Source organism: Homo sapiens, chromosome 1, assembly GCF_000001405.40.
Source record: "Homo sapiens chromosome 1, GRCh38.p14 Primary Assembly".
NCBI classification, from domain to species: domain Eukaryota; kingdom Metazoa; phylum Chordata; class Mammalia; order Primates; family Hominidae; genus Homo; species Homo sapiens.
The window spans coordinates 171,678,493-172,806,876 of NC_000001.11; the positions used below are offsets into that span (position 1 = coordinate 171,678,493).

Genomic DNA, 1,128,384 nt, shown 5'->3' on the forward strand with positions numbered 1-1,128,384 from the left:
TTTGTTTGTTTGTTTGTTTGTTTTTGAGACAGAGTTTTGCTCTTGTCACCCAGGCTGGAGTGCAATGGCACAATCTCGGCTTACTGCCACCTCCGCCTCCTGGGTTCAAGTGATTCTCCTGCCTCAGCCTCCTGAATAACTGGGAATACAGGCACCCACAACCACACCTGGCTAAATTTTGTATTTTTAAAGTAGAGACAGGGTTTCACCATGTTGGTCAGGCTGGTCTCGAATTCCTGACCTCTGGTGATCCACCCGCCTCGGGCTCCCAAAGTGCTGAGATTACAGGTGTGAGCCATCATGCCCAGCCAAATAGTTCTAATAGAGATTTCTTATTGGTTTTGTACCATTGCAGAGAGCAAGAAGAACCCTCAGGGGTGTCAATAGAAGCCTACTGTAGTGCCCGCCTGATATCAGCCAGTGGGTATATGTGAGTACAGCTATACTAGTTTTGTTTGTTTGTTTGTTTAGATGGAGGTCTCACTCTGTTGCCCAAGCTAGAGTGCAGTGGTGTGATCATGACTCACTGCAGCCTTGACCTCCTGTGCTCAAGTGATCCTCCTGCCTCAGCCTCCTAAGTAGCTGGGACTACAGGCAGGCTTTAGTGTCTGGCTAGTTATTTTTTGTACAGACAGGTGTCACTAAGTTACCCAGGCTAGTCTTGAACTCCTGACTTCAAGTGATCCTCCTGCCTCAGCTTCTCAGAATTCTGGGATTATAGGAGTGAGCCACCATGCCTGGTCAGCTATACTAGTTTTAAATTATTGAACTACTTCTTTCTCTTTGGTAGACAGTTGCTTTCCTGAGCCCCTGAGTGCTCCTACCCTGAGCCCTGGGCCCAGTCCTCCCAACTCCTTGTCGTACAGTACCAATTAAAAAATATTTTGAGTATCACCCTGCTTTGGGCTAGTGCTTTTAATGCTTTTAGCTAATAACTAAGTTCTATAAAAAACATATTTCATTGAGCTTGCAGGTCACACTAAGGAGGGTAGAATATTAAGAGGACAAATTTGACAATCATAAGGAGTATATGGTTAGTAAAAATGGGAAGAAATTTTAGAGAAGTGGGATGAAAATATAGCAGCAATCTCTCTGCACCTTGACGTTGATGATAATCATCAATATTCCTCATCTTTGTTCTAACTAGAAAGGTGAGAGAAATGAGAAAGAGGCCTGAAAGGGAAGGAGAGAGGGCCTGGCATGGTATAGATGTACCAGAAATATTTGTAACTGAATAAATAGTTGAATACATGACTGGATGACAGTAGAAGTGCCACCACAGAATATTTGTTTCTGAGCACTGAATAAGATAGTCAGTCAATGCAACAAGTGTAAAGCACCTGCTCTGTGTTAGGTTTGGGCTAGGATACAAAGTGGAATCAAACATGGTCTTACCAAAGACTATTAATTAATTTAGAAGAAAAATATAAGGTTGAGAAATGAGAAATGTATGCAGCAAGGAATTGATGGGCCAGAGGAAGTTCTGGTATTAAAAAGAAAAAGAAGTTAACATGATACTGGTATTAGTAGAAGTAAAACCACCAAGCTTTATGAGATCCTTCTCCCACTCTACCCAGCCTTACTAAACTGACACTCAGTATGGGCCCCACCTTTTAAGACAATGTTGAGAATGCGTAAATGCTCCAAGAGAGTAGCCATAAGCAGGGCTGACTTCATGGGCATACAACAAGCGCAGTCCCAGCAGGCCACTCTCAGAAGGGCACTGCACTTGGTGGTTAAAAGCTGTGTCATCTTGAAATTCTTAATATTTTATCTTTGAATTTGTGTTCTGTGAGTGAAGTCCAATGGGACAGTGGAGCATGCGCGTAAGCAGAGGAGATACATGCGTGCTGGTTTCCCTCATGCCTGCAGATCCATTTGCAAAACATTCAGGATTGCTACCCTGCTTCCATGACACACAAGAAGTGTGTCTACTTGCTTGTACTTGCTTTGAGTCTTGCCCACCTCCTATGTATGTGGGTCCACCAGAATTCTGTGCTCATGTCTCACACCTCATATCAGCAGATGCTCATACTGTCATGTGCTCCACATGTATCAACATGTGCCCAGACCAACACGTCTACAATAGCAGAGGTGCTGATAGCCCCAAGAAGCCATCCTTTCCATTAGAACTGGAACTTGTTTCCAATGCAGAAAGAAGGTAATGGTATTCAGAGAAATAAGAATGACCTAGGAACCCTATCATATACAGTTTTTTTTTTTTTTTTGAGACAGAGCGTTGCTCTGTTACCCAGGCTTGAGTGCAGTGGCGTGATCTCGGATCACTGCAACCTCTGCCTTTCAGGTTTAAGGGATTCTCTTGCCTCAGCCTCCTGAGTAGCTAAGATTACAGGCATGTGCCACCATATTCAGCTAATTTTTGTATTTTTTAGTAGAGACGGGGTTTAGCCATGTTGGCCAGGCTGGTCTCAAACTCCTGGCCTCAGGTGATCCACCCACCTCGCCCTCCCAAAGTGCTGGGGTTACAGGCATGAGCCACTAAGCCCGGCCTCTATCATATACATTTTTACTTGCATTATTTCCTGTATGACCCAATCACTTATGTTAAAAATGTTGACATAGAAGGAAAGGGGAAATAGGTCCATCCATAGTTGCCATATTATAAGGAATAAGTTCTTTCCTTCTTTCTTCCTTCCTTCCTTCCTTCCTTCCTTCCTTCCTTCCTTCCTTCCTTCCTTTCTTTCTTTAAGACACAGTCTCTCTCTGTTGACCAGGCTGGAGTACAGTGGTATGATCTTGGCTCGCTGCAACCTCTGCCTCCCAGGTTCAAGCAATTCTCCTGCCTCAGCCTGACAAGTAGCTGGGACTACAGGCATGTGCCACCAGGCCCAGCTAATTTTTGTATTTTTGGTAGAGACAGGGTTTTGCCATGTTGGCCAGGCTGGTCTCAAGTTCCTGACCTCAGGTGATCTGCCTGCCTTGACCTTTCAAAGTGCTGGGATTACAGGTGGGAGACACTGCACCCAGCCAGGAATAAGTTCTTTCTTATTCATCAGTGATCCAAAGGTAGAGTGTTGGTAGAATGTGAACATATCAAGAAATAAAATAAAAAGTTTTATGCAGTATTATCATTGTTCTGATAAGAATGAAACAATTTATATTTATGAGCTCTAAAATGCAAATTGTGAAATTTTAGTGATTCCACATATAAGATAAAAGCTCTCGTAATTTCTATTTAAAACTGGCATTGCATAAAATAAGATGAATGGTAAAATTCATTCTAATAATTAAATTTAAACTTTAAAATTTAGAATACTTCTATTACACTTAAAAAACATTATTTTTAAATGTGGTAAAATACATATAACATAAAATTTACTATCTTAACCATTTTTAAGTGTACAGTTTGGTGACATTAAGTACATTCACATTGTTGTGCAATGATCACCACCATCTAACTCCAGAATTTTTTTATCTTGCAAAACTGAAATTCTGTACCTATTAAATATTAACTCCTCATTCTCCCCTCTCTCCAGCCCCTGCCAACCACCATTCTATTTTGACTACTGAATTTGACTACTCTAGATACCTCATAGAAGTGGAATCGTAAAATATTTGTCCTTTTGTGACTGGCGTATTCTACTTTATATAATATCCTCAAAATTCATCCATCTTTTAGAATTGTCAGAATTCCCTTCCTTTTTAAAGCTGCGTAATATTCCATTGTATGTACATTCCACATTTTGCTATCCATTCATCTGTCAGTGGACACTGGGTTGCTTCTACTCCTTGGTTATTGTGAATGGTGCTGCTATGAACATGAGTATAGAAGTATCTGTTCGAGCCTCTGCTTTCAATTATTTTGGGTATATACCCAGAGTGGAATTGCAGGATCATATGGTACTTCTATTTTTAGTTTTTTGAGCAACTGTCACACTGTTTTCTCTAAAGTCTATACCAATTTACATTCCCAACAACAGTGCACAAGGGTTCCAATTTTCCCACATCCTCGCCAACACTTATGTTCTGTTTTTTTTTTATAGTATCCATTCTAATAAGTGTGAGGTGGTTCCCTTCCCTTCCCCTCCCCCTCCACCTTCCCTCCCCCTCCCCTCCCCCTCCCCTCCCTTTCCTTTCTTTTCCTTTCCTTTCCTTTCCTTTCCTTTCCTTTCTTTTTGACAGTCTTACTCTGTTGCCCAGGCTGGCGTGATCTCGGCTCACTGCAAACTCCACTTCCTGGGTTCAAGCCTCAGCCTCATGAGTAGCCGATTCTCCTGCCTTGGCCTCATGAGTAGCTGGGACTACAGGGGCGTACCCCTACACCTGGCTAATTTTTGTATTTTTAGTAGAGATGGGTTTTCACCATGTTGGCAAGGCTGGTCTCCATCTCCTGACCTCAAGTGATCAGCCTGCCTCAGCCTCTCAAAGTGCTGGGATTACAGGCATGAGTCACCATGCCCGGCATGAGGTAGTATTTCATTGTGATTTTGATTTTGATTTCCCTAATAATTATTGATGTTGACCCTATTATGCTTTGTAATTAATAAAAACATTTTTAAAGGAAAATGTCTTATATGTTGGTACTTTAACATCATTTTTTCCATGCTCTTTTTTTCTCACTGCCTCTTTGATCAGGTCTTTATTCAAAAGAAGCTGTCCAAAATGATTTGACCTTTATGGAATAATCAAATTTAAGAGTTTATGCAGCAGGCTTCTTTCCTCTGTAGTAGGTTTCTTTTCTGCTGGCTTCTTTTCAGGGACTGGTTTCTTGGTAGCTGCTGCCTTTTTTCCCACCAGAGGTTTCTTCTGCTTCTTAACACCAACAGCAATCTTCTTTCCTTTCTTACCTACCACAGGCTTCTTGCCTGCAACCCCCTTCTCATCCGATTTGGCTTCTAGTGCTTCAGCTGCTGCTGCTGCCTTATCCACCCAGAGCTTGTGATTCCTGGCCTGGCGAAGAATGGTGTTCTGACACATGCATGGTCTTTGCATGTAGGTTTAGCTTCAACATGATTCTCAGGTTTTTCAGTGGGTTCTTCTTTAGGACTCTGCGATGAATCTTGTTGCGTGGTGCTCAAAGGGCTCTTTGGATTTCTGGGCTTTTCAAGATTCTGCTAAGATCTGTATTGATCATCTTATGGATGGGAAGATTGTAGTTACTCTTGAGAGAAGAAGCTTTACGCCAAGTGCCATTAAATTCATCTAACTTCTGGAAAGCACTTTTGGTCCAAATGCAGAAAAGTCCCACATGCCCACCAGGAGCAAGCTTCAAAATGTTCAGTTTGCTTACATTAAGCAGAGTAATTCCAGGGATGTTTCTGAAGGCCTTGATGATACCATTATCCTCATTATAGATGATGTAGGGGCCTGTGCACTGGATACAATGACGGTTTCTCATTTTGCCCTTGCCAGCTCTCATTCGCTGAGAGGCATAGTCCTTTTTGATATCATTCCAGGCTTTAAATTTCTTAAGAAGCGAAACAGCCTCCTTGGTCTTCTTGTACCCTTCAACTTTATCTTCGACTACCAAAGGAAGTTCAGGAACTTCCTCAATACTATGACCTTTAGACATGACCAGTGCTGATAAGGCTGAGGCAGCCAGGGCAGAACAGACGGCATATCATTTTTGGGTTGTGTTCACTCTATGATCCTAACGGCATCAGGTTTTGGTTGGTGCCAACATTCGGCCTCCACAACACATGTTTCCAGAAGCACCCTGGCCAGAATGGTGAGTCCCATAACACCTTGAACTCTGGGAATTTGAGCCACAGCTCTGCCGGTACCCCAAGATTCAGCACTGGTCTGACGACCTGCTAATTCACTGACAGCATAGGGCTGTCTGTTGTTTTTGTGCAAGTTGGTGTGAACAAAGTTCACAATATCTGGTCGAATAGGAGCCTTGAATACAGCAGGCAAAGTGACATTTTTGCCAGATGACTCCCCACTTTCAGAGTACACCGATATTAGTAGGCGAGCACATGCCATGGTGGAGAGGAGAGAGCCACGCTCCTCTCACCATGGCTGTTGCCACAGGCAAAGTTCTCTGTGCTTTTAAAAATGTGCCCCACATTTTAATTTTGCGTTGGGTCCTGGAAATTATGTAGCCAGCCTTACATATGGGAAAGAAGGTTAATGAAAAAAATGGACTGGGTAGTAACTTAATAATCTGAGTGTATGATACTTGTTTATCACCTGTTTCCCATCTCTATTGACTCAGTGAAAGTCTGAGAGATTTATTTAGAAAGGAAAACTGCCTTAGTGTCTGCAGCTTCCCGTAAAGAATCTGATCACTTGTTCCACTTTGGATTACAGCCTCGCCTCTGTCACACATCACCTGTGTAAGTGCCGGGCAAATCATTAAACTTCTCTCTTGAGCCTTGATTCCAGAGGGGTTATGGGTCTGGTGGCCAGGTAGGTAGTAGAGGGCAGATCCTGAGATGGGCCAGCATCCTCCTGGAAGTTACTTGCCTTGTTTTGAGGCTACTGAATAGCTTTCAAGCAAGCAAGAGTGAAGGGGGAAATGGGGTTTTATGTTTCAACAAGGGGGACTGGGCCACTTCTGCAGGTCCAGGGAGTTCTGGGGAATCTGAGCATTCAAGATCCTCAAGTAGGCTGAGTGCAGTGACTCATGTCTGTAATCTCAGCACTTTGGGAAGCTGAGGCAGAAGGATTGTTTGAGCCCAGGAGTTTGAGATCAGCCTAAGTAACATAGCAAGACCTCATCTCAATAAAAAACAAAACAATTAGCTGGGCATGGTGGCATGTGCCTGTAGACCTGACTACTCAGGAGGCTGAGGCAGGAGGATTGCTTGAACACAGGATGTTGAGGCTGCAGTGAGCTGTGATGGTGCCACTGCATTCCGGCCTAGGCAACAGAGTGAAATCCTGTCTCAAAAAAAAAAAAAAAAAAAAGGAAAAGAAAGACCCTTAGGGGCGACTACCCAGATATCCCATCCCAAGTCTCTAGGCCCTGTTCTTTCCCTAACAAGATCCTGACTTTGGCATAGGAAACTTGCTGAGGCCGAAAATTCATCCTTCTTTGAAATTCTGCCACCTTAAAACTAATTCTGGGCCTGGTCTTCAACTCTCTCTGCTCTTCAGCTTCAGGAAATAAAGGTCTCTTTAACTACTCTCCATTAGAGAATTAGAGATCTCTGATTCTCATATCTTGCTTTAAATTCACAATTGATTGCCCTGCATCTGTCACATCTGTCGTTTTCTTTTTTTCCAAGCTAAGAATGGAGTTTAGCAGCAGCCGCTCCATGTCAAAATCCTTAAAATGACCGTATCTCCTGTTCCTCTCAAATGCCAGAGATGGCATGACTTTCACATTCCCCTCTACTTGTATCCCTCTCACTTCACCAGAGGTGAACACTTTAGCAATGAATGGCACTGCTACTGCATGTCAGAGACTACTGATATCAGTACTTACCCCACCTACCACCAGTGATGTGATCCTTATTGCTCTCTCTTCAGTGGGTGATCTAATTCCAGAATCCCATCCTTAGAACCTGTTTTCTGGGACCAATACTGGTACTAACCCTCTTCAGTTGGGCTCTTTAGAAACAGTTGGCTACAGGGATTCAGGTACATGTGATTTATTGAAGGAGTGTTCAACTATCTAAGAGACTAAGAGATGCAAGACAATGAAGGGAAAGGGCCAAGCAAAAATGGTCTCAGGTAAAGTCTAGCCTTGGCCAGATTCAAGGGTGTGTGTGGCATCTGAAGCATATATCACAACATGGAGTTGTCCCACCTTCAGATAAGGGGTTCAGCCTTTTTGACCCCAATATCAGTCTACCATTGGCTCCAAGGTACCTCCAGGAATGGGACATAATTCAGAGGTGAGGTGGCTCCCATTGGCTGACAGCAGTTCTCCAGAGAAGGGGGCAAATGTGAGCCATTGGCAGCCAACGTTAACAACATCCACAATAATAGCTGGGGAATGGAATCTGGGCATCAGATGCACTTTCTACCCTCCTTTCAGGATGGTGACCGGTGTGGCTTACACCGCTAGGATTCCTTGCCCTTTGTTTTTCAATGGGGTTCAAAAATAGGGGAGTCTGGCTGGGTGTGGTGGCTCATGCCTGTTATCCCAGCACTTTGGGAGGGCGAGGTGGGATCACTTGAGGTCAAGAGTTTGAGACTGGGCTGGCCAGCCAATATGTTGAAACTCCATCTCTACTAAAAATACAAAAATTAGCCTGGTGTGGTGGCACGTGCCTGTAATTCCAGCTACTCAGGAGGCTGAAGTGGGAGAATCGCTTGAACCTGGGAGGCGGAGTTTGCAGTGAGCCAAGATTGCACCACTGCACTCCAGCCTGAGCGACAGAGTGAGACTTTGTCTCAAAAAAAAAAAAAAAAAAAAAAAAGCGGAGTCCTAGCATCAGGTCACAGGGAATAAAACAACAACTAGGCCAGGGTATTTATTCCCCTGGCATCCTCCCTGTAAGATCACCTTAGGCTGGCTGCATCCCCTGGCCAAAAGTCAAGGTAGCCCTCTGCATGTGACTTTGTCCTTCCAGGTTTTAGTAACCTCTGCCTTCCCTCAACCCTTCAAGGTGTACTATCCTTTGTAGTTTCTTTAAGCCCTACTACCTTTATAAATTTACCTTTATTAAATTCTCCTTGAATTATTTTGAGTGTGCTGTGATGTAAAACAGAATGCTACCCTGGCAGCAACTGATGAGATCAAGGAAGGTAAGCAGTTCAGTTTTCACTGTAAGTGCAATGAGACTTCATCAAAGGGTTTCAAGTAGAAGAATTATCTGTTTTTGAACTCTCAATTTTGATTTCTCCCTTAGCTGCCAGTATAATGTAAATTTTCCAGTAATTTTTATCAAGAAAAGAGACAAGGACGTTATGTTTTCTGAACTCTCATATTTTTAAGAATATTGTGTTTGTGGTTTTCATTTTTTTTCTTTTTAAAGACAGGGTCTTGCTCTGTCACCCAGGCTGGAATGCAGTGGTGCCATCATGGCTTACTGCAACCTTGACCTCCAGAGCTCAAATGATTCTCCCACCTCAGCCTCCTGAGTAGCTGGGACTCCAGGCATGCGCCACCATGCTTGGCTACTTTTTTTAGTTTTTGTAGAGACAGGTTCTCACTGTGTTGCCCAGGCTGGTCTCAAACTCCTGGGCTCAAGTGATCCTCCTGCTTCAGCCTCCTAAAGTATTGGAATTACGGGTGAGAGCCACTGAGCCCAGCCTGGTTTGCATTCTTTTTAAAAAATTTTCCAATGGTCCATAGAATCCTCAATGGTTTTCATTCTTCTTTTTTTTTTTTTTTTTTTTTGAGATGGAGTCTGGCTCTGTCGCCCAGGCTGGAGTGCAGTGGCACGATATCGGCTCACTGCAAGCTCCACCTCCCGGGTTCACGCCATTCTCCTTCCTCAGCCTCCTGAGTAGCTGGGACTACAGGTGCCCTCCACCACACCTGGCTAATTTTTTTTTTTTTTTGTATTTTTAGTAGAGATGGGGTTTCACCGTGTTAGCCAGGATGGTCTCGATCTCCTGACCTCGTGATCCGTCTGCTTTGGCCTCCCAAAGTGCTGGGATTACAGGCTTGAGTCACCGTGCCTGGCCTGGTTTTCATTCTTAAGTGACAACTGGTTTGGTATAAAAATTCTTGAGTCACAGCTGTATCCTCTCAAAAATCTACAGATGCTGTTTTAGTATTCTATAATTCAGTGGCAGAAAAGATGGAGGCAAGCTTAATTTTTGCTTCCTTGTAGGTAACACATTTTTCAGGTCTCAATGCTTATAGAATTTACCCCTTTAATCTTACTATTCATATACTCTACTACAAGGTAACTTAATGTGTCTTTTGATAATTTTTTTTTCTCCTGAAGGACTTTATTAAAACTTAAGTTTTCATTAAAGAATACATCAAAGAATAATGTTTCTGATGATTGCTCTGTTTCACTCTTTTTGGATTTCTTCCACAGGAACACTATGTAATTCTTAGTAGGCCTTTTTTTTTGGTCTCCTAGATCTAACATCACACTGTCCATTTACAGTTTTGATGTTTTTCCTCTGTGTTCAGTGGCAGCTTCTTGAACCTCTCTTCTGCATCACTGATTTTCTTCAATCAATTCTACTCCTCACTGCTTCAGTGAAGGGCTTAATGTTTGTGTTGCAATTTGTTTCCTGGCAAATTATTTTAACTTGCTCCCCTTTTGGCTGACCTAACTGTATACATAACACATTTAATTGTACTTCTTTTCTTGCCTTTTCTCTCTTTATGACTTTCTGAATTCCAAAAGCATCGGTTTCATCCTGTTGCAGATGCTGAGGTGCTCAAAATCAATTTAGTTCTTGTGGTACATCATTTTTTTTTTTTGTACACACGCATCTCTTTCTTTTTTTTTTTTCCTTTTTTTTCTTTATTATTATTACACTTTAAGTTTTAGGGTACATGTGCACAATGTGCAGGTTAGCTACATATGTATACATGTGCCATGCTGGTGCGCTGCACCCACTAACTCGTCATCTAGCATTAGATATATCTCCCAATGCTATCCCTCCCCTCTCCCCCAACCCCACAACAGTCCCTTGAGTGTGATGTTCCCTTTCCTGTGTCCATGTGTTCTCACTGTTCAATTCCCACCTATGAGTGAGAATATGCGGTGTTTGGTTTTTTGTTCTTGCGATAGTTTACTGAGAATGATGATTTCCAATTTCATCCATGTCCCTACAAAGGACATGAACTCATCATTTTTTATGGCTGCATAGTATTCCATGGTGTATATGTGCCACATTTTCTTAATCCAATCTATCATTGTTGGACATTTGGGTTGGTTCCAAGTCTTTGCTATTGTGAATAATGCTGCAATAAACATACATGTCCATGTGTCTTTATAGCAGCATGATTTATAGTCCTTTGGGTATATACCCAGTAATGGGATGGCTGGGTCAAATAGTATTTCTAGTTCTAGATCCCTGAGGAATTGCCACACTGACTTCCACAATGGTTGAACTAGTTTACAGTCCCACCAACAGTGTAAAAGTGTTCCAATTTCTCCACATCCTCTCCAGCACCTGTTGTTTCCTGACTTTTTAATGATTGCCATTCTAAATGGTGTGAGATGGTATCTCATTGTGGTTTTGATTTGCATTTCTCTGATGGCCAGTGATGGTGAGGATTTTTTCATGTGTTTTTTGGCTGCATAAATGTCTTCTTTTGAGAAGTGTCTGTTCATGTCCTTTGCCCACTTTTTGATGGGGTTGTTTGTTTTTTTCTTGTAAATTTGTTTGAGTTCATTGTAGATTCTGGATATTAGCCCTTTGTCAGATGAGTAGGTTGCGAAAATTTTCTCCCATTTTGTAGGTTGCCTGTTCACTCTGATGGTAGTTTCTTTTGCTGTGCAGAAGCTCTTTAGTTTAATTAGGTCCCATCTGTCAGTTTTGGCTTTAGTTGTCATTGCTTTTGGTGTTTTAGACATGAAGTCCTTGTCCATGCCTATGTCCTGAATGGTAATGCCTAGGTTTTCTTCTAGGGTTTTTATGGTTTTAGGTCTAACATTTAAGTCTTTAATCCATCTTAAATTGATTTTTGTATAAGGTGTAAGGAAGGGATCATTTCAGCTTTCTACATATGGCTAGCCAGTTTTCCCAGCACCATTTATTAAATAGGGAATCCTTTCCCCATTGCTTGTTTTTGTCAGGTTTGTCAAAGATCAGATAGTTGTAGATATGCGGCGTTATTTCTGAGGGCTCTGTTCTGTTCCATTGATCTATATGTCTGTTTTGGTACCAGTACCATGCTGTTTTGGTTACTGTAGCCTTGTAGTATAGTTTGAAGTCAGGTAGTGTGATGCCTCCAGCTTTGTTCTTTTGGCTTAGGATTGACTTGGCGATGCGGGCTCTTTTTTGGTTCCATATGAACTTTAAAGTAGTTTTTTCCAATTCTGTGAAGAAAGTCTTTGGTAGCTTGATGGGGATGGCATTAAATCTGTAAATTACCTTGGGCAGTATGGCCATTTTCACGATATTGATTCTTCCTACCCATGAGCATGGAATGTTCTTCCATTTGTTTGTATCCTCTTTTATTTCCTTGAGCAGTGGTTTGTAGTTCTCCTTGAAGAGGTCCTTCACATCCCTTGTAAGTTGGATTCCTAGGTATTTTATTCTCTTTGAAGCAATTGTGAATGGGAGTTCACTCATGATTTGGCTCTCTGTTTGTCTGTTGTTGGTGTATAGGAATGCTTGTGATTTTTGTACATTGATTTTGTATCCTGAGACTTTGCTGAAGTTGCTTATCAGCTTAAGGAGATTTTGGGCTGAGACAATGGGGTTTTCTAGATATACAATCATGTCATCTGCAAACAGGGACAATTTGACTTCCTCTTTTCCTAATTGAATACCCTTTATTTCCTTCTCCTGCCTAATTGCCCTGGCCAGAACTTCCAACACTATGTTGAATAGGAGTGGTGAGAGAGGGCATCCCTGTCTTGTGCCAGTTTTCAAAGGGAATGCTTCCAGTTTTTGCCCATTCAGTATGATATTGGCTGTGGGTTTGCCATAGATAGCTCTTATTATTTTGAGATACGTCCCGTCAATACCTAATTTATTGAGAGTTTTTAGCTTGCAGGGTTGTTGAATTTTGTCAAAGGCCTTTTCTGCATCTCTTGAGATAATCATGTGGTTTTTGTCTTTGGTTCTGTTTATATGCTGGATTATATTTATTGATTTGCATATATTGAACCAGCCTTGCATCCCAGGGATGAAGCCCACTTGATCATGGTGGATAAGCTTTTTGATGTGCTGCTGGATTCAGTTTGCCAGTATTTTATTGAGGATTTTTGCATCAATGTTCATCAAGGATATTGGTCTAAAGTTCTCTTTTTTGGTTGTGTCTTTGCCCGGCTTTGGTATCAGGATGATGCTAGCCTCATAAAATGAGTTAGGGAGGATTCCCTGTTTTTCTATTGATTGGAATAGTTTCAGAAGGAATGGTACCAGTTCCTCCTTGTACCTCTGGTAGAATTCGGCTGTGAATCCATCTGGTCCTGGACTCTTTTTGGTTGGTAAGCTATTGATTATTGCCACAATTTCAGATCCTGTTATTGGTCTATTCAGAGATTCAACTTCTTCCTGGTTTAGTCTTGGGAGAGTGTATGTGTCGAGGAATTTATCCATTTCTTCTAGATTTTCTAGTTTATTTGCGTAGAGGTGTTTGTAGTATTCTGTGATGGTAGTTTGTATTTCTGTGGGATCGGTGGTGATATCCCCTTTATCATTTTTTATTGCATCTATTTCATTCTTCTGTCTTTTTTTCTTTGTTAGTCTTGCTAGCGGTCTATCAATTTTGTTGATCCTTTCAAAAAACCAGCTCCTGGATTCATTAATTTTTTGAAGGGTTTTTTGTGTCTCTATTTCCTTCAGTTCTACTCTGATTTTAGTTATTTCTTGCCTTCTGCTAGCTTTTGAATGTGTTTGCTCTTGCTTTTCTAGTTCTTTTAATTGTGATGTTAGGGTGTCAATTTTGGATCTTTCCTGCTTTCTCTTGTGGGCATTTAGCGCTATAAATTTCCCTCTACACACTGCTTTGAATGAGTCCCAGAGATTCTGGTATGTTGTGTTTTTGTCCTCATTGGTTTCAAAGAACATCTTTATTTCTGCCTTCATTTCGTTATGTACCCAGTAGTCATTCAGGAGCAGATTGTTCAGTTTCCATGTAGTTGAGTGGTTCTGAGTGAGATTCTTAATCCTGAGTTCTAGTTTGATTGCACTGTGGTCTGAGACATAGTTTGTTATAATTTCTGTTCTTTTACATTTGCTGAGGAGAGCTTTACTTCCAAGTATGTGGTCAATTTTGGAATAGGTGTGGTGTGGTGCTGAAAAAAATGTATATTCTGTTGATTTGGGGTGGACAGTTCTGTAGATGTCTATTAGGTCTGCTTGGTGCGGAGCAGAGTTCAATTCCTGGGTATCCTTGTTGACTTTCTGTCTTGTTGATATGTCTAATGTTGACAGTGGGGTGTTAAAGTCTCCTATTATTAATGTGTGGGAGTCTAAGTCTCTTTGTAGGTCACTCAGGACTTGCTTTATGAAACTGGGTGCTCCTGTATTGGGTGCATATATATTTAGGATAGTTAGCTCTTCCTGTTGAATTGATCCCTTTACCATTATGTAATGGCCTTCTTTGTCTCTTTTGATCTTTGTTGGTTTAAAGTCTGTTTTATCAGAGACTAGGATTGCAACCCCTGCCGTTTTTTGTTTTCCATTTGCTTGGTAGATCTTCCTCCATCCGTTTATTTTAAGCCTATGTGTGTCTCTGCATGTGAGATGGGTTTCCCGAATACAGCACACTGATGGGTCTTGACTCTTCATCCAATTTGCCAGTCTGTGTCTTTTAATTGGAGCATTTAGTCCATTTACATTTAAAGTTAATATTGTTATGTGTGAATTTGATCCTGTCATTATGATGTTAGCTGGTTATTTTGCTTGTTAGTTGATGCAGTTTCTTCCTAGTCTTGATGGTCTTTACATTTTGGCATGATTTTGCAGTGGCTGGTACCGGTTGTTCCTTTCCATGTTTAGCGCTTCCTTCAGGAGCTCTTTTAGGGCAGGCCTGGTTGTGACAAAATCTCTCAGCATTTGCTTGTCTGTAAAGTATTTTATTTCTCCTTCACTTATGAAGCTTAGTTTGGCTGGATATGAAATTCTGGGTTGAAAATTCTTTTCTTTCTTTTTTTTTTTTAATTGATCATTCTTGGGTGTTTCTCGCAGAGGGGGATTTGGCAGGGTCATAGGACAATAGTGGAAGGAAGGTCAGCAGATAAACAAGTGAACAAAGGTCTCTGGTTTTCCTAGGCAGAGGACCCTGGGGCCTTCCGCAGTGTTTGTGTCCCTGGGTACTTGAGATTAGGGAGTGGTGATGACTCTTAACGAGCATGCTGCCTTCAAGCATCTGTTTAACAAAGCACATCTTGCACTGCCCTTAATCCATTTAACCCTGAGTGGACACAGCACATGTTTCAGAGAGCACCGGGTTGGGGGTAAGGTCATAGATCAACAGCATCCCAAGGCAGAAGAATTTTTCTTAGTACAGAACAAAATGGAGTCTCCTATGTCTACTTCTTTCTACACAGACACAGCAACAATCTGATTTCTCTATCTTTTCCCCCCATTTCCCCCTTTTCTATTCAACAAAACCGCCATCGTCATCATGGCCCATTCTCAATGAGCTGTTGGGTACACCTCCCAGATGGGGTGGTGGCCGGGCAGAGGGGCTCCTCACTTCCCAGAAGGGGCGGCCGGGCAGAGGCACCCCCCACCTCCCGGACAGGGCGGCGGCAGGGCAGAGGCTGGCCCCCACCTCCCTCCCGGACTGGGCGGCTGGCCAGGCGGGGGCTGACCCCCCACCTCCCTCCCGGATGGGGCGGCTGGCCGGGCGGGGGCTGACCCCCCACCTCCCTCCCGGACGGGGCGGCTGGCCGGGCGGGGGCTGACCCCCCACCTCCCTCCCGGACGGGGCGGCTGCCAAGCAGAAACCCTCCCCCCTTCTCAGACGGGGCAGCTGCCAAGCGGAGGGGCTCCTCCCTTCTCAGACGGGGCGGCCGGGCAAAAACCCTCCTCCCCTCCCAGACGGGGTCGCGGCCGGGCAGAGGTGCTCCTCACATCCCAGACGGGGCAGCAGGGCAGAGGCGCTCCCCACATCTCAGACGATGGGCGGCCGGACAGAGATGCTCCTCACTTCCTAGACGGGATGGCGGCCGGGAAGAGGCGCTCCTCACTTCCCAGACTGGGCAGCCGGGCAGAGGGGCTCCTCACATCCCAGACGATGGGTGGCCAGGCAGAGACGCTCCTCACTTCCCAGACGGGGTGGCGGCCGGGCAGAGGCTGCAATCTCGGCACTTTGGGAGGCCAAGGCAGGTGGCTGGGAGGCGGAGGTTGCAGCGAGCTGAGATCATGCCACTGCACTCCAGCCTGGGCACCATTGAGCACTGAGTGAACGAGACTCCATCTGCAATCCCGGCACCTCGGGAGGCCGAGGCTGGCAGATCACTCCTGGTTAGGAGCTGGAGACCAGCCCGGCCAACACAGCGAAACCCCGTCTCCACCAAAAAAATATGAAAACCAGTCAGGCATTGAGGCAGGAGAATCAGGCAGGGAGGTTGCAGTGAGCAGAGATGGCGGCAGTACAGTCCAGCTTCGGCTCGGCATCAGAGGGAGACCGTGGAAAGAGAGGGAGAGGGAGACCGTGGGGAGAGGGAGAGGGAGAGGGAGAGCGAAAATTCCTTTCTTTAAGAATGTTGAATATTGGCCCCCACTCTCTTCTGGCTTGTAGAGTTTCTGCCGAGAGATCCGCCGTTAGTCTGATGGGCTTCCCTTTGTGGGTAACCCGACCTTTCTCTCTGGCTGCCCTTAACATTTTTTCCTTCATTTCAACTTTGGTGAATCTGACAATTATGTGTCTTGGAGTTGCTCCTCTCGAGGAGTATCTTTGTGGCATTCTCTGTATTTCCTGAATCTGAATGTTGGCCTGCCTTGCTAGATTGGGGAAGTTCTCCTGGATAATATCTTGCAGAGTGTTTTCCAACTTGGTTCCATTCTCCCCGTCACTTTCAGGTACACCAGTCAGATGTAGATTTGGTCTTTTCACATAGTCCCATATTTCTTGGAGGCTTTGCTCGTTTCTTTTTATTCTTTTTTCTCTAAACTTCCCTTCTCGCTTCATTTCATTCACTTCATCTTCCATCGCTGATACCCTTTCTTCCAGTTGACCGCATAGGCTCCTGAGGCTTCCGCATTCTTCACGTAGTTCTTGAGCCTTGGTTTTCAGCTCCATCAGCTCCTTTAAGCACTTCTCTGTATTGGTTATTCTAGTTATACATTCTTCTAAATTTTTTTCAAAGTTTTCAACTTATTTGCCTTTGGTTTGAATTTCCTCCCGTAGCTCAGAGTAATTTGATCGTCTGAAGCCTTCTTCTCTCAGCTCGTCAAAGTCATTCTCCATCCAGCTTTGTTCCTTTGCTGGTGAGGAACTGCATTCCTTTGGAGGAGGAGAGGCGCTCTGCTTTTTAAGAGTTTCCAGTTTTTCTGCTCTGTTTTTTCCCCATCTTTGTGGTTTTATCTACTTTTGGTCTTTGATGATGGTGATGTACAGTTGGGTTTTTGGTGTGGATGTCCTTTCTGTTTATTAGTTTTCCTTCTAACAGACAGGACCCTCAGCTGCAGGTCTGTTGGAGTACCCGGCCGTGTGAGGTGTCAGTCTGCCCCTGCTGGGGGGTGCCTCCCAGTTAGGCTGCTCGGGGGTCAGGGGTCAGGGACCCACTTGAGGAGGCAGTCTGCCCTTTCTCAGATCTCCAGCTGCGTACCGGGAGAACCACTGCTCTCTTCAAAGCTGTCAGACAGGGACATTTAAGTCTGCAGAGGTTACTGCTTTTTGTTTGTCTGTGCCCTGCCCCCAGAGGTGGAGCCTACAGAGGCAGGCAGGCCTCCTTGAGCTGTGGTGGGCTCCACCCAGTTCGAGCTTCCCGGCTGCTTTGTTTACCTAAGCCAGCCTGGGCAATGGCAGGCGCCCCTCCCCCAGCCTCGCTGCCGCCTTGCAGTTTGATCTCAGACTGCTGTGCTAGCAATCAGTGAGACTCCGTGGGCATAGGACCCTCCGAGCCATGTGCGGGATATAATCTCCTGGTGCCCCATTTTTTAAGCCCGTCGGAAAAGCACAGTATTCGGGTGGGATGACCCGATTTTCCAGGTGCCATCTGTCACCCGTTTCTTTGACTAGGAAAGGGAACTCCCTGACCCCTTGCGCTTCCCAAGTGAGGCAATGCCTCGCCCTGCTTCGGCTCGTGCACGGTGCGCGCACCCACTGACCTGCACCCATTGTCTGGCACTCCCTAGTGAGATGAACCCGGTACCTCAGATGGAAATGCAGAAATCACCCGTCTTCTGCGTCGCTCACACTGGGAGCTATAGACTGGAGCTGTTCCTATTCGGCCATCTTGGCTCCTCCCTCCTGGTACATCATTTTCAAAACTACCATCTTCCTTCACATCTTCAACATAATTAATACATTCAGTAATTATGTGAGCACTCACTGTGACAATTGCTGTTGTAGTGAGTGGTTTGGGATATATCAGAGAAAATTCTGGAATGTTAGAATGCTCTGGAAAAACAGAGGGTAAAGGGATTGGATGGTGTACTCGGGGAGATTTTGAGAAAGTCATTCAAGAGAATGACTTTCATACAGTGGTTGAGGAGGAGGAAGGGCTTTTCTGGCAGGAGAAACAGCAAGTCCAAGGCCTATGGCAGGAGCACACCTGGTGTGTCTGAGGAACAGCAAAGAGGCTGGTGTGGCTGCAGCACAGCAAGGAAGGCAAAGACAAGGGCAGAGGTCAGCAAGGTGACTTGGGGATGCATCACGAGACCCTGTAGGCCACGGAAAGAATTTTGGCTTTCACTCCAAGGAAGATGGGAAGCCACTGAAGAGTTTTCAGCAAAGCAATGGCATGATCTGATTACATTTTGAAAGAATTTTTCACTATTCTGTTGAGAACAGACTCTGGGAAGAGGGGGAATGGTAGAAGCCTGAGACCAGTTAGAAAGCTACTGCAGTATTCCAGGTAAGAGATGATGGTAGGAGAGGACCAGGTGGTCACGATGGAGGCAGTGTGAACTGGTCAGATTCTAAAGATATCTTAAAGGTAGCACCAGAGTATTTCCTGATGAATTAGAGGTGAGTTGAGAGAGAAGTTATGGAGTCAGTATGACTCTACAGTTTTTGGCCTAATTGGAAGGATTCAGTTGCCATCAACTGAGATGGGACAGAATGCATGTGGAGGAGGTCTGTGAAAGCAGACTGGAATGCGTTTGGGACATGCTCAACTTGAAATAATGAAGACGTCAAAAAGAGTACCAGATGACTCCAAATTCAAGGGAAGTCAAGTGGGAGACAACAACTTGAGATTTGTCAGCACAAAGATGTGATTTCAAATGACAAGATTAGGTAAGATTTCTAAGAGAATGTGTGTAAACACTGGACCAAGAGCTGAATCCTGGATACTCCAATATTAAGAGTTGAGGAGAACAGGAGGAACAACCATAAGGGTAAGAAGAAACAAAGCCCTGGAAGCATGTATGAAGGAGAAGAGAGTAATCAACTGCATCAAATGCTGCTGTTGCACAGAGATCAGGACTGACAATGGACCACTGGATTTAGCAATACATAGGTCACTGGGCACCTCCCAAGAGTAAGGCTGGTGGAGTATGGAGGCAAAATCTTGACTAAAGTGTTGAGGAGAATAAAAAAAAAAAATGGAAATAGCAAGTATAGTGAAATCTGTCAAGGACTATTACTATAAAGAGGAGTAAAGATACGGAGTGGAGCCAGGCGTGGTGGCATGCACTTGTAATCCTAGCTACAAGTGAGACTGAGACAGGAGACAGGAGGATTGCTTGAGCCCAGGAGTTCAAGGCTGCAGTGAGCTATGATTGTGCCACTGTACTCCAGCTTGGGTGACAGAGTGAGACCCTGTCTCAAAAACAAAACAAAAAATCCTCTGCAGCCAGGCATGGTAGTTTACTCCTGTAATCCCAGCACTTTGGGAGGCCAAGGTGGGAGGACCACTTGAGCCCAGGAGTTCAAGACCAGCCTGGGCAACATAGTGAGAACCCGTCTCTAAAAACAAACAAAAACCCAGAGCCCATGATTTCAGCACCCATGTTCTTTTTTTTTTTTTTTTTTTTTTTTTTTTTGAGGCGAAGTCTTGCTGTCACCCATGCTGGAGTGCAGTGGCGCAATCTCAGCTCACTGCAAGCTCCACCTCCCGGGTTACACCATTCTCCTGCCTCAGCCTCCAGAGTAGCTGGGACTACAGGCGCCTGCCACCACGCCCGGCTAATTTTTTGTATTTTTAGTAGAGATGGGGTTTCACTGCGTTAGCCAGGATGGTCTCAATCTCCTGACCTTGTGATCCGCCCACCTTGGCCTCCCAAAGTGCTGGGATTACAGACGTGAGCCACCGTGCCCGGCACATCCATGTTATTTCTACTATACAACTCATATACTATTCTGCCTCTCTAAATTCTGCCACAGGAAAGTATATGTCAGGAAGAGGACAATTATCAAAAATGTATAGCAATGAGGGCTGGTCATGTTGGCTCATGCCTGTAATCCCATCTACTCGGGAGGCTGAGGCAGGAGGATGGCTTGGGAGTTCAAGGCTTCAGTGGGCTATGATTGTGCCACTGCACTCCAGCTTACATGACGGAGCAAGACCTTGCCTCTAAAAAAAAAAAAAAAAAAAGATGGATGTGTAGATGTGTGTGTATATAGATATACGCATATATATACATATATTTTATATACACATATACATATATTTTATATATATACATATTTACATATATTTTATATATATACATATTTACATATATTTTATATATATACACACATATATACATATATTTTATATATATATATACACATACACATGTATATAGTGGAATTTGGCGGGGGGGAGTGGAGAAATGACATGGAGTTTTTTTAAGGAAGACAGAGTTAGTATGTTGCTGGGAATGATCAGGAGGATGTTCTCTTTTCTGTGTTTTTACAATGTTACTCATAGGTCCATGTGCATCTTTTTAGACATCCTCAGATGAGATCTGGCCCAATTACTCAATAAATAGGGTAAGTGCACTATCACTGACTGCTCAGCTGTAACTTTGCTTACTAGTCAGAATCCCTTCTTACACTGACAGCTGAAAAGCAGGCTGATAGTCACTGCTCCACAGCAGTTTTTAGTGTTCGATGGGCACACACTAAGTATGACTCTGTTGGATTTAGGTAGTATCTGATCTTCCTGCCCGGTTCTCTCATCTGTTGAATGGTGGATTGTATTAAACACCATCATTCTCAGAGTGCCCTTACCAGGTTGCTTCCTGTCTCCATTTCTAACAACAGCACTTTATTTGTGAAGACTATCTCAGGGTACAACGTGCCTCCAATGTCATCTCCCCTCCCATGGCTTTTTGTAGTATTAAGACAATAAAGGCCTGGTATGGTGGTTCACACCTGTAATCGTAGCACTTTGGGACGCTGAGGCAGGATAGCATGAGTCTAGGAATTTGAGACCAGTCTGGGTAACACAGTAAGACCCCGTCTATAAAAAAAATTTAAAAATTAGCTGGGCATGGTGGTACATGCCTGTAGTCCCAGCCACTTGGGAGAACTGAGGTGGAAGGATTGCTTGAGCCCAGCAGTCTGAGACTGCAGTGAGTTGTGATCGCACCACTGCACTTCAGCCTGGGAGACAGAACAAGATCCTGTCTCAGAAACAAAAACAAAAAGACACAGTTTAGTGTGTGGGTGGAGGGAGGCTAGAGAGAATGAACATTACTCTGGTTGCCTAAAGCACCAGGCAGCTGAGGGACAGGATCAGGTTTTCTGATTGGGACATGTAAGTTTAAGAGAAAACTGCCTGCCTTCCTCTCCTACAGACACTGTGGACTGAGGTAAAGACATTGCTTTACTGAGTTAAAAATCACTAAGAAATTCTTCTTAGATTTTGTCAGTATCAGGCATAATTTTTGGTGAAAGAATGCCTTTTCTTTTTCTTATTTTTCCTCCATGCACTTTATTGGGAAAATAGGATAGATTAAATCAGGGGTGATTATCCAGATGTTATTGTTAAATAAGCTATGCTTTGAAGTTAAGGCAACAGGTAACACATATTGAATAAGCCAAAGTGCTTAATTTTTGTTTTCTATGAAATAGTTTATTTCATTGTTCACTATGGAGGGGCTACAAATACACTTCTGATATTAACACAAAGGTCTAAACTTTGCAACACTGGTAAAAATGGTTATGAGGAATTGAGAAGCTAGGGAACAGGGCACATGACATTTACATTTGCTCATCTCCCACTATACATTTCAAAACATCAAAGGCACTTACCAAAGTGATTAAATAAGGGAGTGTGGAATTTAAAATAATGACATATACCCAAGACACAAAATAAAGGACTTGAATTTTCTTATAGTTTGATTTCTAACATTTTACTGACTAAAATCTCTGCTAATTATGTAATCTACTTTGTGGCTTTAAAATATTGGATACTTTGATTTTAAGACTACTTTAAATGAAAAGAACCTAATGGAATACCATAAAGCCAGAGTTTTTCCACACCCAATTACAGTAGAAGAGCACCCCTATATCCAGGCAAAAGCAAAAGGCCCCACTCTTCAGTCACTCATATTGCTTCTCCAGAGAGCACTGTGGAGTCACCTCTCACTGATATACTAACATGTGGCATCTTTGTGGCTTCATAGGCACATTCATTCAACACACATTTATCTAGCATCTGCCAAGGTTCACAGCACTGTGCTGGGTGCTGGGGAGACAGAAACATGGTGTGGTGCTTACTTTAACAAGCTTACATTTATCCCCTGTAATTGGGTTGGTCATGCTTTCTTTTCAATTCCTACTGATTTGTTCCAAGAAGCTTCTTGGAATAAAACAGAAGCCAGAATAAATGCATTTGTATTCCCATCCCTAATTCTACTTGGTTTCCAGAAGAAAAAAAAAATCAGAATAAGACTATCTCAAAGTATTAAAGAGGATCTAAACCCTACATCAATCTAAAGCATTTAGACAAATGCATTTTTAGACAAAAGCATTTAGACAAATTTCATTTGTCTACAACATGGAAAAAACAAGTTAAGAAGTAGAGCACCTTTCAGCCCTTACTACATTCTAAAACAAACTTGTAAATGCTTTCAAACTGACTTATGCTCTTACTCTCAACTCACAGAAAAATGGAGTCCAATCACATTTCCATGTGAAAACACAAAATTAGGTTAACAGAACAGTCATCCTTGACATAGTAATACTCTGACAATACAATTAAGGGGACATCTTCTAATGGCATTTGTTCTTAACATGGAAAAACAATTTCTTGCATATTTTCTAATCATAGTGTATATACAGATGTAAATACAGAGTCAATGTGTGCAATGATGCTGACAAGGCATCAAGCATGTTTTAGAGTATACCGGCAATGAGAGATTTCAATTACTTTATATTCCTGCCTTCTCAGTCTGTACACATATTATCATTTACAGGATAGTCACATACTATACAGAATTGAAAGATGCCAATTTTTGCTATCAAAAGTGCTGAAGTTATAATTTCCTAATACAGACTATTGAAATGCACAGAAAGACTACAATAGGCAATCTATAGCAGGGCTAACAAAGTATTTCTATATCTCATGTCTATTAATTACCCTTCCTCCATCTTATATAATATTCCATCTTCAGTAATGAACTTTTATCTAATTAAGAAATCCCCCAGTTTATAAAATCTGAGGGCAATTTCCAGTGAACTTTGTCAGGATAGAGGAACCAAATGACCACAGGTATTACTGAGTTATAATAAGAAGGAGTAACCAATTAATCAGTATTATAACAACAAAATTGCTGCAAGGCAATAGGCTTCTGTAATTAAACATAAATCACAAAGGTATGGATTCAGGCATCAAAATAGTGACGTGATTTCACTGAGTATCAACTAGTATTTGCAAAGCTACTTGAATTTTTCTGTTGATCTTCACTTGTTGTTAAATAATGATAGTTTTGATGGTGGTAAAACTTCATTTTTCAAGTGCAGGATGATCTGAGCTGAATGAGAAAAAAAGTAATTAAGGGAGGGAATAAAGGTAGGCCTGGCATCAGTTTGAACAATATATTTTTTTCTTCTGTTTTTGATCGTAAGAGGGCTTATATCTCCAAGGTTACCACAATAAAGTCATAACCATGCCAGCCATTTTAAGGATTTCAGGATTAATCAAGACCAAGAAAGATGAAATGATGAATTACAAACCAAGCCATCACTACTACAAAGTTCCATGAGTGATAATTCTGTTACCCATATCCCAGGCAGCAATATGTTTAAATTACAAAGACAGTGACATATATATTGTCAAAAAATTTTACTGTTACTTATTATTTAAATTTAAAAATTTTATAATTTTACATTTTGTAATTATTTATTTAAAAGTGGCATATTTTATTAAAAGGAACACTGGAAATATGGATACTTTTTGAGAAGTAATCTTCATCTTCACTTGTAGATATTATGGAGAAACCAGATTTCTACATCAACTAATGGAAAATTAACCACTTATGAGCCTAGTTCCAATTCAAATAAAGGACATACATACAAATGTTAGGACTGATTCTGTCCATTCAGTTAAAATATTTCCATTCCTGAATTATTAGCTACTGAAATTCTAAAAATGCTCATTTTTCTGGGTATCTTAACTTAAAAGATTTATTAGCTGTTCAGATGCTGTTTATATTAATTGACATTTACAAAGAGCATAGAGACCAAAGACAATATACACTATAGTATGTAAGACCTTTATCTCCTTCTAAATGCTCTAAGCAAACTATAAAATTTAGTAATTCTATTTAGATCTTCTTAGATAACTTGCAGGTGTCTTGAGTGTCTCAGTCTGCTTTCTCTCTTCAAATTTTTTCCATTCTAAACAGCATTTTTTGCCTCCTAGTAATAATCCTGTAGAATTTTAAAAACAGACAAAAAAACACCAAACCCAGATTCTATGCTTTATTCATTTTGCATTAAGATGACCAAAGAAATAAAACCTAAATAAAATAAACATAAAATCATTTTTCCCTATTTAAATACTGATAATTTCTATTAACCCTATTTTTAATTTAGGGAGTTTTATATTCATATTGTCAAGATATCCAGTGCACAAGTTTCTGCAGAATCACTAATTTTATTATAAAGCTTCCTCTCCCCACACCTTAGGGGACAATGTATTTTCACTCTGACTTGTTTAAAAGACACAAGGAGGTTGGCATATTTTAAAGTTAACACATTTTTTCATTATAAAAACAGGCTTAGGTTAATGGTCACTCTCTAGCATTTGGTTACCGACTGACTGATTATCATATGTGTGCGTGTGTGTGTGTGTGTGTGTGTGTGTTTGTGTGTATATATATATATATATATATATATATATATATATATATATATACACATAGGTTCCTGACTTTCTACTACTCATTACTGTTGGCTGATGCAAAATTTGATTGTGCAACATACATCTCCTCAAGGATGAACAGGAAATGCAAAGATATAAAATTCAAAGTATTAATAGATGGTTTTGCTACTTTTTGTACTTTTGGTAAATGAGATAGTTGGAAGTTAGAGGCTATTAACTAAAATAAAATTAAGGAGTAAGTAAGTTACCTGTAAATTTCATTTACTCACATTAGGACTGACTGGTCTCTCTTTATTGGAGTTTAACAGAAAACAGACTGGACCATGACTGGCAGCTATATATTGGTCATTTTCAAATACTCCAATGACACTCTTCAATAACTTTATTATCTCCAGTTTTATGATGCCATACCATGTTTTTTCACACTGTTTAAAAATTTCCATTTCCATAATCCAATGCCAAAAAAATTACTACACATTCTCTTACACAGTCAAAAATATATTTACTGGAATGTTTTTAGTTATACCTGAGGGCAACAACATTTACAACATTTAGCTTTTGTTACACCTATAAATGTGGAAATTGCTTGCAAAACAACTGTAATATGAAAGGAACTATATTTCTGCAAATATTGACAGAATGGTTATGCATCTCTTTCAGCATATAATTTGGTACTCTACACAGGCTTCCTGACCCCCAGCATGACCCGCTCCCTAATGCAATAATGCAAGTCCTTATGCCATTAAAATATTAATATGAAATATTATAATCAGTGTTTATATACACAAATAATGAACTGGCAAGTATCTAGTTTCAAATTAGATCCTTGAAATATGGAAAAATAGAGGCTAGTTCTCTTTGCCTTAAACATAATTATTAAAAGAACATTTTGTTAGAAAGGGAGAAGATAATTGGACATTCTCAACGTTCCAATTTGAAGTGATACTTGCCTCTTAGTTTCTTGAAAAAGAAGTTTTGAAAGTTATATACACATAGGTTTCATTTAAATTATGCAGCAATCTTTTATTACTGTCCCAGATCTTGTTTAATGAAGATCTCTGTCATCAAATCAAGTACGGTATTTCATGACTATAAGAACTGTAAGAGAAAACATGAAAAAAGCAATATATCAACATCAGATATATATGCTATGTTTGAAGCAATATTCCTAAATGTAGTTGTGTCTACTTTTAGAAATGGGTAATGAGGATTGACTGAACTTTTATCTGAGGTAATAAATAATCAATGGGAAAGGAGAAGCAAAAAATATCATAAAACAACCTAAATGTCTAACATTGGCATCTTAAATAAATAATGGCATAGCCATAGCTTGTATCTGCTGTTAAAATATTACTAAAAATTTTGATAACCTGGGATAATAGTCACAATATATTTATTAGAAAGTACATATAATATAGTCTTAGTTTTTTAAAAAACATGCTTGTATATTAATAGGAAAAGAGAAGTATATATAATAGTTATATTAGTAGCTATCTCTACTAATTGTAAGATTATAGTTGAATTTTTCTTCTTTTTGTTATTAATATTTCACATTTTCCAATTGCTCACTATATATACATGATTGATTCTTGGTTTCTGAGGTAATTATTTTCTATAAGGTCACTACAAACACTAAATTAGTGAATATGGAACCACTGCTTCTAGGGAAAATATAGGGTTAAGTTCCTGTGAGTCTCTGGCTACTACATTTTTGTCAATCAATGCATAACCTTGGTTTATATGTGTTTCTGTTTAAAGACACTTTATTTAATATGTATTATTGATTCAGTAACACTGTGCTCAAGGCCAACAGCACTATAATTCATGCCTGAACAAAAGTTTGCCTAATGTGTATTTTTTCCATGAAGACACATCACAGCTCTCTTGTACTGAGCAACACTAGACAGCACTTCAGCACCACGTGTGGGGACCATTTTAAACAGTGAAATCACCAACAAAAAGCACAACAATGCAGAAAATGTGGTACTAAATAGACTACAAAAAGAATGTTTATGTTATGAGTGCTGAAATAAAAAGGCAGAAATGGCTTTGTTTAACCTCAGCTAGGGATGTGTGGGTTGGGGGACTTACAATTTTTTGTTACTCTGAAAATGTCTGTAAATGACTGTGAAAGCACCATGAGTACTGATTTTGGGGTTACAAATAAATTTTACCTGGTAACTGGATTTGCAAACACGGAATCTATGAATAATGAGGACTGACTGTATTTCTTTGTAACAAAACATTTTTTTCTGTTTAAAAATATAACAGCATAATATAATTTTTCAAATGATTATTTTTAGATACTTTCCAAAGCGTCATAAAACCTCTCTGTAAACATAGGCAGAGGCCTTGAAGAAAAAGAGATATTTAAAATGATCTGATTTTTAAAAGAACATTAAGGGAAAAAGGACGGGAAGGAGTCATGCTTTAATGATGGAAATTATGCTCAACTACAGAACAAAACAAAAACCAAACAAAAAAAAATCATCTGGAGAACGTATTTGGATTTATACTTCCAAAACAATATTACAAAATGCAAACTGCCATTCCTGAGAGTTAATAATAAATAGAAAATGAGTATTTTAGACCTTAGTGTAATAGGAACCAGATTTGGCCTTGAACAAATCACTTAGCCCTGGATTTGGGGGTGAGGGTTGGGGGCAGAACAGGAGTTCCCTTTGAGAATCTGACAAAAGATATAGACCCTCTCTCCATAAAAATGTACATATACATATTCACATAAAATTTTACATATTACTTAAGAGCATTTTCAGAGATCAATAGATTCTAAGAGCTCCTGAGACAGGTCAGAAGTCATTATTCAATCCTGACTTCAGACATACTAGGTCAACTGAAAATAAAAGGGAATTAAAATGAACTCCAAAATAAATGATACCCTAGGAAGTAATAATCCAATAAATACTTACTGATAATCACTAGCAAAAGGATAGCAGCAACCAAAGCCATGATGGCTTTTATCTACAACACACAAAAGGGCATATATATTAATATTTGACTTGTTAATAAAGTCAAGACTATTTGTTGTTCTATTTACTGCATCATACTAAATCATCTCATCACCTTAAGGTTTCTTAACTACAAAACTGACACAGAATGCTCTTAGGCAAAGTTGCTTATTACATGAGGCTATTCATAAAGAATCTAAAATATATTCCTCAAAATGGAGATAAAAATGCAAAGAAGAAAGTAAGGGGAGAAAAAACTAACAGAATTCTCATATACTTTGAAAAAAAGTGCTATAAACTGCTACCTTCGATGTATTGAACCATTTGAATTGCATGGCCTATGTTATTCATCATATCTTGACACTTGAACAGAGTTGCTAAAATACTGTACATTTTCTCTGGTCTCACATTAGTAATAAGCCCATCAAATCATAGAGGTTCAGTTTATATGATAAAGTACTTTAAGCCTTTTTTATTAATCTGAAGCATTTCTAAAACAATTTGGAATTTCTACGGTAGTTTTTCAACTTTACCTGAAATGTACATTAATTTGCCCTGTTAAACGTGTGTTTGGCTTTACTTAAGAAGATTTGAATGAAAACATCAATATCAATTTTAAAACACCTCAATGAATAGAGTTTTCTTCCTTGGGTTTCTAACACTGGGCAGAAAATGTTTACAGCTCCAAATGGCAGTATTGTATTCATGCAAGTCCAAAGCTCTCTTATTCCAAATAACATGAACAAAAATCTGTTTGTCATTAAACATATAAGAGTTTCACAGCCCCCAGATATATTAAGAGAGGTGTTAGCGATTCTCTTTCCCCACCTATGGATAATTTTATTAACTCATTTATTTTTAAAGCCAGGTATATTGAGATACACTTTACAAAGAATAAAACTTATCCTCTTAAAATACTTTTGATAGGTTTTGACAAATATATCCAGCTGTTAATAAACATGACCACAATCAAATATAGGACATTTCCACCAACACCCTTAACAAGTTTCCTCATGACCTGTTGTGAGTCTCCAACTGCACGACATCCCCCTTAGCCACTGGCAACTCCTGATCTGCGTTCTGCCCTTATATCCTTTTTCTTAAAACCCTTCTGAAATTACCATTATGGAAGTCAATCTAGAAAATGGCAGGCACAGGGAGGCTGCCCCAGATGAACAGTAGCACAATGAAGTATTAATGGGGCACAGTAAAACTGAAGGAAGCTAAGCATTAGAAAATAATAAATGAAGAATACTCGCTACTGTAAATGGTGTTTGTTACATTATGGAACAATGATTTTCATTACATGGTCGATGCTATTCATGGTCCCCAGAGGTTCTCAAGGTGATGACTATTTAAAAATATGACTCAATGTTTTTCCTCCTTAAAAGCACGCTATTCCTCTGACCCAAACCCCATAAAGTACAAAGCAAACATTTTTAGCAATGGTTAAAAAAAAAGCTAGGCAAAATGTACATTATGACCATCTTTTTGTGGATACATGAATAGGGTACATGAGTTTGGGAGAGAGAAGGGGTGAGTGGCTCATGGACTTTTTGTTTTTCTAAATTAGCCCACAGAATAGAAAATTTCTATAGATATAGAAGCTTTAGGCAAAGTGTGGTGGCTCATGCCTGTAATCCAGCACTTTGGGAGGCTGAGGTGGGCAGATTGCTCGAGGCCAGAAGTTCAAGACCAGCCTGGCCAACATAGTGAAACCCCGTCTCTACTAAAAATACAAAAATTAGCCAGGTGTGGTGGTGCATGCCTGTAATTCCAGCTACTCGGGAGACTAAGGCAGGAGAATCGCTTGAACCTGGGCTACTTAGGAGGCTGAGGCATGAGAATCACTTGAACCTAGGAGGCAGAGGTTGCAGTGAGCCAAGATTGTGCCACTGCACTCCAGCCTCAGAGACACAGCAAGAGTGCCACAAAAAAAAAAAAAAAAAGACTTTAAAGAAAATAAATTTATTCTTTAAAGAATAAATAACTTAAAATAGAATAGAAAATTTAAATTCTGAACAAGGGGAGAAATGAAACATATTTCTTCCCTCAGTTCCACTTCTGAAAGTAGGACGATTCAATAGGTAGACAAATAAAAATAAATAAATCCAAGGTAACTCTTGGAAAAAATCCTCAGCATATGGCTAAGTCAGGTTTAGAAAGTTATTGCTGGCTGGTGCAGTGGCTCATGCCTGTAATCCCAGCACTTTGGGAGGCCAAGGCAGGTGGATCACCTGAGGTCAGGAGTTCAAGACCAGCCTGACCAACATGGAGAAACCCCGTCTCTACTAAAAAAAAAAAAAACAAAAAAAACAAAATTAGCTGGGCATGGTGGCACATGTCTGTAATTCCAGCTACTCAGGAGGCTGAGGCAGAAGAATCGCTTGAACCCTGGAGGCAGAGGTTGCGGTGATATTGTGGTGAGCCGAGATCAGCCTGGACAACAAGAGCAAAACTCTATCTCAAAGAAAAAAAAAAAAAAAAAAAGGAGAGTTATTGCTAAACTTGAAATTGAAAATGAGAGACTAAAAACAGTGAGTTCATGTCTAAATTTTAAACAAAGCCAAAAATTATAACTAGAATCAGGAGAAAAAAAAAAAAGATTTGCTCATATAACGTGAAAAACATTTTCTGTTAATGATTAGTAGCCACAGTGGATTTAAGAAGTAAATGTATTTCTATACAATGTTTTGCAGGAGTATATATTAGTATGTAGTGATTCCAATGTTTACCTTGTTAAAAATGGTAAAAATTTCTTTTACTTTTTATTTTTCTGGAATAATGAGGGAAGTGGAGTTTTTTCTTAACTCCATTTGTCTTAACAGATTCGGATATGTAAGCTTTTATTTTTTACCCTTTCAACCGAAAGTCATATTTTTCTCTAGCTCCTACTTTTGATATCTCTACATAATGCTATAGAGGTTGCTCCAAAAAAGTATTAATAGTAAATTTCAAGAAAAAATGTATATTTGTTTTAAGTTAATAAGTTTAGAGGTAGTCAAATATTAATAAAATGTGGATTACTTTCATTAAAAAAATCTATGAAAACATCCTTTTAGGCATACTGATTTATTTAGTTATCCCTATCCCAAAAGCAATTAAGTTAACAAGTATTTACTGAATTTCTACCATGTCTCAGGACAGTTATAGGCCCTGTTCTCACAGAGGTTATGCTCTAGAGGCCCTTTTTTCTTCATGTGTTTGAATACCACTTCAGATGCTGACCAGTCTATCCAGTAGCTTCTGATTTACTTACTTTGCATCCACGCCACCACATTTGCCTTCGAAGTTGTTTGGATCTGTTGCTAAAAGCTGTTGCATTATCCGATAAGCTTTCTATATCACATAGAGGATGGAGAGAAGGATTAAACGACATAACAGGATTCTTTTATCTAGTCACACAAAGATAAGAAAATATTAATTTCTACTTCTGCAAATTTATTCCCTTTTAAGCATGAAAACAGCATTCTCCCTTTTTTCCACCCACAAACTCTGGCATTCTACATTATTAAAAAAATGAAAACAAAAAGCAAAAAACAGCTTGCAGATCAGTTTGCTCACTTCTTTTTTATTATAAAATTAAGAAAAGTCTTTTTAGGGCCTTAATGCTTATAAATAAACTTAGGAAATCTAGTAAGAAAAATACTCTTTAAAAATTCAAATACTTGGCACACCTCTAGAAAAAAAATTACATGTTGAGAAGTTAGCTTCTTAGAAGATATCAAAAGTGACTGATTTTAAAGGAAAACAATATACATTTTAAATGTGACTAAGCGAGGTGTTTTTTTTTTTTCTAAAGTCTGTCAAAGATTAATCAGGTATTCAGCCATTCACCAAACAATATTTGAGTGGCAAGTACGTGCCAGGTATAGGTATAGGTATAGGTATAGGTTATAGGTGTAATGACTGAAAGTAAAGAAAGGTGACTAAGTTACCAAATAAAACATAAAATAAAAATAGCAGATAAGTTTGAAACAAGTGTTGAAAAGTGAGTAGGTCTTTAGGCCCTGAGATCATGAGAAACACAAAGTTCATCAATATCACAGGGCAAAAGAAAAAACAGCTCTACTCTTCACTCTTCAACAATGAAATTTTAAATTCTTCATTCTCCACTGAACAATTAAAAAATAATGAAACAATAAGATGACTCAAAGTAAAGGAGTTAAAATTAAACCATTAAAATCATATACTTAAGAACCAAATGCCAATTTCCTAAGCCAAGATTTGTAAACGTTGGCTAGACAAGTAGAAGACAAAAACTAGCAAACAGATTAGTAATATCAAGAAATACATGAAGATCTGTACCTGATTTGTCCTGTAGTTCATCTAGTCTCTCCCCTCTCTCAATTACCTTTGTAATATTTTCTTGCATGACATCAATAACTTCATCCACTTGATTCTGAACACTAGTTTAAAAAAGATACACAATTATTTATCCTTCTTTTGAGAATGCTTACAATTTTTAAAACTTTCATTAGACATAATAAAGAATAGCAAATTCTCAGAGAATTATTCAACTATAAAATTTAAATTTAAGACTTTGTAGCAATGTTCTTCCATTTGTGGGCTTCAGTACTCAGATAATGAAAGACAATATGATATAAATTAAAGTAATATTTAAAGATAGCTTACTTTTAGCCCTGCTTCTGACTTGTAACTCATAAGCAAGTTAAATGTACTGTCAGCATGCCCGTTAAGTACAGAATTTAGTTAAACAGCTTCACTAAAAATAATCAGTTTTTCTTTTCAACAGGCTATTGAGGCAGCACATAGACACCGCTGTAGCCTACTTTTGCCATATATTTCATACATGAAGGCTAACAAAGGAGGTACCTTAACATACTTTTTAACATACCTTTTGCTCAGGTAAGGTAAAGGCTTATGAAACATACCTAGTTTCCAAAATGGAAATGTAGGGCATATTCTAAGAGATACTGATGCTCAATGGGTAGAATTCTTCACTGCTCATCAGATTTTTCTTAAACAGGATATAAGACAACTGGGGACACCTGGGAATATTTTGAAGTACCCACCAGGAAGCAAAAAGGAAAAAATTGTTTTCTGTTTTTCGATTGTTTGTTCATCCTTTATATTAGATGATGGGGGCCTGTTTTAACCAAATTTCAGGCTGTTCAATAAAGACTTAACCTAAACTTAAAATTGTAATAACTGTCCTCAGCTATCTACTCTCATTCAGGAGTTACCTCCAGAGTATACAAACATGGACATGTTTAATTATTTTAAGTGTCTTATTCTCCTCTGTTGCTCTAACCACAAAAATTATTTTAAATTACTTTACGAAATAAGTCACAACAATGAAATATTTAAAAGGAGAAATAAAGCAAATCCATGGTCCTCATACTAAACACTGTTTAAAGTGCATTGGATTACTAGCGACTACAGACATGTACTGCATAACATTTTGGTTAATGACAAAGCACTTTTACAACACTGGTCCCATAAGTTATAATACCATATTTTTACTGCATGTTTTCTACGTTTAGATATGTTTAGACATACAGATATTTACCATTGTGTTATAATTACCTACAGTATTCAGTGCAGTCACATGCTGTACGGGTTTGTAGCTTAGGAGCTATAAGCCATACCATATAGCCTAGGTGTGTAGCAGACTACACCATGTAGGTTTGTGTAAGTATACTACTCTATGATGTTCACACAATGAAACTGCTTAATGATGCATTTCTCCAAACATAGCCTGTCATTAAGGGTCCATGATGGTTATAAACATTAAATGTATATATATTTAAATAGATGTAGATATGCAATTGTGTTTCTACTTGGAAAAGGAAGAAGTGTGTAGGGGGCTTTAAAAATTTTTTACAATACACAAATATGGTCTCCGCCCTCTACCCCACACAACTCCCCAAACTAATGTAGTAAGTGAGGGGTGAGGCACAGTCATGTTTAATTTTGAAAGAGTTCTATCCTTTCCGATCACTGAGCTAGTTCTTCAAAAAGTTTGCTATAAAAACAAAATGAAGGCCCACTTAGACATAGGTGGATTCAGAAGTACTCTCAGATTCAAGTAGCAATTACTAAGCTTGATGACAGTCACTTCCCTCCCATGTTAAAAGCATTATGTACACCCACTGATTACCCACACATAAACTTCAAGATTTTTCACAGCATCCCAGAGTTCTGTGCTTCCCACACATTATTCCACTGGAGGATATAAGACTGAAGCTCAACAAAGTTGGGCATGCAGAATTCTCTTCTGCCCAAACAAATCTGAAAGAACCCCTAAATCTCTAAGACATCTTGTTGCAACTCCTAATCCCCTAAGTAGAGAGTTAAAGGTGTTCATCCTATTTAAGAACAATGGCACAAATACACAACTAATCAATTTATTCAGCAAATAATGAGAACCTACTATGTACTGTTTTAGGTACTGAGGAAATAACATTGAACAAAACAGATGATAATCCCAGCCCTTATGGAACATATTATGTTGAATGCACTGTATTAACCTTATAGCTGTGAAACAGCATGCTTTACCCCATTACTCTATTTTATTTATAGCATGTAAGCAAATATAAAGTAATAGTAATTGTACCTATTTACTTATTTACATGCTTATTTTCTGCCTCTCCCCACTAGAAGGTAAGCTCAATGAATGCAGTGACCTTGCCTATTTTGTTCACTTTTGTAAGTCCAGTACCTATAGTGGTGCATGGGGCAGAGTGGCCATTCAATAAATATTTGCTAAATAAATGAACAGTTTGAGTATAAATCCTATAAAGCATATCCAGCTACTTGAGGAGGAGATATAAAGCAGTGACTGTAGAGCCCTCCATTTAACTACAAACAAAAGCAAAGCTACTGTTCATCAAGGATCAATTTTGAAATTCCCAGCCAGCTTTTTTTTTTTGTCATATGCAAGTGACGATAATTAATGGCTTAAAGTAGGGTGCTATAGCAGGAAGGGAATGAATAAAATGTACTAAGGCTCCTATACACGATCAGATTATAGCTATTATGGATATTAATATATGTATACTATACGTACTCTTAGACGAGATCGGGCGCATTCAGGGTGGTATGGCCGTAGACATTATATATACTTTTAAAATGAAAACAAAAAGCTAATAAAATAATTATGGTCCCAGAATCTCTTTAAAGGCCAGGCCTGGTGGTTCATGCCTGTAATCTCAACACTTTGGGAGGCCAAGGTGGAAGGATCCCCTGAGCCTGGGAGTTTGAGACCAGGCTAGGCAACAGAGTGAGCCCTTGTCTTTACAAAAAAATTTAAAAATAAGCTGGTTATGGTGGCATGTGCCTGTGGTCCTAGCCACTTGGGAGGCTGCGGTGGGAGATTTCCTTGAGCCCAGGAGGTTAAGGTGCAGTGAACTGTGATTGCACCACTGCACTTCAGCCTTAGCAATAGAGATCTGTCTCAAAGGAAAAAAAACATAACCCTTTAAGGATAAGATTCCATGGATATAGGCAGATTAATTGGGACAGAACCAATAAAATTCTAGATTCTTACTAGAGTATCATAAACCTACAAGTATTCCCTCAACAACATGGCACACATGTAATAAATCACTATTGATAATGGAAACCGCAAATATTTTAATTTTTCTGCTACACTATTAGTGAGTTATTGCTGCTTTGTCCTTCACACATTAATTATCTGCTGGTGTAACACTCTGAATCCAGCTACTATGTAACCTTCACTCAATGATGTAAAATCTCATGATTGTTTTTGTGTTTCAGGATGTTTCCCTACCCAGAACACAATTTTTGTAGAAGAAAGAAAATGATCTGCTTATTTACTTTAATATGGAGATAGTTTGGTTTACAAAGCAAGTGATAACATACTTCCCCATGATCTTTTACATTTTCACAATAGTTATAGTCCTTTGATTTCTATTTGTATTTCACATTGGTCTTGTCCCCATTGTTATACTATAAATGCCTTAAAAACAGAGACTAACCCACTTATTCTTTAATTTCCCAGGTCAAGTGAAATGTGGCTGGTACAAAGTAAGCATTTAACAAATATTTTCAAATCTGAATTAAATATATCATTCATTCAAAAAACATTAAAAAGTTATGGCTAGGTGTGGTGGCTCAGGGCTGTAATCCCAGCACTTTGGGAGGCTGAGGCAGGAGGATCGCTTGAGCCCAGGAGTTTGAGACCAGACTCGCCAACATGGCAAAACCCTGTCTCTACAAAAAATACAAAAATTAGCCGAGCATGGTGGTGTGCACCTGTAGTCTCAGCTGCTCAGGAAGCTGAGGTGGGAGGATCCTCCTCCGGGAGGTGGAGGCTACAGTGAGCCAAGACTATACCACTGCACTCCAGCCTGGGTGACAAGAGTGAGAACCTGTGTCTAAGAAAAAAAAAGTTATTATTATGCTATTCATCAAGGTTATCATCATGAAGGTTATGAGCCTGGTATTTAGAAAGATTATACTCCAGTAGGGAAAACTGATATCCATATACTACCATGTGTTAAGGGATATAATAGAAGGAAGCCCATAGTATCAGTCATGTAGCCTTGATGAATTCAGCCTGGACCAGAGATGACATCAAGACCCCTGTGCTGAGTTTTGAGGAGTCAAGAGTTAATCAGGCAGAGTAAAAGAGGCAGTGGATGGTGAGAAAGTTCTAGGATAAGGAAATATATGTCAGAGGAGGTAATATTTTAAGAACTAGGAGATTAACTGGATGTGGGTGAAGGAATTGGGAAAAGAGTAGACAACTCCTAGATTTATAATTTGAGCAATTAACTGGTAGTAGACGATGGCTATTAACTAAAATAAAAAATTAAGAACGCAAAGGAAAAGCTAGTTTCTGAAGGAAGGGTGGAGATTTTTATATCATGGCCAGTTAAAGGCTATTCATATAAGATAATAAAAGACATGAGAGAGAACACAATGAGGAAAAGACATTTCCAATACTGTTTTAAATCCTCTTAGAGTCTGACGGCACCTGTATTTCTGAAATGGCTCTATTCTAATTACCAACAGAGAAGCTGTATGGTATAATGTAGAGCCCCTGGGTTCTGTATTCAGACAAACCTGGGTTTGCAATACAACTTTATCCCTTACTACGTATGTGACTTTGGAATTCACCTTGGAAGCCTGTTTTAGCCTAACATTTTCTCACCTTTAAAATGCAGCTGATAATCTCTACTTTACTTGTGAGAATTAAATGAGATAGTGTTATTCAAACACTTAGCATAGTGCCCAACACATAGCACATACTTGATAAATGTCAGTGCCCTTCGATTAAGAAACAAATTCATGCTCTGCAATACGCACCCCTTATTTTATAAAGAAAACACTGGCCAGGTGCAGTGGCTCACACCTGCAATCCTAGCATTCTGGGAGACTGAAGTGGGAGGATCCCTTGAGTCCAGGAGTTTGAGACCAGTCTGGGCAACATAGGGAAACCCCGTCTCTATAAGAAATTAGCCAAGCATGGTGGCACGTGCCTGAAGTTTCCAGTTACTCAGGAGCTGAGGTGGAAGGATCAATTGAGCCCAGGATTTTGAGGCTGCAGTGAGCTGTGACTGTGCCACTGCACTCTAGCCTGGGTGATGGAGCAAAACCCTGTTTCAAAAAACAAACAAAGCAAAAATCCCTGAAAGAAAATATTTATTTTCATAGTTAATATCCCCATCTTCTGGTCTTTTAAGGTACTGCTGACAAAAGAAGTTTTAAAGTTAAGCTGTATTTTTGCAACTACATATATATTGCTGTTACACCATGGAACATTCCCTGGGGTGTCGGGGAGGGAATCTCATAAAAGTTAAGCTGGTCTGACCAAGACTATAATTGGGAGATTCCCTACTCCTAACACAGAATGTCTACAATTCACTACAGTGGCATTTATAATGCTATTGTTTAATTTAAAGGCAAAGGAAATGTAATCCTGCTAAAAGTTCCTGTCTGCTTATATAAATGAAACCTTAACTTCTCTACTCTGGAATGCTGACTCCATTCCTTTGGAGCTGGTATTTCCAGGTGGTCCATCCTCATAATTTATGTTTGAACAAACTCTCTTTAAAAACAAAACAAAATTTAAAAAGCAAAGGAAACATTCCAAAGAGAAGCATAAATTTTATGTAGACATATGAATATTTAAAAATTGTCCTCAAAAAGAGTCTTTCCTAAGAAGTGATGTCAAGTATTTTTTGTAGGATTAATCTGTTATCAACACTAATAAATGTGGCTAATGAAGTTCAAAGAAAGCAATGATGTTGCTAATCTATGCAGTAGGAAACACTCTGTATTGAAATGTTATAAATTAAGTGGTGATAACAGCTTAAGTAAAGAAACTGACCAGTGCTAGCAATTTTGGGTACTAAAATAACGCCAGGGATTTGTCATTGGGTAAGTTGTGTGGCAAGTTGTGCTCCTCCATCTTGGGCACACTGGTGAGTCATGCCCTGCTTAGATAAGCATTAATCAAGGTTTAATGCATGCTTGATGAACGACCTTATTCTAACTAAATCCAGCAAGCTTTCAGCTCTAGAGTAAAAAACGCTATACTTAACAATCCCTTACTATTCTAAAATTCTGTGATCACCAAAGTTATTGTGATATTAATAGTGTAATACATAAATATACAAATTCATGTGTGTATGTTTGGCATTCATTAACATAGACATATATTCTTTAATGCCTACTCTGTACAACTGGTGGTGGTTTGGGGATTCAGCTGGAAAATCATACTCAAAAGACCCCAATCGGCAACATCCCTTACTAGGTTCACTCTTCAGAAGGATATCAGACAGGAAACAGAGCATACTGGCAGGACAAAAAATAGGTGTGTCATCAGTGGAGGCCTCTTCTCCAGTGGCAGCTTAGGCAAAAGAGAACATGTGAGTGGATAAAGAAGTCATTCTGGCTCAGTGCAGGAGAATGGTTCAGACATTACACATTGGCATCCACATATGCCACACAGGCTTGAACTACAGCTAATTTGAGTCCTGGTAGAATGCTTGTGATCTCCCTGGAACATGAGAGAATGAGTGGCTCATGAGGTCTTCTTCCATCCACCTCCCTGTTTCCCTTATGAGACTATCATAAGGCAGTTTCTTATCACCTCCCAGGTTCTGATGCGGTATAAACTTTCTGCAGGCTCTATGTGCAGACTATAAAAACCACAGCCTAGAAATAGCTCCTTTGCAATAGAGTATCCCACAATTTGTACTGCAGCCATTGACCTCCCCTTTTTTTTTTAAGAGAAGGGGGTTTCACTTTGTTGCTCAGGCTGGTCTCAAAACTTTTGGCTTCAAACAATCCTCCTTTGAAGGAGAATCCCAAAGTGCTGGGATTACAGGCGTGAAACACTGCACCCAGCTGTATCATTATTTTTGGTGTGCAGGACAATGACCCTGAGAGCTACTAACTTTGGCTACTCTTCCTTTTACTATATAAGTAATAAATTGCATCTAAAAGTGGCTTGTTGTATCTTTAGTCAAATAAGAGACTTGAAACAGTACAGATTCTCTCTTCTACTGGCCTCAAAGAAGCACCATGACATCTATAGCTGCAGGAAATAAATTCTGATAACTTCCTGAGTTGGTCATACCTGGTGATACCCTGATTGCCATCTTGTTAAACCTGAGCAAAAGGCTCACCTAAGAAGTGCCTGAACTCCTGACCCAAGGAAACTGTGAGATGATAAATGTGTGTTGTTTTAAGCTGCTAAGTTTATGGTAATTTGTTACATGGCAATAGAAAACTAATACACCCAGTCTAGTACCTGTAATCATTTATTGGTTCTTTGGTTCCATATCTCAAAATCCATTAGTTAGAATTAGGCTAAGTATGGAAATATTTCTTCACACCAACAGCTACCTGAGTAAAGCCCAAGTATCTCACCAATAACTAGATACTTCATTATAGAACCCTTCCCACAATGTGCCATCTATACCCAGGCTTAGGGTAGTGACTATTATCCCTCCTTAGGTCTTGAACCTGGGCCATGCAGTTCACATTCCACAGTTAGTCTTTACAGCTTGGTCAGTTTCCAGAGCCTTCCCTCAAGTGACTCACTGCTCTGTCTATTCCTTCTCCCCTCCAGTCAGGACTCATATCTTTCCGATATCAGACACATTGATTACAGCATATTATACTCATCTATCACCAAATAATATATACCTCAAAGGTTTTAAACCACAAATTAGCCATAAAACTTAGTTCAATATATGGGTTATGATAAATAAGAGATATGAAAAAATTCTGGAAGTAGATAAAAACATGCAGTACATCAACAAATTAAAGCTATTATATTACCTTTGTTATCATTCTGAAAATAGGAATCAAGCTACAGATTTAAAACCAAAATAGACCTTCAGACTATGCTAAATAAATGGATTTGACATAAGGTAATCAAGTCATAAAAAAACCAACAATCCTGCATTTCCTTAGCTATAATTCTGAGAAAATAAAATGAATTAGGTTTTTATAACCCAGCAGTTATATTTAGTCTTCATCAGGGGTCAACAACTTTTTCTGTAAAGGACCAGACACTCAGCAGATATTTTAGATTTTGTGGGCCATAAAATGTGACACAGCTTTGTCACAACTACTCAACTTTGCCATTGTAGCTTGAAAGTACCTATCGATAATATGAAAACAAATGGGCATGGCTATGTTCCAATAAAACTTTATTTACAAAAACAGGCTGCAGCCAGATTTGGCTCACAGGCTGCAGTTTGCCAATCTCTAGTCTACACAGAAATATGATTATCATTTAAACAAATGAACAAAACTTACTGCTTAATTTTATCATTTCTAGGTCCAAATCTTGGTCCAGATGGTCCCCTTCTGAAAACAAGTACATACCAAGTACATATTAGTAGTGACAGGATTAAAACAAAACAAAAAAAAGATAGAAAGTATACACAAATACAAACAATCAAGCTGAACTCTAAACATGGATCAGTTATTTATCATAAGGGACCACATTTTACTGATACTGGTGAAACTGAATAATAGGTAATCATGTCTTTACTTCATTGGCACTTATTACTAGCCACAATTAAGCTAATTCTTCTGCATGTTAAAACTTTCAGAGAAATTAGGGTTTATATTATCTTATATAACAAACTTACACAGAATTTGTTCTGATCATTAAACTCTGAAATATCCTAACTACTTAACTGCTAGTGAATATTAATATCTTTATGGTCAACTGTAGAACTAAAAGCGCAATTCATCTTGAATTTAGACTATAATGAAATGAGGAAACTACAAAGTGAACTGCCGATTGACAAAGATGGATATAGAGAAAAATTCATTGAAGACACTAACAATTTTAAGTATGTTTTTGATTATTCATCTTAAACTTATCAACATAGCAAAAGGGAAATGCAAGATATTAAGAAAATTTTAACATTACTCAGATTATTATCTCCTTATTGTAGTTGAGTGTATATCACACCTTAACCAATCCATTTTAATATTCTTGAAATGAAAACATTTGGTTATTTAAAGTAATCATGATTCTTCCGGAGATACAGAATAAATAAGACATAAACTACAAAACTCAAAAGAAACCAGGTTCTTAGATTTCTAGACATGGCAATTTCTAAAGGAGGTGAAAAAATACAGCAATTGATAAAAAAATTTTGGAAAAAAAAACTGTTTACTGAAACTTATTTAACATAATGTATAAGTGTGAATATATCATCTTGCCTTAGTTCCTCTAAGCTTTTTCCTTAAAGTCTTTTAAGCTCCAACTAAGCCTCAGAATACTGGAACAGTATTCCATTCCAAAGTGATGTTAAACATTGAATTTCATAGAGAAAACTAATATTCTGAACCAGAGGCCATTCCTAAAAACTAGGCAAGAACTTACAAGAGCTGGTCAACCGAAAAACAAAGAAAAGCAGTCATTAAATGAGGAAACTATAAAGTGAAATAGAATCTGAAAAGTACTGAATTAAAATGATCCCCACTACAGGTTAAAAAAAAAGCAGGAGCTATGTCTGTTTCATCTATCAAGTAACATGAGACTTCAAAATACTTATAGAAAAACACAAAATGAAAAGCTGGTTCTTTGAAAATTAAAACTTGATAAACTTCTAGCCAGACTGATTAGGAAAAAAAGAAAGAAGGCATAAATTAGTAACAGGAATGGAAGAGTGAACATCACTACAGACAAATGTACCATGGTTATATAAGATTTATTAACAGAAGCTAAGTGAAGCGTAGATAGGAACTCTCTATACTATCTATGCAACCCTTCTGTGGGTCTAAAATTATTTTTAAAAAATCCCCCAAAGAAAATTCCAGGACTAGATTTGTTCAGTTGTCAATTCTACCAAACATTTAATGAAGAAAAAATAAGAATTCTATGCAAACTATTCTGGAAAACTAAAAAAGACAGAACTTTCCCAACTCATTATCCAGGGCCAGTATGAACCTACCACGAAAACCAGATAAAGACACAACAAGAAAAAGACATAACTATCAACCAACCAATACCTCTAATGAACATAGATGCAAAAATTCTTAACAAACTCTTAACAAATTGATTCTAACAATGTTTTAAAAGAATAATACATGATGACCAAGTAGGGTTCATATCACAAATGCAACGACGGTTTAAAATTTCAAAATCAACATAATTCAACACATTCACAGACCAAAAAAAATGATCATCTCAATAGATACAAAATAAATGCTTGACAAAATCCAACGTCAGCTAATGATAAAAACTCTTCACAAACTAGGAATAGGAGGAAACTTCTTCAACCTGATAAATCTACACACAACAACAGTAACAACATGCAATGAAAATGAAACATAATATGAAAGATGAATGCTTCCCCTAAAGGAGATCAGGAACAAAGCAAGGATATTCCCTCTCACCACCTCTACTCAATATTGTGCTGGATGTTCTAATCAGAGCAATAAGCTAATAAAAAATAAAAGGCAAACATAGACGAGGAGGAAATAAAACTGTCTTTATTTGCAGAAAGCATAATTGTTCTATGTTGAAAATCCAGTAGGATATATAAAAACACTACTAAAACTAAGTGGGTTTGGCAAGATTGTAGAATACAAGGTTAATTTACAAAATGATATTTATACTAGCAATAAGTATGACATTTTAAAATTTTGAAACACCATCTGAAATGTCATTTTTAGTAGCATCAGAAATTATGAAAATCAATGTGCAAAAATCACAAGCATTCCTATACACCAATAACAGACAAACAGAAAGCCAAATCATGAGTGAACTCCCATTCACAATTGCTTCAAAGAGAATAAAATACCTAGGCATCCAACTTACAATGGATGTGAAGGACCTCTTCAAGGAGAACTACAAACCACTGCTCAACGAAATAAAAGAGGACACAAACAAATGGAAGAACATTCCATGCTCATGGATAGGAAGAATCAATATTGTGAAAATGGCCATACTGCCCAAGGTAATTTATAGATTCAGTGCCATCCCCATCAAGCTACCAATGACTTTCTTCACAGAATTGGAAAAAACTACTTTAAAGTTCATATGGAACCAAAAAAGAGCCCACATTGCCAAGACAATCCTAAGCCAAAAGAACAAAGTTGGAGGCGTCACGCTACCTGACTTCAAACTATACTACAAGGCTACAGTAACCAAAACAGCATGGTACTGGTACCAAAACAGAGATATAGACCAATGGAACAGAATAGTGCCCTCAGAAATAATACCAGACATCTACAACCATCTGATCTTTGACAAACCTGACAAAAACAAGAAATAGGGAAAGGAATCCCTATTTAATAAATGGTGCTGGGAAAACTGGCTAGCCATATGTAGAAAGCTGAAACTGGATCCCTTCCTTACACCTTATACAAAAATTAATTCAAGATGGATTAAAGACTTAAATGTTAAACCTAAAACCATAAAAACCCTAGAAGAAAACCTAGGCAATATCATTCAGGACATAGGCATGGGCAAGGATTTCATGAATAAAACACCAAAAGCAATGTCAACAAAAGCCAAAATTGACAAATGGGATCTCATTAAACTAAAGAGCTTCTGCACAGCAAAAGAAACTACCATCAGAGTGAACAGGCAACCTACAGAATGGGAGAAAATTTTTACAATCTACCCATCTGACAAAGGGCTAGTATCCAGAATCTACAAAGAACGTAAAGAAATTTACAAGAAAAAATCAAACAACCCCATCAAAAAGTGGGCGAAGGATATGAACAGACACTTCTCAAAAGAAGACATTTATGCAGCCAACAGACACATGAAAAAATGCTCATCATCACTGACCATCAGAGAAATGCAAATCAAAACCACAATAAGATACCATCTCACACCAGTTAGAATGGCGATCATTAAAAAGTCAGGAAACAACAGGTGCTGGAGAGGATGTGGAGAAACAGGAACGCTTTTACACTGTTGATGGGAGTGTAAACTAGTTCAACCATTGTGGAAGTCAGTGTGCGATTCCTCAGGGATCTAGAACTAGAAATACCATTTGACCCAGCCATCCCATTACTGGGCATATACCCAAAGGATTATATCAAGGGAACCACCCCCGATAATTCAACATAGGACCTTTTCTATTTTCCCTAAGTGTCGGCTGGTCTGAGTAATAAAGGGAAAGACTACAAAAGAGAGAAATTTTAAAACTGTGTGTCTGGGGGAGACATCACGTGTCGGCAGGTTCTGTGATGCCCCCCTACGCCGCAAAACCAGCAAGATTTTGTTGTGATTTTCAAAGGGGAGGGAGTGTACTAATAGGGTGTGGATTATAGAGATCACATGCTTCACAAGGCAATAAAATATCACAAGGCAAATGGGGGCAGAGCAAGATCACACGACTGGGGCAAAATTAAAATTGCTAATGAAGTTTCGGGCACGCACTGTCATTGATAACATCTTATCAGGAGACAGGGTTTGAGAGCAGACAACTGGTCTGACTAAAATTTACTGGGCAGGAATTTCCTCGTTCTAATAGGCCTGGGAGACCAGGGCTTATTTCATCCCTTATCTGCAACATATAAGACACACATTCCCAGAGCAGCCATTTTAGAAACCTCCCCTAGGAATGCATTCTCTTTCTCAGGACTGTTCCTTGCTGAGAAAAAGAATTCAGTGATATTTCTCCTATTTGCTTTTGTAAGAAGAGAAATATGGCTCTGTTCTGCCCAGCTTTCAGGCAGTCAGACCTAATGGTTATCTCCCTTGTTCCCTGAACATCGCTGTTATCCTGTTCTTTTTTCAAGGTGACCAGATTTCATATTGTTTAAACACACATGCTTTACAAACAATTTGTGCAGTTAATGCAATCATCACAGGGTCCTGAGGCGACATACATCCTCAGCTTACGAAGATGACGGGATTAAGAGATTAAAGTAAAGACAGGCACAGGAAATCACAAGAGTATTGACTGGGGAAGTGATAAATGTCCATGAAATCTTCACAATTTATGTTCAGAGATTGCAATAAAGACAGGTGTAAGAAATTATAAAAGTATTAAATTGGGGAACCAATAAATGTCCATGAAATCTTCACAATTTATGCTCTTCTGCCATGGCTTCAGCCAGTCCCTCCATTCGGGGTCGCTGACTTCCCACAACGGATTATAAATCATGCTGCTATAAAGACACATGCACACATATGTTTATTGTGGCACTATTCACAATAGCAAAGACTTGGAACCAACCCAAATGTCCATCAGTGACAGACTGGATTAAGAAAATGTGGCACATATACACCATGGAATACTACGCAGCCATAAAAAAGGATGAGTTCATGTCCTTTGTAGGGACATGGATGAAGCTGGAAACCATCATTCTGAGCAAACTATCGCAAAGACAGACAACCAAACACCGCATGTTCTCACTCATAGGTGGGAACTGAACAATGAGAACACTTGGACACAGGGTGGGGAACATCACACACCGGGTCCTGTCATGGGGTGGGGGGAGGGAGGAGGGATAGCATTAGGAGATATATCTAATGTAAATGATGAGTTAACTGGTGCAGCACACCAACATGGCACATGCATACATATGTAACAAACCTGCACACTGTGCACATGTACCCTAGAACTTAAAGTATAATAATAAAAAATAAAAGAAAATACTTAAGGATCAATTTGACAAAGAAAAAAATACAACATCTGGACACTGAAAACTACAAAACACTGCTGAGAGAAATTAAGTACCCAAATAAATAAAAAGATATACTATGCTCATGGGTCAGAAAACCAAATATTGTTAAGATGTTAATTATCCCCAAATTCATCTATAGGTTCAATATAATCTCAACCAAAATTCTAGCAGGCTTGCTGGAAACTGACAAGATGATTCTAAAATTTATATGAAAATGCTTAGAGCCTCCAATAGCCAAAAGAACTTTCAAAAGGCAGTGCAAAGTTGAAGGATATACACTACACTACCTCACAACTTACTATAAAGTCGTAGTACTCAGGATAGTGATTACTATGGTATTGATGTAAGAAAGACACATAGAGTCCAGAAATAGAGCCACACATATATAGTCAATAAATTTTTATTGTGGTAAATATATATAACATATATTTACTATTTTAACCGTTTTTAAGCATACAGTTCTGTGGCATTAAGTAATTCACTTAATGAACTGTCATCACCATTCATCTCTAGAACTTTTTCATCTTTCAAAACTGAAACTCTGTCCCCTAACTTGTCATTCCCTTTTCCTCAAAAGCCCTGGCAAACACCATTCTATTTTGTGTTTCTATGAAATTGACTACTCTAGGTACCTCATATAAGTGGAATCATGCAATATTTTTCCTTTTATGACTGGCTTCTTTTACTTATCATAAAGTCTTCAAGGTTCATCCATGTTTTAGCATATGTCAGAATTTCCTTCCAAACTTTTTAAGGCTGAATAAATTCCATTTATGTATTCAATAGTGAGTTCCTGGGTGTAGAGGCTTGTGCTATTAATTCTAGCTACTCTGGTAGGGGACCTGAGGCAGGAGAATCACTTGAGGTCAGGAGTTCAAGACCAGCCTGGCCAACATAATGAGACCCTGTCTCAGTCAATCAATCAATCAGCAAACAATTAAAAAAAATGAGTTCCTTTTTGAGGGGTAGCTATTGCTCTAGTCTAAGGCTTTTCACCACAAGTAGCATTGTAGGCAATTCACTTTGTGACTCTATAGCAATCTTGTCACCCATAGAAAATTATCTCCCCACATTATCTGACATTCTGCCAAAAATGATACTATTTTCTGTTACTGGATTTGCTGCTATCTATCCTGTAAGCTCTTTCTTCACTGCTTCTCGGGTTTCCATTAATTTTTTTTTTTTTTAGATGGAGTCTTTCTCTGTCGCCCAGGCTAGAATGCAGTGGCGTGATCTTGGCTCACTGCAACCTCCGCCTCCCAGGTTCAAGTGTTTCTCCTGCCTTAACCCCCTGAGTTGCTGGGATTACAGGTGCACACCACCAGGACTGGCTAATTTTTGTATTTTCAGCAGAGACGTTTCACTGTGTTGGCCAGGCTGGTCTCGAACTCCTGACCTCAGGTGATCCACCTGCCTCGGTCTCCCAAAGTGCTGGGATTACAGGCGTGAGCCACTGTGCCTGGCCAGGTTTCCGTTAATTTTTATAAAATGTTTTCACTTGGAAAAAAACCCAGCCTCAACAAAAAAAGTCACATTTTTTTTTGGGGGGGGCGAAGTATCACTCTGTTGCCCAAGCTGGAGTGCAGTGGTGCAATCTTGGCTCACTGCAACCTCCAACTCCTGGGTTCAAGCGATTCTCCTGCCTCAGTCTCCCAAGTAGCTGGGTCTATAGGCATGTGCCACCATGCCTGGCTAATTTTTGTATTTTTAGTGGAGACGGGGTTTCACTATGTTGGCCAGGCTGGTCTTGAACTCCTGACCTTGTGATCCGCCCGCCTCGGCCTCCCAAAGAGGTGGGATTACAGGCGTGAGCCACTGCACCCAGCCAAGTCACAGTATTTTAACAAGGTAAGAGGTAAATGTTTCCTCTCAGGCATATAACCTTCTACATCAATCCCCAGAGAAAACTCCCACAACAATGTTGTCCTTCCTGACTTGCCAAATATAAACCTAGACCTGTCTGAGAGCTCTTTCTAATCATAACTACAAAGGATTGATCAGGTCAACTAATTTTTTATGAGATACCAAGGTAATTCAGTGGGGAAAGGATGATCTTTTTATCAAATTACAATGAAACAGTTGGATGGCCATATTCCCCCAGTTTCATCCTTACCTCAAATATATACAAAAATTAACTTAAAAAGGGATTGTAGGCCTAAATATAAAAGTCAAAACTATAAAACTCCTAGAAGAAAGTACAGGTAAAAATCTTAGTGACCTTGAGTTTGGGAAAGATTTCTTATATATGAAAAAAATAGCAAAAACAATAGGAAAAAAAATTCAATAAACTGATGCCATCAAAATCAAAATTTTAATCTTCAAAAGATATTATTACAAAATGAAAGGGTTAAGTTATAGATTTGTAGTAAATATTTTCAGAACACATATCTGACAGAAAACTTGTATCTTGAATATATAAAAACTCTTGGCCAGGCACAGTGGCTCATCCTTGTAATCCCAGCACTTTGGAAGGCTGAGGTGGGAGGATCAGTTGAGGCCAGGAGTTTGAGACCAGCCTGGGAAACAAAGTGAGACCTCATCTCTGCAAAATATAAATAAATATAATAATTAGTTGGGTGTGATGGCACACACCCGTAGTCCCAGCTACTTGGGAGGCTGAGGCGAGAAGATCATTTGAGCCCAGTAGTTTGAAGCTGTGGTGAGCCAAGACTGCGCCAGGACACTCTACCAACCTGGGCAAAAGTAATACCTTGTCTCAAAAAAAAAAAAAAAAAAAGCCAAAAAAACACAACTCAATGAGAAAAATTTTAAAATGGGCAAGATTTGAACACATACTTCACCAAAGAAGGTAAGAGGACGAAAAATAAGCACACTACTAGATGTTCAACATCATATGTCATTAAGGAAATGCAAATTAAAACCACAACAAGATACCACTACACATCCACTAGAATGGCTAGAATGAAAGAGGCTGAAAAAGACTGACCATATGTAATGACGAGGATATGGAGCAACTGGAATTCTCATACAATGCTGGTGACAATATAAAATGGTGCAACCACTTTGGAAAACAATTGTAAACTTACACCAACCATTCTACTCCTAGGTATTTTTATTTCCAAGAGAAATAATAGCATATATCCACACAAAAACCTGCACACAAATGTTTATAACAGCTTTATATGTAAAAGCCAAAAAGTAGAAACAACCCAAAAATCCACACATAAGTGAATGCATAAACGAACTGCAGCATCATACAATGGAATACTACTCAGAAAATTAAAAAACCCAACTATTAACACATGGATGAATCTCAAAAACCATGCTGAATAAAGCCAGGTTTTAAAAAGGGGGCATACTGCATGATTTCATTTATAAAAAATTTTAGAAATACAAACTACAGTGACAGAAAGCAGAGCACTGGTTGCCTAGGGACTGGGAGAGCAATGGATTATCAAGGGTTATGAGGAAACTTGCAGGGCGACAGATGGTTCATTATTTGATTTTGGTGATGATGTCACAGGTACACGGTACAGTAAGCTCTCTCTCACCCATGGTTTTGCTTTCCACAGTTTCAGTTACCCATGGTCAACTGCGGTCTGAAAATATTAAATGGAAAATTCCAGAAATAAACAATTCATAAGTTTTAAATTGTGCACCATTCTGAGTAGCATGATGAAACCTCACATTGCCCCGCTTTGTCCCACCTGAAATGTGAATCACCCCTTTGTCCTGCATATCCACATTGTATATACTACCCAGCCCTTTAGTTATCAACATCTTCTTGGCTTCATGATCCAAGGTCACCTGAAATAGATGATTCTCCTTCTGACATATCATCAGAGGTCAATAGTACCTAACGTTATGTCACAACGTGCTACTCTCTGTGTTTTCACATATCCACTGGGGGATCTTGGAAGGCATCTCTCACGTATAAGGGAGACTACTGCATATCTGTCAAAATGTATACAGTATATTTTAGATATATGCATGTATTGTATGTCAATTACACCCTAATAAAGCTGTAAAAAAAAACTTACAGAAAAAAGTCCTCTTCTTCATCTGAATCATCTTCCAAAAGATTTCTCTGTCAAAAAAAGAAAAAGACTTGAGTTTTCAGATTCAGAGGGCTTATAAAATGTCACAGAGGAGTAATGAAATAAGTCCTATACTAGTGAAATTTCTTAACTCCAGGTGTCCATAAAGAGGGAAAAGTAATTACATATCCTTCACTGGAAGCTAAAAGATGTGGGACAACATTTATAGACTTTGCAAAGAAAATGCTCATAATTATAGAATCCTATAACTGACTAAAAAAGGTAGAAAGGTCACTGAAGCTGGTATGGGAGTGAGGAACTGCAGGTAGTCAGGAGGGAGCAAGTCCCCTCTCCTTCCTTCTGACTGCCAGTGTCTGTCTACTGGCAGAACTTAGGGAACCAGGTGGAAAGAAGAAATACAGTTTGTGGATTCCAACTGCAGCATCAGAGAAGAGTATAGAGGGAGTTTGGAGCTGAGGACAAGGGCTTAAAAATGGGCATGTTCTACTTTTTAGCTACTCTACCCACAAACAGCCCCCTAAACAAATTTGAACTTCCAAACAAAAGCAACTTTAGACTTTTATAACATACAACAATTTTCCTTAAAATGAGGACAGTCTCACCTTCTCCCCAAAAGGGGTGGGTATAAAGTCCAAAAGGTGACTAAAGAAGAGCAAAACCCAGACCTTTTCAGACACACAAGAACTCAAACAGTATACAAGTTAAGAATCCCTTATCCTAAATGCTTGGGACCAGAAGTATTTCAAATTTTGGATTTTAGAATATTTGCATATATATAAGGAAACATCTTGGGGATGGGACCGAAGTCTCAACACAAAATTCATTATGCTTCATAAAGACCTTGAGTTTCAAATATAGCTTATATACATAGCCTAAGGGTAATTTCACACAATATTTTTTAATACCTTTGTGCATGAAACAAAGTTTTGACTGCGTTTTGACTGCAACATGAGGTCAGGTGTGGAATTTTCCATTGTGGCATCATGCTGGTACTTAAAAAAGTTTCAGATTTGGGAGCATTTTGGATTTTCAGATTAGGGATGCTCAAACTGTACCACTTGCTATAGGCAGAATAATAGCTCCCCAAAGATGTTCATTTCCTAATCACAAAAACCTGTTTTTTGTTTGTTTGGTTTGAGATGGAGTCTTGCTCTGCTGCACAGGCTGGAGTGCAGTGGTGCAATCTCGGCTCACTGCAACCTCCACCTCCCGGGTTCAAGTGATTCTCCCGCCTTAGCCTCCTAAGTAGCTGGGACTACAGGCGCATGCCACCACACCTGGCTAATACAGTCACCAAAACCTGTGAATGTGTTACCTTGCATGGTAAAAGGGACTTTGCAGATGTGATCACGGATCTTGAGAAGAAAAGATCATTATGAATTATTCATATGGGCCCCATGCAGAGTGAGGGAGAGAGAGAGAGACAGACAGACAGAGACAGACAGACATTACACTAATGGTTTTGAAGACACAGGAAGGGGTATGAGCCTAAAAAGGTAAACAGCCTCTAGGAGCTAGGAAAAGCAAGAAAACAGTTTCTTCCCTAAAGCCTCCAGAAAGAACATAGCCCTACTGGCACCTTGATTTTAGCCCTATAAGCTCATTTTAGACTTCTGGTCACCAGAACCATAAGACAATAAATTTGTGTTGTTTTAAGTGTGTGGTAATTTGTAGCAGTAGCAATGGGAAACTAATACACTACCCATGTACTTTTCCTGAGGAAATTCCTCAAGGAATTACACCAGCCAAAAAGAAAATGAAATCAAAACAAAGACCTTAAGACTGAGATGGATGATACAATCAATGAATCTAATACAATGTGTGGTCAAATCTAAATAGTTGATGATAATGTGACTGTAAACAATAAGTTAAAGCTTTTGAAAAAAATACATATTATATAGAAAAGCTTAAAAAGAATCTAAAACTTTTCCAACAAAGCCCAGAAGCTGGGAGTGGGAGAGTGAAGTGAAGAAGTGAAAGCATTGCCAATATGCTCATCTTGATGAGGAGTGGAATGGAGGAAGGGGGAACAGGACTAGAATTAAAAAGTAAAACAATGGAAGGGCCTTAGTTTTTGGTATGTTGACAGAGAACACAGATTAACACTACCATTAAAATATAAAGTTAGTAACAAAAGAGAGAGGGAAGGAGGGGGAAGGGAGTAAAGTATCTAAACTGTGGTTTAGATATGGTGGTTCTGGGGGCAAGGAGGGAGATGAGTAAAAATAATCAATCTAGCATAAGGGAAGGCATAAGGGAATCTACCATAAGAAAAGGCATAAGGGAAAAGGAAAATATAAGAAATACAATGAATATCACTATATCTATGTATAATATATGACATATACTAAAGAGTAAAAAAATGAAAGAAGGATGTATTCGGCTGGGCGCAGTGGCTCACGCCTGTAATCCCAGCACTTTGGGAGGCCCAGGCGGGTGGATCACGAGGTTAGGAGATCGAGACCATCCTGGCTAACATGGTGAAACTCTGTCTCTACTAAAAATACAAAAAAACAAAAAAAGAAGAAGAAGAAGGATGTATTCAATATTCATTTAACAAGTATTTTTGTGTATCTTTTACGTGCTTCTATGTGCACTGTTCTAAGTACTAAGCAGCGGTTTTGAACAAAACAAATCTGAGCTCTCACAGAAAAACAGGATTGCAATTGAACAATGAGAACACATGGACACAGGAAGGGGAACATCACACACCGGGGCCTGTTGTGGGGTGGGGAGAAGGGGGAGTGATAGCATTAGGAGATATACCTAATGTTAAATGACAAGTTAATGGGTGCAGCACACCAACATGGCACATGTATACATATGTAACTAACCTGCACGTTGTGCACACGTACCCTAAAACTTAAAGTATAATAATAATAATAAAAAAAACAGGATTGCAACAAATGCTATGCAGAGAATTAAAACAGTGATGGGACAGAAAGTGATGGGGTGACTACATGAGATTAGGCTGTCATAAAAAATCACTCTGAAGAGGTGAAATTTAAGCTGAGATCCAAATAACAAAGAGCCAGCCAAAGATCAGGGTGAAGAGCATTCATTGCTGCAGGACTAGATGGCTGGCACAGAAAAAGTCCAAGTGTATTAGTTATTCACAATAAATGTGACTGGTTTGAATGTCCCTATTTAATAACAAAAACTATATGTGATTAGGGTTCAAAAAAATTCTAGCCAATATCTGTTTGCAAGAAATTCACCTAAAACAAATACCAAATAAAGGATGGGGAAAAGCAGGGGTAGAAAAGAAACATCAGCAAATTCTAACAAAAAGAATGTTACAGTTAGCAATATAAAGAGGAATTTTAGGACAAAGTATTAAACAATCAAATAAGATGATTTTACAATAATAAAATATACAATCCATCAAGAAGATTTAATAGCAACGAATGTTTAAATACCTAATAATATAGCTTAAAGTATCTTACAGAAGCTGCGCAAATTATGAGAAACAGTTACATCAAAATCATAGGGAGGATTTAACATACCCTTCAGAGATGGAGAAGCCAAACACACAAAAAAATCTAGAACTTTGAAACTAGACAGCAAATTTTATTTTATTTTCCTTTATGGGTAAGCCACAAAGGACATTTAATAAATTCCAAAAAATAGAAATTACACAAGTCATATTCTCTGACCATAATGCGATGGAAAAAGGAAGTTTTAAAATACTCTTCTCAGCTGGGTGCAGTGGCTCACACCTGTAATCCCAGCACTTTGGGAGGCCAAAGTGGGGGGATCACTTGAGCCCAGGAGTTCAAGACCAGCACTGGCAACATAGCAAGACCGTGTCTCTATGGGAAAAAAAAAAAAAAAAAAAAAATTTAATTAGCCAGGCATGGTGGCTCATGCCTGTAGTCCTAGCTATTCAGCAGGCTGATATGGGAGGATCTTTTAAGCCCAGGAATTTGAGGTTAGAGTGAGCTATGATCATGCCACTGCACTCCAACCTGGGTGACAAAAGGAGACCCTGTAGCAAAAAACCTCACAAAAAACAAAAAACATCCTTCTCATTAACTTTTATGTTAAATGTAAATAAAGGTGATTAGACTATTTTGAAATGAAAGACACTGGGAAGATCACAGGTCAAAATCTGAAGAGTATGGCCACAGCAGTACTTAAAGGAAAATGGGACCTTAGACATATTTTGTTATGAAATCACAAAGATTGAAAATATATAAATAGTTAACTCTTAAGATGGGTAAGTTATTCCTAAACAACACACAACTCCAGAAGTCTGAAAGAAAAAGATTAACATATTTGATTATATAAAAATTTAAAACTTGAACATAAGACATCAAAAACAAGGTTAAAAAACAAGCAACAGACTGGGAAAAAACATCTGCAGTATCCTTTAAGACAAAAGACCTGATGTCTGTATTATATAAAAAGCTTTGACAAACTAGTAAGAAAAAGAGACATTATAGAAAAACAAAGAATAGAAATAGATAATTCCCAATAGAAGAAATGGCCAATGACCACATGAAATGTTCAAAACCAATTAATATTCAAGGAAATGCATTAGGTCATTTTTTAAATAAATATTTCTTGAGTAATATTCTAGCTAACAAGTAACAGACAAGCATTACATTTATAATATAATGTATTTGGTTTATGGCCGGGCATGGTGGCTCACGCCTGTAACCCTGGCACTTTGGGAAGATGAGGAGGGAGGATCACTTGAGCCCCGGAGTTCGAAACCAGCCTGGGCAATACGGTGAAACCCCATCTCTACAAAAAAAAAAAAAAAAAAAAAAAAAATTAGGCGTGGTGGTGTATGCCTGTAATACCAGCTACTCTGAAGGCTACTTGGGGGGATTGCTTGAGCCCAGGAGGAGGCTGCAGAACCCTGATCGTGCCACTGCATTCCAGCCTGGGTGACAAAGCCAGACCCTGTCTCAAAATAATAATGATAATAGTAATAGTAATAATTTATTTGGTTTAGAGGATAATGATACTAAAGATATGTTTACTATAATTGTACACTGAGAAACACACATGAAAACCAATGCTTTTTCATATATTAATTGAATAAACACAAGTGCTAGGGATACAGTGTCAAAAAAGAATAATAGGACACAATGAGATAATATTTCATACCCACTAGGCAGATAATATTAAGTGTTGGTGAGGATGTGGAGAAATTAGAATCATCATACATTGCCGGTGAGAATGTAAAAATTGTACAACCACTTTGGAAAACAGCTGGGCAGTTCTTCAGAAGGCTGAACAGAGAGTTACTACAATACTCAGCAATTCTACCTTTAGGTATACACCAAAGAGAAATAAAAACATGCTCAAACAAAAACTGGTATGCTAATGCTCATAGCAGTAGTATTTAAAATAGCCAAAAGTAGAAAAAAACCCAAACATCTATGAACTGATAAATGGGCAAACCAAATGTGTTATATCAATATAAGGGAATATTATTAGCAATAAAAAGGAATGAAGATCTCCCAGCACTTTGGGAGGCCGAGGTGGGTGAATCACCTGAGGTCAGGAGTTCGAGACTAGCCTGGCCAACATGGTGGAACCCCATCTCTACTAAAAATACAAAAATTAGCTGGGCGTGGTGGTGTACGCCTGTAATCCCAGCTACTTGGGAGGCTGAGGCACGAAAATCACTTGAACCCAGGAGGTGGAGGTTGCAGTGAGCCGAGATCGCACCATTGGACTCCAGCCTGGGCAACAGAGGGAGACTCCGTCTCAAAAAAAAAAAAAAAAAAAAATGAAGCACTGATATGCACTATAACGTTGAGGAATCTTAAAAACATTATGCTAAGTCAAAGAAGCCAGTCACAAAAGGCTATATGTTATATGATTCCATTTACAGAAAACGTCCAGAATAGACAAATCTATAGGAGTGCAGTTGCTTAGAGGCTGAGGGGATAAAGAAAATGGGAGATGACTGCAAAAGGGCACAGCATTTCTTTTTGGGCTAATGAAAATATCCTAAAATTGATTGTGGTGATTGTTGCACAACTCTGTGAATATAATAAAACTCACTGAATTGTACACTTTAAGTGGGTGAATTGTATGGTACGTGACTTTTATCTCAATAAAGCTATTACCAAAAAAGTATAATAGGAAAGAGGAACAAAACTTTTAAAAGATTTTAAAAGTAATTTATATATTATTCTAACCAATCAGTTATCAAACTTCATAATATAATAAACATCAAAAAGGAGTTCTCTTGAAACAGTCAATTTTATTCAGTTCTGGTGTCTAATATACTAATAATCAATGAAGAATATAAGGAGAAAGTGATACAATTACAGTCTCAGCAGTGGAATTTATTGAGACAATACATTTTAAATTTAAAAATGTATTCATAAAGCTTATTTATTTGTATTATTTTTAATTTAAGGTTTACTATTGTTTTTCTTGAAGTAATTTTTCCTGCCCTTGTTATTAGGGTGGGCTTTATGTACTATTTAATCTGATTTCCACACATATTATTAAACTGGTATTTAATATCTACAAATAATAATTTTGTCACTATTTTCTCAGGATTATGACCAACATGCCATGAAACTGTGATCCTAGTATATCACGCCTGGACTTGATTTTTAAAAAGCAATCATATTCAAGTGACTGTGTCCTTAACAGTGATTCCATTAAGTGAACAACAAATTTACGTTCAGCAGTGATTGTGAGAAAGAAACACAGGGGAACTTAGGAAATATAAATAGTTTCAGTTTAAAATCATGTAAAAATAAAACTATAAAATTAATGGGATTTGCATCAATTAAAAATTATTAAATAATATACTCTTGCATACTATACATTGAATTTGGCTACAACCTTCTCTGCTTTACATACATTTTTCAAAATTGACATAGATTGTATGAATTACAAACAAGTTCCGAGAGGTGATTTTACTACATACATTTCCATACTTCAGTCTTCATCTTACACAAAGGCAGATGTGACTTAGGGGCTCTCTGTCCAGGACTGAGGTATTTACCTGACATATCTCAGATATCAGTCAATCAACTGTCAGCATTTATTGATCATCTTCCAGGATATTAATGCTTTGCAAGCATCTCTGGGTAAGTGACTAAAGATTTCCTTGGGGCAATAGGAAAGAGGCTCAGATTCTTCTAACCGATGATTTAAAAAATATTTCAGCATGCTTTGTGCACGCTGATCACTGAATATTCATCAGGAGCTTTCAGTCAGCTTTTACTGGATGCATATCAAGTCTGTGTTGTTTTACACTGGGTTCCTTTATAGGTTCACAATTGGTATCATTTACTTTAACAAATTGACATTTATTCTCTGAATGGGTTTAGTATTTCGCCAAACCTTCTGCTTTGTAAAGACATGCTTTTTTTTTCTTTCTGAGATGGAATTTCACTCTGTCACCCAAGCTGGAGTGCAATGGCACAATCTCGGCTCACTGCAACCTCTGCCTCCCAGATTCAAGCAATTCTCCTGCCTCAGCCTCCCAGGTAGCTGGGATTACAGGTGTGCACCACCGCACCTGGCTAATTTTTGTACTTCTGCTAGAGATGGGGTTTCACTATGTTGGCCAGACTGGTCTTGAATTCCTGACCTCAAGTGATCTGCCCGCCTCGGCCTCCCAAAGTGCTGGGATTACAGGCGCGAGCCACCACGCCTGGCCAAGACATGCTTTTGATAGTAAATCTTCAGTGTATGGAATTCCAGCACAGGTATATCAAATTTTCTGAATCACTTTTTCTTGGAGGTTTATCTTGAAAGATATTACATTAAAGAAAGAGACCCTGGATTATCCCTGAGTGATTTCTCAATCCCTGATCATCCTCTGCCTTCTCTCGGCCAGAGCCTTCCGGGTTCACCCAGACTTGGTATATTTCAAGGCATTTCTCAATTCCTTGCATGGGGAACTAGCTCAAGCAGACACTAAGAGTTTCACCATGGCATGGAGGAAAAGATAGGTGACCAAAATGGTTGAAACTGCACCAAATGCTAGTAAGCAGTTGAAATTATGGCAAAGAAGGAGTAACTGGATTTGGCAACATGGAAATCATTGGTGACTCCTTAAAGTTTATTAGTAAAAGCTTGCTAGCAATTAATCTATTGGTGGATTCTATTTCCCCATTAAAAAACAAAACAAAACAAAACAAAACAAAACAAAACAAAACAAAACAGGCCGAGTGCAGTGTCAAATGTCTGTAATCCCAGCACTTTGGGAGGCCAAGGCAGGTGGATTACTTGAGCTCAGGAATTTGAGACCAGCCTGGGCAACACGGCAAAACCCCATCTTTACGAGAAAAACAAAAACTAGCTGGGCATGATATCATGCACCTGTAGTCTTTGCTACTCAGGAGGCTGGGGTGGGAGGATAGCTTGGGCCCAAAAGGTGGAGGCTGCAGTGAGCTGTGATTGCACCACTGCACTTCAGCCTCAATGACAGAGCGAGACCCTGGTCTCAAAAAATAAAAACAAACCATCAGAAACACACAAAACCGCAAAAGCTGTACAAAGGGTTAGAATAAGGGGAAGAAAATGTTTCCTGTGTTGTACTAAAAGAAACTTATGACTAAAAGTCATAAGATGGTGGACAGAGTGGATAATATGAAGTTCTGAGGTTGTCCAAAAAGAGCATGTAAAACAAAGCAGACTAAAAGCTTTGCAAGGGCACAGACTATGTCTTCCAATTTTTAGCCCAGTGCCTAGCACATAGGAGGTGGTCAATACATATTTGTTGAATGAATCAAGACAAGAAGGAAAGGAAGGAGGGCTTCAGAATGGTGCATTAAAAAAATAAGAACGTGAATTATTTCCCCCAATAAATATGTATTGAGTACTTATTCTAAAAGTAATCTGCCTACAACATTCATATAAAATGTTGTCTTTTAAATGCGGCATAATTTCTAGATTTATATATATTTGCATAGAATGTTCTGGAATAAACTAGAAATTGAAGCATTATATAAAAGATACTCTGGAACATAAGATAATTACAGGTCTGGGGACCTTTATTTGCAATTCCAAAATCTAAAAGCTTCTGAAAATCAAAAAGTTTTGGAGGAAAATTTGACCTGAACTGATGTTAGCTAGTTTATTTACACACTTTATTTACATAGTTAGTTAGATATAACTAAATATAGACTTCACTGAGAAATATTAATATTTTTGGAGGCACTGGTCCAGGCCCCAAAAATGCTGTTACATAATATGTTCTTAACTTTCTAAAATCTGAAAAATTCCAAATACATTCAAAGTTCTGAATAAGATATTGTGTATTTGTATAAAACTCCCTTTCAAAAACTAGAAAGAAGCTATGAGAATAATGATTTGATCAATAATGGAAGTAGAATTCAGTTGTCACCAATCTAAGTAACATGTTTTTAAATACATTTGCTATGAAGAAAACAATTAGGATTAGAATATAGTCATAAGCTTTTGATTTTTCTGTTGTTATTATTATTAGTTAATTAATTTTTGAGACAGGGTCTTGCTCTGTTGCTCAGGCTGGAGTGCAGATCACAGTTCACCACAGCCTTCATCTCCCAGGCTCAGGTGATCCTCCTGCCTTAGCCTCTTGAATAGCTGGAACCATAGGCATGTGCTACCATGCCCCATTAATTTTTTAAAAATTATTTATAGAGACAGGGTCTCCCTGGGTTGTCCAAGACAGTCTTGAACTTCTGGGCTCAAGCTATTCTGCTTCAGCGTCCCAAGTGCGGCGATTGCAGGCATGAGCAACCACGCCCGGATGGTTTTTCTTCTATTATTCACAAAGGGAATGAAAACATATTTTGAATCTTTTGTTTTTAAAGCTTAAGATTCCGAACTTACCCTTTCACTTTTCACAGAACCTGTGACATCATCATCATTGAGGTGGCGCTTAAACTTGGGAGGCATATTTTTTACTTGCAAAGTATCTTTTGCTTCTCAACAGGATAGTCACCACCTTAAAGAGAAAATAAATTTCATCAGATTTGAGACTTTGGGGCATAAGCTAATGTACTTAAAACAGTGTACATGAAACCCTGTATGACAGGGACTCCCTCATTTTTCTGACTTCAATTCCTGCCCTCTCACTTGTTCCACTCCAGTGACTGGGGCCTCCATGCTAGACCTCAACACCTAAGAAATAGTTAAAATTATGAGAAAATGGATGTAATTGCCCTAAGAGAACATGTGTAGGATATGAGTGATTTAAGATTTTTATAAAATGAAAGAGCAGAGAGTAGAGGGAGGACGTCTCACTGAGACATTAAATGCTTTACAATTTAAAGTTGGAGTCAGAAGACAGGAGAACATGCCTATTTCTCTCACTTTTAGTTGGTTGCTTAAGCAATGATTCAGTTTCCTCAGGTGTAAAATACTGATTTTCAGGCTTCTGCAGAGTTGGGACGGTCAAATTGGATAATACATGCAAAAATATTCTGCAAACTATAATGTCCCATTGGTACTCCATGAAAAGGGGTAAGTTTGGTAAGTACTGGTGTGATATCGTGATTTACAAAATATACTCATTTGGTCTTAATCCCCATTTCCTGACATATCCTTGGAATCGCTGCAGTGATGTGTCTTGTGTATGCTAATAAGATGACTGGTAGCTTAGCCCCCAGATAGATTCCAGATGGAGGCTGGTCACAGAAAAACCTAGGCATGATTAGAAGACTGGGACTTTACAGCCCCACCCCCTAGCTTCCTGGAAGGGGAGGAGGGCTCAAGGTTGAACTGATTTCTAATAGCCAATGATGTAATCAATCATGCCTACTAAGGAAGACTCCATAAAACCCAAAAAGGACAGGGTTCAGAGAGCTTCCCAAAAGCTGAACAAGTAGAGAGTTCCTGGACGGTGGCACACCTGGAGAGGGCACAGAAGCTCTGTACCCCTTGCCCTATGCACCTCTTCCATCTGGCTGTTGATCTCTATCCTTTATAATAAACCAGTAAACAAAGTGTTTCTCTTAATTCTGTAAGCCACTCTAGCAAATAAACTGAACACAAGGAAGGGATTGTGGGAACTCTGATTTATAGCCAGTCAGTTGGAAACACAGGTAAAACAACCTGGAACTTGTGATTGGCACCTGAAGTGGGGGGAATCTTGTAGGATTAAGCCCTCAACCTGCAGGATCTGATGCTATCTCTAGGTATACAGTATCAGAATTGAATTAGAGGACACCCAGCTGGAGAATCTGCTGCAGAATTTCCTCCTTGCTTGTGAGGAGAAATCTTTTGGGGGTCTGTGTTGAGAGAGAATAGGAGAAACTCAATTTTTTTCTATCAAAACAACTGGATTAAACAAAGCTAGTTTTCTTTGCTACAGAATGACTCACATCCTGTTATATGCTAATATGCATTGTGACTTTCCAGGAAAATGCTTGTGTATGCAACATACTAAAATTTTTTTTTGCGAAAAAGTTCTTCTATGCAAATAATGAATTTTCAGTATTTTTGACTAGATGGTAGATGAATACCCATCAATTCAGGATAGCTCAGAAATACTGAATGTTTTACTATGTGCTAGGCACGGTGCTCAGTGATACACATGCATTTTCTTTTACTCTTTATGATGCTTCTTTAAAGTAGGCACCAAGAAACTAGGAGAAAACTAAAGTTTAGTAACGATAACGTTAGTCACTACATTCATTGAAACAGCAGAGATACAGGCCTAAATTAATCAATGGCTGTGCATTATCAGTTTTAATCATTTGTTCAATTAGTTGCCCATCAGGTTTACAGAATTCTGTTCTAGAAAGACTCACTTCCTGCTAACAACCCAATAGTCCTGCTTCCTTTTCCATAAGAAGAAACACTTAGACCTTTAAATTAGGTATAGTTAGACATCAGTTTGTTTGTTAATGATATACACTTAAAAAAGAATAATCCCAGGATCTGGCTTCACGAACCAAATAAAAGTAATGTTTTAAGTCAGCTGCTTGTCAAAACCAAAGGACACACTTTTCTTTGATAAGAAATGCTTCCAAATCAGAAATTATTCACTTGTAACAAAAACCAAATTCTTGCTGCCTGAGTAACAGCTCTTGAGTTCTTGGTTCCACAATATTTCTGTCACATACATCTGGCCCTTTTATTCCTCATACTTTGATGTCAGAATACTTCATTCATGCAGAAATGTAACAGAATGCATGGAAAAACAGATGACAAGGCAAATTACTGAAGAACTTGTGCTTTTAACTATTATCTGTATTTAGATTTTAACCCCTGCAATGAGGCTGCCTCAACATCCCAAAGCAAACAACGGGCAGACTTATATAATGCCTTTATAAGACATACAGTAAAACTACAATCTTAAGGATGAGCAAACACCATATTCAGGTCTCTTAATCCCAAGAAACCATGTGCAACAAATAGCCCATCAGCAAAGCAGTAGGCAGATTAATTAGCTACCTTGATGAACTTTGATGTTATTTGCAACTGATTATTAGTAACTGATATGTGTATCAAACAACTAGTAGAAATAAATCATGCTCAGAAAGTAGACTAGGATATAGTCTGCCTAAGATTTCTCCTACAAAAAAAGACATGTGAATTCAGCTGTTTGTGACTAGGTATACATGTAAATAAGAGAGCCATCATGTACTTCCACATTGAGGATAGACCACCACTATACAATTCACTCAAATGAGTCACATCACCGTATGCTTCTTATACATCAGCATATACTTAAATGTCTATGTGTGCGTTTTTGTAAGTAGTACGTTATCTAGTCAATAGCTTTGAATCTGGGCAAAGGCTCTCCTTTTCCCAGCCTCCATTCTCTTTCTGATTCGTCTTCCTTGTCTGTCATCAGCCTTCTTGCTTGATGCAGTTTCACAGAAATAAAGTGACTTGGATGGACACAGACCGGAGATATTATTTGCAAAACCTGTCAAGTGTAACGATTCACCCCCACCTTCCGGTCATTATAAACACAGCAGGGTTGGCGCTCTTTCCCCCGGGCCCTTTAAATACACAATTTCAGGCAGCTCCGTTCACCCCCCACACCCAATCTGTCACACCAGGCCACGTCCCACGATATATCTGCTCCTAACGCTGGCCCTTCCTGCCCCATTGTACCCCCTGGAATTCCTCACTACATCCCACTCTTAACAAACCTTCCCCATCCATGGTACTGTTCTCTTCCCATCACCCCAGAGTACCCCTCAATTCCAATTCTTCTCTCCCTCAACTGCTCCTCGTCCGCATACCCCTGTCCTCGTCTTCCTTCCTCACGGCACCCCCGGCCCCAACCTTTTCCCACTCCGGGGTCCCTTCCTAGATCCCCGAGGCCCGCCGACCAGCCCGACTAGGACGTCGGGGGGCGGCAAGGCAGGGGCGTCTTCTTCGTTTCCTTCCTCCTCACACCAGCCCCTCCCGCTGCGAACAGGCCAGCGCCAGTACCTGAGGCTCCCGGGGAACTCCCGGCAGCTCTCCCGGGCTGGCGGTGCTGGGCGGGCGGGGGAAGGAGTAGGAAGCCGAGGTAAGAAGCTGGGAGGGGGAGACAGTTGGTGCGGACCCGGCGTCGGCCGCAGCGCCGCAGCAGCGCCTCCGCTCATCGAGCCGATCGGCGCTCGGCGGCCTGGCGCCAGGCGGAGGGGGCGGGTCCAGGGCACGGAGATAATCGAGGAAGTCGATCCGCCGAGCCCTATTCACCTAAAAGAGCCCGAACCCACACGCAGTTTAGATGCATCTCTCCAAATTTATGCTGTGCTTTAGGGGAGGAACAACCACTGGTTGTCCACGTTCCGGTCGTGATCCGGCGTGCGTGGAGGGCGATTAGGGGAGGAGTGGGAAACTTCCGAGAACCGCTCGGGACTGGGCGCCGCGCCGGAGTGCGTGGCTGGGGTGATGAGGCGTTAGAAAGAAGGTGGTGCTTGGTGGCACATCCGTCCCTCTGGCTGACTACGTTGAGTGGCAAGTGGAGAGTGGCTCGCAGCTCGAGGACCTGCTTCGGGTTCGTCTGGGGCCTTTTCTGAAGAAAGGAGATCTGTTTGATCCCCTGTTTACAGAATTAGAGCTAGACTTGGAAAGAGATGTTAAGGCCAGGCTCCTCCCTTTAGATAGGAGGAATATCTGGTTCAGAGAGGAGATTGACTTAAAGTTAACACGGCTAGTTTAGATAGATACGGGACGAGGGCTCGGTGTTCTTTTCCCGGTATCCCTTAGTTGTAACCTGAAAGCCTTCAGGAAATCGCCCTCGCCAGGCCATTCCGCCACTCTGCCCATTCCTTCCTCACTCCCTCCCCCTCCGCCCAATTTGGTATCATGTTTAGATCTCCACGCCCGCAGTAGCTGTCTACCAGAAACAATTCCTAATTTTGTTTTTCCGTTCTCTTATTTGTTTTATTATCCGTTCCTCCCACGCCCCAGCTGGATTATTTTACTCATTGAATCATATTCACTACACATCTTTTAAAATTAATACAGTATCTATGGGTCCTTTGTTGATACAGTATTTTAACTGTCTGAAATACTGTGCCAGGCACTTTCTAAAGACATAAAAATAAGAGGGGGTGTTCAAGAACAAGAGTAGACAAGAAAACAGCAGGAGGAAAGATCTGCGGACACTAAAGGAAAGGAAAGAATAGACACCCTCTTACCAAAAAGTTGTTCTTCTTTTGTTTGATGTTTATTTTTATGTAAAAATGTACTAACGAATTTGAAAGATGCCATGACTAAGGCAACGATGCTCCACTCTGATTCACTTGGAGTTGAATCACTTGGAAAGCTTTTAAAACTACGTAGGTGCCCACGTGCTACCTAGATTCTGATTTAAATGTTCTGAGATTTAGAAACAGCCGTTGAGTTGTCAGTTGAAGGTTCTGAAAGCTTAATGCTAAACTCAGTTGCCTGTGTTTATTCAGTCCAAGTTGCTGTCCAAGTCAGCAACTTGGACTGAAACGGCCCACTTAGAAGAGAAGCCTCTCATGGTTTGTATCCCTGTCTAGGTGTGATAGTGGGTCTACCCCCAGACTCCACAGGTAACCCTGACATTATTTTTTCTTCTACAGCTGATCTTTTTTTTTTTTTTGAGATGAAGTCTCACTTCTTCCCCCAGGCTGGAGTGCAGTGACACAATCATAGCGCACAGCAGCTCTGAACTCCTGAGCTAAAGTGATCTTCCTGCCTCTGCCTCCCAAGTAGCTGGGATTACAGGCATGAGCAGCTGTGCCCAGCACTTACAGTTGATTTTATGTCTGTATATTTGCATGTTATGGGCTATTTTCTGGCTTTGGTGCCTTAGCCAATTAGAGTTTAGCTAGTTATAGCCTCATCTCTTAGACAACTTAAGGTGTGGTCAGTGAGCTCTAACAGGCACGTCATTGCATAGCTTTTACAGATAATCCATTCTTTGGGTTTTTTTGTTTTTTAAACATAATTCTTTAGTCCTGCCAGTCATTTTGGAATGATCGCTTAGGAGAGGGGTAATGCAAGCCCCACCCTTAATCACCTGAACAAAGTCCCTTTGACTAACCCCAATATTTGTGAAACTTAGAAAATGTCATTTTACAGTTAACATGAATCAAATATACCAGTAAGCCTAAAAGATTATAATAGCACTGAGCTTAGAGTCAGAACTCCAAGCAACTTGAGTTACTTATTTCCTCCATTTTCTTTTTAGTGAGCTTCAGTTATTCAGATGTTAGTCCTCTAATTTTCTTTTCCCCTTTTTCAACATGACACCTTCATCCTTAAGAGGGCCTGCTGTCCTCCTAGCTAGAGAATCAGCGTTTTGCTGTCTTTCAGGACTAAATCTCTGGGTTTTTGATGGGATAGCAAAGGGAATCTCAGCATCTGATTCATTCTTAAACAGACTTTATACCATTCCGCCTGTATTTATAGCTCACATCATGCTCTCTTCAGCTTTACGTGGTGTTTCCAATTCCTGAGCCTTATACAGGGTTTCACTGTGTGTATCAGGTTGCTTCATGGCCTGCTTGGGATTCCTACTTTTCAAGTCTGCTAAGGCAATTGCATCTTGATTCATCTCCCTTCTAGCTTTCAATATTTTGTTGCTAAATGTTCAACATTACTTAAAATGTAAAAGTGAACAAGGAAATACCATTTTTCATCTATCAGTGACTGAGAAAGAAGGAGTTGAGCAGAAGATCTGCAATCCAGTCTCTCCCTTCGTAGGGAAATACTCTCAGGAAAGCAAGGTTAAAGCAAGCAAAAAAGCATGTGATTTTTATAAAATATAAAGTATATACTAATTACAGACCTCCTGGCAAACAAACTAATGGCATTTGCTAGCAAGAGAGTCCATATTTACGGAATTCCTCTAACAGGATGTCCCAGGGCTGGGATTGTTTATGGTAAACACATTAAGAATCGATGTGGTAATTCCAGCACTTTGGGAGGCTGAGGCAGGTGGATCACTTGAGGTCAGGAGTTACCAGCCTGGCCAACATGGCAAAACCCCGTCTCTACCAAAACTACAAAAATTAGCTGAGTGTGGTGGTGTACACTTGTAACACCAGCTACTCAGGAGGCTGAGGCAGAAGAATAGCTTGCACTGGAGATGCGGAGGTTGCAGTGAGCAGAGATCGCGCCACCGCCCTCCATCCTGGTCAACAGAATGAGACTCCCTCTCACAAAACAAAAAAGAATCAATGCGGATTTCAGGGGTATGATTAACTGGAAAATACCGCGGAAGTTATGTAACGTAGCATAAAATGGAAGTGTTTTGTAACTGATTTGGCTCCTTCTGTGTAAGTGGGGTGACTGTACACTTGATTTAGAAACCACATCTACTGTCCTGGGCCAGGATGCATCCAAAGCAAGAAGAAAGGACCTGGGGATTACTGGTATCCTTGAAACTATTAGTAAAGCTTGATACTGAGTAAAATCTCTGATTTGAGCCTGATTTGACAGTTTGATCTTTTGTGTTAGCTCAATAGCAAAAATAAAAAAAATTTGATACTACAATATTGGGTGTGTGTATGTGTGGTATGGGAGCAGCGTGGGAGGAACAAGCATTCTTAAACAGTAAGAGTATAAAAATTGGTGCATTTTTAAAAATTTCATGGTAATTATATGTATCAAAATTTTATATGAAGTTCTTTTTGATCTAATAATTTTACTTCTAAAATTTATCCCATGGGTATACAGGTTGTATATAAAAGTATTCTATAAAAATATCTGTTACAGGATTTTTGTAACAGAGTGAAAAAAAAAACTCTAAATGTTCAGCAATAGGAAATTGCTGAAATGAGTCATAGTCTAGCCATTCAATAGAATAGTATGCAGCCATTAAAATGAACTAGATAGATCTATATGTGCTGACATGGAATACCTCTATGATGCTATAAGGTGAGAAAAGTAAGGTGCAAAATAGTGTGTAGACTCTACTTCCATTTGAGCATCACACACACACACACACACACACACACACACACACCAGGAGGACTGTGAATCTGGCATGGAAAGTGTTATGGACTGAATTATGTCCCCTCAAAATTCATATGTTGAAGTCTTAACTTCCAGTGTGACTAGATTTGGAGATAGGGCCTTTAGGACAATAATTAAGGTTAAATGAAATCAAAAAGGCAAAACCCTAATCCTGTAGGGCTAGTGTCTGAGTGCATGGGCACAGAGAAGAGGCCATATGAGAACACAGAAGATGGCCATTTGCAGTCCAGAAAGAGAGGCCACACCATAAGCCAACCCTGATGACTCCTTGATCCTGGACTTTTAGCCTCTAGGACTGTGAGAAAATAAATTTCTGTAGTTAAGCCACCTAGTCCATGGTATTTCATTATAGCAGCCCTAGAAGACTAATACAGAAGGGAAACTTTCTTGATGTGTAGTGTTTTGTACTATTGGAATATCTTTACCATGTATATCAGTTTTTCAATTAAAACAATGGTAGAGGCACTCTCTTCCCCTAAAATTGGGACCACTGGACCAGTTAATTTAAAAAGTCAGTTACAGTGGTACATATTTAAAAATGGCAAATATATACTTTAGTCATTTTATTTTGACTCAAATGTATATGTTCACTCACCAGTCTTGGTAGTAGGCCCAAGACCTTTTATCTGAGCATGAATTTGCTGGTTGGAACACCTGCTTTGTCTTTGTTACAAGTTGCATTGTTTACAGTTTACAGTTTCATTTTCTTCAAAGTGGAATAAGAAGTTAAAGACACCTTTCAAGCAATTTGAATGCCCAGTCAGTCTAGATTTTTGTACAATTTTTTCTCCAAAGTTTTACAGGTTTGTCTTACCTGTGCCTAGTTCTATAGTAATTTTTGTTTGTTGTTCATGTTTATCAATTTAGTTTTTATAGAAAATAACTTTCTATTTGTATTTCATTAGTTTACATATTTAAATATATTCTATAAGTATAATAGGCATAAATACTTTGGAGTACAAATGCAAATTGACTCTTGTAAGCATGTAACTCAATTAGTTTGGAGAAGAAGTATACAGATATCATGTAGTTAACCATAAGCTTTTCATGCTTAGAGTGCCTTGGTGTTATATAAATATGATATTAGTTTATTTTAGTTTTGATTTTGAATGCTTTTAAATCCTCTATCCAGATTCATTAATAACGCTTTTCTAATGCTGACCTCAACTCCTAAATGGATTTCATGACAGTGTGAATAAAAACAAAATAGTTCAGCCCTCTTTTTGTCTCCAGGTAGATGAAGAAACAGAGTGCCAGAGAGTTTACGTGGTTTGTTAACATTTCACTAAGTTTGCTTTATTACTTCTCTTTAAATTTATATCTCCCCTCGGCATGCATTATTTGAAAATTAGTTATAGCTATCATGCCTCTTTACCCCTAAATACTTCATTAGATATCTCCTAAGAACAAGAACATTGTCTTCATAACTGTAATTCAGTTGTCAAATTCAGAAAATTTAACATTGATACAATATTATTTTCTATCAAAGCATCCATATCAAAGTTTGCCAGCCGTCTCAGTTATGTCCTTTGCAATGTGAGTATAGTCTACAGAGAAAATAGTAATGAGTAACAAAGCAAGAGGAATTTAGTTTTTAAAGATAAGTTCAACTATAGTTTAATTATTTTTAATATATATAATAATATGGGAAATGCCCTGATGCCTTCCTCATGAAACTTTAGATGTGACATTATAAGATGGTCTCAGGGAGGTGCTTTGTTTCTCTTCTAACTGTTCTTGTTTATTGAGGTAGTGACATGTTGCAAGAATTTTATCTTGGAGAAATTACCTCCCACAAAGATGGCAACATTAGAAGAACCTGCATAATAATATGCTCTAATTGTGTTACAAATTTATTTTACTACTCTGAAAGTTAAAAATGGTTACCATTTATTTTCTTGGTTTCATGCCTGTTTTCTTAAGAACTATGCTTAATGATTAGCATATGTTTCTGCACAAATCCTCTCTGATATCAAGTGTCATTTTCCTCATTTTATCATTTAGACCTCAAGGTTCTGAGATGACGTGTGATTTGTCCAAGGTTAGAGAATGGTACAACTGAGAACACTAGAAAATATCGCAGAGCAATAAGCTTAAATTGAGATAAATATTTTCTCTAAATGAATCACATGCTTTTCCCTTATAATAGAGATTAGGCGGCTGGGCGCGGTGGCTCGTGCCTGTAATCCCAGCACTTTGGGAGGCCGAGGCGGGCGGATTGCCTGAGGTCAGGAGTTTGAGACCAGCCTGGCTAACACAGTGAAACTCCATCTCTACTAAAAATATGAAAAAATTAGCCCGGCGTGGTGGCACACACCTGTAGTCCCAGCTACTCGGGAGGCTGAGGCAGGAGAATCGCTTCAACCTGAGAGGTAGAGGTTGCAGTAAGCCAAAATCGTGACACTGCACCTGGGCGACAGAGGGAGACTCCATCTTTAGACGGAGAATCCATCAAGCATAATGTCTTGTTATGATCGCACTTGATTCAAGAGGCTTTAGTCTGCTTAAGGTAAAATACAACTGTAATTTCTTGCTGAAGATGGTAATATTTATCTTGAGTGAAGACTGTACTTTCAGGGTACAACAAACTATAACATAGAACTGTGTTATAGTTCTATAACAAACTATAGAAATGATCTATAGTTTGTTAATCTTGGGTGCTATATCAAAGTGAATCAATTTGTCCATCAGATATGTGTGACAGGTATTCTGTTAAAGTCTGGGGATACAAAAATGGCAAACAGTGTTACTGTCCTCTTAAAAACTTACAATCTTGCACAGAAAAACAAGACTAGGCAACTACAGCCATGTGCCACAGAAGGACGTTTCAGTCAACGAAGGACTGCATATATATAACATTATAATTGATCTGAAAAATTCCACCTAACGATGTTGTTGCTGTTGTGCAATGGATTACTCATGAGTTTGTGGTGATGTTGGTGTGAACAAACCTGCACTGCCAATCTTACAGAAGTGTAGCATATACAATTATGTACAGTCTGTGATACTTGATCATAAATGACTCTTACCAGTTTATTTATTATACTATATATCATTATTTTAGAGTATATTCCTTCTACTTATACAAAAAGTTTACTGTCAAACAGCCTCAGGCAGGTCCTTTGGGAAGTATTCCAGAAGAAAACGTTGTTAAATTAGTGTGTGTTAAAATAGTGTGTGTTATTGTTCCTGAAGACCTTCCAGTGGGACAAGATGTGGAGGAAAACAGCAATATTGGTGATCCTGACCCTGTGTAGACCTAGACTAATGGGTGTGACTGTGCATTAGTTTTTAACAAAAAAGTTTAGAAAGTAAAAATATATACAATAAAAAATTTTTAAAATAGTAAAAAATGGTCCAGGTGTGGTGGCTCATGCCTGTAATCACAGCACTTTGGGAGGCCGAGGCAGGTGGATTGCTTGAGCCCAGGAGTTTGAGACTAGCCTGGGGAACACAGTGAGACCCCATCTCTGCAAAAAATTTAAAAAGTAGCCAGGCATGGTGGCACACACCTGTAGTTCCAGCTACTCAGGAGGCTGAGGTAGGAGGATTGCTTGATCCTGGGAGGTCGAGTCTGCAGTGGGCCCTGATTGTGCTGCTGCCCTCTAGCCTGGTGGCAGAGCAAGACTCTGCCTCAAAAAAAAAAAAAAAAAAAAAAAAAAGTAAAAGCTTATAGAGTGAAAATAGAAAATATTTTTGTACAGCTATACAATGTATTTGTGTTTTAAGCTAAGTGTTATTATGAGTCAAAAAGTTTAAAAGTTTATAGAGTGAAAAATTATAGTAAGCTAAGGTTAATTTATTGGAGAAAAAGTTTTAAAAAATATATTTAGTGTAGCCTAAGTATACAGTGTTTATCAAGTATACAGTGGTGTACAGTAATGTCCTAGGTCTTCAGGTTCACTCACCACTCACTCACTGACTTGCCAGAGCAACTTCCAGTCCTGCAAACTTCATTCATGAAGTGCCATATACAAGTGTATCATCTTTAAACCTTTTATACCATATTTTTATTGTGCCTTTTCTATGTGTATCTAAACAAATACTTGTTATTTACAATTGCCTACAGTATTCAATACAGTAACATGCTAGACAGGCTTGTAGCCTAGGAGCAATAGGCTATACCATATAGCCTAGATGTGTAGTAGGCTATACCATCTAGGCTTGCGTGCGTACACTCTGATGTTTACATGAGGACTAAATCGCCTAACAATCCATTTCACAAGACATATGCCTGTTGTCAAGTGACACATGACTGTATTGAAAACTGAAGTAAATTACAGAGTCAAATGAACAATGGAGTATATATATAATTTATACATATACACAGGTACATGAATACCTTAGCAAATAAAATTGTCTAAGGTGATCTGTAATATTAAATTGTTGTTTAACAATAAATTAAGATCACAAATGGAAACAAATAGGGATGCTGCTATACCTCAGGAATAGCAATAGGAGGAAGCCACGACTATTCATAGGCATAAACAGTCACAAGAAGGGTCAATAGAAAAAGGCAAGAACCATAGTTGTAGGAGATGGGCTGTCCAATAGAGGAATGCAGACATTGCTAACCCAGCCCTGACCTATTTCTCTTCCCAGAAACCTGACCTCCGGGTTTATCCATGTTGTTACAAATGGCAAATGACAGGATTCCATCCTTTTTTTTTTTTTTTTTTTTTTTTGAGACAGAGTTTCAGTCTGTTGCCCAGGCTAGAGTGCCATGGTGTGATCTCGGCTCACTGCATCCTCCCCCAACTGGCCCCACCCCCTGATTTCAAGCAATTCTTCTGCCTCAACCTCCCAAGTAGCTGGGGCTACAGGCACCAATCACCACACCTGACTAACTTTGTATTTCAAAATTTTGTATTTCATCATGTTGGACAGGCTGGTCTCAAACTCCTGACCTCAGATGGTCTGCCTGCCTCTGCCTCCCAAAGTGCTGGGACTACAGACACCTGCCACCACAACCGGCTAATTTTGTGTATTTAGTAGAGATGGGGTTTTACCATGTTGGACGGGCTGGTCTCAAACTCCTGACCTCATGTGATCCGCCCACCTTGGCCTCCCAAAGTGCTGGGATTACAGGCATGAGCCACCACACCCAGTCGATTTCATAATTTTTAATGGCTGAATAGTATTTCCTTTTTTTTTTTTTTTTTTTTTTTGAGACCGAGTCTCACCCTGTCACCAGGCTGGAGTGCAGTGGTGCAATCTTGGCTCACTGCAACCTCTGCCTCCCAGGTTCAAGTGATTCTCCTGCCTCAGCCTCCCGAGTAGCTGGGACTACAGGTGCGTGCCACCATGTCCAGCTAATTTTTTGTATTTTTAGTAGAGATGGGGTTTCACCATGTTAGCTAGGATGGTCTCGATCTCTTGACCTTGTGATCCACCCGCCTCGGCCTCCCAAAGTAGTGGCATTACAGACGTGAGCCACCGCACGCAGCCTTCTTTCCTTTTCTCTTAGAAATGAACATGCTTTAACATTTACTTATGAGTCATGGCTCACATGTATAGCAAGAAAGGGTTTGGTGAACAGGGAAATTCTCAGAATAGGATGAACACAAAAAGGACCATAATGATGAAGTACAGGCAGCACACTCCATCTCAGAACAGTCACCAGCCACCAAGGAATTCCCTGATCATCTGAATGGGACTGAAAACAATCCAGTGATTCCCCAGAGGCTCCTGCTCATTGACTCTTTTCCAGTAGATGACACGCAGAAAAATAGCTAAAAATGGAGGCCCAAAGTAACTAGCCATTGACTCTGCGTAATGGAAGAGTGACCCATTTGGAGATATCTGTACCAATGAAACCCAAACAATGTGGTTCAGAGTTATGAGGATGGTAACCTTTAGGCCTAGGTGCCCAGTCTATCCCACTCAATGTAGGAACTGTGAAGCAGAGGGGATTCCATGTGAAGGGGAGAATAGCAGTTTCTCTCTTGGCCAATTGGGAAGGCTGTACAAATCAGGGCTGATCATCCCTGGCCTCCCCCTGAGAAACATGGGCAGCAGCTTCAGGTGGCCACAGAGAATGCAGGCAGCCTTCTTAAAATACTTCTCCATGCTTGATAGGAAGTGCCGGGCAATAACACAGTACCAAAATTACTTCATCCTGTCTTTTCTGCATGTAAATTGATTTGTTCCCCTGTACTGTTCTAAGGAGCCCAGCACAGGCAATACAGCACACCTACTCAGCTACAGATTTCCAGTTTTTGTTTCTGCTTATAATAGTTTTGGTATTTTCCTGCAAAGTTCTAAAAATACACTTAAAACTTTTCCTTTGGGACTCGCAATTTCAAAAAAATAAAATTTTTGGTTCATTACAAAATCATTTTACTTGCCTGTGCTACCCAACTCTTATTTCTCATTATTATTTTCCTTTTGTCTAGTGGTTACGTTTGTAACTTTTAAAGTGCTTTCTCAAGCTCTATTTCTGGGTCTATCATGTTTATGTATCTATGTACTTAATATTCACAAGGTCCCATAACAATTGGAATCCTTACGTGTTTTTTACACAACCCACTCCCAAATTCTGTCAACTGTAACTTTTTTTTTCTTTTTTTTTTTGAGATGGAGTCTTGCTCTCTCATCCAGGCTGGAGTGCAGTGGCGTGATCTTGGCTCACTGCAACCTTTGCCTCCCGGGTTCAAGTGATTCTCCTGCCTCAGCCTCCCAAGTAGCTGGGACTACAGGTGCATGCCACCACTCCCGGCTAATTTTTGTACTTTTTAATAGAGATGAGGTTTTGCCACGCTGGTCAGGCTGGTCTCAAACTCTTCACCTCAGGTGATCCACCTGCCTTGGGCTCCCAAAGTGCTGGGATTACAGGCATGAGCCATCACACCTAGCCAACTCTAACATTGTTTTTAAATGGCTAATTTTCATAGAGTTTAAATGGTTCTCTGTAATTGTAATTAAGTTGTCCATACTTTGTTTCTATATTGATTTAATAGAATTTTTGCTATTAAGATTGTGTAAATTTCTTTCTCCATAGATCCAAGACATACATGTGAGTGACCACAGTGAATAAAAATCACATCTGGGAAGTTCCAAGGTAATATTTTTGGGTATCATTTTTTAAAATAAATACTATTTTTTTTTTTTTTTTGAGACAGGGTTTCTTTCTGTTGCCCAGGTTAAGTGCAGTGGTGCAATCATGACTCACTGCAGCCTCAACCTCCTGCACTCAAGTGATCCTGCCACCTTGGCCTCCCAAAGTGCTGGGATTACAGGTGTGAGCCACCATGCCTGGCCAAGTATCATTTTTTAATGTTTATAATCTCTTATATTCTCAAAGTAATGTTCATCGTAATTAACTTTATACTTAGCCCTTGTTTTATTGCACAGATTTATTTTTTTTTAGAATTTGTAATTGCCTTTTAAAATTTGTTGTTGATATAACTAACATACAATTTCTTTTTGAAATTTTTAAAACTTTTTTCTCTTAAAAAATTTTTTTTGTATTTTCTTTTATTTTTTTCTTTTTCTTCAGGGTAACAGTTATTAATAACATACAATTTCACCTTCTCACTAACATTGCTAATAATAGGTTCTAAAGTTTCTTAATCATCGCATTTCTTCTACTAAATCCACTTTTATTTTTTAAAAAGGGAAAGCACTCTTTCAGGGCTTCTTGAAATTCTTTTGTAACTTGAATCAGGTACTATTTATTTCTGCTAAAAATCTGTCATGATATTTCTCTTTACTGGACCGCTGGACTAGGTCCATAATGGTATTCATGACCTTCTCTAAAATAACTACTGCTACTTTAAGTCAGTTTCTAAAGTTCACAGATCATAGTGTATTTTTTTAAGATCATTGGGAATTATTTATTTCCAGAATTCATGATTGCAGACATTGTGTGGTCAGCAAATGGTCACAAAGGAAGTACACTGTATATATTCGACCTGGAAGGAAAAACACCGATAAGACAGTGAATTCTTTGGCTTCCTCATCCAGGCCATGCATGTCAGTGCTTCTGTCCCCTTGTTGGTCAGTAGCTCAGTGTCTAGGCAGATGAAGTTCTTAGAAGGGTGCTGGTCAGCCAGAGATCACAGATATGCAAAAGTTGGCTTTAAAAAAAATTCAGTGTCCCATAATTGGATTCTCCACTGCTGCAAACTGTGTGCCACTATGCTATTTGCCTATGCCTGTCCTAGGCTGCTCTTCTAAATTTCCTTTGTCAGTGGCTCTAAGTCTCTGTCCCACCAACACGGGGCTTCCTTGATTTGTGAGTGGAATTTGCAAGTGTAAATGTGTCCTGTACTGTTTGTTCCTGAGGCATGGTTTCAAGTAAAATGGCATTTTACAGCCTGCATTAATGGGAAATTACTTTCTATTAGAATTCTGAATAATGTGCACATAATGTTTATAAAGTGAAGGAAAGATGTCAAGCATTTCATTAACAAATGAAAGCAAAGCTCACGAGACTCTGCCAGAAGTGAATTCCAAGAATACTTTCTTCATCATTTCTCCTTTCAGCTCACAAATCTGTAGGTTGGTGATTCAGCCTGGGCAGCTCTTCAGGTCTCAGCTAGGCTCACTCACGGGACTGGGGAACAGCTGGCTATCAGCTGGTGCCTCCTAGGTCTGGAGGTTGGCTGGGGTGACTTAGTTCTGCTCCAAATGTCTCCCTCCAGCAGGCTAGCCCTGGCATGTTCTCACAGTGAAGGCAGAGCTTCCACTGGAGTACGTGTCTCCGGGTACTCTTTTTCCCCAAGCTCCCAACATAGGCTTCTTTAGCGTGTTCCCAAGTCCACTTCACAATTTCTCCACAAGATTCCAGTCATTTTACATGAAGTAGAGAGACAGTCTTGCAGACCCTCTTCTTGGCCATAGGCAGTCACCAGAGTAAGGAAGGGAAGAGGCGAGGAAGGCAACAGGGCCAACTCCTCTTGGTAAAGCACAAACAGTAACTGGAAAGTACCAACCACAGAGAAGGCAGGAGAGCAACTTCAGGGTGAACATCCCAGGCTCTAGAGAAAAGCAGATGCTGATTCCAGTCCTAGCTTCTCCACTCACCATGGGCGTTATTTATTCCGCAGCCTCAGATTCCTTGGCGGTGAAATGGGATAATGCTACTAACTACTGCCTTAAGGCAGTAGTAGTTTGTGAAGATCAAATACAAACATGGTGCTTGGCACAGCAGCTGTTGCAAGTGAACTCAAGGAAATGATGGTTATACTAGGACTTAGGTGGGGGAATACTATGGGCTTTAAAAGGAATCCCTAGCCTGTGGCTTACACTGCTGGCATTAGGCCAAGGACAGAGATAAACATTTCCCCTGACTTCTTTTCACTTTCAGAAGTCCACAGGCAACTTGCCCCAGTCTCCTGTCCCCAACACCACTACCCCACCTCAAATCCTGGACCTGGGCACTATATTATACCCACAGCTGTGGAGCTCTTAGTTCCCCAGGCTGGTTCATACAAGGGGGAACCAGGGACTCGGCCAAGAGGTACCCCTGCTAGGTCAAACGTCTGTGGCCCCTGGGCAGTGAGTGCTCTGGAGTCCACTGGTCCCTGCCTGGGGCTTGTGCTGGGAGGCAGAGGTGTCAATGATCCCAGCTATTGGCCTGGCGGCCAGCCTGGGGCAAGGAGCGTTCCAGCCAAGTGTCACCATCACCATTGTTCTGAGAGGCCTGGGCCGGCCCCACAGATGGCCTCTTAGCTCCTCTCCTGGTGCCCTGGGCTCAGGCAGAGAGCATGGTGCCCAAGCACATAGCCTCATAGTGAATTAATGAAACAGCAACAAAGCAGATAAATTGTCCCACTGGTCCTTTACATAGGTTCTTTCCAACAGCTTTGGAGAGTGACGGTGTCTCCTCATCTTCATCAGCACAAGATGTCATTCACATTGAACAGTTTTGACAGTAGGTACAACAGGAATGGGTTTAGTGAACAGAGGGATTCCCAGGCTAGCCAGGATGGATAAAAGAATGAAAGAGACAAAAATGGTAAAGCTCAGATAGTGCACTCCACTTATTTATTTAGGACAGTCACCAAACATCAAGCAGTTCTCTGTTCTATAGGTAAACTCTGTGATCCTATGAATAAGGCTGACCACAAGTTCAGTGAGACCCTGGAGCCCACTGTTGATTGACTCTTTTACAGTAGATGGCAAGGAGGACTGTAATCTATAATTAGAGTCTCAAGGTAATGAACAATTTATTCTATGTAACAGAAGAGTGGCCCATTTGGAGATATCTGTACTAATGGGACCCATATGATGCAATGAGAGTTATCAGGATGAGAAATAACTTTCTAGCTGTAAGGAGCTCCATCTCTCTTTCTCTCATTCTGATGTCTGCTCAGGGACCTTGGTGTAGAGGTTCACACTGAAGAGAGTGCTGGTGATGTGAAGGTGGTCAGGGAGCAGGAGAGTCCTCCTTATCACTTATCCTCTTCAGAATCCACTTACTTTCCCCTGAAGTTGATGATATATTGCCAGCATCTTCTTTTCAGATCTGTAGAATGTGCAGAATGAGGTCACTGTGCACATGGTCCTTAGGGGAAGCTGAAGCATCATCCTCATCACTGCTGAGATTCTCCAGAAACCACTCAAGATTACATGAAGTTGACGTATGGGAACCATCTTCTTCCTTATCCATTGATTTGCCAGATGTTATGCTGAGATCTTTCAGGAGCAGCTGAAGAGTCTTCATCCTTATAGCTACCTTCATAAATGATGTCCAGAGGAGAATTGTATTCCATGTTCTTGAGGCTGTCTTGGTCTTCCATGGAACCCTCTCCAATGCCCTGTAATAAGGAAGCTGCTTCAGAATGTCCTCAACAGAAAGATTTTCATTTGCTTTTCAGTCCACGCTGACCACAGATGAGGCCTCCTTCTCTGACCTGTCACTTGGAAAATCCCCTACCAGGTCTTCAGCAGAAGCTTCAATGAATTGCTCCCCAGTGTGTACTCTGTTATGTGGCCAGATTGTTTTGACCCGCTGCTTGGGGCAGGCAGCATATCTTCTGGACCACTGAAGATATGTTTCTCCCAGATGCGACTATCTGTGGCTAGTGTCACAGGGAGTAGAGGAATTTACCAAGACAGTTGTAGGTAAAGAAAGGCAGGTTTGTTAAAGAAAGTATGAAAATGTGTTGCAAGATTGCAATGGGCAGCACAGCAGAGAAGGGGCTGTCTGCAAAGAGGCAGAGGTGGAAGGGAAGTTTTATAGGGTCGTACTGGATGGGGTTATGTGCAGAACGAGGTCATTGTGTGGAATGAGGTCATCTCTCAGAACAATTATTTATTATTCTTCCCCACCTGGAGCCCTTCCCCACCTGAGGCCCCTTCCTCATTTTTGCTTACTTATCAGGAATCCACATTCCCCCATGACAGAATAGCAATGACAAATCTTTGGCATTAGGGTAGAGGTCTCATCTCCAACTGCTTCCTGCTGACCAGGGGCATAGAGTTGACCCAACCTATGGTTTTGGTCTGTCAGGAGACCCTGTGAGCCATTGTCCTGGGCTGTAGGACCTAGGATATTGGATCATGCTGAAGGAAAGCATTCATCGGAGAAGGGGAGCATGTCTAGGCAAAACTGGCCTCCAGCTGAGTGGGAGACTCCTAAAGGTAGCAGGTATCATTGAGGAGATACCAATATCCTGTTCATAGCACCATTTGAAGGTGAAACTACTGAATTCTAGAAGATAAAATTTTGTTTCTTGAGCCAGTTACCAAAAAGGCAAAGAAAACCCTTCTGTAGTATGACTGTTTTTCCTTATTGGAAGCCCATTTAGATAACTTGGAAGTTGCACTTGATGAAAAAGTGTTTGAATTTAATTTGACACAGCATAGGGAGCCAATTTTAGAAAGACTATTATATCTTAATTACATATAGTGTTCCTTTTATGAATTTCACAAATTTTCTCATGATTTACACAGACCATCTATGATGTGCCCAGACTTTCTGACTTGTCCTAAACATCCCTCATTCTTAAACAAGCAGTCATTTTACTTTAGGACAAGAATTTATGGTACAAAATCCTTTCTCGTGCAAAATCTTCATAACCTTCATTACCAAAAATACCTCTTTACCTTTATAACTTTCTTTATGTTTCTCTTATTTCCTGGTTCCTTTTATCTTGTTTTATATATAACCATTATCCTTTGAATTAGACAAAAGTCATTTTCCTTTTTTTAGGAGTTTATGGTTTATACTATGTGTTGCTGTGTGAGTTCTGTGGAAGGGAAGCAAATGAGGAGGTTATTTATATATTGTAGAAGTTGTTCCATCAAGAGATTACTCAGTTAGCTTTCTTGCTAGGGCATGTCTGAATAAGTATGGGCTATTTTAAACCCCTGAGATAAGACTATCTAGGTTGAAGTTATTTGTTAAAGATTTAGGTAGCTTTCCCAGGAGAAATGGGGCTACTAGAAGGAAAGGTGAATTCAGAGGCTGGGCAAATATTAAGCAGGCACACATCTTGGAAAGTATGTTTTTGCCCCAAAGGAGTGTGGGGTATTTAGATATTACCAGGGCATGGAGGGAAAATGGTAACTGATCCCTTACATAGTATAAAGGGGTGTGACTTTTTCTTTTGGAGGGAGAGGGTGCCGCTTGTTCCCATTACCCAACAGGATTTGGAGGAGAGTTGTTTAGAGAAGGAGATTAGTACAGAGTCACTATAAGTCATTTAGCCAAAATGATAAGTCCAAAATTTTTAAAAGGCAAAAATCTTTACTCGCTGATAGAGGGGAGACTTAGCTTTCAAAACAGGCTGCAATAAAGACAGCATGAGGACAACTGAATCTGTCTCCTTTTTCTTCCCTCCTTTTTCTGTCATTCATTTAAAAGGAAAACAAAATTCTTTCATTTTTGTTTATATTACATGAAAATCTTGTCTAAAAGAGAAAGCCAAATTGCATCTTTGTACTAGTTTTCTATTAATGTTAAATCCAATTCTTAGCAAAACCTTATAAACAAATCTGTCCAATCTTTATTAGCTTGACCATAGGGTAAGATTTCCATAAACCTCTTATAACCCTTTATCGTTTTCTGTTAAACAGCAGATTAATTATCTAAGAAAACTATTATCTGGACACACGGGCCCAGATTCTGGACCTGCATTAGTGTGCTTTTATTTCAATTTTCAACCTATGGGAAAACTGAATAATTCCCTTCAAATCTTAGCCAGCTTTTTTATACCCACAGACCTTTTTACAAGATCAGCCCTCCACAACTTACTATCTAACTTGCTTAAACCTTCAGTTTTATTCCATTACTCCTGTAGGTTAGGCCAATCCTTAAAACCTCTGAGCAAGACAAAATTACATTCCCTTTAACAAAAGCCATATTTCCATGCCTTCTTTTTTTTTTTTTTTTTTTTTGATGGAGTCGCTCTCTGTCGCCCAGGCTGGAATGCAGCGGCGCAATCTCGGCTCACTGCAAGCTCTGCCTTCAGGCTTCACGCCATTCTCCTGCCTCAGCCTCCCAAGTAGCTGGGACTACAGGCGCCTGCCACCACGCCTGGCTAATTTTTTGTATTTTTAGTAGAGACGGGGTTTCGCCATGTTAACCAGAATGGTCTAGATCTCCTGACCTCGTGATCCACCCACCTCGGCATCCCAAAGTGCTGGGATTACAGGTGTGAGCCACCATGCCCGGCCTATTTCCATGCCTCCTTATAACCTCCCACCAAAAACATATTCTACTTTCCTTCTATACTTTTCATGTAAACTGTTTCTCCAGCAGTCTCAAGTACATGTTACAATGTTAACTCTCAGCAACTTTTATTTTTGGTGAAAAACCTGATGAGTAATTTTTTTTTTTTTTTTTTTGAGACGGAGTCTAGCTCTGTCATCCAGGCTGGAGTGCGATGGCACAATCTCGGCTCACTGCAACCTCCACCTCCTTGGTCCAAGCAATTCTCCTGCCTAGGCCCCCAAAGTAGCTGGGATTACAGGTGCCCGCCACCACGCCCAGTTAATTTTTGTATTTTTAGTAGAGACAGGGTTTCACTGTGTTAACCAGGCTGGTCTCAAACTCCTAACCTCGTGATCCCCCTACCTCAGCCTCCCAAAGTGCTGGGATTACAAGCATGAGCCACGGTGCCTGGCCCTCATGAGTAATTTTAACCATGTATAAGATTGCAGAACTCAGGACAAGCTGCAGATAATGTCTGACTCTTTCCAGACTAGCCAGGGGACCAGGCTAACACCATATGTCCCCAGGCCTTACCTAGAATCTAATGGCTATAAAACAAACAAGTCAATTATTAAAAGTCATAGAAGCAGTTTATGGCCTTAAAGCATCTGACAAACAGTATCTGACTGCCTAATTTAGTTTAAGTGTGTGAACTTTGAAGACATCTTTTATTTACCTTACCAATAATCTTTAAACTGGCTTTTTAAAAGAGTCGTATTAGAGTCACGTGACCTAAAAGGCATTAAATTTTTATTTTTCTGACAATATGTTTAAGTGCTTATTTTTCTTTAAGCCAATTAGAATTCTTTTATATAAACACATAAAAATACACAGACAGAAATGGAGAATTAAGACAAAATTCTATCAACTGAGAAGTTTTTAGAGCAAAAGCAGGGGCTTTAAAAACCAATATCTGTACACATGCAGACCAAATATAAGCTTTAAGTTGATTTCTAACTATTACCAGATTTCAGTCAGGACAAATGGCTAGTATTTCTGGCTTTTGAATCTTTTACTAAAGGTAATTTATAACATGATATTAGTAAGCCTTAACTAAGAAGAAGCCTTTTTTTTTTTTTTTTTTGAGACGGAGTGTCGCTCTGTCGCCCAGGCTGGAGTGCAGTGGCGCTATCTGGGCTCACTGCAACCTCCGCCTCCCAGGTTCACGCCATTCTCCTGCCTTAGCCTCCCCAGCAGCTGGGACTACAGGCGCCCGCCACCGCGCCCGGCTAAATTTTTTTGTATTTTTAGTAGAGACGGGGTTTCATCGTGGTCTCGATCTCCTGACCTCTTGATCCGCCCGCCTCGGCCTCCCAAAGTGCTGGGATTACAGGCGTGAGCCACCGCGCCCGGCGCAGAAGAAGACTTAAACACAGACACATGAGCTGTCTCCAAAGAGACGGTCAGTGATTTACAAGATCTAGAATTGCCCCAAAGGTAATTCAGAGAAAAGAAAATTTCAAGACAGGAAATCAGAAGCTGTTCATGGAGGGGAAAAGAATCAATAAAGGGCAAAAATACCACAAGTATTAAACCACAAAGGACTCACATTGAAAGACAAGAATTGAACGCATTGTGAGAGGGCAAAGCCTTAGCCACTTATCTACAGCACAAGGTGACTGCTGTTTTTTCCAGAAGGAGTTTAAAGCATTTTCAAGCTTGCAAAGGATTTTAACTGCTCAAGATAACTTTCTGAGACTAGCCATGTTGTTGTTATGCATCCTTCTTTTAATTTAACCTTTTTCTTTTATTGGTCTACCCAGTTCCAATAGTGACCCAATCTAAAAGGCTGTTAACATCCAGATAGTAATTTTCCAGGTTTTTACCATATAAGCAAAAGGTTATTTCCAGAAAGGGGTAGAGGAGGTGTCTCCATGACAGACAGCTTTTGAACTCAAAAGGGAAATTTATAATTTTACTTGCTGCCTCCAGAGTTGCCCTTGGCTTTGTTTTATTGATAATGATGTTTGATTTGGAAGCCAGCTGGAGCAGAGACCCCTACCCCAGCAGAAGGCCATCAGGGGTGTCTGATGGGATTCTGTCCTGGGGGCCCTTCAGCCCTTAGGGCAGTCCCATTTCCAGTGGCCAAGCTTGTGGCCGAGGGGGCAAACTGTGTAAGGCTTTTCCCCATTTGTCCCATTGGGACAGTTTGCCTTTCAGTGGCCTGGCCTTCTGCACTGATGGCAGTTACCTGGAGGATATTCTGAGGGCAACCCAGACTGGGCTGGGGGCTCATAAAGCAGCCAGCAGTTGAGCCTGCCTTTTCTCCTTGTGTTTTCTGTGTTTTTCTTTCCCGTTAGCCCTGTCCTTTTTATTCTGCTCTCAGTTATAAAAGACTGAGGAGGCTAATTTGAGAATTTCCTGCAAAGGGGCCATGCTGTTAATATATGACACAAGAAAATTAGATGTGCCCTATTTTTTCTGCACCTCTGAGCTTACTGTCTGTCTGGCTTTTTTAAGTTTTAATTTCCAGGACTTGAACTCGCTGCCATGTCCACTAAAGAAGGAAAGATCTTCGTGGGAGGGCTCAACATTAACACCGACGAGCAGGTGCTGGAAGACGACTTCAGCAGCTTCGGGCCTGTCTCTGAGGTGGTCATTGTCAAGGAGACTCAGTGGTCCAGGGGTTTTGGTTTCATCACCATCACCAACCCAGACGCCATGAGAGCCATGAACAGAGAGTCCCTGGATGGTCACCAGATCCGCGTGGATCATGCAGGCAAGTCTGCTGGGGAACCAGAGGAGGTGACTTTGGGGCCCATGGGCGTGGTCACAGCTACTCTAGAGGTGGTGGGAACCAGGACTATGGGAGTGGCAGGTATGACAGTTGACCTGGAGGGTATAGATATGGATATGGACAGTCCAGAGACTATAATGTCAGAAGCCAGGGTAGTTATGACTGCTACTCAGAAGGAAATTACAGAAGCAATTATGACAACTGAAATGTGACATGTGCACATAATATACACAAGGAATAGCTCTTCTGATCCAGGATTGTCCTTCCAAATGGCTGTATTTATAAAGGTTTTTGGAGCTGTACTGAAACATCTTATTTTATAGTATATCAACCTCTTGTTTTTAAATTGAGCTCCCAAGGTAGCTAGTTAAAGATCTTTTAGACAGCTCCATCTTTGTTTAAAATTTTTTCTCCTATTTAAAGACAAATTATGGAACATTTGTAGGGTCGGAGTATTTTTCTTTTTGCCAGTTTTTTAGTTTGAGCTGTCAGGATTATTGGATCTAGCAATAATTGGTTCTGACATTTGACCAGACTGGTTTTTGAAAATTAGTGTGTATCCAGGGACATTTAAAAAACCTGTACACAGTGTTTATTGTGGTTAGGAAGCAATTTCCAAATATACCTAGAAGAAATCTGCATCAAGAACATGATTATCTAGGGGTTTTCTCTAATTCAGATAACCAAACTGATTATATAGAAGAGCCGCTTTAAAATGTTTGCAAATGTCTTTTTGTAATACTGGAAGAAAAAATATTGTTTTGTCTCATATAGTGCTTAGGATGTCCTTCACAGAGCTTATTAAAAAGTTGAAACCAGAAAAAAAAATTAGGTGTTTCTTTTTGAGAGTCTGAGAGTTAAATTTGTCTTAATGTTTTAGGATGTAGCCCAGAGGTGAGTCTGAATAAATAGATGGGGTTTGTCCATGTTGGAACTGGAAAACAATGAGCCACTGGAGGGTAATGTCTGCTGGGGACACGAACCACACTTTCTTTAGGGGCATCCTGCTGAGGAAAAGGGTTCCACTTACATTGCAGAGGGATACAAGTACACTTTCTAAAGGGGCATCCCACCCCCATTAGAAAGGACCTTTCAGCGCTGGCACCTTATGCTGGGTGATCAGCCCAGGCATGAGGAAAAAGGGTAAAGAGAGAAAGACAGCCTGCTGCCAGCCCTGGAGAAGGAACAGGAATGGGGACACTCACTGCTCTGAGGCCACTTGAGATCACCTGATTTGGGAACATCCAGAGCAGGATGTCTGGCTGTCTTCATGGGAGAATTTAGAATTTAGAGTGAGAAAGAGGGAGTCTGAGTTCCCCAAAACATGTGTGCCAATTGTGCCACACAAAGGGATTGGGGACTTTTAACCAGAAAGGATAGGAGAGGGTCTTCCTCCCTTCTGGGTAAGGCAGCCAAAGTCTTTCACCCTCTGGCCTTCAGGCTACACCAAGGTGTGGGCCTGGCCAGTTGTGATCAATTGCCAGAGGGATGCTAGAGTTTGTCTGCTGGAAGGCAGGAAAGGAAAGCAAACTCTGAACTCTTACCTGATCAGGCAGTGGTGGTCAGACATCTTTTCACAGGGACTTTCTGGTCTGCCGAGGAGTGGCCCCGGCTGGGGACCTTCAGCTGTCTCGGTGCTTGGATGCTGTCACCAAGAGGTCAGAGTTGGAGGACAGGAAAGGGAGTGAGTAGGGGAAGAGGTCCCCGAACAGTCCCTGTACGGGCCACCAAAACATCACAGGTGTGACTATCTGGGGCTGGGCTGGTGTCGCAGGTGGTAAAGGAATTTACCAAGATAGTTGTAGGTAAAGAAAGGCAGATTTATTAGAGAAAATATGAAAATACATTGCAAGATTGCAACAGGTAGCACAGCAGAGAAGGGCTGTCTGCAAAAAGGCAGGGGCTGGAGGGAAGTTTTATAGGGTTGTGCTAGAGGGGGCTGCACATAGAGGTCATCTCTCAGAACAGTTGTTCATTGTTCTTCCCCACCTGGGGCCCTTCCCCACCCGAGGCCCCTTCCTCATTGTTGCTTACTTATCAGGACTCCACAACATTTTCATATTCTTGAGGCAAGATTCTGTCCATGAAGAGAGGAAAGGATAAAGAAAATGCAGTATATATACATAATGGAATGCTCTTCAGCCTTAAAAATTCATGAAATCATGTCATTACAGCAACATGTATGGACGAGGTAGGAAAAATGCCCCAGAGAATCCACACCAAAGTTTCCTCCTCAGCATCTGCGCCCACAGACAGGAGCTGTTTCTTCCCCGGGATGTTGCCCCAGGTCCTCCTGAAGCTGCCATGGTGCTCCCTCAGGAGGGTCCTGAAGGAACTGGAGCTCTTCTCCTCCTCACAGGCTGAATAGTATTTCTTTGTGTATAAGTACTACATTTTCTTTATCCATTCATCTGTTGATGGACACTTAGGTTGCTTCTATACGCTGTTGTGAATAATGCTGCTTGTGAATAATGCTGCAATAAACATGGGAGCACAGATGTCTCTTGCACATACTGATTTCATTTCATTTGGATATATACCCAGTAGTGGATTTGTGGCAACATGGATGAACCTGGAGGACACTATGCTAAGTGGAATAAGCCAGATACAGAAAGACAAACATGATTTCAATCATGTATGGAATCTAAAAAAGTTTATCTCACAGAAGTAGAGAATAGAATAGTGGTTACCAGAGGCTGAGGAGGGGAAAGGGAATGGGGGCATAGGAAGCAATTAGTCAAAAAGTACAAAGTGACAGTTAGAAGGAGTAAGTTCTGGTGTTCTAGTCACAGTAGGGTGACCATGGTTAACAATATTGTATATTTCAAAAAAGCTAGAAGAGAGAATTTTGAATGTTCTCACCACAAAGAAATGATAAATGTGGCCGGGCGCGGCGGCTCACGGCTGTAATCCCAGCCCTTTGGGAGGCTAAAGTGGGCAGATCACTTGAGGTCAGGAGTTCAAGACCAGCCTGGCCAACATGGTGAAACCCCATCTCTACTAAAAATACAAAAATTAGTAGTGGTGGTGGGCACCTGTAATCCCAGCTACTTGGGAGGCTGAGGCATGATCATCACATGAACCTGGAGGCAGCAGTTGCAGTGAGCTGAGATGGGGCCACTGCACTCCAGCATGGGCAACAGAGTGACACTCCATCTCAAAAAAAAAGAAAAAGAGAAAAGAAAGAAAGAAATGATAAATGAGGTGATGGGTATGCTAATATCCTGATTTGATTTGTTGATTTTTACACAACGTATACATTTATCGAAACATCACACTGTGCCCCATAAATATGTAAAATTATTATGTGTCAATTAAAAACATTTTAAAATGTCTGCCCTTTATTTTTTAAATTATATATAATACATATATATATAAAGCTATAACATATATATATTTCAACACCTTTTGGGATACAAGTGGTTTTCTGTTATATGGATGAATTATATAGTGGTGAAATCTGAGGTTTTAGTGCACCTGTCACCAGAGTAGTATACATTGTACTCAATACGTAGTTTTTTTATTCCTCACTCCCCTTCCACTTTCCCTGCTTTTGAGTCTCCGATGTCCATTATACCACTCTGTAGGCCTTTGCGTACCCATAGCTTAGTTCCCACTTATAAGTGAGAATATACTGCCCTTTTCTTTACATGTACTTTCTTTGGAGAGATTGTTGGAATTCTCAGAGCAAGAGAATCCTCAGCTTCAGTTATCATCTCTATGAAGAGGAATCTAAGAAAGAGTGTATGTAAGGAAAAAGGCAAAAGCTAGAGGAATGTCTGTATTTAGCAGTGGGAAGATGAAGAGCAGTCAATGGGAAATGGTCAGAGTGGTAGAGAGAAAAACAATGAAGATAAGGCAGTATAAAAGAAGATGAAGAAAGAGTAGTCATTGCATCAAAAACTTCAGAGAAACCGGGAAGGGTGAGAACAAAGACTAGAAAAAGCTATTAGATTTGTTGACTCACATGCTTTTATTTTTCTTCACGAAGTATTTCAGTAACATTATGGAAGCAAAAGCCATATTATAAAAGTTTATTTGTTAGTGAAATTACAGATTACAGATTCCTTTTCCAAGAAATTTAATTGTAAGGGAAAAGACACAGTACATTGCAGCTTGAAGTGGTACTGGGGGCAGGTACCATCAGAAATACATCAGAAATAACCAACTTATATTTACTAATGGAGAAGAAGAGGCCACTGGGAGAGTAGGATTGAAAATGCAAATTGAGGAAGAAATAATGGTGGGGTGATACCCTGCAAATGTGGGACAATCAGTGTTTGAGACTATAGGAGATGAGTTCTAGCAAGATGATTAGAGGATCCTTTCTTGGGGAAAAGAGGGAAGGAAGTAAAAGAGATTTTGAAAATAGAGAAGTTAAGAAAACTCCTAAGGTAGCTTCAAAATATTCAGTAAAAAAGGCAAGCAAGGCCGGGCATGGTGGCTCACGCCTGTAATCCCAGCACTTTGGGAGGCTAAGGAGGGTGGGTCACCTGAGTTCAAGAGTTCCAGGCCAGCCTGGCCAACATGGCAAAACCCCGTCTCTACTAAAAATATAAAATTAGCTGGGTGTGGTGGCAGGCGCCTGTAATCCCAGCTACTCAGGAGGCTGAGGCAGGAGAATTGCTTGAACCAGGGAGGCAGAGATTGCAGTGAGCCAAGATTGCACCATTGCACTCCAGCCTGGGAGACAGAGCAAGACTCCATCTGAAAAAAAAAAAAAAAAAAAAAAAAAAGGCAAGCAAGGTCAAGAGTCAAAGGAGCAGTGTTGAAGTTGGGAGCTTTAAGAAAAAGGAGTTTTGAAACAGTTATCTTAGCAGATAAATATGCATGGTAAATGGTAAACAAGCGGCTGAGCAGCTATGAAGATCCAGGCTAGAACAGTGATTTTTAACTACTCCTTTAAATCAAGGACTGTCTTAGACCGTTTTTTGTCCTGTATGATACTTTGTATCGAACAAGCACACACTAAATATTGTTGAATTGATGCTAATTTTTTAAAGTTTGCTTTTGAATGAGAGGAAAAGACAAGAGAAAAAAAGAAAACAAGGAAAGTGAAAGCAGGAGAGTGTTTCAGCTTTCCCAGGGCATGGGAATCTCAGAAGCACTTTGCTTGTTTAATGACCTTTACCAAGTCACCTTTTCAATACTGGCTTCATTTCCCAGGCAAAACAGGGGAAATAATCTCTGCCTCCTTATTGTCTTCCAAGAATATCATAAGCTCTTAGTAAAATAATATTTGCATACTCTTGGTTGCCTTATAGACAAGAAAATATTTAGTTTCCTCATTTTTATAGATTTGCTTCTCTTCTCTAGGCTGTTTATTATTATAGATTGGTTAGCAAAAGTTTGGCCTGTTGACATTGATTTCTAGACAATAGAAGGGGAAATAAGAATATGAGCAATGAAAATTTGTGACAAAAATAAAACAGAAAAATGAAAGGAGAGGATGTTTGTTACTTTCAACCTACCAGTCAATATCATTGTCTTTAAATATCTCTTGGAATTTCATGCAATTATTCTACCTCATCAGTACACTTGAAGTTGCATTTTAATTTCATGATCAATTTCCAGGAGACAGTTTCTCTTTGTATTTTACTCATAAAGTATAAATAAGCAAAATGATTCTTTTTAAAAGTTAACCAAACAATAGCTTTCTAAATATCATCCATGGCTTGCCAAGTCACCTGTCCAAGTTTCCCTATGCTGAGGTAGATCACATGTGTATTTTTGATCATTAATAAGAAGCCACCCCTTTTCTCCTCAGCCAAGGCTAGAGGCCAAGATCAGCCCTCAGGGATCATCATCAGGACTGCCATGAGCTGAGCTGCCTTGTTTTCCTGCCGCAAACATGTGAAAAGAAAGAAAAAAGAAATAATAATAATAATAATAATAATAATAACAATAATAAGGCAGTTTTCCTTCTGGCTCTGGGTTTGTTGTTATTTTGTGTAAGACCAATCCCTCCCCACTTTTAAAGGGAATTATTTAACCAAAAAACTCCCTAGCATCTTTTCTGTGACTCTGAATTCATAATATTGGTTATAATGTATGCTTTAATGTTAGGCAGGTCCAAGTCTGAAGTATCGATTATAAAATTAACTGTAGGAAATCTGGCCGCAGCCCCAGTGATAGTCACTGTATTAGTTTGTTCTCACATTGCTATGAGGAACTACCTGAGACTGGGTAATTTATAAATAAAAGAAGTTTAATTGACTCATGGTTCCACAGGCTGTACAGAAAGCATGGCCGGGAGGCCTCAGGAAACTTACAATAATGGCACAAGGGCAAAGGGGAAGCAAACATGTCTTCAGGAGGAAAAGAGTGAAGCAGGGAGTGCCACACACTTTTAAACCATCGGATCTTGTGAGAACTCACTGCCATGAGAATAGCAAGAGGAAAATCTGCTCTCAAGATCCAGTCACCTCCCACCAGGTCCCTCCCCCAACACTGGGAATTACAGTTCAACATGGGATTTGGAAGGGACACAGAGCCAAACGGTATCAGCCACCCTTATGCAATAATTTTAAAGGAAGCTTTTTGGCAATTGCTGTGCCATCATTTTTTCCCTAATCCTTTATAAATAGAGCAATAGCTAATTGTCCAACTATTTTTTAAAATGTCATGATAGAAAATTTTAAAATGTACTTGGGTTTAGAATCATTTTGACATTTTTTCTGTGGGGGGCGGGGAGACTGGATCTTACTCCATACCCAGGTTGGAGTACAGTGGCGTGATCATGGCTCACTGCAGCCTTGGACCCCTGGGCTCAAGGCATCCTCTCATCTCAGCCTCCTGAGCAGCTGGGACCACAGGCATGTGCTTCTTGAAGAATTGCTCTTGACAAAGAACTTTGTTTTGGTACCTACTAACTGCAATGTAGTACTAGGAGGATACTCTTGAATATACATGTCAGAGTTTACATTTTTAAAGTTTTCTTTTTTAAAATGGGTGCACAAGTTTTTTGAGTCTGCATTAGATTTCAGGGTTCCGGCCTGACACAGGGTTCCAGAGATGCAGCTGAAACATGTGCTGAGTCAGCGTCAGCATCCATGTGCATAACGACATTTCCCCATCTGCTCTGTGGTTGCTGTTGCCATATGCCCTTGATTTTCCTGGCTCCTCTTAATTTCAGTTATTGTAAATTTTTTTGGTTCCATAACTTATGTTAAAAATAGATTCTAATTCTCTGGTGAATTTCTATATCTTTTTGTCTATTTTCTTGAACATTTTAGTCAGTCCTTGTTTGCTAATCTAATACACTGATTACCTGTGGGTTACTTTCTATTGTCTATTTTTTCTCGGCTTTTGATCATATGACTCTGTCTTTTAGCATAATAAGTTTGGATATTTCTTCAGTATTAAATACTGAGTATAAAATATTGAGTATAAAATAATTCAGCATTAGTTTGAGTATTCAGCATTGCAGTTTCCCTTTATTAGAGTTGAGAATGTTTTTATGTTCTCAATTTTTACTCTTTTATAAGCAGAGGAGATTCTACATCCTCTGCTGACATTCATTTGAAGCATTAAAACAAAATCCATGAAAAGTTGGTCTCAGTCATAGTTATGCTTCACTGAGTTAAAACGACATCACAAATCACAGAGGCTCCATTATATTTCCTTGCCTTAGGTGCTATAGTCACAAGTGGTATATGAGTAGTTATTTAGAAGGAATGGAATGATGTCAGCAAAATACCTTAAACAGATACATTTCAGACTTTCTTCACATGGTGAAAAATTGAAGAGAAACAACAAGTCTTTTGCTCACAAGATTTTTAAAAAAACATAGTTTCCCTAAGAACCAAACTGGCCTTTCTAATTTATTCTTTACATGATTACAGAGTCAAGGTAGAACACAAAGTATGAGAATATAAATTCTTATGATCATGAGGAATCATTCATGGATCTTCTATTGTGTGAGAGGAATTGTGTAATGTGATGGGTCCTCAGATATCTTGTTGTTTTTTTTGTTGTTTTGAAATGGAGTCTTGTTCTGTCGCCCAGGCTGGAGTGCAGTGGCGTGATCTTGACTCACTGCAATCTCTGCCTCCCAGGTTCAAGCGATTCTATTGCCTCAGTCTCTCAAGTACCTGGGACTACAGGCATGAACCATCATACTTGGCTAATTTTTATATTTTGAGTAGAGATGGGGTTTCACTATGTTGGCCTGGCTGGTCTCAAACTCCTGATCTCAAGTGATCTGCCTGCCTCAGCCTCCCAAAGTGTTGGAATTACAGGCGTGAGCCACCATGCCCAGCCAGGTCATCAGGTTATTTAAGGGTATATGTCTACTGTCTGAACCCTGAAGCCTGGGTGGTGAGCCACGGCTATGGTGCCCAGCCAAGAAGCAGGTATCCCTGAGAACCTACCAAGAAAAAGTCTCATTGCTCAAATGCAGGAGGCAAAGAGCCAGAAAATTAGCTTAGAAGGAGCTTAAAGACAGGTGGTAGTTGTGAATCTCTAGAGCTCTCCTGCAGCCATTCAGGAGTGCCCTGCATGTAAGTCCTAATAAACTCATCTACTTGTCGAGTTGGACGTCCGAGTCATTCTTTGTTCTCTCGGCACCTTCCTAATTTGAATGGGGAGCAGGGTGGCAGGGCTTATAGTCCCAAGTTTTTCTCATAACAGGCTCTGTGCATAATTAACATATAAATGTACCAAGAACCCTTTTGGCAATCTGGTGAAATTAATGGACCACTTAGAATGTTTCCAGATATATCAAAATAAAATACACAGAATTACAGAGTAATCCCATGATATTGAAATAATGTTATCACATATTTTAAAGGTAAAATTTGTGAAATATTAATATCTATGCTTTTTAACTTATTAAATAACAAAATCTAATGGCAGGCCTAATGTTTGTCATAATTTTGAATTAGTAATGAGCATAAACTATTTCAAGACAGTTATGTTTGTAAGGTAGGACAATCTTAGTGATTTGTATTGGTAACAAAATCGCAGGTACAGCTAGTACTACTGAGGATTTCGATTTTTTGAGGAGGGCAACATTTATAATAAAAGAAATACTGACTTTCTGTTAGAAGTGAATGGAAATAAAGATGTCATTTGTTCCCCATCCAAGTTCACAGACCTTCTGAATTCTCTCCATGATTCCTCAAGGCTCCCTAGGTTTGGAACTCCTACTTTAAGTATTTCATCCTTTTCCACAAGGTGTGGACAACTTTGAGAATACTGGGAAGTTCTCAGCAAAGAACAATGACTTCTGCACCTGTAGGGCCCAGGCATGAAAGATCTTACTTGCTGGCAGGGTTGCACTTCCTGACTAGAATGCAGGTGTTCTGCTTGCTAGTCTGCATATAGCCCTGCTTGCCCAGTACCCTTGCACCATTCCTGAGAACCTTGGGGTTGGATTGACATTTAAAAATCATCTGGTACAATCAACATATCCTTCCCCGAAAAAAATGGTTGAGTTTTTGCCATGAGGCAGGCCCTGAGCTATACATGTTACCGCACCTGACTGTCACAGCAACTCCATGAGGTAGATGTTATTCTTCCCAGTTTACATAGACTCATTTGTTCATTCAGAAAGAAAAATATGTTTTATCTATTGTGTATCCATTACTAAGGTAGGTGTGTGGTTTAAAATTCAGACATAGGCCAGTCACGATGGCTGACGCCTGTAATCTTAGCACTTTGAGAGTCTGATTTGGGCAGATCGCTTGAGCCCAAGAGTTTGAGACCAGTGTGGGCAACATGGTGAAACTCCATCTTTCCAAAACAAACAAACAAAAAAAAACCCTAAAGACACAAAAATTAGCCAGGCATGGTGGCATGCGTCTGTAGTCCTGGCTACTCAGGAGGCTGCAGCAGAAGGATCACTGGAGCCTGGGAGGTCAAGGCTACAAGAAAGGTGAGACCACGCCACTGCACTCCAGCCTCGCTGATAGAGTGAGAGCCTATTTCAATAATAATAATAATAATAATAATAATAATAATAATAATAATGATAAAGAATAAAATATAGACATAGCTGCTGTCCTAATAGACTTCATATTCTAGTAGGACAGACAAAAATATATAAATTATATAATTACAAATTGTGATAAGTCTTTTAAAAAGAACAAACAAGCTGTTGAGACTGAGATTCATGGGGGACCTATTTAAAAGAATAGGATTGTCAAGGGAGATATCTCTGAGGAAGTAACATTTACGCTGAAACTAGAAGTATGAAAAGAAACCAATCATGCAAAAAGCAAGAGTGTCCCAGGCAGAAAGGACAGCAAGAGCAAAGCCTGTTAGGCAGGAAAGAGTTTGGTATTTTAAAAAAATGTATTATTTTAAAAAGTGTGGTAAAAAACATCACAAACAATTTACCATCTTAAGCCGGGCTCAGTGGTACACACCTGTAATCCCAGCACTTTGGGAGGCAGAGGAGAGATGATCGCTTGAGGCCAGGAGTTGAAGACTAGCCTGGCCAACATGGTGAAACCCAGTCTCTACCAAAACAATACAAAAAATTAGCTGGGCGTGGTGGCACACCCCTGTAGTCCCAGCTACTTGGGAGGCCGAAGCATAAGAATTACTTCAACCCAGGAGGTGAAGGTTTCAGTGAGCCAAGATTGCACCACTGCACTCCAGCCTGGGCGACAGAGTGAGACTCCATCTCAAACAAAACAAAACAAAAAAAACAATTTACCATCTTAACCATTTCTAAGTGTACAGTTCAGTGGTGTTAACTACATTCACATTGTTGTGCAATAGATGTCTAGAACTTCCTTGTCTTACAATTCTGAAATCTATACCTATTGAAAAACAACTCCTCATTCCTGGCCCCCAAGCCCTTGGCAACTACAATTCTACTTTCTGCTTCTATCATTTGACTACTTTAGATACCTCATGTAAGTGGAATCTTTCAGTATTTATCTTTTCTGTGACTGGTTTATGTCACTTAGCATAATGTCCTCAAGGTTTATCCATATTGTATCATGTGACTGGATTTCTCTCTTTTTTAAGCAGAATAATATTCCACTGCACGTATATACCACATTGTTTATCCATTCATCTGTCAATGGACATTTGGGTTGCTTCTAGCTCTTGGCTATTGTGAATAATGCTGCAATGAACATGGGTATGTGAATATCTTTTCAAGAGTCTGCTTTAAATTATTTTGAATATATACCCAGTGGTGGGTTTGCCAGATCATGTGGTAATTCTCTTTTTAAATTTTGAGGAACTTCCATACTGTTTTCCACAGTAACTGCATTATTTTATATTCCTACCAATAGTTCACAGGGTTCCAGTTTCTCCACATCCTCAATACTTGTTTTCTGTTTTTTTTTTTTTGATGGCCATTCTAATGGGTGTGAGATGCTATCTCATTTTTTTTAATTTGCATTTCTTTAATGATTAGTGATGTTGAACACCTTTTCATATGCTGTTGGCTATTTGTATATCTTCTTTGGAGAAATGTCAAGTCCTTTGCCCTTTATAAAAATTTGCTGTTGTTGTTGTTGTTGCTTGTGTTTGTGTATTCTAGATATTAACAACTTATCAGATATATGATTTGTAAGTATTTTCTTCCATCCCATAGGTTGCCTTTTCACTCTGCTGATTGTTTCCTTTGATGCACAGGAGATTTTAAGTTTAATGTAGTCCCATTTGTCTATTTTTGCTTTTGTTACCTATACTTTTGGTGTCGTAGCCAAAAAGTCATTACCAAATCTAATGTTTTGAAGCTTTCCCCCTAAGTTTTCCTCTAGAAGCTTCACAGTGTTATCGTTTTTAGTTAGTTTTTGTATATGGTGTAGGGTAAGGGTCCAACTTCATTCTTTTGCATGCAGATATCCAGTTTTCCCAACACCAAGGGAATTGGCATTTTTGAGAAGGAAGGGGCAGGTTAGTGTGTCTGGAGCTTGGTGAACAAGGAGAATGATAGAAGATAAAGTTGGATCATGAAAGGGTATGCTAAGATTCTAGATTTCTTTCTCAATGCATTGGGAAGCTACCGGAGAGTGACATGGACAGATTTATACTTTTAAATGATCATTGTGTTCCTCAAAAAGTTAAACATAGAATTACCATGTGATCCAGCAGTTCTACTCCTATATATTCTAAATAACTAAAAACACACTTTTCACACAAATTCTTGTACATTAATGTTCATAGCAAGACTACTCATAATAGCCAAATAGTGGAAACAACCCAAACTCCCTCTATGGATAAATAGATATACCACATTTATCTACACAATGGAATATTATCAGTCATAAAATGGAATATATATATACTGTTGTATGCTATGACAAAGATGAACCTTGAAAACATTATACTAAGTAGAAGAAGTCAGACACAAAAGACCACATAATATATAATTCTGTTCATGCGAAACATCCAGAATAGGCACATCTATTAAAGACAGAAAATAGGTAAGCAGTTTCAACAGGAAGGAGGGGAAAATAGGACTAATTGCTAAGAGGTAGGGATGATGGAAATGTTCTGGAATTAGACAGTGGTAATGATTGCACAGCATTGTGAATGTACTAGAAAACACAAAAGTGCATACTTTTTTATTTTTTATGTTTTGAGACAGGGTCTCACTCTGTCACCCAGGCTGGAGTGTAGCGGTACAATCACAGCTCACTGCAGTTTTGAGCCACTCCCACCCCCAACCCTGCCAGCCCCAGGCTCTGGTGATTCTCCCACCTCAACTTCCCAAGTAGCTGGGATCATATGCATACACCATCATGCCCTGCTAATTTTTAAATTGTTTTGTAGAGACAGGGTCTCCCTATGTTACCCAGGCTGGTTTTGAACTCCTGGCTTCAAGTAATCCTCCTGCTTCAGCCTCCCAAAGATCTGGGATTACAGGTGTGAGCCACCATGCCTGCCCAGTGTACACTTTTAGATGGTGAATTTTATGTGAAGCATATCTCAGTTCAAAAAATCTTATTAAAAAAAAATCAGCCCAGCATGGTAGCTCATGTCTAGATCATTCTGATTCCAAATCCCAACCTTAACTTCTGTGCTATATAGTTTCTAGCTAAGGGTTCCCTCTTCTGTCAGCTGTCTTCAGAAATATACCATATTCTCTGAGGACATTTCTCTTTTGAGTCTTCAAACACCAGAGCTTACATGATGAACTGTTTAAAATTTTTTAAAAATTAAAAAAATGAAAAACATCAGAGCTGCTGCTTGGATGAAATTTTGACACGTGGAAATTTTTTTTCTACTGTATGTCAGCAGTGAGGATGAAGATATACTATTCAAAGATGAGATGAATTAAGAACAGTAAAATGTTTTGGCACCATAATTTGTGATTCTTCTTAGGAAAAGGTCATTCGTGCAGCCCCATGGCAAGAAAACAGTTTTAGTTTTAGAGAAGTATTACATACTATAACTTTTTTGTTGGACTAAAGGGAGTTTTGTTTTTCTGGTTTCTTTGAGGACTCTGGATCTGAACGTTAAAAAATCCTCTGGGTGGAGTACTCAAGTGAATTTTATTTATTAAATGCTGTTTTAAAATCCATTCCCTTAGTGGTAGAAAAATATTGTTATGGGCTGAGGACAGAGAGCATCTATAAAAATGGGATACATGAGATGGTCATGGGTTAGAGTGCTAGAGTGTAGGAGAAAAACAAAATGTTTTTCAAGTTTTTCTTTTCCTGCAAAGAAACTGAAGTTTGGAATAAAATTATGAAGAAAACAGTCTAATAGCTTACCCTTGTGGTTTTTCCCAGTATCCAGGCTGTAGAAAACAAAGACAGTCAAAAGGAGGCTTTGTGAGCCCCCTCATATAGGGGTCAAATGTATTCATGCACAGCCTGTTAACCTTGGCATCATTCCTTCATCTCCCCAGTCTTGCAGCTTTCAAAATGTTATTGCCTACTGGCCCCAAAGGCAAACAACTTGCAATGTATAATATGCCCTATATTAATGCCTTGCAGTCCATGCATATGAGGAAACCAATCCATCAACAGACGCCCTTAGTGACAGAGTAGGAAACTACTGCACAAAGAAAATCCTGGGAATCAAATACAATACCAGAGGCAGTCACGGCTCAATTCGCTCAGTCATATATAACTTTTTTTTTTCACTTACTTGTAATCAATTGGAATTTTGCCTTAATTATATATGTATAGGTATATATATTTAAGAAAGCAGTGTGTAATCATCTATGTTGAAACGAATTTGTTAATCTTGTACAAGGCTGGCACATTCACCCAAAGGGATTCTCTGCCAATGTGAAAATTAACTCTGTAGCTCTGAGCCTCTCCTTCCCATGGATTCAGTGTATGAGAAAAATTCTTGGCCAATCACAAGTGCTATACAAACTAAAAAATACTATGATGCACTGGGCATGGTGGCTTACACCTGTAATCCTACCGCTTTGAGAGACTGAGGTGGGAGGATCCCTTGAAGTCAGCAGTTTGAGACCAGCCTGGGCAACATAGGGAGAGCCTGTCTCTACAAAAATATATATTTTTTTAAATTAGCCAGGCATGGAGGCTCGTACCTGTAGTCCCAGCTACTTGGGAGACTGAGGTGGAAGGATCACTTGAGCCCATGAAGTCGAGGCTGCAGTAAGCTGTGACTGCACCACTGCACTCCAGCCTGGGTGACACAGTGAGACCCTGTCTTATATAAACAAACAAACAAACAAATAAATAAATAAATAAGTAGCTATTATCATCATCCCAATCTTAGGAATCCAATATCAGCTTGATAGTCACTTTTCAGGTCAACAATATCGTCAAGAAAAGTGTTGACACTCAGCTAATAAAATGGCAGAATGTTACCCTAGGATGTTATTGTGTCTGCCTTCTATTATCCCAAGATACAGGAGAACATTCATTTTTAAACTTCTCAAATGTGGAAAACAAACCCATTTGCTAAGATGATTTCCAATTTGAAATAGTTTCCAGCATTATATGAGCCACTCCCTGTACACCAAAGAGACATTCCCTTTACTTAATTTTATATCCCACTCGTGAAACATTTTCATGTGTTGGACCTACCAACTCCAACTGGATACCACTGACAGGAAGTGAGAAGGGTATGAGCCCTGGGGTAGGCATGCAGGGTGGGGAGACTGGCTTTTAGCTCTGGCTCTGGTTTTTACTGGAGTGATAACCTCTAAATTCTTTTCTAGCAACAGTTCTACAAATAATACCCCTTTCTCCTTCCCCGTTTCTTTCTACAGACTATTTCTTCAGTCATCCAGAGGCCGATGTAGGAGTCATTTATGAGTCCCTCAGTCTTTTATTCCCCCTATTCAATCAGTCATCAAGTGCCTCAGTCTTTCCTGAGAACATCTCTCAGATCAGGTCTTTCTGTCATGACTCTGCTTCTCTGTTGACTTCCTGTGGCCTGACAGGCTGAAGCTAAATATGTGGAATAGAAGACTCCTCAAAACCTGCCCTTTACCTCAGCCTCTAGTTGTATCTTCTGCTGCTTTCTCCCCACTGTGACCTTCTGCCCCAACCACACATACTCTCTCTCTCTCTTTCTCTCTTCTGTTTATGTTCCGTATTAGTTTCCTATCACTACTGTAACAAATTACCAAAAACTAGTACTATATGCAATACAAATTTATTATCTTACAGTTGGATCAGTCAGAAGTCTGACAAGTCTCAATAAATTAAAATCAAGGTGTCAATAGGGCCGTATTTCTTCTGGAGGCTCTACAGGAGAATTCATTTCTTTTCCTTTTCCAGGTTCTAGAGGTCACCGCCTTTCCTTGGTTCATGGCTGCTTTCCTTCATCTTCAAAGCCAGAAACATTGGGCCAAGCCCTTCTGTCTCTCCCTCTTCTACTTTAAAAGACCCTTGTGGCCCAGCCTGGCCAACATGGTGAGACTACTAAAAATACAAAAATCAGCTGGGTGTGTGCACGCCTGTAATCCGTAGCTACTCAAGAGGCTGAGGCAGGAGAATTGCTTGAACCTGGGAGGCGGAGGTTGCAGTGAGCCAAGATCGTGCCACTGCACTCCAGACTGGGCAACAGAGTAAGACTCCGTCTCAAAAAAAAAAAAAAAAAAAAAGAAAGAAAATGAAAAAGGACCCTGTGATTACATTGAGCTCAGTTAGATAATCTTGCTATGTCAGCTGATTAGCATCCTTAATTGCATCTACAACCTTAATTCTTCTTTGCCTTGTAACCTGTTACCTTCACAGTTTCGGTTCAGGGGATTAGGAGGTAGACATCTTTAGGGGAGCATTATTTTGCCTCTCTCATCCTCTGCCTCCCAAATTGTCAGAGATGCTTTTTATTCCCTCTTTATTATTTTACAATTAATCGTAGTAACAATCAATTGAATATTACCACAATTATGAGAATGTTTCAATTAAGTAAGTTTGACTGTAAATTATATATCCAGAGGTCTGGATTTATATTTTTAGGAAAAAACTCCACAATACTGAATGGCTTTATCTAAATTTAGCTTGCATTTTAAATCATATTTTTAACCACTCTGGGGATCCTAATAAAACACAAAGCATTTTAACATCTTATTGGTTTAAATTAACTAAGTATACTAATGATAACACATACCTATCAATTATATTTCATAGTTAAATCTTGAGAGAAATAAGCTTCAAATAAGTATTTTGAAAGGTTAATGCTAGGGTCTAATGTTACAATATATCTAAAATATTTCTGTGTTAATCTTACAATTTTAGAAAATCTCTAGTATGTTTAAGCTTAAAATGTTCTGGTTGTTATCACTTTTTTAGGCTCACAGAAGGGAGGCAGGCACAGATGGAAAAACGTAAGTTACTTACCCTTTTGGTCTGAAAAACACTGCAAACAGTAATCATACTTTTAGAGCATCAAATACGGGGCTGGAGCCTGGGCTGTGATAGAAATAACTTCGTCTTTTCTAATAACATGACCTTAACAGAACAGACAATGGAGACAGAGGGAAAAGCAGCAGCCAGAAATTCTTGTAAAGGTTCCAGAAGGTGAACCATGCTTTTTGGTTTTTCACCTATGTCATGCTGATATTAAGCAGTCAGATTATATAGTATTTTTGTCCCTTCCTCAGGGAAGCCTTCTCTGGTTACCCCTTAGATCAGTAGAGGTCACAAAGATATACTATCATGGAATGGTATGGTTCTCCTTCACAGCACTTATAACTCCCATTACAGACTATTTTTGTAATTGTTTAATGTGCCCTCCACGTGATTACCATGCTTACCACTGCATCCTTAGCTTCTACCACAGTGATTGGCCCCTATTAGACAATTAAAATATTTGTTGAACTGAATTGAATAAAGCTTTGGGGGGCACAGAGCAGCTGCTATGGTTTTTGTTTGTTTTTGTTGTTGTCGTTTTTGAGAGGGAGTCTCCTTCTGTTGGCCAGGATGGAGTGCGGTGGCGCAATCTCTTGGCTCACTGCAACCTCCGCCTCCCGGGTTCAAGCGATTCTCCTGCCTCAGCCTCCTGAGTAGCTGGGACCACAGGCACACACAACCACGCTCGGCTAATTTTTGTATTTTTATTAGAGACATGGTTTCACCATGTTGGCCAGGCTGATCTCAAACTCCTGATCTCAAGTGATCCGCCCGCCTCGGCCTACCAAAGTGGTAGGATTACAGGCGTGAGCCACCGCGCCTGGCTGCTATGCTGTTTTGCTTCTTTGGTATCGTGTAGCACATTCAGTACAAGTGATGTCCTCCGCTCTCAATAAGTGCTTCCTAAAGAACTCACATTTCACCCATTCAGAACCTTGCATGGTGTAGTAGCTGAAGTTACTACTTCAAGGACTCCTTCTCTTTATCTTGGGTAGAGAGGAACAATGTGAACTCAGCAAAGGGATCATGAAAACAGATTTTCTCTTATGTTACTTGTAGAAAGCTTTTAGATTTATCATTGAAAATTGCGAATTTTGAACCATATCCATTTTGACTTAATTGTATTTTAAAACAGTGGTTCTCAAAAAAGTGTGGTTCCGGGACCAACATCATCAGCATCGTGGGAACTTGTTAGAAACACAAATCCTTGGGCCTCACCACTGAACTAATGACTTAGAACAGGGGTTGGACTGGGGAATTCTGTGTTTTAACAAGTCCTCCAGGTGATTCTGACGCATGCCAGTTTGAGAATCACTTTTTTAAACCAATGTTTAAGTCCAATCTAACCTACTTAACTATTAACAGTCTACCTGGCTATCTACCTGTGGTAGTGTAGTATGTAACAGCCCACAGCACACATGCTCAATTCCAAGCCTATCTGCTCTCCGCAATCAGTATATTCCTCCTGCAATTTATCATGGTATGAAAGGCCCAGTGATACACATATTTGGTCATTTTCAAATAGTGCCTGCCAGCATAGTGGCTCACACCAGTCATCCCAGCACTTTGGTAGGGTGAGGCGAGATGATCATTTGAGCTCAGGAGTTTGAGAACAGCCCGGACAACATGGCGAAACCCCATTTCTACAAAAAAAAAAAAAAAATTAGCCAGCGGTAGTGGCGTGCTACTTGGGAGGCTGAGGTGGGAGGATCCCCTGACCCCTGGAAAGTGGAGACTGCAGTGAGCCATGACTGCACCACTGCACTCCAGTCTGGGCGACAGAGACAGACCCTGTCTGAAAAAAAAGTGCCCTTCACAGAAGCTTCCTCAGGGTATTAGCATGAGCATGTGAAAGTACAGTATGTTTATCAAACACATAAAATAAGCAGTTATAAATAACGTCAGAATAACACAAGGAGGCCAATTATCAAAATGAAAGGCTAGTTTTGCATGCTGTGCTTTGCGGAGAGAAGGAAGAGGGAGTTTTCATGTTATTACACTTTTGATAGCAGAATCCTATATTTTGGTGCAGAGGTGGCAAAATAAGGCGGGGGGTGCTGGTGCGCAGAAGCTGACAAGGTTAGAATGTGCAGCGTTTTTACGACGGACTGGCTTTACTCATTTCCTGCCTCACTTCTCTCCTATCTGTATAGGTTTTTCTTTTCGTCCTCCTCTACCAGTACGCTCCCGCCTGCCGCGCTCCGCCCTTGTGCGGCGCACGATCGGAGTCAGTGATTAAGCCGGCTCCAAGACAAAGCGGAGGCCGAGCCCAGGAAGCAAGCGCGCTCTCCGCCCCGCCTGGAGGGAGGGCCCAACCACAGCACAGCCGCGCTCACTCCTCACCCGGACGTGACCTAGTTCTCACAGAGGCCCGGCCTCTTCCGCCACAACTCCGGCCCGCGGTCCCGCCCCGTTCCGTGAATGGTCGGCCGGCCTCAGGTCAAAAAAGCGTTTAGGTGTCTGCGACGGAGCCTCCGGAGAAAGGCAAGCACGTCGCAGCCAATGAGGTGATAGAAACGCAAAGCAGCGACCAATGACTAGCTGAGTTGGGCTGGGCCGGCCGACGAATCACGAGGCTTCGCACCCGGATATGGTTATGGGCTCGGAAATCTAGTTCGGGAAAAGTGTGAGGGGCTCTTCACGTGGGGAAGGAACAGCAGGCGCGGAGGAGGGGGCAAGCGTGTGTGAGATTCAGTGGTCCATGCGTGCGTTTGTCGTGTAAGGGTCATTCCTGGGGTTTGGAGTGGGGGAACAAATCAATGTGGCTGTTTTTCCGTGGAAAGAATTCCCACTGCAGTGTCCCGGAGCCTGCGTGTGGTGGGCAAGCTCCTCAAATGGTATCTCACAGGGAATAGGGGAGTCTTGAAAACGCAGCTTCGGCAGTAGGAACATGAACCTCTTACCTAAAAGTTCCAGGGAGTTTGGCTCCGTTGACTATTGGGAGAAGTTCTTCCAGCAGCGAGGAAAGAAAGCTTTCGAGTGGTATGGAACCTACCTGGAACTGTGCGGGGTGCTACATAAATATATCAAGCCCAGGGAAAAGGTGAGGAGCGCGGGTTGGTAGCCCTTCGTACGTGCTCCGGAAGGTGGGAACTGGTAACAGGAATCTTGCACTTGGTGGACAGTGACAGGCGGGAGGACCCTAGTTGGACGCATATTTCAGCATTTCCTGCATTGTTCCTGCTAAAAGACAAACTAGAATATTCTTTCAGGCCGGGCGCAGTGGCTCACACCTGTAATCCGAACACTTTGGGAGACCGAGGTGGGAGGATCGCTTGAGCCCTGGAGTTAAAGACCAGCCTGGGGAACATGAGACCTCGTCTCTACAAAAAATGAAAAAATTAGCCGGGCGTGGTGGCGCGCATCTGTATTTCCAGCTACTCGGGAGGCTTAGGCGGGAGGATCGCTTGAGCCCAGGAGGTCGAGGCTGCAGTGAGCCATGATCACGCCACTGCACTCCAGCCTGGGTGACAGAGTGAGACCCTGTCTAAAAAAAAAAACATTTCTTTAAAGGTTTTCAGATAATAGACCTCCCACCCCAGCTCATTCTTGGATTAATAACCCTACTTGAAGAGTGACTTCCCATCTTGAAAGTATGTTCTTCTGTCACTGTGCATTCCTGTGCAACCTGCAGCAGGTGTGACTTTGTGTATGAATTTGTTTTTCAAATAGTCGTTGAGTGCGCCCCAAGTTTCAGGCACTGCTCAGTCCTTAAACTATAAGAGCATTAAGACGTAAACCCTGCACATGTTCCAGAAGTGAAACGTGATAAGTACAACAATGGGTTTGGTATAGGTGAGATTGTACTGGAGGTAGGGAAGGAGGAAGGTAGAAAACTTAACATTTGTGGGGAAGCTTTATGTGCCAAGCCTTATGTTGGGTGCTGTGTATGTGCATGTGCAATCTTTGAATTCTCATCATAAATTCAGGTGAGTGGCCATGCATACATTTTACAGATGAGGAAACTGAGGCCCCGAGAGCCACTTTTTTTTTTTTTTTTGCCCAAGATCATGTCCAGGTGGTCATGTGGGGATTTAAACTCAGGCCTGTCTGGCTCCAGAGCATATGCACATCTCTTTGTACCATGCTTTTCCAAAGATGGCAATATCAGAATTTCTAAGTTTGAATGGGAGATTGCTCCCTGGAGAGGGAGACAACAATCTGAATTTTAAGTTCGGCTTCAGAAGATAGCCAAATATCATGAGATGGAATCCGTGATGGAAGTAAGATTTGAATCCTCACAAAGTGTACTTTATTGTCTAAAGGAGCCAAAGGCATGAGTAGAGTGAGGAAATAGGGTTATTCCTGGCCTAGGATTTCAACTGTAACTCTATATTTGGATTCTCTGACTTCCTATTAATTCCTGAGTAATAAGTGCATGATTTAGAGAAAAGAACAGTTATGATTAATTTGTTTCTGCAACACAAAGCCCATTCTCATATAACCTGTATTGTAGCTGAATGTGGTTTTCACTAGCAAGTATATGTGGTGTTTCAAGATAGAGTCTAGCATCAACTCTACAATGTCGCTCTTTCTCTGGCAGTAGCGTCTCCACCTTCTGAAAATGTGACTCAGCCAAGGTGAGACTTGATTCCTTGAAGTACCTGAAGTACAGTCCTTTGCTTTGATTACCTCCCTCTTGTCTGTGAATTTTTTCTCCAGGTGCTGGTGATTGGGTGTGGCAACTCAGAACTGAGTGAGCAACTGTATGATGTGGGCTATCGGGATATAGTGAACATCGACATCAGTGAGGTTGTCATCAAGCAAATGAAGGAATGTAATGCCACCCGACGGCCCCAGATGAGCTTCTTGAAGATGGACATGACGCAGATGGAGTTTCCTGATGCCTCGTTCCAGGTGGTGTTGGACAAGGGCACCCTGGATGCTGTCCTGACAGATGAGGAAGAGAAGACCTTACAACAGGTGGACAGGATGCTGGCTGAGGTTGGCCGTGTCCTGCAGGTGGGCGGTCGCTATCTCTGCATCTCCCTGGCTCAGGCTCACATCCTGAAGAAAGCAGTGGGCCACTTCTCCCGGGAGGGGTGGATGGTGAGGGTGCACCAAGTGGCCAACAGCCAGGACCAGGTGTTGGAAGCAGAGCCTCAGTTCTCCTTGCCTGTCTTTGCCTTCATCATGACCAAGTTCAGGCCAGTCCCTGGCTCTGCCCTTCAGATCTTTGAGCTGTGTGCTCAGGAGCAGCGCAAGCCTGTGCGGCTGGAGAGTGCCGAGCGGCTGGCCGAGGCGGTGCAGGAGCGACAGCAGTATGCCTGGCTGTGCAGCCAGCTGCGCCGCAAGGCCAGGCTGGGGAGTGTGTCTCTGGACTTGTGCGATGGGGACACGGGGGAGCCACGCTACACCCTCCACGTGGTGGACAGCCCCACTGTGAAACCATCGCGGGACAATCATTTTGCGATTTTCATCAGTGAGTTGGGATTGCTCCCTCTCTTCCCTGGAGGGGCTGGCTTACAGGGGCTGGGGCTTGGGCTGGGGCTGGGGCTGAGGCTGGGCTGGGGCTTTGGTGGGATTCTGGACTGTTTTTTGTCTTGCAGGGGTTTGTACTTCCAGAGGATTAGACTACCCAAGGCATGATGAAAGGAGAGTAATAGCTCTCTAGCAACCTACTTGGAGTTGAGACCTATTCCTTTTCATCTGCCATTGCAAAGGCTTGATGAAGTGTGAGAATGGGGTTGGTAGGGAAGAGAGAGAATAGAGATAAATTTAGGAGGTCACATATGATATAGAGATGCTAGTTACTTTGTAGCATGGAGTAATGGAAGTAATGCTGGACTAGCAAGTCTAAGACATAGGTTCTAGTCCCAGCTGTAGCCTGTGAGCTGCAGGACCTGGGGAAGTTGCTGTGCTTCTCTGCAAAATTTGGAGAGGCAGCATAGGGTAGCAGCTAAAAAAGTGAGCTCTGGAACCAGACTGTTTGGGTTTCAGTTTTGGCTCAGTCATTTCCTGATGGTGTGACATTAGACAGGTTACTTTTCTTTCTCTGCCTTGATGGGATTGTAACTCTGGTGTAGTTGTGAGAAGTATAAAAGCTCTTAGAAATGGTACCTGGCCTTGGAAGTGCTGTGTAAATGTTAGCCATTATTACTGAAAGCAGTAAGTTATATCAGATTTATCTTAATAAGGATAAAAAAGATAGTAGGAGGAAGTGCTTTCAAAAGTGGAACATTGTAGACAAATGCAAAGTGTTTATGGTCTTGGTGTTACGGTAATTTGTTTCCTGGTGACTGAGCTAGTTTTTCAAGTATTCTATAATTCTGTCTGTCCATGTGTGGAAATAAATAGTGCAGTGAATACAAGCGTGGGTAGAGTCTGGGGCTAGACTGCCTGGGTTTGAGTCCCAGCTTCACCATTTACTTATTGTGCGAAGTTGGGCAAATAGTGTAACTTCTGTTTCTCAGTTTCCTCATATGTAAAAATGGGAATAATACTACTACCTGCATCTTGGACTGTTGGAGGATTCCATTAATATATATTTGTCAACAGCTTGGAGTCATGCCTGGCATGGCTTATTTGTGTTGGCATTACTGCTGTTTTTCTTGTGGTAGGTGTCTGCCTCCTTCCCCTACGGACATGCCCACACTTCTTCTCCACCCTTGGTCCTGCCTTATGTCTGATGGGCTGCTTTGCCCTAGATGTTGTGAACTAGAGAATTGTTAGCTCCTCAGTGGGTCACAGTTGGGGAAGATGCTGGTCTTGGACAGGGACTGGCTCCCTGCCGTTTGGGCCATATTGGTTGTGGGCTTGATCACTTTCCAGGACTCCCTGTAACCAAGTTCTTTTTTCTAGTCCCTCAGGGCCGGGAGACCGAGTGGCTCTTTGGCATGGATGAGGGCCGGAAACAGCTGGCGGCCAGTGCTGGCTTCAGGAGGTTGATTACAGTGGCCCTTCACCGAGGTCAGCAGTATGAAAGCATGGACCACATCCAAGCTGAGCTGTCGGCTAGAGTCATGGAGCTGGCCCCAGCTGGGATGCCCACCCAGCAGCAGGTAACAAAGCTTTCGTACGGCTTTCATGGGTCTCTGAAGTCATGTTAGCAGCCAGGGAGGCAGAGGGAGCCTTGGCAGGAGCTAGGACTAGAGTCTGTGACTCTTCATCTAATCCTGGAGGGGTATCAGCAGCTAAGGGTTAAATGGCAGGGAAACTGTCCTTTGCCCCAGGCAATGAGAGGAAAGTGAGCACAGTAGCGTCTGTGTCTGGGGGAGCCTCTCAGAGTCCATAGACATGGCAGGATGGAAATGCTCTACTCATTGCGGGCTTCAGTTCTTCCTAATTTGAGTTGCTCTGACTGTGGATTTCTCCTTCCACACTGGACTTTCTTGGTCATTTTGCTTCTTAGAACTATCATTATCTGAGGGTATAAATGGAAGAGGGCCAAAACAGCTCAGCACAGTTATCCAGGTATTCACATTGCTGGTCAGGTGTTTTACTGGGAAGGAAACCGAAGGTTTTTGCCTAAGTGGTGATATGGTATTATCAGTTAACACCAACTGTCTTGTGCTATCCTGGTCACCATGGGTAACGAACAAGTGATTTTACTAAAAGAACTTCATGATGAGGAGTTGATCCTTTTTTTTCTTTTTTGAGATAGGGTCTTGCTCTGTTGCCCAGGCTGGACTGGAGTTCAGTGGTGTGATCACGGCTCACTGCAGCCTCAGCCTCAACCTCCTGGGTTCAAACCATCCTCCCACCTCAGCCTTTGGTAGTAGCTGGGACTATAGGTGCAAGCCACCATACCTGGCTAGTTTTTTTTTTACATTTTTTGTAGAGACAGGGTCTCCCTATGTTGCCCAAGCTTTGATCCTTCTTGATAGGTGGGAAAGCAAAGGTATCTAGAGGCTTGGTGCAAATAGTAACAGATCTGAAAAAAAAGAACCCAGGCTCCTGGGTTCCTGGCCTGTGGTTTTGCCCACTAGGCTGACTCGTGTTTACAGATGAATGTAAGTTTGATTCTTCCTGGCCAACTTTGGGGTTGATGACCCCTATTTCAAGGAAGCCCAGATCCTCTGAGGAGCTTCATTTGTGGCCTCTCACCAGTGCCTGAGTCTGCAGGGTCAGGAGATATTGGTGATTATTAACTAGTCTTATAGGTCTTTAAAAAAAGAAATAAAGATAGGGGGAAGGAGTGGGAAAGTTTAGGGGGAAAGTATATTTTTCTCCTAAGGTTCAGAAAAGTGGGGGAAAAATAGATGAGAATAATCAGGGGAAAGGAATATCTCTCTAGATTTGGAGTGGTTGTTTCTCCCATGGATTTTGTTATCTTTATTCTTGTGTAGATTCCTTCTCATAATCACAGCCCCTTCCTGAGGGTTCCCTCTAGCTTTTGTTATCCTGGACTATTGAGAGTTCTTTTAGGGGTTACTGATGAGAAAAACCCCTAAAAGAACTTGGGGAGAATCAGCTGCATCTCACTAGTTGTTTGGGAGATCTTTATGTGTCCAGTTGATTTTCAAAAGATGAATTAAACCTTTGAGATCAGTTCAAAGGCTCCAGAAAAGTACTTTAATAGAATGGCAAATCTGTGGAGTAGTTGTTGTCTAGAACCGTGGTATGGGGATATATACACACAAAAGGGAAGGGGTTATAATTTCTCTTATTTCTTAAATGAGCTGCTGTTTTGACCACATCTCTGGTTGTACCTTCAGGTCCCCTTTCTGTCTGTGGGTGGGGACATTGGGGTCCGGACCGTTCAGCACCAAGACTGCAGCCCCTTGAGCGGTGACTATGTCATTGAGGATGTGCAAGGGGATGACAAGCGATACTTCCGTCGACTGATCTTCCTCAGCAACAGGAATGTGGTGCAGTCCGAAGCCAGGTTGCTGAAGGATGTGTCTCACAAAGGTGAGGTGTCATAGGCACAGTGGTGGGACCCAAGTGGCCGTGGCATGGACTAGATTTCTTGGGAGCTTGGCCGAGATGTAGGATGGACCTGGGTGTCTGTAGGTTCTTAACCATCTGGACTCTTAGGGTGTGAATAGCTATAAGCAGAGTACATTCTGTTCTTGAGCAGAGCCTGGCTCTGAAGTGATAGGGGACGTGAGTAGTGAAACCAAATACAGTGATAATCACATTAATGTCTTCGGTTTAAAGGCATCTGTTTTGCAGGTGCTCCATATACATCTGTGTATTGTTTCAATAGGCCTCTGTGAGGTGAGCCAGAACTATGGAAGTTGCAGGTGAGCCCTGCCCTCCATAGTGTGACTCACCTGTTTCAGAGGGTTTTGGATTGGCGGGTGACTTAGAGGCCTTCTAGTATACCACTGTTCAGTAAAACTGCCTGTGATGAAGGAGATGTTTAGTTCCTGAGTTTCTAATGTGGTCGCGACTAGCCATATGTAGTGCTGAGCGTTTGGAATGTGGCTAGTGTAACTGAGGAACTGAATTTTAATTTTCTTTAATTCTAATTAATTTACATTTATATTTCAACAGCCATAGGGGGCTAGTGGCTAGTATTGGACAGTGTAGATCTAAACCATCTCTTCTAGGATCCCTTTAAGTGGTCTCCCAGCTGTCACTCAGAAACTCCCCCGATGGGGAATCAATAGTTTGTTTTACCTGTGTTAGTTTGTATTTTAAAAGTGATACTTGTTCATTGAAATCACTTCAAAAGTCAAATATAGACCGCGAAAAGTGAATGCCCCTCACCTCTCCGTCTCCAGTGCATCTTCCCTGTCTGAGGCGCAGAGATTCAAGGATGGAAGCTGAAATGGCTCTCCTGATTCCCAGTTGTTCCCTTTGCCTGACTGGCCTGCCCTCATAGCAAGGCCATCTGGGAGGAGGGTGGAGACAGAGAATTCAGATGCTTGAGGTCATAGACTGGCTCTGAGCCTAGAATCAAGTTACCCAGCGAAATGGTATTTTTCTTTAGGGGTTTTCCCTGGCCAAGAGCACCCAAGATTGTTGGGTTTCTGCCCTATTGTTTGGTCACTGTGGCTGCAGGTTGGTCCAGTTTCATCTCACTAAAATCTCAGTAAAATTGCTTAAAAGAACATTTTGCCCCTTTCAGTTTGGGTTTCAGGTTTTTTCACCATTGTCATGTTCCTTGATTTCTTGGTAGCACTTTGTTCTCATGGAAAGAACGTTCTCCCTCATGGGAGTATTGGTGAGCAAGAAGGAGAGCATATTAAAAAGTGATTTAATATATCTGAAAAGCACCCCGACTCCACTCATCAGCACTTTTTACTGCTGGGGAATGCAGCTGATCCCTATGAAGACACAGCCATCCGTTTAGTATGATACCCTGGAGCAGGGAAGGGAGTGGTGAGAGGGAAAGTGGAGTGGCTTTTTAGGATTTATTTCCTTTTTTGAATACTTGTGATTTCCTTCTTCAGCAAAGGTTGGTAGTGCTACCTGTGTGGCATAGCAGAAAGATGATAGGTGATGGAGACAGGCAGTCCGAGGATCAACTCCTATCTCTACCATCTGCTGATTCCCTATTTACTTAACACTTCAGTGGCTTAGTGTGTTCATGTGCCAAGAATTGGAATGATAAGGTTGTTAGAAGAGCTAAAAAAATAAAAGTTACGGTATAGTAATTGGCACATAGCAGGTGATTAGTAACTTTACCTTTCTTTAAAAGACTTTATGAGTAATCTTTTCTCCTGTTAGTGGCCTTACATTTCTTAGACGGGAGGTACCAGGGCTCCTCAGTTGAGTTTTCCCAGGTTTTTGAGTGTGCATTTGCCATTTCCTTTTCCAGCTTCCTTGTATCCATTGTATATGTTAAATGTTTAATGACTATGTCTTTGTGGGGCGGGGTAGGGGGGGCACATCCTAATTTATAGTGTTTATCAGTTCTCTAGTATAAATACCACCACTGTATTTGTTTGTTTTACGTTGCTTATAAAGGAATACCTGAGACTGGATAATTTGTAAAGAAAAGACTTTTATTTTGGCTTATGGTTCTGCAGACTGTACAAGAAGCATGGTACCAACTTCTGCATTTGGTGAGGCTTCAGGAAGCTTACAATTATCACAGAAGGTGAAGGGAGACCAGGTACATCACATAGCAAGAGAGGGAGCAAAAGAGATGCCAGGCTTTTTTCAACAACAGCTCTAGAGTGAGAACTCACTCAATACCATGGGGAAGGCACCCAGCCATTCATGAGGGATCTGCCCCCGTGACCAGCATGGTGGCTCCGACATTGGGGATCACATTTCAACGTGAGATTTGTAGGGGACAAACATCCAGATGATTTCACTACGGCCAGTTTCAAGCTATCAACATGATGTCAACCAGTTTGCAAAATTTTAACGATTGGGTCTTTTGAGTGTTCAAGCCATCTGGAGCACACTGCTGCCAGTAACCCTTGCTTCCTGAGGACTAGTGTACTAAGCATAGGGCTTCATATCTCTTGTTTAGCCCAGAAGAAGCGGAAAAAGGACAGGAAGAAGCAGCGGCCTGCTGATGCGGAGGACCTCCCTGCAGCCCCGGGGCAGTCCATTGATAAGAGTTACCTGTGTTGTGAACACCACAAAGCCATGATCGCTGGCCTTGCCCTGCTGAGAAACCCAGAGCTACTCCTAGGTGAGAGAGATGCCACTGCCTTCCACAGAAGGGAGCATAAAGATTACAGACCTAAACAATTGGTGTCACTTGCATTGTAGTTGAAGAACAGCAATTACAAGCTGACAATGTATCTTTCTTCATCTCAACCATGTTATAAGTTAATGAGCATTCTAATTAACTGTTGCCTCAAACTCAACCTGTTATATTGAAATTGTATTGAAATATGTTAGAGTCTAAGTGGTATTTTTTCTGTTCATTTCTTTTTAAAATTAAGGTATATCATGTATTCAATGAGATATGTAAAAATACACAGATTTTAATTGTTCAGCTTTTCTGTAATGCATTATTTGAACAAAAGATGCAATTCTATCTTGAATTTCTACTTTCTGAAAAGATTCATATTATAGTTAATGCAGTCATAGCCTTATCGCTAATAGCAGGTTTGGATCTGACTGCATTAGTGAAATTGTTCATGTTTTGTCTGTGATTGTAACCGTTTTCACCTGAAGTCCCTGAATGTGCCTTCTTGGAATACCCTATACTTTTGTCCTATCTTAGTGTTGATGTATGTCACTAGAATCTCAGTTCTTAGATTTAATTCTCAGGGTCTGTCTCCTTCGGGTGACTTTTGTTGTCTTCCTTTGATCCCCCTGTGGTGGCTGTGCTCTGTGCTTAGGAGTAGGAGTTGGGCCTTTGTTTTCCTGTGATTTGTGGAACTTGAATGGCTTACCCTTACTTGGTGAGGGTGTCTGAGAAGACGGTGTGGCCTTTTGAGTCAAGGGCAAGGGACATTGCACCTCTGCTGCCTTGTAATCATGAGCAAGATTGTTTGGCCACTCTTCTTCCCTTTCCTAGAGAGGGTCTAATAATTCTTATAGTGAAGAAGTCTTTTTTTTTGAGACAGGGATTTACTCTTGCCCAGGCTGGAGTGCAGTGGTATGATCGCAGCTTACTGCAGCCTTGACCTCCTTAGGCTCCCACGTCAGCTTACCGTGTAGCTGGTACCACAGGTGTGTGTCACCATGCCCAGTTAATTTTTCTACTTTCTATAGACAGGATTTTGCCATGTTGCCCAGGCTGGTCTCGAACTCCTGAGCTCAAGTAATCTGCCCACCTCGGCCTCCCAAAGTGCTGGGATTACAGGTGTGAGCCACTGCCCCTGGCCACTTTGAGATCTTTAAGAGACAATAATAATAACACACTAGTTCATCTTCTGGATCTAGTCATCATGAATCCAGGATTCAGTTATCAGATGTCAAATTCACTCCTAGATTTCTGAAATGAGACAGGGAGACCTCTAAATCTTGTATCCCCTGAATGGAGACAGTGAGCTGACTTTCCCTTTTGCCTTCCCTGAGGCTGGTACAGAATTTTCCAGTGAACAGGTGGCAATGTGATGCTCTATTCTTTTCTTACAGAGATCCCACTGGCATTGTTGGTGGTAGGCCTGGGCGGGGGCAGCCTCCCCCTCTTTGTCCACGATCATTTTCCAAAGTCCTGCATTGATGCTGTGGAGATCGATCCCTCCATGTTGGAAGTGGCCACCCAGTGGTTTGGCTTCTCCCAGAGTGACCGAATGAAGGTCCACATTGCAGATGGCCTGGACTATATCGCCAGCTTGGCAGGAGGAGGAGAAGGTACTGCTCTTGGAGCATTTGAAGGGGTGTTGAGGGATGATTGATGCGACATTGTCAGGCCCGCAAGGGCCTCTACAGTTTATCTCTAAGAGAGTGGCATGAGTATCGTTCCAGTCTTCAGCCTGTTCATTTGTTGATATACTTATTCACTAGAGTACCAGCTATATGCTTAGCACTGTGTTAGGTGTGAATGTAAAGCAATAAGTAAAACAGGCCATTCCTGCCCTTATGGTGCTAACAGACCAGTGGGCTTTTTTCTGACCTGTAACCTTGTCATTTCCTCACCATCTTAAGAAACCTGAAGTCTAACTGGGCAAAGAAACAGAGAAGAAAAGGTGGAATGTGTGTTGGGAGGTATTTTTGTAAATATTTCAACTGGAGGTAAAGCCAGAAATAGAGCAAAACAGTATTCATGTAAGATCAGTGGTATACAACCTCAGGGTCTGACATTTGGTAATGTATGGAGACAATTTTTCATTGTCACAAATCGGGGTGGGGGATGTTGCTACTGACATCTAAACGGTAGAGGTCTAGGATGCTAGTAAACATCTTACAATGTTCAGGACGGGCACTGATGACAGAATTATCTGGCCCAGAATTTCCACAGTGCTCAGGTGGAGAAACCTTGATGCAGATGGTACTCTGTGGGAATTTTGATAGGCCTTCTGCAACTAGAATTAAGGTTCCATTTGCTCTAGTAATTTGCATCCCAGATTTAGGACAAAAACCATAAGCATAATAATTTTCTGTAAAATACTAGGGACAGTAACTCTGCTATTATACAGATAGGCTGCTGGTGAGTTTAGTACTTTCTGGAGCTCGAGTCCTTCGGGGAGAAGGCAGTTAGGTTGGTTCAGTTCTGTTCAGGACTGCTGGTCTGCTCATTCCATAACAGATACTCTGGTCTCACTAGATTAGAATATTTTCCAGTAAGGGTGTGGCAAACTAGGAGGCCTGGGACAAGTATTGAACAGATGCTATCTTAATTTTAATTGCAAACTGAATTGAATTGTAACAGTTTCGTAGGTTCCCTCTCTGAGGCTAGGGTTAGTTTAGGTGCCCAAGCCCAGATAGCTAATACGGTGAAGTATTTACAACAGTGCCATGCACATGGTAAGTACTTAATCCATGATGTTACTGCTGTTGTTATCTATAGATCAGTTTTCAATGGCTCTGCCCATCTTCTGTAACACCAAAATGTTTCAGATTACTGGAGGGCTCAAGGCTGCAAATGCAGGCTATTGTTTTCCTTGGACTTTGATGAGCCAACATGTTCTCTTTGTAAGAAACCAAAATCAGATCTGTGCTATGAACAATGATAAGCATGCAGCAGTCCTAATTAAATACTTATTAATTATTGAATAATTATGACCACAGTCTCAAAATTTTCTAAAAACCTGTCAGTGGCATTGCAGACCTACCCCTTATAAAAACAATTTAACATTATAGTAAGGAGCAGATCCATTTCTTCATCAGTTCTTTCTCACCCATTTAGCAAAATCATTTCTTTCTTGAGTCAGCTCTTGTTCATGGAACTGCAAAGATAACACTAACTGAAATTTCAGAACATTTTCTCCTATGAGGCAAAATGTGCTGTTTTCAGAGTTAAAAGTTACCATTTGCTGGGTCAGCCCTTAAAGGCTTAGTCAGCTGCTTTGTCTAGATCAGTGGTTCTCAACTCTGACTGTATTTAGAATTACCTGGAAAGCTCAAGAAAAATACCAGAGGCTTCCCATCTCTCCTCCCATCTGCCCCCTACTACCCCAGGATATTTTATTCTGTTGGTTGGCGTGTAGTACACATTAGAAGCTTCCCAAGGTGATTGTAATGTTCTGCCACAGTCAAAAGCCACTGGTGTTGATAGACTCTTAACCGAGAAATATTCATGCAAAGGGGACCCCAGTAATGTTTTTGCCTTTGGAAGGTGCTTTTAAATGTGGAAGAAGGTTCCATCTTTACTATGGGACACTCTGAACCCTGATGACAAAGACTCCCCTGGGCCATGACATCAGTGCCCTTACAGGCAAACCACATCCTCTGTGTCATCCTTCTAACTTAGTCACCATGCCCACCACTGGTAAAGAGGAGGTATAGTGTTGGAATGTAAATGGTATTATTTTATCCAGCAAAGACAAGGACTTGTTTCCTTCTTTTTCCCAGCACGGCCTTGCTACGATGTCATAATGTTTGATGTTGACAGTAAGGACCCAACACTGGGAATGAGTTGTCCGCCCCCAGCATTTGTGGAGCAATCTTTTCTACAGAAGGTTAAAAGCATCTTGACTCCTGAAGGTATGGAGAACAAAAGGTGGGAGAGGGAGGAGAGAAGGGACCATTAACAAAAATTATCTTTTTAATGAAAAATGCACAGAAGTGCGAGCTCGATCAATTTTTCCAAATTTAATACACCCATTTACTAGCACTAGACACAGAAAATTTCCAGCTTGCCAGAAAGTCGTATCTCTTATCCCCTTTCAGTAACTTGTCCTCGCAAGAGTAATCACTGTCTTAACATTTGTCCACCCAGCTTAATTTTGCCTGTTCTTGTTCTTTATATAAATGGAATCATATGGAATGTTGGAATGTTCCCTTTTTTTTTTTTGAGACAGGGTTTTGCTTTGTTTCCCAGGCTGGAGTGCAGTGGCCTGATCATGGCTCACTGTAGCCTCAAACTCCTGGTCTCAAGGAATCCTCCCACCTCAGTCACCTGAGTAGCTGGGACTACAGGTGGATGCCACCATGCCTGGCTAATTTTTTTATTTTTATTTTTTGTAGAGATAGGATCTCAACATGTTGCCCAGGCTGGTCTCAAACTCCTAGCCTCAAGCGATCCTCCTACCTTGGCCTCCCAAAGTGCTGGGATTACAGGCATGAGCCACTGAACTTGGCTGAATGTACTCTTTAAGTGTCCATTTTCTTTCACTCAACATGATGTTTGTGAGACTCATTCACAGTGTTGTGTTTACATGGCTTATTTTTATTGCTGTGTTATATCATGTAACTTAACACAATTCGCTTATCCATTCTACTGTTCGTATTTGGTTTGTTTCCTGTGTGGGTCTATTATAAGTGGTGCTGCCATTAACATTCTAGTATATGCCTTTTGATGAATTATGTTTTCAGATCTCTTGGGTATATACACAGGGTTGTAATTGCTGGATCATAGGTTATGGGTATGTTTTTGGCTTTTGTAGATGCTACCACACAGTTTTACAAAGTGGTTGTAGCAGTTCACACTCCCACCAGCATGGTGATGCTAGCTACTACATGATGCTTCCTACACGTGCTCTACTAGGCAGTGTGTTATTTAATCTTCATAGCAGTCCACTTTTTGGATGAGGAAACTGAGGTTGAAGATTTGCCAAGGTGACGCAAGGTAACAGTTGGGGCTCAAAGTCAGTGCCTTGTCACCTCAAAACTGGAGCCTTTAATCCCTATGTTAACAACCCTCTAGGTATTTTTGATTTGGTGTAAGGCACTGTGGTAACTGGCTTGATTTGGAATCTTAATTGTCAGAAGTCAAGATAACCTCGGCCCTGTCACTGGTTAATACTCTATGGTGTGTATGCCAAGAATGTAATATCCCTGTGGAGTTGGTAAATTTTACTTTCGTAGGGAATCACTTTCTATTGATTGATTGAGACAAAGTCTCATTCCGTCACCCAGGCTGGATTTTGGCTCACTGCAACCTCTGCCTCCTGGGTTCAAGAGATTCTCCTGCCTCAGCCCCACTAGCAGCTCCTGCCTCAGCCTCCCTAGCAGCTGGGATTACAGGCGTCCACCACCATGCCCAGCTAATTTTTATATTTTTAGTAGAGCCGGGGTTTCACCATTTTGGCCAGGCTGGTCTCAAACTCCTGACTTCGAGTGATCCGCCTGCCTCAGCCTCCCAAAGTGATGGGATCATAGACATGAGCCACCGTGCCCAGCTGGGAATCACTTCTTTCTCAAAGCTATTCTTTGAGAAGCTATTTGGGAAACTGAGGCTTGGAGAATGGTAAAATAACATGTGAGCAGCACAGAAGAGCAAGAAATAAGGCTGGAGTTTGTTTATGGCTCACATGCTCCCCATGCTTTTCTCCATCTGCCTTTCTATGCTGTGTATTCTCTGCAAACTCATCACCACCGTGTGTTTTAGTCCACCAGTCTCCCTGGGACAGGAATTGGTATTTTCCTCAAAGCCGATCCTTGTCTTTCATATGTCTCCTGATGTGAGGTCATTCTGACTTTTCTTCCTACCCTATAGGTGTTTTTATTCTCAACCTTGTGTGCCGAGACTTGGGGCTAAAAGACTCAGTGCTGGCTGGGCTCAAGGCAGTGTTCCCCCTCCTATATGTCCGGCGAATTGAGGGTGAAGTGAATGAGATCCTGTTCTGTCAGCTGCACCCTGAGCAAAAACTTGCCACACCAGAGCTCCTAGAAACAGCCCAGGCTTTGGAGCGGACCCTGAGGAAGCCTGGGAGGGGTTGGGATGACACGTATGTCTTGTCAGATATGCTCAAGACGGTGAAAATTGTGTGACTGCTTAGGCCAAGCAGCCCTCCTGCCTAGACTGACCTTGGACTCCCAGCCTGCCAGAGAATGAAGAAATACAACGCACAGTACTTTTGAAGCTTCGTATTTTTCTTGGTTTCACACTCAGCTACATGTGACCTCCAGCTTGGTGAGGTTGCCTGAAGATTAGGGAAAATAAAAATGTCCTTCCCATCTTGTCCTCTTCAGTACCACTTGGGTTGGTTTGTCTTTGCTTCCTACACCACGTCCTTGAGTGGAGTTCCCTGCTGAAGCCCCTAGCACACACTGCATGCCTTAACAAGTGTGTGCAAGCCCCTCAGAACTCAAGACATCCAAATTTTATTGCGTCTCTACTTATACTGGTTTGCTTTTGATTTATTCCTCTATTAGTTCTATAGGAGTGATCTCAAGTGAGATAGCAGAGCAAGATGCCAAAAGACCATAAATAGAGTAAGGTTTCTATAGATGTGAGACAGATTTGAGAGAGCATTTACTCTGTCTCCCTGTGGATGAAACTGCTGCTGAAATGGTTCCAATTTTTAGGAATCTGCTTACCCACTTCATTATTTGACAGCTTTCCTTGGTGACCCAAACCTTGTAGCCTAAGCCATTTGTCTTTTTCTCAGTGGAGGGAGTGTATGGACCTGGCCCCATGGCTTTGCATGTTAGAGACCTGGCAGACTAAAGTCTCTAGTGTTTGTTTGCTCACATTTGCTGAGTGACAGCTATGTGCCAGACTGCATAAAGGGTGGTGGCAGAAGTGAAAATGTTTAAGAATGACCAAAAACATTAGTAATGAAAGTTAATGTGTTCCAGGCATTCTTCTAAGTGGTTTACATGCACTGTCTCATTTAATCTGAGATAAAGGATACTTAAGCCCAAACTATATCTAAACCCAAATCTCACTTGGCTGGAAACATCAATCTTAACCATTTATTCAGAACCATTAAACCAATGATTCCAAGACTGGCTTGAATTTTGTCTTTCCTAATTATACCGAGGTTGACTTAATGAGCAGTGCCATGGAAAATAGGCATTGTCACCATTCACCACCTGGCTCTTCTTTCCACAGGCCCTTTAAAAATGGACCCTGACCTTTCAGTTGAAGCATACAGATGCTCTTCAGCCTACGATGGGGTTATATCCTGATAAATCCATCATAAGTAGAAAATGCATTTAATACCCTGATAACCCATTGTAAACTTGAAAAATTGTAAGTCAGAGACTGTCTGTATTTCAGTTAGGTTGTCATCCTTAGAAAGTAGTGTCAGTCTGTTAAGGAGAGGAGGGAGTGCAGAGAAGTGTTTTTAGATCTTACCCATTAGAAATACTTGGTTCTCTTTCTTTAGGAGGGGATCTTCCCCTGGAACCCCGTAACGGGAAGATTATCCCTCATGTCAGGTCTGTGTACCCCAGAGGACCTTACTTGGCAAGTCCTTTCTTTTTTCTTCCTTGTTTTTGAGACAAGGTCTCTGTCACCCAGGCTGGAGTGCATTGGCACCATCACGGCTCACCGCAGCCTTGACCTTTTGGGCTCAGATGATCCTCCCAACTCTCAGCCTTCCAGGTAGCTGGGACTACAGCATGTACCACCATACCTGGCTCATTTTTTGTAGAGACATCCACCTGCCTTGGCCTCCCAAAGTGTTGAGATTACAGGCATGAGCCACTGTGCCTGGCCACTCTATTTTTTTTTTTTCTCTTGAGCTTGTGCAGTGTCAGGATGGGTTATGGAGGCCCAGGGTCTGAGTCAGAGGAGCTCATCTGCCTGTCCTTGGTCAGATCACCCTCATGCTGTGCAGAGTTTGGAGCAGCACATTTGGGTGGCATGGCCAAGCTCTAGGCGTTATCAGAATAAGGTCTCAGTTAAATCTTAGGGGCAATGGTCTACAGAGGCACGAATTTACATGTCGCTTCCCACATTTGGAGGTGGGAAGAGACACTCATGGGTGATGATTATCAAGACTTAAGTATAAAAGAAGAAGGAAATTGGTTATGTGCTGAAGGCTGGAGAAAGACCAAGGGACAGAAGTGAGGCAGTTTTCGGCTTAATTTCCTACAAATGAAATTTGTACCAACGAAGACCAGTGTGTTCACCAGAACACTTGGTGGCTGCAGCCTGCTTACTCAAACCCTAGTCTGACTCCCCTCTGGAGCTTGCTGGATTGTGAGGAAAGTGGTGTGTGTACAGACAGCCATTGGCCTGAATCCCATCTTTTCCACTGGAGAGCTTTTCACTTTTGCCTTAATGACAAGCAAATGGTTCCTTATGGGAATTTTGCCTAACTTTAGGGGTGAGCGCTCTAGAGGAGGGGGGAGGGTTAGAAGCTTCAATGCCTACCAGACCAAGCAAGTAACAAATATGTGGAGTGAGTGAGCCAGGTATAAAACAAAAAGGCTAGGATGAGACCTGTGGCAAACCAGAGAATAAATATCCCCTCTAAAGGCAGCGGCTGTCCCAGCTGAGCTGTCTTGCAGGAGCACTGTCTTAGCATAGCTAGGTCTTTAAGAGAAGCCAGAAATCTCGTGCGTGTGTGCGTGTGTGTGTGTGTGTGTGTGTGTGTGTGTTGACATTAAAATGTTGGCCAATCAGTATACATTTTCAAGTTATAATCTATTTTGCATAGAGAGATTATAGGGGAGATAGCCTATGGAATTCCTGAGAATCTGGCATGCACCCAGCTTCTGAGTACAAAACAAGGAGCAAGCTGATAGCAATGAGTTACAAAAGTCTGGAAAAGTCTTATCTATGACCTCAATTTTCTTTAATGGCTACAGCTGAGTGGGGATGGTCCCATCATCCTTGGGAGAGTGTACAATTTAGCTTCCCAGGACTATCAGAGAACTGAATGAGAATAAATCACATGACAGTTTGTGCCCTCGCCCCTCCCCCCATCCTAAAAAAGTTCTGTGACAATGTAAAATTGGTAAGCCTGCCTATTGCCCTTCTCTGCCTTTTTGCCCTTGTCCCTCACCAATTTTTCAGTGTGTGCCTCCAGTCTTCTGTCATGGCTGCCTGCTAACTGGGCCTCTTCTCTAAGTCTGTCTTCTTATGGATTGGGTAGACCAGTAGTTATTTTTTTTTTTTTTTTGAGACAGGGTCTCACTCTGTTGTCCAGACTGGAGTGAAGTGGTATGATTTTGGCTCACTGCCACCTCTGCCTCCCAGGCTCAAGCAGTCCTCTTGCCTCAGCCTCCTGAGTAGCTGGGACTATAGGCGCACACCACCATGCCCAGCTCATTTTTGTGTTATTGGTAGTGACAGGGTTTCACCATGTTGTCCAGGCTGGTCTCGAACTGCTGGGCTCAAGCAATCTGCCTGCCTTGGCCTCCCAAAGTGCTAGGATTACAGATATGAGCCACAGTGCCTGGCAGAACCAGCAGTTATTCTCAGCTGCACATTGGAGTCATTGGATATGGTAAGCAGAATAATGTTCTCCCAAAGATGTCCATGTCCTAATCCTTGCAACCTATGAATGTTATGTTACACTACACAACAAAGGGAAATTAATGTAGCAGATGGATTTGATGTTGCTAATGAGCTGTCTTTAAAATAGGGAGATTATTCTGAGTAATCAGATACAGACACTGGGTGGACTCCACGTAATCTCAAGGGTCTTAAAATGTGGAAGAGGCAGGCAGAAGACTCAGTGTCAAGAGTGAAGCAATGTGAGGAAGACTCACCAGTCATTGCTGGCTTTGAAGACCATAGGCCACTAGCTAAGGAACATGGGCAGCCTCTAGAAGCTGGAGAAGGTAAGAAAACTAGAGCTTCCCTAGAGCTTCCAGCAGGGAGTGCAACTCTACCAATACCTTCAATGTAGCTCAGTGAGACCCATTTTGGACTCCTGATACGGAACTATAAGATAAGAATTTGTGTTGTTTTAAGCCGCTAAATTTGTAGTAACTTTACAGCAGCCATAGAAATTGAATATATCTGGGAAGCTTTAAAAAAATGCCTAGGCCTGGCCCCACCCCCACAGACTCTGATTTAATTGGTCTGGGGTGCAGCCTGTGCATAAGAATTTTAAAAAAGCTTTCCAGGTGATGGATGCTGTTTTGCAGCCAAAATTGAGGACCCCTGGAGAAGAGGTTCTGTGGATGGATATGTCACAAGGTAAGGAGGAAGGAATTGCCAGCTAGTCTCATTAATGACTGCTGGCTTAGCTCTGAAATGCAAACATCAGCAGTCACTTGGTAATTGGAACATACTCCCCTCCGACCTTCACATTAGCCCACACCTTAGCTCTTTGCCCTTTGAGTGATGGCAGTAGTGTGAGGAGTCAGCTTGTTGCATTGGACGATTTCCTCCATGGGGCACAGCAGCCTCACTCCCTGCTATAATTGGGCCCTGAGTGTACCTCCTAAGGACTGCTTAATAAAGCTCAAAGTCTAGTAAACCATAAGTCATACAGTTTCCCTCTTGTGGCTTGTCTTGCCATTTGATTCCTGCAGATTTGTTAACAGCTAAATGGTCGATAATAAAAACCATTAAGTTGGATTTTTCTTTTTTATATACCCAACTGGCATTTTTTTGGAGAGGTTGTTCTGTGCCAGACACTGTGCTTGTGTTGATAAAAAGAGGAAAGATAGCTTCTGCTCACCAACTAGCTGGGGAGAACAAATTACACAGCACGTGGATGACTTCAGCAACCACCTGTGCATAAAGTGTAAGGGCAGCATACAAGATGGTCAGATGTTTGCTTAGAGTCTTCTTAGATCCTCTTGCTAGGCAGACAAAAAAATCCAGCCTCAATAAAAACTGCCCCCTTAAAGTGACTGAAGGCTGGACTCATGGTTTTGTTTTTCTAGCCCACGTCTCACTTGGTTCCTGTGCTTCCCACTAGATGGCACTAGAAATCACATTTAAGTGCTTGGGTGGCTGTAAAAAATTCTTGGGAACCTGGCACTTCCAGGGGCTCTTTCACCTGAGCCGTATTTCCTGTGTCTTTCTCTGGTCAATGAAGACAGACTTCTACTTTACTTGTTGTTCTCTTGCTTCACCTAGTACCCTATGCCCTCTGCTCTTCCACCATCACCTGTTTCCTGTCCATGCACATGGAGACAGCACCATTTTCTCCAGTGGTGGAAGCCTGTATAAGGCAGAGATCCTTTTACCCCTACATCCCTGATTTTAGAAGTAATGGCAGGAAATACAGCAATGGAATAATGCTAGTAAGACATGAAGCTCGTGGCACATAAGAAGAAAAAAATGTAACAACATGCATCTGGGCCTGAGCTGGTATGTCTTCAAGTTTTCTGCCAAGATGTAAGTCATTTTTATCATAGTAGTAAATTGGTAGATAAATGTTGGTAGAAGTAAAATTTGATTGAAATAATGGATTTTTTAATGCAAACCTGTCTGTAGTGGGTTGAATAGTGGCTCTAAAAAGAAATATCTAAGTCTTAAACTCCAGAACCTATGAATGTGAGCTTATTTGGAAAAAGGGCCTTTGCAGATGTAATTAAGAATCTCAAGCTGAGATTATATTGGATTGGAGTGGACCTTAAATCCAATGATAAGGACTTAGAATGGAAGGGGAAATGAGACAAGGGAGATGGGAGAAGGACATATGAAGACAGAGGCAGATTGGCGAGACATCCCCGCAAGCCAAAGAACAGCAAGGATTGCTAGCAGCTACCAGAAGCTAGGAAAGAGGCAAGGAATGATTCTCCCTCAGAGCCTCCAGAGGGACCCACCTCCTGACACTTTGCAGACTTCTGGCCTTTACAGTTGTGAGAGAATAAATGTCAGTTGTCTTAAGCCATCAAGTTTGTGGTAATTTGTTTCAGCAGCCTTGGGGAATGAATATATAGCCGAAAAGGGCTTTGTTTGTGCCACCCCACAGAACCAGAGAACCATTAATGCTAGTCTCATTAATGACTGCTGGCTTAGCTCTGAAATGCAAACATCAGCAGTCACTTGGTAATTGGAGTATATTCCCCTCCCACCTTCACACTAGCCCACACCTTAGCTCCTTGCCCTTTGAGTGGATGGCAGTAGTGTGAGGAGTTTGGCCTCCCAAAGTGCATGGGCTCTGGGCCACATGCTACCCCAGATGTGTTTAACCTTCACCAGACATTTTAAATAAAATCTATCGATTAGAAAATCGTTTTATACAAAATCTATAAAATTTCTGGATTCTTTTGAGAATTTAGAAGCTCCTGTGATGACAGGCCCATGTTCATACTTGGCTGGAACTGGCAAGCATCTTTGCCTTGTGGATGGGTGGTGTTTGCCACAGTCCCCACTGCTCTCATCTGTGTGTTTCCTGCATTTATGTTACATGCCTGGTCCTGCAGGCATTTGAGCTTGTAGCTCCTACATATTTAGCAGGACAGGTAGGCTGGGAGACACAGTCCCTTCTTTAGAACAAGGGGAAAGGAGTCCCTGGTTTTGTAGTCAGTAGTTCTGGGCGTTTTTTGTTATATAGCAGCACAGCTTAGAAGGTGGTTTCAAAATCCGGTTGCACAACAAAACCATCTGGGGTCCATTTCCTATATACTGATTCTGGACCATATCCCAGACCTACTATGTCAGAATCTTGGGTGTGTGTGTGTGTGGGGTGGGGTGGGGGAGTGATGGAGTAGGACAGAGGTAGAGCCAAGGAATCTGCATTTTTAAAACTCTCAAGCAATTCTGATAATAAACAGGCCTAGAAATAGCTGCCATAGGATATTATCTTTTAGCACTGAAAAGGGAGGCAGTTTGGGTTTTTCTTTCACTGGAGATCTTTGAGGCATGTTGTTTTAAAAAAAAGTCAAGATGGCAGAAGTGGAGCAGAAAAAGCAGCAAAGCAGAAGAAGCAGACCTTCTGCAAGTTCACCTCCTGTGGCGTGCACCCCGACCCACTGCTGGACTTGTCATGCGAGCAGCGAATGAAGCTGCACCGTGGCCTGTGGCAGAAGCAGCACTCGCTGCTGAAGCGCCTGCGCAAGGGCAAGAAGTGGGCACTGCCTATGCAGAAGCTGGAGGTGGTGAACGCGCACCTGCAGGATATGATCATCCTGCCCGAGATGGGAGACAAGACGGTGGGTAGCATGGTGGGCGTCTACAATGGCAAGGCCTTCAACCAAGTGGAGGGCAAGCCCGAGAGGATTGGCCATTACCTCGATCACCTACAAGCTCGTGAAGCACTGCCCGGCCAGGCATCAGAGCCACCCACTCTTCCTGCTTCACCACCCTCAAGGATTCTGCTCAGCCAGTAAAGGCACACACACTTCTTAAATAAATAAATAAATAACAAAATGTCTTTTCTCATGGAAATGTGAATGATTGCAATATTTTGTGGAGCTAAGGGTTTTAATTAGTCAGATTCGTTCTATTTATGAAACCAAGAAACTTGGTTTCTATCTACAAACCAAGAGTGGCAAACCAAGATTGGTTCTTTAATGAAGGCATAAAACAAACACCTAATCAATATAGTGATATCTTTTATTTATCTAGGCAAGATGGTACAATACTCTGCAGGGCCCCTTCAGCACATAAACAAGTCCTATAGCCCATCTTCTCTGTTTATTCTCATAAAAGCTGGAAATAGTTATTTCAGAGTTGTAGATTAAATCTCAGCTGAACCAGTACTATGCCTACAACATGGTACAGCACTCTGCAGGGCCCCTTTAGCATGTCAACAAATCCTATAGCCCACCTGGGTTCTGTTGAGATTTAATCTATAACTCTGAAAAAAGCTGGAAATAATGATTTCCAGCTTTTATTCTCAAAAATAAAGCTTGGATCTCTACCAGTCTTCTGAGGATGCTAATAGACTACCCAGGAAGGAAGAAGGAAATTGTGAGGGTATTTAAAGAAAGTTGTTAGGGGAAATGAAGTTGCTGTTATTTTGGTTAAGGAAGGTTACAATACATTTAATACTACAAAGCATTGCATACAGATTCAACTCATAAGGACTTTATTAAATGATTCTTTTATTCAATAAACATTTGTTGGAGTGCCTACTATGTATCAGGCACCTTTCTATCGCACTAGGAGTACTGTAATGAATAAAGTAATAAATGTCCTTGTTCATAAGCCTTATACTTAATGAAGAAAAATGAAAGGACAGCTTCATTAATGTGTGGCAGGTGCTTTTCGTACGAAGTATGACTGTTATGTAGACTATATTTATTAATTTTTAAGGCTCCTATATTAGCATGTCCTGCAGAGAAAGAAGGCTGAGCCCCCATTGAATGCTATTAATTTGCAGAAGCCTTTAGGTGCAATTTTCAAGTTAAATTTCAGGGGTACCGCTGACTGAATGTTTGCATACCTAGCGCTCTCCTTACCAGAAGAGCTATTTTCTCATGGCTACCACAGCATCTACTTCCCTATAGGAGAATAAATAAGCCCCAGGCCATTTGAAAAATGGACCACAGAAAAATTTCCTACAAAGGGCCCTCTGGATGGGCTAGGCCACTCAACCCATTTTCTAGTTATCACGTGGCAGATCTAGGACTTACCCCAACCCAAGGCTGGTGATGTGACTCTTAAACATTTTGCCTCTCCTGGAATAGCACAGTTATGGTAAGGAAGGCTGGCCAATGAGTTACAAGTATAGACTGGGTTGATTCCAGGTCATTCATTGATGAGAGGGCAGAGCCAGGACTAGCTACATGTCTCTAGGTTTCCAGTTCAGTGCTTGCCACTATGATAACCATCTTGTCTCTTTGAACGCAAAAGTTGAGAACCCTAGCAACATGAAGATGTTAAAATGTAATCTGTTTTGCTATCCAATCAAGATCGATGGACCGAGAATGGTTGTGATGTCCTAGCAGAGTGCTCAGTAGACCCAATAAGTGAAGTAGTTGTGGAAAGGCATTGGTGTGAAAGCTGTGGGTGTTATCAAGACCCAGAGCTGCAGTGGTCTAGCGCCTCAGCCAGAGCAGAGAATTTCCTTTATTGAGACTTAGCTGAGACCTGCACTACACGAAGACCTGGAGGTCACCATGCAGGCACACAGGCACAGGGATGGAAGCTTTCCTCTTTTCCTTCACTCGTTCTCCCTGATCCTTTGTTAAGCTCTAGCCACACACCAAACACTATGCTGGGGCAATGGGGGTACAAACATCAAGAATCTTGTGTTTTGATAAGCCATCAAATTGGATTATGTTGCCAAGGTGATGGCTCTGAGGAGTGAAGGTGGAGAGAAGCAAAGCTAGGCTGACCTCACTCACTTTGCCTGGCTCTTTGGGGGCGTTGCTGGTACAGAGAGCTGCCAGCCTTAGTAAAACCGAAAGCAAAGATGACCAAGCCGTTCAGCCTTTCAAAAATAGTTCCTACACTTTTCTGGTGAGAAAAAGAGTTCCTTAGTCAGGAATTATGATCCTATTAGTTCCTAGTTGTAAAGCATAGTTGTTAAAAGAAAGAGAACTAACATTTACTAAGGACTTACTATGTTAGAGGTACCATAGAAATATCAGGAAATTTTAAAAGCAGCTTTATTGAGGTGTGACTGACATATAACAAACTGCACATGTTTAAATCATACCACTTAATAAGTTTTCATATTTGTATATGCCCATGAAACCATCACCAGAATCCTGATAATGATTAGCCAGGTATGGTGGCACATACCTGTAGTCCCAGCTGCTTGGGAAGCTGAGGTGGGAGGATTGTTTGAGCCACTGGAGTTTAGGCTGCAGTGACCCAAGATGGTGCCACTGCACTCCAGCCTGGGTGACAGAGAGACTCTGCCTCTAAAATATATATATATATGATGAATATATATATGATATGTATATACATGCCCATCACTCCACAAAGTTACCTTATGCTCCTTGTAATTCCTTCATCCCACTTTTCCCACCCCAAGTCTTGTCCTTAGACAACCAGTGGTCGGCTTCCTGTCACTACAAATTTGTTTACATTTTCCAGAATTTTACATTAATGAAATCATATAGTATATACTCTTTTTTGCTTGACTACTTTCCCTCCCTCCCTCCCTTCCTTCCTTTCTTCCTTCCTTCCTCTTTCTCTTTTTCTTTCTTTCCTTTCTCCCCTTCCCTTCCCTTCCTTTCTTTCTCTTTCTTTCTCTCTCTCTTTCTTTCTTTCTTTATTTCTTTCTTTCTTTCAGGCAGAGATTGGTAGGTCTCTCTGGACTTTCAGCTGTGTCTTTACAACTCATGGAGTCTTCTAAGGCTGTATGTCAGTTTTCACTCTTTGGGCCATGACCTGGGAACTCTCTCAAGGCAGGAACTTGTCTCAATCATAGGGCTCATCTCACTTGTTTCCCTTCTCTCAGGGATTATTGTTTTTTATTGCCTGATGTCCAATGTCTTGAAAACCATTGTTTCAGGCTGGACGTGGTGGCTCACGCCTGTGATCCCAGCAATTTGGGAGGCTGAGGCAGGCAGATCACTTGAGATCAGGAGTTCGAGACCAGCCTGGCCAACATGGTGAAACACTGTCTCTACTAAAAATACAAAAATTAGCCAGATGTGGTGGCACTTGTCTGTAATCCCAGCTACTTGGGAGGCTGAGACAGAGAATCACTTGAACCTGGGAGGCAGAGGTTGCAGTGAGCAGTGATGGCACCACTGCACTCCAGCCTGGGCTACAGAATGAGACTCTGTCTCAGGAAAAAAAAAAAAAAAAAAAAAAAGAAACCATTGTTTCATGTATTTTGTCTTGTATCAACTGGGAAAGAAAATGTGGACTCTACTACTCCATCTTTCTTGTAGCAGAAATCACAGCATGTATTTTAATCCTATAGTAACCTCATTTTACAATAAGTATTTTTTATCACTATTTTTTACATGAGATACTATAGCTCAGACAGGTTTAGTTCTAAAGTAACTGAAGGTAAAAGCAGAGTTTAAATCAAGGCGTTTTTCTTTCTGAGGTCTGAGTTCTTTTCACTGTACTAGGTTCATGGGGTCATCTGAAAGGCACTCAGGCTGGGTTTTAGGCCAGTCTCTGACTTCAAAGATCTGTATGATCTTAGTTAAGTCATGTAAATTTTCTATGCCACAGAACCCAAGAGAACTTTGAGTTGCTCTGCCCCAGGGCTACTCTTTAGGCCATGGCTGTCTTTTCTTCCTCTTTTTACAGGCCCCATAATTTCAGCCTGGTTTCCCGTTCTCTTTCAGAAGATAACCCTATTCTATAAAGTTGTTCTCCTTTAAAACTTCTTTTTCCCCCAAGTGCTTAGTGCAGTGCCGGGCATGCAAAAAGGTTCTCAATAAGTGACAGGTGAACGAATAAATAAATGAGTGCATACATAATTGGCTATAGAGTAAGTCAGGTGCAGTCTCCTTCCTTGCCTTCTCCCAACGACCACAGAAGGAGTTCTCAGGCCTCTGCAATCCCTGCATGCCAGTGAAATCCCATTAGCATCAGTGGTCCGTTGTCTGGCCCCACTAGCTCAACCAGGATCTCTAGCTTTGTTGAGACTCCCTCCCCTATGCCCTAACAGTATTTCTGAGTTTATAAGAATTCACAAAGGAAGAACTACCAAGTACATTGAACTGTTGGGGGGAACAAGGCACTAATTATAGCTATGTGAATTGAAGGCAGTACTTTCTTTGTTCTTTTCCTCAAGTCAGAAACCTAAGTCTGAAATTCAGATTGTACTTGTTTTGGACTGTAAATGTTAGCAAGAAAGCCATGAAATTAATAAAAGGACACTTTTCTTTCTAAGACATTTCTGGCATAAATAGCTCCTGCTGACCAGGTGATGAGATGATTCAAAGCCTCTGTTTCTGGCATGCCCAGTCATTGCAAAGAAAGCTGAGCACATTCTTCCTAGGAGGTCCTTTGTAGCCCAGTGGGCTATGGAACAAAGGGGAGGGACCAGATTGAAAAGTTCTGTCCCAATCCCACACACGTGTCTGTATCTTACAAGCATGGTTGCATCTCCATCCGTTGCTTGATTCCACAAAATGGTAAGTCTTAGAGGCTGCCCTTTAGGAAATCCAGGACCCTTCGGAATTCAGTTCAGTTTACCCCCTATTTATGAAGCATTTGCCATGCACTCAGCTTGGTGCTCTTATAGAAGTGGTCTTTGGCTTCCTGTTGGGTGGAGGTCCCACTCCTTAACTCCTCAGTCTGAGGCCAGAACACTCAGAGCTAATACATGGGGGCCTAGAAGGGTCAGCTTTGGAGGGAGATTGATAACCCTGATAGCTTAAGAGCCCCTGTTAGTTTTAGAAGTGCCAAAAAGGTTATCTAGCCTGTCCAACTAACACCTACCTAGGTCTTGAAGATGCTATGGTGGTTATTTAATAGAATGTGATTAGGTAAATCCAGTGAAATGTATAAGTACTTTAATTTGTATTTTTATTTTATTAAAATTCACATGTAAAAGTGGGTGTTTAATGTTTTAGTTATATCTGTATGTTTATCATTTAATCGTTATTATAGTTATTTGAAAGAGATGCTAGCATTTTCTCCATTTACCTCAGATAAGGCAAGGGAAAGTCAAGGGAGGACTTACCAAATACACTAGAAATGAAAACTTAATTACAAATTTGGCCTGCTGATTCTAGTTCCAGTGCTCTTCTCACTATACCCCTTTCTCTCAATAGGCTCTTTATGGACCAATAACATTTGTTTTAGCTCTTGGATTTACCTGTCAGTAGTAAGCAACAAGGTAGCAGAAAAAGCACCAACTTTAGCATCAGATAAAGCTTACTTTGAATTCTGGATTTATCACTTAAAAGACTTGTGACTTTGGGCAAACTACTTAACCTCTCTGACCTTCAATTTCTTTACCTATTAAGTGAGGACTCCTGGGTTGTTGCTTTGGGGATTCTGAGTGATTATGAGTAAATGTGCCTGGTACACTAAATACACTGGGGGATCTATGAGTAGCCATAAGGTCCTCATTTCTTTCATGATGCATCCTCTCATTTTAGCTGAAGCTTTTCCTTCATAAAATCTCTTTATTATTTCAGACCTCATGAATCTACCTTTTCTCTGAACTACTTCAGCATCTATGGTCTCTTCTGTCCAATTTAAAGTTAATTATGTATTATTTTATATTCTTAGTCTCAGTCCCTGACTAGATTGGAAGCTTTTGGGGGGCCATTAGACAAGGTCTTAGATCACAATATATTCTATGGTGTTGAATACATTCTAGGTATACAATAAATATTTGATGGAGTGAGATGGCTTAGATTCTTTTGGAGGTAATTCTAGTGGTCATGGACATAGACAGCAGAAGCCAGGTTATTCCAGTGCCATTGGCTTGTACCAGCATGTCTAGCTCCTATCACAGAGAGAGTGAGAGGATGGAAGGCAGCCTTCCCTATGTCCCAGCACACCTGTATCTAGAATGACAGGAAATGTTGGTAATGTATCTCTTCCCCAGTTGCTCAACATATAGTGACTCATGTGCTAAGTCAAGGTGGCAGAGACCAAATCACGAATTTCAGAGCATCAGAAATGGAGTCTCAGATTCATTCTAACTCCCTTTGGGTCCTTGGGCGGGTGTTGTCAGCTCTCTGAATCTGTTTTCTCATCTTCAAAATGGGAATAATATTCCTTCACAATGCTATTGTAAAGTTAAAATGAGATGTATTAAGTGGGAGTGTTTAATAAATGATCGTGTATTGTAAAATGTTTTCAAAAATTATTTTTATTAAGAAAGATTTGGGGAGCCAGGAGTGGTGGTGCATGCCTATAGTCCCAGCTGTTTGAGCGGCTGAGGTGAGATGATCTCTTGAGCCCCGGAATATGAGGCTGTAGTGTGTGCCATGATCATGTCTGTGAATAGTTACTACCCTCCAGTCTGGGCAACAAAATGAGACCCCGTCTCTTAAAAAAAATAAGAAGAAGGATTGAAGGATTTAGGATTTATGTGCTTGTTACTACTATTTGAAAAAGGCAAAGAGTAAAGGGAAGGAAATGAAAAGAGAGCTAACTTGGGGGCATCCAAATTGTGCTGGTTTGTCATCAAGAAAGGTGGATGAGACTATTTCTGGGAAGGAAACCTGGGAATTACTAGCAAGTCTATGAGCCAGGTGCAAAGAAGGAGCCCAGTTAGAAAAAGGGTTTCCTTTTCCATAGGCCTATAGTACTGAGGGAGCTACATATGGCTTGGGCATGTGGGGTGAATTTTTTTTTTTTTTTGAGACAGGGTATTACTCTGTTATTCAGGCTGGAGTGCAGAGGTGTAATCACAGCTCAATGCAGGCTCAACCTTCTGGGCTAAAGGGATTCTCCCTCCTCAGCCTGCTGGATAGCTGGGACTACAGGCAGGCACCACCACGCCCAGCTAATTAAAGATTTTTTTGTTTGTTTTTTGTAAAGACAGGGTCTTGCTATGTTACTCAGGCTGGTCTCAAACTCCTGGCCTCAAGCGATTCTCCAGCCTTGTCTTCTCAAAGTGCTGGGATTACAGGCATGAGCCACTGCACCTGGCCTAGGAATTATCTTGAAGGTCAGGGCTAGGGAAAGAGCCTGCAAAAGGAGAAGAACCTGTGCCAAACTCATGGGCTAAGTAGAATGATGTTGACAATGATAGGCTGATACTTACCAAGCACTATATGTACCAGACATTGTGGTAAGTGTTTTACAGGCTGTATCTCATTTAATCTGCACAACAACATTTGAGGTGGTGATATTGCTATTCCTGCTTCACTGATGAGGAAACAGGAGCTTAGAGAAGTTAAGTCATCATAAGATCAGATCTTGTCCTGCCTAGCTGGAGATCTTAGCTTTCAATCACTTGAACCTTGTGAACTTACATCTCCACTTAGTTTGTCTCCTCCATTTACTTTGGAGTAAAAACTACTTATGCATATGAGCACACCAGAGGATGCAGTGATTGTGCTCTTGGAAGAGAAAGAGTGGGAAGGGCCGTAATCCCAGAGAGAAACTTGTTTGAAAACACACACACACACACACACACACACACACGTGCACATGCATGTGCATCATTTTCCTTGATTCCCTGTGTTGTAGTGGAAAATTTACCAAGCAGTGATGGAAACTCAGATTGGCAGAGACCAGGAAAAGAGTGGTGAATTTTGGTTTGGGGTCTTCCCTCCAGGAACCCCATTTCTTCTCAGTGGTGTGTGGGTCCAGATCACAAGCTGTTCTCTAAAGCACATTCACTTCTTCCTGATCAGAGCTTATTTCCAGAGCTCTGCAGGGCCTCTTATACATCCTGACCAGCTCCTGGGATGTGACCCTAATATATCACTCTTCATATTGCTTATTAACTGAACATGACAGTGCAGTTGAATGGAATGGGCCTGGGAGAAAAAAAAGAGGTGTTTTTTTTTTTTTAAGTGGTTAGAAGAATCATTTAATCTCAGTATAAAAAAAAGATTTCTCCATTTATTCCTTGAATCTTTTCTTGAGTCACCTCTTTATGACAACTGTACCGGGTACAGAGATGAATAAATAACAGCCCCCGGTCCTAAGACGCCAGTGTAAAAATGTAAATATGATACATTGTGATTTTTACTAGAATAGAAATTCCAACAATTAAAGCCTCTCACAAGTAGAAGAGATTTCAGAGTAAAGTTGTAAGCTTTCCCATCCTAGGAGTTTCGAGCAGATGCTGGATGATCTCTTGGTCATGATAGAGTATACTGGATCCTAGCATTAGATGGGGATATGGACTACATGACTTGAAAAGATTCTCTTCCTGGGATGCTTAGACTGTATTAGTTTCTGTAGTAGCTACAATGCAGTGGTAGTTTTGGGGTTAAGACAGAAGTAATGTGGCAGATATTCCTGGTTGCATCCACTAAATTCAATCTCTGCTTCTTAATTAGGAGAAATCCAATTTTGTCCCAACTATGCCCAGCTTAAAGTACACAGCTTGTACACAGCTTGTACACAGCTTGCGGCTATAGGTGGGTTTGTGGCACAATTCTGGCCAATGAGATTCAAGATCGAGTTACCAGGTGGGGCTCCTGGGAAAGCTTATTAAATGGGGCTGAGTAAGGGCCTTTTTAGCTTTTATCTTTTGTCTTTTGTCCTTTCTCCCATTTTTATTTTCTTGTAGGAATAGAGCTGTGATGCCTGGAGGTAGAAATATCTATTTTGTGATAAAAACTACTTACTAAAGATGGCAGGACAGAAAGAGAGAAAAAACCTGTGTACCTGGTGTCATTATAGAACCTCTTTACCAGCCTGGATTCCATACACGGGGACTTTTTGTTACAGAAAAAATAAACCACTATCTAGTTAAATCATTGTAACTGAATTTCTGTTCCCTTGCAGCTAAATACACTCTTAACTGACATATATACATAATATAGTGGAAAACATTAGAAACCTGGATTCAAATTCCTTTTTCATTATTTGTTATCTATGAGACATTAGGCAACCTACATGGATCTCACTGAATTTCAGTCTCCAAATATGTAATTGTTATTAATAATACCTATCTTGCAGGGTTACTAGGTGGATTACATGAGATAATCTGGAGTGAAATGGTCTAGCACAGTCCCTGGTACACAGAAGAACCTCAACAGATTAAAAAAACTGTGTAGTTGGACATGTCCCTAAATGAGGCCCTTGAGACCATTAAAATAGATGCTGATTTTATTGAGGGGCAGCCTTGCTCTTGGGATGCACATTGATACATACTTGGGATGATCTGTTGTTGGGTGGAAAGATAATATTAAAAATTCTATTTAGATTTATCTTCATTTTATCTTTTAAATATTTTAATTCTGAGGATGTTCTATGTATAGGTACAGAAACAGAGTATAATTTATGAATAAAAAATTAAATATATGGGATGTATAATAAAAAAAAGCTTTGGAGACCACTTTAAGCATTGTTTACATTATTATCACTTGGGTTGCTTGTTGGAAAAAAAAAACTTCCAGGCCCCCCTGAATCAGTGGCTCTATGATGGGACCTTGAAAACTTAAAAACCTGCTGAGATGATTCTTACGTTAACCCAAGTTTTAGAATCAATTATTAGAGGAATTTCTTTTTCTATTCCTAAGAGTCATGGTGCTAATTTTTATAGAATTATGAGCCCTTAATATTTAGATTCTTTCCTAGCTGCATGTAGTAGCATAACACTGATAAACTCATGATTAGTATTCAAGGTTATTAAGCCTGAACCTCAAATACATCTGATTGACTCTAGACCTGCCAAAAGTAAAATTAGAAAGTAGGTAAGATTTATCTTTTTGATCTTTGTTTCCTTGTTTCAGGGTCACCAGATCCTCCTCCTCCTGCAGGCTCACCATGGCTTCAAAAGAATTCAGTGTTCTGCAAGACTCTTCAGTCCTACTACTGCTCTCTATTGAGATTGGATCATGTGCCCATAATCCAAGAGATTTCCTTCAAATCTGTGTACCAGGTAAAACCACCCCTGTGGTAATAATGAACTACTGAGGGAGACAGTCTGGGTAATGAATGAAAAGAGCCTGGTTTGGGAATTATTCATATAACAAACACCTAAAAATACATACGGAAGCCTTTTTATGTGACAGGCACCATCTTAGGCACTGTGAATCTAAAATTAGAAGTGGCTGGTGCAGGCCAGGTGTGGCGGCTCACGCCTGTAATTCCAACATTTTGGGAGGCTGAGGTAGGAGGATTCCTTGAGGTCAGGAGTTTGAGACCTGCCTGGCCAACATGGTGAAACCCCATCTCTACTAAAAATACAAAAATTAGTAGTGGTGGTGTGCACCTGTAATCCTGGCTACTTGGGAGGCTGAGGCAGGAGAATCACTTGAACCTGAAAGGTGGAGGTTGCAGTGAGCTGAGATTGCGCCACTGCACTCCAGCCTGGGCGACAGAGTGGGACTCCATCTAAAAAAAAAAAAAAAAAAAGGGGCTGATGTAGTGGTGCAATGCAGTGATGCGGTGGTGTTTACAACCAATCGATCACAACCAGTAACAGATTTCTTTGTTCCTTTGTTCCTGCTCTGTTCCCACTGCTTCATTTGACTACACTAAAAATAAAATAAAATAAAATTAGAAGTAAATTACTGTTGTTCTTAGTTTGAAAGAATGTGAAGATTAATGTGGAGAAACACACAAAAACCATTCATGACCACAAAGTGACTGCTTTCATATCGGTATGAACAAAAACACAGGCAAAGACTGTGCCACTCTGCTTAGGGGAGACGTGGGTGGCTTCCAGAAAATATACTGCATGAGCTGAAGGATGGGGAGTTTGCCAAGGGTGAGAAGAGTGGTTTAGGCAGAGGACTTGGCTGGGCAAAGACCCAAAACAGAAGACATCTGGAGGATTCTAGAAACTTGAAGTGGTTTGGTTTTTCTGAAGCATTAGGTTTGTGGTGGGAATGTCAGGAAATGTGAGTAGGGCTCAACTATGCCATGCAAAGGAGTTAGGTTTCATACTCTTAGCAACTGGGAGCCTTGGAAGGATTTTGAGGCAGAGAGATACCATCAGATTTATGTGTTATAAAGATCACTCCAGCAGCAGAATGGAGGCTACATTGGAGGCAACATCAGTCTAGAGGAGAAAGACCAGTCAGAAATCTAGGTCTTGACCAGGTGAGAGACAATGATGGGGTGGAGAGGAGGGAATGGATTTGAAAGATAATAACAGGCTCAGATCAATAGGACTTGGTGATTGACCTCATGTGAGCTGAGAAGGACTCAGGTTTCTGGCTCTAGTGATTAGGTGAATGGTAGGGCCATTTCTCTGAAATAGGATTCTGGAGGAGGGGGCACCACCTCCCTCTGCTGACCCCAGTTCTGCCACTCACTAGCTGTCTGCACCTGACACGTTACTTGACGTTTCTAAGTCTCATTTCTCTTCATCTATAAAATGAAGTTGTGACCTTAGCTGTAATGGTATGTAGGGGGCACTCCATCCATGAAGACTACCAACAATAACAATCCAAGAAAATCATTATTTTGAACGTTAAAATATGTATTTTACTTTCTCCAAGTAATACAATGCTTTAGCGTAGTAAAAAACGCATATGCCTTCAGAAAGTCTTGAATTATGTACATATATATAGTCGTATTGACTTGTATTTGCATAAAGAAGCAGTGGAAAGACATACAAAGGACTATTTCATAATAGTTACTTAAGGGATGGGGACAGGTGCATGGGCTGGGGAGGATGGGGAGGACGAAGACAGGCACAGTAACAAGGTTTTTCAGTAGGTTCTCTTTCACATTGTTTTAATTTTTGAGCCATGGTTGTATCACCTATTTAAAAATATGAAAATAAGGTTGATGGGTGCAGCAAACCACCATGGCACATGTATACCTACTTATCAAACCTGCACGTTCAGCACAAGTATCCCAGAACTTAAAGTAAAATTATTAAATAAATAAAATAAAACATATAAAAATTAAAACATAAAATTTGGGGTGACTTTAATGGTGTGAATTTCAGGCAAGTGTTCAATGGTTCTCACCAAAAGGCCTGGGGTTCTTTTACCCCCATTGTTTTTTGCTTAACCCGTGTACTTTCCGGAGTTTTCTTCCCAACTTTTTCTCTTGGCTAACTCCCACTTCACCTCAGGTCTTGGCTCAAATATCACTTTCTTCCCGTATCCTCACTTTCTCTGCTATCCTGTGTGCTTTAGATTCTCCTCTCCTGTTTTCTCACGGGGTGTTATGAGAACTGCTGCTGTGATTTTTCTCACATTGGGCTGTAATTATTGATTAACTTGTCCTTCTACCCATTTGACTATGAACGCTTTGCCTCTATTCATAGCTTATAATAAATGTTCAAGAAATTTTTATTGAATGAATCCTGCCATGTAGGTGTAGGGACCTTATACCATGGAATTCTGGAGACAGCTTCGATTTCAAGCATTTGTTCCTTTGTTTCCTTAAGCACTAATCAGGCCAATGTACTGATTCTTCCTTTTCTCCCTACTCCCTTCCCTTCCCCTCCCCTCCTCCCTCCCTCCTTCCCTCCTTCCCTTCTTTTTTTTCTTTCTTTTTCCTTTCTTCCTTTTTCTAAAATACACATAAATGTGCTCATCTATTCTGGTCTTAATTGTAGTTGCTGAGTAAGAAGTAGAAATCTTTCAGCTCTGATGTTGACACAAACAAAGGCAAAAAATTATTTTTATATAATCCCAGGGCTGAAGGGAAACCAGGGGACTTAAAAGAAATTTAGAAGCTGTGTCTCTTCTATACGTAGACTGTGAGCTCTTTCAAAGCAGAGATGGCATCTTTTCCACCTTTGTGCCTCTGGTATATTGCACATGGCCTGTTACCTAGTATGTGCTCAATAAATGAGTGCTAAACTTAATTACAAAAATTAACATGGCATATTTTGCCTTCTCTTGAGAATTTTTGTCTGAAGTTGAAGAACTCTGTATTTTGAAAATTAAATCTATACAGAAGTAGGAAAATGGTAAAAATTATGGAATCGAGGGATAGATAGACCTGGATTCAAATTCATATTCTTTTTTCATCATTAACTGTAACTGCATGGCCATAGCTAAACCACTTAACTCATCTGAGCCTGTCCTCATTTGTAAAACACACACACACACACACACACACACACACACAGTCTCCCATGGTTATTAAAATAATTAAATGGGATAACCTAAGTAAAGGCCTTAGTACATGCTGAACACTTGGTACTTGCTTATTGTTATTTCATTGAACATGTTATGCTCAACAAGTTATCTAGCTAATATATGCAAAGTTTTGCAAGGCCAGGCCAAAGGCACAGGTCTTAAAATTATAAAAGCTGAAGGAGTTGCAACCAAGAAAGGAAATAATTAGGGAAGAGAGACTGGATCAGAAGCCAGGCAGCTAAGGGTACTGGCTTTTCAAATTGTGTTCTTTTGTTAAGACTAAAATTGGAAGACAGGAGAAGCAGGGCTTTTGGAATTGTGGATACCAAGCACCACTAAATGATTAAAGCAAAGTGCAGTGCTGGCTGGTGGCCGTGTGCTTGTTATCTTGGAAGTGCAACCCTTGTGTCCTGTATCTGATTCATTTTCAACAATTTTTTTTTTTTTTTTGTGGGTGGGGAAGAAAGAGGAGGGATGACAGAGAAAGGTTGGAAGATACACAGGAGAGATATTTGAGGGGAGGAGCAAATAGACTAATATTCTCAGTGCTTTTTAACTCATTGATTGCCAGGAGCCTGGGTGAGGCAAAGCATTGGTTTATTCAGCTTTTATTCAGCTCAGTGCCCTGTTGACAACACAATGTGTCTGAGTCACAGGGGGTCAAGTGACTGTAGCTTCTCTGATGAGTCACTGTCTTGTTTCCACTAATGTCTCCGTGGCTGGGGCCAATTTGTTTACTGAGAGAAAGCTACAGCTGTCTGCAGGTACAGACATTTGTACTCCAGAACTTACCAGCAGAGCCAAGCAGTGTGGATGTGAGGAGCTTTTGCACTCCTGGAAGGTCCTCACGGGTAACAGGCAGTGGGAGCTGCTTGATGTGATATGATGATGCTCTTTCCTTTGATTTGGTATCAAGAGAAGCAACTGTTTAGAATTAGAGCTCAGAGGATTGAGCAAGAGTTAGAAGGTGGGAACAGGACTAACATATATCACCCAGGAACCCAGTAAGACATATGGCATATTCACAGTAGGCAATTGAAGGGTGCTGGGTAGAGAGACTATTCACAAGGGTGTGAGCAGGGTTCAGGGAAACCAGCAAGGGATGGTGCAGGGTCTCAGAGAAAGCAAGTGTGGGGAGCCATTACTTGGCTGAAGAAGCATGAGTGGGGAGAGTGGCTATTGGAGCACGGGGGAGTAGAAGTTGGAGAAAGTCACCTGAGAGGAGCAGTGGCCATCATCTTAAGGCCACAGTCAACTTACAGTGAACCAACAGGGATGGAGTCAGGGTTATACATACCCACTTCACTCTCCTCCCACTCTCCCATTGGAGACCCTTATATTGGCCACATCTTACTGAAAGCCAGAGAGAAGGGAGTTGTTGACGTTGGCCACGCAGGCCAGCTCCTGAGGAAGAGAGCAGGGTGGAGAAGCTGGAGAGTGGCTCTGGGGGGATGCAGAAAATATCTAGCACAAGTCACTAGCTAGACAAGCCAGTTACCTCATGTGGGTCTCAGTTTTAATCATCGGTGAAATGGGAAAATCACTCTACCTTTTTGGCAGTGTTGTGAGAGTGGAGTTAGATAAAAGGATTTGAAAGGCCCTGAAGCGCTCTGCAAATGTTGAGTAAGAAGTTGCTCTATAGCTGCTACTTTTCACAGAGAAGGGAAATACTATGTTACTCAAGTAAATTCCTTCCCTCCTGGTTAGTTCACCACCCCTTCTTGAGATCTTACTTTCATGTAGCGCATACTGGATGCCAGGAGTGAGCATGGGGAACAAAGATGGGTGGGCTATAAAAAAATGTGATGACAGTTATAAGACATAGCCAATGCTCCGTCAATAGCCTATAATATAGTTACAAAGAAAGATATAAATAGGTGTGTAGTGTGTGTGTGTGTGTGTGTGTGTGTGTATGTGTGTATGTATTCCTATATCAATGTATGAAATGCATGGAAAGATATGAAGGTAATTATCTATCTGTGTAATCATCCATTCATCCATCCATCCATCTACACAAAGTAATGCAACCACATATGCAAAATGGAACAATACATATATAAATAATTAGAACTGGATAGGAACAATAAAAAAAGGGTGTTCAGAAGAATAGAGTTTTGCATTGGAAATTAGGTCTTGAAGTGCCAACCTACTGACCTGTTGGGGATGTTATTGTCCATCCAGGTTTAGAAGTAGACTTTTAAAGAAAGAGAGTAAAGTATTTAAATTTTTTGAGTTTATGTATTTGTTTATTATTCTTTTTATCTCCAATGCTTGGCACAGTATTCTAAAGGCCCTCAAGAAGTGTTTATTAAATGAATCAGTTAACAAAAAAGGTATTTATGCTACTTTATTAAATGAGAGAAGAAAATACATATAATAACAACGCCTGCCTATAGCGTGGTCTCTATGAGAATTCTTCCAGTGCTGTTTGAAATACTGTACCACTGAGGCCAAAGAGGACACAGTGACTGAGCTTAGCATATGCTTTAGGTAAGTGATTTGTGTAAGATTAATGTGTGCATAGATGCAATCTCAAAATTTCAAGACAGAAAATGACTGCTTTTTGGAAGATGTTTATTAAGAGCCTATGGCATGCCAGACATGCATGTCCTACCCATGCTTCTGGAGCTCAGTAGAAAGAGAAGTTGAGTGAGGGTGGTGATAGTTTCCTCATATGGTTGTCAGGTTATTGTAAAGCTTAAAAATAGTGTTCCTTTTCTGCCATGGGCTTGAAAACAAACAAACAAACAAAAACAAAACAAAACAAAAATAGTGTTTAGCACTCAAATACCTTTGCATAAGTATTAATAGTCTAGGATTCAGGGTGTGGTAATGAAAGGGAAAGTTAAAGTAACACCATCTAAACGTTTCTAGGCAAATGTAAGTGGAAATGATACTGGTGTGGGACTATTCAGAATCACTGCTGTGGATGCAGAAAGCACTGGCTCTGAGCCCATGGGGCACAGCCCAGAGAACAGAGCTCTGCAGCGAGGCCAATGCTTCTTGGTCTTTGGATAAGTTGATAACTCTTAGGAGCTCTTGGGATTGTCTGAAGGCTGTGGGGGGAAAAGCACAGCCTGCACCTACTATTAGCTCCCTGCAGAAGAAAGAAGAGAACATGGCCCATTCAAAGTCATGTTTTTTTCCAGCTCTGCTCTCTTCCCTAGTCTCCAGGCTGCAGGCATGCAAGGCTGAAATCAGGCTTCCAATGACCAAAGAAAAACTGTGCCACATCCCAACCTTAAAACAAGGCTGTCAAGCCCTGATCAAGGGCTGTGGATGATACAGGGTTTATATGTATAGATGGGCCCTCTCTGTTGATTGTTTAAATTCAGGTAACATTCACATAACACAGAATCATTTAAAAGTATACAATTCGGTGGCATTTAGTAAATTCACTGAGTTGTGCAACCATCATCACTATCTAGCTCCAAGACATATTATTTTCGTCACCCCAAAAGGAAATGCAATATACATTAAGTAGTTGCTTCCCATTCTCCTCCCAATCCAATTTCTGGTAACCACCAATCTGATTTGTCTCTAGGGATTTATCTATTCTGGATGTTTCATATAAATTGAATAATACAAAATATGATCTTTTGTGTCTGTCTTTTTTCACCTAGCATAATGTTTCCAAGGTTCATCCATGTTGTAACATGTTGGTGCTTCATCCGACACATTTTTTGGCTGAATAATATTCCACTGTGTGGATGTACCACATTTTGTTTATCTTTTATCAGTTGATGGAAATTTGGGTTATTTCTACCTTATGGCTATTGTGAATAGTGCTGCTACAAATATTTGTGTACAAGATTTTTTTAAATACCTGTTTTCAATTACTTTGGGTATATACCTACAAGTGGAATTGCTAGGTCACATAATAATTCTAGTTTAACTTATTGAGGAGCCACCAACTGTTTTCCACAGTAACAGCACCATTTTACATTCCCACTAGCAATGTGTGATGGTCCTAATTTCTCCACATCTTTGCCAACATTTATTTCCCATTTAAAAAATTTTAGTTATCCTAGTGCATATGAAGTAGTTTCTCATTGTGATTTTGACTTGCTTTTCCTGGTGACTAATGATGTTGAACATCTTTTCATTCCCTGTTGCATTTTAACTCAACCAAACTATTTTAAATATGTATCTTTTTTTCTCTTGAGTAGATCTGTAGCAGGATTTAGATGGCATATTCTCACATGTATATTTTATTCAGCTCTCTTTGAGTCACATGGAGCAGGCTACCATTTGCAAATAGAGCCTAACAAACATTCCTAGGTGATGGTGTGGATATGGAAACAGATGAAGGACTTTCTCAGAGGCAATATTTATTAAAACTGTGCTATTAATGGAACATTTTTTTTTGCATTGAAGTTTTATTTTAAAATATGCCCTAGAAAGACAAATGGATCAAATAGCAAACCCTCACTTGGTGGGCTTGAGCATTTCTTAAAGTGGAGCAACCAAAACCCATGGAAACTCTGAGTAATCTCTGATTTTTGGCAAGACTTCCAACTTGTATTTAATGTTAAGATATCCCTCTATGCTTCACTTTTCATCAGTTCACATGTAGAGGATGATGAGCTCTTGCAAAGTCTTGTGGGAGACCCACAGATAAACTTAATTATAGTGAGGTGTTGAGGATCTTTTCATGTGAGCCATCGATTTCAACATCTCTGGCTTGGACTGGATTTCTCCTTCACTTGGCCATCATCTCTTTCTGATGCACATTTCTTGAGGCAAATGGACAAGGTAATGTGTGTCCCATGTGAGCAGGAGAAAATTGAACATCCCAAGAATAGTCTCACATCACAGTTAGGTTTTTTATCTGCAAAAATAGATTTATACTAAAACAGAGAAACGTGGAAAATGATATGAAAATAGAAACCATACTGTGTGCTACCTTTCTTAATAAGTAGGCTAACTCTCTAGAATTGTTAAGTTTAGATGAGTTCAGAAACTATATAATTTAGCACCCATCTTCTCAACTGACCTGGCATTGGCCCAGGTATTGGAGTGATGTCTGCAATCAGGCTCTTCTTGGTAGTAATTTATTTTTCCTACTACTAGTAGTCAACCTCCCTTCCCTAATACTTAAAATTTCTTCTAATAATTAAAAACATTCTAAGATGTTTTAAATTGAGAGCTGAGACTAAATCTTTAGGAAATTAAAAAATTTCAGTGTCACTCTGAAGAATAATACTTCTCTCACCCTGCCAATCATACTCAGCTTTTCCTGAGCTGATCACCTAGTTAGTAGGGTCCTACCTGGGGTCCGTTTGTAGGCTTGGTGGCACATACCTGAATAAAAATTGTCAGAGTAACTGTTTTTCCTGGAGGTAAACTTATGTTAAAATGACTACTTGGTAGTGGGAGAAAACAGCTAAGAAGGGTTGATGATCTCCAGACGGAAGGTCATGAGAAGGTTCCTAAAATATGTTGTCTCCTTTCCACCATCTCCTGTTAGCAACATATAAGGTCAAACATTTTTTGCCACAGAAATAAATGAGGCCAATAGATAGTCATTGGATAAATCTACTTTAGAAGTTTTAGATTTTTTTTTTTTACAGATGAGTTATAAGGTCTTTCCAAATGTGGCCATTATCTTTAGCAGTACTAGAGATGTCTTTATTTCCTTTTCTTTGTAGTTTCTTACCTCTGTGTTTTCGTAAGTGAAAACTTCTGTGAGTTCGTAAGTGCCATCTGTAATCACACTGATTTTGAGTTGTTAGAAACTGGTCTTGTGCATTCTGAGATAGATGCCATCAAAGGGCCAGGAAATATTAAGAATATATAGTGGGATCTCATTACTACATTCTTATTTGGATATTATCTGTTTGACCGAAATGTTCTTTTTTTTTTTCCTTGTAGAATAGCCAGATAAATACAAGGTATTTTGTTTTATTTTGTATATTCCCTAAATCTGGCAACACTACCTCCTGAGCACTTAGCTAAACTATACTTCCCAGTGGATGTGGCCATGTGACTGAGTTCTACCAGTGAAATTTTTGTAGATGTGATGGGCCACTTCTAAGACTGGCCCACAAAAACCTCCCATGTGTGCTCCTGCATGTTCTTTCCAATTGTGTTTGGTTAGGATGGAGAAAACTTCTAGGGTGACTTTGGAAGCTACATGTTGAAGAAAACAGAGGTTCTATTAGACTTGACTGCATGGAGGTAGACCTCCTCACCCTGTCCACGTTGCCTGTACTGTTACGCGAGCAAAAGATAATTTTTTTATTGTTGTTGGGCTCTTGTACATTTTGGGATCTATTACACTTGTTGCATAAATGGCCTACTTAACCAATAAAGATATGCAGTTGGTTAAGCCATTTTGTTGGTAAGTAAATTACTAGATTAGGAGAAAACTTAACATGGAACAGCTAACTTGATAATATGGGAATTATCCATAATTTCCAAAAGCAATGCTACAAAATTGTCTCACTAGGCTTCTATTGTGTAATAGATGACTCTGAAACTTATTGTTTTCTGAGGATTCCAAAAGGAGAGAGGTAGGGAGGGGAGAAAGGGTTGAAAATCTACTTATTGGGCACTATGTCAGCTACTTGGGCTATGGGATCATTAGAAGACCAAACCACAGCGTCATGCAATATACCCAAATAACAAACTTGCACATGTACCCCCCCATTCCCCGAAACTAAAAGCTTTAAAACCTTTAAAAAAGTGTTTTAAAACAACAACCATTTTATTATCTGTCTTAGGAATTTGGGAAGGACTCAGCTGAATGCTGATCAAGATATTTATTGTGCAGTTCAATTCAACAGGCGTTTAATGTGGAAGCCAATCTTTATAATATGTGCCGTGGAGGGAAGCCGCAAAGTAAGTGGCATAATTCTGGCCATCAAGAGGCTTACAATACTGCTAGACTTGCACACTTGAATAGGTACAAAATAATACAGAACACATAGTTAAGATGTTAAAATCATTCCTTTAGCAAATATGTAAGCATCTACAATGTGGCAGGCATTCTACTAGGTGCTGGGTGTATAGCTGTGAACCAACCAAACAAACCAACAAGAAGTCTTACTTCGTGGAGCTTACTTTCAGGAGTCTGTGTGTCAAACAGGAAAAATACAACAACAACCAATAAAACAGTTAATTATATGGGATATTAGAAGATGATAAGTGCCATGAAGACAAGCAAAACAGGGAGAATAGAAAGTGTGTCCGACAGAGTGTAATTAAAACTATTTTTCTGAGTTTAGTTGTTTTTTTGTATTTTTGTTTTGTTTTGTTTTTTAGAGACTTGCTCTGTCACTCAGGCTGGAGTGCAGTTGCACAGTCTTTGTTCACTGCAGCCTCAAACTCCTGGGCTCAAGGGATCGTCCTGCCCAAGCCTCCAGAGTAGCTAGGACTACAGGCTTGAGCCACTGTAGCCAACGGAATTCAGCTTTTTATTGAACATGTCGTAAAAGACCAAAGCTCTTGTCCTCAACATACTCCTCAGATTCTTTATTTGCTTCTGCTTTATTCTCCTTCGTTGAGGCAGTGGTGGTGGAGGGGGCAGGACCTCCTGCTGGTGCAGCACCAGCTGCTGGAGCAGGTCCACTGGCCCCTTCAGTGCAGATGAGGCTCCTGATGCAGACATTGACCAGGGCCTTTGCAAACAAGCCAGGCCAAAAAAATTTAACATTTACACCAGCTGCTTTAATGAGGTCATTGATCTTATCCTCCCTGACAGTCACTTCATCCTCATACAGAATGAAGACCAAATAGATGCAGGCAAGCTGGGAGATTGAGGCCATGGTGTGGGCGAGCCCCTCACCCCCATGTGGACTTAGCTTCCTGGGAAGGGTGCAGAACCTTGGCGGCAGCAGAGGAGAGGACAATTTCAAGAACAGTGGTCAAATAAAATGTTCCTGAGAAAGTAACATTTGAGAAAAGACTTTAAAAGGAGGGGAGAGGATGAGCTTCATGACCATTGGAAAAAGAGCGTTTCAAGCAGAGGAAAGAACATGTGAGAAAACCCTCATGAAGAGATGTATTGGGTATTTTCAAGAAACAAGAAAGTCAGTATGGCTATAGCAAAGTGAGTGAAGGGCAGAATTCGAGGCAAAGTCAAAGTGGGAACAGGAGAGTGGGGAACAAATAGCAAAGGCTCTTTAGGTCTTTGTAAGGACTTACTCAGGCTTTTGGTCTGAGTCAGATGGGAAGTCATTGGAGAGCTTTGCGTAGAGGGGTTACAGGACAAGGATTACTTTGGCTGTTGCACTGGGAATAGTAGGAGGGTAAGGATAAAATTAGGGAGGCCAGCTAGGAAGCCATGGTAATAATCTAGACAGTAAATGCTTGCTTAGACCAGGGCATAATAGAAGAAATGCTGAGAAGTAACCAGTTTTTGAAGGTAGAGTCAGTGGGATTTCTTGATGGACTGGATATACGGTGTGAGAAAAAGAGAAGTCAAGAATGACCATGCTTTTTGCTGGAGCAACTCAAAAGGTAGAGTTTTCATTAATTGGGATAGGTCAGAGAAATGACAGATCAAATGCTGACTAGAAAAATAGCATGTTTGAATGCTGTTGGAATGATCCAACAGAGAGGAAAAAATTAACGATGCAGTAAAGAAGAGAGAATATCTGTAATCAAATAATGAAAGTAGAATCTAGTGCATATATGGAGATAGTCATAGGCAGAGATTTGGATGGTCCATCTACAGAAGCACTAGGGAAGGAAGAGTATATGGTACATAAGCTGGTGAGTTTGCATTGAGATAATGGGAACTGGCAGAATTTCTCTTTTGATTGTTTCTATTTTCTCAGTGAAATATGATACAATTTGTCATTTGAGAATAAGGATGTGGGAAGAAGCATGGGAGGTCTCAGGAGAGAGGAGAGAAGTATGAAATTGTCATCTAGAAGGGTAAGAAAGTGAATGAACCATGGAAAGGCAGTAGTATTACTGGGTTCATTTGAGATTCAAAGTCATTAATGAAAAATGATTCCTGTCAGCATGCATATTAGTCCATTCTCACACTGCTATGAAGAAATACCCAAGACTGGGTAATTTATAAAGAAAAGAGGTTTAATTGACTTACAGTTCCACATGGCTGGGGAGGCCTCAGGAAACTTACAATATGGTGGAAGGCACCTCTTCACAGGATGGCACAAGAGAGAATGAGTGCAAGCAGGGGAAATTCCAGATGCTTATAAAACCATCAGATCTCATGACACTTACTCACTATCATGAGAACAGCATGGGGGAAACTGCCCCATGATCCAATTACCTCCACCTGGTCCCACCCTTGACACATGGGGATTATAATGCAAGGTGAGATTTGGGTGGGGAACAGAGCCAAATCATATTATTCTGCCCCTGGCCTCTCCCAAATCTCATGTTCTCACATTTCAAAACACAATCATGCCCTTCCAACAGTCCCCCAAAGTCTTAACTCATTACAGCATTAACCCAAAAGTCCAAGTCCAAAGTCTCCTCTGAGTCAAGGCAAGTCCCTTTCATCTATGAGCCCATAAAATCAAAAGCAAGTTAGTTACTTCCTAGGTACAATGAGGGTACCAGCATTGGGTAAATACACCCATTCCAAACGGGATAAATTGGCCAAAACAAAGGGTCTATAGGCCCCATGCATTTCCAAAATCCAATAGGGCAGTCATTAAACCTTAAAGTTCCAAAATGATCTCCTTTGACTCCATGTCTCACATCCAGGATGCAAGAGGTAGGCTCTGATGGCCTTGGGCAGCTCTGCCTCTGTGGCTTTGCAGGGTACAGCCTCCCTCCAGGTTGCTTTCAAGGTCTGGTGTTGAGTGTCTGCAGCTTTTCCAGGCCCACAGTGCAAGATGTTGGTGGATCTACCGTTCTGGTGTCTGGAGGATGGTGACCCTCTTCTCACAGCTTCACTAGGTAGTGCCCCAGTGGGGACTCTGTGTGGGGGTTCCCACCCCTCATTTCCCTTCTGCACTGCCTTAGCAGAGGTTCTCCATGAGGGCTACACCCCTGCAGCAAACTTCTGCCTGGACATCCAGGCATTTCCATGTATCCTCTGAAATCTAGGTGGAGGTTCTTAAACCTCAATTCTTGACTTCTCTGCATCCACAGGCTCAACACCACATAGAAGCCACCAAGTCTTGGGGTTTGCATCCTTTGAGGCAATGGCCTGAGCTGTACCTTGGCCTGTCTTAGCCATGGCTGGAGCTGAAGCAGTTGGGACACTGGGCACCATGTCCTGAGGCTGCACAGAGCAGGGAGCCCTGGGGGTGGCCCACAAAACCATTTTTCCTTCCTAGGCCTCCTAGTCTGTGATGGGAGGGGCTGCCACAAAGGTCTCTGACACGTCCTGAAGACATTTTCCCCATTGTCTTGGTGATTAACATTTTGGCTCCTCTTTACTTATGTAAATTTCTGTAGTGGACTTGAATTTCTCCCCCAGAAAATGGATTTCTCTTTTCTAGCCCATCATCAGGCTGCAAATTTTTCAAACTTTTATGTTTTGCTCCCTCTTGAATGCTTTGTCACCTAGAAATGTCTTCTGTCAGATACCTTAAATCATCTCTCTCAAGTTCAAAGTTCCACAGATCTCTAGGGGGCCACCAGTCTCTTTGCTAAAGCATAGCAAGAGTCACCTTTACTCCAGTTCCCCAAAAGTTCCTCATCTCCATCTAAGACCTCCTCAGCCTGGACTGCATTGTCCATATCACTATCAGCATTTTGGTCAAAACCATTCCACGAGTCTCTAGGAAGTTCCAAACTTTCCTGTATCTTCCTGTCTTCTAAGCCCTCCATACTCTTTGAACCTCTGCCTGTTACCCAGTTCCAAAGTCATTTTAATATTTTTGGGTATCTTTACAGCAGCACCCCACTACTCCTGGTACCAATTTACTATATTAGTCTGTTCTCATGCTGCTATGAAGAAATACTGGAGACTGGGTAATTTATAAAGAAAAGAGGTTTAATTAACTCATAGTTCCACATTGCTAAGGAGGCCTCTGGAAACTTACAATCATGGCAGAAGGCACCTCTTCATGGGGCAGCAGGCGAGATAATGAGTGCAAGCAGGGGAAATACCAGGCACTTATAAAACCATCAGATCTTGTGAGACTCACTATCATGAGAACAGCATGGGGGAAACAACTCCCGTGATACAATTACTTCCACCTGGTCCCACTCTCAACACCTGGGGATTATGGGGATTACAATTTGAGGTGAGATTTGGGTGGCGACACAGAGCCAAATCATATTAGCATGGTAGTGCATTTTTCTATAGCCTTGTTCAGCTACATGGGTGCAGGCACACAGTGGGAGAAGAGTTGTATTTTCCCAGACCTAAAGTTTTCTAAGCAAGTATAATAAGAGAGAGAAGCAAGAGGGTGGAGGGTGTACGCAAGAGAGTTTTCGTAATGATAGAGTATGGCATTTAAACGGAATCAAGGAAGTGAGGACATGAAGTGGGGAGGGACAGTGAACAGATGGTACAATTAATGGATTATATTCCATAGAGGAGCTGAAGGATTGTTGTAGATGGGCACAATAGGGAGTGGATTGAAAAGAGAGTGGATGGAGGTCTGAGTAGAGGGTTCAAATTTGCTATGATGGGTGGTTGTAGATTTTGGTAATAATAAGGACTAGGGATTGACCCTTGGAAGACAGCTAGAGGTAAAGAATAAAATCACTGGAGAAGATCAAAGAGCAATGAGGGCAGTGTTGAAAGTAACATCAATATGGAATTGAAATTACCGAGAATGAAAACAAGCGTATTGTTAGAAAGTGGCAGTGAGTCATGAGCTAAAATCTTTGACACATGAGGACGAATGACCAAGAAGTTGATAGATGTCTACAGAAAAAAAAGAGGAAGTGATGATGATAGACTGGTTATATAGATTCAAAGCTGGAAAACTTTAGAGAAAGGGAGAGAGAATGGTATAAAAGCAGCAACGTGGGGCCGGATGCGGTGGCTCACGCCTGTAATCTCAGCACTTTGGGAGGCCGAGGCGGGCGGATCACAAGGTCAGCAGATCGAGACCATCCTGGCTAACACAGTGAAACCCCGTCTCTACTAAAAAAATACAAAGAAAAAAAATTAGCCGGGCAAGCTGGGGGGCGCCTGTAGTCCCAGCTACTCGGGAGGCTGAGGCAGGAGAATGGCGTGAACCCGGGAGGCGGAGCTTGCAGTGGGCCGAGATCGTGCCACTACACTCCAGCCTGGGAGACAGAGCGGGACTCCGTCTCAAAACAAAACAAAAAAACAAACAAACAAACAAACAAAAAGCAGCAATGTGGAACATGAAGTATTCCTTCCCTGTGTTTAAGCCTAGGAGTTTAGGAGGCATGAGAGAGATGGAAGTGACCACTTGAGACTACTCCAGTAGAAACGGAATTCTCAGGGGAGAACCAGGTTTCTGTTACTGAGTTTGCAGAAAAGTTGAGAATATAGAGGTTTTACTGCTAATGGACTGTAGGGTGCAGAGTGCACAATGGAAGGGTTTCAAGAGTTGGGGACTGGAGAAAGAAGAGACATACCTTTATGACAGACCCTCGGTGGAGCCTGATGAAAATAATGGCATTTTCGTATGTAAGATACTGATTATTAATGATGGTGTGAGAAAATTCTTTCCCTCACTTTCTTCTAACTATTACTGTTTTCCACAAACCAGGTCTCTGCCTGCGGCAAGTAGTGTGTACCAGTTCTTTGCTCTGTAAAATGGAGCCAGCTCCTGGAACAGAAAGGGAAAGCAGATAATAAAGGGGCCCTCAGTCAACGAATACTGCAGAATTAGACATAGCCCTTAGCCTACTCTCTAGCCAACTGCCCTGAAGGGGGACTCTGATTTTCTCCCTCTGTTTGGGTGGAGGTACTGGGGTACTTTTGGAGTAGGAAAGAAAAATCTTTGACAGGCCCATTTTAACTGCAGGAGACTTGGCGCTGGAAAACTGTCCCATCTCACTGCAGTGTTAGCCCCTTTGGATTGTGAGAGAAATTGTGTCAGTGGATGGAGGATCATCACCAACACTCCACCAGCCAGACTCTTCTCTAACCAGCTATCAATGAAGATTGGTTTTAAAAAGTAAAAAAGAAAGAAAGAAAATGAATTTCTACTAGGAGCGATGATAAATGGCTCTTCTGAAACTTGTGCGTACTCACAGGAAACAGAATTGTTTTCTGGCTCCTGTCATGGCCTCCTTGGTGGAGATGTCATTTTGCCGATGTCAATGGCTTACAGGGGACTCTCAGTGCTCGTGTGTGTGTCGGAAATTCTCATTCTGTAGCAGGGAATAAGTAGCGCATGTCTTAATGGAATCAGAGACATCATATCCACTAGAATTAGAGCTCAGTCTTCTCAGTTCAATTTTTGTTTTTCAGAACATATTTCTTCAGCAATAACCTGTTTTCTGGCAACTTTCACCAATTTTAAAAAATAAAATTGTGTAAGAGGAAGATGGCTTCAAGCCTGCCTATTACTATTTGAATTTTCTCTTTCTATTTTCTCAGCATGTATCTGCCAACATTTACACTCCTAAAGTCAAATTATGTTGTGACAGAAGAAAAAGAGAAAAGAAAATTTCCTCATGTTACTTGAGAATGAGGAGATTTCGAGGGTCATCAAGGGAAGCATGGAGACTTTTATCAGAGTGACTAGTGCATGACTAGTGTAGTGGTAACATCTAGGGTCTGTAGTTTGACGTTTTTTCCAGGTTCAGCTATGGGGCTTTGGGATATTGACTTTTCACAAAGAGTTGGTCTTTGACAGATTTGATGAAGAACTAGTTTTCAGATCTGCAAATACTTTTCAAAGTCAAATGAGAAAGATAGCCAGGAGGAAGGTCAGCAGGCTGAAGACACAGGATAGGAACTCTGCTGAGACAGATACTAAGGAAAGTCTAAACAAGAGGCCTCTACAGGAAGGGGGCATTTTGGGGAATCCTTGGCTGCAGAAATATTGGATTCCTTTGCATAGTTTTGCTTGAGAATCTGGAAATTAGACTTGTCCCTGGCTACTGTGATCTATTTTAAGCCCTTTTCAGCAGTATAAGAAGAACAACAAAAGTTATAAAGGAATTAAGCTTAATTGTATTTTCTCCATCAAAGCCAATCTTAGCCCGTTTTTGCCTCTTTGTAGCTTACTGCTTCCTGGATGTCATCACATATTTGTGAAAACTTATCTTGCTTTCCATTACAGTATCATGTTTGATTTCTGCTGAATTGTTACTTTCAATGGCACACTCTGGTTATTTCTGGGCTCTTCCTGAGAGCAAAATATTCCACAATCCTAATTTATCAGATGAAAGGAATCCTAAAATTGATGATATACATGAGTAGTAAGTTATCTGAAAATATTTTTATTACCTAGATCTTTATCACATAATTCATTTTAAAATTACAGTTAATCTAGAAAACACCCTTTGGTAATTAACAAAATGTATTTACAATCTCTATTTAGGTTTGAATAGTTATAAGTAAAACATCTAATAGTCATTCAGTGCCATGCATGCAGTTCACAGAATATTTTAGTGTTCATTATTTATTTGATTTCACAAAAGTTCTATGAATAAGAACAGACATTAATATGCTCATTTTACTGATGAAATTAAGGCCTAGGATGGTGAATCTTACAGCCAGTAGGAATTTGAATCCCAGTCTGCTGAGTCTAAGCCATGGAAATTGAAATAATTTATGTAAAGATAAAACCTGCTTTTGTTCATAAGCATGTTCAGGGCAATCATTTACCATGCATTTTCCAATCTCCATATTAGGTTGGCAAAGGTTGATAGTATATGTTACCGGGTTGAAGGTTTTGTGAGGACGATCCAAGTATGGCCTATTGGAGCACATTAGGGAGCAGTTCTGGTAGCTCTTACCTGTAGGGCATTGGTTAAGTCCATGAATAGCTCTGATTTGTCTCAGTTTTCTTAAGTGTAGAATAGGAATGCTACTGCTACCTACCTGTTAGTCATTACTTCAAAGGAAGTTGAGTTGATCTAATGAAATAACTGATGTGAAAATAGTTTGTGGATGGAAGGAAGTATTCAGGAGCTGGGGATGTTGCTCATCACAACCATCTTGGACAAAAGGTCTAGGAGGGAGGAAAGTGGGATTCAACTGGGCTTCATGTGCATACTTAGGGGATGAGTTTTTCTAAGGTTTATATTTCTCCTGTAAAAATGAAAGAGAGGAGACTATGTGAAATAGGCAAAATTTGTCTTAGAACACTCTCTGGGGTGTCTCTCAGACCCTCTCCACTCTTGTCTCTCTCTGCCCCACTCCTAGAACTTCCTTCCATAGCTGATACTGCTGGATAGTTCTTTTCTTTCTTTTTCTTTCTTTCTTTCTTTCTTTCTTTCTTTCTTTCTTTCTTTCTTTCCTTTCTTTCTTTCTGTCTTTTTTTTTTTTTTTTTTTTTTTGATGGAGTCTCACTCTGTTGCCTGGCTGGAGTGCAGTGACATGATCTTGGTTCACTGCAACCTCTGCCTTTCGGGTTCAAGTGATTCTCATGCCTCAGCCTCCCAAGTAGCTGGGATTAAAATTAGCCGGGTGCCCGCTACCATGTTCAGCTAATTTTTGTATTTTTAGTAGAGGTGGGGTTTCACCATGTTGGCCAGGCTGGTCTCAAACTCCTGGCCTCAAGTGATCCGCCCGCCTCGGCCTCCCAAAGTGCTGGGATTAAAGGCGTGAACCACCGTGGTCAGCCTGGAAAGTAACTTTTTCTAAGAGATAGTTGATAGTGATTTGAGGTTTTTTTTTTTTTTTTTTACAAGGCAGACTCTCGCTCTGTCTTCCAAACTGGAGTGCAGTGGCGTGATCAGCTCACTACAGCCTTGACTTCCTGGCCTCAAGAGAACCTCCAGCCTCAGCCCCTCAAGATAACTGGAACTACAGGCATGTACCACCACACCTGGTTAATTTTTGTATTTTTTTGTAGAGGGAGATTTTGCCATGTTGCCTAGGGTGGCCTTGAACTCCTGGACTCAAGCGATCCACCCACCTTGGCCTCCCAAGGTGCTGGGATTACAAGTGTTAGCTGCTATGCCTGGCTAGGCTTGAAGTCTTACTCTCCTCTTCTTCAAGTGATGTTTTCCCATCAACATAATACTCAGAGATTCCATAAAAATGACTCTACATTAGTAGAATTGTGGAGTCATTGGAAGCTTCTTGGAGTGGGTGGGAATATTTTTGTTTTGAACTCTCAAAACGTAGCCTGATTATGGCTGCCTATTACCAAGATTCTCCCCAGATTGAGACTGTCATACTCTGTATTATCATTACATGCCATATGAGAGTGTATCATAAATCCCAAAGGTTATTTTTATTAAAGTGTAATATACATAATATAAAATGCACCATTTAAAACAATGTACAGTTTGATGAGTTTGGACAAACATACCCAACCATATAACCAGTACCACAGACAAGATAAGAGTTTCCACATGCCTCCTTACAATCAATCCTCTGTCCCCACCCTTGGCCCAGCTGCTTTCTGTCATTATAGATTAGTTCTGCTTTCTCTGGAATGTCGTATAGATGGATTCATACAATTTGTAATATTTTGTGTCTTGCTTATTGTGCCATAGATTATGACATAGGCTTTAAGCAAACAAAATTCATCTCGTGTACCTACTCCCTGTATGAACTATACATTTACAGAGAATCTGCAGTTTAGTATACTGAATGCATACTTGGCTAACAATAGTCCATGTGACCATGGTAGCCTGGGTGTGTGGCATTCTGCTGTTCAAGTCAGAAAGAAATGTTTCCAATTAAAAAATCTTGGATGTCTTTTTTTTTTCTTTTTTTTTGAGATGACGTCTGGTCTGTCACCTAGGCTGGAGTGCAGTGGTATGATCTTGGCTGGCTGCAGCCTCCAGCTCCTGGGTTCAAGCGATTCTTGTGCCTCAGCCTCCTGAGTAGCTGGGACTACAGTCACGTGTCACCAGGCCTGGCTAATTTTTGTGTTTTTAGTAAAGGTGGGGTTTCACCATGTTGGTCAGGCTGGTCTTGAACTCCTAATGTCAAGTGATCCGCCCACCTTGGCCTCCCAAAGTGCTGGGATTATAGGCCTGAGCCACTGCCCGGCCAAATCTTGGTTATCTTTAGACAGTTATCAGCTACCAGTTAGTGGCAAAGGTTTAGGGATATGGGAGTTTGTGGACTCCTCTGTTTCTATTTGCAAAATTATTTTAACCTTATACTACATAACATTTTTGTTGCTGATAAGCTGGCATGTATATGAACCAATTTGATTCAATCAAATGGCATTTATTTTATTTTTTAAATTATAGAAATAATACATACTTATTGTAGAAAGTTGGGAAATAAAAGGAAAAGCACAATAAATCTTTTTCCATATTATCTCATAGAGAATAACATTTAATTTCTTGGTACATTTATTTCTAGGTTTTTTTTTTCTAGACAGTTTTTTATATAGCTATGATAATACTATGTATACAATTTTGTACTCTTTTCTCATTTACTATTTTACTTACTTCAGTTCCATGTCATTGAAAACTTCATGAACATAATTTTAAATGGGCATTTATAGTTTGCCTAATATATAGATATAGAGATAGAGATATAGATTGATATAGAAAGAGGGTTTCATTGTTCAAAAAAATGAGATTTATAAAGCACTAGAGATGTTCCCTTTAAAGGGACCCTGTATGGGTCTTGTTTTCCATCAGTATGTATGGATTATGCTTACAACAGAACACAGCTATACCTACTTGATAGAAAAAATGCACAAACTGGCTGCTAAGAGGGTTCTTCCTAACCCTTTTTTCTTAACACCTTAAGTTGCCTACTGGAATTTTCTACCCTGCATGTGTGCTGATTTATTCATACTTCAGTGAGACTACTGCTGAGTTTCCATCTGTCGAATGTCAAATGGACAGAAGTGATTGGGATAGGAGACCAGAGTTATGTTACTTCCTGATGGTAGCTGATGAAGAATATGGGCAATAAAGTTCGGAGTCTTTGCCTTCTGAAGGAGAGTAGCCTTGAAAGACATAAGTGTCAACCATAATGGCTACAGTATTGAAAGTCTGTGTGTCTGCATTGGATGTTCACTGAGCTTAATGGAACTCAAAAGACACCTGCAGATAGGCTGATTTGCAGTAAGATCTCAAATACATCCAAGAGAAAACCTTTGGAGAAAGAACTGAAGGACCTGAATAGGTCCTAAATTGTATATGGAGTAACAATGTTACTTTCCCAGTGATACAATGGACATGAAAAATGCTTAAAAATTCGGTTCGGTTCTGCTTCATAAATATTTATTGAGCTGGCCACTGTGTGAAATACATGAGATGTGACTCTGCAGTAATGGGACTGATTTTTTAAAAACACGGATTCCTAAATTCACATATTTGATTATGGGCTCTTCTTAGAGATTTTAAATATTTTTCCAGAGGTATTTTTACTACTCAAAAACTTTCTAAGGCTGGGTGTGGTGGCTCACACCTGTAATTCCAGCACTTTGGGAGGCTGAGGCAGGCAGATCAGGAGTTAGAGGCCAGGAGTTAGAGATCAGCCTGGCCAACACGGTGAAACACCATCTCTATTAAAAATACAAAAATTAGCCGGGTGTGGTGGTGCGCACCTATAATCTCAGCTACTTGGGAGACTGAGACATGAGAATTGCTTGAACCCAGCAGGCAGAGGCTGCAGTGAGCTAAGATCATGCCACTGCACTCCAGCCTGGGCGAAAGAGTGAGACTCTGTCACAAAAAAAAAAAAAAAAAAAAAAAAAAAAATTCTAACTCCTCTCTTAGAGCTTGCCTTCAACCTGCAGTGTATTTAAAAATTTATGTATATAATATGTATCTATGTGTGTGTGTGTATATATATATGTAATATAGATTTAAGTTTTGTAACTAGTAGGTGTTATTTAGTGTTAGTCTTATGAATGAGGTGGGAAATCAAGATGAGTAATACTCTATCTAAAATGAAGTATGACTGTAGATTACTGAGTCTGATTTTTTTCAGACTTGGTAAGGCTTTTCACTTTCAAAGGAGGAATTCCACTTGTATTGTGTGAAAAAGCAGCATTATTACAATAAGTTTGTTGCTTTTCAAATGAACATGAAGGAAAATACTCATTTAGATATGTGTTCTGATGTGTTTATTAAAAGTTCTAACTCTGTGTATAGAGCCACACCTAGAAAAGGCTATGAACTTTTTGCTTGCTAGGAAAGTGGTGTGGAAACAAACATGAGAGCCTGAGAGCAGGAGCTGGCATCGATTACATGGTGCCGAAATAGGGCTGTGGTGATTGTGTGGTAGGTTAGGAAGCCAGGTGGCTGACTGGGCTCCCCTCTTCGATTTCACACATACCCTCTGTATTAGTCCATTTTCATACTGCTGATAGGGACATACCAGAGACTGGGTAATTTATAAAGAAAAAGAGGTTTAATGAACTCACAGTTCCACGTGGGTAAGGAGGCCTCACAATCATGGCAGAAGGCAAAAGCCATGTCTTACATGGCAGCCAACAAGAGAGAAATGAGAACCAAATGAAAGAGGTTTCCCCTTATAAAACCATCATATCTTGTGAGTCTTATTCACTACCACGAGAGCAGTATGGGGGAAACCATCCCCATGATTCAATTATCTCCCACTGTGTCTCTCCCACAACATACGGGAATTATGGGAGCTACAATTCAAGATTAGATTTGGGTGGGAACACAGCCATACCATATCACCCTTAAAGGTGAAAGTTTGTTTTTGTCAAAATTTTCCCTCTGCTTTTTCCCTTTAGGTTTTCTTTTGCTATTTCTTTTATCCATATTAGCTTATAAGAAAAGGTCTACATCACTGAAAGACCTTGAGTTGAGTGTTTTTGTGTGTGTTAGATTTCTCTTAATTCCGTGTCATCACAGTATTGATTCTAGAAATGGAAAGTAAAGAAGGAAAGCAATTGGCAAGAGTGTTTAGGATGGTTTCTTAAAGTAGGTGGGTGAAACTAATTTGAACTAAATTCTGGAGCATAGAGATGACAGGCATTGCTTCAGTGCACGTGAACTTTACATTTGTATAATGGCTATACATTTTTTGTCTAATGCATGGTAGCATTGTCTTCTACATTAGAATGCAAAATACTTAGGGCAAGGGCTAGTTCTCCTGATCCTTTGTACCTTACAGCATGTAGCAGAGTGCAGGATGTACTTATCAAGGCCCAGCTAAGCTTTCCATGACTCTCTCCTGACAGAGTTGTTACTCCTCGGGTTTCATCACGTTTCTTTAAGCAAACTCTATGTCTTGGTCAGCATGGGCTGCTGTAACAAAATACCAAGGACTGGGTAGCTTAAACAACAGATATTTATTTCTCATAGTTCTGGAAGCTGAGATGTTTAAGATCAAGGTACTCATTGATTCTGTTCCTGATGAGGACTCTCCTGCCTTGTAGATGGCCACCTTCCTGCTGTGTCCTCACATGATGAGGAGGGCAGTGGAGGGGGAAGAGAGAGACAGAGAGATGGGAGGGGTGGGGGGAGCCAGCCAGCATGAGAGCTCTCTGATGTCTCCTCTTACAAGGCCACTAATCCTATTGAATCAGGGTTTCCTCCTTATGACTTCATTTAACCTTAATTGCTAATATAGTTTGGCTGTGTCCTCACTCAAAATCTCATCTTGAATTGTAATCCCCATAATCCCCATGTGTCAAGGGTGGGACCAGGTGGAGGTGATTCAATCATGGAGGTGGTTTACTGCATGCTGTTCTCGTGATAGTGAGTGAGTTCTCATGAGATCTGATGGTTTTATAAGTGTCTGGCATTTCCCCTGCTTCCACTCACTCAGTCCTGCCACCCCATGAAAAGGTACCTTTCACCATGATTGTAAGCTTCCTGAGGAATGTGGAACTGTGAGTCTATTAAACTTCTTTCCTTTATAAATTACGCGGTCTCAGGTATTTCTTCATAGCGTTGTGAGAACGGACTAATACAATTACTTTCTCCAAATATAGCCACACTGGGGTTCAGGGTATCAACATATGAATTTGGGGGAGGCACAGTTCAGCCTATTGTACCCTGGAACATATTATGTGTGTTGTAACAATTTGTTTATGTCTGCTGCCAGTGGACTGTGGTCTTCTCACGTGCTATGCACTGTGCCGGACATTGAGAATCACAAAGATGGATCCTGCCCTCAAGGAGTTGTATTAATTTTCTATTGCTACTGTAACAAGTTACCACATACTTAGTGTTTTCAAACAACACAGATTTATTATCTTACAGTGCCGTGCATTAGAAGTCTGATGCAGGGTTGGTCATGGTGGCTCAAGCCTGTAATTCCAGCACTTTGGGAGGCCGAGGCAGATGGATCACTTGAGGTCAGGAGTTTGAGATCAGCCTGGCCAACATGGTGAAACCCCGTTTCTACTAAAAATACGAAACAAAAAAAAAATAGCTAGATGTGGTGGTGCACGCCTGTAGTCCCAGCTACTTGGGAGTCGGAGGTGAGAGAATTGCTTGAACCCAGGAGGCGGAGGTTGCAGTGAGCTGAGATTGTGCCATTGCACTCCAGCCTGGACGACAAAGCGAGACTGCATCTCAAAAAAAAAAAAAAAATTTTTTTTGGAGGCTCTGAGGGAGAATGTGTTTCCTGCCTTTTCCACTTTCTAGAGGCTGCCTGCATTTCTTGGCTCATGGTCCCCTTTCTCCATGCATCTCGGGGACCCTTCCCCAGTTATATCTCCCTCTGATGCAGATTGGAAATGTTCTCTGCTCTTAAGAATTCATGTGAGTAGAGTGCATCCACTTAGATAATCTAGAATAATCTTCCCATCCCAAGGTCCTTAATTATATCTACAAAGGCCCATTTGCCACTTCAGGAAACATTCACAGGTTCCAGGGATTAAAATGTGGACATCTTTGGGAAGGGCATTATAGTGAAAGAGAGGGACATGTAAATTAGTGACTTAATGCAATATGCCAAGGGCAAGAATGAAAATCTATTCAGGGTACATATATATATGTATATATGTGTATATATGAAAAGCATAGAGGAAAACGGTTGTTTGAGAAATGATGGTTGTAACTGAGGCACTGGCAGCAAGGATGGACAGAAAATGGCTTCTAGGAAGGTAGAATGGGTATTATTTGGGTACCAATTTGGTGTAGGGGATGAAGGAGAGAGAGGGAAAAATGAAGTGAGAATGACTTCCAGATTCTGGATTGGGATTGGGCAGGCTTGTCCCTGAGATAGGGAGCACACTATCTCTAGTGTGAGAATGTATTTATAGGATTCTTTGACTGCAAGTAAAAGAAATATGAGTTGAATTAGGTTAGGCAAAGAGGAGAATTTATTATAAGTTTATTGGCGGGGAGGTTGTACAAGGAACTGAGGACAGGATTACAGTTGGACATCAGACATGAACAAGATTGAGGATACAGGTACTATCCGGATCTTCCCTCTTCTTTCCCTGTGCTCCTCTCCTTGTGTCTTTTCACTTTTCTCTTTCTCTGAAGATGAGCACTTCCCTTCTACTGGTGAAATCTTACTAACCATAGTTGCCAATGTTATTCCTCACTTATAGTTCAGTCACTCAGACAAAGGCCAATCTCTCTCTCAATTGCATACTCCTGGGAAAAGGCTTTGATTGGTAAAGCTCAAGTCAGGTGCCCAATCTGGTGCACACAGCTATGGCCAGGGCTCAGTTTTTCTTCATGCCTTTCTATCTTCATGACTGCTCTGGCTACAACCATGCATTGGATGGAGTGTTTCTTAGAAAAGGTTTCCTGGGCAGACATTCTAATAGAGATCCACTTCAGTGGAGATGCATTCAGTTTTATTTGTCTTTTTCTGCTGCTTTAAAAAAAAGTTGAGATGTAATGTACAGTAAAATGCACATCACTTAAAAGTTTAGTTTGAGGAGTTTTGACAAATGTATGCCCACATCCCAGTCAAGACATGGGACATTTCCATCACTCCAGAAAGTTTCCTCATGCCTCCTACAGTCAATCTCCACTCCTCAAAGACAACCACAGTTCCGATTTCTATTACCATAGAATAGCTTTGCTGGTTGTAGAACTTCACATACATGAAATCAAACCAATATGGTCTTTGGCCTTTTTCATTCTACATAATGTATCTGAGATTGTTGCTATATCAAAAGTCTTTTTTGTGGCAGAGATTATTTCACTATATATATATACCACGTTTGTTTATTCATTCACCTGTTGATAGACATTTGGGTTGTTTTCAGGTTTTTTGACATTATGAACATTTTAATATGTCTTTTTAGAGTTAGAAGGAACTGTACATTAAATGCTGAGATTACAAAAGATGACTTCAGTTTTGAATAAATTGAGTCTGTAGTACTTGTAGGACACTCAGGTAGTATTCTGGGCTCCTCTTGGAGTACAGTCTAAGTTGCAGAAGAGAGACAGGGTCTAGCAATGTAAATTTCTGTAGTCGCCAGCCTTGATTCAGAGTTAAAGCTATGGGAAAGTCCTCAGGCAGAGGACAAACATTAGACAAGAAAATGCCCATATATGAAACCCTGCGAAGCATCAGTATTTGAGGAGCAGACTAAAAAGGAACCGTCTGTGGAGGCTAAGAGAAGCATGGCCATTTATCTTTGTGTCCCGATCATCAGGCACAGGACCCCACACACAGTCACTTCTCAATGTGCTAAATTTCACAGAATGCGTCCAGGGTACCTGGTTCTGGATAGATCCGGTAGAAGGAGATAGACCGGGAGGGCAAATGGCATGAGGAGTCTCACAGGCCAGAGTGATTAAAGGGGTGTATCGGGGCGGTAAACCCTACAGACTCTACCTGTGCTTATGCGGGGCTGGGGAGGACGAGTCATTACAGATGAAGAATTAAGTAAGGTCAGACCACTCAGGGCCTTAGATGGATGTCACATTGAAGAATTTAGACTCCAACAGGCCTGCCACCCTGGGAGGAGTCATCGCGGATTCTGGAGAAGGGCGTGACAGAGGAGATTTCCTTTCGGGAAGTGTAGTCTGGCAGCGGTGCCCCGGTGGTGGCGGCGGCGGTGCTGCTGTTGCTGGTGATCGTGTGGTGGTGTTAGCGGCGATAGTGCTTTCCACTGGGCTTTGGCTTGGTAGCCGCTGAAAGAGAACAACGCTGCCGCTGCTGCTGATTTCATGCCATTTCCTGACCCGGCGCTGTAACTTGGCCTCTGAGCCTTGGCCACAGAACGCAGAGGCCGTGGCATCTGGCCGCAGCTGGGCTGCAGTGCGTGCGCGCCTGGCCTGGTGGTCCGATGGGAAGCCCGGGGCGGGGCAGCCGCGGGGCGGGGGCGGGGCGTCGCGGAGATAGGCCACGCCCCTGCCCGCCCGCGCAGGCGCGCTGCGGGTCGTTAGCTGTCAGAGCCAAGCGGCGGGCTGGCGGCGGGCTCCGACGTCTGCGCCAGGACCTGGCTGGCTGAGCCCGGCGCAGCAGCAGCAGCCAGGGCAGCGCGGCCCCTACTCCCTGTCAGGTCGTAGAGGCGAGCAGGGACCAGCTGGTCGCCGGCCCCTCGGGCAAGATGGGGAACCGGGAGATGGAGGAGCTGATCCCGCTGGTGAACCGTCTGCAGGACGCGTTTTCGGCGCTGGGACAGAGCTGCCTGCTGGAGCTGCCGCAGATCGCCGTGGTGGGCGGCCAGAGCGCCGGCAAGAGCTCGGTGCTCGAGAACTTCGTGGGCAGGTAAGCGCGCAGGGCGCGGAGTAAGGATGCGGCAGTGGGGCGACCCCGCTGCGGGCCGTTGGAACGTGGACGGGCAGCGGGAGCCAGAGGGTGGATGGACCAGGCGCTGCGGTGGAATGGGGGGCAGAGTGGAATGGGGGGCAGAGTGGCGGTGTCCGTGGGGCGGGCGGGGTCCTCCAGCTCTGGGCATCCTCCGTCCCCTGCCACCCCCCGCCTGGTGGCCCTCCTGCCTGCCTTTCATCGTGCGATACAAAGCCATTTCCTCCCTGTCCTCCAGTCGGGGAGTCGGGGGAGGGGTCCGCCCCGGGCTCGACCCCCACCCCCTCGGTGCGCGCCAGCCCCGGGCAGCCTCCCTGCGTAGCGCGCCGAAAGCTTCCCAGTGCCCCTCTCCTGTTTTCCCAGCTCAACACCCCCCTCCTTTTCCTGTCGCCCTCCGTGAGGCTCCCTGTGAGGCTGTGGGGCTTTATCCCCCGAGCCCCCTCCCTTAGGTGGAGATGCTTTCCTTCTCGCCAGGGTTCTCGTTCCTCTCAGCTGTCTACTGTTGCCTGCCTCTAGCTGGGGAGGCGGGGTGCGAGGAGAAAGACGTCGTTTGTTGTGGTGAAGCTTTATCCAGAGACGCTTCCCCACCATTCTCCTCCCGGAGAGTCGAAGAATAAAAGGTGGTGTGTTTGCGTGTGCACCTATTCACAGCTTCAGGCAATTGTGAGAGAGCCCGAGGCACAGACTTGGCAGGGGGTGGACGTGGACTTATGTTGTCCAGGTGCCATGTCATTCCTGCATCATCTCGGAACTGACCAGCATCTTTCTCGCACTCTCTCTGCGCCCCCTCCCCCAGCATCATCTTCCGTTCTCTAAGCTCCTATTTGTCTTGCTAGCCTTCAAGACAACATTCTGAATCTAAATTGTAGCTGTGGTTTTCCTCATGACTCTTAATACAGAAACAGCTAAGGAATTAATTTTCGAATTAGGAATCAGCATTTCTTCCACTGAGCAATTCATGAGGGATTAAGTTACCTTAATGGCCTTGCCTGAAGAGTGCAGACATTTGCTAAGAAAAGCCCATTTAAAAGCATTATGAAAACTGAAATCTGTTTCCTAGTAATAGAAAACCAGGTAGAAATGTACAGTATCCAAGAAAAAATGCTGGCGAGATTGTACTTTATTCTTTTTATTTGGCTCATTCGTGACTTGGGATGCAGAAGGTTCCTGTTTCTGTTCCTTTTTTCTTTTTTTGTTAGTGCTTGGTGATGTGTAGAATTTAGAGCTGAATATTCCCACATTTCCTTTGGAAATGTTAGTGTTCATAAAGTACATATTCCTTTCTCTCAAATGATATTCCATCTCTCAGATGATATTTTTTTTCCTGTATGAACTAGAAAGATAAGAAGCCTAACAAAGTAAAATTGCTGACAATTGGCTTGTATCCTTGAGTAATTCACTTAATCACTACACCTCATTTTTATATTTTTTTTGATTAATGAACAAAGTGAAGGTAAAGCATTTTGCCTACGTCATCTTAGACTTTTGGTGAAGTGATGGATTTCAAACATATAACAGTTACTTTCTTTGATTTGTTGCCAATGAAATTTACGAGATATAAAGTGGCATCCAAAGAGTGAGTTTTGGTAACATATTTTTGGCTTTCCAAAGCCAGGGCATTTTTGTCATGACACCTTAAGAGTTATTTAACTATTTTTGTTTTTTAAACAAATACTTAAAGATTAAAACTGTAAGTATTTCAAATGAAATTACCATATTTTTATGCATCTCCCATATATTTACTTGGATGAGCCTATATTGTATGCAAGTGCATTGTTTGTGGTCAGAGCTTTTGAACTTAATGTCAGTTGTATGCACATACCACAATTCTACATTCTAGGTTTTGAAATTCTAACATTCTTCCTAATGTTATAATAAAATTGTACACATCTCCCCACACTAGCTATGTTCTTTTGGAATAATTTGAAAAAAGAAATGTAGAAGAGTAAAATATTTAAGTTTGAATATTTTTCAAGATGGAATAAAAAATAGGGACAAGTATAAAAATCAGAGCACGTACCAGAATGCATTAGTAATTTGTTGTACTTTAAAAAGTTTTACCACTAATTGACTGTTAGAACGCCAAATCAAAGAAAAGGATGACCATAGAGGAAAAAGGTCATTTAATTCATATGTAAAGTCTTAATTATATGTAGAGATAACACCTGCCTAGCAGAGCTTACATATTAAGGAGAAAATTTAATTAGGAAGGTCATTTGACTTTAATAAAGATTTCGGTCATTGAATTATTGAGGAATCTAATTTCTAATTATAAACCAACCTTAGGGAAAATGGAGTTTTCTATTTTGATAAGTTATTCAGCCTAGGTGGAAAAAATTGTATCCATTTTCTACTGTAACATCTTAGCATTTTCTTGTCATTATCCAGGAATTTTGCAATAAAAACAGTTTCTTTCCTAAGGATGCAACTTTCCTCTTTTACACGAAACAGTTTTCATTTTAAGACTCGATCTAATGTGCAGTTATTGAATGCAGCCATAAAAACCAAGGGTCATCACTTGTGTAAATTCATTGTGTTTGCTCTTGACTCAAGCTTCTTCTCTACAAAATAATGATGCATTTTCTCAACAATCCTCATTTAGTGGACTAACTGTATCTTCTCTCAGTTTGTTTATATTGAGTTTTTTTGGACACCAATGAATGAATTCGGATGTGAATATGTTTACTTCATTTAGCGGTTGCTGTAAAAGCTGATTTTTGGGTGACAGGTTTGAGATTGTTATGAATAAAATGAGTCATGAATGAACCACTTGTTTGTGATTTTCTTGCTGAAGTGATGAACTTGCATATTAATGTGATATAGCATGAGTAACCAGATTGTTCTTTTGGTGGTGCAGGATGAGATATATGCTGGCAATGAGAGGCAGCTTAAGATCTAATGAATAGAATTTGAGACCTATAATCTGAACATAGGGGTTTACTAGCTGGCTTGGGTCTGCCTACTGGTCTGATTTGTATACAGAAGAATTGAATTTATTCAACTATTTTCATTATACGTATACATATATTTATAGTGCAGTGGTGATGATAATAATGGTTAACATTTATAGAGTGCCTGTTATGTGTAGGTACTATTCTGGGTGCTTTTATATGAATAATCTCATTTAGTCCTCATACAACCCCAAAGAGGTAGGTACTCTTATGATTTCCATTTTACAGAAGAGGAAATCAAGATTTAGAGAGTTTGAGTAACTCACTCAAGGATAATTTAATTTAATATAAAAACAGTGGAGCTAAGATTCAACTAGAGGTGTTGATGACCATAACCCATGCTCTAGAACCTCTGTGCCATATTGCATCCTCCATGTTGAGGTTTACCATTTCCTCTGATAAATACTTTTAACTTCTGTCTTGCTCCCTATATAAATGTTACCTATATTAATAAGAAGCTGGCCAGGCACAGTACTCATGCTTATAACCCCAGTATTTGGGGAGGCCAAGGCGGGAGGATTGCTTGAGCCCAGGAGTTTGAGACCAGTCTGGGCAACGTAGTGAGATCTTGTCTCTACAGAAAAACCAAAAAATAATTAGCCAGGTATGGTGGAGCATGCCTGTAGTGCCAACTACTTGGGAGGCTGAGGTAGGAGGATCACTTGAGTCCAGGAGGTCAAAGCTGTAAGTGAGCCATGATTGTGCCACTGCACTCCGGCATGGCTGATAGAGCAAGACTCTGTCTCAAATAATAATAATAAACAAGAAGCTACTATGTTAATGATTTTATTAATATTTATTTACATATGTTTACCTTGCCTCATTTCACAGAAGATTTGAGGTGACCCCTTAGGCAGAAGCAACATTTATTAAAAGATAAGTATTTTTCTTTGCTATATTAGACATTCTTGAAGAGAGTTTTAAAATGTAATTGGATTGTTTATTTAAGTATGTTTTTAGAGTGCATATAACTCATTTATAGAGGTGTTAAGTGAAAACTGTACTAGTTGCTAATACGCAGATGTTTTAAAATGACACGCTTGTTAGAAATATTAGTTTTTCAATGCTAATTATATAGGCAGAAGAGTCCACATTATTTTATTCTAGTCTGAGTGGTAAATAGACTCTCAATTCTGCACAAATAGAAAAAGTTTTTTGATTAATGGGGACGAAATAAAATATTTTTAAAAAGTGATTATGCTGATATTTTTCAAGAAATTGCTTCTAAGTATTATAGTTATTAGATAAATGGTGCTTACAATTAAAATGTCATAATTATTGAGAACCATACTTCATAGTTCCCAAGGTCTATAAATAAAGTGTCAAAACATGAACTTTTCTTCATGCAACAATGAATTGGTAGAACTTGAAATCACAAAAATATTTTTGCTGAATTAACATTATATAATATACTTTTAGGTTATCACAAATTCACAGTTGGTGGTACTTAATTACTACCATCAAATGAATTCCTTTTTTATTAGTAATGTCTGAGAGCAATATAACTAAGATAACTAGACTGGATAGGATATCTCTGTTTTGGAATTTACTTATGATTAACAGTTATCCAAAAATGCACTTGATTTAACTTCTTTAAGAATGAAGTTGGGCAGTCACCCAGAACCTTGGAGGAATGGAAACTTAATGTTTAGCTGGATTAGAGGGTAGGCTATTGGGTTCTCTATCAATGGAGTATACATTTAGAGTGTTAGGTATTCTTCTTAGGTAGTACCTTTTGCTATGGCTAGTAAGTTAAATTATGAAGTTTTATTTATTATTGTCATTTATTTTAGAGGGACTTCAAGTATCTAGAAAGAAATAGATTATTTTTTTCCTCTGCTACCAGAGCCAAGTCAAGAGAGTCCCAAGCTCATATGCTATATAGAATGATCCAATTTAATTTTCTGCATGGCCAAAGTTTTGCAATTTATCCTAGTCCAAGTTTGCATTGCAGTTTCTCACACTCTCTGCATTGATTTAAAAATTCTTATGGATTATGTCATACTAAATACATTTTATAAAGTAGACGGAAAAAAGGGGCCAACATTTGCTTAGCCATTATGGGGTAGCAGACATGGATTCTGCTAGATACTTTTCATACCTTCTATTCCTTACCTGTTTCCATATCCCCATGTCAATAGGGGAGAAAATTCAGGGTTGGAGAGACAAGTCATTCACCCAGGATCGTATAGCTAGCAAGCAGCCAAGCTGGGATTCAGTATGACTCCTCCTGGAACTCTTGAGAAATATGGACACATAAAACCAATGAACATGTATTTATTGAGTTCTAAGTTTACTGGGTAAGAATATACAAGAAAATATGAATACATAGAAGCTTATGTATGTATAAAAAGAGAACTGACAGGATAAAGTATGAGACAACTTTCAAATGCACATGTAAAATGAAGGTAGTCAGATATAATGCAAACTAATCAGGATAAAAAATTATAGTATGTCAATTTATTTTTACAAAAATCCCTGAAAAACTACAGTTCTGAAATTGAACTGAATATAAGTGGAAAGTAGACAATATATGCATTTCCAGTGTCATCTGGCAGCCCATATCATTTTAGCTCAAGCCTGCATGTACTGAAGTATCTATGTCAAAGCAGGAAGGTGGTGATCTGTGTCTCAGTTTCTGAGTTGACAACAAGGCATTGAATTTAGACTGTGACTTTATCACAAAGAGATACTGTATATTGGAGAGGGCCCTAGAGAAGAGCAGCAAGGAAAAAAAAAGAGATTGGAGAGATTAAAAATATAACTGGATGCAGTGAAGGTTAATTGAGAGTGGGATGGATCAGATCAAGTATTTTATAAGGACTTCCAAGGCACTAATACTTAAGGGAGGTGAATTCTATTTTCCTTTTAAAGAATAAGTCATTTAGTTAAAGGAGTAGAATAAGTCAAAGACACAAATGTCAGGGAAAATGTCCTAAAGGCAAACCTGAAAATGGAATGAATTGTTTAGAATGGGAGGAGGGTAAAGGAGTTGACACTAAATGATTTGCATTTCATGAATTAAAAATCATTTCCAACAAATTAGAGGGTTCATTAATACCATATTAATTACTCTCTCTCTCTCTCTCTGTGTGTGTGTGTGTGTGTGTGTGTGTGTGTGTGTGATCATAGGTAGCTTAGCTTTTCTTCCTTTAATAGTAGCAAGACTGGCATTTGATGACATTATTATAAGAAGCTTTTCTCTGGCTTGATTTTCTCTAACTTCCTGGAGCACAGTAGGATACAGAGAAACCAGAGATTTGCCCAAGGTCAGAAGAAATCAGAGCTAGGTTTGGAACTTAATGTTAGGAACTGGGAGGCCTGTGCCAGTTCATCATCTTCTCTTCCTCCTGTTATTGTTTTAGAGCACCTCCCTCCAACCCTCACCCTGCCTCCTCCTTTTCCCATCCCTTTGCATTGGGCCAGCCTTTTTCTCTTCCGTGATACTCTCTTTCATTACTCTTCTTGATAGTTGACCAGCAGTGACATTGCATTTTATTACCTTTTTTTTCCCATACAGAATAGTGGAGACAGGGAGCAGAATTTTTCTCAGACTTAGGCAAGTTAATTTGACTGAAATAGTATACTCGTGAGTAAAGCGTGACTTTTAGGGAACAGATGGGCCCAGGAAAAGACTAAATAAGATATTGGATGTTTTTACACATTATTAATATTTATCCACCAGGTGGGCATTAGCTAGAAAGATATGCCTGAGATGGTCATCAATAGGCCTTGCTTAAACCAACACGAGCTTCTGAAAAGTTGTATGTAAATAAATAATCTAAATGGAAATGTTATTATTTAAACAAGTGGGTGAACTTTTAGGTAAAATAAAGATGTATTTGTGTAGCAAATCTGCATCCTTCAGTTTGCCTGTTTTCTATTCTTTTTGTGTGTGTGTTTGCATTCTTAGAGTGCATTGAGTGACATTGAGGTCCATTAATGTTATAGAGATTATTTTAACAATTTTTCAACAAGCATTAATATTGCATTGTCTTTAGTGTTAATTGATAACAAAAACAGAGCAGTTGTTGAGGAAAATGATGATACATTTAATTCCGGAATTATATGAATGATACAGGATTGCTTTAGATCTTGTTTTTCTCTAATATCCCTGCTGCAAGTCCTCTATTTCCAAGGGTTTAAAATGTACCTCAGTGCTTCTTTGTGACAGTGTGTCATTTTTATTTCCCACTGCTTCAAGGTCATGATATACCCATGAATAGCATATATATACATGATAGCAGTAGCTAGGTATCCTGAAGGACCTCATTGTTTATCCTTCCAGTGGCTTGGAATTGAAAGACTAATCTATTTGATAAGTAATTTGATGGGTGACTAAACTTGTTTATGGTGCTTATTTTTTTAGATTTCTCAAAAGTGAGTATTTGAAGAGGAGTCATCACAGCATGGTGATGGAGTGCAGGCTTTGCTGGCAGCTCTTGAGTCCTGCCTCTGACTCTCACTGGTAGCATGGCTCCTCATTACGGAATCTAGCCTCACTTGGCCTCAGTTCCTTCATCTGCAAAATAGGGATTGCAGACTTCACCTTTTAATCTGTGTGTGAGTTCTGAGTAAGATGGTATCAAGTGCCTGGTCCATAGTATGCATTCAATAACTGATTGCTCTTAATTTAAATCTTTTATTTAGACTGGACATTTTTTGAGTGTTTTAAAAACAAAAGTAAGTTGAGGCAGATGGTAATGCGTATTTGCAAATTCTTTTCGTGAATGTTGGAAAATTACAGTTGCATCAAAATACTTACTTGTAGATAAGGCTAATAGAATATATTTGAGCCTTCTTTAAAGAAAGCATTGCCCACATTCGTTAAATGCATTATCACAATGTGTTCTTTTTTTTTTAAACCAATATATACAAAGTGAACCCAGTTTGTATACTCTTCCCTTCCAAGAGTTCCAAAGCAGTTTTTATCATTTCATTAATCCTTCGAATTTCTGTGAGAAGATAGCAAAAGCATGTTTTGTTTACTTTAATTTAGAAATAAAAAAGATTAAGCTGGAAAAAAGTTGGGTGACATACTGGGGTCACATGGTGAGTACTAGAAATTAATGAACAAAATAGACTTAATAACAGATAATAGAATTAAAATGAATTTTTCTGACATTATTTTTAGTTTTCTCCTAGAGAATATATTTTAAGGAAGATATTTGATGCTGTGATATAAAGTAAACCATTCTTAGCATATTCCTTTTCTTTTGGAAATGTTAGATGAAATTGCAGGCAAAGATGGTGTAGAAGGGGGAAAAACAATTGAGGAAGTCTAGTTGGCGAAGCAGGACTACTTAGCAAGAGTATGGTCTGAGCCCAAGGAAACCATCTACAACCAAGTGTTCAGGAGGTAAGGTGTAATTAGATCTTAAAAGAAGTACCAACATTTTTGTAGTAGATGTTGAAATAATACCAAATCACTCTTTTTTCCAGTGGAAAGATTCATATTCTGATTTGATTGACATTCCCATAACTTGTTAACCATCAGTTTTAGCTCTGAGCTAGTCAGCTGGTTCTGTTTGGAATTACATTATTTTTAAGTTACTAGATATACCTCAGAAGCTTTGAAAAGAATAGCTTTGGGTTTCTTATCTAGTGGAGGTTTAGAACCCTGTATATGTGTGTCTGTTTATGTTTTCTGGTTAATAAAACTAAGACCCATTCTCTTCATATTTTGAAAAGAGGGGCAAAGGCTTGCAATTATTTTTATAGATCCTAGCATTCATGGTTCTGAGTCCTACTACCAGGACAGCAACAATTGTGTGGTGAGATTTCTGCATTCTCATCTAAATACCGATAGAACGACCTGCATACTGAAGTCCTTGTAAATTCAACTTAAGAAACTTTAGCCTGTTTATTTAATCCTAAAAACATATCATGTAAAATGTGTATGTGTGGGTACTTGATTTGAATTATGTACTTTGAAAGTTACATATTCTCTTAGGGCTTTGTTTTTTTTTTTTTTTCCTCAGAGTAAGTTAAGAAGGGAAGTGGCAGAAGGATCATGAGTTCCTTGCTTGCAGAGTAAGTGGGGAGATGAGAAGGAGGAAGCAATGCTTTTGTGAGTGTCCACCAGATTGTAGGGACATACGAAGAGAAAAGACTGGTAAGGTTCAACCACTGTGAGAATTAGGAGTATTTGTGAATGAGTTAGTCTGGGGTGGCTTTGGTTCTCTCCTGCTCCCTGTGGCAGGTGGTCCCTGCATATTTGTTCAAAGTGTGCCACAGGTAAGCAAGGTAGCATGCCAAGAACAGTGAGAGCTGGGTTTAGTCTGGCCTCTGCTGTCATCTGCTGGTCTTCTCAGCTCTATCTGTCTGATTTAGAGGCCCCTCCTTGGTGGCCCTTGTTAATATTTCACTGCACAGGAATCTACCGAACAGTTGGTTGCCTCCTCTGTCTGCTCAACTATTTGCAGCTTCCACGAAGCCAGGAGCTGTGTCTCCTTTATCATTTTCCGTAGTGCAGTGCCGGCATATGGCAGGAGCTAACTGAATGAATCAGCTACTTGACTCTGTACAAGCCATTTATCTAAGCTGAAACATACCTTTGTCATCAATAAATTGGTTGAGAATAGTTGAGTGGGCTTGGATTAGAACGGTTGTTGTTTTTTGAGACAGAGTCTCGCTCTGTCGTCCCGGCTGAAGTGCAGTGAGTGGCATGATCTCAGCTCACTGCAACCTCTGCCTCCCAGGTGCAAGCAATTCTCATGCCTCAGCCACCTGAGTAGCTGGGACTACAGGAGTGCGCCACCACACCTGGCTAATTTTCATATTTTTAGTAGAGACGGGGTTTCGCTATGTTGGCCAGGCTGGCCTTGAACTCCTGACCTCAGGTGATTTGCCCGCCTCTGCCTCCCAAAATGCTGGGATTATAGGCGTGAGCCACTGCACCCGACCTGAACAGTGCTTTTTAAACTGTAGATTGTGACCTAATAGTGGGCCATGATATCAGTTTAGTAGATGGTGTGTGACAGTGTTAAGCGAAGTATCAGACTACATCCAAGGTAGTTATAAGTACCACTTTGTGAAAGTTTTGTATTAGTTGCATATTTGTATATGCATACTAGGCTGCAATGTAAAATGTATTTCTTACTATGGGTTATCCTCAAAATTGTTGAATGCCTCTGATCTAGATTAAATCTAATATTACTTCTAGTCATTTATTTGGTTATTTTCTATTTAAATGGCAGGACATATCTTTTTATTAGAGAAGACACAATTCACACTATACCATTACTATTCCACTAGGATGAATTAAAATGGAAATAACTTTATTAATTTAAAAAAGCTGTCTTTTAATTGAAAAAGTGATATGTACATGTAATACAAATTCAGACATTCCAAAATACATTATATTTATACCACATAAATCCCTTTCCCCTATTGAGGTTTCTTAGTAAGATGTTTCATTTACCTGCCTATCTTCCAGATTACTTCTGAATTTATATTTTCTTTATATGAAATTTATTTGAGTTTTGAGGACAGAGAGAATTTAATAAACTTGTTTGTAAGTAGATGATACAACCAGTTAAGAAAGGACATGTTTGAAAATTCTTTTAGCAGATGGATTTGTCCATTTACTGAGTCATTTACAAAGAATCATATGTTGAGAGTCCACAATATGCCAGGAATTGTGTGAGGCTCTGGTATGCAACAGCTCCTTCAAAGAGCTTGGTGATCCAGTGGGTACAGGATTGCTATGCACTGCACTGTCAGGATACCCAGGCTAACAATTCTTATGAGAGCCATTTGTCAGAGAATAGTTGGTGAGTTCATGATACTGTCTCTAAATATTTGAGGAGCTGTTACTTGGAAAAGGATTAGACTGACTCAGTTATCTCCCCAGAAGACATAATTAGAACAAATGGGTGAATGTTACAGGCAGATAGACTTAAACTTAACGTAGAGGAGACTGTTCAATAGAACACTTTAAAAAATGGAATGGATTGCCTGTGAAACAGTAAGTATTCCATCCCCATAAGTGTAGAGACTGGCGATTGATGACTTGCTGGCTGCTTGGCATGGTGTAGTCAGGAGAGGGGTTGAACAAAAGGACTTTGAAGGTTTTTTGTTTGTTTGTTTGTTTGTTTGTTTTAAACAGTCTACGATTTGGCTTGATGGATGTCAGAGAGAAACCTGGCTTTAAAAAAATGTGTGTTTTCTATAGGTTATCTGTAGGTAGATAAGAAATGACAGACTTATAAAAGAGTTAAGACCTCTCTGGGTCTAGACCTTCAAAAAATCATTATGCCTGTCATTGTATGGATGTAAAGAAGCTGGACTCTCTCCTGGAATGGCTAATTCCATGAAGCAGCTGTGGTTAAGGGTGTTTTAGAGGTAAACTGTATTTATTCTTTTTTTTTTTGAGACAGGCTCTAGCTCTGTCACCCAGGCTGGAGGGCAATGGCATGAAAACTGCTCACTGCAGCCTTGATATCCCTGGCTGATGAGATCCTCCCACCTCAGCCTTCCGAGTAGCTGAGACCACAAGTCCGCACCACCATGCTCAGCTAATTTTTAAATTATTTTTTGTAGACACAGGGTCTCCCTATGTTGTCCAGGCTGGTCTTGAACTCCTGGGCTCAAGTATTTCTCCTGCCTTGGCCTCCCAAAGTGGTGGCATTACAGGCATGAACCACTGTGCCTGGTCTGTATTTATTTATTTTTTAAAAAAGCTTAATTTTAAAATCTGCTTTTCTAATTGACCCAATTTCTTTCAGTGGTATACTAGTCTAGAAACTTAAAAAATAAACATAGTTTAGTTTCCTTTTTTTATTTTTAAAATCTTCCTATATCTAACACATCTTGTAATTTCTTTATTCAAAACATCTTTTTGGTCAGCCTTTTCCTCTTTATTCTCATTCTGACCATCAGAGTCTCAGCTGTCCTCCTTTCGCATGTGGGATAACTCTGACAGCATCCTGCCCTCTCACTCTCTCCATTTCTTATTCATCTATTCCATGTAAATATTGCTGCTCTCAGGTTAATCTTCCAAAACACAAGTTTAATATCTCTGTCCTCAGTAACCTGCAGTCCCCTCCCTCCCCTTTAAAAATCTCTACTTGGTTTTCAAAACTTTCTGACCATTCAGCTTTGTTTTCCACTCCTCCCAGAGGTATTCACCTCATTTTTTTCATCTTTTCTGTGTATGCAATGGCAATTTCTGATGACTTAAGAACATGAATAGCTTGAGTAGAGCATATTTTATGACCAAAATGGGTTCAAACAATCAACCTATACTTGAGTTGCTACTTTGTGAAAGACACTGTTTTGGGATGGAAAAAAAAATATTTGCCCTTAACAGAAACTAGTGTAGACTAGCATAGAGTGTAGTCAGAACTTACAGAGTGTTGAGGTAAAGAACATGTATTCTGTGGAGCCTGACTCCCTGGGTTCACATCGTAGTTCTGCCACTTAATAGTTCTGTGATCGAAGGCAATCACTTAACCTGCCTGTGCCTCAGCTTCCTCATTGGTACAATGGGACAATAGTAGTACCCTCCTCATGTGGTGGTTGTAAAAATTAAATTAATACATGTAAAACACTTAGGAGAGTGTCTGTCACATGGTAACATAGTTACCTGTTTATGATTATTATTACTGGGGATGGAAGTTTAGACAGAATTTGGGTGCCTTTAGAGGTGCAGTGTTCTGGATGATCAAAGGAAAAGAGCAATTTTTCCTTTTTTTCTGAGACAAAGTCTCGCTCTTGTCGCCCAGGCTGGAGTGCAGTGGCGGGATCTCAGCTCAATCTATCAAATTCTTACTATTTAATGCCCATTTAAAATCCTACTGGTTTACATGAAATCTTTCTTGGACTCTCCCAAAGAAAAATTGAAAGACCTCTGCCTCCCAGATTCAAGTGATTCTCCTGCCTCAGCCTCCTGAAGAGCTGGGATTACAGGCCCCCACCAGCATGCCAGGCTAATTTTTTTTTTTTTGTGGAGACGGGGTTTCACCAGGCTGGTCTCAAACTCCTGACCTCAGGTGATTCGCCAGCCTCCACCTCCCAAAGTGCTGGGATTACAGGTGTGAGCCACTGTGCCTGGCCCAATTTTTCCTTTTTTAAAAATTATTATTTTAGGTTCAGGGGCACATGTGCAGGTTTGTTTTATAGGTAAACTTGTGTCATGGGGGCTTGTTGTACAGATTATTTCTTCACCCAGGTACTAAATCGAGTACCTAATAGTTATTTTTTCTGATACTCTCCCTTCTCCCACCCTTCACCCTCAAGGAGGCCCCAGTGTCTATTGTTTCCTTTGTGTTTATGAATTCTCATCATTTAGCTCCCACTAATGAGTGAGAACAGGCAACATTTGGTTGTCTGTTCCTGTGTTAGTTTGCTAAACTTAATGGTCTCCAGCTCCGTCCGTGTTCCTGCAAAGAACATGATCTCATTCCTTCAAGGCTGCATAGTATTCCATGGTATATATGTACCATATTTTCTTTATCCAATCTGTCACTGATGGGCATTTAGGTTGATTCCATGTCCTTGCTATTGTGAATAGTGCTGCAGTGAACATTCACATGCATGTGTCCTTATGGTAGAATGAGTTATGTTTCTCTGGGTATATACCCAGTAATGGGATTGTTGGATTGAATGGTACTTCTGCTTTTAGTTCTTTGAGGAATCACCATACTCCTTTCCGCAATGGTTGAACTAATTTACACTCTCACCAACAGTGTATAAGTGTTACCATTTCTCCATATCTTTGTCAGCATCTGTTGTTTTTTGACTTTTATATAATAGCCATGCTGACTGGTGTGAGATGGTATCTTCATTGTGGTTTTGATTTGCATTTTTCTGATGATCAGTGATGTTGAGCTTTTTTATTTTTTTCTTCTCATATCCCTGTTGGCCATCTGTATGTCTTCTTTTGAAAAATGTCTGTTCATGTCCTTTGCCCACTTTTTTCTTGTAAATTTGTTTAAGTTACTTACAGATGCTGGATATTAGACCTTTGTCAGATGCATAGTTTGCAAAAATTTTCTCCCATTCTGTAGGTGGTCTGTTTACTCTATTGATAGTTTCTTTTGCAGAAGCTCTTAAGTTTAATTAGAATCCCTCTTGTCAATTTTTGCTTTTGTTGTTATTGCTTTTGGTGTCTTTGTTATGAAGTCTGCCCATTCCTACGTCTCAGATGGTATTGCCTAAGTTGTCTTCCAGGGTTTTTATAATTTTGGGTTTTACATTTAAGTCCGTAATCTATCTTGAGTTGATTTTTATATATGGTGTAAGGAAGGGGTCCAGCTTCAATCTTCTGCATATGGCTAGCCAGTTATCCCAGCACTATTTATTGAATAGGTAGTCCTTTCCCCATTGCTTGTTTTTGTCAGCTTTGTTGAAGATCAGATAGTCGTAGGTGTGTGGCCTTATTTCTGGGCTCTCTATTCTGTATTCTGTCCCATCAGTCTATGTGTTTGTTTTTGTACCAGTACCATGCTGTTTGGTTACTGTAGCCCTGTAGTATAGTTTGAAGTCAGGTAGTATAATTAGTTTAGCTGTGTTCTTTTTGCTTAGCATTGCCTTGGCTACTTGGCTGTTTTTTGGTTCCATTTGAATTTTAAAATAGTTTTTTTCTAGGTCTGTGAGGAATGACATTGGTAGTTTGATAGGAATAATATTGAATCTATAAATTGCTTTGGGCAATATGGCCATTTTAATGATATTGATTCTTCCTATCCATAAGCATGGGATGTTTTTCCATTTGTTTGTGTCATCTCTGATTTCTTTGAGCAGTATTTTGTAGTTCTCATTGTAGAGATCTTCCACCTCCCTGGTTAGCTGTGTTCCTAGGTATTTTATTCTTTTTGTGGCAATTGTGAATGAGATTGTGTTCCTGATTTGGCTCTCAGCTTGGGTGTTGTTGGTATATAGAAATGATAGTGATTTTTGTACACGGATTTTTCTATCCTGAAACCTTGATGAAGTTGTTTATCAGCTGGATGACACTATGGGGTTTTCTAGATATCAAATCATGTCATCTCTGCAAACAGGGATAGTTTGACTTCATTTCTTTCTATTTGGATGCCATTTATTTCTTTCTCTTGCCTGAAGAAGCAGTCTTTCAATTTTTCTTTGGAGAGTCCAAGAAAGATTTCATGTAAACTAGTAGAATTTGAAATGGGCATTAAATAGTAAGAATTTGATAGATCGAGATGAAGCCAGACGCACAGAAATAAGGATGTGTTTAGGGAACAGAGAATTTTCTATGTGACCTATGTGTCTAGAAGAGGAGTGGTGGGAGATAGAGCTGGCAGAGTGAATTGGGGCCCTATGGAGGATTGCTAAGATGAGGAATTGGTACTGAATTTAGGAAGCAATGAGGAGCTGTTAATGATTTGTAAGAGACATTGCAGTGTGCCTGGAGTCAGGCTTTAGGAAGATTAAGTTGGCCACATATTAACTGGAGGATACATAGATGGAGGGAGACATCTGAGGTACCAGTGGGGAATTAATGATTGAATGGTAATAGGGCTTGAAAAAGTATGTTTACTGGTGGAAATGGATACAGGTCATTTCAGAGACAGAGGCTGTGATTACAAATGGTGAGTGACAGAAAGGCAGAGAGGGAATAAAAAATAATTTCAAACTTTGAGTAGATCCCTGGAGGAAGGATAGTAAAATTCATAGAAGTAAATAAGTTTAGAGAGGGAAGGAATGCATTCTCTCTCTACTTGCAACTGGTCAGATCTTCCATTCTACCATCAAGCTCAGGGTTATCCATGGAACATCCCGTTTGAACACTCTGTCTATGCTGATTTTGACCTTCTCAGATGTCCTGATGACTTATGGTTCAAAACTGTTTAAAACTTGAATATTTCTGACTGTTTCATTAACATTAGCTTTTGCTTCTGGGACAGACTGCAAACCCTTAATTAGTATTCCCCACAGTATCTTGAATGATAGTGTTTTAGGTACCATTATGGACTGAACGTTTGTATCTCCTCCACAAATTCATGTTGAAGCCCAAACCCCAAATATAACGATATTTGGAGATAGGGCCAATTAGGAGGTAATTAAGATTAAAGAGGTCATAAGGGTGAGGCCCTGATCAAATAGGATTAGTGTCCTTATAAAAAGAGGCACTGGAGAGCTCTCTCTCTCTCTTCCTCTGCACAAAAAGAAGAGGCCATGTGGATACAGAGAGAAGGCAACCATCATCAAGTCAGGAAGACAGCCCACACCAGAACCTGAACCAGCTGAATCTTAATTTTGGGCTTCTAGCTTCCAGAACTTTAATAAATAAATCTCTTTTATTTAAGTGACCCAGCATGTGGTATTTTGTTATGGTAGCCTGAGCAGACTAATAAAAGTACTTAACTTGTATTGAGTTTTTGCTAATTAAATTGTTGATCTGACTTAGATGGGTTGGTACTGAGAGTGAGGATCATGTGTTTAAGTAAGAGATTTATTTTTACATTTATGAGAAAAAATTCACTGATGCACTAATATTCTTAGCTTGATAAGCTAGTGTCCTTAGCCCATGTGCCTCAGTTTTTGAGGTATCCATTCTTTCACCTGTACTTCTCTCTTCATTTTCTTAATGATGTAAACTACTTGTGAGTCTCCCATCTCAACCTTTGCCCTCTTCAGCTGCTGACTTAGCTTTCCTACCCGATAACCATCACACAACTCTCACTGTCTAAATGCAGGAACCAAATGGATTTGAAAAAAAGGATTATGATACTGAAAAGATTGGTCCATCCCAGCATCTCCCAAAGCAAGTATATGGATATCTGTGTAAGATTTACCTGAGGAACTTATGAAATAAAGGTTCCTAAGCTCCACTAATGGAGGCCCACTCAGTGGGTCTGGAGGTAAGCCATGGTAATCGGTATTTTTCAGAAGCTCTCCTCATGCTCCTGATAAGCAGCCAGATATGGGAGCTATTAATCACCACTTCCACAATTCCCATTATTTCTGCAGCTGAGGATAACGAATGCAGTGTGTCTTCCTTCCCCATCAGTACACTGAAACCGCCCTTCCCAAGGTCACCAACGATCTCCAGACAGCTTAATTTACTTTCCAAATATGTCTGAAACTGATCATCTGTGCTTAATTCCTACAACCACTGACTGAGTACAAGTTGTCATCATTCATCTTCTGGACTATAACAATAGACTCATAATACTTTCCCCATTTGTAACCTTCCAATCTGACTTTCACACAGCCATAGCATAATTGATATGGAATTCAAATTAAATCACATCACTGTCATAGTTAAAATTTTTCAGTTCCTAATGCCAACAGCATAAAATCATCAAAGCTTCTTGGGATGTCATACAAGGCCCTGTGTAGCCCAGCTTCTCCAGGTTATGTGTTGTTATTCTTTTACCTGGCTGTGTAGCATACCCCCTAGACACCCACCACGCTGTTTCATTGCCTTTGTTCACGTTGTTATTGTTCTTCACCCCACTATTATTATCTTGAATTTGGGTCTCCTTTCCTCTGGGATACCCCAACTGCCTCCCACTTCCTCATGTCTCCTAGGTTTCTTGTCCCTCTTCTGGGTATACATAATTCTCTGAGCATTTCTCTCATGTTATACTTACCACATTGTGTTAAATTATCTTATTTGCTTCTATCACTAAATTGTGAGCCTCTCGAGGGCAGGGTCTCTTTTATTTGTTTATCTTCACTTCTAGCATATGGTAATTTCTGAATAATTATTCAATGCATTAATCTACAAATATAATGGAGAGCTTTCAGCCTTTTTCATACCTGATTTATCTGCAACATGTGATGCCTTTTATTGAACATCCACTGTGTGCCAGGCACTGTCTTAAGCACCAGAAAGACAGTAATAAGTGAAAAAGCACATTCCTTGTCATTTTGGAGCTTGCAGTCTAATGAAGAGGCATATAATAAACAAATAAAAATGTATAATTATAAATCAGTATGGATGCCATGACAGGAATGATCAGGATAGTGATAGAACATGACAGAGAGTGACATATTTATCAGTTGGTCAGGGAAGCCAGTCTGATCAGATGACATTTCAGCTGAAGGACAAGGAATCAGTCATAAGAAGAGCCAGGAAAAAGCATTCCTTGCAGAAGGAACAGTATGTGCTAAGACTTCGAGGGGTCACAGAAGTCTGTGTGTTGGAGGAACTTAAGGTAAGTCAGTGTCTCCAGAGCTCAGTCGAGAGGGAGAAATATAGCAAGGAAAGATAGCAGAGGGAAGTTCAGGTAGGCTCTGTTGTTGCCAAAAATAGATTTTATCCAGAGTGCTATGGTAAGTGACTGAAGGAAGGATTTTAATCAGGTTAGTTATGTAATCTGATTTACATTAGAGAAAGATTACTCTAGGTCAGTGCTTTTCAAGACAATAGTCACTACCCCATGTAGCTATTATAACTAATGCTACTGAGAAATTGAATTTCCAGTTTAATTTTAGTTACTTTAAATCTACTTTTAAAAATATAACGAATTCAGTTAAGTATGTTTTGGTACATGAAGCTACTTTTTCAACTATAAATTTTGTGAACTTTAAATATAGATCAGGTATTTCTGATAAAAATTTAGCATCCAAGTTGAGATGTGCTCTAAGTGTAAAATACACATGAAATTTCAAAGATTTGCTATGGAAAAGAATACAAACTGCCTTATTAATGATTTTATATTGATTATTAATACATATTGAAAGGATTATAAGTTGGAGAAATTGGGCTAAATAAAATGTATTGTTTAATTTTACTTGCTTCTTTTTACTTTTTGTAATGTGGCTATTAGAACATTTAAAGTTATTTACATGGCTCATATTATATTTCCATTAGACTTGCATTGCACTAGATGCTGTGATGATAATGGATTGGAGGCAGGCAAAGTAGCAGCAGAGAGATGGGTTAGGAATCTTTTGCAGTTGTCTAGGTGGGTGATAATGGTATCTTTGATTAGGGAGTGGCAGTGGAAATGGAAAGAAGTATAAAGAGTCTACAAATATTTTGGAAGTAGAGTCATAATGACTTGCTGATGGACTAGATGGGGAAGGGAAGAATGAAAAAACGACTCTCAAGTTTTTGACTTGTGACTGGATTGCAGTGTTGCCATTTCCTGTAGTGGGAAGACTGAGAAAAAAGTTGGGAGTTGAACATCTAAGGTATGGATTTGGGCATGTTAGAGCCTGTAAGGTATGCAGGTGGTTGGATATAAGAGCCTGGGGCACAGAGGAGAGTTTAACTGAAGATATTAATCAGTACTTGTCAATATATCATTGATATTTAAAACCTTAAGACTGCACACCAAAAACTATACAACATCATTGAAAGAAATTAAAGAAGACCAACTAAAATGGAAAGATATCCTATGTTCATGAACTTGAAGACTTAAGTGTTAAAATGGCAACACACCTCAAATCAATCTGCAGACTTAATGAAATTCCTATCAAAATTCCAGATGCCATTTTTGTGCAGAAATTGACAAACTGATCTTAAAATTTTTATGGAGTTGCATAGGATTCAGAATGGCCAAAACAATGTTGAAAGCAAAACAAAACAAGTTGAAGGACTCACACTTCCCAGTTCTAAAACTTACTACAAATCAGTGTAATACTGGTGTAAATATACACATACTAAATGAATGGAATAGACTTGAGAGTCCAGAAATAAACTGTTACATTCGTGGTCAATTGATTTTTAACAAAAGTACCAAGATAATTCAATGGAGGAAAGAGTAGCCTTTTCAACAAATGGTACTGGGACAGCAGTATATCCATGTGCAAAAGAATACATTGGGGCCCCTACCTCACATCATATATACAGATTAACTCAAAATGGATCAAAGACCTAAATGTAAGAGCTAAAGCTACAAAATTTTTAGAAGAAAACACAAGTATAAATCTTGGTGATTTTAGATTAGACAGTAGTTTCTTAGCTACGATACCCAAAGCATAAGTGACAAAATAAAAAATAGTTAAAGTGAACAACATCAAAATTAAAAACTTTTGTGCTTCAAGGGACACTATTAAGGGTATGAAAAGATAACCCAGAGAATGGGGGGAAATTTTTGCAAATTATATATGTGATAGGGAACTAGCATCCTGAATACAAAAGGAACTCTTATAACACAACAATAAAAAGACAAATAACCCAATTAAAAATTAGGCAGAAGACTTGATTTTCTAAAGAATGTATAAATAGCTAATATGCACATAGAAAGATGCTCAACATCAGTAGTCAGTAGAGAAGCAAATTAAAATACAATGATATGCCACCAGGTATCTCACTAGGACAGCTATGATAAAAAGGAGGGATACTAACAACTGCTGGTGAGGATGTGGAGAAATTGGAACACTCATCCATTACTGGTGGGAGTGTCAGATTGTACAGACACTTTGGAAAACAGTTTGGCAAATTCCTCAAAAGTTAAACATAGTTATCATAATGTTATACGAAACAATTCAACTCCTAGATTCATGCTGAAGACAAATTAAAACACAAATATGTACATGCAAAAACTTGTGCATAAATGTTTATAGTAGCATTGTTCATAATAGCCAAAAGGTGGAAACACCCAAATGCCCACCAATTGATCAATGAATAAACAAAATGTGACATACATTGAATACAATGGAGTATTATTGAGCCATAAAAAGGAATTAAGTACTGATACAGGCATGCTACAACATGGATAAATCTTAAAAACATTACACTAAGTGAAAGAAGTCAACGCAAAAGGCCAATAGTATATGATTCCATTTATATGAAATGTATAGAGTAGAGACAGAAAGCAGATTGGTGTTTGCCAGGGCCTAGGGAGAGGAAGGAATGGAGAATGACTACTAATGGGTATGGAGTTTTTCTTGGGTGATAAAAATATTCTGGAATTAAATAGAGATGGTGTTTTATAATATCATGAATATACTAAAAAATCACCAAATTATACTTCCAAAGGGTGACTTTTATGATCTTTAAATTATATCTCAATTAAAAGAAAACCTTAGGACAGAGATAAATCACTTTGAGGGAGAGTATATGAAAGAAGGAAAAGAGAAGCAGCAACAGAAGGGCCCTGCAAGGAAGCCCAAGAAGGAGAGGCCAAAGAACTAGAAAGAAAATCTAGAGACTCTTTAGAACTGAGAGAAAAGAGTAGTTTTGTTGGAGTGGTAGGAGTTGGGAAGCCTTACTGGAGTGGTTGAGAAAATGAGAGGTGAATAAATGGGGACACAGTGTGTAGATAACTCTTCTGAGAAGTTGGAAGAGAGTCTAGGGCAAAGGAGGGTGTGCTTTTTTTTTTTTTTAAAGACAATACATAACATTCAAAGGGGATGCTTTTTTTGATGGGAGATATTAGAGCATTTTTGTTTGCTAGTAGGAATGACCCAGAAGTAAGATCCAAGAAGTAAGGTAAGACCCAGAAGAAGATATAGATGACAAAGTACAGAAAAGCAGAAGAGAGAGGCAGGACATGCTTGAGAAAGTATGGTGAGATGGGCATCCCACAGAGGAGTAGGGATATCTTATCCACTGTAACTGAAAGGTAAAGAAGCTGGTGCAGACAAGAAGGGTGTATAGATTTGGTGGGGAATGTAGGGAAGCTCCAGTTTAATGAAGTGATAGCATCAGCTGATGGTAGGGTAGGAAGCAGAGGGAGGGGCAGAAAGACAGGAAAAAAGTATACAAAGACTATTTGAGGAAATGGGAATGTGAGCTTAGTAGAGAAATATATTCAAAATATTTATGAAATTTCCCTTTTCATAAGCCAATAACAGTTACATGAATTTTCTAAAATGCATGTTTTATCAAACCACTCTACTGCTAAAATCCCTGTTACCCAGCTTCTAAGCATGCTGTAGAGTTTCCTTCATGGTCTGCCATCTGTCTTTATGTCCGTTCTCTCCTTCTCCTTCTATGCACTGGGGTGTGCAGTCCTGCTGAACGACTAAGGTTCCTAGAATGCAGCAAGCCCTTTCATGTCTCCATAGCGTTACACATGTTCCCCTCTACCTGGAAGGCTCTTCGGTTTCCATATTGCCAGGATAACTCTACTTACAAGAACTAGTTATCACCTCTTCTTGAAAGCCTTCACTAAGCCCACAGGTAGAAGGTATTTACTAAGTGTGTGTTGAAAGACTGGAGATACTTAGTATGAGCCTTATTGAATGAATGAGCTCTTTGAACACAGAAGAATTATCCAGAGTCTGGGCTGTATGTGCAAAACGCCAAGGACTTTAAAACTTATGTGGCTTTCTTGGTTTATTTACTCATCTGCAGAATGGAGATAATAAACATTATCTCAATTCCCTTTGCAGAGTCTAAAAAGTGGGTTTTAAATGTCTAATATACTCGTCAATAAATGATAGTTTAAAAAATAGTACTTAAGCAAAGATTTGCATGTAGCAAAACGTGACTGAGAGATTGCTTTCATTGCAGGGATTGCAAGGACACCTGCTGTATTTAAAATGCTGCATTTTCTTGGCATACCATTTAAGACAAATTACAAAAACCTATAACTGAAGCCTGTTTTTCCAAAAGGTACGTTTCCTGGTTTGGACCTGTGGGTAGTGAGTGGAAGAACACATTTGGTGTAGAAGGAAAATATGTATATATTCTGATCTACCCTGCATATTTTCCATTAAGGTCTCCAGCTGCCTGAACATTAAGGAGCTGTGCCAGTAAGGAGGACAAGACCTGGTAACTGGTTAAAAGAAGCTAACAGAGCTCATGATAAGGCTTGCCAGCCTAGAGGACAAACTGCCAGTTGTCTATAGAACAGACAGGACTTGTGGGAGCATAGTGTGTTAAGTGGAGGCCCCTGAGCTTAGAAAAAGGGGCTTTCCTATTAGGCAGGAACCAAGAGAAGCACAAAGAGATCATAGTTTATAAATATGCAACAGACACCTCTGTTTGGAAGGAGGCACAACACTTATTGTGGGATTGTCATTGTGTGGCTTGCTTTTTTCAATAAATTCCCTCCTTAAAAATTTTTATATAGATTGAATATTTGTAAATAGTGTTTTATTATTGATTTACATTATTATGTTAGTAATGCTTTAATTTTCAGTTTTGCTTGCCAAAAATTTTCTAATTCTTGCTTAAATAAAAAAAAAAACTAATTGTATAGCTTGGAGTTCCAAATTTAGAATGAGAATCTTTTTGTGAGGCTAAATTGTTTTGTAATGAAATTAATCACTCATTAATTTGCCTCTTAAAATACAGACTTATTTAAAATCTAGTGGGTTTTCTTAATTGGACGGAGAGACATTCTTGTAATTCATAAGAAGTTATTTATCTTCTCTCCAAATGAAATTATTTTAAAATTTAAATTTATTTATGTCTTGCTTTTCTGCAAAGGAATTGAGGTGGCTTCCTACAAACTATATTCATTTATTTATTCATTCTTTTCTATAACTATTTATGGAATTATTAGACATTTAAAATAAAACATTAAAGTCAAATAGAAGTGAAGAGGCAGGGCTGGGCGTGGTAGCTTATGCCTGTAACCCCAGCACTCTGGGAGGCTGAGGCAGGCAAATCGCTTGAGCCCGGGAGTTCTAGACAAGCCTGGGCAACGTGGTGAAACCTCATCTCTACAAAAAAATACAAGAATTAGCCAGGTATAGTGGTGCATGCCTGTAGTCCCAGTGCTTGAGAGGCTGAGACTGGAGGATCTCTTGAGACTGGGAGGTCGAGGCTGCGGTGAGCCATGATCCTGCCACTGCACTCCAGCCTGGGTGACAGAGCAAGATCCTGTCTCAAAAAAAAAAAAAAAAAAAAAAAAAGAATGAAAAAAGAACTGAAGAGGCAGGACCAAGGTAAGATAAAACCAAGAAATGGAGAATGAAAAATTCCCAAACCTAAATATTGACCTAATAATGGGATTAAACACATGTAAACACCCCATTAGGGGAAAAAGTGAAATATGATCACTTAGACAGTTTTGTTATCTTCGAGGATTAAGAAACATTTTTATTCATACATATTCCTCTAGAGGTGAGTAAAAAACAATTTCTCATATTTTATAACAGCAAATACAGTAGCTTCCTTTCTCTGTGATCTCACTTCTCATCAGGGTTTAGCTGGGTGGGCAACTTTGGATCTTGAGTCTGTATCCCTTTCCTACATTTTCAGATCCATGTTGAGATTTCAATGTAAATACTCATACTTTTACTAATAGATTCAGCATCTTCCCCAGAGAGGTCATGTCCTCTGTGTATTCTCTTAATCAACAAACCTTGAAGCTTTCATATTGCCTTCATCTTTCCTTTCCCCACATATACTAAATTTTGTACATTCTACTTGAGTAGTGCCTTTGTTCTCGTTGGTGCCCTTTCATTTCTGTTGCTGTTGTCCCAGCTCAGAGCTTACTTTCCTCTTGCCTGATTTATCCTAATAACTTATTTAATAGCATCAGTTCTTCCAGTGTCAACCCCCACCTTAGTCATTCTAAATACTCTTGACAGAATTCTCTTAAAGCACTACTCTAATCGCTCCCTTTCCCTACACAATAGAATCCTAACTTCTTGGCATAACTTTAAAAGCTTTTAATGATCTGGCTACCAACTACTTCCCAGCATAATTTTCCATTTCTTTTGTACATCATAGGTAGCCATTCTCTGAAACCGTCCTTGTACTTTCTCTCCTTTGTGTCATCACTCATACCATTCCCTCCATCTAGAATGCTTTTGCTCCTTCTATTCCTCCCATTTCAGTTGAATCCAGCAAATCTGTACTGAGTGTTTGCTACATGCCTAAGGATTGTACCAACTACTTTGGTTCCAAAGATGAGGATAATTATCCTTTCCCTCAAAGATCTCACAGACTTATGTAGAAGAATTGGTAAATTGAAGTTGACATATTGCTTCCTCTATAAAGCTTTCCTAATTTTCAAGTTTAAATTAATTTTTCTTTTTTTCATATGCTTTTCTTTTTTTTAAATAACACTGACTTGTACTTTTCAAATAGAATGTGTGTATGTTTTAAATATAAATTATTTCATATGCCCCATTTTATTATAAGCTTCTATGGCATCATGTTATCTGGGTCCTTAGGTCTTTAGGCATGCCACATTATAATTCTCACATAGTAGGTGTTCAGTAATTTTTTGCAAGGTTGTGTACCTGGTGAATGTGCTGAGATGACATAGATCATGTAGGTATCACTGTCAAAGCAGTCACACTCAGTTGTACTTTTAGGGTCTTGCTTTAAAAGCTGCTTTTAGGTCGTATTTTAAAAGTTTAGGTGCACCTAAGGTTCCAACAAAGGCTAAATGTTTTTAAACTTTTAAGTGACGTGTGTAACCACACATGGAGTTCAGCCTTTGAAGTCAGCAGGAACTCCACACAGCATGTAGAGAAGATCCTGGAACACTTAGGAAGGGGGTAGGAGTGTGGCCTTTAGGGCAGGGCTCCCTAAAGGATAAAGGAGCTGAAGGTCAGGCTTTGAACTGATTTGAAGAAAACTAGTGTCTATGTTAGAGGTGATTGCTTTTGAAATTTGATATAATTCTGGCTAATCCATTGTGAAAATGGCTACTGGTTAAGTAGTTGAGGAATACTGTGCTTCCTGTGCCTCTGTGATTGCTTTATTTCACTAAAAATTTGTATTTTAATATGGCTGTTCGTGCTTCAAACCTCACATATTTGGAATATGAAGTCACATCTGCGCTAGGCTCCAGTAGGCTGCATCCCTGGTTTATCCAGTCCATGATTCTTCTGCTAATAGCCAAGTGGCATTCCATGGGGAGATGCAGGACACATTGTTTTTCTTTCAGATATTAACTCTATGCTAAGGTTAGAGGCACCCAAACTGGTTTTTGTATATTTATGGTATTGTCACTCATAAATTTTTCCATACTTCCTTTGGATCTACTTTTATTTAAATATCTCTTTGTGGAATAATGTTTTCATCATATTTATTATCCACTTTGGACATTTTTAATGGGTTCCAAACTCACATGACTGAGTGTCAAAGAACATCCCCATCATCCTAGTATTTGGTATTTGTGGGTTTTACTTCAGTGGTACCGTTGGTCATATATCACATATATAGGTTCTGTATTTACCATAACCCACCATATTTTATTCATCAAAGATGTCACACACTTAAGATGTAGCATTATTTTATATACAGCTAAGAAAGAAAAAGAAAATCATTGTTAATTAAACTAAGATACTTTCTTATCACTTAACATTTTTGTTTTATAGTTAATGGAAAATATCTTGGGTTGTAGAAAGATTTTTATCATATGCCACTCTTATAGGTATATAAACTATAAGATATAAATGAAATACATTGGTAAATTACTCTAAAAATTTCTTCACATTGAGTCCAACTCTTTATGGATCTTCCTTCAGCTCAAAATTGTTATCTGTGTTTTTCTACCCAGTGTCATCCCCCATGCTACTAAGAGTATTGGTGGTGAAGCATTTCTTAAAAGGCTGCTTCTTGCTTGAGTGAGTGTTATTTTCTAAGAGACAGGATCTCTTAGGGGTAATCAGTTTGGGAATTCCTTGGTCAAGCCCTGGGTCCTACCCTCCCTGATGAGGGTGACAAGAGGTGTCCTGCACACAGCTCCTGGCATGCCAGGCATTCATCTTCTCTGTGGTCTGCTCAGGCCAAGAGGCAGAAACTGAACTGCCCTCAAATACTTGGTACCCAGCCAAGTGATTTTTCCTGTTTTCAACCTTGACACTGCAATCTGCGCATTGCGTGAATAAGTGGAAATTTTCGAGCAAGAAATAGCTTCATGCCAGTTCTATTTGAAATGTTCAAACCACCTATTTAATGGCATCTTCACAGCCATGCATAATTGAGTTAGAGATGTCACAACTTAGACAATTTTTCAGGCAGGAAGAAAGAATTGGCTCTCTTCTAAGTTAGTACCTTCTGGCAACTCTGGCTTGTTTTATCAAGCAAGGATGAGCCTCTCTCTATTTAAAAACTTAATTTTTGTGTACCCTCTTACATTGATTGAGCAGTTGTGGTGTGAGAAGGAACAAAGATGCTTCTGGTGTCCTTTGTACAATTTCTTTTTTTTTTTTGAGACGGAGTCTCGCTTTGTCACCCAGGCTGGAGTGCAGTGGCGCAATCTTGGCTCACTGCAACATCTGCCTCCCGGGTTCAAGCGATTCTCCTGCCTCAGCCTCCCAAGTAGCTGGGATTACAGGCATGCGCCACCACACCCGGCTAATTTTGTACTTTTAGTAGAGACAGGGTTTCTCCATGTTGGTCAGGCTGGTCTCGACCTCCTGACCTCAGGTGATCCGCCTGCCTCAGCCTCCCAAAGTGCTGGGATTACAGGCGTTAGCCACTGTGCCTGGCTTGTACAATTTCTTAAACTACAATTGCAGAGCTAATTATTCTTGCATGTGCTTTTTTAAGGCTGTGTACCTAAACATCATGTGGTTGGTTTTTTTTTGGAGAAAACCATTTTGTGAATGCTTTTGGATACAAATAATTGCTTTCCACTCTGAATTAAGGTATGTGAAAACACCTGGCACAGAGCCCAGGCACTGTTTCCTTTGCCCTCCCCATCTGGTGCTGCCCTCCCCATGCCTGAGGAGCTGTGGGCTGCTTGCTTACAGCTCAGCCACATAGGATCTTGGAAGAGTTCAAATTTCTCCAAGATCTCCAGTGTGTGATTTTCACTCTTGCTAAGTGTGTCTCTCCAGCAGCATTTCCTCATAAGGAAAGAAGGTAGTTATATCTGTCAGTTACAATTAGCTGTAGAATTGTGCTGTTTTACCCGAGAAATCCTCTTCTCCAGTTATACTAACCAAGTTTTTCCTGTACTAATATCCATATAGAAACTTAAGCTCTTGACCTGAATTTTTCTGGCTGTTCATTTCTCCTTTTTCCACTTACTTAATTACAAATGGATTCGTGTCATGAAGGGTAATCATTAGTTCTCACTGACATATGATGCTGAGTTATTGCTGGTAAAATATTTCACTGCCCTGCCTTATTGTTATTGTTTGAAAATGTAAAGTAATGCTTATAGGCAATCAATATCTCATGCTACCTCAGGACAGAAATTGAATCCTGACCAATGACTTTCAGTTTAATTTAACCTTCATCTAGTTAAAAGTGGAGACTGAAAACTTTTACATGAACTCAAGATAATTTTTAGATTAGGGAAGTTCTGATGATTCCTGTAATTTTAATTACAGTAGCTCATATCTGACCCTCAGTTTTCTTCACTAATCATTTGGGTTGTAAAGCTATAGTTAGGCTCATTAGACAGAGTGCAGAAGTGCAGATATAGTGTCTAGGAAGATATAAATGTCCATTGAAGAACTAGCCATGGAAGAACTATCCTTGCTCAGGGAAGAACTAGCCTTAACTAGGTCTGGTGGCTTGCTTCAGGACCTATTTAAATACTAGCACGTTTGCTATTACATTTTCCATTATTCTGAAAAAATTATTAAATAACAATATCCGTTTGACATGAATTGCCTTTTATATTCCTTACTGATTTAAAGTAAAATTGGGGTAACATATGATTTTTATAGACTCTCACTCTGTTCTCATTAAGAAGGCATTACTGAAGATAAATTTTAGGTGGGACCAATTACAGACTAATGCAGTTATATAGTCATTGTGATCTAGCTGAAGACCAGGAGTCTTTTAATCAGTTAAAAACCTCTGCAGCCTGGGCGACAGAGTAAGACTCCCTCCATCTCAAAAACAAAAAAACAAACAAAACAAAACAAAACAAAAACAAACAAACAAACAAAAAAAAACCCTCTGAAGTCTCTCATGCACTATTCTGTGTTCTGCAAAACGTTGGCCCTAATTCCCTGAAATAAAAAGTGAGGAATTGATCTTCAGTAAGAGTCTTTTGAATGCTTATTATGTGCCTATCACTTTGCAAATTAGATTATGTATCAAAAGGAGGTTTAGAGTAGTTCTTGAGCTCAAAATTATATTCTTCTGAGGAAAGATATGACACAAAACAATAAAAAAACAGCATAAGGCTAGAAAAATAAAATAAAATGCGAAACTGAACACAATCAGGTACCCAAACTGCCTGTATTTGTAATGTGAAGTCCAAAGGGGAATAATCTGTGTTGAAAGGTAGTACCCAGGAAGAGTTTATGAAAGAAGTATCATTTGAGATGGGCCCCAGAGTACGACAGAATTTGAGAAGACAGAGAAAAAGGTGGAAGATGTGTCTGGAGAAAGAATGGCATGAATAAACACTTGAAGACATGAGAGATTCTGAAATTTTCAGGGAATAGCTTGGGCAGAGGGTTGACTAAAGAGGCTAAAGAGGCAAGATGTGCTAAAGAGGCAAGATTCCAAAAGATCTCAAATGGTAAAAATCAAAAGTTTGCAATGGACATCGTCAGAAATATTGGGCTGGAGAGGGAGATCAGGAAGGGATCAGTACATGTTGTCGAGAAATAAGTGACATGATGTGCAATTATGTATGTGCTCACCACTCTATACTCAACGCCCAGAGCCCCAGGATACAGAGGGTGTTATTTTGGCAACTCAAATTGACAGGAAGCATTGCTGTCAGGGACCTGATTTTTCAAAACACTAAACAATTCTTTATAAAGTTCCCAACAAAACAAAGTATAGTCTTCTCTCAATTTACATGATAGTTGCATTTCCGGAAAATTCAATGCATTGCCTAAATCTTTGGTGTTTCTGGATAAAACAGGATTAGGATCCAGCCCAGATAATTTCACCTACCTGAATGTGCAGCAAAAGACTGAAAAATCATGTAGGATGTGGGATCATTGTTCAGTGCATAGGATTCTCGCAAGAACTGTAGGATGTTTAACATTGCTGGTCCTATGAACACCGTGAAACATCCTCACAAATTTTTTAATTGGTCACCTTCCCCCTAGTAACTATTGCTTTATTTCTATATTAGTGACCATATAAGTTACATACCCTAATTTGCCTTTTTTGGTTAAAATTTTAATTGTTGCTTTATTTGTTTTTACTTGCTAAATAGAATATTTAAAATGTATTTTCTCTGGAATGTTAGATTCTGTGGGTTTAAGAGGTAGTAAATTATTTCTTTATTGGTTACTATATAAGTTACATATCCTAATTTCTCTTTTTCTGTTAAAATTTTAGTTGTTGTCTTGTTTTTTTTTTTTTGCTAAATAGAATATTCAAAGTGTATTTTCTCTAGAAAGATAGATTCAGTGGGTTAAGAGGTAGTAATTTTTTTTTTTTTCAATTTAGCCAACAATTGCTAAGCCTCTACCGACTGCCAGCCTCCATGCAGACGAGCTATGGCCATTGAGCTCACAGAGCTAGCTGATAACCCATCAGGAAAGGAATGTGATAAGGTGTGTAGGGAGAATTTGAGAGATGACAAAGCATTGTAGAGGGTTGAGGGAAGATCAGGGAAAATGACAGAGATCATCACATTTGAGTTAGTGCTTAAAGAATAATTTTAACAGGATTTAAGAGTGTACTTCTTTATAACAGAAAGTTGAATTTGAAATGACTCTCAAATCCTATTCATTATATAGGCTTTGCAGTGAATTACCAAATGGTATATTTTGAGATGAAAAAGCTTCTTTGTTATCTCCCACCCCAAAATAGTTTTTCCTTTTTTTTTCCTTTTTGCAGTTCTCCATCATTTGTTTTTTCATATTTAGATCTGGTCTTCCTAAAGAGTTTATGAGGATAGAAACTGTGCCATATACTTTACTGGATCTCCTGTAGTGCTAGGCATATTGGACCTTAGATATTTTCAAAATAATGTACGTAGGAATGAATAAGCTATTCTTAGGCGCAAATTGTTTGTTTATTCTTTTTGTATTAGCATTTCCTAGGAAAGTGAAGTCAGGATGTTAGTAATGAGGACACCAAGAGGATGTCCCCGCTAGTCTCTCGGCATGCTGGCCAGACCCTGGTTGTGCTCTGTCTGAGTCCACAGAATCACATTGCTTTTCTCCTAGTCCCTATCTGTAGGTAAGAGAAAATGTGGAAAGTCGATGTTTGCTCTGGAAGTTATAGAAATTTCCACTCAGAAGGTCCTTCTTTCTGAAGAAATGTTTGTTTTTTTTTAATTCAGGTCCAATTTGGACAAGATACTCTTGCTTTTTCGAGTCAGTTGAAGAGCAAGATAACAGGTGAAAAGTATTTCAAGAGTTTAGATCAAACTTGATAATATTTGTAAAAACATGAACTGTAAAGTATTACAGAAATTGTTATTCTTTTGTTGTTATTAAGATTGAAGGAGGAGCAGAATCATCCCATAATTACTCCTGGGGGTCTGAGTCTTGTGTTTGATTAGCTTTAACTCACATTTTGTTATTGTAGTTATCAGATGGATTTGGATATTTGTAAGATATAAAGGTGTCTATTCTTTAAGAAGTCAAGTTGAATCATATAAGATAAAGAGATCTTGAAGGGAGCTTCACTAGCTGTGAAGTTGTCCAATCTCTATAAGTGACACATTTCTCATCAGAAAAATGATCTGTATTTCCCAGGGTGTTGAAGAGTTCCTTTAGTGGGTTTGAAGGGTACAGCATGGTGCCTGACCTGTAGTAGGTGGTCCATAAATGTTAGCTATAAAATATTACTATTATTTAAAAGGTTATTTAAAACCCTGAATTCAGCAGACATTTATTGAACACCTACTGTGTGTCAGGCACTGTTTTAAGAGCTAGAAAAAAGCCATAAAGCAAACAAAGATTCCTGTGCTTGAGGAACTCAGGTTTTAACTGGGGAGATGGATAAGCAATACCCAAAGTAAATAAGTAAATTATGTGGCAGATTACAAGATTATTAGGGCCATGGACCAAAGGAAAGGCAAAGCAGGGTAAGGGGGATCAGGCATGTCCAAGAAGAAGAGGTGAGATTTAAGCAAGGACTTGAGGGAGGTGACAGCATTAATTGTGTCTCATCTCCTCAGTCAAGAGTTGATGTTTCAAATGGCAAGATAAATGACTGTAAAAATGCCTGATGTTCTTAACTATTAGACTTAAACCATACGAAAAACTGTACGCTTTTTCTTTTCTCGTTCTCCACGAAGTAAGAAAATACTGTCCCTTTCTTTTTCCCCTCAATGACAATAAAATAAGTATCCCTGATGATATTATCAAATCCTTTTTAGAAGCTGTTTCCTTTACTTCCTAATGGATTTAGCTCTAATCCAAACCAGAAGCACATTTTGAGTCTTTTCTGATATGACATTATTACAGTGAGTGGTTTCTATTTTTCTTCTAAGTGTTGCTTGAACACAGGAAAGGAATGTGAGAAGACCTCTTGCCACAGCTGAAGTATATATTAGAGTACATTATTTAGTAAACGGTAGACAGTTCTTTCCTTGAAACTCATTTGAACATTTATTGTAATGTGAACTAAGTTTTTTCAATTCCTAATTAGAGATGGTAGTTTTTCTGTATTTTAAAATTGGATATCACATCCATGTACATATATACAAACACACATAAATTTCTCAGATATTAAAATGGGATGTCACTAATATGCATATATGTATATGCATCTATATATACATATGTGGATATGTGTAGATATACACATATGCATAGTTTAGTTGATTAGGTTAATTATCTCTTAATTAATTTCTTAATTATTTCAAAGAATTGGGGAAACCAGCAGTTTTTATAGTTAAATATTCCTTGAAATGAAATTAATTGTGGCATTGGTACAAGTCAAAATAATTCAGTGTTTTGGTAGTGGTAGTATCTGTGATAGTCTTAGGCTTAGATATTGCAGTGACAAAGTATCCAGTGGTAGAGTTGATGAAATTGTATTTTTATAGACGTATTTGAGGCTATTATGCTTTTATCATCAAAATATAATATTCATATAGTTCATTACATGGCAAATGCACATGTATGATTAGTGAGCCTGGATTAGTAGCCTTGCTACTCTTGTACTTATTCAGCCACCTTAAAACATAATGTCAACTTTTATTTTAGATCAGGGGGCATATATGCACGTTTGTTACATGGGTAGATTGCATGATGCTGAGGTTTGGAGTATGAATTATCCTGTCACCCCGGTAGTGAACATAGTACCCATAGTATCCAGTAGGTAGTTTTTCAGCCCTTCTCCCTTCCTTTACTTCCCCATCTAGTAGCCCCCAGTGGCTATTGTCATCTTTATGTTCATGAGTACCCAATGTTTAGCTCCCACTTATAAGTGGGAACGTGCAGTATTTGGTTTGCTGTTCCTGTGTTAATTCACTTAGGATAATGGCCTCCAGCTCTGTCCATGTTGCTGCAAAGGACACGATTTTGTTCTTTTTATGGCTGCATAGTATTCCATGGTGTGTAGCTATCATGTTTTCTTTATCCAATTTACTGTTGATGGGCACCCAGGTTGATTCCATGTCTTTGTTACTGTGAACAGTGCTGCGATGAACATATGAGTGCATGTGTCTTTTTGGTAGAGCAATTTATTTTCCTTTGGGTATATGCCCAGTAATGGGATTGCTGGGCCGAATGGTAGTTCTGTTTTAAGTTCTTTGAGAAATATCCAAACTGCTTTCCACAGTGGCTGAACTAATTTACATTCCCACCAACAGTGTATAAGCCTTCCCTTTCCTCTGCAGGCTTGCCAGCATCTTATTCAGCCACTTCTAGAGTTCATTATTACTTTGTCTGAATTGTTTGTACCAAAGTTACTTAAAAAGCCAGTATTATTTCATTGAACTCATTGTGCTGTTGTACCTTTTTTTCTTTGTCTTTTTAAGATGAGTTGGAATATAGTATGTAAAAATGACACATAAGTTAGATTTGGCATCTGAAGGAGTAAACCAAATATTTACTGGCAATAGAGTGTGCCATAGCATTTGAGAGCATTGGAATGAGCCTGAATACCTGGGTTCAAATCTCACCTTGCCACTTACTACCTGGACAACCTTGGGGAAGTTAATTAGCCTTCTAGGCTTTACTTTCCTCATCTGCGAAATTATAAAAATAGTAGTACCTACCTTACTGCATTGTTTTAAGAATTAAGTGAGTTGCTATTTGTAAAGCACTTAGTACAGTGTTTATTAAATAGATATAAATAAATACCCCAGCAAGTCTAAAAAAAGAGTTGTCTCTCTTTTTTTTTTTTTTTTGAGATGGAGTATCGTTCTGTCGCCAGGCTGGAGTGCAGTGGTGCGATCTGGGCTCACTGCAGCCTCCGCCTCCTGGGTTCAAGTGATTCTTGTGCCTCAGCCTCCCAAGTAACTGGGACTACAGGCGCGTGCCACCATGCCCAGCTAATTTTTGTATTTTTAGTAGAGACGGAGTTTTACCATGTTGTCCAGGATGGTCTCGATCTCTTGACCTTGTGATCCGCCCCCCTCGGCCTCGCAAAGTCCTGGGATTACAGGCGTGAGCCACTGCGCCTGGCCAAAAAGAGTTATCTTTTAAAGATACGTACTTACATCTTTATTGATGAAATGATGGGATGTCTTAGATTTGTTTGAAAGTAATCTGGTCAGAGAGTGGGACATGAAGTGGTGAGACAGTAGGTGGATCAAGATGGCTCATGGGCTGATAACCATTGAAGTGGAATATAGGATTTATTATACTACTAGGCCTACTTTATGTAAGCTTGAAATTTTCCAAATAAAAAGTCAAAACAAAAAAAGGACAGTTCACTTCTTCCAATGTTCTTTCCTTTTTTTTCTTTTCTTTTTCTCCCCTAAATCTGGCATATCATTCCTGTCTTTTGGGGTATAGTTCAAATGCTACCTGTTGTGAAGCCTCCTTGATAACCCCAGCCACATCTCATCTCTTCTCTTCTGACTCATGCAGCCCCCTGGACTCTTCTTGAGCACCTATACATGTTGTGGCTTTGTATTTATTCCTGAGTGTCTTTTCCTTCTTCCAGGCTAACCTCCAAGTGGATTAGGATCATGTTAGTGACTTCCAGGGCAGATACCTTTCTCACAGTAGGTGCCCATCAAACCTTTGTTGAAAAAATGACATTTATTGACTATAATCTAGAAAGAGCAAAAGCAATTATTTTGTGTGTCACAATTACTACTAAAGTACTGTGTTTGGGGATGAAAGGTTGTTATTCGAATTTTTTAGTGGTAGTTTGAAATAGGAATACCTGTGGCTTTATATTAAAATGTTTTTGCTATTTGGGGGCATTTCTTTTTATTCTTTTCAAAGACTTCATTTAGGAAGTTAATGTTGTTCCAGGCGATTAGCAAAGTTACAAATATGTCCTTCTAATTCTGGCATGTTGAGAATCTGAACATGTGAAATACTTGTGTTCTATTTTATGGTTATGGAAAGTAAGATTTTTTTCATCTGTGGGCCCACATTATTTTTTCTATTTACTGACTTAAATGATGCAGAGAAGAGTCTAGTATGAAACTGGAAAAAGTTAACAATGAAAACCTAAATCACAGAACTTTGTTTTGCTTTAGGATACGTCCTGAAACCATGGGAATAAATTATAATTTTAGCCATCCTCCCCTCCCTCATAACATAGATAAGCTTTTCTTTAGGCATGTTCTTAAAACACCATATGTAAAACACCTGTTGGTAAGTTAAAGAATATTTTAAACCCAAGGATTTTATATCTATTAAACATATTCTTAAATGAAATGATTTTATAAAGCAAAGACTATTTTAGAGCAAAGAATTCTCCTTAACCTCTCATTTAAATGTTTTGCAAGTTTGCTTGTTTATCAGTTGAACTTATCTAAGGTGAATACTTCATTCATTTTAGTCTCTTCTCCACAACAAATCATTTTTGTTGAACTTCGATGGAAGTCAAGTAGTGAAATTGGGCTACCTTGAGTTTCACTTCGGCCTCCTTTCTATTTCCATCCTCAATGGAGGTGCTAATTATAAGTGAAATAGTTTAAAACTGATACTAAGAGCAAAAAGTGCCAAAGAACATAGGTAATCTATAAACTAAATAATCAAATTCAAGAATGGGGTTATATTGCCTGAAGGCATTATTGCCATGACTTTCTCACTTGCAATGGAGAGTTAAAAAAAAACTCTGCTTTTGATTTTTCTCCACTTGCTGCTCTGTTACCACCCCAGTGGCATGTTCTCATTAACCCAATTCCTTGACCTTTGGCTATTACACTGAAGAATTCAAATTCACAAGATGTGAATTGCCTCATTCATATCTACAAGGTTTGAATCGTGGTTAAGACTTAGACCGGGTGTCTGATTATGAACAGGCTGTAAGTGAGAGTGGGTGTTCCTTTGTGAAGATCTGTACTTGCTCAGCTGTATTGCTTCGTTGACTCATTTAGAGTTTCTATAGTACTTAGGACAATGATTCTCAGCACAGTCATTGTGGCCTATCATGCTATCTTTGGCTGACAAAAGTGATTCTGAGATAATTTAAAAGTAAAGTAAAATTTTTATTTAAAAATATAACACATGAAATAATTTAAGAAAAATGAAAGAGTAGGTATTAAAGATAAGACTTCCAACTCCCCAAAAGTAAAATTACTAACAGCTTGCAGAAGCTTTAATGAAATTATTTTTAACACAGATTGAAAAAAACCATGTGAGATCATTTTTCTCTATAGATCATAATTCCTTGGGGATAGGGACCTTGTTTCCTATTCTGTTGTATCTCTCCATGGCAGTTAATAAGGTACTTTGTACAAATTGAAGAGACAGAAAATATTAAAATTCCTTTCTTTTTTTTTTTTTAGAAATTTGGAAAACCTCAAATCTGTTGAGAAATTGGATTTTTGGAAATTTATTCATAAAAAATTATTGTAGCTGAAACTTACCTCTCTCAGATACCAAGCATGTTTCTGTAGAAGGATCTGCTGGACTACCTCTGTTTCCCTCATGAATTGGAGAGATTTGTGTTAAGTGACAGAGAGAAAGCAAGCCCTAATCTATTCCCTTCTTTTTCTGCATGGGCGTGAACTCAGATTGTTTGATTTGCTACCCAGTGGAGAGCCAGGTGGCCATAACTTTATTTTCTTTTATATCATATTTTTATGTGAAAAGACATACCATTAGTACCCTTAAGGAATAATCATATCGTTTTAATCCCTAGTGGTACTTGGGTACTGTTGGGACCTTCATCAAGCAGATTCCAACTACTTCAATGAATGTATTTCTGACTTTTCAGGCTCAAGCTTTCTTTTTTTTTTAATATATGAAACAAAAGTATATGAACAAATGGAAATAACCAGTGGGAATGAATGATCCATCTGATTAGATCCTTTGTCATTGTGGGAAATTATTACATTATTCCAACCTGTAGAAATTTCCTAAAATCCCCACATGGAGTCCCCTATGTTTTCTGTCAGAGTGTATGTAGTTATGCAAGTGCACTTAATTTTATGGAACATCCTCATGATTCAATCTGCTGCTCCCAAATCAAAACTAATATGCTTTTGGCTTATGTACTAGTTTGAATCATTTATATTATTCTGCTCACACTCAGTAAAACTAACATATCTTCAGGGTCTGCCATATGAAAGGTGCTGTTTTAGTTGTTCAAAGAAGCAAGGGCTGGAAGAAGTTAGACTGTTCTTCCTTTGCTATTGCTTTCAAATATCAAATCATCACAAGTTTGAGTGAAAAATAATTTAATGTATTGAGTAGCTATGTTTTAAAAGTCTAGGGTTCTTTTTGTTGTTGCTCAGAGAGAAGAATTAAAGATTATATGATGTACTTTGATTAGTGCTGTCTACTGAAAATCCACACCACTTTACATTATTTTGAATGTTTGAAAGCATGAAAGTGTTCACAGTTGAATGTTTCCAAGTAGTTGTCTTAATATTTTATCACTTAGAAGTCAGTTACAGATAATGGAAATAATTCTAACTATTTAAGAAAAAAATAGAATAATAAAAACAAAAGCATTTACCATAAGGAATTAGGTGCTTACTAATCTAATCATTGGACTCTAGACTGGGCCTCTAAGAATGGCTTCCAGAAAGGCACAGTGGACTGCGTGCCAGGGGCATTGCTTCCATTATTACTCCTAGGAAGCTAGGAACTAAAAAAGCCTGCATGTCAACTGCTGGTTTCAAATCACAGCACCCTAGCCACAACCAGGAGTCACGAAGCAACTGTTGTCTTCTGGGATATTCTACTTTAGCTGTGATTCAGGGATCAGACTGCTACCAGCATTGTTAGCTTCAGAGCTGTCTGCTGCCTGTTAGATTTGCACAAGCAAGACAAAACCTTGGGTGCTTCTTCTCTTCCGCTTAACTCTGAATTCAAGTTTTATGGAAGTGGCGCTCATGGTGAAACCCAAATTGGAATTCAAGTCTTATGGAAGTGCATCTTAATGGTGAAACCTAAATTGTGTTGAGAATGCTAGTTACAAGGGAGTCTGGGAAATGAGGTTTTTAGTTTTCTGGCATCTGCAGTGTAAGAAGGCAAATATGGAGATTGGAACAGAAGTTGAGCTGGCCAATGTGCTGTATCAGCCACAGATGCTTTTGTGTTATTTCCTGTGATGGCTAGAAAACAAACTTAGAATCTGGCTGATTGAGTAAGGAAACAATTTTCAGATGTAAACCTTGTATATTACAGTCTCCAAGTAGATTTTTAAAATATATTTTTTTGTTTGCATTATCTGAGAATCCAGAAGAGCATCCAGTAATCAGTAATTACATAGTCAGATGTGCCAGGTGGAATGATTCAGGTATCTCTATGTATTTGTAGCTTGAATCCTGTATGTCTTCTGTTTAGAACTTAGCCATCTTTTGAAATTAAGCTTTTTTCCACTGGTGATTATGCTAGTGCATTTAATTGGGATTATTTTTTGGCACAGCGATCATTAATTAGAGCAAATGGAGCATAAGCAACGTTAGTTGAATAAATAATGAATTTAAAGAGTCTATGAAGGTTAAATAGCATACTCTGGAATGTTCTATGAAGTAATTTTTCCTTTCCATGCTACATACTGTCAAGATAACTAGTCTAACCCAAGGTTAGATAGAAAACAATATGTAGAGTGTTTCCTGCAATATTTTCATGAAAAATATATGTGTAAAAATGTCTAGGATGGTCTAAGAGAAAATATTTATATTGATTACTGTGAATTAGAATAGATTTTTTGGTTTGTTTATATTAAAAACATTTAATCCCATGAGCACATCATCTTATCAGAAAATGATTCCAAAAAGTTCTTCTGTGAGTTTTATCAACCAGGAGTTCTATTCAAAATACATAGGCAGAATAAATAGTAAAGTAAAAAAAAAACCTATGTGTCTTTTATTTCTCTGCTAACTTTGAATGGGTACATGTGATAGACTTTAATTATTTTGTGGCTAATTTATTGGAAATTGTTTTTTGGTTGGGAATACAATGTCTTTTGTTGATATCTCCCCAAGTCTCAGGTCATAATCATAAATTATTTATTTTATTGAAGGCAGTTATGATACCATCTTGTCACTTTTCCTAATAATTGTATAATAATAAGTTGTATTCACATTATATTGATCTATTTACTTTTTCAGTTAATTCCGTATGAAACATTTGTTTACTAAGATATCAAATCAACCACAAATTACCATTCATAGATAAAATGGAATTAATTCTTAATGATGTGGCCTTTTTAGGACATAGTTAAAATTCTTTAATTTTGTGATTATGTTATTTAGTATACATTAAGTATAATGTAGAATATACTTATGATATTGGCCCTTCTTTCAGGAAATTAAAATTTAAGGAAATGGGCAATGTATGATGCTATTTAATTATGAAAATTCTCCTGTGACGTTTTGTCTTTTCATGTTAGGCCTAAGCAGAGGGCCTAAAGGGTGTGGTTGTCAGTTACACTTGGGAAAATTTATAGGAGTGGGAAATTCTCAAATGAGATCATAGGGGTCTCCAGGCAGAGGGCCAGGCTGAGCCACAAGCAGCTCCATAGAGCCAGGGTCAGGGAGCTGGAGAGTCAGGATGAAGGTCATGGGTAAAATATAATTCTGGGCATTCTGCTGAAATGGCAGACCTCTCGGTACAGTATAGATATGCAAATGCTAACACCCAGAGTGTCTGACTTTGATGTGCTGCCAAGCACCTTTGGCCTCCAGTGGGTGCTGACTGAATTGGAGAGATTCCAGATTCAGCAAAGATGTCTGTTAGCAGAGGAACAGGATTAATGAAGGGATTTGTCCCTCTCTTACCTCAGTTTACTTAAGGAGAGGGTTTTATTAATTGGCGTGAAAACGTTGCATAACATTTTAGGAACTAAATCCTAGAATTTCTTTTAAAATAGTACATTTACAATAATTATCAAAGATTTTTTCTTTAAAATTATTTTTTCAGATCTAGAGTTATTTTAACTTTATTTTGAAATAATTTCAAACTTGTAGAAGAGTTGCAAGAAGAGTATTAAAACCCTCTTGTGGCCGGGCATGGTGGCTCACACCTGTAATCCCAGCACTTTAGGAGGCCGAGGTGGGCGGATCACCTGAGGTCAGGAGTTCGAGACCAGCCTCAACATGGAGAAACCCCATCTCTACTAAAAATACAAAATTAGCTGGGCGTGGTGGTGCATGCCTGTAATCCCAGCTACTCAGGAGGCTGAGGCAGGAGAATTGCTTGAACCTGGGAGGCGGAGGTTGCGGTGAGCCGAGATCGCGCCATTGCACTCCAGTCTGGGCAACAAGAGCGAAACTCCGTCTCAAAAAAAAAAAAAAAGCCCTTTTGCATAACAACTATGAATGCTTTGCCACATTTGCTTTATCTCGTTTTGTCTCTGTCTCTCTCTATACACACACACACACACACACACACACACACACACGCACCATTTAAGAGTTAATGGTCAATATCACACCCCTTTACTCCTAAACATTTCAGCATGTATTTCTTAAGAACAAGGACATTCTCTTATATAACCACATAGATATACAGCCCATATTCAAAATTTGCCTATTATCCCAATAATATTTTTTAGAGCATATTTCCTCTTGGCCAAATAAGTCATGACTACATATTACCTTTAGTTGTCATGTCTTTTAAATTTTTAATCTGGAATAATCTCGTAACTCCATTTTCTTTCATGACATTGATATTTTTGAAGGGTATATGCCACTTGTTTTATAGACCAATCCTTTATTTTGATTTGTCTGATTCAATATTTTTTATCAATGACTTTATACTTTAATTTGAAAAACATGGAAATATATAAGGAAGAAAACATTCACCCTTGATCCTGCTGTCCAAGGATACTTCTGACATTTAGACATACTTCCATTTTTCCTATGACTCATAAAATCAGTTACAAAATTGAACATACAGAATAATCCCATATTTTATACATATTAATACGTATAAAATATGTATAGTGTATACATATTAATATGTATAAAAATATGGGATTATTCTGTATGTTCAATTTTGTATCTGATTTTATGAGTATTTTTCCATCTCATTAAATGCTCTTTGAAAGCATATTTTCCTGGCTCCCTAATGTTCTTTATTACAGTTACACTATCATTTATGTAAATACTCTCTTATCATTGGATATTTAAATTGTTTCTATTTTTCTTATTACAAAAACACTGTGACTGCATGCAGTGGCTCACCTGTATAATCCCTGATAGTCAGGAGGCTGAGGTGGAAGGATCATTTAATGCTAGAGGTTTGAGATTAGCCTGGACAACAGAGTGAGACTCCATCTCTAAAAAAACAAAAAAGGACCACACACACACACACACACACACACACACACACACACACACACACACACACCCTGTCAGAATGAATACCATCAATCTATAAACTGCATTTGATTCCTCTTTTTCTTTTTTCTTTCTTTTTTTTTTTGAGATGGAGTCTCACTCTGTTGCTAAGGCTGGAGTGTAATAGCGCGATCTCGGCTCACTGCAACTTCCGCCTCCCGGGTTCAAGTGATTCTCCTGCCACAGCCTCCTGAGTAGCTGAGATTACAGGCACACACCACCACACCTGGCTAATTTTTGTATTTTTAGTAGAGACAGGGTTTTACCATGTTGGTCAGGCTGGTCTCGAACTCCTCACCTTGTGATCTGCCCTCCTCGGCCTCCCAAAGTGCTGGGATTACAGGCATGAGCCACCGCACCCAGCCCCTGATTCCTCTTTTTCCTAAAATTACTTAAGCACATGTATATTAAACAAATGACTTTTCATAGTGGACTTACTCATAAACCAGTAATTAAAGTCTTGATGTGTGCAGAAATGCAAAACATTTCCCAGTCTGATTTTTGGGGCCTCTCTCTTATAAGGGTTTGCTTTCCCATAATGTATCGTCTGCTCAGTGTGCTTGCCACACTATCTGTGGTGACAATGTATTGTCATTCTCTTGGTCTGACTGCTGGGAGATCACAGGGAGCTGAGTGCCGCTGAGTTAAACAGATGTTCAGCATGGCTGCATCTTCAAAGTTTTGTCTGGTTCCAGCCCTGACGAAACTTCTAGGGCCCTGAGAGAAAGAGAAAGTTTCTAGTTGAAGTAATATCCTATAGTTTGTTAGTGGAAACAGAAGCACGTGGTTTCTGATTTGGTTCTGGTGTTCTCTTTGGAGATTTGTATCAGTGATGAAAAAAAGGAAAGGTTGGTTAAGTCTGTTGCCTCCTGAAGTGGTTCTTTTTATCAGAATAAAGACTAGGCATCATCTCCTCTATGAACTTTTTCCTGACACTCCTGTTCATCTTCCATGCTGGACCCATTAGGATTAATCACCTTCTCCTTTGAGTTACCCATATATGTTATCTTTAGGTCTGCTACAGCCTTCGCACTGTCTTACAACTAATTGTATATAAGTCTAGCTTCCCTATGAGGCACTGGGTTTTATATGCATTAGATCCATTTGCCCTGCAATAAGCCACCCCAAAACTTAGTGGCTTAGAACAATAGCCATTAATTTAGCTCATGATTCTGTGGAATCAGCAGGTTGGTCTGGGCTCAGTAGGGCTCAGCTGCTTTCTGATGGGACTCACTCATATGGTTGGCTGGGGGCTGGCTGATTGATGACTGGGATACCTCACTTATTCTCTTGTGGTTTCCCATCCTTCAACGGGCTAGTTCAGACTTGTTCACATGATGTCAACAGGGTTCCCAAAAGCATCAACAGAGCATATCCTTTAATGTACAAGAACTTTCAAATTTCTGCTTCTGATACATTTGCTTCTGTCCCACTGTCCAGAACAAGTCACATGGCTAAGCCCAGAGTTATTGTGTGAGAGCACTACAAAAGGGTGTGAATACAGGGATGTGTGAGCAAATGGGGCATTACTGCAATCAGTCCACTACATGTTCCTTGATGTCAGGGTTACATCTCAACCATCTTTTCATCTCTAGATCCTATCATGTTGCTTGGCACAAGGTAGTTGCTTGGGGAATGGTGAATTGATCTATACAGTTATCTAGTCCGTTTAGCATCCCCTCAAACTTGGGTAAACTCCAGGGCACAAGGAGGGCATTAGGCAATGTTCTTAGATGCTGAGCTTTAAGGGAGTTTTTGCAGCTGGCTTTTGATGAGGAAAGTCTATGGAGAGAAAATGGGTATGGCACTTGGTAAAAAAAAATCGGGAGATTGTTTTACGGAAAAATAAAATTTCTTACCTCCTAAGCAAAACATCAAAACATCAAAATTTTATTTTTTACGGAAAAGTAAAATTTTTTACCTCCTAAGCAAAACATCAAAACATACATACTTATGTTGTACTTTTATTTTTCTTTCAAAGAATGTTCCTCATGTTAATTTAATCTGGCTTTATTTTGTGAATAACTAGGGAGAGAGTACATAGCCATGTTTGACCTGGGCCCCATATTCTCAGAGTCAAGGCCTCTGAAAAATTTTTTGAAAGTTTGAATAACCAGGAATAGAATCATCCTTAAACCTATGTGATGCGGGCTGCTTTCTTAGGCCTAAAATTTTAGAGGGCCTTGCTGTTTTTTCTGGCGTTGCCTATCCCCATCTTGCTAGTATTGGGGTGTCAAAGATGTGACAGGGGATATGCCCACCTAGAGCTTGAACCCTTCTACCTTCTAACCCATGTAGCAGGAAACTGGGACTCTAAAATTCTCTGCCTAAATGGGCTCAAGCTGCTTTCAGGACCTGTGTGGGCTCCTTTGCTTTTCTCCTAAAGGCAGACTCTACCAGTGTATACCCTTTCTAGGCCCAAGGGGTGGCCAAGGGTAGCTGTTTGCACAGTGAGGGTTAGGGGGTGGATAGATCTTGGACTTTGGTTTGGGGTGCTTATAACCTTGCTTTGGAGACCCCTGAGGGTACAGGATGAAACTGAGAGTAGGATGAGATGTTGACGGGCCTTAGGCTAGGGACCACTTTGACCGGACTGTCAAGATTGGGGGTGGCCTGATTAGGGATCTCATAAGGCTGTTGACAGGAGTGGAATCTTCCATGGGAGCAATAGTCAGATTTGTCTCAACTTAAATTCTGGGAATTTTGCTAAAATAAGAATGGCTTCTGAGATATAATGAGCTAAACCTGAAATGTTGGTTCTTGTAAATACATGGTAAAGGCGTGAGATTAGAATTTCTCTTTTAGGAAACCTGTCAAATTGTTAAGCTCCTTTTCCTCTTTTATTTGTGATCTAAGTGATTTGTCTATACAGCCTCACAGATAGTAGATCCAGTCAGTACCAAGTACATGTGACTTTAGCGTTTGTCTATAAATCAGATGGCCACTTAATGGGTATATAATAGAAGGGATGGTAATAGAGGTTCATACTGAGGCATTTAAAATTGTTTTAAGAAGATTCAGAGAGGGAAAGTTTGAGGCAAAGGGAACACAAAAAACAAGGGGATACTGGTATCACTGTGGCTGGAACAAATTTTAATGATGCTTTTCTGGTTCCCACTTCCCCAACCCATTTTTTTTTTAAAGAATCTATGGCCAATCACTGCTTGCTTGAAAAATTGCCTTTGTTATTTACATTATGCTTTTAGGAATTTTAGAATGATATGAGAGTCTGTAATAGAAGAGTGAGAATCAAAGCTTATTGTTTCCAGGCTATGGCTTGAATTTGAAATAAGAAAGGCAAAAATACAAGTTTTAATCTTTCTAACCTGAAGATTAGGTTAAGAAGTCATTAGTAGTGAACAAGTGTCTAGTAATTTCATTTATAAGGCATTTGATTAATGACTACACTATAAACATTATTTCCAATGCACACAGCTCTCTTAAAGCCAACTTTTTTTTTGTGAGTTGGCACAGATTTGTCATCGTTTCTGGTTTAATGTTTTGAAAGAGTCATTATACAATTCCTTAGAAGAAAGTTATTTCCCTTTGGTTATAGTAAAATTGTATTTTAATGTGATGTGATTTGATAATAACGTAAAATCGTCAAATACAAGGGCAGGAGAAGGTAGATTTATTAGGTAATTGAATTACTAGAGATGCTATTGCTGTGAGAGAAAACTCAATTACCTGTGGGCTGTGGACAAAGAGCTTCCTATTTCCTGATGGGGATCTAAAATTGATTAGCTTCAGGCTTGTAGAAGTCTTCTGCTATTATTAATAGAATCAAGAATTATAGAAATAGAGGAATTTTAGAAATCATCTAATCTACTATCCTCACTTTAAAAGTAAGGATATTGAGGTGAAAGGTCCCATGTCCAAGGCCACACTGCAGTCAGTGACTGGGGCCAGAACCCAAGACTGTTCCCCTGAACTAGGGACTGTTACTTCGAAATACAGACAATATCTGTTCTTGGTCCATAGAGTATATATTTTGAGGGCAGGGTCTTTCTTAAAAAATGTCTTCTGTATACTATTTAAAAGATTTTCCATAGTTTTCATGGATGCATAAACTATAAAGCCAAATTCTTGGCCTGTTTATAAGTTCTTTGGTTTGACTTTGTTATTGCCAGGGTATCTCAGTGTAGCAAAATAACTCCATTCTTTATAGATCTTTTTCTGATGATTTATGGGAAACTTAAGATAAACCTTTAATTAATTTATTTTTTTTTGTTTACTTTGTTGACTGGATAAAATTCTTTCACGTGGTTCAAAAAAATCTCTGCTGTATTTTAACATTTCTTTGATAATCTCTAAACACTTTTGTGTAACTTAAATATGTGTCAATGTATATGCATATCTGTAGATTTGAGAAAATCTGGGGATTTATTTAATTCATTATTAATTTATTGTAATCAAGTTGGTAAATTATTTTAAGGCATCATCTAATATGTTTTTTTTCCACTGTCTTTTTTTTTCTCAATAGGGATGAATGGGACCTTCAGGATGTATGTAAAACAATCCTTATAGGTGAAAATCTAATTGATTTTTGAAAGTCAAAAAGGATTTTGATTCTATTATGTTCTCTGAAACCTGTCTTGTATTTGAATACCCATATGGTCAAACAGTTCTTGGTTATATCCTACTGAAGCTTTCTTCTTTTTTTTTTTTAGTCTTTTTTTTTCTTCTATTCTCTTATAGTTAGAAATCAGCATGTTTTGACAATTATATATTAAGAATCTAGGAGTTAAGTAACAGAAATTTTTCTTTATCATTAGAAAAATCATTTGCTTGTGAAGTGTGAAAAAAGGGTAATGTTATATTTGTAGTAGAGTTTTGAAGCCAGATCTCAAGGCTATACAGTTAAAGGATAGTGGAGCTGGGAATAAAACCAAGGTCAAATGAAATTCATTCTCACTTAGAGTAGGGGGGGAATAATGTCATTTCCCCAGAGAACATACTCTGTAGCTATTAGAAACATTTAAAAGAATTTTTAATATGGATTATAAAACTGGCATAGATTTAAAAATAATAGCATCCTAATGTCAACTGGGAGTGTAATTCTGCAGTATAGAGGAAAGGATGCAGAAATAGGTCTCAATCTCCATTTGCTTGGCCTCCTGACCTCGAGTAAATAATTTAACTGTTTTCAGTCTCGGGATGATAATACCTGTTTTTCTAAACTTCTAAGGTTATTATGAGGGTCAAATATGATAATACAACAGTGCTGTGTGGATGTGTTAGCATGAAGCCAGAGCATCTGATGCATTCTTGTTTTATCTTGCCAGCAGTGGTGTCATCTCTTTGAAGGTGGACAAAGCAGTGGGGAGAATTGCAATTCTATATCTTGAAATAACTAACAAAGATATCTTGGTCATAAGGTCTTAAAGAAATTCTGGGAAAAGGTGACCATATAAGAGTTTATAATATCAAAGCAAGGCAGCATTGGGTATCATTTTTTTAAAAGTAGATTTTAAGAAGCTTAGAAACAAAGTAGATATTTTAGAAGGGATTGTGACTCATGAGGATGGTACGTAAGAAGAAAATGAAATTCTGATTATTTACTTACGAATGATTTTTTGGTTTCTTTTTGAGACAGGGCCTCTCTCTGTCTCTCACTCAGGCTGGATTGCAGTGGTGCAATCACGGCACACTGTAGCCTCAACCTGCCTGGCTCAAGTGATCCTCTCACCTCAGCCTCCTGAGTAGCTGGGGCCACAGGCATGGACCACCATGCCCGGCTAATTTTTTTGTTTTTGTAGAGACAGGGTCTTGCTATGTTGCCTGGGTTGGTCTGCAACTCCTAGGCTCAAGCAATCCTCCCACCATGGCCTCCCAAAGTTCTGAGATTACACGTGTGAGCCACTGTGCTTGGCCGTGAATTTAAATAGGAGAGAGAGGCGTATGGACAAGGTGATTTATTAAAAATAAAACAAAACAAAACGACAACAACAAAAAACCATGGACTATATTTATATATTCTCTAGCCATAAAGTATGTGAATAATATTAAAAAAATCAAGGTAGGGGCATATACGAAGGAAAAATACATAAGTGGCTTTTAATTAAAATGGAGCTGGTGACTTTCCAGTAGTAGAATTGGCTTTAATTAAACTATGCATTTAACAGAACATACTTCAAAGTTAAAAGAATGTCTACTAGCTACTCCCTCACTCTTGACAGAAAGAATTTGCATGAAGGTTTAGGTATGATAGCGTCAGAGAGGCTAAAACTGAGAATTGGCCAAAGTTTTTGAAAAGGTTAAGGCAAAAACAAAAACAAAAATGGGTTAAAGACAGGAGAAAGAATTTTTTTTGTTGTTTATCTAGAAGTCGGAAGAGAGAAAGCCATTGATTAGGGAAGATGGAAAAGGCTCTTTAAAGCTATTCTTTACCGGAAATGTATTAGCAGAGACCGACTGAACAGTCATCTGGGATAATTGCAGAAGGTGAAAGTTGGGCTTTAAGTATCTTTATTTCACCCATTAATATTTAATACATATAGTATAGCTGACATGCTTACATGGACATCTAGGTGTGTTGTAGCTGTCCTGATTTGAGTTTAAGCTTCATTTTGTGTTGCTCTCACCAAGATTTACCAGCCATATTTTACAGATTTGTAGTGATATCAAGTGCTGAGAACTAGGATAAGAGGAAAATTCGAAGAGAAAAACTACAAGTATATCCGCCTTTATTCTCCGAACCATTTCTCATTATTTAGAGTATGATGAATGAATCAAACAATGATCTTGGGTATAGTTCTTCAGATATCTGTTCTCAAACAGTGTGGGATCTACCAATTAGAATGCTAATTGGGAACTAAAAATAATATTCATAGTAAATCTGCTTTCTGGTTTTATTTTAAGACTTGGCTTTTTAAAGTTTTCTCCATCCTTGTTTGGAAGTACTCATTCTGTGAATTTATATAGAAGTAGCATTTCTGGCCAAGCAGAAAAACCAACTAGTTGGTTCATTTTCCTAGAAAACTACCAGATGCCTTCCTAGAGATAAAGCATAACCGAGTTTATTTAAAATTGAGTTGGTGACTTCCTTGTGTAAAACTGACTTTAAAATATGCATTTAACAAACCATATTTCAAAGTTCTAACTAGCTACTTACTCCCTGACTCACTGAATGAAAAAGTATTCATATAAAGTTTTAGGTGTCAGTTGAATTAACTTATAACCAACTTCCACTGGGAAAAGATATCATTAAGTTGTTTTTTTTTGTTGATACTGTTCCTGAAAAATGTATTTGAGAATTATAAAGGTGGCATAGTTTATGTTAGAATACTACTAATAATAACCTTCAATTCTGTGTGTATGGGGCATGGGAAATATGTATACGTCTATTTAGGAGGATTATTTTTGTGATGATTATTAGAGACCAATCACAGCAGCAAAAAACAAAACAAACAAACAAAGAACCAAACAAAAACAGTTATGCATCCTGAATGAAAGGTAAAAATAATACTGGACATGGTTTCTTGAACTCCTGGCCTCAAGTAATCCTCCCACCTTGGCCTCCCAAAGCACTGGGATTACAGATGTGAGCCACTGGCACCCAACTGGGACATAGTTTCTAAAAGTCACTCCACATGGCTATTGAAAAGTCTTGTCTTAAAAATAGTTGGTTTCTGAAAATCTTCTCATATAATTGACTTCATATTGTTTTGCAACTAAATTGTGCTGGAAGGACCCATAGTCTACCTGAGAGAGGAAGAGCATCAAAGTGAAAAGGCTGCAATGACCAATACAGTCTCCTATATAAGGAAGGTGAAGGAGGCAGGTGATGCAAATTACGGCATTAGAGATGGGGCTGCAGGTATAGATTTGGCAGTCGTCCTATACAGTAAACATCACAGCTTTTTCCAAATTATTTTTTTCAAATGAACGTTTTCTTTAAGAAGAGTTTTAGATTAATAGAAAAAATTACATGGGCAAGTGCTAAAAAAAAAAAACAGAAAAATTACAAAGAGTACCCATATATGCCACACTTGTTTTTGCATTTATTAATATCTTACATTAGTATGGTATGTTTGTTGCAATTAATGAACCACTACTTTTACAATATTATTAATTAAAATCCATATTTTATTCAGATTTTTGTTGTTTTTAGCCTGCTTGCCTTTTTCTATCCAGGATCATATCCAGGATACCACATTACATTTCATCATCATGTCTCTAGGCTCTTCTTAGATGTGACAATTTCTCAGACTTTATTTCTTATGACCTTGACAGTTTTGAGGAGTACTCATTAGGTATTTTATAAAATACCTCTTAATTGAGATTTCTCTGATGTTTTTCTCACGGAGTTATGTGTTTTTGGGAGAAAGATCACAGAGGGAAATTACCATCTTATCACATCATATCAAAGGAGCATACTGTTAGTGACTTAGCACTGTTGATGTTGTCCATCATCACCTGGCTCTGGTTATGGTTGTCAGGCTTTCCCTTTCTATCCTGTATTCTTTGTAAGGAAGTCACTGTGCATAACCCACACTTAAGGAGTGGGGAGTTATGCTCCATCTCCAGAGAGTGTATTGTATTATCTACATAAATTATTTGGAACTCATCTGCGTGGGAGTTTTGTCTATTATTCTCCATTTGTTTATTTATTCAATAATTTATATCAGTATGGACTCATGAATAGTTTATACTTTAGGTTATAATCCAATGCTACTTTATTTATTTATTTGCTCAAACTGTTCCCGTGGGAGCTCTTTCAGTTGGTTCTATGTCCGTTTGACATAGTCTCGTAATTGTGTGTGTGTGCGTGTGTGTGTGTCTATGTGTTTTGAATACTTCCTAATTTTCTGTCACTACAAGATGCTCCTGGATCATCATCTATATATCCTCCCCCAGTTCTATAATTGACTATTTTTCCAAGGAGCCCTGGTTCTTTTGTTTGGAAATGGTGTTAGAAACCAAAATCTAGGCACTAGGTGTACTCATTGTTATTGGATTGTAGCTGCTTTTAGGCTCTCTCAGCTGACAGAGCAAGGGAATGTATTTGCATATACCAACCTGTGTATATACACATATCTACAAATATTTCTGTATGTAATCATCTGTATCTATGTTAAGCTAAATATGAGTTTAGACTGATGTCTCCAATTCTAATTCATCACCACATGGATAATTCTAGCCTCCTCCTCTTGCTTACCTATAACTTCCCATTCTAACAGTCAGAAACTTGGTTGCCATCCATCCACTTAATTGTTCATTTATGTATACATGTATAACAGTATCAGAATTAACTGGTATCCCCAGAGGCAAGAACTTTATCAACTACAGCAGCAGTTCCCAGCCTTTTTGGCACCAGGGGCTGGTTTTGTGGAAGACAATTTTTCTATGGCTGGCTCTGGCAGGGAGTGTTTTGGGATGAAACTGCCCATGTGTCACTTAGTTGACCTAAGGCGCATGCAACCTAGATCCCTTGCATAAGCAGTTCATGATAGGGTTTACACTGTTATGAGAATCTATTGCCACCACTGATCAGACAGGAAGCGGAGCTCAGGTGGTAATGCTGTTGCCCACGGGTCACCTCCTGCTGTGCGGCCCAGTTCCTAACAGGCCATGGATAGGTGTTGGTCTGTGGCGCAAGAGTTGGGGACCCCTGAACTAGAGTACAGTGGTTATGTGTGGTTCCTTTTCCCTTTAGTCTTGCAGACTCCACTCATTTCCAAAGTTACTTAGGTCAACTACCCTCTCCCCTTACCCCTTCAGTGAGGTTGTTTCATACATTTGCAATAGAGTTAGACTGTCTGTTTTGTCACATTCTGCATTCTATTCTGGGATCCTTTGATGTCCTTAATTATTTTTGTTTAAATTGCATGGACTAAGGTTTACTTTTTGTGCTGTAAAGTTTCATAGGTTTTGACAATGCCTTGTGCCATGTATTTGCCAATACATACTAAGATAGTTTGAGCTATTTAATTTTATATTATTATATTGTATTATTTTATGTTATTTACTAGTACAATGCATTGTCAAAACCTATAAAGTAAGGTTTTGAAATAGTCCAAACTATTTTCAATTATTTAATATTTGACTTTTTTTTTTTGTCTTTTGAGACAGGGTCTCACTCTTTCACCCAGGCTGGAGTGCAGTGGCTTGATCACAGTTCACTGCAGCCTTGATTTCCTGAGCTCAAGCAATCCTTCCACCTCAGCCTCCCAAATAACTAGGACCACAGATGCACACCAACACACCGAACTAATTAAACAATTTTTTTGTAGAGATGAGGTCTCATTATATCACCCAGGTTGGTCTCAAACTCCTGGGCTCAAGTGATCCTCCTGCCTTGGCTTCCCAAAGTGCTGGGATTACAGGCATGAGCCACTGTGCCCAGCCTTGACCACTTTTTTTGGACCGGCAATTTTGAGTGGTTCAATCCAATATAAGTTGAAATTTAAGCCAATCTATTATTTACATGCAGTTACATGAAATAGCTAAAACTTTTGAGTAAGTATTGTTATCATAAAGATATCTCATAATCTTAACTACATAGTTATATATATATATTTTTTCTCCTGCCTCAGCCTCCTGAGTAGTTGGGATTATAGGCACGCACTGCCACACCAAGCTAATTTTTGTATTTTTAGTAGAGATGGGATTTCACCATGTCGGCCAGGATGGTCTCCATCTCCTGACCTCATGATCTGCCCACCTCGGCCTCCCAAAGTGCTGGGATTACAGGCGTGAGCCACAGCGCCTGGCCCAATTTTTGTATTTTTAATAGAGCCGGGGTTTTACCATGTTGGCCAGGCTGGTCTGGAGCTCCTGATCTCAAGTGACCCGCCCACCTTGGCCTCCCAAAGTGCTGGGATTACAGGCACGAGCCACCACACCTGGCCCCCACCTTTCCTGTCTGTGATTCCTCCCACTGTCCTTGAGCAGGGAAAGTTGTGAAAAGACAGTCAGGATCTTCTTTGCCACTGGAAAACCGGAAAGCTCTGGTCTTTCCTCAAAAGCTATTTGCTTTATTTTTACTTATTTTATTTTATTTTATTTATTTTTTTGATACAGAATCTCTCTGTGTCTCCCAGGCTGGAGTGCAGTGGCATGATCTCGGCTCACTGCAACCTCCACTTCCCAGGTTGATGCAATTCTCCTGCCTCAGCCTCCTGAGTAGCTGGGATTACAGGTGCCCACCACCATGCCTGGCTAATTTGTTTGTATTGATTGATTAATTTTTATTATGCTTAAAGTTCTAGGGTACATGTGCACAATGTGCAGGTTTGTTACATAGGTATGCATGTGCCATGTTGGTTTGTTGCACCCATCAACTCGTCATTTACATTAGGTATTTCTCCTAATGCTATCCCTCTCCCAGCCCCCGACTCCCCCAGCAGGCCCTGGTGTATGATGTTCCCTGCCCTGTGTCCAAGTGTTCTCGTTGTTCAATTTCCCACCTATGAGTGAGAACATGCAGTGTTTGGTTTTCTGTCCTTGTGATAGTTTTCTGAGAATGATGGTTTCCAGCTTCATCCATTCTGCCCTTGTGATAGTTTTCTGAGAATGATGGTTTCCAGCTTTATCTATGTGCCTGCAAAGGACATGAACTCATCGTTTTATATGGCTGCATAGTATTCCATCGTGTATATGTGCCACATTTTCTTAATCCAGTCTATCATTGATGGACATTTGGGTTGGTTCCAAGTCTTTGCTATTGTGAATAGTGCTGCAATAAATATACGTGTGCATGTGTCTTTATAGTAGTATGATTTATAATCCTTTGGGTATATACCCAGTAATGGGATCACTGGGTGAAATGGCATTTCTAGTTCTAGATCCTTGAGGAATTGCCCACTGTCTTCCACAGTGGTTGAACTAATGTACACTCCCACCAACAGTGTAAAAGTGTTCCTCTTTCTCCACATTCTCTCCAGCATCTGTTGTTTCCTGACTTTTTAATGATTGCCATTCTAACTGGTGTGAGATGGTATCTCATTGTGGTTTTGATTTGCATTTCTCTGATGACTAGTGATGATGAGCATTTATTCATGTGTCTGTTGGCTGCATAAATGTCTTCTTTTGAGAAGTGTCTGTTCATATCCTTTGCCCACTTTTTGATGGGATTTTTTGATTTTTTTCTTGTAAATTTGTTTAAGTTCTTTGTAGATTCTGGATATTAGCCCTTTGTCAGATGGGTAGATTGCAAAATTTTTCTCCCATTTTGTAGGTTGCCTGTTCACTCTGATGGTAGTTTCTTTTGCTGTGCAGAAGCTCTTTAGTTTAATTAGATCCCATTTGTCAATTTTGGCTTTTGTTGCCATTGCTTTTGGTGTTTTAGTCATGAAGTCCTTGCCCATGCCTATGTCCTGAATGGTATTGCCTAGGTTTTCTTCTAGGGTTTTTATGGTTTTAGGTCTAACATTTAAGTCTTTAATCCATCTTGAATTAATTTTTGTATAAGATGTAAGGAAGGGATCCAGTTTCAGCTTTCTACATATGGCTAGCCAGTTTTCCCAGCACCATTTATTAAATAGGGAATCCTTTCCCCATTTCTTGTTTTTGTCAGGTTTGTCAAAGATCAGATGGTTGTAGATGGGTGGTGTTATTTCTGAGGCCTCTGTTCTGTTCCATTGATCTATATCTCTGTTTTGGTACCAGTACCATGCTGTTTTGGTTACCGTAGCCTTGTAGTATAGTTTGAAGTCAGGTAGCGTGATGCCTCCAACTTTGTTCTTTTTGCTTAGGATTGTCTTGGCAATGCGGGCTCCTTTTTGGTTCCATATGAACTTTAAAGTAGTTTTTTCCAATTCTGTGAAGGAAGTCATTGGTAGCTTGATGGGGATGGCATTGAATCTATAAATTACCTTGGGCAGTATGGCCATTTTCACAATATTGATTCTTCCTATCCATGAGCATGGAATGTTCTTCCATTTGTTTGTGTCCTCTTTTATTTCATTGAGCAGTGGTTTGTAGTTCTCCTTGAAGAGGTCCTTCACATTCCTTGTAAGTTGGATTCCTGGGTATTTTATTCTCTTTGAAGCAATTGTGAATGGGAGTTCACTCATGATTTGGCTCTCTGTTTGTCTATTATTGGTGTATAGGAATGCTTGTGATTTTTGCACATCGATTTTGTATATTTTGTATCCTGAGACTTTGCTGAAGTTGCTTATCAGCTTAAGGAGATTTTGGGCTGACACGATGGGGTTTTCTAAATATACAATCATGTCATCTGTAAGCAGGGACAATTTGACTTCCTCTTTTCCTAATTGAATACCCTTTATTTCTTTCTCTTGCCTGATAGCCCTGGCCAGAACTTCCAACACTTACATAGTTATATTTTTATTTAGTTAGTAAATAAACTATGACAAAACACTTGCAATTTTTTTCTGATAAAATAGTCATGTTAAATGGTTATATTCCTTCATCCTCTCCAAATATGTACGCTTTCAAAGAAGAGTAGATACTAATTCGAATATATCCTACCCAGTGTGAGGATTTTAGGCAGAGTTAACAATGAATTAAAAACTTTTAGGCAGTGTGGGGAAATTTTGCTTTCTAAAGGGAAAAATTTGCTCCCTTAATTGTTCTTTACATACTACTGCTTCTCTCATTTCATTTTCTGAAAGATTTAAGTCTTTTGGACCATCTTAAAGTGATCCCAAGCCACATCTTCTACATGAAACAGGGTTATATTTCTTCATTCAACACATATATATATATATTTTTTAGCATCTTCTTCATGTGTAACATTGCGTTAGGGGCAGAATTCCAAATTGTAGATCAGCCACCTTCTGGGTAGCTAAAATGCACTTGGAAGCAGTGGCTTCCAGACTGCTGAATTTCACGAATCAGTTTTAAAAAATGGCAATTAGTGTAGAGTTGCCACCTTTTTATTTTTGTCAAATCAGGTCATAGCAAATGAACACCAAACAAAGTTTTCACTAGGTTGGATTTGTTTTGCTCCTTCCAAATGTCTAATTTAAAATTTATACTATGTACTTTTTTCTAATTAGAATATTTTACATATTTTTCCCTATTCCATTTTTATTTGAAGTGGATTATTCTTAAACTCTTCAGCTATTATCCTCTACTCCACAAATGTCAAGGATAGACCTTTAATGAGTAGAACAGATGTCAGGGATTTGACAGTAGTGAATAATCATGTCTATCTCTTGTCAATCTTTTGATTTTAAGTGAGGGAAATGCTGTGGAGAATTGTTTCTTTTGTTGAAAACCTAGATTAGTACATGCTATGCCATAGTGAATGCTTAATGAATACATGCCAAATAAATAAAAAAAAGAATCTTCCCAAATTCTTATTCATTGACATGAAGATATAAAATCTAGCATGTTGATAACATTGAACTTTCTTAAATAATTCTATAACAAATTCTCTTCTTTTTGTATGGATTTTTCATACAATCTGTGTTAACATTTGCTTGTGAAATCAATTAGACCAACTAGAAAAATACAGTTAAATGTTTAAATTACTTTTGATCAAATGGCTTTTGTTTGATAAATGCTATCAAAAAGGACTAATCAAGTTTCTAGGTCTGCGGTTCATTTTTTTTTTTGACTAATACTTGTATTTGTACAGAACCTTTTCTTTGGAGTTTATTACTCTTGTCTATAACATTTTCAGGATTTAATTAGGAGAGGGATTTTCCTATTCAGGATATGTATAGGTCAGATTATGATGCTGTGGCATGTAGACCATACCTTAGAATTGTGTTGTATTTGGCAAGAACTTCATTTACTTTTAACAATCTGGCATTTTCTACATTTTATGGATGGAAATAATAAAAATGGGATCTTTGCCCTAATTGGCCAGTGGTAAAATTTAACCTTGGTTTTCATGGTCTTAGACTTTTTCTTAATAAGAAATTTGTTTAAAATTAGTACATTTCTTATTACCATTTTCATTTTGAACCTAATTTCACAAGTAAGCATTTTTACTGAGCATCCAGTATGTCCCTTTGCTGACCTAGTGATTCTACAAGTCCTATACCATTTGTAAGAATCAACAAGACTGATACAATAAAATTTATTTTAAATCTTCAGGATACAGATACAAGTGATTATATTTATGAAGATTTAGAGATTTATAAAATTTAATCGAGAGATTATTTCATTTTTAAAACCTATTTTTTCTTCTTATTAAAGAAAATACATGTTCATTAAAGGATATTTTAAAAACAGATAAAACTAAAAGAAAATAAAAATCACCTATAATCCAGTTACTTGGAAATTAGCCACTTTTAACATTCGGTACAGATTTATCTTATGCTATATTGTATTATACTGTTATATGATTTAAAAGTGTGTGTGTATATACATATATATATATAGAGAGAGAGAGAGAAATCATATTGTACATTTGGGCTTGTTAGCTTTCTTTTTCACTTAATAGTAGAGAGTGAATTTTTTTTTTCATATTTACTATTCTGTTACCTCATTCTTAATGATTACTTAGTCTACAGTGGGTGATAAATCCTCTCTTTTTGGATGTTTATATTATTTCTGATAACAATTTCATTTTAACTGTTGTTAGTTCTACAGGAGGTTATGCATTTGACTTTTTACAAGAAAGGGGTGATGAGTAGTATTTGAAACTAACGTGAGTTTGTAGGGCCGTAGTGTCCTCCGGATGTTGGGAGCTATTGCTCTGGGGCATTGTTCCTCTTAGCCCCTCCGGACGCTTGCCTAGCTGGGCTGAGGCAGGCTGAGGCCTGTTTGTTGTTAGCCCAGCTGCAAGAGCAGTGGCCTTAGTAACGTCAGCAGGAACAGAGCAGGCTTCATCTCTACCCTTTGTCTGGATTTGGTGCTGGTGTGTTTTCCCCGCTGCTGCCATGTGATGGCTCGTAAGCAGCACTACACACTGGATCTGTAACTCCTTTTGAAAGCTCTATTGTGAGATGCTGCTGCGTTTCAGTGGAGGGGAGATTTTTGCTAGTGTGCCACTTTTGGTTTCTTTCAAATGTGGATGTGCCTTCCTCTAAAGAATCCTAGGTAAGGAAAGCACTAGTTTTGAAGTGACTAAAAATGAATTAAATTATCCTTTCCTCCATGCTTCCTATGGTGGAACGGTAGTAAAATAGGAAAGTAAGTACTCAGATTTCCTTGCCTACTTTGCATTATAGTTAATCACCACGGGAGAGGTGGGAAATGAGAGAGTGAGAGTGGGAATCAGGGAAGATTTCCTAAATGAAATAATATTTGAATGAGGTGATAAAGAATAATAATGGGTGGCAGGAAACACAGAAATGTGGATAATGGTAGTTACTAAGGGTTTGTTTATGTACTCATCCATAAAACATTAGTTGAGGGCCTATGCTATACCAGGAGTTATACTAGACTTTGGATACCCAAGAATTAATTAGACATGGTTCCTGCTTTTTACGGGTTGACAGTCTGGTTGGGAAGATGGAAAATAGACAAAACATATATAGTGGGTTCTATAGTAAAGGTTTCTACAAATAACATGGAAGTATCATAGTCCAGACTAGGCAGGTTAAGAAAAGTCTTTTCCTAGGGGTTGACACCTGAGATGAGACTTGAAGGACAAATGGGCAAGGGAGAAGGTACACCAGATAGAAGAAACTGCATGTGCAAAGGCAAGGATGCAAGAAGGAAGCTGGAATATCCAGGCACTGCAAGGAGTTCAGTGTACAGCAAAAGAGAGACTGCACAGTGGGGGAGGATTGGCAAGAAGTAATTTACGAGGGCTTAAGACAGTAAGGGACGTGGAGAAAATCAAGGACAACCCCCAGATTTTTACTTGGTTGGTAGTGCTATTCGCACTGTATGTTTTCATTGCAGAAAATAAACAAGGAGGGACAGATTCAAAGAGGACAATAGCGTATTCAAATTAGGACACGATGCGTTTGGGGTACTTGTGATATATCGATATAACAAGTAGAAATCTGGGGCTCAGAAGAGAGATTGGGGCTGCAGATTCACGGGTGGTAGCCATTAGCAGGGGGTGGATGAAACCACCGAGGGGGAGAACATGCAGAGTGAAAAGATGGCTGGAAAAAACCCCAAGAAGGAGCGGACAACCAAAGATACTGAGAAGGAGGCAAGGAGTTGGAGGAAAAGCACAGAAGACAGGCGAGGAGACAGAGGTCAGCAGTATCAAGTTTTTCTGAAAGAAGAAATCAGATAAATTTTCACCACTTTTAGGAATGAGGCCATTGGTGATCTTGGTGAGGGCGGCTTCCAGGGTGAAGTAGGAAACTGACCTGAATTTCAGCAGGGCAGCAGTCAGGGTGGCGTGATTTAAGAATTTTCCTTTAAGAAGCTTGTCTGTGGAGGAAGGAGTGAGGAATGATAGCAGATCTAGGACTGTATGAAACAGGATGGAGAGAGATGATGGTTTACTTGTCTTTTTCCCCAAGGTTAAAAAGCTGGAACATTTTTATACTAATGCCGATAAAATATGCATATTATTGATACTTTGAAATGTATGAGGCCGGGCGCGGTGGCTCCGCCTATAATCCTAGCATTTAGGGAGGCCGAGGCGGGCGGATCACGAGGTCAGGAGATCGAGACCATCCTGGCCAACACGGTGAAACCCAGTCTCTACTAAAAAAAAAATAGAAAAAATTAGCCGGGCGTGGTGGCGGGCGCCTGTAGTCCCAGCTGCTCGGGAGGCTGAGGCAGGAGAATGGCGTGAACCCGGGAGGTGGAGCTTGCAGTGAGCCGAGAGCGCGCCACTGCACTCCAGCATGGGCGACAGAGCGAGACTCTGTCTCAAAAAAAAAAAAAAAAAAAGAAAGAAATCTATGAAGTTCAGCACCTAGGAAAGATGACAGTCTTGTAGTCATACCCCACCTGCCGGAATTGAGAAATCCAAAAATTTATTGTTTTGTAATTGTGACAGAAAAAAAAATCATCTATGATGTCTTATACAGCATTTTCGCACTCTTGATTTTTCCATATAATCCCGAAAGAAGACAGCACGGAGAGACAAGAGGTGAATGAAATAGGCCCTGAGCAGCTGAGGTGGTGGAGCAAAGTTCCTCTAGATTACTCACCAGTGAACAATTCAGGCCCTTGCACAGAGCCCACTCAGCTCCACACAACTCTCACCAGTCAGCTTGTCTGACATCTACACCCATTACAGAGGAGGAGCAAGGAGGAGCCGCGTGGGTGAGGGCAGGCACACTGATGCCCGGGAGAAGTGGTAGTCAATATGCTGATAACGAAGGAGGGACAGACATGTCAGAAAATGCCTCCAAAAGGAATAATAATGCCAATAAAAGCTCACAACTTGTGCAGGGTTACCAGACCCCTCTGTAATAGCAACTGAAGGCATCACTATGTTTTAACATAGTAGCAATAATTGGTATTTCAAATGAATGCTCCATCAAGAAATGTTTAAATACTCGGTATACTATGTTTTAAGAACGTGAACAAGAAAATGCCAACTGCATTTTATAGTTTGACATTAAAATAAAATTTTGGCAATTAAAGTGCTAGCTGGGACCTTTCCTAAAGGGTCTCACTCTGTTACTATTTGTAGGGCATCCAAGGCTTAGTGCTTCTTACATAAATTGATGAGAGATAGAGCTGTGATGTGTAGAAGGTACAGAAAACCTGGTTATAGATGAAAAGAATGCCCAGGAAGCTATATTAGTTCAAGTTTACATTTCCATAGCACATTTAAAAAAATAATAATTTTCAATCTGTATTGCCCTGTGAAATCATAAAAAGGTTAATAAATAGAATTTTTCAAGAATTAATAACCCCATTCTATTCTGAAACCTGGAAAACACATTAACTTTATTAGCTTTTAAGTAACAAATATTCCTCTTTTAATTCTAAACTATAGTTTGCCCTTTTAATCCATTTAATTGAAATAGTAACCTATAGTAGAAACTATTAAAAATCAATTATGAAAGGTCCATTAAATTTCTTTAACCAGTTACAAGAAATAAGTATTTTAATTGTTCTTTGAGAACTGCCAATGAACAAAATCAGACTTTTGTAAAATGAAAGTAAAAATGCTCATGATTGAATTGTGGTAGCCCTGTTGATATTCAGGAAGGATAAGCCTTGAAACCTCCTGAGATCCAAAGTTTCTGATGTGAGAAATGTTTTTGTCTTTTATAATCAAGAGTCTGAAATCTAGACAATGGCTTAAAATCAAAGTAGTGACCTGGAATGTTTGTTGTTGACTCTACAGAAATGTGTTGAGGAGTGATAATCTTTGCCAAAAGGAGGGAGTATTTTTTTTAATTGATCAAAGGCTTAAATCTTTTTTTTTTTAAACTAACATTTGGTTCAGTCAGTGTTACCTACCGTCTTTTATGTTGAAATTCAGAAGCAACATACTTTAGTGATTGACTTATCTGTTGGTGATGACATGTTATGACATGTTGTTAGGTGTTTATCAAGGATTGGAAATTCCAATTTGCCACGTAAAAGAATGGTTACTGGTTAAAAACTACTTGTATTCTTCTGTGCTATGAGTGAAAAATTTCTATAGCATCTATGTTAAAAAATGCTTGTTAAAGGGTTGAACTCTCATGTCTGTAATCCCAGCACTTTGGGAGGCTCAGGCGGGAAGATCGCTTTAGTCCATGAGTTCAAGACCAGCCTGGGCAGCATAGTGGGACCTCGTCTCTACAGAAAATAAACAAAGTATCCAGGCATGGTGGTGGACTGCCAAATAGTCCCAGCTATTTGGGAGGATGGGGTGGGAGGATTGCTTGAGCCCAGGAGGTCAACGCTGAGGTAAGCTGAGATCGTGCCACTATACTTAAGCCTGGGTGACAGAGCGAGACCCTGTCTCAAAAAATATATATAAATAAATAAATAAAAATAAAGGGTTTAATTAGGGGTGAAAATGAGGTAGAAGCATAAGGAAAAATTCTAATTGAGAGAAATAAGATAAAAGTGTCATTCTTAAAAAATGTTGTATGTATATAGTTTGCTGTCATAGACTAGACAGTGGCAAATACTGTAACTTTATCATAGATCTTTCCTTTGTACTTGGATACCATTTTGAATTTTATTTTTCTGTATGTATTTTTTTCCATTTAAATTTATGCTCCAAGATGGAAGTTAACAGTAATACCACCTTACTTTCTTTTTCCACGTTACAATTTTTAGAGACATTTCCCAAGGGCTATCTTATTTATTAATATGTGATTCAAGTACACTGGGGAAGGTAAGTATACTATTGTTATTTTACAAAGGAAAGTACAGGTAAAAGAGAGTTCAGTAACTTGTTTAAGGTCCTGTAGCTAGTGTCAAGACTAAACTCTTTCTTACTTGTACTTCATTGTCTTTTAATCATAGCACATTATTAATGTGGAAATTGATAAAGACATTTTTGTTGGAAGTTTAATTGAACTTTGAACTTGAAAATTTAACTTGTAGACATTTTACTCCTGAAAAAGGGGGCTTAAGTAACCTAAACTGGAAAGACATTAAGGGCTGGAAATTTTACATAGACCTTGAACATTTTAAAATTTTGCTTAAAAACTGCTTAAAATGTTCTATTATAGCCAAGATAATCACAGAGCTAGAATTCATTCTCTACTATACATGGGCACTACATTCATTGTAACCAACTAGTGTTCAGTAGAAGTATAATTGGGAAAGAAGGAAGACTTAAGTTACTTATATATGTAACAAGGCAGCTTATTAAGAATTTACTAGGCTGGGCGCAGTGGCTCACAGCTGTAATCTCAGCACTTTGGGAGGCTGTGGTGGGTGGATCTCTTGAGCCCAGGAGTTTAAGACCATCCTGGGCAACATGGTGAAACCCCGTCTCCTCAAAAAATAGAAAAAAAAAAAAAGCCAGCGTGGTGTCACGCACCTGTAGTCCCAGCTACTCGGGAGGCTGAGGTGGATCACCTGAGCCCAGGAGATAGAGGTTGCAGTGAGCTGAGATTGTGCCACTGCATTCCAGCCTGTGCGGCAGAGTAAGACCCTGTCTCAAAAGAAAAAATAAAAATTACCATAACTTGATGGGAAAATGCAACTTTATTGTTTGTTCTACAGCATTAAGAGAAGCATACAATCCATCCTTGGGGATGGGAGACTGTCCACTGCATTCCTAAATAATAAATCCTCCTTATTCCCAAGGAAGGTAAATAGGCTCTTGGATGGTCCTAGAATTCATGGCCCAGGCTTTTAGGATCATCCTGCACCTAAAGCCCTTGGGAGAACAACCAAACCCTAATGCTGTTGAAAGATATTAGGAAAGACATGAGGGTTTTCTTTAGAAGACTGGCCAGTTTCTCTCAGGAAAGAAGGACATTTCCCAGAGACAGGAAGTCAAAGATGGCCTGTTTTTTTTGCGGGTAGTTGAAGCTGGTGCTTTACTGAAGCAGTGTCTTGGAGGTCCTTATGGTAGGTATGGCTATGTGGGTGTTGGGGATGACTGAGCACTGAGACCATGACTTTGATATCCATGGTGAAGGTCCTTATAGATAACTTGGTACGGAGGCTGAGGGAGGGTGGCATGGAGGGTAAGCAGTGAATGCTGCCAGTGGAAAGAAGTTACCTTCAACAGAACCACGGGGTTTAGACAATGAATTTCTCCAGGGGGATTGCGCTGGACAAGTGACTACAGGCCTTGCCTAATTTTCCTTCATTGCATCATCTTTGAGGTCCTTACACCACTCAAGGGGTGAGAGAAGAGCTCTTAGGCATATCTGATATTTAGATTTCTTACTGATGTGGCTGACTCTTAGCTTTGAAGTCTGAACTGATTTGAATTTGAAAAATGAAAAGATGTGACATTTTTTGTTTCTTGAGTCTTGTGGAGCAGTTCATAGCTTTATGTGCGTACATTCATTCATATACACATGCATATGTTACTGTATACTGCATACTTCTCTTTAATACCCCTGTGGTCTTTACATATCCATCCTGAAATGTCGTCATCCTCATCTGACAACCTAGAAAATGCTAACTCATCATTCAAAATTCATGTCAAATATCAGTCTTCCTTTCTGAGTATGCAGGGAGTAAGGAGTCTAAAAATAATTCTTGGCTTCTTAATTTGTGATATAGAGATATTGCCTGCCTTGCTTAAATCACAGCTGGTTATGAGAATTGAATGAAATGACTTACCTTAAAGAGACAGAAAGTAGCTAAGGGTGGGAGAGTCCAAGTAGCAAAAGCATGGTGTGGAGAAATTTGATATGCATGGGGAGAGGGCCTGAGGGAGACCTGTCTCAAGGTAGCTGAGGATTTTTCTTTTTCGGTATATGTGGTGGGGAGGAAAATAGCTAAAAAATATTTACTTCATGTAAGACTAGATTTAGGGGAGAATATTAAAACTCAGGAAGAGGACTTTTAACATAATGAGGTGGTTAAAAGGAGACAACTTCTCAATAGACAAGGGAGGTATTTTGAATAGATTTTTGGAAATGGTACACAAAATTAGTTTTATTGAAGAGTGAAAGAGCTGGACAGATGGGAAAATCATCATGGAGACTAGTAGATTGTGAGGGTGAAAACCATGAGTAGGCTTAAAAGTATTGTCTCAAGACAAAAAAAAAATGGGCTATTTTGGAAGTAAAGAGTTTTTAATTCCAGGAGGTGGCCCTCTACTGATGTAAGCAGACTGTGATTTAGTATGTGAAGGATGGATGTACCAGACTCATTTCCCAGAGGGAAGAGGCAGTTACTAGATTGTTTAGCCTCTTCACATGCTTGTAATATTGTTGCTTTCAAAGGTTTGCTGAAGAAATGAATGAAATGGCTTGTCAAGTATTAGTAAGATATTTCTAGCTGTAGTTCAATTGCATTTTTTTTTTTTTTTTTTGAGATAGGGTCTCCTTCTGTCACCCAGGCTGGAGTGCAGTGGTGTGAACATGGCTCATTGCGGCCTCGACTTCCTGGGCTCAAGCGATTCTCCCATCTCAGCCTCCCGTATAGTTGGGACCAAAGGCACGTGCCACCACACCTGGCTAAGTTTTAAATTTTTTGTATAGATGGAGTCTTACCATCTTTCCCAGGCTAGTCTTGAACTCCTGGACCCAAGGGATCCTCCTGTCTCAGCCTCTCAAACTCCTGAGATTATAGGTGTGAGCCACCACGCCCTACCAACAAAACTTTTTTTTTTTTGCCCGACCCCCAGCAACAAAACTTTTGATTCCTTCCTTATAATAGTTTCTTTTTAAATAACTTGGACAAGAAATGTTTGCACAGAATCTCACTGATAATGTACTTTAACTTGAAGAGTATGAAATAATCTTGAGTCTACTATTTTTGTTTTTTAATGAAAATGCATTAATCATTTACATTTTTTAAGATACCCAATTTATTTTGGAAGCTATATGTTATTTTCATAAAAAATTCTTAACTTACAGAATGTCCACTGCTTAGGATTTCCTGTTTTTTTTGTATTTTAAATATATCTCTAACAAATAATCATCACGAAGGAAAAGAGGTTACATTTATTGCAGTCCTGCTATGTGCTTTATGCATGTTATATAGTCCTTTCAAAAACTTTTCAAGTAAGTGATACTATTTTTATTTTATAGATGTGGATCATGAGATTTAGAGAGACGATGTAAAATATAGCCAAGATAATACAGTCTCAGTCAGAGGTGGAGCTGAGATTTGAACCCAAGTCTTTTTGGAAACAAAATTTGATTCTCACCACATTTCATTCCAGGGAAAAAATAATTCCATCCTGGCTCTGTTTTTATTTATAGCCAGAAATGGACCACCTCTAACTGTCTCCACTGCTGCCATTCTGGTCTAGGCTTCCCTGATGTTTTGCCTCTATTACTGTAACATCTCCTAATTGTTTTCCCTGCTTCTCTCTTTGATCCCCACAGTTGATTTTTAATGGCTAATGCAATCCTTTAAAAACGTAAGTCAGGCCGGGCGCAGTGGCTCATGCTTGTAATCCCAGCACTCTGGGAGGCTGAGGCGGGCAGATCACCTGAGGTTGGGAGTTCAAGATCAGCCTGACCAACATGGAGAAACCCCGTCTCTACTAAAAATACAAAATTAGCCGGGCAAGGTGGTGCATGCCTGTAATCCCAGCTACTGGGGAGGCTGAGGCAGGAGAATCACTTGAACCTGGGAGGCGGAGGTTGCGGTGAGCCAAGATTGCGCCATTGCACCCCAGCCTGGGCAGCAAGAGTGAGACTCCGTCACAGAAAAAAAAAAAAAAGAAGTAAGTCAGGTCATGTTACTCCTCTGCTCAAAATTCTTCCATCACTCCCCATTTCACATGGAGAAAATACAGAGTTCCTACAATGGCTGAGGTGATCTGGCGCCCCTTTCTTTCTCTCTGACCTAATATCTGACTTCTTCCCCTTGCTCATTCCTCTCTAGCATGCCAGGCACATGTCTGCATGGCTAATTCACTTACCCCTTCAAGTCGTTACTAAACTCTCACTTTCACAATGAGGCTTACTTTGATCCACTATTTAAAACTGTAACTCCAGTGGGACTTAAGATGCAAAAATTTGTGATTTTCAGGATTTTGATTATATGCTTTAAATATATAAAATTCTCTGCTATGTTCAATGATAACTACTTTTTCATGTTGACATACAGAATTGGAATATATCTAAAACACCAAAAACATATACTTATAAGTAGAATAGTAAAGATACACATAATGTTTTCTAATCGTTGACTGTATCTCATTGTAAGAAATACATTTTATTGTGACCTCGTGTATCTATATAAAATGGAAATAAAAGTTTTATAAAATACTTAGCATTTCTGTGTGTTACACTCATATAGTTTCTGTTGAATTCCATTCCTTTCTTTTCCATTATGAAAATATGTTGGTCAAGTTCTACAAAATTTATTTCACAACTCATTTATTGGTTACAACCTATAGCTTAAAAATATTGGGCTATTCTTCAAATCCCATTAATGCAGGAGATAAGATATGAATTTTTTGCATTAACTTCTTGAAAACATACACTGCAGAGGGTGATGATTGAAAAGTCACTTATACTTTTGAGTTATTGGCATGTAGCTATTACTGCATTTTGCATATTCATGCTCAGATTAACAAAAGTAATATAGATTAGGTTGCATAAATATGTAATTAAATAATTATAAGTGCTTATATTTTGTCAATATTATTTGCTAATGGTAGAACTCTTATATTAGAAGTGGTTTTTTCCATCCAGTGGATCAGGAGATTTCTATCTTTTTTCCCCCCTAATTTCCAAATTTCAGTATTTTAATTTTTGATGGATTGGTGCTTATTTTCCTATCTTTATTGATATTAGATACTGACAGTGAAGAATAATATTCAATAATAAAAATTTGTGCTTCATTTTAAAGTATTTTAAATGAATAATAATAATAATTAACATATAACCCTACATAGCTTATTGTACATTTGTTTATTAGTATCTTAATTTCTTCGCACTGAAAACATTAACAGATACCTCTATAATATTCTCTAATATGGTGTATTCTCTAAATTTGAAATTTCCTAATGTAATCTTTCTTAAAAGTAGGAGATATATATTCCAAGCTTATCTTTTACCATTGTCCTCTTACATGTAATGCTATAGCCATATTAAATGTGGCCTGTCCCTCCCTCCTTCCCTACTTCCCTTCCTTCCATCTTTCCTTCCTCCTGCCTTTCTGCCTCCTTCCTTTTCTTCCTCCCTCCCTTTTTTCCTTCCTTTTAACTAATATTTTTGAACACCTGCTATGTGCCATGTGTAGTAGTGGGAAGAAAATAAATGACATAGTCTTTGCTGTCTCTGAACTTAAACTGGATACTAACAGTCCCAGTTATGAAAGTGAAAACAGAAAGCTTTAAGATTATTTAGAAAGTCAGAGGTGGTGGCTGGGCATTGTGGCTCACGCCTGTAATGTCAGCACTTTGGGAGGCCGAGCTGGGTGGATCACTTGAGGTCAGGAGTTCAAGGCCAGCCTGGCCAACATAGCGTCTCTACTAAAAATACAAAAATTAGCCAGGTGTGGTGCTGCATGCCTGTAATCCCAGCTACTTGGGAGGCTGAGGTGGGAGAATTGCTTGAGTCTGGGAGGCAGAGGTTTCAGTGAGCCGCGCCGAGATTGTGCCACTGCACTCCAGCCTGGGCAACAGAGTGAGACTCTGTCTTAAAAAAAAAAAAAAAAAAGTCAGAGGTGGAATCAGATTCTGTGAAGAATTAGAAGAGGCATCAGAAGACACTCTTTAGTCTTCGTATTTTAAAGATGTAGAAACTGAGTCTCTTATAGATTAAATGATGTGGTGAGGTTACAGCTGAAACCCAAGCTGGTTTCTTGACTAGTGCTCTTTCCATACCACCTCTTCTCTCTTGACTATCACATTGCCTGCCCAGATCCCATGTTGTCATATATTTTTGTATGTAGTTTGTGCTGTCAAAGACCTCTTTTCAAAATGCACACACTCAACCATAGACTGTTACCGTTATTGGTTTTGTTACTTGAAATTATAATTGGAACAATTAGAGATGCGTCAGTGGAAAGGCAATGAAAGAAGGCCATTAAGTGCTAATAAATGCCTCTCCTCATGGGAACGGAGATCTTTTCTTCTCTATGTATTTGAGCTCTTTTCACTGGTGCTTTTAAGTGGCTAGAAATAACACTTGCCACACGCTTGTGGAATACTCTGGATGCCAGGGGGTTCATTTTATTCTGTATTTGAATTGAGCACACTGCGGTTGGAATGTGTGTTGATTCTTTTGTTGATTTAAGCATTCATTCCATGTTTTGCATTAACCTTTTCTCATGGAAGACAGAATAGTGAGAGCTCTTAGAGAATGAAGTCTTTAGGTAGCTGATGACTTTCCAAGAAACAGATGAAAAGGTTAAAGTTGTAAGTGTTTATGTTGATATATTTTCCTTTTCATAACACCCTAAAATCTAGATACAATAGTCTTCCCTTATCTGAAGTTTTGCACTCTGCTGTTTCAGTTACCCATGGTCAATTGCGGTCTGAAAAGACTCAATGGAAAATTCCAGAAATACACAATTTATGTTTTAAATTGCATGTCATTCTGAGTAGTTAGTTAAATCTCTTACCATTCTGCTTTGTCCCACATGGAATGTAAATTATCTCTTTGTCTAGCATATCCACATGGTATACACTATCTGCCTGTTAGTATTATAGAGTCAGGTACTATCTGTGGTTTCAGGCATCCACTGGGGGTCTTGGGACATATCCCCTGCAGGTAAGGGGGAGCTACTGAACAGTGTGACAAATTGGATGTAGCCCTCCCTAAAGCTACATGCTTACCTGTGGCTAGCAAGAGATAATCACTACTTGTTGATATGGTGATATATTAGCTTCAGAAACGAATTTAGGTAAATAATGAATGAATTCCAGAATAACTTACCAATACTAAAAATGATGACAATGATAGTAATGATGATGATAAGGATAATAGCAGCTAATATATTTGACTACTTACTATGAGCCTGTAAGTCTGTGCCTTATAGAAATGAGCAAGGTTGTCCTGTCCTAAGAGAGGCTACATAGGAGAGGATTTGACTTGGGCTCCTGGTACTTTTGGAAAAAACAGGAGGGGCATCTAAATATGCCGGCATATCAGGAAATGCTTCCCACAGGAGGCTGCATCAACATGTCTTTAAGAGTGAGTTCATTCCTCAATAAAGAAAGAGGCATTAGACAAAGGCTTCTGTGGTTAAGGAGTCAACACTGAAGTGTGAAATTAGTGTAGAATCCCTTGGGAGCCAGCTGTTCTGGGAATAAAAAGTTTGCGTGGGGGAATCATGGATGTGGCTTCTAGAGAGTGAGAGAGAAGCTGGATCCAGGAATCCACTTAAATCCTTCCTGGTTAATTGGAAAATCAGATTCCATTCTTTTTAAATAAACAGGATGTGACCATGGTAGTGCTCCATTCTGTTTTAGTGGAGAAAGCAACCTACACTTTTTTGGCTTCCAATTAAATACCTCACTTTACCCCAACATCTTTTTTTTTTTTTTTTTTTTTTTTGATAAAGAGTTTCACTCTTGTCACCCAGGCTGGAGTGCAGTGGTGCAATCTCGGCTCACTGCAACCTCCACCTCCCGGGTTCAAGTGATTCTCCTGCCTCAGCCTCCTGAATAGCTGGGATATTACAAGTGCGTGACACCACGCCCGGCTAATTTTTGTATTTTTAGTATAGACGGGGTTTCGCCATTTTGGCCAAGCTGGTCTCGAACTCCCAACCTCAGGTGATCCGCCCGCCTCGGCCTCCCGAAGTGCTGGGATTACAGGTGTGAGCCACTGTGCCTGGCCTCTAGCATCTTAAAATAGTGAAAACAAAAGAGTACACTATTGGCTGGAGAAGCTCACTTCTACCCTATCCACGCTCTTCTTTTCCAGCCTCCTGCCAAGGAGCTGGTAATGTATATTCAGGACCAAGGACAGTAATTGGGCCCCATTTCTTCATCTGAAGCCTTAGCAGGGGAGGGGTTGACGTGAGCTGTCTAGACCAGAACTGCCCTGGTCAGCGGGTAAGTGTTCTCTTGCTGTTGCTTCTTCTCACTGGCTGGTTTGTCTTCCACAGGTGGAAGACAAACTTTTCTAGTCACTGTCGTGTCAAAGAAAAGTCTGAGATTCATGTATGGGCTTCGTGGAGAGGGGCAAGGGAGGCCTTTGAGCCTCTTTGGTACCAGGCCTTAGGGCTACCTCTTACCTAGGCCAAATGAGGATTTCATGTGGTCCAGCCCATGTTTCCAGGATTGGAAAGGGAATACATTGAAGTTTGCAGCAAAACCCAGCTCAGTTTGTCCTTTCCACATGCATTTCTTTTAGAAACTCTGCAGGAAGGGGTGGCTAACAGAACTGAATGTTTAGCATCCTGAGTTTTATTTTTTGTTGATGTATAATACATATTCTCAGTTGGGGTGATATTGCCCCCAACAGGGCAAAAACTGGTTCTTGGGGGACAAAAAGAGTCTTACTCTTTTTATGTTTAAAGCGCAGGTGTATGTAGAGCACATATACTGGTATATAGTATATCTATGATATTAAACTTAATAGGGGAACATTTAATGGGGAAAAATATCAAATAAGTTTCATTAGGGGAACCATAATGAAAAGAAGGGTGAGAAACACTGGCTTAAATCATTGTCTGTCTGTCTGTCTCTCTCTTTTTCTTTGTCTCCTTCCTAGGTAGTACAAGGCTGGTTCCAGTGACCTATAATGTCATCACTATCCTACTCTTTGTTCTTTTCTGATCTTCCATCTGCACAATTACCTTGTAGTATTAAGGTGGTTGTTGCAGCTCCACTATCATATATAGCTGACAGGGAGACAAAAGAAGAGGAAGGGTAAAAGTTACACATTAACGAAATCAGAACCTTTTAAAGGAACTCTTCTGATGTCACTCAAAACCTCTAATTACATCTTACTGGGTAGAAGTTAGTCATGTGGACACCCCATTTGCAAGGGAGGCTGGGAAATGCAGATTGATTTGTCTATTAAAGTTGGGCACATTGCCATTCCCAGCAAAATTGGGATTCTGTTAATAAGAAAGGGAAAATAGATATTAGGTAGGCAACCAGTGATCTTTTTACTAGTGCTTTTTGCCATTCGTTTTCCTGGCAGCCAACTTGGGTAAAATATAATCTGTGATTTGGAAAAAGTGAAAGCTAAGTGCCTTTATTTTATGCCAGGACTCATTCATCTGGTGCTTTAAATTCTTGAACAGACTGACTTAGTGCATAAGCAAATAAAATGGATTAAATATTAAGGCATTAAGTTCTTCAGCATGTTTCCTGGTGGGGAGAACACTTAGTATTTGTAAAGTGAGAACTGACTTCTTTGTTCAGTTTATAGATCCCTGACTCAGAAACTTTTGCATTCTAAATGTTTCAGTGGGAACCATTAATTATTGATTATTTAGATTTCATGAAAATATGTTGTTTAGAAATTTTGAATTTTGTGAATAAAAGCAAAATATTGGGATTCTTAAAGATGTCAACAAAAAATAAGTAAAAGCATTGTATTTCCTGCAATTGAATTTGTAGATATGTTTTTCAGATAAAATTATGATGGTATTGAGTACTTCATATTATAGAGTAGCTGACAGCATCAAAATATGATTCTTTGTAAATCTGTAAGTACTAATATTCTTAATATATGCCAATAATTTAGAGAAAAAAAGTAAACTTCAGTAGAAAATTTCCAATTAAATCTGTAGATTTTGGTAAAATTACTTCCTCTAGCGATTAAAATTGCATTGTAATGGTTGGCAAAGTTCCCGGATTTGGGCATGAAAGTACAGAGCTATTTTAATAGCACCATTGTGTTCAGGGTGTGGAACTGGATTCTTGACCTCAGTGCTTCTTGGAGCAGGGGGTGGGCAGTATTTGTGTGATTTGTCTGTCTTTCTCTTCCTATCTCCTTTCTTTTGCCTGTTTCCCTTTCCTTGTTTCTTTTTTTGTTGGATCAGTATATTGAAATATTGTGAGATAGTACTCCTATAGGAATTATTTTGGTGCACAGATTTTTTTTTTAGACAGAGTTTCACTCTGTCACCCAGGCTGAAGTGCAGTGGCATGAACATGGCTCACTGCAGCCTCGACCTCCTGGGTTCAAGCAATCCTCCTGCCTCAGGCTCCCGAGTAGCTGGGACTACAGGCTCAAGCCACCATGCCCAGCTAATTTTTACATTTTTTGTAGAGAAGGGAGTCTTGTCATGTTGCTCAGGCTGGTCTGGAACTCCTAGGCTCAAGTGATCCTCCTGCCTTGGCCTCCCAAAGTATTAAAATTACAGATGTAAGCCACTGTGCATGGCCAGAAAATTGTATTAAATACTTTGAAAATTAAGTTTTAAAAGAGATTTCTCTGTTTTTTGGTTTTTGTTTTTGTTTTGTTTTTTTTGAGATGGAGTTTTGCTCTTGTCGCCCAGGCTGGAGTGCAATGATGCGATCGCGGCTCACCGCAACCTCCGCCTCCTGGGTTCAAGGGATTCTCCTATCTCAGCCTCCCGAGTAGCTGGGATTACAGGCATGCACCACCACGCCTGGCTAATTTTGTATTTTTGGTAGAGATGGGGTTTCTCCATGTTGATCAGGCTTGTCTTGAACTCCCAACCTCAGGTGATCTGCCGGCCTCGGCCTCCCAAAGTGCTGGGATTACAGGCGTGAGCCACCACAGCTGGCTGAGATTTCTCTGTTTTTAAGGAAAAAAATTTTAAAAATATATTGGTTCTGGATTTTTTTTTAAATTTTATTTTCTTCCAATTCTATTCCATGTCATTAGACAGAGTCAATAATATTGGCCCACCTAGTATTCCGTATTTTGTAATTTGGTGAATATATTTGGGTCTTAAATGTTCATAATATCAATTTAAATGACCCCAGCAAATTACTGGTGAGTTGAGAGTCATCTTGCCTATTCTTTTGGTCCATATAATGCCTTGTAGCTGTCTGCCAGTTGTGAATTAGATGTAGGATTGTTTTCTCTCTATGTTATGACTATATGGAACAATGACGAATCTTCTTGAAAGGGTATGTAGAAAGTGTAAAAAATATTTAGTGCCTAGGCACTGAAGGAGGCTCTGAGGGAACACACAAGGGTGAGGGAGCAGACAAGTGTGTGTTGAGAGCTTAGGTAGAGACATGTGGGGGTGGGGGGACCTCGAGAAGACTCCCAGAGAAGATGACATGCAGCTGAGTGTTGAAGATTTAGGGGGATAGGGATGTGCCTAGACACGAAGTCTAAGAGCACAGATGCGCACAGAGACTTACACTAGAGGACAAGGCTTTATTTCTGCTTTGTTTACTGTTATATCTCCAGTGTCTAAGGCTTCATTTAGCTTGTAGTAGACACATAATGCACATTTGTTGAATTAATAGGTTAAATTAATTGTAAGAAGTTCTATGCCTCTGATGTAGGGTTTCACTTGGAGAATGTTCAGAAATAAAATATTTTGTAAGTGATACTAAGATTTGGATTTCATGCTAAAGATCCTGGGGAGTCATTCAGTGATTTAAAGTCTGGTAATGATGTGATAGAACTTACATCACTGTTAAAGTTGGATAGGAGGGTGCTCAAATTAGATGCAGGGAAATTAGTTGTGAGATTAGTGTAGCAGTTTATATGATAGTTGGTGGAAGCTGGAGTGGTGATCCAAATAGACAAGAGAGGGTGAATTTAAGAGATATTAAGATAGAATCAACAGGACATGGTGACCAACTTGGAGCATGAGGATAGAGGTAGAAGGAGGATGGATGATTCCCAGGTGCTAGGCTTGGCGGACATTTATGGATGCTGATGATGTGGATTATGATTGGGAATGAAGGAGGAGAAACATTTGGATAGATTGTAATGAACTGTAGAGATGTTTGGTTCCAGACACCTAGTGGAGATGTTTAAGAGGTTAATATGATTGTAATGAGTTGTAGGGATGTTTAAGAGGTTAATGTGATTGTAATGAGTTGTAGAGATGTTTGGTTCCAGACACCTAGTGGAGATGTTAAGAGTTGTAGAGATGTTTAAGAGGTTAATGTGATTTTGAGTTCTAGTGTTTGGCTACCTCTCTGGTAGCTCGTTTCTATTCTCTCAGTTCCACTTCTTTCAGGTACCCATTAAATGTTGGTATTTCTGAGAGTCCATATTAATCACTTGTTTCCACTCCATTCCTACTCATCTGTTCCTTTGGCTTCAACTTCCTGCTCTGTTGCTCACTGTCAAATTATTGTCTCCAGACAAGACTTTTGTCCTGAGTGCCAACTGTTCAGTCTAACTGCCTACATGTTGTTTCAATCAGATATTCCCCAGGCATGTAAAGATAAATGTGTACAAATAAGGACCACTCATTTTCTTCCCCCATTTCTTTTACAATGTAGAGAAAAATGGTCAAGAGCACAGATGCTAGAGTTAGACTCCCTAGATTTGAGTCCCATATGTCACTTACTAGCTTTGTGACCCTGTGCAAATTATCTGACTTTTTTGTGCCTCTGTTTTCTCATCTGTAAAGTAAGAATAACAATAGTACCTTCCTCATAGGATGTTATGAGATCAAACAAGTTAATGCATATAAAGCAATCAGATTGGTGCTGGCACATGGTAAGCACTATATTAATCAGATCTTCCTTTATTTCCTGTCCTGGTTAGTGATACCATTGTTCAACCAGCTACCCAAACCAGAAATGTGACATTTATCCTAACTCTTCCATATCACTACATCAGAAGGAGATTCATCAGAAGGAGGGGCATCAGAAGGAGATTCCACATCAAAGCAATCATTAAATCCTGCCATTTGTCTTCTTTCCATCTCTACCATTACTGCCTTGGACTTGACATTTATTGTCTTCTTTCTGAATGACATACACCGGCTACTGACTAGTGACTCATCACCCTGTCTTTGATCTTTCTCTTCTTCAACGTTTTCTATATAATCCCCAGTGATTATTCTGAAATGCAAATCTGATCACTTAAAACTCTATAGCGCCTTCCTGTTCCCACAGAAAATAGACAAACACAAACTACCAGTAAAGACCTCTGAGGTCTGTTCTGGCTTCCTTCTGTAGACTCTTCTCTGTCTCATTCTGATCTCTCTTTAATGTTTACAGTTCTGTGATGTTTTGTGCTACTCTGGTCTTCCATGTCTTCGTATATCTGATTTTCTGTGGAATGCCTCCTACCTCATATTTCTTCTCAGATATTGTTTCTGGCAGCTCCTCCAAGCAGGATAGATATTCTTTGCTGTATGTTGATACTCTACCTTGGGTGGAGCTTAAGCATAGTACCTGTTATGCTTATTATAGTTATTTATTTGCATGTTGTCCTCCTCCAAGGCTGAGCTTGTTTATTTTTGAATAAATTGGCTCCATGAATCAACTTCTAGGAAACTATGAGTTATGCCTCCCATCTTCAGTTAAGGGCAGATGTTAAACATTTATTTACTGTACAGATTATCTGGTTAACAATCATTTACATCTATATTGAAGAAACCATCTCTGTAGTTACTTTATTTGCTGCCGGGGGGAATTTTTTTTAGTTTTCTTGATACAGCTAGTGTGTTCTTTTTCAGGCTTCCAAAGATCATTCTTTTCCTAGTGGAGCAATAACTATATTTCCTGGTAACTCAGTTACTGGAAGAGCCAATAAGAAATGTCATCAAGGTGGTTCTTAAACTATAGTGTGGGAATTGTACTCTATTTTTTTGTCTAGGAGTCAGGAAGCCATGAAAGAGCATTAACTTACTGCCTGAAGACCAGCTGTTAACACTGAAGATTAACGCTTTATTGAGATGGGTTGAGAGAGAAGAAAGGCATTTGATTTGTAGCTGTCATGTGGCATCCAGAGGGAAGCACTCTCTCTGACTGAAAATCTGTACAGTTCAACCACAAATAAGGCATTTGGGCAATATAACAGAATCAATTTAATAACACTGAGTCTTCAGGTTACTTTTTGAAGGTACATTTTGCAGGAAAAATGGCATACATATTTTCTTTTTATATAGATATATTAGAAAATAAATTTAAAAATATGTAGTCTAAATCCAAAGTAATGCTAAAGGAATAGTCATTATTTTTCCAGCATTTATTTAAAAAATGTTTTCCCATAAAACATGCTTACAGGTTTTCCCATAAAATATGCTTACGGGAGAAAACCTATTGCACAGAAAATGATACAATTCAATTGGATGGTGGTGCTCAGTGGCTAATGAACTATTCAATATTGTTCGTGTCAGTGCTTTGGCTCCCTGTTGCTGAAGGCAGGCATAAGTGCTTTCCAAACCCTTGCAGGTGATCAACACCAAGAGGATAGTTCAAATGGGGTCTGTGGCTCCTATCTCCAAATTCCATTAGCAAAATGTTAAAATATTGTATGTAGGCACTTAGTTTTTTAAGGTAAGCGAATACTACAATATCAGGGAAAACACACTGTGGCTGTGTTATATCAAAAATAATAGTAACATTTTTCCGTGGTGCTTGGGTTTTAAAACGGTTGGCGTTTGTTGCATTTCTTTTGATCCATACAACTTGGGCCATAGTTAGCATTATCTCAGTTTAGAAGTAAAAGAAATAGGTTCGGAGAGAATTTTGCCCATTCAGTGGTAGAGCTAATATTCAAAGGAAGGTTCTGTGTTTCTCATTCGAGGACTCATCTCCTGAGCTCACACAGCAAGAGTGTGCTGGGCATATGGTTTTCATTTTGCTGGACCATCAGAAGGAGACATATCTTTAGGATGTTCAGATTAGGTGCTCATTCTTCAGAAGAGAGAAACTTTTCTTTAGCACTTTGTTGTACTTCAGAGATGCCTGTGAAACAGGATAGACTTCGAAATAGTAAAATTTGATTATCAAAATTTTTGGCTTTTGGTGAGAATATATCTGTCAGTGGTAGGACTGGTGAGAGCCATGAAGGGAACTAGTAACTGTGAGTTAATAAGAAGGGGGTTGGATACTGGAATCTATTTATTACTCTTAATGCAAAGTTCTGTTTGCTTAATAAAAAAAATGTAGAGAAAAATGTTAGATGTATCTGTGTATTTTTAGTCAACACATAATTATTTGCTATTTATAATGTTTGATACATTCTATTTTGCTTTAACAACATTCACAGGGATTGTTACTAAATCTACATATAAATATATGGTCACAAGCATGAATTGAAACAGGTCTCAGCATGAAGATATAAAGTGACTAAACCTTTTTTTCTTCTTTCTTCTCTCTGTCCTTTCTTCTCTGCCTTTTTTCTTGAAGAAAATATTTTATTGACTTGTTAAATGGCATTATTCAGGCCATTCATCATTTTTCCTTGGCATTTTATACATCCTAAAATTTCACTCATGGTCCTCACGGCTCAAACAGATGCCCTCCAGCTCTTTTTATTTTTATATCCTGACTTAAATTTTTTTTATTATTATACTTTAAAGTTCTGGGATACATATGCAGAACATGCAGGTTTGTTACATAGGTATACACATGCCATGGTGGTTTGCTGCACCCATCAACCCGTCATCTACATTAGGTATTTCTCCTAATGCTGTCCCTCTCCTGGCCCCCCACCCTCTGACAGGCCCTGGTGTGTGATGTTCCCCTCCCTGTGTTCATGTGTTCTCATTGTTCAACTCCCACTTATGAGTGAGAACATGCGGTGTTTGGTTTTCTGTTCTTGTGTTAGTTTCCTGAGAATGATGGTTTCCAGCTTTATCCATGTCCCTGCAAAGGACATAAACTCATCCTTTTTTATGGCTGAACAGTATTCCATGGTGCCCTCCAGCTCTTTACTCTGGAGTTTTGCTTTTTTCCCTCCCTGCATTCATTTTGATTCTCAAATTAACCTGTTCCTTTTTGGTTAAAAATAAAACAAACAAAACAAAGTAGATGCTTTGTTTATTTTGATTAAATTTTAAATGATTGTTGAAGCCATCTAAACTAGCAGTTATTCTAATATAGCGCATGAAGAATATTAAAAGTGTATTTAGTTATATGTATTTAAATATATTCAAAACATCATTATAAAGAGAGTATTGTTCTTTCTCTTTTCTGAACTCCAATGTAGTTTATCTTCCCTTCTTTAATGGTTTTCATGACTATGTTTTGTTCCCATTAGGTTCCGAACTCCTGGTGTCTACCCAGCATGAGTCCATGCCCACAGCATCTCCCTAGCACTTCTTAATTTCTCAGTGAATTTTTTTTGATGAATAAATAATGGTATTTCAGTCGCATTTTCAAAAGCACATACAAATTTGTAATTTCACTATTTTCTATTGTAGTCATATACGTTGACATTCTAAATGAACTTTGGTCCTTGAAGTCAATGAGAAAAGTCATTAACTTAAGGTTGTTCAGTACTATTTCCTCTGTCAGAACACACAGTAGCACTTGCCAAATAAATTAGTTGTAGTAGGAGAAATTTGGCTTGATTTTATCTTTTTGACTCTCCATTCCAAACTATCAGTGCAGCTAAACACTTGGGTTTTGGAGCATTCTCACTGTCCTTTGCCTATTTTATAAGCTGCTGTTCATTGAAATCCCATCTGTGTTGAAGCTCTGTTCTGCCAAATTTCCTACAAAACTCATAGCACGCCACATGCCATTATTGCCCACTGAATTGTTGAGTAACATATCCTGACTTGAGGCCAGTGGTTTTCAAACCTTGGTGAGCATCAGAAACATCTGGGAGCTTGTTAAGAGTACAAATGCTGCATGCCTTCCCCTGAATATGATGAATCTGTAGCTTCAGGATGAGTCCTGGGTGTCTGTGGTTATAATACTTTCTGATGGGCCTGGAACCACATTTTGAGAAAAACTGCCACTGAGTGAAAAGTTTATTTTGAATGGAATTCTGTGATGATTCCTCTAAAAGTTGTGAGACATTCTAAATGTGTTTAAAAACTGTGCTATAGGTATGTTTTTGAATTCTTCGACATTGCAGAATCAGCAATAATTTATGTGGCATTGCAGATGTAATATTATGTAGTACTATCTTTGCTGCAGTTTTATTAGCTTAGTGTTTATTAATATGTCATTTAAAATATGATCTTTATCAAAACGTCCATTTATCAGGAATAAGAACAAATGGAATGAGAACAAACAAAACTCAATTTGCAATGTTTGTTTTCTGCTGTTAATTTCTATAGACAAAATACTTATTTCTACTTGATCCCACATTTTATGTGTCCTTTTTTTTAGACAAGAGTCTCACTCTGTTGCACAGGCTGGAGTGCAGTGGTGCGACATTGGCTCACTGCAACTCTGCCTCCCAGGCTCAAGCGATCCTCCCACCTCAGCCTTCTGGGTAGCTGGGACTAGAGGCCCACGCCACCACGTCTGGCTGGCTAGTTTTTGTAGGGTTTTTTTTTTTCTTTTTTTTTTTGTAGCGCTGGGTTTTTGCTATGTTGTCCAGGCTGGTCTTGAACTCCTGGACTCAAGCAATTCACCAGCCTCAGCCTCCCATAGTGCTGGGATTACAGGTGTGGAACACTGTGCCCGGCCTTGTTTCCTTTTATTGGAGAAAAGTGTCAGTATATTTAGAGGATACAATCTAATGTGCCTTTAGTAGTGGTATATGATGGTGCTAATATTGATCTTGAGGCCAAAGAGCGTACTGGGTTTTTTAATTATCAAAAAGAGTTTAAGAATTAATTTCAGTATCACATATTTTCTTTAATGCTGATTCTCTGAAAATCAAAATTCATTGATAATACACAGAAACTAAGGGCAAACTTTTATCAGTTTCAGCTAGATGAATGAATGACATATTCCAGTGAAGTCATTATGATAATGTACATGGATTTCTGTGCAATATAAGGCCCTCCTCCTCCTTTTTTTTAAATTTGAAAATGCTTCTTTTATTAAGATGGGCCTATCATTGTTTGGATAAGCGATACATTGAAAGGTTGGGAATTAGGAGAATTGCTGTGGAACTTGGTTTATGAATGTACAGGTGATAAGAATTCCTTCATGCCTTAATCTGTATTTCTTACTTTTTTTAGGGACTTTCTCCCTCGAGGGTCGGGCATTGTAACAAGACGACCTCTTGTGCTGCAGCTTGTTACTTCTAAAGCAGGTAATGAATGAAGATGTTTACCGCATGGATGGGCACATCCTGTGGCCCCTTTTGCCTTCATAGGTGTGGGATTGTACAAATAGAAACGTTTTTGTGATCGCCCCACTGTGGGCAGCTGCCCACATTTCTCTCCAGAATGCTGCCTTCTTCATTGCTCTTTTCATTCCTTTGATTACATTAAAGGGGATATTTTCATAGATTTTTTTAAAATACCTACTTAAAAAAATGTTTTATTGCTCATTGTAATCCATCTATATAATTTTACAGTACAGCACAACCACTAATACTCCTTTGGTATGCTTTGTGTGTGTGTGTGTGTGTGTGTGTGTGTGTGCGTATGTGTGCATGCACATGCACTTGGGGATTAACTCATAAAATTCAACAACCATATAATATCTGTATGGATGTGTATGTGCGTATCTATATTTACACTGTGCTATGCTTCCTTCTCTCTCTTACATCATGATAATTTGATAGGTAAATGATGCTTTGTTTTTATTTTCATTTTATTTCAGCAACTGATGATGTTGAATTTTTTTTTCATGTTTATTTGCCATTTGTATTTCTTCTCTCGTGAATTGGCCATTTTTCTTTTTCCCCATTTCTTTTTGGGGATTTTACTAGTTTTCCTATCAATTTCTTTGAATGCTTAAGACTGAAGCACCTCATAAAAATCATCTATCATAAATTGCAAATATTTTTAATAGCTTGTTAAAGATACAGTTTACATACCATACAACTTGACCAATAGAAGTTAACAGTTGAATAGATTTTAGTCTTTTCACAGATATGTGCAACCATCTCCACAATCAGCTTTAGAACTGTTTGATCACTCCCAAAAGAAAGCCTGTATGTTTCTGCTGTCACCTCTTTTCATAACACCTTTCCCCACCACTCCAGCCTAGGCACTACTAACCTATGTTCTGTCTCTATGGATTTCCCTATTCTGGACATGTCATATGAATAGAATCATTTAATATGTGGTCTTTTGTAATAGGCTTTTCTTGCTTGGCATAATCTTTTCAAGGTTCATCCATGTCGTAGCATGTATTAGAACTTCATTTCTTTTTATGGCCTAATAATATTCCATTGTCTGGATAGATCACATTTTGTTTGTCCATTCGTTAACTGAGGAGCATTTGAGTTGTTTCCACCCTTTGGTTATTATGAATGATGTTGCTATAAACATTCATGTACATGTTTCTGTGTGGACATGTGTTTTCATTTCTCTTAGAAATATACCTGAGTATAATTGCTGGGCCATGTAGTAACTCTCTGTTTAATTGTTTAAGGAACTGACAGACTGTTTTCAAAGCAGCTGCCCCATTTTACATTCCTACCGGCAGTGTATGAGGGTTACAGTTTTTCTATATCCTTGCTAACCCTTGTGGGTAAGAAGTGATATCTCACTGTGGTTTTGACTTGCGTTTTCCTAATGACTAAAGATACTGAGCATCTTTTCATGTGCTTAATGATCATTTGTATATATTATTTAGATAAATGTGTATTCATTTCCTTTGCCTAGTTTTAAATTTGGTTATTTGCCTTTGTATTACTGAATTGTAACAGATATATATTAAATACAAGTCCCATATCAGATATTTGATTTGCATTTTTTTTTTCTATTTTATAGGCCCTTTTCATTTTCTTGGCAGTGTCCTTTGAAGCACAAGATTTTTTATTTTGGTGAAGTCCAATTTATCTACTTTTTTCTTTCATTTCTCGTTATTTTTGTATATATCTAAGAATCCTTTGCCAAAACCAAGGTTATAAAACTTTATTCTATGTTTTCTTCTAGGAGATTTATAGCTTTGATCTTCCACTTAGGTCTTTGATCCATTTTTTAAAATTACTAATTTTTAAATTTTAAATTTCATTTTAGATTTGGGGATAGGTACAGGTTTGTTATATTGCATAATGTGTAATGCTGAGGTTTGGGTTTCTAGTGAAACTATCACCCAAATAGTAAACGCAGTCCCCAATAGGTAGAATTTCAACCTTCACCCCTCTTCCACTCTTCCCCCTTTTGGAGTTCTTTGCATCTGTTTTTCCCATCTTTATGTCCATGTTTACCCACTGTTTAGTTCACACTTGTAAGTGTGAATGTGTGGTATTTTATTTCCTATTTCTGTTATTTCTCTTAGAATAATGGCCTCCAGCTCAGTCCATGTTGCTGTGAAGGACATGATTTCATTCTTTTTTATGGCTGCATAGTATTCTATGGTGTATGTGTCCCCTGTTTTCTTTATCCAGTCAACTGTTGGTGGGCTTAGGTTGATTCCATGATTTTGCTGTTGTGAATAGTGCTGCAGTAAACATACAAGTATAGGTATCTTTTTGAAATAATAATTTCTTTTCCTTTGGGTAGCTACCCAGTAGTGGGATTGCTGGGTCAAATGGTAGTTCTATTTTTAGTCCTTTGAGAATTCTCTATACTGTTTTCCATAGGGGTTAAACTAATTTACATTCCCACCAATAGTTTATAAGTGTTCCCTTTTCTCTGCAGCCCTGCCATCATGGGTTATTTTTGACTTTTTAACAATAGCTGTATCAGTCTATTTTCACACTGCTATGAAGAACTGCCCAAGACTGGGTATTTTATAAAAGAAAGAGGTTTCATTGACTCACAGTTCAGCATGGCTGGGGAGGTCTCAGGAAACTTACAATCATGGTGGAAGGCAAAGGGGAAGCAAGGCACCTTCTTCACAAGGTGGCAGGAAGGAGAAGAGCCAAGCAAAGGGGAGGAGCCCCTTAAAACTATCAGATCTCATGAGAACTCACTATCATGAGAACAGCATGGGGGAAACTGCCCCCCATTAATTACCTCCACCTGGTCTCTCCCTTGACATGTGGGGATTGTGAAGATTATGGGGATTACAATTCAAGATGAGATTTGGGTGGGGACACAAAGCCTAAACATATCAATAGCCATTCTGACTGGTATGAGATGATATCTTATTGTAGTTTTGATCCGTATTTCTCTGATGATTAATGATGTTGAGCATTGTTTTCTTATGTTTGTTGGCTGCTTTTATGTATTCTTTTGAGAATTGTCTGTTCCTGTCCTTTGCCCACTTTTTTTTTTCCCCCTTTTTGAGATGGAGTCTCGCTCTTCTTGCCTAGGCTGGAGTGCAGTGGCGGGATCTCGGCTCGCTGCAACCTCTGCCTCCTGGGTTCAAGTGATTCTCTTGCCTCAGCCTCCTGAGTAGCTGGGATTACAGGTGCCCACCACCACGCCCGGCTAATTTTTTGTATTTTTAGTAGAGACGGGGTTTCACCATGTTGGCCAGGCTGGTCTTGAACTCCTGACCTCAGGTGATTCACCCACCTCGGTCTCCCAAAGTGTTGGGATTACAGGCATGAGCCACCATGCCCGGCCCTTTGCCCACTTTTTTTAAATTCTTTTTATTTTATTTTTATTTTTGAGACAGAGTCTTGCTCTGTCACCCAGGCTGGAGTGCAGTGGTGCGATCTCAGCTCACTGCAAGCTCCGCCTCTTGGGTTCATGCCATTCTCCTGCCTCAGCCTCCCGAGTAGCTGGGATTGCAGGTACCCACCACCACACCTGGCTAATTTTTTTTTGTATTTTTAGTAGAGATGGGGTTTCATCATGTTAGCCAGGATGGTCTCAATCTCCTGACCTCGTGATCTGCCTGCCTTGGCCTCCCAAAGTGCTGGGATTACAGGTGTGAGCCACCGTGCCTGGCCTTTGCCCACTTTTTAATGGGGTTATTTGTTTTTTTCTTGTTGATTTGTTTAAAGTTCTTATAGATTCTGGATATTAGTCCTTTATTGGATGCATAGTTTGCAAAAATTTTCTCTCATCCTGTAGATCGTCTGTTTACTCTGTTGGTAGTTTCTTTTGCAGTGCATAATGTCTTTAGTTTAGTTAAGTCCCGTTTGTCTATTTCTGTTTTTGTTGCATTGCTTTTGGGGTCTTAGTGAGAAGTCCTTTTCCTAGGCTGATGTCTGGAGAAGTTTTTCCTAGGTTTTCTTCTAGAATTTTTATAGTTTGAGGACTTACATTTAAGTCTTTAATCCATCATGAGTTAATTTTTGTATATGGTGAGAGATAGGGGTCCAGTTATATTCTTCTGCATATGGTTAGGCAGTTTTCCCAACACCATTTATTGAGTAGGATGTTCTTTCCTCATTGTTTTTGTTGACTTTGTGGAAGACGTGTTGGTTGAAAATATGTGGCTTTACTTCTGAGTTCTCTGTTCTTTTACATTGATCTATGTGTCTATTTTCATACAAGTACCATGCTGTTTTGGTTACTATAGCCTTGTATAGTTTAGTATAGAGTAGTTTGAAGTTGGGTAATGTGATGCCTCTGGCTTTGTTCTTTTTGCTTAGGATTGCTTTGGCTATTTGGGCTCTCTTCTGGTTCCCTATTAATTTTAGTATTGTTTTTTCTAATTCTGTGAAAGATGATGTTGGTAATTTGATAGGAATTGCATAGAATCTGTAGATTGCTTTGGGCAGTATAGTCATTTTAACCATATTGATTCTTCCAATCCATGAGCATGGGATGTTTTTCCATTTGTTTGTGCTTTGATCCATTTTGAGTTAATAATTTTATGCACTAAGTGTCAAACTTTATTTTCTGCATGTGGATATCCACTAGTCCCAGCACAATTTGTTGAAAAGACTATTCTTTCCTCACTGTAGGATCTTGGCCCCTTTGTCAAAAATCTGTTGACCAGAGAAATACAGGTTTATTTTGGGACTCTCAGTTCTTTTCGACTGATATTTATGTCTATCCTTGGGCCAATAGCATACTCTCTTAATTACCCTTGCTTTGTGGTAAGTTTCAAATTGAGAATTGCAAGTCCTTCTACTTTATTTTTTTTCAGGATTGTTTTGGCTATCCTGGGTCTCTTGAAGTTCAATATGAATTTCAGAATGAGCTTGTTTTATCCCGGGAATGTAAGATTGGTTTAACATCTGAAAATCATATCAGTGGAATGAAAAAAAATCACAGAATTACCTCAATAGATTCAGAAAAAGTATTTGACAAAATCTAACATGCATTCATGATAAAACTCTTAGTAAATAAAGGGGAAGGAACTTCCTCAACCTGGTAAAGGGCTTATATGAAAACCACATAGCTACCATCATACTTAATGGTGACAGACTGGATGCTTTCTGTCTAAAATCAGTAATAATACAAGGATGTCTGCTCTTGTCACTCTTATTCAACATTGTACGGTAGGTTCTAACCAGGACAGCTGGGGAAAGAAAGAAATAAAAGGCATCTACCCTGGAAAGGAAGATGTAAAATTATCTCTATTTGAAGATGATGTGATCACATGTATAGAAAAACTTAAAGAGTCCACTAAAAAACTGTTAGAACTACTAAACTATGTTAGCAAGATTTCAGGATACACTATCAATACACAACAATCAGTTGTATTTTTTAAACTTTTATTTTAGGTTTGGGGGTGCATGTGAAGGTTTGTCGCATAAATAAACCCATGTCATGGGGGTTTGTGGTACAGATTATTTCATCATCCAGGTTTTAAGTCCAGTAAGCCCAGTGCTCAAGTTATCTTTTCTGCTCCTCTCCCTCTTCCCACTCTCCACCCTCAAGTAGACCCCAGTGTCTACTTTTTCCTTCTTTGTGTTCAAAAATTATCATCATTTAGCTCCCACTTATAAGTGAGAAAATGCAATATTTGGTTTTCTGTTCCTGCGTTAGTTTGCCAAGGGCAATATAGCCTCCATAAAGACACACATATGTGAATGTTCATTGTAGCACTATTCACAATAGCAGACATGAAATCTACCTAAATGCCCACGAATGACAGATTAGATTTAAAAAAATATAGTACATATACACCATGGAATACTATATGGCCTTAAAAAAGAACAAGATAATGTCTTTTGCAGGAATATGGAGGGAGCTGGCTATATTGTCCGTTATTGTAATTCTTAGTTTCCTTGGATTGGGTTTTGCCATCCTCCTGAATCTCAATGATCTTTGTTTGTGTCCATATTCTGAATTCTATTTCTGTCATTTCAACCAGCCTAGCCTGGTTAAGAACTCATGTTGGAGAACTGGTGTGATTGTTTAGAGGACATATAATACTCTGGCCATTTGAGTTACTGGAGTTCTTGCTTTGGTTCTTTCTCATCTCTGCATGTGGGTGTTCCTTTAACTACAGTGTAGATTGAATACAGTTGATAGACTTCTTTTCTGGATGTTTTCAGCAAGCCAAGGCTTTGTGCAGGGTTGTTCTTTGAAGCTGACTTCTTATCTCTGGCTTCAGGGTGGGGTATGTTAGTGAGGTATTTTTGGTGTTGAAGCTTTGGGGTGTGATCCAGTAGGTGGCACTTAGGCTAATTAATCAATTGGTAGACTTTTCCTCAGTTATGTGGCTCCCCTATTTTTCCTCACAGTTGCAGCTCTGTTCCCTCTCAACACTCTGAAAGGGTGGGTTCTTCTCCCTCTTGAGTGCTGGCTATAGACTGTGGCTTGGCATTCCTGGGCTTCTCACTGCCACTCTGGTGTGATCTCAGTACTTGTGTTCCCTCCTCCACTTGGAGGCAGTGGAGGAAGGGACCTTAGTAGTGATTGTGGCCAAGGGTCTTTTGCTTGGTTCCTGGGGGCTCCACCCCAGAGAGATGCAGGTCAGCAATTGCTTAGTGCAATCAGCCCAGGGTGGAGGGTCTGTGCTATGGGACCAAGCCAGGGGTTCCCTGTCTGGTGATGAGCACTGGAGGGTGTGTGGGACCCATGTGAGACAGTCTGGCCTTCCTCCTTAGGTCAACTGCAGCTTGCTGGAGGTGTGAATAAGGCACTTAGGATCTTTGCTTCTTCATTAGTCTGAGGGTAGCAAGGGTAGTTCCACTGCAGAGGCAGTGGCAGAGAGGCTTTTAGTTGCTCCCGGAGGCTTTGTCCAGGGAATTGCCAAGCTGCTACTGGCTTGATTGCTCTGGCGCAGGGTGGCTGGAGGACCTTCCCGGTGAGGAGATATGGGAATGGGCACCCATCTAACAGTCTGGCTGCTTTTTCATAGAGCTCTTGTGGTATGCTTGGTGCCTGCTCTGGTCCCTAGTCACTTTGAATTTTCTAGTACCTGGAGGTATCACCAGTGAAGGCTGCAAAACAGCCATGATGGCGGCCTGCCCCTCCCTCTGGGAGCTCCGTCCCAGGGAGTTACAGACCTGTTGCCAGCCCAAACACTGTAGGAGGTGGCTGGAGACCCTGGTTGGGACGTCCCTTCCAGGAAGGAAGAATGGGATTGGAGACCTGCTTAGAAAAGCGGTCTGGCTATGTTTTCATAGAGCAGCTGTGCTCTGTTGGGGCATCTGCTTTAGCCCCTGGTTGCCTCAGACACTCCAAAGCCTGAAGGCTAGAATGGTTATGTTGCCCAAACAGCAAAGATGGCAGCCTGACTTTCCCTCTGGGAGCTCTGTCCCAGGGTGGTTTGAAACCTGTGTCAGCCAGAGAACACCAGTGGGGATAGCTAGAGACCCTGGTTAGGAAGTTGCACCTGGTGGTGAGGAACAGGATTGCGGACACATTTTAAAAAGCGGTCTGGCCATGTTTTTGTAGGACAGCTGTGCTGTGCTGGGGGTCCCTTCAGTCCCTGGTTGTCTTGGACTTTCCAAAGTTTGAAGGCTGGAACAGCAAAGTCACCCAAACAGAGCATTGGTGAGGATGGCTGGAGACCCTGGTTGGGAGGTCCTGCCCAGTAAGGAGGAAGGGGACTGGGGACCTGCTTAAAAAAGCAGTCTGGCCACATTTTTGGAGAGTAGCTATGCTGTGCTGGGGGACCGCTTCCACCCCTAGTCAGCTTGGATTCTCCAAAGCCCAAAGGCTGGATGGCTAAGTTGCCCAAACAGCAAAGATGGCAGCCTGGCCCTCCCTCTAGGAGCTCCATCCCAGGGAAGTTTCAAGTCTCTGTTGGCCAGAAAACACCAGCTGAGGTGGCAGAAGACCCCAGTTGGGAGGTCCCGCCTAGTGAGGAGGAGAAACAGCATTGGGGATCCTCTTAAAAGAGTGGTCTGGCCACATTTTCGTAGAGCAGCTGTGATGTGCTGAAGGACGGCTTTTCCCCCCAGTTGGCTTGGACTCTCCAAAGCTGAAGTCTGGAATGGCTAAGTCATCCAAATAGCAAAGATGGTGGCCCACCCCTCCCTCTGGGAGCTCTGTCCCAGTGAGGTTTCAAATCTCTGTGGGCTGGAGAATACAGGTGTGGGTGTCTGCAGGCTCTGGTTGAAAGGTTCCACCTGGTAAATAGGAACAGGATCAGGGACCAGGTTGCTTAGAAAAGCAACCTGGCCACGTTTTTGTAGAATAGCCATGCTGTGCTGGGAGATCCCTTCTGCCCCTGGTCAGTTTGAACTCTCCAAAGTCTGAAGGCTGGAATGGCGAAGTCACCCCAACAGCAAAGATGGTGGCCTGCCCCTCCCCGCAGAGCTCTATCCAGGGAGGTGCAATGCTGCTACCAGTGGCTGGCTGGATTTCCAAGCCAGTGGGTCATATCCTGTGAGGTGCCGTGGAATTGGGGCCTGCAGACAGTCACTTCTCAGCCCCCTGGATTCAGCCTCTTTCCTAGGGTTATGTATGGGGGTCTATCCTCCTGCTTTGCCATAGTTGCAGCTGCTTTTGTTGGAAAGCCTGGGTATCTAAGGCTCCTGGTCTCTGCATGTGCCTGAGTGGCTGCTCTGCTGAGATTCCACAAAGCTCTGTGTGTCAGACTGAATGCCGTGGTGGAGTGGGTTCATGAGGGAATCTCCTGAACTGAGGGTTGCAAAGATCCGTGGGAGAAGCATGGATCCCTGGGGTCCCTCATTTACTCACCGCTTCCCTGGGTGGGGGATGTTCCTCTGGCTCTGTGTTGATCCCAGGTGGGCCATTGTCCTGTCTTAGTTTTCTCCGTTCTCCACGGGTCAAGTTGTTTCCTTGATTAGTCCCAGTGCAAGTACTTGGATGTTTCAGTTGAGCGTGCTGTATTTACTTGCCCCTTCTGTGCCTCTCCATGAGAGCCACACATGCTAGCTGATTCTAGTCGGCCATCTTGGCCACCTCTCATCAATTGTATTTCTATACATTTGTGATGAACAATCCAAAAACGAAGTTAAGAAAATAATTCAGTTTATAATAGCATCAAAAAGAGTATATCGCTTAGGGGGAGGTGTGGTGGCTCACACCTGTTGTCCTGGCGCATAAGAAGGTAAGGCCAGGCATTAGAGACCAGCCTGGGCAACATAGGAAGCCCTCATCTGTATAACAAAAAGAGTATACCACTTAGGAATCAATTTAACAAAAGAAATGAAAAACTTATGCTATGAAAACTATAAATTATTGTTGAAAGAAATTAGAGAAGATCTAAATATTTGGAAAAATATTCCATGCTCAATGACTGGAAGACGTAACAGTGTTAAGATGGCAATGCCTTAAAAACTGATCTACAAATTCAATGCAATCCCTGTCATAATCCCAGCTGATATCTGGAGAAATCATAGATATTTTAACCATTTTTATAATGTTATAAAATCTGTATTAAGTTTGATTCAAAGGACAGGCTCAAGTCCTGTCATTTGAAAAAAGTAAATTATTTGTAACACTGTTTGTGGCCCTGAGGATATAAAAGTGATTAGGACAAAGTTTCTGTACTTCTGGTTATTTATATTCTGGATTTATTATTTTAAATATATAGAAGTTTTACTCTATGGTTATGAAATCTGTACATTTAGATTTTTAAAAAGTAAATATTTAGCACAGTGCTCTTCACTTTCATAGGTAAAAAATTTTAAACATTTCTTTACTTTATCTGAAATTTGTTTTCATGTATGCAGAAACAATTTTTTCCCCAATTCCCTTTATCTTATATTACAGTGTGGTAACTACTACCATCTATTTCTGAATATCTTTCTGTTTTATTGTACCAATTCCACAGTGTTTTACTTTTGTGGGTTTATAATTTGCTTTAAATATCTCACCTGGCAGGGCTGTAGTCCTCTCCCATTACTTTTTTTAAATTTAGGGGTTCTATTATAATTGTGTGGAAAAGTCTAGAAAAATTTTGTAAAGATGAAACTATTGCCACTAGAATTATTTTAAACCAGTAGATTTACTAGGGAATAACTGATACCTTAAAAATATTTATTATTTTTTTAATCCAAGGACCATAATGTATCTTTTCCTTCCCTCCCTCCCTCCCTTCCTTCCTTCCTCCCTCCCTTCCTCCCTCCCTCCCTCTCCCTCTCCCCATCCCCCACCCTCCCTCCATTCCTCCCTCCCTCCCTCCCTCCCTTCCTCCCTTCTTCCCTTCCTCCCTTCCTTCCTCTCTCTTTCTCTCTTTCTTTCCTTCTTTCCTCATTTTTGAGATAGGGTCTCACTCTGTTACCCAGGCTGGAGTGCGGTGGCATGATCATTGCTCAGTGTAACCTCCAACTCCTCAGCTAAAGTGATCCTGCTGCCTCCACCTCCCAAATAGCTAGGACTACGGGCATGCACCACCAGGCAAGGCTAATTTTTAATTTTTTTTTTGTAGAGATGGGGTCTTGCTATGTTGCTCAGGCTGGTCTTGAACTCCTAGGCTCAAGTGATCTTCCGAAAACAATTTACCTGCCTTGGCTTCTCAAAGTGCTGGGATTACAGGCATGAGCCACTGCACTCCCCACCCACCTCCTACCTTTTTCTTTGTATTTCTTAGTAAAAAAATTTTTCCCTTCCCTCACTTCAGGCATCCTATTAAAATTTTTGATGGTTTTATATAGTGTTCATGCTTTTCTAGATAGGGTATTCATCTTTATTTTTTATTGTTCTTTTAGTTTAGGTTATTTTACAGTTATATTTTCAAACTCCTTATTGCTGATCTTAAAAGCCGTTGCATTTTAAACTTTTTAATTAACCATCTTATTCTACATTTGGTAGATTAAAGCATTTTAAATTTATTCTCTTGGGTATTTTAGTTATACAGCCATTTCATTTGCACTTCTTAATTTATTCAGTAAATACTCATCATGCAAATACTGGAATGGCTGAGAAAAGAGACATTGACTAGAATATTAATAAGTTTCTTTGCAGTGGGGACCTTTTGGTGAGTATAGACATGGGAAAATATTCTTACATATTGAGCTCCTTCAAGAAGGCCTAACGTGCTTCTTTCCCATAACTTTTTGCCTCGTGTCTTCTAAGTCCTTGACCATTCCTTCTTTTTTTTTCCTGTTAATCAGTGAGGATCATAGCACACATAGCACCTCACTTTTCAGGCAAAATAGACTAGAAATTGTTTCTTCAGGGAAGACTTTCTGTCTACAGTCTTTCAGGTACCTCAAAATGGGGTTTTTGCATTACAGCACTCCACTCTGGCTGGTGTCAGCTGAAAACTGGGCTAATTTATTTTCATCCTAAGTGAACTTGTTCATAGAGAAATCTCATGTGACCGTAGACTTGGGTTGACGGTGGGCTAATAAAATGGGGGAAAGAAGCGATCTGGGGTGTGTGTTCACTGCTCATGCAGTTTGCTTGTGCCTTCAGATCTTAATTGGGACATAATATAAGTATGACTTCCTTTTGATTCATTCATTTATTCAACAAATATTTATTGAATGATTACTAGGTGCCAGGCAAATATTACTGTCATCATGGGGCTTACATTCTAGGTGGAGAGAAACCAACAATGAACAAAACAAATACACAGAATGTTAGGTGATAAAGAAAGTGAGTGTTCAAGCCACGCTGATATTTATGTAGGCAGAGGTAAGTTAGAAGGTTGTAGATGGGAGCGGCTTATGTGTTTGAAGTTTAGAAAGGAGGCAAGTGGGGCTGGAGGTGGATGAGTGAGACGGGGTGGTAGGAAATGGGGTAAAGAGAGCTACTGTTGCTGCAACAGCAAGAAAGCTGATTGGGGAGGGTCTTGTGAGCCAGGGATGATGAAAGGGAACATGATAGAAGGATTAGCATCTGAAAGTGGGGGCCACTGACTGTAAGTAAAATAAAGGATAGTGTGATTGAGATATTGGAGAGTGAGCTAGGGTAATTCCTTTACACACAAGGAGGATGGGAGGACGCCTCCTCTATTGCAACCAAATGGAAAAAGGAAAATGTGGGCAGCTGTGGTTATGTCTGTACTTTTAGCGGTAGAGAGTTAAGGGATTCTTCATTTACTGACTTTATTCTCTCCAGGAAGTAGAAGATAAAGTATTTGCTGATAGTAATCATTTTCTCTTCTCATTTCCATTAGTTCTGTCTCTCATTCCTCTTCAAAGTTTTATTACTGTTGGCTAGGACTTCAGAACAATGCCTTTCTCCTAGTTGTGATGAAAATGCCTTTTGTGTTATACTATGCATATATTACTTACTGTTCATTTGTCCTGGTGAGGAATTATTTTATTTTAGATTTTAAAAAGATTTTAAAGCATAACAAATAGGTGTGTAATTTTCTTGAGTGCCATTTTGGCATCTATTGAGATGATCACTTAAAAAACTCTTGGACATGTTTACCCTTACATTTATAGATTTCTTATTTAAGCATCCTTGCATTCCTAAGATATACTTGATTATAGCAATTAATACTTTTATTGTACTGTTGAAGTAATTCCACTAATTTATGTTATTTGCATTTCATTGTCTCTGTATACATTTATTATTGTCAAGTTATTGAATCAAAGCTATACTAGTCAGCATAGAATAAGTTAGTAACTCTCCCTCTGCTTCTCTTTTACTTTCTTCTATTAGCTTTTGCAATTCTTAAAAGCCCAGGGATGCATTTTAGTCTCTCTTTCCAATTAAGGAGCGCTACTAGCCTTGTTTTTTACAAAGTGTATGTCTTTGACTCAGGGCTTCAGAACTAGCAGCTGTGGTAAGAGCTTAGGCAAGGTTAGACCTGGGGATGTGGTGGCACCTGGGTCCGGAGGTGTGGGATGTCAGGACACTCAGGGACTATTCAAAACCATGTGGATACTGAGTGTCCAATGCAGTGACTTTGTCATAACCCTAGAAAGTCTTATAAAGAGATTGGCAGGCTCAGGACAGATACTATGTGGGAAACTAAAATGATGAGTAGCTACCATTTTTTGAGCATAATCAGCATTATCAGCACTGCACATTTTGATGCTATTTTCATTTAGTCCTTACAAAATCTTCTGGGATAGATATTATGATTTCCTTTTAGAATAAGAGACCCATTTTAGAAAAAGAGACTTAAGCAATTTATCCAAAGCCGCACTGTTGGTAGGAGTGGGGAATTTTACTCGTATCTGTATGATACTGCTAATATTGCATTTTTAAAAGAGAAAACTCCTACGGCTTGCTTTTATATTTGCAGAATATATTGTATATTTTATAGTATATTTTTAATGTAAAGGAGAATAAATATATAAATATTAAATATTATTTGGTTAATTCAGAATTACTATCTAATTTCCAACACAATGCCTATTTAGTAATATTTAACTGCTTGTCTCCATCTGCTGTTGTATTAGTTGCCAAACCGAGCCAAAAAATTAGAGGCCCTAAGCCTTATTCGGTGTAATTTGTTATAGGACATTTAGTACTTAGTACAGGAAAGCATTCCAGGAAATCACGTAGTATTGTGAGAAAGGTGAGGAAAATCATGGCTTCTTTTTTATTAATAAAGGTAAAAATTTTAAGTGCTAGGTCAAGGTAATTTGGTTTCAGAGAGGGACATTTCTGAAGGTGTGGCTTGGGAGGACAAGAGATGTACAAAACATTGATGAGGTCTTGGGTGATGACTGCAGTGTCATGAGCAAGGGAGCAGGAGAGGGTCTTTGTAAGACAATGGGACAGTTTCAGTGCGTTGTGGCTTCCTCCAGCGCCATGTTGAAACTGGCTTATGCCAGCTCCTAAGATCTGATTGTGTGCCTCTCTTTCCATGTCCATATTCAGTGACATCATGATGGTAGCTAGAAATTAGTCATGGTTGGAGTATTTACACTTCAGAAATTGGCAAATACTACAAATCAAAACTTTTTTTTTTTTTTTTTTTTTTTTTTTGCCTCTAGGGAGCCAGTTGTTAAGCATTTACCAGGACACCACTAATTCCTCCTTTCTCAATACCTGATCTTACTGTTTACTGGTTAAGCCATGTGTCAAACTGAGAAAGCAAATGTGCCTGAGGGTAATTTGATGAACTCCTGAGCACATTTAACGTATTACAGTGTTGCTAATTTAAGAAACAATCCATTTGGAATTTGATATGCCCCCTGAAGAAGGTGTTTTTTTTTTTTAAGACACCAGAATACAAGTCACTCTTTGCATTAAAAGTTACTGTAGGCTGGGAGCGATGGGTCATACCTATAATCCCAGCACTTTGGGAGGCCAAGGTGGGCAAATTACTTGAGGTCAGAAGTTTGAGACCAGCCTGGCCAACATGGTGAAACCCCATCTCCACTAAAAACACGAAACAGCCGGGCATAGTGGCACATACAGCTACTTGGGAGGCTGAGGCAGGAGACTCACTTGAACCCGGGAGGCAGAGGTTGCAGTGAGCCAAGCCCAAGATCACACCACTACACTCCAGCCTAGGTGACAGAGTGAGACTCTGTCTCAAAAAAAGAAAAGAAAGAAAGAAAGTTACTGTTGGCGGGTTATAACAGTAAAGTCTCTGGGTCAAGGTTAAGGACAAATGGTTTTGTCTCCTGGATAATTTTTCTGTTAAAATATCTCTCTAAATGCTACTATATTGTTTACTCTGCTTTATTTCAATGACATTAGTATAAGAAAGGAAGATACTAAAATAAGAAATCACAAAGTAAATAAGTTAAGGGTAACTTTAAATTACCAAAGTATTCTTTCTTTTGTAGAAGGTTTTCTTGCTATTTCTTCCTTTCATGGATGTTAAATGTATTATTCATTTAATTTACCACCTTTATATTGTATCTATTACATAATGTAAAGGGTGTCCATGTTTTAAAATTTTTACATGACTTGGAATTTATTAGATAATTATCAGTATTGAGTATTTGGGATCCTTGGCTGGAATTGCTATAAATAATTATTTTAATAAAGAAAGATACCCAGTAACAGAAATCAGAAAACTTGTTTGGAGGCACCAAGTAAGCAATGATGAATCATCACATTCTGGGAGAGGGGCTCCACAATGGGGGTCATGTTTAGAGCAGCCTTAGAGCACTGTGAGTCTAGGCAGACTGAGCAAAAGGGAAGAGATGGATTCCTACAACAATACTCAGGAGTCACTAATATGAGAACAATGTCAACTTTTCACCGATGAGATATTTTAAGGATGTTTATAGATTAGTTAGACTTTGTCTTGATTTCTGTACAATGTCAAGGACTTGTTCTCTAGTTTCATAAATTAGACTGATACATAGCAAAAACATTCAAATCTTGTTTTGAATAACAACATTGAAAACACTTTAAAACTACATTTCTCGCTTTGTTTTACATTTAAGTGTCTGAATTTAATTAAAATTGATATTTTAGAATAAGATAATCTGCTTTTGCAAAGGATTTATGTTTTTTTTTTTCCATTGTAACAAATTAACCTCATGGTAATAAATGTACTTCTGAAAACATTTCTTCTTAAACTACAGCTTTGACCTTGTTCTGCTTCACTGCTGGTTCCCTATTGCTGCTAAAGTGCAGGTTACAGAATTCATAGTTTAAATCTCTTTAATATTGTTATTCTTAAATTTTAATGTGCACAAGATACACTGGGTGGGCTTCTTATAGATGCAGACTCCTGGACATCACCCCTGGGAGGTTTGATTCATGAAGTCTGAGGTAGGGCCCAGAGACCTGCTTTATTTACTTATTTATTTATTTGAGACACGGTCTCACTCTGTCACTCAGGCTGGAGTGGAGTGGTGCCATCATGGCTCACTGCAACCTTGATCTCCCAGGCTCAACCTATTATCCTACCTCAGACTCCAGAGTAGCTGGGACCACAGGGGTGTGCCACCACATTTAGCTAATTTTTCTATTTTTTGTACAGAGATGGGTTTCAGCATGTTGCCCAGGCTGCTCTCAAACTCCTGGGTTTAAGCAATCCTCCTGCTTCAATCCCAGCAAGCCTCCTAAAGTGCTTTTGGATTACAGGTATGAGCCACAATGCCTGGCCAGATCTGCATTTTCAAGGACTAGTATCAGTTGCTTCTAAAGCTGTTGGTCTTTGAATCACATTTTGAGAAACACTCTCAACAGTTTCATCAAATTCTCTCACTATTGTTTTCTTTCTCTAGACACCTTTCCTTCTTCCTTTTAATAGAGTTTTTTTTTTTTTCTTGAAATGAGCAATCGTTCTTTTTATGATTTTCTAAATGTTCAGTCATGGCATCTGTATAGAAGTCTAAGCACAGTGCTTTGAACATAACCAGGCACTCATTCAATGTTGAACTGTGTTCTCTTGCCACCTGGGCATCTAGCTCAGACACCAGCACCCCTGGCTGTGGTGTTTCAAGACCTTTCACTATCAGAGGTTGAAATTCTAATAGCATCAAGGTTTTTTTTTTGTTTGTTACATAACCAACCCACCTTCCAGGCATAAACAGAGATAAAAACTATCCTACTGAAATCCCTGTACAAACAAGTGGTGCATATACACTTGTCCCTCGGAGCTTGGCATCTCCTCCTTGATTTCTGATAAGCCAAGGAATTTCCATGGTCCCCATGGAGTGTCAGACAGTTCTCAAGCACATAATTTTAAATCTGGAAAATGTAACTATCAAAATAAATTAAAATATATTTTGTGGAGGAGTTGGATAATGAGAATGATGAATTTTCTAAAAAGTTTGAGGATCACTGGAATAGAAGTGTTCAAAGGCATTTACCTTTTGGGCAGATGCTTTGTAATATTTTTCCTTGAATATTGGACACAATGTAATAAATAAATGAATCTCCAAAGTTCCCAGTTGGAAAAACATGCTTATTAGATGGAGAGAGATGCAGATACATCATACATATATTAAGGTCGGACTTGGTCCAAATATTCCCACATTTGTAACCTATTTCATTGAGAGGTCAAAATGGTTCACTTTCTGAAATCTTATAAGCCTTGTTTTTGAGGGGAAAAAAAGGTAGTTGGTGCTATCTGGGACTGTCATTCAGACCTACTTTAAATCTTATTTGATTGTGTTTTTTCAGGTCACTGTTCTTTTAATATTTGCATAGCTTAATAGATTCAACTTACCTTTATTTTATGCCTGGTTATTGGGATACCACTGTGAATTGCTGGTTATGTTAATTTTTTCTTCCTTTTTTTTCCTTACTGACAACACCCCAAAACTTATTTTTAACCCACTTTCTTTTGTTACTTTTTTTCCTTGGCTTAAGCATTGATTACACATTTATTAATAGACAAAATTTCTAGTAGTCAATTATGTACCTTCCAATATTGAGATCAATTTTTGCTCAATTCTCAAAATTTTGAGAAAAGCAACTGATCCAAATTTTATTTCTTCACAGTTAAATCACTGCCTTTTAACACCACATACATTTCCATTTATTAGGGAAATTACTAAATCAAAGGTATTATATTTCTCTTTGAAGTAAATGAAGAAATAATATATTTCAGTAGAATTACCACTCATGATTGTGAGGTTAAAGTGATTTTTGAATTGGTGTTTATTTGTTCTATTTTAGGTTTATTTGTCTCTTGTCTATTTTTGGAGGAGATATGGAGGTTTGTAGCTGCCTTGAGTTTCCAAACCAACGATTATACTTCTCTGAACTTAGTTCCATTTGGTCCATGTAATGTCTACTCCAGAATTAATGTCTGCTAAAAGAGATCGGATGGAAGAAAGACAAGTTCCTTAGTTTTAGGACTTTTCTTTTTTCTATTCCCTTCCTCATTCCCATTTAGAAAAAATAGGTTGTCTTGAAATAGTTGATATTGAAGAGAACTAAAAGACAAACTGTAGAGTTGTTAATATCTGTTTAAATCTGAGAGGAAGAAGTATAATTTTTTTAAAGTAAGAAAATGAATAGACTTGTTTTATATCACGCCTGGGTCTATAGTTGATAATAATTGTTACTTACCTACGCCTTCTTACTCTTATTGCTTCCCCTTGGGCCTCTAACAACAGAAATCATAGATCACAGATGCCCCTGTATTTGCATTTGTTAGATGAGTTGGAGTAGTCTGGAAGGCATTGTCTCTGTCTTCCCTTCCTCAGGGGGCATGCTTTATCCTTCCTGCTGCTACAGCCTGTCTTCCTCCCCATGATACTCTTATTGATCAGTAGTCACTGACCACGCAGAGAAGGACAGGTTATTTCATTTATTGCTGAATGATATGATCAGTGAGTTTAAGAAGTTGGTTGTTAGGGTGTCTGAACAGCTAAGAACAGACGATAATTGGGTTATTCTGCTGATTTATAAGATGGTTTTGTACTCACTCTAGGTGTTTATTTTTCAAAGTGAACTAACTTCTCATTAAGTACTTTTCAAATAATTGTGTTAGTTTAATATTAACAGTCTCCTGCAAGCCTGGTGGAATTTTTTTCTCATTATTTTCCCAAAGTGTATTTGTTTCATAAATTTTTATCTTTAAGTTTTTGCATTCATTTATTCATTCATCTCTTCATTAATGGATTTTGAATGCCTGCAGTGTGCTGCACAACAGAGAGGTTGCCAGTTTGTGTCTTGCAGACCATGTTTCAGTTGTTTTCCTGTTACTCTCATCTTGGCTAATATTTAAAGAGACCTGAGTTTTTCTTTTTAACCTCTGCATAATTAAAACACTGGATGGGATTGTTTCCCTCAGTTAGCTTCAGTTTTTACTGTTACATTACATTGCAATTTGGGGTGATGCAATTCTTTACAAGCACTATAAAAAGTTGGACTTAGAAAGAATGTATCTCTGTAAGGCATGTTGAAAGCAACTTGAGAGTCTGTTCTTGGAAGAGTCTTTAATCTAAGGCATATCAACTACAATTTCCATTTTAAATGTCTATTTGCCCTTGTTTCTCTCATTCCCTATCAAAACCCTTTTTCTTGACATGTATATGATATACCTGACTTTTCATCATTGTACTATTTTAACATTTTTATTTTTCTGTGTACATGTCTACCAATATTTATATTAGATACCATGTAGGCATTTCATTGATCATGTACTAGTGCAGAATTCAGAATAAACATAAATATATTTAAATATGATACTGGCTTATTTTGATTTAGAATGTAGGTGTAATCTTTAAAAATGGTCTCAATTGTTTATTATTGTCTAAATTGTTGTTTGCTTTAAAATAAAATTTTAAATTATTTTGTATCTGTGCTATTGAGATCATTAAACTTGAGTATTCATTAAAAAAACTCATGAAGAACACATACTTAACAAATGTTTATTGATTACCTTTCCTCATGTGAAAGCTGCATTTTTTTAGGTTTCTGAAGGATAAACAAAGCTACACATATGACAAAGTGCTTACACTAAGCGGGTTATACTATAGTGTCCAACAGGTATGGTGAGCATATGTTCAAATTGAGGATGGCTAGGAAAAAAATTTACAAGACAAATACATGGTGGATTTAGCAAAGGTGGCTTGGGTATTTATTCTCACCTGTTGGGCACTACAGTATAACCCTTTTAATGCTTAGCCAAATCCTTAAATACTTCCTGGATACTATAATAGCAGAGTTACCCACAGGAGTGATATGAAGAAATAATATGACTGAGGAAGGTATACATACTGCAACTGTAGAGTGAGGAAGAATAGTGGAGGTGAATGTTTAGAAGTCAGGCCTGGAGAATACTCCCCCTCAGGAAAAGTCAGCCCTCTTCCTCTTTGTGCCGCCCCACTTCTGGACTGAGATGTCTACCATAGAGTCCATCTTGGTGTGCTATTGACTGGTATATTTGTGTTCATCCTAACAGGATGTTTGCTTCTCAAGGGCAGAGACCAGTGTGTAAAGCTTAATATCCTTGTTCATAGTATCCCTACTTTATGGGTTCATTGTTTTCCCCACATATTAATTAGGAAAGAAAGTGAATTTATTGAATGAACCCCTAACCAAACCACACATATTTCCCATTTCTGTGTCAGTGCTATCATTTTCTAATTATGCCCAACAGCAGTAACTTGTAATATGTATATAATAAAACTGAGTTTCTGTGGTTAAAGGAAAACACTCAGATATCAATACATATAAACCCATATGCCTTTTTTGCACAAGGGGGTTTGTGATTAAGGATGACATACTAAGATTTATATTTTGCTATTTTTTATATTGGAGGGTGACTTCTTTGCATTTTCGGTTATAAAAATCTGTTTGTATTTTTTGTTCATATGTTTGAATTGAGGATGGCTAGGTAAATGATTCACAAGACTAGTACAGAGTGGACTTAGCAAAGGTGGCTTGGGTATTTATTGAGCAAGCTGTTGGGGAAAGATATTTGATGTCTTAGATCCAGAATGTTTTTAAATGCTGCTCACTTGATTTTTTTTTTTTTTTTTTTTTTTATGGAATAAGGGATCTGATACTCTTTTTCTGCTTGGAGTCTGGACCTCAGTTACTGCTCTCTGAGATACTGGCACAGAGTTAAGCCTATTCCAAGGAACCATATGTTAAGTCCTAGTTATAAGTTGCTGAAATGAAAGTTGTAGAGATATACAGCAAACTTTTATGTAAGGAAATAAGCATATGCAAAACTAATACATGTATTTAAACTAACACAACCTCAAAGGAATAAAAGAACGTAAGTGGTACACCAGTGCAAAGGGAAATAATAGGTGAATATTAGATGTTAATTGAAAATTTCATTCATTCATTCATTTCACAAATATTTATTGGGAGCTTCTATGTACCAGACACATATTGAACGAAGTGGGCAATTTTGAATTTATGGGGCAAGACACGCAATAAACAAAACTAAGTAAATTATGTAGTATTTTAGATAATGTTAAATGCTATGGAAGGCAAAAAGTTTAGGGTAAGGGAACTGGGAGTACTGGATTGCAGTTTTATGGAGTTTTTGTATGTCACTAAGTCTTCCTGGAGCTGAAAGGGTGATCCAAGTGGCTATCTTGAGGAAGAGTATTCCAGGCAGAAGCAGGAGCCAGTGCAAGGCTGGGTGCAGTGGCTCATGCCTCCAATCCCAGCACTTTGGGAAGCTGAGGCAGGAGGACTGCTTGTGTTCAGGAGGTTTGAGACTAGCCTGGGCAACATAGTAAGACTTCATCTCTACAAACAGTCAAAAATTAGCCAGGTGAGGTGGCATGCATCTGTAGTCCCAGCTGCTCAGGAGGCTGAGGTCAGGGGACCACTTGAGCCTGGGTGGTTGAGGCTGCAGTGAGCTGTGATCCTGCCACTGTACTCAGCCTGAGCAACAGAGTGAAACACTGTCTCAAAAAAAAATAAAAATAAAAAATAAAAAAAGAAAAAGAAAAAGCCTGTGCAAAGCCCTAAGGTGGACACATGCCTGGCTTACTGAGGAAAAGCAGTGAGACTAGTGTGGCCTGTAGCATAGGAAATTCTTGTTTTTGTCAACCAAAAATAAAATTCTAAGCCCACCAACCATTTGAATAGACCCCTCTTCTTGGCCAAGGGCATTCCAAAGTTAACCTGAGAAACTAGTTCAGGACATGATGGGGAGGGGTAGGGTAGTCATGCCTCATTATACCCACCTCCGTTTTGGAATTACCAATAGAACAGACTCTTTAACTCTGATAAGAAATATTTACAATCTATTATCTCTAAAACCTGCTACCTGGAGGCTTCATCTACATGATAAAACCTTGGTCTCCACAACTCTTACCTTAACCCAGACATTCCTTTCTATTAATTCTAAGTTTTTAGACAATAACTTAACTCTTTCAATCAATTGCCAATGGGGAAATCTTTGAATCTACCTATGACCTGGAAGCCCCCTGCTTCCAATTGTCTCATTTTTCTGGACCAAACCAATCTATATCTGATATGTATTAACTGATGTCTTATGTCCTGAAATTGTATAAATCATGTGTAGCCTGACCACCTTGGGCACATGTTTTCAGGATCTCCTGAGGGCTGTGTCATGGCCATTGGTCACTCATATTTAGCTCAGAATAAATATCTTCAAACTTTTTATAGTTTGACTCTTTTTATCAACTTTTTTTATGTAATGGGTGAGGATTAGAATGTCTTGGCTGATTACTAGTCTGGCTAAGAGGGAGTAATCATTTCCCCTATGAATGTATTATTGATTTTTGATAGAATAAATTCAATAAAGTATATTTTAAGAAAAAAAAAGTTGTTTGAAACAGGGGTCAGCAATCTATTTCTGTAAAGGGCCAGATATTTTAGGCTTTGCAGGACATAGTGTCTCTGTTGCAGCTACTCAACTCTGCTGTTGTACTGTGAAAGCAGCCACAGACAATATATAAATGAATGGGTCTGGCTTTGTTCCAATAAACTTAATGGTCTCTGATATTTGAATTTCATACAGTCTTCACATGCCAGGAAACACTATTCTTAAATTTTTTTTCAGCCATTTAAAACAATAAAAACCATTCTTAGTTTAGAGACTGTACAAAAACAGATATCAGATTGGGTTGGATTTAGCTCAGAGGCCATATTTTGCCAACTTTTAAACAATGTATTTATTTATTTATTTATTTATTTATTTATTTATTTATTTATTTGTTTATTTATAGATGGGGTCTCACTCTGTCACCCAGGCTGGAGTATAGTGGCGGGATCTCAGCTCACTGCAACCTCTGCTTCCCAGGCTCAAGCTATCCTCCCACTACCCGCTGCAGTGGCTGGGACCACAAGCGTGTGCCATCATGCCCAGCTAATTTTCTGTATTTTTGGTAGAGACAGAGTTTCACCATGCTGCACAGGCTGGTATCAAACTCCTGAGCTCAGCGATCCACCTGCCTTGGCTTCCCAAAGTGCTGGGATTACAGGTGTGAGCCACCATGCCCAGCCTCAATTCCTTACTTAAAATACAATTAAATTTTTGTTAATTTTCAGATGATATAGTACTCTATAGTGCCTAAGGAATGTTGGTCCAATAATCACTTATTATTGTACAATATTGGAAATAAGTTGTCTTGGTGTGAGTTCATATTAAAGTGTTTTTTTTTGTTTTCTTTTTTTTTGGTGTTTCCTTTTTTTTTTTTTTTTTTTTTTTTTTGAGGCAGGGTCTCACTCTGTCACCCAGGCTAGAATGCAGTGGCAAAATCACGTCTCACTGAAGCCTTGACCTTCTGGGCTCAGGTGATCCTCCTGCTTCAGCCTCCCAAGTAGCTGGAACCATGGGAACACATCACCATGCCTGACTGATTTTTTTTTAAAAATTATTATTTGTGAAGGGACCTCGCTGTGTTGCCCAGGCTGGTCTAGAACTCCTGGGCTCAAGTAATCCTACTGCTTTAGCCTCCCAAAGTTTTGGGATCACAGGTATGAGCTACTGTGCCTGGCCTATATTAACGTTTTAATCCTCTATGAGAGTATCCTACATCATTGCATTTTTTTTTCCAAGAAAAGAATGATGCAAAATTAGAGAAACCAATTATTTGCATTTTTGGTTCACAGGGTTTCATTTAAGAGACTATTGTATAGATAATATATAGCACAGTTATATAAATGCATGGATAGTAAAGAGTTCAGAAACAGAACAGTTAACCATTGGAAAAAGTGTTAAATCCAGTAAGATGACAAATTCAAATGTTTCATAAAGGAGAATTTCAGAAAATGGATTTTTGCAATTCACACTTTGTTATTGAAGTCAACTTCTTAAAAATCTTGTTTAGCAAGTAATTATGAGATGTTATTTCAAAAATTTTAAATCCATTACATATCCTCATTCAACAATGAGGAAATGGGGGAAATGGAGGAAGTTGACCGTAGAAGCAGAGGATGAACAGGTAGAAGTTGAGTTGGTAGTCTAAGAGGTTTTTTCCTTTTTTTTGGTTTGAAAATTACTGAAAAGTGTCTTCCTAAAATGATTTTTATTTTTATCTCACTCGGAAACAAGAGACAAGAGGCTAAGATTGGGAATAATGGGGATTGGCGTGGGATGTTGGATAACCTACTTCATATAGGGTGATCAAAAGGACTTTCTAAGGAGGTGGCATTTCAGGTAAGATTCTAAGGATTAGCAGTGATACATATGGAAAGTGGGAGAGAATGTTCTAAACAGGAGGATTTGGTAAGTGCAGGAATCCCACGGTAAGGCAGTTTAGCATGCTATAGGAAACTAAAGAAGACCGACATGGCTGGATCATAGTGAGAATGTAGGAGTGTGGTGCCTTGCGCAGCTGGAGAGACAGGGAGGGGAAGATCTTGCAAGACCTGCAGTTTTAATTTTATTCTAATTGCAATGGAAGTCTCTCAAGAGTTTTAAGACAAGGACCATCATATTCTGATTTACATTTTAAAATTTCTTTGTGCGTTTCAAAGACCATATTGTTAGGAAGCATTTGTTGGGGAGGCAAAACTTTTTCTCTGCTCTCTTAGTTCAGTTACCTGGGGCCTGCAAATGAAACTGACAAAAGACAGATTAGCAAGAAAAAAGATATTTTTATTCATGTATGTACTAGAGTTCACAGAAAAATGTGACTCAAAGGGGTGGTTAGAATTTGGGACTTACCTACTATCTTAATAGGGAAAGGGGAGGGACAGAAGGGCACTTACTGGAAAGCAGTCAACTTTTTTGGAAGATAGGTGGGCCTTTGGGAGAACATGGGAGATATGATAGCTTTGTGACAATGTCTATTTTGGTGTGGTGTGGTATTTGGGGAGACTGGGGAGTTGTGCTAAGCTAATGCTGATTGACAGGCATTCTTTCTCTGCTTATTTGCTGTTGGCTAGAAGATAAGGTAATTGTGAACTTGTGATAGGCATGTGCTTGAATATTCCTGTCTTAGTCCATTTGTGTTGCTGTAAAGGAATGCTGAGGCTGGATAATATATAAAGGAAAGAGGTTTATTTGGCTCATGGTTCTGAAGGCTGTACAAGAAGCATGGTGTCAGCAACTGCTTCTGATGAGACCCTTAGAAAGCTTCCATTCATGGCAGAAAATGAAGGGGAGCCAGCATGTGCAGAACATATGTCAAGACAGGAGGCAAGAGAGAAAGAGAGAAAGGAAAGAAGGATGAGGCTCTTTTTAACAACCAGCTCTTGGGGGAACTCTCATGGGAACTGATACAGCGAGAACTCACTCATTACTGCCAGGATAGCACCAAGCCATTCAGGAGGTATCTGCTTCATGACCCAAACACCTCCCATTAGGCCCCACCTCCAACACTGGGGATCAGATTTTAACATGAGACTTGGTGGGACCAAACAAACGATATGCAAACCATAGCAATGCCCAATGCTAGGCAGTTTGGTGAACTGTCCGTTACATATTCATTTCAATTGGTGCAGTGGTGGGATTACCTTGCAGTGGGAGCTATCAGAAGTGACACAAGAGGAACAGGGAACAGATAGCTATTCCTTTAATGGCAGCATGGTGGAAGGCAGGTGGAGTTTGTGATTTTTGTGAGTGGGGGTTGGGGGCTGTCTTTGGACTGAGGCTTCATTTTTTCCCTTTATGTCTCTAGCCTTATCACTAGTTTCAAAATGGGTGTAATAGGACTTGTGTTGTCTGCCGTGCTGTTCTTATGTGAATTTCTTACAGCATGTATGTATGTTGGAGAAAAGGATGTGCATTATCCATCAAGGCTTCTAATTTGACTAGGCTTAGATATTTTTTAAAAATGTTACTCATAGTTTAAGTGTTTTAAATTTCATCATAACAGCCTGAAAAAATCAGTATTTCTCAGCAAATACTGGAGCTGTTATATTTGAATTTACTTTTCAAGAGCTTATTAAGAATAATTTCAGGCATATTAATAACAATAACTTCCCTTAATATTTATGTAGAATTTCAGAATTTCTCTAAGTTAAGATAATAAACTAGCTAAACAAAGTAAATTTGTTTGCTTTGGCCCCACCCTGCCATTTCTATATGTTTTTACTCTTTGCGCATCTCCTCTCTCCCAGGCGCCTGGACTTTCATATCTTCCTAGCACCTTGAAAGCCTTTGCAAGAGCATCTGATAAGTTCATTTACACTCAGATACAAGTAACTGATACATTTTAAAGTGTTTAATATCGCAAAGGTCTTTGAATTTTAGCAGAGAAAATGAGAGGCCGTATATGTTACAGAGATCAATCTCTACTAGTGGAGTTTTCTGTTGGGAAAGTGAGGGGGCTTTGCTTTTGCTTTTCTTCTTGTTTGTTTGCTTTTAATCTGTAGGGGCTTTTTCAAGCTCTTAAAATTACACCACCTATGTGGCTACAGCTCTGCTTCTACCCAGGGTTAGCACCTAATGGTAATTCCATCTTCAGTAAGTTCGGAGTGCTTTATAAATTATTTCTGTTCTTTAAAGCACTCTACTTGTAGCAAACAGACAGCAATTACATCTGTTTGACAGCTGATGAAACAAATACAACATTTTAGAGAAGCAAAATAACATTTGAAAGCACCTGGAAAGGTGTTAATGCATTATACAAATAAAAATTTTGATTGGTAAATTGTTTAAGACCTCACAATTTAAGCAGGCTCACTAAATTTTTAATCAAGATACTAATGTATAATGGATAGGGAAAGTAGGAGGAGTTAATACTGAAATGTTTTAAGAATGATCCAGGTTAAGAATTCTATTTATTTGAGTGCCCAAGTTAAACCATCATTTTTATTTTTTAGGTTTTTGGGTGCTTGAGAATGGAAGGGTGATATTGTAAACTGTCAAATGGCCAATGCCAAGGTGAAAATGTCCACATTATATAGATAAGCTTACACCTGAATGAGCTTCTCATTAATGACCACTTTAGAGAGAAAATGGATGGCAGCTCCTCACGAATAACTTGGGTAATTGAAAGAAATGCTGCCAAGGAAAACAACTACTATGTGTTACTGGTTCTACTGGAACCCTGTTAACATACTTCCTCAAACAGTTTCCTGAAAGAGCCAAATTCCTGAATGGTAATCTGACCAAAACACTAAACAACTCCTGTGGTTAAAACAGAATCCACAGGATTCTGTTTTCATTAGAGGAAGTACTAAGGTCAAGATTTGTAAACTACAACTAAATTATGAAAATGATTCTTCTTCCTAGTATTCAGGCACTCAAGAGTTCTGAAAAAATGCAGTGTTATGTGACTTCTTCAATTATGTAATTTGTTTAGATAGATTGTTTAGGAAGTGCCTCATTTTATTTGATTCTCATATGAAAAAGAATATTCTTATCTGTTACAATTTTTTTAAAAGAGAAAAGCATAAAGTTACTAAAAAATAAAATCTTTTCTTATCATACAGAGACCTCAGAAATTTATCATTTTCATGAGATAAATCACTTCCCTATTCATAGACTGTTTTAATATGGGAAATTGTCGATTATATTTTAAATATAAGTAAAATATTACTAATTTTTGTACCATTAACAAAAACATATTACTCCACCAATACCTACTTCTAGTTTAAGCTCAGTATATAAATAGAAATGTTAGGCCTGGGTTCTTCCTTTGAGGACAAGGATCAAGAATCCACCAAGGGTAGGGTGGGGAGTGTGGAATTGCAAGTGCAGGCATAAGAAGGGGTAGCAAATAAACACATGAAAAGATACTCAACATCAGTAGTCTTGAGGGAAATAAAAATTAAAACCATAACCAGGTATTATTTTGTGTTCGTTTGAGACAGGCTCTCCTGCTGTCAGCCAAGCTGGAGTGCAGTAAAATGATCATTGCTTACTGTAGCCTGGACTTCCCAAGCTTGAGCAATCCTCCCACCTCAGCCTCCTGAATATATGGGACCACAGGCACATGCCAGCATGCCTGGCTAATGAAATTTTTTTTTTTTTTTGTAGAGACAAGGTCTTGCCATGTTGCCAGGGTTGGTCTTGAACTCCTGGGCTCAAGCCGTTCTCCTGTCTTGGTTTCCCAAAGTGCTGGGATTACAGGAGTGAACCACTGCACCTGGCCTCACAATGATGTATTATTATACACCTATTAGTATGTCTAAAATTAAAAAGACTGACCATACAAAGTGTTGACTAGGATGCGGAGGAACTGGAACTCTTACACACTGTTGGTGTCAAATGTAAAATGGCACAACCACTTTGGAAAAGAGTTTTGCACTTTCTCAAAAAGTTACACATGTACCATATGACCCAGCCAATCCACTCCAAGGTACAGTATTTACCCAAGAGAAATGGATGCATTTGTCCTCACAACAACTTGAATACAAATAGCCAGAAACTGGAAACAACACAAATGATCATCAACAAGCGAATGGACAAACATATTGTGGAACATTCATGCAATGGAATACAACTTAGCAATAAAAAGGAATTATGTGCTCAATGGCTGGGGGAACATTCATACAATGGAATACAACTTAGCAATAAAAAGGAATTATGTGCTCAGTGGCTGGGGTGAATCTCAAAATAATGATGCAGCGTGAAAGAAGCCAGAAAAAAAAGAGTATATATAGTATGATTCTGCAGATGGTCTCCAACTTACAGGGTTCAGCTTAACAAATTGTTGACTTTATGATGGTGTGAAAGCAATATGCATTCGGTAGAAACTATAATTTAAATTTTTATCTTTTCTGGTCTAGTGATATGTGGTAGGATACTTGGCAGTCAGTCAACCATGAGATCATGAGGTAAACACTGATATTCTTCAGCATACTGTGTTACTAGATGATTTTGCCCAATTGTGCACTAATGAAAGTGTTCTGAGTGCATTTATAGTAGGCTAGGCTTGGTAGGTTCAGCATATTAAACGCACTTTTGACTTAAAATATTTTCAACTTATGATGGATTTATTAGGACATAACTTCATTGTAAGTCAGGGGCATCTGTATTTATATAAAAATATAGAAAATGCAAATTAACCTATAGTGACACAAAGCCCATTAGTGGTTTTTGGTGGAGGATGGGAAATGGTTCTGTGAGGAAGAAGGAATTACCAAGGAGCATGATTAAACTTTTTGGGGTGATGAAAATGTTCTTTAACTTGGTTATAATGATGGTTTCTCAGGGGTACACACGTGTGTACTTACAAATTGTTCACTTTAAATATGTGTACTTTATTGTATATCAATTATACCACAATAAAGCTATGAAAATATGTGTCCATATGCCATATCGCTCTAATTTTGTGGCTTAATCATATGCAAAAACTCCTCATCTTCCTCTTCCTCCTCCTCCTCCTTCTCCTCCTCTTCCTCCTCCATTTTTTGGATGGGGAAAGGAGGGTGTGCTGTGTCGTCTGGTCATGCTTTGATTTCTGTTCTCTGGGTTTCCCAAACACATTAGGTAATAAAGACAACATGACTAATTACATACATTTTTTTAAAGGCTAAATTCTCTTTAAGATATTGTAAACTCTATTTGCCTCATATTTGTTCAGTACTTACTTCAAATAATAAAACCTGGTGGTTGCTTTATCAGTTCTAATGATCCTGGTGACTGACATTCCCTCCTGTTCTTTTACCTAAGACATGATGATTACTTTGATAAAACACACACTTTGATCTCAAGGTAGGGAAGATGCAAATCTCATATTCTGAACTCTCCAAATAAATGTAAGACTTGGTGCCTACTTGGTTATCAAGTGACAAAATTATTGAAATAGGAGCCAAACTTTGAAATATTTTACATGCGGTGTTTTGCATTATGAAAGTTTCGTTTGTCATCTACTTGATTTTCTCTTCTTTAACTGTGCTTATGTTTGGCAAAACCATTCTCATTCTCTAAAGTTTAGGGGTTTATCTAATTGTTTTCTCTAGTGGTCAATGAGCATCTTGAGAGTGAAGACCATGCCTTATTTATGTTGTATTCTAAACACCTCCTTATAGCTCCTGGGAAATTTATAGGCATTTATATAAATGCTCCTTGAATGAATGAATGTGTTCCCCCAACATCCTTACTGAATACTGAATTTGGGATCTTGTGAAATCCTACTCAGTTTAAGCTTTAGTGGAGGTGTTGACAAAAAACTAAGCTCTGTAAAACATTTCAAAAGGTTTATTATGAGCCCATATTAATGACTATAGCGCAGGAAACAGCCTCAAGAAGTCCTGAGAAAGTGAGCTTAAGTGGTTACAGATTGGTTTTATACATTTTAGGGAGATACAAATTGTAGGTAAAATCATAAATCAATACATAGCAGGTGTACATTGGTTCAGCCTAAAAAGGAAGAATATCTTGAAGTGAGAGTTGGGGTGTTACAGGTCATAGGTAGATTCAAAGATTTTGTGATTGGCAATCAGTTGAAAGAGTTAAGCTTTGTCTGAAGACCTCAAGTCAGTGGAAAAATATTCTTGAATTAAGATAAGGGAGGTTGTGGAGACCAAGGTTCTTGTTATGTAGATGAAGCCTCCAGGTAACAGCCTTCAGAGAGAAGAGATGGCAGATGTCTTTTTTGGGGACCTTAAAATGTCACACTTTTAGTTAATCCTTTCTTAAACCTGGGAAAAGCCTGGCTGCATTAATGGAGATTATCTGCAAATGCAAACTTCCTCCATAAAAGATGGCTTTGCAGGACCATGTCAAAATATGTCAAAGAAATATACTTGGAGATAAAACATTTTGATTTTCTTTAGGATCTGCTATCTGTCATGTGATGCTACATGAGTCAGGTTGGAATTTGGTATCTTATTGCCACAAAGAGTTTGTTTTTTCGGTCTTAATGATCTCTGTTTTAATGGTAATGCTGGTCAGTCAGTTGTGTCTAAACTCTAAGAGGGAGGGGGTGTAACAAGACATGTCCAACCTCCCTTTCCATCACGGCTGAGAATTCAAATTTTCAGGTTTCTCTGGGGTTCCCTTGGCCCAGAGGGGATCCATTTCAATCGGTTGGGGAGGCTTAGGATTTTATTTTTGATTTACAGGGGCAAATACAGTAGAAGTTTGTATTCCATGAAAATTTAATAACACAAAATTTAGTACATGGAATTTATTATAAATGGAAAGACTAGTACATTTATTGGCTATTTTGAAGAGAGTTATTTTGCAATATGAATCAATGAATAACTTATATCATTGCTTCTTTGCTTCTATAGAAACCAAATAACTTTCTATGACTGGGACAGGTAGTACCTCTATGTTTAAATAACTATTTTCTCTTAGAGTGTTATAATTTGTATTTCTCATCATTAATAGAACCAGTTTTACTGCCAACATGAATAAAACACTCTCCTTTTTACATTATTTTATTCTCTCAATTCAGAGAGTTAGTTATTATGTCATGGCTTTTGGTAAGAAATGAGTGATAATTCTAGGTATTTCCATGATAGTCCTTTGTTGGAAGGAAGGACTTCAAAACTTTAAAATAATCAAATTTCAACTAAATAAAAATTGCCATATAAGAGATGATCTGCTAAGGTATCTAGAGGACTAACATCTATGCCCTCACACTCATATCTAGTTCTTGCAGATTTATTTCTTTCAAACATCATATGCTAGCTGAATGTGATGCTTGCTATCGCCTACTTATCACAAACTTTGCTGCTATTTTTTTCCTTTGTAATTAAATGCCATATGCACACCTTCAATTAAGATAATTACATTTATGATTTTAGTTTAGTCAAGTCATCTGGCACTTTTCATGATATCAGTTATCTGACCTTTAAATAGATGAGAACTTAGGGAAGCATTTAGCATGCCCCATGCGCAATTCTTTTTTTTTTTTTTTTTTTCCTCCCAAGATAGAATCTTGCTCTGTTGCCCAGGCTGGAGTGCAGTGGCGTGATCTCAGCCCAGTGCAACTTCTGCCTCCCGGGTTCAAGCAATTCTCCTGCCTCAGCCTCCCGAGTAGCTGGGATTACAGGCACATGCCATGATGCTTGGCTAATTTTTTGTATTTTTAGTAGAGATGGGGTTTCACCATATTGGCCAGGCTTGTCTCGAACTTCTGACCTCAGGTGATCTACCCGCCTCAGCCTCCCAAAGTGCTGGGATTACAGGCCACCATGCCTGACCCCAATTCTTTATTTTATTTACAATACATCATTTTCTGACCTCATTTAAAAAATTTTAACTGAAGGATTTCTAGTAGACAGGAAAGTTGCCAAGAAGGTTTAGCTTTAAAAGAAATGCCTTTATAATAAATGGCATAGAATTCCCATTATGCTTTTGTTTTAATTTGTTGTAGGAAAGTATGGGATGTGGGATTTAGTTTCCTCACCGTTGTGGTCATTGTCCTTTTTCATATACTCCAGTTTGTCAGTAAAGCTGTTAAAGCATGACATCCAATACTGCATGCAATCCCTGTGGGCTCAACCTAGCACATAACTCAGAGGGACTACTGCCCCTTCTGTTGTGGACATTAACCTGCAATTAACTCAGTCTTAGATCACATTAATTTTGGGGCCAGGACACTTTATTACTGGTTCATAGTGAACTTGCAGCCCATTGTAACTGCCAAATTTTTTTTCTTTTTTGCACTTTGCCTGGATCCTCTATTAGCATTGATTTAAGAACAGTACTTTGCATGTATTATCATAGTAAATCTCTTTTGCTAAATTTGACTGATGATTCCAGCCTGGTGAGATAATTTTGGGTCCTGATTCTCTTTTCCAATTTGGTTGCAGTTTCTCCTTTGTGGTTATAATAAGCTTACTATCTAACCTCGTCCAAATTCCTGGGGGAAATAATGCTTGTTAGAAGTGGGTCAAGGAGTTTCTGGAATAGCATCTTGTTCTTCCTCACACATTCTTACCCTTCTTTAATTTCTGGATGCAAAGTATATTGTTCCTTGTTGACAAAATGGAAAATGAAATCCTCTTAAGATAGTAAAGTGGCTGTCAACTGTAATGCTCTTAAATCACTTTGCTGCTTAGTGCTCTCACAGCTGATACGCAGTTCCCTCTGTGGGCAGCGGCGTTTTACATCAGATCACCTTCCATTTCAATTTAGCATGCCTGCTCACTCCTGCAAGGGGAGGTTTAGTCCTTGGTAACAAGTCTAGAAAATTCTAAATTACACCAAAGGAAAACACCACCAGGAGATGGAGGATTTTTAATGAAAACATATTTTCACAGTGTGGCATTTCAAGTAGAATAACTAGAATTGTGGAAACTGGGGCAACATTGTGTTATGCAATTTTTCCTGAGAAAGCTAAAAATATGTTTTCAGCAGAGAATTAATGAATTGTAGTGATTTGATGCTAAGCAGTTCTGTTTTAATTAAAATATTTAACTTACTAATAAAATGTCAGCACAATTTGAAGGTAGAGAAGTTCTGTTGGAATTAAATTAATATTCTCCTTTTTAAACACCTGGCTCAGCATGTTAAAATAAAATTTGAAGTACTTCTGTGGGCAGTACTGCTAAGTGATAGCAACCTTCTACCTTGTAGTTCTAGCTAGGTGGGCTCTTGGCTCTTACTCTCTTATGAGTAAGTGAGTTGCTGGATAAGTGTTATCCCTTAGCCATAGAATAGTTGCCATAAGTTTACTGCTTGCATGGCTGCATTGGCTAAATGAACTGCTTAATGGTAGGAAAGCTATGCACCACTGTACTTTAGAAAATTTGATAAATGTGCACTTATAAAAGATAATACATTTCATCATTTCAAAGAGAATATGATTCCCTAAAATATAGTTATTTTAACTTTTATGGTTACACAAAACAATGATAAATCAACTCACTTTTTTCCAATATATTAAGTGCACTGTGTGTTTCCAGCTGTGTGGCAGATATAAGGGCATCAGAGAGGAATATGAGATAGTTTTGGCCCATAGACCAGAAGGGGAGTCAAAGACTTAAATGGTACAATGTGGTCAATAAAATGATAAAGCTATTATCTATATCTTTATACATATCCACACACATGACCATACATATTTCCATTCCCATAACTATAACCATGTCTATTGTGGGAATATGGAGGAGAGATACCTGCCCTAATAGGTGAGAGGCATAGGTAGCATTAAAGGAAAATTTTCTGTTGAAGAGATGCCTAAGTTGAATCTTAATTAGTAGAAGCTAACTGGGCTGTATTAGTCTGTTTTCATGCTGCTGATAAAGACATACCTGAGACTGGGCAATTGACAAAAGATAGAGGTTTAATGGACTCATAGTTCCACATGGCTGGGGAGGCCTGACAATCATGGCAGAAGGTGAAAGTCATGTCTTACGTGGCAGCAGACAAGAGGAGAGAGGTTGTGCAGGGAAACTCCCCTTTATAAAATGATCAATCTCATGAGGCTTCTTCACTATCACGAGAACAGCATGAGAAAGATCCGCCCCCATAATTCAATTATCTCCCACCAGGTCCCTCCCATGACATGTGGGAGTTGTGGGAGCTACAATTCAAGATGAGATTTGGGTGGGGACATAGCCAAACATATCATTCTGCTCCTGGCCCCTCCCAAATCCCATGTCCTCACATTTCAAAACCAATCATGCCTTCCCAACAGTCCCCTAAAGTCTTAACTCATGTCAGCATTAACTCAAAAGTCCACAGTCGAAAGTCTCATCTGAGACAAGGCGAGTCCCTTCTGCCTATGAGCCTGTAAAATCAAAAGTAAGTTAGTTACTTCCTAGATACAATGGGGGTACCCACTGGATAAATACACCCATTCCAAATGGGAGAAATTGACCAAAACAAGGGGATAAAGGCCCCATGCAAGTCTGAAATCCAGTGGGGCAGTCAAATCTTAAAGCTCCAAAATGATCTCCTTTGACTCCATGTCTCACATCCAGGTCACACTGATACAAGTGGGCTCCCATGGCCTTGGGTAGCTCTGCCCCTGTGGCTTTGTAGGGTATAGCCCCCCTCCTGGCTGCTTTCATGGGCTGGCATTGGGTGTCTGTGGCTTTTCCAGGTGCATAGTGCAGGCTGTCGGTGGATCTACCATTCTGGGGTCTGGTGGATGGTGACCCTCTTCTCACAGCTTCACTAGGCAGTGCCCCAGTAAGGGACTCTGTGTGAGGGCTCTGACTCCACATTTCCCTTCCACACTGCCCCAGCAGAGGTTCTCCATGAGGGCCCTGCCCCTGCAGCAAACTTCTGCCTGGGCATCCAGGCATTTCCATACATCCTCTGAAATCTAGACAGAGGTTCCCAAACCTCAATTCTTGACTTCTGTGCCCCCGCAGACTCAATACCACATGGAAGCTACCAGGGCTTGGGACTTGCACCCTCAGAAGCAACAGCCCAAGCCATACCTTGCCCCCTTTTAACCATGACTGGAGTGGCTGGGATATAGGGCACCAAGTCCCTAGGCTGCACAGAGCAGGGGGATCCTGGGCCCACAAAAGCATTTTTTCCTCTTCAGCCTTCACAACTGTGATGGGGGTTGGGGGGCTGCTGTGAAGACCTCTGAAATGCCCTGTAGGCATTTCCCCCACTGGCTTGGCAATTAACATTAGGCTCCTTGTTATTTATGTAAATCTCTACAGCCTGCTTGAATTTCTTCTCAGAAAACGTGTTTTTCTTTTCTTTCTTTCTTTCTTTTTTTTTTTTTTTTGAGACGGAGTCTCGCACTGTCACCCAGGCTGGAGTGCAGTGGTGTGATCTCTGCTCACTGCAAGCTCCACCTCCCAGGTTCACACCATTCTCCTGCTTCAGCCTCCTGAGTAGCTGGGACTACAGGTGCCCGCCACCACACTCGGCTAATTTTTTGTATTTTTCAGTAGAGACGGAGTTTCACCATGTTAGCTAGGATGGACTCGATCTCCTGACCTTGTGATCTGCCTGCCTCAGCCTCCCAAAGTGCTGGGATTACAGGCGTGAGCCACTATGCCCGGCCCAGTGTTTTTCTTTTCTATTGCATCATCAGGCTGCAAATTTTCCAAACTTTTATGCTCTGTTTCCCTTTTAAAACTGAATGCTTTTAATAGCACCCAAGTCATCTCTTGAATGCTTTACTGCTTAGAAATTTCTCCCGCCAGGTACCCTAAATCATCTCTCTCAAGTTCAAAGTTCCACAGATCTGTAGGACAGGGACAAAATGCTGCCAGTCTCTGCTAAAACATAGCAAGAGTCACCTTTACTCCAGTTCCCAACAAGTTCCTCACCTCCATCTGAGACCACCTCAGCCTGGATTTCATTGTCTGCATTTTGGTCAAAGCCATTCAACAAGTCGCTAGGAAGTTCCAAACTTTCCCACATTTTCCTGTCTTCTGAGCCCTCCAAACTGTTCTAACCTCTGCCTGTTACCCAGTTCCAAAGTTGCTCCCACATCTTCAGGTATCTTTATAGCAGTGCCGCAGTCCACCGGTACCAATTTACTGTATTAGTCTGTCTTCATTTTGCTGATAAAGACATACCCAAGGCTGGGTAATTGACAAAAGAAAGAGGTTTAATGGACTCATAGTTCCACGTGGCTGGGGAGGCCTGACAACTGTGGCAGAAGGTGAAAGGCACGTCTCACATGGCAGCAAACAAGAGAAGACAGCATGTTCAGGGAAACTCCCCTTTATAAAACCATCAGATCTCATGAGACTTATTCACTATCACAAGAACAGCATGGGAAAGACCTGTCCTCATGATTCAATGATCTCCCACTGGGTCCCTGCCATGACATGTGGCAATTGTGGGAGTTACAATTCAAGATGAGATTTGGGTGGGGATGCAGCCAAACCATATCACAGGTTATGATGTGTGTGTATGTGTTTGTACTTGTATTTTTATGTGTATGTGTATGTATGTGGAGGCATCTGTGTGTTTGGGAGAACAAGGAAAAGGGCTGTGATGTTCCTGAAAGTGAGTTGGAACAGAAGCTTGGAAGTGAGAAACACTGTGAGGTTGCTGGAGTATATAGTGTGTCTGTGTGAGTTTAGGTTGGAGTGGGATACACAAGGAGCTCGTGGACAAAGGGAATCCATCAAAGGTGTTGGAGCAAGGGGATGGTATAGTCAGCTTTACATGCTGAGTGGATTGCTGTGATTACAATGGGCAGGATAGATGGAACATGGCAAGATTTGGGGTGTGACTGTGGAGTAAGCTGTCCAGATGAGAGGTGATAGAACTACCCTCACTTGGCCTTGGTGATAGTGATTTGGGGAGGGGGAGATCAATAAATTTTTAGAAAGTAATGTCAGATAGATATACCTATCTTATATATCTTTTGTTACATTCGTTTCTAAGTACCACATAGTTTCTGCTAATGTTGCAAATCATATTTCTAAAAAATTATGGTTTTGAATTAATTCTCATGGTTGAATATTATGTAGCAGTAAAACTATTGAACTGCAGCCATGTGCATCAACAGTAATAAGTCTAGGAGCATAATCTTGAGTGAATAAAGCAAGTCCCAAATGAATGACTTCATTTGTATAAAGCTTAAAAACAAAACTGAAAAATGTGTTGGTTAGAGATGCACAGGTATGTAATAAACCAATATGGAAAAGGAGATAATAAAATAAAATTAAAAATCATGGTTAATTCTCATGGAGGAGAAGGTGAGAGAATGAATACAGAAGGGGGAAGTATATGGGTGAATGGAATGGTATTGGACAGTTTTGATTCTTATATTAGTGGTGGGTTCATGGGTGCTGGTTTTATTATTATTTTTCATTATATATATATGTCAAATGTAGTATTTTGTATTATTTGATATATTAAAAAGATAATAAGGGAAAAACAGATACATAAGTAGAAATAAGGGCAAGATATCCTCAGGTTTCTAGCTTGGGTTACGGGATCAGTGATGATATCAAATAAATAGAGACAACTAGAGGTTTATTCAGGAACAATGATGAGCTAAGGTTCTTGAAGCACATCTAAACAGATGGATATGCAAGCCTGCAGCTTGTGGGGGAAAATCTAGGCTACATATGCAGATTTGTAAGTCATAAATATACAGTTGTCTTTCAAACCAAAAAATGGATAAAATTGCCCCGGAAGAATTAAAAACAACAACAACAAAAGTGAAAAGAAAGTAATCCTGGGAAGCACCAGCATTGAAGTGTCAGGAGACAGAGAAGTCCATAAAGAGAAGGAAGGGGTCAAAAGATAGGAGGAAAAGTGAGTGGCATCAGGGAGGAAGCCAAGGAGGTAAAGTGTTATGAAGGGAGGGGTGATTATCAGTGTTAGATACACCAGGCCATTTACTACGGTGAGGTCTGGAGTTAGGAGGTTTGTGCTGACCTTAGCGAACTCTGTTTCAGAGCTGTGGGGACAGAAGCCAACTGAAGTGGGGAGAGGGGTCTGGGGAGCCAGACAGCGGGTACTGTGGAGGGGGTAGAGGAATCTTTGTAGAAATATGAGTGTTCTGGGGTGAATAGTGCCCTCCCAAAATTCAAGTTCTTTCTCCTGGAACCTCAGTATAGGACTCTATTCAAAAATAGGATCTTTGCAAATGTAATTGGGTTAAAATCAGGAATGAAGACTGGATTAGGATGGGTTCAAATCCAATGACTGCTGAACTTATAAAATGAGAAAAATTTGGACACAGACACACTGAGAGAACACAATGTGATAAGAGGCAGAGACTGGAGTAGTGCATCCATAAGCCAAGCCATTGCTGACAACCACCTGAGGCTAAGAATGACATGGAACAGATGCTTCCCTAGAGCCTTTAGATGGCCCTGCCAACACTTCAACTTAGGCTTCTAGGCTATAGGACTGTGAAATAATAAAATTTATGTTGTTTAAAGTTACCCCATTTGGCATACTTTGTTATAGCAGCCCCAGGAAACAAATATAATGAATGATAACTAGTGTGTGATTAGGTAAAGAGAGGGCTCCACTTTTTATAGGATGGATGAGACTTAGTACATTTGCAGAACAAGAGAAAGTGGCAGTGTTGAAAGGTGCGGACTTTAAGAGGTGATTGGATCTTGAAGGCTCTGCCATCATGAATGGATTAATACCTTCGTGGGTTAGTGGATTAATGGGTTAATTAATGGGTTATTATGAGGGTGGAACTGATGATTTCATAAGAAGAGGAAGAGAAACCTGAGCAGATACATTAGGAGAGCAGTAAAGGATAAAGATAAGGGAGAAATAGGGAATGCTTGGTGGAGCACAATCCTGGCAGTCCCAAGAGCCATGAGCTCAGGGGCCCAGGCAGAGTTCATCGGTTTTAAAATGAAAACAGTGTACTCTGTGACTGGAAGAAAAAAAGCAGGATGGGGTGAGGTGGTAGTTAGATTGTAGGTAAGAGAGCAGGAAGTAAGGAAGTGCATCCTTGATGACTTCATTTTTCTTAGAGATAAGTTCTTCTGCTGAGGATGAGGGTAAGGGAGGCAGTTGAGTTGGAAGTAGTAGTGGAAGTTTGGAATAGTTGTTCAAGACCAGAAGGCTGACCAGAGACTACCTATAATTGACAGTTGGCATCCAGGTCTCAGCTGAGTTTGGAAACCATTGATTTGTATTAAAGATGCACTACACTGTTCTGAGATGTTTCCAGACAGCGCTCAGATTCCTGAGGTTTACAGCAGGAAAAGTGGCTCCTAGAGTTGGGATTTTATAAGATGGATGCGATGGAGGGATGTTGGTACAAGGAAGAAGAGAAGAGGATGTTGGTGAGACAATGAGCTCATGACCAGCAGTGCACTCCAGCCTGGGTAGAAAGGAAGAGGTAGAGGGCGGAAGGACATGAAAGACTTTATGGTGACAGTGACAAGAGCAGCCATGAGGTCAGCTAGAAACATACTTTTAATCCATGTGTTTTTGACAAGGTATGGCCATTGTCATCTGTGAACATTTAATATCCCATACTGTACTCAGAACTAAAGTACAATAGAAAATAATAAGTGCTGATGAGGATGTGGAGAAATTGGAACTCTTATGCATTATTGGTAGGAATGGAAATTGGTACAGCCATTGCATGAAACAGTTTGGTGGTATCTCAAAAAGTTAAACATACAATTAACTATAATATAATACAGCAATTCTACTTCTGTGTATATACTCAAAAGATTGGAAAGCGGGGGCCCAAACAGATATGTGCCCACCAATGTTCACAGCAGCATTTTTTACAATAGCTAAACAATTGAAACAAACTGTGTCCATCCACAGATGAATGGATAAACAAGGTATGATACATACATACAATGGAATATTACTCAGCCATAAAAAGGAATGGAATTCTGACATTTGCTGCAACAGGATGAACTTGAAAACATTATGCTAAGTAAAATAAGCCAGCCACAAAAGGACAGTACCTTGGTTCATTATCTGCTGCCTATAATAGAATACCCAAAAATGGATAATTTATAAAGAAAAGGAATTTATTTTTCACAGTTATGGAGGCTGAGAAGTGTAAGATCAAGGGATTGCATCTGGTGAGGACCTTCTTACTGGTGGGGGCTCTCTGCAGAGTCCTGAGGTGGCAGAGGGTATCACATGGTTAGGGGGAAGAGTTTGCTAATGTATTTGCTCAGGTTTCACTTTCTCTTCTTATGAAACCATTAGTTTCATCCTCATGGTAACCCATTAGTTAACCCATGAATCCATTAATCCAAGAATGTAATCATCAATTTATGAAGACAGAGCTTTCAAGATCCAATCAACTCTTAGAGGCTCCTTTCACTGCTACCGCAGTAGGGATTAAGTGTCTAACACATTCAGTTTATAGACACATTCAAACCATATAGACAGATACTATATGATTCCACCTATATGAAATACTGAGAATAGGTAGGTAAATTCCTAGAGACAGAAAATAGAATAGAGGTTACCAGGGGTTGGAGGAAAGGCAGAAGAGAGAATTATTGTTTAGGAGAACAGAGTTTCTGTAAGCAGTGGTAATGGTCACTATCTTAGTCAATTTGGGCTGCTATAACAAAATATCACAGACTGGGTAGCTTAAACAACAGACATTTATTTCTCACGGTTCTGGAGATTAAGATGCTAGCTGATTCGGTTCCTGGTGAGGCCCCTCTTTCTGGCATACAGATAGCCATCTTCATTCCATGACCTCATGTGGTAGAGAGAAAGCAAGAGCTATAAGAAGAGACCACTATAAGAAGATTCATGAGTACTCCCCTCTCCTGATTTCTTCTAAACCTAATTACCTCCCCAAGTCCCCTCCTCCCAATATGATTACATTAAAGGTTAGGGCTTCAACACATGAATTTTGGGGAGACACAAACATTCAGTCTACAACAGTTACATAAAACTGTGAATGTACTTAATGTCACTGATTGAACACCTATCAGAATGGTGAAAACCTAAAAACTAACAGTACTAAATGCTAGCAAGGATGTGGAGCAGCAGGAATTCTCATTTGTTGCTGGTGGGAATGCAAAAACAGTACAGCCACTTTGGAAGACAGTTCAGCGGTTTCTTAGGAAACTAAACATATCCTTAACATATTATCCAGCATCCTTACCTTGCCATTTACTCAAGTGCGATGAAAATTTGTGTCCCTACAGAAACTGGCACATAAAGGTTTATCACAGCTGTATTCATAATTGCCCAAACTTGGAAGCAACCAAGATGTCCTTCAGTATTTACTTTATAGTAAATAAACTATGGTATACCCGGACAATGGAATATTGTTGAGTGCTAAAAAGAAATGAGCCTTGAAGAGACATGGAGAAAACTTAATGCATATTACTAGTGAAAGGTATCAATCTGAAAAAGCTACATATTGTATGATTCCAACTATGTGACATTCCTGAAAAGACAAAACTGGAGAAAGTAAAAAGATCAGTGGTTGCCTGGGGTTAGGGGAGAGGGAGAGATGAATAGGTGGATCTCAGAGGATTTTTAGGGCAATGAAAATACTCTGTATGATACTATATGGTGGATACAACATTTGTCAAAACCCATAGAATATACAACACCAAGAGGGACCCCTACTGTAAACTATGGACTTTGGGTGATAATGATGTATCAATATAAGTTCATCTATTGTAACAAATGTCCCACTCTGGTGATGCATGTTGATATTGGGGTAATGCATATGCAGGGGCAGGAGGTGGGATATATGGGAACTCTGTACTTTCTGGTCAATTTCTCTGTGAACCTAAAGCTGCTCTAAAAATGGTCTTTTTTTTAAAAAGTGGTGAAAATAATTATATTATCTCTATATAGATATTATATATATTATCTCTATATAGATAACGTATATATATATATAAAATCACAGCCAAAAAAAAATCCTAAGAGATTGTTTTCAAAGCTGTTTACCATGTAAACCAAAAATAAAATTCCAAGCCCCCCATCCACCTGAATGGATGACTCTCTTGTCAAAGGCATTCAAAAAACCTGAAATACTAGTTCAGGCCATGATAGGAATGGGTGGTCAGAGGTGTCTCATTATATATTCCTCCCCTTGAAACTCAGGCACAGCTGACCAGCATTAACATTAGAACAGAACCCTTAGGCTGACAAAACAGACCATTTTTGCAATAAGATACCAACATGACAGTTAGCAGGCCCTAAAATAAATCAAAGTATTTTACCCCAAAATATATTTCTTTGACATATTTTGAAATGGCCCTGCAAAGCTGTCTCCTGTGGGGAAAATCTACATTCTGTAAAGAATGCTGTTCCCTTTCCAGGTCTTTTTCCTGATCCAGGAGAGAATTAAGAGTCTGGCACCTTTTTAAGTCTGATAAGAAACATTTACAGTCTATTCTCTCTGAAGCCTGCTACTGGAGGCTTCACCTACATAATAAGAACCTCGGCCTCTACAACCTCTTATCATAACCCAGAAACTCCCTTCTGTTGATTCCTGTGTTTAGATAAACTTTCAACCAATTGCCAGTCAGGAAATCTTTGAATCCACCATATGAGCTGGAAGCCACCCCCTCCACCCCTGCCTTTCCAGACCAAACCAATGTACATCTTACATGTACCGATGGATGTCTTATGACTCCCTAAAATGCATAAAACCAAGCTGCAGCCCAACCACCTTGGGCACATGTTCTCAGGATCTCCTGGGGCTGTGTCATGGGCAATGGTCACCCATATTTGGCTCAGAATAAATCTCTTAAAATATTTTACAGAGTTTGACTCTTTTCACTGGCAACTTTAGTGAGAATACCTTGATTCATGGTATTCTACCAAATAATTAAAAACTATACTTTGTATTTTTGATAGTATTTTAGTTTAAGTATAACCAGAAAGTCGAATAAACAGGACACAAGAGGGGCGAAAAGGCTTTGTCTAGCTTGGTCCCCTCAGTGATTTCTCTTCCCTGGGAACCTCCGTTGTGGCACCTTTTTTTTTTTCTCCCAACTGATGGAAAACTGTGTCTCTGCTTATGACACTTCTAACACTGAATGTGTGGATTTTCTAACCAAGCAGTTTTCTCAATTCTCTGTGGACACCAGCTGGGTGTCCTACAATTTAATTCAATTCTGACACTAACTATTCAGTTAACACAGACTCCACAGGTTGATGTCTCAGTCCCACAAGACTGTCCCGAGTTCAAATGCCAATCTCAAGTAGTGAGTCCCCAGGTAATCCACACTTCTGTGCAATTTGACTAGGGGTTCACATGCAAATTAAGGGTTCACATGACCCCTTCCTCAGATTCAATAATTTGCTATAACAGCTCATGTATTTCAGGGAAACACTTTTGTTTACTGGTTTATTAAAAAGGATATTGTAGGCTGGGCATGGTAGCTCATGTCTGTAATTCCAGCACTTTGGGAGTCTGAGGTGGGTGGATTGCTTGAGGCCAAGAGTTTGAGACCAGCCCATGCAACATGGCAAGACCCTGTGTCTACAAAAAAAAAAAAAATACACAAAAATTAGCTGGGCATGGTGACATGTGTCTGTAGTCCCAGCTACTTGAAAGGCTGAGGTAGGAGGATTACCTGAGCCTGAAGAGGTTGAGGCTATAGTGAGCCATGATTGTTCCACTGTAAAGCCTGGACAACAGAGCTAGACCCTGTCTCAAAAAAAAAAAAAAGGGTTGTTGCGGGGGATGGATATTATAAAGGATACAGATGAATAGCCAGAAGAAGTACATGGGGCGAGGTCCAGAAGGGTCTGAAGCATGAGCGCTTCTGTCCCCATGTAGTTGAGGCGTGTCCCCCTCCCAGCAAGTGGATGCATTTAACAATCTTGAAGCTGTCTGAACCCCTTCAGTGAGAGTTTTTATGGAGGTTCATTATATAGATGTGATTGATTAAATCATTGGCCATTGGTGATCTATATTCAGCTCCTCTCCCCTCCCTGGAGATTAGGGGGTAGGAGTGAGAATTCCAACTTTCTAGTCATGTAGTTGGATTCTCTGGCAACAGGGGTCAATGAAGAATCCCCCCATTAGCGTAAACTTAGGTATGGTTGAAAGGGATTTGTTATGAATAACAAACGATACTTCTGTCATCCCCATGACTCAGGAAATTCCAAGAGCTTTAGAAGCTCTGTGTCAGGAACCATGGGCAGATACCAAATATATATTTCTTCTTATGTTGCATTCACCACTTGGTCCATAGAGATACTCCCTGTTGAAGTCCCCTTGCCCTCCCAGGTGGCCCTCCCAAACAACACTTAAATGTCTTTTGGGCAGCTTCTTTTCCCACGTGGCCCACATCTGTTCTATGGGAATTTTTCACATATTCTATCCTTTGCCCTGATGGTGCCCAGTCTACTCCCACAGGCTTGAGCTTTCTCTGGCCTAAGCCAGGCACAGAAGCTTCCCTCTCCCTCAGCTGCAGGATCTCAAGCTCTCTGAAAGGTCTCTCACTAAGCATGAGGGCAGAAGAAGGCATCTTCCTCACTTGCCCTTCATGGGCAGAGGGTGGGGTTCACAGATCTCCACTTCTCCTGATCCTTGTATTATTATATTCTCAGAAGTGTTAAGGGGGCTTGTCATCCAAAAGACCACCAGGATGGCTAAATAGTAGAAAGAAGAGCTTTATTAGCAATAGCAGTTTGCAAATCAGGAAGAGAGTCTCTGGCATCGACCCAGGGTATTCTCCCTTTGAAGTGGGAAGGTGCAGGTTGGATTTTATGCTCCACAGAGTTGTATTACACAATAGAGTCATACACATTCAGAAGTTTGAGAGAAAAGCTATCCATATTTACAAGAGGAGCCAAGTGCATATGCAGTGGGTACCATGTGTAACATACACACTATGTTCACTTTGGGGTGGAGTTTCAGCATTAAAATGAGGTGGAATTTGGCTCTTTAAATCAAAGGGCAAACTATAGGACACAAAGACAGTTTGTGTGTAACCTCTATAACCTGGCTGAAATTGGCTTAAGGTTTGTAGTTGCTTATCAGAGAAAAATGTTTATAAAGCCAGCCTTCTGTTCAGTCATTGAGTCGTAGTTTTCTGGGTTGTAAATCAGAGTTAAGAGTGGTCGAATAGCTCCTATTGTTATGGAGTGTAGCAAGGGTGTGGTTTTTCTTGTAGCCTTAGGAATTTAGGAAGTTGTCATGCCAGCTGAGCCCTGAACCCTAGACCTGTAGGTAACTTTTGTTTCCTTAACCTTAGGGTTTGTCTTAGTTGACAAAAGGGAATCTATTTTGGTCTCTCAGATCACAGGCCTAAGAGGTAAAAAATCAGTTCTGAGTCATTTTTTATGTCAATTCTACATATGGTGGCAGTCTCATACTTACAGATTTCCACTGGAACTAAAACACTTTTCATGAAGATGTGACTTGGTATGGTGAAGTGAGCTCTGGACCAGTGGTGAAATGACCTGACTTCTTGTATTTCTACCATTTTTTAGTTTGTGACTTTATAAAGAAATTACTTTGTTGGGGTGTAGAAAACAATTCCCCAAAATCTAGCTTGTTGACATGCTGAGTGCTTTGAAAATGAAAAGGCCTTAGAAATAGGCCTCAGAACCAAGGTTCTGACTTTCCTCTGTCTCTCTCATCCTCCTTATTTTCCCAAGAAGAAGAGGGGGAGAGATTCTGTCTGGAATTTCCTTATCTAAGAAAGTGTATTTCACAAAGAAGTGCAGTTGTTTTAAGAGCACGCTCCCTAGAAATCTCATCAAATATCCAGGAAAAATCAACCTTCAGAGAAACAGAAGGGATTGGGAATCGTCACCAAGTCACTATGCCCAGACAGACTTTTCATCTGTTCTTCTGAGTGCAATTCCAAGAAATTAACTGGGGAAATTTATTTGCATAATAAGACAACCTTTGTTCTGTGCAGTTCTGTCCACCCCTTACCTTCCCATAACTTGTTCCATCCAGCTTTCAAAGACAATCATTTACAAAATAATATATACCTTACAGGTCCTTATGTCTCTCCTCTGTGAAGAGAGATTTGAAGCCTCAATCATCTGGACCCTCTTTGAGTCTCATACTTTGTATATTGCTTCTGTGTTTATGCAAATTAAATTTTGTATGCCTTTTTCTCCTACTAAACTGCCTTTTGTCAGCTTATTTTTAGCAAACCTTCAGTGGGCACAGAGGAAGCCTTCCCTCTGCCACTACAACTTAATCTCTTTGATGATCACTTTCCATAAAATGGTTTTGAAGATTGAATGAGATAGAGCAAATGAAGATGCTTTGAATGTATACATGTGCTAAACACACGGAAAATGCTCTGTTGTGAGTTCAAAGTACTTTCTCTGCTATTGAGGCTTCTAATCAGTATGATTCTGTGATGACAGAAACTCAAAAGCTTACCTTTTTTTTTCTTCTGATACTGAAAACTTCCATCTTGTCAAAAGACAAAATTACAACAAATTTAGCTTAAAGATCTTAACTGGCTTTTATTTGTGATTCTAGAATCAGGCAACTCCTCATTTTACAAAATAGAATGAGTGTTCCCAATGAATTGAGCAGAGGTTGGTTTAATAGACAGAAATGGACCAAGAAGGCAGAAACGGAAAACCAAAAAAGGCTGGGTTGTTTCAAGGTTACTTTTCTTGCAAAGGTTAAAGCAGAGGGGACTTCATTATCATGCCAGCTAGCACTGGCTTGTTTGGAAATTTGGCTATTATCTCTCTCCTGATATCATGGAAGGTTAGAGAAATAACTTAGTGTTGGCTTGGTGGTGTGGAACTTCAGCTTGAGTGACCCCATTTTGGCTTGGTATGTGTTGGGCTTAGTGCAGGAGCTCAGTCCAAACCGATGGCCTCCTATAACGGTCTTAAGGAATTATTATAGTTGGAGCGAAAGTCCAGTCTTCTGTCCCATTTGCTTACTAAGCTATACTAAGGGAAAAAAAATGGGACTAAATTTAAATATTGTTTTTAATTTTCTGTTGGAACAAATGAGTGATTGCTATATAAAGGTGCATTTCAAGTACCAAATGCAAAATTATGCTATTGTTGTGTTCTTCAAGTGTGAACTTTAGTGGTTACAGCTGAAACTCGTAGAGATGTCTCAGATTCTGCCTTCAATTGGCTTATTTAGCTTTGATGGAAAAACACTTTATTTCTTAGAAAAGCTATAATAACTGTTATCATTATTTTAATAATGACATTTACACGAGCTTTAGCATGTACATGCTTTCTGGGCACTTGTCTAAGTGTTTTCCAAATGTGGGGAGAGAAAGGAGGTGATCCCTTTGCTCCTCATCATAAAGGTCATGGCTGACACTCCTATAAAAAAATGACAGGTTAACAAGAGAAAAGCATAATGATTTATTAATGTGTATAAGCATGGGAACCATAAAAAATAGGAAAACTCAAAGAAGGGCCACATGGTTGATGCTAAAGTACCCTCTTCACTGGGTTAAGAGAAGTAGAGGTGTAGGAGTAATTGGTTTTTAGGGGGAATGAATGAGCACAAAGAACAATGATAAATCATAGTCAGGATGAAGTTCCTGTGAGCTCTGAGGGAGGCAGTGGGAACACGAGGGGCTGAACTTCACTGTGAACAAAAGTTGTCTTATTATGCAGATAGCATCTCCCAGGTAATCTCTGGAGCTGCCCTAACAATAGATGAGAAGTCTGTCTGGACATGGTGATGACTCCTAGTCTCTTCATTGGGATTCCTAGAAACGGGGGGTCTTAAAATAATTGCATTTCTTTGATAAAGAAGCTTTCTTGGTCATATAAAGGAAATTCTAGAAAGGGTCTCTCCCAATGTGCTTCAGCAAAAAAAGATTAAAGAAACAGATAGGCAAGTGAAGGCCAGAGAGAGACCTTGGGGCTGCTTCTTTAGTTCAGCATGTCAAAACACCGTATTTTGAGGTATTGCTCTCTGGGCCCTAATAAATATATGGTCTTATCTAATCCTCACAACAATCCTAGGAGGTAGGTGACACTATCCCCATTTTACATAGAGGAAACTGAGGCACAGAGAAGTTACAGTTTACCCAGAACAGTCAGGGTTGTTTGGAGTATTAACATGAAATAATGTGTGTGACTAAAAGCTTGGTGTGTAGTACAGCAGATTCTCAGTCATTTTTAATTTACTCTAAGGGTCAAGAGTTAGTAAATATAGAAGTCCATGTGACTTTGGGGCTTTCATTGGGCAAAACCACAAGTTTTGGCGGAAACAGATAAAGATAAGCACTTATTCTTATTTGGCATAGATAGTTCCTTCCTTCTGCATCCTACTGCTATTTTCATTTTATCGATGGAATACTTTGAAGCACGAAAAATCATTATATCTTGAAATAATTTTTAAAATAATCCAATAACAAACTCAGAACTACTGAAGAATAATAAAGGTAAGACAATACATATTAAACATTTTAAGGGTAACATTTTTGGGAAATTGACTTTTTTTAGCTTTATGGAATATTATTATCATTATTATCATGATCATTATTATTTCCATTCTACATAGGAAGAAATTGAAGCACAGAGAAGTTACAGGTTAGCCAGGAGAATACCTATTTTCCAGAACTTTTGTGGGGTATTAACAGTACTTAATATGTGTTAATTTACATACTAACTTAGGTAACAAGCGTGTGTTAAGAATAAGTATATAAAATGTGTTTTTGGATTCAAATTTTATTTTAAATGTGATAGATAGAAATATTTTTGCTAAGATATATAATTATCCTCCAAATTATTTTTAGGATGAGTATGAATTTTCATATGCAATGCAGTTCCATCTTATGTAAGCGCTGTATTCTAAAATTAGCTTTTAAATCAAATATAGGGTATAGTAAGAATCATCATTAGGACCACTGAGCTCAATATTGTATATATGATGTTGTGTATACAACTAACATTCCTTCTAACTTTTTACTGGTCACTGTTTTTCAATGGGTCTCAATTGGATTTTTTTAAAATTTCTTCTTTCAGGATGTTAACAAAGAAGAATCAAGTAGCTATTATCAGAATTCAGTTTTGTTTTCTGTGGAAATCTCTTTCCCTAACAGGTTATAACAATCCAGTGGTGTGCTTGTCAAATTTCAGCATTACCTTTATGTTGAACATTTAAAAAAATAATAACAGTAGCCTACATTTTAAATATACTTAGTATGAAATGGGCATTGTATTAAATTCTTTCTGTGCATTATCTTATTTAACATTTAACCACAAAGAGGAATGCATTCTATCTCTTACACTTCTTCATAAATGCTTTATGCTTTCACTTGTTAATTTCACACATTTTTATTTTTAAAAATTTGGTATGTGTTCTTATTTGCCCAGCCGTATATCTCCTATTTCCTTTTGTTTTTTCTCTTTGGTGCTTTTGTTAATCACTTGTTTATAGTTTTAAATATTCTCTTTTCTCCTCTTGGTTTTTTCCCAATTATATGAAGTCTCCTAAGTCTAATTCAGATTCTACCCTTTCTATAAATCCTTTACAGATCACTCTACCCTAAAAAGACCTCTCCCTTTGTGAAATCTACATAGCATTCATTTGACAATTATTCATTAAGCTGCTTATCTTGAAATTTTATTTAAATCTTTTGCTTAATTTTCACAAGTTTGTCTTCTTTTCCAACTTTGGTAAGTTCTTCAATTATGAAATATAGCTTAACACTTTGTTTCCCTATAGTAGTAGTTCTTTAATTCTTTAATGAGTAGCAGATTTTCATATGGCCAGAAAACGCCACTCCCAATTGAAAGGATATATTACAGAATGGAAAATAATCTGAACTTTGTAACCTAAGAAGCAAAATAGTCTGAATTCTGCAACCTAAGAAGCACAATGTGTAATTGAAGGCTTGCTAAAAAAACAAAAACAAAAACAAAAAACCCAGAAAACCTTATCACAAAAGCCAACACAGGTTTTGGGAAATTGAAAATATAATATTTTCATGGTATTAAGCTTCATACGAAAATGAAGTCCAGACAGCAACAACATACTCTTGAGAGTCTTATCCTGAGTTAGTCTCTATAACTGATTAGACCAGAAGGGGAGGAGATGGCTCATAAAAAGATCTGCTTCTAAAAGGAAAGTCTGAGAGATTTTGCTCTAGAGTGTTGGTTCATACTGAACGAGGAAAAGAACACTGGAAGTTCTAAAATGCTGAAAGAGGTATTCAAGACCTCATAGTCTTTGAAAAACAGCAAATAGTAGTTCAGTTTTGACTTGGAATCATTCATTCATTTATTCTTGTAATCATTTCTGTATCCTTAAGGAATGTTAAATCAAAGATGTAGAAGACATAGTCCTACTCTCTAAGCACTTTCTTTGTAGCACTGGAGATAAAACACAAACAACTAGTTACTACGCTGTGGAAGGCGTAATACATGTTATATGAATATTCTTGAACGTGTTACTTAGCCTTCTGGGATTTAGTTTCTTTATCTGTAAAGAGCAAGCACTGGCTTTGGTAGAAAATCTTTAAGGCTGTTTCTACATGCAAAATCACGTAAGTAGTACATTCACAAGATCTTGAAAAGCTTTAGAGGAGAAACACATTCCTTATAGTGGAGAGATCAAGGGAAGTTTCTTAGTGGAAATGATATTTGAAGAGGGCCTTGTTAGGTTGTTTTGATAGGCATATACTATAATAGTGATAAAACCAGTTATTGAGTGTTTGCTGTGCAGAAGGCAGTATGCGAGGCACTTTAAATACAGATTCCTAGGCTTGGCGCAGTGGCTTATGCCTGTAATCCCAGCACTTTGAGAGGCCGAGGTGGGCGGATCACCTGAGATCGGGAGGTTGAGTCCAGCCTGACCAACATGGAGAAACCCTGTCTCTACTGAAAATACAAAATCAGCCGGGCGTGGTGGCGCATGCCTCTAATTCCAGCTACTTGGGAGGATGAGGCAGGAGAATCGCTTGAACTCGGGAGGTGGAAGTTGCAGTGGGCTGAGATCGCACCATTGCACTCCAGCCTGGGCAACAAGAGCAAAACTCCATCTCAAAAACAAACAAAAAACAAAAACAACAACAACAACAACAACAAAAACCCCAGATTCCTGTGGGGAAGAGGGTGGAGCAGAGTTCTCTCTCAATACCCTGAAGTTATTTGCACAATTCTGTGTATATGTAAGTTAGTACATTTTTATGGGGAAAGTTTCCGTGGCTTTTCTCAGATGCTTAAAGTAGTCATAACCCCAGAAACAAGAACCGCAGTATAAAGAGTAGGAGATATGATTCCTATATTTTGGGAAATGCCCATATGTAGGGGGCGGGGGAGGAGGGATAGTGGTGCTGGTGGAAAGAATGAACAGTTGATAACAAAGAAGATGTTAAAAGCTAAGAATTGGAATCAAAGCCTCTTGGAGGGGAGAGCTTGAAGTAGTGACACACAGTTAATGTGGGGTGGCTAACAGATTGTAACTGGGAGTCAGAATGTCTGGATTTAAATCTTTGACTGGCATCTCCTACCTGTGTAACCTCAGGCAATTTGTTTAACCTCTTTGAGGCTAAGGCTTTTGCTATTTAGATTAATTGTTACATATTTACTCAATTCTTTTTTTTTAATTAAGGGTTTACTATGTGTTAAATGCCTTCATTCATATATTCTTTGATACAGTATGAATTTGTTGAGACCCTATACCTAGTTACTGGGAGAATTTTGGTGAATGAAGCAGAAGAATTCATTCTCTTGCCCTCACTGAAACCTATGAAAGAGACACTATTTTGCAGTGGAGGGAACTGAGGCTTGGGGAAGTTAAGTAATTTCTCAGTCTTGTGATAAAGAAATTGCAGACCCTTCAAACATGGGTCTGACTCCAAAATCTTTTTTTTTTTTTTTTTGATACAAGATCTCCCTCTGTCACCCAGGCTGGGGCATAATCTTGGCTTACTGCAGCCTCAACCTCCAGGGCTCAAGTGATGCTCCCACCTCAGCCTTCCAAATAGTTGGGTCTACAGGCATGTGCCATTATGCCTGGCTAATTTTTTGGATTTTTGGTAGAGACGGGATTTCACCATGTTGCCCAGGCTAGTCTTGAACTCCTGAGCTCACGTGATCCTCCCGCCTTGGCCTCCTAACGTGCTAAGATTATAGGCATGAGCCACCACTCGTCGCCCAAAGTCTTAATCACTAGTGTTTTTGTTTTTTTTTTAATCACTAGTGTTTTTTACTTCAGAATACTGTAGGCATGGCTGACTCTTGTGAGGTTAACAAGAAGAAACTTACTTTATTTCAGGAGTAATTTACATATAAACTCAAAGGTTGAGAGAGGGATGCTGCAGATATTTTGGATAGACTTCTAAATTTATGAAACTACTAAGTATTATTAAATAATGCAGTATTTCAAATCAGTTTTTCATATGATGACACAATCAGATCACTGAGTAGTCACTACACTGTTATTGAAATTGCAGTTTTCATTGTGATCTATATTATTCATATTAAGGACCCTCTAAAATGAGTGCACTTGCTTTTCAAGTAAGATAGTTTTTTTCTCATATATTTTTCATGACTGTCTATTTTTCCACTCCCATAATTTTATCTATTTTGCAAAAGAAATTGATTACTTTTCATATTTAAGTCCCTTTTGAGGGGCTCTCTCTTTTGAGGGTGGTTGTCCTTGTGAGAGAGTTTTCCATTAAGTTCCCATTGAGAAAATTAGTGACTATCATAGCTAAGTATTAATTTACATACAAATTGAGTTAAAGAAAACCATAATACAAAGTTTTGGATCCGAACTTTAGTTTGTTTTCTTTATAGGTGCATTTCTGTTAGCATCATTTAAACTGACTGCATAATGCATTAGGTTTTACTGAGTGCTGGCTATTCTTGTAAGAATCCTCTGGGATTAAAAACAAAAATTATCTAAGGGAAACTTCTAAATATTTTAAGTTTATCCCAATTTAGATAATTTATACACTAGTTGACCTGTTCCATTAATTGAGTTTTCTTCATACTAAGGACAACCTTTGGTTCTTCTTTTTTCTCCTCCTCCTTCTCCCCCTCTTCTTCTTCTACTGTTTTTTTTTTTGAGTTGGGGTCTTGGTCTGTCACCCAGGCTGGAGTTAAAGGCTCACTGCACCCTTGAACTCCTGGACTCAAGCAATCCTCCTGTCTCAGTTTACCGAATAGCTAAAGACTGCACGTGCATGCCACCATGCCTAGCTAATGAAAAAAAGATTTTTTTTTTTTAAGAGGGAGTCTTGCTATATTGCCCATGCTGGTCTTGACCTCCTGGCCTCAAGTGATCCTCATGTCTTGGCCTCCCAAAGCAGTAGGATTATAGGCATGAGCTACTGCACCTGGCCATTGTTTTGCTTTTTAAAAAACTTTCAAGAAATGATTGGGTTGACTCTATTGCCTGAGTCATAGAATTATTTCTACCATTTCTAAGCAAAAGCGTCTTATCAGATGAATTGGCTCGGCATTTTAGTTTTATATAACCAATTGTCATATGTCCAAGAATTTCCATGATATTTACAAGACAAAATCTTTATTTTTATTTGTTTAGACCTTTTAATGTAAGAATATGTACTCTTATTACCAAGTTATACTGTACTGACTAGGTCGATGTTGCTTGGGACATCATTGATAATAAATATTTTTGTAGGACCCCAAACAATACTTAAGTGACTTCTCTATTAGTAAAGCGTTTAGAATAGATATCACTCCAAGTTATAAGAATCTGTGATTTTGTTAAAGTTTAATACGTTTATCAGAGCAAGCATCATGGGAACATACTTGTGCTTTTAGCAAAACATGTTGTGGTTATATATGTGCAAGCTTGAGCCAGAAGAGGAAAATTTTTCTGAATGATGTTACAATGTTGCAGATAAAGATTCAAAAGATAGATTGTTTTGTAGAAACTGACAAGCTGATTCTAAAATTTATATGAAAATAAAAGAACCCAGAATAGCCAAAACAACTTTGAAAAATAACATTGAGGTTGGAGAATTAACATTATCTGATCTCGAGACTTATTATACAGGTTCCACGGTTTGTGCCTGTAATCCTAGCCAGCAGAGAGACTGCTTGAGCCCAGGAGTTCAGGCTGTACAGTGCTATAATTGTGCCTGTGAATAACCATTGCACTTCAGCCTGGGCAACTTAGCAAGACCCTATCTCTTAAAATGAGGGCTTATAAAGTTACAATAATCAATAATATGGCATTGGCATAAAGAGACAAATAGATCAATGGAACAGGATGGATTCAAAAAATGGATCTACACATATGTAGACAATGGATTTTAGACAAAGGTACAAAGGCAATTCAGTGGAGAAATGGTAGTCTTTCCAACAAAGGTTACTGGAAAAAAATAGATATTTACATGCAAAAAATAAACTTTGATTAATACCTTCCACCATACACAAAAATTAAGTTGGCTGTTTCCAGCTGCTAACAACTTTCAGGAATTTGTCATGATGACTGTTCTCATACTGCTAGTAAAGACATACTGGAGATTGGGTAATTTATAAAAGAAAGAGGCTTAACTGACTTACAGTTCCACATGGCTGAAGAGGCCTCACACTCATGGTGGAAGGTGAATGAGGAGAAAAGTCACATCTTATATGGCGGCAGGCAAGAGAACATGTGCAGGGGAACTCCCTTTTATAAAACCATCAGCTCTTGTGAGACTTATTCACTATCATGAGAACAGAATAGGAAAGACCCACCTCCATGATTCAATTACCTCCCACTGGGTCCCTCCCATGACATGTGGGAATTATGGGAGCTACAATTCAAGATGAGATTTGGGTGGGGACACAGCCAAACCATATCATTGACATTTAAGGAGCTTACCAAAAACACACTAAAGATCTCCTTCAAATATTTAGATGAAATAATGTTGGCGGCAACTTGTGTATAAAATTACATACTCATAGAAAAAGTTTTTTGTGGTTTTTTGAGATATTATAATGTATCCAGCAATGCATATTGTAGCTCTGATATTTTCTTTAAAAATTTTTTAGTTACGTATTTATATACTTAGAGTTCTGATACAACTACTACTTAAATCTCATTTATAAATTTTGTTCCTTGTGGCCAAGATTCTGTGGGGAAACAGTATTTTCATTTTGTAAATCTTAGACTTTCTATTGTATTTTTTTGTATTGAAATCTGATTATTTGAATTTTCATGACAAAGTCTCATCATTTTGCTTTTAATTACTCTATAGATTTTTATTTGGCAGATCATCTTATTTTTCATTATTAAAACAAGGACTGACATTTGCTGTCTCAGAATTAGTACATTCAATTATTCTTAAAAAACATTGGAATAACTCCTTATTCAGAAACTCTTTTTGATATTTTCAGTTTCTAAACTTAGCTGATTATCAAGAGGAAGCAAAAAAGAGCCTTGAGTACCCAACTGATATCACAAAGTCTTTGATGTAAATCTCATGCATTACAGGGTCCCAGCCTTATTCTGGCCTTTCCAGCCTTATTTTAAACTCAGACCATGCATACTGGGTTATTGGATTTCTCAGTCTAGAGTAAAATATAAAACCACAAGTGAGAATGGGAATATGGCTTAAAAACAGATGTGTTGCGAACAGCAAGAAGTGACAACTGTAAACTTGATAGCAAGGGAAGAGACACAAGGGGAGAAAAAAAGCATAAAATAGCACATAAAACACTTTTTAAGTAAACAAAGTAATCTATAGCCCCAAATCATTGAAATAATAAAAAGTGTTTAAATTTTCTATCCAATTGGAATTAGATAGAAATTGAGCATCTACTATACGGTTTCCTACATCCTTATAATTAACTTACCTTGCCCTTTCAACAGCTTTTGACATCAATTCTTTCTTGAAATTTACTCTATGTCTTTGGCTTATATGAAAAATATTCCTGGTTTTCCTTCTATCTCTTTGTTTACTCTTTCAGGCTCCCTTGCCAATGCATTATCTTCTATCTGGCCTTTAAGGTTGCATCTGCCCAAGGCTCCTTTTTGGTTGTCATTTCATATTCTTCTTTTGACAATCTCTTCCACACGGTGGCTTCAATTACAACCTGAACATTACAACTCTCACATGTATAGTTCCTGGGCTAAACTCCAGACTCATTTTTAACTGACTGTTTGAAACTCTACTTGGATATTTCAAATGTATTTCAAGCTCAGCATGTCAAAAGCCATATTTATAATCATTTTTTTTCCCTTATCCACAAACCTCAAGCCTCCTCCAAGGTTTATTTGTTGATTCCTTCAGTCATCTACTCATTCATTTATTTATTCATCAATTCTACAAATATGCAACTGGTTTAGTTACTGGAAATACAGCAGGGGTAAGACAGATAATGCTCCTGTTCTCATGGTGCTTATATGCCAGTGGATGAAGACAGACAATAAAAAACAAATACGAAAAACTTCAGACAGTGACCATGTGCACCGAAGAAAAAAACTGGGCAATGTAATAGGATGTGATTAAGAGATGCTACTTACTTTGTCCAGTCAGGGAAACCTCTCTAAAGAGATGATATTTTGGATGAGGAAATGACAGGAAGGAGCCACACATGCAGAGATCAGAGGGACAAACATTCCAGAAGAGGTGCAGCTTATAGAGAGGCCCTGAGGTAGGAAGGGACTTGGTGCTCTTGAGCTGCAGAAGGGAGGCCATTGCAAGCAGAGCGACTGAGTAGGTAGGATGGAGGTAGTGATAGAGATGGCACTGGAGGCAGATGGGTGGCAGACTGTATCGGACTTTGTAGAGTAGGCCAGGGTGAGGAATCTGGATTTTTCTAAATGTACTGGAAAACCAATAAAAGGCTTTAAACAGGGGAGAAGCATGATGTGATGTATGTTTTAAGGAGATCTTTCCAGCTACTGGGTGGAGAATGGATTCAATGGAGCAAGAGTGGAGTCAGAAAGACCAGTTAGGCTACTTTTATGGTAGTACAGGTTAGAGGTGGAGCAGGCTTAGAAGTAGCATGGCCATAGTGGAGGCAGTGAGACGGTGTTTGGAAGAGAGCTGAGGAAAGGAAGCTTTGAACAGGTATATTTTGAGATATCTATTAGACATCTGAGTGGAAATGTCAGTTAAGCATTAGAATTAGATATAGACAAATCTGGAATTCAAGGGAGAGGTGAATGTCTGAGATGTGAATTTAGAGGATATATATATAAAATTTTAAGGCAATGAGATTAGATGAGATCACTTAGAGAGAGAGGATAGAGATGAAAAAGAGGGTAAGAAGGTCTAGAAACAAGTCTGGTGTACTCCAATATTTAGAAGTGTAGAAGAGAAGGGAAGGAACAGTCAGCAAAGAACCATGGAGAAAGAGCAATCAGTGAAGATGGAGAACAATCAGAAGAGTGTTTCAGGGAAGAGGAGGACAATCGTGTCAGATGCTGCCAAGACATAGAATAATTATAATAATTATATAGTTTGCAACTTTTGGCCAAGTGCTCAGAATGCTTCTTTCCTGTTTTCTGTATTTGGAATATAGTTTATCTTTTATAAAAAAATTTTGTGGGTACATAGTAGGTAGATATACCCTAAAGAAAGGAAATGAGTATATTGAAGAGATATCTGCACTGCCATGTTTGTTGTAGCATGGTTCACAATAGCTAAGATTTGGAATATAGTTTATCTCTTGATTGTGTTTTACGTGGAAATAAACTATGAGTATAAAATAGAGTTGATTTTTGTTATACTCTTTGAGCTCCTTTGGAAAAAAATATAGAACTAAGTTGAGCTATGTAGGTATCAACAGCTGCTGGATTCTGATTGTTGTTTTGGATACTTGTGGTAGAATATTCTGTAAAAGTCCCCCATCTCTGGGTATTTCTGTAAGTGCTGGCCTTGGTCTTGTCCACCAGCACTATTCCAGTTACCTGGGGCCCCTTAACCTTCACCTCTTGGCTAAGCCTTATCCAGGCTTTAGAAGCAGAAGAAAACTGTAAAGGCTATTGTTCAGCAGTAAATTTCAAGATGGCATTAATATTAATCTCTCTTGACCCTGAATACTGTTCAACTGGCTTCGGCTTTGTATCTTGACAAAACAGCTCTGCCTTCCATTCCATGACTGAATTTGCATCTTGGTTTTCTGCCTAGTTTGCATTTGGAGTTTTGTTTTAATTTCCTACTTTGCCTTGAGAGTACCAGAGCCCTGATCTTAAACCCTGGTCTCTGTCTCCGGTCTGATACCTGCTTGGCACCAGCTTTTTGTCTTTTATGAAATCTTGGCACCCTCCACTTACTCCCATCTCACCCTATTGTTCTTAACTCTCCTACTGAGACCTCTAACTTTTACCCACTGCAGGACTCCCTGAGGTTAATTGTTTTCTTCTTTAGATTTCCTTTTTTTTTTTTTTGATTGCTAGACTTTCCCTGTTTATTTTAGCAATACAGTTGAGTTCTGTTTTATATCTGGGTCCTATGTAATTAATATATAACTAAACTAAAATTCTAGGATCTTGCCTTCAATTTGGAATGACTTGATGGGAGCATTTAGAAATTACTATTTTTAATTAACACATAATAATTGTACATATTTATGGAGTACAGTATGATATTTCAGTATATATATACCATGTGTAATGATCAAATTAGGGTAGTCAGCATATCCATCACTTCAGACATTTAGCATTTCTTAGTGTTGGGAACATTCAAAATCCTCTCATCTAGCTATTTGAAAATATACAATTTATTATTCTTAACTGTAGTTCCCCTTCAGTGCTACAGAACTCTGGAAGTTACTACTCCTATCTAGCTGTACTTTTGTATCTGCTCCCCAACCTCTCCCTATCTCCTTTGCCTCCCAACACTTCTCAGTCTCTAGTAACCACTATTCTACTCTCTAATTCTATGAGATCAACTTTTTTAGCTTTCATATGTGAGTAAGAACATGGAGTATTTATTGGAAGCATTGTTATATCCAAAGTATTCTGCTTTAAAGAAGAAAGAAATCTACAGATTTTTTTTTTTTTTTTTTTTTGAGACAGAGTCTCACTCTGTCACTCAGGCTGGAGTGCAGTGACATGATCTAGGCTCACTGCAACCTCCACGTCTCAGATTCAGGTGATTCTCCTGCCTCAGCCTCCTGAGTAGCTGGGATAACAGGCACCTGCTATCACACCTGGCTAATTTTTGTATTTTTCATAGAGACAGGGTGTCACCAAGTTGGCCAGTCTGGTCTCGAACTCCTGACCTCAGGTGATCCACCCGCCTCAGCCTCAGTGGTGGGATTATAGGCGTGAGCCACCGTGCCCGGCCTACAGATGTTCTTTACTCTAAATATAATAGGCATTAGGGAAACACAGAAGAGTAAAATGTATCTCTGCCTTTGAGGAAATATGTTTTTAAATATAGTCATACATAGATGCTTTATACAGCCAGTGAATTCAGCTTGTTGCACTGAAGACAGTCCCTTATGTATATGACCCCTGTACTCTGTTTTCACTGGAGCCCTGTGCTCACAAAACATTGCTATTAAAACATTTCAGAAATAAGAAAACTCCAGTTAAAATTTTGAGGAACCTTGATTCTTAGAATAAAGATGGACAAGAGATCATTTTTTCCTAGTGCTCTATAATAATTCCTTTCTACTTAACCTTGATTAATTAAGACATATACATATTTTTACTCATGGAAGGGGCATATTGGAAATATTTAAATTCTTACAGTCATGCTGTGCTTTTCACAGATGATTGGAACATTGCCCAGGCATAAATGCATCTCATCCTTCCCCCAAACAGTTTGTCAGTTGTTTAACCTAGCATAATTTGTTTTTCATGACCAGTAAAAATGACAGTGCTAAAATGTTTTAAAAGGAAATAAAAATAAAATAGAATTATAGCTCTGATTTTTTAAATATTCTCCTTTTTTCCTTCCTAATCATTCTTTGATATAGTAATGTATCTTAACCTTTGCTTCAATTGTAGGCTATTTTTAACATTGTAAAAACAGAAAATAATCAAAACTAGGAGTTTTATTTTGTGAAAATGAAAACAGAGAAATTTTATTTTGTGAAAATGAAATAAATTTCAATAAGACAGGTTATACTGCGACAAAATAAAATTTCACGGATGCGTTATCACGGTTTCAATGCTTATGTACACATAACCTTCATCCTTTGTATGACTTTGTGGCTAGGAGATTTAATGCACTGACTACTCACATTGATGCTGGGCTGAAGCCTCAAGTTGTTTGAGGAAAAGACCATTTCATGTGCCCAACTATGAAGCATTTAGAATGAAAGGAATACTGAGAACATGTCAAGAGAGCTCATGCCACTGGAAATTGTACCTTTCTGTAAGAAAGAATGTATCTCAAAACTATAAGATGAGATTGTGTAACCTTCAGACATGTTAGTTCACCATAGTATAAAACCGTGGTAAACTATGGTATACTATGGTTTACCATAGTATACTATAGTAGAAGACACACATTTAGCAGCTATTAAAAGATCCAGCTATTGATCAGCTAGTACAACTCGTTCTATAGAGTTTGACTTAGATGCTAGAATTTCCTTCATCCCCAAACTACAATTATCATCATAGAGACAAGAGGACACAGATCTATGAGTCTCTGGAGCTAGGTAGAAGACAGATTACAGGTAGCCCTTTCCTGAAAAGCCAGGTCAGCTTGTTTTGCTGAATTTTCCATCCTGTAGGTTGAATTCTTTTCCAGGAGGCTCTTTGGTTTCCGTAGAAAAAAGTACTTTGTGGTTCCTGCCCTATCGGTTTTCCAGATAGGCTGGGCAGGTCTGAACCCCAGTGATGGACATAGATTAGACCCAAATTGTCATCCCTGCTGTGATTACTCTGAGGTCACTCATTTAGGATCACTTTTTGCATGCATGTGTGTGTTTGTGTGTGTGTGTGTGTGTGTATAATGCATTTTGTATTTATACAGTATTATAGTAGTATATAAACTGTATAATAGTACTTATACAGTTTAACCAGTGAGATGGTTAAATGGTTAACAAGTAAACCACATAGTTAACCAGTAAAGATGTAAAATGACTTCAGACAAATATGATCAATCTCTACAGTCCCCTGATGAATTTCACAGGTTCCCACCACCATCAGTTCTACCTATTCATCTCATCCATGCTCATTGTTCTGCCTCTTTCCTGTTCCTATGGATGCCCTGGCATGTTTGTTTCTTTCTTTCTGGCCTCCTATTTCCCTCCCCTCAGACATCACTTCAGCATCTGTGCCTTCTCACTTCCCTTATCCTGGGTGTTACCATTTCAGCCTATGAGCATGCCATTAATTTGCCATCTTTACAAAATTCTCTCTTGACTTCACATCCCTCTGTAGCTGCCCTCTCCCTTCTCTCCTCTTCTTTACAACAAAACTCCTTAAAAGAACTGTTGGCTGGGCACAGTGGTTCACTCCTATAATCCCAGCACTTTCAGAAGCCAAGGTGGGAACATCACTTGAGGCCAAGAGGTCGAGACCAGCCCAGGCAACACAGTGAGACCTCATCACTACAAAAAATAAATAAAAATTAGCCAGATGTGGTGGCACACTGCCTGTAGTCCCAGCTACTCAGGAGGCTAGGGTGGGAGGATCACTTGAGCCCAGGAGGTTGAGGCTGCCTTAAACCTCCTCCTGAAGGATCCTCAAGTTGCCAAATTCTAAGATCCATTCTTAGTCCTCATGTTACTGGACATGTTGGCAGGGTTTGATGGACGTCTCCTCTTTTCTTGGCTTTGTTTTCCCCTTACTGTTTTCTCCTACCTTCTAAGTCTCCATCTCCTGACCTCTAAACTTTGGAAAACCCAGGGCCTGGTACTCTGACCTCTTCCCTGTCTAACTCTTGCTTAGTGATCTCATCACTTACCTGACTTGAATGACTACCAAATATATATCTCTCACTTGGACTTCTCCATGAACAAAAGATGCATATATCTAGCCGTGAAGATATTTTTGTACAAATTAGAAAAAGCTGCCCTTTCCTCAAGCACATGACTGCCATCTTCTGGAAATTTTTCAGAGTAGAGACACCTATCCAAAGACTGAATATGAATGGTGTCTCCTTCAGCTGTGTGGTCCTCAACCTTAGTAGCAGTGCTTTTTCTCAACTTGGATGGGTGTGTCATGGCCATCACAAGCTTAGTAGGTCCCAACCCACATCCCATCCCATCCCATCCCTTCTCATCCTCTTCCCTTCAGTCTTTTTCTATTTCAAACTTTTTCTGGTGGCTTAGGTCAAACCCTTTGAAGTTATCCTTGATGCTTCTCTTTCTCTCATATCGCAGCTTAAATCCATCAGCAAATTCTGTTGCTTTTTCTTTCAAAATACATTAGAATTTAACCACTCATCACCACCCCACTGTTGCCACCCTGGTCTAAGCCTCAGCAGCTCTCCCCGGGATGATTTCAATAGTAAGCTTCCTTTCTTGCTCATCATTGTCTGTCCTCAACACAGCATCCACAGTTGTTTCAAACCTAGGTCACAGCATGTTTCTACTCTACCCCAAATCCTTCAGATGGTCTGCCATCTCACTCAGCGAAAAATCAAAGTCCTTAAAATGGTCCACGGGCCCTCCACATCCAGGCCTGTCCACAGCACTGGCCTTGTTTCCCACCTCCCTCCCCTCCACACCGCCCGGTGCTCCAGCCACGTGGACCTGGCTGTCCCTCAACATGCCGAACACACATCTGCTTTAGGCACTCTGCCCGGATGCCCTTCCATACAGCATGGCCTGCTGCCTTCCTTTCTTGAGTCATTGCTCAAAGGTCACTTTACCCTGTCATGGAAGCCTTCCTTATCTATACCACATAACCAAGCAACCCCTTTCCCAGAGCATTTGCTATCCCCCTGCTATTTTATTTTCTCCATAGCACTTAGCATCACACACACACATATTGTTTACTCTTTTACCTGATTAGAATTTAAGCTTCGTGAGCCTAGAGACTTATTTTCCCCCCTTAATTATATCCCAATTTCTAAAACAGTTCTTGGCAAGTAGAGTGATCTCAATAAATATTAATCAAATAAATAAATGAATACAGGAATCCTTGAATCTGTCTGGGGGACACTATTCTCAACAAGACACTGCAAATTGACCAAGGGGTTGACAAAATAAATAAAAATACACAAAGGTTTGAGATGGTCCTGAACAATTATCATCTCTTGATTCCAAGATAAAAGTATTTTCAAGAGTTTGAGAACTCATTTAAATCTAATTTGAAAATTGCATTGATTTTACACCCTTCCGGAAGGGCATGTTTCCTGCAGAGAAAGCAAGTAGGTGCCATCTAGTGGCAACAAAGGAGATCCACATTTGTGTTAACTGGAATGTATCGATTAGCAGTGATTGAAAATGTAGTTCCTGATCCAGAAGCTTATGAACTCTATGACAGAACAGTTGTGATAGCCATAAGTCTTGAAGGGTGCATTTTCCATGGAATATATGGCATTGAAAAAAACACAGTTCCATTTCTTCTAAATTATTTCTAATTTTTCCTTTTAATTTTTGCTTGTTTTCTGGGATTTGACTTCTTTTGTTCTTTTGTTTTTCGTATTGTTTTGTCCTCTACTTATCTATATACTCTTACATTCACATGGTACTGGCCTAGGCTTTGAATGGGTAATAAAATAAAGGCTCTATCTTCTGGGAATTTATATTCTAATAAAGACAGTGCCTATGAGGGTAAGTATAGAAGAACATGCCTTATCTTGATGAACTGATCTCTTCAGGCCAGATTTCTGCAGCCTGTTGAGGCTTTACTGTTGGATATACTTCCAGCATTAGAGGAATGAGCTTTCGGGAGACTTAGCTTGCTGTTTTTCAGAAAGTGGCACATTATATGGAGAAACTAAGATAGAAAGAGAAATACTCATGTCCATGCATGTTGTCAGGAAAGACAGAAATTAAATCCGTCTCTGATTCTCATTCTAACATCCAAAAAGCTAGGTCATTTCAATTCTTTGGTAAATTAAAGTAGAAACTTTTTGGTCCACTTTGGGAGCTTGTGACCTTTCCAGCCAGAGTGGCTGGGGTTGGTACTGGGAAATCTTTGCCACCAGAGGGCCTGAGTGGTGATGTGACAAAGCAAGATAAGGGTGTGAGGCCCAGGAAGGAGACAAACTTAGGGTGCTGACACTCACATTAATGCACACGGCCTTTTCACAGCTGAGTAGCACCAGAGGACAAAAGTTGGACTAGTGGAATATGACAAGAAAGCAGGTTTCATACCAAACATAAATATTTTCCAATCAGAGCTTTTTCCAATGAGATCAAAGTTTCTGTTACCCAATAGTGGATGGGTCCGAGCAGAGACTGGATGACAACCTGCCAGATTTGTTGAACCTATGAAGGTTCTCTGATTCTCTGGAAGACCTCTTTCTCCCTGCACATGTAAAAATCCTCCCTACTGTTCAGTATTCAGTCCATACCCCACTTCCTTTTTTGGGTACCACAGCTTAAAATCATCTTTTCTATCTCTACCTTTCTTATCATTTTAAGAGCAGGTTAGCATTTACATTATGCTACCTGCATTAATGTTTTTTCTCAGTGGTCTAATCCTTAGCTTTTTGAGTTAATGCTAACCTGCTTGAAGACACGGACCACATCTGAGCTAAGTGACAAATGATTCTGTATTGTTATCTTTTAGCATTGAAGGTGTATGTAAGACTCTTTTATCCTTTCCACACAGTGTTAAATCTAACCCTTGTTGATCTACCTGCAGTAACTAAAGTGCCCGTGGGAGATCAGCCACAATAGCTCTCTTGCTATTGACCTTGCCATTTCATCTTCAAGAGTGAATATTAAATGTTTATGATGGGTAATGGTAGTAAAGCTACCAATAATTGCCACATCTGGCTTTTTTTTTTTTTTTGAGATGGGGTCTCACTTTCTTGCCCAGGCTGGAGTGCAGTGGCATGATCACAGCTCACTGCAGCCTCGACCTCACAGGCTCTTATCTGGCATTTGGGTCCAAGATGCTTAGGCATAGTCTAAGTTTAGTTGTACAATTCTTCATTGAGATATTAGATAAACTAAAATCTTTGTGGAGATTTGTTTCTTTGTTAGATTTATACTCATTTAAAAAATCTAATAGTACTGTACTAGCTTTTCTTTTAAATTGTGGTGTTTTTTACATACCTGATTTCTCTCAAAGTAGGTACAGAAATTGATAATACACCAGCTTGTAGGATGTTACTGAAAATTTAAAAACCCAGTTTTGTTATTTATGTAGTTATTTTAGTGTTTTTCCCTCTGCTGAGGGATTTTTTTAAAATTTTACATTACAGGTAAATATTTGCTTTGATATAATACTCTATAACTTTTTTCCTTGAGAAATTGTCTTTGTATAAGTTGATGTGGTATTTTCAATAGTGTGTTTTTAAGCTAAAGGATTCCATATATTATTTATTTTTAACAAATTAAATGATTTCCCTTAACTTATTTTGCCTTCTGAAGATATATTTATATAACTTGGCATTCCATCCTGATGAAATGGTGATACTGAAGAGGGGAATGCTAACAGAACTCAGAGGTATCCCAGATCTAATGTCTTTAACAATCAGGTGCTGTTGTTTGCTTTATCATTTGGATAGCCAAAATTTTCTTTAAATTATTTAATAGGCTAGATGGTTTAGGGACTGGTTTTAGTATTTAATTGCTTATCTGAAAATTGGCAAATTTAGCATCTATAGCATTTGTACTATGTTTAATATTTCTAAAGTATTAATTGTGATTCTTAGTAACTACTGTGTTCTGTGGGATGTTCATGAAGGAAGAAGAGAGAATATTGGATACTTTGACTTATAATTAAAGAAACTTTTATAATTATGGCAAAAATGCATGAATTTAAGTTGTGTCATTTTGGTTTTATTTTTGTAGAATATGCCGAGTTTCTACATTGCAAAGGAAAGAAATTTACAGATTTTGATGAAGTTCGCCTTGAGATTGAAGCAGAAACAGATCGCGTGACTGGAATGAATAAAGGCATTTCCTCCATACCCATTAATTTACGAGTCTATTCCCCACACGGTAAGTAAAATAATAAAATTCCAAATTCTTCTCCTCAAACATTTATACTACATTAATTAACATACATCATTTGTACAGAAGATACAAATAGTGCTGGGTTTCTAGGGTATCCTTTGGATACTGCCCATTAATGTTATGGTTCAAAGAGCTCTTAAGACATTTAAGGAGAGGCAGTAGGAGATGACTTTAATAAAAACAGAATTGAGTTAGTCATCAAATTTTTTCTTCATTTTTATTATAAGCTTTTAGAATTTGAGAAGGGTATATATGAAAACTTCCATTTTTCAGTCTTTGCTGAAATCTTAGAGGTACATGTTACTATGGTTGCATCTTCCCCTATTGGATGTCTTGCAGCCATATATAGTCCTATTTATTTTCTTCCTGAGAAATCAGCTCTGACTTTTTCCCCCAGACTATCGGTAGAAACTTATAAATTAGATAACCAATCCATAATGTGTGATGGGAAATAACCTGTATGCTGACTAAATTTTTAGTGGGCAAATTTTCATTTCTTATTCCCTACTTAGCTCTATTGCTTTTAAAACAGAATATAAATGACATAAGCTCAATTATGACTTCCCAAGGGTACTTGGTGCCAACATTGTTTATATGGAGAGGTTGGGCTAGAGTCATGTTGTCACTGACTCTGTTTGTACAGCTGATTCAGTAAACCCAGGGCACCACGAATGGCTAACAGCTTTCTACTAGGCTAAGTGGTTAACTTTCTATTAAAAAAAAAAAATGATACTTTTTAAGGAAAGGGCAGTCTTACCCTGTGAGTTTTTATACCACTTGAAGGCAATGTATAAGACTGGCAGATAGCATATGCATTTCTCATTTGGTGTTTTAATTATAACCCCCTAGTTACAGATATGACAGCTTTCTGAGCAAACTGTTAGGCATGCAAATCAGTGCCTTTCAAATTATGTTAAAGTGATCATTTGGCATAGCACAATCATATCATAAAAATAGAGAAAACTAGCAAAACCATTTTTATTTTATGCTCTTTATTCTACACACATGGGTTGGAGTTGTTCAGATACACAAAGTAGAAGGCTGAGCTAAGTGACAAATGATTCTGTATTGTTATCTTTTAGCATTGAAGGTGTATGTAAGACTCCTTTATCCTTTCCACACAGTGTTAAATCTAACCCTTATTGATCTACCTGGAATAACTAAAGTGCCTGTGGGAGATCAGCCACCAGATATCGAGTATCAGATCAGAGAAATGATTATGCAGTTCATCACGAGGGAGAACTGTCTGATTTTAGCTGTTACTCCAGCCAACACTGATCTTGCAAACTCAGATGCGCTGAAGCTAGCTAAAGAAGTTGATCCTCAAGGTGAGTGTGTGACTACTAAGATGAGAAGGAATTAAAGTGTCAGGAGTTTTGGTATCTTTAAAGGTAACATAAATTCTTAAGATTTGGTTTCATTATAAATAAATTAGCCATTATTAATGTTGTTAAACCTTTTGTATTTTAAATAGAAAATTCAGTATTTAATATTAAAAAATAATAAATAATTTTAGTAAAGATTTACTAAAATAATGAAATTTATATAGTCAAAATCTATATAAATCTAAGAATAATGAGATCTAAGAAAACAGGCATTTCTAAGCCTCATGGGCTGCATATTTTAAAAAGTTGGTAAAATAAACTTCTGGTACAGCAGAATTCAGACAATCTACTAATTATTATGAGTTACCTGCATATGCTTCCAGTGAAAAACCTTTGTGTTTTTTACTTTGTCTTGTTTCTTTAAAATAGGAAGCTCTAATGCATGTAAGATATTATTTAGCTTATAATTATTTGAGAAAAAATGTACGTATAAGCAGGGATTTATTTGGTATTGTCATCTCAATATCCAGAAAAGGTCCTTTCTTATGCGTATGTTTAAACTTTTTACTTCTCTAAGTTGAATAACGACAGTTTATCTTCAGAGACCTCAGTGCTGGCCTTGGTGTGTGTCTGTTTAAAGTGATTGTGGAAGGGCATTCAATGATGTGCCCTTTCAATATGGAGATACATGTTCTTCAGTTCTAGGAATTTTTCTTTTTTGATAATTAATTGTCCCAATTTCTTTGTTCTTTTTATCTGTAGTTCTTATTAGCATGTTAGAACTCCTAAATGAATCCTTTATTTCAATCTTTCTCTTCTATAATCATTTCTTTGTCTTTTTGTTCTACTTTCTGCAAGATTTTATCAACTTTATCTTCTGCTCTTCTGATTCATTTTAGAGGTTCCAAAAGCATATTTTTACTTTGTGAATCTTATTTTTATTTTTTAAAATAGCATCATGTTCTTGTTTTCATAAATACAATATCTTCCTCCAAGGACTTTAGTGAGAGCTTTTTGAAGGTTTTCTTTTGTAATCTACATTGTCTGAATCTATTGTTTTCTGATTGTTTGTTTTTGTCTCTGTCTTTGATGTTAGAGACCTTTTTCAAATGTTTGTCGATCTTTTGCCGCTTGTTCGTGCATGAGAGTGGAGCACCAAAAAGCTGATTTATGTACATGACAGGGATTCATTGACCAGTGGGTTTTCCCATGGAGTAACTGTGCTGAGAGTTGACCATTTTGTTAGGAGACTTCCTCAACTGTTAGGTTCTATGAGTATTTTCTCCTGAGCTGGTCTGGTATAAGCCTGATGTCTAGTGTTCTTGGAGCCAAGAATTGGTGGGTCAGGGGATGGAGTGGGAGGAGGATGGTTCTCACTATTCAGTGTGTACACTTTTAATTAATTCCTCTGCTTTCATGATGGCATTCCTGAAATTCTTCTGGAGTCCAGAGTCCCTCTGGTTCAACCTCTTTTGAAGCAAGTCTTCAGTACTCTGCTGAGGTTGAGGAAGGGTAGCTATGTGGGTGTGTCCTCTAGGAGCCTTCAGCCAATTCTTTTATTTTCAGCTCTTCCTATACCCTAGCATTGGTTCTCCAATTCTTAGGCCTTTCCAGAATTCTGCAATGGTAACTGTTTTTTTCTTCTTGGTTTCCTCCACCATCCCTGAAACTGGGGCTTGTAACAAGCAGGTAGAGGCTCCAGATGACAAGTAAGGACCATCACCAGGACTCCCTTTACAGCGTCAGTGGCTTGGAAGAGTCAGATTATAAACTGGGACTGGAATCTAGTTATAAAAATGGTGCTGAACCATTCCTGTCTTACAGCCTTCTTTCCCATAGGAGATTGAGCCATGGTTGTCTGATTGGGACAGAGAGAGTCATACCATCAGTGAATTCTAGTGAGTTCAGCCCAGTCACATTCCTGAGGAGTCCACACGTAGTCCACGTAGAAAAAACAAACTCAGCTTCTCCTACTATATTCTCAAACACGCTTCTGACTCCAGATGTGTGGTGATTTCTCCCTACTGCAAACAAGCAATTAATTCTTTTCTGCAGCAGACATCAGCTAGGTATCCTCTGATTAAATTTTATTCTGATACTATTTACCTGGAAATAGCATCAGATCACACTGATTGAGGGTTCAGTCCCACAAGATGACCCCCACTTCTGATGCCAGTTACAAGATCCAGGTTGTTTACCCTGTGCTCTGACTGACTGGCTATAAATTGGGGTTTCTACAACCTTCTTCTTGTGTTCTATTAATTTGCTAGAGGGGCTCACAAAACTCGGAGAAACAGTTCTTTGTTATAAAGAATATTACAAGGGATACAGATGAAGAGATGCATAGGGCAATGTATGAGAAGCGATGTGGAGCTTCCATGTTCTCTCCGGGCACACCATCCTCTAGAAACCTCTGCATCTCCAGCTATCCAGAAGCTCTCCAAACCCAGCCCATTTTGGATTTTTATGGAAGCTTCATTATGTAGGCATGATTGATTAAATCATTAGCTATTGGTGATCAACTTAAACTTCAGCCCCTCATCCCTCCTAGGAGGTCATATCTGTTCTTTCTAGTGACCAGTCCACTTGCTGAAGCTATCCAGGAGCTGCCAGCCACTTACCAACCCATTAGCCTGCAAAAAGATACTTATCACTTTGAAGATTCCAAGGACTTTAGTAGTTGTGTGCTGGGGAATAGGGAAGAAGACTAAAAATGCGTACCGCAATATGACAATCCAGATGAAGCTTCATGGAGGACTGCAAATGATACCATTCAGTCCCTGATTTCTCTTTCGTCCTACCTTGGTTCAGCCTCTTTGAAATTGTTTCTTTTTTAAGATAAATTCTTTTCAAGGGTGACAAGATGGCTATAGATATCCTGTCTCACATCCTCACAACTTCCAATCTAGTAGAAGAAAAGCCATTGGAGAATATTTTATTTGTGTGTATTATGAATTTTATAATAAATGTAAACTAAAAAAATTGGCCAACTAATAAATCTTGTAAAGTGATTTCTTAAAATTGGTTTAACATATTCATGCTATATTTTACCCCTGTTGTGCACATAGGGAATATTAATGGGCAGTAACTACATCTCATTTCTCAGGCTTTTCAGAAGAAGATTCATTTATGACCTAAAATAAACTCATGTGATCACAGATCATTAGGTGAGAGCAATGAATGTTTGTGGAGGGAGTCATCAGTTTGCCAGAAAGGAATCAATATCCACAAAGTCATTCCCAGTATATTCGATGTGTTGTTATAGCGTAAGGAAAATATAGCATTGACTGTCAGTCAGGAGTATGTCATTTTATGCCACAAATCTACTCCAGAAAGTTAAATGAGATTAAAAAAAAACTATCATAGGCTTGGCTTATTTACAAACTCATTTTTATTAGGTGCCACTTAGAAATTGTCATGTAAATGTTCATGAACTTACCTAAAATAAATCTCCTTTTTTGTGGATCATTAGAACTGCTGCTCCACCATTTACAGACCTACTTGCCCCCAGTTTTTATATCCTATATATGGTGGTCCCAAGAGGAGACTTTTGAAAGTTTTGGTAGGAGTCATTACTGATGAGATAGAATTTATGTGTGCTATTTTGCCATTCTTTTTGTGTATGTCCTATGTCTTTTTGTTTCTCTATTTCTCTGCTACTATCTCCTTTTGTGTTAAATATTTATTTTCTAGTATATAATTTTAATTCCTTGGTCATTTATTTTACTTTTTTGTTATTTTCTTAGTGGTTGCCATAGGATTACAATTAACATCTTAATTTATAGCAATCTAGTTTGGATCAATACCAACTTAATTTCAATAATACACAGCATTTTGCTCCTATATAGCTCCACTCCCTCCCCTTCCTATGTGCTATTATTGTCATACAAATCACAACTTTTACATTACATGCCTATCAACACAGAAATATAATTATAGCTTTATATGATTATCTTTTAAATCAGATATGAGAAAAAAGAGTTACAAACAAAAATACATTTATATTGTCTATTATATTTAACTATGTAGTTAACTTTACTGGTGTTCTTCAGTTTTTCCTGGGTATTTGAGTTACTGTCCAGTGTCCTTTTTTTTCTGCCTGAAAGGCTCTCATTAGTATTTCTTGTAGGCTATGTCTGTCAGTAAGGGATTCTCTTGGTTTTTGTTTATCTTGGAATGTCTTAATTTCTCCTTAAATTTTGAAGGATAATTTTTACTTAAAGTTTTTTTCCTTTCATCAATTTGAGTATGTCATCCCACTACCATCTGACCTCCATGGTCAAAATTCAGCTGTCAATCTCATTGAGGATCCTTTGAACATGATTTTCTTCTCTCCTGCTGCTTTCAAGATTCTTTTTTTTTTTTTTTTGTCTTTTGGCAGTTTGATTATGATATCTGTAGGTACAGATCTTGTTGAGTTTATCCTACTTGGAGTTTGTTGACCTTCTTGGATGTGTAGATTAATGCTTTTTAAGTCAAATTTGATAAATTTTCAGCCATTATTTCTTCAACTATTCTTTCTTCCTCTTTCTCTCCTCTTCTCTTTCTGAGAATCACATTATGTGTATGTTGGTATGTATGTTGGTAAGATGTTTTCACCAATCTCTGAGACTTTGTTCATGTTTCTTCATTCTTTCTTTTGTCTTTCTTTTCCTTAGACTGGGAGGAACAATCTCAATTGATCTGTCTTCAAGTTTGCTGATTCTTTCTGCCTGTTCAGATCTGCTATTAAATCTCTATAGTGAATTTTTTTATTTCAGTTATTTTATCTCCAGATTTTCTATTTGGTTCTTTTAAAAAAAAATTTCTGTCTCCTTACTGATATTCTGTATTTGGTGAAACATTATTCTCATACATTCTTTTTGTTCTTTAGATTATTATTTTTTTTTAGTTTTTAAAACATATTTAAAATAGATGATTTAAAGCCTTTGTCTAGTAATTTCAATTTCTGGGATTGTTCAGGGACAGTTTCTATTGACTGTATATTTTCTTTTGGGTGGGCCATACTTTCTTTGCATATCTTAAAATTTTTTTGTTGAAAATTAGATATTTAAATAATGTGATGTGGCAGCACTAGAAACCAGATTCCTCTCTCCCTTCCAGTTTTTGTTGCTGTTTATTGTTGCTGCAGGTGCTATTTATTTGGTTACTAATTTTCATGAACCAATTCTGCAAGTCTATATTCTTTGTCGTGTGTGGCCACTTAAGTCTTTGCTCAGCATTTTTTTTTAGTGGTCAGGACAGGGATCTTCTTAAATACTAGAGTCAGTAAATCGCTAAACATTTACCAAAGCTCTCAATGTGCATTTTGGGGTATGGCTTCAATGCTCAGGCAGACAGTTTACAACTCTGCCTTAATCCTAACTTCCTGCTTATGCAGAGCTCAAGGTGAGCTAGAGGTGAGAATTTAGGATCTTCTGAGGTCTTTGCTGTGTTTGCACAAAACCCCAAACATGCATGTGGCTTTCTAGATTCTAGGTTGTACATATATACAAAATTTTCAATGGCCTTTGTGGCCATCTCATTCCCAAGTTTTCCTTTTAAGTTTTTTGGTTAGTTTTTTCTTTCTTTCTTTTTTTTTTTGCCCCAATTGTTATTGCTCCCTGAGACCTGTGATGTTGAACAATTGCCACTGATTATTTTTGACAAATTTTTTCTGGGGAAAGAGGCTTTTCACACTGAATAAGCTCTGAGTCAGGTCAAGTAAAGAAAAGCCCTGTGAATGGGGGTTTTTAGGGAACTGCTAGACAGGTTAAATAGTTACAATTGTCTGAAAATTGTATTTTTGATGCTCTCCAACCCCATTCTGTCCCCTCCAGGGGTTTCTAGGGTTCTGATTTTCATCATGACTGTGGTGTTTTTGTTTTCAAGGCTACTGTAGAGATGAGAGGGGGATGGGCATAGGGCAAGTTCAAACACCATACGGCTTGTTGTTCTTACTGAAATCCAGGTTTTTTTTTTTTTTTTTTTTTTTTTGAGATGGAGTTTTTGCTCTTGCTGCCCAGGCTGGAGTGCAATGGCACAGTCTCGGCTCACTGCAACCTCTGCCTCCTGGGTTCAAGTGATTCTCCTGCCTCATCCTCCCAAGTAGCTGGGATTACAGGCATGTGCCACCACATCCAGCTAATTTTTTGCATTTAGTGGAGACAGGGTTTCACCATGTTGCTCAGGCTGGTCTTGTACTCCTGACCTCAAGAGATCCACCCACCTCGACCTCCCAAAGTGTTGGGATTACAGGTGTGAGCCACTGTGCCTAGCTAGAAATCCAGGTGTTTTTTTTTTTGAATATTTACTCCTCAGATTGTTGTAAGCCTTTGGTTAATTTCCAGAGTTCTGAAACAGTTGGCTTTAACAATTTTTGCCAGTGTTCTTTCTTACTGCCTTTATGGAGAAGTGGCCTTTTCAGAGGTCCTTATTCCAGCATTCCCGTTTATATTCCTCATTCTGGTCCTATACAACTGTAATAACAACAAACTTTTCATATAACAGTCATTTGAGTTGGGATGGTGAGGGCAATCTGGTTATGACATCTGTTACCCTGTTGGTCTTCAGGAATGATTTGGTTGACTGTGCAAGTGGCCTGTTCTCACCACTTAATGTACATCTTTCCTGATATTTTGCCCTTGGCTAAGCAGGATGACCTATTTAGATAGTAGAGGACCATTCTTCATTCTTTATTTATCTGAATTAGAATCTTATCCACCAAGGTACATAATTATCGTCTTCTGAGAGGTAGTGTATTTTAGGCAGTAGCTACTTTGTACTAAATTAAATCTTTTTGACAATAGACAGGCAATTTTCACCTAAACGGGATTTGAGTATATTGGAATATATGCTTGGGAAGACAGCTCATCTTGATAAGTTAATTATAAATTATTTGCATAATAATATTCAGATTGAAAACTTCTATAAAATAAGTATTATTAAATGTTGGGATGTATTTACATATATTTTATATTAAGTTTCACATGAAATTATTCTTTCAGTATATGTAGAATGTCACAAATTTGTGGCTAGACAAAGTTCAAGCTCATCTTTTGCATCATTTGTGAAAAATAGTTTTACTGAGTAGAAGAGGGTTTTTAGCATAATTTCAAGGGGAATGGCTATATAATTTGAAATGTCAAACTCCTAGCCATCAGAATTATATGATGTTTTGAATATATTTTTCTCTGTATAGTGGTCTTTACTTTTCAAAGTGCTCTTACTTTTGCTTTAGTTTCACCAGAATACTAGAGGTTGGTATGGGTGAGATCCTATTTTGGGGTAAGGAAGTTTTTCTAGGTAATATATACAGTGGTTGAATAACATACCTGTAAACACACCATGTGCTTATGGTATAGCCCCTCCTCTCCTCCTCCAGTACTTTTTCCACTTCATCAGACCATTCCTCTGCTAGGTGCCTTATTAAATGATGTAGATAAAAATAAACACAGGGCTTGGAAGCAGATCCATCACATCCTGATTGTGTGTCCTTGGGCAAGTTATTTAACTTCTTTGAACCTTATTACTTAATCTCTAAAATGAAATGAAATTATCATAACCCTTACCTCAAAAGTTTGCTATAATAATTAAGATAAATTATTATAAAGATAATAATTGGCTCGGCATGGTGGCTCACACCTATAATTCTAACACTTTGGGAGGCCAAGGTGGGCAGATTGCTTGAGCCCAGGAGTTCAAGACCAGCCTGGGCAACATGGTGAAACCCCGTCTGTTCAAAAAATATAAAAAAAATTAGTGGGATGTGGTGGCGCATGCCTGTAGTCCCACCTACTTGGGAGACTAAAGTGGGAGGATTACCTGAGCCCAGGAGGTTGAGGCTGTGGTGAGCTGTGATCACGCTACTGCACTCCAGCCTAGGTGACAGAGTGAGACCTTGTCTCAAAAAAAAAAAGATAACACTTAGTCGAAATAGCTAACCAAATGCTAGCAGTTATTTTCCTCTTGAAAATAATTAAAGGAAACTTTACCAGGCTTTGTTATTTTATTTGTTGTATAGAACTTATAAATTTAATAAGCTTTTCTTTAAAGCAATCAGTTATATTTCATAATTCAAACTACTGCCCACACCCATATGATTTAATGAGGCTTGATAATACTAAAAAATAGAATTGTAATAGAATTATTTTGAATATTTTAGTAATGTGTTATGCAATAAGCATAATTTCAGATTCATCTGCAAATGGCTAGATTAACTATAGGTGAAAGAAGGTCTTAGGTAGGTTGGGGCTGGGGTGGGATAGAAGGAGGATTATCCTGAGCTTGGCTTGATTTGCTTCAGGACTATGCTAGCTGCTGCTCATGGATTTAGAGTAAAGGAGCAGACTAAGATTCCTAGCACAGTCTCGCCATAGAGAGAGCGTTCAGTGCTTTCTCAAAGGAGCACTTCCTCCAGCTATTTTGTTTATTTATTTATTGGCACCCCAGATGGGACAGGAACCATTCAGCTATTTACAGTCGTGCTCATATACACTAACAATTCAGTCACTCCCTTTGTTAGTTTATTAATTTGTTGCTTAAAAGACATTTATCAGGCATCTGTTGAGCCAGCAAAATGCTCCTGGTCAGTAGTGTAAGTTCAATGTGCTGTATCACCTGGTAGTACACTAGACTAGCAGGTGCTCAGTACGTGTTTCTGATTATCTTCTTGTTTCTCCACCATTCTAAAAAATAGGCTATTGGTTTACATGGCATCTTGTGTGTGAAGAGTCACAGAAGTCCCTGGATGATCAGCTTTATGAAATGAACATTTTCATGTTTTAGGGGATGTGATTTGGCCTGCAGCATATATTAATTCAAGTGAAATGAGTTGTGTAATAACACCATGTGCATATGTTATAATCCAAAGTATGCCAGTCAGGTGGCATCACCCCAGTTTTCTATAGGTGGAATTGAGCTAGAGAGGTCATGGAAGTTGATCACTGTCAAGCAGCTGGTAAGAGGCTGATGCATGATAAAAGTGCCTGTCTCAGATGCCAATAGTGTAATTCTTTCCATTATATCATCTATCTCTGTCTGTTATAAGCACTTTATTCAGCGATAATCATGAACACATGTTAGACTTAAAAAATATAAAGAAGCCAAAATATGAAATTTTACAATACTAAATATGGTGAAACACTGTTAAAGTTACACTGTGGTTTGCTCTAAACTTCTAGATCAAATATTGTGAATGCAGGAAAAACAATTGGTTTAGGAGTTCACACTTATGTTACTAAATGAATGCTTCTTGATTACATCCACAAAGCACTCAGTGAGCATTGTCTTCAATTGGTTTAATGTAATTTTCACTTTTCCATATCAGTTTTTAATGTGGCTACATTGCTTTAATTAATTTTAAAAGATTATTCTAGTTGCTTGTTCATTTATTTAACAAATAATGAATGCTCACTTACTATGTGTCAAGTACCATTCTTATCATCAGGAATACAGTGGTGAAGAAGACAAAATTCTTGGCCTTCTAGAGCTTGTATTCTAATGGGGGAAACAGCCAGATAACAGAAAACCCATTAGTATAATGTCAGGTGTTATGAAGAAAAATAAGTGCTGCAAAGAAAAATGAAACAGAATACGGGAAGAGAGATTGATTGGGAATGCTGTCTTAGACAGACGGCCTAAGGAGGCAGCATTTAAGCAGAGAACTGATGAAGTGAGGGAATAAGCCCTGTGACCATCTGGAAGAAGAGTGTTCCAGGCAAAGGGGACAGTAAGCACAAAGGAATGAGAGTGGAACTGGCTTGACATGTTGAGGAACAGCAAGGAGGATGTTGAGGCTGGAACTCAGCAGAAAAGTGTGGTTGGTTCTGCAATCAGAGAGGTAGGCAGGGCCCAGATCATGTGGGGTTTTGTAGATCACAACAGAGGCTTTGTATTTTTTTCAAAGTGGGCTGAGCAGCCAGTGGAGGGTTTTAAGAGTAGAGAGGCAAGATCTGACTGATGTTTTCATAGTCAGTGTGGCTGCTGTGAGAAGAAAAGACTGAAGACGGGCATGAATGTAAGCAAGGAGACCAGTTAGGTTATTCTATCAGAGAGGTCCAGTAGGGGGTGAGGTGATGTGCTTTGGAATAAGAGAGGAATGGTACTGAGGGAAGAAGTTGTCTGATTCAAGGTACACTGTGAAAGTAGAGCTGATAGACTTTACTAATGGTTTGCTTCATGTGTTTGAAAGAAAGAAGTCAAAGATGACTCCAAGGGTTTTACCCAAAGGAACAGGTTAAGTGGTTGTGTCATTTACTGAGATTAGGAATATTCAGAGAAGAAAATATTGTGGGAGATCAAGAGCTCTATTTTGGATATGTAAAATCTGAGATGCTCATTAAACACCTAAGTGGTGGTATTACATATAAGAGACTGGATCCAGTTCAAGAGCAGAGTTTCAAGCTGGAGTTATGAATCATTGAGTTATCAGTCTATAGTGGTATACAGGTTTAAACTGTGCTCCTCACCCCTCCAAGAAAGATATATGTAAAGCCCAACAGTCTACTCTCCCCCATCCCATACCTGTGAATATTTGGAAATAAGGTCTTTGCAGATGTTTTTAAGTTAAGTATCTTGAGATGAGATAATCCTGGATTTAGGGTAGACCCTAAAATCCAATAACTGATATCTTTATAAGAGAAAAGAGAGAGATTTAAGACAGAGAGAGACAAGATAGAAGGCCATGTGAAGATGGAGGCAGAGATTGGAGTTATGTTGCCACAGCCAAAGAATGCTAGGAGTCACCAGAAGTTGGCAGAGGCAAGGAAGAACCCTCCTGTAGAGGCTTTGGAGGGAGTCAGCATGACACTACCGACAGCTGGATTTTGGATGTCTGGCTTGCAGAACTGTGAGACAACAAATTCCTGTTGTTTTAAGTCACTTGTTTGTGGTAATTTGTTATGACAGCCCTAGGGAATTAATTCAGGTGGTGTCTACAGCTTTGAGACTAGTTGAATTGAGATTACTTAGGAGATGAGTGTAGGTAGAAAAGAGAAGAGGGCCAGAGACAGAGCCCCGGGGCACTCCAGTATTTTAGCAGTGGTGAATAGGAGGGAAAATAGCAGAGGTGATGAAGAAGCGGTAGAGAATCAAGTGACTGTGGCATTCCAGAGGACAAGAGAAAAATGGCTTCAAGAAGGGCAATGTAATTGGCCATGCCAAATGTGGCTGAGAGATAGAGGAGGGTGATGTGGCAGGTCAACCAGGCCTACTGCTTAGGAATGTGAGGAAGCCCAGTAACAGCTAGATTGCTCCCAACCTAAAGACGTCAAAGACAGAGCACCCATATTTCTTTGTCCCTCTGGCTTGTCAGTTTTCCCCAGTTCTCACAGGCTGTATTGGACTTCAAACTTAAAATGCTGCTCTCTGAGGAGCCAGGAAGATGCTGAGAAGCTGCATCCATTCAGTCACTTGTATTCTTAGCTCCTGATTCCTTTCCATCCACTGCTGGAAGATTCAGTAGTAAACAGAAAGAAAACAACCTTGAACTCGGTCCAAATCATCCTCACCTCCAATCTTTGTATCAAAACTAGACTTTTATGTTTCACCCAATGGAGATAAGGGTGGAGAACTGACCATTGGATCTGGCACTTGAAGGTCACTGGTGACCTTGATAAGAAGGGTTTGGTAGGAAAGTCTCCTTAGAGAGGGTTCAAGGAAAACTTGGCTGTGAGGAAGTGAAGACAGGAATTATAGACAGCTCTTCAAGGCCCACTGTAGAGGGAAACAGAAAAATGAAACACTAACAATAGTAGTGTAAGATGAAAAGAATGTTTCTGAAAGATGGGAGATATTATAACTTGTTTGTGTTTTGATGGAAATGATGTAGAAGAGAAATTAAATTGGTGATGGAGGATAGAGATGAGATAAATGCAGGAGAATGGGATAAAGGCAGGAAAAATGAGTGAGAAATGTCCTTGATTTAGGAGAATGAGGATGGGATACAGGGCACCTGTGAGAGTCCTGGCCATAGATTGAAGAGAATTGGATTATTTTTCCATTTTAATCATAGGAAAGGAAGAGGACATGGAGACAGATGAAGTTAGTTGATAAATTGATTAGTGGGGAGATAGCTTTTGATCGTATTGAGTTTATTTATGATGGCTGAATATCTGCCTATCCTGGTAAGTTCTAATGATTGTATAATAAAGACATTATGTTTACACTGCTGCTCAAGGTGCCTAGCAGTGTCACTGACATCTGCTTGTTTTATAGATATTGCTATACCCTGGCTGAACCGTTCACCCTTGAGAGACATTCACATTTCCTGTATGGAAAGCAGAGGAGTTAGTGGTGGTGTTGATTGATTACTTGATCATGAGTTCATTACCCATGAAGACTATAACTGTGCCTTTTATCTTCTGAGCACAGCAGTATTTTAGCATTACCCATCCAGTTTGTCATCTACAATAGAGGGCTGTTCAAAGGCCTCGCTAGGGAGGCAAATGTGTCTGGAAATCCCTTTCACGGTGATTTATTTCACAGCAAATGAATTTCATTTCTAAATCTAGCATGACCAGAGGTCTTCCTAGAGTATAAAACCATCCCAAGAGGAATGTGAGACCTCTGGCTGGGAAAGAGGGCACCATCTTCTCTTGAGATGAAATTCGTGAATTGGGCCAGAATTAACTACTCAGCTGGTGGCAGACTTTTAAATTCATCTTATGGGGGTGTGTCCCTACATACCTCCTTCAGCGTTTGCTTTTTGATATCTCCCTCTTAAATCTGGAAAATGTTAAAAATCCATGGGTGATGTAAACTGATATTCATTGACCTTTGGCAACATTTAGCAGATATCCAATCTGCTGTCTGGTCATAGAGATGGTGGAGGTGCTGCTTAGTTGAGCAGAAGCTTCAAACATCCAGGCATTGTCAACACTCAGAATATAAAGAATATGTTTATAAACTGCAAAAATAAAAACAATTCATGGAGGAAACCTATTTTCCAGGTACTATATCTGTCTCTGCACCTGTTCTTCACCCCAATTAGATTTCCATTTTACCTTAAAATTCTTTGCTTATTTGACCAATTTAACAAATGTAATAGATGCTAATTAATTGCATTGAGCGCCCAAATGCTACTTGATATTTATTGAATCAGTTAATATGTATGAAAAAATCAGATTAAAAAATGACTTCATATGTAGCTTATAGAAGCCATGTTTTGACTTCTTCAGGAATATGTTTTTGAGCTTTTTATAATATGGTTGAGACCCATAAACTCAATTATAAAATAGAAACAAAGACTAAACCTGAAGGGTTTGGAGTCTTTGAAAAATTTGTTTTACAAGTTCTATCCAATTCATTGTTCTTTTAAATTGAGAATTTACTATGCATTGGGCTTGAACAAGACAAACGCTAAGTCATGTTATAATTCAGCTTGTTTGCAAAGAGTAGATCATTTATCTGCATGTTGAGAAATGGGCTTGCCCAAGTATAGAGGAACACTTTCATTTTAAGCTTTAAAAAAGTAAATTGAGTCTTATTTAGATTTGAAAATATGACAACAAACACATTAGCTTTATAGGCTTAAAAAAGCTTTTTATGAAAGTATATATTCTTTGATATGCTGATTTAATTGGGAAAATGATATGATTATAAAATTTACTGTGAAAAAAAGGAAGAATATTTTTAGGACTTGAATGTGAATGTGTGAGTGTAAAATTTGGATTTTTAAAAAGTAAGAACAAAAGAAAAATGTGAAGGCACAATGATAAAGTGAATGTGCTGTTAAAATAGAGCTTGTTATTATCATCAATGTAAAAGGCCTCAACGTGGATTTCTAATGCGTTCATTCCTTTTTTGCCACTGGGGGTCACTGTAAAGACGCTGCTTGAAGAAGTTAAAAATTTCCCTGATGCTCTTTGTGGAGTTTGAATGTAGAAATTTAATGTAGAAAAGAAACACTGTTCATGAAAAAGACTTAAAAAAGTAAGAAGATAATAAATATATTCTCTCTTTTTCTGAATTTAATTGCCAATTAGTAACATGAATCTTCATTTTTTTCAGAAATTCTCTTTATATTAATATATGGATGTTGCATTGCTATTCAAGGTAAAAGTGTTTAATAATGATGACTTTAGTGTTACAGAATAATTGTGCTCTTATGTCTTTCTTATTTCAAAGACATTAAAACACAATTAATAGTTTCCTATGCAATTACATCTTACTCCTGGATTCTGATGTGACCATGAGTTTCTAACATTTCCATTAATGTAATAGCTCTTTTAAAAGTTGTTATAAAAACATATTCTACAAGCCATCCCCAGAATATATAATTAAACTAGATTCATACAGTTATTTTGTTGGCAGTGTAAATAAAATATGACAATGAAAAAAAGCGAAATTCTTCTAAAGTTCTGTAAGAACTCCATTTTTCATTGCTGAGTTTTAGGATCTTCCCCTCCCTCCTCTCCTGCCCCCTCCCCTTCCTCTTTTTCCTCTATTTCTTCCCCCTCCCCTTCTTGCTCTCCAACATTTCTTGAGTGGCTGCCAGGTACCTTGAATACAAGAAAAACTATTTTTTTCCATTGAGATAAGAGTGAAGTAAGGAAGTGTACATGAGGCCTATATGTAGATATCTGGAGAGGTATTTGAATAATTTATTGCCTATTGACATAGATTTTTTCACTGTAAGTGGGGAGCAAGGCTATCAGCTGAGGAAGAACTGGGGTGGGGGTGAGGTAAGGATGATAAGAGAGAAGGGGGTTGTGTAAGACATTTGGGGAGAAATGTATTTTGACCAGCTGCTGTGGAGAAATATGGAAGGAGAAAGTGGGCAGCACTGGGGGACTCTATTGAGGCCATAGTGCATCTGCACCAAGCTTAGTGGTTGTGTAATTCCCAAAACCACTCAGCAGCTGGGAGGTTGAAGAGGCAAATACTTGGGTTGCTTTTAGATCAGGATTTTGCAGGGAGGGTTGAATGGAAGATAAAAGTGGGCAAAAGAGTTGAGGATATTGGCAAAATAATAATTGGAAAGACAGACTGTGAAATACTTGGAAGAAAGTGAAATAAAAAAGAATCTGTATGTTTTGAGGAAGATGAAATGGTTTCAGGGATGGGCTTCTGGACAAGATTGAAGAATAGCAATGTGTTCCTATAAAGAGAAGAAAGAAAAATGGGAGAATAGGAGTTTGTGGTTAAAGAGATGTATATTAGAGTTTATGATTTACAGCTGGAACAAGTCCAGGTTATAAATGTCCAGGATGTGGTCATGGGAGGAAATTGCTAAAATGGCCTGCAGTTGAAAAATTATTGAATAGAAGCAGGCAAGGAACTCAATAGCCAGCGGACTGGATACATCGTCCTCATGCACATTGCTGCTGCTTGGATAATGGCGGAACTAAGGGGAGTGAGGACTAACATGATGATGCTAAAACCTTCAAAAAATGTGTGTGTGTGTTTGTGTTGAAAATGGGTGTTGTAGACATTTGGTAGAAGACAGCAACAAGGGGGAATAGAAGCTGCTTTACCCAGACGATGTCAGGTTCCAAAGCAATGTTTTAATGTGAAGGTGGAAGATTTGGGTTTGGAGAAGCACCAAGGAGTAAGAAAAATTCTTTAATCTCTACTCTTTTCCTCTAACCCTGGGCTCTGTGGAGCATGGGAGAATATACAGTCTCTACCTGAAAGGCATAAAAAAGAGAACTCAGTTTAAATAAAGGCAAGGAAGTGAGAGCTATTGTTTAGACAAGAGTGTGAGTGTGTTGGAGTAATTTGGTGACAATAAAGATGGTTCCAGATGGCACAGTGAAAAGGATTGGCAAATAGGCAGCAAGAGGAGGAAGCAGGCAGCATGTTGGAATGAAAGTACAAGCTGTTCTGCTAAAGTAACAGAGAAACATTCTGAAGAAATTTTGCTTTAATAAGAATTTGCATTAATAAAACCATAAACATATAAAAATTACATTTTAAAACAGTACAGCCCCCAGTGGTTAATAGCACCACTCTGGAGCCAAACTGTCTGATTTGAATCATGGCTCCACCATTTACTAGTTGTGTGACCTTGAACAAATTTCTTAATTTCTCTGTGTCTCAGTTTCCTCCTCTGTAAAATGGAATAATAATAATACCTTCCTTTTAGGACTGTTTTGATATTAAATGAGTTAATGTCTGCAAAGTACTTAGTACAGTGTCTGGCACTTGATAAACTATATAAAAGTGTTACGTAAAAATAATTTGTTAAGTTGGTTAAAAAGCGAGTTTGTGGCTCATGGATTTCAGACTTATAAAATTATTTTTCTATCAGGAATTGTTATAAAGGCTTTAAAAAACCAATAGTTTTAGCAGTTTTAGGAAGCATATAGCTGTTAAACTTAAATCTCACTCAGCAATGTTGACCATTGCATTACACTTCCTTCTTTCCCTTTTCTCCTAGGGCTGCCGACACTATCACTCGTCTAAGGCTCCTTGCACATTGATGGGTTATAAAGGTGATAACCAAGTATGATGCACAAAGCCAGAGCCACCCTTTCAAAAAGCAGCCGTGTTACCTACACAATTGTGTGTGTGTGCGCACTGGTTGTTTTTTAAAAAGCCAATTACAATTACAATTATTAAAAGAAAAACAGAAAATTACAATTTTCAGTAACAGTGCCTGTAGAGGTCTGTATAATGAAAATCACGTTCCTATTTAGTAGGTCCCAACAAAACCAATTGACTTAATGGAAACTTTTGCTGTAGTAGAAATTCCTGATCATGGAGGACAGATGACCAGAGGAGCTTGGATTTGGTTTGTGAGTGAAGGACAAAATTGACTGAGAAAGATCTGATGGTACTAACTGTTTACAAGTTAACCAGCTGGAACCAGTTAAAAGAGTTTCCTCCTGTTGCTGATAAGAATCACTGGATGGTGTTCTGAGCCCAGGACATTTTGTGGTCAATAGTCACTAATATGAGGTATGTGTTCAGGATTCCAAATAGATTGCTGAGGGTTGTGTGTGGAGCTTGATTAGTTATTACCTGAAATGTAAACTCCCATGAGAAAGCAAGACTGGGAAATACCTCACAGTCCCAAGTCCACAGCAGTGGTGGGTGCCTACAGGGCAGGCAATTATGAAGTCTTTCTATGCTGGCAGTGAGGGAGGTTTCTTGATTAAATCCTAATTGTGCTTTCTAGGAGGAACGCTCTTGTCTGTTGTCTATTATTCTTCCTGTGTTCAACTTGTGAAAGTTTCTTCCTTGTCCATTATCTTCTTTGACATATCTGAAGAAGAAATGGGGGATTGTGACCTTCTTGAGAGATTCACAGCTTTCACAGCCTGCCTTCTTCTTGTAAAAACTTGGGGTGATGAAAGTTGTTTTAAGACTCAGAGGCTTTTTCAGGCCAGGCCTTTTGTTTCTTTGTGAATTTAGTTACTTTAAAAACTCAGTAAGCTTCTCTACTATCTGCTTCTTGTTAATTCCATGTACAAATAACTGTACCCAATGATTTTTCCTAGACACAGATCTTAAATCTATTTTATTTATTTATTTTTCATGTGGCCAATACCCTCCACCCCCTTCTTCTGTCTCTTTCAACTTATTGTGGTTACCTTGAGGCTACCTGAGACAGTAGGCTTGGGTGGGGAAGTATGCATTCTAAGTGTAAAGTTTGATGAGCTTTGACAAATGTCAACCCATGTACCAGAACATTTTCATCACCCATAAAATCTCCCTTGTGTCACTTGCCAGTCAGTGTCTATTCTAGTATCCAACTCCTGGCTCCAAGAAACCATTGAACTGTTTTCTGTCACTATAAATTAGATTTGTCTTTTCTAGAGTTTCATGTAAATGGAATCATACACTAAGTACTCTTTGTGCCTGGCTTCTGCTCAGCATAATGTTTTTGAGAATCATTCATGCTGCTGCATGTTTTCAGTAGTTCATTTTTTTAAATAGGTGAATTGTAACTCATTCTGTGAATATACCATATTCTGTCTTCCATTTATCTGTTAGTGGATCTTTAGGTCGTTTCTAGTTTTGGGCTATTGCAAATAAAGCTGCTGTAAATATTAATGCACAAGTTTTCCATGTTCATATGTTTCATTTCACTTAGGAAAATACCTAAGAGAGGAATTGCACATATTAAAAAAATTTTAAAAACTACTAAGCTGTTCTCCAAAATGGTTGTACAATTTTTATTCCCAAGAGCAATATGAGTGTTTAATTGCTCCACATTCTCACCAACACTTGGTGCTTGTTAGTTTTATTTTCATTGTTTTCATTGTTATGTCTGTGAGGCAGCATTGATGTGCATGTCTCTGAGTGTCATCTTAGCGGTGATGCTGAGCATCAGTTCACGTCCTTATAGGCCGTTTGTATATCTGCTTTGTGAAATGTCTGTTCAAATCTTTTGCCTATTTTAAATTGAGTTGTGTTCGTCTTCTTAGGATTAAGTAATGAGTTAAAAATATTTCTGATACAAATCTTTCATTATATATTTCTAATGCTTTCTCATCTATAGTTTATTTTCTCATATTCTTTAACTGTATCTTTTGAAGAGCAAATTTTACTTTTGATTATGCCCAATTTATCAAGTTTTTATATGGCTCTTTTGATTATGCCCATAATCACATTAGACTTTGCCTAACCCAAGTTTGCAGAGATTTTTTCTTTTATGCTTTTATCTAGAAATTTTGTAGTTTTAGGTTTTAAAAAAGTTTAATTTATTTATTTGAGACAGGGTATTGCTCTTTACATATACTGGAGTGCAGTGATGCAATCATGGCTCACTGCAGCCTCAACCTCTTGGGCTCAAGCGGTTCTCCCATCTCAGAGTCCTGAGTAGCTGGCCAGGTGCATGCCAGCTTCAATGTGTTTTTCATTTGCATTTCCCTGATAATTATTGACGTTGAGCATTTTTTTCATATATCAGTTAGCTATTTGTACGTCTTCTTTTGAGAAACATCTATTCGGGTCTTTTGCCCATTTTAAAGTCAGATGGTTTGTTTGTCAGCTATTGAGTTGTTTGAGTTCCTTGTATATTCTGGATATTACCATCTTGTCAGATGCACAGTTTGCAAATTTTTTTTTTCTATTTTGTAGGTTGTCTCTTTCTCTGTTGTTTCCTCCGGTATGCAGAAGTTTTTTAGTGTGATGTAATTTCATTTGTCTGTTTTTGCTTTTGTTGCCTGTACTTTCTTATTCTTATCCAAAAAATCTTTATCTAGATCAATGTCACGAAGAGTTTCTCCTCTGTTTTCTTCGAGTAGTTTTTTATAATTTTGGGTATACATTTAAGTCTTTAATCTATTTGGAATTGATTTTTGCATATGGTGAGAGATCAGAGTCTAATTTCATACTTTTGGATGTGGAAAGCTAGTTTTTTCAGCACCATTTATTGAAGAGACTGTCTCTTCTCCAATGTGTGTTCTTTGTGCCTTCGTCAAAAATCAGTTGGCTGTGCGTGGATTTATTTCTGTGTTCTCTATTTTGTTCCATTGGTCTAGTTTTAGCCTTAAATTTAGGTCTGCAATTTTTTTTTTTTTGTATATGGTGTGAAGTAAGAGTCAAAGTTCATTATTTTTCATATGGATATGTAATTACTCCAGTACCATCATTTAGTTTGAATGGACTGTCCTTTCTCCATGGAATTACATGGGCATCTTTTGTCTGAAACCAATTATGTATGTTTACGTATGTGTATGTTTATGCATATGTTATAGGTTTAATATATATTAATATATATAATATATAATATATAAATATTAATATGTATTATATAATATATATTAATATATTATATTATATTACTATATAAATAATATTAATATATTATATTAAAATATTAATAAATATATCATATTAAATATTATATTAATTAAATATTAATAAATATATTATATTAATATATTTATATATTAAACCTATAACATATGCATATACTTATTTATATATAACATGCATGTACTTATTTATATATACAATATATATTTATATATTATATAATATATTATATGTATTTATATATTATATATCATATATTATATGTATTTATATATTATATATCATATAATATATATATTTATATTATATATATTATATGATATATAATATTATATAATGTATTAATATATATTAAACCTATATTTATAATTCTGGACTCACTATTTTGTTTCATTGGTGTCTGTGTGTATCTAACCCTATGCCAATAATGTACTATCTTAATTACCATAGCTTTATAGTAAGCTTTGAAATCAGATAGTGTATTTTTTATCATTGTTTTTTAAAATAATAGTTTATCTTTTTATTTGAATTTGTAATCAGCTAGTCAGTTTCTGCAAAAAGCTTACTGGGATTTTGCTTGGAATTATGTTACATCTGTAGCATGTACTATCCAATATTCTAGCCTTTATCCACATGTGGCTATTAAGGTTTAAATTAATTAAATTAAAATTTAATTAATTAAAATTAAAACTTAATAATTGGTTCCTCATTCACACTACCATATGTCAAGTGTTCAATAGCCACATATGGTCAATGTCTTGGAAAAGTCAATACAGTACATTTCCATTATTGCAGTAAGTTCTGTCAAACAGCACTATCGTAGACCGATTAGGAGAGAACTGACTTAACAGTATTGGATGCTCCAGTCAATGAACATCTTTTTTTTTTTCATTTATTTCAGTAGTCTCTGCAGTATATTATAGATTTCAGTTTACATATTTTGCATATATTTTATTAAATGTATAACGGTAGAAGTACTATTATTGGATGATGTGTTCTATAGATGTATTTTAGGTCAAGTTTGTTGATAGTGTTGTTTAAATCTCGTATACCTCTTGATTTTTTTATTTACTTGTTCTTTGAATTACTGAGACAGGAATGTTATATCCTTAACTATATTTGTGAATTTATTCACTTCTTCCTTCAGTTCTGTTAACTTTTGCTTAGGTGCTTTTTAAAAATGAAACTTTCAATCTCTGCCTTTTAATTGTAGCATTTAGACCATTTACATTCAATGTAATTATCAATATCAGTTTATTTAAGTCTGAAGTTGTGCAATTTTTCCTCTACCTATATTATAAATCTTTCTATATACAAAACACATGCTATGTTTTCTGCATATGTTTTAAATGACACCCGGAAAGCATTGACACTATTTTTGCTTTAGGTTATCTTTCAAAGATGTTAAAAATGAGAAAGAAATATTCTGCATTTATCCATACACTTATTATTTGCAAAGGTTTTTTTAAATACCTTTGTGTAGATTTCAGTTACCAACTTGTATTTCCTTCAGCTTGAAGAACTTACAATTTCTTGTAGGACAGGTCTCTGACAACAAATTATCTCAGCTTTTCTTTGTCTAAAAAAGTTATTGCCTTTATTTTTAAAATATATTTTCACTGGATATTGAATTTTAGGTGATAATCTTTTTTTTTTTGTTAGCACTTTAAATATGTCTTCTAATGTCCTCTTGCTTTCATAGTTTCTGATGAGAAGTCTACTGTTATTAGTATCTCTTTGTGTGTGTCTCTCTTTTTTCCCTCTCTGCTATTATGGCTATTTTTTTTTTTTTTTTTTTTTTTGGTCACTGGTGTCAGCAATTTAATTATGGTGTGCCTTGGTATGTTTTGTGTGTGTGTGTGTGTGTGTGTGTGTGTGTGTGTGTGTGTAGCTGATGTTCTTTGAGCTTTAGAATCTGTGAGTTTGTAGTTTTCATCAATTATTTTTTCTTTTCATTCCTTTTATTTACTCATGTTCGTGTTTTATTTTATATTTTTAAGAATTTTGTGCGTATTTGTAATAACTGTTTAAATGTCATTTGTGAATTCCATTGCTTCTAGGTAGGATTCTATTGACAGATATTTTTTCCCTGACGAGAGGTCATACTTTCCTTATTCTTCATGTATCTAGTGGTTTTTGGTTGAATACTGGATATTTTGAATTTTATGGGAGTGCTGAATTCTACAATATTCCTTAAAAATGTGTTGGATTTTGTTTTAGCAGATAGCTATCTTACTTGAAGATCAATTTCATATTTTTTGATGTTCATTTTTTCATTTATTAAAGAATAGGTCCATGGTAGAGTTTACTGATATCAACCTTTCTGGTGTCTCTAATAAATGCAACATATTCAATAAGATCTTTCCACTGTAGCTGGTGGGAACTTAAATGATTCCCATCCCTTTGTGAGCTCTGGGAATTATTTGGCTTACAGCTTCCTGAAAGTTCTTTTCTCCCCTGCCATGCATGTAGAATTACTCCTTTTGTAACCTGTATACCATGCATGGATTTAAAAAAGACATAATGGGACCCCTATGAAAATTTCTGGACCTCCTTTTTATCTGGCACACTGTCCTGCAAAGTCTAGTACCTTGGTCTCCATGAACTCCATCGATGTCTCCTCAATTTAGCATGTCCAATGTTTAATTGATGGTTATCTCCTTGGATTTTTCCTCCTTGCCTTGTGGCCCAGAAATTACCTCCAAGCAGAAAGTGAGTAATGTCTGAAAATGACTGTTTTATATATTGTATCCAGTTTTCTAGTAGTTTACAGAAGAAAGATATGCCTGAACTCTGTTATTCTCTTATATTCAGAAACAGAGATTTCCAAACCCTGGGTTTAACTGAAAATTCTTAGTGAACCTTTGTTGCTTAGAGCCTTTTCAGTCTCTTCTTCTATTGTTTGTATCACAAAAACAGGTTAGCTTTTTCAAAACCAATAGATCCAAATTTTTAGATGTTCTCTAATTCCTTTTTATTTCCACTTGCAAAATGATAAATTTCTCATGTGAACTCATATCATTCTTAAATACTCTGCTTTAAGCATCAAGGAACAATCAAGACAAATTGACATTCTGACCCTTTCCAACAGCTTCTCCTTTCAAATCCACCTTAAATGTTATCACATGCAGCAGGTTTACAAAATATGCAACTACTGCATAACATGAATCTTCATCTTTCTAATTTGCAACATTTGTTTCCTTACCATTTAACTTTGGTATGCCAGCTTTTCATTATGTCAGCTCTCTTCTTCACAGTACCATTGTTTCTGCTAATAACACCACAATAAGTAGACTCAAACATGTAATGGTGCAAACAATAGTCCTAGGTGAATGTTCAGGGTGCTGTGGTATTTCTTCTCCATGATGTTTTGCAGAGATCCAGAATCCTTTCATCTTGTCACCCTTAGGGACGTAGGGAGTTATTATAGTTAGATTCAGCAAAGGGAAGGCAAAGCAGCATGCAGGAGCACATGTGGGAAGTTATATGGACCAACTCTAAAAGTGGCACATATCACATCTCACATTCCACTAGCTAGAATTCAATCACAGGTATAACCTAAGGGAGATTGTAATTCAATTGTAAGAAGGATTTGCAAATGTAACTTAGCTGTGTGCCAAAGATAAGAAGAAAATAGATTCAGGTAGACAAAGAGCAGAAAGATTTAAGTGTATGTGGATTCTTTTTTTTGTTGTTTCTTCATGTCTCAGTTTATTTTGGAGTGCAAATTCTCAGAGACCCACTTCACATCTAAATTTCCTTATTTTTGAGGTAATTCTTCTCTTGCCTCTTTCCCTTTTCTTTTTCCCTCTCTTTTTCATGTCTCTTTTTTCTACAAATATTAAATCTTCCAAGTACTTTGCTAGAATCTGGACTATGTTGGTAAGCAAGGTAGAGTCCCTGCCAGCGGAGTGACAGTAATTTTTATGTTTTCTATTATTTACCTAATATTTTACCTAGCATCATATACAGTAATATTACCTGATGATTTTTAAAATAAAAACTGGGTTATTCAGAATTGTTGAAAGTAACAAGAAACTACTACTCAGGGAAAACTTAGAGAAAAAAAGACAAAACTCTTCCTATTCATCACCGTTTGCTTTCAGAATTAAAATATTCCATAATCTTTGCCAGACAGAAAGTAACAACATTGATTTCAAATCACCCTCCCTGACAACTCCCATCAAAACCCAAAACAAAAAAAAATGCATTAACTGGAGGACATCTAATTTCCTAAGTCTGTTTTTAATTTTGCTGTATACATTTTTATATTAACTCTATATTGATTTTTTTCATTGTTGTTGTTCCAGTGTACGCAGTGTTCCAGATTACTTTTCTGGCAACTGCTGATGTGGTTTGTGGCTATGTTTCGTCCCATTTCTTAATTAGATGAAATGACACCCCACTTATAATTTAGTTACATAAAAATGGGAGAAATGTCAGTGTTTTTATAGGAAAATCACCGTGCTGACAACAAATCTAGGTAACATGGTAGAATGGTATCATATATCTTCTCTGGATTTTGTATTTCAATTCTTGGGTGATCCTAAAACAATGAATAAGCTTATTTTAAAATTAATTTATTCACTTAATAAATATTTACTGAGTTCTTATTCTGTGTTTGGCAGCTCTGTGAATAGCTTAGAATATATATGTAGTTCCTGTTTTTGAAGAGACTATGCCCCGGTAGGGAAAATCGAAATATAAGCAGGCTCCTAGTGTTGTATAAGAACTATGATTTCAGTGTACATAGGAAGATTTAAGGGCACAAAGAAAGGGCTCTGAGTTATGCTTGTGGGATCCTGATTGAGGACCCATTAATGAGGTCTGAAAGAAATTTTGAAGGATAGGTAGGAGTTGACCAAAAAAATAAAGAGAAGGGTATTTGGAGCTGATGGGAATGGGATTATAAAGGTGAGGGGGGCATGTGAAGAAGTAAAAGTCATTGGGTTTGACTGAGGCTTAGTATTGGAGTAGGTTGAAGATATTGTTGAGAAATGAAGCTGGTGAGATCACAACTTTTACTTATTGAATGATTTTTATGTACCACATACTTTACAGGTATTATTTAAATTAATACACTTTATTATTTTGAGCAGTTTTAAGTACTCAGCAAAATTAGGCAGCAAGTACAGAGAGTTCCCATATAACCTCATCCCCACCGTGTGCAACCTCCCCTACTATCAGCATTCCACACCAGAGTGGTATATTGTAATCAATTGTCCCACAGACACTTGAACACACATGTTTATAGCAGCACGATTTGCAACGGTGAAAATATGGAACCAGCCTAAATGCCCATCAATCGAGTGGATAAAGAAATTGTGGTATAAATATATATGATGGAATACTGTTCAGCCATTAAAAGGAACAAATTAATGTCATTTGCAGCAACCTGGATGGAACTGGAGACTGTTATTCTAAATGAAGTAACTCAGGAATGTAGACATAAAATTTTAATCTATTTGGGTAAATACAAAGGAGGACAATTACTGAATCATATGGTAATAATATATTTAGTTTTGTTAGAAACTTGCAAACTGTCTTCCAAAGTGGCTATACCATTTTGCATTCCCTCCAGCCATGAATGAGAGTTCCTGTTGCTCCACATCCTCACCAAATTTGGTATTGTCAGTTTTGTGGATCTTAGCCATTCTAATAGGTGTGTAGTGGCATTTCATTGTTGTTTGAAGTTGCAATTTCCTAATGTAATATGATGTTGAACATCTTTTTCATAGGCTTACTTGTCATCTGTTTATCCTCTTTGGTAAGGCTGTTCAGGTATTTTTCTCATTTTTTAATTGAGTTGTTTCTTGTTGAGTTTTAAGAGTATTTTTGTGTATTTTGGATAACAGTTCTTTATAAGATGTGGGGTTTCTTTTGCAATTGTTTTCTTCTAGTCTGTGACTTGTTTTCTCACTTTTTAATTTTTTTTTCTGAGCAGAGCTTTTAAGTTTTAATAAAGTCCCCTTATTGATTATTTCTTTCATGGATCATGTCTTTGGTGTTGTGTCTAGAAAGTTATTGCTGTACCAGGGTGATGTAGGTTTTTATCCTATGTTAACTTTTAGGAGTCTTTTCAGCTTTGTGGGTCTATTACCCACCTTGAGTTAATTTTTATTAGGAGTGTGAGGTTTGTGTCTATATTCATCTTTTAGCATGTAGGTGTCCAGTTTTTTCAGCAAAATTTTTTGAAAAAACTCTTTGCTCCACCATATTGCCTTTGTATCTTTGTCAAGGATCTGTTGACTGTATTTATATGGGTCTGTTTCTGGGCTCTATTTTATTGTTTTACATGTCTATTCTTTCACTAGTACTACACTGTGTTGATTACTGCAGCTTTATTGTAAGTCTTAAAGTCAGAGGTGTCAGTCCTCCAGCTTTGTTCTTCTTTTATATTGTGTTGGCTATCCTGGGCTCTTTGCTTCTCCATACAAAACTTAGAATCAGTTTGTTGATATCCACAAAATAACTGACTGGGATTTTGATTGAGATTTCATTGAATCTATAGATTAAGTTGGGAAGAACTAATATCTTTGCAATATTGAGTCTTTCTACTTGTTAACATGTAAATAGCTCTTCATTTATTTAGTTCTTCTTTAATATCTTTCATCAGAGTTTTGTAGTTTTCCTCATACGGATCTTGCATATATTTTGTTAAATTTATACTTAAATATTTCATTTTGGGGGGTTCTAATGTAAATAGTAATGTACTTTTAATTTCAAATTCTGCTTGTTTATTGCTGGTATATAGGAAAATGATTGACTTTTATATATTAACCTTGTATTCTGTAAACTCTCTATAATTGCTTATTAGTTTCAGGAGTGTTTTTGTCAATACTTTTGGATTTTCTATATACATAATTATGTCATCTGTGAGCAAAGACACTTTTATTTCTTCCTTTACAATCTATAAAGAGTTATTTCATTTTCTTTTCTTATTGCATTAGCTAGGACTTCCAGTATGATGCTGAAAAGCACTGGTGAGAGAGAACATTTTTGCCTTTTTCCTGATGTCAGTGGGAAAGCTTTGAGGTTTTCACCATTAAGAATGATGTTGGATGGGCACAGTGGCTCATGCCTGTAATCCCAGCACTTTGGGAGGCCAAGGTGGGTGGATCACCTGAGGTCAGGAGTTTGAGAGCAGCGTGGCCAACATGGTGAAACCCCATCTCTACTAAAATTACAAAAAAAAAAAAAAAATTAGCCAGGCATGGTGCTGGGTGCCTGTAATCCCAGCTACTTGGGAGGCTGAGGCAGGAGAATCACTTGAACTCAGGATGCAGAGGTTGCAGTGAGCCAAGATTGTGCCACTGCACTCCAGTCTGGGCAAGAGAGTGAGACTCCATCTCAAAAAAAAAAAAAGAAAAAAAAAAGAATGATGTTAACTGTAGGTGTTTTGTAGATGTAGATGTTCTTTATCAAGTTGAGAAAGTTACCCTCTATTTCTAGTTTGCTGAGATTTAAAAAATTATGAATTGGTATTGAATTTTGTCAATTTTTTCTGCATCTTTTTAAGTTTTTCTACATTTATTAATAGGATCATGTGATTTTTTCCCCTGCTTTATCCTATTGATGTGGTGGATTACATTAATTGATTTTCAAATGTTTAACTGGCCCAGTATTTCTATACTTGGGATAAATCCCACTACATTGTTGGACTTGACTTACTAACATTTTGTTGAGGATTGTTGAACCTATATTCATAAGAGATATTGGTCTGTAGTTTTCTTTGAATGTCTTTATATGGTTTTGGTATTAGGGTAATGCTGGTTTTATAGAAAGAGTTAGTATTTCCTCTGATTCTAACTTCTGGGAGAGATTGTGGAAAATTGGTATGATTTCTTTCTTAAATATTTGGTAGAATTCATCAGTGAACCCATCTGGGCCTGGTGCCTTCTTTTTTGGAAGGTTATTATTAATTTAATTTATTTGATGAATATAAGCCTGTTCCAATCACCTATTTCTTCTGGTGTGATTTTGGAAAATTGTGTCTTTCAAGAAATTGGTTCATTTTAAATTTATTTTTAATTAATTATTGAAAAAAAACCATCTTAATCTGTCACCCAGGCTGGAGTGCAGTGTTTCAATCATAGCTCATTGCAGCCTCAAACTCCTGGGCTCAAGCAATCCTCTCACCTCAGCCTCCTGGGAATTGGTCCATTGTATTTAGGTTTTCAAATTTATGGGTATACAGTTGTTCATAATATTCTCTTATTATTCTTTTACCATTCATGAGACCTGTAGTCATGTCCTTTCTTTCATATCTGACATTAGTAATTTGCATGCTCTCTCTTTTTGATTACTTAGTCTGGCTAGAGGCTTATTGATTTTATAAATCTTTTCAAAAAAACAGGATTTAGTTTTATTTTCTGCTCTAGTTCTTATTATTTCTTTCATTTCCTTACTTTGGATTTAATTTGCTCTTCTTTTTCTAGTATTCTAAGGTAGAAGCTTAGATTATTAATTTTAGATGTTTCTTTTTTTCTAATATCTTATTCAATATTATACACTTCCTTCTAAGCAATGCTTTTGTTGCATTCCACAAATTTGGTAAGTTGTATTTTCATTTAGTTCAAACTGTTTTTTAAGTTTCTCATAAGATTTTTTTTACCCATATGTTATTTAGAAGTGTATAGGTTAATCTCCAAACATTTTGAGGTTTTCCAGCTATCTTTCTGTTATTGATTTCTATTTTAATTTCACTGTGATCTGATAACAGACATTGTATGATTTCTGTTCTTTTAAATTTGTTAGGGTGTGTTTGTTAGTGTCTATCTTCGTGAGTGTCCATGAACTTAGTCAAGTTCATGTGAACTAGAGAAAAATGTTTATTCTCCTGTTGGATGTAGTAGCCTATAAATGTCCATTATATCCAGTTGATTATGTTGCTTTTTAGTTCGACTATGTCCTTCCTTACGGATTTTCTGCTTGCTGGATCTATCCATTTCTGATAGAGGAGTGTTAAATTCTGTAACTGTAATAGTGGATCCATCCGTTTCTTTGCAGTTCTTTCTGTTTCTCCTCAGGTATTTTTATGCTCTGCTGTTAGATTCATACATGTTAAGAATTGTTATGCCTTCTTAGAGAAATGACCTTTTTATTATTATATAATGCCCCTCTTTTCTCTTAATAACTTTCCTTGCTATTAAATCTATTCTGTCGGATGTTAATATAGCCAATCCCAGTTTCTTTTGGTTAGTGTTAGCATAGTATATCTTTCCTCATCTATTTACTTTTAATCTGTGTGTTTTTATATTTAAAGTGAATTTTTTGTAGATAATATATAGTTGTATCTTGTTGTTTGATCCACTCTAACAATCTCTGTCTTTTAATTGGTGCATTTAGACCATTGACATTCAAGGTGATTACTGACACAGTTGAATTAATATCTATTATATTTGTTACTACTTCTATTTGTTGCCCTTGTTTTCTTTCCTTGTTTTTGTATCCCACTCTTTTTCTGCCATTTGTGCCTTTAGTTGAGCATTTTATGTGATTCCATTTTATCTTCTTTCTTAGTATATAAGTTGCACTTTTCTAAAACTTCTAAGTGGTTGCTCTAGAATTTGCTATATACATTTACAACAATTCATGTCTACTTTCAAATAACACTATACACTCCCCGACTTATGATTATTTAACTTACAATTTTTTGACTTTATGATGGTGAGAAAGTGATAGAAATTCAGTACACTTCTTGACTTATTATGGTGTGATGTCCCAATTACAACCCCATTGTAAATACAGGAGCATCTGTACCACTTTAAGAGTAGTGCAAGTACCTGATAATAACAAAATAATTTTAATTCTTTCATCCTGTTCCTTGTATTGTTTCTGTCAAATATTTTATTTACATATAAGCATATGAATAGGAATAAAATACATTGTTGCTATTATTTTGAACAAACTGTTATCTGTTAGATCAATTAAGGATTGTTACCTTACTTATTCCTTCTCTGATTCTCTTGCTTTCTTTATGTAGATCTGAGTTTCTGACTTAATATTATTTTCCTTTTCTCTAAAGAATTTCTTTTAATGTTTCCTTGTGAAGTAATTCCACTGGCAACAAACTTCCCCAATTTTTCTTTATTTGAGAAAGTCTATTACTCCTTCACTTTTCCTTCCCCTTCCTTCCCTCCCTCCCTCCTTCCTTCCCTCCCTCCTTCCTTCGCCCCCTCCCTTCCTCCCTCCCTTCCTCCCTCCCTTCCTCCTTTCTTCCCTCCCTTCTTTCCTTTTTTCTTCCTTTCTTCCTTTGTTCCTTCCTTCTTTACTTTCTCTCTCTCCTTCTTCCTCTCTGTCCTCTCTTTTCTTTCTCTCTTTCCTTCTCTCTTTTCTTCTTTATCCTTCCTTCCTTCCTTTTCCTTTCTTTTTTCTTTTCTTTTATTTCATGAGTACTGGTGCACCAGGATCTCCTTCACTTTTGAAAGATAATTTTGCAGGGTACAGAATTCTAAGTTGATATTTTATTTCTCAGCACTTTAAATACTTCCACCTTTTCTTTTGTGCATGGTTTGTGAGGAAAATTCTGACATAATTCTTATATTTGCAATCCTTTACTTCTTTCAAGATTTTTATTTTTGCTTTTTTTTTTTGTATTTTAAATATACTATGCCTAGTTATAGCTTTTGGGGGGCATTTATCCCACTTGCTGTCGGAGCTTCCTGAACCTGTGGTTTGATATCTGATGTTAATTTGGGGGGAATTCTCAGTCATTATTTCTTTAAATATCTGTTCCTTTCTCTCTCTCTTCTTCTGCATATGTTAAACCTTTTGTAGTTGTCTCACCATTCTTGGATATTCTGTTCTGTTTCCCACCCTACCCCCTAGTATTTTTTTTTTCTTTTCGATTTTAGATGTTTCTATTGAAATATGCTCAAGCTTGGTGATTGTTTCCTCAACTTTTTCCAGTCCAGTCAAATGAACCCAATCAAAGGCATTCTTCATTTCTATTAGTCTTTTTGATCTCCAGCATTTCTTTTTATTCTTTCTTAGCATTTCCATATCTCTGCTTATATTGCCCATCTGTTTTTGTAGGCTGTATATCTTATCTACTAGAACTCTTAGGATGTTAATCACAGTTTGTTTTTTTTTTATTCCCAGTCTGATAACTCTAACATTAGAGTTAGAGTTCTGAGTCTGGTTCTGATGCTTGCTCTGTCTCCTCAAACTGTGGGGTTTTTTTCTTCGCCTTTTAATATGCCTTGTAATTTTTTCTTGATAGGCAGACTGGGTGCTATATGATGTACTGGGTACAAGGCATTGTGGTTACTAAGCTATAGTCATGTAGTGGTAAGATGTGGAGCGAGAGGAAGCATGCTGTAGTCCTGTGATTAGATCTCATGTCTTTTAGTGAGCCTGTGCTTCTGGACTCACAAGTCTCACAAGTGCTTCTTAGTTCCTGCCCCACCCCTTTAGGTGGGACCGGATGGCTACAGTGGACTAGAGTTGTGTATTTTTCTTCCCCTATATAGAAGGCTAGAGCAAGCTGGAGTTAGACATGTCCTTTGCCCTAATCTGTTAGGCTCTGGAAAACCCTCAGTAGTATAGGTTCTGGTTAAATGACTTCTCTTAAGGTCAGACCTTGATAAGAAGAACAGAATGGACCCCGCGCGGTGGCTCACGCCTGTAATCCCAGCACTTTGGGAGGCTGAGGCGGGCATATCACTAGGTCAGGAGATGGAGACTATACTGGCTAACATGGTGAAACCCCATCTCTACTAAAAATACAAAAAAAAATTAGCCGGGCATGGTGGCGGGCGCCTGTAGTTCCCAGCTACTCGGGAGGCTGAGGCAGGAGAATGGTGTGAACCCGGGAGGTGGAGCTTGCAGTGGGCCGAGATCACGCCACTGCACTCCAGCCTGGGCGACAGTGTGAGACTCCGTCAAAAAAAAAAAAAAAAAAAAAAAGAACAGAATGTTGTGGGATATTTCCAGTTGATCACTTTCCTCCTTTCCCTACCAGAAGCATAAGGGGATTTTTCTCTTTAATTTACTGCGAGAATTTATTTAATCCTCTGAAGGCAAAACTCAGGTCCCTGAAGCTCATCCACTCTGAGCCTTCAAGCGATTCATGGATTACAGTTTAAGTTTTCCTGCCCCAGCATTGTTTTCCATGGAGGTTTCTGCTCTTGGGTGTCTGCTCTGTTGAGTTGTGATTCTCTATATTCACCTGTCTCTCCAAATTTTGGGAACAGCTAATTGTCTGTGATTTCACTTCACTGACAGATCTAAGAAGGGTTGGTTTTTCAGTTTGTTCAGATTTTTACTTGTTGGGATGGAATGATTTCCAAGCTCCCTACATGCCAGATAGGAGTCCTGCTATTTAATTTTATCTTTCATAAAGGAAGCCTTGGCTGGGCACAGTGGCTCATGCCTGTAATCTCAATACTTTGGGAGGCCAAGGCAGGAGAATTGCTTGAGGCCAGGAGTTCAAGACCAGCCTGGGCAATATAGCAAGGTGCTGTCTCTACAATTTTTTTTTTTTAATTACCCAAGTATGGTGGTGCATGTTTGTACTCCCAGCTCCTCAGGAGGCTGAGGCAGGAGAATCGCTTGAGCCTAGTGAGCTATGACTGAGCCATTACACTCCAGCCTGGCAACAGAGTGAAACTCTGTCTCTAAAAAAACAAAACAAAACCAAAACAACAGCAAAATAAAAAAGGAAGTCTTTTGAGAGTTAAAGGGGGTTATTTTTAATAATTATCCCAGGACAAAAAACATAAACTGTAATGTATGATTACTGTATTGATGCAGTTGCCTACTGATGAGGAAACTAATATTTCAGAGCTAATAAGAGGTATAGGTGGGATTTGAACCCAGGCAGTCTGATCCCTGAGTCAGTGCACTTATCTCTATATTATGTCACACTCACACTTTTGGGGTACCTTGTGTAGCTTTTCAAAGTCTTCACTAGGACCTATCAATACTCATCATTGTGGTTGTTCTTTCCTGAAGAGACACATAATTAAAACACAATGTCACAATGATTTATTAGCTCTTAATTTATTATTTTTAATTTCCTTTTATTAGGAGGGCAAGAACTGTGTTAAATTATTCTTTAGTTATTACTGCATATAACCTCTTCTAAATCTGCAAGTTTTTCTCCTTCCTGGAATTCTGTACTTGCCAGAGACATCTAGTCAAACTTAGTTCTGTAAACAGTCTTAGATGATATAACTTAGTTGGAAATAACATAGCTAATCACTTGTAAATTTTAGCTAAGACTTAGGAGGCAGAAAAATTTAGTGATTAAAAATGGAATTAGGTTGCTGGATTTGAATGCCAGTTTCATGCCACACAGTCTGTGACTCTTAGGTAAGTGTGATTTTCCTCTCCAAGTCTCACTCTCCTCATCTGTATGCTTGAGAAGATAATAGTATCTATCTCTTGGTGGTTGTTTTGAATCCTATATGAGCCTGGCACATAATCAGGGCTCTTTATTTTAGCTGGATCTTTAGGTTTCTAGTGAAATGCTTTCAAAGCATGATGACTTTAAAATCCTTTCTGACAGTGGTTTTTAAGATCTATCAATGTAGGTATTGAGTCTGCCAGCAGGAGTTCATTGATTATTTTAAGCTGCCTATTTGTGTAACTTAATATAGATAAGAAAATGGTCCCCTTTGCCATTTTGGTATATCACTAAGTATAGATCTAGCTTCCTTTTCAGATATAAGGGAGTAGTAAAGAAAATACTTCTATAATCAACTTTTATTTTTATTAGAGCTATAAATATATATAGCTTTCTTAAAAGAAAAAGTCAGTGCAAAAGGCTTTTAATAGAAACAATCAGTCCCTTGCCCACCCCTCCTGACTCTTGATTATTGATTTCCAGAGGCTACCACTTACAATTCTTTTAGCTATTGATTTTGATAGTTACCTCCATATTTCTATGTAATCTGTTTATATTACTATTTTTTATTTTTCTTAGTTTTAGATACTCTCTTTTGACTTCTCACTGTAGAGAAGGAGGATTTAGCTGTCTTATATCCTTCTCCTATACTTATGTATACTCACACACTCACATATGCACTTATCCTCCTACATTCTACTAAAAGAATCATATTTTGCTGAATAAATTTTTATAATCCTGAAAATGTTATTCATAGCTGAGCTATGTGGTAAATTTTGGTTATTCTTTCTTCCATGATATTGTCTTTTTTGAGGTTGATAATTATCTCTGTTTGGTTTGTTTGCATAGTTTTCTGTACATCTATCACTAACGTATTCCCAATCTCCCCTACAGAAGTCTCAATCTCTCAGTACTTTAAAAACATTCTGGATTAGGTAGTTTTATGTTTATTTTCTTGGTAGAGGAAGAAATCTCTTCAGGACTCTCTGTTCTCTCATTCCCATAGATATCAATTGCTCTCTTGGTCTCATACTGGGATCTATACCATCCTGAAAACTTCCTTCTTTTCTTGGTTGTATTCCTGCTTCCTGGATCTCATGTCTTCCTCTTTATTAGTTTGCTCCCTTGTTTTGTAGAACACGTTCTTTAACAGCGTTCTTAAAAAGGTGAAAGGGAGGTAAAATATTTTGAGATTTGCAAGTCTGGAAATATCTTTTCCTACTGTCACGTTTATTGAAAATTTAGAATTCTAGGTTAGAAATGATTTTTCCCTCAGAATTTCAAAAACATTGCTCTATTGTTTTTTAGTTTCCAGTTTGCTGCTAGGAAGACTGATGCTATAGTGATTCCCAATCCTTTCTTTGTGTCTTTTCTTTAACTTCTCTGGAAACTTTTTAGTATCTTTTATCAGTTCCCAGTATTTTGAAATATTTTACTGATATGCCATTTTGTGTGTATGTGCATGTGTGTGTGTGCTCATTTCCTGTTTGGCACTTGTTGAGTTTGTTCAATCCATAAATTCCTATCTTTTACTTATAGGACATTTTCTTGAATAGGATCTCTCCAACCCCAAACTGTTTCTGTTTGATTTTCTCTCTTTGGAATGTCAGTTATTCAAATATCGAATCTTCTGGGCCATTTCTCTAGTTTTAACAATGTGGTTTTTTTTTTTTTCCTTGTTTACTTCTTTTTTTTTTCTTTCATTTTCTGGAACAATTCCTTGAGTTTTTCTTCCAACCATTTTACTAACATTTTAATTTCTGCTCTCCTATTTTCAGTTATTGAGATTTTTTGCCTGGTGTTTCTGTTTATGGCCTTCTAATTTTGTTCCATGAATGCAATAAGTTCTCCTTTCTCTCAGAATATTAGTAAAAATGATCAAGTTGTATTCTGTATTTTACATTATCTTTTTTTCCTTCAGGTTTCATATTACAATGTTTATTTGTTTTGGTCTCTGAGAATCTTTTTGGCTTTTCCTTCTTTCTTTTCTTTTCTTTTTAAATTTTCACAAAAGTTTCTATTGTGACCAACAATAAACATTCAAAAAAGTAATAATATCCATTGATTCAATATCCTTCAGAGAATAGAAACCATGTAAAAAAACTGTTAATTTTATAAGAATAGGTAAATTTTGGTATCCATATCTGACAATGCCATTACAAGAAGGGAAATTTACAGACCGTGATCCTTTTTGAACTAAATTTATATATCCTATTCAAAAATCCAGCTATATTTTATAAGGAGGTTATATAATGACCAAATGTGGTTTATGCAATTAATTCAGTATGTACTAATTCCTGAATAAAGAGTAATAATAGTCTCAGGCTGGCAAGCTGAATAGGAACAGCTCTGGTGTGCAGCTGCCAGTGAGATCAACGCAGAAGGCAGGTGATTTCTGTAATCCAACTGAGGTACCTGGCTCGTCTCACTGGGACTGGTTAGACAGTGGGTGCAGCCCATGGAGGGCAAGCCAAAGCAGGATGGGGTGTTGCCTCACCTGGGAAGCGCATGGGGTTGGGAAACTCCCTGCCCTAGCAAAGAGAAGCTGGGAGGGACTGTGCCTAGAGGAAGGGTGCATTCCAGCTCAGATACTATGCTTTTCCCACGGTCTTCACAACCTACAGGCAAGAGATTCCCTTGGGTGCCTACACCACCAGGGCCTGGGGTTTCAAGCACAAAACTGGGTGGCTGTTTGGGCAGACACCGAGCTAGCTGCAGCAGTTTTTTTTCATACCCCAGTGGCACCTGGGACACCAGCTAGACAGAACAATTCACTCCCCTGGAAAGGGGGCTGAAGCCAGGGAGCCAGGTGGTCTAGCTCAGCGGATCTCACACCCACAGAGCTCAGCAAGCTAAGATCCACTGGCTTGAAATTCTCACTGCCAGCACAGCAGTCTGAAGTTGACCTGGGACGCTTGAGCTTTGTTTGGGGAGGGGCGTCTGCCATTACTGAGGCTGGAGTAGGTGGTTTTCCCCTCACAGTGTAAACAAAGCCACTGGGAAGTTCCAACTGGGTGGAGCCCACTGCAGCTCAGCAAAGCCGCTGTAGCCGGATTGCCTCTTTAGATTCCTCCTCTCTGGGCAGGGCATCTCTGAAAGAAAGGCAGCAGCCCCAGTCAGGGCCTTATAGATAAAACTCCTATCTTCCTAGGACAGACCACCTGGGGGAAGGGGCGGCTGTGGGTGCAGCTTCAGCAGACTTAAATGTTCCTGCCTGCCAGCTCTGAAGAGAGCAGTGGATCTCTTAGCACAGCATTCGAGCTCTGCTAAGGGACAGAATGTCTCCTTAAGTGGGTCCCTGACCACCGTGCCTCCTGACTGGGAGACACCTCCCAGCAGGGGTTGACAGACACCTCATACGGGAGAGCTCCGGCTGGCATCTTGTGGGTGCCCCTCTGGGACGAAACTTCCAGAGGAAGGAACAGACAGCAGTCTTTGCTGTTCTGCAGCCTCCGCTGGTGATACCCAGGCAAACAGGATCTGGAGTGGACCTCCAGCAAACTCCAGCAGACCTGCAGCAGAGGGGCCTGACCGTTAGAAGGAAAACTAACAAATCAGAAAAGAATAGCATCAACGTCAACAAAAAGGACATCCACACAGAAACCCCATCTGAAGATCACCAACCTCAAAGACCAAAGGTAGATAAATCTATGAAGATGAGGAGAAAGCAGTGCAAAAAGGCTGAAAATTCCAAAAACCAGAATGTCTCTTCTCCTCCAAAGGATCACAACTCCTCGTCGGAAAGGGAACAAAACTGGAAGGAGAATGAGTTTGATGAATTGACAGAAATAGGCTTCACAAGGTGGGTAATAACAAACTCCTCTGAGCTAAAGGAGGATGGTTTAACCCAATACAAGGAAGCCAAGAACCTTGAAAAAATTTTAGAGGAATTGCTAACTAGAGAAACCAGTTTAGAGAAGAACATAAATGACCTGATGGAGCTGAAAAACACAGCACGAGAACTTCGTGAAGCATACACAAGTATCAATAGCCAAATCAATCAAGCGGAAGAAAGGATATCAGAGATTGAAGATCATCTTAATGAAATAAAGCATGAAGACAAAATTAGAGAAAAAAGAATGCAAAGGAATGAACAAAGCCTCCAAGAAATATGGGGCTATGTGAAAAGACCAAGCCTGCATGTGATTGTGTACCTGAAAGTGATGGGAAGAATGGAACCAAGTTGGAAAACACTTTTCAGGATATTATCCAGGAGAACTTCCCCAACCTAGCAAGACAGGCCAACAGTCAAATTCAGGAAATATAGAAAACACCAGAAAGATACTCCTTGAGAAGAGCAACCCCAAGACACATAACCGTCAGACTCACCAAAGTTGAAATGAAGGAAAAAATGTTAAGGGTAGCCAGAGAGAAAGATCGGGTTACACAGAAAAGAGGCCCATCAGACTAACAGCAGATCTCTCTACAGAAACCCTACAAGCCAGAAGAGAGTGGGGGCCAATATTCAACATGCTTTTTTTTTTTTTGAGACAGAATCTTGGTTTGTTACCCAGGCTGGAGTGCAGTGGTGCAATGTTGGCTCACTGCAAGCTCCGCCTCCGGGTTCATGCCATTCTCCTGCCTCAGCCTCCCAAGTAGCTGGGACTACAGGCACCTGCTACCACGCCTGGCTAATTTTTTGTATTTTTAGTAGAGACAGGGTTTCACCATGTTAGCCAGGATGGTCTCGATCTCCTGACCTCGTGATCCACCCACCTCAGCCTCCCAAAGTGCTGGGATTACAGGTGTGATCAACATTCTTAAAGAAAAGAATTTTCAACCCAGAAATTCATATCCAGCCAAACTAAGCTTCATAATTGAAGGAGAAATAAAATCCTTTACAGACAAGCAAATGCTGAGAGATTTTGTCATCACCAGGACTGCCTTACTCTTAAGAGCTCCTGAAGGGAGCACTAAATATGGAAAGGAACAACTGATACCAGCCACTGCAAAAACATACCAAATTGTAAAGACTATTGACACTATGAAGAAACTGCATCAAATTACAGGCAAAATAGCCAGCTAGCATCATAATGACAGGATCAAATTCACACATAACAATATTAACCTTAAATGTAATAAAAGGGTTAAATCACCCAATTAAAAAACACAGACTGGGCTGGGCACAGTAGCTCACACCTGTAATCCCAGCACTTTAGGATGCCGAGGTGGGTGGATCACGAGGTCAGGAGTTCGAGACCAGCCTGGCCAAGATGGTGAAACCCTGTTACTAAAAAATACAAAAATTAGCTGGGCGTGGTGGCATGCGCACATAGTCCCAGCTACTCAGGAGGCTCAGGCAGGAGAATCGCTGGAACCCGGGAGGCAGAGGTGGCAGTGAGCTGAGATTGTGCCACTGCACTACAGCCTGGGTGACAGAGCAAGACTCTGTCTCAAGAAACACACACACACACACACACACACACACACACAGAGAGAGAGAAATTGGATACAGAGTCAGGACCCATCCATGTGCTGTATTCAGGAGATCCATCGTATGTGCAAAGACACACATAGACTCAAAATAAAGGGATGGAAGGATATTTACCAAGGAAATGGAAAGCAAAAAAAAGCAGAGATTGCAATCCTAGTCTCTGATAAAACAGACTTTAAGCCAACAAAGATCAAAAAAGACAAAGAAGGGCATTACATAATGGTAAAGGGATCAATGCAACAAGAAGAGCTAACTATCCTAAATATATATGCACCCAATACAGGAGCATCCAGAATTCATAAAGCAAGTTCCTAGAGACCTACAAAGAGACTTGGACTTCCACATAATAATAGTGGGATACTTTAACACCCTACTGCCAATATTAGGTCAACGAGACAGAAAATTAACAAGGATATTCAAGACTTGAATTCAGCTCTGGACCAAGAGGACCTAAGACATCTACAGAACTCTCCACCCCAAATCAACAGAATATACATTTTTCTCAGCACCACATCACACTTACTCCAAAATTGACCACATAATTGGAAGTAAAACACTCCTCAGCAAATGCAAAAGAATGGAAATCGTAACTAACAGTCTCTCTGACCACAGTGCAATCAAATTAGAACTCAGGATTAAGAAACTCACGAAAACCACACAACGTCATGGAAACTGAACAACCTGCTCCTGAATGACTACTGGGTAAATAACAAAATTAAGGCAGAAATAAATAAGTTCTTTGAAACCAATGAGAATAAAGACACAACGTACCAGAATCTCTGGAACACAGCTAAAGCAGTGTTTATAGAGGAAGTTATAGCACTAAATGCCCACAGGAGAAAGCATGAAAGATCTAAAATCGACACCCTAACATCACGATTAAAAGAACTAGAGAAGCAAGAGCAAACAAATTCAAAAACTAGCGGAAGAGAAGAAATAACTAGGATAAGAGCAGAACTGAAGGAGATAGAAACACGAAAACCCCTTCAAAAAATCAATGAATCCAGGAGCTGGTTTTTTGAGATTAACAAAATAGACTGCTAGCCAGATTAATAAAGAAGAAAAGAGAGAAGAATCAAATAGACAATAAAAAATGATAAAGGGGATATCACCACTGATCCCACAGAAATACAAACTACCATCAGAGAATACTATAAACACCTCTATGCAAATAAACTAGGAAATCTACAAGAAATGGAAAAATTATTAGACACATACACCCTCCCAAAACTAAACCAGGAAGAAGTTGAATCCCTGAATAGACCAATAGCAAGTCTGAAATTGAGGCAGTAATTAATAGCCTACCAACCAAAAAAAAGCCCAGGACCAGATAGATTCACAGCCAAATTCTACCAGAGGTACAAAGAGGAGCTGGTAGCATTCCTTCTGAAACTATTCCAATCAATATAAAAAGAGGGACTCCTCCCTAACTCATTTTATGAGGCCAGCATCATCCTGATACCAAAACCTGGTGGAGACACAATAAAAAAAGAAAATTTCAGGCCAATATCCCTGATGAACATTGATGCAAAAATCCTCAATAAAATACTGGCAAATCTAATACAGCAGCACATCAAACAGCTTATCCACCACAATTAAGTTGGCTTCATCCCTGGGATGCAAGGCTGGTTCAACATATGCAAATCAATAAACATAATCCATCACATAAACAGAACCAACGACAAAAACCACATGATTATCCCAATAGATGCAGAAAGGCCTACAAAATTCAACATCCCTTCATGCTAAAAACTCTCAATAAACTAGGTATTGATGGAACGTATCTCAAAATAATAAGAGCTATTTATGACAAACCCACAGCCAATGTCATACTGAATGGGCAAAAGCTGGAAGAATTCCCTTTGAAAACCGGTACAAAACAAGGATGCCTTCTCTCACCACTCCTATTCAACATAGCATTGGAAGTTCTGGCCAGGTCAATCAGGCAAGAGAAAGAAATAAAGCGTATTTAAATAGGAAGAGAGGAAGTGAAATTATCCCTGTTTGCAGATGACATGATTATATATTTAGAAAACCCCATCGTCTCAGCCTGAAATCTCCTTAAGCTGATAAGCAACTTCAGCAAAGTCTCAGGATACAAAATCAATGTGCAAAAATCACAAGCATTCCTATACACCAATAAGAGACAAACAGAGAACCAAATCATGCATGAACTCCCATTCATGATTGCTACAAAGAGAATAAAATACCTAGGAATCCAACTTACAAGGCATGTGAAGGACCTCTTCAAGGAGAACTACAAACTACTGCTCAAGGAAATAAAAGAGGATACAAATAAATGGAAAAACATTCCATGCTCCTGGATAGGAAGAATCAATATCATGAAAATGGCCATAGTGTCCAAAGTAATTTATAGATTCAGTGCTACCTCTATCAAGCTACCACTGACTTTCTTCAAAGAATTAGAAAAAACTACTTTAAATTTCATATGGAAACCAAAAAGAGCCCATGTAGCCAAGACAATCCTAAGCAAAAAGAACAAAGCTGGAGGCCTCATACTACCTGACTTCAAATTATACTACAAGGCTACAGTAACCAAAACAGCATGGTACTGGTACCAAAACAGATATATAGACCAATGAAACAGAACAGAGGCCTCAGAAATAACGCCAGACATCTACAACCATCTGATCTTTGACAAACCTGACAAAAACAAGCAAGGGGGAAAGGATTTCCTATTTAATAAATGGTGTTGGGAAAACTGGCTAGCCATATGCAGAAAACTGAAACTGGACCCCTTCCTTACACCTTATACAAAAATTAACCCAAGATGGATTAAAGACTTAAATGTAAGACCCAAAACCATAAAAACCATAAAAGAAAACCCAGGCAATACCATTCAGGACATGGGCAAAAACTTCATGACTAAAACACCAAAGCAATGGCAATAAAAGCCAAAATTGACAAATGGGATCTAATTAAACTAGAGAGCTTCTTCACAGCAAAAGAAACTATCATCAGAGTGAACAGGCAACCTACAGAATAGGAGAAAATTTTTGCAATCTACCCATCTGACAAAGGGCTAATATCCAGAATCTACAAAGAACATAAACAAATTTACAAGAAAAAAAACAAACAACCCCATCAAAAAGTGGGCAAAGGTTATGAACAGACACTTCTCGAATGAAGACATTTATGTAGCCAACAAACATATGAAAAAAAGCTCATCATCACTGGTCATTAGAGAAATGCAAATCAAAACCACAATGAGATACCATCTCATGCCAGTTAGAATGGCGATCATTAAAGAGTCAAGACACAACAGATGCTGGAGAGGATGTGGAGAAATAGGAATGCTTTGACACTGTTGGTGGGAGTGTAAATTAGTTCAACCATTGCGGAAGACAGTATGGGAATCCCTCAAGGATCTAGAACCAGAAATACCATTTGATCTAGCAATTCCATTACTGGGTATATACCCAAAGAAATATAAATTATTCTACTATAAAGACACATGCATACATATGTTTATTGATGCACTATTTATAGTAGCAAAGAATTGGAACCAACCCAAATGGCCATCAGTGATAGACTGCTAAAGAAAATATGGTACATACACACCATGGAATACTATGTAGCCATAAAAAGGAATGAGTTCGTGTCCTTTGCAGGGACATGAATGAAGCTGGAAGCCATTATTCTCAGCAAACTAATACAGGACAGAAAAGCAAACACCACATGTTCTCACTCATAAGTGGGAGTTGAACAATGAGAACACATGGACACAGGGAGGGGAACAACACACACTGGGGCCAGTCAGGATGTTGGGGATGAGAGGAGGGAGAGCATTAGGACAAATAGCTAATGCATTGGGAGGCTTAAAACCTAGATGATGGGTTGATAGGTGCAGCAAACCACCACGGCACTCGTATACCTATGTAACAGATCTACACATTCTGCACTTGTATCCTGGAACTTAAAGTAAAATAAAACATAAAGCAATATAAATTACTAGGCAAATACTGTCCATTTCATCTAATGAAGAAAACAAATGACAAATATCATGTATATGACGTGCTACACAAAATGTCTAGGTTCTTACATTATTTATTACTGGAAGAAACCTTGGAGATCATGGTTTCTAACTCTTTATTTGACAGATGAGGAAAACTGAGACCTGGGGAGTTTTGGTGACTTGCTTTGAGACTAGAATCCAAGCTTTGTAATTCCTAGTACAGTCTTCTTTCCATTAAATCATATTTCCTTTTCTAAGGAATAGTGAATGCTGTGTGGCTTACAAGTTTATTTTTGGTGATGGCACTTTACCTGCTTTTCTTCTTTTAATTTTTTTGACCTCAGTGACTAGAACTGGATCAATAGTAATCCTTGGTTTATGACGCACTCTCATCATTGGTCCATGCATAACCTATTTATTTGTTTATTTGCTTTTAATAATGTAATACATAAAAATTTCAAATATTCATATTAGGTGGAGAACTTAGGAGCAAAATGAAAATGTATAATTTCCATATATGCGTGGTACAAAAATAAACTCTTATATTTCAAAATTATTTTTGTGCTATAGCTATTTGTTTTTCTCCCTTGGGTTGAAGGTTATCTTCTGGATGGGTGGTTTGGCAACTGTCCTCCTCATCACACTGAAATCACCAAACTCAAGTAGCACTTAGAAAACAAAGTAAGACAGAAGGAAATGGGAAAAGGACCAGGAAAATGTGCTTTACATTTAGCATTGTGACATATATGTCTAAAATTTGTTAGTCTTCTGCAAATTGTGTAATGTTGGGTTTGTTTATGATGCAGGTCTGAGAACCATTGGAGTTATCACCAAACTGGACCTTATGGATGAAGGAACGGATGCCAGGGATGTTCTAGAGAACAAACTGTTGCCTCTTCGCAGGGGTAATGTACTGTGGTCTATACAAGACTTTTTTTTTTTTTTTTTTTTTTTTTTTTTGTTATATGGAAGAGAAATGATTGGGAAGCCACTAGGAGGTTTGGTTTTAATGCCTTCTCAGTTGTAAGGAATGGATTTATTATTAGTTATACTTTTCTGGAATGGCTGTATGTTCCCAAATGATATACTAGAAAATAATCCAAAGGGAGAACTATTCCTTAAAATAACAGGAATAAGAAAACAGGAAAAGGAAGGAGTTTGAAGGGAGGTTATAAATATTCATCATAGGCTACATAAACTTATACTATTGTAAGCCTGGTATTTACTTGCCTGCTATATGACAAAACTGCTAAGATACACACTCTCTTAAAATGTACACAGTTTGAGGGTGAGAGGCATTATTGTACTGATGCTAAAAAATTATCGTGGGCTCAATCAGCAGCCTGTATTCAATACTGATGTTTCCCATTGAGTTTTATAAAGGAACTCAGTCTTCAGGCCTAAAACTAGTTTTGCCTTTCTTACTCTGCCTATGTGAGAGCCTTGAAATCTCCCTAGAATAAGCCACAAAAAGTGTCCCCAACTCCATAGATTTGTGTTTTGTTTCAGGTTACGTGGGGGTGGTAAACAGAAGCCAGAAGGACATAGATGGGAAGAAGGACATAAAGGCAGCCATGCTGGCAGAGAGGAAGTTTTTCCTTTCCCACCCGGCTTACAGACATATCGCTGACCGAATGGGAACCCCACACCTGCAGAAGGTCCTTAATCAGGTAAAAATGTTCTTTCAAGCAACAAGAACAATTATGAAATATGTAAGTAGGTGCTGGAATTCATATTTATTATTTTTAAGTTTATTTTTTTTTCCAAAACAAGACATGCAGCTTCAATGATAGGGATTTTAAAAATGAATATTAGTACCTCAGATTCACACTATTACCGTTCTCAGTGAATAGAACTCACCTTCCTATTATTGCAAGAACAATTATCAAAGCAGAAACACATACCTATTTAGGAACAGTGAACAGGGATATACATTTTAGCATATACTCACTTGTAATATGTAGTTATCTTGAGAAGTTAAATTTTTATAGCTTTGAAAAGTTGATCTCTTGGGATCTGTTTTTGAAGCACCAGTCTGTAATGGCTAGGTTACACTTTCTGTTAAATTATTTTTATGGCTTTGTTTAGAATTGATTTGTTTCTTAATTTAAAATCTTCAGAATCACAAATCCTAATTAAATAATCATTGATTTCCACTCATCTAAGATGCTTTTCTAGATAACCCCTTTTCCCACAATAATTTAGAATTGGGCCTTCTGCCTACCCCGCTCCATGCACTATGCACACACTTCTTCCGTAAATCCTCAATGCTCTTACTTGGTTACAGATATTCCTTCCCCTATTGGAGTTAAGTGTTACGACAAGCATCATTGTCATTGAATGCAGGGCCTCCTCCCTGAGTTTTGATTATATTGACTTAATGTGATCAGCAGCCTTTCTCACAAATATTCTTGTAAGTTATGCTTTAACTGTTACATACAAACTTAATCAGGCAATCAATCAATCAAGTAGATTTCTGATTCTTAGCTCCTGGAAAGTATCAATAGCTGTCACAATATGTGACATTATACCTGAACCATTTAGGCAAAACAACTGAGAAGAAATTTTAGAAAATAAAAAATTATGTTATAATTCCATTTTAAGAGGTACAATACAGACTATTGTAAAGTTTATACTTTTTAATTAAAGATAAACATTTGGACACTAGGAAACATCACTATGATTGTATCATTTAAAAATATGAATATATTTTTGAGAAGGAGCATTGTTATGCAAGAATGCTAACACTCTACCAATATATTTTGCACTGTCAAAACTCTCTTTAGAATACTGCTTTAACAGCTGTATTTGCCTACAAAAAATACAAATAAACTGAAAAAATCTCAGAGGAAACTCACTAATATGATTAGAAAGATAAAGCTGGAAATGAGTTAGGTTTTGAATACTGGAAAAACAAAAGGAGGTGGTTGACTATTAGGTTATTACAGGTGACCCCCAAGTTATGACACAATTGGATTCTCGTTGACTAAAAATTGAATGATTTTTTTTTTAACTGAAGATTTCTCCTTTCCTGGATAATCACTCTCTCTTTATTGCTTCAATAATATTTATACTATGTTTGAAACTAAGATAATTCTATGGCTATGTATGTGTACCAATACTTCTGCTCCTGTGGGATAATTTATATGGAAAATGCTGGAAAATGACATGACGTTTTTGAAAAATTGAATGAAATTTTCACTGTCGGGGGAAGGCAGAGAAAGAGGTAGTGAGTTGTATTAGATGATATTGGAGATGTAGGCAGTGGCTGAATCCTGTAATGTTTCTAGACCAAATTGAGGATTTTGGCTCTTACCTAAGACCAATGAGGAGTCATTTAAAGGTCCTGAGTAGAGGAACAACAAGATCAGATCCGTGAGTGAAAAAAGAATGTGGTATTGACAAGAAGACCAAGAGTAGACCAGTTAGAAGTAAAAATGAGAAATTATGGGAATTTGGTTGTGGTAAGGGCCAGTGGAGAGTAAAAAAAGGGGCGGGTTTGAGAAATGTTCAGGAAAATTGAGGACTAGGTGGTAGATTAGAGCTGTTGGGTAATGGGAGAGGTAGAGTCAAGGTTACGTCTCAGGTTTCCAGATTCTTATGAAGTCACCAAGATGGGGAACCCTGAAGGGAAGATCAAATACTTGATTTTGGACATGTTGAGCTTGAGATATCATTGACACATCCAAGAGGAGAAGTCAATCAACTGGTCAAATATGCATGCCACAGCAAAGATAAATCTTGTTTGGAGACAACATCTTACAGCTATAGGTATTTGGATGTTTATTGAAGCCAGGATGGAATGAGATTCCCTTAAGAGAGAACAGAGAGTAAATAAAAAAGAGGCCTTGGACCCAGATTTGAGGAATTTCAATAATTACTCTTCTGGCAAAGAGGGTGAATTGTCCAAGGAAATAGAGAAGATACATCCAGAATGGATAGCAGAAAAATGAGAGGAGCTGGAATTATGGAAGCCAGGGGAAGAAGTGTTTTAGAAAGCCGCAGTATTGCTTTGCTCTGGAGATGTCTGAGAAGCAAAAGGTGGAAATCAGGTATTTTTATTATTTACCAGTTCACATGGCAATCAGTTGGTTGCTGGTTTCTTGTGGTTGCTGGTTCTGTTAGATTTGGGTCCTTGTCTCTTGTGACGTTGCTGTCGGGAATGCTGTCCTCTCAGCTCTTTTGTTGCCTGCTTCATAGTTAGAACAGCAACGCATGCCAGGGTGCTAACAATAATTTATTACTGCAAGCAAGGGGGTAATACAGTTATAAACTATTGACAAATAACTCTAGATTTATTTAATAAATATATTCAGCTAACCTCAGATAAACATAAAGATGACTTAAAATAGTTTCTTCAGTCAATCTGGATATGTTAATTCTCCTTACTTTTTTTTTCTTTTTTTATTTTATTTTAGTATTATTATACTTTAAGTTTTAGGGTACATGTGCACAATCTGCAGGTTAGTTACATATGTATACATGTGCCATGCTGGTGTGCTGCACCCATTAACTCGTCATTTAGCATTAGGTATATCTCCTAAAGCTATCCCTCCCCCCTCCCCCCACCCCACAACAGTCCCCAGAGTGTGATATTCCAATTCCTGTGTCCATGTGTTCTCATTGTTCAATTCCCACCTATGAGTGAGAACATGCGGTGTTTGGTTTTTTGTTCTTGCGATAGTTTACTGAGAATGATGATTTCCAATTTCATCCATGTCCCTACAAAGGACATGAACTCATCATTTTTTATGGCTGCATAGTATTCCATGGTGTATACGCTACCTGACTTCAAACTATACTACAAGGCTACAGTAACCAAAACAGCATGGTACTGGTACCAAAACAGAGATATAGATCAATGGAACAGAACAGAGCCCTCAGAAATAACGCCGCATATCTACAACTGTCTGATCTTTGACAAACCTGAGAAAAACAAGCAATGGGGAAAGGATTCCCTATTTAATAAATGGTGCTGGGAAAACTGGCTAGCCATAGGTAGAAAGCTGAAACTGGATCCCTTCCTTACACCTTATACAAAAATTAATTCAAGATGGATTAAAGACTTAAACGTTAGACCTAAAACCATAAAAACCCTAGAAGAAAACCTAGACATTACCATTCAGGACATAGGCATGGGCAAGGACTTCATGTCTAAAACACCAAAAGCAATGGCAACAAAAGCCAAAATTGACAAATGGGATCTAATTAAACTAAAGAGCTTCTGCACAGCAAAAGAAACTAGCATCAGAGTGAACAGGCAACCTACAAAATGGGAGAAAATTTTCGCAACCTACTCATCTGACAAAGGGCTAATATCCAGAATCTACAATGAACTCAAACAAATTTACAAGAAAAAAACAACTCCATCAAAAAGTGGGCAAAGGACATGAACAGACACTTCTCAAAAGAAGAGATTTATGCAGCCAAAAAACATGAAAAAATGCTCACCATCACTGGCCATCAGAGAAATGCAAATCAAAACCACAATGAGATACCATCTCACACCAGTTAGAATGGCAATCATTAAAAAGTCAGGAAACAACAGGTGCTGCAGAGGATGTGGAGAAATAGGAACACTTTTACACTGTTGGTGGGACTGTAAACTAGTTCAACCCTTGTGGAAGTCAGTGTCTTGATTCCTCAGGGATCTAGAACTAGAAATACCATTTGACCCAGCCATCCCATTACTGGGTATATACCCAAAGGACTATAAATCATGCTGCTATAAATACATATGCACACGTATGTTTATTGCAGCACTATTCACAATAGCAAAGACTTGGAACCAACCCAAATGTCCAACAATGATAGACTGGATTAACAAATTCTCCTTAATTTTAATATTTTTTCTTTTTTCTGCATTTCTAGGAAGTTTATATTCTTTTCATTGATTTCAAGTTCATCACTTAGGAAGTTCAAGATTATCTGTTTTTTCTTTTAATTCAGACTTTTCTTTAACTGCATTGTAATAGAAAGGCTGTAAGACCTAAACAATCTGGGTTTTTATCTCACCTTTGTTCTTAATTAATCATGCACTCTTAGGTTCTTGGAAAAGTTTTCATTGTACTGAGCTTGAGGTGCCTGCTGATCTCAGTGGAAATGCCAAGTAGATGGTTATGTCAAGCCTTCAATAGCAGAGAGAGCTTTCCCTTACTCAGTCATGGAGTTGCACTGGGATCTAGAGATGGAAGTATGAGTAAGTTTCTGCCTCAGCTGAAGAATGTGGAGAAAATTAACAGCTGACAGGTGCCTCTAGCACCTTGGCTACCTGAGCTTCATCAGTGTGGTAAACCACTTAGTCCTGAGAACACCGGGTAGCAGCTGTGACTCCTAGCTTCCTTCATTTCTATCACATTCTAACTTAAGGTTCCTTTCTACAAGGTAGGAGACCTGGTAAATCAATCCATGCTAAGGTGTTATTGGGCAGCCTCATTAGTAACATTAGCTGCATTTTAACAGGGTCTTCCTGGATTTAAAGAGATAGCTCAAGTGAGTGACTCTAAATGAAGGAATTTTGAGCATCTCTGAAGGGCAGTGGAGGAGGGAGTTGGTGTTCCTTCTCCCTATCTACATAATAGTCAATGTCAAATGCAGACATAATGTTTGAAATTTTGAATTATTAGAAAAACAATGGAGGCGGATCTTTGTCTCATGAGTTAATCTTTAATCTGTGTATATGATTCAATCTTCAATCTGTGTGTATCATTTTGTTTTGTTTAGCAACTTACCAACCACATTCGGGATACCCTACCAAACTTCAGGAACAAACTACAGGGACAGTTGCTCTCCATAGAACATGAAGTAGAAGCCTACAAAAATTTCAAACCAGAAGACCCAACAAGGAAGACCAAAGCATTGCTGCAGTAGGTCACCTTTCCCTTCCTTGGCTCAGCATTTTAATCTAATTTCTTTAGTTTTCTATTGCCTTAGTCTATTTGTCACGTTGCTTCTTAGGTAGCAAGTAAACTATATGAGGCTATCTATATGATACAAGATAACTCTTGAATTTTTATGCTTTGTTGAACAAGAATTATTGGTATTATTCTGTTATTATCAACTTACCAGTTGAGCATCCTCATGCCCATTTAAATTGTGTTTTTAAAACTGGATTAAGTGAGTAAAACCATTAGGGATGACCCAGCAGGAATTTTTGTCCCTTGTCTTAGAAGTGGGTAAATACAGATGCAAATATCATTTGTATTTTTCAGCTGTTTCTATGGATGTCAATTGTACTTATTATCCTTTATTCCAATTATTTCATGTAACTTATTTGTGTGCATTTTTCAGTGGAATGAGAACCAAGGGTTTAATTTAAAAGTTCTAACAATAAGGCTGTAGTTTTTTTTTTTCCTTTTACATAATGATTTTAATGTAGTCCTTTGAAAATGTAAATGTGAAACTGCCAAGCATCTTTTCACCCCTTCATGATCTTCCCATCTTATCTTTGGGTTACTAGAGTTATTCCTGTGGTGTCTTGGGGTAGGATAGCAGAGAATTGTTAGAGAATTCCTAGCTCTTTATATCTTACACTTTCTTCTCTCCTTCAAATCCTTCTGTCTCCATCAGTTCCTTTATCCTGTGCTGCCACTTGTGTCAAGTCCCTCTCAACAGGAAGGCTCCCCTGCCCAGCACACACTGCAGGATACCCAAGGTCTACCTCCGAAGATGATGTTTGGCACCTCTTATGGCGCACTTTTCTCCCCAGCAGCGTGGCAATCAAAGCATCCTTCAATTGGCATTCAAAGTGCACACTATAATTTCTTTCTTTGTGAGGAGATTCCCAAATGCTCAAATATTTAAATATAATATTAATTGCTTCATCCTATATTTCCTCATTAAAAATATTATACAAAGGAAAGAGTTTTTTTTTTTTCAGATATAACTCTTTCCTAATTTATTCTTTCTTTTCGTTCTTGGGTTTTGTTGAGCTCTTGCAAAAACTCTTCAAGTTACAGAGAAAGCTATTTCTGTTTAGGCCCTAGGTCATTATCTTAATATCCAACTAAAACTATTCTGCTTGCAAATACCGGGTCTTGCCTCTGTGACTTTATTGGACTCAGATTACAGAACTTTTCACAGCTAGATTCTTGATTTGCAGAGGGCTGATTCAGCTCCTTCTTTATGGCCCTATTCTTTCTGACCTATTTCTTTTCTCTCTTCTATCCTTCCCTCCTGCCTTCCTTTCTCTGTTCTTCCTCCTTCCTCTAATCTCTTCATGCACTCAGTGTCTGGTTCTGTGAAATGAATGATAATAAGATTCTTGCCCTCAAGAAGTCCCAGTAGAGTAGGGAAAAACAGACATAAAAATTAACACAATTTAACACAATTAATTGTGTTAAAGCTAATAAATGCTATGTTTCTGTAAGTGTAAAATATTAAGGGAGCCCGGATGAGGAAGCAGTTACATGTGAGGAAGGATGTGAATTTGCAGAGAAAACAGAGGGCCTGTGGTAGGAGAGGACCTTGTCATGTGGAAGGAGGAGGGCAAGAGAATCATGAGAACTTTGGTAACATTTGTTCTCGGATTAGTAAATGGGCCAGGTGGCTGAGGTATAGGGTTTAAGGGAAGGAGCAGCTAGAAGTACACTTTCTGAAAAATTTTTCATGTTTCAGTGTGTATGTCATACCTCTCCAGGTGTTTTTAAAAAATAAAATTAGCATATACATGAACATAACTAAATCCAATTACAGTCTAGCTTCTTTGGCCTAAATAATTTGCAGCTACTTTTCATTCATCCATGATTTTGATGGAAGGGAATGAAAAGATACAAGTTTTAGATAGTTTGAATTTTTTCCCTTTTAGATTTTGAATTTGAAAGTAGTTCCAGTATGTTTAAATTGGAGTTTCTAAACCTGGTAATCACAAATGAAAATAGTTGGTTTTTTTTTTTCGTGTTTCTTTCTTTCTTTCTTTCAAGCAGCCAGTGTAAGGTAATTCATTCTTTCCTGGGACAAATATTTATTAAATCTCCCAATTATGTTGAGCAGGGAAAGGTAAAGAAAACACACATTCCTTGCCCTTAGGAGAGTGACTAATAGACATGGCAATGTTAATGTACTGTGCCAAATGCTCTGCAGGAAACACGCTGAAGATGCAGAGGAGGGGCGATGAGGAGTGGTGCCGGATAGAGTCATGGATCATGAAAAGTTTCTGGGAAGAACCAATGCTTGAGCTGAGTCTTAAAGAACACGTAAAAATTAGTCAGGCAAAGCAGCAAGGGACAGAGAGAATGGTGTTCTGAGCAGAAAGAAAAGTGTAAAAGCACAGGGACATGGTGCATTTGGGGAACTGCAATGGCTTCCTTATGGTTGGCTGGAAGGTGAGTTGGATGAGTGGTAAGAGATGGGGCTGAAGAGGCAGCCAAAGCCAGACCATAAAATGCTGGGAGATGGGCTAAAGAGTTTTGATTGTATTATCGAATTGTGGGGATCCATTGAAAAACAAGGCTAGAGCTAGTTTAGAGGGGTCACAAATCTATGTTATTCTGATAGGGTGAGGTCTGACTTTGACAAAGATAAACTCAAAAGCAGGATCATCATCTAGAGGAGCCTTCAGTGATGCTGGGAGGCATTGCTGAGAGCTGAACCAAGGCAGTGTCAGTAGGTGTGAGGAGGAAGAGCTCAACCAGCTGAGCTGTAATGGAGAAGAAATTACCTACAACTGGTGGCTCCCTGCAACTGTTGGGTGAGGGAAAGGGAGGTATGCTGGATGCCCCAGATTCCCTGCCTGGGGTGGGTGGTATCATCCACCATGAGGAGAGACTTGGGAATGCAGGAGGATCAGCAGGTTTGGGAGTGAAAGAAATTGAGAGGTTGTTTTAAGTGTGTTGAGTTCAAGGCAGCTAAGAGGAAATAAACATCCAGTACAGTTGAGCATATGGGCCACTCACTCTTCTGAGAGTTATAGGCTAAAGCGGAAGGTGTGGAGAAACTATTTCTCAATAGCCCTTGAAGCTATGGCAACCTTGAGATCACCTAGGGATGAATGTGAGGAGAGACTGAGGCTGTGACATTGGGGGAGTAATAGAGCTGGAGCATTTGGGACACTAGGTGGTTGTGATGTCATAGGAGTTCAGGTCCATTTGATTATTCTACATAAAGTTTAATTGATTAACTCTCTATTTCAAGTGTTCTTTAAATACCATTTTATGACTGCAATCAAATGAACAGAAGGCATTGAAAGACAACTATATTTAAATATTTATTCTAATTAAATGTCTAAAATCTTAATGATGTGTATTTTGTATAATCACACTGTGAGTACTACATAGAGTGCAATGTTAACTCTGCCAGTAGGTGCCACTAAGAGCACCTGGAAAAGGATTCTAAGGAATAATCATAGGAAAAGAAAATGAAGAGTGCAAAGGCTTGTAACTTTGACTTGAATCTATTTCTCTTTAACAATTACAGGATGGTTCAGCAATTTGCTGTGGACTTTGAGAAGAGAATTGAAGGGTCAGGGGATCAAGTAGATACCCTGGAACTCTCAGGTGGTGCTAAAATCAATCGTATTTTTCATGAACGCTTTCCTTTTGAGATAGTAAAGGTTTGTGTCAAACGTTATTTTTTTCTTAGTTTCACTTCACTTCCATATTCTGTTTTATACAACTTAATACAATATTGTGTGAGTGGTATAGAACTAACATAGTTCTTTGAACAAAACCTCCATATTCAGGTAATGAAATTCAGGAGAGGAATATGTTCTTACTGATGATTCTGATTTTATTTAATGAGATTTAACTACATTTCAAACACAAATACTAATTGAGTTTCCTAGTTTGTTGTCTAATTAATTTAAAAATATTTCTTAAGCATGTACTATGCACCACATTTCTAGGTGCCAGTGATTAAGACAGAGAAGACCCTTGCTTGTCTAGTGGGGAAAGACAGAAAATTAACAAATAGACAAAATACGAAAGTTTCAAATGTTTTTATGTAACATGATATGAGAGAGGGGATGGGTGAGCCACTTTTAATGGAATAATCAGGCAAATTCTGTCTGAGCAGGAGACATTTAAACTGTGCCCAGAATGGCATGAAGAGGTCAACTGGGTAAAGATCTGGGGGAAAGGGGTTGTTCAAGGCAGAAGTAGCAACCTCGGGTAAGGCACTAAAGTATGACAGGTGAAGAACAGATGTGGCTGATGAAGGAGAGGGGCATGAAGTGAATTCAGAGAGGGAGGAAGTGTCCAGTTCACACAAAGCTTTCTAGGTTGAGGTAAAGTCTTTATACTTAACAATGGGAAGTTACAGGAGGGTTTTAAGCAGTAATGTGACTTGATTTGTTGATGATTTTAGAAGAATAGTATGCCTGCTGGATTGTAAAGAGCCAAGAGAGTGAGGAGAACAGTAGGCCAGACCAGGGGTGGATTCATTTTCTGTGGAGTCTGAAGCTTCTACAATTTTACAGGCCCCCTTGAAGAAGAATACAAAATTATAAACACACAGGCCCAGGGTCTTGGAAGAGGCTTGTGCAAGGGGGAAATGCTGAGAATTAAACTTCTTTAGCTTTCCAGTAAAAGTGCCCCAGCAAGAAAGGATAGAGAGATGGGTGGCTTTGGGGTTTTGGAGATAAAGTTGCTAGGGCTTCGATTGAAATGGGGGAATGGAAGAAAGGGAAGTTTTGAGATGACTTCCAAGGTTTTGGCTTTCACAGCTGAGGGAGTGGTAGTGCCCATCAGATGAGGGAAATGGAGGAAAACCTCTGTTTGTATGGAGAAGTGAATTAGGAGTTCTGTTTTGGATGTGCTAAGCGTAAAATGCCCAATAGGCAGTTGAGTAGTTTTAGGGACCATGCTACTTGTCTCAAACAGAGAGGTGAGTGCTTATGTCTTCGTGTGGGAGGCAAATGGGTAAATAGATAATTTCATTAAAAATGTGCTAAGTAAAGTGATAAACTTCAGCAAAGGGTACTATGGAAACACAGCCCACAGACATGAATCCCAGCTCAAGTGTGTAAGGGAGCCAGGCTTCTGAGCTGAGTTTGGAAGGATGAGCAGCTAGTTAAGCAGGAAGAGGTAGGCTACAGGAGGGGGTGATCCAGACAGGAGAGGAATGAGCTATGAAGCCATCAGTTATGGGTAGAGACCTAGAACAATTCGTCATTCTAGGGCATAAGCTGTGAGGGGAGGAAATGGACAGACAATGAAGCCGGAGAGGCCAAATCTCAGAGGTCAGGGTTGAACTCAATGTTCTTGGGCTATCCCTTCGAGGTCTAAGCTCTGTGACACTTTGGTCCTACTTCCAAATAGATTTATGGTACCTAGCGCTTCTGAGAAATATTTGTAATCTATCCTGTGTTGTCTTTTTAAAATATTACTAATTTTCTTTTACAAAGAGGCCTTTAACTCAAATGATTTAAGTGGCCAGGGACAAAAGACAGCCATTGTTAATTTCAGGACATCTGTACTGCTACTGCACAGCAGGTGAAACTCTCATTTATGCATTCTTCTGTGCCCTCAAATTTACCATATTCAGCAAAAGAATGAAGAATTATACATTTCAAATGAATGGCTAGATTTATGTCCAGAAGGCATCCTTATGCATAGCACTCCATATCTATAACAGAGTTAAAATCCACTGCCCCCAAGCTCCCCAAAATCCCTAGTGTTCTGTGTTGCCTTGAAATTTATATAAACAGATGTTTTGACCATCTGGGTTTAGGTTAGGAAAGACATGAGTATCCACTTATTAATAATGAAGTCAAGTTATTCTCATTCTGTAATGTTCAACAATATTATTCAAAGGAATTAAGTGTCATAACTATGGCTCATTTTGCATCTGCAGATGGAGTTCAATGAGAAAGAATTGCGAAGAGAAATAAGCTATGCAATCAAAAACATACATGGTATCAGGCAAGTGATTCACATTTTTCTTGTCATCTGTTCAAGCTACCAAAAGAAAATTAATGTTTATAAATGGCTAGGAAACTCGTCTTTTCATCATTGAATAGGGTAGAATACAGAGGTGGGAGTAAGAAACAGGAAATCCTACTTTGGGGTTTAATGGTAACTTCCTGTATTGCTGTAGTCAGTTTTTTCCAAGTGAAAAAGCAAAAACATTTTCTGCATTTCCAGCCTGTACTCTGCACAATAGGGGATTCGCAGATTAGCAAGACCCCATTCTCCAGAGCCTTCATTTTTCATGAGGGAGGCCAGACATGCTCATAATTAATCATTACTTACACCAGAGAAGGGACAGATTAATTTTGACTAGTGTTGTGGAGCAAGATTGGGAAAGATTAATGGAGGTTGTTACTTTCAAGTTTATCCTTTCCTGTGGGGAGGATGGTTTCAACAGGCCAGGAGGTGTTGTGTGTGCATGTGTGCTTGCACATGTGGGAGCGTGCATATGAAGTGGGCAGCAGTGTGATGAGACAGGAGAGGATGGAAGGATGGAATGGAGGTTGTTGAGGATAAAAGAAAGGGCTTTCCGGTGGAAGGGGTGGGATGACCAAAGGCAAAGAGGTGAGCGGGCACAGTATATATCCATGGAGCCAAGAGTCATGCATATGCATTGGGACTGGCTTGAGGAATGCAGTCAGGAGAGCAGAGGGACCTGAGCTGGGTGGGGTTGGGGGTGGGGTAGAACTTGTGTCTGAATTTCCCCTTGTTTAAAGTGAGATTATTCTAAATTACCTTCCATCTTAGTCTGTTTGGACTGCTGTAACAAATGACTACAGACTGGGTGGCTTATAAACCACAGAAATTTATTTCTCACGGTTCTGGAGTTTGAAAATCCTAGGTCAGGGTGTGAGCATGGTCGGGTTCTGGTGAGATCCCTTTTCTGGCCTGCACAGTGCTGTCTTCTTATTCTGTCCTCATGTGGCAGAGAGAAAGCTAGTTAGCTCTCTGGCCTCTTCTTATAAGGGCACTAATCCCATTCATGAGGGTTCTGCCCTCATGATGTAATTACCTCCCAAAGGCCCTACCTCCTACTACCATCACATTGAAGGGTATGGTTTCAACATATGAAGTTTTAGGGGAACACATTCAGTTCACAACAATTTCTTTAAAGAACTATGATAAGAACAAATGATTTTAAAGCACATATTTATTCATTTCATGTACAGAAGGCTAAACATAACTTAATGAACATATGTTGAATTGCAGTGTCCTTAATTCAAGGAAATAAAACTTAGGTTGCCTAGTACATAGATTGCCTCATACGAAGGAGGTGGCCCCTGCCTGTTGTCATTTGTGGTTCAGCCTCTGCCAAAGGGCCAAGTTGAGACTGTGCTGGGAACAGGCCCTGAGAAGGCAAAGCTTGACACTGAGTTTGCATGTGATGGGTGATTTTACAAAGGAGTTATGATGCTTGAGTTATTTGTTGTTTTAAAATTTAGACAATCTGTTGGTGGGACTGTAAACTAGTTCAACCATTGTGAAAGTCAGTGTGGAGATTCCTCAGGGATCTAGAACTAGAAATACCATTTGACCCAGCCATCCCATTACTGAGTATATACCCAAAGGACTATAAATCACGCTGCTATAAAGACACATGCACACATATGTTTATTGCAGCACTATTCACAATAGCAAAGACTTGGAACCAACCCAAATGTCCAACAATGATAGACTGGATTAAGAAAATGTGGCACATATACACCATGGAATACTATGCAGCCATAAAAAATGATGAGTTCATGTCCTTTGTAGGGACATGGATGAAATTGGAAACCATCATTCTCAGTAAACTATCTCAAGGACAAAAAACCAAACACCACATGTTCTCACTCATAGATGGGAATTGAATAATGAGAACACATGGACACAGGAAGGGGAACATCACACTCTGGGGACTGTTGTTGGGTGGGAGTAGGGGGGAGGGATAGCATTAGGAGATATACCTAATGCTAAATGACGAGTTAATGGGTGCAGCACACCAGCATGGCACATGTATACATATGTAACTAACCTGCACATTGTGCACATGTACCCTAAAACTTAAAGTATAATAATAATAAAAAAAAGAAAGAAAAAAGAGAAAAAAAAATTTAGACAATCTGCTCCACAAATCTCAAATAGTATGGGCAGATACGAGTTTACAAAGTGAAGAGGAGAAAACATCTATAACCAAATCTAACGTTTTTTCTTTTACCATCGATAGGATTTCTAAGCTCCCTATTCTATTTCTTCTCCACCAAATCCAGAATACATTTGGTGTAGAAACTGTTTTGCTTTTTAGCTGGGCAGATTTGGTATTTGGACATGTTTATCTGATAAATGCAGTGGAACCAAATTACATTTTTTGGGGTCATACAGTATTTGAAATCAGCCAAATACAGTATTTTTACTTCACTTGTAAAACTCATTACCATATACAGCTTTTGTCAAATATAACTGCAAAATCTCAGTAATTCAGAATTGTCAATTTCTGATTTATATGCCTACCAACAGGGGATTGTTGGTGGTTATTATATGCCTGTAAGATGATAAGAAATGCACAATGTCCTGAGCATAAGACATACTCATGGTATGCTTATTTAGGCCTTTAAATATATATTTGGTTTGACAATTTTTTTTTCCCATTTGATTCCATTGGCTATTTGAATAGTAGAAGCCCTCTTTGCCCATGAAGGACTTGATGGAAGAGATGCTTTGTTTTTCTTCATTGTTTTGTTAACACTGAATGCTGACTATGAGCAAGGGAGGGAGACAGTCCTTATGGAGCAAATCAAGATAAATAGGGTAACAACTCTCCTTACTGTGTATCCTGCAATGTGAAATAGAATGCTGGGCTTCCAAGAAGGAAGGTCTCAGCAGCAAGACTGGAACTATAAGTGCTTGCTTTGCATCTGGGCTTTAAAGCACAGGTGGGATTTGAATAGGCCAAAATTGTTAACAGGGTAAAATGAACATCATAGACAAAGGCAAAGACATACAATATAAGCAAAGGCAAATTGACTGAAACATAGGGTACGTGAAAGGTGAGGAGAAAAATAACTGTGAAGAAAGATTAGAGTCAAACAGTGGAAAAATTTTAATATTGTACTAAACAGTTTGGATTTGATTCTGTACCTCGTTCAGAGAAATTACCATTATAATGTAGTATGATTACTACAGTTAGAAATAGAGGTGAGCATGGGGTGCTAAGCAAATGATAAGAAGGGGCGTCAAGTCAAGATAGTATAAGGGAAGTGTTGAAAAGATTTTCCAAAAGAGGTACCATAGAATTCAGTTGCAGGAAGAGAAGTTAACTAAATAAGAATAGGTGGGGAGGGGAGAGAAGAGGGCCTAGGAGTGGGGAGGACCCAGTGCCAAAGCCTGGAGCCTGCCAGCCTTCAGTCATGGCCAAGATTCAAAGTCCCCTGTTATTGTAGCTTCTCTCTACTGACCTTTTGTTTAAATTTGAGTAATCATTTTTCATTTTTTATGAATCACATATACACATGCACATGTATATATCTGCTTTCCTGAGCTCCTGTTCAGCATGAGAAAAGCATTATTATAACACCAGTTTGAATTAATTAGAGCCCAAAGGAAGACACTTGTTATTTTGGTTATCATTTGTTATTTTTATAAATTCATTATTTAGGCATCTTGAAATATTAAAATTAATTCATAACTCCCCTTACTGTCTTATACTCCCAGTACCCCAGGCCCTCAGATTGGGAACTATCTGTAATATAGTTGTCCTGGAATGGATAAATTGTATAATCTAGAAACTCTACTATTTTAGTGTATAAAAAGTGAAGCTCACTCGCTGCTCCACAAAGGGCAAGGAATTGATTTTGGAATCTTTCAGAAATAGGAATCTAAATTGAGAACACCATTTCTATTGTAGCATTTCTTTTTATTGCTGCGAAACAGCAAGTTAAGACAAATTACAGTTAAATATTAGTTAAAGGTCACATGATGTGCCACATAAACATTTTGGGCACTATGTAACTTTTAAACTTGGTCTATTACATGCTTAATTTAAATGGAATGTTAATTTAAACATTTTTCAAAAGATTTTTGAATATTACTCAATTAAAAAAATCTCATGGGCTGCTTGCTTTCTTACCTTCAGGACAGGGTTGTTTACTCCAGACATGGCATTTGAAGCGATAGTCAAGAAACAGATTGTAAAGTTGAAAGGGCCTTCCTTGAAGAGTGTGGATCTGGTAATACAAGAATTAATCAACACTGTGAAGAAGTGTACCAAAAAAGTAAGTTCGAATTATTTAACTTTCCAGTACGTGGCTTTGGTTTATCAACATTCCCTATCTCATTGCATGATTCTCTTTCCCTGACCCTCACTTTGTTATAGATGTTGTGTGTTTGCCTACAGGGAATGGTTGTGGAAAGTACTGAGTGGGAATTGCTTTCATGAAGGGCAGACATACTGTCTTCTATCATTCCTAATACGGTGGTTTAGAAAGAGTATATTTCTTTGGCTGATTTTCCCCATGTTGTCTTAAACAAATAAACATTATTTCCAAACTATTAGGCAAATGCCCTAAGCTCATTTTTCCTGTGGTGCATGGATGAGGGTAATTGTTAGAGAAGGAAATCACTGATAGTACATATATCAATAAGAAAATTCTTCTAAATTGCAAATATGTATTCCACTTGAGTCTGGCTGTTCTGGGAAGGGGCAGTGTAGTGTAGTGGATAAGAACCCAGCCTTGGGGTTTCAATGACCTAGATTGAAATCCTGGCTCTGATACTTTCTGTGTGACCTTGGGCTTAACCTCTCTAGTCTTGTTAATTTATCTGTGAAATGAGGATGATGATGATAATAGTAATACCACCTTAGTGAGGATTAAACAAGATGATGCCTGAAACCTATGGGACACCTAGCACACTGATTAACCATAATTTAAGTGCTCAATAAATGGTGGCTGATCCATAAATTGCCATTTTAGCAGCAGTCAGTATTCTCTACCCTGAATATCTATTAAATCTATGCTGTAGAGTGCTGGGGCAAGACTTCCCAAGTAGGAGGACTCCTCACTGAGGAATATGGAGAACATGTGCTGAATTCCTCGGTTCATGAAAAGAATATCTTGTATTGAAAAACACAAAAAGAGAATTAGTGATGGTATTTACAGTAGGGTAGGTCTAGCCCCCTGACAGTTAACACTTGTGCTTTTAATATTTCTTCAACCTATGGATAATTCTGTTTTTGTTAGTTTTGTTATCCTTCCCTTTATAGATGGTTACTAGCAGTTACCTTTCTGAAAAACCAGTGGGAAGAAAGAGAGAGAATGAGAGGGACAGAGAATGAGAATGAATATGAATATTAGTTCCCAGTTACCTGACAGAAAGGCTCAGGTAAAGAACAGATGTACATAGTAGAAGAGGCAAATGGGCTGAATTCCTAGATGTGAAGGCTAAAAGAAAAGCAGTAAATGGAACTAGCTTAGGACCCAGAGGTGACTGGGAGGTTCAGACCCCTTCTCTAGAGCTCCTACTGCTCTTCCACCTCATTTCCTAAACTCCTGGTTTCTCTTCTCCAAAACAAGAAAGAGCCACAGGAGTTAAGGGACTGAGGGACAGAAAGAAGAATGCCCATGGAGTTGAAAAAAATCAATCTTTCTACCATCTCACCAGTTGGAAACTTCAAGTCAGTTGCTAACACTCCTCATCCCTGCTGCCCTCACCTACTCTTCAGAATGCAACCTATCGTGTCCCTTGTACATTTAAAGCTCTCTTAATTGATCTCTCTACTGACTTTCAAGATTAACTGATACTGAGTTTCCTACTAACCCTAAGGATTGCCACTCTCAGCACACAGATGTGTTTAGCCAGAGGCTTCTCTTTAGGTTGTCCATGTCTCTTACTCCCACCAATTATCCTGTCTTCTTTACAAGGGACAGTTGTGCTGTGTCTGTTCCCAAACCCATTTAGCCAGTTGCACTTATTTTAATAATATACTTTAAATAAAGAGAGTAATTAAACTGACCCAATGCAGAAAAGACTTTGAGTTTTGTTTCTATGAAAACTAAACTGAATGCTATGAAAAGACTTGATAACTGTTAGCTACAAAAGCTCTGCTATTGACTAGGTGTAGGCAAGGTAATGAAAAGAATGTGTGTGTGTGAGGGATTATAAAAATCTGGATAGGTTTGGCATTCAAATTATTTCACAAGTATCTTCATGTTCTCCCTCCACTGTAAAGAAAGCAAAACTGGAAATCATAGATGAAGGATGTGGTTTATGTAAGACAGAAGATGCATAACTCCAATCAGCAGATCCATATGCAGAGAACAGATCTTGGCCTTACATCAAAAGATTGGCACATGTGTGGACATTTATGTTTTAAGTTATATAAAGTGTTTATGGTATGCATGAATCTTTTTTTTTTATCATTTCCCATTTTATCCAACCTACTGGAAAGCCAACAGTCAGTTCTGATGGCATGGGATGAGACAGCTTGTTCCCAGACACTTTTTGGCTTCTATTCTTGCTCTCTACCCTTTCCATTATGCTCCTTGGATTGGTCTTCTATACATTTTTACTATCTTCTCAAAACATTTTATAGTTTGCCTTAGTTAAACACAAAATCTAGCTTTTCCCCTGAGGTTACTATTTACCCTTTAGCTTTCTTCAGTGAAGGATATTTATTCCAGCCTAAACTGGAAAAATCTGAGGGCCTTTATTGGGTATGACATTTGCCATTTTTCCTTTTGTGGCTTCCAAAGATTATTCCTTCACCTTCTCATAGTCTTCCATTAAGGCCCAGGTGGTGCCAGCTGTACCTGTTCCTTATATTCACTGTCACCACCAAGTTCCAGGTCACTCCCTTGCATTCATCAGGATCTTTAGAACCTGGCTTACATTTTTCCTCTCCATACCCAATTCACCTTCAACGTGGAAGTGTTCAGTGTCCATGTAGATATCATGTCCAATGCCTAAAAGCTACTTTTCTTTGAAATCTTTGCTCTCCATTCAGTCCACTCTAGCATCATAGTTTCATGACTTCTGGCTCTTGTTGTCATCAAAAAATGTTTTACTAGGAAATTGTAAACCTTAAAGGGCCTGCAGAATGCTGATCACCCCCTTCATCCTCTTTAGATTTTAAGCCAATTGGGAAATTAATGGAAAAGCTCTATTTTGAAGGTTTGAAATTTAGTGTCCACTTCACTGCTGACAGATCTAGGTTGGAAAATGTGTCTGGGCCTTGCTGCTAAAGTGGGAGCCTCCTGTTATTTCCCCTTCCAGCATTAAACCTTAGAGCCCACAAGGTGTATGGGTGAGCAGATGTACATCCATCATTAGTTTTTTTATCTATTACTTCAGTTCCACTTGGATTAACTTTGCCACCTGTTGAAACTCCAGGACTGCTAAAATTTACTGCTTATCTTTATTTTCCTTTCCCCCAGGCTTCTGAAGAGCTTGGAGATAATTGTCTATTTGTGTGAACTGGTGCCCCAATATATTCATGGTCTTCTTCTTAGTCCAATTTCAACTGCTGCCCCATAGTGCTTCAGTGTCTTAGTAATTAGCAGCCTCCTGTGTTCTCCATGATAATGATGTTAAACTTTTAGCACTCTCTTCAAGCGACCTGACTCATCACTTTCATCCTCACTTTCAATGAAGGTTTCGCAGAAAAAATAGGGGCCATAAATGGGCACTATGAAACATTGATTCTTGCCTTCTATCCCTCAAACTTACCTGTATTCACAGCCACACCCCCTTCTTATCCTTGTCTCTGTTGAGATAGTATTCCTGATCAAGGGGGTGGGGGGTGGTTTCCTATCTGTACTCTCACCTCCTTAGAGGATGTACTCTTTTTAGCCTTTTATTTCCTGAATCATCATCTTCTCCATCACATTTTAAAAAATCAACATATAAATATATCTATGTCTGTCCTAATTTAAAAAGAAACAGTGACAAACACTCACCTGCTGCCCTATTTTTCTCCTCTCATGGTCAGCCTTCTTGGGAAAAAAGTAGTTTATGCTTTGCATCTTTACTGTGTCATCTCCAGTTAATTCCTCAACTGAAATTTGGATTCTACCCCACTACTCTATAGAGTTAATTATTGCAAAGATCAGTGAGAGTCCTGATTGCCAAGCCTAAAGGACGCTCTTATTCCTGAGACTATATTCCACTCTCTTTATAAAGCTGGCACTCCTCTCTCATGGGTTCTCTTCCCTCTTTCTCTTTATTCCTTCTCTACCTCCTTTGAGCATTCATCCATTTTTGCTTGCCTCTAAACACTGCGATCCCACAGAGCTTACTCCTGGTTTTATTCTCTTCTTACTATATTTTCTCCTTGACAGATCATGTCTGTAATAGTTCAACTACCACTTAAAATATTGGTGATTCCCAAATCTGTACCTCTAGCTCAAGCCTCTTTATGGAAACTGTCTACAGACTACTGCAACTATTCTCTTTTCTTACTTAAGGCCCTGAACATTACTTTTAAGCCTGAATTATTCCAGTGGCCCCCTAACTGATCTATTTCTAGCCTGGTCACCCTCAAATTCATCTTTGCCATTGCTGTCAAAGTGATTTTTCTAAAATACAGCTATGCCTTTTGCCTATATCCTCAAAATTATTCAACGACTCCTCAGAGCCTTGAAAATAAAGTTCAGATCATTTAGGGTTGTATTTAGGTTCCCTGTCTGATCTCTGAATACTTCTCCAGCTATATCTTTGGTCCCACTGCTTGCTTCAGCCATTCTAGATGATTTGCACTATCCTCAAAGATTTTTCCTTCTTTTGACATTTGCATAAGTGATTCCTTTTGTCTAGAATGTCTCACTTTCCCTCCTGTGTTTACCTGCCATCCCCTCTCATTTTTAGGGAGGCAGCTCAATCATCCTATTTTCCTTAAAATCTTCCTAAAGGGCCTCTGTGAGTCACTTCCTGGTCTCTCTCCCAACTCCCTTTTTAGTGCTTCTGTTGATACCCTATGTGTATTTATATCATAGCATTTATGATACTGCCTTGAGATTTATTTGTATGTATTTGTTTACATATCTCCTCTTGTTGATTGTAAGCTCCTTTGAAAAAAAAGGCGCTGTGTTTTTTATCTTCTCTCTAGCCTGTAACACAGTGACCAACTCCACATAGGGGCATTTTATAAATATTTACTAACAATTTAGATGTTCTAAAGTTATCCAGTGGTCAAAAATATATATACTTGGTTTTAAAATAGTATTTTAGCCATTCCTTTTAAAATGATAAAATTTAGGCAGGTTTTCTTTCAAACATCTATCCTTTTCCTTATGCTGCATTTTGATGTTTTTCATTTTTGGCCTTATTAGGTATACTTTCAATATCTTTTATTTAAAAACTGGTCTAATTAAAATATTTTGCAAAGCAAAATAATCCTAATTAGAGTTGAGTCTGCTGGGACTTTATTACTTGCCTCGTTTTGAACATGAGCCATAGATAAGGTGACTATATAATTTATTGTTCAGTGCAGGACATTTTTGAGACTTAAAGGGAGTGCTATGAATACTTTCACTGGAGTAATAGGAGTAAACAAAGACTGCCTCAGGCAATGTGAAAATAAGTAATTCCAGCTATATTGTAATTATATATATATTTCTGTTATAGCATATATACATATATAAACATAAAATACAGTTTTCATTTACAACTCCTCATGTGATGCCTCATGTGTAAAAACCTTAAATGCTTTTTTCTTAAGCTGCATAAATAAACACCAGTGAAAAACATATGTGATTTATGTGTGTTCAAACAACAAAACACAAAGCTAGACTCCTAACCTGGGGAAATGCATTTCTTCCCAGATACTTTCTCACTGTTGTCTCTGGGGCACTGGAGGATAAGACAGGAACATTAGAGCTTTATGAGCTATTTGGCTTCATGCCAGGGACATCTCAACTTTGAAATTATTTTGGTGGGCATCTCTTTTCAGCTGCTTTCCTTTACCTCCTCTTCACCAGTGCATCATCACAGGGTGCTGAAGGTCTTTTCAGAAAGCACTGAGAGGAACATCTTGATTTTTTTTTTAACCACAGTTTAGCAACTGTGCCATTTACTGGCCTCTTGGGAACCGACATTCTTGGATCATTATTATACTAATTAATTGATTTTTTTCTTGTTTAGAAAAAAAAAGTTTTGCAAGGAGAAAAAAAATACCTTAGTCAGCTATTAGAAATACAGGGAAAGGGCCAGGCGAGGTGGCTCATGCCTGTAATCCCATCACTTTGGGAGGCCGAGGCGGATGGATCACCTGAGATCAGGAGTTCGAGACCACCCTGGCCAACATGGTAAAACCCCATCTCTACTAAAAATACAAAACTTAGCCAATCATGGTGGGGGGTGCCTATAATCTCAGCTACTCAGGAGGCTGAGGCAGGAGAATTGCTGGAACCTGGGAAGCGGCGGTTGCAGTGAGCCGAGATTGCACTATTGCACTCCAGCCCAGGCAACAACAGCGAGACTCCATTTCCCCCCCGCCCCCCCAAATAAAGAAAAAGAAATACAGGGAAAGATTTTCCATTAAGAAGTGCTGTTAGAAGAAATGCCAAATTTTGTGGCTTATTAGGTAAGTAAATATCTAGCTCTGAATACACATAACTAAACAAGTGAATCCAAGTCCTTACCATGGCTTACAAGGCCCTAGACAATCTTGCCCCCTGCTTTTCATCTCTAAACTCATCTTCTCCCCTTTCTCTCCTCCTCTTGGTCCACTCCAGCTGCACTGGATTCCTTGTTTATTTAGCAGGCCAAGGAAACATGTCTGTAGAGCCTTTGCACTTCTCATTCTTAATGTGGGAAATGATCTGCCCCAAGATATCTGCATGGATCAAACCATTGCTTCTTTCAGGCCTCTGCTATTCAAATGCCCCATAAAGCAGAGTCTTTCTCCGACTTTTCTATTTTCAGTTGCATAGCCTTCCCACAAATACACACACACACACACACCACACATGCACACCATCGTTAATCTACTTACCAAACTTTTTCTTTGCAGTATATATTACTATTAATATATTAATTATATTATTTATGTCTGCTGTTGCTGTGTTATAAGATAATTAAGGGACCTTGAGAATACAAGTTCCATGAGAATAAGAACTTGGCTTATTAAGCTCATCGCTCTATTTTCCACCCCTAAAACAGCCTGGTTTTCAACAATGATTATTGAATGAATAATTTAAAAAATGAATTATGTCTCATTGATTCAGCAGGTGACGGTCAGTTTGGCTGAAGTAGGATGAAGGAAAATGGCTTCAAAGCATCATACTATTTAGGACTTTCTTTTAGGTTTATATAGATGTGCTATGGTTTTTACACTGTATGAAAATACTTGCATTTCGGGGAGGAGCCAAGATGGCCAAATAGGAACAGCTTCGGTCTACAGCTCCCAGCATGAGCGACGCAGAAGACTGGTGATTTCTGCATTTCCATCTGAGGTACCGGGTTCATCTCACTAGGGAGTGCCAGACAGTGGGCGCAGGTCAGTGGGTGCGTGCACCGTGCACGAGCCGAAGCAGGGTGAAGCATTGCCTCACTCCGGAAGTGCAAGGGGTCAGGGAGTTCCCTTTCCTAGTCAAAGAAAGGGGTGACGGACGGCACCTGGAAAATCGGGTCACTCCCACCTGAATACTGTGCTTTTCCGACAGGCTTAAAAAAGGGCACACCACGAGATTATATCCCGCACCTGGCTCAGAGGGTCCTACGCCCACGGAATCTCGCTGATTGCTAGCACAGCAGTCTGAGATCAAACTGCAAGGTGGCAGCGAGGCTGGGGGAGGGGCACCCGACATTGCCCAGGCTTGCTTAGGTAAACAAAGCAGCAGGGAAGCTCGAACTGGGTGGAGCCCACCACAGCTCAAGGAGGCCTGCCTGCCTCTGTAGGCTCCACCTCTGGGGGCAGGGCACAGACAAAGAAAAAGACAGCAGTAACCTCTGCAGACTTAAATGTCCCTGTCTGACAGCTTTGAAGAGAGCAGTGGTTCTTCCAGTACGCAGCTGGAGATCTGAGAACGGGCAGACTGCCTCCTCAAGTGGGTCCCTGACCCCTGACCCCCGAGCAGCCTAACTGGGAGGCACCCCCAAGCAGGGGCACACTGACACCTCACACGGCAGGGTACTCCAACAGACCTGCAGCTGAGGGTCCTGTCTGTTAGAAGGAAAACTAACAAACAGAAAGGACATCCACACCAAAAACCCATCTGTACATCACCATCATCAAAGACCAAAAGTAGATAAAACCACAAAGATGGGGAAAAAACAGAACAGAAAAACTGGAAACTCTAAAAAAGCAGAGTGCCTCTCCTCCTCCAAAGGAACACAGTTCCTCACCAGCAAAGGAACAAAGCTGGACGGAGAACGACTTTGACGAGCTGAGAGAAGAAGGCTTCAGATGATCAAATTACTCTGAGCTACGGGAGGACATTCAAACCAAAGGCAAAGAAGTTGAAAACTTTGAAAAAAATTTAGACGAATGTATAACTAGAATAACCAATACAGAGAAGTGCTTAAAGGAGCTGATGGAGCTGAAAACCAAGGCTCGAGAACTACGTGAAGAATTCAGAAGCCTCAGGAGCCGATGTGATCAACTGGAAGAAAGGGTATCAGCAATGGAAGATGAAGTGAATGAAATGAAGCGAGAAGGGAAGTTTAGAGAAAAAAGAATAAAAAGAAACGAGCAAAGCCTCCAAGAAATATGGGACTATGTGAAAAGACCAAATCTACATCTGACTGGTGTACCTGAAAGTGACGGGGAGAATGGAACCAAGTTGGAAAACACTCTGCAAGATATTATCCAGGAGAACTTCCCCAATCTAGCAAGGCAGGCCAACGCTCAGATTCAGGAAATACAGAGAATGCCACAAAGATACTCCTCGAGAAGAGCAACTCCAAGACACATAATTGTCAGATTCACCAAAGTTGAAATGAAGGAAAAAATGTTAAGGGCAGCCAGAGAGAAAGGTCGAGTTACCCTCAAAGGGAAGCCCATCAGACTAACAGCGGATCTCTCAGCAGAAACTCTACAAGCCAGAAGAGAGTGGGGGCCAATATTCAACATTCTTGAAGAAAATAATTTTCAACCCAGAATTTCATATCCAGCCAAACTAAGCTTCATAAATGAAGGAGAAATAAAATACTTTACAGACAAGCAAATGCTGAGAGATTTTGTCACCACCAGGCCTGCCCTAAAAGAGCTCCTGAAGGAAGCACTAAACATGGAAAGGAACAACCGGTACCAGCCGCTGCAAAATCATGCCAAAATGTAAAGACCATCAAGACTGGGAAGAAACTGCATCAACTAACGAGCAAAATAACCAGCTATCATCATAATGACAGGATCAAATTCACACATAAAAATATTAACTTTAAATGTAAATGGACTAAATGCTCCAATTAAAAGACACAGACTGGCAAGTTGGATAAAGAGTCAAGACCCATCAGTGTGCTGTATTCAGGAAACCCATCTCATGTGCAGAGACACACATAGGCTCAACATGAAAGGATGGAGGAAGATCTACCAAGCAAATGGAAAACAAAAAAAGGCAGGGGTTGCAATCCTAGTCTCTGATAAAACAGACTTTAAACCAACAAAGATCAAAAGAGACAAAGAAGGCCATTACATAATGGTAAAGGGATCAACTCAACAAGAAGAGCTAACTATCTTAAATATATATGCACCCAATACAGGAGCACCCAGATTCATAAAGCAAGTCCTGAGTGACCTGCAAGGAGACTTAGACTCCCACACGTTAATAATGGGAGACTTTAACACCCCACTGTCAACATTAGACAGATCAACGAGACAGAAACTCAACAAGGATACCCAGGAATTGAACTCAGCTCTGCACCAAGTGGACCTAATAGACATCTACAGAACTCTCCACCCCAAATCAACAGAATATACATTTTTTTCAGCACCACACCACACCTATTCCAAAATTGACCACATAGTTGGAAGTAAAGCTCTCCTCAGCAAATGTAAAAGAACAGAAATTATAACAAACTATCTCTCAGACCACAGTGCAATCAAATTAGAACTCAGGATTAAGAATCTCACTGAAAACCCCTCAACTACATGGAAACTGAACAACCTGCTCTTGAATGACTACTGGGTACATAACGAAATGAAGGCAGAAATAAAGATGTTCTTTGAAACCAAGGAGGACAAAGACACAACATACCAGAATCTCTGGGATGCATTTAAAGCAGTGTGTAGAGGGAAATTTATAGCACTAAATGCCCACAAGAGAAAGCAGGAAAGATCCAAAATTGACACCCTAACATCACAATTAAAAGAACTAGAAAAGCAAGAGCAAACACATTCAAAAGCTAGCAGAAGGCAAGAAATAACTAAAATCATAGCAGAACTGAAGGAAATAGAGACAAAAAAAACCCTTAAAAAATTAATGAATCCAGGAGCTGGTTTTTTGAAAGGATCAACAAAATTGATAGACTGCTAGCAAGACTAATAAAGGAGAAAAGAAAGAAGAATCAAATAGACGCAATAAAAAATGATAAAGGGGATATCACCACAGATCACACAGAAATAAAAACTACCATCAGAGAATACTACAAACACCTCTACGCAAATAAACTAGAAAATCTAGAAGAAATGGATAAATTCCTTGACACATACACTCTCCCAAGACTAAACCAGGAAGAAGTTGAATCTCTGAATAGACCAATAACAGGCTCTGAAATTGTGGCAATAATCAATAGCTTACCAACCAAAAAGAGTCCAGGACCAGATGGATTCACAGCCGAATTCTACCAGAGGTACAAGGAGGAACTGGTACCATTCCTTCTGAAACTATTCCAATCAATAGAAAAAGAGGGAATCCTCCCTAACTCATTTTATGAGGCCAGCATCATTCTGATACCAAAGCCTGGCAGAGACACAACCAAAAAAGAGAATTTTAGACCAATATCCTTGATGAACATTGATGCAAAAATCCTCAATAAAATACTGGCAAACTGAATCCAGCAGCACATCAAAAAGCTTATCCACCATGATCAAGTGGGCTTCATCCCTGGGATGCAAGGCTGGTTCAATATATGCAAATCAATAAATGTAATCCAGCATATAAACAGAACCAAAGACAAAAACCACATGATTATCTCAATAGATGCAGAAAAAGCCTTTGACAAAATTCAACAACCCTTCATGCTAAAAACTCTCAATAAATTAGGTATTGATGGGACGTATTTCAAAATAATAAGAGCTATCTATGACAAACCCACAGCCAATATCGTACTGAATGGGCAAAAACTGGAAGCATTCCCTTTGAAAACTGTCACAAGACAGGGATGCCCTCTCTCACCACTCCTATTCAACATAGTGTTGGAAGTTCTGGCCAGGGCAATTAGGCAGGAGAAGGAAATAAAGGGTATTCAGTTAGGAAAAGAGGAAGTCAAATTGTCCCTGTTTGCAGACGACATGATTGTATATCTAGAAAACCCCATTGTCTCAGCCCAAAATCTCCTTAAGCTGATAAGCAACTTCAGCAAAGTCTCAGGATACAAAATCAATGTACAGAAATCACAAGCATTCTTATATACCAACAATCGACAAACAGAGAGCTAAATCATGAGTGAACTCCCATTCACAATTGCTTCAAAGAGAATAAAATACCTAGGAATCCAACTTACAAGGGATGTGAAGGACCTCTTCAAGGAGAACTACAAACCACTGCTCAAGGAAATAAAAGAGGATACAAACAAATGGAAGGACATTCCATGCTCATGGGTAGGAAGAATCAATATCGTGAAAATGGCCATACTGCCCAAGGTAATTCACAGATTCAATGCCATCCCCATCAAGCTACCAATGCCTTTTTTCACAGAATTGGAAAAAACTACTTTAAAGTTCATATGGAACCAAAAAAGAGCCCGCATCACCAAGTCAATCCTAAGCCAAAAGAACAAAGCTGGAGGCATCACACTACCTGACTTCAAACTATACTACAAGGCTACAGTAACCAAAACAGCATGGTACTGGTACCAAAACAGAGATATAGATCAATGGAACAGAACAGAGCCCTCAGAAATAACGCCGCATATCTACAACTATCTGATCTTTGACAAACCTGAGAAAAACAAGCAATGGGGAAAGGATTCCCTATTTAATAAATGGTGCTGGGAAAATTGGCTAGCCATATGTAGAAAGCTGAAACTGGATCCCTTCCTTACACCTTATACAAAAATCAATTCAAGATGGATTAAAGACTTAAATGTTAGACCTAAAACCATAAAAACCCTAGAAGAAAACCTAGGCATTACCATTCAGGACATAGGCATGGGCAAGGACTTCATGTCTAAAACACCAAAAGCAATGGCAACAAAAGCCAAAATTGACAAATGGGATCTAATTAAACTAAAGAGCTTCTGCACAGCAAAAGAAACTACCATCAGAGTGAACAGGCAACCTACAAAATGGGAGAAAATTTTCGCAACCTACTCATCTGACAAAGGGCTGATATCCAGAATCTACAATGAACTCAAACAAATTTACAAGAAAAAAACAAACAACCCCATCAAAAAGTGGGCAAAGGACATGAACAGACACTTCTCAAAAGAAGACATTTATGCAGCCAAAAAACACATGAAAAAATGCTCATCATCACTGGCCATCAGAGAAATGCAAATCAAAACCACAATGAGATACCATCTCACACCAGTTAGAAGGGCAATCATTAAAAAGTCAGGAAACAACAGGTGCTGGAGAAGATGTGGAGAAATAGGAACACTTTTACACTGTTGGTGGGACTGTAAACTAGTTCAACCATTGTGGAAGTCAGTGTGGCGATTCCTCAGGGATCTAGAACTGGAGATACCATTTGACCCAGCCATCCCATTACTGGGTATGTACCCAAAGGACTATAAATCATGCTGCTATAAAGACATATGCACATGTATGTTTATTGCAGCACTATTCACAATAGCAAAGACTTGAAACCAACCCAAATGTCCAACAATGATAGACTGGATTAAGAAAATGTGGCATATATACACCATGGAATACTATGCAGCCATAAAAAATGATGAGTTCGTGTCCTTTGTAGGGACATGGATGAAATTGGAAATCATCATTCTCAGTAAACTATCTCAAGAACAAAAAACCAAACACTGCATATTCTCACTCATAGGTGGGAATTGAACAATGAGATCACATGGACACAGGAAGGGGAACATCACACCCTGGGGACTGTGGTGGGGTGGGGGGAGGGGGGAGGGATAGCATTGGGAGATATACCTAATGCTAGATGACAAGTTAGTGGGTGCAGCGCACCAGCATGGCACATGTATACATATGTAACTAACCTGCACAGTGTTCACATGTACCCTAAAACTTAAAGTATAATAATGAAAGAAAAAAATTAAAAAAAAAGAAAATACTTGCATTTCACCCCCTCTAATGGTTGCCATCCAGTCAAACTCTGTGCTGTGCTTTGCATGTAATACATGTCTAATGTAATAGGCTTTAGTGCCCAGGCTTCGAATCAGACTGGTTATTAAAGTCTGAAACTTTTGTTGGGTATTATAGGAAATTCAGGCCTGGGACTTGGTTTTAATGGGATAGAATCTCACCTTTTCATCTTACAACTCATTAAAGGATTTGCAATCTTTATAATTGGTTCTTAATTTATAATTTACCATGGTCCCTGATTTTCCTCCCACTTTCTGTTGTGAAGTTTTTTTCCATTTTAACTGCTCATTAATATGTCTACCAGAGATAAACTTGGGAAGAGAGAGATAAAAATCTGGTTATGATCTTCAGGTGTTGTTTTGCCACCATGTCAACCCACCCTGGATTCCTTTTTGGATGTTTTCTGAATTACTTAAGTAAGAGGCTCTTCTGACTACTCTGCGGCACCCAAGTTTTATTCACTCAAGGTTGGACTTTTTGTTTTTGTTTTTCTACTCTCCTTGTTTCTTAGGTGAGGACTTTTTTGTTTTTATTCCTTAGCATTTCATAAATAACACTAGAGTTCTCTTCATTTCTCTGTTTAAAAGTTTTTCCATCTTATACCTCACCACTTCTCCTGCTATTTGTTGAAAATATTTGAGGTTTCTGGATTAAGGATTTGCCCACCTGGAGAAGGTGGGCTAACACTAGCCCACTTGGTCCCAGTTCACCTAGTTGGGATCTGGCACTCCTTTTCCCTTCCTGCCAACTTCACTTTGACCTTCTTTGACTTCTCATATGCCACTCATATGCCAATGTAGAACACCCCATAAGGAACTTTCCCATTAACCCCTGTACAACTTAGAAAACAGTCACTATTTCTTGATCTCTTTATATTAGAATTGCTTCTTATCTTCAATCACCTTTGTAAATGTTTCTACAAATACATCTGTTTAAAAAATTTTTTTCATAGCAAATGTGTTGTGCGCAGATGACTGCCTTCTCATATCCTGAATAAATACAACACTATGCTATATAAAAACAAAGGATTGCTAGGGATTTTGTTGGGTTGGGTGGGTGGTTAATTCACAGAAAATGAAATTAAAAAATTGTATGCTTTTATGAGTGCTAAAATTCATTATTTCTATTTGGTTTGTAGCAAGCAGCCAGCATTTAAAGGTTTATAGCTTTTTCATAAAAGCCCTTATCTTTAGGTCAGCCAAATCAATCAAGTCAAGTGATATGTATAGAAGAAATTTTGTTCTGAATTTATTTTCTTAGACGGTTACCTAATAACTCCAGTCTTTGCTAGAGGCATCAAACTTGTTCCTCTTGATGATATGGAAATCTTGCCTGGTCTCTTGACCATTTTGAGAAAAATGTACTAGCATAGCGTAGATCTTATGGTCTGATAAACTGTTAATACATTTTGGAAGTGTATAATTTTTGTTTTGTTGGATAGAAATGTCTCCCAAGTGTTTTTTTTTTTCTCTAGGAAAATGTGATCCATACTGAAATTAAATTTTTATATTGAGGTTCCACCAAAATAATTAATCAGTACCCTAAATAACACTTACAACATTGGACCTTATTAAAACATGTTTTGCTGCTTTCTCTCAGAACATGTATAATTAAAATATTCTCCTTGAATTAAATATTGAAGGTTTTGATTCCTAAAGTCGTGTATATTATATTATTTCTCCATTGAATCTTCTTTATTATTTAAGAATACTCTACCCAGGCTGGACTGGTGGTGGGCGCCTATAGTTCCAACTACTCAGGAGGCTGAGACAGGAGCATTGCTTGAACCCAGGAGGTGGAGGTTGCAGTGAGCCAAGATGTACCACTGCACTCCAGCCTGGGCAACAGAGCGAGACTTTGTCAAAAAAAAAAAAAAAAAAAAGAATATTCAATGCAATTTGAACTATAAGCTATTTAGAACTAATTTGCTGTATAATAAATGTATAGCTTTGACTGCAAGTTTCACTATTATAATATAAGCATCAAATCCTCAGAGGACCTCTCACACCTGGTTTATGCATTTATTTCTTCATATTTCCCATTGGTTTTTAAAAAATATTTCTCTTGTATGACTATTTATCTGTATAGGCAACCTGCCACTCAAGACTATGTGGTTTCTAATATCAGGTGTTATGATATAAACTGAGCATGGAGCTGGACTGTAGCAGTTGCACCATGAATGACTGATGTGACATAAATTTAGGAATGTAATTATTATAACTAATAGCAAATCCTTCATCCCTTGACTCTCTATAAACCAATTTATAGGTTATTTAATTAATCATTAGAGGAATAAAGGCCTAAAGACATCTTCTAGATCAATATTATTTAGGCATACATACTTAATATTCTGATTACTTTGACAAATAAGAACTCCCATATTCTTACAACTGTAGGCTTTTAATTTGACATTCAAATTAAAAAAGTGCAAAAGTGATTGACAATTATAATGGTATAAATGATTGAGGAAATGGTGATTGCACATTAAATAAGAGACATAGAAGAGAGGTGAGGGATTGAATTGAGCAATCAAAGTTAAGTATGTTTTAAAGCTAAGTAAAGGGTGACACAAACTGAGCAGGGCACAGTTTGAATGAGATCATGAAATAATCTCATTATGAGATTAAATGAGATAATGAAATGAGTGGTAGAAAGCCTAATCAGAAATCAATTGAAATGTCAGTAGGACTTTATTTTTTAACCTCTGTATGTATGTATCTTAAGAATTGGGACTATTTATATGTTTGGGACTATTTATATATATTTATATATTTTATATTTGAAAGCCAGCAGTTAAAACCAAGATTTTGACTCTTATACTCCCACAATCAGTTCAATATCAACCAGCTAGTAACCAAACCAGTTGTTTCATTAATGCCATTCAGTGGTGGGCCTAGATCCTACATTGCTTAGTGTCTCTTCAAGGTTTTTCCTCCTTTGTCTCCATAATGGTAGTTCTTCTAGTGTGTTCTCTGTTTCTTTTGTTCCACTTAGAATTCAGGCTTATTGACTTCCAGTTGTCTCAATTGTAGGTACAAAATTGTGGCTCTTACAGATTCCTTTTCTGGTAGAATTAAGCCCATGGGCAGTAAGCTTGAAAAGATCAGGAGACACACACGTGCACACAAATCAATGCTCCTGCCAAGGCCAGTAGATTGGAGGCATTCTTAGATGTCTCTACTTCATGGGATATTCTTGTCATTTTGGCCTTTCCCTGACTTAATGATGGCCATATACTGGCCTGGGGTCCTTCAGCTATCAAGTGTTTAGTATCTGAATAAATATTTATATTGCCACTATTTGATGGTTTTAAAAATAACTTTCTGCTGTAATCTATTTGCTAAATGCTGTTAAAGCCATCTCACTCTTCCTTGGTAGACCTCAAATGCTTGCGTAGTTACTTCTCTGAGGCAATGTGATTCTATAATAGTGTGGCTGTCATTGAATAGCTTGGGAAGCTGTCTGAGTGCAGGCGGAATTGATTGTCTTGGTGACCTAGGGCAGGCTAATGTTTGGTGTCAGATACACCACTCAGGTTTGCACTAGTCAAGAAGGACTGGAATTGATCAGCTATCTCTTCCACTCTGAAGGCTTTTATAAGCCTCACAAAAAATAACTTGGAGGACTTTCAGAGAGTCAAGAGGGGTTCTGGTATAATAGAGCTTTTTCTGGAGAATGTTTCCAAAATGGGAAGTATGAGCTCCATTTGTATCTTGCGGTAATTCATGAAATAAGCCCCCAGGTGAGCGTGCATCTCAGGATTCAGATAAGAGGGTGAGAAATCGAGGACCTCATGGAGACGCTGGTGATGATTTTTGTGGTAACCAAAGCAGTCAGGTTTCTATGGTTTTATGATGTTATGAACATAATCTATATCCACTGTTGAAATATTTGGAAAATGTAGATAAATAAAAGTGTGCATAATTCAAAGAGTTATTGCTATTAACACTTTATAGTATCTGTGCAAATCTTTTTCTATGCACAGAGAGTAGACTTGCAGCAATGGAAGATTTAATGTATATGAGATCTCGTGATTATGATGGTTTCATGAAGTACTGCAGTTTGTTAACTTGCTAAGACACTAATATATGTTGTGCATGCTATAAAGGTAATGTGCACAGTGACCTCAGGTGACCATACAGAAGCCCCATTTCAGGGAGGCCTAGATCTAACTCCTTATGAGTTTGGAGAAATATTACATGCTATAATATTACTCAAGAATGTTGGTATTTGTAAGATTGGGCTATATCCTTGAAAAATGTCAAGGGTGTATGGTGGTGTGTGACTCTGTGTGTGTGTGCATGTGTGTGTGGATGTGTCTTAGTCCATTTTCTGTAGTTTATAACAAAATACCTGAAACTGGGTATACAGAAAAGGAATTTATTTCTTTATACAGAAAAGGAATTTATACAGAAAAGGTATTTATTTCTTACAGTTATGGAAGACCCAGTGTTGAGGGTCTGCCTCTGGTAAGGGCCTTCTTGCTGGTGCAGGGTATCAATCATATTGTAAGGGTGCTGAGTGTGGTAGCATGCTAGCTCAGGTCGCTAGTCCTCTTCTTATAAAGCTACCAGTCCCACTCCCATAACCTATTAATCCATTAGTCCATGAATGGATTAATCCACTCATGATGGCAGAGCCTTCATGGCCCAATCACCTCTTAAAAGCCCCACTTGTCAATATAGCCACATTGGGGATTGAATTTTAACATGAATTTGGAGGAAAGAAATATCCAAACCAAAACATTATGCTTGTGCATAACCACATTATATATTTAGTAGCCTAATTTTCTTCAAATAGTGTTGTAAATACTTTACCATGTCATTAGTTATTATTAAAACTGTTATTCAAAATGGCTACATTACATCACGTAAGTGGATCTACCTTCATTTATTTAACATCATCAGATACTAGGTAGTTTATAGTTTGTTTATCTTATTGTTGCTTTTCCAACTAATGCTGTGATGAATGTCCTTATCATTGTAGTTCAGAATTCTGTGAGGTTATTAGGTTGAGATCTCTCTCTCTGTCTCTGTGTTTGTGTGTGTGTGTGTGTGTGTGTTTGTGTGTGTGTGCGCGCGTGCAAGACTTTTGATACATAATGTCAAATTGCTTTCCAGAAAGATTTCTCTTCTTGACACCCCTCAGCAAGTTTAAATTGTGCTAATCTCAGTATACCCTCACCTGTAGTAAGTCTTATAAAAAAATAGCAATTTGCCAATATAATAGTTATTTCTTTTCTTTGCATTAGATCACTTGTACAGTTTGTTTTTCCTTCTGCTTATTGACTATTAAGTCTTTTACAAATTAAATCATATTCTTTGCCTATTTTATTGAGCTATCTGTTAATCTTATTAATTTGCAAGCACTTTAAAAATCATCATTGGAATTAATATTTTGCCTGGCCTAAGTCATGAATGTGCCCACTTTTCTCCATTTCCATTGCTGTCATCCCAGTAGAAGCCACCATTATTTCCATTCCATCTGAATTGCTTCAGTAGCCTAAATTCCTGATAGAATTGCAAGGATCTGCTTGATGTGGCCCCTCTCTACTTTTCTAGCTTTGTCTGAGGATCATACTCCTCAGTTTCTGCACGGACTTTCTTTTACTTTTATCGCCACTAATTGCCCCCACTTCCACCATGCCTTCACACATGTTCCTGTTCCTGGCAAGCTTCATCTTCTCCACGGCCATTCTCACACACCTTTGCCTGTCTAAGTCTTCCTTCTGGATTAGGGCTCCTTAAACATTTTCATAGCATCCCATTCTCTTTCTTCCTTATATTGAAAACAACTGAATTAAGGTATTCACTTTTGCAAACTATGTTTTGAACAATTACCTGCATAATTTAGATGGGGTTAAGTGATTGACATACACAATTTCCATAGTTTTGCAAAAAAAATGTACATATACACATATATTTTCTGTGGGGGAGAATTTAAAAAGTTAAAGGAGTCTCTTTGTGCTTCATGGGATGAATCATGCTCGAAGAGTAATGGACAAGACCATGGGCTCTGGAGTCCTAGGACTTAGGTTGGAATCCTGAACCAACCATTTTTGAGCTGTTTAGTCATGGGCATGAGTTACTTAACCTCTCTGTGCTTCACTTTTCTCCTCTATTAAATGGGGTTGGCCGGGCGTGGTGGCTCACGCCTGTAATCCCAGCACTTTGGGAGACCAAGGCAGGTGGATCACCTGAGGTCAGAAGTTAGAGACCAGCCTGGCCAACATGGTGAAACCCTGTCTTTACTAAAAATACAAAAATTAGCTGAGCTTGGTGGCACGTGCCTGTAATCCCAGCTACTCGGGAGGCTGAGACAGGAGAATCGCTTGAACCCAGGAGGCAGAGGTTGCAGTGAGCTGAGATTGCGCCATTGCACTCCAGCCTGGGTGACAAGAGCAAAACTCTGTCTCAAAATAAATAAATAAATAAAATAAAAAAGAAATGAGGTTAATAATTATATCTGTCTTTTCTGATTGCTGTGAATAGTGAAAGAGGTAATTCATGAAGTTCTTAGCGCCTGACACGTGGTAGACACTATATAAAATGTTAGTCATTATCCTTTTCTTTGTCCTGTTTTCCGACTTCTTCATCTTTGAATTTTATTAAGTGCCAACTCAGCAGGAGCACAGTGCTAGATGGTATCTAGGGTTCTGCTTTCTTCCTAAGGAATTGCTCTGCTGGTTTTGAAGTGTTTCCTCAACATAACAAGGTTACTTCTGATGATAGTTTGTGAAGCCTCTCCCATCACCTTGACATCCTTCTTTAGGAGTTGATGATATTTCATTTTTGCTTCCAGAATGGCAATGAATATCTTCTGTAAAATAACATAATTTATCTCTGCTTCTTTTTTGGTAGTGTAACTTTTTGAGTATTAATACTCAGATCTGCTTTTCTTGACAGCTGGCAAACTTCCCCAGACTCTGCGAGGAAACGGAAAGGATTGTTGCTAACCACATTCGTGAGCGAGAAGGGAAGACAAAGGACCAGGTAAAGAGAGGTCTTCCCTGGTGGGCAGGGAGATTGTGGGAGGTCGAAGGTCTCTGCAAGGTTGTCTGGTAGTTCCCAACAGTCAGCCTGTCGCTTAAAGGAAAAAAAAATAGTGGAACACAACTACATTATGTTTATTTTTACTTATTTATGAATTATACACATACTATATTCATATCTTGTTTATGTTAAAAATATGAGCAAATAAAAAGACTTCATTCAGAAGAATGAGATGCAAAAGCAGTAACAGGAGTTTCATTATTTTTTTTCTCAATGCTCCATGGATCATGCATACATCCTACTTTGAAAACCACTAATCCAGAAACATACCACATTTTCTCTTTAAGACAGAGGTTCTTAACTTTTATTGGGCCCACAGATGGACTCCAGAAGATTCACAAACTCCTAAAACATTATGCAAAATGCTCAGTGTTTTCATTTTTTTCTGAGGAGAGAGTGGACCTAGATTTTCATCAGCTTATCCATACAACCTATGATTGAAAAAAAAATTGAGAACTACTCTTTTAAACATTTCTATTTTGTGAATGTATGTGGTTTGTAAGGAGTGACCCTGAAATTGTTTTCTAATCCTAGCTTTGTAATTTGGAAAGATTATTTTCAAGTGAGGATAATTCATTTAAAAAAGTAAAGGACTACGTGGAAAGAATAAAAATCTTCTTAGGTTTAAATGGATTTTTCTTAGTTACTTATAAAATATTATAACAGGAAATACAAATGGTTTTACATACCCTTGAATTCCATGACACAGCTGCACGTGTGATGTTGTGGAGAGAACACTGGACTTAGGCCATGTGCTCGCCACAAAATAACATCATGTTCTTGTGTAAATCACTTCTTTGGACTGTTGTTTTCTCATGTACAGCATTAATATATTGGTCTATATGCTCTCTGAAAGCCTGTGTAAGTTAGTATTACAGGATTTTGTGATTCTCAGATGAGTGGGAAGGAGGTGAGGGAGAAATGGGGAAAAGGAAGAAGACAAAATAAAAGAGAGAGGAAAAAACCACAGGGAGAGACACACACAGCACACAGAGTGTGCGTGGGGAAGAGGAGCAGGTGGAGGAGAAAGGAGAAAAGGAAGGACAGAGGGATGGAGACCCAGCAGATTGGGACATTCGTGAGTGATTCCAGTAACCACCTTGTCTCTGCTTGAGCTGTGGATTCATTGTCACTACTTTTTATCATTGTGTTTTGAAAGTTAATTAATCACCATTTATAGTTTTCACTTGTTTACCAACTTTCACAGTCTTGGATAGCTGCAATAGCCAAAAGAGGAGAAAACAGGCTTTGTGATTCAGTTGAGATGAACAAATCAGTATTAACTCCTGAGTCAGTGAAATCAAGCCTAGAGCCAGATATGGAGCCCTAGGGCCAGAGGTTCTCCCTAATGTCTAATGTCTTGGCCCCTCCTGGGCTGAGAAAACTTAAGTTCTTAAGAATCAGCTGTACTCCTGACCTTAAGTAAATAAGCTAACTGTTTTAATTTAGTGTTTTCATCTATAATATTCAAATGATAATAAATCCTACTTAACTCTTTAGGATCCGCTGTCAAAATAATATTGGAGAAAATATAGGATAATTATTTAAAGCATTTTAAATATTTGTAATCATATCTATGTCAGTTGCTAGCTTCTTCATATTTCAGAGTTTTTGTTTTAGTAAAATGGCATGTTCAAACTTCACCATGTTGTTAAGATTGTGGGCTCTGGGCTCAGACTACCTGAATTTGAATTTCAGCTCTGTTGTTAACATTTTGTGTAACTTGTGACAAGTTATTTGACATCTTTACACTTCAATTTTCGCATCTTAAAGTGAGACAATAGTGGTAGTTAACTCACAGACATTTTGTGAGGATGGAAAGAAGTAATCAAAATACAAGGCCAGGTGTAGTGGCTCACACCTGTAATCCCAGCACTTTTGGGAGGCTGAGGCAGGCAGATTGCTTGAGGTCAGGAGTTCGAGACCAGGCTGGGAAACATGGTGAAACCCTCTCTCTACAAAATATTAAACAATTAGCTGGGCACGGTGGCCTGCACTACCAGTAGTCCCAGCTACTCGGAGGCTGAGGTGGAAGGATCACATGAGCCTGGGAGGTTGAGGCTGCAGTGAGCTATGGTCATGCCACTGCACTCCAGCCTGGGTGACAGAGCAAGACCCTGCATATATATATATATATATATATATATATATATATCTTAGTTCTTAATTAATTTTAGTTGTTTTTGTTGTTATTCCCAAAGAGCTATGGCACATGGTAGATTCGAGGAAGAATTGCCTTTTCTGATTCCAAGGGAAATTGTTTTCAATCTGCAACTCAGTTACAGTGGTTAATTTATTCCTCAAGTAGGACATAAGGGATGGAGCAGGCATCTCCCTACTAAGTCACAGTCTCAGGTGGTGTGGTCCAACAGTTATCAAGTGCCTGTCAAAGCTGGTAGTGGTCACCTCTAATATGGACTTGTGTGGCATAGCAGAAACATGCCTGGTTTTGGTAGTGTGGACATGTCATTTTGGATGGATCTCGCATTTGAATTCTGGACTCTGCTGCCTGGGACCATGTGGTACTTTTAAAGTATCCAGTTAGACAGAGTGACCCATATCCTCAGGCCTCCGCGCCTGAACAGCTCTGGGACATTCTTGCAGTTTTATTTCTTTCTTTAAAAAGTAGAGTTACTACCAACTTCTGCTCTGGAAGCTTTGTGGGAAAAAAAAATCTTCAAAATTAAGAATATGGAAAGCCATAAATCTGTCTGTAGCTTTTTCTTAAACAAAGGTTTTTTGAATGTCTGAGTGTGCCAGCTGTTAGTCTTGGTGCTTCCATACATGTCACTGCATGTTGAAGCAGTGGACTTTCTGGGCAACTACTGCTACCAGGGGTAGCTTTACTTTGCTTCAACTAAATATTCAATAACTGTGGATGAAAAAGGCAGTGAGAAACTCTGAGAAAGTGAAAAAATGAGAAAAAAATGGATTATTTTTCTTTTCATCCCCCACATGCGACCTGGCTCTTTTCCTAGAGTGAACACAGACTCCCAGTTTCCAGGAATATAATGAGAACAGCCATAGCTTTTATTTTTTTTCCACTTTTTTTCCTATACTACAGTCCAAGTTAATGTGTGTGAACGTCCAAAAGCTATTCATGACAGCCTTTGGCAATGTTGAGAATTATGTAGATATTTTGCTCCTTATAGTGGCAACAATTTATTTGTGTTCAAATATTACAGTTTATTGGTACAAACTTTTGGCCAAATGGATTTGGAGTATACAATTTAACTGAATCTGGCTTTATTGTTGGGAGAAGAGAGGCAAAACTACAACTAATCCAATAATGATCACGCTTCCTAATGTTTCAGTTTTCTTCAAGATATGAAACAAAACTCTGACTGTATGAATTTTTTTCATACAAGTATGATGTTATTGACCTAATAGCCCCCATGCCTTGACTTTATTTTTGGTAGTGGGAGTAGATTTGGAGTGATCTTTTAAATCTTTTTTTGACAGGTCCCCTTGTGACTCTCAGCAAGAATTGGTCAGATGACTGGTTGAGATTAGCCACAAAAACAAAGCCTCCAGCCTATAGCACTGGGTACTGAGTACAAAACAAGAACAAGTGGCCACGTACTAATTATATATATGTATATGTGAGAATAAATCACTCCCTGGAAAGTTAACTGTTCTTGGCCAGGCACGGTGGCTCACGCCTGTAATCCCAGCACTTTGGGAGGCCAAGGTGGGTGGATCACCTGAGGTCAGGAGTTCAAGACCAGCCTGGCCAACATGGTGAAATCCCATCTCTACAAAAGTACAAAAATTAACTGGGCATGATGGCAGGTGCCTGTAATCCCAGCTACTTGGGAGGCTGAGGCGGGAGAATTGTTTGAACCCAGGAGGCGGAGGTTGCAGTGAGCTGAGATTGCACCATTGCACTCCAGCCTGGGCAATAGAGTGAGACTTGTCTCAAAAAACAACAACAAAAAAAAGAGTTAACTGTTCTTCAAGCCTGGTAGATAGTTACACAAATAAGGCCGCAAATGTTTATTGGGCACCTATTGTGTGTATCATGCTAGGCTCTAAGTTCTAAGGATAAAATGGTGAACAAGATAAACATAATCCTAGCTTCTATGGAGTGTACATTCTTGCAGAGAAGAGAAATATTAAAAAAAATTAATAATTAATTACATTTGTAGTAAATGCCACAAATAAGTATAGGGTGCTATATAGATATACACACACATACACAAACACACATATATGTATATATAGTGTATATATACATGTACATATATGTATGTATGTATATATGTGTGTATTTACATGTACATATATACATACATATACGTATATATGCTTATATGTATATATACACATATAAGTATATGTGTACATATTTGAACATATGTGCATATGTGTACATATTTGAACATATATGCATATGTGTACATATTGAAACATATATATGCATATAGGTATATATGTGTATATAGCACCCTATATTTTATAGAATACATAATTTTACGTATACATAATTTTATACATATACATAATTTTCTGTATGTATATAATTATGGCACATAGACTATTTGAGAGTAATAGTACAATCCAACCTGGTCTTGGTTGGGTAGGGGATAAGGATCATGGATGGCTTTCTTGAGGAAGTACCCACTGGGGAGCATTATGTAGAATATGTCTATGAACTGTTGCCATGAGGACTCTGATGCGTTCAAATGCTACCTTCAATGAAGGGAGGCAGCAAACAAATACTCACAATAGTCACCAAAATTTATCCAACAAAGTTGAAGAGCAGAGCTCTGGAGATATTCAGGCAGAGATCTGTAAGCACCGTATTTCTCCCTTTTAGCAAATCTCAGCATCCTGGAAAGAGACAGGATTCAGTTGGGAGAACACAAGGAAACGTAGAAAGAGGAAGTCAGTTTTGAATATCTCTGGTATAATACCTTCTTTTTTGCAGGTTCTGGTTGCTCCACTTCTCTCTTGTTTTCTGTCAGCCTCCTCGTCTCCCCATTGAATACTATTTTTCACAGAGGCACCTCCCAAGTCTCTGACCTAGAGATTATAAGTATCTTATATTTAGAATATTTTCATGTTGCCTGGGACATGTATCCAGTTTACTCCATCACAAATCTTCATTTAATTATCATGATGTTTCAGGCACTGTTCTAGGCACTGGAGATGTAGCAGTGGATACAACAGATGAGGTCTATATAAGAAATATGTAAAAACTTGCCATGTTAGCTAGTGTTAGTGCTACAAAAGAAAATAAGGCAGGGTAACACAATAGAGAGTAACCAGAGTGCTAGTTTAAATAGAATGGGCAGGAAAATCCCTCTGAGGAGTGATATTCTAGCAAAGATCTGACATTATTATTATTATTATTTAAATTTATTATACTTTAAGTTCTGGGATACATGTGCAGAATGTGCAGGTTTGTTACATAGGTATGCACGCGCCATGGTGGTTTGCTGCACCTATCAACCTGTTGTCTATATTAGGTATTTCTCCTAATGCTATCCCTCCCCTAGCCCCCCACCCCCACAACAGGCCCTGGTGTGTGATGCTCCCTTCCCTGTGTCCACGTGTTCTCATTGTTCAACTCCCACTTATGAGTGAGAACATGCAGTGTTTGGTTTTCTGTCCTTGTGATATTTTGCTGAGAATGATGGTTTCCAGCTTCATCCATGTTCCTGCAAAGGACATGAACTCATCCTTTTTTATGGCTACATAGTATTCCATGGTGTATATGAGCCACATTTTCTTTATCCAGTGTATCATTGATGGCATTTTGGTTGGTTCCAAGTCTTTGCTATTATGAACAGTGGTGCAATAAACATGCGTGTACATGTGTCTTTGTAGTAGAATGATTTATAATCCTTTGGGTATGTACCCAGTAATGGGACTGCTGCGTCAAATGGTATTGCTGGTTCTAGGTCATTGAGGAATTGCCACACTGTCTTCCACAATGGTTGAACTAATTTACACTCCCAACAACAGTGTAAAAGCATTCCTATTTCTCCACATCCTCTCCAGCATCTGTTGTTTCCTGACTTTTTAATGATTTCTATTCTAACTGGCGTGAGATGGTATCTCCTCATTGTGGTTTTGATTTGCATTTCTCTAATGACCAGTGATGATGAGCTTTTTTTTCATATGTTTGTTGGCTGCATAAATGTCTTCTTTTGAGAAGTGTCTGTTCATATCCTTTGCCCACTTTTTGATTTTTTTTTTCTGGTAAATTTGTATACGTTCTTTGTAAATTCTGGATATTAGCCCTTTGTCAGATGGGTAGATTGCAAAAATTTTTTTCCCATTCTATAGGTTGCCTTTTCACTCTGATGATAGTTTCTTTTGCTGTGCAGAAGCTCTTTAGTTTAATTAGATCCCATTTGTCAGTTTTGGCTTTTGTTGCCATTGCTTTTGGTGTTTTAGTCATGAAGTCTTTCTCCATGCCTATGTCCTGAATGGTATTGCCTAGGTTTCCTTCTATGGTTTTTATGCTTTTAGGTCTTGTGTTTAAGTCTTTAATCCATCCTGAGTCAATTTTTGTATAAGGTGTAAGGAAGGTGTCCAGTTTCAGTCTTCTGCATATGGCTAGCCAGTTTTCCCAACACCATTTATTAAATAGGGAATCCTTTCCCCATTGCTTTTTTTTGGTCAGATTTGTCAAAGATCAGCTGGTTGTAGATGTGTGGCATTATTTCTGAGGCCTCTGTCCTATTCCATTGGTCTGTATATCGGTTTTGGTACCAGTACCATGCTGTTGTGGTTACCAAAGCTTTGTAGTATAGTTTGAAGTCAGGCAGCATGATGCCTCCAGCTTTGTACTTTTTGCCTACGCTTGTCTTGGCTATATGGGCTCTTTTTTGGTTTCATATGAAATTTAAAGTAGTTTTTTCTAAATCTGTGAAGAAAGTCAATGGTAGCTTGAGGGGATAGCATTGAATCTATAAATTACTTTGGGCAGTATTGCCATTTTTTCAATATTGATTCTTCCTATCCATGAGCAAGGGATGTTTTTTCCAATTGTTTGTGTCCTCTTTGATTTCCTTGAGCAGTGGTTTGTAGTTCTCTTTGAAGAGGTCCTTCACATCCCTTGTAAGTTGTATTCCTAGGTATTTTATTCTCTTTGTAGCAATTGCTAATGGGAGTTCGCTCATGATTTGGCTTTCTGTTTGTCTATTATTGGTGTATAGGAATGCTTGTGATTTTTGCACATTGATTTTTGTATCCTGAGACTTTGCTGAAGTTGCTTATCAGCTTAAGGAGATTTCAGGCTGAGACGATGGGGTTTTCTAAATATACAATCATGTCATCTGCAAAGAGAGACAATTTAACTTCCTCTCTTTTTATTTGAATATCCTTTATTTCTTTCTCTTGCCTGATTGCCCTGGCCAAAACTTCCAATACTATGTTGAACAGGAATGGCGAGAGAGGGAATCCTTGTCTTGTGCCAGTTTTCAAAGGGAATGCTTCCAGCTTTTGCCCATTCAGTATGATATTGGCCATGAGTGTGTCATAAATAGCTCTTATTATTTTGAGATACATTCCATCAATACCTAGTTTATTGAGAGTTTTTAGCATGAAGGGATGTTGAATTTTATTGAAGGCTTTTTCTCCATCTATTGAGATAATCATGTGGTTTACGTCATTGATTCTGTTTATGTGATGGATTACATTTATTGATTTGCATATGTTGAACCTGCCTTGAGTCTCAGGGATGAAGCCGACTTGATCATGGTGGAGAAGCTTTTTGATGTGCTGCCGGATTCAGTTTGCCAGTATTTTATTGAGGATTTTCACATTGATGTTCATCAGGATATTGGCCTGAAATTTTCTTTTTTGTGTGTGTCTCTGCCAGGTTTTGGTATTAGGATGACGTTGGCATCATAAAATGAGTTAGGGAGGAGTTCCTCTTTTTCTATTGTTTGGAATAGTTTCAGAAGGAATAGTACCAGCTCCTCTTTGTACCTATCACAGAATTCAGCTGTGAATCCATCTGGTCCTGGGCTTTTTTTGGTTGGTAGGCTATTAATGACTGCCTCAATTTCAGAACTTGTTATTGGTCTATTCAGGGATTCAACTTCTTCCTGGTTTAGTTTTGGGAGGGTGTATGTATCCAGGAATTTATCCATTTTTTCTAGATTTTCTAGTTTATTTGCATAGAGGTGTTTATAGTATTCTCTGATGGCAGTTTGTATTTCTTTGCCGTCAAAGGTGATATCCCCTTTATCATTTTTTATTGTTTCTATTTGATTCTTCTCTCTTTTCTTCTTTATTAATCTGGCTAGCAGTCTATCTATTTTGTTAATCTTTTCAAAAAAAACAGCTCCTGGATTCATTGATTTTTTGAAGGGGTTTTCGTGTCTCTGTCTCCTTCAGTTCTGATCTGATCTTATTTATTTCTTGTCTTCTGTTACCTTTTGCGTTTGCCCTTGCTTCTCTTGTTCTTTTAATTGTGATGTTAGGGTGTCGATTTTGGATCTTTCCTGCTTTCTCCTGTGGGCATTTAGTGCTATAAATTTCCCTGTAAACACTGCTTTAACTGTGTCGCAGAGATTCTGGTACATTGTGTCTTTGCTCTCATTGGTTGCAAAGAACTTATTTATTTCTGCCTTAATTTCATTATTTACTCAGTGGTCATTCAGGAGCAGGTTGTTCAGTTTCCATGTAGTTGTGCGCTTTTGAGTTTCTTAATCCTGAGTTCTAATTTGATTGCACTGTGGTCTGAGAGACTGTTTGTTATGATTTCTGTTCTTTTGCATTTGCTGAGGAGTGTATTTATGTGGTCAGTTTTGGAATAAGTGTGATGTGGTGCTGAGAAGAATGTGTATTCTGTTGATTTGGGGTGGAGAGTTCTGTAGATGTCTATTAGGTCTGCTTGGTGCAGAGCTGAGTTCAAGTCCTGTATATCCTTGTTAACCTTCTGTCTCGTTGATCTGTCTAATATTGACAGTGGGGTGTTAAAGTCTCCCAGTATTATTGTGTGAAAGTCTAAATCTCTTTGTAGGTCTCTAAGAACTTGCTTTATGAATCTGGGTGCTCCTGTATTGGGTGCATATATATTTAGGATAGTTAGCTCTTCTTGTTGCATTGATCCCTTTACCATTATGTAATTACCTTCTTTGTCTTTTTGGGTCTTTGTTGGTTTTTGTTGTTGTTATTGTTTTTTTAGATGGAGTCTCACTCTGTCACCCAGGCTGCAGTGCAGTGGCGCAATCTCAGCTCACTGCAAGCTCCGCCTCCTGGGTTCACGCCATTCTCCTGCCTCAGCCTCCTGGGTAGCTGGGATTACAGGCACCTGCCACCACACCCAGCTAATTTTTTGTATTTTTAGTAGAGATAGGGTTTCATCATATTAGCCAGGATGTTCTCTATCTCCTCACCTTGTGATCTGCCCGCCTTGGCCTCCCAAAGTGCTGGGATTACAGGCATGAGCCACTGCACCTGGCTGGGTCTTTGTTGGTTTAAAGTAGGTTTTATCAGCAACTAGGATTGCAACCCTGCTTTTTTTTTTTTTCTTTCCATTTGCTTGGTAAATCTTCCTCCATCCCTTTATTTTGAGCCTATGTGTGTCTTTGCATATGAGATGGGTCTCCCGAATTACAGCACACTGATGGGTCTTGACTCTTTATTCAATTTGCCAGTCTGTATCTTTTAATTGGGGCATTTAGTCCATTTACAATTCAGGTTAATATTGTTATGTGTGAATTTGATCCTGTCATTATGATGCTAGCTGGTTATTTTGCCCATTAGTTGATGCAGTTTCTTTATAGTGTCGATTTTTTTTACCGTTTGGTATGTTTTTGCAGTGGCTGGTACTGGTTTTTCTTTTCCATATTTAGTGCTTCATTCAGGAGCTCTTGTAAGGCAGAACTGGTGGTGACAAAATCACTCAGCATTTGCTAGTCTGTAAAAGAGTTTATTTTTCCTTCACTTATGAAGCTTAGTTTAGCTGGACATGAAACTCTGCGTTGAAATTTCTTTAAGAATGTTGAATATTGGCTCTCACTCTCTTCTGGCTTGTAGAGTTTCTGCAGATATATCCGCTGTTAGTCTGATGGGCTTCCCTTTGTGGGTAACCTGGCCTTTCTCTCTTGCTGCCCTTAACATTTTTTCCTTCATTTCAACATTGGTGATTCTGATGATTATGTGTCTTGGGGTTGCTCTTCTTGAGGAGTATCTTTGTGGTGTTTTCTGTATTTCCTGAATTTGAATGTTGGCCTGTCTTGCTAGGTTGGAGTAGTTCTCCTGGATAATATCCTGAAGAGTGTTTTCCAACTTCATTCCATTCTCCCCGTCACTTTCAGGTACACCAATCAAACATAAGTTTGGTCTTTTCACATAGTCCCATATTTCTTGGAGGCTTTGTTCTTTCCTTTTCATTCTTTTTTCTGTAATCTTGTCTCTACACTTTACTACATTAAGTTGATCTTCAATCTCTGATATCCTTTTTTCTGCTTGATCGATTTGCCTATTGATACTTGTGTATGCTTCACAAAGTTCTTGTGCTGTGTTTCTCAGCTCCATCAGGTCATTTATATTCTTCTCTAAACTGGTTATTCTAGTTAGCAATTTCTCTAACATTTTTTCAAGGTTCTTAGCTTCCTTGCATTGGGTTAGAACATGCTCCTTTAGCTTGGAGGAGTTTGTTATTACCCACCTTGTGAAGCCTACTTCTGTCAATTAATCATACTCATTCTTTGTCCAATTTTGTTTTCTTGCTGGCAAGGAGTTGCGATCCTTTGGAAGAGAAGAGGTGTTCTGGTTTTTGGAATTTTCAGCCTTTTTGCACTGTTTTTTTCCTCATCTTTGTGGATTTATCTACCTTTGGTCTTTGATGTTGGTAAGCTTCAGATGGGGTTTCTGTGTGGACACCTTTTTTTGATGCTGATGCTGTTCCTTTCTGTTTGTTAGTTTTCCTTCTAACAGTCAGGCCCCTCTGCTGCAGGTCTGCTGGAGTTTGCTAGAGTTCCACTCCAGACCCTGTTTGCCTGGGTATCACCAGCAGAGGCTGCAGAACAGCAAAGATTGCTGCCTGTTCCTTCCTCTGGAAGCTTTGTCCCAGAGGGGCACCCACCAGATGCCAGCCGGGGGTCTCCTGTATGAGGTGTCTGTTGATCCCTGCTGGAAGGTGTCTCCCAGTCAGGAGGCACGGAAGTCAGGGACCCACTTGAGGAGGCAGTCTGTCCTTTAGCAGAGCTCGAGCACTGTGCTGGGAGATCCGTCATTCTCTTCAGAGCTGGCAGGCAGGAACATTTAAGTCTGCTGAAGTTGCACCCACAGCTGCCCCTTCCCCCAGGTGCTCTGTCCCAGGAAGATGGGAGTTTTATCTATAAGCCCCTGACTGGGGCTGCTGCCTTTCTTTCAGAGATGCCCTGCCCAGAGAGGAGGAACCTAGGGAGGCAGTCTGACTACAGCAGCTTTGTTGAACTGTAGTGGAGTCCTCCCAGGTCAAACTTCCTTGGCAGCTTTGCTTACACTGTGAGGGGAAAACTGCCTACTAAAGCCTCAGTAATGGCAGACGCCCCTCCCCCAACCAAGCTAGAGCATCCTAGGCCAACTTCAGACTGCTGTGCTGGCAGTGAGAATTTCAAGATGGCAGATCTTAGCTTGCTGGGCTTCATGGGGGTGGGATCCGCTGACCTAGACCACTTGGCTCCCTGGCTTCAGCCCCCTTTCCAGGGGAGTGAACGGTTCTGTCTTGCTGGCATTCCAGGTGCCACTGGGGTATGGAAAAAGAACTTCTGCATCTAGCTCAGTGTCTGCCCAAACAGCCCCCCAGTTTTGTGCTTGAAACCCTGGGCCCTTGTGGTGTAGGCACCCAAGGGAATCTCCTGGTCTGCAGGTTGCGAAGACCATGGGAAAAGCGTAGTATCTGGGCCAGAATGCACCATTCCTCACAGCACAGTCAGTCATGGCTTCCCTTGGCTAGGGGAGGGAGTTCCCTGACCCCATAAGCTTCCTGGGTGAGGCAATGCCCCACCCTGCTTCAGCTCACCCTCCATGGGCTGCACCCACTGTCTAACCAGTCCCAGTGAGATGAGCCAGGTACCACAGTTGGAAATGCAGAAATCACCTGCTTCTGTGTTGATCTCACTGGGAGCTGCATACTGGAGCTGTTCCTATTTAGCCATCTTACCAGCCACCACCTATTATTATTAAGAGATGGGGTCTTGCTATGTTGCCCAGACTGAAATGCAGTGGCTATTCACAGGCCTGATGATGACTCACTGCAGCTTTGAACTCCTGGGCTCAAGAGATTCTCTCACCTCAGCCTCCAGAGTAGCTGGGACTATAGGCACACACCACCATGCCCAGCTTCTGATTGATGTTTGGATTCAATGATTTATTTGTATATTGACTTTTTGAGTTGGCTGATCAAATGCTTTCCTGAAATGTGTAAAGTGTCTTGAGATGGTTCTTTAAGCTGCTAAAGATAGAAGAGGAGAGAGAAAAAAAGAGGTGAATTACTAATTTGTGGCTAATATATGATGTCTACAGGAACAGTAAGCTCAGCGCAACCCCTCATGGGACCTCCTGCCACACATCTTATTTGTGCTTGTCCTTCTTTTGAACAGTATGCCTACATTTTAGAGAAATCAAATAATTCTAGATTCTGTATTAAGGTAGCAAATAGTGTATGCTTATAAGTTATAATGCTATTCTCTTCATCTGCTGCTCAGATTTACTTTTCTAGTAGATTTTTAACTTATGAATTTAGAGTGCAAAATTATGAGTCTAATAAAGAAAAGTTAAGGTTACTTTTCATGCTAATTGAAGTATCCTTTAAAAAATTATATGAAGGTAATTAATTTGTGGGCAATTACTGAATTTAATGTTTGAGAATTTTTAGATGGGTTTTCACTGAAGTGTTTCTCTTTGACTTATAGGTATTGCTATTGATTGACATTCAAGTCTCTTACATCAACACCAACCATGAAGACTTCATTGGCTTCGCAAAGTACGTGAAACACTTGATGGCCACATGCATTCCTCCTGTTGATTTGTCTCAAACACACATTGTGAATTTTTACTACAGTTTCACCACCTTTGAGAATACAATCTGTGCCAGGATTAACTCTCAGTGTGCCTACTTAGGAAGTCTGAGCTCCATGGTCGTAGGGCAGGGATATTTACTATTCTCTCAGTAAAGTAGTTGGCTCTATTATGCAGCATATGAAGTCATGTATGTCTTACATACTTATCATCTCATCATTTTTGGATGATGTTCTGCAGTTTGTACTTGAACTCCTATAGAAAAACAGTAATTAATGCATGTTTAAAATTTTGAGGGGAACAGTTTTTCACATCAATTTGAAATACCACATGTAATTTACAGGATGAAAGATGTTTCAACTTTTCTAAGTCAGAATCTAGAGGCCTGTTTTTTTTTTTTTTTTAAACTTTGCGAAATTAGATGTAATCTGTCGGGGTGAACATTTTATTTTCTGTAAAGTGTGTATACAAATATTGCCATTTTTCATATACGTTATCATGCAAACGTTATGGTTAGTTACTCAGGATTGGCTATTCACTGTGTGACATTTTGAAGACCTTGAATGCACTATCTTTTCCTGCCCATTAGTGAAACCAGTTTTTGATTTAAATAATCTTGATATCACCTCTAAAATATATTTTTGCATTTAAGTGGTTCCAACTTCAAGTATATAAAATATAGCCTATTTTATGTAAAATGTAAAACAAAAGAGCCTATGTACTTTTACTTAAACTGAGTATTCAAGAACAGAGACAAATAAAAAAATGACAGAATGTCAAATTAATTTATTTTATTACATTCTGACTTAGAAGAAATGGATATGCAGACCCTGTGACCTAAACTAAACAGTGGCCTGAGGAATTTACAGGCATGTTTTAGGGAGAACAGTCCCAATTATCCAACTGAAAATTATCTCATCCTAAACTTGGCTGTGGTTGTGATGTCCTAGCCAATTGTGTAAATATCTTTTGCATCCAATGACGATTACTAGTGAAGGGTAGATAAGATTTCTTCCACCATTTTCTGTCTGTGGCATACGTGTATTCTTGTTAGAACCCAACGATAAATATGTGCCCTAGTCTAGTTGTCTTTGCAGCCACCCTGCCCACACCCACTTCTTGATAGGTATTTGCTGCACAGGCATTTCGCACAGACTTGCCCTCCTCTCTTTTAGCCCCAAGACTCTCACCATGTGTTCTGTTCATTTCCTTCTGCAGACTCACCTAAACTGTAACATACATCCTTATCCCTAGGTCCAGAAATTTTTTCCAGGTTTCCTCCACAGTCAGTGAACTCTAGGGAGCCTGTGCCAAGCTCTACTCTAGTTTCTATAGTGGGTGGGGGGGGAATGTAGAAAAAGAAAAAAACTTTTTGCCTTTTAGGAGCTTGCCAAATAATTGAAAAGTATAGAGACACACAAGTAAAAATTTAAACTGACACATTCTTCATTTTCCTCACTGCTTCTCTGAGGAATTTAAAAGACAAACAAATCCTTGAGACATTTAAAATAATAGGAATGCTGCCTTTAATGTTGATTTTCATGGATTACAAATGCCAGTTAGGTTCTTACAAAAATGTAGCAGATGTCGATGTAAACTTGACACAATAACTTAAAAGTGAAAAGGATGCTGCCTTGTTGTGGTACCACAATTAGAGGGGGAAAATGTAGAAAAAGTCATAATCCATTTAGAAAGGTTCAAATTTAAACATATTATATAACCCGTGCTTCAATTTAAATTTCACCTTTATAATCTTCTTGAAACTTTTTTTTTCTATGATAAATGAGCTAGAGTTTCTTTTCCAATAAATTTCCATATTTGCTGCCTTAGAAGCTGTTGGACTATGGTTTTATATTGATTATATTGATTTATAGGTTTCCAAGGGCAGGTGATTTTTCAAATTTAAGACTTTCAAACACAATCTTTTGACGTAGTCTCTCTGTGTCTGGTCCTATTTTTCTGGTCCAGGTGTCTGGTCCTATTTTTCCAGCAGTGAGATAGACTATGAATCTTTATGATATTGGGGAGAAAAAAAGAAGCATAGGTAAAACTGCTTTAGAAAGCCAGCAACTCTACACATTTCTCATCTAATTTAAATTGCACACTTAAACCTTCTTTAAAGGACTGATCTGGGAGTCAACAATCCAGGTTGTTTTTCCAGGATATGCCACTGATGAGCTTTGGGTTTTGGCAAGGTGCTCAGCCTTTCTCTATCTGTTTACTGATGTATCAAATGGAATAATAATCCTTGTCTTGTATACCTTTCAGGATTGTCAGAAGATCAAATTAATCAAGTTATGTGGAAATCCTTTAAAAAAAACTATGGTGTAGTCTATAAATGTGAGAGATCCTCCCTGTCTCTCACTCTCTCCACATACATGCACGTGTGCACACATACACACACATACACTCACATTTGATTACTAGATGTACCATTTTACTTTATGATGTAGTTATAATGACTTAAGTATGATTGTCACTGGAATATTTTTTAGCTGCTAATATCATTATCTCTAAATGTGATATTTTGCCCCAAGACTCAGAGATAAATGTCCTTTCCATTTGTATGTCGACTTGGAATTGACATGGGGTGACGTGGAGTGATTATGAAGATGAAGAAATGTTCATTTCAAAATCACTTTGAGGGGTTGTGGTATTTTTTGTGCTTTTAAAAATTAAAAAAATATGGTTGTAGCTATAAATTTTAAAGTTGGCAAGAATGCTGTTTCCATCAAGGAAGAAAAGTCAAGCCATATTTGAAGACAATTATGTAAGTATTTTTAAGTTCCAAAGACAGAAAATTAAGGTCTGGGGTTGAAGAAAACAAGCATTTGTTTCATGAGATTTTTAGAGAGTTGCCAAAAGGGAAGGAACTGCCTCCCAGATTTATAGGATGGTGATGTACATAGTACTTTACACATGTAATTTTTTTCAACTTGGATGACTTTTTGTTCTAATTTTTTAAAAAATGAAAATGAATTGCTAAAATTGGATTAATAAAATATTTACTTTCAGAGTAGCATTCAGGACATCTCAAAATTCTTCTTTCTGTTATAGAATTTATACTGTCATGTTTAATATGTGACACTTTTTTTCCATCTTCTAGTTATTTGTTAGACATGGCCTGTAAAATATGTACCGTGTGTAATGTGTCCAAATAAGCACTGCTCTAGGCTTGCTTTGGAATTTCCTGGCTTCTAAATGTTTTTTCAACTATAATATAGTTTCTGAGCCTGAAAGTTCAGCATTTCAGAAGAAAACGTCAAATTTCTTTGTGACTTAAGGGTTTTAATTTGTCATTCTCTGCTTTAGAAAAAAAAAAACCCTAAATTACATATATTTTTACATAATATAGCTAGTTTTTGCTATTTAAGAAAATAAGAACTGGCCCAATTGTTCCTTCATTCACTTCCCCTCGTCCTCAGTAATCCTCTTTTGAACAAAAAGGCAATCTTGTTAGTGGAATGCCTTGGGAAGTGAAATTTCAAACTCCTCTGCTCTTCTTCATTTGTTCCATGACACAATTTGCTTTCTGAGTTACTAGGATTTATGCAGTCCAATGGTTAAAGAGAAAGAGGGACTATAGATATGTGCCGTTAGAGTGATATCTCTATACACCGCAAGCAGCAGACCAAGGTCTGTTTGTTTTTCAATCTGCTCAGTAGGTCTCAACACCTGTTTTCTCACAGTTGAAATGATACAGTGTGCAGATTTCAGTTCTTGTTATTTGAGCACCATGAAAATTCTATGGGTCTTAAGATTTGTTATATCTTTTTCCTGATCCTCTGGAATGCCTCTATTGCCGTTTTACTGAAGGCAGTGCATTTCAACCTTGCCACTAAATTCCAGAGCAATCTTAGTCTTTCCCTTTACATTCTTAGTTTATTTTTCCCTAATGCATAATTATATTCTATTGTAATAATGTTTCTAGTTCCTAATCTTACATGAGAATGTTCTCTCTCTTGTGGAATCAAAACTTAGGTATTGGAGTATAAAAAGATCCTTTTTTTGACTTATATGCAAATTTAGGAATTAAATGCTTGGTTGCTTACTGAGATTGTTGTCAAGTAGAAATACAGGATTGAGCAACTTGAAAGGATACCATTCACATATCCTGTTCAAATAAGTTATAAATTCCAATGTTCCAAGCACCATTTTAAAAATAAGTAGACTTCCAGTTTTCTCTTTCATCCTCAAATATGTTATTTTAAACTTCATCTTCATCCTTAACATGAATCTTAGGAGGTAAGTGATTCTTCTTTTGCAGACTCCCAAGTTCTGTAAGATTTTCTTGCATAATAGCCTGAGCCTTCATTAAAGATCCTGGAGGAGAAACGGACATTGTTTCTTCTCCCTTTGGCTTCAGTCTGATTGGACGGAGCCTGGACTATCACAGTGTAACCTGTGATAAGTTACACTCTTGGGACTCTTGTGAAGTGTTCATAATCTTTCTTGGATAATATAAAAGAACAGTCTAAAATTGCTTTACTCTGTAGCACCATTGCACAATAGAACTTTCTGAGATGATGGAACTATTGTATAATCTGTGCTGTTCAATACAGAAGCCACTAGCTGTATGTGGCTATTGAGCAGTTGAAATGTGGGTAGTGCAATGAAGGCAATAAATTTTTAATTTAATTCAATCTAATTAAAGTTTTAATCTGGCTACCAGCTACTGCATTGGACGGCAGAGCCCTACAGTATAGTGACTCCGGCTGATGGCTCTGGGACCTTCACTGTGGGTCCTACTTTATTGACAGCTTAGTGGTGACCTATGGTGGTAGCTACTGAGAGAAAGAGCAAGGAAGCCTCTTAATTGCTACTAAACAAGTCTAAAAGAGCTTCTTTACTCTATAGCACTGTTGCACAATAGAAGTTTCTGAGATGATGGAACTATCGTATAATCTGTGCTGTTCAGTACAGAAGCTACTACCTGTATGTGGCTGTTGAGCAGTTGAAATGTGGGTAGAGGTAGAGGCACACTCTGATATTTGCTATGGAATCTACATCTCAAAGGGACTCTCCATTTCCTTAATGCATCTGAGCCCTCTTTGAGTGGCCTTAGTCTGTGTTCCATTCTCTTTTTCATCTTCCTTTCACTTTTCGGCCCACTGCAATCTAGTTTCTACCACTCCACTCCACTGAGACTGCTTTTGTCCAGGACAAAACAGTTAATCCAATGGACAATTCTGAGCCTTTCATTTGACACCACCGTTAATCACTCCTTCTTGAAGAGATCTGTTCCTTTGCTTCAATAACCTTCCACTCTCTCCTGGTTTTCCTCTTTTCACTCTAGCCACTTCTCAGTCTTTAGGAGCTCTTCATCTTCTGATCATGGCTTAAGAACTATTCTTTAATCAATTTTCCACCCTAGACCCCCTTCTTTCTCACTCACTGCATTATTCCTAATGGATCTTACCCACTCCAATGGTTTTAGTTGCCAACTTTATCTGATGACTCCAAATCTAGATCTTCATTTCAAGACTTTTCACTGGACTATGTACCATATTCAGATGTCTATTGGACATCTCTACTTATATATCCTAGAGAAGCCTCAACCTTCTAGTCCCAAACTAAACTCCTCATCTGCTCTTATAATTTTTAACTTCTATGTTGTTCCCACTTTCTGTGGATGGCACCTCCCAGTCCTATTCTTTGCTCCTTGTTCCCCTCATATCTTTGTCTCCATCCATCTTTACCAAGTTCATGTGATTCTATCTCCATAATATTTTTTGAATTCATCTATTTCTTTCTATCATCATTGCCACTACTAAAGTTAGTCTTCTCTTACTTGAGTTACTACAACAGTCTCTCTGTACCCCTGTCATCCTCTTTCTCATTCCTTCTGAGATTCTCTGTTACTTTCAGAATAAAGTCTAAACTTATTAATGTAATTTCCAAGGCTCTCTATAATCTGTATCTTGTTTACCTCTTCAGCCTATTCTATTGTTACTATTCCTTTCTACTCTACTCCCTAAGTCCATGCTGCAGCCAGTCTGACCACTTTGGGATCCCTAACTGTACCATACTTTTGCTTTAACACATGCCTATGATATGCTTCTTCAAATTATTTAGGTTTCCTAGTACAGATGATCATTGATAGTCTGGTTGTAAATAACCCTGGCATCAAAACAGAATTCCATACGTATTTCTTAAGATACTACCATAAACCCTCTGCTAGGTAATGTCAGTGATGAGAGAGGTAGAAATACCAAGATTGATGCTCTTGACTATCAAGGAGCAGGCATTGTTGGAAACCCAACTTACAATCTTGTTTATAAAATACAGGCACAGACCAAGGCTTTGGGAGTGCATGAAAAGGAGAGATAACTGGAGGTTTCTAAAAAGGCATAATTCAGGCATGATGCTTGATTGGAGTTTTAAGACTGGACAGGACTCCAATAGTCAGAGACAGGGGGTCTGGGCTGACTGCTTCCTGTCTTCTCTGCTTGAGTCAATACTATGCATTTCAGGGAACTAATTTGTACTAAAACATTGCCTTGATCATGTCACTTGCTGGCACAGAAACATGGAATGTTTTCTGCTGCCTTCAGAGTAACAGCCAAATTCTCCATAACTGGCCCCAACGTACAGTTATTATACTAGATGGCTTTTAAGATCACTTACAAACCCCAGTCTATGATTGGATAATTCTACCATAATAGTTTTACTCTCCACAACTTCCCCATATGCCTCATCTTTCTACTTCCTGGCTTTGCTAATACCAGTCTATTCTCTTGGAACGTAGTCATTTGTTTTCCTTTATTAAAGTTTATCTTCTTTTCAAGTTTGCTACAAACAGTTCAGATCATATCATCTGAAATTATATTTCTTGTCCCTGAACATTCAGAGAAATTACAATGGTATAGGATTTATTTGATAAATGGTCACACATCATAGACAAGGATAGGACACTGTGCAAAAAAGTTTTGAGCCAAGAGATAACATTAGGGGTTCTCTGATTGTCTTCTAATGTACTCTTATTTTTATAGAAGTTTAAACTTCTTGTTATATACTTTTAGAATCATTATGTCTCAGCATACACCAATTTGGTTCTACGTTTTAGTGTTCTGGCAAAGCCTTCCACAGTGACTTGTGTGTAGTAGGAATTTATATGACAAACGACAAATGTGCGTGCACACACGCACACACATATGAGAAGATATGGGTAATTATATCCCACATTTAAAACAGAAGCACTTTGTTTTTGCTTTCTATTACATCCTCACATGTTTATTAATATGGATTTTATTTTTTATTTGTTATTTTTGTTTTGTGTATGCATATCATTACTTGTACCAGACAAATTGTAGGCTTTTGATAACAAGAACTATACCTTATTCATATTTTTATATGCTACGGAGTTCGTGCCCTATAGTTTTTGATTTATGTTAAACTAAAACACCATACATAGGTATGTTTTATAATATTTCAGAGTTAATTGGTTAAGTAACTATATCCAAGAACATGTCCAAGGGCTCAAGTTAACTTGCAAGTCCTTACAGGTTTTTTAAGGAACATATTTTTAAATAAATGTTTTGAAATACTCTCAGTTCAATTATTATGCAGAAGAATTATGAGAAAGAATGTATTCTAAGCAGGCAGCTTTTTTTGTTGTTGTTGCTTTTGAAGTAACTTCAAGTAGCTAAATACATCATTAGCAACAGAATGTTTAAGTTTATGGGGCCAATTGCTGCAAAAAGATTCTTTAGGTGGAAAATAGAGGCAACTTAGTGTTTTTTCTAACTCTAATATTTGAGATTGGCTTATAAAGTAAATCTACTTTTCCTTTGGCATATTCTTACAAGTGGTAGATCCTAAATATGCATTATTTCACAGATGGAAACTGTCAATGGACATTGTCTTTATCTAGTGTAGCTTATAAGCTTCTGAGAGTAATTTTGCATCTCAAGGAATATTGGACCTAAAAGGAACCTAAGAAACAACTTGTTTAGTCCTCTAGCCCTCCTCTCTGTCTCTGTTTCTGTCTGTCTCCTTTATGACACACATATACACATTTTATAGCTGAGCGACTGAAGTCCATTTTGATCAAACTTTTCACCTAAGGTAGCAAAGGAGTCATTAACGATCTTTGCGGCTTTTGCTTTACATTCAACTTCTTTTCCCTTAAGTGATTTGAAGGGGACTGATACATAATTTTAGGGTCTACAATAATTTGTTCAAAGGAAGCACCTGTGGGTCTATCACAGGTTTTCACCACTAGTCAGTGTTTCAGTGAAAACATTACTCCTAAAACACAATTATGGTGCTTGGAAGAGATAAACATAACCTATGAAGGTGTCATGATCTCATTATAATAGTAGTTTTCTCATGCATTCCTGGAAGAGCAGGAAGCCTGGAGGGTGCTGGAAAAGTGACATTTAATGTGGAAAAAGAAAGTAAGGAGGAGATCCGAAGCCCTTAGGAGAGTGCTACTCAAGACGCTGTGTGCGCCAGGGCATGAGGGCAGCCAGAGGGCGGTGTGGGCACATTGGATCCTGGTTACCTCTTTCACAGCCTCACCTACAAGACCTGAATAATGTAGATTTAGATTGTTCAGAGAAATGGTTAAAGAGGAAATAATTTCATCGTAATTAAGAGGATTAACCATTTAACAGAAAGCTGGAAAAATAAAAAACAAGGAAGGAAGAAGTTGAAATTAGCAAATTTTAAATTGGAAAAAAATATATACACAAAATATTTTTAGCAACCAAATACAGTATGGCCTTTCACCACCCACCCCCTGCCCACCTTCAGTTGAATGCAGTGTTTTTTCATGAGTTTGAGTGAAGGAAAGCAGCTTAAATGTATCAGAGGAGTTTATTAAAAACTTATTTTGATCAGCTGTTCTAAGTGTGGTGTTGATTTCTAACTTGTTACTGCAGCACAACATCCCATCACTTTAAACAGTTGACTGAGAGCTTTAGTCTCCCTTTTCTCTATTTTAGACCATTTCATTGATCTCCAAAACAGCTTCCATAAACTATTAAACAATCTGTAAGAATACTGAGTATTGCTGATCTTCCCAGAATAACCAAAATGAGTTGTGTTTCTTATATTGATACGTGTTTATTCATGGATCCACCAAAAGAAAGCCTTTGTCCTTTTGAGGGATAGAGTAACCTAGTGATGAAACGTGTGGGCTCTGTTGTTAAGTTGTTGGAGTCCTTTCTGGCTTTTAACCCTCTGTGCTTATGTCTAAAATGAGGGTTATAATGGCATCAACTTCATTGGGCTTTTCATCGAACAGATATTTCATGAAACCAACCATGTGCCATGTCCTTTGCAGGCCCTGGGGATATAGCAGTGAACAAAACAGACGCAAACCCCTGCTCATTAGGAGCTTACAGTCTAATGGAAAAGGGCAGACAAACACAAAAAATAAATACACCGTGTAGTGTATCGGAAGGTGAGAAATGCCAGACAGAAAAATCAAACAGGGTAAAGGGGATGATAGTCTTGGAGGAAGGGAGGGATGCGGTTATAAATAGGGTGGTCAGAGTAGTCCTAACTGAAAAGAAGGATTTGAATGAAGACTTGAAAGAGATGTTGGGAACCATGCAGATGAAAGCGGGAAGTACATCCTAGGGAGCTAGCTTGCCTGAAGGCTCTAAATGGGAGTGTATTGGGTGGGTTTGAAAAAGAGCAGATGCCAGTGTGGCTGGAACTCTTCAGGGAACAAGGTGAAGGGTAGGAGGAGATGAGTCAAAGAGGCAGTAGTGGGGGTTGCTTGAGTAGGGCCTTGTAGACCCTTGTATGGACTTTGGTTTTTACCATTAAATGGAATGGTGTTGATGCAGTACACGGTTTCGAGCAGAAGAGTTAACATAGTCCTTCTGAAAGTATCACTCTGGTGTCTGTTAAGAATAGACTTCAGGGAGACAAGTGTGGAAGCAGAGACCAGAGAATAAATGATTACAGTAATCCAGATGAGGGATGGCAGTGTCTTGGACCAAGGTGGGACCAATGGAAGTGATGAAAAGATGGTTAAATGTTAAATTTATTATAAGAAAGTAGTCGACAGCATTTTCTGATGGTCGGATATGGGTTGTGAGAGAAAGAGGAGACAAAGATTTTGGCCAAGGAACTTGAATGTATGGTATAGAATTGCCATTAGTTAAGAGGAGGAAGGAAGACTGTGGGTGGAACAGATTTTAGGGGGGATTTCAGGAGTTTAGTTTTGAAATATTAAGAATGATATGCCCATTAAATACCCAAGTGATGAGGTTAAGTTGTTAAAAACATCAATAAGTCCAGAGTTGGGACTCATACATATTTGGATCTACATGGCAGATCCAAACCAGAGATGCATTAAAGGAGTTGTCAGAATATATTGGAATTCAAAGCAGTGAGACTGGACAATATCACAAAGAGTTTGTGATGCGGAGCCATGCTACTTGGTACTACCACTTATTAGCTGAGTGATTTTGGGAAAGTCACTTAGCTTCTCTCCTCATCTATGAAACAAGAAGAATAATCGTAACTGCTTCATGGGGTTGCTGTGAGAATAAAAATGATTAATATCGATAAAGCACTTAGAACATGGCATATACTCAATAATCATTAACTTAATTTCCATTACAACTCTCCTCTGTACCTGTGAGACACTGCAAATATGTCAACTCGTATGTTATTAATGTTACAATGCAGCTTTTCTTTAAGTGGTGTTATTATATTTTTGGTTTATATGCTACTAGGAGTTATGTGCTATTAGGAGTCCCATTGAGTTGGTTTTGCTTCCAGAATTAAACTGACCTGGAATTTTGGTATTAGGTCTGTCTCCATTGATTTTTTTTTTAAAGCCTGTATAAATTTTAGTATTTGTTACTTGTTTAGGAAAAAATTATATGTGTCTCTTCAGTGCTGCTTTCCTTTGCTTTTCTCAGTGCTCAGCAGAGGAGCAGTCAGGTTCACAAGAAAACCACAGTTGGAAATCAGGTAGGAATTGCATAAGAGAATCAGTGTATGCATGTCCCAAAGAATTTGAACTAAATCGCTTGATTGACTATTTTTTTAATGCAAATTAATCACGTGCAAATTTTGCTTGAAATGCAGCTTTCATTTTGATTTGTTTTTGCTTTTAAAATTTTTGGAGTGAATTGCATTTCTTTTTGGCTATTTTGTGCAGTTAACCATATTGATTTATTTTAAATAACCTTTCTGCTACTTGCTCTGCATTTCAAATTTGACTCCTCATGTCCTATTTTGCTTGCTTACGTTACCCCTAAGTTTAATTTAACATTGAGTTTGTGAGTCAGTTGAAGGTTAAAATGTGGTGAGTAGTTGCATGAGCTTTCTGGGGTTGCTAACTAGTTCACACATTTGCACAGCTTGGTATCAGTGAAGGGACAGCTCATGAAGAACGCAGTTGTTGGATGTAATCTCTGCCACACTAAATTCTTGTTGGTTAATGAAGATGTTAATTCCTAAGAAGATCTGATCTTTTGAGTTTTTGTGTTTTGGGCTGACCAGCTGTCTCTGACTAATAGCGCTCTGCAGAGATTGTATTAACTCAACAGTTTGCTGTGTCTTTTATGTTTTATGTGATAATGAATATTTGCATTGTTATTTCTTTTCAAGTCAAAACAATGATGGTGTTATAGTTTTTAAAAAACTTTCAGAGGTACAATTATTGAACAAATTGAAACCTCTGCTCTAGATTTTTTTCCCATTGTTTTGAAAGGAGAAGAGGTAATAACAGACTTTATTTTAAAAACTTTTTTTCTGAACTAAAGCATATAATTCTTTGCTATTTCAGGGAACCAATCTTCCGCCTTCAAGGCAAATTGTACGAGCTAAGTTCTGTAAGCTTTACTGTTGCTTTTTCATTTAGCTTCCCAAGGGCACAGTTTGTCTTTAACTGATTAACTCAACTAGCGCTTGCTACTAATTTTTTTTAAACTTAGGTTGTCTTGTCCGTAACACCCTATCATTGAAATAAAAATCCTCTTAAGAGGGTTCATCCCTTCACTGCTAATAACTTGCTGTGATTGAAAGGTATGAACTAGTAAACTCTAAAATGCTGTAATAATAAACCCTTAACACTGTGGGTGCTTTGATATTTCTCTAATTTTAATGGTCCTTAAAATAATTAAAATCATTAATGATCTTCATCTCTGTCCTTTTATGCTATGTTGTTATGAGGTGTAAGCCTTTCTCTTCCCCTTGTATGGTAATATTTCCAATAAATGTAGATGATGCTTCTAAAAGGTGGGTAAATATTGAGTATCTGATTTTGCTGTGTTTGTTGATAAGCCTACCCAATACCAATTATTTGCATTTATTTAAAAAAACAGAAAAGCAAAGTTATAGTGATGGACATTTTATATGGCTATAGAGTTAAATCTTTGAAAACCAGATACTATGTCTTCTTTTATGGAAGTGTAAAAACATTGTCATAAGCATTTAGAAAAAAAATTAAACTCTAATTTCTACCACGGATAAAGCAGGCTTATTCTTCCAACTATGCACAGTTTGAGAATGAGATTGGAGCATGGGTCAATTATCTGCCCCATGATATTTTGGGAAGACACAGGTTTTAGACCTAGACATTCCTGGGTTCAAATTCTGTTCTGTCACTTAAGAGCTATGTGGCCTGGGACACATTGTGCCTGAGTTTGCTCAGCTGTGTGATGAGAGGAATAGAAAATATCTCTCAGGATGATGGTGGGATTCAGAAATGATATACATAATGAGGTTTGCAGCCCAGTACCAGATATGTGCCCTGTAAAGAATAGAAACATTACTCCCAAAAGTTAGGTGCTGTTTCTTCAAACTCTTGGGAGAAAAAGTTTAAGTACAAGAAGATTATAAAATTTATAAAATGAGAACAACAAAACACTTGGGAAAATTAGAAGCTATGGAAATTGTTCTGATGCCTGCAATGCCCAGATTGTGGTTGGATATGATATAAAGGATTTACCTGTAAAAGTTTCCTCACAGTCAGAAGCATCGCTTAGCTCACAGAAGTATGTACATGTAGGAAAATCAATAGTATAATAGCATATATGCATACTTTAGATCAGAGGAAACTTGGAACAGCTTTCAGTTATATTACTTCCAAATGCTCAAATCATGCTAATTGTGTTTCTGTGACTTTGCTTTTGCTGGATACTTCAAAGCCCACACATTATGGAAGTATTACATCTCAAGATAATAGAATTGGGTGAGTGTTATAATGGAATATAGATTCCTTATCCAAAACTTCTGGGGCCAGACATGCCTTGAAGGTCAGAATTTTTTGGACTTTATTAACTGTATCATATATTACCCTACATTTTGTGGAGTTAGAGACAGCACCATATAATGAAACATATTCTATTTCTGCAGTGAAACAAAGGAATAGTTACACCAAGTAAACTTTTAAATAAAAGATAAATCCTCTCACATCAGATCAGGTTTTGCTGCCAAATTTGCTAAGAAAAAAGCTTTCAATTTGCAAGCAAGGGATTATGAACTAGAATATATTATTTTCCAGAATCAAATCCAATAATGTATACATGATACAATATATTTTAAAGGATCTTCAGTAGTTCTTCCTACTTAGCAGAAATAAACCATAATGACTTGAAATTTTCTTTATGAATCTGAGCATATGATGTTGATTGGGGTTTATATGAAAACAGTTTTGCCTATTAAGAGGCTCAAATCCAGGGAGTTTTGGGGCCCACCCTTCCGACTGATGCTGGCTTTTCTGGTTGGTGGGGCTGAAACACTCTGCAGCATCCTAGGAAGTGATTCATCCATGCTGCTATCCTCTTAGGGCTCCTGGTTGCAGAAGATTGTTGTGCAGCATCTGTTCTGAAATATTTTAGAAGGATTTAAGAAGGGCAAAACTCTTCTTTAAAGTCTAAATTTGCTTTGTTTATGTCTGCCTAGAAATTGTAATAGTTTCACAAGTTGATGTCAGCAAATGTACAAAAAAATGTGAGCACATAATTTACCGAAAGCTGGACTGCTCAAAAATTTAAATTTAACCTTCATTCATCCTTCCACTCATGTATTCAAAACCTATCTGTGTCAAAATGTGTGGTGGGTGTTTAGAGAAGCATGATGATGCATCAATCACAGGCCTCACCCTCAGGAAGCCCACAGCTCAGCGGGGATGATGGTAAGTAAGCAAACTGAAGTCCACTTCCTTTTCCAAGGCTAGCTACTGCTGACCCTTCAGGTCTTACTGAAACATCACTTCTGCAAGAGGCCAGCCTTGGTCACCAGATTTAAAGTCACCCTCCCTTCCCAATGTCTTTCACTATCTATTACATTTTATTATTTGAAACAATCTTATTTATTCACTTATTTATTATTTTTTGTCTTCCTTCATTAGGACGTAAGACCCATTAAAGCTATTTTTATGTTGCTTAAAGCAGTACAGAATTATAGTAAGGTTTTAAGCACAATCATATTAACATTTGTGGAGAAAGGCTTTGAAGGTGAGACAAGACTGGAAAAAGGAGATTAGTTAGAAGGCTGTTGTGGATGAAAAATTGTGGTGATCCGGGCTTGGGTGTTTGTACTGAATTTGAGGAAAAGCTGATGAATTCAAGAGATATTAAGTAGGAAGAATCCAAAAAATCTGTGATAAATTGGATGTCGGAGAGAGGGCTGGAGGTTGTCTTCAATGCATCAAGATTTATGATTTAGGTACAAGTAAGATGGTGCTGCTCTTCACAGAGAAAGGAGCATAGTGAAAAAGTCAGATTGGGATCCAGAGTCATGAAAGTTAGCTTTCTGAGTATGAGTCACCGTGGGAGTTTGAAGTAAAAATGTCCAGTAGGAAGGTGGATAAAAGTGTTTAAGTCCAGAAGTGACAGAGAACTCTTTCTTCCAAAGGTATTGGAGACTCATGGAAGGATTTCCAATAGGGAAGGGAACTCAACTGATTTTTATATTAGAAAGGTCTGTAATGGAATAGTTTGAAGGAGACAAACTAGAGATATGGGAATTGGTGAGGATGCTTTTGAAATTATTCAGGTGAGAGAAACATTGGTTGCAGGTAGTATTTAGCAGAAGGAACAGATTCAAAATATATTCAGAGGGTAGAATTGGAAGGGTTATAAAGAGTTCTCAGGGGGTTAAGTCATCCTCCTAGGCTTATGGCTAAGGGCATGCACTGACAAAGGGAGTGCAGGAGAAGGGGGAGCAGGTGTAAGGGGAGATGAGAGCAGAAGGTGCTGATTTAGGGCCGGGCACGGTGACTTATGCCTGTAATCCCAGCACTTTGGGAGGCCGAGGTGGGTGGATCACAAGGTCAAGAGATTGAGACCATTCTGGCCAACATGGTGAAACCCCATCTCTACTAAAAATACAAAAATTAGCCAGGCATGGTGGCGAGTGCCTGTAATCCAAGCTTCTCTGGAGGCTGAGGCAGGAGAATCACTTGAACTCAGGAGGCAGAGATTGCAGTGAGCCAAGATCACACCACTGCACTCCAGCCTGGGTGACAAAGCAAGACTGTCTCAAAAAAAAAAAGAAAAAATAGAAGAAGGTGCTGATTTCAATTTTGAATATGTTTGTGCTTATTGGAGATATCATTGGGGTTTGAGGTTCAGGACTCATGTACACTGGAGACATAAGTTTCACTGTTGTCAATAAATACATGGTATCCGAAGCCGTGGGAGTACATGAGACCACCTCCAAAGGATGAGAACATAGAAAGGAATGTAGGACTTAAAGCATGATGGAGAAAGAAGAACTGGAACTGAATGGGGAACTGAAAAGGCAAATAAGAAGTGATGAGAGAGGTAGGAAAACTTGGAGAGTGGTTATCATGGGAAATTCAGTCAGATATCGGGCAAAATTCACCCCCAATATTTCACATAGGTTCTTTTCTATTTTCCCTAAATGTTGGCTGGTCTGAGAAATAAAGGGACAGAGTACAAAACAGAGAAATTTTAAAGCTGGGTGTCCAGGGGAGATGTCACGTGTTGGCAGGTTCTGTGATGCCCCCTGAGCCGTAAAACCAGCAAGTTTTTATTAGTGATTTTCAAAAGGGAGGGAGTGTACGAATAGGGTTTGGGTCACAGAGGTCACGTGCTTCACAAGGTAATAGAATATCACAAGGCAAATGGAGGCAGGGTGAGATCACAGGACCACAGGACCAGGGTGAAATTAAAATTGCTAATGAAATTTCAGGCACGCATTGTCATTGATAACATCAGGAGACAGGGTTTGAGAGCAGACAACCGGTCTGACCAAAATTTATTAGGTGGGAATTTCCTCGTCCTAATAAGCCTGGGAGCGATACGGGAGACTAGGGCTTATTTCATCTCTACAGCTTCGACCGTAAAAGACAGCCACCCCCGAAGCGGCCATTTTAGAGGCCTACCCTCAGGGACGCATTCTCTTTCTCAGGGATGTTCCTTGCTGAGAAAAAGAACTCAGCCATATTTCTCCCATTTGCTTTTGAAAGAAGAGAAATATGGCTCTGTTCTGCCTGGCTCACTGGCAGTCAGAGTTTAAGGTTATCTCTCTTGTTCCCTGAACATTGCTGTTATCCTGTTCTTTTTTCAAGGTGCCCAGAGTTCATATTGTTCAAACACACATGCTCTACAAACAATTTGTGCAGTTAACGCAATCATCACAGGGTCCTGAGGTGACATACATCCTCCTCAGCTTACGAAGATGACGGGATTAAGAGATTAAAGTAAAGACAGGCAAAGGAAATCACAAGGGTATTGATTGGGGAAGTGATAAGTGTCCATGAAATCTTCACAATTTATGTTCAAAGACTGCAGTAAAGACAGGTGTAAGAAATTATAAAAGTATTAATTTGGGGAACTAATAAATGACCATGAAATCTTCACAATTTATGTTCTTCTGCCATGGCTTCAGCTGGTCCCTCCGTTCGGGGTCCCTGACTTTCCGCAACAAGTGGTAGAACAAAAGCTAAAGGGAGAGAATGTTTCAAGGAGGGAATAGTCAATAGTTAGATGTTTCTAAGAGCTCAAGGAACTTGGAGGAAGTTGTCAGATAGTTGGACTGTGGAAGGTCCTGTGCAGGTTAGGGACTATCTGAGGGTCCAGTGATAGCACGAATTCTCTTGGCCTTGTAAATTGCTCTTCTGCTCTACAGTTGGAAGGTGGCATAAAGCTGAGGACACAGACAAATGAATTGATATTCTGAGCTGGTGTTTTTCTAGGGAGGCAGCATGGAAGGTCAAGAGAGAAGATGAGTTAGAGTTTTTAAGAGAGACAGGTTGAGGTAAAGGACTGTGTAATCTCACATGAGTAGCTTTAATTGATGTATTAATCAGGATAGATTAACCAGGTAACAAGCAACCTCAGGATTTCAGTAGATTAGCATAATACAAATTTAATTCACCCTCCTATAATAATTCAATGAAGGTCATCAACATGCAGGGAGATACCTTGCTTCACATGGTCAGTAACAGACTGGGCTTTGGAATCCCAGAGATTCCAAAATCTCCCTTCTCTGCCTTCTCCTGCATAGAACCTGCAAATTTCATTCTTGCAGCAGGTGGGAAAGAGACAGAAGCCTGGGCAAGGGAGGTTTTTAAGAACCAGTCCATAAGTGGCACACATCATTTCTATATCGTTGAACAGAACTTGGTCATTTGGGCTCACCTAGCTGCGTGGGAAATAGAAAAATATACTCTGAGCTTGTGCCCAGGAAAAAAAAAAAGACAAAAAAAGATGATGTTGACTGAAAATTGAAAGGAAATGGGCAAACCAGGGAACTGGAGGTTTTACTAAAATCAGAAAAAGTTTGTGCTAGGATTAAGGAAAAGAAATTATGAGGTGGGAGGTTAAAGTCAGTGAGTGGCATGTTGTACTTGAAAGTTTAAGAGTAAAGAGCATGCCACCTGAAAGTCAGAGATGTTATTGGAGTAAGAGATAACAGACACTGGAGGGAGGGGCACAAGTGATAACTAAAAATATTTGTGGAACATTGTCTTCGGAAGGTGTGAGTAGCTGAAAACAAATGGGGATGAAATGTCCTTGGTTGGAATATGTTAGGGGCCAGGAGGACTGATGTGGCATTTACATGACTGATAATTCATTCCTTTGTCCTCAAGAGTCTTAGCAGGAAGGCATTGTTGACATGCTCCTTGGCCCGAGAATGTATCCAACTGCAATTGTATAACTGGAAAGACTTTTTCTTTAAGCAGGAAGTAGAGCAGGTGCTTGCATGAGCCTAGATATTAGGGTACTTCTTAGTCTCAAGCTTATTATCAGTTTTGTTTGCCATCCATGTGCCCACTATTGTTCTAACTTTAGACTGGAATATGAAATTTGGCTTCTCAAACCTACAGGTCTCCAGGTAACTGGATTATCAACCTTTTGTATTATAGGCTGCAAACAGAAAAAGATGTTTCCTTCCAAACAGGGTTTCTTCTCTCCCTACTTTCTGAAAACTAGTTTTAGTAGACACTAGTCTTTTTCATAGGATCTCTCACAGGTCTCAGAAAATTATAAATGGACCTCACTATCCTGAAATTTTCCTGCCATGTCCCCTAGTTCTTCAACCTCTGTATGTACATGCTTTGAGTCCAATGTTAAAAAGGTGACAGTTTAATCAGTTCTTTAACAGATGGATAACAAAGATTGCCAACATCCTAGCCTAAGAGAGATCCTTCCAGTCCTCTCGCCTTTCTCCGCTCAGCTAATTCCACCTTTTAGGGTCTGTCACTCTTAACTCCAAGTCTTACCTGACTTCCTGGTACCGATATCTCTATCAGTTAGGATTTTTTCAGATGTAAATTTCAGAAAACTCAAATGACCCTGGAAAAAAGGGAATTTGTTAGTTTACATGAATGAACACTTCAGGGATAGAATCGAGCACTATTTAATCCACAGCTCAAATAGTGTCACCATGAACTAGTTTTTTTTCCTTCCATATTTTTGTTCTGCTCTTTTGCTGTGGTTCTGTTCTTGCCCCAACGGACTGCAAGATGACTGTCATCAGTCTCCAGGGAATTGTCTTCTTACTTTGAATCCAGCAGAAATAAGAGTCTTTCTCCCAGGATTTTCAGAAAACCTTCTAAGGTTCAGTCTGATTGGACTGGCGTGGATCATGTGCTTATTTCTGAACTATTCACTGTGGCCAGAGAATGAGGTATACTGATTGACTTAGGCCACATCATATGGGACAAGGGATGTTCCTCACCAGAACACATGGGCTGCCTCTCCCCCTGAAAGAGCTATTGCTGGAAGAAGAAAGGATAGACGCTGGAGAAGGTGCATCACAGGTGAAGGCAGGTACTTGCTGAGCATTATTTGTCTTCAGAACAATCTAATTTGGATACTAGGATTTTTGTGTATGTTGTCTTTTTAAAGGAATATGAGATGGTTAATACCTCATCATTAAAACCCTATGGTTCATTTATTAATAAAATTTAATTATTTTTCCAATTCATGACTTTCCCCTTCTCTCCCTTTCCTTTTAAAAATAATTCTACTGACTATGTTAGGTTGAGAAGCAACATAGTGCCTTGGTTCTTCAGAGCTGACACAGTAGAGTCACTGTGTCACTATGAGCAAATTAATTAAACCTTACTGTACCTCAGTTTTCTAATCTGTAATAAGCTGATAATAATAGTAACTGTTTCATAAGGTTTTTGTATTAAATGTGATAATACTAGTTAGGTACTTAGGTATGGTGTTGGGTGTTTTACACACATTAGCTCATTAATTCCTCTCAACAACTCTATGAGGTAGGTACCCCTATTATCTCAGTTTTACAGATGGGAAAACTGAGGCATGGAGAGGCAAAGTAACTTGCCCAGTCACACAGATCATAAATGATAGCACCAGGATTCAAATCTTAATCACCATGTTTAACCACAGTTCTAATCACTGTGTTTAACCACAGTTCTAATAGTTTGTAAATTTCATCAAGCATCTCATTTTGTAGTCTCAATTATTTATAGTCTCATCATTTACATTAATTTGCTTTTTTTATTACTTAATTTTTTTTTTTGAGACAGTTTTTCTCTGTTGCCCAGGCTGGAGTGCAATGGTGTGATATCGGCTCACCGCAATCTCTGCCTCCCAGGTTCAAGCAATTCTCCTGCCTCAGCCTCCTGGGCAGCTGGAATTACAGATGTGTGCCACCACGCCTGGCTAATTTTTGTATTTTTAGTAGAGACGGGGTTTCACCATGTTGGCCAGGCTGGTCTTGAACTCTTACCTCAGGTGATCTACCCACCTCGGCCTCTCAAAGTGCTGGGATTACAGGTGTGAGCCACCACGCCCGGCCACTTAAAATTTTTCTTAAAATAAAGCCATTAGATCTGAAAAGAATGAGCTCGGCTTTATAGAAATTAATCTGATGAACCAAAAAACTACAATGGCTATTTGAATTTGTTGCCATTTTGTTTTTTAATTCTATAAAAATATCTCCAAAGGGGCCAGTCAATAGCTTGTAAAATATAATAATCATTATTTTATTATAATAAAATAGAGATTAGAGTTTATGAAAACCACACTTTGTCAAATATACAGCCTGTTAATTTGTTCTGCGTCTTTGAGATCTAGAGTTTTATTTGGAATAGTATTTAATGTATGCCACTTATGTTTTTTCCCCAGAAAATAAGCAGATGTTCTTTCCATATTTTTACAGCCAAGTTGCATCTTAATGGAGGGTTTAGAGCATAAAAACCAGTGAAGAGATTATCTTATCTACTCAAAATTACTTTGAAATACCCCTTCAATAGGCAGAATCTAGGTTTTCTGCTATGTTTTTACTTTGGGACAGTAGAGGCATGGTCTTGTTTCACCAGAGGAAGAACAACTGGTGAAACAAAGGCATCTCTCCTCCTGCCTCCCTCCGGCTGCCCCATAGCTCCTCTCTCTCCCTCCCTGCTTCCCTCTTTTCCTCCCTCTGTCTCTTTTATCCTCTTTGATGCTCTCTGTTTTACAAGTGTGGTGTGTTTGATTCCAAGTAAGCAAATGCCTGTATTATTCCAATTCCTTGGAATTTTGATAACATTTAAAAATGTTAATGTTTCTCACCAAAGATATTATTTTATTAACCACTGTATAGCTTATTTAGCACAAAGTATCCATGGAGCCAATAAAGTATCCATTTGTTACTTGTATCCAAAGTACATAATTTTGAATCTATAATTTTCAAGTTAAACAATAAATATATGAACACATTTTTACTGTGAAAAAGTTGAATAATGCAGATAAAATAAATACACCCTTGACCCCCACCCAATCCCACTCACCTCCATAGCTACCACCACTGTTATCATTTTGGAGTATATATACACATATATACACACACAAGCACATGGGTACACACCCACCCACACACAAAGACACTGTGATTTAAAAAAATAAAAATAGACAAATATTGTACATGTTTTGTTCTAAAATTGTAAACTCTACCAAGGCAAGGATTTTTGTCTCTTTTGCTTATTAATGTATCCCTAACAATGTCTAAAAGCTGGTGTATGGTAGCTGCTGAGTAAATATGTGAAGTTGACCTCACTTTATTCATTTAATGATATGTCTTAGGGATTTTTCCATGTAAATTCGCAGACATAAAATGACAAAACTTCTTTGTGGCATAATATTATAGTGTTCTACAGTATGGATGTGCCATACTTAATTCACATTTCCCTAAGGATAGGTATTTCTGCTGTTTCCAGTTTTTCCAAAACACCTGAACCAGTTCATAGACCCAACAACTATATATGTAAGTACCTCAATCCCCAGTACTGGATAATTATATTTTATATAATTTTTGATAATCTAACAGAAATAATAATATATTGTTGTTGTGATTTGCATTTTACTTATTGAAAGTTACAGAGGCCAGGCGCGGCGGCTCACGCCTGTAATCCCAGCACTTTGGGGTGCCAAGGAGGGTGGATCACGAGGTCAGGAGATCGAGACCATCCTGGCCAACATAGTGAAACCCCATCTCTACTAAAAATACAAAAATTAGCTGGGCGTGGTGGTGCATGCCTGTAATTTCAGCTACTCAGGAGGCTGAGGCAGGAGAATCACTTGAACCAGGGAGTTGGAGGTTGCAGTGAGCCCAGATCGTGCCACTGCACTTCAGTCTGGGTGACAGAGCGAGACTCCGTCTCAAAAAAAAAGTTACAGACCAGCCTTATACCTATTTAACAGACTTTGGTATCCCTTCTCCTATGAAATGTCTGATGTGTCTTTTGCCCATTTTAGGGAACCATTGTATTATTTTCTTATTGATTTTTAGGATTTTAAAAATAGTCTGGGTATTAGTTTTGTTTGTATTATATATAGTACAAATATTTTCTGCTTATCTATCTCTTGACTTTCAGTTTTTTTACTGGATATTATAAAACAAAAAGTTATAATTTTGGCTTAGAATATTTTAAACATTTTATGGCATTTATTTTTTATCTTATATTTTCTTCCAATATTTTTGTGGATTTTTATACTTAGCTATTTAAATTTTTGTTTGTTTGTTTGATAATCATATACTTCTGTCTTCTTAAACCACAGTTACTTATGTCTATAACTTACCGGCGAGGATAAATATTTTTCATGCTTATTGACCACTAGTATCTTCTGTTTAGAATGAGCCATTCATGCTGGTGTTTATATTCTCTTTGATATTTTTTAACTTTTACTGATTTATAAGAGAATTTTGATATAATAATTATATTGACCTTTTATCATATTTATTAACAATTTTTTAACTTTTTCTTATATAGAATTTAATTTTATTTATAAGGTTCTTGAGGTAAAGTTTTAAAAAATGTTTGATAGTAATGTTTATTGTTCTTTATTCTCTCATTTCTTCTACTGTATTTACATTTAGAAAGGTGGTACCTACCTTAAGAGCAGTTAAGTATTCATCCTTATGTTTGTAGCATTTTAATGCATCCATTATTGACATTTTTCCCTGTAACCTGTCTGAGATTCGTCATGGCACATGGTAGGAGGTGAGGCACTAACTTACAGAGCAGAGTATAGAGGCTAAGAGCATAGAATCTGCAAAGTCTAGTTCTGCCACTTGCCAGCCATATTAAGGCAAGTTCCTTAATATCTCTGTTTCTCTGTTTCCTCATTTGCAAAAGGAGAATGATTATTGCATCTACCTCTTAGAGTTGTTGTGAAGATTAAACACATTAATTTACATAAGGCACTGTGTATTTTGTAACAACTCAGTTACTATGGGCTATTATTATTTTATTCCAAAGGGGCTAATGTACAAATATAATCATATGAACAGTCCATACTATCACCATTGATTTGCAATACTTCTGTGATTGTATAATAATGTCAACAATAATAGCATAATAATCATAGCAGTTCACATTCCTTTAAAGTTTACTCTATGGCTAGGTATTGCCTTGAATGTATTCCTTACATCCACTCATGCAGTTCTACAGCAACCCTGTGAAACAGGGTCCAGTAGTTTTCCTGTTTTATAAATGATGGTACTGAAGCTTAGAAAAGTTAAATAGTTTACCCTAGGTCATACAATGGATAAGTGGCAGAATTCTGGCTTCAGTCCTGGTGAAGGATGAACTCTTAACCTAGAGTCCATATCTGGGTTATTTGTCTTATCCCTCCATCTGTTGATTTTTGTACAGTGACACACTTTTTAATTATTGCAGCAGTCTGTTTTAATAACTGCTAGGTTTTTCCTTTTATTATTCTTTTTTCAAAAATGAGTTTTGCTTTTGTAGATTACTTATTCTTTCAATTGAAGATTAAAATCTTGTCATATCCCAACTAGAGTTCTATTTGTTGATTGGGTATGTGTAAAGCTTACAAATTAATATGAGATGAAGTCTCATTTTTTCACTTGCTGTTTTCCCATCCAAACAGTTACTTGTTCTGTTTATTATAATTTTCTGTTTTCCCCCTTAACTTAGGTAAATTTATATATCTTGTTAAAATATAAAATAACTGGAAATACTCATGTTGTAATTTTAAATAGGATTTTTCAATTATATCTTCTAATTATTTATTGCTACATGAAAACCATTGATTTTTAAGCATTTATTTTGTATCACTGGAGTTTACTGGATTCTCTAGTAGTTTTAAAAATTCAATTATAATTTTTATTTCAACTGTGTAGTTACATCTTTTATTTCTATTTTCATATATTATTCCTTACAGAACAATATAAAATAGTACTGGATTTTCTAAGCTGCTTTTTACTTTAGTGGGAATTTTTTAGTCTTTTACCATCAGTTTTAATGTTGGATTTTTGTTTAAAATATATTTAGTATGATAAAGAAATAAATATGGGCCTGTAATCCCATCACTTTGGGAGGCCAAGGCAGGCAGACCATTTGAGGTCAGGAGTTTGAGACCAGCCTGACCAACATGGCAAAACCCCGTCTCTACTAAAAATACAAAAATTGGCCATATGTGGTGGCATGCACCTGTAATCCCACTTACTCAGGAGGCTGAGGCAGGAGAATTGCTTGAACCCAGAAGAAGGAAGTTGCTGTGAGCCGACATCGTGCCACTGTACTCCAGCCTGGGAGACAGAGCAAGACAAAGAAAGAGAGAGAAAGAGAGAAAGAAAGAAAGAAATTTAGGTGGGTGGGAGGAGGGAGAGGATACCTAATGGGTACTAGGTTTAGTACCTAGGTGATGAAATAATCTATATAACAAACCCCCATGACACAAGTTTCCCTATGTAACAAACTTGCACATGTACCCCGGAACTTAAAAGTTTTTTTAAAAAAAGAAATTTTCAAAAAAAGTAAATTCTTCTATTCCTCTGTATCTGAGATTCTCCATCAAAAATGGGCATTGAATTTCATTGAAGTGATTATGGTCTTACATATTGAATAAATTATGTAATTTGTTATATTGATATACTTAGAAAACATTCTTGCTTTTATTCTATAAGACTTATTTGGTTATTGGGAGTGATTGTTTGCCATTGAACGAATTTTCTTATTATTCAATTTAAGGTAACATTATTCTTTTTTTTTTTTTTTTTTTTTTTTGAGACGGAGTCTCGCTCTGTCGCCCAGGCCGGACCGCGGACTGCAGTGGCGCAATCTCGGCTCACTGCAAGCTCCGCTTCCCGGGTTCACGCCATTCTCCTGCCTCAGCCTCCCGAGTAGCTGGGACTACAGGCACCCGCCACCGCGCCCGGCTAATTTTTTGTATTTTTAGTAGAGACGGGGTTTCACCTTGTTAGCCAGGATGGTCTCGATCTCCTGACCTCATGATCCACCCGCCTCGGCCTCCCAAAGTGCTGGGATTACAGGCGTGAGCCACCGCGCCCGGCCGGTAACATTATTCTTTATAAAAAAATAATGAATATGCACTACTATTAAAATCCCTGTTGAAAGAGAAATGCCACCAAAATTAGGGAGAAAAAAATACTGTGTACTTTATTCCTGCATATCTCAATTTGCTAAATAAAACAAGAGGCTGGTTCATCTGTTGGGAGTGAGGGGAGTAGGACTTACATGGACATCTTAAGAAGATGGTGAAACTCAATATAGTTACTAAGTGGAATGTGGAAAAAAAAAAAGTAAAAGGGCTTTCAGCTGTTGGCCAGCTGGGAGAATCACCATCAGTTCACAGGCTGAGACTGCTGCACAGGGATGTCAATTTCTTCTCTTATTATCCGGCGAGAACTCTGGATCTTTCAATTTAGCCATTTAAGGGTTTAGCAAAAGACTAATTATAAAACCTCATTGACTATAAAGGTGTCACGAGATCTTTTGTTAGTGATGATGTCCATATTGCAGACCAGAATGTTCTTTTGGAAGGATGCCACTAGTTCATTATCACAGTGAAAATCAGAGTAAATAGATGAGACATTCTTGTATATATTTCCAATAGTGCTCTTTTGTTATTTTTGTTCATTGCTTCTCATACTGAAATTAAATCCTCTGAAAATAAATATGTCCCAAATTCACCATGACCAAGGCAAATTTCAGTTTCTGTCCCCAAAGCACGAATCTTTTCACATTCAGTGCAATAACATTACAGAATTTTTCCTGAGTCAGAATATTCCACAAAATATGAGACATCTTTACATTCTTAAGGTATTTCAAGGAGTCCTGTATTATGTATTCATAAAAAAGAAAGCTTATGTTGATCAGAGCAGTCAGGCAGGAGGTACCCGGTGGTTAACCTTCTGGTCTCCATTCTCACTCAGGACTCTGCTGTATCTTAAGTCTCGGTGTCAAGGTACCTAAATGCCAGGGCATATCAGGACATTTTATCATAAATTTTAAAATTTTGTTTTGTAATTGGATAATCCTATTCGAGAACAATCTTACTTTTTTTTCCTCCTCAGATATGTATATGTCTTCTAATCTTAGGGTCTCAGATTTATCATATAGTAGCTCTACATGTCAGTTCAAAATTCCATTTGCCATAAATCCCCCACCCCCTAGTGAAGTCCCTCCTTTTCTTTTTTCCCTCAGACATTTGCAATGACCAAGTCTCTTATAGCTTCTGTGGAACCATTTTTACTTTCCCTTGGGAGTAATTTGCATGGTACAGCAAGATTGTGATTTAATTGGAGTAGTCTTAGTAGCTTGAAAGAGTTAATGCAGGTCTCAGATGTATCTGAATAATTCTGGAAAGAGCAAAATGGTTTATTTGCCTAGCAATATATATTTTCTAATTATGTAAGTGCAGAAAATAAGTAAAATTTAAGAGATAATCTCTTGAAAAAATGTAAACATGTGGAGCATTCACTAATTAGGGAATGAAATGTCTTACTCCCAAAGTTACTATGAAATTTCTTTGACTCAGCAACCAATCCATTCCCCACCCCAGGGAATTCCATCAGGCTGAATTATATGGGATGAATGTTCCCTATCCAGGAAATGAGTGCCCTGGTTTTATAATTGAACCTCAGTTCCTTGAAGCTTTGCACTGTACACTTGCCTTACCAAATAATTGGCTGAAGTTTTTGTCCTGATTCTTGGTAAGGTTATTTACACACTTAGCCTGTGATGGATGGCCCCTGTGGGCAGATTATTAGCTGTACTACCATTTGTATTGCCTGGATGGAGAACTACTTTGGAAATGGTGAACAAAAATAAAATAAGCTTGGGAAATAAAAATATTAATACTAAATATAGTCATCATAATTTAAACAATTTCTAATGCCTATAATTATTATTTGTTTGCACTATAATATGAATTCTTTATGGAGTTTTGCCATCTCCAGCCCCTTTTCTAAGTTTTAATTTGAGTCTCAATTGACTTTTGTCTTTTATAAGAAAGTACGATTATAACAAAAACCTTAGTTTAATATCGAGTCATTTTATTGTTTCCTTACCTAGTCTACTAAAACTGATTTTCTTAATAAAGCTATGGAATTTTTAGCATATATATTTTATTCTCTTCAAACATCTCTTTCTTTTCCAGCAACTCTGTTCTTCCTGTTGACCTGCTGTAAAAAGTGGAGGAGGAAAAGGGAAAAGGAGGATTTGTTTTTGGGAACTCAACTATCTATAAATGACTTCCTCTTGTTTGGTACATCCACTTGCAGCATTTCATTTTCAAATGCCTGGTCGCAGGATCCATGTCCTGGAGGAAGGAACCATGTCATCCTTCACTCATCCTGTGCACATAGCCTGACCACTGCTCCAAATATTATCTCCTATAACTTCTGGCATTTCTTGTGCGTCTCCTCTTCCTGGAGTTCATAATTCATGTCACTGATTTCCGGTGCATGCAGAGTCAGGTTTTAGAAATATGAGACAATTTTAAAATTACAGATGCAAAGCCTCGCTGTTTGAGCCAACATCTGCAACTAGTTTACGGGATTAACAAAATAGCTGCTCTGGATGACTGATATTTACCAGGGCCTCTCCATTTCCCATCAGAAATCAGAATGCCTGTTACTTATATGTTCTTTAGTTTTCAATGGAAATCAGGAATTCATCTGTTACATACTTTACTTTATTAAGTTTCCTCCTGGAGTATCTTGAGTTACAGCCAATTTTCAGTTAGCCATCATTAAGCAGCTTGGGAAGAATATGGGTAATTAAAATCCACAAATAATTAAAAGACTGACTTTAACCAGGAGCTCCAACACTCTACCCTGAGACATTCTGCTGAAATTACAAACAAGTCAAACAGTTAATGTGTTGTTCTTTGTTTTGTTTTGGTGCAAACAAAAAAAATTCTGAACCTGTTACTCCTCAGCTTTCAACCATTCAGAAATACTCCTTTACATATAAGATAAAGTTCTAACATTCATTATTCATTCCCTCTTTTCTCCCTGTTCCTTCTCTTGCCCCTGACACTCCTGAATTCTGTGTTCCAGGTCTCCAGTCAGCTTCAATAGCTCAGGCTCTTTCTCTGTTCTTCTTTTCCATTATTGCCAAAACATCATTTCATTTATCAGTTTAAATAGCACTTTCTTAGGAGTACTTTTCCGGACTTCTACACTATTTTCAGTCCTCAACTGCATGTTCCCATAGAAATACATACTCCTCTCACCACAGTTTTGTATATCTACTTGTTTAATGTCCATCTCCCCAATTTGACTATATGCTCAGTTAGATCAGGGACAGTAGTTGCCATTTTCACTGCCATATTCTGTGTGTCTAACATAGAATCCGCTTATAAATATCCAACAAGTAACTGTTGAATGAAAGAATTAAATATTTTAAAATCTGGAATTAAATCACCAGCTACATAAATGTTCTATAAAATAATGACTCAAACTGTGACATTAACATCCAAAAGGGAGACTCTAAAATATATTAAAGCTGCTTATTAATTTTGGACATTACTTTCTGTCATTCAAAGGAAAAAAGGTATTTTAAATTTAATTGTCATTGCAGGTGTGACTATTTCAGTTTTCCATCTAAATAAATATGTCACCACAACAATTGTTACATGTAGGTTGGGTGCAGTTGCTCATGCCTGTAATCCTAGCACTTTGAAAGGGTGAGGCAGGTGGATTGCTTGAGCCCAGGAGTTGGAGACAAGCCTGGGCAACATGACAAAATCCTGTCTCTACGAAAGATACAAAAATTAGCTGGACAAGGTGGCATGCGCCTTTAGTGTCAGCTACTCAGGAGGCTAATGTGGAAGGATCCCCTGAGCCGGGGAGATCGAGGTTGCAGTAAGCTGAAATTGTGCCAGGGCACTCCAGCCTGAGTGACAGAATGAGACCTTGTCTCAAAAAAATAAAATTAAATTAAATACGTGTAGCTCTGAAATATGATTCTGAACATAGTAAATTCTAATCTAATAAAGAAACTGATTTAAGCTTGATTAACAATTAGAGCAAACCACTGAATTATGACTTATATTAAAACCCTAGCAGATGCTATTGTTGCTTTAGATGGGAGAGATTTTCCTTTATCATCCTTGACCTCCCAGACATTGTGACAATACAATAAGACTGCTACATGTTTACAGTAGCCCTTGGTGTTGATATTGCCCTTGATTTAGAACCATGGTACCAATAATTTATTGACTAATCTGTGATCTAGGGAAGGTATAAGTATTTGGTATTCCAAAGGAGTATAAAGCACAGTTGATCTCTACTTGATAATAATATCAGCCCTTCACTGATGCCAGACATTCTATTGAGTACTTTATATACATTCATCTCACTTAGTATTTACAAAATCTATTTGAATTTAGGATTATTAGTTCCAATTCTTAGTTGACAATAAATGAGGCTTGGCTATATTAAGTAAGTTGCCTAAGTTCACATAGCTAGTAAATGGCAGAACTGACCTAAAAGCCCAGAAAGTCTATGCTTTGAACGAATAAGCTGTAATCTTATTGGGAAAATGGGAGCACAGCAAACACAGTGGCGAGTAATTCAAAACAAGGTGATGTAAGTGCTAAACTCAGATAGTGAACAGAGTAGATAGAAGAAAGAGAGCCACATGGGCTACCAGAGCTTCTTTATTTGTTAAAATAGTATAATAGATGGACTCCTTTTTTTTTTTAATCTTAGAATGTTACTTTCAATTTAGCCATTTAAGGGTTTTGCAAAGGACAAATTATAAAACTTCATTGACTACAAAGGTGTCACGAGATCTTTTGTTGGTGATGATGTCCATATTGCATACCAGAAGATTCTTTTGGAAGGATTGCCCAGAAACTGCTCTACGTATTTATACTTCTACCTGTCATTCTCTGGAATATTTGATATTTTAATAATCATAATAATAGCTATAATTTATTGCATGGGTGTTTTATATCAGGCAGTGTGTTAGGTGCTTTGTTCTTCAAAATAACCTTGCAGAGCATATACTCTTATCTTCATTTCGATGGATAATAATAAAAATAGCTGATATGATTAAGCATTTCTTACATACCAGCCTTGTGGTAAGCACTTGACATTCATTATTTTCCTTAATCTTCACAACGACCTTATGGTCTAGGTAGCAACGGTTTCATGACTGAGGTAACTGGGGCACAGAGAGGTTGGATAACTTGTCTGGGGTGACACATGTAGTATGTGGTAGAGCTAGGATTTAAACTCATGAAGTCCAGCACCAGAGCTGGGGCTCACAATTGTTTGCTTCCACTCTGGTTTCTCCAAGGCCACGTGACTAATATGGTGGAGCTAGGGATCAACTACAAAGTCTTGGCCCTTTCCACTCATTGGTACTCTTTTGACTCTTAAATCTGAGTGATTCTTTCATCACAGTGACCCTGGCCCTGAACCTCTTCAGTCTTTCCATTTTCCAGTATGTGCCATTCCTGAAAACATAACCAATTCCTGAATGTCAAAGGAATTGCTTTTTTTCCAGTGATAAAAATCTGTAGTGATATCTGTCTTTTTATCCCTGAAAACAGAGGGGAGAATTTAATAGCATAGGCCTGGAGCTTGAGATGAGTTTGGGGCCCCACTTGCCACTTGTAAGCTGAATCATTCACATCATAAGGTTGAGTCGCTCTATGCCTCACAGTGTTCAAAGATAAAAGAGGAAGAGCAGTGTGAATCTCATAGGGTTGTTGAGAAGATTAGTGAGACATCCATGTAAAGTGCACACTGCTTATAGTAAATATTCATTAAGGGTTAGCAACCATTTTTATTATTGCAATTAATAAAGTTGTCCTTTTGAATTCTCAGAATTGTACCAGTAAACTTTAACTTAACCAGTAGTTCTCATGGCTCCTCTAATTTAATAACGTTAGCAGTTTAAAGTAGTCCTCAGGGTTATAATTAATGCCTTATTTATTTACTGAATGTGGGGTATTTACTGAAAGTATAGTTTGATGATTAAAGGTAAATAGGGTTTCCTTAGTGAAAGATTTGTCTTGATGAGATAAGAAAGTCAAATTGGAAAGAAGTAAAAAATTATATTCAGAAAATAAACTCCAAGAATGACCACTGTTATTTTAAATTTTATCTTGGTAACGTTAACATTCCTTAACTTCCTGCTATGTGTGAGGCCCTGTTCTATGGATTCCCTCATTTAATTTTCACCACAATTCTATAAGGGGATATACTATTATTAGCTCTTTCTGCCACTCCCCCACTTTTTTACAATTGAGGAACAGATGTACTCAAAGAAACTCAGGAAGTCGGAGTTCGAGATCAGCCTGGCCGACATGGTGAAACCCCATCTCTACTAGAAATACAAAAAAATTAGTCGGGCCTGGTGGCGGGTGCCTGTAATCCCAGCTACTTGGGAGGCTGAGGCAGGAGAATCACTTGAACCTGGGGGGCGGAGGTTGCGGTGAGCTGAGATTGCACCATTGCACTCCAGCCTGGGCAACAAGAGCAAAACTCTGTCTCAAAAAAAAAAAAAAAAAAAAAAAACAACTCAGGAAGTCCATGTTTTCTTAACGTAAATTTTTACTTTCCTGGCATCAAAAATTGGTCTTGACAAAAGTGCCCAAAGCGTTTACACAAAATTTTACAGCACATCCTGCATCGTGTGGCATCAGCTGTGAGTTATCCCTTTTGTGTTGTCAATCACATTTTAATTCCCTGATAGGCCAATCTCAATCACAAATTTATTGTGAGTGTCTTTTCTTCTTAAATAATCTGATGCAAAGAGGCAAATAATACTGCCTACTGCCTAGAAAAGGGATTTTGACATTATTTCCTGATTTAATTTCCTATGTATTGAATCGATGCCAGACACTCTTCTGGGGGTGGGGTGGTAAATAAGACAGATTAAGTTCTCACTCTCTCATGAAGCTTATATTTTAGTGGTGGAAAAGATAGAAAATGAACAACAAAAAGACAAATGAGCAAGAAGAAATTGTACATATTTTCAGTGTAGAGAATTAAAATTGGTTGCTATGAGGAAAAGTGAAGATGGAGGGGCAGTGTGGAGAGAGGTAATAGGAGAACCTCTCTGAAGAGGGATGGTATAAGGTGAGTTCTGCATGACAAGTCGTGGCTAACCATGCAAAGGTCAGAAGGTAGAGTCTTGCCAGAAGGTACAGCAAGGACTAGAAAGAACTTGCATGTTGTAGAAACCAAAAGATAGCCAGTGCGGCTGAAACATGTGGCAAAGAGTGGAAAGAGATTAGGCTGGGTGTTCTAAGACACTTTCTGTTTTTAGTGTGGATATTGAGATGTAGGTGATCACTTCTACCTGTTTCGTACTCTTCATAAAGGTTCTTCCATTACAGAATCTCTAAGACTCTATATACTTATGTACCTGCCCTACCCAGCAATTTGGCAAGAGTACAAAGGAAATAAGGTATCCCAATTTATCTAATGAATGAGATCCTTTCCTCTTCCATGCACTTGTGCCTTTTGTTCCCTGTACTAACACTTACTTATATAATGCTATATTCTGGAGTAATGGTTACAAGTACTGTTTAGTGCTCTGTGCATTCTCATTTGTCCTCCAACAGTAGGTACTACTATCCTCATTTATGGATGGGAAGATTGAGGCTCCGAGAGGTTAAGGATCATGCTCTAGAGGGATGGAGCTGGGTGTAGATGACCCTGGAGACTTGCTACCTCCTTAGGAGTGTTGCTTATTTTACAGTATGCATAAGTTTTATGCCACATGTGAGGCTACGGGCATCTTGAAGTCAGTCCAAAATTTTATCTTTTATAATCTTCATGCCATGTACTATCTAGTAACTATGATAAAGATGTTAAAAATGTTGTTGGCAGGATGAAAATATTTGATTAAGAAATGACACTAAAATTATCCCCATCAAAATTATCTTCATCTTCTCAAGAGAATATACCAAGGAAAGAAACAGATTGTTTACCTTACATTTGTATCCATATGAAACATACAGTCTTTTCATTGTCTGGGAGTCTGTCCACACCACAGTAACAAAAAAAGTGCAGGTTGTATATTTGGTGCTGGAGATAGAAAGGTGTTAGATAATATTCCTGTCCTCCAAGGGCATGGCATCTAGTCCTGCAGAGAGCTCTCATTCCTTTTTTCCCCTCTCATACCACATCTCCTTTCCAATAGCAAATCCTGTCATCTGGAATCTGACCACTTCTCTCTCTGCCCATTACCACCACCCTGCTCAAAGCTCCATCATCTCTCACCTGGGTTATTGGCCTCCCTCCTGCTTCTCCTCTTTCTCTTGTGAGTCTCTCCCCTCAGCAGCCAGAAAGCATTCTTTAAAACAGTGAGATCATATTACTTCCCTGTTCAAAACCCTCTAGTGATTTCCATCCTACTGAGAATCAAATCTAAAGGTCTCCAATGACTGTTAAGGTCTATGGGATCCGTCTCCTCCAGCCTCTCTGATCCAAGTTCCTAAGGCTCCTCCCCCTCTCGCTCACTGGGATCAGGCAATTGGCTTCCTTGGTGTTCCTGCCTCAGGACTTTTGTACTTATTCACTGTTCCCTCTTCCCGGAATTCATTCCCCTCCTCCATCCTGTTACACCAACACAATCCACATGCTCTTTAAATTCCTTCAGGTCTCTGCTGAAATGTTATTTTATTGAAGAGGCCTTTCCTGATTAAGTGAAAAACATCATTTTCTCTCCAACATAAACCAAGAGCATGCATTATCTCACTTAGATTGCTTCGTTTTTTCACAGTATTTATCATCTCCAGATATATAATTATATGGTTATTGTCTATTGCTGAACTCTAACCACAACTCTACCCCAACTGGAGAATATAGGTTCTAGTGCCTAGAATAAAAAAAAAATAGGTACTCAATTAACGTAGTAAGTATTCAATAACCATCTATTCAACGGATGGATGGATGGATGGATCTTCTATCTCTGGCTAATATTTAGACTCAGCTTATCTTTGGCTCTAAAAAGGTAGCACTTGCTATGTAAATAGTGTTCTGATAATATTAATGAAATATCAGTTCTTTCTTGTTGGATTGTGTATATCAGAAGCTGTAGGAAGAAGCATACCTACATGCATCTTCCCCTTTTTCAATTTGTGTCATTATCTTGTTCTTGTATTGTGCTGCCTGTGGATGGCATTCTGTCTGGATGGATGTGTCTTTTTCACACACATATGATCATTCTAAAGAGACCCCACAGGAGGTTCTCACATGCCTGCTCTTTGCTTCCCTTGTTCACTGACTTCTGCACTCATCATCCCCCTATTTCCTTGCACTGCTGTAGACCTGGTTGTTTTCTGAGACAGTCCCTATCCAGTATTCTTTTCTCACATTCCACATTTGGTGCGAATCCAAAGCCAGTCCAGCATGGAGTGGACAGGTGGTGTTGGGGAGGGGGAACAGGGAAAGGCAGAGGAGAAGCAAAGCTCCAATGGAGATTCCCTTCTTTCTCCCATAGCTGAGGACCCTGTATTCTCAAGGGTAGCCACCTCAGCTCTATGAACCAACTGTTTTTGGAAGTACATCTGGAACACTTTGGGATATTAAAATAGGGCTTTGTGGTCAAACTTGGAGTTGGTAAGCAAAGTTAAAAGGTGTGTTTATCTTGATACTTCTCAGCATTTTTAATAGAAGAATGTGCATTGTGTACGTGAGAGAAGACCGTATGGTATTGCAGGAATTTCATAACTTTTTTAGTCATGAAAACTTTTTTCATGGAATGTCTCTCTTAAATAGCATTTCTTAGAACGTACTTTGAGAAACCCTGCCTCAACCCCATCAGTTACTTAAAAGTCTTCACTGGGCCGGACGTGGTGGTTCCCGCTTGTATTCCCATCACTTTGGGAGGCTGAGGTGGGCGGATCACCTGAGGTTGGGAGTTTGAGACCAGCCTAACCAACATGGAGAAACCCTGTCTCTACTAAAAATACAAAATTAGCCAGGCATGGTGGTGCATGCTTGTAATCCCAGCTACTTGGGAGGCTGAGACAGGAGAATTGCTTGAACCTAGGAGGCAGAGGTTGTGGTGAGCTGAGATCATGCCATTGCACTCCAGCCTGGGCAACAAGAGCAAAACTCCATCTCAAAAAAAAAAAAAAGTCTTCACTGAGGCCTAAGCCTTCTCTCTATTTTAGAATACCAGAATGGCGGCATTTTTTTTTAAAATGTGCATGGCTCTTATATTTAGTCTTTGTGACTGATATGGTTTGACTGTGTCTCCATGCAAATCTCACCCTGAATTGTATCTCTCAGAATTCCCACGTGTGGTGGGAGGGACCCAGGGGGAGGTAATTGAATCATTGGGGCCAGTCTTTCCCGTCCTATTCTCATGATAGTGAGTAAGTCTCTCAAAATCTGATGGGTTTATCAGGGGTTTCTGCTTTTGCTTCTTCCTCATTTTTTTCTCGCAGCCACCGTGTAAGAAGTGCCTTTCATCTCCCACCATGATTCTGAGGCCTTCCCAGCCATGTGGAACTGTAAGTCCATTTAAACCTCTTTTTCGTCCTAGTCTTAGGTATGTTTTTATCAGCAGTGTGAAAATGGACTAATAGTGAATCAGGGTCCCACAAGTATCATCTTTAATCTTTCTCTGAAAGCTGAATTGTATTGGAAGTGGAGAGAGGAGAAAGAGGTTGTTTTTAGGAATGAGCTCTTTTATTTTGACCCCTAGTAATTACTAGCAGGTAAATCCTTAGAAGCACTGAAAAAGGTAGTGATACATAAGGGCAAGTTAGAAGTTGTGAAGTGTGTTCTCTTGCTTGGTAAGAAGAAAGACAACTGGGTCATACATAAGAGATTGTGGCACTGAACAGGGGAGTTGGTAAGCCACTCCTCGGGACCTCAAGACTAAAGTGCACAGGGCTAACCAAACTGACAGGAAAGTATGTTTGTGGTTTGCACAAGGTGAAAGCCCCAGTTACCCACAGCTATGTGCTTAATGGTGTCTATATCCTCACATCCTGCACTGCCAAAATCCACAGAACAATCAAAGGTGAGGAAGGAAGGTCCTTGATTCCTTCACATTGGAAGAGATTTAAAACTAGGATTCCACATTAGATACATGCATGCATTTTTCCCTAGAACATTAGTATTTATGGTAGTGGGTTCTCTATGAAGGATTGGCTACTAACACTTATTTAATACCTGAGTGTGTGAGCATCTCCTTAGTAATACTATTGGTACTCTTTTTCAGAGGTATGATAGGGTAAATAAATTTTTCTAGAATGTCTTAGGAACCCAAAACCTTAAAATTTGTCAGCCATTCTCATTACTTGACATTGACAAATTGCTCTATAGCTTTAATTTGAATGATTGAATGATAGCACATCTTGTTGCTTCCCTTTAGGGATCAAAATTTCCAGGAAGTCTTTTAAAACTGATTCTCTGTTTGATATGTTTTCTTCATTGGCCAATTCTTGTTTTGTTTTGTTTTTTCTTCTTTTGCAATTTTGGAAGATTTTTTTTTTCTGCATCTGGAAGATGCTGAGAAAGTATTGATTCACCATATGAAATCAGACTTACATGGGAAAATTTCACCTCTGTCACCCACCCGTTCCACTCTCGAGCTCCCCATCTCCATCAAGCCACAGCAACAACTCTTAGTGACGTTTCCCAGCCAGCAGGCATCAGGAGAGCCAGAGTGGTTTTTCTCATATTTAATGCTTTCAAACCAGTCACAGCTGGCTGCTCCTGCAAGTGCCCATCTCTCATCAGAGATGCTGAAGCTCCTCTCTGAGTCCCTCAATCCTCCCCTCTGTCCAGAGATTAAAGACAAAGGCCTGGCACAGAAGGGAGCCTTTGGTACCCTGCTTTAGCACTGTGACCCCATCACCTTTGGGGATTGGTCAGGCTGATGTCATACTAGTTGTTAATTTTTTTTTTTTTTTTTGAGACAGAGTTTCACTCTTGTTGCCCAGGCTGGAGTACAATGGAGCAATCTTGGCTCACCACAACCTCCGCCTCCCGGGTTCAAGCGATTCTTCTGCCTCAGCCTCCTGAGTAGCTGGGATTACAGGCATGCACCACCACACCCAGTTAATTTTGTATTTTTAGTAGAGATGGGGTTTATCCATATTGGTGAGGCTGGTCTCGAACTCCTGACTTCAGGTGGTCCGCCCGCCTCAGTCTCCCAAAGTGCTAGGATTACAGGTGTGAGCCACCACACCTGGCCAGTTGTTAAATATTTTTAATATTCTCTCTTCAGTAACCTTAAAACCAGTGAAAAAAATTTTACGTTTGACCTTACAGTGGCATTTGACCTTTGACCTTTCAATCTTTTCACCTTTACGTTTGACCTTTCAATCCTTTCGCCTTATTGAGACATTCTCTTTCATTCATTTTTGTAGTATTCTCTGTTCTCTCTCTCTTCTAGCCCCGCCTCGGTTTCCTTCATGGGTCCATCCTCTCCTCCCAGACATTGCACGTTGGCTTTCCTCAGCGCTCAGTCCTGGGCCCTCTTCTCTTCTCACCCAAATGCTCATTTTAAGTCATTTTTTTCACACCCACAGTTTTATTTACACCTGCAAACAACAATTCACAAATTTGCACATCTGATCCAGACATCTTTACAGCCAATGATCTATTTCACATGTTCACATCTTGACATGTCCAGACTGAACTTATGACTCCTCCACTCCCTAAACATAGTCCTCCTACTCTCTGTCCATGAATGTGCCTCAACAGTCTGTTTAGTTTCTTAAACGTAGACCTCGGGAGTCATCTTCGACACCCCTTTCTCTCCCATCTTCCATATCCAATTTATCATTGTCATACTAACTTCTCTTCCTAAATATTCTTCAAATCTGTCCACTTCTCCATATGTTCATTTCTAAAACTTTGGTCAAAGTTATCATCATTTTTAATGTCGGATTCTGCAATAGTCAACTATCAATCACCCTGTATCCTTTTTCCTCTCTCGAATCTCTTCACCAACCCAGAGCTAGAAGAGAACTTTTCATGTGCAAATATGTATTAGTCTGTTCTCACACTGCTAATAAAGATATACCTGAGACTTGGTAAATTACAAAGAAAAAGAGGTTTAATGGACTCATGTTCTACGTGGCTGGGGAGGCCTTCACAATCATGATAGAAGGCAAATGAGGTTCAAAGTCACATGGTGGCAGGCAAGAGAGAGCATGTGTAGGGGACCTCCCCTTTATAAAACCATCAGATCTCATGAGACTTATTCACTATCAGGAGAACAGCATGGGAAAGACCCACCCCTCATGATTCAATTACCTCCCACTGAGTCTCTCCCATGACATGTGGGAATTATGGGAGCTACAATTCAAGATGAAATTTGCATGGGGACAGAGCCAAACCATGTCAAAATCTCATATTGTTACCCTACTTTAAACACTTGAAAGCCTTCCCATTTCTCTCAGGATAAGGACCAAATTTCTTCACATAAATTACATGACTAAGTGTTGTTTGCTCCTCCAGGCACGCCTGGTAGGAGGCTCACTCTTGCTTTAGGTAGAGTGGCCACACTGAGTTTGCCTCTCCCTCTCCCACTCCTGCCCCACACATCCTTTAGATTTCAGCTCAAGTGCTGAATACTATAAGTATGCCTTTTCTTATACCCGGTGCAGGTGAGAGCACTGTTCATGTAAGGAACCACTTCTTGGCAGCACCAACCAGAGTTATAACTTTACATTTATCTGTGTGAGACTTTGTTTAGTGCCTATTCTCTCACTTGTCTATAAGCTCCATGGAGGTTGGGGACTGTGCCTTTGTGTGTGTGTGTTACTGTTTCCTTGGTTTATTCTTGTATTTCCAGTGTGCCCTCTGACACCTCTAAGGTGCTCACTAACTTTCTATTAAATCGTTAATAAATATTTACTAAGGTGTTTTTTTTCTTCCTCTGTTAAATAAGCTCTCTGGATTATTTTTAGTAAACATCCACATTTTATTCAGGCCTTGATAATTATGAGGTATTTTTTCCTCATGTGTGCATATTTTTGTCCTTGAATGTGAGAAATAGATGACAGGCTTAGTTCTCATTCTGTTTTGTATCATTTGGAATCCCTTCCACATGGAGGGCCTATTAACTTCAAAGGAAGCTCTGCACATGGGAAAGATACACAGGAAAAAAGTGAAAAAAACTAGAGCCCTGATTTTCATCATGGTTAATGGCCTGGATCTTATAGTGGTTTAGGTGAGTAAACTCTGAGAATAAACAGCTCACTCTTAGTGAACTCTTAGAAATAACTGTACATGTGGCAGAAATAATGCATATGCAGGCATTTGAGCAAATTCTGGGAAGCAATAAGAAGAGAAAAACATCTTTAGAAATAATTTTAAGAATCAAGATAGTGCGGAAGCCTAGTAAGCCACAGAGGCATAAAAAATGCCCTCATTATGTGAGCATGGGCTAATGTTTTGGAAGCGAAGCTCAGTGAGAAGAGGTTTCTGGTGCTTTTGCAGGGCAGAATGAGTAGACGATGATGAAGGCACTGTAGACATAGTCATTGTAGACTTGGGAAGTCCAGAAAAAAGTGAGAAAGGGACTCCTTCAGTTGCATGATGAAGTTCTTCTGCGAAACAGTAACTTGGAGTTCTGTTTAATTTATAAAATCTTTGTTAGTTGGTTACAATTTAAACTTATGCCTGTGTTATTAGGTAGGGGTTGGGATTTACAGAGGAACCAGGGAAACAGAAAGTTATTAATTTTTTGGCAGCTGTATTTTAAAAAGTGGGGGTTTGATATGAATATTAAATATTGGTTCCTTATTTTCAATCAGTTTTTATTGAACACTATTAATGTTTTCAGTCAATCCAGTCAGTTCCTTATTTAAAACAGTCAGGCTTCTTTCATCACAGTGATTTCCCATATACTACTTCAGAATGCTTTCTTTTTATGTTGTGCTGTTAGGTTATTTCACTACTAGGTTGCTTATAATCTGTTTCAGTTTTTTCAAACATGCTGTGTTCATTATACATTAAAGGGAATCTCAAGAAATTGCCTCTTTTAAACAAGCAATAATGTGATGCCAACTTACTTTTTTAATCACATGAGTATTATAGGAAAATAGGAAAAATACAGGGAAATGGAAGGAGGAAATAAATAGAACTTTGTGTTTTACCATCAAGTTTCAATCATAGGTAACATTTTGATATATATTACAATTTTTTCCCTGTCCTTACAATAACAAATATAACTGAAATAATAGCATACATATAATACTAATAGGTACTAATCTAAATCCTTTACATATATTAACTCATATGATTCTCATAACAACTCTACATTATAGGTATTATTATTATTCCATGTTACCTATGAAGAAATTGAAGCAAAGGGAGTTTGTTCCTTTTAACTGACCCAATGTCACCCAGGCAGCAACTATTGAAACCAGGAGCCAATCCCAGGTAGTCTGACTCTAGGGTCCTGCCCACTATTAGCACACCCTGGCAAAAATATTTTTCCCACATCATGTACTAGGCATTTTTGTTTAGCTTAATTTAACATCAGAGGATTATGCCACAACCTGTTAATCAGTTTCCTGTTAGGAAAATGGATTGCTTCCAATTGCTTGCCATTAGATGCCATACTGTAGCCAACATCGTTGTATGTGTGTGCGTTAAGGGTGGGGGCTCTGAAATCAGTCCACTAGAGAGGTTTTATTTTATTCAACTGCTGAATCCTCTAAGCGTGCTCTGCAAATTGGAGTAAAATGGCAAACAGTGCAGAAACTCCTACAAGGAAGACCTGTTTATTACAAACATGGATTTGTCAGTTAAATAGAAGTACAATCTCATTTTCCTCACCTATCGGGGAGGAAAATGTTCCTTCCCTCACAGAATTATTATGTGGATTAAAAGAAATAATGTGTGTGAAGCTCTTAGCATAGTGCTTGGCACCGAGTAATATTTAGTAAATGTTAGCCATTGTTACTATTCCTGAATTTCTAAAAATGGAGTCAAATTATTATATTCTTTGCCTATTTTAGATACTTAGGAAACTCTCATTTCCTAGAAGGTTAAAACCAGGAAGTAACATCCAAATGTAAAAAAGTCACTTAGCCAATTCATTCGTATTAGTAACAATTGATTTTGTAGAGTCTTGTAGAGTCTTGAAAACAAAGAAAAACAATCTTTCATCAAATATTTGATTATTTTGTGTCTCAATTTCACTATTCTTTAAATCCCTTCATATATACTTCATCTTATTTTCTTGTTTTCACAACTTCTTTATCTCTGTCATAGCATTAGTTCATCAGATGTGAAAATCTATTTTCTACCATATAGCTGGCCACTTACAAGTCACACCTGGGCATATTTGTGGTGGCCCTCACTTGTGTTTCTGGGGCCAGGGCACCTGGCACAGTACCTGATCCATCATAGGCATTCAGGAAATACTGGATGACTGACTGATAAGTGTCTTAGGTGAGAGAGACTTTTGAACACTTTCCTGAATTGAACTTGTCCCTGAAAACTGCAGGCATGACCCCCTTCCTTCCACTGTTAGAGCATACACCCTCTGTGGGCAGGCGAGTTCCCTTGATGAATGGGGGCAAGAATGGCAGAAAGATAGGCCCAGGACTACACTTCCCTTTTTGTCCATCCAGATCAATGTGAGAAGTCACTTTACTCCTCCTGGGGAGGACTGAGTGAGGAAACAACAAGAGTGCCTCTCCATTCCTCAACCCTCAGCGGTATTGCTCCATCTTCTCCCACCTTTTATTCCATTGAGTTTAATCCTTATTCTGGTGGCCAACCAGGGCTGTGGCTATCCCTCTTTGAGGTAAGAAGTCAAAGCTCTATCAGTTCTGCTTCTACCTTCTTGATATCACTCCCCCAAAGCTAATCATGGCTCCTATGGGCATCCTCTTAGCACCACTAGTGGACAGAAAGTTCTGAGAGGGGTCAAAGCAGTGCATTTGTAGAGTCCACTTCAAGGCCAGCCTATGTACAAGGTTACACGTTTGCTCCTTATTTCTTGTTTCAAATTATGTTCAGACATGCTGTTTCTATAGCTTATCAGAAATTCTGCAATGATCAAATGAAATAATATACATTAATAATAAAATATCAACAAACTAGACATGGGAATTTTGTGAGCCCCCTCCTCAATGTGAATATGAATCCTCTCCTACTGTGAAGTTCCTAGATACAAAAGTTCAAGAATTACATTCCCAAAGGTGTTTTTAAGAAGTTAGCTTTGCCACCATGCATTTACCGTCAAGGGGGAAAGCCATCTATGTGCATACTCTTGGAGAAGGACACTTGAAACATGGCCGTCTATTGCAAAATTCAGGAATTTGCAGGGACCACAGCTCCAGTTACCCACCAGGATATTTTTTAGTTGCCTTCCTTTTCCATACAGCATATTCAAAACCTCCTAATTTTTACTTTCCTTTTTCCTTTGCATTTCTCCTCCTGCCTCCTGTTACAAAATTTACTGGTCTAAGAAGCCTAGGCTTCCTGAGGAGACATTCTCCCCTCTATCTCATTAATCCAGAGCCAGCTGGAAAGCATGTGCTTAGGAGAAGAGTGAGTGGGGTGGGAGAGACCCTTAAGTCTGTAAATAAGCCACACCAGTTAAGGTTAGCTCTCCACAGTTCCCTTCTTGCCCTGGCCCAGAGCACGGAATGGCACTGATGGCAGCTGATCTAACCCTTCCTTCCTAGGCCTGGCTCTGACAGGTTAATACTAGAACCTATAGAGTGCATTGTGGTATGTACAGACCTCAGCTACCTTATAGTATAAAATTAGGAAATCTAGTTCACCTCTCGAGGCCTGCCAGGCCTGTAAATGGGAAGACTCTTTTCCCTATAGTTAAATCCCTGTCTCAGGCATGCCTTAGAAACGAGTCTGCTAGCCAAATTCAAGGACAAGTAACCTGTATCCTGAGGATGCCTGTGCTCGCAAAGGTAGATCTTTCCTAACCAACTGGGTGACTGGACTGTCCATTGCCTTCGAGGAGCCCATGCAGCTCCCCAGCATTTGGCCAGGTAGGCTCCAAGGTATGTGAACTACCTTTATAGAAGCAGCTGCTTATCTACTGAGAAAGCCTAGTTATAAGCTTTTGTAATCTACCAAGATCAAACTATCTAACGGTGCATGGATTATAACCTTTATCTAGGCTGCAGCAGTTAAAAAAAAAGACAGCTGCATAGCTGAAAAAAACTTGCATGGTCGACCATAAGTGAGATCAAGGTCAAACCCCCTGCTCACAGGGTTCAAGACCTTGGCCACACTAGAAGTCTTCCACATGTACTTTTGTCTTCCCATGATTTTATTCCTTGTCTCTGTATTGATTTTATGATCCAGTATGTCAGCCAGATGTTGGGGTCTGAACTTACCCGTAACATACAGGTTTTGCTGACCTTGACAAAATCTGTTTTCTCATAGCATGGAGGAAACTAACAGAACACATATTCTCTTAGGGTAGGCTAATCACCAAGAGAAGAGGCTGGGCTGTTCCACTCTTCCCATTGCTGGTCTTGCAGTTGCTTTCAAAGTTTTCCTATTTGGCAAAAGAAGCTTGGGTGATATTTATGGGCAATAAATTTAAAAAAAACAGTTTGTCTCCTGCTGAACAAATGAGAACATGCCCTTTTAGCTCTCAAGGTCCTTTCTAGTCATGTAATTATGGGTTTGCTTGTTCTTGTTTACTCGAATACTCAAAACAGAATTTGATATTCAAATACTAAGAAGATGTAAGTGGCTGTTGTAGTGGACATTAATAGATTTATTTTGGCAGTTTTAAATTTGAATATAAAATTAACATTTTATATTTTCTCTTTCTCTGTGAAGGGCTTCTACCACTAATCCTATTTGTCTTGGCATTCTTTTCAAATTTTATTTAGTCTTTGACTTCTGTTCCCACTTACTTTCCTTTTTCTTTTCTTTTTATTAATTTCCCCTTATTGGTCTTACTCCTTGTGGTCTGACCATTTTTCCTGAATGTCTGCCTTTTCTTATCTCATTCCACTGTTTTACTTTGATTTTGCAGCTTCTTTCCCTCAATTCCTTAGTGAAAAGTACATTAGGAATTGTTCTTTCTAAAATCCTATTTTGAGCTGATTGTTATCAGAAAAACAAGTCCATTTGTGAAAAATGTGCTTCCTTTATTGTAAAAGAAAGGGCTGGGATTGGACTACTGCTTCTTAACCTTTTTATGATGGCAGCTTAATTGCTGACAACATCCAGTGCTGAACTCACTTCCATGGGTAACTGGTAAGAGATGTGGGTCATGTTTCTTCACAACATGGCAGCTGTAATCTTCTTTTTCCCTTCAAATTAGAAAGCATATTGCATTGCAAGTGATATAATGTCATAGGGATAATCTTAAATATATTCTAATTATTTGTATGTCCATTCTTTGAAAATTTTAACTGTTATTAGTAAAATTTTTAAATTTTTAAATTAAAATTAGCAAAATAATTGTCCTGTAGCTCAGTTGACTAAATCCACTGGACTAAATGATGTTTAATAAATATCCTTTTCAGCTACATTAAATGCTTCTAGAAATAGTGGTGCATCTTTGAGGAATGAATCTAATGGTGCCAGTAAGATCAGGCAATTTATTTAGCATCACATCAGCTTAAACTCTGAAAACTCCATTCTTGTCTTCGTTTACACGGTACCTGCTTTTTTTTTTTGACTTCATTGGACTCTTATTCCTTTTATCTTCTCATTTTCTACCTCTCCAGTGGCACCTCCTGACCTTATTTCTCTGCTTGACCTAGATTGAATGGATGATCACCTGAATTACTCTCTTGCCTAAAACCTTCAACATCGTTACACTTCTGTACTTAGGTCACCCGGATTCAGAAACTCAGAACCCTGGATCAATTCCCATTTATCATCTTATTTTCTACATCACGTGTGCAAAGTGCTGCTGGAAAAGAGAACACAATTACGCTGATTGTGTCCCTGAAAGTTTGTTCTTTGTTCTCAGCTTTCAGCCATTTAAGAAAATGAATTCTAGTTGTACCCACTCTCACTCAACTACTGGTTGCCTCAATATCACTACCTTCAAGCCTCCCTTCCAACTTCATACTCTCACTCTCCCAGATAATTTTGTCTGCTTTGTCAACAGAAATGGCAAGATCAAATATAACCTTCCTAAACTTCCTACTCTGCTCCTCACGAAGGACTTACGTCCACCCTTACTCTCTCAACCTCCCCGGCCTCACAAGATGAGGCAGCTTTATTCCTATTCAAGGCTAGACCCTTCTCTTTGCTGTTCATGTTATCCACTCCTATCTTTGTCCTTGTATCCTCTTTATTGTATCGCCAATCTCTTACTCTCTACTTATTATTATTATTATTATTATTATTATTATTATTATTATTGAGGCAGAGTCTCTCTCTGTTGCCCAGGCGGGAGTACAGTGGTGCGATCTTGGCTCACTGCAACCTCTGCCTCCTGTGTTCGAGTGATTCTCCTACCTCAGCCTCCCAAGTAGCTTGGGACTACAGGCACCCGCCAGCATGCTGGGCTAATTTTTTGTATTTTTTGTAGAGATAGGGTTTCACCATGTTATCCAGGATGGTCTCGATCCCCTGACCTCGTGATACACCCACCTCAGCCTCCCAAAGTGCTAGGATTACAGGTGTCAGCACCGTGCTCGGCCCTCTCTACTAATTATGAATCAATAAACATGCTCAATTGTTGCCCATGCTAAAGAAAGAAAGAAAGGAAAGAGAGAAAGAAAGAAACCTAAAACAAAACAGCTATCACTACCATCACCTCCTTTGACCCTGTGACCTATTCTGGTTTTAACTGTCTTCCTCTGGGAAGAGCTCTCCCCAGTCACTGTCTCCATTTTTTGTTTCCCATTCACTTTTCGACCCAAAGAACTCTGACTCCTTGTCCCACCACCACACTGGCATAGCTAAAGACACTGTGATGTCTGCATTGTACTGTCATATCCCTTTCTTGCTGAATTTGACACTTCCAACCTCATACTCCTTGAAATTCACCTTGGCTTTGGCTTCCATGATCTTATTGCTTTTGTTTCTCTGACATTCCTTTACAGACTCTTGTGACTACCTCTGAAATGTTGATATTTCCCCGAGGATTCCATCTTGAACCACTGCTATTTTGCTTGGAGTTTTACCGCTACCAGTGTTTGTGCTGAGGACTTGCAAGTCTATACCTCCATCCTAATCTCTTCCTTTTGCTTCAGAGGTCAGATCACACTCCATCTGTGTTTCCTACAGCTACCTCAAAGTCAGCATAGCCTTTGCTGAATTTGTCAACTCCTCCAGTTTCCCAAACTGGGTCTTTTTCCTCTATTCCTTCTGAATTTTAGAATGGTTGGTTTTAAAAGTTGGTAGCTGCGATAGTTTCAGAATCATTCTAAAACAGCACACAGTTCAATAAAAATATAATGTAAGCTACATATGTAATTAAAAAATTTCTGATAGCCACATTAAAAAACAAAAGGAAACATGAAATTAATTTTTACAATGAATTTTATTTAGCCCAATATATGTAAAATACATTTTGACATGCAATAATTGTTTTAAATTAATGAGATATTTTACATTATTTTTTGTATTAAGTTTTCAAAATTCAGTGTTTATTTGAACACTTATGGCACATCTTAATGGAAACTAGTCAATAGGGCTCAACCACCATATGTGGTTAGTGGCTACCGGCTACACTATCACCTACTTCTGTCTTTCCCCCTCACTAATCCCACTCTCATTCACTCATAAATCCTGTTGATTTTACCTCCTAGATATTTCTTCAGTAGGTTCATTTCCTTTTAACTTTATACATCATGGCTTTAATTCATATCCTGGCCATATTTCACTTGGGTTATTGCAATGGGTTTTATAACCTAGTTTCTCTGTTCCAGGGAGCATGCAAGATCCATTGAAACGCAGGTACTATAGTAAGATATCTACTGATACGTAGTTTTAACGAGAAAATAAGAAAGCTCAGATTCATATTTAATATTTATTTATTATACATACTGATGCCAGCACCCTTGCTCTGCATCTCTGATACAATGAAATAACTAGTATATTTTCATTGAGTGGTATGATTAGCATGCTACTTGTAAGCCCTGGTAGGGTGGGTAATGGTCTTAGTGTGAAATAATTTAACCAGCTCCTTCTTACTCAAAACTATTAAATAGATGTGATCATTTACTCTATGGAAAATAAAGTTTGATTGTATGTGTGCATGCACGGGCTTCAAGCTTCATTGTGAATAAGAATCACCTTGGCAACATATTTAAATGTAGATTTTTGGGTTTCATATATATACATTCTCATTCATTTGGAATGGTAGGTGGCCCAGGAATCTGTATTTTTATAAAGCATTTGAATGATTGTAATATAACTGGTAGAAACCATACTGTATTAGTCTGTCTTCATGCTGCTGATAAAGACATACCCGAGACTGGGAAGAAAAAGAAAAAGAGGTTTAATGGACTTACAGTTCCACATGGCTGGGGAGGCCTCACAATCATGGTGGAAGGCAAAGAGAGACAAGTCACGTCTTACATGGATGGCAGCAGACAAAAAGAGAGCTTGTGCAGGGAAACTTCCATTTTTATTCCATCAGGTCTTGTGAGACTCATTTACTATCACGAGAACAGTGCAGGAAAGATCTTCCCCCATAATTCAGTTACCTCCCACCAGTTTCCTCCCATGACACATGGGAATTGTGGGAGTTAAAAGTTAAGATGAGATTTGGGTGGGGACATAGCTAAACTATATCACTATACTATACTATCACTATACTTTGAGTATTAGTCTGTTCTTTGTGAAGTAGAGAGTTAAAAAGCCGTGGAGAAAAGTGCATTAGCCCAGACTGGAGAGGGATGCTAAATGGGGGTTATAAAAGCAACAGCACACTGAAATGGAAATTGGGCACCAAGGCAATGCTGAAACAGGGAATCAAGGGTGACAGGGGCTGGAAATATGGAGAGAGGCTTGGAAGACAGTGATGAGAACCGTGGTCTATTCCATAATTTTCTCTGGGATTGGCCTTCCTTCTTCAACTAGAAAAGTTAATAGCAATATAAAAATGAAATCTGATTATTAGGGTATTTTCATCTTCCTTTAGTAACTTACATTCATTAGTTTTTCAATAAGTAATTTTTAAACATTTCAGGATGTCAACATATTGAGGAATTTCAGTGTAGGACAGTTTTTGACCTTAGAACAATATCATCCAATTGCATTTAGCATTTCATTTCTAGTTCTGTGACAACAAAATTATCTTGTATAGAGGACATGGTAAATGATGCCCTCTGGATAACAGAATTTAACTTCACAATAACTCTGAGGGGAAAAAAACCTCACATTTTTCCTTAAATTATATAAATACTTATCTATAAATAATTTCTGTTAAATCTATAATCCAAGTTGTTAATATTTTAAAACTTAAAACCTGTTTAAAAAATTTTATGAAGATGCTACATGTTTTGTAATATGGTAGAGAACAACCAGAAGATTTAAACTTCATAGGTTTAAAATTTTACAATATGCTGTTCAAATTATAAATTAAGACTATTAAAAACTCCAAACTTTTCATTTTAGTTTATTATTTTATCTTTCTCCTTCAGTCAGCCTTATTTAGGACTAACAAGGGGCTAACTGATTGAATTGAGTTTCTTCTTTTCGTCATTTGCTGGCAGGTCTCTGGTGGAAATCCTAATGGGCTGCAAACTAGGCAAACAAATGGGCCAGTAGGCTGGAAGTGGGGAAGGGACAGTGGATATGGAGAGTCTATTGTTCATCCAGTCAACTAAATATGTTTTAATTGTAGCAACAATGCCATAAGTAGGCCTGACACAGTCTATTAGTTTGCCTCACTTCATTCTTGTTTCAGTCACTCCACTTCAACCATCGATGAGTCTGAGATTTTTATTCCATTCATTGACAGGAGAGACTTCCCTTCACTCATCTGCACTTTTGGAAGATAAATTCTCTTGAATAACTCAATGGAAGTTGAGTTTGGAGGGAAAATACTATTTTTATTGCAATTAATATCTTGTTTTTAACTTCTTAGTCCAAGACATCTAATCTCCAGTGGCTTTTGTTAAACTAAACACCTCTGCTGATTTCTGCTTTTTCGTAGGTGATTCGCAAGGGGTGGCTCACCATCAGCAACATTGGCATCATGAAAGGCGGCTCGAAGGGATACTGGTTCGTCCTTACTGCGGAAAGCTTGTCCTGGTATAAAGATGATGAGGTAAGTCACAGAGAGTGATAAAGTTTTCTTGTTAAAGTATTTCTCATTTTAAATTAACTGATATTATTATACTATGCAATTTTGAGACACCAGTGGTTCTCTTTCAGTGAGATTAAGCTTGGAATGTTTGTTTAAAAAGGCACTATTATTTTCTTATAGATTTTAAAGTTTACAATATTCGCCCAAATTTCTTTTTCTTTTTGTTTATTTCTTTGCTGTAACCATATGTTTGCTTACCTGAAGAAATGGAGGTAGGCATCAAAGTTGAAAACCTCCTTCTTTATAATCATGTCAATGTACTGGTAAAGTGAAAACAATTTTCGTTAAAGAAAGTGTTGAAGGACCCAAGGTAATAGAACATTTTAAGAGTGAAATTAATAATATTGATGCACAGTTAATAAAGCATGTTGGAATTGTTCCTGTGACATCTGTCTCAAATGAAAGGCTTTTAAGAACGTCCACATCGCTAGTCTTCAAGTGAGTCTCAGATCATTGTTTATACAAATTTTGTTCTTTGAGAATTTGATATCTATGTAAAAGCATGAATTATGGTAATTATAGTGTTCTGGTTCATGTTAGATGTTAATAATTTTGGTCCTGTGACTTACTACTCATTTAAATTTGATAGCTATAAAAGTGCAAACAAAAAACTTATATTAGTCTTACAGAACCATTTAAGTGCTAGAAATCGATACCATTAAAATGTGAGGGAGCACAGATAGAAATTAAACTATGTCTTGAAATTTTTAATAGCCCTGGTCTGACCTGATAATCTTTTGGTACTTATAATGCGGCATGCAAACATTAGATAAGGATACTCTGTGATAGCAAAACTATGTACAGGTGAGATTCTCAATTTCATGTGGCCACGAAGGGCATGTGTTCAAAGTTAAAAGTTTTTCCTATCTTGGCCTGACATCTTTTGAAAGCATTACCGGGTGCCTTTGTCATTCCTTGGAGGAAAAGTTTCATGTCTTATATAGCACTTTTCATTTCTCAGGAGATCTGTGTGTAATAGTGTGTTGAAAAATATTGGATAATTGGTTGATTGCCACTAAACTTTCTGCAATAAGGGAAATGAAATCCTATAGAAATGTATTTAAATTTTTATGTCATTGACCATAGTCAAAAGTAGATTTGGTCACTGTGATAGTATGAGGGTTAGCAGTGGTTTCTTTCCTGTGCTGGCTGCTTAGCTATCTCTGTCATTCTGTGGGAAGCTCTAGTTTTAACATAGTTTGAGGAGCTCAGAGACACTTCCCTAGATGTAAAAATCACTAAATAGATGATCTTCTTTGCTGTTCAGTTGTAATAAGGTATTTCTATTAGATATATTTTCCCTCCAAGGATTTAGATGATAATTTATGTGCATTTAAATACGTGTAAACCTTGGGACCTTTCTCAGTTATACAAGGCCGCAGAAAATATTTTACTAAGGAATCATAACAGTGATGGCTAGTGTTTTATATGTATTAATTAACTCATTTAACCATATTCAGCCTTAACTACTACTATCCCTATTGTTGATGAGAAAACTAAAAATAAAACAAAACCTTTTTTTAAAAAAGTCTTTTCTACAGGACTATTTTCCTTATTGCAGAACATTTAGTCTTGGCGAGGATAACCAACTTACCAAAGTCACACAGCTAGTTGGTGGCAAAGCAGAAATTTGAACCCAGGCTGTTGAGCTCCAGAGCCTATGCTTTCAACCACAAATAAAGGCAAGAATCCCAGAGATGCCTGGAGTTGTCCAAGCCAACCTCATCCCACAGAGGACTTATGAAGATGAATTCCAGGCATCTCAGCATTGACATGTTCCTGGGTGTTAGCAGCAGAGACACTGAAGACTCTGGAGTAGCTACTGCTGTTGGAGTGTGGCATTAGTCTGGCTCTGTGAGTCCTGAAAATAAGCCCATTGGAAGGTATAGGATGCTCTCTGTAGGGAAGGAAGAAGCTTTGAAGGCTTGGTGAGCTCTTGGTTATTGGCTCATCTCCTCTCCTCCAGACTCAGGATAATTCTTTACAAAATCACTGCCCTTGTAGCTTCCTTATGAGTACTTGATTACAACAAATGGAAAATAAATATGCACAGTTATAATATTAACCAAGTGCCATGAATACTCCCGCTCTGTGTGCTGTGTATAACCAAGGTATGGTATGGAGGGTAGTTGGGGGCAGGTGAGAGTGGAAATGACCCTTGAAATAAATGGAATTATTTAGATGAAGAAATTCTAGGAAAGGGTAGTTTCATCCATTTAGATCATTTTAAAAAAGAGGAAATGACAAAGTTACTGTTCTATGGAGCTAACAAGCAAATAGACTAGTAATAAATGTCAGATAGTAAATGCTCTGAAGAAAATAAAATGGGGCATTGAGTTAGAAAGTGATAGGGGAGGGGTCTTTAGATTTGGGTGATTGGAAGGAAGTACCACTTGAGCAGAGACTGAGATGATGAGCTGTGCAGAAGATTTTGCTGAAGAATATTCCAGGTAGAGGGAACAGTAAGTATAAAAACCCTGGAGATGGGATCCAACAGGAAGTCTGTGGCTGTAACATAGGAACAGTGGGGGAGAAAGGAGATAAAATCAGAGGTACCAGTAGATGGGGGCCTTATCAGTCCCTACCCAATGGTTTGGATTTTATTACAAGGATAACTGAAAATGATTGGAGTGTTCCAACAGGTTGTGACATGATTGGATTGATGGTTTAGAAAGATTGCCCTGGCTGCTGGATTGTGCATAATAAGTGGTATGGGGTGGATGCGTGAAGGGAGCGGGGATGGCTAGCATGGAAGAAGGGAGACCAGATTGGAAACTCTGACCATGGTCCAGGCAAGAGAGGATGGTGGCTGGGTAGTAGCTGGTGGTGAGGGTGCGGAGCACTTAAGTTCAAGGTAGCAAAATTATGGGCTACACACAGCTATGATTGAGTCACTAGCTTCTGTTACTCATTCAGAACTCTCAAGAAACAAGACAGGAAGTTCTCATCATTAAGATCATCATTGAGACTGAAAGCTGGCCTTCGTGAATTTAAGCAGGTATAATGACTAGGGGGAATGCTACTTGCAACCACAACTCAAACTCAATGATGATCTTAATGAGGAGGATCATCACCATAATGGCTAATAGTTATTGAGTATTTATAGTTCACTGAGCACATTATTTACATTCTCCATTTTAGAGATAAAGAATTGAGGCTCAAAAGAGAGTGAGTAACTTAGCCAGGTGCTAAGTGTCAGTGCTGTGCTCTTAATCATCTGAACATTTCCCAACAATTACTTTCTGAACACTTGTTATGTACCAGGCACTGTCCTAATCACTAAGGATAAAATGATTAGCAAGGAATTCATGGTACCTATTCTTATGAAGGCTCTTTCCCAATAAAGCAAACATACAAATAAATAGGAAAACCTAGCAGATGCTGATTACAGGCTAGGAAGAAAATAAAGCCAGTGATGAGTTGACATAGAGTGTCTGGGATAGAGGACACAGGTAGGGGGTACTTTACATTGGATGGTCAGAGAAGGTTTGTGTTAATGTTCTGAGGCAGGATTGAGCCTGATGAATTTAAGGAGGGTAATTAAGTCCAGTGTGACTGGAGCAAAAAGAGAAAGGCACTCTAAAGATGAGGATTTTGATATTAAGAATGATGAGAAGTTTTTTAAGCTGGAGAGTCACATGATAAGATTTGAATTCTTTACTGATTCCTTTGGTTGCCTTGTGGAGAATGGATTGGAAGAGGGCGAAACTGGACTGGGGAGTTACTAGAAAGCTATTGCTTTCTACATCTATTGTGGTCTGCATAGATAATGGTAGCTTGGGCTGGGATGAGTTGTTGGAATTTGATAAAAATGAACGGATTTAAGAGATGTTTTTGGAAGGTGAAAATTGACATGAACAACTCATCACACATGCTAAGAGTTGCAGCAAACTGTAAGCCTCTTGAGACCAGGAGACATTGTTTGTTCCCTGTCCTACCACCAGGGGACATAGCACTGATAGGAGACACTAACTAAATATTGATTGAATGAAGGTGTCATTGAGCAAATGAATGAATAAATGCAGCATAATAATTAATCACGTCCTGGCATATCAAGTGTCAAAATTAAATTATTGAATTACAGAATAAAATTACCACTAAAGGTAGATTGTCTTAAATTGTCTTAAATTTTGTTAATTTTCATCATTGAAGGTTAGTGTTTTTTTGTTTTTGTTTTTGTTTTTTGTTTGTTTGTTTGTTTTTTATCCTCTGACTATATATATGTGACTTCCTGGATTGAAAATCATTTAAACAGAAAATTAATTTCCCAATGTTGTTTTCATACATTGCCCATATATGTTGTACATTTTTGGAAAGGGATTTAGTAAAAAGCAAGATGTGAGAATAAAACAGAAACTGTCATTTCAAAAGTTTTTTGAAATGGATTTTTGATCTAGATAATTTTACATTAATACTTTAAAATCAGACTTGAAAAAAATGATGGCTTTTCTTTAACTTATGTCTAAAATGTGAATTTTAGGAGAATGGGAGACCCTGATTCAAGGAGAAAAGAGCCTTATTTTTCTTAAAACCAATGAGAAATTTGTTTTAAAAATACATAAATATGTAAATTTTAAGAGATAATTCAAATCTCTGAAGAAAGAGGACTGTTAATTTATGTATAATAAAAGCACTTAGTCAATATTTATTCTATTTCTATAGCCCAGTGTGTAAAGATTTAAATCATAATGAGCTACTCCTAGGCAAGCAGAATAATGCAACATAGGCGTTTCCAGTGGAAATCTGCTAACCTTATACTATTGAGGAAAACCCAACATCTGCATTGAAATAAGGACATTCTTTGGACTCTTAAGAAATTACAGGCCTCATTTTTGTGGGTTGAAGTGTTTGGATAACTTGATAAGGAGATTATATAATTCCCTTATAGGGATATTTACTTAGCATTGTTTTCATTTTGTAACAATAACAAATGACAAATGTAACTTCAGAAATAGGAAACAAAATGACAGTTATATCCCTGGATGATCAAAGTTGTGAGATCAAGAAGTTATAGAAATATTCAGCTCTCTTTCTAGTTTCACTTATACTTTTAAGATTGTGCATATTTCCTACCAGATCTGCACACTCCCTGTGGTGGAAAAGGTCAGCGTCGACCCTGTGAACACTGTTCACACTCCTTCGTTAAGTTATTTAGTTAGCCAAAACTTAGATATTTTCACAAAAGTCCCAGTAAATATTGAACTCTAATCCACTTATATTACTTAAAATTCTGCATGATCACAGTTGTATATTTTTTTACATACATAAACTATCTGATGTTATTCTTTTTTAATATAGGATTATTCATACAAATATTTCCATGTTCTGGTATTATCTAAAGATTTATAATTTTGAAAAAAAGAGTATTATTCAATAAACCATAATGGCCAATCCTATTCCAAATTTATTAAAAATGAGTTTAGATTCAAACCCACTCCCCTATATGCATTATTTGTCCCACTCAAAAGTTTATCCTGGAAGAGCAATATTATCCTTTATATTACCCTTTCCCAGAAGAGAAAAATTTTTAAATGTGCCTCATTTAATGACTTTAAAATACATACAAAACATTCTTTCAAGCATTTTTTTTGAAAATTGAGTAAAAAATGTTTAACAAAAAAGGTGTTAACTTTATGTTTTAAGGAAAAATATTGAAAATGTTATCCTGGAGTGCCTCACCTTAGGATGACTCTGCTGCCGTCCTAGCTTTCCCTTTGGAGTCTGAAGGACGGGTGTAGTCTCCTTAATGTTCTGGCTAGGTCATTGTCTCATTCTGGGAGCTGTCAAGCACTCTCCTGAGCCTTGCAGGGTCCAGTAGAATAATTCCATACGTGAACTCTCATAGGCAGCATTTGCAACAGGTGGTACAAGGCATTTAAGATTGGGTAGAACGATGTCGATATTCTGTGAGTAATTTTTATATTGTCTTCCTGTTTATATTCTACATTTTGTAAGTATTGTTTAGGACTTTATTTGCTAGTAATGGGACTTTTATTTAAGGCAAAAATCTGCATCGTGCAATGTATCTTGCAGAAGCAGAGATGAATTTTAGCAGATGACATATTGCCATAAGACAAGATTGTTTAAATGAGAGAAATTTAACTTTAATCATATTTGTGCTTTGTAGTTTTGCCCCATCATTCAGTTTTTTAATTAAAGAAACTATAATGTCAGGTTTGGTTAAAATATCATTGTCAGAAAATTTGAAACTCACTGGGATCTTAGCTTTAAGACTGAGACTTTCATTTTAAAAATAAAATAGCTGAATGAAAAATAGTTTGCTTTAGTTAAGAATACATACATAAAGTGTTTAATTGTTAAATGTGAAAAAAGTTTTGAGTAGCCTTGTGTTACATTTTTTAAGCTTGACCAGAATCTAAGAAAGATGAAAATTAATTTCAAATACTGAAGCTAAAACATGTTAATGAACTAAATAAAAGTTGACACATTTCTAATTTTATCCATCTTCCCACCTTTTACCCTTAAGTATTTAAAGTATTCATAGACAAAAGCCATCCCTTATCATTTCACTCCAGTTAACAGTGCATAAACTGAAGTTTGGATATTTTCTCAAAAGATGTGTCAAAATATACATTTCAAGTGCATTAACCACTTTCCTTATGCTTCTGAAGATAAATGAATTGCCTGAACATCTCAAGATCTTGAAAGTTTATAGTGATGGAAGCATAGGTTGCAAGTGAATGTGTTGGCCTTGTAAATTCTACTCCTAGAACTGTAGCATAAGCACCTTCTTAATTAAAGAATGACGCAGTCATAAATTTATGTATACCATGACGCGTGGAAGTATCAAAAATTTCAACTTTCCATATGTCAAAAGAGGAGAAACTATTATTTTAATATAGTTGAACACTAGTTGGAAATAGTAGTCTTTTCACTGTGTTTTGCCCAGACCCAGACTGGCAGAGTTAACCCAGACTGGCAGAGTTAACTCAAAGCACTTGATCCTTTGGAATACTCTTTTTCTCCCTTTTCTTTTCTCTGTCTTTCCACCCTATCCCCTTCCAAAAAAAAAAAAAAAAAAAAAAAATCATGACATAGAAAACCATACTTAGTTTATGGACAAGAATTCTTAGAATAATTTATTCTTTGTTAAGCATCAGACTGAAGTTATATTGTTTTGTTATATTGAGTTTTTATATCAATATAGGGTGCTGCAAAGCTGTGTACAATAAAGGTCAAGGGTAGTGATTTGCTGACAACAATTAGGAAAAGAGAACTATAGAATGCACAGGAACATTTTCAGAAATGGGTTTTATTATATTTCATAGGCACCACTCACTTTACTTTTGGTGGGTTTTAATACTTGAATCAAAATAAAATAATACATGAGTTAAGTATTAAACCAACAGATTAAAACCCCAGGCCCCCGAGCCCCTCATTTTGGTTGTAGCTCTTGGTGTAGATGCTATGGTGTGAGGGCTGCTTTCTTTCAATGGCTGGTTGTCATTCAGGCTGGGTTGTCATGTGACTGCCTGTCTGTGCCTGCTGTACAGGTGAGCGGATGTTCTGCACAGCAAGTGTAGACAGGCAGACACATGACAACTCTGTCCAGCCAGGCCCTTGGTTCCTTCAGGTTTCCTTTGCTCATAGACAGATACAATCAGCCTGTTTTCCAGATTTGGTGATTTTGGAGAGTAAGGGGAAAGGGAGAAAAATACACAATATAATTAAACATTAAAACATTATGGAACTAAAAACAAGTTAGACTTTTGACTTTATTCAGAAAGTACATTTATACATTTGTTCCAAATGTGCTAACATGGATAATTTGCGTAACAGAAAACTCACATTAAAATTTTAAGGAAAAAAAGAGATTAAACACAAGGTTTATTCTTAAGTCCAATTCATATTATTACTGGCCCACATGTAGTCAGAGTTCAGCGTAATTGAACCAGATGTTTTTCCTCTTTGCAAAAAACTGCATATTTTAATACTGAAGTTAAAGATAAAAACTATGTTTATGCATGTTTCTTTTAGTAGATAAGTACCATAACCTTGTCCATGAAAAAGAAAATTATCATTTACATGGAAACAGCAGCCCTTTTCAAAATAATTAATGAGCCTAATTTATTTGGCAACCCAAGTTGCTGACTTTGGTATTTGATGCTCTGATAATAGGATCCTACAAGGGAATATGTTTTTACCAATTATATGTGAAACAACAGGAACCTATTTAAATGTCTCATTTTCCTTTTAAATGCAAAGTTTATAACTGTGGATGTGAAATCAAATTAAAGGCAGTTGTGAGCTTAAGTTATCCACCTCTTAATTAACTATAGGGCCATGCTGTGAATCAAAAGGGTACAAACTGGAAGGCTGTTACTCACAGTGATGCTCAGAATGTGTTTTGGATATAGTTAGTGCAATATAGTTACAAAATAGTACTTAAGAAAAGGCAGAAAAGGCAAATTCATTTCATATCCAAAAAATTAAAACCAGATCCTTTGAAAATTTTTCTTATAATTTATATGAGCTAATAGTGTTAAATATGCAGATATAAAATTTAATTCTGGTGAGTTGAGAGTAATTCTATTTTAATATCAATTATCAATTCACATCTTTAGAAGTATTAAGCAAATTCCCCTCCCCTTTTAAAAACAAAAATATCCAAATAGTCAAAATTCCAGTAAGTAGGACTTCTTAAAAAACACAGCACCAAAAAAACACAGTATTGTCCAAGGATTGTATAATTAGACATTTTCTCAAAGAACTTTAAGAAAAACAAACAGTTTGTGATTTATCTTTAATTGTAAAATTCTGAGAAAATAGCAAATAGAAACTTAATGGAAAGCAAAATAGTTTTAGATACTGAGAAAATTACAATTTTCTACAAATCTGGACTTTTATGCAGTGATTAGGTAAGGTAATGTTTTAACAAAAGCTAATAAGTGCCATTTTCTGTGTATTTATGTAATTTCAAGAAAACAAATTTCCGATTCTGTTTCGGCCATCACTTTCGAGTAAAGGAACTTTTTTTTTTTCTTGACAGAATCAAAAACATGAGTAAACTTGGCTGTTATTTAAATAATTACAAGGTTAGAGTATGCCAAAAACCAGTGCCTTAAAATACTATTGTGTTATTGTTGCTGCATTCAGTGCAACAGAAAGTAATTATAGAGTGATTCACTTACAAAGAGTATATTGGTGGAAATTAAAAATTACTATAATTCTTTATAACTTTTCCTCTCTCTCCCATAAATAATTTGATCCAGTTAACTCTGCTCAATTAAAGGAATGATGCATGCAACCTGAAAAAATAAAAAGAAATATTTGTGAGTTTGTATGTTATGCTTTAATATAAAACAGTTTTATTAAGGCAAGATATAAAAATTTTTTGAGCCAGAAAAACCACAACAGTTTTTCAGGGGAAAAAAAAAATCTTGCTGAAAACAATTGTTCTATTCATAAGGCTTTTGGACAATTTATGTTTCTGATAGATTTTTAAAACACACTTACAGTAACTATGTGACATATGCACACTTCATTGTTATGTTGAACCTGCCCCTAAACTTGTTAAAAAGATGAAAGACTGAAAACCATATTGACCTTTTTTTAATCTCCCAAATTATAGGTTGAATATTAGTTTATTATTACTTAAAATACTAGCTAAAACATAAAAGAGCTATTTGTATTATTATCATACCATGTAATTTTTAGTGTGGTTATTACACCTTGTTTTCTTTTTGTCTTTTATTTCTTAAGGAAAAAAATGTAAGAAAAGAATTGTCTTCTAAGTCTTCTGTAGTGAAATTAAACCAAAGCAACTCCAGGAAACTGGCTGTCACGCTAAGTCAAAAAATTCAAAATGAAGATTTAATTATTTTTCCTAATTTACTTCGTTATCTCTAACTATTAAAACTGATAAAAATTATTTGTAAGAGACCTTTGAAAATGAGTAAATATTTATTTCTACTTAATTTACAGAACATGAAAGTAAGAAGGGATTTGAAGTAAGAAAGTTTCTATCTTAACTCAGGAATTTCCTGTCTCAGGTTAAAGCCTGACCTTCTAGTTATTTTAAGCCAGGATTTCTGAGTGATGGTCTCTTAGTTATTATTTTGACGTTATTGTGATGGGTGGGCTATTCTCCTTAGAGCAGAGTAAAGTGCATTGTTTATAAAGAGCAGATCCCTTACAGAGTAAGTGAAAGCTTTGGCGTCTCTTTACCGAGCATGGATGCTTGTGGATGAGTGAATTTTTTCACATTACCAAGTTGTACTTTTTATATCTTATAACAGCTTAAGACTTCAACCAAAAAAGTGGGGAGAATTCTTTCGTTAGGATTTTTATGCCTAAACTGTTTCCCACAGAGTGAAATACATGGGTGGTCTGTAGGCGAGAGGTGGGGGTAGATAGTATATTTTGGTCTTTTACAAACATAAACATATTATCTGGGCCGAAAGCCCGAATGCCAAGCAGGAAGGATATTAAGCCTATTGACTAACTACAGGAAAGTGATCAGTGTGAAACTTTGTCCTATAGTAAACAGTCTTTCTTTGATTTTGAGATCTGTGGCCTAAAAGAAAAATGAGTTTGAAAATTTAAGTCCACCGTTTTAGATTGATCCTTTTCCAGTTAAGAAATTGTGGTGTTGAAGCTAAGGCTCTGAACTTCCTTTCTCTTAGATGGTGGAAAAGTCCTTTTAACCCAGTACCTAGTCCAATTTATCAATCATTCACATGCTAAAATGAAAAATAATTATGAAATTTCTATGAAGTGTAGTTTGGACAGACCCTGAAACAATTTTCTCTTCATGACCACATATAATGTTTAATTTTAATACTTACACTTATTACATCCAGGGGTAGTTTTAGTTGAAGATGCTCACTGTTGGTTAGTTTCCTCTGGAATAGATTCCATGATCCCTAAAATATTTGTATATCTCCTTATAAAGTAATATGAAAATAAAATTAAACATTTTTCTAATTTACCTGGATATAGATATGGCTATAATGTATATAAATGTGGGCGTGTGTACCAGCGCATAAACTACAATCCTGCCTTCATTCAGCAGAGCTTTATAAAATGAGCTTTTACCTTTGATCTTTAATTTAGCCCATATAATTGAAAAATAAGTACTATTCGTTTTCATTTGTTAAAACTTTGCCTCGAAAATAAGTCGCTAGAGCCACATCAAGCATGTGCAGGAACTCCTTGGTTATCCTTTTACAAAGTAATTCTTATATTTCTACTCCTGTACTTATGCCAGAGGCACCCTTATGTCCCTTCTATCTCCAGACTAAAAGTCATCCTGAGGGAGAAAATAGGTGAGGGACCCATAGGGATTCATTTCTTTGAAACAAAAAGACCGTTTAACATGAAGAAAGAAATTGAAATTAAATATACATTAAATGAAAGCAAATTTTGAAATGTAATCATTTCTAGAGTAAAAAAAAAAAAAAAACCCAGAAAATTTGAGAAAAACATTACCAAAGTACCTTGTTAGCTATTTTTCCTCTTCAGTAATTGTATCAATTAGAAAAAATATATTTCTTGAAAAAATGAGCTCCTCTAAGTTACTTTTTTTAGTTTTCTTATGTAAAAGAAACTATATAGATTTTTAACATCTCATTTGTTCTACTAAAAATAATTAATATGGAACTCTCCAAGTCACAATAGAAAATGAAAGGATAACTTTACTATATCATCTAAGTGAAAGTAGCTAAATTTCTCCTTGCTGTTTATATTTTAACTAATAATCATGAATATATGAGAATACTTAATGTTTTCTTTATACACATTTTGGGGTGATCAGAAGGGTAATTTTTAAAGTAAGTTGTTTTGACAAAAGAAAACTTAGGGAATCTTTTATAATAAAATATTTTGCTAAAGAGAACTTGAGTCAATTTTTGAATTGTTGCAAAATGTATAACTTAGAAAAGAATTTGTTCAGGAACCACTGTAACTTTAAAGGAGGACAAAAGAGATTATGTTTATTTTTCACAAACCCTGTAGAAGAGATGTTTTCATTATATAGAATTGTTTCGGAATAGAAATTAATGGGGGTTAAGAAAATTAGGGATGAGGCAATAACATTTTTCCAGAACTTTCTTTAAGGGGCCGACCTCTAAAGTTCAGCACAGATCACATTGCAATCCAGACTTGCTCTATTATTTTCTCTATTAGGATTTCATTCAGCTTGAGGGTTTTCTTCCCTCCCACCTTCCTCCCCCTCTCCCACCCTCTTTCACCTCCAGGACAGCTGGAAACTGACCAAAGAAAACTTCTGCCTTCGTTTACAAATTCCTTTTTTATCAGTGGGTTTCTAGACAAAGTGCCTTATTTTAAATGCTCAGAGAAGTGGAAGCATTGTAAGCTATAGGCAAGAGGGCTCAGCTGAGCAGCAATTATTAACCACTCTTTGATTTAAAAAAAATGTAAAACAGATATTTACAGGGGTATCTAAAGATAGAGGTTTTTATTCCCTGATTTACTCAGTTGCTGACTCAATAAGTTGTGGGTCGGTGCTCTTCTCTGGGCAAATCCCATCTGCATTGTCTGGTAGGCAAGACTTGGCAGGTTCTTCTTTTATTGTTAGGTACTATTATTCCTGTTGTTTATATTACAGAAGGAAATCTTCAGAAAAGCACTATCCATATAGCATTTAAAAACCAGCAAGTATTCTTTACTTTGGGGAAAAATGACTTCAGTCCTGGGATGTTAAAAGTTATACATACAGCCTTCATCCATATAAGTTTTTAAATCTTTGAATTATTATTAAACAATTCAAAAGTAGCCTCATTAAACTATTCTTAAGTGTCTGGAATGAGTTTTTTCATATTTCATTTTGAAGTGGGAAAACCTTTAAGAAAACACTTGAATTATCAATCTTCAGAAATAAAAAAAAAAAAAACAGTAAATCGCTATATACCACACACTTTTGCTCTTTTAAAATTAAATACATCTCTACCCATCACACATGTACCTCTGTTTCCCTTGCATGTTAACACAAATCATGGGCTCCCCACCTAGGTTCCCTTGGTCACAGACCAGGTGAGCAGTCAAGAAGGCCTTACCCGCTGGTCTTCCCTTCGGCAGTCTTTTCTCAGCAGTGTCCCCGAGGGCTTCTTGGTCCCTAGTGTGCAAAACCTGTGAAGAAAAACACTGGATATGAGATTCAAAAAAGGAGCAAACAAATGTCTTCTCCTTGGAAACAGCCCATTTTGTCCCCAGCGGTCCATGGCGTTGCTCTCCCTTGCCCAGTCTAACCAATGTGCAGACTACTGTACAACGGCATTGTCCTGAACAGGTAGTCTGAACACTGGGGCGACGGAGCAGGATCTCCAGAAGCTTCCTTCTATGTACTTAAAATCCTCTCCCGGTCCTCAGGAAAAGCCTCCCTTCCTGCACCAGGGGTTGCATTCAGCTTTCCCCCCTGAATTCTGCTGCGCTGACTGAGACACACTCAAGGGCTGTGATTTCCAGTCTTGACGTGGCACATTTGCTGCAGACTGGGGAACTGGCAATGAATTTAGGACCAGGAAAAGGGGGAGGGCTGGGCTGGAGAGTCCATATATGGGATGATGTCACCCTGGGGAGGTTTGGGTATGCGCTGTGCCGCTGGAGAGACCGCTAGAATCGCCTGCTCTCAGACATGGGTCTGTGCATAAAATGGTACCAGATGTTTTAGTGTAACGTTAAGCAGTCATTTCATCTTCAGGCCAGATTTTTTTCCTCAACTGGGCAGGAAGTGGGCCCCAGTATGGAAAAGCTGTAAAAAAAAAAGAGTCAAGATGTACAGTTCGGCTGTGGCCAACTGAAAGTGAGTTAGTGTAGAAGTACAAATTTACTGTCTGACCCAGGCTAGAGAAGTAATTTGAAGATAGAGGGTAGATGAAATAGTAAACAGAAAGTTGAACACTGGAAGGCAGAGCTCATTTGGAAACCTTTTTGAGCTTTCCTGTGGCACTTTATTTTCTGGTATTTCACTCGTCAAAAAGGGCAGATAAGTTTCTGTCTGTCTGTCTGTCTGTCTGTCTCTCTCTCTCTCTCTCTCTCCCCCTCTTCCCCTCTCCCTCCCTCTCTCTCCCTCCCTCCCTCCTTCCCTCCCGCTCTCTCTCTCTTTCTCTCCTTCTCTCTCTCCCTCCTTCTCCTGTCTGTTGAATCTGTCAGCAGCTTGCAGGCTGCTCTAGACTTGAACAGTAATTATAGCAACTTCCTGAAAGTGAAGCCCCCATGAAAAGTCTGGAGAAATGTTCTTTGTCATGGCCTCTACATGAGTAATTAGTTCCACATGTGGCCTTCCTAGTTTCCCTCAGCTATTTTGGCTGGGTCTCTGAATGCTGTGCTATAGTTTGACCTAAAGAAACGTTACAGTTTTTGTTTGAAGCATCCACTACGAAACAACGACTCAGGTCTTCTAACAAATCGCCTCTGGTAGATCCATGCTGTTAGGTATAGCATTGTTTTTCACTTGTAATTCCTGATTCTGTTTTGATACTTTTGTTTTGTTTTCATGGTATTCTGTGGCTTAGTTTTATCTCTGGTTAACTAAATCTGTTGAAATTTGCCAAGTACCGCTTGACCAAAGGTTATAAGATATCAGCCCACTGGCATCTACTTTTCTTTCCCTGTTGTGGCTGTTTTCAATTATATATACTCTTGAATATTCTGAATATGTAGTTCTCTCACTTTCCCTCCATAGGATTCTGATCAAAGCTAGAGTCGCCTCAAACAAGAGCTTGATTAATTGCCCTTCTGAAGATCAAAATGTGAGAAAATTTCTAGGTAGCTTCCAAATTTAATTTGACCAACCAGACTAAGAAACTTAGCCTTCTTTAAAGAAAGTACAGCCAAAGCAATTCATTTCCACTGGCCTTCTGAAATACTTTTTAGAAGTAGAAAAATATATCTCTTTTTTATACGCTGCATTGTATATTTCAAAAAGCTTCAAGTGAGTACTGTCCTAAAGCATTTGCTTTTCATAAAATGGCCTCTTTTGAATCATTAAATAGCACACTACTGAAGAGTTCAAAAGTTATGACAAGCCCTTGTTATCTTGTGAGGAAGATTAAATAAGATAAACATGAATTATCTGGCATCTTAGGATGGAACAGAGGTTAGCACTGGGTACACCATTCATAGAAATATTTATATCATCAATAGGAGTCAGAGGAATGACTTTATATCTCTGTACTTTTGCTTCCATATTTGTGTCTTTAGGACCTATTCAATAGTGCTTGCACAAGCCCATAAGACTCACCTCCCTTTTTTCCCTGTCACTGCTTGCATATTACTGGAAATGATCTAAGTGTGACTAAATACAATCTAATACTTGTATTATATGTGGATACCAACTCCATTCTTTTCAAAGTATCTGTGTGTTTACTCACATGAAGTCCTCATAGAGGAGCCATAAACCACTGAACCAGTAGTCAGCCAGTATTCCAGGTGTAGACCTGCTTCTGCCACAGAAAGTGAAAGCCTTTTTTTCTGCCCACTTTCATTTATGTCCATAAGACATGCCTTGGAAATTTTTGTCAAGGCAAACAAAAGGTGGTTTTGATCAGACTGCACCATGATTTCACCTTAGTCTGTACATCTATATGCCCTCAAATGGTTCTACTACCTACACCAAATAGAATCTTACAATATTTCCATCAAGTGACTTAACTTTATACTAATCATTATGACTCGTGAAACATTTTAAGGAATTTTCTCCAGAGACAGCTATAGAAATTGAGTTCCCCTTAGAATATATGTCCATCTCCTTGAGTTTCCAGTTAACTGAAGTGTTTGTGGGTGCTCTTGCCTCCAAATAGTTCAACGAATATTTATTCTTGCCTACTCACCTGCTAGTCACAATACCAGCAACTGGGCATACAAAGATTAAGACCTGACTCCTGCCCTCAAAAAGCTCACACTTACATAAAAAGTTAGGAATACACATCTGTTACCAAGTGCAGTTTAAAAAGTTGGTCATTCTGCTCTGAAAAGTCCTTGGCATTGATTTGGAAATGCCTTAATAACTTTTCTTACGTCTGTAAAGTTATCACTTGAATACCCAAAATGTATTGGGCCCTAGAAAGCAAGGTTGGACATGACAAATCCTTGACTTTGAGGAACTAAAGTTATTTAATTTGCTTATTTCAAAAGTTGTTGACCAAAGTGATTATTGAATCAATAGATGGTTTTGGGTGACTACAAAATTTGCTCTATTATAAAGGGTTATTAAAAGGAAACGCTGTTTCAGTTAGTTATTGTTCCCAATCTTGGCACATTTTTATGACTTTGGAAATTCTCAAATTGAAACCAGGACTGAGGCTTCTTTCTGTGTACCTCTAAAGGGGCAGGGTTACTAGTGTTTACAATTATTTTGTGATATCCAGATATGCGTACTTCAGCTAATATTTTATAGCCTTAAGTTTTTTTTGTTACAAGATTAGTGCACAAGTTCAAACAATAGAGAGGTATGTCAAGAAAAAAATTAATCATCATTATCCATTCCAACTTCTTAATCATCATTATCCCTTCCAACTTCTTAACCCTTTCTGTCTTCCCAAACTAATGGTAACTGTTTGGCATGATTCCTTTGACTACTTTCTCAATGGTCATTTTACAGCTTCTTTACAGATTACAAAATCCATTCATGTACAACGTATTTGTTTCTTATAATAATCCTATAGTGTAGCTATTATTATCATCCCCATTTTATTGATGATAAAATTAAAGCTCAGAGAGCTTAAACATTATTTCATCAGAGTCCACAAATGGAAAAACTCAGTTTTTTTCTGTGCTCAGAAGGATATTGTCAACCTACAGAAACAACTTGTTCCCCTACCGAATTCTTATAGTGCTTATATTTCCTGTTGTTAAAATGCCAATTAATTATCTGCTGCGCTTTCACAGTTTTGTACTAAGACGTTACCTGTACTGTTATTTTATGTATTTAAACTTTTTTTTCCTAGATAAAATATAAGCTAATTGAAGGCAGGAACAATATATTTGTATTTTTTTTTTTTTTGACTGGCTGATGGTAGTCCATTTAGTAAACTGTTAAAAGAATGAGTAAAGAGCTATATGGTATGCATGTGGTTTCTGGTCAAATATTCGTCATGATAATAACTTAAGAATTACAGCTCTCTTAAAAAAATCATAAATAAAAAACATAGTGTGCTTTTAATATTTATATATGTGTCTGCAGCTACGCACCAGATTGAACTATTCTTTTTGAAATAAATGTAAACATTGAACCAACCATATTTCCTTGCTTATTTTTGGCCTTCTAATGTTCTGGAAGCATCCTGTGCAGCTACCAGTGATATAATCTTGTGTGAAAAGCAGGATCTAACCAAGTTGTAGTGTTTCCTTTCTTGTTGTTTTCTCCTTCCCAGTTTGTATCTAAGATAAAAATCTAGCTGACCTTAGTTCATTGCAAATTAGAGAAGATAGCCCCACTTAGTTTGGCTTTATGTTGTGTAGATTAGCACTTTTTTTTTTAATTGGAGGCAATGCAGTCCCCTAATCTCCTGCATTTCCTATTTTGTTAGGGCTCAAAGGAATAGATATGTTGTAGCAGAGCATTCCACTTTTCTTCCCTTTCCTGAATCACAAACAAATGGCTTCCCTCAAATCACTGCAGTGAAGTGCCTTCTTAGGCAGAGATGCAACATCAGCCTGTAAAATAAAGGAGAAATATTTCAGAGGAGTAAGAGATTTTCCTTCAACAACTGAAAAAGAAGTTAAATCAGAAAGCTATAAATCATAAACTTAATGCAACTGATTTTACAGTCTTCAGAAAGTTTGCAAAAGACAAAGATTGTGAGAGAATTGATTTTAAAACGTACATTTACGGACGCATGTTTTGTTTTTGCCCGTCTCTAAAATTTCCATTGCTGAGTCTGTTTATTTAGAAATAAGCTCCTAACCAAAAGCAGTATATATTTTATGAACATTCTTTCCTCAAATCAATTGAGAAAGATAATGTTACGTCTTTGAATTTTACTAACCACTGGCGTGCACAGCAGCCATTTTTATATTTCAGTAGCATAATACATCCAGCAGACAAACCTTAAAAACTCTAGCTCTATTGGATACCAGTCGCAAGAAAGTAAATATATGATTTATGACTCCAATAAAATTGGAAGCACTGTCTTGAAATCTTTAGGGGAAGGCAAGTTAAAGGGATTAGAAAATTGTTGCTGGCCTTTTCAGGCAGATTTTAAGTGAGAGCATACTAGCAGTGTAGTCTGCTGCCTGCTTACACCCTCAAAAGCTGACAAGCATCATCTGAATGCTATGTGCTATGAGCTCCCGTTGAATTCCATGTTACAATCAGACTTTAAAATGAGGGCTGGTTCCCTTGGACAAGAGAATCATGGTGTCCTCAGGTCACTGACAATTTTAGAATATTGACTCCTGATGTCTTTTGGCATCACCAGTATTTTATTTCCTTAGTGTGACTCAAAAATGAATATGCATGATATCCTAAGGAAAAAATACCTGTATGTGCATAATATAAGGACACAGAAACTACTTTTTTTTTTGCAGGGGTGGAGAAAGTACCCTTTCTGTGGATGGGGATACATGTTAAGCATAATGGCTACAAGGAAGCATGTGTGTGAAGGGAAGCTTTCTGCTTTACCCAGAATACCTGCAATTATGCAGTAGGTCATTTTAGAAGCTCTAAGTCTTTAAGTAATGATAGGCATACTTGCGTAATACATAGCACATTGCCTTTATTTTAGGATTTTAATCTTCTAGTATATACAAAAGGGGAAACCCAAATTACATGAATTTCTAAAAGGGTTTGATCCAACATAAGTCTGTTTAGCTGTGTCCATTATAGATACTTTAACTAGCCTTCTCAATTCTGTTCAGTTTCCAGAGAATTTACTCTAGTTTCTAAGGACATATGAGACCATATTAGAATACTTCTATTCATGCCATCATGGAAATTGGCTTTACTTTTACATACCAAAAAAAGTACTTGGCATATAAATTGGTTCATGTTGAAAGGTTATTTACAGGTTGCAAATGAGTATTAATCACATATCTTTATAAACACTTATTTTAGTATTAATCAACTAAAAATGATTTCCATTTGCCACACAGAATCAGATTCAGTGCCATTTCACTGCCACTCAGGAGGAGACTACAAAAGCTATAGAGACAATAACATATACTGTTTTCTGAATTTAGAGGTTTGTTTTGTTTAGTTAGTTAGTATTTTGTTTTGAGCACTGATTTTATGTCAGGGTCCATGCTAGTGTCTTTCACATGTGATATAATTTAATCCAGCAATCCTGAAAGGTAGGATCTCTCCATGGTTACAGATGAGGAAGCAGAAGCTCAAGGAGGTAGTGTCGTGTGGGTATTCTGGAGCCAGCTGGCATGGGTTTGAATCCTGGCTTCACAGCTTGTTATGATGCTTCCTTGGCAAATTATTTAACTTTTCTGACCTCTGGTTTTCTCATCTCTAAAACAGGGTTTTCTGAAAAGAGCTTAGAACAGGGCCTGGCCCAGAGCTAAGCTTTATGCAGGTAGGGCTGCTGCGGGACACACCAGCCACCCAGGATTGTTTTAAAAACACTGTAATGGAAGCTGACTTCTTAAGATAACCATTTGGAGAATCTTTTTGAAAAGCCATCATAACCTTTCTCACCCTTGAGTTTATCTGGTTTTATTACAGATATATGGATAGGTAGACTGATAAATAGATCTAGATATATATGCAATTGTGTGTACAAATGTATGTGAGCATATATATGTGTATATAGTATATGTAAATATGTATATAAGTGTGTATGTATTTGTATATATATTTAAACTAGATCATCTCTATGTGAGAATTATTAACACCAAAATAAATTCTTTTCTCTTTTTAAGGTAATATTATTTTAAGCCTAGCGCATGTGCAGTGTTTTTTTGTAATCTTAAACGTTAGTTTTAGTGTATAGACGTTTCAGTCTTTTTAATTGTTTTAACTTTTGCCTGTCAGAGCTTCATAGCAATAGTTAAAGGTTAACATGGAAATACTGGGTAAGAAATACCTTTGTAATTTTGCAAATGCAACAAGTTATTGGTTTCTATTCGAGTGGAGCTGTCACTGAATGCATTTTAAAACTACACACACATTTTGTGTACTATTGGTTCATTTTTGTTTGGGGAACACTCACTTTACTCCCAATCTTCTGTCTTATAACAAAATGTTTTCCTCTGGTACAATTTACTTTGTTTCCATCTCTCCTCAGGTTCTTCAAGAAAAAACTAGCCTTTGTTTTCATTGGCCAGAATGGATTATGATTGCTTTTGAAATAATGTCTTGTTTTGCTGAAAAGCTAGTAGATTATTAAATAATCATTTTTTCTTTAAAGGATTTGTACTTCATTGAGAATATGTGGGGTGGTCTCAGGTGCTTCCTGGCCAGTGTGTGTGTCAACTACTAGGGCAGGTGCTTGGAGTTCAACTTGCATCCATAGGCATTTTCAGGGTCTCATGAAGTTAGTACTGAGAAGTGCACTAATTGTTGTTTGTTTGTTTTTAAGTTTTCTGAAGAGAGGAAAACAGTGAGGATAAGTGGTATAAAAGGAGTCTTTGTTTGTTTGTTTGTTTGAAACACTCTTCCACTCAGGCTGGAGTGCAGTGGTGCAGTAATGGCGCACTGCAGCCTCGACCTCCTGGGCTCAAGTGATACTCCTACCTCTCAGCCTCCCAAGTAGCTGGGACCACAGGTGTGCACCACCATGCCTGGCTAATCTTAATTTTTTTATTTTTTTGTAGAGAAGAGACTCCCTGTGTTACCCAGGCTGGTCTCAAACTCCTGGACTCATGGGATCTTCCCACCTTGGCCTCCCAATGTGTTGGGATTACAGGCATAAGCCACCGTGCTGGCTAAAAGGATTCTTTTGAATTTGCCAGAAGTAATTGCCTTCTGCTAGTGGTAAAGCCAGTTTGAAGATAATGGACTTCCCTTCCTTTTTTTTTTTTTTTCAGTGATCCCAGACCCAGAAGTTTTTAGTACTACAATTCAATTGGTTAATTTTTGGAAAGTTGAGTCCCTCATTCTTTTTAATCTTTAACAAAGAACAAGAAAGCTAGTGGGAGTTGATTTTCCAGTAAATTTTGCCCTATGTACTTCGTAAATCAACCTTAATTTTAGTTCTATCTTTGTCTTCAGATCATAAAATAATTAGTATTGCTCACCCTGTGATTCTTATACGGGTTAGGTTGGATCTGATTTGAGGTAATGTCAACTGTAACTATTTTATTATTATTTAATTTGATTTTGTTTTAGATTGCATGTTGTAGATTCAGACAAATTTAGATGAATGCCACTTCTGTTGCATTCCCATACTATATCATTTTCAGTGCATTTGTCCTGTGTATGTATATGGGAGGATTTCTGAGTATATCAAATTCCCCACTTAAAGCTACCATTCCCACGGTATGTGTCTCCTTCACATTCATTATAGAGGAATTTTAGTGAGTTTTTTGTGTATGTGCATGCGGACAGAAACTGTTTAGAAGGGCCATGTTAAAAACGGTTTTTAACCATGTAAGATAATTTACATAACTGTGTAAGATAACTTGCTTACCAATGTACAATGTGATTGTGAAATAAAAGCTTTGAATTAACATTCACAGTGAAAACACTAAAGCCAAGTGTTTCGGCGCCCAGAGCAGAAACTGTTTGGTGATTTAGTGTTTGTACAGATTTAATTAGTTATATTTACTTTCAAAATTTCATCTTTCTTTAACAAATTCTACTTCTTTGAAGTTAAATGAAACCTTTGCTTTTTTGGATTCAACTGAGATATCAGAGAAGGAGCATTAGAATTGATTGGTTCAAGTTCAGCTGTGCCATTTCCTCATTTGTCAAATGGTGTAAAGAAAGATACCTACCTCAGAGGTGGTTGGGAGGCCTAATTCGATGATATGGATAAAATAAATTGGGATGCTTTTGAAAACATTCTGCAACAAGTTCATACGGCAACAGTTTGGAGGATTGCCATGGCAATGCCTTAGGGAAAGTGGTTATGGTGTTGTAGCAAATACCATTTCTACCCTTGGTGACTTTTATGTTGTCCCTGAACATTTACAGAGAATAGGAGCAGAGAATATTAAACTAGTTATTTTATCAAAAGGCAGTGATATGTGTTAATTTCCCATACTTCAATATATGCATCAATCACATGATCAGAAAGCATTCAGTAAAACAGGCTTATTAGTTTTTGCCCTTCTTCCTCCTCCTCTTTTCCACTATTTCATCTTTTCTTTCCATCTTTCCTCCATTCAGCACGAAACTTTCTCTGAGTATTCCTCTTCTCTCCAGCCCCTATTCGTCCTGTTTCTTTTTTAGAACATGAAGTTGGAATTGAGGTTATTGGTAAAAAAATGTGTTAGGTTATTTAATAAGATTTTGTTTCTTCTCCTTAAATTTTCAGTCAGATGAATTAAACCCTAGGTGTGCATTCTTAAAAACAAATAGCTCCCAAACTAATTGCTTTGATACTTCCATGTGGCCTTTAAAGTAATTTTTCTATGAGCCAGTAGCTTTTGAATTTTTTAAACATTAAGTGTCTTCAGAAGGGTGGAGAAAGAAGGATGGAGTTACAGATTGATCATATTTTTATTTAAAAGCAGTTTTCTAAGGTTCCAAAGAATATTGCATACCAAATATTTCCAAATAACATATATAGACCTTATCGTCTGTTCCATTCATTCGTTCATTCATTCGTTGCTTGTGACCTGCTGATTCTTCTTAAACTGTCGTTTCACTTATTCTGACATTTATATCTTATCTTTCTAACTTGATTAGAAGCATCTTGAGGTCCAGGGCCATGCCTGTAGTTTCTAGGTATGCTCTACAATGGTTTCCCAAATGGAATCAGGTGAATAAACACATATTAATTAATCTGAGATTTTCTTGAATGGAAGGAGTCAAAGAAAGAGGATTCCTTCTGAGTAAGAATCAAGGCCACTAAAAAATCACCTTCCTAGTTTACATTATATAATCTTTATTTACCTGTATAAAGATTTTAAAACTGAGTTGAAGAATGCCACAATGTGTAGGCCATTTTTGGAGCATTTGAGAGTGTGTTTAGAAGTGCCACAAAATGCTACAGATGCCATCTGACTTAAAATTCACTCACGGAGTAGTTTATTTAGATGTGTGTTTGCTGGGAATCTACTACCAGGAGAAATGTGGAAACCACATGAAATTCACTACATAAAGAAATCTGGTTTCCATTTCTGTACTGCATTTTGTGCTAGCAGGAAGAAGATAAACAAGCTGTTTAAAACTAAAGTGAATGGCAAAGGAATTCCATTTTTAGATCCCACCCCGTAAATGTATTTTGGAATTTGCAAAACCTAATCCTATCACATAGGTCCTTTAAGAAGGGAGAAAATGTGTTGAGTCTTCTAGTATTAGCTATCTCAGTGGAATGGATGAGTAATTTTGTTTCCTGTTGATGTAGTGTAGTAATACAACTATGACATGTGCTTCAGTTAAAATTAAAACGAAAGTCTCATTCTAGTCTTTGGTAGGCAGACATTATTCTGAGAATGAGAAGAGGGAAGGAAGCAAGAAAAGGCTCTTTTCTGTTAGTTTAAGATCACCCCTTTTAAGGAGAGGAGAATTTTATCCTAAGTTTTAATATAGCTATTTAAAACTCTGTATATGAAAAGGTATATGAGTAAGGCAGATGAGAGGAAAAAGATTGAACTGTTTTTATTTTGAGAAAAATATTCTGGAGGTTCCTTTTAAATTTTCTATTTAGTGATCCTTATACAGTTTAAATATGTTATGAGATTGCCATTTAAAGAGGAACACACTCAGTTAAGATAAAATGTATTGTGATTAATAAAAATGTTAATATTTGAAACATAAAGGCCAACCATACAATTGTGATTTTCCTTTAATAAACATGACCAAATCATACATACCTATGTTTAGGAGTAATAAACATGCATTTCTCAACTTGGTAGGCCTTGTGCTTTGCAAAAAAAAAAAAACCTGTAATATTTTTATAAGATCAGGAAGATCATAACATTAAATTGTTCATTTACTTAAGTAAATTAAAACTTTCATTCCATGGCTTAATTTCTCTCCTGCTTTATGGTGGAGAAAAGAAGCTAATTAAGGTTTATTTTATATACTCTTATTTAATATGGTGCTTGTTTGTATTTTTGTTAGTTTTACTATTGTAACTTCTGCTCTGGTGATTTTTTAGCTGGCTACACTTAATAATTAATACATAATTTGTCTAAGCCTACACTCAGAGCCAAGGGGCTTTATATCTATGGAAAGTGCCATTTTTCAGGTGAGATGTAAAAGTAAACATCCAGTTATGTCATTCTTTTATTTTTTCACTCACTCCATGAACATTTATCAGACGCCTGTGATGTTAGACTCTGTCCTGGAGATACTAAGGTAGAAAATACAAACTTTATACCTTCAAGGAGTTTGCTTGGGATGACTAAGGGGCAAAAACAATTGTTAAGAAGAAAGATAGTGATTTTAGTATTTCAGATAAATATAAATCTACACATAAGTTTAGATTTATCTAAAAATATTATATGGTCTGTTTAGCCAATGCTAAACCATTGGTTGTTGTTAGGCAGTAGAGTGCAGTGACTGAGGGAGAGACTAAGGAGCTAGAAGGCCTTGGTGTGCGTCCAGCTTGACTGCTTACTTTGCTGTGTGACTTGGTGAATGTTATTTATCATTTGTGGCTTTTTTCATCCATAGAACGAGGATAATAAGTGTTTCTACTTCATAGGGATGTTGGAGGACTATATGGATTAATCTGTGGAAGCTTTCAGCATAGTGTCCAGTGTATATTAAGCACTTAAAAAAATGTTAGCTTCAGGGATGATTTCCAAAATATTTAGCAACCCAGACAGTAGGGGCATCAACCAGTAAGAACTGCTGTTGGCTGTAAAAATCTAATATGACCACCCCAGTGTTTATGGTATAGATAACAGCTCAGTTAGCCTTCATCAGTTTTATTGTTTCTACTTAAAACTCATGCTCCATCCCCATCCTATCCTATGGACAATGGCTCCTGGACCAGGCTCTGTAGTACTAACAGACTGTGGACTTACTAGGTGCCTGCAATTTATATTTTTGTAATCTTCTTAGTTTTGAGTACCTAGACTTAGTATAGATTTATTTCATGTTCCAGACGATTCAGGATGTTTTTCTTACCTAATAATTCCTAGAAAGACACTAGAGCCAAGCCTTGGGTTCCCTACTTTTTTTCGCCTAATGTTGGCAAGTAATTGTTATAATGTAGGTGTTCATTTTTTTCTCCTCCTTTCCCTCCTCCTCCTCCTGTTTTTTTCTGGAAGAGAAAAATTATATCTAAAGCTAATTGCCTTAAATTCTTTTTTAGAAAGTGATTGTATACTATAAATAAACTAACTCTTTTCAGTAATCGCTCATTTTTTTATTTTTGCAGTAAGGATAGAATGTATGTAAGAGCATTTAGGACATATAAAGCATTAAAGGACATATAAAGTGCAAAAGACATTGTCCTTTTAAGTTAGAAGACTTGATTCCCAACACTGCCACTTGCTAGTTACTTAACTGTAGTTAATTCACTCTGTGTTACATTTTTCCATCTGCAAAATTGGGAGTAATAGAACCTTTCTCATAGAGCAGGAGACCCCCAACCTTTTTGGCACCGGGGACTGGTTTCATGGAAGACAATTTTTCCACAGATCAGGATGAGGTGGATGGTTTTGGGATGATTCAAGTGCATTAAATTTATTGTGCACTTTATTTCTATTATTATTCCATTGTAATATATAATGAAATATGTATACAACTTATCATAACGTAGAATCAGGGGGAACCCTGAGCTTGTTTTCCATCATCTGGGGATGATGGGAGACAGCGACAGATCATCAGGCATTAGATTCTCATAAGGAACACACACCCTAGATCCCTTGCATGTGCAGTTCACAATTGGGTTTGCACTCCTGTGAGAATCTAATACTGCTGCTGATCTGACAGGAGGCAGAGCTCAGGTGGTAATTCAAGTGATAGAGAGCAGCTATAAATATGTATGGCCTGGTTCTTAACAGGCCAAGGACTGGTACTGCGTTCGTGGTTCAGGGGTTGGGAACCTCTGCCATAGAGTATTGTGAGGATTAAACAAGATAATACTTATCAAGCATTTAGGACATACATTTCAGTAAATTCATTTAATTTATTGTATTTATGAAGCACTTAGGATATACAGTTGACCCTCTGAATTCCATGGGTTTCACATCTGTGGATTCAACCAATTGCAGATTGAAAATATTTGAAAAAAATTGGGTCTGTACTGAACATGTACAGGCTTTCTTCTTGTCATTATTCCCTAAACAATATGATATAACAACTATTTACACAGCATTTACACTGCATTAGGTATTATAAGTGATTACTTACAATCTTTAAATAAGATGATTTAAGGTATACAGGAGGATGTACATAGGTTGTATGCAAATATGGTGCCATTTTATATAAGGGACTTGAGTATCTTTGGATTTTGACATCCATGGTAGGTCCTGGAAACAATCCCTCACAGACACCAAGAGACAACTGTAGTTAACATTCAGTAAATTCACTTAATGTATTCAGCAGGTATTTAGAGTACTTACTATGTGCCATACAGTATTCTAGGCACTGGGGATACAGCAGTAAATTTAACAGACAAAAATCCTGCCTGCATGATAATAAAGTGCAAACAATATAGTAAGGAAAGAGAATAGAAAATCTGGGAATGGGGTTGCAATGTTAAGTAGCATGGTTAAGAAAGGTGGTATTTGAGATTATATTGGCAAGCAGTGAGGAAGTAAGCATGCGGATGACTGAGGAAAGAGCCTTTCAAATGGTGGGAACAGTATGTGCAAAGACCCTGAGGCAAGAGTGTGCCTGGAGGCCAGAGGAGCTAGAATAAGGTGAGGGGAAGAATAGGAGTAGATAAGGTTGATAACTGGGACCTGCTTAAGATCTGAGTGGTACAATGATGGGCATGGAGAGGGGATCAGGAATGTACCAGTGAAGGTTTCTTGGAGGAGAAGGTAGATCTGGAAAACAGAGAGACCATGAAGAAGCATATGAAAAAAGGAGAACATTCCTGCTAGTGGGAAGAACATGAGCAAAGGCACAGGCAGTGGAAAAGACAGACCTAGAGAACATCCAGGATCGCCTGTCCAGAACAGACAGTGTGCAGTGAGAAGAGAGGGAAACAAGGTTGAATAAATGAGTGAGATGGATGATGGAGGCCTTGAAACCTAGGCAGAGGACTTTTGGTTTCTACTGATTAGAAAGATGTTTCTAGTCAATAGAAGCAAACCAATGAAAAAATCTAAAGTCCAAATTTAAAATCAATATATAAACTAACTCTCTCTTGCTAAAAGATACTGTTTGGGTTTGTTTTCAGAGACAAGTAAAGAATTTAAAGTTTTATTGATAGGTTTGATGTAAAATAGAGAAAAAGTTTTGATACTTAAAAAAAGTGTTTACTATTAAATAAAAGATTCCCTAATACTCTACTATGTGAGCTACAGTTATAAGCATTATGGCTTAATAAATTAGGTGTTACTTTATTAAAATAATAATCCTTTATGAATAATCTTAGTGTTGATAAAAACATGCTGGGGATCTTGTTCTCTTCTTTCTGCACATGATCAAGCTTTAAACCTAAGCGTTGTTTTGCTTGCTGCTATGTATGTATGATCACATACTCACAAATAAGGGGCAAAATGAGAGAGGCAGTGAGTCAAGTCATCTAAATGGTCACATTCGTCCTTTGGAAAATTATCTTGCAACTTGAGACCCATTGGCATTATTTATTAATTACTGCCTCTTTTTACATTCTACTTAATGCCAAGCTATGCAAAAAAGTTATGGTTGGAGAAAAAAGCCGTCTATGGAAAAGAACAAGCATTACCTGTGTGTGAGTCCTACTAGATTCATCAGACTTTTGTCTTCTTTGCCTCACACTTTTTAAATGTATTATCTTCAGAAAAAGCATTTTTACTTGAAAATAAGTTTGTGTTTCTGCTACAGCAAGTTCATCTCACATTGAGTTATTGTCCAAGACTGCCGTGGTAAATATAGTCTGCTCCACCTAGAACTGAACTTATTTTCATATGGATTGGTCCTCCTCAGAAATTTAGCATGTGTATAAACATGTTTCTTTAGCTTTCAAATGTGAATGAGATCCAGTGCTAAGTTGATTTTCATGAAATCTATCTTAAGAAGTAGATGATGTGACTATCAATTGTGTACAGGATAGAATGTTAGGAAACTTTTGATTCTATTCCTGCCTTTTATTTTGCAGCAGGAATTTGGCAATGTGTGTGCTCCCTCTGTTGTTGAGTTTCTTGAGTGTCTTCATGAAATAGATGCAAAATATCAGCTAATGGCCACAATAGATTTTCACTAAAAGGCTACACGAAATTATTAATTCTGTTTGTGCTGTAAAATGTGAATTACAGTCATGCATCACTTAACAATGGGAATACATTTAGAGAAATGCATCCTTAGGTGATTTCATCCTTGTAGAAATATCAGAGTGTATTTACACAAACCTAGGTGGTAGAGCCTGCTATATACCTAGGCTATATGGTATATAGCCCATTGCCCCTAGGCTATAAACCCATACAGCATGTTACTCTACTGAATACTGTAGGCAGTTGTAACACAATGGTATTTGTGTATCTAAACGTGCCTAACAAAGAAAAACTACAGTAAAAATACAGCATAAAAGATAAAAAAAAAAAAAAAGGTACACCTGTAAAGGGCGTTTACTATCAACCGAGCTTTCAGGACTGGAAGTTACCCTGGGTGAGTTAGCGAGTGAGTGGTGAGTGAATGGGAAGGCCTAGGAAATTACTGTATGCTACTGCAGACTTTAGAAACACTGTACACTTGGGCTACTCTAAATTTATGCAAATATTTTTTTCTTCAACAATAAAGTAACCTTACCTTACTGTAACATTTTTACTTTATAAACTTTCAAATTTTTAAAAACTTCTTGACTATTCGTAATACAGCTTGAAACACAGACATTTAACAACTGTAAAAAAAATTTCTTTTTTAATATCCTTATTCTATATTCTTTTTTGATTTTTAAATGTTTTTATTTTTTACTTTTTAAATTGTTTTGTTAAAACATATAGACACAAACACACACATTAGCCCAGGTCCACACAGGATTGGAATCCTCCATATCATTGTTTTCCACCTTCACATCTTGTCTTACTGGAAGGTCTTCGGTGGCAGTAACATGCATGGAACTGTCATCTCCTTTGCTAACAATACCTTCCTCTGGAATGCCTTTTCCAGGACCTGCCTATGACTGTTTTACAGTTAACTTTAGGACAAAAAACAGGTAGAAGGAGTACATTCTAAAATAATGAGAGATGTATAGTATAGTAAATATACAATTCAATAGCATAGTTGCTTATTATCATTATTAAGTACTATATACTGTATATAATTGTATGTGCTAGACTTTTATAAGACTGGCAGCACAGTAAGTTTGTTTACACCAGCATCAGTATAAACATGTGAGTAATGTGTTGCACTACAATGGCTATGAACCCATAGGAATTTTTCAGCTCCATTATAATTTTATGGTACCACCATTGTATATGCAGTCTGTCATTGACTCAAATGTTATGTGTTGCATGATAGTGACTTAAAATCCTAAGAATTACCTTATTAATAGGCTGAAACACACTGTGTAAATCAATACCAGTTTATTAACTTTGGTCCGATGGCTGGATTATTTACTCTTTTCTTCAGTGATTTTCATGACAGACTTCAGAATAAGTTTGCTAGTCTTTGGATGACCCTGGATTAGGCCGTGGTTTTCACCTCCTATATATTATTATTATATATATGTATATATTTTATAATAATATATATGATCCAGATACAAAGTGGTGCTTGCCATTCAGTGAAACAGTGGATAAAGAACAGAAAGCAGTTCAGGAGGAACAAACGAATGGCACTAGGAAGGAAGACAACAGAGCACTCGAATGTTATCATGGGCCGTTTCTCAGCCTAACTTCAGCATTATGAGACACTTATTAAGAATTTTTTAAAAGTTTATCACAGTATTAGAGTGAAATAATAGGGATATGAGATAAATCAACAGAGTGTTGCTGGAATGGGATAAAGAGAAGATAAAAATCAATCAAGAAAAATGCTTCCCCTTTGCTTGACATTGGTAATGAGACATGACTCCATTTAATACCTACATTTTAAGAGAGATATGAAAAATTTGAGAGGGGTACCACAAATGAGCAACTAAATGATTCAGGACTGCAATCTGGTAATGTAATTGGTGGGGGCCTGAGGAGGACTTTATGGGAAAAGGTGTTGTTTTGACTTGGACAGAAGGTTAATATCGACTTAACTGCCTCAAAATAAATTAGATTTCAGGGTAAGAAGGATGTTCAGCCACAGTTCATCTTCTGAGGTAAAATAAACAAACTAGTATAAACTGCTACCAGAGACATAGATTGAGCAAAAGAATGAACTCCATGAAATTGACTGCTATTGAACAAAGAGAGGTACCATCATGATAAGTTGTGGGTTTTCTTTCAGTGATTGTCTTTTTAAAATGAGATTTATCCGTTGGGGTTGGGTAATTTGGCTGTCTCGTTTTCTAAAAGTGTGATTCTCTAAGGCAATATTTTGGATAAAGTGTATTTGCCAAGGAATTAAAAGAGCTTTGTCTGACATTTGGTTAAATTTGTTATTTGCATACTTTAAAGCATTCATTCAACAAATATATATTAGACATGGACTTATGTTAGTAAATATTTTTATAATAGTAGGAAACATAGGAATATGTGCTATTATTGTCATTGAGAAACAATGTGTAATTTCTTGCCTAACCTCTGCTTTTGATTATTTATACAGTTTTTTCTAATGAGATAATTTAAACTTAGTATAATATATTGACGTATCTGTTGCTTTTGCTTGATTATCAGCTTTGAGATTTTCCTTAGAGAATGCATGATTTATAAGTTCAAAAAAACAACATTTTGGGTCAAATCATACACATAAGGGCTGCTTTCCAAACATTTGGCAGTAAATTCTGACCTCCTGATTAATGTCAAGTAGTTTACTTAATATATGATGTTGTCATGGTGACAATTACTCAAAAACACAAACATGGAAAGCAGAAAAAAAATAGAAAGAAAGAGAGATGGCTGACAGCTTTCTTATGTATTTCTCCTGCTTTAAACGTATTCCACTAAGGGGTAAGAAAGATAATTTTTCCTTGCATGCCTTTTTATACTTTTTGAATTTTGAGCTATATGAATATATTGCTAATTTTAAAGTGTTACATTATAATATTTTAAAATTTTAAAACAAAACTTTGGCTTTGTTTTATAAATAAAATCTCTTAAAAATTTTTCTTTTGAATTAAAAAATATCAGATTTCCCAGAATAATTTACTTCAATCTATTTTAATCTATACTGAGATCATTATGTGAGAGTATTACTCTTTTCTTTGTTTTCAGGGCTTTGCATAAGGTGACTTGAATAATATATGCAAAAGATATTTTGTGAATGAATACTTGTGAAATCTTTTAAATATTCCTTTAATACAGAAGCATATATTCTTTTCAAGACACTTACATAAGCCAGTTTTTGGTAGAATTCTGCCTATTCATGAAAGCAGGCATCCTTGAGACTTATTTTTCTTACAGCTTTACTGAAGTATACTTGACAAATAAAAATTATATCTATTTAAGGTGTACAATGTGATGTTTTGATATATGTTATGAAATGATGACCACAGTCAAGTTAATTAACATGTACATCACCTCACATCATTACTATTTTTGTGTGTGTGTGCAGTGGGAACACTTGAGATTGAGATCTAGTCTCTTAGCAAATTTCAAGTTTACAGTGCAATATTCTTTTTTTGTTTTTTTTTTTTTTTGAGACGGAGTCACTCCGTCACCCAGGCTGGAGTGCAGTGGTGTGATCTTGGCTCACTGCAACCTCCATCTCCTGGGTTCAAGCCATTTTTCTGCCTTAGCCTCCTGAGTAGCTGGGACTACAGGTGCATGCCACCATGCCCAGTTAATTTTTTGTATTTTTGGTAGATACGAGGTTTCGCCATGTTAGCCAGGATGGTCTCAATCTCTTGACCTCGTGATCTGCCCCCCTTGGCCTCCCAAAGTGCTAGGATTACAGGCGTGAGCCACTGTGCCTGGCCAATATTCTTAACTATAGTCACCATGCTGTACAGTAGGTTTCCGGAACTTAGTTTGTTGTATTACTGAAAGTTTGTACCCTTTGAGCAACACTTCCCCATTTCCTCCACCACCCCCAGGCCTCTGGCAACAACATTTTCTACTCTCTTTTTCTATGAGTTCAACTATTTTAGATTCCTTGTAAGTGAGATCATGCACTATTTGTCTTTCTGTGTCTGGTTTATTTCACTTAGCATGATGCCCTCTAGGTTCATCCGCATGGTCACAAATGGCAAGATTTCTTTCATTTTTAAAGCTGAATATTTCATTATTTCATATGTATGTATTTCATATGTGTATATGTATGTGTATATATGTATATATGCACATGTGTATATATGTATATATGCATGTGCATATATACACATGCATACATATATATACACACACACACACACACACACACACACACATCTCACATTTTTTTTTATCCATTCATCTGTTAAGTTGTTTCCACATCTTGGCTATTGTGGATAATGCTGCAATGAATGTGGGGTTGAGACTTTATAATGAACTAACCACTAACTGAGCTTTTTCAAATAAGAAAGTACAGTTGAAAACAACAGTAGCTTCCTACTTAAAGTAATAAAGGAAAAGGGGAGAGAATTCGTGTTTTATTTGTCTTTTTCCTTTTCTCTCTCTATTTTCTTTTCTTTTCTTTTTTTTTTTTTTTGAGGCCTTACTATGAACCAAAATAATATGACACAATCTAAGGTGACAGGCAGTGTTAAGGTCTGTGTTCAGGTTAGGGTGCTATTACTTAGTATTACAGCCAGAGGATCAGAAATACCCAAGTCCTCTGAGACTACAGCAATCACTTCCCCTATGGTTGCTGAGGATGCAATAATGGCAAAGAAAAGCAAAATAACACCTTGTTATTTTCTGGGGATTTGTCCCCAAATCTTAGTGCAAAAAACTCTGGCCAGCCAGGCCAGACCATGTATCTGGAGCAACCACTTCTCCTGAGGTGGTGAGGCATAGGTAGCTTCAAATCAAAGGAGGCCTTTACTATCCCAATGTTCATACCCAAGTTTTTGCGTCTTATCATATTCTAACCACACATAAAAGGACATCAGCCTTGACCCTAAAGATGCCAAGCACATGACGGTGTAAACCAGAGGGACAGCTATGCCTGTGTGTGCTGATCTTTTCCTGTTAATCCCTTTAGCAAGGGTGGCCCAATCTACCAAACCATAGCCACTCCTGCTCCTGGAGGACAGAGGCAGTGTATGAGGAAGGTAGTGGGAGTGGTTTTAAAGGACCCTTTTTCCTAAGGGCATCAGACATGGTAACCCTAGGGTGGTCAAAAGTGGCTGGGCTACACTGCAGTTCTTCTAGTCATTTGTTTCAAAGCCCAAAGCAAGCATGCCTCCTGTTTATACTAATGGCACATGTAACCCTTTTTGTCCTGAGGCTGAGTACTTGGCACAAACACAAGCTGGTCATTTTAACCAAGAGTACAATGTAGTCTGGAGATCCAGTGTTATTAATTGTCCATTTTCAGCCTATCTAAAGGAGCAATCTTAGTAAATCCACTTACATGTATGTGCATGTTAAAGACCTAACTGGTCTTTAACCTGATTCCTTTTTCAAAAATACAGCTTTACTGGGTGAAGTGTAAATGGAAACTCTCTACTATTCTTCCAATGCTTTGGTAAGTCTAAAATTATCTCAAAAAAGTTTTTTTAGAAAGTGGAAAATAAAAGATAGAACAAAATGACAATCTCTTTCAGGGGAAAAAAAGGTGAGAGTAACAGAGTAAAGATATTTTACTTTAAGGAAGTAAAGATATTTCTGCATGTTTAATATTTATACGCATACACAAAATACAGCTTTTATGATACCACACTGCTCAAAAACTCTTAGTGACTTCTTATAATTTATAGGTTGCAGTTCAAATTTGTTAGTCTTGGAATGTAAAGGTCTCTTAAATTGAGCCCCAGCCTACCTTCCCAGCATTATAGGTTACTATTATCCTGCTCCAGATCCCTAGCCAAACTGGGCTCCTCCCTGACCTCCAGCAGGGATTTCCCCTTCTACCTCATGAAATCTACAGCAACCAACGCTGCAAGGAACATTTAAATTCTTACTTCCTTCAAGAAGTCTTCCCGGATCACCTCCAACTCAAGGTAATACTTTATTCCTCTGTGACAAATGTTGCATAGAAATCTTTAATGCTTCTTTAAAATATATTATTTTTAATATTCATGTTATGTGCTTATGTCTCATCTCTCCACTAGAATTTTTAAGCTATTCAAAGTCAGGACCTTATATATTTTTTTGAATTCTTCACATTGCCTAAAACCTTAATTAATTAAGGAATCCCACAAACTTTTATCAATTATCTTTTTTGTGCCAGGCACTGTGCTGGGTGCTTGGAATATAAAGCATAATAAAAAGATTTCTTAAGGAAGCCTTTCTTGTTTCCCCCTGGCCAGCTTAGAGGGTCTCTCTTCCGAGATCCCATTGCATCCTGTCCTAATCACTATCTTATTAATACTCAGGGGTATTGCACCATATGGTTTGTGGAGTATGTGTCTGTTTCCTCCAGGATGCAAGCACCTTAAGAAGAGACACTTGGTCTTTTTTCATTATATCCCCTGAACTCAGAATAAAAATGTAGAAATGCTCAATATATGTGTGCTGAATGAGAAACTGCAGCTGAAAGTTGTGGTTGGTTAGTGGAATAATTATAGCTGATACCCTCAATTAAATAGGTGATTAGCTTTCAAACAAAATACATTCTTGTGATTTCTTTTCTTTCTCCTCTTCCAATTAATGTATATTTTTAATCATCATCACTAAAGTACCTCACGACATAAGTTTTATATATGCTGTAATATGAATACATTTGCCATCATAGTGATCACATCATATATAGGTACTACAGATATATACAAGTTTTTTGAATTCCAGGAACAAATGTGCACTGCCAATTTGATTATCTCTAGCTATAGGTATCAAGTTAGGATTAGACCTGGATCCCCTGAAGACAAGTAATCCAACGTGGGTTTTAATCTGTTTTTGAATTCTAAGTATCTAGCGCAAGCAAGGTGCCTAGAACATAGTATACAATAAAAAGTGTTTGCAGAATTAATTATATGAATAATTACATTTCCCCATCCTACCCAACATATTTTTTTGCTAGTCATTTTAATCTCATTTTTTTATCAAAGCTGCTAAAAAATAGAACTTACTCATTTTAATTTTCTACTACTCTTCCTGCCTTTTTGCTCTAAAATCCTAAAATGCCAAAAGTGGGAGCTTGAGACTAAAAAGGAGCAACAAAGATTTATGTCATCCAGAAGTTCATTCTCAGATCTATATAAATGGCAAAGCATTGCATTCTTTTTTTTTTTTAATACTTTAAGTTCTAGGATACATGTGCACAACATGCAGGTTTGTTACATATGTATACATGTGCCATGTTGGTGTGCTGCACCCATTAACTCGTCATTTACATTAGGTATATCTCCTAATGCTATCCCTCCCCCATCTCCCCACCCCATGTCAGGCCCTGGTGTGTGATGTTCCTCACCCTGTGTCCAAGTGTTCTCATTGTTCAGTTCCCACCTGTGAGTGAGAACATGCAGTGTTTGGTTTTCTGTCCTTGCGATAGTTTGCTGAGAATGATGGTTTCCACCTTCATCCATGTCCCTACAAAGGACATGCACTCATCCTTTTTTATGGCTGCATAGTATTCCATGGTGTATATGTGCCACATTTTCTTAATCCAGTCTATCATTGTTGGACATTTGGGTTGGTTCCAAGTCTTTGCTATTGTGAATAGTGCCACCATAAACATACGTGTGCATGTGTCTTGATAGCAGCATGATTTATAATCCTCTGGGTATATACCCAGGAATGGGATGGCTGGGTCAAATGGTATTTCTAGTTCTAGATCCTTGAGGAGTCACCACACTGTCTTCCACCATGGTTGAACTAGTTTACAGTCCCACCAACAGTGTAAAAGTGTTCCTGTTTCTCCACATGCTCTCCAGCACCTGTTGTTTCCTGACTTTTTAATGATCACCATTCTAACTGGTATGAGATGGTATCTCATTGTGGTTTTGATTAAAGCATTGCATTCTTAACTGAAAATTGCTGATTCTTACTAACAAAGGAAATCTCATTTTTTTTCCATATAATTGATGCCCTCACTTATTTACTTGGGACAAACAGGTACATAATTTGCCTTCATAGAATTATCAAAATCAGTGTACTGAAAATTTAAATGCAGTCACAATTATTTAGTTCATGTTGCTCCAAAATATCACATTAGGAACTTGAAGTAGAGAGACTTCGAGTTGTTAAACTGTGTCTTGATAACTCATATTACCACAGTAAGATTTTTTTTAAGTGCAATTTCCTGCAAAGTGGAGATTAATTCCTGACGCTTTGAGGTTTTGGGTTCTTCAGATAAAAGACTACAAAGGGAAAACATGAACATACCATCTCCGGGAGTAATTATACTCTTTAGCATTCATGGATGTTATGCTATTTTCCTCAACATTAGCACAACTTTGCCCTATTTCAGAATAAAACAAACATTTCCTTATGGCTTTAACTACCTATATCATAATTCACTGTGCAATAGCTTTCAGTGCTAGGATGTTAGGTAAATACTTGATTAATGAGTTACTTTAGATTACTAATCATTAAATATGGTCTCCCTTTTTTTTTTGTCTTTTCTTAAAATATTAACTACACTGGGAAAGCAAGAAAGCACACCTGCCATTTCCTCACTATGGGCTATCATTTCTCCTTGTATGTGTTAACACAGAGAATAAAGGAGAATCCTGTATATTTTAACAAAAGGTTTAGTGGTCATAGCAGGGTGAATGCTTTAAATAGGGCTGAGTATGCAATTGTTCTATTATCGAGACAATTGCCTGATTGAGAACAGCTCTCTGGAAAAGCTCCAAGTATGTGTCCAGATTACCACAGGGTGCTTGGAGTGATTAGAATTGCTCATGAGCAACCAAATGCTCTGGCTTGTCTCCACTAAGCAATTGAAGTATATGGGATCCTGAGAGACATGACTTAGTTGAAAGTATTCTCTTCCTGTTCTAGCTTTCTTTGCCTCACTGGAAATATTAAATGCACAGCAGACCTCTATACAGGAAGCCCAAATGCAGACATTAGGTTTGCAAGGTGTCCCCAGCCAACTCCACATGAGACAGGCCCCTCACACGGTCTTATTGCCTATAGAGTCCTGCTCTGATGAGAACTTTCAGACATTTTAAAATTAGGCATAGATTATCAAGCTGCACCAAATTGCCAAGTTGCAAAACCCGAAGATTATCAAGGGGTTTCTTGGTAAAAGATTATCAAGAAGGGGTTTCTACTATGTTGTAAGAGGTGAAACTTGGCATACATTTTAAGACGAACATGGTCCTTTTGCATTTGAATTTTCAAAGGTGCAAATAATTATAAGTCAGGGATGGTGAAAATAGTAGTAGTCTTTGGATATATACATTAGCTTTTTTCTTTTGAGCGCTCACCATAGTATATCTTGCTCAGTTATCATCACCATGCAATTTTTTTTATAAGACAGAATCCTTCCCTATTTCTGCAATTTGTTTGGAATGAAATTCCATATTGAGGGGATATTCCTCCATTGCAGATACTTTTAAGAAGAAGCCTCTCTACCAATTCTCCATCAACCTGAATGAGCTGAGTTTGGGTACTCTCAGAGCTTGAATGGGTCAAATACTCCTTTATTTGCCACTTGGGCTCCTAATTACCCCAAGTCCTGTCTTTTTAGCTACATCTCTGTGACTGCTGCTTCTCAGAAGAAAATGATTCATTCTGTTATTTTCATGAAATCATGAAGAATCCCATAATCTTTTCATCCTATCATTGGGCATTTAGTCTTAGGGAAAACAACATTTTGCCTAAGGGTGTTTGGTTTTCAAATGGTTGAGCCTGACTTTTTGGCTTCTAAGGCCATGGCCACTAATGCCACTGAGCCTTGATCAAATTGCCCTTAAAAATATTGTAGTTAATATAAGCCTTTGAGTTTGGCTTATATTAACTAGAATATTTAATTCTAGAAATTAATATTACTAGAATTAATAATAACCAGAAAGATCTAGGGTGACTTAAAAGAAAACTTCATGAACAAGATTGACTTACTAGAAAGCATGTTTGTAGGCATGAACATAGGTTAATATTATTCCATTTACTGGCTGAGTGATGTCAGGCTAAGCTGTTATTTGATGTGAACATCAGTTTCTAATAACTAAAAAATGGTTTGTTGTGATATTTAAATGAACTATCCATAATTTTGTTTCTTTTTTCTTCTTTTGAAGAATTTTGATTTTCAGTTTTAACATCAAGGAACCAAGGGCAAAACTTAACAGCATAATGTTGGGTTTTACAGTGTGCAAAGAAATCCCTTGAAGCTCTGTTTATAAACTTAGTTGCATTTTTTTCTAAGTATGTTTAGGAAGCAGATTTGGAAGGAGCTAGAGATCTATGCACTACAAAGCACTAGCTTCTAGATCAATGTTTTCAGCAGGGAAGGATTAGGCAGTAGAAGAATATCACATGAAGATAAGCTAGAGAGTTTTTTGTTTTGTTCTATTTATGTTTTAAATTCATATACATTGAACTTTAATATATGTTAAATACTTATTTTTAAGTCCTCTCAATATCAAGTGGAGGTGCCATTAATATTCCCATTTAGTAGATAAGGAAACAGGCTTGGGATGTCAGATATCTTGCCTCATGTCTCATGGCTAATAAATGGAGAAGCTGCTATGTGAACACAGATGTGCTAGACTTAAGCATTTAACAACAAAGCAGGAGGGTAAAGATGCACGGGGCCCACTCTGGAGTCAGGTCACCACTTACTAGCTGTGAAACTTGGGTTCTTAATCTCTGGGTCTCTTCAGTTTCATATCTATAAAATGTGAATGTGAATGAAAATAGGATTAAATGAGTTAATGTGTGTAAGGCTCCTAGTATGGGGAAATGAAATATAGTAAGAACTTCAGTGTTAATTGCTGTTGTCAGTATTACAATTGTTTGTTAATGACAGTCATTTTAGGGTAATCTGTTTAGAATTTATGAATGGCATATCACAATGCTGTTTTTTTGTTTGCTTTGTTTTTCTGACTGAAGGAGCCAGGGAGCATTTCAGTAGGCATTCTCTACATCTCACCTTCTCTAGTCTGCCCACAAATCCCATCATAAATTCTTGCACAGTCCATGTTTGAAGAAGACTGACTGGTGCATTGCACCTTTTTATAACTAAATCATGGAGAAGAAAAATTGCATTTCTGAGTTTCTAGGGGTCATGCCAACTCTGTCTTCATTTTATACTAAACTAAAAAATAGAGGGGAAAAAAGATCTGGCTGAGGTGATATTTCTATACTGTTAGAAATAGTGACGTTATTTTTCATGAGCCTGGAGTTTTTAACTTCTGCCCATTCTTTAATTCATGATCTCTTCTGTATGCTGGTCTTGTTTGTTTGCTCCTTTTCAACATAACTTCTGAGAAATAGAGATTGATTAGTTTTGTGCCTCAAAGGACATACCTCCAATTGCTCTAATAAGTCCAAAGGAAGATGTGAGGAATAGCACATAATTCCAAACAGAAGAGGGTTTGTAGCTGGTATGAATTAACTACTGATCTTGATTCTTCCTCCCTATACTTACTCTATATTACCTTCTTTATTCAAGTTCAACTATTTTGACTTTTGGGGACATGTAACAATAAAAATGCTTTCTTTCTAGTTATTATGATCATGTTATTGAATAATTCATTATATATATTTTTAAATGGAATTGAATGCTGTATGATAAAAGTATATGAATAGTTTTTGCATTAGAAGGCAGAAGAAAGTATGTGAGTTGAATATAAGAATGAGTTCCTCTGAGTAAAAAGTTACATTTCGGAGAGGTATGACTGCACCTACCTATTTACTACAGAAAATAGGTTAGCTGTGCATTTTATCCAAACTTGTTATTTACTTGTCATTTTCCATTTAAAACAGTTAGGTAGAGTAGCTGTATACTGTCTACAACTGCTGTGCAGAAAGACCTCAGTGCCAGCTTCTCCTTGGTGTAGAGTGAAGAGATACAATCATGCTTTGGAAAATGTGTTGATATCAACCTTAGACAGAAGGGTTAGGCTGAAGACAATCTCTCACAATGATTGTAAAATTGACTTAACCAATACTTACCGTGTGGTTATCTTCAGTAGTGCTAATTTCTGTACTCACAAGATAGATAGAAGTAAATAGGACAGTGTCAAAAAAATTTCTGTAAATAGTAGTTATTGAGTCTTTATTCTCTTCATTGCAGAGGGAAGCTGAGAAAAGGGGATGGGGGATTATATTCCAGACACAAGAAATCTCCAGTATGGAGGTTTGGGAGCATCAAAGAATGGGACTGGAGAACAGCACCTGGTGCCTGTTGAGTAAGAGGTGCTTGCTGCTTATTGAATTGATAAATATTTATTGATGGAGTAAACAGGGTGCTGTGAGAAGAATGATGGGAAACAACCCTCTGGGATGTAACAGGGAAAGGGTAGAGAGCCCCCTAAAGAACTGAAACTCCATCTTCTCAGTAAGTAGTTAACAACTTGGGTGCTGCTGCCTAGTGAGGAAGCCCAAGTTCTTCATAGGTGTGTCTCCAGGCCTTCACTTATTCATTTTTGTTACATCTGCAAATACAGTAGTCCCCCCTAATTCACAGGGACTACATTCCAAGACTCCGCATAGATGCCTAAAACCACAGATAGTACTGAATCCTATGCATACTATGCTTTTTTTCCATCTGATAACCGAGACAGCTACTAAATAACTAACAGGTGGTTAGCAAAGACAGCATGGATACGTCGGACAGAGGGATGATTCATATCCCAGGTGGGATGATGGGAGATTTCATCATGCTACTCAGATTGGTGCACAGTTTATAACTTATGAATTGTTTATTTTTGAAATTTTTCATTTAATATTTTTGGACCACAGCTGACCACAAAAGAGTAAAACTTGGGGAAAGCAAAACCATGAATAAGGGGACTACTATACTTACTACTGTATTGATATCAGCCTTATGCTGAGTTGGTGGGTCATGTGACCAATAGAGAAGGGTACAGTTCTATGTAAATCAGAGATAAAGATAAGACACAAGATGTGATGTAATGCCAAGCCAACCACCAAAGAAAAACTGCGGAATTTAGTGAGTTATTGAAGCACTTCCCATCCCGAGTAGGCAGGACAGCATGTGTGGTTGGGAAAACATTTCTTCTTAAACAAACGGTGATGCAGTGCTGAAGAGCTACTGAAGGAAGAGTATACACTCATTTCCAGTTTTTCCAAACTTGGCATTTTTAACCATTGTTGGCCTTTTAACCTCTTTTAGTAATTCTATCTATCATTTGTGCTATGCACATAAAAAGATAGTAAGCTACCATTACAGGTGGTGAATAGCTCTGGAAGGGGTTTGAGCAAGGAAACAATTTTATGAGGCTTGTATTTTAGAGAGATTATTCTGGTAGAGGTGTGAAGGATGGATTGGAAGGAGGAAAACTTGGAGAAAGGGAAAACATTTCAGAAGTGACTGCAATGTGTGAAAGATGATGGATGCTAGAACTAAGGCACTGACGGTGAAGATGGAGAGCCAGGGATGGAAGAGGGATGTTAAAGTAATAGAATTGATGAGCAGTTGCTAAGGGAGTTGAGAGAGAGAAGAGTCAGGGATGACGCCAAAGTTTTTGTTAAAGCAAGTGAGCAGAGTGGCAGTGTCAATAACTACATAGGGAATCTAGAAGAAGATGCAGGGGGTGGGGATGTTAAATGTAATAATTATTTCAGTTTTGGATATACTGAGATTTACACACATATAAGTCATTCAGGTGAAGACATCCAATTGAAAATACAAAACTTAGTCTCAAAAGAGAGCTTTTTTTTTTTTTTTAAACAAGGTCTTGCTATGTTGCTGTGTTGCCTAAGCTGGTCTCAAACTCCTGACATCAAGCAATCCTCCCACTATAACCTCCCAAAGCACTGGGATTATAGGCTCAAAAGAGAGCTTGAAGTCCCCAAATGAATCAGGGAGAAGTCTAATTTCAAGGAATGATTTCAGGGTAAATTTAAAAAGGAAAGAAAATTATGGTTAGATTTACTTCTCATTAAAAGTATTGAAGTTTAGGGTTAATAGTTGAGATAATTCTTAGCATTAATGTTTGCCTTTCAAGGATTTAATATTCATTAATTTTGCTTGGCCTATAATTTTATATTTTGCGGTGAACATAAAGCATATTCATCCCTAACTGGAGATCTCTGCAGCTTAAGTCTTCTGGATCATATATGGCCAGGACCAAGCCAGGACAATAGTATTTAAAAGCCAAATACCTAAGAGGAATACCAAACTAGAAATCCATAACTCTGGAATGCCAAACTTGAAATTATGATGAGTTACTGGTGATACCATAGTAGTATGTTAATAAGAAAATAGTATGTTAATAATAGTATGTCATAATAGTATGTTAATAAGAAAAACTAGCTCTGTTGATTTCATTGACTAGAAATATAAATTATGTTATTCTTTATAAAATATACACTCTGCAAAATGAAGACTATGCTTTAGAATATTAGAAAATATTTCTTAAAAGTACAGTAGCCGAACCTGAAACAAATTTGATGGTTGAGTATAGAATGATTTTTTTTTCTCCTTTTTTTCCTGGGCTTGAGTCCATCAGCTTAGGAAGGAAATATAAATTAATGGAACCTAAGTTTAAATTTTAAATCCAAGGTTTTGAGACCTGTCCTGCTGAACTGTGGATCCATCGTGAATATGCTCTGTTTTGAAATAAATTTGTCCATAAATGATGGAGGAAGATTTCAGACCAAAAAACACTTTTTTCCTTGGCTACATCTGAGACTTGGATACCCACTCTTGATTTTTGCTGTTTGGTTTAGAAGGGACTGACAAGTTACACGTTGTTGATTTATCTTCCTTGGCTGACATTTTTTAACAAATGTCTCAGTGTTAGAGTTGGTGTTGTGCTTGATGTTTTCTCTTCTTACTCTTTAATATCACTTGTTAATTTACCTTATATCAGAAAAAGCATGCAACATATGTGTTAGTAATGATGTCTACTGAGGGAAGATTGGCAGACTATCCTATGAATGGTATGTAGACTGCAAGTAGATCATTTTGTGTTTTATATTTTCACAAATGGGTGAAGGATATTGCTGTTTCAGGTTTACTCTCTAACATTGAGGGAAACTACAATAGGAATTCATTATGAATATTAACAAATATTTTCTGAATAAGATATCACAAAATGGTTCAGAAAGTTTCCATAATTTATCTAAGTGGCTTTATATCTTTCAAGAACAGAAAGTCGAATAGTGGGATCAGCATCAAGTTGTGGATATACTGATTTTTAAAAATTATTATCTTATTTCATATGGAGTAAATTTAGTTCATTGAAGCATACAGCATTCTAACAAAACAAGTACCAGGGAATTTTATTTCTAACAACAGTTTACCAATCTAATGGCCATATACCCTCTCCTGACTTTAGCCAGGCACCTTACAAAATACTGCTGTTGTTCACACGGGAGACAAGGAGATGAGTATGACTGGATCAGCAGAAATGTATTCCTACTTTTGGAAAAATAATGAAAAGCACACACACTGGCTCTGAATCAGTAATATCTTTATTTGCAAACAATAATCTTCTTTTACTAATTATGTATAAACCTTTGTTTTCTTCTTTAATTTTTACAAGTGATTACAAGTAAACTGATATAGCAGGGAAATCATATATTTCAGTGCCTCAAAACCTGTTAATATTGATTTATCCATTAGTTATCATTGAATACTTACTATAGTTGTAGATTGTGCCATGGGAAAAATAGAGAAAATGTAAGGTATGATCCTAATTTCTTAAAGACCTGACAGTAAGAAATGGAAGTATCCATTCATATATTTAATTTCAGTGATGTTAGAAATCCCATATTCTTTGAAGCTAAGTAAGTGGTATAGATAATAAGTACAAATAAGAAACTGGAGGAAGGAGATTCCTCCAAGAACTAATAGCAAGAAATAAAATTTTGTGAAGGAGATGGGAGCTAAGGTGCACTTTTGGTAAACATTTTATTATAACAAATTTCACACGATCAAATGTTGAAAGAATTTTACATTGAATATTAGTATGCTCTCTACCACACTGTTGACATTTTACTATACTTGCTTTATCACATATTTGATATATTTTAATGATAGGTAGAAATTGGACAGGTCCAGCTAAAAGGATGAAAGTTTGCTCAAGAGTGGGAAAAGTTAGAAGGTAGATTTTGTGGTAGACATGCTCCAGTGGTCTCTATACACATTCTTTATAATCCCCTCTCATGTTGTTTCAGGATTGGTCTGTGTAACTGTGGTAGGCTAAGTAATCCCTCCAACCCTCCCAAGGGTGTCCATATTTGAATCCGTAGAACCTGTAAATATGTTATCTTATATGGCAGAAGTGACTTTGCACACGTGATTTGTGAATAAGTTAAGGATTTTGAGATGGAGAGATTATTTTGGATTATCTAGGTAAACCCAGTGTAATCATAGGGTCTGTTTAAGGGGGAGGCAGTAGATTCAGAGTTGAAGAGAAGATATAGGGTGGAAGCAGAAGTCAGAGAGGAGAGAAGATACAATTTTTCTGGCTTTGAAAGTAAAGAAGCTATGAACTAAGGAATGTAGGTAGCTTCTAGAAGCCAGAAAAGGAAGGAAACATTTTCCCCTAGAGCTGGTCATAGGAATGCAGCTCTGCTGACCCATTTTAGACTTATGATCTCCAGAACTGTAAGGTGATAAATTTGCATTGCATTAAGCCACCAAGTTTGTGTTAATTTGTTACTGCAGCAATAGGAAACTAGTGCCGTGACCAACAGAATATGGCAGGAATTAGGGCCTGTAAATAGCCAGGTTAGTGAGCTTGGATGTTTCCCTGGTCAGATCTTCAGATGATTACAGTTCCAGTCAGGAGCTTGACTGCAATCTCTGGGAGTCCCTGAGCTAGAATCACCTAGCTAAGCCAGTTACAGATTCCTGACCCACAGAAATGTAAGATAATCAATGTTTACTGTTTTAAACATCTTAGTTTGGGGGCAATTTGTTATGCAGCAAAAGATAACTAATTAGTACAGAGTGAAAAGGTAGGTTGAGAGGGATTGTGTACAGTTTTGAATGCTAGACTCATTGCCTTCTCAGTGGGGAACCCCAGAAAGTTTTTAATCTGTGAAGTGACCAACTCAAAATAATAGCAAGATTGATCTATTTGGATATATTATAGAAAAGAGGTTGGAGGGAGGAAAAATAGATGTAGTAAATTTAGATAATAATATTAGATATTGTAACGAAAGCCTGCTCTAGGGCTATGAATATAGGAAGGGAAAGGAAAGAACATAGATCAAACTACAAAGAAACTCAGTAGGACTTGGTGACTGAAGGTGCTTAACGCAAAGGGAAACTGAGGAATTGGCGATGGTGTGTTTTGAGTTTGAGAGAACAATGATATAATTCTGAAAATGTATTTTTTTCCAGTAAGAGCCAGTTTTTCAAAGTTTCTTTTGCAGTAGTCCTCTCTTATCCATGGTTTTGCTTTTGCAGTTTCAGTTACCTGTGGTCAACTGTGGTCCGAAAATAGGTGAGTGTTGTACAAGAATAGAGAGAGAGAGAGAGAGACACCACATTCACGTAACTTGTATTATAGTATATTGTTATTATTGTTCTATTTTATTATTAATTATTGTTATCAATCTCTTACAGTGCCTAATTTATAAATTCGACTTTATCATAGCTATGTATGTATGGGAAAAAAGACATGGTATATTTAGGGTTTGTTACAATTCAAGGTTTTGGACATCCACTGTGGATCTTGGAATGTATCCCCTACACATAAGGGGAAGTGGGGGCGCTACTGTACTTTCTAAAACCAAGTTGGATAATTGAAAATGTTGAGAAAGAAGTTTAGGATAAAGGACTTCATTACCTGCCTTGTGGGGGCTTAGAAATGTAAGATAACTAAGAGACAAAATTACGGGATGAGAGTAAGAGTTAGGGATGAGACAATAGGAGTAAGGGAAGTAATGTTAAAAGATACCTAACTGTGTGTTATAAAGCACTTTGGCTCTGAGTGGACTTATAGCCAACCCAGGGGAAATGCTAACAGTGATGTGGTTTTGGTATCCATAAGACAAACACAATCTGAGAGAAATGTCTCCATTGGATCTTCCTAAAGGTCATGCACATCCTCAGTATTATCCTGTGGTAAATACTATATTTTATAGGGTTTTTTTCCCTTAATGTGCCCAATGAATATACAGTCATACATTGCTTAACGATATAATTATATTCTAAAAGTTGTGTTATCAGGCGCTTTCTTTGTTGTCCAAACATCATAGAGTGTTCTTACACAAAGCTAGATGGTCTAGCCCACTACATGCCTAGGCTGTTTGTTTTGTTCCTAGATTACAAACCTGTAAAGCCTGTTTCTGTACTGGATACTGTAGGCAATTGTAACACTGTGCTAAGTATTAGTGTATCTAAACATATCTAAACAGAGGAAAAGCTACAGTAATAATACTGTCATATAATCTTATGAGACCACTGTCATTGAAGGTGTGGTCTCTTCTCAACTAAAATGTGGTTATGTGGCATATGGCTGTAATAAGAAGAAGAAAAAAATCCAATTCCAATCCATCCAACACACTGGTGTTAAAAAATAAACTTAAATCTTAAGAAAGTGTCCAGAGATTGATTTTTCCATTGAGAGTAATTTATTCATTTATTTAAAAATATTTATTGAGTATTTATTATGTACTTGAGTCTGTATAATTCTGAGAGTACAGTAGTAAATTTTTTACATATATGAAGTGAAGATGACTGGAGAGGGGAGTAGGAGGTTGATGTGTAAGTCAGAGAATCCACAAGTAAGGAAGGGATAGGAATGAACATAGATGAAGCAGTTAAAAGAAGCAAGGTAGTAAGATAGTGCATGCCGTGATGATGAAGAGAGGGAGAGAGACAGAGAGAAAGGGTGTGCAAGAGATACAGCAAGAGAGCAAAACAGAGAGAGAAAGAGAGACAGAGAATGGACCCTGGTTTACTTCAACTTCAAGCTGATGTTACAGAGATATCAATGAAAGGAAGAAAGAGTAAGTCACTGGGTTTGATTATTAGTTGATCATCAGTGATCTTTAGGATTTCATTGTCAATACAATGGTAAAGACAGAAGCTAGATTGCAGGGGGTTAAGGGGTCACCTTATGGAGATGAAATAGAATAAGTCTTATTCCAGCTCCATGGGCATGTCTCTATCGCTTTATGTCTCAGTCCATAAAATAGAGCAAAAATGGTGATCCTCCTCTAGTCTAAAATATAAGGAATGCTTTGAACTGCTGGGTGAGCTAATACTCTAAAGCCAGGGCGGTGATAGTAGTTATCTGTGTGTACTTTGAATGAAACTGGACTTAGAATGCTGAGCTAGTTGTTTTGTGGAGCCTACTTTCAGAATGTCACCTCTAATTTTGCATTCATGAAAAGCATTCTCCTGCCTGGACTAGAATCCAAAAATTTTTTGTTTATTATTAGTGGTGACTGATTGTCATTTGTGGACTGTGATCTACATGTAATGAAGTGGAATTTGGCCACTGGTTGTGTTGCAAAGCTTTTCTGAGTAGTGTTATTGCATCTTAGTTTTGACAAAGTTTGTTACTCCCACTAGTATTTAACTGGTATTAAATTCAAGATTATATTTTCATAATGTTGTTTGGAAACCAAAAGAAAATAATTGGTATGAACGTGCTTTGAAAAGTTAAAGGATTATATAAGTATTAATTATAATTATCATTAAAGTGATTTAATAGAAGTATTATTCTACTAAAATAAAATAAGAACTGCTAAATTCAAGATGTCATTGAGAAGAGGGGAGAAGTTTTTTTTGCTATGGTTTATTTCAGCTTCTGTATAACTTACATGGACTTTCTAAGAAAAATGTATACAGGCAATATTTATAAATATGTGTGTATATTTTAATGATGCTATGCCGGATCATTTCTGCTTGGATTATTTGTGGCCTTATTTAATTCTGGACTTATTTTCCAGCATAGTTTTGGGAATACAGATTCAATAATTTTTAGATATAACCAATAAGTACTGGGTGACTACTCTGTAAAAGCACTTCTTCATATCTCACATTTTAATCTTCACAATAGCTTCATCAGAGCAGGTGTTATTACTTTTTTATGTATTAAAAAACTAAGGCTCTGAGAGGTTAATTAGATTTTCGCCCATGGCGTACATAGCAGGGATTAGACGACTAGAACCCTACCATTAGTAGATAATAAGCTCAGGTGGTGAAAATCAATTAGCTTCAGTAAAGCCTAATTGTATCTGTAAATATGTTACAAATATCATACCGTGTCTCTGAGTTCTGAGTCAAATTTGCAGTGTTTTTGAAGCAGCATTGCCTTCTGTTACCTGGCTGCTCTTGTATAGTTTAGCATGAATGCATGGCAGTTTGCCCTGTAGGAACAAATCTAGTCTATGTGGATATACTATCATGATTCAGTTAGGTCTCAAGATCAGTAAATTAATTTATGTAAAGAATAAGATACTATGTATTTCGGTTTTTCAATACAGAACCATGAGTAGGAGAGTTTGTATGTTTACTGCATGCTAACCAACACTTGTTTGTTCTTTATGGTTTACCAATTTCACTCGTTAGATCCTGACTTTTACCCTGTATCGTAGATAGGGCTGAGATTATGCACCTCATTTTACTCACAAGGAAACTAAAGCCAAAGAACAGTGTGTGATTTTCTCAGTAGCCTTCAAATATATTGGCCTAGAAAATATTCTGATAGATAAATAGTCTAAGGACAAGTGGATTCATTGTAATATCTGCAATGCATTTTATTTCTTATATAATTAAGAGCTTACTGCTAGAATACAGTGTGATTTAGGTAAAACTTCTCAACATATAGCATACTTGAGGGAAAACAGAAGATCATAAAAAGTTTCCTTCTTTTATTGCAGGAATAGCATATGATTTATTTGAAGCCTAATTATTTTCCAGAGGAATGCTCTACATGTTTCCAATAGCTGTTTTGTGTTTCTGTAGAGGGTTAGAGGAGAAGCTGCCAGTTTCCTCCCAATACTGATGTTGCAAATCTCAGAACTTTAATCTGGAACACTCTCCTCTGTTATGTATATGTATGAAAATTTGCCCTACCTATTACCTTACTTTGGCATGTGGCATTTACTTGTGAAAAATGTCACAATATCTAATAGTTTATTTCCTACTCATGGATATAAGGCAAAATAACATTAAACAAGAATAAATATCTGTTTACCAACATTTAAATGATAGTTCTTTTGTTGTCAACTGGCAAGTACGGAGCACTTACCAAGTGCCGCCACTCCGCTGGGCTCTGGGGAACACAGCTCTTCCTTAGCTGAGCTCATAATCTGGACTGTGAGGCCTACACATCAGGGCAGAAAGCTTCTAGTTTCACTTTTCATATAGTAATTTTGAAAGCATAAGAGGCTTTGCAAAACATCTTTTAAAATAAAGATGCTTCTCCACCATCTCTAAGATAAGTTGGTTCTTTTTGGCAAAGGTGATTTTAATTGTTAGTACATTTCCAAGACAAGAAATGCAATCTGTTGACACGCCCTTCAAAATAATCAGATGAAAACAAGGAACACAAATATGTCCAGCCCTGAACTCTTCATTTTTCCTCTTGATGAATCCTTTCTTATGCTTTAAAACACTTGAGTTTACACACACACACACACACACACACACACACACACACACATATTTCTGGTAGGCGTGGAGATATATATCTATATATATCTTGCTATTAGGGCAATTCCCTGAAAGATTACACTACCTTCTTTATGCATAACGTCAATGCCTGATATTAAACAGAAACGAACTATGTGACTATGCTTTCCTTTTTAAATATGTGAACGTATTTCTCTACAGAGTTGTTTTGTAGCCGTATTGCTACTAAACTGGTGCCCAGCTCCAGGCCTGCAGACTGCTGACACACAATTAATCTCACAAATTTATGAATGCCAAAGCATGGAGCAAAATGAAAACAACTGGGGGAATGTTTAAGGGAAATAATTGGACTGTATCCAGATGTGCATGTGTAAAACATCACCACTTAACTCCTCCCCCATATCCTGTCTGAAGACAGGGTTTTTTTTTTTTTTTTTGAAAATAAACTGGGGTTATTTGAAAGAAGTTGTGGTCTCTGACTAAAACTGAATAAGCAAGGCCAGGCTGGCCATAATTCTGTGTGTTCTTGTATTTTTGTTTCTTAATTAACTCATTAGGTGCTGATGAATCAATCTGCCTCATGTCTGTTTTTGGTGGGTGTTGCCACAACTTTATGAACTCTATTTAAAGATAATATGTAAGGGGTTTCAAGACTGATAGTCGATTTCTTTGAGTTTTTGGTTATAACGAACTGGAACTTTTTACTATTAGAAATAGGCAACATTATTGTAGTGTGAAGGTCATCAAGCTGGGACGTGAAGTCTGGTCAAGAGGAAAAAAATGTGACAACATTTTATAGTTTTTTTTTTTTTAACAGTCTGTCCAAGATCAGTTAGGGGAAACAAACAAACAAAAAAACGATTTCTCTAAGATGCTTAACTCACTAGATAAAGCATAAAAATGGAGATAATAATGTTGAGTTTGTGTGCATGAAATTAATTTAGGATCTGGCATCACTGGGATATGAGAAGCTAGAGGACAGGGTGCTCTGAAGAAATATTTTGCAGGTTGATGTCTAACCATCATTACATACCTTAAATGGTACTAGAGATGAAGTAATAAAACACACTTTTTCCCTCAAATGCAAATATTTCCTCAAAAACAAGATAACCAAGTCCAGCAATAAATCCAACTCATTTCAATAAAATGTTCTCCACAGACTTGCTTTTCTCCTACTCTGTTTAAGGACAAAAATAAAGATGAAATGAATTGCAATGAACCTGCTCAGAGGTACTCACTAAAGTGGAGCATAGAGAGGCCTTCTGCTCTGCATGCCCCTCCCTCTATCTGCATTGTCCTCAGAGACTGCCTGAAAATTCAAATTCTGGGCCTCATTAGGCACAGAGTCCTAAGATTGTGTTTCTGTTTTTATTCAAAGAGAGAAAACAAAAGTAGAAAAAGTTGAATACCCAATCTTTTATACCATTGCAGGAAGGCTTAAGGACCCCAATCGTCAGTTTTCCTGCAATTGGTGACTTCAATATGAGAATAGTATCAGCACTTTATTTTGAGAGTAAGTATTGATAATGTAGTATCATTCCAATTGTGCAGGTAATTATTTAAAGTCCAATTTTAATAATCATGACAACTGAGTATAGTTTCTATCAAAAAAAATTTCTTAGTTCCTTTACCAAGAACTGGTAAAAAGGCAACTTTTTAACTAAAGGGAGCTAGGTACAGAAAGGCACTGTCCTGTCCCAGACGCCAAAAGTTTAGTGGGAAGTGATGGCCATAGAGAGGGAAAGGGGATGAGAAGATCACTGGTTTCAGTATTAATACAGATATGCACATACAGCACCATCTCTAGATCATGCCTGTTATTCTCCATATCGTCTCCACATACTACCCAATAGAGATATATTTTATTTAGCCAGTTTTGGTTTCAAACACAAATAATTTCTGGGAAAGTTCAATATATTGGTTTCACACACTTTATGGATATAATATCATGATGTTGAAAATATTCTATATTATACAAAGTTTTTTTAACACAAATTAAATTTTGATGTCATAAGTGAAGACTTGGCAAATAAATACTAAGAATTATCTGTGTACCAGTATAAGGAAAATACAGTGATTCTGGGTTTCAAAACCCAAATACACTGAAACATTGTGGAGTTTTTAAAGTAAGGAATGTGCTTGGTCTGGCAGATGATAAAACATGTTAGTTGCTTAAAATTATTGCCAATTATTTTGGTAAATACATTCAAACTTTTTTAAATTTTTTTATTTTTTGTGATAGGGTCTCACCCTGTCACCCAGGCTGGAGTGCAGTGATGCAATCATGGCTTACTGCAGCCTCCACCTCCTGGGCCCAAGCAATGCTCCCACCTCAGCCTCCTGAGTAGCTAGGACTACAGGGTTGCACCACCATGCCCAGCTAATTTTTTTTTTTTTTTTTTTTTTTTTTTTTTGTAGAAACAGGGTTTCACCAGGCTGATTTTGAACTCCTGGGCTCAAGTGTTCCTTCTGCCTTAGCCTCCCAAAGTGCTGGGATTACAGGCATGAGCCAATACACCTGGCTTCAAAGTTTTTTTTTTTTTCTAGAGAATCAGCAGTGTAATAGAAATTAATATTCTAGTACTCAAAACAACAGCAATCATAACAATAATAGCAAAATCTATGTTCTTGGCTCAGTTACACTCAAGTAATAGCTTGACCTTGGATTAGTTGCTTTATCTCAATTTTATTTCTGCAAAGTAGCGTGAGGATCCCTATCCTGCTCACCTCACAAGTTGTGAAGTTCATTAGGTTTATTGTTGCAATGTTTTCTAAATCTTCTCATTAAATGATGTTAAAACCTACTAAGAACTCAAACAATCCCAGACACACTGATGGAGAATTTAGATATGTAGTCTGAATATAGCATCAGACAACCTGAACTGTTAAACAAGCAAAGAAAATTATCACAAAATAAACATGGAAAATATCATTACATTGACCACCATTTAAATTGCACAGTTCTTGTAAGACATACCCACTACATAAAATAAAACCCATCTGCAGAGACACAGCAGTTTTTCTGCAGTTGGGAGTTGGTGATTGAAAAGTAGGAATTTGAAATTAATTTTTTTTAGAAATTGAGAAATTTTATCCTCCCTTCTAAACAATGACCCTCAACACAGTAATGAGCAGCACAATCTGGAGGGTATGGTAATATCCCAGAATATGTCCCCAGGCTAGGTGCTCAGGGCCTAACTTGCCTTTTTAAGAAATTCATTGTTTCTGTTGAATGTTGCTCTCTTCATATTGTCTACTTTAAAAGACAAATACTTCTGGGATGTGTAAGCCCAGGAATGGGAAAGGAGGAAAAATCATCTTAGAGTTTATTAAGTACGGAATCTGACCCATGGACTTGATATGTGCATTCTCATTGCAGACTTGGGTTTGGGGTTTTACAAATGTAGAATCCAAATATTAGAGAAGTTCATCGCTTTCCTGTCACCCTCTTAAGGGAATGAACTGTGTAGCTGAGATTTGATCCCCTAGTTGGTCTGCCAGCAAGCCCATGTTCTTTCTTTTGCACACCCTATACCATATAATAAATTAATTCATGAGATGCTGTCTTTGTAACAGCTGAGAATTGGAACACTAAGAGAGCATCGAACATCTGGAATAGAAGTAAAGTGATTTGGAAAAAAAAAGGGAGGCTGGAAACTTAGTCAACACATAGGGGCAGCTCCTCTCACTCAGTGTTCATGCTGGGTCCTGAAGATAAGTAGGTTTTGCTCTTTGCCTCAGTGGTCTTTGACGGACTCTGGGTACTAAAGCTAAGATGGAATTGAGGGAAGCTCCTAATGCCTCCTTTATTTGCATCGGCAGTGAGATTGAAAGAGGCCCCTTCAGTGTGTGAATACCTGAAATTAAAGACTAGAAATATGCATTTAGACTGTTTACTTTAGGTTTCCTGTTTACATTTGTTCCAATTTTATTCTCTCACTGGGGAGTAGAATTGGAATGCAGAGAAAAAGGGGTGAGCACAAGACAAAGGGAAGTGAAACTCAATTTTGAAAGCAGAACCATTTTTACATTTAAGTTGAACTGTGGTTTTAAAACATTTAGCTCTCTATTGGAAACCATTGTGGGTGGGGTGCATTTGTAACAGAGCTTCACCTAATTCATTCTATATGCTTGGCAGAGGAAAGGCTGAAATCAGAGCCAAATTCCAAAGAGCCTCTGAGGGAAGCAAGGTCACACTCTATTCAGAATTATATAGCAACCTGGCCTAAACAGAAGATTTTTAATGTGTTTGTGCACTTAGGAATCATTTTTCTAGACTTTGGTAATTGTTTATCCATTTTGTGAAGTTCTATTGTAAATGTATTGCAAACACTGCTTCATAGCTAGATAAGAACAACTGCTGAATAATCTAAGTCAACTAAGTTTATTTCATAGCTGGTTTTGAAACTGGGAATAAAATAATATAGAAGGGTTTATTGATTAGTTCCACTGTCATAATAAGCCTGGAGAAATGTCTTAGGAGCCACATTTTGACTTTTTTGTCTGACGAATTTGGCCCATCCTCAAATAAAAATTGTTTTTTAATTCCAAGCAGTCATATTATGAACAGTTGTTATATTTTACATTGTTTTATAATTGGTCTCCTGCATGATAAAACTCATTTGCAAGGCAGAAAGGCAAAAATGTGAGAAGCAAGAAACCAATTTATTGTTAATCAATAATTACAATAAAAATGGGAATAAGGAGAAATGTGATTTTAACTCACTTCCTGGGAAGACATTCCAGAGTTTGGGGGATGACAGAACATCTTTTGGGTGCTTAGGGACCAAAAGGGAGTGAGGACTTCAGACTTTGAAGTTATTTTTGCTTACGACCAACCAACTTTACCTCAAAGTGCAGAGTGCTTAAAAGTTAATTTAAACGTCGGTTACAAATTCCAAGAAATGTGGAGATATAACCCAGAAAGGCAACATGACCTAGAGAGCTGAACAAGGGTTTGGGAATGTGGACTTGGTTGTTAACCCTGTGTCAGTTGCTGTTTTTTTTTTTAACTTTGTAATGATGAAATGCAGTTTCCATTCTCCTGACCACCTTAAGGTAGTACCAATCGTGGGTAAAATAATATAGAAGAGATATAATATAAAAGGGGAAATAATTTAGAAGGACAATGCTGTCCCCCCCTTTTGAAGATGACATGGATTTAGAGCAAAGTTTTGGTTATTTTTGAGAGGTCCAGAATCCAGGCATCTGCCTCTTTTGATACAAAGGCTGCTACTTCTTGCTTCTTCAAGGGACTTCTCACCCTCTATTGATGGTCAGCCCCCTCTCACTGAAGGAATCAGAATCAATTGGTGATAGAAAGTTTTGAGAGCATCATTTGCCAGCCTGGAAGTATTTTTCATCTCTACCAGTTGTTCTTTAACTTTTTGAAGTTCTGTAAACATTTAAGAACATCGTAGGAGTTATAGATGTTTTCCTTAGGCTATTGCACACATTCACAGATTGATTTCTGAAGACTCCCCCATCTTGAAGATTGTTCATGGATCATGGGTTGTGAACCCTAGCTATGGAGGGTTTGTGTCTCTAAGCTCTGAAAACCTCACCATCCAGGTTGTCCTCTCTGAGAAGCTACTCTCCATGGCCGAGTCACCTTAATGTTGAAAGGAAATATCTTTGCACATGATTTGTTCTCTTCTTATTCTGCCTGCCTCTTAAGTGTCAGAAGACCTCCCTGGAGGGAACCTCACAACTTTATGTCATTACTTTTTCCAAGGCTCACTTGTAGGTTTGGGAAGGTTTTCTTTTCTCCCTCTTTTCTTTGCATGAGAGTCTGTCCCATCTGCCTTTTCCCACCAGCAGTCCAGAGTGATCACTCTCAGATTTTTCACACCACTTACGCTTTGTATCAGCAATATGATATTCATTTTTCTCTCTTTTGGTTTATTTGTAAATTAATTTTTACTATAAAATATTTTAATACATATATAAATGGAGAATAGAAATAACACCCATTTTAATACAATCTTAGCATTATAATATACTTGCATCAGATTCTTTAGAATGGTAATTACAGTTACACAGTGAAGATCTTCACTGCCTCTGCCCTGAGCCCTTCTTTTCTTCCCTCCCTGGTAGTAAGTGCTGTTCTTTCCAAACGTGGTTCATCCTTTACTTTTAAAAATTATTCTTCTGGGTATAGACCTGATCTATTCAATGAGACTATATTTTCTTGAGAATGGATAGTAGCCTTATTTTTGTTTTTGTTTGTCTTCAGTGCTCAGGGGTCCTTAATATGTGACAGCAGATGCATGGAGGTGGGGTTGCGTGGCACTTGTGCCTCCTCATTTTAAGGTTCTTCTCCATCTTGTCCCTCAAAGATGGTTTGCATTGTTACAAATGTTAAGAAAATCACTTTTTCTCCTTTCCTATTTTTCTTCTTTCTACAGAAGAAAATTCAGATCATATGAGATTTCATGTTTCTCTGAATATCCTGTTGCTCTTCACTTCTCCTGTTTCCTTATATCAGGAATGATTCTTTGTCCTGGTTTCTCAGTTCCTTTATTTGCAGCTTTAGAGAAATAATCTTGCTTTAGGTCACCTTTAACTTTATTCAAATAGTATAAAGTAAGCAATGAAAAGGTAAAGACAATTAATATAAACCCCAAACCCACTATATATGTCTACTAAGAACAAAACTCAATAAAAAATATGCCTTGAATTCCAAAAGTATGTGTGTGTATGTATGTAATATGTGATTAAACTGACAAATTTATTTGCTTTCCAGAAATTTTGTTTCTTTATTTTGTGTATTTATACACTTTGAAAATCCATCAATTTGTCTTGGCAATTCTGATATTACTCCTATTTCACAAGTAATGAAACTGAGGCCAGGATGGCTAAATGACATCTCAGGTAGCAGAACTATTAGGAGTTAGACTAACGTCTCCAGATTTCTTTTCCTTAGGCTCAGGTGGTTTTCCTGCTTCAGCCTCCTGAGTAGCTGGGAATCCAGGTTTGCACCACCTTGCCTGGATTTTCAACAAATGGGACTGGCTCTCTAACCAGGAATTGAACCTGGGCTGTCATGACGAAAGCACCAACTCCTAACCACTAGACCACAGGGTGGAGATTTCTTCTTTTTTAAAAATCTGCCCCTCTTGTCACTGTTTCTTTTTATTGCTAAATAATATTCCATTGTCTGGTTGTACCACAGTTTGTTTACCCATTCACCCATAGAGGGACATCTTGGCTGTTTGCAGTTTTTTGGCAATTATGAAAAAAGCTACTCTAAACATTTATATGCATGTGTTTGTGTGAACATGTTTTAAATTCATTTGGGTGAATACCTAGGATTATATATAATTGCTGCATCATATGGTAAGACTACGTTTAGTTTTGTAAGAAACTACCAAATTATCTTTACAGGTGGCTGCATCATTTTGCATTCCTTCCAGAAACGAATATGAGTTCCTGTTCCTTTGCATGTTTATCTCTATTTGGCATTGTCAAGTTTTTTAATTTAAGGAGGCCCAACTTATTTTTTTCTTCATGGATTGTGATTTTGATGTTATACCTTAAAACTCTTCACCAAACCCAAGTTCCCCTAGATTTTCTCCTATGTTATTTTGTAAGAGTTTCATAATTTTGTGTTTTGTGTCTAAGTCTGTGATGCATTTTGAATTAATTTTTGTAAAAAGTGTGAGGTCACTGTGTACATGCAGTTCTTTTTCGAGTAGACTTATAGTTCTTTCAGCATCTTTTGTTGAAAAGACTATCCTTTCTCTATTGAATTGCCTTTTTCCCTTTGTCCAAGATCAGTTAACTAGATTTGTGTGGTCTGTTTCTGGGCTCTTATGTTGTTCCGTTGATCTGTTTGCCTAGTTTTTCACCAATACCATACTCTCTTTATTACTATAGCTTTATGGTAAATCTTGAATTTGAGTAGTGTCAGTCTCTGATTCTTCTTCTTGAGTATTATGTTGGCTATTCTGAGTCTTTTATTTTTCTATGTAAGTTTTACAAGCAGTTTGTTAATATCTACAAGATAACTTGCTATTATTTTAATTGGGATTGCATTTAATCTATAGATCAAGTTGAGGAAAATAGACATGTTAATGTAATTGAGTCTCCCTATTCATGAACATGGAATTTCCCACCATTTATTGAGGTCTTCTTTGATTTATTTCACTAGAGTTTCATTTTCCTCATATAGATCTTTTTCATATGTTAGTAGAAGCATATCTAAGTATTTATGTATTTATTTTTGGGGTGCTAACGTAGATGACTATATTAGCCCATTTTTGTGTCACTATAAAGAAATACCTGAGGCTGGGTAACTTACTAAGAAAAGAGATTTAATCAATTCACAGTTCTGCAGGCTGTACAAGTGTGGCTCCAGCATCTGCTTCTGGTGAGGGTCTCAGGAAGCTTACCACCATGGCAGAAGGTGAAAGGGGAGCAGGTGCTGTGACATGTTGAGAGAGGGAGCAAGAAAGAGAGAAGGGGGAGGTCCAAGACTCCTTTAAACAACCAGAACTCACATGGACTAACTGAGCAAGAACTTATTTATCACCAAAAGGATAGTGCTAACCCATTCATGAGGGTTCCATCACCATAATCAAATGACCTCCCATTAGGCCCCACCTCCAACATTGGGAATCACATTTCTTTTTTTTTTTTTTTTTCACTTTAAGTTCTAGGGTACATGTGCACAACGTGCAGTTTGTTACATATGTATACATGTCCCATGTTGGTGTGCTGTACCCATTGACTCATCATTTAAATTAGGTATATCTCCTAATGCTATCCCTCCCTTTTCCCTGCACCCCCACCGGCAGGCCCCAGTGTGTGATGTTCCCCACCCTGTGTCCATGTGTTCTCATTGTTCAATTCCCACCTATGATTGAGAACATGCGGTGTTTGGTTTTCTGTCCTTGCGATAGTTTGCTCAGAATGATGGTATCCAGCTCCATCCATGTCCCTATAAAGGACATGAACTCATCCTTTTTTATGGCTGCATAGTATTCCATGGTGTATATGTGACACATTTTCTTAATCCAGTCTATCATTGATGGACATTTGGGTTGGTTCCAAGTCTTTGCTATTGTGAATAGTGCCACAATAAACATACGTCTGCATGTGTCTTTATAGCAGCATGATTTATAATCTTTTGGGTATATGCCCAGTAATAGGATGGCTGGGTCAAATGGTGGTATTTCTAGTTCTAGATCCTTGAGGAATTGCCACACTGCCTTCCACAATGGTTAAACTAGTGTACAGTCCCACCAACAGTATAAAAGTGTTCCTATTTCTCCACATGCTCTCCAGCACCTGTTGTTTCCTGACTTTTTAATGATTGCCATTCTAACTGGTGTGAGATGGTATCTCATTGTGGTTTTGATTTGCATTTCTCTGATGGCCAGTGATGATGAGCATTTTTTCATGTGTCTGTTGGTGGCACAAATGTCTTCTTTTGAGAAGTGTCTGTTCATATCCTTTGCCCACTTTTTGATGGGATTGTTTGATTTTTTCTCGTAAATTTGTTTAAGTTCTTTGTAGATTCTGGATATTAGCCTTTTGTCAGACAGGTAGATTGTAAAAATTTTCTCCCATTCTGTAGGTTGCCTGTTCACTCTGATGGTAGTTTCTTTTGCTGTGCAGAAGCTCTTTAGTTTAATTAGATCCCATTTGTCAATTTTGGCTTTTGTTGCCATTGCTTTTGTTGTTTTAGTCATGAAGTCCTTGCCCATGCCTATGTCCTGAATGGTATTGCCTAGGTTTTTTTCTGGGGTTTTTATGGTTTTAGTTCTAACATTTAAGTCTTTTAACCATCTTGAATTGATTTTTGTATAAGGTGTAAGGAAGTGATCCAGTTTCAGCTTTCTACCTATGGCTAGCCAGTTTTCACAGCACCATTTATTAAATAGGGAATCTTTCCCCATTTCTTGTTTTTGTGAGGTTTGTCAAAGATCAGATGATTGTAGATATGTGGTATTATTTCTGAGGGCTCTATTCTGTTCCATTGGTCTATATCTCTGTTTTGGTACCAGTACCATCCTGTTTTGGTTACTGTAGCCTTGTAGTATAGTTTGAAGTCAGGTAGCATGATGCCTCCAGCTTTGTTCTTTTGGCTTAGGATTGTCTTGGCAATGCGGGCTTTTTTTTGGTTCCATATGAACTTGAAAGTAGTTTTTTCCAATTCTGTGAAGAAAGTCATTGGTAGCTTGATAGGGATGGCATTGAATCTATAAATTACCTTGGGCAGTATGGCCATTTTCACAATATTGGTTCTTGCTATCCATGAGCATGGAGTGTTCTTCCATTTGTTTGTGTCCTCTTTTATTTCGTTGAGCAGTGGTTTGTAGTTCTCCTTGAAGAGGTCCTTCACATCCCTTGTAAGTTGGATTCCTAGGTATTTTATTCTCTTTGAAGCAATTGTGAATGGGAGTTCACTCATGATTTGGCTTTCTGTTTGTCTGTTATTGGTGTATAGGAATGCTTGTGGTTTTTGCACGTTGATTTTGTATCCTGAGACTTTGCTGAAGTTGCTTATCAGCTTAAGGAGATTTGGGGCTGAGATGACGGGTTTTTCTAAATATACCATCATGTCATCTGCACTTTTCCTAAGTGAATACTCCTTATTTCTTTCTCCTGCCTGATTGCTCTGGCCAGAACTTCCAACACTATCTTGAATACGAGTGGTGAGAGAGGGCATCCCTGTCTTGTGCCAGTTTTCAAAAGGAATGCTTCCAGTTTTTGCCCACTCAGTATGATATTGGCTGTGGGTTTGTCATAAATAGCTCTTATTATTTTGAGATACACTCCATCAATACCTAGTTAATTGAGAGTTTTTAGCGTGAAGGGCTGTTGAATTTCGTCAAAGGCCTTTTCTGCATCTCTTGAGATAATCATGTGGTTTTTGTCTTTGGTTCTGTTTATATGATGGATTACATTTATTGATTTGCATATGTTGAACCAGCCTTGCATCCCAGGGATGAAGCCAGCTTGATCATGGTGGATAAGCTTTTTTTTTTTTTCTTTTATTATTATACTTTAAGTTTTAGGGTACATGTGCACATTGTGCAGGTTAGTTACATATGTATACATGTGCCATGCTGGTGCGCTGCACCCACTAACTTGTCATCTAGCATTAGGTATATCTCCCAATGCTATCCCTCCCCCCTCCCCCCACCCCACAACAGTCCCCAGAGTGTGATGTTCCCCTTCCTGTGTCCATGTGTTCTCATTGTTCAATTCCCACCTATGAGTGAGAATGTGCAGTGTTTGGTTTTTTGTTCTCGCGATAGTTTACTGAGAACAATGATTTCCAATTTCATCCATGTTCCTACAAAGGACATGAACTCATCATTTTTTATGGCTGCATAGTATTCCATGGTGTGTATGTGCCACATTTTCTTAATCCAGTCTATCATTGTTGGACATTTGGGTTGGTTCCAAGTCTTTGCTATTGTGAATAATGTCGCAATAAACATATGTGTGCATGTGTCTTTATAGCAGCATGATTTATAGTCCTTTGGGTATATACCCAGTAATGGGATGGCTGGGTCAAATGGTATTTCTAGTTCTAGATCCCTGAGGAATCGCCACACTGACTTCCACAATGGTTGAACTAGTTTACAGTCCCACCAACAGTGTAAAAGTGTTCCAATTTCTCTACATCCTCTCCAGCACCTGTTGTTTCCTGACTTTTTAATGATTGCCATTCTAACTGGTGTGAGATGGTATCTCATTGTGGTTTTGATTTGCATTTCTCTGATGGCCAGTGATGATGAGCATTTTTTCGTGTGTTTTTTGGCTGCATAAATGTCTTCTTTTGAGAACTGTCTGTTCATGTCCTTGGCCCCATCAAAAAGTGGGGGTGGATAAGCTTTTTGATTTGCTGCTGGATTTGGTTTGCCAGTATTTCATTGATGATTTTTGCATCGATGTTCATCAGGGATATTGGTCTAAAATTATCTTATTTTGTTGTGTCCCTGCCAGGCTTTGGTATTAGGATGATGTTGGCCTCATAAAATGCATTAGGGAGGATTCCCTCTTTTTCTATTGATTGGAATAGTTTCAGAAGGAATGGAACCAGCTCCTCTTTCTACCTCTGGTAGAATTTGGCTGTGAATCCATCTGGTCCTGGACTTTTTATGGTTGGTAGGCTATTAATTATTGCCTCAATTTCAGAACTTGTTATTGGTCTATTCAGGGATTCAGCTTCCTCCTGGTTTAGTCTTGGGAGGGTGTATGTGTCGAGGAATTTATCCATTTCCTCTAGATTTTCTAGTTTATTTGCGTAGAGGTGTTTATGGTATTATCTGATGGTAGTTTGTATTTCTATGGGATTGCTGGTGATATCCCCTTTATCATTTTTTGTTGCATCTATTTGATTCTTCTCTCTTTTCTTCTTTATTAGTCTTGCTAGCGGTCTATCAATTTTGTTAATCTTTTCAAAAAACCAGCTCCTGGATTCATTGATTTTTTGAAGAATTTTTTGTGTCTCTGTTTCCTTCAGTTCTGCTCTGATCTTAGTTATTTCTTGCCTTTTGCTAGCTTTTGAATGTGTTTGCTCTTGCTTCTCTAGTTCTTTTAATTGTGATGTTAGGGTGTCAATTTTGGATCTCTCCTGCTTTCTCTTGTGGGCATTTAGTGCTATAAATTTCCCTCTACACACTGCTTTAAATGTGTCCCAGAGATTCTGGTATGTTGTGTCTTTGTTCTCATTGGTTTCAAAGAACATCTTTAATTCTGCCTTCATTTCATTATGTACCTGGTAGTCATTCAGGAGCAGGTTGTTCAGTTTCCATGTAGTTGAGCGGTTTTGAGTGAGTTTCTTAATCCTGAGTTCTAGTTTGACTGCACTGTGGTCTGAGAGACAGTTTGTTATAAAGTCTGTTGTTTTACATTTGCTGAGGAGTGCTTTACTTCCAACTATGTGGTCAATTTTGGAATAAGTGTGATGTGGTGCTGAGAAGAATGTATATTCTGTTGATTTGGGGTGGAGAGTCCTGTAGATGTCTATTAGGTCTGCTTGGTGCAGAGCGGAGTTCAATTCCTGGATGTCTTTGTTAACTTTTTGTCTCATTGATCTGTCTAATGTTGACAGTGGGGTGTTAAAGTCTCCCATTATTATATGTGGGAGTCTAAGTCTCTTTTTAGGTCTCTAAGGACTTGCTTTATGAATCTGGGTGCTCCTGTATTGGGTGCATATATATTTAGGATAGTTAGCTCTTCTTGTTGAATTGATCCCTGTACCATTAGGTAATGACCTTCTTTGTCTCTTTCGATCTTTGTTGGTTTAAAGTCTGCTTTATCAGAGACTAGGATTGCAACCCCTACTTTTTTTTTATTTTCCATTTGCTTGGTAGATCTTCCTCCATCCCTTTATTTTGATCCTACGTGTGTCTCTGCATGTAAGATGAGTCTCCTGAATACAGCACACTGATGGGTCTTGACTCTTTATCCAATTTGCCAGTCTTTGTCTTTTAATTGGAGTCTTTAGCCCATTTACATTTAAGGTTAATATTGATATGTGTGAATTTGATCCTGTCATTATGATGTTATCTGGTTATTTTGCTCATTAGTTGATGCAGTTTCTTCCTAGTATTGATGGTCTCTACCATTTGGCATGTTTTTCTAGTGGCTGGTACCAGTTGTTCCTTTCCATGTTTAGTGCTTCCTTCAGGAGGTCTGGTAAGGCAGGCCTGTTGGTGACAAAATCTCTGAGCATTTGTTTGTCTGTAAAGGATTTTATTTCTCCATCACTTATGAAGCTTAGTTTGGCTGGATAGGGAATCACATTTCAAAATGAGATTTGGAGAGAAGAAACATCCAAACCATATCAATGATGTTGTATTTTTAATTTCAAATCAAATTATTCATTGCTGGTATATAGGAAGGCGATTGACTTTTGTATATTAATCTTGAATCTTATAACCTTGCTTTAATTACTTGTTAGTTCTCAAAGACTTTGGGACAATTGTTCAGAATTTCTACATACACAATTATGGCACCTTCAAACAAAGACAGTTTTATTTTTCCTTTCTGATCTGTATTTCTCTTATTTCCTTTTCTTGACTTATGGCATCAGCTAGAATTTCCAATATGATATTGAATGGGAGTTGTGAGAGGGGACATCCTTGCCCTCTTCCTCATCTCATGGTACAGCATCTAGTGTCTCACCATTAAGTATGATGTTAGCTCTATAGTTTTTTTGTAGATGTTCATTATCAAGTTGAAGAAGTTCCCTTCTATTCTTAGTTTGCTGTGAGTTTTTATCATGATGGTTGTTGTCAAATGCTTTTCTTCTGCATCTATCGATATGATAGTATGTTGTTTTATTCTTTAATATGCTGATGTGAAGGATTCAATTAATTGATTTTCAAATGTTGAACCCTCCTAGCATACCTGGAATAAATCTCACTTGGTTATGATGTGTAATTCTTTTTATGTATTTTTGGGCTTGATTTGGTAATATTTTGTTGAGGATTTCTGCATCTATGTTACTAAGTGGATTTTTTTTTTAGTTTTCCTTTTTTGTAGTAACTATCTGTTTTCATTTAAACTTCTATTTTAGGTTTGGGGGAACATATGAAGGTTTGTTACGTAGGTAAACTCATGTCACAGGGGTTTGTTTACATATTATTTCATCACCCAGCTATTAAGCCCAGTACCCAATAGTTATCTTTTTTGCTCATCTCCCTCTTCCCACCCTCCACCCTCAAGTAGACCCAGTGTCTCTTGTTTCAGTCTTTGTGTTCATAAATTATTATATTTAGCTCCCACCGATAAGTGAGAACATATGGTATTTGGTTTTCTGTTCTTGCATTAGTTTGCTAAGGATGATAGCCTCCAGCTCCATCCATGTTCCCTCAAAAGACAATCTCATTCTTTTTTATGGCTGCATAGTATTCCGTGGTGTATATGTACCATATTTCGTTTAACCAATCATTTGTCATTGACAGGCCTATAGATTTATTCCGTGTCTTTGCTATTGTGTATAGTGCTGCAGTGAACATTTGAGTGCATGTGTCTTTATGGTAGAATGATTTATATTCCTCTGGTTTTATACCCAGTAATGGGATTGCTAGGTCAAATGGTAGTTCTGCTTTTAGCTCTTTGAGGAATCACCATACTGCTTTCCACAATGATTGAACTAATTTACATTCCCACCAACAGTGTATAAGCATTCCCTTTTCTCCACAACCTTGCCAGCATCTATTATTTTTGACTTTTTAATAATAGCCATGCTGACTGGCATGAGATGTTATCTCATTGTGATTTTGATTTGCATTTCTCTAGTCATCAGTGATATTCACCTTTTTTTATATGTTTATTGACCAGATGTATGTCTTCTGTTGAGAAGTCTCTGTTTATGTCCTTTGTCCACTTTTAAATGGGGGTTGTTTGTTTTTCTTTTGTAAATTTGTTTAAATTCCTTATAGATGTTGGATATTAGACCTTTGTCAGATGCATAGTTTGCAAATATTTTCTCCCATTCTGTAGGTTGTCCATTTGTTCTGTTGATATTTTCTTTTGCTATGCAGAAGCTCTTAAGTTTAATTAGATCCCACTTGTCAATTTTTGCTTTTGATGTGATTGCTTTTGGTGTCTTAGTTGTAAAATCTTTGCCTTTTCCTATGTCCAGGATAGCATTGCCTAGGTTGTATTCTAGAGTTTTTATTGTTTTGGGTTTTACATTTAAATCTTTAATCCACCTTGAGTTGATTTTTGTATATGGTGTAAGGAAGGGGTCCAGCTTCAGTCTTCTGCATATGGCTAGCCAGTTATCCCAGCACCATTTATTGAATAGGGAGTCTTTTCCCCATTGCTTCTTTTTTTCAGCTTTGTCGAAGATCAGATTGTTATAGATGTGTAGCCTTATTTCCTGGCTTTCTATTCTGTTCCATTGGTCTATGTGCCTGTTTTTGTATCAGTACCATGCTGTTTTGGTTACTGTAGCCTTGTAATATAGTTTGAAGTTGAGTAACATGATGCCTCCAGCTTTGTTCTTTTTGCTTAGGATTGCCTTGGCTACTCAGGGTCTTTTTTGGTTCCACATGAATTTTAAAATAGTTTTTTCTAGTTCTGTGAAGAATGTCATTGGTAGTTTGATAGGAATAGCATTGAATCTGTAAATTGCTTTGGGCAGTATAACCATTTTAATGATATCAATTCTTCCTATCCATGAGCATGGGATGTTTTTTCCATTTGTTTGTGTCTTCTCTGATTTCTTTGAGCAGTGTTTTGTAAACCTCATTATAGATATCTTTCACCTCCCTGATTATCTGTATTCCTAGGTATTTTATTCTTTTTGTGGCACTTATGAATGGGATTGCCTTTCTGATTTGACTCTTGTTTTGGCTGTTGTTGATGTATAGAAATGCTAGTGATTTTTGTACATTGATTTTGTATCCTGCAAATTTGCTGAAGTTGTTTCTCAGCTGGAAGTGCTTTTGGGCTGAGACTCTGTGGTTTTCTAGATATAGAATAATGTTGTCTGCCAATAGAGACAGTTTGATTTCCCCTCGTTGTATTTGGATGCGCTTTTTTCTTTCTCCTGCCTGATTGCTCTGGCTAGGACTTCCAATACTATGTTGAGTGAAGTGGTAAGAGAGGGCATCCTTGTCCTGTGCCAGTTTTCAAGGGGAATGCTTCCAACTTTTTCCCATTCAGTAAAATGTTAGCTGTGGGTTTGTCACAAATGGCTTTTATTGTTTTGAGGTATGTCCTTCAATGCCTAGTTTATTGAGAGTTTTTAACATGAAGGGGTGTTGAATTTTATGTAAAGCCCTTTCTTCATCTGTTGAGGTAATCATGTGGTTTTTGTCTAGTTTTGTTTATGTGGTGAATCACATTTAGCAAATAAAAACAAGTCTGCTTATATTGAACCTACCTTGCATCCCGAGGATGAAGCCTACTTGATCATGCTAGATTAGCTTTTTGATGTGCTGCTGGATTCTGTTTGCAAGTATTTTGTTTGAATTATTGCACAGATGTTCATCAAGGATATTGACCTGAAGTTTTCTTTTTTTGTTGTGTCTCTGACAGGTTTTGGTATCAAGATGATGCTGGCCTCATAGATTAAGTTGGGGAGGAGCCTCTCTCAATTTTTTGGAATGGTATCTGTAGGAATGGTACCAGTTTTTCTTTGTACATCTCATAGAATTTGACTGTGAATCCATCAGGTCCTGGGCTTTTTTTTTGGTTGGTAGGCTATTTATTACTGATTCAATTTTGGAGCTTGCTGTTGGTCTGTTCGGAGAATCGATTTCTTCCTGACTGAGTATTAGAGGATGTATGTGTCCAGGAATTTATCTATTTCCTCTAGGTTTCCTAGTTTTTGTGCATAGAGGTGTTAGTAGTCGTTTCTGATGGTTGTTTTTATTTCTGTGGGTTAAGTAGTAACATTCCCTTTAGCATTTCTAATTGTGTTTATTTGGATCTTCTCTCTTTTCTTTCTATTAGTCTAGTTAGAGGCCTGTCTTATTAATTTTTTCAAAAAATCAACTCCTGGATTCATTGTTCTTTTGAATGGTCTTTTGTGTCTCAATTTCCTTCAGTTAAGCTTTAATTTTTGATATTTCTCATCTTCTGCTAGCTTTGGGATTGATTTGTTCTTGCTTCTCTAATTATTTCAGTTGTAAATTCAGGTTGTTAATTTGAGATCATTCCAACTTTTTGATGTAGGCATTAAGTGCTATGAATTTCCCTCTTAACGCAGGCTTGGCTGTGTCCCAGAGATTCTGGTGTGTTGTATCTGTGTTCTCATTATTTTCAAAGAACTTCTTGATTTCTGCCTTAGTTTTATTATTTACCCAAAAGTCATTCAGGAGTATGTTGTTTAATTTCCATGTAATTGCATGGTTTTTGAGTGATTTTTCATAGTCAACTTCTATTTTTATTGTAGTGTGGTTCAAGGTTGTGTTTAGTATTATTTCAGTTCTTTTTCATTTGTAGAGGATTATTTTATGTCCAATTATATGGTCTATTTTAGAGTACATGCCCTGTAGCAAGGAGAAGAATGTATATTTTGTTGATTCTGGATGGAGAATTCTGTAAGGGTCTATCAGATCCATTTTGTCCATGTCGAGTTTAGGTTCTGAATATCTTTGTTAATTTTCTACCTTGTTGATCTGTCTAATACTGTCATGGGAGTGTTGAAGTCTCTTCCTATTATCATGTGGGAGTCTATGTCTCTTTGTAAGTCTCTAAGAACTTCCTTTATGAATCTGGGTGCTCCTGTGTTGGGTGCATATATGTTTAGGATAGTCTTCTTGTTGAATTGAATCCTTCACCATTATGTAATGCCCTTCTTGTCTTTTTTGATATTTGTTGGTTTGACATCTGTTTTGTCTGAAATTAGGATTGCTATCCCTGCTTTTGCCTGTTTTCCATTTGTTTGGTAGATTTTCCTCTATCCCTTTATTTTGAGCCTATGATTGTCATTACATGTGAGATAGCATGTAATGACAAGACAGCATACTATTAGTTCTTGCTTTTTTATCCACTTTGCCACTCTGTGCCTTGTTGAGTGGGACATTTGGTCCATTTACATTCCAGGTTAGTATTGATATGTGTGGATTTGATCCTATTATTGTGCTGTTAGCTGGTTATTACATAGGCTTGTTTGTGTGGTTGCTTTACAGTGACACTGGTCCATGTGTTTAAGTGTGTTTTTGTTTTAGCTGGTAGTGGTCTTTCCTTTCTATATTTCATGTTCCTGTCAAGATCTCTTTTAAGGCAGATCTGGTGGTAATGAATTCCCTCAACATTTTCTTATCTGAAAATTATCTTGTTCCTCCTTCACTTACGAAGCTTAGTTTGGCTGTATATGAAATTCTTGGTTGAAGATTTTTTCTTTAAGAATGTTGAGTATAGGCCCCCAATCTCTTCTGGCTTATAGGGTTTCAGCTGGGAGGTTCACTGTTATCCTGATGATGTTTTCTTTGTAGGTGACCTGCCCTGTCTCTCTAGTTGCCTTTGAAGTTCTTTCTTTCATTTTGACCTTGGAAAATCTGACAGTTATGGCCTTAGGATAATCTTCTTGGGTAGAATCTTGCAGGAGTTCTCTGTATTTCCTGAATTTGACTGTTGGCCTCTCTAGCAAGGTTGGTGAAGTTTTTATGGACAATATCCTGAAATATGTTTTCCAAGTTATTTGCTATCTCCTCTTCCCTTTCAGGGATGCCAGTGATTTGTAGATTTGGCATCTTTACATAAACCCATATTTCTTGGAGGTTTTGTTCATCCCTTTTTATTCTTTAATTTATTTTTTTCTGATTGTCTTATTTCAGAGAACCATTCTTCAAGTTCTGAGATACTTTTCTCAGCTTGGTTTATTCTGCAGTTAATACTTGTGACTGCATTCTTGTATTGTGTTACTCATTTCTGTCAGACTCATTAGATTCTTTTTATACTGGCTATTTTGTCCTTCAGCTCCTTTTTGCCTTATTGTGATTCTTATTTTCTTGGATCGGGTTTTGTCATTCTCCAGAATCTTGATGATCTCTGTTCCTGTCCATATTCTGAATTTTATTTCTGTCATTACAGCCCGTTCAGCCTGGCCATTTGGAGGACATATGGCACTCTGGCCATTTTAGTTACCACAAAGTTCTTGTGTTGGTTCTTTCCCATCTCTGTGTGTGGGTGTTCCTTTTAATGGCAGTATAGATTGAGTACAGTCAATAGACTTCTTTTTTGGATGCTTTCACCAGGCTGAGGCTTTGTGCAAGGTCTTTATTTGAAGCTGCCTTTTTGTCTCTGGTTTAAGAGGATGATATGTTAGTGAGGTATTTTTGGTGTTGAAGCTTTAGGGTGTGATCCAGCAGGTGGCACTTAGGCTTATTGGTCAGTTGGTAGACTCTTGCTCAGTCATGTGGCTCCCCTATGTTTCCTCACAGTTACAGCCGTGTTCTCTCTCAATGCTCTGAAAGTGTGGGATCCTCTCCCCCTTGAGTGCTGGCTGTAGATCATGACTTGGTACTCCTTGGCTGCCCACTGCAGCTCTGGGGTGATCTGTGTTTATCTTTCTTCCCCAACTTGGAGACAACAGAGGAAGGGAAGTTAGTAGTGGTCATGGTCTAGGGTTGTTTGCTTGACTCCTGGGGCCTTCACCCCAAAGAGATGCAGGTCAACAATTGCTCAGTGCAATCAGCCCAGAATAGAGGGTCTGTGCTATGGGCCCAAGCCAGGGGTTCCCTGTGTGGTGATGAGCAGTGGGGGATGTGTGGGACCCATGGGAGATGGATTGGCCTCCTCTCCTTGGGTTGACTACAGCTTGTTGTAGTGTGAATAAGGCACTTAGGGTTTTTACTCCTTCATTAGTGCAAGGGTAGCAAGGGCAGTTCCACTGCAAAGGCAATGGCAGAGAGGCTTTCAGTTGCCCCTGGGGGCCTGGTCCAAGGAATTTCCGAATTGCTACTGGCTCGATAGCTCTGGCAGGGGTTGGCTGGAGGCCCAGGCCTGGAGGACCTGTCTAGTGAGGAGATATGGGAACGGACACCCATGTAACAGTCTGTCTACTTTTCTATAGGGCTGCTGTGGCATGCTTTGGTTCCACTCCAATTTCTAGTTGCCTTGGATTTTCCTGTACCTGGGGGTATCACCAGTGAAGGTGCTTCCCTGCAAGAAGGAGGTTCCCCTGGCTCCGTGTTGCTCCCGGGTGGGCCATTGTCCTGTCTTGCTTTTCTTTATTCTCTGTGGATCAAGTTATTTTCTTGATTAGCCCCAATGTGAGTACCTGGATGTTTCAGTTGAAGTTGTTGTATTTACTTGCCCTGTTCATTCCTCTCCATGAGAGGCATGCACACTAGCTACTTCTAGTAAGCCATCTTGCTTTATCTGGTTTTGATTTTAGAGTAATACTAGCCTCATAGGATGAGTTAGGAAGTGTTCCTTCTGTTTTTATTTAAAAGAGTTTGTAAAGAATTGGTATAATTTCTTCTCTAAATGTTTGGTGCAATTCATCTGTGAAACCATCTAGGCCTGGTGCTTTATTTTTTGAAGATTATTAGTTATTGAATCAATTTATGTAATAGATCTAGGCCTATTGAGATTATCTATTTCTCTTTATGTGAGTTTTACTAGATTATGTCTTTCAAGGAATTGGTTAATCACGCTTTCAAATATCCTACTTATTACCCATATATACTTTTGATATGATATATTTCACACTTCATTACTTTATATATGTATTTCTTTTACTAAATTGTGGGGTTCTTGAAGGTACAAACCATGTTTTTAAATTTTGCCTCCTTAAGACTTAGCGCGGTAACTGGACATTTCAACCAATGTTGACTGAAATGAACTGAATTTCTCCAGATTGTCAACTGGGCGTGAGAACTATGTCTGAGAACACCACAGATATAAGAAGAAGAACATAAGACTATTATTTATATTATAGATTTTACATTTGATAAAGGTTTAATCTACCAAGTTCTTTTAACTGGTTTGTTTCTGTGTAGCATTTTAATGTTGGACTGTAGACAATTTACTGCTTGAGAAAAGGTTGACTGAGAGTGAATCAGGGATATCTGAAGTTAAAGAGTTTAATTCAAAGTGATGATGTTTATCATTGAAGGAAGTATTACTAGAATTATAAAAATGTGACTCACCCTTTTCCAAATTTCTAGAAATTATCTGTTGCATAAAACAGAACACACCTGAATAGACACAATAACCATATAACTGGGGCTCTACTGGGGCTAACGGATCATTAAAAATTACAAAACAGGAAGTTAGACTTGTAATTTAAACTTCTGCTTAGTCTTTGGCTGTAATTAAATATTATGTTCAGGACAAAGAATGAGCTGGAGGGTCTCTTCAATCTCTGCTGTGATCTGCTAACTGCTATTGTTTAATTGAGGTACCTCGTGTTCCCCAAAGGCTGAGCCACAAGCTGCTCTTTCCAGACGCTGTGTTTAGATTCCTTGTGAGCCCTCAAGTGCTGCATCCGCTGAGAATTGGTGTTGCATTTCATTGATGTGTTCCGCCTCTTTTGGTCAGATAAACCGAAGCATAAACATTGTGCTGACAAACCCGGGTCGCAGAGTGGTTTTTGGTCGCTGAACTGCCCAAGCAGATTATTAAGGGAACAGCATTTTAGCAGCAACAGCAAGTTGTTTATATGATATCTGATCCCAGACATTTTGCATATCTTTAACATGATATGAATCTATTTTTGAGGTTTGTAATGATTATGGTAAACAACCAGATTTCCTTGTGAAGTAGACTCATGTTATTTCTCAGAATTTATCACATTATTTATCTGTATTTCTTCCCTGTAGTCTGTGAAGTTAGCTTTTGTATAATAGGGTGTGTGTATTTATTTACAAGAAAATTACTCTATGTGTTAAAATAATGTTTAGCCTTGTTTTCTTCTTATTATTAAATAGTGTGTTCTATATGGGTTGGTACCAGACTAAAATTTGTATAATCACTCAGCAAAAAGGCTAAATGTTATAATGTATAAATTCTGATGTAAGTTTGATGGTTAAATTGGTTATTTATGTTGTGTATAAGGTTTGCAAGGCTACTTAACCAGCTTGATTCTTCATTTCCATCACTATAAAGTGGATAAAACTGTATGCCACATTTTTAAAGGTGAAAAGATTATTGATATTTTTATGTAAAATGGCTGGTACCAAGGGTGTCATTGCTATTAAACATATACTTCTGCAGGCAGAGGTTTTTACTGTCATGAAAAAGATTTTCTTAGCAGTATGCAACATCTCCCAGTGCTATGGCATATTTTGACAGAGACCAGGTGTGCTACTTTTCTTCTGTATAATTGAGCCATGTCAAGGAAACATCACAATATAATGGCCTTTGTGAATTTATTTTGAAACTTAAAACTGGCATATTTTTGGTATGTTTTATTGTTTTTAGTGATATTGTCTTCTAGAACCTTAACTATTTTGCATAAACTGATACAAGCAGTGCATTATTTGTTTGTTCTCAAAAAATACACCTAATTGTGTTAATATAAGACTAAGAGGACTAGTGCAGTGCTCCTAAAATAGCAGTGTGGAGACCTAACAGCAATTATTTTTGTATTTCCAGACTTGAATTATTTCCACTTCCATAGAATAAAATTTCTGTTCCCCTCTTGAGCATCACTACTTGAACAACTTGCAGGCCTCTGAAACTCAGCCCACTCAAAACTCACCAAAACTAAATTGGTTTATTTTTTGCCTTTGCCTCCATGCCCTGCAAACCTATTGCTCTTCTGCATGTTCTATCTTTGCTAATGGCCTCAGCAGCCACACGTTTCTCCCAAACTACACGTCCTCAGAGTCCCTGTGGGTGTATCTTTCTCCTTCTAAAAAAACAGTATATTAAACTTGCCTTCAAATCCTGATGGTCTTTTCTTTCTCAAATACGGTCCCTCCTCTCAATCTTCTGGCTCAGACCACATGCTTACCATAATGTCTCTGGGCCATTACAGCGGCATCCTGAATGTTCTACCCTCCACACCACATTGTGATTATAAAAACACAGATGTGATCATGTCACTTCCCTGGGCAAAACATCTGCTGCCTCTTGATTGTCCACTACATGGGACAGTGTTTTACAAGTTACAGGTTGCAGGCTTTTAATAAGTAGTGAATTCAAATTAGTGAATTACATTCAGCTATTAAAATATAATGGAAAAGAAAATAGTAGAGTGTATCACATTTAGTAAAGACATTGTTCTGTGAAACTCTGTTCTAGTTGTATTTTTCTGTATAAACGTGCATGTGTTTTGGTACTGTTTCATGATGTAAAATGTACTTCTGATCATGGGTAATAGTCTTGAAAGTTTGAAAACCATCAGAATAGAGGGTAAATTCAAACTTTTTATCAGGGCATAATCTTTTATAATCTTCCCAGGTTACCTTTTGCTATCATCTCTAGCCACCTCCTTGGAGAAGCCTATTCCTATTTCCATTTCAAGAACACACTATATTTCCCTGGCATGAACTTTGCCTTTATTCAAGCTAGCTCGTCTAAATGGACTACCAGTTCTTACACTTTTTAGTCTCAGGATCTGTTTAAACTCTTAAAAATATTGAATACCCCTTAGGAGCTTTGTTTAAGTGGACTATAAACTACATTTATCAACACGAAACATACCATAAATTAAAATGGAGAATTTTAAGAAACATGTATTAATATTAAAAATAATAATGAATCCCTTATATGTTATCCTAAGTGATACATTTTTGTGAAAAAAATCTGTATTTTCCAAAACAAAACAAAATTAGAAGAGTGACATTGCTTTATATTTTTGCACATCTCTTTAATGTCTGAATTAACAGAAGACAGATTCCCATATCTGCTTCTGTGTTCACTCTATTGCTATGTGTTGTTTTGGTTGAATGATATGAAGAAAATTCAGCCTGTAATGAATATATAGTCGGGAAAGGAATGAGTATTTTGATAACCTTTTCAGATTATTTTGTAGATATTCTTCTTTAATACTACACCAAAACTCAACAAGTGATAGTTCCTTAAACATTAGTTGCAATGAGTCTGATACCCTACCAATTAACTTTTCACAGTACATGACATTAAAATCTATTGATAAGTCTCCTTTGCACCTTGAATGGATCTTTTACCCATGCATGAATTTGCAGTATCATGTGTTGGTCATTTGAAGCATATTGGTTCCCTGAATAATATGTAAATCTTCCAAATTTTCACTCATTTCATTATACATCAAAAAATTACATTAGTTTATATCACCACTGATTGCATCAAATAAGTCTTTAAATATTGGGATGCTTTCAAGCTTACTATGACAGATACAAGTTTTGCAAAATTCGAATTTTTACTTACAGGCTGTAATTTTAGGATTGGAATCCAATACTATCAGCTGTTTTCCTTGACATGTTATACAACTGAATTAAGGTTTCATGGGACAGTAACCACAGCTTGTGATACATTTGAATTACTGTAGTTTGTCAGTGATTCTTTCAAGTAAATATAGTGTTTTTTGAAAAAAGCACAACTCAAACAATCACACAAGTGTTTTTCCTTGAAACAAGCATTGAACTGCAGGAAGCAGAAGAAATGTTTTATGTCTACTTCCTCTTTTCTTTGCACAGATATTAAAAAGTCACATATTAAAAGGTCAAGATTGTTAAAAATTAATAATTTTTACTGTTGTATCAAGGATTTGCCTAAATAATACTGCTTTTTTTTTCTTTTACTGCAAGTACCTGGCATTGAAGAACACCACTGCAGGTACAATTTGGTGCCACTGCTGTCTTGTGCTAAGGCACCAGCAGTTTTACCCACCTTTTCTTCTGCACCATCAGTGCAAACGTCAACATAGTGGAAAAGGCAAATAAGAAGTTAATATTATTATGAGATAGTCTTCCTATGGGCCTTTTATCTGGGTACCCTAAAAAGATCTTGCTGACACCCAGGAGCTGTTGTTTATACTTTGAGAACTGCTGACCTGAAGTATCTTCTCTAAACCTATTTCGTACTTGGAAAATTTGTATTCAGACCTAAAGATCAGGCTCAAATGTTATATACTTTGTGAAGCTTACTGAAGCTCCCCAGATTAATTTGTCACTACTCCTCTGAGTTTCTGTATATTGTAGTCCCTATCACATTTCTCTTTGTCCATGAGGTGCTCCTGTTACAGACTGAGCTTTATTTCTCTACCACCCACAAATGCCTGGTAGATGCTCAGGATTTCTTAAGGAGCAGAAGCCTGTACCCACTCATTACACATTCTGGCTTTTGTTATTCTCCCCCAAGTCTAACACAGGTCAGAAGGAGAATAATTACTGCCTGAGGCAAGTAATTTTCTGAGGCAAGCAGGGACATTTCACCAACATGTCCTTAGTGCTACTTCCACAGGTATCAGAAAACACTGACGTGATGCCTAGGGTTCCAGTGTTATATTGACATTGTGACACTAATGCAGATAGCACCAAAAAAGCTACTGTTCAATAAGTGTGTGAATAGTTCCCCTGTATTCTTTAGTCCAAACCTTGATACAGGTCAAAAGGTCATTTTAGGTAACTCCACCCTAACTGAAGATGCCCTTGGATCTCCTAGTTCTCATATAATTTTCATGGGAACTTAATTGAATATTTTTTAAAGTTTTATTTCTTATTTTTGTTCTAGAAACATTTGTTTAGCATTTACCATGTGTCAGGTGCTCAGCATTCAAAGGTAGGCAGGACATGAACTCTGCTTTCAAGGCAGAGTAACAGGGAGAGCAACAGGAGAAAGGCATTGAATTTGGTTCTCAGATTTATACTGCTTTTATTTTCTGTATTTTGAAATTTGGAAGTTAAGTGAGTTTTCTTGTTTCTTTGTTTTTATGTGTATGCTTTATTAATGAATGCTTAGATTATAAAGGTTGTCGTAGATATTTCAGTTGTAAATGTCCTTCTCCTCCTGTGTTTAAAACAGTGTTGAGTTTGTTTTTGGAAATCTGAGTTTCAGAGTAAGGCTTCTAGAATTTAAAAAATCACCTTAATATATTATTTACAAAAATATATCATAGTATCTCAGCATTGATTTTTCAACTTTATATTAGCTTCATGCTTTTTAGAGAATACAAAGAAAGTGTGTACTTCTTTAAGTGTAATATTTCTTTTTTAAAAAACTGCCTTTACTTCCATTTTGAGTTATACAGTAACAATGCTAAGTTTGTATAGCTTTATGTAGAAAGTGAAAAAAAAAATCCTTGCTTGTCCAAAGAGTTTACTATTTTTTGAATGAGACAGAACAAGCACAAAGATGTTTATATAAACCCAAGTGAGAATTTTGACTGATAGTATCTCAACTACAAATTGCAGTTTTTCCGCAAGATTTAGAAGAGAGGAGACCACAAGTAGTAGAAGACAGAAAACAGACACAGCAGAACTTTTGGCTTTGCTCTTTAAATGTAAGGATCTACTTCTAAAATCAGTCCTCATGTATTTTTATCTAGATCATGTTTTGCTGATGTGATGATTAATTTTATGCATCAACTTGGCTAGGCCACTATACCCAGAAATTTGGTCAAACACCAGTCTAAATGTCACTGTAAGGGTATTTTTTAGATTAGATTAGCATTTAAATTAATAGATTTAGAGTAAAGCAGGTTTACCCTCCATAATGTAGGTGGGGTTTATCAATCAGTTGAAGGCTAAGTCTGAGATCTCCGAGGAAAAGTGGATTTGCCTTCAGATTCAAGCTGCAGCATCAACTCTTTTCTGGGTCTCCGGCTTTTCATCCTTTTGTGCAGATTTTGGACTTCCCAGCCTCCATAACCATGAGAGCAAATTCATTAAAATAAGCTATTTCTACATACCCTATTTGCTTTCTAGAAAGCTCCAATAGGGTACAGGAAGCTTGCCCATGTATTTGGTCTTACGTTAGCCCAAGGAACAAGATGCTGCCTTCCTCTCCGCTACTCCTTGACACTGCTAGGCTTAGTCTCTTGGAAGTCATAATAATGTATCATTTTCAGATGACAATGCAGATTTCAAAGCACTTGCACGTTTGTGCATGATCAACTATTTCTGTAGAAGTATTCAGAAAGAGTGAGGACTAGGGACCCATGGGGAAAATAAAATTTGTTGAAATACATGGATCCAGGTAGAAAGGAAGCGACTGGTGGAAGAAGCAACAGAAGAGAGAAGGTTGGGAAAGCTCTGTCATGTGCTGAGTTGTGTGTGTCCCCCACCCCCAAATTCATATGGTGAAGCTCTAACCCTCAGTGCCAGAATGTTACTGTATTTGAAGATAAGGTCTTTAAACAGGTGATTAAGTTAAAATGAGGTAATCACAGGGGACCCTAATCCAGTTTGACTGATATCCTTATAAGAAGAGTAATTTTGACATACAATGAGACACCAAGGTCCCCACACAGAGGAAAAACCCTGTGAGGGCACAGCAAGAAGGTAGTTATCTGCAAGCCAAGGGGAGAGGCCTCAGGAGAAATCAAACCTGCTGACACCTTGATCTTGGACTTCTAGCCTTCAGAATCATGAGAAAATCATTTTACATTGTTTAATCCACCCAGTCTGTGGTGTATTGTTATGGTAGCCCTAGCAAAATAATACAGGCACCAAGGGTGAATATTGATCATTTTTCAACTTTACTTATACTAGATATGATTCTGGTTTATTAAACATTTCTGTTTACCCAGGAGCCAAGTGAGTGGTTCTCAAGAACTACCCTGGATAGACTACACTGACTGGTCTCTGAGGCCAGGGTGATTATTGCTATTTGCATTAAGCAAGGAGAAGACTCTTCCATATCTCCCAAGGGCCCAATAGCAATGCACTTCTGTGTCTGACGGTGCTCCTACCTTGGTCCATGCTGATCCACAACTGCAGCTCCAGAAATGGCTTGTAAGCACATATAACCAGTGAGCCATACATTACAGGGCACTTCAAACAGCCCAGTGATTTTTCAGTCTAATATTTCCCAGGCCATTTTTTTCCTCATCTGGAAAATGCAGTTACTGATGTCTGGGTTTAAATAGCTAAGTAGATTTGTAAAATTTAAAAAATTAAAATAATTTTAAAGATTATTAATTGTAAGATGATATAATACAACCATCAAAATGCACTAGCAAGTGATTCTTTATTGTTTTGATGCTTTTCCATTTTAATAGTAATAATTACATAATAATAATATTGTAGCTAACACTTACTGTTTACTGTGTGCCAAACACCATTCTAACCTCATTACAAGATGTTAAATTTGAAATATGTTGACATAGACTGTCTCATTTAATTCTTGTAACAAAGATGTGAGTTAGGTAAGGAAGGAATTATTCCCATTTTGCAGATGAGAAAGTTGAGACTTAGCAAAGTTCACTTTTTTAAATCAAGGTTACCCTTCTAGTAAATGGCAGAGTTTGAAGCATAATTTAAGTCTTCAGATTCCTAAGTTACTGATTTTTGCAAACAATTCTCTTATAAATGACATCAAATATATAGGTAATTAAGAGTAAGAGAGCGTGCTTTTTTTTTTTTTTTTTTTTTTTTGCCTGTTTGCGTTCTGAACAAAGAAATGTGGGACTCAGTAAGGTGAGAAAAATGACATTTGCCTCCCTAAAGGATCACTAACATTTAGCCCTTGCAGGAAGAACTGAGGTTGAAGAATGGAGTCCAAGAAGCACAATGTTTCTAACACCAGGAGCTGTATGGATTGGGGATCAGAAGGAAGCTGAGCTGGAACTTAAGATGCCTAAAGAGCAAGAAGGGATTATTAAGCCAGTACAAGAATAATAAAGTATAAAGTTACATCTGAACAAATCAAAAAGCCTATACAGGGAACCAAGATATAATGTGAAACAAAACACTAAGAAAACCTTTTCTTTCATTTTTTTATTTGTAAGATGAATTCAATTTATAGAAGGCAAAATATGTTCAAAAAGAAAAGTTGTGCCTTTGAGAGACAGAAGAAAGCAGATAACATATGTCTGTGGAAAATCCGAGGCTTCAACATACATCAGCATGTCCTTTAAGGTATAAATTGTGTTGGTTTCTATACTTAGATTTCATTCCTAGCGATAGCAAAAGCCAAGTGTGAGGGAAGAGTTTAGAGATAAACATGATAGAGAAGGAAATAAAGGGCATTTTTTACATCCAGCGATTTCAGCCATCCTTCCCTCCCTCAAAACAAAAATTCTGACAAATTTAAGAAATTTATGATTGCTATTGCAGCCAAAGGGCAGTTGAGTAAACGGAAATATATCTTACAGTTTGTTTCCAAAAGTTAAAAAATATTATCATAATTCCTTTTGGTGATTTCAGTATCTCAGGTAGGATAGAATCAACCCTATCTATAAAGATATTTAGGAAGCAAAGTAGCATTATTGCTTAACAAATACCTTGACTAACTAATTAAGGCTTCAGAAAAAGAAGACAGAGAGCGAGATTTTTCTGATTATCATCACTCCGTAATTACTAGTATTTTCCATAACCTAGGTAACTCAGCTGTCTAAGAAACAAAATCCAGCTGAAACTGAACCGTCTAAAGTTTTCCTTCTACAATTTTTTAAGGCCCAGCGCAGGATCCCTGTCATGCTAAAGTCTCTCCTGGATGTCTGGAAAAAGTCTTATAGTCTGGGAGACATTCCAAAATATGTGCAGTGACCATTGCCACAGGCGTGAACTTCTTAATGCATTTTGCAGAAATCTCCTCCACAATGAAATTGATTACTGTCTGAAAGGATTTTTTTCCCCTTTTCAAAATAGCAAGCAGCTAGAATATGCTTTTCTTATGTTTTATTACATCCTTAAGTATCTCATGTGGACTGAATGTGACTGGAGAAAGTTACCGGTCTGAATCTGATACATAATGTCTAGTTTAAAACAATTTTTTTACATTGATGGGTTAGATGAACAGCGAAAGGAAAAACTCTGGATGTTTGAAGACTACACATACAAAATTGTACACTGATTACTAAAACTTGAGTTTCTGCACAGTTTTCCTGCTGCAGAAACTGAAATAAGATCAGAGAATAAATGTGAAGAAATGGATTTTCAAGGAACAGGTGGAAATTGAAAAGAAAATGGAACCTGGAGTTTTGTGAGTGTGTCTGTCTGCCTTATGAGAATGACATTTATGAGGATGAAGGAGGGTTGGAGGGTTTGTTGTAATGCTTTTACATAATCAAGATCAAATTGTTCAAGCTCTTTAATGTTATCTATTTGTTGTATTTAGCAAAGGAATGAATTTGTAGCTAATAGGCAGTAATTTGGTTTTTATTCACCTAATAGAAATATTGTAGCAGAGCTGTCACCAGGCTTGTTGTAATGTCAAACAAAAAGTCTGATAAATGAGAAAAAAAGGATATACAGGGAATATATTGCAATTGCAATCATAGCAAAGAAAGAACAGAAAGGATGTCGATTATGAGATTTCTAATTCTTGATTTTGTAGCAGTTTCCATATTCTTGCTAGAAGCTGGAAAGTTGCTCAGTCCCTGGTATCAATCACACCTCAGCTAGACACTGAGGCTAGTCACTGCTGCTGGAAGATTTCTTCCTGACAATGATTCATATGAGCCAATTGTCAGGAGTTTTGAAGTTCTGAAATAGAAGTTGATGTATGTCTTTTACTGTGGTGCAGTCACTGAACATATTTCATATGACGGAAAATAGCTTTGCAGAAAAATTAACCTATTCCTTATCTTTAAACAACGTTGCCTTCAAAAATTACCAACTCATTCACAAGCATTACATTTTCTGAGCTTTTCACATTTCTTAATCTTATGGTGCACAGTCACCACAGGAGAAGGTGTGATATGTCATTTAAAAAGCCCAAACCTTTCGCTTTGTATTGTCACAAGGAACTAAAAACAAGGCAAATAAGTGTTTCAACTTATGCTCTTAGAAATTATTTCTTAAATACCACAAACTGATTTGGGTATATCACAAGGAAAGATCAGATAATTCTAATCCATGCTGAACATGTGATTTTGAAACAGAAACAGTAAAGATGAAAGGTGAAAGCTCCCATAGTAGGACCAGTACTGGAAGAGAGAGAGAGTGCTTTTTGACTGATGTACTCTCGCCTTACCTGAGTCTTTTGGTGTGAAATCATGGTCTTTTAGCACTGGAACAAACCTTAGAGATCGTCGTGTAGTCAAACATCTTTTTTTTGTAGATGAAGGAAACTAAGGACTGGAAAGGTGAACTAAGTTGCCCAGGTCAAAGAGCTACTTGGAGGAAGAAAATCTGAATCTCAAGAAGTTGGTTTGCAAACTTCTAAGTCCAGTGTTCTTTCTTCTCTTTCCACACACTGTTTCTTCCACTGAACTCTTCCTCTGAACAACAGGAGAGCAGCAGCAGTAATAAGTCCAGCACCATCAGGTCCGGGCCACAGCTGATTTTTAGAGGAGGCCCCTTGCACACAAACCAAGTTTGCTTCTGGCCAATAGACCTAGAAATTACAGGCTGATCTTGCTTTACTCCTCTATACGTGCTTCAGAAATGACTTCTTTGCAGAAACTGTGTTGGCATGGTTAATTAAAAAGCATTGTTAGAAGAGGGCACAAGGGGAGTGTCATTCCAGGTGCTGGTAATGTTCTGTTTCTTGATCTGGATGTGGGTTACATGGGAACATTCAGTTTGTGGAAATTATGTGATGTATATTTCTGGATATTTCAACAAAAAGTTAAACAAAGCTTACAGAACAATTAAGAATCCATTGTTACAAAAAAAAAAAAAAAAAAAAAGCCTATTGGTGGCCGGGCATAGTGGCTCACACCTGTAATCCTAGCGCTTCAGGAGGCCAAGGCAGGTAGATCATGAGATCAGGAGTTTGAACCAGACTGGCCAACATAGTGAAACCCCGTCTCTACTGAAAAAGCAAAAAATTAGCGAGGCATGGTGGCAGGTGGCTGTAATCCCAGCTATCGGGAGGCTGAGGCAGGAGCATAGCTTGAACGTGGGAGGTAGAGGTTGTGCTGAACCAAGATCATGTCACTGCACTCCAGCCTGGGCAAGAGAGCAAGACTCTGTCTCAAAAAAAAAAAAAGCATATTGGCATCAGAGAAATTAAATACCTCTAGAAATGATTCTGCAAGCACATTTTAACAATTTTTAAACAAAATTTTAAACAAAAACAGCCATCATTATTTGGCATAGCAAGAGTTTTACTGTAAAGCAAATTTAATCACTCCTTCAGGTAGAAACGTTTTCCTGATACTGTGGCCTTCCTTCATACTGTGTAACTGCCAAAGGAATCACTTAAAAATAAAAGCTATTATATGCTTCTTACATCTTTAGACAATGGGAATTATTCTAAATTACAGCTGACAGAAAGCATTTTTTCTATTCTTCATTTGACTTTGTGTTGTATATCTAAGGACTTGAGAAATTGATTTCAAAATTTCATGGTAACTTGTCATAATCCTTATGGAGGAAAATAAAACATAGAAGTTGGTCTGGCTGGGCAATATATTGTCCTACTTGTTTAACTATTGCTGTTAACAAAGAAAAGTTTAGGAGGGATAGCATTAGGAGATATACCTAATGTAAATGTTACGAGTTAATGGGTGCAGCACACCAACATGGCACATGTATACATATGTAACAAACCTGCACGTTGTGCACATGTACCCTAGAACTTAAAGTATAATAAAAAAAAAGAAAAAAAAGTTTGGATACATATACATACATATGTACATATATACACATACACACACCTCATCCCCCCCACACACAAATAATTGGCATACGGTGAATATATTTTACCACTAAAGCTGTACTAAACATAATTAGATATGTTTGGGATAAGTCAGAAGTATTTTCGAATCTTACAGTAACTTAATTATTATATACTATAGTTAATATCCTGCAGCTATAAAAATGACTGGGAACAAGCTAGGATATAAATTTAAAAGTAAATGCATAGGAGTGTGGGTATAGAAAGATCGCTGAAAAAATTAATACTTATAAATCAGCCATTTTTTTTCAATAGTAACACTGAGAGAATGAGAAAATACCTGCAATTAGTGTATTTTAAATTAGTCCTTCTTTCCTTTTACAGCTGCCAGTGGAGGGCATATTGATCAGAGAAAGGACCAAATAGACAAAAATGCAGAAAACAGATCTATGGTGTAAAGTGCCGAAGTAATTGATCCTTACCTAGTAAATATTCACATATGTTAACGTAAGTTAATACTGTTAGGAAACTGAGACCAATTTCATAAACAATATGCAACTATTTGGAAATTTCAATTATAGATGCTCAACAAATATCAAGTAAGCACATTTAAACCTAAAGACGAGTGTTCGGATATTTCAGTGGAACATTTTAGTATTGGTTCTGACTGTAATAATCCTGGCCAATATGTGTAGACTCTTTTAGTAGTCATTGTTTCCAAGCTGATTGGGCAGAGACCATGTCTATTGCACTTTTGAATAGCAACTTGAATCCTCTTGGCTTCTGGAACATATAAAATAACAATGTTCTCCAGAAATGCTGCCATTTGGTAACTTCTCTTTGGAGTGCAAACTTAAATTCTTGGTTATAAGTAGTATGTGCATATGCCCCGGTGTCCACATGCACAGATCTCTATGGGCATCAAATAAGGTATGCTTGCTGGGAAATAGAATGATTTTTGAATGCATAAGAACCCAAAGAGGATGACATAAACTTAGCGAAGTTTTCAAGCTCCAGTCTTTATTATGTATGTATGTTTTAAATTAAGGAGCAATCCAAAGGTTGAAAATCAGGGAAATCAGAGGCAGTTAATTTTATCAGAGAAAAAAATTGGAAGATAAAAGCTTTGGAAGATATCAGAGCAAAAATTGGAAGATAAAAAAATGAGAGGAATAGCAAAAACAAATTTTTAAGGTAAAACTATAAATTTTCTTTTGAAATTGTACATATTCGTTGGACTCAATAGTCATCTTCTCTTACTGGAACTAACTAAGAGTTAGTCCCTGTGACTGCTTACAAGGCAGAGCCAGGTAATTGATGCGTCAGAAACCTAGCTGTTGAACCACTGTGTGAATCTTTAGGCCATGAGGCTTAATTCTAATTTTAAGCAGATTTGGCTCTTATAAATCCTAAAGAGTTATAAAGCCTTGAGTTATTTTCTTGAAAATATCTGATAATTCAATTTATAATTTATTCTTAACACTCTCTTTAAAAAAAAAAGAAAGAAAACTTAAAGTATAATAATAATAAAATTAAAAAAAAAAAAAAGAAAAGTAAGGGACCAGATCAGGGGTAGAACAAAGCTGCAGACATATATTTTTCAAACCTGCTGTCAAGGAAATCAGAGGCATAAGAAAACTTGAACAGAATCAAGAAATTTACCATTTAGTTATAAAATTAGATGCAGCATTCCATATCTCATCCAAATATAATAATCTATTGGGAAATCATATTCAGGAGTGGCTTCTCCATCGAAGGTATAATTCCCTTGGAAGATTCACATGTATTTTATACAGTTTATCCCTAAAAATGTTTAAAGACAAGTCTGTGTAAAATGTGAAGTACTTGACTTCCTTATTAGTGACTTTATCTGAGGCATGGTCTACCATAGTAGTGATTACACTGCCCATTAACCAGTGAGTATTGATCTATTTATTCCTGAAAATTTTCCCTCCCCATTTAAAAATAAGCAGAAATAAAAACCTGGCTTCGTCATTTGTGATGGATGCTAAAGTCATGACTAGATAAAAGACTTCAATTTATCAGTTTATGTCTGAAGCCGAAAACTACTTGTTGATCTCTTAAATTCAAAAGGTTACTTGGAAACACTCAAGGCCAAATTGGAGAAAAATGATTAATCCATTTTAGTAAGTGCTTCTTTCTTATAAATGGAATTTAACTCCTTGGGCAAATGTAACGTTCTTTTTACTTCTGTGATTGCTAAAGTTTCTTTAGGATAAACATAGAAAAGAAATGGGAGTAGAGGGAATACACACACACACATGCACACACACACACACACACACATGCTGCAACCACACAAAGCACAAAGCAATTGTTGAATATGTCTGTGACCTTTGTTTATGTTCATATTTCAAAGTCAAGATAAGCCAATTTTCCCACCTAGAGATTTTCCCTCTGTAATTGGATATGTATCTAGATATTTACTATCATAATGGATTCTGGAAATGACACTAAAATTTCATTTCACTACCAGCCAACCAAATTTCTGATCTTTCAAAAATTAGGTCATTTAAAAGCTTTGCAAGAATCTCAGTTTATTAATTGGGGTGACACATTTATAGTTATTGGTTACAATATCAATGGAATCTTTCTTAATAAAACAATGTTCTCACTATAATTATAGTCCACAAGCACTATGAGCCACATAGTGGCATTTAAGATGCTCTCACCTTCTTCAGCCTCCTTACACCTCACTCTTAGAGCATCACTACTATCCCTTAAAATATGGAAAGGTGGAGAAATCTTTCTGAGCTTGGGCACTTCCACTAACTCTTATTTTGCTGCTGGTCCCTGTCCCTTTGAGGAGCAACAGCACTAAAAAGCTACTTTCAGAGATCCAAAAACAACATGGTTCGTGGAAAGCCATGTATTGGTATGGCTGGGGCCTGCCAACCAATTGTGTTCAGTCCTTTACTCTCAGAGATATTTAAAATCTCCTACTGGCTCCTTTTGTGTAGCGGTAAGTGAAGATTCAATGGGACAAGGCTCTAAATGGACTGGAGGCCTCTTTTCCATTAGAGATGTGTTTCCTCATAGACTTTTGTCTTCACACTTTATTTTCTTGTGCCCACTGCCTCTTATTCGATCATTTGTTGTTTCTATTCTCAAACTCTCTTTCTTCTTCTCCTAATTTTGTTTCTGAAAATTTAGCCTGTATCTTACAATCTACTATATACCAGGCAGTGCTCCACTCTCTCCTTACTTTTTTAACTACAGCCTATCAACCAAAGTTTATTCTATGGTTGACTTCCTCTCAGGAAAAAGACTGAGAGGAATAGACAAAACTTTGTAAAGAAATGTATGGGATGGTTGTGGGAGGGAAATCACAATGAGTGCATTTGGAAAAATACATAAACTACCTGTCTTCTTATGTTCATGATCATATTTTAAACTAGAATGGTTAACAGCTGTGTCTTTCCTGAATTATTATAAGCTAGTTTTATAGTGAATAACATTCTATATTTGTTCAGCGTATTTTAGATAATGAGGTAGGAAAAATTTCTGTAGTATATTTATTCCTGCTAAAATAGATTATGGTCTATAGAATCTGGTTATCCGCTATTTAAAATGTTTCCTACATGTTTGAGGGTTTCAAAAGTGTCCTTTTCATTTGTGGAATTTAATTCTATTCTCTAGACATAATCTCAGTGTTATATCATTACAGAGAGTACTTTAGTGAACAGTCAAATAGGAAGAGAGTAAAAGAAGAACACTGGCATGTTGAGCCAGACTCTTAAGAAAAGCAATTAATAAGAAAATAGCTCTGTAGCCCAATGAGAATTAAATAGTGAGATTAATAGAAACTAAATAATTGGATGGTTTGGGTTTGGATTATGTACATGAAGATTTTTTTTTTTAAAGTGAAAGAATTTTGTTCTTTGTTACACTGGTAACATTAAAATTAATGAGTAAGGGTAAGGAGGACTGAGGAATTGAGGTAATTTGTGGTTTCACTGTAACAAGGTGAAGAAGACAACTTTTGGCAAGTTTTTTGTTGGCATATCTGATTTGCACTAATATGATGTTATTTACAATATTTATCCCACTTAAGTGAGTATTTGCATATTTTACTATAGAAACGTGGGGGTTTGTGGTATATGATATATACAAAATATTACCTTTATAAATTCTAAAAAAAATCTGAATTCTGAAATATATGTGGCTCCAAGGACTTCAGATAAGGAATTGTGGACTTGCATATCTATTGACTGTTGGGAGGAAAACTTTAAGAGGTATTATGAGTGAGCTATAACCTCCTCTTTAATAAGAAGAGTCAGTAACTGTTGTCTAAAGTGGTTAAGTTGAGAAGTAAAAGTATAAGCATATAATATAGTGTTATGGATCAGAATATCTAAAGAGAAATTAAAAGAAATTTCTCTTTGAAGTAGAGGTAAAGAGGGTTGGAGCGGGAGACTTGCTTCTCATCACACCTTCTTCAAAACTATGAACTGTTATCATGTGCATGCATTATTAATACTTTAGTTTTAAAAATTAAATTAATTATTTCAACAAACTTGCCTTGAGTTTATGTAATGTGTTAGGCATGGTATCTGGAAGCGTGAAAATTGAAACCTTTGTCTGGGCACAATGGCTCATGCCTGTAATCGCAGTGCTTTGGGAGGCTGAGGTAGGAGAATTGCTTGAGCCCAGGAATTCAAGACCAGCCTGGGCAACATAGAAAGATCTCATCTCTACAAAAAATAAAAAATAAAAGAAAACTAGCTGGGCATGGTGGCATGCACCCCTGGTCCCAGCTGTTCAGGAAGCTGATGTGAGAAGATCGCTTGAACCCCGAAGGTCAAGGCTGCAGTGAGCTGAGATTGCATCACTGCACTGCAGTATCACTGCACTCCAGCCTGGGTGACAGAGGAATACCCTGTCTCAAAAAAAAAAAAAAAAAAAAAAAAAGAAGACGCTCTCAAGAGTTCTAATATGTAAAATAGACTTGTAAACAATGAGGCTTGATATGAAACAGTAAAGTGATCATTTTTATAGCATTATATACAGAGAAGACAGTGACTACTATTTTCCAGCTAAGAGAGTGTACATCTAGGTGTGTATGAGGGTAATGGGCCTGGTGAACTGTAGGAGAGGGAAGAGGAAAGTCAGTCAAGGGAGCCTTCACAGAGGTGCTGGACCTTTTTAGAACGCAAAAGACTCAATCTGAGAGGCGTCAGAGGGAGACAGACACAAGGTGAAGATGTAGAAAAGTTCTTGATGGAGAGCACTCTTCCATGCCCTCCTTGTAGCTAGAGAAAACCAGGCTGTAGCTCCTTTAATTTAAATCTGCCTTCCCCAGCAAACAAGAAGCTATTTGGATATTTTGTTTTGTTTTTCCTGAAGGGTGACAGTAGAGGGTGGGAAAGGTACATTTTACATAGGAGATTTATATCTTAATTTTACTCTCAAAATAGAAGACCCTGAGAAAATACACATGAGCAGGGAATTTTTTAAAAGAAATTCAGTTTAAAGTCAGCTTTTTCTAGATTGCAAGTAAGCTGTGTAGAGTAAGGGAAACATGGCTCATCTGGCCAGGGTTCTAAAGTAGGCAAGCTAACTAAATCTCACAGGAGGTCTTCGAGGAGAGCAAACCCAGAATTCATTGCATTAATCCAGCCTAAATATTTTAAGGACATGAACAAATATGATGATGTCATTGAAGAGAAAGGGTTGTTTGCTTCCATACCCATTTTGGCAGCTGTAGCAGCTGTGGTATCTCTTCAAACACTCAGATTGTAGGTTAAACCCTAAAGTTGAGCCTTTGAGTTTCAGGGCTAGATAGGAGTTTCTTGAAATACCAGCCTTCTGATATAACAGAAATTATGACAGAGGAGCTGTATACAAATTGGCTATAATGGGGAGTGATCAGATACATTGTGAATAAATACAATATACAAAGAGTTAATATTAAAAATATGGAGAATGGGGGAAAACTCAAAAAAGAGAGCTCAAGAATCAATGCTTCAAGTGCATGTAGAGTTAAGAGTGCACATGGGGGAGGCAGTGAGGCCTCTGACAGGTGGTAGGGGAAGTAAGTTGACAGATGAGCTTTATATTTCTTGAAAATTTTCTCTTTATCTCAGTTCACAGAGGCGGATGGGAAAGGAACAGATGTCAGAAACAGCAGTGATTCTCAGGGAAGATTAAATGGTAGAGGAAATGGAGATCGCATTACCAAATAAGATGGGAAGGGAAAGCAGTGTGTTTAAGTAGAACTAGACAGAATGACCAGGTGGAATTTGGATTTGAAGTTTTAGGGGATATCATGTTAAAGCAGTAAACACCAAGCTATCACAATCTGACCCGTTGAGATTCCATTAATTGATAACGATGATGAGTACTTCTTTATTTGTTAATAAAAGCGTGCCATAAAGAATAGGCACATTAAAGTTTTCATTTAAAAATACATGTATTGTTCCATTTCAGAATTGTTAAGAAGTTGAAATATTCTTATAACATTAGAAAGAACTAAGGTTTAGGAAGATTTGGGATTACGTGAGAGTTGCTTGTATCACATCATGTTACTTTTCATTCAATTTTCTCCTTCATCAATCCCTCTTCCCTTCTCCCCTTTTCCTTCTTCATTTTTTCTCCTTATAGGGACATATGGAGGTATGGGAACTCAGACGCAGTATTCAAAGAAAAAGAATGTATTATTAAGAAACTTGGTCACATTATTATTATAAAAGTATACATTCACTAAGAAAACATTTACATAAGAAAAGTACTCAATTAGATTTCTGGTCTATATATAAAAGATCTTCTCAACCAAAAACAACTTGAGGCTGGCATTTAGAAAACCTGAGCTCTAGTTCTACCCTATCCCTCATTAGCCCTATGACTTCAGACAAATCATATGCCCTCTTTGGCTCTCAGTTTCTTCAACTGTGAAGAAGAGCTTAGATCATGTCTGTAATATATATGTTTTAATTATTTGAATACCATAGTCTAGGTGGTGATCTTAATGCAAGCAAATGCCGTTCACTTTAACAATCCACAGGGAAGAGATGGGAGAGATGGTTCCAAGAGCAGAAAACTATCTTGGTAAAGGAATTCCTACATTTTTATCCATTCATTCTACTAATACTAAGTAAACATCTGCTGTGATTTCCTATGCCTGGGAATGCATTTCTTCCAGATATCCACATTGCTTATTCCCTTGCCTCCTTTAGGGCTTCACTGTGTGGTCATCTCGTGAGGACTTCCTTCTTTCCTATTTAAAATTATGTGCATGCACACACCACACTGTCTCTCTTGCTATCTCTCTTTCTCTCTCCAATTCTGGGACTCCCCATTCCTCTTTCTGTGATTTATTTTTCCCAATAACACTAAATACTTTCTAATATTCTAAAAAGTTACCTATTTATTTTATTATTTAAATCCCCCGTTTGAAATTAAGATAAAGACAAAGACTTTGTAGGGTTTGTTCAATGCATAGAATAGAGTTTATCACATAGTAAGCCCTCAGTAACAGAGTTCAAGTCTTAATCATCAAGTAGCTGAGGAATTCTAGACTCATTGCGAGTATATTATTTCAATGGGAATAGATAAGGAGACTAGGAAAGTCAGAGATAGTAATGGATTCACAATTCTGATTTTCAAACATCTTGAGCAACAGGATCTTTGTTTCTGACGAAAACTCATGTAGAAGCCACATGTGAAGAGTTAAGTGCAGACTTGGTCTAAGTGAAACAGGTGAAAGAAACATGGCCACTTGCTTTAGCTAGAATCACTACCTAAACTATGGTATTCACATCATAAAGAATGTACACGATGGATATATGATCCAAGCTCTTGCTTTTCTCCTGCCTCCTCAAGGTGGTCCCTGAAGAAATTCTGAACAGATTTTCTCAAAGTTGCCTAATATCAAAAATTACTTGGAACACTGGTTAAAAACACAGATCCCCTGGGGCTTTGCCCCTGGAAAGGAAAGGGAATATACCAAGAAGTTGGTGAAGAGGCCAAGGTTTGCATCAAGGAAGGTGATTATAGAGAACAAGAAACATCTGGATTTTCCGAGGCTGAATAAAGAGAAAGGTTAGCAAGAGGACAGGGGTCTACTTAGTAAAGTCATTTCAATGGTGGTCAGTCACTTACACTTGTCTCCCACATAAGAAGAAAAAATTGGATCCTGGTTTGGGCTGAGAATTGGATATGTTTAAAAAGAGAAAAACAAAGCCATATTTAGGGGTTTGTTTTGTTGAATTTTATTATTGACAATGGCGCCAAAGAACCAACATACAACCACTTGAACTAAATAGAACATTAACAGAGTTCTAAACATTCAAACATATGATGAAGGGAAAATTCCACTAGTCAAAGATCTCAGAAGAGATATAACTTGCTCATTCACCGAAAACTTGTACACAAACAAAATCTAGAAAAAGATGTATGTATGATTCTTGTCCTTCTCTATTATCAGTTTCTTTTTAAATTTTTTAAGTGTTATTTTGTTTTTTACACATAGTAGTTGTATATACTATGGGGTGTAATGTGATGTTTCCATACACGTATACATTGCATAATGTTCAAATCGGGGTAATTAGTATATCCATCACCTCAAACATTTATCATTTCTTTATAGTGGGTACATTCAAAATCCTCTAACTATTTTTAAGTATACAGTACAATATTGTTAACTATAGTCACCATACTGTGCAATAGAGCACCAAAACTTATTCCTCCTGTCTAACTGTAACTTTGTATCTGTTGATCTCTTCCCATCCTGCCCCTAACCCCACCTCTCCAGTCTCTGGTATCAGTTTCTTTTTTCTTTTCTTTTTTTTTTTTTTTTACTATCAACAGAACCTCATCAAATTATCTCATTTAATGGTACCACCTCTCCAGGCATATCGGCAGGCACCAATTGGCAGGCACCATTGTATATCCATTCTGTCATAAAAAAAATCCCATATATCACTATAAATTTTTGACCATTAGTCTTTATAGTTTTTTACATTCGTTGAAATATAACTTTTCTCTGAGAGCATCATATCCTCAAAACTATCTCAAATAGAGGGTACTTTTGTCTCCATTACTCCATCTCCTCTTGGATGTCTCAGATTCCTCAGCATCAAAACATCTAAACTGAATCTCATGGCTCCCACTGAACCCATGACTTGCCTTTATCTATTGTTCCCTATTTCAGTGAATAGCACCTCTATGTCCAATCCATCATTCAATCTCTGTTTTACCTACTAAATAGTTTTTAAATACATATACTCTTCTATTCTCCAACCACCTTAGTCCAAGAAACCACTGTCTTCTTCCTTGATTATTGTAAGAGCTTCGTACTTGTTCTGTCTACTTCTGGCCATTCTGTAAGTCTTCTCTAAGTGTAGCTCTCATCAATCACTTCCTTGATATTCCCACTGCCACGGTCCCATTGTGTCACTTTGTCTGGGCCATTGGAGTAGCCAACACTCCAGTTACCTTAGTCTCTGCCATCTTCTATCTACACTATATTTTTATACCAGCTTAATCTCCATAAAGCGTACATGTCTCCCAACTGCTTTGCTGCTTACTGAATTTAATCCAAACTTCTTAGTTTAGTGTTCTCTTGACCAGTAATACCTTCTCCCTATACCTATGCCTACCCCAATCCTACCCAACATGCAAGACTCCTGTGGCTTTTCCTGACCTCTATTCAGCCTGATAGGCTATTCTGCCATTAGAACTCACAACACAGACTTAACTTTCTTGTGAGCAGTGTCTTATCACATTTATATCAGCAGACACACCTTGCACTGCCCCTTTCATATAGTGAATCCTCAATGCACTTAATGAATTTTAGTACATTTTAATTTTATTTGAATAGGTTTTTAGACTTTGAGTTTCAGGAAAAGGCTAAATTACTGAATTCATTTTAGTATTGTGGAAATCAAATGGAAACCACCCCACATATGAAAACATAGCTGTACTCTATTTGTTTTATTTCAAAGTGATCCAGGTCCTTTTACCACCAGAGAGGAAGAAAGAGGATTAAGCTGAAATTAATGTTTTGATGAAGATGAGGTGGATGGTAAATTGACCCGAGGGAAGCAAAAAAAAATCAACTTGCCACATGTTAGCAACCGAGACCTCATGATTGATGTTCAGTGACTTGGAAATTCTCTCCAGGGCAAACTGCATTTTCACTGCTTACTTACATACATTTTGAGGCATAGATTAATTTCAAAACAAGAATTTAAAGCTAGGAGGAACCTCAGACATCAGCATAGTTTGTGGTTTTCAAACTTTTCTCTCCTTTTCTGTTTTTAAACATTAGAACACTTTATTCAATCAAAATCTTCCATGAAATCCCATTGTATAAAATAAATAAAACCAGAGCTGTCTTGGTTAAAGCAGGGTGCGAGCCCAGGATCCAGCCCTCTTGCCTTGGGGCTCTCTAGCTTCCATGGTGGCCCCTGAAGCATAACAAGAGAATCTCTAGAAGGCTGGTGATCTCAGTTTGAAAACCAAGGATCTGGTCTTCCCTCTCATTTCTTACAAGTGGAAACAGGTTCAGAGAAGCGACATGATGTGCCCAGTGGTAGAGTCAGGACTAGGACTCAGGTTTCCTGCCATGCAATGCAGTATTCTCCTCCAATTCCTCTTTGCTATTTTCTTTGGTGGCATGTCCCTCCTGTTTCTTCTTCCTCTTTTTTTTTTTTTTTTTTTTTTTTTGAGATAGTCTTGCTGTGTCGCCAGGCTGGAGTGCAGTGGCACTATCTTGGCTCACTGCAACTTCTGTCTCCCAGATTCAAGTGATTCTCCCTTCTCAGCCTCCCGAGTAGCTGGGATTACAGGCGCACCACCACGCCCAGCTAATTTTTGTATTTTTAGTAGAGACGGGGTTTAACCATGTTGGCCAGGATGGTCTCGATCTCTTGACCTCATGATCCACCTGCCTCGGCCTCCCAAAGTGCTGGGATTACAGGCATGAGCCACCGTACCCGACCGTCCCTCCTTCTAATGACCTCAATTTAGTCTTTACTTTTTCCCAGTGTCAGCACATATGATCCAAAAGGCCTTCTGAACTTCTATCAATATTTTGATAGCTTCTATTCTCAACTCTTTAGTAACTATTACCAAATGACCATTTTTTTTTTGCCATAACTCTATCTCTTAAGATACTACCATATTTCCCTATAAAAATGCATTAACAAGTTGGTAACATGTTGACCATGGTAACATCTTGAGCCCAGGAGATGGAGTTTACAGTGAGGTGTGATTGTCCACTGCACTTCAGCCTGGTGACAGAGAAAGACCCTGTCCCAAAAAATAAATATAAAAAATTCCAACATCTTATCTCACCATTCAGAGAAAACCTCTTTTAAACATCTGTCTTTCAATGAAAATGCATGAATTATATATATGATATATATATGAATTATATTATATACATAAATAGAATTATGCTATTTGTGCCATTCTACAATTTGATTCTTTCAGTCAAGAAAACTCTTGGTGCTCTTTCCACCAAATATAGATTTATTACTCTCTTTTATAGTTACACAGTGTACTTTTGTATGAATTTATTGTAATTTATTTAACCAGCATCCTATAAGTTTAGTTTCTAGTTTGTAACTATTTTTTAATGCTGTAATAAACATCACTATGCACATATAATTGCATCCAATAATCACCTCAGGATAAATTCATAGAAAAGAAAATGCTGGGTCAACAGATATCTTCATTTTAAATTAAAATATCTCTAATATTTATTGTAAACAAAACCTTTAAACAAAACAAGACAGAACACAGACAAGTATCAAAGTCTCCTCCAACCCCCTAGCTGTTATGCCAGTCTCCAAAAGAAACCTGGTATAGACTTCAGACCTTTAGTTCAATATAAAACTGTAAACATAGATACTTTTAAAAAAGATAGTAGATTACAGAGTACATACTTAACTATAACTTATTTTTAAACCAAATAATGGATTCTGACCAAATTTCCACATCAGGACATATTGTACTAGCTCTTTTCTTTTTTGGACTGCAGAGTATTTCATGCACAGATGAAAGGAAGCAAAATGTGGTGGCTAAGAGCATGGACCCTGGAGCCTGCTCCCTGCCACCAGGCATATGACCTTAAGTGTAAGTCGCTCTGTGCCCTACTCTCTACATTTTTAAACTTCGATGATAAATACCTACTTCATAACATTATTGGAAGAATTAAATGACTAAATATATTGGAAATGCTTAGTACAATAAGCACTCAACCAATGTTAACTATTATTAATATGTGTCATAATTTTTTAGCTAGTCCCCATTTGATGGGCATTTATTTTCAGTTTTTCAGCGATAATGATGCAAGTCATATTTCATATATGTCCATTTGTGAAAGCATTTCTTTAGGGTATATTACTAAAAATTAAAAATGGATTTACTGGGTCAAAATAAAGACACATTTTGTTTCATTTAAATTTTTTAATTTTTTTATTTCAATAGCTCTGGGGGGAGGTACAAGTGTTTTTTGGTCACATGGATTGTATAGTGTGAAGTTGGGGATTTTAATGCACCCATCTCCCATGTAGTATACACTGTACCAGTACGTAGTTTTTCATTCCTCACTCCCCTCCCACTCTCCCCCTCTCTGAGTCTCCAATGTCCATTATACCACTTTGTATGTCCTTGCATACTCATAACTTAGCTCTCACTTACAAGTGAGAATATGCAGCACTTGGTTTTTCATTCCTGAGTTAGTTCACTTAGAATAATCACCCCCCAGTTACATCCAAGTTGCTGCAAATAACATTTCATTCTTTTTTTTTAATGGCTGGATAGTATTTTGTGATATATATATATATATATATATATATATATATATCACATTTTCTTTATCCACTCGTCAGATGATGGCCACTTAGGCTGGTTCTATATCTTTGCGGTTGTGAATTATGCTATGATAAACATACACATGCAAGTGTCTTTTTGATACAGTAACTTCTCCTTTGGGTAGATGTAGACACCCAGTAGTGGAATTGCTGGATTGAATGGTAGATATACTTTTGTTTGAGAGATCTCCATACTGTTTTCCATAGAGGCTGTACTAATTTACATTCCAACCAGCAGTGTATAAGTGTTTCCTTTTTACCACATCCATGCCAACATCAATTGTCTTTTGACTTTTTAATAATGGCCATTCTGGCTGGGGTAAGGTGGTATCTCATTGTGGTTTTAATTTGCACTTCCTTGATGATTAGTGATGTTGAACATTTTTTCATGTTTTTTGGCCATTTGTATATCTTCTTTTGAGAAATGAAGATAGATATATTTTGAATTTTGATGTTTTCACATCCACCCCTCCTCCAAAAGGCTGTGCCAGTTAATATTCCAGCCAATGGTGTATAAAAATATCCATTTCCTCACATCTGGTCATAGTGGATATTATTAGTCTAATATACAAGTTCACACACATGTGTAATTTTAATGTGCATTTCTTTGGTTATTACTGAAGTTTAGTAACATGTTTTATTTAGCATTTGTCTTTCATTATCTGAGAACTACTAATACTCTCCTTGACACTTTTCTATTAGGGTGTTTATTTTTTTAAACAGATTTTTAATGGCTCTCTGAGTATTATGGCTATTAACTTTTATTCATATATATTGCCAATACTTTTCTCAATTTATCATCTGTTTTTCAATTTTGTTCATTATTTTGCCATGAAGAAGTGTGTCATTGCTATGAGTCTTTTATAGTTTCAGGTTTTATGCCAAATGTCTTTTTTTTTTCTTTTAACTTCAATCTTCCCAAATTGTCATCTATTTTGTACTCTGGGGCTTTGAGATTTGACCTATCTAAAATTTCTATTTTGTGGGGAAGGGTAGATGAGAAGCCAGTTGTCCTAAAATTATTTGTTCAGAAGTCTGGTTTGTAATGCCGCCTTTATCATAAACTAACTTCTCAGGTCGGTTTCACTCTTTCTTCGCTCTCTTCTATTCACCTGACCTGCCAGTGGACTTTTACCACAGGCTTCTGTTGTCTAATTTTTATATTAAATTTAAATCTTAATATTTGAAGGGCATTTTCCCTCTGATTACTTTTGTTTTCTTTGGTTATTGTTTAGAATTTTCCTGGCTATTTGCAACTGCCTGTTCTTCAAATGAAATTTACAATCATTTTGTCAAGTTACCTCTCATAAAATTGTTCCAAAGTTTTTTTGCCTAAGATTTTATTATATCACTGTATAATTTAAGGAGAATTTAGAACTTTAAATATTGAGATTTCTATCCAAGATCTGTTTCTCTATTTCAGCTTTGTTATATATCCCTCAGAATAATTTTATAAATGTATTCATATAAGACTGCACATTTTCTGGTAGGTTTATGACCAGATGTTTTTTAGTAGATACCCTACGTTCATTTAATGGTTGATTTGGAGTGCAGTCCCACAAGTTGAGTCTAAAGTGTGAAAATAAATTTTTTAAAATTTTTATCAATCATTGTCACCAAAGACCTCTTCTTTTGCCACTTTCTACTATGAAACACACTTTTTCCAAGTGGCTCAATGCAAGCTGTACCTCAGAATCCTGTCATTTCTAAATAACATCTTATCTATATGCTATTTCCATGAAAAGCTAGTTTGGCCAAGATTTTGCTGTAAAGTATCCAACGAGTTAGGCTTTCATTATTTTTCTGGTCTTACTTAATGAAGAAACACATCTGGGAAATCAATGAGTATTTGAACTCACTGGGCTTCATAAACACTCTAAATTCAGTCAACCAACCATTATGCTTAATTCACATTCAACCAACCAACAATTATTGAGACTTAGTATGTTCAGAATTCTAGAACTAGAAACATTTCTCTACTCTGGAGTGACTTATTGTGTAATAGGAAAAACAGGTATAAAACAAATAATTGAAATATATGTTATAAAACAATCTGAGAAAGTCAGTAAGAACTCACAATCAAATGGCAATTAAATAACTGGTGAATGTATATAAGTGTCTAATTAAGTAGCATTTATTTGTAATGAACAGCACACTCAGACAGACACATGCCCAGCTAAAGCAGTTTCTACAGGATGTGATGTGAACTCTTTTTCCCACTCTACATATGAAAATGTTGTCTTTAATAATCATTAGATCTATCCTATCCATAGGTTTAACTCTAGCAATAACTTTTTGAATTTAAAAACCCAAGTGATTAATATTTTGTGAGAATGATTGAGTCCGTGGCATGGAATAATAACTACATCCTTTTCATTACATAGATATGTATGTATATTATAATAACATAGATTATACTACAAAACATACACGCACGCCACACACACACACACATACATACATGTGTGCTTCTTGGGGTCCTAGAATTTCTAGCTTCTCCTCACTGAGAAACTGGTGAGGAGAATGCTCCTTCTGTCACTGTCCAAATTGTGCTGATTCTTCTTTGTGTATGCCACCCTGTTCTCTTCTTCTGCTGGTCTTTGCTAGGACAGTGTATTGACATAGAAGTTCATTATTTCTCTGCACAGACAACTCTTATCCTTTGCTCTTGCTTTTATTCAAAGCTCCCTCTCTAGTGTTACTGAAGGGTTTTATTTTTTAATTCTTTCACTAGGGGAGTCAAAACTATTACTTCCTGCTTAACCTATAACTCTGATGATGGCTTTGCCATGTTGTCATGGTTTTTTGTTTGTTTGTTTGGCCTATATTCTGAGAATTCTGTGTATCTTGGCTCTGCCCCATGTGAGAATGAGCGAGATTTATTATTTCATGGGGACAAAGCTCTTCATTAGGATACAAACTATAAAACTGGGTTTTTTCAATTGAACAAAATTGTGGATGTGATAACACACCCATGAAATTTCACTAAATCATAACTCTGTCTTCCTCATCTCAGCATTTAATAAATTAAATTATTCAATTGATTTTGAGAATTTGACTAAAGCTATGGACTCTCCCTACCTCCTTACAATATGTATGTTTTGTAAAAGTTTGCATATTTTTGTAGGGGATTGATTGTTTTGCTGAACACTTGGTGCTCTATTGATTTCAGGAAAGAATCCTTTGTTTAACTACTTCATGCCCAATATAGGACACATGCTATTTGAAAATGAGAAAAAATAAATATAGTAACAGTGTTTTAACAAAATTAGAATGTTCCTTCAAATGAATGTTATTTTCTTACTTACCGTTTCTTTTTTTATTACAGCTTGAATGTTAAATGTTTCATGGGTGTATAGTACTTCCTCTGTTTACTCATTCTCTTTGACCCTCTTCAGCCCATTGCGAGCACACTTCTGTTTCCAGCACTCTACCAAAATTGTGGTTCTAGTGGTTACTTTTCTAGCCATATCCTGCTGCATTTCTTAGAAATAAATGTAACTAACTTCTCCCTCCATCTTAGAACACATTCTCCTCTTGGCTTCCATAACATTACATTTTCCTGGTTTTTCCCATTCTACTTACTTAGTCCCCTTTGACTAGTTTGCCCTTCCTCTCTCTTACCTCTAAATGTTGAAATGACATAGATCTTCTCCTCTTTTCTGTCCTCATACATCCTCTCTAGCTGAACTCATCTAGGAGTTCAGCTCCTAGATGAGTTCATCTCATTTAAATACCATCAATATGCCATATTTATGTGACTACCATAGTTATGTCTCCAACTCTGAACTCCAAACTTGGATATCCAACTACCCTACTGGGGGGTGCCTCCCAGTTAGGCTACTTGGCGGTCAGGGACCCACTTGAGGAGGCAATCTGCCTAACTGGGAGGCACCCCCAGTAGGGGCAGACTGACACCTCACACGGCCTGGTACCCCTCTGAGACAAAACTTCCAGAGGAACGATCAGGCAGCAACATTTGCTGTTCTGCAGCCTCTGCTGCTGATACCCAGGCAAACAGGGTCTGGAGTGGACCTCCAGCAAACTCCAACAGACCTTCAGCTGAGGGTCCTGACTCTTAGAAGGAAAACTAACAAACAGAAAGGACATCCACACCAAAAACCCATCTGTACATCACCATCATCAAAGACCAAAGGTAGATAAAACCATAAAGATGGGGAAAAAACAGAGCAGAAAAACTGCAAATTCTAAAAATCAGAGCACCTCTCCTCCTCCAAAGGAACACAGCTCCTCACCAGCAATGGAACAAAGCTGGATGGAGAATGACTTTGACAAGTTGGGAGAAGAAGGCTTCAGATGATCAAACTTCTGCGAGCTAAAGGAGGAAGTTCGAACCCATGGCAAAGAAATTAAAAACCTTAAAAAAGATTAGGCAAATGGATAACTAGAATAACCAATGCAGAGAAGTCCTTAAAAGACTTGATGGAGCTGAAAACCATGGCACGAGAACTATGTGATGAATGCACAAGCTTCAGTAGCCAATTCGATCAAATGGAAGAAAGGGTATCAGTGATGGAAGATCAAATGAATGAAATGAAGCGAGAAGAGAAGTTTAGAGAAAAAGGAATAGAAAGAAACAAACAAAGCCTCCAAGAAATATGGGACTATGTGAAAAGACCAAATCTACATCTGACTGGTGTACCTGAAAGTGACGGGGAGAATGGAACCAAGTTGGAAAACACTCTGCAAGATATTATCCATAACAATATTAACCTTAAATGTAAATGGGCTAAATGCTCCAATTAAAAGACAAAGACTGGCAAATTGGATAAAGAGTCAAGACCCATCAGTGTGCTGTATCAGGAAACCCATCTCACATGCAGAGACACACATAGGCTCAAAATAAAGGGATGGAGGAAGATCTACCAAGCAAATGGAAAACAAAAAAAGGCAGGGGTTTCAATCCTAATCTCTGATAAAACAGACTTTAAACCAACAAAGATCAAAGAGACAAAGAAGGCCATTACATAATGGTAAAGGGATCAATTCAACAAGAAGAGCTAACTATCCTAAATATATGTGCACCCAATACAGGAGCACCCAGATTCATAAAGCAAGTCCTGAGAGACCTACAAAGAGAATTAGACTCCCATACAATAATAATGGGAGACTTTAACACCCCACTGTCAACATAAGACAGATCAACGAGACAGAAAGTTAACAAGGATATCCAGGAACTGAACTCCGCTCTGCACCAAGCAGACCTAATAGACATCTACAGGACTCTCCACCCCAAATCAACAGAATATACATTCTTCTCAGCACCACACCACACTTGTTCCAAAATCGACCACATAGTTGGAAATAAAGCACTTCTCAGCAAATGTAAAAGAACAGAAATTATAACAAACTGTCTCTCAGACCACAGTGCAATCAAGCTAGAACTCAGGATTAAGAAACTCACTCAAAACCGCTCAACTACATGGAAACTGAACAACCTGCTCCTGAATGACTACTGGGTACATAATGAAATGAAGGCAGAAGTAAAGATGTTCTTTGAAACCAACGAGGACAAAGGCACAACATACCAGAATCTCTGGGACACATTTAAAGCAGTGTGTAGAGGGAAATTTATAGCACTAAATGCCCACAAGAGAAAGCAGGAAAGATCTAAAATTGACACCCTAACATCACAATTAAAAGAACTAGAGAAGCAAGAGCAAACACATTCAAAAGCTAGCAGAAGGCAAGAAATAACTAAGATCAGAGCAGAACTGAAGGAGATAGAGACACAAAAACCCTTCAAAAAATCAGTGAATCCAGAACCTAGTTTTTTGAAAAGATCAACAAAATTGATAGACCACTAGCAAGACTAATAAAGAAGAAAACAGAGAAGAATCAAATAGATGCAATAAAAAATGATAAAGGGGATATCATCAGCAATCCCACAGAAATACAAACTACCATCAGAGAGTACTATAAACAACTCTCTACACAAATAAACTAGAAAATCTAGAAGAAATGGATAAATTCCTGGACACATACACCCTCAGAAGACTAAACCAGGAAGAAGTTGAATCTCTGAATAGACCAATAACAGGCTCTGAAATTGAGGCAATAATCAATAGCTTACCAACCAAAAAAAGTCCAGGACCAGACAGATTCACAACCGAATTCTACCAGAGGTACAAGGAGGAACTGATACCATTCCTTCTGAAACTATTCCAATCAATAGAAAAAGAGGGAATCCTCCCTAACTCATTTTATGAGTCCAGCATCATCCTGATACCAAAGCCTGGCAGAGACACAACAAAAAAAGAGAATTTTAGACCAATATCCCTGATGAACATCGATGCAAAAATCCTCAATAAAATACTGGCAAACTGAATCCAGCAACACATCAAAAAGCTTATCCACCATGATCAAGTGGGCTTCATCCCTGGGATGCAAGGCTGGTTCAACATATGCAAATCAATAAATGTAATCCAGCATATAAACAGAACCAACGACAAAAACCACATGATTATCTCAATAGATGCAGAAAAGGCCTTTGACAAAATTCAACAGCCCTTCACGCTAAAAACTCTCAATAAATTAGGTATTGATGGGACGTATCTCAAAATAATAAGAGCTATTTATGATAAACCCACAGTCAATATCATACTGAATGGGCAAAAACTGGAAGCATTCCTTTTGAAAACTGGCACAAGACAGGGATGCCCTCTCTCACCACTCCTATTCAACATAGTGTTGGAAGTTCTGGCCAGGGCAATCAGGCAGGAGAAGGAAATAAAGGGTATTCAATTAGGAAAAGAGGAAGTCAAATTGTCCCTGTTTGCAGATGACATGATTGTATATCTAGAAAACCTCATTGTCTCAGCCCAAAATCTCCTTAAGCTGATAAGCAACTTCAGCAAAGTCTCAGGATATAAAATCAATGTGCAAAAATCACAAGCATTCTTACACACCAATAACAGACAGAGAGCCAAATCACGAGTGAACTCCCATTCACAATTGCTTCAAAGAGAATAAAATACCTAGGAATCCAACTTACAAAAGATGTGAAGGACGTCTTCAAGGAGAACTACAAACCACTGCTCAACGAAATAAAAGAGGATACAAATGGAAGAACATTCCATGCTCATGGATAGGAAGAATCAATATCATGAAAATGGCCATACTGCCCAAGGTAATTTACAGATTCAATGCCATCCCCATCAAGCTACCAATGACTTTCTTCACAGAATTGGAAAAAGCTACTTTAAAGTTCATATGCAACCAAAAAAGAGCCCACATTGCCAAGTCAATCCTAAGCCAAAAGAACAAAGCTGGAGGCATCACGCTACCTGACTTCAAACTATATTACAAGGCTACAGTAACCAAAACAGCATGGTACTGGTACCAAAACAGAGATATAGACCAATGGAACAGAACAGAGCCCTCAGAAATAATGCCACAGATCTACACCGATCTGATCTTCGACACCTATTTAATAAATGGTGCTGGGAAAACTGGCTAGCCATATGTAGAAAGCTGAAACTGGATCCCTTCCTTACACCTTATACAAAAATTAATTCAAGATGGATTAAAGACTTAAATGCTAGACCTAAAACCATAAAAACCCTAGAAGAAAACCTAGGCAGTACCATTCAGGACACAGGCATGGGCAAGGACTTCATGACTAAAACACCAAAAGCAATGGCAACAAAAGCCAAAACTGACAAATGGGATCTAATTAAACTAAAGAGCTTCTGCACAGCAAAAGAAACTACCATCAGAGTGAACAGGCAACCTACAGAATGGGAGAAAATTTTTGCAATCTACTCATCTGACAAAGGGCTAATATCCAGAATCTACAAAGAACTCAAACAAATTTACAAGAAAAAAACAACCCCATCAACAAGTGGGCAAAGGATATGAGCAGACACTTCTCAAAAGAAGACATTTATGCAGCCGAAAGACACGTGAAAAAATGCTTATCATCACTGGTCATCAGAGAAATGCAAATCAAAACCACAATGAGATACCATCTCACACCAGTTAGAATGGCAATCATTAAAAAGTCAGGAAACAACAGGTGCTGGAGAGGATGTGGAGAAACAGGAACACTTTTACACTGTTGGTGGGACTGTACACTAGTTCAACCATTGTGGAAGTCAGTGTGGCGATTCCTCAGGATCTAGAACTAGAAATACCATTTGACCCAGCAATCCCATTACTGGATATATACCCAAAGGATTATAAGTCATGCTGCTGTAAAGACACAGGCAGACGTATGTTTATTGCGGCACTATTCACAATAGCAAAGACTTGGAACAACCAAAATGTCCAACGATGATAGACTGGATTAAGAAAATGTGGCACATATACACCATGGAATACTATGAACCCATAAAAAATGATGAGTTCATGTCCTTTGTAGGGACATGGATGAAGCTGGAAACCATCATTCTCAGCAAACTATCGCAAGGACAAAAAACCAAACACCGCATGTTCTCACTCATAGGTGGGAATTGAACAATGAGAACACTTGGATACAGGAAGGGGAACATAACACACCGGGGCCTGTTTTGGGGTGGGGAGAGTGGGGAGGGATAGCATTAGGAGATATACCTAATGCTACATGACGAGTTAATGGGTGCAGCACACCAACATGACACATGTATACATATGTAACAAACCTGCACGTTGTGCACATGTACCCTAAAACTTAAAGTATAAAAAAAAATAAGTAAAAAACATTGTTAGCTATTGGGGCCATACAGGCGTATGCCAAATCCAAATTTAGCTCTTGGGACTATAGTTTGCCAATCAGTGCTCCACTCCAAAATGTGTTCCCAAACCTAACTGTTGCTGTCCTCAACTACTAAATTACTTAGAAGGATCTCTGTCTCCTTCCTCCTCTACCATGTTAGTCTACTCTTTGGTTTTCCTGCTCTTGCCCCTACCTCCAACCCATAGCTCCACAGAGCAGCTAAGTGTTCTTTTAAATAAGACGTGCCATGTCTCATGTCAAGGAAAACTTCCTAGAAGAACCTATAAAAAATAATGTAGTACGATGTTTTTGTTATACTTCAAGAATTGAGACTTTTTCATGGAGAGAAAAGAGAGAGAAGGGGTGGTATTTCTAGAAAGGCAGGATAGCTCTGACCACTTCTAGTTTTATTTTAATGAATGCTGTTACTTGTTAACATTGGTAGTTAAAAATAAGAAAAGAATCTGCGATTTATCATTGTATATAATCATTAGGGTTTTCATATTGAGATATTATTCTGGATTATAACTCAGTATTTAAGCTTAGAGCAAGTGAGGAAAGGAGGAGAAGGAGGAGGAAAAGGAAAGGAAAAGGAGGGGAAGAAGAAGGGGGTAGAGAAGAGGACAGAGGGAGGAAGAGGAGAATACATACTCTGTTAACTAAAGTGGAATGAAACTCAATATTTACATTTACATTGTTTATCTCTCTTTGTGTTGCTCTGGTTCTTCATTGGTCTTGTCTTGCCTGTGCTAAACTTTTTCTATGACATTAAAGAGGTCTGGTGTGAAAATTGCCACTACCCTACTTCCTTGCTATTCCTTTCTGTCAGCTTCTTGAGGATATCTGGATGTGAAGCAGCTTTTCTTACCCTTGGAACCTTTGTCTACAGTTCTCCCTTCCTCTTCCTCTTCCTCTATCTCACTCATTCTCTCCTGTTTTATTAAGGGCCGAACATTATTGTATCGTTTCGCCAATATTTCTAATTCTTCTACAGCTCTTTAGTTTGCGCCACACAACTCAGCATTTTACCAACCCAGTTTCTTAAAGGAAGCAGATAATTTGCAGCGAAATTAAACATAGGTTCAATTACATATGTCAGTATGAATTAGATGCATGTTGCTGAGATATTTTCAAGAGTTCCTTATTAAAATAGTACTTCTTCCCCCTGAAAAGATGAAAATGCTTTTGTATCTATTGCCTCTTTGTTCTCATAAAGTTAGGTTTATTTTTTTTTCTTTTTTGAACTTAAGGATTGAGGTTAGTATTATTATCCCTGCTTTACATATGGTGAAACTGAAGCAGAGAGCAGGAAAACAATCTCCCCAAGGACACCCAGTGTATGTTCCAGCCGTGCCTGGGCCTCCCAGGTTCTGAGGGCCAGATCTGCACTTTTCTGCTGGTCTTACTGAGGGCAGTTAGAAGCTAAAGCAATTTCTAAGCTCTGATCCAAATTATTTGTAAGTCAAGGCCATTTGTTTGTACCTATTTTGAATACTTCAACCCTTTCGAGAGAATTCCAAATACACTTTTTCTAAATCAATATCTCTAAAACTTGGGTAATGTACAAATATCTTTTAAAGGATGAGTCCTCTTGGATTCTGAATGGACACAAATTGTTTTACTCACAATGTTACTTAAGTATTTACAAACAGAAAATTCTTTTATTTTACATATCCACAAACATATACATACATTATGCTTATTGTTCTACATCAAAAAAGCCAACCAAAATTACAGGTTAAATTTAAGTAGAACCATATTACTGAGAAACTTTAGCTGATCAACAACATTAATGTGAGAGATTATATTCTTTTAGGAAACATAATTAGCTGATCAAAAGCAATGTGTTCAGGCATGGGTTCTTTGGAGACTGGCGTTCTCAGGCTCCCCTGTACTGGGTGACCCCACCAGTCTGCTGCCACTTTCATTCTGTTGGAATGAAACTTCCATCCACTCAAGGCATTGTGATGTCACTGGAGGAAAGTACATAACTGATGTATTGATGTCTGCCTCTGCCCTTTTTTTCATTACCATACTATAAATACATTACTACCACTTGGTGCAAACACAAGCACTAAAATTGAATGGTGGTGTCCAATTATAAAGTCATGCCCCAGACAGTTCAGCAAATCTCTTTTACTAATTTTTATTAGATACCAACACAAGATTTCTTTTTAATTCTCACAAGAACTCACAGACTCTGGGGGTCAGAGGACTACAGTTGGAGAAATACTGCCCTACACTTCCTGGTTTAAGGCTGGGAGAAGCTGTCAAGAGTTTTCATGTCCAACCTTGGATTAAGCAGCTACCCACTGGGATGACTTAAGGGCAACCTAAGCCAAGAACCTCACCCCTACTAATTTGCTAGTGTACATGAATAATTCATTCCTTGTAAATGGAAGGACTGAACGACTCAACTTAAATTCAAATATATTACCCAGGAAGAATAATTAATAAGAGTTTATTCTGTAGCAGGCATTAATTTATTCTAATTATGCATGAAACAAAGCCTAGGGGAATGAGACATGGGATAGGTGAGTTTTGTTATCTTCGTAAGTCAGCATGTATTAAGTACCTGCTAGTATCAGAGATCGGCAGAGGTAAGCATGCAGTCCCATTCATGGTACCTGAAATCCAGTTGGTAATACAGAACAAATGGAACGAGAGGGGAAGCTTTGTTGGGATATAAGAGGGAGAAACCTAGAAACTAGGCAGCAGCAATAGCAGCTGACCCAGGCCATCTCTGTTTGAAGCTAACAGAAAAACAAAGCTGCCTGAATGGAAGACTTCAGGATAAGAAAAAAAAAAAACACCCTTTCCCACTTTACAGTTTTCTAGCCAGTCTTGAGACCCTTGCTCAGTTTTTAATGTGGAAGAACATTCTGCCACAAAAGGCAAATGATTCTCTAATTGCGGAATTTTCAATTTTCAGTTTCTTCCAGAACTTGCCTTTTTCCCCAAGTACTTTCCTTGACCTCTTCTGCACAATCCACTGTGAGTGCAAGGGGAAGAAATAAGTACCCCCTCTCAGCCTGTAGTCACATCTTCCCTCTCTCTATATGGCTATGGACGCAGTCCCAGAATTCTGGATTTCTTGCATGTCTGCCTTTAATAAGAAAGCAGAGTTTAAATAGGCTCTCACTATTGTTTCGCTGCTTCACACCCTCCTGGTTTGCTATTGTTCATGTTCAATGTGTGTTTCTCTACTAGGTACATAATTAACTTTCTATTTTTCCCTCACAGTTCAAAAGCTTACAAGTATAAAAGCTTGCTGTTGTAAATACATTGAAGAGAGAACACCATACTGTGTTTATGGGTGGGAAGATGGCTAGAAAATTTTTTCCAAGGAAAAGGAAATAAACATGTATCCGAAGTCCCTGAATACACGGTCATCTGCATGGTCTCAAATCTCCATACCCTCTCTGAGGCATGAATTATCACCTCCATACAGGGAGAAGAGAAATCGAGGAACTTACAGAAGGTTCACATAGCTAGTGTCAGAGCTCCTATGTGAACCTCTATGTTAACTCCAAACCATTTGTCATTTCCTCTTGCTGCACTACCCCTCATGGGATTCCTCTTCCATGGTCTTTGTCTCCAGAAGCTGAGGATAGATGGGGCCACCTGAGCATGCAGTGAACACAGAGAGCACTTCTGGGTTGGGCAGCTTTAATTTCTCTCTAATGATACCTTCTCAGTTCATTCTCTGGGTTCTTGGTTATCTCTCTCCCCTCCGCTTCTTCTTTTCTCCAGCCCTGTCTTTTTTTTTCTCTTTTTTTTTTTTTTTTTTTTGTAGTGGGCAGGCTAGGAGGCATGATTAGGATTGATGGAGGAGGGGAACTATTCCAGTTCATTTATTTTTTCCCTGTCCAAAGCCCAGTTTCGGCATGGAGATGTGTTGGAGCCAGTAGTGGTGCACAGACCACCAGCTGTGCTTGCAGTGATCCAGCCAAATATCATCTTAAATACAGGGCTGAGTCTCAGAAGGCACATGGAAGGGGCCCCCTTTTCCCTATTCTATCCCAGACTCCTGTACTCCTTGGAACACAGGGAGAAGGGCTCTTAACTAAAGTACAAAGGGCATGGTGCCCAGCTCTGCTTTTCAAAGAAACTATGTTCCTCTCAGAATACACCTCACAGAATCACGTTACTGTCAGTGGAGGAAAAAACCAAAACCTACAACAGTTCAACAGTCAATGCAAAGGGCTTCAGAAACCTTCATTAATTTGGTTATTTGGCTGAATGCTCAGGCCCTTTGCTTTTCTCCTTAGTGCTGCCTCTTTTTGAGTGTTTCTTTGCCTCTTTTTGAGAGAGAGGGGAACATTCAGCTTTGATTTTTGTTTGCAGCTTGGTGACAAATGATGGGGGGAAATTTAAACCATTCATCTACTGAGTTCTGGGAATTGTCAGAGGATTTTATTTGTACAGTGATTTTCTGACCTCCATTTTCTCAGAGAAGTAAAAATCATGCTGCATTTGTAAACAAGGTACTTTTATTAAGTTGAACTTTTACAAACATATGGTATATTTAGCCAAAATAACACTGTTATTTAAGGCAAGTACATCCAAAGGGCTAGCATGTAGAATTATGTTTGATTAATGTGCACTCAAAAGCTGTTACACAGTAAGCATAATTTCAGTTTGTGGAGTGTCTTAAATTTACTTTGTAATTTAATGTGAAGCCACATAAGTCAGAGTTGAAAGACATTTGTCTTTGCATTTTAATAATAGAAATCCATAGCATGTTACATGGACTTTCAAGTAAAGCAATCACTATTCTAAACTTGAAAGTTTCTTTTTTTAAAAAATATAAATTGCAATGCCTTGGAGCACAAAAAGAAATAGGAAAATTCAACCATTAAGCATTTGAAATGGGCTAATTTGAAGTGCTTGAAGCGTGTTTTGCCATGCTGAGTAAATTTTTCCCTTCCTAGTAACTGAAAAAGTATAAAACACTAAGTATCTGTACTTAGCTCACTAGTAAAGAAAATTTAACCCATGAATAGTAGTACTGCTATTATAGAGGTAGTTTGTAAAAGTTTATGAACATGCAAACCACCAGGATTTTTTTTTCTGTTCTACTATTTTCTGTTGCCTTATTTAGTTTCTTGCAAAGTTGCTCAAATGCCATCTCTCTCACTCACACCTTGAATTCTCAATTTAAAATTTTTCATGCATGGTATTTATCATATATATGTATATATACATAGATGTGTGTGTGTGTGTGTGTGTGTGTGCACGTGTGTATTTCTTGGTTAGAAGCTCTTTTTGAGCAAAAAGTCCTGGAATTTCAAAACTGCATAAACGTATGGCATACATACATATTAATAATTGATTTGTGTAAGTTTTGACTCTTATTATGTGGGAAGTATTGCAGGGTAATGCCATTGTTCTGCTTTACTGGCTATTCATTTTTGCTAAGCCATAATAATATATGTTGACTAGATATTATTATACTATTTTCAATGTTCTTAATTGTCAACCACAGAATCAACTCTAGCTAGTTTAAGTAGAAAATAATTTATTAAGAGGGATAAATCACTCTGAGAATCATTGGGAGGGCAAACTTGCAGAACTAGGCTGAGTTTCCAGGAATGGCTCACAAAACAGAATTTCCTGGGACTGCCAAGGAGCTGTTGTCTCCACCAATCTGGAGGCTGCATAATCAGGAAGCCACTGTTCCACTGTAGCCTCTGGATCCAGAGCCCCATCACCTCTGCTGTGATTCAGGCCAACAAAACAGGTGCCACACACTCTGCCGGTCTCTCATTTGACTCATTTTTTGAAACAAAGTCTGGCATGACTACATCTGATTGGCAGAAAGTATATCTCATCTGGAACTCTGGCTGTAAGAGCAAGATTGGGAAGGGTGAGAGGATTTTGAATTGCACTCAAACATTACAGGGCATTGGAAGAAGTGTTGAGATAGCCCATCTTCAGAATCCACTCCAGTTAAGAGCCTTGACTTGTCTAATCTATTAAGATTCTGTGCCATTCAGTTGCTTGAAAATTGTTGGAGGAGTGTGCAGAATACAGAATCTTCCTATAAGGTGATCAGTCAGCAGCCTGGCTTTTTCATTGAACTCATGGTGTACAGGGCATTTCCCCTGAATCTATGAGTCCCCAGAGAAGAAGAGTTCACTATCTTTCCTGGTAGGGACAGGGAAGCCCATCTGGCTGCTGGCGTTCTGGGGCAGGGCAAGAAATGGGCTGAAGGACAACATTTTAGTATGTAGACTTTCACTAAACTCTCTGGTTTTGACCCCACCCCTTGCTGTTCACCCTGCCTGGTATCTCTCAGCCTGAAACTTCTTTGGTATAATTTCTCTAGGAAAAAAGCCTCTTGTCTCCTGCTGAAGGTAAGAATGAGTTGCCGTGAGTAGAAAAGGTAGTCCTGTGCCAACAATTGTCTTGTGTACTTCTGGTTTTTTTGAAACAGGATCTCACTCTGTCATCTAGGCTGGAGTTCAGTGGCATGATCTCAGCTCACTGCAACCTCTGCCTCCTGGGCTCAAGTGATCCTCCCACCTCAGCCTCCTGAGTATCTGGAATCATAGGCGCCACCACATGTGGCTAGTTTTTTAAAAAAAATTTTGGAGAGACATGGTCTCACTATCTTGCCCAGGCTGGTCTGAAACTCTTGGGCTCAAGCGATCCTCCTGCCTTGGCTCCCCAAACAACTGGGATTACAGGCATGAGCTCCTGTACCTGGCCTGTTTTGTATGCTTCTATACATGGACTTCTGTCTGATCCCGCTGCCACAACCTCACTACCATACCCACGCATGTGGGTACCAGGTGTCTCCAAGGACAAGAAGCCAAATGAGGTGGTTTCTCCTCCATTCTTTCCCCCTGTAGGTATTTGGAGAATAACCCTTTTCTTTATGCTAGGTCAACAAATCCTCCTTTGTCTCTTCTCTCTTAGAAAGCTTTTGAAAATATTTTGTTCACTATTTTTCCTCTCCCATTTCTTTGTTATTGTGGATTAATATCTTTTTAAATTATTTTACTATTATAATATCATAGTAGGTTTGGGAGAAGGAGAAGAGATACATATATATGATCGATCTGCCATCTTTAGTCATAAGTCCTTTAAATTTATTCTTTAGTGTGTTTATCATTATTACATTACCAATCTCATATGTACAAATATGTAGGACTATTTCTCTAAATTTAAGAATATAGAGATTAAATATAAATATATGAGAACAAAATCCTTAATGTTCTCACTTTCAAATTATAAAGTACTTTTTTTAGTGGGAGGAAAGGGGAATGTGCATTTCAAGGATATTAGCTGTATCTGAGAATACAGGGCAATATATGCTAAGTGAGGAAAAAAATACATGGCCGAAGAATGTCATGAGAATGGAAAAGGGAGCCCTCCCATGGGCTTGTAAGGCCAGAAAGCCTTCCTGGAGGAGGTGGAAATTGAGCTGGACTCTGAAGAGGAGGTAGGAACCAGGAAGAGAGCAGGATCTCCAGCTGGGGTAATGTCAAGTGTGACTGGTTATCTTTCTCCTGCCAAGTGGAGATATCCTAGTGTGTAGCTCCCTTTCAGGATCTGAGTAGGTACGAGGGTGCAGCCATGAAGCCAGTGGTCTAAAGACCGTGGAGTTTTCTTGAGACTACTAGAACAGTCCATCAAACACAGGGAGTTTATACAGTGCTCAAGAGAAAAAGGTTAAAAAGTGCTGTTGATGAGCAACCTGCTGGTTCACAGATGCTCTTTACTATTCAAAATATAATTCTGATTAAAGCAAGGAATTAAAATCCAAATAAAAAGATGCATAGTTTATACTTTGAGTTTCATACTTGTACATCTCTATAGTTATAACTTCTTTTTTTTTATTATTATACTTTAAGTTTTAGGGTACATGTGCACATTGTGCAGGTTAGTTACATATGTATACATGTGCCATGCTGGTGCGCTGCACCCACTAACTCGTCATCTAGCATTAGGTATATCTCCCAATGCTATCCCTTCCCCCTCCCCTCACCCCACAACAGTCCCCAGAGTGTGATATTCCCCTTCCTGTGTCCGTGTGATCTCATTGTTCAATTCCCACCTATGAGTGAGAATATGCGGTGTTTGGTTTTTTGTTCTTGTGATAGTTTACTGAGAATGATGATTTCCAATTTCATCCATGTCCCTACAAAGGACATGAACTCATCATTTTTTATGGCTGCATAGTATTCCATGGTGTATATGTGCCACATTTTCTTAATCCAGTCTATCGTTGTTGGACATTTGGGTTGGTTCCAAGTCTTTGCTATCGTGAATAATGCCGCAATAAACATACGTGTGCATGTGACAAAATTGACAAATGGGATCTAATTAAACTAAAGAGCTTCTGCACAGCAAAAGAAACTAGCATCAGAGTGAACAGGCAACCTACAAAATGGGAGAAAATTTTCGCAACCTACTCATCTGACAAAGGGCTAATATCCAGAATCTACAATGAACTCAAACAAATTTACAAGAAAAAAACAAACAACCCCATCAAAAAGTGGGCAAAGGACATGAACAGACACTTCTCAAAAGAAGACATTTATGCAGCCAAAAAACACATGAAAAAATGTTCATCATCACTGGCCATCAGAGAAATGCAAATCAAAACCACAACGAGATACCATCTCACACCAGTTAGAATGGCAATCATTAAAAAGTCAGGAAACAACAGGTGCTGGAGAGGATGTGGAGAAATAGGAACACTTTTACACTGTTGGTGGGACTGTAAACTAGTTCAGCCATTGTGGAAGTCAGTGTGGCGATTCCTCAGGGATCTAGAACTGGAAATACCATTTGACCCAACCATCCCATTACTGGGTATATACCCAAAGGACTATAAATCATGCTGCTATAAAGTTATAACTTCTTAAAAGCAATAAACACCAGATTTTAGTTTTCAACAGCATGTGGAAATATTATTCTGGTATTCTCAATATTTGCATAGCCTCTCATTATTCTTTGATACTTTGATTATTGTATGAGTCAGTCATCATCTCTGAGTCCTTGAACTAGGCAAAGCACTATACCAGCCCAGGAGGGGGCTGTTCATATGTTCATTCAGCAAGTGTTTGCTGAATGTCTATGATGCAACCAAAACTAATAAGGAAATAATTTATTTCCTCAAAGAGTTGATGGTTTGGTAGCAAAGTCAGCACACAACTACAGAGTAACAGGGGAGCAAGACACATAGAATGATTAACAACGATAATAAATAAAGGTAATAATAGTAATGGAGTTGCTTGTTTCTTTAGGGGTTTATCTTGTAGTTGGAAAGGCAGAGCATAGACACACTTAGGTGAAACATATAGACTCTTAGAAAGTAAGACAAAAGCACAAAGTGACAGTGTAAACCAAGCACAGGGTATCCGACCAGGGTGCGAGGAACCAAGCACAAGGGATCAGATGGGAATGTGAGGAATCCTGGCAATGGTGGAGGAGGCCCTTGCCATGCTGGCCATGGTGGGAGCTTCTGATGGCTCTAGAGCACCACAGGCTTGACTGAGATTTGGTGGACACATCAAAGTGCCTGGTTGGGTAGACATGGTATCACAGGAGTAGTTTGAATGAAAGGTTCAGTGAACTGCACTCACATTTCTGGGAGACGTGTTTGCTCAGTTAGAAGTCACAGGGAGCTAGATAGAGCTGCTCCATGTAGAGCACCTGAAGACAGAGGGCAGACCATAAGGTTCCAGCCAGACGGAGGTCAGGGCAGAGTCCTGCCACTGTGGGAACACTTGGAGGATAAGGCTGCCAGGTGGACCGGCTAGGGAACAAGGATCTGGAAATTTAGGCCTGTGTTCTAGTCATCCACAGGTGTATTAGTCCATTCTCACACTGCTATAAAGAACTACCTGAGACTGGATAATTTAAGAAGAAAAAAGGTTTAATTGACTCACAGTTCTGCAGGCTGAACAGGAAGCATGACTGGGAGGCCTCAAGATATTTACAGTCACGGCTAAAGGTGAAGAGGGAGCAAGCACCTCTTTCACATGGTGGCAGGAGAGAGAAAGAATTAAGGGGAAAGTGCCACATATACTTTTAAACCATCTGATCTCATGAGAATTCACTCATTACCACAAGAACAGCAAGGGGGAAATCCACCCCCATGATCCGATCACTTCTCACCAGGTCCTTCCTCCAACATTGGGAATTACAACTAGAGATGAGATTTGCATGGGGAGACAGAGCCAAACCCTATCAACGGGCATTCCAGGGGTGTCTTAGAGGCAATACCAGGGTGAGAAGATGAGTTTAATGGACAGGTTTCCTCATAGCCCCACTTGCTGCAATCAGAGGAGCTCCACTTTTTAATCTATTTAATATATAGGACTTGTCAGAATTTTTTTTTAATCAACGGATTCTACTGATTAAAAAAATAAGTCTGCAATTGTGATGGGAAAAGACAAGAAGGCTGGAAAATGAGACCTATAATACTTTTAGAAAAAAATGTAAATTAAGTCTGAGCTAGATAATCTCTTTTGAGGCAAAGAGAAGCAGAGTGGCAAATAGGCAAAGGTATTTCTAGTGGAAGAGATAGTTTAGTCAAAGATGAGAAGATACAATTAGAAACGTTCTGTGTGGAAAATGAAAATGCATGGACTTTCCTGGGAAGCAGGAATCCCATGGCTGGTGCAGTGGGTACAGTGAAGAGTTTGAATTTACTCTGGCGGGCAATCCAGTGTCTCAGAAAATGAGGTGTGGGTGAGGAGCATGATGAATATGTATGGTTACATAACTCTGTGTCAGTTACTCAGAGCATGAAGGGCTTGGATTAATATATGGAGCCATCACATTTTTCTTGGCTTTGGTCCCTACCCATAAACCCAGGATAATGTCTCCAGTTTCCCTGCTTGCAAACATTCTGGCCACAATGCATCAAAGAAAAAAATGAGACTTTGTTAGGAAAAATATTGATCAACATTATTATCTCTTGAGCAACAAGCAAATTATAATAATTGAATACTCCATGGTATCTCATGAGTTTTCAGTATTCTGCAAAAACATTTATCGTCCCTGGGTGAGGAATCTTTTTAACTTGGACATATCTATGCACTACTGTCCTGTCTTTGGACTGAGTTCTTGGTGGCATAGTCATTCTGTTACTCCTCTGTTGGCTGGCACAGTGGTACTTCGCGTGTGGTCTACGCACGTTTTTGGTGCGGATGTGTCAGAGAAATGTTCCATTCATTGCCAGGAGAGTAGTGTAGCACTGAGAGAGGACAAATAAATATCAGTTTCTCAATAGGAGAAAAAGACAACAATTAGGAGTATAAAATATGGCAAATACAATAATAGAGAACACACATGGAATGTTATATGAGTATAAGAAGGGGGTGGTAAAAACTAGGAATCTTTGTTCTAGTGAAGCATAAGTACTCTCTGCAACATAGAATATTCTGTTAGTCTGTCATAGAACCTGTTTGTAATTTGATTATTTGATAGCTTGAGAAAGATTGTCATGTTTCAGAATGTTAGAGCAAGCAAGTGAAGAATTTAACAAATATCACATATTTAAAAAATTAATTTGGTGCCATTAGTGCATATTTAAAAAACATATTTGGTGCCATTAGCGGCTTTTTCGTATGTTAATATTTCTCTTTATTACTCTATTATTATTTCTTATTTATTTATTTATTTATTTATTTATTTATTTATTTGTTTATTTTGAGACAGTTTCGCTCTTGTCACCCAGGCTGGAGTGCAATGGCGTGATCTCGGCTCACTGCAACTTCTGCCTCCTGGGTTCAAGTGATTCTCCTGCCTCAGCCTCCCAAGTAGCTGGGATTACAGGCATCCACCACCACACCCAGCTAATTTTTGTATTTTTAGTAGAAACAGGGTTTCACCATGTTGGCCAGGTGGTCTCAAACTCCTGACCTCAGGTGATCCACCCACCTCAGCCTCCCAAAGTGCTAGGATTACAGGTGTGAGCCACCATACCTGGCCTTTATTCTTATTCTTATTCTAATATAATCTCTTTTAAGTTCTACCATTTTTGAAAACTTTTCATCAGTTCATATCTCCTAGGAGCAGAATCTATGCTTTTTTTTGTATGCTTTTGAAGTATATTGGATTACCACAGTACATTTATGTGTTAAAGGTTTGTATGAATCAAATCAGAGATATTGGTTTAGGTTAGTAAAACTTCATCTAACAAACTGTATGATGCTAAGCAAAATACTGTAAGTTAATTTAAAATCAATCTTTGAAGCATTAAAACTAAGTGTTTTTATTCACCTCTGGTTAATTTTTACACAATGGTCTAGGTAGGCCCAGCATGTTGGGGTTTTATTTATTATGGATCATCAGCAGTCAATGTTTATTAAGCAATGTCTGTATATACACCAATGTAATAACTGTTACATGTAAACACAAAAGAATGATGACATAATCTTTACCCTCAAGGAACTTCCAATCTGTGCTTGAAGAGGCAAGCTAAACATAAATAAAGATTGCCATGCTAGATCGCCTATGACAAAAATTGTGGAAAATTTGAGAGTTATAGAAGAAAAAGGTCTATGATGTGCTATAATCAGGAGGTGGCCTTGAAATAAATTTCAAGGCCACAAGAACCTGCCTTCTTTCAGAGAAGGCGTTCCTGGCAAATAGAAGACAACACAAAGGCAGAGATAGAAATAAACATGGCAATCAGTCTAGACTTTGTAAAGATTTAGTAGTCAAAAGCAGTGTCTGTCAGTTAAGCATTTCATATAGTTTTCTTCATAGAATTTTTACTTGATTATCATATATATGTGACTATCAAACATCTTAATCAACACCTGGCTTTGGTTGTCAGACATTTTCAAATCAATTCAATAATATTTATAATATACACTGTAAGAATTTTTATGCCTAGCATCATGCTAGGCATTATATAGAAACAAGGAAGGACTCATAGTCTTACCTTTGAAGATGTTGTTGCTTTAATAGAAGAAAAGGTATGAACAAATACAATAATTAAAGCTGTCATCAAACCAAGGCTACTCAAATAATTCAAGTTATGAAACTCCCTATGTATAAATTGCCACGTGAATAAAGTCCTCCCAGTCCTTTGCATATGCAGGTCCTTTGCATATGCAGGAGCTATTCCCCCACACACCTGATCCTCTGCTCATACCCATTGTATCTCCTTCTAGTGCCTAAGTTATATTGATGGTGCTCTGCCAGCTAGAGACCATCACTGCGCACTTGCCAAGCCCATACCTATCTCTCATTGACTCTCTGGTTTCCTTTCAAGGTCAGCGAGCACATACTGTAGTCATCCCATAATTCCCACCTTCTACCACCTTGGTTCCTCTGCCTTTTACTACTCATTGTTCAGTTACTTCCACCTCAGACCCCTTTCACACAAAGATGCACCCTTTTTGGACCTGATCTGTTTCTTCCGTTTCTTCTAACTCTTGCCAAGTGAATTCAGGGAAAGAACACTACACTGATGCTCTCATGTTCCCTCTCTCTTTGAACAAAAATATCTCTATCATCCTGGATGCCTCCCATAGAAATATTGCTGGCGACCCTCCTGTATTGAGGAAAGATACTATATTTAAATATGAAGAAAAGAATGGTGTTGAATCAGTGACCTCAGCCTCTGAAGCCTTTGAAAGTATGCAGAAGTTCTTTTATGAATCTCTATTAAAAAAATCTTTCTCTAGAAGTTTACCAGTGCTTCCTTCAAAATGTCTACTCAAGATAAAATGTTTAAAATATCAAATTTCATTTCTTATTTATTACAAAAAAATGCTGTAAATTTTTGTTTTTCTCCATAACATAGAATATTATCTGTTAGTCTGTCATGAAACTTGTTTCTAATCTGATTATTTATTAGCTTGAGAAAGAATGTTATCTTTCAGAATGTTAGAGCAAGCCAGGGAATAATTATAACAAATATCACATATTTTAAAAATAAATTAAAACAACTTAAACAACTATATTGTGTAAGCTTATATAAACTGCTTAAACAATATATAAGCTACTTAAACAAGAGAGTTGACTGAACATTCTAAATTCCAAATGAGCAACGTTCACATAAATTTTCAAATGTAATGCACTTATAAATTGAAGCTGTCTCGTATAGTTTGAAATGAATAGAATAAATAATACCTATTATATTAATATAAGGGAGAGAGATGGGAGGTGACAGAAACAGACAAATGGTTACAAGTTTGAGAAAATCTTTTGCACAGAAAGTAGAACTTGAACTGAACTCTGAATACTAAACATTGCTATGTTAGGGAACTATTGAAGGAATATCTCAAGTTGGGAAAAGATGTATTTGGAAAAGATGTATTTGGTTGAAACAGAAACTTCTTATGGAGGAGAAAAGAAGACATTGGCCAATCAGGATTGAGCCAATTTGTAAGTGTTTTTAAACCTCTTCACATTAAAGAGGTTAGTGGATTTTCTTCCATAAACAATGGAAAGCTATTGAAAGTTCTGAAGGATTGCAATGAATTTGACAAAATCGTTTTCAAAAATCATCTTCTCTGGTGATGTTAGAGAAATTGGAAGGCAAGAGACTAGATAGGAGACCATTTGTGACCACATGCTTGTGAGATGCCAGGGACCTGGAATAATGTTGTGGGAATGTCAAAGGAGGGGAACTAGGACAAACTCTTCAAACACGATGTGACAAAGTCTTGAAGTAATAAAGGAGGCAAGAAAAGACGATGGGTCAGAAATGATAGTGAGGTTTCAGATGGGGTGACAGGGAGAATGAAGGATAAACCTGATAGCAGAAACAGGGAGGTCAGAAGGAAAAACTGTTTGGATGGATGAGAGGAAGGAAAGAGTTAAGTACATGGGGTATTTAGTGCTATCAGTAGAAATTTAATGGAACTACATATGTCATTTAAAATTGTCTGACAGCCAACTTCAAAACAGTAAGAAAAAACAGGTGAAATTATGTTTAATAATGCTTTGTTTACCCCCAATATATTCAAAATGTTATTTCAACATATAATCAATTAAAAAGTATTACCAATATAGTTTACATTCTCGTTTTAAGTTTTTGAGATCTGGGGTCTATCTTGCATTTCTAGCTAATCCCAGTTGAGCTACATTTCAAGTGCTCAGTAACTGCCTGTGGCTAGTGGCTACCATATTGGGCAGCACATTATTAGGCAGTCATAGAACTGACAAAAAAGATTTAGCACACTTCTTGATTAAGATGATGCTAAGACTGTATTTTGGAAATTATAATTCTGTATATTATTTCTCCTTCTCTATTTCTTTTGTTTATTTTAGCTATTTTAGATTCATGATGTTCTTTTAGCAGAACATCATTCTTTCCCCAAAGCACCAAGACTTTTTAGAAATATCCATGATATACTTTTTTATTGCCTAGAGTTGCTGCTGTCTCATTTAATTCTCCATTTGACTTACAACTTTAATAAATACATGTCTGAATACATTTTCTTCTTCCTTTGTCAGTCTTCAAAGTTTTGATTATGAAATAATTTAGCAATGTGTCCTCAAAGCCTGGGATAAATGACATTTAGTACTTTGGATATGAGGACCATTTTTCATGTTCCCCAGGCTGCATATGTGTGTGTATTTCTCTCATGTTTAATATCTGGCATAAACTTGCTGGAGTTTTGGTCTTCACGATATGCTAAAGAATGCAGTATAAAAGAGAGCCTACTTCTATAGAAAACAAGCCAAGGACATTGTGTTCCATCTTTACAATGAAATTCAGATTTCCCATTAAAAGGCAAATCTATCATTTCAAAAGGTTGAATAGGATGGTAGTTTAAAAGAATCCAGCTGCTTAAATTTAGGGCACTGAAAAACATTCAATAAAAAAAATGTTCCCTGGGTCTCAAGCATTTTCATTTGATTATGTATTGGATAGATTTTCATTAGGCCTAGAATTTTGCCTCTTAGAATTCTGTCCTAAAATAGTTTGACAACTGTTTTGAGAAAGCTGGACTCAACTATGGTATCTCATTTACGATTAAATTATGTATTTGCTGTTTAGAATATTCTTGTGTTTGATAATATATTCTTAACTTTTGTTGTAGAAATATTGGACTAATTTTGCAGTGCTTTACTTTTTCATGTTTATTGTTGAGCCTCTCTCACTCCTATTTAGTTTCCTTTATGTTTCTTCTTTTCTTTGGAGACATTGTCAGAACAGCTATTTTGTTCTCTAAGCGACTTCCTTCAATGTTTTCAGTCACCTGTTCACACGTGACTTTATTTTTGTAGCCAAGTAGAATGCTACCTTTTTGCTATTCTAATGTGCTCTGCCCAACTTTTTTCTGATTAATTTAGGAGTAGGAAGTGGAAAGGTGGGTGATACTCCCTACAATACAACATGTTACCCACAAACTGATTAGGGAGCACAGAAGAGCTCTATGCTATGCAGCTGAGCTACAAATTCTTAAGGAAGTAGTCTATATGCTGTAGGAACAAAAGGATTTATGTCAGACATATTTGTATGATGCACGTATTTCCCATGGGCATTAATAGTCGTTTATTAAAAGTTATGACTAAGTCTCCATTCTCTCCAGCTCTGGACTTTAGCCCTGCTCTCTTTCACGGGTAACACCAGAGATGTAACCTGGGACCATACAGAGGACCATGGTTAACAAGGGCAGCGCTTGTTATACCCCTGGTAATAGGTATTTACTAGGTTTCTTAAATTGAGTATTTGGCTCTCTCCTACTGGTTGTTAGGCATTTTTACATGTAAATAATATTGCCCGTGGGCCAGTCCCTAAAAGTAAATGTTTCCAATAATTTTTTGGCATCCAATGTTTTACTAACACTAATTTGGTCGCATTTGCAGACCTTACCTCTTCAATGTTCATATTCTTCCTAAACAATTGTTTATTTTGAAAGAGAGTTTGTTCTAGTCAATATCAGTCCACTTCTAATGAATTTTTCCCCAAAGAGCTCAACAATTTTATGGAATAATTCTTTTTCAGAATTCATATTTTATTCTAGACCCAAATGAGCAAGTACTTTTTATGCTTTATCATAGTTTATGGGGGGTATTTCATACTGGGGTCCTGTGCTTCCACTCCCCTGCCAACACTGGCTATCAAAACTGCTTAGGCTGCAAATAAAACAAGAAATGAAATCCATCTGGCATTTCTCATTGAATTAGGACCAGAACATTTTTGTTAAATATTAACAGATGGCTAAAGTCTTAATATCAAACTAACATTTAAAAACATCTAAAAGGACCCACATGAGGGGGAAAGGACGGAGGACCATGTGTTTTCTTCATCTCAGAGCCCTTCCTGTACACCATTCCCCCCGCCATTTTTCCAACCACATGTTGAGAATCACTGGGGCCTCCTATCTCTAATAACTTTTATTCCTTAATAGCTGGTATCAAAATGGCATGTGATGATATTATCAAGATAGTGTAATCAAGTGTTAGCCAACTCAGGTGATGTGTTGCCATTGGCATGCCTCAAGATCTTTTATTAAAGTCAATTTTCTGTCTCTCCTCTCCTCTCCTCTCCTCTCCTCTCCTCTCCTCTCCTCTCCTCTCCTCTCCCTCTTTTCTTTCTCTCTCTTATAATAGGAAAAAGAAAAGAAGTACATGCTTCCCTTGGACAACCTGAAAGTTCGGGATGTGGAAAAGAGCTTTATGTCTAGCAAGCACATCTTTGCACTCTTTAATACAGAGCAAAGGTAAGAAATTGAAACAGTTCCTGTCTTCAGATTTTTTTCCTTGAAGTTCTACATGATTCAGAGATCATATTTGAAAATAGTTCCTTTGGTCACACCTTGAAATTTGTCTGCTCTTCAGTTTTCCTTTCATTTATTTTGTATTTTTAAATTCCACCATGGGTTATGGCTTCAAAATATAAAAACTCAGACTAAAAAAGATCTTCAAGTGTTAACTAATTATTTCTTGCTTTTCCACCTGGCATGAAAATAATTCTTCATCCATTTTTTTTTTCTTTTTGAGACGGGATCTCACTTTGTCATCCAGACCGGAATACAGTGCTATGATTATGATTCACTGCAGCCTCGAACTCCTGGGCTCAAGCAATACTCCTACCTCAGCCCTCTAGAGTAGCTGGGACTACTGCGTGCATGCCACTGTGTCTGGATAATGTTTTAAAAATTGTTTTGTATGCAGTTGACCTCAAACTACCTGGGTGCAAGAGATTCTCCTGCCTTGGCCTCCCAAAGTGCTGGGATTACAGGCATGAGCCACTGCACCCAGTCTGTCTGTTCTTAAAGCTACATTTTGTTACCTTAAAGTCTTTCTTGTCCCAATATATTGTTTACATACTTACAAACTACTCTATGATAATTTTTAAAGTATCTGTCTAACATGAATGGATATCACTTAAGCTCTTCTTGAAGAGCGGACAAATTTCATATACTATGACTAAATTCAGGGAATAGAATTATTCAGTTATGGCAAATAAAAATGTATAGTATTTTACAGTTTTTCAAAGTGCTCTCTACATTCATTGTCATTGGTTTTTGTAACAATTGCCTTTGAGATCAAAAGGATACAGTTACAAATAAGAAAGCGTAGGCTCAGGGATGCTAACTCACTTTCTTAAGGTCATAAAACTGGTGCATGGGGGAGCTGGAACTTGTATTAGGACTTCCTCTAAGTACACTTTTCCTTCCACTCATTTTCCATTGTGTGCTTATTTTGTTCTGCTGTTCATGTGCAGTATCAAAACTGTATTTTGAGCTGACCATCACAGAGTGCCATGATCTTCACTGAAACTTAGCAGTAAAGTTAAATAAGCAAATGGAGAGGTAAGAGAGGATGGACTAGAGAAGTATAAAAGGGGTACAACTAGGAAAGGATAATAAAGGAGAGTTTTTCCAAATGAAAATGTTATAGGAAAAAGCTAATTAAAATTTGTGTGAGTCAGTTATTAACACAGTAAGTCATTAGGTAACAGAATCTAATTTTAACCCATTTTTTGAGGCTGCCTTTTATCTTTATTTAGCAATGAATGAAGTTACTTGATTAGGTTCAATGACTGGCCCAGGGTCAATCACACAGTAAATTAAAATAGCAAAAGAAGACGTCTTCCTACATTCCCAGTCAGTTGCTCAGAGTGACTCATAATACAAAAATACTTAGTAAAACCACAAAGCAAGCCATTTAAAGAATCGACAGGAAAGAAAATTAAGTACAACTAACTCCCCTACCAAATATTCAAATGGGATTTTTGAAGACAGTATTATTTGAGAGCAGCTTATGAAAACACACTGAAAATAATAAAGAATAAAAAGGTTTTCTAGAGAGAATAGTAGTGAGTCTGCCACACTGCAGCCAAGCTCAGTACTAGTTTACATGCCTTCATCAGAGCAGCAGAGACTCAGGAGATTCTAAAGCAATCATCAGAGGTGTGCTCAGCCTTCTTGCCTAGATGCAGAGTGGAACAGGTGACTGCCAAACAGGAAGTCAAACAAAATTGAATCCATGGTCAACCTGAAAAGTTCAGGTTATAAAAAAGCTGGGTGTAAGGTAAAAACAAGGCTATGGTAGACTATCATTTTTCATAAAATACAACTGTGGATTTTAAAGACAGCAAAAGTCACCGAAATAAGGAAACTGTGGACTTTGAAAAATCTAGATATTTTGGGATCTTGGAGTTCTAAAAAGGTATTGAATTCTGCTGCCACTTCTCAGTGACCTCAGTGAGTATATAGATGTACCCACATTGGCCATTGTCTTCTCCTTTGAAATGCTGATTCCTTTAAATCATTTTTGTGCTGGCAAGGACCTCCAGTGCAATGTTGACCACAAGCTGGAATCCTTGTCTTATTTCTCATTTTAAGGCTAATTTAAGGATGATTTTAAAAATTGTATAGTGAAATACCTTTTGATAGATGTCTGATATCAGGTGAAGATTTCTTGTGTTTCTAGTTACTAAGGTTTCTGTTTTCATTTTTAAATCATGCTTAGGAGTTGAATTTTATCAACCTCTCCACCTGGAAGATTGTATGATTCTTCTTCTTTAATCTGTTCATGTGGTGAAATATACTAATAGACCTTCTGATGTTAAACCATCCTTTGTCTCCTGGGATTAAATTTAGTTAGGTCACAATGTGCTATTCTTTATTATGAGTTCTTGGTTTAAGTTTGCTAGTATTTTAGCAAATGCTAAAATGAGTTAGATTGGCCCATAAATTTCCTTTTTATATTATTTCTGCCTGGTTTTAATATCAAGGTTCTGTTAGCTTCATAAATTGAGGTGAGAATAAGTCCTTATTGTTCTTTGGAACCCTTCATAAAAGGTAGGGATTAACTATTAGCTGACTGTTTGGTGGAAGTAACCTGTAAAATCATCTGGCCCTAGGAAGTATTTTTGGTAAGTAGGCTTTTAACTAGTGATTGAATATATTTAATGATTTCAGATTTATTTAGGTTTTCTGTTTGTTCCATGGATCCATTTGAATAATTGTATTTTTTCTAGAACATTGTCCATTCTGTTTTGCTTTAAATATATTGCACCAACTATTTCTTAATATTTTATTTTTCTAAGTCTCTGTTGTATCTGAAATTTGACTGATTTTTATTTCTAATATTAATCCTTATCTTTTTTTATGATCACTCTTGCTAGAGTTTTGTGTCTTTTCAGAGAACCAGTTTGTGGCACTTTTGAACATCTATTGTGTATATTTTTTCTATTCCAATAATTTCTGTTCTCTTAATTATTTCCTTCCTTGTATTTTCTTGTGTTTACATTTTAGGTCTTTTCAAACTTCTTAATTTAGATGTGTAGCTCATTAATTTTTATCCTTTCCTTTTCTTATATATCTGCATATAAATCTATAGATTTCTCGCCAGGTAGTGTTTAGCTGCTTACTACAATTTTTGAAATTTAACAATTTTATTACCATTCAGTTCTGTTTCCTATTCTTCATCATGTTTTTTTTTTTTTGAGCTATTTAAAAGTGTGTTTTACATTTTAGAATGCAGGGAATCTTATTGTTTTGTATCATTGATTTCTAACTTAATTGTATTGTGACCAAATAATATGGTCTAGTACATGATGTTAATAAATATTTCACATATACGTGAGAAGAATGTACATTTACTAGCTTGGAAGTGTAGGTTCCATGAGAGCTGATTGGATTATGCTTGTTAATTGTATTTTGCAATGTCTATAGTCATTATCTTTTCTTCATCTCAAATAATTCCAACATTCAGCAAGTATATATTAGGCAGCTGTTATGTGCCAGATACTGTTCTATGCTTAAAATACACCTGTGAATCAAATAGACAAAGACAATTAAACATTTTAGATACTATCTAGAAAGGGGAACAGGCGGGGAGACAAATAAAAACTCACAAAGAATCTTATTTTATCACATGAGCATTAAAAAGGTCGCTTTGTGATTGTGAGCTTGAATAAGCCTGCCAATTTTTGCTTGAGGCCAATCTATGTTATTAGATTCATACAAATTTAGTATTGTATTTTCCTGGTGACTTAAAAAATAATTTTGTGACAGCCCTCTTCATTCCTAATAATGCACTTTGCCTTAAAATTTATTTTGTCTTATGTTAGTATAGCTACACTAACTTTTTGGTTAATATTTTTTATTGATACATAATATTTATACGTATTTATGGAGTACATGTGATATTCTATTACACGCATAGCATATGTAATTATCAAATCAGAGTATTTAGGATATTCATCATCACAAGTGTATATCATTTATGTGTTGAGAACATTCCAAGTCCTCACTTCTAGCTATTTTGAAATATACAATATATTGTTGCTAACTATAGTCACCATACTCTAGTATTGAACATTAGAATTTATTCCTTCTATCTAACTGTATGTTTGTACCCATTAGCCAACCTTTCTTCATCCTCTCTCCCCAACCCCCACCAACACACACACACACACACACACACACACAGACAAACAGACACACACACAAACACACACACACAAACATTATTTCCACCGTCTGGTATATATCATTCTACTAACTACCTCCGTGAGATAAACTTTTTAAACTCCTATTTATGAGCAAGTACATGCAATATTTGTCTTCCTGTGTTTGGCTTACTTGACTTAACATAGTGATTTCCAGTTCTATCCATGTTGCTGCAAATGACATGATTTTATTCTTTTTTTATGGCAGATAGTATTCCACTGTGTAAATATACCACCTTTTCTTTATCTATTCATCCATTTAGAACATTTAGGTTGATTCCATATCTTTGCTATTGTAAATAGTACTACAATAAACATGGGAGCGCGTGTGTCTCTTTGATATACTGATTTCCTTTTCTTTGACTGAATACCCAGTAACGAAGTAGTTCTAGTTTTAGTATTTTTAGAAATTGCCATACTGTTTTCCATAATAGCTGTGCTGATTTACATTCCCACCAAGAGTGTATGTTCCCTTTTCTCCACATCCTCACCGCCATCAACAGATTAAATCTCATTACTCATTATTGGTTGGTTCAGGTTTTTTATTTCTTTCTGATTCAATCTTCGTAGGTTGTATTGTCCAGGAATGTATCCATTTCTTCTAGGTTTTCTAGTTTGTTAGTGCATAGTTTTTCATAATAAGCTCTGATGTTTTGTATTTCTGTATTAGTTGTAATATCTTTTTTATTTCTGATTTTGTTTAAGTCTTCTGTCTTCCTGATTAGTCTTACGATTGTCTTATTGATTTTATTTATCTTTTTAAAAATGCAACTTTTCATTTGGTGATCTTTTGTATTGTCTTTTTCATCTCCATTTCATTTAGTTCCACTCTTATCTTTATTATTTATTTCCTTCTATTAATTCTGGGTTTTGTTTGTTCTTACATCTCTAGTTCCTTGAGATCCATCATTGTATTGTTTATTTAAAATCTTTCTATTTCTTTTGATGTAGGCAATTATTGCTATAAACCTTTATCAGCACTGTTTTCACTTTATTTCATAGGTTTTGGTACATTGTGTTTTGATTTCTGTTTTTTTCAAGAAATTTTTAAATTTTCTCCTTAATTTTTCTCTTGACTCAATTGTGATTCAGGAGCATATTTTTCACTTTCCATGTATTTGTACTGTTTCCAAAATATCTCTTGTTATTGATTTCTGTTTTTATTCTATTGTTGTCTGAAAAGATACTTGATATGATTTTGATTTTTAAAAATTTTTTGAGATTTGTTTTGTGTCCTACTATATGGTCTACCCTAGACATGTTCTGTGTGCTGATTAAGAATAATGTTTATTCTTTAGCTGTTGGATGAAATGTTTTGTAAATGTCTGTTAGGTCTATTTGGTCTAATATGCAGTTTAAATCCAATGTTTCTTCGTTAATTTTCAGTCTAGATGATCTGTCTTATGCTTAGAGTGGAGTGTAGAAGTCCCAACTATTCCTGTATTAGAGTCTTTCCCTTCAGGTCTAATAATATTTGCTTTATATATCTGGGTGCTCTGGTGTTGGGAGCACACATGAGGATACAATCATTACAATCATTATATCCTCTTGATGAACTGACACCTCTTTCATTATATAATAATTTTGTCACTTTTTATTACTTAAAGTCTGTTTTATCTGTTGTAAGTATAGCTACTCCTACTCACTTTTGAGCACCATTTACATGGAACATCTTTTTCCATTCCTTTATTTTCAGTTTATATATGTCTTTATAGGTGAGAATTTCTTGTAAGCAGCATATAGTTAGATCATTTTCAAAAATTCATTCAGCCAGTCTATATTTTTTAAGTGCAAAGTTTAATCTGTTTACCTTCAAGGTTATTACTGACATGTGAGGGCTTCTTATCATTTTATTACTTGATTCCTTATTGTTTTTTATATCCTTTTTTCCTTTCTTTTTCTCTCATAATTTATCTTTGTGGTTTGTTGGCATTCTGTAGTGGTTACATTTAAGAATTTTCCCTTCCTTGTTTCTGTGTTTGCTCCACTAGTGGTTTTTATATTTGCATGTGTTTTCATAATGGTAGTTATTATTCTTTTGCTTTTGGGTGTAGGTCTCCCTTAAGTATTTCTTATAGGGGTGGTCTAGTGGTGCTGTATCTCTTAGCTTTTGCTCATCTGTGAAAGACATTATATCTCTTTCATTTAGGAAGGATAATTTTGCTGGGCATAATATTTTTGGCTAGCACATTTTTTCTTTTGGCACTGTGAAGATATCATCCCATTCTCTCCTGTCTTGTTAGGGTTCTGCTGAGAAATCTGCTGTTAGTCTGATGGGGTTCCTTTATATAGGTGGCTAGATACTTTTCTCTTGCTGTTTTTAATTTTTTTTCTCTTTGTCTTTGATTTTTGAGTTTGGCTATAATATGCCATGAAGAAGACCTTTTCAAATTGTATTTATTTGGGGATCTTTGACTATATAGGAATGTCTAAATATTTTGCTAAGTTTTGAAGTTTTTAACCTATTATTTTATTAAATAGGTTTTCTAATTCTTTCATTTTTTTTCGTTGTTTCTTGGGACACCAAAATTTGAATATTTGGATGCTTTATGATGTCCCATATGTCTTGAAGGTTTTAATCTTTTTGTTGTTGTTGTTTTTATTTTTGTGTGACTGGGTTATTTCAAAAGATCTGTATTCAAGTTCTGAGATTCTTTCTCCTGCTTGTTCTGTCTTACTGTTGAAGGTTTTGAATGTATTTTGTATATTATTCAATGAATTCGTCAGTTCCAAAATTTCTGCTTTTTAAAAAATTATATCTCTTTGATAAATTTCTCATTCATATCCTGAATTGTTTTTCTGATTTCTTTGTATTGTTTTTCAGAATCTTCTTTTTTTCACCCATTTTAAATATATACTTTAATGAGTTTTACAGATATGTACAGTTGTTCAGCCATTAACACAAGATATGCAACATTTCCATGATGCCCCTTCTTGTGTCTCTCTGAGCTTCTTTAGTGATAGTATTTTTAATTTTTCCCTAGGATTTAATGAATTTCCCCTCCCTCCCTTTCTTCCTTCCTCTCCTTCCTTCCTTCCTTCTTTTGAGACAGGGCTTCACTCTGTCACCCATGCTGGCGTGCAGTGATTTGATCATAGCAGCCTCTACCACTGGGCTTAAGTGATTCTCCCAACTCAGCCTCCTGTGTAGTTAGGACTATAGGCACATGCCACTATGTCTGACTAGTAAATTTCTTTTTATTGGGATCTGTTGCTGGATAATTATTGTGTTCCTTTCAAGGTGTCAAATATTCTTGCTTTTTCATCTTTCCTGTGTTCTTATGTTGATATCTACACATCTGGTATAACTGTTGCTTCTTCTAATTTGTTTGAAATTGCTTTTGAAAAGGAGAACTCTTTTCTGACATGTATCTATGGTATTGGTTGGGTAGGGTACTTTGCTTTTGAATCTGACTATGCGTAGTGGTGTAGTCTCTGTATGACTTCTTCATTTGTAGACAGCATCAGTGGTGTCTGAGACTACCTTGGTGGCTTAGAATGCAGTTGTTATTAGTAGAGGCTATGAAAAAGTTTTGCTGAGTACTATAACACTAGGTGGGCTAGTCTTTAGGCCCCAGGCCAGTGTGCACTGGTGCTGGTGTTGGTGGGTCCAGGAAGGCCAATTCTTGTGCCTCCAGGTTGCTTTCTCAGATGCTGCTAATGGCATCAGTGGGTCTGGCAAGTGAACAGGTTCTTAAGCCCCTGGGCAGTGGATGTGGCATGGGCAATGGCAGTAGCAATGGTGGAACATCCATCTGGGACCCAAGTGGTCCACCCCTGTGGTAGCAGTGGCTGCAAGAGGTTGGGTGGGCTGGCCCACAGACTTTCAGGTGGTGTGTATGGTTGGGTGCCAGCTGTGGTGGTAGTGCAAGTTGAATATGGCTGGTCTCAGACCCTGGGAGAAGTGCTTAGGTGCCACAGGTGGTCAACTGGCCTGGATGATCTTCAGGCCCCTGGAAAGTACATGCAGGTGATGCTCAGGCCCCTGGAAGGTGTGTATAAGTGATGCCCGTGTCCCTGGATGGTATGCTCAGGTAAAGGGGGAAGGAGTGGAGCTGAGCCAGGTGGACTTGCTCTCAGACCCCTCAGTGGTACTGGCTATGGTAGGCAGAAGTAGGGTGATCCCCAGACCACTGGAAAAATGCTTAGGTGAGAGCAGAAATGGCTATCTGTAGCCCTTCTACTGGGAAGCCTATGGTTGCTTTCCCTGGGTGGAGCCATAAGCTGGGGGCTGGGAACATGGGCTTCATTTGTGTCTTGGCTCCGCAGCAGCTTAAAGCAGTGGTGGTTGTGGGCAGTGGCATTTGTCCTTGGGGGCATATGAAAAGGTGTAGTTACCCCTCTGCAGAGGGCCACAGGTAGGTATGATGGGCATGGGATCACTGTCTGTGGCTCCTGCCTTAGCCCTGGCAATGGAGTAGAATGCAGCTTGGTGGGGTGGGGGCTGTGCTCTCAAAATGGCGTATGCAGCAGTGCCTTCATGTGGTCTCCAGACAGCTCTCTATGTTAGTCTCAGAACTTGTAAGGATTGAGGTGTTCTCTCATGGCTAGGACTGTAGGAATCTCCAGCAGAAACATGGTCTACTGGGGGTCTCTCATTCACACTTTCCCCACATTAAGGAGCCACTCCAGACCCTCAGCTGATCCAGCTGAACTGTTTCCCTCTCCTTTCTTGCTTTTGGTGCTTCCTGTCACTTCTCTGTTGAATTCCAGTGTTCTCTCTTAGATTATCTACTCAAAGTATGATTATCCACTCATTATTTTGGTTCTTTTCCATGGAAGAGGCAAATACCAGATTGATCTAGGCAGCCATCTTGAAGCCCCCTCTTTGTATTTGAACAGGCCATGATATACTTGCGTGTCATTTTTCTTTGCTAGTGGATAGACTTTTTTTAGTCTGTCTTTTCTCTGAGGATGTGACCTTTGGAGGTTCCTGGATTCACCCAAGATCTTATTATTATTATATTTTGTGGACATTAAAATCAAAACCTTTTGGTTACTGAAACTGATGCCATCCAGTGGCAAAAGTTAGAAAAGATGTATTTCCTCTTTTGCGGGGAGGAGGCAATTGATAATTCTTTTATTTTGGAGCTTTGGCATGTAAAATAATGTTTTTCATATGTCTTATAGGAAATAGTTTTTATTCTCTTCCTGCAGTTTTGGCTGAAATGAAGTGGCCTTTCATTATCAATAGATTGTAGAAACAAAAAACTATGTTCCTGATTTCTTCTAGGGGTGAGGACTGTGATAATAGTGAACTTAGAAGGTCAACCTTTGATTCAGTGTGTATACACACATGAAAGTTTTACAAACTGATTAGAGAGAAATAGCAATAATTTATTCTCTCAACAAGTATTTATTCTGTTATCCATTCCAAAGTATCAAAGTAACAAAGTATCTGTTATCCATTCCAAAGTATCCGTTCCAAAGTATCAATTGGAATGAAATTCCAATTTATTCTGTTATGCATTCCAAAGTATCAATGAAATGTATTATCTATCCTGAATGTCAGTATTGGTACTGTGTATTATTCTGTTCTCATGCTGCTAATAAAGACATATCTGAGACTGGATAATTTATAAAGAAAAAGAGATTTCATGGACTCATAGTTCCACATGGCTGGGGAGGCCTCACAATCATGGCAGAAGGCAAAAGACACATCTTACATGGTGGCAGGCAAGAGAGTATGTGCAGGGGAACTTCCCTTTATAAAATCATCAGATCTTGTGAGACTTATTCACTATCATGAGAACAGCATGGGAAAAATCAGCCTCCATGATTAAATTACCTCCCACTAGGTCCCTCCCATGACATGTGGGATTTATGGGAGCTACAATTCAAGATGAGATTTGGGTGGGGACACAGCCAAACCATATCATACTCCAATTAAAATATAAGATGTTTTCTTGTTTTGAGAACATTTGCAATCACTAGTGTGAGTGTCATACATTTATTTTTCATTGAACTTAAAACAGAAGGACTATGTTAGAAAAGAAGAAAATGAAGTTTAGTTGTGAGATTATTATACATGAAATTAATGAGTTATAGTGTGTAAGGTAACATCTAACTAGATTACAGGATAGGGTATTCCACTGCAGTTCTGAAGTGTCAGAATAGCAGACAGCATAGTATTTAGCCACAGCAAAAGAGTTAGCATCATAGAAGGTGACTTTCATTAGGTCATGGCATGAATTGATGTAGAGGACATAGAAAAGACTACTTCAAATGGGAAATAGTATTAGTCAAAGCCAATAGCAAGAAATGTTATTTAATCTGTTGCTAGTCTCTTCTGATGAGAAGAAGCTAATTTCAAAGGCAAGATGAGCCCTAGTGACAAAAATAAAAACATTCCTTTTTGTTTCCATAGAATTTATTGAACTGGACTTACCCATGTCAGTTTATGTATTTTAATCCTCTGTGTTGTGGTAAAATCATGCATCTTTCAAAAGCCCATATGCTTAGCATGATTCTATCAACTATTCTTAAATTACATTCTTTTCACCACTTATATTGATTCTGAGGTTATGTTCCTAATTTGTTTTCTCTTCTGAGACAAGACCTTATAAGAAAATAAGTGTTCTCATTCCTTGCCTTTAGATGAGGTTACGCTTGATTAATTTAGAATAGATTTTCTAAATGCCTCCATTACTTTGTAATTTTTATCCCTGTCCTCCACATCAGTGTTTTGGATCAATTTGTTTATCCATTCAGCAGACCTATATGAGATGCATTGACTTGGAGCTAAGAGTTTCTGTTTGAACACCAATGCAAGTTTAAAATATCATGGCTTTCCGGGGGTTTCCAGAACCTTATAGATAATCTCGTCGGTCTTTCTTACCTCACAGGTTAAGGAGCTATATCTATAACAGTTAAATGCCTTCCTAATGTCACAAAAACAGTTAATGAGAGAACCAGAACTACAACCCAGGTCTAATATCTCCTAACTCAAGGCTGTTTCTGATACTGTAGTTTAGAGATTAACTATGGAATAGGAATTCTGCCTAAGACTTTAACTGGAATTGCTCCTAAAAGATCAGCAATGAAGAGATTTTTAACTTATTGTGTAGGGATTTCAGTTTACTGTAAGATCATACAAATTTCCATGGAATGCTTTTAGTCTCATTTTTTAAAGCCCTGCATGGAACTGACCATTGCTCCTGCTACAGTTCCTGACAAACTTTTAGTCATGGCTATTTGTATGGCAACATTATTCCTAAGAGCTCATTCAGTTGCTATTTCAGCTTTCCACTATATAAACTTTAAAAGAGTTACTCTGTAGTCCCCCATCATCAGGTGTGTGGGAATTAATACATTTAACATCCTTTAAAAAAAAAAAGGCTTCGGTGTCCTGGTGAATTAATATAATCTTTACAAGCCAGGTGACCAGATTTTTGAGCCATTTTAAACAGTGTTTCAGTGCTAAGATTTATAAATGAAAGGATTTGTTGCTAGTTGCAGTGACTTCAGCACTTGAGGAGAGCGAATTTCACACTCAGACTGGTTTAGCCTACATAAACTCCCGGTAAGAATACCCATTCCTGAGCCTTCCTCTGGCTCTTTTAAAGATGGCATCATAGATATCTGGGGAGACTAACATTGTGATACTCTGTTCTCACATTAATTGCTTCACCTAATTATAAACTGAAAGTTAAATTTTAGTTAACAGACTCCTAAAGTTCACTGTGGCATGGTCTAAACTAAGGATTCAAATGCTCCTCCAGGTTTTTGTTCTATTTGATTTTGTTAGAAATGCCATGTTTTCTCTGATAGAAGTATGTCTAGATAATGGCCTCACTGTGCTTCTCTCGGCTCTCCCCAGGCAGGCGTTCAGTTTTAAGGTCATGCTAAGGCCCATTTGGTTCAAGGTATGTCAGCTTTGGTAGCCAACAGAGAACTGTTTCTGTCCAGGGGGTTGTAGGGCAGCCACATGGTATTTTCTGAGCACTCCTTGGGGTTGTAGAGCCTTGTTTTCTTTTAAAATAAGGCATTCTTTCTACTTTGTAGCTTCAATTCAGGATATGGTTTATCAATATTACCAAGTGTTCCAATTCACCTCCTCCCCCTTTTCCTATAGAAAGTGATTTTAGGATGTTTCACTACTCCACTTAGTTCCCAGCATATTGCTGACACTCAATAAATGTCAAATAATGCCGCAATATAGTTAGTGTGTGCTCTTTAGGCATTCTGAAAGAATGACTCTTTATTTGCATTGTTGAGTAGTGGTATATTTTTCCACTTGTTAGCTGGAAAGAAATTAGAGTCAGGTTGTTCATTTATATACCTCTATGGCTACATTTCTATACTAAGACATGCTCAGAGTTTAAATTTGTTTGAAAAAGTGTTTAAATGAATATTCTGGGTGGTATACAATGCTTTGTCTAAAAGATCATGTCTCAATTGGATATGGTTGAGTGTCGGATCTACATTAAAAAAGGAACAATTACTCTTCCATAAATAGGGATGGCAGAGACTCATATGTATCAGAATTTCAGTAAGGTAAAAAGCATGTAATATTCTGGACTCGGGAATGAAATACTGTGTAAGGAACACAATTCAATTAAGCTTGTTTATGCAACATAAACAAGACACCAGGATAAATTATTTTATTTCATTTTTATCCCACTTTTGTCAAAACAATGTTTAAGACATTACTTCTTGCCTCACAAAATGCTAAGTGAGAATTGCTTGTCTTCTAAATACCCTGATTCAGGAAGGTTTTTATTTGTCAGATGATTCAGTCAGTAATCAGTCCCAACCCAAGTAGAGAAATGAAATGTATGTTATCCTATCCACCCACACCCCCCTTGGAGTGTAGGTGGGTCATCTTTCCAGTAGAGGTGTGTGTAATACCCTCTATGAGTATCTGGTGGAGGGAAAAAATAAATCAGTTTGAGAGTAGAAACACTTTATCATTCTCAATTGACCTAGAGTTCATTGTACTGTTTCTGTAACTTTACGTGTGATATAAAAATTTGGTTTTCCCCATGCTTTATCCTTAGTCAGAAAAAAAATCCCACTAGATATGAGACCAATTGACACCTGATATATTGTTGTCCAGAGGCAAACACAAGTGAACTGGTGGCACTCAGGCATGAGTAGTGTTACTAGGGGGATCACCTGAACAATGAGTTTAAGAAATGGAGTGTGTTAAGTGAACATTTTAATACCTTATTCTTCCTTCTGGTTTTAACACAATGATAAGTTAAATAATTAAAATGTAACAATTCTATAACTTCTCTACTGTGAGACTGCTTTCCATGAGGGAGAGGCTGTTTTTCTTATTCATTGCTGTATCCCCAGGGCCTAACACAGTGCCTGGCATTTTTGTGAGCTCAATAGCATGAGGGAATGAATGCATGGATGCAAAACTTTCCCCCTCTGTTATATGGAGAAGATAGAAATAATGCCAATTGCTAATATAAGGCATTCTTAAAGTAAGTAAGCTCTAGAAGCCTAGAACTTCAAATGCAAGTGGGATGAAAATGGAAATACAGATTCAGACTCTCAGAGGAAATAGTTTGAGGACAAAAGGAAATATTTCATTTAGAAAGTAATAACCTCGGTAATATACAGACTGTATAAATGAGTGCTGTTTGAACTAAATAGAATTCTATGACATTGTCCTTTAAGAAAAAAAAAAGCATAGATGTTTTATTGTAAATTGTCTTAACATCATTCTCATAATCTTAACGTTTATTATTCAAAAATGCTTTGTAGATAGCTACACTAAGCATTCTAAATCTTTATTTCTTGGTTCTAGCAAAGTATTGACAAATTTCAGGTTTTCTTTTTTTTTTATTTTTAGAGATGGAGTCTCACTCTGTCACCCAGGCTGGAGTGCAGTGGCAAGATCTCTGCTCACTGCAAGCTCCGCCTCCCGGGTTCACACCATTCTCCTGCCTCAGCCTCCCAAGTAGCTGGGACTACAGGCACCCGCCACCAAGCCCAGCTAATTTTTTGTATTTTTAGTAGAGACGGGGTTTCACCACGTTAGCCAGGATGGTCTCGATCTCCTGACCTCGTGATTCACCCACCTTGGTCTCCCAAAGTGCTGGGATTACAGGTATGAGCCACGGCACCTGGCCAGGTTTTCTATTAGTTTTAAAAGTTAAGCAGGAGGAGAGCCAGAAGACAATTTCAATTCTCTGTTCATAAGTTTTCACTTCTTTTTTCTGCTAGAACTATTAAGTTCACAGGGCTCAGACAGAGACTTGAGGACTCTTACAGTTATTGATTGTGACTGCACAAGATGAGGGTAATGTTTATTTGTCATTATAAATCTGGAAAGATAAACCCTGTGCTTTCCCTGTTAAGGGGCTGGATAGGAATACGTGTTCAGCAAGTCAGTAAAAAAAAAAAAAAAAAATTGTATATTTTGAAAGTTGATTCCAAGTCCAAATCTTGGAAACAGAGATCTCTGTTTTTGCGTTTGTTCTTTTCCTTTGTTCTAGTCCCTCATTGCAAAGATATTTGTTGTCATATGGTTCTGATCCTGCTTGTTACAAGTTTCCCAATTCTCAATACTGCATCTTTTTCCTTTAAGAGTGTCCCTCTAGTTGTGAAATAGCATCATTAGGAAATCCTAGGTACACCAGAGAGGAGGGGGAAAATATTTTTAAAGGGAGCCTGGAGAGGGATGGATTGGAGAACCAAAATTCTCGGCCCATTTGGTTTATTTGATTCACCAACCACACCCAGACAGAAATCAAATATAATTTGGTAATATTTTTATGAACTAAGTCTGTGACAATTGAATTCACAGCTAAGATATATTCTCATGAAAGACAACATAATTTCTTGAGTATGAAATGCCTGTGACTTAAAGCAAGCAATTTAAATTCTTTATTGTTTTTCAAATGAAACTCTGAAATGAAATAGGAGTATGACGTCCTACTTGGATGATTGTTTCTGCCTTTTTTGAGGGAGAAAAATAGCAAGTTAGTGCTTTTCAACGTTTTTAAATGTCATTAAAAGATTTTGGAGGAATTCTTCATGCTTAAAACACCTGTGTGAAGTCTAGATTCATTTTTCTAGGGGAATCAGGCATCGTACTTTTCAGGAGCCTTTGCGTATTTCAAACAAATAGATTGATAGGATAGAATCAGCAACTTCAGTTGCTTTCTTCCCAAGGATTCAGTTTCTCTCTTCCCAAGGATTTAAACTGGAGTTGTAACCGAAGCCATTAGTAGTGCCAGCAAGGATTTTGGTCAAAGTGTTTGAGGCATTCATGTTCAGGTTTCTGTCCAAAGACTGTGTTGATGAATGAGCCCAACACGGCTATGTAAAGTTCAAGAACAAAAAGAAATTATGTCCTTCACAGCAAGTTTACTTTTCTTCTAGGATTTCAGAGCAAACACATTGCCCTCTCTCCACCTATTTTCCGGAACAAGTATTTGCTTTCCCCACTACCCTCGTCAGACAAACACTGCAGCTTGGGACAGAAGTGTGCCTCCATTTGGAAACCATAGAACAACCCCAGCTGCTATTCATTAATGATAGGGGACCCAATCGCTAGTTGTAAACATGCTACAGAAAAAATATGATCAATTCTAAGAGACATGCTTTAAATGAGACACTGTAGTGGTAAGCTGTAAGAGAACTGATAGATCACTATTCTACCTTAAAAGAGATTGATACAAATGATTGCTAGGCTTTGTTAAAAAAACTAGCTTTTCTTTTTGAAAGCTATTAGTCACTCTGAAGAACTGGATTCAAGATATTATCTGTCTTGTTTCAGGCTTTTATTTCAAAGAATAAGTTTATATTTTGGTTACTTATGTTAAGGATGGAATTAAAGTGAGTTGTGTGCTGCAGCTTCCTTTTAGCCAGTGTGGTGGTGATTTTGTGAATTTGTGATAGCGTGGGGCCCCCAGGCTGAAGCCAGTAGTGAGACAGCAAGTGTTCAGGTATTTCAGTCAGCAACCTAGGGAGCAGAGCTCTTCAGAAATGAATAAGCAGGATTGCGAAAATATCCCTAGCTGGGCCCAGCCTGAAGGAAATGTTTAAATACCAATATCTCTTTGGCCGTCTTAGAGGCCTCCCAAGAACAAAAATAAAGGAAACTAAGGGCATGTTTTATTGACTATTGGAATAATCAGGTTTTTAGCAATAACATGTAGAATATAGTAAGAAAAAAACTTACGTCAAATAGTAGAATAAACATAAAAAGTCCAAAGAGGATTATTCTTCAAGTCTATTGCTGTTTCAATTCAGTTAGAGTTGAATAATGGCATCTCTGGCAGCCATAAGTGTTTTCTATTATTAGCAGTGTTACCATATACTATCCTGACATTACTAAAGTAATAACACCTTGCCTAGGAGTTCTTGAATTTGAAAAAAAAAAAAAAGCCTTTAAGCCAAACAGCACTTGTAACTATAATGCTAAATGAAGATAATTGAGCTACTTCAATCATGCACTCAAGATATTAATAATAAACCTGTCTTTTAAAAATAACAATTTACAAATAAGAATCTTTGTGTGACTTAACATTGCATGTCTAATATATTTTCAGTTTTCTTTAGTTGACTTATGGTGACACCAACTTACCCATAAAGAATGTCTTTAGTACCTATACCTGCTGAAAAAAAATACTGTGAAGGTTTGAATTATATTCCTTACACATAAATTATATTATTCTGCTTCAACTTGCTGCATTCAAAGGGAAACTATTTACTGGCATGTGTAATTAATTTTAATTAACACACAGCCTCAGCAAAGGGAACCGACATGGTACAAGCCTTGGTAGAAAATGTTAGTCACACTCTGCAGCTAACTCTGAGCAGATGCATAGTTTCATGAAGAAAATATTTGCAACGTCTAACTGTAGCGAGTTTTTCTCCTTTCTTTCTTTTTCTAATTTTGAAACTGCCTGTGTTTATTTCTTAGAATCTGAAAAAAAAAAGTACTGTGGGTATAAAGGAACAGTTTCAAAAAATGCAGTTGCAGAGAGTAGTTTTGACTATTCAAACAAGTAACTGCCTTTGCTCTCAGTGTGTGTTAAATCCACACCTCACTGAAATCTTTTATAGGTAAGAGTATGAGTGATATGTGTTATACTACCAGATATTAGCCTAAACTCTTTTTAATATTATAAAATGATTTTGCTTCAGAAAATAAATAAGTTGCTCTATCATCACTGTACTAAGGAGGACTCCTTTTCACTCTTAAAAATTGTTGAAGACCACAAAGAGCTTTTGTTTATGTGGACTGTGTGTGGATTATATCAGGAATATTGTGAGTTGGTTGACTTCACATTGTTGTTTGAAACTGGCCATAGTGAGAGTATTTATACCAGAAAACTAGCAAATGCTAAAATCATAGCTTCTCCTTTTTCTAGAAAGTCTGTTGATAAGCTTTTATCAGCACACCACCAATTATATTTATTGTTAGAAATTAAAAATGAGGTTTTAAAAATATTCATTTATTTAAAACTAACCCTAATAAACCCATTTTATGTTAACATAAATTATATGTTTTACTTTAAAAATTATTGAAAAGAGTGGCTTTTTTTTACAGTTTTGCAAATCTTCTTAATGTGTAGTTTAACAGAAGACAGCTGGATACCCATATCTGCTTCTGCTTTCAATCTGTTACAATATGTTGTTTTGGTTGAAATCAATGATGAAAACCTGGCCTCACACAGATGTGTAGAAAATGGAAGAGTATTTTAATAGCCTTTTAAAATTGTGGATCTTCTTCTTTGATATTCCACCAAAACTCGACAAGTAATTGTTTCTTAAAAGTTAATTGCAATGAGGGATCTGAAATCATATCAATGAGCTTTCTATATTCTGCTACACTGATTCATTGGTCTATCATGCACTTTAAATGGATCTTTTACTTATGAATGATTTTGTAACATCATACATTTGTCATTTGGAAAACATTGGTTCACTGATTTACACAGATCTTCCAAATGTTTATACATTTCATTCTACAATGCTTAAAAATCACATTCATTAATATCCACCAATCTTATCAGAAAAAGGGAAGGTGTCAATGACGCCCATGGTGATAGATATGAGTTTTCCAAAACTCTAACACAAAAATTTATCATTGGCCACAAATAGTGTCAGTTGTTTTCCTTTAAATGACAGGCTTATTTTGTTTATTTTTGAGAAAATATCTGCCAAAAACTGAAGTTTTAGTAACGATAGATTGTTAGCCAGTTTTTCAAGTAAAAACGGAATCCCATGAAAAACAGCATCTGCTTCACCTTACAACTGCTTTGCTTGAGACAAGCACTTCAGGATACAGCAGAAGTGCTTGTGTGTACTTCTTATTTTGTGACATGGAATATTAAAATTTAATCTCTAGAAAATATTCACTTATAATTAATACATAATTATTATCTAGAATATATGAATCTAAATTAAAATTTAATCTTTGGATATAATAGAATTAATATTTTTAACTGCTTCATCAGGATATCCTTAAGTGAAACTTGCTTTTTTTAAAACTGTGATGACATAGCAGTGAAGGCTACAATGACCATCAGTCAGTACCTCATTGTGATGTTGCCTTGGTTTATGCTAGGGCACCCACCCTTGCCTTTGCACCATCAGTGCAATGTTAATATATTTGTTGCTCCATAAACCATGAAATTAAAGTGATTCTACACTTTGGCTATTTCAGTAATACTTGTGTTCATTGATAAGAATTCATTTAAATGAATATCTTTGAGGATTAGTTAGTACTGATACCAGACAAATAGAATCAAAACAAGTGTCATTCTTTAGACTTGTCCATTTTAGGGCAAAAGTATAATTCTGCAGATTAGAGTTCTAAACTCATGTTTCATGGCAGCAACTAAATATTTAATTAGACAAATTAACTCTGTCATTTTAAAATTATAGTCATTTCTTTTTCTTGACTTCTGTTATCCAGTAGACATTCAGCAATGCCAACTGTACAAAAGCTTTTAGACTCTCAGCTAGTGTGCACTTCTCCAGCTAATGCAGCACAATGATTTATCCTATAAAATGCTTCAAGGACTTTTTCACTTCTAGTTTGAAAAGCCCTAACAAACAATATTGGGCTTACAAAGAACATACCTATGTCTAAAATATTTTATTCTTTTTTCTTTAAATGTTCAATGATTCATCTCAAAATGAGGCTGTAACTTAAGTGGCATTAAAATGCTATTCAAGTGTTCAATTGCAAAAGACAATAGGTAAATTATATACATATGTTAAAAAATAAGAGAAAGCTTTATTTGTAGTTTTAATTTTTTGTTATTTATAGTTTTGTCCTGTTTCTTTGCATTAGATGCCTTCCTTCTAGGAGTCAGAGCACTAACTCTGACATGTCAGTCTTATCTTCTTCAATATCTTTAGATGTAGCTGTTGCAGCTAGGGTTGAGAAAGTTTCTCTTCAAATCTCCCTTTTTTAAGCCAATGAGCCATCCTTAAACATAAGGAAAATACATTTTCTTTTATTTTAGAACTACTAAATCCTAAAATAATACATTTTAGATAAAAATTTTAAAACTACAAGTTTTGTAAATTAAAGCATTGCAAAACAAGACAAAAAGATATACTTACTTCTTGTTGTGTCTGTACATAGGCCCAAGGGAAACTTTAGGATTTCAAAATCACAATGTATTGGATGATAATGAGGTTAACAAAGATTATAGCAAGCATAAACAAAAATAATTATTAAGGGTGTGGTAGAAGCACTGAGAACAAATGAGTTAATCTCAGAAAATGCACATACTCTCTTTCAAATTTCTAGTACACAACTTTACTTTCCATTAATTGCCAGGTAATAACATCATCACATCATGTCCCTTTTTGATAAACTTCTCTGTATATTCATAACAGAATGAAAGTGAAAAAAGCAAACTAGTATTATGACAATGGTTTTGATCTGGAGAAACATCTGAAAGGATCTTGGGGACTCCTGAAAGAGTCCTGTGTACCCCAGTAGTCCCCAGATAATACTTTGAGGACTATTGTGAAATGGCAGTTATGCAATACGTGATATAATGATTCAGTGGTGTCACATCAGCTTAAGCTGTATTTTCATGCAATGGGGGGTGTGCTTATTGCATAAGTAAGTCTGTTGGATGTTTCTCTTACTTGTGAAGAATCAATATTACATTGATTGCCAAATTTGATTTTTCAAGTCCCCTACACACTGTCGTAAAGCAGATGGTAAAGACAGAATACCTCTGAAAAGTCAAACTCATGTCAGCTAAATTGATAGATTTATCTTAGCATCGAAAGCCATGTCACTCAGTCCCCTCCTACTCAACCCCAATATAAAAACCGAAACAGTGATGGAATTTCCAGAGCATTTGTTTACTCCCTTTAACTACCATTGCTCTTTGCTGAGTGATGATGCAGGGCAGATGGTGTCAGGGAGAGAAATCATCAACTAGCTCAGGATTGAAAGGGGATGAAGATGCTAGAAATGTGTTGATGTTTGAGAAGGATGTGTGGAAATGAAGAAGTGACTAAAGAGGACAGCCTTATCACCAACAACATAAGCATATCCCTTGCTCTTTAATTCTGCCCCAGAGGGAAAGGAACAGGGCTTCAGTCTCAAATGAGAGAGCCACTTTTCTAGTCTGGGGTAAAGATATCATGCATACCTTTCCTTCCTTCCCCTCCACTGTGATAGATCTGAGAAGTGATGAAAGCCAAGAAATATTGAGCTGTTGGATTTTTTTTACTAAATGCTATGTATGCCAAGGGTTATTTGCTTAATATCCTTCATCTTGGATCAAAATGGTGAGAAATTTAAAACCGAGAATTTCCCTGAAACACTGGTTTTTAAACCTTCTCTAGTGAAGGTTTTTTTTTTTTTTTTAATTTTCAATTACTTGCAGATCAATGCAAGGTCCTATTGCACGCCTGAGCAGTTTGCAACTTGCATGGCATGAGACTCACCTTATGAGTTCAGCAGCACTCAAACTGGTCTAAACACTTGAACAAGACAGACTAGTCCACTGATCAGGGCTTGGATGTCATAGCAGTGTCAAATTGCTACAAGGGCTTCCAACTGCTTACTCTTTGTTTCTGTATTTTTGTCATTATACACTAGTAAACAAGCAGTTCTGGGACCTGAAGCAATGCTCTGTTATTGGCCATCACAAATGTAAGGTTGAATTTGCCACATGCACTGTCTAGTCAAGGTTAATTATTCCTAGACAACTATGACTTGCCATCTGTGTAGCTGTTGCTAGATGCACAAGTAGAATTAGTTATGGTAGTGTGGGCTCATCAGGTAGAACCATTCAAAGTGTATATCACTTATATCTCATAGATTAGAACACATGGTCCAGATACTTATTAAATTATTGGATAGATCAAATTTCCATTAACTATACCTCTAACACAGAGGCTATCATCTGTGTGAATATACAGATGATAGAACATACAGAACAAGAACATGCAGGCTCAATATTTGTCACTAAAGTTATTTTATCATTAATTATTTTCAACATAATCTAATTTTCTTCTACAATCTGGAAAATATTTGGATTTTTTGGCATGCTGCATGTCTGCTTCTTTATAGTGCCTTCTTTCAAATACCTGAATCATAAATGAAGAAAAAAAAACTTGAGAAAGATACAGTTGTTGACATTTCAACCTTCTTGCTCTTTTCAAAACCACCTTACCTGCTAACTTCTGTTGCCTCTCCCCACCAGAGATGATTATTAATTTTTTCTTTCACATGGCTCAACTGGTCTGACACTCTTGGAAAACAAATATTTGTTTCCAGCCCATGGAAACACACATAGTGTACTCAAGCCAGAAGTTCTGAGAAAGCACACTGTCAGGTGCTGCTACTCCTTTGGAGAACCTGGCTCCCATGAAAACATCTGAAATATAGTTCCGTAACATCATCTATTATTAAAAGATAATTTTTATTGCCTTGAAATTTCTCCTTGAAGAGTATTTCCTTACTGAAGTGTTTTATGTTTAACTTGTCAAAAATTAAGGAAGGCATGAAAGTTGCCTTATGGAACTGAAGGACTCGCATTCTGCGTTGTCTTTCCAGAGGACTGAATTAGTAATGTGTAAAAGTGGCTCAGAAAAAGATATCAGCATATCATCAGGAAGAGGTTTTTAATACTCTTAAGATTTTATGTATTACATATATAGTATATATTTTTAGTATAGCTTTTTAAAAATAGAATGGGCAACTTGTGAGTTAGCAAGCCTCCCCCCATTTCCAGAGCACTTTAGCAGAAGCTAGATAACAACTTATTGGTAGGGTGTCCTAATTTATCATCACTCTTGAGAGTAAAAGGGGACAGTATTAATAATTAGTGTGGGACAGCACTTGGCAATAAACTGGGACTGTCTGGGCAAAAAGAAACAAATGGTAAATCCTACCTGTGAATGATGTCATAGAAGAGAGTCCTGCCTGATGGGGGAATTTGGCTTAGGTGACCCCTATAGTATATACTCACTTGACTATTTTCTGCACTACCATTTCCTCATAACTTTTTCCGATAACTTATTTTGCTAATATTCTCTAAACAGGAAGAAGTTTGAAATGCATTATTAAGGATTAGATTTTAAATTATGTTTAGGAAGATTTATGTGTAAATTGTGTTATAATTCTTTTAAATCCTGTAACACAAATTAGCTTGTAATAATCACAGAAAAAAAATCTTAATGTGTGTGTGTGTGTGTGTGTGTGTGTGTATAGGACTATGTTCCAGCTGGCCTTATTGAGTGAGTGTTCTTGTTAATTATAAACCAGTCTTGAGTGTGATACCACTGTTTATTATTGATACCTTCAACCTGCTTCTGAGATTCTTCTTATGAGTTAGAGTATCCCCAGAATCCTAAATGGGGAACCTCACTTCCATATTCGATAAGCTGATGTCAATTACAATAAAGAGTATGAGAATTATAAGTTAGACAAAAGGCAAGATAGTTCCTTTGAGAGGAAAGCATGCCTTACAACTCTATGAGTTGTTTGGAAAGTTAAGTATTTGTGACAATAATGAATGAATAAGTACATATTTAAGCTTTCAAATAGCCATTGACAAAAATCTGAATCATGGTGGAATTCAAAAAAAGTTCATTATGTTTTCTTTAAAAAAATATGTGGCTAGAAAACTGTCTCTGAGAAAGATTAAGGGTAGAAATTATTCAACCTATAAGTGCTTTATTGAGCATCTGTTATGTATTAGGCTCTGAGGTAGGAGCTAATGGGTACAAAAATGGTCCTTGTCCTCTGCATTCATGACTCTAGTAGTGTATTGGAAAGAGATGGATATTTCTGTTAATGATATAGTATAACAAATGAGATTTCTCATGATCCTAATTTTCTAGATTTCTAGGACTCTAACCAGCCTTAACGTTTGTATAAGTAATCAGAAATACTTTGCAAAAACTCATATTTTGCAGATCAGGCTCACTTGGGTAGTGAAAAGACAATCTTTAGAGGATTTCACAGCGTTTTAGTAGTGAGCAGGAAAATGGCAGACTAATTGAAATGTGGAAAAACCTGAGGTGTCATGTAAATTTAGAGGAAAATGGTCCAAACTGTAGTCATAGATTCTTGGAGTCTGATCAAAGGCAGTGAGTGTAGGAGTCTCTGTAGACTAGTTCTGAAAGTATCTATGCAATGTGTTGATGTGGTCAAGTAGACATCATCAAGAATAGAAAACACACTACTGATGTACAAAATTATGGTGTTTTATAACCTAACACATTATATATTAAAAAGTTGCCAGTCAATTGCAAAAAAAGGTGTAATATAACCAGAAAAGATTCTGTAAATAATAATTAAAATAATTGATGAGGTAAGAGAATTATCTTTTATGAAAATAGCGAAAGCATTAGGATTCTTCATTATGAAAAGATGAGATGTGTTTTCAAGTGTTAATGTCATTGAATTATGTGACTGTGATTTTCCCCCAAATTGAAAACTACTAGAATAAGAAGCCTTGAATAAAAAAATATAGGCTGCACTGAAGTTCTGTCAATTATATTCCTAATAGATTACATTAGCCCTGAGAGGTGGTACAGATACTTCCCAAACAATTTATATAAAATTATGACTGCATAAAAAATTAGTCTGTTCCTAAAGGAAAGCATCTCTGAAAGCATCTCTCAGCTCAGAGATTCATTGCAAGGAAAACCTCTCTGCCTTTCCTGATGTTTTCTGTTATATAAATACAGTTGAAGTGAACACTTGGTTTGACCCATAATTCTACTTTTTTTGTATTCTGTTCAAGGTACAAGAGAATCAAAATGACAAAGCACTTATGAAGAATGCGCCAGTCTATTTTCCTTAGGTGTATAAATAGCTATGGTTTTTTTTCTGCCCAAAGTCAATATTTCAAGTATTTTCTTACTTTACTAATGCTGTCACAACTCATCATTTATAGCCCCTTCAAAGGGCCATTAGTGTTTCACAATATGTAATGCAGGGGTGCCCAATCTTTTGGTTTCCCTGGCCACATTGGAAGAAGAATTGTCTTGGGCCACACATAAAATACACTAAAACTAACAATAGCTGATGAGCTAAAAAAAATTGCAAGAAAACCTCACAATGTTTTAAGAAAGTTTACGAATTCATGTTGGACCACATCCAAAGCCATCCTGGGCCTCATGCAGCCGTGGGCCACAGGTTGGACAAGTTTGAATTGTAACAAATGTAGTCACCTTCAGGGAAGCACTCACTATACATTTTTTGCCATGCCACTGGGGAGAAGGCAAGTGTGTGATTCACTAGCCCTTTAGCTCATAAACATCCCTGCTGTGTCCTGCCTTCAGTTAAAAATCAGGAATATCAGCATGTGACTTGTTGCATAAGTATACAAACTCAGCCAGTGTCTCATTGTACCATTTACTTCACTGCCTCTAAAGTTCTGTGGCATTTCCATAACAAACCCCAGCACATGCTGACTAGAGAAGAACCCCAGCAGACCACAGTGATTGACTTAATTTGGAGGTTAAAATGTTCTTTCTCTGGTAGTTTCTATTATCACTGCGACTTTTCCCGGGACACAAGATCAGTCTCCCCATGCTTAACCCAGAGGAGTTAGGCCAGTTTTCTGTTGCTGAAATTCACTTTGCTTATTTTCACTAGCAAACTGGTTTCATAAGCATAATCTTGCCAGACTGTATGTCATTTTTCTCCCTTTATTGTAGGAAATGATTGAGTGTGTGTGTTGAGGAAACGATTGATGCTTTGCCACCTTTGGAGGGAGCAATTATTTTGTGAGAAAGCTTGAGAATAATTAATTTATGTTGGATTGAAAAATAATTGGAAGCATTTTTCAGTTCCTTTTAATACACAGATTCTTATAGTAAAAGCATATTCATTTGAAATACACAAACTTTAGAAAACTATTTAATTGAGTAGATTTGGATAGTGGACTATTGTACCCCAAAAAGGGTCTCTTATGTCTATACATTTGCACAGAATACTAGTGTATGGGTGTTTGCACTTGAATAATTCCCAAATTGGCACAAATTAATTAGCAAATGCATGTGCTTGGTTCTTTTACATTGCTGTTGTCAATATCATCAATCTTGATTTCCAGCAAGATCCTGAACACCTTAGTCACGAATTTTATCGTGAAAATGTTAAGTGCGCTTGTTCCATCTATATGCTGTTGACCCTAAAGGTACACATCCAACTCTGATTACTCTTCTGGGCTTCAAATCTATATCCAGGCTTCTTCCTACCAACCCCAGCTTAAAATTAAACTCTTGGTCTTTCCACCCAGACATGCTCCTCCAATCTCCCAGTTGCTCATGCTGGAAACTTAAACATCACCTTGGATTTTTCTCTTGCCTTCACTTTCCGCACCCAGTTTCTCAGAAACATATGATGGCTCTGCCTTGGATATATATTTAGAATTCAGCCTCTTCTTTCTTACCCCTTGGCCTCATCGGCCTAGTCATCTCTTTGACTTTGGCAGTAGCCTCCTCCTTGCTGTTGTCATCCTGCAGTTAGTGTGTTCTTCATGCAGCAACCAGAGTGGTATTTTTTAAAAAATAGATCAGATCCTATCAGACCCCTCTGCTTAAAGTCCGTGTATTTTTCCATCAAGCTGACAAAAAAATTCAAATTTATCATGGCCTATGAGCCCCTCCATTGTCTGGCTTCTGGCTCCTTCTCTGAACTCATTTCTGAGTCTCCGCATTGTTCACCCTGCTCCAGTGATACTGGCCTCCTTACTGCTTCTTGAATATGTTGAGCTTGTTCCTGTCTGAGGGCCTTTGCATTCACCAGGAATATTCTTTCCCAGAAACTCCCGTGAGTCATGCCCCACCCCCTCAGTTCATGTCTGTTTTCAAATGCCACCACCTCATTTTCTGACCACCCTATCTAAAGAGGCACCTTCATCACTCTGTTCTTTTATCCTGCTCTATTTTGTTCATGACACTTATTACTTTTTGATATTTTTATTCATTGTTGTTTGCTTTGTCTTCTCCATTTTAGTATAAGTTCAGTGAAGGCAAAAATTTAATCTTTTTTAAAAAATTTATTCACTGCTCTATCCTGAGGGCCTAGAACACTGCCTAGCATATGGTAGTTATTCAGGAATGAAGGAATGAATGAGCATGTGAGTGAATACATGTTAGTCTTGATTATGAATATGCTACAGCTTACTTCTTACTGGATTTTTTCTCTCAGTTTTAAGCTTCAACCGATTTATTTAATGATAACTACATGTTTTGTGAGGATATAAAAATGGTACTGAATAATTACATGGCACTTTGTACTTTACATTCTGCTTTTACATACATTGTTTTATTGTGTTAAATGTTTAAGAAATCATCCAAAGAAATTCCAGGCTAGTAATACAAAGACAAAAAGAAAAACATTTATGAAAATCTTATAAGGAGCATCACTGAAACTCAAATTCATGAAAATTAATAGTATCCAGATTTTAGAAATACACACATGCATGCATACATGCACACACAGAGTGAGAGATGAAAGGAATGGTTCAAGCCAAGCATCAATAATTAAGTTATCCTGAAATATTGTAAATGGGTGAAAGGACTAGATAAAAGTGGCATTCCACATCTGGAGATTGGAATATGGGAAGTCATGGTCAGAGACAGACAATTATGTTCAAGGAACAGCAAGTTTTGCTTTGATGGAAAGAGACTCTTTATAACTGGAAGTTATGAAAAACTAAATGTGATAATATTGTGTGTGTGTGTGTGTGTGTGTGTATGTGTGATAATGGAGAGAGTGTGATAGCAGAATTAAATTGTGGGAAGTTTTAAAGCTATAGAACAAGACACTCCTCCAGATTTTCAGAAGAGAACTGACAGAAGTATAGAGAAGGATATACTACTTAATGAAATACAGAGTGGATTGAAAGGAGGTAAGGTAAGACACGGAAAGGAACTGAGGAGATTGCTGAAATGTTTCAAGAGATGGAAAAATGACAGAGTTCCAGATGAACTCTACACTTGAAATCGATTTCTTTCTCCATGGTTCACAAATGAATCATCACAATGGCAATCTCAAGATGAGAGTAACCAGGAAAATCCTACCCCAATGGAGATTAAGTAATCTGTGAGCTGACACCCCCATTTTCCCCAACATAAGCATTCTTGAGCCATATGGAGCTCTAATAGAAGGAAACACATTTCCTGGATCAGCTCTTTGCCTCTACAAAGTAGCTTAGAGCCCAAATTATTGATATATATAATTTAGTACTATAAGTTACTTAATAGCTGTCGTATTTAATATAAGTAATTATTGTTACTTTTTAAAATATACCAATGAACTTGATCTTAGGATTTTTTTTCAGTGACTCGAGCTGGTTTGCAGACCCCACTCCATAATTATAGACTTCTGTTCTTAAATGTTAGCTTCTTTGTTTGGCAGTATTATACTTGTTTCTTTCTCACTGAGATAAATGTTCCTAACAAAAAGAGATAATAAATGTTTTGGGTGATGGATAGTCCGGTTACACTGATTTGATCATTATACATTGAATACTTGTATCAAAATATCACAGTACCCCATAAATATGTATAACTCTTATGTATTTACAAAAATTAAAAAAGAAAAATCTAACATATAATTTTTGGTCCTCCCAATTCTTTGCTCTGAAATTTCTAAATTATATAACATTGGCATTGAAAGAGACCAAGAGATGTCATATCCCACCTGTAGGCAAGACCATATCTAAAATACATTAGCAAGATGAAAAGCTATTGCAGTACTTGCTTCTAAGACTGCTTAGCCCAGTGTTTCCACCAAACTCAGGGCAGAGCTATGGAGGAGCTGAAGTTTGTGTTTTGTCTTGTCCGTTGCTCATCCTCGCCGCTCATTCTGTCTACCTCCTTCTTTGATCTTCCTTTCTCAGTTAATTACATCATCTGGAAATATGGCCTTGTGAACTAATCACTTTCTCCAGGAACATTTCCATTTTAATAATAATCACTACCAGTCACCATGCTAAATGCTTTGCATGCATTATTTCAAATTCTTAAAACAACCCTCTTAGTACTATCCCCATTTAACAACAAAGAAATTGAGTCCCCGAGAACTTAAGTAACTTGGTTCAAAGTCACAGACTAGCACACATAATTAACAAGTATCAGGGTTTGAATTTCTCTATCTGATTGCAATGTCTACATTCCTTCCATCACATCATACTAATTCTTATAGAAACCTAAAGCCCTCAAGACTTAAAAAAATGAAATTTCCAGAAGCTTACTTAACTAGCTGGTGAAAAATTTGATAAGGGGATAAGGATATTCCAGATGGGATATCTCTGTTTATCTACTCCACATATTTAAAAGTCAGTCTGACTTTATCTGTGTCAGGAAGCACCTTTTGTTAAACCACTGTGATGCTGGGCTTAACTCTACTTGGAGAGAGTCTTAGGTTCCTTGTTTGTCAGTATAGTTCATCAGTCTTCTTTGGCAACTATACCCCAGTGGACATCCACATGTGTTCCTCATAAGAGAAGAAAAGTACAGTCCTTCAGTTCAGGCACATGGACAGCTTATGTGACTGTCTTAGGCTTCAGGCTTTACCTTTGGGTGGGACATATTTTTATGCCCACACAGTTCCATCAAGTAGCATCGCATCAACTTGCACCTGTTTTACTCCAGAACTTCTTCCTTTCCAGGTTCCAGCCATCTTAGAGCGTTGCTAGTTACTGACAATCAGGCAGATCTGATTGTCAGAGGCTTCTTTGCATTATCAGAAAATTATCCTTCATATCCTTGTGCCACATTGTCAGTTTCTTCTCATTTTTTTCCTCAATGGCAATGGCTAAAACGCCAGGGGCTCCATATTGCTTCAGACAGTACTTCATCTGCTGCTGTCATCTTGCAGATATCTTCCCTTGGCCTTTTAGCCTCATCTCTCTTCTCTTTAGTCACTTTGGAGGCTTTCTCCAGCTCCTTCCCACTGTGCCCCACCTCTTTATTTAGTTCCTAGAACTGGACACAGTGGTTGGCAGGACTTGACCAACACAGGGCACAAGACAGCAGTTACCTTATATTCTTTCTTGTGGCTAATTTCTCCATTGCCATTTCCTGAAGCCTTTTCAGTCATTCCTCAAGTATATTCATTCCTATAGAAAACCAAGTCAGGCTGGGCATGGTGGCTCACACCTGTAATCCCATCACTTTGGGAGGCCAAGGTGGGCAGATCATGAGGTCAAGAGATCAAGACCATCCTGGCCAAGATGCTGAAACGCCGTCTCTACTAAAAATGCAAAAATTAGGCAGGCGTGGTGGCAGGCACTTGTAGTCCCAGCTACCCGGGAGGCTGAGGCAGGAAAATCGCTTGAAACCAGGAGGCGGAGGTTGCAGTGAGCTGAGATCATGCCACTGCACTCCAGCCTGGGTGATAGAGTGAGACTCCATCTCAAAAAAAAAAAAAAAAAAAAAAAAGAAAGAAAGAAAGAAAACCAAGTCAATGTTGATTTTATTGAGATGTAAGAGGGTTATATTCTAAATTTAGCAGGGAAGAGGCAGATTTCCCTAGGAAAGTGCTATGTTGTCTCCTTCCTCAGCTAAGTTTTTATAAAAGGTTGCCTTTGGGTTTTCGTTGTGGTTAAAAATGTGCAATTGCTTGTTTTGCAATAGGTTTTGTTCTGTGTTGCTACAATTTTCTCTTTTATATATTGTTTTTGCTTACAATTAAATCCAGGAAAATGTGGAAGAAAAAGAAGTGAAATAATCTCACAGCTGCTACGTTTTCCTGGAAGGCAAAGACACCTCCATTTTAAAGTTAGTTTTAAAACATGAAATCATTGTTCTTTGAAACAGCCATCTGGTCAAAGACCCCTTTGTAGAGTACATTTTTAAACAACAATTTTTAAAAACCACTAGGAGCTTTGTAAATATTTTCTTTATCTGGGTTATGAATTATTTTCAGCCTTTTGAGTAATTGTTAAAATGATGAAACTTACTGGAATAAAACAGATGTCTGTTTTTTGTTTTGTTTTTAGGGGAAAGAGGAAAATGTCATTGGGATATTGAGATTTACTTGGTACCTTGACAGTGAAATCTGAATAAATGGTTGTTAGTGTCCTTCTTAGCAATCCATTTACCATCCTTTTTTTTCTCTCTGTAATGCCAGAATATAAGCTTCATGAGAATAGCAACCTTATCTCTGTTCATCGCTATGTACCCCTAAGGGCCTAGCACAATGCCTGGCACATAGCTTCTCAAGACATGTTTATCAAACAAATAAATCAAGAAATGAATACCATAGGAACATTATACAGAATGACTTTTCATGTAATCAGTTACATAATTCATTTGTCCTTCCATTTTCTTCTACAGAGACACTTGGCATGGAAGTCTCCCTTAATAGAAACTTTCAGGTTGAAGATATGCCTAAAAATTGCTACCGTTTTTACTAGTCCATTACGGTTCTCTTATCCATGATTTTTATGTAAATCAACTCTAAATTGTTTATACTTTTACCACCTCTGAGGACAATAAATCCCACAAATAGAAGGGAGTTATGGTTCAACTCAATGGATGTATAAGTAAGGCATTAAGTGAATACAGAGGGAGAATAATTTATGCAATTATTGCTAAGTGGGCTAGACTCAGAGGAAGGAATATTCCAGTTGAGGCTGTAAGGGTGAGTAGAAATTTACCAGGTGGTGAAGCAGTCAGGGGAATAGAGGCAACAATGCATGAAAAGTCTTAAAGGGATGAAGGGCATGCCATACAGTCCCTCACCTCAGGACCATCACCAGCACTGTCATCATCTGTCTGCTGAAATATCACTCATGCAAAACACAGGCTGCCACTGAAGTGCATGATTTTTTAAAATTGAGAATGATATTTTTTCTTTGAAGAGTCGGTTATATCCATTATTTTAAAAACTGTCAGTTCACCTGAAACAGCCTCCCCAAACGAATCACTCTATAGCCAAGCCTCATGGAGACCAGGTTTTTACCAACTTTTTGCAGCAAGACTACTTATGTGGCCCAGACTTTGGGCCATGAATAATTTTGTGCAAAACTCACCCCATCCCAATCTCACTGAATGTTAGCAGTGGGGTGCTGCAGAGTCTGAATGAAGGTGGCGGTGGTGTTGGTGATTTCCCTGGGTGGGGCCAGGGGACACAGCATCTTGGGCCCAAGCACATCTTAGGCAACCCTATCCGCAAAGGCCCAAACTTCCCAGATGCATCCAAGACATCTTTTTGAAGCCTCAGACAGAGCAGTAGTATGAAGACCTATTTTTCCATGTAATAAAGGCTCATATAAAACTTTTCAAAATCAGTTCAAGGAACTCACTTTGATATGACTTGACATGAATTTAAATAACAACAATAATAATACCAAGAGGTAATAATTTAGAAATAATTTGAAAGCCGAGTTTTGTGGGGAACCATTACATAAAACCATTGGCACCATGATCCTACCACTCTCATTCTTCTGAAATTTTCCTCCACCCTTTTCTGTTTCACAGTATCTTAATGTTGATAAACTAACACAGACAGCCCCAACGCAGTCCCAGGCTCTTAGAGCTCGCATCTAACTCCCTCTGGGTGTTTGTGGGATAACATGAATCTGCAACTGTCCATATGATTTCACGATTGTTGTTTTTTGGCTTCTTGACCTACGTTATGCCTTCTGGGATAAGATGCTGCTTGCCTTGCATTGATAGTTCCTCAAAGATCTTATTTTTTAGAACTTTTAAAGTGAGTTATTTATATATATATATATATACTATTATCATTTAGTCATTAACTCAAATGAAAGATCCCACACAGAGTAATTTTTATACATAGTAAATATGGAAGGAAGAGGCCAAGCTAGCACAGACTGGGCAGCAATTTTTCCTGTCATGTGAAAAGTCATGGCATGGGTGGACCAATGGCCTCTCTCTCTATTTATTCCTCTGATTTCAGAAATGCTGAGTTTCAGCAGGCTATTACCATATATTCTGACCTAATAAATGAGACAGACTGAGAATAATTGTGGTTCTCTCTGCTTTCTTCACCAGTTCCTTTTATTCCATTCCACTCCTTTCATTGCTTTGCGCTAAATGAAATTTGGATTGCAACAACAACTTTTTAAAAATGACATTGTAATATTGGCTAATTTGCCTGGTATTGGTTATGCCCAAGTAGACACATGACCTGTGGCTGTTTGGCTTGTCCCCCTATGGGAAAATAGTTTAATGAAGCTAATACGTTGTACTAAAATAAAATAAATTCACATGGCACCCAGCATCACAGCCACAAGCAACATGGTTATTATTTATTACCCTGAGACACCAGCCCCACATCTCCAACTGCCTACTGGGCATTTTCACTGTGAGGGCCTTCTGTCGCTTCCTCTTTAATCCATCTGGAACCAAAACCATCACCCTCCTTTCAAAGCCATGCCTCACTATTGGAGTTTTAGGGGGCCAATTAATCATACCAGTTACTTCCCCTGTCTAGTTAAAATTGTTGCTGTTGCTGTTTTTAGAAGCAGTACACAAAAAGCAAACAGATAAGGCATGAAACAAATAGATCCAGATCTGTGGCCAAATGTCTTGCTCATACTTCAACTCCCAGTAATCACAACCACAGCTGAGCAACCACAGACCTCTACCAGAGGGCAGAGCTCATCAGAACATCTTGGAATAGGAGAGAAATGCCTGTGTCCTGCAGGCACGTCTTGCTCAATTTCTCCTTTATAGCTCACCAGTCAAATCAGCCAGTCCTCCTCTTTTGAGGGGAAGAAAATGAAGGCTAAGGAAAAGGGGCCAAGAGCTGAAGTCCCTTCAAGAGGCCAGGAGATCAAGTTCCCACTAACTCATCACTCCCGCATTTTCTATTTTTGTTTAGATATTTTCTTTGTTTATATGACATCAAATTATTTTAGCATTTGGGGATGAGAAAAAATAGTTAGATATTAAACATCCTATATTGTGAGAGGTTTCTACCATTTAAATTGTAATCTATTTTCTTTATGACCTTTTTCACCATAAATAAGACCCCCACAGTTATAACCAAAATTCACACTTTCAGCTCATTACTTGTTACTGTGATTAATGCTGACAAGGACCTGGCACCATGGCCATTGGCAGCCAGAGAAGGTCAGGACTAGTGGTGACTCAGCTGACTCTGCAGCTGCACTTACAGTAAATGTGTTTTGCAATGCTCTTATATTTAAAAATATTTTCTACAAATTTTTAATTCTTATTTAATTTTCTATTCATGTTTTATTATCATTTGCTCTTTGCTATATCAAGAGAAGGAAATAACAGATCAAATATCAAATCAACTGAGGTCCAAAAAACTCGTCCCTTTGGCAATGAATCATGGTACTTTGAGACAACAGGCAACGGTCAACCTCCAATTTGAATGGTTGTTGCATTGATCTTTGAGGATGCTATAGAAAGATAAGGAAAAAAGTATTTATAATATATATAAAATATATATATATATACACATGCACACACACACACACACACACACACATATATTTTTTGAGACAAGATCTTGCTCTGTTGCCAGGCTGTGGTACAGTGGCACTATCACAGCTTATTTGCAGCCTCTAACTCCTGGGCTCAAGCCATCCTCCTGCCTCAGCCTCCCAAAGTGATAGGATTACATGAGCCACTGTGTCTGACCAAGGAAAAGTATTTTAAATAAATGAGGGATACTAAGCTAATTCAACCATTGGCGAACACTTTATTCTGTCATGCATTCATTGCAAATTATTACCAAACACCAGCGCTGTGCTTAGGTTCTAAGAGGAACATGTCCCCTATTCTCATGGAATTCACAGTATAGTGAGAGAGGCTGATAACAAACAGTAATTACTTAATCACAACTGCTAATTACAACTACTGTGAGAATTTATAATACAGTGACCTGTCCATTTGGGGATTTCAGGGAATGGTCAAAACTAACACTAGAAGAATGCATAGAAATAGATTAGGTGAAGGGAGAAGGGGAGATTGTTCCAGGCAGAGTGAACAGCATATGCCAAGACCCTGAGGTAGGGAGAAGCTTTGTGTGTTCATGGAACTGATAGCTGGAGCCTGATGGGCAAGAATCAGGGGCCAGATCATTTATGATCCTACAGGCCATGTTAGGGTTGCTTTGTTGGTCTTTAATGCAGCAGGGAACCACTGAAGGGGAGTAATGTGGTTCAGTTTGGCTGCAGAATGGAGAGTAGAGAGGAACAAGTGCAGGAGTTGGGTTTTTGTAATACAGATAAGAGGTGATGACATCCTGGACTAGAAAGATGGAATAGAGGAATAAATGGGAGCTATTAACTGGCTACGTTGACAGAACTGACTGATTGGAAATGAGGTAGGGGAGAAAGAGATGTCGTGAATGACACCTAGGCATCTGGCACAAGCATCTCTTTGGAAGAAGCTGCCATTTACTAGTAGGAGGGAACTTTAGGGGAAGAGAAGATTTGGGAGCACATCCAGATTTCAAAATCTGAGATATCAAGAGAGCAACTGTAGCTCAGAGATGTCTGGCATTTATTAGCGGTCAGTTTATATATAGTACTAAATGCAAGTAGTCTCTTAGTATTTCTCATAGAAAGTTATCTTAGGAAAAAATCCTAGCTGGTAGTAATGCCTGGGTCTTTAAATTTTTCATTAAGTTCCGTTTCCTAATATATATTTTTAGGAGTTTCACATTTCTATTCATGAGTGAGATTGGTTTAAAGCGATATATTGAAAAGTTTGTTCCTTTTAATACTAGCCCCAGGAGAAGCTCAAGGGGGAAAAAAAGATTCAAAGGTGAAGTAAGCTTGGGAAGTCCTGTATAGCCTATTCATTTCTTGGAGATTTAAAATATGTATTAGACTATTATAATTTCTGAGAGGTTCTGAATAAAAGAAGCTTACTCTTAAAATCTAGGGAAAAAGGTATATAAAACTCTCTGAAGCCAGAACTATTGTGGAGAAAATTTTTAAATTTTTTTCCAATTTATCCTGTAGATACTGGTCAGATGGGATTTTATTATTTTGGTGTTATATTTCCTATATGTAACATCCATAATTGATACAAATTTACTATCATAAAAGCATACTTAGAATCTCTTAAGATAATTTAATCTTTTGTCTGTTAACTATATGTCGTCTCATTTCTAATTTTGTTTTCTCATCTTTTATATTACAGAATTCTGTTTTATTGTCTGATTCATTAGAGAAGAAACTCCTAAATGTAACAATAACATATTTGGTTCTCCACATTAATTCTTGACTTTATAAAATATTATATTCTTCTTTGCTTCGTTTTATAATTTTCCAACTTGCTCAATTTAATGCTGACAATCTATTTTTTGTTTCTTTTTAATAATAAAGTGTACCTGATTGTGATTTTGTCTCTGAATAGAGTTTTGGTTGCATGTTCTAAGTTTCAATACTGTGTGTAAGGTTGTTTAGTAAACAGTGTGTAATTATACTTTTGAGTTACTATTTGACAAAAATTTGCATGGAGTTTTAATTTATCTGAAGTGGTTTTGTTGTTCTTTCCTATTTAACTTTTATCATAATTTGTAGTTTTATTGTACTGTTGGGTTTTCTTTAACTGTAGATATGTGAAATCAGCAATATTATCTGTAAGGTAAAAGACAATTTATAGTCCTAATTTATTAAATTTATATTATTGACATCATAGGTTTGATGATTAATTTGTGATAATGTAAGATCTTTGTGTCATTAATTTATTGTCAATAATCTTTGAAGAACTTTGAATGCTGAGAAAATACTGGTGAGACTAGTCAGTCAACAAATATTAATGAGCACCTACTATATAACATAAATGCTAGGAATATATTGGTGAACATTTAAAGCTCCATCAATGGACTTGTGCTGTAGTTAGATGAGGCAGCAGATAGTTAACATACCTAATTTTACATACAGATAATTGTTATGATGAAAACGGAATAATGAAAAGAGTAAGAATGGGTGAAGGGTGGCAGGATTTTAGCTAGAGGGGTTAGGGGAGGCTTCTCTAGGGGATATTAGTGGATTATCAATGTGAATGAGATAGAATATCATTTCCAGCAAAAGGATTGGCGCCTGCAAAATCCCAAGGAAGAAACATGCTTGGCATATTTAAGAAACTGCAAATAAAAAGGCCAATGTGGCTGGAGCAGAATGAGGATGGGAAGAATGAAAATGCACATTTGAAACAGAGGAGGAAAATGAGGGGGCAAGAAGTCCAGACCTTTTTCCACTCGCCGTGAGAAGTGACTGGAGGATAGTAAACAGGGTGGTGATAAAATATACAATCTCTGTGGCTTCTTTGTGGCGAGTGGAGCAAGAAAACCATCAAGAAGATGTTATAAGTTGTGATAATCATCCCAATGAGAGAAGATAGTGACTTGGATATGGGAATCTGTAGGTCAGGGGAGAGATCTGAACTAAGCCACCTTTAAATGATATGAAAGGCCACCATACTGGGAAGATTACCACTGGAGAAATTGAGAGTGAAGTAGGCCATGAGAGAACCCTGGGACACCCCCAGAATTTAAAGGCCTTTAAGAGGAAGACGAGACAAAAAGAGATTAAGAAGCTGTAGTCAGTGAGGTAGCAGTGTGGGAGTCAGGCGGGTGTGATATCACAGAAGCCTGGAGGAGAAGGTGTTTGAGGACAGAGGGGGAGTGGTCAACAAATGCTACAGTAAAGCCAAGTAATGTGAAAACAGGGAATTGACAATTTGTTTGGGCAAGATGTAGATCACATGACCGTGAAAAGCGCTGTATCTATAGAGTAGCAGGATTACAGCCCTCACTTGGGTGGACTGAGGAAAGAATAAAGAGGGAGAGAATGGAAAAATAATTCAAGATAACTCAAGGAGTTTTGCTATAAAGGCAAATAGAAATGGGGCAGTTATTGGGAGTGAAGAAAGGTCTAGAGAAAGTGTGTGTGTGTGCACACGCATACATGTGCGTGTGTACACGTGTGCACGCCTGTTTTCAGATGGCTGCTTTTAAGGCATGCTAGTATACAATATGAATGATCCAAGCAGTTGAAAGGAAGAAACTGTATAAAAGGAATGAACACAGGGTGGAAGTTCATGCGGACCTTAGGAGAGACAGGACCCCATGTCTCAGTTGAAGGTTTGGCCTTCCATTATACAAGATAAAGGCAGAATCTGTGGTTGCAAATGTAGGTAGTCTCATGGATTTGTTGGAAAGAAGATGGATTATTCTTATCTGATTATGTATTTTTTCACTGTGAAGTATGAAGCAAGATTCTCCATTAAGTATGAGTGAAGGGTATATTAGAGATTTGAGGGAAGAAAATGTATGTAGTAGTAATCATCTGGTAAAGTGAGAAAGCATATTTACTACAGAATTGTAGTAAGGATGTCTGGAAAGGCTGGGTACCCATTTGATAGTTGTAGTTATAAATCTGAAGTGAGTGCAGTCAGCACAGTTGTATAGTTTTGGTCTTGCATGATTTGGCAATCTGGATACAGGGTCTGAGTAAGAAAGTAATTTGACTGGAGTTTTAATAAAACTGGTAATGACATAGGACTATGATGTTAGTCTGAATATGCAGATAATGTAAAACAGGAAGAAATATGAATATATTTTTTGCCAGAATCAGGATTCAGACATCTGAGCAAACTAGAAGGATGGGCCCAGACTAACACAATGAAATATAATAATGCTAAACAAAATTTACTTTTATATTTTAAAAAGACTATATGCATTCAGTATAGGAGAGGCCTGGTTTTATAGGAGGTCACGTGCACAGGACCTAAAGGCAGTGGAAATAATAAATGATAAAAGTGTTTGAATTTTGTATATTTTTCTTATATATTTACCTTATCTTTGGCATTGTGTTAAGCAAGCTCTTCACATATATAATCCATTTTTCATTATAATAAGCCTCAAGTTGATATTATAATCCCCATTTTATAGGTAGGTTAACAGATTCAGAAAGGTTGCCTCAGGCAGTGTCACATAAGATAATAAATGGCACAAAATGGATTTGAGCAGGTGTTCATGGTCTTTAATATATCCTGAATTTTACTCATCTTACATTAGCAAATATTTATTGTCCAGAAAACAGGCAAAAGTTCCACCAATATCTTTTCTTGCATCTGGAGATTTGTGATCAGCTGCTGGCATCTCAGTTTCTGAAAATCCTTTTAAAATAGAACAAATGCATAGGAGAGCTAAAAGGATGTTGCATTAATTAGAAACCTATTCATATGGGAAACACTTGAAAATATTGGCTGAAGGGTTGGCTTAGAGAATAGAAGACTTCACACACACACACACACACACACGCGCGTGCGTATATTCCTTACACGCAACTATTAAGTTGGTGCAAAAGTATTGCGGTTTTTGCAAAAACTGCCATTACTTTTGCATTAACCTAATATGTGGTTTGTGAAAATGTTTATCAAGTCATGGTTTCATAAATTATACCCATTTTAAATTCACTAGACAAGTTTACTATTTAAAAAAATGTGGAATGCATCTGTTGGAAACATACATTTAAGACCCTCCCAAAAAATGACTAATTAACATATGAAAAAAAGTTTTCATTTCACTGGCAACCAGAAATTGTAAAATAAAACAGCCATCCAGATATCATGATTGGGCTTTCAGAATAGGAGACGTGAGAAAGGTCATGATAGGTGGTAATGAGGAAGCTGTCCTCCTCATGTAATACATGTGGCCGACTGTGCGTGTAGCCTCCCTGGAGGCCAGTTTGGGAATCTGCATTAAATGCCTTAATTAGGTGCAAACCATGTGGCCCAGAAATTCCACTCCTAAAAGTTTATTTTTATCAAATGATTCAATAATTGTGCAAAGGAATTTGTTCAAAGATGATTTTGAAACATTGTTTATAATTGCCAACATTCACTATTTAGGCTCAGATGTTTGAACAGCTGACATAGGTAAGGGAATTAAACTTTGGATTTTTAACACCCAAAGGTATTCTTATGAAATGTTAATGAAAGTTACACATACAGTCAAAACATGGTCTCATCATGAGGTCCTGTTCTCTTTAGTGTAACGCTTAAAAGCCTTTTACCTAAGGCATAAAATTTCTCATACTTCTTTTTTAGCATTGAAGTGACTTATTTCTTTAAACTAAAACACATAGTTCAGCTTGGTTGTAATAGTGGAATTATTCAGAAGCTCATATCTGCATGATTGCAGCTGAAATAGACTAAACAAAAAAATGCAGTCAGTACAAATTGCTGTGGGTTATCTATACAGCTACAGCATGTGGTGAGAACCTGGAAGCTTCATCGACAGAATTTATGAGACTTCCAGTAAATCAGCTCAGTTCAGTGTTTTAGACCTGTATCCAACTCTCCTTGGATGTCTAGACACAGCCTAAGATGAGGCTTCGAAAATGGGTAAAAATGAAGCAGCCAAAGCCACCAGAAGCCTTTGACCCTCTTCTAATGTTTCAACCAGATAATTATTTTCCCTCTCAAGAATTTGGCTATCCTTTAAGAGGAAAAAAAAATTAAGATTTTCCAGTGAAGAGCCCCTGAAAGAAAATACTCTGGAGAAAGGTCAGTGAGAATGGGCCAAAGCTGAATTCTTCAGATCTATTCAGAGAATGTGGAAAGTCTGTGCCCTCTGCTTTCTGTGCCTTCCAGCTGGCCACGCGCTCCCATGACATTTGTCCAGTTCTACCTTCCCCATACCTTTACATAGTAAAGGAATTCATACTGTGCAGTGGGAAGACCTCCAAATGGAAACCTAATTGATAGCTAAAAGCTATGGTAGAAAGGTAATTAGATAATCAAAAACTGATGAATTTTGATTCTGTCAAGATAATCCATCACTCTTTCTGCTCTAAAGCAAAGATACAACTTTTGAAAATTTCCAACAATAAACTTTCATGCTTGGAGAATATATTTCTTTTAAATGTGTCCCTCTTTTAATTGAAATGACTCATTCTGCTTGTTTTGGTTTATCCTTTTAAACTTGAATATCTTAGGTTTTCTATAAAAAGTTTAGCATCTGGTCAAAAATGAAAAAGGTGGTTTAAAAAATAAGCACTGTCCAAGTTTATTCCATTGTGTTTTCATTCATTTATTTGTCCATTTTCTTATTCATTCAACAAGTGTTTGTTTTATGGAGGCTATAAACCAAGGATTGGGGTAGACCCAGATTATGCCACTTATTAGTTATGTGATCTTGGGAACACCCTTTAATATCTCTGAATTTCAGTTTCCTCATCTGTGAAACAGCTTTACTACCAACTTTACAGGATTGCTATAAAGAGTAAATGAGATTATTTATCTTTTAAAATGGTAAAAAGTTAGGCCAGGTGCAGTGGCTCAAACCTGTAATCCCAGCACTTTGGAAGGCCAACACAGGAGGATCGTTTGAGCTCACAAGTTCGAGACCAGCCTAGACAATCTGGCGAAACCCCATTTCTACAAAAAATACCAAAATTAGCCAGGCTGGGACTGCAAGGCTGTAGTCCCGGCTACTTGGGAAGCTGAGGTGGAAGGATGGTTTGAGCCTGAAAGGTGGAGGTGGCAGTGAGCCAAGATCGCGCCACTGCACTACAGCCTGGGCAACAGAGCCAGACTTTGTCTCAAAAAAAAAAAAAAAAAAAGTAAAAAGTTATAAGTTTCACTTTCCCCCTTCTCTATTTATTATTTATTACTATACCCCAAAAGTCATACACAACAAAGATGGAAATCCTCAAAGACACAGAAAAGTAGAGATGTCAGTCAACGTTTGCAAGACTCATAGATTGAACTGGATTGAAAATCTATCAGTGACCAGTGAATGCTTTGCCCTGATTAAGAAAAATGAGGCCAAACAAGAAGACAACCCAAAGAAGCCTCTATGTTTCTTCACTACATCAACTTGAGAAACGTGGGCACTGTGACAACCAGAAATCCAGAGAGGCAACTTTGAACTATAAGGCCAACTCAAAAAACGAATCCAAGTAAGAATTTACAACGGGGAAGTCCAGGTAGAAGATGCCTGATGGTAAATATTTATTCAAGATAAACATGTAGAGTTCCATCTAATAAATGCTTAAATATAACAAAACTGAATACAATTAAAAGAAGGAAAAGATGTGAAAAAATTCAGAAATAATATGTCAGTATTTCTAGATAGATTAGCAAATGTCATGAAGAAAGCAGCAGAAAGTAAAAGCTTCTAAATTCTTCAAGAAGTCAGAGATTATTTTTGTATTCCTGAATTGTATGTGTATATATAAAATATACGTATATATATACAAAAGTGAATTCAAGAATGATTTTAAAAACTGAAAGATAACTGCTGAAAAATATAGAAGCCAAAAAGCCAGCTTATTTGTTAACAAAACAAAAGAAACAGTCAGCATTTAAAAACAGCAAATTGTATCTCAAAATGATAAAACTAAGGCTAAGCACACAGTCATGGCAAGATATAAACATGATTGAAACTTTCCTAATCAAAAATGATGATTTTCTGATTGAGATTAAAACCAAAACCCAATTATACTGTTGACATTTATAATAGGACTTTTAAAAAGTAAAACAAATGGAAAAAAATGTAAAAATAAAAGAAGAAACAAAGATAGGTCAGGCAAATGCAAAGAATAAGTGAAAAGACTTTGAAATACTATACAAAAATATTGTATTATATTTTTGTAATGAAATCAGAACAAAGAACTTCATTTCTATAAACATACTAAAATACTCAAAGTCCTTAGCAAGCAACCATTGATGGAGAATCACTTTTAAGTTATAAAATTAGCAAACATACTTTAAAGATGACAGTCAATATTTATGCGTATGAGATTCATTACTCAATAAATATCTATGGAATACCTACTAGTGCTGGTCACTTTGTGAGACCTTGGGGTACAGTGTAATCAAATCAAGTCATCCAAATATCCCTTTTAATTTATTAGAGGGGTTGGAGCAGAGCCACAGGGCAACATTCAGTTCACTGCCAAGATGATGCCAGCATTCAGACAAGTCTCTCCACCAAAGCACTAGTTGTGTGATTCCTTCTGGACCCCTTGGCAGATGATTTTGATTGCAGGCTCAAAGGCCAAATGGTCTGTAGCCAAGGCCCTTGGGGGACTGGGTCATTTCCAGGTTTGAACCTGGGAGCAAGCTTGGTGGATCAGCCACCTCAGTGTCATTCGATACTCTCAAAACAACCCTCCTATGTCTAGGGCTTCATCAGTGTTTCACAAACTCCTACCTGAATCCTGAGGCTCCCAGAAAGAGACTTCTGACTATACAGGGATGTGGAATTCTTGTTGCTGTAGGGGAATATTAGCAGGTGACCTTCTTTTCCACCATCCTGGTGATGTCACACCTCCCTTTCCAATTATAAGGGTTTGTTTCGTGCTATTCAATAAGATATTATCATTTCCTTAATTTAAAAAAATTCATTTCTATGTATTTTAAAGGCTCTGCTCCTAATGTGAATGGAGTCTTTTCCCATTTCCTAAGTTATTTGTAGTACTGAGAAAAGCAATTGATTTGTATATTTTCATCTTGCAGTTAATGTTAGCCTTTTAAACATAGCATCTTGGCCGGGCACAGTGGCTCACGCCTGTAATCCTAGCACTTTGGGAGGCCAAGGCGGACTGATCACCTGAGGTCAGGAGTTCGAGACTAGCCTGGCCAACAATGTGAAATCCCATCTAGACTAAAGATGCAAAACTCAGCTGGGCCTTGTGGCATGTTCCTGTAATCACAGCTACTTGGGAGGCTGAGGCAGGAGAATCGCTTGAACCTGGGAGGCGGAGGCTCCAGTGAGCCAAGATCATGCCACTGCACTCCAGCCGGGGCAACAGAGCAAAACTCCATCTCAAAAAAAAAAAAAAAAAATAGCATCTTATTAATTTTGGTAGTGTTTTGTTAAATACTAACACTTGGATTTTTCAATTCTTCTTGAGTTAATTTTGGTAATTTGTATTTTTAAAGGTATTGTTAATTTATTCTAGATTCTTAATTTTTTGCCATAGGGTTGCATATAATATTTTAATTTTTTCAACCTCTTCTATATTTGTGGTCATTATCCTATTGTTTCTCATTTGCAATCTTGTATACTTTTGTTTTCTCCCATTTCCCCCCTTAATTAGGATTGTAAGTGTATTATCTACTGGTAAAGGGAAAATACTTGTGGATGTCCTTAACCTCTGTTATTTTTATATTTCCTATTTCCTTAATTTTGGCCTTAATCTGTGTTAATTCTCTTTGTTGGTTTATTTTATTTTTTAAAAATCATTTTATAATTTATCTAGATGAATACCAACCTTCTTTTCTAAATGATGAGCATATTTAAGGTTATACATTTTCCTACAGCCTTTGCTCCTTTGGATATGAAGCGTTTATATCTTTATTGCTTTCTAAATAATTTTTACTTTTGGTTTCTTCTGTCATACAAGGTTTATCTGGGAGTATGTTTCTCACATTTTTCTTTTATACTTTTTTATTAGAACTTCATATGCCTCAGTTGTATCTTTTCTCATTAATTCCACCTGATTGTACTTTTGATGTACATATTTGTGTCTTTCTAAATCTCAGGGAAAGCTTCTTTTTAAAAAAATATGTCTTTTATAATTGTTTTTCTCCTTCTATCTTCCTTTTCTTTTTTTCTGGAACTCCTCTTGTTCACAAGTTAGACATTCTGGGTCTTTCCTCCACACCCTCATCATTTCTGTCCTTTTATATTTTTCCACTTCTATTAGATCTTCAAAGCTGCTAATTCTAGTCTCAACAATGATCAGCCTTTCTTGCTATTTATCTACTTAATTTTTTTAATTTAAAAATCTGACTTTTTAGTTCTAGGAAGTCTTTTTTAATGCTGTTCGTGTGCCTCTTCAAGTCCTTATTTTCTTCTGTCTTCTGCTTTCCCCAAAGGTTCTCCTTCATTGATGGACTGCTGTGATTGCTTTCCTCATTCTTTCCCTCTCTGACTGTTAGCTTCTTTAGGTATCCTTTCATTTTCATTTGTTCTTCATGGCACAAGTCCAACTGCTGGACGCTTTAAGTGGGCTGGTCCCACAAGTGTGGGAAGGCACAGATGTCTCAGTTGTCATGGGCCAGTAATAGGCACTGCTATGGGAGACTCAGGGGAGCCTTCTGCATTAGAGTAGAAAAACTTAGCCCCTCCACACCTTCTTAGGACCAGAGAGTCAGGCCCACTTAAAGGTCCTGCAGTCATCAAAGACAGCTCGACCAAGAATCTGATGTTTGCTGGTTCTTGTCCTAAAGCTAGAAAGTGCCACAACAGATGTCTTGCTCACACCCTGTCTACCTGAGTACCACTCCCAATATCTGCTTGACTTGAGAAAAGAGGACCTGTTTGAACTGAGTAAGAAGTGGAGAGGAAATGGAACACTCCTAAGCCATCATCTTCCCGGAATCCCCAGGGGATATAATGTTGAACATAAAAATGATACATTTCTCTTTCCATTGGAGTTTATGGGCTAGTTGAGAAGGTAGACATTAATGAAAATACATAACTAAATATAAAAGCAAGAGAGAAAGAAAAAAAGGAAGGACAGAAAGAAGAAAGAAAGAAAGAGAGAGAGAGAGAGAAAGACAGAGAAAGAAAGAAAGGAAAAGAAAGAAGGATAAAAAGAAAAACAGATGCATAATTCTGAAATCACAACTGTGATGAGTGCTACAAAGGAAAGGTAAATATAATAGAAAGGGGAAAAATGTATGACAGAGGAGCTGGCCTGGTAGGACTGTCAGGGAAGTGATGCCTGATGAAGTGATGACTGAGTTGAAATCCCAAGATAGAGTAGGAATTAACTGTGCAAAGAGAGATGGAAAGACAGCTGCAGGCAGAGAGCAGCATATTCAAAAGCATTGGAAGTAAGCGTGGCACATCTGACACACGAGGAACTAAAGAAGTCCAAGGTGGCTGGCACAGAAAGAGCAAAGTGTTCAAAGAAACTGGAGAGGAACATAATGACTGCCCAGACCCTGGGGGCTTTGTGGGCCATCATAGGGAGTGTGGCCTTTTTCCTAATAGCACATAACCATCGGAGTGTCTTACTTCAGAAGATCATGAAGATTCAGTGCAGATAACAAATTTACTTATTTATTTAATATCAACTTACTTTATTTTATATGTGCAGGTTTGTTACATGGGTATATCACATGACGCTGAGGTTTGGTGTACAAATGATCCCATTACCCATGTGGTGAGCATAGTACCCAGTAGGTGGTTTTTCAACCCTTCCTCCCTTTTTCCTTCCCCATCTAGTAATCCCCAGTGTCTATTGTTCCCAACTTTGTCTATATGTGCCCAATGTTTAGCTCCCACTTATAAGTGAGAACATGCAGTATTTGGTTTTCTGTTTGTGCATTAATATTATTAGGATAATGGCTTCCAGCTCCATCCATGTTGTTGCAAAGGACATAACTTTGTTCTTTTTATGGGCTGCATAGTATTCCATAGTGTATATGTGCCACATTTTCTTTATCCAGTCCACTATTAACAGACACCTAGGTTGATTCAATGTCTTTGCTATTATGAAGAATGCTGCAATGAACATACAGGCACATGTGTGTTTTTGGCAGAACAATTTATTTTCCTTTGGGTATACATACCCAGTAATGGAATTGCTGGGTCAAATGGTAGTTCTGCTTTTAGTTCTTTGAGAAATCTACAGACTGCTTTCCACAGTGGCTAAACTAATTTACATTCCTACCAACATCACATAAGTGTTCACCTTTCTCCTCAGCCTCACCAACATCTGTTATTTTTTGGCTTTTTAGTAGTAGCCATTCTAACTGGTGTGAGATGGTGCCTCATCATGGTTTTGATTTGCATTACTCTGATGATTAGTAATGTTGAGCATTTTTTCATGTTTTTTTTTGTTGCTTGTATGTCTTCTTTTGATAAGTGTCTGTTCATGTCCTTTGCCTACTTTTTAATGGGGTTATTTGTTTTTCACTTACTGAATTATTTAAGTTCCCTATAAATTCTGGATATTAGACCTTTGTTTGATGCATAATTTGTAAATATTTTCTCCCGTTCTGTAGGTTGTCTGTTTACCCTATTGATAGTTTCTTTTTTGCTGTCTAGGAGATCTTTCGTTTAATTAGGTCCCTCTTGTCAATTTTTATTTTTGTTGTAATTGCTTTTGAGTATTTAGTCATAAATTCTTGCCAAGACCAATTCCAGGAAGGTATTTTCTAGATTTTCTTCTGAAGTTCCCCACCTACAACCATCTGATCTTTGACAAAGTTGACAAAAATAAGCAATGGGGAAAGGACTCCCTATTCAATAGATGGTACTGGGATAACTGGCTAGCCATATGCAAAAGAATGAAACTGGACATTTACCTATCACCTTATAAAAAAATTAACTCAAGATGGATTAAAGACTTAAATGTAAGATCTAAAACTATAAAAATCAGACAGCAAGTTAAAAGAGGCCATGGGATTCTGGGAGACCAATGAGGAGGCTATTGTATAATAATAGTCCAAAAGAGAGGTGATTATAATAACAATTTAAAGAGGACACTTTTATGTAGTAAAATGGAAGACAGGTGATAAAGAGTGAAAGGTGTCCAAAATACCCCTAAAGTATCTGAATTACACCACTAAAATGGGAACATTGGAAGAAGACCAAGTTGTAAATCACCTGTTCAGTTTTTCACATCAAGATTCCTTGGCAATACTCAAGAGCAGAAGTCAATAGGCAGTATGACTCTGGGGAAGGTCTAGACAGGAGATATAAACACATGGGCCTTCTGAGTTTAGGTGGAGATGGAGGCTCTTAGGCATAAATAAGCACAACTTGGGAGAGAATAAGGGAGAAGAAAGCTTGTTAATCTTGTATACTGCTAGTGTGTCTAAATTGGACTATCTTTTCTGGAAAGGTAATTAGGAGTTTTTATTGTTTTAAGAATGATCATAACTTTAGGCTGGGAATGGTGGGTCACTCCTGTAATTCCAGCACTTTAGGAGGTCGAGGCAGGAGGATAGCTTGAGCCCAGGAGTTCATGACCAGCTTGGGCAACACAGTGAGACCTTGTCTCTACTAAAAATAGAAAAATTACTTGGGTGTGGTGGCACATGCCTGTAGTCCCAGCAACATGGGAGGCTGAGGTGGAAGGATCACTTGAGCCCAGGAGTTTGAGGCTACAGTGAGCTATGACTGTGCCACTGCACTCCAGCTCAGGCAACAGAGAGACATCCTGTCTCTAACAAAAAACAAAAACAAAAAACCTTTAGATCCTGTAACTCTATTTATAGGAATCCATCTTCAGAAAATAATAGTAGTAAATGTGACAAGTGCTCATGGATGAAAATAATTATTTAAGTATTATTTATGATAGCAAAACAAAAAGGAAAATTATTTAATTATCTAATATTAGGAGAAGGTTAAATCATCATACATTTATATGAATGAATATTATGCTACTATAATCTGACATTTATAAATATTTAATGGTATAAGTAAATGACCATGATATAACAGTAAGTGAAAAAGCATGACACAAGATAATAGAGAACTAGAGAGGAATAGAGGGTGGGAGGGAGAGAAATAGAACCTCAACTATCTGAAAAATAGGTACAATGAAAGGGTATAAGAAAATAAGGTTATGGTCCCGTTCCAAGATGACCGAATAGTAACAGCTCTGGTCTGCAGCTCCCAGCGTGATCTACTCAGAAGATGGGTGATTTCTGCTTTTCCAACTGAGGTACCTGGTTTATCTCACTGCGACCAGTTGGACAGTGAGTGCAGCCCACAGAGGACGAGCCAAAGCAGGGTAGGGCATCACCTCACCTGGGGTTGGGGAATTTCCCTTTCCTAGCCAAGGGAAGCCGTGACAGACTATACCTGGAAAAATGGGACATTCCCGACTAAATACTGTGCTTTTCCAATGGTCTTAGCAAATGGCACACCAGGAGATTATATCCCACGCCTGGCTCAGCAGGTCCCACACCCACGGAGCCTTGCTCACTGCTAGTACAGCAGTCTGAGATTGACTTGCCAGGCAGCAGCCTAGCAGGGGGAGGGGTGTCCCCCATTGCTGAAACTTGAGTAGGTAAACAGAGCAGCTGGGAAGCTTGAAGTGGGCGCAGCCCACTGCAGCTCAGCAAGGCCTGCTACCTCTATGGACTCCACATCTGGGGACAGGGCATAGTTCAACAAAAGGCAGCAGAAACTTCTGCAGACTTAAATGTCCCTGTCTGACAGCTCTGAAGAGAGCAGTGGTTCTCCCAGCATGATGTTTGAGCTCTGAGAACGGACAGACTGCCTCCTCAAGTGGGTCCATGACCCCTGTGTAGCCTAACTGGGAGACACCTCCCAGTAGGGGCTGACTGACACCTCATACAGGCAGGTGCCCCTCTGGGATGAAGATTCCAGAGGACGGGTCAGACAGCAATATTTGCTGTTCTGCAGCCTCCGCCGGGTGATACCAAGGCAAACAGGGTCTGGAGTGGACCTCCAGCAAACTCCAACAGACCTGCACCTGAGGGACCTGACTGTTAGAAAGAAAACTGACAAACAGAAAGGAATAGCATCAACATCAACAAAAAGGACATCCACACCAAAACCCCATCTGTAGGTCACCAACATCAAAGACCACAGGTAGATAAAACCACAAAGCTGGGGAGAAACCAGAGAAGAAAAGCTGAAAATTCTAAAAACCAGAGCACTTTTTCTCCTCCAAAGGATCACAGCTCATCACCAGCAATGGAATAAAGCTGGATGGAGAATGACTTTGATGAGTTGACAGAAGTAGGCCTCAGAAGGTCAGTAATAACAAACTTCTCCAAGCAAAAGGAGCATGTTCTAACCCATTGCAAGGAAGCTAAAAACCTTGAAACAAGGTTAGACAAATGGATAACTAGAATAAAGAGTGTAGAGAAGACCTTAAATGACCTGATGGAGCTGAAAACCATGGCATGAGAACTACATGATGCATGCACAAGCTTCAGTAGCCAATTCAATCAAGTGGAAGAAAGGGTATCAGTGATGGAAGATCAAATTAATGAAATAAAGCGAGAAGAGAACTTTAGAGAAAAAAGAGTAAAAAGAAATGAACAAAGCATCAAAGAAATATAGGACTGTGTGAAAAGACCAAATCTACATTTGATTGGTGTGCCTGAAAGTGATGGGAGAATGGAACCAGGTTGGAAAACACTCTTCAGGCTATCATCCAGGAGAACTTCCAACCTAGCAAGGGAGGCCAACTTTCAAATTCAGGAAATACAGAGAACACCACAAAGATACTCCTTGAGAAGAGCAACCCCAAGACACATAACTGTCAGATTCACCAAAGTTCAAATAAAGGAAAAAATGTTAAGGGCAGCCAGAGAGAAAGGTCGGGTTACCCACAAAGGGAAGCACATCAGACTAACAGCGGATCTCTCAGCAGAAACCCTACAAGCCAGAAGAGAGTGGGAGCCAATATTCAACATTCTTAAAGAAAAGAATTTTCAACCCAGAATTTCATATCCAGCCAAACTAAGCTTCATAAGTGAAGGAGAAATAAAATCCTTTACAGACAAGCAAATGCTGAGAGATTTTGTCACCACCAGACCTGCCTTATAAGAGCTTCTGAAGGAAGCACTAAACTTGGAAAGGAACAACTGGTACCAGACATTGCAAAAACATGCCAAATTGTAAAGACCATTGATGCTAGGAAGAAACTGCATCAACTAACCAGCAAAATAACCAGCTAACATCATAATGTCAGGATCAGAGTCAGACATAACAATATTAACCTTAAATGTAAATGGGCTACATATCCCAATTAAAAGACACAGACTGGCAAATTGGATAAAGAATCAAGACCCATCAGTGTGCTGTATTCAGGAGACCCATCTCACATGCAGAGACACACATAGGCTCAAAATAAAGGGATGGAGGAATATCTACCATGCAAAAGGAAAGCAAAAAAAAAAAAAAAACAGGAGTTGCAATCCTAGTCTCTGATAAAACAGACTTTAAACCAACAAAGATCAAAAGAGACAAAGAAGGCCATTACATAATGGTAAAGGGATCAATTCAACAAGTAGAGCTAACTATCCTAAATATATATGCACCCAATACAGGAGCACCCAGATTCATAAAGCAAGTCCTTAGAGACCTACAAAGAGACTTAGACTCCCATACAATAAGGGGAGATTTTAACACCCACTGTCAATATTAGACAGATCAACGAGACAGAAGGTTAACAAGGATATCAAGGAATTGAACTCAGCTCTGCACCAAGAAGACCTAATAGACATCTACAGAACTCTCTATCCCAAATCAAGAGAATACACATTCTTCTCATCACCACATCCCACTTATTCCAAAGTTGACCACATAGTTGGAAGTAAAGCACTCCTCAGCAAATGTAAAAGAACAGAAATCACAACAAACTGTCTCTCAGACCACAGTGCAATCAAATTAGAACTCAGGATTAAGAAACTCACTCAAAACCGCTCAACTACATGAAACTGAACAACCTGCTCCTGAAGGACTAAGGGTTTAATAATGAAATGAAGGCAGAAATAAAGACGTTCTTTGAAACCAATGAGAACAAAGACACAACATACCAGAATCTCTGGGACGCATTTAAAGCAGTGTGTAGAGGGAAATTTATAGCACTAAATGCCCACAAGAGAAAGCAGGAAAGATCCAAAATTGACACCCTAACATCACAATTAAAAGAACTAGAGACGCAAAAGCAAACAAATTCAAAAGCTAGCAGAAGGCAAGAAATAACTAAGATCAGAGCAGAACTGAAGGCGATAGAGACACAAATACCCTTCAAAAAAATCAGTGAATCGAGGAGCTCATTTTTTGAAAAGATCAACAAAAGTGATAGACCACTAGCAAGACTAATAAAGAAGAAAAGAGAGAAGAATCAAATAGATGCAATAAAAAATGATAAAGGGGATATCATCACCGATCCCACAGAAATACAAACTACCACCAGAGAATACTACAAACACATCTACACAAATAAACTAGAAAATCTAGAAGAAATGGATAAATTCCTGGACACATACACCATCCTAAGACTAAACAAGGAAGAAGTTGAATCTCTGAATAGACCAATAACAGGCTCTGAAATTGAGGCAATAATCAATAGCCTACCAACCAAAAAAGTCCAAAACCAGACGGATTCACAGCCGAATTCTACCAGAGGTACAAGGAGGAACTGGTAGCATTCCTTCTGAAACTATTCCAATCAATAGAAAAAGAGGGAATCCTCCCTAACTCATTTCATGAGTCCAGCATCATCCTGATACCAAAGCCTGGCAGAGACACAACAAAAAAAAGAGAATTTTAGAACAATATCCGTGATGAACATCGATGCAAAAATCCTCAATAAAATACTGGCAAACCGAATCCAGCAGAACATCAAAAAGCTTATTCACCACGATCAAGTTGGCTTCACCATGGGATGCAAGGCTGGTTCAACATACACAAATCAATAAACATAATTCATCACATAAACAGAACCGAAGAGAAAAACCACATGATTATCTCAATAGATGCAGAAAAGGCCTTTGACTAAATTCAACAGCCTTCACACTAAAAACTCTCAATTAACTAGGTACTGATGGAATGTATCTCAAAATAATAAGAGCTATTTATGACAAGCCCACAGCCAGTATCATAGTGAATGGGCAAAAACTGGAAGCGTTCCCTTTGAAAACTGGCACAAGACAGGGATGCCCTCTCTCACCACTCGTATTCAACATAGTGTTGGAAGTTCTGGCCAGGGCAATCAGGCAAGAGAAAGAAATAAAGGGTATTCAGTTAGGAAAAGAGGAAGTCAAGTTGTCCCTGTTTGTAGATGACATGATTGTGTATTTAGAAAACCCCATCATCTCAGCCCAAAATCTCCTTAAGCTGATAAGCAACTTCAGCAAAGTCTCAGGATACAAAATCAATGTGCAAAAATCACAAGCATTCTTATACACCAGTAACAGAGAAACAGCCAAATCATGAGTGATCTCCCATTCAAAATTGCTGCAAAGAGAATAAAATACCTAGGAATCCAGCTTACAAGGCATGTGAAGCACCTCTTCAAGGAGAACTACAAACCACTGCTCAACGAAATAAAAGAGGACACAAACAAATGGAAGAACATTCCATGTTCATGGATAGGAAGAATCAATATTTTGAAAATGGCCATACTGCCCAAGGTAATTTATAGGTTCAATGCCATCCCCATCAAGCTAACAATGACTTTCTTCACAGAATTGGAAAAAAACCACTTTAAAGTTCATATGGAACCAAAAAAGAGCCCGCATTGCCAAGACAATCCTAAGCAAAAAGAACAAAGCTGGAGGCATCACACTACCTGACTTCAAACTATACTACAAGGCTACAGTAAGCAAAACAGCATGGTACTGGTACCAAAACAGAGATATAGACCAATGGGACAGAACAGAGGCCTCAGCAATAACACCACACATCTACAACCATCTCTTTGACAAACCTGACCAAAACAAGCAATGAGGAAAGGATTCCCTATTTAATAAATGGTGCTGGGAAAACTGGGTAGCCATATGTAGAAATCTGAAACTGGATCCCTTCCTTACACCTTATAGAAAAATTAATTCAAAATGGATTAAATACTTAAATGTTAGACCTAAAACCATAAAAACCCTAGAAGAAAACCTAGGCAATACCATTCAGGACATAGGCATGGGCAAGGACTTCATGTCTAAAACACCAAAAGCAACCACAACAAAAGCCAAAATTGACAAATGGGATCTAATTAAACTAAAGAGCTTCTGCACAGCAAAAGAAACTACCATCAGAGTGAACAGGCAACCTACAGAGTGGGAGAAAAATTTTGCATTCTACCCATATGACAAAGGGCTAATATCCAGAATCTACAAAGAACTTAAACAAATTTTACCAGAAAAAATAAACAAACAACCCCATCAAAAAGTGGGCAAAGCATATGAACAGATACTTCTCAAAAGAAAACATTTATGCAGACACATGAAAAAATGCTCATCATCACTGATCATCAGAGAAATGCAAATCAAAAACCACGATGAGATAACATCTTACACCAGTTAGAATGGCGATCAATAAAGTCAGGAAACAACAGATGCTGGAGAGGATGTGGAGAAATAGGAATGCTTTTACACGGTTGGTGGGAGTGTAAACTAGTTCAACCATTGTGGAAGACAGTGTGGTGATTCCTCAAGGATCTAGAACTAGAAATACCATTTGACCCAGTGATCCCATTACTGAGTATATACCCGAAGGATCATAAATCATGCTACTATAAAGACACACGCACACGTATGTTTATTGCAGCACTGTTCACAATAGCAAAGACTTGGAACTGACCCAAATGTCCATCAATGATAGACTGGATTAAGAAAATGTGGCACATGTACACCATGGAATACTATGCAGCCATAAAAAGGATGAGTTCATGTCTTTTGCAGGGACATGCATGAAGCTGGAAACCATCATTCTGAGCAAATTATCACAAGGACAGAAAACCAAACACCACGTGTTCTCACTCATAGGTGGGAACTGAACAATGGAATACTTGGACACAGGGTGGGGAACATTACACACCAGGGCCTGTCATAGGGTGGGGGCTGGGGGAGGGATAGCATGAGGAGAAATACCTAATGTAAATGATGAGTTAATGGGTGCAGCAAACCAACATGGCATGTGTATACCTATGTAACAAACCTGCACGCTGTGCACATGTACCCTAGAACTTAAAGTATAATAATAATAAAAATCTTAAATAAAAAAAAGAAAAGAAGGTTATCTCTAGGCTGTGGAAACTGGATGATTGTTACCACTTTAATTCTTTTCTCTACTTTCCAAATATTTAAAAATGGGCATGTATTGCATTTTATGTAATATCAGGAAAAGAAATATAAAAGGAAAATACTGTCCCCATCATAAATATGCACTTCATTGGCATCTCACCCTATTAAACACTGGTTATCAGTCTTTCCTTTTCACAATTTAATGAGCATTTCTGTTTTGCATCTGGCATTGTCTTTTAGGTTTGTAAGATTATTGCCGTGCATCTTAAAGTTTTATGAGCTATTTAGTCATTTAGACTCATAAAATATCTTCAGAGAATTGATCTAGCGGCTGAGCAATAGCAATTCCTTCCCCACAGCACAAGTTCCAATCAGTTCACACCCAGTGTATAATATTGAATACATTTGTATTTACTTTTTAATTTTGTAGCAGTACAGATAACTCTGAGCTTTGTAATGTGATTTTTTAAAAAATTATATTGTAAATACATGTAGAAATTCACTAATTATTTTAAAGTATGAGTTGTTTTTGTTTTCCTTCAGTGACTGTCAGAAACTGTCCATTTGGATTGTCACTTACATCATCATCGTCTACAGCAACATAAAATGACTTTGAATTTGGTTCAAACTAAAAGCATGATTTTTTTTTTTTTTAACTCCAGGAATGTATACAAAGACTATCGCTTCCTTGAGCTGGCATGTGATTCCCAGGAGGATGTCGACAGCTGGAAGGCATCTCTACTAAGAGCTGGGGTCTATCCTGACAAATCTGTAGTAAGTTGGATATATCTCTTATGTAAAAATTATTATTAGCTATGCTTAAGAAAATATTAATCCTACATACCATAAGCTGGAGAAACTAGTTTTCTTACTGACTTAATTAATTAGTTACACTTTTAGCTGATACTTCGCTTACTCTTTTTATATTTTTTAACAATGCTTTTTCTCTGTTAGATTTCTATTTGAAGAAGTTAAACAATATATTTGTTAAAGAAAATGTCCTACTCAGCCATAAAACACATATGCAATCTCAGCTCAAGACAAAGTTTGTTTTATTTCAAAATTTCATTTTTCTCTATATGCTTTTTCATACTTATCATGGTATTAATACAATCAGTATATCATCAATCATAACACCAGCATTTTGACTTGCTTAAAATATACTCATTTTAATAAAAATCTATCCCCTTTCATTATGTCTATATTCCCTGTATCCATAAGTATATCTGTGTGCAAACTCTGTTTAATATCCTCATGAGTGTGAAAGAACAAAAAGAAATATATTGCTATTTCCACTTGTCTTTATTAATATGCTTCACGTGTCTTTAAGACACTTCTCTCATTCAAGTTAATAAACAGACCTTTTCTTTGTGTTCTTTGGAAAATGTAATATTACACAGACTAGTCTAAATTTAAACAGAAGTCTCACCCAACATATGTGCACCCACCGTTAAACAGACTCTGCCACTGAGTGGACCTCTCCACTTGCTGCTTCCTCCTGTATATCTAGATTATCCAGGTTTCTCCCCAGAACTAAAGTACTGAGACTAAGCCTTGGGGATTTAGTTCAGCTTAACTCCTGAGGTGCCTACTTGGCTCTCGATCAGTTTATAGGAATGATCATGCATGAGTTGGGTCCTTTTTAGGTTCAAAATAGGGAGAGAGTCTTTTCAAGAGAAAGTCTGAGATATGGGTGAAACATAGGACAATTAAAGTATTTCTAGGGGGGTTTCAGGGCTGACCACATCTCTGGGGTTATACTAAAATGTAACAGAGTTTCAGGAATACAGGATTGAGGACTTGCACCAAAATGTCGTCCTCTCTGCTGTTATTTTAACTCACACATAGACCTCTTTATGCCATTGCATGCTATACTTGTCATCCTATACCTGTCTGACACCTAAAACAATGAACCTCCCACAATATGCTTTGTGCCCTCCAAATGGAAGTTAAACTAGATGCTTTCCTGTCAATAGCCAGGAGTACAGAAGCACGCATATATGATTTTCATAATTGTTGTCGAGTTGTTCTCCTGTTATATGCGTAGATATTTGCATAGATATATACCACTCTAAAGACTACATGTGAGAAGTCATTAAACATCAGAGTACCACTTTTACTTTTGTTTTTAACTCTATTACTTATTACTCTTCCCTATCCATTGATGGTAGTGTGTTTAATTTCACAAATGTTCTATATTAAAAATGCACACATACCTAATTTTTTATTAACTCATTCCACACAAACCTTTGGAGCATATGCTTTTTGCCAGCTGCCATTCTAGGCCCTGGTGATACAGAGGTGAACAATAGCAATAAAGTCCTGCCCCCACTGGAGCAGACATTAAACAAGGGAGTGAATAACGATAATTGTGCACCATTATTTAAGATAGTGATAAGTTCTATAAAATGTTAAGTAAGTTAAAGGGACAGACAGTGAGAGTAAGGGGCAGGCAAGCTTTATTTTTGTCAAGGTGATGAGGGAAGGCCTCTTTGAAGAGTTGACATTAGAGCAGGCTCTTCAAAGAAGGGAGGGAGTAAAGGATCTGGAAGTCTGAAGAAGAGTATTCTTGGCAGAAGATAGCAAGTGCAAAACCAAGCTCAGTGTCTTAGAGGAGCAGCAAGGCCAGTGTGTCTGGAACACTGTGAGGGAAGACAAAGGTGGTAGTTGGTTAACAAGGAAAGAGGTCAGGGACCAGGTGATGTAGGCCTTGAAGGATGGGGCGAGCCTTTTGAATTTTATTCTAAGTGAGATGGAAGCCACTACTAGGTTTCAAGTCACTTAGTGACGATTTATATATTTAAAAGCTCATTATGGTTGAGAATGATGAGAGGTAGTAAAGCATGTGAGTTCAAGCAGGGCTGTTGTGTCACACCACTTATATTTACATTCCAGGTGCTTACTTCCAAGCTGTGAGGTCTTGGGCAGGTTACCTAGCCTTTTCACATTTCAAGATTCTTATTTCTGAGATGAAGATAACAGTAGTCTTTTATAGGGCGGTTGATAGGATTGAATGAGATAATGCAGGGAAAGCATTGAACAGGGCAGGTACAAGTAAGCACTATATTTTCACTTATAATTATAATTATTATGATTCTTATTATGAACATTTTCATCAAAACTACTTTCTTTAACAGCTAGGGGAAGGTTGAAATACTGTGAATATTATCATACAGCCCAGTGAGATTATAAATACTTTGTTATTTTCTATCTTCCAAATATGCTTGTATGCTTGGTTATTTATCAATGTGTGTGTGTGTGTGTGTGTGTGTGTGTGTCTGCCTTAACATGCAACTATAATGTTTGTGAAAATGTTTTGTTAAGTCATGATTTTGTAAATTAAACCTATTTCAAATGCACTAGACAAGTTTGCCATTTAAACAAAAATAATGCTTAGCCAGGCACGGTGGCACACACCTGTGATCCCAGCTACAAGGGATGCCAGGAGGATTGCTTGAGCCTGGGAGGCCCAGGCTACAGTGTTCGTCCCACCGCACTCCAGCCTGTGTGAAAGAGTGATACCCTGTCTCAGAAACAAAAACAAAAACTTTCAATGAATCTCTTATGAGGGAAAAACTGTCCTAGAAAATCAAAGTTATCCATCTCCCAGTAAACTGGCTGGATTTTTATGTATCCATAGCTCTACATCAAAAAGACAAAGAAATATTTTCTATTTTTAATTAGAATACTCAATTTTAAGCAAATCTCACAACACAATCTGTTTTGATTCTTTTTATATCATTTTTATTTGTTTATCAATGCATATTTGGTACAATTGCTTAGAAGATCAAGACAAACGAATTTTTAGTACATACCGAAGGCAACACAGGAAATTAAATTTAGCAGTGTGCGATGATATTGCCTTTTTTCAGTTTTCATCATAAACAATATTTGCATTTCTTATGCACCATGTAGTCCTACAGGTCATATTACATAATTGCTTGACTTTCAGATATTTAAATGGCAGCTAACTGATGAAATTAACTAGAATGCTTATCTAAAGTTTCTATTTTGTGAACACTCACTTATATTTGGGGGAAGGAAATTATTTTTAGGTAGTTATTCCTAATTTAGAAAGACTTGATGAAGTCAGAATAACCTAATAACAGATGCCTCCGTCTGTGTAAATTTTTAGAATGTCTAAGTAGTGTGATTTTGCTTTCATGTCAATAAACCATTGAGTCTACAAATCAGTCAATTGCTACCCTAATAATGAAACATTTATGTGTCATGCATGGACATGAGTCTAAACTTACAAAGTTCTGCTTTCTGCACAAGATACCTCTATTTTGACTGGAAAGAAATCTCTATATAGATCATTTTTAAAAATTGTGTAAGTTTGACATCATTAGATAAACAGCCATAGCCCAAATTTGAATGAAATGCTGTGTTAGACAGATTTTATTTTCTAGTAAGGTTACATATGCTCACTTTTTAAAATACATTCTCACTATATATTTTTTTCCATCACGTCCAAGTGATGGAATGGTTTTATGTCACTCATATCAAAATCTTCTGCTCCCCTGTTTCTTTTGTCTCTTAAGTTATTTATCTTGGGGTTTTCTAAAATTTTATTTCTTTCCTTCCCTTCCATCCTCTTTCCTCCCTTCTTTCTTTCCCTTCATCCATCACTATTAAAGTGGACTCTAGAGATTCAAAGATTAAAAAGATGAAATTCCTACTTAATAGGAATGCTAAGCCTAGTGAAAGAGAAAGACACAAATAAATGCTCTACAATATGATAAGATCTACAGTGGATATCTGTATAAAATACAACAGCCCTACTATTTTTCCATATGGATTTTCTAATTACTTTTATTCTCTTTCACCTTTCTGGATCCAAAGCAAAATGTAGAATTTTTGTCTGAGCAGTGGCATCTATGGCTCTAAAATGGAAAGGAGGAGTCCTGGATTCAGGCTACTGACTTACTCTGTGAATTTACACATAACTTCCTTTGAGCCACAGATTTAGCATTCTACCAGTCACCTGATATTTCTGAGCAGCCACAATATTTTAAAACTATATTTAAATCTGAATTTGGATTTAGCAGAATTTTATTTTTTCCATTTCTATTTTCTATGGTCACTAAATTGAAATTACAACCATTGTAAAATTTGATATCATTAAATATGTAGGACTTTATCCAGTTTCAAAGTAAAGATGTCTCTAATGTAATTAATTGTTATTTTCACTGATGAGACTGAAATACAATCAGTCTGTATTGTGTGTGCGTATGTATCAGTGGTAAGAGGCTATGATTAGACAACTTTTAAAAGATTATTTTATTGACACGTACGTAAATTTTTCCTACATATGTGATTATAAATAAATGTGAATTTGATTTAATATCTAAAGAACATGATATAACAAACAACTGACTTTTCTGGCACAGTTTTGTTGGCTTACAATATTTAAATTACATAAAACATGAAAGAATTCTGAATTTAAATTCCTTGAAACATAATGTGTGCCATGGAATGAGGTAGACTTCAAGTCAAATCCACTCACAGTTGGATCCTGAGCCTGCCATTTACTAGCCATGTGGCTCAGGCAACTTACTTAACCTTCCAATTGTTGATTCTTCTCTAAACTCAGAATAATGCCTTCCTCAGAGTGACTTTATAAGATTAAATGAAGGTTCTTCTGCATCACAACTAGTTCAGTACCTTCAACTGGGTGAATGTGTTCAATGTCTCATAGCATTTATTTATTTATTTATTTATTTATTTACTTACTTATTTTTATTATACTTTAAGTTCTAGGATACATGTGCAGAATGTGCAGGTTTGTTACATAGGTATACGTGTGCCATGGTGGTTTGCTGCACCCATCAACCAGTCATCTACATTACATATTTCTCCTAATGCTATCCCTCCCCTAGCCCCCTACCCCCCGACAGGCCCCAGTGTGTGATGTTCCCCTCCCTGTTTACACTGTTGGTGGGAGTGTAAATTAGTTCAACCATTGTGGAATGTAGTGTGGCAACTCCTCAAGGATCTAGAACCAGAAATACTGTTTGACTCAGCAATCCCATTACTGGACATATACCCAAAGGATTATAAATAATTCTACAATAAAGACACATGCACACGTATGTTTATTGCAGCACTGTTCACAATAGCAAAGACTTAGGACCCAAATGCCCATCAACGATAGACTGGATAAAGAAAATGTGGCACAGGGGGAGGAGCCAAGATGGCCGAATAGGAACAGCTCCGGTCTACAGCTCCCAGCGTGAGCAACGCAGAAGACGGGTGATTTCTGCATTTCCATCTGAGGTAGCAGGTTCATCTCACTAGGGAGTGCCAGACAGTGGGTGCAGGTCAGTGGGTGCAGCACGCGGTGCACGAGCCGAAGCAGGGCGAGGCATTGCCTCACTCAGGAAGTGCAAGGGGTCAAGGAGTTCCCTTTCCTGGTCAAGGAAAGGGGTGACAGACGGCACCTGGAAAATCAGGTCACTCCCACCCGCATACTGTGCTTTTCTGACGGGCTTAGGAAACGGTGCACCAGGAGAATTATATCCCGCACCTGGCTCAGAGGGTCCTACGCCCACGGAGTCTCGCTGATTGCTAGCACAGCAGTCTGAGATCAAACTGCAAGGTGGCAGCGAGGCTGAGGGAGGGGCGCCCGCCATTGCCCAGGCTTGCTTAGGTAAACAAAGCAGCCGGGAAGCTCCAACTGGCTGGAGCCCACCACAGCTCAAGGAGGCCTGCCTGCCTCTGTAGGCTCCACCTCTGGGGGCAGGGCACAGACAAACAAAAAGACAGCAGTAACCTCTGCAGACTTAAATGTCCCTGTCTGACAGCTTTGAAGAGAGCAGTGGTTCTCCCAGCACGCAGCTGGAGATCTGAGAACAGGCAGACTGCCTCCTCAAGTGGGTCCCTGACCCCTGACTCCCGAGCAGCCTAACTGGGAGGCACCCCCCAGTAGGGGCAGACTGACACCTCACACGGCCGGGTACTCCTCTGAGACAAAACTTCCAGAGGAACAATCAGACAGCAGCATTCGCGGTTCATGAAAATCCACGGTTCTGCAGACACCGCTGCTGATACCCAGGCAAACAGGGTCTGGAGTGGACCTCTAGCAAAGTCCAACAGACCTGCAGCTGAGGGTCCTGTCTGTTAAAAGGAAAACTAACAAACAGAAAGGACATCCACACCAAAAACCCATCTGTACATCACCATCATCAAAGACCAAAAGTAGATAAAACCACAAAGATGGGGAAAAAACAGAGCAGAAAAACTGGAAACTCTAAAAAGCAGAGTGCCTCTCCTCCAAAGGAACGCAGTTCCTCACCAGCAACGGAACAAAGCTGGACATAGAATTACTTTGACGAGTTGAGAGAAGAAGGCTGCAGACGATCAAACTACTCCGAGCTACAGGAGGAAATTCAAACCAAAGGCAAAGAAGTTGAAAACTTTGAAAAAAATTTAGACAAATGTATAACTAGAATAACCAATACAGAGAAGTGCTTAAAGGAGCTGATGGAGCTGAAAGCCAACGCTCGAGAACTACGTGAAGAATGCAGAAGCCTCAAGAACCAATGCGATCAACTGGAAGAAAGGGTATCACTGATGGAAGATGAAATGAATGAAATGAAGTGAGAAGGGAAGTTTAGAGAAAAAAGAATAAAAAGAAACGAACAAAGCCTCCAAGAAATATGGGACTATGTGAAAAGACCAAATCTGCGTCTGATTGGTGTACCTGACAGTGACGGGGAGAATGGAACCAAGTTAGAAAACATTCTGCAGGATATTATCCAGGAGAACTTCCCCAATCTAGCAAGGCAGGCCAACGTTCAGATTCAGGAAATACAGAGAACGCCACAAAGATACTCCTCGAGAAGAGCAACTCCGAGACACATAATTGTCAGATTCACCAAAGTTGAAATGAAGGAAAAAGTGTTAAGGGCAGCCAGAGAGAAAGGTCGGGTTACCCACAAAGGGAAGCCCATCAGACTAACGGCGGATCTCTCGGCAGAAACTCTACAAGCCAGAAGAGAGTGGGAGCCAATATTCAACATTCTTAAAGAAAAGAATTTTCAACCCAGAATTTCATATCCAGCCAAACTAAGCTTCATAAGTGAAGGAGAAATAAAATACTTCACAGACAAGCAAATGCTGAGAGATTTTGTCACCACCAGGCCTGCCCTGAAAGAGCTCCTGAAGGAAGCACTAAACATGGAAAGGAAAAACCGGTACCAGCCACTGCAAAATCATGCCAAAATGTAAAGACCATCGAGACTAGGAAGGAACTGCATGAACTACTGAGCAAAATAACCAGCTAACATCATATTGACAGGATCAAATTCACACATAACAATATTAACTTTAAATGTAAAAGGACTAAATATCCCAATTAAAAGACACAGACTGGCAAATGGGATAAAGAATCAAGACCCATCAGTGTGCTGTATTCAGGAAACCCATCTCACGTGCAGAGACACACATAGGCTCAAAATAAAAGGATTGAGGAAGATCTACCAAGCAAATGGAAAACAAAAAAAGGCAGGGGTTGCAATCCTAGTCTCTGATAAAACAGACTTTAAACCAACAAAGATCAAAAGAGACAAAGAAGGCTATTACATAATGGTAAATGGATCAATTCAACAAGAAGAGCTAACTATCCTAAATATATATGCACCCAATACAGGAGCACCCAGATTCATAAAGCAAGTCCTGAGTGACCTACAAAGAGACTTAGACTCCCACACAATAATAATGGGAGACTTTAACACCCCACTGTTAACATTAGACAGATCAACGAGACAGAAAATTAACAAGGATACCCAGGAATTGAACTCAGCTCTGCACCAAGCGGACCTAATAGACATCTACAGAACTCTCCACCCCAAATCAATAGAATATACATTTTTTTCAGCACCGCACCACACCTATTCCAAAATTGACCACATACTGGGAAGTAAAGCTCTCCTCAGCAAATTAAAAGAACAGAAGTTATAACAAACTGTCTCTCAGACCACAGTGCAATCAAACTAGAACTCAGGATTAAGAAACTCACTCAAAACCGCTCAACTACATGGAAACTGAACAACCTGCTCCTGAATGACTACTGGGTACATAACGAAATGAAGGCAGAAATAAAGATGTTCTTTGAAACCAACGAGAACAAAGACACAACATACCAGAATCTCTGGGACACATTCAAAGCAGTGTGTAGAGGGAAATTTATAGCACTAAATGCCCATAAGAGAAAGCAGGAAAGATCCAAAATTGACACCCTAACATCACAATTAAAAGAACTAGAAAAGCAAGAGCAAACACATTCAAAAGCTAGCAGAAGGCAAGAAATAACTAAAATCAGAGCAGAACTGAAGGAAATAGAGACAAAAAAAATCCTTCAAAAAATTAATGAATCCAGAACCTGGTTTTTAGAAAGGATCAACAAAATTGATAGACCACTAGCAAGACTAATAAAGAAAAAAAGAGAGAAGAATCAAATAGACGCAATAAAAAATGATAAAGGGGATATCACCACTGATCCCACAGAAATACAAACTACCATCAGAGAATACTACCAACACCTCTATGCAAATAAACTAGAAAATCTAGAAGAAATGGATAAATTTCTCGACACATACACTCTCCCAAGACTAAACCAGGAAGAAGTTGAATCTCTGAATAGACCAGTAACAGGCTCTGAAATTGTGGCAATAATCAATAGCTTACCAACCAAAAAGAGTCCAGGACCAGATGGATTCACAGCCGAATTCTACCAGAGGTACAAGGAGGAACTGGTAGCATTCCTTCTGAAACTATTCCAATCAATAGAAAAAGAGGGAATCCTCCCTAACTCATTTTGAGGCCAGCATCATCCTGATATCAAAGCCTGGCAGAGACACAACCAAAAAAGAGAATTTTAGACCAATATCCTTGATGAACATTGATGCAAAAATCCTCAATAAAATACTGGCAAACTGAATCCAGCAGCACATCAAAAAGCTTATCCACCATGATCAAGTGGTCTTCATCCCTGGGATGCAAGGCTGGTTCAATATATGTAAATCAATAAATGTAATCCAGCATATAAACAGAACCAAAGACAAAAGCACATGATTATTTCAATAGATGCAGAAAAGGCCCTTGAAAAAATTCAACAGCCCTTCAGGCTATAAACTCTCAATAAATTAGGTATTGATGGGACGTATCTCAAAATAATAAGAGCTATCTATGACAAACCCACAGCCAATATCATACTGAATGGGCAAAAACTGGAAGCATTCCCTTTGAAAACTGGCACAAGACAGGGATGCCCTCTCTCACCACTCCTATTCAACATAGTGTTGGAAGTTCTGGCCAGGGCAATCAGGCAGGAGAAGGAAATAAAGGGTATTCAATTAGGAAAAGAGGAAGCCAAATTGTCCCTGTTTGCAGACGACGTGATTGTATATCTAGAAAACCCCATTGTCTCAGCCCAAAATCTCCTTAAGCTGATAAGCAACTTCAGCAAAGTCTCAGGATATACAATCAATGTACAAAAATCACAAGCATTCTTATACACCAATAACAGACAAACAGAGAGCCAAATCATGAGTGAACTACCATTCACAATTGCTTCAAAGAGAATAAAATACCTAGGAATCCAGCTTACAAGGGACGTGAAGGACCTCTTCAAGGAGAACTACAAACCACTGCTCAATGAAATAAAAGAGGACACAAACAAATGGAAGAACATTCCATGCTCATGGGTGGGAAGAATCAATATCATGAAAATGGCCATACTGCCCAAGGTAATTTATAGATTCAGTGCCATCCCCATCAAGCTACCAATGACTTTCTTCACAGACTTGGAAAAAACTACTTTAAAGTTCATGTGGAACCAAAAAAGAGCCTGCATCGCCAAGTCAATCCTAAGCCAAAAGAACAAAGCTGGAGGCATCACGCTACCTGACTTCAAACTATACTACAAGGCTACAGTAACCAAAACAGCATGGTACTGGTACCAAAACAGAGATATAGACCAATGGAACAGAACAGAGCCCTCAGAAATAACGCCGCATATCTACAACTATCTGATCTTTGACAAACCTGAGAAAAACAAGCAATGAGGAAAGGTTTCCCTATTTAATAAATGGTGCTGGGAAAACTGGCTAGCCATATGTAGAAAGCTGAAACTGGATCCCTTCCTTACACCTTATACAAAAATTAATTCAAGATGGATTAAAGACTTAAATGTTAGACCTAAAACCATAAAAACCCTAGAAGAAAACCTAGGCATTACCATTCAGGACATAGGCATGGGCAAGGACTTCATGTCTAAAACACCAAAAGCAATGGCAACAAAAGCCAAAATTGACAAATGAGATCTAATTAAACTAAAGAGTTTCTGCACAGCAAAAGAAACTACCATCAGAGTGAACAGGCAAAATGGGAGAAAATTTTTGCAACCTTCTCATCTGACAAAGGGCTAATATCCAGAATCTACAATGAACTCAAACAAATTTACAAGAAAAAAACAAACAACCTCATCAAAAAGTGGGCAAAGGATATGAACAGACACTTCTGAAAAGAAGACATTTATGCAGCCAAAAGACACATGAAAAAATGCTCATCATCACTGGCCATCAGAGAAATGCAAATCAAAACCACAATGAGATACCATCTCACACCAGTTAGAATGGCAATCATTAAAAAGTCAGGAAACAACAGATGCTGGAGAGCATGTGGAGAAATAGGAACACTTTTACACTGTTGGTGGGACTGTAAACTAGTTCAACCATTGTGGAAGTCAGTGTGGTGATTCCTCAGGGATCTAGAACTAGAAATACCATTTGACCCAGCCATCCCATTACTGGGTATATACCCAAAGGAGTATAAATCATGCTGCTATAAAGACACATGCACACATATGTTTATTGCAGCACTACTCACAATAGCAAAGACTTGGAACCAAGCCAAATGTCCAACAATGATAGACTGGATTAAGAAAATGTGGCACATATACACCATGGAATACTACGCAGCCATAAAAAATGATGAGTTCATGTCCTTTGTAGGGACATGGATGAAATTGGAAATCACCATTCTCAGTAAACTATCGCAAGGACAAAAACCGAAACACCACATGTTCTCACTCATAGATGGGAATTGAACAATGAGAACACATGGACACAGGAAGGGGAACATCACACTCTGGGGACTGTTGTGGGGTGGGGGGATGGGGGAGGGATAGCATTAGGAGATATAGCTAATGCTAAATGACGAGTTAATGGGTGCAGCACACCAGCATGGCACATGTATACATATGTAACTAACCTGAACATTGTGCACAGGTACCCTAAATCTTAAAGTATAATAATAATAAAAAAAAGAAAAAAAAAAAAGAAAATGTGGCACATATACACCATGGAATACTTTGCAGCCATAAAAAAGGATGAGTTCATGTCGTTTGCAGGGACATGGATGAAGCTGGAAACCTTCATTCTCAGCAAACTAACACAACAACAGAAAACCAAACACTGTATGTTCTTACTCATAAGAGGGAGTTGAACAATAATATTTTTATTATTTAAAATCATTGTGTCCATGAAGCTGTAATTCCCAATTAAGTATTACTTCCCTTCTCTTAGGAAACTATCAGTGGGATTTGGGTGTGTGAAGGAGAATTTCCCATCTATTGGCTAAGCAAGCCGAGTTATTTAAAGGGAGATCTGATGCACTCTGGGGGGATAGGCCAGCCTCCATCGGTTAGTCAGGAGTGAGCAGAAAGGCTGTCGGGAGCTGAGAATTCACAAGCCTGCTCTCAGATGCGCGCCTACTGGTAGGAAGTCTGAAACAATGTCCTGGAAAGAAATTTGGTGCAAATCCAGTTTTGCATATTTACTAAGTCTGACACCTCAGAGTTTTTAAAGAGGTTTTATTAGCTGTATATATAAGTGGTCTTCCCCTATCGTGTATTTTTCTTAAGAGATTAAAAATGATGGCAGGAAGTGAATCACCCTGGAACTTCACTATTCCTTCTGAATTCAGGACTGTCCCAGTCATAACTGATGTTTTTAGGTCGGCTTTGCAGATTGAAACCACTTTACAATGAAGTCCTTTTGAAACTTCAGAAATTCCTCTTGGACAAACTCTGAAAGTGAATTTTTCTCTGTGTCAAATAACAGGAGAAAAAGTCTCTGCGTTATTGTAGGAGAAGAAGAGGAATAGCCACAGACCTGCATACATATTTATTAAAGTGCTGATGACCCCTCATATGCATTTTTTCAGCAGTCTAATAATACAAGACTTAAAATGCTTGGTACTTAGCCCCCAACACATAACTTTGTTCTTAGCATTTTCAGCAAAACTTAGAAGAGCTACATGGCCAATTCTGAAGAGTCTTAGTTTTTCTTCAATGAAGTGCTTTCAGGGATCTAAACATAAATTGCTGCCACACAGAGTAGTGAAGGGAATTATAAAGCATTTACATTTCACCATTCATGACTGTTACGCCTCTCTCAGAATAGACAGTTGGGAAATGATTGAATGAAACAAGAAATGGCCAAGCCACACCACGTCCTCCGCTTGTGTGTTTCTTGTATTTAAGGATTAAGGCCTCCTACCCTGTGACATCATTGTTGCCACTACAAACAGAACCATCTGCCATCGAGTGGGGAAGCCAGTCATTCCCTAATGTGCAAAAATACTTGGTTGAACTCCTGAAACTTATTTGGTAGATCAAAAGCTGCACTGCTGTGGAATGCAATAAACTCCATCTGTTTGAAGTATTTTCAGCAATATTGCACTACTTGGGAGAACCAGGGTCCCATTATTCTCTAAAATAAGACTTTTATTCCCGGTAAAATTCCCAGTGGGGATCTTTATTGCCTTATTGAACAGTTGGCATCATTTTTAAAAAGGACTCTTTTTTTCCCTTCATTCGTTCTTATGCCATTATTTATGTCTCAGATAAGCCAGGGTGTTAACGGTTATATCACGGCAACTCACAATGCCAAGAAACTTCTCTTCACTATTTTATCAGTGTCTTTAAATTTATGTTTTCTTTATTAAATATGATGGTCCCTGGATTAGGCATTTCCCTAGAGTCACGAATTGGCATTGTTTTCCAGAAAACACACTCTCCTGGGATCATTACCTTTCCGCTCTCCAGAAAATATCTGTATATATTATTTCCCCCTTCACATCCTCAACTTAAAACTAAATGCCAAATCTACAGCCAGACCTGTGACTCCGCCCTGTTCTAGGTCTCCACAGATGCACACACTTTACTCACAGCTCTCTTCCACCCTGTGTCTCAGCGAGAAATTCCTTCTGGGCCCCTTGTGAGAAGAGTTCAGATCTGTTCCCGGCCCATATCCCATCACGTCTCCCCCACAGGATCTGACCTTGTGAGGACTTGGGCTGCCCCGGGAGTAATGAATCACCGTCTTATTTTTTTAGGCCATATGTGAGTTAAATTGTTTGATATAAATCATACTCTTGCAGCTCAGGGTTGAAACAGGAGAGCCATTTGCCCTGCCGCCTGCTGCTGGCGGTTCTGTGTCTTTACCCAGAGTGTCGCTTTTAGAAATGACTACATTTTTGTGACTAACCTTTCCAGACCCATTTCTTGAGTGTGGACTCATGTTTGTTTTGGCAGCATCCCCACTATACAGTCCTTGCTTCCCATGCCAACCTAAGGCAAAACTCATAATTTACAAAATAAAGGAATGGTCCAGATGGAGGTCGTAACTTGGTCTGCTTACCCTGTCTCCCTAGAACCACCCACTCCTTTCCTCTGCTCTCTTTTCCTTCTTTTTTTTTTTTTCCACCTTCTTTGAAACCAAGGATGCAGTGTTTGTTTAAAAATGCACTGGCTGATGAAATTTTCCACTGCTTGGCATGTTGGAGGAGGAGCTGTCAGGAAAGGGCAAGCCGGCACACAAAATGCTCTGCCTTTCACGCTAACAGTTCACTTATTACTGATTCAAACCAATTCTTTCTGGCCACGTTCCCATACCCCAGGTATTCCAAATAGAAAGAAAGGGGGCAACTGTTCTAAGTTTCTGCTGTTATAAATGTATGATTTCATGTAACCTATGTGGATTCTTTGACTTGTCCATGAGCTCTGGATGCTGTATGTGTATGTATGAGATGTCAGTGAATAGTTAAATCATTTGTTTTGATTTCACTCTAGCAAGAAAAACCTCATTTTATTTTTTTTAATATCCAGAGAAAGTAGAAGAAAAAACCCTCATAATTTTAAAATAAATTTCTGTTTAACATATTTCTCTTTCTTTTCCTTGCGGCTACATGCATAGGGGAACAACAAAGTAAGTTATTTGTCCTCTTGCAGCTCTTCTGTCCCCCCAGCCCCTGCTCCGCTCCTGCATGTCTTGACAAGAGTGTTCCTGTGCATGCTGGAATGACTGTCATCTGTTACAGTGCACGAATTATATGGGGTGTGCAAATTTGGGGGAAAATGTGCATTTGCACTACCATAATGGCTGTTCCGTTTTGACTTTTGGGAAGGGAAACATTCTATCCTTCAGGGTCTAATGGCTAGTTCAGAGAGGTTGACATTATAAGGAAAGAGCTCCCACACTAAAAGAAAAGATTTTGAAGATTTAATAATGAGGACCCTTCTGCAGAAGGGGTACAGCAATAGGATGGAATTCAGTGCAGCTGAAGTTTTTGACTAAAAATCAAACCTCTTATGTTAATGTGCAGTTACAAAAACCCCAAACTGGAGTCTTAAATAGCAGTATGGCTGGCTTTGTTGACGAAACTGAACTAGATCAGTGTTCTGGCTTTGAAGGTGCCTTAAAATGGATGGAGGAGGGTGGGGTCAACATTTCACTTGGCTTCTGTGCCCTTGATGTCTTCCAGCTGGATGGAAGCAGAAGGGTGTGGGGAATGCAGGGGGTGGCCAAAATGTGTATGATAGCTTTGTGAAACCAGGCAACACACAGGAATGGTGGAAATTATTTTAATGTTGTTGTTATAATAGATCAATGAGCAATTTAATAGTTCATGGGGTTGCTAGTTTGTTTAAATTTTAATTCAACTTTTCCAAAAGATTAGAACTATTTCTCACTTATATTAGAAATGTAATAGTAATGTAGTTTGAGAAGATGGTCTTACGTTTAGTTGGGCGATTTGTTTTCTTATTTTTTCTATGGAGATACATTAGTGCTTCACCCTACCAGGTGGCCCACTTAAAACGGGCCTCATTGAATACAATAAGAATTGAAAAGAATCTGTTATATAAGAGTTGGCCGGCATATTCAAACCAGCTGGAATTCGTCAAAATTTCTGTTCATAAGCCATACATATAGAATGTAAAACAAATGTGGGAAATCTTTTGCAGTTTAATCTGATGGAATGTGCTATTATGGAATAAGTTGACATACATGGTTGGTATTGAAAATGTGTCACTTTATAAATTTATATCTTGATATAACTGCTTATAACCCAAGTAATAATATATAATAAAGTATTACCAGAAAAGCACAAGACAGGCATTTGTGAAGGAGTAAAGAGGTGAACTCAGTCGACTTATAGTATGATTTTTAAAAACAGCAGGTAACTTTTGAAATTGATTAAAGATTTCTTCCACAAAGTAATGGCTAATATTTATAACTAATTCCACCACTCTTTGAAAAGACATTTGGAAAAAATATAAAAACCAATATTTTTAGTTCTTATACCATAAAATATACTTCAATTATTGAATAGTACGTATGTCGAATCCTGGTCACTTGCATTGCACTGAGTCTCTGTATGAAATTTCTTGTACTGCATTTCTTATTTGCAAGCAAAACAAAACAAAACAAAACTTTAAAAAGTACCCTGGACTAATTGTGAGTGTGCTAACAGGGAGCCTGTGCATGCTGAAGACCAGGGAGCCAGCTGCTGACATTTTGGGGGAGGTGCTAACTCTCAGACCACTCAAGAAGCATTTAGGATTTGTCTCTTTCACTAGTGGATTCACCGATGAGTTAAGAACATTTGTAAAATTCACTCCCCACACACACACCAAGAAGAAACCCACTTCTCCTTACCAGAAGCCATCCATTTGTTGTGTCATATTTGATTAAGTTCTTCTGGATCCAAAAAATATTCAGTTTAATACATTTTACTGATTTTCAAGTCACTAAATACAATGAGAAAATTCAAAAATTTAAAATTACGGCTCATTAAGGGTTTCCCTAGGATGATGCAGAAGGCTCTTCAGGGTCTCCAGCTGCCCTCGGTCACCAACTGTATCTGAACGCTTGCGCATGTGCTATGAGGACAGCTTTGGGTGCTCCTTAGAGGGCGAGTGTTAGTTGAAGAGTATCAAAGATGCAAGTACTTACTGTTTTGATTTCGAATTAAGGAGTGAGCACTTTGGAGGTGCTAGTATTTATTGCCCCATGCCTTATTTTTAATTGTTTGTTATGAATAAGTGATAGTTTGTGGAAAATATAATGCTTATACTTTTTAAATATGATCATTATACTGACCATAGACTCTGGCATAAAAAAAAAGCCTCCTCAAATCACAAACAGCACATCTGCATGTTATTTTCCTGTAGCTTAGAATTTCAGTATAAATGGAAAATACTGGAATACAAGCTGTGCTGTCTCCGGAGTATAGATCTGGATTCTTCAAAAGGAGAATATGAGATTCCTTTTTTCCTCCCATGCTGGAATGCTTGTTCTGAGTTGTCCCCAAGGCAACATACCTGAATTGTTGCCTGCCATATACGTGAGCCAGCTGTAAAGTGTGACTCATTTTAGACTTGCAAAGGCTTATTGTTTATCTAGTGCATGGCATTTTATTATATATGCTATTAACCAGACTCTAGAGCAAATGAAGTCTGCCCAAATTAATGTTTCCTTAGATGAGCAGGACAGATTCATCTTTCCACATACATTAAGAGTAGTGCACACACATGTGCACATATACATATAACCTGGGGTATATGGAACAATCCTGCTATTTGTTTTCTCAAAGACAGCCAAATTGATCTGCTTCATCCATCTTTAGACTATATTTAAAGTTTGGGAGCTAATCCTCTAAACTCCAAGAAAACTAACTTCTACAATAGATGTGCATTTAGATTCACATTATGAATGCATGACGGAACAAAACATCAAGGTTCACATTCTTCCTGCACAATCATATGTATGTTGTTATTTCTCCTTGAAAAGCACATTTTCCTTTTGTGAGGAGATCACAGTTGCTCAGGAAAAATTTTCCTTCCAGGCCTGTTACTTATTTTTCCCTTTGAAAATGTTTTCGTGTTGGCATAGTGATTTCCTAAATTGCTCAGGGTAGAGTCTATCTCCTCCTAAGATGGGTTTCCCTGGACCACAGATTCCAAGTCAATGTCTTCATTAGAAAGACCAGAATCCAGGACACCCTGAGTCAGTTCTGGGAATGTGAACAAATATGTACAGAAACAGGGAGGTTATTTTGTTTTTTAAACTTGTTTCTTGAGTACAAATGTAAATCAGAATGTTATTTTCAGAATGGAGGCCTTAGGTAAAAAATTAACCTCCATGTTGTGTCTTAGACACAAGCCATTTGATTTCCTTTTTGAATGTGATGGCTTCTCTTGGTGGACAATTTTAGAAATTTCATAGACTTTTAATTTAATTTTTTATTAAATACTTGACGTTTCAGTTAAATATTTTTGATATTAAATTAGGCAAGTTAAAGGTAGAGAAAATCTTAACATGTAAGGAATATAAATATATCAAAAGCCCTAAAAGTTTTTAACGATGTTGGTATAGATACACAAATGAAAACTAAAATGAATCCTAGATTCAGAAATCAATGCTTCAAAAAGTTTTAGGTTACAAGGAAAAGCCACATGTAAGCTCGTGCCTTGTGAATCCTTTGTTGCTTTTAAAAAAGAAATTTATAATCACTTAACTTCAGTATTGTTAAACTAAAGGACTCTTATATTTTCCCCCACAGAATTTAAGGCTGACTGTATTGCTTAGAGAGAAGGATCATTTTAAAGGAGAAATAGAACAGAAACATGCTAAAACAGAATTTTAAAATTGCTAATTAAATTCTAGTTAGGTTAAAAGCAAAAATTTTATACATATTGGAGGGCCTTGATATTTAAGAAAAGAAGAATGAAAGGAAAATTAGATGAATAACTGTTTTTACAACATTTAAGAAACACTTTGTCTAGTGATTTCCTAACACGTTCAGCAAGGCCAGTGGACAAGGTCAGCCTTCATTCGTGGGAAAAGTGGTTATCACTGGGAGTGATTATTTTGGTGATCCATTGGATTCTAGCACTCATTTGCAAAGATAAAATTTACCAAGTCAAATGGCACCAAAGTATATATATTGAAGAGCAAAGATATTAAATCCATATTAATTAGTTATGCCTCTTTACACCAAGCCCTCAACTCCTAAATTATTGTCCTTGGTCGTATGTGAGAGAAAGTAGATAGCCACTGAAAACTCATCCTCACAATGTGAAAATGTCTTTCTGATGATGCGTGTTATAATCATGGTGAATGAAAGGAGCAGAGAGTACAGTGTCATAATGTACATTTTCTTTGTATAATATTAAATGCATGACCAAAAGTCAGAACACTCTAAGCAATTTAGGTATGGTCAGCTCAATTATTTTATTTCAATAATGTGTGTGCTTTCCCTGATTTTCTTAGAAAACTTAAGCCAATACATGCCCTGGGGTCTAAGGAACACCGTCCCCCACCACCTGGTTGACTAAATTTATGCATAACCCAATAAGGACATCATTAGAGTTAAAAGAAAGGATGAAAATTCCCTAGCCTCAAAGTGTTATTTTAGTTCCATGTGAATATAAAAAAAAATTGTCTGTCAATCATTGCATCACCAGTAAACCTTTGCTTCTGTTTTTGGCAAATCAGCCTTAAAAGAGCATTGTTAAAGCCTTATTTTTGAATCCCCTCACTTTAATAGTAAACTGTTGGGAGAAGGAACAGTTTAATTGAGGGTAGAAAACTTCTAGAAGCAAATTGGAATCTATATTATGTTCCCAAATTTATTGATCATGCTAAATAGACTCTATAGAGAAGCAAGAATTGATCTGCTGCTGCTTAGAAAGCTTATAGTAGATTATAATACAGGGATTTCTTAAGGGTCATTAGGGCTTGTTTATATATTTTTATTTTCTCTGTTGGGTCGAAAATGAAGTGACCTCTCTAGTTAATAGGAAATAATGTTTAGGACTTCATAGCTGTTTCAACATATTTGCTCTCACATATTGTAATGTACACATCCCAATATTGTAGACATCTCCTTTCTGCATGCTTCATGATATTTTTAATGGAACTGGTTTAACACTGCTCCAAAACAAGAGTCGTTCATGCCTGTTTTGAAAGCATAATATCTGGATAATGAAAATGTGGCACATATACACCATGGAATACTATGCAGCCATAAAAAAGAATGAGATCATGTCCTTCACAGCAACATGGATGGAGCTGGAGGCCGTTATTCTAAGTGAATTAATGCAGTAACAGAAAACCAAATACCAAATACCAAATACCACAGGTTCTCACTTGTAAGTGGGAGCTGAACATTAAGATCACATGGACACAAAGAAGGGAGCAAGAGACACCGGGGCCTACTTGAGAGTGGAGTGTGAGAGGAGGGCGAGGATCAAAAAATTTCCTATCAGGTACTATGGTTATTACCTGGGTGATGAAATAATCTGCACACCAAACCCTGTGTCATGCAATTAACCTATATAACAAACCTGCATATCTACCCCCTGAGCCTAAAATAAAAGTTAAACAAAAAGAAAACATTTTATCATGAAGTATGAGTTTATTCATTTATTTATTTATTTACTTTTAGAGACAGGGTCTCGCTAAGTTTCCCAGGCTGGTCTTGGACTCCTGGGCTCAAGCAATCCTCCTGCCTCAGCCTCCCAAAGTCCTGGGATTACAGGTGTGACCCATCATGCCTGGCTGATTTTAAAAGTTACCTTGTGATAAGCATTGTTTTGAAATTTAAACCCTTACAGAGTATTTCTATTAAAAATTAAGAATTTGTGTTTTTTTTTGTTTTTAATGTTAATGTGGTTATGGTACTGTATGGTAAAATCATTCAGAATCATTGCAGTAGGGAGGGTTTTAAAGCCTTCTGTCTATCTTTGGCAGATCAACTGAGCAAAAACCAAGATAAAAAAGGATGTGAATGGTATAAAAAATAAGTGAGATTCAAAAGATATATATGTGCATATTTAAAGGATATATGAATATTGAATGTCTGGTAAAATACAGAAAACTAGAGCTGTATAGAAAAATTTAAATGTAAAAACCTATCTATTTACAAGTGAAAAAATACATTCCAAAATAGATCCAATGGAAATTAGTATTTAACTTACAGACTATTTGGAATATAATAATAGTGAAAACACTATACAGGCTACAACCAATACTATACAAAGAGAAAAATTAATTTGAAAATGAATTATTTGTTTAATGGAAGTCAATAAAATTAGGAGATTGGAAAGAGAGCAACTGCAACCTGATGAAAGAAAGAAATTCATTAAGTAAAAATTAATGAATTAGAAAATAGCAAAAGAAAAACAAGAAAGCTTAAACTACATACAAATTTAAAGCTTTCGTATGAGACAGTAGAGTTAAAAGGCAAAAGACAAACAAGTAAAATACCTGAAGCATATATGACAAAGGATTAAATATTCTCAAAATAGAATTATCCCTATTCAGTTTATTAAAAAAGCTAAAACAAAAAAAGCAAAACAAAGCAAAGAACACTACCTACTAGGAAAAAAGGAAGGGGGCCAAATCAATAGAGCATTTAGAAGCCCTCCTAGCCCCTGCAAAAGGACTAATTAATATATGACAAAAAGTTTCAATTTCACTAGGAACCAAGAAGTGTAAATTAAAACAGCCAGCCAGACATCATGATTGGGCTTTCAGATTAGGAGATATGAGAAAGAAGGTCGTGTGATAGGTGGTAACGAGGAAGCCGTCCTCCTTGTGTACCACACATGTTGCCGACTCTGCATGTAGCCTCCCTGGAGGCCAGCTTGAGACTCTGCATTAAATGCCTTGGTTAGGCGCAAACCTTATGGCTCAGCAATTCCACTCTTCAAAGTTTATTTTTATCAAATGATTCCATAATTGTGCAAAGAAATTTGTTCAAAGATGATTTTGAAACATTGTTCATAATTACCAATGTTTTAAAACAGCATCAATATCCATCATAGAAAATTGGTTGAATAGAGTATGGTATATTGATTCAACAAAATGCTATGAAGCAAAGCATTTTTATCTTTAAAAATATAAAGATATATATATAGAAATTTTCATGATAAATTAACAAAACATTGTGCATGCCATAGGTAGCATAATTCCATTTTACTTAAAAAATTTTACATAGGATGAGATATATACATATATGTTTGCACATAGAAACTACCTATTGTGTACTATGCTCACTACCAGGGTACAAAATACCCATGTAACAAACCTGCATATGTACCCCATGTATCTAAAATAAAGTTGAAATTTTAAAAATAAAGAAATTCTGGTACAGAATTTACACCAAAATTTTAACAGCATGAGCAATATTAATTTGTGGTCCTGTGTTGTTTTCTCATTTTTATGTGATAACCATCCTTTGTGTAACTTTCAAAAAAAGGTTTTGAAATACACAAAAAAATGAAGAGGAAGATACTTAAATAGAGGATGGTGAGAAAGAAAGAAAAGTATAAAATGGTGAAAACAGAATATCTAGGAGGAGAAATATGTACCATAAAAGAAATAGATTAAACTTTACAAGAAAATAGATTAACTTTTATATGAATGTCAAAGATACATGTGGAAATTAACTTTAAAGTGGAAACTAAGCATCTGAGACCCTACAAGCTTGACATAATTATGTAATCATGTTTATTATGATTATTTTTGTTGTGATTATACAGATTTTGTTACCTCTTTTCCGTTTACTCTGCCTGTGCAAATATGTTATTTTCCTCACTGAATTGCATATTGTTGAAGGACTATATTAGGAGTCTCCAAATGCTCACATTCCCTCATTCATTGCCTATTGCTTTCAATAGTGTCTTTGTTTCAAATGCTCAAATTCCATGAGATGAAGCCTCCCCATCTTCCTGGACCAATCGTTCTTCCTTAAATTCCAGTTTCCTACCTGTCAGCGCTGTTGACTACTATGACTGTGTTGTGTGTAATATACAAATAATGTATACTGTCTAAGGATTATCAGTGAGCCATTTCATGACCTAATTTCTGGCTCTTGATTTTTCTGCTGTTTTAAAAATCTCATTGAGGTTTAAAGATAACATATAATATTAGGCTAGCAGAATAATTATGTAAAATTTAAATGTAAAAGTCAACTCATTTGCCTTGAACCCATTTATTTATATAATTAAATGTATACTCTTAATGTTGAAAAAGCATGATGACAATTGAAATACCAAGATCAGAATTAGAGTCCCACTAAGAAATGCTCCCTTTAGGAAAAACAATTATTTCTTTTGATTTCAGCCATGAGCAGCACTTAATATACGTTTGCTAGGCACCCCACCAGACACCTCCAGTGAAACAAGAGCAGAAAGGCTTAGAGGTATAAAGTGTCTGGTTCCTATGTAGTATATTTAAGCACAAACAGATTAAGGCTGATGGCAGTAAAAGCCAGTGACTTAATCTGACTCTAAAGAATAAACAGAGTTTAGAAAGAAATTAAAATTGAAGAGAACATTTTGAATACATATGACAGAAAAAAGTTACTATTTTACTACTGTCAAAGTTTGATGAGTTCTTACAAATTAATAAGGAAAGAAAAAACAGGGAAGTGGTGTTTAGGTGGAAAGTCAGAAGGCTGCTGTGTCAGTTCAGGGGAGAGATGATGATGGCTTGGGTTAGGGTCACAGCAGTAGAAATAGTGAGAAGCAGTTGGATTCAGGGTATATTTTGTAGAGCCAATCTTTTGAATTACTGATGGATTTGATATGAAAAAATGAGAGAAAGGGCAAAATCAAAAAAAAAGCTTATTGGGTCTTAGACAATGGGTACATGTTAGTGCCATTTAATAATGTAAGGAAAGGAGAAAGTGGAATGGAACATTTAGTTTTAACCATGCTAAAGTTTGAGATGCCTAGTACACATGAGTTTCTAGTCAGGATAGAGTAAGTTACAATGCTGTAACAAACAACTCCTCAAATCTCAGTAGCTTCAAACTACAAGATTTATTTCTTGCTCAAGCTGCATATTCATCTGAACATTCATCATCAAGTTGGCTGGGGCTCCTCTTTTTTTACTTTTTTCTGGAGATGGAGTCTCACTCTGTCACTGAGGCTGGAGTGCAGAAGTGTGATTTCAGCTCACTGCAACCTCTGCCTTCTGAGGTAAAGCAATTCTCCTGCCCCAGCATCCTGAGTAGCTGGGACTACAGGTGCATGCTGCCACATCCGGCTAATGTTTTGTATTTTAGTACAGATGGGGTTTCACTCTGTTCTCCAGGCTGGTCTCGAACTCCTGAGCTCAGGCAATCGCCCACCTTAGCCTCCCAAAGTGCTAGGATTATAGGCATGAGCCACCATGCCCGGCCAGCTGGGGCTTTTCTCTTTGTTATTCTCACTGCAGGACCCAGGCCAGTAGGATTATTGCCTATCACTATGGCAGACAAAATGAATGAGTAGAGAATCACACACTGGCTATTAATGCTTCACACTGAAAGTAACATGTTATTTCCACACTCCTTTCATTGTCTAAGGCAAGCCACATGGTTACACCTAAATTCAAATGGACAGGAAGTACAATCCTGCTAAGTGCCTTGAAGGAGAACCAGATATTTGGATGACTCTCACTATCCAAATGGCGACATCTTCTAGGCAGTTACATATGTAAATCTAGAGTTCAGGGAAGATGTTTGCAGACAGAGATTTAGAAGTTGTTACGTATTTAAAATCTTGGCACCTAGGAAGAAAGTGCAGAAACCAAAAATAGAGAGCTGAGGACAAAATATCTATCCTTTAAAAATATATTAGAAGAGGAGAAACCAGCAAAATAGACTGAAGAAGAACAGGAGAGTGTGTGTATGTGTGGTGTGTACAAGTGCTTCTGTATTTATATGAGCATATAAACAAGCATAAAAATGGGTTTGAAGAATTAGGGATTCTTGTGAATTTTTTAGACATTCATTTGTTAATGCGTTCATGTATTATTAACTTGAAATCTAATAAGTTAAGACAAAACTGTTACACTAAAAGTGTTTGTGGGAAGGTGGTGGCGGGGAGCAGTAACATTTAAGTAGACTGAACAAGTGAGTATAAGGCACTTGTAGGAAGCTAGAAGACCAGGTGAGCATATGCCTAGACCCAGTTAGTAATGAGTATAATTGCATCGAAGCCGTACACCTGCATATTAAAATTAAGCAATCTGAATAGATGGAGCAGGCAGACAAATATCCCAGAACAAAACCCAAAATAAGTCACTTATTTAGGACCCTATTTTTTAAAGAAACTATAAGCAAAGAGAACTAGCACATTTTAACTTAAAACTGTAGTTGTTTCTAAAGCATTTTCATTTTGTTTATCATGCCTCAACTTGATGCATATTATCTTAATCCAGAGGTAAAAAGGAATTTTTTAAATTATTGGAATATGCAGAATCTAGTAAACAAAGTTGTAAAAAGAAAACAATAATATTTAAATAAGGGTTCAGAAAATATATTCAGTTGCATCCCAACTAACTGAGTTATCCCTAAAATAGAAAAGGCTAATATTATTTAGGGATATCTAATTGTGAAACAAAAGGATATTAAAGACCAGCTTTGCATAATGACAACACACATTCTTCAACATAAAATATTATTGACTATGAATTGAAGAAAAGTTCTGATTGAGACATTTTAATTTTCTTCTTTGACGTAATTAGCCATTAGTCTCATAAATTTTCTCATTTTATATCACAAGGGCTTTAAAGAGAGTTGGTGACACTTCTAGGGATTAGGTCAAAAATAAAATCTTAACTAAAGATCAAAGAGCAAAATAGAGCCTTAAGAAAGGATCAGCTTTTCGAAATAGTTCTGTCACCACAATTAATCCCCCAATTAAGAAACCGAAAAAATACACAGATTCACCTTGACTTATAATGCAGTTACTTCCCAACAAACCCATCATAAATAGGAGAGTGTACTGAATGGATACCACTTTTATACTATCTTAAAGTCAAAAAATTTAAGTGGAGCCATCATAAATTGGAGACTGTCTATATATTGTTTCCACATAGACCAGTGATTCTCAACCAGGGGTGATTTTTCTCTCCAGGGAACTTTTGGTAATGTCTGAAGACATTTTTGATTGTCAGAATGGGAAGTTACAACTGGCATTTAGTGGGTTGAAGCCAGAGGTGCCGCTGAACATCCTATGATGCACAGGACATCCTCTACAACAAAGAATTATCCCATCAAATGTGTCAATAGTGTCAAAAATGATAAACCCTGATCTCACTTAAAATAAGTATACAAGATACTCCTATACCCAAACAGCCTATGAAGATTTGGACCTGTGTCCTTCATTAATGGAGCCCAATTCACTTAGGATTGGATGAAGAAGGGGAATCTGTTCAGCCTGCAGACTCTGGCTACATGCAGTCCACACTTTCCACCATGTTTCAGCAGTAACTGCTTCATATGAAAAATATATTCCCTGCCCTTTGATTTGCTGGTTTGCCTTAGGAAGTATGATAATAACCAAACAGATTTTCATACTTGGGCTTGCCTACTTGGTCAAGGACTGTGCATGTTACAAAGAATTGCCTTAACCCACACTTTTTTGTGAACATATGTCTTTCACTAAATAAAAAAAAACTAATTTTTATAAATTTGGGTAACTTTTATGTGCTTCCTCTAAAAGCCTGTTTCAAAATTGGAATTCCACAAAAACAGAAAAAAGTAAAATATTTCTGTATTTGAGCAAGAGAACAAGATACAAAAATAGACTCAGTAAGGAACAGTTAAAATCTGAGTCTTTATCAGGAAAAACTTTTCTAATTTTCCAACCTTAAAATCATAATTCTTTCCTTTCCATGTGGCCCAATAACTTGACTCATGGATTGTCAAGCAGAAACTTTTTTGACCAGGGTATGCAATGAATTGTCTGCCAATCAAGATTTTTTTAAAGTCACTTTTATACAGATAAGACAGTCGAAGCTAAACCCAAAGATTCAGCTATCCACATCAATTTGCTCAGCCCATTTAGAGGTAGAGTTTTTCGGGGATAAAGGCATAAACTTTTACACTTTGATTTTCTTCAAATATGACAAAATTACTGAAATCAATGATAGAAGCCAAGTCTTATGAAAGCTATTAAAAATTTTACATTTCCAATTCATGTGAAGTGCTGAGAGGGTTATAATTATGATGAATTATAGAAGTATAAAAAAGCATAAAATGTATAATATTATTTATAGAATACAAGACACATGCTTTCATATGTTCATTGCAGCATTATTCACAAATAGAAAGAAGATATGGAATCAACCTAGGTGCCTATCAATGGCATACCACATTTTCTTTGTCCATATATGCCATGGAATACCATGTGGCCATAAAAAAGAGTGACATCATGTCCTTTGCAGCAACATGGATGCAGCTGGAGGCTATCATCCTAATCAAATTAACACAGAAACAGAAAACCAAATACCACATGTTCTCACTTATAAGTGGGAGCTAAACACTGAGTACACATGGATATACAGAAGACAACAGTAGACACTGGGGACTACTGGATAGGGGAGGGAAAGAGGGGACGTGGACTGAAAAATTACTTTTTGGGTACTATGCTCAGTACCTGGGTGACAGGATCATTTGGACCCCAAACCTCAGCATCACATAATATACTCATGTAACAAACCTGCACGTTTACCCCCTGAATCCAAAATAAAAGTTGAAGTCAAAAAGTCAAAAAAAGAAGGGAAAGAGAATACAAATATCACATCTGAGAGTGGTAAACATCCACATTTTAGCTTGAATTTAGCAATGTCTAAAGACATATTTGATTGTCACAGCCGGGTTGGGGGTGCTACTATCTAGTGGGTATAGGCCAGAGATGCTGCTAAACACCCTATAAGGCACAGGACAGCCCCCCACACAAAGAATGATCCGTCTAAAATGTCAGTAGTACTGCTGTTGAGAATCTCCATTTTAGAGAGAAAGAGCATGAAGCTTAGCAAAGTTAGCAAACTGGCCAAAGGTCACACATCTAATAAGTGAACGCATCAGGATTTGATTAAACCCAGGGTTAAGTCTAGCGTTAATGCACTTTCTAATGTTTATACTCAATTTCAACCTAATTTATTATTGTATACAAATTTAGAATAAACATCTTTATGCATAATTTCTCATCTACATTTCTGATTATTTCCTTAGGGTAGATTTATAGAAGAGAAAAGTGTCACAGGAAATACACAATTAAAGGTTTTCTATAATTATAATTTATATATATAAATTTTATAATTTATATATTACATTTTTAAAAATTATTACTACAAATTATAAAGTTTTGATTCATGTCATCAGTTTACTTTCCTTAAATCTAGAGCTGGTTCACATTCCTGATATCTTACCTAATCACAGCCTACAATGTTTTCTTTTACCTTCTTATTTAATCCTTGGCAGTTTGATCGTGTCTTTACCTTTAAAAAAAAAAAAAAAAGTCCCTCCTCTCAGATAGTCTTCTTTAACTGCAACTGCACACCTATTGACTCTAATTAGAGGGATAAGGGAATGCAGAGTTTTAAAGTGCCAGTCAGAGCTCAAATCCCAGCTCTGCTGCTAACTAGTTGGGTGACTTTGTGCAAGTGACTCTGATCCTCTCTCCTCATTCATTAAATGGAGCTTGATGACAATCTACCTCACGAGGACTAAATGAGTTAATATTTGTGAAATATGTAGAATAGTGCAAGGAACAAACTTAATTCTCAAAATGTATTGGCTATCTTCCAATGTATCGGCTATCATTATTTTTTGTACTTGCATGATGTTTTCATCTTTGTCAAAGTGCCTTCTGTGATTCTGGAACCAATAGTTTTTCTGACTCCCAATGTTATCCTCATTCTCCAAATATCACCCCTTTTCCAAGCTTACCATTTACCAAGGACTTTACTATTTAATAAGGCCCTGATAGGCATCATTAGGGCTACCTATTGCTGAGTTATTTATGGCCTGGCTTTTACATTCAGAATTTGTTTGTGGCCTGGCATCTTATTCCAGTCTTCCCTAAACACTGTATTTTCATATACCCTACTACTAAACCAGTTCCACAGAGATTACAGATTACACATCTCAGTCGTTCTCTGCTGTTATATTTTCTTAGATGAACATTCTCTATAGCAGTGCTTCCCAAAGTATGCTCAGACTATTTAAAAAGAAGAGAAGAAGATTCCATTATCCAAAACATTTAAGTTACATTGTGTTCTGCATCTCCCTTCTGGTGATACACAAAGTATATTAGCATTTTAAAGTATTTGAGAAAAACAGGGATAAAGAAACATGTAAAAGTTTTTAACACCGTAATTCCTGAATTTATTTGATCAAATAACACACTTTTTAAGAAAATCACACCTGTCACCATCTTGTAGAATAGTATCAATGTTCAGTTGGGAACACTGTTGAAGAATAGGGAAGAGACCATGAGTGTCCACTAGCTCAAGTTTTCTCAAAGTGGGCCATCTGCCTTGCATCAGACATAGCCAAGTTGCTAATTAAAAATGCAAACTCCTGGGCTAATCCCAAGTCTTCTGAATTGGAATATCTGGGAATATGGCTTGGGAGTATTCATTTTATTTTATTTTATTTTATTTTATTTTTATTTTATTTTATTTTATTTTATTTTATTTTATTTTATTTTATTTTATTTTATTTTATTATTTTGAGACAGAGTCTGGCTTTTGTCCCCTAGGCTGGAGTGCAATGGTGCAATCTTGGCTCACTGCAACCTCCACCTCCCAGGTTCAAGCGATTCTCATGCCTCAGCCTCCCAAGTAGCTGGGACCACAGGCGCCCGCCACCAAGCCCGGCTGATTTTTGTATTTTTAGTAGAGACGGGGTTTCATCATGTTGGCCAGGCTGGTCTCGAACTCCTGACCTGGTGATCCACCTGCCTCAGCCTCCCAAAGTGCTGGGATTACAGGCGTGAGCCACTGCACCCCGCCTGGGAGTATTCATTTTAAACAAACTGCCAGAGTAATTTTGATAACCTCTAAAGTTTTGAAATTACTGTGCTAGGTACTAACAGCAGCCAGAGTGTAAATTACAAAAGCTATGACTATTTTCCTTCCGTTACCATTGAGGAGAATTTTTAAACCCATAGCCTTTGATTTTACTGTGAAGCACATTGATGTAATAGTGAGAATCATGCCCTAAGTCTGGGTTTACCAGAAATTCAGCTTTCGAATCACATCCTTCCCAAGTCCCTGTCAGCTGTGAGCAATAGCAAATCATTTTTCCAGTAGCTTAGGAGCCTGTGAATGGATTCTGTTCACAGCTTTAACACTGATGGTGGGGAGTCATTCCATTTCCTCATTGAAAACGACTGTTGGCAATCCCCAGGCTGGAAGGATGATATAGAGAAGCCTAGTGCATTTCTCTGTGGCACAGGATCAGAGCAGCCACAGCCCACCAGGTGCGCCCTGAGAGCTCATATTAACTCACTCTTTTCTGTATATTTGTTTGTTCAAAGAAGTCATTACCATATCTCTTTGTACTTTTCTGCTAAGTAGCTCTGAAAACTTTCAGGGAGTTTTTCAGATGAACCTAAGTGTATAATCAATCCTTCATTATGGTTTTAAATCCAGAATGAAAGTGCATCTGAACTTGACACACGTAAATAGTAGAAAGTTTGTTTGTGCAGGTGTATAGTTTTAGTTTTCTTTCTTTTAACATTCTTGCTTTTTAGAATTATTCTACTAAATAATATTAACTTGTTCAAAGGTGTATTCACAGTTTCTCTTGATCATGATGTTCATTGACATTTGGTTTTCTAAATAAAAAAGAAAGTTTGATTACTATTGAAGAAAAGTTGGGGGGAACATCTCACTGTGAAATATTTGGTCGTATTTTGATATGTTAAGTTGTTGCTTTTCAATGTGTAAAAAGCTTTTCCTCTTGGGATTATTTTACAGTCTACCTCTAACTAAATTTCATTCCTGACTTCTCAGTGTATTGAATGCTTGCATCTGCCACACTTGGGGGAAGGAAGCACCATGAAAATGCTGTTCTTGAAAATTTTTACCCAACTTCAAACTGTGTTACCTTTTTATTTCTGTTTATTTTCTCACCAATATGTTTCTAGAACATTCACATTAGCTCATATCACCTTAGCAACCTCATCTCTGTCAAACACCTTTGCCCTTGCCCTGGCCTCATTATCAGCATTAGCCAGTCAGTCACCTGTTTGGGAACCAAGGGCTCCTCAAAATCGTGCAGTTTGAAATAGATTTTGTCATGCTATGCTTACGGGCCAAAGCACCCAGAGGTGTAACAAACACTTGGTGTTTAGCTATATTTTAGGGCAACAGATTCCGAATCTTCCCCCAGCTTGGGGATTCAGTGTGTCTGCCTAGATCTTCCTGAGTCACCTCCCAGTTGATATGTGAAAGAAGCCTACAAGCCCACCGTCTTTCATATATCCTCCCTGCTTGTCCTGCCTGTTGGAGTTTGATGTCATTTATTGCTTCTCTCACCTCACATCAGTTCTGTTCAACAATTTTTTATTGAGCACCTGCTAGGTGCTAAGAATAAAAGATTACTAAGTCAGTCATGATTTCTGTTCTTAAGGAGCTCACTATAGAACAGAAGTTTACAATAGAGGGTGATAGAAAGGTGTGCTCAGGGTTCACTGGGTCATAATGCATGACACCTGATTTGTGAGGTCAGGTGTGGTGGGACATATGCCTGGACAATAGGCAAGGAGTCCAATCACTAAAGATAGTATACTTCATCCAGTGCCATCAAGAAGCTATGAAAGGTCAGAGTGGTGTTTTAGATTGTGCAATCTAGCAGCTGTATGAAGAATGGATTTAGTGGGAGCCAGAAGTAGTACTAGTTAAGGAGAGCCAAGGAGAGTCATAGTATTTAAGGAGAGAGGTGGCAAGGACCTGAACCAAGGAGAGTTTTAAGGAATAGATGATGATGCAAATGAAAACTGTGCCCCTTCCCAATCTTTTGGGTTAGATTCCTTCTGGGAATTTAGGATGTAATCAGAATCAGATGTAGGTCAACATATTCCCTTGTATTATAAATGTAGGTTGACAGCCTCTACTCCATGGAAGCAGCACCGCTCTGTCCCCATTGCTGGTCTCAGTTTCTGTTTCCATAGGAGAAGCACTACTTGGTCCGCATAGCTGGTCCTAACTTCAGTTTCTGTCTCCCATACTGGTCCCCTGCCTAGCTCCCACTGGTCTGCTTTACAAGATCACCATTGAGGTTTATGCTGACCATTCTTAGGAGCTTTTCCTGATGGGTCACTGACAAACATGGTGCATTCACTATGAACTTTACGATCTTCATGACACAAAGTGAAGAATAAATTAGAATAAATTGTGTTAAGCACATTTCATTGATTCATGGAGTAGAATTTCCCTTCACTAAATCAATGCAATGAGACATTTCAGTTGGGGAAGGGGGAAGCAGAGACTATGGTGTTTTCTAGATAGACTATGGGGTTTTCAGAATTATGTCATCTGCAAACAGGGACAGTATGACTTCCTCTTCCTATTTGGATATCTTTTATTTCTTTCTCTTGCCTGATAGCTCTGGCCAAGACTTCCAATACTGTGTTGAATAGGAGTTGGGAGAGAGGGCATTCTTGTCTTCTGCTGGTTTTCAGGGAAGTGCTTCCAGCTTTTGTCCATTCAGTATGTTGTTGACTGTGGGTTGGTCAGAGATGGCTCTTATTATTGAAATATGTGCCATCAATGCCTAGTAAACCCCATAGTCTCTGCCCAAAAGCTCCTTGAGCTGATAAGCAACTTCAGCAAAGTTTCAGGATACAAAATCAACATACAAAAATCAGTATTCCCACACCAACAACATCCAAGCCAAGAGCCAAATCAGGAAATCAATCCCATTCACAGCTGCCACAAAAAGAATAAAATACCTAGGAATACAACTAACCAGGGAGGTGAAAGATCTCTACAATGAGAATTACAAAACACTGCTAAAAGGAATCAGAGATGACACAAGAAAATGGAAGCAAATTCCATACTTATGGATAGGAATAATCAATATCATTAAAATGGCCATACTGCCTAAAGCAATTTGTAGACTCAATGCTATTCCTATTAAACTACCAGTAGTATTCTTCACAGAATTGGAAAAATCTAGTATAAAATTCAGATAAACCAAAAATGATCCTGAATAGCCAAGGCCATCCTAAGCAAAAAGAATAAAGCTGGATGCATCATGTTACCCAACTTCAAGCTATACTGCAGGGCTACAGTCATCAAAACGGCATTGTACTGGTACAAAAACAGACGTATAGACTAATGGAACAGAATAGAGAGCCCAGAAATAATGCTGCACACCTTCAGCCATCTAATTTTCAACAAAGCTGATAAAAGCATTGGGGAAAGGACTCCCTATTCCCTAACTGGACCTAGGATAACTGGCTAGCTATATGCAGAAGATTGAAATTGGGCCCCTTCTTTCACCATAAACGAAAATTAACTCAAGATGGATTAAAGACCTAAATGTAAAATCTATAAGTATAAAAACCCTGGAAGATAACTTAGGCGATACCATTCTGGACATAGGAATTTGCAAATATTTCCTGACGAAGACGCCAAAAGCAATTGCAATAAAACCAAACCAGTGTCTATAAGGAACTTCTTAAACAAATTTACAAGCAAAAACCAAACAATCCCATTAAAAAGTACACAAAGGACACACACAGACACTTCTCAAAAGAAGATACATCCAGCCAATAAGCATATGAAAAAATGTTCAACATCACTAATCATTAGAGAAGAGAAATTCAAATCAAAACCAAAATGAGATAGCATCTCATACCAGTCAGTATGGCTACTATTAAAAAAATAAAAAAATAGCAGATGGTGGCGAGGTTGCAGAGAAAAGGGAATGTTCATACACTGATGGTGGGAATGTAAATTAGTTCAACCATTGTGGAAAGCAGTGTGGCGTTTCCTCAAAGAATAAAAACAGAATTACAATTTGACCCAGCAATTCCATTATTGGTTACAGGCCCAAAGGAATATAAATTGTTCTACCATAAGGACACATGCATGCATATGTTCCTTGCAGCACTATTCATGATAGCAAAGATATGGAATTAACCTAAATGCTCATCAGTGGTAGACTAGATAAAGAAAATGTAGTATATATACACCATAAAATACTCTGCGGCCATTAAAAAGAACAAGATTATGTCCTTTGCAGCAACATGGATGAAGCTAGAGACCATTATCGTTAGCAAATGAACACAGGAACAGAAAACCAAATATTACATGTTTTCATTTATAAGTGAGAGTCAAATAATGAGAACAAGTGACCCAAGGAGAGAAACAACAGACACTGGGGCCTATTTGAGGGTGGAGAGTGGGAGGAGAGAAAGGATCAGAAAAATACCTATTGTTGGTACACCAAACCCCCATGACATGAGCTTACCTATGTAACAAACTTGCATGTGTACCCCTGAACCTAAAATAAAAGTTAAAGGGAAAAAAAAGTAAACATGTTGTAGAAGTCACAATCTATGACAGTCTTGTTCTTTGCCTTCTCCATTGCTTCTTAGTAATCTGTAAAGCTATTGTTTCTGATATGAGTCAGTTTCTTTGTCCTTCCCTTTTACATTTCCTCTTTTTTTCTTACCTTTTTTGAGGGATCCTAAGAGAGCGTTTTAGAATGGGGAATTCTTAAAGAAACCTGCAAAATATATTTTCTCCATTATGTTAAACTCCATAGCAATAAACTTGGTTTAATGCGGTCAGTTTTATCACAGATCAGGCCTCCCTAAGGCGAAGGAGCTAAGCCAGTAATTTGGGAAGGCTTTGAAGCCACATGTGCATGTATACATTAACCTCTAAGACTAACCATAATTTCAATTAACATAAAATAATCTAAAGACATGCTGATTAGACACCGTGTGGCTTTAACAAAGCATTCTGGGCAGGGGGTTGGGGAATAGAGAAGCTTTAACTATTCCTAGCACCAGCAAGCAGGGCTTTCTTTAATCATTTATAACATATTTTCTCAACCTTTTTTTCTTGCGATGTTCTTAGAGACTAAAAACAACAAAATTCCAAAAGCTTTTACTAATTAAAAAGAGAGGAACTGAAACTGTTATAGATTATGTCAGTGAAATCCACTTTAAAAAAAAAAAGTAAAATTCCAGCTGTCCTTTAAAGTATATGATTTACACCATATTCCAGTAAATTGATGCAGGCCGATAACTTTTCATTCATTTCTCTTGTGTGTCTTGTGGGGCATACTTAGAGCAGTCAGTTCTCCTAGGGACAAAGCAGGAAGACTAACTCGAGCCCATGTTGCTTTTTATGATATGTGGTTTTGAGTTTCAGAGGAGTCGAGTGCAGTGTGAATCATAGAAGCAGCCAGCTGAAAAATCCTCAACCCTATAACAAAAAGCAGATTTTTTCCCATATTTCTTCCAAGTTTTTATTTCACATGCAAGTCTGAGATACAAAATATTCTGTAAAATTTTAAGGAAGCCACAGTAGTTCTTACTGTTTGGGGATTTCCCGGAGAGAATAATCGTGTTCAGAATGGTCCTTTTTTTTGCCAAAAGGTTTATTATGTGAACTGAACGGCTCAACCAAACAGATAACACCATCTCCATTTTATTTTTACATGTTATTTACTGGGGTTTCCCTGAAGAAAGCTTAAGAATTCTTTCCCCATGAGTCACTGACCAAGTAATTGTTTTTTTAAAATATAAACTTTCCTTCAGCTGGTCAATTTGGAACGCAGTCTTCTCATCTTCTGTTCACTTCAGGGCTGCTTTGCCTTCATCTGTAAATGATCACGTCTACAGCCAAATTGAGCAGCTCGAATGTAGCCAATTTCTTTCCATTGAGCACTCAAGTTTGAAAAATCAACAGCCCGGCCAGGCAAGATTCAGAGGACTTCATCCTCTGAAAGTGACTTACATAATTATATTTTCATTGCGTTGGCAAAAAATGCCTCTCATTGGTTTAATTTCTGCTGGAATTAATGGGATGAGGAATTGCAACCATATTTTGCCAAGAATTGTGAGTGGTTGCTCTGCCCAGGTTATGTTACCCTTTTACTGTTGTGAGTGGGTTAGAAGGTATTGTCTTCTATTCTCGTCTTCTTATTGAACTAGAGGCTGTAATTATTTCCCTTGGTAGTGGCTGAACTTTCTCTTTAAATATTGACACCTTCACAAATGTGTTAAAACAAGCGTTAAAGTTGGCTTTTTCCCCACGAAAATGGCCCTATAATTGCAATCTTCTATTCTGAAGGAGAAATGTTGTTTTACAGAATATTTCTGAACCCCTTCCCACCCACTTTCCCAGTGGCTATAAGAAGCCTGCTGTTGCCAACTGAGTGGTCTAGAGTCCCTGCTAATTACCTCCTTCCACAGCTTTTGATTTGGAGCCGAACTGATGGCGCCAGCGGCTGAACCACAGTCAGATCTACAGGCCTCTGATTTGCCAAATGGAATCTATGCAGTTTGTTTCCTTTCTCACAGTGTTTTATGATGAGACTCAGCTCAAACTCGAAATAGACGAGGAATCACTTCAAAATATTAATGGTTGATTTGAATTTTGAAGAAAAATAGCCATCAGAATTCTATATTCCATTACCAACATACATGTATATGTGTACATGTGCTCACAAAAAAAATCACAAAATGTGTTTTTCTAAAGAAGCATTCTATTAATTGTATTCCATTAAGCATACTAGTACCAAAAGCTTTCAGAATACTTCATATTTTATAGCCTTATAAAAGTTTTATTCTATCTGTTGATCATTAATATGTAGGGTCTCATGTCCACATCAGATGTGCCTAGAGTTTTTCTCTAAACTGGCATTCTTTTAAAATATAGCTTGGAAAAGAAAACATAATTATAATCATAGAGGGAATAAGAATTGTCTTTCTCGAAAGTTCAGAGGCATTAGCCTGAAACCCTAACAGTTAGTTGAGAGTTTCTGTTTCTCATTTCATAGAAAGGAATTAAACAAAAAGCTTTAGTTTCATCACAGTTAAAAATATTTAGTTCTCAAAACATATTTTCTCAGCTGTGTCTTGCTTTCTTATTTGAGGTTTCTTCAGAAAGGGAAACTGATTATATTAGAGACAATAATGTTGGAAGACAAAACAGTTCTCAGCCAAGTGAGAATGAAGGGCTTCCTAAGTGAACTACTCCCTTCTCTCCTTATTAATTTGGCTCCAAAGTCAAGCACATCAAAATGGAAAGTAGTTCTCATTCTTTTTATTGATGTGAAGTCAAAAATTCTGCATAATTTTAAAGAGCAGATAATCTAAATCACACATACATATACATACATACACATATGCACACACACTGTTATCCATTAGAACAAGTCTTCTTTATCAAATACCTGACTTTTAAGTGTATTTGTGCCACTTGATTTACTTATTCATTATATAGACATTTAGTTAGCACCTTCCATGTGTCCAGCATCATGCTTGATTCTGGGCATGAAATAGTCCCTGTTCCCAGGGTTCCCAGTTTAGGGGGAGACTGATAAGAAAATAATTTCATATCACCTTGTAACATAACTGCTATCATCGTTATGTTAGGAGGTGGAGATGAGAGGTACCTAAATTACATTTTCCTAACAAGCAAAGATGTAGATTAGCAGCCGGGCGGATCACGAGGTCAGGAAATCGAGACCGTCCTGGCTAACGCAGTGAAACCCAGTCTCTACTAAAAATACAAAAAAATTAGCCGGGCGTGCTTGTGGGCGTGGTTGTAGTCCCAGTTACTCAGGAGGCTGAGGCAGGAGAATGGCGTGAACCTGGGAGGCGGAGCTTGCAGTGAGCCGAGATCGTGCCACTGCATTCCAGCCTGGGCGACAGAGCGAGACTCCGTCTCAAAAAAAAAAAAAAAAAAAAGAAAGAAAGAAAAAGATGTAGATTAGCAAATGCTTTGAAGAGAAAGTGACTTTTGAATGGTCACTTCAAAAGTAAGAATCAGGAAGAAAGCTATGGAAAAGAGAATGCATCCCAGACAGAGTAACAGTATAAGTAAAAATTCAGAGAAATGAGAGTTTATTGGCGTAACTGAAGGTCCATAGCTATGGCTGCATGAAGTGCATGTGAAGGTGTACAGTGAAGACTGAGGGGCCAGGGAGGTAGACAGAGAGCAAATCGTGCTGGGCCTTGTATGCCAAGGGCTGGAAGACTTTATCTGAAGAGCACTGTGGAATCAGTGAAGACATTTAAACATGGGATCATCTTTATATTTTAGTAAGAGTGTTATACTAGGAGTGAGTAAGTATATTAGGATGTAGGACTGACGACTAAGATACTGTTGCAATAGGTAATAAATGTTGAAATTGGGATAGACAGACTTCTGTTTTAAACAGAAGGACAAATCAGACACCCTCATGGACATATACACATATTTATAGTTTAAATGATGAAGAAAATAGATCAAATTTGTATTAAATGCACTACCAAAATGAATTAAAAGGAAAGAATCCATAGAAGCCAGAAAATGACACGAAAGCAGGAAACTAAAGCACTGGTTTCCATCCTGAGGATTTCACCCAAATTTTTGAGATCTTGTGCCTCCATCATGGTGGCCAAATAATGCCTGGCAAACAGGTGTAAAGCTTAGTACATTCCAAGTTCCAAAGACTCCTAACAGGAGCCTGTCACACAGGCTGGGACTGGAAAAAACTGTATCCTGGTCTAAGAATATACTAAAAATAAAACCAATGTCCAGAAGAATGCAGCCAGGAAATTATATTGTATTGACCTTGGCACTAAATAAAAGGGGAGTGATGGGTGGTGATCTGCCTTTAAACTGCATAGCCACAAGTTTGCCCCCATTTGAATGTAAGGTCTGAATTCACACTACATGTGTGTTTGAGCATCTCAAACCTCAAGTACAGAATTTAATTTTCCTGGGTTAGTACCACCCTCAGAGGAACTAGCAGAAGCCCCCCCCGCCAAAAAAAATTATTTCCTCTCTGTAAAAATGCAAATTCGACCCAGGCCTTAACTCCCCAAGATAGAGTTCTAAGGAAAATGAATAGCTTACAAAGAACAAAGGAAGGAAGGACATAGGAAATAAACCACTACTGAGAATAGGAGAAACAACAGGCTGTGAAATCAGACCTTCAGAGATGAGATATTTACAATTTTGGAGTTACTAGGTACAGAAATAAAAAGTTGTTTAATATGTTTAGAAATAAAGAGGCTTTAAGTATGAGAAGAAAAGATCAAGCAGATTGGGGGAATGACTTCTAGAAATAAAATATAATCACTGCAATGAAAAATTCAATTAAAAGTGTCAAGGAATCAGATTAGATATAGCTGAACAGAGAATTAGTAAACTGGAAAATCTGTAGTGATATGAATACACTGACCAGAATAAAGTCCAAGCCAGAATAAAATCCGAAAGAAAAGGATTGAGATCACAGATTGTGTTAGATGAGTTCTAACATGTTCTAATCAAAGTTCTAGAAGGAAATAGTAGAATGGGGAAACACAGTATTCAAAGACGACTAACAGAACGTTCATAACAGCACTGTTTGTAATAGTGAAAAACCTGGAAATAATCTAAATGGCCATTAGTGGAAGGGCAAATTAGTAAATTGTAGTATATTTACACATTGGAGTATTATATAGCATCCCAAACAAGTGAACTCCAGTACATTCAATGGTATGCATGAATTGGCAATATAGGTAAAAGAAAATTATATATAATATATTCTTTTTTATGAAACTAAAAATAACTGATAAAAATAACTCTTTAAGACTAAATATAGATGCAATAAAACCATAATAAAAGGAAAGTAAGGGAATGATAATTATTCTCACTGATAGTTACTTTGAGTGGGAGAGGCAGGGGGCTGAGTTGGCAGATGGTATTACATGATACTGTATGAACAGATGCAGACGAAAGTGTGCCATGAACCAAGGATTATAGTTAATCCAATTCCGTATACTAAAAGTACATTGAGGAGGTAGGAGGAGAGAGAGAGGTTGAGAATTTTCTAAAATTGTTGAAGTCTAACAATTCTTAGAATCAGGAAATAAAACAATTCTCAAATAGGATTTTTAAGAAATGATACATAATAAGTAACAACAAGACACATCATAGTGAAACTACAGAACACCAAAGAAAAAAAGATCCTAAAAGAAGCCAGAAAGCTAGGTCACCTACAAAGGAGTGGAATTAGACGGACTGCTGATTAGTTTAACCTGTACAATATCGTTCAACAGATGAGTGGTAGAGCCAGGATTCAGATCCATATCTTCTGATTCCTATGCCTATGTTCCTTCTAATACTCCACCAAAATTTTTCACACATTTATGTACAGAGTATTTTGTGTACTGAAATAAATGTAAACCAAAAAAGTAATGGAAAGAAGAAACCCAATAAAAAGAAAAGTTAGTGTTACCTAACATATGAAAAATTTGGTAAAATTTACATGTATTTAGGTACAAAAGAGACAAGGGAATTAGCATTTGTTAAATTCCTAAATATGTGCCAGGAATAGTTCTGGTGCTTTAAAAAAAATCTCATTCAGTTATCATAACAAATATTTCTGAGCTAGAGTTCTTATTTCCATTTTGTGGTGGAAAAGACTAAGGCTTGGAGAGATTACATGATTTACCCAATTTCAAAAGTTAGTAAATGGTAAATTCAAATTCTGAAAAGGTGCAGCCAGTCCCACCTGACCCATCGTCTTCCCAGTAGCATTGTCAGTAAACGAATAATGTAATTTATATTACCTAAGGTGTCCTAAACAGAGCACCTTCTCTGGCAACCTTCTGAGACCACCACCCCCAGTGTCAGGGGTTATTGCCCTCAGAGACATGTCCAGGAATATTAGTTTTTCCTTTGCACTTCTCTAGGCTTCTTTCCCACTTGGATGCTCTACAGATTCCTACACCACATTTGCTCATCCATTTAAAGTGCTATATACTGACTATTTTCTAATGGTTTTAGGGTTTTGAATCCTTGCTATTACACTTACTCGAAAAATTACTAAATCCATTTGCACCTCAACTTCCTCATGTGTAAACTGGGATAATAACACACCTTTTGAGGATTCTCGAAATGATTAGCTGAGAAAATGAAATCCATAAAGCTATTAGTTCAGTCGCTGGCACTTGAAAGTTTTCAGTAAGTGACTACTGCTGCCATTATTAGATCCTTTGCAGGTACAGAGACAGCTTTTATAGTCAGAGGGAATTCATTTTGTCTCCTAGTTTGCCTAAGAATAAGTGATCCATCTTTATTTATTCTACTGATTGTGATCTGACATAGTCTTGGACCTAGTTATTATTAATTTTAGCATATGTTAATAAGAAAATAATTATAAAATATCCTGTTCTGAATTTCATTTCAAGATAATGTGAATATAGCAATACATGATCAAATATCTATTTTCTAAATTGAGATTTTAAAAATTCCCAAACTTCATCCCCTGAGTTGAATTCACTAGAATGAAATAAATGAAGACAATGTTCACTAAGCTTCTAAAGAATCCACATGTTAATTGGATCAGTTTGCCCAAAGACTATTTTTGCCTTTAGGATTTATTATTCTGAATTAAGTCATTATATGGTTGAGTGATTATGTAAAAAATCATATTATTTATACAATGATATGTGAAGAGGATTACTATAATGCAAGAGGTTAAAAACATAGAAGCACCAAGCCCTCATGTATATAGAAAACTCATGCTAAGGCCAGAAGAAGCAGAAGGAGAGTCAGAAGAAATATACCAAAGTGGTAAACATGTATGCTGTGCTATGTGTGCCCACATAATACATAGGAAATGCTAAATTGGTATCGATTTCTGAAAATAAAAATGCCTGTTCTTTTTTCAAATTATGCAATCCTGATAAGCCTACTAGGCATATACATATATATCCTTTTAACTAATCACGTTATCATTTTTTTCCAACAAAGAATATAATAAATGAAAGTCACCTTCTGGGTGATTAGTGGCAGTTGACTTGGAGTTTCAGCCCTTCCTCAGGACTTTTTGGCATAGTAATAACATTGCAAAGTTGCTCACATTTTTCATACCCTTCCATTTTATCTTGTGTGTGTGTGTGTGTGTGTGTGTGTGTTTGTGTGTCTTGTATGTGGAATATTCTTACAGCTAGTGACTTAATATGCTGATGAACACAGAGAGCTGGATTTTTTTTGCAAACCAATATTTTTGTGCCATTTGATTATTTAGGTGATATTCAGCCTTTTCAAAGATTACTTAACTGTCGTGGTATCACTACAGAGGAAGAAAGGAAATTCTGTAGTTAGTTTAGGAGAAAACGTAACGTAAAACAATTCTTCAAGGAACCTAGCAATGCAATAAAGTATCTAGATAATCTTTTAGAATATCAGAGCCTGGGGTATGCTAATGAAATCATGGGAGAAGAAAAAAGCTCCAGTTCTCACTCACATTAAAAGTGCTCTCTTTTACACAAGACACAATTCATAAAATCTTTTTATATCAGCAGGGAACTCATCTATCTGTATATACATGGAGGCAGGCAGCTGTTAACAGCATAGCATGACACTGCTGAACAGTTCAGGATGCAGGATAAGGAATATCATTCTATCATTCCCAACTGAAACAACATCAGAAAATGTAGACAGGCTAAATAGAATTATCCAAAATGGAGCCTGTCTGAAATTCCAAGTCTCCCAGAGACAAAAGTACTATTCACCTCTTCTTCCTTTCTATGGCTGAAATTCATTTGCATCCACTGACATCCTTTAAATTATTACCCTCCTGGGAAAGTCTGCAACCCTTGTAGAACACTTATAAACATTCAGTTGTTTCTGATCAGACCTGTGTTGTTTGTAGTTCTCCTGACTCATATTTTAGTATCTTAGGAAGGAAAATTTAGTGCCACAAATGTTTACCATCTATATTCTCTTGGTTTCTGAGACTTCCCATGGCAATTAAAAAAATTTAGATATTACACCTTTTGCTTCAAAGGTCATAATTCCAGAAGTATGACTCTTATCTGACCTTTTAGAATGATAAATCTAAGAAATTTTTGTGTTCCAGAGAATGAATACACAAAATGGGAACTAGTGAGTTCCAAAGCTTCTGCTATAGAATAATTGATGGTTTTCTCCAAATATTTGTTAAAATTTTAATATAATAAATACTAGGATTTTTTAAAGTAAACTTTTTTAGCAATAAGAATTTAGCACTTCCAAAGCAGCCACATGGTCTGTTGCCCAGGACTCCCTTAAAAATTGCTTTGCTGAGGCTGTTCAACATCTGTCAGCATTTTCTGCATAAACCATTGGCTCAAAAAAATTCTTCAGGCTGAAACTTGATATATCAGGTCTCAGCTTAGCAGTTTTTATGTGTTTTCAGGAAAATAAGTTTGGATGTTTTCAAGTTAGTGCTAGAGGAGAAACACATTCTAATACACCATTTCAAGACACCCTTTTATTTTATACATGGGTGAAAGGAAAACAGACTTCTACCCAACTAAAATGGACAGAAAATATCTAAACAATTGTTGTGAAGTTTTCTTCACACTGTATTGCTAAACAGGATGTCTTTATTGGAGCTATGTGACTACATTCTTCATAGAATGGCATATGGAACTCTGCCCAGCTTTAATGCCAGAGGTCAGAATGTGCCCACCTCCTGGCAGCTGAGGATGAATGGCTTAAGTGACAAATTCCGATCCGTCAGCTTCCCAGATCATTGAACAGCCAAAGGAGACTAATACAATAAACAACAGTTTGCCAAAAGGCATCATGATCCACTGGTGGATTGTGGTTTTACACAGCTTCAACATACATTATCCTGACGTCTAAAATTACATCTCAGAGTACAGCTGTGTGTGTAATACTGGACTTCATTCCACTGGATGATCCCATGTTGTCCACTTACAACAGGAATGCACTTTTGAACCTAGAGCTGTCACTACAAATCTCACTGTGAGTGTTAAGAATTCATGAAGAAATTCCAATTTATTGATTTGCAAGGATTTGCCTATGAAGGTAGAGAGATTGTATCTTAAAATTGCCATTCCATTAAAGGCTAAAAAAGTCATTTCAATGACTAAAGTTCTTATATCTTTTAGTTGACTATTTGTAAAGTGAACTTTTTTTTTCTTTTTATATGAGTGTTAACTGGAAATAGGCAAGGAATGAGCAGGACTTTAACATTCTAGTCCTCTGTGTCAGCTGTCTGTGTTACAGAATTTATTTGAACTATAGAGTCCCTAAATCACTACAGCATAAGCCTCAGGGAAAATAAAAACTCAAAAATGTATAAACAAACTATACTAAAATTGAGCTACTGAGCACCTTAGTATACTTGCTTCCCTTTAGTTAACGTATTTTCACCAACAAGGGTGTGTCTTTCAAGGCTATCTGGAGTATACCTGTGGTTTTAGAAATACCAAGTGACTCACCTCCAGTAGTTACAGTGGTAAGGAAAAAGTTGTTACCTCTTTCCTTTGGTGATTCTGGTGCACATTTGGAAGATACAGCTCAAAGCAATCAATACCCTGGGCCTCTGGCTTCTAATATATTAATGTCTGCTCTCTGGAAGACCCATATGCACCACCTGCCCTCTGAATCCTGAGTGATCCAGATCCTTTGGAGGACTTAAGTAAATAAAAATTAAGAGCAAAACAAATGGTCTTGAAAATCCTTTCCAATAGACACAAGCAAACACAATAGGGATCTGATCATTTCACTTTCCTAAATTTTCTGTTTCCCCATTCAGCACAGTGGAGGAGGACCTCTGAGATTACTCTTCTTTTTCAAATCCCCACCTCAAGGTATTCTCCTCACACTTCCGCCACCCACATACACCCCTGATGCTCCATCCACCAAGCAGCCATATCCACAGGCCACAGGTGCACCATCCTCTGCCCTGTTTCTGCACCTTTGCATGTGTAGTTCCTCCTGCCTGCAAGATGCTGTCATTTATTCTATACCGGATGAACATCTTCCTACCCATCAAAACCCAGATCACTCTCTGATACATTCTTTCTGCATTCCATGGAATATATAGATTTGACTGTTACTGGTTTATAATCAAATTTGTCATCTTTCTTCACAATAGTCCTAAGGTTTATGCCAGTCTTGTCCCTGTCTCACTAATAATGAAATTAAGATTTGTAGATATAAAATAATATGACACATATTAAAAGCACTCAGAAAGCTAAGGGTTTTTCTTCAGAGCTTTTATTCATTTTTGTATCTAATGTTGAAAACAAGTAAAAATATATACAGAAGAGCCCCTAGCTGAAATGTATTCATATGGCCCCCTGACCTAATCACAGATTCTTCTATTTCAACAGAACTTTCTTCCTCACAGATATAAGAAAATGTCCCACTTTTCCTGATTGATTTGTGCTTATTGATTACTGAACTTAGAGCTCGGAAACTTGAATTTTCATTTTATGAACGCTCTCAATTTATTGTATGGCCTTGGAAAAATTATGAAACCTTTTTGACTCTTAGCTTTTGAAAAAGCAAATAATAAGTCTACTTATATCATGAAGCTGGTCTAAAGTTCAAAACAAACTATATAAGTGAAACAACTTGAAAACTGTATGCCTCTACATTCATACAAAGTATATATTCATATTTATATGACTAGTGTACAGTATTATTATCAGTATCAAAGAAAACTAAAAGTCTACAGTATATGGAGCCCAAATAAAATTTGGCCAAAAAGAGTGCTTAGGATGTAAACTGCTTTCAGTTTCAACCTTTGATTCCACTTACTCGTGGTTCACGGAGAGCTTTGTAAGGATCAGTAACTTCTCCGAAATAGGTAATAATAGTGCTAACTGGGAGGTATTTAGGACATAAAGGTGTTGGGGTGTGTGTGTGTGTGTGTGTGTGTGAGAGAGAGAGAGAGAGAGAGAGAGAGAGAAATAAGACATTTTTGCTAAAGAATATCTGAAGAAAAAAAAGGCCAAGGACAAAATGTTGTAGAAAAAACCGGGTTCTTGAGTTCTTGTCTCTTGACCAGGAAGAGTTAGTCACGCAGACACTCTGAAGGATGAGAGAGAACAGAATTTATTGGGAGAAAAGGAAAAAATTCTCAGCAAAGTGAGAGGGGTTCCTGTTAACAGGCCCCCATTTCACAGATTGAATCCTGGTTTATCACACAGAAATAGGAGAGGCCAGGCTCCTCCCCACTGCAAATAGCACCAACTTCCCAAGGCTGCACCCTGTCCTCTCAGTGCTCAGGCTGGTGGGAGATTCTCTGGGGACTTTCCCCCTTATCTTCCTCCTGCTTCTATCACAATGAGAAATCTCAAATCTTTATTATTCTAACCTGTAATAAGTCCACAAAGACATGTAGAGTTTGATTTCTAGTGGTTTTTTTTAGACTGGCTATCTTGACTTCAAAATATCTAGGAATATTAAGGACAATGTGACAATTGCTCTTTTAAATTCCTGACTGAGCACACAGGAGGATGAGAAATTCCTGGGTAAGAAAATAAAAAGGGAGCTGGAAAGCAGAGGGCCTATGGTGAAGCCACAGCTGTCCTTGGGGCATTTGCTATCACTGCACACAAGAGCTTTGGATGTACTTAGACATATGGAGATAGGAGAAAATACTTCAGCCCGAAAAAATTGGGGAATTGGAACCAAGACCCCTACAGTAAGCCAGGACACTTAAAAAGCTACACCTTCAGTGAAAATGGTGAATCAAGAAAAATCCGCTTGCCGTTAAAAGGAGAAAATGAGGAAAGTTATTTGTCTCGGCTTGCACTGTGAATGGAAGGAGAGAAAAGTCTTTGAGAATCCATTTGTATAGGTTCCTCATTCTGTAATTTGAGATTCAAATATGTATCACTTACATGCGCAAGCAGAACCAAAGCTGAGAAATTAAAGTGGACCAAAGTTGGAAGCAGTTCTGGGAGCCTGTAGAAACATAAATACTCTCTGGAGCAACACACCCTCAAATCAGATCTAATAGAAGCCCAGCTAAACTTGAATACACAATCCAACATTTAAAAGGACACACACACACACACAAAGCCATCATGAGTAAGTCAAGAGAATAACAAACAGTAGGAAAGATTTTGGACTATATTTAAAAAATTTAAAGAAATAAAAGAGCAAATGACAAATTTGAGAAAGGAACACTTTCTAAAGACAAGTCATATTTTTAAAATAGCCAAATAGAACTTGAAAAATGAAGTGCAGTTATTGAAATTAAAATTTTATGAATAGATTAAACAGCTGGAGAGAGACTACATAAAATAGGTTCTACACAGTGGTGTGCTGATAGATGTTTAATAAGTAGCTGTCCAGGATGGGGGAAAGCCCTGTTCTGTAGCATTTGCTAATTTCCATGGTGTGAATGCTCCCACCATTGGTAGTCAATTTTAAGCTACCAATGTGACGTAGTGAACTGGAAAGAGACGTGTACAGTTGGTTCTCATGAGCTGGTATAAACCAGCTCCTATACACGATTGGATATATAACTGAATAAATTACCTAGAATGTAACACAGAAAGATGGAAAGATAGGAATGTATATAGGACACGAAGGACAGGCTGTGAAGATCTAATATATGTTTAATCATCATTCTAGAGGAGAATAGGAGAATGACTAAAATGTTTCCAGAACTGATGAAAGTCATGAATTCTAAGATCTAGGAAGACCACAGATAACATCCAGACATACATTATAATGAAATTGCAGAGCACCAAAGCCAAAGAGATAACCATAAAAGCATCCAGAGAAAAAATATATCAACTACTAAAGAACAACAGTTCAGACTTCTTAAGAGCAAAAGTGGAAACCAGAAATAATGGAATCATCTTCAAAGTACAGAGGGAAACACTGCCAAGCTACAGCTGAATACCTAGTTAAAGGATTATTTTAAAGTGAGGCCTAATAAAGACACTTTCAGGCAGCAAAAACAGTTTGCCATCAAAGATAAAAGGAACGAAACGAAAAAATGTACTTTAGGAAGAAGGAAAATGATCCAGAAGGAACATGGACAAAGAAGTGGGTAAACATTTAGGTAAATCTAAGCCAATATTAAAACAACAAGAATAATAGTAATGTATGGTGATTAAAAGCCATCTGAACAGTTTTATTTTCTCACAAATACTAAACAGCACTTAATTTAATTACATTGCCATGTAGAAGTTTTAACCATATTTTGTTCATTTTTGACTTATAAAACAATCAGGAAAAAACAGTAAACATTGTTATATAAGATTTACTTATTTTAATCCAAGTTACACTTTGCTAAACATACTGAAAATTTGACGGGGTTTTAAATTTGTAATGAAAGAGCCATAGACTCCTCAGAATTTTTTTTTTAATTGTGTTGATCTTGCACATTCTATTATGATTCCAGGTCATTACCTAAGCAAGGATTTCCAATTTAGGCTGAGCTGGGAAAGACATTATTATATTAAAGTTTATGGTTATGAAAACTGTACCCCCACAACACTGGAAGTACAGGACCTTTGTTTCTCTCCACCCACATGCTGGTGACTTTTTACCACTAGGAGAGTTATGTACTCACTGTGACTCACAGAAAAAGATAAGGTTACTTTATACTATCTCTCAATAAATGGAGCCAAGGATCCTTGGAGAAATTCCAGGACTGGGGCAGAGAAAGTACAAGATGAGCCTGGAATGTCTCATGATGCTAGAAAGTAAGGAAGTGCTCAAAACCTTATGGGGATATATGTGAAAAAGATACAAGAGGCAAATTACAGGAGGCTCCCAATGACTAAATCTGGGACAATTTCAGAAATAAAATAATGACAGTAATGGATTATAATCCATAGAATAAAATAAGAATCCATACTTACATAAATAAACAGTTGAATGAGTAATTATATGAAGGAGAAGGGAAAGCTGTTCCTCATAATTAATTAATTTAGAAGAGAAGATCAAAATTTAAAAATCACCATTTGCAAAACATCACAGTAATAGTTTCTCTTAAGAATCATCAATGGATGTTAAAATGAGTAGGTAAAAGTATGATGAGAAACAGGATATTCACATAGCCTCAAATATCACCCGCAAGATACTTATTAATTTCAAAGGAGAAAAAATAGAAACTTTACAGTGGAGAAACCTGGAAGACACCATCTTAACCAAATGATCAAAGTTAACATCACTAGTAATGAGACAGATCGACATCACATGTCTCCTGATGTAATGCACTGAGAAAGACACACCATTTATGTGGCGTGTTTTTGCTAAAAATGCACAACCTGAAATTAATAACGAGGAAACATCAAATTGAAGGACACTGTACAAAATAACTGGTCAATACTGTACAAAATTATTAGGGTCATAAAAGATGAAAAAAGACTGAGGTATTGCTCCAAATTAAAGGAGACTAAAGAGGCATAACTAAATGTAATACATGATTGAGGATTAGATCCTGGGTCATAGTATTACAATGTCAATTTCCTTATCTTGATCATTGTTGTGTAGTTTTGTAAGATACTAACATTCGAAGAATCTGGGTGAAGGATGTACAGGAATTCTTTGTATTAATTTTCAACCTTTTAATAAGACAAATTATTTCAAGATGAAAATTATTTTACAAATCAAAGATAGTGTTAATGATAGCTTCCTTAGACCTCTCCATCCTCCCATATTCTAAGAAAGGCCATTTATATGTTACCTCCAGTTCTGTCCACAGACATCAATGCATGGCTTCAGGAAAAGTGGGCCAAGTGCAATGCTGAACAGGAAGGAAACAGTTTGAGTCTGAAGCACAAGGTTCCTACTGTGCTGAATCAGTGTGGTAGAGGCTATTAAAATGCCATCTTTTCCTACCTCCCACTCCTCTCCTTCTTCTGCCTTCATACCCTACATCCCAGACCGCTTTTAATCCTATTGGGAGGGTATACAGAGAGAAATAAAGAAAAAATAATAATGAATGGCTGTGTTCTTTGGCACATGAATAGCAGTTTCCCTTTCGGGACTTCAAGAATAAAAAATGAGAGGCTTTAAATCTTGCTAACTTGTGCAAGAATGTGCGCGTGTGTATATGTGTGTGTGCGTAGGTAAAAATGTAAATGACCACTATGGAAAGAACAATGCTAGCTTTTAAAATCTACTAAAGTAAAAGAAATAATTATTCCTGAATAAGGTATGTCAAACACCAGTGGGAAGAAAGAAGAGCGGGTTATTTTGTTTAGAGCTGGATGAATTAGGAAAATCCCTTTTTACAGCTAACTCAGAGATGAGCTGTTGTTGCCAAGATGTGGTTTATCAAACATCTAGGCTATCTCACAGGATGTGAGTTGGTTTAGCTTTGTAAAATAGCTCTATTTTTATTTTAGCCAAATCTCTACAAGACTCTCAGTCAGCTCCCTCCCCCACCAGAATGAAACAGCAACAACAGCAGTGAAACCTGACTGAAACAGCAGAGTAAATGTTGGCCAGAAGCCTGCTGTGATCCAGCCTGGCTTTTAGAAGGAGTCTCTCTCAGTTTGATTCATTGCTTCTCACAAGCCAGCTCCAGACTGCTTTTCTTGAGATAAAATAAGTTGTAGAAGTATAAAGGGAATGTTGCCACTGGTAATTCTTTTTACTTAAGATAATAAAAAGCACATAAAATTTCCATGCTCATATTTGACTCCTTTCCGGGTCTCCCTTCCTGATTCTAACACACTGTGGAAATGGTGCAAGGAAAAAAAAGCCACAGACAGAGTAGTCGGTATGATTTCAGACCACATGACTCATTACTTGTGCTTCTTTCTGGAGCAGTCTGTTTTCTGTGAGCTGGCTTCACTCTGGTTAATCACTTAGCATGGTGAGATTTCACCTGGTTGCCCCTCTGGTGGCTCAGACGGGGCCTGGGGCATCACTGAATTTATACTGAAAATCAGATGGGCATCTGAACAACTCCCACAAAACACACACACACACACACACACACACACACACACACATTTAATCAGCATCAAGTAGTGCAGTTTCCTTTCTAAGTGATGGGAGCTGCTGGCTGTTGTTTTTGGCTTGAGGCCGCATAGACCAGCCAGCCGTTGTGTAAGCATGGTCTGTCTGAATTGCTTTGGGGCTGTCTTCTTAGAAATCTTCTTGCTGTTCATTATTTTGCCAGCAAGCCATAACTATTACTTTTTTTTTAGATTCCTCAATCTATGTTTTCTCTACTGTAAGATAGTAAAATGTAGAGAATCAGGGAGCCCTATAAATCTTGAAGATTTTTTTTGTCTTAATTTCTTTAATTTGAGATTGGCATTTAAAACCATTGTAGAACTTGTGAACTTGCTAAGTTTAAACTACAATTTGGAGTAGGGAGTAATAACCAAACTGTTCTTCTCATGTTGTTTTAAAAGCTTCTGGTGTATATGCCTTTTTATTTTTTACTCATCATACAGTCTATTCAGAAAAATAAAAAAAAAAAAACCTTAAGTAGCTCTTGGCAGAAGGTCAAAACCAGCATTTCAGGGAAGGTATTTAAAAGTCTTTTAAGTGTGGGCTATTTGTATAAGCAATATCTGCACGTTTCTTATGACTGGGAAGGACTATTTTCACAGTCTTTCATGGAAATATTTCTAGACAATTTTCTGCGGCTCTTTTCCCTGAGCTCATTTATTTGCTTTTGCTTCAGAACACAGCATTTTAATGAGCAGTTTTATGAGCCTAACCTGCGTTCTGCAAGCTCCACATGACTGGATTCCTGTTGCACATAACCTTTGCCCTATTTTCCATTAAAACACAAGACTTTCCTATAATCAACTGTATACTATGACCTTGGAGGAAAAAAATGCAACAGATAGTTTAGTCTACTATTTAGTCTACTTTAGCACACTAAAATTGATTTTTTTAAAAAAATTAGTTGTTTCCTTATAATTTTTAAAAGTGTACATATTAGTATTTTCATCACAAATTTATTTTGTAAGATGCCTAATTCAATATTACCATATCCCTCTGGGTAAATAACTCATTTAGCTATCTTTATAATCCACTGAGGGATGTACAAAGGTAAGATGAACCCCAAATCAATTTGGAATTATGAACATTCAAAACAAAATAAAATGCAAAGTTTTCTATCTCCACTTGGTCTTACATATAATAATAGGTGTCAGGAAGTTCCTTCTTATAGCAAAGCTAAATCATCATCTGATGCATTTTGACTCCTCTTTGTGCTTTAATTCAAATGTAAAACAACTATTTTTCACTTTATAGATAGTATCCTACTATTTTTATATAGAATAACTTTCTCTTGTATACCCTGAGACATCCAAATTTGTTTACTTTTACTTCCAGTATTTTAATCCGTTTTCTTAATATCTGCTAAATATTCAAGCTCTCCCTTTCATTTGAGCAGTAGAGCCTCAGGCAAAATGCAGAGCCCCTGCAAGGGTCTAACAAGTGCTAAGAACAATGGAGCTATTGTTGTGTAACACACCCAGCTCCCCTCTGGATCATGCATTCCAGCCATGTTTGCCTTTTAAAACTACACTATGGATTTAAGGTAGTCTGCGGTTGCTTGTAACACCTTTGCTCTTTTTCTGCCCTGCTTACTTTAGCCAATCTGTCCTCATCTTATAATTCTGTTTACATTTTCTTCTTAGGACAAGGAAGGCACTCTTTAAAACAGAGTGCAGTAAGTTTAGGGCAAATGAAAGGAAATCTACTTCACATAGCAGGTTATAAACTTGTGGAACTCATTAGTCCCAAAAGGTGGGACTGGCAGGAAATGTAAATGAATTCAGAAATCTTTTAGCCAGATTTATGAATGAGAGCCACAAATGGCTACTAAGAAAACTGGGGCTATACCTGACTTTTACAACAGAAGTCAGAGAACAGCTTTGAGCTCCCGCACAGGATGACTCTTGAGACTTATTGGGGTGGCTGACCTTGGGTCTGGCCCACTATGGGATTTCCTGAGCATCCTGTGTCCCTTCTGCACTTGTTCTCGTTTCACTGGGTCTCAGAAAGAACCAGTAAGGCTTATGTGGGAGGGGCAACTTTCTTTTTAAAGTAGAGACTAGAAGAAAGCTTCGTAACTTCTCCTTTCCCGTTCAACCATTTGCCTACCTTAGTGCCAATTATGACGGTCAGGGAATGGTGATGTCTGTCTAGTAGAAACTAGCTGAGATCACATTTGAATGTTAAAACATAGATACTTTCTTTTACGCTAAGTCAGACACTTCTTTTTCCTGGGAATTTTCAGGCCTGAGACCATAAATAGCATTTTTATTTCATCCTGTACTCTATCCTCAGTAGAACCTTCAATCACTTAACTCCCCTGCTTTTCCCAGACTTATATCTCTTTACTGCAGGGTTCTCAAACTGGAGTACTTAAAAAATGCAAATGCTCCTGGCTTCACCCCAGACCAATTAAATCATAATATTTGAGGGTGGAGCCCAGGTATCAATAGTCTTTAAAGCCATCCCAGGTAATTCTCCCAGCAGCCAAGTTGAGAGTCTTGACCTGACAAGTAGTGTTAGGTTCTCTCCTTACCCTGAGCTCCCTGTTTGGCATCTCAGTGTTGTCTGTGACATCATTCTGCAATAGCCACCTCTCTATGTTAAATGTTTATTAGTGATTATGGTGAAGCTTTCTACACAAGTCATCAGTGCTAGGTCTTTATGCTTTTTCTGTCCTTCCAACCGTGAACGCTTAGTAAAAGAAAACTTGCTGCAAAATCTGGACCATTGCAAATACCCAACACTTATAAGACCCTGCCCTCCTTTCACTCACCTCTTTGTTGACTAGCCAATCACCTGCTCCAAAAATGATCTTCCATCACATCTGTCCCTCACTTTTCCTGTAGGCAAGAATGTCACCTCTTAAGAGAATACAGAAGCCAACCAGAAGAAGCTGCCCAATACCTTTATCTTTACCTCAGCTGAGCATTCTTCCACCATTCTCTTCTTATTCTTCCTTTAAATTGTTAAAAAGAAAAATTCCACTTTCACTTATTAAATATGATTGAGTACCAACTGTGTGTAATACATTAAAATACAGGGGAGAAGACCTATTAGAAAGCAATTAACAATAATACATGAAAAGAATATAAAGCCTTAACGATAAGAAATGTTTAATAAGCTATGAGTGTCTAGGAAAGAGGGATCATTTGGGCCAGGTCTTGAATAATGAAAAGATTTTAGCAATCAAATATCAGGCAAAAGGGCATTCAGATTCAAAGGGGCAACATGGCTAAAGGCACCAGGTCGTGATGTGCATGGTTTGATTTGGGAATAGCAAAAGGTCTGGTATAACTGGAATATGGCATGAAAGGTGAATTTTTCGAGTATTTCTCCTGTACAGCATACTGAATCTCATTTGTTTGTTGTTATTTCTAGTGTCTTTAGTCTTTTGCCTTCTGGCTTCTTTTTAAACTTCATATATACACATGTCTTCCCTGGCCTAAAAGAAACATCTTTGACCCAACCCTGGTATCTTGATAAACACCGTGCCATTCCCTTCATTTTTCTGCCAAACTTTCACAGTATGACTTATACTTTCTTTCAGCCCCCTTTCCACATTCTGCACCTCACCCTCCTAATCCAGCTTCTGGCCCCCCTTTAATCCTATCCACAAACCCCCATCCCCACAGAAAAGCTCTGTTAAAGATTCTTCCATCATTCAGACAAAGCCATTGCCAGCCCTCATTCTATTTAACCTCTTAGCAATATCTGGCACTGTTAATGACTGCCTTTTTCTTGAAAGCTTTTTTATCTAAAGTAGCCTGGGATGATGCATGATCTTTGAACCCTCCTCACCTTTTTTTTAACTCCTTATGGTCTCCTTTGCTGGCACTTCTTCCACCTCCTTAACTGTGAATATTCATCCCCAAATACTTTCCTCCCTCTCTTTCTTGTTTCATTCCATTATTTATTCTTCCATTCTGAAAGCATTTACTGAGTACTCACACTAGGCCAGGCACTTTGCTAAACACAAAGACAAATTTGTTTTTTTCTGTACACTCATTGCTTTTAAGAATGTTTTCTATTCTTATGGCTCCAGCTTCCAATTTTGTATGAAAGATTTCTAAATCTACATTTTCTGTTGTGGCTTCTGAATGCTCATTCTGTGATTCCAGTTGCCACCAGATATGTCCTTTGCATCTACAAAATTTACTAAAAAATAAACTCATTTTTTCCATAAAAACCGATTTCTCTGCCTCAGTTTATTTGCCCCAATCTATGAAGTCACCATATCAGTCTTCAAGACTGGACATCTGAGCATATTATTTTACTCTTAATAGATTTTGTATCCAATCTGTCACAATTTTCCAATAATTTCTTCTTGAGAATGCCTTTATGATCTACTGGTTACCTCTCCATTTTTATAGAAACCCACTTGATTCAGACTTCACACATAGTTTCTTACTAAAGACAATAATTGATCTCCCTGCTTCCAGTCTCACTCTCCTTAAATAAATTCAGCCTGCAGTTGCCATACTAATCTTCCTAAACCACTGCTTGAGCACATCCTTTCTGGTGACCTTTCAAGCCCACCACATGTCATCTCATCTCCTTAGCCTAACCCAAGTTCTCCACAATCTGACCACTCATTTTGCAATTCAGCCATATACTCTTCTTCTCAATATATTTGTTACCATGTCCTCCCCAGTATTTTCCCTAACACATCAAACTAATTTCCACCTCCATTCCCTTTGTTTCCCTCACCTAGATGCCTTCTAAAGGTCTGCATGCCCCAGTACAACCAGGCCAAGTCTCACTCACTTTCTTTCCATAGCCTTGCCTGGCTCCTGAAACCTCTAGAAAACTCTTCTCTCTTGAAAGGCTAATTACACTTAGAGGCTATACCATACCACTTAGTTCATATTACATGCTATCTTTATGACACATTGTTTTTGGCCTGTTAATGGGCTCCTCCCCAAATACAGGGTAAACTTCTTAGGTGCAGAAACTGTGCTGTGACTTTCCCTTTAATCTCCAAAGAAACCTAGTGCATGTCTCATCATATATTAAATGTTTAATATATAGCCTGGGTTAGTTGTAATAATTATCTGTGCTTCAATAAACTGGTTTAGACCAAGATAGACTCTACAAGTACAACAGAAACTTATGTTTACACTGTGTATAAGGGGGTCATTTTCTGCTGTACAACATTAGTATCTAGTCTGCATGTCAGTTTTGAAGTAGATGCCTTTTTCTAACTCAAAAAGAGGCAGTTAAGGAGTAATTATTGAGCCTCCAGATCTAAATACCAAATTATAGGAAATACAAGGAGTGGAAGAGCACATTAAATGATATGCAGGGGATGCAATCAGCCAAATCCACACTGGGGGATTGGACAGAATCTATAGGACAAAAAAAAATTTTTAATAACAAATTGCAAGAGCAAGAAATAGAGAGATGGAGAAGTCTGAAGATTAAAATAGCCATAACAGAAATATCTACCAATCACAGTGACATGGTTTGGATCTGTATCCCCACCAAATCTCATGTCAATTGTAATCCCCAATGTAGGAGGTGGGGCCTGGTGGGTAGTGACTGGATCATGGGGATGGATTTCTCATGAATGTTTCAGCATCATCTCCCCTTGGTACTGTCCTAGTGACAGTGAGTGAGTTCTTATAAAATCTGGTCATTTAAAAGTATGTGGCACCTCCCTGCTCCCTCTCTTGCTACTGCTCTGGCCATGTGAAGTGCTTGTTCCCCCTTCACCTTCCACCATGATTGTAAGTTTCTTGAAGCCTCCCCAGAAGCCAGGCAGATGCTAGTATCATGCTTTCTGTACAGCCTGCAGAGTCCTGAGCCAATTAAACCTCTTTTCTTTATAAATTACTGAGTCTCAGGTATTTCTTTATAACAACACAAGAATGAACTAATACACACAGTATATGGACTTATTTCGATTCAAACTCAAACACATAACCTTAAAAACATTCTTTAAAGACAACTGGGGAAGTGTAATATGAATACTAAATGTATAATAATGTTAAAAAATTATTAATGTTTTAGATAATAAAAATAGTATTGTGTTTATGTTTTCTAAGGGTTCTTATCTTTTAGGATTATACACTGAAATATTTACAGATAAAATTATGTGATATCTGAGTTTGCCTCAAAATAGTTGAGAAGTATAGACGGAACAAGGTTGGCCATGTGGTGAATTGTTGAAGTTGAGTAACGAGAGATTAATTTGTACTATTCTTTCTATTCTATCTACTTTTACATATATTTAAAATTTCTCAAATAAAAATATTTTTAAAGTAGTCAGTCATTGATGTTAAGAAATTCTTGTTAAATATTTTTGATGTGATAATGGCACTGTGGTTATGAGTTTTGAAAAGGAATTTTTATCTTTTAGAAATACCAACTGAAATATTCATGCATGAAATGAAAATAATGTAGACATTGATGTCGTTGCATTTTTAAAGATTATAATAAAATGAGGCAAAAAATGTTTAAATTGTCATTTAAAAATTTCTTATCCCCAGAAAGACATCCATAAACCTCAAGGTGAGAAAACAATACTTTAGACAGTTATGTAAAGCCTGTTCTGTGTTTTGCCTGTTTATACCTAAAGACTACATAGCAAGCAAATCTGTGAGTTGCACATCCTGTAGATGAGCGCAAAGAGATGAGTAAAAAATAACCAAACACTGTACGTGAGAAGTCATAATCTTTAAAGATACAGGATTTGTCTTAAGAGTAATGGCTTTAAAAACTGGATTATAATCCAGGTAACATCAACCTTCAATAGATATACATTCAGACATGCTAGTGCCAGATAAAGTGGCTAATGCCTGTAATCTCAGCTAGTTCAGAGGCTTAAGCAGGAGGATTGCTTGAGGACAGGAGTTTGAGACCAGCCTGGGCAACATCACAAGACCTTGTCTCTTAAAACATTTTTTTAATTAATTAGCTGGGCATGGTGGCATTCACCTGTAACCCTGCTACTTGGGAAGTTGAGGTAGGAGCATTAGTTGATCCCAGAAGTTCAAGTGAGCTATGATCACACTACATGACTGCAGCCTGGGCAACAGAGCGAGGCCCTTTTTCTAAAAAAAGTAAAAAATGAATAAATAAACATGCTAAAGTATTCCTTGCTTTTGAAAAACAAAACAAAACCAACCAAATACAAAGAAAACTCCAGAGGCTTTCCCCAATATCAATTTAATTCATAAATTTAGTATTAGCCCTCCAAAAAACTTCTTTTCAGTGAAATGTTGATTATTAGCAAATTTATCTGATTTCAGGAAGAAGAGTCTTGTCTCTGTGATTAGAATATTCATGAGCAATCAAATGGCCAGTAAGTTAATATCAGAACCTAGCTGAATGTCTGGAAAACCTACAAGTTAGAAAATCATTCATGGGTGCTCACTTTAGTAGCACATATACTAAAATTGGAAAGATATAGAAAAGATTAACACAGCCCCTGCACAAGAATGACATGCAAATTCAGGAAGCATTTTGTATTTTTCTGAATGAGAAATTTAATAAAGAGATACATATTATAAAAAAGAACTAAACAGAAATCTTGGAGCTGACAAATTCAATGATTGAAATAAAAAATACAATTGAGAGATTCAGCAATAGACCAGATCAACCAAAAGAAAGAATTTTTAAACTTGAAGGTGACTATTTTGAAATAACCCAGTCAGAAAAAAAGAAAAATAAAAAAGAATTAAGAACACCTACAGGACCTATTGGGACACCACTGAGCAAATATTCACAGTATGAGAATTTCAGGAAAGGCATAGAAAACCTATTTAATGAAATAATAGCTGAAACCTTTGCGTGTCTTGATAGAAATATAGATATCTAGATCCAGGAAACTCAAAACCCCAAATATATTAAGTTCAAAAAGGTCCTCTCCAAATCACATTATAGTCAAAGTAACAAAAGTCAAAGACAAAGAATTCCAACAATAGCAAGAGAAAAGTGTTAAGTCACAGATAAGGGAATCCCCATTAAGCTAACATTAGATTTCTCAGTAGACACCTTATAGGCTAGGAAAGAATGGGATGATAAATTCAAAGCACTGAAAGAAAAAAAAAAGATGTTAGCCAAGAATACTATACCTACAAAATCTATACTTCAGAAATGAAGGGGAAATAATGTCTTTCCCAGACAAACAAAAACTGAGGAAATTCATCACCACTAGACCAGCATTACAAAAATTATTAAAGAAGTCCTACACATGGAAGCAAAAGGATGATAATTCTACCGTCCTAAAAACATGCAAAAGTGTGAAACTCACTTATAGAGCAGATACACAAATGATTAAGGGAAAGGAATTTAATCTTATCATGTCAGAACACCACCAAACTGCAAAGATAAATAATGAGAGAGGAAAAACAGAAACAAAGGATATACAAAACAATGAGAAGACAAAAAAGATGACAAGATTAAGTCCTCTCCTAACAATAATAACCTTGAATATGAGTAGATTAAATTCCCAAATTAAAAGATATAAACAACTGGCTGAATGGTTAAAAATCAAGACCAAACTATATGCCGCCTACAATAAACTCACTTTACCTATGAAGATACTCATAGACTGAAAGTGAAGGAATGAAAATATATATTCCATACAAACAGAAACCCAAAATGAGCAGGAGTACTGCTATGGTTTCACTGTGTCCCCACCCAAATCTCATCTTGAATTATAGTTCTTATAATTCCCATATGTCTTGGGAGGGACCTGGTAGAATGTAATTGAATCATGGGGGTGGTTTCCCCCATGCTATTCTCATGAGAATGAGTAAATTCTTACAAGATCTGACGGTTTTATAAGGGGCATCCCCCTTTGCTTGGCTCTCATTCTTCTTGCTGCTGCCATGTGAGGAGGGACATATTTGCGTCCTACAATACCCCACTCTCAGCATTGCATAGATCACCTAGGCATAAAATCAACAAAGATACATTGGATTCAAACTGTACTATAAATCAAATGACCCTAACAGACATTTACAGAACATTCTATGCAATAGCTACAGAATATGTGCTCTTCTCATTAGCACATGGAACATGCCCCCGGATAGATCATATGTTAGGCTACAAAACAAGTCTCAACAAATTTTTAAAAATCAAAATCATATGAAATATATTTTCTTATCACAATGGAATAAAACTAGAAATCAAAATCAAGTGGAACTTTGGAAACTGAACAATTACATGTAAATTAAACAACATGCTCCAAAACAACCAAAGGGTAAATTAAGAAATTAAGAAGTACATTAAAAAATTTCTTGAAACAAATGAAAATATAAACATAATATATCAAATCCTACGCAATACAGCAAAAGCAGTAGTAAGAAGAAAGTTTATAGCAATAAACACCAACATCAAAAAAGTAGAAAGATTTCAAATAAACAACTTAATGATGCACTTCAGGGAACTAGAAAAGCAAGAATAAGCCAAACCCAAAATTAGAAGGAAAGAAATAATAAAGATCAGCGCAGAAACAGAGATTAAAACAACAATACAAAAGATCAAGGGAACAAAAAGTTGGTTTTCTGAAAAGATAAACAGAATTGACAAACCATTAGCTAAACTAAGACAAAAAGACCCAAATAAATAAAATCCATAATGAAAAAATGAAACATTACAACTGATACCACAAAAAAGAAATATTACAACTGATACTTCAGAAATACAAAGGATTATTGGAGACTTTTATGAAGAATTATATACCAAAAAATGGAAAACCTAGAAGAAATGGATACATTCCTGGGCACATACAAGCTACCAAGATTGAACCAGGAAGAAATGGAAAACTTGAACAGAACAACAATTCGGTAACGAAACTGAGTCAGTAATTAAAGTCTCCCAACAAAGAAAAGCCCAGGACCAAATGGCTTTGCTGCTGAATTCTACCAAACCTTAAAAGAAGAATTAACACCAATTCTTCTCAAACTATTTCAGAAAATGGAAGGGAATTTTTTCAAACTCATTCCATGAGGCCAGCATTACAAAGCCAAACCAGAGAAGGATGCAAGAAAAAAAAGAAAACTACAGGCCAATATCCCTGATGAACATAGATGCAAAAACTCTTGACAAGATACTAGCAAACTGAATACTACAGCATATCAAAAAGATTATACACCATAATCAAGTGGGATTTATCTCAAGGATGCAAGGATGGTTCAACATATACAAATCAATAAATGTGGTATATCACATCAACAGAATGAAGGACAGAAACAATATAATCATCTCAATAGATACAGATAAAAATTTTTACAAAATTCAACATCACTTCATGATAAAAACTCTCAATAAATTAGAAGGAATTTAACTCAACACAATAAAGGGCTTATATGACAAAACCACAGCTAACATCATACTAAACAAGGAAAATCTGGAAGCTCCTTCTCTAAGAACTAGAACAAGACAATGATGTCCACTTTCTCTACTCTTATTTAACATAGTACTGGAAGTTCTAGCCAGTACTATTTGGCAAGAGAAAGAAATGTGGCTAGTTCCAGTTGTGATGTGCTGTAAGTGTAACATATACATTAGATTTCCAATACTTTCTACAATAAAAGAATGCAAAATATCTTATTAATACATTTTATTTTCATTAATTGATTACATATTGTATTAGTTTGCTAGAGATGCCATAACAAATTATCATAGACTAGGTGGGTTAAGCAAGATAAATGTATTTTTCACAATTCTAGAAGGTAGAAGTCTGAGATCCAGGTGTTGTCAGGTTGGTTTCTTCTGAGGCCTCTCTTCTTGACTCATGTCATCACATGATCTTCCCTCTGTGTGTGCCCATGTCCATATTGCCTCTTGTTATAAGAACATCAGTTATATTGGATTAGGGCCCACCCTAATGAAACCATTTTAACTTAATTACTTCTTTTAAAACCCCATCTCTCAATATAGTCACATTCTGTGGTACTGCTGGTTAGGGCTTCAACATGAATTTTGTGGGGGACACAACTCAACTCATAATGCCTGTCAAAATAATAATATTTTGGACCTATTTGGTTAAAAAAGGCAGTATTAAGGTAAATTTCAACACTTTATTGTTACTTTTTAAAATATGGCTACTAGAAATGTGGCTTGCATTATACTTCAATTGGACAGTGCTGGATTTTATTTCTTTGGGACACCAAAACACTGTATCATCACCTGTTGAAAGAATAAGAAAAAGTTCTCATTTTAAATAATTTGCCATTTTCTACTATATTTCCCTTTTAGTACTAAGTTTTATTTTGGTATTGCTAATAAGCAAAAGCAGTGAGATGCTATATAAAGAAGATGAAATGTGCACAAAGAAAATTAGACCAGAGTTCTATTTTGATCTTACTATCTTTATGATCTCAGGCATAGCCCTTACCTTTTCTTTAATTTCTTCTTTCTACAAAAGAGAGGATAACAGCCTACATTTGTTGAGTGATTATTTTGTGCCAGGTACTCTTCTGAATTTCTACACTACTAATTTATTTAATCCATACAACAACCCTTTGAAGATTTTAGGTAGTAGTATTACTCTATTTGAGAGAAAACTGAAGCACACAGAGATTAATTAACCTGCCCAAGACTCCAGAGTTAGTAAGTGGTAGAAGCAACTGGTCTAACTCCATACCATATCATTTATTTCTCCCTGTACTTCTGTCTCACAAGATATTTGTGAGGATCTACTGAGATGGTATATGTGAAGGCATTTGAAAACTGATGACTGTTAATTATTTTCTTTGTCTGCCTTCCTAGGAACATTTCAGAGAAAGCTATTATTTTTGTCTTTTGACCAGCAAATCTATATATCTTTCTTTACAGCCTGGTAATTTCAGAACGAATAGAAGTGTTTGTATCTGTGGGTTTGACACACTACTGAATCACAAAGTCTTTGGAATAATTCTCAAAAGCCATCACTTTTAGCCCACTTTCTCATTCATTAATGCTCTATTCTTTTTCTAGCATGTCTAGCAGAATTCTCTTGAATTCTTGCAGTGAATTGGTGCTCCTTAAATACCTGCTATTTTGGAATAGTTTTGACTTAAATACATTTTCCTTTTCTCCCAGTTGCAAAATGTCAGGGCTGACAACTGAAAGGGCTTCTGAAGATTGTCAGTGTTCTCATATTCAGATAGGTAGCAAAGAATCTGACACATTTGGTATAATAAACCCACAAATGTTCATTAGTAAGATTGTAGCCTGATTTATTTCTCTGATTTAGAAAACACGCTTAAAGAAGGAGAGTCTGTCTGCAAGGAACCTTCTGAATTCTTTTTTTAATTCAAGCTCGTATATATAAATATTGTAAACTGAGATGTCGCTTATGTCATTTACATCATTTATCTCAAATAATAAAAATGGTTCACTTTTTTTGAGCACTACTATATGTCTGACACTGTGGTAAGTGCCTTTTCTGCATTATTCTCACTTGGTGATATCACACCTGCCCTGTCCTATAAAATGTATAATGTGCATATATTACCTCCACTTATAAGCACAGAAATTAAGGCTTAGAGAGGTTGAGTAACTTCTTAACTAACCTCACTAAAGTCACAAAGCTTATTAGTGACAGAGCCAAGATATAATACAGGTCATCTAATTCCGTAGTTCATACTGTTAATCACTATTCCACATTTCCCTCAAACCAAAGTGGATTGAGCATTCAGGGTATTCTGTCTAAGTCAGGCAGATATTTTTATTTTTATTTTTATTTTTATTTATTTTTATTTTTATTTTTTATTTTTTTTACTTTTTTATTTATTTATTTATTTATTTATTTATTTTTTATTATTATACTTTAAGTTTTAGGGTACATGTGCACATTGTGCAGGTTAGTTACATACGTATACATGTGCCATGCTGGTGTGCTGCACCCACTAACTCGTCATCTAGCATTAGGTATATCTCCCAATGCTATCCCTCCCCCCTCCCCCCACCCCACAACAGTCCCCAGAGTGTGATGTTCCCCTTCCTGTGTCCATGTGATCTCATTGTTCAATTCCCACCTAGGAGTGAGAATATGCGGTGTTTGGTTTTTTGTTCTTGCGATAGTTTACTGAGAATGATGATTTCCAATTTCATCCATGTCCCTACAAACTTATATTTGATGAATTCTGCAAATAGGTGTATGATCCAGTTTTTCTTATAGCTTCTGTGATTTGGTAATCCTCCTACAGATGGTAGAATATGGTATTCACAATAATATGAAAAATATAATTAAATTTGACAAGAATTCTATTAAAACAGCAAGATTTACCATCCAGAATTATTTCATTTATTTTTAATTCATCTTTTATCTTAAACATACCACCTTGATGTTATGTGAAGCTATCTTATATGCTACCTTAAGCCATATGCATTCATTTATGAACCCTCTAAAACTATGTGTCATGCCCTTTCTATTTTATGTTTATTGCCAGGTAGTTTATAAGTGATTAAAGAATATTGCTAGAAATTATATTTAATTAGATAGATAATGTTACCATATCACTTTTGATTCATTTGGCCCCCAATGTAGTATGAAATCTTGTAATTAATTTTTTTTTTTTTTTTTTTTTTTTTTGGAAAGAGAGTCTTGCTTTGTCACCCAGGCTGAAGTGCAGTGGTGTGATCTCGGCTCACTCCCACTTCTGCCTCCCAGGCTCAAGTGATCCTCCTACCTCTGCCTCCTGAGTATCTGGAACTACGGGCATGCACCAGTATGCCTGGCTAATTTTTAAATTTTTTGTAGAGACCAGGTTTCATCATGTTGCCCAGGCTGGTCTCAAATTCATGAGCTCAAGTGATCTACCCACCTTGGCTTCCCAAAGTGTTAGGATTACAGGCACAAGCCACCATGGCCTGTGATGAGAATTTTTAAGAAAAGCCATTTTATCAAATATTTCATTTAACTAAAACACCTTTAATTCAGAAAGCATTATGTCTATTCTAAAAGTGTTTATATGGATTAAATAGACATAAACAATTGGCAGAGGAAAAAACATAGTACTCACTAACAATAGTATTTGTAGAAATTTTGAAGCCATGGTTAAAAAAAGAGAAATTTGAGGGACAATGTAAATACATGCAGTAATAATGCTTTCTTAGCAAAATTCGCATCTTTAGTCTCCTGTCACCTTATTGCTTTGTAAAGAAACATCTTGATCCCAGTCATAAAAGTCATTTAGACTTATAAACTCATTAATGTTTACTAGCAGTTGCAATCTGATTTCTTCTCCTAAACTACTTTAAAAATAGTCTAAGGAAAAAAGCTTTTAAAAACCAACATCAGCTTTATCTCTTACACCTCACGTAATACTTACAAATCTTATTAATAAAGCACTCAGGACAATCTGATACACTACAAAATTTAAAATAATACAGAATTGTTTCAAATAATAATTGCATCCTTCTATAAAATTTGCCTTAGAATAGTTTTAATTTTTATTATAAATGCAGCCATAGTTGTTGATCTTTAAGCAATCTTGACTCTCTTTGTTTTTGCCACTTTATAAAATGTAGACAAATCTGATAGCCAAGGTAAATACCAGAATTAGGGTAAAGCAAAGATAGTTTTGTTTTTTTGTACTTTACATCCTCCAGATTGTCAAACAGGCAACATACACACATTCAATTTCAGAAGAATGAGAGAGAGAAGTAACAAAAGAAAAAAAACTCCAGACCCAATGATTATTACTCCAAGAATATAGATCTTTGTCTAAGCAATCTTCTTCAGAATATTAGTAGTTATAGAACTCTCAGTATATTTTTATCATCTTCACAAAGTTATTTTTCTGTAAACTAAAGGTTTGCCTAAATTGAGATAAGCTCCTTTAAATTTTAATTTATTTTTTAGTTGGGTATGAGCATTTACAGTGACAGAAGAAGTTCTGGTTTTGGCAACTTTGGAAGTAGCTCCCCAACTTTGGGACATGTACGTGTTGTCTGTATGATGACTCAGCTGTGGTCTGGTGCTATTATCACATAATGTTCTATCTTTGAATATTGGAAACAAGAAATTTGCAACAGCTCAACCTAGCAAATTTCTTCTGATTTTGTTTTCATCTTTCCTTTCAACAAAAATTAACTTAAATTTCCTAAAACAGCCTTCAGGTCTTTTTTTAATCTTGATCATCTACTAAGGCTCTTGGGCCCTGGGAATGTCTGAGAAGGTGCACTCAGTAATTCATGTGTAGGAATAGTTGAAAAAGTTATCTTCAGGCCTTTCGGGAGTTCTGTAGTTGGATGTAGGTGACAGCTTTATCAACTACAGTATTCAGTGAACATCAGGGAAGCTTAAAACCCCTGATTATAGCTGCTTTTTTAACGGCTTCGTTTTTCTTCTGTACTCCAGAAAGAAATGATTCTACTCACAGAATTTTACAGTTGTGTGTGGTTTTTTTGGTTGCTTTAATGCTTTGTATTATTTTGTTTTTACTAAGAAGTTTTTACATGTAAAGCAAGTGTAATTGTATTTACATTGAACTTTGAAAGATTTTCTTCCTCATAATGTAAAGAAAAGGTAAATAAGATCAACTGCATACCTATGCTATTATTTTGCTATGTAGTTTATTATGACGGCCCATGCTGCTTTCATATTATTTGAATTTTATTGCCCCTGCTTTCTCTAGGACTTTATTAACTTTGATATAGTGCATCTATACTCATCCATGTAAATGATTTTGAAGAACAAAACAATTGACAGATTTTGCTTTACAATATCTGTGATTTTTGTTTCATACCTTTGTCCATCTTTCAATCTTTGTAAACAGACCTAGTTCTTTATTGCGTAGACCTTATAATCCCTTAATACCCTGATTCTAAACTGAATGAGCTTTAAAAGTGCCTGTTAAACAAATAGTATAAAGGATACAATAATTTAAAATTTCTTTACAGTTACAAGTTTTTAGGTGATGGAAGTAGAATTCCTAAAATATAGATTACTCTTGTGTCATTTTCCCCCTAATCTTTAAGTGTTATCTTCTTATAAATGAAACCACGGGGGTTTTTCTTGTGATTATAGTATTTCATTATTTGAGTATGTAAACATGATGATGATGGTGTTACAGAATTAACAGTAGCAGAGGAATCGCTCTGAGTCAAAAACAGCCTTCATCATGATCAATAGCACAATTGTTTTATGTCTGTAAGGCATTTCTCATAGGACTATATTTGGTCATCCTGGTAGCTTTTGGAAACACATGTTTTGTCTCACAGTATTTGTAGACCACTGTTGGTGGTGGGGTGAGCATCATCAACACTATCTTAACCCATACCCTTCCAGCCTCATCAAATTAGAAGTGAATGATTGGCAGTGGAGAGAGGTTTTCAGTGAAACCATTCTTGATAATGTAGGGCTGGAAAAATTCACAGGTACGTTACCATGGTAACAGTGTTTTCATCGTGATGACCTGATTTACTAAGAAAAAGTCTTCAAATAAGTCTATGACATGATTAAATAAGAGATTTAAGGAAAGGGAAAAGACAAAAACAAAACACCTGAAAGACATTCCAGTCAAGCCCAGTGCTTCTATAATAGACGCCCCAAGGTATGGTGAGAATTATTTCTGATTCAACACTTTCATTCCCTCACCTGTTAAAGTAGTAAACCTTTAAAAGAAAGCTTTTAAATTAAAATTTTCAGCTACTTGGGAGGCTGAGGCGGGACCATCGCTTAAAGCCAGGAATTTGAGATAAGCCTGGGAAACATAACAAAACCCCATCTCTAAAAAAAAAAAAAAGGCAAAATTAGCTGGGCGTGGCATGTAGTTACAGCTATATGGGAGGATCCCTTGAGTTCAGGGGTTCGAGACTGCAGTGAGCTATGATCACGCCACTGCACTTCAGCCTGGATGACAGGGCAAGACTCTGTCTCTAAAAACAAAAATAATAATAGTAGTTATAAAAATATGTTTTAAATAACTTAAAACTTTATATAACAGCCTGTTTCTTAAATACCATGCAAATAATTTCGGAGAAAGTAAGTTATGGTAATTTTTATAAATGACTTCACATTTACAATGCTGGTGTTTTTATTGGTTAAATTAGATTTCTCAATAGCTATTTTTAAAAACTGCAATAGGAAGGACTGTCTATTGTATTTTTTAGAAACAAGCTGGTTTCTACAATATTATTCACGTTTTTTAAACAGCATCATTGAACCTGCACATAAAAGGTTAAATGTTTGCAGACCATTCTTTTTTGCCTCAAAGATCAGAGACAAATTACTATTTTTATTTTACATTTCCTTGATGAGGATAATGATAAACAGCTGTCATTTCAGTGCTTCAACTGCAAAGAACCTTATTGCAATCCTATAATTTAAACAAAGAAAAAATATAGTCATACACAATATACATACAGAAAAGAGCACAATGGAGAATTTGGTTAGAACTGGGGTTAGAGAAAAGGAAGTGTTGCTCTCTGCAATTACTCACGTAAAAGAAAAATTCCATTTATATGCATTTTTCCCGTTCATCTTAGACATTGGTAGAAGGGGCAGTTTACTGCTTCTTTTTTTCTAAAATGAGGAAATAAATCAAATTTGCATACTGAACTCTGTGACTCCCCATCATGTCCACTGTATTATCAGAATAGTTAAGATTTGCATGTCACTACATGTCTGCAAGTATTTCCAAAAGCTAAGAAGAATTTCAAATTGTTTTACTGATTATTTACTAAAGCCTCTCAATTTTTTTTAATGCTAAGAATTAAACCAGAGTTCTCTATTCACTCTGACACTTTGTTTTCTAATTGCATCTGGTTTCAAAAAGTGAAAGTCAGTGTCTTTTGCTTATTTTGATATGCAAAAAAGTGAAGCATGGTTACATGTTAAGAAAGCTGTAAAATGGGGAAATTTAGTGTTTCTATATGAAAATGTGGATGCTAATATAATTTTCCTGGTGTTTCATATTCCTCGAGGTGAATGTAACAAGTTATTTATTCTGCTTTTCTCCTTTAGCTCAATTATTTATTTTTTATAACTATCAGTACTTTAAGGAATTTTTCTAGAAACTCTCTTTATGTTCTGGTTTCTTAATACCTAAGGAAAAAATTGACTTAAAATAATATTTATCTAACATTTATTGAACAAATTTCAGTTCTCAGAGCTTGAATATATTCTTATATGGGTTGACAATTACGATGATACCCCTGTCCTAAGGTTGTGCTACAGATCTATATAAAGTACATAGCACAGTACCTGGAATACAATATTTGCTCAATAAATGTTCCTGGGAAGTGGTAGTAGGTTTATGCTGAAATGCCATTACCTGGTACTGCTAAACACAACGGCAAAATCTAAAATCCAAGAATGTTTTAGATCAGAGAGACAAATGGAATTGTGTTGTATTCCTAATGGAGGCTTATATTTCTTTATATAGAAGATGTTTTCTTCAGAAAGCTGTAGGTCATCATCTGCTCTCATTGATATATATCATATATATATATATATATATATATATATTTCATAATCACTTTATCATCCTCATTATCATCAAGTTGTAGTAGCTCCTAACTCCTCAACTTGGAATTTCTCTGGTCTGTGCTTTCTCTTACAAGTAGGCTTTCCTGGAGGCCCTAAATGCACTGGAGCCTCAGAAATGTCCTCATACTGTAGTCCCAAATCATGAGGTCATGCTCTCAGGACTGGGAAATGAGTTGAGCATGCATTATTTTAATGTGTTTTTTAGAACAATAGACATTTCTGAGTGACAGAAGCCTATATAAATGATTAGAACCAATTCTATCAATATTGTTGATTTTGTGGCCCATCAATATGCTTTTCACACAAGCATATTGATTCAAAGGAAAGGCTTATCATTTAATATCCAGTAAAGCTATTTAGCACAGTGCTATGCCTAGAACTGATTGGATGATTGAAAATCAAAGTATGTACATTTCCAAAGAAAAGCACTTCGTGTCTACATGGAAGCAATAAATTATTTCCCCATTTTACATTCATAATTAAATCTTTCCAAATGCTAGAAAGTAGCCAGACCACTAACAATAATACCTGTGTCATGTTCTGGGGCTTAGATGGTTCAAGCTGACTTGAAATGGAGACCATTTGTTCTAAATTGATTTCAATGCCAAGCCAATAGGTCAGCCCTTAATGATGAAGAAGCCATTCCAGCTCAGCCTCTGGTGGATAAGCCAACATTAATTAACTCAAGTCTCATAGTATAGGAAACAGATGCTTTTCTCATGTTGCACAAATAAATTCTTTGTGTATAGATGTGTTCTGTTTTATTCAAAGAATAACAAGTTGGAAGTAATAATTGTAAGTTTTTCACAATGGAGCCAGTCTTTAGTAGTGATGACAGAAGCATGAATTTACGTAACAAATTCCAGCAAGTGCATGGAAGAATAAATTATCTTCTATATCTCTTATTTTGGCTTCAGGCAGCCCTACAAAATTTAGCTTTGAATGTGGGAGGATCCAAATGCTGATCCATCCCAGAGCAGACCTAGAAGTGCCAGAACAATACCAAGGTTATTTCTAATCTATAGCTTCCCTGGAGACTCCTCTCAGAGGTTTACATTTGCATCATATGTTTGGATTCAATTCTTTGGCCAGCTTGCAAATGGCTTAAGATTAGATTGTTCTCTGGAGGTATGTTGTTAGGTACACTGTTTATTTGGTTATTCATCTCAACCTTCATTCAGAATTAGAATACTTACTTGCTTTCCCTAGAATGTGGCAGGCTAAAAATTGAGTAATAACGGCAGGTTCCCCCATCTCCTTTCAGAACCAGTGGATGCATAAGATAAAAATGTTACCATCTACTGATATAAACTCCAACTATGCTAATCAGAAGTTGATAATCTGATAACGACTGACATTTTATTTTCTTCTGAGTGAATATGAGATAATCCATGGTTTGTTTTCTCTTCTTTTAGGCTGAAAATGATGAGAATGGACAAGCAGAAAACTTTTCCATGGACCCACAATTGGAGAGGCAAGTGGAGACCATTCGCAACCTCGTAGACTCCTACATGTCCATTATCAACAAATGTATCCGAGATCTAATTCCAAAAACAATAATGCACCTTATGATCAATAACGTAAGTGATTATAAACTACCTCCATTTAACTTCTAACCCATCCGAGTGTGGAAGTTGCACATATTATCTTCAGCTTCTTTGTGTATTTTCTGGATAGTTCAAATAATATTACCCAGGTTCATCATTTTCCATTAGACGTGATATGTGACTGACCAGTGAAAGAGAACTTAGGGAAGAAAACTTAAAACTTCTAGCTATAGGACTGAGGTATTCCCCATTGGCTGTCTTCTAGAAGAGTGTGAGTTTGCTCACAATAAAGCAAAACAAAAACACCATAATCCTGGGCATCATGTAAATTAATTGCAAAACCAGCAAAGAAACCAGATGCCCTGGCTCCTAGACTTTGAGACTAAAGGCAAAGGATATATTTGTTCCTATGCCCATGCGTGTGCATGCATGTGCACACACATATATAAAATATGTTAATATGATTATTTTCAGCTTCTAAAATCTATGGAATGCTATTTTAACCTGGGAAAGGGCTTCTTGCTTTATTCCCTCGGATTAAAAACTCAGTGAATTTTATTTTTCTAAGGTAAGGATGCTATAACCTCAAATCTGAAAATCCTGCTTGACTAGCCATCAATGGGTCTAAATAACCTTTTCAAGGTTATTTATAGTAGTCAGAGTATGATACTTAAATTATGTTTGATTTAGTTCTTTTGGTAGTTAACTTTTTACAGTACAAATAATACCACAAGTTATTTGAGAAATAGTCTTTTAGATAAGATAGGTTATAATGAGGTGTTTTATAGGGGGCTTTTCTGAATCTTGACAAGTGAGACACCAATAATTTTATTCCTAGTTATCTTCTAAGGACATCTTTTTATTTAATCCAATGATAAATTATGAGCATTACTTGTAAGAAATTAAAATTAGATGGCAAAGTACTAAAAAGAGCCCCAAAGTAGAATTTAGGAGAAATCTGGGTTCTAAATCTGGTTCTGCTACAGACTCTGTTGACCTAAGGTGAGTCTCTTTCATGTGTCTGTTTCCTCCATATGTAAAATACTAATTGTAGTAAGTGTATCTGACTTAGGGATTTGTTCCAGAAGATGGTACAAATGAAAGTACTGTGAAAAATATAATTGTAAGAAATTAATATGGCTGCCTATTTAAGAACTGTAAATAGCCCTTGTTCATATTTCATGGTTAATTTCAAAATTTTATTTCTAAATACGACAGTCCGTTCATTGTCCATGATCTCTGCATTCCTTGACTGTAAGCAACCCCAAGCACTCATGTGAACAATCTTATTTTTAACTAACACTATTTTCATACACGTATGTATTCAAACAAGGTTAGCTGGATGCTTTGAAGAATCAGCAACAGGTAAGCAATAAATTAGAAATGTGGGAACTATGAATTGTATTCTTTTGACCAATGGCTTTCTGTGTAACCTAAAGCAAATCATTTCGCCCCTTTGAGTTGAAGTCAGTTTCTTCTAAAACTACAGTGAGGTACCTCACAGAGCCATCAGAGATTATAATAAAAGTGGCTATAAGCCATTTAGAAAAATATAAAGTACTAAACAAATAGTCTGTGTATTTTTAAAATTACCTTCTTCATTTACTTAAATGAATTCAGGTTGTTTTGCTGTGGTATATCCAGGCACTTGCTTATTTAAACATTTTCCTGATTAAGGATCATTTATCTTTTCACTGTTTCACCGAGAGTCATTAGTGCTGCCATCAGTTCAAACGCTGCTTTGCTCTGCACTATATTAAATCATCAGCACAGGAAATAGCACTTCCTGCCTATAGCTGTGAGGAGTAGCTTGACACAAATTAGCTAAAAGGAAAAAAAAAAAAAACAAAAAACCCCTATTGCAAATCTATCCTACTTTCACCTTCTCAAGAAAAACATACACACATGCACACACATATGCGCACACACACACACACACACACTGAAAGAAAGAAAGAAAGAAATGCAGGGGTAGTTTCCCTCACTCTTCACTGGTGTGTTTTCTTGTTTTAATGAAATGGCTAAACCTCCACCTACAGGATATTATCCTCGGAGGTAAAGTTCTGATAGTTGTCTTGAGAGAGACCTCACATAAGAGTCGTGAGAAAGGAGACTTCAATTAAGATCTGATCACCAAGGTCAAATCTTGAAGTAAAAACTAATAGGAATGTGGAGAAGGCGAAAGTATCATGTAGTGCTGAATTCTTATGAAATTGTGGCTTTGTTTGAAATTTAACTTTTTGTATCTACCAGAAGTTAGTTTTACATATCTAGAATGACTGCTTTTCTTGGGTATTATTTTATGTGCTTTTTAAACATATATAAAAAGGTATAGTTTTATATATAATACATATATTTTAAAATTATATATGTATAATTCTATATATGAAAAATATATATCTCTTTTATTAATGTAGTCATATTGTCGTGGCATCTTATTGTACAGAATGCCCAAGCCTATTTTGTTCATTCCACACGTGACCTGTTGAGTCCAAGGAAACTGAAACAGTGAACACCCAGCACTGTGCCATCTAGATGTATTGATTTTTTAACTTGATTCAAAGTGAAGAGATCTTCAAATGAAAGAACTAATAATAAAATCACAACGAGAAAACTAGTCTTTTGACTCCTAATTCTAAATTCTATTCACTTAACCCTGCTGCATCTTTAAATGAGTTTGGATCAAAAAGCTAATTGTTCCTCCAGAATCAATAAATGCCTAAAACACGGTCCTCTATTTCTTCCTGGTCTATCAAAAGCGGTGTTCTGGCCTTTCCTCTTTGAAATGGGAATGAAAAAGAATATGTTTCGGCCTTCTGAAAAAGAATATGTTTCAGCCAACATTCATAAAGTTCAGAATTTGGTGGGCAGTTTCCTTTGAAAGTTTACATTAAGTGTTCTGCCACTCAAATCTCCATATGGAATTGTTTAAGAAGTTTAAAGCCTAGCAATAAATGCCTTGCCTCAGACATACTGTAAGCCTTTGTCTATTGAAATGCAGCAGCTGTTTCATTACTTAAACATACCAGGTAACAGCAGCACAAAGAAATAGCAAGTTTATGACAGACGGTCTTTCTGGACAGGCTACAGTCAAAGCAGCAGAGTTTTGCTCAGGACTTTAAAGCTAACACACACATAACACCCCATGGTAAGCCCATTTGGATGGCCTCTTCTCTGTAGCTCACCCCACCAGAAGTTCTCCATCAAAGAATGAAGTGGATCCAGCTTTATTCTAAAAATGTGTTCGGTGTGGCAAAGTGGCACATAATTCTGTTTGAACCTGTCAGCCAACCACATGTTGGATACCCATTATTTTCCACAGCTTATAAATGAAGAAATTGAGGTTCTGAGACATTGACTTGCCCAAGATCACACAGCTGGGGGTGGCAGAGTTAAGACTGAAATCCAAGTCTTCTCACTCATAGTCTGATGTTCTCACCATTTGAACATTGGATAATGCACGTGACAGGGTTAGGAAACTCTAAGTCAGCCCTCTCCAACTAGAGGACTCCTACCCCCACAGGGTATTCATGAGTTATTTTCCCAGACAGTTAATTTTACTTGAAGATTTAATTAGGATTTGTTTGAAGGTGAGAAGCAATGTTTGAAATCTTTCTCATATTTAAGCAAACCCAGATAATACAAAAGAGAATGTAAACGTTCTTAGGAATTTTTAAAAAAACCAAATTTGAAACATAGAGCCATTTCACACTGGAGTGTGTGCTGTAGCCTGCGCCCCTGGACCCCTCTGGAGGTCCACATTTACTCTCCTTGGCCATTGGCATTTTGGTGGAAAATTAGTAACATGTGCCCTAGTTTCAAAACTTACTGTAACTTTAATGCGTATGAAGTAAAGTGTTATTTTAAATGTTCATTATTTTAGGGGAAAGTACATCTTAAATACCAGAGCTTTATCCTGGCATTTAAAGCACTGATTTGTTTCCACCAGCCAGGAATTCAGCACACTGCTCAAGAAAAAGATCACGACTAGGACTCCCTAAGTCCCACTCTCTTCTCCCCTGCCCCCACCTCCCATCATTGCTCCCCGCCAAGGCTAACACTCTTCTGCTTTCTTAAATTGTAGATTAGTTTTGCCTGTTTTTGCACTTGGGAATCATATACTATACGCCTTTTGTGTCTAACTTCTTTTCCTTAACATTACATTTGTGAGTCAAAGGATGTTACTTTTTAAAGCAGGAAAACTTCCTTGGTCTTTAGCAGAATTAAATCCCTGGGAAAAGGAAAGGAGGACTAAGCAGATGTGAGAGAATTGTGAGATCTCAAAGATCACAAAATTCTAACCAAGCCCCCTCCCCAAAACTAAACAAAATTAAACTTCTCAATTGAATTTTAATACATGTATTGTGTGAATGAGAGGCATCACCGTGTTCCGTACTGTGACCCTCCAATTCTAGAAACAAAGAGATTTTAAGGAAATGGTCTCCTTGGTAACTGAACTGTAGGAAACTGTAGGAAAACCCTAGAAATGTCTCTTCTATTTGTGAAGGGTTTAAAATGGTCTCAGTCATAGAAAAGAAGGTTTAAGATCCAAACATATTACGGGTTGCTAGAGAAGGGTTAAAGTAAGAGAGGAAAACATGTGGAACATTTTTAATGACCTCACATTCCTTTACACTGAGCAGAGCGACATGGTGCAGTAATGCCTGTTTATCTAGCCTAGAGAGTTTGAGCTGGAATGAGGTTTCATGTGTGAGAACTTTTACAAACCATACAGAGATGTATAGGTTATAAGGTGTTATAATTAAAAACATAAATATTATTTCAGATCTCAAATTTAAGTATAATCACTTTGTTATGTTAGGTGAAGTATTTTCTAAATGCTATCATCTAAAAGGGATTCACTTGACCCCTGATTGTCATGCAGAATTCTTGATTTAAATATTTGTACCAGATTTAAATGTCTGTATACCACTGGCATACAGACTTCCCAGAAAGTCCCTGAAGTGTCTGGAAACTCCCGGAAGTCCCCCTACCTTCATTCCAAACTCCAATTTTAGTGTCACAAAGCTAGGTTAGCAGAAGGAGAGAAGAGTATCTCTAAAATTTTGCTTAAATGCAAAATAAAAAATGTTAACCTCTATGCCCTATTTAACTATGTCGCTTGATACCTGTACTGTTGCAACAGCTGTCTATTGTTCTCCTGTCTCGATGTACCTAATGCCAATGTAGCCTATAGACAGTAAAAATCACAGCATTTTTTGGAAGGGGCACTAACTGTGTGCTGGGCATCATGCTAGACAACTTGTATTCATTCCTTCCTTTAATCCTCACAATACTTGAGGTAGCTCTACCCTCATTTCACAGATGAGGAACCTGAGACTCAAACAGTTTACATTATTTGCCCAAGAACAGTAAGTGTTAGAACTAGAACTTAAATCCACAGCCTATGCTCTGAATCCACTGTATTGCACAGTAGGCAAGTTCCAGTGTGTCATAATTGCTGTGGAAGATTCAAGGCACATCTTTGGTCAGAATGCTGAAACAGGCCCTTATTTTGCTTCATGGTTTGACAGTTGATTCTTAATTCAGCTCTGCTTTAAATCTATTCTTGGAAGAATCTTCTTTTAAATTGTATTTAATAGATTCTAAGTGATATTCCAGTAATATGTAAAGTTTCTAAAGAGCTTAACCCAACCAATGGTCAATGCCAGGAAAATTGTCTGGTTTTGAGTTTTGAATTGCACCATGCATCCAACTGCATATACATACCCAACAGTGGGAGATTTGTGCAAATATCCATGATTCCCTGCATACCTGCAAGTACATTTAGAAGTGAATGCGTCTGTAAGGAAGGGAATGAAATATTCCTAAAGCCAAATTTGCTGCCTTCCCTCTAAATCTGACTTTCTTTTCTGATGTTTGAGTTTCTATTCTCCTACTCATCCAAATGTCAATGCTTGAGATGTCTTTGGTTGTTCCTTTCTTCCTTGCCCTTCACATCCCAACAGCACCAAGTTCAGTTCATTATTCCCTTATAATGTCATTGTATGTATCCATTTTTTATACTACTGCGTTATTAAATGAAACATTTACCATCTTATGAACGATCTACAATAGCCTTCTAACAGATTTCTTTATTTTCACTACCACCCTTGCAAAGTCTTTTTCAATGTTAGCCAGATTAATTTTCCTAAAACTCTCTTTTATTGTTTCACTTACTTGCTTAAACGCTTTCGCTGGCCCCTCATTGCCAAGCAAATAAAGTTCAAACACTTTTCCTTGGCATTCAAGGCCTTCGCATCTGCCTCAGGATTCCTGGCCAAACTTACCTTCCACAACTATCGTGCATAAACCTCTACTCCACAGAGGGTTTCCTAAATACATCTTGTGTATTAGATTACTTTCACCTTTGAATCACTCTTGGTTTACAAAATATGTACAGAAAACACTTTATTTCACCACAATAAACCTTTGATTTAGCTGAATTTTTTGATTAGTAGAATTATTTACATGTTTTGATGCCTTTAAAACATAATGAAGCTATGTGTTTTAGGTTCTTGTCATCTCTGAATTACAAATTTAACCATATCCTAGAAATTTGGAGCATCTGACAGCTGTTCTGTTATCTGCCTGATTTTTTAACAATTAAATATATACTTGCGTTTGGCCTTTCTTAAAGATATTCATGAGTCTAGATAAGAGTTAGCTTTCTCATGTAACAGAGAAACTGAAAAATTCAAACGGCTTATTTTTACTAGGCTTAAGTTAATTGCTGCACTACTGTAAAATAATGATACTTAAACAAAAATTTACTTTTTTAAGCACTCAATCACAGTGAGATAATGGGGTAAGGGAATGGGCACCGGACTTCAAGTCAGAAGGTTATGGATTCAACTGAATGCTGTGTGACCTAGCACAAGATACTTAAATTCTTGGAACTTGTTTCTGTATCTATAAAACTGGAATACTAATACATGTTTCTTCAGTGTGTGATAAGAATTGTCATATAACTTATGAAGCCACTTGGTATATACCATACTTCATCGATTCTCACATTCACTTCTTTTTATTTAATATTTCTGAAATGAAGATGCATCTTATACTCAATGGCATCTTGACATCCTGTCAAAGTTTGATTGATGGTATTTTTTTTTTGTCTGAATAGTCAGCACATATGATAGTAGTGTTTCTTAAAATCACTGGTGTCTTAGAGTTGATGAGATACAGTAGCTGGCGTTCCCACTCTCAGTGTTGTGCACCATATTCATCCTCTCCATTTTCATCCTGCAACAAAATGCCCCTCCCCCTGAGACTCCCACATAGTGTTCATACTTTAGTTTGTTTTTATATATTAGCTAACTATGCAACCTCATGTCAGTCCCCATCACTGTTAACTAACTTCTATTGTAAACTTCTGGAAAACAGAGTGCATCTCTTTCACTTGTTTATAAATCAACCTGCATAGTTATATAAGATTCTGTATTTAATAAATATTCACTTACTGGTGCTAATTTCACTTTTGAGACGACACTGAAACTTGGCATCTCAATAATTTTCCAGTGATTTTGGTAAAAGCTAGGGAAAGGACTGCGAATGCCAAGGAATGGAAAACGTGTGATTACATAGGTTTCTTCACATCACTGTTTTCTGTTGAAAATACTGCTTCTTACCTCATAGTACCTTCCCTCTTCTATAAGCCAAACAGCTCCAGACAATATTGTGAAATGCTCACAAAGCCAGCAGGCCCTGTTCTGGTGATGGCTGGGTTTGGCCTTCTTCTACTCATCTCTATCATCCTTCAGTGTGGACAGCCAAAAGACAGAGGGAAACTGTTACTGTCACCAGTACTGGGGATAGAGACAAAACAAAAGTAAACAGACGCTTGGTGCTTCACTTTTCCCAGGGTGGACTTTGGTGGACTTTGGTGGACTTTGTCCAGACTCTGACTGCCACAGCCATGTTTCTACCTCCACTCAGTCACTCATTTATTCCCATTTTTATTTCTCTGTGGTGATCTGACAGGTTAAAGATTTCATAAATTCCGAGCTCCTAGCACAGTTGTATTCTTCAGAGGACCAAAATACCCTGATGGAGGAATCTGCTGAGCAGGCTCAGCGCCGGGATGAGATGCTTCGAATGTATCAAGCACTGAAAGAAGCCCTTGGGATAATTGGGGACATCAGCACAGCCACCGTGTCCACTCCGGCACCCCCTCCAGTGGATGACTCCTGGATACAGCACTCTCGCAGGTAAGAAGATGGCCCCGGCCGGGTGCGGTGGCTCGCTCCTGTAATCCCAGCACTTTGAGAGGCCGAGGCGGGCGGATCACGAGGTCAGGAGATCGAGACCATCCTGGCGAACATAGTGAAACCCTGTCTCTACTAAAAACATAAAAAAAATTAGCCGGGCGTGGTGGCGGGTGCCTGTAGTCCCAGCTACTCGGGAGGCTGAGGCAGGAGAATGGTGTGAACCCGGGAGGCAGAGCTTGCAGTGAGCCGAGATCGTGCACTGCACTCCAGCCTGGGTGACAGAGCAAGACTCCGTCTCAAAAAAAAAAAAGAAGATGGACCCACCCACAACCCCTGAGCCCTGCCACGCTTGTCCAATATCATTTTCTGAGAGTGCTTTCCTAAACCAAGATGGACCTACAGAAAAAGGGGAAAAGATATTTACATTCAGGAGTAAGGATCAGATTATACTAACTCCCTTAAAAATGCAGCACAGTGCATCCTCACAATGGAATGTTATATAGTCACTAAAAAGAACAAGACAGTTCTATTAAGTCCTAAAATGAAAAGATAATCCAGTTAACGGGAAGCTTTAAAAAAAAGGGAGGTTGTATGCCAGGCGCGGTGGCTCACGCCTGTATTCCCAGCACTTTGGGAGGCCGAGGCAAGCGGATCACCTAAGGTCAGGAGTTTGAGACCAGGCTGGCCAACATAGTGAAACCCTGTCCCTACTAAAAATACAAAAATTAGCTGGGGGTGGTGGCGCACACCTGTGATCCCAGCTACTCGGGAGGCTGAGGCAGGAGAATCGCTTGAATTCAGGAGTCAGAGGTTGCAGTGAGCCGAGATCACGCCACTGCACTCCAGCCTGGGTGACAGAGCGAGACTCCGCCTCAAAGAAAAAAAAAAGGAGGTTGTAGAAGACTGTGTTCTATGGTATACAGAAAAGCAATTTATATATAGAGAGAGAAAATATATACTTATACAAATGTAGAATACAGTTAAAAAGGATGCACAAGAAACTTCTATAGTTGTTTCAACAGAGTGAAGGGGTAGGGAGAGGAAAACTTACTTTTCTCCATTTACCCTTTTATCCCTTTGACTTTCATGACATGAATTGGACTTATTCAGTCAAAAAATAATTTTTAAAAAGCAGGAAGTTACAAAACATTTTTAGAGATTAATTCAGACAGAAAGGAGGAGTGAGCAAACTATGATTTCTCTTTTTCCTCAGGTCACCTCCTCCAAGCCCCACAACCCAAAGGAGGCCAACACTAAGTGCTCCCCTCGCAAGGCCCACATCCGGCCGAGGACCAGCTCCTGCCATTCCCTCTCCTGGCCCCCACTCTGGGGCTCCTCCAGTCCCATTCCGTCCAGGCCCATTACCTCCTTTCCCCAGCAGCAGTGACTCCTTCGGAGCCCCTCCACAAGTTCCATCTAGGCCTACGAGGGCCCCGCCCAGTGTCCCAAGGTAAGGCATGGAGCAGAAATTGGGGGGGTAGTGCGCCTTGGTTCTCTTCTCATAGAATGACAGACAAAATTTATTTGAAAGAGAAAATTGCAAAGATCTTATCGTACGTGTTTGCAGTTTTCACAATGAACAGAGACTATAGGAAAATTGCCAACCCTGTTATGCCATTTAAAAATCACTTGTGATCATTGAAATTTCTCATTTATCAATTGGCACAGACTAAATAGGACTAAAGAACACTCCGTCCCAATGAATGACATTTTGGCAGCTATTGGGAGAATTTGAGGGCTTTGAAACAAAAGAGCTATGGAGGATTGTAGCAAGCTGTGTGTTCTATAGGTCATGAGAGTTCCATGGACTAAAGTCTTGCCTTCTCCATTATCAAAAGAATTCTTGAAAACCACTGACTTAGAGAATTTTATCCATCTGCCTTCTGAACTGTGATCCTTATACTCAATTTTACCAATTTTCATATAGGCTGAATAAATCTGGCTGATTGATCTGCAATTGTTTTTTTAAAAACTACACATAGAAATTTTAATATAGGCATGATTGTTGTATACAGTCACTAATCATATATAAGATAGATCATTGTACATCTGAATAATACGTGTTGACAATTATAAGTGGATTTTCAGGCTTAATTGTGAAACAATATAGCTAATAAATAATGGACCTAGAAACACACATAGTTGGAGCTGTAGTCTCACCTTCATATACTTACAGTCAAAATATACACAATGAATAGAATCAGAGATTTTTAAGGTATAAAGTACTAAGGTTTTTTTCCCCCTCAAAATCAGAAATATAAAGAGGAAAGAAAATTAGCCCATATATAAAGTTAATTTTTAAAAAATTCAATTCAGAGAATTAAAATATTTATATACTCCATGAAGGAATATCTGACTGTATATGAACCATAAAAACAGATGTGACTTCTACCCATCCCTGAAGCCTGAGCCACCTTGCCAACTGATTATGGCACTTACGTTTTATTTTAATCTTCAAGTTGTTAAGCGTAATGAAGAGAAGAGAAGAAGGGGGATCTTAAGCTAGTACACAGAGGGTGGTACAGCAAGAATAGGCAGGAGATTTGCAGTCAGAAGACCTGGGTTACTGAAGGTCTTGGGCAACTCATTTAACTCTGAGACGGGAGTTCTTTATCTATGAAACAGGGAGAACTCAATAAGGTTGTTCCCCAGATCATATGACATGAGGTATTTGAAAGAGTTTGATACACTGTAAAGACTACAGTTGTTACCACTGTTATCATTTTGGTCCTAAGCAAAGAGGATATATACACACTCTCAATCCAATTTTTTTTCTCTAAATTCAATAGACTTGGCTTATAAATTATTTGGAATGGTGCTAAATTTCTAGTAATAGCAGTACTAGCAATAGCCAACATTTATTGTGCCCTCAATATTACTAGGCATTGCCCTAAGAACTTTGTATATACATTTTTGTTTAAAGCTCACAACAAATAGGTTGTTATCCACATTTTACAGATGAGGCAGTGAGGTTAAACAGCTTGCCCAAGGCTGCTCAGCCAGTCCCTAGTGGAGCTGGACTTTAATCCCATGCAGTCTGCTTCCAAAGCCATTTCCTGACCATGACCCCAGGGTTTTTCAGCCTCATCAGTACTGACGTTTTTGTTGTGGAGGGCTGTCCTGTGTATTGTAAGATGTTTAGCAGCATCCCTCCCCTCTACCCTCTAGATTTCAGTTGCAGTCCCCAGTTGTGACCACTAAAAATATCTGTAGACACTCCCAATGTCCCTTAGGGGAGTAAAATTCCTCTCCACGTGAGAACCACTGCACTGTAGTATTCAAAAGAATTCCCTTCCATGTAAAACCATGAATTTCCGCATTGAGCCTTGCTACAAGCAAGATCCAATTTATTATTTTAGAAAACCTCAAATTGACTAGGAAAGTGTCTGCCATTGTACCAGGAAGGTATTGAGGCCATTGGAAGAGGAAGAGTTGAGAGTGGGAAGGCTGGAGTGCCATGCAGGAGCTACTTTTGTCTGTCTAGCTGTGAGAAAAAACCAGAGCAAACTGGTGGTGCCTGTCCTGGGGAATGAACATGCATGTTCTGCCTGCTTGCTTGACTGCTTTACCTGTGGGTTTCAGATGAGCTAGCTTGCCAGTACCCTTCAGAAAAATCAACTTTTGAATGCTAAGCTGACTTGTTAAGCAGGGTGGAGTTGCCGTTAGTATTTTCCAGCTCGCACGAACAAGGCAGCCGGATGAGAATGAGTAGCCCGAGCTGGATGGCCGGCACATGGGCAGCAGGGCTTAATGAGACTACATTAGGGAATTTATAGGATGACAGTTGCCTTATTTGAAATTTCTAGAATACTCTCAAGTTAGAACCAGACTTTACTTGATCTGGCCATGCAAAGAGTCCCAAATTTAAAACAGAAATGAAAGTACAGGGTAAAAGAGGAAAGTTTGTTGTTTTGTGCTGAGCCTTCAAGTTTCTGTGCTGGTTCAGCGCTTTGGGAGGGAAATCCCGGGGAAGGGGGCTGGGGGAGGGGTGGTCACCTGAGAGAGGGCAAGAAAGACTCTGTCAGGATCCCCATGCCTGTTAAATCCAGCTTTAGATGGAGAGTTCTGACCACATAAAGTCTGTTTTTAATAAAAGCCAGAGCAGGAATCCTACCAAATACAAGCCAGAAATGGGGTTTAAGATTTCAAAAAAAGAAAGGAAGAGAGAACGAGAGAAAGAAAGAAATTGAGAGAAGCGCTTGTTGAAACTTCACCTTATTCTGTTTGTTTAATATATTCTATTTCCCCTCTGTGCTTTGCCTCCATTTTCTCTATCAAAAACTTAGAAAGTTGAAATGCCATTATCCATCATCTCTGGGAAAACAACCCTTTGTTTTCAGAGAAGGAAGTTTGATTTTTTTTTTCAAGTTTTTTACTTTCTTAAGGGTCCTTTCTCCTCTTGTATCTGAAACCAGAAACCTATAACATGACAAGACAGCACAAAAGGTGTCCCGCCAGCTCCCTGTTGGGCTTTAATATTACAAAGGCAATAACTGAACTTTTAGAGACAAGAGATTCTGCCATTCAGCATGGGCTTGTGCATAGTTTTCTTCTGGATAATTCACGACTTCATTAGCAAGTTATGATCTTGACTTTTAAGAGCATATATACTTTTATGTTAACGCCATTCAAAGGTAATCAAAGCACACTTGCAATTGTACAGAAACCATGAGTGTTCTGCTTTTAAAAAATATATATTATTGTATCTTTCCATTCCAATATAAAAGGAGAGGAAGGAGAGAGGTGGTGGAGTCATTTTTGGCCCAGCTTTTCTCAGCTGCTCAAGCTGTTCTGGTTTATGTGCATGGAGCCTTTCAGTTAGGGAGCTGGAAATATTGCAAACTACATGCCTGTTTTAATTAATTCCACTTGAACTAGAGAAGCATCTCTATCCCAAAGAGATTCACTAGTATGTATGCTTCTGTCATTGGTAACTTGAGTATACACAAATCAGTGATTTGTGGAACATTTTCTATTGCCAGAATATCTGGATTGTCACCTCCCCTCTCACCTCCACTCAACTTCTCTGAAGGGGCTAAATGCTGTTTGAAAATCCAATCCAGTGTGTATTTATTTACTTAACAAGATGATCTTAAACAGACATCACCACCTCTTTAGGGTTCCTATTCTCTTAATTGAAGATCCTGATCTTCATCAGACATTAACTTTAGAGCTGATGTAACTATTTTCAGATATAGCTTCTTAAAATTAGTTAATTGGGAATCACAGTCTTTGACATTAACGGAACAAATTCACTGAATCCGAGTGTGTTTTTCCTGGCAATAATGAACTCTGGCATTATTTCACTCATTTGTCTTCTTCCCTTTCCTTGGACTAAGCTATTTTGCAATAGTCAAAAGGGGATAAGGGTGGGAGGAAGGGTCTCCAACCAAGCAAGAAGAAACTTTTTTTTTTAACCTCATCACTCAATATTCAAGTACTTTTTTTGACCACCCTTGTTCACCAAGTATGATGGTTTCTCTTTAAAAAGACAAAACTGAATCATTCGAAAGGATTTGGGTTTTACTCCAGCTCATCAAAATGACATAAACACAATATGGAAACCAAGAAATGCTCCCTTGAAGGAGTCTCTGGTGAGCCCCTTAGTGAAGCTGATGTCCCACCCTGCAAGGGCAGTCCCAGAGTAGCATCAAGATTATTCCAGAGTGTCTCACTCATGCCCATCCCATGACTTAGGTGGCTTCCTTGACTTATGTGGCACACTTTAAGAGTTTCATTGTAATCCCACATTTTCAGTAATTTATTACAAATCGACCATGCCAAAAGATTTATTAATCCTTCTACATAGGCAATCAATGCATGCATATTCTTTTCTTTACAAAGACAAAAGCCATTTAATCCTCCTTATAATTTAGTTTAATTCTGTTTCAAATGTTTGACCTTGATGGCCTGCAGTGCTCTATCTCTTTTATGTATTTTACATATTGTTATAACTGACAATTAATATAAAGTCCCTTTCACTTAGGGATACGATCTCCTTGTTTCGGTTTTGTAGCCAGTCCCCCAAATTTTGCATGAGGACAAATTCACGATTCTTATGAGTGTGTCTTTGAATCCCTTACGTCAAGGTTTGGTGCCATGAAGGATGAAGCTGCTGAGCCCTGAAGTCGTGGGCTAAGGGTACACGGACAATTAAGCAACTTAAGTGACTAGCCTGTGTCTGATTCCCCTGCAGTCATGTACTGAAAACCTCCTGACTTACTGTCTTTTCAACAGCCCTCTAAAAGTCTGACTTCTTTTAGCAGCTGAATGTCATTTGGACAAATGAGGAACTCATCTTGTGACCTCTGATGTCAGCCAGGAGCTTTCTATTTTTCTCACCATCCTCCCCCTTTAAAAAACAAATACATAAATTTATCATTGGGCATTGTGATTTTTCATGGAACAGTTTTTATTTTTAGCAACTGGCTTTCAAAGCAAGGAAAGATGTTTTTTTAAGCATAATTACTAAGAATAGAAACAACTTTGAGGTGTTCTTTTTGATTCTTAATATTTAAGGTGTCTCATGACATTTGAAGTCTCTAAATGTCATTAATCATTTGTTGCAGGTTTAATATGAGTTGTCATGATGCTTAATATACTTTAATGAAAATAGAATTTTGGCCACATGCTGTTCATTAAAGAAAATATCCAATTTAATATAAGTCCCTCAATTAAAAATCCCATCAAAAGCCTTGTTCCAATTTCACCATGATTCTGGCTATAACACAATTATTTCATTGGAGTGAATCAATGGTTAATGTCAAAGTTTTTAATTCTTCAAGTCTTGGTTTCAATCTGGTTTAAGTGAAAGTAAAATTAGTTTGGTGGTTTCCTTCTTGAGTCTTGCAAACTTGAGTCTACCTTACACAAACATCTCCATCCTGCCACGGTTCGGATGACTGGCAGTCTGTTTAGGCGAGGCCCAGAAACAGAAAGCAAGTCTTGTGAAAGTCAGAATCTGGGAGCTTTGCAGATGCGTCAAGGTAGCCTTCAGATTGCCTCTCTGTTTTCAATGTGTCCCCTATCTCACTCTTCCAAACATCCTATGCTGTAAGAGGGTAAAAGGAAAAGGAAAATAAGAAAGGATCTACATAAGGCAAAGTACAAGTAACATAAATGCAGACAGCAGCAGTAAATATAACAATATGCTGCTGTTAGCCCAGTGGTAACTGGCATTAAGCTAACCAAACACAACTGCTTCCACATCCCATGACAAATAATAGCAAATAGCTCTGTCATTGTTCTCTTTGGGGCTCTAAATTGTTGAAGCTTCAGCCATTGCAGGGAAAGCCTTCCTGAGTTTCAGGGGACCAAGCCCTGCCCTGAGTTTCACCTGACTGATAGAGGAAAACAGCCAAGACAGGAGTCTGGCAGAGAAGCCACTGGCCAGTGAAAAATGCACAGTAGAGGATTATTATTCTTCCTGCAACCAGTCAGTAGCAAATTGTCACCAGTTGGAATCTGCTGAATATTCCTATATACAAGTTAATGTTAGCTCAAAGAAAGGGGGGTTTAAAAAAAAAAGTTTTGCCCAGTGTAAGCAGATACAGATTTGTAGATGACACACAAGCTAGTACTTCTATTTCATCACTGCACTTCGTTGTTTCCCTCACTTGTAAGAAAAGAATGATTTTTACAGGGAAACCTTCACATTCAGACAGTTCTTGTTATTTCTTGTTTTAACGACGTCAACGATTCATGGCATGACATTGCTCATAGCTCTTTCACCTCTAAATTTTATCCAAGCAACAAATTAGAAGAAAGGACTGCTGGGGAACTTCTTCCTTCTTTCTGTGAAAGATCAGAAGCAATTTTTTTTTTTTTTTTTTTGAGGCGGAGTCTCTATCACCCAGGCTGGAGTGCAGTGGCGTGGTCTCGGCTCACTGCAACCCCTGCCTCCTGGCTTCAAGCGATTCTCCTGCCTCAGCCTCCTGAGTAGCTGGGATTACAGGCGTGCACCACCACATCCAGCTAATTTTTGTATTTTGAGTAGAGATAGGGTTTCACCATGTTGCCCAGGTTGGTCTCAAACTCCTGACCTCAGGTGATCCACCCACCACAGCCTCCCAGAGTGCTGGGATTACAGCCATGAGCCACCACACCAGGCCTAGAAGCAAAATTTAAATAACGTTTACTAGAGTTGCTTTAGCCAATAAGAGCCAGGAAATTAAAAATGAAAATGTAAATGCTTCATCTTTCACTCAGAAACATGCCTTAAATGCCTACCTCCAGCAATGTAAGAAAAACATTGAGGATTTAGCTGAGAGTTTGATGGCTTTTGCTTGCCTGTCATAACTTCATTGCTGCTCAAAGGGAGAATTTTAAAACACTCGACATTGAAATCCTTTAGCTTACCATTGCCAATGTATTGTAAGTGTTGTCGGGGGGAACCCCTGAATCTAAACATATATTTACACCCTTAAGTTGCCAAATTAAATCCATCTGGCTTACCAAATGCTGTCGCCAAAAGACTGTTACACTGTTGGTGTGGCCAGTATTTTAAATGTGGGGGATGGGAGGGCAGTGTTGAAAGGCACTAGATTTGATGATAGAATTTACATGTGCATTGATGCCACATTAAGTATTTACATCAAGTTTAGATCCCATGGCAACTCTGACCAAGAAAGAATTCCTACACAAGGCAAGAAGTCTAAAGCCGCTAGGTATTTGCGCCGTCTCCTCATGGCACTTTTTGCCCTGTGACTGCTTTTCAGGCATCACAGCCACGCAATAGGCAAAACCACAAATAGCAAACACTCTAATTTCTTGAATTATTTTTTAACTATTCCCATAAGCACTAGGAAATGCCCACTCCTGTTTTCTGGTCGAAGTTATCAGCTCATGTGAATCATAGAAAGAATAAATTCTACCCAAGGACCTGAAAATATGTTAAGTCAAAATGGCAAGTAGCAAAATTCGCAGTCACTCATAATCCATAGCAAGGTAGGGTCTTCCTAACTTCAGTTGCTTAGAGACATGTAAAATTCCAAATGTTCATAAAATCAACTTTTTCTCCTATTGGGAATTAATTTAAACATTAGAAAACAGGAAAAGGTATAAGCACTCTTCTTAAATGTGCAAGTTGATATGAAATTTAGAAATAAGCCCCATTCCTTCCCTGCTTCTTTGGTAGAAGGGCTAATGGACTAACTAAGAGAGAGAATAAGCTAAAAGTCTGGATAGCCACAACTAAATACACCACCACAGGAGAATCCCTCAGCTTCTATGGTAATTTTGAAACTAAGAGAAAATAAGACAGCATGAGAAGGCATTATGCTGCTTTAAATATGACTTGGGAATGGTCTTATTTTACAATCAAATATACCACTTGCTTCCATCATGTAAATATTACCAGTATTTAGTTTCAGATTTTCATGAGGTAACATTATCTAAATTTACTGTTCGTCTGTATATTTAAATATATAACATTCATTTGCAGTATTTCATTTATCTCAAAAGATTAGTATATATCTCATCTAGAATGAGACCTCTTATGAGAATAGGAGATGAGAAAGACTTTTAAAGGCATTTCGCAGTCCAGAGAGTCTGCAATGAAATTATTCCACTCAGGAATGGGTATTTATGTAAGATACATTCTGTACCATGTGTATTTTTTTAAGTTTATATTAGCATTATTCTCAAAGCCAATTTTAAGAGTGAATGAAATTGTTCCCTTAAGTAAATCTACCCTTAAGTAGTATCATGCTCAAGGGCCTACACCAGAAAGTCTGCCCCACTGCTCTCGCTATAATACCATTCACTGAGGAAAAGCTGTAAGAACTGAGGAAAATGTCTACTTACTTCTTAAAACAACGAGAATTGCTTTTTGCTTCTCAGTAGTGTTGGAAACTATTTTAATAACTAAAATAATAAAACTTCATGTGAGGCAAATTCCACCTTAATTATTGCCCTTTGGGGTGGAAAAATTAAGGAAACATTAGTAAATGTGTTAAACAGAAAAACCACTGCAGTAATTTCCCGCCAAATACCTGGGTCTAAAGTCAAAATAAAATCTGTGCTCTGCGTATGATTTGTATGAAAGCAGACTTATAGTTTTAGCTCTAACAATAGTACCACTTAGGACTAAGATGAATGGACCAGAAAAACCCCTGTGACTCATCAGTAGACTGTGATTAGCTTACTTAAGTGTTCTACAGTTCAGTTCGGGAATCTTTAATGAAGGATATTGATATAATTGCTTGATTCATTTTAATATTTCAAACACTCTAAATTACTCCATCACTATCTTAATAATTAATGCATGAAAACTCATACTTACATTGAAAATTCATTTTAAAGCACAATATCTTTGAATAAACCCATTGAAATAGTGTTTCTGGTGTTTGCTTAAAACTTTGGTGTATAACTGATTACATCTTATAGATTTCATTTTTTTTTTCCTGGTATTTTCCTCTTCTAACTTAGGACCTTTTTGCCATATGTGGCTATTTGATGTATATTGTTCAGTCACGATCTTCTAGGTGACTGAAAAACGCATGGAGTTACTCATGCCAATAATTATTGCTACTGAATTGTTCCAAAGTCTCCCTTCCTGCAGAAAAATAAGTTTCAGTAAAATATTCTAGAGGATTACAAGTTATCTTTGCAGTTCATAAATACTTTCATAGGCTCCATTGATATTCACAGTTTTCAGTTAGAATGTTATTTTTATTGCAAAGTTTGCATTTATATTTCTTTTCTGTGGATTGCTTACCACTTATTAAAATTAAAATGCATTTTAAGGTGAAACATTATGTACCTAGAATACTGAAGGTAGCACTGACCATTGTCTTTAGCTCAGAAAGCAATGTTGAATTGGAAAAGCAAGATTTGAGAATATTCCTCTTTACTGCATTGTCATTGCACTCTAGTCCTTCTGATTTCCCTTGTTTCTCAGATGATCCCTACGCCCAATTATACAGAACAGTCTTCCTCTAGTTACTTATATCAAACACTTGCCTGCTAGCTGTGTTTGGCAGGCCAGCAGGATGAGGTAATAATCAGAAGAAAATGTTCTGGTTTATTGGCCTCATCCACGTACAACATTATTCAAAATAGTTCTCTGTGGGTGAGAACAGAGTTGCTTTGAGATCCCCTGGTCTAATGTTCTGTAGTAGTGAGGAGGAACAAAACTGTAAACTTTTTTGATCTCTTCTAGAATAATGGTAAGGTAAATGATATCTGCTTGGCCCATCCTTTCAGTAATGTTTACAGGCAGTTAGATGTATGTGAAAATGAGAGCCTTTCATTTATAAACATTTTGGCTTTACTCTTTCCAAGTCCAGCCATCTTCTTACGTACAGCCTCCATGGTCAGTACAGCAGTGTTTTCCTAAAAGCATATTTTGTGAACAATTTCTCCAGGATGATGGTAGTTTTTGTAAGACAGATGCCTAAAAGACATATGGTTTTCATAGATTTTCCGTCTAGACTAGCTTTATTTAGTGACTTTTGGTCTGAATTGGTCTAGTTAAAGTTTCTGTAGGAGCTTGTATAAAAATTTAAAATGTGGGTGTACCATTAAGGTGTAAAACAAAAGTTTGACTTCTTGTTGGCAAGAGATTAAAACGGATTGGTTGAAAATTTCCTTCATGTTAAGTAATTCTGATCATCTTATATGCCTACTCATCCATTCCACCCCTACAACACTGTCCAAAATGGAAAGGCTTACCCTAAAAATCCCATAACTGTTAAATTCATATACTCCTCACTGTTCCTGAGTAAATTCTTTGTGTTCCAGTTTATGTGTGTATGTTAGAAAGCCCTAATTCTTTCTGCAGACTCTTTACATGGCCCAGGGGACATATTATTCTTTACCCTTTTAGCACCAATTTTTACAAACACAGCATTTCTCTCATTTAAAAAAAGCGTCTGACAAGCCGCTGAGTAGAAGCGACTGAACCTTTAGGAGTTTCATAGTGCCTTCAACCAACAATGAAAATTCTGTTTTTCAAGGCGTTTCAAATTCTTGAGCCAGTGTCAAAGACTCATTTAGAAACAATATGACATGTTCAGAGGAAAAGAATTACATCTAGTCTTGCCCAGAAATCATCCTTTTGCTCCCTCTTTTGTAAGAGCTAATACTGCAGACCAGTCCCATCTTAACTGCATCAGAAAGAGGAGGCTCGTGGAAGGGAGGAAATGTGGGCCGTTCTGTCTCCACGAGTGTCATTGCTTGGCTTCCTTGGCTTCTCACGAAGCATTTAATTGGACTTAGTCACATATTTGTTCACTGACATGGCAGCCTGCAAAGCACAATGCCTCTCTGTTTTTCTCTGTTTGCTTTAAAAAATTTTGTTTTTAAAATTTGAGCTCTAAAGCATGTTAGAGCTCCTCCTGCTGGATTTAAAAAAAAATAACTGGGACGATTAATAAATGGTAATTCTTTTTCTTCATATTTACCACCTGGGCTAATAGAAGTGACAGAAGCCTATCATGTGGTGCACTTAAAACTGACCTTTTAATTCATCAGGTATGAAGGTCAGGCAGAAAGAAAATGTTGGTGCTACACAACTCATCTCTCAGTCTTCAAATTCCTCATGCTCTTTTTTTTTGCTGTTGTTAAAAAAAAAAAAAGGAAAAGGAAAGGTTATTTTTCTGTGAGTATTTCTAGTTACATAGTTACCCCAAGTCACATCCCCATGCTTGAAAGGTTCTTGCTCCCTCTCAGAAAGGGACAAAAAGTCTTTTCTATCTTCCCAAAGCAGAAATGAATTGTGCAGTCATACAGAGATTCGAAGTGTTGCCTTTTTCCTCCCTATCCTTTCTTCTTTTTCCTTCTTCCTCCTGATTTCCTCCTCCTTCTCAGAAGCGGACACTTGCCTCGCCCAGTAGCTAGTTCTCAGCACCTCCTTTCTGCCTCCTCCTTCCCCTAAATGGTGGCAGTTGGCCTCTCCCTCTCCTGGTGCCTGAAGTGGGAGTGACGAGAAGGGTCAGAAAAAGGTTTACCCCATTCACCATCAGTGGGAGTAGGTTTCTACAGCACATAAGTTTCTGGAGGTCTCTTTAGGAATAAGAGAGAAAGGAGGGGGGATAGAAGGGAGATAGGAAGAAAGGAGGGAAGGAGGGAAGGGGCAGGAAAGGAGGGAAGGAGGGAAGGGGCAGGACAGGAGAAAAGGAGGAAAGGAAGGAGCAAAGGAAAAAAAATCACTTGTAAATCTCTGTAAAACCACTTCCTTTCTCTGCATGCTTTCTCACACTGTATCCCTCTTGCCTTCTGCTTCTCTGCGTTTCTTTTAGCTCTTTCCTCCCCCAAGTTTATAATCTCAATGATATAGTACAAAGGCCAAAATACTTAAAAGTTAATCTCGGAAAGTAATGCTTTTTAGAAATCATATTTTAATACAACTAAAAATCCTTCATGTTACCTGTTTCATGACTTTATTAGGACTTGGGACAAAACAAGTCATTTGGTATTTGTGATAAAGAATAAGACAACCCTTGATTTCTCAAACTTCAGTACTTTCTGGCTTTCTTTCCTTTGCACATACCTTTCCTATTCCTGGAATGCTAGTCCCCTTAACTTTCCGTACTTTCTGGAAGTCCTTCCAACCTCCTAGCCTCCTTCCAACTCTAAGCTAGGACTCCAGATGTTTCTGAAACTCCTGAAGCAAAAATTTTAGCATAATCCTACTGTGGTCATAGTTAACTTGTCTCTCTCCATCTCAACAAGAAACTTCTTCAGGGCAGTGACTCTTTATTTCTGTATCTCTACCTCTTAACACAGTACCTAGTACATAAGTAGGGCTTACTGAGGGGATGAAGGAATATAAAATGAATTGACTTGCAAGCCTCAATCAAAATTTATTTTGAAACTAGCCCGATACTTATTTTAAAAACCAACTTAAACACACTTTCTTGTTCTATTCTATTGAAAAGCTTGCCTGAGTGAATGTTGTAAAATTCTTTTTACAGATCATAAACTGAGGAGAGTTAATGTGGGTAAATCATCCTTTAAGCTGCTTTTTTGCCACAACCACAGAAGTGGGTATATTAGGCACCATGCCTATGGGTGAAATCCAAGTCAGATATGTAGGACAATGTAAAGAAAGTGTGACAAAGCAGATTATATTACCATTTATGTCACAGGCTAATTTATACAGGATATTACCTGTTTGTATCATCAAAAAATTGTGAACTATTTTTCTCCCTATGTTCTGATTTCAAATTCCATGAATTGATTCATATTTTCCCAATGACATACATTATAAAATCATGGGTTCATTTTCACAGGGGAAAGAAATGCTGGCTCTAATACACTGCAAGAATCATATTAGAGAATTCCTTAAATCCTTTAAGTGGGCTCCAAGTTCTGTGTTCTTTCCAGCATCTACTGTAAACTATTCTTGGATAGTATTGGCTCATTCTGTTGCTACAGCCAAAAATTCCAAAAATATGCTGAATAGCACCCTATAGTATTTCTTACAGTAAATTATAAAATATTATCTTCCATGTGGACAAAATCATGACTGTTATAGCATTTTTCTGACTTTAAATAAATGCCCAAAATAAGAAGTAGAGTGCAAATACATCGCTGAAATTTAAAATACAGTGTCCCAAAATTTGTTCTCTTAGAGCAGACATTCACAAGAAGAAGTAGGGGTCCTGCATCACAGCTGCCTTCCATTTTACCTAGAAGTGTGCTCCAACCCGATTTATCTTTGGGCCCATTCACACTCATTGATCTACCGCTTGGGACACTGCCCTCAGCAGGTGCTGTGGAAAGCTGCAAGAGGCGTAGGAGTAATCTTGGTTCATAGAAGGTTTTGAATGTTGTTCAGATGATAAGATATGCATGCACGCCTCAAACTTCAAAAAAAATGATGCAAGCATTAAATGATTCAAGAGGGTCATTGAGAAGTAAAGCATTTCAATTCCTGAAAACATAGAAAATGGTTTTTGTAGATAAAACCCTTCATTTTTTATCATAAATAAGTTTAAAAAGGGTGGGCAAGTTGATATCAGATTCTAGTGGCCCTTGGAAACCTGGGATGTATAACTCTCTCATGATCCTAGATGTATGTAAACTAAATTTTGAGACAGTTATATTTTAAACTTTCAATTATAATTTACAAGTAAATCTTGCAATGTAAAAGAAGCTACTGCATATCCTTTTTATGCAAATAACTACCCTTTTAAGCAGATATCTTCTCTAAAAATGTCAGTCTTTGTATATCTTTTTGAAGGCTTTCTTTTAATTTGGGTCCACCTAACTACTTATGCTGGACTTCAATCCTACCCTCTCCAAAGATTAGAATTTGGAATGCACAGAGATGCTTACCTATTTATTTTCATAAGCAAATACAAGCTTCCCTAAGCAAGTAGTAGTTATTCTTCTGATAATGACTAACAACAACGACAACAAACACTGTAGTCCAGTATCTTGGTCTTTATAACATAAGGCTAAAACTGCTTTCACCCATGCTTAAGTCTAATTCCTAAAGGTATCAAAGTGTTTCTACAAGCATTTCTTCATCCTTCTTAAGATTTCCAGCACTTTCTCTTTTTGTTTTTACTTTATCTGGCAAGTAAATTGAATTGCTAATAAAGCAAAGTAAAAATCTTTTTTTTACTGAACAGTGGTTTCAAAGCATAGTCCCAGGACCAGCAGCATCTGGGAACTTATTAGAAATATCCCACCACATTAGAAATGTTGGGTGGCACCCAGCAACCTGTGTTTTAACAAGGCTTCCAGGGAACTCTGATGCAAGGTCCAATTTGAGAACCATTGCCAAGAGCATATCAATCTAACTGCCCAATAGAAAAAATTCTGCACTGAAAGTCATGAGACCTTAGTGCAAGCACAGGAAAGGAAGAAGACTGAACTACATAGGCCCATTCTGGCTTAAAAATTTACCAGTCAGATAATTCCTACTTCCCATCCTATGGAGAAATAAGGGCAGGGACAGAAAGGCCAATCCATTTCACAAATCAGTATTATGCTAGCTGGAAGCAAGAAGCTAGAGGAAAGGTGGTTTTCACACCCACCCCACAAACTGATACACCAAAGCAGTTTGCCCTTATTGAGGTCTCCCTTAACTCCTGTTAAAATGGGCCTCATATCATGAACACTCAGGACCAGCTAATCCAAAGAAGAGCAGATGAAATTTTAGTTCTTCTGTTCTTAAAAGACAATAAAATAAGGCAAGAAAACAATGATGCATTCTTCTCTCTTATCGGTAAAGCCAGTTTCTCCCCCACAATGCCACCCACCCTGCATGAGCATTTGACTTTCTTACAAAATTTGTCATTGTCCACAATACTGCAAACAGTCCATCCCTGCAGCTACAAATACAACTTCAAGTATTACTTCTTCCCCTTTGATTTGAAAGAAGAAACATGGCTCTTCTATGTAACCATAAACCGCCCACATACAACACAGTGTTTCAATAAACACTAAGTGATACAAGATGCTCCATTTCAATATAATGCCTTACTTAACGAAGCTCATTACTAAACAAAGCAACTGAGGAAAATTTGGTACAAAACAATAACTTTGCTTTCCCCAAAACAAACTGTCTTGTGAGGTGAATGCCTTTGGAAACTCTTTGAATGGTTAGGAACTGGACCAATGAAATGAACTTTAACAGTAAACTTTAAATGTTTTCTGGTGTTGAAGTTAGCAAACATCTTTAGCATTGCATATTAAGAAAATTCACCCTAAATTGCTTTCTAGTACAGTTGTATATACAGATTTTTGTTGTTACTGTTTTAGAAAAAATAAATAAAATGTTTATTTCTTCTGCAAGGTTTAGTGAGGAGCTCTTTAGGATTTTTAATGACTAAGTACATATTTGGGTTCCTTTAACTGCAACTAGGCATATTTCCAAGATATCATAGTTACTTTGAGAGAACATGAACATTTTATCTTTTATTATTTTAATTATTAATTCACCATCTAGCTATGCAGTGCCTATTAAATGCATGTCCCTAGGGACATCCTTAAAGAGCTCATAATGAATAAGTTATCCTGATTGACTGATTTATTTGGAAAAAAATACAATACTATGAACCACAGGCCATGCTAAGTTATGGGATATGGTAGTGAATAAGACTAACAATAGACCTGGCACATAGCAGAACCATATGTTCTCCTCATCTCCTGTCTTGACTTCTTTCTGCAATTGCCTGCTACTATTGTGCTCTTGTCCCAGCCACATGGTCCAAGGATTAAAGCAGATATTAATGAGAATTTACTGTGCCATAAGAGTACTTAAGTCTTTCTATTCTCTATCCACACCATTGAATTTTTCCCTTCAATCGCCATCATTTAAGTTCCAATTTCACTCATTATAGACCTACATTCCTACTTCCAAGTTTTATATGCAGCAGTTACAATCATGTTTGCCATCACTTTGACCACATTATTGTATTTTCAGACTTCCCAGAGTGTATTCTCAGACTCCGAATTACAAAATTTTGCCCCACTTTTCCACTTAAAATGAAGTACTATAATAAAGCTACTTTCATATTTGTTTTATTCCACTCATCTTCCATTCTGAATAGATGCTGAGCTCTTTAAAGTCATGTAGCATGAAGCAGTCCACATATTAGATGCTCAATAAATAATCTATGCAATATATAACTGGAAGTCTTGACATAGATCATCTAGTCTGATTGTACAATTTGGCAACTGGAGCTAGAATCCACATTTTCTAACTTCTGATCCAGGACTCTTTCTATGTAAACATAGTATCTCAAATATAAGCTTCTGATAAATGCCTTAAAAGTGTAGCATCCTTGGCCTCGCTAGACCTACTCACCTTGATCTAGCCTAAACTCTAGCCTGGCTAAATATCTTGTTTAGGCACTTTTCAGTCATTTCTTCATTTGTCCATTATTCAACAAATACTTAACCACTGCTTTCTAATCACATTGTACCAAATGCTGAATACACATAATAAATGCAAAATATGTGGTTTCTTTTCTCAAGGAATTTTGAATCTATTTGGGGGACACTGGTAATAATCTAGTAAATAAATACATAATCACAAGTAGGGTTACGTGCTACGAGAGACACAAACATGAAGTCATAGGGGAAGGCAGAGGAAGTCAGGAAAACTATGGGATGGTCCAGAAGGACTGAGGAATAACAGTTAAGCCAAGAACAAAAGGATCAAGAGAAGTCAGTTTCATTCCTTTCTCTCTTGGCTACAAGCCTTGATCCAAGCTATCACATATTCATGAAACGATTTCCAATCCATCATGCCATGCTGTATCCTACTTCTCACTGAATTTGTAGTCTAAAATCAACTTTTTATTTAATGAAATCACCTAATTAATTCCATTATCAAAACTTCTGGTAGAATTTCCCTCCTTAAAGCTCAAATTCTGGCCAGTTCTCTCCTCCCACCAGCCAACTGGTTAATTGCTAAGAATACATTTCCATAGGTTACATGATTATTTGACAAACTCCCTGAGGGCAGGGGGCTTATTATTTGGTATTTATTCCAAATATCTACTAAAGAACTGAGCAGTTAGATACTTTAGAGTCACCAAGGATCTCAATCCTACATGTCACTTTAGCTACTTTTTTTTTTTTGCCATGGCCATGATTTACTCACAAATATCCTTGTATTTATAAGACCAATGAATATCACAAGCATTCATTAGTTATTTCTTGATTCTAGGAGGAACTTTCATTCATTCAGTTATCAAACATTCAGTGACTGAATGACAAGCAGTGAGCTAGATACCACAGTTACATGAAGATGATTAAGAGACAGCTCATTTCTCATCAGTGAAGATAACATATAAGCCTAATTAGAGTTCAGTGTGATGACTAATAATAGAGATTTGTTGAGATGCTATACAAACAACTGTATCAGGAGAGGGGAAGGCAGGTCAGGGAAGGCTTCACTGAAGTAAGTCTTAAATGATTAGTTAGTAGTCTCAGAAGATGACCAAAATGACATTGAGAATGTAATTGCATGTAACACCATGCTAAACACTGTATGAAACAAGTTAAGTGGGTGTGACCTGCGCCCTTCAGAAACTTCCTATCAAAGAAGAAAATTATGCAGATTCAAGATTCAGGACATAAGTTAAACATATATGGCCATTTTAAATGAAAATAAGGCTGGGTACCATGGCTCACACCTGTAATTCCAGTGCTTTGTACCTCCCCAAAGAAAGATTTCCTTTGAAGCCTCTTACACATTTTTCAAGTGCATGAGGTAAAAGGAATTCTACTAATATCTATGAGTTTGTGCCTAAATAGTTAATATTTTCACCATTAATCAACAATATCTCTCCTGCTTTGATTTTTCCTTGATCGTGTAATTTAATTTTATAGTTCCATGATTTTTCAACAACTATTTTTTTCAAAACTATTTTTCAAAACTATTTTTCATAATAGTTTTCTTAAATTTTTCTAACTTCACTTCTTCATACCTGAGAAAGGACATTCAATTTGATCAATATAGAGTTTCTAATACAGAAGAAAAATTTATGACTATAATTCCAGAAGGAGTCTTTCTGAAAAAATCAGTTGCAGAGTTTTATCAAAAAGAAACATTTCAATTTGTAGACTTTGTCAAATTTGGGGGGGTAAAAAAATGACTACCCAAGATACCATATATGAAGTCAAGTACACAAATACACTAAAAAAACTTATTAATATATTTAGGAAATAAATGTAGAAGCTTGAGGAATAAATAAGTAATAAATAATATTACTTGGTAATGTTGAGACTCTCAAATACAGTAATATTTCATTATCTAAAGTACGTTTGCTTAGTAAACTCAGCTACCAGAAACATCATTACCAACTAGAAAGTGAGTAATACTACTAATACCAATACTAAAGTCTTTAAGACCCAAAATAGGAACTAGAGCTCCTGCAATTTAAACAGGCACTCAACACTGAGCCTATTTACACTTGCTACAGAGAACTCTAAAGACTTGCTTTTCTGATTTTTAGTGCTCTGTAAATTACAAGCATAATATAGAACAAATTGGAGAAAGTCAAAAAGGCAATGAGAAGTGATAATAATATCCTGAAAGAAAAAGGAAAATTATATGTGAGAAATAAAAATTCAAAAGCCATCATTGTCTGAAACAGTATACCTTATTAGTTCCTGAGTTCATTCTATGTAATTATTATATTCTATTGGCTAAGATATGTGCAGTACGTTTCAGATGGCTTTCAAATAGTTTCATATTTCTTATTAGTATTGGAAGGAATGACTTCAGTTTTGAGAAAGATTTGCATATGAAAAAAGACGTAATTTTCATTAAAACTACTAGATAAATGAAAGGTGACAATGTTAAAATCATTACAGATCATAACCACTTCTGCTGGCCTGTATGTGCATGAGCATGTGTGTAATGGCTCTTTCTCAGTGTCCTTGGAACAATGTTCTGCTAGATATTCTACTTGTTTCTTTACCTTTCTCTTTTTCTCTTTCTAGCCGGAGACCACCCCCATCACCAACTCGTCCCACTATAATCCGCCCACTAGAATCCTCCCTGTTAGACTAAACGAAGTGTCTGGCATGGCAATTAATCACTAATGAATTATGCGAAAGCAACATATTTGATAACCGTTGCAGTAAATCATGAGTAGTCGCATGTGTGGACATCAGTAGGCAAGTAACCAGTTTTACTAATGCATTCATCGCTCATCTTCATTGCTCATGGTATGTCAAACCTTTGGGGTTTGACTCAGAAACTGCTAACCTTTTAGAGGCTTTATATGTTGTACTGACCAAGGTAGGTTTGTATAGCAGCCCTATACTTTGGGGATCATTTGCCTACCATGGCATATATTTGAAATTGCTTTGGACAAGTTTTCTAGGCTATCTACCAGGTAGCTCATTAAACGTAATTCTTCAGATATGAGATAGTGGGCTTAGACCTAAGCCATACATATTTCTTTTCCCACATTCTGTTTAGGATGACAGTAATTCTGTTGTCTACCATTAATGCTACTACCTACTCCATAATTGCCTATTTAGCTCCTCTTTTCTTCCTTTTTATTTCATAAGACTGCTAGGAAGTGATTTTTTAAAATTAGGACTCCTTAAGAATAAACTTTTCCAGAAGCACGAGGTAGTTTGCAAAGGAAAAGTCTGCACTGTTTGCTCTAAAGAGCTTCTCCTCATTCCAATGTGTTTTGCTTCATGCTAGAAGCATATGCAACAGTGAATAAAAGCTTCTTTTTTTGTTAATCAGTCAATAAATTTGGCTAATTAGTTTCAGAGTTCAAGGAAGAAGCAAAATATCACATCTCTAGAAGTGTTGGGAAAAATATAATTTCTTTCTTTACTTATATTCACCTCATGGTAGGTTATATTGAAGGCTGACATGGAGAATGTTTACTTTTCTATTTGGCATAGCTAACTACACTTTGATACTAACTCCAGTTTTACTATTATTATTTTGGTTGGAAAAAAAATTCACTCTTTACGTGCTAATTTGTAATCTTGTTTTGTAAGAATTTATCCTACCCTTGAAACAGGCTCAGTGTAACTGTATATCCATTCTAGGCTTTCTTAATAAATCTTGAGGCTATGGGATAATCACATTTAAAGAATGGTTCCTGAAATGAAGTCAGTAGAAATGGCATGGGATAAGAGCAGAGCTCACACTTTTACAGTTGCAGTATTTCAAAGTCCCTATCCAGGTCACTCCAGAAAAGGGTATTGAAACGTTGAAATCTAAAGCAAATTTGCAATTTCTTAAGATTTCTAAAATTTACCAGAACAGTTTAGCCTGGGGGTTAATAGTTAAGTCTTGAGGCTAAGTTTTGGACTACCAAGGACCAGATGATTCACATGTAGGAAACAGCCAGAAGCCAACTGGAATTTTGTGTGCTAACTGTTCCCAGACAGCAGAGCAAGTATTCACTGAGTAGGGGTGTCCCATGACACTATTTCATATTCTACAGAAGTAAATCAGGTTTCACCAACTGAAATGTCTCCCTTTGAAAGTAGCAAACATGATTTGTATGTTAACTTAACTTTAATTTCCTGTGTAGTTTACACCCAGAGCAGATACTCATAAAGTATAAAGTAAAAACTTTTAACCATTATTAAACAGAGAACTTGCCATGTTGAGTGCCATTGTATTGAACTTATTCTAAAGGCTTATGCTAACCCATTTATAATTGGTAAAAATCAGAAAATACAAGATTTACATAAAGGTCATTTCAACTTTTAAGGTTACCAGTGATTGTATAAAAACATCACAATCCTAAATCCTCTCGTATCTCACCCCAAACCCCAAACTGGGGGAAAAAAAGTTAACTCTTTGTGAATGGAACCAATGTGCAAGATACATACTGCATTTTTAAAATAGTGTCTCAGCTAAATGGAAAACTGTTAAGCAAACATCCATAGTAAAACAAATAATCTTCAGTGAGATCTTTTTATAAAACTTCTTGTTTTTAGGATTCCCTTTGCTTCTTCCTTTGAATTCTCTAAAATAGGCAGCTAACGGATTATATACTTCAGGGTTTGGCTTTGTGCTAAATGTGGTTTTGTGTTTTGCTGTATTTCAAAATTTTCCTTCTGTTAAAGGAAAATATTGTGAATAACCACTGGTGTGTTCTTAGATCAGCACAAACCATGTCAAAAAAAATTGGAGATTTTTTTCCAATTTTCCTTCCACTGATCTTAGGCAGTAATAAACAATGGCATTTGTCATCTTTGGCACTTGCTTTTAGATTATAGTCCCACAGTTGCACTGCCCCAATTGTCTACCTTTGTGGGTACATTTTTGTTCTTTACTCCTAAGTTATTTCTCATAGAACCCAGCCTACTCTAGAATTTCAGCAGTGACATTGGAGAATATTTTTAATTTGCTGCAGTACTATGTCATATTATTAGTATGAATCTCATTTCCCAAAGGGTTTGTATTCTGCTAAAAGGAGATGCCAATGTTGAATGAAGTCTGAAACTCTAGTATGTGCATAGTTTGACGTGCAGCATGCACACCAGGCCTTAAGATGGGAATGTAGCTTAATGATTTTCTGTTTCCCATACCATTTCTAATCTTTTGTGTAATTTTCTCTTAACTGATTGCTCTGATATTGTAAACACAATAGATGTAGCTCTATCATGTCTAGCATAATTTAAAAAATCAGTGTTTTTAGGATTTGGGAAAATAAACTGTAAATGTTTATTTGATAGGTAAATATAGTTTTATTGTCACATGCTAAATATTGCATGCATATTGACTAATTGGAATAACCATTTACTCAATTATGGACAGCTTATTGAAATAGTATTGATTTAGAAAAAGTATATTGCATTTCTAAAAAACATCTACCAAGGTTACTCGTCTGAATATTGCTTTTAGCCGTGTTTTATAACATAGACGAGCAGTAGGGTCTGTTTATTAGCAAATTTCCTATTTGTTCCAATACAAACTCACTTTATTCTAAAGTATATTAATGAAACCAGTTCCTGTGATGTAACTGTAAGCCTTCTCGACTTAGACTTAAAAAGTGGTCACATAGATTAATTTTGTGACTTTTTAGTATAGACTGTAGCCATAATTCTCAAATATGAAATGGGACCTAATACCAGTATGTGATAAATGTTGATGTTTTCTGTGTACAAACACATTTTCTATGCATGTGTCTCTGTGTATATGGCATATACCTAGTAAGTATGTTTCTGTAAGTATGTGTATTTTATGTCCATTTGAGTAGGTAGGTAGGTTTTAAAAATACTAGTTAAAATGCCACAAGCATGAGTGTGATTGTATGTGCACTGTGTGTATATATATAAATATATGTATATGTATGGTTGTAAATATCTATGTATACATGTACTTAGTATGTGTGGTATCAGGATATTTTTTAAACTGTGATAATACAACAGATAGCTTTGAATGATCTGCCATAACATGTGGTAACAATAGTTCATTTCTCATAACATATATGAGGTATACAAAATTTTCTAACTCCAGATTGTAGTCATTTTGAGAGGTACAAAGCTCATAATTACCATGACAACATGGTAATGTCCATAGACATTTGTATCTGAATCCACAAGAAGATCTGAATCTAAGAAGGAATTACCTTTGACAATATTTTTCGGTAAGAAGTAAAACCTCTGGAGACCTATCTTTAAGATCTCTAATTGGAATTATAAATTATTTTTGGATTGCTGAGCTGAATCTTAAAAAGCCAAGTTGATATACATAGTCATTTTTCCTCTATGGTAGAAGTAAAAAAAAAAAAAAAGGACATAGCAACATTAAAGTAGTGGATTTTTCTGAGTAAATTTGCTGAAAATATAAGAGAGAAGCTATCTAATACCTTGGAGGTAGGTCATCCACTTTTTCAGGTAAACATTTTTCATTTGGCAAATGGCATAATTATTTGAAAGTGACAGGAATCTCCTCAGAATGAAGAATAAAGCCTACTAGGTCTCTAACTGTTGAACTCATGAAAGAAGATAGTGTATGAGACTTAAGCCATGAGTTTTGTATCATTTCAATTAGAAGACTACTAGCTGTGAGCTCAGAGTTTAATGTAAATGAATCTAGATGATTTTGAAGAAATGATTATTCGTTCACCAGATCACTCATTGTACATTCTAAAAAGCTCAAATGAGTCTTCTAGATACTCTTACTCATCCTGTCTGGTTGCTATGTTTAAAATTATGTGGTGCTGTGTAGGTGAAACTTTAAGAATATTTTTGAAGCATATGTAATATATGCACTGCTATTTGTGTGTGTGTGTGTGTCTTTGTATATATGTAAGAATGTGTGTATGTGTGAGAGCAAGAGAGAGGAAACTCAAAGAGGAGTGTTTGTCTTAAGACCTGTTCATACTGGTATATTGGTGAGACTTCTCACTTCTGGTTGGAGGTTTCACATATGGCTCAACTCAAGTCATTAATCTCTTTTTAATTTTTACTCTTGAATTCCTTAAACTTCGCTCATTATGAAATGTTTTAAAATTATGACAAAAATTACTCTGTCTAACCACTTGCCTTGTCTGCTACCAGTTTGTTAAAAATTATTCCCCCCAACCAGTAATTCCACCAGTACTACTTGATTTGTGTTATATTTCCTATGTACATGTACAGCCTTTGTTTTGCTTGCTTGTCTATTTTTACTTTCCCTTTTTTGGGTCAAATTTTTCTTTTGCTTTGTTTGAAGAAGGAATATACAGAAGTAAAATCTTGTCTTCTCTGCTGATTCTTTAATTAATATGAGCCGGATACTTTCCACTGTCTTCTTGGCACTTTCAGGATTTCTTAATGCTGATATATGGACTCTTAGAATGGAATTTTTGAAGAAAAATCTCAAAGCCTGTATCGTTCTTGAAGGTCACATGTACCTATTGTGAAAATGTGAAGCTGTATTTCTGAAGCTGAAATAAATTATAACATTTGAAGGACCCCTTTTCCTCATTCTTGTATATATTTGAGTCATGTCTATGCCTTTCAGTAATACCTGAGACTTCTAAATATTTATAGCTCTTTTGATTAAATTGTCCCAGAGTTACCAAAGTAAAGAATGATAGCATTTTCCATTTCTGTCATTAATTTGGAGAAAGATGGGATTTTTAAAGGGAACAAATTGGATAAATCAAAGGCAGGAGAGTGGGAGACATTGTGTTTCTGATTTGATGTCATTATTGGAATCGATTGACGAACACAAACCTTAGCAGGAGGGTATGATGTGACAGTTACCAAGAAGCACCATGACAGTTTGCTGTTGAAAATGAAGCATTTATTTTAGAAATTCTGGGAAGTGGAAGGAGGAAAGATGGTGTGCCCAAATGTTAGGTCCACAGAAGGCATTTCTTATAGCAAATATTTTAGCTCCTGACCCAACAATTAGCCTCTGTTATTTGTTCACTGGGCATAGACAGGACAATTTGCCCCTTTCAGTTTCCCCAGTTTTTTGTTTGTTTGTTTGTTTTTGAGACGGAGTTTCGCTCTTGCCCAGGCTGAAGTGCAGTGGCACTATCTCGGCTCACTGCAAGCTCCGCCTCCCGGGTTCACGCCATTCTCCTGCCTCAGCCTCCTGAGGAACTGGGACTACAGGCGCCCGCCACCACGCCCGGCTAATTTTTTTTGTAATTTAGTAGAGACGGGGTTTCACCATGTTAGCCAGGATGGTCTCGATCTCTTGACCTCGTGATCTGCCCGCCTCGGCTTCCCAAAGTGCTGGGATTACAGGTGTGAGCCACCGCACCCGGCCCAGTTTCCCCAGTTTTAAGAGAATGTATTCAGAAAATGAAAGAATGACACAACTTTGTCCTAATTTTGAGTTTCCAGAGAATAGAGGAAGACTCTCTATTACAAGAGTTTTGATGACAAGTCCCTTATCAATTGACATATTCCCAGATTGTGCCATCTAAATGCAGAAGACAAGAAGGTGATAGGAGGAGAGAGATGTTGATTTATTTTCTTTCTGCGATCAGGGCATGCTCATTGTGAAAAGATGAACTGGACAGATTGTTGTGTGAATTTACTCTTTCCTGTGGGATTTCTTTTTCATATCTATACATTTTCCATGAGTGGAACATCTGTACCTTCAAAGGAAGCTTCTTACTGGAAGAAAGATTCTGGATGCGAATCATGCTGTATACCTGTGTTCTGTTTGTTTGTTTTGTTTTAACTGCATGATTTTGAAGTATGTTAATCATATATTCAGAATAGTTTCTAAAGGTAATTTCCAAAAACAAAGAAACTTATTGTAACTATTTGGCAATTTTCCATTGGTGTTTTAAATAGCTCTGGCATTGGTGTAAACATATGCTCAATCTGTTTCCAAGATTTTTGTTTTTCTGATGGGACCTTTAAATTTCATATTGAGAAACGTGTTTAGTATTTGGTTTAGAGTGACCTCAAACTTTGCTTCCAAGCACTTCAACACACACCTGGCATAGCCACTTTTCAGACCTGTTACTAGTATTATTTTATATTATGGCAGCCTAATAATTAGAATACATACAAGAGATATTGGCTAAAACTACAACCTTAATTCAAAATTTCTCAAAGTGCATTCCATGAAATCTTAATAAGTTTTACATACACATACACCAATGGTTTTTTGGCCAAATATGCTTGAGAAATAATGACTAAAAATCAAATGTTTCTTTATTGAAAGACTTCACAGAAACCTTAAAATCAGACTGCATTGTGAATCTCCAAGAGATGAGTAATGTCTACATATTTCTCAGACTTATTTGACCATAGAACATCTCACAGATCTAGTGTCCTGAGGCACATGCCTTAGGAAACTGCTTCAGTGGCTTTAAGCCAAAGGAAAAGACATTGAGTGTGATTTCCTCAGTACAGACTCTCACTAACAAAAAGTTGGATGATAAAATCAAATGTACTACTCAGGAGGCTGAGGCAGGAGGATCAGTTCAGCCCAAGAGTTTGAGACCAGATTGGCAACACAGCAAGACCTCATCTCTAAAAAAAAAAAAAAAAAAAGTTGTTTGTTTTAATTAGCTGGGCATGGTGGCTCATGCCTGTAGTTCCAGCTACCGGAGAGGCTGAGGCAGGAGGATCAGTTCAGCCCAAGAGTTTGAGACCGGATTGGCAACACAGCAAGACCTCATCTCTAAAAAAAAAAAAAAAAAAGTTGTTTGTTTTAATTAGCTGGACATGGTGGCTCATGCCTGTAGTTCCAGCTACCGGAGAGGCTGAGGCAGGAGGATCACTTGAGCCCAGGAGTTTGAGACTGCAGTGAACTGTGATCGTGCCACTGCATTCCAGCCTGAGGAGTGGAATGGGACCCCACCATCTCTTAAAAAAGAAAAAGACCAAATGTAAGAGCAACAAGAGCTCTCAACTAAGGGCAATTCATCTGGAGCTCTGGTACTTTGTCAAAGGAGTATCTGACTCTTAAGGAGGAAAGTCACATTGGAACAGGTAGCACAAAAGCAGTTTAGAGACATACATGCATTGAGTCTTAATGAGACTTATGAAGGATTCAGATAATTTTATACCTTACCTTTTCTCTCTGACTCTCCAAAAAAGGGATTCTTTAAATTACCTCCATGAGATTATTGTGAAGGAAGGCATCCAGGTTGATCTAAGATTAATCATCAGAGAAGAATGTTGAAGACTATTCCTATTGCCTTTCTTTCCTCCCTTTCCCAAGCCTTCAGGCTCACTCACTGCTCTGGGTTATTAACTTACCTAAAGGATGGGCAAAGAAAGCAAACAGAGCATTTTTTGTGAGTTTTTTTTTTTTTTTTTTTTTTTGAGACAGAGTCTCACTCTGTTGCCCAGGCTGCAATGCAGTGGTGTGATCTTGGCTCACTGCAACTTCCACCTCCCAAGTTCAAGTGATTCTTATGCCTCAGCCTCCCCAGTAGCTAGGATTACAGGCGTGTGCCACCATGCCTGGCTAATTTTTGCATTTTTAGTAGAGACGGCATTTCACCACATTGGCCAGGCTGGTCTCGAACTCCTGACCTCAAGTGATCCGCCCACCTCAGCTTCCCAAAGTGCTGGGATTACAGGCATGAGCCACTGCACCTGGCCTTTTTTGTGAGATTTTAACAGAAAAGAAAAAAGCTATAAGGAAGACCTCCTCAGAGATCTGGCCAGAGGAATGTCACCATAAGACCAAATTTCAGCGTTGACATAGAGCCAAAAGAATGAGGGTAATTCATCATTCTTGTTAATAATTGAGTCTTTTATATATAAATTACACCCATGTTCCAGATACAGCTTTCCAATCTCCTTTACCTGATTTGGCCAAAACATGCTGCTTTGAAGTTATTTTTCAGAATGCTTAAGAAAATATAACCTGAAATTATAGTCTTGATTAGGTAAATTTGCTTATATGTTGAATACTAGGATGGTGAGCTTAAGAATTTGTTAGCAACTCAGTATTCCAATTTAGTACTGCAACTTTCATATGGGAGTGGCAATTGTATGAGGTACCTTTGTAGCTCTACATGTAAAAAGCCCAAATATTTGCAGCACTTGCCTTTAAGCATTTCGGCACTGTGTAAGTCATATAAAAATTATGCAAAAGAAAGAGCAAAAACCCCAACTGCCCATATCCTTAAAAGAACTAATTTTGACCCAGTAAATGGTATCATCAACAACAATGCTTTTTCAGCAATGACAGGAAGGGTAGATACAGTAAAGTGAAGATGAAAAGAAAAAGCTGTCTGAGGATATAAATGTCACCCTGATGTTTCAAGCAAACATTCTAGCTGTCAGTGGAATATATTCCAAGACATAAAGTTTCTGATCCTGTTTCTGGATCAGAACACCAAACTAGCTCAAACAGGAAAGTGTTTTGGCATATGCTAACAGAATGTCGCTTCAGCACTGTGGACTTGCTGTTCAGTTTAATGGCCCACCTCCCCACCCTGCTGAGGTCATTAAAGTGTTCTAAAGCCCCTTCAGAACTCGAAAATAGTTTCTGTTTTCTGGGCAGGTGATAAATCTCATTGAGCTCGACAGAAATTTAATTACACTTTCTTCATGAAAACACCAGGGATACCCATTACCTGGATCTCTAAAGCTAAAGCCTTGCAGACCCCCTAGCCCCTGCCCCGGCCCTGAAGTTGAAAGGTTAGGTACCAATAACAAGTTCTCCATCATTTAAATGGATGGGAGGCCTCTTTAGTGTAGTCAGCTTAAACTGGACTGAAGGAAAATTGATTTTGGACTTTGGGGAAGCTAAGATCATTTTTTACCACTGCCCAGAAATACACCAGTCAGTTTGGCTCCACTAACATCTCATAGAAAATGAAAAAGAAGTTTTTCTGTTTTTGTTTTTGTTTTTTTTTTATAGACTTCATTGCTCCACTCACAAGCAAGAATAAGATGTGTAACAAGAATAAGATGGAAGTGAGCGTTGTTGAACACCTGGATAAGAAGTCAAAGAGAGTAGGGTCTTGAGATAATCTCACCATTCTACAGCTTCCTATAATGTTGAGTTCATTAATGGTTTGGTTAGAAAGGGGAAATTAAAGTGTAGACTTCTGCCAAAAACCAGAGGGAAAGCTTTATTTGGCCTGCTGTTTTCCTACTTACAAAGCTGTTCATTGCAATGTAGGGTTTACTGTATTTTCTCTAGCTGCAAATCATCTCCCTGCTGAACACAAGAAAGGCTGATGTCAAATGAAGCACAACTTGGACCCTCATTTCATTATCCATAGGTCTGATGAAATGCAAGCCAGCCTAGGGAAATGGAGAAAGATCCAGCAGACCAGATTTCATTTACCTTGGGCCCACTTCAGAACAAATCAGAAATACAGTTATACCTAGCTCTTAGACAGAGGGAAATCCTAGAAAATCCTGGGGTTGCCATGGACCAGACCTTGCCTCCTAGTTTCCCTAGGCCTGAATCCAGGCTATTACACACCAGGACTACTCACCTGGAGCAAATTCTTATTTACAAATCCTTTTTTTCTGAGATCAACCTCTGGCATTCTCTGCATTGTGATTACATTGCTCATTTGATCTCTTGACACCTTCTAATTTACCTCACTTAAAAAAAATTTAACCTGCCATTGGCTACATCAACTCCCTCTCCCCCTATGGAGATTTCACAACATTCATTGAAATCTTTGGAAATAACTGAGTTTCACAAAATCAGGGTTGAAAATCAAATATACAAGTTATAAAGGTATTTGGCTCGGGGACTAGTCCCAGTTCTCCTGAATAAGAGTGCATGGATTTATCATTCCATGGTGCAAAATAAGAAGCTTTTTGAGTGAGCTCAAATGGCTCATACCTAGAACATTGCTAGTAGCCAGGAAAAGTCCTGGGAACTGCTAACTTAGCTATGTGATGTCCCTTCATTTCCTTTGCATGTCTGCATGTTTTTGTGTGTGATTTGAATTTGACTTTTGTGAGCTATTTTTGCATGCTATTATTTGGGTTTATTTTATAATTTAAACATTGTTTTCTTCCTCTGCATCTGTGTCTTTCTTTTTGTTATTTTGTTTTGTTTTGTTTTGTTTTTACTAGGCGACCCCCTCCTGCAGTTCCAGGACGACCATCCTAACCCCCATCATTCATCTCCTTTTGTTTCCAACAACATGTCTATCCATGGTATTTAAAAGCTTTTCATTTGCACTATATGTCGTATGTACATAAAAACTTTTATTTTTCATCCATGTGTATAATAAAAACAAAGTTTATTCTATATAAAAATGAAGTGTGTTCTGTTTCTTTTTTTAAAGAAGACCTAAATTTAAAAAAGAATTTGTTTCAACTAAAACAAGGTAAGGTGAATATATTATGTGTTCCTCTAAGAAGCTTAATTCAAAAGTTCTTAAAGCATTGTGATTTAAGACGGTCTTTGGTAGAGACTAATAATCTACCTTCAAGTGAAATTTCTGTCCAATAGAAGAATAAAAAGAAAAAGAAAATTTATGGATGTCTAGAAAAAACACAGAAGACTAAATAATTCCAATCCACCTCCAGGAATCCCATTTTTACTTATTATTGCACCAAAATATTTTTTCCTATTATTGTTTTTCTAAACACTCTTAAGGGAGATAAAATGTAAGATCATAGAAGAAACTGTAGAGCAAAAACACATAAACCTCATAAATTCTATATGGCAAATGTAAGGGCGAAAAACCACATCATTCAGAATAAAAGTACAAGGCAAGGAAATGTTGCCACCTTGAGAAGAAAGACTCTTCATGATGTCAGTAAAGCACTAGAAAAATGGAGTCCATATAAGTTTGAAGGAATAGAGAACTTTTTATTCCTCTATCCTCAAATGGTAATTCTAACACTAAAATTTTAATCTATAATTTTTTAACAAGCATCCCAAAGATGTATCCAAATAAAATGTTTATTATTTAGGTAATATAGTACATTCCACCAAATATGTGATCTGAAGCCTTCCCAAAGGTTTAAGATTTAATTCAGAATTTTATTTTTTGAAAATTTATGTGGCCTAAAATAGAACTTGAAAGTAGTCCTTCTCAAATGAGATCACTTCTGAATGTGCTCCCCTTCAGCATATTAAGATGACAGAAAACTACATGACAAGAGAGTCAAAAAAATCATTCATCAGTTCTATTTACTTCACATCTGACCTAGGCAAGCCCTGGCAAAGGAGGTATTTGGAAGATGTGGGCAGGAACCCCCAGTTGTAAAAGGGAGAGTCCTCATTAGTAATGCTGTTTCTTCGGACCACAAATTTTTTTAAGGACTGAGTTCTCCACTCAAAAATGAAAAATCAGTTTCTTGGTTTAAAATGTTCATATGGCATGTTACATTATTTTAATTGTATCCCCGGTCCAGTGACTACCATTTAAAATCAGTGATAACTAAGAAAGTTCAAAGGCTCCAAACCAAGGCATCAACTGAAGCTCATGTATAGCAGGAAGGAGGTGACTTGATGTAAAATAGCACATAGCATGCAGTCTTTTGTCCTTTCCTTCCCCTCCAGTCCAGGCATTTGATTTTTAAATCAATATTCTTAGTGGATAGCATTCTTCATCCCAATAGACAAAAATGTACCTAGATGATTTCATACCACCTCCCCAAATGAAAACCGAAGTTGTCAAAGAGAAGGTTTTCTTCAATTCATTTTTTAAAAGTGTTTGGTACTTTTCCACTTTGTCTTAAACATGGACTTATTTTTATATGCAGTGTTACACAGTTTAGATGTATAAAACTTAAATTGACCTGATGAATGATGAGAAGGAAAAACTCCAGTCATAACAGAATGAAATGACAACCTTACTCAGTTTTCCTTAACAAAGAAGTGTGTTCCCTTCCTTACATTCTATAGGCAAGAAAAAAGAGGGCAGGGGAAAGGGATGGGGGGCAGCCTGGAGTAAAATTAAATTATGCTAAGATTTGTTAATATGTATTTAGTAAATAGTATTTCTATGTTTCATAATATACCTTTCCCCAACTCTTCTTACCTCCACCTCCACCCTGCTATGTTTAATAGACTTGAAAAATTACTCCCTTTTTCAGAGTTGATCATAACTCAGGATAGTCAGGAAGAGCCAAACTATTATGCCTTTAGTAAACATAATATTCCTTATATATTTTCATTCCTTTATTTATGCATCAAACATTTCTTGAATTCATGATAATGTCCTGGACCCTGGGAATACCAGAGAAGTAACAGAATAAAAGTAGCTTACAAAATAGCTAAATAAGCAATTACAATGTAGTGCTACAATAAGAGAAAAGTTTGGTTGTCTTTCCAGGGAGAACTGTTCTGACTTCAGTACTGAAGCAGCTATCTGAGTTTTAGTATACTGTTATCAACTTTACCCAACACATGCTAATGTTCCAGAACATTGTGATTTTGACTTCTAACAAAGAAAGGAATACTAGAACTCATTTCAGCCAATCAGAAACTGAGCTTTTCATTCTGAATGGAATTATATGATTCAAGATGTAAATCACACAGATGTTGGTAGAGAAAAAGGCATACTGGTATTGAAACTGTAAACTGGCCTGTTTACTTCGTCTCCTAACAAAAAACACTTTGGATTCAGGTTCTCCACAGCAGTCTTCCACTGGCCACAGTGAGGGGAGCTAGGTTTCCCCAGTCTCCAGCTAGAAAAACTCAGAACATCTAAAGATCTGAAAGATGGAAAAAAGAGAACTAAAGGTAGGAAAAAAATAAATGAAACTTCCAATTCTTTCCTTATGGGGTTACCCTGGTAAATGTTTGTATGCCTTGGAGGCCACATAAACATTGAGGGGTGTTTCAACAGACATCCTAGAAGTTGAAAGCCAAAAGAAGGTAAGGAAATAACAGCTGATGTTCAGTTACAGGTGAAGATAATTTTAATGGGTTTGGGGCATGATAAATTTCAATGCTCTTTATCGTATAGTTTGGAAAAAATGTTGTACTTGCCAACATCTTTTATAACTCAGCATTTAAGTATGATTTTTTTAAATCCTCAGAAAATTGATACCAGATTCTTTAGTGCAGTTCCCTGAGATTCTGAAGTAAACCTTCTCAACTGTGAATGCACTTTAAAACAATGAATCTCAGTCACAGGAAGTTAAGATTGCTGAGAAAGAAAAAAAAACTTGTATAGACTTTTATAATTACTAGGGTCTAAATCTGAATAAATCACATTGAGCTTATGACACTGTATGTTTCCTATTTAAAGGGATATACTAGCTGTCTCTATTACCATAGTACAGGTGCTCCTTGACTTATGATAGGGTTACATCTCAATAAACCACCACAAGTTGAAAATATTGTAAGTCAAAAATGCATGCAATACCCTGATGAACCCATGATAAAGTAAAAAAATCCTAAGTTGGGGAGGACGCAGAGCAAGATGGCCAAACAGAAGCCTTCACTGATTGTTCTCCATGCACGAACATCAAATTTAACAACTATCTACACAAAAAAGCACCTTCATAAGAACCAAAAATCAGTGATCACAAAGTGATCACAGTACCTGGTTTTAACTTCGTATTGTTGAAAGAAGCACTGAGGAAGATAAGAAAGACAATCTTGAATTGCTGACACCACCCCTCCCCCATCCCCTGGCAGCAGCCACATAGTGTGGAGAGAGAATCTGTGCACTTGGAGGGAGGGCACAGCGATTGTGGGACTCTAGAATTCAGTGCTGCCAATACGGGGCAGAACTTAGCTGTTGCCAATGGAGGGACCATTTAGACCACCCTTAGCCAGAGGAGAATTGCCCATCCCAGGTTTCAGAAACTGAGTTTTGACTACCTCCACCACCATGGGCTAAAGTGCTCTGAGGTCCTAAATAAACTTGAAAGCCTGTCTGGGCCACAACAACTGCAATACCCAGGCAAGTCCTAGTGCTGTGCTGGGCTCTGAGCCAGTGGACTGGGGAGCGCACGATCTAGTAAGACACCAGCCAGGATGGCTAAGTAAGTGCTTACAGCACCCCTCCCCCAACCCCAGGCAACACAGCTTATGGCTCCAAAAGGGACTCCTTCCTTTGCTTGAGGAGAGAAGAGGGAAGAGTGAAAAGGACTTTGTCTTGCAACTTGGATACCAGTTCAGCCAGAGTAGGATAGGGTACTGGGCAAAATCCTGAGGCACTCATTGCAGGCCCTAGCTCTTGGATGACATTTCTAGATATACCCTGGGCCAAAAGGGAACTGCCTTGAAGGGAAGGACCCAGTCTTGGCAGATTTCATCACATGCTGAATAAAGAGCCTTTGGACCCTGAAAAATCAGTAGCAGTAGCCAAGTACTACATACCGTGGGCCTCAGCTGAAACTCCGAAATGCACTGGCTTCAGATGTGACCCAGCACATTCACAGGTCTGGTGGCTACGAGGAGAGACCACTTCTGCTTGAGAAGAACAGAGGGAAGAATAAAGGGGACTCCGTCTTGAGCTTAGGTACCAGCTTAGCCACAGTGGGAAAGAGCACCAAGCCAGCTCTTTGGGTCCCTGATTCCAGTCCTTGGCTCTTGGATGGCATCTCTGGACCTATTCTAGGCCAGAGAGGAGCCCACTGCCCTGAAGGGTAAGTCACTTTCCTGGCAGCATCCAACACATGCTGGCAGAAGAGCCCTTGGGCCTTAAGTGAACATTGGCAGTATCCCAGCAGTACTCCTCATGGGCCTGTGGTGGTGTTGGACATGAGAAGAAACTCCTTTGCCTGGGGAAGAGCAGGAAAGGGTGGGAAGGACTTCAGTGGTTCGGGTGCCAGGTCAGCCACAGTAGAATACAAAACCAGGTAGATTTCTAAAGTTTCCAACTCCAGGCCCTGACTCCCAGACAGCGTCTCTGGACTCACCCAGGGCCCAGGGGAACTTGATTCCCTGAAGGAAAGGACACAGCCTTGCTGGTTTTACCACCTGCTGATTGTAGCGCCCTAGAGCCTTGAGCGAACATAGATGGTAGCCACGTAATAGTTACAGTGGGCCTTGGGCAAGACCCAGTGCTATGCTGGCTTCAGGTCTGACCCAGGGCAGTCCCAGTAGTGGTGGCCACAGGAGTGCTTATATCACCCCTCCCTTAGCTCCAGTCAACTCAGCACAGGAAGAGAGACTCTGTTTCTTTGGGAAAAAGTAAAGGAAGAGAACAAGAGTCTCTGCCTGGTAATCCAGAGAATTATTCTGGATATTATCTAGGACCACCAAGGTGGTACCTCTATGAGTCTGCAAGAGCCACAGCGTTACTGGGCTTGGGGTACCCCTTAATGCTGATATGGCTGCAGTGGCCAAAAACTTAGATCATAACACCCAAGTCCCTTCAAATACCTGGAAAACATTCCGAAGAAGGACAGGTACAAACAAGCCCAGACCAGACACTAACAAGCATCCACAAGCACAGGACCATCCAGGAAAACATGCCCTTACCAAACAAACTAAATAAGACATCAGTGACCAATACTGAAGAGACAGAGATAGTGACCTTTCAGACAAGGAATTCAAAATAGCTGTTTTGAGGAAATTCAAAAAAATTCAAGATAACACAGAGAGGGAGAATTCAGAATTCTATCAAATAAATTTAACAAAGAAATTGAAATAATTAAAAAGAATCAAGCAGAAATTCTGGAGTTGAAAAATGCCATTGACATACTGAAGGATGCATCCATCAGAGGCTGTTAGCAGAATTGATCAAGCAGAAGAAAGAATTAGTGAGCTTGAAGCCAGGCTGTTTGAAAATATATAGAGGGGACAAAAGAATAATTCCAAGTTGAACCATTGTATGTCAGGGACCATCTTTATATATTTTTGTTATTGTTTTTGATGCTACAAGTTACTATTGAATCTAAATACTGTCAACATATTAAGATCAGACTAGGTGGCAGGCTATTGGATGAGTCAACACTATAAACTCCTACTCCCATCCTCGGTTTTTAATCAAATCAAGTTTTATCATACATTATGTCACATCCCAATTTTCAGCCCCAGTTCACATCTTCAATGAACCTCATGAACATGAGCCATGGGTAGATAATAAAGAAAGCCTAAGCAAGCCGCAGAAGACCAAAGAGACTTAAGGATCTGCAAGGCAGTAACCAAGAAGTCACTAATGTGGGTTCTGCCTCTCAAAACAGCTACTAACAAAGTATTTTGATGTTCCACATAACATTATCAAAAAATTAGCCTCTCAGGCTTTTAGGGGTTATATTCCCTTCTCTTTTTTATTTTGTTTTTTGAGATGGAGTCTTGCTCTGTCACCCAGGCTGGAGTGCAGTGGCACGATCCCGGCTCACTGCCACCTCTGCCTCCCGGGTTCGAGAGATTCTCATGCCTCAGCCTCCAGAGTAGCTGGGACTACAGGTGCCTGCCACCACACCCGGCTAATTTTTGTATTTTTAGTAGAGATGGGGTTTCACAATGTTGGCCAGGCTGGTCTTAAACTCCTGACCTCAAGTGATCTGCCCACCTCAGTCTCCCAAAGTGTTGGGTTTACAGGTGTGAGCCACCGTGCCCGGCCTCCTTGTTCTTATCTCTGAGGGTACATTCAGAAGGCAATGGAGAGCAAGTTAGAGTCAAAGAGATGATTCCTTCTGCCTCTTTTTTTTTCTTTTAATGACAAAAATATTCTCAGCTACATCCACAAAATCTGCTCAATGTCTTAAAGATCTATTTATTTTGCAACTTAAAAAGAGTGTGAGGCCCACAGTGTTCTCACTGACCAGAGTTCAAATGTCACTCGGGCCCAGCACAAGGCCACAGGGCCAGCCTGGAGTGGCAAGCAGTGAGCCAACAGAGCTTGTAAAGTAGAAGCAGCTCCTCTTGAGCCAGGTTTCGTGGGAGCCTGAGGGACCTCAGCATTGGTAAAATCAATTTGTTCCATCATCCTAGTAGTATTATGGTCAAAGAATTACAGAGCTAGTCTGTTTAGGACAGAAGACCTTAGGATCATACTGGATGTTACTTGATTCTCAATGCCAGTTGGTTCCATTTGGTGGCAGAAAAGGCCATTTGTCTTTCTAAGCCCTTTCCTTGGGTACTTTTACCCCAGCATTACCTGATGGGCATAAGGAGGCAGCACCAAATAGTGTTGCCAGACTTGTGGTGCTGAGCACATGCCAGCCAATTGGGAAATGGCTGCTTCCTGACTACCCCACCTCTGGGGAATTATCTCATTAATCACAGTAATATACCTGGAGGAAAATGATGTTTTAATTTTTTGATGATGGTTATTGTTCGTCAAGTTACACCAACATTGATGGCATCTGTGAGTTACGAAAGGAAAAAAAAGCAAAAAGTATAGGCGTGGTCTAAGCTAGCAGGCCCAACAAGCCTTCAGCTGTTTCTAATCTGCCTCTCCCCTGCAGCTGAGCCCTCTTGGTGGCCAAAGGAGTATGCCTTATCAGGCCCAACCTTCCACAGAATGTTGGTCAAACCCTGGCTCTCACCTAAGCTCTGATCACTTTGCCCAAAATCAAAATTTTTAGAGCACTACAATGACACTGCTTGCTATTAGAAGTTTGCACTGTTCTGAGGAGGTTTGTGATATTATCCCCAAAAGGTCCTTGTCAAAATGCACATAACCCAGAGAACTAGCACATTAATCCCATTAGTGAGCAATAATATGCTCATGAGGATGTGAAAAGGCCTACATTCTGAGAACACATCTCCTTCAAGGTGAAGAGGAAGCCCCCAAAATTCACCCCTCCCTACCCACCCACTCACACGCTCACTACTACTATCTGCCTTACACTTACTGGAACTTATGTCATTAACCTTTTATCCCAGCCTGTGTCAATCATCCAAGAACCCCTGGATTCTAGGCCACTCTCCACGCTAATTTCCATGCAGTTCTGTATGTTCCTATTCTGTCTTCCCATCTCTCCCAAATTTCTGTAACCCTTCCACTGTCTCCTCTATAATTCACTGCCCATGATCAACAAAATTCCCTGTATCTTCAACCTATTCTCTGGATATGCACTTCACAATCTTACTCTAACAAACCAGAGTTTCTCTGAAAGGACTGCCTCCCCTGCATCCTTTTCCAAAGGTGGCAGCTTGTCTCCCACAGCCCTCACACTGCTGAGCCTGAAGTGGGGTAGTTATCCTCATTTTTTGTTTTGTTTTCAGACCATTCTTCTTTCCTCCTCGCTAAAACCCCCAGCTTTGAACCTCATGGCATCAGATTACAGCACTATCTACATGACCCTATGTGTTGCTTTTAACTACCAATGCCCAATTCATTCTCCCTTATTTCTTGATGATTTTAGCTCCTGTTTCAATGTCACTCCCTCCAGTGATACTCCTGTTTTAATTCTTGGGGATTTTCATACGCTTCTTGGTAATCCACCCTCACCCTGCCTCTCATTTTCTTGACTTCACTCTTTCAATGGTCTTTTTTTTTTTCTTCTACTTGAGTGCTAAGTAGTGAGATCTTGCAATGATCTTGCTCTCCACTCTATCTCAGCTACTCATTTCCAAAATTAAAACCTTGTCTTTCCCCACTCTCTCATCTCTATATCCTATCTTTCTAGCCTACTTCTATTGTTTTAATCTCTTGGATCTCCAATCTATTCACCTTTATGCTGTCCCTCAGCCCTCTGTCCTTCACCCTTCTTGAGGTTCACTCTCCTTACCCAACTTAAATTGAATGGTCAATCATTGTCATCATGCCCATGCATATATACCTGTCTCCCTTGCCCTTCTCTCAATTTGTTAAAACCACCATTCTGGGTAAATCTAACTCTCTACCTACTCTGGTTTGCACCCATGTAACTGTACATGGTCTGGAAAGCACACACACAAGCAAAGAACAAAGCCAGGATAACTGGTTTCACTTTAAATTAATCACCACCATATTCAAGTGAGCCCTTAATACTGCCAAGCAGTTACACTAAGCATCCCTTGTTCATTCACTCTCCCAATGTCCTAAGTTGTTTCACACCTTTTCTCTCACTCCCCTATCCTCAATCTCAGCTGATTCCTTGCCTCCAACTTCCCTGAGAAAATTGAAGCAATCAGAAAAGAACTCCCAAAGACTCTCATCACCTCATCTACCCATTTACTAATATCGGTATTCATCTACTCTGTCTTCTCACTTGTTCCCATAGATCAACCATCCCTGCCCTTGTCGAAAGCCAGGCTTTGCACTTGTGCACTTATGTACTCCAGAATATTTCCCCAGCAATTCTTCCCTCTCTCACACCATCAACTAACAACTCTCTACCATTTCATTTCAATCAGGGTGCAAACATGCTATCATTTTTTTGGTCTTCACTTTCCCTTTCAGTTTCTGTCCTATTTCCTGGCTCCCCTTTGAAGCAAAACTATAAAGCTGTCTATACTTGCTGCTAAATTTCTCTTCTATTTTCTCTTAAACCCACACCAAACAGGTTTTTATTCCAGCACTCCAACAAAAACCTGCTCTTTTAAATGTAAAGGTCAATTTTCAGCTGTCTTACTTGCTTTATCATGTTTTTATCTGATCACATTTGATCACCCACTCTCTCTGGAGACACATTCAGCACTTGGTTTGCAGGACACAGAATTCTCTTGCTTTTCCCTTGCCTCAGTGGTTTTGCTGTCCAAATCTTTTTGCTTCTTCTTCGCCTCAACATTTTACTTTGGAGTTCTTGGTCCTTTTCTGTCTATAACCATTTCCTTGGTGATCTCATTCAGTCTCACAGCATTAAATATCATTTATATTGCCAACAAATCCCGAATTTATATCTGAATTTCATCTCTCTCAAACTCCAAGGTCATATTTCCTATATTCCCTTCAACATTTCAGGCTGAATGTCTTCAAGACATTTCCTATCCCACGTGCACCAAACTAAACTCCTAATCTTCCTCCCCAAAATCTCCAGTTACCATCCCTCTGCCCCCACCTCAGTTAACAACATATCCATATTTCAGTTTGTTCAGGGGAAAAACCTTAATTTATAACTCTTCTCTTTCTTTCACACTCTACATCTAATACATCAGGTAGCCCCACTGTCTTTACTTTCAAATTACATATAGAACGTGACTATTTTCCGCCACTTCCTCTGCCATCCTCTGTTTTGAGCCACCATTATCCCTTGCTTGTATTACTGCAAAAGCCTCCAAATGCTTCTTCCTGTGTCTACTCTTGCCCTACAGCAACCAGAATGAGCCTTTCAAAATATGTATCTTCTTTTTCTCCATGACCCTCCAATGGCTCCTATCTCAGAGTAAAAGCCTAAGCTAGTAGCTTACAATGTCATACATAATCTAGCTTCCCACGTTACCTCTACGACTTCGTCTTCTGTTGCTCACTCCACTTCAGCCACTCCTTGCTATTCCCCACACATGCCAGGTATTCTTCTGCCCAAAGGTTTTGTAGCAGCTCTTTCCTCTGCAGCTCTTCCCTCTGACTGGGATGCTCTTCCCCAGGGAATCTGAATTACTCCCTCACTTCCTTCAAGTCTTTGGTAAAATGTTACCTTTCCCATGAGACCTACTCTGACCTCTTTATTTAATGCTATGCCACTTTTTTCTTTTTTCCATAGCACTTACTACCTTCCATTTATGTTTATTATCTATCTCCTCCTGCTATAATGTCAGCTCTACTAGGTCAAGAACCTTTGTCCTTTTTATTTACAGATATATTCCAAGCACACAGAACAGTATTTGTCATACAGTAAGTACTCAAAAAATATTTATTGACAATAAATTCCTGAAGCCACACACTATAAAAATCTGAATGGTAGAAGGTGAGTAGAGGGAAGCTTATGTAGATACTAAATATTTTGTTGGATTTTGGGGGATACTGTTGGATACTGGGGGAAGAGAATAAGGGATAAGGGAACGATGAGGAATTTGACAAAGCATTAAAAGCAACTGCCTACCATTATCCTTCAGTCCTGGGCTCCATTCAGGCACAAGCACAGGCTTTGTGTAAGAAAAGCAAAGTATTAGCCCAAGTTGGTAACATAGCCTTAGGCAATACTTAACCCACTCTGAGTCTCAGTCTCAACTGTGAAATGGAAATAAAACCTCTTACAGGATTGCTGTGAGAAGTAAATACAAATATACACACACACACACACACACACACACACACACAGACACACACACACATACACACACAACGTGCATAGCACGTTACCTAGCACGCATTGGGTGCTCTAAAATACAGGTGCTATTATTTATCAAACCCCAGTATGCTATTTACCTCCTGAATTTATGGAGACCTCAGACTCATTAATTCAGGTGTAGTTATTTCCCAAACCACAATTCAGCAAGAATTTCAAGACTCTAATTGCATCTCTTATAAAAAGGGAAATCAATCACTTCCACAAGATGGCACTGTGTCCCAGCCCTGTTTCCCTAAATACAACAGGTTTGAAATTTTGTATAACTATGTAACTGATGCCCTCTGCTGACTTGTTTTCTTTTTCTTGTCCTTGAGCCTTTGGCTTGGAGGATGTAAATGATGGCTCAATATGCATCCTCTATATGCTTGGTATGAATTATTAAATCCACAATGTAACCCAGCTGCCCAAAGTATTTCTCAAAAGTTTACTGACACCAATACAATCTCCACACAGAACACCAGGCATGTTGCTACAGCCAGATGCACAAGCCTTCTAGTTACATGCCAATCATAAATCAGCTGCATCACGCCACAAAATAAAGTGCACCTGTCATCCTATTGCTCTACTTCTTCTTAATCCCTCCCATACCAACTTTAATCCTTAATCCTTGGCACCATTTTGGAAGTGTGAGCAAAGCTGCCTCCCCATTCCTCTGTCCTTGATCTCACTTGCCACACCACCCTCCAGCCTTACCTGTAACTTAGAGTGATAAGAAGCAGAGCTGGGAGGAAGGGGTGTAGAGGGAGAAGGGCAGACAGCTTCTTATGCTGGCAAATATTTGGCAGGTTGGGATTTAATTCCAATGCTACTGTAAACTTTTCCTCCTCACCTTTCCCCCTTTCCCACACACACCACAGTATTCTCTAAAACTCTAAATCATTCATATTCTACTTGCACCCTTTCAGTGTGGTTTAAATATAAGAGACTGACTAGATCACTGAATTTAAGTGATGAGTAACTTCCCACCACAACTGTCATACTACTTTATACCAATTGTTTTCTAGGCCTGAATCCTTGTGCCAGCAGCCCACAAAGAGGCATGCCACAGGTGAGCCTCATCATCCTTCTGATGGCAGCAGTTAAGGGCTCTGGATTGCTTGACATTTTCTTAATAGAACGTTTAATGAATTTTTAATTTGCAATTTTTCTTAAACCTTTTTTTATTTATTTTTGAGACAGGGTCTTGCTTTTTGCCCATGCTGGAGTGCAGTGATGTGAACACAACTCACTGCATTCTCGACCTCCTGGGCTCAAGATCTGCCTGCCTTAACTTCTCGTGCAGCTGGGACCACAGGCACGCATCACCACCTCCAGTTAATTTTTTAAATTTTTTGTAGAGACAGAAGTCTCACTTTGTTGCCCAGGCTCGTCTCAAACTCCTGGGTTCAAGCAATTTTCCCACCTCAGCCTCCCAAAGTGCTGAGATTGCAGGTGTGAGCCATTGCGCCCAGCCAGATACAGCATTTTTTACAAATTGAAGATTTGTGGCAACCTTGTGTTAAGCAAGTCTGTCAGTGCCATTGTTCCAATTGCATGTGCTCACTTTGTGTTCCTGTGTCACATTTTGGTAATTATGACAATATTTCAAACTTTATTATCATATCTGTTATGCTGATCTGTGATCAGTGATCTTTGATGTTACCATTGCAATTGTTTTGGGGTACCACAAACTATACCCATATAAGAGGGCAAACTTAGTGGATATGTGTGTGTGTTCTGACTGCTCCACTGACCAGCTCTTCCCTGTCTTTCTTCCTCTTCTTGGGCCTCCCTATTTCCTGAGACACAACAGTATCAAAATTAAGCCAATTAATAACCCTGCAATGGCTTTTAACTGTTCAAATGAAGAGTTGCACATCTCTCATTTTAAATCAAAAGTAGAAATGATTAAGCTTAGTGAAGAAGGCATATCAAAAGCCGAGACAGGCTGAAAGCCAGGCCTCTTGTGACAAACAGCCAAGTTGTGAATGCAAATAAAAAGTTATTGAAGGAAATTAAAAGTGGTACTCCCATGATAAGAAACTAAAAGAGCCTTACTGTTAATACAGATAAAGTTATAGTGGTCTGTATAAAAGGCTAAACCAGTCACAACATTCCCTTTAGGCCAAAGCATAAACCACAACAAGGCGCTAACTCTTCTCAATTTAACAAAGGCTGAGAGAGGAGAGGAAGCTGCAGAAGAAAGGTTTGAAACTAAGAGAGGTTGATTCATGAGGTTTAAGGAAAACAGCCATCTCTGTAACATAAAAGTGCACACTAAAGCAGCAAGTGCTCATATGGAAGCTGCAAGTTATCCAGAAGATCTAGCTAAGAACATTGATGCAGGCTTCCATTCCAAGATGGCCAAATAGGAACAGCTCCAGTCTGCAGCTCCCGGCGTGATCGATGCAGAAGACAGGTGATTTCTGCATTTCCAACTGAGGTATCTGGTTCATCTCACTGGGCCTGGTTGGACAGTGAGTACAGTCGATGGAGGGTGAGCCAAAGCAGGGCGGGGCATCGCCTCACCTGGATTGCTCAAGAGGTTGGGGGATTTCCCTTTCCTAGCCAAGGGAAGCCGTGACAGACTGCACCTGGAAAAACAGGACACTCCTGCCCCAAACACTGTGCTTTTCCCAAGGTCTTAGCAACCGGCAGACAAGGAGATTCTCTCTCGTGCTTGGCTTGGTGGGTCCCATGCCCATGGGGCCTTGCTCACTGTAGCACAGCAGTCTGAAATCAAACTGTGAGGCAGCAGCCTGGCTGGGGGAGGGGCGTCCTCCATCACTGAGGCTTGAGTAGGTAAACAAAGCAGCCGGGAAGCTCAAACTGGGTGGAGGCCACTGCAGCTCAGCAAGGCCTACCGCCTCAATAGACTCCACCTCTGTAGGCAGGACATAGCTGAACAAAAGTGAGCAGACAACTTCTGCAAACTTAAACGTCCCTGTGTGACAGCTCTGAAGAGAGCAGTGGTTCTCCCAGCACAGCATTTGAACTCTGAGAATAGACAGACTGCCTCCTCAATTGGGTTCCTGACCCCCAGGTAGCCTAACTGGGAGACACCTCCCAGTAGGGGCCGACTGACACCTCATACAGGTGGGTGCCTCTCTGGGACGAAGATTCCAGAGGAAGGATCAGGCAGCAATGTTTGCTGTTCTGCAATATTTGCTGTTCTGCAGCCTCCGCTGGTGATAACCAGGCAAACAGGGTCTGGAGTGGACCTCCAGCAAACTCCAACAGACCTGCAGCTGAGGGACCCGACTGTTAGAAGGAAAACTAACAAACAAAAAGGAATAGCATTAACATCAACAAAAAGGACATCTACACCAAAACCCTATCTGTAGGTCACCAACATCAAACACCAAAGGTAAATAAAACCACAAAGATGGGGAGAAACCAGAGAAGAAAAGCTGAAAATTCTAAAAACCAGAGCGCCTCTTCTCCTCCAAAGGATCGCAGCTCCTCGCCAGCAATGGAACAAAGCTGGACAGAGAATGACTTTAATGAGTTGACAGAAGTAGGCTTCAGAAGGTCAGTAATAACAAACTTTTCTGAGCTAAAGAAGCATGTTCTAAGCAATCGCAAGGAAGTTAAAAACCTTGAAAAAAGGACAGATGAATGGCTAACTAGAATAAACACCATAGACAAGACCTCAAATGACCTGATGGAGCTGAAAACCATGGTACGAGAACTATGTGATGCATACACAAGCTTCAATAGCCGATTTGATCAAGTGGAAGAAAAGGTATCAGTGATTGAGATCAAATTAATGAAATAAAGCAAGAAGACAAGTTTAGAGAAAAAAGAGTAAAAAGAAACAAACAAAGCCTCCAAGAAATATGGGACTATGTGAAAAGACCAAATCTACGTTTGATTGGTGTACCTGAAAGTGATGGGGAGAATGGAACCAAGTTGGAAAACACTCTTCAGGATATTATCCAGCCTAGCAAGGCAGGCCAACATTCAAATTCAGGAAATACACAGAACACCACAAAGATACCCCTTGAGAAGAGCAACCCCAAGACACATAACTGTCAGATTCACTAAGGTTGACATGAAGGAAAAAATGTTAAGGGCAGCCAGAAAGAAAGGTCAGGTTACCCACAAAGGGAAGCACATCAGACTAACAGTAGACCTCTCAGCAGAAACCCTACAAGCCAGAAGAGAGTGGGGGCCAATATTCAACATTCTTAAACAAAAGAATTTTCAACCCAGAACTTCATATCCAGCCAAACTAAGCTTCATAAGTGAAGGAGAAATAAAATCCTTTACGGACAAACAAATGCTGAGAGATGTTGTCACCACCAGGCCTGCCTTACAAGAGCTGCTGAAGGAAGCACTAAACATGGGAAGGAACAACTGGTACCAGCCACTGCGAAAATATGCCAAATTGTAAAGACTATCGATGCTAGGAAGAAACTGCATCAATTAACGGGCAAGATATCCAGCTAACATCACAATTGCAGGATCAAATTAACACATAACAATATTAACTTTAAATGTAAATGGTCTAAATGCCCCAATTAAAAGACACAGACTGGCAAATTGGATAAAGAGTCAAGACCCATCAGTGTGCTGTATTCAGGAGACCCATCTCACGTGCAGAGACACACATAGGCTCAAAATAAAAGGATGGAGGAAGACCTACCAAGCAAATGGAAAGCAAAAAAAAGCAGGGGTTACAATCCTAGTCTCTGATAAAACAGACTTTAAACCAACAAAGATCAAAAGAGACAAAGAAAGCCATTACATAATGGTAAGGGGATCAATTCAACAAGAAGAGCTAACTATCCTAAATATATATGCACCCAATAAAGGAGCACCCAGATTCATAAAGCAAGTCCTTAGAGACCTACAAAGAGGCTTAGACTCCAACACAATAATAATGGGAGACTTTAACACCCCACTGTCAATATTAGACAGATTAACGAGACAAAATGTTAACAAGGATAACCAGGATTGAACTCAGCTCTGCACCAAGCAAACCTAATAGACATCTACAAAACTCTCCACCCCACATCAACAAAATATACATTCTTTTCAGCAGCACATCGCACTTATTCTAATATTGACCACATAGTTGGAAGTAAAGCACTCCTCAGCAAATGTAAAAGAACAGAAATCACAACAAACTGTCTCTCAGACCACAGTGCAATCAAATTAGAACTCAGGATTAAGAAACTCACTTAAAGCCACACAACTACATGGAAACTGAACAACCTGCTCCTGAATGACTACTGGGTACATAACAAAATGAAGGCAGAAATAAAGATGTTCTTTGAAACCAATGAGAACAAAGACACAACATACCAGAATCTCTGGGATGCATTTAAAGCAGTGTGTAGAGGGAAATTTATAGCACTAAATGCCCACAAGAAAAGCAGGAAAGATCTAAAATCAACACTCTAACATCACAATTAAAAGAACTAGAGAAGCAAAAGCAAATTCAAAAGCTAGCAGAAGGCAAGAAATAACTAAGATCAGAGCAGAACTGAAGGAGATAGAGACATAAAAAACCCTTCAAAAAATCAATGAATCCAGGAGCTGGTTTTTTGAAAAGATCAACAAAATTGATAGACCGCTAGCAAGACTAATAAAGAAGAAAAGAGAAGAATCAAATAGACACAATAAAAAATGATAAAGGGGATATCACCACCAATCCCACAGAAATACAAACTACCATCAGAGAATACTATAAACACCTCTATGCAAATGAACTAGAAAATCTAGAAGAAATGGATAAATTCCTGGACACATACACCCTCCCACAACTAAACGAGGAAAGAGCTGAATCTCTGACTAGACCAATAACAGGCTCTGAAATTGAAGAAATAATTAATAGCCTACCAACCAAAAAAAGTCCAGGACCAGATGGATTCACAGCCGAATTCTACCAGAGGTAAAAAGAGGAGCTGGTACCATTCCTTCTGAAACTATTCCAATCAATAGAAAAAGAAGGAATCCTCCCTAACTCATTTTATGAGGTCAGCATCATCCTGATACCAAAGCCTGGCAAAGACACACAAAAAAGAGAACTTTAGGCCAATATCCCTGATGAATGTCGATGCAAAAATCCTCAATAAAATACTGGCAAATGGAATCCAGCAGCCCATCAAAAAGCTTATCCACCACGATCAAGTTGGCTTCATCCCTGGGATGCAAGGCTGGTTCAACATACGCAAATCAATAAACGTAATCCATCACATAAACAGAACCAACAAAAAAAACCACAAAATTATCTCAATAAATGCAGAAAAGGTCTTTGACAAAATTCAACAGCCCTTCATGCTAAAAACTCTCAATTAACTAGGTATTGATGGAACGTATCTCAAAATAATAAGAGCTACTCATGACAAACCCATAACCAATATCATACTGAATGGGCAGAAACTGGAAGCATTCCCTTTGAAAACCAGCACAAGACAAGCATGCCCTCTCTCATCACTCCTATTCAACATAGTGTTGGAAGTTCTCGCCAGGGCAATCAGCCAAGAGAAAGAAATAAAGGGTATTCAATTAGGAAAAGAGGAAGTCAAATTGTCCCTGTTTCCAGATGACATGATTGTATATTTAGAAAACCCCATCATCTCAGCCCAAAATCTCCTTAAGCTGATAAGCAACTTCAGCAAAGTCTCAAGATACAAAATCAATGTGCAAAAATCACAAGCATTCCTATACACCAATAACAGACAGAGTCAAATCATGAGTGAACTCCCATTCACAATTGCTACAAAGAGAATAAAACACCTAGGAATCCAACTTACAAAGGATGTGAAGGACCTCTTCAAGAAGAACTACAAATCACTGCTCAACAAAATAAAAGAGGACACAAACAAATGGAAGAACATTCCATGTTCATGGATAGGAAGAATCAGTATCATGAAAATGGCCATACCGCCCAAGGTAATTTATAGATTCAATGCCATCTCCATGAAGCTACCAATGACTTTCTTCACAGAATTGGAAAAAACTACTTTAAAGTTCATATGGAACCAAAAAAAGAGCATGCATTGCCAAGACAATCCTAAGTAAAAAGAACAAAGTTGGAGGCATCACCCTACCTGACTTCAAACTATACTACAAGGCTACAGTAAGCAAAACAGCATGGTACTGATACCAAAACAGAGATATAGACCAATGGAACAGAACAGAGGCCTCAGAAATAACACCACACATCTACAACCATCTGATCTTTGACAAACCTGACCAAAACAAGCAATGGGGAAAGGAATCCTGATTTAATAAATGGTGCTGGGAAAACTGGCTAGCCATAGGTAGAAAGCTGAAACTGGATCCCTTCCTTATACCTTACACAAAAATTAATTCAAGATGGATTAAAGACTCAAATGTTAGATCTAAAACCATAAAAACCCTAGAAGAAAGCTAGGTAATACCATTCAGGATATAGGCATGGGCAAGGACTTCATGACTAAAACACCAAAAGCAATGGCAACAAAAGCCAAAATAGACAAATGGGATCTAATTAAACTAAAGAGCTTCTGCATGGCAAAAGAAACTACCATCAGAGTGAACAGGCAACCTACAGAATGGGAGAAAATTTTTGCAATCTACCCATCTGACAGAGGGCAAATATCCAGAATCTACAAAGAACTTAAACAAATTTACAAGAAAAAAACAACCCCATCAAAAAGTGGGCAAAGGATATGAACAGACACTTCTCAGAAGAAGACATCTGTGCTGCCAACAGACACATGAAAAAATGCTCATCATCACTGGTCATCAGAGAAATGCAAATCAAAATCACAATGAGATACCATCTCACACCAGTTAGAATGGCAATCATTAAAAAGTCAGGAAACAACAGATGCTGGAGAGGATGTGGAGAAATAACACTTTTACACTGCTGGTGGGAGTGTAAATTAGTTCAACCATTGTGGAAGACAGTGTGGCGATTCCTCAAGGATTTAGAGCTAGAAATACCATTTGACCCAGCCATCCCATTACTGGGTATATACCCAAAGGATTATAAATCATGCTACTATAAAGACACATGCACACGTATGTTTATTGCAGCACTATTCAAAATAGCAAAGACTTGGAACCAACCCAAATGTCCATCAATGACAGACTGGATTATGAAAATGTGGTACATATACACCATAGAATACTATGCAGCCATAAAAAAGGATGAGTTCATGTCCTTTGCAGGGACACGGATAAAGCTGGAAACCATCATTCTCAGCAAGCTATCACAAGGACAGAAAACCGAACACCACATGTTCTCACTCATAGGTGGGATTGAACAATGAGAACACTTTGACACAGGGTGGGGAACATCACACACTGGGGCCTGCCGGGGGGTGGGGGGAGGGGGGAGGGATAGCATTAGGATAAATACCTAATGTAAATGACGAGTTGATGGGTACAGCAAACCAACATGGCAAATGTATACCTATGTAACAAACCTGCACATTGTGCACATGTACCCTAGAACTTAAAGTATAATAATAATAATAATAATAATAATAATAAACAAAACGATTTATTTCTACTAGAAAAAAAAATATTGACAAAGGTAGCTACACTCAACAATAGATATTCAATGTAGATAAAAAAGCCTTCTATTGGAAGGTGCCATCTAGGATTTTCATAGCTAAAGAGGAGAAGTCAATGTCTGGCTTCAAAGGACAGGCTGACTCTCTTGTTAGGGGCTAATGTAGTTGGTGACTTGACATCGATGCTCATTTACCATTCTGAAAATCCCAGGGCCCTTGAAAATTACGTGAAATCTACTCTGCTCATGCTCTGTGAGTAAAACAATAAAGCATGGATAGCAGCACATCTGTTTACAGCATGATATACTGAATATTTTAAGCCGAGTGTTGAGCCTACTGCTCAGAAAAAAAAAAGATTCCTTTCAAAATATTACTGTTCATTTAAAATTTGTTTCCATGCCTGCTAACACAGCATCCATTCTGAAGTCCATGGATCAAAGAGTAATTTTAACTTTGAAGTCTAATTAAGAAATACATTTTGTAAGGCTATAGCTGCCATAGATAGTGATTCCTCTGATGGATCTAGGCATTGCCATTAAGAACATTTGTAACTTGTGAGAGGAGGTCAAAATATCGACATTAATAGGAGTTTGGAAGATGTTGACTCCAACCCTCATGAATTACTCTGAGAGGTTCGAGACTTCAGCGGAGCAAATAACTGCAGATGTGGTGGAAATAGCAAGAGAACTAGAAGTGGTGTGTAAAGATGTGACTGAATTGCTACAATCATATGATAGAACTGAAGAGATAAGAAATTGATTACTATGAGTAGCAAGAAAAGTGGTTTCCCAAAATGAAATCTACTTCTGATGAAGATGCCATGAACATTGTTTTTGTTGAAATAACAATTTTTAGAATATTACATGAAATTGTTATAAAGCAGTGGCAGGGTTTGAGAGGGTTGACCCAATTTTGAAAGATGTTCTACTGTGAGTAAAATGCTATCAAACAGCATCATGTGCTACAGAGAAATCTTTCTTGAAAGGAAGAGTTGATAGATGCAGCAAACTTCATTATTGTCTTATTTCATGAAATTGCCACAGCCACCTCAGCCTTCAGCACCTACCACCCTTATGTCAGCAGCCATCAACATCAAGGCAAGACCCTCATCAGCAAAAAGATTCTGATTCACAGAAGGCTCAGATGATTGTTCGCATTTTTAGCAAGAAAGCATTTTTAAATTAGGGTATGCATATTTTTTAGACATGAGAGTGCACACTTTATAGACTTTATTATAATGTAAGCATAAATTTTATACACACTGGAAAACCAAAAAATTCATGTGATTTGTTTTATTGTAATATTAGCTTTATTGTAGTGGTCTGGAACCGAACCTCAGTATCTCCAAAGTATGCCTGTATATAGACAGATATTGGTGCACATATATGTGAATGGTATACACACTTTGTGTGTGTGTACATGTCTATATATACACACTTATATATGATTTATCTATCTAGTTTTATCACATCTCTCTTCAAAAGCCCCTTAACTTGCCACTGACTACAGGATACAATAATGCAAAGTATTCAGCACTCTCAGATTTCAGTCCCTCACTACAGCCCATTTGTCCTGTGCTATTCTCCACTGCCAGGATGCATCAGGTCCTGTGCACTCTGGCACATACTGTTCATTCTAGCTGTAATAACCTTCTCCCCACAGCTACCACTTTTCTGTCCAAATTAAGTCTACTGCCTCACCCTTCATCCTTGCATCTATCCCGCAACTCTCCGTCTCCCACCACCTTCACAATGAATTTCTACAACCACCAAATTGTGTAAGATCAGGGACTGAGTGACTCCAAATACTATACAGTGTGACAGGGAAAAGCTGAAAATGATAGTGCAGCCATATTGTCATCCCACCAAGAAACTATTCTTGAAAGTTTGAGAAACTTTCTGGTCACCAATATGCACGTTTGCTACCTGAGTTCCCTAAAATTAACAATCACAAATGCCTTCAAATAATACAAATGTATTAATACATATAAACAAAAACTACAATTTCATAGAACTCTTTACTATCTTCAACCACCAACACCTAGCCCTGTTCCTGATGTGGACTATAGAATAATTATGAGGCATGCCTCTATTGAGGCACAAGCCCAAACCAGGAGCAGGCAGTGGACAGATGCTTTGGGCTTCAGAGGTTAGTCCCTGAAACCCTTTTCTCCTCATTGGCCAGTGTCCTTGGATATAGAAAGCAGTCCAATTGACCTTACAGAAAACCACCAATTTTTTTTATCACAAAACACAATATTCATCTGTCCAAATAAAACTCTGATAAAGAATGTGACATGACAAGAGCTGAAGACACTAGTTCAAAGTCATGTCCCAGACATTCTTGAGAAATTTATGTTCAAAGAAATAAAAACATTATATTTTGGAATATGACTCCCTTAACAAAATTTCTGATTTGAAATTAATTCCTAGTGATAAAAGGACAGTATAGAAACTTGCCACAAATGAATTACCACAGGAATAACCAGCTATCTTGGGAGGTGCCTGCTGCATTTGGCACCTTGTCTCTGCTCTCTTCAGGTTTTCTTACATGTCAGCTTAAACAACATCTAATACATTAGTACTAGCTATTACATAGTGCTGATGCTAATACATAGTGCTTCGTATCAGGGATTCTTCAAAGCACTTTGCATGTATCCCATTTACCACAATTCTAGAGGTAGATACTTTTATTCCCACTTTACAGATGAAAACTGAGACATAGAACAGTTGTGGCCCAAGATTTGATAATTTATTTCCGCCTTAGACAAACTGGATTGCTCCCCATTACCTACAGTATGGAGCCCAAATTCATAGCCCTCAAATTGCTACTCAACCTCCCATTCTGACTTTTTCCCAATATCCCCTCCCAAAAGTCCCCATAACCCTGAATGGCCATCAAATATTGTCCCATCATTGTGCCCATGCTAAGGACAGATGGGCACAGTAGTAGTCTTATGTTGCCTGCAAATGTGTTTTTAGACGGATTAATTTACAAGTCAGATTTCATATTAAAAATCAGATATACAGTTATTGGGATTTCTTTTAGAATCCTATCTGGAATTCTAAAGGTCTGAAGCTAGGCACAAACTGTGAATAGATGCAGCACAATAGCAGGTGTCTCCATTGGACATCTCCATAGTTGTTCACAGTTGCCATCAGTCACACAAAGTATGCCAGTTTCACTCGCTTCCATTACTGACCTGGCTTCTAAAGGCCTTCACCACAATGCCCTAAAACCATCTCTTGCCTATTTAAGTCTCCCCTGTCCTCCAAGACTAAGCTTAAATGTCACCGCCTCTCTTATTTCCTAATTATTCCAGCTGAAATTTATCTCCAGCTTCTGAATTCCCCCTAGCATTCTGCTTATTGTGACACATCACACTCTGCTTTGCAATTAGTTGTGATATGCTTCCCTAAGAACAAGGTAGAAACTCTGAGTCAAGGTTAAGTAACCAATTCTGTGATCTTGGGCAACAAAACTGAGCATAGCACCCTGTGTTCTAAGATTTGAGCCCTAGATAAATAAAAGAGCATTAGCACATTGAAAAGGGTAGAAAGAAGTGACTTTACACACACACACACACACACACACACACACACACACACACTTACTTCACTCTTCATGCCCCTCTGTCTGCCTCCTGTTTATGGAAAAATCATGAGACAACTTGATGGATGTGTTATTTTTTTAATAGAAACCACATCACTTCATATGTTACAGCATGTAATTCAAGAGGTCCCCAGAAAGTTTTTTCATCTACAAAATAACAGAAAGGATAAGCACCCTCACCACCCAAGCCTTTGGTTCATTTTTTTTGGTTTTGATCTCTATTCTCTTACCACAATGACATGCTGCTTCCAGAATGGAACTCTGTCTTTAAGTTCTATACTAGTTAGGAGGCTAATCTATCAGCTTGCTTTAATAATGTAATGGATGTCCTAATTTAACTGAGGAACCTGGACAAGTCTTCCTTGATTTCAGCTTCATCCCAAGGCCCATGAATGTTTTCTTTAAAAAGCTGCAAGCGAATGAGGTAGAATGGACACAGACATGAGATAGACATCAGCAGAAGGGCAAAGAGTACGGCTCCCACAGCACTAATGGACAGTAGGCCTCCCACGGCTGAAAATGCAAAAAGCAGTGTGACCCCCACATAGCTCCGGGGAGTACATGCCTTTAGTTTCTTCTGCAACATGGGCCACAGGGCAAAAATCTGAATGGCAAATGTCACCATGATGAAGGCATGCAGGGACCGGGGAAGACGTGATGCCAAGCATACAGAAGCAAAGATGGCCATGTTCAAGGATAGTGTGCTGGATACAATGGCAGCATTGGCACCATAGTCAAAAAAGATGAGATGGCCTAACAGCATGAAGACTGACATGGCATAGATGGTGTCAGTGCTGACAGACTCTGTAAGGGTCTTCAGCACTGGTGAAAACCCATAAGTGAAAGTAATGAAGACTAGGGCACTCTTCAGGTCAGCCCACCGGGTCTGCCCACTCTTCTTCCGCCCTTCACCTCCATCAATGAGATCAAACAAAACATACCCAATCAGTGAAGAAGCCAGACCAGTCCCTAAAAGCCAATGGGGGGCCAGAAGACCCTCATCCATATACCACCAGATAACCACAAAAACACAAACACTGCACAGCTGCTGGATCACCACACTGGACTCAAATACCACAGCCCAATATTGGTATTTCCGAGCATGGATGTTTTTCCGGAGCTCTTCCAGGAATCGCCGGTCCACATAGTTATCAGGAAAGGGCTGTCGCTCATACAAGACCTTCTGCCACTTGACCTCCTTGGTGTTAGTCACAGGTTGAGCATACATTATCCTTTCATTCAAACTCAGGCCAGTTTAATCATCGCCCTCACAGAAGTCCAGGTGGTTCTTGTTCTTTATGAAGTTTTGAAATGAGACCTCCCTGGAAATTCCATGCTGTGTTGATGTTCTACCAACCTTTCCTTGTTTTCAAAGGCAGGGGCTAGGCCTACAATAGATGAATTTGTCTCTGAGGCAGGACAACACAGCCAAGTTCCTAGAAAAAGAGAGACTGTGAACCTACGAAAGTTGTGAAAGGTCAAGAGTAGTACTGAGATAAAGTCAAATCAACTCAGTTTACTAAAAGTCTGAGAAAAATGTATGTGGTAGTCACCTTATGGGACATTAAAACTGCATTTCAGATTTGAAAATTATAATTCCTTGAATAATAATAGACATCTGTTAGCTATCGCTTATTGAGTACCTACTATGTGCTAAGTGCCTTATGTATCTTCTTTCACTTAATCCTCACCACCTTGTAAGTTAGTATTAGTCCTGCTTTGGTAAAAAAGCTGAGATTCAAGATGCTTAAGTAACTTTGCCCTAAGGTAACAGAGCAGAGCCAGGATTCAAACCAAAGTCTTATCCCAAAGCCTGTGTCTCACATTGTATCTCCCTCTAAAGCAGTTCTTAACTCAGTGGTTCACATATCCCTTAGGTATATCACATTGCATGCTTATATCTGGATTTGTGTAAATTTATAGGGATAATATCCATAGTTTTTATTGGTTCTCAAAGGCATGTTATTTGTATTTTTTAAGTTACCAATCCAAAGACAATAGTAAGCTGCACCATACAGAAAGGTATGAGCTCTATAGTTTAACCAAAATCAAAGCCTCAAAGAAACTAGACTCTTCTTCCATTAGCTGAGCTTAGCATCCTTTAAAGAGCTATCAATCTACTCAAAACAAGGAAACTCTTGAGAGGATCGAAGAAGATAATCATTCCTTTTTCACAATGAGAAAACTAAGAGTCAGAAACACCACAGCCATCCGGCAAATTTGAGAAAAAAAAAATTCATATTGCCCGACTTTATTTCTTCCATGATAGACCACAACAAATATTGCTTGGCAAGCCAGACACCGTTACCCCCTCTGCAGCAGGGATCCCAGCCCGGGAATCTTAAGGCCGCCGCCGGGGTTGGAGGGTCTGCGACGCCCAAAAGGGCAGCGCCCGCCCGCAGAGTGGGGCTGGGAGGGGACGGGGTAGGGTAGGGTGACCCCAGGGTGCGCCTTCACTCTTCTGGCACCCCATTTGGCTTTTTGGGTGGGCCTCCCACTTCCGCCGCCGCCCCTCACTCAGCCTTGGGTCTGCGGGAGGCAGCAGAGGAAAAGGAGCCCCGGAAACACTGACCGTTACACGGAACCCACCTACCCGAGAGTTCCTAGGGTTGCGCAGCTGGGGGACGGCGGCACCCAGCCTTTTTCCCGCTTCGGGGCGCCGGGGCTGCGACTGTGGCCAAGCACTTCCGGGTCCGCCGCAATCTCCTTAGCGAGGGCACCCTTCCCCGGCTGGAACCATCGCGACGTGACTGCTGCCCCCTCCTGGCTGCTCGAAGGACCTCCGGTCTCCTCTCCTGGAGACTGGCCCAAACCCGAATGCTCTGAGCCTAGGAAGGCAAATCCCCAGCAATCCCCTATTGAAAGATGGGATGTGCCATCTGAAGGACTGGGTAAGGCAAGAGAGGACAAGGAAAGAGGCTGGGCCAGTAGGTGAGAGATAATGGCCGCTTTTGTTGCGCTCCTTTATTAAGTCAGGCCCTCAGCTGGGACTTCCCGTGCATCCATGCGTTCATTCCACAGATACTGATTGAATGCCTGCATGTAACAAGCCATGCTTGGGGTGCTCATGATACAGCCGTGAATGAAACACACAAAAATTGCTGCTCTCATGAAACTCTCTTTTTTGGTGCATTGACCTTTACACTGATTATATCATCTCCCCCCTCAAAGAGGACAAATCTAAGGCTCAGATAAGTTGTATTTGTCCAAAGACAGGCACCTGGGAAGTAGATGAACAGAGATCAATATCCAGTTGTCTATAGCTTCAAAGCTTGGTTTTTTTCCTCTTTACCTCCTAAAAGAAGTGAGGACAAGATTGCTAATTAAACTGAGTTCATGGAAATATTAAAGGATATATAAACAGAAGGAAGTAATAAAGAAACAAAGGGATGTAGTAAAACACAGGATACAGTGGAAATAAAAGTCAGAAAACATGACCCATTTACTAGCTCAGTGACTCAAGGCAAATCACACTACCTGAGCTTTGATTTCTTCATCAGTAAAATGGAGATGACATTATTTGCACTTGGCTACTTTATAGGATGGTTAAAGAGTTAAATATAAAAATGGTTTGTAAAGTGTTCACTATATGGCTGCTATTAGCTGACTTTGGCCATCGTAATGATAGCAATGTTTAAGTGTGATATATTCTGTAAAATGTTCTCTATTTCCCTCTAGGCTTCTGTTCCAAAATTTGACAAGATTCCTTGGCTTAGTGAGGCCAGCCTTGTAAACAAGCCATTAGTGCTCAGCCTTCCCAGAAGGTAACCTCTCAGCCACCGAGGGCAAAAGTTTTACGAAACATCTCACAGAAGATGATTTCTTCTTAAGGGATGGGGACAATTATCAGAGGGCACATTTGATCCATTGAGAAACTCAAGTCAAGTGCTTTAAAAATAGAAATAATCCGGGTTTCTCAGAAAAAAATGATCACTGAGTATAGGCCTGGCTAGAGGAGATGAGATCTCAAAATTTTTCCCTCTCCACCACTACCACTCAACAGTATAAGATAATTTTTCCCCTAGACACTGTCTCTCAAAACACTTCCATCCTCTTTCTCACCCCACATTTTCTCCACTGCTGTAGTCTGAAATTTTCACATTTTTACCATCAAAAGTCTAGAACAGTAAGTTCCCATCTTTATAGAATAGTAACTCTGTATGTAACTTTGAGGCACCCTCCTACATTCCTGTTAGTCCTACTCCTTCCAAACAAACTACTATATGACACATAAATCTATTTTTCAAAATTGCAGGAATTACATATCTAGGGAGCATTTCAACTGTCTCTTGAAATAATTGGGTTACCGTGTCCCTTCTCCATTTTTGATGAAATGGTTCCTAAGTGTAGTGATAAACCCCACTCTGGGAAGGGGACATGGACAGAAGGGTAGGTGTGAGGTAGTGTTGGGGTGAATGAGAGAAACCAGAAAGAGGGCAGAGAGAAAGAGAAAGGGCAGGCATAGAGGCCATTCCAAAGGCACACGACAGACTAAAAAGGAATGACTCCTTGGCATTCGAAACAGCTCGTTAGAAAAGCCAGACTCCCCAAAAAGAGTTTCTCCTCCTGTTGATAACTACCATGTACCCTCCTGCCCATGGATAAGTGACTTCATAAGCAAATTCCCATCACTGTCTCCACATCCCCACTTTAGTAACATGTACCTTTGCTTTGTCTACTGTACATTAAAAAAAAATCTCATTCTCAGTAAATAGGTAGACGGTTTTAGTATTTTCAGAACAAAATTCACAAGTGCTTTCAAGTGCTCGTTATTCAGTTGTGTTATTTTTACATAATTTTGAATATAACGAAAGCAGATTATCAGAGGTTCAATAAACTCAAAGGCCTATTTAAGAAACAAAAGTACTAAGTGATAGAGTGCTTATTAAGAGTTGTTAACACTGCATGGATCAGCACGAGTAAGGACAGTCTAGCATATTTTAATTGAGGGTGGGACACAAACTCACAGGCCCATGACAGTCAGATGAGGGGCATAATGAGTAAAGCTGGCCAAACAGGACTGCAATGAATGGGAAATCACCTCCCCGCTTCAGCCCACCCCCACGCCAGCAGTGTTACCTGCAGGCATGTGAGTCCAGAGGCCAGATCCACTGGGTCTTCTAACAGTACTAGAAATCTGGATGTTTTATGTGAAATTGCTAGTGTTTGATCTAATAGGGTAATATCCCACCATCCCATACTACCCCCATGCCCATTAGACCTGCCCCAGCAGCGAAGAGCAAAGTATCCTTGTGCATGGCTCTCTTGCCCCCAGCTCCCTTGGTCTCTAATTACACAAGCCTTTGGCAGAGGGTGGAGATCAGGGAGAAGGGTAGGCCTAGAATACAACTGGGCATCGGCAGCACCTGTTCACTTTCATAGCCAGGTCCTGGAGGGTCAGAGCAGACAGTCTGTTGACAGCCAACTGGAAAGGGAGTGGGCAGTTTTTCCTCCAGCCAGCCAAACCTAAGCTAGGCACAAGGAGAAATTACCTTAGGCAGGCAGTGAAGCTCTACTCATCGCTATTCTGGGAGGATTGGGGTAGCAATCTTAATTCTTGTTTAGAAAAATGTAATATACCTACCTCACAACAAAGGTGACCGAACAGCACCTTTGAGGTGCCCTGAGCTCTCAGGAGGACAAGACGGGAATGAAAAGTCTTTTGAAAGGATGGTTTAAGTATCAAAAGATCTTAAGGATTAAAAGCTCCTCATGTGGGCCAAAGCTCCGGGTTCCAAGCTGTTTATTTTTGGCAAAGCCCCTTACTGAGACTTTGGGAGAAAGTTCTCAATGTGCCTTAAGCATTACATACCCTTGAGCAAAGAGTTCTAATGCAGAACAGTCTGAAAAAAGATAAAGGAACATTTAGCCAAATATGCTCAGAGTAATTCCAAGTGTGCGCAATGGAAACACACCTACAGGGTTGGAGGAGGTGAGGCTGGGCTGTAATAAGAAGTGCCTGTACTGACCCACTTCCTTCAAGGACTCTCTCAGGTAGGCCTGACAATTTCAAAGCCACACTCATCGTCAGTCTCCAAAGCCCTTCAAGTCACACTAAGGTCATGTTTATATAAGATTATTGTATGCTGAAGGAGTTCTAAACTGGCCTCCTGGTCTCTGCTGGTCAGCATTTGGGTGACAAGTCCAAGAGAGCCTATTCCCATATCAAAGACAAAGACCCCGAGGGCACTCATGTCAGACCCACCATCTCTGGTCTTACAGGGCCCAGGGAAGTGTGAGGAGAAATGAAGCAAGAAATGTCTCATGAGCATCAAACTCCTTTCACATGCCTTTGTTTTAAATAAACAATGGACAATGAAATCTTCCCTCATTAGAGAGGAGGTGTGTTCCCGGCAAAACTGCCAGCATTCTGAGTTTCTATTTCTTGGATGCCAGGGGCATGAATGGTGCAACACACACAGTTTATGATTATCAGGCCCCTGCAGGCCTTGGCCCCTTACACTGTAATGAAATGAACCACAGTGCCAAGTGAGACAGAGCGCAGGCAGGTCACCCTGTAAAAGGAACTGGTGTTCTTGCAACATCACTGCTTCAACTGCTAACTAGAAAGAAAAAATGTTCCAAAGGAAAAGAATGGGTGAAGGGAGAAGACATTCTGTGGGAGGAAACAGGTGGATTGTTTCAGGGTGCAAGGACACAAACTCCAAGAAGTCAGCCCAGGTACGAAAGGGGACAGGTGCAGGTTAAACATCAAAAACTTGAGTGCAGACCCTTTCAAAGAGGAAACCTGGGATTCATTTCGCTCATTACACATCTACTGTTGTGAACAATCTTTATCCTGCCTTGTTTGTACAGTGTCTGACAATCCAAAATTGGTTAGTGCAAAACAAAAGGGACAGAAAAGCCAAAGTGACATAGGAGGGCAAATCCATCTTTTGGGAGCTCCCCAATGGCCTGAGTGCTCCAGAACTGGAGTGGAAGATAGCTCCCTGTGGTGTCCCTTGTATTCTCTCAGAAACAACCAAGGGCCTGGCTCTTCAAACATGGGACTGCGGTTCTAACGTTCTCTTGTTTTAATTACTTAGATATCCTCATACCTCTGCGACTTTTCTGACTTCATCCAAGAAGAATATGAATTTGCCAATTTTGTTTCAAGTTCCAGATGTTTTATCTAAGGTACTAAAAAATTTTTGTTGAAATGAAACCAACAGCAGTTCTAGAATGACATAGAATATGAATACATGTCCCATCTCCTTAGCACAGCCCTGTGCTTGGTACACCATCAATGTTCAATAAATATTTGTTAAATGAAATGAATGGCCCCACCCCCCTCACTATGTCTCAAGTGCCTTAGGGTCCCAGTCCACTAGAACTAAGAATACAGGCATAAGGTTAGAATCAACAAAACAGGAAACTAAAAATTAGTATGGAGGAATCTGCCCCAAGACTTCCAGGGAATGCCTATCAGCCTGTGACTGGAACCAATCTGGAGTCTCTACTGCCTCCCCCAAAGGATTGCTTATGTCTCCCACCTACAACTCCCTACACCTGTGGAATTTTACATTAAAAACTCCTCATTTCCCCTCCACCATGACCGGCTGCCAGGTGACCCTCGGTGTCACTGTGGAGCAAGCACACAGGCTACAGTGCTTGGGTAGTCAGAACCTCCCTGAGGTGGAGAAAGAGAGAAAATATATGGTGAGATAAGCAATTTTTTCACCTGAAAAATTGCACATTCCTCACAGGGCTGTCATAGGCAGTGCCTGAAGCAGCGTCCTAAGGCACTCGACACGGTGCCCCACCCAGAGCAAGAGCTCAGTGAATGTGAGCCACAATTATTAGGAGCCCTGGTGTCAGTCAATATATGTTTACGGAGGCCTTTGTATTTGCTTTAATACATCAGAGATGAGTGAGTCAGCCGCAGCTACACAGATGAGTGAGCAGACAGGACAGGGACACAACTGAGAATGCGTCTCAGAAACAGGGCACAGCACTTGTGAGAGAAGGTGGGAGCAAAGGTTACCCCCAGGTTGGGCAAGCAGAGTGGAAGTGAGGGAATGATTCAAGAGGAAGTGGCATCTGCACTGGACCTAGAAGATACTGTTTTCAAGTGGAGGGAAGAGCCAGGGGTGGAGGAAGAACTGGAAAGAGAAGAGAAGATTATCAGCAAAGAGGTGGAGACTGAGTGTGCAGGAGGAAATGCCTGAAGAATATCAAGGAATTCTGAGCATACATGAAAGGGAAACAAGGACGCGGCTGGGCCCAGCTAATGCACACAGGGCCCAACAGACAAGAGCAGAGAGGACACATTGAAGGTTTTCAACACCGGAGTTTCAGGGTCCAAGCTTTGCTTAAGAGTCATCTCTTAGTCCCCCTAACACCCTGGACAGGCAAGTAGGTAACATGGCCACCATGACGTGCACTGGGTAGAGGTGGGGGATGAGCGGGGAGGCAGGACTGGCTTAGCAATTGCTGCAGAACCAGCAAGAAGCCTTCCAGTCATCAAGTCGCTGTGAACTTCCTATTTAGACAGGTCTCACCTGCCGCTGAATGCCTCCTCATCTCAGGTTTGTTCTGGGTCTCTGTACTGTGGCAACCTGGGCACTAGGACACCAGGCCCCAGCCTGGCTGGAGTGGAGAATGGGGAAGGAAAGCCAATGCTAACGACCAGTAGGAGTGAGAGGCCATTCTCCAGCAGGGTATAGCGGTTTTTGTGGCTGCAATATTCATAGTTAGCCACTAGATGACAGTTAAGAGCAACAGCTTCCAGCTGCGCAGCCCAAAGGGCTCCTGGGAGGCCAGTTTCCCGGCTGACCCGTGAGAAGTCCCAAATAGGTTGCTCTTATTGGGAGAGAACACAGGCCCCTCAGCCTCACCCTCACTCTCATCCTGTTAGGGGCTGACCCTCCACTGATTTGCACATGAGAAAGAGTCACCCCTGCAGATTGAAACACAAGTAGGGAACCCGGGATCCTTGCTCTGTTGGGGCACCAGGCCAGTACCTCCAGTCATATTCTTTCCCGTCACACAGACGTCCTCAAATTTGAATCTGGCTCCCAGAGTCTACTGCGTGTATGAAGGCCTGCACGTATGTGCCATGAGGTAAACGTGGATTCAGCTGGCAGCTGCTCCCTTCTGGAAAGAAACTGTTGTGTTTCAAGGGAGTAGAATGTACTGTGGACAGGATCTCTTCCTTCATTCTCTAAATCAGGGACCTGACAAGAAGCTGCTGGCAATCCGGAGGCCAACTGGAGACCCCGGACCCTGTGCAGAGGTGCAAAGCTCCTGCCACCTGGCTGCGTTCCTCTTCACCGTCACAGGTCAAAGGGCAGAACTTTAAACACCCACTTACTCCTCCCCTGCCCCGGAGCAGCCCCGTGCCTGAGGCAGGTGCACGTGTGCCTGGAGCAGTATTTCCTAGTGACTAGACAAAGGGGAGACAGGCTCAGAGACACAATAACAGGAAGAGGGAGACAGAAAGCAAGATAGAAACACACACACAGAGATGAGGGACAAAAAACACAAGACAAAAGGAGAGGCAGGTCTGTCAAAGAAGAAAGATTTTTAGTGAAGACAAATGAAGCCTAAACATTTCCTCGTTTAAACATCTACTGTGGAGAAGCTTCTTCATTTTCTCCTGCCATTTGCAGGCATCCACTCACGACTCCTCAAGATGCTGAGAAACAGAAAGGTGCATCATGATAGTTGGCTAACTGGGCCAAAAGGTGACTGACTCAGTGATCCAAGGCAAAGGAACAGCAGGTGTGTGGGGGTGACCCGGAAAACTGCAGCTGGAGACTCTGAAATCTCTTTGCCCACTTGCTGGTACTGGGTGTAAATTAACTAGAGCTCCTCAGTTACTAATAGATTATAAAATGCCACTCCACCCTCTCAATTCCTGCCCCCACTCTCTCTCTACTCACTTTGATCTGGGTTTGTTCTTCCAGTCTAATGAGTCAGAGTGAAGATAAGAACACTATTTATTTTGCTTTTAGCAGACCTGTGGCAAAAAGCCCTGGCTAAAAAGACTGTGCAGTAGCAGAGGCATAGCTGGGGAAGATGTATAGGATGTTTACTTTCTATTTTCTCACCACTAAGAACTCTCTTTTTATTATTTCTCTCACATTGACTAAATTTTCAAAGCTCATAACTACCAAGGAAACTACCTCATATACTCCTAAGTCATTTTCATATTTATATTGCTTATGTTGATCTAGTGCATATAATTACAAATACAATTTTTAAAGAGAATATTAAATGCTATTGACCTAAAATAGTGATGGTAATAAAAATCAAATTTAATAAGTCTGAATGTAGGGATATGGATATTATTTTTTATACATTTTGGGTTTTTTTAAGTATATTCAGCTTTATTTTTTTAAATGGCTGATATTTTCAGATAGAAGGAACATGTGTAATATCATAAGGTTTTTTTTGAATATTGAAATTGTTCTTTGAGCACTACTTTTGGGATTCTATGTGGTAGAAATAATTCTGCCTTTATATGGATTCTTTTTTTTTTTTTTTTTTTTTTGAGACGGAATCTCACTCTGTTGCCCCAGGCTGGAGTGCAATGGCACGATCTTGGCTCACTGCAACCTCCGCCTCCCAGGTTCAAGTGATTCTCCTGCCTCAGCCTCCTGAGTAGCTGGGATTACAGGCGCATGCCACCACGCCTGGCTAATTTTTGTATTTTTAGTAGAGAGGGGGTTTCACCATGTTGGTCAGGCTGGTCTCGAACTCCTGACCTCATGATCCGCCTGCCTTGGCCTCCTAAAGTGCTGGGATTACAAGTATGAGCCACCATGCCTGGCCTTTATATGGATTCTAAGAGTTTACTCTTCCCCTGAGGAAACATAATCCTTTTTATCCAAAAACTTTCTAGCCGACTGAAGTTCAATAGATGTGGTATTGGACAAATCTCTTAACCTTTCTGGGTCACAGCTTTCTCCTGGGTAAATTGAAAGATTTGAACCAAGTGTCCTATCAGGTCTCTCTCAGTTAAGTTACAAGTGGGAAGGAGAAAAGAAACAGAGGTGTTGAAGGAAAGGACAGAGGCAAATGTGTCAGTACTCCTCACAGGGTGCTTGTGAAGCCTGTTTTAATCACAAGCTGGTGCTTACATTTTTGTTTTTTATGTGAACAGGTGTGTAAGAGAGAGAAAGAAAGGGAGCGAAAGAGAGAAAGAAAGGAGAGTAGAGGGAGAGGGAGATGGAGAGAAATATATTTCTCTGTTTCTTTACCAAGGGTTCAAGAAGGCCATGGCCTTGGGCCATGAGTCAGCCCTTAGACACCGCAGCAGATATTGTCCTAGGGTATGAGGATGTTTCCAATTGTCAAATGTGTTTTTGGCTTCTGGGGACTGGCTGAAATCTGCATCATACCTTGGCCAGGCTACACATAGGTTGCTGTCACTCTCCTGTCACAACTGCCATCTGCTATCCAGAGGACAGCTGCTTGGGAAATGAGGGCCCCATTAACATTCCAGTGCCTCTGGCTCTAGACCTGATAAAACCAGAGCATTGTACTGTGAATGTGGACAATTCCCTCTCCATTCCTGTTATTGCTGCTGAGCTGGTCGTAAGGAAACCGAGTGAGAAGGGAATGCAACAGAAGAAAAAGACCAAAGACCTGGGTTTCAGGGCTGGGAAAGAAAGCAAGACAGAATGGAGGAAATGAGGCCTGCAGGACATGGCGTCTCAAATGTTTGCGTCGCCTTTAAAGTAGCCTGTCACAGCTGCCTTCCACGACTCTTCAATGCCCTCATCCCTTCTCCAGATAGAAATGGAGCAGCTCTTCTTGGAGGCCAGGCTTCAGCTGATAGCAAGTCTGAGGTAGAGTACAGCACAGATCAAAGATTGCTTTTTACCTTTAAATGTAAAGTGTAAAGGGACAGGATTAGAGCATCCGCCTCTGTCTTTTTGAACACAAAGACCATTATCGGTAGGGGAAGGGAGACTTGGAGAGTTTATATGATTGACAAAAGTCACCCAAGTTGTTTGTGAGCCAGGACTGGAACAGAGCTTTTTGGGCGTCTAGCCAGTGTTCTTCCCCAGTGCATTACATAGAATGAATTTGTTGTACTACAACACTAATGTTCTGTAACGTTTCCCTGAAGACCGTGTTACAATAGTGATCTTCATTTATATATGTATTTTTCGTTTTATATATTTAGGTTGATTGTGTCTATATTTAGACCTCATAATTTAAATTGCTTACAATGACTCATTCATTTGCCCAATGTTTGTTGAATACTTGCTGTGTGCCAGGTTCTATCATAGGTTCTAGGAATACAAAGATGTGTAAAACATGATTCTTGCTCTTAAATATAATAACTCTCAGCCCGGTGGAGGAAATAAACACATTTAAAATCAAGAATAGTGCAAATACAAAGAAAGCTAGACCAAGTTTATGATGCAATCAAAGAGGCAGGCACCCAACTGAGGTTAGGAGGGTGAGAAATGGTAGCAGCCCAGGAGAAAGGTTTTCTGAGGATGTAACACCTACACTATGTCTTAAATGAGTAGCTATCAAGGCCAGGTGGGACAATATATAAGCATTTCATCCCTCAGATTCTAAGAGATGACAGTCATTATGTTATGGGACTCTGTACTCACATTTACAGTTGTCATTAACCTAGCAAGATCTTGCAATGCACTTTGGGGATCTTGCAAATAATATCTGTTGCTTGATTTGCAATGAGCTCTGAGATTCCACTTCCTATAGGGTCTAATAGTAGTCTTAGCAGAAACCAGAAGTCTGGAAAAAGGTGAAGGAAATAATTTCAGTGAAGAACTTATATCTCTACTAAAAACAAACCTGCCCAAGAATTCTTCCATATCTGCCTCCCCTTGTCCAGGTCTTCCTCATCCCTTCAGACTGAGTACAAATTCCACTTCTAGGAAGCCTTTCCTGATTTCTCCAATCAGAAGTGGTCTCTCTGTTTTCTGAAGGCACAGAGGTATTAGTGCCTCTTGTATGATATCTAGTGTGTCCTACCTTAATTGCAGTTTCAGAAATGTACCTCACTCTCATACCTCAAAGATGTGAGGGATGGAGGGAGGAGCTGGAGCTTCAGGGGATATCACCCCCAGGGGTATCAGGAAGACATGGTAGAAAGTTGAATCAGCCCAAAGCAGAGGAGTCAATATCCACAGACATTTCCTCTCTAGTCTCTCTTCTCACTCCATTCAACCTCCCACCAGACAACCTGTCCATCCCAACCTACATTCACTTACCCGAAGCTGATTTGCTAGATTATTCTTCCAGGTTGTTGTATAGTGTTTCCTGGGCTTGCAACACCCTCACCATCCTTGTTCACTCCACAAACACCTACCCAAGCATTGCCTGTTTTTTTTTACCCTTCTCAGACCCTTCCCTCTCTGCCCCACCCCCAGTTAAGCTCAATGACCCCTTTCAGCTTCACTGGAGCCTCGATATATTTCTGTTGTAGCACCTTCAACACCATCATACTTCTTGATGTATAGGCTACTGGATGGTGAGCAGCTTGAGGTCACAAACTATGTCTTATTTATTTAAATGTCTCCAGTACCTAATGAATGGGTAAATGAATGAATTTGTATTCTTCTTTTGTCTTCCTTAGAAACTTCCTTCCAGAAACTTTGCTTTATTCGTCGGTATGACCCCCGTCACAGCACCCTTTACTTGGTAGCCTCACAATAGATGTTTACTGTTGAATGAATGAATCTAGTTATTCACACACATACTTTGACATACCAACCCACAACATTGTAATACTGAGTTGATTCTTTTTAGAATGCCCTATAAAAATGAAGTGTATTTTAAATGTTTCTCAAAAGAATCCAACTTTGTTAACAGTTTTTAGCCCTCAAACCCCCCATGATGCATCACCTAAGTGCCATATGTCTCTCACAGGATGAAGCTACTTGCAGAACAATCTGGCAAAGGTCATCCTAGGAGCACACCTCAGGAACTCCTCACTTTCTGTTCCTCCTCTTTCTGTTCCCCACACTTCCCAGGGCAACAGGAATGGGTCAAGGCACACCATGTAGTGATGGGCCAGCAAGCGGATCAAAGGAAAGAGAAGACTTCAGTCAATAGTCTTCTCACTGTGGCTTTCCTCTTCCCCATATTCTGCACTTTCTGTGACCATATCTCATGACTGATGTCAATGTGAATGAGGAAGGTTAAGAGAGAATCCCAAACATAAGTTTAGCCTCAAGTTCCTATATGCTTCCTAAGCAAACTTTTATCAGAGATGCAAATGAGAACCTCCTGAACCCAGGTGTAAATGCTCCAAAGTCCTCTCTTTAATGCTTTTGCAGAAATGAAGTCAGAATAAAAACCAGTGGTTACAGTGAGCAGACACGGTGCCCCTCCCCTTCCTCCACTGATTGCTTCTTCACCTACTGAGACAGCCTCTCTTTCCCAGAGGATTGAGGGGACTCAGGACTCACACACAAGCTTGAGTTCTGCTTGTGGCTTCAATCATTCTGCTTAGGAGGTACAGAAGGGCCAAATGGTGCTGGACCATGGATGCATGAGAGCTGTTTCTGGCCCAGAGTTAAGGCATGAGAAAGGAAGGCGATGCTTAGGAAAGGCCCGTGAAAAAAAGATTTGCAGAAGAGAAGTCTTCTCTTCATTCTTTCTTAGGCCATCAGAGATCCTCAGTCTATATGGTGGAGCCTTTTTATGAAATGGAAAAAATGGCCCACCTATAGGAGAATGCAACCCCTCAGACACAGGTGCTCAGGCTGGAAAGTAGAGACCCCACTGAATTTCAGGCCCCAGCCATCTCTGCCAGCTGTCTTTACATGTATACCACTGCATGCAGCAGCCTCAAGACCACCACCTAGCCTATGTCTCACTCCCTCCTGCCTAAACTCTCGGTACCTACCAGCTGCAGCACACTCCAGATTCAACACCCACCCTGGATGGGGCTGAGACCAGAGTGCCCATCTCTGTTTTACGGAAGGAAAAACTGTTACCTCTCTCACCCCTCCACTGCTTTCCTACATCTTTGCTGCCCTACATGCCCCACCATTTCCTCACCTCTCTCTGTCTCTCTTTCCCCTCAGGCCAGGAGGAACCAGTGTGACTCCATGCTGCTCAGAAACCAACAGCTGTGCTCCACATGTCAAGAAATGAAAATGGTAGGCAAGGGGGAAGACAGAAATGGGCACAGGCATCTCAGGGTGCAGCACTGCCCTTCCCAGCCAAGCCCTGTGGGGAGAGATAGTGACGGGGCCCGTTGCAAGGAGGGCCTAGATAAAGGCTGCCAAGGAGGAACTGTTGGTCCTGGGAGCAGCATCGACTGACAGAACATGATAAACCTTCTCCGTTTCAACAAGCTAAAGGGTAACCAGGATAGATGGGCCAGAGTAGAGATGCAATGAGACACTTCGCCTTGGGCTCCTAAGTAACTACAGCCTCTCAGAGGCTTAGGGGATTATGGAGCTCCTTCTCCCTCCTTAATGTAGCCCCCACACAACACATAGGCTCACACTCATTTCTCCACCGTTACAATCAGGAGACAAACAGCTTCATCTTTGGGTTTACTGTTAATTTAGGTAGCACCTCAAGAGAAAGACTGGGGAGAGAGTCTACAGTACTTTCTAGGTAGTCAGGGGCGGTGTCACCTGCTTTGGGTATTTGTAACATATAGTGGAGAATGGTGGTAGGGGAGGAATATTAGGAAAAGAAAGAAGGAAAGCAAGGGAGATGTGGAGGGAACAAAGACAAACTTCTGCCATGCCATCTATCACAGTTGCTGAATCAGAGGCCTGATTCAGGAAGGATGCTAGACTAGGCTGGAGTTAGGCCTTCGGTAATTTAAGAATTAGAGTTAGCGCTGGGATGGTTGTTAGCGTCAGGGTAAGGAAGAGGCTTTGGTTAAGGGTTAATTTAGCAACATGGTTAGGTTTGAGGTACGAGCTGGAGAAGGGTTTCTTCAACTCTGATATCCTATAATTCTCCTTTGACTTGGGGAGGAAGGTGGGGCTAAATGTGTAGGCTAAACGTGCTTTAAAAGAATGGAAGAAAAATAGAAGATATAAGAAAAGCTCCTTCACTGAGTTCATGGCAAGTCTTAGGTCCAGTCGGATGTGAAAGAGAGTGGCACTTTTGTGAAATTTTTATGTGGGATTTACAAATTTAACTGAAGCTACCGGCAAAGCTGCACCTTGATGTTGCCATCTATGTTCATTTTCTACATAATTAGGGTCACTGTGTTAAATATTAGCATTGGCTGGAGTCTGGGAAACTAGGATTGGGATTTCTCCTGGTCTTATTCCTGGAATCCCTTGTGTCCACATTTAGAATGCACCAACCCCAGGCCTAAGCTGGCCTTGGCCAGCTGGCACACTTGGGACATCAGCAGCCATCCTCTTTCTCAAGACCTCTTCTCTGACCTTTGCCCTTGTCCAGGAATGATAGAAGTGGAGCCACATGCTGCAATTTTACCATTTATTGAAGCTTCTAAAAGGAAGGGCTTCAAACACAAAAGTGCCCAGGGACCCTTCTGTACTGCTGTCAGAACCTGGTGATAAACTACAGAAAGTTAGAAAATAAACATGAAATATCCTTGCCTCACTCTATGCAGTAATACCTCAAAGTCCTCCCAAGGGGAGGGACTGCAGGTCTGCTGTAGTCACTGTGATACCCCTTCTTTCTCAGCAGTGAGTTGAATAGAAATACTGGGGAATATATAAAAAGACTCCTAGGAATAGAAGGGAACTTCCTCAACCTAATAAAGAGCAGCTTGAAAAACTAACAGCTAACACCCTACTTAATGGTAAAAGACTGGATACTTTCCCCTAAGATTAGAAACAGGGCAACAATGTCTGCTCCTGACACTTCTACTCAACATTTTACTATACATTCTAGCCAGAAAGATAAGAAAAAGAAATAAAATCCATCCACATTAGAAAGAAAGAAGTACAACTAGTCTATTTGCAGATGATATGCTCTTATATAGCGAAAGTCCTAAGGAATGCACAGAAAACTATTAGAGCTAATAAATGAGTACAGCAGTGTTGAGGATACAAGATCAGTATATAAACCTTAATTTCTATTAATAGCAGTGAACAACCCAAAAATGAAGAAAACAATGCCATTTGTAATAGCATCAAAAATTATTTAGGAATAAATTTAACACGAGAAGCACAAGAGCTATACAATGAAAAGTATAAAACATTGTGGAAAGAAAATTTAAAAGGCCTAAATAAATGGAAAGAACCCCATGTTTATAGATTGGAACACTTAATATTGTAAAGATGAATATACTCCGCCAAACTGATCTACATATTTAATGTAATCCTCAAAATCCCAGATGCCATTTTTATAGAAATTTGCAATCATATCTTAAAATTTATATTAAAATGCAAGAGATCCAGGATAGCCAAACAATCTTTAAAAAGAAGAACGAAGTTGGAGGTCTCATACTTCTTGATTTTAAAACTAACTACAAAGCTATGGTCAGGACTGTGTGGTACTGCCATAAAGATAGACAAATAGATAAATGGAATAAAATTGAAAGTTCAGAAGTAAATTCTTATGTTTATAAACAATTGATTTTTGACAAAGGCACCAAGACAGTTCAATGAGGAAAGAATAGTATTTTCAATAAGTGGTACGGGGGCAGCTGCATAGATACATGCAAAAGAATGAATTTGTACCTCTTCCTCACACCATGTACAAAAATAACTCAAAATAGGTCAAAGAGCTAAATGTAAGACCTAAAACCATAAAACTCTTAGAAGAAAACATAGGTATAAAGCTTCATGACCTTGGATAAGGCAATGGTTTCTAAGATAGGACACCCAAAGCACAAACAACAAAAGGATATAGATAAATCAGTCTTCATAAAAATTTTAAACTTTTGTTCCACAAAGAACACCATCAAGAACACGAAAAGACAACCCAAATATTTGCAAATCAACAGATGAAGGATTATGTCAGATAAGGGACTAGTATCTGGAATATATAAGGAACACTTAAAACTCAACAATAAAAAGGCAAACACTCTAGTTGAAAAGTGAGCAAAAAGTTTCAATAGACATTCTCTAAAGAAGATCTACAAATGACCAATAAACACATGAAAAGATACTCAACATTATTTGTTGTAAAGCAAATGCAAATCAAAACCACAATGAGACACACTTTCCATCCACTAGGATGGTTGTAATAATAATAATAATAAAACGGTGGATAATAACAAGTGTTGGCCAGGATGTGGAGAAATTAGAAGCCTCAAAAATTGCTGATGGGAATGTAAAACAGTACAGTTGCTTTGGAAAACAGTTTGGGAATTCCTCAAAACCTTAGACACAGAGTTACCATATGACCCAGCAATTCCATTCCTAGATATGTACCCAAGAGAACTAAAAACATATTCACACACAAAATTCTACAAGAATGCACATAGCAGCCATATCTTAATAGCTGAAAAGTGGAAATAACCCAAATGCCTAGGGCTTGATTAATGGATAAACAAAACGTTGTCTATCTATATAATAGAATATTAATCATAAAAAAGAATGAAATACTAAAACATGCTATAACATGGATGAACCTTGAAAACATTTTGCTAAGTAAAAGAAACCAGATGCAAAAGATCACATATTATACTGGTTCCATTTATATGAAATGTCCAAAATAGGAAAATTCAGAGACAGAAAATAGACAGTGGTTGTCAAAGATTGGGGAGAGGAGTGAGTGAGAAGCAATTGCTAATAGGTATGTGGTTTCTTTTTGGGGTCATGAACTGTTCTAGGAATAAACAATGGTGGTTGTTTTACAACTTTCTGAATATACTAAAAACTACTAAATTGCACATTAAGATGGTGACTTATGATACATGATATCATAAACACCGATAAAAAGAAATTAGCACTAAATAAAAGCACAAAATAGATGAATCTCAAAAAAATGTAAATAGGACCTGGTTATGTAACTACTCATATTCCTATGTAACCTTGGGCTAGAAGCTCAATCATTCAGTGCAGAAGAAATACCTGCTGACAGTTATGGTTGTGAATCACCAGTGATATTTGCCTTGGTTTTATCTAGGCTGTGTTTCATCATGTCTCTGCTCCAAACAGCTCATCTTCCCCTTAATGCACCTATTCTGTAGTCCTTCTGTTATCTGCATTACTCTCTAATTAACACCTTCAAGCCCCTTAAAAGTAGGACCATCAAGCTAGACAACTGTAAACAGATATTCTCTAACATATATTAAAAAATAGTTTCAAAATAAATTAAGTTTATTTCAACAAATATTGATTGATTGTCTGCCATGGGCCAGGTACTTAGGTAAACTACAAAGAAAAAAAAAGAAATACATAAGACCTGTCTTTAAGGAGTCAACAAATAAATAAATAATGACAACAGAATGTAATCAATATAAACAGAAATAGATCTGATGGGGAGTGAAGGGGCAGTGAAAGTAAATATCAAGGAAGTCTTCCTTGAAGAAAAAGACTATTCAGGGTTTTCAAGAATGAATAGGAGTCTCCCACAGTACACTTTTTCTCAAAAACAAAAATCCTGTCTTTGGCAGGCAGCTTTGTTCTGATGCAGCCCCTGTAGCACAGTTCATTCATACAATAGCGCTAGCTGGATTTAGGGGATTTAGAACAGCAATCATGCTATTCAGGAGGAGTTACAGTTTCCTGCATCTTCCCTTGGAGCAGAGTCAACTTTAGATAAATTTTTGAATAAAGCAGTCTGTCTCTGGCACATTCTCAGCCACTTTTATGTTTAGAAATCTCTCCTCAGGTTCTTACTAAAGCCTTGGCTGCCCCCACTATGCCCAGAGGCTCTTTGTTACCAGATCAGCTCCTTCCTCTCCCTCTCCCATCCTTTCTTCAGCTAATGAGTTAGGAGAACAAGCTGAGTAAACATAGTACATTCTTGGCATTTGTATAGCCTTTGCATTCAGTTTTTTTGCTATTTTCAAGCACCTCTAAAGGTCCTTAATACATTGTAATTTGTAACTTTGTTATGTCATAAACTTAAATCATGAGTCACTTGGTACAAGTCACTTAGTGAGTAGAGTAGTTGAACACCTGCACCCACATCTTTGTAATTGTCATTTTATTATTATAGCTACAATAATTTTCGAGAAATAACGGAAAAATGCTTCCTAGTGAAAACATTCTTAAAAGAAAACCAACATCTAGTGCTAGGAACAAATTTGGAAAAGTTCAAGAAAGTGATGTTTCTTAACCGAAAATACTGTAACTGTACATTGATTTTAGGCCTATATGAAAGACACCTTTAAAATTTCCAGTGTGCTTCAAGGTGGGTTCATTCATTCACTAATTTGATCAAAAATATTTCTTAAACAGACATCGTGTTAGCAGCTGGAAATACAAAAATAGAGACAAGGTCTATGCCCTCATGAAGCTGAAAGTCTATTAGGGAACCCAGACATTACACAAGTAAATACAATATAAAGGTTATGAGTATTTTGATCCAGGAGGCCCTAAGAACATAGAGCGGAGGACTACCGAACAGTAGTCCCGGAGTCAGCAGTCTCTGTGATAAAATGACAGTTAACCTGAGACTTGAAGAACATGTGTGTATTGGGGGTGGGGGCATCTAAACCAACCAATTTTAAAGATTTACTAAATCTGTGTATCTAATTTCAACTGATATCCAGGGAAAAACAATGACTCTGACTTGAGGGAAGGGTGAAACCCTCTGGTCATTCACATCACAAAAGGATGTATGAAGGACTTTGACATCAAATACAACACAAATTCACTAAAGTGGTACATTATTTATTTAAATCAAAATGCAGTTACAGGCAACGTTCTAAATGAGACTTTCTTCTTGAGGTACAACCAAGAACAATGAAAATCCCAGATGATCCAAAAGCATCCTTTGAGAATTGTATGAGTTATAGGTAAGTCAACAATTTAAATCAGGACATGACTTAATTCTTGTTATGTCTGAGGACACAGGAGAGTGGATTGAGAAGCCTAGTAAGAGGAATGTTTAAGGAATGCTTAGGGAACAGGCTTCTTGACTGGTTTTATTTTTAGGTTAAACCAAATTATTAGATCAAAAAAGAAAGTTCACCTTTTTGCTTGAACAACTACTGAAACTATTGTAGAAAGTATAATCTTCCTTTCCACCTTCACAAGAACAATATAAGAAACAGAATAGGAAATTTCTTTGATAATTCAGATGGAACTAAATACAAATTCTCCATGTAGATGACATATCTAATCTGCAAGATATGGGGGATTACACATAATCTTTCCTTAGTCCAAGATGTTCTCTGCTACGTTTTAGTAACTAAAATTCCTCTTTATCAGTTTGTTTGGTTGTTATTTAAAGCTTTTTTTAAATCAAGATCGAGTATAACAGATATAAAATCCAATTGGAATTATGATTAGTTTTTTTGTGTGTTTTGTTTTGTTTGGTTTGGTTTGGTTTTTTCTTTTTGAGATGGAGTCTCTCTCTGTTGCCCAGGCTGCAGTGCAGTGGCGCAATCTTGGCTCACTGCAACCTCCACCTCCCAGGTTCAAGCAATTCTCTTGCCTCAACTTCCCAAATAGCTGCGATTACAGATGTCCACCACCATGCCTGGCTAATTTTTTTTTTTCTTCTTAGTGGAAATGTGATTTCACCATGTTGGCCAGGCTGGTCTCAAACTCCCCACCTCTGGTGATCTGCCCGCCTCGGCCTCCCAAATTGCTGTGATTACAGGTGTGAGCCACCATGCCCCACCTAGTTTTTCAAAGAGTTTTTTTCTTCTATATTTAACTACTAGGCAGGGAAGAAGGACTCTGTTTTTACTTTATTACAACATGCAAAACATGGACTCATTCTAAACAGGACATCAACACAGGTCAACTTGCATTGCAATAGATGGTTGGAAAGTAGACATACACTCACCTTTACATATGACTAACCAAAAAAGCTATATGTAATCTAATGCCCATTTTAATTTTTTCCTCATACAGTCAGCAATAATGTGGAAAAATAAATAGGTTTTTCTGTAACCTTATGTTGCACAATGGTACATGTCCTGATTCCTTTTATGACCTTAGGGCCATTTGTTCCAGACTCAAATATAGACCCAGATACACTGAAAACATGCACCCAGTTCCTGGCCAAGGTAGACAAAGTTATGGAGGAAGTGGCTATTTGAGCAGTACAAGCTCCATCACTAATAACATTTACCTGTACTGACTCTACATTTTTAAAGAGCTCTTATATGATAAAAGTAATTCTAGTAAATATTCATTATGAACTTTAAATGGAAAACTGAAGCATCTAAAATCAGAGATTTCTGAGCAAAATTTCACCCTTCTGTGAAATAACCTTTCGAAATTTGTTGCCCCATTTTACTTATCTTGCAAGTTTTGTACTTTATTTAAATACAAAATTCCAGAACATTAATTAGTTGTATTTTAAACAAATAGCTCTTATCCCTTTAAAAGTAAGACCAAGGATTAAACCAGTTCTAAAATCATGTCAACATCAACCAGACGTATCATGAGATTGATTGTTGTATTCTGTTTTTCAGTGTTATGGAGGAAAACATACCACTTCTGTGTGAGACTTAGCTAGAGTGACTATAAAGCAAGGGCCTGGTTCTACCTCTAACTTTTCCAAATTTGTTTCTAGCACTAGATATTGGTTTCTGTTTTCATACTTTTTAAGTATCACTGCATATATAGGCAAATGGAATTATCTTCACTGAAATTGTGGTTTTTTAAAAAGTGACTTTAATTATAGCCATTGCAGGAATTAAAATATAATACTTATTGAATGAAAAGAATGAAGGAAAAAAGGAAGAGAGGGAGAAAAGATGCAGGATAGATACATATTTGTTGAATTGTAGAATAGACAGAGCTTAAACTATTCAGTCCTGAACATACCATCTGCCTGTTTGCACAAAATGGATAATAGAAGGGGTTTTGCTTTCTCTTTTTCTCAATCTCAGTGACAATTGATTAAAGCAAACTGGCTTAACTCACTATATTTTTGGTAGCAAAGCAAAAATAATCTCGGAAGATCTTTGTGGAAGCAGAAACCATGAAATGAATGTAGAGCCTTAGATGGCCCATCAAAGTTTACAAATATGTCAGTCTTTAGAAATTAAGCAATTTAAACTAATGTAGAAGAGGTTTTGGCTTATATGCATTTTCCTCAAGGGTCACCTCCACAGCCTTGGCCACCAGGAGAAATAGGATGTGGTCAGGGCATTTTCTGTGAAATGGGAAGGTTCTAACCAAAATGTTTTCTCAGCTTTACTCTTTAAAGGTAGATTATTGATCTGGAAGAGTTCTGTTTTTTTTTTTTTTCTGGAAATTGAAGAACTCTTTCCTTTATTCCTCCTATTTTCAGACCACATATGTTCTGACAGTGGAATAAAACATTCAAAATGAAGGTTTTATCAAAAATCCATGAAAACAACACTAATCAAAAAGAGATTGAGAATTAGTAGTCCTTGGATCAATCATCTTACATTGCTAGAAAGTGGCCTTATCATCAGGTTAACCGGTAGTAGATTCAAGAGATTACGTGTGTTTAAAAATGTATAAAGAGGCCAGTGCGGTGGCTCACACTTGTAATCCCAGCACTTTGGGAGGCTGAGGCGGGCAGATCACCTGCAGTCAGGAGTTTTAGACCAGCCTGGCCAACATGGTGAAACCCCATCTCTACTGAAAATACTAAAATTAGCCAGGTGTGGTGGTGTGTGCCTGTAATCCCAACTACTCAGGAGGCTGAGGCAGGAGAACCACTTGAACCCGGGAGGCAGAGGTTGCACTGAGCCGAGATCGCACCACTGCACTCCAGCCTGGGCAACAAGCGCAAAAACTCCATCTCAATAATAATAATAAATAATAATAAATAAATAAAAATAAAAATGTATAAAGGCACATTTCTTTCTACCAAGCCCTAGCCAATTGACTAATGTGTTTTCTTGTTTCTTCCAATCAGAATGAGTCTTCATCAACCCAAATTCCAGACTACACCTGAGCCTTTCCATGATGACATCCCAACAGGTTTGCTTTCTTTTAGAGTACTTATAGTGTGAAACACACTAGAAAAAAATGCCATAGAATGACAGTCTAATCCCTAAAATAATTTCTAAATTTCCTGAGCAAATCCTCACTTTCTATCCCTTTCTCTTTCACGTATTGTCTTTTGACCTGCTGGAATTGGTTCACAGCCCTTCTTTCACTCCAGCACCACCTGTGCCCTCCTCAGGCCTCACTTGCCCTTATACATGTCATGTTCCTTCCCAGGATCTGTCCACAACATATGGCTGAAGACTTTCCATGGAGATGGGGTACAAACAAAATAAAAGTTCCCCTATTGGCAGTCCTGATGGTATCAATCAAAATGGGAAGGGAACTGCATCTCTATACCCTCAGAGCGGCCTCACCAAGGCCCTGAACCTTTCACTCCACCAGCTCCCTAAAATACCTGCCTTCTCCCAGCAGCTGCCTGTGCTATTCTTATCTTCACTTGCTGTTGATAGAAACAAGGAAAGCAGCTCTATTTCAGGCTTCAGCATTGACCTAAGTCTCAGCTTTAGTTAAGGCAACACTGGGCTGGTGAAGATGGAGTGAGCCATTATTTGGGGTAATATAATTCAAGGGCTTACTGCAGCACAGGCTGTCACTTTAGTGACTTTGTCCATTTTCTCATTTGCTCCCATATTGACTGAAGCCACTTGAATTTTTCTCTCATTTGATACATACAGTAAAGAAAATCAGGATAACTTTCCTCACTCTATACATATGGAAAAATCTTTTATCTTAAGAGGTTGCAGGGGAACTAGAGCCAGAACTGAAAAGATTTCTAGAAAGGAAATTTGAGGATTGAAGGGATGTCTTGAGGGGATGCCAAAAGGGAGGACCAGAACTCAGGTTACAGCTGAGGTTTGGGGATATCCACTCGAGTGGAGTGAAAGTCTTCCAGTCCTAATGAATCGCTTCTTATGTATACCAAAATATTGGCCTAGTTCATGGCTCTCATTTAGCCAAAGTGGAACCAAGAGCCTGGAGCTAAGAGTACCTACCCAACGAAAGCTACCCAATCTGCTGTTCCCTGGTCTATGATCACCTCATTCTTTTGAAGCCAAGAGAACATGGGTGATAGGCATGTGCAGTTGATTTCATAGTTATCTGTGCCAGCCACACACTCATTCTGCGTTTCCTTTGGACCTGGACTTTTTTCAGACCTGCATTGCAAAGGAATGAATCACATACACACACACACACACACACACACACACACACACACACACACAATCACACACAATCATTGTGTGCCTTTCCCTCAGCAAGAATATATTTTTTGGTCCTAGAGAACAATGTAACAAGATGCCTTTCATCAATGTATTATCTCTGGGAGTATACTTCAATTAGCAATTTAAGAGCTAGATTTTGTGTGCACAGGAACAGCATGTTATGTTCTTGGATGGCCCTGATTCTTGTCCATAGAGTTCATCCTAGAACAGTAATCTTAGAGGTGGGACTACAGGGGGAATAGTTGTAAAACTGGCTAGGAGCTGAAGCTTGGTAGATCTACTGTTTATTATAGCCATGGCCCTTCTGAGCTGACTCTGCTCTTGTATGTGCTCTTAGAGGTCATGAAAACGGCACTAGGCTAGAAGCGATGAGACCTCGGTAGGAATCCTAGTCTTGCTATATAGGCTTGGCCTCTGTGTTCCCACCTGTAAAACCAGAGTAGCATGTTGTCCCACTGAAAGCTAGACCTTCAGCACAAGTGGTCTTCACCTTTGACTGACCCAGGAAAACTGCTGACACTGCCCCATCCCCACTGGATTATAGAGCTTAGACATGTCCATACTGTGGTACTTGCTGCTTATTGCTGAAGCCACCTTCCACCTGTGCTGTGTTCCCTGTGGATTGCTACAAATGCCAAGTGACTGACTCATCCCAGTGAACAACATTACTGCCAATGACTGTCTAACTCAACTGTTGGTCACAATGATTGCTAGCATTTTTTTCTGGATTCTGCTTATCCTTACATATTATCAATAATTCTTAATGACAACTAAGGAAATAGAAAGAACTTATCTTTACAAGTGATGCAGATTCCTTCATGAATCTTTGACTTGATCCCAGAATCCCATGACACCCACGGACTCTTAATCTCAATAAACATTAGTACAGATGCTAACCACCTCATAGGGGCCTACCACCTGGCATGGTGGTATGATATGGCACAAAGAGCACTGGGTTAGGATTAAGAATGTCTGGGTTCTGGTTCTTAGTCCATTAGTGTCTGTGACCTTGGACTGCTGTTCCCTCTTAATTACAGTGATGAGACTGAACTGGATCCAAGGTTTGTGATCCTGTAACGTCTCTAGCTCTCATTCAGTTGGACTTTGTTCTCTGGAGCTTGTTCCAGAGAATTCAGAGTTCCAATTCTCTTAGTCACTCAGCGATTCCCAATGGGAAGATGTTATTTCATGCACTGGTTTACCCCCATTCAAGTTATATGTCTTCTGGAAAAATTGAATATTAACCAACTTTTAATAAATCATTTTGAAGAAGAGATAGGGTAAGGATTTTAAATAACCCTAAAATAAATTATTTCACAAAATACAGATTTCTTTTGAAACAAAAGTACTTTCTGTCCCTACTGTAGCCTTTTTATAAGATCATGTTTATTCCTTATTTTTATTTTTTTAAAGAACAGAACTATATATGTGTCCCTGAAAAGTCTCCTGAGAATTGAATCCTCTTTTCTCTTTCACTCATATTACAACACCAGACATGTTTTATCTTCATTTTTAATTTAATTGGTAATGACGTCTAATACTTGAGTTTTGTTTCTGGGTACTCCTTTTGGCCTCATTGACAAGATTTGTAAAAGTTTAAATGTTGTGAGGGGAAAAGGCAATTTCATTAAAAGAAATTCTTAGGTGAGTTTTTTGTTCCATTTTCTTAAGAAAAAATAAAAGGTGGATTTGAAAATCAAATTATTAGGTGAATTTTAAATCTGTTTTATAAGGTTGAAGAAGTCTTTGTTGGCCTGTGGTTATTTTGAGCTTCTTTAAGAATAGAATCTAAGTAGTCCTTATCCTTCTTTCCTTCTTGTACTGTCATCCAGAAAGCATTCACTACAGACTGCCCATTCTGGGCCCCAGGACAGCTGTCTTCCACGGATTACTGACAGAGGCCTACAAAACTCTAAAAGAGAGACAACGTTCTTCCTTGCCCAGAAAGGAACCAATAGGCAAGACAACGAGGCAGTGAGCGGTAGGAGCTCATCACCTCCCAGACTCCCAGAGAGAAAATAACCTCGCCAAGCCAATCTTTGACACTGGCACCTTCTCCTCACAATTTTCTCTCTTCTCCCAAAAGATGATTTAATTTTGCCTTCCTAAGATTGCTGGTATTCTAGCTCTTACCTCTATGTTCTTTCTCACGTCTCCTAAAGACAAAATTGTTTAATTTACATGATTATAAAGATCTGTTTATGAAAATGGAACATGGTAACTGTCTCTCATTTTATTTTCTTAAAGGTTCTTCTCTACGTTAAGGTGGAAAATGTCCTTCTGTTTCTAAGTCACAAGTTTTCTGTGAAAGTTATTTCAGCTCTTTCTTCAGGACAGGGGCCAGAGATGGCTCCATGAAATCCCTCATGAATTCAGCTTATTAAGAATAAAGGAATAGGCTAGATGTGGTAGCTTACACCTGTAATCCCAGCACTTTGGGAGGCCAAGGTGGGTGGACAAAGTGGTTTAATTTACATGATTATAAAGATCTGTTGATGAAAATGGAATATGGTAACTGTCTCTCATTTTATTTTGTTAAAGATTCCTCTCTATGTTAAAGTGGAAAACATCCTTCTGTTTTTAAGTCACAAGTTTTCTATGAAAGTTATTTCAGCTCTTTCTTCAGGACAGGGGCCAGAGATGGCCCCATGAAATCCCTCATGAATTCAGCTTATTAAGAATAAAAGAATAGGCTAGGTGCGGTAGCTCATACCTGTAATCCCAGCACTTTGGGAGGCCAAGGCGGGTGGATCACCTGAAGTCAAGTGTTCAAGACCAGCCTGGTCAACATGGCGAAAACCTGTCTCTACTAAAAATACAAAAAGTAGCCGGCCGTGGCTGGTAGCAGGTGCCTGTAATCCCAGCTACTCAGGAGGCTGAGTCAGGAGAATCACTTGAACCCAGAAGACAGGGGTTGCAGTGAGCCAAGATCACACCACTGCACTCCAGCCTGGGCAACAGAGTGAGACTCTATCTCAAATAAAATAAAATAAAATAAAATAAAAATATAAAAAAGAACAAAGATGTGGGGCTGGGCACAGTGGCTCAAGCCTGTAGTCCCAGTGCTTTGGGAGGCTGAGGCAGGAGGATCACTTGAGGTCAAGAGTTCAAGACCAGCCTGGGCAATAAAGGGAGACCCCTATGTCTACAAAAGTAAATAATAATAAAAAAAAGAATAAAGGAGAAAAAGAGAAGTTGCCATCTAGCCTTATCTGTGTTTGTTAACTCTGGTAGATGGCAGAGGATACTGTGATGCAATGACTGGAAAATGGCAAGGCATTCGTCGTTGCAACCCTGAAGCACAGGAACTGTGCCTTGCCTTGCCCTTCTCACGTCACTTCCTTTAGTGCCTCTCATATGTGAGAAGTTCAGCTAATCCTGGCTTAATAAAAACCATACCTAGTGCATGTATTATGTAGTTTGATTACTTTGGTTGGAAGATGTATGCATCCAGATTTGTCCCAATCTGTGTGTCCATCTGCAGTGTGAGGGAGACAAAAGAAAACTCTAGGCTGGCAAATATGATATTTATAGGCACATATGTTTCATGTCCAGCTTATTGGGGGGGTATATATATAAAAAGAACACCTCTGTTATTTAAGAAGCAATGGTCTTGTCTTATCGCAAGATCCTGACTAACTGGAAACTGGATCAACATGTGAGAACCAACCTCTGCCTGACTGTATCTGAAGAATGCTAAAAGTATCATCAGACTTTGAACACCTACTGTTGACTTTTCTCTAATACCTCTGTCGAGTGACTAGATTAACCAGATAAGTGAGTAAAAACATCCTGACATCCCTTTCCCTAGAGGGCTGGAGACACAAGGGTACATCATGGAGACTGGGAATTCACATAGTCTGGGGACCCCTGGGAGTCTCTGAAGCCCTTGCAGAGTGTCTGTGACTTTACTTGAAGAATGGACTTCAAAAATCTCAAACAAATGGCCTTGTCCTTAAATTGGCCTCACTTCCTGCACAAGAAAAAAAAAAAAAGACAAACAAAAACAGAAAAACTTGCTTGATTGTCCTGAATTCCTGGTAGGCTATGATTCTTGGTTTCAGTTCAGTTGGAGTTTAAGAACTCCAAAAACAGTGCCCTTGAATTCTGATCCCATTTCAGATAGTTGTCAAAGGAGAGACACATCACAGGTAACAATGTTTCCTTCTTTTGTTGTTGTTGCAGATTAATACATCCAGTGAAAAGATTGGGTGTAACTGTACCCATGCATTATAGAGGATACATGCCCCATTTGCAATTATCTGGAGCTTTTGAGGTAATCAGAATATTATGTGACTAGTGAGATAGAATGCTTCCTAAATATAGTCAAGATGGCTTCATCCATAGTACTGGGACATTTCCAAAATCTTGTAAAATAAAAAATAATAATATCATGTTGTTCAGTAGTATGATGACAGAAAAGGTTGATCTATATCAATGGTTCTTAAACTTTTGGTCTTAGGAAATTTTACACTCTGAAACATTGAAAACACTAAAGAACTATTTATTATATTAGAAATTAAAATGGAGAAACCTTTTAAACACTTCCAATCAGCTGTCAGAGTGATGACATTATCACACGTCATGTAGCCTCTGGAAAACTCCACTACACTTAGGAAGTTTTCCAGAGGCTACTTGAGGCTTCTTGAGAAGAAGGATAAGAAAGGAAAATAACATCTTAGTATTATTATGCGAACAATTGTAACTCACAGACACTCTGGAAGGGCTTCAGAGACTCCCAGGAGTCCCCAGATTATGTGAATTTCCAGTCTACATGATGTATCCTTGTGTCTCTAGCCTTCTAGGGAAAGGGATGTCAGGACGTTTTTACTCACTAATCTGGTTAATCTAGTCACTCGACAGAGATATCAGAGAAAAGTCAACAGCAGGTTTTCAAAGTCTGATGATACTTTTTAGCATCATTTACCTCCCTTTGCTCAGATTGTCTACTTAAAAACTTTATAAACTTCATTTGGTTTCTCAAATATAGTGGGTTGACCAGTTAGCACAAGAAGTCTAGTTCCCTTTGAAATCTCATTTCTCTATATGAATGATTGTTAATTTGCTTGGGCTAGTGTGAACTCATTTTCCAGAATCTGAGGTCTAAACCTGGACCCAGTGTGGCCTCAGCACACTAGAAATACTCCATCTGCAGCTTCATTGAATAGTTAGCCAGCTGGTGAACTTCCTTTTCAGTTTACTCCTACAACAAAATCCTGAGAGTAATGGGACTGAGGGAAGAATTTCCTAAATTGGGAAGTCCAACTCTGACATACCCCTCCACAGGACTAACCCAATGCTATCATTTCAATTTAAACTTGCAAAGAGATTTGCATATATGCTGCGTGATTTTTCTCTGCAAGTAGTATTATTTAAAATAAATCTTCTTACTCACACCAACTTTGCTTCTATTTTTCCTGTGGTAGTCAAAGTTTTGACTCTGCCATCCCTCTTAGCCCAACCTTTCCTGCACTGAGTTGGATCGTTAGAGGTTATAACTTGAGCTTGTCAGTTATTTTACCTGCTGCATGTTTTTAAGCGTCATCCAAAAGATCTCTCATAAATGGGCCATGGTAATTTCTTCACTATGAAAATCTACTGGTAATGTTATTCCTAGTTCAAAGTAATATACATTTCAGATTAATTTTGCAAAATGGATAATCTTGGGTAGATTTTTGTCGTTGTTTTAAGGTAAAGCCTGCTTTTGCTGTTTTTTTTTTAAACAATGACTCTTATTATAATAAAAGTCCACTGACATGAGTCAGATATACTCTTTCATCTTTCCTCACCCTAACAGGGAATTTTAAAAAACCAATCAATCTACAAAATTCTTTTATTGCCAGGAATGGAGAGAAATGCTGTATTTAGGAAAAGCCGTGCTGTAGCTTTTAAAAACAAATATTTAACTCGTTGTCACATCTAGTTCCCAGTTTAACCTTGGGAAATCCTACAGGCCTCTACTGCCATGTGCTGTGTTCAGGATCACTTGTATTTTCCCTTCCCCAAACTGTCAAAGCTCAGGGGAGACCTGTCAGGAGCCATCACCTCCCAGGCCTTGTGGTAGAACACATTGGAGCTGCCCATTGTTCTGAACATGTCTAAGAATACATAACTTCAAGTAGCCTAAGTGTAACAAGTTTAATAACTGCCTTGTGTCCTCCTAAGGAAAGCCCTATTTAGAATGTCCCATTTGGGTGTAGTTACTCAGGCTGAGGGAGGTCTTAGGGATGAGAAAGGCATTACTGAACAGAGTATGAAAGAGTTTCAAGAAGAAGAGGAAGCGTGGGTCTTGTTTCTATAAATAAACCTATAAATTCTGAAGAGTCAAGGTGAAATTAGAAAATTTAGAAATGGATAAAATTTAACTAACCCTTAGAGAAAACAGGGATGATCAATTCTGTTTCAACCATCTCCCTCTCAAAAACATCTTAATTTAGCACTTTATTAAATATTATACCTGTTTAATACATGTAATTCTTGTCTCTCTAGAAAAATGTATAACTTAATGAGGACAAGAACAATATCTCATGCTGACACCATATCCCTGCAGGAGCTACCCAGAACACACTTGAGAGATATTTCAAATGAAAAAAAAAATATCTATTCCTAAGCTTACCAAGCAATATGGAAAAAAAAATGAAGTAAAATCCCTGAATTTGGGACAGCAAGGCTATAAAGTATTTAGGTATTAGGATCCTGCCTTTGAGGAGCTAATAGTTTCAATTGTAGAATAAGATATACACACAAACATGCACACAAATGAACACATGTGCAGGTCAGTATGAAATTAGGCATGAGTTATAAACAGAAACACTCAGTGATTGCAGCAAAAAGTTCTCCATATCACCAACCGTCCAGCTCTCTAGACAGGAACAAAGAGGCAGTTGTGTCAACATCTCAAGAAAGTGGTCAGAAGGGGGAAATAGCCATATTCACCCACATGGGAAGTTATCGCTTGTTCTTTGCAAAGTCTTTGGCAAGACATTTAACTGTCTGGCCAGTGAAATGCAGAATAGTGGAATCAGGTACCGGCAGATGTCTGCTGTTTCAAGGAAAACTTGTTCTTAAACCTCTTGGGATTGTCCTCCACTCAGTCTGTGTAGTGGGGATCATCCTGTAGGGATGTCACATAGCCAGAGTCAGGAAGCCCTTTCTTCCTGGATTCTCACATTGAGAAAGATGCATGAAGAGTAAGATATGCATAAAAACAACAAGAAAGACATTTGGTAACATTAATTGGCTCCAAGGCATGGAACTGTGTGGCTGGAGGACAAAAATTGGCCAAGAAAGAGGATTTTTCAGAGTACACCCATATTTGCTCTTTTAATTTTGAACCATGTGAATGTTTCACTGACTCAAAAATAGAACAAGCTGAAACAAACAAAAAAATCTTTTTAAAATTGCCAGAGGGATAATCTAGGTGATAAGCTATTAACATAACTGTTTGTCTTCCTGATACTCAAACAACATAGTCCTTGAATACTTACAAGGTTTGGACAAGTTTCCAGTTTAAAGAATAAACTTTGTCTCTGGCCCTTGGAAGTTTTGCCACTGAGAGGCTTCTACTGGCAAATAGTAACATTTATGTAGCATTTTAAACTTTTCAAAGCACTTTCACTTGTTTTTCCTTTCTGTTTGCATTAAATTTACCATTGTTCTCCCCGTTTAAAAAAAGCAACAATGTTTCATACAGTTCTATCTATTTAGCAAATGCAATTCTTTCCTGGGGCACTTTTACCAAAAAACAAAAACAAACAAACAAAAAAAAAACAAAAAAAATCTTTTTTTTTTCTTCTTAAGATCCCAGGTTATTTGGGCAGTATGACATGGACCCAGTCATTCTCTCTGGATCCACCCCAGTGCCACTCAAATTACAGCACCTAGAGAGTAGAATCTAAAATTCTACTAATGCCCTGGCCAAATGTGGCTATGAGAATCTTAACCTCTCTTGTTCTGGATTTCCTACTGCCTGAAAAACAGACTATTATGGCTTTAGTCTTCCTAGCAGCTAAGTCACATTCATTCTTTCACATTGACTTGCTACCAACTAAAGACTTTTTGTCCTTCTAGTGAGAATTACTGTTCTGACAGCTTTCTTCAGGCTGCTAAATTTTTTTACACCTATATGCATGCCCCTATATTATTTCTTATTAGGGTTTATTCCTGCTAGCTTCCAGCCAGTTACCATCTTTCTGAATCTAGATTCCATCATTGACTAGTCCTCCCAGATTTGACAATCTCGTCTTCTTCTTCTAGGTATTTGACACAAGTGTTGAAAGGAACAGAGCCAGGAACCAGACCCCATAGAATAAATTTAGAACTGTCTCTTTAGATCAAGGATTCCCAGGGGGCTCTTCTTTATATTTTATCGTAAAAACATTCAAATATACACAGAAGTAGAAATAACAGCACAAAAACACCTATATCTCCTCCCTCTGGAGTCCACAATTGTCAATATTTTTGCCACATTTCCTTCACCTATATATTGTTTTGCCAAACCATTTTAAAATAGATATCATGACATTATACCACTATATAGTTCAACTTGCAGTCCTTCAACGCATAACATCATTATCTCACCTAACAAAATATGAATAATTCCTCATTGTTATATTCACTTAGTCTATATTCAAATTCCCCATTTGTCCTCAACATGACAATTACGGCAGGTTTGTTCAAAGCCAAGTTACATCAAGGGTGACATATTGCATTTTTCCTCCTTTCATCTAGAACTCCACCTCAACTTCCTTTTTCATTACATTGATCTGTTGATCTATTGAAGAGACAAAGATAATTGTTTTGTAGAAGCCAAAGACCTCTTTAAATAATATGGCTCTTCATGTTGTTCATTACAAATGCTGCTATCAAATAAAGGTCATTTATTAAATAATGTTAATTTTCCTTTTTAATAACAAATTTGTATGTAACTACCAATTAGAGATCCTAGTAAACATGAAATAGCACTCTTATCACTTTGGGTTGACATGATCACAAGGATAAACTCAGAATTATGATCCTTTATAATGGTATAACATTGATCAAGTTACTTAACATCTATGGGTCTTTCCTGTGTTCTGTAATGAATCTATCTCAGTAATACAGTTCTTATAAGGACTGATACAATAAGCATGCAAAGTTTCTATTTAGAATCTCTGATCATAGAAGCAAACACATGTTTTCATTTAATATTTGGAAAGCTGACTTTAAACTAATATTTGTCCAATCCATGTTGTGTGCTGGTAAAGAGGGTGGTTAGTTGAGTACAATTGATTCCCCACTACCTATTCAACACTGTTAGAGAGATCACATTTCATCCTCACAATAACCCTACAAGATAGGTATCACTATCCCTATAATATGGATGAGGAAACTGGATCTCACAAAGTTTAAATGACACACTCAGGTTCACACTAAGTTGTTAATTGAACTTAGGTGTTTTTGAATACATACCTGGAGCACCTATAACTTCCCTACTCTGCTCCTCTGATTGTGAATAATACCCACTCCTTGGTCAATATAATATCTAAGATATTATATCTACCAATCACTACAACCTTGTTAGAGTTAAATTAGAAGTAGCAATTCCCTCATTGAAATCTTCTATCTTCTGAGGGATAAATCTCGCTACAAACCAAACAAAACCAAGCCTTATCTTCTGGGGTTTCCCCAGAGTGGGAAATGCCACACACTTGCTGCAGGCAGAGGCCTCTCTCCTCTCAACCTGTTAGACATTCAGGTTTACTGGAAATGTGTCATGTCTTTGGAATGGGAGGGTAGGGAGGAGCCAGAGAGAGACACGTCCTGGCATGAAACTTGCCCACCAGGATAGACAAGGCTTGGGAGGTGGGAGGTGGTGGGTAGGAAGGCAGACTAGGCCCAAGAGCATGTGAAAGTCTGAACATGTGAACATATGTAGCACCAGTCAGTCCTGGGGTTTTTGTCAGCCATTAGAGACCAAATATAGGTGTGTGTGTGTGTGTGTGTCAGAGGGTACTTGGAAGTGTCAAAGGCACTTCTTACCTGTGGTAAAGCTCAGTCACTTGACACAAAGTTCAAGGGGCTAGATTCTGTCTGGCGAAGGGAGTCTGGCCAGAGCAAAATTAGGAAGCCCAGGGATTCTCAGTGGGGCCGTATCATGATTTATGGGGGAGACAGATGCAGTTAGAGACTGCATTCAATATTGAAATATTTTACATACATGTATTTTAAAACAAAATATATTTGTGTTTATAATACAAAATGATGAAAGCAAATTGGAAAAAAAATCTTAGCCAGGAGGATGTGCAGATGAACTCTAGCTAAAAACTGTTACCTTTTGGGTAGTGATTTTTCAAGGGAGTTGTGAAATTTCTATGTTAAACAAAAGAGGATATTGGTTTCAATACTGAGAAATCCTTGGAGAACAGAGGGGAAAACAGAAGTTTTGGGAGCAGATGTTGGTGCTAGAAGAGCAATAAGTTAGCCTGGGGCTTATCTCTATTTCATTTATTTTATTCGATAAACATTCACTGAAAAACCTAAGCAAGACGCTTTGTGAAAAACCTACTAAGCAACAGGCATTGCTGTGGGTACAACAGTGCTGTGGGTACAACAGTGAATGTAACCATTTTCTGCCCTTGAGAAGTTTGTGATCTAATTAAGCAGTAGAGGTAGGTTAACAGAGAACAACAACAAAATCTTAGAAGTGCTACGATAGAAGTATACACAAGGCACTAAGAGGAGTCTCTGGCCCAAGTTCAAGGTGGGGAGGAGCAGAAAGAATTTCTTAGACCACAAATGAATTTTAAAGAGCACTTGGCACTGGATCTAGTGCAAAGGGACAGTCTCTCTAGCAGAGTGATGAACCATAGTGACTACAAGTTTGGGCTCTGTACTCATGTTGGCTGAGTTCCATTACAGATGGCACAATCTTGGGCAAGTAACTTGCCTCTCTAGACCTTGGTTTCTTCCTCTATAACATCAAGATGGTACGATGGTACTGCAGGGGCCAACCTCTTGGCCCTATGAAGGTTCACTGACAAATAAGCTCATAAAAGGCAGATTAATTGGAGAAAAGACATACTCATTTATTTTAAATGTATACACAAAAGAGCCATTGGAATGAAGACCTAAATATATGGGAGAAATTACCCATTTTGATGCTTAGATTCAAAAAAGTATGGAGAGTTGTGTAGAAATATGATTGGACAAAAAGGTTGTGATCAAATGCTAGTAGACTGAGTGGGGAAACCCAGCAAGACCTGCCTGTCTGAATTCTTCTTGGCGTCTCTGAGCATGCACTCCTTCCTTCTGGGTGTGGGGCAGAGTGTCTTTGGGGAAGGGGGGCTCTGGTTTTTATGGCTCACCACAGAGAAGAGGAATTCTAGTTTCTATGACTAGCCTCAGGGGAGAAAGGTGCTGCAAGACAGGAGGGCAGCAGAAGGTCAGAGAAAAACATTTACTTCTAATGCTGCTTCTGAGGCCTTCATTTCAGGATATTGTGTTCTCAGCCCCAGTAGTACCTACCTCACAGGGTTGCTGTGAGAAGTAAATGTAGTAATTATGTAAAGCACTTTAGCACATAGCTCTCAATAAATATAAATTATTAATTAATATAAAATGCAACATGTCCTGATGGATCTGAAATTGTATTCGGGGGACTTTTAATTAGGGTATTCTCTGTGTTTAGACATTCTCTTCCAATGCTGGTCTAAGGTTTTTGACTCTTCATTTGTAGAGCATTACACAAGAGTCAATGAGGGCGATCTATCAAGGATTGACATATAAATTAGAAATGTGGCAGTGCTGGTTTTCAAAGGGAGTTCATGGTTAACGAAAACCTACCTCAGCCAAACCCAACATTTGCTCTCATTCATTTATGTATTTATTTTTTCAATATTTTAGTTCCTAATATATGCCAGGTACTATGATTTATGGTAACTTTACAGAGATGATTTATACATAATACTTTTCCATAGAAACTCACAGTCTTAAGAGAGAGAGAGAGAGAGAATCACAATACCATATGATAGTGTGATAACAGAGGTATGTGCAAAATGCTTTGGGGAACCCTCCCAAGTGCTGTAATGACTAACACTGACTGCACATCTGGGAAGGTTTCCTGAAGGAGGTAACCTTCTAGTTAGGTCTTTAATAAGAGTTTCCCAAGCAGATACCTGTGGGATGGGAGAATTCCAAGAAGAGGAGATTGTTTATGTAGAGAAACAAAGCATTGATCAAAAATGATGTATTCATGGCAAAAAGCATAGAAGCATTGTGTAAGATTAACAGGGGATTAGGTTAAAAAGGTAGATTATACCAGTATGATATTAGGTGGCTGTGTAATACTTACTTATAGGCTGGAGAGAACTAGAGGCATGATCACAACAGATCTGAGAAAGAACAAACAATGGAAACCGAGTGACAGGAGAGGACAGATGAGATAAAAAGAAATCAGGCCTTTGCAGTAATCCAGGCAAGGTTGGTAATCTTGAAAGTTTCTGGCTGTATATACTGTCTGGCCATACAGAAAGAGATCAGGACTGCAGATGCATTTCTAGGAGTCATCAGGTTAAAGGTGATATTTAAAGCTATGCATATCAATGAGCTACCCCAAGGACATGATGTAGTGTGGGAGGAGAGGGGTCCAAGTGGGCAGGCCTGGAGAATACCAGCAAAGGACAAGGTAAGAAAGAAAAGGCAGCAAATTAAACGGAGAAGAAATCAAAAATTGTTGTCCTAGGGAGGAAGAAGTTTACAAAGTAAGAAGTTATCAATGGTGCCAAATACTATAGGGAATTTAAATACGAAACGAGTAAAAAGAAGTCACCAGATTCCACAATTAAAAAGTTAGGGTAGTCATAGTTAAAGTATTAGGGACCAAAGCTGGATTGCAATGAGTTGAAGAAAAAAGGCAGTTTGGTGATAAGAAAGAGAGACAAGGTTGAAGAAAAGGTATGCTTAATAAGGGAGAGACAGGAACATATTTGAAGCCAAGCCTGTGGACACCTAAGCATTCTACTGCTTTGTTTCTGTCTATGAGTTGTTTTTTAGATTAAAAAAAAATTGTAAAATATTTTTTATGGTGTAAGGATCTCATTTGCAGGCTTTTTTAAAAACTGCACCCACGACCGGGCGCGGTGGCTCACGCCTGTAATCCCAGCACTTTGGGAGGCCGAGGCGGGCGGATCACGAGGTCAGGAGATCCAGACCACGGTGAAACCCCGTCTCTACTAAAAATACACAAAATTAGCCGGGCCTGGTGGCGGGCGCCTGTAGTCCCAGCTACTCCGGAGGCTGAGGCAGGAGAATGGCGAGAACCCGGGAGGCGGAGCTTGCATTGAGCCGAGATTGCGCCACTGCACTCCAGCCTGGGCGACAGAGGGAGACTTCGTCTCAAAAAAAACAAAAAAACAAAACAAAAAAAACTGCACCCATGAGTGTTACCTGAAACCCCTCTGCTCACTCTACACTGGCTTTTCTCCCCGCCCTCAGCATATCCACACCAGAGGCTGCAGGGACTACAGGAGGAATGAAAGGAAGCCTGCTCTCCAGCTCAGGCACTCCTCCAGGATCCTACCTTCTGCCTGCTCCAGTCTTCCTCACACATCGGCTCCCCTCCTTCCTGACCCACTTGGCTTCATGACTTGGCTCCCACTTCTACTATCTCTGGAGCTTCAAACTGTTTATTGGAGCCAGGGAACAGAACCTTCTCAGCACTGCAAACTGAGGCCTGTGGTGTCATGGCCATGGCTCTGGCCCCAGGACCTGCCACACATTCATTTATTGCACATATATTTGTTAAACCCCTATTGTGAGCCAGGTACTATTATAGGCACTTGAAGACATTGGTGAAGAAGGAAATCAAAGTCCCTGTTCTTAATGGAATTTACATTTAGTAGAGGAGAAAAACAATAAACAAATGGTGGGCAAGGCCCCCAGGTGCCCTATCTTCCAGGAAAAGAACAGGAACGCACTCACACTGAATGATAGTTACACTTCATAAACTCTCAGAGCCACTCCCTTTGATGTGGTTCCCTAAGACATAAAGTCTACTACTGTCACCTCTCTCCCCCAGGCATTCAGACTCCAAATGGGCATGCCATCAATCAAGTAACATTCTTATTCTTTTCTGGCATTCTACATCCCCCACATGCTACGCTTTCCACTAATTAGCATATATTGTCCAATCTAGGAAGCCGTCAGGTAAAAGATGAACCACTGTTGTAGGTACTTTAAATAAATGTATGATAAGAGAAACTTAATAGGGGACCCCTACATAAAGCTGAGACACCAAAGAGCTATACCCTTAATATAAAGGTAAATAAGAAATGAACTCACCTCACAGAGTGAGACAGGAAAAAAAATCTTACATGTCTCAGTCTTGGCTTTAGTGGAGAGAGTGGGAAGAACATCTCATCTGGGAATTTAAACTACAAGCTGGTACTCTTACTGGTGGTCTAACTTCACACTGCTAGTGTGGCCCAAATATCCCCAATCTCAGAATTTAATATGAAGTGGTCTCAAAGTGACTGGCAGAAGCAAAAGTAAACCCTCAGAACCAAGGTTCACAATGCCCAAAAGATGGCTCACTTACTCTGGCAATAAGCAAAATTAGTCATTTCTAATACAACCAAAAGATAATAGCCACCTGAACAACTTCATTGTGTAGGGATTTAAACTATAGTCTCTATTCTGTTAGTTTATTTATTTATTTATATGTTTATTTTTGAGACAGGGTCTCACTCTGTCACCAGGCTGGAGGGAAGTGGCACAGTCATGGCTCACTGCAGACTTGAACTCTTCAGCACAAGTGGTCCTCCTGCCTCAGCCTCCTGAGCAGTTAGGACTACAGGTGTACACCACCATGTCCAGCTAATTCTTTTATTTTTACTTTTTGTAGAGATGTGATCTCACTGTGTTGCCCTCCCTGGTATTCTCTGGGTTTAAATTTTAAGTGCAATACTTTGTCTATAGTGACCACTTCAAAGTTACAGATGGAGAAATTAAGGCTTATATAGCAAACTAACCATGGCACCGAGATGCTCATTTAGACAATCCTTTTTCCTCAAAGAACAGAGCTTCTCTGTGTCTGGCATCTTAGGCTCATCCTTCTTGGATGGTAGCTTCTATTAAGTAGCATGCTGTCATCTATGGAAATGGGTATCAGCGCCTGGAGACATCAGTCTTAATTATTGGCAAAACCTCCCTAGAGCTCCTAAGCTAATTCTGGGCTCCGTAACTGGAAATGCAGATGCTGGTAAAGGTATTGAAGGGAAATATGAAACCTATTGTAAAACAAGAACTAGGTGGGAAAGGTAAAATTCTAAGTTTTTCTTTTTCTATCTAGAAGGAACACCAGAGATCATCTAGTCCAATTCCTCAGGCTATATGGCAGGACTATCCTATCAGATCTTTGCATGGCTCATCTTTTTGCATAACTCAGGTTTCTGTTTAAATGCCACTCCTCAGGAAAGACCCCATTGATTATCTCATTTATAATAGCCCACCCACATCCCAAGATGCTTAATCCCTTCTTTTGCTTCTTTTAGTCAGAACAATTATCACTTTCTGAAATGGCCTGAAACTATTAGTTAATTATCAACTTGCTTTTTCTGTCTTCCCCCACTAGAAGACAGAAACGTTGCTCAGCTCTATAAACCCAGAGGTTGAGCAGCATCTGGCCCCAAATGGAAACTAAAAAAAAATGTTGATTGAGTGAATAGTGAATGAATCAGTGAAGAAAATAAGGATGACAGCCTTAATTATTTCAATTTCAAACAAATGAAATTTAATGATGTTAGGTTTAGATTAGGTTTTTGTTTTGTTTTTTTTTTTTTGTTTTTTTTTCTGAGATGGAGTCTTGCTCTGTCATCCAGGTGCATCCAGCGCAATCTCAGCTCACTGCAACCTCCGCCTCCCAGATTCAAGCAATTCTCCTGCCTCAGCCTCCTGAGTAGCTGGGACTACAGGCACACGCCGCCACGCCCGGCTGATTTTGTTTGTTTTGTTTTGTTTTGTTTGTTTTGTTTTGTATTTTAGTAGAGATGGGGTTTCACTGTGTTGCTCAGGTTGGTCTCGAACTCCTGAGCTGAGGCAATCCGCCCGCCTCAGCCTCCCCAAGTGCTAAGATTACAGGCAAGAGCCACTGCGCCTGGCCTAGATTAGGTTTTAAGTGATTCATTTTCTCTGAGGAGCTACCTGTAATGTTTCAGTATTACAGCCCTTACCATTGTGTCTGCTATATACAAAGTTCTCAGTAAATGTTTGCTGGATGGAAGAATCCACATGATATATCCCTTTATAATAAGCTTCTTCAACTCTCTGGAAATTGATGAGGCTTACCATTAGAAGACAATGATATATGTGATGATATTAACCAAAAAGAGGTAGAAAAATAGAAATAGATTTTAGATCATATGAAACGTTGAAAGAGATGAAAGAGTTAAAAGATTTAAAATAACATTTTAAAAATGAGAAGTGGGGCCAGGTGTTGTGGCTCATGCCCATAATCCCAGCACTTAAGGGGGCACTGAAGTGGGAAGATCACTTGAGCCCAGGAGGTCAAGACCAGCCTGGACAACATAGGGAGACCCCCATCTCTAAAAAAAAATTAAAAATTAGCTGGGCATGGAGGTACCTGCCTGTGGCACCAGCTACTCAGGAGGCTGAGGTGGGAGGATTGCACCACTGAACTCCAGCCTGGATGACAGAGTGAGACCCTGTCTCAGAGAGAGAGAGAGAGAGAGAGAAAGGAAAATCATCAATACTGGGAAAGGAAGACAGGAGAGTTTTAAAGGAAGAAGAAGGAAAGATTCAAGAAGTCATGATTGTCTATGTTCCTCTCATTTCCTATGTTAAGTAATCAAAGGAGGTTATAAAATCTTCCTCCAGGAAGGTTTTAAAGATAAGAACACTTTTTTGTTGGCTGGTGTGCCTGTGGATCCATCCTGGAAGTGAGGAATAAACCAAATGGTTTTTCCAACATCTTCTAGACTTATGATACTCTGCATTTGGACACTGAAAAACCACTCATTCATCATTCAGCAAACATTTACAAAGTTCCTGCTATGTACCAGGAAATAGTTAGAATCCTTTTGGTTCCAAGTGACAGAAATTCAATTCATACCTTAATACTTCAAGAAAAAATGGAAGTGAACTTGAAGGATCCTGCTTCTCTCCCAGAGCAACCAACCCACAAGAAGGGCAGGAATGCAGCAGACCCCAGGAACCATTGCAGCCAGGGACCTAATATGCTGAGGATTCTATCTCCATCTTTTTTCTTTGTTGTCTTTAGATGTTGTCTTTTTCTTTCTCCTATTGCAGACTATTTCCTCATAGAAAAATGAGACTATGGACATCTTCTAAGATTTATGCCTTACAGTTTTTGGCTGCTTGTGATCTCAAGCCCAAAGATCTAGAAGGCACCAGACCCAACTTGAAAGTGTGCCCTACCATCAAGTAATCGATTATAATCATTCAGATGGGACTAAATAGGAACTCCATAAGGACGAAATACTGTGGAAGGAGAGACATAGTTTTCAAAGTAAGTGGGTAGGGCTGAGCAAGTAATACCATATACATTCATTATGGCCTGATACTGTGTTGTACCAATACAGGTGAAACAAATATGATTAAACTTTATATCTGTAAAATCAAGGTGTCATCAACTGGTGCACTACACAAAAATGCTGTCAATGATGTCCTTAGGAAGTTTGAATGCAATGGTATATTTAGGAACAGCTGAGATTGGCATCTCTCTTTGAGAAGACTGCCCTAATTTTCTTTGTAAAAGGCACATCCTGTCTCTCCAGTTCAGAGGGTTGACCTGTCACTTGGGGTTAGTGATGACTACAGAAGTGAGGATGATAGTTGAGTAACTGGTTTGTCAACTCTTGGGAGTATGGAAAAGAGGCATGATATTATTGGAGATGGGCAGTATGAAGTAGGAAACAAGAGGAGTAGGTAGAGAGAAAGAGAGAAGAAAAAAAACAGGAGAAAGTGGTTAATGGAGTTTATGTAAAATTCACTCCAAACCTCACTTCCTCATAGTTCTCCATTTCCTCTGTCATTCAAGAATGAGAAAGATAGGCTCTCCTGAAAAATACTGAGAGGGCAAAGCTCTTTGATCTGGGACTGTCTGATCACAGATTGTTCCTTTAGCTCCTTGGCAGTCTGCTCAGCTCTTTCCCTAGATCAATGTCTGGTTAGAAAGGGGTTATGAGACTGAATGAACTACTCACACCCTAGCTTCATTTCCATGATAACTGATCTTCACCCATTGCATTTGGGGTCTCATAACTTACACCTTCCTAAGGAGGAATTGGTATGTTTGGAGAAGGAATGGGGTTGGCTTGTGGTCAAAGAGCTGGGCTTTTCAGAATTCTCTAAAGGATTGATGTTTCTTTTCTTTCTTTCTTTCTTTCTTTCTTTCTTTCTTTCTTTCTTTCTCTCTCTCTCTCTCTTTCTTTCTTTCTTCTTTCTGTCTTCTTTCTCTTTCTCTTTCTTTCTTTCTCTCCCTCCTCCTCCCTCCCTCCCTCCCTTCTTTCCTTCCTTCCTTCCTTCCTTCCTTCCTTCCTTCCTTCCTTCCTTCTTTCCTTCCCTCACTTTGTTGCCCAAGCTGGAGTTTGGAGTGCAGTGGTGCAATCATAGCTCCCCACAGCCTCCATTTTCCAGACTCAAGCAATCCTCCTACCTCAGCCTCCCTAGCACCTGGGACTACAGGTGCACACCACCACACCCGGCTAATTTGATTTTTTTTTTTTTTGAGAGATAAGGTCTCACTATGTTGCCCAGGCTGGTCTCAAATTCCTGGGCTCATGCAAGCCTCCTGCCTCAGACTCCCGAAGTGCTGGGATTACAGATGTGGGCAATTGTGCCTGGCCTTGAATGATATTTCTTTTAGAGATATTTCTGTTTTCAATGCTTAAAGTAATAGTAATTCTTTCCAGATGGCTTGAAATCAAAACATTCCCATTTCCCTTTAGAAAATGGCCACAGTACAATATCTCCCAAATAGTCCTACAACAACAACACAGGCTGAAGTATGCCTAGTCATTTGTTAGTCAAATGGGAAAGTAGGAAGAAGTGACGGATTGGTGACAAACTGGCTCAGCCAGCTGGTCCAAGTTAGGAGCCATCTTTCCTCTCCCTGGATGAGAATGGCTGTCCAAAATTGCAGGATTTCAGGGGTAGGAATGTTTTAGGATTGCTTGCAAGTCAAAGGATTCATGTGGCGAGAGTCACGGGGGAGATGGAGGTATACAGAGAAATGAAGATGACAAATACCTGCATTGAAATATTAGCGATTCTGAGATCCTCCATTAGGCCTGAGGGGAGAAACCATGACTTAATCATTTCTTTATCTCTAGTTAGCATGTTTGCTATCTCTACGTCTCTATCTCATAGCTGGCACATAACAGCTGTTTCATAATATTTAGTTGATTGACTGAATAAAAGTAAGATTTGATGTTTGTGAACATATCTCAGGAGTGCTGCACAATCTGGGACTTCCTAAAGGCATAAGATTTGTCCTCTATAAATGAAAGATATATTTCTTTTTATTTTTTTAACTATCCCTCATTTAACTCTGATTTGATTTTTCTCAGCTGGGCTCCTTGTTAACTGGGAATTTGAATCCAAAAAACTGGCTCCAAATGAGATACAGAAGATAAATTTTCTTTCTCCTAGGCTCCTAAAAGAGGAACAATTCATTCTGGGATCCAGAAACGGAACCCAGAATAGGGATTCTTATAAATTCTAAGCGAAGCTCAGAATTAAACAAAGAGAAGTGCCTTTCAGAGTTATCTTCATTGAGCGACCACACAACTGCCTCAGAAAGGCAAAAACAAATGTCCAGTAAGTATGGAATTTTCTGCTCATTCTTTCCAATTAATAAGCCCCCTAGGCTTTACAATAAAATCTGGGGGTTTTTACAAAGTCGGATCTCTTTTTTGTACATGAGAATTGTTAGAGTATACTGGCTTAAAATTCAAAAACAATAAGGAAAAGATAAGCAATGAGAATTAGTATTTGTCACTGAGAAACAACAAGGTAAGATACATTTACAGCTTAGTGGCTAAAAGCAGGGTCGCTGGTTGTAGCCTGACTGGGTTTGTATCCTGGCCCAAACCTTACTGCTTCCTTATGGCTTTGAGCAAGGCTGTTGTGAGACTGAAATGCATTTTATCAAGAAAAGTGCTTAAAATATACCTAGAATATAAGCACTCAATAAATATTAACTAATCATACTATTATTTTTCAAAAATGTTTTCTAAATCACAATTCTAATAAGTCCTGCTCAAAATACTTGAATAGCTGTTCATTTTCCCCCTGGATAAACTGTCCTTTAGTATGGCCTACAGGTACATTCCAGGGCTAGCCTCTGCTTACTCTTCCCCTGCAACTCCTCCCAGATCAAACCCTAAGCTCCAGCTTTACTTGGAGCTCTCTGAATTGCCTTCCTCTTTTATATCTCTGTACATATTCTTCCTTCTACTTGAACTATTCTTTCCCACTCATTCACCTGGCTGATATCAATTTGTCCCTAAAATAGACCAGATATCAGCTCTTCCAGGAAGCTCCCCCTAATATAATCAGCTTGGCTTAGGGACTCTTCCCATAAGCTCTTACTTTCCCGTGATCTGCTGCATCATGTTCCTTATCATGCTCTGCTGACATACTTTCCTTCTCTTCCTCCCCCGTGGACTATGTGCTCCTTTGGGAGAAGATGTGGCATCTTTTTCTCCAGTGTATCCCCAGCCTGTATCACAGAGCGGGTATTCTAAAAAGTGCTTGGAATTTTAAAAATGGCTAACTATTTAAAAGAAGGAGGCTTAAAAATGAGCAGACTTAAAAATGAGGTTTTAAAATGAATTATCCTATAAGGATCAGCAAAGGAAGAATTAAAACCCAAAAGAAAATAAATAAATACAGAAAAATCTGCAATTCCCCCACCTCTCAACTCACTCCTGAATCCTTACATTTGAAGCCTGGGATTCACTCCACTTTTTTTCAGTTTCAAGTTCTGCTTAAAGACATGTCAGGAGTCACAGTCTCCAGTGACCCAGGTCTTTGATGCCGCTACCTAATCCTGCTTTATTTCCTGCAAGCAACCGCAGCACCAACTCTGATCCTCAACAGGAAATTCTGAGCATTCACTGATTCAGGTCCTTTTAAGCTGATTATGGTTCTTAGCGGTAAGAGATCCAAGGCTTTCCATAATCTACACAATGTGAAGCCTGTCTATTGAACTAGCTCAGCACCTGATTCGTAATACCCAATTGCCTTTACTTTTTCTAAGTATGATAGAGGGCTCCAGTTAATTCTTTAAATACCCTTCTTAGTGGAAATACCATCCCATCACACATTGATTCTGAAAGTGATAGCTAAGGTCATTCAGCAGATCAGTGGCAGAACAAGGAGGTCAGATTCCAGTTCCAGCCAACAGGGTAGTTCTAGGGTCATATAACCCAAGTCAGTCTCTTTTTCCCTTTGGCATTTTTCATTCTGGACACAGAACTATGGAATCAAAAATGGGAGAGGGGGCAAGCTTAAGAGAAAGTCATATATTGAACAATGGTAAGTGGCATGAACATATAATAAATAACATTTACAAATTCCCTGTGTACTGATTCCCAGGAATCTGAAAGGCAGCAGCAAAAGAAAATGCCCTAAATTAGCCAAGGGTATTACCCGATGTTCATTTCTTTGGCATGAAAAAACCCCCAAAAAACTAGAATAAGAATTAGGAGGGAAATAAGATGTCTGAAGAGTTAGGGACTTTTCCATCATTTTCTTCTGCCATTTCTAAAGATTTTGCTTTGAGACTAATTGGATTTAAACTTCTGAAATGCCTTTCTTGGGATATTTGATCATGGCAAGTGGGAGAGACTTCAGAATATTTCAGTCTCAAGTGGGAATAACTTCAAAGCTATTCACCTTTCCCAGCAGTAGGCAAAAGAATGGTCAGGGAACATTTCAAAGTTAATGAAATCTCTTCTAGTCCAAAGTCCAAAGATCATATATCTACCTCTATAGCTCTTATACCTACTATATGGTCTGTCGCTTAGTAGATTCTCAACAAGTTTTTTTTTTGTTTTTTGAGACAGTTTCACTCTTGTCGCCCAGGCTGGAGTGCAATGGCGTGATCTTGGCTCACTACAACATCCACCTCCTGGATTCAAGCAATTCTTCTTCCTCAGCCTCCCAAGTAGCTGGGATTACAGGCACCCACAACCACACCTGGCTAATTTTTGTATTTTTAGTACAGACAGGGTTTCACAATGTTGGCCCGGCTGGTCTCAAACTCCTGACCTCAGGTGATCTGCCCATCTCAGCCTCCCGAAGTGTTGGGATTACAGGTGTGAGCCATTGCGCATAGCTAAATCATGGCCTCTTACCTTTTTTTTTTTAAGTGCCTTCAATTGTACCATTCACCAATTTCTGTGGTATAAATCTTCCAGCATGACCAATTTCAAGCTACCAACAGCTTAACAACCAACTCACAAAATTTTGGAAAAGTTAACAATCACTTTCATCACTTTCATAACCAGTAGGAATCAACTCCAGCACACCAGAGCTTGGCTCTCTGTATTCAAAAGCAAGTCAGTACTGAGTGGTTTCAATGCATTTAGCCCTCAAAGGGAAGTAGGGATACTCAGAGTTGGCTTGGGAACAGAAATTTGACAGTGTAATAAAGCTTCATGCTTAGAAAAGCATATAGGTGATGTCCTGTGGGAACTACCAAGGGCTGAAATAATTTTCTGCCTCTAACCTAGTATGAAAAATTGAAGAAGTACATGTAGACCCTTCCTCTGCATGCTGCACCTCTTCCTCTAAGCAAAGGAGAAAGAAACCTTAGCATGCATAAACCCTCTCCAACAGGGCTGAGGTTCTCCTGAACAAGGGAAAAACTCAAATCCAGGTTTGAATGTGCTCAAGTCACAGTTACCAATTTAAGATCTTTGTAATAGTGGAGATTAGATCAAAGAAGGTTATTTCTAATCATTGTACTGAAATGCTTATTTGTGATACACCAGGAATACTTTTTGTGTGTGTTAATAGAAAAACTAAAGTCTGTAAAATATTTTTAAAATATTAATTCTGAGCCAGTATGAGTGACCACAGCCCAAGGAAAAACACAAACCCAACAAGTTTGGTCCTGAGGTGGTTAAATTACAGATTGGTTTTATACATTTCAAGGAGGTAGTAGGAGTTACAGGCAAAAGCATAAATCGATACCTGGAAAGTATATATTGGTTCAGCCCGAAAAGGTGGGATATCTTGAAGCAAGGGCTTACAAGTCATAGGTGGATTCAGATATTCTATAATCTGCAATTAAAGGAACAAAAATTTGTCTAAAAGCTTGGAGTTAGCAGAAAGGAATTAAGTTATGAATGCTACGTCAGAGTTAGCCACAATATGATATGTTTGGCAACATTTATTGTTTGTAAGCATGACTTAGCCCTTGCCTTCTATGGCCTTAGTCTTGTTTGTAATTTGGTATCTTATTACCAGTTTGTTTTGTCAGTCTGATGATATTTATTTTAACATTAATGCTGGTCAGTTGTTGTACCTAAACTCCAAAAGGGAGAGAGTAGAACCAGGCACGTTGGATTCTCCCTTATACTCTCTCCCTTTTGGAATCTAGGCACAACAGTTTGGAGTTTAGGCACTCCCAGTTTTTAAGGTTTCTCTGGGGTCCCTTTGACCAAGAGGGGAGCTGCTCAGTTGGTGGGGAAGGGGGGTGGTTTAGGATTTTATTTTTAGTTTACATAAGTTTGGCAATAAGCATTGTTCACCAAGACAAGTAGACAGTTATTTCCATTCTCCCACAACTTACATCATTCACATAGTTTTTGATAAAAGTTTCTCCACTTCTCATGCTGCTAAGTTAATAGGGTTTCCTATACATGAATGCTTGAGATGAGTATGCTGTGATACGTTCCTTAGAGATACACATTTTCAGCCCAGTGTGACTCCTTTAAGCCGATACATCCTCTTCACAATACACTCTGGACAGATTCAGAGCCAGACACACGGGGTTCTGGTTATAGGTTGCAGGATTGAACCTGGGGCCCAGGTTACCCGTGAAGCACATATACTTCCTTCTCCAGGTCTGCCCTGTCCTGGAGTGGGGAGCCTTGCTGGGGGTACGAGATGATAGCCATGCCAGCAGGGTTCCTCTAAGGCTCATACTGACTCTACCACACAAACATCAAATAAAAGGCAGGTCTCAGCCTATTTGTCCATTTACACATTTAGTTCCACATCACTCACCACAGTCTACTTTTTGCATGTCACTTGGTCCCACTCTTGTTTTTCCTACTATTCACTTTTCTAATTGTCCCCTTTCTTCTTACCTAAGCTCATTCTGTGAAATCATTCTATTGTGTTTTCTTCTTTTCTCCTAGGTTGGCTCCTCATAGTTTACCATAGGAGTTAGCAGCATCTGAGAAGTCAAGAAGTCTGCATTTGTACCTTGGCTCCTTCACTTGCTGGCTATGTGACCTTGGGAAAGTAGCTTGACCTCTCTGAGCCTCAGTTTCTTAATCTGCAAAACAAGGTTGCAATGATTCCTTATCTTATGAGTGTTGAGGCAAAACTAAGAACATACCATATGTGCTGAGTACCCAGCAAATGTTTCTGTGGTAGGTACTTAAATATGTTAGCTCTTCATAGCATTACTTTTATCCTTGATACCACCATTGTCTTCAGTAGACGTGGTGTTTCTATGGCACAATGTTGTCTCAAGTGACATGGATAATGCTCACAACTCCAGCCCCAGCCCAGCTCTACTTCCAGAAATCTCCTTGGCCAAGGTTCTTGAACAGAGTGTTCATAAGTGCTTTACAGGTGAGGAGATGCTTATAAAACTCACGCCAAACCCACTTCCAAGCATAGAACTCTATAACACTCTGTTCCTTGAGATATCTTGCAAAACTGTCTTGAATAAGAAAATCCTTCATGACTTTTTGATTCTGCTTGTCATGTACTTTGTTATTGCTGACACAAAAATATGTCTAGACATTTTTTTCTTCAATTTACATTTTATAAATACTGACTTCTTGGCCTTTAAAATGAATAATGGCCATTGAAACAATCATGGTAATAAAATGATTTTATTATTTGTTTTCCCTCTAAAAAGCTGAACCAGAGCTATGCAAGATGGCCTCTTGTACCTTCTATTGAAGGTCAGTCTTGAGTCCTACTTGAAAGCCCTTCTCCTTTTCACTTTCCTCCATTTGTGCTGTGGAAGTAGCCAAGCTCCTGAAATAGGACAGATGCCACCTGGATTTGTGAGATCTGAATACCCTTGAAGGCTGCAACCAAACTCATCTGTCAGAAACAGAGGCTTGAGATTACCTCCAGGGTAAAAAATGCCTTTGAATTTTCCAAGATACATAAAAAAGAGACTCCATTTATGAAGTTACATGTGGTTCTGTGTGTCAGGGGAATAAATCATGCTTTATAGGTAATATGACAGAGGGCTTTAGAGGCATTTGAGAAATCTGGAGAAGGCAGGAGATAGCCAGGAATAAGGAACAAGAAGAGCACGTGGGGTTTTCCAAAGGGCAATCTGAAAGGCCATTGTCCAGTCACCGCTGTTAGAACCTTCAGCAGTCTCTGGCAGCACCATCACTGTTCCATTCCACTCCATCCCCATCCTGTCTTCTCCCTTCCTTCCTAAACTCCTTCTCCAACTCTTGTTCCTGCTTCCCAATCACCCTGCAGTTCTATTCCTGTCTTTGACTTCAAATGGGTGGGTGGGAGGACTACATTTGGCAAAAGGATTCCTAAAAGCTTTGCCCAGAGGTCTAAATTCATTTTCTCTCAGATATTTGTCTTGTGTCATGTTGCAAGCTGCCTGTTGCCATAAGGGCTGCCTAGAACTAGCCCAACATTACCACTGTCAAGTTATAAGTCCTCAGCCCAACCCTTGCACAGTGAATTTGTATTTTGTTCTAGAACCTTAAGGATGATAGCCTGCAAATTTAAAGAAGGAGATTCAAGAGTTGGAAGGTTGCCAGAAGTAATTTTGTCCAATGCCAGAAGCCGAGGACCACTTATAATATTCTTCACAGAGAGTTGTCTGGCCTTTGACCAAATGCCAGGTAATAAAGATTGTCTCTTCAGAAGAAAAAGAAATGTTTAGGAAAAAGAGGTGGGAAGGAGGTGAAATTTTCATAATATAACTTTTTGTTCCTTTTGAATATCATTGTGTTGTATATATCACTTATTTAAGAAAGTAAATTAAATATTTTGAAAATGCCTTCAGTGTCAGGAAGCTCATTACCCCCAAAAGCAGACTGTTGCATTTCAGATAGCTGGAATTGACAGAAAGTTGTTTCTTGGCTGGGTGGGGTACAGCTCACGTCTGTAATCCCAGCACTTTGGGAGGTCAAGGTGGGTGAATCACCTGAGGTCAGGAGTTTGAGACCAGCCTGGCCAACATGGCAAAACCCCATCTCTACTAAAAATATAAAAATTAGCCAGGCGTGGTTGTGGGCACCTGTAATCCCACCTACTTGGGAGGCTGAGGCAGGAGAATTGCTTGAACCTGGGAGGTGGAGGTTGCAATGAGCTGAGATTGCACCATTGCACTCTAGCCTGGGTGACAAGAACAAAACTCCATCTCAAATAAATAAATAAATAAATAAAATAAAGAAAGTTGTTTCTCATGCCTAGGTGAAATCAACCTCTTTATGCTTCCACTCTTCTACTTCTCCCCTGTAGTAATAATACAGAGCCAGCCACTCCCCTCCAGTAACAACAAATTTTCAAATATTTGAAGACAACCAATCTATCTTCCTTTAGTTATTTCTTCTTGAATGCTAGAAAGATCACCCACTTTGCTATGCCAGATCTCTCAGCTAGTTTTAATGTTTGTGGGAAAAAAAAGAACTTGTCCCAGGGATGAGATTTCCTTGTACTGTCTTGCTGAATCTGGCCTCCATTGCTCACTGAAGGGTGATGCTTGGGTAGAGCCAAATTTTATTCCAAAATAAGGGTGTAGCTCTGGTCTGGCTTAACTTTGTAGGCTTAGAGTGTTTGGGACATGGGGGTAAGAGGGGATTCTCCCTGATGGTGGACACTTGAGCTTCCTAGCATCCTCAGGAAAAATGTATGAGCTTTCATAATAGATTACAACTCATGTTTTTGTTGTAGCCTGTTTCTGTACCATACAGGTTTTGCACAAACGTTCATTTAGAAGTTTATAAAGTCAGTAAAATCAGAACACTAAATTTAGTCTTAGATTGGAAAGGCAATAGACGGGACTGAAGCTCTGTCCCCAATGCCTTTCTTGATTTTTATATAATTTCAATAAGCATTGTCTCTCCTCCTCCTTTCACCCCAAGTTCCTATAACTGTGCTAAAATACAAAGGAAGCACCAAAAGCCTATATTCATGTTAAGAAGACTACGTGCACACAAAAGCAACAAAGGCAGAATCTGAAACATGTTGAACTATGGACAGACAGCAATCAGTCACCAAGGACAGCACTAAAATCATGGGGTCCTCTGCACCAGGTGTACGCATAGGTACTGTAGGGGCCAGAGATTCACTAAAAAAATCAACTCACAAAAGGCAGATTAATTGGAGAAAAGGCAGGTAAACTTATTTAACATGTATACTCAGGAGCCTTCAGACTGAAGACTGAAAGATAAAGGGGAAATGGTTCATTTTTATGCTTAGTTCAACAAAGTATGGAGAGCTGTGTAGAAATATGATTGGACAAAATAGGTATGATCTAATGCTAGCAGACTGAGTGGGGAAAACCAGCAAGGCCTCTCTGCCTGATTCTTCTTAGCCTCTGAGCATGCACTCCTTCCTTCTGAGTTTGGGGCAGAGCCCTCTCTGCAATCGGGGGTCTTATGACCTACAGTCAAACAAGGTAAGTCAGACAATTTCTTTATGGACAGTTTTTACGCAGAAAGAGGAAAAGTTAGAGTAATATTTTTAGTTTTTATGGCTAGCTTTAGGGAAAAAGCCCTCTGGTGTCCCTGACCCACCTTGGTGAAGAGGGATTCTGGTTTCTATGATTAGTCTCAGGGGAGAAAGCAGGCTGGGAGACAAGAGGGCAGCAGCAGGTCAAAGAAAACCTTTGGCTCCTGAGGCTGTTTCTGAGGCCTTCATTCTGGGGTATTGTTTTCTGAGCCCCAACTGTATCCTACCCAGGGCAAACTAATAGGCCTTCCAGACCCTGAACATTATCTTCATTGCCTGTCTCCTACCAAAAAGGGATCCTACTGATCTATAAATAGATGCCTTTTGAGGTATCCGTCCAGTTTGTAAACTTAAAATCCTAAGTTCTCCACCAACTGAACCCTCTCTTGGCCATGGGGACCCCAGAGAAATCTTAAAAACTTAGTTCCTGTCCATGACAGCAAGAAAGGTTGGACCTACCTTGTTATGCTCCCTCCCTTTTGGAGTTTAGGCACAACTGACCAGCATTACTGTTAAAACAGAGATCATAAGGCTAACAAAACAAGCTGGCAATAAGATACCAAAGTATACACAAGACTAAGGTCATAGAAGACAAGGGTTAAGTCATGCCTACAGACTATCAATCTGGCTACAGAGCTTCCTAATCTTAACTTAACACATTCCTTTTTATTGACTTCAAGTTGTAGATGGAACCTTACTCCTTTGACCAATTATAAATTAAAGCATCTCTAAATTCACCTGTAACCTATAAGCACCCCCCTTCCCACTTCAAGATATCTTGCCTTTTCAGATGGAACTAATGTATCTCTTCCACGTATTGATGTATGTCTTTCCTTTAACTCCTGCCTCCCTGAAATATATAAAACCAAAATGTAATCTGACTGCCTTGGGACCACTTACTCAAGGCTTCTTGGCTTTGTGTTTCTCCCTGGGCAGTCATCACTCATTTTGACTCAGAATAAACCCCTTTAAAATATTTTACATAATTTGGTTCTTCATTAACAAGTTGCACCCATATACTTTTTCCTCCTGGTTCCCTTATGACCAAGGATATAATTTGGGACTAACTGATGAGAGAAGAAAAGTCTGCAATGATGAGGACTGAGCAGTGGGTACAGAGAAGTATGTCTGCCAGCAGAATCCAAGCCACATCTTTAAGGCTCAGATTTAGGCCAGAATATAACTCACCCCTTGGAGGTGGCGAGTCCTATAACACCAGGCTTAGCCAGTCTATGGCATTGCTAATGCCCTCATCAGTATGGTAAAGGCTTGCTGGAAAGCTGGTCTTCCAGAGCATCTGCTCTGTCATCAGAATTGTTACCATGGGAGGAACTAGGTATCTAGAAAGGGATCAAGTGGATTATTGAGGCCTTCTGTGTAAGCCTGTGCTCTTCTGTCTCTGCTTAGACGCACCTCTCATCTATCCATCACTCTGGACCAATTCACACTGGGCAGTCACCTCCCATTTGTTCACTCAATCCATTTACCCCTAGTTTAAGCTGGAACATGTCAAACATTTGTCACCCCAGGTTTTACCACTAACTAAGCAGAATGCCTCACAGTTTCTGCTTTTACTGTTCTCTGTGAGTGTGGGAATCAGGTCTTTGAGGAATGGAGGGTCCACAGAACTTAGCAGGATAGCAAAGGCTGGGTGGGAGTAAGGGAGGAGACCACCCCTCATATTGTCTTATGCCCAATTTCTGCCTCCAGAGAAAGAAAAAGTAAAAACTAAAAGACACAAATGAAATCCACAAGCAGACAGCCCGGCGCCACACCCTGGGCCTGGTAGTTAAAGATTGACCCCTGACCTAATCGGTTATGTTATCTATAGATTACAGACATTGTACAGAAAAGCACTGTGAAAATCCCTATCCTGTTTTGTTCTGATCTAATTACTGGTGCATGCAGCCCCCAGTCACATACCCCCTCCTTGCTCAATCGATCACCACCCTCTCACACGCACCCCCTTAGAGTTGTGAGCCCTTAAAAGGGACAGGAATTGCTCACTCAGGGAGCTCAGCTCTTGAGACAGGAGTCTTGTCGATGCCCCCAGCCAAATAAACCCCTTCCTTCTTCAACTTGGTGTCTGAGGAGTTTTGTCTGTGGCTTGTCCTGCTACAGAACAGTATGCACAAAATAGTTATCAGTGGAGATTTAGTGGTTGCCTATTATCTGCCTGGCACTGTGCTTGGCATTGGGAAATCAAATGAATAAGAAGCTTACAACTTCTTGTTGAATAGAAGAAGCAGACAACTAAACAAGCCATCATGAAATAATATGGTAAGAACAGGGGCTATTAGAGCATCTGGGATCAGCACCTAATCCAGCCCCGGTGAGAGATAAGGTTGGGAAAGGGAATCAAAGAACCATCTGGGGGAGGTGACATCCCAAGGGCATGGAAGATATTAGTTAATCCCAGGACATGGCAGGGTGTAGGAACAGACAGGAGGTTCAGCAGCCAGCATAACTGGTTAGAATTGAATGATGACTCTCTGCATATCAGAATGTTTTACTTATAGCTAGAAAGTTCTAAAGATTTAAACAGCAGTTTTTCACTCCTCTGATGGTATTTAATGATGGTGATTAAATACCAGTTAGTATTCACATTCAACCTAGGTTTACTTTAGAAAGCCTTCTGTCCTGATCTGGAAAAGAAAGCTTAAAATGTGTCAAGGTCAGAAAAAGCAATGCCCGGGTATCTATCCCCTACTCGCTAGCTCTGCTAGAAAAACAAAGGCCATCAGCAAGTGTCAACCATGCTGGAATGTGCTGGCGCAGCTCTGGGGCTCCGGGCATTTTCTCTCCTCTCCTTCTTTCCTCTTTTGGTCTAGTGAGCTTGCAAGCTGCCTGCATTCTTGTGAGCTGCCCCTGTCAGGTCTCATACAGGACTCCCTGCTTAACCAGGCAAACACACACGATTGCTTTCAAGCAGACTTCCTCCTGGATGCCTCCCCAATTCCCACTGCTCCACCCACACATGCCCTGGGGCCCTTAGAACTGTGGCAGCTCTCTGGAGACAGAAAGTCTGCAAGGGAGAAACCCTTCTCTTGTGGGAGAACTTAAATGGGGGAGAGGATATGAGATGTGATTGCTAGATCCTGTCCATAGGACTCAGATGGAAGTACAATGGTTCATCCTCTTAGAAAAATCCTTAAAGTTTTCAAAAGAAAGGAGAGGACCTTCCAATCTTTGCTTCCGTAGTAAGTGTAAATAACATTCTTACAAGCTCAAATTAAAATTTAGCATGGATTATATCATTTAATCTACACAATAATAAAGTGTTTACTATTATTATCCCTCGATGTGCCTCAATTCGTTCATCTGTAAATTGGGGATAATAGCACCTACCTCTTAGTCTTATAGGAATCAAAAAATTAATAGTAAATACATTGGAACTATGCCTAGTGCATAGTAAGCAGTCAAAAAATATCAATATGTGTTTTTGTGAGGAATCTGGAGCACAGAGAGGTTAAATAATTTGGCCAGGATCACACAGCTTGTAAAATAAGGCCAAGATTCAAACCCCGGTAGTTTGGCCCCAGAGCCTGCTCTCCTAATGGCAGCGTTATTTGCTGTGCTGCTCTGCTGCACAAAACAATTAAAGAGTAACAAGAAACCAGTGACTTTGGGTGGCTAGAGAGAAGCTGGGGAACCCCTTGAGTTTGTGTAAATGAGTGGTTCTCAAAATGTGCCCCCCTGGCAGCATCCTCCCCATTTCCTTAGGAACTTGTTATAAATGCAACTTCTCAGGCTACATCCCAGATCTACTGAATCTCCAACTCTGGGGTGAGACCCAGGATACTATGTTTTAAAGCGTTCTCCAGGGGATTTAGAGGCACACTGATATCCCAGAAGCACTGGAGTCGACTTTTAACTGTTATATCTACTACGCACCCAGCCTCCATAGCAGAACATGGCTCTCAAGTTGCTTCCACTGCTTTATGATATTCTTCAACCCATCCCTCACCCAAGCTGGTGATAGAGGTTTTGAAAGGGCTTGGTACAGGGCAATCTTGCAGCAGAGGGCTGCAAATGTGAATTATTAGAAATGTGGGCAGTCTGGAAATGTGAATTAACTTTTGGCCTCATGGCCACATCATATGGAGGCCTCCGTTTTCTGAGATGCTAAGTCACAGATGGAGAAAACAGATTTGGTACCTGGGTTTTTGGGGTGGTTATTGATTTTTTTCACCAAATTCCCTGGAAATATAATTTAAGGGCCAGAGAAGCTAAAAGGAAAGCGACCAAATGAATCCTGCCTCCTGGGGAGTGTTGTCTGTGTGTTGTGGGGGTGGGCAGCAGTATGGCCAAGGCAACTGTAGCTTTATAAACTGGGTGAGGTGAGGTGAGATAGCTACAATGTCAGAGAACAATTCTGAGTTTTATAAAGACACAAAAGTACTAAAATTTTCTCAAGATCAAGGAAGGGGAAGGGTTGGCCCATGAAAGTTGCTAAACAACTTTCTTTAGCAACTTGATATTCCACGCTGCTTCCGCCAGGCTCAGCCTGCAGCTGCAACCTTCAGAGAGCTGCAAGGAGTATCATTGTTATTACCTAATACTGCCATTTATTGAGTACAGCCCCTGTGCCAGGCACTATTCATTGTGCATGTGCTCATTGTTTTAATTCTCTTAGAACTTGGAGTAGGTATCATTATTTTCATCCTTCTATTACAGATGGATTTAAGGAAATTAAAGCACATAAAACTTAAGTAGGCCAGGCACGGTGGCTCATGCCTGTAATCCCAGCACATTGGGAGGCCGAGGCGGGCAGATCACCTGAGGTCAGGAGTTCGAGACCAGCCTAGCCAACATGGTGAAACCCCATCTCTACTAAAAATAAAAAAATTAGCCGGGCTTGGTGGCAGGTGCCTGTAATCCCAGCTACTCCGGAGGCTGAGACAGGAGAATCACTTGAACCCAGGAGGCAGATGTTACAGTGAGCCGAGATCGCGCCATTGCACTCCAGCCTGGGTGACAGAGTGAGACTCTGTCTCAAAAAAAAAAAAAAAGTTAAGTAATTTGCCAAAAAACAAACAGCTACCAAGTGGTGGAGCTGGTTGGAACCCAGGTATTGTTTGTATAGATCAGTCCTCACCATGTAATTCTGCCTCTTCAGCAGAGTTTGTGTCTACTGCAGGAGGTGAGGAAGTGAGGGAGAGTGGGAGGAGAATGGGGTGAGAAACCTAAGTCCCTCTGTTGATCCTGGGGCTAGACTGACTCTCCAGCGCTGCCTCAGCCAAACACTGCCACATCAGTCTTCTGGACTGGAGTTTGACACTTTCGCCTTACTCATCAGTCAGGTGACAATGACACATGCAAGCCTTTGCCAGGGAGCATCCTGAGACAGGTATCAAAGTCTAGCCCTCCAGCACTGTGTTATATCAACCCTGACTGAGACTAGAGCTCAAGCAGGCACCCAGTTCTTGCAGAGCTGCCCTGGCTTCAGGGAGTTTGGCTGAAGCCCCAGCTGCCTCTCTTCTCAATGGGAAATTGCCACCAAGCGTATTCTGGCTGGAGGGAGGGGCATTTCTCTTCATGACTGCCACTTCAGCTGAGGAGGCTGGGTTGACAGGTATAACCAGGTTTTCCCCATCTGCCTACCCTTTTCCTAGCAGGCAGTCAGAGGCTTCTTACTGAGTCTTTCCTTCTGGGTATTTTACAAAGTTGGGGGGTGGGGACCTTTCTGGTTTTCTCTGGGGGAAGAAAATTAAAAGCCAACAGGCCTCTCCCTAGGAAATTGCAGGCATATGCCAAGGTTCTCAGAAAATTGCCACCTCACCTCTCCTGACAAATGACCTCTCCTGACAAGTAGCCAATAGGCTTTCAAAACAGCAGTACCACTGACTAACAGCAAATGTTCTCTTTTTATGGAACACAAGGTGTTCACAGGTGAGAGCAGATCTCCTTCCTTCTGCAGACGTGGGGCTATGGAGAGGAAGTGAGGACTCTCATACTCATTTTACCAAACAGGAAAATGGAATTACCCCTTCACAGAGGGGCTGATTCATTTATATGACTCTGCTAATGCCTGAAGGAACTGGCAGCTCGAGATGGGCACAGGACCCAGACCCATGATCACTGTGAATGCTTTCTGAACAATGGCAATACCAACCATGGATCAACTCCATCACTGGGCACTGCTCAGACGTGTAACTCTTGGCCTCTGAGCAATATGTGCTTTGTTTCCTACTTTGAGGCCAATTTTAAACTTGAATGTGTGAAGCAAAAATTATTTTTTCCCTATTGGACAGTCTTTAAGAACTGGTAAAAATACAAGGGGCCCTTGTTACCTGAACCAAGATCTGAGGAAATGCTCCTTCCCCGAGAGGACTCTGGAACGAACTGTCCCTTTTAGCGGGGCTGATGCAGCCCCTGTAAAGCCCTTAGTAAGGACTTAAATCATTCTGATCAATTAGCTTAAAATCTACCAGTTCTTAAACACTTTCTCCCCCACTTCCTCAGGGAAGCCTTCCTCAGTCCCCAGTTCTAGGGGAATCCTTGCTTGCCTTTAATTTTTGAGAGCTTTATTGTCACCTGGGTATTAAAGAGCTTCTGTTTGAGAAGCAGGCTGTCACTTCTGTCTAGGTCAGGCTTTTCTTCACAGCACGTTGTGAGCCAAAAATCCCTGAGCCTATGCTGGAGGGACCCCAGGTAACCCCTGACACTGCTGCTGTATTTGTTCAAGCAAATCTTTACTGAGAGCCTTTTATAAGTCAAACTTGATGTAGAGCTAGGAGATACACTAGTGATTCAAACAATTATTCCTGCCCTCACAGTGCCTACATTCTAGGAAATATAAATAACATAATTTTAATATGGTGTATTAGGAAGTGATTATTGCTATGGAGAAAAGCAAGGCAGGGATGAAGTAGCTAAGAAGACTGATGGTGGGGTCTGAGGGGATCCAAATCAGGTGTGGGTCACGGGGTAGGATTATCTTTTGGCCTGAATTATTACTGCTCTCCTGGCCCCTAGTCCCTGTGCTTTTACCAAGAGTGCCTCCTTTTGTTTATTAAATAAGAGATGGGGGTCTCACTATGTTGCCCAGGCTGGTCTCAAACTCCTGGCCTCCAGCCATGCTCCTGCCTTGGCCTCCCAAAATGCTGCCTCACAGCCTGGGCCACTGTGCCTGGCCCCAATAGTACCTCTTAATGCCTGCCTCTCTTCCTTCGATTCTTCTATTCCTCTCACTTTCTCCACCACCAAAAATTGTGCCTTCAATGCCATCCCCCAAATTCTCCTGATCTTTAAGGACCAGCTCAAGCTACAGCCTTTCCCCAACTCCTCTGACCGCTCCCTTCTCTGAGCTCCATGAAAAGCATTAAGCCACACAAGTGATATTTGATCTTGTCTTCCATTGTTTCTTCTATATGCTTCTTCTATATCTTTCTCAACTGATTAAAAGCTGTGACAAATGGAGGCTAAGATCCCAGCATATTGCTTTGAATACAGGAGGTGTTTAGTAATCATACCAGGTGGCCTCAGTCAGCTCTCAGTGCAATTTGGTAAAAGCTGACTCCTCATTCCATTTTAGTAAGCTACAGCTTTTTCTACTCAAGCCCTGAACCACTCCTCCAATATCTCTCAGCAGAAACTTTACTAGCATCCATCTTGGATGAATTTGCTCAACTTTCCTTCTCAAAACCTCAGAATTAAATCTCTATTTTCACCATCTTTCTCCTGTTTAAGAGAGAATTATTACTAATTCTTGCCCAAGACTAACTGCTTTATTTACACTTTCCCACCATAGCCACTCATATGCTCTGGGATCTTATTGTCTTTATTACCCAGAAATTCTTATTCATCTCTTAGGGTGCTGGCTTCTTCTTAGTATCCAAGTGAGTTGAAATCTTTCTCATTAAAAATAAGAAAAAGTCTTGATACGTCTTCCTCAATGGTTTGGCTACTACAAAATTATTATAAAAGGAAAGGTAAATGAATTAAAACCTGGACTCTTGAACTAGATTGCCTGTAGTTTAATTACCAGTTCTGTTGTTGCTATGTGGCTTTGGGAAATTTACTTAACCACTCTATGCCTCAGTTTCCTCATCTGTAAAATGGCGATAATAATAATAACTGTTTCATAGGGTAGTGATGAGGATGGAATTAATTTTCATAAACTACTTAGAACAGTGCCTGGCATACTATAAGTGATATGTGTTTGATATTTGACATAAATAATTATTAAGCCTTATATATTATTCTTTCTTTCATTTCCTTGGTCCTATTTCTTTCTTCCCAAAGCTACTATCCAATCTTCTGTTTCCTTTCGTCACCAATTTTTTCAAAAGGACAGCCTGCAGTGCAAACTTTCCACTAACTGTTTCCATTTTCTCATGTCCCTTTCACTCCTCAACCCACTAGAATATTGAAAGTTCCCAATGGCCTCTTAAGCTTCTAATCCAAAATTTCATTTCCTTTCATTTGACATCTAGTATCCAACTTGGAATTTCTTCCTTTGCTTTTCTTGCCATTTCAGCTTCTCCTCAGCCAGCTCCTTTCCTTTCCCAAGAGACTCCATCCCAAGGGGTCTCTTGGGCTTCTTCTCATACTGCATTCTCTTCCATTGGTGTTATTCACACTCCTGCCTTCACTTACTGCCTACCTTCCATTGACTTTCACACCTACTAGGACTGACATTTTTCCCTGAGCACCAGCCCCTAAGCTTGACCAGTTATACAGATAAATGCCATATCGATACTCTTCTGATAGATTAGGGTTCAGCTATCTTCTAGATTCTAAATCTAGAAGATTTCGAACAGGTAAATCTTCTCCCTGTCATGTATTGCTTCAAATCTCTGTTTTGGCACCCAGTCGCAAACACCAGAAACCTTAGGGCCTTTGTGGTTCTGCATCTGGATGTGCCTTTGCATTTCACAAATCAGTTTTCACATCCCTTAGCTCATTTACTCCTCACAATGACCCTAAGAGCACTATTTGATTACGTGATTTTGCAAGGCTTAATTTGAATAAGTATTTTTTTTCCCAGAATGACAAAATAAACACATTTTCTAATTCTTTTAAGAAAGAGTGAAATAACTCCTTTCTACAGAGGAAGAAAATAAGTTTTAGAGGTAACAAATTTTTCTAAGAAGTTGTAAGGGTCAAATGAAATAGTACGTGTTGTGAAACTTCATCTACCTTAAAACATCAGGTAAATGCAAAGTTTTCTTGATTATTAACATAATGCTAAATTATTGGTGACACAGCTAATTTGGTAAATGTCACAAGAAGAGTATTAAGTGTACAGAAATACAGAGGTGAGGGAAATCGGTTTAGTTAGGGATGATAAGGATCTTGGGAGAAGAGTAGGATTTTAACAGATGGACAGCATGATAGAGGACCAGCTTCTCCATGTCTCATTCTGGTCTACCACTTTTATATCTGTCCTTAATACAAAGCTGACTTGAGTGATCCTTTCTCAGCACTTCTAGGTAATGGCTGGAGGTTTCCTCTAAATGCAATAGACAAATTTAAGGCACCTTTTATAAGAACATTAGGACACTAACTCAAAGGTCACTTCTTCTGAGGGAATAAAAAAACCATCCAACCTGCCTGCAGCAGCTCATACTATTCCACCCTCCATGTGGACAAGGAACACATGGGAACAAGGAACATAGGGAGCAAGAGTGTGTGCAGGACAATGAACTGCAGAAGCGTCATTGACACATGGACATAGCCAGAGTACGTGTTTCCAAATCATGAAACCAGAACAAAAACAAATCCTATAAAGGATAGTGTGATGACAGTTAGCTCAGGCTCAGGACCCTGAAGTGTGCTGTTTGGGAATCACTTTGCATACTGAAGCCTGTGTAATGTAGAAGGGGTCAAATAGAAATCTGGAGGATATTTTGGGGTAAGTCCATCGATAGTAACTGAAAAGCTAGCTTTGAGGAGATAACTTTTATTCTATTAATGTGATTACTTTATTGCTCATAAATTCAAGTTGAGATTTAGTTACATTGGAATAAAATGGGCTCTTGCAAACTTATTGAGTTACTGTAAACCAAGGTATTATCTAACATCAGGAAGAAGAAGGTAGTTCAGACAACCTCTCCACTTTGCAGCAGCTATTGCCCACATCCAAAAGATCATCCATTCTTCTAAAGTTTGGTCACTGCAAAGCCACTCCATTACTGTCGCAATAATGTACATGTTATATACAGTTTCAATTCTGACTGTTGCACAGAGAAGCAAGACAGAGGAAATAATTCTCTATCAAAATCAAGTTGAAGAGTGTACAAGTTATATTTCAGTTTGATGACCTTTAAAATGACCTGATGCAAAGTCTAGCAGTTGCCAACCTGACTGGGCCTGAATGGGATGCACTCGGAGACTCGGTCCTTGCCTTCCCAGCTTCCCCAAGTGCTTGAGAAAAGGGCTGGATTTAGAAATATGAAGAGGAAGAGCATGCAGGGGACAAGATGTGAGCAGAGAATCGAAGGTCAGGATGTGCATGATACACTAGAGAGATTAAGTGGATGGTTAAATTGGCTTAATGTCCATCAGCATGGAAAGAAATTAGGGAAGAAGAAGTTGGCCAGAAATTGATATCAAAATGACCAGCAAGCTTTTCCAAGCATCATTTTCTGCAAAGATAAAGTGATAAGGTAATAATGATAATGGTAATATCATACCCAGCACTTACAAAAGCCATGTCTCAAGGGTCTCAAAGCATGTTAAAATGCTGCATTATTCATCTTCTCAACAATTCTGTGAGACAGGTAAAGGGAAGTATCATTATCCCCATTACATAGGTAGTAAAACAAAGACAGAGGCAGTGAGAATCTTATTTCCACATCCCTGTAGTAAGCCAGCTGGTGTTCTTGGTCTGAAGTGCAGTCATTCCATTTAGGCTACCTTTTCTAAGGCCAATTTCCCTTGTTAATGTGTAGAGAGGGTCCCAGTTTCCATTCTATGTAACTCTATACATGTTTATCTCTTCCAGCCATTAAAAGTGACTGAATTTAAAGCCATATCTCTACTTCGTCCCTTGGTAAAGCAAATGGGTTGTAGATTCTCTTTTGATGTTACGGGTATCACTCACTGATGCCTAAAATGTAATCTTTGTATCTAAAGGTACAATGTCCTTTAGAAGACTTTGACATTTCTAGACTAATATAGGTTGATTCCATTAATCCATCAAAGTTTTTTGCCTGTGAATTTCACTAATCTCTCTCTTAGTGCTGTTTCTGCCTCATCCTCCAACCCCAACACCAATAAGGCACGATACATAATCGCAGATACCAATGACCAAATCTAGTGAAGGCAACAGAATGGCCCACAAACCTTCTCAACTAAAGCTACTTCTTGCCTTTGGTTCTCCACAGCCCACTGTAACAGACTGGACTTCCTGCCCAAGTGCTTCTTGGAGACCATTTTACTTACTCTGAGGGCAAATGTGAGGGTTAACTAAGGTTTCTCCTATGTCCAGAGCTGGGTTGAATGACAGCCCAAACTTTGACCCCTTCAGGGTCAGCTGAGCTTGCCAAGAGATTCTTGGTCATATTGTACCTCTTCATGCTTTGCAAGGCCAATCAATATTCCTTTCATTGATTGAATGAAGATTTCTACTGTGCCAGGCTCATTCATGTTAAATGAACAAGACATACAGTGTTGTGATTGGCCATGGCTTGTACTTTACTTCCTAGCTGTCCCTGAACCAAATTATCTGTGCCTAATACCAAAAGGTCATCATAACATAGCAGAAAGCGTATGAACTCGAGTCCTGCAGACCTCACTTTCCAGTTCTGCTGGGCCTACTGGCTATGTAACCATGAATTCAGAACTCAATAGGTAAACTCTTTGAGACTCACTCCACTGCTTTAGTCTTTCTCTGCAGTGCCTGGCAGAGTCCTAGACACAAGATACATGCTCAATTAGTGCCAGTCAACTTGATTTGACTGAACCTACCTATCGGACACAGCAGCAAGTTTAAAGCTTCTCCTTCCAAGCTGTATCTAGGTCAAAGCCATCACTGAGGAAAACAGACTCTGCAGTAGTTGAACACCAGTTGTTACTTATTTTTCTCTTCACGTTCTTACTAGACATAAAGCCCTCTCCTACCTGACAGAGCACTTTATGAAGCTGAATAAACTTACAGCCTGCTCTGACGTTGGAGTACAGGTCACACTTCTCGGCAGAAACTCCTGAAGAATACATAAGAGCCCTGCTCCTCCCTTATGACACCTATGGTGGCTGGCATGGGAAGAAACATACAATGGAAATAAACAGCCCATATCTGTAAAGCCTAAGGTGGAGAGAGATGGTCTCTATGAGACATGGAACAATCTGGTTATTTAGGTCAGAAGGGTAGTAGAGAAAGAGCAGCAGTGCAGGGCCCTGTGGCCATTGCCAAGATGACAGCATGGTCCCTCCCTTCCTTGGTAGTCCTCCCAACACTTCCCTACATATATCCCAGGATCCAGAGACAATGAACTACTTGAAATTTCCTGAAAGTGCCTGTTTCTCCCTCCCCACCCCAGGCTTTTGTATGTGCTATTGTTCTGCCTTCTTAGAATGCCCTTCTCAGGCCTGACTTTCTGCTACTCATCCTTCTGGGCTCAAGTTGGTATCAATTCCCTTCCTCTTGTAAGTCTTCTTCCTCATCACCATGGCAGACTATGTTCTTATAGTACCCTCTCCCATCCTCATATGTCACATGCAATATTGTAATTGTTAATTCATGTGGCTGTCCCCAGGATGATGATGACAACAACAGCATAGATGTCATCTGCTGAGTGCTTACTATGTTCCAGGTACTATATGTCTTTAATTCTCACATCAAGCTTGTGAAGTAGGACTATTATTTCCATCATATAGATGTGGAAGATAAACTTTAGAGAGGTTTTGCATACATTTACATAGTTAATAAGAGGCAGGATCAAGATTAGAACACACATCTGTCTGACTTTAAGTCTGTGATTTTCCCCACTACATCATGAAGCCTCCTATTTGGCTGTGCACAGCTTGAGGGCAGGGACTGCATCTTTCATCTCTGTAGCTCTAGCATCCAGCACCTAGTGCCTAGAATGCAGTAGCTTTTAGTAGGTGCTCAACAATGTGTTTGATGAATCAATGGATGAATGGCAATAAATGGCCATCTCAGCCAGATTTGTCTTGGTCCTGATAATCTCAATATTGTATTTCTTGGCTCTGGATATCCATTTGGGAGGATCAGTTAAGCCTGAAGTAAAAAGACAATTCAAGGGCAGCTGCAAGAGAACATTCTGTAACTTGTTTATAAATATATGAGATAAAATTTGACTGGGCTGAGTTATTGGGAGAGAGAGCTCTGTAAAGCAAGACAAGCATCCAATGAAGCAATGGACATAGATAAATTGTATTTACTCCCCAGAACTCCCTCAAAGGGATTTGCCTTAGACAAATAGCTTGGCCTTGTTTTCACAATAAACAAGTGGTCTCCAGTATGAGCTAAGCCTCCCAGCTAGGCAGTTACTGGTTAGAAAACAGGTCTGGACCCAGAACTAGTTGGAAGCAGTTTCTCTGTTGGAGTGGGAGGAAAGAACAGGCTACTTTTGATGGAAAGGATATACCTGAGAAGAGGCTGTCAACCCACCCCTGGCCACAGGCTGATTAGAGGCAGTATCTGAACTAGAGTCTGGCAACTCCTCAGAATTCTCCTTGCCTCCCAGGCAGTGGTTCTCATCTGTAGAGGACAGGCTCCAAGGAACTAGTATCTTTTTAAAGCCTCCTTTCTGAGCAGTTAAATAAGAGACTGTTTCTTCCTATTCCTTTGGGAAAATTCTCCCTAAAAAAACAAATGCATTTGTTGATTTTCATAGAATTTGGATTTCACATCTTAGCTGAAGCCCGGGCCTCCTTTTCAGTATTGACTTCCATTGAGATTAAGCACAAATGGGTCCTAACACAACTCATGAAAGTGCCAGTTTCCCCCTTGCAAAATAAAAGGTGATCTGTCACCTAAAACTACCCAATTTTTCTCAGGCAGAAAATACATAATGTCAGAGCATGCCAATTACCATAGTGCTTGTCTTCTATCTCTAGCTTTCTCTATTGGTAGGCTACTTCCCTTGAATATCTGTGGATTTAGATGTTACATGTTTTCTAGTCAGAATTGGGCCTAAGTGTATTTGTGGCCATGGTCTTGTTGAAGATTACATTTTTCTTAGTGTACTAATCTAATGCCCCCTGAGTTTGCCATTGTATCTCTGTCGGCTTTTCTGTAATAAATTTGTGCCCTAGGACTACAGGCAATGGCAAAACCCCAAGCTTGGAAGCTGCTTGGTAGTTGACTGGTGGATCTGTAGAGTAGGTATTTCTAGAAGATGAGTAAAATCAGGCAGATGTGGTGGCACATGCCTGTAATCCCAGCATTTTGGGAGGCCAAGGCATGCGGATCACCTGAGGTCAGGAGTTCAAGACCAGCCTGACCAACATGGTGAAGCCCTGTCTCTACTAAAAAATAATAATAATAGTACAAAAATTAGCTGGGCATGGTGGTGGGTGCCTGTAGTCCCACCTACTTGGGAGGCTGAGGCAGGAGAATCACTTGAACCCGGGAGGTGGAGGTGGCAGTGAGTTGAGATCACACCACTATAGTCCAGCCTGGGTGACACAGTGAGACTCCATCTCAAAAAAAAAAAAAAAAGAAGAAGAAGAAGAAGATGACTAAAGCCATTCATTTATTTACTCAATATTTATTGAATATGTAGTATGTACCAGGCAGAGTGCTATGGAGCTAAGAATATAGATACATAAGACATTTATTTACCCTCAAGGGGAGTTATCGTCTACTGGAGAACTTTATGGTTTTAACATGGGGATTTTCACTTTAAAAGTCATTTGATTCATTTTGAATCAGAATACATCCAACCACTAAGGTTGCCTACTTAGAGGATCAAATTGCTGCTGTAAATCTTGGATACAAATATATTCCTCATAATAAAAGAAGCTCACCTAAAATTTTAGGAAAATGACAAGGCAATTTCTGAGGTGCAGAATGAATACATCAGGTAAGCAGGTCTACTTACTAGAAAGATTGCCTCCTGACTAATAGAGTGGGGGGCTTAGAGTCTTAGTGATTTATTCCTGAATTAAAACTAGATAATATATATATATAAGTACTTTACATTTGTAAAAGGAAAACATTACTGTTACACACTGACACCACATAGAATAATATTGTTACATAATACTCATTATAATAGGGTATTGTTACTATTACACTATGTAGAGTAATACCCTAAAAAATCCATGAGCATGGGAATTGCAAGTGATTGGATATAAGTCTGAAGACCTAATTGCCACTGTCAGAAAAATTTTTTAGCCACTATCAGAATAATCTTATAGAACCCTCTTGACCTTTTTAAACTCTAGATTTCTTTGTTTATGAAATGTGGTTATATCTAATCTACCTGCCTCATTTGATAGTATAAAGGATCAAATGAAACAATGAGAACTGAAAATGTAGATACTGCATTTTCTCCGTACCCAGTAATCAATCTTGCAGGTCCACTTCCAAAATCCCAGTTCACAGAGACCATGTTCAGAGAGAGGGAAGTGATGGGAAGGAGGCTGCACTGCTCTGGCCAATCGCCGTGAGGAAAGAGGAAGAAGAGGTAAATTATGTGCTTTCATTGGCTAACCATCCCCGGGAGTCTGAGTCTCAGTGGATCGTTAGCCTTTATTACAACAGAAGCAGGTTTTATCAGAATCTTTGCAGCGTATTTCCCTGTTTCTGCCTAGGTGTCTAACTCATGAAAGATATTGGACTTCACAGATGAAAAAAACAGGGGCCGGGCGCAGTGGCTTATGCCTGTAATCTCAGCACTTTGGGAGGCCAAGGCGGGTGGATCACCTGCAGTCAGGAGTTCAAGAACAGCCTGGTCAACATGGTGAAACCCCGTCTCTACTAAAAATACAAAAAAAAAAAAAAAAAAAAAAAAAAAAAAAACCTGGGTGTGGTGGTGTGTGCCTGTAGTCGCAGGTACTTGGGAGGCTGAGACAGGAAAATTGCTTGAACCCAGGAGGCAAAGGTTGCAGTGAGCCAAGGTCATGCCACTGCACTCCAGCATGGGCGATAGAGTGAGACTCCACCTCAAAAAAAAAAAAAGAAAAAAGGCAAACCTGTTTTCAAGGAATATTGCACAAGGGAGATGACCTCTTAGTAGAGGTCAGGGAGGAATAGTTCACAAGACAGACAATGGAAAAATATAGCTTTTTTTTTTTTTTTTCTGAGACAAGGTCTCACTCTATTGCCCAGGCTGGAAGTATAGTGGCACAATCACAGCTTACCACAGCCTCGGCCTCCCAAGCTCAGGTGATCTTCTCACCTCAGCCCACCCTTCCCTCCCCTCACCCAACTGGGTACCGGGGACTTCAGGTGCATGCCACCGTGCCTGGCTAGCTTTTTTATTTTTTGTAGAGATAGGATTTCCCATGTTACCCAAGCTGATCTTGAACTGCTGGACTCAAGTGATCCTCCTGTCCCAGCCTTCCAAAGTGCTGGGATTACAGGCTTGAGCCACCATGCCCAACCTATAGATCTTTATTAGTTAATTATATCAGAATCAAGATTAATTCAAATCAAGATTAATCAAGATTAATTCAAAACATTAGAAGATATATTTGAACAAATACTGAAAAATTACTCTAATCACCTGATGAGATACATCAGGCCCCATTTCCTACAGAGCTAAACAACAGATCTTCCAGAAAAATGGAGTTCCTTGCCTGCTTTGGGGATGGCTTGGATCTCATTCTCACACTTCCTCAGATGTGAAGTTTCTCGTGTTCGGATTTTAAGAATCCTTAAGGAGACAATAATCAAAGTTGCAATGAGACATGAAGAAGAAATAAAATTATAGAGAAATACTGGAAAATAAGAGAAACAGCTGGACAACTTCAGGGGAATTTGTAACGAAAGAAGGATGGCAGATCATGATGTGGACTCAAGAAATTAGCTATGTACAGTGTTCACTTTGCAGCAATTATGTTACTAATTACTATACTATAAAAGTAGTCTAATGATTATAAAAAGCTAACATTTAGATGCATGTTGAATTTCTGATAAATGTTTTATCAAATTTAAATCTTCCTTTATATACTGTCTAATTATAATCTGGCCCAAAACTAAGTGTGATAATATTGAATACTGAATGGATGAAGACTTGTCCTTGACCTTCTTCTAGCGCCCCTTATAGTCCTTTACTCCACTGCATCTTTGGGCACCACACAAGACCTGGCTTTCTTGGTGAGAACCCTGTGGTCCAAACCTTTCCCTGCACAATACACTTCATTAGCACTTGGGTTCTGGATCCAACGACTCAATGGCCCTGCTCTCCACAGAAGAAAAGAACCAATAAATCAGCTGCATAAAGCTCCCATTAAAGAAGAAAATAGAACTAGTCAAGAAACAGAGAAGAATTTAAAGGGCTAGGAAGAGAACGAGAAAAGTCAAAGAAGGGATGAGATTCAAAAAAGGAGATGGTGATTTACTAGGCCAAATGCTGAAGAGTAATGTTGAACAATTGAGGTGTTAGGTTTATTAATTAGAAATGTTGAGCTAAGAAGAATGACAGGAGAAAAGATGGAGTGCAATACATAGAGAAAAATGGCAGCTAATAAAGAAATGGAGATGGGGTTATAATAATAATGGTGATAATGACAGCTAGTGTTTATTGGAGAGGTTTAGTTGTGTGTCTAGTATTCCACTGAACACTTGGCATGCAGGTATAATATTATCCCCGTCTTAAAGATGAGCAAATCGCAACACAGACTGAATAGTAACTTACAGAAGTTGATTTACAGCATTACATTACTGATCATCTGGAACTGATGAAGCTCAAATTCAAATTCAGGTTTGTGCAACATTTTTGACTACTAGGTTATTGTGCCTCTTCTTCTCTTTAGAGGTTTATTTGAGTCAGAGGAAAAAATAGTTTTATCTTTATCTTACAAGGAAAATGAAGTTAGGGTGACTTTTTTTTTTTTGAGACAGAGTCTCGCTCGTAGGGTGACATTTTTAAATTAAGACAGGAAAGATAAAATAATACATGTGACCAGATGGGAAGAGAGCAGTAGAGATGGAGGCTGAAGATACAAAAAAACAAGTTCTAATTGATGGGAATTTGGAACTGATGGGATAAAATTTCCCAAGGAACCAAAAAGGGCTCTGATTACAAACACAGTTGGGTAAGTTAACTTGAGACATAAGAAAAGGAAGAAAATAATCACTGGGTTTGATGATTAGGAAATAATGTTGTTTGAAATAGTTTTATAACTTAGATTTCACAGAGGAAGTCAGTTGTTAACAAATATTTGGTTATTCCTTTTATGAGTTATGCATTCTGTCAAGTAAAGTCAACAAAAGCATTGCTTGTCATTTCTAATTATTTTCTAGAAACTGATTAAATAATAAAAAACAATTTATCTGTCACTACTCTATTATGTAAAATATTATATTGCTCCTTTCATCTGAAAAATTATATTCTTCTGTCATCTCTGAATAGTTAGGGCATGTCAATTGGAACTCATTTGATTCCAAAGGTCAGAAACTCAACTTGAACTAGCTTAGGCAAAAAAGGATTCCCTTGTCTCACAAAGCCAAACCCCAAAGCACAGGGAATGTCCAGTCTCAAGAAAACTGGTGATGGTCAGAAACAAATAATAAAAATCTACTACCTAAGTGTAGTCGCTTCTTTCACAGATGCAAAAAGTGAAACACAAAGGCATTAGAAAATTGATTCATATCTTTGTGAGTCAGAAGTGATAGTAGATATAGATCCTTTTACCAATCTCCATGCTAAGTTATTCTAACTATCATGTTAAAAATTGGAGTTGGTTTTGGTTGTAATTAGTTCTCCAATTTTATATTTCATAAACAAATAGCAGTATGTGATTAAGTTTTCACATTTCTGGGTACATTCTTAAGAGTATGTCTGGGTATTTCTGGGTACATTCTCAGGAGTACCTCTGGTTATTTCTGGATATATCCTCAAGAGTCAGCTTCCCTCTACTTTACATAAGGTACTAGGAAAATACTCATAATAAATTTATTTGGCCAGCATGACTCTGCTTGCTACAGGCCTGTCTTTATCTGGATTATTCATGGTGATCTCAGTGAGAACCCTGCCTACAGAGTCACAATGAGTGAGCTGAGGAATAGGAAACTTCAGCTCCACCTGGTCTGCTGACACAAGCTTTTGTGCTATCATTTCATCTTTCATGGCTGATTTAAGGGAGGACTTGCTTCCTGTCCAGCCCTGAGGAAGAATATAGACATTTAGACATTCTAAAACACAGACATCATATGTTTAATTTGTCTCTCTCAGCTTTAAATATTCTAAAGGTATTGTCATAGTTTACACAGCTTAAGGATATTTTTCTCCTTGTTAATGAAAGGAGTTTGCAAAAGTAATTAGTGAATACTTAGAAGTACAGTGGAATGTAAGGACACTATCATTATAAGTAGAATTTTGGAAATATGTGTACAAGGAAGGAAGGAAATATAGGCTTTAAAGAATCATATTTATGTCAAATTTATTATGTGCAGATCTTAGCCAGGGATACTGAAAAGATTAGATTCATTACTGAGAAAACGTCATACAAGGGAACTTTACTATTGATCTCCAGATTAATAGAACACAACACCAAACATATTCTTCAATCACCTGAACTGCTTACAGGACTAAAAATAGTCCTAATGGATGTTTTTCAAGCATTTCATGTTCTCTTCTACTCCATTGATTCAGATTCACATTCAACTGATTCTGAACATTTAGTGAACATCCAGATTCAATATTTACTAAATGACGACTTGGTGCTGGGCACTTTGCTGGATACTACTATTACCTTATTCGATTCTCACTTCAACTCCAGAGGAGTCTCATTATTCTCAGTTTGAAACTGCCATTGCAAAATTATAACTGAGACAGTGAAAGAGATCTGACCTTATCAATTTCATCTTGCTTCTAACCTCCAAGCTGTCCTTGTTCATTCCTGGGTGTACACTGAACTAATTTGGGGAGGAACTTATTTTATAGTTTGAGACAAAGATGGTAACAGCCCTTTCTCAAAACAAACCCCCTTCTTGCCTGGGGACCAGAGTGCCTTTGCAGGACTAACAAGTTAGTCAAAAGATTAGAAATTATGGTTTAGGGGTCATGCAGCTGGAGGCTACAAGATTCTGACCCTTCCCAAATTTCCCCTGGGGATAAAAATCACTATTGTAAAACCTGAGACCAATGCTTGAGATATTTTGCCGACCCTGCACTTAATGGATAAACTGGCTCCATCAAGTGCACCACCCAGATGGATAAACTGTCTCATCTGATTTGGGGGCCACTGGCTTCCCCCCACCCACCAAGCTGTCCTTAACAACTTAGATCCCTGAATGCTCAGGGAGACTGATTTGAGTAATAGTAAAACTCTAGTCTCCTACGCATTCAGCTCTGCGTGAATTACTCTTCTCTATTGCAATTCCCCTGTCATGATAAATTGGCTCTGTCTAGGCAGCAGGCAAGGTGAACCTATAGGGTGATTACAATTTTACAGAGTCTTAGAGAAATTAAGAACCTTACCTAAGGTCACATAAGTGGTGAATGAGATTCTGGAGTTCTAGCATTCTAGTTCAGGTCTTTTCTGATACCATACTTTGTGTCTCTTCCACTGACTGCACTGTCTTCATTTTATCAGAGTCAATGAGCAGCATTGACATTCAGATACTAAAGAGCAGTGGGAGAAAAATACTCTTTCTTTGTTAATTTTAGTTTTATGAACAAAAATTATGTAGTCTGCATAGAAACAATAGATAATAAAGCCACCCATAATTTCAGTAGTCATGAGGCATGACACAAAACCACCTGTTCTTTCCCATGTCAATGTATGTGTGTGCATGTGATTTTTGTAATGTAAGCAAGTTTTCTGTGTTGCAGAAAGGTGTGAAAGCTGAAACACAGCAGGTTTGAATTACAGGGTGTATAGGTGTGGGCTATTTCCCTGCCCCCAGAATTTTATTTACTCATCAAAAGCCCTAGGTAGCATGTGTTTGAAGACAGCTGTATCTTGGAAGAAGCTCCAAGACACACTGACAATATCAGAGGATCATGTAGCCATATGGGGCCTAAAGATAAGTCTTCTTTCTACACAGCCTGTCCTAATCAATATGCTGTTTGCCAGCTTCACATGAAATGTCCTTTGGCAAATAAAAATTATTTTAGGGAAACATTGGATGGACACATGTTGGTATTTTTAACTTTAAAATAGAAGTATCAAGTGAATTATTAAACAGGAAAAATCAAATCCTTAAACACATCTCCCTAATAATAAAGTTAATTCCATTTTTTGTGTATTCTCTTCCTGGGGACATCACTGTTGTTAGAGTGCATCACTTTGACTCCCATGGTCTCCTCTCATAAATGACAGTTTGTAAGAGTTGCAGTGGCTGATCTTATAGTTTATGTTGTGAGACTGTGGCCCTTGGCAGTACAGTTGCACAGTGTTTGTCCTTCTATGCACTTCCTGATAGTGCTTGGATGTTCAAACAAATATACTAATAATAATGCAAATATGCTAAAGAGGAACTGTTTCTCTCTATCCCCGGCTCTCACCAGTCATTTCTGGTCCAAAAGGAAGAACCCAGGGACTGCTTCCTGATTATGTATTTTCAGTGTCTCAAGCAACTGCAACAGGAAGGCATGAGACTAGGCCCTATTTCCTATAATATGTTATTTTTATCACTCCATTGCTCCTATCATAATCCAGCTTTTAGCTTTTTACATTTATAAACAAATCCCTCTTTTTTAAGAAAAAAAAAAAAAAAAAAAGGCCGGGTGTGGTGGCTGAGGCCTGTAATCCCAGCACTTTGGGAGGCTGAGGCAGGTGGATCACGAGGTCAGGAGTTGGAGACCAGCCTGACCAACATGGTGAAATCCCATCTCTACTAAAAATACAAAAATTAGCCTGGCGTGGTGGCGCACACCTGTAATCCCAGCTACTCAGGAGGCTGAGGCAGGATAATAGCTTGAACCTGGAAGGCAGAGTTTGCAGTGAGCCGAGATCATGCTACTGCACTCCAGCCTGGGTGACAGAGCGAGACTCCGTCTAAATAAAATAATAAAATAAAATAAAATGTCACATACAAAACTATGTATCTACTGCTGCCTGCAAAAGCAACGAAAAACAAAAAAGACATAGCGGTATCTCTTCCACTGTTCATTAGGCTTCCTTCTACTATAGACCAATCCTTCGAAGATTGTTTTTCTCAGAATATGCAGGGAGACAGAGAAATGGCTTCATGAGGGTCTCCATGATAAATACAAAGCTAGAGGGCTTGCCATGTTCTTTATTCACTCCCTCTTCTCCTTGCCCCAGCTCCCTCCATTACTCCTCTTTTTGTCTCTCCCTATTCCTTGGTCATATTCTTCCTCCTTCCCTGTCTATATCAATTTATCTGGACAGGTTTTTAATGTTGTGAGAATATTAAAGAAATAATACCTATATGTTCTGATGACCTCAGAAGGTTCTTTTGGGTTTCCTGGTTCTCTGGTGACCAATTTCTTCTCCAAGATAAACTGTTCATTCAGTAGGCAAATTAGTTCTCCAGCACAGTAATCATCTGTTAGGCTTCAGGAAGTGAGAGATTCATTTGGTGATTTTTTTTTTCAAGATTAAGGCTGAGAATCTGTATTGGTTTCTTGCTGGAAGGAAATAGAAACAACTTGGACAAGTTCCATCCTTGGACAAGTGAAAGAGCAGCACACATGCATGTGTGTGTGTGTGTGTGTGTGTGCGTGTCAGAAGGGGTGGTGGTGGTGGGTGATCTTAACAGGGCATTTAAGGTCTTCTGTAATCTTTCCAAAACTACCTTTTCACTTTTTTTTCACTTTTGCCTCCTACAACCCCCTGATATGTGTATATATATATATAATATATATATATGTATACATATATATACACACACACACATACACACATAGCCTTGTCTCAAGGTAAATTGAACATCCATCTTTTCCTTTAGTAAATGGGACATTGTCTACATGTCTTGGTTTGTATTCCCTTCCCACTGCCTGGAAAGTGCCACCCCATCCCTTAAACTTAATAGGCACATACACATGCCCCCTCTGCCAGTGAAAATGCATCTATATTTTGGGGCCCAGTCCTAGGTGCATCTCCCCCTTTACCTTCCTTGAGCAGCTCAGCTTACTCCATCCCTCTTTCTCCTCTGAACACCTGTTGCGCTTATCCTGTGTCAGGTGAGAGTTAATCTCCATAATGAAAACATATTGGCTCTGAAACCAAATGTGATGCTCTCGATAAAACTTATCAGACTTTGAAAAAGTGTGTGTGTGTTTGTGCACGTACGCATGTGTGTGTTTTGGTGAAGAAGCTGAAGGCAAGCAGGCACATGGCTGAGAGAGTCTGGAGAAGAGGTGATGAACACAGAGAGAATAGATAGAGAAAAGTGATGAAAATAAAATGTCACCTTCCAGTATTGATCATGTGTCTTACAGAAACCCATTTTCACTCGTCTGCTCACATGCTAGATATCCCTCACTCCACTTTGGCTTTCATCCTACAGTTGTTAGTCTTATAGATGCTAGAAATGCACCAAGACCTCTCCAACTCTAATCTGGTATTTTTAAACCATCTTTTTAATTTGGAGAGACCACTGACTACATGCAGAAACAGGCACATACAGATTCTACACCCAAAATACCAACATGTTCAGGAAATTGCATTTAACTTAATAAGTGCTGCTATTTTGGGCTCCAGCTGTATCCTCTTGACCAAAACAAAAAAAACTGAATAGCTTATACTGTTCTCCCTTCAACTCTCCAGCCTTTTCCTGAAAGTTCTAGCTTCTTCATATTAGAACAGTTTCAGACAGTCACTGTGTCATCCTGCAGTCTGCACATACACCGAAGACTTCAACACAACAAACCCCAAGTTCCTTTATTTCTTTTTTACCTTTGTTTTCTAATACTTTACATATATATCCCTAGACTGTAGTAATTACATACTCTGTAGACAACAGGAATGTGAAAAAGCCATTTGAGGACCCAATTTTGCTTCTATAACAAAGACATGTTTGTGATTAGATAATGGAAAAATTGTAGACCTTACAATACTTTTTCCAGATGAAATCCTAAAGATATTCATGTTATATATTCATATTTATATATATTCATAGCCACACATGTCAAACTTATGATTATTGATAACTTGTGGTTTTCAGATGAAAGAACTTTGAAATAAACATTGAAAGTATAATATTACATTAAAAATTACAGATAATACTTTTAATAAAATGATAAAATCTTCCTTCCTTTTTTTCCTTCCTTTCCAATTTTCCTTTTCTTCATCAAATATTTAGTATCTGCTATACAGGTGTTTGATGCTGTAGGACCTGATGAATCACAGCGTTTTAGGCCCAGAGCTATTTTAGATGGCAGAGAAAGACCCCTTGCTTCAGGATAGCATGTATTTGCTTCAAGTTACTTTCCCACTAGAGAAAGAAAGGTTCCACCTTCATTATTGAAATGGCTTAGCTTATAGCCTGGGGCTGGCTTATTTATTTTATTAATGTTCTGACCAAGACCAGAAAGCTCTGCTGAGAGAATCTCTGCCTCACTGAGGTTTTCACTCTAGGTTATATATTGTGAATACAGATATAAAGCCATTACTTGGGTGTGGATGGATAAAAAAGAGTCAATAGAGTGAGCTTGGAAAAAGAGCAGAGAAAGAAGAAATGTGAGTTCATTAAGGGAGGCAGGATTAGTGGAAAGAGCTTCTGTATTCTCTTCCTTTGCCATGTGGAATCTTGAGTGATAGCAGTTGGATCTTGATAGATGGAAGATAGAATGATCTCTAAGCAATAACATAATGAAAAAGTTGTGCCAATATAATTATCATTTGCTTTCTGCCTTATCAATACTTCACAATTTAATTTGTTTCAACTCAATAAACATGTATTTTAAATCTATTATATACCTCTTTTGGGCCTGTGAGAAACAGGTAAAAAAAAAAATGAGAAACTGGCTTCAGAGAGTTTACTTGATAGGGCGAGGGAGTCACAGCAGAATAATTATATAGATATTATTATTGTTTGAAATATCAGATGTTATCATTCCCAGAATAATTATAGAATATATCTTACTTTTTCACCCTAAAATGGAAATGTGAGCTGTCAATTAATGAGTGGTGATACAACTTGAACAGTGAATGAAATTAGAAGAGAAATAATGTTTACCTACTTTTTCTGCAACCACATTTTGAGTACAGTACAATGGAAATGTTTTATTTCCTTTTGTAAAAATAATGGCTCTAGGAGCCTGGGAAAGAATGTTTTAGAGCAGTTTCCAAACTTATCTGACAGTAAAAGCTACCTACTAAGTACAGATTTCAGGGTCCTTCTGGAGATGCTAGTTCTGAGGTTCTAGGGTAAGCTGAAGAAACTATACTTTTAAGGGAGATTCTATCTTAAGGAAAATTGGGGAAATTGCTATTTAGGAGAAATTACAATTGACCAAAGAAGAATGAAAACACAAAGAAATACTTGCATGAGTTAAAAAAAAAAAAAAAAAGAAAGAAAAAAACACCTCACAGATGCCTTACGTACCTTTTACAAATTATCTGTACCTACATTGGCAACATTGCAGATAAATACAATATAAAATTAATTCAAAATATTCTGCCCATTTATCAAGATATTTCCAGCAAATGTAAGTCTCTGACTGAAAAGCAGATAGAGTTCATTGCAATTATGCAAATATATGCATCATATTAAAATTTTAAGCTGATAAGTAAGCTCTGGGAAAAATAAAAGTAAAAACATTCGGCCAGGCAGGTGGCTTATGCCTGTAATCCCATAACTTTGGGGAGTGGAGGTGAGCAGATCACTTGAGCCCAGGAGTTCGAGATGAGCCTAGGCAACACAGTGAGAGCCTCATCTCTACAAAAAAAATTTTAAAAATTACCTGGGCATGGTGGTTTGCACCTGCAGTCCCAGCTATTTGGGAGGCCAAGGTGGGAGGATCAACTGAGCCAAGGAGATGGAGGCTGCAGTGAGCCATGATCATGCCACTGAACTCCAACCTGTACAACAGAGTGAGACCCTGTCTCTAAAAAACAAAAAACATACAATGCTTAAAATTAACCAAAATTATTTTAAACTTAATCCAGGATTCTAAATTCTACTTAGAGTTATCAAAAGTCTTTTTTTAAACCTCATTCCTATTCTTTAATAATATGCATTTTATTTTTCTTTTAAACATCTTGGAGTATACAATTTCTTTTCAGTTTTATCTTGGAGGATGGGACTAGAACTACTGAGAGTCCTCAAAAAGGCCAAATGTTTCTGAAAAGTCAGATTTTAATGTTCTAGTTCATACGTAATATAATGAGGATTGTATTTTTTACTTGTAGGGCTTTTTTTCTAGTTTTGGTTTTAAATTAAATAATACACATAAAGGCTCTAATTCTGTGTTTAGAAGGTGCTCCAGAAATTTAAATTTCCCACTTCTTGAATCATTGTCATCATCATCACTATCATTCTCATAGTCAGGCTTCGTTAATTGCCTCCTTTGTGCCAGGGATAATGCAAAGTCTGTGGGTGATGTGGAGATGTTTCCAGTCTCCCAGGGAAGGACATACTAACTACAGTGTAGGTTACAATGTGATAATCCATACTATGGAGGTTCACAGAGTGGAGGAATTGCAATGGAGGGCTCTGCAAGAGGGAAAGACCCTTTGGAGAAAGTGGCTTTTGAGGTGGCCTTCAAAAACTTTAAATAAAAATGTTTTATACTCAACAGTTACTAACCTTCCCTAGAAGCATCACTGTTACTCTTCATTAATTATTTGGTGATGTGAAATGATTAATGTTTAATGCTCTCTTATGGAACAGATTTTCCCAAGGTTCAATTAAATTGTTTGACTCATTTAAGTGTAACTAAATGAAAGATGTGTAACCAAAAGAAACTGCAAAGACTCCTCAATATCTGTTTACCTTGAATATCATTTCATGCAGGTCCAATTACAGACTGACACACTCTAATATCACATCACCTCCCTGTGCAAAATGAAGAGAAGAAATTATTTGATCCATATAATGATCTTTACAATTCAGGCCTCAAACCAGGATAATATCTGAATAACTGTGGTAAAGTAAGTTTTCCTTAATTATCCAGGTAAATGCTTAACTTTATAGAATCAATAGATAGTTCTAAAATATACATATAAATAACAGAGAAAAGAAGAAAATGTAAGGCAAGGAAAAGAATTTATTTTGTACATTAAATAGTTCTGAAAGCAGGTACTACAGGGAGCGTTCTAGTATACTTTTATATTCTAAAATAGAAAAATAATCCATAGGAAAATATTCATCCTTTGCTTCACATCTCTATTTCTTTTTCAAAAAGCCAAATATTATTTTCTTGCATTCTCTTTAGATTTTGAAGTCTAGCGACTGAATGGAAGAATTGCAAAATCTATACATTATAATAAATAATTTTCTTTGCTCCATATATTCAGTAATAGAGGCATAGATGAATGCAATAGAAAAAAGTATAAAAAATACAGACTTATTTGGCCGCAATTCACAAACATCATGATAACCATAACATCTTAAATTAAAAAAAATTCAGTTATATGAATACACAAGAACCATATAATTCTAAAAAGATTTGTTATGAAAAATAGCAGTTCCCTATCACCTCCTTCTATTTATCCCTGTTTAAAAAGCAACTGCTTTCACCTCTTACTAGCCAACTATTTTGATATTTACCTCCATGTCCTAAATAACGTGTTGTTATTCTGTTTTTGCATTTTTTAATTTTAGGCATTAGTGACATTCTGCTATGGAAGTTGAGATTTTGCTTTTTCTCCTTTTCTCTGACCAATAACCCCAACCAGAGACTTATAATCTTTCCTATCCCCTCATCTTCCTGATTATGATTTTACATAATGATTTTGATTAATTTTCAGTGTATATATTATGAAGATTATGTAAATACCATTCACAGATGAGCTTTTCTTGCATAGCTCTGTTTTCTAAATTATTTTTGTTTTTTCTTAGTTTTCTAAGTGCTTGCTGCTAAGGTCTGAATGTTTGTGTTCCCCCAAATTTATATGTCAAAATCTTACCCTTCAAAGTGGTAGTATTTGGGGATGGGGTCTTTGGGATGTGATTACATCATGAGCTCAAAGCCCTCATAAGTAAGGTTAGTATCCTTATAAAAGAGGCCCAAGCCCAAGAGAGACTTTTCACCCCTTCCACCCTATAACGACACAGCAAGAAAGTGCTGTCTATGCATGAGAAAGTGGGCTCTCATCACAGTGGTGAGATATTAGACTGATGCCTTGATCTTAGACCTCCCAGCCTCCAGAACTGTCAGAAATAAATATCTGTTGTTTATAATCTACCCAGTTTATGGTATTTTATTATAGCAGCCCAAACAGACTAAGACAGTATTTCTCACGAATTCTAGTAACTTTTCACAATTCTGTACATTAGCCCTCGATATACTCAGATGCAGTAGGTATTCTATTGATGTGATTTTCCTGAAGAGGTCTCTCCCAGTGTCTTCCACTGCTGCAATCAGGCTGCCTCCTATGCCTGATATTCAGTTATTATGCTGGGTTCTTCGTTCACTATCACCCCAGGGATTCTCATCACCTCTTTTCTCTGTATTGGATTGCCTGTTTCCTGTATCACATGACTTTCTCTTTTTTGGATTCTTCCCTTGTTTTCGTAGAGCAAGATCTCCTTTCATGAGAAATGGCCCACAGCAGGTAAATTTCTTGAGGTCTTGCTTGTCTCACAATGTTTTTATTGTCCCTGACGATTGATAGTTTAGTTGAGCATAAAATTCTTGGTTGGAAATAATCTTCCTACAGTGTTTGAAAGACATTATTACTCCACTATCTTTCGACTTCCTGTGTAAATGAGAGGTCTGAAATGGTTCTGATTCCTGGTTCTTTGTGTGTGTGATCTATCTTTTTCTGCTAATTCTAAAACTTCTGTGATCTCTTTCTCTAGTGTTTCCAAAATATCACAGTGATGTGCCTTAATGTCGACTGAGGCACAGTCCCACTGTGCTAGGCATTTAGACTAGGATGTATAAGTTTCAGTTTGGAAACTTAGATTTTTCAAATCTAAGAAAATATCTGGAAAAATATTTATTTTCTCACCTCTGTTTTCTCTCTTTTCTTTCTAGTGTATGTATACTAGACCTCCTGGATTAGTCTCCTGTCTTTTTGGCCACTTTCTGATGATTTCTTTGACTTTATTTTCTAATTCTTCTATTGAATTTTTTCTTTCTTCTTTCATAGCTTTGCTTTACAAGAACTTTTTTGATGATTGTTGCTGTTCTCGACAGGTCCCTTTCTTATAGTATCCTGCTCCTATTACAGGGTGGCAGTATCTGGCAATGTTAGAATTTTTTGTTTCTCTCTCAATGTATAGTTTTTATTATTCTCCAAATTGTTTTTTGTTTTGTTTTCCTATTTATGAATATTCATCTCCATCTGTCATGTAAGAGCATTTTCTCATGCCTGGTAATCATTAGTTACCTGTTCCTTTTTAAGAGTGGAGCACTAAAATGCTGACTGGATACTCTGAGTACATGGTAAGGGCTTGACTATGATCTTCCCTGTAGGGTGAACTAGCTGGGAAAAGTCAGATATCAGTCATCTTTTATTTATTTCCTCTGGAATGATCAGATTTCTCAGAGAAGATTCTTCCAATCCTCTCCCTAGAGAGAGAGACTGGCTGCTGATGCAGAAAGACGCCTGAGGTCTCAGCTTCAAATGTGTCCTCATTCATTTCTTCCCGCAAAATTGCCATTATAAAAACTTCAAACATACAGAAGAGTTGAAAGAACAGCACAACAACTACCCCTGTATCCTCCATCTATATTCAACAATTGTTAACAGTTTGCCATATCTGTTTTCTTCCTCTCTAAACTTTTGAAGCTAGGGTGTCATCGTGGACTTCACTCTTAAATATTTCGGCATATATCTCCTCAAAAATAAGAACATTTCCTACATAACCACATGTAGTATTGTCATATCTAAGAAAAAAATAACAATAATTTTTATCACTTAATGCCCAGTTCTTATTCAAATCTCCAGTTGTCACAAAAACGCACTTACTTTTTTGCATGGTACCCATGCCGTAAACTATGCTTGGCATTCCCAAGTCCAGACTTTATCTTTTTCTCCCCTGATAATAAATCTATAGTCTTTTGCTGGGGATGGGGTAGGGACAGTCATCTAGCCATGTAGAGTTGGGGAGGGTATCTGATAGTTCTTAACTTGCAATCACTTCCTACCACCACAAGCACCAAACACACATACCTTTATTTATTATTATATTATTATTATTATTATTATTATTATTATTATTATTGAGACAGGGTCTTGCTCTGTTGCCCAGGCTGGAGTGCAGTGGTGTGATCTCAGCTCATTGCAACCTCCACCTCCTGGGCTCCAGCGATTGTCGTGCCTCAGCCCCTGGAGTAGCTGGGTCTACAGGTGTGTGCCACTACGCCTGGCTAATTTTTATATTGTTAGTAGAGACGGGGTTTTGCCATGTTGGCCAGGCTGGTCTCGAACTCTTGAACTCAAGTGATCCACCCAGCTTGGCCTCCCAAAGTGCTAGGATTACAGGTGTCAGCCACTGTGCTGGGCCCCAAACACATATACCTTTAATCTCACTGCCAGCTGGACTTGGTGCTGCTATTTCCTGAATGAGCTTTTTGGGGATTCTGCATGTCATATTGAATCAATTTTGCCATTTCTCATTGCTAAATTAAGGTTCAGTTTTCTCATGTCTGTCTGTGTTGAGGTTAACCATGTTATTTATTGTTCAAACTAAAACACATTTGAAGGTACTGGGGCTCAGGAAATGATACCCTAAAGTATGAAGCCTTGGCATGCTGAGTATTTTGAACTAAAGGAGATTGGAAGGACTCAGAAGCAAAGTCTCTCTGTGCCCTCCTGTCTCTTGCCTCTCCTTCCCTGAGGCAGGTCATGAAAACTAGAGCTCCTCTTCCCCAAAGCTAGTCATAAAACCCAGAAATATTACTCTAATCTTCTCCTGCTTTTTTGTGTAGCAGCTGGCCATAAAGAAGTTATCTGACCTACCATGTCTGATAGTAGATTATAGGCCTACCGTGTCTGATTGTAGATTATAAGACTATCATTCCAAAAGAGGTCATGCCCTATACCCAGAAGGAAGAAATGCTACACAGAGAGGCCAAGAAGAATCTGAACAGACAGTCTTTGTTGGGTTTTCCCCTCTCATTTTATTACCATTAGACATGATCATACCATTAGACAATATCTACTATCATTATCATACCCTTTTTGTCCAGTTACATTTCTACATGGCTGTCCATTCTTCATTGAATTTAAGCATAAAAATGGACAGTTTTACCTAGGTCTTTGTGTGTTCATTTCTGAAGTTTCCTGTGTCAAGTAAAACTTTTTGATTAAGTAAATTTGTTATGCTTCTCCTTTGTTAACCAGTCTTTTGCTATAGGAGTGTCAGCCGTGACTCTTTTTTTTTTTTTTTTGAGACAGAGTCTCGCTCTGTCGCCCAGGCTGGAGTGCAGTGGCGCGATCTCGGCTCACTGCAAGCTCCGCCTCCCGGGTTCACGCCATTCTCCTGCCTCAGCCTCCCGAGTAGCTGGGACTACAGGCGCCCGCCACCATGCCCGGCTAATTTTTTGTATTTTTAGTAGAGGCGGGGTTTCACCGTGTTAGCCAGGATGGTCTCGATCTCCTGACCTCATGATCCGCCCGCCTCTGCCTCCCAAAGTGCTGGGATTACAGGCGTGAGCCACCGCGCCCAGCCCCGTGACTCTTATGATGGGTAAAAATATCACATCTTTTCCACTTCTACAAAAGTAAAAGTTGGTACTATTATTAATTATGCCAGGATTATTAAAGGTGGTAAACTAGGCTTGTCAGATCAGCAAATCATCATGTTAGGAAGAATTTCTTACTTATCTGCTTTCCAGCTTCAAGTTTTTTTTCTTATGGCCCTCTCACCTGATCTCCCATCCTTGCAGCCTGGGTATTAACAAACAAACAGACTCTTTTCTGTTGTTTTATGGGGTTTTGTGAGTAAAAGTAATTGCATGTGTGCAATGAATATATTATCTTTACCCCAACTTAATTATCTTGAACTTTGATCACTTTGTATTTGTACCACATTTTGTTATTTTAATGTTCTTGAATACTTTGTTTCATAGAAAATAATATCTCTAATGCTTTTTAAAAAAATCCCCACAGTACCTATAGTGAAGTATTTTATGTGTTTAAAAAATACCTGTTTATTTTATTTGATTAGAGCTCACCTTCACTATTTCAAACACAGAATACCAAATAAGTGTCAAGTTATTGACACTTTTAGACAAAATTAGAAGGCACATAAGGGTTGTAAAATAGTTTTGAATTCGATTCTAGTGCTTACTGTTCCCTATAGCTGAAATACCTTCTCTTCATATCTCTATGAAAATCATACTCATTTTTAAAGAACCACATTATATCTGCCTCTTTTAAGTCTTTGATAATTTCCTCACAAAAAGGTAATTTCCTTTTCCTCTAAAATCTTGTGATACTCACAATTCATATTATTTGAGGCATTTATTCCATATATCTTATGTATTTCATTTCCCCTAGAGCAGTGGCTTTCACATTATTTTGACTGTAACTCACTTTAAGACATATATTTGGCAGGGAGTGGTGGCTCACTCCTGTAATCCCAGCACTTTGGGAGGTAGAGGCAGGCAGATCACTTGAGGTCAGGAGTTCAAGACCAGCCTGGCCAACATGGCAAAACCCTGTCTGTACTAAAAATACAAAAATTTGCCAGGCGTGGTGATGTGTACCTGTAAGCTACTCCTGCCAGCTACTCCGGAGGCTGAGGCAGGAGAATTGCTTGAACCTGGGAGGCAGAGGTTGCAGTGAGCCAAGATCGTGCCACTGCACTGCAGCCTGGGTGACAGAGCAAGAATCTGTCTCAAAACAAACAAACAAACAAACAAACAAAAAACAAACAAAACAAAAAAATCCCAGACATATATTTTACATTGCAACCTAGTATGCATATATGTATATAACAGTACACACACACGTATACACACATCACATATATTACTGAAATAAGATTGCCCCACAAAAATACTTCCTCTTGCTGAGACACACTCTGATATTTTCTAAATTATTGTCTTTTAGTTTTTAAAAAGTGCTGCTGGATTCCCTCAAGATTCATTTCTTGACTCTCTAATGAATTGTGACCCCACAGTTTAAAAAACATTGCTCTTTTGCAGGACTTCTTAGTTGGGATCCATGTATATAATTCACAGGTCCATGGAGGGAATAATAATTATATCTCCATTCTCCTAACCTCTACTGAAATTTAGAATTTGATTTTATTGTGAATGTAGGTAACAAACTGTGGTAGTACTGGCTGTATCTACAACTTTGTCACCAATATTAATCACAGATGTTTTCATATCACATTATGCATATTGTAGGTATCTTGGAATGTCTCTTATACTCATCACCATTTTGGAATTATTGACATTAGGAGACCTGCTGTTAGACCTTGTTATTTATGCATTAATGAAAAAGCACACCTTATTAGATCACAAATTTGCTTTGTAATATTTTAATAACTGTATTTCCCTACAATTAGTTTCCTTGGTAATCTATGTGTTTTATTTTATACCTTTATAAACATTCTGAAAAGGGTTTTACCAGACTACCAAAAGGGTTCAGTTCAGAAGATTAAGACTCCCTGCTAGAACGCTAAACTTTTCCTGGAGCAAATTTCTGTCTCAGCATCTTTAATACAAAAAAGGCTCAATAAATATTTACTGAACACTTTATTTCTCCAGGTTACTTAGGGTAACTAGAACCTAGGAAAATCTATTCAGACATAAGTCAAATAATGTTATGCTAAAAAGCTAATTTGGTAATTTATAGAGAAAGAAATAGTTGGCTAGGTGCTCTAGACTAGTCAACTGCATAAAACGTTCTCATCCTAAGGGCTTGCTACTTCTAGGAATTTAAATTATAAGGCAAATTGTAATTTAAGGTGATTAGACAAAGAAATAAGTAAAAAGTAAAAAATTATTTCTTGGGCCTCTGTAATAAAAAAAGTCACTGTGTGATATATATCAATAAAACACATGACCTCTCTGCAATAAGGAATTTATTCACTGCTTGGGGAGACAAATGACTATTAAATAAAAACAGTGTCATGAGGGCAGGCACAGGTGTTTCAGGTCATAATAAACAGTGTGGTCTGGTGAGAAGGTTGAGTTATGAAAGAAAACAGTGGGAAATAAAGCTTGAACTACATCAACTGGGTTTGATTATGGAAAGCTTTGAATGCCAGGCCAAGGAGGCAGGACTTTATTTCACAAATACGTCAGACCTGTAGGAGATTTTTGCATCAAAGAAAGGACATGATGAAGATAATGTTTTAGGAAGCTTCATCTGAGAGCGTTATACAGGAGGTACTAAAGGACGCATCAGTTACAATCCCCAACATGCTGCTTCAGTTGCTACTTTCTCTCCCTATTTTGAATCTTGTACTTGTAAATTCTTGCTAGATACTTCCACCAGAACCTCAATACTGTGCTTCCAAAACCATACTAGTCTCTTAAATTGTAAATCTGCAACTCCTGACTTTCCTACTCATATAATGGCACATACGTTCTTAGAAATTGGACCATCTTTGATGTCTCCTTCTCTGTCACCCACATGTAATCATTCCCTTCCTCTAGTTGATTCCATTATGAGCCTATTCAATTCATGTATCTTCAAAATAAACATATGTTAACGCAGTGATAGAAGACTGAATTTGGGATCACAAAGTAGAATTTTTAAAAAGGGAAATCTTACCTTTTGTTATTTGCAGTAAAAACAGAACCGTGCATGCCAACATTGCACTCTGTGATCTTCCCGCCCTCAGATCTTCCCGCCCTCAAGAGACTGAGTTCTCAGACTGTACTAATAAAGCAATCTATGTCTTCTTCTGATTTCTACCTTTACCTCCTGAAGTGGCCAAATTACCAGTGCTCTGTTAAGGTAGATTAGGCTAAGTAGTTAAGGCTCTTTTCAGGTAGGTAGTAACTAAATAAAGAAGGTATATGCTATTCTACACACATATTTATATATATAAAGAAGATGATCGGGGGGACAGTTTTAAAAGTTCTGTTTATACTTTTTATGCGGTTAAAATGTTAAGTGCTGATTGCCACATTCACCATTTTTCCATCTTATTTAGTCTCTTTTATTGTCCATTTGTCTGTTTTCCATTCCCCAACCTTTCTTTGACTGATTTCCAGGAAACTTCTGTTTTAACTGACTTTTACTCTGGAAGCATCTAAATGTCATTGGTCTCTAAGATCCTTTGGAGACATATAGGATCTCAGCATTTTGTAATATTGAAAGGAGCAGGTAATTTTTCAACTAAATCAAAATACATAAAAGCTTGCTCATGAAATACCACCATCTTAGACAACACAGTTCTCTTGGGTGTCTTAAATATGATTTGTATATGAGATAAAGAACAAACGAGATAGCCAGAAGGGGTTGGTTCCTTTTCTAAGGTCTGCTTGTTCTCTTTTACCATAAGCAAACAGAGTATCTGATCTTTATCAAGGCAGGGACTTGAGCTGCCCAGAGTTTCTGGTTTAGTCACCCTTTTAGGAATGGGAGAACTCATGTTCATTGTGCAGTTTAGGCCCTAGTGACTTGCTGAATAATCCAAGGATCTGCAGGGCAAACGAGTTATCCTGTGTGTGGTCAGTGCTTTATAGATTTTATTGAATTGGGAGATTCTGTTACAGCAGGGTTTCTCAACCTTGGCACTTTTGACTTTTTGGCCAAATAATTTTTGTTGTGGAGGGCTTTCTTGTGCACCGTAGGATGTGAAACAGCATCCCTGGCCTCTACTCACTAGATGCCAGTAGTACTTCTCCAATGTGACAAGCAAAAAATGTGTTCACACAATGCCAATCTCACCCTGGGGGGAAGTCTGCCCCAGGTTGAGAATTACTGTATTATAGTTAAGGGGTGGTTGATAGTGGTTACTTAGCCTAAGCCTTAAAAGATTATATATATAATTAAATATTATATATGAAAGATTATACATTATACATGCTCTTTTTCTATATTCTTTCTTGCCATTTTTGGCATATGTTATACTTTTAAGTATGGTGACATTCATCTATACTAGTTTTATTTTATATAACTATTACTCACTTTCTTATACTTGTCTATTGAGTTGTAAGAAAATTTTCTCTGTTCTTTTTCTCATTATATTTAACAGATATGTGGAAAAATGTCTACCAGTTCTTTAAAGGTCAGCTCTATGGAACTTCTATTTATTTCATCTGAAGTCTTAGAATAGGAAAGAATCAACACAAATATAGAAAGTCACGTGAAGAAGCTAATTTATGGGGAAAATGAGTTCAATTTTGTGCAGGTAAAATTGGAAGTGATAGAATAATATGTCCAGCAACTACTTGAAAAGAGGATGGGATATAGGTTTAGGAGTCAACAGTATAGTTGAAAATTAAAATTGCTCAAGAGAAAAATGGAAAAAGCTCGGAGTAGTGAAGGATTAAACCTTAACATGAAACCATGGAAATGAAGCTGCAAAAAGAGAAAAGAACATTTATAGATTGAAATAGTAAAAGCTAATAATTGGATGATAATTAGGTGAATGGAAAGCCTACCACGGGGGTATTAATAAAGCTCCAACTGCAGGAGAAGGAAGGAAGGAAGGGAGGAAGGCAGGCAGGCAGTCAAGGAAGGAATGAAAGAGAAAGAAAAAAGTAAAATTATTTGTACTTGCATGTTTCAAAAAATCATTGCAGGGACTTGGTGGAAAATAAGTGGATGGGTTTGTGAGTTTGGGATGAGAGGGTTAGGAGATGTAACTTGATAACTTCCTAGATTTGAGATAAGCACGTATTCTAATATAACTTCTTTGGCTGTGATGCACTGAGGATCAGCTGAGGGATACCTCAGCTGTTTCCTATCCTGAATAAAAGTTCCTGGAGTAAGAGGAAAAGAGTGTCCAACATGGTAAAGAATGTCAATTTATCCCTACCCTTTCATTGCCCCTACTTTCTTTTAAACTTGCATATTAATCATTTGATACTGTTTTTGGGTGAGATAAATACTTGCTTCCCGCAATAGGTGACAGATGAAAGGATTTTATTGTCATATACTAAGAGTGGCATCAGCAGATAAGTGGAACTGTACCTAATTACTGCCAGAAAAGGCAGTTCAGGGTGAACTCCTTTAAAACAAAAATTATCACCCTTTGTATAATTTCTCTAACATCAAATTGACTTATATCCAAGAATCACAGAGCGGATCAAATCATTCAGTTCTTTGGGACTATAATTAACATCCAATTCAACTTAGAAGGTTCATAAGGAAATTCCGCGGCTCAAAATTAGGCGTTAGGTGGGCATTTTACTGAGGGTTTTTTCCCTACGGCCACATGAACAATAAGTAACCCGTCCTTTAAACATTTTTCACACTAAACATTATGCCATGTTCCAAGGCACAGACCATTGCAGCCTCCGTCCCCTCAGCGGCGTAAACACTTGGAATGGGCATGCTGCCCCGTTACTTAGTATTGAGAAGTGGTCACTTTTTGCTCTTCTTAGGTGAGTGTAAGCGACTGCCTTCCCCACTTTAGGTGAACCCCAGGACTTGGAGCGTCTGTGGGTGCTCCTCTAATGGGGACAACTCCTCCCTTCCGACTCCATCGCAGAGAACCCAAAGTTCGAAACCAACAGAACGAAAAGCAACGAAGCACACTTAAAGTGAGGAACCCGGCAAGCGGCGAAATTCTTGCTGAAGAGAAGAAAAAGCGAAAGGTTTTCCGCTGCAACCAATCAGATGAGAGGATTCTTGGCACGCCCCTTTCTATCTACCAATCAACATCTAGCTCAATGGGGCAGTCCATTGCCACAGGGAAAGGGCTTGGTGCAGCTTCCCTCACAACACACACGTCATTCTAGGCCATTCCACGAACTGTGCTCAAAAGAGGAAAACAGTGCAACAGTTCCAAAGCTGATCAGTCTCGTGGTGAGCAGCGAAACTATAGACTTCTCTAACAAAACCATGGATTCTAGGAGGGACTGGGAAAGAGAAAAACGAATTCTGGAAGGCAAACTACAACTCCCAAAGGCCCTTGCGCGGACTCAGCGCGCGAGGGACGAAGGGCGGTCCACTGTAAGGGGAAATGCTGAGGATCACTGGGCTCCTCCCGGCTTTCTGAACGCAAGCCAGCAAGTGGGCGGGACCTGGGGCGGGCGGAGCGGCGAGAGCATCTGCTCCTGCGCTTTGTGGTCTCCTGCCTCCGGCTTCTCCGCCTGCGACGTCGAAGGGGGCGTGGCCTGCGCAGAGGCTGGTGGGGGTGCGGGCGCCGCGGGACTTGGGTGACGCGTCCCTTTCCAGCTCAGCGGTGTGTGAGGTGTCGCGGCCCCGCCGGCGATTGGCTGTTGAGAGGCGAGTACGCGGCGGCCGTTGGTCGCTGGCCTCACGGAGCAAGGCCCCCGGCGGGCGGGGAGGATATGGGGCGGCAGTGGCGGCTGCAGGAGGCGGGCGTGGACGAGCCGGTGGCTGCAGCGGCGGCGGTCCCCGGAGTCCTGTGAAGCGCCCCTGTCCGCGCCTCTGTGGGGCCCTCAGAGAGGGCTGCCAGGACGCGAGCCACTGAGGAGCCGCTCAGCCAGCGCCATAGCCCTTAGGACTATCGGTCACATTCTCGCGCTCCTGCTCCGGCTCCTCCATCTTGGCCTCGGCAGTGGCGGCTGCCGGGAGGATGTGCCGCCTTCTGGCAGGGGGAAGAAGGAGGAGAAGATGAAGAAGCACCGGCGGGCCTTGGCCCTGGTCTCCTGCCTCTTTCTGTGCTCTCTGGTCTGGTGAGTAGCCGCGACGACAAGGGAGTTCCCGTGAGGGGAGTAAATGGGAGGGAGCAGCCCAGGTCACACCCCCTGGTCATTTTGGCTTTTAGGGTCCGGGTTTCCAAGGCCCCCGTGGAAGGGACAAACCGATTACTTCTCGACTCTCCATCTGACTGGTCTGGTAGTGCTCTGTGCGGAGATTTTCATGGTGTATTTTGGAATTTACAGAGACTCAGTGGGAGAGAGAGAGGTGCCAAGGTAGAGGGAACCACCAAGTGCCTTTGTACTCAGTTCCTCTACCCCTTGGAGACGGTGCAGGGTTTGGGGTGGGTGTTCAGATTGATGGTAAGTAAGTTGCTCCGATTTGCCGCCAGTCTTTGCGTTCTTAGTGTGGTAAGGGGATAAAGCACGTCGGATGTGATGCGTTCCGGACGTGCGATTTTAAAACGTGAGTGGTCATGAAGGTAAGAGTAATGTATAAGCAGTAGTTCTCCTGGACATTTCTCGCACAGCGTTTGATCCCAAGTACACTCGGGCCGCTGTTTTTGGAAACTTGGGGGGCGTGTGTGTATGTGTGTTATGAAGCACTTTTTCAATTGGTTTGGTGGAGAGGGTGTCTTAGATGTAGTGTGTGTAGTAGTTTTTGGTAATGCCCCTTAGTGACGGGAAGGTAAATGCTGTATTTTCAAGGCGGGAAGAGTGCTTTGTCCCTAAAGCACTCCTTAAGTTTTACGGAGTTTCTGTTAATCCCAGGCACTTCTGGAGTTTTTTGAGGAGCAGAGAAAGCTTGTAAGTCGAGGGACTGCTGTCACCGTACTTGGAAAAGCCATTCTTTCCTCCCAGGGAATTTCTTCAAAGATGTGTGACAATTGATGACTGAAAAGATGCTTCTTCAGTCTAGGCGATTTGCTGTTTGTTATATTAAAATAGAAATTAAGTTTCCTGTTTTGCTTATTTCTGCAAAGCACCAACACTATTTTCATTTTTATGGATGCCTTATGGATTCCAGAAGCACTGAAATTGTAGAGTTGTTGCTCACATAAAATAATACATAAACAAGGGGAAGAGAAAACACTCGCCTGGCTGAGGGATTTTTATTGGAAGAATGATAGAAGTTTTTGAGAACAAAAACAATTGACTTATTACCTTTCATTCTGAATCCTTTTAATACCCGTCTCCTGTTTTTAATAAAATCCTCCCCTTTCTACTTACTGTGTTGGGTACGGAGAAGTGCCTGTAAGAGATAAATCCACTCACCTCATTTTAAATTTAAATTTGTAGATACTGAAGCTTGTATTCATTTCCATCTCTTTCTGGGGCTGCCTAGTTATATTTGTAGACTGTGTATTTTCTTTCCTCTTTCTTCTTGGTCTTGCCCATCTTTAAACCATGTTATTCATCATCAAAAGTTTCTGAAATGGCTAATAAGGAAAAGGTGAACACTTTCATTCAAGTTTAAAAACACACCAGTATCTCTGGCTTTTTTTAATTTTTTAATTGGATGGTGTAAACGAAATCAAGCAATAGAATGTGATTCTTACAATCATTTGTAAATTTAAGTTAACTCTGCTTCTATTTCTTTTGGGAATTTCTGGCTATCTTTTGATTAAGCTAACCCTCAGTATGTTTTCTCACCTTCAATCATTAGCTCTAGTGAAGAGCTAATGAATTTCCCTGTTAGGGAACAAATCGGTTGGCCTGGTATTGAAAGTAGTAGTAATAAACTTCTGTCAAGTTTTTTAACTCCTAGTGAGGAAAATGGATGTGGAGAGTTTAAGAGTGTGAACATTTTAAGAAACTTTAGCTTAAGAAACTATTGGGTTAGTATATTTTGAGATTTGTTTAGACTGCCAAATTTAGAGACATTTTAATTATTCTTTAGCAAAACGATTAAAAGGCATTAAAATAGGACATTAAGGCTTAAAGGGTTTTTTAAAGGGTGATGATGATGAATGAGATTGGGGAAGAGGAGTGGTACCTGGTGCTGATTGGCAAAGGGTATGTTTTTTCTTTGAAGCCTCTGCTTTTGTGCCAAGTTGGAATTAATGGCACTTAATGGATTTCTAACTTTTGCTGCAATCTGGTGTGGTATTTCTTTTCCCAACAACCTCATTCCCTTTAACAGAAATGGCTACCAACAAGTCCTAGGGTTAGATAAAACGTTTGCAAGAGTTGATGAGTGCCTTTTAGTAGCCACTTTTGTCTCTTTTGTTATTCACAAATTGTCTCAAAATTTTGTGATCCGTTTCTGTTTTGTACATTGAGTGCTGTATGTCTGTTCTACAGTATTCTAGTTTCTGAGGTTTCCCCTCTCATGCTACCAATATTACTGTGTTATGTTTACTATCATAATTTTGTAGATCTTGATTATGTCTCCCCTCTGCTTTTGTCTTGTAGCCTTGAGTACTAACCTTAGATTATGTTTACAGAAAAACCATTTCATCTATGTCATTATTAATTTTTGTTGCTGTTTTTTCCTTTTGCATAGTTTATAATTTTTGATCAAGTAGTATAGAGTATTCTAGGCATAAATGCACTATAGCTGCAGCACAGAGCAATGATAGCTAATATTTGCTGACAGCTGTGTGTCAGACACATGATGTTTACTTGACAATAACACCTTTAATCTTTATAAGAACCCTATAAGATAGGTATTATTATTAACTTCCTTTTGCATTTTACATGTGAGGAAGTAGAGAGGTTAACTTGGCTAAGTTTAAGCAGCTGTTAAGCTTCGGAGCTTAAATTTGAACCTAGGCAGCACAGGCTCCTGAGTACTTTATAGGTCAGAGGCCTGTATTTTATATATGTGGCTCCATCATTTACTAGATATGTGTTCTTTGACTTGTTATGTAACTTCTTTGAACCTTAGTTGTTATATCCTCAGAATGGGGAAATTGATCCATTCATACTTCACAGGGTTGTTAGGAGGATGAAATAATACAAATGACAGATCTTTGTAACACAGTAACAGCGTATTATGTAAATATTTCATCATAACATTATTCAACCACATTTTGTTCTCATACCTACTGTGCCAGATGTTTTTATGAGCACCGAAAATCCAAGATAGAGGGTCACCAGCTTGTCTTGGTTTTAACACTGGAAGTCGCATAACCTAGGAATTCCCTGCATTAGTTTCTTATGCCTGCTGTAGCAAATTGACACAAATTTAGTGGCTTGAACAACACACATTTATTACCTTACAATTCTGTGGATGAGAAGTCCAAGATATGTCTCACAGGGCTAAATAAAGTTAAGATGTCAACTGGGCTCGTTCTTTTTGGAGGCTCTGAGGGGAGAATCTTTTTCTAGAGGCCACCTGTATTCTGTGGCCCCTTCCTCACATCAGCACTCCAACCCTTTTTTCAGTCCTTATGTCTACTAATGACTGGTCCTCCTGCCTCTTCCTCTTATAAGGACTATTGTGATTACATTGGGTCCAGCCAGACATTCCAGGATAATCTCCCTATCTCATAATCCTTAATTTAATCACATCTGCAAAATCTCTTTTACTATGTAAGGTAACATATTTAGGGATTAGGATGCAGACATCTTTGAGGGGGGCGCATTATTCAGCCTATACCCTATACCATACTCCCTCAGTCCTGGGCAAACTGGGAAAGCTGCATCACCCTAAAGAGGAAAAAAACATAATTAGTGGATATTCTGAGTGTGTCCCTTAATTAGTAAAACCTTGTGCATCCACCTTAATTGTCTATAAGTTATGTACATGTGCCAATATAGTAATAGTATATTAGTGTATGTAATTAATGCAAGTTAGATATTTAAGAAAAATGAGAAAAAAATAATAATTTCTGTTAACGGTACCTTTTGTTCTCATTAAAATAATAATTTTTAGTGAGAGCTATGTGATTGACCTACTAGATTATTTTATGTCATAGTATAGAAGAGGAATAGCTTCAACTACTTAGGAGTCAGCCCTGTCATTTTCTTGTTGGCTGTGCTTGCATTATTAAATTCTTTGCAGTAATTTTTTTAAAAGCTGCTTCCCGATGTTGTGAGGGTCAATTCAGTTAAAACTGAATAATTCCTAAGTCTACCTAACTGGGGAAACATAAACCACAGTGAATCATGGTGTGCTGTAAGTAAAACCCATTGTTTGTGGGACTTCCACTCTTTCCCTGGGTTTCTGTATGAATCCTTACATTAATCTTAGTAAAACTTATTTTTTAAAACTAAACAAATCTATTCTTCCTTCACCCCAAAGGATCATCTTGGAGAAGCTTATATTTAGACTTTCGGGAAGAGCTTGACATTTAAACAAGTCTCATACATTTGGCAAATATAACAGGTACTTACAAAGGTTTTTAGGAACAGCAAAGGAAGAATTCATATCCTACTTGTGGTTCTGTCACTAACTGTATGTCTTTGGACAAGTTACTTCTGTGAACCTCAGCTCTCATCCATAAAATGGTCTGCAGGATGGATAGTTCACAATGAGCGAATTTTGTTGTAGGCAGAGAGAACACTTACCCAGTTATCTAGAGCGTGAGTGTATGTGAGGAGAGATGGGAAGGGAGGCTAGAGCTAGGTTTTGAAAGGATTTGATTATCATGCAGATGAATTCTAATTCTAACCACCTGACAGAGGATGAGTAAGTGAAGTGGTTTAAACTGGAGAACAGGAGCATGAGGTCACATGGATCTTTTAATTAGATTGCTGTGGAGGGTAAAGTGGAATGTAGGGGACGTACTTTGGAGGCACGAGGTCCTAAGTCGTGGTCCCACTAGAAGAGAGTTGATATCTAAATCAAGATGTTGGCCTTTTTGTCCTTAGTAGTAATTTTTCTGAGTATGTCAGACCAGTTTTTATCAGTTTAAGAGGTTTATTTCCTGGTTTGTGATTACATTTCTGTACCCTTTTGCTTTTTCTCTCATGATTGCTGGTCTATTAATATACATAAGTGAGCAGAAAAAAATTTAAAAACTAGAACAATATATAAGCTGTTTTTTCTTTTTTGAGGTGATGAATAGAGCATATTGGAAACATATCGATAAAACATTTTGAAAATTCCCCAGGAAATCTGGAGGAATTTTTTTGCTTGTTTCTGCTTCTGTCTCTAAACTTTCAAGGTACGGAATCTATTTCTTTTCTGAATAATATTTGAAATAAATAAAATAATAAAACAATCCCACTTCTCCAAATCATTTGATGCCTTTTTTTTCTTTCCTTGAATAAACCAATGAAAGATGACCTTTACAAAAATGATTTTTTTAGTGGAACTTAATGTGAAAGACTGAGGAAAAAAAGTTTATCTTTGCTCTAGGATATATATTCTGAAGAAAGCACCTGGTATTTTTATTTATAAGAGGTGTCGGGTCATACAGTGTCAGATCCCTTCAGACAAGTTAGATGAAGCCACTTAATAGGAAAAGGTCTGTGAAAGAAGGTGTGTGACATCTTTGCATAACACTTGAACACTGTGTCCAATAAAAGACGGCAAATGACGTGTTTCATGTTGGTCCTTTATGTTATTAAACATTTGAGGATATACTGGAATGGAAGCAGGCAGTAGGGTTGACAGGCAATGGAAAAAATAAAAGGTATCAGCTCTTTTGAGTATTGGTTATTTCATTTTTCGTTTGTTCATGAACTTGTACATCACTCTTTCACTTTTCTCAACAGTCTGAATGGAGAAAAGAATCAATATGTATAATTAATATTCTTATGCTTATAATGAAAGGGAAACTTATAAAAATTTAAGTGCTTTATTATTCTCAAGTCATCTTCAAATAGAAACACCTGTATGTACGTGATGCTTTTGTTTAGTAGTTTATACATAACTGGAAAGAGATGAAATCTCTTGAAACTTATCTACATGTTTTAGATTATACTTTAGTGCCAGTTGTATGTTATGTTTTTCAAGGCCATATTTTAGACTAATTTAAAAGTCAAATTGTACATGTCACAAGGGAATAGGAAATTGCTTTTGAATATTTGCAGTATAAGAGTGTTAATCCTTTGGGATGAATTTGTTTAATAAATGCAAGTTTTTTTGAAAGAAGATTTGGTTTTAGGACTTTATAATTAATTGCTAGTTAAAATTATTTTATATTTTACATGAAAGTGACACCTGGCTGTATCAGAAAGTATTCTGTAACATTAATACGGTTCATAGGTACTAAGCTAATTTTGTATTATTATGTAGCGTTTGTAATCTACTGGAGAAAAAACATGTAAAGGCTAAGAACAGTGCCTCACTCGTAGTAAGCACTACTGTATGAGTTATTCATTGACTCTAGCTACTTTGGTAATTTGTTGAGTAGAAATAAGATGGCCTAGGTTTCAGAGTTAAAAATGGGAATTTATAAATCCACTTAAATATTATTTGATTATTCACAATGTATTTGGTGTGATGAAGGATACAGAAGAATTGTGAGACTTGAGCTCTGTATATAAGCTGCTTGTTACAATACAGATAGTGGTGTAGTGTGAAAGGCATAAAACTATGTCAGAGCTTGGTTGTAGTTCTTTCTTTTCATTGTTAATATGAACATTTATTGAGTGATTATTTCTCTTCTAAGTACTAAATACTATTCAGTGTAATATGCATTAAATTATTTTATTCTCTGTATAGATGTTTTAAGGCAGACACTCCATTTTAAAGATGAAGAAAGGTGGGCACAAAGAAGTTAAGTTCTTAACAGCTTGCCCAAGTTCTTACAGCCAGGAAGCAACAGAGCCAGAACTAAGAAGGCCAGGTTCTAAGCCTGTGTTCTCTTAACCGGTATGCTGTGCTGCCAGTTGGCTGGTAGATGGTCTTGGGCAAGTTTCTTCACTTTTTCTAGTTAATAATTTTATCTGGCAAAGTGTCAGTTTTTTTCATCTGAAAATGTGGGTGCCTGTATTAGCCTAGGAAGGAATGGACATTGGAATTGTTCATGAAACTTTTAAAAGAAATACGCATACCTAGGATTCTTACCTTGTAGATTTTGTCAGTAAGTTTGTGATACTCTTTTATGCATTCAAGTCTGTATTACTGTATTAGGTGAACTCAGTTTATTTTTTATATGTCTAACATTCTAAGATACTTGATTTGAATGTTAATAAACAACACATAAAACTGAACTGCATAGTAAGTGCTTAAGAGGAGAAAATGAGGGCTAGAGTTCTCAAGGAAGGCTTGACTTGGGTTTAAGGGAAATGTGTGGTTTATAAACTCTGCTTCTGTGCAAACAGGAGCTTCATGAGCTGAAATAAGATGTACTGGTGTTGATAACATGAATAATGGCTATTTCTTTGTGTGTGCATGTGTATGTCTGTCTGCCTGCTTGCAGTGGGTAGATGGCACTTAATTGTCAAGGAGAAAGAGAGTTATGAATGGAAGAGATAATCTAGTTGATATGGGTAAGAGTGGTAGTAAACAGAAAAGCCTGAGGAGAAAGAGAGAGATTTCAGAGATTGTGGTAGATTTTGCAAACCAGTCCAAAGAATTAGATAATAAAGATTCAGCAAGAAAAGTGGTGTTGTGAGAACATTATTTTGACATAATTGTGCTAGATTTGTTTTTAGAGGAAGGAGACTTAGAGGGGTGAATACAATTGGCTTTCCACATCCACAGATTCAACCAACCTCAGGTTGAAAATATATTTTAAAAACAATAAAAATAACAATACAACAATAAAAATACAAATAAAAACAATGTTGTATAACAGCTATTTACATAGCATTTACATAGTGTTAGGTTTTAAATCACCTCTAGATATTATATGGGAGGATATGCATAGATGTTTTAAATCACCTCTAGATATTTTAAATCACCTCTAGATACTTATATGGAAGGATATGCATAGATGTTTTAAATCATCTCTAGATATTTTAAATCACCTCTAGATATTTATATGGGAGGATATGCATAGGTGATATGCAAATGCCATTTTATGTAAGAGACTGGAGCATTCTCAGATTTTGGTATCTTCGGATCCTGGATCCAACCCCTTCTGGATCCCAAGGGATGACCGGGCTAAAAAGCCCTTGGAGTAATTGAGGCTTGTCATAAGAAGGACTTCATCTTGGCAGTAGAAATAAAGAACAGGGTACAATAAATAGAGATTTTTGAGGAGGTAAATGATTTAATTTTGTGAAAGGTTGGCAAGCTGGCAGTAGTGCAGTGCAGTGCAGCAGATAACAGCATTAGGCTAGGATTCTAAATAACTGGATTTTAGTTTGCCTCTAACCAAACTCTGTTCAACATCCCCTTTCTGTTGTCCATCTCAATGCAAAGAGATATTTACTTAGGCTTCAGTGTGCTGTATCCTATACAGGATTCTGGTGGACAAAACAAAGTAACTGCTTTCTTGGAGCACACTGTCACTGAGAGTACATTCTAGGGCCTAAAATTATGAATCTGTGAAATAAAGTTCAATGAGAAAAGAAATGTTAAGCATTTTTTGTTTGTTTTCTGTTTGTTTGCTTGTTTGTTTTAACTTGGGCAACTAGAAGAATTGGTGGTGGTCAAAAAGAAGTGGAAGAGTTGGCAAAGGGCTTGGAAGGGGAAGGAGCTGTTAGTTGGAGGTGAATGGAATATCCAAGTGGAGACATTTTATGGGCACTTAAAAATGCAGACTTGAATGCAGATAAAATTTGGCCTGGAGTGCCAGGCACGGTGGCTTATGCCTGTAATCCCAGCACTTTGGGAGGTCGAGGCAGGCGGATCACCTGAGGTCAGGAGTTCGAGACCAGCCTGACCAACATGGAGAAACCCCGTCTCTACTAAAAAAAATAGAAAATTAGCCGGGCATGGTAGCGCATGCCTGTAATCCCACCTACTTGGGAGGCTGAGGCAGGAGAATCACTTGAACCTAGGAGACGGAGGTTGCGGTGAACCAAGATCGTGCCATTGCACTCCAGCCTGGTCAACAAGAGCGAAACTCCGTCTCAAAAAAAAAGAAAAAAAGTTGGCTGGAGTTATCCTCGTAAAGCAGAGGTCCCCAGCCCCTGGGCTGCGGACCAGTACTGCTCCGTGGTCTGTTAGGACCCTGACCTCACAACAGGAGGTGAACAGCAGGTGAGTGAGCATTACTGCCTGAGCTCCACCTCCTGTCAGATTAGCAGCAGAATTAGATTCTCATAGGAGCATGAACCCTACTATGAACCACACACGCGAGGGATCTAGGTTGTGTACTCCTTATGAGAATCTAATGGCCCCCCACCCCATCCATGGCAAAGTAGTCTTCCATGAAACTGGTCTCTGGTGCCAAAAGGTTGGGGACCGCTGTCATAGAGGGAATCATTTTTGAAAGAGAACATTGGACTTTTGAAACAGAATAAAGAAAGGTGCCAAGCATAGTAAAGCTCTGAAAGAAAGGAGGAAACTGGAAAGGATGGATGGAAAGAGATTTAAGGAAGTCATTTAAGTGGTCAACAATATAAAATGTCTTAGATAAGTTTGGAGAGCTTGAAAACTGAGAAACTTTTCAAAAGAGGGAAGTGATTGATAGCTTTTGGGAGTGGAGAATAATAGAAGATATTTGGAGAGCTGGTAGGCATGAATTCCACACATTTGTTTGGTAGCCAGGAGATGTAGAAGAGTACATAAAAAAAAAAAAGTTAACATGTAGAGTAGCTTCATACTTGTATGCTGCAACCCATTTTACACAGTGCCACTGGATTTGTCTTACATGCAGCTTTGATTATGTCAGTCCCCTGATGAAATATCTTTCAAAGGCTCCTTGAAGGATAAAACTTTAAACCTTGATAATTTTTAAATGCCTGCAGTCTGACCCACACTTACTGTTGTAGCTTTATTTTCTGCTTTTCCTAATAGAGACTTTGTTTGAGCATGACTGATCTGTTGGCCTGGTAGTAATTTATTTGAGGACTATTTTTGTAGTCTCTAATTGAAAATTAAGGTAACAAAACTACTGTCACTTGTGTTTTAGAGGCTAAATACACTGTACCCAATTTCTGAAAATATATTATTATCAAGTATAGGGCATGATTATTTCCAGCATCTTAGAGGACAAATTGTATTGGCTGAATTTCTAATGGTAGGTTATAATGGTAGGATATAAAAACAGAACATATCACATTTGTTTACTAAGTGCTTCTCTATGTTGGATCAATGAAATTATGGGCCAGTTTAGTGAAACAATTTTCTAATAGAATTTGATATGTGGAATATTAAGCTAAGAAAATTTAAGACCCAATCCTACATCAGAGTGAAGTTAAAAGTCAGAACTACTGAAATGCAAAGGTTTAATTAGAAACAGGCACTAGAACATAGAACTTTCTCAGCTAAGCTGTACAATTGCACGTGATTTGACTATGGACTGTTGATGCAGCCAAATAGAATAAAAACTGCAAGGAGAAAGAGGCCCAGTATGCTCTTACCTATTAGCAGATAGACCAAGCAGAAGAGAAGCAACCTTAAAAGAGCTCCAGACTGATACGTGGTTTAGAAGAATATCTGTCTTTTAATAAAACATTGTGATGGAGAGAAACTAGGTTGCTTAAGCAAAGGCACTAGAGGCCTGGTGATCTTTTGGTCTTGTTTTATTACCAGTGTTTGACCAAAATGGCTTCCACATTATTCACCCATTTCCCACAAGTTTCTCAATACTTACAGGATTTCAGTAAATTTTTTCAGATATCCAGGAAGTAATATTCAAAAACTACAATTTTCACTGATAACTTTAACCATACTGCGCTAATTGAGTGGCTGGCACTATATTTCTGTACAAGGGATTAACTTTGAATTTATGTTTAAGAAGCAATTCTTTGTTGCCTAGTTTAGTTATTTCTTTTACCACAAAGTGTTTTCTCATTCTTCTTTTTAAAGCTCTGAAAAAGCTTTTCTAATTCATAGTTCAAAGTAGGAGCTCAATAGATCATCATGCTGGCAACAGGGCAGTGTATTCTCTGCCTTGGAGTTGCTTAGTCTTATGTGAGAAACAAAAATAAACAGTTAATTTCATTTCAGTGTGTATGTGCTCAGGTAGAGATAGCCAAAGGGCTGTGGGAATTTAGAGCGGGCCACCCACCAACCCCAGATTGTGGAAATCAGGAAAATGTTTTAGACCCTTATTAGTTTCTTGCCCCAAGAGAGAAGAATTATAGGTATTGAGTTATGTTTTAGATAGTGGGAGTGGGAGCAGGTACAGAACATTCTTGAAAGAGGGAACAGCATGAGCCAGAGACATGAGACAGCACAGTCTGTGTTCAAGGAACTATTACAGGTAGCTCTGTATCGCTGAAGCATAAAGTGAAAGGCAGGGAGAGTGACAGGAAATATGAAGCTGAAGACTTAGTAGAATTTTAGAGATTTTTAAATAGCATGTGGAGAGAAGCTTGAGTTTTGTCATGTAGTTAATGGAGTCTGTAAAAGGTCTTAAGCAGGGGAATGGTAGTGTGATAATTTACTGTTAGATTTTTGGCAGAGGTGTGAATGGTTGATTTGCAGACGTAGCAAGTTAGGAATTAGGGAGATCTGTTAGGAGGTTGCTCTAGGTAAGAGATAAGGGCTTGAGTTAAGGCAGTCAGAATGGGGATTGAGAAATGATTTGAAGAAATTTAGAGTAGAATAAACAAGATGGTCAAGGGAGGGTGAAGGCAAAGGAGTAGTCACAGGTGTTTTTCAGGTTTCTAGTTTGAGGACTGGGTAGATAGCAGTACCAGATGGTGGGATCAAGGATATAGGAGGAAGAGATTTGGAAAAGGAAGCTAATGTATTCAATTTTGGATTTAGATGTTTTTGAGATACCTTGGAATATGAAGGAAGAGAGATGCAACTTTTAAATGAGCTTTGTTTATCCTCAACATTAAGGTAGGGTATCACAGAAGGGTTTTAAGGAATGGACCAGTTAGGAAAAGATAAGGGCTGAAGATAAAGTTTCAGTAGCTGTCAACTAAAAACCATGAGAGTACGTAAGTCTCCTATGTAGAATATAAAGGGAAGATTTCAGAACCAAACCCTTGGAGCATCAGAATTTAAATAGTGAACAGAAGCAGCATATCAAAGGAGACTCAGAAACAAGAGTCAGTGTGAGATGAAAAGCAGAAGTGTGTAATTTGACAAGTCAAAGAGGAGATGGTTTAAGTTAAAACAGCAGTCAGAGGTACCACATGCAGCAGGGAAATCAAAAAAAGCTAACTTCTGCCACACCATACTAGTCTCAGTGGTACAATGAGGACAGAAACTAGATTTCAGCAGGCTGAGGACTAAATAGAAGGTGAAAACATTGAGATTACAAGTATAAACTACTGTGAAATTTGATAAGTGAAAGTAGACAGAAAAGGTAGTGGCTGATAATAACTGACATTTCAGCACATATTCTGTGCCAGGCTAAGCATAGCATATACATTTATTTCAGTTCCTCCTAATAAGTCAATTTTACAATGTTGATACTGAGTTGAGGCATATAGGCTGGCCTGCCTGCCTTCCGTCCTTCTGTCCGTCCGTCCGTCCTTCCTTCCTTCCTTTCCTTTCCTTTCCTTTCCTTTCTTTCCTGGCAGGGTCTTGCTCTGTCCCCCAGTCTGGAGTACAGCAGCATGATCACCACTCACCGCAGCCTTGACCTCCCTGGGAACTGGTGATTTTCCTTCCACCTCAGCCTCCTGAGTAGCTGGGACCAGAGGTGTGCGCCACCATGCCTGGCTAATTTTTGTATGTTTTGTAGAGACGGAGTTTTGCCTTGTTGCCCAGGCTGGTCTCTGACTCCTGATCTCCTCTTAAATTTGTCCATACTCTTGGATTAAAGTATTAATCTAATTTTTACAAATAAGGAAACTGAAGCTCATAAGTTGCCCATCACTCACCTTGCAAACTTAGATCTCTCTCCAAATTGTTGGATTTTTCCATATTGCTACGTTTCATGTTTAATATTTTCTAGCCAACAGATAAATGAAAAGAAAGGTAAGAAGATAACACTGTTACATTCACTCAAGAATTGGTGATACTGGTCAAAGCTAGATACAGCATAATACAAAAATAAAACAACTATCACAAAGGAGAAGTTCTGATTAACTACTTCATGATTTTCGTAGTGGCAACAAGTGATAAATATGAAGGCCGTGTAGTAGTGGCTAAGAGGCGCAGGCTTCAGAGTCAAAAAAATCCAAGTTTTAACCCCCGGTCCCTCACTTATTAATTACAGGATCTTGAACAAGTAATAAAACCTGTATAGGCCAGGCACAGTGGCTCACACCTGTAATCCCAGCACTTTGGGAGGCCAAGGCGGGTGGATCACTTGACCCCAGGAGTTCGAGACTAGCCTGGGCAACATGGCAAAACCCCATCTCTTCCAAAAATACAAAAATTAGCCAGACATTTTGGTGCTTGCATGTAGTCCCAGCTATTCTGGAGGCTGAGGTGGAAGGATCACTTGAGCCCGGGAAGGGGGAGGCCGCAGTGAGCTGAGATTGCACCACTGCACCCCAGCCTGGGTGATAGAGTGGGACCCTGTCTCAAAATAAATTATGTACAGCGAAATGCACAGATCTTAACTGTATAGTTGGATCAGTTTTGACACATGCATACACCTGTGTAACTCACACCCCCTCAAGATATAGAATATTCTCATCACCCTAGAAAGTTCTCTCATGTCCCTTTCTGGTGAATCCCCCAGAGGCAAGTAGTGATCTGATTTCTGTCACCATGGATTAGTTTTGCCAATTCTGGAACATCATCTAAATGGAGTTATACAGTATTAGCTCATGTGTTTGACTTCTTTTACTCAATGTAATGTCTGAGATTTACCCATTTTGTTTCCTTTGTCATTAATTAGTTCCTTTTTATTGCTGAGTAGTAGTACACTGTATGAATGTACTACAGTTTATTTATTCTTCTGTTAGTGGTTATCTGGACTGCTTCCAGGTTTTCGCTATTAGGAGTAAAAACTACTATGGACATTCTTGTACAAGGCTTTTTGTAGACATAGTTTTCATTGCTGTTGAGAAGTACCTAAAAGTAGAATTGCAACTGCTGAAACGGATATTATATGCTTTTCGATACAATATCCTGAGAAAGTCACAACATCATTATAATATCCTGAGAAAGACACAATGAAGGATTCTGACTGAGAATACCTAATCTGAATCTGGTCATCATGATACATCAGACAAATCTCACATAAGAACCATATTATTTAAAAAGAAAGGGGACTGTAGCCTTCAAAAATGTTAGTGCCACATAAAATAAAGCTCCAGAACTGTTCCAAGTTAAATGATACTGAATAGACATGACAAATGCAGGACATGATCATAGATTTAATTCTGTACTGGAGAAAGGAATTCTAAAAAAGACATTGGATTAATTGACAAAATTGCAATGTGGACAGTAAATTTTTGTGTCAATGTAACATTTACTGAAGTTGATACCTGTATTGTAGTTATGCAAGAGAATATCCCTATTCTGTGGAAATAGATATCACAGTATTTTAGAGGTAAGTTACTGGGAGAGAGGGAACAGAGGGAGAGAGGAAGGATGAGTGAGCATGGGCAAATGACAAATAATGGAACAAATTAAGTAAAATATTAACAATGGATTGATACAGCTAAAGCATTTGTAGATTTTTTTTTGTACTATGCTGCCTACTCTTCTGAAATTTGAAATTATTTCCAAATAAAAAATTTAAAAACGGTTTGAATTTTCTCCTGTGTGTGAGAAGTTGATAGATCCATTCAAGTTTATCAGTCTATTATCAGTTTTTTCCATTCCTTATGCCAGTTTTGCAATGTTTCTAGAAATTTATCCATTTCTCCTGTTTTCAAATATATTGTTATATATAGTTTATAATATTTTATAATTTTAAAAATGTTTCCTCTGTGGTTGTTTTTTCTTTTTATTCCATATTGTGTTAATTCCCATTACTATCTTCCCTTTATTGGTTTTGCCAGAAGTTTGTCTAATACTTTCTTCAAAGAACCAACTTTTGATTTTCTTAATTTTCTTTGCTGTTTTTTGTTCTCTATTTTAGCAATGCCTATCCATATATCCTTCCTTGTTTCTTTGCATTTGTACTCTCTTTTATCTTTTTGAGTTGATTAGCTCTTTTGTTTTCAGCATTTGTCTCAATGTATTCAGAAGCATAGTTTTCCTGCTATTGTCTTATCTACATCCCACCAATTGTGATTGGTAGTCTTCTGCTGATTATTTCATAATATTGTTTCCTCTTTAACCTAAGGATTATTTTGCTACATATTTCTTGCTTCCAGGCTTGGGATATTGTTAGCTGTCTTTCTGTTATTTCAAATTTTGTTGCAGCATGGTTGGAGAATATAATCTTTTAGAGCTTGAGTTTTTGGAATTTGAGGCTTCTTTTGAGGCTTTAGTTTACTATCGGTATTTGGGAAATGTTCCACGTGTCCTTGAGAAGAATGTTTTAATTTATATGTGGTATAAAATTCTGTATCTTTGAGCTTCTTACATGGAATATAAATATCATTTTGTCCACTTAATCTGTTATTTTGTGAGGTAATTTAAAATAGACCACCATACTTTTTGTTTATTCTCTTTCCACCTGTAGCTTTGCCAGTGGTTGTAGTATATTTTCTACATTGTTAGGTGCATATATATTTGTAATTCTTTCTTCTTTTTACTCATAGATAATAAATCGCTGTCTTAATAACATAATGTTTTCCATCTTGTTTGGTTTCTATGTTAATTAAAATGGCTACTTTGTTGTTTTCATATTTTCTTAAAACTGTATATACTTACTCAAATTTTTAAATGAGTTGAAAATTACCCCTAATGTTTCCTAACATAATAATTGGTACTTACTGGGTAATCTTACATGCTTGTAAAGTTTCTTCATTAAAACTCAGAGGAAAACAATTCATTTGAAAGTGACAGACTCCAGTTTAGTTTTATTAGCCAAGCCTAATAATTGCAGACTCCTTCTTTGCAATTATTAGGCTTGGCTCATTTGCATATTAGTATATTCTTTATTGCACATTAATGTGTCTTTCTGGAATTCATTATTGCATTATTTTGCTAGATTTGATAGTATGATAAAAAACAATGGTTAAAGATAGCTGGTTCAGTAATTCTGCATTAGGCAGATATAAAAAGCTGTCATTGCAAGCCATTGGATATCATTTTTAAAAGGTATTTTTTTCTCAATCACTTTCACATTAAAGAATGCTTTCTTCTGTAATGAAATTTCCCTTGGCACAATAAAGAATGTTTTCTGCTTTCTTAATGAAATCTTCCTTGGCTCTTCAGTTGCTATATTGTTTGGAAAATTTTTCCTGAGTCCCTCTGCTGTTCTTTTTAGTAAGAATGAATTGATTTCTCTTTTACCCTAATACTTAACGATTATTTTTTTAGACACATAGTTGTAACATACACCCTTAAAATGGCAGGATGCCTAGAAGTATTAAAGATCGTAGGTTGCCACAACAAGAAAAACTTGTCACCATACATTCAAGTTGAAAACCTTCCTTCAGGGAAAAAAAAAAAAAATAGAAATACAGTTTCTAAAATGAAAGCAGTAGGTTTAAGAAAAGATTAAATCCCCAAAGTCTGTCTTTTAAACCTAGGCATTCCATTTCTTCTGGTGTTATTTGGGTGCTTCTGATAAACTAACCTAGGCTGATTGCCCTCTATTCCTTGTTTACAGCTATCTTCCTGGGATTTGTCTTTCTAGTCACCCTGGGGGTTTCCTTTGCCTCTGTTATCTCAGTATCATATTGCTGTAATTACTGTAGTTTCATATAGATCTAGCCCCTCATATAAGAATATTCTTGACTATTTCTGGCTTGTTATATAAAAAGTCTCCCTTTTTACCACCTCAGTATGTAGTTCAAACTACCCCTATATATTATTTTGAATTGTGAAATTGACACTTTTTCCAAGTAAAAGGATTGTCAAATATTGGCAATTTCAAACAGTTCTACTTACTAGAAGATTTCTTGCCAAGTTTCTATCTGGACACGTTATTGTTTCTATCATAAATGAGTCCTTGTTATGGTTTGAGAGAGTGTTGATTTGCTTCTTAATTTTATACTTGGGAATATAATTTTTATATCTGGGACTTCTTTTAATAGGTGATTCTTTTGAATTTTCCAATTATATAAACTCATCTGCAGTTAATGCAGATACACTCATTGTTTGGAACTACAGATAATTTTACTGTCTTTTCCATTTTTATGCCTCTTTTATCTTCATGTTTTGTAATGCTAATGAAAATGGACATTCTTGTCTTATTTCAGATCTATATAGGTGTCTTTTTAGGTTTCCTCACTAAATATAATACTGACTTTTAGTTTTATGTATTACATATGTATTTTCCATGTTAAATATATAATTATTCCTGTTTCATTATTGATTCTTAAAACATTGATGGATGTATAAGTTTATCAGATGTTTTTCAGTGGCTATGGATATAATCGTAACATATTTTTCCTTGATATTTTTGCATAGCAAATCAAGTTGATTTTATTATGTTGGACTAGTTTTGAATGTCAGAGCTTAACTCTACTTGATAATAATTGTGGTATATTTCTCCTTTGGTATGTTCCTAGAGACTTTCTTTTTTATTGTTTTCTTGATAAGTTTTGCATGTTATTTCATAAGTACTATTAACCTCTAGTATTCATTTATGTATGTGCTATTTCTGTTAGTTTTTGATATCACTGTTAGGTTCTCTATGCAAAAATAATTTGGAAGCTTCTATGCTTTTAAACAGTTGAGGTAACTTTAGGATTATCTGTTCTTAAATATTTGTTAGAATTTATAAGAACTGGTACTTTCCGAGGAGGTTAGCTATTTGACAGCTTTCTGTGTACCTTGTGTGATAATTATCAGATACTGCTTCTGGTGAAGACTTTCCTGTTGTACCTTCATGGAATTCATAATGTCTTACTTGGAATGCTGATAATAATGTTTATGTTTTTCTTATACGTATTGATTTTCGTCATTAAATTGTTAAAAGGTATTAGGATAGGAACCATCTGTCTGTTTATCGCCTCAAATTCTAGCCCATATAGAAATATGTTGACTTAACAACTTTTCTTCTTTCTTTCTCTTTCTCTTTTTCTGTTTGTTGGTGGTGGTGGGTGTTTTACAGGCTTCCCAGCTGGCGTGTATGTTGTAAAGAGAGTTCTTCAGCTTCAGCGTCATCATATTACTCTCAAGATGACAACTGCGCACTAGAAAATGAAGATGTACAATTCCAGAAAAAGGTGCCTTAAATAAAGTTAACATTATAATTTGTGTGTCAGCTTTCTGAGAGTGTCTGAAAACATTCAGAATAAAAGTAATTTCAAAAATGCCATGCCATAATTTTTGGTGGAGATTCGTATTTTTCTTTGCTATTACTCAGGTAATTCTTAAATTATGACGGCTCAGAGATATTTATATGTTTATTCTTGTTGCTTGTATTTGGAATTTTGTAACATCCTTAGTCCTGTAGTATAGGGTAGTGCATGTTCAGAGAGCTGAAAATGAGTGATTTGTTTTTAATGATCTATAATAGAGTTTTTAAAGAAACCCCAATTTTGCAAATGAGAACTATTAGAAGTGAGTATTCCAGGGAGAATCTACAGTCAGTGGCTTTGTAGTTTGTTTTATGTAATTAGGTGCAGTAAATATAAAGACTCCAAAAAACCTCATGGTCTTAAAACATGTATTATTTTACCATTCTAAATGATAAATGGAGAGTATTGACTTGATTTGGCTTTTGCCTTTAACTTCAGTGTATTTATTTAAAATTACTGAAGTAATTTATATTGGTATAAAATATTTATTATTTATGTCTCATTCCTTTCCCCAAAGGAACAACAGTCTACTATTTCTTGTGAAAACGTTTGGACCTTGTTCTGTGGGTATAGATAACACCTTTATATTTGCCCACAAATTAATATTTTTATTTCCATGAAAATATCATATAAATATATTACAAATTGCCATCCCCCTTCCCCTCCAGTGATAGCTCATATATCATCTTTTCATGTTGATATATTCTGAATGGCTGCATTTTAATCTTGTTATATAGACATTATTTATCAGTTGTTCTTTATTGACAAACTTTTGCATTTTGTTCCCTGCCATGTGTGCACACATGTGGGTGTGTGTATCAACACATACTTACAATTACATACTTGAGGGTTTTTTGGGCATATTTAGAGTGGATTATTTAAATTTAAGTTATGTTGGATATATTTCTGGGATGGAGCATTTAAAATTTTGAAGACTTGCCGCATATCTCAAAAAAAACTATAATTTTATATTTTCACCCACACAGTATATAAGATTTTGATTTAATCCCCCTTTTGATGAAGCATTTTGCAAACAAATGTCATAAAAGTGAATTTAAGCAAAGCATTAAGGGGGAAAGCATGTTCTTTCAGTAAACATTTAGATACCTAGTATGAGCTAGATAGGCTCAGGTAAACAAAGATTGAATATGAACTTTTATGAAAATTACACTCTAGAAGGCATAAAGGTATTAGAAATTCTAACTTGAATGTATGTCAAAAAAGAGATGAAAGAAAGAGCTTTATGTATCTTCATTTGTCAGGTATTCATTGGAGTTTTACTAGGTGCTTACAACGGTGCTGGATGGTAAGACTAAAATGCTTATTAAGAAATCAAATGAAGTTCTTGAACTGGTGTATTGCACATTTTAAATGTTGTAGCAATGAGGGGATTCAAGGAAATAGACAATAATCTTGTATACAAATGAAATTAATTAGAGTCAAATAAACAAGGCAGTTTTTTGGTTTTAAAGTATGGAAAAAAACCATCTTCGTATTGCTTTATAACTGTTTTGTAAAACAGTTTTATCAGGTGATTTTTGTTGTTGTTGTTATATAGGATGAAAGAGAGGGACCTATCAATGCCGAATCATTGGGAAAATCAGGTTCAAATTTACCTATTTCTCCAAAAGAACATAAATTAAAAGATGATTCTATTGTGGATGTACAAGTAAGCTATGTCGCTTTGATTTTCAATAATATGTCATTTCAAACTACTTTACAAGATTGAAAACCTTTGGTCACCATATTGTGTGTGTATTGTTAGTTTTTTCACTTTGAGGTACTCTGTAACTGGACTTAAGATTACTTACCTGCTAATAGTACTACTTTTGAGAACATGTAAAATTACAGATAATAATAAATGTGACTAGTCTCTTGGTAGTAAAAGTTTGAGTATAAATCCTCATTTCTTCCTCGGTTCTATTTTGGTTCATTATGATGTATCTTGTCTCTTCAGATTTTCAGTTGTTAAGAAATTTTTTTCTAACCTGAATCACTTGGAACAAAAGGGAGTATTTTTATGTAGAACACAGAGTATTTTGATAACCAAGATTTCCACTTATTGTGGGTATGAATAGATAATAGATCAAAATATGTTTTTTCCCTTTTTCTCTCATATTACATTCTGAATATTGTTTATTTTGTGCACCAGACTTTATGAAAAATACTAAAAACTAGAATATATACACCATAAACTGATCAGAATGCTGAGGTATCTGGAAACCATGTAATATCAGTAATGGCTGAAGGTACTGGGGATATTTTATCTGTAGGCAGAAGGACTAAGGAAAAACTAAAATCTCGAATATTAAAAAAAGAACACACATTTCAACTCAGAATGAGGGAGAATTCTTTCTTTTTAAAAAAATACAGCCTTGGCTAATTTTTTTTTCATTTTTTATTTTTTAACCTTGTACTTTTTGCAAGAGCCAGGGCTATTTTATAACTTACTGAGTTATCTAAAGCAATAGAATTAGTTTCATTTTATTGGATTCTGGAAGACATTTGTCAAGGGTTTATGCATAGGAGTAAGAGAAAAATGATACTTGTAGCCCTTACAATTGTATGACTATCCTGAACACTCCTACCGTTATTCATAAAACTTTTATTATGATGTAGTTGTGCTCAAATACTTCCGAGTGCTTACCATGTCTTGTATACCTATGTTGTTCATTACAGTAGCCACTAGCCACATGTGGCCATTAAGCACTTGAAATGCGGCTAGTCCAAATTGAAATTTACTGTAAGTGTAAAATACACATTGGATTTTGAAGACTTAATTAAAAAATAGCATGTAGGCCGGGCACAGTGGATCACCTGAGGTCAGGAGTTCGAGACCAGCCTGGCCAACATGGTGAAACCCTGTCTCTACCAAAAATACAAAAATTAGCCAGGTGTGGTGGTGCACGCCTATAGTCTCAGCTACTCAGGAGGCTGAGGCAGGAGAATTGCTTGAACCCAGGAGGCGGAGGTTGCAGTGAGCCGAGATCATGCCACTGCACTCCAGCCTGGGGCAACAGAGTGAGACTCTGTCTCAAAAAAAAAAAAAAAAGCATGTAAAGTATCTCATTAATTTTTAAATTTTGAATACATGTTCATATGGTAATATAGTATTTGATAATAAGGCAGTAGTCATTTTCTCAAGGCCTCCATCATAAAAATGCAGATGACTATTTATATTTTTTTGTGAATTTCTCGGTGTAAATAATTCCCCAAATGATCATACTTTATATTCTCCGGACTGCGTGCCTCGATGTTTGTTTGTGCTCTTGTACTGGCCCTCCTTTTCTTTAATGCCTAGCTCTTCTAATTCATCATAGTCCTTAGTTTCTTTTTCCTTGAGCTGAACATGAGTACCTCTCACTTGATATTCATTTATTGAGCATTTAAACACCTACTGTGCGCTAGATACTGTGCTAGACACTGGGAATATGAGGATCAAGAGAACATAGTTCTTACTGAGGACATTTATGGTATAGTTGAAGAAGAGAGGGAGACATGAATAATGGCAATTGAGTTGTTATAGATGCAGTGATAAAAGTGTACAGAGAACACTGGAGGCATAGGGGAAAGGGAGTAGTTAATTCTGTTTAGGGTTGATCTTGGAGGAGGAGGTGCTGATAGAGGTTTTCAAATATGAACAGGTGTTAGGTAGATTTCACATTGTGTTTTGGAGGACTGAAAGGCCCAGGTCATTCAAGACTGAAGGAGCAGTAAGAATCATTTATTGCTTCATGGTGTTACTTGAACATATCTTATATCGTTGCTTATTGATACACATTATTTCCTAAACTGCTCAGGGTCAAGAACTATGTATTGTACTGTTTTGTACATGTCCATAGGGTTTCTTTGTTGCTACTATCATTCATCAATTAGAGAAGAGGGAAATCTCTGTAGGTCCTGATGCAAAGTAGGAAATAGGTAGGGAGAAAGTGCTTTCCTAGTTTATGAAATGCCATGAAAAATGCTTAGGGCCTGTATTTTCATATGAAATGCATTCCTTAGGGCGGTAATATTGGAAGAAAGGATTTTTATAAAAGTACTTTTTTTAGTGAACATTGTTTATATTGTCATTTTTCAGAAATGCTTTCCATAAATGCCCGTTCTGCTAAAGAGATGTTATATTAATCTCAACATTTAATTTAGCTGACTTGTTTTTTTAAACAGAATACAGAGTCAAAAAAGTTAAGTCCACCGGTGGTGGAGACACTCCCTACAGTTGATTTGCATGAAGAGTCTTCCAATGCAGTTGTGGACAGTGAAACTGTTGAAAATATTTCCAGCTCATCTACCTCAGAAATCACTCCAATCTCAAAGCTTGAGTAAGTTGTTACAAAAAACAAACACAAAAAAGAATCTCCTTAGTTAGTGATAGAAAAATTTCCTTAAAAGATAAAGCAGCTTGATACTCAAGTTTGAAGTTTAGGCTATATAGCAGACCTAAATTACAGTGCTTGTGTTTTGTGTGCGTATGTGTGCATGCGTTTGTGTGTTTTGAATGTAATGATTTTATAACAAGTTTATTTAGCTAACTAACTCAATGAAGCTGATAGATCCCAGATATGAAATCTCTATATAGTCTGAGCAAAGTAAGGTTCTACTTAGGAAACAGTGCTTATTTGAATTGAATTCCCTATAATTATCAACTCAAATGTCAGGTTATTCATTTCCATTAAGTATCACTGTCATTTCATTCATTTTTATGTCTTCGTGTGAATCGCTAACTTTTTCAAACTCGATAATAAATATTCAGAGTGTTTAGGTTTAAGTGATCCTTAATTTAGAAAATTTGTTATGTACTTCTCCTAGCTTCTTCCTGCAGCAGTCCAAAGAACAAAACAAAATGTCCTTCTCTTAATACTACATTAAGCATTTCCTTTATCAAATGAGTTGACATAAATAAAGTGCAAGAAGAATAACTGGTACATAACTCAAGAATGTAAGGGCCTGGGTTGAAGGAGTTGCACAAGATATTATGGTTACCATTTAGAAGCTTGTCTCAGTATGGGCCAGGGAACAGAAGACATGTTGAGAAATAATGATAGTATTTAAACTTTTAAATTTAAATGATTCAGAAGGAATTTAAGGCTAGATACTATATATCTGAAGAGTGAATGCTATACTCCCATTATATTAAAAATGACTGGTTAATGAAATGGAGGTGAGGCAGGGAAAAATAGGAAGGTTTATATTTTAAAAACGAAATTCTAAGAACACCTTAAAATTTTAGTGAAATGTCTTGAGATAATGACTTTTGAAGGATGCCATAAGTAACAACTTTAATGCTGGTAGAATTAGTATAGTAATGATGGAAATTAAACTTTAGAGAAGATACATTGAGAATAAGTAATTTTTAAAAATCTTATTTTTGAAAGACCAAATATTAACCTCATATTTGGTAAGTAGTTATTTAGAAGCTGAGGACAATAACAGATCAAGTCAGCAATTGACTTTACATGATTTAAAATTTTCTTTCTTTGGTTTACATTATGTTTTGGAAATCACTAATAGTGTTTTTAATGTATATTACCTCAAGTTTATTTAATTACCAGATTATGTTTCTTGTTTCTTTTTTTAGTGAAATAGAAAAATCTGGTACTATTCCGATAGCCAAACCAAGTGAAACTGAGCAGTCTGAAACTGATTGTGATGTTGGTGAGGCCCTTGATGCTAGTGCTCCAATTGAACAACCTTCCTTTGTCAGTCCACCTGACAGGTGGGTAGGAGCAGTTGTTTGTCCTTCTTATGATTCTGTAATAACAGCAGTGTCCTGTTTGAATGGACTTTGGTGTATGTTAAATTCCACTTTGATTGAGAGAAAGCTGATCTCTTTGTGTTTCTTCCTTGGTTTACTTTGTGCATGAGTTCAAAGAATTTAGATTGTATAGAATTTGTTATCCAGTAAAATCTGTTTATTTAATATATCTTTTGGTTTTAAACAGCCTTGTTGGCCAGCATATAGAAAATGTATCATCTTCACATGGTAAAGGAAAGATAACAAAATCAGAATTTGAATCAAAAGTTTCAGCAAGTGAACAGGGCGGTGGTGATCCAAAATCTGCATTGAATGCTTCAGATAATTTAAAAAATGAGGTAGGTATATAACTTGCACTATCTCTTACTTCTTTATGTAATGCATTTTTGTTATTAGCTAAGCTTATAATAATTTGCTAACTATATTTGTCATAAAATCAGGGAGATTAAGTAGACAATAACATGTGGAACTAACACGAACTGTGCTCCCTGAGAGCAAGTGATTCTGTTTCCATTATAGTGTTTATCACATAAAGTTGTTTCAAGTGTGAACTCTCTCTGGTTATATATTATTAAATGATTTTGTGCCACCCACAGCTGTTTGATAGCAGATACATAAAGTCCTTATTTAATCATCTTCTTAGAAAGCTATCTAGAAGAAGGTATGACTAATTACATTTAATTATCTTCAGAATACAAGTTAATAATACAAGATTAAATTTAGGCTCTTCAGTCAGAACTATTTTAATGGAACATTTTACCTTTCATTATTTGTGTGCAAAATACAACCAGACCACCTTATATTTTAGAGTGTGATTCTTATAATTAAGGCAGGGCTTATCACAGTGGAACAGTTTTACTTTCTTTTCTCCTTCTGAGTTCTACCTTGACTTCATGCACTGTAGAATTTCTTGAAATAGTATCAACACAGCAATTTAAACTTCCCTCAGGTAAGCAATAACTAAGTTACAGAGATGAAGTATATTCCATAAACTTAACAAAAACAAAAATAAATAGGGTCCATGAGTAGTTCAGTGTGCTGACTACCACATCCATATTTATTCCTCTTTAATTTGGGGATCTTTTGTTCTCTGCTTTCTTTTTCACGTATTTTCAGTGAATCTTCACTTACGACTAACTAAACTTCATTCTGGAGACTTTCACTATCACGGGACCAACTGTTTTGACGATGTTTCTTACAAATATAGGAGCTCAGGATTTCATAGTCTAACATCTTGAAGGAACTACTTTTCTCAGTGATACCAAATCACGCATATGTTAAAGTTTAGTTGTCAGATATCACATCCATGAATAAAATTAGACAAACGTTAAAACACATCTTTGAAGGTATTTATAATAATGTCAAATGTAAAATTCAAGCATGGCAGCTAACTTTGTCCTAGATTTGCTTGTTCTCCTTAGCAGACTGAAATTTCTTTATTACCTTAGAGACTTAAACTGTTTGTGAGTCTATGCTAATCGGCAAAAGAGTAGAATTTTAATTAACTGTATTAATTACTTTCTAAATGAATTAGTATCCCAGAAAAATCATGACAGATAATGAGCACATTATGAGTAATAGCCAATAGTTTTATGTAGTATCTACTTCAGAATAACTCTGTCCCGTTAAGTTTGTGTGAGTGGGAGAGAATTTGCTTTCTGATGCCTTGTGCTAGCCTCTTATTTCAAGGATCTGTGAGACACTGATTGCCGTACTTATACAGAGAATGCTTTCCAAACTGATTTTGTTGTATTGTTTATAGACAGTGCATTACAAAGTGATTTTTATTGTATTTGTTCTCTTATTTGTTGCTAGGAGGATATAGTGATTTCTTTGGCTGGGCTTCAAAGGGTAAATGTATGTTCTTTTTGTTGCAGTTTTTGTATTTGAGCTTTACTTTGTTAGTATCTCAGCTAGGTAAATTTTTATAAGTGTATGTTTCTTGTTTATTTTCTCAATGTATCTGATGCAGGACAGGCAAGCCCCAAAATTAGTGCTTAGCCCGGGAGGGTTCTTGGCTTAGCCCAGGAAAGAATTCAAGGGCAAGCCAGTGGTATTAAACAGCGACTTTAATTGAAGCGGCAGTGTACAGCAGCAGCAGCAGAGGTAATGCTCTTTGTGGAGTAGGGCTACCCCATAAGCATTGTGCCCAGAATAGCAGCTCAGAAGCAGTTCTGCAGTCATGCTTATATACAATTTTAATTATATGCAAATTAAAGGGTAGTTTATGCAGAAATTTCTAGGGAAAAGGTGGTAACTTCTGGGTTGTCAGGCAGTTGTTATGGGAAGGGGTAGTAACTTTTGGGTGTTGCCATGGAAAGAGGTGGTAACTTCCAGGTGTTGCTGTGGCAGTGGTAAACAGACATAGCACATTGGTGGGCTTGGCTTACAGAAATTTGCTTCCGTCTGGGACCTGTTTTAGCTGGTACTCAATTTGATCTGATGTCCAAGACCCGCCTCCAGAATTGAATCCCACCTTCCCACCTCATTCCTCCCTCAGAGATTAGATACTCCTCCTTAATCTTAAGAAGGCTGCACAAGGACAGAGATCCATCTTCTGTAACTGCTTCCTGCTGAGTTTACAGTGTAGGCCCTGTCTAGCACCAGATGAGTGAAAATCTTTGGATAACTGATAGGGGCCCAGAGACAGGATGAGTTGGAAGCCTTGTGCTAACGTTATCTTTACCTGGAACTGTTGTAATCTAAGACAAAACTTTGCTAAGAGGTTAAACGAGCAAGGACCAAAAATTAGTAACAAGACAGCCTTCAAAGGTCCCAGAAGAGGTAGGTAAAAGCCAGTTGAGACTTGCGAAGGCAGTTTTGATAGTTGACCAGCTGTAGTTGCAATGAGTGCCCTGGTTATATCTGTAACCAGGTAGTTTACTCATAGATCTTTTGAATGTTAATCTCAACCTGTCTGGAGTTGTTCATATAGGTGCAGCAGGTTTTATTAATAACTGCACATACTCTACCTTGTTCAGCTAGTAAATAGTCCAGTGCTAGTCTGTTATTGAGAAATACATTTGCCAAAGAGTCTAGGGACTCTTGAATTCTCTTTAGTGCATGACCTGTGTTGGTGGCTAAGGATTCTAGGGTTTGAGTCAAGTTGTTTAGGGTTCACTTTAAGCAAAGCCACCCAAGGGTACTGCTGCCCTGATTCCTGCCAGAATTAATCCTATTGCTCATTTACTTCTGGTGTTACTATGACTGTGATCCCTGAAGGGGCAAGAGTGGCTAACATGTATTCACCTCAGTTCCAAGTTTTGATACATAAGGGAAAGCTACTCCTAAAAGAGAAGATGTTGACTTTTAACTATCCAGAATTAAAAAACAAAAAACAGATGACTACCTCGGGAGTCAGGAGTGGTTATGGGGTGTAACTTCTTCCCATTCATGGCCACAAAGAAAAATGAGCTGAATTGGGGCACAAATGGAGACCCTATGGGGTGTGATCTTTATTCTTTGTTGCCAACTTGAGTCTATAGAGATACTTTCCCCCTATTCTAATGGGGGTAGTTGAACAATCTTTGTTTTCTGAAAGAGGGTGGCACCGCCACCTTCCCAGACTAGATAGTTGTTTTTCCCCTGTATATTCTAATCCAGGAGAAGCCACCATGTATGGTCTCCTTGCTTTCAAGTGGAATCCCATTTACCTCACTGCAGCATTGGTATCTTGGCAGCTAGAGTTGTATTCAGAGCATTGCAGGGAAACTTCTGCTTTAGTGTCATTAGCACAAAAGATGCAGAAGGTAGGATCATGAGTGCACTGGAGGTATACATACCCAACTTCCCAGGTCCAGGTAATGGTGGGGAGGTTCAGGTGGATTTCATTCAGTGGGGGGAGTTCATTCCACTTATCAAGTAAGGGTTTGGGTATTTCAGGATTGCTGTGGTTAGTTAGGAGGTCTGTGGGGGATGTTTGTGAGATTTTTTGGATAAGTCAGAAGATTGAAATCTTTATCCTGGGGATGTTGATGACGAATCTAGCAACCATGAAGGTGGTGCCCTGATGCTATAATTTTTGAAATATTTACTGTAGAATTATGTTTCTACCCACACCAGCTCAGGGTAATTGGGAGAGCAAACAAGATTAATAGTGACAACATGATATCTGCGGTTGGGCCTTAGCATGGCCTCTACACCCAATAAGGACAAGAGAGGTGTTTCCTAGGAGGTTGGCTAAAGTGATCGAAAAGAAGTATTACACTATTTTGCTCCCCCAGTGCTCAAAAGGGTTCAAGGACCAATGAGTACCCACTCACCTCTACTCTTGTCTGGCCCAGAACATCCCCTGGCTACAAGTCCCCTGACTCCAAGTCCCCTGGCCACAGGGTTCCCACCAAGGGACACAATGGACCTGGGGCAGGCAGCATACTACCTCAGCATTGGCACAGGAGAAAATAAAATCTTTGCCATTAACATTGCATCCAGCACCTTCTGACAACAAGGAGGAATACAAAACAAAAATCAAAATCTGTAGCCCCCCAACAGACTGAACAGATGCTCCCTTCCTGGCCAAAGGGAATGGATTTGGGCAGGCACCTACCAGCCCCCCAAACACTTCTAAGCAATATCAGAGTCAAAACCAAAAGCCAAAATAAGTTACACATCAATAAAAAAACAACAGCATAGAATTAAGCTATACTGGAGGAAAACACTGCTCCCACAGACCTCTCTCTAAGACTAAACATTTTAGCCTCAGGTCACAACAGCAGTTGTAGCTGGAGGAGAAAAACTCACAGGAGCTCACAAAAAAAGCTAAAAGAGTTAAATGAATCTGAGAAGCTTTCAAAAGAATAGATTACAAGATTGAAAAGCAAAATTTCTGGTAATTTAGCAAATTAACATTTTAAGAAAATTGGGTTTTAACATTTTTTTTTTTTTTTTTTTTATTTTGAGATGGAGTCTTGCTCTGTTGCCAATCTGGAGTGCAGTGGTGCGATCTCTGCTCACTGCAACCTCCGCCTCCCGGGTTCAAGTGATTCTCTTGCCTCAGCCTCCCATAGCTGGGACTACAGGCGTGCACCACCATGCCCATCTAATTTTTGTATTTTTAGTAGAGATGGGGTTTCACCATGTTGGCCATGGCCAGGATGGTCTTGATCTCTTGACCTCGTGATCACCCGCCTTGGCCTTCCAAAGTGCTGGGATTAACAGGTGTGAGCCAGTGCACCCAGTTAGACCATTCTTTAGAAAGTGTATTGTAAACAATTTCCTTTTAATTATACCAAGTTTAATCATACACAAAATTTCTTTTTATAAAAGTCTCCTTTATGAACCTTGTCACGACATAACACAGACCCTCCACAACATGCTTGAATTTTCTTACTTGTCTGATATGGTTTAGCTCTGTGTCGCCACCCAAACCTCATGTTGAGTTGTAATCCCCACGTTAGAGGAGCGGCCAGATGGGAGGTGATTGAATTGTGGGGGTGGAATTTCCCCTTGCTGTTCTTGTGATAGTGACTTCTCACAAGATCTAGTTTAAAAGTGTGTAGTGCTTACCCCTTCACTCTCTTCCTCCTGCACTGCCATGTAAAGAAGGTACTTGCTTCCCCTTTGCCCTTCTGCTGTGATTGTAAGTTTCCTGAGGCCTCCCTAACCATGCTTCCTGTACAACCTAAGAAACTGTGAGTCAATTAAAAATTAAACCTCTTTTCTTCGTAAAACACCTAGTCTCAAATAGTTCTTTATAGCAGTGTAAGAACAGACTAATATAGAAAATTGGTACCAGAGAAGTGGGGCATTGTTAAAAAGGTACTTGAAAATATGGAAGTGACTTTGGAACTGGGAAATGGGCAGAGGTTGGACAGTTTGGAGGGCTCAGAAGACAGGAAGGTAACAGAAAGTTTGGAACTTCCTAGAGACTTGTTGAATGGTTTTGACCAGAATACTGATAGTAATATGGACAGTGAAATTCAGGCTGAGGTGGTTTCAGATGGAGATGAGGAACTCATTGGGAATTTGAGCAGAGGTGACTCTTGCTGTGATTTAGCAAAGAGCCTGGTGGCATTGTGCCTCTGCTTTAAGGATCTGTGGGACTTTGAACTTGAGAGAGATGATTTAGGGTATCTGGCAGAAGAAATTTCTAGGCAGTAAAGTATTCAAGATGTGGCCTGGCTACTTCTAAAAGCCTGTGCTCATTTGCATAAACAAAGAAATGGCCTAAAACTGGAACTTATATTTAAAACGGAAGCAGAGTATAAAAGTTTGGAAAATTTGCAGCCTGACTTGTGGTAGAAAAGAAAAACCCATTCACTGGGGAGGGATTCAAGCCTGCAGAAATTTGCATAAGTAGAGAGGAGCCAAATGTTAATAGCCAAGAAAGTGGGGGAAATGCTTTTAGGGCATTTCAGGCACCTTCATGGCAGCCCCTCCCATCGCAGGCCAGGAGACCTAAGAGGGAAAAATGGTTGCGTGGGCCAGTCCCCGGGTCCTGCTGCTCTGTGCAGCCTCCGGACATGGCACCCTGCATCCCAGCTGCTCCAACTTCAGCTGTGGTTGAAAGGGGCAAAGGTACAGATCAGGCCATTGCTTCAAAGGGTGCAAGCCCCGAGCCTTTGCAGCTTCCGTGTGATATTGGGCCTATGAGTGCAAAAAGGGCAGGAGTTGAGGTTTGGGAACTTCTGCCTAGATTTCAGAGGATGTATGCAAATGTCTGGATGTCCAGGCAGAAGTCTGCTGCAGGGACAGAGCCGTCATGGAGAACCTCTACAAGAGCAGTGCAGAGGGGAAATATGGGGTGGGAACCCCCAATCCCCAGCATCCCCACTGGAGCACTGCCTAATGGAGCTGTGAGAAGAGGGCCACCATCCTCCAGACCCCAGAATGTTAGATCCACCAACAGCTTGCACCGTGCACCTGGAAAAGTAGCAGGCACTCAACACCAGCTCCTGAAAGCAGTTATGGGGGCTCTACCCTGCAGAACCACAGGGGTGGAGCTGCCCAGGGCCTTGGTGATGAATGAGTTCTTGCGTGATCTGGTTGTTTAAAAGTGTGTTGCACTTCCCCCTTCACTCTCTTTCTCCTGCGCCACCATGTGTAAAAGGTGCTTGCTTCCCCTTCAGTCTTCCACCATGATTGTAAGTTTCCTGAGGCCTTCTCAACTGTGTTTCCTGTACAGCCTGCAGAACTGTGATTCAGTTAAACTTTTTTTTTTTTTTCATAAATTACCCAATCTCAGGTTGTTCTTTACAGCAATGTGAGAATGGACTAATACGTTGTCCTATACTACCTCTTTCTTGAATAACTGGACATTTTACTTTAGGACAAGGATTTACTATGCAAGATTTCTCCCTCATATAAAATTACTCTTTTTTTATATCCTTTGCAAAACAAAGAGAAAACATTTTCTATCCATAACATTCTTTATGTCTCTCTTTTCTACCTAATGGTTTCCTTATATTTTGAACTTCCCTTTTAGTAACTTCCAAATTAAACAAAACATTTTTTCCCAATAAAAAATACATTTCTTTAGCACATTTTATGTAAACCTAGCAAGAAATCCTGAACTGCCTACCAGACATTAGAATTTTATAGATGAGAATCATTTTACCATTTTTAGATTTTATACCATACAATAAGCTCAGTCTATTCTATTCTGTTCTGATCTGTTCTGTTCTGTTCTGTTCTGTTCTATTCTATTCTCATGCCATTTTAATCATTTTAAAGCCTATGCACATAAGTAATTTACCTAGGAAAGGGTTGCCAAAGTGGAGACTTCAGAGGCCCTGACTTGCTGGAGAACCTACCTGGTAGTGGAGACACTGAGAAAATAGGTAGCCACTTGTTGACTGCTGTAGGTGGCTGTCCATTTGAGGTCAGGAGCCTGTGAACTCCCAATTCCTTTGACCAAGAGGGGCAGTTACAAGCAAAGCAGTTATAAGACAGCTCCCAAGAAGGAGTTGCAACTCGCTGTTAGGAAAATAATACTTCTAACTTTAGGACAGAAAAGGGCAAGACTAATACTTCCCTAGGGAGAGGGGCTATAACCCACAGTCCTAAAGGAATGTCAATGCCAAAAACCCCAGCGCATCTTGGGTGCAGTCTATAATACCAATGCTGTAAACCCAGAGTGCCTGCATTTCAGCCAACGAGGGTCCCTTCACCAATGCCAAAAACCCTAGTGCACCCCGGGTGCAGCCAACAGTGTCCCATGACTGAGTTGAGGTCACAGAATGTGACTGTGGTGTCCCAGAGTCAACACACTGGGGGGACCTCTCACAACTAAGTGTCCCACCTTAAATAATTGCCACACACAGTTGACAGAAAGTTAAAAGCAAACAATAAGACTGCACACATTTTAGGATTGAAAATGAAATGACTGGTGGAATAATGAACTAGAAGGGCAAGGACCAGTGGAAGAGGTGCTCAGGATGTGTTTCAGGGCACACTAACGATGGGGGCTTTTAACTGACCACTTAGCCAAAGGCTTTTGTTCCCTAGCTTACCTGATAATTATGGGGGGTGGTAGAGGGGACACACCCATCCACAGAAGCCAAAATGTGACTGGTCTTCCACATGGGATTTGGGTCTTCATCCAGGTTCCCTCATCTAGAGTGGGCTCAGCTGCTGCAGTGGGAGGGGCTTGCACAGGGGCTGGTAACCTACTGGTCTGCCTGTCAGAGCAGTGGGTCCCATATGAGGCAGTGGCATTATGGCCACTTGCTCGTCTGCTCAGCTGTGCTGTCTGCCAGGGAAAATGATGACTCTCAAAAGAGCTTTTGATTAGTGTTAGAGCTCAGGTTTTACAGCTCTGCTTAGTTACCTCTCTGGTCATCTCACCTGCTGCCATGTCTTGCTGTCTTGTTTTGTTAACTGCTGTCTCTCATTGTCCCTTGCTGTTTTCTTGCTGTTTCTCTGACTGCCATCTCTCATTGGCTCTTGCCAATCACCTTCTCTCCATCTCTGCTGTTGCATCATCTTGCCTCTCCTCCAGTCACTGCCATCTCTGCTTTCTTCATCCCTTCGTGGTCACCAGATGATTCAGGACAGGGAAGCCCCCAAATTGGGGATTAGCCCAGGAAGGTTCTTGGCTTCACCTAGGAAAGAATTCAAGGGCAAGCTGGTGGTGTTAAACAGCAACTTTTATTGAATTGACTGTATACAGCAGCAGCAGAAGTACTGCTCTTTGAGGAACAGGGCTACCCCACAGGCAGGGTGCCTAGAGCAGCAGCTCAGAGGCAGTTCTGCAGTCATACCCACTTTTAATTATATGCAAATTAAGGGGTGGTTTACGCAGAAATTTCTAGGAAAATGGTGGTAACTTCCAGGTTGCTGGATCCTTGTCATGGAAAGGGGTGGTAACTTCCAGGTGTTGCCATGGCAGTGCTAAACTGACAAGGCACGCTGGTGGGCATGTCTTACAGAAACTGCTCCTGACCTGTTTTATGTGGGCATGCATATGGTTCGGTGTCAGAGCCCTGCCTCCGGAATCAATTGAGTCCTGTCTCCTTCCTTATATTCAAACTAGATTTTTATTATCTAATTGAAAAAATTAAATTAGTGGTAATACTAGCTCTTTTGTCTTTTTCTGCCATGTATTGTTTTAAGTAGCCATACACTTCATTTAGTAAATCAACTTGTTCTGTAAAGCACTCTAAGGTGGAAGTTGGATGGGGACCAAATTGCTGTCTTCCTAAAGGGAGGTTTGGAAATGGCTCTACTTCCTTTGAAGAAAAGAAGAAATAGTCCCAGAAGTTATGGATATTTCATGTTAGTGCTCAAAAGCATGCTCTTATGTAGCAAATATAAACTAAATGAGACTTATATTGTTTACCAGAGTTTCCTATCTAATAGATTTTGTACACTTCTCAATATAGTGTTAGTGAACACATCAAAACTTTGTTTTAGGAATACAGAAATGATTCAATAATGGAATAAATGTCTGTATTCATTATTCAGTTTAAGAGGAAAAAAAGTCACAAGATTGGATGCCCTTCCTCAGTATTCCTTCTCTTGTCTTCAGATATAACCACTGTCTTGAATTTAGTATTTTTTTTGTTTAGTTTTAGAGCTTTTCAAATAAGTATAAATAATATATATTATATGGCATAGTTTAATATAAATGACATTCTTAAGTAACATTTTATTCAACATTGTTTTGAGATTTGTTCATTGTTTCCACTGCTCTGTTTATAGTGACTACTGCAGTTCATCCATTCCTCATTTAATGGATATTTAGGTTATTATTTTTGGTATTAAAAGCAATGCTCTAATGAACATTCTTATGCATATCTTTTGGACACACATGAGTGTTTTCACTTAGATTTATACATGGGGTGTATTTAGGGATTATGCACATCTTAATATTGTTAAATTTTAAACTCCTTTTAGCATAGATTTCTCTTGGCTCAACAGATATTTCACACTTGGCCACAGACTATCACACTTTAAACTCCATTAGATTTGTATAATTTATGTCAGCATGCCCCAACCCCCAGGCCACAGACCAGCACCAGTCCATGGCCTGTTAGGAACCAGGCGCACGACAGGTGGTGAGCAGCAGGTAAGCAAGCATTATCGCCTGAATTCTGCCTCCTGTCATATCAGTGGTGGCATTAGAATCTTATATGAGTGTGAACCCTATTGTGAACTGCACATGTGAGGGATCTAGGTTGTGCACTCCTTATGAGAATCTAATGCCTTATGATCTAAGGTGGAACAGTTCATCCCAAAACCATCTCCCTGCCCCATCCATGGGAAAACTGTTTTCCATGAAACTGGTCCCTGGTTTCAGAAAAGTTGTGGACCACTGATTTATATGATATCTCAGGCTTTCATTTGGATTCCATGATTATTACTGAAATTGTATTTCTTTTTACAAATTTATTGATTTTATTCTTTGCTTCCCACCCACCCCATCCCCTTATTTGATTTGCTGATACTCTTTATACTTAATAATAATTCTTTGTTGACTGAATGTATTGCAGATACTTCTCTCAGTGTGTGACTTATTCGTCCATGTCATTTATGGTTAACCTAACCAAATGTATCAGCTTTTAAAAATGATTTATGCATTCTGCATCTTATTAACATGATTTATAAAGATTTTTAAATTTTCTTCTAAAATGTAAAGTTTTGTTTTTTCACATTTAGAATTTTTAATTTGCCTTAAAATTTTTGTGTACACAGTGTTTCTTTTTAAGGATATTGTGGAAATAATATTAAAACATCTAAAATTATCTAGCTTCCTTTAATGGATGTATTAACTTATATTTTAAGGTGGATGCATGGCAAGTATACAATTTATTCATTTGTACAGGCTATATATGAGTAATTGTTTGCTTTAGAGTTTTATAAATTATTTTTTTCAACGACCTATGCTTATATCACTTAACAAGTGAAGGAACACATCCTAAAAAGAATGTTTAAATTATCTCAAGAGAAATTCAACTTTTAAGTAAACCAAAACCTTTCTTTTTACGTTTTTTATTTTTTCAAAATATAATCATTCATTATAAATTGGAACTTTAATTTGACAGAAACATTTGTATTTATTTCTAAAATTTATTTGTATTATTTGAAAGTTGAAGTCTTCTTACTTTTTGGTGTTTCTTTCAGAGCTCTGATTATACAAAACCAGGAGACATTGACCCTACATCAGTAGCAAGTCCCAAAGATCCAGAAGATATACCAACATTTGATGAATGGAAGAAGAAAGTTATGGAAGTAGAAAAAGAAAAAAGTAAGGAAGTATTTGAGTTCTTTAAATTTTTTTTTTAAGTATATGGTGTAGTTTAATATGCTTTCTTTTTTTGATTGGTAAAACAAAATAAAATTTACTTTTGAAAACTTTTTAAAGGTGAAACTTAACCAAGTTGCTGTTGATCCATCCATCCATCATGTACCTGTATATAATTACATACAGTTTTAGTTTTAATTAAAATCCATTCTTGTAAATTATTAAGTGAGCATAAAATAAGGCATAGCAGTGATTTTCATCACAATACGAGGAAAATTGAGGCATGGAAACTATTTTAAAATTCATATGGAACTCAAAAAGAACTTGCATAAAATCCTTGGGTTTAAAATATTCTTTAACTTACCAAAAGGTGTTTTACATATGATGTTTCAAGAACATACCTAAAGAAAAGCTTGCTTATGTTATGAGGCAGAGGAGGGTGACTAAAATTATAATTTATTCCCTGTGTGATGGGTTATTAGGTGCAGCACACCACCATGGCACATGTTTACCTATGTAACAAACCTGCACATCTTGCGTGTGTACCCCAGAGCTTAAAAAAAAAACAATAAAATAATGTAAGAAATACATCCTTAATAGATGTTTATAATAGATATAAATACAGAAAGCTTTGATTCTCATGGACAAGCTTCATTTTGTGAGTTATGTTACTTAGACATAAGTAATGTAGAATTTTGTAGTTAATTTGTTTTGGGGGGATATTTTAAGCTATTGAGGTGGAGCACTTTGATTTTTTTATGAATTTTTAAAATATTCTCTCAAGTGTTAAAACCTATTCTTTTCTAGAAGACAGCTTATTGCTTTGGAGATCAGTGTTGCTAGAGGTATTTTCAGTCATAATCATCAAATATATATATAAATATTTATAATAACGGTTTGTCTGCAGGTCAGTCGATGCATGCATCTTCTAATGGAGGTTCACATGCCACCAAAAAGGTCCAGAAAAATCGAAATAATTATGCCTCAGTAGAATGTGGTGCCAAAATTCTAGCAGCTAATCCAGAAGCCAAGGTAGGTGTTTAAATATAAAATTTTGTATATATAGGAAATTAACGACTTTTTAAAATACAGGTTATTTGTTTACTGGGAACTATATTTTAATGTGAGATATTTTCCTTATTCACTAATAAAAGCAGAATATACTTTTCAAAACATTATCTTGTATGAATTCTTACTTATATTGGCTGATGTATTTTGCCCTGCATTTTTTAACTTTTAAAACCCGTATGAAATTTTAAAAAGGAAATAACTAAAATATTATTTTTTTCTTTAAAGTAACAGGCATTGAATTTTAAATGTATCATTGTAACACTAATTTAATGCTGTTGCCGTGAATGGTGAATCTTAGCCACTTTTATGCTTTTTTCCCAAGTGAGTGTTTTAAAGTCTTAGGTGTACTTAAGATCTAAAAATACAGAAGTCCCAGAAAACTTTAAAGTTAAAATAAATACTTTCTTCATTATTCCTTAAGTAATTTGTTTCCTTTCCTCTTTTTAAAATAGAGCACATCTGCTATTCTTATAGAAAATATGGATCTTTACATGTTGAATCCTTGCAGCACTAAAATTTGGTGAGTTATACACAATTTTAAAAAGTACATTCTACATATATATGCATATTATGTTAAGCTTTTACATTAGGGTTACATTGACATATAATAATTTAATAAGCTTTTATGATTGATTAGTGCTGATACTATGCAAAACTGAGGACAAAATGCCTTCCTTTCCTTTTGAGGAGGTCACAAAAAGCAAAAAATGGCAGATCTGGTTAAACAATTATGAAATGGTATAAAAAGTACTGTTGAAAGGGTGTTATTGAAAGAGTGATGATGCGTAACTGCAAGAGGAGATGAGAGAAGGCTTCCTGGAAGAGGTAATTCCTGAGCTGAATCTTGAAGGATTAATAGGAAGTGGCAGATGAATGAGGCAGAGGTATTCAGGAACTGTAAGAATAAGGGGGGTACTGCTGCCATCTCGGCACACTGCAGCCTCCCTGCCTGATTCTCCTGCCTCAGCCTGCGGAGTGCCTGCGATTGCAGGCGCGCGCCACCACGCCTGACTGGTTTTCGTATTTTTTTGGTGGAGACGGGGTTTCGCTGTGTTGGCCGGGCTGGTCTCCAGCTCCTAACTGCGAGTGATCCGCCAGCCTCGGCCTCCCGAGGTGCCGGGATTGCAGACGGAGTCTGGTTCACTCAGTGCTCAATGGTGCCCAGGCTGGAGTGCAGTGGCCTGATCTCGGCTCGCTACAACCTCCACCTCCCAGCCGCCTGCCTTGGCCTCCCAAAGTGCCAAGATTGCAGCCTGTGCCCGGCCGCCACCCCGTCTGGGAAGTGAGGAGAGTCTCTGCCTGGCCGCCCATCGTCTGGGACGTGAGGAGCCCCTCTGCCTGGCTGCCCAGTCTGGAAAGTGAGGAGCGTCTCTGCCCGGCCGCCATCCCATCTAGGAAGTGAGGAGCGCCTCTTCCCTGCCGCCATCCCATCTATGAAGTGAGGAGCTTCTCTGCCCGGCCGCCCATCGTCTGAGATGTGGGGAGCGCCTCTGCCCCGCCGCCCCGTCTGGGATGTGAGGAGCGCCTCTACCCGGGCGCGACCCCGTCTGGGAGTTGAGGAACGTCTCTGCCCAGCCGCCCTGTTCGAGAAGTGAGGAGAACCCCCGCCCGGGCACCGCCCCGGCCGAAAAATTAGGAGCCCGTCCGGCCCGCAGCCCCCCCGTTTGGGGAAGTTAGGAGCGTCTCTGCCCGGGAGCCACCCCAATCCTGGAAGGAAGGTGGGGGGGTGAGCCCCATGCCCGGCCAGCCGCCCGTAATGGGAGGGAGGTGGGGGGGTCAGCCCCCCGCCCGGCCAGCCGCCCCGTCCGGGAGGGAGGTGGGGGGGTCAGCCCCCCGCCCGGCCAGCCGCCCCGTCCGGGAGGGAGGTGGGGGGTCAGCCCCCGCCTGGCAAGCCACCCGGTCCGGGAGGTGAGGGGCGCCTCTGCCCGGCCGCCCCTACTGGGAAGTGAGGAGCCCCTCTACCCAGCCACCACCCCGTTTGGGAGGTGTACCCAACAGCTCATTGAGAACGGACCATGATGACAATGGTGGTTTTGTGGAATAGAAAGGGGGGAAGGGCGGGGAAAGGATTGAGAAATCGGATGGTTGCCATGTCTGTGTGGAAAGAGGTAGACACGGGAGACTTTTCATTTTGTTCTGTACTAAGAAAAATTCTTCTGCCTTGTGATCCTGTTGATCGGTGACCCTACCCCCAACCCTGTGCTCCCTGAAACATGTGCTGTGTCCACTCAGGGTTAAATGGATTAAGGGTGGTGCAAGATGTGCTTTGTTAAACAGATGCTTGAAGGCAGCATGCTCATTAAGAGTCATCACCACTCCCTAATCTCAAGTACCCAGGGACACAAACACTGCGGAAGGCCGCAGGGTCCTCTGCATAGGAAAACCAGAGACCTTTGTTCATTTGTTTATCTGCTGACCCTCCCTCCACTATTGTCCTATGACCCTGCCAAATCCCCCTCTGTGAGAAACACCCAAGAATGATCAATAAAAAAAAAAAAAAAAAAAAAAAAAAAAAAGAATAAGGGGGCAGTGCTAAAAAGGAGTATGTTTCTTCTGGGTGACTGTTAGATATTACAAGAAGAAAGATACAATGAGAGTAGGGGTGGAACATAAGCCTGGAGCATTCGTTTATCTATAAGTAGGCCATCCAGTGCTGTGTATACCCAGAGTGTTACATGTCATGGGTATTTATTTTCCGCCAATGCCATGCTATATGCAGTTTTATATTATGCACATGGAACCATGCTTTTAATTTTTTCCTAAGCAGCAATATTTTTGGCATCTTTCCATGTTAATAAATGTAAATCTTAGCATCATTTTAAAAAAAAACAGCTTTATTGGGGTATAGTTGACATACAATAAATTGCATGTATAATAAACTACATGTCAAAGTGTATAATTTGGTAAGTTTTGACATTTATGTATCTGAAGCCATCACCACAATAAAGATAACAAACATATCCATCATTCCCAAAAGTTTCATCATACCTCTTTGTAATTTCTCTCAAACTCTCTTCCCCCACAGCAATTACAGATCTGCTTTCTGTTACTATAAATTAGTTTACAGTCTCTAGATTTTTTATGTAAATGAAATGATAGTTTCTGGTACCAGTTTTAATGGCTGCTTAGTATTTCATTGTCTGGATGAACCATAATTTGTTAATTCTCTTTGCTAAATATTTAACTTGATTTCCCCCCCTGCCCTTATAGACTGTGTGTACTTCGATATAGCAAAATATATATACAAAGGTGGACATCTGAAGCCTTGAATCCTTAAGATAAATTTCTAAGAACTAAATCGAAGACTATGATAACTTTTTAAGACAATGTATATGCCAAACTATCCTCTAGACTAGTCATTTTACACTATCACTGTCTGTTCTTAAGAAAGTCATCCCTTCTCCAAGAATGAGTGTTATCTAAAAAAGGAATTTTTAAAAAAAAATGATGGAGCAAAATCAATATTGTTTTATTTACAGGTCTTTTCCCCCCACTAATGGTATCCTTTGGGAAGTATTTAAAGATGCTTCTTATAGACAACTAAGGCTACATACCCTCCTCTTAACATTTTAATGAGTAACTCTTAATGGTAGTCTAATTTATGGAAACTGTTAATGTCATATTTAATATGAACTGTTATTTTGATTGGTTTAAGTAATTGTCTTTTGTTCTTTTTGAAGGTTTGTTATTGAACTTTGTGAACCAATTCAAGTAAAACAGCTTGATATTGCAAATTATGAATTATTTTCTTCTACTCCTAAAGATTTTCTGGTTTCTATCAGTGACAGGTAAATTCTAAAGCTGTTTCTATAGGGTCTATGTTGGATCTCTGAAAAAAAGAAAAACAAAAAAACAAAAAAGTGGGTCACATTTTGACTTCAGTCCATTTATTTTTTAAAGGTCAGTTTGTAATAACAACGATAATACGACTGTATTGTAGGCTCTTGTTAATCACTTACCTTTTACCTTCATTAGCTCATATGCTTTAAACATAACCATATGATATTATTCTCTTATAATGTGGGGAAACAGAAAAGGGGAGATTAAGTGCCTTGCCCAGGTCACATGACTTGTGAGTTTTAGAACCAAGATTCAGAACTACAACTCTGACTTCAAAGTCCTCACTTGCAGTCATTATGCTGTCTTGTTTCTAAACATTTCTTTTAAAAGTTGTTAAAAACATACATGTGTAGGTGCTTTATGAGGTATATTTTTATTAAAATATATTCTAAAACTTTTTTTGTACATGTGTGATTATAAAAGAAATAAATATATGTTGTGAGGAATTTGGAATAGAACTGCATTTTGTCAACCAGAGATAGCCCTTATTAGCATTTTAATATATTTCTTCCAGTCTTTACTATGCACTTATTTATTAATTCTATAAAAATATGTACTTTTACATCCTGGAAATACTCTTTAGTCTTTTACACGTATCATTTTTAATGTGTACACATTATTTTTTGTTCAACAGAGATGTGAAATCATTTCATAAATACTTTTTGAGTGTCCACGATATGCCATGTAGGATGCTGTTTCTTTATGGAACTGTTATTTTGTCATTTAATCATTAAGGGTTTTCCTTGGTGTTTCTTCCTCCACCTCACACTCAGCACTGCATATATACAGTTTTTGAAATCGGTTCTCAAGACCTCTTGAGAATTCTGTTATTCTGCCGCTACCCTTGCTCAGTTCACTTCTTTTTCTCTCAGCTGCAATTTTCTTATATGTCAAATGAACATACACAGCTCTGATAAGTAAAGTGTATTTTTTTAACGTGGTGAGAGGGCTCATTATTTTGAGGAGTTCTTATAATGTTTCAGTAAACAGATATAATAGTTTTAGACTTTTATATTAAATACCAAAGTCTCCTTTAAAGGGGAATAGATATGTCAAACTCAGATGTGGTTTTAAAAGTTTTTTCTTCCCATTCTCTTTCCACCAGTACTTGTATTTATACTTTACATTATTACACACATGTCAGTATGTGAAGAGCTGTGCCACCTTCTTCCAAGACAGTCTCTTGGTGACTTTCTGTTATAAAACCTCCTCCCAAACCCCAAGAAGTGGTACTGGTCCTACTTTTTGTTAATGGTGTGATTTTTCAAGGCATTCTTTCCTGGTAAAGAGAAACCCGTCAGTTCAGTTGGAAAAGAAAATGTATTAAATGTATGTATTTATGTATTAAACTGTTAAGTCAGCGTGTTCACCTGGAAAGGAAAAAAATTATATTTTGAAAATATGATAGAACCTTTCAATATGTGGTTTATAATTTTTAAAAAAGAACATATTGCTTATATTTTTTAGATATCCAACAAATAAGTGGATTAAGCTGGGTACTTTTCATGGTAGAGATGAGCGGAATGTACAGAGTTTCCCTTTAGATGAACAGATGTATGCAAAATATGTCAAGGTAATGTTTACACATACAGGACTATGTTCTATAATGAAAATATACGTGTTATTCACACTTTATACACCTCATCTTTTTAGAAATCAGAAAAGTTAAGAAATAGACTACACTATACCACTTAATAGATAATTCTTACTTGGGTATATTATTTCATGAATCAAATATTGCTACATTCCCTTTTGCATTGCTGGAAGCCTAGGCCAGTTTTTTTGTTATTTATGGCCCTGATAAAATTCCAAATTATAACTATTTAAGTTTTTTGAGTCTTTATGCAAAATGTCATCTTCATAGTATATTTCTTTCTATTTTGAAACTGAAATCATTGCTGGTCACTGAAGTCTTTAAAGCAGATGTAATTTCTTGTTAGACTCTGATTCTTAGACCATTTCATCTTTAACGTCCACTTATTTGGCATTGTTACAGCTTTTGTCTTTTTCTTTGTATAGCCAAATGAAATATTCTGTGTCCAAGTACCAATTGCAAATAAAATAGAGTTTTAAACACTGGTGTTTTATATTTCCACTGCTGCTTCTACCAACTAATTAAGTAAAATTATCACTTTTGAATTGGGTTAGACAAAATAGGGAAAATTCTTACTCCTTCCTTTCCTCTTTTTTTTCTTTAAAATTATAGCCATACCTTAAAGTACTATTGAATTAATATTATGACATTTTTGGAATGGCAGCAGTTCTAATTTCTATCCTTTCTTCTTTAAATGTGAGAACTTATAGCTACCTAATTTTGTCTTCTGTGATTTTACCATCTCTTTTTAAAGCATGTTTTAAATTGACTTCTATAAATAGGTAAACTTGTAGTATTCTTAATCTCAGTATAAAAATGCTAAATTCTATTTTTAAAATAAAGTTGATATTCTCAGTTAATTCAAAATTATTAGTTCAAAAAAATTAAGGAATGTTTTCAATTCCTTCTAAAATGAGTACTGAAACAATTACTTAATTTTTTATACAGTACACTTTCTTCACTCTGAAGAGGCAAAAACGTTAAAAATCATTTGCTAGGTGATAAAATCGTATTTAATTTTGGAAGGATATTTTATTGGAAACATAAAGAATGCCTTATAAAACTTTCCACCTTGTTCCTTTTATGGTGGGAGATTATACAGCATTTTAAATATTAGTTTTATAAAAAACCTTCTTTGGTAGAATTGAGTCTAAAGGCAAGAAACATTTACTTACAGCTCATGAAAAGCAGAGAAAAATTACTTTCTGATTTTCATTTTATGGTAATAATGTTATGTAAGTTTTTTACCTGGATGTTCCTTATCTTAAAATAACTACACCCAAATCTACTACTTTTTAATAGCATACATTCGAAAGGCCAATTGGTATATATCTTCCACTTCTGTAAGTTGTACTTGAAATAACATAGCATACCAAAAATTCATACTTTCCCCGAAATAAGTTGTATATAATATACAAGTATAAATATCATTCCATAATGGACTGTTACCAATATGTATATGTGTAGAATATATATGTATATGTGCATATATATCAATATATAAATTCATATATGGATATATACTTGATACATGTCTGTAATACTTAAAGTAAAAGATTGTTTCTAGATACTGTTTATTAATTGCTTTTAGAATGCTTTCTATCTAACAGCTATATAAAATAACAGCAATGGCTTGTAGATTAGTTAACTTATAACCTTAAAGTTAATTTATTTCATTGCAATCATTTAGATTATACTCTCAGGTAGTGATGGCAAAAATTTAAATCATTGCTTTTATTTCTGCAAGGAATTAAGAATACTACAGTGTTATCCATCACATGACATTACTCTCTATACTTTATACAACATAATTTACAAATATTTAAAGATGCTTATTGCATGATGTCTAGACTTTGGAACTGATTTCTTTTTCTTTTCCTTTCTCTTGCTTCAGATGTTCATCAAGTACATAAAGGTTAGCAACCTTCTCTTTTGCACTATTAAATAACAGGGCATGGCGTATTAATGCATTACAAAAACTTTACAAGTATTGATTTTGGGGAAAATAAGGACTTTATAGAAATGTTTAGAAATGTTATAATGAAAAAACTGAGTATATTGTTAGATAATCTTACATGCTCTCTGCTGGCTTCCCATTTTATGTGCTTTTATTCTTTAGGTTGAGTTGCTATCACATTTTGGATCAGAGCACTTTTGTCCATTAAGCCTTATAAGGTAATGCAGAACAAAATACATTTATTGAGTTTTTAAAAAAATTGATATACAAAATTTTCGATATATTTAAAGTGAAGAAATAATTTTCTCTTACGTGAGTTAATACCATAGAAATAAAAACTGTGAAACCTTTCTTTTGAATGCATTTTGGAAAAATGTCAAAATATCCTCTTTTAAAAAAAAAACCTCATTTTGTATATTTGTTTTAACTTGCTTGCTATTTTGCTATGATGATAATACACAGAAACGTTTTAGACTGATATGAAAACTCATCCATTTAAATGCCTTAAATAGATTAGTTTTACATTTTAATTGAAACAGTAGATGACTTAAATGTAAGGAGCAGCCATTATTTTTGAGTCCAAAAGCCAGTGGCCCTCAAAATATGACCAAAGTTGATGTTTGTCATTTATTGTGAAGAGATTAGTCTTAACGAGTGTTTTGTTTTGGAAGTCTTTAATGAAATTGTTGTTGATAGGGTATTTGGCACTAGCATGGTGGAAGAATATGAAGAAATTGCTGATTCCCAGTATCACTCAGAACGCCAGGAACTATTTGATGAGGACTATGGTAAGTGACATCAAACAGATGACTGTTAGGTATATTTTTTTTACTTTTTAAAAATCGAATAGTAATGGGGGAGTATAGCTTACTTAAATCAATATGACTGTTGTCTTCAGGCTTTTGTTTTGTTGTTTTTAACTCTAATCAACTTTTACTTAAATCTGTTTTCTAATATGATTGCTTTGTATTCGTATTGCTTTCCAAGCTTATCTATCACTTATTTGTAACTGAAACTCCCTTCTATAACATTAATGGTATAAATTATGATTATATCCCTATGCCAGGGCCAAAAATCTGTTAAACTCACAAGATACTGAAATAGTAGAAATGAGCTTTAATGCCTGTGATTTCCCATGAGCCTAAGAGCAAGCACATTTTGGCTTCCTGTGAGCCATTGAGAAATCCTGTGACTCTAAAGAGTTAGAGGAAAGTTTTATGACACTCTCCATTTCCTCTTTAAGTCCTTATTTTAAGATGTGTTAAACTATTGTTTGAACAATCTAAATTTTCTCAAGAGTGAAATGAAGACATTGACTAAGAGTTGGTAAAGTATATTGAAAGCTTGAATAAAAACGTCTTATAAATGTGGTTAAAATTTTGGTAAGCATTACAGTTATTTTCCTTGGTTTATATTTGTTTGTTAAATGGTTTCTTAATCTTACATGCTTTTTGTGAACATGTTTTAGATATATGATTCATATTTATCATAAAATGTTTTAAATGTCAGCTGACTTTGACAGGACATAATTTGAGCTTTTAAATATGTTACCATTGGAGCTAGATCTCAGCATAATTACTTTTATTTTCGTTTTTAACAGATTATCCACTGGATTATAATACTGGAGAGGATAAATCCTCAAAAAATCTTCTTGGTTCTGCTACAAGTGAGTATTTTGAGGATTTTCTATTCATTCTACTACTTTTTCATTCTGACACACACAGACATTTTGTCATGGTATGGTTGAGGAGAATTCTCCCAGTGTTGAACTTTGAGTTGAAATAAAAGATACTGTCTTTTGAAAAGTATTTTTATAGAAATGCGATAAGAATATATGAAAAGAAAGAGGAGAGAGACAAATGCAATCGTAATAAAGGTGTTTCTTCTACTCTAATTAGGCGCTGACATTTTGGGACAGATTCCTTATAGTGAAGAAAGGGCTATGGATTTTCTTGGGGAAAGAATTATTAAAACAGTCATACCACAGTTAATCTATGGGTATGGTTAGTTTGCCATTTAGTTACAAAATATAAAGGGTGCTCCTACCATCATGATAATGAATACCAATAAGAATACTAGTAATAATATACTCCTTGTAAACTAAGAAACAATGAATAAGATATACTGGTGCTTTAGTTTGTTGTTATTCCAAAGTCGAATCCCAACCTAGTGGTAGGCTCACTAAGGAGACTACTAGAAAGACCATTACCTGACTGACACTTTATTTTTCATGGTTAGATTCTGTGTAGGTATATTTCAATGATGTTTTTGATTATTTCTGAAAAATGTAAAATTAACTACAAGTAGTTTTCTTTTTATTTGAAAATTATTAATCAAATTTAATAAAAACAAATCTTAGTAAAATCGAAGACTAGTTGCGTGTGCTTGTCACTTTTTGCTCTTAGTGAATTGAATTGTTGAATACCGATGTCTGTGAACATTGACTTTGTAAGTTTTTTAGCTATTCAACCAGTAGTCTAAATACTTAGGTTGATATTTTGTGTAGCCACAGTATATAGAGTTAAAATTACCTCTTTCATCTCTCCTTCTAGCCTTTTCTTTCTTTCTTTCCTTTCTTTTCTTTCTCTTCCTGCCTTCCTTGCCTTCCTTGCCTTCTTCCCCCTCCATAGAAGAGTATAGACCTCAGTGGACTTTTTAGGGGATGGGAAAAAGAGTGTTAAAAATACCTGTAGAAGGAAAATCTTTTGTGATTACAAAGTAATATTCAACTTTATTACATATCAGTTCAGTATATTTTGTTTTACTTTATTGCTAGGCTTCTGACTTTCTAGATATTAGTGATTACTTTTAAATAGGATTCCTAGCTATCTAGTTATTGATATAAAAATAAGTCTTATTCACTGCTATGTGATGTATTTTTTAGGAGTGAAAGAAATGTCTTATCTGTCTGGATATTAATGTTTTTGTTTCCCTTAATTTGCATTTTATATGTTACATAGTAGTCATTATTCTGCCATTTATGTAGCTCAGTAATGTTGAATTAGCTCTGAGGAAGCATTATTATTTTATGGGGTCAGAAAATAGCCCCAGACTAAAAGATCTCTAGCTTCTGGTAGGTACTGGAAAAAAGAGGACACCTTAAGGAAATAATGTCTTATTGTAGTTTCAGATAAAGGAAAAGTGTGTTGATATTCTGGATTTTCTTGCTATATCTTCCTATGTGGTTAACTTCTAGATGCCATTAAAACCTAACCATAGGCCAGGCACAGCGGCTCATGCTTGTAATCCCAGTACTTTGGGAGGCCTAGATAGGCGGATGACCTGAGGTCAGGAGTTTGAGACCAGCCTGGCCAACATGGTGAAACCCCATCTCTACTAAAAATACAAAAATTAGCCAAGCATGGTGCGTGCGCCTATAATCCCAGCTACTCCAGAGCTGACGCAGGAGAATCGCTTGAACCCAGGAGGCGGAGGTTGCTGTGAGTTGAGATCGCACCACTGCACTCCAGCCTGGGGGACAGAGTGAGACTCTGTCTCAAAAACAAAACAAAACAAAACAAAACAAAAACCTAATCATATATCAGGGGAAGACATTTCCCTGTTTGTATTCATGTCTCTGATCAGTATATCAATTAATTAGACATAGAATCTTGTTTAGATACTTCTGTTTGGATCTTTCTCCTTGAAGGTATATCACTTAATTTTCCTTTTACAGATCTCTGGGAGGGCAAGGTTATCTTCCAGTGTTCTAGGTATTGAAAGAATTTATACAGTGAGATAAGATGGGTGGGAGGATGTCAGCTGAGTCTCTAAAATGAGATTTAAAATGATCTCCACCTCCTGAAGTTTTAGAACAAGAGAGGCAGTAAGAGCTGAGTGATAAGACTTTATTGTCATAAAACTTTATAGACTTGGCCTAACACTGCTGCCTTCTGTATCTGTGTCCTTCTACTCTTCTCTGAAGTTTGGGACTGAATTAGCTATAGCCTCCAAGGTGGTATAACTTGAAGAAGTAAATAATAAAGTGGAATCAGAACTTCAGTAGTTCTGATTCAAAGAACTGGTCTTTGGCACAAGAATGTCTTGAGTTTGACTATAATCATCACTGCTTTCTAAATTAGCTTGAAATTGGCCCATTTTGAAACTAGTTTTTTTTCTTGTTTTTAATGTGTACATAGTATCCACAAGCTAGAATTGTCTTTAATCTTAATAGAAACTCCTTTTCTTTTTGCTCTCAAGTAGTTACTAGTTATAGGAAATATGTCACCAGAATACTTTGCCTGTGCTGAGAGTTGGATGTCAAAGAGCATCCACACTGCATAAACATTCTTGATATTATATAATTTACTTAACTACTAAAAAGGGAGAAGCTGTTATCTTAGAGCAGCATTCTTGGCTTTGTGTGTATGGCTTCCTGATTCTTTTGTTTACATTCTTGAACTAAAACATTTAAATCTTTTACATCAGCAAGATTTCTCCATATCACTCTGATTTTCTTGTTCTTTGTCATGTGAATTTGCCAGACCTCTGCCTACTTTGATATTGGCGCAGGTCTGCCTTTGCTCTTAAATATGTGGTTTTGGTTTTTGTTAAAATCACCCTATCTGCTAAAGGGAGATAGGTGCATGTGCATGTTGAAGAGAAAATGTAGTTTTTACTTCTCAAGTATTTTTTGTGGAAAAAAAGTAGATCCTAGAAGGACCATTTTCCTAGAAAATGTGGGCATGCTTCAGAGATAGTACACATAGGAGGAAGTCTTTTTTTGTTGGTTTATCTTCTGTTGTATTATATAAACTCTTCAACTTCAGCAGCCTGGAAAAATGTTTGTTTTCTTTATCAAAAAGAGACATTGGAGCACTGAAGACTGAGTAAATAATATGGAGATATTTGGTCTTTAGGACCAAATATTAGGAGCATTTTATTCCTAAAGGAATGAGGCGGGATGAATAAGTTGCCCAATTCAAAAATTTAAAAGTTGACTAATCCAGGAGAAATTAGGGATATTTATCTCTAGTTTGGCAATTATATTCAAAGATGTCATTTTAGTCTATTCTGAAAGTTTTTTAATGGCCAGATAATCATGGTGTATACAAACTATCATGTGTTTAGATACAAATTGAAAATAGAATAGAATATTCACAATTCTGCTTTCTCTCAAAAGACAAAAAAGATACATTAGGCAGTGTTCTGTAAACATGGGAAAATTATTTTAGGTTAAATGGGCTGAGAAGAAATTTGCTAAATTTTGCTTTTGTTACCACGTTTCCTGAAATGATGATAATAAATAATATTTTAAAAGGGTGAATAGAAGGATCTTTATTGTAGGTACTGGTGTTAAAATTTAGGTTCAGAAATAATACTGTAAAGCTACTTTCTTTACACAGATTAACACATTTATCTTCTTGAATTATTTAATAATGAATGTCAAAAAATTCGAAATCTCATATAAGATCTCACTTTGAAACAAAGTATATAAACTGTTGATTGCACAATTTGGGTTTTGTGAAGCAGTCAGTTTTGACTATAGGTGGCAGTGTAGGTGGGGCATCATAAATAATATTGCAGTATTGGTTGGCATTATAAAGGGTGTATGAGGAAATAACAGTTTCCATTCCAGACTTCATCTTGGTTTATGAGGGAATACGGAGTTTCCATTTTTGTTATCTCATACCGCAGCATCTCTTTAGCTTAAGTAAGAATTAAGGCCACTTCTGTTTATCAGTTTGCCAGGTCAAAGGGCAATATTAAAAATGTTATTTAAACATTTTAAAATGGCAAATATTGAGCCTTTGTGTGTTACAGTAATGATTAGAAACAAAGTACCACTGCTTTGTTGACTTTCAGCGTATACACTCATAATTTCGTGAAGATCAACATTATGGCTGATTCCTAGCTATCACTTTAAAGCAGTTTGAAATCTGCTACTATTTCTCCCATCCTGAAGCATATATTTACAGGATGAGCTCCAGGCAGCACTCTTTGGTTTACTTGCAACCTTCCTGATGTAGTAGATTTTTCTCTCTTAGATCCTTTTCTACTTTTCACATCTCTGGTTTTCATTGAAAATATGATGAATACTCTGTGGATCGCTTTAGGAAGGGAGATTAAGACAGAAATAATGTATGATGATTAATATGTAGCCCCTGCCAGATCTTAGTATTTTAATAGTAGGAGTATCTGATACCAAAGAATTAACTTCTAGTGGAATTTCAAAGGTTAGACTGGGAATGAAAGTTAATTTCACTTGAAATTACATCACATTACTGGAAGGAAGGTCTTCTATTCCCAGTACCATTTTTTATGGAGTTCTGATATTTTGTTATGCTCATGTATAAATATATCTATGTAGATATTGAGGTTTGTACCACTTTTTTCATGTAAATATCCTCCTTCAAAAGAGAAGTAGGGTTAGCAGGTATGCAAATTGCTTTTTACAACACTTTGTTTTATGACCTTGACTTTTCATTAATCTGCCCCATACCTGTCCCCAGCCAATTAACTAAAGAATTTGTATGCTTTATGATTTAAAAAGATTGCTGTTTTGGTCAATGAGTTTTTTAAAAGTCATCAAAGAGATTTGATTCTATGCAATATCAATTTAGAATTTAACCATATTACCATAGATATGATAGGCTAATCATTGAAAATGTTTTCTGCTTTTTTTTGGATAATCTCTGTTTTGTTTTTACCTGTGATAATCACATAATGTAGGAAAAGCATTTGCTTTTTTACACTTTTTTAAAATTTTAAACTGTAGAGAATTTTTAAAGAAAAATAGGTTTTTCTGTAAAATAAGAATTTTGGTCATCACATTTTTTTCCCTGTCCCAGTACAGACTGTATGTTGAGTTATACTTGAGTTTATAGTATGCTGAAGACAGTGTTTTGGTAAAGTGTCTAGGGAAGTTTTACAAGAAAAGTATATTTAAGGCCAGGCGCGGTGGCTAACAGCTGTAATCCTAGCACTTTGAGAGGCTGAGGTGGGCAGATTTCCTCAGCTCAGGAGTTTGAGAGCAGCCTGGGCAACACAGTGAAACCCTGTCTCTACTAAAATACAAAAAATTAGCTGGACGTGGTGGCATGTGCCTGTAGTCCCAGCTACTCGGGAGGCTGAGGCAGGGGAATTGCTTGAACCTGGGAGGCAGAGGTTGTTGCAGTGAGCCGAGATTGCACCACTGCACTCCAGCCTGGGCAACAGAGCAAGACTCCGTCTCCAAAACGAAAAGTATATTTAAATATAAAATTCCTTTTGAACATAAAAATTTAGATACACACTTTACACTTTTGGCTAAAATTTATTTGTGTCCTATATTGGACTTTAGTTGTGAGGTGAATACAAAAGTAACCAGTCAAAAAATGCAAAAGATCATTCTAAATGATTTTTTGACTATCTGATATTAATTTATATTAGAATATTTAGGTATTTGGTACTTTTTCTGATTGAATTTTGTTTTAGATGCCATTCTAAATATGGTGAATATTGCTGCTAATATTCTGGGAGCAAAAACTGAAGACCTGACAGAAGGTACCTAATCATTTTATGGGTCTTTTAAATAGCTGGTACTCCAGGGATCCTTATATTTAGGAAAATCAAGTAATGAGTTAAGAAAATTTGATTGTTTACATTTAGAAATATAGAAATAATTCAGAGGAACTTACCAATCTTTATTATTCATTGTTTATTTGAATTTCACAAGTTCTGTTTTATAAAAGAATACTGTCTATATAAAACTTATGAATTTGCCTTTTGACTTCTCCTAGCTCTAATATTAATAGCAATGATTTTATTCCTTATCTCTTTACCGAGATTTTGATGTCCTAATGGTACTTCAAGTATGTTATTCTTTTATGTGTTAAATAGCTACTTGATTTAGAAAGCCATCTTTTCCTTAGAGAATGACAGATGATAATATTTTTGGCAAGAAGAAACAGTCTTGCCTTTTTGTTTTTTTAAAAAATGCTTAGATCCAAGTGAACACTTAAAATGACTCATTTATTTCCTCTCATTTAACAACTCTTTCAGTATCTAGAAGGCATATTAATCACGTAAGGTTACACAACATTCATAGTCACCTGACTTGATTTAATTATCTGAGAAATTGAGAAACGATATATATTACTTGTGATCTTATATGATCATTTCTTCCTAAAAGAACTTTGATTTTTTAAGAAAAAGTCTGCAGTAGCAAACCTATTTGGCTTTTTTCTTCTCTTCCAAGAAATTTGTTTTAGTAAAATATTTTCATGGTACAGCTTTTAAAATTGAACTCAACATTGGGCATCTTTCTTAAAATAGGAAATAAAAGTATATCTGAGAATGCCACTGCCACAGCTGCACCTAAAATGCCTGAATCAACTCCTGTTTCAACTCCTGTTCCATCTCCTGAGTAAGTTATAATGTGATATTAAATAGAATTTTGTTACAATGGAGAGATAAGTATATTAGTATAAAAAAAGGAATTTGTGATTTGTGTGTGAAATGATTACCTGTAGAGAGCTCTGAATCATAGGATAGACATTCTGTGGCCACTTAGAAAATCTGAGTTGCTTCTTCCCATTAGTGTATATGCATACTGGGAATATAATTCAGATCAAACTTTTTTTGGGGGGGGTATTATATATTACTTTCATTATTCACAACAGTGACTCTTTTCCATACTGGAAATAATTGACCTTACTCTGCAGGTATAGGCTTGAGGACAAATTTTAAAGGCCCCCCCTTTTTTTTATTAAGTTCAAGTTTAAAAGCATTGATCTGTGGTATCCCTAGAAAGCTACCAAAATACCTAGAGCAGTGGTTCTTGAATAATGTATTTGCCACACAGCAAGCTCTTAACTGTTCCATTTCTCTGAATCATGTAGGCCTTTCCCCAGGTTGCAGTGGGGACACTTTGGGCAGGGATGTATCTAAATAGGTAATAGATATATCTTTTACCTTTTTTGTCTTTTCTGCCAGAGGTGGTTACTTTAGTTGGTACCTCTACTTCTTACCTATAATAAATAATAAGCTTATAATGATTTGGATAATCAGGTAGTTATTGTAGACTTAATTTATGTATATTTCATTAGATACACTCCCTACAAAACTTTGCAAGTCCTTTATCTTAGAACAACTCTACTTAAAGAGTATAAGATATTTGAAATGAACCACTTAGTTCAAGATAGTATGTAATGAGACCTGCAGTGGGTATGCTTTGAACTGCAATTCCTGAGAACTATACTATTTCAAAAATGATATTTTGATGCTTTGAAAGGCATAGTGAGAAAATTATATTATCCTGTGTTAATCCTGAAAGTTACTGGAGATATTTATTGGGTAATTAGAAAATATAGCGTATGTGTTATTGATTCTGAAAAGGACCTAAGAAATCTATTGGGGATAGAGACATTCTTGGTGTTTCTAATTATGTGGAGCTGTGATTGCTGTTCCTGATTTTGTAACTAGGTTTCTTCAGTTAACAACACGCTATGTCGTATTTTTCAAAACTAAATAAAACTGATTTGGTTTTTTATATATATATGTACACACTTTCATACACATATGTGCACAAGTAGGAATATTTGTTGAAAGCTGTAGTCACAGGCTAACGTAGCAGTTTTTATTTTTCCATATTAGTTTTTTAATAGATATTTTTGCATAATTTCTTATTCAGTATTTCTTCATGTTTGTCTTAAATTCTTTTTAATGCTTTTGAAGTAATCTTTTGAAGCAAATATGTGAAAATGAAGGAATCCATGATAGGATGTCACTGTTAAAGTTACGGAAAGCCAACTTATTTTCTTTTCCTAGGTTTTAGTAGGTTTTGCCATGTGAATTTGAGAAAAAACTTTTAAAGTATATTTCTGATTACAGTGTGTATGATGGGATATAACATCTGTATTCAGTATTTTTTACCAAATTCAATATAATTTTTCTCTCTCCCCTTCTTCAGACATTACTTGTTTTTACTGTCATAAATTATTTGGTAGAAAAGCAATATATTACCTGAATATGTAAGAAATATTATTAGAGACTAAATATATATGGCTATAAATATCTTTTTATTTACCGAAGTGTAGTCTAATTATGTTTTAATTTGGTCCATTTACTGTTTTACTACCAAAATGAAAGTCTACATCATAGATACTATTTTATTACTTTCTTCTGTCTTTGCTATTGTGACATTAGTCTTTATTTGAAGACATTTCCTGGCATGCTTAGTAATTTTTCAGAATGGGAAAATGTGTGTTTGAGCATAATTATTTTTGGTATTGAAATTACCATATTTTTTCATATTGGACTTTTTATGTATAAGGCTACACCCAGTAATTAACTATCTTTATCTTGGAAGGAATCACAAGCATTATAATTTATAACACTGTCCCCATAAGCTTCATCCCCCCACTCTCCTGTATGCCACATACATACTCCACAGCCTCAAAATGGGATAGAATATTAATAGTGGCACTAGTAGTTTAATAGCAGCACTGTTAGCATATCATAAGCCAGAATTGTTATTAAAGTGGTTAGGTATTTGGCTTAGAAGATTAGCCTAGATGATAGCAAAATTATTTTAGGAAGGGAGATATGTTTCTTGTCCTTAAAGTAGATAATCCTATGTGTGTAGGTGTGTGTGTGCGTTGTGTGTTTAATGCTGTATTGGAGTTCCTCAAATCATTCTTAGAAAAATTATGTTTGAGACCAACCTAGCTGCCTTTTGAAAATAGGGTATTCAAGTACAAAGTGCACTCATAAATATTAAGAATCCTAGATTCTAGTTTTAGCTCTGGACCTTATTTAAGCTAGTTTATTAAGCTAGCTCTTAGTTGGCTTAATTTCTGATGTGTAAGGGATAGTGAAGCTTGTAAAGATTCAGTGAATATTTATGAGAGGAAAGGAACACTACATTCAGTGAATGGAAGTATTCACTTAGAAACAATTCTTAAACAGATTAAAAGAAAGCAAGTTTGATATGGTAAATATGGTGGTTTGAGTCATCTGGCTAGTCACTTGATAAATAGTATTTCTCTTATCATTTCTGAGCAGTATTTGTTTTTATAATAAAAGTGTTTTGTAGGTGAAACATTTATCCAAAAACAAATTTCTTCTATATTTCCAACCTTTTATCTTCTGTATGGATACATTTATTTTTCTTTAACATATTTCAACTTTAGACTTCTAAGTAAGTGATTTATAATTATGATATATGTATTTCTAGGTATGTAACCACTGAAGTACACACACATGACATGGAGCCGTCAACACCAGATACTCCAAAAGAGAGTCCCATTGTACAGTTAGTTCAAGAGGAGGAAGAGGAGGCAAGTCCATCTACAGTGACCCTTCTGGGCAGCGGTGAACAGGAAGATGAATCATCACCCTGGTTTGAGTCAGAGACACAAATATTTTGCAGTGAACTGACCACAATTTGTTGTATTTCTAGTTTTTCAGAATACATATATAAATGGTGTTCAGTTAGAGTTGCTCTTTATCGGCAGCGCAGCCGAACTGCTTTGAGTAAAGGAAAAGATTATCTTGTGTTAGCTCAACCACCCTTACTACTTCCTGCGGAATCAGTAGATGTTTCAGTATTGCAACCTCTGAGTGGAGAATTGGAAAATACGAATATAGAAAGGGAAGCTGAAACTGTTGTTCTGGGTGATTTAAGTAGTAGTATGCACCAGGATGACTTGGTGAATCACACTGTAGATGCAGTTGAACTTGAACCAAGCCATTCTCAAACTCTTTCTCAGTCTCTTCTTTTAGATATTACCCCAGAAATCAATCCCTTGCCTAAAATAGAAGTATCTGAGTCTGTTGAATATGAGGCAGGACATATACCATCACCAGTGATTCCCCAAGAGAGTTCTGTTGAGATCGATAATGAAACAGAACAAAAGTCTGAGAGCTTTAGTTCTATAGAGAAACCATCTATTACCTATGAAACAAATAAAGTTAATGAGTTAATGGATAATATTATAAAAGAAGATGTGAACTCCATGCAAATTTTCACAAAGCTGTCTGAAACAATAGTGCCACCAATAAATACAGCCACTGTACCCGACAATGAAGATGGGGAAGCCAAAATGAATATAGCTGACACAGCAAAGCAAACTTTGATTTCTGTTGTGGATTCTTCTTCATTACCTGAAGTAAAAGAAGAAGAACAGTCTCCAGAAGATGCCCTTTTGAGAGGGTTACAGAGGACAGCTACAGATTTTTATGCTGAATTGCAAAATTCTACAGATCTAGGATATGCTAATGGAAATCTTGTACATGGATCAAACCAAAAGGAGTCAGTATTTATGAGACTTAATAATCGTATTAAAGCCTTAGAAGTTAACATGTCTCTCAGTGGTCGCTATCTGGAGGAGCTTAGCCAAAGGTAAGCTTTATTATGAATTAGCACAGTCAGCTTCACACAGTGAGTTAAGCAGCATAGAGTATGACCTGTGATTACAGGAGAGGATTTAATTATCTCATGATATAATAGAGGTAAGCGCAATTTTAGCAAGAGAGAGAAAGAAAGCTACTTGAATGCTGATCAGTGCCTTAATGAATTGATTTTTTGTTTTTAATTTTAAAAGTACTTTCCAGTGACAAAACACTTTTATTAGGCTGGCAACAAGTTTGAATTATCTATACTCACTTTCACCTTTTTTCGGTTGCTTAACTTTAGCCACTTTTTCTGCTTGATTCCCAGAGGGCTCATGGAAAAAAATGATAGTATATAGACCTTAAAGCTTTTAGTGGAATTTGACCAGATATCACTTAAGAGTTTAGATAAGTGAAGACAGAGATGGACTGAACTGGATGATTGGGCACATTTGCAGTTTGCTCTCTTTTAAACAGGTCTCGGCATCCTAGTTCTAGTTGTAATAATTTCTGCTTTTAAGTGCCAGAGACAGTGCCAATTCATTAAGACACCAGGCCTGGCTTTTTAAACCTATTTACTCTTTTTTTTATCCTCTGTGTGTCCATTGTCTGTCCTTAGGGCTTCTCTACCAACGTTTTGCAAACATCTAGGCACAAGTGTCCAGAGTTCCTGAAACACCACCTTTTCTTACATCTCTTAAATTGAAATGCCACTAATAAGGTGTCACCAAGGCAGTCTTATATCTGAAGTAGGAAATTTTTCTAATCCATACATAGAATTAATTGGCTAATCATGTGTGTGTGTGTGTTCATGTGTAACATGCCCACTTAGCTACCCCATACCTGCTCTTACTTTTCCCTACCTCCATCTGCATCCCAAGGGAACCACAGAAATTACTAAATTTTACATAGCAGAAGATAAATAGAATTGTATTGCATAGGCCTGAATAAGAGTCACTTTCAGAAAAATAGATTTGTCTCATATATCAAAATCAGAAGTATGTTTCCATTACTAAGTGGAATAAGTAAGAAATTAAAGCTGATTTAGACCAATTCTTACTTCATAGGTACCGAAAACAAATGGAAGAAATGCAAAAGGCTTTCAATAAAACAATCGTGAAACTTCAGAATACTTCAAGAATAGCAGAGGAGCAGGTTGGTTTCTACATCCCTTATTTACTTTTTATATAAATTTCCACTGAATTCTGTAGGGTCTCACTGGTAAACAGTAAGTATTGTAGTTTCACTTTTTCCCCCTGCTAGCTGGTGTTTAAGCCTGTTATATTAATGTGATGTCATGTTTGGAAAGTTACATAGCTATTAGCATCATTATCTTCTGTAGAGAAAGATTTGTTTAATTTTTTTTTTAATTATACTTTTAAGTTCTAGGGTACATGTGTACAACGTGCAAGTTTGTTACATATGTATACAAGTGCCATGTTGGTGTGCTGCTGCTGTACCCATTAACTCGTCATTTATATTAGGTATATCTCCTAATGCTATCCCTCCCCCCTCCCCCCACCCCACAACAGGCCCTGGTGTGTGATGTTCCCCACCCTGTGTCCAAGTATTCTCATTGTTCAATTCCCACCTATGAGTGAGAATGTGCAGTGTTTGGTTTTCTGTCCTTGTGATAGTTTGCTCAGAATGATGGTTTCCAGCTTCATCCATGTCCCTGCAAAGGACATGAACTCATCCTTTTTTATGGCTGCATAGTATTCCATGGTGTATATGTGCCACATTTTCTTAATCCAGTCTATCATTGTTGGACATTTGGGTTGGTTCCAAGTCTTTGCTATTGTGAATAGTGCCACAGTAAACATACGTGTGCATGTGTCTTTATAGCAGCATGATTTATAATCCTTTGGGTATATACCCAGTAATGGGATTGCTGGGTCAAATGGTATTTCTAGTTCTAGATCTCTGAGGAATCGCCACACTGTCTTCCACCATGGTTGAACTAGTTTACAGTCCAACCAGCAATGTAACAGTGTTCCTATTTCTCCACATCCTCTCCAGCACCTGTTGTTTCCTGACTTTTTAATGATTGCCATTTTAACTGGTGTGAGATGGTATCTCATTGTGGTTTTGAATTGCATTTCTCTGATGACCAGTGATGATGAGCATTTTCTCATGTGTCTGTTGGCTGCATAAATGTCTTCTTTTGAGAAGTGTCTGTTCATATCCTTTCCCTACTTTTTGATGGGGTTGTTTGATTTTTTCTTGTAAATTTCAGTTCTTCGTAGATTCTGGATATTAGCCCTTTGTCAGATGGGTAGATTGCAAAAATTTTCTCCCATTCTGTAGGTTGCCTGTTCACTCTGATGGTAGTTTCTTTTGCTGTGCAGAAGCTCTTTAGTTTAATTAGATCTCATTTGTCAATTTCAGCTTTTGTTGCCATTGCTTTTGGTGTTTTAGTCATGATGTCCTTGCCTATGCCTATGTGCTGAATGGTATTGCCTAGGTTTTCTTCTAGGGTTTTTATGGTTTTAGGTCTAACATTTAAGTCTTTAATCCATCTTGAATTAATTTTTGTATAAGGTGTAAGGAAGGGATCCAGTTTCAGCTTTCTACATATGGCTAGCCAGTTTTCCTAGCACCATTTATTAAATAGGGAATCCTTTCCCCATTTCTTGTTTTGGTCAGGTTTGTCAAAGATCAGATGGTTGTAGATGTGTGGTATTATTTCTGAGGGTTCTGTTCTGTTCCATTGGTCTATATCTCTGTTTTGGTACCATTACCATGCTGTTTTTGTTACTGTAGCCTTGTAGTATAGTTTGAAGTCAGGTAGCATGATGCCTCCAGCTTTGTTCTTTTTGCTTAGGATTGTCTTGGCAATGTGGGCTCTTTTTTGGTTCCTTATGAACTTTAAAGTAGTTTTTTCCAATTCTGTAAAGAAAGTCATTGGTGGCTTGATGGGGATAGCATTGAATCTATAAATTATCTTGGGCAGTATGGCCATTTTCACGATATTGGTTCTTCCTACCCATGAACATGGGATGTTCTTCCATTTGTTTGTGTCTTCCTTTATTTCCTTCAGCAGTGGTTTGTAGTTCTTGAAGAGTTCCTTCACATCCCTTTTAAGTTGGATTCCTAGGTATTTTATTCTCTTTGAAGCAATTGTGAATGAGAGTTCACTCATGATTTGGCTCTCTGTTTGTCTGTTATTGGTGTATAGGAATGCTTGTGATTTTTGCACATTGATTTTATATCCTGAGACTTTGCTGAAGTTGCTTATCAGCTTAGGGAGATTTTGGGCTGAGATGATGGGGTTTTCTAAATATACAGTCATGTTATCTGCAAACAGGGACAATTTGACTTCCTCTTTTCCTAATTGAATACCCTTTATTTCTTTCTCCTGCCTGATTGCCCTGGGCAGAACTTCCAGCACTATGTTGAATAGGAGTGGTGAGAGAGGGCATCCTTGTCTTGTGCCAGTTTTCAAAGGGAATGCTTCCAGTTTTTGTCCATTCAGTATGATATTGGCTGTGGGTTTGTCATAAATAGCTCTTATTATTTTGAGCTACATCCCATCAATACCTAGTTAATTGAGAGTTTTTAGCATGAAGGGTTGTTGAATTTTGTCAAAGGCCTTTTCTGCATCTGTTGAGTTAATCATGTGATTTTTGTCTTTGGTTCTGTTTATATGATGGATTACATTTATTGATTTCCATGTGTTGAACCAGCCGTGCATCCCAGGGATGAAGCCAACTTGATCGTGGTGGGTAAGCTTTTTGATGTGCTGCTGGATTCGGTTTGCCAGTATTTTATTGAGGATTTTTGCATCAATGTTCATCAGGGATATTGGTCTAAAATTCTCTTGTTTTGTTGTGTCTCTGCCAGGCTTTGGTATCAGAATGATGCTGGCCTCATAAAATGAGTTAGGGAGGATTCCCTCTTTTTCTGTTGATTGGGACAGTTTCAGAAGGAATGGTACCAGCTCCTCTTTGTACCTCTGGTAAAATTCATCTGTGAATCTGTCTGGTCCTGGACTTTTTTTGGTTGGTAGGCTATTAATTATTGCCTCAATTTCAGAGCCTGTTATTGGTCTATTCAGAGATTCAACTTCTTCCTGGTTTAGTCTTGGGAGGGTGTATGTGTCCAGGAATTTATCCATTTCTTCTGGATTTTCTAGTTTATTTGCGTAGAGGTGTTTATAGTATTCTCTGATGGTAGTTTGTATTTCTGTGGGATTGGTGGTGATATCCCCTTTATCAATTTTTTTGCATCTATTTTTTTCTTCTCTCTTTTCTTCTTTATTAGTCTTGCTAGTGGTCTATCAATTTTGTTGATCTTTTCAAAAAACCAGCTCCTGAATTTATTGATTTTTTTTTTTTGAAGGGTTTTTTGTGTCTCTGTCTCCTTCAGTTCTGCTCTGATTTTAGTTATTTCTTGCCTTCTGCTAGCTTTTGAATGGTTTGCTCTTGCTTCTCTAGTTCTTTTAATTGTGATGTTAGGGTATCAATTTTAGATCTTTCTTACTTTTTCTTGTGGGCATTTAGTGCTATAAATTTCCCTGTACACACTGCTTTAAATGTGTCCCAGAGATTCTGGTATGTTGTGTCTTTGTTCTCATTGGTTTCAAAGAACATCTTTATTTCTGCCTTCATTTCGTTATGTACCCAGTAGTCATTCAGGAGCAGATTGTTCAGTTTCCATGTAGTTGAGCAGTTTTGAGTGAGTTTCTTAATCCTGAGTTCTAATTCGATTGCACTGTGGTCTGAGAGCCAGTTTGTTATAATTTCTGTTCTTTTACATTTGCTGAGGAGTGCTTTACCTCCAGCTATGTGGTCAATTTTGGAATAATTTTGTGGTGCCGAAAAGAATGTATATTTTGTTGATTTAGGGTGGAGAGTTCAGTAGATGTCTATTAAGTTGGCTCAGTGCAGAGCTGAGTTCAAGTCCTGGATATCTTTGTTAACTTTCTGTCTTATTGATCTGTCGAATGTTGACAGTGGGGTGTTAAAGTCTCCCATTATTGTGTGGGAGTCTGAGTCTCATTGTACATTGTAGGTCTCTAAGGACTTGCTTCATGAATCTGGGTGCTCCTGTATTGGGTGCATATATGTATTTAGGATGGTTAGCTCTTCTTGTTGAATTGATCCCTTTACCATTATGTAATGGCCTTCTTTGTCTCTTTTGATCTTTGTTGGTTTAAAGTCTGTTTTATCAGAGACTACGATTGTAACCCCTGCTTTTTTTTGTTTTCCATTTGTTTGGTAGATCTTCCTCCATCCCTTTATTTTGAGCCTGTGTGTGTCTCTGCACATGAGATGGGTCTCCTAAATACAGCACACTGATGGGTCTTGACTATCCAATTTGCCAGTCTGTGTCTTTTAATTGGAGCTTTTAGCCCATTTACATTTAAGGTTAATATTGTTATATGTGAATGTGATCCTGTCATTATGATGTTAGCTGGTTATTTTGCTCGTTAGTTCATGCAGTTTCTTCCTAGCCTTGATGGTCTTTACAATTTGGCATGTTTTTGCAGTGGCTGGTACCAATCGTTCCTTTCCACTTTTCGTGCTTCCTTCAGGAGCTCTTGTAAGGCAGGCCTGGTGGTGACAAAATCTCACGTTTGCTTGTCTGTAAAGCAGTTTGTTTCTCCTTCACTTATGAAGCTTAGTTTGGCTGGATATGAAGTTCTGGGTTGAAAATTCCTTTCTTTAAGAATGTTGAATATTGGCCCCCACTCTCTTCTGACTTGTAGAGTTTCTGCCAAGAGATCCACTGTTAGTCTGATGGGCTTCCCTTTGTGGGTAACCCGACCTTTCTCTCTGGCTGCCCTTAATATTTTTTCCTTCATTTCAACTTTGGTGAATCTGACAATTATGTGTCTTGGAGTTGCTCTTCTCGAGGAGTATCTTTGTGGCGTTCTGTGTATTTCCTGAATTTGAATGTTGGCCTGCCTTGCTAGGTTGGGGAAGTTCTCGTGGATAATACCCTGCAGCATGTTTTCCAACTTGGTTCCATTTTCCCCGTCACTTTCAGGTACACCATTCAAATGTAGATTTGGTCTTTTCACATAGTCCCATATTTCTTGGAGTCCTTGTTCATTTGTTTTTACTCTTTTTTTCTCTAAACTTCTCTTCTCGCTTCATTTCGTTCATTTGATCTTCAATCACTGATACCCTTTCCTCCACTTGATCGAATTGTCTACTGAAGCTTGTGCATGAGTCACGTAGTTCTCGTGCCATGGTTTTCAGCTCCATCAGATCAATTAAGGTATTCTCTATGCTGTTTATTCTAGTTAGCCATTCGTCTAATCTTTTTTCAAGATTTTTAGCTTCTTTGTGATGGGTTTGAACATCTTCCTTTAGCTCAGAGAAGTTTGTTATTACCAGTTGTCTGAAGCCTACTTCTGTGTACTTGTCAAAGTCATTCTCCATCCAGCTTTGTTCTGTTGCTGGCGAGGAGCTGCATTCCTTTGGAGGAGAAGAGGCGCTCTCATTTTTAGAATTTTCAGCTTTTCTGCTCTGGTTTCTCCCCATCTTTGTGGTTTTATCTTCCTTTGGTCTTTGATGATGGTAACGTACAGATGGGGTTTTGGTGGAATGTCCTTCCTGTTTGGTAGTTTTCCTTCTCACAGTCAGGACCCTCAGCTGCAGGTCTGCTGGAGTTTGCTGGAGGTCCACTCCAAACCCTGTTTGCCTGGGTATCACCAGTGGAGGCTGCAGAACAGCCAATATTGCAGAATGGCAAATGTTGCTGCCTGATCCTTCCTCTGAAAGCTTTGTCTCAGAGGGGCACCCGGCCCCATATGAGGTGTCAGTTGGCCCCTACTGCGAGGTGCCTCCCAGTTAGGCTACACGGGGGTCAGGGACCCACTTGAGGAGGCAGTCTGTTCATTCTCAGATCTCAAACTCCATGCTTGGAGAACCACTACTCTCTTCAAAGCTGTCAGACGGGGACGTTTAAGTCTGCAGAAATTTCTGCTGCCTTTTGTTCAGCTATGCCCTGCCCCCAGAGACGGAGTCTACAGAGGCAGGCAGGCCTCCTTGAGCTGCGCTGGGCTCCACCCAGTTCGAGCTTCCTGGCTGCTTTGTTTACCTACTCAAGCCTCAGCAATGGCAGATGCCCCTCCCCTAGCCTCACTGCTGCCTTGCAGTTCAATCTCAGACTGCTGTGATAGCAGTGAGCGAGGCTCCGTGGGCATGGGACCCTCCGAGCCATGCACGGGATATAATCTCCTGGTGTGCCATTTGCTAAGACCATTGGAAAAGCACAGTGTTAGGGTGGGAGCGTCTCAATTTTCCAGGTACCATCTGTCACAGCTTCCCTTGGCTAGGAAAGGGAATTCCCTCACCCTTGCACTTCCCGGGTGTGGCGGTGCCCCGCCCTGCTTTGGCTCACACTCCATGGGCTGCACCCACTGTCCAACAAGCCCCACTGAGATGAACCCAGTACCTCAGTTGGTAATGCAGAAATCACCCGTCTTCTGCGTCGCTGATGCTGGGGGCTGTAGACTGGAGCTGTTCCTATTCGGCCATCTTGGAACCTTCCAAGAAAGTTTTCTTTAGCATTATTCATAGTACATTGTGTGTGTGTGTTAAATAGAAACATAGAGGACTTTCCTGCAACTTTGTTAAACTCTAAAATATTTTTGTTTGTATTTTTTTTAATGTAGATAATCTTATTGACTGCAAGTAAGAACGGCTTTGTTTCTTCTTTTTGATCGTCATACCTTTTTTTTCCCCCTATCTCTTGGCTAGAGCCATATAGTGATACAATAGGACTGGTAATTATGACCGTTCCCCTATCTTGCTGATTTTAAGGGAACTATTCTAGTATTGCACCTCTAGTGTGATATGTGTGTTGTCACATAATAAAGAAATTTTACACTTTTCTAAAAGGTTATTTGGGTCTCGGGGATGGTGAAGTGAGGAGGCCTTATACTGCGGAGTTTTGTTAGGTGCATCTTACTTTCCTATTCATGGCACGTTATAAATTGGAGATACACTTTGCAAATATTTTCTCCCAATCCATTACTTGTTTTCTTATTCTCTTTACAGTGTGGTTTGAAGAGCAGAAGTTTTTGATTTGTTGAAGCCCAATATATCAGTTTTCTCTTTGCTCTATGAAATATTTGCCTAACGCAAAATCACAAAGATTTTTTCCTTTGTTTTTTCTAGAAGCTTAATAGTTTAGTTTTATATTAGGCCCATGATTCATTTTGAGTTAACTTTGATGTGTTACAGGGTATGGATCAAAGTTCTTTTTGGAAAGTCAGGGTTAGAAGAGCAAAGCATATAGACATCCATTTGTTCTAGAATCATTCGTTGGAATGAGCGTCCTTTCTCCACAGAATTTCCTTTGTATATTTGATAAAAATCAGTTAACCATATATATGTGGGTCTGTTTCTGGGCTTTTGTTCTATTGATCTGCTTGTCTATCTTTAAGGTAATAACACAATGTTATGTTTGTTGTAGCTTTATATTAACATTTTTAGTCAGCTAATGTTAAGTCCTCCAATTTTATTCTTTTACAAGATTGTTTTGGCTGTAGTAGTTTTTTGCGTTTCTGTGTGGATTTTAGGCTCAGCTTGTTAATCTCTACCAAAATTGAATCTTGATTGAGATTGTGTTGATGAATTTATAGATTAATTTGCATAATGTCATCTTAATATTAAGGCTTCTGACTCATGAACGCAGTGTGTTATTTAGCTTTCATTAGTTTGAATACGAAAGCCCCTTCCTCTGTATTTTCTCTTTGCTGATATGTAGCATCTATGTCTTGTGTCTCAAAGACTTATGTGAGTACTTTTCAACAATGTTGTATATTAATAGTATTGGAAGTTAATCCTGATTAGAAGTGTTAATCAACTTACTAACTTTAATAGCTTGTCCTTTAAATGTTTATAACTGTCTTGAATTCATCAGAGTCAAATGTAAGTCAGGATTCAAAAGAAACAATTTAAAAAGTCACATTTAGCATTTTGGAAAGATGAAGTAGGATAGAAAGTACCATAGTGGATCACAGTAAGGGAAGTAAGTGAAATATTTTGTTACAGTTTTATACACCCCCCCTCTCCACACACAGGTACACAGCTTTTTAAAAAAGTTTTTGAATCAAAATATGAAAAACTTAGGTCTAGAATAATAAATAGCTATGTAGATATTTCATATAAGGTCCTAAAAGAGTTTTAGATTTCCTTGACTTCTTCCTGCCCTCGTTTCCTCCTCCCTAACTTTATTAAAAGTTCAAATTTTCGACCATCCTGGCTAACACGGTGAAACCCCGTCTCTACTAAAAATACAAATAATTAGCCGGGCATAGTGGCGGGCACCTGTAGTCCCAGCTACTCGGGAGGCTGAGGCAGGAGAATGGCATGAACCCGGGAGGCGGAGCTTGCAGTGAGCTGAGATTGCGCCACTGCACTCCAGCCTGGGCGACAGAGCGAGACTCCGTCTCAAAAAAAAATAAAAGTTGAAATTTTCAGTTAAAGTCTCCCTAATACAGGGTCATAACTATGATTGTGATGTAGAATTCCCTAAAGTATGCATACAAACTATATTATAAATAAGACATCTTTGTTGATTATAAAAGTTTCTAAAATTCAGTGCTGCCTAAAACAGATGGAAAGATAGGCATTTTTGATGCATTTCTTTCATTGGTGATATTTTAGCATTGGTTGGATGAACAATTATGGATATTTCACTATGTACCATCCTAAGTTCCAATATAATATGCTATGAAGGAAATTTTTAAAACTTGGTTTTGGGCCTACTTTATAACCAAAAAAATTCTTCAGAAAATTTTCAATTTGTCTTTGCGCCAACTGCTTTGCTTTAAAAACACTGACTTCTTAAATATTTCTGGTTATATGCTAGTTTATATATATGGAACACATGTTAATTTGAAAAGTAATTTACCAAATTCTGTTATACAGTATTTCACATTGTAGCAGTGGGTGACAAAAATAAATAAATAATAATTCTTGTTGGGGAGGGTTAGACACGGTCCCAGATACTTCGTGTTTTGTTTATTTCTAAAATTTCTGTTCAAAGTTTACTTACTCATTGAGATTCCTATTAATACATTTGTTTTGGAATAACTTAATGGTTTTTTTTAGATTATTTGACTTCAATTTATAATGTTAATAGTTTGTAGTTAATATTCAAAAAAAAATAAATTCCTTTATCATAGGATCAGCGGCAAACTGAAGCCATCCAGTTGCTACAGGCACAGCTGACCAACATGACACAGCTTGTTTCAAATTTATCAGCAACAGTAGCAGAATTGAAACGGGAGGTAATTGTTATTGCTGGTATTGCGAGACCCAATGCATGTATAGAGGTTGTCATAAAGCCAGGCTTGTTAACATGAACATGGTACCTAAAACTTTGACCAAACAAAATTGTCATTTGTAGTGAACTTTTTCAAAAACCAGAATATGGCATTTTTAAGTTTTGAAAATATATTATCATAGTCTTTTGTAAAATATGGCTTTCATAATTTAGGCCATACCTATAATATAGGTATAAAACTTCTAGCAGGCCTTTTGTAAGCATTGATAGTAGCAACACGTACTTCATTTTCAATTCAAAAAGGCCTATAAAGTTGCTTAACAAAGCAAACATTTCATTGATTTAAAAACTTTTTATTGAGCATCTAGTGTATGTGAAGTGCGAGCTGTACACTCCTAGGTTGTGGTATACGGTAGTTAATAGTCCCTGGCCTCACAGGGTTTACGTCCTGGGGGAGGGATAGAATACATTTAGTAAATAAATAAATAGATGATAATTTCTCCTAGTGATACGTACTATGAAGAAAATTAAATGTGTGTGTGTGTGTGTGTGTGTGTGTGTGTGTGTAGGGTGGTAGCAGTAAGGGATGCTGCTTTAGTTAGAGTGATCTTGGAAGGCTTATCTGAGGAGGTGGTATTACAACTAAGTACTCAAGAGGAGTTAGCAGCCACACATTGCCTGGAATGATAACAAACCTGTTTCTAGCAGAACTAGGGCAAAGGACTGGAGAGTAGAAACAGTGTAATGTGTTTGACAGCAGAAAGAAAGCTGGTATGGCTGGAGCAGAGTGAGTGAGAAAAGTGAAGCTGAGAAATGGGTTCAAGATATTGGCAGAGGCCTGGTCATGTAGGACTTCGTAGACAATTTAGAGTTTGAATTTTATTTGAATCTTTGTATCATTAGAAGTATTAAGAAGTGATATGGGTCATGTCATTAATGCTTAGCACTTTGAGAAGCTCTCCATTTGTTGCTTTGTGGAGAACTGCCTGTTGGGGAACAGCAGGAGCAGAAGCAGACAGGAAACCAATTAAGAGGTAATTGCAGGCCAGGCATGATGGCTTTTGCCTGTAATCCCAGCGCTTTGGGTGGCCCAGGTGGTCAGATCACTCGAGGTCAGGAGGTGGAGACCAGCCTCGCCAACATGATGAAACGCCGTCTCTTCTAAGAATACAAGAAAATTAGCCGGTGTGGTGGCATGTGCCTGTAATCCCAGCAACTTGGGAGCTTGGGAGGCCAAGGCAGGAGAATTAGTTGAACCCAGGAGGTGGAGGTTGCAATAAGCCAAGGTCACACCACTGCATTCCAGCCTGGGCAACAGAGCAAGGCTCTGTCTCAAAAAAAAAAAAAAAAGTAATTGCAGTAGCCTGAATGAGGTGGTATTGACTTAGAGTAGGATTCTAAAAGTGGAGAACAGTGTAAACTTGTTGAATTCAGAATATTTGTAAGTTGTAGAAAGATAAGCCTTAAGGAACTAAGGTTGATCTCTAAGTTTTGGGCTTACGTAACTGGGTGGTTGATAGTTCATTTTATAAGATGGGAAAGACTGGGTAAAAGCACAATTATTTTTTCTCCTTGAGGAGGAGATAGTGTAAATGGAAAGACAAACAAAATGTGACAAAATGTTAACAATTGGTGAGATAGATAAAGGTGTAAATATATTTCTTGTTTTATTTCTAAAACTTCCATAGGTTTCACTCCTATAGAAAGAATTGGAATGCTGCAAAGAATTTTTTTTCTTTAATGTCATAGTTTATTTTCAAAGAGCATGCCCTGCATTTCTGGTCTTTGAAGCACATTAAAAAAATACTTAAAATGATTTGTCCTTTGAATTTTAGATACCCTTATATTTTTCCTAATATGATTTCCTATGATTATTATTTAACCCTCTTCTCATCTCAGGTTTCAGATCGACAAAGCTATCTTGTCATATCTTTGGTTCTTTGTGTTGTCTTGGGACTGATGCTTTGTATGCAGCGTTGTCGAAATACTTCTCAATTTGATGGAGATTATATTTCAAAACTTCCTAAAAGTAATCAGTATCCAAGCCCTAAAAGGTAATATCAGCATTATATTTCACAATTTTATTTTTTTTACTATGCTTTGTATATTTTTGAGAAATTTTAAGCAAATAAAGGGAGACTGAGGTAATTTCTTTCCCTATATGATTATCTTGAAACCAAAACATTAAAAACATCATTCGATAGTAAGATGGTCCTATGCCTAACCTGGCTCTGTAGACTATAATAGAGAAAACACTAATAGTAAGTGCATGAAACCCCTGAAATATTTGGTTGAGAAAGATGCTTAAATGTGGAATTCAAAGGAAGAAGAGAATACTATTTTAATACAGTACCTTTTAGACAAAGATCTCTAAATTTTTTTTTCCACCTGTATTAGCAATAACTGGAGTGTTAGAGTTAGTCCCGTGTGGTATGTACAGTTCTCAATAACCTCTGTGTAGCCTCAACAAAAGAGTAAATTATATGTGCTTTACTCGTTGTAACCAATATGTATTTTTCCTAATGTGTTAGGTGTTTCTCTTCCTATGATGATATGAATTTGAAAAGAAGAACTTCATTCCCACTCATGAGATCCAAGTCTCTACAGTTAACTGGCAAAGAAGGTAGATTTCTGTGGATATATAATATGTATATATAAACATGAAACTAGCTTCTGGCATAAATATAATGTCAGTGTTGTGTTCATGACCATCTGCAACAAAAAATGGATACAAGTAGCCTTTGTCTTTGTGCTGTGTCAAGCCACTTTATCATTTTCACATTTTATATCTGTCTTTGTTCCTAAAAGCCCAGAGGGTAGGGAGGGGGGCTTAGTTTAATTAGCAGTTGGTAGCTTTGTTTGCACATGCTCCTGTTTAGAAGTATTTCTTTTTAGAAAGGGATGTTTGAGAAAGTTCAACAGATATGGAAAACCTGAATGTGCTCCCATAGCATCCTGTGCTTTTCTGCCTCCTCTTCTTATACAGGTAGGACCCCTTTTGTCTCTAGTTTAGGACTATGAGGCACTTTCTGAACAAAAATCTGGTCTCTTTTTTTTAGCTCCAGAACCTATAATTAGGTTCCATTGTCTAACACTAAATAAATACTTACATTTAAATGAATGGATGTGTACTGAGTGGATATTTTCCTATTTCAGTATCTTGTAATTAATGCATATTAATAGAATTAGAAATTTGTTTTCATACTAATATTAAAATAACTAAATTAATTACATATTTTATTTAGGAGTGCTTTCTTAATAATCGATGGTTGTAGGATTTAGTAACTGAGTAGCATGTTTCAATTGATTAAATTATTCAAGTAATCATTCCTGGGCTTCACTGTTTTATTATTATCACAAAGCTTTACAGACTTAACCCATTACATGTGTTTACTTAAAGCTAGTAAATCTCTTCTTCCTCCTTGCTTTTTTCTTTTTCTTTTGGTTGATATGTCTTTTTATAAGTGAAATTTTTAATTTAAGTATAATTATGTGTAAAACGTAATGAATTTTCACAAACAATACAGCTGTGCAAATAACACCTAAATTAAGAAGTAGAACATGAGCACCTCAAAAACTTCCTTGTGCTCTTTTAGTCACTGCCCATCCTTTCCCAGAGTAGCCAGTATTTTGATGTGTAACCATTGTGAGATTCACCATGCCATTGACTATAGGCATTTGTTTATTTTCGTTCCTTATAGTATTCCATTATATAGGTATACTGTACATTATTCATTTACATTTAGATTATTTTCATTTTGAGGTTGTTACATACTTTTGGTAAACACCTGTGCATTTCTGTTGGGTATACACTGGAAATGGGATTGGTGAATCATAGGGTATGTGTGTGTTCAGCTTTAGTAAATACTGTCATACAATTTTCCACACTGTTTTATGAATTTGCCCTTCTATCAGCTGCGTATGAGAGTTACAGTTACTTCATATTCTAAACATTCCTTATTTGAGGTATACCCATGCAATTAGGAAATACGTTAGATTTTTGCTTCTCAGCATTTCTAGTCTTAAGTGAAATCGTGACTATCTTACTATTTCTCTTCTCTTTATCCAATTTTTTAGGGCCAAACAGAGTAGCTTTTTGCACCTGATAATAGAATTACTTCTATTTTAAACAACAGTGTCATCTTGGTGTATCTTTACCAGTAAAGAAAGTTGAGTAGAGTAGGTAGGAGACTGACTTTAGTCCTGATTCTACCAATAGTTAATTCATTTATTTCTTCTGTTGTTTGATAAGTTCTTGTTGTTATGGCATTTATCATAGTATGCTTTGATTTTACCTATTTTTACTTGCCTTATTTTCACTTCTAAGCTCTGTGGGAGAGACCATGTCTTTTTCTTATTGTGATAAAAAGCACATAAAATTTATCATTTTAACAGTTTTTAAGTGCACAGTTCATTAGTAGTAAGTATAGTTACATTGTTGTGAAACAGATCTTCCGAATGTTTTCGTCTTGCAAACCTGAACTCTGTGTCCATTAACCAATTCCCCTTTTCTCCCTCTCTCAGTCCCTGGCAACCACTATTCTATTTTCTGTTTCTATGAATTCAACTACTTCAGATACCCCATATAAGTGGATTCATACAGTATTTGTCTTTCTGTGATTGGCTTATTTCACTCAACATAATGTCCTCAAGGTTCATCTACATTATAGCATGTGACAGAATTTTTTCCTATTAAAGGGTGAAATAATATTCCATCCATTTTATTTATGTACCTCATTTCCTTTATCCATTCATCTGTAAGTGGACATTTGGATTGCTTCCCCTCTTGGCTGTTGTTTGAGTAGTGCTGTTCAGGGGTATACAGATATCTCTTTGCTCATTTTTTAGTTGGATTGTTTGAGTTTTTTGTTTTTAAGTTCAGGGAATTCTTTATAACCTCCGTTATGGATTATAACCCCCATTAGATAATATGATTTGCAAATATTTTCTTTCATCCTTTAGGTTGCTTTTTCACTGTTTTGATTGTGTCCTTGGATGTACAGTTTTTAAGTTCAACGAAGTCCCATTTGTCTATTGTGTTTTTGTTGCCTGTACTTTTGGGTCATATCCAAGAAATCATTATCAAGTTCAAGGTCATGAAGCTTTTCCCCTGTTTTCTTCCAAGACTTTTATAGATTTATGTCTTTAATCTATTTTGTGTTGATTTTTGTATATAGTATAAGATAAGGGTCCAGTTTCATTCTTTGGAATGTGAATATTCAGTTTTTCCAGCACCATTTGTTGAAGAGACTGTCCTTTTCCCATTGAGTGGTCTTTGCACCCTTCTTAAAAATGAGTTGACCACGTACATGAGGGCTTATCTCTGTGTTCTTTATTTTGTGCCATTGGTGTATTTGTCTGTGTTTATGCCAGTACTCTACCACTTTGATTACTATACCTTTGTAATGTGTTTTGAAATCTGGAAGTGTGAGTTATCTAACTTCATTCTTTTTAAAATTATTTTCCTTATTTGAGGTCACTTGAGATTTTATGTGAATTTTAGGGTGAACTTTCTATATAAGCAGTGTCGTTTTACTAGTTCACTTGCAGATTATTTTGGATTTTCAGTGAATACAGGTACGTATACTGAGAACAAAGACAGTTTTGTTTTTTCCTTTGCAGTCCTTATAGCTTTTATTTCCTTTGCTTTCTTAACTGTGTTAGCTTGCATTTTCAGCAATGTTAAATAAAAGTGATTGACAGGCATCTTTGTCTTGTTCCAAAGGGAAAGCTTACAGTGTTTTATTGCTAAGATTGTATTTGTCATAGATGTTTTGTGGATTTTTTATTCTGTATTTTGTCATTATGTGTTACCTATTGTCATAGGTATTCTATAAATTTTTTTATATTATATTTTATTTCCATTTTTAATGTTACAAACATGAATTATATTAGATTTTCTAATGTTAAACTTATATTGCATTTTTAATACCAGTTGCTCATGATATACGTGTGTGAATTTTGTATTGTATATATTATTTCTACATAATTTTGTTAGATAATTATTTAGAAATTTTGCATCTATATGAATAAGATTGGCATGTAATATTTTCTCATGTTGGATTTTGGTATGTAAGGTTTATAAAAATTAGATGGGCAGGGGTATCCCTTTTAATTTTTTTTTTTTTTCCCCTTCCATGCTTTCATTAAGATTTTTTATTGGGGAGGAAGTAAATATTCCCTTTTACTGCCATTATGTTGGAAGTTGTGTACTGGTTCTGTTCTTTTACTAGTTACCCTAGAAGTCAGAAGTATTAATGTTTGCCAAAGTCTCAAGTTCATCAATACTTGTATCTTCTCCTTAACAATACATAGATCTTAAAACTCTTATTTGTCCCAAGCCTTATTTATGTTACTGTTCTTGTATATTTTAATTCTATTCTTTCTGCTTAATTTTAACTCAACAAGGTATTTCTTTTTACACTTAATGTTCATTTAAATTTACCCCACGTTTACTAATGTTTTTATTCTTCAGAGCTTTCATTTGTCATTAGTTAAAACTGAAATATTCTCCTCTTCTTTTTCTTTATCATTTTGAGATTCGTGAGGCTCTTTGGAGCTCTGGATTTGTAGGTTTCTTTTACTTGTTATTGAGAAATTCTCAACCATTATTTTTTCCTCCCAGATATTCCCTGTGCCCCAGTCTCTTTTAGATTCTCATATTTAATTAAACATATTACTTCTCCGTATATCTTCCCTGTCTTGTAAACATTCCACCTTTTTGACTTTTTATGCTGTATTTTGGATGATATCTTCTGATGTGTTTCCAGGCCAGCAGTCTTACTGTTGCAAATTTATTCATTGGGTTTTCAATTTCAGTTATTTTTTCCATTTCCAGGAGTTCTTTTTGTATTTTTTAAAAATCCAGGTCTGTATTTTCCTTGTTATATGTTTCCTGCAGATATTTTCAAGCTTATTTTCTAGACATATTAAGCATAATTATCTTTATAGTTTGTGTTTGATAAATCTAATATCTTAAATTTTTGTGAGTCTGTTCATTGTCTTTGTAAGCTCTTACTCAGGGTATGTTGTGTCTTTGTGTGCTACTTTTTCTCTTTGAAAAGTTATTTGTAGGGATAATTTGAGGCCTAGAATATAGGTTCTTATTTGAGAGGGAATTTGTGTGTGTGTTACATTCATGTAATACCTTACATTCATGACTTGTGGTTTGTTGGGCCACCAGGTGATGATAATTTGGACTGCAAGTTCATGCATGGCTTCATTCTTTACCTGAGAATATAGTCCTTTGGAGTCTCAGTTTACTGTACACAGGGAGATGGTATCTTATTACACTAAACTTTGGGTGGGCCCTAGGACCTGATTTCTGATCCATTCCCTTATGATACCATCAGAACCAAAGTTCATATATTCTTGTGTTGGCAAATGTTTTCAGGGCAAAAATGACTTTTGTCTTCTACTTGACTGTCCGGGTTCCCACTTTTCTTTCAGTTTTAGCCTAGGGATTACTTTCTTGGCAGCTTTTCAATGCTTTTAGTGATTTTTTTTAAAAAAAACAAACTATCATTACTTAGTTGCTTTCATTGTAGAGGTTGATCTGAATAACATAACTGTTTCTAGAAATAGACATCATTATTAAAGAAAGTAAATTAAGATTAGTAATCTGGTAGAAATGACTGTTTAGAGGGATGTTTTGATATTTTCATATATTTGATGACTTTCTCAATAAATCTCTGAAATATAATGTAAAAAATTATAATTGGTTGAATTGTATTAATAAATTTCCCAAATGTGTAGAGCTTCTGTAGTGAATTTACTATGTGTAAGCTTTTGTCTCTGTCAGACCTTAAATTGTTTATTTTTAGTGGATTGAATAGGACTAAAGTCTCATAGCCTTTTAAAAATGTGTGTCTATTTTGTCAGTGTGGGGGTGGGGTTGGGATATATCTTGAAGCTGCTTAGAGTAATGAAACCTTAGAAACTTTGGGCTAAAACTAATAAATCTAATTTACTCACTATGCCAGAAGTGTTCATTCATTATTGCTTAGTGATATATATTGCATGTTCAAGCTGTTTTTAGATTGGGATTTCATAGTTTTGATCATAGTAATAAACAGAGAAAAATATCTTGGATCTCTTTTTGTGTTTATTTCTCTAACTGGCTTCCAAACACGGTCACGACTACTTGTTGCACATTGTTAATCTACCTTTGTGACACAGTTTAGAGGCTAGTCTTTTAGGGAAGTATTCAAATGATCTGTAGGTTTGGTGTGAGCTTACCCAGGAATGTTTCTTTTCTTATCAGGTAAAAGAGTGAGGCTGGGCCCAAAGAAAGATCGTTATTGTATTGGTTGATAACCAGCTACTAGTTAACAACTTAAGGAAGTATAGTTATTTGAAGACGACCAGTCAAGCATAGGAATCATATCATCTTCCACCTTGCCTCTTTTTGCTTACTAATTTAAAATGCATAAATATATAGTTAACCTGATACAAATTCATTGGTTCTATTACTAGAGGATAATAAGGAATGAATGATTTGTCTTATTTTAGTGTTTAATTATAGCAAATCCACCAAATCCACTTTACATTTTACATCTGCTTTTTTTTTTTTTTACTTACAGTAGACCCAAATGATTTGTACATTGTAGAACCCCTCAAGTTTTCTCCAGAAAAGAAGGTAATTGTTTATTTCTTTTTAAGTTTATTGCTATGTTTTGTGATAATAAATGAAGAAAAGAGGTTGAAAGGTTTAAGGTAATTACCTTTAAGTAGTCCTTAACTGAATGTTTATTTTCTATCATGATAATGTTGTAAATAAATATTAACAGGGGTCAGCAAGCTGTGACCCACAGGCCATATGGGCCATGAGCCAGATAGGTTTTCTCATTTTTAAAGAGTGATAAAACAGAACAGCATGCAAGAGAGAAAATGTGTGACCTGCAAAGCCTAAAATATTTACTGTCTGACCCTTCACAAAAAAAATTTGTTGATCCTTGGATGATTGTCATTATTTATTACCGAATGCATGCCAAGCACAGAGCATGCACCGTTCCTCTAATCCTCACCACAACCTGAAGATGATGTTATCCTCATTTTTTTTTTTAATAAAAAAACAGCAACTCAGAATGTACTTAGGATTTTTTGGCTTCAAAGTCTTTGCTTTTTCATTTTGCCTTTCAAATTAAGTTATACTAATTTTAGTTGTAATTTCATCTAGGTGAAAGAACTTGGGCTTTGTAGGCAAATAGCCTAAGATTCATTCTCAACCCGGCTGCTTACTACATTGTAACTTGGGCAAAGAACCAAACATCTGAACCTTGCTTTTCTCATTTAAGAATCAAGGATAAAATACCGACCTTTCAGGGTTAATAGCTGCCATAATACATGAAAGCAACCTGTATGCTCTCTGGCAGTTAGTAGGTATTCAGATATTAGTATCACTCCCTAAACCTATATTCATAGGTAGCAGGTAAGCAATTTAAAGAGTTTTGATTCAGTAGTATTTACAAAATGGGAAGATGATGCTAGTATCTATATAGAACATAACAATGTATGTGTTCTGTGCTGTTTATAATACTGTTTTACTTTTCACCAGGAGGTGGCACTTCTCTATTAGCTCAGCTCTCTAGGTGTTTGATAAGGTTACTATGGGAAGTATCATTACTAACTTTTCTTTTACTTGTGTTGTAGAAGAAGCGCTGCAAGTACAAAATTGAAAAAATTGAGACCATAAAGCCTGAAGAACCATTGCACCCCATAGCCAATGGCGACATAAAAGGAAGAAAGCCCTTTACGAACCAGAGAGATTTTTCTAATATGGGAGAAGTTTATCACTCTTCTTATAAAGGTCCTCCATCTGAAGGAAGCTCAGAAACTTCATCACAGTCAGAAGAGTCCTATTTTTGTGGCATTTCAGCTTGCACAAGTCTGTGCAATGGACAGTCTCAAAAGACAAAAACTGAGAAGAGGGCTTTAAAACGAAGACGATCTAAAGTCCAAGACCAAGGAAAATTGATAAAAACTCTAATACAGACTAAGTCGGGATCATTGCCGAGCCTGCATGACATAATCAAAGGAAACAAAGAGATCACCGTGGGAACATTTGGTGTTACAGCAGTCTCGGGACATATCTAAAATTAATTGAACTTTTCATACAGAAGACTTTTTTGTTGTTGTTCTTTGAAGAACAGTCTGTAGTATTTGAAGGGTTTGGGGGAGGGAGAAAATATTAATGGGAAAGGCATTCAGAAATTATGGTTTCTACCTTTTTAAAAAGTAGATGGGATTGTGTCAATCTTGGTTAATGAGCTACAGTTTTACAAAGCTGATCACTTCCTATAAGGACAATGGTAGACATTTTATAAAGATGTTTTTTCACAAGATTAATTACTGGGACAAAAGTAATTTGGAAGCCCAGTTCCTTAGGTGGGATAGGAATGAAAGCCTAAACCTCTTCCTTTAGCTTTGTTCCTATTTCTTGCACCTTCCCATATTTATGTGCCTTTTGTCTATTTATAATGCCACTGGAAGAGGAGGGATAACTTTTTCTGTTATTTGATTTCTTTTATAACTTTGTTAGGTTTTTGAAGCTGCAAACACTACAATGCTTTGAGGGGGTCTGTGCCTGAAGCTCAGGAGTGTGGATCAGACAGTCTAAAGATCCTAAAAACTTGCCAACTGGATCTTTGTTTAGCAAACTCACTGGAAATGAACACTTAATGGAATTTTTAAGTCTGTTCTGTTAGGTAGATGGTGATGCTCTTGTTATTTTCACTTATTCAGACTGGATTACTTCTTACTTAGTTACTAACTCAATGAGGAAAAATCCCTACAGGATCTTTTTTTGCAAACAACTGATATATGCAGACAAATTTTTGACAAATTCACCTTTTAAACACACTTAACCATTTGTGAAGGTTTTCTTTAGCTTACATTTTAAACATACACAATAAACACTAATCCTCCAAACTTTCACTGTTTTTATTAGTATGAATATAAAATTTGAAGGTTTGGCCAATTAGTACAAGTCTCATGATATAATCACTGCCTGCATACATATGCACAGATCCAGTTAGTGAGTTTGTCAAGCTTAATCTAATTGGTTAAGTCTAAAGAGATTATTATTCCTTGATGTTTGCTTTGTATTGGCTACAAATGTGCAGAGGTAATACATATGTGATGTCGATGTCTCTGTCTTTTTTTTTGTCTTTAAAAAATAATTGGCAGCAACTGTATTTGAATAAAATGATTTCTTAGTATGATTGTACAGTAATGAATGAAAGTGGAACATGTTTCTTTTTGAAAGGGAGAGAATTGACCATTTATTGTTGTGATGTTTAAGTTATAACTTATTGAGCACTTTTAGTAGTGATAACTGTTTTTAAACTTGCCTAATACCTTTCTTGGGTATTGTTTGTAATGTGACTTATTTAACGCCTTTTTTGTTTGTTTAAGTTGCTGCTTTAGGTTAACAGCGTGTTTTAGAAGATTTAAATTTCTTTCCTGTCTGCACAATTAGCTATTCAGAGCAAGAGGGCCTGATTTTATAGAAGCCCCTTGAAAAGAGGTCCAGATGAGAGCAGAGATACAGTGAGAAATTATGTGATCTGTGTGTTGTGGGAAGAGAATTTTCAATATGTAACTACGGAGCTGTAGTGCCATTAGAAACTGTGAATTTCCAAATAAATCTGAACACTTGTCTTTATTAATTACTGGCTCTTCTGTCTTTTAAAAGAGAACTCAGAAATTATTAATCTTTGAACAGAGATTTAAGTTTTTGCCACTTTTAAAGTTAAATATAGCAGCATTCCATTCAATATTGATCACATTTCAGCCAACTACAAAATGATGGTACTTTTACATAAACATTTTGCTCCCTATGCTATCAGAATTTCAGTTTTTCATATCTAAATACAGCATAACATTTTGTAACATGAGGTTTATTTTTTCCTCTCTCACATAACTACATGAGAAAAAAAACTTAAGTGAAAATAATAGATTTATGCCTATTAAGAAGCAAAAACTATATAGATATTTATCCAATGGGATTTTTAGTGTTCCCTGATGATCAACCTCATTTTATTTCTTCTAATGTTAAGTAAAGCATTAAAACAGTATGAAATAAAAGGAAACTAGGGAATTGGTAAGAACAAGGATGCAAAGTAAAACAATTCTTTTAATTGAATTTTTAAAAACATTAAAGTTGTGGCTCACGCCTATAATCCTAACACTTTGGGAGGCCGAGGCAGGGGATCATTTGAGGAGTTCGAGACCAGCCTGACCAACATGGTGAAAACCCGTCTCTAATAAAAATTAAAAAAAAGTAGCCGGGCATGGTAGCACATGCCTGTAGTCCCAGCTACTCAGGAGGCTGAGGCAGGAGAATTGCTTGAACCTGGGAGGCAGACAGGTTGCAGTGAGCTGAGATTGCACCACTGCACTCCAGCCTGGGTGGCAGAGTGAGACTGTCTCAAAAAAAAAAAGTTATGCATACATATAATTTGATAAATTAGTTTTATAAGGCTTATAAAGTAAGAACAGAAAACAGTTCTCTATTCTGTACCATTTCACTCACACACAACGCACACACACACACACACACACACTACCAGTACCACCCATCTTTCTCTACCAAAGATTTCTTGCTTCCCAGTGGCAAACATTTTTTATTCCGTCTGCAGTTATTGTGCTTCCCTTACCTTGCTGCTTATTTTTCCATTTTTAGATGTGTCCTCAGTTTGAATATACAAACTTGTACGCATGAACATGAGATAGATATAAACTTATATTGGTTAATGTAATTGGATAAGTCTATTCAAAATCACACAACAGGACAACTTAGAAGTACTGCTTTTCTTCAACTGATTGATTTAAAAAATTTCAAATCTGTAGATAAGTTGAACACCATGTGCCTTTGCCCAGATTCACCAGTTGCTAATCTTTTTAGTTTTCTTCATGTGTATGTGTTTTATATGTATATGTGTATTATATGTATATATGTATGTATAAAGATATGTATGTGTGTTATGTGTATATATATAAAGAAACATCTTTTGGTGAGCCATTTGTAAGCAAGTTGGGACATTATGACCCTTTCCCCCTAAATACTGTAGCATATTTTTTCCTAAAGTAAGGACATTCACTTATGTGACCATAATACCCGTATAATATGTAAGAAAATTAATAACTCCATAATATCTAATACACAGTATATAGTCAAATTTCTTCAGTTACCCTCATTTGTTTATTTTGGTCCAGGGTCCATTCAAGGTTCATTTGGTTGTATTGTCTATTTAGTGTCTAAAAAAAATAGACTACTTCCTGACTTTGAATATTGTCCTTGTGCAAGGTCCATACTTACTTTCTCTGAATCATCCCAGTTTTAGTGGATGAGCTGCCCAAGTGAGCAGGAAGAGCTTTTTTGAGTAATGTGTTGATGTTGTCACTGAAATTTTATCCCAACCCACGAGTATTTATAGTTAACACATTCTTTAAAATATCCTGTTGGAGCAATAACCTCCGCATTACACTCCACTTAATCTATTACTTTAAAAATTAATATTTCAGGCTGGGTATGGTGGCTCACGCCTATAATCCCAGCATTTTGGGAGGCCGAGGCAGGTGGATCATTTGAGGTCAGGAGTTCGAGACCAGCCTTGCAAACATGGTGAAACCCCGTCTGTACTAAAAATAGAAAAATTAGCCAAGTGTGGTGGTGCACACCTGTAATTCCAGCTACTGGGGAGGCTGAGGTGGGAGAATCCCTTGAACCCAGGAGGCAGAGGTTGCAGTGAGCTGAGATCGCACCACTGCACTCCAGCCTGGGCGACAAGAACAAAACTCCATCTCAAAAAAAAAGGATCTTTCAAATACTTGCTTACAACAGAGTTTATTACTGCTATTTTGAAGTCATATAGCCTGGGCTACCAAATCTGCTTCATATTTTTTGACAGATCACCAAATACTAAAACCCAAACAAATGCCTTATAACACTTGTAAGGACTTTTGAGCAAACATAAGTATTGATGATTTTTTAAAAAGTGAATAAAGAGCAAGTTTTAATTCCAGGATAGTTTAAAATAGCCAGCTCCCCAGGGAAATGGTATATTACACAGTTTAAGAGCAGGTGCTGACTGGGCACAGTGGCTCATACTTGTAATCCCAGCACGTTGGGAGGCCAAGATGGGAGGATCACTTGAGGCCGGGAGTTCAAGACTAGCCTAGACAACATATCAAGACCCCATCTCCACAAAAAGTTTTTTTAAAATAAGCTGGGCATGGCCAGGCGTGGTGGCTCATGCCTGTAATGCCAGCATTTGGGAGGCTGAGGTGGGTGGATCACAAGGTCAGGAGGAGTTCAAGACCAGCCTGGCCAACATGGTGAAACTCCATCTCTACTAAAAAAATACAAAAATTAGCCAGGTATGGTGGCATGCACCTGTAATCCCAGCTACTCGGGAGGCTGAGGCAGGAGAATTGCTTGAACCCAGGAGGTGGAGGTTGCAGTGAGCCGAGATCGTGCCACTGCACTCCAGCCTGGACAACAGAGTGAGACTCTGTCTCTAAATAAATAAATAAAAGCTGGGCATGGTGGACGACAGAGCGAGACTCTGTAAATAGATAAATAAATAAATAAAAATAAGCTGAGCATGGTGGTCCATGCCTGTAGTCCTAGCTACTCAGGAGGCTGAAGCAGGAGGACCACTTGAGCCCAGGAGTTTCAGGTTGCAGTGAGCTATGATTGTACCACTGCACTCCAGCCTAGGCAACAGAGTGAGACCCTGTCTCAAAAGCAAGTGCTTTAAAGTCAGACTGCCTGTTTTCATATTTGCTATCCACCTCTTACTGGGTACGGCATTGGACAAATCACAGTCTCATTAAACATGAGATTTCTCACCTGTAAATGAAGATAAGAGCACCTATTTCAAAGGGTTGCTTTGAGGATCAAGAGTGCTAATAACTGTCATATACATGGCATAGTACACACTAAACATAAGCCATCAGTTTTCAGATGCTCAGGGTTCTGATCCTTGGTTTCTGTACATCTATCAGCAGGGGTCAAGAAAGGAGCTCATTATGCTTGGTGTAAGACTTCCATCATCTCCAGCCTCTCTCCATCATCACCACCATTTGAAAGGTCAGTAGGGAGTTTTGAGTCCAGTATACTCTGAGAAAGACCACCCCTCAGTTTTGTCATCATGAGGGTCAGTAGGGCAAACCAAAGCTCTGCAGAGCTCCTGCAAAGATGTTGCCACCCCTTTCTACTGCCCAGTATGAAGTCTTGCCAACTTTGTGCCTCAAAACCATTAAGGTGAATTTCATGTCTTAGATTCTTGTTAATTTTATAACCACAAGAAGCCTCATATGACTTGTAACATTCTTTTTTCTGGATCCATATTCCATCCCCAACTCCTAAAACACTTCTGTGCCCTCTGGAACTCTAATCCAGTCATTAGTAAAATTCCCTGGAATCTTTCATTTCTTTCAGCCTTCGCTTTGCCTCTGTTCTATTTGAAACTACTTCCCTGAATCCTTCTCAGGAGGTCACTTTTTTTTCCTATACCCCTCACACCAATGGGCCTGAAGATAGGCTAGTTGTTGTCCTTAATCTTCAATGCCACTATAAGACTACTCTCCACTTTTGCTTAAATTTCTCTTTGAATCTTGTATCAACAAACTATACCACCTGCTGTCTCTCCTTATTGCAAATGATCCCCTGTTTTCTCTCACCCTTATTCTTGGGGTCACTTATTCCATTGCTGCTTCTGTTATAATTCTTGATGATTTCAATATCTATCTTACATTAGTTTTTCTAGTTTCTCAGTTCCTTGCTTTCTCTAATGATCTTGTTCTCCAGACTGTATTGGCCACTTACTCCCGTGATGAAATCCTAGTTTTTATCATTACCAAAATCCATAATTCTTTCTTAATACGAATTTTAAGCATCTGGTTCTGACTACCACCTCCTGTTTTACTAGCTCATACCCCCTTCCCACCCTAACTCTTAACAATTCTTTCATCCCACCATATCCTACAATCCATTAGTCATACCACTGGGACAGCCAAGTATAAAGGGGTCCCTAGAGAAACTATGACCAGCCTGTGCACTGAGAGAACAGGTTGGAGCTACAAAAGTTTGTGCCCTTTGCAGTGGAGAGGAGCTTGGCCTCTCCTGTTCTGGAGTGGAACCTGCCATTGAATCTGTGAGGCAGGAAACTGGCTAGCAGGACTCTTGCTTTGCTGAGAGTTCCTCTTTCCCTTTATTTCCTCTTCACCCAATAAATTCCATTTTTCTCAACCTTCAAAGTGTCTGTGAGCCTAATCTCTCATGGTCGTGTGACAAGGACCTTGTTTTTAGCTGAACTAAGGAGAAAGTCCTACAACAGCATTGACACCCAACATGGGGCTTAAGAAAGGGTGACTGAGATGCAAACCAAGAAATCTCTCCCTTTCACTTCTAAGTGTTTTCATCTCTGGACTTCTGAGGGTAGGGGAAACCAGGCCCTCACCCCCATTACTCCCAGGGTCAGGGGTCTTTCCATGGCCTTTTCCTTCCTTTTTCTGGATGGACAGGTGAACAGTGGCTCCTCACTCCCCCTCCCTTCCCAGTTGGGGCTGGGGAATGCCACACATTAACAGTGTCTTCATCTTCCCCTGCGAAGGAGTTCAACTCTCATCTGACAGCAATTAAGTTTCTCCCTCCGGAAGAGGAACCCAGTTGCATAAGAATAAGAGGTTCTCCCCTAGGCATTTTTAAAGTGTTTTTTTTTTTCCTTCCTTTTCTCCACCAGGTCAAGAGCTGACTTTTAAGAAAGGTTTTTTTCCTCTTAGAAGACGTTTTTCTAAGCTAAGAATGATAAGGATCACTCTTTATATTCTCTGTAAAGTTTTAATTGTGAAAAAGGATTTGTGAGGCTGGTCTTAAGCTGTAGCCAACTGGTGTGCTTTGAGTGTCTGTATGGTTCGTAGAAAACTTTGCTTCAGGCCTCCATCTTGTTTTACAACTTGGGGGCATGGCCTGTAACCCAGCAGCAAGGCTTTGTTTAGCAATCCTGCCTTGGGGAATTAGTCCTTTCTGGTTTGATATCTGCATGTTTTTCTAGCCATGTCTCTTAAAGGACTCCACCTGGTGACTGTGTTTTCTTCTGCCTGTGTAGCTATATATGTGTTGTGTGTGATGTCTAGAAAAGGAGCTCTAATTAATTGGCCTAAAGGAAGACAAGCACTTGAATCAAATATTTTTTAAAGGGAAGGTAAAAGCTGTGATACCTTTCAGTTCACATGACTTTAATATTTGAGAAATAAAAACAACCTTAAAGATTACTGGTAAAAAGCAGATGTCATCAAAATATAAATAGGTGGACTAAATTACGCAGGTCAGATGCAAGCTTTGCTAAGTGTTTTGAGGTTATAAACTGCTTTTTGGTGGTAAGGCCTGGGGACATATGGAACTAACCATGCTCTTAATTATGCTGGAAGGAGTCAAACCTTGGCTGCACCTGGCACAAAATTAAAACAACTTGCCAGGTTTTACATTAAAGTTAAAATTGCTAGAGGTTACCATTATAACATGTAATTGAAACTACTGAAAATAGATTCACATGCAAGGTATTTAAGAACAGTAAAATGTGTTTTTAATAAAAGATTACAAAAAGGCATGAAAATGTAAATTCTTGCCTAGGGTTAAAGAATTATTCTAAATTAGGATAAAGCTGCGGGTTCAAAAAAGTGGTGGAAGGATTGTGGGAATTAATCTTGTGAAAGAGATTCTCTGTGTGAACATATTGACTAGGTTCAGGGGGGTATATTGTGTAGTTTTTGAATGAAAGCACAACAGAGTATTCTTGGGGCACTGATTTGCCCTTTGGCAAAATTTGTAAAGGGTTATAAAAGGCTTTTGCTTCTTTAAAATTTCTGAGTCATCATTTTGGCAAAATAAACAATTATGGTCATCTAGAATTCTATTTTATAACATCAGGTGTTTTAAACTGCTAACATATTTAACAGGCTTCTTAAAATCAAACTTTAGTTTCAAAATTTTCTTTCCTGACACCTGGCTTTTTGGATATATCAGAGGGCCTCTGGAGTGTTCAGAAAAGAGAGGTAAACAGGATTATTTTACATGTTTAGGTACATGGGATCGACAAAATGATGTTCAATCTTCTTTAGGTATATTTTGGTGAATAATACTAATATATGTTCCAAAACCATATGGGATTCCTAAAATTCTAATGTCTAAGTATATGCTATCAATCATAATTAAGGTTATGTTAAGTTATTGTAAACCGTGGAGATAACCAAACTTCTTTGTCAATCATGTTTCTAACTGTAACTACCCTGGACATTTTGTTATTCGTAGACAATTGTTGTCTTGTTCTAATCTTTTTCAAAAGACAGTTTATAAAAAGCTATAGAACTATAGGTAGGTGACCTCAAACACAGGTTTTTGATAACTTTGGAGACTGTGACATTGGAATAAATGAAAAATGTACAGGACTCATGAAGAGCTAAAATGTTCATGAATATCAAACAAATCAATAACTAAATGGACTGAACTCAGGAAACTGAAGCAAATCTTTTTTACTTTGGCTTGAAATGTTGCTGAACTTTGTTTTGTTTTTCAGAGTTGAGGAAACTTACTTTGAACTATTTATGGCCATTAATAATTGAGTAAGGTATACTCCTGTGAACAAAATTTGGAGCATGTTTGTTTCTCTCTTCCTGGTTCTTCTAGAATTTGGAAACCATCTGTGAGTATTCTTAATTCATAGCAATATAGTTGTTTGGATCAGTGCAATAAGAATCCATTTTTCTTTTGCAACGGGATGCAATTGGAGAAACTGGTTGTTTTACCAAGGCTTTGACTGGAAGTGTATGCTTCACTTTAAGGAATCAAGCCTGACTTGCAGAGCTGATAACAGCCCCTTGGGGAAAAAACTGGCCTCATACCATCATCTACATAGTCTCTCTACAGGGCTCCTGACCTGTGGTCAATAAAGAATGTCACTTTCTAACAGGCCTAGGAGCTCCAAGTTAATCTTGGGACCTTAAGAGGAGAGGATCACCCAACTAACAGGTGTTTGAGGATACAAACCCCTGGCTGGGCTTGAATTTAAAAGGTCTTATCTGAGATTCCTTACAGAATAGAGTTCCATCAAAGCCAATCCAAAAGGCCTGTGTAGAAATAATTATTCTTGTTGCACTTTATGCAAGTAATCAGGCCAAGTATAAGATTAAAATCTATTGCAAACAACTCAGTCCTATCATGATTTTTTTTAACAAAAATGAGGACCGGAGAGAAATTATGTTTCAAAACTCATACATTTGTCATTAAATTATAAGCTCATTAGTTGTTTTTAGGTTTTTGCCTACATTTTAGACACCCTGCTTGTTGCTGTGAACCAACCAGCAATCTCCTGCTGCAGCTCAGAAAGAACAAAAGGGATGGGTAATGTAGAAGTCTGGATCAATATTCTAGTTCTGAGCAATTATCCTGCAAATCCTGCCAGGTGTTGGGAATAAATAGGACATCCATCACTCAGAGGATTCCTTTTGGGAAAGTAAGACTAAGGGAGCTAACCAAAGCCAAGCACCATGCACCCAAATCTTAGCAAGCATAACTAGCTACCAGTCATCTGAATGTATCACAAGACATCCTTTTCTCTCCCTTGTTGGAGGAGGGCTCAGTTCCACAGTTTCACCTTAGCATTCGGCTTATTGATAAGGAGTCCATGCACCATCCCACAACCCCACCAAGACACAGTTTTGTCCCAAAGAATTTTGTCAATTCTAAGCTTTGGATCCCTAGGAAAGAAAACTGGATCTAAGGGATCCAGAGGCAGATGATAATGGAAGTTAAAAGGCAGAGCACAAGTGAGCATGGTTGATTCCTGCTGATTAAGACAAGCCTCCTGTTTCATGGATAAAGGTCATGCTAGTATCACTGGCAAAAATGAGGTCTAGGGAATGCCAAGGCTACTGACAGCAGGGGGAAAGAGACATAGGTGAGAGCAGATAATTTCTATTCTCTAGGCCCTCCCTGCTTCATGGGTACAAGCCGTTTGGCACTCATCATGGCACCTGCCAAGGTCGCTGGGACTTGGGGCTGCAAGGACAGAGAAAGAAAGAGGATGTTCTTCCTACTGTCCCTCACGTACCTTGGGTATCTGCTTGGAAGAGAAAGGAACCAGGGATTATCGGGGGAACAAGCCCCCAGTATTTCAACATAGGTTATTTTCTATTTTCCCTAAGAGTCGGCTGGTCTGAGAAATAAAGAGAAAGAGAGAAATTTTACAGCTGGGCCTCCGGGGGTGCCACCACATATTGGTAGGACTGTGGTGGCAACCTCAAGCCACAAAACCAGCAAGTTTTTATTAGGGATTTCAAAAGGGGAGGGGTGTACGAATAGGGAGTGGGTCACAGAGATCACATGCTTCAAAGGGCAATAAAAGATCACAAGGCAAAAGAGCAGAGCAAGATCACAAAGCAAGGGCGAAATTAGAATTACTGATGAGGGTCCATGTCCCGCTGGGCACGTATTGTCTTGATAAACATCTTAACAGGAAACAGGGTTTGAGAGCAGACAACCTGTCTGACTAGAATTCACCAGGCTGAAATTTCCCAATCCTAGTAAGCCTGAGGGCACTGCAGGAGACCAGGGCATATTTCATCCCTTATCTCAACCACATAAGACAGACATTCCCAGAGCGGTCGTTTATAGACCTACCCCTGGGAATGCATTCCTTCCCCCAGGGTTATCAATTATTAATATTCCTTGCTGGGAAAAGAATTTAGCGATATTTCTCCTACTCACACGTCCGTCTATAGGCTCTGTGTGAGAAGAAAAATATGGCTCTATTCTGCCCGACCCTGCAGGCAGTCAGATCTTATGGTTATTTTTCCTTGTTCCCTGAAAAATCGCTGTTATTCTGTTCTTTTTCAGGGTGCACTGATTTCATATTGCTCAAACACACATGTTTTACAAACAATTTGTACAGTTAACTCAATCGTCACAGGGTCCTGAGGTGACATACATCCTCAGTTTACGAAGATGATGGGATTAAGAGATTAAAGTAAAGACGGCATAAAAAATTATAAGAGTATTGTTTGGGGAAGTGATAAATGTCCATGAAATCTTCACAATTTATGTTCAGAGACTGCAGTAAACACAGGCATAAGAAATTATAAAAGTATTAATTTTGGGAACTGATAAATGTCCATGAAATCTTCACAATTTATGTTCTTCTGCCACAGCTTCAACCGGTCCCTCTGTTCGGGGTCCCTGACTTCCCGCAACAAGGGATGCCTGCTCCTCTCTTTCTAGATGGGTAGCCGTTCATCTTCACTCTGTACCCCTTTCAAATGCATCCTGAATCTCCTTTGAAAAAAAACACCTTCTTCTTCTTTTTTCCTCCTCTGTCCTCTCTTCACTGATAGGTAATTGTGTCTCCATACTATGGGACACTCCCCTTGGATGCATCCTCTGAACTGGGAAAAGTTAATTTCCCAAACCTTAAACTGGTTGGCTTAGGATTGGACTCAGGGGAAGGGAACCCAGGAGCCCAACATGTTGGCAAAATGGTAAAAGGCCTCGGGATTTTTGAGCTGTCCTTACCCCCTGCTTTTCTCATTTTAATACATGTTTTCTAATGACCTGGTTTGTCTCTTCTTGCCTTCAGGTCATCAAACTCCAAACAGTCATGCAACTGGAGTCTTGGATGATGGCCCCTTCTGCTGAGAACCCTTAGGTCTCTGAGGGAGCGCTGACTGTCATTTTCCTCAAAACAGTGCCCCCTGTCAGCAGGAAGCAGTTAGGATTGGTCTTTGTCCTTATCCTTATTCTAAAGACACTTGGATATACTTCTTTAGAGGGAGGAATGAAACAGCCGAGTATAAAGGGGTCCCCAGAGAAACTCCAACCAGCCTGTGCACTGGGAGAATGAGGTGGAGCCACAGAAGTTCACACCCTTTGCAGTAGGGAGGAGCCTGGCTTCTCCTGTTCTGAGGTGGAACATGGGGATGAATCTGTGAGGTGGGAAACTGGGTAGCAGGACTCTTGCTTTGCTGAGAGTCCCTGTTTCCCTTTTTTTTCCTTTTCACCCAATAAATTCCATTTTTCTCACCCTTCAATGTGTCTGCGAGCCTAATCTCTCATGGTCATGTGACAAGGACCCCATTTTTAGCTGAACTAAGGGAACTCCTACAACACCACTTTTGCACCCTCCCTCATTCCCTTGAAGTCCTTACTCTTCTTACCCAGCTTGAATTCCATGGTCAGTCCTTAAAACTGCTCTTTTTCATATATTTTCAACTACCTTGCCATCTCTTGTCTTGATATATTGCTGAGAAAAGCAAAACCTTGGTTAAATCCCGCTTTCTGCTACTGCACCCTCTGTTCACAAAGCTAAAGTTGACCAGGGAGAATCGCCATGACTCTTCTCACATCAATTCATGACGATTATCTCAAGTAGGCCCTTACTGCAGCTGGCAATTTTACTACATTTTTCTAGTGCATTTATTGATTCTCCTGAACTATTTCAAACTTTCTCCTCAAAACACACACATTTCCCTGTTCCTACTGTCAGCTGATGACCTTCCTATTTCACTGAGAAAATGCAGAAGTAATTAAAGATCTTCTCACAAGCTCCCACCTACCAACTTCTGTTCATATTATCTGTCTTTGCTCATGTAGCTGTCTCCTGGACGCCAATGCTCTACTGGTGAACTAGATTGTGTCAACAAAAAAGAGTCCAACTATGTAAAATATTTGAAGAGATTTATTCTGAGCCAAATATGACTTACCTTGGCTGGTGACACAGCCCTCAGGAGGTCCTGAGAACATGTGCCCAAGGTGATTAGGGCACAGTCCGATTTTATATAATTTGGGGAGACATCAATCAAATACATCCAAGATGTACATTAGTTTGGTTCAGAAAGGAGGGACTACTCAAAGCAGGAGCTTCCAGGCCACAGGTAAATTTTAAAATTTTCTGGTTGACAATTGGTTGAGTTTGTCTAAGGACCTGAGATCAATAGAAAGGAAATGTTTGGGCTAAGATAAAGAATTGTGGAGACCAAAGTTTTATTGTGCAGAGGAAGATTTTAGTTAGCGGGCTTCAGAGAGAATAGGTTGTAAAATGTTTTCTTATTGAACCTAAAAGGTGCCTGACTTTTAGTTAATTATCTCCTGGATATGGAAAAAAAGACTTTTTTAAAAAAAAAAAGCAAAAAGAGATTTTCTACAGAATGTAGATTTTTCCCACAAGAGACAACTTTGCAGGGCAATTTCAAGACATGACAAGAAAATATAATTGGGGTTAAAACATTTTGATTTCTTTCCTTATTTGTTATGTGATGTAATGCCAGAGCCAGGTTGGAAAGCAGGCCACCTAATACTGGGTTAAATAAAACCCCTCTGATGAGACTTTATGGCTTGCAGGGTGTGACTCCCCAGGTCCCTTAGGTAGGAATTTGGCAAGATACGAAAAACATGTCAGAGTTTAGTCCTCAATTTCATTCTTCATTTAACCTGTCTGAGGACATTGCCTCATTTTGTTCTCTCCTGCACCATCTTTTTTCCCTTCAAATAGGTCTCTCCAATCAGCCTACTAATATGCTGTTACTTCCGCCCATTATGAACCCTTTGATCCCACTTTTTCCGCCAGCTACTGCCTATTTCTCTGCTCCATTTTATAGCAAAACTCCTCAAAAGAGATGGCTGCCCTCACCATTGATTTCTTAACATTTTTTCTTGAACTCACCCCAGTCAGGCCATCAATCTCACCACTACTGAAACTGCCCTTGTCAAGAGCATCAATGACCTCGTTACTAAAACCAGTGAAGAGTTCTCAGTTCTCATCTTACTTGACCCATCAGCAGCATTTAACTTAGCTGATCATTCCCTTGCTGCAACACTTTCTTTACCTGGCTTCCAGGGCACTGCAGTTTCCCTTATACAACAATGGTGACTCCTTTTTGGTCCCTTGTTCTCATCTCTTGTCATATTGGACTGCCTCAAGGTTCAATTCCAGAACCTCTACTCTCTATTCACCCACTTCCTATGCTCATCATTCCTATTTTTATGTCTCAGGTTTCAGGATTTCCTTTTCTGTTCCATTGATCTTTCTATCTTTTTCTTAACCAATGCTGTTTTAATTATTGCATTTAATTACCTGTTTATATGAATATACATATGTATACACCTATAGTTATTACATATATTAAATACATAGTAATACATATATATCTGCCATTCTTAGTTATATATAACTATACATATATTTAATGATATACAATTCTATAATATATAATTATTATTATTCTATAATATATTATTATTTTATAATATATAATTATAATTTTAATATCAATGTAAACTATATTAATATAATATACTTAATTATACATTTAATTTAATTATATACTGCTATATATAATTAAATCTATATATCTATATAACTTATAATTTATTTTAATTTAATTATATATACTATATAGTTATATATACATATATGTAATTATATATAGTATAATTATAGTATATATGTATATATAATGTAAGTAAATATATAGTATATATTTATATATACTATATATTTATACATATGTCTTTATATATACTAATATATATACACATATGTAATATGTACATATGGCATATATTTTATAGTGTATATATACATATATGTAATATATATAGTAATATGTAAATATATAGTACATATTTAATTATATGGTAATATATACACATATATGTAATATGTGTATTATAGTACATATTTTATAGTATATATACATATATGTAATATGCATATGTAGTATACATTGTAATATGTAAATATACATAGTATATAATTACCATATATTAGGTTGGGGCAAACTTAATTGTGGTTTTTGCAATTAAAAGTAATACTCTATAAAATTAATTACTATATATTTAATAATATATAATAATCTATATATAATATACATATATGTATACATTGAAAGTAATGGCAAAAACTGCAGCTACTTTTAATAATTCTGCCCTTGCTTCTAGAGAAAAAATTAGGTGGACCTCATTATTGCTCTGGCCACTCACTGTAAATTATGAAGCAGTCTCAAATTACCTTTTAGAATATGCAGTCTCAGGCAAGGCATGGTGGCTCATGCCTGTAACCCTAGCACTTTGAGAGGCCGAGGTGGGTGGATCACCTGAGGTCAGGAGTTTGAGACCAGCCTGGCCAATATGGTGAAACCCCTACTAAAAATATGAAAAAATTAGCCGGGCACCTATAATCCCAGCTACTCAGGAGGCTGAGGCAAGAGAATTGCTTGAACCCAGGGGGCAGAAGTTGTGGTGAGCCGAGATTGCACCACTTCACTCCAGCCTGGGTGACAGAGTGAAAATCTGTCTCAAGGAAAAAAAAAAAAAAAAGAATATGCAGTCCGAGATAAAACCTAAACTTTCCATTTCATGATTTAGGGATACTCTGCTGTTCCCAGGTTAAGACCTGAGGCAGATTCGACACCTGGGTGAGTATGGCTGACATCTTCTTGCTTCTTTATCCACTCTTTCTCCTCTCACTTGCTAACTGAAGTTTCAGATACCTCCAGGACTGGAGTAGAAGAAAAGAGAAGTAAAGAGAGCAAGAGAATTCCAATTTGACTTGTGCTGTCATAAGATGGCTTCAGGCTCTCTGGAGGCTCATGTCTTTCTGTCTAGCAGACATTTAAAAATGAATTTTTCCTTCATGGATACTCTTGAGGGTTTCCTCATGAAATCTCTTACTCAGGTTTTCTCACCTATGTTCCCTTGATATGGATGAAATACTAGTCTCTGGCTTATCAGATATTCTTACCCAGCTCCAAGGATCCAGCAATACCTCTAGTTTCTTTCTGCTGAGTCCTTATTGCTCTTTCATGCACCCAATCCAATCTCTGCCAAATGGCTCTCATGTGCCATTTATATTTTGTCTCCATAAAACATGCATTCTTGGCCCACTAACTCTAGGAATGCTGTCCAATTCCAGCATGATAGCAAACTCTTTGTCTACACCATCAGAGTAATAAGCAAGCCTCTCTCTCAACTTTTACATTTTCTAGGTGGGATTCAGATACCAGTGCCCTGTGTTGCTTTTTCTCCCAACGTCAGGGGGCACATATTCCTGGGGGAAGTGATCTTATTCCTACATCGGGGTAAATCTTGGTCGATTTATGTCAATCACTGTAAATCTATTCTCCTTACAAGTGATTGTCTTAGGCATGGATATGTGGTACAATTCTAGCCAATGATAAGTAGAGAATTCTGCGGAGAAGCATGTTTTTGAGAAAGGTTTCTTCACTCTTATAAAGCAAGCTGTAGTAAAAGATGGACTTTTTCCCCCTTCTGGACAATTTCTTGTCTGGATGATATGTGTAAATCTCTCACATATGACAGAAGCCTGTCTGAGGAAAGTTGACATGGTGAAGACTGCAGAGTGGGAAAAGAAGTGCCTTATGACATTACTGAGTCACTGAATCAAGCCATCCTGAAGCCACTCCACCTTAAGACTCCTTGTTAAATGGAAGAATAGATCTTTATTATGTTTAAGCCATCCTCAGTTGGGTTTTGTGTTTCTTGCAGCCAAAACCTCCCATCTGACAGAAGTAGTACTGTGTGCTGAGACAATGCTAAAGCACTGTATGTGTGTTCTCCTATTTAACAACACACACACACACACACACACACACACACGTATATATACACATATATATGCTGTTATTGTCTCAGTTTAAAGATAGGTAAACTGAAACATAATGAGGTTACAAAGTTAAGAAGTGAAAGAGGTGGGATTCAAACCCCATTTGTCTGACTTCAATGCCCAAGCCCTGAACCACCGTGCTGTAATACCTCCTGGTGGAGACATGACGGGACACTACCTGAGAATATCTGGGACAGCCCTCTGAGGAATTTCCTCTTTGAAAGAACTTTTATATTCCTATCTGATAACTGAGGAATTCAGAAGGTGGGACGCTTTGCAGAAGCACCAATTTCTGGCATTAAGCCAGTGGAACTTGTCCCTTAAAGTCCTTATTTTGTAGTTACAGCCTGGTGAGACCTAGAAGTCAGAAATGCATTAACTTTGTACTTTTGATACCTATTTGGGACAGAATGCTGCACTTAGTATCTGTCCTCTGAGTTTACTTTTAAAAAAAATTAGCCAAAAACCTCCCAAAGCATACTTTTTAATGGAACTTTGGAAAAAAGTCATAATGCTCTTTGAACAGATTATGGGTACCAAATTTCTTAATGGAAAAAATTTTTTTAAAAAAAGATTTAGTCCAGGAAATTGGGAGTCTAAAGAGTGTTCTTTAAGATAAACAGGAAGTTTTAAGAGAAAATGTCCAATTTAGGGGCAAGGTGCTGAGAATACATATAGCATGTAGTCATCAGATAGGAATATAAAAGTTCTTTCAAAGAGGTGTTTTGTTCCATGAGGCAAAATAAATACTTTATGAACACTATTGATTAGGCAGGGTCTGCCACAGCTCTCAGCCATAAGGGGTCAGGAAGTCTCTATACTGTCAAGTCCTAAAGTCCAGGCATCAATCAGGAGAAATGAACAGGATTTATATTCACAGTAAAGAAAAGTCTTCCCACCCCAGGAGTAGGCAATCAGAATTCTTATTTATTGGGGTTTATGGAACTTTAAAACAGAAAGTATAAAAATGACTCAAAATCCCCACATGAAACAGAATATTGATTTGAGGGAGCATGAAATGCTAATATACATCAGATCAAAGAGGCTTGATTTAAAAATAACAACTATGAACACAGCAGAGAACGGAAGCTGTGGCTCTCTTTACCCTTAGAGTCTCTGGTCTCCCCCTAAAACCCCAGAACACCACTCACAGGTGCTTTGTTAGCTCGGGTCCGCATGTCTTTGTGTCCCAGAGCAACTGAGCTTATCAAGTTGCTCAGCAATAACTAAAATATTTGCCACAGGGCCATATTGCCTATCCGAGGCTAGCTGAAGCACATTGTTGTCTGCCTAGTTACAATTGTGTCAAATAAATAGAACTGGGCATTTTAGAGTGCTAATTTTCTTTTCTGTGGTCTAGATCAATTTAGAGCCATCTCTGTTGGCTATTTGTGAACATTTAGTAAACCTCTTTGAGTTTGGTGCTAATTAGATTTAGTCAGTCTTATGGTGACTCTGCAAACTGATCCATGGACTGTCATTTCTGACAGAGATTATCAGTGAAGTCATTTTTGAAAAGTGGTCACGAATTTGTATGGAAGTGGTTATGAATTCCATTCTGTAATTTTTAATGAAGAGTAGTAACGTAAGTAAAAGATAATTCTTTAAATAAAATGTGAGGAAATGATTTATTGTCCCCAGAAATTCCACTGAAGAACATGAATTGTTTATACATTTCATGCCTCATGTAGTAGGAGTTACAGATGTACAAACTTCCACTGGTATTTAGGTGAGCTAATTTCTCCCCGTGTTTGTAATCATGTGGCTTTCACTGTATGTTTTATAGGTCCTGGGAATCTCTGCGGGGCCTAGTGACTGCCAAATCATTTGCAACTGATTTAGCGCCCTGAGTTCAAAAAAGGGCCTGAGAAAATCTTTTATTGCTTGACCCATTTCAAAACTTTTCCTCAGCAGCTCAACTCAGTCCTTTAAAATCCTCATGGTCCAATAATACATTCTCCCAATAATACATTCACCCCCACTGAGTTGGGGGTTGGGGAGCAGGAGGCCCAGTTCAGGTCATGCTGGGCTGTTTCAAACCTTCTCCATTTTCCTTCACGGTGGCCTGAGAAGGGAGAAGGTCAGGCTTACCTGCCCTCCTGCTTTACCTGGGCCTGCTTCCGTCTCCTGTGAGTGCTGTGTGGACAAATCCACATGGACACACACACGTTTGTGCACACACACACATGCCTTTCAGGAAAAAAATCTCATAACTTTCAGACAAAGACTGTCTAAATACACATTTAGAAAAAAATGTTCTAGCCATCTTCATCACCCCCAAAATGCGTCTATTCTGACATTTAATCATACTATCATTATGATGACAATTTGCTTATCTGTCTCTCCTCCTGATTAGAACTGAGAGGTTCCTGAAAAATTGAAGCCCTCTAATGCCAAAAGATATGCATAATTCAGCTAAAAGTCATAATCAATGAATTATTGGAGATCTCTGTCTGAAATATTAATTTTATGTTGGTGCAAAAGTAATTGCAGTTTTTGCCATTACTTTCAATGGAAAAACCGCAATTACTTTTGCACCAACCTAATAGCTGCATTTGCAGTTTTGAAGCTTCACCATGACCAAATGCTGGCGCTTCAGGCAGAGCTGTTTTAGGTGTTATGTGACATGCATAAAACACAGTCCCTAGTCTCAGGAACTTATAATCTAGTGAGGAGAGTGGACCAAGAAATGCAAACAAATACCCACTACTATAATATCATGTTTAAATGCTCTAGCAGTGACATGATTAAAACTGTAGGAACAAGGAGGGTATAATTCCACCAGGGGAGGGCAGATTTCACAGAGGAACTGCCTCTTGAGGTATGTCTTGAAAAACAAGCAGGAGTTTACCAGGTGACAGAAACAGTGGTGAGGAGCATTGTCAGGGATGGGTAGGAGTTAGGAGTAGGCAACAGGAGGACATTTTGTCCAGAAAGAGTCTGTAGAAGCTCAGAGGCATAAAGTGCAGTGAGCTTCATAGCGACAATTGGTCACTGACCAAATGGGTTTCAGTTTCTTTCCTAAGGTGAAAGTCATCAGATTTTTATATCTCCTCTTGGCTTTCTCTCAGCATACGAAGATGTAATTTCTGAGCCACCATCTTGAGTTTTTCTGCTCATGGGGTTTGGTATGTATGAGGCTTCCAATTACTCTCTAGCCTTCCCTGTGTCCATGTTTGAGATGATGGCTTATGATTGAGATGATGGCTAGCTGGGGCGAGGGGAGCAGTCTTTGGCTGTGGTCGTGGATCCTTATGGGATCCTTATTGGTTGTATTCTGGGCTAATCGACTGAATTAACTTCTGTTCCTAAAATCTATGGGTACCCTAGGAATTTTAAATTTCTTTTGGGTAAGGAGTGGAGAGAAGTGAGTCACTTCCTCTCTTGCTTCATTGCTTTTCTCCATAGAGCACATAGAAAAAATCCAAAGTAAATATGAGAAGATCTTAGTTTTAAATCGTATTTAATAATTGACAGAGAGGAAACTAAAGATACAAGTGACCAGGGAGCTTAAGTTCAAAAGTCTGAATCAAGGACAAGATTAATCCTGATAGGTATTTATCTCAGGACAATTTCCTTCTTCCATGGTAACTGTCTCTTACAGAAAAAAGATTTCAGACGAAAGGCATAGCCCACCCAGGGGAATTATTTCCCTTGAGTAACATGAGACTGAGGACACATGTTGAATCCATTTCTCATTATTGAAAAGGTTTCCCAGATGATGGTGCCAGGTCTGTGTCTCAGCGTGGGAGGGGAGTATAGTATAGAATTTGAACCTAACTGCCCAGGGATCTGAGGAACCTCTCAGGGCGTAGTCGCATCCAAAGCTGGTATTGCTCACCGCGCAACAGCCAGTTAGTCAAGAGACAAGGTGTTGGGGCAAGGAAAGAGAGTTTATTTTTTTAGGAGACTCTATTTACTTATTATTTTGGAAAGCCAGCAAGCCGAGAAGATGGACTAATGTCCTAAAGAACCATCTTAAAAGGCATACATCTCAAGCTTCTTTTTATGTTGGGGAAGGGGGAACAAGGGGACGTTAAAGTCAGGAGGTGACTCGTGACCACAGACACACGAGCATCAGCTGGAGTCCAAGGAGGTTGCAAAAGTTATTTGTCTTTGGTCAGGTCACAGTGCTCCTGTAAATCTTGGCATAACATTGTTGCTTGTGCATACACCCTCCTTATCTCCTTTAAGCTTAGTTTTCAAAAGGGACTATTTTCATCCTTGCTTTGAACTATAAACTAAATTCCTGCCATAGTTAGCTTGGCCTACATGCAGGGATGAGCAAAGGCAGTCAGCTTGTGAGGTTAGAAACAAGATGGAGTCAGTTATGTTAGATTTCTCTTACTGTTACAAGGGCCTCTTTGAGAATCAGCAGTCTAGAATGGAAGTTCTTAATCTGGGCTTAGCAGAGAGTATCTGAGAAACATGAAATTCTTTGCAAACATTTCCATTTGTTCTTATTTTTGTAGAAGTTTTTTCCAGAAGTCTTATCTTTCTTGGAATCTTTCATCAATTTAATGAAAGGCTCTGTCACTCCCAAACAGGCTTAAAACCCCTAGTTTAATACAATGTGTTTCAAGATCTTGCTTCCTTTTTTGGTAAGGGAATGGAGGGTGAGAGAAAAAAATTGATTAAGCCTCCCTTTGGTGTTGCATCACATATCCCTAAAGAGAGACCTGCAGGACACAGCAAAAATCACACCAGACTTTTTTTTTTTTTTTTCAATCTGGCTGTTTTCAAAATTCTGGCAATAAGTCACAAAGTATTCAATGAGGAAGAAATGGGAAGCCAACATCCTCAGAGGCCCACATTTCTATACTAGCTCAGATACAAACAGAACTTGTCCAGGAGCGGGAAGTTTTATGCAGGAACACAGAAGAGTGGCACTGATACAGACAGGAGGCAATACTAGGGAAATACTAGGCAGAAAAGGGTGGGGTCCCTGGCAAAGCCCCACCCTCAAGCCTGGACCTGCTGCCCAAAGTGAGAACATCTATTCCTCGTTTCCCCCCTGAATGCTGCCTTTTCTAAAACCAACCTGGCCCACCTTGACCCCCATCCTGTACTCATAAAAAACCCAGGCTCCACCGGCAGAATGGCAGAGTGGCAGAGTGGCAGAGAAGGAGAGAAGAGAAGCAGCCAAACGTCGGAGAGAAGCAGCTTGACTTCAGAGGAACGGCTTGACAGTGGGACCTTGGAGAAAAGTTTGGCTGGGGACGGCCGAACTCCAGGAGAAGACTACCTTCCCACTCCATCCCCTTTCCAGTTCCCCATCCCACTGAGAGGCACTTTTATTGGCAATAAATTCCTCCACATTTACGATCTTCGATTCATTCATGTGACCTGATTCCTCCTGGATTCCGGACAAAGATCTGGGTGCAGATGCAAGAGTCGTCACACTGACCCTCCACTGAGCTATCTAACATTTAAGCCGTCCACAGACAGTAAAACTAAAAGAGTACGGTGTTTTAATGGAGGAAGATAAATAAGAGAGAAGGACACAGGAAAAGTGACATAATTCACTGATAACAGACAACAGGAAGAATAATCATGTCCCATATCAGCCTGGGAAGGTAAGAAAGGCATCATTACAAGGAGTAGAATAACAGCTCTCAAGCTGGTTCAGTGGGCAAAATATCTGGAAAATTTCATCAATGGAAAGGATGATAATAATCTAGGTCACTATTTCTGATTCAAGCCTGTGGGAACAAATGTGTTTCAGAATTTTAAAATGTTTTCATTTTGGAAAGGTAATGTCTAGCTCAGGCTACTATAACAAGGTACCATAAACTGGGTGGCTTAAACAACAAACATTTACTTCTCACAATCCTGGAGGTTGGAAGTCTGAGATCAGGGTGTCAGCAGGGTTGAGTTCTGGTCTATAGATGGCTGGCTTCTTGCTGTGACCGCATATGACAGAAATAGAGCTAGCTAGCTGGCTTCTTCTTACAAGGGTACTAATCCCATTGTTTGTGATTAGCCTTTTTTTTTTTTTTTTTTTTTTTTTGAGATGGAGTCTTGCTCCGTCACCAGGCTGGAGTGTAGTGGCGTGATATTGGCTCACTACAATCTCCACTCCCAGGTCCAAGCAATTCTCTTGCCTCAGTCTCCTGAGTACCTGGGATTACAGGCATGCACCACCACACCCAGCTACTTTTTATATTTTTAATAGAGACAGGGTTTCACCATATTGGCCAGGATAGTCTCGATCTCCTGACCTTGTGATCCACCTACCTCAGCCTCCCAAAGTGCTGGGATTACAGGTGTGATTAGTCAGCTCTCAGAACAATTGTTCATTGTTCTTCCCCACTTGGGGCCTTCCCCCACCTGGGGCCCCTTCTTCCTTGTTGCTTACTTATCAGGACTCCACATTGAAGATGTGAACACACTATCTATTAAAACTCATTCAAATATTGATGCTAAGTTTCAGTCATTTCCAGAATCTATTCAGTTGAACAACTTCTAAAATACTGAGGATGCTGGGTGCGGTGGCTCACATCTGTAATCCCAGGACTTTGGGAGGCAGAGATGGGTGGATCACCTGAGGTCAGGAGTTTGAGACCAGGCTGGCCAACATGGTGCAATCCCATCTCTACTAAAAATACAAAAAACAAAAAAAAAAATAGCTGGGTGTGGTGGTAGGCGCCTGTAGTCCCAGCTACTTGGGAGACTGAGGCAGGAGAATTGCTTGAACCCAGGAGGTGGAGGTTGCAGTGAGCAGAGATCACGCCACTGCACTCCAGCCTGGGTGACAGAGCAAGACTGTGTTGCAAACAAATAATAATAAATAAAATAAAATAAAATGCTGAGGATGATTGTTTCTTTCCGATGTCCCACACTCCTTCTATTATCTGTTTCTTGAAAGCCGCTTACTGTCTCTCCATTCAGAGCTATAAGTTCTAAATATTCTGCAATAAAATTAGAATGAGCATGGTGAATGTGATACAATTTTAAAAACTTTTTTGGTCTTTTCCTAGTTCCTGCCTGGCACCAGCTCCTATAACCCTTGGAATATCCAGAGTGATAAGAATGTCTTTTGTATGCTAATGATGACTGGTGGCTCCGGGACACTAAGGTAGCTTCAGGATGGAGGCTGGTCACAGGAAAGACAAATGCAGAGAGGGTTTGAAATTCTAGCCCCACCCCCAGACCTCTGGCGTGGGGAAAGGGACTAGAGACTGAGCTAAACACCAGTGGCCTATGATTTAATCAATTATGCCTAAATACTGGAAAACCACTAAATGACAGAGTTTGTAGAGCTTCTGGGCTGGTAAAACCATCCACATGCCAGGATGGTGGTACACTCCAACTCTGTGGAGACAGAAGCTCCTGCCCTGGGGGCCCTTCTGAACCTCACTCTATGAACCTCGTTATCTGGCTGTTCGTTAGTGTCCCTTGTAAAATGATAATAAACGGGTAAACCTAAGAAAAGTGTTTCCCTGAGTTTTGTAAGCCGTTTGAGCAAATTATTGAACCTGAAGAGGGGATCATAGGAGCCCCCAGTTGACAACCAGTTGGCCAGAAGTACAAGAGGTCTAGGGCTTGTGACTGGCATCTGAAGTAGGGATAGTCTTGTGGCACTGGGCCCTTAAGCCGTGGAGTCTGCACTAACTCTGGGCAGTTAGTGTTAAAATTGAATAGAATTGTTGGACACCCAGTTGGTGTTTGGAGAATCCAGCTGTTGGTGTTGGAAAATGCTTCAGAGTGAGGCTTTAATTATGGCAATTCTCAAACTGTGTTCTCGTGGAACATTCAGTCTCAGCTGAGTGAGGTACTCTCTAGAGTAGTTGAATAATGATAGGGTTTTAATGAAAAAAAAGTGCGAGAGTTCTTCAAACCGTGCTTCATGAAAACAAAATTCAAAGATAAACTTAACACAGTCAGAAAGGCACATTTATTTTCTAAAATCTAACCTGGTATCAAGGAACTCTGTTCAGCATTATGGAGTCCACGAACTCTGTCACTAAGACCAGTTTGAAATCCAAACAGATCTGTGTTCTGATCTTGACTCAGCTACTTACAAACTGTATGATTGTGGACAAATTATCTACCATTTCTAAGACTCAGTTTCCCTTTCTTTTATCTATCCAATCATATATCTATCAATTATCTATCATTTATTATTATCTATCACCTCTGTTTATTCACTTATCCACCTAGGATAAACTAGGCCGGGCGTGGTGGCTCACACCTGTAATCCCAGTACTTTGGGATGCGAGGCGGGTGGATCACCTGAGGTCAGGAATTCTAGACTACCCTGACCAACATGGTGAAACTCCATCTCTACTAAAAATACAAAAATTAGCTGGGCGTGGTGGCGGGTGCTGGTAATCCCAGCTACTTGGGAGGCTGAGGCAGGAGAATTGCTTTAACCCAGGAGGCGGAAGTTGCAGTGAGCCGAGATCATGCCATTGCACTCCAGCCTTGGCAACAGAGCGAGACTCCATCTCAAAAATAAATAAATAAAATTAAATTAAAAAGATAGACATTAAGCTATTCATCAATATCTATTTTTTTTTTCCATTTAGGCATTGAGGATGATCACACCTATGTCCTGCTCTAGCCAATAAAATGTGAGCAGAGGTGAAGACTTTTGTCCCTTCCAAGAGAAGCATTTAAGAGCTGATGCCAATTTTCCAGCTTTCCTTCTCTCTGCTGCAGTGATTGGCAGTGTAGACAGTGGAGCTTCAGCTGGTCAGGGTCCCTAAATGAAGGCACTGTTGATCCCACCCAGTATGGACTTGGCGTGAACAAAAAATACACTATTGTTAATGTTTGTGATAGACAGATCAACCTCAAGGAGGGTTTCCAGGAGAAGACAGTTCTCACTGTGGTGGGTATGACTTGATATACCAAACTCCAGGAAGGCAGAGAACTAGCTATTTACTTCATTTTGGTGTTCTATACTAAAGATTCTGAAAGCTCCTATCAAATCACAATTTATTAATTTATAACATTAAAAAATATTCATATAGCACAGATTATATATGTCAGGCATATGTTATTGTTATGTTAAACTGATGAGATTATGGAATTGTTTATTACTTAATCCAATTTCACTTGATTAATACATTGTCTTGCCTCTTCCAGAAAGAATTTAAAATTGCTTAAAGAGAAATACAGCGCAATAGGATAAAAAAGTGACTGAGTAAATTAAGAATAATATATAACATTTGCCTTATAGAATCATTGGGAGAAAACATATATATCCATTAGTGTCACTGATAATCACTAGATATAACGGTATGAGCTCCTTTATATGTTTGGATCCTTCTGTATGCCTAAGCGATGGTCCCTCCACACCCAGATACCGCTTTCATTTTCCACCATGAGCAGGGAAGACTTCCTTGACTTACAATTACAATCCAGTTTCCTTCACCCCACACTCATTATCGCCCTTATTTATTTATTTATTTATTTTTTAATTGTACTTATTTGCAGAACTTTGCTCCTTCATTCTGCTAAAACCGGATTCTTGTCACACAAGCAGGAAAAGTTAGGCATGCAGACACGTTGGGTGAGGGGAACAGAATTTATTGGGCGAGAAGGAAAAAAGAAAAAAAAAAAACTCTCAGCAAAGCAAGCAGGGTTCTTGCTAACAGGCCTCCATCTCACAGACTGATTCTAGGCCACGCACAGGAGCTGAAGAGGCCAGGCTCCTCCCCACTGCAAATGGCACGAACTTCCCCTGGGGCCCCACCGTGTTCTCCCAGTGCATAGGCCAGTTAGAGATTCTTCAGGGACCCTCCCTCTTATCTTCCTCCTGCATCTATCACTTATCACCATCTGCCATACTTTCTATTTTACTTCTTTATTTGTTTGATAAACATTAGAGTGGAAGCTGTATGAAGGCAGGGATCTTTGTTCACTGCTATCCCCAGCACCTAGTACAATGCCTGACATATATAATCTGTGCTGTGTAATATTTTTAATAAGTTACAAATTAATGAATTGTGACTTTATAGGAGCTTGCAGAATGCTTACAACAGAACACCAAAATGGGTGAAATAGTCAATTGCCGGGCTCCCTGGAGTCTGGGATATCAAGTCATACCCATCACACTGAGAACTGTCTTCTCCTGGAAACCCTCCTTGAAATTGATCTGTCCATCACCACCTTCCTAGCCTCTTCTCCCCTCTTCTTCCTTTTCTGCATGCTGGTTTTGAGACGTGCTACTCACTAGACAAACTTCAATAACCATAATAATGAGACGCAAAGTAAAATAATGATTAACCATTATTGAGCACTTATAATTCATCGATCATATTTGTTCTAGCTTCACAGCTAAGTACATTCCATTCATGATCTCATTCATTAATTTCAAAAAACTCTGCGGGCAGTGATATTATGATCCTTACTTGAAAGATGAGGAAATGTAAGCTTAAAATGCTGAATAATTTGCAGAAGACCATACAGTTCATAAATGGTAATGGAGGTGTTTTGGTAATCTATTGCTATGTAATGATCCACCAAAAAGGAAGTGGTTTAAATCAATTTACTATTATTTATCATGGTTCTGTGGATTGAATGGGCTCAGCTGAGTAATTCTCTCTTGGGGTCTCCCATATGATTGTGAATGGTTGCAGGTAGATGGCTTCTGGCCTGAGTGTCCAAGATGGGTTTCCTGTATCTAGCATCTCAGATGGGATGGCTTGAACCCTTGGGGACTGGCAGGGCATCTCACTCTCTTTCTCTGTGTGGTGTCTCCAGATTGTTAGCTTGGACTTCCTCACAGCATGGAGGCCTCAGGATAGTCAGACTTCTTGTGCGATGTCTGCCTTCTCATGAGCTATCCTTGGAAGCCCCACAGCGTCACTTCCCTTGCATTCTATTAGTTACACAGAAGCAGCTCACATTCACTGTGGGAGGGCATAAATACACTGGAAGGCATGACTCATTGTAGGGGGGTGTTTTGGAGACTCATTATCTTGGTGGAATTTTTAAACTAGACATTCTGAACCTAGGCTAGAGGTTGCAAACTCATTTATCTACATGGAACTGGCAGATGATTATGAGCAAGGAAGGCCTGAAGCAAGACAATTGGGACTGGGGCAGACTGTGCTGGACTGAAGAACACAGGTGTTATTAAAGGGGCACTTACTGCTCAGCACCAGCCGACTTTGCCTTACGAGACTACAGGCCCCTTGTTACTGCATCCTCTGAATTTTTAAAGGAAATTCGGCAACCTGGGTTTTTATACAAAATATCTTAATATGAAAAACCTGTTATTGGTCAAGCAAAACACTTCTGTGTTTAGCTTGTGGGCTGCTAGCTTGTGAACACTATTCTAGATCTCCAAGGTAACATCCACACGCATTAGCACAGCACACAAGGCCCTCATGACCTGCGGGGGCTACCTTGCCTGGCAGTCCAGCCTCATTTCTCACTCCTCTCTAACATTTGTGCATTCAGCAAGTATTTATTAATGCCTCCTTGTACCAAGTCTATTCTACGTTCTGGGGATGTAGCAGAGAGTAAAACAAAGTCCCTGCCCTCAGGGGGCTTACATTGTAGTTGGAGACAGACAATAAACAAAGAATTGTGTAAAATATCAGATGGCACTAAGTACCATAGAGAAAAATAAAGCCAGGTGAACCCTAGCTGGCAGGTTGCACAACATATCTTGCTCTCTTTTCATGCTCTCTTGTCTGCCTTGAATGACTCTTTTTCCTTTCAGCTTAACTGCCTTCTACCTATTGTATCACTTGGGGGCCTAGCTTGAGGGTTACAACCTCTGACACCTGTGATCCTGCAAGTGTGAAATTGATGACCGCCCTCCTTGCTTGTAAGGTACTTGTGTCTACTCTTACCATACGGTTATAACTGTTTTTTAAAGTTTATAGTTACTTTTCCATATCCCCCACTAGATAGTGAGTAAATTGAGGGTTTCTGCATATTCTTAAATTTTCCACGGATCTTTGTTGACTAAATGAACAGTCTCTTTGGAAAGATCTTCAAGGAAGGAGCTGCTTGGTGGGAGAAGAATTCTCCTGTCCTCTGTTTTTCTTTTCCTTTTCCAATAAGAAAGTTTCTTTCCTCTGCTCTCAAAGCACAAAACTATGCATGAGGTTATTTGAAAACCAAGTAAAAGGACATGGTTTGTGTCCTGTGGTTTGGGGGCTGGTTATTCATGAGTGTGAAATGTCTTACATTTTCAGTGAGTCACAGGAATGCAACTTTACCTGGTTGTGAGACATCAATACACTCATTCTGTTTGCATATTCATACACACACTCATGCATGAAAAAAGATGAAACACGTCCTTTATATCTACAGGCTGGGACTTATCTCTATGCATTTCACTAGGCAGATAAACAGGATGCACACTTATAATCGACAAAAATCAAACACTAAAATCTACTCCTGGCACTGCTCTATATCTACCCAGTATCTTTGACTTTCTGTGTGCTGTGGTTGTGTCTGGCTTCTGCTGCCTGGGCTTCCGGTGTGTGAAGCCTCCTTTGTCTAACATTCTGAGATCCCCTGTGAGTGTGACTGAGGCTGGCTTGGTTTTCTAGAAGACCCAGGAGTGGTTCTCCCTCTGCCCTGCATGTTGCTGCCCTATGGAACAAGATGACGGCTGAATTTCTGTTGCTTGGTGGAGTACACACATGTTCCACTGCATTCTGGAACGCTTGAGCTCTCGAGCCCAGACCGCAGAGTGCTGTGGGCAGATCAGTCTCTGATCTGTCTCATCTCTGGAAACCCTGATTCTCGTTATGTCAGAGCCTCTCCAAAGGAAAGTAACCAGGGTAGAATCCTGCATGAGGAGAGGAGCAGCCTTGGGCGGCAGGTGACTGCCTGTGAAGCTTGTGCCCTGGAAGGTTGGCTGTGGATAAATATCCACCCAAGGGCATAGCATGTGTGTGCCTTGCCTTTTAAGGGAGGGCTGGTTGAGGAACAGGATGGTCTGTTGTGGTTGCAGCTCCATGAGCAGACTAAGCCAGGCTGGCAGGAATGCCCAGAGGGTTCTGAGCAAACTTAGCAACGAGGATTCAGGTCACTTACCAGATTGACCATTTCTCTTTAATTGGTAATTTTCTTCATATGATGCTTCCAATAAAATGTGCCCAAAGGTTTTGTTGTTGTTATTTGTTTAAAAATAAAGCTAAAATAAATGGAGATAATAATTCTTTAAGCCCCATGTCAAATTCAGCCTTCCCCATGAAATATTTCTTCAGTTCCCAACTCTGTTCTTTCCTCCTTCTCCAGTCTAAATATGCCATCTCTCTTCTTTAACACAGTACTAATTTGGAGTCTTCTTAAAGTGTTTCTCGCACTTTCTCTTTTTAATGTAGTTACTGTTACATAAGAACTTCTCAGCTTCAGTGCTGTTTTTCTGACCGTGGACAATCAGGGTTCCTAGACTGACTTGTTCCTCTTTGCCTCCCTGAAGCAGTTAGTGTAGAGCTTTATGCCACAGGAACTCAATAAGCCACGGTAGAACCAAAGAGCTCTTAGCCTTGCACCATTCCCTTGCCCGCTCCTGGTGACTTGATGACCTGCACTGGCCACATGCTAGCAGGATTTCCAGGCAGACTGCCTAAACATTTCAAACAGATTGGGTCATGGCGGTAGAGCACATGGCGTGGCATGAGCTTCAGAAACGTGTTATGCTTAGACTTCCCATGAACTTTATAGCTACTTTACCGTCTGAGAGCTACAGACAATCTTTCCACCCCTGGTAGCTGTGTAACATCCTTGAGGACATGGAATATTTTCCATTTCATTATATCCCCACAATGGTACCTGGTGCCAGGTGCTCAGGAAGTATTGGTGGAGTGGTTGATTAGGTTGCCTGGCTTTGCAGGGGCTTATCAGTCTATAATTTACACCACTGACCTTCCCCCAAACTCCAGGGAGGGAAGAGGGACTGAAGATTAGCAGAAAATCACCCAGGAAAGACAATAAGAAATGAAGGCTTCTACTCAAAAAGTAGGATTTCTAGTAAGTCATGAAGGCTTAATGCTGTGTCTTTGTGAAAGGACTGAAGTCTGCCCTGTTTGTGCTGGATGAAGGCAGGGAAAGAAGGACTTTGAGATCGGGATGTCCATCATACATGATGGAAACTTGGGTTTTAGCAAGAGAGAATATGTAGTGGTGATGAACTCTAATTTCAGGCATTTAGGGGTACCTCTAATTGAAAAATTATATTCTGGGGACCTGGAAAGAATTGTGGGAGTCGGAGGAGGTGAAACCTCAACAAAAGCAGTTTCATATTCTCACACTGAAACTCAGTGGAATGTTAGGTGGGTGGGGAACTAGAGGTCAGCCCGGGATGAGCTCTTGTCTCCTGGTAAGCTCTGCTCTCCCACTAAAGCACCCTACTTAGGGCCAGGGCCCCCATTTGGGTGAAGTTAACCTTTCCTCTTCTCAGGAGCTGGCAGGACTCAGGCAGTTTTCATTGCCCTTTAACTTAAACTCTTATTCTCTTTAAGCATCTACTCAGTGTCCTTGTTGAGGGTATATTAGGTCTCTTTTGGTTGCAAATGACAGAAACCCAACTCAAATAGGCTTACACTGGAAAAAAAAAAAAAGAAAATTCTGACTTCTACAACTTAAAAAATTTAGTGATGGATTTCCCAGATTAAGGTCCAGTTGGAATCTGTCTTTGTCCATCTCTCAGCTCTGCCATCTGTAGACACTCCCATGTGGATGACCAGCCAAGCCCAGCAGAGCAAAAGCACTTCTTTCCCAGTAGCTTCAGCAAAGGTCCCAGAGCTACTCAGAAACAGTCAGATGGGGCATTGGACCATCCATAATCTAGTCACTGGGGCTGACGAGACTCATGGCTTTAATGAAGCAAGCTGGATTCTGTCCTTATGCCTGGAGCAGTGGGACCAGCTGCAACTGAACCATAAACGGGGGGAAGCACAGGTGGTTGCTCAAAGAAAATTGGACAGTTGTTAGCAAAAATGGGGTGATGGTTGCAGGGCAAATTTACACTACAATGGCCAAGTGCTGTCACTCCACAAGAACTCTGCTATGTGAGTTTAAGAGTGTTCAGCCAGGCGCGGTGGCTCACGACTGTGATCCCAGCATTTTGGGAGGCCAAGGCGGGTGGATCATTTGAGGTCAGGAGTTCGAGACCAACCTGACCAGTATGGTGAAACCTCTGTCTGTACTAAAAATACAAAAAAATTAGCCAGGTGTGGTGGCACATACCTGTAGTCCCAACTACTCAGGAGACTGAAGCAGGAGAATTGCTTGAACCCAGGAGGTAGAGGTTGCAGTGAGCTGAGATCATGCCACTGCACTCCAGCCTGGGCAACAGAGCGAGACTCCATCTCAAAAAAAGAAAAAAAAAATTTAAGAGTGTTCATATAGAAACACTCATTTCTCTCCATGTATGTTTTAAGGGCTGGGCTCCTGAAATTGGTTCTCCCCCTCCCCAGACCCCTCCTCATACCTTAAGAAGCAGGTTTTAAAATGTTGGATATTTTCTTGAGGAGGGCAAATATCAATTTTTTTCCCTCAGTTCAGAGAATCAAGAAGCATAGTCTCTGCTATGCTATGTCCAGCTGAGGACAAATGTATAGTTTCTAAGATCAATTATCTAAGGGCAAAATGACATCATAGATTTATCTGGATAGAAGTACATTTTCATATGGTTTGATTCCTATCTCCAGGGCAGCTAGGGTTTGTGCTTCTGTGGTGAGTGCCTGGCCTTGACTGATGCTGGGGGAATGGAGGTTTTGACTCTGGCCCTGCCACTCACAACTGAATGAGCCTGGGTAATTCACTGTTTTCCTGGGCCTCAGTTTTCTCATCTTTTATATTATAGTTTGGACTGGATACTCTCTAGTGTAGTCTGTCTTTTTTCTAAAGAGTTTGATTTTTAGCTGATAGTCAAATCCATAATAATCTGAGTTATAGCCTATATTTCTAGGTGAGGAAGCTTAAATGCTGTACAGGTTAAAAAAAAAAAAAAACCTAAAACTTTCTGCTTGATTCAGGAAGGGGAGTTTGAGAGACAATAATGTTCAACCCTTCCTTCAGGACAAGAGATGTCATTAGGATGTGGATATCTTCAGACCCAGCAGGGACCACACTTATGTCTGGAACACTGTCAACCAACTATAAGTATCTCTGACCTTGTGGCATGAAGCTGCCCACCAACCATGATCCGATCATCCCCTGAATGCATGAAGCACAGAGAACATGAGGCAGGGAATGAGCGACATCTGTGCACAGGAAATCTCTAAACCAAACATATTTAATATTTAATCTTTTCCTGTTTGCTCTGAGGCATTTCATTATTGGAAATGGCAGGCTGCCAACCACGATGCCCAGTACAGTTTGGGAAGGTCATTCCATCTCAGATTTCCAACTGAACGTTGAGGAAGTGATGGTGGATGATCACATTGTTGAGACCTGGGGGCAGGGTCCATGCCTAGCAGAGGGACACGTGGTAGATACACAGAATGAATGAATGAATGAATGAATGAGTGCATGGATGGCTGAGTGCTAAAATTACTTCTAGTTCTGACTCTCATGTCTGAACACACGGATTTCCTTCCAAGAAATAAAACAGTATGTAGATGTAGGAAATTGAGAAAAAATGGAGAACACAGAAAAGATGTGTCTGTGAACCAGAGAAAGGGGCTGTTGGGCAGGAGATACTTGGGGGGAGAGGTCATTGTGCCTAGCTTGTGCCCCCAGGCCTTCTGCAAAAGGAAGCATCTCCTGATGCTCCTCTGGCCACTTCCTCCATGTCCCACCCACCTCGCTGCCCCCCTTCCTGTGTGTGGAGCAGGAGCTGAAACAGAATCTACTGAAGGAGTGTTGGGGAAATGAAACCACTTTAGCGACCACAGTTACTAGGTCCTTATCTGTGTCTTTATTCTCTGTCACGTGATTCTCTCCAGCCTCCTCCTTTGCCCTGAGTCTGGTGCTGGGTAACCTGAGCACAGGGAGAAGGAGCAGGAATCTGCGGGGGGTCACACATGCATGCGCACACACACACACACACACACACACACACACACACTTGACACAGGAGCCAGAGAAGTGCTTGCTATGCAGAAATAAGGGAGGTACAGAGCTGTAAGGGAAGGTTAATCCAGAGGTAAAGGAAACCCTGGCACCTTTGCTCCCTTGCTGAAATTCCCACCCTTACAGTATGGGCATCAAAGAGAGCCCAGGGCTGAGCCAGGGCTCTCTTTCTTTGTGGTTAAGTCACTTTGATGTGTGAGAGCCTGGATGGGGCAAGGTAAAGTGCATTGTAGGATTGAGGGTGTTTATTGGTTAGAAGTCTAGGAAGAGGCAGCTGAACCAGTGAGTCATATATGGACAGCTGTCCTGGGGATGGACAGAGGTGTCTCAGGCCTGTATGTGAAAACCAGGCCCTGTTAGGGGAAGGGCAGATCAGAGGTGGATGGCAAGATGCAAAGGTTAACCTCCGCAGTGCTGATGGGGGCGAGTTTCTAAAGCCGGCAAAGAAAGAGCAGGTAGGCTGGCCTTCACAGTGACGAGGCAGGGGAATGGGAGACAGCCAGAGGATGCCTGGGTAGGCAGACAGGGACTCTGTCAGAGGGCAGCATCAGGGGGCTCTGGACCTGGCACAGGAAGGATAGCCTGGGGCAGAAGAACAGGCCTCTTTGGATTTTGGCTTCTGTTTGGGTGGGATGGGTAATAGGTCTATTTCTGACTGACTTCTAATATCAGCAGCTTATGACATTTCAGCTTTTCTTCTCTATGACTGTATCTATGGGCTAGGAGGGGTCTCCTACCTGAGGTTCAGGAGGCCCCATTCTCTTACTTGGTTCTTCCTGCCAATCCCTCCAATCCCCCCCTTTTCTCCAGTTTTCAACCTCCCTTTCCTCACTGACCTTTTTTTCTTCTTCTTCTTTGCTTCTTTCACCTCCACCTTCCTCTGTCCTCCTCTTTTCTCACCTGTCTTTCGTTCCTTTAATCAACCTCTCCCTCACCATAGCACTATGGACTTTGGAGTACGGTAAGGCCTTCTGGACATGTAGTGCAGCCCTCCACCCCAAACCCCTGCCATCATTTGTCTGGTGCTCAGACATCTCTCGGAACTGGGAAACAACCATTGCTCAGGACAACTCATTCTGCTTGCAGCACTTTGATGGTTAACTCAGTAGGGATCCAGAGATGAAAGATGTTCCTCCTGTCCTTGAGAAACTCAGTGTCTAGTGGAGCTGAACCTTCCGCTGTTGGTTCTAGTTCTACCCCATAGGGTCTATATAGGCTAGCAATACTCAGTAAATATTTACTGAGCATTTTCAGTGTACCAGTCTCTGAACTAGGAATTATAGACTCCAAAATTAACAAGAAATTGTCCCAGTAGTTATAATGCTTGAGTTTAGGAAATAGGAGAGATTCCCAATGACTTGGTGTGTTAAGTGTTATAATAAGCAGGCTACAGGAACTGAGAGCAAAGGATTCACTGTGCCTGGAAAGGCTTCACACAGGTGGTAATGTTTGAGCCGATTTTGAAAGGAAGAGTTCCCCAGGAAGAAGAAAGAACTTTTTGAGCAGAGGACATTCCCAGGCACAACCTGGAGAACTATGTCAAACCAGGAAGCTAGAATAACATAAAATAGGATTAGTTATGAATGAAGGGAACAAACCAAGGAAGGGGCTTCAATGATAGAGATTTCCCAGGAAATGGAAAAAAAACACACAAACATGACATGGAAACCCAACACTCAGTGTGGTTCAGTGAAGTCCAGGAGTAGGGACCCCTGAAGACTTGAGTTGTGCTTCATCTTGGGATTCCTGCTGCAGAGGGACACAGCCTTGTTGGCGTCCAAGTTCCTCTTCTGTAAATAGAAGAGGTGACAGCACCTGACCTTCCTGTCTTGTCGTTGGTGAGGGGAAGGATGCAGAGTCTGAGAAGGCTCGGAGCCTGGAGCACAGACAATTTAGTGAGATGATTATAGCTAGTGATTGAGAGTGTGGCTTTCAAATTTTTTTCTTTATCTTTTAAAAAAATAAAAATAGGAGGCATGGAGAAGTGGTGGGAGTGGGAGTGTGGGGGTGTTTGAAAGTGAGAATGAGAAACTCCAACTTGGAATTCCTAGGACAACAAGTAGGGATTTTACTGTACTATTTGTTGGGGGGAATCTTATTTGTCAAAGGCATTCTAAGGGCATGCGAGAGTCCGCAAAGAGGAGGGGACAGTGTGGTCTGGTGGAAAGGCCTGAATTCAAATCCAAGCTTAACCACTCCATGGATTCTTCAACGTCCCTGGATCATTGGCAAAAGGGGGATAATAATACTTATCTTAGAAGACGACTTGAGAGCCAAATAAGACAATATCTATAATGTTCCTGGCACAGTGCTTGGCATATAGTAGGTGCTAAATAAATGCTTCTTTCCTTTCCTTTTTCTTCCTCACCTATCCCAAAAGAATATTGAGTTAGTATTTTAACTATGAAGGACGGAAACAACTGGTGAAGTTGAGGGAATGTAAAGACAACACTAGGAACATGGCCCCCAGACTGTGAACGCCCTAAGGAATTGTGCCTTGACCATTATGTGTTCGCACCCTCCGTGGGTGCCATGTACGTATTAGGTGCTCAAGATAGATATGGGTGGAATTGAACAGAAACAAATGCTTGCCATTTTTCTATTTCCAGACATCTAAGATGTGGTGGGGAAGCACTAAGAGACAGGGCAGATTTTCTTTCTAACTCTTCCACATGCTGGCTGTGTGGTCTTGGGAAAACCCTCTCCCCTCTCAATGTCCACATGTTTGAAATAAGAGACAGGGCAGGATGATCTCCATGTTAGTGTAGAGTTGCCTAAGGATTTAGGTGGGTAAGACAGTTGTTACGAACTGAATTTTGTACTCTCCCAAATTAATGCATTGAAACTCTAACCCCTAATGTGACTATATTTGAAGAGAGGACTTACATGAGGTACTTAAGGTTAAATGAGGCCAAAAGGATGGAGTCTGAATGTGCTAGGATTAGTGGCCTTATCAGAAGAGCAAGAATGAGTTCACTTTCTGCCATGTGAACTCACAGGGAGGAGGATATCTGCAAGCCAGGAAAAGAGCCCACGCCAGAACCTGACCATGCTGGCACCCTGATCTTGGAATTCCAGTTTACAGAACTGTGAGAAAATAACTTTCTGTTGTTTAGGCAACCCAGTCTATAATATTTTATTATAGCAGTGTGAGCAGACTAAGATAACAGTACTGCAGCTGGCTTGCAAATAAGGCTCAGGAGAGAGACCTCATTTGTAAAAACTGGTACAAGAGCTAGGGACCTTTTCACTACTGGCTGGGGCCATACTTTTCCTATCGTCCCCAGGTCTGTGACAGACAGGAAGCCACACCTCAGACACAGAGCCCATATGCTTAAAACTTGCTTCTCATGAGCCCCCCGGGGTGGAAGGCTCTCGAGGCATCCAGCTGCACACCCTTGACCAACATCTGCTAGGTGCTCAAAGGAAACAGTGGGTGACAAAAGCAACGTCTTTGACATTTAAGTCAGCCTTTGGTGCATCTACTTTCCCACAAACCCACCATGACACATGTTTTTGTAATGAAGCATTACAAAGGCCAAAAAAGGCCGCATAAAAGAGCCCACAAGACCCAGGCGTTTCCATTCTTAATACATGTTGTTTGAGGTGCGCCTCCCACCTTATCCCACCTCCTCACTGTCCTGCAGGTGATGGTCCCTTTAGCCTTAGGCACTTGGGGGCGCTACTCACAGGATCACCTGGAGCACTGCATTTTTTGTTTTTGTTTGAGACAGAGTCTTGCTCTGTTGTCCAGCCTGGAGTGCAGTGGCACGATCTCAGCTTACTGCAACCTCCGCCTCCTGGATTTAAGTGATTCTCCTGCATCAGCCTCCTGAATAGCTGGGATTACAGGCGCCCACCACCATGCCTGGCTAATTTTTTGTGTTTTGGGTAGAGACTGGTTTCACCATGTTGGCCAGGCTGGTCTCCTGACCTCAAGTGATCCACCCACCTCGGCCTCCCAAACTGCTGGGATTACAGGTATGAACCACTGCGCCCAACATGGATCACTGTTTTTTTATAAGTACTCTCACAATGGGCCCTCTGAGTTAGAATTTTGCCTCAAACACCCACAGAATGCATAATCTCAGGCAAGTCATTTAACTTATTTGAGTGTCAGTTTATTCATCTGTATTCATCTGATCAACAAATATTTGTTTTTTTGAGTTCCTCTAATACCAGGCATTAATCTAAGTTTGGAATTCATGCTTCGCCATTTCTTTTTGAGAAATTCGGACTGTTAGTCATGATACGATTTAGTAACCCATGTGTGACCTCCACACTGTTCTCAGTCATGCACAATGTATCACACTTGAATATGAGGACTGAGAATAAAAGATGATCAATCTGCAGAGTCACTGCCTGAACTTTACCATATCAGGGTTCGTCACAAGGGTTCTAACTGCAAGAGAGCCTGATGAGCCTCCTGAAAGAAATAGTGAATGCACTGAATGGTATTTAAACCTTTGCACCAGGAGGGAGGACAGTGATGCTCCCTGGCTTTTTGAGTGGGAAGAAGGTTATCTGGAGGCAACAAAGAAGAAAAGTTGCCATGGGATCCAGTTGGATTATTAATGGGAATGAATGCTGTTGGGAGTAAGCCTGTGTAATTTCTCTTAAATATCTTCTAATTTTTTTTGCAGCATTTAAGGGTCAAAAATTGATAAGTTGAAAAAGTGAATGAATTGCAACTTGAGGGTGCTGTAAAACTATTACTTGGGGAATCTGTTAGAGTTGTTTCAACAATTATTTATTGAGTGCATATTAGTTGTCAGGCACTCTGCTAGGCTGGGTCTACATACCTCCTGTATTTGTGGAGTTGGAGTACAGTGAGGAAGAAAGACATTATAAAAATATGTGTAAATATGTGTGTGTATATATGTGTGTGTGTGTCTAATGAGAAACTGCGATAAGTACTAAAAAAGAAAAAAAAACTCAGAATATTATGAAAGAGAATCCTAACAGGGATTATCTCACCTAGATGGAGTGACCAGCAAAGGCCTCTTTGAGGAAGTGATGTTTAGGATGGAAGGATTCTAGGAGCTGGTCATACAAGAATGGGGCAGAAGTGGGGCAAAGAGGATTCCAGGCAATGGGAGCATCTCAAGCCAAGGCCCTTATGTGGAAAAAACTTGCCACGTTTGATGAACTGAAAGGTTGTGCAGACAATGTGATGAGAGAGGAATAGAGTAAAGTGAGATAAGTTGGAGAGTTAGAAAGAGTCCAGAAAATGCAAGTTCATGGAAGTCATGGTAAAAAGTTCAGATTTTATTCTAAAGTCAATAGAAAGTGACCGAAGTGTTATTTGAAACAGCAGACTGACATGATTAGGTTTACATTTGCATCAGCGGCATCTGAAGCAGTGACACGACCCACCTCAGTGAAAGGTGGGGAACACACAGTGTTGTCATGCTTCTTCTACAGTAAAGTCAGCAACAGGCCAATAAGGGCTTCACAGTGCCATCAGGGCCTGGAGCACATGGCATCACTGAATGAGGGTGCAGAATTCCCAGCAAGAAATCCTGTTCCAGAACTGGGACCCTTCTGCATTCATTAATTCAATCAACATATATTTCTGAGTTTTTACCAGTGATGATGAACAAATAGACACAGTGCACCACGTATAATTTGTTAGTACTCAGTACCATCTCTGTTATTCTATACTTTTCCCTGTCCCCAGGAGCATAGTCTAGAAATTACAATTACAATTTCTATCCTCCATTGCAAATGGGATCCCAACTGGATTCCACCAATAAGAGGAAGTTGCATGAGATTTAGAGGGTAGAAGAGAAGGGGAAGCCATTGTTCTTCATAGCAGCTACTGAGAGAGTAGAGGCAGTGTGGAATTTTCTCACTGCTTTTGGGTATCCTCCTAAGAATCATCAGGTCAGTGCTCCCGGCAACTGAAATGATTGGTTGTAGCACAAGCACACACTTTAAAGTTTCTTAAAAGTGGCCTTCCTGATCTTTACTTGCCTAGCTTTTAATTCCTATATTAAACCATTTCTTACTCTATATACTTAGAGTGGCTTCTGTTTTTCTGACCAGACCCCGACTGATATAAATGGGACAGGGAAAGAAAGGGCATAGTCCTGAGATCACAGTATTACAGTTTTGTGGGGTGTCAGAGTTGAATGATAATTTTGACTCCATTGCTACTGTCATGCACAGCCTCTGGATTCTCCCCTTCAACCTCCTGTAACTTGGCGAAAAAAGAGTTATGTGTGATAGCTTATCGCTCAACTCATCCTTTCACAGTAGAAAAGGACAATAAAGTTCTTTTTCTCTTAGAGACTAATCTTATCAAATTGAAGCATACAGCAAGTTTTGGCCATCGACTTACTAAAGTACAATAAGCAATCTTTAATATCTTGCAGAATTTCCTGAGCCTATCAGATCTTGTGAGGTGGGAGTAGAAAAGGCCATATACATAAAGGATAATACAGGTTGAGCAGTCCTAATCCCAAAATCTCAAATCCAAAATGCTCCCAAATCCAAAACTTTCTGAGAGCCAATCTGATACAACAGGTGGAAAATTCCACATGTGATCTCACGTGGATCACAGTAAGAACAAAATCAAAATTTTGTTTCATGCGCAGAATTATTGAAAATATCCTATAATATTATCTTCAGCTATGTGTACAAGGTGCGTGCAAAATATAGATGAATTTTGTGTTAAGAATTGGGTCCCACCTCCAAGATATCTCATTATGTATGTGGAAATATTCTAAAATCTTAAAATTAAGTTCAAAATCCAAAACACTTCTGGTCCCAAGCATTTGAGATAAGGGATACTTAACTGCAGAAAGAGCAGACACCTTTTGGAGATGACAGGTGGAGGTGTGAGTGAATCCTGGTTACACTCGTCACCAGGGTTACTTTTCTTCTCTGAGTCCAATTACTCATCTATGAAAATAATATACATACTAATTTTTATGGGACCATAGTGCATATTATTAATGATGATTGTGATAAATAATAATTACAGCTAACAGTTGTAGAGCATTTACTATATGCTGGACACTCTTCTAAGTGCCTCACATGAATTAGTCATTTCATTAATCCCCACAATAATGTTAGAAGTAACAGAGATAAGGATTGTAGCAGGGCTGAGAAGATGACATACTAACATGGGTTTCTGACTCCATCCTCTGACAGACTCAATCCCCAGAAACAAGAATTGTCTTGATGGGCCTGAGAAACTGACATAGACCTGAGAAACTCTTGAGGGGAGAAGGGTGGTGCTTGGGTCTGGGTGTGCATGTGGGTAGATGCATACAACAGCTCAGAGTGGAAGAGTGTCAGATACCCTTGGTGCCAGAGCTATGGTTCTGCACATTTCTGTTTCCCACATTGCCATAATTAGTTACATAATCATAATTGCATAATCATTCTCATAACAAATTACACCAATAATTACATTATTACACTAATAATTTCATTAGTGTAATTAATTATAGAAAGAGAACATTCTGAAAGCTTCTGGAGAAAAATGGCAAATCACCTGAAAAGGAATGAGAGTTAGATTGACCACCAACTTCTCAATAACAGCCCTGGATACAAGAAGACAAAAAGTTATGTTTGCCATTTTTTGGGAAAAAAGTATGTCATATTTGGAAATGTATATTCAAGTAAACCATCATTTAAGTATGAAGACAAAGGAAACATAAAAATACAACACAATCCAGAATTTAAATTTTAGGTGCTATCGACATGGCACTCCACCAACATGATGGAGGTAGTGGCTGGGAATGGAGTGGTTATACTAAAGTGCTAATGCTGTTCAGAGAACTATATAGATATTTATAAATTTAAGAGATTGGTGGAAAAATAGACAAGAGCCCATTTTTTTGATAAATTAAAAGTAACCACCAGAAGAATAAAAATAAGAATATTCAAATTTTCTACCAGCAGAAAAACAATTTGGTCTAGCTAGTAAAAGGAAGGAAGAGGGCAGGAGGAACCTGATAAATAACCATGAAATAAGATGGTATTAATATATAAGCCCTAGTATAACCACAGTAGCAATTTTAGTATCAGGCAGAACAGAATCCAAGGTAAGGAAATATTCTAAGGCTAAAAATTGGGCAAAATACACTCATAGGAGTGAAAGTAAAATAATTAGGAACATATATGTATCTAACAAGATAGCTCAAAACAAGGGATCAAATGACAAATATATAAAGAAATAAATATATTATTAATTGCACTTGGAAATTTTAATATATTCATTTTAGAGACTGAAATGTCAAGCAAAGATACAGCACACTTGAATGATATAATTAAAAAGCCTCAACTGATATATATATGTAAATTATACCAAATACATGGATTTATAGCAAATTGAAAATAGATTTTTTTTCAAATAAGAGACACTCTCACAAAAATAGAGTATTAGCTGCAAGAAAAGTCTCAATAAGTTTCAAATGGTCAACATTATACAGACTACATTTTGCTCTCTCTCCTGAGAACTTAACCTGTATGGACCATGTCAGTGGGTTTCCTTGCTGTCTGGACTTCAGTAGAGTTTGCCCAATGTGGAGTACCAGCAGAAGAGAAGGAGGTGGTGGAACAGGGTACTGATTGTGGCTCCTCCTTGTGTGGTCACCTTAGACAGGCTGGCAATTCTTAACTGGAAGTCAACAACCCTGGTCCTACAAGCTCTAGAGCATCATAGGATCCCTTTTGGTTTCCCACCTTTGTGTTTGTAAACAATCCCTTTTATTAAGTCCTTCTTAAGTTATTCTAATTTGAGTGTTTCAGCTGTTTGCAGATGAGATCCTATTGATACAATAGGGAAATTCTCTTAGTGACAGAGGCAACAGACAAAAATCCAAATACCTTTGGAAAATATACTCACACTTATTATGAGAAACTTTAGATGCAGACTCTTCAAGAGTAGGATGAAGACAAACAGGTCCAAAATCACGGGTACTGTTCTAAAGAGTTCTTGAGGTCTGGGACAATATGAAAAGAAAAAGAATGAGGTATAAGGATTGAAAAAAAGATAAAAAATGGTCACCTTTTCCACTGATAATATAGATCTCTATTAAAAAACAGAATCAACAGACACACTATCAAAAGTAAAAAGAGAGATCCACAAGTTTGCAAGAATCAATATTATTTATTACAAAATAAAGAGTATTTATCTAAACCAACAATAACCGTCTGTTATTAGGTGTCTATTGCTGCATAAAAATTTACCCCAAAGCATAATGATTTGAAATAAAAAATATTTATTATCTCACAATTTCTGTGGGTCAGGAATCCAAGCTTGGTTTTGCTGGGTGACTTGGGCTAACCTATGAGAGAGGTTGGGCTGCAATCATCTCCAGGCTCAACTGGAGCAGAATCCACTCATGTGACTCACTCACGTTGCTGTTGGAGGCTTCAGGTCCTTGCTGGATGTTCGCCAGAAAAATTACTTCTTTGCGACATGGGCCTCTCTATTGGTCTACGCACAATCTGGAAGTTTGCTTCCCCTAGAATAGGGGAGGGGAGGAAGAGATGAAAACTGTAGTTCTTTTTGCAGTTTAATCTTAGAGGAGAAATCCCATCATTTCTGCTGTATTCTATTAGCTAGAATTGAGTCAGTTAAGTCTAGGCCACTCTCAAGGAGAGGGTATAATAGAAGTGCATAAATACCAGGAAGTGGGCAATTATTGGCATCATCTTAGAGACTACCTACCACAGCATCTGAAAATACCACAGAAAATAAGACCCCATTTGTAACCACAACAAAATTACAAAGCATCAAGCAATTCATCTAAGAAAGGGTGTATGAGACTACTCTGGAGAAAAATTTTAAAGGTCATAAAAATATGAAAAACTGTTACGGATAGGGTAAAAATAACAGTTCCTCCAAATTATTGCAATTACATTTAATGGTTCAGTAGGATGTTTTAGGAACATGATAGTTTTTTCATATACATATACATATATACACATATATATTTTTCCATATATATTTCATATATATACATATACATATGAAAAAATGAAATTAAATATGCCCAAAGTTGAGTCGATTTTAAAAAGAGAAAAACAAAAAGGAGGGGATTTTGCCATACCATCTCTCAAGACATTCCACAAAGCTGCAATTACAGAAACAATGTGACCCTGGTATCAGAATAGATAAACAGATCAATGAAATAGAAATAAGAGTTCAGAAAAAGACTCGACTATATGTGGAAACTTGATATGTGATAAATATGCCAATTCAGTGGAAGAAAAGATGGGATGTGTGGAAAAATTAGATCATACATGGAGAAAAATAGACTCCTGTCTCATCTCACAAAGGTGGACTCCAGATGGATTAAAGTCTAAATACAAAACCTGTGCAACTATGGATTATATCTATAATATTAAGTACAAGGAGATCCTGCAAATCAGCACAAAAAAAGGTAAGAAACCCAGTTTAAAAATGGGCATGGCATGTGAACAGGAAATATATACAAAAAGGAAAACTTGAATGCCAACAAGCATATGATCAGATGTTTAACCTCACAAGAGATCAGAAAAAGGAAGATCAATAGACAATGATATATAACTTTATAGTCATAATGCTTGGCAAAAATTAAAAGATGGATAATACCAAGTAGAGCTGAGGACATGGGATAAAATAGTTCTTCATAATTGGTGGTGGTGTCAAGGCATTCAGCCACTCAGATGAGCATCCAGAAATCACTTAGTGAAATTAAATATATAGGTGCATGTCTGTGAATAAACAAGTTTCAGCCAGGAGTGTACTGGGGTCTTTGCTCACCTCTGGGGAAAATCAGATTTGGTTTTCTTACTAACTTGGCAGATGCCCTTGGAAGTCTCCTCTAGGTTTGTGAAGGTTCATAGCAGCTACTTTCCTTATGCATCACTCTCTGCGACTGCTGAGTCACCTCTGGAGCTCTGAGTTACAATCCACTGAGTCCACTTCCCTGGTAGAACACTGGATGGAAGAAAGAAATAGGAACTTTGTTCTCTTTATGCCCCTGTCCTTTTAACCTCCATGTGACTAACATCCTAGGTGTAGCAGCATACTTAAATCCTTTTTCTAGATGGTTAAGACAATTTCTGAAGGAAATTACAATGCCGGAGGGACCACAATTGAAGATAACTTGAATTTTCATCTAATGAGAAGATACTTTAAAAAATCATAACAACTAGTATAAGGTGGTTTCTCCTATTTTGTCCTCCATATAAATTTGCTCCCAAGTGTCACCCAGGTCCCTTTGAATCTCTATGGCTCGTAAGCCCCCCCCTCCTCCTCAAAGAGATTGTCAGCTCTGAATATTTCTCCTTTGTCTATCCTCAAGGAACCTCTGGTTCCAGAATCAGAGATTCTGCAGGTGTAATTGGGGAGGGTAGAGCAAGACTTAGCAAAGCTCTTCCATTTAAATTCCCAGCCTGTGGGAGCCACCAGCCTTTGATTTATTTATTAAGTTCATCTCTCAAAGGCAAATATTATTTTCTTTAGCATTCACAGAACTAAGATCTACTTGTAACAATTATTTCTCCTTATTAATAAGGTTTGGAAATACCCCAAAACATAATGGGTCCCTGTTATTGTACATAGGGTTGTTTTATTTTTCCATGACTTTGCCAACCTGTGATGTTTGGTGGCATTACTGAAGATCAATATGAGTGTTTAAAGATGCTCTCTTTGACTCTATTTCAGTTCAGATTCTCTCTATGCCTGGAGGATAGCAGGAGAGTTGGGGGCAGGTATGGTCTTCTAATTTCTTCTGTTGCAGAATGAATCAACAGAAGCAGCAGGGAAGAAGGAGATGTAAAAATACAGCATAATTCTTATTGGACAGTGCTGGAAGTTCCTGTGGGAGTTTGAGATAGAAAAATCGAGAGGTACTAGTCTGAAATGGAGAGGCTCATCAGTTCAGGGTAGGATCTCAGAGAGATACTGGATGTCAAACGTGGACTTTGCACTTTCCCCTGCAACCTCTCTCCCTCTCTCCACTTTGTTTGTCCTTAATGGAAGAAGGTCGATTATATTAAGTCTACAGATGAATTATTTGGGGAAAGATTCACTAAATTTACAACATCTTTTGAGTGCCTACCTTGGTGCTAGGGACTATTCTAAGTGTATCAAATGCTTTGACTCATTTAATCCTCCCAACCCCCGTAAAGCAAGTACTATTATGATCATGCTTATTTTTATAAATGAGAAAACTGTGGCACCGAGGAGGGAAGGTGACCTGTCCAGTTCACACAGTTAATGAGCAGAAGAGCTGGGATTGGAAGTCACATAGTTTAACTCCAGAACCACCCACTCCCAACCATCATGCAACACCACCTCCCCATCCAGGATATGGTGTATTTTTCCCACTTATTTGAATCTTTGACATTTTCAGTAGAATTTTTATAATTTAAAAGATATGGGCCATGCACGGTGGCTCACGCCTGTAATCCCAGCACTTTGGGAGGCTGAGGCGGGCAGATCACGAGGTCAAGAGATCGAGACCATCCTGGCCAACATGGTGAAACCCCATCTCTACTAAAAATACAAAAATTAGCTGTGTGTGGTGGCATGTGCCTGTAGTCCCAGCTACTCGGGAGGCTAAGGCAGGAGAATCACTTGAACCCAGGAGGCAGATGTTGCAGTGAGCTGAGATCACGCCATTGCGTGCCAGCCTGGCGACAGAGTAAGACTCAATCTCAAAAAAATAAAAAATACATATATATGGTTCTGGACAATTTTTCTTACAGTTATTTTGGGATTTTCAAATAGTTTTTTTGTTGTCTATATGGTAGAATTCTTAAAATTACAATTTCTGATTATGAAATTTAAAGTTAGTTGAATTCATAACGATGAATAAAGTCACATGTGAGTTCAAAAGCTCGTTAACTCGTGCACTGTCTTGCTAGTCTCATCCCTTGCACTGTTTAAGAGTGGAGAGTGGGATGTGAGCAGGAGTGCCTGGTAAGGAGGCAGTAGGAGCTGACGCTAAAGAGCCTTGGGTAACGGTAAGAAGCTTGCCTTGCTCCTGAATCAAACCTTCCAACAGAAGGCAGGGAAGTGAGATCATTAGGTTTGTTTTTTAAAAAGCATTTTTCTTATAGCATTTTACTGGGTGATTTGGGCTTGGGAAAGGTCGGTGGCAGGGCACCTGTTAGGGCATTATTGCAGTATTTCAAGTGAGAGATAAAGTCTGACCCCAGGCAACAGCAGTAAGAAAAATGGGAGTAGCGAGGATGGGGCAGGGGGGCAGTACACTGAGGGGAGGGTAAGGAACAGGTCTCAGGTAAAAGCGACAGTCCTGGGTGACCAGTTAAACGTTGGGGGAGAGGAAAAGAAAGGAGATGAAGTTGCCACCAGAAAGAGTGGCCTCAGGAGAAAGGGGTTGTACAGGGTTGGGGATGGGGTGGGATGGGCAGAATGTATCAGAGAAATAGTACCCTTGGGGTTGGTGTGGTACAGGTGAGTGGGCCTGAATGATAGTAATGGAAATCCCAAAGCATGATATAAAAACTAACGAAATTTGAAAAGTAATAAACATGAAAAAAATGAAAAATTTTGATTTATGGGGGATTTATTTGGCTTCTATTGGAGAATGATTAGGACTGAAGCTAACTACTTGGAAGTTATTGGCATATAAATGGTATGTGAGGCCAGAGGAAATGGTGAGATGAGCCCAAGTAGAGAGGCCAGCTTTAAACAACAACAACAACTACCAAAAAAAAAAAAAAAAAAAAAAAAGCAAAACAAAGAAATAGGACACAGAGTTAGATTTGAATGTCAGATATATGATGAATAATTGTTTAGTATATTCCATGTTTGGACATGTTTAAGACCTACTTGTCCTAAAAATAATGTATTATTTATCTGAAATTCAAATTTAACTGGGCACCATGTATTTCATCTGGCAACCATAACAGGGGCAGCACACAGAAATGTTGGCAGGGACCAGGCAGGCCTTTCAGATAGTGAGGTGGTGTGTGAGACACAGGCCAGTGGTGGAGGCTGGGTGACCCAGAACTCCTGTCTCTCATTCTCAGGGGCAGCTGCTACATACTTCCCACTGATTGGGTTTGCAGAGATGGCCTCGAGGGTGTCTGATATTCTGATATTTCAAAACAGAATAGAAATATGTATTTTAATGTGTATTTAATATATATATTTTAAAATATTTTTAATGTTGATATTAAAAGTGGTCAGTTGGGCTCAGTGCAGTGGCTCATGCCTGTAATTCCAGCACTTTGGGAAACTGAGGCAGGAGGATGTCTTGAAGCTAGGAGTTTGAGACAAGCCTGGGCAACATAGCAAGTCCCCATCTGTACAAAAAAAAAAAAGAATAAATTAGTCAGGTGTAGTGACTTATGCCTATAATCCCAGCTACTCAGGAGGCCAAGGCAAGAGGATTGCTTGAGCCCAGGAGTTTGAGGCTGCAGTTAACTACGATAGCACCACTGCACTCCAGCCTGGGTGACAGAGTGAGACTCTGTCTCTATTTAAATAAATAAGTAAATAAATAAACTGGGCAAACAATGAAAATGAAAACATTGCGAAATACAAAGCAGCTCTGTGGGTTCCACTGGTTTGCAGCCTCTGATCTAATTTCTAAAGTGGGTGTAGCAGGTTTTTAACCTGTAAATTATGGTGATCGGCAGGTCAGGGTAAATGGTAGTTGTGTGTGGGGAAGAGATGATGGCAACAGATGTTTTCCTCCTGCAAAAACTAAAATGTGGGAGTGACTTCTCTGGCCATGACTCCATGGTCTCTCCCCTCAGAGCCATTTTCAGTAAAATTTTTATAGTTTAAAAAATACGGTTCTGAACAATTTTTGTTAGAGTTATTTTGGGATTTTTAAATAGTTTTTTGGTTGTGTATATGGTAGAATTCTTAAAATTATACAATTATAATGTATAAAAAAGCATGCAATTATAATTCATAAAATTATAGCCCCACTGACCATTCTCCTGTAGCTGGGAGCAGTTCACACTAACAGGGCTATACCCCCATGCTGACCTGCTCTGCAGGATCCCAGGAAGGTGAGCATAGCCTACTAACCTGTTTGGGTAGCACAGCGACAGCAACTGAGGCCTTGAAGGCTGTTATCAGAAAATTGTGGGCGGAAACTTCCAGGGGTTTGCTCTGAGCTTCTTGAGGCTTCTCAGCTTCAGCTGCAAAGTGAGTGGGTGTTTCTTTGAGAAGCAGAATCAGAGAGAGAGAGATAGAGAAAGAGAAAGACAGAGGTGTTTCCCTTAGCTATGGAAACTCTATAAGAGAGATCCAGCTTGCCTCCTCTTGAGCAGTCAGCAACAGGGTCCCGTCCTTGACACCTCAGCCTCTACAGGACTGAGAAGAAGTAAAACCGTTTGCTGGGGCTGGCCTGACTCACCAGCTGCCATGCAGCAGCCCTTCAATTACCCATATCCCCAGATCTACTGGGTGGACAGCAGTGCCAGCTCTCCCTGGGCCCCTCCAGGCACAGTTCTTCCCTGTCCAACCTCTGTGCCCAGAAGGCCTGGTCAAAGGAGGCCACCACCACCACCGCCACCGCCACCACTACCACCTCCGCCGCCGCCGCCACCACTGCCTCCACTACCGCTGCCACCCCTGAAGAAGAGAGGGAACCACAGCACAGGCCTGTGTCTCCTTGTGATGTTTTTCATGGTTCTGGTTGCCTTGGTAGGATTGGGCCTGGGGATGTTTCAGCTCTTCCACCTACAGAAGGAGCTGGCAGAACTCCGAGAGGTAAGCCTGCCGGCAGACTGCTGTGCCCTGGAGGCACCAGGCATAAGGGGATGGAGGGCCCACTGCCTGGCTTGCAAAGTGCTTTTCAATCCTTTTTTTTTTTTTCTTAGAAATGGGTTGTTCTAGTTATTCTATTCTATAGACAGAGAAATGGAGGCTCATAGGGGTGAAGGGAATATTTTTTACTTTGTAAAGAATCAGAGCCCAACAGTTTGTCTTTCCTCAGTTGTCAACTCAGTCTGTTGAACCACTTACTGCCTCATACCTATTGATTTAAGGAGTAAAAAACAAACAAACAAAACTTTTAAGTTTTGCTTGGAAGTAAATTTGTTCAGATGACCAAACTAAATCTTGAAAATTGGTACGATTCCAAATCACAAAACTGAGGGACAGTGAGGCAAAATTGCTTGGCCAAAGCCCAAGTTAGCAGAACTTCTGAGGTATTTGGATTCTCTTTCCAGGGCTTGGTTTATTTGACGATTCTGCCTCTTTTGCTTAAAGAATTTTATTTTTATTATACATCTTTTCTCTTTCTGTTTTACTAGTCTACCAGCCAGATGCACACAGCATCATCTTTGGAGAAGCAAATAGGTGAGTCTTTTTTCGCATGTACATTGAGTTCCCAAAGATGATCCTCAGCACAGAACTATGTTAATGGAATGCCTTAAATTCTGTCCCACACTTTGGTTTCTGTACACTATAAGAGGAATTCTGGCTAATTCAGAATCTCTGGTCTATGATTCCTTGAGCTGCTTTAAAAATGTGAAGTGAATTGAATTGCTCACAATCAATATAGCTGAGCACTGCACACAATTCAAAATCACTTCCACTTGACTTTGGAAAGAGACACACATATACAACCCTGGACCTTTGCCCCCTGAGAAGTGGCTCCAGGCCTGTCCCCTTCCACAGACATCCTGGTCCTGGCACACACGCCAGTGGCTGTAACTCCTGGGAAGAGAAGGCGAAATGAAGGCAGAGACAGATGTTTCTGAGAAACGTCCTTTCCTCTTTTAAATGCCCTAAAGAGATTACATTGAAGCTTTATTTACAATATGTTTTATAGGATGTAAGCTTTTAAAACATGGATAATCAATTCCCCACATTAGAATGGTTTTTCTTGAAGTCACTGAGAAGCTTAAGGGAAGACTTCAGCCATCATTCAAAGGATGTTCAGCTTCACCCACAGAGGCAGTCATGAGGTACCCTTGATCACAAAGGAAAATCCTTTGTATGGGAGCTAGGGCAAGAAGATGATAGGTTGAACACTGATCTCATGAAATTTCAGGGCATAGTTGTGCAAGCTCTGTACAGATAGATTTTACAGTGTGCTTCACTAGTCTAAGATTCATTGAAATTTTAGATTTAGATTTACAATGAGATTCATTGAATTTTTAGAGGTGGAAGGAAGCTTAGAATATATCTAGTCCAGCCATTTCATTTTTTGGAAGAGAAACAAAATACCAGATGGATTAGGTGAATATGCCCAAGACCACTGGTATGCCATTGGGGCTAGAAGGAACACAGGCTCTTGATGCCTTGTCACCTACAGGGCTTTCCAGTACTGGACTGGTGCCTCATGAAGGAGGGAAACTCCTGTCTCTCTGTAGTGAGCATGGAATAAGAAATAGATGAAAAGCAGGATACCTCTGCAAAGACTATAGGTAGATCTCATCCTTAGAAACTCAGAATAAAGAAGAAGGCAGCACTGGCCATCTATTAAGTGAAGCAAGTTCCAGTTTCTCCGGATGTGGCTACTGCACATGACCCAGTCGCCTGTCTACTATCCTAGACTGTTAAGTTCTTATATGAGCCACTGTTGGGATGCTCTGGCCCCTGCTTCTGTGTCCTAATCCTTAAATGTTAGAAAGTCCATATGTACACAAGCAGAGTGGAAATATTTGATAGAAAAGTAAAGCCTCTGGAGGACGTCTGAAATAAGATCATTTTGAAAATCTGTGGAATGTGCCTGGTCTGATAGGTATCTAATTATTCATCTTTCACCCACTCTCTGGAGTCAATTTAGTGATTAAAAGTCAAATGATCAGGTGAGTCAGATCCATCTACCCCAGTAAGCAATTATGTTCTCTAGATCAACCCAAATAAACCAGAAATTGGTAAATCATCACATGGAAATCAAATCAGTAACTTTACTAATAAGAAAAGAGATGCAAATTAAAAATAGGGAATACCAATTTTCATCAAATTAATAAAGATTAAAAAAAAACCCAGACTGACAAAGATTTGAGAGAAAAGTGCCTGTGCAAACATTAGTTTCAGCCAGTATACATGTAAATTGCTATAACTTTTTTTGAAGAGCGCTTTAGAAATACATAGCAAAAGCTTGTAACTAGTAGTTTACGTTGTAATCCTATCGCTAAGAATTTATCTTAAGAAAATAATCAGAGATGTGCCCGAAGATTTATATATAAGGATGTTCATTACTTCCTTATGAGCCTATTTATAATAAATAATTCAGAAGAAACTTGAATGCCTCATACGAGATTAGTTATATACATTATGGTGTATTCAGACAAGCACATAATAAGCAGCAACTAAAAGTGATGTATCAGAAGGACATTTAATGCTTTGGGGATTGTGCACTCTGTATTGTTAGATAAAAAGACAAGTTACAAAAGGGTATGTTTAGTTTCATACTGACTATGTAACCATGTATGCACATTTTTATATTCTTAGGAACTGGAAAGTTTTACACACTGACATACTAACAGTGATTTTCTCTGGGAGATACTATTATAGATTATTTATACTTTCTAATTTGCTCCTTTTTACATTTTCCATTTTTTTCCGGTTAACTAATTAAATCTTTTATTCATTCACATGTGTGAGGCTAGATGTTGGGTGTTGGATGCTGATTGAGGATGAGCCAGCCCAGGGGGCCTGTCCTTATGGAGCTTTTAGCAGGGGGAAGAAGCTAAACAAAAGCAAGCAAACAGACCATGCAATTCCAAAGTTGTACTAAGTACAACCTGAGAATCTTCTTTAAGGAGGTGTTGTTTACGCTAACACCTTGGGGGTCAGAAGCCCGATGAGTGAACGGCTGTGTGCATGTGCTGTGGAGTGGGGTGGGGCTGGGGGCGGGCATTTCAGCGCTGGGAACGGCACATGCAAAAACCCTGGGGCAGGAAGCACTCATAACCAGTGTCTAGGATATCCTTGCAATTTATTTATTCCAGTATAGGTACAGCAGATATTCTTAGTGAGCATGTTCTGTAAGAATAACGTTGTACTAGGCTCTGTGAGGGATATAAAGACATGCAACATGTGGTTCTCTGTTCCGTTTCCTGCCGGTGCGTGGCTGAGTGCCAGATTAGTTGCTCGGGTGGTTTGCGGTGTAGGAATGCAGAGGAGACTCAGTTTTGCCTTTCCTGTTCGCTAACACCTCCTACATGGTGGGTTGTCTTGGATGACTAGAGAGGTCATGATTGCTCAGCTAATGTTCTCTGTGGATTGGGCCATTCTCATACCATATGTGAGTTTTACAGGCTAATCACGAACCTGACATAGACAAGCATCTCCTGTGAATATTTATTGAAGTCTCAGTTAGCTGAATTCATTAGCTAAGTGGCAGCTGTCTATCTTGTCTGAAACAGTTGAAGTCAGAGAAATAGTGTCTGTTTTGAGAACTATTGTCTATCCTTCCATTTAATTTGTCCAACATTTGCTAGTAACATGCCCTGTGTTAGAAACTGGGCTTCTCTGGTGAACTCAACGTATCGTAAGGAACTTGTCGTTATTTGAGGGGAATAAGATAATTTATGTAGTTACCCCAGAGACAAGAGGAGTCAGAAATGACAAGAGAGGGGAAGACAGAGGGATCCTAGATTTCAAAAGAGGGGCAGATCATATTTGATCAAAAAAGGCTTGAGAGGGTTTCCCAAAGAAAGCGGTAATAGGTAGTCCTTATGGGATGTTTAGGAATTTGACACAGAAATCTGCTTGAAAGAACATTACGGGCAGAAGACATGGCATGAACAAAGGCACAGAGGAAGGAAAGTGGGGGTATGTGTAGGCCACAGAACTCCCGTTGTGTGGCAATGCTCAGTGGGAGTAAGGAGATAAGGCTGGACAGATGGGCTGGGATTGTGTGATGGGGATACTTGTATACGACGGCATCTTCGGGGAGGAGCAATTAAAGGTGTTTGAGGACTCAGTGATATGAGGTGATTGTCAGAGGTCTTAAGATAATTAATTTGGGGCAGATTGTAAAATGTCACTGGGGGAAGATCTGGTGACACGCAGACAGATCAGTAGTCTTCTTCAGCCTCTGTCCTGTAAGTCTTTGGAACAAGAGAATCAGAGTGGACAGAGCCCTGGAATTGGCGTCAGGAGAGCAGGGTGTGGTCCCATCTGTGATGCTGACTAGCTGGGTCTTCTTGGATTAGTCACCCAACTTCTAAGCTCATTTTGCAATCGATAAGGTGGGACAATAATACCTACCTCAAAGGGTTGTGGTGAGTTCTAAATGCAATAACTGACATGACAGCTCTTTATGAATAAATGTTTATATTAATTATGTTTTATTGTAACATTATAATTTATACATATGTCAATCTTAATTTGGTTTATTTTTTTACCTCTTTGTTTCTGAAATATAGACTACTATGAATCCTGCAGTTCAGACCTACATGATTAGTATATGTTAGACTGTTGCCATTTACGGTTTTAAAATCTTTTTTTTAAAATGATTGGATTTAAATTCCCACCAAAATAATAGTTGCTATTTCATTTTAACATATATTTTTCCTCTCTCTATGATACAGGCCACCCCAGTCCACCCCCTGAAAAAAAGGAGCTGAGGAAAGTGGCCCATTTAACAGGTCTGTATCTGGAAGGTACAGGTGAGATTTGGGAAAGCTTTTGGCAAAAGGCAAAATGGCTGCCTGGTTTCCATTACCAGGCTCTAGAGAGTTGTTACTTCCTGGAGACAGTATTTGAACCCAATAATACTAACACTTTTCTTGTCGAGTCAGTCTTATGAACACACTTTGATCCCCTATTCTCTGGGCAAGGCCCTCTTCTAAATTGGAGACCTGGAGCTGATTATGACATGACCCCTGCCCATAAGAAGCTCATTCTTTTCAGTCATTCCAAAGTCCCTTGGGGGATTGGGGGCACAGATCCAAGAGGTGAGAGATGAGAAGGTGAGGAATGAGGACTTATTTTAGTCAGTGCTTTCTTGGTTTTCTGGAAGAGCTTCACTCTGCTTTGTCCAAGAGTATAAATAGGAGTGAGAAGGGAGACTCAATCCTGGCACTTGTAGAGTTTCAATATGTGCCTGTAAAGTGGAGTGAAATGATATGGTATGGGCACTCCCATTATAAACTACATAAATAATGGAATAAATATCACAGAAAGTGGTAGGCTATTGTCCCTGGAATTATTTAGGCAGAAATTATAGAATGATCCGGTCACATCAGCAGACACTTACTGAATACCTGCTGTGTGCCAATTTGGGGATGTGAAGATGAGTAGCACATGGCTCTTGCCCCCAGGGAGCTTGACATCTAATAGGGAAAGACAGGCACTTATGATAATTTCAGTACTTCAGAGATTTAGGTTATGTTCATGATGTTGTGGGGATACAAAGAAAAGGGAACTGTACCCCAAATTGAGGGGCTGAATAATTCTTACTGCAGGTGAGAAGATGGACCAGATGGTCCCTAAGATCCTTCCCAACTTTAGAACTTTAGAGTTCCTTGGATTTGGCTTTTTCCTTCAGGAAAGGACTTCAAAGCCTAGCAGATTTGGTGCTAGTTCTGAAGATAGTAAAATCTTTGTTCCAGAGAGCAAATATTTTCTCAATAATTTCTTACTGCAATGGATTACGGGTATATACTATTGTTCCAATTGTGTGGATGACAAAATAGGACAACGTTGTTGAGGAAATTCTGTGATGGATCAAGTTCTGACCCCTCAGCCAGTTCTATACCAGCTGTCATTCTGGGTGAAACATTTGTTGAAGGAAGGGCCCACAGTTTTGCCTTAGAAACTTAGTTTGTTGGATGCATGACTATTCCTTGTTGAAAGCTCCTTTTGGATTTATTTCAGGCAAGTCCAACTCAAGGTCCATGCCTCTGGAATGGGAAGACACCTATGGAATTGTCCTGCTTTCTGGAGTGAAGTATAAGAAGGGTGGCCTTGTGATCAATGAAACTGGGCTGTACTTTGTATATTCCAAAGTATACTTCCGGGGTCAATCTTGCAACAACCTGCCCCTGAGCCACAAGGTCTACATGAGGAACTCTAAGTATCCCCAGGATCTGGTGATGATGGAGGGGAAGATGATGAGCTACTGCACTACTGGGCAGATGTGGGCCCGCAGCAGCTACCTGGGGGCAGTGTTCAATCTTACCAGTGCTGATCATTTATATGTCAACGTATCTGAGCTCTCTCTGGTCAATTTTGAGGAATCTCAGACGTTTTTCGGCTTATATAAGCTCTAAGAGAAGCACTTTGGGATTCTTTCCATTATGATTCTTTGTTACAGGCACCGAGAATGTTGTATTCAGTGAGGGTCTTCTTACATGCATTTGAGGTCAAGTAAGAAGACATGAACCAAGTGGACCTTGAGACCACAGGGTTCAAAATGTCTGTAGCTCCTCAACTCACCTAATGTTTATGAGCCAGACAAATGGAGGAATATGACGGAAGAACATAGAACTCTGGGCTGCCATGTGAAGAGGGAGAAGCATGAAAAAGCAGCTACCAGGTGTTCTACACTCATCTTAGTGCCTGAGAGTATTTAGGCAGATTGAAAAGGACACCTTTTAACTCACCTCTCAAGGTGGGCCTTGCTACCTCAAGGGGGACTGTCTTTCAGATACATGGTTGTGACCTGAGGATTTAAGGGATGGAAAAGGAAGACTAGAGGCTTGCATAATAAGCTAAAGAGGCTGAAAGAGGCCAATGCCCCACTGGCAGCATCTTCACTTCTAAATGCATATCCTGAGCCATCGGTGAAACTAACAGATAAGCAAGAGAGATGTTTTGGGGACTCATTTCATTCCTAACACAGCATGTGTATTTCCAGTGCAATTGTAGGGGTGTGTGTGTGTGTGTGTGTGTGTGTGTGTGTATGACTAAAGAGAGAATGTAGATATTGTGAAGTACATATTAGGAAAATATGGGTTGCATTTGGTCAAGATTTTGAATGCTTCCTGACAATCAACTCTAATAGTGCTTAAAAATCATTGATTGTCAGCTACTAATGATGTTTTCCTATAATATAATAAATATTTATGTAGATGTGCATTTTTGTGAAATGAAAACATGTAATAAAAAGTATATGTTAGGATACAAATAATTTTTAGAATTTACTAATATTTGAATTTTTTGCTTATTATTTCTTTCCTCCTTGATTTCTTCATTCATTATGATATCAGACCACTTTTAAGAATAATTTACTGGAGTGAGAAGAACTATGAATCAAATCTTTCTGCCTTTGCTAGGCCTTCCTTCTCTCTATATATTCTCTTTCCTCTTCACCTCCCAGAGTTTCCATTACCAATATTATGACCAATGTTAAGCTTAGCCAACTTTCCATAGATTTGATGAGAAATTATATTTTCCTGAAGGCAGAACCATGGCACAGTGGAAAGGGCACATATTTTGGACTAAAAAACTTAGATTTGAATCTTTGTTCTTCCACGTACTGCCTATGTAAGCACTGGTTAGGTCACTTGACCTTCCTTGAACAAAAAAAGAGCTGAAAGTATCAGACACATAGAACATCAAAAAATAGTGTCTGCCACTACTAAGCCACTCTATTAGAGCCACTTCATTCTCCAGAGGCCACTGATCTGTGGGATCCATCTAAGCACCTGGTTTCTTGTATTCTCATGCTTGTCATTCACAACGGCCTTTTCCTATTTTCTTCAACCACTCACTATCATGGGCTCTCCCTAGACTTTGTTATCATTAAAAATTATAGTAACTCCTTTGGAATTTGATTTTAGGTGTCTTATTTTCACAACATCATCTTCTATTATTCCAGCGGAATTGGTCCAACATTTTCTTTTCTAAAATATTTTTGAAAATATTGAGACTTCTAATTAATAAACTTTATTATTTTCTTATATACACATCAGCTCCTTCCACGTCTTCACTTCTCTCTATGTCCAGCATAAATGTCATCATCTGTCATGACAACCAGCACCTTGGAAAGACTCTCAACTCCAAAATACTCTCTTCCTCCAATGTATTCCCCTTGCAAAAATCCTATTTTCTTTAAGCTGTCATCCCAGAAGCTGGATGTTGCTGGACAAAAATTACACAAACAGGCTGCCTAGTTTTAGTTTATTTTTATCTAACATGAATTTAAATCAATCAATGATTGATCTGTCACTGACTTAGTTTTATTTTTTGATTGATTTGAATAGGTAGTACATGTACATGGTACAAATTTTAAAAGATACATAAGGATATATGACAAAAATAAGTCCTCGTTCCACCCTGTCTAGTGGCTCAATTTTTGCCCGCAGAGAGGATCACTGTTTCCTAACATTGTCTTGCAGAGATGATATATATATAAATATGAAATCACTTTACTTTGGAGTTTCTCAACCATGGATCTGTGACATTCTGAGCTGAAAAATTGCTTGCTATAAGGTCGTCCTGTACACTGTAGGATGTTTAGCAGCACCCTTTCTCTCTACCAACTAGATGCCAGGAGCATCCCCCCCCCCGCAAAACATGTGACAACCAAAAAATATCTCCAGACATTGCGAAATGTCCCCATGGTGTGGAGGGGGCCAAAGTTGCCTCTGGTTGAGAACCTCTACCTTACACTGATGAACTCAGTGGTCATTCAACATTGTCTAGCACTTTTCTTCAGTTCAATCTTAAGCATTTTTCTTTACTTATAGAGTCAATAACATTATATTTTTTCCTCTTGCAAACCAACCACATGCCTTCCTCCCACTATGCAACTCTCTTCTACACAAAAACACAATTCCACCTGCATCTGCATGATCTCTTCCTTCCACCTGGTCTCAGTGGAGAAATAGGACAATTTTCACTTGTCTGCTAGACTCACCTTTCCTCTTCCCTTCCTTGTCCCTTTTTAACATTTTCTTCTCTCCTCTAAATCCTCAAATTATCCCTGTATATGAAATCATTTCCAACAGTATGTACCTTTGTTCAAGTATGTATATATCTTTTCCAACACTATGTACATTTGTTCAAGTATGTACATATCTTTATATGTATATATGCACATATCTTTAAGAATAATTTATTGCTGGGCACAGTGGCTCATGCCTGTAATCCCAGCACTTTGGGAGGCCAAGGCCGGTGGATCACGAGGTCGGGAGATTGAGACCATCCTGGCTAACATGGTGAGACCCCGTCTCTACTAAAAAAAAATACAAAAAATTAGCTAGGCGTGGTGGTGGGCGCCTGTAGTCCCAGCTACTTGGGAGGCTGAGGCAGGAGAATGGCGTGAACCCAGGAGGCGGAGCTTGTGGTGATCTGAGATCAGGGGCCACTGCACTCCAGCCTGTGGCAACAGAGTGAGACTCTGTCTAAAAAAAAAGAATAATTTATTGGGGTGGGAAGAACTATGAAGCAAATCTTTCCAGGCCTTCCTTCTCTCTATACATTGTCTTTGCTCTCCACCTCCCAGAGTTTCCATTACCAATATTATGACCAGTGTTACACTCATCCAAATTTCTATAGATGTCATGGTTACTTGTTTTTGCCTGGGGGCAGAGAAGTGGCATAGTGGAAAGGACATAGACTTTGGACTAAAAACTTAGATTAAAACCTTCATTCTTCCACTTACGAACTATGCAATCTCTGGGCAGATCCCCTTTCATTAATGGACAACCCAGACCAAACCACCTGCATCTTCCAGACCAAACAAGGTGAAAACTTTTTGTTTTACCCCTCACTATCCCCAGCTCTGACTGCGTTTCTCGTTTCCCAGGAGAGACAAACATCTGGACAGACTGTCTCCATGCACATGGGCTCCATTTCCATCACCAGAATTTCTCTGGTTCAGGTTTCTCATGTGACATTCAAGTGTCATCTCCTCAGGTATCCTAAATAGAGTCCCCTCCTTTTGTCATTATTTTATGGTTATTTTTTTCTTTCTTAGTACTTACCAAAACTTGTGATTATATATATTTTGACCACTTTAAAAATATTTGTTTTTTTCCACTGGAATAAAATTTCCAAAAGCAAGGTTTTTTGGGTTTTTTTCAACCTTGTTTACCACTCCATCCACACAAACTCACCTAGTGCTTGACACACATTAGAAACTCAATATATATTTGTTGACCTTAGTTATAAGGCAGGTGTCTCTTGGCTTATATATGTGCATATGTTTTTAGGAGTACTCTGAATCTATATTAGTGACACATCTTGAATGTGTGTGAGTGGTTATCCAGCATTGAGTAAATTATCCAGTGGTATTTTGAGGTTACAGATTGAAAAAAACTAATGCATTCTAATTCATGGCATTGGAAAACAACAAGGATATATTTGGTCCTTGGCATTACCAGGAGTTAGGGCAGAGACAAGGAAAACTGCTGGGTCACCAGAGGTAAAACTGTCATTTAGAGTATATTCAAATACTTGTCTAATAAATTAATGAACAAAACCAAAGTTTCACTTTGGAATGTGTCATCTGCTCTCCCTAAAACTTTTGTATTTATTCATCTGCTCTGGAGGGTCAGGTTCCTGAGCTGGTGCTTCCTGGAGAAAGTCTGATAGGTACATTTACCTTTCCTTTGGCTGGATGCTGGTCTGTATTCTAGCCCTCAGGGTGAAATCCTCCTCATCCTGTCTTTCCTCTTTTGGCTTCAACCATCAAGTATGCCAGTTCCAAAGGGTCATAGGAAGTTTGCTAGACCATGATTCTTTTGCTAATGGACCCTTCTAGATAATGGTACCACAGCACAGAGGAAGTGGGAAAGGGGCTGGGCATTCTGAGCTGACATGATGCCATCGGCTGGTAGTGATACTACTGGCACTTTCATCTTCCTAAGTCTGAGCTGTACTAGGACGCCTCTGGGACTTTCTGAAGGTAGGATTGTAGCTCGCTATGCTTCACTGATTCCAGAGAAGAGATATTGACTGTCCGTTTGGAACTTTGATTTTTTTTTAACCTCAGTTGGAACATAAGAAATGTAAAAAATTAAAAACTTTTAAATATGTTTATTGAAAATTGGATTGGCATTGTTCCTCTATGAAATGCTAAATCCAAAGTAGAACACTCCAGACAAACACATACGTAAAGGGTGCTTCTAGTTCAGTAGTTTGAGGTTTTCTTTTTTTTTTTTCTTTTCAAGCAACCAAAAACACATGAAACTCACCTCTTTTCTCAGTCCCCCAAAGTGGTGACTTTGTCGTCTCTGAAGTAGGTTTTGACTTACCACAGCTTAACAGGAAAAGAGCTCTATTGTGGGGGCATCATTGTGAGTGTGACTTACGTGAAACAGTTGCTCATAGAAAGAGAAGAATTGGTGAGAGAAGCTGCCTGCCTCTCCCAAAGCCATGGTATAAATTTCCTCAGCGGGTTAAGCCCTAGACTTTCCCTGGTCCTTATCTAAGGAAGTGTGAAGGCCACATGTTGAATGAGTTACATTTTTCTAAGGGGTCTGGGTAAGTTCTTGTGTTTGTAGAGATAAATTTTTGCATTCTGATTTTTTTTTCTTTCCCAAGGTTTTGGATTATCCAAAGACAGAATGAGGTGATTCTTAAAAAAGGAGATTAGAACCCCATTCTTTGTGGAGGAGGGTTCAGAAATAAATCCTATTTAGAAATAATATAGTCATTGACAGTACCAGGGACCTTTGGGATTCACTGGGAAGCCAACCTGCCTTGGCAATGTAGATAGCTAAGTGGGTATTCTGTCCTTACAGGTTCACCCAGAAGATAGGAAAGATTCACCCCAGTGATGACTTTTCACTTTTACCAAAGCTTCCCCTTTACTGGGAAACATTTTTCCAGAGTTCTGACTGGTACATCTTCAGAAAAAGGGCAATGCAGATATTCCTCCTCCCCTACTTGGAGGTTCCTTCAGCCCTAAGGGATCACTCTTTTCTTCTAATTCTCCATAGAATGACATAAGCCTCATTTCACATTCTGGGGAAAGTTTAGTCTTCAGGTTTTTTGAGGATGTCAGGGTAGACCCTTATTCCCTTGGGCAATCCACATTATTGCAGGTTTCCTGGCTTTCACTGGTTTCTGCAGTGGATATGCTGTCTGCATTCCTGACACTCCCACTGTGGAATGCCTTTATTGCCTTCCAGGCATTACTACCACAAGTTGCTGTGCATAAAGTTAACTGAAGGTTTGAGGCAATGGAGACACATTACCTTATGACACACACAGAATAAACTACACCTAAAAATGAGTGTTAGACATCATCACCATTCCCCAAATTTGCTACAAATATCTCCTTAAGCATACCATTAAAAATTCTAGTATTTGAAATAGCATAATTCATTCATTCATTTACTCATAGTATAATTCATTCATTCATTTACTCATTCAACAAGTGTTTATTGAATGTCTACCAGAAACTTCCTTAGGTACTGTGGATACAATCATATGAATGAAATCCCTTATAGCATTGTATTTTAATGGAGAGACGGTAGACAATAAAAAAGCAAATAAATATTTAATAAGTCATGTGGTAGGAAGTGCTAAAAAGAAAAACAAGGTAAGGCAGTAGGGAGTGATGGAAGAAGGATGTTTGTATGACAAGTCGTGAAAGAACAAGCCACATGGACATCTAGGAAAGAGCACACCAAGCAGAGAAACTGCAAGTGCAAAATCTTAAGACCAAAAGGCTTTGTACATTGGAGTGAGCTGGCAGGAAACAAAATTGAAGAGGTATTCAGGGACCAAATGGTGTAGGGCCCTGGAAGCTTTGAAAAGCAGTGTGGATTTTATTCTAAGTGTGATGGAAAGTCATTAGAGGACCGAGAGCAGAGAGTGAAATGACCAAATTTACAGTGTAAAAGGACTATTCTAGTTGCTTATGGAGAACAGACTGTGGTGGGTCAAGACTGAGTTGGGAGACTAGTAAAAAGGCTACTTCAGCAACCTAGATGAGAGATCATGGTGGCTTGAACCAGGGTGTTGAATGTAATAAAGTGGTTAAGAAGTACTTTTGATACCAGAGTTAACTAGATTTGCTAATGGACTGGATGTGGGAGTGGGTGAAATGATAATTCTCTGATTTTTGGCCCAATTAACATGTGTGTGTAAACGTATGTGTGTGCATAAACATGTATTCTGGGTGGATATTGGTGCCACTCTATTGTGTTGGGGTTTTGCTGCTGTCATGTTGGAGGCACAGTCTGTGATAGAGGCAGAGAACTCTGTTTCCTGCTACACATTACTGAGTTTGTACCAAACCTGAAACTGCCACCCCAGTTGCCAAATATCACTCATCGCAGATCTTGGATTCAGAAGTAATCATTAGAAATAATATTAGGTGCCCTCCCTTCTAAGATGGAAGTCCTCTTTGCCACATTTCCAACAGATGGCCACACAACCTCTGCTTGAAAACTTCCTGGAGAAGGGGCTCAGTGAAACATGAGGGAGCCCATTCTGCACTGGACTATATTATTACACTATAGGATATTCTTTCTTAGATTTAATTGAAATCCTCCATATGGTAAGTTGCAAACACTGGCCATAGTTTTTTGCTGCCTCATACAGCATTTAATAGCTTACAAATCTCTCTCCTCTACCTTATCTTGTTCAAATTTCACTACAATCCCGTAAGGTAAATTGTTATCCTCATTTTATACATGAAAACAACTGAAAGGTGACATAGCGAATAAATGGTGCTGCAACTTCATCCTAGTCATCTAGACCTAAAATTTATCTTTAGAGTTTCCATATGCAAAGAGACTTCTTAGAATTATGCCTTATAATACGGCACTCACCATAAGCCTCATTCCATTAATTTTCAGTGACACCTCTTATTTTACGTTCATCTCTTTGCTTTTCAATTTCAGTCTCACTTTGCCTAATATCTATAACTCTGCACTATATAACATAAATATGATAATATATTAATAAATATATATTTGATATCAGGACCTAATAGATAGTGGTCTTCTTTAGTCTCTTCTTTAGTTACTTCCTGACAGTTACTAGTTTCTCCCTCTCTCTCTCTCTCTCTCCTGTGATCTAACTGAATTGCCCCTATTGCCTCCATGCCACCAATAGCATCCTAGTTTTAATAAGAGAAGAAGGAAAGAAATTGAGCTTGCGATCAGAGGGCCTGTGTTTGAGTCCAGCCCCTGCTACTCAACTAGCTATGTGTGTGACCTTAAGTAAGTCACATGAACATCTTGAGACTCACTTATCCCCTCTGTAAAATGAGGAAGCTGATTTCTATTCTTACGACTTTATAGGAATGTTGTTAATGCCAAATGGAATGAAGCCAGTTTGTGACTGGGAAATGCATTCCTGAAGGTAGGTCAGTGGAATTGCTATATTCCTCAGCAACTTTCCTGATAGAGTCATTGTTAAAAAAATTCTGACTGTTCAATATTCCCACAAAATTGACCATCCAAAATTGACCTACCACACATAAAATCTCATCAACCATAAAAAAGCCAGTTAGGAACAATGGGTAGGTAAATCTCACTCTCTGGGTATAAAAGAATACTATCTCACATTGGCATAACCATTAAAAATATCTTCTCATACCTCTAGTCTTTATTGTTTTTTTAATGTGAAATAATACACAGAAAAGCAGCTGTGGGTATGTGTCATATGCTCTATAAATGTTACTTGAATACATTAATATATTTTGTGCTAATTGTATGCACAGATTAATATGATTAGCCGTTGTTTTTTTGAGACAGAGTCTTGCTTTGTTGCCCAGGCTCAAGTGCAGTGGCATGATCTCAGCTCACTGCAATCTCCACCTCCCGGGTTCAAGTGATTCTCTTGCCTCAGCCTCCCGAGTAGCTGGGATTATAGGTGCCTGCCATCATGCCCAGCTAATTTTTGTATTTTTAGTGGAGACGGTGTTTCACCATGTTGGCCATGCAGGTCTTGAACTCCTGAACTCAAGTGATCCTCCTGCCTCGGCCTCCCAAAGTGCTGGGATTACAGGCATGAGCCACTGTGCATGGCTTGATTAGCCTTTTTGATGCCTATATTTTAATCCTGAAACAAAATTAAATAGGGTGATATTTAAATGTTTGACTGGGGTAACATAATGCTTAAACTCATTGTTATCCTTATACGTAGTTAAAGCTTTCACTCCACCCAGGACATCCCAGGGGATGTGAACTGCTGAGGAAATCCCCCTCCTCCAGTGCTGCTTGCCACAGAGGGAATAAAACTTCTTGGTTCTTGTGTTGCAGCCCTGGCTTTTGGTGGGTGAACCACTTCAAAGACAATGTGAGTTGAAGTAAGAGACATTCTGGATATTTTCAAGCTTTTAGTGTCCACACATGTAAAACACTGAACGCAAGACAAGAATTTTTGCCAAGGAGAGTAGAGAATCAGATAAGCATCTACTGACATTGCAAACGTTTCTCTGGGCCAGGATGTTTTAGTTTTATTTTGTCTAGGGTCCAATTCTCTCACACACTCCACCCAAACACCACTCCTGCACCACTTCTAGTCTGTGGGAGGGAACTTCATACACATTTTTCGAAAGGAAAAGTTTTAGAAGTTGGTCCAGATTGGAAGAAAAGGTTGCTGCAAGATTCAGGAAGCTTTTCCCTGGCCCTAAACCTACAAACTAAGATTCTAGACTTTTCCAACAGAGATTAAAGACTGTAGACACTGGGGATTCTGGTAACAGGAAATGTATTTATTCTCCTCACCGCAACTTCATTGAGAAGAGATGACAGTTTTGACTAGATGGTGAGAAAGAGACACAAGGTGTTAAACAGAACTCTGAAGTGTGAGCTACAAGGGAAGACTTAATCTCAAACTTCAGCATCCTCTTTCCATCATTTGGGTGGGCTGTGTTCTGGCTTCTAATAAAGTCTGTCTTAGGAGGGGTGTGGGAGGGGTGGGGACCAGAAGAAAGCCAGGCAGGGGACTGGGATGGTTCATACTTCCTTTAGTGCTCTGTTCTTGGGTTCCCTGAGGTTGTTGACTAGGCTGGCCAATTAGCTCTTCCTAACTTTCTAAAAGTACAGGAAAAGACTGCTTTTGGAGGGAGTTCTGGAAGGCAGTGTAGTCAGTGGGAGGAGATGGCCAGATAGCTGGATTCACTTTTGAAAGAAAGATGAGTGTGGGCATGATTTTTTCTGCCCTACTACCAAGTTCACATTTATGACTCACTATATGAATATCAACTTTTTATCTAAAAATAATTGGACACAAGACTTGTTCTTTCCCTGAGTCAAATTATGAAGTATACATAGAGCAATAATAGTTTTCATTTATTGACTCCCTTTTTATAAGGATTATGCAAATCACCCTACATTTATGTCTACTAATCCTCATCAACCACAAGTCAAGCATTGCTAGCTCAATTTTGTAAATTAAAAACTCATTGAGGCCGGGCGTGGTGGCTCACGCCTGTAATCCCATCACTTTGGGAGGCTGAGGTGGGCGGATCACCTGAGATTGGGAGTTCGAGACCAGCCTGACCAACATGGAGAATCCCCATCTCTACTAAAAATACAAAATTAGCCAGGCACGGTGGCGCACACCCGTAATCCCAGCTACTCGGGAGGCTGAGGCAGGAGAATCGTTTGAACCTGGGAGGCGGAGGTTGCGGTGAGCGGAGATCGCGCCATTGCGCTCCAGCCTGGGCAACAGAGTGAAACTCCACCTCAAAAGAGAAAAAAAAAAGCCAAAAAAACTCATTGAGTTTCAGAGAGGGTAAATAATTTTCCCAAGGTCACAGCAGAACTAGGATTCAAGAGCAGGCTGGTTTGATCTAAGCACTCTTAGCCCAAATAGGCTCATACTGTCAGAGGCACGTGAACCAGAGCAACTCCATCTTAAATAGGAGCTGGGTGAAATGAGGGTGAGACCTACTGGGCTGCATTCCCAGATGGTTAAGGCATTCTAAGTCACAGGAGTCATTCTAAGTCATAGGAGGTCGACACAAGATACAGGTCATAAAGACCTTGCTGATAAAACAGGTTGCAGTAAAGAAGCTGGCTAAATCCTAGCAAAACCAAGATGGCCATGAAAGTGATCTCTGGTTGTCCCCACTACTACATTCCCAGTTTACGAATGCCATGGCAATGTGAGGAAGTTACACTATATGGTCTAAACAGGGGGAGCATGAATAATCCACCCTTTGTTTAGCATATCATCAAGAAATAACCATAAAAATGGGCAACCAGCAGCCCTCAGGACTGCTCTGTCTATGGAGTAGCCATTCTTTTATTTCTTTACTTTCTTAATAAACTTGCTTTCACTTTGCACTGCAGACTCACCCTGAATTCTTTCTTGCGCGAGATCAGAGAACCCTCTCCTGGGGTCTGGATCATGACCCCTTTCCTGTAACTTATTTCTGGTGACCACAGGAAGGACCGTAGTGCAAACACCCTGACCCAACAGCTACCTTTGGGTAAGTGTTGGCGTCCTGTAATAATGCTGCCCCATTATAATGCCAATATTCTTTATTTATTCAACAAACATTTGTTAAGCACTTACTAGGTCCCAAGCATTGTTTAGGGAATAGAATGGTGAACAAGACAGATATATCTTCCTTTCCCCCTTTAAATTTACAGCCCAGTTTGGAGGAGTGGGGAAGGTGAATGGAAAAAGTAAACAAGCAAATAGATAAATTAGGAAATTTTCAAATGCTGATAAATGCTATGGAGAGAATTAAAATAGAATGAAACTTTAATGGAAAGAGAGACAAGGTAACTACATTAGAAGGAAATCTCTCTGAGGAAGTATCATTTAAAATGCCAGTGCAATTATTAGATGAAAGAACATTTTAGATAGATAAAACAGCTTTTCACAGGCCCGCTTTTGGTATTTTGGATAAAACAATGCATTATTATGTGGGACTGTAATGCACATAGCAATACACTTAGCATTCTTAAGTGCCTAAATGACAGTAGGTCTCCTAGTCAGTGACAACCAAATATGACCCCTATTCATTTCCAAACTGCCCTCTGGGGGTGCCTTCCTTCTCCCTGGTTGTTCAAAACCACCAGGCAACATCAGTGATCCAAAAACAAGAAAAAGCTTGGCATGTAGCAGGAATAAAATAAAGAACCATGTGGCTAGGATCGAGGGATGCCAAGAGATTATGCTGGAGAGGTAGACCGGGACACCGATTCAGTAGGGCTTTGTAAACTGGGGTGAGGAATTTAGATTATATTGTTAGTACTAAGGGAAGCCACTGAAAAGCATAGTTTGTTTTTCAGGGGAATTGGAGATAAGTGGAAAATTTTGACATATGTTTTGATAGAGTTTTCAGGCCCTCTGATTTGGTGTTGGGTGCATGGGAAAGAGATGAATCAAGGATTACACCTACTATTTTTCACTCTGTTTCCTTCACAGCACCTATGGTAATTATTTCCTAGACTTTTTTTTTTTTTTTCCTATTTGTCTATTTCTCCAATTAGGTCCATGTCTACTTCTATTCTGGTGCTCAATGTAAATGTGCTGAATGAATAGTTGAACAAACAATATGGGCATCTCCTCTTACTCCTTAAATACAGATATGCTTGTTCTTTTTAATGGCTTTCTGCATACACCATCACATTTTCAGTTAGTTTTCTGCTAAGGATCATTTAGGTTATTCCCAAATTTTGCTCTTTGAAAAAAAAAAGTGCTGCAGCATTCACACACACATCTTTGTGCATTTCCCTAAGATAAAAAGGTAGAATTGGAAGGGCAAGGCATAAACTATACACTATACCTTTTTTTTTGAAATGGAGTCTCACTCTGTTGCCCAGGCTGGAGTGCAGTGATGCCATCTCAGCTCACCACAACCTCCACCTCCTAGGTTCAAGCAATTCTCCTGCCTCAGCTTCCCAAGTATCTGGGATTACAGGCATGTGCCACCATGCCTGACAAATTTTGTATTTTTAGTAGAGTAGGGGTGTCGCCATGTTGGCCAGCTGGTCTCGAACTCCTCACCTCATGTGATCCTCCTGCCTCGGCCTCCCAAAGTTCTGGGATTACAGGCATGAGCCACCATGCCCGGGCCGTTATAACTTTGGATGATTATTGTCAAATTGCTCTCTGTAATTGTACCAATTCACATTCCCACCCATGTCATGTAGGAGTATCTTTTCTCTATACTATATGCACTATTCTATATAATCATTTGTAGAAATTTTTATAAGACTGACAGGCAAAAATGATATCTTATTAAAAATTTGCATTTAAAAAATATTCGAGAAGCTGAAACTTTCATTTTTAGCTTTATTTATTGCCATTTATAATTCCCCTCTAGTGAATTGCCTAATGTAATTTACTCACTTAAAATTTAAGCTGTTGTCTTTTTGTTACTGGTTTTGTTACCAGTGGTGAAGCTGTATGAGTCTGCAGCAAACTTGATCCTTGCCTCCTGGGAAGAAAAAATTCAGCTGAGGGACAGAAGTAGATTTAAGGCAGAGGGAGAGACTGAAGCAAGCTTTAGAGCAGGAGTGAGACTTTATTAAAAAGTTTTAGAGAAGGAGCAAAAGGAAGCAAAATACACTTGGAAGAGGGCCAAGGGAGTGACTTGAGAGATCCAAGTGCCCCGTTGAGCCCTTGGCTTGGGATTTTTATACATTGGCTTGGTTTTGGGGTTTGCATTTCTCCTCCCCTGATTCTTCCTTTAGGGTGGTCTCTCCACATGTGCAGTGGCCTGCCAGTACCTGGGAGGGGCCACATGCATAGTACGTTTACTGAGGTTGTGTGCATGCTCTCTAGGGGTGATTTTCCTTTACTGGTGAAATATCCCCAGAGGAAGGTCATACATCTGCCGTTTTGCCTCTTAGAGCACGTGCTTGAGCCTGCTCACTCAACTCTTGAGATCTTATCAGGAAGCTGCTGATCACTAGCTACAGGTGTTTTCTATCTATTGGGAGATTATCTTCCCCTGGCAGCGGCTGTAAGCAATTCTCATTTCAGAGTCACCTGACATTCCCGGGGGGGCCCTCCCTTTCCTGTTCAAGTATGCCTAACTAGCCAGTCTAGGAGTTTATGGCCTCTCTTTATATGGCATGAAGGTAACTCTTTATCTGTTGCATGTATTACAAATGTTTCCTCCCATTGTGTATTCTGTTAACTTTTTCCATGCAGAAAGTTTAATTTTTTTAAATAAATCTATTTCCCTTATAGCTTCTTGTCACTCTTAGACTTACCTCACTTTATAACTATTAAATCTACTTTTCTCTGTTTCTAATATAAAGTTTTTTTGGTGTTTTAGCTCCAGGATGTATTTAAAAATTTATTTTTATTTACTGTGGGGTGGGTAGTAAATTTAATTTTTTCAAAATAGAGAACTGATAACAATGCCATTTTAAAAATACTGATTCATTTGAAATGACAGTACTATTTTAGGCTAAGCTTCCCTTTGTGCTTGGGTTTGGTTCTGAACTCTCTTCTGTTCTTTTGATCCCATTGTTTATTACTGGACTAATAACTTTATTTTAATAAATATATTATTATTAAATATACTTTAATATACATGTCTACTGTTAAGCATATATGTTAAATATATTTTAATATATTTAAATATGTACCTTTATAACATTTTCCTTCAAAGTCTTTTTGGCAAATTTTGTATATTTATTCTTTATACAGATTTTATAATCAATTTGTCAAATGCTCCTCCCTTCCTCCCACTTCTCTGCCATAGTGTATTCTATTTGATTAGAATTACATGGAATTTATTATAATATAACTTGGGGGGGAATTTGAGTGCCTTACACTATAAAGTTTACCTTTCTATGAAAATCTGGTGTGACTCAGCATTTATTTAGGTGTCTTATATTCCTTCAGAAAAGTCATAGTTTTCTTTACATAGATTTTGTGCATTTCTTAATCTTTTTCCTATATATCTTATAGTTTTATAACTTCTTATCATGAATGTGCTGGATTTTTTTTTCTTATTCTTTGATGCTTTCCATCTTCTTGAACTCAAACTGTCAAATCCTGCTTTCCCAAAGGGTCTTGCTCTCAGGTTATTACCCACAGGTGCATAATAAAATGTTAGCTGTTAACGAAGGTGTTGGCTGACAATTGGGAAGTGTGTTAGGGACAGTTCATTTCCTAGTCTCTTTGCTCCCTGACAGAGTCTCTTTTGCTTCCCCTGCTCTGCCTTGGCCCCTGCCCTCTGTGCTTCCCAGACTTCTGGAGGCACTGGTGGGAAATGCAGGGGCAGAGGAGAGGAGGAATCTGGGACTTCTCTCCCTTCCTTCCTGATTCACACAGCAGCTCCACCAACAGCTGCGTCCTCCCCATGTCTGCACTACTGCCTGGGAGTCTGGCTTTGACTCCAGCCTCTGCAAGTGGCCACCAGGTTTTAGTAATCACTTCTCCTTCCTTTGTCTGCCTGGCTAATGGGGCTAGTGCCCCACCATCCCCCATTGCCTTCTCTGCTCTCTGTTTACTTGTGCAAACATTTGCTATTTTAAACACTTGCAGTGGCGTTCTTTTTCCTGGTTGGACCCTCACTGATACACATTTTTTCAAGGGTTTTTTGAATTCAGAAAGAAATAAGATGAATTTTCATAACAAGTCTATGGAATATATGGTGTGATTAGGTCTACTGGGAGAATTTCAGGCAGGACAGCTGTTGCGGGACTGAGATTCTGCAGTTGGTGGCAAGGAGAAGGAGAAGAAGGAGGTTGGTGAGGAAGGTAGAGAGGAGAAACTCAGTGGCCATTCTAGGCACTTTCTAACAACAATCTTGCATGGTAGATATTTCCATTTCTACAGATGAGAAAACACAGATGTGTGCACATACGCTAATGTCATACTGTAAGTAGCCAAGCCATGGTCTACCTACACAATTTTGCTTCTGAAAACCAAAAGAAACAAACAAATATTTTATAGTATAATTGCAGCGGTGAAATTCATATTAGATAGACAACTTTTTCCTAGTACTCTTGCTGTCTTGCCCACACTGACCCCTTGGGAAGTCCAGAAATGGCTCTTTATGCTACCTGGGCCTCTGTCTATCTGTTGTCTGCAAAGCCTTGGCCACGCCTGTAGAGTCTTGTTTAATATAGCATCTGATTTTGATTATCAGTAGTTTGGTGTCTTTAAAGAACATTAATCACTAATGTTTCTTTCAACTCTTTTTAAAATCTAATTTTGCTCTTTCTCAACTCAAACTGAAAGTGGGTCAAAGTAGGCCCTAGATGTTTAGACTTGCTCAAGATAATTAAATAGGCAACATTTATATCTGGTGATCTCTTTTCACTTTAGGAATTTTTCCCTTTGTTTTTGAGTTTCCTTACCTAAGGTGTTATACCACTCCAGGCCAGGAGGCTCCATTTCTTTCTGTCTTTATCTTTTGCCTTTTATCAAAATTCAGCCTTCTTGAGTTTCATTCTCTCACTTGATAATGGTAGGCGATTGAATGAGTTCAAAATTCACCCTGGAGAAAGTATTAGGCTAATTTGTAATTCTTCTCAGGTAACTCAGTGCCTTTACACACTTAAAATGTGTTTTTTTCCTTATAAGGCCCATCAGGACCATTGCAGTGGTGGGGATTATAGTAATTTCATGGGTTAGGTGGGAGATCCTTTTGGAGAAAGGGGTTTTTTACTTCAGCCAGGTATGGCATTTGGTTCCATCTGCTCCACTCATGGGTTGTATCTGGATCTTAGCTTTTATATAAAATACGGTTTTTAAGCCACACTTGAATGTAGCCTTCAGTTCCATGAGAGTTTTCAATGGGGGGGTTGATGGAAGAGGACAGAAATACAAGTGTGACTTATGAAATTTTGTCATACATTGGATTTGTACCAATGATTTTATCAAGTGTCAGGGACCTCTTAAGCTTGATGTGTCTTCTAGCAGTCTAGCATCTGGGTGCTCATACCTCCTTGTGTCTGAGTTTGAGATTAGCCATACTGCACACTAGCACATTGCTTAGCAGGACAGAATTCTCAGCTGGCATTCCCATGGATTAGCCGTGGTGGTTTTGGCTTAAGACAGCCCTTCTGATGGAGAGGCATTAAGATGGGCCGAGGAGTCAGAAGCCTAGTTCCAATTCTCCTACCATAGCAGCCAGGTCATTTTGCTTGAGTAGTCTTCAATTTTTCTTCTCAGTAGATGAAACACATAGACTCGAAACATTTAGAAGTTCCTTCCACGGTTTGCGGGACTCTGGGGATTGAGATTATTTATTTCCCTTTATGCACCTGCAATTCCTCAGCAGTAAAGGGATCTGAAGAGAGCACAAACAAAAGATAGCTTCTCTTTTGTGGTGCAGCCAGGCATCTGTAGCATTCCAGCAAGCTCCCAGCACTCTTCTTCCGCCTGCCAGAGAGTAGGGCAGGCATAATAAGGTCAAGATACAGAAAATGCAGGGGGTTGAGGAAGGGAGGGGCAGATATTGTGAAGTGATATGCTCACAGCTCAGTGAGGGATCCGGTCTGTCTTGCTCACCATGGCATTCTTGGTCCCTGCATTGAGATGAGCATAGAGTGAGTGCTCAGTAAGTACTTGTTGAATGAATGACACTTTAACTGTGACAGGGAGTCGCAGATGTAAGTGCAAACTCAAGGTTACTTTTATCTCTAGTAGGTTGTGATACAGGTTAAATTTCTCTGGGTATGTGAACTAGTGTTATTTCTATTTTCAAACAGAATACACTGAGTTCCCAAATCCTCTGGGGTTTACAATCTAGAAGCTTCACTGACAGCTCTAGAGCAAGAATATCTAACCTTTGGTGCAATGATTATTGACTATTCAAATAACAACTTCAGTAACATCACTGAATGAAAACTCTTCTCATCACTTTTGAGATACTCAATGATAAAGCCTTATAAAAGACCTGAATTGACTTAAACCTTCCCCTTTCATTTGGAATTGGAATCTCACATTAAAAAAAGTCTTCTGACCTTGAAATTTCTTGCATCTTGACATTTCATTTATTTATAAATCAATTTATCCAATCATTTATTAAATATATATATAAATTTTTTTTCTTCTAACTTTTTTTTTAGGTTCAGGGGGTACATGTGCTGGTTCGTCACATGGGTAAATTGTATGTTGCTGGGATTTGGTGTACAAATGTTTTTGTCACCCAGGTAGTGAGCAGAGTATCTAATAAGTAGTTTTCCGATCCTCACCCTTCTCCTACTTTCTACCCTCAAGTAGGCCTTGGTGTCTATTGTTCACCTATTTGTGTACATGTGTACTCTGTTCAGCTCCCACTTATAAGTGAGAACGTGCAGTATTTGGTTTTCTGTTTCTGCACTAATTTGCTTAGGATAATGGCCTCCAACTCTATCCATGTTCCTGCAAAGGACATAATTTTATTTTATTTATGGCTGCATAGTATTCTATGGTATATATATATATACCACATTTTCTTTATCCAGTCCATCGTTGATGGACATCTAGGTTAATTACATGTCTGTTATTGTGAAAAGTGCTGTGATGAATGTACACGTGCATGTGTCTTTTTGGTAGAATGATTTGCTTTCTTTAGGATGCATACCCGGTAATGGGATTGCTAGGTTGAATGGTAGTTCTACTTTAAGTTCTTTGAGAAATCTCTGAGCAGCTTTCCACAGTGGCTGAACTAATTTACATTCCCACCAGCAGTGTATAAATGTCTCCTTTTCTCTGCAACCTCACCGGCATCTATTATTTTTTGTCTTTTTAATAATAGCCATCCTGACAGGTGTGAGATGATATCTCACTGTGGTTTTGAATTGCATTTCTCTAATAATTAGTAATGATGAGCATGTTTTTATATGCCTGTTGGCTGGATTCATGTCTTCTTTTGAAAAGTGTCTGTTCATGACCTTTGCTCATTTTTTAATTGGGTTTTGCTTTTTGCTTGTTGATTTGTTTAAGTTCCTTATAGATTCTGGATATTAGATCTTTGTCAGATGCATAGTTTGCAAATATTTTCTCCCATTCTGTAGGCTCTCTGTTTACTCTGTTGATAGTTTCTTTTGCTCTGCACAAGCTCCAGCTTAATTAGGCCCCACTTGTCAATTTTTGTTTCTGTTGCAATTTCTGTTGGAGTTTCTGTCATGAAATCTTTTCCAAGGCCTATGTCCAGAATGATATTTGCTAGGTTTTCTTCTAGGGTTTTTATAGTTTTAGGTTTTATGTTTGAGTCTTTAGTCCATCTTGAGTTGATTTTTGTATATGGTAAAAAGAAGGAGTCCAGTTTCAATCTTTCGTATATGGCTAGCCAGTTATCTCAGCACCATTTATTGACTAGGGAATCTTTCTGCATTTCTTGTTATTGTTGACTTTGTTGAAGATCAGATGGTTGTAGGTGTACAGCTACATAGACTGTACACAAGATGCAATAGTATTAGCGATGGGGGTTGGCATTTTTCCCATGAAGAATCCAGGCAACATTTCACAACACTAGATAATGGGGAGTTTGAAGATGCTAGATTGTGGAAAGGTCAGAGATTGGAATGCTAGATTCCTTAGCATGCTAAATTTTAGCTTTTCTGTAAAAATTTTAGAGATTTTCATTTCTATTTAAGTCACTCTGTCTCACGAATAGTCTTTTTATTCATTAATTTATTTTATTCTCATGCATTCACAATTGTGAGAGTGGAGCACAGTGATCATGCTACCAAGAAGTCTTATTACCTATCAGTTAAATTTTGATACATTTTTTATGCACATATGCACATCTCTGGTGTTTCAAATCTAAAAGAAATTATTCAGAATTAGTACCTTTGCTATATGTTAAATGCACAGTCCAAAAGCTGGTCATTATTATAAAAACAAACTTACTTAATTCCAAGGATATTGTGATCCAACATTCAGAAAAATTGAGAGATTTATCTTTGGATATTGTGATTCAACATTCAGAATAATTGAGAGATTTATCTTTAAAAAAGGAAATGCCCCTTTTCAAAAAATTAAATATAAGATAATTGTTTACTTAGCAAATAATTACCACAGGTTCAACTCAAGGCACTAACAGATAATATGACCTAGGAATATATTATGAGTCTATAGGTTGTTCCTAAGGCCTAGGAATAAAGGAATCTATCTCTAATTTTCTCAGAGTTTTCCTTTCATTAATAGATACCTTCTCTTTTTTTTTTTTTTTTCTGAGATAGAATCTTGCTCTGTTGCCCAGGCTGGAGTGCAGTGGCGCGATCTCAGCTTGCTGCAAACTCCACCTTCTGGGTTCAAGTGATTCTCGTGCCTCAACCTCCCGAGTAGCAGGGATTACAGACAAGTGCCACCATGCCCAACTAATTTTTGTATTTTTAGTAGAGACAGGGTTTCACCATGTTGGCCAGGCTGGTCTTGAACTCCTGGCCTCAAATGATCCTCCTGCCTCAGCCTCCCAAAGTGCTGGGATTACAGGCATGAGCCACCATGCCCAGCCTCATTAATAGACACCTTCTGTTCTCTACCTCTATTTGATTTTTTTTCTAAAATCATCCCAATATTTTATTTTCTAATTTCAACCTATGCTAAATAATTTTTAATCTGGGAAATATATACATTTCAAAAGGTATGTATCATTTAACAAATATTCTTTGAATATCTATCTGATATGTTAGGCTCTGGGCTAGGTATGGCTATATAGAGATAAAGGAAAACCAATCCTTGTTTTCAAGGAGGTTAATGGTGAGGTGGTAATATCAGATGCATAGCAAATTCTGTGAGATGAATACTATGGAAAGAATGAACACAAAATGCTATGACAGCACAGCACAAACAAAAGACCTCTAACTCAGTCTTAGTGGGCAGGGAAGGCTTCATGAGGGTAGGTCCAATTGAAGCAGCTTAAAAAGTTTCTCGGAGAAGAAAGGATCAATGAATGAAGGGGTAGGAGAGCACAGCCCACTGTTGTCTTTGTCAGCAGTGTGTGTGACTGGAGCATAGGCCATTTGTAGGGGAGTATCAGGAGGTAGTTTAGGAGTGGGGCATCTCATGGAAGGTTTTGCATGACATAGCGACTGAACTTTTAGTAATAAATTAACTGATACACGCTTCTCTCTTTCTGCCTTTTTTTTTTCTTTCTTTTTTTTTTTTCGAGACAGGGTTTTGCTCTGTCAATCAGGCTGAAGTGCAGTGGCATGATAATGATTCACTGCAGCCTCACGCTTTTGAGCTCAAGTGAGCCTCCTGCCTCAGTCTCCTGAGTAACTGGAACTACAGGTGCACGCTGCCATGCCCAACTAATTTCTTTTATTTTTAGTAGAGATGAGGTCTCACCCTGTCGCCCAGGATGGTCTTGAACTCCTGAGCTCAAGTGATCCTCCTACCTCAGCCTCCCAAAATGTTGGGATTGCAGGAGTAAGCCACGATGCCCAGCCCCTCTCTCCCTTTTGATTAGCCTAAGAACTGTCCTGCCATGGCACAATTAGCTAGGATTGTGTATGTGTACTGCTTTAAAGAAGGGCTATTATAGAAACACTCAGGAAAATATGATCCCATCAGGATGTAAGCTCTCTAAGGAGACAACTTATTGCCAGGTGTCCCGTGAATCTACAACAGTCTATAGTGGTATTCAATGAATATGTGTTAAATTAATGAAGAATCAGATTCTTGGCTGTTCAGTCTCAAGAGCTTATTTTAAGTTATAAGAACTCATGTTCTGGAGTCTCAGTAGTCCCAAAGTCTCAGATAATCAAGTTAAAGACTAATATAATAGATTTGGAAGGGTGGGGATCAGTCAGAGCTAGCTTTTACTATTATAGATTAGAAAACTCTTCTACCTCTGTGGGAAAGATGTGCTCTGGATGGGAAGCAGTAATGTGTATTGCAGCAGTAAATGCTCATGTGCGTTCCTGAGAAAGGACCTTCTCCATGCCCTCCTTCAGGCTCAGTCTGGAAATGAAAGGAGCATATGATACAAATCCAATGTGTATTTGTGGGGTCAGAGAGCAGAAAGTGACTATGATTTATAATCTCAGTGAAGCCAGGCGTGATGACAGTTTTGTCGACGTTTCCCTGTACTCTGAATAAGGTGGGAGTAGTGGAGTAGAGGGGACCACGTGTGATATTTAAGTCAAAAGACCCCAATAGGGCATGCAGAACAACTAAATATATTCTGGATGCCCACTAAGAACAGTATGGAAGTCTCTGAGAGAGAGCCCAACCTAAGCAGATCTCTGAGTGGGGCAAGAAGAATGTAGCTGTGTCTTGTACAGCACAGAAACCATAAACCAGATGGGTGAGACAGTGTCTCTGTTGATGCCAAAGGGGACAGGTGAAGACTGAAGGTCAGGTGATTGTCCTCCTCCTTCCCTGTGCCTTGATGCACATGGGATGGGATCTGGGATACTGCTTAGACACAACCAGGGGGAACAGTGGAGAAATAAATTCAAATAATTGAGAAAATGGAATTAAATTAAGATGTAATTTCCTCCAGCAATGGAATGGGTGCAGAAAATAAAAATTAAGATGAGTGGTGATTAGTCAGTGTTCTCTTAGAAGGACAGAACTAACAGGATTATATATATATGTGTGTGTGTGTGTGTGTTTGTGTGTGTGTAAGTTTATATATATATAAAGCGGAGTTTATTAAATATTAACTTACACAATCACAAGGTCCCACAATAGGCTGTCTGCAAGCTGAGGAGCAAGGAGAGCCAGTCTGAGTCCCAAAAATGAAGAACTTGGAGTCTGATGTTCTGGGGCAGGAAACATCCAGCACGGGAGAAAAATGTAGGCTGGGAAGCTAGGCCTGTCTCTCATTTTCATGTTTTTCTTCCTGCTTTATATTCGCTGGAAGCTGATTAGATTGTGCCCACCAGATTCAGGGTGGATGTGCCTTCCTCAGCCCACTGACTCAAATGTTAATCTCTTTTGGCAACACCCACACAGACAGATTGAGGATTAATACTTGTATCCTTTAGTCCAATCAAGGTGACACTCAGTATTAATCATCACAAGTCCACCCCTTGTCAACTTGAACCCATACACAGCTCCTGAGATCATACATAATCTTCAAATAAAGGTAATAATGAGGTCATAATTACACCTAACATAATACAACTATCCTTTGTACAAGTGGAAATGCACCAAGCTCCAATCCAAATACTACATAAAGTTAACAATGCTTAAATGTTGATAAGAAGTCAATAAATCTTACATCACATGATAAAGGAAAAATGAAATAAAATGAAGATATTTTCTTAGTACAAGTGTATACATGTGCAAACATGTTTTTAAGAAAAGAAGGAGGAAATACTCATGACTGTTACAGTCCTCGTGTCTGCAGCTGGTCACGTGGTCATAGCTGGTATTGATGACTACCTTCTTCTACTACCCATTTGTATTCCCTTTGCCTTCAGCAAGCACTTCAGCAGGTCATGGTTTTTCCTGGTGGAGTGACCCAAACCTTCATTTTTGAAGGGTCTGGATCCTTCATAGTCCTGCCTGGATTGGGATGTTGTAGTTTCCCATTGACCTTAATCACAGGGCATGGTAATACTAAGAGATGCCCTAATGAATCTCCTGTATTCCATGCTACTCTTCCTCCGTTGTGCAGTAGTAGACTGATTTCATCTTGATAGTCTGGGGGTTAAATCACCCCAGCCAATGCTGTTACTATCTTCTTAGCCTATTGACTTGAAGGTAGGAGGAGCCTAAAGTGTCCAGGTGGCAATCTTAACTTCCAGTTTAATGGAATCGTATTTGTGTCTCCTGGTGGCAGCATACCTCCCTCTGGAACTAAGACCTCTAGGCCAGCAGAATGTAATGTCACGGTAACAGGACGCAAAAATTTTGCTAGTGGATCACTAGGGGTGATGGTGAGTGGTGCCACTTCCATTTCTACCCGTTGATTCCTGGACCCAGGAATCCTGGCTATGGGAGAAACAATACCATATATTGGATGCTGATTCAGAGCATACATGGCCTTCTGGAGAACTTTGCCTGAGCCCTGCAAAGTATCGTCACCCAGTTGGCATTGTAATTGTGATTTCAAAAGGCCAGTCCACTGTTTTATCAATCCAGCTGCTTCAGGATGATGGGGAACATGGTAAGACCAATCAATTCCATGAGCATGACCCACTGCCACACTTCTTTAGCTGTAAAGTTACTGCCTTGGTCAGATGCAATGCTGTGTGAAATACCATGATGGTGGATAAGGCATTCCGTGAGTTCATGGATGGTAGTCTTGGAAGAAACATTACGTGCAGGATAGGCAAACCCATATCTGGATTAAGTGTCTATTCCAGTAAGGACAAACCTCTGCCCTTTCCATGATGGAAGATGTCCAATATAATCAACCTGCCACCAGGTAGCTTGCTGATCACCCTGAGGAATAGTGCCATATTGAGGGCTCAGTGTTGGTCTCTGTTGCTTGCAAACTGGGCAGTCAGTAGTGGCCATAGCCAGGTCAGCCTTGGTAAGTGGAAGTCCATGTTGCTGAGCCCATGCGTAACTTCCATCCCTGCCACCATGGCCACTTTGTACATGGGCCCATTTGGCGATGACCGGGGTGGCTAGGGAAAGAGGCTAAGTGGTGTCCACAGAATGGGATGTCCTATCCACTTGATTATTAAACTCCTCCTCTGCTAAGGTCACCTCTGCTAAGGTGAGCACTCACATGGGATACAAATATCTTTACGGTTTTTGACCACTCAGAGAGGTCCATCCACATACCTCTTCCCCAAATTTCTTTGTCACCAATTTTCCAATCATGCTTCTTCCAAGTCCCTGAATATCCAGCTAAACTATTGGCTACAGTCCATGAATCAGTATATAATCACACATCTGGCTATTTCTCCTTCCATGCAAAGTGCACAACCAGGTGCACTGCTCGAAGTTCTGTCCACTGGGAAGATTTTCCTTTACCGCTGTCCTTCAGGAATGTCCTGGAAAGGGGTTGTAGTGCTGCAGCTGTCCACTTTCAGGTGGTGCCTGCGTATCGTGCAGAACCATATGTGAAACAGGCCGTAGTCTTCTCTTCCTCTGTCAATTGATCATAGGGAACTCCCCATGAGGCCATTGGCACAGGCTGGGGGAGAGAAGGCAGGTGGCAGGAGTGGAGAACATGGGCATTTGAACCACTTCCTCATGTAACTTACTTGCGCCTTCAGGATCTGCTCAAACACGATCATGTATATAGCACTTCCATCTGATGATGGAATGCTGCTGTGCATGACCCACTTTATGGCTAGATGGGTCAGAAAGTCTCCAGTTCATGATAGGCAGTTCAGGTCACCATGATGACTTGATGACCCATAGCTAAACGTTCAGTATCCACCAAAGCCCAGTAACAGACCAAGAGCTGCCTCTCAAAAGGAGAGTAGTTATCTGCAGAAGATGGCAGGGACTTGCTCCAAAATCCTAGAGGCCTCCACTGTGATTCACCTATGGAAGCCTGCCAGAGGTTCCAAACAGCATCCCTATCTGCCACTGAAACCTCAAGCACCATTGGATCTGCTGGGTCATATGGCCTAAGTGGCAGAGCAGCTTGCACAGCAGCCTGTACCTATTGCAGAGCTTTCTCCTGTTCTGGACCCCACTCAAAACTGAGAGACTTTTGAGTCACTCGATAAATAGGCTGGAGTAACACACCCAAATGAGGAATGTGTTGCCTCCAAAATCCCAATAGGCCCACTAGGCATTGTGCCTGTTTCTTGGTTGTAGGAGGGGCCAAATTCAGCAATTTATCTTTTACCTTAGAAAGAATATCTCAACAGGCCCCACACCACTGGACCCCTAGAAATTTTACTGAGGTAGAAGTTCCCTGGATTTTAGTCAGATTTATTTCCCATCCTCTGGCATGCAAATGTCTCACTAATAAGTCCAGTGTGTTTGCTACTTCTTGCTTACTGGATCCAATCAGCATAATGTCATCAATGTAATGGACCAGTGTGATATCTTGTGGAAGCAAAAAGTGATCAAGGTCTCTTGGATTATAACCCAAAGCCAGAGAGTTGATACACCCTGAGGTAGGACAGCAAAGGCATATTGCTGGCCTTGCCAGCTGAAGGCAAATTGCTTCTGGTGGGCCTTATGGACAGGAATGGAGAAAAAGACATTTACCAAGTCAATGATGGTGTACCAGGTACCAGGAGATGTGTTAGTTTGCTCAAGCAATGAAACCACCTCTGGTACAGCAGCTGCAATTGGAGTCACCACTTGGTTAAGCTTATGATAATCCACTGTCATTCCGCAAGATCCATCTGTCTTCTGCACAGCTCAAATGGGAGAGTTGAATGAGAATGTGGTGGGAATCACAACCCCTGCATCTTTCAAGTCCTTGATGGTGGCACTAATCTCCACAGTCCCTCCAGGGATGCGACACTGTTTTTGATTTACTGTTTTTCTAGGTAGAGGCAGCTCTAATGGCTTCCATTTGGCCTTTTCCACCATGGTAGCCCTCGCCCTACCAGTCAGGGAGCCAATGTGGGGGTTCTACCAGCTGCTAAGTATGTCTATGCCAACTATGCATTCTGGCACTTGGGAAATGACCACAGGATGTGTCTGGGGACCCATTGAAATCACTGTAAGTTGGACCTGAGCTAAAACTCCATTAATTACCTGACCTCCATAAGCCCCTACCCTTAACTGGAGGACCACAATGACGTTTTGGGTCCCCTGGAACCAATGTCAGCTCAAAGACAGTGTCTAGTAGTCCCTGAAATGTCTGACCATTTCCCTTTCCCCAATGCACAGTTACCCTGGTAAAAGGCTGGAGGTCTCTTTGGGGACGGATGGGAGAAAAATTCACTGCATAAATTTCTGGTAATGTAGTGGGGTCCTTTCTCAAGGGGACCTGGGCTCCCATTCATTCAAGGGGTTCTGGGTCTGTAAACTGACTCAAGTCTGGAAATTGATTGAGGGGCTGTGATTCTCTGTTTTTATAATTCAAATTAGTCTTTTGTCTTTTTGACCTAGAAGTTTTCTGTTTGTATAATTTAAGTAGGAATGCAGTAGGCTTCCTATCAATTTCACTTCTAGGAACAGTGTGATTAATTAGCCAATGCCAGAGCTCCACACAAATCAGACTATTCTGATTAGTGCTTTGCTTCTGCTGTCCATCACAGTAGCTACGCCCACCTTGCCTTTGACAGTTGAGTGCTGCCGCTTGGCCCCTGTCAGGATCCAATTATTCCCATTGTATTTAAATTTTGTAGTTGAGTGACTAAATTCCCATGGTTAGATCTGACATACAGAGAAGAGCAATTACAGGGCTCTTCAAAGATGCAGGTGCTGCCTTCACAAATCTATTTTGCAAGGCATTGGTCAAAAGTATACCTTCTGGACCCTCCTAGCTGGGATGAGTAGGTCTAAAGTGACTAATCCATTCCACTATCCCAATATCCCTAAACCTTTGGAACCCTTCCTCTGCATTAAACCAAGGAGATCAGGCATTTCCAGCTCACTCACAGTGGGACATCTTTTAATCCATATTTCAGTTAACCAAGCTAATAAATGATCAGAACCTTTTTTAACTCCCCAAGCTGCAACATTAAATGCAGAGCCCCTACTTAGTGGCCCCAATTCAATAAATTCAGCCTGATCCAACTCTATGTTCCTTCCACCATTATCCCATACCCTTAATATCCATTCCCACGTCTGTTCTCCAGGTTGCTGTTTATATAAATTAGAGAACTCAAATAGTTCTTTTATAGTGTAGTGCACCTCCTCATGGTAATCACACTCTTAACCTTACCTCTGGGGCTCACTGGGACTTTAGTTATAGGTTTAGAAGCAAACAGGGGATTTGGGGGTGACTCCTGAGGAGAATCAACATTATTTTGCCTGGCAACTGCTTCAGGGGAGGTCATCACTGTTTCCTCAGGCAGCACAGGGTTTATCTCCTCAGAGAAAGGTGGAAAGGCTGATGACAGCTTGGGTCAGGGAGGGGATGTTGCCACTACTAGGGATGGGGAAGCTGTTCCTTCTGGCAAAAAAATTTCATCAGAGTTTACAAACTCAGTGTCCCCAACTTCATCAGGGTCCTCCCATACATCCCCATTCCAAGTTGCTGGGTCCCATTCTTTTCCAATCAATGCCCTCACTTTAAGAGTAGACACCTGGTGGGGCTGTGCATGCACCTTTCATTGCAGGTCAGCCACTCACAAGATAAGAGCTTGTGTCTCTTTTTCCACAATTTCAGCTCTTTCTCTACAGAAGATAAGACTCTCACTCAGGGCAATCTTAGCAGATTTGAGGCTCAATACCTGCTTCTGAAGCCAGGAGACAGAAGGCCTAAGTTCATCATTTTCTTTCATCACTTTGTCCACTGAACTTAGGAGCAATCAACCAGCTTCATTATGTTCCTTGGTTCTACACATATAGTCAAAGTTATTATGTATAGAGTCACTAAACTCCTTGCCTCTCATGAGTGGTGAACTAGGAGTGCCAAATGCATTTATTTGGCATAACTCTCTAAACAGTTCATGCCAAGGACTATCAATGTTCTCCATACTATTAGAATATATATAATATATATAAGAATATATATATACTATAAGTATATACACTTATAATATATATAAGTATATATACTTATATATATACTATAAGTATATATACTATAAGTATATATACCTAGGTATATATACTTATATATATACTTGCATATAGATACTTGCATATATACTTATATATACACTTGCATATAGATATACTTCCATATATATATTTCCATATATATATATTTCCATATATATTTCCATATATATATTTCCATATATATATATTTCCATATATATATATTTCCATATATATATTTCCATATATATATATTTCCATATATATATTTCCATATATATATATTTCCATATATATATTTCCATATATATATTTCCATATATATATTTCCATATATATATTTCCATATATATATATTTCCATATATATATATTTCCATATATATATTTCCATATATATTTCCATATATATATATTTCCATATATATTTCCATATATATATATTTCCATATATATTTCCATATATATATATTTCCATATATATATATTTCCATATATATTTCCATATATATTTCCATATATATATTTCCATATATATTTCCATATATATATATTTCCATAGATATATATATTTCCATATATATATTTCCATATATATATATTTCCATATATATATATATATATATATATATATATATATATATATATATACTTGCAAGGAAAGCAAGTCCAAGTCCCAAAACTGAAGAACTTGGAGTCCGATGTTCTAGGGCAGGAAGCATCCAGCATGGGAGAAAGATGTAGGCTAGGAGCCTAGGCCCATCTCTCTTTTTCATGTTTTTCTGCCTGCTTTATATTTGCTGGAAGGAGAATAGATTGTGCCCACCAGATTAAGGGTGAATGTGCGTTCTCCAGCCCACTGATGCAAATGTTAATCTCTTTTGGCAACACCCTCACAGGCACACCCAGGATTGATACTTTGTATCCTTCAATCCAATCAAGTTGACACTCAGTAGTAACCATCACAAGTGGTAACAAAATAAAGTTTCATTTTGTTCATGCTTGAACTTGTGGGTTGAGATTTGTCTCATTAACATGTTATTAAATATGGATTTAATTCTGCATGAGATGGTGGCCATCATTTCTTCATTGTTTCCTTCAGCTTTTAGTATGTACTAGGTATAGGGTTGGGCAGGGGGCAAATATGAACATGACGGACTCCCTGACCTCAAGGATGATGCAGTAAAGTCAGGGAGAATGGTATGAATAGAGTCAGAATATAATGGCATCTTGCTAGAGCAGAGGAGTGTATAGAGTTCATGGGGGCTTTAGATAAAATTCAGTGAAGGCTTCTCAGAGGAAAGAGCTTTTAGTTAAGACATAAGAGACGAGGAAGAGATGGCAGATGTATTTTTATATAAAGGACTAGCATATGCAGACATTGAGGCATGACAGAGCATTAGTTGTTCAGACGAGCACAAATAAGTTTTTATTGTCTAAATGAAAAATGTAATGGTGATGGTACAGGGTGCAGAGAGTGTAGGGAAAAGATGGGAAAGGCCACAAAGAACCTTGTTAATCATGCAAAGGGGTTTTATATTATCAGCTAGTCCATAGGAATCAATGCAAGGGAGCAACACGGCAACATAATCAGATCTACATGTTGAAATAATCATTTAGGCAATATAAATCAGAGGCTTGTCATTAAAGACAGTGAGATCAGTAAGGAAGGCTCTTGTACTATGACTACTACCAATTCTGCCCATTGCTGTCACTTATAAACTCGTTCCTCTGCCAGGCACTTTACACATTTGTTTCATTTTGTCTTCATGCCAACCTTATTTTACAAATGAAGAAACTGAGGCTTAAAGAGGTTAATTCACTTGTCCAAATTAACATAGTGGAGAATAGCCAAATGAAAGTTAAACTCAAGTCAACAGACCAACAGGTTTCCAAAAGTTGGTATTCTTCTCAAATAATATTTGTTTCTAGTGTCAGTCCAGGAAAGGGATGCTTATGGCTAGAATTGGGGTAAGTGCAGCAGAGAAGATGAGAAACCAGACATGAGAAATGTTTAGGACTCAGTGACTAACTGAACATAGGGGCAAAGGGAGAGATAAAGCCTGAGTGAATGCCCAGATTCCAGGCAGGGCAGTTGGGCGGGTGATGAAGACATTCATCAAGAGATGTAAAATAGAAGAGGAGGAGGGTTTCTGGGGAAGATAATGAGTTCTGTTTTGGATCTCTAGTTTATGGTGCCACTCATAAGCTAAAGAATAGGGTGGTTGGAGGTCTGCATGAATTGTGGTGGAAGGATAAAAGGGCAAGGGGAGAGGAAGATTCTGGTAAAGGAGTTGTGTAATTTGTTCCCCAGACAACCGGACCCCTACAATCTTGACTGATGTGACAGGCCCCTGAATCTTCCCAGCATATTTTCCTACCCTCTGGAGTACACACATCCTACAAAGGTCTCCAAAATATTTGCCACATCTTGCTCATTGGCTGATTAACATGGTGTTATCTATAGAAGATACTAATATTATGTTCTTTGGAATGTTCAGACAGTCCAAGCCCCTTCAGACTATATTATGCCAGAGGAAGAGGATAATACAACCCTAGGGGAAGACCAAAAATGTAGACTATTGTCCCTTCCATATGAATGTGGGCTGCTTTTGATCTATTGTCTTGAAAGGATGTAAAGGAACTCATTGGCTAGGTCAATGGCACATGTAGCTGAGGCTGTGCTAATCTATTCTAACAAAGACATCACATCTGTCACAGCAAGTGCACTTAGAGCCAGTACAGATGGAGTTTGCAGCAGTCCATGGGCATCCTCCAGGATCCATAGAGTTTCTTTATGGGTTAGACTGGTAAATTAAATGGAAATATGATAAGGACTACCACCCCTGCCATTTCCCCTAGGATGCAAAATTGGTTTGGATTTATTGTGTTCACTGAGGGATGGTTGTGGTGGTGGTGGTGGAGTTTGCTTTTCCCCACTGTGACATACTATGTTGTGAATGAGCCTAGTTATTGGCCAGGTGGCCAGAAAGGGAGGTGGGAGTAAATTCTGACCTTTGAAAATATTGTTTTTCAAGACAGTGGCTGCTGTGTCATCTTCATGTAAAGGAGAAGTGTTAGCCTTTAATAGGGAAGAGTAGGATAGTTCTGCTCATCCAGAAAGGTCAAATGAATTTGGTGTTTCAAGGTTTTTGAGTATATTGACCCAAATGTCCTATTTCCAAGTCTCAAGGTACCATTGTTTTTCAACTAGGGTCCTTCTTCTGACAAAGCAGACTTGCCAAAGTTGAGGATTTAAATTTCCCTGGAGTCTACTAACCTGTCATTAAGACCTAGAACTGATCCTCAGAGTTTTTTTTTGCCTTCCAGCTTTAGGAAGTAAGAGTCTCTAGGATGCTGCCAAGGAGGCCTTCTGACTTTGCAATCATCATCTCTATTGACTGAATATTAGGCTGAGTTAAGTCTTGTGGTGGGCTGTCTTGGAGACAAACAGAGAATTAAATTTAAACCAGACCTTACCTAGTGGGTTGCCGACGCTCTTCCTCTCAGGCAGCCCTTCAGAGCAACTTCCTGTTCTCATGAGGAAGAAACCCGAGTGAATTTCTTTAGGCAGAAAAGACAAAAGAAAGACAGTGTCATTTCCTATGCTGAGATTATGACTGAGTATCATCCACTTAGGTCAAACCTTTAACAGAAAGGAGGAGTTTCTGATAAGCAGCTAATTAGGGGGAAGAATGAAGTGTTTAACGTTAGAAACAGTGAGTTTCAGTATGTAGTGAGGGCCATATCCAGTTTAGGAGTGAGTGCAGTTGGTTTGGTTCTGAGCACACTGAGTTTGAGGTCCAGGGGTACTTTAACAGGGAGGTGTTCTGTGAAATTGGTAGGACTGACACACAGGAGAGATGTCAGGGCCAGAGAGGCAATTGGGGAATTACCTGTATGTTTGAAGATTTGAGAGGTGATGGAGAAACATGTGGAGTGACAAGAGCAAAAAAGGTTGAGGATAGAGCCTTGGATTATACCTGATTGGTGAATGGAAAGAGGATGTAAAACCAATGAAAAAGAAAGATTAACACATGCCATAGAAAAATTGTGACAATATAGGCTCTTGCATGCCAAGGCAGATTAAATTTTGGAAGGAAAACATGGTGATGAGTGCCTACGGCTAATGAGAGATAGGAGCATGAGGGCTCTGATTTGGGGACCAGGAACCACTGGGAACATTGGAGACAATTGTTTCATTGAGGTGATGTGGACTGGAACTAAGTGCCTACATACAGGGAGTGATTCAGTGGTGACAAAACAGGGGAGATGAGGACAGATAACCTTTCAAAAAATATAGGCAGGAAATGAAAGAGAAAAAGAACTCCAGAGTTGATGTCAGAGTTTCATATGCCAGTGAAACAAACTTCAGAGCTCCTCACTACTCTGGGCCTGGAAGGCCGTGAATTTTGTGATGATACCATAAATGGTATTCATCAGCTTTTTAAAAATGTGCAATTTGTTATGATTTCTCTTCTTATTCTAAATAAATGCTCACATTGGTACCTAATTTTGTATTTGTAATTTGTAATATTCTTTTTTCTAAAAGATGCCACCAAAATTGTTTAAGTTTTAGGTTGCCTAAACCTGAATACTCTCTGGCAAGGATGTATGTTACAGATTCATCAGTAAGGGAATTTCTTCTCTCCTGTCCTCTCAGGCCCAAGAAAAGTTTTGGTAGAGATGAATTCCAACTCTACCAGTGAACATGCTAGCATGCTGGTCTTGACTAAGCAGATACAGCAGTTATATCACTCTGAAAGTTGAAAGGGTACTTTATTTTGGCTCCTTCCAGTTTAGGCCTTTCCTCCTTTCCTTTAACCTCCCATTAGCACAAATTGGTTGATCCAGAAGGTACTCTGGAAAATACCTTTGGAGTGGTATTTGGTGATCCTTCGGGTTCTTTGTCAACTTGAGGTTCTTTATTTGTTTCAAAGAGCAGGCCTTCAAGGTATCTGTGCCCAGATGGGGGAAGGTGGCAGGAAGGCAATGGTGACAAGGAAGAGTGACTAGTTCTGAGGGAGGATAAGGACAGGGGACAGCATAGGAGGTTTGGTCCAGATGAGGGGTCAGAGGTGAGGTAACTGGGTTTTCTGGGGTGGCCAAGAACACAGGCCAGGACTGATAGGATGAGGGAAGAGTTAAAGCTGTACCTGGGAGGATACATAAGAGAGAGAGAGCATGGAAGGTGAGGTAGTGTCAGGGGTGAGTGTGTCTGCCTCAGAGATGCCTCCGGAGAAATTCTCTCACAGGAAGCCTTGTCTGATCACTGACTCATTGTGTGGCCGGCTTTTCCTGTGCTTCAGTTTCCCCTCTGTAGATGAGAAGCACCGCAGAGGGCTACAGAAAGGAAAGTCTAAGAAAAACAGAACACAGCACTGGTAGTATAGAAATTCTTCTATGGTTCCTATGGTAATAATCCTTAGCTGAAGATAAAAAAAAAAAGTGAGCAAAATACATGTCCACTTTGTTAGATATATTGCAAATTGAGATCTTTATCTTCCAGGGGATTGTCACTAAAAGAGATAATTTTCTCAAGAAAACTCCAAGTTTCAGGGTCCTCAGTTTGCCATTGACATGCAGAAGTTGAATTAGGCACAATTTTTGTAGTAAGGAAAGAAATGGTAAACAAATATTAGGTCATTTATTCAAAATAACATGTACTGAGTGCTCACTATGTGCCAGTGTCCCCACTTTATAATAGTTGCTAAGACTTCAAAGCTGGAAAGGGTATATTTAGCCTTATACGAGTATGGCAGAGAGAAAGGAATTGCAGCTATTTACAGTTGCATGAGCTACAGGCTCTACTCCAGAGGCATGTGCCAGGTGCTCTGAGTGATCCCAAAAAAGAGCCCTGAACAGAGCGGACATAAGCCAGAGTTTCACAAAGACAAGTTTCACAAAGAAACTGACGTGTGGGCTGGGCTCTGGAAGTGTTAAATGAGAAGGGGCCGAGTAGCAAAATGAAGGGTGGGAGGACATGGGAGGAGGATTTTCCACTTTGGCAGGAAACCTCAAGTCAGACTATTTGAGTAACAATTCCTTAGAAACTGACAATATGTTGATACATCTTCATATGTCTTGGGAACATTTTCTAGACCCTTGTCCCCACTGGAGCCCCAACACACATTTCTATTTAACTCACTCCTTTGTCCAAAAGCATTCAGTAGCTTCACAATGATTATGAAAATGATCCAAACCCCTCTTCTGGAATATGATGCCCTGCCTGATTTTGACCCGTCTTGAGCAGCTCTTCTCTTCACCCACTTGATTTTTATCGCTCATTATGTGACTGGCTACTTCTCATTCTCCAGGTTTCCATGTAAATTTCCTCTCCCCGAAGAGGACTTGACTGACCTGCTTATCTAAGTAGGCTCCTCATACTCCATCCTGATTTTTCTATATTATTGTATACTATAAGTAAAATATTTGTTGGATAAATTGAATGTTGATTGAAATAATAGTAATACAGCATTTACTGAATTCTTACTATATGCAATTCAGTATACTATAAGACAACCATATTGTACCAACACTATGCTTACTTCTTTATAAACATTGCCTCATTTTGTTCTTACAATAAACTTGTGAAATAAGTACTAGTATTATTATTCCTATTGTACAGAAGAAGAAACTGAAACTTAAGAGAGGCCAAGCAAATTAGCCCAGGAAACACAGCTGGCGATAGAGTAACAGGCTTAGAAATCAGAAAATCTAACCTCAGAGTCTACCCTTTTAAACATATCTACTTAAATCATTTTAAATATTGCCTTTTGAATGTGTATGACAGCGCAAAATCTCAGCAAATGATTATCACGTTTATTTCAGATCAGCCTGTGTTCTATAAATTTGTAAGTGATCAGACTCATTAATCTAGATTTTTTTTACTACAGTTCATGTTATCATTCATGTAATCAATTGATATTTTGTCCTTTAGCAAAAGGAAAACATGAAGTTAGTTCACTCCTTTCTACTCTTCAAATTTTTCTTATCACATAATTGATGTAATACCTATGCGAGTGCATTCAGTAGAGAATTCCAAGGCAGTGCACCTCAACATGTATGAACATTTTGGTTTATAAGAATCATCTCTGGGTCTTATTAAAATGCAGTTTCTGGTTCAGTTGGCCTAGGATGGGACCTGAGATACTGCACTTCTAGTAAGTTCCAGTTGAGGCTAATACTGCTAGTTGGGGACCACACTTTGAGTAGCAAGGTTTTAAAGGATAAGAGTAATGTAGAGCCTGGGTTTTTCCTTCTTTCCCCACCAGGGGAAATAACATTCTACCAGCTGGCCATCTGAAGACAGACCTTGGTGGAGACTGAGGATGAGGATATGCAATTATACTAGAATTAAATCCCCAGGAGATTAGGGTCCTTTTCTGCATGTTCCCCATTCCTGGCACAGAGTCAGAGCTTAATAATTATTGAAGGAAGAGAATCTGTTCTTTCTTAGAAAAGTAAATAATAGTTCATAACAACATTCTGTCATGTATTCCCAGTCCTGTGGCTACAGTGGAATCCACATATCAAGGTAAATTCCTTTTTTGCACAGTAACTTGTATGAAGGGGATGGCAGGCAATGCTTACGTGGGAACACAGAGGGAAAATGGGGTCCTAAGCCTTATACTTTGATGAATAGTCAAGTCCCTTTTGGATTTGTCTTTTCTGAGTTAGGGGCATATGCAACAGGCTGCTCTCTATTGCTGTGGGATTGAGTGGGTTTCTGAACACACTGACTCATTCCTCCATACATGTGAAAGCACCATTCGAAGGACTTGAGACATATTGGTGAGCAAACATAGACCCCTATCCTCATGAAGCTTTTATTGCTGCTGGTGGAGACAGAAATAATAAATGAAACAAATAAGTATGTTACATGTTATACGGTGATAGGATTAAGAAAAAAAGAGAAGTAGAGCAAGATAGGGAAAGTATAAGAGTATGAGATAGAATGCGGTTGTAGTATTACATAGGAAGGCCAGAGTAGGTCTCGCTGAAAACGACATTTGAGTGAAGGCTTAAGAGGGGATGAGGGAATGATTCAGGTAGATTTCAGGGGCATGCGTGTTTCCAGGCAGAGGCAACAGCTGGTATAAAGAACCTAAGGAAGGAGAGTTGCTGGCATGTTCCAGGCAGCACAAGGAGGTCAGTTTGTCTGGAGTGGAGTGGGGGATGAGGAGAGTCATATGAAGTGAGGTCAGAGAATTAAGGAGGTAGGTGAAGGGTTATTCAGGCACGTCCTTACTGGGCACTGTAAGGGCTTTGGGTTTTACTCTGAGTGAGGTAGGGATCCTCTTTAGGGGAGTGATATGATCTGACTTATGCTTTAAGAGGGTCTGACTTCTGCGTTGTGAAGAGACTATGGATGGGCAACGGTAAAGGCAAGGAGACCAGGAAAGAGCTGTGGCAACAATCCAAGAGATAGGTGAGGGTGAAAAGGGCCAGGGTGGGAGCAGCAGAGGTAGTGAGAAGTGGTCAGATCCTGGAAATATTTTCAAGGCAAGAGGTGACAGGATTTACTGACTGATAGGATGTGGGTTGTGAGAGAGAAAGAGGTCAGGCATGCTGGGTGGGTTTGATGATACCCAGCTCAGACACACACAGGTTATTTTTGACCTGAGTGACTGGAGGGATGAAGTAACAATTAACCAAGATGAAGACAGGGAAGATCAGGAGTTCACGTGTGAGAGAGAAGAGGAAAAGTTCTGTTTTGGATAAGTTGAACCTAAAGGGACTTGTGTTTCCAACACTTTATATTTCAACACTTTATATTCAAAAATATAAAGTAGGCAGTTCTGGATATGATTCTAAAGTTCAAGAGAGAGGTTTGGGCTGGATGTAGAAATTTGAGAGTCATGGAATATAACACTATTGAAAGTCATGAGACTGGATAAGTGAATGTTGACAGAGAAAAACAGAGGAACAAGGACTGAGTCTTGGCATACACCAGGATAAAGAGATTAGAAAGAAGAGGAGAAACCAGTAAAGGAGAGGGAAAAGAAGTGACCCACAGGGTAGGAGGAAAACCAGAGTGTGGGCTCCTAGAAATCAGGTGGAGAAAGTGTATGAAGGAGTAGGGAATGGTCTACTATGTCAAATGATTTTTACAGATCAAGTATGACGAGTGCTCAGAAATGCTGAGAATTGAGCCAACAAAGTAGGGGTCATTGGTGACTTTGATAAGAGCAGGTTTGGTGTGACTTTGAGGACAAACATCTTATTTGAAGGAGTGTAAGAAAGAATAAGAGAAGAAAAACTGGAGAGAGCAGATACAGACTCACTTGAGGACTTTTATAGTAAAATATAGCATATTATTAAGGGGAAAAGAGCCAAACACATAAAGAAATTTGAAAGAGAAGTGGAAAAGAAATCAATTCAATTAGGCAAGATGAAGAATAAAGTGGAGGATGGAAATTAGAAATTTATTTATTAGCAGAAAACTAATACTTCTAAATATTTTTGAAGGTCCTTATTAGGAATGCTCAGCCCTGGGCTGGGTGTTGCACCCTTCAGTCTTTAAAGAGATTACAGTCAAGTTGGTAGGACAGGCCTTCTATGTAAATGTTTAGATGATCACAAAAAGATTAGAACCATGGCAGTTCTGGGCATGACAAATGTCAAGTAAACGTTCCAGATCAGCTCTGGTCTGAATTATAGGAGTCGGGGGATTCATTGTGGAACAAGATGGTAAAACCATTTCTAGAAAGGATGTGGGTCAAGAGCTGGACCTATATCCCTTGAGAGATAGGTGGGAATGACCCAGCAGACAGATGTGAACAAAAGCAATAAACAGTAATGCTCTTGGTGTGGGCAAGGCCCAGTAAATCACTCCTTCTGCCACTGTGCTGAGCAGATGTTTCATGAATAGGGGAAGAGTGGGAAAAACAACATATGAGGGCAATAAATCCTTTTAAGGTCTCCTTCTAGTCAATAGTTGTGACTTCCCAACTCAATGAACCTTTAGTTTTAAGTCACTAAGAAGAAACAAAACTAAGAAATTGTCCATTCTTTAAAGGCAGACACCCTCACCTCTTCCCCACTGTGGGTGGTACTTATAGAGATGGCACACCCAGAGATGGGCAGAGAGAGGAAGAGGATGTGGCACACCACTCGGATAGAGAGGTCAGAGGGATCAACAGCCTGCTGTCTGCCAGGACTTTTAAGAAAATGCTCCTTGGTCTTTGGCTGTGTCTTATTGACTTAACCTGTATATAGAAGAAAGGAATTTTTGTAGGTCAGTCAAATGTATAAATGCCCTTATAAATTAATATATCAATGACATATTCAATACATACACCACTTTTCAACTTCTGTAGCTTTTATACCTTGTATGAAGAGAAGGAACATTGAAGGAGCTTGCTAGATTATCCAGCTCAGACCCACCCAGGCAATTCATAGGCAAAATACTTGTTTCCTCAGAGGGTTTGCAGGAATAAGCTGGTGTTGGGGGAAGGGGGAGGGAAGGAAAGGAAAATGAAAACAATGTGTAAAATAAAAATCACAAAGAGAAGGCCCTGGCTTTGTCTCCTTCCATTGTCACTTCCCCATCTCAATAGCACTCTCTTAGTGATTCCTTCCTGTCCCTGACTCTGGCTTCTTCCAAGTGCACTCCTAGTTCCCTTCCAGGCCTTCATGTCAGGAAACCAGCCTCTGCTTATCTGTGGTTAGGATGAGCCAGTTGTCAAAAAAAATTCTCTAGTTCCAGAGCTTTCATTCTCCTCATAAGTTACCTTTCTGAGCCCTCCTTCTACATAGCCAAATGTCTCTTTCCTCCTAGAACAAAAGAAGAGAAAACTGCTTTCCTATGAGCCCCCTCTTCTGAAGAGACATTTCCTGGCAGCGTGCTGTGGTCTTGTCTGGAGGTAGGCTTTAGTTGCTTGAGGTTTCAATAATTTTCATAACGAACAAGGGCTACAAGTAGGTAAGCCTTATTTACTTTTGGTAAGTAGACATTTGGGGGGATAGATGATTCATTTTGACATGTTCTGCTACAATTTTACCATAATTGCAAGAGATTATACAGGAAAATGAAAGCAGGGAGGAGCACTGGAGAAATCACCAAATAGACAAGCCCACTCCATCTTATAACATTATAGTTATAGCCATTGGACAGAGACAGAGGTTTTCTTTTAGCCATGCCACAATGTATACATATTTCAAATTATCATGTTGTACATGATAAACCCATTAGATTCCCAATTAAAAACCCAGTTAGAGTCCAAACAATATGTGCCATAGATAAAAGACACTCCCAGGAAGCTTGTAGTACTTTAATATGGTTGACGGTTGTTTAAACATTATTCCTTTTCAAGAAAAATACAATTCAAGTCATTTGCTTGTTTGTATATAGTGGTCAATAGTTATTACATTTGCTTGCTTGTATATAGCAACACATTTACTTGCTTGTATATAGTGGTAAATAGTTATTAAATATAGATAATAGTGAATATAAATGAAATAGGGTTTCCCTAGCTGAGCATATAGACATCTTATTTAATCACGCCATTGAATACTCATTGATCCAAATGTGAAGCATCTGTGTTATTCTCTGAGGCTGTTTTGTTCTCCTCTGTGTGGATCCAAATACTAGGGCCAATAAAAGGTCATTGCTGACATGGCCTGTGATGTCCCTTTGGAATAGAACAATGATGGTCCAGGTGGTGTACCTTTCATGAAGACAGATAGCCTGTATTGAGCATGGAAGAGCTTAGACAGTGGGATAGAACCCTTTTTAAGAACCCTTTTTTTTTAAGGTTTTATTTTTTTGATCTCATCGAAGATCAGCTCTGGTCATCTCAGAAGTACAGAGTGCTGTATTATGGTTCTTTTACTGATCTTCTGGAAGGAGAAGCAAAGTGCAACATACTGTGGGCCCCTACCTTAAATGGGAATGTTGGGTAGTTACTCCAGCTAGAAAACCACAAGGGCCAGGTGTATGTATTGGTCATGGAGACTTTGTTGTTTGTGTAACTAAGTACCCAAATTCAGTGTTGAAAATAAGGTCCCCAGATTTCTGAGCCTGCTTTTAAATATTTGATCAACATATTTCTCGAGAGAGACAGAGAGCAAACTTAGCTGTCTCATATGTACCTGAAAATGAACATTCCTTGAACTAAATTATGGCCCTCCTCCTCCTCCCTACCACCTGCCCCACCAACTTCCCTGCTCTGAATCTCAGTAAATGGCACTGTTCTCCACACATGAGGCCAGGGATCAGGGATCACTTCTGATTACGCTCTCTCCTTTACTCCTCTGTCCAACCCATTATCAAGTCTACCACCTCCATGCTTTCCATCCTGTAAGATTCTTTCCCATCCTTGTCCTTTCACTTGGTTTCCTGCTCTTCTGGCCCTACTCTTGACCTCCAGGAATCCATTCTTCACCTTGCTATTGGAGTATTCTTTTAAGATCACATATCACACATCTGGTTCTGCTGTTCACTTCTTTGCTTAAAACTCTTCCAGGGCTTCTCATTGAGGTGAGCCCCAATTTCTTAACTTGGCTCACCTACTGATGTGGCCCTCTGGCTACTTGTGCCACTACACTGACTCTTACCCCTCCAGCCTCAGTGGAAGCCTCCCAATTTCTGTTCCTGCCATCTTCTGTGTGGACCTGAATACTAGGGCCAATTAAAGTTCATGCGCTGAAATGTCCCTTCATGTGCTGTCCCTTTACCTGACCCTCCTTCCCCCAAGTCACACACTCTTTGTTTAAATAACTCCCACTTATTGTTCCAGGCTCAAATTAAATGCGACTTTCTTCAAGAAGGCCTTCTCTGGCTCCACCAGACCCTAAAAGTTCCCCTAGCTGTACATGTCCAGAGGCCCCTGTATTCTTCTTTGTAGTACTTTTGCACATTAGAAATTTCTTCATTATGTATATTTATGTATTTAATGTGTGTCTTCTCCACTTGACCATAAGGGCGAATTCCCTTCTATTCACTGCTGTGTACCTAGTGTCCAGTGTTGTGCCTGGCACATAAGGCACCCAAAAAACATTCTCTGACTAATGCTGACTCCCTGGATCAGGGTAATTTTGCCAGCAAGTAGCAGAATTCTCAGACTCAAATGTGCCTTTAATATAAGGTTTGCAATTCTTTCATGTGTCAGAAAGTTCAGAGATAGGGCAGGTTTCAAAGTGTTGATTTAGCAGCCCAAAGGGTTACAGCATTCTGCTTTCTACCATGCTGGCTTCTTCTTGGGTCAATTTCGGTGTGTGGTAATCAGAATACTTGCATAGAGTCTGCCTTGCTTCTCACCAAGGGTGAGTGGGAAGTGACTGTGGCCACGGATACATCAGAGGGAGCCAGGCTTAGGGTCTTCAGAAGTGACAAGACCCCATGGGTTGGCCACGGCACATCCTGCCTGCTGTTGCTGCTAATTCAGCAGTGGTTTCCAAGACCCCAAAGATTCCATGAAAACTAGCACTTAGGTAGTATGCTTTATTGAAGATCTCTTAAATAAAGTATTGACCATCACATTCACAGTTCAGTGCGGGCTTCTCTGGCAAAAGAACAAAAGACAGTGAAAGAAAATGAGGGTGAGAGCAAAACTGACCCTCAGATTGTCTTCATTTTCCAAGGATTCAAATTGAAACACTTGCAAGCAAAACCCTCTTTTCTAGGAGAGCCAGAAGTGGACTTATTTTGCCTTTTCTGAAAAGAAATGAAGGCTTCCTGAATGTTTGGCTTTCTTAGTGACTTCAAAAATGCCACCAAATTTTCATTTTGGAATCTTATGGAGATGTTTAGATTCTGAATATAAACAAGCAGTACTTAACATTTATTTTCTCTTTTAGATAATGGGCCTGAATTTATGTATACTGAGTTAAAACCTCATGCTCTAATTAAGAAGAGCCAGGATTCTCTTTTTCTATTTTCTAAATTCTGTGGGAACCCATAGTTAACCTTCAGACTCTTTGCTTTGACAAAACACTTAAATTTTTAAAAATTACACATGAGGAGCAGAGAGAGAGCGAACAGATCTCAACGATAAATAAAGCATGAATTGACTTTAGTGGCAAAAGCATGGCAAGTACTGTGGCTAGGGCTTAATTCCCGGTGAACGAAGAATACTCGGACATTGACAGATTCAAGTAAATGAAGACGCTCGGTTGGTGGCTTCTGAGAAAAATGTTTTCCTGGCCGGGGGTGTGGAAATCAGGTTCCAATGTGTCTGTAGGTACAGCTTATTCTCTCTGATGGTCTTTCTTTTTCTTTGTTTATAACTTGATAAGACTGCATTGTTGTTCTTTCTAACCTTTTATTTTATTGCTCTTAAAACAACTTAGTGATCTAAAGATACTGGGGAAATCTGTTCTCAAGTAAAACTTTTGTTTCCAAGTGGGATGTGGGAGGTGGAGGTCACCTTGGGTACTCCCTGCTCTGCGGATTTCTGAGTGAGAAGACACCTGCTTCAGTTGACACGCTGAAAACAAGCTAAACAGCTAGAGCTTTTTCTTTTGATCTCTCCCATGGTGTGGGATTTCCTCACCTCACATTTGCTGAGCATTGATTTCCACTGCAGATATAAGGTGTCTGAGTTTGTCACTGTTTCCCCACACTGTTTGTCAACTTTTACTTTTTGTTTAATCAGGCAGCCCCATGGGGGTGGAATATTATTCATTGTTCCAAGTAGTGCATAATCAGACAACCTGAGGATGTTTGCAGCCTTTGATGTATGAAATTGTGTCTCTCTCTGGGGACTCCTCAGCTGTAGATTTGATGGGTGTTTTCCATGTTCGCTTTGCAGGCTGAGCTGTCTACTCTTTATGAGGCTGGGAGATGAGGTGTTGGGGAGAAGAGATGAGAAAATTGCTTTTCTCTTTTTTGCTAACCTATGCATTTGTTTTTAAGATACTTGCAGAATACTGAAGAAGACAATCTAGCTTTGAAGTCTGTACTTATCCTTCTCCCCATACTTACACCAATTGATTCTGAAATGACCCAGTGGCTGGGACTGGCTGGTTGGGGGCAACTTCTTCTTTATCCTTTCTCTATGTCCCTCCAGAAGCTTCAGTCTCAACAGTAGGGACTGCATTTTATTAACAAACAAGTTCCATTCTGCTGTCAAGAGTATGTGAGTAATTTTCTCTTCAGGTTGAAGAACAAAATAAAATGATCAGAAAAAAGCTAACCAATTTCAATTAGTAGAGGACTATCCTTCTTTTACACATCCCACTCAAAACTTTAAGATCAAAATGATAGAGTAAAATTGCTTTATACAACCGAAAAACTAAATCCCGTCTCAAAGAGGTTAATAACTTTCATGACAGAACCTGATTTACAAAGCACATGGGCTCCTCTTGTTCATTTTCATGCCAGCAGCCACAGTAATGATTTAGAAAACATAAACTAGATTGTACAGCTCCCCAGCATTAACCCCTTCATAATTTTCTGTTACTCTAAGGATAACATCTAAACTCTTGACCATGGCCTGTCTGGCCTGTGTGGTCTGGCCCCTTTCTACCTCCCCATCCTCATCTCCACTATGCTCCAACTGCACTGGCCCCTTTGACTCCGGGAACCATCACACTCTAACCCCAGAGTCTTTGCACATGCTATTTCTTCTTCTTGAAATGCTTCTCTTTACTCATAAACTCCATATGTGGCTTGTTTGCTCTCGGGTGATCTCAGAAAGGCCTTCCGCAGTCATGCTAACAAGAGCCCTCCCCACTATTCTGTATTACTACACTCTGTTCAATTACCTCATGCATTTATCAATAACTTTTGATTATCAGTGTGCTTATTTCCTTGTGAATTGTCTGTCTCTCCTTATTGGACTACAAAGACTATGCCTGTCTTTTATTCTTCTCTTTTTTTCTCTGTTTTCATTTCTTTTTTTTTTTAAGGTGAGCAGGAGAACTAGAAGAAACAATTATATATAGGTTTATTTTAAAAGTTATGGTATAATTTACATAAAACAAAGAAGGAATATTTTAAATTTTCAGTAACCACCATTCGTAATAAGATACAGACTTTTCCCAACATCCTTGAAAGTTCCCTCATGCCCTTCTCCAGTTAATCCCTCACCAAAGGTAACCATTTTTGGACTTATGTCACTATACCTCAGTTTTTCCTATTCTTGGCTTCTTACTTTCATTATGTTGTAATGTCTTTAAGATTCACTCATGTTGTTGCATGTATCAGAAGTTCATATATTTTTATTGCTGAATAGTTTTCCATTGTAAGAATACACTAAAAATTGTTTCTCCATTCTCTGTTGATAACGTCTGGGTCATTTCCAGATTTTGTCTTTTATGGATAAATTTGTTATGACTATTCTTGTACAACAAGTATTTTATGGGCATATTATTCATTTTGGGGGGGCATTCACCTAGAAGTGGAATTGCTGACTCATGGGGTAGATGCATATTTAACCTTATGAAAAATGACCAAAAACATTTCCATGAGCGAGGGCTTAGCTTAATTAAAGTGATTGATTTGCAGTCAATTGATGTAGGATAGAGTCTTGCATGCAGTCCTTAAAGTTTATTACAGAAAATTTATTACAGAAATTAATACTTACCTTAGTAAGTAGAATATACTTTTATTCATTGAAATACAACTGATTTTTAATTTTAGGGCTTGTTTTATTCACTAAAATATTCCTTATTCTTTATTCTAGGGCTTCACACATGGTGGTTATTTATGATCTCTCTGTTGAATGATTTAATGCTCTTTTTAGCCTTCTGACTTCCTGAGAGGCATTGATCAATTATTCAAGGGTGGAATTTGTATTGAGAAATTATGACTCTAAGGTAAAACTTAAATCATCATTATGATAAACAGACAAATACAAGAAAAATACACAAGGTAAATTGTGAAATTAGGCCTCAGCCTCAGGATTGTTTTGTCCTTCCTTTCTTCCCTCCTTCCTTCCTCCTTTCCTTCCTTCCCTCCTTCCTTCCCTCCTTCCTTCCATCCGTCTTTCCTTCTATCCTTCTTTCCTTCCATCCTTCCTTCCTGTTTTCCTTTCTGTCTTTCTTATTTTTCTTCTTTCTTTATCTTTTTCTTTTTCCATGACCACTACTTCCTAAGCAGAAAATATTTTCTACCCTTTGGTACCATAAGTTGAGCCTTGTGTGGGTTTTGGTTATAATTTTTCTTCCCGAGAGAACAGAATAATTTGTAAGGAGGGCTAGTCATTGAGCACCCATTGAAAAACTGATGGGTAAAATATGCCTTGGATCTTCCAACAGATCAAGGGTAGAACAAAGTTACATCACTCAGCTCTCCTTATTCCTGATCACGAATTCACTATGAAAACTCATTGCTTCCTCTCAATACCAGTGAGTCAGGCCAAAATCGACACTTGGTGGGTGGGCACATTGGGTGCTTCTCTCAGGGTGAAGTCTCAAGGCATCTCATTCTTGATTTGAAATGATTCAAATGGGTTGCCACTTCTCTTTTGGAACCTTTATTCCTTTGTTTTTCCTGGGAAATCTTCAGGAAGCCTCTGGAAGTTCCCTTGGATGAGTGAATCTGGGTTGTGGGGGAATGAGAGTGAGGATGGGAAAGGAAGGAAGAGAGTAGGAAGTGGGTAGCAATTACATTGATTTAAAAAATCAGATGCTGGTTTTGTGAGTAACTCCTTAAAAGCCCAAGTCCTTCCGCTGTTCATGAATATTTGCATAACTGCTAATTAATGCTTGGGAGAACTGAATCACTGGAATGTCATGGGGGCAGATTATTTCTACTAGGCCTGGTGGAATCTTCTTGTGGTGGGCATGGCCTGCCTGGGCTTCTACAACTAACATCCAGGAGCAGAAGCCCTTCCATTTCTAGCAGTTGATGAGGGTTGTAGTGCTGATGAACACTGATGACTTGGAAAGCTTTTAGAACTTAGATAGGGGTCGGGGGGAAGTGCAGACCCTTTGATTTTCCTTTCCCAGGATGGGAAAGAGCTCATACGATATGTCAATAGAAGGACTTTATAATATGTTCTGCAAAGCCATTAAGAATAATTTGTTCGTATTTCTCACCCTTCCTACTTCAAAAAACATCTTGTGTCAAGCTATAATTTTTTTTAAAGTATAATACAGGACAGGTAAAACAGTATAACAGAAACTATTTTAATGGAAAGGAGGCAACTTTACAGCAAAACTGAGATGATGTTTTCATTATCATCAGGTACTACATTTGGCCCTGACTTTCTGGGCAGTCTTAGCAAAACAATGACAACAACTAAAAGGCAAACGAAAAAGAGACAGTTCTTGTGGTTTAGTTAAACAGAACTATAAAAATTCATTTCTAACAGAAATTAACTTAGTGTATTTCCTTATAATGGATAATAACTACAGAATTTGGCAATGCCTGTGCAGATGTTCTATTGGTAGATGCCTCTTACAATCACCCAAAATTCAAGGGCATAATATTAAGTTATGCTCATTGAAGGAATTCATACGGGGAGCTAAGCTAATATTATTTTGTTTAAAGATTATCTAATTTGACATGGTATTAGAATTTTGTTGGAATTAAGAATTTATTACTAGAGTTAACTTTCTTATGCTATGGACCTCTTTTAAAATAGTATTTTACATGCATACAACAAAGTATATAAGATTACAAGGAAATTAATGATATTGAAATACAGTTATTGAACTATTTGAAAAATTGTGACATATTAATATATATTAACACATTAAATAACAAGATCTATCAGCTTCTGCATAAACTACCATAGTTTAAAATAGTGATAAATGTAAGTGCTATCTCAACAAATTTGTATAACTTTAATGTGATAAGAAAAATATCTGTGGTTTCCATTATCAGTCATATATACTGCTAATATTACTTTGGTTTATTTCGTACATTCATGTAAGAAGAGAATGTAAAATATTAGTTAGAAGTAAGCAAAAATAAAGGTGTTTTTTTTTCCATCTGAGTTCATGAACCCCTTGTATTTTATCCATGGGATCCTTGGGATATATGGACATCAGTTGATAAGTAATAACTCTGAGAAATGAAAGTGGGTAAGATAACCCATCTTCACTTAATTTTGTCAGGAGCTTGATAAGAGTCAACCCAATATTGATTGAGTGACTTAAGTAAAGATATAATTGTGAATTATGACAGAGATCCTTCAGTTTTAGATAACAAGAACAAAAGTTAACATTATATTGTAAAAACACTTTCAGTCTTCCATTTGCTTTTCTTTGTTATCTTGATTTTTAATTATTTATCGAATAACTTTTTAACAACAATGAAAAATACATCTTATTTCACTTTTCTCTCATGCCTTGGCAAAGAAGATAGAAATATAATTCTTTATGTTTGAATACATGAAAGAATGAGTGAATGAATTTGTTATTGGTATTCTTATTCTCTAGCTTCAGTCTTTCAATAAGTCTTTCTCTGAGATGCTAACAAGTAATATATAAAATTGATTACATAGAATTTCCTTGTCTTTTATCTCTCCAATCTTTTGCTTTGTGGAGATTTCAACACTTTTAGCAATAAAAAAATCATGTATTTGTATATTAAGGTCATTATATCATCAGCACCTGATTCACTGAAATTTCTTAAATTTAAGGACATCAGTGAATGACTGTCTGGTACTCAGAAAGTCCAGACAAGTGAGGCCTTTTCTTCTGCTTCCATTTTCCTTTTTTATGATTCATAGCTGACAGTGCAAAGACAGAGGTGAAAGAAACAGTGTAAAAGCAGGAAGACAGAAAGGGTGGTGAGAAGACAGAAAAGTAATAGTGAGACAAGGGGATGGAGGAGAAGAAAAATAAAAGAAATCTTTATTTGTGCCAAAAATGTACTATCATTTCATCATTCACATGGATCATTTGTAGCTGCTTTGTGTATACCTATGGGGTGATAAAGTTTCTATAAAAGGGTATCTCAAAGTGTGGACTGAAGAACGCCTGTGGTGTTTGTTTCTAATGTAGTTTCCTAGACCTGCCTCCCAATACACTGAATCAAAATCCCTGTGGGACCCAGTATTGTGCATTTTCACAAGCTTTCCAAGTGGTTCCAGTGCTCATAGAGAACCACTGATCTTGCTAAGAGGTAAAAACTTGGCTGACTCTTGCTAAGGTAAAGTGTATCTAATTTCCACCTTCTGAATTAGGCAGGAAAGAAAATCTGCTTTTTCACCCACTGATATCAACACTGCACTATAATTCAGGGATTTTGAAATTTGGCCAAATAATAGGTTAAGTGTTTTATTCATTTTAGCCAGTGATTAACAAGAAAAAATGGTAGCTTGCACACTGACTTAATTTGCATGGGCCTCTTGTTTTCCTCCTCAGCTTGTAAGAAAAGAAGGGACAGAATCAAGCTCTCCTGCTGATCCTGAGTATGTGAATTTGTTTAGGGGAGATTTTTACCCATGGGAATCTGCCAGTCATTCTTGGATGATAGCTAGCACAGGCAGAAATCTATATATTGAAGTACCTTTATATTATTCTCTAGAGAGAAAGAGCTATAAAACCAACCCCCAAATAATTTACCTCAGCTTTTGAAAGCATAGTCTTAATTATATTGCCTTTTCTTTTAGCATTGGGATTTGTCTTCCTAAGCCTCCTTTAAAATTCATTTTTTTCCTTTTTATGAAGGTACTTCATGAAGCTTAAGTATCCAAAATAGCCGTACTCACTGTAGAAGTCATCTAGAGCACTTTTCTAAGCTCTCTTTAGTCCACAATATTTCTATTAATTCCCCAGAGATACCAAACAACATTAAGAGGATCTCTGACAATCTGGCCATCTCTCTAGCCTCATTCCACATCTCAAGATCAGAAACAAAGATTCCTTAAATGTAAATGTAAAAGTAAAAAAAAATTAGATGAGAATGACACTATTTGAAGGTGCAAAATTCTGAGAGCGAAGTAAACTATCAACCTCCCTCTGATAATAAATAGAATACAATTTAAAAAGACAATACTAGTGATTTTGAAGTCTGTGATTTCTTTTTGAAGACAATTCTTCACATATGCATTTTTACTGATATTTAAGTAATTTCAAAACTGGCTATACAGCATTTAACTGAGGCACTAACCACTTTCTTGGTTTTCTTGGGATCACTGTCATTTAAAGGAAAGAGGCCTAAATCCTGGAAAAATAATCTATTTGAGAATTATGACAATTCCTTTCTACCAATCACCTGAATGACACACTATTATGCTTTTCAGGACAGACTCTTTACCTTAAGAATTAGTCAATCTACGTTACTCTGTTAACATTTTGTTATTTTATAGGTTAGATAATATAGTATCACTTCAAAGTTTAGAGTATTTTGAAGCATGAATTACAGAATTAACAGTTGTAAACAGGTTGCAAGAGATGGAGAAGTCAACCAACATCATCTTTCATCCTTCTGTGTACACAGCCTAGTGGTACTGTGGGTATCTGTTCATATTTAATAACTTCTGAGAAGTTGCTAAGTGGACTCCTAGTTGCTTCTTTTTTCATAATGTCCAAGGTTTCTTTGAGAAATTACTTTATTTATCAACTATGTAATAGGAACAAGTTTTAACCATGCAGGACTGATGAGAGTCTGTCTTAATTCATATGGACTGGCTTCTGTGTCTTTCTTATGACCTCCATACACTCTTGACTGCCAGTTCTGCTTTGCTTATCTGGATTGGGTTGGTCTGGAGTTGAAATATAACCAAGGACAACTGGATTTTTGTCCAGTGGATTATAATGTTTAAGTATTTTTACCGACTTTTGGAGAGAAGGCTGTTGAGGAAAGGTAGAAAGAACAGTTGTATATTTCTGACTCAAATGTGGTCCAAGGGGATGCCCTATGGACTGGAACATGGAAAGTGATCTTCCATTCTCTGTACTGGTTAGACTATACTTGGAATTCTGTGCCTAGTTCAGTGAGCCTCATGTAGGAATGTCCTGGACAAGCTGTGGCATGTCGAGTAGAGAATGATCAGGACACTTGAGGGGATTTTGATCCTTTAGGTAGGTAGAGAGCTCAAAAGAATGAGGGTGTGTAGTCTGGAGAAAATTAAGAGTAACAGGAAAAGAAAACAGGTTTTTGAACTAAATGACTTCCAAGGCCACACACAGGGTTAACACTGTGAGCCTAGGAAAAATCTACCCCAGTCTTGCTCTTTCTACTTGAAGTTCGTCTCCACAGTACCACCTCTTTAGTGCTCATCTAGGGGCCTAGAGGCTCTGCAGCAGTGACCTCTCCTGATGGACTCCTTTGTGTGCCTCTAGGGAGATGCCTGAGCAGCATGTCTAAAACAAACCAGTTTCTACTTCATCAGAGTGAGCCCCTGGAGGGGGGTCAAGACAGTCTGGAAGGTCATCCAGCAGACACAGTCTATTCCAGTGTTTGTCACAAAAGCTATTGTTCAGGTCAACTGACTTGCCCATAATTCCAGAGCTGAGCTTCTTAACATACTTTAATAATCATTGTTCAGAGTATCACCCGGTGTAGGTGAAGATAAAGTTACTGATTTGCAGACTTTTGGACTGACTCCCCAGAACCATATGTAATCACTGCCGCCCACTCAAAGCATTATTTCTCTCCCTCTTGGCATAGGCTGGGGTGGTATCATTTAGAGTCCTGTCTTTCATCTTCCTCCACTTGTGCATAGGCAGGGTTTCCTATCCTCACCTCCTCCTCTCCCTCCCTGTGACTCTCTGTCATGTGATGGAAACATGCAGAGGAGATTCATCTTGTTGTGCTGCTCTCTGGGGAGGCCTATTCTAAAGTACAAACAGAAGACCAAATAGAATGATTGAAAAAAATAGTTGAGATTATTTTGAATAGTCAATAAGAAAACCATGTTGCAAAACCCACATCAAAAGCCCAGCTGTTGGGGTATACCTTTCAAATTCCACTAACTACAGAGGCCACATACAGGGAGGGGGCCATGGAGGAGGAGGTGTGCTTGCAAAAAGACAGAAAAGGTCAGGGTGATAATGAAAAATAATTGCTAGAAAAACAAGCTGGAGGCCGGGCGCGGTGGCTCACGCCTGTAATCCCAGCACTTTGGGAGGCCGAGGCGGGCGGATCACGAGGTCAGGAGATCGAGACCATCCTGGCTAACACGGTGAAACCCCGTCTCTACTAAAAATACAAAAAATTAGCCGGGCGTGGTAGCGGGCGCCTGTAGTCCCAGCTACTCGGGGAGGCTGAGGCAGGAGAATGGCGTGAACCCGGGAGGCGGAGCTTGCAGTGAGCCGAGATCGCGCCACTGCACTCCAGCCTGGGCGACAGAGCGAGACTCCGTCTCAAAAAAAAAAAAAAAAGAAAAACAAGCTGGAAGCAGTGAGGCAAAATATTTCTATCACAAAGACTGAAGAGTTTAGCTGCCAAGAGACATAGGTGACCTCTTATTGTCATCTTACTTTGTGAGCAATTATTTTCAGAAAGTCTTTCTGGTGGATATCACTGGAAAATATTTTGATGAGCTTTCCCCCATCTGAGCTTTTTTTTTTTTTTTTTTTAAATCATGAAATAAACCCTACAGATCCACCTTAGAAAAGGGTGATTTTGTAGCTTGGCTAAGTGAAAGTGGGCAATGGGCAGTTTGAGCATGGTGGGGGCTGGGGGACATTTGAGAGCCTTTTCCCAGACTCAATCTGAGAGTGGAGACTGAGCAGTTCAAAATGATATCCTGGAGGTGCTTTGGATGATGCAGTGGGTTTGTTTTTGATCTGGCTCTCATCTTCTTGGCAAGTGTGCTACCAGCAATGTGTTTATGAAGCCACATTGTCACAATGTTTGCTTTGACTCTGTTTTGCCCGGCAATGTCAGTGACTAGACACATTTTTCTGTGATGTCACCAAGCTCCAGGAATGATTGCTTCTGAGCACAGAGAGATCACGTGGAGACACGTGATCAATTCCTGACCTGGGAATCACATGGAACAATTCTATTTGTACCCATGAGCCTCAATCATTAATCTAGCAGCATTTTAGTCCTGTGGATGTGTGTGATTAGTTGAAGTTATTTAAAAGAGGTTCCATAGAAAGCCTGAGGGTTAAGGGAAAGGACTAAGCAGCAGCTCCCTTGCTAATGCCAGCAGGAAAGACACAGTTTCCTCTTTTAGGGATATTGATATATGAAGGCAGTAATTTGTGGTTAATGGTTAAGGTTTTGGGGCCAGACCATTCTGGGTCAAATCTTACTCTTACAAATGCTATGACCTTGGGCAATTTTCTTATCCACAAAACAGTGATAATGCTAGCAATTACATGTGGCAGTTAAGATGCCTTTGGTTGTGAGCAACAGAAAGTTTAACCCAAACCAGCTTAAAGGAACTATGTTTGTGAAGTCCTGAAGTGGGCCTGACTTCAGGTGTGGTTTGATTCAGATGCTCACAATGCCCTAAGGTCTCTTGTGTCATTACTCTGCAATTCTCTTCACTATACTTTCCTTCTGCTATTAGCTATGTGCTCAGGCAGCCTTGCCGCAAGGCAGCATCAATGATTCTGGACCTTATGTCCTCACATTGCACCATATAAAAGAGGGGAATTTCTCTTCTGGTAGTTCCCATGGAAGAAGGAAAAGTCATTTCTGAGAAGTCTTCAGCAAAAGTCTCCTTATGTCTCAAGTCCTGCATTAGTTCACAAACACAACTCTGAACAACCATTGGGCCAAAGAGTTCAAATATTAGACTTAAGGCTAACTCCTAGTTGGGAGAGTGGAATCAAATTCATATCAACCACCTTGCAAAGGATATAAGAGAGGCAATTCCCCAAAGGAAAATATGCATATTGTTCTAGGAAAAAGAGAAAAATGATGCTATCAGGCATCCAACAATAGTAGGGTGGTTGTGAAGCGCTTAGCAAAGTGCCTGACCCTTGGAAGAACTAGAAAAAGATAACCAGTGATTATTATGCTGGTGTGAATGTGGAACCACTGTTTCAGCCTAGAAGTGCCACCTCACCTTTTCTTCTTTCATCTGTAATTCCTGCCTCTCCTCTTTACCACATCTGGAGAACTGGATTCTAGCCTTGGTGCTGTGTCTGAATTGCTGTGTGGCCTTGGCCAAGTCGCTCAATTCCTGTCTGTCAAAAGAGAAGTTTGAATGAAATATGAGCTGAGGCACGTCTCCAGAAATAAAGTGGCTTTTTTTTTTCTTGGCTCCCTGGAAAGCCTTACATAAAGTCGGTCATTTGGGGAGATGTTTGCGGTTTAACTTGAAGAAAAGACTTTGAAGTCAGGCATATCTGGACTTGCTTGGCATCTGCTAGTGCTATGATAGTAGGGAACTTAATCACTCTGAGCTTCAGCCTCCTTTATGGTACAAAGAAAGGAGTGATAAATAATACCTTTCAAGCCTGACTTAAATGAATATGATAGAGTTCAAATGAGGCACAAAAATTTATACACTGGCAGAACGAATAGAACAGTGACTTGCATTTAAAAAATGTATGTTGATTATTTCATCTGCTTTCGTTTTCAACATCCTATCATTTGTCTGATGATTTCATATTTTTCCCCTTCAGGGATATTGAGATGTTGGAAAGCTAAATTGGGAGGATACCTTTGGATGTATCATGATGTGAAATCAGAGGGCACATGTCTCCCTCCCCTACCAGGCTGATGATCATCACATATAGGGCTAAATGAAAAATAAGTAAATATTCAACCAATATTAGTAAATATTCAATCGATATCCCTCCTTTTCTTCTCTCTTTCTTTTCTGGATTTTTGTTTTGTTTTTGTTTGTTTTTTTTTTTTAAATCCCTGCACATACCTTTGGCTCACTGGTTCTACCTAGTGGCAATTGTAGGTATTACTTAAGCTTGATGGTGGCATCAGTCTTTAAAGAAGTGTATGATCCTTAAAGCCGAACAGAGTCCTGAAGTTGAGATCCTGCCCTATCCCAACTGTGGAGCATCAGCAGTGAGGCTCAATGCTGGGGGAGCTTGGAAGAAACGTGTCCTGATAATGAGTGCTTGAATTCTTCTGCCAGTTGGCAGCTTAGTCAGCAAAACCAGGTTTTGGGGACTGGAATTTTGTAATACAACAGTGCTTTTTACCTTAACAAGCTGAGATGAACTGATTAAGATGAGTGTGAAAATCTGAGGGGAACATAAATTGGAGAGCAGGGGTTATTGAGCTGGTAGATGAGATTGACAAGACAGCTCCCTAGCTCCTATAGAATAGCGGCTGTTATTGGCAGGATCCTCAGGTGCAACCATGTGTCCAAACACCTGAGTGCTCTGTATTAATGTAAAAATGTTGATGATGTACTAAACCTCCAAAGACTTTGAAATAATACTTTCTATGGCATTCCTATCACTGTAGGAACAGGATAGATTATTTTACAAGTACAAACACTTCAATAATGGAAAGGATAGAATGCAGAATTGTTTTAGTTTCAAAAGACTGCAGGACTTCTTTGCTCTCTAGGTGGTAAATACAATGGAGGAAGATGTGTCCTCAGGGTTAATTCCAGCAGGCCTGGAATTAGCCTGAGGCATTTTGCTAAAGTTCCCGCATGGCACTACCCTGGTTACTGAATACTAGTGTTGCTCTGAGGAGTGTGAGGCAGTTTGTACTGGCTTGTGAGAGTAAGATTGTTGATTTGCACTTGATGTTAGTGAGCTTTCTGGAGGGCTCTGCTATTGGGTTGGTTGCATAGCAGGAATATGTGGGGTTTTTTGTTTGTTTGTTTGTTTTGTTTTGAGATGGAGTCTCATTCTGTCACCCAGGCTGGAGTGCAGTGGCACTATCTCAGCTCACTGCAGCCTCTGCCTCCTGGGATGCAACGATTCTCCTGATTTAGCCTCCTGAGTAGCTGGAATTACAGGTACATGCCACTAGAACCGAGTAATTTTTGTATTTTTGGTAGAGACAGGGTTTCACCACGTTTTCCAGGCTGGTCTCCAACCCCTGACCTCAGGTGATCCACCTGCCTTGGCCTCCCAAAGTGCTAGGATTACAGGTGTGAGCCACTGTGCCCAGCCAGGAATATGCGTTTTTGATCAGCAAAATATGTGTATAAAAGAACAACCCTCAGTTGAGATTCCATTTTGGGCTTTCTGGTTCCAAGTTGTTCCATGCATTTGTAATTGGAGAAAGTGTGTTCAGTCACAGCCTTCACAGAGCGGGTATAGTAGGAGCCTGTACCTGGTCTCCCCAGAGCCGTTCCTGTAAGTCAGGCTTTAGCCATGATGTATATCCTTATATTAATGCTGTTACAATAGTGTATCCTTTGTGTGAACCATCATCATTTTGGGTCCTGTGACTCTTCTTTGGCAGTCCAGCCCTGTTTAACTGCCACTGTTTGTTAGTGATGGAGTAACATATTTTTCTGTTCTTGCACAAAAACCCTGGATTTTGACCAAGGAGCCAATAGTAATTAGCTTTGCAACCTTGGGTAAGTGATCTAATTTCTCTAGCTTAGGGTTTTTAGGCCATGCAATCAAGAAAGCAATATTATCTACTTTATCTATTTAACTTCGGTGTGAAAGAGATTAACTTTGAAGCACCATGTAATAATTTATTATCTTTATTATTATAAAAATTAATACTAGTAATAGTTTTAGTAATAGTAGTAATACTTTTAGGTGATTGTAGAATAATTAGGCAGTATAGAGAAACCCCTGGAATTGGAATGTGGGGTCACGAAAAGTTGCCTTTTAAAAAACAAAATAATGAAAATCAATCAATTATTAGTACATTTTGTTTGCCAAGCTATTCCCGGAACCAAGCCAGGTCCGACTGCGTTTTCTCCAGTCCCAATAATGAGAAGCAGACAAACTAGGAAAGAAGGGAATTTATCACTGTAACCAGATACACAGAGAAGGCCGGAGGTAATTCCACCAACTCAAAGTGTTACAATTTTCTTAGCGCTTATATAGGTTGGGGCTATGTGCCTATGTGCAGTATAGCATTCGCCTAAGTCTATTGGTAACTGATTCTGTTTCAACTAGAAGGTCAGAGGCAAAAATTGCTTGCTAAGTCCAATTAAAAGGGCCCCAGTACCTTCAAGGCCTGTCTACTGCGGTACCAGAGTGATTATTTCTATCTCATCTCCTTTACAGCTTGGTCCGGAGAGCTGCCTTAGACTCTCCGATGAATCTATTCAAACAGCTGCCTCTGTTACCTTGACTTGTCTCAGATTTTGTCAATGCAAGATGGGTCCTGGCAGTAGGAATGTAAGACTGTCTCTATTATTTTGGTTTGCTCCAGGTTAGGGAGAAGCCCATGCAAGGTTCCTACTGACCATATGTTTCATTTCTAGTTTTGATGTCTGGGCATTGATTTCCCTAGGTTTGACTATTTGCTCAATGGTAAGACAGTGCTATGGAAATTTGTCTGTGTAACTGGAGTGCTATGTAGGCCTGTCTGTGTGACTGTCATGCAGGCCTGTCTGTGTGATTGTCAGGGAGAATTGGCCTGCCACAAAGCCATCTGTAAAATATCCTACTCTAAGGAATAATTTCTAACTATGTTGCTGATGGGAATTTAAGAGTTATTCACATACAAATAAGAATAGTTACATGTAACTAACTTTTACTGACTAAAATGTGTATTTTACAGGCAGGGCACAGTGGCACACACCTGTAATCCTAGCACTTTGGAAGGCCAAGGCAGGCAGATTGCTTGAGCCCAGGAGTTTGAGATCAGTCTAGGCAATATGGCAAAGCACTGTCTCTATAAAAAATACAAAAATTATCCAGGCATGGTGGTGCATTCCTGTAGTCCCAGCTCTTCAGGAGGCTGAGGCAGGAGGATCACTTGAGCCTGGAAGGTTGAGGCTGCAGCGAGCAGAGATCGTGCCACTGCACTCTAGCCTGGGCAACACAGCAAGACCCTGTCTCATACACAAAATATGTATTTTAGTGTCAGACAACAATAATATTTTGATAGTAAGCATTTTTCTCTTTAGCTATTACTATTCCATGTTGCAGACATCAGTTTTGTGTTTCGCATGTTAAAGTTTGAAGTGGCCTTAAAGGACATCTAGTTTATCCCAGTCCTTGAATGTAAACAGATTTTAAAAACGAAGAAGCGACAATCCAGGTGGGCTGGAACTTCTCCACATGAGGTGCAAATTATTAGCAGGGTAGAGCGTAAATCTCAGATCTGACTTCCCATCGCATGTTCTTTCAGATATTGTGGCTTGATTGGCCTTATTCCAGACCCTTGGAAGTCCAGGTGTCAAGAGTAGGGAAGGCCTTTTTCAGTAAGAACTTTGCAGTCTAGTGGAAAAAAACAGGTAAGGACTGAACTCTGACATTTTTACTTTCTCAGATTTCTTTTTAAGGGCCCACAGGGAGTCAAATCTACAAGACATAAAATTATGTTAAACAAGTTTTTTTGACCCAGTATATTGTGGCTTACTTTTGCAACCAGACTCTGGTATGGCATCATGTAACAGAAAACAGACCCCCTTGTCTTAACTGAAGCATTCCTTTCTACTGACTCCAAGTTTTTAGACAAAGCTCAACTCTTTCAACCAATTGCCAACTAAATAATCCCTAAACTCACCTGTGTCTTGTAAGCTCTCACTGCCAGATGTCCTGCCTTTTTGAATAGACTCAATGTACAACTCCCATGTATTCGTTTATGTTTTGACATGCAATTTCTGTCTCCCTCCCAAACGTTAACCCAACTGCCTTGGGCACACTTTCTCGGGACCTCTTGAGACAGTTTCCCCAGGCCATAGTCACTCATATTGGCTCAGAATAAACCTCTTTAAATATTCTGGCAGAGGTTGATTTTTTTGTTGTTACCAGTAACTGGCACCTATACTAAAAGAATGTAATTAGGGATACAGTGAATATATAAGCAACACACATGTTTTAGGAAAACAGTTGAAGAGATACTTTACTCTTCCTGAAAAGGATTAAGGAAGTCTTATAGAAAGTGTTTTTTTATATATAGCAGTATTCATTTTCAGGACTCTGAAATAACAGGGAAATCTCCCAGGAGCTTTGGTATGGTGACCCATAAATAGTGACCTGAAAGCATGAGTATGAGATGCTTTTAGCAATTTCAGTCCAATATGCATAGCACAGTCTCATTTAAGAACAATATATGTGTATGTCATGGACATAGAGAATGGAAAAATAGACATTGGAGATAACAAAATGGGAGAGTGGGAGGGACATGGTAAGAGTTGAAAAATTACCCATTGGGTACAATGTTCACTATTCAGGTCATGGGTACACTAAAAGAACAGACATCACCACTAAGCAATATATACATGTAAGAAATCTGTGCTTGTACCCCCTAAATGTCTAAAAATTTTAAAAATTAAAAAATAAAAAGAATATTTGTGTATTTGTGTGTGTATAATCACAGAAAGAAGTCTCTAAAGTTATATAACAAAATGACTGTAGTTTTCTGGGAGTGGGAGGGGTGGGGTTAAGATGAATAGGGGTGGGGTAGGCTCAAAGCATTCTGGGAATGAAAGTGAAACTTCTTTTAGTATTTATGTCCTTTTTATGTGATGAAATTATGTGAGGTTTTTACTTTACTGTGCATATTTCAATTAAGAAAAAGATGTGCAAGTCTCTTTCATCCTTGTTTTCTTCCATGGGTTTCAAATCAGAATCCTTTGTACTCTTGATGTAATGGCAAATATTTTGGGGAAACAATTTATTTTTTAATTCTCTCTTTATTAGAGCTCCTCCTCTCAAAGATTCTGGCATAACATGTGGAGCCCTGTCACCGGATAAGAAGGCGCACTATTCTATCTCTCCAATTCTACCCTTGGACCAAAATCAGGCACATGGACTCTTTCTGCCTTTGAATGACTTCCTTCCCTTGTATTTGAATAACTTTCTGCCTTTGAATAATTTCTTTCCCTTGTATTTGAGGCTACTTGATAGATTCTCTAGATGAATTCAGATAGGACTTACTTTCAGAATGAATACAACTCAGGCTATTAATCTGTGACCTCAGAATACAGAAATTATTATCCCCATCATGTGGATGAGGCAGCTCAGAGAAATTGAAAAGCTCACCGCAGTCACCTGCCAAATAAATGGCAAAGCAAAGCTATCTGAAGCGAGATCTACCTGACCCCCTAAGCCCATGCTCTCCCCTAGCACCATCTGTGTCATGTCTAATGTACAGTTGTCTCATGCTCTAAGATTGTAGGGGTGCTGTGGTCACCTAGCAGCAAACCTTGCTGGCAAACAAGCACAGCTTATAAGCAGAGAACTTCCTCTTTTTGAAGCCACCTCAAACTGCCTCTGGGAAGGAATTCCCATAGCTACTTGGAGGAGCCTAGGTCCTCAGGGCCTGCATGAAAACTGGAGTGGACATAGGACACAAGTTGTAAGCAGAGAAGACCTCACTTCAGATAGCTTTACTTTGCCATTTATTTGGTAGGTGACTGGGGCAAGCTCTTCAATTTCTATGACCTGCCTCATCCTCATGATGGGGATGATAATTCCTGTACACTGAGGTCACAGATTAATAGCCTTAGTTGTATTCATTCTGAAAGTCAGTCTTGTCTGAATTCATCTAGAGAATCTACAAGCACAGGTGGTAAGCAGAGAAGACTTGCTTCCTCTTGAAGCCACCTCAAACTGCCTCTGGGAAGGAATTAGCATGGCTACTAGTAGAAGCCTAGGTTCTCAGGACCTGTATGAAAACTAGAGTGGACCTAAGGAGAAGAGGGCTAGAGACCTGACACTCAAGCTGTTTGCATTTACAACCAGTGGTCTCTATATTACTGATTTTCAACTATATCCCAAAGAAGAGTTCAGTGAAAATATTTCCTGGATTCCATAAAAATGTGACTCATATATTTTTAAAATATATTTTAACTATTTAGAAAAACTTTTTAAAAACCTTTTAAAAATAGTCTGCAGAACAAAACTTCTTTTGCCGTCACTGTACACATATATGAATACCTTATGACAATTAAGGAAAGATAGCTGTACACCAGCCTTGCTTTGAATTTAGAGCTGAACATGTCTGCTGGTATAAAATTGTATCAGTAGATATGTGTGTATATTCCCCAGTTGTGTCAAGCACAGATCAGACACCTCTCCTCCCCATGCTGTAATATGTATTACAAATGCAATAACAAGTTAAAGTGGAAGAAGATGGGTAACACAAAACCTTACTTTTGATCATTTTAGTGTTTAAGTTCTGGGTGATTTTGTCTGATTTATATTTATGATAATGAATAGAGTCAGTTATTAAATATTGTTGGTGACTTGACTTTAGAACCAAAAATTAAGACTCATGATTTTTTAAGTGCCTCGATCAATTTAATTGAAGCTATCCTGAGATTTCAATATGAGCTGTTAACAGTTACAATTGCTTCTCTGTTTGACTTGATTTCTAAAGGTCTGGTTCCCTCAATGTGTAAGTCTCATGTAAGCTTAGCAAACCAGTAATTTTCCTTCTCAGCCTTCAGTTTTCTGTCTGTACATTGAAGCATTTGAAACAGATGATCATCATGATGTGCTTCAGCTCTGTAACTCTCTGAGGGTTCTCTTTAGTTCACAGCTTATTTACACAGTTAATAAAATTCATTTCTGGGAGCTCCTCTGCATGTCATCTGACAACTAATGTCAAAACGGCAGAAGTATACTAAATAGTAAAGTGGCTTATAACTACAAGTAGATTAAATGCTTACTTGTAGTTTATATTAGGTTCTCACTGACATTGCAATTTGTTGAGAATTATGTAAAAACTGGAAGAATTAAACATAGCTGAGTAAATGTGGCTGGGATGCACCTCTTCCATGGAGAAAAACCAAAATATTGAGTAAACCTTCACACTTCGAACAGAACTTTTGAGAGAAAACACTGAAATTTAATAGAGAAGCAACAGAAGACCTCGTGGTTGAAGAAAGAGGAAACAGGGCTGCCTGCTTGGCATCAGGACTGACCCCTAGACCCAGGTCACACCCAAGGAAGCAGTGAGTAAAGGAACCCTGGGACACCTCATTCCTGCTGTGGACCTCTGAGCTCCTAGCTACAAGAGTTCCTATGACCTCTACAGACTGGCAGGGGGAGCTGCCTAGAGAACACACCAAGGGACTGCTTGAAACTGCATGCTAAAGATCTTTTTTTCACAGCTGCAGCAAAATGCAACTCTGGGTGCCCACCTTCCAAGGCTTTGCATCCTGTCCTAAGAAGTTGCAGCTCCTGTTGTCTGCCAGGCCAGGAGAGAGTGGAGGTCAGGCACTCATGCACCCAAGACAAGCCCCAATGCCATTGCCACAGGACTAAGATGCATCCGAACCACATGCCTCCATCCCTGCTGGTCCCTCCTAAGACTGCCTGGCCATTCCCAGGAGGAGCTGGGAGGAGACCCACAGTATAGCCTTTACTGCTCCGCCTGAGTGGTTTGTTGGTGGCAGCCTGGGAGCACTTTACTCCCCCATCATAGTTGGTGCTAGACCCCAAGGAGACAGAGGGTAATTAAGTTGGCCTGGTTCCAATTTTCTAGGCCTCAAGCACACCACCCAGAAGTATGGAGATAAGATCTACGGCCTGATCTCCAGTGGAGGATCTCCTCTGTTAAAACACAGAGAAGAGTGTGTCAGGTTCATGTGGTGGTGCAGGAGCTGGGCACCCCTCTCTTCACAACGCTGGTGGGAAGGGTGTGGCCTGATAGCGATTTCTGCTGCAGGGTGTCTCGTGGTCTAGAATACATGGAATAGCTTGGTGATCTTGGCATGGATGGGTTGAAACTAACCTAATGGGTTAGGCCTGTTGCTCTTGGGGTTGTGGGAGGTGAGTGGGCCTGACAGCTGCCTGCTGCTCTGAAGACCCTGGGCGCCTCTCTTCCCTTGAGAGTGCCCTGTGTTGCAGGCGAAGGACCTCTGCCCCTCCCTGGAGGGTTGTCCCAGAGGCCTGAGAGCTACCCATAGAACCTCACCAAGCTTGGTGCTTGCATCCAGCCAGGGGAGCTTGACTGTGGGCTCACCTAACACCGCCTTGCTCAACTTTCCCCTCTTCAGCCACCTTGGCAGCAGAGCATGGGAGAGAACCCCTGAGAGCTCCACACTCTGCCCCTCACCAGGAACACCCTGGTACATTCCCCCATCAATAAAGTCCAAGTAAAAATTCCACTGCCATCACTGCAACTGCCTTTTGCCTGCAAGCACCACCTACTGGCCAGGAGGTCAAATTGCATGGTCCATCACAACTTCTGCTGACATCAGTGTATAGCACTCAATTGGCTCTTACCAGCAAGTGTCACCTGCTGGTCTGTAGGGTGAACTGCACAACCCCAATATGATTCCTGCTGACACAAGGGCACAGTGCTGGGAAACAAGCCTCTCAAAACTTCTACATCCCCATTTCTATAGGAGGTAGTGAGCTTGACCACATGCACAGCACACAAATACTACAATCTACAAGCAACTAGCATTTGTGAAAACCACTACACTAAGACTATCTATGACCAAAGAATTCATATAGAGCCTTGGCTCCCTAAAAACACATAGAAACAAAACCAAAGGACTCTACCCCATATATGCAACAGTCACACCCTCAAGGGGGGAAGAAAAAAAATCTCATCCAAATGAAAGTAAATTCAAAATAAGAAGTGACAGCTTCTACAAATGAGAAGGAACCAGCACAAGAACTTCAGCACCATGAAGAAACAGAATGTTGTGACACTCCCCCAAAAACACACTAGCACTCTAGGAACGGATCCTAACCAAAATGAAAACTTTAAAATGACAAACAATTCAAGATATGGATTTTTATTAGTCCATTTTGATATTGCTATGAGGAAATACCCAAGACTGGGTAATTTATAAAGAAAAAGAGGTTTAAAGAACTCACAGTTCCACATGGCTGGGGAGGCCTCACAATCATGGTGGAAGGTGAAGGAGGAGCAAAGGCACATCTTACATGGCGGCAGGCAAAAGAGAACATGCAGGGGAACTGCCCTTTATAAAACCATCAGATCTCATGAGACTTATTCACTATCATGAGAACAGCACAGGAAACACCACTGCCATGATTCAATTACCTTCCACCAGGTCCCTCCCATGACACATGGGGATTATGGGAGCTACAATTCAAGATGAGATTTGGGTAGGGACACAGTCAAACTATATCAGAATTGTAGGAAAGCTCAATGATATCCAAGAGAAAGTTGAAAACCAACACAAAGAAACCAGAAAAACAATTCAGGAGATGAAAGATAAGATAGACATCTTCTGAAAAACCAAAAAGAATATCTGAAAATGAAAAATTTACTGAAGGAATTTCAAAACACTGTTGAAATCTTTAACAATAGACTAGACCAAGCAGAAGAAAGAATTTCAGAGCTTGAAGACTGGTATTTGGAATTAACCCAGTCAGACAAAATCAAAGAAAAATGAATGCTAAAAAATGAACAAAGTCTTTAAGAAATATGGAATTATGTAAAGTGAGCAAACCCACAAATTACAGACATTCCTGAGGAAAAAGAAGAAAAAGTAAGTAGTTTGGAAAACATATTTAAGGAATAATTCAGGAAGATTTCTCTGATCTTATTAGAGATGTAAACATTTAGGTAGAAGAAATTCAGATAACAGCTGGAAGATACTATACAAGACAAACATCACCAAGGCATATAATCATCAGACTATCCAAGGTCAATGTGACAGAATAAATATTAAAGGGAGCTAGAGAGAAATGTCAAATCACTGATAAAATAAATTCCATCAGACTAACAGCAGACTTCTCAGCAGATGCCTTACAAGCTAGAAGAGAAAAGTGGGCCTATTTTTCACTTCTTTAAAGAAAAGAAAATGCTAGCCAAGAATTTTATATCCTGCCAAACTAAGCTTCATAAATGAAGGAGAAATAGACTTTTCCAGACAAGCAAATGATAAGGGAATTAATCACCACTAGACTGACCCTACAAGAAATGATCAAATTAGTCATAAATATGAAAACAAAAGGACAATACTTGCCATCATAAAAGCACATGTAAAAGAAAGCCCACAGACCCTATAAAGCAATTGTACAATTGAGACCCAAGGCAACTAGCTAACAATGCTATGACAGAAACAAAACTACACATTGAATATTAACTTTAAAAGTAAATGGCCAAAATGCTCCACATAAAATATATATACTATAGATCTAGGAAAACTGGATTAAAAGAACCAAGACCCAATCATCTTTTGCCTACAAGAGAACGACTTAATGGTTAAAGCACCTACGGACTCAAAGTAAAGGGATGGAAAACATGTACCATGAAAATGTAAAACAAAAGCAAATAGGAGTAGCCATCCTTATTGTATCAGATAAAACAAACTTTAAACCAACACAATTTTTTAAAAAGACTAAAAAGGGTATTATGTAATTATAAAGGGTTCAATACAACAAGCAGATTTAACCATCCTAAATATATGTGTACCCAACACCAGGGCATGCAGATTCATAAAACAAATACTGCCAGACCTAAGAGAAGAAATGGACAGCAATACAGTAGTAGTCAGGGACTTCAGCACTCCCCTGACATAACTAGAGAAGTCATGGAGGTAGAAAGTCAACAAACTCTGGACTTAAACTGAACTCTAGACCAAATGGACCTAATAGACATTTACAGAACATCCTACCCAACAACCACAGAATATACAGTTTTCTCACCTGCACATGAAACATTCTCCAAAACTGACCATATGCTTGGCCACAAAACAAGTCTCTACAACTTCGAAAAAATTTAAATCATATCAAATGTCTTCTTGGACCACAAGGAAATAAAATTAGAAATCAATGCCAACAGGAACCCTGAAACTTACACAAGTACATAGGAACTAAACAACTTGCTCCTGAATGACTTTTGGGTAAACAAAATTAAGGCCAAAATCAAATTTTCTTTGAAACAAATAATATAGAGGCACAAGATACCAAAACCTCTGGGAAACAGCAAAAGTAGTACTAAAGGGAAAATGTATAGCATTATATACCTACATAAAAAAGATAGAAAAATCTAAAATTAGCAGCCTAACTTTGCACTTCAAGGGACTAGAAAAGCAAGAGCAATCCAAACCCAAAGCTAGCAGAAGAAAAGAAATAACAAAGATCAAATCAGAACTAAATGAGATTCAGACAAAAAAAAATTACAAAGAATCAACAAAATGAAAAATTGATTCTTTGAAAGGATAAATAAAACAGGTAGATCACTAGCTAGTTTAAGCAAGAAAAAAGAATCATGTAAGCACAATCACAAATGGTAAAGGTGACAACATTACAACTGATACCACAGAAATACAAAAGATCTCCAGAACTGGCCCGGTGCAGTGGCTCATGCCTGTAATCCCAACACTTTGGGAGGGGGAGGCGGGCGGAACACCTGAGGTCAGGAGTTCAAGATCAGCCTGGCCAACATGTTGAAACCCCGTCTTTACTAAAAATAATAATAATTTAAAAATTGGCTGGGCATGGTGACGGGTGCCTGTAGTCCCAGCTACTTTGGAGGCTGAGGCAGGAGAATCGCTTGAACCCAGGAGAGGGAGGTCATAGTGAGCCAAGACTGTGCCATTGCACTCTAGCCTGGGCATTGAGAGTGAAACTTTGTCAGAAAACAAAACAAAACAACTCCAGAATTATCAACATCCCTATGTGTACACCCTAGAAAACCTGGAAGAAATGGATAAATTCCTGGAAACATGCAACCTTCCACGTTTGAACCAGGAAGAAATAGAAATCCTAAACAGACCAATAACAAGTAATGAAATTGAATCAGTAATAAAGAAAAATCTTTCTCCCAGCTAACACGGTGAAACTCAGTCTCTACTAAAAATACAAAAAAAAAAAAAAAAAAAAAAAAAAAAAAATTAGCCAGGCATGGTGGCGGGCGCCTGTAGTCCCAGCTACTCGGGAGGCTGAGGCAGGAGAATGGCGTGGACTCGGGAGGCGGAACTTGCAGTGAGCCGAGATCGCACCGCTGCACTCCAGCCTGGGCAACAGAGTGAGACGCCGTCTCAAAAAAAAAAAAAAAAAAAAAAAATCTTTCAACAAACAACAAAAGCCCAGGACCAGACAGATTTAAAAACAAATTTTACCAGATGTGCGAAGAAGAGCTGATACCAATCTTACCGTAGTTTTTTCACACCATTAAGGGGGAGCTATTCCTCCCAAGCTTGTTCTATGAAACCAGTATCACCCTGATACCAAAATCAGGCAATGACATTGAAAAAAAAAAAAAAAACTATGAGCCAATATTTCTGATGAACATATTCACAACAGCAAAGTCATGGAATTAACCTAAGTGTTGGTGAACATTTGACTGTATAAAGAAAATGGGTTATATATAGTATGCCACGTTTGCCTAACCCAGATTCACAAAGATTTTCCCCTGTGTTTTTTTTTTTCTAGAAGTTTTACAGTTAAGCCTATGATCCATTGTAAGGTAACTTAAAAAAAAATATATGATATGAGACAAGAATCATTTTTCTGCACATAAATGCTCAATTTCCCTAGAACCATTTGATGAAAAGACTATCGTTTCTCCAATAAATTGACTTTCCATCTTTGTCAAAGTCAATTTGTGTTGGTCTACAACTGGACACTTTATTTTCTTTCTTTCTTTCTCTCTTTCTTTCTTTCTTTCTTTTTCTTTCCTTCTAGACACTTTATTTTCTTTCTTTCTTTCCTTCCTTCCTTCCTTCTTTGTTTCTTTCTTTCTTTTTCTTTTTCTTCTTCAGTTTTTTATCTTTTTGTCAATACCACACTGTCTTTATTACTGTAGCCTTATTGCAGAATTTCTCACCCTTAGCCCTATTGATATTTTGGGCCAGATAATTCTTTGCCGTGGAAGGCATCATGCGAATTTTAGCAGCATGCCTGGCTTCTACTTACTAGATGCTAGTAGCATTCCCTGAGTCATGACATTCAAAAATGTCTTCAGATGAGCTTGGAGGGCATTATGTTAATTAAAATAACCCTGGTACAGAAAGACAAATATTGCATGTTTTTACTTATATGTGGGAGTTAGAAAAGTTGATCTCATGGATGTAGAGAATGGTTACCAGGGGCTGAGAAGGGTAGCGGGTAGGGGGTATGAAGAGAGTTTGGTTAATGGGTACAAAATATCTAGTTAGAAAGAGTAATTTTTGGTGTTCGATGATAGCACAGTAATGTGACTATAGTTATCAATTATTTATTGTGTATTCAATGCTAAAAGACAAGATGTGGAATGTTCTTGACACAAAGAAATGATAAATGTCCAAGTTGATGGATATCCCAACTACCCTTATCATTACACATTGTATGCATGGTATCACATGTACCCCATAAATATGTAAAATTATTGTATATTAATAAAAACATGTCCTCAGACATTACTAAATATCCTCTGGCAGTGGTGGTGGGGGAGGGGGATTGTCTCCAATTGAGGACCACTTTTTTATAGTAAGTCTTGAAAATCAGACTTAATTTTTTATCCCAATGGTTTTGACTGTTCTCGTATCTTTGCTTCCTCATATGCATTTTAGAATCAGCTTGTTGATATCTACATAAAATCCTGCGGGGTTTCTGATCGATATTGCATTGAATCTATATATCAGTTTGAGAAGAACTGACATCTTAACAATATTGAGGCTTTCAATCCATGAACACAGTATATCACTACATTTATTTAGGTCTATTTTGATTTTTTTCCATTAATTTTGTGTTATTTTAAGCATACAGATCCTATGTATGTATGTGTGTGGTATCAAATATGCTATATTAAGAAATATATACAATGCATAAATATTTTATTGTCTGTGGTATTGTAAACAGCACCTAAGATTTTTAAAAAATTAAAAGATTAGAAAATTGACCATTGCTGTTACTGAGAAATAGAATTGATTTTGTATATTGGTCTTGTATCCTGCAACCTTGCTAAACTCACTTATTAATTCCTGGGGTCTTTTTGTAGATTCCTTAAGATTTTCCACATAGACAAATGTATCTGAATAAAAAGTTTTATTTCCTCCTTTCCAATCTGTATGTTTTTTACTTCCTTTTTTTGTGTTACTGAACTAGCTAAACAGAAAGTACAATGTCAAATAAGAGTAGTGAGAGCAGCTAGCCTTGTCTTGGTCCTAAGTATTCACTATTTCTCCATAAAAAATTAACTGTACATTTTTCATAGCTGCCTTCAATCAGTTTAAGAAGACAACCTTATATTTATAGTTTGCTGTAAGTTTTTTAAAAAAATTATGACTGGACATTGAGTTTTGTCAAATGTTTTTTTCTGCATCTATGAAGATAATCAAGATAATCACATAGTTTTTTTTTTTTTAGTTTGCTGATATGATTAATTATACTGATTGATTTTCAAATGAAGAAACATTCTTTCATTTCGTAGATAAACTTATCTTGCTCATGGTGTATATTCCTTCTTATATGTTCCTGGATATTACTTGTTAATAATTCATTGGGAATTTTTCGTGATCATGCTCATGAAGGATATTGGTTTGTAATTTTATTCTCTTGCATACATTTTGTCTGGTTTTGTTGTCAGGGTAATGATGACCTCACAAAAAAATTTAGAAAATATTTCTCCTAGTCTATTTTCTGGAAAAAATTATGTTGATTTAATGTTATTACTTTCTCAAATGTTTGGTTGATATTATCAGTGAAGTCTTGTGGTACTTTTCTTTGTTGGAAGGTTTTAAACTATAAATTCAGCTTTTAATAGATGGCTCAGTTTACTTATTTCTTCTCAAGTGAATTTTGGCAGTGTATCTTTAAAGATTTATTCCATTTTATTTAAGTCATTGAATGTATGGGCATAAAGTTATTTGTAGTATTCTCTTGTACCCTTTTAATGTCTGTAGTATCTGTAGTAATATCCCTTCTTTCATTCCTGATATTGATAATTTGTGTTATCTTTTTTCTGTCTTAGTCTGGCTAGGGGTTTATTAATAATTTTGATGTTTTAATACAATTGATTTTATAAATGTTCTCTATTTTGTGTTTTTAATTTTATTGATTTGTGCTCTTTCTTATTTTCTTCCTTCCATTTGCTTTGTGTTTAATTTGCTCTTATTTTTCTAGTTTCTTAAGGTATAAAGTTGGAATATAAATTTAAAAGCTTTATTCTTTTCTTTTTTTCCTCATGTTTCTTGGCTGGAAGTCAATGGATATTGTCCAGAGTTGAAACATTATTTATTTATGTAGTTATTTTTTGAGACAAGAGTCTTACTCTGTTACCCAGGCTGGAGTGCAGTGGCACAATCTCGGGTCACTGCAAACTCCACCTCCCGGGTTCAAGTGATTCTCATGTCTCGTGTCTCAGTAGCTGGGACTACAGGTGTGTGCCACCACTCCCAGCTATTTTTTTTGTATCTTTAGTAGAGATGGGGTTTCATCATGTTTGCCAGGCTGGTCTTGAACTCCTGGCCTCAAGTGAAGCACCTGCCTTGGCCTCCCAAAGTGCTGGGATTACAGGTGGGAGCCACTGTGTCTGGCCCTGTATTTTAATATTTAGGTAATTTAGAATATTTTCTGAATTCTCTTGAGACTTCCTTTTTGATCAATGGGTTACTTAGAAAGGTTTTACTTAATTTCCAAAATTTTTGGAATTTTCCAGATACCCTCGTTATTAATTTCTAATTTAATTCTCTTACGGTCAAAGAAAACAATGCTTTCTATTGTTTTCAATTGGCTATAGTTTGCTTATGGTGCAGAAGATTGGTAGGTAACCTTTTCTGTAAAGGGTCAGATAGTAAATACTTTTGGTGTTAGGGCCATATGGTCTCTCCTGCACTATTCATCTCTGCCTTTGTGACACAAAAATAGCCACAGACAACACACAAACAAATTGGCATGGTTATGTCTCAATAAGACTAATTTACAAAAATAGATGGTGGGTGAAATTTTGTCCACAGGTTATAGTTTGCTAATCTCTGATCTACCTTGGTGAATGTTCCACATACACTTGAAAAGAATGTATATTCTCTTGTTCTAGGGCAGAATACTTTATAAATATTAATTAGGTCAAGTTGACGGAGAATGTTCAGATCTTCTTTTTTTTGTTTTTGTTCAGAGTCACTTTATTTGAAAGGCTCTGCACATATCTTTGCATACCACAAACTAGAAAAACAAGTTATCATAAATTAGAGAATTAAAAATAAAACACATTGATACAATATTTGAAATATGAAAGACCCTGAGAAGTCATATTTGGTAGTACATTTCAGTCACAACAGGCAAAAGTTTGCTATTTTGAAAAAGAATCAGAAAAAAGGGTGAAAGAGATTTTATGTATTTCTTTCTTCTTCTGTCCAAAATCTAGTTCTTGTGTTTGCTATTTTCACTGCTATAATTTAATTAAAAAGTATATAATCTTCTAAAAATTTCTGGTATAATGCTATTAAAAATACATAGCGATAATGCTTTCACATATATGAGGTTTTCACATATTATATAATATGAAAGCTTATAGTTTTCAAAATTAGGCTTCCCTTTCATAGACTGATGCCTGCCACAAACTATTTACTTTTAAAAGATATTTCCTTTAAATACGCTAGTAAACTATCAGATCACTATATTTCATAGTCTATTATACACAACTGAACATCAGAACCTAGAAACTGAATTGGCAGAAGCAATGATTAAATCTAGACATAACTAAGAAAAAACAAAATTAAGTCCCCAGGAAAAGGCTAAGAGAAGGTACTCTGGGCATTTCTGACACAATTTGTCATAATGTCAAAATAACATGACTTTGTAAATAATATTAACTATATGTAATATTTCTGCCATACAAATGACCTAGAGATTGAATTATAACTTCTGTTAATTTTTATAAAAGATAAGTCTGTTCCAACCAGTATTTAGTTGATGAAGAATAGTGTTCATGGAACTTAGGTCAAATAGGGTTGTTCATAAAATAAATTCATTTTTATCTTTTCTAGAATGTTTTTTTTCTCTCAAAAGACAAGGGACTGAGCAGCTATAAAATGTTCACTTTTCTGGTTGTTCAGGTCTTCTTAATTCTTGCCTATTTTCTACTTCTGTTAATTATCAGGAGGTGCTTTGATGTCTCCAAGTATAATTGTAGATTTGTCCATTTTTCCTTTTAGTTGTATCAGTTTTCGATTCATGTATTTTGAAGCTCTGTGGTTTTGCACATACATACCTGGATTGTTATGTGTTCTTGGTATGTTTGCCTCTCTTCCTCCCTGACAATGTTCCTTGTTCTGAAGTTTGCTTTGATAACAATATAGCCATTCTTGCATTCTTTTTGTTAGTGTATGTTGATGGTTTGTCATTTTCTATTCTTTTATTTTTAATTGATCTATATAATAATATTTATAGTAAGCTGCTTATAGACTTTAATTGTATCCCCCAATTTTTGATATGTTCTTTTCATATTTAAGTAGGTCAAAATATTTTCTGAATTCTCTTGAGACTTTTTGATCAATGGGTTATTTAGAAGGGTGTTGTTTAATTTTTTCTTTCTTTCTTTTTTTTTTTTTTTTGACGGAGGCTCACCCTGTCTCCCAGGCTGGAGTGCAGTGGTGTGATCTTGGCTCACTGCAGCCTCCACCTCCCAGGTCCAAGGTATTCTCCTGTCTTAGTTTCTCAAGTAACTGGGATTACAGGTACGTGTCACCAAGCCCAGCTAATATTTGTATTTGTAGTAGAGACTGGGTTTTGACATGTTGGCCAGGCTGGTCTTGAACTCCTGACTTCAGTTGATCTGCCCACCTCGGTTTCCCAAAGTGCTGGGAGTACAGGCATGAGCCACCGCGCCTGGCCTTAATTTTCAATTCTACAGAGCTTTTAGGTGATCTTCTTTGTTTCCCCACTCTGACAATTTCTATCTTTTAATTGGCATGTTGAGACCATTTATATTCAATGAAATTATCGATATGGCTACATTTAGGTTTACTTTTTTATTATTTTATAATTTCTTCCCTCTGGTTTTTATTTCTCTATTTACTATTCTTTGCCATGCTTTATATTATAGGCATACCATGCCTTCAGCAAGTCATAATCTTTTTGCTGGTGGAATATTACATTGAATCTGTAGATCACTTTGGGTAGTATGAACATTTTGATATTGATTCTATAATACATAAACACAAGATATCTTTCCATTTATTTGTGGTTTCTTTTTCTTCCACTCCTTTCATTAATGTTTTAAAGTTTTCAGTATACAGATCTTTCATCTCCCTGGTTAAATTTATTCCTAAGTATTTTCTTCTTTTTGATGCTATAGTAAATTGAATTGTTTTCTTAATTTCTTTTTTGAATAGTTAATTGTTAATGTATAAAAATGCAACTTATTTTTGTATGTCGATTTTCTGTTTTGTAACTTTAGTGAATTCACTTGTTAGTTCTAACAGTTTTTTTGTGTTTGGAGTCTTTAAAGTTTTCTATATATGGCCACGTCATCTGCAAAGAGAGACAATTTTACTTCTTCTTTTCTGATTTAGATGGCTTTTATTTCTTTTTCTTTCATAATTTCTCTGCCTAGGACTTCCAGTACAATGTTGAATATAAGTGGTGGGAGTTGGTATCCTTATCTTGTTCCTGATCCTAGAGGAAAGGCTTCCAACTTTTCACTATTGAATAGAATGTTAGCTGTAGGCTTGTGATATATGACCTTATCGTGTGGAAGTACATTATTGCTAAACGCAATTTGTTGGGAGTTTTTGTCATAGAAGCATACTGATTTTTTTTTCAAATGCTTTTTCTGCATCTATTGAGATGATCATACAATTGTAATCCTTCATTCTGTTAATGTGGTGCATCACATTTAGTGATTTACATTTGTTGAACCATCCTTGCATCATAGGGATAAATCTCATTTGATTATAGTGTAGGATTCTTTTAATGTGCTGTTTAATTCAATTTGTAGCTGTTTTGTCAGAGGATTTTTGCATTTACGTTCATCAGGAATATTGACCTGTAATCTTTTCTTGTAGTGTCTTTGTCTGACTTTAGCATCAGGATAGTACTAGCCTCATAAAAATCCCTTTGTAAGTTTTCCCTCCTCTTCGATTTTTTTGGGAGAGTGAGAATGATTGGTATTCATTCCTCTTTCAATGCTTAATAGAATTCACCAGTGAGGCCATCTATTATTGGGCTTTAATTTGATGGGAGATTTTTGATTCCTGATTTAATCTTATTACTCATTATTGGTATGTTCAGATTTTCTATTTCTTTTTGTTTCAGACTTGATAAGTTTTATGTATATATATATATATATATATATATATATATATATATATATATATATACACATACATATTTAGGATTTATCCATTTCTTATAGACTGTTCAGTTTTTTGGTGTATAATTGTTTCTTGTAGTCTCTTACAATCCTTTGTATTTCTGTGGTATTTGTCATAACGTCTCTTCTTTCATTACTGATTTTATTTGAGTTTTCTTTCTTTTTTTCTTAGTGTAGCTGAATTTTAAAAATCTTCTCAAAAAAACCTTTTGGTTTCATTGATCTTTTATATTGCTTTCTAGTCTCTGTTTCACTTATTTCTGCTTGGATCTTTCTTCTATCAACTTTGGGCTTAGTTTGTTCTTCTCTTTCTAGTTCCTTGAAGTGTAACATTAAGTTGTTTACTTGAGTTCTTTCTTTTTAATGTAGGCATTAACTACCGTGAACTTCCCTCTTATAACTGCTTTTGCTACATCCCTTAAGTTTTAGTATGTTTGTTTCCATTTTTGTTTGTCTCAAGATATTTTAAAATTTCCCCTTTGATTTCTTTTCTTTACCCATTAACTGTTCAGGAACACATTATTTAACTTCCACATATTTTTGAATTTTCCTGTTATTAATTTCTATTTTCATACCATTGTGATCAGAGAAGATACTTGGTATGATTACAATTTTCTAACATATTTAAATACTTCTTTTGTGGCCTAACATATGATCTATCCCAGAGAATGTTTCATGTGCACTCAAGACAAATGTGTACATGCTTCTGTTGGAGAGAGTGTTTTGTATACATCTGTTAGGTCCATTTGGTCTAAAGTGTAGTTTAAGTCCAATATTTCCTCATTGATTGTATGAATGATCTATTAATTGTTGAAAGTGAGGTATTGAAGTCCTCCACTATTATTGTTTTACTGTCTATTCCTCCCTTCAGATCTATTAGTATGTGTTTTATGTATTTAGGCACTCTGATGTCGCCTGCATATATATTTATAATTGTTATATCTTCTTAATATATTGATTCCTTTGTCATTAAAAATTGCCTTCTTTGTTTCTTTTTACAGTTTTGACTTAAAGTCTATTTTGACGTAAGTATAGCTACATTTGCTATCTTTTCCTTTCCATTTTCATGGAATGTCTTTTTCTATCCCTTCACTTTCAGTCTATACATGTCCTAGAAGCTGAAGTAAGTATCTTATAAAGAGCATATAGTTAGGGTTTAAAAAAATCCATTCAGGGCTAGGTGTGGTGGCTCATCCCTGTAATCTCAGCACTTTGAGAAGCTGAGACAGGCAGATCACTTGAGGTCAGGAGTTTGAGACCAGCCTGGCCAACATGGGGAAATGTGTCTCTACTAAAAATACAAAATATTAGCCAGGTGTGGTAGTGTGCACCTGTAGTCCCAGCTACTTGGGAGGCTGAGGCAGGAGAATCACTTGAACCTGGGAGGGAGAGGTTGCAGTGAGCTGAGACTGTGCCACTGCCCTCCTGCCTGGGTGACAGAGCGAGACTCCATTTCAAAAACAAACAAACAGACAAACAAAACCACCCCATTCAACCACTCTATTTATTTTGCTTAGAGAATTTAATCTATTTACTTTCAAGGTAATTATCAGTAGGTAAGAACTTCCTATTGCCATTTTGTTAGATTTCTCTTTCTTTCTTTCTTTCTTTTTTTTTTTGCTTATTTTGAGTCTTCTTTTGTGATTTGATGATTTGTTGTAGTGGTATGCTTTGATTTTTTTCTTTGTCTGTTATATATCTACTATAGGTTTTTGTTTTGTGGTCACCAAGATGTGTATATATAACGTCTTATAGGTATAACAGTACGTTTTAAGCTGATAACCCCTTAAATTCCATTACATAGAAAAACTACATATTTCCTGCTCCCTACACATTATGTTTTTCATTTCATAATTTACATATTTTAAGCCATTATTTCTTCAAATTTTTTTTCTGTGCCAATCTCTCTCTCATCTTTTTCTGGGATTTCAATGATATGAATATTAGACTTTTGAATATTTTCCTCTAGGTCTCTGGAGCTCTGTTTTTTAAAATAATTTCCCTCTGAATTCTTCAGATTGAATAATTTTTATTGATCTATACTTGCTTGCTGACTCCTCTATTATCTCCCTTGAGTCCATCCAGTAAATTTTATATTTCAGATATTATATTTTTTAGTTCTAAAATCACCATTTGATTCTGTATTTGTAGCTCCTGCTTCTCTGCTGAGCACTTCTATTTTTTTATCCATTTCAAAAGTGGTTCCTTCTAGAAGCACAATTATAGTAACTGCTCTAAATTCTGTCTGATTCCCATATCTGGGTCATCGCAGGATTGACATCTGTTGATTTTGTTTTCCCTTACGAGTGGTTAGATGTTTTTGGTGCTATATGTCAAGTTATTTTGGATTTTATTGACAATTTGAGTACTATATGGGGAGACTCTATGTCCTAATAAAGTCCTTTGGGGAAGGTTATTTTTTGGTTGTTGTTATTTTGCTTTTGTAGATACTCAATTTTGTTAGGTTCAGACTGCAAGTTTTAGCTCACCTTTCTGGATGGTGATTCCAATGTTAGTTACATTTTCAAGGCCTTTGCTGTGCTGCTCTGGGTCTGTCTGTGCATGTGCTACTCAGAGATAACTCCAGTGTGTCTTTAGCTACAGAATTAGAAGATTTCCTTCTCTAGCTCTTTCCCCTCAAGTATTTCTTTCCCCCAAATTCTCTGACTTCCAAGGGCTTGTTTTCCTAGTTATGTGGTCACTAGAAAGATAAGATTTAACTTGAAGCTATAGTGACCATAATACCCATAATTCTCCATGATCGGGGCTGCCTTTAGAGCAAAATGGCAGAGAAAAGAGAGAGGAAGATAAAACATAAAAGTGATTCATCTACCCTTTTTGTACTACAGGATTTCCTTTTGGTTCCTTTCTAGTTCCTCTGGCCCAAAATTTGGGTTTTCCCTCAAGGTGTTAGGTACTGGAGACATTGTTGCCACCACATTGTAGGTTCATGGGTGGGCTGCCCTTGGTGTAGAACTGGGAAAAAATAGAAAAACTGATGGGAATTTTCTACTCTTCCCATTTTTCCCAGTCCTCTTTTTATGGGGACCTATTTTCTGGGCCCTCTGATCAGAAATACTCTTAGAGCTTTTGCTGCTCGCTTCCATGATGGAACCACTCTTGAGTCAAAGTGGGAAAACAAAAGAACAAAAATACCAAGGAAATTCACCTGTGAATGGATTTTTCTTCAAGCTTAGCTTCTCCTTCCTAATTTGCTTGCATTCTTAATTTTTTTAGAGCTCTCAAGTAGTTGCAGTTTATGTTTTGTCCACTATTTTCAGTTGTAATCCATGAGAGACAGTGGCTGTAGTGGACTTGTTCCCTCTTGGCTAGCAATAGGAGTTCTCTGTATCTATGCACGTTTGTATTGATTCTTCATAGCTCACAGTGTCTGTCACCTAGGTGATGAGCAAAACGTATGTATTGAGTGAAAGGATGAATGAATAGACAAAGGAATGAAAAAATAAGAATATGAAAAAAATAAAGGAAGGAAGAAAGAAGATGAATAGATGGATGGGCAAGGAACATGTGATTCCTACAGGTGTGTCAGTGTTTAGGCATGATTCTATTTTATGGTCGCTAGATGGCAGTAGAAGACAACGCCCACTCAGCGATTTTTTTAAAAAAATGTATTCAACATTTATTGACAGTCTACTATAGGCAAGGCACTTTATTAGGAACTGAGAGGGGTGAAAGTGGGGAGGAGGATAGGGTCCAAAGAAAAATAAGAGTCAGCTTCTGGCCTTTAACAATTCACAAGTTGACAAGTACAGAAAGATTAACCAAATTATGGACATCCTTAAATGGGGTGAGGGGCCATAGCCTCTACATTCATGTGGTCATGGCCCTGTCTGAAGGCTGAGAATTAGGTGGGTGGGCAGATTTTAGGGGCAGTACACTGTTCTTTGCTGGTGGGGTGGCCAGCCACCGCTGGATCAAAAGCCAAAGACTCAATTGCTTCTAGGTTCCCAGACGGAAGCTGAGTGACTACTGCAGCCTGCCTGCAGTAGTCACTTGATCCTCTGAAGGGCCTGGATGGACTCAGCTTGTTCTCACGTGGGGATGTGGGCCTGGCATTACCAGATCTTCCATTTCTCATGACAAGTCAAAAATACAAACTGATATGAAATTTCCTGATTTGTAAATGCTGGCACTAATTCACAGTTTACAAAGCACTGAGTGAGTCAATCAAAACACATCTATGGGAATGGAGTTGGCTCTTGAACCATCATCACTTCGTGATCTCTATTCCAGAGAGTCATCTGTGAGTTCCTTTCATGGTCTCTGCCATGGATGCCACTCAGACCAAAGTGTCCTTTGAAGGAGTTCCTCCTTTTTTCCCCCTCTCCTTGTTCCCCATTCCTTATGTTCAGAGATTCCCTAAGAGAGCAACACTTACCAGCTTTTCTCCATGCCAGTGAGCCCTACCTGATCTCTCCTCTAGGAAGGAGCCACCAGGCTGGCCAGTCAGGGCAGGTGGCTGGGTTGCAAGCACTCCATTTCTGGTGTCCTTCTTACATCTCAAATACATCAGTTTGAGCTTTTTCATGACCCTAAAGGTTCATTCGTGTGCAGAAAAGATTCAGAAATTATTTTGATTTTAAAAATTAATTTTCTTTTTAAATCTATTTAAAAGTTCCTTCAAACATTTAGGTTACATTTAAAATATTATTATTCTATTTACATGTCTACATACATACTTTATTAATTGCTTCATATTTTTTAATAGTTAGATCTGAAGGAGAATTTAGATTTTCAGTTTCTCTTGCTGATTCCTTATTACAACTATCCAGGACAAAGGAAAAGGATGATTAGTATTCCATGTTCCCTGAGGCCATGGAAGCTGGGAATCTGGTCCAAGGGCACTAGGGTGCCTGAGAAATGCAGTACCAAGAGGTACAGAATGTCGACTCAGGAAGGAGGTAGGGAGTTTCTTTCCCTCTTTCTCTCCTCCAGTGATCAGTACTCCAGGTGGCATAGCAAGAGTCAGAAAAGTACAGCAGTTGCAAGGGCGTTTCTCTCTGAGGTTCAGCCTCAACTCTTCCTCTAACCAGGGACGTCACTTTGGACACATTGCTTAGCCTCTCCATGCCTTCATTTTCTTTCTGTGAAGTGGGAGTGTTAACATATTCTGGAAGGTGTTGGGAAAGGGAAGATGTTGATCAAAGGGTATAAAGTTTAAGTTAGATTAGAGAAATATATTTTAGTGTTCTATTACACTGCATGGTGACCGTGGCTAATAATATGTTATTATATATTTCAAAATTACTAAAAGAATAGATTTTTAATGTTCTCATTACAAAAAATGATAAGTTGGTGAAGCGATCGATATTTTAATTAGCTTGACTGAGTCTTTCTACAATGTATACATAGATGAAAACATCATATTGTACCCCATAGATTTATACAATTATATATATTATCTCACAGAGCTATTCTGAAGATTAAGTAAAATGTCTGGCCTAATATAAACAGGAGGTAAACAGATAGGTATTTATTTCTTGTTTCTTTGATATAAATGTTGACATCGGATTTATTTGTTAGGACGAACTATAGACAAGATGGTGAGAACCAGCAAGATGTCCTCAGGAATTCCTGCTTCACTTATCCCACAGAGCTGACTGTGGCCCCTTCAGAAGTCCAGATACTTTTTATTCTCATTTCCTTTCCAGTCTCAATGTGAACTCTTAGCAAAAAACTGGATCCTTCTCAATCAGCTATTTCCTTCAGAGAGGCGGAAGAAGGAGAGATGGGTGAGGGGTCATCCCAGAAATCCTAGTGGACAGGCCTCTTCTGGGAGCATCAGATGCCTACAAGGTGTTTATGGACTGACATCTGTGAGTGTGTCTGTTTTCTTAGTGTTGGTGTCAGGGTGTGTAGAAGTTGAAAGTGAATGGCAACTCTAGTGTCTTGTTGTGTTACGAACTTTCACCAGGTGGCAGAAGAGTACTGTGAAGAGAAGTCACAAGGATTCACAATCACTCTCCAAAGTAGTGGGAAGTCAAGCAAGAAAGGGTGGCTTGTTCAGAACAGTTGCGATCATTCTGAAAGCAACTCATAAGGGTTGGCAAGTTAAGCTCCAATATGAATTCATTTAGAAACCAGAAAAACAAGAAGAGACTAGCTTGCCAGATGAGAGGAGATTCTGTATGAAAGGAGAGACTTCTAGAAGTGTGGTTGGCAAACCATCCCAAAAGCCTGCACAGTAGGGTAACATGAATGGACCTCATTTAGTTGATTACCTGGAAGTTCAACTGTGGGTATGAAATGTAGGATCAGCTAATATGGTGGCAGAGGAGCTGGTTGCCTATATGGTTTAATTGGAGAATTCCTGAATCTATTTTCTTCCACCCAGTTTCTCTATTATGGTTTATCTGGGGTCAGCCTTTTCTCTAAAAGGTCACTATTATAATGCAAGTACGGAACACCCCCCCTCCCCAGCCCCTTAACTCTTGTTAACTGATATTAATTCTTCTGATTAGTTTATGTCACTTGGAAGAGTGGATTGTCCCAAGGAAAGAATGGAGAACAGGCTAGACCTTGGTGTTGCTAAAGCTAGTGCTGCACTCATGGCTAGGCCAGTGTTCTCCTGTTGAGTAGAAACAATTTCATAGAATGCCAACATCAGAAAAGGCACTCTGTGATCACAATAGAGAAAGAAATAAAATCCACTCTATAATCCTGTCTGAGCACAGATGAAACCAAGAGCGTTGTCTAAAAGTGACCACAAAAATGACCAGTGTGCCCCTATCCTTATTGATATAAGAGATTGCTGCTGCTTTACCAAGGAATGCTTTAGTCAGTCTCGTTTTATTCTTCACACCTTCTAGGTAAGAATTATTAAGATACCCAGTCATGGGATCCTAACAATATCTAACTCAGAGAAAAGATCCACTTCTTTAAACCCTGTCCAAAATCACTTAACACGAGGTTTGGCAAGAGAGCACCTGACGTTCAGAGAGAGATGAAAACTAGGGAAAGAATGTACCAAAGGAAAGGAAAGAGATGATGAAGCCAAAACCTCAGGGCTTTACAGTGGGGCCTTGAGTGGGCTCTTGTTTCAATGTATTCAGTAACCAGAAGCCAGGGACCCTGCTTGCACTGCCTGCCACTGACATTTCTCCTCTGATCTAAGTCTCTGCTTAACAAAGAAGCCTGTGGCTACTCTTAAAGTCTCCCCATCTGGAATGGGGGTGAGTTTGTTCAGCTCACTCCTTCTTCTCCTTCCTGAGCAGCTGACTTATTCTGATGTGGTTTTGCGGTTATACAGTAAGCAGCACTGCTTATGTGGACATGGTGTACTTTCAGTTTCTGAAAGTGAGTCATGTTGACTTTCCTCTGAGGAGTAAGAGTGACCCTTGCTTAAAAGGACAACATGACTAGAAGGAAGAAACACCAGAGGCCACCAGGACCAGAATGTTTACCAATGTAGGCAGTCACTAGTTTTTAGGAGTAGTTTGTGTCATCTTTTTAAACAAGGTAAACTAGGAAGAAACATTTGGTTTTGAATCTTTGAGTGTTTGCCAATGTTTGAAGTACTTATCTATTTTTACTCATCATTTAAAGTGATGTTTGTGGCTAAGAGCTCAAGATCTACAAACATACTTAAATAAGTTTACATTTGGTCAGCTGGAACCTGATGGGGACATTTCCAAGAGGATCACTTGCTAGTATTACATCTTTAATTTTCATGTATGTTAATGGCTTGTGATATTGGACTATTCATCCAGGCCCTAAGAAATCTCAGCAGGTCTATTGAGAATCAAAATTAAGGCTGTACATAGCCACTATACAGAATAAGGAGTTTCTTGTAATCTAACTCTCCTTCGTGGTCTTATTTGGTTAATTTTTTCATGATAACATGTAGAGCCAATATGGGCTCTTGTCACCACTTCTGCATCCTTGCAAGCATTGTTAATTGTCTTATGTTTTTCTTGCTTAGCCAGGATGTAGCCTCAAGATACTTCCCGTCACCATGCTCCTGACAGCCACTGCTGTCAGATCACAGTAGATAAGTGAGATCAAGCCCACTTGCATGTCTGCCCTAGAATCTCCATTTAACTTTGCTCTTGGGTATCCAAATCATAGGAGTGCCGCTGTCCTCCAATCAAGGAGACTGTCTTTCTTTCCTCAATAATTAAATCCCTCTGGGTCCAAGAAAGCGCGAATAGAATTATTGTCAAATTCTATATCACTGAGCCATCATCACTACCTATTGCCTTGGTAAGTCATTTGGGCAATTGGAGAGAATAAGAAAAGCCCAGTAGTGAAGCAGCATGTATTAAATAATTAGTGAGATATTCAAGACAGTTTATATTTCACAAGTATATAAAAATTGCTATTACTTCACGGGACTGAATTTCCTTTTCTATTTTCTCTTTCTTTCTTTCTTTCTTTCTTTCTTTCTTTCTTTCTTTCTTTCTTTCTTTCTTTCCTTCCTTCCTTCCTTCCTTCCTTCCTTCTTTTTTTTGAGATGGCGTCTTGCTCTGTTGCCCAGGCTAGAGTGATCACAGCTCACTGCAACCTCTGCCTCCCAGGCTCAAGCGATCTTCACACCTCAGCCTCCTGAGTAGTTGGAACTACAAGTATGCACCACCAAGCCCGGCTAATTTTTGTATTTTTTGTAGAGACGGAGTTTCATCATGTTGCCCAGGCTGGTCTGTGAACTCCTGGACTCAAGCCATCTGCCTGCCTTGGCCTCCCAAAGGGCTGGGATTACAGGGGGCTGAATTTTCAAGGCAAGGCAAGTCCCCCTTTTAACTTTTGTTAGGTACTAGGCCTGTCATTTGGTAGTTGCTATAAAGTAGGTGGCAGCATCTATTAGGATGGAATAGATTCAGTAGGGAGACTTACTAAACTGCTAATATTTATGAAATTTAGTATGTGATAGCTATTTGTACTTCTTAATAAAATATATTTATTAAAATCATAACATACAAGTACTGATTAAATATTGTTCTAGCTGAGAGTCTTGGTTGCAATTAATAGGTATAAGCTCTAGATTATATAAGCAGGAAAAGGACTTATTGAAAGGTTCTAGACACAGAACCTCATCTCCTCCGGTGCTGAAGCCCGCGGCGGGGCAGGATGGGCAGGAGAGCAGAGCCGCGGAGTCTGCCGCGCGGGTGAAGAGCGGCGCGTAATTCCTGTGGCGGAATTGTTCTGCGCCTGCAGCCCCTGTGTTAGCAGGATCTGAACCCGGGCGGCTGCATGCTTACAGGCGCAGAGGTCAGAGAGCCCTTGGCTTAAAGTAAGCCATCCCCTCACCTTCTTCGAGGCCTCCAGGGCTGGGCCCAAGCACCCGTCGACGGCACCCTGGGCCCAGAGCACTCGCGGGCCTCATCTCCAATGATTCAGAACTCACATTCGTCACTGCTGCAACCCCAAGATGTCAGAGACACAGTGGAAACGCTTATGGTATGAAGAAAACATGAGGCACCACCAGTTACATCTGGTGATCAAGGCTTTCCTGTGTGGCTCCATCAGTGGAACCTGCTCTACCCTCCTTTTCCAACCTCTGGATCTCCTTAAAACACGCCTGCAAACCCTCCAGCCCTCAGATCATGGGTCTAGACGTGTTGGGATGTTGGCTGTACTCTTGAAGGTGGTTCACACGGAGAGTCTTTTAGGCCTTTGGAAAGGGATGTCCCCTTCCGTTGTGAGATGTGTCCCTGGCGTTGGAATCTACTTTGGCACTCTCTAGTCTTTGAAGCGGTATTTCTTGCGAGGCCATCCCCCAACCGCCCTGGAGTCAATCATGCTGGGGGTGGGCTCTCTCTCTGTTGCAGGGGTCTGTATGTTACCCATCACTGTAATCAAGATGTGCTATGAGAGTGGGAAATATGGCTATGAGAGTATCTACGCTGCCGTGAGGAGCATCTATCGCAGTGAGGGGCACCGGGGCCTCTTCAGTGGCCTGACAGCAACTCTCCTTCGAGATATGCCCTTTTCAGGAAACTACCTGATGTTTTACAACCAGACCAAAAACATAGTGCCCCATGACCAGGTGGATGCAACCTTTATTCCTATTACAAATTTCAGCTGTGGGATATTTGCTGGTATTCTCGCCTCACTGGTAACTCAACCTGCGGATGTTATCAAAACTCATATGCAGCTTTACCCACTGAAGTTTCAATGGATTGGCCAAGCAGTGACACTTACTTTCAAAGACTATGGACTACGTGGCTTCTTCCAAGGTGGCATCCCCCGAGCCCTCTGCAGAACTCTAATGGCAGCAATGGCGTAGATGGTGTATGAAGAGATGATGGCCAAGATGGGCCTGAAGTCCTGACCAAGAGAGGACTGGGAAAGGGTGAAATCTATTGCCCTGCTTGGTTTCTGCCAAGGGCTGCTGCTGCTTACTATTCTGCAGTAAGATGAAGTCCTACCTGGAAAACCAGGCAGAAATTGTGTTGCCTTTGCCTTCGGTAATCCCTTTAAGGAGAAAAATATATGGACCTGATTTGAGCCTTCACAATCTCCAAAAGAGGAGTCACCAATACATAGAACACACTGGGGTGTTAGGAGAGAGTTTTGCATACCCTGAGAGGCTACTTGGAAAGGCATTTTCCCAGGAGAGCTCTGTCAGGTGGCTGCGCTTCTGGCCCACACCTACACCACAGGGTCTCCTTGGGTACGTTCTTGGGCAAGGAATCACAAAGCCAGAGAAGCTGTAAGCTGCCTGCCGGGCCTGAGGAGCTCCAGCCAGGGAGGACTGGATGTGAGGAGAGGAGTCACTGTTACCAGGTCACAGACTGACTGAGGTGATGGTAGGATGAGGAGGAATAGATGCCATTCTTTAATTGGTTCTCAGTCAACTTCTCAGAGGCTCTGGGGAACGGGACAGTGGCTTTCTAGCCTCTGAATGTCCAAATAAAATTTTTTGGTCTTGGCCCCTGTATTGTTTCACCTCTAAATTCTGGCATTTTTTTTTTCCCTGCAATTAAAGTGCTTTACTTTAAAAAAAAAAAGTTTCTAGAGTAGCTCAGAGAAGCAACTAGAAATCTAGAAGACAAGACTTCAATCAAAAGACAGTCACCACACTTCCGTCAGGCTGGTGCAAGAGCTGTGTACTTGTCTGATTCTCAGAGAAGAGAATGAAGGTTCTTTAAAAAAATATTTTAAGGACATGTCTATGCATATATACAATATATTTTTTAAACTTTTAAGTTCAGGGGTACATGTGAAGGTTCATTATATAGGTAAACTTGTGTCATGGGAGTTTGTTGTATAGATTATTTCATCACCCAAGTATTAAGCCTAGTACCCTTTAGTTATTTTTCCTGATCCTCTCCCTTGTCCAAACCTCTACTCTCCGATAGGCCCCAGTGTGTGTTGTTCCACTCGATGTGTCTGTGTGTTCTCATCATTTAGCTCCTATTTATAAGTGAGATTATGCAGCATTTAGTTTTCTGGAGAATGGGGTTTCTTAATCTTCTGTTATGTAAATCCCCTTGGCCATAGGGTGAAGCCTATGAACCTTTTCTCAGAATAATATTTTAAAATGTATAAAGCAAAGTGCATGGGATTACCAAGGAAACCAATTCTACTGAAATATGGTTATCAAAATAGTAAAAAATCCCAAATATATGCTATTGCAATATATGTGCTTCCTTATTAAAGCATTAAATAACATTAACTGGTGGGTCTAATTATTAACGTAACTTCAGTAGTGATGAGCATAAATACATCTTGGTTATCCACAAGCTCTGTAGCTTACAATATCTGCAATGAGTGTTAGAAATATTACGATATCTGTAATTTCAACCAGTGACAAGGTCACAATTACTGCTTATACAGCTGTGGTTAGTTTAATGCCTACATTCATAATTAAAGAATATTCCAAGTTTCAGTTTGCAGTTAGTGAAAATAAAGTCATATATTTTTTTCTACTCATTTTAATGGATTTCTTTGAATTTTATTTATAGGCTACAGGTTAAGAGCCCCAATTTTAGACTGTGAACTTCTTGAAGGGGAAATTTTTGCTTTATTCACTTTTGCACTCATGTTATCTCTATTTATATAAGTGCTGTGTGTCCTTTTACTATTAGTAAGTGACATATTTCTTCTTCCGAGCACTTATGCAAATATCTGAAAATTGGGGCAAGAGATCCCAAACACGGTGCAGATTACCAATCACAAAGATGATTCTTGGGTTATCTTTGTGCAGAAAAACCCACTCACCTCATTCTACAGCCATACACTTTATTCCTCTTCCCAACCACACTAGCGAAATTCTGTGGAGCAATCACCCATAGGGTTCTACCACAGGACCTGGCTGCTCTTCTGGACTACATGGACAGCCATTTCTTTAATATTGTCTTCTGCAAGAACTTGGATTTTACGATAGCAATTGTCTACCTAACCTTCCCGGAGGAAAGAAAATTCACGCCTTTCCAGAAAGTCACAATTATTTTCTCATCTCTCTGTCATTTTAATTGCTTTATTGGAGAGTTTCTTTCTGTCATCCATTGGTTCATGTTCAGCTAGTCAGCCTTCCAGCTGACTATAATTTCTTGTTTTACAATCAGGTTAAATTTGAATTGAGCAATTTGTACTTGGTAAATATTCAAGAAAAGTTATTATGCTAACATTATTGAAGAACTTCTTGTTGAATTAAAGTGTTGTTTGTCCCTTTGATATCCCACATGTCTGGTACTTGGATTCTTAGATCTGCAGCTGTGATGCTTTAACTCTCATGCCCTGTTTCACAATTTATTGACTTCATTTAATAGTTGAGAGAAAATGAGGACTGAAAGTGATTTATCAGATGGGATATTTCTTCTATTTACCTCATTCCTGCCATCTATATCTCATTACGAAATATGGAAAGTAAAGAAATACAATGTGAAATATCAAAATGTATTATAAGGAAAATCTCTTTAAACTATATGGTCAATAAAATCAGTAACAACAACAAAAAGATCTCACAATGACATGAGCTTTGAAAAGCTATTGGATGTTACTGAATACTTTTCATCTTATTGATCAAAACATCCTCCTGAAAGAATAAGTTTCTTTGAAATCAGAAAATTAAGCCAGAAAATTCATTCTTCCTGTTCCATTCCACTTATTTCACAAACATTTCTTTTCTCATTGTCTAGACACAAAGAGCCGCTGTTAGAGGATTCTGAGGAGTTTAAACTGCTGAGAATTTGATCACATAACTGTTTGGAATTACCACAACTCCGAGGTGTATCAGGGATTGTTATACGTCTTGAAGAGACAAGGAAACTGAGGCACAGAAAATGAAAAATGACTTGTTAAAGTCATCTATCTATTAATTGTCAACAGCAGAATTAGAATTCTACGTTTCCGAACTTCTATCCAATTGTCTTTTAAAAGGGCAGGCACGGCCAGGTGCGGTGGCTCATGCCTGTAATCCCAGCACTTCGGGAGGCTGAGGTGGGTGGATCATGAGGTCAGGAGATCGAGACCATCCTGGCTAACATGGTGAAACTCTGTCTCTACTAAAAATACAAAAAAAAAAATTAGCCAGGTGTGGTGGCCGGCGCCTGTAGTCCCAGCTACTCGGAAGGCTGAGACAGGAGAATGGCGTGAACCGGGAAGGCAGAGCTTGCAGTGAGCTGAGATCATGCCACTGCACTCCAGCCTGGGGGACAGAGCGAGACTCCGTCAAAAAAAAAAAAGGGCAGGCGCAAATCCATATTTATAGTAAAGTAACTTTCGCAGATTGTGCCTCTATAGTCTCCTTTTCAAAATTTTTTTTTCAGTTTTTCTAAAACCAGCTATTTATTCACTATGAATTCATTTCCCCCCGCCCCAGGAAGAGCACTAGCCATCAGTTCTAACTTGGAAAGCTGAGCCTAAGCTTGCTCTCTTTGGTCATTCTGGAGCAGTTGGTGCAGACTTTAGTTTTCCTCCAGTGAAAATAGAATTCATTTCAGATGAATTGTCTATTTCTTCAAGAAATTCCTGTGTAACTTTGCTAAGTATTTATTGAGCAGGTGCTATATGTAGAACCTTGCACTTCCACTCATTTGGAGGACTGGGATGTATAACTTAAGCTATTCTTAAGGGCTTTTAAGCCAAACAGACATCCTGGTCTTTTTCCTGGGAAAGGAACTACAGAGTTTCCAGACACAGTGATCTGAAACACTTCCGAGACATAAGCTGCTTTTGAGAGATGGCCTCGTAGAAAGAAAAGTTGACCTACTCTTTCAACACATTGTCTGCAAGTCTGTTTTTGTTCATTCCAATCACTTCATGTGAGCAAAGGATGAACTGAATTCTTGTCCTCTAGGAATAATTGTTTAAATAAAGAAGGTTTTATTGTTTTTTCTTTTCCTCTTCCTTTCTTCCTTCTTTTCTCTCATTATTTTATTTTTCCCAAGAATGTTAATTGAGGTTAGAACCAAAGAACAGAGATAGGATATGAATAAAACATGGTTTTTGCCCGAAGGAGATAGACATGTCATAAGTTACAATGTAATATTTTTTTCTGTAATAAGGATATCTGTAAAATTTAATGGCAGCACAAAGCATGAGTGCTTAACTACCAAGGGTAATTAGGTGAGTCTTTATACTGTAGGTGAAATCTAAACAGGGTCTTGGAGAATGAATAAAAGTTTGACAGGTGAGTTATTTATATTGGTAAATTAAAAATTTAATGTACCCCAAGAACTAAGTGACAGAAGCCACATAAACAAAACCATTTTTCTTATTACCTTAATTAAACTTGGGGGAAAAGAAAACTAAGGTTGAGAACTAGAAAATGATAGAGAAGCCCAACTCCAACTCTAAAATGTGGCCTTTAAGAAATTGGCCAGAGATCCTGAGCTGCCAACGGTTCTACCAAGCATTTCCTGCTTCTAGGTGATCTGAAGTTTCTGGTGGGAGGTCTTTAGAGCTAGTGTCTGGCTCTCTATCAAATATCGCTTTCCTAGCCATCAGAGGGGCCCCAACTACTCAAAACTGAAATTGTTACTTAAACCACAGCTTTGACTACTCAGCCCCCCAAGTCTCCAGTCATACTTTACTTGTTAATTATCTCTACTCCCACACAGAACCTGCCTTTTTCTGCTGGGTGATGCCAGTAAACTCACCTCTGACTAGGATTAGGTTATATGGGAGGTCAAAGCCCTATGGGATTTTTAGAATGTTTAGTAGAGTATTAAAGCATCCTTGGGGGCTGCCCCTCATAGATGTGCCAATGTGACCTATCCCCATCCTAACTCCTCACATAAACATGGTGGCTTTCTTCTAAAGTTCACTTGCGGTAAATGGTTGTGAATAAGTACACAACTAAAATGAACTATTTACTAGCTAATTTTTGGAGACATTTTACTTTTAGGACAAAAAGCCAAATGACAAAATAAAACTTCTAGGGGATCAATCCAGTTTTAGTTCAATCTCCCCAATCTTCTATTCTACATCTATTTTCCATATATGTAATTATAAATAATTAGGCTGACAACCTAAAAAAAAGATTGTTGATTGTTTTGTACTTGTGAATGCCAAAAACATTAGAGCAATAAAAATTAAAACAGTGTATACCTGTGTAACAAATCTGCATGTTCTGCACATGTATCCTGGAACTTAAAGTAAAATTAAAAAAAAAAAAAAAAAAGGAAGTGACTGCAGATTAACCACAGAATTAACTTGAAAATTCTCTTCTCTATGTGTTCGGGTTCATTGATTTCTTTCTGTGAAACTTCATGTATTCTGTTTTCTTAAACTAAAAAGGAGTTTTAAAAGAATTGTTTTACATGTCCAAGAAGAAAATGTAGTCAATGAAAAATAGGAATCACATTCTAATTTTAATTTAACTCATTGCTTAATATTCATTGGATAATTTTTGTTTCCTTATACCTGATCACTGCACACTTTTTATTTCAAAATGAACAGAAGGAAAATAGCCACGAAAATAAATGCTCAGGCTCAGTTACAAATTCTATCTGCATTCAGCTGGTGACTTTAGATAGGGTTGAGAATCGAAATCACTTACGGAGCTTTGTAAAAATCGTACTCTTTTTTCCACTCCCTGACATTTTTATTCACTGGATCTGGGTGCCGTCTGGACGTATTTATTTTGGAGATGCATTCTGTATGATTTTGATGCTTTCCCATTTTGAGAACTACCAGTTTAAATTATTTTCGTTTTAGTCTTTGTGTCCTCTATTGTACCTTCTCTAATTTGCCGCTTACTGTTTATTGAGCAATTTGTATTTCCTTATATGTATTACTTCACACCTCCTTATTCCAAAATGAACATGGAAAATTCAGAAGAGATGACTAGCAATATCTAGATAGCAATATCTAGATATCCAGTAGTTCCCAGTCAGTTAGTTAGAGCTCAGCATAGGGTTCCCTGGAGAAGGCAGAGACCCAAGAAAAATGGGAAAGTCTTGTATATTCAGAGACCTGGGTAGGAGTGTATAGACCGGGTAGCTCATGGGGATGCAGGAGCTGTGTCAAGGGTGTTTCTGGAAGGTTGGAAAGGGCCAGCTGTTTTCTAGCTACCCCTTTTCTCAGGAACAAAGCAGGGGATCATGATTCTTAGGGTAGGGGAATCGATATTTTGCCTAGTTAGTTTCTTGGTTCCATAAAGGAATTGATGTTCTCACCGGGGCCTGCTGAATGGACTGGAACTATAGAAGAAGGGCTCGACAGTCTCAGTTCAAAAGGTCTCACAAAGCTTAAACTCTCACTGGAATGCCGAATCGTAATCCCCCGATCCTGGCACACTACTGAGAGCACCACCATGAATCAGGAAGTAAACACCTATCATTAGTGAAAAACTGTCCAAAGAAGTGAATCTGCCAAAAAGAGGGCACTTGAACTCAAATATTCACTCCTGTACCTGTATTCTTTTCTACTTTTAATTTAAACTTCTAATTTGAATGTACTCTAAACTTGAAATCCAGTGTCTCAGTTTTTTGCTTTCCAGACTTGGAGGAATTTCCCCAACGTCCCAATACCCCACTGGGTTTCACTCTGCACTGGGTCTGTAGCTTTCCAGGAGTTCTATTGCTTCCTCTTCTTTCTTTCCCATTTTTGCAAACACGGTGACATAATGACTGTCCCTCTCCTTTTATGAAACCACATAAAGTCATAACAAGCAAATGATCATACTCCAGCGTGGACTTTACAGTTATTTTTTTTTCTATGTGTCTTGTGGGAGGGTGGAGTGGAATTCGTCTCAAATTGACTGCATTTCTAGTTGAAGGTATGTAATCTCTAGCCACTTTCTCATTTTTCTTTAGGTCTTGGTACAGCAAAGATAATCCTGAACCTGAATAAAAGATTTGATGGATAAGGATGAAAGGAGATGAAGATTTTCAAAAGAGAGATTTCTCTTTCTCTTTTAACCTCTTTAGAGAGAAACATCCCTTTATTCTCACAATTATGAAACAAAATGTCATTTTGTTCTTTGAAAACCTGAAATTAAATTTTAGACAAAAGTTGTTATTAGTAGAGTCACTACACATGAGAAAGAAGATATATTCATTGTAAGCAACATTTCCTAGTGACAAATAGCTTTAAGATTTGTTTCAGACGTAAAACACAGCTACCAAGGAGTGCAATTGCTGGATTGCAGTTGTATGGTAAGACCATGCTTCGCTTTGTAAGAAATTTTCAAACTGTCTTCCAAAGCAGCTGTACAATTTTTCATTCCCACAGGCCATAAATTAGAGTTCCTGTTGCTCCACACCCTTACCAGCATTTAATGTCTGTATTTTGGTTTTGGATTTTTGCCATTCCAATTGGTGTATGGTGGTATCTTGTTTTAATTTGCAATTCCCTAATGACATATGATGTTGAAGATCTTTCCGTGTATTTATCTGCCATCTATATACCATCTTTACTATATGTTTACATCTTTTCCCCATTTTTAAATTGGGTTGTTTGCTTTTTAACTTGATATTTCAAGAGTTTTTGGTATATTTTGGATACAATTCCTTTACCAGATATTTGTTTTGCAAATACTTTCTTCCTATCTGTGGCTCGTCTTTTCATTCTCTGAAGGGACCATAGTTTAAAAATGAGATATGTTATGTCATGCCAATAAACAGTATTCTTGGTTTCCTGGGAGTGCTCAATTACAATGTTAGGAAAGGGGAAAACAGGGAAACTTAAAAGTTAAATTCTCTTAACTATGGGAACTTAAAGAGAATGATCACAGGAGCCAGAAGGGAGATTATGTGAATTATCAAATTTTGTGGAATAAAGTGGACTGCCCGCGAGTGTTTGGTGCCATTTAAGAGATAGCCCCATCCTGGTGGGGCATGTATGCCCTTGTTTAGGTCTGGTGCTTGCCATCTTTCCTTTGGAAACCTCTACCTTGCACTTCATTTCATTCTTCTAAGATCATTCTCTCTTGATGTATCTCCTACCATTTACATCACTGAAACCCCAGGTTTGACACCCAGTGTGCGGTACTGAATCATGAGCTTGGGTTTTAATGCCAGAGAGATTGGGCCTCAGCACTCAGCGTTGTGACTTAAGAGCTTTGTGACTTTAAGGAAATTGTTAGCATCCAGCAGCCTGTTTCTTTGTGTACCTAGCTCACAGTTTTACTGAGAAGATTAAGTCATATTAAGCATTCAGCACATTGGATGGCACTGGTGCTCAGCAAATGCCAGTTCTCTTTTTATCCTCCTTTCTTTTCCTCTAGGTTCTCTCTACCTTTATAGCCTACACTCTTTTGCTTGTTAGACTAACTCTTTTCCATGAGTCTGAATATTCCTCCAAAGAACACTGTGAGCATTCCTTCCTCCCTCCTATTGACTTTCTCTCTTTTAAATGTCCTGTGGTCAGTCCCCATGTGGTCTTTCCTGGTCTCAAGAAGCTCCCACACAGGTACAACTGAGAGTATTTCTTGAATCTGCACCTTCCTTTTAGCTTTTGCTATTTTTATTTCTAACTTTTCTACTCTTTTTAGAGGCTCTGAATTAAGGAATTCAGTGATATAAGTATTTAATGATGAACCACTATGTTCCTAGCATTGTGACACACCTGTGGGTTTTCAGAGAATCAAAAGATATGAATTTTCCCTTCAAATTGATGATCTACTCAGGAAGACAAGATATATGCACACAAAATAGACTTCAACATTAGACAGCATGTGTCCAAAGGTAAGGTGCGGTCAGAATGTGAGCCGATGGCTTCATGGTTTTCACTGGAATATCACATGGGTAACACCTCTTAGCTAAAGGAGTTCAGGGAGATGAGGATGGGGTTGATAATGAGGAACAACAAAGAGAGAGGATGATTCAGTGTGTGAGTAGAGTTGGGAGGAGGCTGGAACAGGAGAACTTCTCCTTTCCTCCCCTCCCACTTTCTTTCTGTAATTTACTTTCCTTTTTTTTTTTTTTTTTTTGGTCATGAGCATGTATCTAGTGGGAACTGTGATATGCAGGACTTTAACCATGTAATTATTAAGTCAATACTTTAAAAAATTCTACCTTGTTACAAAGAGGATTTATGAAGGCTCACAAAGCTAAAAAGAAAGTAAATGAATAGGAAAAATAAGGCATTGGGAAAATAAATGTGGGGGACATTAGATGGGTTCGGGGTGAAACTAGAGCAGAAAATCTATCTTAGAATTTACTACACTTATTGGAGATGGGCCTGTTTAGGAACTGATGTAATTGTTCACAAAGTGAATATAATTGTTCACAAAATTTTTAGGATTCATCAGGTAACAACTTGTGGTAGAGGAGAAAAGTATTCATTCCTGACACTAAAGCCATGAAAAACTTTTTCCCCACAGTCTTTATAGATTAAAGATTCAGAATACAAAAACCTGACTTTGACTTTTATAAGAATTTCATGGTATTATAGGAAGGAGGAAAGAGAATATACACTAACCAGAAACCATCATACTCATTTTTTTTACATTAAAATTACAAGGTTTATTTTCTAATTGAATACATCAAAGACCCCTCCAGCATTTCTTTATGACTCACAGAGCTAAAGAGGGGATCTCATGATACTCAGGAAGGGAAGATGGGAGATCTTGACATTCAACTTCAAAAATCATCCCCTCTCCTCTCTCACCTTCTGCCAGGGGCCGAATTTCTTCCTCTCAAAATTCATATGTTGAAGCCCTAAGCCTCAGTACCTCAGAATAAGATTGCATTTAGGGATAGGGCAGTCAAGTTAAATGAGGCCATTAAGGTGAGCCCTAATCCACTGTGACTGGTGTTCTAATAAGAGTAGGAGATGAGGACACAGAGTGAGATACCAGACCCAGGTATGCACAGAGAAGACCATGTGAGCACATAGCAGGAAAGCTAGCATCTGCAAGCCAAGGAAAAAGCCCTCAGAAGAAACCAAACCTACTGACATCTTGGTCTTGGACTTTCAGCCTCAAGACTAGGAGAAAATTAATTCCTACCATTTAAGTTACCCAGTCTGTGGTATTTTATTAGGGCAGCCCTAGCAAACTAAAACACCTTCCAGTTGCTCTTATAGGCCACAACAAAATTCCCCTTGCTTAAATTTACTGTGATCATGTTAATATTCTCTTTAAAAACCAAATGTTTCATCTTCTTATTCTGATTTTCACAGTCTTTGAAAATTTGGTCCCAACTTGTCTTTCCCTACTTAAGTCAGACTATACAGAACTCGTCTAGGAAAATTGCTTAATCCACCACCCTCCTTCACCCCCAGCTGTGTTTTGTACTTTATATGTTCATGTCTTTGCTAATTCTACCTGGACTATTGCAATTTTGATCCTTAATCCATCAGCGTGCATCTCAAATACACACTCATCTGCAAAGCTCTTGGTTACCTTAACTAGCATATCTTCCTCTCCTGAATTTTTGTAACATATTGTCATCATTTATTCATGTCTTATTCCTCTTTTGAAGGTAAGATCCTAGAAGACACAAGCCAGGTTTTTACACCTATATATAAATTTCCCAGCACAACACTTTCCAAAAAGAAGGTGCTCCATTTCTTCATTTATTCATGCCTACATTCTATTAGTCACATATCGTATTAATTTTTAGAGGATGCAAGAGAGGACAAACAAATGTGGTCTCTGTCCTGTGGAACTCACACTCCATTTGAAGCACAGATAAATGAGTAATCAAGCAGTTGTATTGTTGCCAGCATCTCCACTGGAGAATGATGCTGTGATCTATGTCAGGTAGTATGCTCGGAGAAAGCCTTCTGTGGTTGTGTCATTGACATGTAAAATATGAAGAAACCAGCCCCATGGCAAGAGATAAACAGGGGCTGAACTCTTGGGGCAGGGGTGAATTTGGTGTGCTCCAGACTGGCGTACTGAGAGTGCTGTGAACAAGAAGGAGGATGGAGAGAAAGGCCAGGGTCAAGTCCTGCAGGGCTTAAGTCCTTCTGAAGCTTTCAAAGAATATTAATCAGGGAAGTGTTCATAACACAATTCTAGCATTGCTGTATAAAGGATGAATTGTCAAAATGAAAGCATGGAGGCATGTTAGGAGGCTATTGTGGTACTCAAGTTAAAAGTAGTGGCTCATGAATGGGGTCAGTGATAGTAAAGAAAGAGAGAAGTGGGTAGGCATATGACATCCTGAAGGTAGAACTTGCAAATGGAGAGGATGTGAGGAAGGAGAGCCATCAAGGATTATCCCCAAATTTCTGTCTCCACTAACAATGTTTTTACTTTTTAATTTTTTATTGAAAAGTAGGACTTGGGAACTAAAAAGTGTCTTATAACACACACACATACACACACACAGGCAAATCTCCCAACTTTGCTAAATTACAGCCATCAGGGATAATCTCTTTAATAATTGAGTACATATTCTTCCAGAATATTTTAGTGCTTGTGTGTGTGTGTGTGTGTGTGTGTGTGTGTGTGTTCGTAGTGAAAAGAAAAAGAATGTTATTTAAAACAAAAACCAACTACCTCCATTTCTACCTTCCACAGGCATAGTATAAATCTGTCTTAAGTAAAGAGTGTTTTGCTGAGAAAAATCACCTTAATTGGTGTTTTTGATGAGTAACCTGGTGAGAGAGGGGAAAACAAAGGGAGAAGTTAATTACCCTGTGTAGTAAAGTATGGAGACTAATATACATGGGCAGCCTCTCTCACAGGTTCAGAAAAAACAAAAGGGAGGACATACATGGAAGGGACATCCAACATGAGGCCTGAGGAAATTGTTGGCATGTAAGGCCTTGTCTGTGGTGGAGGTGGTCAAGGATCTTTAGGATAGCAGTAACTAACATCTCTATAAATATCTCAGCTCCACTATACTTCTTCCTAAAATTTCATTAAAATTTAATTATATACACAACAAAGTGCTTTAGGGCATAAAAAGAAGGTTGGCATTCAGGGTGGGAAAGGCAGTGTTGGAAGGGGAGAACAGTCCCAAGAGTGAGAGCCAGGTAGTCATGGAGAGTCAGGCTGCAGAATGAACTGATGGAGGGAGAGTAGACATCACTCCATTTTTCTGTCTTATGACCAAGGAATTCCCTCAGTTTGGAACTTGGTGGTTTGAGAACTGGACTTGGGCCATTTTATTTGGGTAGTTAAAAAACATATTTCAGAAGGCTGGAGAGTTTAGGGATCTAGGCAGTGAAATCTGATTGTGTGTGTTTTTATAATTTGAGAAATTTCTCATGCATCTCCAACATATTTCAGTTATAGATAACTCTATCTATAGCTGAACATATTTCCTGAACATCCCTTACTAGGTTTCTAGACATAAAACAAAATTCTCATGATACATTTCTGAGCTGTGAGTCATAGTTCTTTCATCACTTAAAAAACATCGGCATCCCTGGAAAGGTATGGCAATGCTGGTAAGAGGCAGGGAATCTCTGAAATTTTAGAGTCTCAGTTGCCCCATAAATAAGAGATGGCAGAATTGTTGTATCACTTTTAAATTTAGATTTTTCAATTATGGCAGCTTCTGCATTTAATTATTCGGTATCTGAAAGGTCACTAGAAACCAAGAGAAAAAAAGTAGTGTGGAAACTGAAAAAAAAAGTTTAACCAATTTCCATTCAAACAAAGATCCCTTCTTGCATTTTTTTTTCCCTTTGGGGAGGTGATGAGGCAGAGAGAGGTTGTGGGGAACAAGGTGGTTATTGTTTTTGTGAAACTCTTTGGTTTTGACTCTGACCTTTATCTTATAGTGGAAGGTAGGGCGTTCTGTATTAAATGGAAGAAACTTGTGGTTAAGGAGTAGAGAAGCAATAATTGGAGAGGCTGAGATATTGTCTACCAGAGACCCCATATTGGCTAGGGAGAATCACTTAGCAGCAGTGTATATGCTCTAATTAGGACAATAGGGTGACTTGTGGCTGAATTCCAAGGATCATTATTGCTGAGACATTTTATAAGCTTGAGAAATCTGATTTATTGCCAGCCTCTATCAATACTACTCTTTCTCCTCCTAGCTACATTCATAATTCCTCTTGTTTCTCATTCTCCCAGCTCAGGAAAATGCTGGTGTCTTCAGATGCCTTTAGAAAAGACAGGCGGGTTCCTCAAGTCCATACATAGCCACGTCCTCCTAAACACGCCTATTGCCATAACTTCTCCTATGTCCTCAGAAAGTGGGAGGAAGAAAGGAAGAGACATAAACGGTTTTGAGATCAAGTTCACCCTTTAGTATTCCCTAGGTTTATTATATGTGTTAATAAAAATGGGGTTCTGTTCTTGTTTCTGTAGTTGACTTTGGGAAACTTTTGAAGAACCTAGGTGTTTTTTTGTAATAAAGTACCTGTTGGCATTGTGGGGACTAAACTACTTTGACTGTGTTTCCGTAATATGAACATAATATATAATCGTTGCTTTCAATCATTATAAGTTTATTGTTCTAGGTTCTGTATTTGCATGCTGACATGATGTAATTGGTTCAGCTCATTTTTTTTTGTTTGTTTTCATGAAGATTCTTCCTTGGAAGTTAGATTTGTCATTCTCTAGTGAGCTATTCAGAAAGCACAGTTGTATTAGGACAGCAAATTATTCATGAAAGTAATGATTCTGGCAACCTGACAGAAGGGAAAACCAAATACCCAAATGAATAAATCTGTTTTCCCCTTTCCCACAAGTTCAATTCGTCTCTATCCCACAGAATCCACTGTAAGGCTACAGAAGGTGCTGTCCCTGATCCCAGCTGGGGAATTCCTTGGTTCTTTCCAACAATTATGGTTTACCAAAATTGTCCTTACTCTGTGCTATGATCTATGTCATCGGTAACATTGTGCTTTCTCAAGGAATTGTCTGCTTATGGACTTGTCTGCTTACTAGACTTAGAGCTCCTTGAAGACTTGGGTAGCATTTTCTTCATCTCTTCATTCTCAGGGCTGGTACATTGTAAAGGAAGGCTTTACCTAGGGGTGCCCAGGAGCTTAATTTGCATGCCCACCTCAGGAAACTTGCTATATGAGGACAGACCACAGGTACTGTTTGCATTAGGGTCTCCTGGGCTAACTAGAGAGAGACATTCTGGAACTGATGATACCGAATAAAGAGTTATTTAGATAGAGAACAATGACTTGCAGGATAGGAAGAGAGATGTCTTGGGAGATGGGCAGTGAGTGCCACTAATATAAAATGTCGTGGTGGCTGGGATGCTGGCTTATAATTAGGGGGATCAGTTTTGAGTTGATCCTAGTATGGTGTTACTTTAATGCATTCTGGCCTAATCTTTGGGACTATGTCCCGGATTCTTTGATAAAGAACGCTGTGAGATAAAGCATTAAACCTCCTTTGGGTATTGACTCAGAGCTAGGGCAGGGGATGTAGGCATCATATTGGTGAGGCTTGCAACTACTGTGGGCTAGTCTCTCACTTCTGGTGGGAGTTGGGGTCCACAGCCAAGTGGTCACCATTTTATTGAGAAGAACACCAGCTGTAGGGATAGAACCCACAGTGACAGACATCAGCATCCATTCAACAGAGCAGTAGACACTGGGTTACTAGAGAAAGGATGAGACTTGGGAGCCTTGGAGCCATGTCAACACAGTTCAGAGGCTGAAGAGATCAAAGATACTTTAGTTGCTACCCAGCATAGGCCAGGGGGCTTGGGTTACAGCTACCTAATTGTATAATCATAGACACCTTAAGTCAGGCAGTTGGCTTGATAAACAGATGGAAAAGCAGTCAGCTTTCTTAACAATCCTATCATTCCACCCTTTTAGTGAGAACAAATAATTTGGTAGTTCCCCAGGGAAAATCATGCTCTTGGGCAGAGATGCCATTTTCCCATGAGGGAGGTGTGTTTGACCAAGTCTATTCTCTGTATAAAAGGTCTCTTCAGATTAGATCAGATGCACAGTTGGGGTTTGCGTAGGGGCAACCCACAGGTGAGAAGCACCTCACTTGGGTTTGTATTTGAGTGGGCTGAGCCAATGCAGAACATTGTGAGGAGCCTAATGGGCTTCAGAACGTCAGTTTCAGTCCCATGTGACTGGTTGGCTGGCTGCCCACCTGCTGCTCTGTCTCTAGCAAAGCTCAACATTCAACCTTTGAAAGTGTTCTCACATGTAGATCCTGTTTATGTAGGAAGTTTGATCTAACGCCCACAGTCACACAAGTGCTTTAATTACATACTGGAAGGGTATCCTCTTGCTCCTACCCATGTCTCAATACTGCACAGAGCAGATATGCTGCTGTGTTCTCTACACCTTGAATTTCTAAAGTGGAATCACCTCCCACAAAACTGTCCATCTCTCAGTGGGTACTGTTCTGACCAGCTGGCCTATGTGGTTTGCATTGCTGCCATGTTGGGGGTTATTGATTAAAAATAAAATAAAATTAATCAAGATGAATTGCTTACTTCTCTCCCTTAGATTTCTTTTATTTTGATGCTCTTATTCCACTCCTCTATTATCTTTATACTATATCTCTCTTTAGTAAACCAGAATGAATTGCTCAAAAAATTTGTTATTCAAATATGAGACATCTTTTAGTTTACAAATTATTTTCTTGAATTGCAACACATTTTCTTTTGAAAATGCTGTGGTAACTAATGACCCCCAAATCCAAGTGGGATATACAGGTTTGTTTCTTGCTCAAGTTACATGTCCATCATTGACCAGTTGAGGCTCTGGTCAATGTCATCTTCATTGTGGGACCCAGGATGCTGGTGTGGCCTCTAACCGGGATGCTGCTGGGCTCATGGGAGAAGGAAGTAGGGCCTAGTGATCACATGCTGTCTCTTAAAGTTTCTTCTTGTAAGTGAAAAGAAGCTTTTGAAGCTCCCCCTCTTAAATTCCCCTAAGAATTCCTTCCAGGGTTTATTTGACCCAAAGAGAGATCAGTCCTTTTCTAATGCTAGGTATAGGGAGAACTGGGCTTTGAACAGTATGTTGCCCATCACCACTTGGGGTTGCTGCTGAAGACAAGTCAGGTATGTCCCTCCAGTGCTGCTTGTCCACTGAAGCAGCATGGCCCTGGGTTGTCCAGACACCTCCATTTCTGAAGTGGCTACACTCAGTCCGTATGGATATGGCTTTAGCAGAAAGCACTTTTGGTTAACATACACAGACACATCCAGAGGCACAAGCTCACCAATACTGAGGTCTGGTTGGATTCCAATAACTATTACTCAAAGAGCCAATATTCAATGTTCTTCCCTGTTAACCATTATCATCCAAGTGGCAACACAGCCTTTTTAAAGCTTCTCAAAATTCAACATGTTTTATATCTTTTTTCCTGTAAAAATACTACCTTACTATAGCAGATAAAATGTAACTGTTCATGGAACCATTTTATTTTCTTCCTGGTCACATAGGAAGATTTCATTTTCCAGTCCTCCTTTCAACTAGGTGGAATCTGTGATGAAATCTGCCTAGAGAATATGGGCCTTACCTTTCCTGGGCCTTGCTATAAAAACTTTTCTGTGAGATCTTCCATGAGCTCTTTAACTATGTGTTTGGAAATAAGGATTCCAAAATGGTTGCATTGCAAGTTGGGAACAGCATGAGCCTTAAATCACTACTTAGAGGGGAGCCATCAGAAGAGTGATTAACCTGCATTGGAGCTCGTCTACATGAGAAATTTTAATTTTGTGAGTTTCTGAGATTTGGGAATCTACCCGTTGTTGTGACAGAGCCTATGCTTCTTTAACCAATATAGGTATTACTCAAGGCATTTTGCCCTCCCTCGATAATGTCACTCAACTTATCTGCATAACCAAGAAGAGCCTTTTACATATATCCACTTGAACTGAAACAGTTTGCTTTAGGGGGCCTTGTTTAATGACTCCCAGTCATTAAAGAGGTTGGCAAGTTATAGGACTTATATCAGTCAGCTTGGCTAAGTTATGCTGTGGTAACTAATGACCCCCAAATCCAAGTGGGATATACAGGTTTATTTCCTGCTCAAGTTACATGTCCATCACTGACCGACTGAGGCTCTGGTCCATGCCTTGTTCACTGTGGGACCCAGGATGACGGCGTGGCCTCTAACTGTGGTGTTGCTGGGCTCATGGGAGAGGGAAATAGAGCCTAGTGATCACATGCTGTGTTTTAAAGCTTCTGCTCGTAAGTGAAAAAACATCACTTCTGCTTGCATGTAATGAACCAAAGCAAATCACATGGCTAAAGCTGATGTCATGGAGGATAATACATAATCCTCCTACAGGGAAGGACATCACAGAAAGGGGAACTGGAATATTTGGAAGAATAGTAATGCCATCTATCACAACCCTCAAAGGACACTCTTCTTACTTTATGTCTTGAAAGTCACCAATTATTTTTATTTGATTATTTATTTATTTATTTGTTTTTTGAGACAGGCTTGCTGTGTCACCCAGGTTGGAGAGGAGTAGCACAATCATGGCTCACTGTACCCCTAATCTCCTGGGCTCAAGTAATGCTCCTGCCTCAGACTCCCTAGTAACTAGGACATAAGTGTGTGCCACCACACCTAGCTAATTTTTAAAATTTCTACTAGAGAGGAGGTCTTACTATGTTGCTCAGGTTGGCGCTGAATTCCTGAGCTTAAGTGATCCTCCTGCTTCAGCCCCCTAAAGTTCTGGGATTACAGGCATGAGCCACTGCACCCAGCTTATCCTATTATTTTTAAAAGGTACAGATTAGGTTGCTGGTGAGACCTTGCTTAATTTAAATTCTTTGGAAATATATCCTTCCCTAGCACGGAGTCTGGAGATAGGCAAATATATTAATGGAAAGACAAGAGTGTTAAATAACCCCAAACTTAGTGCTCCTCAAATAACCTTGTGAAAAAGGGATACTCAGCCACTCTCTGCTCCTTTCTTAGTCAGATGCTCCTTACGTTAGCCTCATGATATAACTTTCTTGGGCTGTATTAGTTTTCTATTGATGCTGTACCAATTACCTCAAATTTAGCAGCAGAAAACAGCATCCATTTATTATCTCACAGTTCTGTAGCTCAGAGGTTCAGGCACAGCACCTGAAACTGCTTTGAATCTCACAAGGTTGAAATAAAGATGCCAGCATCTGGGGATGAGCTGACTTCCAGGCTCACTCAAGATTTTGGCCAGATTCAGTTCCATGCCATTGTAGGACTGAATGATTTATTTCCTTGTTAGCTGTTGGTCCAGAGTTGTTCTAGTTTCTGGAGAGCACTTGCGTTCTCTGATGCACACCCCTAGCAACAGAAGTTGGAGTTCTTTTCATCCTTTATCTCTCCATGACCTTCCTTTCTTCCTCAACGCTCCTCTGCCTACGTCTTCTGTCACATCTCTCTGACTGAGTCTTCTGTCTCAGTTTCTGCTTTTAAGGATTTATGTGATTGCATTGGAGTTACGCAGATAATCCAAGATAGCCTCTCTATTTTAAGGACAGCTGATTAGTAACCCTAATACCATCTCTTCACAGTGGTACCTATACTAATGTTTGATTGAATAGCCAGAGTGTGGAACTCTCGGGGAGATATCTTTAGAAGTCTGCCTACCTTATGGTTTTTAGGCATATCTGGGTACCAAATAATTACTCAGAAAACTTCCTTAAACCTTTTCATATGGTAGTAAAGTCTGGTAGGTTCTCTGGTATAAAAAATCTACTCCCTAGAAAAGAAAATTCTATCAGCAAGGGTAGTTCTCCTGACCAGATGTTGAAGATAAGGATAGAACTTTATACCTTTCTTCCTTCAGGACCTCACACAGTGCCCCATGTCCAGTAGACAGTCCATGGATGTTTATTGCTGCTGCTGCTATTCTGGCTGCTGATGAACAAAATAGGCCCAGGTCGCTTATGCTTCAAGCAGATTATGAGGCCCTGTGCCACGTGTAGCAGAGTCTTTATAAATAGACTGTTTCACTTAGTTCAGAGAAATGACCACCACAAAATGGTCCAAAACCTTCCCCCATTCTGTCATTCAGCATCAGCTTTGCTGAGGAATGGGGTGAAGATATTTGCATGTTGTTTATTAGCAGAAAACCTGAAAGTGTAATGTTTTCTGAAATTAATAACAAAAAATTTAGGTGCATTCTAGTGGGAAGACTCTTTTCTTCCCCACCCATATTTCTCTGAGCCCATATGAAAAGGAAGTCCCATTTATCCTTCCATCCTTTCTAGGGAGTTCCTGAGAGGGGGTTTCTGTGTTTCTTTTGATCACTTGCATGGTATTCTCTAAGGGAGGAGGAGTAGTTAACCTGATGGGTAACACTCTGTTATCCCCTAGGTTGAGTCCAGTGTCCTAGAAGGTATGGTTTGCTTTAAAAGCAGGAACAGACTTCACACTCTCTTTCCTGCACTGACCATAGCATGGAGAGGTAAGGACAGTGTACTCTCAGCTCTTCTTCCTTTTGTAGAAGAGTTGCAGCTGGCTCAGGTTGGAGCGGGCCTGGAGGTGCCTTACTCTGCTGGGCTTTCTTGGCCTTTCTGTCCAACTGTTGATAAGCCTGTGGGGCAGCTAGTTGGGTAAAAACTCATGTCATCTTCTTGGTAGGCCATATACTCCCCAACTCTGGATTTAGGAAAGCTCTATTTTGGCTTCAGCTATAAGCTGAGTGTTTTAGCAGGGAGCTCTGTACTACAGGAATTATTGAGTTTTTATTAATATATATTTACTCTCCTTTTAGCTCACTGTGGATTTACTCAATAGTTAGTTACAACCCAGAGAAGAGTTGGGGAAAGTGATTAGGCCCATCTTAGTTCCAGCATTATGAATATTCCTATAATCTTAGGGTAACAAGTAGGACATTTCTGGAGCATGGCAGTAAATTCAGAATCCATAGAGGAAAGGATGACTAGATTTGATTACCATATTAGCTAGACAGTTAATATTCTTAATATTAAAATCATCCTCAAAATGATACAAAATTATGAAATCCTCAAATAAAAAATGGTCACAGGATATATATTGGTAATTCATTAAAGAAGAAATAGGTAAAGAAAAATAGCCTCTTCTTTTCACTGTCATTATGGTATCCCTAGATGATCTCATCTAGTCTTTTTTTAATTTTAATTTTTGTGAGTACATAGTAAGTATATATATTTATGGAGTACACAAAATGTTTCTCAATTAGGCTTGTGGCTTAATACTATCTACAGGCTGATTCCCAAATTTTTATCTCCAGTTCTGATCTCTCCTTAGAGTTTCAAATTAATGTATCCATCTTCTCATTGACACCTCTTCTGCAATGGCAAGCAGTCATTTTAAACTTACCATGTCTAAAACAAAGCTGTTGATTTCTCAACCTCTCTGCCCTCCCCTCAAACCTTCCTTCCTTTTCATTGCCCCCACATAGAATCTATCAGCAAGCCCTACCTTCCATATTTCTTCATTCTGTTTTATTTATTCTTTCTTTTCTGGAACTAAACTAGTCCCTAGTTCAAACTACCAACTCTCTCTACTTCTACCCTCATTTCTTCCAACCCATTCTTATCATAGTAGCATTCAGAAAACATAAGTCCAATATTTTTATCCCCTGTTTAAAACCTTTCAGTGACTTTCCGCTTCTTACAGAGCAGTGATTGCAAAACAAAGGCAGTTTTACCTCCAGGTAACATTTAGCAATGTCTAGAAACATTTTTGTTTGTCACAATGGAGTTAGGGGAAGGAGCAAGGTCTCCTACAGGCGTCCAGTGGGTAAAGGCCAAGGATGCCACCAAACATCCTACAATGCATAGTACAACCTCCAACACCAAAGCATTTTGCAATCTAAAATGTCAATAGTGCTGAGGTTGAGGAAGTCTGATATAAAATCCAAGTTCCTTATTTTGGGCTATAAAGCCATTTAGAATCTGTCCTGCCAACTTCTCAACCTCAACTTCTGTCACCTTTCTTTTCTTTTTCTCTTCCTTCTTTGCAAAGGCCTTTCTTCCTTAGAGCATGCCAGGCTGGTCTCTGTCTCTGGGCATTTGACTTTGCTATCACATCTCTCTAATGTTTTTCAATAGTACTTTTCACCATCAATAAGTTTCTTTTTGCTTTGTTTATATGTTGTATTAGTTTGCTGAGGTTGCCATAAAATACAACAAAAAGAGTGGCTTAAACAACAGGAATTTATTTTCTAACTCTTCTGGATTCCAGAAGTCTGAGATCAAGGTGTTGGCAGGGTTGGGTTTTTTTAAGGCCTCTCTCCTTGACTTGTAGGTGGTTGTCTTCTCCCTGTGTCTTCACACTATCTTCCTTCTGTACCTGAGTCCAAATTTTCTCTTCTTATAGGGACATCAGAGATACTGGATAAGAGACCCCCTAGTGGCTTCATTTTAACTTAGTTACTTCTTTAAAACCTGTCTCCAAATATACTCACCTTTTGAGACACTGGGAGTTAGGACCTACACATATGAATTTCGTAGTGGGGGTCACAATTCAGCTCATGACTCGTGTATATCGTTTATGTTTTCCCTGCTAAAATATAAGTGCCATGGTGGAGGAGACCTTATGTCTCTTGTCTGATACTATATCCAAAGCACTTAAGTTGATAGCTGATATAGAGTTAGTACTCAATAAGCTTTTGCTCAATAAATGAATAGACTTGGTTAGTGATGGTAATTATAGGATTTGTTACTGATCACATGTGAAAGCAAGGCAGAGAAAAAGTCTTCGATGATTCCCAGGTTTGTAGTTTAGAAGATTGAATGGCCGGTGTTACCCTTAAACATGATAGGAAACACAAGAAAAAATCAGAATTTGGGGGAAAAGTTTTAGATATGCTGGGTGAGAAATACTGGGAATATATTCAGGTGGAAAAATTAAAAAAACCTGTAGATATATGGCCTGGAATGGAATGAAGAGATCTTGGTCAAACACATAGATCTGGGGATCATCAATTTATAGCAAGTAGTAAAATCTGGATAGCAGATGAGATTATTCAAAAAGAACATGCATAGGAAGAGGCCTAGTATAGAAGCAAGGAAAACACTAATGTTTAAAGATTGAGTGGGGAAAGCAAAGTTTGGTTGAGAAGTGTTAGGAGGCAGGAGCAAAGCAAGAGTTAAGGAATCATAGTATCAAAGGGGAAAAGATATTGAATGGAATGATCACCTATATCAAGGGATAAAGTATTTCTCAAAGACTGTTCCAAGGAATAACTCTTCCATGATTTACTGTTTTGGAAAACTGGTCAACTTAGTGAGATAAATGCTGAAGTCTACATACTTCTCTTGCAGAATCCCCCAAAACATTAGCATAATAATGTCTCTGAGAAGTCTTGCTATACAGACAACATAGATTTTAATTTCCAAATTAAAGTTTCCAAAGCTCATGGTCTGGGCACATATCTCTTCCTTTTCCCCCTACATAACAACTGTTAATAATAGTACAGGGAACTGGATCCCAAGGAACACTGTGAAACAATGCTATTGCATAAACGATTAGGTAACCATTAAGAGGATTCCTTTGGATTTGACAATTACGGGCCTTGTCTGAGTGGTTTCCATAGAGTTGTGGGGTCTTAAGGGTGAATAGGGAGGGGCAGAATTAAAGCAGTAGGCATAATCTGCTCCTTCTATAAGGTTGATCTCAAAGAGAAGGAAAAGATAGGGCAGTGTCTAGGGTGGATGGTTGTGTAAGGTTATATAATGTTTTAATGGAAAGGATATGACGACTAGGTTTATAGATAGTAGAGAGATTGAGGAATAGTAGCAAGAAGAGTTCAAAAATCAATAATCAATAGTAGAACAAGGTATACAAGGAGAAGGGAGAAACTAAGATCAATAAAAGGTTCTTTCCTTTTCTGGAGGAGACTAGAGAAAAGGAAAGGAGAGGCTGCAGTGGTAGACATAGGGTAAGAGGTGGAAGCCCATGATAGGCTTCAATTTCTCAGACAAGAACATGTGCTCAGAGTTTGTCTTTGGTGCTGAAACAAAAGGTGCCCTCCCCTTCTTTCCCCTCCACCCAAAAAAGGTCATGTATGATCTCGCTCACGTAAAAATCCTTTCCAAATGTTATGATTATTACTGCTGTGGTCAGGGCATCACCTCTTTTTTGTACTCCTATATAGGCATCATTGTTCTGACCTTCAATTATCTAGTTTCCTTCAGGTCTCTGCTTCTGGAGCAGAGATTTATTTTATGCATTTCTGTTTCCTACTACCTTTTACAGAGTGGAGTGTTGTAAACATTGTGGAATGATTAGTGAGTCACAGGCAGCATCCCAATCTGTCCTCAATTGAGAATTCAATGAATTTGCCTTATTTTAAATTGAAGAATCCTAGTACCAGGGTGTAGCTACACAATTCAGTTCTGTACACTTTCAGTTCTGTACACTTTCTATGTAAATCTTACATAGAAATTTGTCCTGACCTTACTTCTCTACACTCAGTTTTCATGATCCATGCCCAACTCAGTTGATTTTTATCCCAGATTGCTCTACCTGGTTGTCCCAAAGTGTGTTATCTTTGTATGTAAAGGATTTATCAGAGTGCAAGACACAATGCAAACTTAACAAATGGTAGTTGTTATTATTACCATTATAATAGATTCAACTAAACCAAGGAAAGCTACATTACCAAAGTTGCAGTTTTATATTTCTCAATTATCTACATAGTCTTCTATGTCCTGCCCTTTCTGTCCACATTTTCTTTAATATTTTTCCCTTATGAACTATTTAGTCATTTTTATGCCACTGTCTTGTTAACACCAAATCTCTTATTTGTATTTATTTACTTACCTAATATACATATTTATATTTTGATGGTTTCCCTACCCAGTATTTATCTTATCTTTCATTTTTCTTTATTTCAGGCAATCCAAAATATCATTCTTTTATTCATTTCTCCCCCAATCATCAGTTACCAATAAGCCTGAAAGCCATCACTGTAAAATTTCCATGTATACAACAATGCTTATTTGTTGGGCACTTACTGTGTACTACTTACTCCTCCTGGTATTGAAGACAAAAGCACAGTAAATTTTTAAAAAGCCACCATCTATATGGAGCTCATAGTCTAATGAAATACATAGACAATGTACAATTAACAATTAGATAACTAATGAACTTGTAAACATTAGGTTCTTAGGTGGGTCACCAGACAGTAGAAAACTAACTTATAAGGAATGTGTGGCTTGGGCAGAAAATATTCCTGGAATAAAGAAAGTATAGGCAAGCTGTATTTGAAATTCCAGACTAGCGAAGTAAAGGAAGGTTATTAGGTAATGTAGTACACTAAATCTATCAGGATCCACAATGGAAAGATCAAAATGTGATTAACTAGGCAACGTGTGGATGATGGTGGGTGGTTGTTAGAGTTATGACCATTTTGGTTAATTCCATCACTATTGCTTGAAAGTAGCCTTACTTAAGAGTTGTTGCGGATAACTCACTAGGGATCAGAGCTTGTTTTGTTGGGGTGTCAGGAGCAGTGTAAGGCATTCATAAAACATACTTTATGATTTGGATCTTCTGTTTACATTTGTAAAGAGATGGGCATTTGCCATTGTGCAGATGAAGGCAGCTCACTCCCTAATGGATTCCAGAACCTCACCCTATTTCAGTAGATAAAGTCTATTGGTAAAATTATTAGTTCAATTATGGAGATGCCGAACTTTTGGTGTTTATGGAATCTTCAGTAAGAAATAGCTACTTAGCACTTTGATATGTAGAACTAGAGTTTCAGGGGGGATTGAGAGTTTCAAGGGGGGAATCTCGGCTGGAGAAAGAATATTTGGTATTGTCTTACCCAATGGAAATGAATGAGATTGCTCAAAAAGGTGTACTGCATTTTACAATGTTTAGAGTAGATTCCAGGTAGGGAAAGAAGTGACAGTAGAAAGGCGCTAACTGAGAGAAAGTTGAGAGGGTCATTGGATGACAGATCTGGTTAAGACAAAGAGTTGGCATAAGGAGAGTAACTGAGTGAGGGAAATTTAAGAGTGAAAAGTAAAAGTTTGTATTCAGAGAGTGGGGTGACTGAATTTAATCTTTTAAATCTGGAACTATTCTAGGTAAAACAGTTTTGGGCATGTCTGGGGGTGACTGAAAGTGAGGAAAGTCCTCTGGAAAGGATTGTTAGGGAGGGCACAAGAGTGGAATTACAGAGCAGTGATCGTGATGAAGGTACAAAAGAGATTAAACCAGGGAGGGGCTTAGGTGTCAGAAGACAAGTGAAGATACCAGAAGTGTGAGGCATGGTGAGCTATGGAATTGAGAAGACAACTGGCCCCAGCTTTCCCCTGGAGAGATGACTATGGCGAAAGGCACTTAGGTTCATCTAGAGCCAGTCATAGCCTGGACGGAATATTGGTTGTTGAGGATGTGGCAATGCAGATCTCTGTGGGTCTTCATTGCATTGGTTCTGGGGTCAAAGTTGTTGGTGTTAGACTTTGTACTAGGACTGCTGCATGGACTCCAGGAGTTGTACACAGTGCAATTTAATTGAATCCATATTAGCTGTTACCATTGAGGCCCTTCAAGTATGTCATCCCATGGGGCTTTTTACAAGCTCAGACTGGGGTTGGGGAGCAGGGCTATATCAGTTTCTGGATGCCCTATGGAGTGGATGGAGATAAGGAGTTGAAAATGGAGAATGATAACTATTTGGTCCATCATGCGTTGAGTTGGAGGATTGAGCAGAGAGTGAATCCGTACCAGGGATGAAGTCAGAGCCAGGTGAGGGACCAGAAGTCACTTCCAAAATTACTAAAACAAGGAGGTAAAATTAGAGGATTAGAAATCACATGTTTCTCAGATATAAGATAGAATGGCTAGATATGGAGTGGGTAAAAACAAGGTATAGTTATTAGGGTGAAAGTAAAGAGGGGTCTGGTTATATGTTATATAGTATATGGTTGGTTTGGTATTAACAGTATGCCTTCTGTTTTGCAGAAGGCATACAATTAAAAAACAAGGCATGGCTACATTGGACAATTAACTCTTGGCAGCTTGTAACAAGTAAGATGGTCTTGAACAGTCTCTTTTATCTATCGCAGTCTGTCTTCTCATCTGTAAAAATTAAGCTATTGGCTTGGGTCATCTCTGAAGTTTCCAATAGCTCTGTGATTCTGTATCATTTATTTTGTCTTATTCAGGTCCCAACTATCCTCCAACAACCCCTAGGATTCCCTCTAGGGCCCCAAATTACACTGAAGAGGTCCACTGCCTTCAGGCAAGGCCAGCTCTATTTTCTTCCTAACATTTTGGGTTCAAGTAACTGCAGAGATTTGGGGAGAAATAATACATGTCCTTCTGGAAAGTGAATGACCTAATCTCTCTGGAACAGAACGTGACTTTGTTGTTTACGTTTTGTTTCATTTTTGTTACCAGGCAATCAATATGGGGCCTGTTGGAATGATATGTGCCAGCTGGGATTTCTGCCTCATCACACTGCCAGAGAGAAGAGTGTGAAGCCCGCTTGGAGAAGAGGAGGAGGCTGAAAAGAAGGCAAAGAGTGAAGATAGAGAAACAAGATGGAAGTGGGGGAGAAAAACAGGGATGAGAGAATGCCATGGTGGTGCTGAGAAGGAAAGGAGAGACTTTTCTGCTTGTAAAGGGCAGAAGATGGCAGAATCCAGTGACGCAGGGGCATCTGGCTCCAGAAATAATAGGTCACTTGGCACCCACTTCTTCAAAACAGTGAGCTTCATGAACATTCTTATTTATTTGACGTGGATATTGCATGCCTGGTAGATGTGTTCCACAAGAAATTCTTGGTGGGAGTCAACCTAATCACAGTGAAGGAATAGTCTTTGAGAGAAGGGCTTTACTTACTTGACAGCTATCTGCTTTTATTTGAGAAGCTAAGATGGGAGGATTCGGATTACGTATTGCCAGTTGCATTCTTTGTTTCTCTTTTGAAATATGAGAATTGACTCGGACTGTGCAAACTATTTTCTTCTCATTTCTTTATTACCACATATTTAACGTGTGTCAACAAGCTGACTCTTAATTGGCTGGCTCAAGTACAGCGACAGGATTCTATAGGAAGGGGGAGCAAAGCCATAAGCAAACTTAAACATTTCTTGATGCCATTATAGCTCTCAATGGCCATCTTATACTAATGCCTATTTCTCTACATCACACACACACACACCCGCCCCCACATTCAGCACTTTATATTATAAAGTGGCAAAAACCACAATTACTTTTGCACCAACCTAATAGTAACTCACTACATGTAAGGAGATTGTGGAGATGCAAACTTCTCTTCCCTTTACCTTACTGGCTTCTTTCTAATAAGCTGAACTTGGGTGTGAGGGTAGTCAGAGAGAGGCAAGGTTACTCTAATTTTCCATTTGCAGGATATCTATGTTTGAAAGAAGACAATTCAAATGCTGGCTTTACCCATGCAGCGACAAACAATTTTTACTCTTACTTTTATGGGCTTCAGAGAGGCTACACAATCTCTCAGAAGTCCCTGCTGACTGTGATTTTTAAAGGAATGTTATTTTGGAAGTGAAGTGACTGAGAAGTAACTATAATCTTCAGGGGTAGAGAAACAGAAAAGATATGAGGTTGGCATAATAGTCTTGGGAAGATAGAATAAGACAAAGAAGAGCTTATAGTTTTAGAGCTGAACTCAGGTTGGATCTTTTATCTGATAACATTTTAAATATTCAGTGTTATTCTCTATCATTACAAATAGCCAGAAAATAATTTTGTTTTCATAAGGAAGTGATTTAAAAAGGAAGAATTTAGGGAAAAAATTACAAGAAATGATTCTCAGTGAGGGTTGGCTACTTGAAAGTTATCAAAGTAGGCTTCAGAAAGCTTAACTGTCATGTATCCATCAAAGAGTGAGAGGAATTAATGAATTCTACATGAATTCAGTATGTTCTACAAACATAGGAAGATCTAAATTTAGTGTTGTATGAATATTTTTTCATTTAAGAATTGTTACCAGTTACCTCATGATTGGTACACTGGGTTAAGCATTAAAAGATCTGAAATTGGGAGGAAGAAAGAAAGAGAGTAATGTATCTGGAGCCATGACAAAGAAAGTTTTTAAAACAATTGCTTATTTATCCTTAATTCATCGTAATAACCATTACTGTTCTCAAACCTAAAAAAAAATCACTTCTGCCATTTTGCTTCCTCTTCGACCTTTTATCTTCCTTTTCTTGTACTCATATGTAAAATATTTCTGTGACAACTTGAGTAGTAGTTAATCTGCTTATGCCATTCTGGACAGACACAAAGAGATGGTGTCCCCATGTGTGGGAATTACTCCCAGTGCAGCGGGAATGAAATTAAACTACAATCTCAAGTCCTCTGAAGAAGTCCCTGAAGAGTACAGCCCCTGGTTAAAATCCATGTGTGAATTTTCAGGCCTGACCATAGGCAATTACAATGGCTTTACCTGGCAGGCCTCGTGGGGAAATCTGCCTTTCCCTCACCAGACTTTATAGCCAATGCACTGCAGCCTCAGGAGAGAGTGGCAGTCAAGGACTCAGGTCCCCCAGCCAATCATGCTCTTTCACATATTTACCTTCGTAACCCAGGAACCTTCATTCCAAGGTCTCTGACACCTCCGACAGAGACCTTCTTCAGGTTCCTCTGCTGAAACCTTCTTATGCAGGAGGAGGGAAAAACCTTGAAGACATGTTTCCACATTCTGACCCAATACTCAGGAATTTTCCCCACCCCTAGCCCTTCTCCTCTTCTCTCCCCAGCACTCCTCTTCTCATATCTATGATGATCCATCTGACTCTTAATTGGTGTGCCTTTCTTTTGGGAAAAATGGAACAGGGGGAGTCAGTGCCTCCGCCAGTTTTAGCCTCTTGCTTATGCCATTGCAGCATGTGATTAAAAGCTGAATCCTGTCATTTTTACTGGTTGTTTTAATAGGCTGCGCTGATACCTGGCCACTCAGCTCTCTCTCTCTCTCTCTCTCTCTCTCTCTCTCTCTCTCTCTCAGCTGAGTTCCTGACAGTCCCAGCTTTGCCTCTTACTGGTTGTGTGACCTTAGGCAAATCATTTAATGTTTCTCAGCTTCATTTTATCATATGTAAATTTAGGACAATAATACTCGATGAAGTTCTTATGTGGATTATATGAGGTGCTTGTGAAAAATACCTTACCTGGTAAATTGCGACTCAATTCTTAATCAGAAACAGAAACAGAAACAGTGGGTCACTAACCTAGGGTCCTCTAGGGAGAACTTGCACTTACATATTTTCCTGCAATGCCTTGGATTACATCATATGGCAAAGTCCTTTTATGTGTAAATGCCAGCTGTGAGGGTAATCACTTGTTAGTGTCTGTTTGCTTTCTTTGTTACCATTTTCTGGTTAATTCTGGAAGGAAAAATTTTTTGTCTTCTTGTCAGTATTTTTCTTTTATTTTGATGCTTTTTGTCAGATATGTTTCCCCCTAAGAGCTGACATTGATGTTGTATGGTGCATATGTTAATGTGGCAATGAGATATTGCAGTGAGATTACAGCTCCACAAGGGGGTACATAAATGACAGTCTCCAAACAGAAACCAGCATAGCTGCCAAAAAGGAAAGCTTCAAGATTCTCGGCTTCATTTTTCAGTTATGTTATTAGAATAAACACGTTCTCTAATGGCAGAAGGTACCTCAGATAAGGATCTATAGGTGATGTAGGATATCACTCAGCTACTCACAGACCTAAACAAGGCAACATTTCCCAAGATTATAATTTATCTGTGAAAGGTACTAGAAATGACTATATTTATCGCCCCATATCATCCCTTACAATCTCAGATGTCAGGGAAAAGCCCAAGGTCAGAAACCCAGATTGTGCTCATGTCTGTCAGGCAGAAGCTCTAGCATGAGCTCATAGGTATCTAGAAAACTTTGCGCAAACTGGGACAGAGCAGGCTACTTTCCTTTAAGCCAAACATCGTAAGGAGGCTTTTTGCTAAGTTTATTGTTAGATTTATTCCATTTTGAGTTTATTTTTAAGTGGTATTGCATTTGAGGTTGGTGCTAAGTAGCTCTCAATAATTCTCTGATCTTGATGTTGGCTTGCCTCACCATATGAAGACTGAGTCTGAGAAGAGGGAGATCTCAGTTCATGGGTCAGAAAATTGACTATTTCCATCACATGTGAGACATTTAGGTTCTGAGGGAAGAGGTGAACTTTTTCCAGTTCTGGCAAAGTTTTATTTAGACCAATGAGCTCATGCTAGAGAGTCTTTCGTGACAAATATGAGTACCATCTGGATTCCTGACATTAGCCTTGTTCCTCATCTCTGAGATAACCATCAAAACAAGCAAGTGCTACCCAGAAGTGTTTGTGTGTGCGTATGTGTGCGTTGGGGAAGGGGGAGTAGGATTCCTGACACATGTTCCATATGATTTCTCATAAGGTCCTCAAGAGAGCTCAGTCCCAGTTGCCCACACTGATAACCCACTTGTTAATATATCCCTTATCGGCTTTTTGCTTTTCCTTGTTTCATTTTTCCCACTTTCTCACCTGTGTTTCTTAGATCACCTCTCAAAATAAACTGCTTGTACCCAACTGCTTGTTTCAGTGTCTGCTTTTGGGTAACTCTAAGACAGAACCATTTAAAAAAATCCTTGAAGGATGAAAATCTAACACAAAAATGTGTTGATACTATATGTACAATCCAGATTTTGGTAAGATAAAAAATAATAAATAAGCCAAAAACCAAATAAATTCTACATGGTTGTCAAAAACATACATACATACACACACACACACACACACACACACACACACACACACTTCCCCCACTCAGATTGGTCTAAACAAGTGGAAGATAACTTGAGTAAAAGCAAACAACTTGATGAGACACAAAGTCAGAAAATAGAAAATTTTCTTCATATCATAAACAAAATGAAGGTGACAAATTAGAAGTTGTGGACCACAGTCAAGAATGACTGAGAAAAAAAATAAAATGCACTGGAGTCTGGGGAGATTTACTACAACCAGTATTTAATGTGACCAGAATGAGCTAACTCAACTAGAGTTGTATAGTGACATACCATGTATAATGGTATGTATAATGACATAATGTATGTGCTTTGTAAACTGTAAGCTGAAATTCATACTCAAGGTATTATTTTCAATAGATTGCCTAAAGGAATGTCTGCAAATGAAGTGGATGGATGTGAAGGAAAAATACTGCATTAAGATTTTTATCTTAGTTTTTCTGAACTTTTTGACATTTGAGAAATCAATTAATTTCTCTCTGTATGTTTTTCCCTGCCCTAACCCATAAAATCAATATGAACTCACATTTGAAAATGGATATGAAAAGCCGGAAAAATATAAAATTATGTGCAAATGTTAGAGTTTTTTATTTAAAAAGATGTGGGATATGATAGTTAATGTTTACTACTCTCAACTTCTTTTGGGCCTTAAGGATGTGGTGTATACCCCAAGTATTACCAAACCTAGAATTCTCTGAGTGACATTTGTCTTTCAAAAGGTACACACACCTTAGTTTATTCATTCACTTATAATTCTTGTACAATTAAATGTCTTTTTTGAAGATGCTGATGTCAGATTCCCTCTTCTTACAGTAAGCCCCAAACACAAGCATTTTTCCATCTCAAGATAGCTTAACAAACCAAGAGCTTGTACTCCTGAAAATCTGACAAAGTTCTGAGTTAGCCCAAGTGCTCTGAGGAAGGTGTACTCTTGATGGCATCTATTTCTCCTAGATTTTTCTAGGGGATCTTTGATTGTCGATTCCTATAATATGCCCAGAATTGTGAAATGTATAATGGACTATGCAACAGAATTATGAAGGAGTTTCTTCCTTCAAGGAGCTTATAGTCTAGCCGGGAAAGTAGGGAGCAGAAGTACATCTATGCAATTCATAGAAAAAAACACAAGTCGGTAGTAATTTATGCACCTATTGAGACTCTTTTATAGGCATACTATAGGTGTTTTGGAGGAAAAATAATCCAACATGACTTTGAATACTACATAATAGTAATTCTGTCAATTCTGGGGGCCAGAACTGTTCGTACTATACAGTGGTATCCTTTCAAATTATTTTACCAATCATTTGGTAGAGTGAGAGGTGAATGTCACAAATAATTCCCCTTCTTCATTCTTCTTTTTCCTCCACACCCCAGTGAAGAAAAACCCCTTCTATCTCTAAAACTCTCATGAAAAACCAGCAAAACAGTCCAGTGATACTGCTAAGATTAGTAACCCAACCCCTGCTTGACTGGTACACTTCTAAACCACATATGTCAAGGTCAATTTTGCATATAGGTCAGTGTGTGGTTTCCTGCACTGTGTCCATTCCGGGAAGAGAAAGCAGGACTGTTTTCTCATGAAGAAACGTGCTCACTGAAGAAAACACTAGGTAGAGATGATGGGATGAGAAAACACAGGAAAACCTGAAGGTCATCTTATTCATACAAAAATCCTCCCATTTGGTCACTGTCCCTTCCAGGCCATGGCTCTTGTTCTGAGTGAGCTCTTCCTTTTATAGATGAACAGGCTCCAGGCCAGAGTAAGGATGGTGTGACAAAGTGAGGTAAGTGAGGAGACAGCGGTCATCCTGTGTGGGTTGAATGCCCATTTCTTAGTGGTTCTTTATTTTCCCAGCCTCTGGTAACCATCCTTCTACTCTCTATCTCCATAAGTTCACTTGTTTCGATTTTTAGCTCCCACCAGTAAGTGAGAACATGTGATGTTTTTCTTTCTATGCCTGGCTTATTTCACTTAGTATAATGAGCTGCAGTTCCATCCACATTGCTGCAAATGAGAGGATGTCATCCTTTTTTTATGGCTAAATAGTACTACATTGTGTATAAGTACCACATTTTAATCCATTCATCTGTTGATGGACATTTAAGTTGCTTCCAAAATTTTGCCTATTGTGAACAGTGCTGCAACAAACATGGGAATGCAGATATCTTTTCAGTATACTGACTTCCTTTCTTTTGGGTATATACCCAGCAGTGGGATTGTTGGATAATATGGTAGTTCTAGTTTTAGTTTTTGAGGAACTTCTAAACTGTTCTCCATAGTGGTTGTACTAATTTACATTCCCACCAACAGTGTAGGAAGGTTCCCTTTCTCCACATCTTCATCAGCATTTGTTATTGCCTGTCTTTGGATATAAGGCATTTTAACTGGGGTGAAATGATATCTCATTGTAGTTTTGATTTGCATTTCTCTGATGATCAATGATGTTGGGTACCTTTCCATACACCTCTTTGACATTTGCAAGTTTTCTTTTAGAAATGTCCATTCAAATCTTTTGCCCATTTTTAAATCAGATTATTAGATTTTTTTTCTTATGGAGTTGTTTCAGCTCCTTATATATTTTGGTTGTTAATCAAATGGGTAGTTTGCAAGTATCTTCTCCTATTCTGTGGGTTGTCTCTTCACTTTGTTTATTGTTTTCTTTGCTGTACAGAAGCTTTTTAACTTGATGGGATCCCGTTTGTCCATGTTTGCTTTGGTTGCCTGTGTGTGGGATATTACCCAAGAAATTTCCACCCAGACCGATGTCCGGGAGAGTTTCTCCAATGTTTTTTTGTAGTAGTTTCATAGTTTGAGGTCTTTGATTAAAGTCTTTAATCCATTTTGATCTGATTTTTTACATGGCAAGAGATATGGGTCAAGTTTCATTATTTTGCATATGAGTATTTAGTTTTTCCAGTCCCTATTGAAGAGACTGTCTTTCCCTCAGTGTATATTCTTGGCATATTTGTCAAAAATGAGTTCATTGTAGGTGTGTGGATTAGTTTTTGAGTTCTCTATTCTGTTCATTGTCTATGTGTCTGTTTTCATGCCATTACCATGCTGTTTTGGTTACTATAGCTCTGTAATATAATTTGAAGTCAGATAATGTGATTCGTCCAGTTTTGTTCCTTTTGCTTAGGATGGTTTCGACTATTCTGGGTCTTTTGTGGTTCCATATAAATTTGAGGATTTTTTTCTATTTCTGTGAAGAATGTCATTGATATTTTGATAGAGGTTGAATTGAAACTTTAGATTACTTTGGATAGTATGGACATTTTAACAATATTGATTCTTCCAGTCCACGAAAATGGAATATCTTTCCATAGTCCTCTTCAATTTCTTTCATCTGTATTTTATAGTTTTTATTATAGCAATCTTTCACTTCTTTGGTTAATTCCTAGGTATTTAATCTTATGTGTGGCTGTTGTAAATGGGATTACTTTTTAAATTTCTTTTTTAGATTGTTCACTGTCAGCATATGGAAATGCTACGGATTTTTGTATACTGATTTTGTATCCTGCAACTTTACTGAATTCCTTTATTAGCACTAATAGTTTTTTGATGGAGTATTTAGGTTTTTCCAAATATAAGATTATATCCTCTGCAATCAAGGATAATTTGACTTCTTCCTTTCCAATTTTCCTTTATTTCTTTCACTTGTCTGGTTGCTCTTGCTAGGATTTCCAGTACTATGTTGAATAACAGAGGTGAAAGTGGAAATCCTTCTCATGTTCCAGGTATTAGAGGAAAGACTTGCAGTTTTTCCCCATTCAGTATGATACTACCTGTGTGGTTTTCACATATGGCTTTTATTATGTTAAGGTACATTTCTTCTATATTCAGTTTTTTAAGAGTTTTACTGTGAAGGAATTTTTAATTTTATCAAAATGTTTTCAGCATCAATTGAAAAAATAATGTGCTGTTTGTCTTTCATTTTGTTGATATGATGTATCATATTGATTGATTTGTTTATGTTGAGCAATTTTTTTCATTCCAGGAATAAATCCCACTTGGTCATGATAAATAATCTCTTTAATGTGTTATTGAATTGAGTTTACTAATATTTTGTTTAGGATTTTTGCATCAGTATTTATTGGAGTTATTGGCCTGTAGTTTTTTTTTTTTGATGTGTCTTTGTCTGGTTTTGGTATTAGGGTAATACTGGCTTCATGGAATTGGTTTGGAAGTATTCCCTCCTCTTCTGTTTTTTTGGAATAGTTGGTGTAAGATTGGTATTCTTTTAATGTTCCATGGAAACAGCAGTGAAGCCATTGAGTCCCAGCCTTTTCTTTACTGAGAGACTTTTGATTACAGCTTTGATTTCATTACTCGTTATTGGTGTGTTCAGATTTTGAATTTCTTCCTGGTTCAATCATGGTAGGTTGTATGTGTCTAGAAATTTCTCCATTTCTTCTAGGTTTTCCAATTTTTAGTATATAGTTGCTCAGCCACTAATGATCCTTTGAATTTCTGTGGTATCAGTTGTAATGTTTCCTTTTTCATCTCTGATTTTATTTATTTTGATCTTCTCTCTTTTTTTTTAGTCTGGCTAAAGATTTGTCAATTTTGTTTAACTTTTCAAAAAACGAACTTTTGTTTTATCTTACGATCTTTGTATTGTTTTCATCATTTTAATTTTATTTATTTCTCTTCTGATCTTTATTATTTCTTCTACTAATTTTGGATTTGGTTTGCTCTTGCTTTTCTAGTTATTTGAGATGTATCATTTGGTTATTTGAAGTTTTTTTTTTCTTTTTTTGATGCAGGCACTTATAACTATAAATTTCCCTTTTAGTGCTGCTTTTGCTGTATCCCATAGATTTTGATACGTTGTGTTTCCATTATCATTTGTTTCAAGAAATTTTTCAATTTCCTTCTGAATTTCTTCATTGATCCACTGGTCATTCAGGAGCGTATTGTTAATTTCCTCATGTTCGTACAGTTTCCAAAATTCCTCTTGTTATTGACTTCTAGTTTCATTCCCTTGTGGTCAGAAAAGATGTTTGATATTATTTTAATTTTTAAAAATGTTTTAAGACATTTTATAACCTAACATATGGTCTATCCTTGAGAGTGATCCATGTGCTGAGGTAAGTAATGTGTATTCTTTAGCCATTGGATAAAATGTTCCATACATATCTGTTAGATCCATTTGATCTATAGTGTAGATTAAGTTCAAATGTTTCTTTGTTGATTTTCTGTCTGGAAGACCTGTCCAATGCTGAAAGTGGATTGCTGAAGTCTCCAGTTATTATAGTATTGGAGTCTGTCTCTCTCTTTAGCTCTAATATTTGCTTTGTATATATGGGTTCTCCAGTGTTGGGTGCATATATATTTTAAACTGTCATTTCCTGTTGCTTAACTGACCCTGTTGTCATTATATAGTGACCTTCTTTGTCCCTTCTGACAGTTTTTCTCTTGAAATCTATTTTGTCTAAGTATAGCTACTCCTGTTCTTTTTTGGTTTCCATTGCTGTGGGATATTTTTTTCCATCCTTTTATTTTTAGTCTATGTGTGTCTTCAAAGGTGAAGTGTGTTTCTTGTAGGCCACAGATCATTGGATCTTGTTTTTTCCTTCATTCAGCCACTTTGTGTCTTTTGATTGGAGAGTTTAATTTATTTATATTCAGTGTTATTATTGATAAATAAGGACTCACTCCTGTCATTTTGTTATTTGTTTTCTGGTTGTTTTGTGGTCTTCCCTTTCTTTATTCTTTCTTTCCTGTCTTCCTTTTAATGAAGGTAATTTTCTCTGGTGATATAATTTAGTTTCTTGTTTTTTATTTTCTTGTTTATCCATTGTGTATATTTGGTTTGAGGTTACCACGAGGCTTGCAGATACTATCTTATAACCCATTATTTTAAGCTGATAACAAGTTAACACTGTTTGCATAAACAAATAAGCAAAAAGAAAACTAATAAGAAATCTACACCTTAACTTCATGACCATGTTTTTTAAGTTTTTGTTCTTTCTATTTATATTTTATTGTACTATCTTTAAAAAGTTGTTGTACATGGTGAAACCCCGTCTCTACTAAAAATACAAAAAATTAGCCGGCATGGTGGTGGGCGCACCTGTAGTCCCAGCTACCTGGGAGGCTGAGGCAGGAGAATCGCTTGAACCTGGGAGGCGGAGCTTGCAGTGAGCCAAGATCACGCCACTGCACTCCAGCCTGGGCGATAGAGTGAGACTTTGTCTCAAAAAAAAAAGTTGTTGTAGTTATCATTTTTGATTCGTTCATCATTTAGTCTTTCTGCTTAAGAGTAGTTTACACACCACTGTTACAATGTAATAATAGTCTGTGTTTTTCTGTGTACTTACTCTTACCAGTGAATTTTGTGGCTTCAGATGATTTCTTATTGCTCATTAACATGCTTTTCTTTCTGATCGAAGTACTCTCTTTAGCATTTTTTGTAGGATAATTCTGGTGTTCATGAAATCCCTCAGCTTTTGCTTGTCTGGGAAAGTCTTTATTTCTTCTTCATGTTTGAAGAATATTTTCACTGGATATATTATTCTAGGGTAAAATATTTTTCCTTCAGCACTTTGAATATGTCATGCCATTCTTTCCTGGCCTGTAAGGTTTCCACTGAAAAGTTTGCTGTCAGACATACTGGAGCTCCATTTTATGTTATTTGTTTTTTCCCTCTGGCTGCTTTTAGGATCCTTTCTTTATCCTTGACCTTTGGGAATTTGATTATTAAATACCTTGAGGTAGTCTTCTTTGGGTTAAATCTGCTTGGTGTTCTATAAGCTTCTTGTACTTGGCTATTGATGTCTTTCTTTAGGTTTGGGAAGTTCTTTGTTATTTTCTCTTTGAAAAAACTTCCTACCCCTATTGCTTTCTCTAGCTCATCTTTAAGGCCAATAACTCTTAGATTTGCCCTTTGGGGGCCATTTTATAGATCCTGTTGATGCGTTTCATTTTCTGTTGTTATTTCTTTTGTCTTCTCTGACCGTGCATTTTCAAATAGCTTGTCTTCAAGCTCACTAATTCTTTCTTCTGCTTTATCAATTCTGCTATTAAAAAGCTCTGATGCCTTCTTTAGTATTCCAGTTGCATTTTTTAGCTCCAGAATTTGTGCTTGATTCTTTCAAATTATTTCAATTTCTTTGTTCAATTTATCTGATATAATTCTGAATTCCTTCTCTGTATTATCTTGAATTTCTTTTGAGTTTCTTCAACACAGCTATTTGGAATTCTCCGTCTGAAAGGTTACATATTTCTGGTTTTTTTTTTTTCCAGAATTGGTTCCTGGTGCCTTAATTAGTTCATTTGGTTAGGTCATGTCTTCCTGGATTGTGTTGATGCTTATAGATGTTCTTCGGTGTCTGAGCATTGAAGAGTTATGTATTCATTGTAGTCTTCTCAGTCTGGGCTTGTTTCTACCTGGGCTTCATGAGAAGGCTTTCCATATATTCAAAGAAACTTGGTGTTGTGATCTAAGCTGTATCTGCTTTAGAGGGCATGCCAAGCCCAGTAATGCTGTGGTTCTTGCAGACTCATAGAGGTAACACCTTGATGGTCTTTCTTTCTGGAAGATGGCTCTTCCAGACAAGATCTGGAAGAATTTTCTGGATTACTAGGCATAGATTCTTGTTCTCTTGTTTTTTTACTTTCTCTCAAATGTAAGAAGTCTTTCTCTCTGTTCTGAGCCACCTGGAGCTGGAGTGGACTGACACAGGCACCTCTGTGGCCACCACCACCAGGACTGCACTGGGTCAGGCTTGAAACCAAACAGCACTGGGTCTCACCCAAGACCTGCTATAACCACTCCATGGCTATGTCTTATGTTCACTCAAGGCCCTGGGGCTCTACAATCAGTAGGTGGCAAAGCTAGCTAGACCTGTGTCCTTCTCTTCAGAGTGGCAAGTTTCCCCAGGCCCCAGGTAGGTCCAGAGGTGCCATCTGAGAGTCAGGGACTAGAGTTAAAAACCTTAGAAGTCTACTTGGTGTTCTATTTTACTGTCACTGAGCTGTCACTCAAACCACAAGATGCAGTCCTTTCTACTCTTACCTCACCTTTCCAAAGGCAGAGGAGCCTCACCCCATGGCCACTGCCACCAGAAACCCATGAGGAGTACTGCCGGAGTATAGCTGATGTTCTTTTATGGCCTGAGGGCTCTTCATTCAGCTTGCAGTGAATGCTGCCTAATCTGAGACTCACCCTTCAGAGCAGTGGGCTCCCCTCTGGCTCAGGGAATGTCCAGAAATGCTATCAAAAAGCCAAGTACCAGAATTGGGGTCTCCATAAGCCTGCTTGGTGCTCTAAACCCCTGTGACTGAGCTGGTACATAAGGTGCAAGAGAAAGTCCTCTTTATTTTTCCCTCTGCCTTTCTCGAGTGGAAGGAATCTTGCCCCATAGCTACCACAGCTGGGAATGTGCTGAGTCTCACCCAACACCAGTAAGTCTCCAAGTCTCATCCAAGGCCCTCAGTGTAGTACCTGGGTATCACTGCTGGTTATTCAGGGCCCAAGGACTCTTCAGTTAGCAAGTGATGAATACTGACAGGACTGAGTTCTTTCCTTCAAGGCAGTCAGTTCCCTTCTGGCCCTGGGTGTATCTAGAAATGTTGTCTGGAAAGAGGGCCTCATGACTCTGACCAGTGCCCTATCCTGCTGTGGTTGAGCTGGTATCCAAGATGTAGGACAAAGTCCTCTCTATTCTTCCCTTTCCTCTCCTCAACTGGAGGGAAGGGGTCTTTTTTTGGAGCCAAGAGCTATGCAGCCTGTGGTAAGGGAAGGAGAGATGCCTGCACTCCCTTAGCTGCCCCAGTTGGTTTCTCAGTAGGTCCTGTGGTCCCCCAGTCCATTGTTTCTGGGACCAGTTCAGCACTAGGACTTGCCAAAGAATTGCAGTCCTTGTGGCCTAGACTGCCTTTCAAGAGCTCCAGGGCTGGTTTAAATGCTCCCCCCATGGGCAGGCATCAGCTGAGTTTGGTCTGGTTTTGTTTTCTGTTATAATAGGGCAGCACTGAGTTCAATGCCTCACAATTGCTGTGATCTCCCTCTCCCCAGAGCACAGAAATGTTGTCTGCACTTTGCCATTGCTGCTGGGGAATGGGGAAGGGGTAGTGTCCGCAATTCAAGACTGTTTTTCCTACGTCTTCAGCAATGTGAAGTTAAAACCAAGTACTGTGAATGCTCGCCTGATTTCTAGTTCTTATGAAGATGCTTTTTTTAATGTGTAGACAGTTGTTAAATTGGTGTTGTGCCATCTTGCTCTGCCACCTTGCCTATTTAATTTTTCCAAGAATCATTTTCTCCATGTGTAAGTTGGAATAATAGTAATATTTACCTCATAGTTGATCTTGAGGAATAAATTAGATTATATACACAAAATTCTTGATGCAGTGTCTGGCACATAGAAAATGAAACTTCTTTAATATATGCACACATACATACACATACCACACTTCATTGTCTCATCTTACATGGTTGACTCTTTCCTCCTTAATTAAAAAGAAAAGCTGAAAAAACCCTCATCTTTCCTAGGGAACAGAATGGTGACCCTCAACTGATTATTTATGCACTTGGGAAAATATTTTCTTCTCAACTCTCCCTTACCTTTTACCTTTCTATCCCCCACATCAGGAGCAGGAGAAGATCAGAGAAATCTGCTACAAAACCAAGGAGGTGAGGGAGAAGAGGACCAAATACTGACCTAGCACATGCTCACTCTTCTCACAGGTGACTGTGGTTATGACTGGCTAAATAATTTGTGAGATTCAATGAAAAATGAAAGTGCAGGGCACCCACTTAAAAAGTAATTGAGAATTTCAAGACAGAGATGGCAGAGCATTAAACCAAGCATGGTTTCGTTCTAAGCACGTGGACCTCTGTGACTGCACAGGCTATATGTTCATAACACTGGCCCTCCTGTCAGCCCTGGGGCAATGGAAGAAGGTGACAAGCTAAAGCTTCTGTTGTTAGTATGAAGCCAACTTGTCTGTTTTTTCCACCTCAGAGCCTAGTTAAGGCATGTGGGTTTATTACTTGGCTATTAGCAGCTCTCTGCCCCTGGAGCCTAGAACCTGGAAATATGAGGGGTCAGAGAGAGCCCCACTCTCACTTCTGAGAGGAATTAAAGAGAAATTGGGTTAAAACTATTCTAACCCAATCAATTTAATCAGTTTTTAGGAAACTCTCTTAGCTGTAGCAGGCAAGATCACTCACAGAGACAAAAATTACAGTAATGCTAGGCATTCGAGTCTCTCTTGCTCTCTCTGTGAGTGTATGAGTGTGTTTGTGTGTGTGTATGTGTGGTATAATGATGTAAATTTTTCACTTTCGTGGTCTATGTGTCAGTTACTTTCTTATGCTTAACTAAGTTTGTTAGATGCTATTCATGATACTCATGGGTGTTTGGAGGAAGATAAAATATGTACAAGGAATAAGGAAGCTTCAGAAGCTAACAATGCATATTAAAGACTTACTTGCTACTTTTATCCATTATATATGCTGCAAGGAAATTTGGCAATTAACTATAATTCTAACACATGGCCCAAACTGCCTATATATTCTTGTTTTACTGTCAGATTTGGGAGAGTGAGCCTGGGGACGCATCAGCAGAGATTTCTGGAGGAAATGTGGGGATAAATGGAGGAGGGAAGGAGGTTCAGAGGAAAGCTGCTAGATTCAAAGGTGGGTAGGGTGAGATGTAGAAGAGAGGTTTGGGGAGAAGATGAAAATGTAATGGGAGGCAGAGGACAGAGGAAAGAGGAAGAGAGAGCCCAGGAAGAAGAAAGTCTAGGCTGGAAGGCCCAGAAGTTAACCCATAGTAAGTTAACTTCTCAGGGAAGGAGGGCCATCCAGGTGCTTCTTAGATCTTTAGCAAGCCATTTTTCTGCATAGGTAGATAGGAAGCACTGAGGGGCCAGAGAGAGAACACTTCTCATTGCAGATCCCCTGGCTTGATCACTTCTTAACTCCAAAGCCTTGGGTGGGTCACCTCTCCTCTCTGTGATTCAGAGTACTCATATGCAAAGCAAGGAAGGCAAAGCAGAGGGCCTTCAAAATCCCAGGGTGAACCAGGCTGATATTTCTAGGAGAATCTGAATAAGTGAGATGGAGGAGAAAAGAGAGAGAGTGGAAGGAAGGCTCAGCCTGAATGTGGAAGGATGGAAAGGAGGAAGGTCATAGAATACAGAAGGACTGGTAGGGGGGCAGTTAAGTGTGGTCATTTTTGCCTATTATACTTCTCCTAATTTGTTTTTCAATAATAGATTTAGTAAGATATTAATATACCATAAAAATCTATCTTTTAAAGGTGTACAATTTGGTGGTTTTTAGTATTTTCACAGAGTTGCAGAGTTGTACAACCATCACAACTCTCTAATTCCAGAACACTTTCATCACCCAGAAAGGAAACCTTGTATCCATTAGGAATCACTCCCCATTCTCCCTGACCCTAGTCCCTGGAAATAACACATCTGTTCTCTGTCCCTATGGATTTGCCTATTCTGGACATTTCCTATAAATGGAATTATACACTATGTGTGTGTTTTTGTGAAAGGACTCTTAGCATTATGTTTTCAAGGTTCATCCATGTTGTAGCATGTCTTAGTACTTCATTCCTTTTTAGTTGTTGAATAATATTCATATATATATATAAAACATTTTTTGCATTCATCAGGTAATGGACATTTGGTTGTTTCTACTTTGGGGCTGTAATAAATAATGAGGCCATAAATATTCATTTTTATACAAAGGTTTGTGTAACATATGTTTATATTTCTCATGGCAATACACCTAGGAGTGGAGTTGCTGGGTCATATGATAACTCTATGTTTAATATTTTGAGGAAATGCTAAACAATTTTCCAAAATGGATGAACCATTTTATAATCCCACCAGCAATGTATAAGAGTTCCAATTTCTCTAATCTTTACCAACACTTGCTGGCTTTTGTCTTTTTGGCTTTAGTTATCCTAGTGGGAATAAAATGGCATTCATTGTGGTTTTGATTTGCAATTTCTTATTGACTAATGTTGAGCATTCCTTCATGTGCTTATTGGCCATTTTTATATGTTTCTTGGAGAAATATGTATTTATATAACTTTGATTGGGTTACTTGTCTTTTTATTATTGAGTTGTAAAAGTTCTTTATATATTCAAGGTACAAGTTCCTTATGAGATAACAACTTGCAAATATTTTATCTTACTTTTTGTTGTCTTTTCATGTCTTGATTGTTTTCCTGAAGCACATATGCTTTAAATTTCAATAAAGCCCAATTTATCTGTTTTTGTCTTTTTTGCTCATGCTTTTGGAGTCACATCTAGAAATCTATTGCCTAGATTTAAGGCCATGAGGGTTCAATCCTTTGTTTTCTCCTAATAATGTTAGGGTATTAACCATTATATTTAGGTCTATTATACTTTTTGAATTAACTTTGTGAGGGAAGCGTCCAATGTAATTCTGTTACATGTGGTTAGCTAGTTGTCCGGGCACCATTTGTTGAAACAAACTATTCTGTCCTCATTTAGTTTGCTTTGAATTGTCGTGATACACTTGTCAAAAATCAGTTAACTGTAAATGTAAAGGTTTATTTCTAGACTCTCATTTCTATTCCATTGATCTATATGCTTATCCTGATGCCTGTATCACACTGTCTTAATTACTGTAGCTTTGCAGTAAGATTTTGAAATAGTAAAGTAAGTCCCCCAATTTTGTTCTTTTTGATGATTGTTTTAGCTATTCTACTACTTTTTCATTTCCATGAGTTTTTTTTTTTTAAGTCAGTTTGTCAATTTCTGGGAAAAAAGCTGTTTTTATTAGGCGTTATATTGAATCCATAAATTAATTTGAGGAGTATCCCCATTTTAACAATATCAAGTTTTCTGATCCATGAATGTGGGATATCTTTCCATTAATTTATATATTTTAATATGTCCTTTGGGCTGGGCATGGTGGCTCATGCTTGTAATCCCAGCACTTTGGGAGGCTGAGGTGGGCAGATCACTTGAGGTCAGGAGTTCAACATCTGCCTGGCTAACATGGCAAAACCCCAAGTCTACTAAAAATACAAAAATTAGCTGGGCATGGTGGCATGCACCTGTAATACCAGCTACTCAGGTGGCTGAGTCAGGAGAATTGCTTGAACCCGGGAGGCGGAGGTTGCAGTGAGCCGAGATCGCGCCATTGCACTCCAGCCTGGGTGTTGAGTGACAGAGCGAGACTCTATCTCAAAAAATAAATAAATGAGTAAATAAATAAAATAAAATGTCTTTCAACAGTGTTTTGTCATTTCAATGTATGTCTTGTACTCCTTTTGCTAATATTTTATGGTTTTTGATGCTATTTAAGTAAAATTTGTTTTCTTAATTTTTTAGGTTGTTTATTGCTAGTGTATAAAATGCAATTAATTTTTGTATATTTGCATTGTATCCTGAAAATTTGATGAACTCCTTTTTAAATTCTAATAGTCATTTCGGAATTTCTCAGAATTTTCTATATTTAAGATTGTTTGCAAATAGAGATAGCTTTATTTCTTCCTTTCCAACTTGAGTTCCTGTCTTTGATTTTTCTTTCCTAATTTCCTTGACAGAATTTCTAGTGCACTGTAGGATAGAAGTGGTGAAAACAGATATCTTTGTTTTATTCCTGATCTTAAGGGTAAAGCATTCAGCTTCACCATTAATTATGATCTTATCTGTGGGTTTTTCATAGACGTCTTTATTAGGTCAATAAAGTTCCCTTCCATTCATAGTTTCTTGAATGTTTCAAATGCTTTTTACTGTATCAGTTGAAATAATCATCTGGTTTCTGTCTTTCATTCTACTAATATGATGTATTACATTGAATGATTATTGTGTGTTAAGCCGACCTTGCATTTCTGGGCTAAATCCCACTTTGTCATGGTGTGTAATCCTTTATATATGTTTCTAGAAATAGGTTACTAGTATTATGTTAAATATTATTGATTCTTTATTACTAAGAGTTATTGGTCTGTAGTTTTCCTTTGTCGTGATGTCTTATTTCTGGCTTTGATCTTAGGGTAACACTGGCCTCATAAAATAAATTGAAGTGTTCCCTTCTTTTCTATGTTTTGGAAGAGTTTGCAAACAGCTGGTATTAATTCTTCCTTAAACATTTATAGATTTCACCAGTGAGGCCATTGAGCTTTTTTTTTTTTTTTTTTTAGGAGGGAGACTAATTTAATCCCTTTATTTGTTGTAATCCATTCAGATATTCCAATCCTTCTTGAGTCAGCTTCCGTAGCTTGTATCTTTCCAATAATTTTTCCATTTCATTTATCTAATTTGTAGGCATATGATTGCTCCCAATATTTCCTTATTATCTTTTTTTCAATAAAATTGGTAATGGTGTCCTCTTTCATTCATGATTTTAGTAACTGAGCCTTGTCTGGTTTCCCCTGGTCAGCCCAACTGAATATTATCAATTTGTTAATCCTTTTATAGAATCTAATTTTGTTTTTGTGGAGCTTTTCTATTGTTTTGCTATTTTATTTCCACTCTAATCTTTAGTATTCTTTTCCTTCTGTGTTTTTGCATTTAGTTTGCTATTCTTTTTCTAGTTTCTTAAGGTGGAACACTAGATTTATTAATGTTATCCTACTTCTTTTTTTAGAGAGACAGGGTCTCACTTATTGCACAGACTGGAGTGAAGTGGCACAATCAGAGCAGCCTCAAACTCCTGGGTATAAGTAATATTCCTGCCTCAGCCTCCCAAAGTGCTGGGATTACAGGTGCATGCCACCAAATCTGACCTTCTTCTATTTTAATACTGGGATTTACAGCTATAGTTTTCCTTTTGAGCACTGCTTCAGCTTCACCCCATAAATTTTTGTATGTTGTCTTTCATCTTTATTCCACCTTAATATAGCCTCTAATTATTTTTAACTATTTATTATTTAGAAAAACATTGTTTAATTTCCACATATTTTCATATTATCAGATTTCCTTCTGTCATTGATTTCTAATTTCATTCTATGTGGTCAGTGTGATATGGTCATATCATAAGGAATATATATTTGATCATTGTCCCTGGTTTCTGGCACATAACTCTTAAAATTCTTGGAATTTTTAGGATTGAGAGGAGTGTCTTTTGTTATTCAAAATAACCACCTTTCAACCATATCTAAATTTATGCTAATTAGGTGACTTTTGAAATATGGGAGCTGGTTTTCTGGGGAACCAGTCATGCAGTTAGAGGGTTGGAACTCTCAGCTTCATCCTCAAACCTCTGAGGAAAGGGAGAAGGGGTGGAGATTGACTTAATGAGAAATGGCCCATGATTTAATTAATCATGTGTACATAATAAAGCCTCCATGAAAAAACAAGAGAACATAGTTTAGCCAGCTTCTGAGTTGGTGGTGGGAGAGTGTCATGCCTGGAGAGGGCATGTGCCTATTCCCAAATACCTTGTTATATATATCTCTTCCACCTTGGTGTTCCTAAACTATATTCTTTTATAATATAGTGGTAACTTAGTAAGTAAATCATTTTCCTAGCTCTGTGAGCCATTCTGGCTGCCAACCTAGATAACTAAGAGAGGCTCTTTAAAACAAAAAGATATTTGGGAATAGGGCATTACAGTGAGATTTTGCATGTCATAGTAAACTATGTGTGTATTCAGGAAGGTAAAAGAAGACAAAAGTTTTCGAAGGAAAAATGAGGAGGGTTATGTAACTGTTTTCAAATGATTATCCTTAGCTACAAGGATCAATATTACAGAAAAAATACTTCTGCAAGGACATCTGCCTAGCAACTGCGTGTCCAACCTTGAATCGGCATTACCATGATTGGACAGGCAGTTGCTGGGCAAGTGTCTTTGCTAAAGTATTTTTTGCACAAGGTTGTAATGGCCTTTGTGCAAAGTTGTGTTTTTTTTTTCATAGTTGTTCGTGATAGTTTTGTTATCAGGCATACAAGTGTGGGAATCTTCTCTTCATGGCCTCCCAGCTTTATTTGTCAGGCCCTTTTTTTTAAAATGCAAGTGACTCAATTTTGATTCTGATAACTTTCACATTTCCTCCATTTTTAAAATATCTTTTTTCAAAAGTATCCCTGATTAATTATCCTGTAGTTAGGTTTTGCTGTCCCTTGGTGTTGGGATGGATCTGACCCAGGTTGCTGGTCTCATCCCACATTGGGGAAGTGATTGATGACTAGGAGTCAGTGTTAAAACCCTTTAGCCACATTTGAGCCACAAGAGGGGTTTTAAGGGTGTGGCTCTCAGGCAAAGTATACCTGGAGTTCATTATTAAGTTCAATTTTGTCTGTGTCATAGTCTTTTGCTATCACCTCAAAGTGCTGGACCAGCATTATGCTGTAAGGTGTTGTATCCCTGCAAAAAATTTCAATAACTAAGATATACAAGGTTTTAAAAGGGAAAATACAAAGTGAAATTAATAGTAATGTGACGATCCCAGTTTGCATAATGATTTTGGGACATTAACCTAGGCCTAAAGGCAACCAGTTGAATAAATCAAATGACCATAGGGAATTAGGTGAGACCTGTTGTTACCATGTGGTTGATTTTCTTATTTTATGAATATGGGTCTTAACTTTCCCAGAGGAATTTATCCAGGTACAGTATATAGTATTAGTAATAGCACAGACATTTCCTTAGTTAACCAATAGATACTAAAAGATCTCTTAAGTCAGATTCTATCAAGTTACTAGTAGAAACTACTGATTGTAAAATTTTAATTACACCATTATCCTGCCAAGTGAAAAAGGGTAGACATTAAGAGGTGTAAGAGAGCTTCATTAGGATATGGAGTCTTGTTCTGACATTTTGGGAAAAGCCAGTACAGTGTGTTGTTGTCAACTTCTAATTCTGATTTGTAGTTTGAATGTTCCTTGTTATGGATTGGGTGGTTTGGTGAACTTTTTGTGTGGTCCATACATTGGGAACAAGGCTTGTTCCTTAAAATTCATCTAGTTTTAGCTACAGGGCTTTAGGAACAAAGTAGTTTTCATTTTTAATAATCCCATGGAAGAAAGCTGAATAAATCCAAATTGGAGAAATCTAGAAAAATTTAGGATCTAGTCTACTCTATAGGTAGATAAGAAAAACTTGAAAGCAATGCACACGACTACAATCTAATAACAGGTGCATTATTGTCTTTTTTGACAAATGTAACTTTTTCTCTCTATATTGATCACACAGGAATCTTATTTAAAAACCTCTGGAGGCCAGGAAGCCAAACCAAGGCAGACTTTAGATTTTACTTACAGTCTTAAGGGTCATGAACATGCCAAAAATGGACAATACTTACTCACTCACCATAAATATTGGCCTGAAAACTCTTGAAATTAGGCATTCTATCCACATTTTTAAATATGATGTTTCAGTCAAAGCCTTGGTAATATAACCAATGTTTCCAGTTGTATCCTGCTATAAAGAGAGAAAAAAATTTTGCTGAACTTATTCAAATAACCATATTGTCATAAAAATAAGAATACTCACAAACAGTTTCTGAATTTTGGAAAAATCAAGTAGAAAGAAAAAGCAAATGCTTCCACCTTTGTTTTTAAAAGTATACTTTACTAAATTATTGTAAACTATATATAGCCTGAGAAAATTTTCTTAAATCTGGAAAACAAAACATTTAAGTAAAGAATCAATAATATTTTAAATAAAAGTCATAAAAACATTGTTTTCATCAGTTACTTAATCTCATATAATTTTTGTTCTGCTTATTCTTGAACATCAGTTTCATGAAACCATTAGTTTCTTCATTAGAGTTCTAAATTTTTTAATTTAGTCAATTGAATTTAAAGTTATTAGAAATCTCTGTTCAAGAGTACTCATTAGAGTCTTTTCCATGAATTTGATTACAAATGATTTTAGAAAAGAATTCATTGTGGATGACAAAATCTTACAATAGTTATTGTTAAAAATCTGATGAAAGTTCACAATTGATAAGGGAATTTATTTATATTATATACAACATTTTAAGATAACAACCAGACGCATGACTGACAGCATTATATCAGGACCACCAGACTGCCATCAATCTTGTATAATTCTTAGAATACTCATATTAATAACACACACACATATATACATATATACACACACGAATATAATTTAAAGATTTAACATAACACCAAAATTATGACTAAGAACATATTAGATTTCAATGAATTTATATAACTTTTAAAACACTCATATTAATAACATACACATAAACGTAACTGAAAGACGATCTAGCATCACTTCTCATTTGAAAACATTTCTTATACAATTTACTAAATAAGCCTAATCATTTAATATCTCTACAAGATAAGATATATATATATATTTAGGCTTTCTGGGGCCTAACTGGAAAATCAAAAGGTGATTCTAGATTAAAAAAATTAATTTAGAATTTTGATCCTGGGGAAGCACATTAAAGATATCAAGAAGTTTGAAATGCCTGATCAAAATAGGTTCACAGGCCACTGTAAAATAATAGTCAAAAATTTAACCAGAGTGCTAGAAGATTTTGAAAATAATACCAAAAGTTACATGGGTGAAAAAACTCTAATTCTTTCAAAGCTCAGTTTTCCCAAGTAATCAAAAACTTAATAACGACAACACAATAAATTATCTTGATGAAACATGAATTCTTTTTTTTAGGCCAATTACTAAAAAGGTCAAGAAAAGCTTCTGGTAGTATGATTGCTTATCTTTACAGGAAGCCCATTTACATAACCTGGAAGTTGAACCTGATGAAAAGTGTACTTAAATTTAATCAGACACAAGAAGAGTGTATTCAGTATCAATGCACATCATATTATAGAGTAACAAACAAAACCCAGCATGTTGAGTAGGCGATACATGGCTCTTAATAATAGCATGAGAAGTTTTCTGATTATGAGAGGTGAAGCTGGCTGGGCTTCTGGGTCGGGTGGGAGCCGAGGGTCGACAGAGAGGAAAGCCATTCAGCTCCGGGATTCCAACAACAAGTTGGTTGACTCTGCAGCCATGAGCAGAACCCTCAAAGTCATGTTGCCCAAGTAAGACTCGCCCATCTATCTTATCTATCCTGACCCTTGCCTCCTGGGTCCTAATGCCTGTCAGACAAACTTACTCTCACCTCTCTTCTCGGAGGCTAGTCCCACTTCTGAAAACCACTCCCTGTCTCTGGTGCTTTTCTAGTTTCTCCTATAAGAATGATTTCTAGTATAAACTCCAGGACTCTATTCCCTTCTTTAGGCACCCGGGCTCACCAATCAGAAAGACATAATTTTTGCCCAAAGCCTCATGGTGGGGGGTACTATCTTATGTAGAATTTTAGGATCCCTCCTCAGACTAGCAGGCATAACAAAAGCTATTCCTGAAGCTAGAATATGAGGATCCTCAGAAATTATATCCTTCCTATTCGTATAAGTGAAGACAAAAGGCATCACTCTTCCAACCCTGGAAATCCCTTCCCTCCCTCAGGGTATGGCCCTCCACTTCATTTTTGGGGCATAACATCTTTATAGCACAAGGGTAAAGTCCCAATACTAACAGGAGAATGCTTAGGACTTTAACAGGTTTTCCAGAATGCATCAATAAGGGCCACTAAATCCGATTTTTCTTGGTCCTCTTTGTGGTCTAGGAGGACAGGCAAGGGTGCAGGTTTTTGAGAATGCATTGGTAAGGGCGACTAAATCTGACATTCCTTGGTCCTCCCTGTGGTCTAGGAGGAAAACTAGTGTTTCTGCTGCTGCATCAGTGAGCGCAACTCTTCTGATCAGCAGGGTCTAGGGACTGTTGTGGGTTCTTGGGCAAGAGGTGTTTCTGCTGCTGTGTCGGTGAGCTCAACTATTCCAATCAGCAGAGTCCAGGGACCATTGTGGGTTCTTGGGCAAGAGGTGTTTCTGTTGCTGCGTCGGTTAGCGCAACTATTCTGATCAGCAGGGTCCAGGGACCGTTGTGGGTTCTGGGGCACCGGGAGAAACAAACAAACCCAAACCGCAGGCGGTTTTTTTCTTTCAGGTGGGAAACACTCAGGCATCAACAGGCTCAGCCTTGAAATGCATCCTAAGCCATTGGGATCAATTTGACCTGCAAACCCTGAAAAAGAGGTGGCTCATTTTTTTCTGGACTATGGTTTGGCCCCAATATTCTCTCTGATGGGGAAAAATGGTCACCTGAGGGAAGTAAAAATTACAATACTATCCTGTAGCTTGAACTTTTCTGTAAGAGGGAAGGGAAATGGAGTGAAATACCATATGTCCAGGCTTTCTTTTCATTGAAGGAGAATCCACAACTATGTAAAGCTTGCAATTTACATCCCACAGGAGGACCTGTCAGCCTACCTCCATATCCCAGCCTCCCTATAGCTCCCCTTCCTATTAATGATAAGCCTCCTCTAATCTCCCCTGCCCAGAAAGAAACAAGCAAAGAAATATCCAAAGGACCACAAAAACCCCCAGGCTATCAGTCATGTCCCCTTGAAGCTGTAGAGGGAGGGGAATTCGGCCCAACCTGGGTACATGTCCCCTTCTCCCTCTCTGATTTAAAGCAGATCAAGGCAGACCTGGGGAAGCTTTCAGATGATCCTGATAGGTATATAGATGTCCTACAGGGTCTAGGGCAAACCTTCGACCTCACTTGGAGAGATGTCATGTTATTAGATCAAACCCTGGCCTTTAATGAAAAGAATGCGGCTTTAGCTGCAGCCTGAGAGTTTGGAGATACCTGGTATCTTAGTCAAGTAAATGATAGAATGACAGCTGAAGAAAGGGATAAATTCCCTACTGGTCAGCAAGCCGTCCACAGTATGGATCCCCACTGGGACCTCAACTCAGATCATGGGGACTGGAGTCACAAACATCTGTTGACCTGTGTTCTAGAAGGACTAAGGAGAATTAGGGAAAAGTGCATGAATTATTCAATAATGTCTACCATAACTCAGGGAAAGGAAGAAAATCCTTCTGCCTTCCTCAAGTGGCTATGGGAGGCCTTAAGAAAATATACTCCTCTGTCACCTGACTCACTAGAGGGTCAATTGATCCTAAAAGATAAGTTTATTACCCAATCAGCTGCAGATATCAGGAGAAAGCTCCAAATGTGAGCCCTAGGCCCTGAACAAACTCTGGAGGCATTATTAAACCTGGCAATCTCGGTGTTCTATAATAGGGGCCAAGAGGAACAGGCCAAAAAGGAAAAGCAAGATCAGAGAAAGGCCGCAGCCTTAGGCATGGTCCTCAGACAAACAAACCTTGGTGGTTCAGACAGGACAGAAAATGGAGCAGGCCAGTCACTGGGTAGGGCTTGTTATCAGTGTGGTTTACAAGGACACTTTAAAAAAGATTGTCCAACAAGAAACAAGCCATCCCCTCATCAATGTCTGCTATGCTGAGGCAGTCACTGGAAGGCGCACTGCCCCAGAGTGCAATGGTTCTCTGACCCAGAAGCCCCCAACCAGATGATCCAACAACAGGACTGAGGGTGCCTGGGGCAAGCGCCAGCTCATGTCGTCACCCTCACTGAGCCCCGGGTACATTTAACCATTGAGGCCAGGAAATTGAGACTTCCTCCTGGACACTGGCACGGCCTTCTCAGTGTTAATCTCCTGTCCCAGACGACTGTCCTCAAGGTCCGTTACCATCCGAGGAATCCTGGGATGGCCTGTAACCAGGTATTTCTCCCACCTCCTCAGTTGTAATTGGGAGACTTTGCTACAGATAGTAAGTATGTTTATCTAATCCTACATACCCATGCTGCAATATGGAAAGAAAGGGAGTTCCTAACCTCTAGGGGAACCCCCATTAAATATTACAAGGAAACCATGGAGTTATTGCACACAGTACAAAAACCAAAGGAGGTGGCAGTCTTACACAGATGAAGCCATCAAAAAGGGAAGGAGAGGGGAGAACGGCAGCATAAGCAGCTGGCAGAAGCAGCAGAAAGGAAATAGAGAAAGAGACAGAAAGAGAGAGAGGAAGAAACAGAGAGACAAAGAGAAGGAGACAGAGAGAGGAAAAGACACAGACAAAGGAGTCAGAGAGAGAGAGGAAGAGACAGACAAAGTCAAAGAAGAAAAGAGAGGAAGAGACAAAGAGGGAGTCAGAGAGAGACAGACAGACAAAGAAGAAGTCAAAGAGAAAGAAGGAGAGTTGGAAGTAGTAAAGAAAAAACAGTGTATTGTATTCCTTTAAAAACCAGGGTAAATTTAAAACCTATAATTGATAATTTAAGGTCTTCTCCATATCCCTATAGCACTCCAATACCACCTTGTTGTCAGTGTAAACAAGGGCATAGCCTGAAAGCACTGAGGCCACTGACAACCCATAGCCTTCCTATCAAAAATCCTTAACCCAGCAGGTTTCCTAACAGGGGATCTAAATCTTAATTAATTACCATACAAAGGTCCAACCAGATCTAGGAGGAACTCCCTTCAGGACAGGATGATAGATGGCTCCTCCCAGGCAATTAAGGAAAAAAGACACAATGGGTATTCAGTAAGTGATAAGGAAACTCTTGTAGAATCAGAGTTAGGAAAATTGCCTAATAATTGGTCTGCTCAAACCTGCAAGCTGTTTGCACTCAGCCAAACTTTAAAGTACTTACAGAATCAGGAAGGAGCCATCTATATCAATTCTAAGTTAATATGGACTGAATGAGGTCTTATTAATAGCAAAAAATAATTGAAATCCCAAACTTACAAGGTTTTCAACAAAAGTAAAGTTTGCTAAAAGAGTTAACAGTGTAACATGTATTATCCTAACTTCTAATCTTATGGAAATCAGACCTTATCAGTGCCCCTGAAAGCTCAAGTCCATCAGCACAGAGCCATACAACTAATACCCCCACTTACATGGTTTTAGGAATGGCCACTGCTACAGGAACTGGAATAGCTTGTTTATCTACTTCATTATCTTACTACCACACACTCTCAGAGGATTTCTCAGACAGTTTGCAAGAAACAATGGAATCTATCCTTACTCTATGATCCCAAATAGACTCTTTGGCAGCAGTGACTCTCCAAAACCACCAAGGCTTAGACCGCCTCACTGCTGAGAAAGGAGGACTCTGTGCCTTCTTAGGGGAAGAGAGTGTTGTTTTTACACTAACCAGTCATGGATAGTAAGAGATGCCACCCGGTGTTTACAGGAAAAGACTTCTGAAATCAGACAACGCCTTTCAAACTCTTATACCAACCTCTGGAGTTGGGCAACATGGCTTCTTCCCTTCCTAGGTCCCGTGACAGCCATCTTACTATTACTCACCTTCAGGACCTGTATTTTTAACTTCCTTGTCAAATTTGTTTCCTCTAGGATCAAGGCCATCAAGCTACAGATGGTCTTACAAATGGAACCCCAAATGAGCTCAACTAACAACTTCTACCAAGGACCCCTGGACTGACCTGCTGGCCCTTTCACTGGCCTAAAGAGTTCCCCTCTGGAGGACACTACAATTGTAGGGCCCCTTCTTCGCCCCTATCCAGCAGGAAGTAGCTACAGTAGTCATCGCCCAATTCCCAACAGCAGTTGGGGTGTCCTGTTTAGAGGGGGGATTGAGAGGTGAAGCCAGCTGGGCTTCTGGGTCGGGTGGGGACTTGGAAAACTTTTCTGTCTAGCTAAAGGATTGTAAATGCACCCATCAGCACTCTGTAAAAAATGCACCAATCAGCACTCTGTGTCTATCTAAAGGTTTGTAAACGCACCAATTAGCACTCTGTAAAAATGCACCAATCAGTGCTCTGTGTCTAGCTAAAGGTTTGTAAATGCACCAATCAGCACTCTGTAAAAATGGGCCAATCAGCACTCTGTAAAATGGACCAATCAGCAGGATGTGGGCAGGGCCAAATAAGGGAGTAAAAGCTGGCCTCTCAAGCCAGCAGCAGCAACCTGCTCAGGTCCCCTTCCACACTGTGGAAGCATTGTTCTTTCACTCTTCACAATAAATCTTGCTGCTGCTCACTCTTTGGGTCTGCACTACCTTTATGAGCTGTAACACTCACTGTGAAGGTCTGCAGCTTCACTCCTAAAGTCAGCAAGACCACAAACCCACCGGGAGGAACAAACAACTCTGGACCACCACCTTTAAGAGCTATAACACTCACTGTGAAGGTCTGCAGCTTCACTCCTGAAGTCAAGTGAGACCACGAACCCACTGAAAGGAGGAAACTCCAGACACATCTGAACATCTGAAGGAACAAACTCCAGACACACCATCTTTAAGAACTGTAACACTCACTGCGAGGGTCCACAGCTTCACTCTTGAAGTTAGCGAGACCAAGAACCCACTGGAAGGGACCAATTCTGTACACAATTACGTTGGACAATTCCAACATAGCAAGAAAAGTCAAGAGTACAGAATCAAGTTATACTGGAGGAAAGCATTGCTTTTCTAGGACTTCAAGATAAACATTTCAGCATCAGGTTAGAATAGCAGAGTTAGAAGAGGAGAAAAAAGTCACAGGAACTGGCATAAAGGTTGAAGGAGAGTTATTATCCAAGCCAAACAAAAATATACACCTTTTTTTTCTTTTTGAGATGGAGTCTGGCTCTGTCACTTAGGCTGGAGTGCAGTGGCCTGATCTTAGCTCACTGCAACCTCTGCCTCCCCGGTTCATGGAATTCTCCTGCCTCCACCTCCCGAGTAGCTGGGATTACAGGCATGCACCACCATGCCCGGCTAATTGTTTGTATTTAGTAGATACGGAATTTCACCATGTTGGCCAGGCTGTTCTTGAACTCCTGACCTCAGGTGATCCACCCGCCTTGGCCTCCCAAAGTGCTGGGATTACAGGTGTGAGCCACCATGCCTGGCCAAAATATACGACTTTTTAAGGGGAGGAAGGAGAGCTGAAGGCAATTATGCATAACTGCAAAATACATGCAGCAAGATACAGCAAGAGGTGAGCCTCTGAAATATGAATTTGAGAAATTTCAAGGGGAAAACTACCTTGAGAAATGAAATTACCATTCCATGAAACTATCATTTCTTAGTTAAACCTGAACTGGAAAAATTAAATAGATTTCAGAAAAAAATGTGTCAAAAATAGAAACTGTCTGCAGTTTAGAGGGTAGCTGTTAAAGAAACAGATTTTATAATTTATAATCAAGACCAGCTGGGCACGGTGGCTCACATCTGTAATCCCAGCACTTTGGGAGGTTGAAGCAGGCAGATTAGCTGAGGTCAGGAGTTTGAGACCAGCTTGGTCAATGTGGTGAAGCCTTATATCTACTAAAAATACAAAATTAGCTGTGCATGTTGGCATGCACCTGTAGTCCCAGCTACTCGGGAGGCTCAGGCAGGAGAATTGCTTGAACCTAGGAGGCAGACGTTGCAGCGAGCCAAGATCACACTATTGCACTCCAGCCTGGTGACAGTGTGAGACTCTGTCTCAAAAAAAAAAAAAGTTATTTTTAAAATGAAAAACACATCTTACTTTTTGGTACAATTTGTGTATAGAATTACATACATTAATTAGAATTTCAACTCTTAGTATCTTTAACTTTAGTAGAAATCAAGGAAGCAAGAAATGTTTAAATGTCTCTCACATGTCATTATTTAATAGATAAGAATCATTTTATAGTTTTTAAGCACATGGTTTTCCATAACATAATTTTTATGTATATTAATAAATCCTAATATATTTAGTCTTCCCATAAAATTTAAGAAGCCAAGAATAAACTTATATTTATGTCCAGTAATGTGTTTCTGGTTTTAAAAATCCTATGTGACAATGACCCAGACAATTAATCAGCATCTATTATTTAATTTAACATAACTTTGAGATTTCATATTATGTAAAAAGTTTATTTATAAATGTTTATCCCATTTACATTTACCTAATTTATTTATTTTAGGCAATTCATCAATTGAGTATACAAACTGAAATATTAGACAAAGCTAGAATCTTTTCAAATTATTTCTGTGTCAACAATTTTTATAGCTTATGAGTATCAGGTGTTCACCTAAGTAAGAGCCTCAAATTTAACTCAGAAGATAGAGGTATTTTTATTAAACCAATAATATTAACTTAGTCTTACTTATTAAAGAGTTGCACAAATAGAGTCATTCTATTTTAGGTTGGTTTTATAGTTTTATAAACTTTGTGACAAACATTGATATCTTAAGACATCTAGGAGAGACATATATAAGAATGTTTGATCAGTAAACCCAGGCAAAAATATATGCTGACAATTTAAAGATATCTCTATTTTTATTTTACTAATAATTTTTAAACCAGCTTATTTATTAAGAATTTACTAAAGTTGTGTGAAATTGAAGGCATTTGGTTGAATTAGTGTACATTTTATATGAGTGTTCATTTATGTAAACCAATCCTTTTTTACTTTTTTTTTTTTGAACTGTTAGACTTTTTTTTTTTAATTAAACTTTAAGTTTTAGGGTACATGTACACATTCTGCAGGTTACTTACATATGTATACATGTGCCATGCTGGTGCACTGCACCCACTAACTCGTCATCTAGCATTAAGTATATCTCCCAATGTTATCCCTCCCCTCTCCCCCCACCCCACAACAGTTCCCAGAGTGTGATGTTCCTCTTCCTGTGTCCATGTGATCTCACTGTTCCATTCCCACCTATGAGTGAGAATATGCGGTGTTTGGTTTTTTGTTCTTGTGATAGTTTACTGACAATGATGATTTCCAATTTCATCCATGTCCCTACAAAGGACATGAAATCATCATTTTTTATGGCTGCATAGTATTCCATGGTGTATATGTGCCACATTTTCTTAATCCAGTCTATA

The 1,128,384-nt window shown here is 38.4% G+C and overlaps 7 protein-coding genes, 3 long non-coding RNA genes, 3 other non-coding genes and 10 pseudogenes across 63 annotated transcripts, besides 41 other annotated features; 12 read left to right on the forward strand and 11 right to left on the reverse strand.

Moving 5' to 3' along the window:
- Nucleotides 4,572-6,000, reverse strand: RPL4P3 (ribosomal protein L4 pseudogene 3; annotated as a pseudogene).
- VAMP4 (vesicle associated membrane protein 4) lies at nucleotides 21,668-63,573 on the reverse strand. Of its 4 annotated transcripts, NR_033704.2 has the most exons (9): nucleotides 63,418-63,573; nucleotides 59,857-59,971; nucleotides 50,032-50,078; nucleotides 40,679-40,729; nucleotides 32,222-32,322; nucleotides 31,173-31,252; nucleotides 27,875-27,926; nucleotides 25,895-26,042; nucleotides 21,668-23,592 (listed from the first exon to the last, which is right to left on the reverse strand). NR_033704.2 is itself a non-coding variant. In NM_001185127.2 (8 exons), the coding sequence occupies exons 2-8, from the start codon at nucleotides 59,920-59,922 to the stop codon at nucleotides 26,014-26,016; spliced, it is 423 nt and encodes a 140-aa protein (NP_001172056.1). In that variant the 5' UTR covers nucleotides 59,923-59,971; nucleotides 63,418-63,573; the 3' UTR covers nucleotides 21,668-26,013. The 4 variants fall into 4 exon arrangements, 3 of the variants coding, with proteins under 3 accessions (NP_001172056.1, NP_003753.2, XP_047289331.1); NM_001185127.2 differs by having other exon boundaries at nucleotides 21,668-26,042; nucleotides 40,679-40,726; NM_003762.5 differs by having other exon boundaries at nucleotides 21,668-26,042.
- LOC100422548 (solute carrier family 5 member 4 pseudogene) lies at nucleotides 72,944-73,536 on the reverse strand (annotated as a pseudogene).
- LOC100422549 (solute carrier family 5 member 4 pseudogene) lies at nucleotides 77,311-77,931 on the reverse strand (annotated as a pseudogene).
- Nucleotides 83,502-84,655, forward strand: LOC391136 (RNA binding motif protein 3 pseudogene; annotated as a pseudogene).
- LOC124900454 (uncharacterized) lies at nucleotides 89,578-89,683 on the forward strand (annotated as a pseudogene).
- Nucleotides 102,857-103,151: an enhancer, noted in NCBI's record as "tiled region #13770; HepG2 Activating DNase unmatched - State 1:Tss, and K562 Activating DNase unmatched - State 1:Tss". NCBI's record gives its function as "activates a minimal TATA promoter and a strong SV40 promoter by Sharpr-MPRA in HepG2 and K562 cells {active_cell/tissue: HepG2 | K562}" and the evidence as "EXISTENCE:reporter gene assay evidence [ECO:0000049][PMID:27701403]".
- Nucleotides 102,857-103,514: a biological region, named in NCBI's record as "Sharpr-MPRA regulatory region 13770".
- Nucleotides 102,981-103,514: an enhancer, noted in NCBI's record as "H3K27ac hESC enhancer chr1:171750613-171751146 (GRCh37/hg19 assembly coordinates)". NCBI's record gives its function as "activates a minimal SCP1, AML or CMV promoter by ChIP-STARR-seq in naive H9 embryonic stem cells {active_cell/tissue: H9 hESC(naive)}" and the evidence as "EXISTENCE:reporter gene assay evidence [ECO:0000049][PMID:30033119]".
- On the forward strand, nucleotides 103,168-119,224 carry METTL13 (methyltransferase 13, eEF1A N-terminus and K55). 3 transcript variants are annotated; one of them, NM_015935.5, is made up of 8 exons: nucleotides 103,168-103,628; nucleotides 105,248-106,007; nucleotides 107,387-107,586; nucleotides 109,243-109,438; nucleotides 111,960-112,124; nucleotides 113,525-113,743; nucleotides 115,904-116,035; nucleotides 117,990-119,224. In NM_015935.5, exons 1-8 carry the CDS (start codon nucleotides 103,476-103,478, stop codon nucleotides 118,262-118,264), a joined length of 2,100 nt encoding a protein of 699 aa, NP_057019.3. In that variant the 5' UTR covers nucleotides 103,168-103,475; the 3' UTR covers nucleotides 118,265-119,224. The 3 variants fall into 3 exon arrangements, with proteins under 3 accessions (NP_057019.3, NP_001007240.1, NP_055770.1); NM_001007239.2 differs by having other exon boundaries at nucleotides 105,248-105,547; nucleotides 107,395-107,586; NM_014955.3 differs by having other exon boundaries at nucleotides 103,168-103,303.
- Nucleotides 115,314-116,513: an enhancer, noted in NCBI's record as "P300/CBP strongly-dependent group 1 enhancer chr1:171762946-171764145 (GRCh37/hg19 assembly coordinates)". NCBI's record gives its function as "activates an origin of replication core promoter dependent on BRD2, BRD4, P300/CBP, MED14 and CDK7 cofactors, with strong dependence on P300/CBP, by STARR-seq in HCT116 cells {active_cell/tissue: HCT116}" and the evidence as "EXISTENCE:reporter gene assay evidence [ECO:0000049][PMID:35650434]".
- On the forward strand, nucleotides 123,481-135,478 carry RPS15P3 (ribosomal protein S15 pseudogene 3; annotated as a pseudogene).
- Nucleotides 138,530-139,516: an enhancer, noted in NCBI's record as "NANOG-H3K27ac hESC enhancer chr1:171786162-171787148 (GRCh37/hg19 assembly coordinates)". NCBI's record gives its function as "activates a minimal SCP1, AML or CMV promoter by ChIP-STARR-seq in naive H9 embryonic stem cells {active_cell/tissue: H9 hESC(naive)}" and the evidence as "EXISTENCE:reporter gene assay evidence [ECO:0000049][PMID:30033119]".
- Nucleotides 139,517-140,502: an enhancer, noted in NCBI's record as "NANOG-H3K27ac hESC enhancer chr1:171787149-171788134 (GRCh37/hg19 assembly coordinates)". NCBI's record gives its function as "activates a minimal SCP1, AML or CMV promoter by ChIP-STARR-seq in primed H9 embryonic stem cells {active_cell/tissue: H9 hESC(primed)}" and the evidence as "EXISTENCE:reporter gene assay evidence [ECO:0000049][PMID:30033119]".
- RPLP1P3 (ribosomal protein lateral stalk subunit P1 pseudogene 3) lies at nucleotides 146,108-146,518 on the reverse strand (annotated as a pseudogene).
- Nucleotides 162,821-163,050: a silencer, noted in NCBI's record as "silent region_1551". NCBI's record gives its function as "represses an Ori minimal core promoter by ATAC-STARR-seq in GM12878 lymphoblastoid cells {active_cell/tissue: GM12878}" and the evidence as "EXISTENCE:reporter gene assay evidence [ECO:0000049][PMID:35858748]".
- On the forward strand, nucleotides 163,006-739,974 carry DNM3 (dynamin 3). Of its 26 annotated transcripts, none has more exons than XM_017000979.2 (23): nucleotides 163,006-163,325; nucleotides 243,256-243,329; nucleotides 309,164-309,313; nucleotides 310,453-310,656; nucleotides 353,910-354,008; nucleotides 354,613-354,773; nucleotides 359,827-359,969; nucleotides 363,517-363,652; nucleotides 365,893-365,960; nucleotides 370,120-370,258; nucleotides 390,327-390,413; nucleotides 403,340-403,410; nucleotides 414,332-414,383; nucleotides 415,204-415,233; nucleotides 452,683-452,796; nucleotides 487,068-487,211; nucleotides 575,081-575,190; nucleotides 630,236-630,347; nucleotides 644,837-644,848; nucleotides 700,526-700,690; nucleotides 708,641-708,867; nucleotides 710,081-710,317; nucleotides 739,789-739,974. In XM_017000979.2, the coding sequence occupies exons 1-23, from the start codon at nucleotides 163,165-163,167 to the stop codon at nucleotides 739,823-739,825; spliced, it is 2,733 nt and encodes a 910-aa protein (XP_016856468.1). In that variant the 5' UTR covers nucleotides 163,006-163,164; the 3' UTR covers nucleotides 739,826-739,974. The 26 variants fall into 26 exon arrangements, 25 of the variants coding, with proteins under 25 accessions (XP_016856468.1, XP_016856465.1, XP_016856466.1 ...); XM_017000976.2 differs by lacking the exon at nucleotides 739,789-739,974 and adding an exon at nucleotides 729,280-734,225; XM_017000980.2 differs by lacking the exons at nucleotides 163,006-163,325; nucleotides 739,789-739,974 and adding exons at nucleotides 220,774-220,875; nucleotides 729,280-734,225.
- Nucleotides 163,251-163,430: an enhancer, noted in NCBI's record as "active region_2086". NCBI's record gives its function as "activates an Ori minimal core promoter by ATAC-STARR-seq in GM12878 lymphoblastoid cells {active_cell/tissue: GM12878}" and the evidence as "EXISTENCE:reporter gene assay evidence [ECO:0000049][PMID:35858748]".
- Nucleotides 185,700-186,195, forward strand: DNM3-IT1 (DNM3 intronic transcript 1). The gene is made up of 2 exons (NR_046845.1): nucleotides 185,700-185,801; nucleotides 185,907-186,195. It is a non-coding gene; the product is annotated as a DNM3 intronic transcript 1 (long non-coding RNA).
- Nucleotides 193,302-193,822: an enhancer, noted in NCBI's record as "OCT4-NANOG hESC enhancer chr1:171840934-171841454 (GRCh37/hg19 assembly coordinates)". NCBI's record gives its function as "activates a minimal SCP1, AML or CMV promoter by ChIP-STARR-seq in primed H9 embryonic stem cells {active_cell/tissue: H9 hESC(primed)}" and the evidence as "EXISTENCE:reporter gene assay evidence [ECO:0000049][PMID:30033119]".
- Nucleotides 205,443-205,522: an enhancer, noted in NCBI's record as "active region_2087". NCBI's record gives its function as "activates an Ori minimal core promoter by ATAC-STARR-seq in GM12878 lymphoblastoid cells {active_cell/tissue: GM12878}" and the evidence as "EXISTENCE:reporter gene assay evidence [ECO:0000049][PMID:35858748]".
- Nucleotides 233,124-233,324: a silencer, noted in NCBI's record as "peak455 fragment used in MPRA reporter construct". NCBI's record gives its function as "represses an SCP1 promoter by STARR-seq MPRAs in K562 erythroleukemia cells {active_cell/tissue: K562}" and the evidence as "EXISTENCE:reporter gene assay evidence [ECO:0000049][PMID:32103011]".
- Nucleotides 263,969-264,470: an enhancer, noted in NCBI's record as "H3K27ac hESC enhancer chr1:171911601-171912102 (GRCh37/hg19 assembly coordinates)". NCBI's record gives its function as "activates a minimal SCP1, AML or CMV promoter by ChIP-STARR-seq in naive H9 embryonic stem cells {active_cell/tissue: H9 hESC(naive)}" and the evidence as "EXISTENCE:reporter gene assay evidence [ECO:0000049][PMID:30033119]".
- Nucleotides 287,376-288,052: an enhancer, noted in NCBI's record as "H3K27ac hESC enhancer chr1:171935008-171935684 (GRCh37/hg19 assembly coordinates)". NCBI's record gives its function as "activates a minimal SCP1, AML or CMV promoter by ChIP-STARR-seq in naive H9 embryonic stem cells {active_cell/tissue: H9 hESC(naive)}" and the evidence as "EXISTENCE:reporter gene assay evidence [ECO:0000049][PMID:30033119]".
- Nucleotides 288,053-288,729: an enhancer, noted in NCBI's record as "NANOG-H3K27ac hESC enhancer chr1:171935685-171936361 (GRCh37/hg19 assembly coordinates)". NCBI's record gives its function as "activates a minimal SCP1, AML or CMV promoter by ChIP-STARR-seq in primed H9 embryonic stem cells {active_cell/tissue: H9 hESC(primed)}" and the evidence as "EXISTENCE:reporter gene assay evidence [ECO:0000049][PMID:30033119]".
- Nucleotides 305,293-305,482: a silencer, noted in NCBI's record as "fragment chr1:171952925-171953114 (GRCh37/hg19 assembly coordinates)". NCBI's record gives its function as "represses an EF-1alpha promoter that drives an FKBP-Casp9 reporter gene in an ReSE screen in HepG2 liver carcinoma cells {active_cell/tissue: HepG2}" and the evidence as "EXISTENCE:reporter gene assay evidence [ECO:0000049][PMID:32094911]".
- Nucleotides 377,621-378,206: an enhancer, noted in NCBI's record as "NANOG-H3K27ac-H3K4me1 hESC enhancer chr1:172025253-172025838 (GRCh37/hg19 assembly coordinates)". NCBI's record gives its function as "activates a minimal SCP1, AML or CMV promoter by ChIP-STARR-seq in primed H9 embryonic stem cells {active_cell/tissue: H9 hESC(primed)}" and the evidence as "EXISTENCE:reporter gene assay evidence [ECO:0000049][PMID:30033119]".
- DNM3OS (DNM3 opposite strand/antisense RNA) lies at nucleotides 458,387-466,343 on the reverse strand. 2 transcript variants are annotated; one of them, NR_103486.1, is made up of 4 exons: nucleotides 466,162-466,343; nucleotides 465,873-465,945; nucleotides 463,644-463,721; nucleotides 458,387-462,104 (listed from the first exon to the last, which is right to left on the reverse strand). It is a non-coding gene; the product is annotated as a DNM3 opposite strand/antisense RNA (long non-coding RNA). The 2 variants fall into 2 exon arrangements; NR_038397.2 differs by having other exon boundaries at nucleotides 458,387-466,343.
- Nucleotides 460,306-460,415, reverse strand: MIR214 (microRNA 214). Its single transcript, NR_029627.1, has one exon. It is a non-coding gene; the product is annotated as a microRNA 214 (primary transcript).
- MIR3120 (microRNA 3120) lies at nucleotides 460,316-460,396 on the forward strand. Its single transcript, NR_036066.1, has one exon. It is a non-coding gene; the product is annotated as a microRNA 3120 (primary transcript).
- Nucleotides 466,043-466,152, reverse strand: MIR199A2 (microRNA 199a-2). The gene has a single exon (NR_029618.1). It is a non-coding gene; the product is annotated as a microRNA 199a-2 (primary transcript).
- Nucleotides 502,654-502,703: an enhancer, noted in NCBI's record as "active region_2088". NCBI's record gives its function as "activates an Ori minimal core promoter by ATAC-STARR-seq in GM12878 lymphoblastoid cells {active_cell/tissue: GM12878}" and the evidence as "EXISTENCE:reporter gene assay evidence [ECO:0000049][PMID:35858748]".
- Nucleotides 550,463-550,663: a silencer, noted in NCBI's record as "peak456 fragment used in MPRA reporter construct". NCBI's record gives its function as "represses an SCP1 promoter by STARR-seq MPRAs in K562 erythroleukemia cells {active_cell/tissue: K562}" and the evidence as "EXISTENCE:reporter gene assay evidence [ECO:0000049][PMID:32103011]".
- Nucleotides 599,855-600,509: an enhancer, noted in NCBI's record as "OCT4-NANOG hESC enhancer chr1:172247487-172248141 (GRCh37/hg19 assembly coordinates)". NCBI's record gives its function as "activates a minimal SCP1, AML or CMV promoter by ChIP-STARR-seq in naive H9 embryonic stem cells {active_cell/tissue: H9 hESC(naive)}" and the evidence as "EXISTENCE:reporter gene assay evidence [ECO:0000049][PMID:30033119]".
- Nucleotides 652,470-652,596: a silencer, noted in NCBI's record as "fragment chr1:172300102-172300228 (GRCh37/hg19 assembly coordinates)". NCBI's record gives its function as "represses an EF-1alpha promoter that drives an FKBP-Casp9 reporter gene in an ReSE screen in K562 erythroleukemia cells {active_cell/tissue: K562}" and the evidence as "EXISTENCE:reporter gene assay evidence [ECO:0000049][PMID:32094911]".
- Nucleotides 664,172-664,281: an enhancer, noted in NCBI's record as "active region_2089". NCBI's record gives its function as "activates an Ori minimal core promoter by ATAC-STARR-seq in GM12878 lymphoblastoid cells {active_cell/tissue: GM12878}" and the evidence as "EXISTENCE:reporter gene assay evidence [ECO:0000049][PMID:35858748]".
- Nucleotides 680,322-680,401: an enhancer, noted in NCBI's record as "active region_2090". NCBI's record gives its function as "activates an Ori minimal core promoter by ATAC-STARR-seq in GM12878 lymphoblastoid cells {active_cell/tissue: GM12878}" and the evidence as "EXISTENCE:reporter gene assay evidence [ECO:0000049][PMID:35858748]".
- Nucleotides 681,882-682,508: an enhancer, noted in NCBI's record as "OCT4-NANOG-H3K27ac hESC enhancer chr1:172329514-172330140 (GRCh37/hg19 assembly coordinates)". NCBI's record gives its function as "activates a minimal SCP1, AML or CMV promoter by ChIP-STARR-seq in naive H9 embryonic stem cells {active_cell/tissue: H9 hESC(naive)}" and the evidence as "EXISTENCE:reporter gene assay evidence [ECO:0000049][PMID:30033119]".
- On the forward strand, nucleotides 688,048-688,154 carry RNU6-157P (RNA, U6 small nuclear 157, pseudogene; annotated as a pseudogene).
- Nucleotides 715,259-744,864, reverse strand: LOC102724528 (uncharacterized). Of its 2 annotated transcripts, XR_922284.4 has the most exons (4): nucleotides 743,223-743,974; nucleotides 736,802-736,882; nucleotides 721,327-721,424; nucleotides 715,259-715,918 (listed from the first exon to the last, which is right to left on the reverse strand). It is a non-coding gene; the product is annotated as an uncharacterized LOC102724528 (long non-coding RNA). The 2 variants fall into 2 exon arrangements; XR_001738294.3 differs by lacking the exons at nucleotides 736,802-736,882; nucleotides 743,223-743,974 and adding an exon at nucleotides 744,005-744,864.
- C1orf105 (chromosome 1 open reading frame 105) lies at nucleotides 742,193-790,337 on the forward strand. Of its 10 annotated transcripts, XM_011510152.3 has the most exons (9): nucleotides 742,193-742,414; nucleotides 750,302-750,338; nucleotides 751,800-751,843; nucleotides 766,581-766,666; nucleotides 769,949-770,039; nucleotides 777,923-777,997; nucleotides 783,686-783,753; nucleotides 786,807-786,871; nucleotides 789,957-790,337. In XM_011510152.3, exons 1-9 carry the CDS (start codon nucleotides 742,394-742,396, stop codon nucleotides 790,100-790,102), a joined length of 633 nt encoding a protein of 210 aa, XP_011508454.1. In that variant the 5' UTR covers nucleotides 742,193-742,393; the 3' UTR covers nucleotides 790,103-790,337. The 10 variants fall into 10 exon arrangements, with proteins under 10 accessions (XP_011508454.1, XP_011508455.1, NP_640333.3 ...); XM_011510153.3 differs by lacking the exon at nucleotides 750,302-750,338; NM_139240.4 differs by lacking the exons at nucleotides 750,302-750,338; nucleotides 751,800-751,843.
- Nucleotides 750,336-750,858: an enhancer, noted in NCBI's record as "NANOG hESC enhancer chr1:172397968-172398490 (GRCh37/hg19 assembly coordinates)". NCBI's record gives its function as "activates a minimal SCP1, AML or CMV promoter by ChIP-STARR-seq in naive H9 embryonic stem cells {active_cell/tissue: H9 hESC(naive)}" and the evidence as "EXISTENCE:reporter gene assay evidence [ECO:0000049][PMID:30033119]".
- Nucleotides 762,965-765,577, reverse strand: PIGC (phosphatidylinositol glycan anchor biosynthesis class C). 2 transcript variants are annotated; one of them, NM_153747.2, is made up of 2 exons: nucleotides 765,496-765,577; nucleotides 762,965-764,338 (listed from the first exon to the last, which is right to left on the reverse strand). In NM_153747.2, exon 2 carries the CDS (start codon nucleotides 764,128-764,130, stop codon nucleotides 763,237-763,239), a length of 894 nt encoding a protein of 297 aa, NP_714969.1. In that variant the 5' UTR covers nucleotides 764,131-764,338; nucleotides 765,496-765,577; the 3' UTR covers nucleotides 762,965-763,236. The 2 variants fall into 2 exon arrangements, with proteins under 2 accessions (NP_714969.1, NP_002633.1); NM_002642.4 differs by having other exon boundaries at nucleotides 762,965-764,361.
- Nucleotides 765,409-765,932: an enhancer, noted in NCBI's record as "NANOG-H3K27ac-H3K4me1 hESC enhancer chr1:172413041-172413564 (GRCh37/hg19 assembly coordinates)". NCBI's record gives its function as "activates a minimal SCP1, AML or CMV promoter by ChIP-STARR-seq in primed H9 embryonic stem cells {active_cell/tissue: H9 hESC(primed)}" and the evidence as "EXISTENCE:reporter gene assay evidence [ECO:0000049][PMID:30033119]".
- Nucleotides 765,409-765,965: a biological region, named in NCBI's record as "NANOG-H3K27ac-H3K4me1 hESC enhancer GRCh37_chr1:172413041-172413564".
- Nucleotides 765,656-765,965: an enhancer, noted in NCBI's record as "active region_2091". NCBI's record gives its function as "activates an Ori minimal core promoter by ATAC-STARR-seq in GM12878 lymphoblastoid cells {active_cell/tissue: GM12878}" and the evidence as "EXISTENCE:reporter gene assay evidence [ECO:0000049][PMID:35858748]".
- Nucleotides 789,037-789,331: a silencer, noted in NCBI's record as "tiled region #10840; K562 Repressive non-DNase unmatched - State 23:Low". NCBI's record gives its function as "represses a minimal TATA promoter and a strong SV40 promoter by Sharpr-MPRA in K562 cells {active_cell/tissue: K562}" and the evidence as "EXISTENCE:reporter gene assay evidence [ECO:0000049][PMID:27701403]".
- Nucleotides 818,474-818,974: an enhancer, noted in NCBI's record as "H3K27ac hESC enhancer chr1:172466106-172466606 (GRCh37/hg19 assembly coordinates)". NCBI's record gives its function as "activates a minimal SCP1, AML or CMV promoter by ChIP-STARR-seq in naive H9 embryonic stem cells {active_cell/tissue: H9 hESC(naive)}" and the evidence as "EXISTENCE:reporter gene assay evidence [ECO:0000049][PMID:30033119]".
- Nucleotides 818,975-819,475: an enhancer, noted in NCBI's record as "H3K27ac hESC enhancer chr1:172466607-172467107 (GRCh37/hg19 assembly coordinates)". NCBI's record gives its function as "activates a minimal SCP1, AML or CMV promoter by ChIP-STARR-seq in naive H9 embryonic stem cells {active_cell/tissue: H9 hESC(naive)}" and the evidence as "EXISTENCE:reporter gene assay evidence [ECO:0000049][PMID:30033119]".
- Nucleotides 821,137-821,431: an enhancer, noted in NCBI's record as "tiled region #5023; HepG2 Activating DNase unmatched - State 8:EnhW, and K562 Activating DNase matched - State 8:EnhW". NCBI's record gives its function as "activates a minimal TATA promoter and a strong SV40 promoter by Sharpr-MPRA in HepG2 cells, with weaker activation in K562 cells {active_cell/tissue: HepG2 | K562}" and the evidence as "EXISTENCE:reporter gene assay evidence [ECO:0000049][PMID:27701403]".
- Nucleotides 832,097-832,391: a silencer, noted in NCBI's record as "tiled region #3225; HepG2 Repressive DNase matched - State 9:DNaseU". NCBI's record gives its function as "represses a minimal TATA promoter and a strong SV40 promoter by Sharpr-MPRA in HepG2 cells {active_cell/tissue: HepG2}" and the evidence as "EXISTENCE:reporter gene assay evidence [ECO:0000049][PMID:27701403]".
- Nucleotides 853,857-853,966: an enhancer, noted in NCBI's record as "active region_2092". NCBI's record gives its function as "activates an Ori minimal core promoter by ATAC-STARR-seq in GM12878 lymphoblastoid cells {active_cell/tissue: GM12878}" and the evidence as "EXISTENCE:reporter gene assay evidence [ECO:0000049][PMID:35858748]".
- SUCO (SUN domain containing ossification factor) lies at nucleotides 853,857-933,341 on the forward strand. Of its 8 annotated transcripts, none has more exons than XR_007060764.1 (24): nucleotides 854,658-855,005; nucleotides 873,020-873,134; nucleotides 874,768-874,878; nucleotides 877,377-877,531; nucleotides 878,788-878,925; nucleotides 879,152-879,302; nucleotides 890,527-890,650; nucleotides 891,555-891,679; nucleotides 892,171-892,238; nucleotides 895,399-895,506; nucleotides 897,026-897,131; nucleotides 899,047-899,067; nucleotides 899,272-899,327; nucleotides 899,806-899,897; nucleotides 900,710-900,775; nucleotides 906,526-906,594; nucleotides 907,366-907,456; nucleotides 910,268-911,434; nucleotides 912,492-912,579; nucleotides 921,572-921,676; nucleotides 923,572-923,726; nucleotides 924,204-924,295; nucleotides 924,568-924,658; nucleotides 930,255-930,301. XR_007060764.1 is itself a non-coding variant. In NM_014283.5 (24 exons), exons 1-24 carry the CDS (start codon nucleotides 854,944-854,946, stop codon nucleotides 931,765-931,767), a joined length of 3,765 nt encoding a protein of 1,254 aa, NP_055098.1. In that variant the 5' UTR covers nucleotides 854,658-854,943; the 3' UTR covers nucleotides 931,768-933,341. The 8 variants fall into 8 exon arrangements, 7 of the variants coding, with proteins under 7 accessions (NP_057311.3, NP_055098.1, XP_006711437.1 ...); NM_014283.5 differs by lacking the exon at nucleotides 924,568-924,658 and adding an exon at nucleotides 931,324-933,341 and having other exon boundaries at nucleotides 930,255-930,310; NM_016227.4 differs by lacking the exons at nucleotides 874,768-874,878; nucleotides 899,047-899,067; nucleotides 924,568-924,658 and adding exons at nucleotides 853,857-854,306; nucleotides 931,324-933,341 and having other exon boundaries at nucleotides 854,685-855,005; nucleotides 930,255-930,310.
- Nucleotides 854,027-854,276: an enhancer, noted in NCBI's record as "active region_2093". NCBI's record gives its function as "activates an Ori minimal core promoter by ATAC-STARR-seq in GM12878 lymphoblastoid cells {active_cell/tissue: GM12878}" and the evidence as "EXISTENCE:reporter gene assay evidence [ECO:0000049][PMID:35858748]".
- Nucleotides 854,597-854,766: a silencer, noted in NCBI's record as "silent region_1552". NCBI's record gives its function as "represses an Ori minimal core promoter by ATAC-STARR-seq in GM12878 lymphoblastoid cells {active_cell/tissue: GM12878}" and the evidence as "EXISTENCE:reporter gene assay evidence [ECO:0000049][PMID:35858748]".
- Nucleotides 854,887-855,046: an enhancer, noted in NCBI's record as "active region_2094". NCBI's record gives its function as "activates an Ori minimal core promoter by ATAC-STARR-seq in GM12878 lymphoblastoid cells {active_cell/tissue: GM12878}" and the evidence as "EXISTENCE:reporter gene assay evidence [ECO:0000049][PMID:35858748]".
- Nucleotides 892,295-893,294: an enhancer, noted in NCBI's record as "H3K27ac hESC enhancer chr1:172539927-172540926 (GRCh37/hg19 assembly coordinates)". NCBI's record gives its function as "activates a minimal SCP1, AML or CMV promoter by ChIP-STARR-seq in primed H9 embryonic stem cells {active_cell/tissue: H9 hESC(primed)}" and the evidence as "EXISTENCE:reporter gene assay evidence [ECO:0000049][PMID:30033119]".
- RNU6-693P (RNA, U6 small nuclear 693, pseudogene) lies at nucleotides 934,936-935,042 on the reverse strand (annotated as a pseudogene).
- Nucleotides 960,045-961,244: an enhancer, noted in NCBI's record as "CDK7 strongly-dependent group 2 enhancer chr1:172607677-172608876 (GRCh37/hg19 assembly coordinates)". NCBI's record gives its function as "activates an origin of replication core promoter dependent on BRD2, BRD4, P300/CBP, MED14 and CDK7 cofactors, with strong dependence on CDK7, by STARR-seq in HCT116 cells {active_cell/tissue: HCT116}" and the evidence as "EXISTENCE:reporter gene assay evidence [ECO:0000049][PMID:35650434]".
- On the forward strand, nucleotides 980,611-988,384 carry FASLG (Fas ligand). Of its 2 annotated transcripts, NM_000639.3 has the most exons (4): nucleotides 980,611-981,057; nucleotides 981,603-981,648; nucleotides 985,842-985,898; nucleotides 987,130-988,384. In NM_000639.3, the coding sequence occupies exons 1-4, from the start codon at nucleotides 980,710-980,712 to the stop codon at nucleotides 987,522-987,524; spliced, it is 846 nt and encodes a 281-aa protein (NP_000630.1). In that variant the 5' UTR covers nucleotides 980,611-980,709; the 3' UTR covers nucleotides 987,525-988,384. The 2 variants fall into 2 exon arrangements, with proteins under 2 accessions (NP_000630.1, NP_001289675.1); NM_001302746.2 differs by lacking the exon at nucleotides 981,603-981,648.
- Nucleotides 1,039,237-1,039,531: an enhancer, noted in NCBI's record as "tiled region #4605; HepG2 Activating DNase unmatched - State 8:EnhW". NCBI's record gives its function as "activates a minimal TATA promoter and a strong SV40 promoter by Sharpr-MPRA in HepG2 cells {active_cell/tissue: HepG2}" and the evidence as "EXISTENCE:reporter gene assay evidence [ECO:0000049][PMID:27701403]".
- Nucleotides 1,049,783-1,049,832: a silencer, noted in NCBI's record as "silent region_1553". NCBI's record gives its function as "represses an Ori minimal core promoter by ATAC-STARR-seq in GM12878 lymphoblastoid cells {active_cell/tissue: GM12878}" and the evidence as "EXISTENCE:reporter gene assay evidence [ECO:0000049][PMID:35858748]".
- On the forward strand, nucleotides 1,069,760-1,071,679 carry SLC25A38P1 (SLC25A38 pseudogene 1; annotated as a pseudogene).
- Nucleotides 1,103,320-1,103,389: an enhancer, noted in NCBI's record as "active region_2095". NCBI's record gives its function as "activates an Ori minimal core promoter by ATAC-STARR-seq in GM12878 lymphoblastoid cells {active_cell/tissue: GM12878}" and the evidence as "EXISTENCE:reporter gene assay evidence [ECO:0000049][PMID:35858748]".

Coding starts and splice junctions, on each gene's coding strand:
- PIGC (NM_153747.2), bottom strand. CDS start 764,130: ATGTATGCTCAACCTGTGACTAACACCAAGGAGGTCAAGTGGCAGAAG.
- METTL13 (NM_015935.5), top strand. CDS start 103,476: ATGAACCTCTTACCTAAAAGTTCCAGGGAGTTTGGCTCCGTTGACTAT. Junction 106,008..107,386: donor TCATTTTGCGATTTTCATCA/GTGAGTTGGGAT, acceptor TCTTTTTTCTAG/TCCCTCAGGGCCGGGAGACC. Junction 116,036..117,989: donor AAGCATCTTGACTCCTGAAG/GTATGGAGAACA, acceptor CCTACCCTATAG/GTGTTTTTATTCTCAACCTT.
- VAMP4 (NM_003762.5), bottom strand. CDS start 59,922: ATGCCTCCCAAGTTTAAGCGCCACCTCAATGATGATGATGTCACAGGT. Junction 40,730..50,031: donor GAAGAAGAGGACTTTTTTCT/GTAAGTTTTTTT, acceptor ACTTGTTTTCAG/AAGGGGACCATCTGGACCAA. Junction 31,253..32,221: donor TGAACTACAGGACAAATCAG/GTACAGATCTTC, acceptor TATGTGATATAG/AAAGCTTATCGGATAATGCA.
- DNM3 (XM_017000976.2), top strand. CDS start 163,165: ATGGGGAACCGGGAGATGGAGGAGCTGATCCCGCTGGTGAACCGTCTG. Junction 700,691..708,640: donor TGCACCTTATGATCAATAAC/GTAAGTGATTAT, acceptor GTGATCTGACAG/GTTAAAGATTTCATAAATTC. Junction 708,868..710,080: donor TGGATACAGCACTCTCGCAG/GTAAGAAGATGG, acceptor CTTTTTCCTCAG/GTCACCTCCTCCAAGCCCCA.
- FASLG (NM_000639.3), top strand. CDS start 980,710: ATGCAGCAGCCCTTCAATTACCCATATCCCCAGATCTACTGGGTGGAC. Junction 981,058..981,602: donor AGCTGGCAGAACTCCGAGAG/GTAAGCCTGCCG, acceptor CTGTTTTACTAG/TCTACCAGCCAGATGCACAC. Junction 985,899..987,129: donor GAAAGTGGCCCATTTAACAG/GTCTGTATCTGG, acceptor GATTTATTTCAG/GCAAGTCCAACTCAAGGTCC.
- C1orf105 (XM_011510152.3), top strand. CDS start 742,394: ATGGAAAAAAGAGAACTAAAG. Junction 751,844..766,580: donor CACAAAGAGGCATGCCACAG/GTGAGCCTCATC, acceptor ATTTCCCTCTAG/GCTTCTGTTCCAAAATTTGA. Junction 786,872..789,956: donor CCATGATGACATCCCAACAG/GTTTGCTTTCTT, acceptor ACTGTCATCCAG/AAAGCATTCACTACAGACTG.
- SUCO (NM_016227.4), top strand. CDS start 853,981: ATGAGAGGATTCTTGGCACGCCCCTTTCTATCTACCAATCAACATCTA. Junction 906,595..907,365: donor AACTGAAGACCTGACAGAAG/GTACCTAATCAT, acceptor TTCTTAAAATAG/GAAATAAAAGTATATCTGAG. Junction 911,435..912,491: donor CTGGAGGAGCTTAGCCAAAG/GTAAGCTTTATT, acceptor CTTACTTCATAG/GTACCGAAAACAAATGGAAG.